Source organism: Nycticebus coucang, chromosome 5 (genome assembly GCF_027406575.1).
Source record: "Nycticebus coucang isolate mNycCou1 chromosome 5, mNycCou1.pri, whole genome shotgun sequence".
Lineage (NCBI taxonomy): Eukaryota > Metazoa > Chordata > Mammalia > Primates > Lorisidae > Nycticebus > Nycticebus coucang.
In genome coordinates this window covers 83,820,467-84,973,899 of record NC_069784.1, presented here as the reverse complement: position 1 = coordinate 84,973,899, position 1,153,433 = coordinate 83,820,467, and the positions used below count along the sequence as shown (strand labels likewise).

The window sequence follows — 1,153,433 nt, the reverse complement described above, 5'->3', positions numbered from 1 at the left end:
CATCAATAAAAGCTGGTGGCGTCTGTTTGGTGGTCCAGCACTCTGTTACAGCTTCATGAAACTTGGTGAATCCATTACAGTGGCTGTCTGCTGCAACCAGCTGGATGACACGATGAGGATGCTTGTGACTAAGCAGCTGAGTTTGGTCAGTAGAGGTAGGTCACTTCTCTTGCAAGACAACGCTGTCTCACAAACAAATGCTGCTCAATTACAGAAGCTGGACTCAGAAACTCTCTGTCATCCATTACATTCACCAGACTAGCTGACTACCACTTCTTCCAGGATTTGGATCACTTCTTTAAAGAAAAAGTATATAATTCTCAACAAGTTGTGGAAAACACCTTTGGTGTGATTTCATCACCACTTGCTGTCTGGTTTCTTCACTGCTGGAATACACAAGTTACCATTAAAATGGCAAAACTGTGTGGACAGTTTTGGCGCATACTTTAATTGTATTGCTTCTTATTTGAGATATAATAAACTTTTGATTTCAAATCAGATATTTCAGATTTGAGGACCAATACAAACCTGCTCCCAACACTAAAGGAAAACTACAGCCCTCAATTCTTCTTTTAGAAATATTTTTGTGGGTTCAGGGTTGACTTTATTCTTACTGTCTTTCCAAATCACACCTTGCTGTACCTACATTCTCTCCAGGTATGAGATTGCGGTTTTGTTGGGTCTGAAGGGTCTTAGTGGGTTAGAAAATGAAAGGATTGCAATGATGTAGTAGCTTTACCTAGTCTAAGTTCCAACACATATGTCACAATTTGAAATTTCAACTGCAATAATATTGTAGAAGACTTTTGTAGATGACGTGTTGTACAAATGTTACTTCGTTGATGTTACTGTTCTCATTATGATGGCAACAACTTCTCATTTTTATTAAGCACAAACAAAGAATTGGTCAGAGGAAATTTAGCCTCTTAATGAAAATAATCCTGACTCTAAAACATGCTCATGAGGGTTTTAATATTATAGATGATTTGATAGGTTTTGGCAGTAAAGGCTATGTTTATTGTAGTGTGGAGGAAGGGGAAGAAGACTGAAAATAAGGGCATGTACCTATTTAATAATTCAGTTCCTCCCAGTTTCTTTGAAGTTAACAGCATGAAGCAGATCATTGAAGCATGTCGATTATGGGTGCACAAATGTATTTTGATATGTATATAGGTAAGTCAACACTAGTAGTACAGGGGCAATATATAATGAAGAAAAGAAATCATTCTAAGGAAAAAAATCAAATTATGAAGAGGAACCTAAAAATAGTTTTCTATGTTTGAGAAGAGGTATTTTCTTAGGAATGAAATGAAATAGATGAAAATATTCACTTATAGACACATACAGAGACAATACTAAAATGCCTTTTAACACATGACTAAGGACAAGATGTGTTTGTAGCTCTGCTTCTTCCATGTTCATTTATTTTTATTAAATATTTCATTTAATCTCTTCAAACAACTGTGTTGTGTTACAAACATCACAGTAATAAAACATTGTGATGAAATTAATTAAAGCGTGATCTGAGTTTATCTGTATTCAGTAATGTTATGTTCTAGAATAAAATGTATTCATGCTTTTGAAAACAGAGGATACAGTTTCAAGTTTTTGGCAAAGAATTCATATTTCAGATTGGTTTGCAGTTTAGCAAATTAATATAATTTGTTCAAAGTATTATTTCATGGTTAAGTTTGGTTTCAACACTCTTATGCATGAGCATAAAGCTGCAGTGAAGAGATGACTCTTGCAGAAAGAAAGTCAAAAGGGGAATATTTATCATTAATAATTTATATTGCCACAAGGTTATAAAACTGATATATTAACTTTACACAAATGCTGAGTATAATATAATTGGAGTAATGAAAAAAAAACAGTTCAACATTATTAAAGCCTGGGAAGACTTAATAACAAATTGAATAAATTCAACATAAACAAAAGGAAATTCAGGATCCTAGTCACTTCAGTTGAGCCAAGGTTGTGACTACTTTTTCTGGGCATATCGGTGTTGGGTGAACATAATGCTGTGTTGACTTCAGAGTCCAACCTTTCCTTCACTTATGTGTTTCATTTTCTCCCCTCTGATACAGCGTTGGGAACTTTACCCAGAGAAAAGTGAGGTGGGAAATGATGAGAGAAAACAATTGTTAGGAATTTTCTTTCGAAGTGGGTAGACAGGAAACATGGAAGGGAAGACAGTATACTTAAGAACATAAATCTATTACAAAGGAAAGCATTACTGCTCATGGTAAATGCTAGTTTTGAAGACATGAAATAAGAGAGACCAGATTTCTCTTCCAACAAAGGGAAGGAATATTGAACGGCATTTACTTAATAAAGTTTAAAATGAGTCTTAAAAAATATTGTGTAATATTTGGCAGTTGCATATTTTTTTCCTTTGAAAAGTATTTTCACAATTGTTGCCTTTAATCTCCACAACCAGGGCAGGGTATCCTTTTGACCCGCAGAGGGGCAAAGGAGAGGCTGCGACAGGGCCCAGCCAAAGCTGCTGCCGTTAGGAGATCAGCTCATGAGCCCGAGTCTAGGAGATCAGCTCATAAGCCCGGGTCCCAGCCGGGTTAACCCTGGCTTCTGGGATCCCACAGCCAGGGAAGGCAGAGGCTCCTGAGACTGCGGGCAGCGTGCTATCCGCTCTGAGGAAACGCTAAGGTCCAAGGCAACGGACTTAGCGGTCAAGGGCACCGGCATTTCTGGTGTCAGAGTTATGTGGCTTTGAATGCCTAGAGCTTCTCTTACTGTGCGTGACCTTGGACAATCTCTCTGAGCCTAATTTCCTCATCTGTGGAGAGGGCATGCTTGGCTTTATTCCATGGGGTTTACTGACGATTAAATGATACAAAGGTCTTTAGCCTACCGCCTGAGTCGTGCGGGGTGCTAGCTAACTGGTGGCTGTTAGTATTAGCAGCTCTGTGATGGGGAGGGCACCATCCTTCTGTACCGACTTGGGAAATCTCCATCTGCAAAATGGGCGCAGCGTAGATGGCAGTTGTTTCAATAGCAAACACAACTACAACAACCCTTCCCGCCTTACTAAATGACACTTGTTTCCAACCGGAGTGTGCGTGTGTGTGGGGGAGCTGGAGGAGCGGATCCAGAACCTAAGCAAACAGGATCAATCAGAGCAATTAACTGAGAGGGCAGGTCAGACCGGAGTAGGGATGGGAGAGAGGCGGAGGTAAGGAAGCCTCAGTTCTGCTCCAAATAACTCGGACCCCAGACGCAGCCAGGTGAAGTGCCCGCGCCTCCGGCTAGTCGCCGAAGCCTTCACAGGGACCCTGCCCGTAGGATGCGAGGAGGGTGGCCCAAGAAAGGCAGCTGAGGAGAAAAAGGGACGAACTGTGGGGTGAGGGGCGGGGCCCTGGGGCGGGTCTAGAGGAGCTCGGGGGCGGGATCGCGTCTAGGGGCGGGGCCAAGGGCGTGACCTCGCAGAGTTCTACCGCTGCGCGCGCCACGTCTCCCTTAGCGGGCGTGCTGGGGACAGGCAGGGGGAGGAAAAAAAAACCGAGTGGGGCGGGAACTATTTCCTCTCGCGAGAGCTGGCGACGGCTGTAGCAGCGGCGGCAGCGGCGGCGGTGGCGGCGGCGGCGTGTCCGTAAAGGGTAGCGTGGGGGCGGGGAGGAGAGGCGGCGGCGGCGGCGTTCGAGCTACGCCACACAGGGTCGGGGCGTTGAGAGCCCGAGTGCAGAGCGGGGTCGTGGCGGCGGCGGAGAGGAAACTGTGGAGGAGGAGGGGGTGCCATGGCCGGGCAGCAGTTCCAGTACGATGACAGTGGGAACACCTTCTTCTACTTCCTCACATCCTTCGTGGGGCTCATCGTGATCCCGGCCACATACTACCTCTGGCCCCGAGACCAGAATGCCGGTGAGTCCCATTGGCAGCTGCCCGCAGACCTGAGCAGGCCCCGCCAGCGCCTCCGGGCCCTGCGGCTCCCGCCCGTCCTGGCCCAGCCCAGCCCGCGGCGTCCGGGGTGACACCGACCATGGGTCCAGGCTTCGAGTCCAGGAGTTCCCCCGCTGGCGGGGCCCGGGCTCAGAGGCGTTTCCTTCGGTGCCTCTTCGCCTCCTTTCATTGTCCTCAGGAGTTTGGCTTCTACCGTCTTCCCCATTGTTCCGGACGCTCCTTGCATCCTCTCCTGGTCTCTTTTGTCTTCTCTGCCTCTGCTTTTATTGGGTTATTTTTCTTTATGAAGGGAGCGGGATGGGATGGGGAGGTTGGGAATCGGGTGGTGAGAGAAGAGTTTTGAAGGGAGAAACCGAATGTGCAGGCACAACTCGGAGCCCTCCTCCCTAAGTCACGGTCCTCTGGTCCCCGACCCTCGCTTCCTTGTTGGCACCTATTACAGACGATTTTGGGGACTCTGTGCTTTGGGTTGCATGTTTAGGACTCCAGCTGGGCTCACCCGCCGCCCACCCCGTCACTTCCTCCCGTTGCTTTTTCATTTGTTCACTCCTTGTGGGGGTTGGAAGCAATGCTGTTATTCTTCTTAGCAAAAATAGGCTCCTTTTCCTGGGAGTTTCCTTTTATGACGGAAAAAGTGCAAGTATGGAGGATTAAGTCTTCTTTAATTAATCTTGTAGGTAGTCTGTGAGGTAACTTGTCCATTTGCTTTTAGTTCTAAGTCTTTTCACATTATACAGCATCACAAAAAACATCCTTTTCATATTCATTTTTATGTCTGGGTAATGTTTGAATGCCATTTGTTGCACTCTACTAGGACATATGGCAGGTGACATTCTTAAAACTGATGAAACTTGGGAGGGCCTAATGGGTTATTTATGGTAGGGATAACAGTAAGGAGTAGGTTTTGAGTATTATCATTTAGGGAAAACTTTCTATTTCACAAAAGCTGTGCTAGCTTGCTTAAATATCTTCTCTCAGATTGGATGTGCTAATGGCCTAGGTTGTTCAGGTTATGCACTCTACTTTGAGAAAATTGTTAACAGTGAACATCAATCAGATGAGCTCAGAACTTATTATTTATTTATTTATTAAATCATAGCTGTGTACATTGATATATTCATGGGGCATCATTCACTAGCTTCACAGACCGTTTACCAAGTTTATTTTTCTTTTAGAAGAATTCAGTGCCTTGTAATATTCTTGAATTGGAATGGGACTAAAATAAATTGCATTTTGGATAAATAGTAACAAAGGATTCCATCATTTTGTAGATCTGACAATAAGTTTAAAAAATCCATTAGATGCAAAAATTTGCCCAAAGTTACTAAACTTAATTGTTTTTTTATTCAGTAAGTAGTTAATGAAATTTGGAGTTTGGACTGTTGTGCCTTAATTCCTAAGTGCATTTAAACTATGGGAGTTCTTTAAACAGTGATTATGTGTAAGTGATAAAGTGTAAATACTGTAATGGATTCTCTGCAAAACCTAGACCTTTCTATTGGTAGTTGTATTTAGAGTTAAAAGGATCCACTTTTCAGTACAGTAGTTTATTTTCACTTACCACCCATTTGTGTGTTCAGTTGATTGCGTAGAAGACGATAGAGTATTGGAAGAGTAGGTTTGATTACAGTGTGTTTTGGGAAGCTGCTCTGATTTCGGAAATTAGCCATCATTTTAGTATACACTGGGTTTTTGTAATTTGGGAGTTACATTTTTGTGCTGGGTTTTGTTTTACAAAATTCACCTGACAATTTACTGGCATTTCATACCTTGACCACCTTCAGCATATAGGTGGTCTTTGGAGAAGTGGAAGTAGTTCCATTGGAGAGAGTTAGTACTATATATTTCTAAGTCATGGTCTTCAAATGATACTTTATTTAGCCTTAAAAATGCAGCAAGATAGGTGCTATTATTGTCCCCATTTTATAATTGAAGAAACTGGGGTATGTTAGAGTATGTATGTAAGTCATTTTCCTGTGTGGTTGAGTCTGGGTTAGAACATTGATCTATTTAGCCTCACAGCCTTACGTTATTTTCATATTTTAGGAAAAAAAGCTGGGTGAACCATGGTGTTAATTTGCCTCTTCTTTATGTTTGCCTCTGTGCTTCAGATTTGGATTAATTGGTAAATAAGCATACATAATGGTGATGTATTTGTTTGGTCTTGCCCAAAATTGCCTTATGGAAATTAAGGTTGACATTAAATGCTGTTCAAACCATTAAGAACATTGTTGGGCATTACTGGACTTTTTTCATGGGTTTACTCTAATAACTTGTTTCTTCTTTTTTTCCCCCTCTCCCCCTGAATTGTTTCTTTAGAATTACAGTGGTATTAAAAGAATGTTTTCATCATAATAACTTTTTTTCTGCAGCCTAAATGCATTGTCTTGAATATCAAAGAGAAATCCAGAATTACAGGTTCATCTGAAGCTCTTGAAAAAGTTTTTTCATCTCACCTTCTCTGGCTGTTGGGGGGAAAAAAAGTTTTTTCAGATGTTTGATGCAAAATAAATTTGTTGACTTGTACTGAGAGGAGGCTACTAAATATTTATTTATCTCACTTTGGAAATAGTCATGCTTTGCTCTTGGAATATTTGTTTTGTTATTGGGCTGATTTAGACCCTCTAGGGAATGTTTGAGTATAAACACTTTATTATCATTCTAAACTTTGAAAAATTCGGAAGCACATTTATCCTCAAGGGTTTTGAATAAAAGATAGTAGTAGTATTTTTGAGTACAAGAAGAGCATGTTTTAATACTTGCTTGTAAAGCTTCATAGTTTTCCTGTGAAACTGTTAAGTAGACAAATATAAAAATGGAAGCATGAGTTTGAATTTCAAAGTTCTGACAATCTTGACTTTTCAGTGATATACTCTACATGAAAGCATGACAAGATTTGTTTTGCCAACAATTATACAACTATAAAGTTTGGTTTAAGTATGTTTATTTAATTTTTTTTCTAATGACACATAAAGGGCATTCAGTTTTCAAGGTTGAGAATTATTTCAGGGTGGCTCTTAGGTTCTTGAATGCATCAGGGTTTGAAAAATGGATATACCTTTGTCATTGGCATATTTGACATATTAATTGAACTTACTGTGTTACCCAAAATGTTATTAGTGGAATTGTTTTTCTTGATTTTCATCAAATATATTAGGTTAAGTGTACTTATAATTAATACCCCTTTTAGTGTTTAAAGGCTCCTATTTATCTTATTCTTTTGGTTGTTTACAAATTGGCTGAATAAAATGAATAATTTTTCAGCTAATTAAGTATAAAAGCTCTGTGTAAAATAACATGGAATTCATATTTCCTGAGAACAGTATTTCTCAACTCTGGCCACACATTAGAATCACTTAGGGAACTTTTAAAACACTTGTACCTATCTCCAGATATTCTGATTTAATTGGTAGGAAGTGGGTGCCTCGTATTGGTATTTTAAAAGGCCTGTGATTCTAAATTTTAGCTGTTTGATAAGTGCTGCTGCTTAGAGGAGAACTTCTTTCCTAAAGGTCTTTTGCTAGAGTTGTCTCGTGGGAGGTTGTATATTTGTTTTGATATATGTTTGCTAAAAACAAAAAAATTAAAAAACTAATGTCTTATCCTTTTAGTTTACAAAGTTGAGAAGTACTTATTGTAGAACAGTGCTGCAAAGTTCTGGTAGTGGAAAACCAGGTATTTTTGTCAAAATAACTTTACACATAATACTGGTTTATAACCAATTTATCATAGTTGCTTATTAATGGCTCATTTTTTTTACTTAATTTTTTAATTTTAATTTTATTTATTTTATTATTAAATCATAGCTGTGTACATTAATGAGATCATGGGGCACCATACACTGATAATGGCTCATATTATTTACCATTGTGCTGTGATTGGAGCCTTATGTATTTTGGATAGTTAACATTTTGAAAAAAATGCACATAATTACTTTAGTATTACCCAATTTTGATACTGCCCACAGTATCATAATTTTCTGTGTACACTGCCCACTCTGTGCTTTCTTGGTGACTATTAAAGTTGGCCTTGCCCAGGGCTTTTAAAATGACAAGAATTCTTAATGTTTATATGTAGTTTTAATCTGACCATTATTCTTAAGTGCATAATTTTCTTTGACACAATAGAAGAATGATTACTTTAAACATTGTTTATCATTGGGCTCTCATTAGAATATTTGACAAGAGAAAATAACTGCTTGTAATTACTAGAATTTCCAATTATTAAAAACAATTTTACTCTTTCCATAGGTTAAGGATTATAGATCTTTTGAATTGATTTAAAAAAATAATTTTTTCCAAGCTTTTGTTTATTTTCTGACTCGACCTTCTTTTTTCATAAAACTACTGCAATTTGACTGTACTGTTTGACCTTACTTTCTCAGAATTGTATGGTTTTGAAACCTGGCTCTGCAGCTTACTGATTTTAAACAAGTTTAACTTCTGTGTGTTTTAGCATACTCATCTGTAAAATAGAGACAGTAATTTGTTTCATAAAATTAGTGAGGAGGCCAGATGTGATGGCTCACGCCTGTAATCCTAGCACTCTAGAAGGCTGAGGCAGGTGGATTGCTTGAGTTCACAGGTTCAAGACCAGCCTGAGCCAAGAGTGAGACCTAGTGTCTACCAAAAAAGAAAAACTGAGGCAAGAGGATCGCTTGAGCCCACGGTTGGAGGTTGCTTTGAGCCGTGATGCTTTAGCGCTCTACCCAGGGTGATAGCTAGAGACGGTGTCTCCAAAAAAAAAAAAAAATTAAAGTGAGGATTAAACAATAAGCTATATGTTAAATGTTTAGAATAGTGTGGCGTGTCATGACACCATTAGCTCCTACTGTTTTTGCTGATTCCGTGGACTTTATAGAACAATTTGATTTGGTACTGAAGTACTCATATTTTTTTTCATTGTCTGAAAAGATTGATGAGCTTTTAATAAAAACTGCTTTTCTTTATTCTACTTTGCTTGCTCCCTCTCAAACAGTGTAGAAATGAATCAGCTCTCTGATTTGGAAATGTGAGTAGGAGTCTTCTTTTGGTGCCTGGTGTAATACACCTAGCAAGAAAACTCTGAATTTGGAAAGTTAGAAGTTTTGGTGTTAATTTTCACCCTAATCCCTGGGCGGTGCCTGTGGTTCAGTGGGTAGGGCCCTGGCCCCATATACTGAGGGTGGTAGGTTCGAACTTGGCCCTGGCCAAACTGCAACAAAAAATAAAAAACATTTTTTTACACCCCAATCCCTGTTAACCATGAACTCTCAGCCCCATTTTCTAGGGGCAACAATGATAGCCCCACTCTGTCTACCTAAGAAGTGATTATGACAAGCAAAGAGAGAAATGCATGTAAACGTGCTTACTAAATACACTATCTAGGAGTTTGAGTCCAACAAAGTAAAACAAGCTAAACATGCTGTAGAAATTCTTTCAGTTAGCAGATATTTATAGAGCATTAACTTTGTGCTACATGCTGCTTCTAAGTGATGGATCACATTTTTGAGTGCATGTAACTTTCTTAGTAAGTTGCATGTACCTAATAGAGAAAAGCACAAAGGAACAGAACAAATTGTTTGTAATTATATCATCCAAAGATGATCAAACATTTTGGTGTATGCACCCGTGGGGATGATTTTAATGTAAGAATTTATATAAATTTCCCCTGAGCAGTGCTTTTACTGCATCCCGTAAGTGTTGGTAAGTCGTGTTTTCATTTTCATTCGTCTTTGAGTATTTTCTGATTTCTCTGTATGGTATTTAATTTCCACAATTTTGTGATACTTCTAACGGTTTTCCTTTTGTTATTGATTTTTAATGTTATCTTGTGGTCAGAGAAGGTACTTAGTGTGATATCTGTCTTTTAAAATACGTGTGACTTAATTTGTGGCCTGACATATGGTTTATCCTGAAGTGTCCCGTATGCACTTAAGAATGCTACTGTTGTGTAGCACATGCATCTGTTAGATCTAGGTGGTTGATTATTCTAAGCCCTCTGTTTCCTTCGTTTTGGTTGTTCTATCCATTTGGGGGGTGGGTAATGAATTCTTCAACTATTATTACAGTGCCGTTTCTCCCTTCAGTTTTGTTTTTGCATCATATACAATATTTTGATGCTCATTAGGTGCATAAATGTTTATAATTGTTATATCTTTTTGCTATATTGAACCTTTCACTAATATGTCATATTCTTTATTTCTTGTAGGATTTTTTTTATTTAAAGTCTTATTTTGGGCTGGGAGAGGTGGCTTACACCTGGAATCTGAGCACTTGGGAAGGCCTGGATATGTATGAGTATTGCTTTAGGCCAGGAGTTTGAGACCAGTCTGGGCAACAGTGTATTGAGACCGCTACAAAAAAAAATGAAACAATTAGCTGAGTGTGGTGGTACTCACCTATAGTCTAGCTACTTGGGAGTCTAAGGTGGGAGGATTACTTGAGCCCAGGAGTTGGAGGCTACAGTGGCTGATTGCACTCCGTACTCTAGCTTGAGCAACAGAACATGATCCTGTTTTTTTAAAACAAAAAACAGGCAGGGCGCTGTGGCTCATGCCTATAATCCTAGCATTCTGGGAGGCCAAGATGGGTGGATTGCCTGAGCTTATAGGTTTAAGACCAGCTGGAGCCAACAGTGAGACTCCGTCTCTAAAAATAGCTGGGCGTTGTGGCAAGTGCCTGTAGTCTCAGCTACTTGGGAGCCTGATGCAAGAGAATTGCTTGAGCCCAAGAGTTTAAGGTTGCTGTGAGCTATGACGCCATAGCACTCTACAGAGGGCAACAAAGTGAGACTCTGTCTCAAATAAATAAAAAATAAATAAAAATAAAAAAATAATAAAGTCTCCCTCTGTTACCTGGGCTACAGTGCCATGGCATCAACCTAGCTCACAGCAACCTCAAACTCCTGGGTTCAACCAATCCTCCTGCCTTAGCCACTTGAGTAGCTGAGACTATAGGTGTAGGTATGCACCACCATGCCAGGCTAATTTTTCTATTTTTGTAGAGATAGGGGTTCTCATTCTTGCTCAAGCTGGCCTTGAACCCCTGGCCTCAAGCGATCCTCCTGCCTTGGCCTCTTAACATTATAGGACATGGCCTCCCAGAGTGCTAGGATTACAGGCAGGAGCTACTGTGCCTGGCCAGTTTTATTTATGAGAAAACTAAAAAGCTAGAAGAGGTAACTGACTTCCCTAAAGCCACATAACTAGCTGGTGGGAGATCACGTGTTGGGCCCAAATCTGTCTGCCAGATTCTCGTTAACCGCTCTGTACTGCCTCTTGTAATTAAATAAAACACATTATGATAAATATTAAAATGGCTAGTGGAAAGTGATGTGGGAGCAAGGGGAGGGAGTAAACAGCTCTGTTGTTTTGGAATTTGGGAAAATGTTTCTGGCAGAGTAGGCGATAAGAGATAGATCTTAAAAGGTAAGTGGGAAAAGGTCATTCTGTTTCCGGGGGCAAAGCAGATGTAAAAGCATGGAGGTGTTCAGTATGTCATAAAGATTTGAATGTGATTGGTACTTAGGACTAAGTCAGCTATTTTAAGAATATTTTTTCCTGTAAATCATTTGGTAAACCCTGAAGGTTTTTTTTTTTTTTTTGAGACAGAGTCTCACTGTCACTCTCAGTAGAGTGCTGTGGCGTCACAGCTCATAGCAACCTCAAACTCTTGGGCTTAAGTGAATCTCTTGCCTCAGTCTCCCAAGTAGCTGGGACTACAGGTGACTGCCATGATGCCCAGCTATTTTTTTTTTTTTTTTTTTGGTCATTCTTTTTTAGCAGGCCCAGGCCGGGTTCGAACCCAACAGCACCAGTGTATGTGGCTGGTGCCCTAACCACTGAGTAATGGGCGCTGAGCCAATACTGAAGGTTTTTAAATATGGTCAGTGACATGGTCAGTTTGACTTTTGTGGACATTGTGTGAAGAATGGTTTGGTGGGTGGAATAGGAAGTAGCAATTGCTGGGTGGGGAAAAACTAGAAGCAGGGAGTCCATTTCAGAGGCTTATTCCTTTGGTATGGTAGGATGTATGGTAATGGCTGGAATGGAAAGAGAATTCTCGGATAGGTTGGGCTATCTATGGAATATAAGTACTGAGGAGAAAATGAGAGTGGAGTGTAGATTTTGCATTGGCACTCATTTCTGTCATTACTTATTTCTTGCCCTGTTAAAAATTGTTTGATGATTGGCCCCTAATTATTATCAGTGTTGGGAATAAGTATAAGGAAAAGAATGGGGATGAACATTTTACAAAAATTCTTTTTAGTTTTTGAGACATAGCCCTACTCTGTTGTCATTGGTGTCATCATAGCTGTCTGCAGCCTCACTGCCTCAGCCTCTCAGGTAGCTGGGACTGCAGGTGCTTGCTACTGTGCCTGGCTAATTTTGTAATTTTTTTAGGTATGGAGTTTTGCTATGTTGCTCAGGCTAGTATCAACTCCTGGGCTCATGAGATCCTCTTGCCCTGGATTGCCTTTTAAAAGAATTTCCTATTGTTACCAGATTTTATTGATGACAAATGTTGTTATACTGTTTCATCATTACATTGTTTCACTGAATGATATTGTTTATTGTTTTGAAAGGATTTCCTTTACATTTGGAATTGTGTTTGTGTTACTATGGATGAAGGAGTTTGTAGATTCCAAATCTTTTTGGCTGTAGATCTTGTTTGATTAGGTCTAGTAGTTGTTGATTCTAGTGTTCACCGTTTCTGTACTAGGTACAGCAGATAACACAAAGATGAATGCAATATAAACATAGTCTTGTTTTGGTAGTTTACAACCTGCGTGGAGTTGGAGTACTAAGATTAGGTAAGTGCATGAATTAGTATATCAGGAACATAAAGAAAGTGTAAGAGAAGTAAGAACAAGTGTGTGGAGGTTAGCTTGATAAAGTATTTACATCTAATTGGAGATGATAGTGAGGATCTGTAGGTCAAATAAGGTTTTGCAGAGAGGTGGATTTTGACAAGACTTTTAAGGATGAGGGAGACTTTAATGGGTAGATGGAGGAAAGAGGGGAAAAGAAGAAATAGCATGAATATGGGGCTTGTTCAAAGTATAAACCAGATCAATTTGAGCCAGTGTTCATAGTGTGGTAAAATGTGAGAAAAGGCTAAAAAGTAGATTTAAGTCCTGGAGAACTTTGTATGCCCAGCTGAAGAGTTCGTATATGATTTTGTTGGCAGTGTATTTGGACAGTTTAGCAAATGTCTTTGCAAGTATACTATATGCAAGTCACAGCATCTTACAGAATGAGGAAGAACATAGATTAAGATACAGGGGCATGGTGGTATGTGCCTGTAGTCCCTGCTACCAGGGAGGCTGAATTGAGGAGGTGGGGGTGGGAGTTGCTTGAGCTCAGGTGTTTGAAGTTGCTGTGAGCAACATTGTGCTCTAACCCTGGCAACAGAACAAGGAAAATAAGAAACAGGGAATAATGGCCCAAACCATGGTGGTTGCAGTAGAAGGCAAAGAACATGCTGCTCAGGTAGAATCTTTTTTATTTTTTAAGTTTGATTGTAGTAAAATATATGTAACAGTGACTTTAACCGTTTTTAAGTGTACAATTCAATGGCATTAATTGTATTGGCAAAGTTAATAGCCATTACTACTATTTGTTTTCAAAACACTTTTTTCAATTTCAAAATATTAAGGCAGTACAAATGTTTTTGGTTACATGGATCACTTTTGCAATACTTAAGGGGCAGCTGTAGGTGTGCCCATCACCCAGGTAGTGTTCATTGTACCCGTAAGATGGATGCTTGCCCCTCCCGTCCTTCCCCATTTCCCCTGTTTGATTTCCACTGAATTTTACATTTCCTGTGCACATGTCTGCTCGTCAGTTAATTATTATTAATAATTTTATAATACATGTTTGTTTTTTCAATCTTGAGATGCTTCACTTAGGAAAATGGTCTGTGTTCCGTCTTGTTGCAAAAGGTATTAATCCTTCTTTACGGTTGAGTAGTACTCGATGGTGTACATATACTGCATTGTATTAATCCACTCATGAATTGAGGGGCACTTGGGTTGATTGTACATCTTTGCAATTGTTGATTGTGCTGCAATAAACATTTGGGTGCAGGTATCTCTTTTGATAGACTTTTCCTTTGAGTAGATACCCAGTAGTGGGATTGCTGGATCTAATTGTTGGTCTGCTTTTCCAAAACTTTTTGCTTCCAGTGTTCTCCCTCTAATTTATCCCCTGAGTTTGCCAGGTCTAGATGTTTTATATACATAGAATCATACAGTACATGTCCTTTTGTGTCTGGGTTATTTTACTTAGCATGTTTTGAGAGTTCATGTTATAGCATGTATCAGAACTTCATTCTTTTTATGGATGAAAAATAGTCCATTGTAAGGTATACCACATTTTACAAACAGGCTGTTTCTACCCTTTAGTTATTATGAAAAATGCTATAGTGAACATTGCATATGCAGGTATCTATTTGTCAGTTCTTTTAAGTGTATTCCTAGGAGTAAAATTGCTGGGCAATATGGTAATTCTGTTTAGGTTTTTGAGGAACCACCAAAACCGTTTTCATTAGTGGTTCCTCATTTTATATTCCTACCAGCATTGTACCACAATTCCAATTTCTGCACATTCTCTCTAGTACTTGTTATTTTACTTTCTTTGTAATTAGGACCATCTTTGTAGGTTTGAAGTGGTATCATTACGGTTTTGGTTTTTTCATTTCCCTAATGGCGAGTGATTTTTTGAGCATCTTTTCATGTGCTTTTTGGCCACTTACGTATCTTTGGAGAAATGTCTGTTCAAATTATCCAGTTTTTAATTGGGTTTGTCTTTTTCTTGTCGAATTGTAGTTCTTTATGTATTCTGAATATGAATCCTTTATTTCTCCCATTCTGTAGGTTGTCTGTTACTGTCTTGATAATATTCTTTGAACCAAAATCCAAATGCTTTTAATTTTGGTGGGTTAGTTTATTTTTTCTTTAAAAAATATTATTATTATTATTTTTAGAGACAGGGTTTTTCTCTATGGCCATGGCTGAAGTGCAGTCGCATGATCGAGCCCACTGTAACCTCAAACTCCAGGGCTCATGCAATACTCTTGTCTCAGCCTCCCATGTAGTTGGGATTACAGGTGCGTGCCACCACACACACTGGGCTTATTTTTTTTTTTTTTTTTTGTAGAGACAGAGTCTCACTTTATGGCCCTCGGTAGAGTGCCGTGGCTTATTTTTAAGTATTTGTAGAGGCAGGGTCTATGTTGTCCTGGCTGGTTGTGAACTCCTGGCCCCAGTGATTTTCCCACCTCAGCCTCCCAAAGTGCTGACATTATAGGTGTGAGCCACTGTGCCCAGCCAGTTTTAATTAAGGTGTGATGATAATACATACCTGCAGGGTGTTTGAGAGGTCTACATGAAATGAAGCAACAAATTATTGACTACCTTCTGTTCGCCAGTTGTTCTTTGCAGTGGAATGTGGGGTGAACAATACAGATAGAATCACTTTCTCTTGACCCTTACATTAGGGGTGGGTGGGATGGATACACTGCATACAAACAGAAATACCACATGGTGACAATTTGCTATTAAGAAAAGTGGAGTGTTCTTAGAAGGTCTTCCTGAGAAGGTGACTTCAAATTAAGAGTTGGGTGACAAAAGGTAGCCAGTCATTTAAATTTCTGATTTGGTGAGAAAAGTATATGCTAGGGAACAATTGTGTACGAAGCTTTTTTTTTCCTTCTTTTTTTTTTTTTTTTTTTTTTTGTAGAGACAGAGTCTCACTTTATCGCCCTCCGTAGAGTGCCATGGCGTCGCATAGCTCACAGCAACCTCCAACTCCTGGGCCTAGGCAATTCTCTTGCCCGCCACAATGCCTGGCTATTTTTTTGTTGCAGTTTGGCTGGGGCTGGGTTTGAACCCGCCACCCTCGGTATATGGGGCTGGCACCCTACCCACTGAGCCACAGGCGCTGCCCATGTACAGAAGCTTTTAAGGCAGGAGAGAGTTCCAGGAACAGACAAGAACAAAGAGGGAGGGATGTGGCTAGTGAGGAGGATAGCTTGGGGTGAAACCAGAGGGAGAGAGAAGTGGGACTCATATCATGTCTGTGAAATAGGAAGCTAGTAAAGAAATATTCTCCCATGTCTTAATGAGATAAAAAATTTTTTGGTCAGCTTGAATATATATCCTTTTAGAATATATTACAGTGTTCATTTATTAATTTAATTGGATATTTAAAAATTGCACACCATAAAGCACCTTAAAGTTGTATCTCCTTACATTTCGTTATGTTCACAATTTCTCCTGTATTCTTTGTCATTAGCAGAGCTCCTGTTGAGTTATCTGTTTTTTTTTTTTTTTTAATGGATGTTCGATTTGCATTTGTTTGGGATATAGCACTTTAAGATTTTTTTTTTTTAAAGGTAGGATCTCACTCTGTCACCTGGGCTAGAGTGCAGCGGAGTCATCAAAGCATCTGGGCTTGGCGCTGGTAGCTCACTGAGTAGGGCGCCAGCCACATACACTGAGGCTGGCGGGTTCAAGCCTGGCCTGGGCCTGATAAACAACAATGACAATTCCAACCAAGAAAAAAAAATAGTAGGGTGTTGTGGCAGGCACCTGTAGTCCTAGCTACTTGGGAGGCTGAGGCAAGAGAATTGCTTAAGCCCAAGAGTTTGAGGTTGCTATAACACCAGGGCACTCTACCTCGGGAGACATAGTGGGACTCTGTGTCCAAAAAAAAAAAAATTGTGGTAACAGGGTAGTTGGATTTCTTACATGGTGGCTTTGGAACGTTCTATAATGTGTCTAATCCTTTTACTTACCTGACATGTCGTTTAAGGACTGAAGATTTATAGACTTTTTTAAATATGCTGAAAATATTTATTAGAATTAGCCAGTTGGACTCAGTTTAGATGATCGCAGTTTTGTTGGCAACATTTAAAACATAGTCAGGAGTCAGTCAAATGTATGCCTTCTTTCCATCAGGGCTGATGTGTGTGCTGATTTTACTCAGACCAGTGTCATGGAGCTTGTTGGGGCTGATGCTCGTTAGCCTTGAAATTCACAGTTCACACAAATGTGGTATATTCTTCTTGATGGCCCACTCAGTGGTGGAAGAACTTGATGAGATGCTGGTATAATGATAGGGCTTTTTTTTTTTTCCTAGGGTCATTCTTCCTAGGATATTTGAGTGACCTGCAGGGCTACCTTGTCTTGGGCAACTACCAGGTGGATGACATGCAGGGTTTTGAGTTGTTATTTTTGGTTTTTGTGGTTGTGAATGCCTTTTAGCATTGGCTTCTTGGCTTTCAAAGCCTTTGCTTGCATGTTTGGCTTTGGGATCGGCAGGGGTTTCCTACTTTGCTTTTGATGTCATGTTCTTGGAAAGGTAGGTTTTTACTTCAAAACTTAAATTTTTTTTAAACTTGGTATCTCCAAACCAAGTGATCATGGTAAATTTAATAAAGCAATGTGTATTATTTTGGCTTTGTTTTAATTTCTTTTTAATTGAACTGCAAATTTTTCTTGGGAACTAAAATAATAGCTTTGTCACGACTCTTAGGTAAACTTGTCTGAGATTCTTATGGGTTTGGGAGATTTTTCCATTTTAACATAAAAATGTTTCATGTTTGAAGAATATCATTTTCGCTTAGCTTCCTTAATAAACCATATTTTAACTGTTTTTTGCTTTTTGTTTCTCCTGTAGCAGAAGGGAAGGGGAAGAGAATTTCTCAGAAATTACTGATTGTATGTGACTTTTGGGGTACAAGTCAGGTTTTTACATTTTCAATGAGTTAAGTCATATGAAAAATGAATTTTCCATACAGATCATTTGTTCTAAATGACAGAAAATTTAACCTATCTTGTAATTTTTTTTAAAGGTTATTTGAATAGGCAATACTTTTATGTTCCTGTAAAATACTAGCATGATAATGAAGATGATTATGATATTAACTGGTTTTATCTTCACTGTGAAAGATGGTTTAATTCATGTTATTTTTCTTTCTTGACAGAGCAAATTCGATTAAAGAATATCAGAAAAGTATATGGAAGGTGTATGTGGTATCGTTTACGGTTATTAAAACCCCAGCCAAATATTATTCCTACAGTAAAGTAAGTAATGAATTTTAATTAAAAAACAAACATACTTAGTGCTTATTCTTTGCGAGATGTCATACAAAATTTGGTGAAATGAAAAAGATGTTGTGTCTATAAAGAAATTGTAGCCTGTGTGTAGTAGGAGTAAGAAATAATTAGTAAATTTGAGAGCTGTCTGAACAGAGTGGTTTAGAAGTTCAAAGGAAGGAGGGTGTACTTCTGAGTGGGAGGAGAGCAATTGGTTAAATCTTGAGGAAGACCTTGTGCACCTTGTGTCAGAATTTAAATTTTATCTAAAAGGGACCTGGGGAATCTCTAGCCAGGTATTGGGGCAGGTGCCTATAGTCCCAGCTACTCTGGAGGCTGAGGCAAGAGGGCCAGAGGATCGCTTGAATCCAAGAGTTTGAGGTTGCTGTGAGTTATGGTGACACCGTGGCACTCTGTCCAGGGCGACAGAGTGAGGCTCTGTCTCAAAAAAAAAAAATAAAAAAAGAGTGCTGGGGAATCTGGCCATCAAGTGGCTTTCATGCTTGTAATCCTAGCATTCTGGGAGGCCATGGCGGGAGGATCCCTTGAGCTCAGGAGTTCTAGACCAGCCTGAGCAGGAGTAGCACAACCTCTATTAAAAATATAAAAACTAGCCGGGCATTGTGGCGGGCTTCTGTGGTACTTGCCAGGCTGAGGCAGGAGGATCACTTGAACCCAGGGGTTTGAGGTTGCTATGAGTTGGGCTGATGCCCCAGTACTCTTGCCTGGGGTAACAGAGGAAGGCTCTGTCTCAAAAAAACAAAATCGAAAAAACCCAGTATTAAGGAATCTATAAAAGATTTCAAAAGTAGGGAGGTCACCTGGGATCAGGTTTGTAATTTGTGGTGATAACGTTTATTGAACACATACTGCTGTGCTGGCTTTGGCAGCACATATGATAAATTGGGAGGAACACATACTGCTTACCAGGTTGTAAGGGTTTATATGTTATCTGATTTTATGTTAATTTTTATGTAAACTGATTTACTTCAAATATGGATTAAGGGATGTTTAAGTAAGAAAGATAAAGTAGATACTGAGATGTTTTTGCTTTTTCTCAGATGAGGAAACTGAGGCAAAGAAAATGAGGTATAATTTGACTGAGGTCATGTAGCTAGAAGTGGTGAAGTAGCAACCTACTTTTGGCAGGCTTGTCTGCTTAAAGAGGCCATTAGTATGTTAAATGGGAGTGGGCAAGCCTGTTGGATTTGGTGAGGCTGTGAAGCATGCTGGTTAGGAGGCTTTGGACCTTTATTTACCTGAAGCCATCAATTTAGAGGTAAAAGATGAAACTGATAGGAAGTGAGAGTATTGCCATTATTGGATGACTATATTTTGTGAATTACCTACATTTATCTAGAGTAGATAGGAAGAGAAGACCTAGCAAAGGAAATTAGAGCCAGTTATTTTTGGTGATAGTTTTCAGCGTATCTGTGTGATTTCAGGGCATTTAAATAGTTTTTGTGAGGTTTGACTTTGCCTAGGTATTTTCTTTGTAGGGAGAGGGGAAGTTTATTTAGCTTTGATGTCAAGAGTTCTTTAATAATGTGAAATGAAAGGCAAAGTTAGTCTTGATGAGAGTAGTTTTATATTCACTGTTTATTCTTTGCTGTTGGTTCTCATTTTAAATTAAACTTTCATTAAATAGCAAGACAAATATAATCTCTACTCTGTATCCATGGGTTTTGCCTGGGCAGATTCAACCAACTGTGGATCAAAAATACTTTTGGGAAAAACAATACAGTGATAAATGATAATATAAATTTTAAAATACAGTGTAACGATTATTTACATAGCATTTACATTGTTTTAGGTATCGTAAGTTATCTATAGATGATTAAGGTATACGGGAAAATAAGCAAATAGTACAACATTTTGTATTGGGACTTAAGTGTCTGTAGGGTCCAGGAACCAACCTCCTATGAATACTGAGGGACAACTGCATTTTTGATCTCCCAGTCATTTTTTTTTCCTAGCTTTGTTCAACACTGAGGTATCTGAACCTCAGTTTTAAGAAAAATAAAAACTTCACGAAGTTCTTTTCAGTGGTTAATAAACTGATTTACTAAAAATATAGATTAAGGGATGTTTAAGTAAGAAAGATTAAGTAGATACTGAGAACAATTTAGATAAGGTCATGTGAAACCATTACAATTTTTTTGCTACTTAATCTTGAAGTATTCTTTCAAAACAATTGGTGGGGTGGTCAGTTGTGTAATGCTTCTTTTCTCACAGCATCCCTGAAATTAAGGTGTGTAATTTCTAGACGTTTCTTCCAAAATGACATTTAAAATATGTTTAAAGAAAAAATGGAAGTCTTCACAAGTCAATTATTGAAGCTATGTGTAGAGAAAATGCTTATCTTTTTGGAGGAACCAAGTATGCTTTTTAAAAGGAGAGCACAGTGCATGATGTGGTATTATGTTTCCACCTTTGCTTTGCCTCTCGGAAAACTAGAGTGTAGTTTTATTGGTTGTAATTTTCATCTCCATATAAAACATATCCTAGGTGTTCTGTTCCCTTTCTCTTGTTTGGTTTGAAATCTTACTTTTGTAGTTTTCCTTTGCATTTTTTTTTTTTTTTTAAAGACAGTCTCATTTTGTCGCCCTCTGTAGAGTACCATGGTGTTGTCATAGCTCACAGCAACCTTAAACTCTTGGACTTAAGTGATCCTTTTGCCTCCGTCTCCTGAGTAGCTGAGACTACAGGCCCCTGCCACAATGCCCGGCTGTTTTTAAGAGACAAGGTCTCGCTCTTGTTCAGGCTGGTCTCAAACCCATGAGCTCAGGCAGTCTATCCACCTAGGCCTTCCAGAGTGCTAGGATTACAGGCCTGAGACACCATGCTGTCCTTCACTTGTATTTTTTCTTTGTTTTGTGAGCTTTGTTTGTTTTTTGAAGGAGTCAACAAAACAATGGAGGAATAAAGTGTATTTTCAAGTTTAAAAAATTTTTTTAGCACATTGAGAAACCCTGGGTTTGAGTTAAACATTTGCTGTTCTAAATTATCTTCATTATTTATTCAATAAGTAGTTATTGTGTGCTTACTATGCGTCAGACATCATTACCAGGTATTTGATATACTTAACAAAATAGACATGACTCAGTGACTTGCAGTTTTGGGGAATACTGGCAAGTAAACACGTAATGATAATAGAGTTTGTAAGGTCTGCGAGAGGGGTGCCAGCCCTTATAAGGTCCAAGGTCTCCTAACTGGCCCAAGGAGGTTAGGAGGTCAAAGCTAGGAGCTGAGATTTGGGTAAGTGTTTCTAATAATAGCACATAGCTCAAGTGTATCAATTGTTTAGTACCTGTTAGGCACTTTCTAAATACTTTATTTACCTAACCTCATTGAATTCTCAAATCCATACTGAAAGCTGGAGGTATAGAAGGTTAAGCAACTTGCCAGGTGTGGTGGCTTATGGCTGTAATACTACCGCTGAGGCAGGAGGATTGCTTGAGCTCAGGAGTGCAAGACCAGCTTGAGTAACATAGTGAGACCCTAATCTCTATAAAAAAAAATGTTTTAAAAAATTAGCTAGGCGGGCGGTGCCTGTGGCTCAGTCGGTAGGGCGCCGGCCCCATATACCGAGGGTGGCGGGTTCAAACCCGGCCCCGGCCAAACTGCAACCAAAAAAAAAAAAATAGCCGGGCGTTGTGGCGGGTGCCTGTAGTCCCAGCTACTCCGGAGGCTGAGGCAGGAGAATCGCTTGAGCCCAGGAGTTGGAGGTTGCTGTGAGCTGTGTGAGGCCACGGCACTCTACCGAGGGCCATAAAGTGAGACTCTGTCTCTACAAAAAAAAAAAATATTAGCTAGGCATGGTGGTGTGTGTCTGTAGCCTATCTCCTCACCTCAGCCCAGGAGTTTGAGGTTGCAGTGAGCTATGACCTTGTTTCTTTACAAAAATAATAAAAAATAAAAAGGACTATATGTCAAAGTCTCTTCAGTTAATAAGCGGTGAGTAGGGAAGCTGGGAGTTGAACTCAAGTAGTTTTGTTCTGGAGCCTGTTCTCAATTACCTCTCACTAGATAGCCAGGTAAAAGTGGAGGAAGTGTTCCATGAAAGGATCTCTCTCTTCTGTGGTCATAGTTGGGCACATAAGTGCTATGGAAAGCAGCTTGATGTTATAGGCCTTTAATGAATTAGAGTATTATTTTGGCCAAGTGGAAAGAAATTTATCTGAGTGTCAACTGTGCATACTACTCCAGGGTTAGTCAAAACTAAGATCTGTCCACGTGGTCAAGGAACTTACGGTGAGTCAGAGGAAAGTTGTAATTTGTGCTTTTTTGTGGCTGTAACCATTTCTTCCTGTCAATCATCTTGGCAGGGTTAAAGATTGCTTTATGGAAGAAATATTATTTAAGTTTTGAAAGATAAATAGAAATAGTATTGGCAGAAAAAGGGTTCTGTACTTCTTTAGAGCTTTTTGTGAGATACTACTTCAGAGTACATAGAGGTGTGAAGAATGGGAATTTTAGGAAAAGCTTAGGAAACATTGGGAGTTGAGGATTTGTTTTGTTTGAAAAGTCAGTAGCTAGGTTGGAACTAGATCTTAGAGCTTAATCATATGGGAAGGTTTTTTATTTTTAAAAACCAGACTACTTAAATTTTGTTTCATTTGACCTATGATTCATTTTATGTCTTAGTCTTTTTTTTTTTTTTTTGTGGAGACAGAGTCTCACTGTACCGCCCTCGGGTAGAGTGCCATGACGTCACATGGCTCACAGCAACCTCTAACTCTTGGGCTTACGCAATTCTCTTGCCTCAGCCTCCAGTTCCTACTCAACATAATAAATGGTCATACAAAGGGTATTTAAAAAGCCATTCAATTTCATCACCTAAAGCTAGCAGCATAGTTAAGATGATTACTTTACATACTTTTTTTTTATTAAATCATAGCTGTGTACAATAATGCAATCATGAGGTACAATGTGCTGATTCCATATGCAGTCTGAAATATTTTCACCGAATTGGTTAACATAGCCGTCATGGCATTTTCTTATATTATTGTGTTCAAACCCTTATACTCTACACTTAGTAAACTTCACCTGCACCCTTCCAAGATGCACCCTAGGTGTGGACCCACCAATCACTCTCCCTCCACCCTTCCTCCCCCTCCCTTACTCCCTTCGCCATATTCTTGTACTGAGATTGGGTTATAGCCTTCATATGAAAGCTATAAATTTGTTTCATATTAGGGCTGAGTACATTGGGTACTTTTTTTTCCATTCTTGGGATACCTTGCTAAGAAGAATATTTTCCAGCTCCATCCATGTAAAAATGAAAGAGGTATAGTCTCCATCTTTCTTTATGGCTGCATAATATTCCATGGTGTACAAATACCACAATTTATTAAGCCATTCATGAGTCTATGGGCACTTGGGTTTTTTCCATGACTTAGCAATTATGAATTGGGCTGCAGTAAACATTCTGGTACAAATATCTTTGTTATAATGTGATTTTTGGTCTTCTGGGTATATACCTAGTAGAGGAATTATAGGATTGAATGACAAATCTATTTTTAGATCTCTAAGTATTCTCCAAACATCTTTCCAAAAGGAACGTATTAGTTTGCATTCCCACCAGCAGTGTAGAAATGCTCCCTTTTCTCCACATCCATGCCAACATCTCTGGTTTTGGGATTTTGTGATGTGGGCTAATCTTACTGGAGTTAGATGATATCTCAAAGTAGTTTTGATTTGCATTTCTCTGATGATTAAGGATGATGAGCATTTTTTCATGTGTCTGTAGGCCGTGCACCTTTCTTCTTCAGAGAAGTTTCTCTTCAAGTCCCTTACCCAGCCTGAGATGGGATCACTTGTTCTTTTCTTGCTAATATGTTTGAGTTCACTGTGGATTCTGGTTATTAAACCTTTGTTGGAGACATAACCTGCAAATATCTCCTCCCATTCTGAAGGCTGTCTGCTTGCTCTACTTGCTGTGTTCTTGGCTGTGCAGAAGCTTTTTAGTTTCATCAGGTCCCAGTAGTGTATTTTTGATGCAGCTTCAATTGCCCAGGGGGTCCTCCTCAAAAAATATTCGCCCAGGCTGATTGCTTCAAGAGTTTTTCCCTGCACTTTCTTCTAGTATTTTTATAGTTTCATGTCTTAAGTTTAAATCTTTAATCCAGTGAGAGTCTGTCTTAGTTAAAGGTGAAAGGTGGGGATCTAGTTTCAGCCTTCTACTGGTTGCTAGCCAGTTCACCCAGCACCATTTGTTAAATAGGGAATCTTTTCCCCATTGAATGTTTTTAATTGGCTTGTCAAATATCAGGTAATGGTAAGTAGCTGGGTTCATTTCTTAGTTCTCTATTCTTTTCCATATATCTACCTCTCTGTTTTTGTGCCAGTACCATGCTGTTTTGATCACTATTGATTTATAGTATAGTCTGAGGTCTGGTAGTGTAATTCCTCCTGCTTTGTTTTTATTTCTGAGTAATGTCTTGGCTATTCAAGGTTTTTTCTGACTCCATATAAAATGATGTATTTTTTTTTTTTTTGAGATCTTTAAAGTATGACAATGGAGCTTTAATTAGGGATTGCATTAAAATTGTATATTGCTTTGGGTAGTATAGACATTTTAACAATGTTGATCCCAGTCATGAGAATGGTATGTTTTTCCATTTGTTAACATCTTCAGCTATTTCTTTTCATAGAGTTTCATAGTTCTCTTTATAGAGATCTTTCATGTTCTTTGTCAGATAAACTCCCAAATATTTCATCTTCTTTGGTGCTACTATAAATGGAATAGAGTCCTTGATTGTTTTTTCAGCTTGCCTATTGTTGGTATATATGAAGGCTACAGATTTATGGGTGTTGATTTTGTATCCTGAGACATTGCTGTATTCCTTGATCACTTCTAAGAGTTTTGTAGTAGAATCCCTGGTGTTTTCCAGATATACAATCATATCATCTGCGAAGAGTGAAAGTTTGATCTCTTCTGACCCTATGTGGATACCCTTGATCACCTTTTCTTCCCTAATTGCGATGGCTAAAACTTCCATTACGATGTTAAAGAGCAATGGAGACAATGGGCAACCTTGCCTGGTTCCTGATCTGTGTGGAAATGGTTTTGATTTAACTCCACTCAATACCATATTGGCTGTAGGTTTGTTGTAGATGGTCTCTATTTGTTTAAGAAATGTCCCTTCTATACCCATTTTCTTAAGTGTTCTGATCATGAAGGGATGCTGGATGTTATCAGAAGCTTTTTCTACATCAATTGAGAGAATCATATGGTCTTTGTTTTGTAATTTATGTGCTGAATTATATTTATAGATTTACATATATTGAACCAGCCTTGAGACCCTGGGATAAAACCTACTTGGTCGTGGTGTATAATTTGTTTGATGTGTTGCTGGATTCTGTTTGCTAGGATCTTATTGAATATTTTTGCATCAATATTCATTAGTGATATTGATCTATAATTTTCTTTTCTTGTTGGGTCTTTTCCCGGTTTGGGGATCAAGGTGATGTTTGCTTCATAGAATGTGTTGGGTAGCATTCCTTCTATTCCTATATTTTGGAAAAGTTTGAGTAACATAGATAGTAGTTCCTCTTTAAAAGTTTGGTAGAATTCTGATGTGAAGCCATCTGGTCCTGGGCTCTTCTTTTTAGGGAGATTTTGTATAGTTGATGCTATTTCAGAACTTGATATAGGTCGGTTCAACATTTCCACCTCATCCTGGCTAAGTCTTGGGAGGTGGCATGCTTCCAAGTATTCGTTGATTTCCTTCAGGTTTTTATATTTCTGAGAATAAAGTTTCTTGTAATACTCATTAAGAATTTTTTGAATTTCTGAGGAGTCTGTTGTTATTTCATCTTTACCATTTCTGATTGATGAAATTAGAGATTTTAGTCTTTTGTTCCTGGTTAGGTTAGCTAAAAGTTTATCTATTTTATTGATCTTTTTAAAAAACCAACTTTTTGATTTATTGATCTGTTGTATAATTCTTTGGTTTTCAATTTCATTTAATTCTGCTGTAATTTTGGTTATTTCTTTTCTTCTGCTGGGTTTGGGATACATACTTTTTTTTTGTTTGTTTTGATTTTTTTTAGAGACAGAGTCTCACTTTATCACCCTTGGCAGAGTGTTAAGACATCACAGCTCATAGCAACCTCCAACTCCTGGGCTTAGGCGATTCTCCTGTCTCAGCCCCCCAGTAGCTGGGACTATAGGCGCCCACCACAACGCCCAGCCATTTTTTTCGTTGCAGTTTGGCCGGGGCTGGGTTTGAATCCACCACCCTTGGTACATGGGGCTGGCGCCCCACTCACTGAGCCACAGGCGCTGCCCTACTTTACATACTTTTTAAATTTACAAAATTAGGCTGTACTATATACATACAGCTTTGTAAATTACTTTGTAATTTACTCTGTAAATTTTTATAAATTTAACAGTACAAGGGAGACAGTTGTTCATAAAAAATATTTTTAGTGACTAGAGAGTGTAGATGTACCATTAGTTTATTTGTCCAATAATCCATTGATGGATATTTAAGATGTTTATTTTTTGGCTGTCACATCTCTGCTACTCTTTTACACTTTATTTACTTAATTCTAATTTATTTCCTTCTAAATTATTTTAAATGGCATGTATTGAAGAAAAAGAGTCATGTACTTCTTTAGAGCTTTTTGTGAGATACTCCAGAGTGCATAGTGTAGGAGATTTTTTTTTAGCCTCTCTAACACTGGTAGTATCAGTCTTTTAAATATTTTTACTGTACAGAACATACTGGGGGAAAAGAAATTAGTTTTCAAATTATATGTTCTTTTGTCTTTTCTTAATCTATTATGCACATCTTTCTGTATCTGTATTGGCTATAAAATGTTGCATTGTATGACTGTATCACAGTTTATTTAATTAGCCCTCTATAAATAGTTTATTTAATTAGTTTCTTATACCTGAACATTTAGATTTTCAATGTTTTTATAAACAAGGCTGTTTATTCATCTTTGCCCAATTGACCAGTTATTTTTATTGGTTTATCTAAGCTATCTAAGTGTAATTACTAGGTCAAAGCAATTCTCTTTTACATTAAATGTTTACTGAATATTTACTATTTATATATTTTGATGTAATTTAGTGGCTTTAATAAATTAATAAGTTGAATTTACTTTTGTTTTTAAAATTCTGTAAATATATAGTAAATGAGAAGATATATTACATGTAAGGCATTGTACTAGATTCTAGAGAATTCAACAGTGAAAAGAGACAGTGTCCTGGCTGGGACAGGAGTTTATACATGGTGCTTGTAGAATTTGAGCCAGTAGCATAGTGATAAAGATCTGTCCTAGATTATTTTATTCTTTGATCTTTCCATAATATCTTTAGACTTTTAAAGGAAAGACATTTAGATGTATTTATTTATAATTCACTTATCTTTTTCCTAAACAGGAAAATAGTTCTGCTTGCAGGATGGGCGTTGTTCTTATTCCTTGCATACAAGGTTTCCAAAACAGACCGAGAATATCAAGAATACAATCCTTATGAAGTATTAAATTTGGATCCTGTAAGTAGTATGTTTACATGATGCACATTGGTTTAATGATCCCATGAAAATATTATAGGTCCACATCCTAAAAAAATAGTGACATGCCAAAAGAAATCAGACTTTGGTCAGTTAGATGTTTTGTTAAAGTAAGATATGTAATCCATTATCATTCCAATGTATATGTTTTTAAGCAACAGCTGTTTATTGCCATGTTATTAAGAATTGGGCTGGGTGCAGTGGTTCATGCCTACAGACCCAGCAACTTGAGAGGCTGAGGTACAAGGATCACTTGAGGCCAAAAACTTGAGATCAGCCTCTGCAACATAGCAAAGAAACAAGGTGAACTTACTAAATGTTTACTTAATATTAAAATAGACAAGTGGCTTAGCACCTGTTGCTCAGTGGTTAGGGTGCCGGCCACATATACCAAGGCGAGGGGGTTTGAACCTGGCTGGGGCCTGCTAAGCAACAGTGACAACTGCAACAAAAAAATACCCGGGCATTGTGGCGGGCACCTGTAGTCCTAGCTACTTGGGAGGCTGAGGCAAGAGAATCGCTTAAGCCCAAGAGTTTGAGGTTGCTGTAAGCTGTGATGCAACGGCACTCTACTGAGGGCAACATAGTGAGACTCTGTCTCCAAAAAAAAGTAAATAAATAAAACAGACAAGCAGCTGAACCAGGTATTCCTCAGATTATTCTTTGGAAAGTTAACCTTTGATTTGAGGGTTCTTTGAGCCAGACTTAATTCATTGTGATTATTTTTTGATATTTTAAATGTCAGTATTCTTTTATTGAAATGTAGCATTATGTGGTTTCACTTTCAGATATTCGGTGCCTAGTGTACTTGCACATAATAGGTGCTAAATAAAATACATGTATCAGACACGATGGTGTATTTTTATTAAAATATATGGGATGAAATTTATGGGAGAAAATATAGGATGAAAACTTCATTTTTTTCTTGGAATTCTAAGTAGTTCATGTTTTAACATCAAAGTAGAATGGATTATTTCTTTATAGAATTGAGTTTATTTTTACTAACACAAAGTTTTTCTTTTAGGGGGCAACAGTAGCAGAAATTAAGAAACAGTATCGTTTGCTGTCACTTAAATATCATCCAGATAAAGGAGGTGATGAAGTTATGTTCATGAGAATAGCCAAAGCTTATGCAGCGTAAGTATCATAGGACCCATTATAGATTTTTAAGAGTGGTAAAGGTGGTCTTCTATTTTAATAAAGTAGTAAAGTAGTTGTCATATACTTTTATTAAGTGCTAAACTGATATTTTGAATCTTTTTTTTTTTTTTGCAGTTTTTGGCCAGGGCCAGGTTTGAACCTGCCACCTCTGGTATATGGGGCGGGCGCCCTACTCTTTGAGCAACAGGCGCTGCCCTGATATTTTGAGTTTTAACATTTATAGAACTACCCACCAGCCCTAAAGTGGTAATTTAATTAAACCTTCATTTTTAAGTCATAAAGAATTGACACTTTAAGTTTTTGCTCTGTGAACTTGATTAATTTAAGTAGTGAGTGATAAGTTAATTGAGCTATTTTTTTTTTTTTTTTTTGAGATAGCGTCTTAAGCTGTCACCCTGAGTAGAGTGCTGTAGCGTTACAGCTTATAGCAATGTCCAACTTTTGGGCTTAAGTGATCCTCTTGCCTCAGATTCCCAAATAGCTGGGACTACAGTCGCCCACCATAACACCTGGCTATTTTGGTTTCGGTTGTCGTTGTTTGGCAGACCTGGGCTGGATTTGAACCCGCCAGCTCCGGTGAATGTGGCTGGCGCTCTAGCTGCTAGAGCTACAGGCCCCGAGCCTAATTGAGCTATTTTATTAGCATCCTGATTACAAGTGCTTATACTTAGACCTTGTTTTTTTTTTTTTTTTTTTCCAGTTTTTGGCCAGGGCTGGGTTTGAACCCGCCACCTCTGGCATATGGGGCCCTCACCCTACTCCTTTGAGCCACAGGCACTGCCCAGACCTTGTTTTTATTTGCAGGTTTTTAAAATTTGGTTCAATCTATTTTTCCTATTTGTCCACATAGGTCAGTGGTTCTCAACCTTCCTAATGCCTCCACCCTTTAGGTTTTCTCCTTTAGCTATTTAAAGACAAGTTTAATTTTCACTTTTAAATTTTTCATTTTTGGCATCTTTTCTTTTTATAATTTCTTTATACCAGATTATACCTAGTTACTATATTGTTAATTACTATTCTTATTGCAGTGTAGATTGTTAAGGTCTCCTTTTTTAATAATCAGAAACTTTCTTCAAGTATTTTCAGAACTTAGCTCATTTTCCTTGTTGGTTTAGATGTAAACATAGGTGAATTTATTTGTTGAGGTACATATATTTTCACACATGCATTATATGCACAGACATATCTGTGCATTTATAAACTTTGAGGAACATTTGTCATACTTTTTGGGAAACAGAATAGATTATATAAAATTAGAATTCATTACTTCTTGGATATTAACATTATGAGAGATAAAAATTAGCTGGATTCTTTAGGACTTATGATAGGTGCATCCCCGCACAGCTCTTATTTTGAATGAGTAAGTAAAATATATGACTATTTTTTGATGACTCAGTAATGTATAATTTTGTGAGCTAATTTAAAAAATAATAATACAGCTAAAGAGAGGCATACCTGAAACATACTGCAGATTCTGTTCCAGACTACTGTAGTAAAGCAGATATGATAAAGCAAGTCACATAAGTTGTTTTTATTTCCCAGTGCATATAAAAGTTATGTTTATACCATATTGTCATCTACTGGGTGCAGTGGCGTTATATCGTAAAAAACAGTGCACTTAATCTTAATTAAAAAAACATACTTTATTGCTAAAAAGTTTTAATCCCCCAGGCCTTCAGCAAGTTATTATCTTTCTACTGGTGGAGAATCTTGCCTCAGTGTTGTTGGCTTCTGACAGATCAAGGTGGTGATTGCTGAAGGTTAGGGGGGCTGTGACAATTTTTAAAAATAAGACAACATTGATATTGACTCTGATTGATATTGGATCAATTGACTCTTCCTTTCATTGAAGTTTTCTCTGCAATGTGCAATGCTGTTTGAAAGCATTTTACTCACAGTAGAACTTTCAAAATTAAGAGTCAGTACTCTCAAAACCCCTCCAGCTGCTTTATCAGTTAGGCTTATGGTATATTCTAAATCTTTTGTTGTCCTTTCAACAGTGTTCACAGCATCTTTACCAGGAATAGGTTCCATATTAAGAAACTATTTTCTGGGCAGCGCCTGTGGCTCAAGGAGTAGGGCGCCGGTCCCATATGCCGGAGATGGTGGGTTCAAACCCAGCCCGGGCCAAAAAACAAAACAAAACAAGAAACTACTTTCTTTGTTCATCCACAAGAAGCAACTCATTATCTGTTCCCAGTTTGATCATGAGATTTTAGCAATTCAGTCTCATCTTCAGGCTCTACTTCTAAGTGTAGTTCTCTTGTTATTTCTACCACCTCTGCAGAGACGTCTTTGCTGAAGTCTCAGCCCTCAGAAACTTCTGTAGTATTGATGTTTTATTTTTTCAGAGACAGGATCTTACTCTCTTACCCAGGCAGGAGTCCAGCAGCCAATCATAGCTCACTGGGTTCAAGGGATCCTCCTCTCTCAACCTCCTGAGTAGCTAGGTCTGCAGGCACACACTACCACACCTGGCTAATTAAAAATATTTTTTTTTTGTAGAAGTGGGGTCAAGTTATGTTGACTAGGCTAGTCTTGAACTCCTGCCTTGGACTTGAAAAATTCTGGGGTAATGGGCATGAGCCACTGTGTTTTGTTTAATGTTGATATTTTTAAACAACTGTGAATCATGAATATTTTTCGTACTCTTAAGTATTCATTAAGAACATTCATCATTCATGGGAGGAGTTCAGAATATCTCATAGAATGGTAAATCCTTTCCAGAAGGTTTTGCATTTACTTTGCCCAGATCTACCAGAGGAATCACTGTCTAGCCTTATAAAATACATTTTCTTGAATAATACAACTTGAAAGGTGAAATGACTTTTTGAACCACAGACTGTAGACATGTATTGGCAGGCATGAAAAGCACATTAATCTCCTTGTACATTTCCATGAGAGCTCTTAGGTGATCAGGTGCATTGTCAATGAGTAGGAATCTTTTGAAAGGAATCTTTTTCGGAGCAGTACTTCTCAATTGTGGGTTTAAAATAGTAAATCATGCTGTAAATAGATGTGCTGTCATCCAGGCTTTGTTGTTCCATTTATAGAGTATAGGCAGACTAGATTTAGCATAATTCTTAAGGGCCCTAGGATTTTTACAATGGTAAATGACTGTTGGCTTCAACTCAAAGTCACCAGCTAGCTTCTAGAAGGTCAGCCTACCCTTTGAAACCTTGAAGCCATACATTGACTTCTCTCTAACTATGGAATTCCTAGTTGGCATCTCTTACACTGAAAATCTGTTGCTTAGTGTAGCCACCTTTATCAACAGTCTTAGCTAGATCTTACGGATAACCTGCTACAGCTTCTCCATCAGCACTTGGTGCTTCACCTTGTACTTTTATGTTACGGAGATTGCTTCTTTCCTTATTAGACCTCATGAACCAGCCTGTGCTATAGCTTCAAACTTTTCTTCTGCAGCTTCCTCATTTCTTAGGTTTCATAGAATTGAAATGAGTTAGGGACTTGGTGTGAAGTTAGATTTTTGACTTCAGGGAATGGTGTGGCTGGTTTGATCTATCCAGACCACTGTAACTTTCTTCAGATCAGCAATACAGCTGATATGCTTTCTTACCATTTATGTTTTCACTGAACTAGCACTTTTCATTTCTTTCAAGAACTTTTCCGTTGCTTTCACAACTTCACTGTTTGGTTTAAGAGGCCTGCCTGTCTTGGCTCTTGAAAAACTTTAATGATTTCTTACTTTTGATTGAAAGGGAGACACATGAACTCTTCCTTTTCACTTGAATATTTAAAAGCCGTTATGGGGTTACTACATATTAATTGGCTTAATTTCAGTATTGTTCAGGAATAAAGGTGCCCAAAGAGAGAAGGAGAGATGGAGAACTGGCTGGTTCGTAGAGTAGTTAGAATACACATGTCTATTGATTAAGTTAGGTGTCTCCTATGGGTATAATTTGTGGTGCACTAAAACAATTACAATAGAAACAACAAAGATCACAATCTCAGATCACAATAACAGATATAAAAATAATGAAAAGGTTTCAGATAATGTGAGAATTACCAAAATGTGGCAGAAACAAAGAAAGCACTTGCTGTTGGGAAAATATTACTGACAGACTTGGCTGTCACTGGTTTACTACCCTTACGATTTGTAAGAAACAGTATCTGCAAAATGCAGTACAGGGTATGGCTGTGATTGGATACTGGATTATAATAGCAGACTGTGAAAGTGGCATGTGAATGACACAGTGTGGGAAATACTATCTTACTCATTTTCGTGCTTAATAAAGTTATTAACTGTTTTTGTTCTCCACCTTTTTTTGTGGCTTCTTGGTTATGTACGTGAATTACTATATGATTCTGTAAAAAAGCAATGCCATTAGGACTTCTGAAGTGTGCATGACATTTTCTGCATAGTAGACATTCTTCAGATTTCTGTCTTTCAGTTGGTGTCTCCTTTCTCTCTCTCTTTTTTTTTTCCAGTGTGTCTCTTCTTGAAGCATTTATTCTCTTTGCGCAAACATTGATGTCCCTTGTTTGCTATCTTAGGTAATTTAAGAAGAGCAGATTCTAGAGAAAGTTAGATAGCCGAGATTATTTAATTAGTAGCTTTAATTTTAGTGCTTTTGGTGACTTTTTTTTCCCTTAGTCTTCAAGTGTTTTAATAACATTTTCAAGTTTGTGATTTTTTTGTTGTTGTTGAGACAGAGTCTCATTATGTCTTGGCGTCATAGCTCACAGCAACCTGAAACTCTTGGGCTTAAGCGATTCTCTTACCTCAGCCTCCCAAGGAAGGTTGGTGATTTTTGTTGTTAAGTTGCTAGGACTCTGACTATGATGTTTGGTTACTAATAGAAGTACAAGGAGTAGTTTTAACTCAGATACACAGTCAAGCTATAGGGTATTTTATATATAGAATGTCTTAAATAGTTGATGTTCTATAAGACCAATGAAAGAGTGAAATGTGTTTGGGACCCATAACTCTGAGATATTATAACTTGCATGAATGTAACTAAATTAGACAAAAGTGTGTTATTTATTAAATCCAAGTTCTAAGTGATAGAATTGAAGTTGCTATCTTATGAATATCTCTAGCAGCCTCAGTATAAACTAAAGCAACCTATGGAATGTGCTTATGTAGGCTTTTTATTTATAATGCTTTTTAGAATTTGCTTTGGTTATTTAGGAATTTTCTCTCCCCTTAATTGCCTATTATAATACGCCAGCTGGGCCATTACTCTTTTTTCATCAGATTCTAACTTAAGAGGAGAGAAAATGTGGTTATTTTTAAGAAGTTCAGGGGTCCTCAAACTGCAGCCCGTGGGCCACATGCGGCGGTATGATTGTGCCTGTTCCCGTTTTGTTTTTTTACTTCAAAATAATATATGTGCAGTGTGCATAGGAATTTGTTCATAGTTTTTTTTTTGTTTTTTTTTTTTTAACTATAGTCTGGCCCTCCAACGATCTGAGGGACATTGAACTGGCCCCCTGTTTAAAAAGTTTGAGGACGCCTGAGTTAGACCATTGAATTCTCTGGTTCATCTGTCTAGGTCTAGTTGAGATTTGGTCTTCAGGTGTAAATCCCTATCTTTAAGCTGCTTTATAGCATGTAGGCAGCATGGTTATTACCTTAAAGATACTTTAATTTTTGTAAAAGCATGTGTTTTCATGTGCTCCTATACATAATATGTAATTTAACTATACATAGCCAACTCATGATCACTCATACATAATCTACTGAAAGGATTCTTTAAGACAGAATTTATAATCTGGAGTCCCTAAAATTGTATATGGAATTTATGTGTCTTTATAATAATGCCATTTTCCCAGGGCAAAGGGGACATACATTTCATGAGATTTTTTTTCTTTCTTTCTTTCTTTTTTTTTTTTTTTTTTTTGAGATAGTCTCATTCTGTTGCTCAGGCTATAGTGTTGTGACATCAGCCTAGTTCACAGCAACTTCAACTGCCAGGCTCAGGTGATCCTCCCGCTCAGCATCCCAAGTAGCTGGGACACATGCCTGGTTAAGTTTTTGTGTTTTTAATAGAGACCGGAGTCTGCTTCATGTTCATGCTGGTCTCGAACTGGTGAGCTCAAGGGATCCTCCCACCTTGGCCTCCCAGAGTGGTAGGATTATAGGCAGAAGCCACCACACCTGGCCCTTGTTTGATTTTTAACAGAATCATAATCCTCTTCTCTCTCATTCCCCGAAAGTTAAGAAGTTAAATCATGTTTAGGAAACTACACTCAGTGAATTTTTAAAAATTATATTTGTATCATTGATCTTAACTTTGAATTATACTGACGTCACATATCTTTTAAGTATTTTAACTCTTTGGAATATTATTTTACTGAAATACTAAAAAGTAACAAAACATTTGCTTTCTTAAACTGATTTTTAAAAAGTTAATGACTTCTTGGCTTGGCGCCTGTGGCTCAAGCAGCTAAGGCGCCAGCCACATACACCTGAGCTGGCGGGTTTGAATCGAGCCTGGGCCCACCAAACAACAGTGACGGCTGCAACCAAAAAATAGCTGGGCGTTGTGGCGGGCACCTGTAGTGCCAGCTACTTGGGAGGCGGAGGCAGGAGAATCACTTGAGCCCAGGAGTTGGAGGTTGCTGTGAGCTATGATACTATGGCATTCTATCCAGGGCAGCAGCTTGAGGCTCTGTCTCAAAAAAATATTTCTTTTTTTTTTTTTTTTTTTGTGAGACAGAATCTTATGCTGTCGCCCTGGGTAGAGTACTGTGACGTCATAGCTCACAGTAAACTCTTGTGCTCAAGCGATCCTCTTGCCTCAGTTTTTCTATTTTTAGTAGAGACAGGAGATCTCTCTCTGGCTCAAGCTGATCTTGAACTTGTGAGCTCAAGCAATCCACCCGCCTCAGCCTCCCAAAGTACTAGGATTACAGGTGTGAGCCACCGCGCCTGGCCAAGAATATTTTCAAATAATTGAAAACTAATGAATGAATGTCCTTTTTGCTGTTTTATGAAGATATTTCTACACTGCCTGTCCGTATTTGGAGTTTTGCTGAATAGAAACTATGTTATCTCTTACGTTTTGGGAAACAGAAATATGGCTAACATTAGATGGGAACATAAGCAGAATCTTTTGCCATTTGGTGTCCAAAAATATATTATTGGTCTTTTGCGTGTGTCTGTGGCGGGGTGGGGGAGGTCCTGCTTTGTCTTCCTTAATCTCATTGTAACATTTTGTTTTATTTTTATTTTTTTGAGACAGAGTCTTTGTTGCCCTCAGTAGAGTACTGTGCTGTCACAGCTCACAGCAACCTCAAACTCTTGGATTTAAGCGATTCTCTTGCCTCAGTCTCCCAAATAGCTGGGATTACAGATGTGAGCCACCGAGCCCTGCTACATTGTAACATTTTTGAAGGAATCAAGAATTTCTTTTAATTCTTTTAACATTTTCACTGGAACCTGGAATAAAACTACTCTTTGCCTTGAGCCATTGTCCAAGCTAGGGATTACATTTATATTTAGGTGTTTAAAAATCACTCTGTCGGGCAGCACCTATGGCTCAGTGAGTAGGGCGCTGGCCCCATATACCAAGGGTGGAGGGCTCAAACCTGGCCCTGGCCAAACTGCAACAAAAAAATAGCCGGGTGTGTGGCAGGCACCTGTAGTCCCAGCTACTCGGGAAGCTGAGGCAAGAGAATCACCCAAGCCCAAGAGCTGGAGGTTGCTGTGAGCTGTGACGCCGCTGTACTCTACTGAGGGCGACACAGTGAGACTCTGTCTCTAAAAAAAAACAAAAAAAATTTTTTTAAATAAATAAATAAAAATCACTCTTTCACTTTTATATTGCCTGGGTTAGGAAGCTGGAAATTGTGATCTCAGTATGTGCAAATGACCTTTTCCACAGCAGTGGGTGGAATTTTAGAGTATTACAGGTGATATTCATTTGTTTCTTTGAGAAAGTGATGCCAGTGTTTTATATTAAATTTATATTAAAAATATGTATTTATCGTTATTAATGTATAAACATTAAACATTAATGAAGAAATGTTATTGAAGAAAGTCTGAAAAATACATGAGAGTACAAGGAAAATAATAAAAATCACCTAAACTCCTCCTTCCCTTCTTAGAAAATGTAGTGGCCTTTAAAATTTCATCTGGTTTCAACCGGCTAAACCTGGGCCAACTAGGAATTTGTATTAAGGCATAATGGTTAGCACTTTGTGCTAACGTGGCATTTCTTGTTCCGCCTTTCCACCTTTTTTCTGACTTCAGAGAGATTTTTCTTGGTTGGTTAATGTAGTTAGTCTGTATGGGTATTTATTCTTCAGATGTGGCTTTCTAATTTTGCAACTTTGTTTTTTTTGATTCTAGTTTAACTGATGAAGAGTCCCGGAAAAATTGGGAAGAATTTGGAAATCCAGATGGGCCTCAAGGTGTGGCAAATGACGATGTAAAAATATTGATGATATGGTATATATTATGCAAAAGTTAATTTGTGTAAAAGGAATAGTTTGATTTTCTTAGTTTATGAATAGGAAATTAATAACCACAGGGAGTTTAAACAGGTAAATTGACCCCCATTCATTAAATTTTACTTTTTTTTTTACTAGTTTGAAGGGTACAACTTAATTGATTCAGGGAAAAGAGTAATTACCATCATTAATATTTTCAATTGATGATGAAAATTTGATGGAAGAAATCTGTTTTTCTTTACTGACTTCACACATTTCCCCATATGTCCATATTGTTTTTATAAATTCAGGACACATAAAGAATTTAGGTTTTTTGGAAGAAAGAATTCCACAGGGCTTACTCAGGGCTTTTTTCTTCCCCTTGAAAAATTTGAAATTTGGGGTATAAACCATATCCCTTAACTTTTGTGTAAAGGGGGTCCACTAACGATGGGGTCCACTAGCAAGGTTATCTTAAAGTTTTGGGGGGAGTTGCGATTTGGGGATATAAATAATTAAAACTGTAAGCAGATACTTCAGAAACTCTGATGTTCTTTCTGTTTCAGCCACAAGCTTTGGAATTGCCCTGCCAGCATGGATAGTTGATCAGAAAAACTCAATTTTGGTGAGTATATTTAAAAAAGAGAGATAATGTATTTGGTGTAATTTGTGTTATGTACAAGTGTCTTGGTAATTTAAAGAGAACGACTATTACAAAGAAAATACTGGTATGCTATTTTTAACTTAATTAGGTATTGTGAAAACTGTTTACGTAACAGAAAAGAATCAGTACCCATTATTAGGCTGCTGCTTTGGGGGTAGTATGTTCTAAATGGAGGTTTTTTTCTTTTTGTTTTTTTTTTTTGAGACAGAACCCCTTATTCTGTCACCCTGGTTAGAGTGCTGCGATGTCATAGCTCACAGCAACCTCAAACTCTTGGGCTCAAGTGATCCTCTTGCCTCAGCCTCCCCAGTAGCTGAGATTACAGGCAACTCCTACAATGCCTGGCTATTTTTTTAGAGGTGGAGTCTTGTTCTTGCTCAGACTGGTCTTGAACTCCTGTGCTCAAGCAATCTACCCACTCAGCCTCCCAGAGTGCTAGGTTAAAAGTAGTTTTAAAACCTTGAAGTTATTTGACTTGACCTGTACAAAAACGAAGTATGCAAACAGAATATGACCCTCTAATATTCTGAATTTAAAAAAAAATAAAAACCCTCAAGTTGTGATGATTTCTTTAGTAAGTAGTTTCAGATTGAATCTTACCTTTGGTAAGGTTGGAAACTATTGCTTTTTATGGTATCTACCTTTTTCCTAAGGAATACTTAAAATTTAAATAATCTTTTTTTCGCCATTACCTAGGCTAAACTAATTTTAGTGTATGATAAAATTACTAATTGTAATAATAATTTTACAATTATTTATAATTGTAACAATAATTTCAATTAATTGAAAGTTGTAAATATTTCATATGGTACTTCAGGAGGCAGTGGAATATCAGCTTTAGACAGCGATGGGTGTTGCAACACTAAAATATTAGGAATCATCTTGCTGTTCAGTAATAGATAATTCCCTACTTCAACTTTCTTCAAAATAATTGTCTAGGAGCTATCTTTGAAGCAATAAAAACAAAATTCATGCAGTCTAAATATAATTTGATGTAATTGTTTTGAAAATGGCTATTAAATATTACTTTATACCAAACTAAAATAGATTATTTTTAGGGGTATATAGTTGCTGCATATAAACATATTTGTCATGTTACCCCTGTGAGAGTAATAGAGAAGAGCTAGTTACTACCAGATTTAGGATCCAGCAGTAGGAGAAAAATCAAGGTGAGAATTATTAGCAAACAGAACATTATGCAGTGGCTTCGTGATATTTGGGGAAAGGAGACAGTGTAACCAAGCGCTTCTTATTTCATTTATTTCCGAGGCGCTAAATACTTGCAGGTTAATATACTTGTGAATAAATAAGTACCTGACTGGAAGAGGAATGTAATTTAGAAAACTTTTGCTGGTGTTACCTATATTGTGTCAGTAAAAAACAGATTAAAAGATAATTTATTATAATGGATATGAGCCTAGGCTCTAGAGCTGAACTGCATAGGTTCAAAATTCTGCCTCTGCCTGTGCTGTGCGACCTTGGATAAGCTATATAAACTGTATATGTTGCAGGTTCCCTACTTACCAAGGGAAAAATAATGGTACCTTCCTCATAGAGTTTGACAATAAGGATTAAACAAGATAGTACATGAAGAATACTTTTAGTAGTGGCTCTACCTTTGTATGCCTCGAAGTTAAGTGTTATGGATGTTGTTATTATTTACCTGAAGAAAGCCATAATATTTTCCTCTTCAATTCTAGGTTTTACTTGTATATGGATTGGCATTTATGGTTATCCTTCCAGTTGTTGTGGTAAGTTCTAGCTATTCTTGTTAACATTTTTTGGAAAAAGAATTGACCTATTTTGGAATCTCCCTATAAGATTTTGATTTGTGTTAGAGTATAAATCAATTGATGTTTGAATTTAAGAATCTGCACTTTAAAAGGTCTTCTAAAGGTGACATAACTTTAGCATTTCGTGTGTGTTTCCTCCCAATCCCACAGTAACACACAACTGAGTTAATATAGATATATTTGGAATTTAAGATGAAAGTTTCTGCATCACCTTCTTCAATTCCATTTCTCTCAGAGATTATCACTGCTGAATTTGGTGTTTTTTTGTTTCAAATTTATTTCTGTATATTTGTGTGCGCTTTTTTAACTTTAATGAGATTTTACTGTACATTCTGTTTGTTTGACTTTTTTGGCTTAATATACTAGGGACCCAACATACAGAGTATCTCTACTTTAAAAACAGCGGTATGTACTACCATAATATAGAGATACCATAAAGTTTATAATTTTTACCATTTATTACTTTTGTGAGTTGTGTTCTTTCTGATCCTCGAGTTCCTGAGTCCCATGATGAACCCAATGATTAAGCTGTTTTGCCTTCTTACTGGGATTGTCATGAGGATCCAGTTACATGAAATGTGAATGAAAGTGTTACATCAACTGTAAAATTACTGTTACATTTATTTATCAAATATTTATTGAAGACATGCTATGGTGGTTTTATTCCTGTTTTTAAAACATTTACTTCAGATGTAAATATTTTAATCATATATATGCAATGACTTAGGTTGGTGTTTAGGCTTCAGACAATATCTAAGTAAATCATTTGAAATATGTAACAAGGAGGCATTTCTTCTAAAGCTCAGGTATTTTTATTTGCTTGTGAATATTTAGAGGATTTGACCATAAACATAATCTGCATCAAACTTAACATTTTCTTTTAGTTTTCATGCTTTATTTCTTGGTTAATTTTGTGTTTCAGGGTTCTTGGTGGTACCGTTCAATACGCTATAGTGGAGACCAGATTCTAATACGCACAACACAGATTTACACATACTTTGTTTATAAAACCCGAAATATGGATATGAAACGTAAGCAAACTTCAGTAATTATGATATCAATCACATTACTTTATGAGTCACTTAATGTTAAGTTGATATACTCTGTACTGGGGAAATTCCATTTTACAATTTTATAGATAATTCATTACAACTGATGCTGGAGAAAAGTGCCAACACCCTAATTTGTATTTTCAGTACTCCTGTTTACTCAGTTATATGTATCTAACATCAGAAATGGTTACAGTTGAGCTTTGGGTGTGCAGGTTTTGTAGTAATATTAACTGCCATTTATTATTGTGTGCCAAACACTTCTAGGGACTATACTTATGTTAACTTATTTCATCTTTGTTAATGCCCCCATAAGTAAGTTCTGTGTTTAAGTAAATCTTATAGATGAGCAAACTGAGGCACAGAAAAGGAACATGCTTGAGGATACACAGTAAGTGCCAGATCCAGGGGTTAGCTCAGGCAGTGTGGTACCTGAGCCCTAAACCACTACAGTTGTATCATTTATGGTAAAAATAAAAAGAGTTTTTGGTGTTCAAAGAAAACTGTTGGAATATTTCATTCCAAGTTCTATTTAAAAATTGCTTAAGAATTCACCTTGAGTCTGAATGAGTCAAAAAAAATTGCTTAAGACAAAAATGAGTACAATTTTAAATACTTTATTTGATCACGTAACGCTAACTTTATATAGTTTAAGTTTATAGTGCTACTTTTCAGAATGACTGCTTTGCGGAAATAATAGACACTTTCTCCATCTCTAACCTTTAAAAAATAAAAATATAAGTTTTAAATTATGCCTCACTGGAGAATGCATTTTTGTTCCAAAACAGAAATGAACTTTTCTGTATTTTAGATTTGGCAATTCTATTAATTTTCTTGGAGATGAGAGAGAAACTCCTCAGAGTTATTATGACTGTGTGTGTGAGAATAGATCTTACATTTGTTTTTTGAGGAATGAGTAAATATTACTTTTCCTTATGTGTATGTATTATTCTTTACATAGGATCAAAACGTTAATATAGAAACTGATTCCCTTGTGGAAATGTTTCAGGTTTATAATGTTTTGATGTGTTTCTTGCCTCAGTGATGTTGGTTGGTTTCATTTTGAGGGTGGTACTTGGCCTTACACAGTTAATTCTGTCAGAAAAATGTTGCTTAGTTGGGGATTTGTTTATATATCCTTGGTTATGTTAGCTGTCTTAGAAATAATTGTTTTCATGAACACATTTGGGGCTAGGAATAGTAATAGCTCACACATATATTGTGCTTGCTGTGAATAAGGTATATATGAAGAAACTGAGGTACCTAGTATGGTAGCTCATAGGTGTAAGCCCAGTCAAGGGTTTGAGGTTGCTGTGAGCTATGACATCACAGCACTCTACAAAGTGAGACTCTGTCTCCAAAAAAAAAAAAAAAGAATTTGTATAGGCTAACAGGGAATATTAATATATGGCTGCAAGTCATGTGTTTCAATTGTGTGTATTTCCACAAACCCATCCAGGTTTTATAATAAAATATTCTGGAAATTATAGTGTATTTTAATGTACTCAAGGCTCTGAGAAGTCATGCACTAAAGAAACCTTTAACTTTTATTTAATCCCTTATTTCCAGCCATGCTTAACCATACCAGCCCCTCCCTTTTTACACAGCAAATTATTAGCATCACATGCTATGTTAATACTCTAGAGAATGTTTCTGTAGAACACATGCCTAGGTCTAGAAACATGTTATTTTAAGTGATTTTAATGCCTCCAGTTACTTTGTCCTTTTATTTGATGCATACTTCTATCTACTTGTGATAGGTAATGGTACATATACTTTAAAAAGTGAGATTTTTCTTTTTTTATCAGTCATGGAATTCTCATGATTTTTAGCATTGCACATAATTAGAAAAGTCTTTTGCTTCTAAACTAGTGAAGTATCTCAGGAGAGGAAATTAACAGATGAGCAAATTTATTTATTTACCTTTATATTTCTTTTGTTTTCTCAGGTCTCATCATGGTTTTGGCTGGAGCTTCTGAATTTGATCCTCAGTATAATAAAGATGCCACAAGCAGACCAACAGATAATATTCTAATACCACAGGTTAGGCCAATCTTCCAAATTCCTTGATGAACAGTTAAGTATTAAAGTGAATGCTTTTTTAAGTATATATTTTTAAATAATTATTTTATCTACTCTAGCTAATCAGAGAAATTGGCAGCATTAATTTAAAGAAGAATGAGCCTCCACTTACCTGCCCATATAGCCTGAAGGCCAGAGTTCTTTTACTATCTCATCTTGCTAGAATGAAAATTCCTGAGACCCTTGAAGAAGGTATTTGTGATTCTGATATCTATAAGGTTTTAATGGGACCAAAGCCATGGATTTAATTAGACCTTATGGTGCAGTGTTGTTATTATTCTTTTTTGCTCAATCAAATGATTGCTCAAGGACCTTTTAAAAAGAAATCTGTATGCCGCATAATTACTTCACAAATAGTTTGAAGATCTAAGTCAGATGTTTTGGCAAATGTTAAAATTCAGTGTTTCAAGGTGAGCAAATGCTTTATAAATGTTTAGTTAATTGCAGATGATACAAAGTTCCTCATTTTTTAAAAAGGATTTTTGTAAGCTTTTGGGGGAATAAAAATGGATTTTGCATAAATCATTACACATCTGCTCCCATCCGCTAGCCCCTTCCAAGAGTGGTTATCAGTTTTTGTTTTATGTTTATTTAAAGGTCTATAAGTACTTGAAGCCATCTCTTCTGCTTAAAAGCAGTGGGTTGAGATGACAACCTTTCCAGGGATGTCATTAATTTTAGTGTCATCTCTTACCTGCATTATTTCAGGTGAAAAAGTGATCCTTAGGAAATAAATGTTCTTTCTAAATGTAACCTTAACTATCCCCTACCTCCTTTAAGCCAATAATGCAACCCAAATGCCTTTGAAAATAAGGCCACTTGGTACTCAGTAATTGGTGGTAGGGTAAGATGTTACCATGGAATGAAGGAGCACTATTTAGGCATTGTCATTGGAGTTGTTTGAAATACTAACTAGTGATTCTGTTACCAGTGTTTTGTACAGTTCTATAATTTCCAATTTTACCAGTTATCAAGGAACACATTTTTTTTAGGTTGCATATCAAACGCAGTGAATGGTCTTTCTAGTTAACTATTATAAATGAAAGCCTTTCTCTGTCTTTTACTTCCTCTTATTTATTTTTGAGACAGTCTCACTATGTCACTCTGGGTAGAGTGCTGTGACGTCACAGCTCACAGCAACCTCAAACTTTTGGGCTTAAGCAATTCTCTTGCCTCAGCCTTCCAAGCTGGGAATACAGGTGCTTGCCACAATGCCTGGTTTTTTTTTTTGTATTGTAGTTGTCTTTGTTTGGCAGCTGGGTTTGAACCCGCCAGCCCTGGTGTATGTGGCTGGCGCCCTAGCCATTGAGCTACAGGTGCCGAGCCTTACCTCTGTAATTAGTTGGAATTTATTTTCAATCTTAGTCTTTGGATTTATCTATGAGTATACCTATAGAAACTCAAGAGCACTAGAAGAACATTCTTAAAGTTTTCAAGTATAGCAAAATGAAGATTAAATTAAAATGAGACCATTCTGAAAAAAAAGGGAGTTTATTTATTAAGTCTGACACGATAACATAAAAAATTTGCCTTTGGGGCGGCGCCTGTGGCTCAGTGAGTAGGGCGCCGGCCCCATATGCCAAGGGTGGCGGGTTCAAACCCGGCCCCGGCCGAACTGCAACAAAAAAATAGCCAGGCATTGTGGCGGGCGCCTGTAGTCCCAGCTGCTCGGGAGGCTGAGGCAAGAGAATCACATAAGCCCAAGAGTTAGAGGTTGCTGTGAGCTGTGTGACGCCACGGCACTCTACCCAAGGGCGGTACAGTGAGACTCTGTCTCTACAAAAAAAAATAAAAAAAAATTTGCCTTTGAAACATCTAATATAAGCTAGAGTTTTCTGATTTTTTGAGATAGTGATACTGAGAAGAAACTCTTCAACCTATAAAATTCTGAGATCATGTGAAATACTTGTAGGACAACTTAAATTTAGTGTTAGTTTTGGGCTGCAGGTGATGAAAGATGCCTTAACTATAAAATTAGAATGATTTGTTTCAGGCTTTTGATTGTTTTTGCAGATCAGCAATTTATGCTGAAAAAATGCCCTGCCCTACTTCAAGAAATGGTTAATGTAATCTGCCAACTAATAATAATGGCCCGGAGCCGTGAAGGTGAGGAGGAGACATATTTAATTACAATGTGCTTTTTCTTGCAAGCATGTGCAGATTACACTTTGTGGCTTTAAGATTTATGGGTATTTACTGTAACTCTTTCTACCAGTTCAGCCTTCTCAGTTTTGCTCATGGCTTTTCTCACCTCTTTTCTAATATTTCCTAGTAGGTAAAGTTTTTACCAGAACTATGTTTTTTAATTTAATTTTTCCACTGTTTATTTTTGCTTTGCAAAGATTTAAAATAGTGTTTACCTCTGGATATTTTTAGAGTTAGGTTATTCTGCTTTTTAACAGTGAGTGGAATTACTATTTAACTGATGTAATAGTGATTCAGTTGACAATGGATTTTTTTGTGTGTGAAAGGAAAAGAATTGGGATTTGTAGTCAGTAAACAAAAGAAAAACCTTTTAAAAAGGTGATAGTGGTTGTGGTTTGTTATAGGTGATGTCATTTCTTGAAGTGTCAATACGTTCTTGATACTGATAATGTCTGATTATTTACTATTACTGGATGTGATGCAAAGCATTTTTAAAATTAAATCAGTGGTTGTTGCTGGATAATGTACATTTGACCAAGTTCGTGTCTTTTTAGTGTCTTAGTATTTTAAGTACTATCAACACCATGGTCTTAAATTTTGAAATTTTGAGGATTTTAGTGTTAAGCTTTGTTTTTGTGGTAAATTGTATGCTCCGGAACATGTAAAAAGTCCAGCCCTGTTGTTTTCTTTTCCTGTTCTTTCTAAGAAAGGGAGTTTCGTGCTCCAACTTTGGCATCCCTAGAAAACTGCATGAAGCTTTCCCAGATGGCTGTTCAAGGACTTCAGCAGTTTAAGTCTCCCCTCCTACAGCTCCCTCATATTGAAGAGGACAATCTTCGAAGGGTTTCTAACCATAAAAAGGTAATTCTTTGCCACTTTAAAGTCAATTTTTAGCAGTTTGTTGTGTCATTTAAAGGGAACATAAATAAAAGTTTTTCAGACATTTTTACTATGATTTCTTAGATTTAGAATGTTTAAACATTCTAAAATGGTCCCTCAAGTGGGTTCTCACATTTTCTTGATTAGAGAGTTATTTTATAAAATTTTACTACTGTAAGTAATTTTATGATTTTGGGGGTTGGTGTGTTTTAGCAATTAACTTTTTGTTCCTGCCATGCATGGTGGCTCATGCCTGTAATCCTAGCACTTTGGGAGGCCAAGGTGGGAGGATCACTTAGTTCAAGACTAAGAAAAATTAGCTGGATGTGGTGACAGGCACCTGTACTTCCAGCTCCCCAAGAAGCTGAGGAGGGGGGATTGCTTCAGCCCCGGGAGTTTGAGATTGCAGTGTGCTATGATCATACCACTGCACTCCAGCCTTGGTGACAGAATAAGACCCTGTCTCTTAAAATAAATGAAGGAATGAATCAAGTATAAATGCAATGGATACCTTCTAGTCATTTTATTCTTAGCTTAAAGTTTGGGCAATTTATTGGTTGAGTATGAAAAGAAAATTAAATATTCAAAAAATAAGTATATCAAATAAAAGCAATCCTTATTTTAAAAAAAATCAGTACTAAAGACATGGCAGTGAATCTTAATGTATAGAAAATATAAATATAAATGAAAAACTTTAGGAAATAAAAGAGACAGTGAAAATCTAGTTCTGGTAGGAGATGTTAGGTATTGTTTTGTATATTACAGCTGATGTGAGCAGAAAACAGACATTGATTTCAGTAAACTAAGGTAAAATTAATACATGTATATTAGAAGTTTGTAACAGAGTTCTCTGTTCTTTCAAGTAATCATGTTATTCTTACAAATTCATATTTATTAAGTCATAATTAAAAACTTCAGAATCCCCAAACCAGAATTTCACATGCCTCGTGGTCTAACTCATGTCTGTGATTAAATGACTAGCACTGAATACCTGGACATTAAAGAACAGTCTTCTAAGTTACCATTTAGCCAAGGTGGATGTTACTGCATAATAACTATTTTTACAAAATAAAGAAATAAGAATATTACATAGTAAAACCTTGAGGGTACAGCTGTACTTTGAGGTTCATTCTTATAAGTTTATTATTAAAAATTGAAAATCAACTGAGGATGCTAATTGACAGTAGTTCTTGCTTGGGTCAAGATTCTGTTTGAATGTTATTTTTTTCTTCCTCTAACTTTATTTTTTCTAATTTAAAAAAATGAACTTGTATTAAATTTATAATTGAACAATCCTTAATTTAAATTTCCTTAGAGAAAAGGGTCATTAAATCTATGTAGATTTATTTATTTATTTTGAATCATTTATTCAATCATTTATTTAATCTATGTAGATTTATTTATTTATTTTGAATCATTAAATCTATGTAGATTTATTTATTTATTTTGAATCATATTTGTTCTGTTGCTTGGGTGAAAGTGCAGTGACATTATAGCTCATTGCGACCTCAAACTCCTGGGCTCAAGTGATACTCCTGTCTCAGCCTCCCAAGTAGCTGGGACTTTTAGGTACACACTACTACACCTGGCTAATTTTCTGGGGGTTTTCGTGGAGACAGAGTCTTGCTCTTGCTCAGGCTAGTTTTGAACTCCTGACCTCAAGCAATCCTTCTGTCTCAGCCTCCCCAAATGCTGGGATTACAGGTGTGAGCCTCCATGCCTGGCTACTGTAATAGTTTTATTTTCTGTTTTGAAATGCATGTGATTTTTTTTTTGCAGTTTTTGGCCAGGGCTGGGCTTGAACCCACCACCTTTGGCATAGAGGGCCGGTGCTCTACTCCTTTGAGCCACAGGCGCCACCCGAAATGCATGTGATTTTTTTTTTTTTTTTTGGTTTTTTTGGCCGGGGCTGGGTTTGAACCCGCCACCTCTGGCATATGGGACCGGCACCCTACTCCTTGAGCCACAGGCGCCACCCGAAATGCATGTGATTTTAACATTTTTCTGAAAGTTGCTGGGTTTTGTTTCAGTTAACATGCTAATTTTCTTTTTATGAAAAGTTTTGTGGTGAGTTAGATATTTACTTCTCCTTTTTTTTAAAATTCAGTACAAAATTAAAACTATCCAGGATTTGGTGAGTTTAAAAGAATCAGATCGTCACAGTATATTGCACTTCCTTGAAGATGAAAAATATGAAGAGGTTATGGCTGTCCTTGGGAGTTTTCCATATGTAACCATGGATATAAAATCACAGGGTAAGTGGGAGGATTCCCTGTTGAAGATTGCTTCTCTTCTGATAGATTGGTTCTCATTTATTTGACTCAAGGTTCTCATAACACTTTATTTAATAACGTAACTTATAATTACTTTGCAGAACTATAATTTACCTGTCAGATTTACTGTGTTGGAAAATGATGTATACTTAATAGTTTTGAGAACACTGATAGAGCCCTCACTTTTATTTTCCTAATAATAGGATTAAATCTGAAGACTCTGTTCTGTAGTTTAATTTTTAGGAATTTCTTAACTTTTCAAAGAATGTAAGAGATTTCCAGGTGTAATGAAAGACTGAGATACTTAAAGTTATATTATTAGTATGAAAGAAATAGCTACTAATAGCTACTTAGTTATAAAATTAATTTTTGTTTATCTTTTAAATTATTTAAAACCCGGGCGGCGCCTGTGGCTCAGTGAGTAGGGCACCGGCCCCATATGCCGAGGGTGGCGGGTTCAAACCCAGCCCCAGCCAAACTGCAACAAAAAAATAGCCGGGCGTTGTGGCGGGCGCCTGTAGTCCCAGCTGCTCGGGAGGCTGAGGCAAGAGAATCACGTAAGCCCAAGAGTTAGCTGTGTGACGCCACGGCACTCTACCCGAGGGCAGTACAGTGAGACTCTGTCTCTACAAAAAAAAAAAAAATTATTTAAAACCCTTAGCCGGGCGTTGTGGCGGGCGCCTGTAGTCCCAGCTGCTCGGGAGGCTGAGGCAAGAGAATCGCGTAAGCCCAAGAGTTAGAGGTTGCTGTGAGCCGTGTGACGCCGCGGCACTCTACCCGAGGGCGGTACAGTGAGACTCTGTCTCTACAAAAAAAAAAAAAAAACTTATTTAAAACCCAACTTGTACTAATTAAGCCTTGGAAATCACCATGTTTTATGCCACATTTCATGTATTGTTCTCACTGTACCTCTATATTTACTATAAAAAGACAGAAGAGATTTTTCTAGCTACATAATTGCCCTATTCCTGTTTTAATTTTAAAATCTGAGTAGTAATACCTTAGAATACTTGATAGAATTAGAGATCATCTCATCTTCACTGTGGTATTGATGAGCTGAGCTTTAACTTTTACTAAGTTACTATTGTCAGACATTCTTACGGGTACCAAGAATACAGGGACATTTAACAACAGTGGTTTCTGTCTTTGAAGAGCTTATCATCTAGTTGAGGAAATAGGATAAAAACAAGAGAATGTATGCTCAGCATTAAGTGAACATTACAGATACTGTGCCATTTATTCATACAATAAATAATGAGTGCCATGTACTCTTCTTGGATGTAGGGAGGCAGTGGTAAGACACACCTTCTGCTTGAGTTTGTATTCTAGTAGGAATTGGGAAGGGGTGAATGGCTCCCAAAGATTGGGGTGTTTGAGAAAGGAAAGCAAACAGTATAATCTGGCTTCGATTTGACTGGAGTATAAGATACACTAGAGTGTAAGTGGGGAGTTGGGGTTTCTTGTGGGGCTGTGAGTTTTCACATTTTAAAACCATTAATTCAAAAAATACATTCAGGACTGTACTGTTTAATCAGAAACTGCTGAAATAAAGAATTGTTTGGGACTTGAAGATACTCTTTGATATAATCAAGAATTGTAAAAAGAATATACTTAGAAAAGTGAACGTTAAGATATTTGCATGTTACAAAGGTGACAGAGTTGATAACTAGAATCTACAGAGAACTCAAACTAATCAAGTAAAGAGCAAACAATTCCACTTATAAATGGGCAAATGACATGAACAGAACCTTTTCTGAAGAAGACACACGAATGGCCAATAAACACATAAAAAAATGCTGATCGTAGCTCAACGCCTGTAATCCTAGCATTCTGGGAGGCTGAGGCAGGTGGAAACCTCCATCTCTACTAAAAATAGAAAAACTGAGGCAAGAAGATCGCTTGAGCCCAAGAGGTTGCTGTGAGCCATGATGCCATGGCACTCTACCCAGGGCAACAGCTTGAGACTCTGTCTCAAAAAAAATAAAAAAAATGCTGATCATTCCTAATCATCAGAGAAATGCAAATGAAAACCACATTGAGATGTTACCTAACCCCAGTGAGACTAGTCCACATCACAAAGTCTCAAAGCTGCAGATGCTGGCATAGATATAGAGAGAAAGGGACATTTTTACACTGCTGGTGGGACTGCAAACTAATACAGCCTCTTTGGAAAGAAGTATGGAGAATCGTCAAAGAGCTAAAAGTAGACCTTCCATTTGATCCTTTCATCCCATTACTGGGGTATCTGCCCAGAAGAAAAAATTCATTTTAGGACATTTGCACTAGAATGTTTATTGCAGCTCAATTCACAATTGTCAAGATGTGAAATCAACCCAAGTGCCCACCAGCCCATGAATGAAGAAGCTTTGGTATATGTATACCATGGAATATACTATTCAGTCATTAAAAAAGAATGTAGCTTTACATCTTTTGTATTAACCTAGATGGAGTTGACCATTCTCTTTAGTAAAGTATAACAATGGAAAAGCAAGTATCTAGTGTACTCAATACTGTCATGAGACCAACAAAAAACTTTGTACCCACACAAAAGAAAAAGACAATTAAATTGAAGTGGAGGGGCTTCTTCCTCCCGCTTCAATTGGTAAGCTCTCACCTTATGGGCACAATTAAGGGTATACAGCACCCCTGGGTGAAAGGCTCAACTACAACTTGATCTTTGCCTAACAAATAAATACAAGCAATGTAATCCAATCGTTTGTACCCTCTTCTTAATCTAAAATTAAAAAAAAAAAAGGGTAGAAGAGATTTTCTTAAAGTTAAGAGTGTTCAGTCTCACTGGGAAACATTAGCATGTGTTCTACTCCATAACATCCTTTTTTTTTTTTTTAATTTCAAAATATTTAGGTGATACAAATATTCTGTAAATATATAGACAGTTTATTATTTTATGTTTTAACAGTCCTGCCTAAATATAGGTGGTATGGTTAATAAAGGAAGAGTAGAAGAATTACAGAAGCTGAAAGGAGTATCTGCGTGATACCTTGCTGGAGACACCACCCTCTTGCTAGGGGCTGTGTAGGGTCTCCTGGAGGCCTTCACTTTAAAGCAGGGATGTTCAGCCGTTTTTTTTTTTTTTTCTCTGCTGCACATCGAAAGAATGAGAGTTGTTTTGGGCCAAACATTAAATACGTAAATGCTAATGATAGCTGATTAGCATAAGGGCCCGGGCATACTTTTCATGATATCTGACACCACAGATAAGCAAAAAAAAAAAAAAAAATCCTTACAAAATCATACCCCTGCTTTAAAGCATCAAACGACCAGTAGACATGGATATTGCTGTTGTTTCACATGAAGTGCTCGTGCACGTACAACTTTTGATAATTGAGAATTCTAGGATGTCGGAGCCCAGCTATTGTACCTCATAGGCAGTAATGGACATAGCAGTCATACGTTGTTGTAGGGGGACATTTTTCCTAGTTAGCAGTGTGTTAGAGGCCAGAAGTGTGTGTGTGCTAATGTTAATCAGTGAAAACTAAACATAACAAACTTAGAAAAACTGTAGGCAAAAATACATAATGGAAGCTCTTACAAATACAGTCTGTAGAAAATAATGATTTAATGCCCACATTTGGGTGTGTGTGTCTTTTGATATAGAATGTCACTCTGTCACCCAGGCTAGAGTGCAGTGGCATCATCCTAGCTTCCTATAACCTCAAACTCCTGGGCTCAAGCATTATCCTGCCTCAGCCTCCCTCAGCTTCCTGAGTAGCTGAGATTACAGGCACACACCACTGCGCTTGGCTAATGGTACCTACGTTTGAATAGAAGACGGGTTTAAGTTATATTTTATGTTTATTTTGTTTTATTTATTTTATTAGTAGACTTTTAGGGGATGTGTGTAGGAAATATGGTTTTAAAATTAAGTAATTGCAAAAATACGTACTATATGTAATACTATTTATTGCATAAAGTACTTTTTAATGTAAAGAGAATATATTGAGGTTATTGCTTTAAAAAATAAAAATGAATGTGGTTTACACTCATTTTATTTAAAAAATAAAATTATTTTATTTTGATAGGCATTGATTATACAAATACAATCTTGTGAATATGAAAGATTTGAACAATTAGAATTGCAGAACCCTATTTATATATTTCCATGAGAAAAAGCTGCGTTGTGGTAGTCCTCACATCATACTGTGTTTTTAAAGACTTGGCTTTCAAACTTGGCCTGATAATGCAGCTGTTTTGTGAATCTGGGCATTTTGCTTTATTTCTGAACCTTAGTTTCTTCTTTAAAGTGGAAATAATTATAAGACTTTGTAGAGTCATTTTAAGGATTTAATGAATCAGTTGTTGAAGTCATCTACTGGAGAGCCTTATATTGAATTGTCAATAAATTAGTCTAAAACAAGTTTAAACACTCTAGGAGGCTGAGGCTGGTAGATTGCTGAGCTCACAAGTTCAAGACCAGCCTGAACAAGAGCTGAGACCCTGTCTCTAAAAAAATAGCCGGTTATTAATGGTGGGCACCCATAGTTCCAGCTACTTGGGAGACTGAGGCAGGAGGATCACTTGAGCCCAAGAGTGTGAGGTTACTGTGAGCTATGATACCGTGGTACTCTACCCAGGGCGACAAAGTGAGACTCTGTCTCCAAAAAAAAAAAAAAATTTAAACTATAATATGCTCAAAATACTGAAGTGCCAAATTGATTTGTGTAAGCTAGGTTTTGCTGTTTGCATTGATGTAGCATTTGATTTTTATTTTTTACTCTATTTTTTCCCTTCCATCTTACAGTATTGGATGATGAAGATAGCAACAACATCACAGTAGGATCTCTAGTTACAGTGTTGGTTAAGCTCACAAGGCAAACAATGGCAGTAAGTAGTCTGTATTTTATGCTTTAAGAGTTATGTGTCAAGGTTTTAATATTTATTTTTCTCATTAGATTCTCAAAGTTAAAACTTTTCTAGTAACAAGATTTAATTTTCCAAGTTCTATTAGCTGTTTTGAAATTTTAATTTTCATGAGACATTGTTTTCATATATGCTAAGAAAACCCAGGAAAATAGATCAATCCTTGTATGATGATTTGTTAATTCTCTCTAAAACAAAGTAACAATAAGCTGTAAAGTGCTATCCAGAGGTTAATTACTGATAATTGAAGATTTATCACCCACTCCTTTTCAGTCAATTCTTTAGAGAATTTACTCCCTTTTATTTTAAATTTAAAAATTACAGTGATAGGCCGGATGCGGTGGTTCACACCTGTAGTACCAGTACTTGGGAGGCCAAGGTGGGTGTATTGCCTGACCTCAGGAGTTCCAGACTAGCCTGAGCAAGAGCGAGACCCCATCTCCAAAAAATAGCCAGGCATTGTGGCGGGCACCTATAGTCCCAGCTACTTGGGAGGCTGAGGCAAGAGAATAACTTAAGCCCAAGAGTTTGAGGTTTGCTGTGAGCTGTGATGCCACTTCACTCTACCGAGGGCAACAAAGTAAAACTCTCAAAGAAAAAATTACGGTGAAAATTACTTTTTTTTTTCTTTTCTGAAAATGTGAAAAATTTATGCTGCCTGAGAAAAAATTCAGGCAATGCAAAAAAGTATAAAAAGAAATTAAAATTATTACTTACTTGTATTTTCTCCCACTTCAACTAGTACTGCTGTAACAGCCCGTTGTACTAGTCAGCTGTAACTCGTTAAGAGATAGTATTTCAACTTAGTTTAGTTGGGTAGTGGTAGATTTTAGCTAGTGATTTGGGGGTTTCTGCATCTGCAGGAAATACATGCTGCATTTAAATCTCATGTTTAAAATTGCTGGTTGGAAAAGCATATTTTCTAGTTGGATATATCATGTCAAAGATTTTGGTTTTATGGTAGCAAATGGTAAGGAAGCATTTGTGTCATGGACTCAGGATGAGATGTGCCTCCTTGAAGAAGAAACTCTAAGCCAATGCCAAAATTGGATTTAGCATCCAAATTTACACTACCCACATAATTTGCTATTCTCAGCCTGAGAAATGACCAAAAATTTGATCCTAGGCCATTGACACTTGTGGGGTAATTGGTAGGAAAAAAACTCAACTATCCTGGAGCAAGGGAAAGAACTGAGTATTGATCTTCCCATTCTTATATGAACTGTACCTCAGAGTAATCAAACATTAGAACCCGGCTAATAAATGAAGAAATGAGGACATTAGGACAGAATTAGACCAGGGAATGGCAACCGTTTTCTGTAAAAGTTCAGAAAGTAAGCAAACCTTCTTAGGTTTTAACAAGCTATACAATCTTTGTAGCAACTACTAAACTCACAAATGGACATGGTTGTAAAGCAGGTGGTCTGCCAGGCACAGTGGCATGCACCTCTAGTCCCAGCTATGGAAAGCTGAGGTGAGAAGGAATATAGCAAGACCTCATCTCTTTAAAAACAAAAACAGTAACTAAAAAAGGTGGTGGGCCATGCAGGGTGTTGACCCCTGAATTAGGCTCTCTCTGTTGCATCAACTTGCAGGGGTGTCCAACCTGTGCCCACACAGGGCCTTATGCTAATTTTATGAGGACTTTTTCTTTTTTTTGCTTATCTGTGGTGTCAGATAGCACTAAAAGTATGCATGGACTGTTTTTTTTGTTGTTGTTCTTGCTTTGTTTTTATTTTTGTTTTGCTAATCAGCTTTTGTTATTGTTTGTATATGGTCCAAGACAATTCTGATACTTCCAGTGTTAAGCAAAGCAAAAAAAAAAAAAAAAAGTTGGATGCCCCTGAATAAGAGCCTAACAGTTCTTTTACTTAGTAGCTTAATAATACCAAGGAGTTCATTAAATACAGCCCACACGGCGGCGGCCTATGGCTCAAGGGAGTAGGGCGCCAGCCCCATATGCCAAGGGTGGCAGGTTCAAAGCCGGACCCAGCCAAAACTGCAACAACAACAACAACAAAACAACCAGCATAAATACAGCCCACACCATTTGTCATCTTCTACTGTAGATTCTTACTGTGTTCTTATTGGGATTCAGATTCTAAATTTATAGCTTCTGCACTGATGCTAAGTAGACTAAATGGTTGGTAGAAAATGTCTTTAGGATGTGGGTTTTTTTTGGTGATCCACTTTTTAGTCACAGATCCAATCAGCAGTTTCACGGACAATAATGAATAAACTAATGTTGGTCTCATCAAGGTTTTAATGTCAGAAAATGTGATATGTTAAAATTCTCATAATATCAAAATACTCATGTTTGATTGCTATTAGAAGTGAAATTTTTTAAGTGTGAAATATTTTTTGCTTTACAATGTATTTATATATCTTAAGTCATTGCATTTATAAATTTAAATAGACTATACTTTTCAAAATATATGTATGCTCAAGACAGATCTGAGATACTTCAGAAGGTAATTACGTGTACATGGTGCATATTCATCACCTAGTAATTGCTCAGTGTCTCCTCCCCCTTCCTCAATTGTAGGTAGTTTTAAAAAGCTTATTTAAAATATATATTTTGAGAGATTGCTTTGTCTAAAAGATAAATAATAGGCTGACAGATTTTATATTTTTCTTCTTGCTACTCCTAGGAAGTATTTGAAAAGGAGCAGTCCATTTGCGCTGCAGAAGAACAACCAGCAGAAGATGGGGTAAAACCTTAAGTTTTCTGAACCTATGTTTTCTGGCGAAAGAAATGTTTTATTTCTCTGATTGACTTATATTGCTGTGGGAGAGTAATTCAGTTTGCATTCAGTTTAGCCATTTCCATCTAAAAATTACTATGACTTCCAAATGAACCTGCCACTATAACTTACGGAGTATGATGTGTGTTGTGATTTCCAGCAGGGTGAGACTAACAAGAACAGGGTAAAAGGAGGATGGCAGCAGAAGAGTAAAGGACCCAAGAAAGCTGCTAAATCAAAAAAAAAGAAACCTTTAAAGAAAAAACCTGTACCTGTGCCACTATCACAGTCCAAGCAACAGAAACAAAAGCAGGCAAATGGAGTTGTTGGGAGTGTAAGTGTATTATTATCATTGTTACGTAGTATACCAGACACACACTAAAATGTTCAAGCCTTATGTGTACAGCTCCTAAGGTTTTGCATAGGTGTGCACTTATGATGCCCAAATCAAGGTAAAAAGCCTTACCAGCAGCCCCAAAAGCTTGCTTATGCATCTTCTCAGTCAGTGAGCCCAGCCCTCCATCTCCTCACCTCCCACTATTCTGAACTAGTCTATTCACCGTAGACTAGTTTTGTCTACTCTTAAACTTCATATAAGTAGAATTATTTTATGTATGGTTGCTTTCTTCCAATATTATTTCTGTGACATTCCTCTGTATTTTTTGTATGACTATACCACAGTTTATCTGTTCTATGGTTGTTGGTTAGATGTTCATTCTCCACCTACCAGTAGTAGAATTGCTGGGTCATAAAATAGGTGTATGTTTAACACATTAAAAGATTCCAAAGTTGTACCATTTTATGTTCCTACCAGCAAAGTCTGAGATCCAGTTGTTCTGCATTCTCACAATACTCAGTTTCGCGAGTCTTCTATTTTAGCTCATTAGCAGCCCTTTGTGGTTTTTATTTGTATTTGCCTGACATCTAATGGTGTTGAGCAGCACCTTCCACATGCTTACTGGTCGTATGGATCACCTCTTTTTCTGTTGAGTTATCATCTTACTGATTTGTAGGAGTCCTTTGTATATTCTGGTTATGAGTCTTAACATTTTTAGTCTCATAATGGTAGCTTCTTATGGTTCTTTAATGAAGTCCATTTCATCAATCTTTTTTTTTTTTTTTTTTTTTTAGGATTAGTGCTTTTGTATCCTGTTTAAGACATCTCTGCTTACCCTAAGGTTGTGAAGTATTCTGCTTTCTTCTAGAAATACTATCTTACTTTGTATAGTTAGCTTTATGATCTATCTTAAATTAATTTTCATGAATGGTGCAGGATAGGGATATGGACCACTTATTCCCATGCCATTTCTTGAAAAGATCATCCTTTCTAGCCAGGCGTTGTGGTGGGCACCTGTAGTCCCATTTACTCAGGAGGCTGAGATAAGAGAATCCCCTAAGCCCAAGAGCTGGAGGTTGCTGTGAGCTGGGATGCCACCGCACTCGACCGAGAGCAACAAAATAAGACTGTCTCTTAAAAAAAAAAAAAAAAAAAGATGAATTGTAAGGGTGCTTTGTCATAAAATAGGTGACTATACTGTATCTGGTGTAAGTCCACTTACGGAGTCTTTGGGCCATTTCATTATTTATCTGTTCTTGTGCCAAAACTGTACTGTCTGTAATGATTGTAGCTTTATGTTAAAATTTAAAATATGGTAGTGTATGTGCTCTAGTTCTTTATTTAACAAACTTGAAATTGATCTGTTCTAGGTCCTTTGCATTTCCACCTAAATTTTTAGAATAAGCTTAACAATTTCCACTAAAAAAGGTTGCTGAAATTCATGTTGGTATTGCATTGAATCCATGGTTTGATCTGGGGAGAATTTTTTTTTTATTCACGATTTTGGTTTGTCTTCATTAATTTGGATGTTCCTTCATTTTTTTCAGCAGTGTTTTATAATTTCCAATGGTAGAAGTATGGCACATCTTTTATTAGATTCACTGCTATGTATTTGATCCTTTCTAGTGTTATTGTAAATGGCATTTAAAAATGTTATTTTTCAGTGTTTGTTGCTGGTATATAGAAATACAGTTGCTTTCCAAATACTGACCTTGTACCCAGGAGTCTTAATGAATTGACAATTCTAATAATTTGTAGATATTTTAATTAAGGTTTCCTTATATACAATCTTGTTATCTGTGAGCAAAGACTGTTTTACTTTCTCTTTTAATCTTTACGCTCTTCTTTTCTTCCTTTCTCCCTTTTGCGCTGGCTGGAACTTCCAGTGTAATATTGGTGAGGACTGATGATGGCAGATACCCCTGTCATCTTTTTGATCTTAGGGAGAAAGCAAGCGGTATTTTACCACCATGCATGATGTTAGCTGTAGAATTTTTGTAGATATTCTTCAACAAGTTAAGGAATTGTTCTCTTCTATTCCTAGTTGCTGAGAATTTTTATCTTGAGTATGTATTGAATTTTATTAACTGCTTTTTCTGTTATCTATGTAGATTGTTCTATTTTCCTCCTTAATGTTAATGTAGTGAATTATGTAGATTGATTTAAATATTTGAAACCATTCTTATATTCCTGGAACAAATTTCATTTGGTCATAACACAGTATTCTTTTTTATATTTATCTGGATTTGGTAATATTTTGTTTCCTGCCTGTATTTTTATGAGCAGATTTTGGTTTGTCTTTCTTCTTTTGGTAACATCCTTGTCAGGTTTTTCATGGTGGCCTTATTAACAAAGTTTGAAAGTGTTCTTTTTTTTTTGGAAGAGGTTGTATAAGTTTGCATTTGTTTCTTCTTTGGAATAATTCTCTAGGGAGAAGAACCATCTGAGCCTGGAGTTTTGAAAAAACGTTTAGTTGTGGAGTTTGTTTCTTTAACATATATTTTGCATTTTTATTACTGATTTTAGTAAATTATATTTTCCAAGGAATTTGTCTACTTTCTCCAAGTTATTAAATTTGTTGGCATAAATTTATAATATCCCTTTATTTTTAATGTCTGTTGGATCTAGTTATGTCTCTTTTATATCAAATCTCGGTAATTTATATTCTTTCTTTTTTTTGTATGCATTCTTTTATTGGGATTTAATAAATTTTATTAATCTTTTCAAAGAACCAACTTTTTGTTTTTGTTTTGAGATAGAGTCTCACTTTGACACCCTTGGTAGACTGCCGTGGCATCACAGTTCGCAGCAACCTCCAACTCTTGGGCTTAAGTGATTCTCTTGCCTCAACCTCACAAGTAGCTGGGTCTACAGGCGCCTGCCGCATCACCCAGCTATTTTTTGGTTGCAGTTGTCATTATTGTTTGGCAAGCCCGGCCTGGATTCGAACCTGCCAGCTCTGTTGTATATGGCTGGTGCCCTTAGCCACAGAACTACAGGCACTGAGTCCAACTTTTGGTTTTGAGTCTGTCTTTTATCTGCCTTTTTTCTTGATTTGTAGCCTATTTTTTACTTCTACTTTCTTTGCATTTAATTTGTTGTTCTTTTCCTTGCTTTTTGAAATGGGCTAGTAAGCATTTTGCCTGAGATATTGGCTTTTCTTACTGCTTTATGCCTTGTCAGTTAACAAAAACTATCTTGAACTTCTGAAATAATATTTTCCTATAAACTTCCTATTTCCCCTTTACAAATAAAATGTGTAATTGATGATTTTAAAAGTGGAGCTATCTTAGCCATTGTGGTAGTATACTTTGCAAACAAAAATAAATATATACAACTATATTTATTTTATAAACTACAAAGACTGAATAAAATAACAACAGACAGACTCTGCCCTTGTAGCCCAGTGGTTACGGCGCCAGCCACATACACTGAGGGTGGCGGGTTCAAACCCAGCCCGGGCCAGCTAAACAACTGCAACAAAAAAAAATAGCGAGGCATTGTAGCGGGCACCTGTAGTCCCAGCTACTTGTGAGGCGGAGGTAAGAGAATCACTTAAACCCAAGAGTTTGAGGTTGCTCTGAGCTGTGATGCCACGGCATTCTACTGAAGGTGACATAGTGATACTTTATCTCAAAAAATAAATAACAGCAGAGCAACCAAATATGTTCATAATTTTCTAAAATTTTGTATAAATAGTGAAATTGTAATCTTGAGCCAGTTTAGTTATGTTGACAATAAGTTAGTGCAAGAACTCAGACTGATATATGCTCATTGAGAAATTCAGAACCTTGGTGCTTGCTTTTCCCTTCTAGGAAGCTGCAGTAAAGGAAGATGAAGAAGAAGTTTCTGACAAAGGCAGTGATTCTGAGGAAGAAGAAACCAATAGAGATTCCCAAAGTGAAAAAGATGATGGTAGTGACAGAGAATCTGATAGAGAGCAAGATGAAAAACAAAACAAAGATGATGAAGCAGTAAGACTTATAGGTTTCATAATTGGAATTATACCTCTGATGATTGTTTTAGGTTGTTCATATGTTTGCTTGTTTTAAACAATATCCATGGATTTTATAATGTTACACTTTGTAAGAACATTTTTGAAGAATGATGGTCAGAGTTGTAAAGAAAAATTATTTCTGACAAGGATAAGACATCCTAATTTTCTTAAATCTTAAATTGTTAGGTGGAGTAGGGCCTGGGTCTGACGTGAATTCACTTTGGTTTCATAAGGAAATTTTCAGTGTTGGGGGTATCTGTGAAAATGAGCAAGGAAAGGTGTTTGTGAAATAGATAGCACTTACTTGGAAGGTTATCTCACAGGATCCAAATAATGTTTAGGGTAAAGAAACAGTACTGTGAGCCCTGATGTCAAGGGGTTGGTTAAGGAAAAAGCAAACCTTTATAAAATGCAACTTTGTTTCATGGTGTATTTAAGTAAGGACAGGGTGAGTCTTAAATGAATTAATATGGTAAGAGTATGGAATATAGAAAAATCTCATGACATTACACTACACTTAATTTATGGGAGGATCATGGAGAAGAATAGGGTCCTTAGATGCTCATTGCAAATGAGCTGTAAACTGATCAGCCATTTCCTGTATGTTTATTAGTGTTGCTCTTTTTCACTAGGCTGTTGATCTAAAAGTAACCCTTGTGTTTTGGGAGAAAAAAGGGGATCACCTGAATGGCCTCTGGGGCAAAAGGAGAGGGCAAAAAGAGAAAGAAGTAGAGGTCAAAGGATATAAAAGTATAGGTATAAGGAAACAGACTGGGTCATGCCACGCTTTGAGAGGCCAGGAGTTTGAGATCAACCTGACAACATAGTGAGACCTTGTCTCTTCAAAAAAAAATCTTTAAAAAATTAGCCAAGCTTGGTGACGTATAGTCCCAGCAACTCAGGAGGATGGCTTGAGCCCAGGACTTCATAGCGAACTATGATTGTGCTACTGCACTCCAGCCTGGGCAAGAGAGTGAGACTCTGTCTCTTAAAAAAAAAAAAAAGTATAAGGAAATAATGTACCCATTCTTGGTAATGGTACAAAACAAATAAGGGAGACTGTTTTTAGCAGTTGCTTAGCTTTGTACTTTGAGGATTAAATTAATTGCCAGAAAATTAAAATCTATCAATGAAATTATTTCTTCAGCCTCATTTCAATAGTCACTTAGTAGAGGTGATTCTAAGAGTTTGGATAACTAGACTTTCCGTATGACCAAAATTATATTAATTCAATCAACAAATAATTATGTCACATCCCTGGGCTGTCTTAGATGAAAGGAATGCAAAGCTAAATGTGAAATGGTTTCTGCTCGTGAATGATATGAAAACTAGCAGGGCAGACAGATTTACGAATAAACATTATAGTGAATAAACAGAAGAGATTATACACATTTTCTGCAAGATACATAAAGAAAGTTGAAATTTGTGGGAGGCTTTACTCAGGAGTTCATACTCTAGGCTAGTCCTGAGAGAACAATGAGTAGGCAGAGAATGGGAAAAACAAAAATCCAAACAGTGTTATGGAGGAGTGAAATAGTTTAGTAAGTTCAGAGAAGCATAGATATTTTGAAATGACTAGAATAAAAAGTGCAGAGAAGGCAGTGATAGGAGACTGGGGGGACAGGCCAGGGTCAGGTCACGAGTGGTTGTGCAGTTCATGCTGCAGGAGTTAGACTGACGTACAAAAGGGGTCATTGTGAATTTGAGCAGGGAGACGATGAGATTTGTGGGCCTGAACTTGTTTTAACCCTATGTAATTAATTGGCATTGTCAGAAATAATAGCTGAAACTCCTCAAAATGGTCAGAAACATGCTAGATTTCAAATATTTTAATTTTTTCTTCACTAGGAGTGGCAAGAATTACAACAAAGTATTCAGAGAAAGGAGAGAGCTCTGTTGGAAACCAAATCAAAGATAACACATCCTGTGTATAGTCTTTACTTTCCTGAGGTGAGTTACCCACAGACATTGTTTTCCTCAGGCCAGGCTTTTGTCTGTCTGGTGTGTACTAGCTCAAGTGTGGTAAATGTGGCCTGTTCTTGAGAGGCCACATTTGTAAGGGATATATTACAGTAAGAATTACACTTAGTGAATGTGTTGTTTAAAGAGAGGATTGTTAACTTTTTTTTGTGTGTGGTTTTTTTTGGCCGGGGCTGGGTTTGAACCCACGACCTCCGGCATATGGGACAGGCACCTTACTCCTTGAGCCACAGGTGCCACCCCGATTGTTAACTTTTTAAGGATTTCTGTGGTTTCCTGTGCCTACATTACTGAGTGTTGCACTTAGTAGTTATTTCCCATTAGCCATTCAGGCAGTCTTCATCAGACATACACTTACTTCACCTTTGACTGCTTGGCCATTGTGAATCTGTCACCCCTGCCAAGTTCTAAATAAGATGAAAACATTCTTAGAATTTCTCTTGAGAGTTCTGTATTGGTCATGTGGAGCCACTAGACTTGCTCTGGCCCTGGTAATTGCTTCAGTCTGCGGGAACTGGTGAGCCCAGGGTTGTGGGGACCAGCTGTGTTCTTAGCCCTGAACAAAGTTCAGTAAGAGTTGAGCATGAGTGAGCCTCAAGCCCAGGACAGTTTATTACAGTGCTCTTTGCTCCCTTGTCCTTGTCATGGCCTGCTTCACTTTTGATCTCCTCGATATGTTGTTTGTCTTTTAAATTATTTTGGGATTTCCTTGACATTTGGCATTTGAGGATGATTCCGTCTGTGAAGCAGAGGTCAAGAACTGATTTCTTCCCAGTTCAGGGAAACTGTTGCACAGACTGCCTCGCAGCTTTGCCACAGAACCTTCTGTTTACCACTTGTATTTGGCAGGTGATTTCATGTATAAATCTGCTTTTTGTTTGAGAATGTCAATCCAGAGTTTTGGCGGACTGCTTAAGACAAATTCTTAAATAATATGGCTCTTCTAGTAATAAGTGAGTAGCTCTGCACAGACTGTTGTTTTGACTTGAAGAGAAGTCTGCCCAGGATTCCATCTTCATGCACACGCTGATCTTCTGGCATGTCCTGAGCTTTAGCCCATCTGTTAGGGGCATTTTGCCCATTGCAGAGGTAGTCTGCCAACCCCAAGCAACCTGAAACCAAGCAAATAAATTCCATTCATTGATAGTTTAAAAGTGTCATGGGAAGCTGTAAGCTGCATAATTTGTACCCATATAACAACAGACAGTTGCATTTAGACCATGCTTAGTTAATAAGTGAAACGTTCATTCGCCCCCTTAGACCATTTTATCAGTGAAATGCATTTTTCAGATTTAATCTGCCTCTGCATGGTAAACATCTCCAAGTACCCTTTATCAGATAAATGTATTTTAGGCTTATTCTAACATTTACTTTGCTACCTTCTCATGTGTTAGTAATACCTTACCTACGTAACCCAACTACCAAACTACCCACTTAATAAGTTATTGAAATCATTTACTATACTTAATATTTTAAGAATGGTTGGGAATCTCAGAAAAACAATTTTGTTTAAAGTACAGGTAACTCACAACATATGTTTCATTTTTAACATGTTTATTAAAGAGTCTGGGCACAGGTGCAATGCCATTGATTGATATTCACTGTCTTCTTAAACTATAATTAAACAGCCTGGGGGAATGGAGGGAAGGGCATTCTCTAGGTGGGGGGGTAAAGATGAAATGCACATTCCTGAACTTACATCCCTCTGCTGTTATGTATTATGACTTTTTTTATCTGTTAGAAATGTCATTCCATGTATATAATACATAACAGCAGAGGGATGTAAGAATCATTTAAATAAAAAGAAATGTTATTGTACCTCACTTATTTCACTAATAATCATCATTTATTACACTCTATGCTTGGAACTCTGACTTATATTTTACTTATGTTACCTCATTTCATCTTCACAGCATCGCCAGAGGCAGGTACTTATTGTTTAACACAGAAGGAAAGTACAGTTTTAGGGAGGTAAAAGTCATCTAAGTCTGTGTGGCTTTAAAACAGCCTGGTACAGTGGCTCATGGCCGTAATTCTGCCTCTCTGGCAGGCTGAGGCAGGAGGGTAGCTTGAGGTCGGAAGTTGGAGAACAGCCTGAGCAAAAGTGAGACCCTCTGTTAAAAACAGAAAAATTAGGGCGGCACCCGTAGCTCAGTGGGTGACAGCCACATGACACCAAGGCTGGCAGGTTCAAACCCGGCCCGGGCCAGCTAAACAGCAATGACAACTGCAACAACAACAAGCTTGGCATTTCTAGTTGAACTCCAGGCGCCTATAGTCCCATCTACTTGGGAGGCTGAGGCAAGAGAATCACTTAAGCCCAAGAGTTTGGGGTTGCTGTGAGCTGTGATACCAGGACAACAGCTTGAGACTATCTCAAAAAGAAAAAGTAAAAGAAAAATTAGATGGGCATGGGGCTGTAGTCCCAGCTACTCGTGAAGCTGAGGCAGGAAGGTCGCTTAAGCCCAGGAGTTTGAGGTTGTAGTGAGCTATAATGATTCCACTGCACTCTAGCATGGGTGACAGAGTAAGGCTGTATCTCAAAAATATATATATTGACAAACTGCAGCCTGCAAGTCAAATTTAGCTCCCTGCCTATTTTTGTAAATAAGGCTTTATTGTAAATAAAGTTTTGTTAGACCACAGCTACGCTCATTCTTTTCATGGTGCAAGAGCAGATTTGAGTAGGGTCAACAGAGACTCTGGCCTACAAAGCCCAGGTATTAACACTGTACTTTGAGTCTATCATGTTTTTACACAGTTTGTGTGTGCACAACACAAAAGACAAACATGATACCTTATATACAAATAATACACCTGCTGTAGAACAGAATTTAATTTTCTTGTTAGCTGCTGCTCACATCATGCATACACAATTTATTCCTTAGGCTTATTATTGCAGCACTTTGTAGTCCTAAGATATTTAAACAGAAGAATTTTTAGTTGAACTTGGTGTGATATTAGAAAGATGATAAACCAAATTCTAATCTCATTGTTAAAATAGAAAGTATAGCAATTTTAGTTTTAAAACACATTTTCTCAAAGAAACTTTTTTTTTTTTTTTAAAAACAGAGTCTTACTCTCTTGCCCTGGGTAGGTAGAGTGCTGTGGTATCATAGCCCCAGCAAGTCAAACTCATGAGCTTAGGTGATCATCTTGCCATAGCCTCTGGAGTAGGTGGTACAGCCAGTGTACACTGCAGCACCTGGCTAGTTTTTTTATTTTTAGTAGAGATGGGGGTCTCGCTCTTAAGCTGCTGAGCTTAAGCAGTTCAACTGCGTTGGCCTCTAAGGTACTAGGATTACAGGCATGAAGCCACCGTGACTGGCCACAAAGGAACTTTTTTAATAAAATTATTTTTTTAACCATTTTTGGACCATCGGGAGTTTTTAAGCTGCAAAACATTTTTCTTTAAACTACTATAGAAAGATGTTTTCCCTACCCAATTTCTTAAAGAAATGATACTAAGATGACTAAACAATCACTGCCGGGTGTTGTAATTACAGCGGTAGTTGCTGAGCACCCTGAGGGTTGGTGCTTTCAGACTGCTTGGCCTTCTGCATTTTTTTAAAACTAACTTTCTATCTTTTGTTCTTCAAGTTCTCCCTGCTGACATTGTGTACCTTTTGGTGGTGGTTTCTTCTTCTTTTTTTTTTTGTTCCTAATCTTTTTGGAGTTCAACTAGAAATGCCAGGCTTATTAAGATCATGGGCAGTGAAAAGCATAAATAGATTCTTAGATTCTAAGATGTTCTCTTGTAAGAATGTAATGTGTCCTAATGTATTGATTTTTTATTTGGCTAAGTCCTTGCCACTCCTACTTTATGGCTTTTCCTTATTAAAATTACTTAGGTTATTTGCAACATGCTATTTTAATAGTTTATATTGTTTTCTCTTTGGAAAATCTTTTGTCATCTAAGCTAAATCAGGGATTTTTAATATAGAGGCCATTAACCCATTTATGCTTCACGTTCCATTATTGGGATGGCAGTGATATGGGAGTTATTTATATCCTGTTGCTCAAGGTCATTGCTGAGATCTGATTTTTCACATATGTCTGTCTCCTGAGGGTACATGCTATCATGTGGTGCACAGAGTTAGTCACTGCTGCAGATACTGGCATGCTGAGAGCTTGTCAAAAAGTCATGCAAAAAGGTGGTGCCTGTGGCTCAAAAGGGTAGGGCACCGGCCCCATATGCCGGAGGTGGTGGGTTCAAACCCAGCCCTGGCCAAAACTGCAAAAAAAAAACAGTCATGCAAAAAATTCAAAAATTTCAACCTCTGGCATAAATGGGTTAAGGAGCCATTGAAACTTCTAAAAATTACATATAAAATTCTTCTGAGGAACAGATGTACAAGTGGTTAAGAACAATTTACACATTCCAGTTAATATTTATTAAACACCTATTTTGTAACCTGCACACTGTCAGTACTGGGGATGGAGCAGTGAATAAAACAAGGGTAGTATCTCTGAAACAAGACAGGCTAAATCTAAGTTTCTATAGTTCTTTCTGATTATTTATACCCTTTTTTTTTCTTTCCAGGAAAAACAGGAATGGTGGTGGCTTTATATTGCAGATCGGAAGGAGCAGACACTAATATCTATGCCATATCATGTGTGTACACTAAAAGATACAGAAGAGGTAATTATTCAACATTATTTCAGTTTTTAATAGTCTATAGCATCTCATCATGACGTTGTTTCATAAAATCTTTTTTAAAATAAAGCAGTTTATTATATTTGTCTTACTGTATTCTATTATGACATATTTTACAACTATTCTCTGATGTTTTGGTAGGAGGGTAAGCTCTTTGTAAATTTATAAAGAATTGTTAGAGATAGGCAAGTTAGTCTTTTAAAATCTTGTTCAGCCGGGCATGCTGGCTCATGCCTATAATCCCAGCACTTTGGGAGGCTGAGGCAGGAGGATCACTTGAGGCTAGTAGTTGGAGACTAGTCTAAGCAACATAGTGAGACCCTGTCTCCTCCCCTACCTCCCCCCCCACAAAAAAATCTGTTCTCAATTTGTTTTGAGGGATTTTCACCGTTAGTGTCTAAATATATATATCTTTCCCCCTCTCACCATAATTAATGGTATTTTATAAAAATTTATGATTTTTGTTCTTACTGGATTAATGCTAAGTATTTACACTTTTTTGTGTTAAAGATAATCTAAGAATTAGTGATGTAGGGGGTTTTTTTGAACGGAATTTTTGATTATGTGGGAATGTTTACTGTTAATGACATTATTAAAGTATGTGAACATACTTTTTTTTTTAGAGACACAGTCTCACTTCGTTGTCCTCGGTAGAGCGCCATGGCATCACAGCTCATAGCAACCTCCAGTTTTTGGGCTTAGGCCATTCTCTTGCCTCAGTCTCCCAAGTAGCTGGGACTACAGGCGCCCACCACAGTGCCCGGCTATTTTTTACTTGCAGTTTGGCCAGGGCTGGGTTCAAGCCTGCTACCCTTGCTATATGGGGCCAGTGCCCTACTCACTGAGCCACAGGTGCCACTCATATGTGAACATATTTAACCATTGTGAACTACATTCTGTTTTCTTTTTCTTCTTGATTTTGTGTGTGTATGAAAAATAGACATCTTTTCTAAGAAGAAGGTTCTCACTTCCTGGACTTGGTAGACAAGGGCAAAACTGTTACATTTCAAGATAGTATTATAATGTTGATATTTAGTACAATTATTTTTAACCTTCTTAACCAACTGGTAAATGTATGAAATAGTTTAATGATAAATTTATAGGGGTGGGCCAGAGGTACATCTGTAATTTTGATAGATACTGCTAGATACTTATTTCTTTATAGGAAGAATGAATGTCTTAACTGTGCCCAATGTCTCTTAGCATGTGAGGCATTTTGAGTGTAATTGGTAGTCAGAAAGGGGAAAAAAATGCATCTCAGTGTTATTTTTCCCTCTCATCATTTATTTTAATAAGTTTAAAACATACTGAAAGCTATAAGCACAGTATAATGAAACCTCCGTAGACCCTGACCTACGTTTACTAATCGTTTGCAATTTGCTGAATTTGCATTTTCTTTTTCACTTTAGGTGTGTACACACATGAAACGTGTATGTGTATGTGTGTGCCTTTTTTCCTGATCAATTTGAACTTCCTACAGACATCATGATATGACATCTTAAATTCTTGACATATGTCTCCTAAGAATTAGGGTCTTCTTATAAGCACAATACAATTATTATACTCAAGAAATTGAACGTTGATGTGCATTATTATCTATTGATAACATGCAGTCCATATCCAGATTTCCTCGAATATTCCACTAGTATCTATTATAGTTTTTTGTTTTGTTTTAAAATTCAGGATCTAATCAAAGATGACGTGTAGTCTTTAGTTGTCATGCCTCTTTATTCTAGAACATTTGTCCTTGTCCTTTTTCATTTTACTCTTTCATGCCATTGACATTTTTCAAGAGTCAGGCAAAGTATTTTTGCAAACTATATCACTTAATTTATTTCATTGGTTACTTATTGTTTTATTTTAATTTTTTTGGCAAGTGTATTACATTGGTGACCTATTTTGTATTTCTGAGTGTATCACATCAGGGGTACATCGTATCAGTTTACCTTACATTGGTGGTATTGAGTAAAGTTGCTTGTTTATTTAGTTAAGGCTTTTCTCTAATGTAAAGGTATTTCTGACTCACTGTAGCATACGTTGATGATTTTTTTTTTTGAGACAGAACCTCAAGCTGTCGCCCTGGGTAGAGTGCCGTGGCATCACAGCTCATAGCAACCTCCAACTCCTGGGTTCTTGCCTCAGCCTCCCAAGTAACTGGGACTACAGGCACCCACCACAACACCCGGCTGTTTTTTTTGGTTGTAGTTGTCATTGTTTGGCAGGCCCGTGCTGGATTCGAACCCACCAGCTCTGGTGTATATGGCTGGCGCCTTGGCTGCTTGAGCCACAGGCGACAAGCCACGTTGATGATTCTTGTATGAATTAACTCTGCTCAGTGGATTCTGTGTAGTTTTAATTTTCTATTTCAGTGTTTTGAGTCATACTTTTCTGTGTGTCTGTAGCCATTATTCATTTTTGTTGGGTCTTTTAAATTGATTCAGGAATTTTTTTTAATTGTTAAGGAATCTGTTTTCTGTGATATGAGTTGCAACTATTTATCCCTATTTTGTTTTATTAACATGGTTGTTTCTACCAAAAAGAAATATAAATATTTGTTCATTCATTTGCTTATTTTTTTGTAGTATGATTTAGACATTTGAATTATTTGTTATTTTTTTTATTTCAAATTAATATGAAAGAACAAATTTTTAGGGTACATTGTTCTCACTTCCAAGGTAAAGTTCAAGTTGTAGGAGAGCCTTTCACCCAGGGGGAAGTGCTGAATACCCTCTTATTGTGCACATTTGGTGAGATCCCACCAAATATTGTCTCTCCTTCCCCCTTCCCTCCTCACCTCTCCCCTTTGCTAGACTCTATTTGTATTTTATCATTCATATTAGTGTGTAAGTATTTATATATCGGTTTCATATTCATATTTCGTACATGGGATACAATATTTTCATTCTTGAGATACTTTACTAAAAAGAATGTGCTTTAACTCCAACTAGGTAAACATAAAAGATGTAACATCTCCATCTTTTTATGGCTGCATAGTATCCCATGGTGTACATACACCACAATTTATTAATCCGTTCATGGATTTATGGGCATTTGGCTTGCTTCCATGACTTGGCAGTTATGAACTGAGCTGCATTAAACATTCTGGTCCAGGTGTCTTTGTGGTAAAATGATTTTTGTTCTTCTGGGTAGATACCTAGTAATGGATTGTGGGATCAAATGGAAGGTCCACTTTCAATTCTTTGATAGTTCTCCATACTTCTTTCCATAAAGGTTTTATTAGTCTGCAGTCCCACCAACAGCGTAGAAGAGTTCCTTTCTCTCCATATCCAAGCTAGCATCTGCAGTTTTGGGACTCTGTGATGTGGGCTAATCTTATTGGAGTTAGGTGATATCTCAAAGTGGTTTTGATTTGCATTTCTCTGATGATTAATGATGAGCATTTTTTCATGTGAATTTATTTATTTAGACAGTCTTAACTCTGTTGCCCAGGCTAGAGTACTTTGGCATCAGCCTAGCTTACAGCAACCTTTTGAACTCCTTGGATCCAAATGTTCCTCCTGCCTCAACCTCCCAAGTAGCTGGAACTACAGGTGCTTGCCATGATGCTCAGCTGATTTTTCTGTTTTTAATAGAGATGGGATTGTACTCTTGATCAAGCTGGTCTCGAACTCCTGAGCTCAAGGGATCCTCCCACCTCAGCCTCCCAGAGTGCTAGAAGTACAGGCATGAAGTACCTGGCCTAGTTTTATTTTTTTAATTGACAAATAATAATATGTACTCATGTGGTACATAGTGATATTTTGGTACATATACAATATATAGCAGTCCATTCAGGGTAATTCGCATACCCATCTCAAACATTTATCATTTTTTTGTGTTGGAAACATTCAATAACCTCCTTCTAGCTATTTGAAATGATATATTATTAACATCCTACAGTTGACACAGACCATTAGAATTTATTCCTCCTATTGGCTGGAATTTTGTGTCCTTTAACAACTCTTTCCCTATCCCTTCCTTCTCCCTACCCTTCTCAGCCTCTAGTATCTTCTGTTCTGCTTTTAATTTGTTTGATTTGTATGAGATCAACATTTTTAGCTTCCACATATGGGTAAGAACATGTGGTGTTTAACTTTCTGTTCCTGGCTTATTTCACGTAACATAATGTTCTCCAGTTTGATCCATGTTGCCATGAATGACAGGATTTCATTCGTTTTTATAGCTGAATAGTATTCCATTGTGTATGTATATACACCACATTTTCTTTATCCATTCATCTGTTGTTGGACACCTAGGTTGATTCTATATCATGACTATTGTGAAAGTGCTGCTATAAACATGGAGGTGCAGATGTCTTTTCGATGTACCGATTTCTTTCCCTTTGGATAAATTCCCAGTAATGGGATTGCTAGATCGTATGGTAGTGCTGTTTGTAGTTTTTCGAGCACCTCCATACTCTTCTCCATAGTGGCTGAACTAGTTTACATTCCCACTAACAGTGTATAAGCAGTCCTTTTTGTCTGCATCCTCTAACTGGAGTGAAGGGTACCTCACTGTTGTTTTGATTTGGATTTCCCTGATGATTAGTGATGGTGAGCATTTTTTTTCATGCACTTGTTGACCATTTGAATGTCTTCTTTTCAGAAATGTCTATTCAGTTTATTTGCCCATTTTTATTTTTATTTTTTAATTTTTTTCAAGACAGTCTCACTTTGTCACCTTCAGTAGAATGCCATGATGTCATAGCTCACAGCAACCTCAAGCTCTTGGGCTCAAGTGATTCTCTTCTTGGTTAATTTTTTCCTAGGTATTTAAATGAGATTGCCGGTGGCGCCTGTGGCTCAAGGAGTAGGGCGCCGGTCCCATATGCCGGAGGTGGAGGGTTCAAACCCAGCCCCGGCCATAAATAAATAAATAAATAAATAAATAAATAAATAAATAAATAAATAAATGAGATTGCCTTCTTGATTTCTCTTTCAGCTAGTTCTTTGTGTATAGAAACACTGTGGATTTTTGTAAGTTTGTATACTGTAACTTTACTGAATTCTTTAATTCTAACAGTTTTTTTGGTAGAAACTTCGGGTTTTTCTATATATTGAATCATGTTTGCAAACAGGGGCAATGTGACTTCTTTCTTTTTTAGTTTGGATGCCCTTTATTTCTTTGTCTTACCTTCTGGCTTAGACATTTTTCTTATATAGTTTCTAGGTTTCTGTTATACTTAGAAAGCCAAACTGAGATTAATCTTTTTTTAAAGATCCCCCCCATCTTTTCTTAAGTTTTTTTTTTTTTCTTACTGGCATATTTTAATATATAATCCTGGCTATAAAATATGGATTTTGGAGCCAGATCACCAGAGCGTTCAAATGTCGTTTTAAAAAATTTACTCTTTCCTTTGTCTAAGTGAAATAGAAATTTCTAAGAATTCGTTACTGTTTGAATTTGAAGTTTATGATTTGCTAGAAAATAAGATATTCTCTTGACCTTTTACAGATTGGGTATTTATTCTGGAAATAAGAAAATTTGACAATTATCTCCTTTTTCATCAAGTCTCTTATTTTATTCCAGAATTTCATTTACTTTTATACCTTTTTTAATTTCTTCAAATTATGAAGGTGATGGTCCACATAGGTTTGGGTAGCTTTCAATGTGCTTTCTTTTTATTTTTTCCAATATGCTTTCTTGAACGGTGGAGATGGACATTAACTCCATCAATTTTGCATAACTTGGTTTCCTTTTTATATAGTATAATAATACAACATTTCACAGAAGATGTTTATTAGGATTTTTGTAACATTGGTTAACATTTTCTATATCAGCTGAGTAAACACCTGGTTGTTAATTGAATGCTCTTATCTAGAAATATTAGGAGTGAATTTCCTCCTCAAAATTTGGATTTTTAAGTACTCATTTTATTTTCTAGGTAGAACTGAAGTTTCCTGCACCAGGCAAGCCTGGAAATTATCAGTATACGGTGTTTCTGAGATCAGACTCTTATATGGGTTTGGATCAGATTAAACCATTGAAGGTAAGAATCATGACTCTAACAAATGACAGTTTTCCATTTGAGTAACTGTTTAATTTAAATTGCTTTATCAATACATCTTAATGTGCTGCAATATGTTGTAACTTTATAGGGCCTCACCAAATGGTTTCTGTAAGTATCAAGGCATTCTTTTATGTTAGAGAGATGCTATTAAAGTATTGTTGCTCTATAGAGAGCAGAGGGAAGCTAGTAAAGGTGAGCCTCTTTTTTCCCCTATGACTGTTTCATATTTTTTCATTGGCTACAGACTTCTAATTCATAAGTCTAGAGGCTACAAAATATCTCTTTTATCTTCCTTCAGCAGAAGACTTCTATTAAGATGTCACTCAGGGTCCTTGCTCAGAAATCACAATTATTAATCTTTTGTCCCACAGAAATACATTCATAAATAGTATAACTTCTATAAAATCTAAATATCAAAGTGTATTAGAAATTTATATTTACATGTTAACAGATGTACTTGTTTTATTTTTAGGATGAAGTATTTATTCTAAATGAATGTGTTAAATGTAGAGTTGCACCCATAAAAATGTTTCTTTATAATTGCTGTGGTCAAATAAAACCATTTGTTTATCAGATTTTTCTTCCATCATTTCTCCCCAAATTTTTGATAATCTGTGTTTAATTTTTTCCAGTTGGAAGTTCATGAGGCTAAGCCTGTGCCAGAAAATCACCCACAGTGGGACACAGCAATAGAGGGAGATGAAGACCAGGAGGACAGTGAGGGCTTTGAAGACAGCTTTGAGGAAGAAGAAGAGGAAGAGGAAGATGATGACTGAGCAGTTCTCTGAAGGGACCACAGTCTCTGCACATCTTTGTAAAATGTTGCTGTTTGGAAGTGTATAATAAACCAGAAACAGGACAGAAGTGATGTTGAGGGAGGGAGGTCTTAGTTTCTTTGCTCTAGAAGTCTGCATAATAAAACTAGGCAGTGGTGAAGCCTTGGTACAATCTGAAAATGCTTAAGGCTTATTGGAGCCTGTCAAATATGGGATGGTGCATTTATTTCATCTGCAAATGATAATAAATCTTTTGTTATTATAACTGTCCATAAGTGTGGGCTATGTATTATCTGATCAATGTGTGGTCCAGGTAAAAGTAAAGGTACATGAAAATCTATCAATGAGCAACTTTTCTTCATTCAGCTTTAGTTTCAGTAAACATTAATGTATGATAAACACCACAAATGTTTTAAGTAACATCTGCCAAGTTTATTGATAAGCTCTGATATTCACTTATTGACATTTTGCAGTGATAAAAACTATAGCAGCTCCATTCATAGATTTAAACCTTTCATTTTTACCTATCTTGATCATTAGTTGGCGTTCTCTTCACATTCCACATAATATAGAGGGCTACAATTCAAAATTTTCCTTTTCTTAATTGCCCACAGTTATCAGACAGATTATAAAAATAGCTTTTAATGGCTTAAAATATGTTTAAGCCTGTCTTAGTAGATCAATACAGGATCTGACTCTTTATAAGCTGATAGGTCTGAAAGTGATTGTGGGACCAGATATTCTCTGATATTGGTGGCTTATGTTATTAAACCATTTTTTTTTAAGTTCACTATAAAAGCTGAACTATATTCTTATCTTTTAATCTACCTGACTTCATCAGAAGCCTTCAAAGGAAAATGAATATAACACAAAGGAGGCTTTTTTGTATTCATTTTGGACTCCTGTCAATAAAATAGAAGTTTGGCTTATTTTACGTTTTCAATGGTGTATGTCTTTTTACTCCCAGAGAAAGGACATAAATAGGTAATCCATTCTTTAATTTTTCAACTAAAAATCTAATATTGTACATTACTGCTGAAGCAATTGTTGTTTCTGTATACTGTAGAAAAATCCAGGAGCGAGAGGGGTTCCCCCTCACATAGTACAGCTGTGGAAGGATAGTGCTTATAAAGAGCAGAGATGTGTACATGTTTAATCATTGAGGTGAGGTGAATATTTTTATCACTAGTATGGAGGAAGCAAAAGTGTAGTATTATGAGTCTGATTGTAACCTATCAGAATCTTCATAGGCCAAAGTACTGTTGGAATACTAATTTGTGACCTTGTTTACTTAGAAGGTTACTACTTTCAATGCAGAATTACCACTGGTACTTTGTTACTGCAGTAGGTGGAAATAAAATTTGAAAATTACTAAAAAACATGAATGGTTTTTTTGGTTCCAAATTTAGGTTGTAATGATCAAAGCAGGTTTTTCGCTGGAGCCCTGATCTCCAGTTTATGAGAACCTTCTTTGGCAGGGAGGACACTCTGCCTCTGAGGAGTTGTTTCTTTTGTTTCATTTTACAAGTAAGAAGGTTGGGTTTACTTTTCAAATCAGGTCTTGCTGTGAAGTGCCAGTCTGGGCTGAGGCAGCTACTGATCACCTAAGTGTTGTGGCAGGGAGTGAGCTGGCTTATGTCAGGGGAAAGGAGCGATTAGAGAAAACGTGTGTGGCAGAAAGTTAAGGAAAGTGAGCAACCCAAACACACTGTGTAGTATACACATTTCCTAGTTTCTTGAAAGGTACTTTTCAGAAAAAGTGTTTCTTTTCTAGTGGCTATTTTGCTTTTAAAGAGGCTGTATTCATGCAAACAACTAGCTGCTTTGTGGTTTTAAGACTGGAGTGGATGATATCACAACCTGGTAACTCACCACAGTGCTTAAAAAACAGCGTCACCTCAAATTAGAAAATTCCACCAATCTGTTTTTCATTGCCCTTTGTGTGATGTGCATACTTTTCCCAAGTAAATAAAATAACTTTTCCTCTAATGAGTACTTTAGGTAACCTCTGTCCATATTGCAGTAGTGAAGGAACTGAGCTTTCAATATGTGGTTCTCCTCTCTCCTGCAAGTCACCGAATTCCACATCCCTTCTTTCTGTTTCTGGAATAGGATTAATAATTTATCCTAGTTTGCACTTAATCTGATTAAATATGAAATTTCAATGTTCTTTCTATCAAAAAGTAGTGACATTTTGTCAACAATTGAGCATAGCGTATCTACAAAGTGAAATTAGTTATTTATGAAAGTCACTTAAGCTGTGTAATATTTTTACCTAAATTGGTAAAGTACCCATTCAAACAAATAAAGCCTTCCGGGAGGAAAACTTAGTTGCCACAATTCAAAGTACAGCAATTGTGAATCTTAATGTTGTAAAAATTGATTGAGGCCCAGAGGTGTTTTCCATGTGGCTCAGTCTCAAAGTTAGATGTTCATGTTCTTTAATTTTTTTTTAGTTTCTATGAATTTTTTTTTAATTTAAGGAACCCATTGTGTGGGACAATACCTATTACTGTGCTCTGTTTTGCTCTTCCCAGCTTGCACTGAGGGATGGAGAAGGATGAACCTGTCCAGCTGTTCTGTTCCACTGTGCTGGAAGCAGAGAGGTATTGATGTCAAACAACTGATGTGGAAATGGGAAGGGAGTGTTGAGGAATGGACTGAGCCTCTCCAGACATGTTATTCCTGACCACACTTAGACCATACACTGGAGTGTTCTATAGTAACAATTCTTACTTCAAGTATAATTCAGAGCCTTACATAATTTTCAGTAGGTTGTTTATCATTATCACATAGTGAGTTTCTGTGTGCCCAGCTCTGTGATTGGATACTGGGGCCATCAAAGAAAAAATGTTAAGAGCTCACTGGTACTTAGGCAGATGTGTGGCAATTCATTTTAATCCATTTGCCTTGGCCATTGTTTGGAATGCCTTTTTTGTAAGTCTTGTAGACAGAAGAATTATTTTTCATAGGGTCTGTTTGATTTGTTGGCTTAAAAAAATGGGCAAATCCTGATCCTTTATTTTTAAATGTTTCTTTAAAGCACTTTCCCCCCAAATATTGTGATTCAGCTCCATGAAACCCCCAAGTCTGCCTTAAAGTGAAATATCTGTCAGTGATCCGTAACGTGACATTTTACCAACTGTGTAGTGATTAACCAAATATGCCTCAAGAAATAAGCACCGTGCGTCTTCATCCATTTAAACTTGATGCTAGGGCTATTTTGCAAAACTTAAAAATGTGATCTTGTACATTTTTCTGTAACCTGAGCTAAAAACCCAAATAACAGCAATCATTGGCATGCTTTAGGGCTGCTGTTTCAGGTGGAAGTGTATACATCCTGGGGGTATGCAGATGATCAATCCATTGAGAAAGTGTTAAAATGATTATTTGTATTTAATCTCATCCTTTTAAATTTCTATTTTTGTGTGTTTTATAATGTACATAATATATTGTACAATTGTACACTTCTATAATTTATAAATAAATAATACATTTATTGGTGCAGTATATATACTTTTTCTGATTTGGGTACATGAGCCAAACATTTGGGCACTGCTGCTTTGTGGTAAAGGTGGGGTGACATTTAAGCTAGCCTGGAGGTTTGGACCTTTGGCACTCACCATCTGAGATCATAAAGCAATGTTCACTGCAGCCTCTGAGAGCAAAGTGGTACTTTTTCGACATGGAGCTGGTAAGTTCAGGGTGGGTTAGAGGGTTCTAAGCAGCTGTTTTCTATGGAATTCCAGGAGGGCAGGTGAAGTGGGGTAGAAGTGCTGGGGTTCACTTTACCAGGACCTTGAGCAAAGGCCTATTAGTGGTCCTGGCAGCCAGTGCTACAATTTTAAGGTGAGTATGGGAAGGACTGTCCTCTCTCTTCAGCACTAGGTGGTTCAGCATTAACCTGTCAGCCTGGGGACACAGAAGAAGGGAGCTGTGTCCCTCTCAACTTAAGGCTTACACTTTAAAATCTGGATAATTGCAGCAATGGATAGCACTGAGGTGTGAACCAATTCAGACTTCCCTCTGTGTCTTCCAGTCTGGTTCCCATAGAGGGCGATAGGGCTGTAATTTTCATTAACAAAGAATGATTTGTTAGTTTGTGAGACTAAGAACCAAGATTAAAGAAATGCTTTGTAATATGTCTATTTCTGTCTGCCCCATTTAGAATTGCCTCCTGCCCCTTTAATCTTTTATATTACCCTTAATCGTAGTCTTTCTTCCAAGTGTCTTTTAATACATTAAATTTACTTCTAGGTTTTCTCGGAAATACTGTCTCTTTGCAACAAACTGCAGAAGACATTCACATTCATTGTGCTAGGATTATATCAGATCATTTGAGATACGAGAACAATCAGATAAGATTGAAATTCTTTAAAAATTTAAATGTGTTTGCATGGTTGGTGTCAACTAAGAGGGTCTGAAATTGTTCTTCCTTTCTTTTTTTTTAGAGAGAAGGTCTCACACTCACCCAGGCTGCTGTGCAGTGATGCAATCCCAGCTCATTGTAACCTTGAACTTTTGGGCTCAAATCTCCCAAGTAGCCAGGACTCCTGGCAGCAGCCACCATGCCAGGCTGCTGATAGGTATTTTGATAAAAAATAAGGCATGTGAATAAAATTGAATGAGAGACTTTAAGAACCTCAGACTTAAAGAACCCTGATCTTTACACAAGGTCTGAGGATTCCCCAGGAGACATCCAGTAATTTTACTGGGATAACGATAGCTGCCTCATCAATATGCGTTAGTCTGCGTCTCTGTATCTGTTTCATGAGTCTACTTGCTTTACAATCACATCCAGAGTTTCTGCAGCTTTTTTATTTCTTGATTGTCCATCACATTCTTGGGACTCCAGTCATTGGCTGTGTTCTGCATCACTTTCCAAGTTCCTCCAAAAGCTTACTGTTCCTCTTCTTGACACAGCACCCATTAGACGGGGGCGAGCCAGGAGAAATGATACCCCCCATAAAAGATAGCGAGGCCCCCCTTTTCCTGGGTAGAGTGCTGCTCTCCCCGCAGCCAGCTCCTGGCTCAGAGCTCTGCAGTCACTTTTTCCCACGATCTCAAGGAGATCTTGCCCCACCTACCCACTCCTACTCACAAAACACTGATGGGGTCTATTATCATGGAAATTATAAGGATTAATGTGATTATCAGCAAAGTGCTTCTGAGGATGGAGATGAAACTGCGGTGTTATGATCCACAGCGTTACTTCCTTATTCACTGAAAACCCCCATATCTTTCAAGTCTGCTGACTTAATGACAGGGTATCTCACTAAATGTCAAGAGTGACACTTCAGGAACAGCATGTTTTAGGCGGAGTTTACGTGTTTAATACTAATGCTGAGTTTTTGAGTAGAATTTTGAATGTTTCACTGTGCTAAAAAGGAATCCTTTTTAGAGTGAGAAAAAGCGGAAGCTTCCTCCACCTCACTTGGTATGATTTTTAAAGTTCTCTTTGGTACTAGGCTGAACCGAGTTCCTCTGCCCAACTCCCTGCGTCCCTAATGTAAGCAGAGCTAGAATGCACCGGTAGGGACAAAACCCCTGGGGTTTAGTCTTGCCGCTCCCTCCAGGGGCTTCCTATGGGAAGTTAATGAAAGCATGTGTGTAAGTGCAGTGATCTGTGGGGTGCCCTCTCTGTAGCTCTGATTTGGAGCAAATCGCCTTTCCTGTGGTACCCATAGAGGTCAGATATTGATGTGAGAGATGGATATAAAACTGAAGACCCAGAAGTGACCCAGGCCTCTTCCCTGACAAGGTGCTGCACCCCATTCCACAATCCTTGTTCTCCATCTTCCCATTTTGAGAGGCCAGGAAGAAGCGTGTGCATGTACACACACACACACAGAGCCCTCATTAAGATGGAAACTGGCAGGATCAGGTGGAGTGTGACCACCTACTGTATCATAGCCTACCACAGCCCCTAGAGTTCTCAGAATATGGGCCTGTGGTTGCACTTGCATCGGATCCTCCCCTCTCAGAGCTCCCAGGCTATGTTCAAAGGCGTTTCTACAATGCCCATATATGCAGAGTTCCAGGTTGGGTGAATCCATGTTAGCCAAAAGTTTGAAGGGACCTTTAAGACCTGTCCTGATTTAAAGATTTGAAAGTGTTACAGAAAATAATTGTCTTGAGAGAAGCAATAAATTCTTCCCCAGCCTTGAACTTGATAACCTTGAAGCAGGGCAGGGCTTCAACTCCTGAGTTTCCAATCCTGTACACCCTTAGGAGGCCAAGATGTGTGGCTATTCACTCTCTTCATCTACTCTTTTTTTTTTTATTTGAGACAGAACCTCAAGCTGTTGCCCTGGGTAGAGTGCTGTGGCATCATAGCTCACAGCAACCTCAAACTCCTGGGCTTAAGCGAATCTCCTTTCTCCGCCTCCCAAGTAGCTGGGACCACAGGCACCTGCCACAACGCCCGGCTATTTTTTGGTTGCAGCCGTCATTGTTGTTTGGTGGGCCCGGGCTGGATTCAAATCCGCCAGCTCAGGTGTATGTGGCTGGCACCTTAGCCGCTTGAGCCACAGGCGCCGAGCCTCTTCATCTACTCTTAATAGCCTTCGCTTCACCTTCTTAACCCAGAGTTTTCTAAAGGATCTGCTCTCTTACTGGGCCAAGTGTTTGTTTCTTGAAGAATTTCTTTGATGGCACTTAAATATGACTTTTTATGTCAGAGCAGGGGACTGAGGACTGAAGCTGAGAGAAATGAGGACAAAGATTCTGGGAAGAATGGAGTTCTTGAAATGACTCTCGGGCTTAAATTCAAGCACGCTAAAATTTCTTCTTACAGATTTTTTTTTTTTTTTTGCTGCCATCCATTTGCTAAAATGCACCCCAGCAATATAGCAATGTAGTAAGCTAAAGCCACTTTGGAACTTTCCTGGGCACTGTTTACAGGCTGCCTGGATTTCTTTCTTTTATCTCTTTTCTCCACCAGTGTGGGAACTCTGAAAATTGCTGAAGTCTGACTCATTACATGGCACTTATTTATTGAATTGAAATTTGAGCAGGTATTCTGACATAACAGAATAAATATTTGAAGGTTAGAGTCCTCGCATTGCTGCCAAAAAGCTTTTCCCATTCAGCCTGATCATCTAATATTTATTCACGTGTGCATCCATTGTGGAAGAGTTGGTGGACAAGAACCACATGACAATTACTTCTTGGATTTCAGCTCTGGAGAGAGAAGCTTGCTGGGAAGTGCTCCTCGGTTTCTGCAACTGGATGGTTGCCCAGTGGCGGTAACTTTGTGCACGGGATAGGCACCATTGACCAGCAGCTCAGCTGGCTTCATGGGAATTTCTCTAGCCTGCTGTGTGCAAATCACCCAACACCTCTGAAAGTGAAAGTCCCAGCTCATCCCTGCTGCTGAGAAATTAGGGAGGACACAGTGTCGGGCAGCGTGGGGGAGGAGCTTGTGGTGCAGCAAACACCCATCTCCACATTAGTGTATGAACCATGGAAGATTTCAGGTTTGTTGGTGAAAGAACTGATCATCTTTCCCTGATTTCTCTAAACCAAGAGAACCATTCACAGATACCACTTTTGCTGTGAGCCCACAGATTCACTCCAGCTTATTGAGGAAAACTCAACCTGAAGTTAACATTCTCTGGCTGCTTAACCTGGATGGAGCTGAAAAGCATTCTTGTCAGCAAAGTATAAGAGTGGAAAAGCAAATATCCAATATACTCCATACTAATATGAAGCCAGTAGATGATCTAATTCATGCCCACATCAGAGAAAAACTCCTTTCAATTCAAGTTGCGGGGAGGGTTACAGGGGGTTGGTGAATGGGCACTATGTGGGGTGTATGACACCTTTTGCGTGGCGGACATAGCTACAAGAGGGACTCTATGTAACAAATTCAAATATTGTTATTTTGTTCATACCCTCACATTAACCTGAAATTTTTTAAAAAGTACTTTAAAATAAATAAAATTGCCTCATTAAAAAAAATGGTTCATAAAAAAAGAGAGAGAAAATAGAGGCAGGAAGGTGAGGAAGGGGAGAGGATGTCCCGATTTTCATGTTCAGGATGGAGCTCATCTAGAAGCTGACGTTTGAGCCAAGGCTCAAAAAAGTGAAGGTTTTATGTGTGTGTGTGTTTTGTTTTGTTTTTTTATCTGTCACCCTGGGTAGAGTGCTGTGGGTCATCATAGCTCACAGCAACCTCAAAGTCTTGGGCCTGAACAATCCTCTTGCCTCAGCCTCCCAAGTAGATGGAACTATAGGTGCCTGCCACAACACTGGGCTAGTATTTTCTCTTTTTAGGAGAGATGGGGTCTTACTCTTGTTCAAGCTGGTCTCGAGCTCCTGAGCTGAGGCGATCCACCCACCTTGGCCTCCCAGAGTACTAGGAAAAAGTAAAGATGTTAGCCATGTGGATCTCTGAGGGAAACGTGTTCAGACAGAGGGTGAAGCTAACACACAGCCTCTAAGACAGAGTGGCCTGGTGTGTGTGAACAGCAAGGAGGCTGGGACAGAGTGAGTGAGGGGGCAGCAGTGGAACGTGAGCTCCGTGCACCAGGCAGGGATTGGAAGGACTTTGGCTTCTACTCTAAATACAGCAGGAGCCACTGCAGGATTTTGAGCAGAGGGGCAACAGAGCCTGCCTTATGTCTTAAACAAATCCCTCAGGCTGTCATGTTCATAGAAGACTGAGGAGAGCGACGTTGAAGCAGGAAGACCCATGAGAAGGTTGTCACTAATCTCCCTGGGAATTTTGCATGTGTTGTGAGGCTGCAGATGGGCCAGAGCCACCCATTTGTCCATCCGGAGGCTCTGGCTGGGTGGCAGCTGTGGAGGTGGGGTATAGAGTTTGCATTTGGGATGTGCCTAGTTTGAAGGTAAATACAGCAGGATTTCCTGATGAATTGGATGGGTTGTTTGAGAGAGAGCAGTCAGGATGCTGCCGCGACACTGGGACCTGAGCAACTACAAGGCCGGAGCTGCCATCAGCTGCGGAGGCGAAGGCAGGATGTGGAGCAGGTTTGGGAGACAACCTGACAGCTCTATCCTGGACGTGTTAGTTTGAGACTCGTCAAGTGGAAAAGTTAGGTAGGCAGCTGGATGTATGAGGCTGAGCTTTGAGAAGACGGTCCCACCAGAAAATACATTTGGGATTAAATGGCATTTCCACGCTGAATAAGATCACCACAGAAATGAGTGTAGGGAGGCCACGTCTGGGGAGGAGGAGACGAGGAAGGGGAGATTGAGAAGGCTCAAACAGTGAGGTGTCAGGAAAACCAGGAGCACGCACAGAAGCGCGTCAGGGAGGAGGGAATGTCTCTGTGAGGTTGCTGCTGAGAAGAGTGAGGTGGGGGCTGGGAAGTGGCCCCTGGATTTAGCCAGGAGGAGGTGGTGTTGGACTTTCTCAGAGCAGTTGCAGGAGAGGAATTGGAAACAAAAACCCCATTCCAAGTGGGATTAAAAGAGAAGGGAAACTAATGAATGACGTATATAAAAAATACACACTGAATAGACTCTATTTTGCTGTGTATAATGTTTTTGGCCTAAACTTTCAGGAAAATGCCCCTCGGAGAAACGTGGCTGGCTCTCTCAGCCAGCAGAGACGCATCTGGGGCGGGGGGCTGATGCTCCTCTGGTAAACACGCAGCCCTGTGCTCTGTGAAGGCTGCCTCTTCCCTCTCTCCCAGGAGCCCTTCCCTCCCCACCATGTCACATGCAAAGCCGGCAGAGCAGGAGCTTCTGGGGCTGCTCAGCTTCTGGGGCCGGCATGGGGCTATTGGTCCCCTCCTCGTAGCTGGCCTCAGGCCTCAACCTTCGCCCCACACGGCCACAGCCCCATCCCCTGATCATGGTGCTTGGTGGAGGCTGCTCAGTCCTGCTCCCTCCAGATCCCAGATCCTTTCAGAATGGAAGCTCAAGTGCCCACTGGGCCCAGGTGGGAGGGTGTGGCAGCCTGCTGGGCTCCCAAGCTAAACAACCTATGTATAATGTGCATCCTTATTTTTCCCCTCAAAAATTTGGGCAAAAGAAGTGTGCATTATATACAGCAAAATACTCAATGGTGAAAGACTGAAAGTGTTTGTAAGACCAGGAACAAGACAATGATGCCCACTCTTATCACTTCTATTCAACGTAGTACTAGAAGTTCTAGCCAGAGCATTTAGGCAAGAAGGAGGAATAAAAGGCATCTGAGTTGGAAAGGAAGAAGTAAAATTCTGTTAGCAGATGATATGACCTCGTATGCAGAAAACCATAAAGATTTCACACACAAAACGGAAAAAACTATTAGAAGTAATAAATGATTGCAGCAAAGTAGCAGGATACAAAGTCAACATACACAAAAAAATCAGTTGCATTTCTACACACTAACAATAAATAACCTGAAAAGGAAATAATAAAAACAATTATATTTACAGTAGCAGAAAAAGAATAAAACACTTCGAAATTAACCAAAAAGATGAAAGACTTATACAACAAAAACTATAAAACATTGCTGAAAGAAATTTAAAGAGATATAAATCTATGTAAACACATCCCATGCTCATGGACTGAAAGACTTAAAGCTGTTAAGATGTCAGTACTATCTGAAGTGATCTATAGATTCAATGCAATCTCTATCAAAATCTCAACAACTTTCTTTTTACAGGAATAGAAAAAGCATCTTAAAATCATATGGAATTTCAAGGGATTGCTAATCACTAAAACAATCTTGAAAAAGAACAAAGATGGAGGCATCACACGTCCTGATTTCAAAACTTGCTGTAAAGCCCTGTAATCAAAAGTGTGGTACTGGCATATAGACTTATAGACCAAGGAAATAGAATGCTGAGCCCAAAAATAAATCCTCATGTGTATGGTAAAATGATTTCTGACAAGAGTCCAGATCATTCACTGGGGAAAGAACAGTCTTCTTAACAAATGGTGTTGGGAAAAGTGGATATTCACATGCAAAAGAATGAAGTTGGGCCCTTACCTAAGAACATACTCAAAAGTAACTAAAATGGGTCAAAGATCTAAGACGTAAGACTTAAAACTATAAAACTCCTTTTTTTTTTTTTTTTTTTTTTTTTTGAGACCAAATCTCACTTTGTGCCCTGGGTAGAGCACTGTGTTGTCATAGCTCACAGCAACTTCCAATTCCTGGGCTCAAGAGATCCTCTTGACTCAGCCTCTCATGTAACCAGGACTACAGGCATGCACCACCACAGCTGGCTAGTTTTTCTACTTTTAGTAGAGACGGGGGTCTCACTTTTGCTCAGGCTGTTCTTGAACTTTGGAGCTCAAGCAATCCGCCTTGGATTTATCATCTTAACCATTCTTAAAATTTTAACACATAAATTTTATGTTATGCGTATTTTACCACAATTTTTGAAATTTGGGGGAAAAGTGATGAGAATTAAACAGTGTAAAATCAGGACAAGAGCAGACAAATAGGCTGATGATAGGGAATAGGGATTCAGAAACAGACCCATCTGTGTGGACAGACTCGCACACTGGATAGACGTGACAGCTGGCACTGCAAACAGTGGGGAGAAGGAGGCATTTTGAAAATATGTTGCTGGGACAATGGGATATTTATTTGGGAAAAAATGATACACAGCCCCCATGTATCATTTCTCATGCCTTACACAACAATTATAAATCTAAATTTAAAAGACAAAACAATAAAAGCTTTTAGAATACAATACAGGAGAATATATTCGGAACCTTAGGGTAGGAAAAGACTTCTTACACAGGATACAAAGAGGATTTCTAGAAAGAAATTGATAAATTGAATTACACCCAAATGAAGACCTTCTGTTCTTCAAAGACACAATAAAGAAATTAATAAGACAAGCCACAGAGTGGGAGAAGATATTTACCACACACATAATTGTCAAAGGACTTGTATTCTTAGTGAACAAAAAGCTGCAAATTGGTGTGAAGAGAAAAAACCCTGAGAATTCAATAGAGAAATGGACTCGCAACAGGCTCAACAGGCTCTTCCCGTTGCAGACGGGGTTCTTTAGAAGCAACCCTGAGAAGGAGTCAGAGCTTCAAGATGTTTATCAGGAATCATCAGGAATGGAGAGGCTTACTGGGAAGAAAGGGGACTGAGGCAGGACTGAGCACAGAAGGAGCTGGGCTATGCTGGAGCTCAGCAGAGCCTGGGCCAACCTGGCAGGGGCTCAGGAATGGACATTACTCATTCGCCTGTCCCATGTCAAGTGGAAAGGGCTATTCTTTCCGTCTGTCCTTGCACGGGCAAAGCATGGGCTCCCCCAGGAAGAGCGTGACCTTGGACAAGGTGGTTCTTTGCAGACAAGGCAGATGCTGTAGGAACTGCCAGCTGTGCACTGACCACACTCCCTAGAGCTGGGCTCCAAGTCCTTCCTTGAAGGAAGATCTATCTGAGTGCCAGAGCTCTATGCCCACTGCACTTCACTAGACAGGATATCCCAATGGCTAACAAATACTGAAAAGCTGTTCAAACACTTTATCTATCAGAAATGTGCAAATTAAAGCCACGACGAGGGTGGCACCTGTGGCTCAAAGGAGTAGGGCACCGGTCCCACGTACCAAAGATGGTGGGTTCAAACCCAGCCCCGGCCAAAAACATGAATAAATAAATAAAGCCATGATGAGATATCACTTCAAACTCACCAGAATGGCTGAAGTTAAAAGAGATTGACCATATCAACTGGTGTCGAGAACACGTAACAACTGGAAATCTCATATACTACTGGTGTGAGTGTCAATTTGTAGATCACTTAGTAAAACAGTTTGTCGTTAGTGACTAAAGTTGATGTCATGCATAGGCAGTGACCTGGCAATTATACTTCTAGGTATTTACCTGACGGAAATATGTGCATGTGAGCGTCAATAGACACGTCCAGGAAAGTTCACAGATGTGCTATTAACCGCCCCAAATGAAATGTTGATATATTTTTCTACTTTTACACAAAGGTTGTGGTAGGCAGCCTCTAAGATGGTTCCCAATGATCCCTGTCCTCCTGGTGTTCCTATCTTGCATGGTCCCTTCTCGTGAGGACCTGGGTTGGTCCACAGGATCAGTAGCTCAGGGCAGCAGTGGTGGCCGGCTGCTTCTGAGATTAGGTGTGTGACGCTGCAGCTTCCATCTTGGGACCTCTCTCACTCACGCTCTGGCTCTCGGTTTATTTGTTCTGGGGAATCTACATCAAGTGCAGTCCCATGGAGAGACCCAAGTAGTGAAGAACCAAAGTCTCCTGCCAGCAGCCATGGGGGTGAGTTTAGAAGAGGATCCCACAGCCCTAGTCAAGTCCTCAGAGCCTGTAGTCTCAGGAGGCAGCTTGGCTGCAACTGCCGGACAAATCCTGAACCAAACACCCAGCGATGCCATAGTCGGATTCCTGAGTCTCGGAATATATGTGAAATAATAAATGTTGGCCTTAAGCTGCTAAGTTTTGGGGTCATTTATTACACAGCAATGGATAAATAATGCAGCAGGATTCTGTATATAGAAACAAATCAAATTCAGTTAGTTACACATGTCAACACAGGCAGATTTTACCAACAGTATCGAATGAAAGAAGCTGGCCACGGAAAGACATCTTGTATTATTTCATTATCTGAAGTTCAAAAAACAGGTAAAAATTAAGAACAGAGTTTGGGGATGCATGCTTACATGGTAAAACAAAGTAAATCGATGGAGATTACCATAAAAGTCAGGAGGGCAGCTGCTTTGGAGGTGGAAAGGGTCAGGGGCGCAGGAAGGCTTCTGAGCCCTCCTCCACTGACTACCCTTGGTGGTTACAAGGTATTTGTTTCAGGGAAATCATCAAGCTTGTATGTTTCTGTTTTTACCCCTTTTCTCTATTGTGTTCTATGTCACAATGGAAATTCGAACAAAGAGAATGGAGGGAACTTGGAGGCAAAGAACTTGGAGGCCTTTTAGAGGAATTTTGTTGCAAAAAGAAGCAATCAAACAATAACAACAAAACCTTCCTAAAACCAGAGTAGTAGCGGGAAGGGAAGTGGGATCAAATTTTTTTTTTCTTTTTTTAACGTGAGACAAACAACAGTAGGTTTTATGCAGAGGGAAGTCATTTACTGGAGAGGAAAAACGGATAGGACAGGAGGGGAGGTTGCTGCAGCCTTGGTCAGGAGCAGGTGAGGGTGTGGGCCTGGGATGAGCTGAGCCAAGTCCCCAGGGTGACCTGGTTGGTGCTTCGGGCGACTCACAGCTGTGACTACAGTGTCCGTGAAGACTCTGAAAGCGATGTCTTCGGAGTAAACGGTCTCTTTCTTCTTCCTTGCCCCAGGAAGCACTCTCTCCCTAAGGGACCCGCTGCCCAGCCCTTCTCCGGTCCAGCGGCGGCGCCAGAGTGAGCGGCGTCTCCATCCCATCTGTGGCCACCAGGAGGCGCGACGGGGCTGAGGCGGGCCGGGCCCGGGGACTGGGAATTGGCTCCGCTGCCTGGAGCCCCGCGGCCGGCCCGGGCGCCCCCGCCCCTCGCAGCCACGTCCGGGGCCCGGCCACTCAGGAGTTCAGAGCGACCGCGGGCCCGACCGACTTCCTTAGTCCATCCGAACTGCTTCCCCATGACCCCTAGACGCAAAAGGGGTCCCCGTCGCCAGCACTCCGGTGGGCAGAGCTGGCGCCGGGCCCCCTAGGGGCGCTCTCGGGGTCTCCAGGCCCTGCCCCCCATCCCCAGCCTGGGGCACATGGCAGCCACGTTCATTGCCTAAAAGCGACGGCCGAATAGCTCTCAGGACTGGCGGTAAATGAACCGGGACGCGCCGTCACACGACTCAGCTCAGCTCAGCCCGGGTCTGGCTTTGGGGCCAGGGAGACGGTCGCCAGATTGAGCACACCCGGAAAAGGATGCTCAATACAATTACAACTTCAGATAAACAACAAATTATGTTTTGGTATAAGCGTGTGTCGTGAAATATTTTAGAGATATTTATACTTTGAAAAATTAGTCCTCGTTTTTCGGAAATTCAAATTTGACTAAGTGTCTTGTATTTTTTTCTGGCCAGGAATAGATTCAGGTGGAGGAAGGAGAAGAAAGGCTGTAAGAGAAATAAAAGAATGTGGGATGCCCTCCCTGTGGAAAGAACTTATTTCTGCTTGGTCTTTTGAACAGCAATCTAATCCCATTTATTAAAAACTCGGCTAGTTTTTCTTTTTTTTTGAAACAGAGTCTCACTATGTCGCCTTCGGTAGAGTGTGGTGGCGTCATAGCTCACGGCAACCTCAAACTCTTGGGCTTAATGGATTCTCTTGCCTCAGCCTCCCTTGTAGCTGGGACTACAGGCGCCCGCCACAACGCCCAGCTATTTTTCTGGTTGCAACTGTCATGGCTGTTTAGCAGGCGCCTGCTCGAACCACCCAGTCTCGGTGTATATGTCCAGCTTCTTAACCACTGAGCTACAGGTGCCCAGCCTGGACTAATTTTTTAAAAAGCCTACTTCTCTCCATTTTGTTTCAGGCAAACCCATGTTTGACCTTGTCTGGTTTTGTTTTATTTCATTTTGTTTTGAAGTCATCAGCTTTCTTAACAGATTTTGAAGAGCAGCAACTGATCATTTAAAGCAGGGCATTCAGTTAAAGCTGCTATAGAAATTTTACTTCTGGGCGGCGCCTGTGGCTCAGTGAGTAGGGCGCCGGCCCCATATGCCGAGGGTGGCGGGTTCAAACCCAGCCCCGGCCAAACTGCAACAAAAAATAGCCGGGCGTTGTGGCGGGCGCCTGTAGTCCCAGCTGCTCGGGAGACTGAGGCAACAGAATCGCGTAAGCCCAAGAGCTGGAGGTTGCTGTGAGCCGTGTGACGCCATGGCACTCTACCCGAGGGTGGTACAGGGAGACTCTGTCTCTACAAAAAGAAAGAAATTTTCCTTCTGAGGACTTAATATTTTTATATTCATTTATTTTGACTGGGCCCCAAGCTGAATAGGAACAGTTCTACTGGACAGAAACAGGGCAGTCACCAAATAGGCACCACCTGTGTACCACCGTGAGCAAGGCCTTGTGGGCCGCTCCTGGAGACCTCACTTCTGGGTAACCATCTTATGCCTACTGTCCTATGTGACGCGTGCATCACACACACTATAGGAAGCACGCATGTACATACACACACACACACACACACACACACACGGTTTTCATTACATTTAGATTTGGGCTGAGGAACTCAATCCTCCATAAGGAACCAAATCACTTCTCTTTTTTTGCGGTTTTTGGCTGGGGCTGGGTTTGAACCCACCCCCTCCAGCATATGGGGCCAGTGCCCTACTCCTTTGAACCACAGGTCCACCCCCAAATCACTTCTGATACTCCTGCTAACAGGGCTTTGCCCTTGCTGACCTCTTTCCCCTCTCTCCTGGGGCTGCCCATCAAAGACAGGAAAGCTCAGACAAAGGCGCCTCTTTGGGCTTTACCTGCCTGGGTCCTGGAGGACAGGAGGCTACGTTTATTAGTCCAGGGCTCCCCTAACAGAGTCACAGACTGGGAGACTTAAACATCAGATAGTTCTCCAGAGGTTAGAAGTCTGAGGTCAAGATGTCAGGGTTCCTGCTGGGTCCTGAGGGAGGAATCTGTCCCAGGCCTGTCCTGGGCTCATAGATGGTCCTTTTTGCGTCTCTGCATGTCTGTCTCTGCAGCCAAATCTGTCCTTTCTATACAGCAGTAATATTGGATTCTGGCTCACCCTAATGACTCAGCTGTATTTTGATTACCTCTGTAGAGACCCTGTCTTCAAATCAGGTCACATTCTAAGGTATCAGGTGTTAAAGAGTCCAACATATCTTTCTGGGGTGTAGATGAATTTTAACCCATAAACACCCAGGAATCTTGGTGAATGGAGCTTGAGAGATGACTTTTCTGAGGGTGTTCCATCAGCACCTCAATATGCTGTCAAGCTGGGGAGTCTCTCAGGAAGACTAGACCCTAGACTAGTAACTTCAAACCAATGTGCCATAGCACACTGGTGTGCCATGAGAGGATCTTAGATGTGCCTCAGAAATTTTTAAAGATCATTAATTAAATTATTTTTGAAAGATACTCAAAGCACAGTAGTATATCCTTTTTTTTTTGAGACAGAGTCTTACTATGTCACCCTCGGTAGAGTGCTGTGTTGTCGTAACTCACAGCAACCTCAAACTCTTGGGCTCAAGCGATTCTCTTGCCTCAGCCTCCCAAATAGCTAAGACTACAGGTGCCCACCACAAGGCCCAGCTATTTTTAATTTTACCTTATTTTTTTGTCTGTTTGTGTTGCAGGCCCCGGTTGGGATTGAACCCACCAACCCCAGGGCATGTGGCAGATGCCCTAACCACTTAGCTATGTACGGATGATGAGCCAGTATATTCTTTTTTTTTTTTTTAGTGTCATATTCCTAATACATAGGAATATATATATATGTATATTTTTTTTTATTAAATCATAGCTGTGTACATTGATATATTCATGGGGCATCATTCACTAGCTTCACAGACCGTTTACCAAGTTTCACATATACCCTTGTAAGATGCACCACTGGTGTAATCCCACCAATCCCCTTCCGTCTACCCACCTCCCCCCTCCCTCTCCTCCCTTTCCCCCTTCCCCCTATTCTTAGGTTGTAACTGGGTTATAGCTTTCATGTGAAAACCCTAAATTAGTTTCATAGTAGGGCTGAGTACATTGGGTACTTTTTCTTCCATTCTTGAGATACTTTACTAAGAAGAATATGTTCCAGCTCCATCCATGTAAACATGAAAGAGGGAAAGTCTCCATCTTTCTTTAAGGCTGCATAATATTCCATGGCATACGTGTACCACAATTTATTAATCCATTCGTGGATAGATGGGCACTTGGGCTTCTTCCGTGACTTAGCAATTATGAATTGGGCTGCAATAAACATTCTGGTACAAATATCTTTGTTATGATGTGATTTTTGGTCTTCTGGGTATATGCCCAGTAGAGGGATTACAGGATTGAATGGCAGATCTATTTTTAGATCTCTAAGTGTTCTCCATATCTCTTTCCAAAAGGAATGTATTAATTTGCATTCCCAACAGCAGTGCAAAAGTGTTCCCTTTTCTCCACATCCGCGCCAACATCTCTGGTCTTGGGATTTTGTGATATAGGCTAGTCTCACTGGAGTTAGATGGTATCTCAAAGTAGTTTTGATTTGCATTTCTCTGATGATTAAAGATGATGAGCATTTTTTCATATGTCTGTAGGCCATGCGCCTGTCTTCTTCAGAGAAGTTTCTCTTCAAATCCCTTGCCCAGCCTGCTATGGGATCCCTTGTTCTATTCTTGCTAATGCATTTGAGTTCTCTGTGCATTCTGGTTATTAAACCTTTGTCGGAGACATAACCTGCAAATATCTTCTCCCATTCTGAGGGCTGTTTGCTTGCTGTACTTACTGTGTTCTTGGCTGTGCAGAAGCTTTTTAGTTTGATCAAGTCCCAGTAGTGTATTTTTGAAGCTGCTTCAATTGCCCGGGGGGGTCCTCCTCATAAAATACTCGCCCACACCGATTTCTTCAAGGGTTTTCCCTGCACTCTCCTCTAGTATCTTTATAGTTTCATGTCTTAAGTTTAAATCTTTGACCCAGTGAGAGTCTATCTTAGTAAATGGTGAAAGGTGTGGGTCCAGTTTCAGTCTTCTACACGTTGCCAGCCAGTTCACCCAGCACCATTTGTTAAATAGGGAATCTTTTCCCCACTGAATGTTTTTAATTGGCTTCTCAAAGATTAAATAACGGTAAGTAGCTGGGTTCATCTCTTGGTTCTCATTCTGTTCCAGACATCTACTTCTCTGTTTTTGTGCCAGTACCATGCTGTTTTGATCACTATCGATTTGTAGTATAGTCTGAGGTCTGGTAGCGTAATTCCTCCTGCTTTGTTTTTATTTCTGAGTAATGTCTTGGCTATTTGAGGTTTTTTCTGATTCCATATAAAACGAAGCCGCTGTGCTCTGCCTCTCTAGCAGGAGGAAGTGAGGCCTGACAACCTCAGGCACTTGATGAAGGTTGGGGGGTTTTCACTCAGGTTCAGTCTCACCCCTGATTAATGTTACTGACAGAACAGAACAGAACAACTCTGTGGTTCCCCTTTTGTTTGTATCCTTGTGGTCGCAGCTTACCTCAGTGGGGTTGACGTGCGTTCTTCAACCTTCTCTCTTAGTGCAGCTCAAGTTCACCAGGTTACTTGCTGAATTTTTGTCCTTTAACTCTCCTACTGGACGGGAGTCTCTGTGGAAAGCTGGCTTCAGTCAGCCATCTTATCTCCTCCCCCCTCTATTCTATTTTTAAATTCTTGTTTTTGATTAACATAATTTAAGTAGGTCATGGAAGTTTAACTGTAGGTTCGAGTGTGCTGTGAGAGAGGAAAAAAAAGGTTGAAAAACACTGCCCTAGACCTAGGAAGTGCTGGCTTCTGGGGCGAGCCGGGTCTGCAGCAGACCCCTGGCTGCCAGCAGGAGAAGGGCTTTGCCCTCCACTGTGAGTCTTTTCTTGTTGGAGATGCTCACTCAGAGAAGGCCCTTCTCTCCCCAGAGTAGGGGCCTGCTTGTGTCTGTCACTGCAGGTGGAACAGGACCTTGAGCAGAACATTCTCCACGGATTTACCCAACCTGTGTGGCACCTGAATCCAATGGGAAGCTAGGCATTGGTCCAAGAAAGAAAACAAGGGCCAGGCATTTAGAAGATTTGAGCTAGGGCGGCGCCTGTGGCTCAGTGAGTAGGGTGCCAGCCCCATATGCCGAGGGTGGCGGGTTCAAACCCAGCCCCAGCCAAACTGCAACAACAACAACAAAAAAAATAGCTGGGCATTGTGGCGGGCGCCTGTAGTCCCAGCTGCTCGAGAGGCTGAGGCAAGAGAATCACGTAAGCCCAAGAGCTGGAGGTTGCTGTGAGCCGTGTGATGCCACGGCACTCTACCGAGGGTGGTAAAGTGAGACTCTGTCTCTACACACAAAAAAAGAAGATTTGAGCTAAAAATTTTATAACACTTGTAGTAAATGTTCATAGTAATTTGGAGCTCGTAATAGCCTACTCCCCACACAGTATCCTCTTACCAGATGATAAAACTCTAAAGCAACCTGGTGCTCCGTCATGCACAACTGAAATCTGAGGATTTGAAAGAATACTCTGGCCTATTTCTTTCTAAGGGTGGATAGTCACTGAAGATTTTCAAATTCAGACTCAGGTCACCATGTCATCCTCATAAGTTTTTTTTTTAAGACAGAGACTCACTCTTTTGCTCAGGTTACAGTGCTGTGGCGTCATAGCTCACAGCAACCTCAAACTCCTGGGCTCAAGCGATCCTCCTGCCTTAGCCTCCCAAGAAGCTGGGACTATAGGCACCGGCCACAATGCCTGATTATTTTTTTCTATTTTTAGTAGAGATGGGGTTTTGCTCTTGCTCAGTCAGGTCTTGAACTTCTGAGCTCCAAGGATCTTCTTGCCTTAGTCTCCAAGGGGGCTAGGACTACAGGCATGAGCCACCACTCCTGGCCCTCATAAGATTTTAATATTCTGATTAGTAACAGGGAATCATGCAAGCAAATGAGAAAATCCCTGTTTCTCTTTTGGTTTATGAAAAAAAAAAAACAAAAATCCTGTTGATCATTCTGTAATTTCCAGAGAACCATCACCTTTCCAGTAGCCGAGAATCTCCTCCCATTGCTGATCTCCAGCAGCGTCTCCAGGCTCCAGCGATGCTAACTTGGTAGTCAGGGATGCTGTGTCCTTCCGCATTAAGGACATTCGTTTGACCTCTAAGCCTAATTTCACATAGCTCCTTTTGCTGGAATGTTACTATGTCAGGGATGTGACTTTTTAGTCTCCCCAAAATACAATGAGTGTATAAGTGCAAGTTTTGGCATGTGGACAAATGGGATGGGAACTTGGCTGCAGTGAGAAACACCCTCCCATGCCTTGCTGTGATTGCCAGTGCAGTTTGGGGTTCCAGAGTAGTTGTTTGGGAAAGGAATTGGATCCTGTTCTTAAAATAAAGTCACCTGGGAAAATGAGGAAGGTTTGACCAGCTTGAGAGCCCCCAGAGCAGCTGGGGCTTAACGCCCTTCCACACTGCTCATGGTTGACTGCACGCCCTGAGGAACAATGGGGCTGTGGCTGCTGACCAGTACCGGCAGACCTTTTTTTTTTAATTTATTTTTTTATTATTAAATCATAGCTGTGTACATTAACGCGATCATGGGTGCAGACCCTTTTAATCGTCAGCTTCTTGACACACGGTGAGCACACTAATATTTCTTTCCTTAATACTTTTAAGTATTGAGGACATAAATACTTAAAAAGAGATTGAGGACTTTTTGGCAATAGTGGAAGTGAAATCAATAATCCCATGAAGAAAATGGCAGGGTGCAAATGGATTAAACATTTTTCTTAGGGGAGAGAAAGTGTCACTAATGAAGAGAGATTAGGGCAGCCAGTAATGAGCAAAACTGATGAAACATTGCAAAAATTTGTCGAATTGTGTGTCAAAATTGTCAGCTGACTGTGAGAAGCAAAGCAGGTCAAGTAAACATCCATAGAGAAACAGTTAGGAAAACCTTAACTGAAAATCTTGGCCAACCACTCATGACTCTTGCATCATGACAATGCTCCAGCTTACACAGCGCTCTTTGTGAGAGAATTTTTAGCCAGTATACAAATGACTGTATTGGAACACCCTCCCTACTCACCTGATCTGGAACCCAGTGATGTTTTTTCTTTACCTGAAGACAAAGGAAGTATTAAAAGGAAGACATTTTGATGACATTCAGGATGCAAGGGAAATACAACAGCTCTGATGGCCATTCCAGACAAAAAGTTCCAAAATCACTTTGAAGGGTGGACTAGGTGCTGGCATCAGTGCACAGCTTCCCAAGAGAAGTGACCACAGTTACTGATATTCAGCAGTGAGGTACGTAGCACTTTTTCTATGGCCAGTTTATAAACTTAATTGCCAGATGTCATATATCCCTTCAGGATTTCCAGCTGTGAGTCTCTCCTCCTTACACACACTCATGCTTGTTTCCCATCACTGAATTGTTTTGTGTCATGGTTTACATTTTGTTTTTGAATTCTTCTCTGCCTACCACCTTGCATCTACCTTTCTTTAGCAAACACATATTTATTTCATTCTGTGTCCTTCCAGACTGTGCCCTTGACAAGCTCCCCTGCTCAATTTACCATCATTGTTTTTTTCTTTGTCTTGAAAACATTTCCCTGTTCTGTTGTTTTGTTTTGTACCCTTCCCATCCATCTCTCTCTCTCTCTCTCTTCCCCCCTCCAACCAGGAATGGAGACAGCAGGGTGCAGGTGCCACAGCTGGCCAGCAGGACATCTCTAGCAGCCCTGGTGCCCAGCCTTCTCATTTGTTTTTATTAGTGGTCTCCCTAATTTTTGTGGACACCAGTGTGCAGGAAGGCCTATGTCCTCTGACCAGTTTCTGGGAGTTGGGTGGGTTGTCCTCCCCTGGAAACATGCTCAATCTCCTTCTCCCCCAGAGTTGAATGGCCCTCTGGGGGCCCTGCTCTTCTGTAAGACCCTCTGGAGGGCACTGGGTGATGATGACACAGATAGTACCAGTAGGGTCAGTGGGCAGAGAGCAGGCAGGTTGAGGAAGATGCTAGCAAGTGACAGAAGTGTACTTGTTAGGGAGAGTTGTGTTCCTGGGTTGTTCTGAATAGGCCACTTCTCTGTATTTTGGACTATCTGGTGGTCAAAGGGCGCTTTATTGAAAGTTTCAAGATTGCTGGAAAATAGTTGGCTCTCGGTTTGGTGGAGCCAATTCTAAATTTGTTTTTAAATTTGGATCCTTTACTGATGTTTCTGACCACTCTTTGGGAATCTCTCTCAGGAAATATATTATGCCTTTTTTCTCTGTCTTCAGAATTTCCTCTGCATTCTATTCTCAGTGCTGGTGTGATGTTTTTGTGTTATTGTTTATTTGCTTTTGTTTTTGGCTTGATGTTTCTGAGCTTTATGGATCTATTAGGGTTGTGTATTTGTCATGAATTTCAGAACATTCTCAGCCATTGGTTCTTCCAATATTTGTTCTGCTCATTTCCTCTTCTCCTTCTGGCATTCCAACTACATGCCTATTAGAACATTTGATCTTGTCTCACTTTATTTTTAATTTTTATTTTTGGAAACAGGGTCTCACATTGTTACCCCCACTGGAGTACAGTGGCATAATTATAGCTCATTGCAGCTCCAAGCTTCTGGGCTCAAGCAATCCTCCTGTCTCAGCCTCCTGAATAACTGAAACTACAGGCATGCACCACCATACCCAGCTATTTAAAAAAAAAATTCTTTTGTAGAGGCTCAGTGCCTGTGGCTCAAGTGGCTAAGGTGGCAGCCACATACACCTGAGCTGGCAGGTTCAAATCCAGCCCAGGCTCGCCAAACAACAATGACGGCTGCAACCAAAAAATAGCTGGGTGTTGTGGCAGGCTCCTGGAGGAGGAGGTTGCTGTGAGCTGTGATGCCAGAGCACTCTACCCAGGGCGACAGCTTGAGGCTGTCTCAAAAAAAAAAAAAAAAATTCTTTTATAGCTATAAGGTCTTGCTATGTTGCCCAGGCTGGTCTTGAACTCCTGGCCTCAAGTGGTCCTCCCACCTTGCCCTTCCAAAGTACTAAAATTATAGGCATGAGCCACCGTGCCTGCCTGATATTTTCCCATTAAATATAAATCCATAGATACTTTACGAATAAAACGATAAAAAATAAACATCATATAAACTGTAACCACAAAAAGAAAGCTGGAGTAGATTATCATTACATATTAATATCTAACAAAGTAGACTTCAAAAGAAGAAATAATATAGGAATAGTGATGTTACATAATAATAAAGGGATCAGTTCTCCAAAAAGGCATGACGATTCTGTGTACATACCCAGTGATTAAAAAGACATGCAACAAAACCTCTAGAACCGAAAGAAGAAACAGACAAATTCACATTTACTAATACAGACGTCAACATTTCCTTCTCAATGAGTGAGAAAAAAAAGTAGACAATCACTGAAGACCTAGAAGGTCTGGATGATGCCAGCAACCACCCTGACCTAATCAACATTATAGAACATTCAACAACAGCGGAGCACACATTTTTAAAAATCCGAATAGAATACTCACCAAGATAGCCTATATTATGAAAACCTTAAGACATTTTACAAAATGGAAAATCTCACCCCGTATGTTCTTGGAGCATTATGAAATGAAATTAGACGTCGATAAAGTAAGGTCTCTGGAAAATTCCGAAATATTTGGAAATTGAACAACACACTTTCATATAGCCCGCGGGCAAATGAAAAAATACTTTGAGCAAAATAAAAACATATTACATCTAATTTGTGAACTGTGACTAACGCAGTGCGTTAGAGGAAAATTTATAGCATTAAATGCTTACCTTAGAAAAGAAAAAATGTCTCCAATCAATAATCTAAGCTTTTACTGTGAGAAACAAGACAAAGAAGAACACACTGAATCCAAAGCAAGCAGAAGGAAGGGAATAAGAAAAAGCCTGAATCAGGGACGTGGGGATGAGAGAAGCCTTCCTACCACTTCCCAGGAGAGTCCTTTGTGTCCAGCAGTGACTTTTAACTGCTGTGCTGCCGGACGATTTTAGGTGTGCTGTGAAAAATTTTGAAGATCCTAATTAAATTATTTTGAAAATAGGTTCAAAGCACAGTAAGTATATTCTTTATTTTACTCTTTTTGATCAACATGATTTAAGTGGAAGCTTCACTATAGGTTCAAGTGTGCCGTGAGATAAAAAGTTGAAAAACGCTACTCTGTGTAAATGAGTGAGGAGAACTGAAGAGGCGTGGCGGAGGGAGTCACCCCATTACACAGGTCGGCCTTCTGGGTGCTGGCTCTCTCCCGACAGGACCTCTGTGAAAATCAGCTGTCATAAAAGTTTAAAAAATACTAGGTTCTATTTGTATCATTTTAAAGCTGATGACATGCTGGGTCTTACTCCAAGCACGTTCAGTATAGTCGTTCATGTAATCCATACAACTGACTTATTCTCACCCCCTGTTTACAGACCTGGGAACTGAAGGCACCAGGAGGCCAAGTAATCTGTCAAAAGTGACTCCCCTAATAGGAGTCGGAGTCGGGGTTTGAGTCCAGGCAGTCTGGCCTCAGAGCTCGCATGTAAAGCAGTGTTTTTGCTGACAATCTGTGACTGAGGGGTCAATGACGGAAGAAGATGTATTTATTTCCCCTGTGCGGCACAGTCTCTGGCATATAATAGCTCCGGGAAAGCGTTAGCTGGCTGATTTACCACTCAAGAACATTCTAGAGTAAAAACAGAAAGAATCTAGACCTATTAGAAAGGGATAGATTACAACTCTGTTTTTAGCTATTTACAATTTATGGATGTCAATCAGCACCAGTGACCCTTGTAGTGTAGGATGCCATGTAAAGAGTGATAGGAGGGAGGTGACGAGTGCGATTGAGTAGGTTAGAGGGGAGCGATGCTTCTCTGATGGTAGCACAAAAGTCATAGAGAAGAGCTGAATTCAGTCTCTCAAATCTTCATGTGCATTCCGATTCATTCTAAGCATTAACAGACTCATTCTGGGGGACCAGAGGTCAGGTAACCGGCCCTGCTAGCTAGTGGTGGGAGGGACACACCAGCCAGGCAGGTGCCGCGGTTCACCCTTCTTCCTCTCTGTACCGTGGCCCACAGCCTCAGTGCAGCTGGGGCTCAATGGCTCCCTCCCTCACTGCCTTAGGGTATTGAGCACCTTTGTCTCCAGGAGACTTTACTGGAAGTTCTAATTTTCACTACGACACCTCCCATTCATCATATTTATGACACTCCCTATCCCCCCACTACTTAATTTTTCTCCTTAGCACACATCACCATGTAACTTATATTTTCCTTATTTATCGTCTCTCCCTACAGTAGAAAGTGAACTCAATGAAGGTAGAGATTTTGGTCCGTTTGGTAAACTAACCACAGAACAGTGCCTGGCACCCAGAGGGCACATTCACTACATTCTTCTTGAATGAATGAATGAAGATTCCCTGCTGTTCAGCCGAGACAAGTTGGAAGGACACTCTTCTCAGGAATCCGTGTGATCTAATATGCAGATAGGTCAAAAAGTGTCATATTTATTGTGGAATCCCTGCCTGTGCCAGGTACACAGTGGGTCACATTATTTATCCCAGACCAGGACCCAATAATATATATCGAACAGTTTATGCTTTCAATGAACTTGAACTCTGAATCGAGGATGTTAGATGCTCACAAGTATTTAGTGAATAACTATTTCTCATTTCATTGATTTATGATTTCACAAATATTTATTGAGGGGCCTAATAGGTGGCAGCCGCTATTCTAGGCATTGCATTGTTGACTGGCTCTCTGTTTATAGTAGAAACAGCTGCATGCGATGGCGCCCACTGGGAGTCCTAGCTACTACAGAGGCTGAGGTGTGAAGATAGATTGAGCCCAGGAATTTGAGATCCACCTGGGTAACATAATGAGATCCAGTCCCTAAAAACGCCATATATATTATAAATATTGTTTTACATATACATATGTGTATATATAACATATATAAAAAATAAAATAAGGAGCCATGGTTAAGGATTTTCATGAAGCATATGTAATAAATAGAAATTTTTATATTTATTATTATTTTATTTATTTATTTATTTTTTGGAGTTTTTGGCCAGGGCTGGGTTCAAACCCATCACCCTGGGTATATGGAGCTGGCGTCCTACTCCTTGAGCCACAGGCGCCACCCACAGAAATTTTTTTATTATGAGTAAAAAAAGCAGTTAAATTAGGCTTAAATTTTTTAAAATTATGTTTATGTTTTTTATTTTAATTTATGATTAAATTGTCATCTTTTTAAAATTACAATTTTCTCGAGCTAAAGAAGTCATGTTTACAGTGTTTGTGAGCTCCTCCACTCTCAGAGGGAGAGGGTCAATGGTCTTCTTTTTTTCTACTTTTCTGTTTCTTCCAAAATTTTTAATGAGCATGCTTAAAATAGTTCATTTAATGCTTTTAATAAATATTTGTGCAGGGGTCTATCATAATAAAGAAAGAGATTAAAAAGGTAAATAATTCTATAAGATTTTTATCAAAAATAATCGTTCCCTGTCCGCCCATCTCCATCTTCTAATGGTAATTTCCTTTTTAGCTGGTTCTTCTCAGATTTGCCTCTAAATTTCTAATTAGCTTACAGATACTGCTATTTCTTGATGATTTCTTATTTTAGGTGTCTCTTGTCTTCCCACTTTGGAGGATGAGGGTTTAGTTCTTGCATCCCTCGTTCCACATTTCCTTCCTCCATCTTCCCAATAAAGTTATATCATGATTTTTAGTGAAGTCAGTTCTCACTGATTATGTTGTTTTCAAAATGTTCATATTTTTTTAGAATTGAGCCACATATTGCACTATGGTTATATTTACTTACTTTCTTTCTTTTTTTTTTCATTTGTATACCTATACGTTTATTCATTCACAATTCTTTCTTGTATACTACATATTTCTTTTGGGGTCATTTTCCTTATTTATAAAATAAGTCTTTCGTAGAATTTTTTTTAATTATCATTGGGGATTTGTTGAGGGTACATAGAAGCAGGTTACAGTAATTGCTTTTGTTAGATAAGGACCCTTTTATGTTTGTGTCTCATCCCCAAAAGGTGTACCTCATCTCATCCTTTGACCCCCCTTCCCTTTCTCAGCTCTTCCCATCCCCCACCTCCCACTGTATACTTGGACCTTAACTGACCTCATATCAGAATTGACTACATAGGGTTCTAATTTCTCTATTCTTGTGATGCTTTACTAAGAATAATGTGTTCCACATCCATCCAGGTTAATACAAAGGATGTGAAGTCTCTGTCTTTTTTAGTGGCTGAGTAGTATTCCATGGTATACATATACCACAGCTTGTTAATCTCATTTTTTTAATGAATAATTGTGAATGTTCCTTTTGTTTGCTTGGTTTTCTAAGTATCTGTCACAAATGTATCCCTCAAATCTCACCATTAACTCTTTCGTTATATTCAACTATTTTTTTCCTCCGAGGATATACCTCAAGAATGAGCACCTCTCAAGGTCCATTGCATATCTGTAGTTTTGTAATTTCCCCTCACCATTATTCTGGAAGGAATCACTCCTACTTATTTCCCTATGAGAGTGACAATTTATTTGTCCATCTGCAACTCCTGGACACTGGGGAAGGATTGAAAGCTGGGCCCGACAATGCACCTGTCAGTGCTGACTGGCAATCCTGTACTTATCCTTGGTGAAAGCCCACCATCCAGACCGGCATCCTGTTTCCTTTCCCTACCCTGGTGTTTGCTGCCTGGGGACAAAGACAGGGTAAAAGGTGATCTCTGTGACTCCAGAGAGTCATAAGCTCTATCTGGGTGGTGGTGAACCTTGCCCTGTTACTTGTGGAGAGAAGCTTAAGGAGGCCCCTCCTAGTATCTTAAAGATGGTAAGATTATTCTAGGACATATTGGGGTGTGACACCAATTGGAATAAGATTTAAGCCATCAGCTTGTCTCATGTGGAGAGCAGCTGCAACTTGAGGGATAATTGAATCCCAGGCCTAATAGGCAGGATTCTGGACTCCTAGAGCAGTTAGGGCCACTGCTGGAGAGCCGATCTACACTAAACATGCTTATGGAAAATATCCTCCCACCGACTTGGAAGAAGGCCCCTTACTCCAGAATCTCCTAGGGATGGCCTATCCTGGTGTCTGGCTATTAAACCAGACAAGAGCTTCCAGATGATCTGTCCCAGTGGTAAACTTGATAAATATCACCAATGAAGAGAAAATGGCCAGACAGGTATTTGCCATTATGGGTATAAGGAGACTACGGAAACCCTCAACTCATGGGTGTGGGCAGAAGCATATTAGGCCTGCTACCTTTCCAATATTTTGGGCTGGGGGTCCTAATGCCTAGAAACTGAGCACTCAGAGCTCATGTTTGGCTTCCTGAATCCCTATCCCCCTACCAAGACATGCCCGCCTATATGGCTGCTCCCTCATTCAGGATATACACATTTCATAAGGCTGATGGAAGTGGAAAGGCATAGATATTGGAACATCATGATGGTCCCTAGTGGTTCCACACCATGGCCTGTCATTCATTGCAGATCCCACAAAGTAGACCTGGCAATGGGTAAACAGTGGTAGCCTGCTCTCAGTTCTACCTTCTGGATATTGGCATCATTATGGATATGTGATTAAGACTGGAGTCATGAATTCAGGATAAGCTCCAGAGGAGTATGGATATACGATTCTCAGTGTCTAGTGGGGCAAAGGCCATATGAGAGATTGAAAAGATATTACTATAGGAATGATGGCTTTGAGAAATGGAGTACTCAAAAACTTCACAGTCTTAGATCACATCCCGGCTAAAAAGGGAAGGAGTATGTGACTTTGTCAGGGATGTGTGTGGAATTTATATTCCAGACAACTTCCCAAATATACATAGGATAGGATTTAGTAAGACATATACAGAAGGAAATGGCTAAATTTAGGCAGATTCTAAGTGAGACCTGGGATATATGGTCCTGATTTCCCTCCATTTTTTTTTTTTTGAGAATGTGGACCATATTATACAATATGTATTATGCTTTGTTTTATATGAATTGGTTGTATTAAAATATTGACAAATAGATGTCATTTGCTGTTTGAGGAGTCACCACACCAGTCTGGGAAATCTAAAGTTATTAGTGGGACAGACACCCCTTCCCTGAACAAAGAGATGGATAATTCTACATGCTACGGCCAGTGTAGCTTGGGAAGGCCAGAGACAGCAAGGACACCCCATGTTGTTAGTAAGTCCTGGGTAGGAAAGTCCCTAGGTCTTATGATGTGATTAGAGATTAGATATCTGGATATGGGACCTTTAGGTCTGAATGACATGATAACTATTTTTTTTTTTTTTTTTACTAGTTGAGACATTAATGATGTGGCCTCTGGGTGGATGAGGACTAGAGATCTGCGAGTAAGGAGACTCAGTGTCCCTCTGACATGCAGGATTCATGTTGTCTCCTCAGCCCATCAGTGCGTCTTCAGAGGGCTTCCCCTGCTGAAGTGTTTTTAAATGAGAGAGCAACAGTATTCAGATTATACTTCTCCAAAATAGCTTGGTTTCTTAACAGTTTGTATAAATCTGTTTTAAGAAATGTATTCTGGGCTCAGCACCCGTGGCATAGTGGTTAGGGCGCCAGCCACATACACCGAGGCTGGTGGGTTCAAACCCAGCCCGAGCTAACTAAGCAACAATAACAACTGCAACAAAAAAACAGCTGGGCGGTGTGGCCGGGCCTGTAGGTGAGGCGAGAGAATCACATAAGCCCAAGAGTTGGAGGTTGCTGTGAGCTGTGATGCTACAGCACTCTACCGAGAGCAACATAGTGAAACTCTGTCTCAAAAATAAATAAATAAATAAATAAATAAATAATGTATTCTGTTCTTCTAAACATCTTAAAGCATGAGAACAAAAATTGCTGCCATCAAAATTTACTTTAGCTTACTCCTGTCAGCAAAAAGACAGACTAGGCTGCTACAAGGTCTTGTTCTCCCAAGGAGGCATCAAAATACAACCATAAAGTAGCTAAAATGAACTTGTAGGAAGGAGAATTCCTATTATCTTGGACATTTCCTTGACATTATCCTCTGCTCCCTCTATTAAATTTTCCATTTCAGCTCTCACATTTTTAATCCCAAGGACTCTTTTTTATCTTTTAATGTCCTTGTTATATAGCAACCCATTCTCGCATTATTGATGCAATGTATTATATTTTGTCTTCCAGGATATGAGTCATGATTTTTAAAACATTTTTTTTTCATGAAATTTGTCTTTCTCCAAACTCTTTTTCTTCCTGTGTGTTGGTTTTGGTCTTTGTCTTTCATGCCAGAGCCTCAAACTTGGCGAGGTCCTTAAAATGCGATTGGTAACTATGTATTGTCACCGGCAAGCTTCACTGGAGGAACGTCTTGCTAGGCCACCCATATGAAGTGCAAGTGTGTGTAGGGCTTTTCTCAAGGACTGGGGTCTGTTTCCCTCAGGGGAATTCCCTGCCTGGGTATAAGCCCCACTGCAAACAGTCTGGCAGCTGAGTGGGACAGGGGCTGTGGATCTCACTGCTAAAGAGGTGAACTTCCTCTGAATTCTATTTTCAGTACAGCACCTCCACCCTCAGTGGTGCCTGTGTTCTCGAGATCAGAGTAAGCCTTCATTCTGTTGGCATTGAGAGGCTGTCCACAACACGGGGTTGGGGAGGAGATCTGTTCTTGTTCTTCGGCACCCCAGCTTCCGCTTTTGAAGATTCCTGGGCCTCCAGTTTCAGAGCCTTTCTGGGCCAATGATGTGAATCAGGGTGTTTCTGGGTCCCATGGTGTGAACCAGGGTGTTTCTGGGCCCCATAGTGTGAACCAGAGTGTTTCCGGGAGCCACAGTGTGAACCAAAGTGTTTCTAGGTCCCTTAGTGTGAACCAGAGTATTTCTGGGCTCCATGGAGTAGCCAGGGTGTTGCTTGGGAAGGCCAGAGACAGTGAGGATGCCCCACGTTGTTGGTAAGTTCTAGGCTGGCAAGTGCTGAGGTCTTGCAATCTGATTAGAGATTTGGTATCTGGAAATAGGACTTTAGGTCTGGATGACATGATTGCTAAAGTATAGTTTTATTTACTCAAGATGTTAATGATGTGGCCTCTGGATGGGTGAAAGCTAAAGCTCTGAGAGTTTTAGCCCTTTCTTAAATCCCCCATGTCAGTTTTCTTGGGTCCACCAGGTCAGTTACCTTTTGTTTATCTGCTTTGCAGCTGGTAAGATTTGTTTGCTTTTATCCCCTTTACCTCTGTCTGTCATGGTGTACTTATGCCATTTAAATCCTCTTGCCAGTGCTATTCCAACAGCTTTGCATTATATCTATCTTAACTCAGTTAATCCTCACAACAGCCTTAGCATCCCTGTTTAATGCATAAGAAGCTAAAGCACACAGGGACTGAGCTCCTCCATGAAGGTCATGGACATGGTCAAGCCAGAATCCCTGTACCCAGCCACCAAGCTTCCCATACAAACTTGTTGCATTTTCTTTTTATTATTAGGTTTTGCTAGTCATATTTTTAAAAGCGTGAATATTAGCCGAGGTAGGTGGATTGCTTCAGATCAGGAGTTCAACACAAGCCTAAGTAAGAGCCATACCCCATCCCTAAAAATAGCTGGGCACTGTGGCTGGTGCCTGTAGTTCTATTACTCAAGAAGCTGAGGCAAGAGGATCGCTTGAGCCAGAGAGTTTGAGATTGCTGTAAACTATGATGCCACAGCACTCTACCCACCCAGGGTGACAGAGTGAGACTCTTCCCGCCCCCTCTTCCTGTTTCAAAGGTAGGTTTAAGCCAATCAGCATCTTGGTGGCAGTCATTGGTTCATGGATGGGGTGTGGCCCAGTTGCAGCCAATGAGGTGAGAGGGATGTTAGCAAGTGGGTCTGAGTAAGGAGCTTCCTTGCTGCTGTGTGGAAGCTTCCTAGGAGAGGCTCTTCTTTGTTTTGGATGGGAAAGGGGAAGCATGGAAACTGCTGGCCTCCGTGTTGTGACCATGAGGGAAACCAAGAATAAGATGATTCGGACCACGTTTTTGGTGACATTATTAACCTGTTGAGTTATCCTCACCTAAATCTGACTGGAGTGAATGCTTTTCTTTTTTAAACCAGATGGAGCAGTTTTACTGTTACTTGCAACCTTACTTCCTCTTCTCTCGTTTTCCCGTCCCAATCCCTGGGTTTGCTTCTACCCCTTGTGGGTTTATTGTAGACGTGGTCCCCACTGAAGTTGGCTGTCCTTAACAGGAATTTATCAACCAGTTGCTTTTTATTCTCCAACTAGCCTGTTTTTTATTAAAGAGAATGAAAAATTTCAGACCACATCATCTTCATTCAGACTCAAAATTTTTTCCAAAGACGATGATTATATTCTTGCGTTTTGGTATCTCCTTTCTGGAGATCTTCCTTCAAGTAAAGAGGGATGGAAGTGGACACGGATAATGGCTCTACTCCCAGCTACTTGGGAGGCTGAGGCGAAGGATCGCTTATCATCATTACTGAACGAATGTCTGAAAAACTGCTGACAACCCTTGAGAGAGTGTTTTCAAAAATAAATGTTTTTAACTGTAACCTTTCTTGGTAGGCTATGTCTTCCTCTCCTGTCTCTGCCTTTCTCTCTTTTTTTGAGACAGTCTCACTTTGTTGCCCTTGGTAAAGTGCCATGGCATAATAGATCACAGCAACCTCAAACTCTTGGGCACAAGTGATCCTCTTGCCTCAGCCTCCTGAGTAGCCAGGACTACAGGTGCCTGCCTGGCTCTTTTTAGGGACAGGGATCTCACTCTTACTCAGGCTGGTTTTGAACTCCTGAGCTCAAGCAATCCACCCACTTTGGCCTCTCAAGAGTGCTGAGATTATAGGCATGAGCCATTGCACCTGGCTCCCACCTTTCCTTCTCCCCACCCTACACCTCTTTCCATAGAAATCGAGCCCACAAGTAGTACAAAACTGTTAGCAACTGAAATTATGTGTACTCACTGCTTGATTTGAAGTCTTTCATTCTGGCTTGTTGGAGCACACACAGAGGTTTGGCTGAGACGCATATTCTCCAATTCTAGAAGTTTCTCAGCACTCTGTAATTTATTTCCTATATCTAACTTGGGGGAAATACTTTTTTTTTTTAGACAGAGTCTCAAGCTGTTGCCCTGGGTAGCGTGCAGCTAGAACAATTCATTGTTTTAGCTGGCCTGGGCCAGGTTTGAACCCGCCAGCCTCAGTTTATGTGACTGGCGCCCTAACCACTGAGCTACAGGTGCCGCCTTGGGGGAAATATCTTAAGAAGAAGATATATAGCTAATAGAAGTGCTTGGAGATTACCTGAATGAATTTTGACAGAGAAGCTCATTAGTTTCAAAGAAATATAACTCAAAGGAGAAGTGATCATGAAGAGATAACATTTTAATGGCATGAAGGAGGAGAGAGACAATCAAGAGAAGTCTTCTTTTCAATTTAACAAATGAATCTTTTTTTCCTGATAACATACATCCATCACTTTTGGAGAAGAAAGGAATGAGGTCTAAAAGCCTATACTAACATTGATTAAGATTAGCTCATCCACTTTAACGTCTAGTTTCTTTTATTCATTCAGTAATAATCATTAATTTATTTGTTGACTTCCTCCTATAGACCAGGTATGCATTACATGCTGGAGATGCAGTGGAGAGCAAAATCTACTTCCTGTCATCTTACAATGAATTAACAGCCTAGTGGCCAAAGAAAAGTCCCCAATGTTGTCCTCTCTATTCTCCCAGCTGTCAGCACATGCCTCACCATCCGTCCCAGTTACCAGACACTGCCCCCTGGGATGAGGGTCTCTGGCCTGTGATTCCAGTAAAACCACCAGGCCTTGGGACAAACATTTCCACTGAGTCAATCCCTGAATACGAGCCAGGGTCACAGGCTCAGAGCCACAAAGAGAGGAGGCCTTGTTTGAAGGAGCCATGTTTCGGTTCTAGAATTTGAGTGAGTCATCCTTTCCTTGGAAGGCAATGCTTTCACTTCATTCGATCCCCAATTTCCTGTGTCTTTAGCACATGGCCTTACTGAAAATAAGACTACTTATTATCAGCTCTGAGGGGACTCCATTGACCATGGAGCCCTTGGGTGGGGAAGGATGGGGAGTCTGTCCCTGATTTTGTTTTTAGCTGTGCTGAGTACCCTGCATAGGCTCCAAAAAATATTCATGATGACGTGAGTCATCTGGGAGCAGTTTTCAAATCTGAAGCACTGGCTGAAGTGGAGGTTGAATGTAATCTATAGCTACTGGGCAGACAAAGGCTCCATTTTATTTTAATTATGAAATTTGAGACTTAAGATTTATGAGAGCTGTGGGCGGCGCCTGTGGCTCAGTGAGTAGGGCACCGGCCCCATATGCCGAGGGTGGCGGGTTCAAACCCAGCCCCGGCCAAACTGCAACAAAAAATAGCCGGGCGTTGTGGCGGGCGCCTGTAGTCCCAGCTGCTTGGGAGGCTGAGGCAAGAGAATCCCGTGAGCCCAAGAGTTAGAGGTTGCTGTGAGCCATGTGACGCCACGGCACTCTACCCGAGGGCAGTATAGTGAGACTCTGTCTCTACAAAAAAAAAAAAAAAAAAAGATTTATGAGAGCTGTAAGTATTATGTGTGTATTTGCCAATATGACAAGGAAAAATTCTGTTACTAATCAATCAATTCACACTGCTTTTTATTATCCCAAAAGAAGTGGGTGTTCCTTTGTAGAAAATATAAAAAAGAAAGATTAGAAAATAAAAATCACTCATAATCCTGTCACCAAGAAATCATGGCTCTTAACATATCACCCATATTTTGCAAATCATTTTTTTCAAAATAAGATTCTATTCTGCATATTATTTTGTAACCTGCAATTTTTGAGCAACCGTATATTAAGAACATTTTTTACATGTCACTCTATGTTCTTCTGTGACATCCTCTTTTTGGTCGTTGTGTATTCTTTTTTTTTTTTTTGTAGAGACAGAGTCTCACTGTACCGCCCTCCGGTAGAGTGCCGTGGCGTCACACGGCTCACAGCAACCTCTAACTCTTGGGCTTAGGCGATTCTCTTGCCTCAGCCTCCCAAGCAGCTGGGACTACAGGCACCCGCCACAGCGCCCGGCTATTTTTTTGTTGTTGTTGCAGTTTGGCCGGGGCTGAGTTTGAACCCGCCACCCTCGGCATATGGGGCCAGCGCTCTACTCACTGAGCCACAGGCGCCGCCCCTGCGTTGTGTATTCTATGGGTGGACACATAATACATTTATTTAAGGATTCTCTTTTTGTCGAACATTTAGGGGTTTTTTTGTTTAACTTCACTACAAAGAACAGTTTTGCCTTTAGTTTTGAAAGATCACTGCTTGAGTAGTTTAGGCTAAGATCTTGCCCCAGGGAAGGTAGGTCTTTGGGTTGAGGAAATGACAGATTTAGGAGGCAAGAGATCTGGAACCCACTTTTCTTCTGTCTGGTCTAAAACAGTAATCATAAGCTGCAGGCCTTCCATAACCTTGAAGGTTCTCGGACTTGTGTTGAATGATATGGCAGCCAAGTTGTGGGGATGTCTCTGTGTGGGAGGCTTGTCTCCCTCTCCTACTTCAGGAATAGAATCTTGACTTCTCTTCCTGTTCCTTTCCCAGGCTTGTCAATTTACCAAATTGACAGTCCAAAGTGCTAGTTTACCAGGTCTTATCCTAAAGAGAGCAGAGTGATTTTTTTCCTCTGAGTAATCATAGCCATAGCCATATGGCCATGGTTGGAGCACCCCTCCAACACAAAGCATTGGTCTATTCCAGCCCAGCAGATAAAGCAATTCATGGGATTGTATTAATAAAATGTTAGAACCATAAGTGACCAAAAAGATGATCTAGACTTCTATTTCCATCCCCAAGTTATGGAAAGGCAGTGATTTGACCAATATTATTGGCTAATGGCAGAGCTGGAACAAGGATTAGAGCCAGGAAGGTGAGTGGTGGGAGGAGTCATTACAGTGTATCTGGGGACAGACTGCCTGGGTAAATCTGTTATCCACCACTTCTGAGCTGTGTGAACTTGGGCAAGTTATTTAACATCCTTAAGTCTCAGTTTCTTTACCTATAAAATGGGAATGGCATGATAATCTCTACTGCATAGGATTCTTATAAATGAGAGATTACATGAAAAGGGCTTCATATACAGGGTGCCCATAAAGTTGCAATTGGCCACGAAGTTTATGGCCACCCTGTGTTCTTTAGTAAATGTTAACTATAATCATGAGAACAAAAGTTATTTCTGCATATCACTGAATCCCAGTCCAACACAGAATCCTCTCAAGCTGATGTTTGCATTGGAAAACACGACCCTTTAGAACAAAGGCTGTCTTCAATGTGAATGAAGACCTTACCAATATCTGACAGAAGGATTGCCCTTCAAACGGAGACTACTCTAAGCAGATTTGCATTTGGGATGCCTCCAAATTAACCTGTTCCCTCTGGTTGCCTCTTGCTAACCACCAGTCCAGTAGTGTTTGTGTGGAAAGACTGGAGCATGCTGCTTGTGGTCTGAACCAGAAATGTAACCACAGCGCCAAAGAAAATTAACAACGTGGCACAACCTAAGCATCTTGATCATGGGCCAGAGTGGGCCAGAGCCCAGCAAGACTTAGAGAGATGTTAGTTCAGAGTGGACTCCTTTCCTTAACACACCTCTTAGTTAATACTAGTCATACCACCAAATTTCCTTTTTCTTACCTAGTTAGCTTAAATTTTTCTTAGAATTAAAAACATTGAGGATTTTAGAAAATATGTATTTAATTTCTTAAGACCTATGGTCCTGGTTGCATAAAGAAAGAAATCCAATTAAATTGGATTTATATGTGTGTGTGTGTGTGGAAAGAGAGAGAGAGAGACATACGTACGTATTTTTTATACAAGCCAGCTTTCGTTGATTTCAGTTGTAGGCTTCATTGCCAAATTAACCTGTCAGATGACAATTCCCGCATCCCAGACACACCCAAAGAACAAGCCACAACAATAGCCCCTCAGGGAGGAGGCAGAGGAATAAGGACTCTGGGATCAGACTCATAAACCCTCACAGAGCTGGGTAGGAAAACCACAAAGTCCTTTCTTTGGGGTAAATTCTGTTAAGGCATTTTCTTCTTTTGCAGGGCTTGGAGAATATTTTTGATTACTAAGAAGAATTTATTTTATTATTCGAAGAAGCATTTTAAAGCCATCACGGGCCTAATAGCTCAGCCCATTCCAGGTGCTTTGTGCCTGTGGGATTGCGCGTGAGGCCACAGGTGTGAGCACAAACACCGCAGTGGGAAAGAGGTGCTGGCTAAATTTAAATTATTCGCCTTGTTTTCTTTCCTTCTCCTCTCCCTCCTCCTCCTTTTTCTTCCTCCTCCTCCTCCTTCTTTAATGAAATCACCTTATATGAAAAGAACAAAATACAGAACAACAAAATTTGATGATTAAAGGAACTAAAGTAGTAAATGACTTCTTGCTCAGAATGGAAAAGTCTGACTTAAAAATATTAATCTTTTCCTACTTTCAGAATCCCAGAAGAGAGATTGCTTATTTCTTTTCTAATGTGACTCTGCACATACATTCAGAAAAACCTCAAGTTGTAATTACATTTTTTCACTCTCAGTAACTGGCCGATTTACAGCCTACGTAGTAATTAACCCTAGCTGATGTTTAGTCCCGGCTGAATCTGCTTGCTGCTTACCCTTAGGGGTAAGCCGTGTATTTGTAGATGGATGTTTCCTCTTATGGGAGATACCTGAAAATACCCCAATATCCCAGAGTGAATGAAATGAGCAATGAGGATTCTTTACAAAAGGAAAAGAAAAAAAAATTGCTTTCACTGGATGTATTTGATTTGCCACAGAAAAGGCAAGGGAACCGGGAAATGGATAGTAGCCCTTCTCCTGTGTGAGGACCATTCACCCCATGGGGGGCCCAACATGTTGAGGAGGGTTGAAACGCTTGTGTGAACACAGGTGTGGAGCCCAGGGTACAGTTTTAATGAACCAGACACATGTTGAAGGTAGCTGAAGAGATAATACGTGCAACCATGGGTAGGCACACTGCTCTGGCAAATGCACAGCCTCTCCTGAACAATGATGCCATTGCAATATTTCTTTTTGTTTTATTCGTCCAAAGTCAAGTATTCAGTCTCTCAGATCACTAATATATCTCATAAGCCCAGCGTTGGCCCCTACTGCTGCAGGACTGGGACAAAGAGATGATGTTACAGTCTGGTTTCTATGGCAACAGAGGAGGAGTAATGAAAACTGAAATGTTGGAAACACCCATTCTGACAATTGTGACATAATTCAGGTTATTACAAGGACGTAACTACCAAAGAAGCAGAAGTATCATTACCTTGCAGCTCATGTCGATAAAAAAGCTCCCCTGCACATTTCTCTTACTTGGGCTGCTAGGAGGAAGGAAACAGGAGAAACACACACACATGCACACACACACGCACACACACACACCCCAACCTCATTTTCTGCATGTAAAATGTGTGTGTTCTTTAAAAGCCAGTGGTTGGCTGGTTTTCCGGACATGATGTGGTTGAAGCTGTCATCGTAATGGAAATTCATTGCTGTAGCTATGGTAAATCGAGTTTTCTGCTGTGCTGAATGCATTAGTCTAATGAGATGTTTGCAGCCGGAGAGCAGGGCTGCTGGAGACTAACTGAGAGCTACTAACACACAGTGGAAGATAGCTTTCGTAATACTCGGTTTGCTTGTGCCGAAAGTCATCCGTCTTCTGAGTCAACACTCCTGACCTGGTAGACAACCTGATCAGGGCTCTCGTGAACAGCTGTAGGTAAGGGTGTGCTGGTGACATGGGATCCTTCTCTTTTCACTGTCAGCATGACAGGCTACCTGTTTCAGTTTTTCTGGGTTGCATGCCTGTGTCTATGGCAATGCACGCATGTCCTGCCCTGAAACCACTGAGCCCAGTAGGTAAACTTTAGTTCCTCCTATGCGAAATACAATGTTTAATTTTCTAACCAGATCTCAGAGGAGAAGATGTAGCATAGAATTATATAATTTATAAATTTCGGTTACGTACACGTCCATTACTCTTTAACTCTGCACTTAAATATGTACAAAGTTATTTTGTTTTCTAAATGTGGACTCAAATAACTGTCTAACTCACCCCCCACTCCACCCTCTCTGAGTTAATTTTGCTTTGCTTTGTTTCTTAATTTAAAGAATTGTAGTATGTCTTGGGATAAAAAATATTTATCTAAAATTTGATTATTAAAAGTGGTATGTTATGAACATATAGAAGTGTCTTTTAACTGAATTTTATTTTGAATATCCTGGATGGACTGTTTTTGTGCTGACTAAGTTACCAGGCATAGAGGAAAATGGTAATTATTGCTAATTGTTGGTTTTAGTTTAGGGAAGGGGAACAGGTGACTATTGAGCGTTCTGAGCAGTTTTCCCAAGTTCAAATACAGTCACTTCCTTCCCAAGTGGAACACTGTGTGTCTTGAGTTAAGTGTCCACATGTCGCCCCAGGCACAAAGTGTCCCATCCAGGGTGCTTGCTGGCTGGACAGGACCAGCACATGAGTCTCAGCTGCAGGCTGCTCAGTCCTCTTGCTGACAGTTGATGTGCTAAGCCAAAGTTCTCTCCACTGTCTGGGACGGTGAATGAGAGGAAGCTCATTGTGTTGTCTCTGGATTCCATGACGGTACTTGTTAGGCAATCAGTAGCTTTGTGAGAAAGTGGCTTTGTCCTCAGAGACAGGGGAGCTTGAGAAAGTGGTGCAGGTGCTTCAGAATGGAGGTGTTTATTGTGTATTCTGTTTTTCTTCGCTTTCGACCAAAGGAATTATGTTTGAAGAAAGGGGGGGCACAGCTGCTTTTTTCTCAATACTTTTTCTTTTTAACAAAATAGAACACAGGAAGTGAAAGCTTACAAATAAAATAACTACCAAGGAATTCTTGGTGTGGCAAATTATCTGGGGTATGGTATTTGTCGGGGGCATGGTATTTGTGTAGAGCATTTCTTGTATTGCTTGGTAGAACAATTCTGGGAAAATGAGAGGCTACATGGGTGAAGACCACCTGGACGATTAGTACCAAGTGACTATCAAAACAAAAACGTCACCGCAGAATCTTCAGTTTTAGAAGTCGTTGGTGGCTTGAACATCTTTACCTTGTAAGAATATTTGTGACTTGTTTTCTTTAGCTCTTTAAATGTATGTGGAGGAACTCTAGTATGTTTTGGTAAATTTATCAGCCTGCATGATTTGTGGAATTATAAGAAAGGGACAAATCGCACAAAAATCCAATTCTTTTGTGTTTAATATGTTTCCATTTTTTTCCTTGTGCCACCAGTATCACTTTTATTTTTGGTGCAAAAAAGGGAAATATACAGTAATAGAAAGACAAAGCAAGAAGAGAAATAAGAGTAAACTGCTTTCCGTTATTTCTTTTCTTCTGCGGCTGTGTTTTCAAGGCTAGGGAGACCAGCAGAAGGAGTTTCACTTTCTGCTTCTCGGGCTCCTGGGGGCGGAGGGTGACCGTCGTGCTCCAACAGACAGGTAAGCAGAGCATTTAAGCCTCCAGAAAACAACCCAAACCCAGATGCTGACACCCCACTGTAAGAACGTTGAAAAAACACTGCCCACTATAAAAATTCAAGCAATACCTCCAACTACAAAGATAGTATTTTTAAATTTAAAAAAATTTAAATGATGGAAAAATCTCAACCACATTGCCTTAAACCTTTCATCCTGGGGTGACTTTTATTTATGTTTTTTCAATCTCAGTTTTGGATCTCAAATTCTTATATTCAACAAGTTTAAGAAAACATAACCGAAGTTCTCTGAAATCCTAATAAGGAATGCTCAGAGAGGACTAACCTTTCAGTGAATCTGGGGAGTTACAGAGTTTTTCGTGGGTCTGTTTATGGTTTTGCGTGGCTGAATTCTCAGCTTCCCGCACACATCCACTGGTCCTTCATTCCGGGCACGTCAGAGCAACATGTGGTCCGGGCAGAGGTGGTGGCTGGAGCTAGAAAATCATCCCTGGGGGCCCTGTCGGAGCTCCGGGGAACAGTTTTTCTCCCCAGGTCTGTGCCCCACCCCCAAGCCTTAGCATCACATGAGGGGACTCCTGGGAGCTGGGCTGTGCTCACCATACCCCACATGTCCTGACCACAGAGGGAGGGGACACTGCCCCTCCCCCCGGTTGGGAGCTTTAAAATTCCACACACCTCCAGTTAATCCTTCCACTGACCCCTCAGGTCTTATTTGGGGATGAAATGGGGGGAAAAGGGAAAGGAGATGAGAGAGGACCCTCTTTCAATCTAATTATCAAGGAGCATAAAATCTGGTCTAACATTTTGGGGATGAAGTTTGTGAAAGCAATTCCTTCCGGGGTGATCACACAAACTTCTTTTGGTGGGCAAATCTGACATTTCTAAGAAGGTGCATTTTAAAAATGTCCCCTTGGACATCTTATTTCTCAATCCTGCAATCTCCCAAATGTACACATTTTTTAAATGGTTTTGTTGCCTTCAAAAGCAAACAGGTGACGAAAGACAGAGGGAGATTAACAACAGCCTCGGGAGAAAAATCAAACTGTTTGGTTTAGATATAAAATCAAACCATTTGGTTTAGATATAATCTAACAGAAGCCACCAGGGTGTCTAGTAAATGACTCTAAATTTTAATTAATGACTCACAAAAGCCACACCACATGCTTTAAAAATTACCCTTTTATCAATAAGGTGATAATTAACTTTCTCTGGAATTAGCAATTCTTTCAGCCCCGGGCAGTAGGCAGCCTAGTAAGTTCTCTGGAATGCTGCCAGGTTTTAACAATTGGTCTTTTGGCAAAACTACTGGATTTTAATTCAAACATCTATCGTGACATTTCCCAATGTGATTCAAAGGCTATTAGGGTCACCCAAATCATAGTAAAACGTCTAAGGTCAGGGAGTAGCATGGAAGGTCCGAATGCATCAGAGTATGCCGTTTGCTCTTTCTTCATTTTTCCTTTTCCACCCTGCCCCGCCTCCCCCCTGCCTTGGCGAGAGCGCTGGGCTCTGGTCTCTGGTCTCTGCTCTGGTCCCCGCTCTGGTCTCTGCTCTGATCCCTTCTCTGGTCCCTGCCCTGGTCTTTGCCTGGTCTCTGCTCGAGTCCCTGCTCCGGTCCCTGCTCCGGTCCCTGCTCCGGTCCCTGTTCTGGTCCCTGTTCTGGTCCCTGCTCTGGTCCCTGCTCTGGTCTCTGCTTTGGTCCCTGCTCTGGTCTCTGCTCTGGTCTCTGCTCTTCTCTCTGCTCTGGTCCCTGCTCTGGTCCCTTCTCGGGTCTCTGTTCGGGTCCCTGCTCTGGTCCCTGCTCTGGTCTCTGCTCTGGTCCCTGCTCTGGTCCCTTCTCGGGTCTCTGTTCTAGTCCCTGCTCTGGTCCCTGCTCGGGTCTCTGCTCTGGTCCCTGCTCTGGTCTCTGCTCGGGTCCCTGCTCTGGTCCCTGCTCTGGTCCCTGCTAGGGTCTCTGCTCGGGTCCCTGCTCAAGTCCCTGCTCTGGTCCCTGCTCTGGTCCCTGCTCTGGTCCCTGCTCGGGTCCCTGGGTCCCTGCTCTGGTCCCTGCTAGGGTCTCTGCTCGAGTCCCTGCTCTGGTCTCTGCTCTGGTCCCTGCTCTGGTCTCTGCTCTGGTCCCTTCTCCGGTCTCTGTTCTAGTCCCTGCTCTGGTCCCTTCTCGGGTCTCTGCTCTGGTCTCTCTGTGAGTCGCAGTGGCGACCCCCCACTTGCCGGCGCACCCACGCCGAGTGCGAGCGCTTTGGCGGGCAGCCCACGCGTGCTAAGCGGCCTCATTGCTGCGTTCCTTCTTGGTCTTTCTGCAAACCGTCACCGCGGTTGGTCAGATGCCGAGCTTGGACGGAGGAAGCGGAGCTCTGGGGCCATCTTGGTCCTTTTTACAGAGCCTCCCAGTGCAGCTTGTTCTCACGTACACACCCTGATGTCTGCTGAAGCACCAAGCAGTCAGCATTTCAGAGCCACCTGCCCCGAACCAACCCTCCCAGACACGCCCACTTCCAGCGCTGCTGGCCACTGGTGGGCGACTCTGGGCACAGCCTCTTGAGGGCACTGCTCTTTGGCCACAGAGGCTAGAAGGTGCCCCTCGCCCCCTCAGAAGCAGGGCCCTTAGCCTCGCTGCGCTCCTGCTTCTCTGGGCCAGGAGTCTGGGCCAGGGCGGCACGCTGGTGACAAGGCTTTCCGCTGGAAGGAAAACACGCTGCAAAAACATCCTTGCCTTCGGGCAGGTGGCGTGACCAGCAGCAAGGAAAATCTGGGCATTCTAGAATAAATCAGCACTCAACCATCAGGGGAGGCCCTTCGCTACCACAGAGGAGCTAAAACACCTCTCGCTTCTTGGGATCATTGCTTCTCAGACTACTATTTCACGACAGAAAGGAATTTATGACCCAGTGGCAGTTCTCAGTTTATAGTAGGCTGAAAAGTCATTGCACTGAGTCTAATTCTGAGGCAATGGGCGTTCGTCCTGAGATCCACACTGCAGATTTCCCGAGGTTGTTACTATGCACCAGTAGTCCCAGTTGTGTTGTGCAGGGAGTCCAGTGTAGGGAACTTCGTTCACGCCTCTTTGCTCTCCCATAGACTCAGACATATTTGCCTAAGTTTTTGTTTGTGGGAGGCAGATGTACTCTTTCTTCCTTCTTTTTTTTTTTTTTTGGCAACTGCATTTATTGATAAATAGAACTTGGTTCCTCCACTGCTGATTTTTAAGAACCATTGCACGTTCCTGCAGCCAGGCTATATCAGCCTTTGGAGCAAAGGGCTGAGTTGAAGAGTGGCCTTACTTTCTCCAGAAGGCATACAAGATAGAAGCAGAGGAATGGAACTGGCTGTTCTGGGAAAATTAATGTGCCAGGGAAAAATAGTGGCAACACTATGCTTTGAAAGGTGGTGATGTTGAACACTTAGCCCTACAATGGTGACTCAGTTTGGGGGAGCTGAATATTTGTTAACAAAAGCCTATGTCCTTTTTCTTTTCTTGTGCTAATCATTATATAGCAAGAGTCCTTATTCTTTCGGAACCAGAAACTCATGGCTGGAATGTGATCCTAAACAAATGTACAGCCTTTTATGAAGATGGGTACTTAACTTGGGGACTAATGCTGAGCTGGGCAAAGCAAAGAATTTTCCCAGTTGGGTCTAACTCCAGCCCGGGGAAAGTGGCACCAAGTAAAGAGGTCCAAGAACCAAGCACAGAGGGCTATTCCTTCTCCCTTCCAGTGAGGACTGAACTGTCACCTGTATCACAGGTACAGTTCAGAGAAGATTTACAATAGCTATGAGGAGCACCCAGCTCCCAGCTCACAGACTTTTCTTTTGGGTTGAAGGAAAGACTTTCTCTTTTTCTTTCCTCTTTTGTCCACAGGTCATCCTGGGACATCATTGCTCTGATGAGAAAACCAGGGTTGAACACTAAGGACTGTGTTTTTCCCTGGTGGCCAGAGCCAGGCCCTGAGCCCTACAACCAGGCAGCTGGAATGCTCAGAGAGGCCATGTTGGAGGTTCTGCCTTGGATGCAGCCTTTGAGTCAGCATGCTGCTGGCCTCAGCATTTTAATCCTATTTTGACAGGCAGCTTTTGCCTTGGTGAATGAGGAAAGGAAGAACTGAAAAAAAAAAACACAAGGTGAAAGCCAATTCAGGGGCATTCCTGCCTTTGGTTTTGGAGACAGGATTTGGAGGGCATGTAACTTAATTCCTTTGGGCCTAACCATTTCTGAGATATTACAGGACTCTCAGAATCCTTTTTGTTCTTTGTAGCCTTCCAAAGAAGAGGCTGACCTCTTTCCTTCACAGTCCTTTAGGATCCAGTACCCTCATTGTTGGGGAGTCCTGGCGATGCCAAGGCTTTATCAAACAATTAGCTATTAAGGCATGCCATTTATTCCATCGAGAGAAGAACTCAACAGTGTTGCATGAGGCGTTGAGTTTATTGATCAGTAAACAGCTCCACTGTGGGAATAGATTTCTGTTATTTTTCAATCATGAGAAACCTGTGGTAACATGTTAGTTTCAAGTAAGGTTTGGTTCATGCTGCTGCCATTGTGGTCTGTGCTGGAGGAGTTTGCCTTGAGAATTAGGGGTCAAAACCATGGCCATCTGTGCATTGACCTTTGTATTGGGACTTTTCCCTTTTGAACACTAAAAAGATGCTGAAGCTGTCAAGACCTCATTTGTAAAAAAACCTTCAAGTAGAAAGCTGTCAGTAGCTAAAATTGGGGTGCAAGGTACAAAGCATAGAAACAGTGAAAAAACTTGGGTTTTAATACTTGAAATCACCACCAATGGTATGAAAACAGCTCTTGTTTTGAATGTTTGTAACATAATTAATACTAAAGACTTAACATAAATAAAGAGGGCAAACTCTGGGTGGGGTAATGTTGGTGCCTGACGTGGAAATGGCTAATTGGTTGCGCAGTAAGGAGCTGTACAACTGTGTTGCCTTAATGGGACCAGGCGAGTATAAACTCTGTCCGGGGATGTGAAGTAGGGACTCCGCGTGGAGGGATACACATGACAATGTGTGTGGGCCAGTGACAGGCAATGTTTCTTTCTTTCTAGAACTTTCCCTTTTAGTTGGTGGTCATTTGGCATGGAACTCAGCCAGGAATAAAGTGACTAAATGTGCTCTGATAACAGAATAAGAAAAAAGTACATTCAGAGAGGTTTGTCTCATACACAGTTCCCTGGAGGCAGCCCAAATCTCTGTTCAGGATGAATGCTGAGAAACTGTGTTCTTATTAATTGGCCTGAGACCAGGGTAGTGTGGGATAAATTGAAAGTACAATCATGTAAAAATATGCATTTCTAGGCACAGGTTATGTCATTGTTTTTATGATTCTATTTGACATTTTCATGCCTAAAGGGAAAAAAAATTCTATGGCACCGAAGACCCAGCTGGTCCTTATAGATTTTTAACAGCAGCTAGAGTAGATTACAGAGCTTACGGGAAAATTTAAGCAAACCTAAGCCACCCTCTGGCAGAGATTTCCTGTATTCTGCTTGTGTATTTTGTGGGACAAGTTTTTTTATAAAAAAAATAAATAAATAGGGCGGCGCCTGTGGCTCAGTCAGTAAGGCACCGGCCCCATATATCGAGGGTGGCGGGTTCAAACCCGGCCCGGCTGAACTGCAACCAAAAAATAGCCAGGCGTTGTGGCGGGCGCCTGTAGTCCCAGCTACTCGGGAGGCTGAGGCAAGAGAATCGCTTAAGCCCAGGAGTTGGAGGTTGCTGTGAGCTGTGTGATGCCATGGCACTCTACCGAGGGCCATAAAGTGAGACTCTGTCTCTACAAAAAAAAATAATAATAAATAAATAAATAAAACAACTTCAAGTAGAAAGCTGTTCTGCTTGTACAAGTTGTCCCACATAGCATAAGAGCAGAATACAGGAAATGTCTCTGTGGACTATCAGTTTCCAGGGGTTTTCTTTCTCATCCCTGAGAACAGATTTAGGATGGAGTAAGGAGAATTTATACTGGAACCAGGGATCCACTGAAGTCCCAGAACATTTTTCCAACCAGCTCACTCCTCTCGGGAAGCTAGAAAGTTAAAATTATAACCAAAATAGATCTTGCGGGAGAAGATCTAACATTCAATGAAAGAGTTAGAAGCACAAACCTGTCCTCCTAGATGTGGTCTCTAAGTGAATGTCAGATTCTTAGACGGAATGGGTTTGAAGGCCTTCCTCCCAGGGCAAGGCTCAAACCTTTCCTTAGTGTCTCTGAAAAATGTCGACTCCATACTTCCATTGTAAGGGCACTCCAATTGTTAGCAAAGGCATCTTCACACACAACCCCCACTAGAAATTCCCCCAAATTTCTTCTCCAGTAACAACTTCCCCTGAGTCTACTTTTGTGCTCAGGGCTGCACGGAATAAATCTAATGGAGCCACCTAGATTCCAATTCAGAAAAGCCAGTTTAATGGCTATCAGTGTGACCCAGAGCAAGTGTCCTAATGTCCTGAGCTTCCCAGAACCCTGCCACCCACCTGGTATTCCTTGTCAGTTCCCACTGCTACATGGTCCCACGGAAACAGTATTTGGGGCCCAGGTGGTGGCTCACGCCTATAATCTTACCACTCTGGGAGGTGAATAGGTTGCTTGATCTCAGGAATTGAAGAACAGCCTGAGCAAGCTAGAGCAAGCAACCCCGTCTCTACTAAAAACAGAAAAACTAGCCGAGCCTCATGGAGAGCACCTGTACTCCCAGCTACTCTGGAAGCTGAGGCAAGAGGGTCGCTTGAACCCAGGAGTCTGAGGTTGCTGTCAGCTGTGATGCCACACCACTTTAGCCCAGGGTGACAGAGTGAGACCCTCTCTCTCTCCAAAAAAAAAAAAGAAGGAAAAGAAACAGCAGTATTTGGAAAAGGGAGTCATACATGATAAGTGCTGTAGAATGGTGATAAATACACATTTGCATTTATTGAGCATTATATGCTCAGGGAAGCCCTAAACATGCTTCATTTTATTTATCTTGTTTACCCCACACAGGAAGTCATCACAGGAAAGGCTATTTTTTATCTCTAACGCACAGATGGAGAAAGTGAGGCTTACGTTAAATAACTTGTCGAGGGCCACATGGCCACACGAAGTCCTCTGCATCTTTCCTTCTCCAGTTTGAGAAGGGGACTGGAGCACCCGTGTCCTTCCCCCCAAGAGGGCTGCGGAGAAAGAGCTCTTTCATGCTTTCAGAGCCAGCTGCTCCTGCTCCGCCTGGCTGGGCTGTTCCAGGTCTGGCAGGTTCCAGAAAGGAAATGATTCCCTGGTGTTTCCACTTGGAAAGGCATTTTGATCCATAGTAAACTTCTTTAAAGCAGGGGGCTCTCAGTCTTGTCGGACTCAATCCCCGTTTTTTATTAAATATTGTTTAGCAATCATGAGGTGAAATTCTCAGAAAATACTATATATACCTCCCCCCAGAGACACACCCTTACTTTAAGGAAACGTAATATAACATCATAAACAAAAATAGAAAGAGGAATGAAGACTAATTCATCTTTACTTCCAGGGCAGGTGCCCAGTGCTGGACATAGCACTGGCCAGGTGCTGACGCCTGCCCCCAGAAGCACGGTGTAGGCCAGCCCTTCAACATAGTCTAAATCCGAAGGGGGAGCTGGTGACTCAGATAACACCAGGTGCTGTTGCTGCTGGTGACACGATTTTCCAAAATGGTACATAAGTCTTGAAATTCTGAACAAAATAGAGAACAATCTTCCCTTGATTTACACACTAACTGTATTCCTGGAAAATGGCTGAATAGAAACCCATTGTTGTCTATATGTAAAATGAAGTGAGCCCTAGGTTGAGAACAGCAGGGTATTTTTGTATGGTGAGACAATGCTTTCGTGGTATGAGACTGATCCAGCCAGTGCAGGACATCCAGGACCCCTGACCTCTGCTCTCTAAGCACCAGTGATGCCCACTCTGCCCCAGGGTTGGACCACATACAGCCAACACCAACACATTTCCAAAATGCCTAGCTGCAGAGGACATTGCCACCCCTGCTGAGCACTTGTGGACCAGAGCAGCCACTCATTCTACACTCTCCTACCTCCCAAACACTCTAATTATGGCTTAGGAAAAAGATGGCTCTGCTTTGCCACTTCCCTAGGTGATCATTTTGCATCCTCTCAAAGATTATGGCAGAAATTCTGGGGAACTTTTTGCCTTCTGGGAAGATGCTCGCTAGTGAATGTCTTCTAAACGATGCAGCCTTAAGGTAGAAGATAGTAGACAGGCTCTGGGGGATGAGACTCTGGGAGAAAGAGGAGGAGGGAGGAAGCACAGGGGCACCACGCCGGTGTGGGAAGAACCCATCCTGAGAGTGGAGCCTCCAGTCCCAGACACCCCGGCTGATGCCACACAGACCACAGACAACCTGCCCAGGGGAGCCTTTCCTGAATTTCTGACCCACAAAATGGGGAGATATAACAAGTCACAAAGTATGAAGTAGTTTTTAATGCAGCAGCCAATAATTACAACACACAGTAACAGCCTTCTTCCTGTTGTATTATGTGTTATTATTATTATTCTTTTTTGGATGCCTAAGAAAGAAGAATCTGGCTGGGCATGGTGGCATGAACCTGTAGTCCCAGCAACCTATGAGGGTGAGGTGGGGGATTGTGCTCGAGGCTGAGAGTTTGAGGCCGCAGTGAGCTGTGATTGTGCCACTGCAGTCTAGGTCGGGTGACAGAGCGAGGCCCCATCTCTAAAACAGATGAACAAAAAAGTGTGTTTTCAGGGGGAGTGCTAGTTTAATAAGTGTGTATTTAATTTTACAGTTAGTTTTTTTTTTGTTGTTGTTGTTTGTTTGTTTTGATTTTTTGTAGTTTTTGGCCAGGGCCAGGTTTGAACCCGCCACCTCTGGTATATGGGGCTGGCGCCCTACTCCTTTGAGCCACAGGTGCTGCCCTACAGTTAGTTTTTTATAGCTATATTTTTGACAATAAATATGTGACTTGAATTTATGTATGACATTAAGTTTCATTTAAATATGTATTTTTTAAATAGGCCACTTAAAATTTCAGTTAAATATTAATAATACAGGAGGTATGTTAGGGTTCTCCAGAGAAAGAGAACCAATAGAATGTGAGTGTGTGCATGCGTGCAAAGGGACTATTGTGAGGAATTGGTTCACGTGATTATGGAGGCTGAGAAGTCCTAAGACTGCAGTTGGCAAGCTGCAGGCTCAGGAGAGTCCATGTGTAGTTCATTCTAAAAGCCAGCAGTCTCGAGATCCAAGAAAAGTTAATGTCTTAGTTCAAGTCTAAAGGCAGAAAAAACAATTGATATCCCAGCCAGAAGGCAGTCAAATCAGAGGAGTTCCCCCTTACTTAAGGGAGAGTCAGCCTTTTTGTTCTTTTCAGGTCTTCAGTGCATTGGACAAGGCCCACTCACAGCAGGGAGGGCAATCTGCTTTGCTCGGTTCACGAATTAAAGTGTTAATCTCATTCAAAAACACTCTTGAAGATACACTCAGAATAATGTTTGACAAATACCTGGGCACTCTGCGGCCTGATCAAGTTGACACATAAAATTAACCATTAGAGGTCAGGTGTGGTGGTTCATGCATGCAATCCTAGCATTTTGGGAGGCCAAAGTGGGAGGATTGCTTCAGCCTAGAAGTTCAAGACCAGCCTGTACAAGATACTAAGATACTGCCTCTAGAAAAAAAATTTAAAAATTAGCCAGGTGTGGTGTGGTGGTATGCACCTGTGGTCCCAGTTACTCTGGAGGCTGAGGCAAGAGGATCATTTGAGCCTCAGGGTTCAAGGCTGTAATGAGCTGTGATTGGGCCATTGCATTATATAGCCTGGGTGACAAAGTAGAACCCCTCTCCCAAAATTCACCATTAGAGGAGGTATTCAGACAGGGCAAATATTGCAAGGGTTATCAGATCTGAAGTTTGGTAATCGCTGCTTGGAGTCCTAGTCTCTGTTATGGCGGGTTTGGAGCTGAAACCCTGAATGGTATTGCCCAGTTCCTCTATGGAAACTCTGAGATTTTGATCTTTTTCATGTTTCCAGAGAAAATTATGTCTCATTTTCTCACTAGATACTAGAAAATATTCCCGGGGGTGACTAGGCCCTTGGTGGTGTGGAGGTTTGAGCCACCCTTCAGATTTCTAGCTCCAGTCTTGGGAGAGAGGAAGTTTCTCAGCAATCCACACCAACTGCCCCAGGCTGCTCAGAGTTCTGCATTTCAGTCTCCCTGCTGGCTCTCACACAGATCTGATGTCACACAAGCCTGGTCCTCCAGTGGGAGAAAGTCTGCCCTGGAAGTCAGAGTTGTTGGAAAACTTGCCTCACTATTTAATGTTAAGTCCTGCTCAGTGGTGACACAGATGAAACTGCTCATCAGCTCAGCTGGGATGTGTAAGATCCAATTGCACAGGAGCTATGACAGGTCCATGTCTCACAGCCATGGACATGTCCCCCCGGGACCCTCTTTTTTAGATGATGCTGTGTGGCACCATCAATTTCATTCATTCACAACCTACTTTCTGTGAATTTGTGTTCAAACTGTTTCTAGAAGCAGGATAAAAAGTCTTTAGGTCAGCAGTTTTATCTCTTTGGCCTTTTTTTTTTTTAGAGACAGAGTCTCACTTCGTTGCCCTCGGTAGAGTGCTGTAGCGTCACAGCTCACAGCACCCTCCGACTCCTGGGCTTAGGCGATTCTTTTGCCTCAGCCTCCTGAGTAGCTGGGACTACGGGTGCCTGCCACAACATCTGGCTATTTTTTGGTTGGAGTTGCCATTGTTGTTTTAGCAGGTCCGGACAGGGCTCAAACCCGCCAGCCGCAGTATATGTGGCTGGTGCCATACTCACTGAGCTACAGGCGCTGAGCCTCTTTGGCCTCTTTTAATTAGAAAATCAGTGATGGAAGCGTCAGTGAGATTGAAAAAGACGTATCTTTCCTTTAGGCTGGCACCTTTTGATTGGGGGCATCTGGGGCAGCCCTCAGCTGATGTCAAGTGCTGCAAACCAGTACAATGTGTTGCTGCCCCCACCCCTTGATGTTTTAGTGTGGCAGGACTAGAAAGGGAACTGGGGTAGGTTAATTCAGAAAGCTCACCAAGTGCTGGGCTCACAGGCATGAGCGCTATGGCTTCGCCTTTAATTACCTTCTTAAAGGCTTTGTGTCCAAATACTGTCACCCTAGGGGCTGGGGCTTCAACAGGTGAATTTTTGAGGGGTGAGGGGGACACACAGTTCAGTGGCTGGAAGTGCTTATTTTAGCATTTCATCTGTTTTCCTCCATTTCTCTATAAACTGTCATTAACTGTGCCTCTTATCGCTTAGCAAACATGTACGTTTCTTTGAAGTCAGGTGCATTTCTTTGAAGTCAGGTCAGTCACATTCCTGCTGCACTTACTCCAGGTGGCTAAGGGACTTCACAAAGATTCCAGCTTTCTCCCAGGGCAGAGGCTGGGGCTGGGTTTGAAACCACCACCTCTGATATATGGGTCCGGCGCCCTACTCCTTTGAGCCACAGGTGCTATAACTTTTAAAGGGAAACTGAAATCTCTACTTATCTCCTTCTTCCCCACCCACCCACACAACGGCCCCTCCCTCCCCTCAGTAGAGCAAGTTCACAAAATCCTGGACACTGGTGAAACCCAACAAGGAGAGGGTGGTGGTGGTGTACTGATAGTCTAGCACCCCCTAGAGCTTATGCTTGCTAAGCATCCCCCACTGTTTTCTCTCTCTTTCTTTTTTATTTTTTTATTAAATCATAAACACATAGATCATAAATACATTAATGCATTTATGGGGTACAATGTGCTGATTTCATATAGAACTAGGAACGCTTACATCACACTGGTTAATATATACCTCATCTCGTTTACTTAATTACTGTGTTAAGACATTTATACTCTATACTAATGGACCGGACATGTACCCTTGCATTATGCACCATTGGTGTGATCCCCAGTTTTCTCTCTCTCTGTGGGACAGACACAAGACCCTCCCCTCCAGACGTCAGGATCTGTCCTAAGCTGCTTTATGAACCAACTGGGAGGGAGAGTCTTGAGGATAAGGATTCTATTTGAATGAAAATTATTAATCCAACTTTCGTCCCTTTAATTAGGTTTTCTTGAACTCTTCCACCTGGGGTTTTCCTTCAATTTTTGAGAGATTAACATGTTGAAATGAATAATAATTATTGTGGTCTACAGTTTACAACTCTGATGTTCAGAGGTGCTGGATTGCATCTCATGAGGTGGTTACAAGCTTCATTGCAAGAAGACCAAGGTGCCCAATGTTAAATGGCTTCCTGCAGTATCAATTACAGTGCCAGGGTTGGTACAAAAGTCTTGCATTCTTGAGTCCCAGGCCAGAGCCACTGTCAACTTTAGCCCATAAAGTTTTCTTAGACACCCTTGTTTGAGGATGGGCAAGATGTGAAGATGGAAAAGGGAGAAATTTGAAAATGCACTGTTTGTGACATGTGACTCAAAAACGCTCCTTGGTATTTGGTAGTGTGATGTCAGTTGAGTTTGACCTCAGTCTGTCACGGTCATGGGCAACATTGTAGGCATTGAGAGGAAGCACTGAGAGAAGCAGTTTGCCTTTGGATTAATGATTTTCCTGGTGACTTTTCTTATTCACATACCTTCCACCTGATGCCCCCTGAGTGAAGATGTCCAGGGACTTCTGGGCCCCTCCCAGTGTGGGGAGGGCCAGGGTAAGCAGAGTGAGAGTGAGCACCCTTGTCTTTGGGGTCTTTACCTCTTAGCAGCAGCCTCCTCTTTCACACCACCCAGGGTTGGGACATCATGAATTTGTGTGTCACCCTGTGTAGGCCCATGCTAATCTCTTTATCACTCTGACTTTTGTCCCTGTGCTGCTGAAGCGAGCGCACAGCAAGGTTGTTGTGTGAGCCTCCAGGACAGAGGCCAGCGCCCACACTGACACAGGGCTCTGCCCTCTCAGCCCGGGTGTAGCTTCCACTTACTAATGGTGAATGCACGGTGCCTGACATGGTGAGGTGCCCACTTGTTTTCTTGATGGATCAGTGGTTGTGTGGACAGAGAGGAGACTGACGATAAGGTGAAGGGTCATGTGCCTGTGGACTTGCCTGACCACCCGCCTGAGTTCCAGTTTAGAATTTCAGCTGTTCTAATGGACATTTCCACCGACCTGTTCCACAAGAGCCCTAAACTCAACATTTCCAAACTGACCCACCATTTGACCCCCTCACCATGTTCCCTCCTCTCCTTTATCCAGTCTTCATATAAGGTATCACTGGTTTCCTGGCTATCCAGGATAACAGTTTCCGAATCCCAAACTCTTCTCACCCCACCACCTTCAGATTGGAAACCAAGTCTTCATGAATGCTGTTTTCAAAAGAGCTTCCTACATCCCCCTTCCTCTGTCACCGCGTGGCTCTTGCAGAGATTCACTAGCCCTATTGACAGGGCCCACCACAATGCCCTTCTGCCCACGGTTTCCCCTCCCTTTAACCTACTTTGCACATTGCACCGAGGTTATCTTTTTAAGACCCAGATCTGATTGTCTTAGTCCATTTGTTTGTTTTGTTGGTTTGTTTGAGACAGAGTCACACTCTGCACCCTGTGTAGAATGCCATTGTGTCATCATAGCTCACAGCAACCTCAAATTCTTGGGCTAGAGCAATCTTTTTGCCTCAGCCTCCCGAGTAGCTGAGACTCAGGTGTCCACCACAATGCCGGACTAATTTTTCTATTTTTAGTAGAGACAGAGTCTCACTCTTATTCAGGCTGGTCTTGAACTCCTGAGCTCAAGCACTCCACCTGCCTCAGCTTCTCAGAGTACTGGGATCAAAGGCATGAGCCACCATGCCTGGCCCTGATTGTCTTAGTCCATTTGTGCTACTGTAACAAAATCCCTTATATTGGGTAATTTATAAACAATGGAAATTGATTTTTTATGGTTCTGGAGGCTGAGAAGTTCAAGATCAAAGCACCAGCAGCATTGGTGTCTGGTGAGGGCTACTCTCTGGTTTCAAGTTGACCCTTGTTGCTGTGTCCTCCAGGGGGAAGCAACACTGTCTCCTCACCTGGGGAAGGGACAGAAAGGCAAGAGAGCACTCCCTTCTACCTTTCCCCACTTGATCTTCACCAAAAGGCCAAGAAGGGATCCCTTTCTACCTTCCTAAGAGTGCTAAATACCTTCATGAGGGAAGAGCCCCCTTGTCTTAGTCACCTGCCAAGGCCACACCTCTTAATATTACTGCATTGGGAATTAAGTTTCAATATACATTTTGGAGAGGACAAGAACATTCAAACCCTAGCACTGATCTAGTCACTCAATTGCTAAGAAATCGGAGACAGACTCCATTGTGTACATTAATGGCTGCCAAGTGTTTTGCTCGTGTTCTCCATTTTATCATCTCAGTGTATGTATTTATTTATAATGAATTATAAATCATTCTTGAGTATATGTCCCCAACATATGTATAGTCACAGATTACATACGTATTGCTATCTTGATCCATTACACGTATTATAAAACATATGCAAAATTGAAATTGAGGTGTCAGCTAGGCGAAAACATAAATAAATAAAAATCGAACCAAATAAAAAACATATGGAAAACTTGAAATGAAAAGGCTACGTGAATGTTTTGCCTTTCCTCACACATTCTGAAGGGCCTGTGTGCCTCTTCGTTTTTTCTCCCCCATTCTGATTCTCTGATTTCTCCATGTTGTGAAATTGTGTTTTTCAAGACACAGTCCACACCACTCTCCTTGGACCCTGATTCTCCATACAGATTTCCTCAGTGCTGCCTTTATATCTGTATAAAGGTATGTAGATCCTAACCCTCTCTTGCTGTGTGATCCCAGAGTATCTTTCTGGAGGACATGGAGGGAGAAGGCGGAGGTTGGGGTATATATCCCCGTCACTGCCAACTTTGCACACAGTGATAGTCACGTGTATCTTTCCTTCCTTGTCAAACATTCCAGAGAGGGATCCCCCCCCCCCAGCTTTCCTCTTCCTCTGGGAAAAGTGCGTCTCCTACAGAGGAGGTGGAAGCAGGCAGTCAGACAGACACAAGGGTGGGCAGTAATTGCACGAGATGCCCCAAAATAAACTTAATTCTGAATATCAAGCAATTAGGTTAATGTGATTTAGAACAACATGATGGGTGAAGTTTGTGTTTAAGCTCCCCTCAGACTGTAATTAACTCATGGAAGTGCTAGAGGTTGTTCAATTTTAGTAAACAGATAATAGAACTGTTCTTTGAAATAAAAGCAGTGACAACAACCTAGTCATTTTACAGCGGTGTGAATGGAAGATAATTACAGCTGGAGGCGACGTAGCCCCTTCCAGCACAACCACACCAGCCGATTGTCTTCCAGGGAGCAAATAGGGAAGTTTGGGGGGGGGAGGTGCGGGGAAATAGCATCCCCATGTAGCCGAGGAGAATGTGTAACTCACTTTCCAGATATCCCCACCAGGGTCCTACAGGGATTGTGCTAATAAATACGACAATAACATTGTAATGGGACAAGAAAGGCTGACGCAGCATTTTGTCAATTTGTGTTCAGCATTAACCGGGAGCTTTGTAACCCCTGAGCAATGACACAGGGGCATATTGGCTCCACTGTAGGCATTTTAATTAGAGGCCCTGGGAATTTCTGTGCTGTGGAAGCTGAGTGAAACCTGCCCCCGCCCCCCCCAGTTTACCCAGGGTGAGCTTTCCTCCTGGCCCTGAACGGCCATTAAAAGGTCTTGCCAGAGGCTAGGGTCTGGGGGAGGGAGAACAAAGTTTCTAGGAGGAGGGGGAGGAAGGGAAAGAGGGGGATGCCTGGTGGGCTGGTATCCAACAGCAATTAACTACTCAGCTGTCATCACCCATAGACCACGTTTTTACAAAGTGGTGGCAAAGATTGACAGAAATGGCTCCACCTCATAACGGATCCCAAAGCATTTTTAAAAGGGCTCTTTTTACTCTTGTTACCTTTTCATAATTTGGCTTAAATACGATGTGAGAATAAAGACATCATAAATCAAAAGCTGTTAGCACACAGAGCCTCTGAAATGTCTGGGTATTAAGCAAAAAAAGCTTAGGAACATTTCACCAAATGATTTTCCAGTCCCCTAATACTCATTCAGATTTCCCTCCTCGCCCTCCCCTAGTGCTGATCCCATTCTCTGGCTGCCAGAAGCAGGAGCACCTGAGCCGGGGTTGGGGGGGCGGGCTCTGAGTGGTGGTGGTGGGGGGGACGCTGGGCCCAGCTGCAGGTACCATAAGGGTGAAGAGCCAAGAACCAAGAGAAACAGATGGCAGCTGTCCTCGGCTCAGTGGTGTAGGCCCCAAAAGTGGCTGAGCCCATGAGTCTTGGGCCTCCAACCCCTTTAGTCTTAGAGCTTCAGTGGGAGATGGTGGGATTATTTAAAAGTAAGGGGCTTACTGCCAATATCCAAAGCCAGCTACTTCTGCGACAGCTCAGTCCTGTGAGGCCCAGGGCAGAGTAGTGGGCCCACCAGTGCCAGCATTAAAGAGCAGAGCCACAATTACTCTCTGGGTAGTGGTCAACAGAGCTGACTTCGTCAGTGGAGAAGTAGACGCCAATTGGTGGTGTTACTTATATTGTTAGTCAGTTAGTGACCTTGACAAAGAACTGAGCACTGCTGATGGGCAAGGCACTTGGAATAACTTACCCTGACATGCAGAGAGACAAGGTCGGGAGAGCCTCCACAGGCACCAGAATTGAGCCTCCTGCTCAGGAAGGTCACCTCCTCCAGGAAGCTTCCTTTCCCTCCTCCAGCCCATGTGCCACTCTTGGAAGGCCGCTGGGGTCTGCAGCCCCGCCCCCTGCTTCCTCAGGGTTGGGGTTTAAATATCCTGTGTGGGGGTTGTCCCCACTCTGAGGCACAGGCTTTGTGGTATAGCACTGGTGTTCTGACAGCCTGCGGTTTGAAGTGCAGCCACCACCCCATTCCCCGCCCCCACCTTCAGGGTGCAGATCACCTGTTTCATCTCTCAAAGCCTCAGCTCCCTCACCCCGCAGCCCCCTCAGCCTTCTTACTCCTCAGCCCCCTCAACCCCCTCACCCCTCAGCCTTCTTGGTGCTCAGCCATCTGCCCGTAGAGATGATCGTACCTGTTGTCATACAGAGCAAAAGGAGTAAGTGTTGGACACTCTGAGTTTGTTTCAGGGATCATCAGCTGAGTTCTTGCTCATAGTTTATCAGGAAAAAAATGTCTGTTCAGACTGTCTGACCCTCTTGAGTTGACAAAGGACCCTTGGAGCTGGAAACTGCCTGCCCGCCCCCCATCGTGTGGGAAAGCAGATGAGGCAGTAAGCATAGGCCCCTCTGTGGCACCCTCTGGCCTGGGGATGAATCCCATTTTATTCACCCTCTGAGGCTGGTGGGAGTATACAGATTAAACTCACAGCCTTTTCTGTGTGAACCCTTCAGCTCTCTTGCTGTCTCCTGCCTGGCCAGTCCTGGTTCTCCACAGAGACAGGATCCGTCAGACTTCAATGCTATTGTTCTTATTATAATTAGGAGTATCATATTTCAGACCCAGGCTGGATTCTCAGCAGGTCTCCTTGCCAATATCGTAGCCACTATGTGCACCTATAAAACAGCTCACACATATGTAAAACTTCATGGCGCTCTTTGCTGAGCTGAATTGGAAAGTTTACAGTGTATAAGAACACAATCAAGTTGAAAGTGTGGCTTTGGCTGAATCTAGGCATAATTGGGGATCTCAGTATAGTTTGACAGCTTTCATCTGACAAAACACCAGGGGTATAAAATCAGGCCAGTGTCAGAAATTCAAGGTGTGGTATTAAATATTCCTGCAGTGGCTGCCAGTCTTCACTTTTATTTAAATGGTGGTATTAAAACGGCAGGGTGTGAAGCTCTAAAGAGGCTGCAATCTGCACCTTCCTCACAATTAGTGAGAATAAGCATGCTGCTGCAAAGGATGGTAGCTCATGATTTCTCATTCATTCATTCATATTTTCTTGATATCTGCTGACATCCTTGTATTTTACACTGGCCTGGAAGAAAAGATAAGTAGGGTGTGGTCCTAGCCTCCATGCAGCCTAAGTGTTGGTACACATTTTCTATAAAGGGTCAGATGGCAAGTCTTTCCTATTTGTGGGGCCATTTGGTTTTTTGGGGTTTTTTTTAGCTTATAAACAAAAGAAATTTATTTGAAGGCTGAGACTCAATATCCTGTGAAGACCTCTTTCCTGGTTTGTAAAAGGTCTTCTTCTCACTGTGTTCTTGTCTGGGAGGAAGGGTGAGGGAACTCTTTTTGCCTCTTTTAAAAGGGCACTAATCTCATTCTGAGGGCACCACCCTCATGACCTAATCATGCCTCAATAACCCTACCTCCAAATATTATCATCACCTTGGGGATTGGAGATTTCAACATATGAATTTTAGGGGCATATAAGCATTTAGTCTATAGTAGACAGAATCTGAAAATTCAAGAGAAGAAAAATACATATAACGTGTATATGTTTCATATTTGAGTATCATCCTCAACTCAGAGGTCCACAAATTTAGTATTATTTATTTTTCTCTAACTAGTAAATTTCTACTGCAGTTGAAAGGCTCTGGAATGGTAAAATAATTTCAGTCTATCCTGTGACTCCCCATTTTTTTCTCAACAGTCAGAGGCTTCCTTGGTGAGGAAGTGTGTATAATCATGGGGAAGGAGTGGAGGAAGGACAGGTGGAATCTGTTCTTCGTTGTCATCTGTCAATCTGGCACATGCCAATGAGCTTCAGTCTGTGAACTGTTTTGGTGTCTTTGGACTTGGCACTCAGTTGAACTGCCTTGGGGAGAGCCTGAGCGGGAGTGTGGAGAACTTTGGCCGTTGTCTAGGGCCCCAGTCTGAGCCGCTGAGCCAGACGGAGCTAATAGTGTTTGGCTGTGGGTCACAGGGAGCCACTGTGAGTGATCTGCCCTGGCAAGCTCCGCGGCCATTTGGTTTTGATAGCATCACCCTCCATAACAACACCATCTCCCCTTCCCCTCTCACTGTCCAGCTCTCCCACCACACTGAAGCCACTGGCCCCTCTTCTCTCCCTCTGCCCATCAGTTCCTCACGTGGAAAACAAGTGGCAATGCCCGCAGCACGGGCTACCCAGGAGGATCAACTCTGGCTCCAGCTGCCGCTTTAGAAATGTTAGTCCACACTGTCCTGTCCTCCCTTTCTTCCAGGCTAGCCTGTGCCTGCCTCCTCCTTGAACTTTTATACACTCAGCTCTTTCTCTTGAACGCTCAGTCTTTCCCTGTCTTGTTACACTCTCTTTAAAAGAGGGATGAAAAGAAGATAGGCTGGGTGTGGTGGCTCACGCCTGTAATCCCAGCACTCTGGGAGGCCGAGGCAAGTGGATTGCCTGAGCTCAGGAGCTCGAGACCAGCCCGAGCAAGAGTGAGACGTGTCTCTAAAAAAAACGCCAGACATCTGGTGGGCTCTTATAGTCCCCCTACTCAGGAGACTGAGGCAAGAGAATCGCTTGAGCACAAGAATTTGAGGTTGCTGTGAGCTATGATGGTACAGCACTCTACCAAGGGCAACAGAGTGAGTCTCTGTCTCCAAAAAAAAGAAAGAAAAGGAGATAAGAAAAAAGAAAAAAACCCATTTGATCAGACATCTTCCTCTAGCTGTTATTAGTTTTCTTTTATCCAATGGTTCCCAGCTGCCTTCCCACCCCTACTACTTCTCTTTGCTAATTTCTTCATCGTGCCTTGCATTCGAAGACAGGTTGTGCTATGGAAAAGGGGGGTTTGGAGACAGGCACACGGTCCACATTGCCATTTTCAGTGGCACAGACGCTGGGCAATTGACATAGCAGTGAGGTCTTCACCTTTAAATGGGAACAGCGAGTTCTCCCTCAGGAGGGAATTAGGAGAATTCAAGGAGTGGTCAGGGAAAAGTGAAAGCTCAAGGGCCTCTGTCCTTGAGGAGGCATGGTGGATATATGGATGGGGAACAATAAGTAGGTTTATCCTTCCCCAAGTTACCTCAGAAAATATGCCCAGACATTTTTCTTTTCTTTTTCTTTTCCATTTTTGCTAACACTTGGAATAAAAAGTATTATGGGGTTCTAGTCATGTAACAATGGGTAGGTGCTCAGGTTGATTTTATTCATTCATCTAGTCAGCACGTTCTGACTCAGCCAGCTATGTGTTCATCCCTGGGAAAGGCCTGGGGATGAAGGAAAGATGGAAAAGATGAGCTCCAAAGATGGAAAAGATGAGCTCCTTCCCGAGAGAAACTCTTATTTTCTTTGGGGTGCAGAAAAGGGAGGATGTCAGGCTACACGAGTCCCTTGTATTATGAAGACAGCTGGGGAGCATCTTAGGAAGGTGGGTAGGGAGCGCCCCCGCTGGGAGAGGTGGGAAGCCTGCCAAGGAGACGGCCTCTGAGCTACCTGGAAGATTGATCTTGAGTGTCCCAGGGCAGAGCAGAGAGGTGGGGCAGGATGGTAGGAGGTGCAGAGGGAGTGCTGTCTGCGGGACAGTGAGAGCACCCCTGGCCTGTACTGCAGTGAGCAGAAAGGTGGGAGAGAAGGCTGGAGGCGAGAGACGTGGGAGTCCACTTTGATCCTCCTCAATAGACAGAAGGAATTTTTCTTCCCTGTGGAGGGAAAGTGGATTCCTCCCTGTAAATCCAGAAGATAGAGCTAGGCCAGGGGAGAGAAATTTCCGGGAAGCGGAGTTCAGCTCAAGATTAGGAAGAATTCACAATTAGTGTATTCCAGCATAGCAATGGAGCAGGTGTGTATCTTCCAAGTGTGCAAGCAGGAGCCAGGGCCGGGAGGGCAGTGAGCTTGAGGGTGCAGCCCCTGGACCAGTATGGAAGGAATGGGAGGAGAAATATTGGTAAGCCAGGCTTGTAGCCCCGGGCCCCATCTCCCTCTGCTTCTCAGCGCTCAGCCTTAGGCTGGGGAGTGGGCTGCCCAGGAACCTCAGTTTTGCCACAACTCTAGCCTTTAAGACATTGTATTTATCTATTTATTTTTCTTTTGAGACAGGCCTCCCAGAGTGCTAGGATTACAGGTCTGAGCCACCATGCCTGGCCTTAAGACACTTTTTAAAAGCGGCGACTGGATAGTATTCTTTATTAGCAGCAGTTTGGAGGGCCAAGCAATTTTTTAAAATTAAATAGGGGTGTGTATTATATACATATATACACATAGGTATAAAATCTTGTGTTTTGATTTTAAATATTAGATCTACAGAACATGCTGCAATTTGATCCTGGCTTGCATTTTCTCCAGACCCAACCAGACTCTCCTTTAGGCACCTCACATCTGACAGGCTGAAATTAAAATTGAGACCTGGGGCATCAAGAGCTCTGCCCCCATTTTGAGTTCCCATGGGTGGGGGAGCCTGGTGTCGTGTAACTATGGGCACTGTTCTGGGACTTATTTTGTAGCATATTTTTAAAAAATTATATTTTTGAGTTATATAAATTATATATACATACAAAGATTCGTGTTTAAAATGAAAATTCATAGGTTGGGCACTTATGCCTGTAATCCTAGCACTCTGGGAGGCTGAGGCGGGTGAGCTTGAGCTCAGGAGTTCCAGACCAGCTTAAGCAAGACGAGAGAGACCCCATCTCTACTAAAAATAAAAAAACTAGCCAAGCTTGGTGGTAAATGCCTGTAGTCTCAGCTACTTGGGAGGCTGAGGCAAGAGGATCGCTTAAACACAAGAATTTGAGGTTGCTGTGAGCTATGAGAACACCACGACACTCTACTCGGGTGACAGAGTGAGACTCTGTCTAAAAAGATAAAATAAATAAAATGAAAATTAGTAAATTAGCACAGCATTCACATAACTGAGTTCTCAACATAGCAGCTAGAATGAGCCTTTTAAAATGACTCAGATCACATTGCTACTCAGCTCGGAAATGTCCAGAGGCCTCACACATTGCTCAGGGAAAGAACTAACATCCCCCCCTTTTTTTTTTTTAATTAAATCATAGCTGTGTACATTAATGCGATCATGGGGCACCATACGCTGGTTTTATAGACCATTTGACATATTTTCATCACACTGGTTAACATAGCCTTCCTGGCAAGAACTAACACTCTGAAGTGGCCCTCAAACCACTCCATGCTCTGGACACCCCATTCTCTCTCCAGTCCTTTCCTACCCGTCCATTCCTCAGTCACTCTACACCCAATACCCTGCCCTCCTTGCTGTCTGTGAATACACCTCCACAGGGCTTTTGCACATGCTGCTTCCTCAGCCTGGAATGCTCTTCACTCACGCATGTCCCCAGGGCCTAAGTTCCTCAAAATCTCTGCTCAGATATCCCTTGAGAGAGACCTTCGCAGACAATCAGTGTAAAATAGCACCTTTATCCTCCCAATCTAATTTATCTTGTAGTATTTATCACCTGAGTTATTACATATTATTTGTTTTTTAATTGTCCATTTCTCCCCACTAGCATGTGAACGGTGACTTTTTATTGTTCATACTATAACTTTAGTGCCCAGAACACTGGCACTTGATGAATATTTGTTGCATAAATAAATTAATGATGATTGTAGTAAAGGAATAAGAATTTCTCTTTCCACCCTCCCATATGCTAACCTCTATTCCACATTTTTCAGTCATAAGCCTTGTCAACACCATATCTAGAAATCTTTGCATACGCAGGGATACCTAGAGCTTCTCTGTATCCAGTTAGGAAGTAGAAGGATATGAACACATTTGGTCCTGGGAAGCAATCACAAAATCCTGGAAGAATAAAATCCATACTTTCCAGTGAGACTACCAAAAGGTGATGAATACAAAGGAAGTTGAAAGACTATATTCTAGAGAGAAATGAGCCCTTCTTAGAGGCTGCAGAGAGCTCTAGCCTCCATACTTGGGGATAAGCAAATGGAGATGGAGGAGTGACAGGTCTCGCAAAGGTCTCCTGAGCCATCTGGACGGACAACCGCGTGCACCCAACTAGAAAAGGGAGGTGGGGAAGGGACGCAGGGTCTGGAATGGAGGAGCATGCCTACCACTGACAGAATTTCCTTACTGAAGTCAGTTGGGCTTTATAGAACAGGGTGTGCTGTTAGGAAGCATTGGAATCCAAAAGATTTTCAATCAGAAGACATCACATCAGCAATTTGAATAGGAAAATTTTAATATAAAAAACTCTGAGGTAGTAATTGCAGAGAGCAGTAACTATCCTGAAAGCTGAAAGAAAAGTATACAATGAAGGAACTCAGACACTCAGAAGAGGCAGGTCCCTGAAAGGTTGAAATTCAGACTCTTGTCTGTGGACAGCGTGTTGACAGATATTGGAGAGCATTTGCTGCTAAACCAAAGACCTCCTCTTCAGTTAACCCTGCCAACCCCTTGCATACTGATCCACTTGTCACTATGTAGAAAAACAAAACATTGGGAGAAGAAAAAGTCCCTTCTTTCTCTTCTAGACTTGCAATGTCTCTCCAATGCCCTCTATTGACAGGACCTAATGTCAAGCCAACTGGCAAAAGAGTCCTGTGGACTAGAGAGTCTGGCCCTAGTGTCAGAGTAGAGGAAAGAAAGATGGATTTGTTGCTGGGAAGCAATAGATTCATAAACAGCACAAAACGCATGCATGAAAAATACAAATGTATTTTTTCAAAACCTCAAGCCTCCTCCTTTCTGAATTTTGCTGAGAAAGCACCAGTGGAGCAGGGGATCATAGGCAGAGAAAAAATACGTAGTTTCAAATGTTCTCCTGGTTTTCGGATCTTGGGACCCTGCAGGAGTTGGATGCAAAGGTATATAAAAAATAGATGGTATATAAAAATAGATGTTTGAATTGGGCAAACAATAGGTAAACTCAATTTAAATGAAGCTTCAGTTCAGCACTCAAATCAGTTGTAGGCAAATCTGAATAGTCGCCATTCAGAGGAAAGGTCTTGCAACTCTTGTAAATAAACAAAACTAAGGAAAAAATTATTATATTCCATTTTCCAGCTTTTTACATGATTTTTGGAGAATAATTTTTTTTAAATGAGCCATGTAAAGAAGCAGAAAAATGTTACCCATGATCAAGAAAAAGTACAGATAATAGGGCATGTTCATAGATGGCCCAGGTATGTGAGTTATCAGATAAGAACTTTAAATGACCATTTAAAACACAGTATGTTGGCCGGGTGCAGTGGTTCATGCCTGTAATCTTAGCACTCTGGGAGCCCGAGGTGGGTGGGTTGCTTGAGCTCAGAAGTTCAAGACCAACCTGACCAATAGCAAGACCCTATCTCTACTAAAAAAACAGAAAAACTAGCTAGGCGTAATGGTGCATGCCTGTAGTCCTAGCTACTCGGGAGGCTGAGGCAAGAGGATTGCTCAAGAGTTAGAGGTTGCTTATGTTACTATGGCCTTGTACCCAGAGTGACAGAGTGAGACTCCATCTCAAAAAAAAAAATACAGTATGCTAAATAACTTAAGAAAACTACATGGTTATTTCAGAAAAAAAAAAAAAAAAAAAAAACAGAGGCTGAGGAGGAAGGATCACTTGAGGCCAGGAGTTTGAGAAAAGATTGGGCACCATGGTGAGACCCCATCTCTAAAAAAATAATAAGAACAAAAAAAAAGGCAAGAGACCATCAGACTGAACAACAAAAATAAGACTATGCTGGCTATAAGAGACACACTTTATATATAAAATTGTAAGTGGGTTATAAGTAAAAAATCAATGAAAGATAAATTGTACAAACACGAATCATAAGAATGATGGAGTAGCTATATTAAAATCACACAAAATAGACTGAAAAGACAAGTAGTTTTATCAGAAATAAAGATGGACACCACTTGAGAAAAAACTCAAAATGTTTTCTTTTATTCTCACAACAAAACAATCAACCCCAAAATATGAGGAGATGTCTTCCTAGCATTAAGCAGGCAATCAATTCTGCTGCAGACATCAGCTGGGTGTCTTCATTTTCTCTACCTGGAGGGAGTGTCAGATCCCACAAGTTGAGGACTTATTCCCCAAGACTGCCCCCTCTTCAGACACCAGTTGCAAGTCTGGCTTCCAGCAACTTCTGATGTAATGTCTTCAAGTTGGAGTTCCCACAGCACCCTCTTTGGGTTTAGTCAATTTGCTAGCATGGCTCACAAAACTCAGGGAATCACTTCATTACACTGACCAGTTTATTACAAAGGACGCAGATGACGACATGCATAGGACAAATTATGGAGGAAGAGGCACAGAGCTTTCAGATCCTCCAGAAACTTTTGTATGTCCAGGTACTTGGAGGCTCTCTGAACGCTGTCCTTTTGGGTTTTTATGGACACTTCATCATGTAGGCATGATTGCTTAAACCATTGGCCATTGGTGAGCAACTTGACCTTCAGACCCTCTCCCCCTTTCCAGAGATTGGGGGATGGGGCTGTAAGTCCCAACTCTCTAATCATGCCTTTGTCTTTCCAATGACCAGCCCAGTGCTCAAGCTAACAGTTGATTTTAGCATACAAAAAGACAGAACTTAGAAGATTCCTAGGATTCTAGGAGTTAAAAACAAGTTCAAATATATATTTCACAGTATTACAGACACTTACAAAAGAGTCAATCATTAAAGAAAATAAGCATTTTAAATGTATTTGTACCATAATGACAGAGCTACAGCAAAAGCTTCAGAAAAGGGACGAATAGACAAATTCACAATTACAGTTGCCGATTTTAATACTGCACTTTTAGTAATTGATTGAACAACCAGACAAAAATGTATGAGGTTGCAGCAGTGTTCAGCCTGAGTCCCAGATTATGTAAGAACTTTTTTGCTTGTCCGTGGTGGCAGATGTCATGAAAATTATGCAGGGACCAATTTTTAGCTCAACAGCTTTCTCTAGTGCTTGCGTATTTAATGCGCGGCCCTAGACAACTGTTCTTTTAAGGTGGCACAGAGAAGCCAAAAGTTTGGACACCCCTGGAGGAGTTGAACAGCACTATCAACCAATTTAACTTAATTAATACTTATAGAACATGATACAATCGCAGAATATGCATTCTTTTTAAATATACATAGGGCCACAAGCTGACCACAAAATAAGAACAAATTTCAAAGGACTGAGATCATACAGACTGTTTTAGAAGTCAGTGACAGAAACATATCAGAAAATTCTTGAACATGTGGAAATGAAAACATACTATCAAATAACTCTTGGGTTAAAGAAGTTGTTACAGCCCAGCCAGGGGTTCTTTATTTTTGTTTGTTTGTTTCTTTCTTTTTTTCTTTTTACTGTTGGGGATTCATTAAGGATACAAGAAACCAGGTTACACTGATTGCATTTGTTAGGTAAAGTCCCTCTTACAAATGTGTCTTGCCCCCAAAAAGTGTGTCACACACCAGGGCCCCACCCACCTTCCTCCTTCCATCTCTCTGCTCTTCCTTTCCCCACCCCTCCCTCCTCCTTTCTCTCTCTGGTCTCCCCTTCCCCCACCCCAATTGTGTCATTAATTGTCATTAATTGTCCTCATATCAAAATTGAGTACATAGGATTCATGCTTCTCCATTCTTGTGATGCTTTACTAAGAATAATGTCTTCCACTTCCATCCAGGTTAATATAAAGGCTGTAAAGTCTCCATTTTTTTAATGGCTGAATAGTATTCCATGGTGTACATATACCACAGCTTGTTAATCCATTCCTGGGTTGGTGGGCATTTAGGCTGTTTCCGCATTTTGGCAATTGTAAATTGAGCTGCAGTAAAAAGTCTAGTGCAAGTGTCCTTATGATAGAAGGATTTTATTTTCCTTCTGGGTAGATGCCTAGTAATGGGATTGCAGGATCAAATGGGAGGTCTAGCTTGAGTGCTTTGAGGTTTCTCCATACTTCCTTCCAGAAAGGTTGTACTAGTTTGCAGTCCCACCAGCAGTGTAAAAGTGTTCCCTTCTCTCCACATCCACACCAGCATCTGCAGTTTTGAGATTTTGTGATGTGGGCCATTCTCACTGGGGTTAGATGATATCTCAGGGTTGTTTTTGATTTGCATTTCTCTAATAGATAGAGATGATGAACATTTTTTCATGTGTTAGCCATTCGTCTGTCTTCTTTAGAGAAGGTTCTATTCATGTATTCATGTCTCTTGCCCATTGATATATGGGATTGTTGGCTTTTTTCATGTGGATTAATTTGACTTCTCCATAGATCCTAATTACCAAGCTTTTGTCTAATTCAAAATATGCAAATATCCTTTCCCATTGTGTAGGTTGTCTCTTTGCTTTGGTTGTTGTCTCCTTAGCTGTACAGAAGCTTTTCAGTTTAAGGAGGTCCCATTGTTTATTTTTGTTGTTGCAATTGCCACAGCAGTCATCTTCATGAAGTCTTTCCCCAGGCCAATATCTTCCAGTGTTTTTCTTATGCTTTCTTTGAGGATTTTTATCGTTTCATGCCTTAAATTTAAGTCCTTTATCCATCTTGAATCAATTTTTGTGAGTGGAGAAAGGTGTGGGTCCAGTTTCAGTCTTTTACTTGTGGATATCCAGTTCTCCCAACACCATTTATTGAATAGGGAGTCTTTCCCCCCGTGTATGCTGTTGTTTAGTTTATTGAAGATTAGGTGCCATCCAGGGGTTCTTAAGACTGCTGCTTAAGAAGAAGCCATACACTGAGACCAAGGAGTTATAGTGGACAAGGAATTTAATATCACAGGCACTATGCCAGGAGATGGGAAGAAATTCTCAAATCCATCTCCCTGAGACTTTGGGAGAAATAGTTTTTAAAGATAATTTGGCAGTCAAAGGCTAGAAAATTGGGTCTGCCAATTAGCTGGAAAGGAACTAATAGAATTGAGAAGCAGAAATTGTCTCCTTGTGCATAGTCAGTTCTAGGTCACAGGACCTAGAGTTGATTCCTTGGTATGGGCCACTGATCTGGTTAGGTCAGTTCGCCCACTGGAATGCAGGATGTAGAAGAAGATACCTCAAAGACTAGCCTAAGGTTTCACAAGGGTATTGTTATCTATGGGGGCAAGGAAGAAAATTCTTTAAGACCATCACTTATATGGTTCCTGAGTAACAAGCTATTATAGGAAAGACAGCTAGGGAATAATGGCTGGTTGTATATATACAGTAGAACCTCTATGAGTTGACCATCCAAGAGACTGTCATAAACTGGTCAATATACAGAGGTGGTCAACATAAGGAATGAGGCCTACAGTACTGATAACATACATGTGGTGCATGTCCAGTCTATGAAAATTAGGTCACCTTAAGGAGATGGTCAATGTAGGAAGGTCGTCAACTACAGAGATTCTTCTGTACCTATAAACGATGCTTGGATCTTTGCAGAGCTCAGGCTCCTACCATTGTTCCCACCTTATAGCCTTTTATTAACTTTATAAAGGGTGATTTCAAAATCACCAGGGAAATCAGAAAATAGTTTGTACTTGATATTTTACTGTAGTGGCTCATGCCTGTAATCCTAGCACTCTGGGAAGCCAACAAAGATGAATTGCTTGAGCTCAGGAGTTCAAGTTCACCCTAAGCAAGAGTGAGACCCTGTCTCTACTAAAAATAGACCCTGCCTTGCGGCAGGCACCTATAGTCCTAGCTGGCAAGGGAGACTGAAGCAAGAAGATCACTTGAGCCCAAGAGGTTGAAGTTGCTGTGAGCTAGGCTGATGCCATGGCACTCTAGCCAGGGTGACAGAGTGTGAATCTGTCTCAACAAAAAATAAAAGAATGTAATTAAATTAAGGACAAAAATCAATGGACTAAAAAACAGAAAATTGCCACCCCTTAATAAGATTGATCAAGAAAAAGAGAGAGAAATATAATTACTAATAGAGGAATGAAAAAGGCGACATCTCTACATTGTTGCAAGTATTAACATGGTAATTAGGAAGTATTAGGAACCATTGACACTAATAAATTCAACACATTTTTTAAAAACACAGCTATCCAAATCTGACACAAGATGACATAGAAACCAGAGTAGCCTTTTACATTTTGAAGAAATTAAATCTATAATTAAAAGCCTTCCCACAAATGACTTCCTACAAATTAAAAATCTTCCCATTTTCAGACTCAGATGACTTCAGGGGTGAATTCTGTCAAGTATTAGGGTGAGAAATGTCTATGTAAGTTTTCTGAGAAAATAGAGGAGAAGGAGCCCCCGTCCTGAACCTTTTTGAGGACACCATAATTGTGTCACCAGATTGCACAAGGATATTATAAGAAAAAGTTACAAATCAATACTCCTCATGAACATAGATGCAAAAATCCTTTAAAAATTATGAACAAGTAAAATTCATCAATTCATAAAACGGATAGTAGATCATGACCAAATGAAGTTTATTTCAGGAATAACAGTTTATTTAGTATTTTATTTTATTTTATTTTTTTGAGCTAGAGTCTCACTATGTCACTCTCAGTAGAGTGCTATGGCATCACAGCTCACAGCAACCTCAAACTCTTGGGCTTAAGCTGATTCTCTTGCCTTAGCCCCCCAAGTAGCTGGGACTACAGGTCCCCCACACAATGCCCAGCTATTTTTTTGTTGCAGTTGTCATTGTTGTTTAGCTGGCCTGGGCAGGGTTTGAACTCACCAGCTGGTGCCCTACCCACTGAGCTACAGGTGTGGCTCTTATTTAGCATTTTAAATCCATCAGTGTAACTCTCCACAATGATAGAATAAAATGTAGAAATTATCGTTCTTGCTTTGGCACCACATATACTAAAATTAGAATGATGTAAAGATAAGCATGACCCCTGTATAAGGAAGACATGTAAATTTATGAAACATTCTTATTTTTAAATAAAATAATTAAAAAATAATATAAATGATATTATCTCAACAGATGTGGACAACCATTTACAAAACTTAATGTCTAATTTTAAAAAATCTCTTAGGGTACTAGAAATAGAAGAAACTTTGTCAATCTGACAAAAGGCAGCAATGAATGCCTAAAGATAACATCATACTTAGAGAAAAAAATATTAAAAAAATTGGGAGCAAGCAAGAATGCTCTCTCTTATCGCTTGTGTTCAGCATTATATTGGAGTTTCTAGCCACTGTAACAAGGCAAGGAAAAAAAGATTATTTTTTAAAATTAAGAAGCAAAAAGATTGGGAAGAATGAAATACAATTTTTAACTCACAGATGATATGATTGTGTATATGGAAAATCTAAAGAAATGTACAAAATATAATTAGATCTGGTCATTTAGAAGTAGATTATTGGTAAGATACAAAGCCAATGTACAAAATTCAATTGTATTTCTATGTAAAAGCAACAATTAATTGAGAAACGAAATAAAAGTACCATTCACATTGGCATCAAAAAATAAAATATATTTAGTGATTATATTTTTTAAAAATTGTTTAAGACATTACACCAAAAACTGCAAAAAACATTTCGGAAACAAATCAAAGAAGTCCTAAGTAAATGGAGAGATATATCATGGATTATAAGACTCACTTGATTCTCCCCAAATTGAGTTACAGATTCAATGCATTCCCAATCAAAATTCCACATCATTTTTTGCACCTCTGTGGAAATTCAAATGTAAATTATAAGATAATCTTGAAAAAAAAAAAGTTGGAGAATTTATACTACCTGATTTCAAGGTTTAGTATAAAGTTACAGTAATCAAGAGAGTTTGGCATTGGCATAAGGATAAGTATGTCAAAAATTGTTCAGGTTTACAGAAACAAGAGTCCAGAAATAGACTCAAATTCATATGGTTAATTGATTTTGACAAAGGCATCAATTCAATGGGGAAAGAAAATTCTCTTCAATAAATTGTGTTGGAATGACTGCATATTTATATGGGGGAAGAATGAACCCTGAACTTTATCCCACATCATACACAAAAATAAGATGAATCATAGACCATCAACTGTAATAAGTAAAACCACAGAGCTTCTAAACTAGAAGAAAATAGAATATCTTCATGATTTTGGGATGGGATAAATATCTCAGAGAGGGCACAGAAACCACTAATCATAATACAAAAGATTACTATATGGGTCTTTATTGAAAATTTAAAATTTTTGCTCATTAAAACATAGTATTTAGAGAGAAAATAGGTAAGCTACATACTGGGAGAGAAATTTTATAGTATGTATATTTGACAATGGACTTGTCTGCTGAATATGTAAAGAACTCCTATAGCTCAATAATAAAAAAGGCAAAGAACCAATTAAAATTTGACTTGAACAGGCATTATAAACAGGAGTTATGTGAATGGCCAGTAAACACATGAAAAGGAGTTCAGCTTCTCTACTCATCAAGAAAATGCAAATTAAATCCCACCCACTAGAATGACTAAAATGGAACTCTGACAGCACAAATACTGCTGAGTATGCAGAGCACCTGGCACCCTCTTATATGGCTGGTGGGAGTAAAGAAGGTACGACAGGACAAGTGTTACGCACTTCCTTATAAAGTTGAACATAAACCTACTCTATGAACTAATAATTTCACTCCCAGGTATTTCCCCAAGAAAATAAACACATATGTCCACAAAAAGCTTGTACAGAAGTGTTTCTAGCAGATTTTTTTTTTTTCAGAATACCCTGTAGCTTAAAACTGGACACAGTCCAAATGTCCATCAAGAGGGGGAATGGGTTAACAGATTGCGGCATACCATAGCCTACTCAACAGCAAGAATAAATGAGCTATGAATATACTAAAATATATGATTATGAGCTTATGAACCAGATACAAAAGGGTCTATATTGTACAATTCCGTTTATATGAAGCTCACAAACAGAACTAATCTATGGAGATAGAAATTAGAAGAGTGGCTGCCTTTGGAGGAGGAGGCTTGACTGCAGAGAAGCATAAGGGAACTTAGGGAACTTTCTAAGATGATGGTGATGTTCTGTATTTTGATTGTGGAAAGAGTTACATTGGTATATAAATTAGTCATAACTCAAACTATATGTCCAAGACCTGTGAATCTCACTTTATGCAAATTATATCTCAATTAAGACAAATGTTTTAAATTAGAAAATCTAAATTTAAAGGGAAAACTTTAGTTGCACAAATAAGCAGAAATATAAAAGGATGATTGCAATATTGCAAGAAGGGCTATTGAATTTTATCTATTTTCCCAGAAGACAAAGCAAGAAAGATGTCTTTAAATGACAGCGAAAGACTTTTAGAGAATTTTTTTTTTAACTTTTAGAGAAATGTATATGAGTTAATTAACATACTGCTATATCTAAGATAAAAGGCATTATTTTCCCTATTGATGGGCCAATGCATACTATTTGTAGCGGGTTGAATAATGTCCTCTCTAGAAGTCATGTCTACCTAGAACCTCAGGATGTGAAGTTATTTGGAAATGGAATCTTTGCAGATGTAATTGGTTATGATGAGGTCATAAATTAGGGCAGGCCATAAATCCAATGAGTAGTGTCATTAGAAGAAGACCGTGTGGAAATACAGAGACGCACAGAGAGGGAGAAAGGCCATGTGCCATGGAGGTGGATTTGGAATGACATATTCAGCTGTTAGCTAAATAATACCAAAAATTGCTGGCAGCCACCAGAAAGGCATGGGACAGATCCTCAGATTCTCCCTCGGGGTCTGAAGATGGAATCAACCCTGTTGGCACCCTGATTTCAGACTCCTGGACTCCTGTGAGAGAATTAATTTCTGTTGTCCCAAGCTGCTAAGTTTGTGGTAATTATGGCAATGTTAGGAAACTAAGACATATGGTACTTCACTAGGTTATCAAAGAATAAAGTTTAAGTGTTCAACCTTCTGTCTGGTGCAAGAGGGTAGATTTGAATCAATAAAGTAGACAAAATGTGCTCTAAAGATATATTATATATATATAATCTTGTATGCAATTTGGAATCATATAAATGAAATAATTATATGTATTTATTGCCTATTTCTCATCGTGGTTTTCTATCAGAATAATAAATCCTGGAGACATTTCCCTATCAGTACACAGAGATGCCTGAATAGGCCCCTCCGCGCTGCTTCGGGACCAGGAAATGATTGTTTCCAAAGGAAGCACCATATTCCAGAATATACATTTACCATCATTCATTTTGCCAGTCCAGTTCAATTAGATAAAAGATTATTAAATGCCTCATCCTGAGCACTTCTATATAAATCCTTTCACTGCAGTCCTATCTGGTGGAAACCAATTCAATCACTGTCTGTTGAGTGCCTTCTTTGTTAACAGTCCCTCTCGCTGAGATCTCATCTTTGGTTTTATCTTCATCGACTACCTCTGCTGTTGGGTTCTATAGCAAAGATACTTTTTGAAAACGTTTTATGAACTATCACAAGAAAATAATGATAAGACTATGATAAAAGAGGTTGATGGCTGGGATGGAGAGAATAGTTTTTTTTTGTTCTTTAATTTTGCGAGGCTCTAATGTTCTTACTAAATATTGGGCTGCTTAGAGTTTAGGATCCCCAGATGGAAAAGTTCATTCTCAGTGAACTTTGTTAGGGAGCTAATACTCAGTGACAGTGTTAGGGAACTAACACGGATAGTACTTAACTAGGTTATCAGAGAATAGAGTTGAAGTGTTCAACCTTCTGTCTGTCTGGTGCAAGAGGGTAGATTTGAATCAATAAAGAACGCAAAATGTGCTTTAAAGATATATAGATATAGACATAGATATAAATATACCCCCGCCCTCTTTTGTATGCGATTGGAAACAGACAAATGAAATAATTGACGAGCAACGCTCATCCTATAAAGATGTGACAGAAAGCGTGAAAGCAGAAGGAAGGACTAGGATTCCATTGGAATCACACTGATACAAACACACCTGGAGAACTGTGAGGATGAACCCACAGGCCGGTTCCCGCACTTAGTTGTTCAGATTGCGTTAGTAATTTATCCTGTACATTTCCCAGGTCTTGGTTCTGTGTTCCATGCGCATCCAGGGGTTTCTGTCCTGTAGAATAAACACCCACTGGTTGTCATGCACAGAATCTCATTCAGTTCTTGTTGCTGCTGAGATAAGAAAGAACATTTCTTCTTTCCCTCTTTTGAGTGAGACTGGGTCTTAGACAATGAGAATTCTGAGTAATCATCCTTTTAAATAACAATTTAATTTGCATGAGAGTAGACTGCCCAGGAGATGGGATCATTTGGGGCCGTTTTGGAAGTGCCAGTCCTAGTGTGGTTCTGCTTTGTGGTGCCACGTGGCAGAACCTTTTTCCAGACTAAATCCCCTCGGCTATTTTGACTATTCCACAAAGGAAAGTTCAGATGCCTTTCTCTTTTCTCCTTTTGGATTCACTATTTATTTTAATTCGTGCCCCCAGAAACAACTGCAAAACTCCAGGCGTTCTGTGGACAATGGAGTTACAGTTTCCTTTGATGTGGACACTACCCAGGCTGTATTCCCAGGAGGTTTTTGATAAAATGGCCCACACTGTAATCTAAATAAGGCTTGTCATTAACAAACATCCCTTAATCTTTTTCAGTCCAGAAGATTTTCTTGTCAAGTCTTTCCTGTACCTTTGTGAATGATATTTTATTATTCTATTCTATTCTATATTTTTTGAGACAGAGTCTCACTATGTGCTCTGGGTAGAGTGCCATGGAGTCATAGCTCATAGCCATCTCAAATTCTTGGACTCAAGTGACCCTTTTGCCTCTGCTTCTAGAGTAGCTGGGACTACAGGCATGCACCACCACTCCTGGGTAGTTTTTCTATATTTTAGTAGAAATGGGGTCTCACTCTTGCTCAGGCTGGTCTGGAACTCCTGAACTCAAACAATCCACCCACCTCAGCCTTCCAAAGTGCTAAGATTATAGGAATGACCACCATGCCTGGCCTGAATGACATTTTATCTACAAGGTATCCCAAAAGTTGCTCCTAAAGTTACCATACATGGGGAAAATGGAAAATTGTAGCTAAATGTACCTTTATTTACAAAATAGTGTATTCATTATAAAATCTTACAAAATAGTATTGACAAATATTCTCTACATACAGGCCACCTCCTTGTAAAATTTTGTAATGAATATACAGTATTTTGTAAATAAAGGTGCCTTTAGCTACAATTTCCCATTTTCCCTATGTATGGTAACTTTAGGGGAGACTTTTAGGACACCCTGTATTTTATCTTTTTGGTCTACCCAATGATAACTTTTAGAGTTTCAGTTCTATAGTCCACAGAATTAGCTGCCCCTGTCAGACTTAAGTTATCTGCTTATTTGATAAACCTGCCTTCCAAGACTTCATCTGTGTCACGGGGGGAATATAACTAAATCTAGAGACCCGTGGCACGGTGCTAGAGACCATTTGCAGATTGGCACCATCATTAATCATGCAACTTGGAACCCGTGGTCGTTAGTTACGATTGTATCCCGCAGGATTAGCTTTCTTCTAACATGTTACTACTTTCATGTTATCAGGAAATATGGGCAGTGCCTGTGGCTCATTGGGTAGGGTGCCAGCCCCATATACCAAGGGTGGTGGCTTCAAACCTGGCCCCAGCCAAACTGCAACAAAAAATAGCTGGGCGTTGTGGTGGGCGCCGGTAGTCCCAGCTACTCTGGAGGCTGAGGCAAGAGAATCGCCTAAGCCCAAGAGTTGGAGGTTGCTGTGAGCTGTGATGCCATGGCACTCTACCGAGGGCAACGAAGTGGGACTCTGTCTCTAAAAAAAAAAAAAAAAAACAAAGAAAGAAAAAAAACAAACAAAAAAAGGAAATAATCTAGGGACATTTTTGGCAAATACATACTTTGCAGTATTCAAGATGGCCCATAGCTATAGCATTCCTCTTATCTCCAGCCTATGTGTTCCCTACCCCTGCCCCCAAAGAAAATCTAGTTAGGTTAAGCCTTAAACTTTAGAAGTGCCATAATCTGCTTTTCAGGGAGTCAGTGGCCCAATATTAGTGATTACCGCATTCTTTATAAGCTTACTGGCTTGCTTAATAACCAGTTGAGTCACTGATTATTCACATCCAGAATCCAACCTGTTTTTAAAATTGGGACAAAATATCTCCCTGTCTGGCTTAGGTGCTGTGGCTCATGCCTGTAATCCCAGCACTAAGATGAGAAGATTGCTTGAGTCCAGAAGTTCAAGACTAAACCTGGGCAACATAGCAAGACCTCTTTTCTACAAAGCATTTTAAAACTTAGCTGGACATGCACGACTATAGTCCCAGCTACTGAGAGAGATGAGGCAGAGGGATCACTTGAGCCCAGGAGTTTGAGGTTACAGTGAGCTCCATCCTGGGAGACAGAATGAGATCTTACCTCTAAAGAAATAAAATAAAACAAAAAATTAAAAAGGCCCTCCCTGCCCTTCCAGGACTGCTCTTTTTTCCTTGATTTCTCAAAAAACTTCCACCAGCAGCTCTGAGACCGCATCTGCAAACTCCTGCTGTGCTTGAGGGCTCTGTATCTGAGCACAGAAGGATTTGAGCTCATTATGGTGAGAAGCTGCTGTCACATCTCCACCTTATCCGCAGACCCCCTCCCATCCTCATCACATGTCTGCTGCCACCGGTTTGAGCTCCTTGCCCTTCCTGTACCAAATGTAAATAGTCCCTGAGCAGCCCCGGTGTCTCCATGTCACTTACTAACCCCCCAGACTACTCCAAGCGGCAGGCTAATTCCACCCTTATTCTTTCTGCTCTGAAAATTAAAAATTAACCCAATGACACATCCCTGTTTTATTTGCTTTGTGTGACTCCTGGCTGGCTCTGTGCTGTGACCTCTGTGAGCCTTTCCTTCCTGGTTCCTGCATTAAGTATGGACGGTCTATCCTCGGCCGACATTCCCAATGGCTCCCGATGGCCAGTGGGCCTTTCTGTTTGTGTGCACGTCCTGACACCCCTTCGCGTCTTCAGGGCCTGGCACAAATGCCTTGCACTTAGGAAATGTCCAATAAATATTCATACAGATATGGATTTTCAAAAGGTAAACTTTGAAAGCTAATGAAGAATTGATTTAACGGTAGTTGCAGGGCCTCTGGAGACCATTAAGAAGGGGAGAAGATCTGGAAAATAATCCAGCCAGCCCCTGCTTGCCAACTGCTAACCCACTGGAGAGGGAGCAGGACAAAAGGGTCATTCTTTTTTCCTTTTTTGACCTTTCCTTTAGTAACCAAGAGGTGAAAGTGCTCAGTTGTATGGTTGTACTACTGTCTCCTTCCTTTCTTTTTAAGTCAATCAAATCGTCCTGGCTGGGGAATCACTGTACGCAAAGCCCAGAGAGTTCACGTACCCTTTAACCAGGCCAAATCTCATGCCAATAATATTATGCACTTGTCTCGGGGTGACAAGGCAACCTGACTTTTTGGTTTTGAGGAGTCATATTTTAAAATGCAGTATCTCCCACCCTACTACCAGCTTAAACAAAAGCCCTGGGAGATGACACTCCTTGGATCTCAGCAGCTAACCTCTTGTTAAGCAGGGGCTGGACACAGAGGCCGGGCTGGGCACTAGCCAGGAGCCCTCGGGCAGGACTCAGATGTGTTCTGGGCTGTCATCGCTATGGACTTGACACTTCATCTGTATAAATGGGTTGTATAATAATGCACATGTAATACTTGCCTGAAAGGCCTGCAAAGAGAATTTAACAGAATAATATATGCATGTCTGTATCTTTTCCTCATTTATTTATTCATTCACTCTTTGTCGCCTTGCTGGTCCTGTGAGCTGGGCCCTGTGTCGGACTGTGTGAACCAGGGATGGTGCCTATGTGTGGGGCACAGTGTGAGGGAAGCAGCAGACGAGGGCTTCCTTCCAAGGGTGGGGTGCTTCCTGGCAGTGTCCCTGTGAGCCGGCAGGCCTAGATTATAGGGGTTCTGTCTTATGGTTATTGGCCACTGTCCTTGACTAGACTCAGTATGTGGGGTGGGTGCTTCTTTTTGGGTGACCTGCCAACGTACACCAGGCTGAGAGCAATGCTGGGATACTGAAACTGACATGGAGAACTCACCTGCGCTCTGTCTACACCCACAACATGCCAGTAGGACTGACCGGCAGGGGACCTGTGTGTACAGGAGGCGGGGGAGGGGCTGGGACGCAAGAAGACGTACCTCATGCTCCCTCCTCCTGCGGGTGTCTGGGAAGAGATCACTGCAGACTCATCTTCATGTCCCCAGTGCTCTGCACAGTGTGACCACAGCAGGTCCCCGGAAGAGATCACTAAGGAGGGAAAGGAGAGGTGAGGACACTGACAGCTGTATCCCAGCCAGTGTCTCCCTTTGAGAATTAGGATTTTGTTTTTTGACCATGGTCTTGAGGTACCGGTGAAGCCTGTGGGACCAACAGGCTGTGTGAGGGTGGCCACTGGGGGACAGACAGAGAAGTACTGACCTGCCCACCGTGTCCCTGGCAGAACGATGCTGTGACTGCACTGACCAGGACCCCAGAGAAGCCTTGGGCTTTTTTGTAATCAGAAGCAAATTAGGCTACATTTTGTTTTTCTTCTCTATACATTAGAGAAAAAAACACTAAGGGAGAGTTTCCCAGTGCCCTTGCACGGGGCCCTTTGCCCATTCTATTCTCAGGCCTAAGACAGTTTATATCCCAAATATTGGGAGACCCTGGGATTTTTCTTTGTGAGATAAAAGAGGAGAGGAAACCCGTGTACAGTGACTACAGGTATAGACGATAATGATGAGTGTCAGGTACCCAGGACCCTGTCTTTCCTCCCAGCCTCCCAGCTTTCTAGAGAGCTCTGGAGCCTTCCTGGTGCCAGGGTGTTGCAATAGCTTACCTCCCATGAGCTCCGTGTTGTCCAGAGGGGGGATAGGAGTAATACGGTGCTCCGGAGGATACATTTGGTTTATTTCTCTTGTGTGGTGAGTAAAAATAAATGATCTTGTTGAGTGTTGTCTTTGGAAGCAATAAAGTGCCTTAGATACATCTATGTTTTTTAAAAAGTATCATAATGAAGACGTACTTTACACATGTCTGTACTTTAGGGTGAATAACTATGTGCCTGGATATATGTGTAGAAGTGTTCATGTTGGAAAGGTTGTCTGTCTCTAGAAGCCCTGCCCTTGAAGAGGGGGGATAGATTCCCACTCGGTCAGGTGCTGACTTGAAGAGCTGTGATTTGTGTTCTTTGAATCTTGTTGCTCTATTATTGAAGTTTTAAGGATTTTTATTAGCCAAGTCTCTGAAAGCAATCTAGGTCTACAGTTTGTTTAGGTTACAAAAAAAATCATCTTGAAGAAGGAGTTTGCTTTGTAGGTAAACATTGAACTAGAAGCAACCCAAATACCACACTGTCAGCGCTTTCTCAAAACTAAATGTAAATTATAAATAGAGAACAAAACAGGAAGTAGTGGTTTGCAAAATAAAGAAAGAAATACTTGTAGCTGCCCAAGACTGAGTGACAGAAAATCACAGCCACTGCCTCTTCAGCGGAGGCCAGCGTCTTCTGTCTGCAACCGCCCTTTAGCAAGCTTCAAAAAATGTGTGGCTCAGTTCTGCATCTCAGAGGCTCTGACGAGCCAAGTGTGTTGTTCTACCGTGCAATCTCTCATGCCCAGTGAGTTGACTGGTTTACTTAGCTTTCACTTAGGGGCAGCGCTGTCTCCTCATAGCCTGTGGAGATATGCAGATGTGGCTTGAAGGGTTAGATTTCCCTCCTGTTCCCCTAGCCAGCTCCATCACCAGCTCTTGAGACTCTACCCAAGACTGACTCAGGGACTCAGCTGTAGGGATGTGTGCAAAGAACTGGGGGGCGGAATCTGACTTTCTCCCATTCCTCTCTGGGCCTCAGCAACTAAGAGCAGTAATGCTTATCTTAAAACTATGGTGACAATTAAAAGAGATGAAATAGATGAAGACCTATCTTGGCAGCATGTGGTTTGCTTGTGTCTTCCTTGTTGGAAAGTGGGTATTGAGTGCTCCACAGGTGGACTTCTGAGACTGGTGGACACTGTTAAGCAATAAAGATAGATGCCCTAGATGGGAGCCTGCTGCCTCCGAGCTGGGCAGCTGCAGGAATCCTGGAAGAGGGGGCTGGCTTACTGATCATTCCTTTAGCATTTATTCAGTAAGTCCCTAAGATGTGCCAGGCACTGAACTGGAAGGGGATTCATGGATGAAGATACAGACTCTCCTTCAAGGAGCTCAAGCATATTGGGAGAGAGAGATACAGATGAAAATAAATGCAATGACATGTTGTAGGTGCTGTGAAATCGTTCAATGGCAGCCACAGGGAAGGGTGTAGAATAGAAAATTTCTGTCCAAGTAGTAGTTTCTAGGCAGAGCTATTGGGGAGGAGGCTCTGGAAAGTTACCTCCTTGAGGAACTTGAGTCTTTGAAGGTGGCTCCAGGGGAAAAGGACTTACATTTGGGGCAGAAACTGATGTGGATAGAACTCTCTATTTAAAAGCTGAGCAAAGACCAAGTAATGCCATTTCTCCAGTTCCAACCTCAGACAAAACTGTGAGTCGGGGAAACAAATTAGACTTTTCTGAGACCCGATGTGATTCAACTCATTTACCTTGAGTTCTCACTGTGCCTTCAGTTCAGAGTGGAAGCAGGTCAATTTCATTATTGTGTCTAGGCCCATGAAACCCGGGATGAGCTGGGGTAGGAGAAGCGTGAATCCAGGGCTGCATACCGGGGAAACTTCAGCTTAGATGTCCTGCAGGGACAGTGGCACAGAGGGAGTGTCCAAAGGCTCCCTGGAGAGCCAGCTTCAAGGAGCTAGTGCAGGTGACCTGAAGGGAAGGTGTCAGGCCTGGGTATGCCCCAGGCTCTGTGTTCCCTTAGTTGTTTTCTGTCTTTGGAAAACCTCAGCCCCACAGGACCTCCTTCCTAAGCATACTGGGCTCTGTGGTCCTCATCCTTCTTTTTCTTCTTTTTTTTTTTTAGTTTTAACAAAGCCCCTTCCTCTTTCCCTGTCTATCCATCCTCCCTCCCTTCCTCTCCATCCCCCTCTTCTCTAATTTAATTGTGTTTTACTCTCCTATGGGCATGTAGTTGTTCATCTACTAGTTTCATATTAGCACTGAGTTAGTACATTGGATGCTTGCTCTTCCTTTCTTATGATACTTTACTTAGGAAGATGTTCTCCAAATTCATCCAGGTAAATACAAAAGATGCAAAGTCTCCATCTTTTTTATGGCTGAATAGTACTAAGTGGTATACATATACCAGAGTTTATTAATCCACACATAGGCTGACGGGTACTTCTGTTGAGTCCACATCTTGGCAATTGTAAATTGAGTTGCAATAAAGAATCTAGTACAAATGTCCTTATGGTAATAGGACTTTTTTCCTTCTAAGTAGATACCTAGTAATGGGATTGCAGCATCAAATGGAAGGTCTACTTTTATTTAGCTCTTTGAGGATTCTTCAAAATTCTTTCCAAAAAGGCCATACTAGTTTGCAATCCCACGAACAGGGTATAAGTGTTCCCTTCTCTCTGCTCTGGGTCAGAATCTGCAGCTTTGGGACTTTGTGATGAGGGCTATTCTCATGGGGATAATGGTCCTCAGCCTTGAGTTATGAGTTGCCTCTGAATGGTCCTCCTGCCATAACACCCATGAATCTCTCATCTCCTCTACTAAGTTTTTAGTTTCTCAATGGGCTCTACCACAGCACCCAGCAACCCTGCATACCTCCACATGGACCATGTAGGCAAGGTCCTGGCAGAAACCCTGGGATCTTCCCAGGGAGTGAGAGGGTGGGAGGTTGGTGAGGAGCTGCTATGAAGCGTTGGCCACCCATGTCCCTGTCTGTTGGGGAGCCTGTCACTAGACAGTTTCACACTGCCTCCTGGGTGTTGAGGAGTTGCCAGGCTTTCTAACCTTGCCATAAGGGCACAGCTGAGGGTTCTAAAGCTGTGCAGCTGAGACGGAGCGGGTGGCTCATGCCTGTAATCTTAGCACTCTGGGAGGCGAAGGAGGGAGGATTCCTTTAGCTCAGGAGTTCGAGACCAGCCTGAGCAAGAGTGAGACCCCCCATCTCTACTAAAAATGGAAAAATTAGCCGGGCATTGTGTTGGGTGCCTGTAGTCCCAGCTACTTGAGAGGCTGAGGCAGGAGGATGGCTTAAGTCTGGGAGTTTGAGATTGCTGTGAGCTAGAGTGCTGATGCCACAGCCCTCTAGCCAGGGTGACAGAGTGAGACTCTGTCTCAAAAACAAATGAATAAACAACCTGCACATCTGCGGCTCAAGATCAGCTCCTCAGTGACAGGGCGCCTGCCATTTGCATTGCAGCCCTCGGTCTCTTTTGTTTTTATGTTGTCCTGGGGGACCAGGGGCACAGGGAGTCGGTGCCCATCTTGCCTTTGCTGTCCGTGTACCACGAAACCGAGTCTGCCAAGGGTCTGTTGCCTCTTTACCAGCTCTTCTGCCTCTTTGGCTGGACAGGGAGTTTAGCAGTGAAACCTGTTCAGATGAGGGGGCTGCAGCCTAGAACAGTGACACGACTTGTCTCTATCTTTCAGCTAGTCAGGAGTAGAGCCAGCACTGGAGCCTGGGCCTCCAAGTCCAGGGTCATCTCTTCTGCCACCTAGTAGCATGCCCTGCGTGGCACAGACGCCCGCTAGAGTGGCTGCGGGCCGTGTGGTTATCAGGCAGCCTGGTCAGCGCAGACGCACGCATGGGCTTGTGACCTGCACCTGACCCTTCCCGCCTCCCACAGGCTAGTGTGACTGGCCCTGGCTGAGCAGCAGCTGAGAATATCAGAGCCACTCACATATTTAGATTGAGTTTGTCTGCTTTTAGTTTTTGAAAATATGGGTGTACAAAATTCAAAAAGTAGAAGATAGTTTCCCGAGAAAAGTATCGCCGCCACTGTAAAAACGCCGCCAGAGGTATTTCATGCCTCACTACACACATCCTGTGTAGGTGTGTGTACATCTGCGTGTATCTTCCTCACCCACGGAGGACAGCACATGCCACGCGGCACTCTGTGAACTCCAGCACGTACCCTGAAGGTCATTCCCTACGTTCCCCTCGTCTGTGCTTCTGCCGCCACGTGGCCGAGGGCGCGTTGTCTTCTCCCTCCTTTCTGTCCTTGCTCGCGACCTGTAGGTTTTGCCTGCAGGGGCATCTTCGGGTGTGGCCACAGACAGACAGGCGCCATCATCCCAAATAGGATAGTTAGGAAATCGCCAAAGGAGCCTTTCTTACAAGTTTCCCCTTTCTGCCCAGTCATTAACTGGCCTCCCTGATGGGCAAGCAATGTCATCCTTTTCACCTAGCGTGTCAGGTCTAACTAGGAAATCTCTTTAGTATTTAATACAGGAAATGGTCACACAGTGATGGAAGAGCCAAAACAGGGGCTGGGCATCCAGCCCTAGGCTCAAGGTGCAGACAGAGGAGGTGGTGTGCTGGAAGCGAGGCCTGAGTCACCCAGCAGAGCTTATGGGGCCGTATCCTGCAGGAGTGGGAGCCACAGACAAGCAGTTCCAGGCAGAGACCGAGCAAAAAGCAGGGAAAGACTCCTGGCCTTCACCCATCCCACTGCACCCCCTCCAGACTCAGACCAGCATCTCCCAGTGGGCAAACCCAGACAGCAGCTGACAGCAGCAGCCACAGGATTGGGGGAACAGCCTGGGGCAGCCCTCTTGGGCAGAGAGAAGAGCAAAGGAGGGTGAGGAGTGTGGCTGAGGGAAGCAGACAGGACCAGTATGTGGAATGGCCAGAGAGAGGGCTGTCTTCTGTAAGGCTGCCACCTCTAGAGCCTGGCACCTGCTCTCCCTTGCTCCTTGAGGTCATCTTCTCAGGAGCAGCTCGTGTGGACCTGATGGCAGTGCCGGACTGAGAAGCCGCCTTCCCTCTTCTTCCTGTGCTGGCCAGGAGTACCAGTGCACCCCAGGAAACAGGTAGATTTGGGATAGAGCTGAGTAGCTGCCCAGACAGAAAATCGTTCACCCCTTGTGGCATGCCTGTCTCTCATGCCTGCACATGTTATAAAGTTTTCCCGAACCCTGCAGATTGCAATGGGTGCCTTAACCTACTTCACCGTGCATAGTCTCTGGTCTTGATTTACATATTTTTCTCCTTCCCCTTAAATATTTGAATCTTGGCTTTCTACTGCTCTGGATGCTGCACCTCCACGGGGGCAGGGAAGGTTCTAGCATTTAGGAGTGGTGTAGCTTTTGCACATACATCCAAGAGTAGAATGGATTTGACAGGCATTCAAAGTCTTCCCCCACCACAGAGGGCCCATAACAAGGACCTGGGGAGCTCCTTGTACCCCACCCAACCGTAGAGTTGAGAGTTCTACCTCCAGGAAGGAGGTGCATGGGTCTTGAAGTCTCCATATACCTGCTAGGCACATCTAGAACTTTTATCTCCTGTCGGTTGGAGGAACAAGTCTGCACCTTGCAACTCCTCTTGAGACAGTTTTTGGCTTCATCACTTTTTTTTTATTATTGTTAAATCATAGCTGTGTACATTAGTGCAATCAAGGGGTACAATGTGCTGGTTTCATATACAATCTGAAATATTCTCATCAAACTATTCAACGTAGCCTTCATGGCATTTTCTTAGTTATTGTATGTAGACATTTGTATTCTGCCTTCTGTTGAATCCTCTTTATACCTGGTTATTATGTGGGACAACTGGGGCTAACCAGTTCTTTTGTTCTGGGTCAATTTCTGTTTTTTTCAGGACATGTTAACTTATTTTCAATTCTCTGTATTTATTCTTTATTAGACAGGTAGACAAGTGCACATGAGAACTTAATTAATGGAAGGAAATATCTATACATAAGCTCTCCTATACTTATTAAAATCAAATAAGGTGGGGGGATGAGAGGGGTGTGGGTTATGAAAAAATTACTTAATGGGTGCAATGTATATTATTCAGGTGACGGATTATGTTAAAAGCCCTGACTTCACCACTACGCAATAAATATATCCATGTAACAAAATCACATTTGTACCTTATACATTTATACAAATTAAAAAAAAATTTATTACAGTGAAAAAAATGGAATTAAATTTTATGCTATTCACACTTCTGCTGTATTAAAACAATTGCAACTATAGTTTAGTGCACCTTATCTAAGTCTTCTGAGTATCAAAAATAACTCATTGCCTTTCACAAATAATTGTAATTCACTACATTATTATTATTGATTCATAAATTGTTACAACTTGCTTCTTTGTCCTGTTAACACCACTCCCTGATATTCTTAAAATTATCTTTGTTCTGGTAATAATAATATCTTCCAAGCTAATCTGGACCCTTCTCTGTCCCCAGGATATGGAATCAGTTATCTCAAGGGAGTCCTGGTTTTACTCATAGTGAAGAATAGCATCAGAGAGCAGAATGTAGGCTTTGGCTTCTGTTGGCCGAATTTTAGTGTCAGAATTGGGCACAAATGTGTATAAAGGGGTTTATTTTCTAAATTTAATAGGTTATATGGGTGGCTGTATTCTTGTTGGTACAAAGGTTTCATTGACCATAAAAGAGTTCTATTTTTTTCCTTTCTTTCTCGCTCTCTTTCTTTTGTCCTTTATTCTTTCTTTCTTTTATACGTTGATATATCTCAACTCCAAATTTTAAAATACGAAGGCACCTCTGCCTCAAGCTGCGGGCTGTCTAGACTCCACGGTGAAGGGGCTGCCCCGGCACAGGGGCAGGTGCACTCTGTGGGGCAACACTGTACCAGGTGCTTAGGGACTGGCCCCTGGCCTCCAGGAATGTGTGTATATCATGTATGTGCACAAAACAATGTGAAAACTATATAAGCCATCATTTAATCATTGCTTTATAGAACTGGTAGTTCTGGCAATAGATGGCAAAGAGTTGGGAGATCAGTGTGTGGAGGTGGAAAGGTATTTGAAGCAAGAGGGCTTGGGCCACCTTGGAGAATGGTTGAATCATACGCACATACCAATGTGCTTCTTTATTCTTGGGAACCAGCTCATGCACAGCCCTATGCAGCCCTACGCAGAGGCATGGTATTAGGGTACCTACGAGAAGGTATAACGCTAGACCTTGGCTCACAGTGAGGTTAACATGGTGCCCCAGCACAAGAGAAGATAGGATTCCAGAAAGATAGGTTTTTGAAATGACAGTGAAAAAGAACATTACTGTGAGGTCAGGTCCCACCCCATGTGGTTAGTAGAAGGAATAACAGAGGGCAGTGGAGACTGGACTTCCTTCTATCCACCTCCTCTCAATTCTTTTAGAAAGAACAGAAGCCCCTGATCCTGTTTCTGGTCTGGCCGGCCCACCCCTTCTCCATGTACCACCAACACCCTTGCCCATATCAGCTCTATCAGCAGCTCTGTGGCTTTAGCTTGCTCTGCTCTGCCTGGGAAAATCTGAGCTCTGACACGGCCTTCTCATGCTTTGCTTGCCTCACCCTTCCAACCTTACTAAAAGAACTGATTTGTCATAGCATTTCAGGCAAAACCTCTGCTGCACCATATCTTGCATACGACTACTGCCTCTTTACTTGTTTGCTTCCTCACAGACAGTGACTACCTTAGGACATGTGTCTTATTTATTCTCATCTGTGGTCCAGGTACCGAAGCACTGTGTTTGACCCTCACTGCATAGTCAACAGAAATTTGTAGGATGGATTAATAAACAAATGAGGGAAGACATGAATAAACGCCTCGGGATAACTCCTGGATGACTTGGTGGCCTCCGAGATTTGGTCCTTTCTTGATCTTTATGTTGATGAAGCACCATTAGCCATGACCTTGCTTTGTATGTATCAGATCTGCAGATACATACAGACAAAACATCGTCCTCATAGTCACAGAACAGACTCTAGTTTCTGTTTCTTTCAGGTGTAGTAGTTCTGGCCAAGCCTTGTTTTGGTAAGGAGAGAGAGACACGGGAGGCCAGCAGCAAATCACTTTATTTGATATGTCAAGCCAGGACTTCACAACTGCTTCAGATCTCTCACTTTGAGATTTAGAGACTCGATTAGGTTACCCTAGGGACAGAATCTTTTAATGTTTACTGAAAGTTCTTTGTTCCAATGTGGCTTCCAAATCTGACCTGAACTGAAATAGTCAGTGTTCACTGAAGTCTGCAATTGAAAGCAGAGAAATCCAGAGGCATTTTGGTAGTTCTCAAGTAATTTATAAATTCGGTTGTATTAACTTATGTATCTCTGGATAGGATGTCTTTGGACAGCATTCCAAGTCTTTGAAGGTCTTTGAAGATGGGGGAAATCTTTGGGAAAAGGGCAGTAACCCAGCTGCCTCCCGGAGGGAGGTGACGTCAAAGAGGACAATGGAGGCAAGGTGGCTCTTTCAGAGATCACCCCTGTCCCTATCTGCTTATGTACGCTCTTCTTAGCGCTGCAATAACCTTCTTCAATATTTTTGCTAAGATCGTAATAGTAAGTAGAGTGACTATTCAGAGGATTGTGCATAGTGATCAATTACTCATAATTCTACCATCTTTGCTTTGGTGGTATTTTAGCATGTCTCCATCACTTATATTGAGAGACAGTGTCACTGTCACCCAGGCTGGAGTGCAGTGGCCCAGTCATAGCTCACGGTAGCCTCGACCTCCTGGACTCGAGTGCTCTTCCCCCATTGCCCTCCCAAAGCACTGGGATGACAGCCATGAGCTCATGGCAGTCCTCCTCTTCCTGACCACATGCATTTTTGCATAGTTGGGGTCATTTTTATGTGGGATGCCTTTTTTACTCAACATCATGTTACTCAGAGAGTGTTGGTATAGGCTTTTAATTAATTGATTAATTTGTTTTCTTCTGTAGATGTAGGAACTATTTTCCTATTGCTTGCTATTGGGTTGTATCAATTTTATTTTTGCACTTCTGAATAATGTTAAAATGAACATCTGAGTTCATAAATCTCCACATTTTGATAGAGGGACATCATCAACTTTTGAATAGCTGATTTTTACTGTTGAATGTATTTCAAGGAAAAAAAATGATAATGACAACTCACAACCCAACCAAAGAGCCATGAGCGAACATGAAAGACTGGCTTTGTTTTTATTCAATTAAACTAGTAATAGTGTTCAATACTATTATTGTGTCAGTTCACATTTTACCTAACTGAGGAAACGGAAACACAGACACAGTTATCCTGTCACTGGGGACGTCATCAGCTGTGTTGGGAGACAGGAATCTACGGTTCTCTCCACCTAGCCAGTAGCTTCTCTACTTCACATAGCGCCATGGAAATTCACTACCCCCAAATCACACCAGAAACCAGCAAATGCCCCCCAGGAGCCCCACAGCACTGTGAGTGCTCCAGCTGCTGCCCGGATCCCTTGTCCTGGGACTTCCCCACCAACAAGTGGTAGGTATCACCAAAACCACCAAACAGGATCATATCTGCCTTGCAAACCAAACAAACACTTCTGTTTTTGTTTTGCTTTGTGTCTGGACTAATTCTTAGCACGTCCTCTGCCTGTGAGCGATTTGTCACCTCATTCTGTAAGACTGGCACCAGCAGAAATGCAGTCTCAGAGGACCCCGGGGAGAAAGCGAGGCCGACCCCCACTTCACTCCACACCTCTGAAGATGGCAGTTCATACCCTTTATTCTGCTTCAGGTGGTTCTTCACCAGCAATAAAGATACCAAAGAAAAGAGGGCGGAAACCCGGGTACAAGGTACGGCTCCCTCATCTCCTTCTCCGCAGTGGGACTGGGCAGGGGCACGGGCACTTGGGCAGAACCCCGCCGCAAAATGCAACAGCAGGTTGGGAGCTTGGAGAGACAGGATGAGAAAGAAGTCTCTCTCAGTGAAGCACGAGATGGGCAAGGCCTCATTGTTACAAGATGGGACATAAAGCATGCTGTCGTGTGCATTTTTACAAGTGGAAAAAGCAAATTACACCAGATGGGGAAAGTTGTAAGGCGAGCAGATTTTAAGGTCATAGCTAAACACACACTATTAAACCTCTCATCTAAATTAGCATTTCAGACACTGAGTTTTCCCCGCCCCCACCTCGATTGTTCCTGCCAGGGTGGCTCTGGAAGCCACTTCGCAGAACGCATCCGTCATTGATTTTGGTAGAAGCAGATGATGTGCTTGAGACATTTAAATTAGCAAGGCGAGCAGGCCAGTGTCAAAGGACAGAGAAGAGTCTTCCCAAACGGAGCCTCAACCCAGGAAACCGTAGGAAAATTTAGGGTGTTAATTCGTAGTTTCCCTCTTACAAATGCTGCTGAAGTCAGGCTGAGCTAGAAGGAGGCATGTCAGGCAAAATTAAAATCCTGTGACCCTTTTAAGAATTAAAAATGACTTGGAGAAACTGGGGTGGAGAATAAACCCTCCGATGTAACCATAATCACAAACCAACTCAAACCCAAGGGAAAGCGTCTTCCCTGAGATGTTTTTGAAGAGGCTACTAGAGAAGAAAAAACATTAAGCTTGTTCTCCACCAGCCTTTTGGGCATTAGAAAATGGGCTTCAGAAGTTTTCCTTCATTTGCTTTGCTTGAAATAGAGGCTTGTGCTTCCATCTTGAGACCTGAATACTGAAATCAAAATGCAAATTGGCAATTAACTCTCATATATTTAGGAAAATGTATGGAAATTATTTCAGGTCATCAGAAAGACCGTTTCTGGAAGAGCTGGTAATGAATTCAACCTTTATCTTCTTGGTTTTCCACAGTTCTTCCAAACACTGGAAAATAAAAACAGTAGGTGGGGGAAGGTTAGTCAAAGTTATTTGGGGGTCATTGGTTTTAGTAAAAGGAGCTTTTACTTAGCTATCTCATGAGGAAAAATCTTCTGCCATTGGTCATTTTTCTAACAGAGAGAACCTCTTTTTTCTCATGTTTATGTCAGCTTTAGAGTCGTAGCTCTGAAGCTGACATGGGGCAGGTCTTACCCACTCATCTGCCTGCACGCTGGCGAGGGTCTGGGAATTGCATCTGAGAACTGGTGGACGGCAGCCCTTGCATTTATAGATCCAGGGAGCAAATCCAGGATCTGAAGAAACACACTGAAAACTTCTCTTATTTGGCCTGTCTCCTACTCTCCTGGGGGCTGTGACCCAAGAATGAAAATTACCACCAGACACAGCATTTCTGGGGCCAGGAAGAATGGAAATTCACTCCATGGAACAAACTTAATTTTGTAATTTTTCTGTCTCCTGAAAAGGGCAATTTTCTGTGCTCCTAACATTCAGAGATACCTCAGACCAGGAAGGAAGCATTTGGGTGGGTTCGGCGTGCACTGGTGACAGTTCGGTGTGCACAAAGCAGGCAGGCCTAATCCCACTGCCTCATAGAGTTTCTTTTTTGAGGTCAACAGGTCATAACTCTTCCTTGCATCCACTTCGCATATATTTAGAAAAATGTATGTAAATTATTTTAGGCCAATAGCCCAGACAGCTTCCCAAGCTATGGGCTTAGTGTGCTAAGAGTGTTCCAAACCAGGTATCAATCTGCATGAATTTCCTACCCATCCATGATAACACAAGAGAAACAGGACCCTCTGAATGTCTCCATGAAGTTCAAATGATGCCACGACTGTTCTTTATTCTAAAATATTTGTTTCCTACTGTTTTGGTGGTAAAGCATGTTGTACGCTAATAGGATTTGGCAATTTTAAAAAATGTTCTTAATGGCAAGATAAAGTTGGCAACCTATGGTCTCCTTGGTTTTATTTTGACAATTTCGTAGACCTTGACATCTCATTTTCCCATAATGAAAGGACTTTCATTGCAAAGAAGCTTGCAAGGAAATTGTACAGTTCCACTCCATTTACCAAATGGCCACTAATTTGGCGATTTTAAATATCTGGGACACAGTTATTCCTGACCAAGGGAAATAATCTTATTTCCCTTGGTCTAACCTTAAGGATCTTGTGGTGTTTTTTTTGTTTGTTTGTTTTGTTTTGTTTTTGAGACAAAGTCTCACTTTGTTGCCCTCAGTAGAGTGCTATAACATCACAGCTCACAGCAACCTCCAGCTCTTGGGCTTAGGCGATTCTCTTGCCTCAGCCTCCCGAGAAGCTGGGATTACAGGTGCCTGCCACAACACCTGGCTATTTTTGTTGTTGTTGTTGTTGTTGCAGTTTGTCTAGAGCTGGGTTTGAACCTGCCACCCTCGGTATATGGGGCCAGCGCCCTACTCACTGAGCCACAGGCACCGCCCGAGATCTTGTGTTTTATTACTAGGAAAATGCTTCCACGCTTTCCTCCAGAATCTGGTCACTTTTACTGTAATCATGTTTCTTCCGAGCTCAGTTTTAGCCAGTTAGCTGCTTTAGATTTGAAGGGGAAGGTATTATGGGGTGAAGTCTGTACACACAACTGGTTATTAAAAGGCTAATGATAATTATGGTTGCAATCATATGATAATAATATATTAACAAGAGAGAACAATAAAAGAATATTACAATAATATTATCAATATGATAATAACACAATTTTGTTATATCAATAATAACCTTATTATGATGTTATATCAATAATAACATTATTATTACATTGGTATCAGTAATATTATTAGAGTAAAATAGCCTTTTTTTGAGACTTTGGCAAGCTCTTCTCTGAGGGCTTCTCAGGATGCCTCACGTGCTGACCCTGTGACAGGGCTCTGCTGCGTAACATTTGCCACTTTTTCCCTGGTGCTGTTCTGTCGTCAGCTCTGGGCACAGGTGGGAACTCCCCCTGGTCCAAGACCTCCCTTCAAGACCCAGGAACCACTTCACACAGGCTGTGACATTAAATTGCTTGTCTGAGCCTTGAGGATAGCATGAGTGAATTACACGCAGAAGAGGAAGGATAAGCTGGCTCCTGAGTTCAGAGGTCAGGTCCCTCTCAGGGCCCATCTGGCCGTGTCGTCACGTGGCTGTGTCATATTCAGGCAGGGAAAGCCTTACTTATCTAATGGCCTTACTGCCCCCTCTGACCCCAGGAAAAGAAAGTAAAACCTCTTCACCTCTTGACTTATATGAAGAGCCATACGCCGACTGCTGTGAAAACAGCCTTCTTTGTTACCAAGCAGAACACTGACTCTCAGTTTGAATCCTCTGCTGTTGGTTTAGGTCCTGAGTTCAGAGAATTCTCCAACATCAACAGGTAGATTTTTCCTTGCATTTCATAACTAAAAAGACCACTGAGGCATTTTTAAAGGGACAGAAAGTGTCTACCCTAAGGACAAACGCTATGGCTTCCGTTCTGCAGATACAGTAGGCGGTGATGTCTCCAAGTGGTGGGGTCTCCATCGTCCGTGTCTTTACAGTCAGGATTCTGAGTTAAGCAGAAAGAAAAAAGTGCTGGCTTTTAAAAATAGCTGTCTGTGTACAATGTAAGGGTATACGGCTCACCTCCTGGGCAGGACACACAACCACAGCAGGGACTGTCCCTAACAAATGCACACAATGTAACCTAATCAGATGTACCTTCATATTAATCTGAAATAAAAAAATAAAAAGTAAAAATTAAAAACAATAGAAATTGAGCTTCTCCATTCAAACAAGAGTAAATGATGTCCTATCTGGCCTGTTTAATGGGCTAAGAAAAGTGTAGCATATTCTAGAAGTGGTATCATCCTTAAAGTATTAAAAATAAAAAGGTTAAAATGTTTAAAAATGTTGATTAATACTGTTGTTCAGGATATAAATTTAACTGCTGTAACAAATACAATTAAAAGTGGCTAACAGTTTTCTGGTAATTGGAATAGTCACTTGATAAAGTAGTAATTTTCTAACTAATATGGATAACACAATATATATGTGCATATATATATATATTTTTAGACAGTCTCATTGTGTCACCCTTGGTAGAGTGCTGTGGCATCACAGCTCACAGCAACCTCAAACTCTTGGGCTTAAGTGGATTCTCTTGCCTCAGCCTCCCAAGTAGCTGGGACTACATGCGCCCACCACAATGCCTGGCTATTTTTTGTTGCAATTGTCATTGTTGGTTAGCTGGCCCAGGCCGGATTTGAACCCGCTGTTGTACCCAGATCTTGAAATCCCCCACAAAGACCACCAGGGAGCCGAGTCCGATGCAAAGACAAAAAAAGCCGTTTTATTGCAAGTTCGAACTTGGACTCCACAGGTCTCCTTTACAACGGATCCAAGCCAGAAGCCCCTGGCTCTGGAGTAGGGGGGTTTTATGGTCCCACGCAGTGGGTGGGCGTGCACAGCTTGAAACAAAGGGGGCGCTTCTGGATTGGTCAGTTGTCTCCTGATTCCGGGGAATTGCCTGGGCTTGCCTGGAATGTGAAACTTACTGAGTGAAATGGCAGGGGGTGGGGGGAGCGAAACTTGACTCCTAAGATGGCGCTGGTCTGGTTCTTTCACCGCCACCCTCAGGGTATGTGACTGGTGCCATAACCACTGAGCTCCAGGTGCTGAGCCAAATACACAATATTTTTTAATCTTTCAGTACTTTGAATTATTTTCCTCTCTTTCATTGTCATCCTTTCTCCTTTCCTTCCCTTCCCTTCTTTTCTCTTCCTTCCCTTTCCTTCCATTCCCTTTCCTTTCCTTTTTTGCCCCAAAAGTAAGTGTTCTTCGCCCTGTGTAACACGGAAGACAAATTCACAAAAATCTCAAGTAAGAGAAAGTTCAAACTTAAGCAGAAAGGGTTTCTGTTTGTTTGTTTTAACATTCATTTTTAAAAACTTCTTTCTAAAACGTGTTTTTATTAGAACTGTCCAATTGGCTGCGCTGTGTCTGTGGGAATCCAGATGGCAAGTTGCCTTGGAGTCATATTTATGAGCACCAATATAGCGACATAGTGTGGATGGGAACAGTGTGGCTGCCTGGATACTTTTCCTGCGCCCCTTCCCAAGGTCCTCCTTTGGCTGATGGGGGGTAGGTATGGCCCGTGGAGTAAATGATGGCACCGTCACAAGGCAGGGGCCATTCTCTCGCGCTGAACGTGGTATGGCACACAGGGTAGGGACTCTCTGCTGTGCCTCCTAGGGGAGCAGGGGTCGGGGTGGGGTCAGCAGGAGCTCTGGTATGCTAGTAGATGTTTGAGGCCAACATTCTGCATGGAGCTTTTCAGACAAGAATGTTAGTTGGTATTTTCATTTATGCTAAGGAGTAAAATGAAGGTAAACAGTGAAAGAGAACGTCCGTTGTTTGTTAAAAGAGTGTACAATTTCATTGCTGAGTTAAATAATAGTTTTGTTGTTGTTGCTGTTGTTGTTTTGCTGGGGTCTTGCTCTGTTTCCCGGGCTACAGTGCAGTGGCTATTTACAGGCATGCTCATAATTCACTGCAGCTTTGAACTCCTGGGATCCGGTAATCCTCCTGCCTCAGCCTCCTGAGCAGCTGGGATGATAGGCGTACATCACTGCACCTGGCTTGAATTATAATAATTGTTTTTTGTGTTGTTTGTTTGTTTGAGACAGAGTCTCATTATATTGCCCTCGGTAGAGTGCCAAGGCATCACAGCTCACAGCAACCTCCAACTCTTGGGCTTAAGTGATTCTCTTGCCTCAGCCTCCCAAGTAGCTGTGCCTACAGGCGCCCACCACAATGCCCAGCTATTTTTTGGTTGCAGTTGTTTAGCTGGCCCAAGCCGGGAGCCAGGTTCGAACCCGCCACCCTTGGTGTATGTGGTTGGCGTCGTAACCACTGTGCTATGGGCGCTGAGCCTATATTAATAGTTTTTGAAAACAAAAAAGAATTTCAGTTTTTTGTACTATTGACAATGTAACAGCTGTAGATATGACACTTTGACGTTTAACCTGCCTTGTTAATGTGCTCTCCATCAGTCTATAAATCAACAAAATAACAGACGCAGCCCTAATTTGCAGTATTTGCTAAGGTGTAAATATTCCCAACATGGCTAATATTTGAGCCACAAGTGTGTGCCTGAATGTGGAGTTGGGAAAAGAGGTACAGCGAGGATCACATCCTTGGAAATACAGATACAACTGTAAAATAATGAGAAAGCAATGAGTTGTTTTTTTTTTTTTTTGAGACTTTTTTAACTATGTCATCCTCGGTAGAGTGCCATGGCATCACAGATCACAGCAACCTCCAACTCTTGGGCTCAAGCGATTCTCTTGCCTCAGCCTCCCAAGTAGCTGGGACTACAGGCAGCCGTCACAACGCCCAGCTACTTTTTTGTTGCCATTGTCATAGTTGCTTAGCTGGCCTGGGTTGGGTTTGAACCCACCACTCTCGGTGTATGTGGCTGGTGCCTTAATAACTGTGCTACGGGCACCGCACCAGAGAAAGCAATGAGTTTTTAGTATCTATTACTTTTGTTTTTAATAAACTTTAATTGTAAGTGCATGTACTTTAATTTAATTTATTTATTTTTGTTGTTAGGGATTCATTGAGGGTACAAAGAACCAGGTTACACTGTTTGCATTTGTTAGGTAAAGATCCTCTTATAATTGTGTCCTGCCCCTAAGAGGTGTGTCACACACCGTGACCCCCCACCCTCCTCCAATATACTTTAATTTTTACTAAAGGCTGTGTTTAAAATCAACTTGCAATATTCCTGACAATTTAAAAAGCCTGTCCTATGGACTATATAAAGCTTCTCCAGCAGCCTGCTGCTGTGAGTCCTGCTGAGCGTACAATGTCTGATGCCCACGCTCTCAGCGTGGCTGACTCCAGGGCTGCTGGTGCAAAGAACTTAGCTCCCTCACCAGTGTCTGTGAGAAACCCAGTTGTACCAAGCAGTCCTTGAAGTAAGTGGTTTCCACTAAAGATTGTTGGTGTTAGAGGGCATTGTGTGCATTCCATTCATTTGCATAGACTGGTTTTTCAGAACTCTGCTTTATCCAGGGATGGCATGTTTTGTTTTCCTTTTTCTTCCTTTTCTCTCCTGGTACCCACAGGGTAACTGGCTCCCTGGTCTCTTCTCTTGGCTTCCTTGTGTCAGGAGGAGATGACACCATTCCTCCCCATCCCAGCAGAGCAGCAGCCCTCCCTGCATCCTCGCCACTTTCACCCCATCTCTGGATCCAGAGGAGAATCCGAGCTTTGGTGGGAGAAAGCTCCAGCTAGCCTCATCTCATTTGCTTCTCTGCAAGGCACAAAAAGCTGGACTGTCCCCCTCCCACCTCCGTTCACTCCTTTCTGCCTTCATTGTGATGTGCGAGCTATGTTTTATTTGGGTGGTTTTATTCTCCTAGGGAAGTCTTAGTGCAAAGATGATTTAATTAAAAACCCAGATTTGACCACAGCAGACCTCAAGGCCAAAGGACACCAGTCCCTCCATCATTTGGGTATTTAATCTCTGCCCCAAGTGCAGAAGGAAAATGGTATGAGTAAACCCAGGTACAGGCTGACCCCCAGGAATGAAATTAGGTCATTGGCCATAAACTTCATGTTATTGGAACAAATTTTTATTTTCAGTAGGCAAGTTTTTAAGACTAAAGTCTGAGATCAAACACAGTACGTTACTTCATTTTCCCTAACTCTGCTCCCCTGCAGTATTTCCTCAGAACCCTGAGGTTGTCTTGAACAAAGACATGTGAGTCCACAGGAGAAATGTGCCACAAGGAAAGCTACAGGAAGGGACATGGACAAAGCTATCCTTCCTTAAATAGGGGTGGGGAGGTTTTAAGTCAGCTTGGACTGTCATGACAAAATACCATAGACTGGTGGCTTAAACATAGGAATGTATTTTCTCACAGACCTGGAGTCTGGAAAGCCCAAGATCAAGGTCCAGCAGGATTTGGTTCTGGTGAGGGCTCTCTTGGCAAGGGATACTTTCTGTGTAGAGAGTGAGCTCTGGTCTCTCTTCCTCTTCTTTTAAGAATGCTAATCCCAGGCTGGGTGCCCGTAGCTCAAAGGTTAGAGCACCAGCCCTGTGTACTGGGGGTGGTGGTTCAAACCCAGCCAAGAACACAAATCCTGTTATGGATACCCACCCTCATGACCTCATCGACACCTAATTACCTCTCAAGGGCCCCAGATCCAAATGTCTTTACAAGGGAGGTACTGCTTCAACATGCGTCTCTCAAAAAGATGTTGAAGTTCTAACCCCTAGTATCTGGTGACTGTGACCTTATTTGAAAATAGGGTCTTTGCAGATGGTCAAGTTTGGGGGCAGGCTTAGACATAGTCAGTCCCTAACAGGAGGGGAAGGAAAGGAGGGAGAGTGCAATTTTTTAAAAAATCTAGTGGATTAGCTTCCTAGGGCTGGTGAGACTTCAACAACAGAAATTTATTATCTCACAGTTTCGGAGACTGGAAGTACAAGATTAAGGTGTCAGCACTAATGGTTCTTTCTGAGTTGGTGAAGAAGAATCTGTTCTGTTTCTTTCCTAGTTTCTGACAGTGTCAGACCTTCAGGCTTCCAGAAGGCTTTCCCCTGTGTCTTCCCATCACCATCTTCCATCTGTATATGTCTGTGCACATGTCCAAATTTTCTTTTGTAAGCACGCCAGCCATATTGGATCAAGACCCAGCCTAATGACTTCATCTTAACTTGACCATCTGCAAAGACCCTATTTTCGAATAGGGTTATAGTCACCAGGTACTAGGGGTTAGGACTTCAACATCTTTTTGAGAGTCACATTTTGTTCAACCCATAATAACCTGTATTACAATCTTTGTTTATTAAGTAGGCATTTAGTCCATTTTTGTGTAAAGAAATTATCAGTACATTTGGGTTTAAATCTATATCTTAGTTTTTGTATTCTCTTTGTCCCACCCATCTTGTGTTCCTTTTTACATGTATTTTCTGCCTTATTTTGAAGTTTATTTTTTTTTTAGAGAAAGAGTCTTGCCCTATCACCCAGGCTGCTGGAGTGCAATGGCACAATCACAGCTCACCACAACCTTGAATTCCTGAGTTCAGGTAATGCTCCTGCCTCAGCCTCCCACATAATTGGGACTACAGGTGCATACCACCATGCCTGGTTAATTTTTTTGATTTTTATAGAGATGGTCTTGCTATGTTACCAAGGCTGGTTGTGAACCCCTGGGCTCAAGCAATCCTCCTGCCTGGGCCTCCCAAAGTGCTGGGATTACAGTTCTGAGCCCCTGTGCCTGGCATGGGTTATCGTACTTATAATTTTTCTTTTCTGGTTCATTGGGAAATTACACACTCTGTTTTTTGTTGTATTAATGGCTGCCTTAGAAATTATAGCACTATAACTTATTAAAGTCATCAAAAGTTAACCACACCTTTGTTTATTCCTAGATAATACAAGGATGTTAATAGATTTTTAACTCCATTTATCCTTCTCACTTATATGTTATTGTTGTCATCAATTTTAATTCTGTTTTGCTTTTTTTAGCCTATTAAGGCATAATTATAAGTGTTTTATACGGTCTTTTTCATTTAAATTCACCTGATTACAGATGACTTTAAAAAAATTCTTTATTTATTTTCGCATATTAGACCTTGCACCTGGAGTGCCTTTCCTTTTGCCTGAAGTACGTCTTTTGCAATTCCCTTTAATAAGGTCTTTTAGTGGTGAACTCCTTTATCTTGAAAAAAATATTTTTGCTGGGCATAGAATTCTAGTTGTAATTATTTCCTTGAAGTACATTGAAGATATTCCATTTATACTCTGGGGTTCATTGTTGTAGAGAACACAGCTACCCTTCTAGTTTATTTGAGTGTTCCTTGGAAGGCAATTTGTATTTATAATTTTAAGATTTTTCTCTTCAACTTTGGTGTTTTATAATTTCATTCTGTTGTGTCCCCATGTGGATCCAGATTTCACCTGCATTTTGACCTGATTATTCTTTATGTATTGTCAGTACCTTATTACTTTTTAAATGCAGTTTTCTATTATTTCTCATCGTTTTTAGTTGATCCAATAACCAAATTTTCTATATTATCAGAAACAGAATTTCAAAGAAAATTAGGATGCTACATTCCTTCTAATAAACATTCATGCTATGATACTGACACTGGATTAGTCTCAAGTTCTATAATGTTTTTTAAAAATAGTCTAATGAAAGTTACAGACACAGGGTGGTGCCTGTGGCTCAGTAGGTAGGGCATCGGTCCCGTATACCAAGGATTGTGGGTTCGAACCTGGCCCTGGCCCAACTGCAACAAAAAAATAGCCAGGCGTTGTGGCAGGCTCTTGTAGTCCCAGCTACTTGGGAGGCTGAGGCAAGAGAATTGCTTAAGCCCAAGACTTTGAGGTTGCTGTGAGCTGTGATGCCACGGAACTCTACCGAGGGCTACAGAGTGAGACTCTATCTCAAGAAAAGAAAAAGATAAAAAAGATACAGACCCAACATTATGAGTTGGGGAGAGCTTAGACACCAACACCCATAACCCACTGAATGGCTTTAGAAGATGAAGCTCAGAGTAAGCTGCTCAGAGTCCCACGTGAGTCAGCACCAGAACCAGGGTTAGAAAGCCAGTCACTAGCTCTGAGTCCCGTGTCCTGCCACTGATCTGCGGTGTGGTGGGCAGTGTGGAGTTGATGACTGAATTAATCCCATTCTCAATGTCTGTTTCCCAAATGAGGAAACAAGGATTCTCTCCTCCTCTTCATGTCCTCCCCCAACATTCTGCACAGAGCTGTTCCTGCGCCGTTCTGCAGGTTTACTACTTGAGTATACAGAAGAAATGCTCCGCAACTTAGAGACAAAGCTAGTATTATTGCCCCCCAATAAAAGTTTAGTTAATAATTTAACTGAATGAGCAATAAGTAAACAAATGCTAATGTTTTAAAACTAACATAACAGAAATATGCTATCAAAGGAAACTTTTTGCGAATAGATCTAGAAGTATCCTAGATTTTGTGCTTTCCCTTACCCACCACCTCAATCTCACCTGCCACCTCAATTCCATCTGCAAAGTGCACCCTGAATAGAACCAACTCTTTCTCCACCTCTCCCCTTCCACCCTCGTTCAGCCACTAGCGTCTCTCAGCCGGGCCGTCCACACCTCCTTGCTGGTGCTCTTCTCTCCACGCGGCCTCCATGCCCCTCATCCATTCTCAGTCACACCAGCCAGCCATACTTATCTTTCTAAAATAAAAACTGGGTTGTGTGGGCCCCAGCTTAAAATCTTCCAACTACAGGTCTTTCCATTACTCAGAATAAAAGCCAAACTCCTCATCCTGATGTGTTTGTTTCCTAGTGCTACTGAAGCAAAGTGCCACAAACTGGGTGGCTTAAAATGACATTTATGGAGGGTAGAAGTCCAAAATCAAGGGCTCGGCGGGGCCAGGGAGGCATCTTTTCTTGCCCTTTTCTAGGTTCTGGTGGTTGCCAACAGTCGCCGTGTTCCTTGGCTCTTGACACATCACTCTGATTTCTGCCTCCGTTGTCTCATGGCACTCCCTCCAAGTGTCTGTATCTGCATCAAAGTTCCCTTTTCTTAGAAGGACATTTGTCATGGGGTTAGGGCCCACCCTAATCCAGGATGTGCTCGTTTTAACTTGATCACATCTGCAAAGACTGTTTCCAATTAAAGTTAACATTCCCAGGTACTGGGGGTTAAGACGTGAGCGTGTGTTTTCTCATGGGGACACAATTCAGCTAATACCACTGACTTAGAAAGGCCTCATCTGATCCTTACCACCTAGCTGACCTCATCCAGCACCATCCTGCCTCTGGCCCACAGTTGCAGCCACTCTGGCTTCACAAGCTATTCTGTCTGCTTGGAAAGTTCTTTCTCTAGTCATGATAGGCTACCTCGTGCCATTCAAATCCTTGTAGGTCTACCCTGGTCACTTGGCTGTTCTCATCAGGAACAAGGACTTTGTCTTCCTCGTTTTCTGCTGAATCTTTAGTGCTAGGGAGAGTTCCTGGCACACATTAGGTGCTTAGGAAGTGTTCGTTGAATAAGGGACTATCAGACTGAAAAACTAATTTTTTTCCTTTCTAGATTTAGCTTTTTTTTTTATTTTATTTATTCATGTTTTTTTTTTTTTTTTGAGACTGAGTCTTACTTTGTCACCCTTGGTAGAGTACTGTGGCGTCACAGCTCACAGCAACCTCCAGCTCTTGGGCTTAGGTGATTCTCTTGCCTCAGCCTCCCGAGTAGCTGGGACCACAGGCCATAATGCCCGGCTTTCTTTGATTGCAGTTGTCATTGCTGTTTTAGCTGGCAGGGGCTAGGTTAGAACCCGCCACCCTCAGTATATGGAGCTACTGTGCCCTACTAAGCCACAGGCACTGCCCTCTAGATTTAGCTTTAAAATGATGCAACTTGGAAAGGATAGCTCCCGCATAATCAATACTCAGGAGCCACTTTGACATGGATTTGGAACATTTTCCTCAGAGAGGATCATGAGTGAGGTGTGAGGCAGGAGGATGGGTTTGTAAAGATTTGTGAAGATGGGACGAGTGAAGAAAGTGAAACTGAGTCTCAGAAAAGATAGGTAGGCTCCCCTCCCACCATAGCTGCATGAGCAAGAAATTTGGGATTTATTTGCTACTCTGGAATTTCTTTTTTTCAGACAGAGTCTTGCTCTGTTGCCCAGGCTACAGTGCAGTGACAACCCTAGAGCTCACTGCTACTTCAAACTCCTGGGCTCAAGTGATCCTCCTGTCTCAGCCTCCTGAGTAGCTGGGTCCACAGGCTCCTGCCACCATGCACAGCTAATTTTTCTATTTTTAGTAGAGACGGGGTCTCACTCTTGCTCAACCTTGTCTCAAACTCCTGACCTCAAGCAGACCTCCCACCTTAGCCTCACAGAGTGCTAGGATTACCAGCATGAGCCACTGTACCTGGCCTGGAATTTCAAATAATGATAATAATAATGCTGATGGCAAAGATAACATTAAGATTGACAGAGTTCTCACTTTGTCTTATACTGTTTGCATATAACCCTTACCACACCTCTATGAAGGGTATTATCATCTTCCCTGGCAGCTGAGGAAAGGCAGGTTCTGAGAGGCCCGGTACCAAGTCTTACAGCAGTTTTGAGTGGCAGAGCTGGAATTTGAACCCAGGCTCCAAAGCTTCTGTTCTGTCAATATGTGCCTGCGGCCACCTCCAACTCATTTTCTTTTTCTTTTTCTTTTTTTTTTAAGACAGAGTTTCACTTTGTCACCCTTGGTAGAGTGCCGTGGCGTCACAGCTCACAGCAACCTCCAGCTCCTGGGATTAGGCAATTCTCTTGCCTCAGCCTCCCGAGCAGCTGGGATCACAGGCGCCCACCACAACGCCCGGCTATTATTTTGTTGCAGTTTGGTCGGGGCCCGGTTTGAACCCACCACCCTCAGTTTATGGGGCCAGTGCCCTACTCACCGAGCCACAGGTGCCACCCCAACCCCCAACTCATTTTTAAATTCGGCTTTGTTGGTTTCTCCCCTGATACTGTGGAGGAAAACCTCTCCATCTTCATACTTCCCCATTCATAGTCCCCATCCTCGGGTTACCAACCTCTTGTCACCCATCTGTCACATGCTGTTTGGTAAGCATCTCTGTTACTGTCAAACACACATATTCTAGTATTTTTAGAAACATGCTAGGATTTTGCATCAACTGGTCTTGTTCCTTTTTATGTCCTCCTGGCCACATGTCTCAGTTTGCAAGCAAATCCCCTCCCAATTCTTTCCAGTGGTTATCCAGCAAATTTCTCAGAGAAGGTCACCCCAAAAGACAGCTGGAACAAGAAATTCTTCAGGCCCATATTTTGGATCTATAAATGGAAAAGAAAGATGAGCTGATCCCAGGTTCCCCAGCCCCTTTGCTGGAGACCCCAGCTGGCAGGGACTGACCTTCACCCTTCTGCTTCACCCTACCTGACACTCTGACAAGGCAAACGCAGTCCCCTGATAGGCACGGGCAGCCTAGCCCTGGACGACGAGTCACACACCTGTTATGTTAGCAGCCACTGTTAACCTGAACAGCTTCTTCATTCAGGACACTGCTGGTCAGGCCCTAACAAGGCCCGATGAGCCCACGTGCTGACAGCTGGAGATTGCTTATTCACTTCCAAGGCCTGCCTCATTGATAAGTTGGAGAACTAGGCTCCAGGGTACCTGTCAAGGACCCAGGGCACTCTGTGTCCCCAATGAAGTGTTGACTAACTATAAATTTAGAGTAAAAATGCTTTGAAGATACAACCCCTTTAAGACAGGAAGATATGGTGCAACCGTATAACCTATGAACGAGATTCTGTTTGACCTATGCTATGTAATGATCAACAACATAATGCCAACTGTGAGACTCTAGGGATAACGAAGGGAAACGAGAGCAGAGCAGTTCTCTGGGGGGATATCCCTGCTACCGTCTGGAATTGCTGACTTTTCTCTAAATAAAAGTGAAACTGTTGATCTCTCATCTATTTCTCATTGCTTGGCGTGAGTGACAGGTGGATGGACTCCTGGGTCTGGCAACAGCTGGACTGAGATTCTGAATTTCAGAAAAAGATGCCAACTGTACTAGCACCTGTAAAAAGGCCAAGAATTCTTGGGCAGCAAGTCTTCCAGCTTTATGCTGCTAAGAAGAGGACTGTCCTCCCTCCTTGTCTTCATTTACCCAATTCATTCTGACAGATTCTGTTTTTAATGTTTTTGAAACAAATTCCATTGTAGAGTGGCTTTAGATGTATAAAAGTGTTGCAAAGATAGAACAGAGAATTCTCACACTCTCCATACCCGATTTCTCCTATTGTTAACATCTTACACTACTAGGGTATGTTTGTCACAACTAGGAAACCAATAATAATTATTAAATAAAGTCAACATTTTATTTGGATTTCGTTAGCTTTTCCTCACTCTGTTCCGGGGCCCCATCCAGGCTATCACACTACATTTAGTTGTTGTGTTTCCTTAAGCTCCTCTGGGCTGGGAAAGTTGCTCAGACTTCCCTTGTTTTTGATGACCTTGCTAGTTTTGCAGAGTACTGGTCAGATATTTTGAAGAATGTTCTACAATTCGGGTTTGTCTGATATATTTCTCTTGATTAGACTGGGGCTTCATGGGTTCTGGGGAAGAAGATCCTGGAGGTAAACTGTGGTTTTTATTATGTCCCAATAACAGTACATACTGTCAACACGACACAGCCCTGTTGATGTTGACATTTACTATATGGCCAAAATGGTATTTATCAGGTTTTTCCAATGTACAGTTATGTTTCCTCTCATTTCCATACTATACTCTTTGCAAGAAAGTTACTATGCGTGGCCCACCCTTAGAGAGTGGAGAGTTATGCTTCAACTACTTGAGGGTGAAATAGCTACCTAAGTTATTTGGGATTTTTATGCACTGGAGATTTGTCTATTCTCTCCCATTTATTTATTTAGTCAATCAGTTATATCAGTATGGATTCATGGATATTAATTTGATACTTTGAGTTATCCATTACTGAACTATATCTCTCTTGCTTCTGTAAGTCTAGATTTGGCCATGGAAGCTTTTCCCATTGGCACCAGTGTCTCTGTAATCAATTCTCATCATCGTGTATGTGTGTGTGTGTGCTTTTCTTTAGTACCTTCTTACTTTCTGGCACTCCAAGATGCTCTAGGCTCATCCCGTGTATGCCCCACCCTCATCCTAGAACCAGCTATTTCTCTAAGGAAGCTTCTTCCTTTTACTGAAGAGTGGTATTAGAAACCAGTGTGTGAGCATTCTGTTTTATTTTGTCCATTTAAAAAACAAAACCAACATGCAATTTTTAAAAAACCAAGGCAACGATGACAAGGACAAATGCCCTGCCAGTGGACAGCTTAGATAGGCTGGGAATAGAGGCGGAGCTCCCATTCCACAGGTGGGAGGGGCCCGAGCTGGCAGACTGGCCCCTACACCACAGCTGAGGAGCGACTCCAGCCAGCAGGCTCATATCTGTGCTTCTTGATTTCATGATCTTTCTGAAATCAGGGATGGATCTTTTTTCTATGCCAGGCTACTTCTGATTCCTTATATTAAACAACAAGATAGAAATTTCTGAGTCTCAAGTCAAAAAGGTATTTCTACTGATGATTTGTTCTCTTGCGAAAAGGATGCTTTTAAAAATCCATGTACTATCAATTTTGATATGAGGACAATTAATGACCTAGTACACGGTGGGGTGGGGGAAGGGAGAGAAGAGAGAGAGAGAGAAGGGATGGGGTGGGGGAAAGGAAGAGCAGAGAGGAGGAAGGAGAGAAGGGGGGGTCTCAGTGTGTGACACCCCTTTTGGGGCAAGACACAATTGTAAAAGGGACTTTACCTAACAAATGCAGTGTAACCTGGTTTCTTGTACCCTCAATGATCCCCAACAATAAAAAACAAAATTTTTTAAAAATCCACATACTACTCATAACTAAATAAGATTTTTTCTTCATTCAAGAGTCCTAGCAGTTGTTTTAAAAGTTGGATAAATACTGGTTTCCTTGCAACCAGCTTAGTCTAACCCTTATAATTGCTTCACTTGGGCAGAAATGGCCAGAAGTGACAGCCAATTATAATTCTATTATTTCATTTGAGGTGGGCTCAATGAACACATTTCTCTCTGATAAATAGTAAAATAGTGGCAAGGATTAGACATTAACCATAATGAGGTTTACATGACTAGTAAACAGTGTCTGGGTATTTATGTTTCAGCCATCATCATCATCTTTCTAGGGAAGGATCACAAGGACCTTTGTGTGGTTTACTTAAAAACCATAAGGAAAAAAATGATAATTTGCCAATTTTGTTTTTCCTCAGTGAGTGTCACTATCCCCTGTTTTTAGGGGTTAGAGGGCTTTATGCTTGTGAAGGAGGATTTAGCCAAAGGTCTACCAGGGTCCACTGCCAGAATTCCTCAGGAACTGTGTCACAGCCAGCCTCTCTGCCACAGGCCATGTAAGGTGGGATGTCACTCCTACAAAGGCAGTTGTGGGACCCTTGATGCGTGACATCCAAGAACAAATAGGGCAATTGCTGCCCTCATCACACTTGACAGTTGAGGAAGCCGCACCAAAGTCATGGTGACTGAGTCGTAGAAGATTTCTGGTCACTCCTTCCCACCACTGAGGTTACTGTTGAATTATTTTTGTGAGGCTGGGCACAGAGGCTCACACCTATAATCCTAGCACTCTGGGAGGCTGAGGTGGGTGGATTGATTGTACTTAGGAGTTTGAGACCAGCCTGAGCAAGAGCGAGATCCCGTCTCTACTAAAAATAGAAAAGCTAGCCTGGTGGGTGTCTGTAGTCCCAGCTACTCAGGAAGCTGAGGCAAGAGGATTACTTGAACCCAAGAAAAAATTGTTTTTGTAATAGTTAGCAGTGTATTGCTACATCATGGGCCCTTTAATTTTTCAAATGCTACTTCCAGAATGAGATGAACCTCTCCTGTTAATTGGGGCTTCTGATTAATTTAGGGGCTCTCCCAAGGGCCCTAAATTTAGCACCCATACAGCACTAGGCAGCAGCTTGCTCCACGCTGACTGAGCTCACTTCAAATTCTTTTCTGCAATCTATAGCCATAGCACCCTGCACGTGCCCAGTCTCTTCTGATCTCAGAAGCTAAGCCAGGTCGGGCCTAGTTAGTGTGTGGATGGGAGACCACCTGGGAATACTCGGTTCTGTAGGCTAAGAAAAAGAGAGAGATAGAAATTCCTTTCTACATCAGCGTCCCCTCAGAGCTGCTAGCAGCCAGGTTGCATTCCCCAGGCCTCCTCCCTCCCAGTTCATGGACAAGCTTACCCTCTCCCCAGCATCCAGACCTTTATATCCTGACCCCCTTTCCTGTTGCACTAGCAGTGGTTCTCAACCTGTGGGTTGCAACCCCTTTACGGCTCAAATGACCCTTTCATAGGAGTTGCCTAAATACATCCTGCATATCAGATATTTACATTACGATTCACAGCAGCAGCAAAATTACAGTTATGAAATAGCAAGTAAAATAATTTTATGGTTGGGGGTCACCACAACAAGAGGAACTGTATTAAAGGGTCGCGGCACTAGGAAGGTTGAGAACCACTGCCCTAGATGAATGGCCGGTGCCTCCTCTCAGGCTGCTGCCTCCCCATGCAATAAACCTCCCCCCTCTCATCTACAAAAAGCCCCACGCCAGCCGTTCTCCACACAGGCTCCTGTATCATCGACTTTCCTCTCTCTCTGGGTTATTTCCAACAGCATTAAAACACTGTTGCTGTTTTATTATCTCAAAAAAAATTCGTTAAAATTTAAACAAAATGAATTATGCTAAAAAAAAACACCACAACACGAAAGTCACCATTGTAACTATTTCTAAATCTATATTTCAGTCAGGTTGTTGGGCAACCAATCTCCAGAATTTTTTTATCTTGTAAAACTGAAACTCTGCACTCATTAAACACAAACTCCCCATTCTCACTTTCCCCCAGCCCCTGGCAACCACTACTGTACTTTCCATCTCTGTGAATTTGACTTTTGGCCTATTGTAAATATTGTTGCTATGAACATGGCTGTAAAATAGCTCTTTAAAATCCTGCCTTCAATTCTTTGGGGTACATACTCAGAAATGGAATTGCTGAGTCATATGGCAATTCTATTTGTAATTTTTTGAGGAGCTGCCCTACTGTTTTTCACAGCTGCTGCACCATTTTATATCCCCCCTAAAGGTGCACAAGGGTTCCAGATACTCTGTGCGCTCACCAACATTTGCTATTTTCTGGGGTTTTGTTATTGTTGCTCTTAATTTCTGACAGTAGCTATCCTAATGGCTGTGAGGTGGTATCTCATTGTGGGGCAGTCTTTTGATCCTGCTTTTCTTTGTGCCGTGGCTAGTTCTGTGCTCCACTTTATGACAAATCTCCTTGAAAGACTTGATTTTAGGACCTGATTCCAAGGCCTCTCTTCCCATTATTTCCTAAGTTTATTCCAATCAGGAATCACCCTATTTTAAAATCTCAACCCAATCTACAAGGGCCCTGAAAACCTGTTGCAAACACTCAATGCTTTGAGACTCATTTAACCCGCAGAAACTCATTGCACAAACATGCTCTCTTCCCACCTCCACAGCTGGCACTGACTGAGGGCCGCGCCTGGATGGGAACAGACAAGGCCCTCCCAGCAGCAGAGCTAATGGACCATATACGGTCTGTCTCAAAACTTTCATGGTGACCTTTGTATCAGCCTGATTCAATCTACAGTTACCTCTCACCTACTCTAGGTTAGCAGTCCTCCCACTTTTGCCCTTTTCTTTTCAACACAACAAACAGCAAGATTATCAAAATGTTAGTTTAGGTTCTCTTGTTTTCCTTGCTCAAAAGAGCTCAGAGTAGACTCAGAGGCGAGGGCGCCGGCCACATACACCAGAGCTGGTGGGTTCGAATCCAGCTTGGGCCTGCCAAACAACAATGACGGCTACAACCAAAAAGATAGCTGGGCATTTGTGGCAGGGGCTCTTCTGGAATGAGGTGGAAAAGGCTAGTTGATGATATCTACATCGACAAGTCACTCTCTGTGCCAGGCATGGTACAGAGACAAGCTTTTATTTTTAACTCTCCACCCCGAAATAATATGTCAGGCACTTCCTCTCTTCACCACTGACCTACATCTAGACCCCTCTCCAGGCCAACTAAGTCAGTCTCTGGGAGAGGGACTCAGGCATCGGGAGTCTAAAAAAATACTCAGGGGCAGGCGCGGTGGCTCACACCTGTAATCCAAGCACTCTGGGAGGCCAAGGCGGTTGGATTGCTTGAGCTCATGCAAGATCAGCCTGAGCAAGAGCAAGACCCCCACCCCACCCCCATCTCTAAAATAATAGCCCAGCATTGTGGTGGGTGCCTGTAGTCCTAGCTACCCGGGAAACTGAGGCAAGAGAATCACTTAAGCCCAGGAGTTTGAGGTTGCTGTGAGCTATGATGCCACAGCATTTTATCCAGGGTGACAGCTTCAGACTTTGTCTCAAAAAAAAGGAAAAAGGTCAGAGTAACAGCTAAAGGCTACAGCGTCCTGCAAAGCCCTCCCAGTCTGGCTTCACTACCTCTCCCATCTCCCTCTGGCCTCCCTACAGTTGCACAAACCCTCCAGGCATAATCCTTTCTCCGGACATTTGCATTTGACGTTCTCATTGCCTTTGGAATATTCTAGGCAATTTATATGACTTGTTTCCTACCATCTCCTTCAAACCTTTGTGCTTTGTCACTCAGCAATGCCTTAACCACTCTGCTTTAACATTCCAACCCAAAGTGCAAACTTCTCAATTGCGCTTTCCGTACCCCTTCCCTCTTTATTTACACCATCACCTTCTAACATACATTTACTTGTTTGTTCTATTTATTACCTGTCTCCTCACAACAGAGTATCAGTCCCATGTAGGCAAAGGTTTTTGCCCACTCTGTTCCCTGTTTTATTCCTAGCAGCTGGAAGAGTTATCTGGCATGAAATGGGCTCTCAATACATATTTGTCGAATAAATAAATGAATGAATATAGAATGATTGGTTAACTAGCAGTTGGACTACTGTTTTTTCATGACTACTATTGTTATCCTACTCTAAAAATTCAGGAAGAAAGTTAGGATATGGATGGGAACTGTACATATGTTAGCACAATGTACAACCTTGCTTCTCAAAGCATGGTCCATGGACCATAGCATCAGCGCCACTGGGGAGCTCATTAGTAATGTAAAATTTCAGGGCCCACCCTACAACTCCTAAATCTGCGTTTTAAGAGGCCCTCAGAAGGTTGGCTGCAAAAGTTGAAAAGCTCTGGTGTTCAGCAAGGGTCCTCAACGTTAACTGCATATTAGAATCTGAGTATCTTTTTTTTTTTTTTTTTTGAGACAAAGTCTCACTTTGTCACCCTGGATAGAAAGCTGCGACATCATAGCTCACAGCAACCTCAAACTCCTGGGCTCAAGTGATTCTCTTGCCTCAGTTTCCCGGGTAGCTAGGACTACAGGCACCCACCACAATGCTGGGCTATTATTTTAGAGATGGGGGTGGGGTGGGGGTCTTGCTCTTGCTCAGGCTGATCTTGCATGAGCTCAAGCAATCCAACCGCCTTGGCCTCCCAGAGTGCTTGGATTACAGGTGTGAGCCACCGCGCCTGCCCCTGAGTATTTTTTTAGACTCCCGATGCCTGAGTCCCTCTCCCAGAGACTGACTTAGTTGGCCTGGAGAGGGGTCTAGATGTAGGTCAGTGGTGAAGAGAGGAAGTGCCTGACATATTATTTCGGGGTGGAGAGTTAAAAATAAAAGCTTGTCTCTGTACCATGCCTGGCACAGAGAGTGACTTGTCGATGTAGATATCATCAACTAGCCTTTTCCACCTCATTCCAGAAGAGCACATTTCAGATCCTCATTTGTGGTTTCGAGTGAGACCTTCCAAGTAGTTGCTGCTCACTGCCAGAAAATGCTTGAGTGTCCACGTCCAGGCTGGTGTTGACAGTCTGCTGTGGGAAAGGGACATTGAGCAGTATGTTACCCCTTGGAGGAGGGGCTCTCTTTCCCAACAGGATCCAGTAATCTTTGTGAGCAGAGAGCTTGGCAGAGACAGAGGAGAGGGTCAAGGTCAGTCCCCAGCTGGATGTAGGAAAAGCCCTGTCCACAGGATAGTAGTATAAGGGTAGGGTACAGAGTGGAGCTCTCAGTGTGACCCCAAATTTGAATCCTAACCAGAAACTTGAATCTGAAGTTCAGGCCCCAGAGTGACACCACAGAAAAGCCTAGAGTGTGTAGAGAAGTGACAGTTAACTGACGCTCAGCCAAGATTCTATAAAGCTGCAGAGAGCTTTCTAGATTCTCACTGACCCAATGGGCTCTCTCTTGCAGCTCAAGCCTCAAGTCCTCATGACTCCACTAGCCCTCCTACCTGTACGGAGTACCCCAGAACCCAACCTCAGCTCCATTCCTCAGGACGCAGCCACTGTCCCCAGCCTGGCCGCAACCCCGCAGACCCTCACAGGTAGGTCAGCAGAATGAGCCCTGAGGCCGCAGAGGCCAGTGAAGAAGGGGGCTGCCACCGAACGGTCACCGAGTGAGCTGAAGGGCTGCCATTGAGATGGCTCTTCTGAAGGAGTTAGTGTGTTAGCCAGACAGCAGACAGGACGACCAGATTCTCTGAAAACGTGAATTTATGTGTCTCACAGCTGGGTTATTTGAAACTTGGTTTTCAATACATCTTGGGTTTAGCCGGTAGATTTGGGGGGTGGAGGCAGGGTGGACAAGAGTAGCCAGATAAGTTTTTTTCCAGAGCAGACTCCCTTAGCTCACCAGCATAAGCCTGAGTTTCCATTTTCTGGGTCTCCTAAGAACTCTAATCTCCCTCAGTCCCCTGGGAATCCTCCAGTCCAGTCTCTCTCTCTGGTGGGGTGTCACCAACTGACAGCCTCAACGGCAGTAACGGCCACTCTGTGGCGTGCTGTCTCCACAGTCTGCCTCTACATCAACAAGAGGGCCAACGCGGGGCCCTTCCTGGAGAGGAGGAAGGTGCAGCAGCTGCCCGAGCACTTCGGGCCCGAGAGGCCGGCAGCCGTACTGCAGCAGGCCGTGCAGGCCTGCATCGACTGTGCCCACCAGCAGAAGCTGGTCTTCTCCCTCGTCAAGCCGGGCTTTGGTGGTGAGGTGGTGTCAGGTAAGGCCCTGGGGCAGGTGGCCTGGGAGGGCCGTGGGTGTCTCCCTGAAGAGAAAGGCATTAGGACTCAGGTGCAGGGACAATAGGTGTGGCCAGGGTTTGACCTCCACCTGCTGAACTCCTGGGCCCCATAGGAGGCTGTGGGCTAAAAGTCTCTCAGTCTGGAGAAGAAGAAGCTTCTAGTCCTGCATAGGAAGACTGGGCATCTGAATCCTCACCCTTGAATCTTCTCTTTCTGCCCCCTCTTCTTCCAAGCCATCAGTAAATGCCACTACTCTGCCTTCAACACATGTGTAAAGCCAGGATCCAACCACCTTTCATTACTCACAGCACCACGCTTGTTCTTTCAGAATCTAAGTCAGATCCCGCCCTCCTCTAATCTCTCAGTGGCTCCCTTGTGGCTCAGAGTAAAAGCCAAGTCCTTACACAGGCCCAGAGGTCCTATACAACCTGGCCCTGGCTACCTCTTCAACCTCCCGGCCACCCTCGCATCCCCCACTCTGCTCCAGCCATGGTGGCCTCCTTGCTGGTCTCTTGTCCCCTTAACCACATTCCTGCCTCAAGTACCTGTTGTTCTGTCTTTCTGGAATGATCTTCTCCCAGCTGTCCATGTGACTTGCTCCTGGATGTCCTTTAGGTCTCTACTCAAATGCCGCCTAATTAAAGAGTTCTCTTTTATGGCACAGTGGTTACGGCACCAGCCATATACACCAAGGCTGGCAGGTTTGAATCTGGCCTGGGCCAGCTAAGCAATAATGACAACTGCAGTAAAAAATAGCCGGGTGTTGTGGCGGGCGCCTGTAGTCCCAGCTACTTGGGGGGCTGAGACAAGAGAATCGCTTATACCTGAGAGTTTAAGGTTGCTGTGAGCTGTGATGTCACAGCACTCTACCAAGGGTGACATAGTGACTCTGTCTCAAAATAAATAAATGAATAAATAAAATAAAGCGTTCTCTTTTGCCCCCCGTCTAAGACATCAGCCCTTGTCGCACTTTAGCTTCTTATCCTGCTCCATTCCTTGGTCACAGCACCAACCACCACGCAGGGCAGTGGGGCAAGCAGAGTGTCTGGGGAATGCCGACCCACCGGGCTGACCCCTCACGCGGCCACCGTGGGGAGGTGGTTTTTCACATTACAGAAGGTAATATGGAGGCTTGACAAGACTACATGACGGTACCAAAGTAGTTTAGGGAGGGAGGGGACATAAGGAGAAATCGCCAGGTTCCCGGTCCTTGGGGCTCTGCTTTCTGAATGTTCTAAGGTTACAACACACAGAAGATGGTAGCGTAGGTGCTGGCACAGGGGTAAAGAAACCAAACTGCCTGCGGCCACCTGCAGGGTTGAAGGGAACAGGCCCACAGAGCCCCAGAACCCACTCCCAGCACACATTTTGGGGACCTTTTTCTCAGCTGCTCTCCCAGAGGGGTAGATTTTATGATCTCATGAATCCTCTAATAGGTGGAATTTCCCCACTTAGTGATCTGTCAGGCACTTCAGGAACGTTTGCACATTGGCCGGCTCGAGGCCCTGAGCCCCCCTGCTGCGGGGTCAGTCTCCATCTCGCCCACCTTATAAGGCACCCCAGATGAGTGGCAGTGGCCCTGCTAGGAGGGAATTCCCAGAATGCCCAGACAGCCTGTTCGTGAGCATTTCAGCAGCTCTTAGACTGGATGTCTGTATTTTTCTCTCTCTCTAGACATATAATAGATAAATATACCTGTTGATAAATCAAGCGTCCTTCTTCCCTTCTTCCCTTCCTTTCTTCTTCTCTCCCTCCTCCCTCCCCCCCCTTCGTCCTTCCTTCCTTTTTTTCCTTTTTTGTTTTCCTTCCTTCTTCCTTCCCTCCCTTCTTTCCTTTCTTGCTTAATAAATATAGACAGATACAGAAGTAATTATAGAGGGATAGTGCACATAGATGCATTTTTATCTCTATTCACCAAGAGGGCCCAGAGCCCTTGACACCCAAATCACTCCCTGAGAAGACAAAGCAGGACTGTGGGTGAAGTGGTCGACGCTAGGGCTGTGCAGGGAAAAAGAGAAGATGAACCTGGAGCGTGCTGAAGGGCCGAAACCAAAGAGGTGCTTTTTAGGGGGCGGGCATTTCACAGGGACACAGGAAGCAACCTGAAAGAGCTCCCAAAGACCACAGTGGGCACAATGTGAGCAAGAAAATAAACAACAAAGCATTGGGTAAGCACAGTACAAAATAAATATATTGAGACTGTACTAAGATGAATGATGACTGAATAAGTGGGGAGAAGGGGCCATGTTTCCTTGTAGAAGAATTCCAAATGCTGCATAGACTGTCCCCTCTCCTTCCTGAGTGTGGACAGGACTTACTGAGCTGCTTCAGGGACAGTGTGAGAAGGCAGGGAAGGCATGTGGCCTGTACTGACTGCCAGGGCCGCGTGGTGGCATGTGGATATCATGGACCCCTACACTTTACCTCCCCCCCAGTCCATAACCCCAGTCTAATCACGAGAAAAACATCATAGAAACCCCAAACTGGGGGACATTGTATAAAACACCTGACCAGTACTCTTCAGAACTGTCAAGGTCACCAAAAACAAGGAAAGACTGAGAAACCGTCACAGACCAAGGAGATGGAGACATGACAGTTAAAGGCAATGGTAACCAGGATGCAATCCTGGGATGGAAATAGGACGTTAGTGGTCAAACGGGTGAAATTTAAATAAAGCCCACTTAAAACAAACAAAACAAAAAAACAACACACCCTCCCCCAGTCTGTCTCCCCGTCTTCTCCAGAGCCCAGCTCTGAGTCGCTGTCTCTGTGGTTTTCCAGTCTCAGCATCCTTTGATGGCAAACAGCACCTGCGGAGTGTGCCCGTGGTGAACAGTGTTGGGTACGTCCTCCGCTTCCTGACCAAGCTGTGCCGAAGCCTTCTGTGTGACGACCTCTTCAGCCACCAGCCCTTCCCCAGGGGCTGCAGTGCCTCTGAGAAAGTCCAGGACAAAGAGGAAGGGAGAATGGAATCAGGTAGGTCTGGTCCTGCAGGAGACCCTCTGGTCCCAGGTGTCTCTGCTGTCCTGGGGCAGGCAAGGTGGCTCCTGGGAGTCTCCTGCTGGAGCCCATCTGACTGCCTCTCTGGGTGCCTGGGGCACAAGCTGCCTGGACAAAGGGGAGCCAGGCAATCCCTCCCCCGGCAGTGGTGGGAAGTGTCTGCTCAGCTGCTCAGAGCTGACATGATAGCTTTTAGGCTTGTGCTATTAGAAATTAGACAAGGTACCCTCAATGAATCCCCAACAATAAAAAAAAAAGAAAGAAAGAAATTAGACAAGGTACAGCACTCTGGGAGGCCGAGACGGTGGCTCGATTGAGCTCATGTTTTCGAGACCAGCCTGACCAAGAGTGAGACATCGTCTCTAAAAAAATAGCCAGGCGTTGTGGTGGGCACCTATAGTCCCAGCTACTGGGAGGCTGAGGCAAGAGAATTGTTTGAGCCCCAGAGTTTGAGGTTGCTGTGAGTTATGACGCCACAGCACTCTACCGAGGGCAACAAAGTGAAACTCTGTCTCAAAAAAAAAAAAAAAAAAAATGGCTTGGTCCCTGTAGCTCAGAGGTTAGGGCGCCAGCCATATACACTAGGACTGGCAGGTTCGAACACAGCCAGGACCTGCCAAACAACAATGACAACTACAACAACTACAAAAATAGCCAGTGTTGTGGTGGGCACCTGTAGTCCTCCCTACTTGAGAGGCTGAGGCAAGAGAATTGCTTAAGCCCTAGAGTTTGAGGTTGCTGTGAGCTGTGTCGCCACATCACTCTACTGAGAGTGACATAGTGAAAGTCTCAAAAAAAAAAAAAGGAAAGAAATTAGACAAGCTGACCCATCACATATACTGAGTGATTTTCTTCACTCTCCTCTAATTGAAACTCTAGGCATTTATTTGTCATTGCTAGCTGTTGGAGGAGTATGAAATCCCAAAGAAACCAGATGCCTATCCATGTGAATTAAAGGAGAAACAAAGTGTCCATTGTTGCAGGAATTTGACTGGATCGTACATCAAATATGTTTTCCAGGGAAAGTTAGTGTTTGCCTTTCATCATAGGATGGGAAGTGACCCAGGGGTTGAGCTTCTTTTATACCACCAGCCACAGAATAGCTCAGGTTGAAAAAGTAGCTGTGGGCAGGGCAGCAGTGCCTCCTGGGCATACTCCATGGTCTTGTCCGCCCAGGGGGCTACACGCCAACAGGACATGCTCCTCCTCCACCGAGCAGCCCTGAGTTAGGGACCTGCAGAGAGGTGGACGCAAATCCAAAGGATGCGCAGAAATGTCACCTTTTACTTTCTCTGCAAGCGGGGTTGTTGACATATGAAAAGCACACGGGTAGCGTGACTGGAATCCAATCAGTACATTAATCTGCAAACATTTGCTGAATCCTCCTCTGTTCCTAGCTCTGTCTGAGACTCTGTCTTGGATAAGGTGAATGCATGAACATAGGACAGTTTTTGAGAAACAGGGTAACTATTGCAAATAATAAAAAATGTACATATCTTTAGGGATGTGCTCAGTGACAGGTTTAGAGTATTGTTTCTTCGAGTAAGAGTGGCTACACCTCAAACCCAGGTGCACAGCAGGCAAAGATACATTCAGATTCTTAGCATAGCTTTCCTTGAGGAAAGAGCCTTGCCTACAATTTTGCTTTTATCTCTCTGAGAGCTGGAAAACAGGACGAAATTTGGCCTCTACAAAGGAAGGTACGTAAGTAAATATGGCTGGTGTAAGCAGATGCTCTATGTATATTATAATATATATAATATAAGATATAGAATAATATATATTTTTTTGGTGTCTCTATATGTATGAGCTTGGAAAAGTCCCTCACATTTCTCTGGGCCTAAGTTTCCCATGTTAAATGAGAGGTTAGAGTTGCTGATACAAAATGTTCTTCCGGTTCTGACAATGCATGAATCTGGCCTCCTCTATAAACCTTAGTAGACTCGGAAACATATTGTTAAGCCATCTATCTTCTAGTGAATCTTCCAGTGAGAACAGCAGAACAGTATGATTTCACTTCTCAAACACTTGCGTCCATAGACATAATAAGGAAGTGACGTCTCCCATTGTCTTTTAAACGTATCCTGTGGGACTAGTTCTTCTCTGTCTATGGTTGAAATGCAGAACAAGTCTTGTGATTTTTCTGGTCCTTTTAGGTTACAAAATATTCTCTAGTCAATATTTCTAGGCCAGAGTGATAATTTAACTGTATTTTTAGGGAATCTATTATAGGTTTTTTGTGTTTTGGTTATTATGAGGCTTACAAACAAGTTATTAACAAGGGATAACAACTGGCGGGCTTCTCTCCCTCCCTACTTGGCCTCAACCTTGCCGATGGGAGGGTGGAGGCAGTGGGCTGCAGCGTGTGGGCCCCGCTGTCATGCCCCGATACGAAGACAAGCCAGGGGTGGTGCATTTTCTGAGGGTTTGTGTAAATGTGTGAAAGTGTGAAGCGCAAATGTTTGCTGTGGTCAGAACTATTTGCTCCAGAAAGGAAAATCCCCTCGGCAGTGTTTGAAGGAATGATACTGCAAAGCTTTGCAATATCTGTTTCTTGAACATAAAAGATGGATGTTGCATAACAGATCAAAAATTCAGAGGAAGAAGCTGTTATTGATACCATTATTGAAACCGAGATGAAAACGACAAAGGATTTTTCCCTGGGTCATTACCACAGAGAAACCAAAACAGGAATCATTGTTTTGCTACATCTCTTTGGGTGGGCCAGTTTTTCCCTTCCAAGGAATACTGGAGAAAATGGATGAGTTCTGTTTTTGAATATGTACAAAGAAAGTGATTCTCTCGATATAAGTTACTTTCAGAAGAAATTTTTAATGGACCAGTTATGAGCTGAGGGCATAACAAATGTGTTTTGAGAATTGTTCTAGAGCACAAAGAATGGAAAGACATATGTTCAAACTTGACTTTTCAATCAACTTATATAATTTGTCCATTCTGAAGGCCACTGACACACTCTGTATGTCACATGGAGCCTGTCCAGAAAATGTCTATTGGGAAAGTTGAGGATAAAACTTTGTCTTTTGTTAAGTCTGTCCTATTTAGTTCTAAAATAAATTGATCCATTAGAGAAGGAATACTCATTTGCACTGATTCACTGATGTTACCACCTCAACAATTTAATATTACCCAGCATAGCTGGGCGCCAGGCCTCAGATGATGTTGCCTTTTGCCTGTGCTCTTTGCCACCATCTTCTGTTTTCCTGTTTCCTGGTTTCATTTGCAGGCTGGCCCCTTCCACATAATGTGCATCTGTCAGCTGGCTACAGGCCTGCATTCTTAAGATCTGTAATCCAAAAAGGAAAGAACTTTCTTTTCCAGGATCCACAAATCAAATTGTACAAAAGGACTCTGATCTTCCCTGGATCATCTGCCCTTGCCCTGGACTAGTCCCTGTAGAAAAGAGATGGGGACTCTTGGCCAGCCCTGGATTAGATGCACTATCAGTGATAACTTCTGTCGGTCACATTGGCTGAGTGGGGGCCTTATGCCAATAGGAAAGGGATCTGGGGCAAACTAAATAGGTGTTTGGTAGAGAAAACAAGAGTGGAATACATGAAGTGGTTGAAAAAGCATAGCATTAAAGTAATTCTATTCTGACATTTAATACTGTAGACAGCCAAACAGGAAGCCAAGTTTCCAGTTTTATTTTTGTTATCGAGGAATAATGAAGAACCATAGCCTCCTTAAACTTCCGTAGTTCATTGGAATTAAAGCAATCAAGGTCTTACATAGTGCAGTTGGATTCGTAAAGGTTCTCCCAAAAGGCTTGAGAAGTCCACATCGGCAAGGTCATGGTTGCAGAAGCTCCTTGTGTTTCTGTTATGTGTCCTCTATTCACCAGGAAAGGGGAAACGATGGATTTTTCAATAACTTGTATATCTATTTAACGCTACAACTTTTATTACAAGTGAGTTTGGCAAGACAAAAAAGGGATAACTTAGATCAGAAAGAAAATAATAGAAATAAAGGAACAAATGAAAAACCTGTATTTTAGCTCCATCTCCCCCACATTTTGACTTTCACTTATCTAAGTCTGCATATTTTTATACTACCTATCTCTTAACCAGTTGCTGTAGTTATTCTTGTTTCTGATAGATTTCTCTTTGGGGCTTCATGCTAGAGTTAAGAGTGGACTAGAGTTATGAGTGTCCGCCACGATTACAGTATTGGAATGTTCTGAGTTTGTCTGCAGACTTAATTTTACCAGTGGGGTTTTACATCCTCAAACATTTGTTCTTTTTTTGCATGTTTGTGTTTTTTTCTTTCAGATGGAAGAACTCCCTTTAGGATTTCTTGTAAGCTAGGTCTATATGGTGAATTCTCTCAGCTTTTGTTTGGGAAAAATTTTCTCTCTCCTTCACAGTTGAAGGATAGCTTTGCTGCACCCAGTATTCTTGAATGCTATTTTCTTTCAGCATTTTAAACATGTTGTTCCACTCCCTCCTGGCCTGTATGGTTTCCACTGAGAAGTCTGATGCCAGATGCACTGGGGCCTCTTTAGGTGTTACTTGCGTCTTTTCTTTTGCTGCTTTTAGGATTCGCTCTTTGTCTTTGGCCTTTGAGATTTTGATTGTTGTTATGCCAGTGGGGGTGGTCGTATTTGAGTCAGATCTGTTTGGTATTCTTTGACCCTCCTGTAGCTGGATATCTTTCTCAAGTTTTGAGAAGTTTTCTATCATTATTATTATTATTATTACTTTAAATAAGCTTTCTGCCCTTTGTTCTTGCTCGACTGTCTCTCTTGAAAACACCAATAATTCTTGGATAGGTAATTATCTACATCTTGTAAGTAATATTTGTTGCTTTTTGTTCTTTTTTATTGTTTTCCCCTCTGATTGTATTCTGAAGTCTCCACGCTCACTGATTCTTTCCTCTGCTTGATCCCTTCTGCCACTGAGAGCCTCTAATGATTTTTTTCAGTTCAGCAAATATATTTCTCAGTTCCAAGATTTCTGGGTTTTTAAAATTATTTCTTTGTTAAATGATTTCTCTGATAAAGTTCTTGTTTTTGTTTTTGTTTTTTCTTCTATTTTTATGAGACAGGGTCTCATTCTGTCCTCCAGGCTAAAGTGCAGTGGCATCATCATAACTCACTACAACCTCAAACTCCTGGGCTCAAGTGATTGTCCTGCCCCAGCCTCCTGAGTATCTGGGACTACAGGCACGCACCACCACACCTGGCTAATTTTTATATTCTTTCTGGAGACTGTATCTTACTTTTGCTCAGGTTGGTCTCCAACTCCCGGCCTCAAATGATCCTCTTGCCTCAGCCTCCCAAAGTGCTGGGATTGCAGCCACCATGCCTGGCCTCGCTGATAAATTTTTGAATTGCTTTTCTGTGTTATCTTGTGGATCACCGAGTTTCCTTAAAAATGACTGATTTCAAGTTTGGATCGGAGATCTCTTATATCAGTGTCTGGTTAGGATCAGTTATTGGTTCCTTGCCTTGTCTGTCCCTTTGGGGAGATCGTGACCCCTGTTTGCTGTTGTTTTGTGTGGATGCACATCTGTATCTTTGCATTGAAGGATCATTTATTCCAGTCTTCTCTGTCTGGCTTGATTGGGTTTTTATGGGATGTATTTTCTTAAAGGTTCTTTGCCACTAGGTTGGTCACTGCCTCCTTTGTGGCTCTAGGTGGCTCTAGTAAACAATCAGAAGGGGAGGTCTGATTGGGGAGGTCCCAGAGGCAATACCCCAACAGCGTGGGAAGGCTGGCTAGGAGCTCCTGCCCCTGGATCTGTGGGAAGAACCTCCCATAGCACAGTGCTATTCGATAGCCACTCTGATCCTCCATCGCTTTTGGTGGAGTTACAGAGCTGAGTTTCTGGGGTTGAAGATGGTAGTCTTGACTGCCCCCTTCACCTCTGCCTGTCTCTGGGGTATTTTTTCCATCCAGGCACTCTCTCTGTTTGCTGTGGGTTAAGGCAGGGACAGGTCTCCTGCCATGGAACCCAGCATGGTGTGGAAACTGACTGTCCGCCTCGATGTCACTTCTTCCAGCATACAGACAGTGAATTAGGGGGGAATTTTCCACACAGTTGGCACCAGATTGGTGGGAGTCATCGAAGATGTGGAGGTTTGATTCTCTTACCCTGTGCTCATAGTTTTCTCACTTCTCTGTGGCCCTAAGAATAGTCTTATCTTCATATTTAGGTTCTGAGATATTTCCAGTGATAATCTCAGCACTGTGTATTTGTTTTTGGTTCTGTGTGTGTGAGTGTGTTAGAAGGGGGTGGGGATGAAGCCAGCTTGCTTGTGTACTTGCCATTTCAGAACCGGAACTCTTTGTCCCTGGACTTTAGATTTCACTCAGACATATAATTATCACCATCTTCCCTCCCGCTTGTGTCAGGCCAGTTGCCTGGAGCAGTGAAGGAGGCCACAGGGTCACTGTCCCTCCCATAGCTAGCTAGCCTTGAAGTCAGCCCTTCATGGAAGGTGGAGGAGTGGGGACAGGCAAGAGGCAGGGAGTTTTTACTCAATGAGTCCTGCTGTGAGTGGGCATTGTGATCTGTTTCCGGCAGGTGTTCACAGCTCATTCTTCATCCTGTGGGCTGTTGTGTGGGTTCTTGGGGTCTCTACCATCTCTCACTTGCACTTTCCTTGGCATGGACAAATGCAACTCTTCTCTGGCTGGTCACTTACCGTTCCTTCCACAGTGGCAGGCCTCTGAGGATAAAGCTCTAGCTTTCTACTGACACTCCCTAATGCCTCCAGACTGTCCCACTGGTCAGTCTCCTCTGACCACCCACCCACAACTGGAAAGAAACACATCCTCTGCCCAAACCAGCTCTGGCTGTGCCAGCTGATCCTAAAGTCACCTTCTTTATTCTGCCAGCCAGCTGCAGTTGTTCAGATTTCCCATGGGAGTTGAGCACTAATCTGGAGCTTGTCTCCCAAGCTCCAGAGGACAGATCTCAAGTCATTCACAGGGCCACTTTAAAGCCATTGGTAATGCTGGATCGTTCTCTCTGTAATTCATCTTCTAATTGACCTGCCTCTCCACCTCCATAATCTATCTCATTTGCAGGCTGGATGAGGGTGGGCATCTTGATGTAACACTGGGTTTCCACCTTCTCTTTGTGCAACACCTGCACGGCGGCCTCACACGTTGGTATGCAGTGTCTATTGTCTGTAGCCTCAGCCAAAGCTGGTCATAAAATATACAAAGGGTGCCAAAAGAAAAATAATGTATTGAATTTGTAAAACTCTGTGGCTTGGCGCCCTCAGCACAGTAGTTATGGCGCCAACCACATACACTGAGGGTGGCGGGTTCAAGTCCGGCCTGGGCCAGCTAAACAACTGCAACAAAAAATAGCCGGGTATTGTGGCGGGTGCCTATAGTCCCAGCTACTTAGGAGGCTGAGCAAGAGAATCCATTAAGCCCAAGAGTTGGAGGTTGCTGTGAGCTGTGACACCACGGCATTCTACCCAGGGCAACATAGTGAGACTTTGTCTCAATAAATAAATAAGTAAATAAATTTGTAAAACTCAGGTCACATTTGAGTTGTGCAGTTGTAAGAGGTGCTCAATGAGACTTGTCTTCATCTTTTTGTTATCAGCATATATCAAGTATTACAATTTTAATGCAATCTTTTCCTTTCTTAAAATACATGCATATATTTTTGGCACCCTCTGTATGGTTTCATTTTAACATCTTATTCCAGGAGGATGAGAGCTAGACGCTGCTACCTCTAGCTGAAAGCTGGTTTCCTTCCTGTCAGCTTAGGAGACTTGGAAGGAATGACCCCAGTCATCCTGATGAGCCCTTTACTAGTCCATGACTGCTCTGAAAAGATGAATTGCTCCAAATCCACCATCCTTGTGGTGGCAATTGTTCCTCATGCGTGGGATGCAGAGTGCTGTGTGTCTCTTGCGGGGAGAGTGGAGAGGGCAGAGAGGGTGTACGATGCTCTGAGCAGTCCCTCGCCCCACATGGCTTTCCCAGTCGTCTGCCATGACCCCTGAAATATCAATACTAGGAAGTTTGCCTTTAGGATCTTTGGAATTGCCTTGCCGATGCTTCTTTAGAGCGTAACATGTCAGGTTATTACTCTGTTAGAGGACGAATCAGCTTATCATCCACTTTCTTGCTGTTTGTGATAAGAAAGAGCGTGTGTTTATATGGGGTAGGGGTGGAGGTCTTTTTGATTTGGGGCTCCATACCCATCCGCAGGACACAACCTTCCCAAACGAGACTGTAAGGTCTTGAGCTCACTTGAGCCACAGCAGTGCCTGGTCCTGTTCTGCCCCAAGGTCCTTCATCCCAGGCTGGCGTGTTTCTGGCTTGACGCCACGCACCCAAGAGGGTTTGCTAACACTTCCTGGAACATTTTCAGAAGATAATCAGATAATAAGTGCTATAGTTTGAATACTTGTCTGCCCAAACCTCATGTTGAAATTTGATTCCCAGTGTCGGAGGTGGGTCCTAATGGGGGTTGTTGGGGTCATGGGGGTGGATCCCTCGTGAATAGGTTAAGGCTGTCCGGGGTTGTGGTGAGTGAGTTCTTACACTGGTTGTTCCCGTGAGAGACGGTTGTTAAAAAGCGCCTGGCACCTCCCTGTCCTCTTTCTCTTGCTCCTCCTCCTCCCGTGTGGCATGCTGGCTCTCCTTCACCTTCACCGCCGGGGGACGCTCCCTGAGGTCTTCACCAGCTGCACGTGTTGGCGCCACACTTCTTGTACAGCCTGCAGAACTGCGAGCCAGATAGACCTCTTTTCTTTATAAATTTCCCAGCCGCAGGTATTCCTTTATAGCCACACAAAAATGGACTAAGGCAATGGGAACATGCAAAGCCATGACAACTAAAAAACTGTGCAAGGAAGTGGAATATTTGTGGAAGAGAAAAAAGGAAGATTTGGGGAAGACACGATTTTCTGTTTCAGCGTATGAAAGCCGGTCAGGTGGATTGGTTCTCCATGGTCCCGAAGAGCAGAACCGAGACTAGGGAACTAGAGTGTAGGTTCAATTAAATCTAACGTCTTGCGACTCAGACTCAGACTCTGTTGAGGGGGCATTGTTATCACCTGAGAAAGGCATAGGCTCACCGGCCCTTCTACAGTTTTTTCTTTTCTTTTCTTTTTCTTTTTTTTTTTTGAGACAGAGTCTTATTCTGTAGTCCTGAGTAGAGTGCTGTGCCATCACAGCTTACAGCAACCTCAAACTTTTGTGCTCAAAAGATCCTCTTGTCTCAGCCTCTCAAGAACTGGGACCATAGGCGCCGGCCACAACACTTGGCTGGTTTTTCTATTTTGAGTAGAGCTGGAGTCTTACTCTTGCTTAAACTGATCTTGAACTCCAGAGCTCAAGTGATCCAGCTTCCTCGGCCTCCCAAAGTACTAGGATTACAGGTGTGAGCCACTGCGCCTGGCCCTTCTGCAGTTTTTAACAACAGATCCCCAGATGTTTTGAAGTCACATTAAAGTTTGAGAGGGGTGGATTTAAGGAACACTTTCAGACAGGGAACTTGCCAGTTAACAAGGTGGAGTTCTCAGAACATAGCTCCTTTAGGAGTCCGGTAGGGTTGACATTCTAAAGAGCTTGGAAAAGTCGAAGTGTCTCAGAAGTTGCAGGGCTGCTTGAGAGGTAGGTGTTGGGGATCTCGTGTGTCTACTTGTTAGGGCCACTAACAGGAGCTTTGGCAACCCTGAAGAGTAGGACCAAGGTGTCTTCTCCGTTCCCTTCTGGGCTGAGAGTCACAGGTGGGAGGTGGCAGAAGACAACCTGAGACAGACAGCAGGAGAACAGGTGCCCCAAAAGCTCTAGTGAAGGCCTCCCAGAGGGTAAAGTGAGGACCCCGAGACAAAGAGGCTCTGTCAGAAGCAGGAACTCTTCTGGTGAAGCAGAGGGAGGGCTTCTTCCCAACCTCTTCCTCTACCCTTGAAAGGTAAACTGTCTTTCCAAATTATCTTTTTTCCTTGGGTTCAGGAAAACCAACCTTCAGGCCCACTTCCTAAAACGCAGATGTGGGAGGGCAGCTCTTAGGAGAATGGAGACAGAAAGATGAATTTGACAAGGTTGGTCATTCTGTCGAAAGTCCTGAGATTGCCACGGGCAAAATGTCATCTTACCTTCGAGTGTGAAAATGTCTCAAGTATATATACGCTATAGCTAGTGCTTCCCTAATTCTAATGTGCAAAACCCACCTGGGCCTCTTGCTAAAATGCAGATTCCAGTTCACTAGGGCTGAGGTGGGGCCAGAGAACCTGCACTTCTAACAGGCACCTTGGGGATAGCTGTGCTGCTGGCCAGGCAGGGATGACACTGGGTGATAAAGTGTGGGCTGGCGGAGTCCTGCTCATGTAGGGAAATTTATTTTGGGTTTTCAGCAAAACAAATAAATCTTGGCTAAGATGGTTCTTCCCTCATATATAAGTGTTGGCACTGAAGATGACCTAGTGTCCTGTGGAGGTGTTCCGTGGGCTGGAACGGAGGGCGCACAAGGGCCACAGTGGTTGCATAAATCCAGGTGAGAAAGAGGAGGCTTGCAGGTCCGGGGAGGAGGGTGGAAGAGATGGAATGATGACAAATAATCAAGTTTCTCAGCGTGGCCTGGCAGCCACCTGCATGGTCTCTGGTGCCCTCGAAACCTCCCCCAACTGTGGGGAGATGCCTGTTCTCCTTAGAGCCTTGTCTCTACGTCCACAGTGGCAGTTGATTGTGCCTTATCTTGTAGGACTCTGGGTCCACACCTCATCTCCTCTGCTGGACAGGCCTGGGGACAGGGCCATGCTGTCCCCAGCAGAACCCAAAACATCACAAGTAGGCACTTATGTTATGCTGACTTGAATTCAATGCAACACGGCCGAACAGATTGTCTGCTCACCAGGAGTCGATCTTTGGAAACCACAAATGTGGTAGCTGATCTCTTCTGCAAGATCTAATTCAGTAGTTGGTTTCCTGCCTTTTGAAGGTTTAGCATGATGGGAACAAATTGTTTACTTTTCGTTGAGTAGCTTCTTTGATACACAGATGGTAGCGGGTGGGAGAGAAAAGGGGACATTTATTCTTGAGGCTTGCTGTTTTCTTGCTTGGCTGGTGGTCCTGAGCCAGGCCTCAGAAAGCTATCCGAGTAACAGTCACTCACAATGTGTTCCATTATGGTTGAACCTACACAGACGGCATTTAGAAATCAAACCTGCTTTCTTGTTCAACCACAAATTTATCCACCATAATGGCCTTACAGAGAATGACTGTGTGGAGAATATCTACTTTCGCAAAAGACTGTTTATTTCTAAAAGGGAATGGGGCTTAAAAGTGGTGTGAGTTCTATTCCATGGACCCATCCATTCAGTGAGTATTTGGCAGACATCTACTGAGTTCCTCCTGTTTGTAACGCAGGAAGGCCCACAGAGATCAGGCCACTTGTTGAGAGCCACACAGCCAGGTCGTGGTGAGGAGGAAGCACGGGGCAGGTCTTCCCATCCCCAGCCCTTTGCTGTCTGGAAGGTGCCACCACTGGCTGGGTGGGGTGTGCATTCCTGTTTCCCGGCTCAGAGGGCCAGCTGCACAAAATGGATGTTCACAAGTGGCTTGTGGTGTGAGACTTTCAGCAAAGAGGTAAAAGAACAAAACAAACTCCAGTTCCCATTCAGCAAAATCAAGGGGGAAATGGCACTCCAAGCAGATCAAGTCTTTTTGTCTCCTTCTGGGCTTCCTGCCTTTGCCACAAAGTGTGTTTTATTTCTGTCTTTGTACTCTGGGGACATCAGTACTAGAGGATGACTTCAGGGCAGGCAGTGCCTGTCACTCCAGCCACCAGGAGAATGTTCTTAGATCTACAAAGCCCACACGAAACAGCCTTCTCCACCAGACATCAGGTATAGTTTGACCTCCTATCTTACTTAGTATCCGGAATGATGGAAGGGAAAGGAAAGAAACAAAGGGGAAGTTACTGATCAGTGGGTGCGGGGAGATGGATGATGGAGATGGTTGCACGACATTATGGCTGTATTTAATACCACTGAACTGTGCACTTGGTAAATTTGATGTCATGTACATTTTACCACAATAGAAAATTGGAGAAAATAAAAGGAACTGGAATCAATCCCTGAAAAGCAGAGAAAAGAAGTAAAGGGAGAAGTGTCAGTCCAGATCCCCTCCGGCGACCTCCCAAGCACAGGCCACGTGATCGGAGTACTGGGGAGCTATGTTCATTCTAGTACAGCCAAGGGCCACGTGAACACCGAGTCGTCTGTTTCTCAAGCTGAGCATTGGAAAGGGGGTCATGTGGAAGGAGAATAATCTATCAGTGGCAAGCTCAGGCCTAGGAATACTTGCAGGAGGCTTTGATGGAAAGGTTAAAGAAGAGTGTCCACAAATTCTGCAGGAAACACAAAAATCTTCGTATGTTTTCTGACACTTAGGGCCAGTAGAAGCCCACGAGAGACCGCACACCATGCGACAGAGAGTATTCTCCAAAGTAGCATTTCCCATCCTACTTCTCCCTAGGTGCCAAAATACCCTGTTTCCCCAAAAATAAGGTGTGCTCCCAAAGATGCGCTAGGTCTTATTTTCAGGGGACGTCTTATCTTTCCTGTAAGTAGGTCTTATTTTCGGAGGATGTCTTATTTTTGGGGAAACAGGGTAGGTTCACTTAAGAAAAACTATTGTATTTTCGGGCTCGGCGCTCGTAGCTCAGTGGTTAGGGTGCTGGCTACATACACCAAGGCTGATGGGTTCGAACCTGGCCCGGGCCTGCTAAACAACGACAACTGCAACAACAACAACAAAAAATAGCCGGGCGTTGTGGCAGGCACCTGTAGTCCCAGCTACTTGGGAGGTTGAGGCAAGAGAATCTCTTAAGCCCAAGAGTTTGAGGTTGCTGAGAGCTGTGACACCTTGGCACTCTATTGAGTGTGACATAATGAGATTCTGTCTCAAAAAAAAAAAAAAAAAAGGAAAGGAAAAGAAAAACGATTGTATTTTCAATGATCTCTTTCATTAAATTATATTTATACATATTTTAAATACTGATCTAAAATATAATCTGCTTTTTACAAGAAGAGTCTCTAGAGAAAATTTGTAGATTTAAAATAGGTAGTTACTATGTCCAATAGTTGATTTGATGCCTTTGCATTGTAAGGCTTGGGTTCTCTTTCACATCCTATAGATATTGAGGAAGTTATTTACTCAATAACTATTAACTAATGAATGAATGAATGTCCCAGTTGAGTTGTTTTAATTGCCCAAGGTATTTTAAGCATGGGAAAATAGTAGAATATTGAATCCTGTTGACCACCTTGATAATATTTTAATAGAAAGTATTTATATTCAAATAAAACAAAAAGAAATTAAGAGAACACTCTTCTTGTCCAACATCACAAGTAAAACCATTCCGTGGGTTAAAGATGCCAGTACCAAGACTGGAGGGGCAGAATGCAGATGTGGTAAATCCTCAGCAGGCTTTCTACCCTTTGGGAGAGCTTAGAGGAGCTAAGAGAATGAGGAGGAGAAAAAGAGCTAATTTAAAAAAAAGATGGTAAATACAGTCTTTCTTCCCACAAGGCTGACCTCAGAATTCTCTAAAAGACACCCTTTCCTCTACCCCATGCCTTCTCGTCAAGGCATCTGCTGGGAATGTCCTTTGTTCCGCGAGGCTGTCTGTCCTCTGTTGATATCCCCACTTCTCGACTCTCCACCAGCTGTTCCAGCTGTCCAGACACTGGGGGCTCTTGGTCGCTGCCAACCAGCTGGGTCCGGGTCCGCTGCGGAAGGTCTTCAGTGTGTCTCTGTGGGCTCTGGCCTCTGATAGAAGAGTAGATCTAGGCACTTAAGATCCAAAGGGATGGAAGCCAAGTCCTCTGATTCATACATCCAAACACAGAAAGCACAAGGATCATGGAAATGAAAGGACCAAGTGTGTGAGATGCAGCCTTTCTAAACCTCCAGGGCCCACGGTGGCTGTCCCAGAGCCTCCAGCCACACCTTTGGGTTAACCTCCCTGGAACCATGCACGGAGCCCCTGTGGTGAGCCCTGAGGTGGTATCTGCAGGTTTCCAACACCACTAGATGCTGACCACGTGTGAGAACTAGGGTTCAAATGGCAAACCATGCCAAGAAGAACTGAAAGAGCTTAGATTAACTTCATAAACTCCTATTCGTGTATGTTGCCTGGGTGTCATTCACAGGCAATAAACTCTTTGCTGAAAAAACAAATATACTTCCCGGCGGAGAATCGGGCAGCTCTTCTGTGACAGATCCATCCTAGATACCTCTGAATTAGTAATTACAATTCCCAACCTGCAGACGCAGAGTCAAAAGGAATGAAACAAATTCCTTTTCCATCTGCATTAGTATCTCCTGTTGTGTAACAAATTATGCTCCAAAACTTAGTGGCTTAAAATAACATTTATTTTATCGCTGTTTCTATGGATCAGGAGTTCAGGAACAACTCACCAGGGCCTCTAGCTCTGGGTCTCTCACAAGGCTCCAAGCATCTCAGAGTTCAACTAGGGAAGGATCCACTTTTCTAGCTCATTCATGCGGTTGTTGTCTGGATTCATTTCCCACCAGCTGCTGGTTCCTTGCCCTGGTGGCCTTGGCCTCCACATTGAGTGCCTCTCAACATGGCAGCCTGCCTCACCAGAGTGAGCGGAGCTGCAAAGTGCTGTGAGCCTCCCTCAAAGTTGAGATGTCCCTTTAGAGCTGAAACTTGCAAGGTGTCTCTATTCCAGGGACTGCAACATCTTCCTGACTAAGGATCACTTAATTTTCCTAAAGTTCTGTGAAAGACCAAAAGGTATAGGGGCTGTCAAGGAAACAACCATGATTACAGGTTCAAGGCTTAGGGTGGAGGCTTGGCAAAGGTGCAGGATCACTAGTGGCTGGTTCTGGAAGCTGCCCTCCTCTTGAGACTGAAAGGGCACTCGTTATTCTGAACATCTGACTTTGGTCAAAATCGCCTTTGGCCAAACTTTCCAAAGGAGGAAATCAACCCCTAGGCTCAGAACAAAGTCTCACACAAACCAGAAACATCCAAGAGGATTAAAGAAGTTCAGGTGTCAGGCATTAAAATTATGGTTGGTTTCTGTGCATCTCATTAGGGGAGAAAAAATATATAAATGTACTTAAATGGAGCAGAGGGGAGTCATAAGGGACTCTGAGGGCTGAGTGATCTGAACATCAGAGACAACTTTAAAGAGAAAATCTATACTGGCCAGAGACCAAGTTAATGGAAAATTTAATTGAAGTGAATGAAATGCTCAGCCTCATAGGTAGTGTGGCCTGGTGCCCTTTGAACCAGAAAGGCTGAGCCAAGAGGCCACAGAGGGCCCTAGGGGAAAACGAGCTTATCTGCAAGAACAAGGGGCGGGACCCAGCCTGAGAAAAGAAAACCTGCAAACCTCCACCCGAGCCTCAGTGGAAGGCTGGCAAGGGCAGGGAGGAAATCTTCTGGTTTCTACCACCACCAAGTCCCTCAGAGGTCCTCAGCAGAAGGCCCCTCTGCATCCCACAGCGCCAGCACGTGCTGGGAGCTGAAGACCCCCAGAGGGGAGTGGGAGAGGCTGCCAGGAGGCAGAGACACAACCTCCAAGGTAGGCACCACGGCTCCTGTGTCTGGGCTCTGAGTGAAACAGGTACAGCCCCAGCAGCTCCCGTGCTTGAGCACGGAGCCCTCTCCCTGCCCTGTGGCTCTCTGCTCCCCTCCCACAGGTCCCCTCTGGGTTGCAGAGCTCACTGCTGGCTGGCTCCTAGGTGGGCAGCCGCTGAGCACCGGGTGATGCCATCCACAGCCTTCGGGTCTGCCCACTGTACTAGTACTCTTTCCAATCTGGGTGTCAGGGCTGGGCATCTGGGCTGACACTGTCCTCTTCAGCAGCCGAGCTGAGCGTGCACACGTGGAGCCCTTGGGACCAGAGCCAGGGTGGAGTTGTGTGGCCGGCTGGGCTGGGCAGACCTGTGAAAGGCCAGGGCTGCTAGCCCGGGGGAAGGTGGCTGTGCTCTGTGCTGCTGCTCCCTCAACTGCGAAGTTAGGACTGATGCTGGGAAATGAGGTGGGGGGTGGGGTATGAGTGTGTGTGTGTGTTTACGTGTGTGTGTGTGTGTGTGTCTGTGTGTGTGTGGAGAGAGAGAGACCTGTTTAGAGACAAGAAAGAAGTGTAAGACTCGAACTTCTTAGTTCTTGTCTAACTAGGTGTTATGTGAGAATAATTTTACAGATGGTGGTAGCGTTGCTTTTCAAAGCTCCATTTCGTTAGAGAACCTAAGTAAAAAGTCAATTTAAATTTTAAAATAAAATCAATAGGCCAAGCTCCCTTAACTGTAAGCAGTGAAGTCTTGTGTTCTAAATCAGAAGAGAACTAAAACTTGGTTTAGTGTCTGTAGCTTACTATACCCGCCCCTTTCCCTCTCTTGCCAAGCTCTCTGCTTTGGAACTTTCTCTTTCTCTCTCTGGCTCTTGGCTTCCTTCTTCCTGCCCATCTTTCTCTCTGCTTCTCTCTTTGGAGGTTCACAACTGCCCCTCCAGGACTGTGGCAGGAACAGGCTACACCAGCGGGTGGCCCGGCAGCCCTGGGTACGGGACACCCTCTACCTCACCTCCTACCCAGGCCTTAGGGGTGGAGGGAGGGAAGGACGCGTGCTCACACTCTGGACTCATAGCCCTGAACCTGGAGCCTGAGACATGGTTCAGATCTGTATATAAACAGGTATCCCCTGAGGCTTGGGTAGGCTGGAACTCTTTCCAGAGTGGTCTTTGGCCTCTCCATAGGCAGCTTTATACACAGTGGCTGGAAGGAACAGGTTAGCAATGGTGGTAAAAGAAATCAGCTCTCCTGAAAGTTCCCAAGACTACTAAACCCTAAAAACTCAGCGGTTTCTTTGAACGTGCCCTTTGCCTTTCTATTTAAACATGCTGTTGTGATTATACAAAAAACAGATTATTCTTTTTTTTCTTCCGGAGGAAAGATTTAATGATTTACAAGTGACAACATGTGTCCCTTGGATGGACACAGAGAGTTACACAAGTGCATAAAAAGCCTCTCATTTACCCTGCTTTGTTTAGCTGGCACAACAATTAAATGGCCTTAAATAGAGCCTGGGTAGGATCCTACGGTTTTTGAGAGGTGCAGGGGTAACAATACAGCTTATTGCAGATAAGAAAGGATTTTGTAAAGATCCAGGAGGAAATGACCTGTGGTTTGCCAGAAGTCTGTGTGTGGGAGGTAGTTCTATCCTTGAAGAGGTCTGCTGGCCCCATCTGGTGTTTGCTCGCCAGTCAGCCACAAAACTGAAAAGCGTGGTTCTCTCTCTGAACACAAATTTGGTCCTTTTTTCTTTTAACTATTTTTTGTTTTAAATAGTGAGTTTAAGTAACAAACCTATGTCATGATTGCATTAAAATTTTAAGCTACTAGAGGTTCCGCATACCTATAATTCATCTACATGTATCTTGGACAATTGAATGATTCTGAGTCATGGGAAGGGTATGTACACAGCATGAGGGACTGGGGTTAGATAGAAAAAAGAATTTTCAGGCAATGAGATGTGTTGTACAATGGCCTATGAGAAAGGTTTTTAATTCTCTTTTGTGAAGCTTCTAAATAAGAGACTCAGTTCTCTACGGCAATTTCCTCTCTAGAGACTAGCCTGCCTAAAGAGAAGGGTTGGCATTAGTTTATGGCATTCCAAATGTTAGTTTTACAACCTACACAATTTTTACTGTGTTTGAGTAACACCTATGGAAGTGTTTACTAGAGGTGTTCCTTTAAGTTGATTTCTTTCTTTCTTTTTTTTTTTTTTTAGCCAAGGCCGGGTTTGACCCCACCACCTTTGGTATATGGGGCCAGCACTCCACTCCTTGAGCCACAGGCACCACCCTAAGTTATTTTATTTCTTTCAACTTTAGCCTCTAGACAGTTTGAGCAATGTTATTGTATCAGTGAAATCATTGTTTGATATCCTAATTACATTTTGTTGATCTATGTCAAAATATATATGACTATACGACTGTAAACATCATTGGCCAGTTGTGGGTTGAACTGTGTTCTCCAAAAAGATATGTTCAAATCCTAATCCCCTGGTACCTGTGAATTGGACCTTATTTGGAAATAGGGTCTTTGCAGATGTAGGCAAATTAAGACGAGATCATACTGAACCGAGATGGGCCCTAACCCCATGACTGCTGTCCTTAGAAAAACAGGGAAATTTGGATGTAGGTGCTAACACCCAGGGATAACTCCGCGATGGAGGCAGAGATTGGAGTGATGTGTCTACAGCTAAGGAACTCCAAGGATCGTCAGCTACCACCAGAAGCTAAAGAAAGGCAAGGCTGTTTTCTCACCTAACCCCACCCCCACCCCCAAGAGGGAGCACAGCCTGTCAGTGCCTTGATTTCATGTGGTAGCCTCCAGATCTATGAGAGAATGAATTTCTCCTGTTCTAAGCCACCCACTTGGTGGTAACTTCTGCAGCCCTAGGAAATGAATGCACCTGTGTTCCACCTAAGGTCCTTCCTTCCCTGTCCCATCAGAGGGACACACAACACTGGGGGAAATGCTGGGCTGGGTGCTCTGTGGACGTCCCTCTACTTCCTGCAGTGACGGCCATCACCCCATTAGCTGTTCTTACACCCCGTTATGATGTGTCAGCCCCCCTGTTTATAAAAGGGAGAAAATCCTATTATAATCAGGTTTGAAAAGATGAGTTTCATCCCTGTGAAAGCCACCGTGGTGTGTGCATCTGAACATGCCGCTCACGTGTGGTCTCCCTGGGAGCTACTCCGCAGAGCCGGTCTGGGGCCTGGTCACTGCCCACCTCAGCAGACTTGAGAATCATTGGCACATCCTCTGCTAGGCAGAGGGCCCCTGCTTGATGCTCCCTGACTCATTCATCTGCGTCGTAGCCCAGAGGTCGGCTTTTATCACTGTTGATCTCACTCTCGTCTTCGTCAGCAGCTTCTGAACCAATTAAATGTGTGTTCCCTTGTTCCCCATTCCTGCTCTGCGCCGTAAGGGAATCATCTTCCATCTGCCTCCGTACTTCCCAACTACAGTGCAGAATGCAGACTATCTGTATGCTTTACCTTACCCTGGCAGAGTTACGCAGGAGTATTTAATTTGGATTTAAAATATTTAATGAACAGAATAGATGGTTTAAGTCTTTTTTCATTGTTCAGCACAGATCTACATAAAGATTTACATGTGAGCCTTTATGTGATGAATTTTAATGCATCTCTGTATCGTGGCAGCCTCACTGCTAACAGTGGCCTGAATGTTTGCTCAATAAATATTTATCAAGTGCCTCCTCTACTGCAAGCCTCACCAGATACTGTGTGGAGCTTCTGCACGTAGACCAAAGCTATTGCCATTTGGGACACAAAAACTACCCATGTCCCAGACTATGAGAATTTTCCAGTAAAGGGAATGTGATGACAGCCTCACTGCTTCCTGGCTTTGGAATGAGGCCGGCCTATAATAGGTGCTCAGTAAATGTTGGTTTTCCCTGCCCTTGCTCCATTTAGGAAGTAGACGGGTATATAGCTCCATAAGCAGGCCCTTTTCAGAATCTTCCTTCCCATGGCTTCTGACCTAGAGCAGGAAGATGCAGTAGAGGCCATCAGGGGAAAGGAGCAGAGTTCCAGGCTCTGAAGTCACCATGGAGGCCGTCATCGGCCTGGCAGCCTTGGCACGGAGCTTGCCCACTACCCCCAGGCTGCTCAGCTCCCTGCGTCCTGCTGGTCACAGCAGTGCTTGTCAGATTTAGCTGCATAAAACTCTTGAGAATGTGCTAAACAGACACCGAGCTTGTGCAAACAACTTTTTGTTAAAGAAACAGTTTCACTAGGACATAATTCATGTATCATACAATGTACCCATTTAAGGGTACAATTCAATGACTTTTGGTATATTCATAGGTACATGCCAGCATCATTATAATCGACTGTAGAGTATTTTCATCACCCCCCAGTAGAAACCACACATACCCCTTAGTTATCATCTCCTATACCCCTAACTCCTATGCAAACACTGCACGTTTTAGTGATCACCTCCTGTACTCCCAAGCAAACACTAATCTACTTTTTGTCTCTATAGATTTGCCTGTCCTGGACATTTCATGTAAATGGGGTCATTTAATATGTGGAGTTTTTTTTTTGTTTTTTTTTTTTTTTTTGAGACAGAGCCTCAAGCTGTCCCCCTGGGTAGAGTGCCGTGGAGTCCACAGCTCACAGCAATCTCCAACTCCTGGGCTCAAGAGATTCTCTTGCCTCAGCCTCCTAAGTAGCTGGGACTACAGGCACCCGCCTCAACATCTGGCTATTTTTTGGTTGTTGTTGTCATTGTTTGGCAGGCCCAGGCTGGATTCGAACCCGCCAGCTCTGGTGTGTGTGGTTGGCGCCTTACCCGCTTGAGCTACAGGCGCCGAGCCAATATGTGGTTTTTGTAGCTGGCTTCCTTTACTTATTAATTACCGTGCATACTATTTTAAGGCTCATTTACATGGCAGCTTGTATCAGTCCTTCATTCCTTTTATGTTTAAATAATATTCCATTATATCATATCTTTTTTTTTTCATTCACTAGTTGGTAGCCATTTGGGTTTTGTTTCTCCCTTCTGGAAGTTACGAACAATGTTGCTGTAAACATTCATGTACCAGTTTCTATGTAGATCTTTGTTTTCATTTCTTTGGGGTATATACCTAGGAGTGTAATTGCTCATATGGTAGCTCTACTTTAAGCATTTGAGGAAGCGGCAGGCTGTTTCCCAAAGTGGCTGCACCATTTTACATTCCCACCAGCAGTGAGAGGGTTCCAGTTTCTCTGCAGTGTCACCAGTATATGTTATAATATTACCTGACCCTTTGATTATTACCATATTAGTGGGTAGGAAGTGCTGATTCATTGTGGTTTTGATTTGATTTAATTAGTGATGTGAAATATCTTTCACGTGCTTATTGGCCATTTGTACACCTTGTTGGAGAAATGTCTATTCAAATCCTTTGGCCATTTTTAAATCAGCTTGTCTTTTTATTATCGAGTTATAGTAATTCTTAATAGAGCCTAGATACGAGTCTCTCATCTGGTAGACACATGTAATTTGTCAATATTTTCCCCCAATTTGTGGGTTGTCTTTTCACTTCCTTGATGGTGCCTTTTGAAACACAAATATTTTCAACTTTGATGAGGCACAATTTATCTATTTTTTTCTTTTGTTGCTTGTGCTCGGCTATCAAATCTAAGCATACTCTGTCAAATTCAAGGTCATGAAGATTGAACCCCCTATCTTTCCTTCTATGAGTTTTATAGTTTTTGCTCTTACATTTGGGTTTTCAATTCATTTAAAATTTTTGTATATGTTTCATTCTTTTGCATGTGGATACCCAGTTGTCTCTAGACCATTTGCTGCAAAGGCTATTCTTTTCCCCCATCGAATGCTCTTGGCCCCCCTGACATGGTTTTATTCTGGACTATGAATTATTTCCTACTGATCTGTATGTCTATCCATATGCCAGCACCACACTGTCTTTATTTTCCCACCAGTGACATTGGCTTTATTTATTTAATAATTTTTTAATTGATGCATAATAAATGTACATGGTTTGGAGGTACATATGATAATTTGTAAAAATTCATATAATTTGTAAGGATCAAATCCACATACTTGGGGATATTCATCATCTTAAATATTTGTCTTTGTGCTGGAAATGTTCATATTATTCTCTTCTAGCTATTTTGAAATGTACAATAGGTTACTATAAACTATAGTCACCCTATGGATCTATCAAACTCTAGGTTTTATTCCTTTTATCAAACTGTATATTTGTCCCCATTATCCAACTTCTTTTCATCTCCCTCCTCCCTACCCTTCCTGGCCTCTGGTGACCACCAATCAACTCTTTATGAGATCCACTTTTTTACCTCCCAAATATGAGGGAGAAGATGTCATTTGAGGTAATGACCTCCCACACTGTCTTGATTACCATTGCTTTGTAGTAAATTTTGAAATCAGGAAGTGTGAATTCCCTTTTTTTTCTTTTTCATGATTGTTTCGGCTATTCTATGTTCCTTGCAATTTCATGTGAGTTTTAAAATCAGCTTGTTCTATAAAGATATCAGTCAAGAATCTGACAGAGATTGTGTTGGATGTGTAGATCAATTTGAGGAATAGTGTCACCTTAACAATAAGTATTCTGATTCATGAACATGGGATTCTTTTCTGTTTATTTATATTTTCTTTCATTTATTTCAACTATGTTTTATAGTTTTCAGAGTATAAGTTTGAACCTCTTATGTTCAATTTATTCCTATTTCATTTTTAATGCTATTATAAATGGAATGTTCTCTTAATTTTTTAATTATTCATTGCAAGTGCACAGAAAGACAACTGATTTTTGTCCTTCCCTTCCCTTTCTCTAATTGCTCTGGCTGAAACCTCGAGAACGACGTTAATGTAAGTAGCTAGATTTAATACAAGTAGGCAACATTGTTTTCTTGTTTCTGATCTTAGGAGGACAGCATCCTAAGACAGTGTTCTGTGCTTCCCATTAACAATGATGTTAGCTGTAGGTCGTTCACAGATACCATCTGTCAGGTTGAGGACATTACCGTCTAGTCCTGGTTTATTGAGTGATTTTATCATGAGGGGTATTGGATTTTGTCAAACATTTTTGTGCATCTATTGAGACAATTATGTGGTCTTAGTTTTTTTAAATTATGTTATTGTGGTATGTTACATTAACTGGTTTTAAAATGTTAAATCAATCTTGCATTTCTGGAACAAATCCTACTTGGTCATGGTATGTGTGTCTTTTTTACATGTTGCTGGATTCAGTTTTGCTTCTATTTTGTTGGGGATTTCTTCATCAATATAAATAAGAGAAAATGATCAACAGTTTATGTCTGGCTTTGGTATCAGGGTAATAGTGGCCTCATAGAATCAGTTGGGAAGTAGTCCTTCCTCTTCTATTTCTTGGAAGAGTTTGTTAAAAATCAGTATTAATTTTTCTGTAAATGGTTGGTAGAATTTACCTGTGACATCATCTGGGCTTGGGTCTTCTTTGCGGTGCTCATAGTAGTTTTTTGAGTACTAATTTAATCTCTTTACTTATTGTAGGTCTACTCAGATTATCTATTTTTTCTTGAGTCAGTTTTAATAGCTTATCAATTTTATCTAAGTCATCTAATTAACTGGCAGACCATTTCTGATTTAAAATGGTTAGCCTTATGATTTTTTAATTTTATGGTGGTGTGGAAACAATGCACATTCAGTAGAAACTGTATTTCGAGAACCCATGCAATAACTGTTTTTCAATTCAGTGAAAAAAGCCCCCATAAAAACAAAAACACAAAACAAACACAAAACATCATTTGGCCGCAGACATAGCTAACAGAGTTCAATAAGCGGCAAGGTTGAGCTTTGAAGTATAGAAGGTCCAGATTTACCTGGGACCTGCGGCTGATGACAGACAAGGTGGGCAGACTCTTCAGAGCCTCTGCTTCCCGGCACTGTAGATGGTCTCTTTAGCTCTCACCTGAAGGGTTCTGGGAGGACTGCGGGGCTGTCCAGATCAGCACTTGCTTCCCCTGCTCCTAGCTGTGGTGGAGGGTGGCTGCCCTCAGGTGTATCAGGACTGAAAGTGTGGGGAGAAAGCACCGTGGCACCTGTGTCCCCCCCCCCAAGACCAGAGTCGTTTCTCCTGCCTCTAGGGTGTTGTTACTCCTGCTTTTTCTCCCGGGGCAGTCCTGGGCCAGGTGAGGGAGGTAGTGGTGGGCAAGAGAGGGGAGCAGAGAGACTCTGACAAGCCAACAGAGGCTGCCGGGGGGACAGGCGACTAAGGGAGGAAGATCTTTGTTTGGGTTTTATTATTCAAGCCATCATAGCCAAAATAATCACTTTGTCCTTTAAATGTGAAGGGGCACATCTCTGAATTCCTACTAAAATATGCTCCGTATGCTGACAGGTGTGCTGTTCAGAATTCTCCTTGCCTCCCCTCCTAACAGACAGTGTGACTGTGCTGCCGGGGCAGGCTTTGCCTAGACGGGGGTCAGGCAGCTTCCCCAACTGCTCTCTGATCTCTGCTTCTCTGCACTGCTTTCTTGCTTAGCCAAGACTCTGACCGCTGAAGAGTGCCTGGTGGACCCTGCGGGCATGAGCCGCTCCGGGGTGGACCCCTCTGCCGCCGCCTTTCACCACCGGGGCTCCCTGCCTGCCCCTTCCTCGCTGTACTGCAAGAGGCAGAACTCTGGAGACAGCCACCTTGGGGGAAGCTCTGCCATCACCACTGGTGGTCCCCGCACCGGTCCCAGGACCTCTGAAGGCCCCCCAGCACTTGGGCTGAGGCCCCCAGCCTCCAATCTCAAGAGAAACGGGACCGTTCTTGAAGGAAACAAATGTGGTAATGTAACGCTTGCGCCAGCCTCCCCGACTTACCTTCCTCTGCTCTTGCCCTGGGGACAGTATGAGGGGAGGGGAGTGTGCCTGGTTAACATGGGACCATCAGGAAGTTAGAAGTTTCCACAAGCTCCTTCATGGATTCTTGTTATTCTTACAAAACAGCCAATCTCAACCTTTGAGGATAAGTAAAGAAAATAATGTATTAGGGTAGGCCGGGCAAAATAGGAATAAGTAGACATCAAAATGTACACAGGCACTCACTCAAGAATTATCTTCCTACCTCAGTCCATTTGGTGACCCTGGGTTAGGAGAATCCAGAGCCCTTCAAGGGATCTCAGCATAGCTCCCCTGCTCTTGGTCCCTCATTGCCTCCTTCCAGATGAGCCCAGGGAGGCCCTCCAGCCCTTCACTGTTAACTACACCCTGGCCCTTTGTTTCCTGTAATTACACCCTTACCATCCCTCAGGCACTAGCTCTGAGAAAGCTCTCTCTGTTGGGGCAGATGGCACTTCCTGAAGCCCCCTTCACTCAGGATCTTGGTGAGGTCAGAGAAAAGAGCCCACCATGGCTGGCTGCCCTCTAATCTGAGCACATCAATATGTGATATTGGAACTTTGGGTGAGACCCTGAAAATCAAAGTTGTTCATAATCAGCAGGACCTCCTGGGACCATGGAATGTTTATGCATCACAGGGCCACCCAACCTCCTTGGAGGGAAGCTGCTCCATGGCCATTGTTGAGCTTCTGAGATACACTGAAGAATAATGGAATTACGCCCCCTTTGTAGGTGCATTAACTCTTCAATGCTCCAAGGTTTCTACGTAGCCGATGCTTTCTTCAGCATGATAAATGAAACCACAGGTACCAGAAAGAGCCAGTTAGCCATACACATTCTCAGCAGCAAGACCAAGGAAGTGGGGAGAAGGCGCCAGAGACATTTCCACTTCTGCTTATGTCTCATTGGCTGGAATTTAGTCACATGGCCACTTACTGCAAGGGAAGCTGGGAAATGTGGTTTTAACTCCACTCAACCATGATTCCAGGTAGATACAGGGATTCTATAACAAAGGGAGAGGTGGGAAAAAATTGGGTAGGCAACAGGAAGTCTCAGCTACACCTCTTGTTTAGAAATGTTCTCTCCCTCTCCTTTTCTGCCTTGGGCCAAACTCTCTTAAAGCGGTATGGTTTCTTAATGACAGCTGCTTTTATTTGGGATGCAATTCCAGAGCAATATTGAACAGTACTTTGGACAGGGGGTCCAGGGACAGGGGGACACAGCCTTCCAGAGGGCCCACAGCAGGTGCCAGGCTGACAGGTAGGTGAGGAATGGGTGAGCAGTTTTCTGTCCCACTTTAACACATTGTCCTCTCAGTTCAGCATGGTTTGTCTCCATGGATTTCAAACATTTTAAGCTGTGCCAATTTTGTTCAAGCAAAGCACACATGGAATCCCACTCTGCAAATATGACCAGGCCCTGGTTGAAGAGAGACAGGGGGCATGGAGTCCTGTGTGCTCTTGTCCCTTCTTCCCCATCCCCTACAACCTCAAAGGTATCCCTTGAAATCCATCAAAAGCATGATTTGAAAATACCTGGGGTAGTTTTCAAAGACACAGGCTTTGGAATCGGTCAAAGCCAAGTCCTGGCTCAGCACCTGTTAACCTATCTCTTGACTCTCAATTTCTTTATCTCTAAATTCAATATAATAATACCTTCTTTTTTATAAATAGTAAATTATAAACATAATAAATCATAAATAATGTGTGGAAAGGATCTGGCCCCATAGGAGGTGCTCAAAAAATGACAGGCATAACCCAGGTCTCAAACAACCCCCATTTGCTGAGGCTGCGGGGGACTCCAGTGTGAGTGTGAGTGCGAGACCTCATGAAGCTGAGGGTCTGGGCCCTTCTGTAGGATGGGATACGGTAAATCCTAGAGATGAGGAAACAAAGTGCCATGGGGAACTCTGGAAAAGATCTAGAAATGGATTTTCTCCCATGGTGCTAATCAAAATAGTTTAAAACCACAGAAGCCAGAAAACTGCTTCAGGCTGCAGGCAGGGGGTTAGGTACTGATGACATGGCAAGCTTCTCATCCTTCTCTCCCAGGTGATACTTTAGCCTCCTGTGGTTGTGATATAGTGTACCTCTCTCCGCTGTCAGTGAGCTCTGAAGGGATGTGTTCACAGGGCCCCCTCCCCGTTGTTTGCTGATGCTCTGGTGAAAAGTTGAGAGCTCCTCCCTGTCTCCCATCCAAGAGCTGGAAAGAGGTTTTGGATGACAAAAGCTTCCCGACTTTAGCATTAGCAGGCATGCTGTAGAATTCCCAGCCCCAACCAGTCTAAAGTTCTGAATCAAGGAACAAAGTCAGTGAGACATCTGATGGGGTTTCAGTCCCTTGAAACCCCATCAGTCCTGTGGGCTGGATTTTGCTTCTGTAGAGTGTGGCATCAGGTGAGGAATAGAGACAGTTCAGCTAGAAAAAGAAGATTGAGGACAGTGCTCCGTGGGAGGAGTCAGCAGGGGCACAGTTGCACCAGGAGCTGATTCATTCTGGGGAGGGAAAAAGAGTTTGTGCAGGGACACTGACAAAAAGCACACTGGAAGGTTGGGGTCCGCCCCAGAAGGCTGGGCTTCACTCTGTAGTCACCGTAAACCAGACCATTCTCTACGGGGCAATGAGAGGATGGCCATGGGGGTTTAGGAAGCTGGATCTACTGATCATTTGGGGAATGGCATAATAATAATTAGAAGAATAGCGACTACTCATGTTTAACTATAATCATTTAGGCTTTGCTACGTTATGCCATTTAATCTTTGCAACAGCTCAACAAGGTGAGGGTTTTACAGGCGAGGCACTGAGAGAGGTTTGGGCCAGTCCTAGTCAGCAGATACCCACTGAGCACAGTGCGCCTGGGGCTCCTCCTGGGTCTGAGGACGCAGCTCCCAACGAGACAGATGTGGGCCCTGTTCTCTGAGAGTTCCAGAGAGACAAACATTAACAAATGATTGCACACATTTAATTGCAGCTGTGATTATTGCTGCAAAGGAAAAGCGCAGATGCTGTGAGAGGATCAAGGAGGGGGGAGGGCATTGCTGAGCCTGCTCTTAGGGGTCAGGAAAGTAGCCATGAAGCCGGGACATAGGGCAGCAGGGGATGGCTGGAGAGGGGACATGGGAGGAGGGGTGGCTGGAGGTTTCCAGGCAGAGGTCACACGGGCTGCCGGGAGGTCGCAGTGTCTGCTGGTGGCCACGAAGGGATCCAGCTCAGCTCAGCCTGACGTCAAGCCTGTGGTCTCTCCCTGTGACTAGAGGCAGCCTCTCTTGTCACATAGCCAGGCTGGCCAGTCTTGGAGAATGTAAAGGAAAGCCTGTTTAAAACCCAAGGACAGGCCCGGCTGTCTTCTCACCTCACTGGTCTTGAAAACTCTAGAATAGAAATAATGGCAAACGACAGTTTCAGACCACCTGATTTTGATTTTGCCCAGATTATGGGCTAGCCTAGGCACCTCACCCCCGCCACATGGCCTTGTTTCTAGGAAGAATGCATTCTAGGGAGACAAAGTCACTTTGGGAGAACACATCCTCCACCCCTTCCCTTCACCTACCCTGTCTCCTCCCAACCCGGCTCCAGCTGCCAGAGCAACTGAGAAAGCCTCGGAGTTCACAGGCAGCCTGAGGACACCTGGGTCCCCATTAAAGATGGTGACCTCCCCTTCGAGACACTTCTCGTCGGGCCCCGGCCCTGATCTATATAGTCACTTGATGCTTAAAATACTCTTAAGAAACAAATTACAGATGTAATTAACAATTTATAGATCAGAGCAGGAAGGGACTAGAAGCCTGGCTAACCAGGTCTTTAGATGCATGAGAAGATAACTTCCTCGGGGTCAGCAGCCTGTAGGGTAAAGGATTGCACAGCATTGTGGGAGGAAAAGGGCCCAGAAATCAGGCAAACGCCCTTGTCTTACATAGAGAAGCACAGAGATATCACAGAGCTGCTGGGAGGAAGGGATTCCCAGCTCCCACCTTGTTTCTTATTCCAGTCTTCCACGTGACTCCACTAGTAGCTAAAAATTTTCACCTAAATTATGGGCTTGGCACCTGTAGCTCAAGCAGCTAAAGTGCCAGCCATATACACTAGAGCTGGTGGGTTTGAATCCAAACGAGGCCTGCCAAACAACAATGACAACTACAACGAAAAAATAGCCGGGCGTTGTGGCAGGTGCCTGTAGTCCCAGCTACTTGGGAGGCTGAGGCAAGATAATTGCTTAAGCCCAGGAGCTGGAGGTTGCTGTGAGCTATGATGCTACAGCACTCTACCCAGGGCGACAGCTTGAGGCTCTGTCTCAAAGAAATTATGAATGAACAAAACAAAATTGTGTATGCATATATATGCTTTAGGTGTACATAAGAGAGAGAGTCACAGACAGGCCTATGGTACCTGTGCTGTGAAAATGTCCAGAATTGCTTTTATTCGGTTTATTTATTTATTTATTTATTTTTGAGACAGAGTCTCACTTTGTCACCCCTAGTGGAGTGCCATGGCATCATAGGCCACAGCTCTTGTGCTCAAGCAATTCTCTTGCCTCAGCCTCCCAAGTAGCTGGGTCTATAGATGCCTACCACAACACCCGGCTATTTTTTAGAAACAGGGGTCTCACTCTTGCTCAGGCTAAGCTCAAGCAATCCATCCACCTTGGCCTCCCAGAGTGCTAGGATTACACACAAGAGCCACCACGCCCCTCCAGGATTGCTTTTAAACACTGGCTCACACTTACTCTGTTTCTGGTAAATGTGAGTTCAATTTTAAAAAACAACAGCAATAACATTTAATTATACATCCATCTGTAAGTGGTTTTCACTTTTCACGTGTCTCCAGCAGCCCCTGGGATCCAAGTATGAAGTTCTTGTTGGATGGAGGATGCAGCCTTCTCATAAAGGTGTTCGGCCAGTGCTGAGAAGCTGAGAGCCTCTGCTTGCCTGGGAACAAGACTTTTTCACATCCACCATGTCTTACCATTGATCTATCAATCTGTCGGCCTGGGCTGCATCAGGCCAGACCCGCCTGTCTTGGGGGATGCCTAGTGTAGTTGTCCTTGTGAGCACAGCTCAGCAAAGGCTTTGCAGATCGGCTGCTGGGAAGTCCTATTTTATTCCTTCTAGAGTTAGGTTATGTGCTCTGGATCAGGAGCAGCTCCCAAGATGAGGCCGAGGCCTCCTGCTGCTCTCTGTCTGGTATGATTAAAAGGCCCCCTTAGAAACCCCTGTGCCAGGCCCCGACTGTGGCTGCTCTGTCCTGGATAAGCAGGAAATTCCCACAGCAAGCCCCAGGTACCAGGAACGGAGCCCTGTTGCCAACGCAGTTGTCTCTTTCCCTCCACAGAGGTCCCCCCCAAGATCTTCCTCCTAAAAGACAAATCGGCCCCTGTGCTCAGCCCCGGCAGCTGTGGCCGAGGGGAAAGTATTCCTGGAACTTGCTCAAAGGACCTTCGGCTCCCATGGCTGATCCTGTCAATTGGTCTGGGTTTTTTCCCCTTCCTGTTAAACGCAGGAAATTAGATTTGACCTCTGCTCTGATCACTCTAAAATTATTCTTGGCACTAGAGACTTCCAGCCTTTGTAATCAGAGTATCTATTATCACTCTGATTAACGCCGACATTCTGATGGGGCGGATCCAAAGGCAAATGCGATTTCCATGATTCCTCGTCCCCATGTTGAGTGCAGATGTCTTTAAATGGAGTGAAATCATCTTTAATAAGCATGCATCAGCATTCAGATGGCTCCAGGATGCATTAACAGTTTCCCAGCAAGATGCCCCGTGCCAAACCACCTTATGGGACCCCTCCAGGTCTGACAAGGAAGAAGCAGGAAAAACTCTCAAAGTAAACCCAGTTCTCAACCAAGCCATTATGTGTTTAGGACAGACTCAGAAATGTGATGCTGTCCTTTTCTCAGCACTAATGGAGCACCATGCACTTCTCAAACATATTAAAAGCAGGAGGGAAAAGAGACCAGAAGGCCGATGCACCCTGAAATTAAAGAAGGGAAACAAACATGAAGACTTGTCAACTTCTTAGAATTATTCTGCAGGGTAGCTGTTTCATTGTTCAGAGCCCTAACTTTTTTCTAGCTACAAAATAGGATTAAGGATTATCCACACAAAGCTTTTGTGTACGTTATCTATACTGTTTCTGCAAAGTATTTTGATTAATTTCACATTTATCAAACCTGTATTTACAAATGCAGTCATGGGCCACTCAATGACTATGTGATATGTTCTGAAAAATATGTTGCTGGGCATTTTGTTGTTGTGGCAGAGCACACAGAGTGTACGTACACAAATCTAGGTAGTATAGCCTACTGTATACCTAGGCCAAAGGGGATAGGGTATTGCTCCCTGGCTATAAACCTGTATAGCACGTAACTGTACAGGGTATGGTATGCAGGTAACTGTAACACATATCACGAGGCAAGAGGAATTTTTCAACTCCATAATAATTTTATGCAACCATGGTTGAGGTATCCTGAAATATGAGGTCTGTCATTGACCAAAGAGTCGTCATGTGGTGTGTGATGCTGGGTTTACTCAGAACCATGGAGGAGGCAATGGTTATAACTCTTGTAATGAGAGGATCACACCTGCATTGGTGGATGGAGGATGCAGCCTTCTCTTAAAGGTGTTCGGCCAGTGCTGAGCAGGCTCTGCTTGCCTGGGAACAAGACTTTTTCACATCCACCATGTCTTACCATTGACCTGTCAGTCTGTCTGCCTGGGCTGCGTCGGGCCAGACCCACCTGTCTTGGGGGGGGGGGCTGCCTAGTGTAGTTGTCCTTGTGAGCACAGCTCAGCAAAGGCTTTGCAGATCGGCTGCTGGGAAGTCCCGTTTTATTCCTTCTAGAGTGAGGTTATGTGCTCTGGATCAGGAGCAACATTTTGCCTGGGACCTGGTACAGAGAAGGTACTCAGTAAGTGTTTGTGGAGTAAATGGAGGAATATTCAGGCAGTTAAAACCTAACTGGAGGTACAGAGGAGTACATAAATGATCATATGAAAAGTGGGAATATGGAAATCACCCTGAGAACAAAGATTTGAGTTTAAAGGGGGAAGGAGGGCGTCATCCAGGCTGCAGGAAAAACAGAAACATTGCTCATGAAGGCATCGGGTGTTACTTGGGCTTGGATGGCTGGTGGAACTTCAGTCGGAGGGAGGGAGAGTACACGCCTTCGAGGAGACTTCAGAGCACCAGCTGAAGGTAGAGAAGGGACGCTAGGGGAACGTGTGACCCTGTCAAGTGCTCAGACAGGCATGTGTAGGAGTGCAGAGCTGCAGGGCTGAGGTGCTGCTGGGTCGACCACCAGCCAAGGCAGCTCCAGGATCACTCCTGGGTCTCTCTGGCACCAAAGCTCTTTTCCCCCTCTTCCAGGAAGGAAAGATAACATTGAGAGCAAAGAGATCCCTTGACTTTGAGGTAGAGTGTGGACGCAGCGCAGAGTGGGGGATCTGGAGATGGGCACAGGCCGAGCTGTGTCTTAGGAGAGGCATGGGGCAGTGGCAGTTATACAGGCTAGAAAGAAGCAGAGTGCAAAAGGATCCACTAGGAAACCGTTGCAAGAGGCTGGGTGAGATGCTTTAGGGTTGGGGCAGCAAGGCTGAAAGACCAACATGAGAAGCATCCTTCTAAGAGCTTCAGAATCAAATGTGGGGAGCAAGGGAGTGGGAGGAGGTAGAGGTGGGTTTCAGGAATGGGGGAGACAGGAGGAGAAGCTGACTGTAGGGAAAGGAGGTGAGTTAATTTGGGACATACACCCCCAAAATCAACCCCTAAATATTGCCAGGCACAGAATTCGTAGCTCTCTTCCTCCTTCACCCGGCCTGAGCCTTTTCACCTGGTACATGGGAAATGGCACTCTGGCACCCATTTACCAATGGTCAGCCATGGACCAGGCACAGAGTTAGGCCCACTGGTGAAGGAGTTCATTGTCCAGTAGGGGAGGCCAGGGTAAGTGCCTCATAGACCCAGAGGGCTGTGGAGGTACCTGAGCACCCAAGGAATGGCTCTGAGGGTGCTCTGACAGATTTGCATTCTGTAGAGGCCAAGCACGAGAACAGAAGTGCACCTCAATTCGGCCCTGTCTTTACCATCTCAGAGTGAAGCCAGTGGAGGCAGAAAGGACCTGAAGTCCCTGGCCTCTCAGCACCACGAGGTCCATTTGGACACTCACCTTAGCACACGTGCCCTGGTCACCAAGTGCCCGGTCACAGGAGCCCTGGGCTGAGAGACAACTGACAGGAGGGGCCCTGAAATTGCTAACTCGGATCTGATGAAGGAAATACACTTCCTAACACTCTGTTCCCTGGGAGAGCAGAGAGCTTCTGCATGGGTTGGGTGGGCTCTGCCTCTCAGAGAGGCTTCCCCTGCTCCAGGCTGCTGACAAAGCAGCCACTCACAGCCCTCCCTGCCAAAGGGGATCGCTCGGGCCACCTCACTGGGTCAAGGGTGCTGAGAAACCCTGCCCAGGCCAGGTGGGCAGGCAGCACTGGGGAGGTGCCGAGGCCCTGTCCTACCGGCTCATGGCCCCTCTCTCTCTCCGCTTCATCCAGCCTCGAGCTCTACTCTGGATGGGCAGAACACCAGGCGGCCACGGAGCAGGAACCCCTACAACTGGACTGTGGAGGACGTGGTGTGGTTTGTGAACGATGCTGACCCGCAGGCTCTGGGGCCCCACGTGGAGCTCTTCAGGAAGCATGTATGCCAGGGGTGGGCCTGGCCTGGGAGGGCCGGGGGGTCAGGCATGGCAGGAAGACAGCTTTGGGGGTTGCAGGATGTTGGGGTGTCTGAACTGAGCCCTAGGTGTATCCTCCGCAGTAAGGAAGCCAGAGATGAGAAGCAACCACAGGCTTCTCAGAGGAGAAGGGCCCCTTAGTTTTATTTTTAAGAGATATTGTCCCCTCTGTCGCCCCACTTTGGCCTTCATCAGGAGTGCCTGTTTTCCTGTCCATCTGTGTGTCCATCAGCACACACTTACAGCCCTGCTCTGGTGCCTGGCACACTGTGGCAGGCCTGTCCCGGCACTGCTCCGGGGACTGAATGAGGAAACGCACGTGTAGTGTTCAGCGCGGTGCTGGCTCCTGACAGCCTCCAGTTAGCAGACATAATTATTTAGGAGATTCTGAAATATATAAAGATGGTAATTTTTTTAAAGTGACAAGCTTTACATTACAAGCTTACAATATTTGCTCTGTATTGCTTCTATAACAAATTACCACAAACATAGTGGCTTGATACAGCACAAATTATTTATCATATAGCTCTGTAGGTCAGGAGTCTGACACAGGCCTGTGGGCTAAGATCAAGGTGTCAACAAGGCTGTGTTCCTTTGTGGAGCTTCTAGGGAGGCTCTGTTTGCCGGTCCCCGGTTGGTCACTCCTTTGCTCACCTCCCCTCATCTTTAAAGCCAGTAACGTCAAGATGAGCCCTTCTCCAGCTGTAGTCTCTGGTTTTCTCTGCTGATCTCCTCAAATTTACCTTGCCACTGCCACCCCAGCCCCCAGTCCTAGCCAGTCTCTCTACTTTAAATTCTTAGCTGCTGAGCATCCTAATTCCCCTTTGTCACGTAAGCTAACATATTCTAGATTCTGGGGATTCGGATATAGACCTCCAGCGGGGAGGGGAAGGAGCAGTATTCTGCCTACCAGTTACCATTATTATTTTCCTTCCTGTTTTTCATTGTATTAGATGACTCTGTCATAGAAATCATACTCTCAGGTCTGGAGAGGAGCCTCATCTGACTTAACACTCACATTTGATTAGGCATCTATATGACCTTTCCTAACAATGGGGCCTTGAGACCAAGGATGCGTTCTGTTTAGATGGATTTGGGCGTAGGAGTCTTGCTCCGTTCCAGGGTGGTAGGACACAGTGGGGGTCTAGGCCAGTAGCAAATGAGGCTCCTAGGAGGAGCCCACAGATGGGCTTTGCACACTCTGCCATTTTGCCCAGGACGCGGGGAGTGAGAGTACAGAGTGGGTGCTCGGTTAATCCTGGCTGGCTGGATAGGTGAGTGAGAGGGGCTGGTGACCCTTGCACAGGTACCTGAGCCCTGTAACTGTGTCTCTCCTCCTCACCCGAGCACACAGAACGTCTACCTTCGTCTCTAGTGACCTGAAGATAGCACTACAGAGGAATGAGGAAGCCCAGCCTCGTGAGATTCCTAAATTCGGCGTGTGTTTTGAAGGGTCACCCCTTTCAGAGACAAGTAGGAGCAGTAACAGGAGCTCAAAGGACTGGCTCATCTCCTTAGCAGTTCTTTATGCCAAACCCTGAGATGAAGTAGGAGCACGATTCAGTGTAGTGTTAGGTGAAAATACAGGCCTAAAACAGGCCTAGTGACAGGCCTAAAACCTACCTGACATCCTCAGAGAGTGTAATGAGCAGTTTTGTAATCAGCTAAACGTAGGTGGGCCCACTAGGAAGAGAAACGAGATTAGGGTGATGGATGAAAGTCTGGAATGGAAAGGTTACCTCTAGTTTCCTAGAGCAGGAAAGGATGGCACTTCTTGCTTCTTTAGTTAAGATCAAATTAGGAGATAAACCTCACCTGTGGGATATTGGAACATAGTGGGGTTACATTTGACTCCTTCAATAGTGAGGGCAGGATAAAAGATCTGGTGTATGGGATGACTCCGGGGACATGGTGGGAAGAGGAGGACATATTTGTTTGCTTTAATATTTCAAAAGAGAGAGAATATGCTATCTAAATACACCCATGTACCCTGAGCGCACACCCTGACTACACGGTAACCTTGGCTGCTATTTGGTGACTCTGACCATCTTCTGGCCTTTCTTTTTCCTAACCCTGTTCCATCAGGAGATTGACGGCTATGCGCTATTGCTGCTGAAGAGCGACATGATCATGAAGTATCTGGGCCTCAAGCTGGGACCTGCACTGAAACTCTGCTACCACATCGACAAGCTGAAGCAAGGCAAGTTCTGAAGTCTTCCAAAAGATAGAAGCAACATCCAGAACAACAGTTTATCTTCTGCCTTACCAACACCCAACCCACATCACAAAATAGATTCTCCTAAAATTTAATGGCCGCGAAGACTTGCTCTTTTTATAAAATTTGTTTATCTTTGCCTTTTTAAAAACTCAACATGGCCCTTTTTGAAAGGCCTGGTCTATGTTAATGTTTTGCCAAAAAAAAGTTACAAAAAGCCTGTTATTTTTGATGTTCCTGATATGTTCGTTGCTCCTAAGTTGGGCTCTATTTGTATAATTAGAGAATGGTTATAGAATGCTAATACCCAAGGAAGACCTTGGAGGGCTCAAGGGATGTGAAAAGGACTTCTGTCCCTGCTGACTCTGCAGGATGTCAACCACAGCACCACCTGCCTCTAACTTTGACCTTGTGTGAGCCTTGTCTGACTCAGCTCGGGAAACTGTCTTCTGAGGATGACTGCCTCACCTTGCACTATCCGGAAAACTTGAATTCTTTTGCTCTCTGAAAAAGAAAGGAAAAAAAATTTTTTTTTTCCTATTCCTAGTTATTTGAAGTTCTGTGTTGCTCCACTAGAGGGCAGACTGCTAATGAAACTTCAGGACCCTTGCTGGCTCTAGCCACACAGTTACTTGGTGCTCAGTGGGTGGGTTAGGGTTTCTATAATATACAAGAGCTAGCCTACACAGAAACCGGGGGTGTATTCCACAGTCAGCACCACAGATTGCAACTTGGGAAGAAACCATCATCAGAGGGTTCATATCCAATCATTACGGACGGACTGATAGCCCAAGAAGCAAAGGCAAGAATTTGGAAACATGATCTGCCCAGATGGGGCTTTGGAGTCCCTTCCTTTCCAGAGTCCTTATTGAGGTGTTGGTGTGTTGGCATGCTGAAGAATTTTAGTGACATTTAGCCATGAGTGTTCCTTTTTAAAAGAAAAAGAAAAAAAAATGTTGCAACTAAGCTTTGAGAGTGTTGATTTTTGATTGCACTGCTCGATTATGTAGTTGTATCTGTGGCTAATTTTTCTAGTCCTCAACAAATACACAGACATGTTATTATTGGGTTTAATTCAATTTACAAATAGGTTTTTCTTCCTCACTGTGGAATAATAGAAAAAATTGATTTTCTGCCCCATTGCAGCTGTGTCCAGAGACGGACAATGAATCCACAATTCACTAGGCAGAAGGGCGACCTCTTCTCCCCCAACCTTTCTATCCTCTGCCTTTCTCTCTTTCTTTCTCTCTCTTTTCTTGCTTTCTCTTGGAACAGAAAACCATATCTTCAAAACGAATTCACCTTTGCCATGGGCATAACCTCTTCCATAAAAGAACATCTATGGTATTAGAAATGAGATGAATGTTAGATTTTGTGATTCCCTGGGAGGGAGAGGGTGGCGGATGACCTGGGCACGTGTGAATCACGTAGGTCACAGCTTCCTCCAGAGTGTAGCTTGAGCTGGAGTCTCAGCTGGCAAGTGGAGCTGGCTGGGATCTCCCACCTCTTGACCAACTGCCCTTATATAGAACATGACCAGGGCAGCCCTGGGTAGACCTGGATATCAACTGTCTGTAAATCAGAATTCTGTTGAAAACTATAAGACATATTCCACACCACGCTGTCAGGCCCACTGTGGTGTGCCTGGAGTCTTTGTGAAAGCACATCATAGCAAAATCATCCTCAGACACACAAACGGTGGTTGGAATGAGAGCCTGACAGGTAAGGGCCAGCGAGGAGGATGCCTTAAACCTGCCACTGAACTGGGCTTGAGTTGTCAGATTGCAGATGGTCTGTAGGTTTCGGCACGTGACAAAACTACCTTGTATCAGGCTTTGGGGCAGAGTTAAGATTTTTAAGCAAGAGACATCATCCCTCGAAAGTTTGTTAATCCTAAACTCACCACTGGTCTAGAGTTAGATCATTTCACTCAAAAAGCCACAGCAAGTTTGTGTGTTGAGAATCATCAGTGTGAAAACAGCAAGACCCAGAAAATTCCACAACCGCACAGGCTATTTTGCTCAGTCCTCCTGCACCTGCAGTGCCGCTTCCATCGACGGGTGTTTCGTTCAGTGACTTCCAGCACTAAGCTTCAAAACTTCCCACCCACCCTCACCAGTGCCTCCTACACTAAAACGTTACGAACATTGGTGCGCCCCTCCCCATCAAAATCAGCCCCAAGCAACGTCAAACAGACATCTCAGGTACTATTCAGGAGACAACCGAATCTGTGTTTCCGGGGCTGCTCTCACAGAGGTGCCATCTAATTTTGCATTCAATTTTAAGCAGGACAGATTGCTGAAGCCATGATATTTAAGGTTTGACTTTTTAAAAATCTCATTACTCTTAAAATAAATGCTGCCAGCTCAGAGAATAACCTGGGCAAGAAATTCTTCCTTGCCCGTTTTTACACTGAAATGCAATTAGCCGACCAAATTATCGTAGCATTCCTGCAATTATAATTAATTTTTACCCCTCTTGAAAATCTTGTCAAACCAGGAACCTAAAAAGCTTCTCAATGTAAAACACACTAGGCCATTTCATTTAAAACAGATCTTAAAGGATCAAGCCCTGCGGGTCCCTCTCATCCACCTGAGAGCCTACCTGGGGCCCTCACGTGCATAGACCTCGGTATGGTACTTGTTATTCCATCACAGTCGCCGTGCTTCAGGTCGTGGTGAATAATGATGCAGTTTTGCTTAATTCCAAATTGGAGCGTGCGCGCGCGCGCGCGCGTGTGTGTGTGCGTGTGTGTGTGTTTCATTTTCTAAACATTTCCAATGACACTTGTCAAATATTAAAAAAAAATCAAGACAATTCTATTGCCAAAGGCATTTCAAATATTTTATTTTATGAAGCACATTATTCCCTTCACAAAGACTTTAGGTAAAAGGTGTGTGTGTGTGTGTGTGTTTGCCCACACGGTAGTTGGAAGAGCCTTAGGAAGTGGTTGGCAATATATACCCTACTGCATTTGCTTGGTATAAAATGTCCCCCAGCTTCCTAACACCAGGGCAGAACCTGCTCCTGAACTCCCTCCTACCAGTTGTTATTAATAAGTGTCCCCTCTTGTGCCAGCAGGGGGTGCCCTGGAGGCAGCTGGATGAGCAGGACTCTTATGGAGCCTGGGCCTGGGCCTGGGCTCTGGGCGACGTGGGCACAATGTCCTGAGGGCCTCCTTACCACCTACCAGAGAGCACACTAAGATCCTATTATTTCCCTTCAGCAGGGCGGCCAATTTTTTTTTTTTTTTTTTTTTTCCCCCTTTCAGCCAGAAAAAAGGAGTGAAGAACTCCTTGGGAGAACCAGCTGTTCGGTCTGCTTGAGAAGGACACCAGGGAAGGAGGACAAAACCATAAATTTCTTAGGGAAACAATCAAAGGGCAGCTGTTCTAACAGCCCTTTATACTGCAAGGACCTCTTTTCATATTTCTATGCTGTATGGAATATTTTTTTAATTAAAATTATTTTTTAAATCATTTTTGAGGTTGTTTTAAGAGAGTTTTGTCAAATCTCTGAAGATAATTGAAAATGCCCAGAGGTGACCAGGGACTCAAATTCAGTTATCATCAGATGGTCTGGAAAGATGGAAATATTCTGCTCTTTCTACAGAAACAGGTCTCCAGAGACATGAGCAGCAGCGGGGGGGGCTGCCTTCGGACCTCGGCTCCCCCAGGGGACACCAAGGGGTGACGTGGGGAGGGGGTTTGATGCATTTTTTTGCAACCTCAAATATTAATACAGGGGACTGTGAAGAAGTAGATGATTATTTTTGAAACTACAATGTTTTGTTAAGGGAAGCAGTAGAAATCTGTCCATGAGTCCAATTTAGGTTTTTTTGTCATAAACCCTCCAAGACCTGATTACTAGTGGGGCTCTCCTCTTGCCATGTGCCTGTGCCTCCCATGGTATGAGAGGACCACACTGAGAACCCCAGAGGTGAGTCCGGCATGTGGTCCAGCCTCTGGAGGTCCACACACTGCCTTTTCGGCTTTGTGATGTCCGGCCCGGGAGCGAGGCCCCCCTGCACCCCCAGGCCGCACCTGTGCTTCCAGCCCTGCTCCAGTGGGAAGAGCAGCATTTCCTCCCATCATTATCCTAATCCGAGACAATCCCTTCATGGACAATTGGAAGCTGGATTTGGGGAAATTTAACATTTACTTGAAAGAGAATCGCTCTTATTTAGTACCACCAGTTAACTATTATGAAAACATGTCTGCTAACAATTTGCTTTGTGTAATTTGTTCTAATGCTAACAAGCAACATCTGGGACACTTCCTGCGGTGACTGCCTTTGCGGTTGCAGTGGTATCGCCGCACATGGACCTCACCAAAGGCTGTACTTGAGAACACTCACTGAGACTCTCCAGGCTGCAGGAAACTCCCCTCACATGCAGTTCTGGGAAAAAGCACATTCTAGAAGACTATTTGCTTTGCTTTGCTTTCCCAAGCTAGGCCCCAGATCTACGCTCTTAAAGTCCTGAAGAAAGAGTCGAGGTTCCCATCAGGGTGAGCACTGGGTGGGATTTCCTCCAGAGGACAAGATGGCAGGTAGAGCTTAGAACGACCCTCCTCCAGGTCAGTCGACAGTGCTGCCCTATGAGTGGATATTGAGAGCAGGAGAGGAAGGCCTAGCAGAGTAGGGACAGGTCCAGGAGCCAAGGGCTGGCTCAGCAGGCGATGAAATAATGATGCCAGTCAGTGTGGGGGCAGCAGCATCATTCTGCCCGAAGGGTCACATGTGCCATGCTCTCAGCTGCCCTACTGTGCTCTGTTCTGAAGCTTGACCACATGGCCTGAGCCTTAGAGTTGACTCCATGCACTAGGGATGCTTGTTGCACATGTCAAAATTAACACCTTCCATGAGCTCCAACTCTGGAATACACTCACAGCCTCACTTCTACCCAAACCTAAAAATGAAAAACAGACCCTCACTAGGTGTCACTTCACAACAATCACATGTGACCAAAGGCTACCTCCATCATAAATGCAGCATCCTCAGATCTCAGGAAGCCCCTACTGTCCCACCCAGGACTGGAACACTTCCCTACAGCACCTGACCACTTCCCACTGTGGGAAGTTCACCCTCTTAGGAAGCGGCTTATTTCTCCGTTGGACAGCTCTGGCTGTGAAAAAGTTATTTCTCAGAGAGACACAGATGTCTGTGAATCAGACACAGACTTTGAGATGAAGCCAACCTTGGAATTTTTCTCTTTTTGACAGAACTTATCCATGCAGTGACCACACCTACAATACAAATTGACATTGGTGAGTATGTCCTGCCAAGAGGCTCTGCTGTGTTGTGGTAGCAGGGTGGACACATTATGTGCATGTAGAATCCAGGCAAGCCATGGCCATCAGATGTATTAGCTCTGTCCCAAAAAACTAGAAAATTTTTGTGGTCACACACACACACACACACACACAAATTGGGGTCGCCTAGAAGTATTTTCAGTGTATATAAATCTGGCTAGGGGCACATAAGCATATGAATTGTATAAGCTGGCATGTGTACATCTATAAGGTCCCACACCTCTGTGATAACCGTGAAAAAAACACTATGAGATGTTGAGGCCCTATCTCTTAATTGTACTAAGAAAGCTTTAGTTTAAACAAAAACAAGTTATGATTGATGATAGAAAAGTCAACACAATCTGTCGCGAATTTATGAAAGAATGATTTTATGAACCCAAGCCCAAGCTTGTGTGTGCATGCATGAGTGAGCTTGTATTTGTGAGTTTGTGAGTTAATGCAACAAAAAAGTGGGAACTGGGAAAGGTTGAGAAAGGATTGTCAAGGAAGATTTTGCATTCTGGAGTGTTATCTTTCATTCAAAAGGACTATCCAGCCGTGATGTAGAGATCAGTCCCAGAAGCACACAAGTGCATGTCATAGGTAGTTTACGTAACTTGCTTAGACAGAGTTTTTGATTATGGAGAAGATTTCTATGAAAATATTTAAATCTTGATACTTGGGAAAAGTAGATACCATCCAGCACCTGGCTGGCTACCTGCCATGTAGAAGGCCCCTCATTAATCCTCTCTGGCTGACCGAGTGACTGAAGGAGCCAGTTTTCATATTTCCCCCCAAAGCCACCACCTGTACTAGAAGGGGAATAGTCAAAGGGACAGACCAAAAGAAGGGCACGTGGCCTTCCATCTCCGCTGGCTGTCCGAACCCCCCGACGATGGGTCGGCCCCCACAGTCGCCGGCTGCACTTTGTTCCCACCTTGCTTGGCCTCACACTCTACTGCAAGCGCGAGAGAGCACCGAGTGTTTACAGCTTCGCTTTTAAAACATCTTCTCTGCTTCTTTCTCTATCCACGATGCCTCTCAGAAATCAGACCAGGGTTTCCTGGTCTGGTTCACTGATCCTAGAGGGCGAGGTTCTCTCTGGGAGGGGGAGAGAGAGTCCCTGAACGCCGCACTCCCAACTCATTGCTCCCCTGGGAGTGGGCAGGTCAAAGCGCCTCTCGGTTCATAAATGCACCGATGGAGAATGCACGGCCCACGGGAGGTGGAGCCGAGAGAACCTTCCCTGTCTTTTTCCACTCTTCACCTGTCTCCTTCTTTGAGGAGAGATTTGGAAATATCAGGGGCTTCTCTTTTTATCCTTCCAAATGATTACATAGGAGCCTTGAGAATAGAATTGTGTGACTCATTTTGCCCCCTTCCATCCCAAAACTTTGAGTGTTTCTCCTTCAAAGAGATCACCTCAAAACCTGGGACACACGTCCCAAGGTTATGGTCATTGCTCAGAATATTTTTTACTACATCTATTTGGGGTTAGCTTTAAAAGCTAGGGTATCTGTTTTTACTAAGATAAAATTTGTGTTTCTTTTTAATTTCAGATTAATATGAGATACAAATGATTAGGTTACAGTGTTTGCATTTGTTAGGTAAGGTCCCTGTTGTAGTTGTGTCCCACACCCAGGGTGTGTGCCATAGACCCTCACATTGTGTCCACTCAGTGAGAGCACACTGATCCCCTTCCCTCCCCTCTCCACCCTCCCAGGAAACCTTTTTTACAATGTGTTTTTGGAAGCCCATCATCATCTCTTGGGGGTAGATTATTTTTTTCTCTTTGGAGAAAGATAAAACCAGTGGGATGTGTCCAGTGAATAACATGGATAATAATTTGAGATGTAAAATGACATCTCTTCATAGTTTGTGTTTTTCTTGCGTGCTTCCTTACTTAGTTTGAGCAGTAACTGCTGTAATTCATTTATTATTAATAACTTGTTCTCTAAGCCTGTGAGGTGGAATGATGGTGACTCAAATGTTGCATATTATGCAGATATCAGTATAAGGAACTACAATGTATAGACTACTTTGAAGGGCATATTTGGAAAGGTAGCATTCAACTCTTTCTTTCTTTCTTTTTCTTTTTGAGACAGAATCCTACTATGCTGCCCTTGGTAAAGTGCTGTGGTGTCACAGCTCATAGCAAGCTCAAACTCTTGGGCTTAAGCAATTTTCTTGCCTCAGCCTCCCGAGTAGCTAGGACTACAGGCACCCACCACAACACCCGGCTATTTTTCGGTTGCAGTTGTTATTGTTGTTTAGCAGGACTGGGCCAGGCTCGAACCCACCAACTTTGGTGTATGTGGCTGACGCCCTACTCACTGAGCTACAGGCGCCGAACCATCAACACATTCAATTTAAAATAATCTTATTGCTTCATCTTTAGGCATAGGAAGCTGAAGAAACTGAATATTCTGAGGATGCTGTGAGATTTTCTAGATATTGCCATTATACAGAGACTCCCCTCACACCCGGAACCCTGGAATCCTAGAGTGTGGAGGAATAAGCCCTGGGGGCATCCGGACAACTCACCTCTGGTGTAGAACCTTCTCCACACCGTCCCCAGTGGGTTCCACGTCACTCTGTCCGGCACAGAGCATGGTACAGTGCAGCAAGCTCCTCAAGTTACCTTCCCACACCCACACCCCTCAGCTGGAAGAGGAAGGATCATCCAGATGACCTTTAAAAGCAGCTCGGTCCTTTGGCAGAGACGGCGACTGGCTCCTCTGTCTTCGGTTTGATGACTTCCAGCTTCTGCTTGCCCTCTCTGAGCTGGTGAGGATGTGCTCTGACCCTCCTCTCCTCCTCAAAGCCGCATGAGCACACTTTGCCCTCCTCTCCTGAAGTTTCTTACTTTCCGTGTTATTTTGTCTTCCTACCGCCATGTTTCTTTGTGTCCACTCTCCTGTTTGTCTCCACCCCACCCCCTCAACTGCCTTTTGGGAGGGCAAGAAGATGGAGAAAGGAATAAAGAATCATCAAGGAGCTTCTGTGCTCCCTGGCTCAGCAGCCCTGGCCTCTGCCTGGCTTCCGCCGCCCAGTTGTCACCGCTCACAGCATCCCCTGGCTCTGTCACACTTCCTGCCCAGGCTCCACGTGTTCTTTCTGTGTCTCAAGGTCTGGCCCTCTTGGCTCTGTGCTTGACATTGGGAATAAGAGTCTCCTGCCTCCTGAGTGTCCCATGCTGGGACTCCCCATAATGTCCCATCAATAGCCTTCTTGAACCTGAATCAAGCACGTTGCCTGTCCTTCTCATTCACTGAAGAGTGAGCTCCCAAATGACCTGGAGCCTCTTGACAAGCACAAGCTGCTTCTGTTGCCCGGCTGCCTCCCACAGTCTGCGGGGAGTCACTCTGAGGTCCACCAGCAATTCCAACAATGTCACAGTTCTTTACATAACACAGACCATTGCCCAGCCCACTTAGCACTGACCACACCATCTTGTAACCAAAGCCGGGCCACAGCCTCATGTTTGAGGAGGGTCCAGCCAGCATTGAAGAGGCGGGACAGTGACCTACAGCAGCAGTGTTTCTGGGGTGAGGTTATGATTTCGGGCATTTATAAGTCTCCTGAGACATGTGCAGTGATATTAAATGGCTTGGGTCCGAATGGGGGAAGATGATGTATTTCCCAAAAGAAAAGATGGTTTAGAGGAGGGAGAAGTCAACTAAATTCTGAAAAAAATACTCTATTCCTGGACTTTATCCAGAACAATCACATACTCTCAAGATCTTTCTAGAAACCAAACTTATTTCCGCTTCAGGAATTGAAATTGTATCTGCCCAAGTATGAGAGAGTTACTTCAATATCTTTTATTATCCCCTGTGTTCTAAGCCATATTGTTTAATTTGCTATCATCTTCCAGCTATACCTTTGACTACTTAAGAACAAAGAAAACCAGGTCCTCTCATTTTATCCTCAAGAAAATTTGAAATGTCAATGACTTTATATAGCAAATACTTCCATTTCATACATATTGTTTATAGATTATTTCTCTCTTCTGTATATACCTAGATGTAATTTTATTAACATAACAATTTTTACTTCAAATACATTTGTGGATAAATTTGCTTTTTATAATATTCATACACAAGAAAACAAAATAAATGGACTGAATCAAACCGTTTTATCATAATTGGCTTGGGCTGCTATTTTTTCTTTTCACTAACAGTGAAAATTTTTGTTAATTAAGTGCTATTGTAACATCACAAAGCTTCATGAGACCAAAAGGTGTGTTTTCCTAGCTGGGTGAGGCTGTCGTTATCCAGCAAGGCTCCTGTTGAGTAAGGAGAGCACATGAGTAAGTGGAACTCTTCCTTCTCTGAGCTTGGCAGGTGGAATGATGGCGATTGACATGTTATGCCTTCCGTTTTGTAAATTGACAGGTTTATATTCGGATTCTTTCTTTCAACCCGGCCTTAGTGAATCCCACCTCTTAATGCTCCTCCTCCACTCGGTATGCCCCCTCGGAGGCTCCCTGATCTCACCCCATCTGGGAGAGTGGCAGCTGCACCTTCTCCCTGGTAAAGCGTCTCTCGCGGAGGGTAATGTATTCAAGGTATAAAATCTCATTCTGCATGGGACAGCCAGAAACCCAGGGTCCAAATGGGTCATTTCTTTATCCTGTTGAGATAAAAATAGTGTTGACTACATTCCCTTTTCTCTACCAAGATGGTCTTTGCTTTGTTCTAATTAAAGAGCATGTGTGTGTGTTCCTGAGTATTTCTATGATTGGGCTTACAAATTTGAGGGAAAGTTTATCCCCTGAAAGTTTGTGCATCATCTGCTCGTGCTGATGCATGTGTGCAAGAAGGACCTGGTATATATTCTACAGATATTCTAATTACTTGAAAAGTCATTGTGCTTTCACTTTTTATGGATGTAATAGAATCCTGGGATGGCACTCCAATTCTATGTTTCATTTAGAAGTGGTTGGAGGAGCAAAGATTTCAGCTTAGGAATGGTGCAAATTCAGGTCCTAGCTTTATTTCTTGATAAGTACCAATAGATCTAATTTTGCAGACTAGACATCGGTGAGTAAATCTCATTGTAATGGTGAGCGGCATCTACATTGGGGAAAAGAGAGGTAAACTCTGTCACCTGGGGAAAGAGCCTCTCCTTAATTTTTGCTGTTTACAAGAATGATGCAATCAGTGTTTCCTAATACCGGGACAATCCTCTCACCTCAAAGTGCTCCTGTGTAATTGTGTTACATAAAGCGAAATCATAACAGGCAATTTGGTCCTGTAATTCCGTTTGCAAAGCATGCAAGCATAAGATAACTAGGTTAAATGCAAATAGGTATTACACCAAGGTACAGAAAACAGAGGGGGAAAAGATGCTGTGTCCATAACTTAGAAACAACAGGAATCTCATCCCTCATGTGCCACAAAATATAGAGTTTATTAAAGTTATTTATCCTCTATTTAATTTTATCACAGACTGTTCACACAGATACTTTATCTCTGTATGAACAGAATACATCCGTGTGCTTACTGCACACGTGTTTGTATCTCTCAGTTGTAATAAACAGGATTCAAGTGTAGCATGTTCTTTAGAAGTGAGTTAGATGTGCTCATTTTTATAGCACATAGTGTTTTCTTGAGACAGAGTCTCACTCTGTTGCCCTGGGTAAAGGGCTGTGTTGTCACAGCTCACAGCAACCTCAAACCCCTGAGCTCGAGCAGGCCTCTTGCCTCAGCCTCCCATGTAACTGAGACTATAGGCACTTACCACAATGCCTGGCTAGTTTTTTATTTTCTATTTTTTTAAGTAGGAAACAATGTCTCACCTGTCTCACTCTTCCTCAGGCTGGTCTCAAATAACATACAGCGTTTTAATAAATAGAAAACGATATATAAGATACCATATTAAAAGTATGCTTTTAATTTTTCAAAGTCTAACTACTATTGTTTGTAATTTTTTCCTTTGGACTAACTTGCTCATTATTCAGAGGTCTGTTTTTCTGTTTTGAATGTATTCTCTTAAACAGTGACTAGTAGATACATGACAGACAGATATTTGATTAAATGATAATTGATTACATTTTAATGGTTGGGGGTGTTTTTTGGGGGGGCTTCCCGCCCATTTCTGAAGTTCGGGGGGTTGTTTTTTAGTATCGCGCAGTGGTTCTCAACCTTCCTAATGCTGCAGTGTATTTTCATTGTTAAAAAAGGGTCACGGGCAGCACCGGTGGCTCAAGGAGTAGGGTGCCGGTCCCATATGCCGGAGGTGGCGAGTTCAAACCCATCCCCGGCCAAAAAAAAAAAAAAAGGGTCACAACCACAGGTTGAGAACCACTGGTCTAGTGAGTGTATCACGGACCTGGGTGTGATTCAATAACACTTTCAAATCTTAAGATTTCAAGACAACATGGTAGTCTCTGTTCATGCTGTGAAAACCATTTCTGTATTTTTAATAAAGAATGGACTTTATGTGAACCTGTGTATATTTTATGTGATCAACTTTTATGCTCATTACTGTTTCATAGGTAGCAGGCAAGGAAAAAAGCATTTCCAAGGTGGTCCTCGGACAGCAGAGTCTCCAAAAGCTCATCCACTGCTGTCTGGGAGTCCCTCACCTGGACACCCACTGCACCTGGGAGCCCATCACCTGGACGCCCACTGCACCTGGGAGTCCCTCACCTGGATGTTCACTGCATCTGGGAGCCCCTCATATGGGCACACCCCTGCACCTGGGAGCCCCTCACCTAGATTCCCACTGCACCTGGGAGCCCCTCACCTAGATACCCACTGCACCTGGGAGCCCATCACCTGGACGCCCACTGCACCTGGGAGTCCCTCACCTGGATGTTCACTGCATCTGGGAGCCCCTCATATGGACACCCCACTGCTGCCTGGGAGCCCCTCACGTGGATTCCCCCATCTGCCTGGGAGCCCCTCACCTGGATGCCCACTGCTGCCTGGGAGCCCCTCACCTGGATGCCCACTGCTGCCTGGGAGCCCCTCACCTGGACGCCCACTGCATCTTGGAGCCCCTCACCTGGACGCCCACTGCATCTTGGAGCCCCTCACCTGGACGCCCACTGCATCTTGGAACCCCTCACCTGGATGCCCACTGCATCTTGGAGCCCCTCACCTGGACGCCCACTGCTGCCTGGGAGCCTCTCATGTGGATTCCCCCTGCTGTCTGGGAGCCCCTCACCTGGATGCCCACTGCTGCCTGGGAGCCCCTCACCTGGATGCCCACTGCACCAGGGGATAGACAGCCCAGGCCCCACACTGGCTCGGGAGTAACTTACTCCTTACAGGAGCTGGGAGCTCTCTGTCCTGGCTCCCTGCTCTCCCTATTTCAGCCTGTGACCACAAAGGGACAGCCTGGAACAGGGAAGGAATGTGGACTTGATTAGAGTCCCCAGGGAAGTGTCCACCACGGTCATCATTGGCCAGCCTCTCCTCTGGGGTCTCCTTCCTCGTCTGTAATCAGGGACAATAGGGCCTCGCTCTTGTGGTGGTCACGAGGATTAAAATAAATTATAAAGTTTGTCAAAGTCCCTGAAACAGTGTCAGTAGAATATGGACCGCTGTTCCTGGTGGTCTACTCCTGCTGGCTGGTTGGTTGTCACTGCAGTCTGGGGCTTATGATTGCTTCTGGGTGTTAACTCACCCTATCCCTAACCCGCCAAATTCCTGCTCACTAACCTCTATCCTGTCCCTTGCAACTCAGCGATGATCCTTGACAAGGGCAACATGGTTCTCAATGAAAACTATTTGGGGGGTGAGGAATCCTTCTGTGCCCATGTCCTGTAGAGCAGGTAAGACCAGCAAGTGAGGCCTGGGGACCTGGTGTGTGAGGTGGGGCAAGGGCCTCCAAAGCTTTCTCTCACCATCTGCCTTCAGCTTGCTTAAAACTTAATAGACTGAAAACATTAACCTTGCATTTGTCCCACCCCTTGCACTTGTCCCTTAGAAATGAGCAAAACCATTTCTAAGCTCATATCTCCCCTCCCTCTCCCAGAACAGGTCCAACTTGGGTGGCTTTTCTCATACATCCATGAAGTTCCTGTGCCAGCACAAGCAAACCCACCTGCAGGAGTGCGCCGTCCCCAGGCACATGCCCCTCTCTAAGCCCGCACTGTTCTAGCATCAGATAGAAGCCTGAAAACCAGGTAGTATTCTGTCTGTAAAGGTCCAACCAAGGAAGAAATCCTCATGTAAATTTGTATTTTTTTATGTCAAATGTGAACATAGCTTTGGCCACCAGAACACAGGCCTAGAAGGAAAGGCAGGAAATTCATGATGAAGGAAAACCTCTTGGCCTGGATTAGAGCAATTGTTCAGTGTGAATGATTGGACATCACTGGAGATAGGACTGATCTTGACCAGAATGGAGCTGCCTTTCTTAGGTGAGTTTCCAGAAGACAGAATACTATGCGAATCACTGTGGATGAAATGCGGTTCCATTCTGGGAAGTTAAAGTGCCATCACACACACTGAGCATGGGCAGATCTTCCCTTCCCATCTCTGACCAAGAACTTCCATTCAGTTTAGTGCTCAACAAACTTGCACATTTTCCCGTTTTTTAAGTAGAATTGCTTTTCTCCTTGAACTCAAGGTCAAGTCGATATCCACCTAGGAGGAGCTGCTAACTTAATGCTAACCTATCAGTGGAAGCAATACAAAAACGTTGGAAAATGGCCATTTAAACGAGAAATAATTCTGTAAACCCCCCTGGGATTGGAAGGATGGAGAAGTGAATCTGACAGTAGCTCTGTCACTGGTTTCATACTAACAGGTTTGGTAACAATGTTTTGTTAGCAGCAGTTAATCAGTGAATCCCATTACTTAATAAGGTTATCACTCTTAGCAAAAGCTGCAAATTACACTTTCTTTCCAGGCTAAAGGCAACATCCTTAACATTCTGCATCTCCTTTGCAAAAAGAAACTGGGTAAACAGAAGCACATTGAAAAGCGTTTTGAGTGCAATTAAAGCAAATGTTTTTATCCAAAAAAAAATTTTTTTTGAGACAGAGTCTCACTTTGTCCCCTCCCCACGCCCGTAGCACTCCCAGTCAAATGCTATTTTTCATAGCCCACAGCAACCTCAAACTCTTGGGCTGAAGCTATTCTCCTGCCTCAGCCTCCCCCATAGCTGGGACTACAGGCACCCGTCACAACACCCAACTATTTTTAGAGGCAGGGGTCTAGCTCTGGCTCAGGCTCTCGAACTCGTGAGCCCAGGCGAACTGCCTACCTGGGCCTCCTAAAGTGCTGGGATTATAGGCATAAACCACTGCACCTGGCGAAAACTTTGACTCACATTAGCCTGCCCTTCTTCTGCTCCATAGTTTGGTGCTGGTTCAGACCACGTGGCATAATTGGGTGGGAAAACACACCTTTCTTCATCAGCAGCTGCAGGAAATATCATCCCGTGTCCACCTGCAAAAGCCCAATTCAAGTCACCACTAGCGCCCAGGTCTGTCTGCTTGTCAGCCCTGACCCATGATTAGTGATCCAGGAGAGCCACTCTTTCCATAAAACCACCTCCACTAACCCCCATCACCCTCATTTGACATTTCTTCACAGAATGGCCTGTGAATTATGCCTCTGCCCTCTCCCGACTCCACCCTTTGGCTCATGCTGGGCTTCAAATTCCAGAGCCTCATCTGCCAAACTTCCTCTGCATGAGTTTATGTGTATCCACTGTCCCTTTCGCCTGGGAAGCCCAGAGAAGGACTAAGTCATTCTCTCGTTGGCGTCATCATCCCACTTAGCGCCATGAAGGGTGTGTGGGGCAACTGACAGGAAGTGCTGTGGGAGGTCCTTGGAGATGGGGGCAAGGACGAGATGTGCTGGGGAGAAAGTTGTCTGGGAAGCAGGAGAACATGCAGTGGAGATTTGCTATCCCAGCATCACCTCCAGAGGGGCAGGGCAGGGTCTGAGCACACCCTCCACCCCTGCAGTCACCGCTGCATGACCCTGCAGACCAGCTAGTCCATCTCCACTGTCTTCCAGTTCAGCAGTTGTTGATTTTATTTTTTCTTTTTGGCTCAGAAAGCTCCAGAGGGGATGAACTGAGTTGTTTTTTGGTTTTTTCCTGGGGTGTCTTGTACGTGTGTGTACTGAGTCTATGCCTCGGTCCAGTTGTGGACAACGCTCTCCCTCCCGCCCTTTCTCCCCCGTGTCCCCCACACCCCCACGCATGTCCCAGTCCCTGGCATTTCTTGGAGCTGCATGTAATCTCCCCCAGGAGGGATGCTGCGCCTTCTGGCTGCACTGTTCTTTGTATTCCCAATTAAATGCTGTTTGCCTTCGGTCACCGCTGCGTCCTCCCTCGGCTTGGCCAGGGAGGCATTTTTTCTTAGTGTTTTATTTCCTTTTCTTGCGTCCTCCTTTCCCGCCCCCAGTGAGACTGTCTCTGTACGCGCCTCACAGCCGTGCACTTTCCACCAGAAAACACATTTCCAAGGGCCTTAGTGACTTGTGAAAATTCCTTCCAAACCTGTCTCCTGGAAACAGGATGTCGGATAAAAGATTTCTTCAGTAAAATTAGACACTTTAAGAAGCATCCAGGAAAAGCCCTGGAAACCCCCAATGGGCCTTTGACTGCGTGGTGCTGGTGAGGACGTTAGGAGGGAGGCCAGGGCTTCGGAAAGGGGCGGGAGAAAGGACTCTGGGGTTTGACTCCCCTTTCTTTGTGACAGAGAATCCCTCCTGTGGACAGGGGGGTTTGAGCCTCCTGGCTGTCAACTCGCTTTCTTCCCATCCACACTGTGACTGCCATGTTACACAGCCCGTGTCAAGGTGCCTGGAGGTCCACATGACCCGCTGCTCTGGGAGAAGGGAATATGATTTATGACTTGAGAAGCTGATCAATGCTCTGGATGGAATTCCAAGCTGTGATTTCTCATTTGGGCTTCCAATGTTTGATTATGCAGCTGGGCGGAGTCCTCTCTAAAAGGCAGCTTTAGACATAAGCCAGCGCCCTGCTGGGGGCTAACTGGACCTGGGGCCGGATCTGAGCTAAGAGGAAAGTCCTGGGTGGGGCCTGGGAAAGCAGCTGTCTGACCCTGGCTGAAAGGAGGAGAGCAGGACGCACCAAAATGCTCCCCTCAGAGCCAGGCTGAGCACTGGGGACTGCAGGGACATCTTGTCCCTGCTCTGTGGACACCTGAGGGGGAAGGTGAGCACATGGGGGTCAGCTCGGGCATGTTACTGGGCAAGTGGGGACCACCCAAGGGGCTGGCAGGAGTCTCTGTCCGTAAGGCCTTCCATGCCTCCATGAGGACAGAGGGCCGCGTGGTCTGGGCTTGAGAGAAATTGCTTCTCCTCAGCACAGCCCTGAGAAGAGTGAGGAGATTGGCCCATTCCTACTGTGTTTGGGTCCTCAAAGTACAGGTCTGGGCTTTTCACCATGACCCACTCAGTCTCAGCCCCCAGGGGATTTCAGGCTCTGCTCTTCCTGACTAGCAGGTAACAGCCCTGTCACAGCAGAGAGCCACTAAGGCTGAAAGCACAAGGGGCCCGATTTCCTTCCAGAATTGCACCTAAAGGAAGGAGAGACTATTTGTCATCATTGTCATCATCGTCACCGTCACTGGCTAAACTTATATTTCCTATCCAGAGAGTTCAGGCAAAATGAGTGTAGAATTATCCAGAACTTCCTCTCCTTGCTTGGAGCTGGCAGGGAAGGAGCCACCTCCTCTTCATCCTCCAGCAACAGAAAAACCCTTCAAGCAGACCCGGGCTCCATGAAAACCCTTTGTGCAGAGCCCAAAGAAATGTTTCTTATTAATCAGCTCCACAAAAACTCCTAAGACACCCCGAGGTGGGTAGGCTGTCTATCGGCACCCCACACTTGGCAAATTTTGCTTTTCACTCTCATCCATGGAAGGTAAATTGACTTTGCTGGGCAATACTCAGATCCCACAGAGAAGTGACTATTCTCTGAACAATTAAAAAGAATGAAGGGTGGCCAATGTTGAAAAAAATGAATGGGAATGATGATATTAGTATATTAAATAGAATTTAAAGAGAGAGGAAGTTCCAAATGGTCACTAAAAAGCCAGCAGAAAACAGAGGATGCCAAGAGAATCCTGAAAGAAGGAACTTTGCAGCCAGGGAGACCAGTGTTCAGACTCTATCCTTCTCTCTTCCATGCCCCAGGACTTTGAGCAAGTGACAACATCTCTGAGCCTCAGCTGGTTCACCTGACATGTGAACATGAGAATCAATGGTGGCTTTGACAGTGAGAATGAAAGAGGATAGTAGACATAAACCCGACTGTTTCCTCTTTTCCATGCCTCCCAGCGTCACAGAGGACTCACCAGTTCCAGGGGCCTGAGCCAGTGGGACAAACAGAACTGGCTACCCTGTGATCAGAGACTAGAGAAGTTTCGAGAAGGACGGGGAAAGTCACCAGAAAAGGGCTAGGCAGGGCTTCCCTTTCTGTATAAAGATTCAGGCCAGTTCTCCTTCTGAATTGGTCTTCCCATGGTCACCCAGTCATTCCCCTGCCCAGATTGACCCACCACATGAGGGGCAGCAGAGGAGGTTGGGCCTTCCTCCAGCCTGGAGCCCTTGGGGCTAGAACAGATGAAGACAGGGAGGAAAGACAGAAGTCTTTCCATGAGACTGTGTCTTACTCCTGTGGTCAGGTATGTAGGGTGCCCAGCTTAGATTTAAGCCCAGCCCTAAGAAGTTGGAGTCACTGTGACAAAGGTAATATTTTAGTGACTCTTACCACTTTTCTTTTATAATTTTCTTGCTGTGTTGTGCCTCATCACTAGGATTCTGCAGTAATCAGTTCCCAGTTACGAACACATCGGGAGACACAGAGATCTGGGAGCCAGACTAACAGTATCTGATCCCTCATGCTGTCGTTCCCCAGCTGGGAGTTTTGGAACAAGTCGTTCCATACCTTTATATCCTCATCTGTAAAACAGGGTGCTGGTGGTAGACCTGTCTGAAGGTTATTCTGGGCATTTAATGAGGTCATGTATGTCTAATACCTGTCATAGAGTAAGTGCCTGTATTAGTCAGGATAAGTAAAGCAAGCCACTGTAACAAATAGCCCAAAGGGGCTTACCATAGGACTTATGCCATTTATATCACAGCCCATTATATATCAGAGGATTCTCCTTGAAGACAAGACCAAGGGGTCCAGTCTTTTTCCGTCTTATAATGTCACTATCCTCAACATGTGTCCTCTGCAGTTGCCATAGAAGGAAAAGAAAAGCAAGAAGGGTTGTTCAGGGGGGAATCGTGCCGGGTCTAGAAGCTGCATATACCACTACTGCTTTGACCTGCACCCAGGCTTATAGCAAGGGGAAATGAAAAACATGATGTCTTCCTTGGAATGCAGGCAGTAAAAATGGGATTGGTGAGTGTCTAGTTATCTCCGCTGCTGCTGCAAACATTAAGTTTTAGCTAATAATATTGAATTTATGGTTATTATCTGCTGGAATGGGCATAGAGGGTGGAGTAAATTAAAGGAGCAGAAAAACCTGAATGTCAAGGTTAAGGAAAGGATATATCCTCCATCTACTCCAATCCCTCCACTTTTTGCCTGACCAGCTCTATTGGGAGCAGGTGGGCTAACTGCTTTGACTCTTTTCTTCACTGGACATTTCTACTCATCTTTTGGCAGAGGAGCTCCTGGCTATGCAGCCATCTAAAAGGCAGATGGCAGGAGGACAAAGGAGAAACCTGGAGACTATATGACCTAATTGAGGCAACCACCACAATCAGTGACCATTGGCTTCACTGATGACCTGCAGGATGGTCAGCTCTGCATCTGATGATCACAGATGGTATGGGGTGTGTGTGTGTGTGTGTGTGTGTGTGTGTGTGTGTCAAGCACAAGGAGTTACATGGATCCTGATGACAGTCACATGGTTAGAAGGCCCTTCATTACCCTTTCTCTAATATGATGTCAATGCTGGATTCCCAAAAGATCTGCAATAGTTTTGCATGCCTTGGATACTTGCAGAAAACCCATCTGGAAACCAACAATGTGATCAGGCTTCTGTTCTATGCAAGAATTAACTCTCATAGGCCCATTCCTCAGTCTAGGTGAACCCCTTTTACTTCTTTGAGGGACTCAGATTTTAAGCCTCTGAAAAGTTTCTAAAACTTTTCTAAAACAAAAATGGACAGGGAGTTTGCTTTGGCCACCTGTCCCACCTGAGGGAAGGGGTCGACCCATACATGCTGTGTGCAGTAGTAGCAACTTGCCCCATCTTTTACTGTAGAGTATGTATCATTTTAACTTTTAAGCAAACTATGAGGATCAACATCCTTGTTAGAACAGTGAATTCTGAGGCACAGGTGAGGGAACCATTTCACTAAAGTCTTCCATACTTTACAGTCCATCTTTCTCATCCACCCTTTCAAAATCCACTTTTGTATGTGCACCTATTGTTTCCGCCAACCGACTAGCCAGGACTTGAAATGCCCTGGCAGGTAGCGCTTCTCTTCTGAAGCAAGGACTATAGTACCCTCATTTAGCTATGCTGAGACCTGACCCTGATAATTGGCCATGAGGCAACAAGGGTTTGAGAGAGGGGAGAGATAGATCTTGAAGTGTATATGTAACCATCTTCTGAGGTTTCAGATAAAGTCATTACATCATCTCCAAGCAAAGGGAAGTGGTTTTCCTGTATTGAATAAGAGAAGTTCTGCTTCTGCTGGCCTGGAGAATTTGTGGCTAAAGATTCTTAAGCCCTTCTAACCTAATGCTCCTGTGCCTGGTCTCAGGGTCCCACTCTTTCACCTTTAGGGCATGAATTTAATACAGGAGCTCTAAGTCTGCACATTCAGTATCTTTTGCATCTCTGCTACTATTATTATCTGAGGCTGGGCCTGATTTTCAGCCAGTTGGTCCAGTGAAGGCAGGAGGTAAGAGTTAAGGATTGCTATAGAGGCCCTCTGGGTTTCCCAGCCTGCTCTAATTTGGCAGTAAGCTGTCCTGAATAATTTATCAAGCATTCCAATGCTATCAAAAATGTCCAATACCCACCACCATTCTTATAATTATGATTACCACATTCTATCAGTCAAGAGCGGTCATCAATGCATATCCCAGTGGTTCCCAAATTTTGCTGCATGTAAGAATCACATGGGGATCTTTAAAAAAATAATACCTACCAGGTGCAATGGTTCACTCCTGTAATCCTAGCACTCTGGGAGGCCGAGACGTGTGAATTGCTTGAGCTCAAGAGTTCGAGACCAACCTGAGCAAGAGCGAGACACCATCTCTAAAAATAGCCAGGTGTTATGTTGGGCACTGTACTCCCAGTTGTACTCCCAGCTACTCAAAAGGCTGAGGCAAGAGAATCACTTGAGCCCAAGAGTTTGAGGTTGCTGTGAGCTGTGATGCTACAGCACTCTACTGAGCATGACAAAGTGAAAATCTGTTTCAAAAAAATTTTTGTTTTAATTAAAGAAATAAATAAAACAATAATAACCCCTGGCTCTCACCCATAGACATTTTTATTTAATAGGTATGGGATGAGACCTAGACATGGAGGTTTTGTTAAAGCTCCATCTCTTTTACGGTTTTAATGTGCAGCAGTTAGGAAACATCAACATCTCTATCATCTTCTACCTGTACCTTACTTATCACAATTACCCACAGGTGGAAACTTCGATGATGCCACTGCACATCAGGGTTTATTACCAGTCCACTTACCACCAGCAGTAGGGGAACCTGTGCCTTCAGACTAGTGGGTGATTCGACTCCAAACCCCATCCTAAGGACTTTCCTGGAACCGTTTTTTCTCAGATTCCCTATAAAACGGAAGTTGAGCAAATCTGATATGCTAAGACTTCTTTGGGGAATGAAATTTCAAGGAAGTCAGACTGAAGAAAAGAGGTAAAGGGTTAGAGAAAGAGATAGAGAAAATATTAAAAAGTATATTACCAAGCTGACCATAGCTTCATGAGAAATTGGTTCAGTGCTATAGAATGTCCTCAGAGAAAACATGTGACACTACCCACTTTCTGGGGAAGAAGGGAGAAATATGTACCCTCTAACTCTCATCTCCATCTGGTCGTGGTTTGCCAGTGGCCCTTCCTGGACTATGTGTTTGTGGGTTCTATGGAATATCACAGCTCAGTAGTAAAAAGAAAGCCCCATGGCAGAAGATGAGAGGCCAGAGATCTGTGGCACTGGAAGTGGAGAGAGGCATTGCATCAGTTGTTTCTAGCTACAGAACAAATTGCCCCAAAAACCCAGTGAGTAAAAACAAAATCATTTTATTTGCGTACAATACTATGGGTTAGCAACTGGGGCTGGGCTTTTCCAAGTGGTTTTTCTGTTGATATGGCTGAAGTCATCTAGTGGTTTACTTGGGGCTGAAGGGTTCAAAATGGCCACAGTCACATGTTGGGCAGTTGATACTTGCTGATGGTCCTGTGGCCATCTCATCCCGTGGTCATCCTCTGTGATCTTATGGTCATCCTCAATGGTCGTCTCTCTTCACACGGTCATTCACTGTCACGGAGGCTTCCTGACATGGTAGCATTGTGTTCTAAGATGGGGAGACAAGAAGCTGTAAGTTTTCTTGAGGTTGAGGCTCAGAAGTCACATAAGGTTGTTTCTATAAATTCTATTAGTCAAAGAATTCACAAGGCTATCCCAGATTCGAAGAGAGGGGTAGGGCAGGCATACTGTAATGGGGTATGCACACAGCAATAGAAGAGATCATTGCAGATGCCTTTATAAACATTCTACCAGAAGCACTGTCACTTTATGACGGCAAGCAGGACACTAGCCCATGGGAATAGTGAAGACAGCAGGTGCTGCCTGGCCCTAAAACAGCACAAGTGGTGATTACAACTGCTCCAGATGACAACCAAGAGGAATGTGCAGATCTTGGGGACCATAACCTGAATTAACTGCACAGTGTACACCTATTTCACAAAGCAATGTAGTTGATATTTAATAAAGTTGAAAATGTGCTTATCCATCTACCTCAAACTCTGCCTCCAGAAATTCTCATAGATGTTCACAGGTGAGGACAAATATGTCCATGGTAACATTATTTGAAATAGCAAAACATTAGAACAACCTGAAAGTCTATCAAGGAGGGAATAGATAAACGAACTCTGATAAATTTATTCAATGGAACATTATACAGTAATTAATAATAGAGATATATCAACATGAATAAATGTCAGAAATATAATAGTGAGTGCAAAAAAAGAGAGTTTTAGAGACATATGTTAAAACATATAATTTGTATACATCTTTAAAAAACAAAAAAACATATTATTTAATTATGCAAACATATATGAAAAATATAAAAAACACATGTGGGAAAGTATGATGGTAATTTTATACATCAACTTGACTGGGCCATAGGGTGCCCAGATTAAATGTTATTTCTGGTGCCTGTGCCTGGTGTTTCCAGATGAGATTAACATTTGAATTGGTGGACTCAGTGAAACAGATGCCTCTCCCCAATGTGAGTGGGTACCATCTAATCCACTGCAGGCCTGAACAGAACAAAAAGAAGGAATTATTTACCCCCTTTTTTCCTGCCCCACTACATGCACCCATTTGGGCATGTGTGTGTGTGTATGTATGTGCATGTGTTTATCCTATTGGTTAAGTTTCACTGGGGAACCAGTTGCACAGATGCTCCCAACTTGAGGGTTGTGGTTATCTACAGGAAGAAAAAAGGATCAGGGAAGGACATGGGCAGGGAATATGTGTTATACAATCTGGAAATATTATTGTACATTTACTAAAACAAAAAGCACAAAAGTTATCTGAAGTAAATATAGAAAGTGATAACTTTTATTATATGTAGGCTTTGGGCCCACACATTTTTATCACATTGCTTTCTATAACTATCATATATTTGAAACGTCATAATGAACAAAAATAAATATTCTTAAAGAACAACAAAAGATCTTAATTCTGGTCTGGATTCAGCTTCTAAGCTTGCTCTTTGATAGAAATAAGTCTGGAAGATACACGCCAAAAAGTAAATGGTACTTATGTCTGGATGATGGGATTTTAGATGATCTTTGTTTTCTTAATTTTATTGCATTTTTTTATTAAATCATAGCTGTGTACATTAATGCATTTATGGGGTACAATGTGCTGATTTTATATATGATTTGAAATACTTTCATCAAACTGGTTAACATAGCTTTCACCTCACTTTCTTTTCTTTTTCTCTTTTTTTTATTGTTAAATCATAGCTGTGTACATTAGTGCAATCAAGGGGTACAATGTGATGGTTTCATATACAATCTGAAGTATTCTCATCAAACTGTTCAACGTAGCCTTCATGGCATTTTCTTAGTTACTGTACGTAGACATTTGTATTCTGCCTTTAGTAAGTTTCGTCTGTACCCATTCTAAGATGCACCTTAGGTGTGGCCCCACACATTACCCTCCCTCCACCCTACCCTCCCCCCTCCCTTCCCCTTATTGTGGTAAGACATTTATACTCTAGACTTGGTAGATTTGACATATACCCTTGTAAAATGCACCATAGGTGTGGTCCCACCAATTACCCTCCCTCCACCTATCCTCCCCCTCCACTCCCATCCCCCTCCTCTTTCCCCTTCATCATGGGTTGTAGTTGGGTTATAGCTTTCATATGGAAGTGTGGGTGCTTATATATTGGTTTCATAGTAGAGTTGAGTACGTTGAATACTTTGCATTTTTTTAAAGAATAGCTTGCACTTTTTTATTATCAGAAAAATTTAAGATACCTCTTTAGAAGTTTGTTCTTTGGTCCTCCATAAATCACTCAACTTTTCTGATAATTTTGTGCAGTGTTTAAAGCCACATTCTGCAGCATAAGAAAACATAAACTGAAATTACCGTATCATTTTTTGAACATCTGGCACGGCCTTTGTTATCTCACATCATTCTTCTGCACATAGTGTGTATAAGTAGACATTAAATCCAGCTGTGCCCAAGCGTGGCTGCACTTGCGGTGGGTAGAAGACAGGCACTATGTGGCAGACAATCCTCTCCTTCACTAAAAGTTGGATCTTCCCCACTCCTTTGTTAAATAACTCTCAGCTACAATGGTCTATTTTGACGGAGAACACCCTTTAAGACACCACCCTTTTCTGGGTGGCACCTGTGGCTCAGCGGAGTAAGGTGCCAGCCCCATATGCTGGAGGTGGTGGGTTCAAACCCAGCCCCAGCCAAAAACTGCAAAAAAAAAAAAAAAAACCACCCTTTTCTAAGTGCACCAGGCATAATGCCATAAATAAAAGGACATGGAAGTGTATGCACCTCCTCCTCCACGTGTTGATTTTACAGTGCCACTTTCCAGCAGGTGGTTCATCACAGTCATGGCACAGGACTTTGGGATTTTTTTATATGAGTAGGGCTGAGGTCTCTATCAAGGCATCCCCTCCACTTCCTTCCCACCCGTGAATGTGGACAGCGTGTAGGAGCCATCACTCCCATCGGTCCCAGTGGTGCCGCTCAGTAGTTAAGTTTGTAAACTGAGAACACAGAGGTAACACAAATACTCTCAGCCCTGACCAGCTGATTTCACCACAAATCTGCCAGGAGACCCAACTCGAAGCATAATCACTTAAGCAAAACAGGGGAATTGTTTACAGCTTGACCAATTGGATTGGATGGGGTGGATCCAGGGACTCAACAGATATCTGCAGGACCATCTCTCGGTTTGCATCTCAGCTTCTCGCTTCGTAGTGACTTCATTCCATCTTTCTTTAAACTGTTCCCTCCAGTGAGGAAAACAGGCAGTAGGCAATTCCAGACAGCCATTCTTCCAGCTCAGAATCTACAAGGAATGAAAGTGAGATTCTCTAACCCCATCAGCACCTTTATCTCTTGGAAGAACTCTAATTGCACCAACTTGAGTCTCTTGTCCACTGTTCAGACCAGTCATTAGGCCAAGGAGTCATTGGGCAGCTTGGGCCATGGGCCCATTTTCAAGGTGGATGATGTGGCAGGGCCCAGGGATGGAGCCTCACCAGAATCTACAGCATAGGCAGAGAAGAGCAGTTGCCTTAAAGAAGAAAAGGTGCTCCTGAGAACAGGAGGAAAGTAGGGTGGGTAAATTAAAATAAATGTCCAGCCAGGGCCCACAGGGTGTGCAGCTCCCACTCTGCCTCTAAGTCTCTAAAGAAAGCAGCATAGAGGCATCTCCAGTGAAGTTTGTCCTGTCCCCTGCTCCAGTCTGAGCACATGTGTGGCCTGCATGTGAGATGTGGGCAGGGCCTCAGTAGCAAAATGACAGGTTGTTGCAACTGTAGGGTAGGCGGGGGTAGGGGGTATTCATCTAGAATTAACCACAACTCCTTCCCCACTCCTCTTTTTCCTCCTTGTTCCTCTGTTCTTGCTTTCTAAAGGTAATAACCTTCACAGTCACAACCTTCCCCAGTGATAATTAAAAAATACTCTGGCTCTTAAGAGCAAGTCCTCGTATTTCAGGGGTGGAAGAACAGTGAGTGACAGGAAAATTACAAACTAATCTCACTTATGTGCCTGTACACAAAAATCCTCAACAAATCACTAGCAAACAGAGCCCAGCAATGTTTTGAGTTGTTGAGTTGCCAATATTTGACCATTTTTGACCCACAACCCTCTCCCCCCCCAGCAATTTTTTCTGTACTTAAAGCCAATTAAAAAAAACTCTATGGCCAAGTTGGGTTTGACACAGAGATACAAAGAGTTTAACATTTCATATTATCATTTTAACATTTCATACTATCATCTCAATAGATGATTGATTTAAAAATATATGATTTAATCATTCAACTAGGAATAGAAGGAAATATCCTTAATCTGGCAAGAAAAACCAAACAACTTCATTGAACATAATGAAGGAATGTTAAAATGACTGTATCAGTAAATGTGCTGTGGGCACAAAAGGTAGGTTTCTTCCTATGAGAGAGGAATTTTGCAAACAACAAAGTGAGGAGTCTACAGTGAACCCCTTGGCGCTGGATTAGCATCAGAAACATCAGCCTGAACTCATGTTGAGCTTGATAAAGACACAAACGTTAGACTCAGACATGATCATAAAGGTGTGTCTATGTGGGCTAGTGTATACATGTGCTCCTCGCTCTATCTGCCGAGCAGACCAGAAGCCGTGACATCCAGTTGTAATGAGCACGCACACTGCCCGGATGTTGGCTCCCAAATTCTATTCTCTAATAAAAGGAACCAGAGTTCCTTGGAGCAATGTCTGATTCTAGGGCTAGAGCAGGGCCTGGAGTGTGTTACATCACCAGAAAGTAAGAAAACGGCAAATAGCAAAAGGATGGGGACGTGCCAAAGGGATGCAGGAACCAGTGTGCTCCAATGACCAGACTCCCAGGAGCAGGGAAATAAATAGGTATTCTTTAAATATAACCCAAAGTATAAAAAACAAAATGAGTCTATACTGATATAAGCAAATGATTGAATTACAAACAAATAGAAAGGGCAGGTCTTCCTTACAGAAGAATTCCAGATAATACAGAGCATATAAATATTCCATCTTCCAAGAGGTGGAACTTAATCCTCACTCCTCCCCATTCTCTCTCTACCCTGTGAGTTTGGGCTGGAGTAGCTGGAACAGCTTTAGTCAGGCGACCGAGCTTAACTTCACTAGTGGTAAGTCACATTGACAGCGTGTACCCCCTGATACGATGAAATGAGAAGAACACTTCTCTAGTATTATTCCCCCAAACCACAGCCCCATTCTATTCATGAGAAAAACATCAGGCAAACCCCAAATTGAGGAACATTCTACAAAATACCTAACCTGTACTCCTCACCAACGGTCAGGGTCATGAAAAACAAAGAAAGAGTGAAAACTGTCTTAGATCAGAGGAGCCTAAGGAGCCACGCTAACTAAACAGAATGTGACATCTTGGATGGGATGCTGGGACAGAAAAAGGACGTTTGTGAAGAACAAGTGAAATCAAGTAGAGCCTAAAGTCTAGGTGATTATCGATACACCAGTATTCATCACTTAATTTGGACTCAGGTACCACGTTATGTAAGATGTTAACAATGGGGAAAACAAGGCAAGGGGCATATGAGAACTCTGTGTACTATCTTTGCAACTTTTTTGTAAATCCAAAATTATTTCAAAATAAAACACTCATGCAAAAAATTTCCCTTAAAATCAGGACAACAGAGGAGTTGACCTCAGCCCCGTAAGAAAACAAAAAAAAACAGAATTTAACAGATTAAAAAGGCAAAACCAAAACAGGCATTATTTAATATTTTTGTTTACACAATATATCCAAAACAATAGACAAATCATTAGAACTAATAAGGCTGCACCAATTTCTATCCGTATATTCACACACACACAAATATTTGTCTATGTACTAGCAACAATTTGGAAAATATAGGTATTCTTTAAAATTCCATTACAATAGTAATAAAAAGCTATAATTTATCTAGGAATGCATCTACCATAAGTTGTCCAAACTCTTTCTACAGAAACCTGAACTTTATTTTTAAGGATGTTAACAGAGAAATCAAATAAATGGAAAGGTACGATGTGTCATGAATGGAAAAATTCTATGGCATAAGATCTCACTTTCTCACAAAAAATATATAACTTAGTAAAATTACATTCAAAATTCCATCAGAGTCTTTTGCAGGATATTTTCAGGGTAGGTCATTTCCACAAGGGACAGGCCACAAGAAAAGTTCCACAGAGCAAGGACCAGCCTCAACCACCCCATCTTTTCTTGGCCATCACAGCAGTGCAGCGGGGCATGTGTTTCAGTCCCCGTTCTCCATGAAGGTGATGAACAGGCCTGTCCTGGGTCAGGCCTGTGACGGATGGATTTTAACATCAGGTGAGTTCTGTGTTTTTCAAAGAGGAGCAATGGAGAAAATTGGTTCCTACCATTTCTATTGTTCAGGAACGAAAGCCTCTTCTAGTCTGAGATTTGGCCAGCCAGGACATCCTAATAGCCCCACCAGTGGAAAAAAGCCTTCACTTGATTCCATAAATGTTTCTAAATCAGTGCGTTACTCAGTTATCCCCTGACTTCATCTAATATCTTTCTCCATCACTCCACCATTGGGGATAGTGTCCAGCAGGAAAAACTGACATTCTGAAATGTGCATCTCATCATCTTCCAGGATGGAAAAGCAGACTCAGTGGAGAAGGAAGAGCAGGCATCCGCTGCCAGCTTTCCGCTTGGAAACAAGCCATGGGAAGGCATCCAGGAAGAATCTGGTTGGAAGACGACTCTATCAGGCTGGATCAGAAGTGTATGGCTGGCAGCTCACACTGGGGAGTCCACAGGACCCGCTTGGAGAGGAGTCAGCCGTTTGTTCCTGCCACAGTGTCTGTTCCTCCAGCCTGAAGGAAGCTGTGGGACACGGTTCGGGTCAGAACATGAGCCCCAAGCACTGCACTCATGCATGTGTTTGATGTCATTTGACCCACAGAACACCCCTGTGACTATTGCACTTAAAACACGGAGACCATTCCCTTTCACAAGTGGGGACGCAAACCCAGACTTCAGATTCACAGCTAGTAAACAAAGAAGCCAGAATTCACATCCAAATTTTTTAAAAAATTAGTGTTCCAAACCATTCTGTCTTCACACACCTCCTACATCATTGGCATTATCCCCAAATCTCCACCTGCACCAGCCTCTTTAGGTTGCAGGTCAGGTGCGGTGGAGACGCCTGGCAGTGGCAATGACACTCCTCTGAAGGCAGAGAGAGGCACGTGGCTCATACAAGGGCAAGGCCGAGAGAGCGTCATTTGGTAACTTAACCATCACGCTCACACTAATAAGATAAGCAGTCTCTCCAAACAAGGAATTTCAAAGGGCAACCCCCAACACCCTCTCTGCCTGCTGGGCATCCCTCCTAGGGCCTGCACAGAGCCAGCACCTGGCCAGCCCACTGCTGACACCTTGTGGCCGAGAAGCAGAGTTCCTGCCCACTTTCTATCTGAATCATCAAGCAAGGTGGCAGAGTCCTAGGAACCACCCCGACCTCCTTCTTCTGTGCTTCCCGGGCTCCCTTGATGTCAGGGACGTTTGGGGCTGGTACAACCCTCAGTGGATGTCTGCCAAGTTTCCTGAGGGCTGGCGCTGCCCAGCTCCTGCCAAGCCAGGGTGGCAGTCACAGGGCTCTCTAGGTGGCACCTGCTGTCCAAGGCAGAAACCAGCACACAGTGCCCACCAATAGACTGACACATGAAAGCAGGATTTACTCATAGAAAGAGGCATGAACCAGACACCCAAATAACTGGGTCTACTTTGGGATCCTGTATCTGCCACCATAAAGTGTGAGCATCAGAAAGGGGTCAGAGGGGTCTTGCTTGTACCAAACAGCCTCTTGTGATAGCCACTGAGGCAAATGACACTTTAGAGGCAGAAGTCACCAGGGACTTGTTCTGTTGTCGGTGAGAAAACATTGGAATTCTGAGGAGACGCTGTTAGCAGGAGAAAGAAAGGGGTGCCACATCGGCCTGCACACCCTTTCCGTAGAGAATCCAACTGTGGAAAGTTGTTACTATTTGAAACTGTAGTGTTCCATGATTTCAGTTAAGGCATTTTTAATAGTCCTAACTGGGGTCATCAATGTGTCTGTGATTTGCTTAATTAGATTAACAAAAATTTAGGATGATCTATCTGAAAGTGCCATGACTCTGTGGCATTAAGTAGCAGGGGCCCTGAAGCTGCTCATTTAATTTCTATCCTTCTGTTTCCCACCTGTAAGATAGAACATTTGAATAAATTTGCATTTCTTTCTTTCTTTTTTTTTTCTAGAGACATGGGTTCTCACTCTTTCTCAGGCTGGTCTCAAACTCAAGAACTCAAGCAATCCACCCGCCTTAGCCTCCCAGAGTGCTAGGATTGCAGGTGTGAGTCACCACGCCTGGCCTAAATTTGTGTTTCTTAAAGTAGGGGCTGTGAATATATGTGCATCGGAATCATATGCTTTTATTAAAAGATGCAGGTTATGAGATCATTAAGATCTGCATTTTAACCCATTCTTCTAGTAATTCTTATGCACGCATGTTTAAGAATCAGTAAACATGCAGATGCAGGGCCTAAGGTCTACTGAGACCTGTTATTACACACCAGGCACTGACAAGTGAAGATTTTTCCCTAAAGAGCCCACAATCCTGTTGAAAACACAAACAAGGGAACAAAAAGGCAGAGCAAATGATTACCAGCGCTTCGAGAGTAAGGAGAAGAGAGTGGCTAACTCTTACTGGGGTATCATCTGTCTGCTATGATTTGAATGTTTGTCCCTTCCAAAACTCACTTTGAAACTTATTTCCCAATGTAACAGTATGGAGAGGTGGGAACTTTAAGAGGTGTTTGAGGGCCTTGTCCTCACAATGGATGAATGAGTTAATGAATTAATGGGTTATCACAGGAGTAGGTCTGCTGTAAAAGCCAGCTCGGCTGTCTCCTAACCCCCCTGGCCATGAGATGCCCTATGCAGAGTCCCAAACTCTGCAGAGTCCCCACCAGCAAGAGGGTGCTCACCAGACGTTACCCCTAGATCTTGGATTTTTCAGTGTCCAGAACTGTAAGAAATAAATTTCTTTTCTTTATAAATTACGCAGTCTCTGGTATTTAGATATAGCAACACAACGGACTAAGAAGGCTTCACAGAGGCGGTGAGGCTGGAGCCGAGTGTGGAAAGACCGGCTTCCCAAGGGCACAGCGTGCTGCCGAGGGAGGGCGGGCAGGAGGGCACTGCAGACCTCATGAGCAGCATGTGACTTTCTGCCTTCCGCCCTGGGGCGGGGACTGCTAGACATCTGCAGCCTCACTCCTGCAGCGAGGCCAGCATCTGTAAGAGGAGAGGAATGCATTAAGGATTAGCCTGTGGCTTTCATTTGATCCAAAAATGGATCCAAAGCTCTGGTAATCTCATCCTCTCCTTCCAAAGAAGTAAGAGGTCAGGTCCTCAAACAGGGAATGCCCAAGGGGCACCCACACTGTGTCCACCTCAGCAGTCACGGGAGTTTGGAAGCCACAAATCAGGGGGCTCCACCCAGGCAGGCCTAGAGCTTTGTATCAGCAAATTGCTTTCTTAATGAAAGACGTTTCTAAGTTAATAGGCGATCTTTTCTTTCTTATTTCTCTTTCCCTTTCTCCCCCCTTTTTCTTAATTTCCTTGATTGTCTAATATATAAAACTTTATTTTCTGTAGCATTTGGAAAGATGTACCCCCCCCCCTCCACAATACCCTTAGTTACCTACCAGCCAGGTTCCTGAATTTACCTCCCAGCACTTAGCGCAAGTTTGGCCCATGCCTTCTTACCCAAAGAGCCATCTCCCTGGTCTCCTTAGCCCATGGCCTTGGGTATACACTGAGAAGAGGCAAAGCGGGGGGTGGGCACCCTTCCACCCACCTTCTGCTAGCGATGTGCTGAGGGCTGCTCCCATCACAAAGCTGACTCAAACTTTTCAGGAATTTTGTGAGAAGTTGTTAAGCAGAAACATTATTAAAAACTAAATTATATACTTAAAATTAACTGTTATATTAAAAACAAAGATAATGAAAGCCAATGACAGACTACTTTTCAATAATTTTACTGCATCACATTCCTATCTGTGACCTTCAGGTTATTTACATCTATTCTATTTGAATACAGGCAGTCCCTAGGTTACGAACAAGCTAGGTTCTGGAGGTTTGTTTTTTGTTTGTTTTTTTTAGAGACGGTCTCACTTTGTTGCCCTCGGTAGAGTGCTGTGGCATCACAGCTCACAGCAACCTGCAGCTCTTGGCCTTAGGCGATTCTCTTGCCTCAGCCTCCCAACTAGCTAGGTCTACAGGCACCTGCCACAACATCCAGCTATTTTTTTATTGCAGTTTGGCCGGGGCCAGATTTGAACCCGCCACCCTCGGTATATGGAGCCGTCACCCTACCCACTGAGCCACAGGTGCGCCCTGAAGGTTTGTTTTTAAATGGAATGCGTAAGTAAGTTGGAACAGGTACATTTACCTATTGCCTCTAACAGCCCCCATTTGTAAGTATGAGTTGTACGCCAGTCAGATGTTTGTAACTTGGGGACTTATTGTAATGGCCTCTGTGCAAAAGTGTGAGTTGTACGTAAGTTGGGTGTTTGTAACTCAGAGACTGCCTTTCATAAAAATCTGACATAAGGATGTGCTGATGCACGGATCTTACTAGCTCTGGGTTAGTGACATGATACTGTTACCTTGAAATCTGTCACGGTGACGATATTTACACCAGGGATGTAAATTGGCAAATGTTAGGAATCAGGTCCAGTGGATTGTTGTGTGTCTAGACTTACGATAGCGGTGGAAAATGTTAATAATGAGGATTCAACCTAAAATGTTTGTCATGTCTGTGGTTGTGATGTTGCGAATAGTGCAAAAATTTGAGGAAATACTTTCCTAGTATTTGTAAACTGTTATCTAATTCAGAAAAGAAGTCGCTCGTGTCACTGGTGAATGAGGGAAGTTCCAACCTATTTCTTTGTGGTTTCACTTTTTTGTCTAACACTTTAACAAATAAGAAAATGTCATTCAACATTTATATCAGAACTACACTCATTGAGCAATTGCAACCAGGTCCAGGGACAAGAATTCAGCAAAAACCTACAGAAGCATTTAGTGAAAATCAATTGGTTCCATGGAATTTTTAAGGAAGAATGTTGCATATTTTATTATTATTTGTAAATTGTGTGCTACACATCCTTTATGATGGCAAAAATTATAATGAACTTATGCCTATTTATATAATCATACTTTTTTCCTGGAGAGCCTGTAAACACAGTTAAGTGTGTACCAGCACACTGTGAATCTTCTCTGAGATTTGAATGTGAGAACCCACACCTATCAAAAGCTTTCATTGGTTTTAATTGACAAGGTGGCTGCTCAAGGTGACACTGGATTGAGAGTCCATGAGGATCCCAGGGCTCATCTGGAGCCTGCACTCGTGAGCTATCTGACAGTGGACATGTCACCCCGCTTTTGTCTATTGCTCAGTTCCCTTGTGTGCAAAAATGAGGTTATTGGACAACGTGAATGACCATGTCCTTTTCAGCTCTCAAATGCTGTGACTTACACACACATGAGAAACGGACAATCCCCAAGCTGCAGGAATGCAAACCGGGAGACTTTGGTAGTGCAAACATGCTAATCTACGGGTCTCCAAGTCTACACTTCAGCGTGCAGTGTCATCTGGGAGGTCATGGTGTTTGGTTACTAAACTTTCATTAGGAATTACGTGAAAATCAGGCAGCCAAAGGGCAGGAGAGAAGCCTTATCCATGAAGAATGTCTTCCAGGCCCTGTCAGCTTGAGATGACGTGACTGTGGGGATGGGAAGGGAGTGAGAAAGATGAACTAACGATGCCTCGTAGGCAAGGGCCCTGCTGTCTGCCCTTTTCCACTGGGCTCAGGCTTTGTTGCTCTGCGGAGCCCTGCAAACACCAACCTCTCCCCACATGACAGTGGCAAGGCCAGCACAGACAGCCTAATGACCTGAGCCATGGCCCATGCCAGATAATAACCAACATGCAGGAAGCACTCAAAAGCTCCCGCACTTCCCTTGTAGCCTTCACAATGTCGGGCAGGAAATGGTTAAGCAGGGAAGGCCTTGTGCCTGGGCGGCTGCAGGCGGGGAGAGGCAGGGATTAATTACACTACACGGGAAATGTGGGCCTCCATCTCTCTGCCCAATGGGGAAATCCATTTTCAATTCTGACCTCAATAGGGAAGTTACTCTTCCTGCCAAAAAGAGTGGATACGATGTCCCCACCCCTAGAGCGCAGATCCAAAAGACAGAGCACAGAGGGAAACAGCACCAGTGGTCAACAAAACTCAGGCCACAGACAAAGCAGGCAGCTTGAAGGGATGACAGGCCTTAGAGGTCCAGGGACAAGACAACTCCGCGGATACGACATCCGTTCACTGAAACGGAAGTGTAAGTCACAGAAACAAGAAAATACTATCTGGCGAGAAACAGAATAGCAGGTGACACAGAGAAAGGTCTGCAGACCCTCGAACCAGACACACCAGGCCACATCACCCACAGGTTCCTCAGCAAAGAGTAAATGGAAGGAACGCCAGATACCTGCTGGGTACTTCCTGTTATGGTACATATACTTAAACATGTGTGATCAAAGCAGGTCTAGCTCCTATCCCTCTTTTCTATCCTTATAAAGTCCCAAGTTGAAGAACTCCTCTGGAAATTGTTCCAGATAACAACTGGCCCAGGAAATTGCCACCTTATGGTTAGAGTCCAGGAGCTGATGCTAAGGGTGAGAAGGACCAGGTGAGCATCCCTGGCCCCTTCTCCTTTGCGGAATGGGGGCATCAGGAGGTCTGCTCCCACCTAGGTGTGAAACACCTTTTGTATTCACACACTGTCTCAGGAAAGCAGAGAGCACCTCAGGCATTTACAACCAAGAGGATGAACAGGGATGGAGAGCTGAGATGCTGGGCAGAGGACAGTGACATGACCCTAAAGCTAAAGTGACAAATAGAGGCGGCTATTATGGGAACTGCAGCCCCCAAGACTTTTCCAGAGGGCACTGGAGAGGAGAGGAAGCTGCTGCTAGGAAGGTGCCTGAGGCAGAGAAAGAGGGAAAGAAACCCCTTCCCTCCAGTCTCCTATGGGCTGAACTCACCCAGAGTGAGGTCCCTGCCTTGTGCGTGCAGCCAAGAGGGGAGATTTGAGGAATGGATCTGAGAGCAAGCAGACCCTGAGATAGCACACTTACCATCATTTAGTCCTGGAAGTAACCCAAGAGTAGGTACTATCCCTGATGGAGAAACCACAGCCCAGAGACATTAAAGACCAACCCAACCAACAACACATGGCTGTAAATGGCAGCGCTGAGAGTAGTCTTAGCTCCTCCATCTGCACGCCCACCCTCTGTCCGCTCTTCTGATTTGGCGCTCCATGGTGTGGGGACAGGGAGACAGCATGGCACCTCCAAACTGGTCCTACCCCGGCTGTCCTCAACCTCCTGCTAACTCCAGTGCCAGAAGCCACAGTCAGGGCACCACATGCTGCTCTGGCATGAAGGGAGGCCATCATGGGCCAGGACTGCCAGCCAGGGAGGTGGACCCATGGAGGGTCTCACCCAACCTCCCCAAGTCTCCATTGCAGGCTGCTATGTGCTCTTCAGAAGGACAAAGCAATGGGCCAGCACAGCGTCTGTGCCAGCTTATTAGCCAGCCCTCCTTCTGCTCCCTGGAAGCCCCAGCCCTGCTGGACGGGGGGGCACTCTGTGTTCCCGATGTCAGATGGCCTGGTTCCCCCTCTCAGTAGGGCTGGTATTTGGTTGATCCTTTGGGCTCGCGTTTGGTTCATAAAACACAAACATCTGATGGGGTTCTGGTGGGCCTGTGGCCAACTTCAGAGCAAAGAAGGGTGGAGGAAAGGTGCAGAGAGGGGAGGAGGACTTGATTGCATGTGATGGGGGGGCCCATCCAGCCAGAGACTTCATCAGTCCCCCAAAGAAGGGAAAGGAAAAGGGGAAGATGAATTTTCATGAGTTTCGCTGGGGAGCTGGAGGTAGAATCTGTGGGTGCCTTTCCTCCCTGCGTGGTCCCTCCAACTGTTCCTTTTCTCACCAGTTGGCTATTATTTTCTAACGCATTTTGATCATTTTTATCAAATCAAGGAAGATAAACAAAAGCCTAAAAATACATCTGAGCGAATGAGTTCCCAGAGCCAGTCAATCTTTAGTACTTTGGTTTTTATGATTTAACATTTTTTTTTTTAACAGAGAAGCTTGAGAAACAGTTTAAAGTTTCCATTCCTCATTCGCTGGTGGTCCAACTAACCAGCGTCTGCCCTCCTGGCTCCCACACAGAAGACCCACAGACTTGGGTGAGTTAAGATGGTACCATCTGAGCAATACAGACCTCCTGTGAAAATTTTACCTAAAGGCTTCTCCTTGTTAGAATGACTCTTTGCCTTTGATAACTTATTAAATCAACAGATGACTGAGTCAGGAGGTGGGAGAGCATTTCCCATGCCACCTTTTACAGACATCAAATGTAGAGAGTTTGTATCATTGCAACTGTTTAGAAAGAAAAAGTGTCAGTTGCTCAATGAACAGAGGAACAGAGCTCGTATTTCAGAAGCCAAATGCTGCCTAGTTATACCCTGTGAGTGAAGGGACATAGACTGAGCCCATTAACCTTGTATCCACCTCTGAGTGGCCCTGTCCTGCCAGGCTTATGAAGGACCCTAAGGGAGATGCCGCCAATGAGCATGGCGTTTGGGAAGAGGCAACCACCTCAACTTCTGCCTTAGTCCTAAATCCATGATTTGGGAATGAAAAAGGAACTTGGGTAAATCACCCCAGTGACCCTTGGAAAGACTTTTCTGACACCTCCCACCCCAGCTTTCATTTCCCAAGTAACAGCGGCCCCTGCAGGAGAGGTCTGGGTGTTCTTTCCCGTCAAGAACAGTGCAGGGCTGGCATGTTCAGGGATAGTTCTGATGACCCATGGCAGGTACTGTGGGGTACTGTCAGCCCTGAAGGAAACCATCCAATTTATAGCTGCTCACGTAAAAGCCATCAGGAGAATCACAAAATGATTCTCCATATGGTGCCTCATAGCTTCCAAAAACTATACGAGAAAGGGGATTGGAAGGAATTCTTTCCTTTTTGGAGACAAGGAGGGTCGAAGCCAAGCATCTGTGGCAACCTGGAAAAGACGCTGCTCCCTGACACCCCCCACCCCACTGCATCCCCAGGGTGGCCCGGAGGATCAGGGTGTGACGGCCCAGGCCCACAGGGTCATGGATGTTGGCTGCTTAGGCTTTTCCATTAACCAAGCTTATGTTTTCTAGCATAAATGAACTCTATAGTTACATTGTGTGGAGGTTTCAGGACATGGTTTGCCAAATGGAAAAACATTTGGAGGTTGGGAAAATATCTTGCACATAAATTACTGAAGGCACAGAGAATCTAAAAGAGGATGAAATCAGAAGCCAAGGAAAAGCCGGGAGGGTGCCAAAGAAAAATGGAGAGAGAGACAGAGAAAGGGGAAGCAGTGTAATGATTTCTCTTAATGACCTGCCTTCAGACCGAAAGGCAAGTCCCTAAGCGTGTTTGAGTCTCATAAAAGTCATGCGCCAGATTATGGGGAAACATCCTTCAAATGTGAGATCGAGCCCCCATTTCTCATTCTTTCTTAGTGGAGCTCTTCATTGATTATGTTAAGTGCGGGCCCCTGGTAAGAAACACAAAAGGCTCATTGTCTTTGACTGTGGCAAAGGCCAGTTGCACACTTGTTAATTTCCTGATTTAAGACACTGCAGAGATGGAACAGACAGGGGTGCTTCCTCTCCCTCTCCCTCTGCCTCTCTCTCATTCAGGGGTGATGGTGGTGGAAACTATTAAAACAGAGGCAGATCAGGAAGTTTGTGATAAAGAAAAGCCAGGCTCTCGCCTGACATACAATCTCTCTCTTGGCTTAAGTAAACTTGCTCCTTCAAGGCCTGCCATCAACAGAGTCCGGCTCATGTTTCACCACTAAATCTGAGTCAACAATCTCTAATCTGGACACTGGGTTCGGAATCCAGGCTCAGGTTGCACTTGGAAGCTGACAGCAGGGACAAGAGCAGAGAAAAATACGGCCTTTGTTTCTGGTTTGATCGTCCCCACCGAGCCGAGCTGAGGTCATGTGTCGTTTTCTGTCATCAACAAGATAAAAGTTTGCACCTCTCTGGCCCTGAAATGTCTCTCCTGCCATTTATATTAAGGCCAAGAAGCTCTCTGCCCCAGAATTGGAAGGCCAAGTTTGTGGAGAGCTTAGATTTGGAGTCCTTTTCATCTTTCTGACATGTGATACCGTGACATAGGCAGCCCTTGTGGGGTTGCTATGCAGATATACAATTTCTGAAAAGTTACACCCGGAAAAAGAAAACCCTGGGCTGGATTAGCATTTCACAAAGAACAGGGATAAAATGTGTAGCAGTTAAGTTAAAAAGCTAAAAAGAAAAAAAAAAGAAAGAAAAGAAAAAAAGTGAATTAAACTTTCATGAAAACAAACTCTTTTTAAAAGGATCAATAAGTATAAAAGTATCTTATTGCACTGCTGGCCCTTGGTCTGAGCCCTCGTGCAGCTACTGCACGTGAAGGAGATACTGTTAACCGCACGGCGGAAACTGGAAAAGGGGTCCTGGGGTGCTGGGGAGTGTGAAATTAAAGGGCTTCTGTCAGATCCTGCTGGTTCATAAATCCTTCTTTTCTCTTGCCTGTAATTGTTTTTGTTCTTTTTATTTTATAATGACTCTCCTTTTTGTTTAAATAAACTAGTTAGGGAGAAAAAATATATATCATATAATCTGAAGGCTCTGGCTAAACATACTTCAGCCCCTACCTTCCCTTTCTACAGGGAAGGGCATGCCCTCCAGAACTCAACTCCCAACCTAGCCTTTCCTAAAATATATTTTTTTCCAAGTATTTCAAACACCAGAAATTATTTTACATGAGACGTGTAAAAAATGAAATGTGATATGTGCCTGAGATGTAGGCGAGGGGAAACAATGTGAGGATCTCCTTGTTATCCAGAGAACTGGTGCCTCCAGCTGAGACCCTGGTACGCTGCTTCTCTGGTGCCCTTCTGTGAGCTGGCCTTGTCCACGCAGCTGGGGAGGTGGCCTAGCACCTGCTGCTCAGGACACCAGGACATCCCAATAGTCTCAGCCACAGAAGATCTGGAGGGAAGCCCAGAGCAGGAAATAGGAAAAGGGGTTTTGAGGGACACAGAGGACATGGAGCAGATTCAGGTAACTCAACTAGTACTGCTTGATCAGTGGCGAGACCCTGGGCAACTCAGTCTGTCCACGTGGGATGCAAAGATGAGCTAGCCCCGCTCCTTGCATTCCAGGGATTCCCAGACTGGTTAGAAGAAAGCAGAAGAGTGGAAATAAGTCCAGTAAAGAGCTAAGCAGAGGGTCTTCTCGGGCATTCTGTATTAGATTACTTTGGGAAGAAGAGTCTCACCAGGATGGGACTTTATTGGAAGCTTCCTAGGTCAAGAAGAGATGGACAAATGACTCACTGTAACTCAAGAGATAGGGACTACTTTTATGCTCCTCTGCGTTACTTCTGAGCTTGATGCTGTCAAAGACAAGATGACGCATGTGAAAGTGACTGCTGTAAGAGCTGACCACAAGTATTATTCATGCCCGCAGGCATCTGTCCATCCTCCAGGACGCGCACGGGAGAGTATGCTGCTAGTGAAGGGTGGCCCTGAGAACACACTTCCCGCAGGCAATTCTAGGCTCTGCCACTTACTCAGCCTCTGTGCACTCAGTTTCCTCACCTGTAAAATGGGAATGTTAGTACTGACCTCATGGGGTAAAAGCGAGGCATAAGTGAAATAATGCGGTTAAGTGGTATTTATTAAATTTTGGACAAATTAAAATTAACAGTGGTATCTATTCCTTCTGGAAGGGGTTTATTGTCTGTGGTTTTGGTCTAAACCTGCAAGTGAGAGAACAGCTGAGAAAAGTGAGTGTTGCCAGTGGCAACAGGTCTGCAAGCCAGCTGGAATGATGTCACCGGACGTGAGTTCCATGCGCCGGTTCAGAGTCAAACTCCGCTGTGGGCAGAGCTGACGTGGAGCTCTGCAGAGCTCTGCAGCCATCAAAAGAGCACTGCACTTGGGAGCAGAGGGTTCAGATCTTGGCCGAGTTACCTCCTAAGTGAGGGGCCTGAGCAGTGTGAAGCACCTCATGGACGGAGCCATTTCTCAGCCAAGGCCCCTCCTTCACTAGAAGAATGGCATGGCCAGGTGGAGACTGCTTATTCCGCCCACAGTCAAGAGATAGTCAGAGGCACTTTCTGAAATCAAAGACTATCCTTCCATTTCCAAATGTGTCCAAGGGTCAAGGAATTATCTCATCTCTAAGGCTCTTCTGGGTAAAATGAATTAACAGTTCTGTGACCAGGAACCTGAGGGCAGTGACTATGCCTTATCCCCCGTATATCACTCCCAACACTTAGCACCGGCCTTGCGATCAGAAGAAGCCAAAGATGTGCCTGGGGCTGGCACTGGCCGCTCCCTCTCTTGAGCTCCTGACACACGGAATGAAACTTTGGAGTCCTGTGTTGGCTGCACACGTGCTCTCTCTGGTTCTCGGGGTTTCTCGTCCTCTCCTATCGCTGAGCTAGTGGGATAAAGTGCTTCAACTCTGCCAACTCTTCAGTTCCAAGAATGGGGGTCAGTCCTCCAGGATGCAAAGCTGGAAGGGCTACAGTACCCACCTCTGAGGAGCCCAATGTCATGGGCGACTGCTCAGAACAGTGCAGAAGTGGCCTCGGTGGATCTAACAAGGGTTGTGGGAGCCCAAGGGGGAAGTGATTAATTACACCTGAGGGATTCAAGCTTGGCCTCATGGAGGGGTGGAATGTAAACTGATCCTTGAATGGGGACAACTTATTAATTTGTAAAATGGGAATTGTAATAACAAGGGCTTTCCATGTGCTGGGCATGTGCCTCGGGAGATAAGAGGCAAATAAGACACAGTCCCCATCCTTGAGGACTTCACAGACAGGTGAGCAGCTGTGTAAGCGGAGTGTGATGTGTGCTGGATGGAGGTCAGCGTGGAGTGGGTGCTGCCCATTGAGGGAGGGAGAAGGTGTCCCCACAGGTCCCAGGCAAAGCCTCAGCCTTGCAGTTGGGCTGCAGAAATTGCACAGGGAGGAGGAAGGAAAGGCACTGATGTATGTGCACAGGAGCAGGAGGGAGCAGTGGCCTCAGGAACTGGCTCCTCATTCGGGATGGGTGGCAGATCAGCCCGCAGGAAATGGGAGTAGATAGGGCTAGAGAGGTGGCTCTGCATTTCACACTCTATCCTTGATTTTGCCTTTGTAAGCTGCAAAGAACCACTGAAGAGCTTCAGGTCAGTGTAACATGGCTCAGGGTCAGTCCCAGCTGAAACTGGTTGAAGAAGCTAAGCATGTCCCTGGGGAGGGGAGGGACTCAGCAGGAGTCTTGAGTGCCTTGCATCTGGGTCTCAGCCATGGCCTTTGGCTGTGCCACATAGGCAGCAGGAGCTAGCACCCGGAGGCGTCAATATCAGGGGAACACCTGTAAGGGAAGGGCAGTGGCAGCTTTGCAAAATTATAAATCCAGACTCCAGGTGTGCAATTATGTAAACCCTGGAAAACATTAAGAGTACTGCTGAGACCAAGAAGTGGTCCATCTTTTTCACCACCCACTGGGGTAAGGGCTGTGAGCTTTCTTCTCTGGTCTCCGTGGCCAGCATCAGGCATGGGGTCTTGTGTTTAGTGGGGGGTTGACGACTACTTCCTGCCTTATTTCTCAGAAAGCAGGGTGTTCCCACAACCAATAAGGTGCACTGGGTACTAACCATTAATGTGCAACCCTCTGGCTTAGTTTAAAATGAGGGCCACTTTAGAGTAAAATGCAATCACTGCAGTAAATTTACAGGAAGTCAAAATGATTCTTCATGAAGATGTCAACAGTTTTGTAGGCACTGGGTTTTAATCCTATTCTGCAACTCACTGCTGTGTGACCTTGGGTGATGACTAATCACACTGAGCCACAGGTTCTTCATATGTAATAAAGGGAGGAAAATAGGCCCTTCCTCATCGGGTTGCCATGGAGATTAATGAGGCGAACGCACACACGCTGAGCACATAGTAGCCGCTGCTTACCTGGTCGTTTCTAGTTCTCGTTCTGTGTAGCCCCAGAGAACTGTGCACTCCAGGAGCGCTAAGATCAAGAGAAGGAAGAGGAAGGGGAAGGGGTGCTCATGGCTGATGAGATGCCACAGAGTCTTTTTCATGTCGGAACAAAGGTTCCTTTTGTTTCCAGAAAGGTCAAAATGTTTGCTTGACAATCTTGGACTACAGACAAAAGTAAAATCAATATCCTGGATGGCTGCCTCTAAGGCCAAGTCTAGATGAATAATGCTATCAGGGGCTTTGCACAGATGGCCACAGCCACGTGCCCCGGTCCCTGGCACGTCCTCAGCTGGGCCTGCCTCGCCAGAGTTCAGACAGAGTCGCCATATAAACAGAGCCCTGCACCAGAGAGCCTCCAAGATTCTCTCGGGCTCTGTGGGAGAAGGAAGCCAGGCACTTAGACCTCAGGGTATCTAAGATTTTAATGAACATTTGTGTTTTGATAAGCTAAATCAAGTAAGGGCGGAAGCCTGGGGGAGTCAACTCGCTTTTCTGAGCTTCAGTTTTTACATACAAAGAACAACAGGATTGGACTAGATTTACATTGACTAGAACTAGATATTGGCATCCTTTCCACTCTAGAAACTTTCTGATGTTTAACTTAGATCCCAAAGAGCCAAATTGACCAATTGTGTCCCTGTGAAGCTAAAAGAAAAGTCTCTCCTGGTCCATGGGGTGAGATGATGTATGGATGTGAGTGGAACCCATGGCAGATGTTAGCAGCCATTGAATGGTGCTTCTTGAACCTTAGACCTGAGCCCTTGGAGCCAAGTGGTTCGAGAACACTTGGAAAAGACACAGCAGCTGTGTCTACAGGCCCCCAAACTCAGTTTCCAGGTACCTACCATGTGCTGTCCACGATGGGCATGGTTGGGAAGCAGGCCCTTGAATGGACTGAGTGGACTCTTGGCTGCAGACTCTGGTCATCCGCTGCAGGTCAAGGTCAGTGCTGTCCCTAGAGCTCAAAAGAAAACTTTCTGGCTCTATCGTAAAAAATGTTTCTCAGAGGGAGAAAAATGGATACTTTCTGTAACGAGGGAAATAACAACAACAATAGTCATAATAATGAGAAAAGCCAAATAAGCACATGTAAGTGCATTTTTTTCTTAGAGATTTATTTTTGTTTGATGAATCTGTCACCAGTCAGGGAGAGAGGAGCATGTTGTGAGCCCAGCAGGAAAACAAGCACCCAGAGGAGGGACTGCTGCTTCCTGTGTGGGTGGGTTTGGTGCTGGGGTTTATCTGTTTTTTTTTTTTTTTAATTTGTTGCTGGAAGTGTTTCTTTTGTTTACTTTTATAAATCTCTCCCCGGGCTTGCGAGCTTTCCCTCCCTCCCACCTCCCTTCCCCTGACCCCAAATTTCATTTTTAAAAAGCGAGCTTGCTCGCCAGGTGTGTCCCCGAAGCTCTCACAGCTCTAATAAATAAGGAGCACCTGTAAAACAGTAGCTTGACGTGTTAAGTGACTCTGTACAAAGGAGGATATAGAAATACAGTATGTACACCGCGCTCGAAGGCCGCGTGACACCGCCCAGCCCGCCGTGCCCTCCACCCCTCCTGCTGGGGCTCTGCGGCCCCTCCTAGGACGGGGCACTTGGACCCCTCTAGAGGGAACGATTGCTTTATTTGAGTCAGTAAACAGATACACTGAATCACAAGGTGATTTGATTTTTTTTTTTTTAGTTTTCTTCTTTTTTTGATTTTTTTCTTAATTTTTTCTCTCTTTTTTTTTTTCTGTACTCATCAGAATGGGATACTCCACAACTGTCTCACCAACTCAGTGCCAGGACACATGCTCTAGAGGATTCTGGACTCGCAGCTAGAACTGTACAAGTGCACACAAGTGAATCTACCCTGTTATCCTCCACCCACTGATTGAGGATCGAATTGCACATTTCTCTTAACCATGACAGGAGAAAGCAAACAGTGAAACAGAATCATGGGTGATCTTTCTCACTTTCCCTCTTGTTTTCATTGGTTTGTCCATACTATTCTAATTATCATGAAAGGGCTCTGCGTATAGAGAGATTGTCTCACTGACTTCCTGGATCACCAAAAACCATCAGGGTTGAAATTTCATCCGAGTCTTTCGTGCCGCCCAGCAAATATTCCCCCTCGGATTATTTTACACCTTGAGGGCATTTTGGTCTTCAGTTCAACACTCTTGCTCTGTTCCCAAATGGGGCGCTATTTAGGGGAATTTAAAGAGAAAGCTGAGAAGAATAAACATTTACCGAGTTCTCTTGGCATTCAGTCTCTGAAAAACCACAGTATAAACTATCCATGCTGCTTCTTACATCTGTCAAATCGAAAATTAAAAGCCATAAAAGTGTAACACTGAAAATATGGCATCAAAAAGGATAAAGGTGGCCTTTGTAAAAATAACAAGAAAAAGTATATTAGCCAATAAAATATTCTAACTCTTCATTTAAAAGTGCATCCTGGGCAGGGCAGAGATGAGCCTGAAGCGTTGGGACTCCAGCACCATCCCTCTCCGCCGTCAAAACATTAACAGCATAGGTCCCAAACCATACAATGCAAATCACAATTCTTAGTGTAGCAGCAAAACCACAGCAGTTTTTAAAAAGATTACAAAAAGGTTTTTGTTTTCCAATCCGTTACCATCTTCCAGCCTCAGCCACTGAGCCTTGAAGATGGAGCGGGGAGAATACCTACATTGGTCCTTGTGGCTTGTTGGTGTTTTGTTTTTTTAAAACCAGGGGTGAGATCCCTAAGTTCCTCTGGGAGAAGCAGAGGTGGTGGCAGCAGGAAGGCTGGGCTGCTTGGTGGGTCCAAGACTGTGCTGGCTTCTCTGGGCTGGAGGCCACCGGGGGAGGGCTGCTTCCTCTGAGATGCTTAATGACAGGAAGCGGCTTTATTTGCTTGAGTTTTAGCCAGAGGGGGTGGTGAGCTGACCAGCTGGTGTCATTGGATGGCGTGACATGGTTTGCTCTGGGCCCTCTCTCCATGAGCGTACCCTGTGAGTGAGCATTCCTGAAAAAAGAGGAGAAGGGGCCGTCAGAACCTACTGGACCGACACCCCCTCCCACCCCCCCGACTCCGCCCAGCTGGGGAGAATCGGGCGTGAGTCACACAGCAGCACTCCCTCCGGCCCGGCCCACAGTGCAGACCTCAGACAAGCCCCAGAACCAGGCAGTGCTGCGATCGCAACAGGAGTTTCATTCACGGTCTACTCAGGGGCAGCCCTGCCAGCTTTGTGTGAGGAAGTGAAACTCGAGTTGCTTTTTGGAACACCATAACCAGCACCATGCACCACGCCCTCGCCCAAAGACCACAGCATCCTTTGCAGCCCAGCAACTTTCTCCCTCCACATGATTGCATGCTAAACTAGCAGGAGGTCACCCAAGGTCACCCAAGTCCAGGTGAGGTCAGCGGGGACTCTGAAGCTCCTGACCTCAGCCCTGTACTCCATGTACCGTCTCACCCCATACACCATGGTGCTTGCGTATGGAGGCCCAAGAGATTCGCTCTTTAACAAACGAAAAATCACCGTGGACACTTATACCTCTCTTCAAGAGTTTCCTACAGAGGCACCTAAGGTTGAAGAAACGTTTGCTCCTCCCCACTTGTGGGTCTTGGCTGTTAAAGGCAGACCATTCACATCTCTTCACTTCCAAAACAAGTAGTAGAAGGGGCTGGGGGGACAATACGCTGACCTTGTGGTCGCAGGACACACAAGGACTTTGCACCCTCAGTTTCTGGGGAACATCCATTCCCACACTGGCCAAGTTGCCAGGCTCCACCTCTTTGTCCCCACCAGTTTATTTCATTTGTTATCCGTCTGTTGGTTTGAAATACAGCCTCCTGAGGACACTGTCATTCCCGGGAAGCAGCCACTTCCAGATCTGCCAACCAGATTGTAACACCCCTGTGCTCCCAGACTGTGTCTGCTTTGCTGGTGTCTCTGCCCTGGGCCCCTAGTTCAAAGTCTGTAGATGCTTAACACACTTTCGTCAAGCCAGAGTCCAGCAGCTCTCTCTGCCAAGCCCCCAAACCATGTCCTTCTTCCTGCCAGTAAAAATGGGAATGTCAGAAATGTGAATGGGTAAAATTAGGCTGAAGTGTAGTGTGGACAGAGGACTCGTACACATCTTTACAACTGTGGCGATTATTTTTACAACAATGAACAAATAACGTCATGGAGATGACGAATTTAGGGACCCCAGAGATAACAGAGTACAATTTCCTTATTTTAGAGATGAAAAAATGGAGACCATGAAGAGACCTGGAAACGTGTTCAGGGTGTTTGCAACACGAATTTAGCAAGAGTATAAAGAGGTCAAAATGCCCACTGGGAGAACTAAGTTGAAGCTTGTGCTTTTAACCCTGTTATCCAAATCTTGGTGTTAATGGCAACGATAATAATCACCAGCCAAAAACAAGATTTGAAAATCTCAATGTGCACGACAGGAAATGCCTGAGTTCCCCAAATCACATTAAATCACCAGATCTCTGTGTATTTAATATGTATATTAAATAACCAAAGTGAAAATGCAAAACACCACAAATATGCAATAGGAGTGGAATTACAAGGCCATGGAAACCTTTTCATTTGGCACAGTCAGATTTGGACACGTGGGTATTTATCTCCAAATAAAGAGCTCCCAGTTGATTTCTCTCTCTCTCTTTCTCCCTTTCTTCCTTTCTTTTTTGAGAAGGAGAGACAACGGAGAGAAAAGATATAAAAACAAAAGCACCAAGAGCCACCATCAAACATGAGACTGAGAAGGAGCTACAGAAATGGCAAGTGAATCCAAGGACACCAGGGTAGCTTCTGGGGACAATTCTTTCACATTTATCAAGCACAGCTTGGAAATTGCTGTGGAGGGAGGGAAACCATCCCCATCTCTGGGCCTGGGACCAAGAGTGACCAAATCTTGTAGTCAGAGGGGACATCCGAATTCTTTCTTTAAAAGGAGGGAGAGAGAGTGCTTAACATTTTCTTCCAGCAACTGGGAAATGCCACCATTTTGACTTGCTTACTTAAGAATGACGCAACTGCTCTCTCAAGAATGTAGCTTTTTTTCTTTAATGTAATCACTACCAGAAAAAAAAAAGAGGAATATTTCTCTAATAAGTTTCTTTATATTCAAATCACCTTTGGACAAATCCCAAACATGGACAGCCTTAGCCTACTTGAAGAAAATTTCCAGGCTTTCACAAGAGACTGGGGAAAACGGGATTCTAATGAGAGCCATTCTGGAACCTTAACTACAGCGTTCGCCATCCCAAACACTATAATAATCATCATTATTCTCTGGTATCTATTATTGTCTGGTAAATAATATGTGTTTTCCCGCAAAGTTCTAAAGGGTGCAGCTGCACCGCACTCTATTTTTCGCAGCCCCATTCCTGCCACTCTGAAAGCCTGCTCACACCACGCTTATTTTAAGAGAATGGTAAAGTAGACAATTTGTGCTGTTTCCGTCCCTCTCAACACATCCTTGCCGTGTCTGGGACACCCGTAAATGCCAGATGGTGGCGGTACAAGTCCCTGTCGGCTGATAACATTTAAGGAGGGATGGTACGGAGGTCATCCTCATCTGTTCTGCTGGCTCTGACTGTTTTGGGGCAGTCTCCTTATTGGAGACACAGGAATAGATTCTGGAATCAATGAAAATGAAGAACCAAGCTTGGGCTTCAAGGTAAGAAACTCAATAGAATAGGGAGGAAGTGGGCTTGGATTTTTAGAAAGTGATCATGGCAGGAGGTTCCAGAACCTTTTGCCAGAACCTTATTTTGCCTTTGTCATGCACAGGGATATTATGGGAGATCCGTCCTATCTGTCCACATTTTTGATCATTGCAAAGGGGAAGTTACTACAGTAAGTGAGGCAGAAACTCGAGGTGTAGTCTAGCGTGCTTCTGACTAGCTGTGTGACCTTGGACCTGTTCTTTTTTTTTTTGAGATAGAGTGTCACTTTGTCACCCTCAGTAGAGTGCTGTGATGTCACAGCTCACAGCAATCTCAAACTCTTCAGCTTAAGTGATTCACTTGCCTCAGCCTCCCAATTACCCTGTTTCCCCGAAAATAAGACAGTGTCTTATTTTAAGGTGTGCTCCCAAAGATGCACTAGGTCTTATTTTCAGGAGACGTCTTATCTTTCCTGTAAGTAGGTCTTATTTTCAGATGATGTCTTATTTTCGGGGAAACGGGGTAGCTGGGACTACAGGAGCCCACCACAACACCCAGCTGTTTGTATTTTTTTGGTTGTAGTTGTCATTATTATTTGGCAGGCCCACGCTGGATTTGAACCTGCCAGCTCTGGTGTGTGAGGCTGGTGCCCAACCTGCTGAGCTACAGGCGCTGAGCCTGGACTGGTTCCTTAATCACCCCTCCCCACCCACTTGATCCTTCCTCTATGAAATAGCGGCCTGAGTGAGATTTTCTATCTCTTCTTCCATCTCTCACAGGCTGTGATTGTGGGATCTTTGGACAAACTCCAGTATACAATGTGTAGAATTACAAACTTGAGGATGCTAATCTGTTACCAGTATGTAAGGAAGCCTACTAATTTCTGGACTCTGAAGTTCAAAATTTCAAAATGAGTCTCCTATTAATAGTAATCACACACACACACCCGTCCATGGCAAAGATTTCTGGAGCACCCCTCAAAGCAGGGGCATCCAGGAAAGTGGCTGTACTTGGACCTCACACTTGGGTTTACCTCTGAATTGAAGTCTTGTCTGCAGCCAGGAAAAGGCACCCCTGTTGCATGGAGCACCACTTTGGCACAAGGACACCCAAAGAAGCCCTTCTCTTATGCCATGGATGGCGGCCAGCGCCACACTGCACGGCCTCCAGCAGGAATGTTTGGCCAGGTATCTTCAGAATTACAGGCTTGCCTGCCCCTTTTGCCCAGAGGAATGGAACATTCTCCTTCTTGGAATCATAACCACACTCCACATGCACTGGAAGAGTCCCTGTCCCCCTGGTAAGTCACCTTTCTATATTATCAGGGAAGCATTGCTAAGAATGTGATTTAGTTACTCATCATCACTTGTCACCCAGAAATTTCCAGACAATTACAGAATACAAATATGTGCCTGAATACTAATACACGCTTTCAATGTTGATTCTGTCAAAATACGGCCAGCCTCACCTTTACTTCTTTGACCTTTATAGCCTAAGACTTATACTGATTTCATTTCATAAAATTTCCAGGCAACCATTCCCCAGAGTAAACATCTGTCCAGAGAAAAACGTCTGTCTCATTCTACACTTTAGTATTTCCAAACTAGCCTTTCCATGGTGTGACATCCCCCCTCTACCAGGAAGCTCAATGACTCTAACCCATTTTCCAAACTTCTCTTCTTCTTTCCTTCCTCGATACCTTTGTAAGTAGCATAATCAAAATCCAGTAGGTCTACCCTGTCTTACTCATTTAGAAAACACACTCCCTGTGTCTGTCATATTTATTCCCAGGAGACTAAAACCCTGTGGCATCAACTCTATGATGTGCAAGAAATACCTGCTTCCAGCCAGCTTGCCTTTGTCCAATTACCCAGGCCCTAGCAGAGATCGACTCACTCGGGCACGTCTGCCCATCACTTATCACAGTTAAATACAGCCATTACGGGCTGGCTGCGGCAACGCTGTTTATCTGGGACAATAACGAGTCCCTGAGGACTGGATTGCTCTTAGGTAGCCGCAGCTATTCTGGGACACTCACAAGGGTAGAGCTCTGCGGTCAATGAACAGAGCCGCCTGCACCAGCTGATAAACCCTGCGTGTGATGCCAGATAGTGGTCCCTGCTCCAAGCCCATCCCAGGAAGGCTACAGCTTGGTGAAGTTGTGCCAAAAAGTGCTTCCTTCCCTCCCCTGTCAACAGTCACTTCATAAAGAGTTTTGGAGTGACTTTTCACCAGGATAGAAACTGTTTTCATTTTTGAAGCAGATAGCATCCCTTTCCTTACAGCTCATTAATTGTTGAAAATATGTGCATAAACTCAGAGAGACAGCAAGTTTGGTTTCAGGGCACTGCAATAAAATGAATATTGCAATGAATATGAATAAAGCAAGTCAAACAAATGTTCTGTTTTCCCAGTGCATCTAAAGTCATGTTTATACTACACTGTAGTCTATTGAGTGTGCAACAGCAGTATGTCTTAAAAAGCAACGTATATACCTTCATTAAAACACTACTCTATTGCTGAAAATGCTAATGATCATCTGGGCCTCCAGCAAGTTATGATCTCTTTGCTAGTGGATGGTCTGGCCTGAATGCTGATGGCTGCTCACTAATCAGGGTGGTGGTTGCCGAAGGAGGAGGTGGCTGTGGCAAGTTCTTAAAATAAGACAATCATGACGTTTGCTGCACTGATTGACTCTTTTTCATGAAAGATTTCTCTCTAGCATATGATGCTGCTTGATAGTTACCCATGGCAGAACTTCTTTCAAAATTGGAGTCAATGCTCTCAAACCTGCTGCTGTCTTATCAACTGAATTTAAATAATATTCTAAATCCTTCATTACCCTTTCAACAATGTTCCCAGCATCTTACCCAGCAATAGGCTCTGTCTCAAGAAACTACTTTCTTTGCTCCTGCATAAGAAGCAGCTCTTTATCTGATCAAGTTTTATCACGAGATTGCAGCAACTCAATACTATCATCAAGCTCCTCTTCCAGGTCTCCCGCCCACCACAGCTGCATTTACTTCCTCCACTGAGGTCCTGAACCATTCAGTCATTCATGAGAGGTAGAATATTTTGACCTTCTCGCATGAATCACGAATATTCTTAGCTCTTTCTAGAAACAGTCCTTCCCAGAAAGTTTTCAATTTGCTTTGCTTAGATCCATCAGAGAAATCACTATCTATGGAAAAAGCCCTACAAAACATTACTTCTTAGTAAGCCTTGATAGTTGAAATTACTCCTTAATCCATGGGCTGCAAAGTAGATTTTAGCAGGCATGAAAACAACTATAATCTTGTTCACCTCATCAGAGATCTTGGGTAGCCAGGTGCATTGTCAATGAACAGTAATCTTCTAAAAGGACTCTATTTTTTTTTTCTTTTCCTGAGCAGTAAATTTCAACTGTGGGATTAAAATATTCAGTAAACTATGTTGTAAACAGATGTTCTGTCATCCAGTCTTGTTGTTTGACTTACAGAGCACAGACAGAGCAGATTTAGCATAATTCTCAAGGGCCCTTGGATTTTTGGAATGGTACATGAGCCTTGGATCCAACTTAAAGTCACCAGTTGTGTTAGCTCCTAACAAGAGTTCAACCGGCTTTGAGTCGGGCACTGACTTCTCCTCTCTTGCTATGAAAGTCCAGAATGGCATCTTCTTCTGGATAACTTGCTGAGCTTCTCCATCAGCACCTGCTGCCTCTCCTTCCACTTCTAAGGCTTCTTTCCTTAAACCTCAGGAAGCAACCTCTAGTTTCAAATTTTTCTTCTGTAGCTTCCTCACCCTCATTCAGCCTTCACAGCATTGAAGACAGTTAGGGCCTTTCTCAGAATAAGATTTTAAGGGAATGCTGTGGCTGGTCCAATCTTCTATCCAGACCACTCAAACTTCCTCTACATCGGTAATAAAGCTGTTTTGCTTTCTTATCATTTGTGTGTCCTCTAGATTAGCACTTTTAATTTTCCTCAAAAACTTTTCCTTTGCATTCACAACTTGTCTGGTTTAGGAGGTTTAACCATTTCTAGGTTTTGATTGAAAGAGAGATGTGTGACTCTTCCTTTCGCGTGAACACTTAGAGGCCATTGTAGGGCTATTAACTGGTCTAATTGCAATATTATTGTGTCTCAGGGAATAGGGAGGCCTCAGGAGGAGAGAGATGGGGGTTGGGAGGGGGGAGGAATGGCCTATTAGCAGAGCAGTCAGAGCACACACAATGTGCATCAAGTTCATCACCTCACATGGGCACGGTTCCTGGTGTCCCCAGACAATGACAATAGTAACATCAAAGATCACCAGCACAGGTCGCCATAACACAGATAATAATAATAAAAATGTTGGAAGTTTTGTGAGAATTCCCAAAATATGACACACTTCATATTTCATTCTTCAAAATCTGACATGAAAGTGAGCAGATGCTGTTGGAAAAATGATACTGATAGACTTGCTAGACTCAGGGTCACCACAATCTTTAATTTGTGAAAATGCAATATTCATGAAGCACAATAAAATTATACATACCTGTAACTGAAAAACATCCCTTCTCCTTTTTATTTATTTATTTATTTTTATTTTTTGGCCGGGGCTGGGTTTGAACCCACCACCTCCGGCATATGGGACCGGCGCCCTACTCCTTGAGCCACAGGCGCCACCCTCCTTCTCCTTTTTAATATGAATGTGAAGAGATGTAACCCCTGAGAAAGGGAAGCGTAAAGGGGGGGCTAAGGGTGAGTTTCAACTCAGCTCAGTCAGTGGTAGGCTCTGGTCTAAATCTCAACTTTATGACCATGATGCTCCTATCCTGTGACTCTGATAAGCTAAAGTCAACGTATATTAAATTTTTTTTTGCAGTTTCTGGCCAGGTTTGGGTTTGAACCCACCATCTCCGGCATATGGAGCCGGTGCCCTACTCCTTTGAGCCACAGGTGCTGCCCCTATTAAAATATTTTTAAACCAATTGTAAAGCTTTTTTTTTTTTTTTAATACCTTTCTCCTCTAGCTATAGCTTTTGCTTTACTCTTTAATCAATAAGAATTGCAACTATATAAGACCGCCTGCTGGAAAAAACTCCATCTTTCTTTATTTTACAAATGAAAATGTCATTTTTCTTTGCTTAGCTGGGCCTGTTCGTTCTTAAAAGTGGTCATTGCTATTTCTTACTGACCTCTAAAGTTCCTGAGGGACAAAGAACCCTGGACCATGGCACCCACTCTCGTGTACTTGCACAGTCCTTATCTTCACCTGGACAACTGACCCTCTTTACCTCAAGTTCTTTCTGGAACCTGGGAGTTTAAGCAAACCAAATAACACCCCCGTCTCTGGCACTTTTCTAAAAGCACAAAGGGTTTTCATGACATTTCCTGTACTTTTGTTTATACAGGTACTAAAGCAGGTGGTTCTGTTCATTCCTCCAAAGAAAAATAGAATAAAGAAAAGTCACATGATATAGTTAATGTTCTGCAGGAGACTTTGAAGAAGATCCTAGAGCCCTACGTCCCCGGCTTTCAAGACAAGGCAATTTGCGGTTTGTGTCTCTCAAGAACGGAGTCAAAATCTTAACAAACTTTATGCCAAATATGGTGCTAGGTATTTCTACATACTTACTTTGCTTGAAAGCAAACATGTTTTATATGCTTATTTCACTCCTACACTTATTTCATAGAAACGATAATGCTACAGAAATATTTATGATTGTCTCCATTTTACAAATGAAGAACTTTGCCAGCAAGGGAAACTTACTTGCTCAAGGTCACCAGCTAAAAAGGGGCAAAGCTGAATGAAGTCCAGTGTAAAGGACCCCCAAATCCAGCCCCCACCCACCCACCCAGGGAGTGCTGATCCCTAGTCCACGTTCTTCTCTCTTCTTACCCTGTGATACAGGTCACCTCAGAGACATATACAGTCTAGCTCCCTTGCTTTGCAAACAAGAACTCCGAGAATCTATTTAGTAAGGGGAAAAAAACCATTTTCATTCAAATCCCATCCAGTACATAAACTGATGTCAGTTCATGTGACTCAGCAGGTCCCTGGCTGGCAGCTCTGGTCCCCACTTGCCTTTGGTGACTACAGGAACAGGTGTTACCGTGTCCCAGGTACAGTGGCAGATGCTAAGTCCTAGAGGGAGTGACTCACCCAGGGGGTCATGAAAGGGCCAGGGTCACGTTCTTCTGATTTCTACCACACTGTCTCTCAAGACAGCTGCCTTCTAAAAATTCTGCCTTGGACAAAACAACAACAACAACAACAACAACAGATGCTTATTGCATTAAGATCAAATTTGTTACTGTTCTATGTTACAAGAACACAGATATGCTAGATGATAAAGAAAGAGTACAGAGAAAAAAGTGACTTCATGTGACAAGCAGATATGACCTGTGGGTTGATAGCAGATTTTAAGATTTTTAGGTGAAATCTGGAAAAGCATTCTTTCCCATACTTTATTTATTCTTCACCACTAGTCCATTTGAGAAAAAGCTTCACATTAGTGAAAACTCCGTTGTGAAACTACAGGTTTCTCCCCTGAATAGCAGAGATGAGGAATGTGGTTAATAATTGCTTTTCTGCAGCCCTTTAGCCTGTCCACTCCAGATGTTCAGGTGTGACCTATTTTCTGTCTGAAATCAGCTGCCTAATGTGAGGAAGCCATGCAGTGGGTGGCAAAGATATGACTCTGGTCCTTGGCGCAGGACATGTAACTCAAGCAGCCACAGTCGGATCCCGTGTCCCACTGAGAGGAAGGCAGATGAGGACTCAGGTTCTGATTCTGGCTGCACCACTCTGTGACCTTGACATTCGCTCTTTTTGTCACAGCCTCTGCTTGTAAAAGAGGAACCAGAGATCTTATGAGAATTTCTGGAATGGTTTTCCTAACCTCTGAGGTTGACAACATGGAAGTGTTTCATTATTTTCCATTATACATCAGAGGGAAGAAGTGCTGGGCTGCAGGGGCTCCAGTGACAATTCTTATAATAGGCATCTACTATGAGCCAGGTAGCTCCTGGGCATTTTAATTTATGTAAATAACATTGGAGCTGATAACTCTGTGCAGCAGCAACTACTATCTTTAATTTCTATATGTCAGACGTACCTGCAGACTCTGGAGACAAGATGTCAGTCAAATCCCAACACTGCCATCTACCGTGCCTCAGTCTCTTCATCTGTAAAATGGGCTTAATGAGGCCATCCCACAGCATTGTTGGTTTGTAGCATTTGGAGCCCTGCCCACATGTAGAAAGTGCTAAATAAATATTAGCTGTTACAATTATTTAATGAGAAAATGCAGAGAATGCAGGGAGGCAATAAAACTTGTCCAAATCCTCACAGCTACAAGCGACACAGCCAGTTTTCAAATCCAGGTCTCACTCCAGGCCTAAGCTCTTCTGCCAGGCAATGCAGCCTTTCTAGCAGGATGGTAACTGCAATGGCTCGAGCACCCAGTGGGTCACACTTTCCCAGTTTCCGCGCTTGTCTCCCAGTACTCAGACACAAAGACTATGACTCAGAAAGATTAAGTCCACTTCTCACCTAGTAAGTGGCTTGCTGGGGACATGAAGCCAGCCCAGCCCAACGCCAAAGCAGGTGTCCTTTTCCATTAAACCACACTGCTGCTTCCCTCACTCCTGGGAGCCCACGGGCGCCACTCATGAAAGCTAGAGAAGGTTTACAGCCTGGGAAGTCAGAAGGGATAAAAAGACATCTCCAGGTGTTGAGCAGTGTTGTTCAACTTTTTTATCCCACAACACACTTGAACCGATAGTTAAACCTCCACGGTACACTTAAATTATGTTGATCAAAAAAGAGTAAAAGCTAGAATATACTTACTGTGCTTTGAACTTCTTTTGAAAGTAACTTAATCAATGGTCTTTAAAATTTTTTGTAGCACACCTAAGATCATCTTGTGGCACCCCAGTCTGCCACGACACAGCAGTTGAAAATCACTGCCCTAGTGGCTCTGATTCTGAGATAATCCCGTTAGGTGCCTGAGGAATCCAGAGCAAGTCACCCAGGGCTTCCTGCTGCTCTTCAGTCCAAAAACAGAGCCTTCACATCCCTGCAGCCCACTGGTGAGGTCTGGGGCTCGCAAAGCCCTGCTTGCCTGAGCGCCCGAGAGGCAGTGGCCTGCACCGGCCCTTCTCCAACTGCCCAAAGACGCAGAGCTGCTGGACGGTCAGAAGAGGGAACATCCTGTTTCCATGGTCACCGGAGGCTGGCCAGCACCCCCTTTCACTGGACTTTGGAATGGTCTGTTCGTTGTGAGGTTTACATCTACCGTGCACTCTGATCTCTCCATGGGCCCACTGTGGCCTAAGAGGTTTTTCCTCTCACTTTAATGTGGCTTTACAGACTTTTAGTGACAGCCCATGCCACTCACACTCCAGTGACAACACTCTACAATGTCTAGAACCCACTGCTGGTAATGGAGCCTGTGGTCAGAACGCTGGCAATGCCAGTCTTTCCCTCTATGAACAGCTGCTTGAGTAACTTTCCTCACAGTTATCAAGTACAAATTCCTCACTCCCCTGAAGCCTCATTCTCTCACCTTTAAGCTCTTTGCTCCAGTCAAGTGAACAGAAGGTCATCCCCGACACAGCTCCCCGTCAGCTGCATGTAGGCCCGGACCTCCTGACTGCCGGCTCACGGCCCTCCCGAGGCCAGAACCTGACCCTGAATTCATCTTCCTGGAGGCTCTCAAGGCAACTCCCCACACTTTTCCTCCATGAAGATGCTTCTCATTCATTCGCTCAACAAGTATGTGTGTGGGCACTTGGTGACTGGAACCCGCACCGGGCCTTGCTGAGACCTACTGTCCACAGTGTCGCATCAGTTTGCAGGCTCAGCGTGTTGCTTACAAAAGTGACCTTGGCTCGCTCCTGTCTCTCAAACCAAAGACTCCTACCCTGCCCTGCCCCACTTTTCGTCTTCTCCTTCTCTCTCTTTTCTGTTTTTTAATAACACAGTGACCTGAGCAAAGTCAGTGTTAGATATTGTGAGTGCAACAGGAGTATGTTTTACCTTCTAGGGAAATAAATGAGGAGTATCTCTGAACAATAAATAAGCAAAAGAGAACTGCCTCCCTCTGTTGGGATAAGATTAGGAGTTAATAAATTTTGCAGATTTCAACATATGCATTAAGTGTAAATTAAGGATTTATAAAATCCAAAGGTAGGATTTTTCAAAAATTTATTATTCCTGTGCATAGGCCACACCCACATCCACACATATCCCCGAGACACAGGAAAAGCTGATCAAAATCAGGACTCGAAGACTGAACCAGCAACCCTCGTCTTCATCTGTGGGGTTATACTGTTTTTCCACCAAAAACTTTTCATGCTTTTATAATTAGTACTTGAGATTTATGTTGCTCAAACCTTGGGGGACATGAAAATACACATTAAGTCCCATGTTTATGATGCCATCATATTAAATAGAAAGCAGGGAGGGACCTGGGTGTATTTTTGGTTTGGCAAATCCTAGAACTATTTTTTCAAACATTTGGGGTTTGGCTAGAACCAAAACTTATTTTGCCAAGCACTTTGGCCTTAATTTTTAAACCCATGTGTATTTTAAAAGAAATTCAATCTATATGTTTCTGACTCATTTACACTTAACTCATGAAAATGCTGTTTGGTAAGAGCTATTAGATGTCCAAGCAAGTTTACAAGCCTTTTAAAGCCTTCTTTTCCCCCCACTCTTACCAGAAAGTTGTATTTTGCCAGCCATTAAAGAGGTGAGCCCTAGGGGGCTGTGATCAGTTTGAAATTTATAACCTCCAAATCTTAAATGGATTCTGTTTGAAAAATGTCCCCCCACCTCCTCATTTTATATCAGGCGCTCAAACGGGCTACCTACAATAAAGGCAGAGTCCTGGGTCTTAGCTTCCAAGATGGCTGCAGGAAAACAGTAAAGAAGTCAATCTAACCCTAATAAATTGTCTCTAGTGCATTTCAGAGGAACAATATGACACTTAACTTCATGTAAACACAGACTGAGATCCAACACTTAATGGGAAATTTTACTAATTACTTTTAGAATAAGAAAAAGAAATAGGTCTCAACACAGTTCAAGTTAGAACACTTTCTTTACCTTTTGAGTACTGAGAAATTTTTTTTTAATCACAGACAAATCAGCCCTGTTTATGACTTTTTAATATATTTTTAAAATAAGCTGAATTTGCTAAAAATGACACTTGAATTAAAACCAGAAAAGCAAGCAGACTATTCATGCATGCTGCATTGATTTCACCCCACATCTTCGTAATGATGCTCCGATACCACCTGATTACAGTATTCTGGTGGGGAAAGGCTTTGGGGTAAAGCACTTAAAAATGGCTTATAAATATTTAAAGTATAAGCATCTAACAAATCATAATGACAAAGTTTTACATTTAACCACATGTGCTCCAAATATCTTGAAATTACTCTAAATATGGGTTTAAAATATCAAAAGGGCTTGTTGATGGGATGCAGAACTTCTCAGAGAAACTTAAACCTCATCATTCTTGCTCCCACAACACCCAATCTGCACAATTTTTAAAGCGTGCATGTGTAGAGTTCTTTAGAAAAAGATCATGTTACAGTCCGAATTTCCAAAACAAGAGTTGAAGGATGGAATATAGGGTTTCCCCTTCTCTCACCAAATGCAGTTTAGCCACTTTGCTTCTAGATAATTTGTTATTGTAGGTTGGCTCAAATTTAAGATAGTAACATTTTGGAAACACTTGGACAACTAAGCCAGCTGCAAGGAGGATATCATTACAAATTGAGACACATGTTGTATGGGAATACCATTCATTTTCAATACCAAAAACACGTCTAGGGAAAGAAGCCATGCAAATGAAGGGGGGAATATACTTTTTAATTGCATTTTTTTGGACTTTCAATGTTTCATATCAAATGAGTCTGTAAAGTATGTTTCTCTCTTTTGTTCTTTATACTAGCAGTCACATTCTTACTTCCCTTTTTACCCAACAAAACCCACAGCTTGCTTTATCAAAGAAAGACAACAACGCAGAGGTTCAGAGGGGGACATGATGAGATAACCAGGGCTGGGCACAGCCAAGTATCTGGACGGGGATGAGGCTGGGGAGCAAGGGAAGCTTTGCTCTCTCCGCTCCCTGGAGAAGCAATTCTGCTCTTGGGCTCCTGTCTGGGGTTGTGCATTTGGACGACGTGGTAAAATCACGAGTGTGTTTTGCTTATGATCGTAATTCAGTCTTAGGAGTAGCAGAGTTAAGGGATCTCAGTGGTAACTTGACTGGTTTCCAATTTAAGAATACTTAGTGCATTCAGGAACTTTTGTTTTAAAGCAGTAGTGACTAATTACAAGTTTTTGTTGTTACCGTCATTTGCTTTTGCTCTAATCATTTTCACAATAATCTTCTAAATGATCCTTGTAATGACGTGTGTGTGTGTGTGTGTGTGTGCGTTTCACCTCCTCGTTGATGGCCACCCCCTAATTTCTTCTTTAGCAGAATGCTGTGAAAATCCACAACTTCAGAGAAGGGTGTTGCACTGTCAGTATTTAGAGCTGGCGTCTGAGATGACATTTACTCTGTTTCTTAGAATGGGTCCCAGTAAACGATGCCAGTGCAAAATCGTTTATTTTTTAAGCTAATTTATTTCTTCCTCTGAATGAACTCTTTTTAGGCCTTTTGAGGCACTAAGAAAAAGTTTACACACACCTTCACATCCATCCACATGTACAATCTTATGCACTTCAAATGGCAAATGAAGGATAGGAAATAATGAATTCTGTGCAGGACATGGTGAAAGAAAAGAGAATGGCCACCCCTGCCCCTTTGGCACCATCTCTTAGTCAAGAAAGTCTGGGAAAGGCAGGGTGTTGGGGTAGAGGTAAGCGTTCCCAACATGAGGTAAGCATTCTGTGCTGTAGTGCCTCTCGGCCCTCACAAGTCTCTGCCTGTCCGCAGCACTTGTCTGCACCGTGGTGGGTGTAAATGATTGAACCATGATGTCGGGCAGCTGCTCGGGCCGGGGAGGGAGTGATTCTCTGGGAACCAGTCGGGGTGCTTGCTTGTCACCAGCAGGTCTAATGCTTTCCCCTTTCCAAGCACACCCTCTCCAGGTAAAGAAACACACCAGGGAGCTGGGGGGATGGTGGTGCCCCCAGATGCTGCCACTTAAATGCCCTGGTGCTCACTGATGGGCCTACTTCTCTGACACCAGCCATTCTTTCTTGGTCTCAGTGGCAAGGTAGAAGGTCTTCCCACAGAAGGACAGTGTTTCACTCTACGAACTTTGAAAGTCCAAATGCTAAGAAGCACCTAGCTAGTTTATCCTCTTGTTTCCCTTTTTTCTTCTTTGCCCATAGGCCTTTGCGGTACCCATCGGCAGAATGAGTAGGTTGAAGCCAAGTCTCCAACCTTTTGCAGGGCCTCACTAAGGCTCTCTAACCAAGGCAAGTGCTCCGTCGTGCAGCTGCACCTGTGACTCTGCAATAGTAGGTCCACAGCAAAAATTGCCAAAAAGTCAATTCTAAGTTTTAAGGGAAAATCAAAAATTTACCTTCCTCAGAGTAACAAGAAAAATTTCCACTCAGGGTAATAATGTAAGACAATTGTTCAGAGGCGCAGAGTCCAAAATCTATGGACCTCTCTTCCCATGAAAATGCCTCCTCTGTGCACAGGAACATAAAACTCTCCATGACATTTGGGGGGGAGCTGCTGAAAGCCATCCAGGGACAAGTCCAAGGGACCAGGAGGCCAGCTTTAGGGAGCTGCCCCATGGATCAGGTCCAGAGACCACACCCGGGATCAGTGGTGCACCAGCACAACCCCCAGACAGTCCCCTTGAAAATCTGGCCCTGTGCAGTTCCCTGGCCTCACCCTCGTCCCAGCCCTGCTGAAGATGGAAGGTTATGGGTACAACTGCGAGAAATAAATACTCGGTCACATATGTCATTTCATGCTCCATCATACTCTGATTGACGTAGTATTTAAAAGTCAGATGTTTGCACATTAAAACCCTCCTTTGGAGCCCCTTGTCATAAAATTTAACATGGACCTATCAACATTGAATGGGACATGTCTGAGGCCAATCTTGACCATTCATTCCAGAAAACTTCAGAAGTCTGAAATAATCACAGAAACCCTCTCCCAGGTCCTCCCCACTCACAGGTGCACGTGATACAGACCTGGCTCTTTGAATTACTGCTCCCTAGAACTGTGTGAGCCAACTGCACCCTGATAGACAGGGTCACCTTTAACCTGGGGATTGTCACCAGTGAACATTTCCAATAGTCAAGTACTGGACAGTTAGGTAGCTCGGGGCTGGCACAGGATCTCCGCACATGCCATTTGCACTGATCTCTCCCTACCGCTCTCAGCTTTCCTTCTTGTCCTTGCTTTAAAAGTAGGCACCCAAAGTATGGTTTGGAGCATATGAACTTACTTGCCAATGTCTTCTCCAACAGTCTTCTCTCTTGAATTTCTCAGTCTGGGAAACTAAACTGGCCAAAGTCACTTGTCACCTCCACCCTTTTGGCTTCCCCAGTAAAGTGAACTCCTTCCCTTGAAACAATTGTTTCTGGGATTGTGCCTCCATGACCAGAGTAATAACTAAATCCTAGGAAGCCAAAACTGCAGGCTCTCCACCAGCTTTCTCTGAGAAGATAAAAGGTCAAACTCCCCTGCTGATCCTAGAGTGGCATTGTGGAATTGAGACCAAGGAGGGGTCTCATGTTTTCTTTCTAGTTTTAGAAACATACAAGAAATTTGGGAGCCACAAAGGTAGGGTATTGTATGGACCTGCTGCTCCTTGAGAATGGAAAAAATAAGGGTTAAAGGATTATTCCTAGTACACATTTTTTCCATTGGTTATTTTACTTAAAGAGAATATGTCATTTCCCTGGAAAATTGAGGAGGGGGAATATTTTCTTTTGAGTATCTTCAAACATTTGCAAATGGTTACTCTGAACTCCCTAATGTACCATAAACAAGTATAAACTGTAGAAATTTAGAAAATATACAAATACAAACAGCTATCCCCCAAGGTCCCAGGCAAAGACAAAGAAGGGAGTATTCCATTTATAAATGGAATTCTTTGTGGATTAGAATAGTTTGGAAAATGTTTATACATTGTTTTCCTAATTATTTGGGGGTATTTTATTTTCTGGCTTACAGAAGCTACAGAACTGGTATTTGGAGTCTTAAAAGTTGAAGATTCAAAGAAGTTTACAACCTTTTAAAATCTTCAGCTAAATTTAATTAGTTCCACATCTAGGGAAAATATCTGTCCATTAAAATCATTTGTAATTGTATCAACAAACAAGAATGCATAAAGCCAGGTAACCAGGAACAGAAAAACTTCAACACGGAACAAAAATACCTACAATTTGCAAAGAACTAGAAAATATGATGACTTCCTTGAAGACAATTATAGCTGCCTGGGTTGCTGATTTTAAGATACTCTGGTCTGCTTGTGATCTATTTAAAGTGATTTTTTAAAATAGTAATACAGTGTGAGAAAGGCAAATAGTGAGAAGAATGACGAACGCTGACTGAAGTTACAGGCAGACTCTTCTATGAGAAATAATACAATGAATCACCAGCAAACACGTGGAGAAATAACTCACTCACCTCACCCACCAGATCTCAGCCTGGGTTTTGCTTTTAGTTTTTAATGCTTTCCACTCTGCCTTTAATTCATCACCAAACAGTGTTCACCATGAGGACACAAAAGCCATGCAGTCCCTTATCTAATGGATGCATTTCCAATTTCCCCACCCATATGAATGGTCTGGGTTTCTGAAGGCACAGAAGAAAAACAGCACCACATGTGCAGAGAAAATCAGCAAGGGCCGGAGGATGTGAGTAAATTATGGCAGGTTGAGACTGTGCTGTGAGGTGACATGGAGAGACTGAGGGCAAGAGGAAATGTGATTTAGTGGTAGAGAGGTGGTTCTTCCCCCATCTTAAATCACTTGCCTTGTCACCCCCTCCCTAGCTGACAAAGCCTGAATATGTCTCTGACTTTAGAAAACAGCTGTAATTCCTTGGGGAACTCATCAGAAAAAGAACTCTCCAATCTCAAGAGCTATCGGGCAATTTCATGACTGCATCTTCTGGAATTGGCTGAAGCCAGGTTAATATTTTTAGTAATGATTCTGGTCCACATACAAGACCCTAGCCAGATTCTTTATTCAGAAACATATATCATCCAAATAGCCACTATGTATTTTATGTTCTTATGTTGTTTTGGTCCTATGCTACTTACAGGCTGCTGTCACTGTTTTTGACAAACTCACTTCTCACTGCAGTGACAGGAGTAAAATCATTCACCTTCTCTTTAATGTCATTTGAATGAGTGATATTAGAATGTGTTTTAAATGGCAATTCCCAATGCTTTCTGACTGTCTGAAGGCTGTCACTTTTTGTCACACACCTTCCCATTACTCACAGCTTTGTCAACCAGATTAAATTACTCTCATGAAGAAATCAGGGGCATTTGCAATTGAGGTGACTGGGAGAAGGCCGAGGCCATCTGTCTTCAGACAGCAGAAGGTGTAGGTGTAAAATCAGGAAGAAACGGTAAACTCTTTTTCAGTATTCTGCTTGCACTGGCAAAACCATCAGTGGAAAAGGAAACCTCAAACTTTGGTGGCTGAGAAACCCTTCTTGTACCACCCCCACAAGTTTTTCTCTGGTCTGTGCTTCTCAAGTAAACCTCTGGCTAAAAGTTAGGGGCCGCTGTAAACAGGCCAACTTAGGGACAAAAGGTTGGACACACCACGGCAAGTGCCACGCTCCATGCTTAGATTTCCTGATGCAATGGGCTGGTAAAGTAGGTTTAATGTTCTTTCTGCAAAAAGACAAACACTGAAGACAGAGAAGTTGGAAAGTAGGATCCTCTTTAAAAAAACTTTTTTTTTTTTTTGGTTTTGTCCAGTTTTTAGGAACTTTTTCTAAGAAAACTGAGGTGGACAAAATAATTTTAGAAAGCAAAGTAATAAAGAAAAGATTTAGCCTATTCTCCTACTTTAAAGAAAATGTAGCTCTGGGAAGCATATATCCTGGATGTGAACCTCAACTCTGCTGACTTGGCCAAGCTACTTGGTTTCCTCGTCAGTAAAACAATAACTGTCCTATGGGTCCAGATCCAAATAACCACCACTGAAAAACATTTAGAAGAGAGGCTGCAAGCACAAAGGTGGCAATCAGTGATCCTACGAGGTCCACCTCTCCTACCCCAGGCCTCCCTTCTCCCTCTGCCCCCCAATTGAATCCCCACCAGGCCTTGAGGCACAGCTCCATATCCACATTTGCTTCTCAGCCCCCCAAAAGGAGGGCACAGCAAGTGCTGTGTCTCTCCTCTGCCTCTCCATGAGCAGTGGATAAACTCAGCTGGATTTTGGCCTGTTTGCCGCACACTTGGATGGGGGGAGCACAGGTTCTGAGGACACAGGCTTTGGGTCCAACAGGACTGGGTTGAATTCTGGTTCCTCCACTTACCAGAGTGGACTTGGGCAAGGTCTCTAAGCCTCATCTGCCTCCTTGTAAGATGCACATGATGCCTCCTCCACCAGGACTGATGGGAGGAGCAGATGAGGCCACATCTGAGTACAGAGGCACACATACTACGGGTTCTCCTTCCCTTCACTGAAATTCTCAACTACCAGTGGTTTACAGGGCCTTCAGGAGAATCCTCCCTATGAGGTCAGAGAGATGCACCATCGCCCACTTTTGCAACACTGCCCTTTTCCCTATTACAGCTTCACACCATCTGCAGGTGAGCAACCCACCAGCTGAGCCCCCAAAGGGGGAGAAAGCAAAGCCAGTCGGTGGTGCTCAAGGCCTACTCTGGGCAATGCTGGCTGGCGCCAAACTGCAGGAAGAGACCCCATGAGCAGCAACTGTGAGCTGTTGCTCCAACACCTTGCCAGGCAAATGGGGTGTAGTGGCCTGGGTTTAGTAGGCTTGTGCATGTTAAAAATTTAGCTCATTGTTGTTGTCATTTTCCAAATGAAATCCCATAGTCATCAAGAAAATTTGGTGAATTGGGACATTCTGCTACTGAGTCTGTGGGTCTCTAGGAAGCAGCCCAGCTCACTGAACCTTTGACTACCTCCCTGCAACCTCATGACGGGCCATTTAGGAGTTCCAAGTAATCTCTCCTTCCTCCCCACATCCTTCTCTTCTCCGAAAAGGTGAATTAGAGATGAGCCTGATAACGAAAGTGTAGTTAAGAAGATAGTGTTTCAAGACAGGGTCAAGACACCATTCAATGAGTGACCTGGGGCATGGCCCTTACGCGCTGTGGCCGGCTTTACTTGGCTGCAAACTGAGAATGATGCTACCAAACTCAGTATCATACTCGTTGGATCTGATGTTGCCAGTATGAGACCACACAAGGTGCACTGTAAAACTTGTCAGGTAAAACCACGATTACTAACACAACTCTCGCCTCTGCCCTTGTCGGAAGCAAGGTCAGGGGCACTGGCTGTGGTGTAGGAGAGCCCAAGCGAACATACAAACCTTTTACTTATTCTGATTTCTAATTCGGAGGCACCTCCTTTTGAGCGGCGGCTCCAGGTCTTCGGGCCCGGCGCTAAGTATGGGCGAGGAGATGACGCACGGCGCCATGGCAGCCTTCTCGGCGGGTTTTGGCACAGGCTGGATCACGCAGCCGGTCTTGGGCAGCATCCGCAGAGCATAGGCGTGGTCCTCGTCCGCCGGGTTATTAAGGTTCGGGTCTGACTTGTCGCCCCCCGCCAGGGCCTCCTCGCCCATCAGCTTTTTGGCCGCTTCCCCGTCCAGGTGGCAGTTGGAAGCACAGTTGTTCTCCTTGACCGACTCCAGCTCGCTCACCGCCGGCTCCTCGGACGACAGCAGCTTCTTGGGGGGCGCGGGCGGCGGCGGCGGCTGCGGCTGCTGCTCCGGCGGCGGCTCCGAGCTCTTGGCGCCCTCGGCCGCAGCACCGCGCGTGCCATTCACGATGACATTACAGGCCGCGGCGGCCTCGGGGCCGGCCGGGGCGCCCGGGCCCGGGTCGCCGGCGGCGGGCGGGCTGCAGTGGCCGTCCCTGCAGCCGCCGCAGGTCCTGCGCTCCGCCGCGCCCGGCTCGCGCTCCGCCTTCACGTGCGCGTGCAGCGCGCGGTGGATCACGTTGTGCAGCCGGGCCCGGTGGCCCACGGTCAGGTCGATGACGCCGTCCTGCGGGCCCTGCAGCACGCCGGGGAAGCCGAGCGGGCCGCCCGGGGGGCTGCCGGCGCGCCGCGTCAGGTCCACCACCTCGCTGCGGCCGTGCTCCGCAGGCGCGGGCGCCAGGCTCAGGGCCTGGCCGGAGCAGCCGGGCGGCGAGTCCGCGGACTTGGACGAGCCCTGTTTGGAGTCCCGGGGGGACAAGGAGTGTCCGCCTGGCTTGCCTCCCGCCGCCGAGGAGTCGCCAGGGGCGCTGGGAATGAAGTTCTCCCCGTTACTGGAGAACCCATTGGGGGGCTTGGAATCGTTGACGTGAGGGATAGGAATGGGGATGGGGATGGGCACGGGTAGGGGCACGATCACCGGGTAGGGCACGAGCAGGGTGGGGGGCGGCACCAATGGCGCGAGCGAAGGCAGCCCGAAATTCATCATCTGGGGCACTGGCATCGGGCCATTGGGCATCACGCTCACCGGCGGGAAGGGGAGGCTGGGCAAGGGTGCGCCCGGGGGCGGCGGGGGCAGCAGGCCTGGAGGGTTCCCAGGCATGGTGGGGGTGCTCGGAGGGTGGATGTGGGGCGAAAGCATGGGCCGGTGCATGGGGCTCGAGGTGGGGCCCAGGTTCCTGGGGCCGCCGGGCGGGGGCCCGATGCCGGGAAGCATGGGGTTGGACAGGGGGCTGTTGGGGTTGGAGGCGTGGTGCGGCGGCCCGCGGATGAAGGGCGGGCGGATCTGCTGCATCATCTGCTGCTCCATGAAGATGGGCAGTGGCACCGGGCCGCGGTTGGTCATCACCATGGGAGGGCTGCGAGGCGGGACGCCAAGGGGAGGCCCGATGCTAGCAGGTGGCTGGACGGAGACAGGAGGGATGTTTGGAGTCTCGCTGATGGGGATGGACTTGGGCACTGGCGTGGGGATTTTAGAGACAGAGCAGTTGGCAGTGTCAGATGGAGAGATCGTGGTGGACGCCGATGGGCCAGGGCCCTGGCTTTGGCCAGCTGCAGCCACCGGGGAGGGGGCCTTCCTCCGAGCATCTGTTAGCGGGATATTCCAAGAGTCTGGAGTGAGCAGCTGCACCCCGGTGCCTTCTGCTTTATTTTCCATCGGAGGGTGTAATGTGCTGCACAGCCCAGCTGGAAGATTGGCCTGTGTCTCTTTGTAGAAAATGTCCATTTTGTATTGATTGAGACATTTTGCACTGCAGAACTGAAGCCTTCTTTCCCCGTCCCCAAAATCCAGGTATTCTTTTGTGTGCCTTATATGCTTACACCAGTCACATACCTACAACACAGTAATAAAAAACCACAACAGGTAAGATAATTTCCCTGCATAGATGGCGTTTCATGTTTCACATAAAAATTCTTTCAAACTTTATCACGATTTTCAAACAGGCTGAAGGGTTTGCTTCTAAAAGGTCAAATGACAAATGTTTGTAAAATGATGGGTTTGCTTTATAAATATTAATTCTCCAGAATAGCAATTATCAAAACCCATCCTTTTTTAAAAAAAGAAAATTGTGTCGTCCTTAAGCATGACTTCAAGATAGTTATGAGAAAAGGGAGTCTATATCCCTGCCCACACATTTTTCACTTGTCAAAGAGGCTCCTTGTAAATGCCAATCTAGATAGTTTTGGAGGGAAGGATTCTCCAGGAAGTCCAATGGGCTTGAAACATAACCCCTAAAAATTCTCCTCATGCAAAGTCACTTTACACTATTGACTGTGTTCGATAATGCAGTTAGAAAGAGTGCTCTTGTGTTAACCAATAACACAAAGCACTGAACATCATTGTGTGTGGCTTCCAAGAAGAAACTTGGAATTAATTATGAAGCCTGTGTGAGGTTTAGCTATTCCCAACCTGTGATGTTGCAGCAAGCTAGAATTATTTTTTGAGCTGTTTGCCCACTCTCTCTCAGTAGTCAGAATTTTTGGTGACATTTCTTGGCAGGCAGTCTTATTTAACAACTTTTCAAACACCAGAGAACATTTTCCAAAAGTTGTTATGGCTCCCCCCCGCCCCTTCAGATCTACTACTGGCAAAAGAAAGACATCACCAAATTTATTTTAAAGTTGGGCTGCAGAACTAATTAAGGCCTGAGAGCTTTTCCCAATTGGAAGTCACTAGACATCAAAGTTCAAAAAATACTCATTCTCAGCTTCAGAACCCATTACTTTAGAGAAATTATTGTGATTTCATTAACACATTAATTTTGCAACACCATCAGCTCTCACAGATGGTGAAGACATGATCTACAATTCAAATATGACTCTTGTTTGCACAAATGTCTTTCCTTCATATGGCATTTTAAACAAGAATTAATATGAGTAATCTTGCCATAGCTATAAACAGATAAACAGATGTCAAAATTTTCAATAGTTCTTTCAGTGCCTTCCTTTTTTTTTGACAGAATTTTATGCACACAATCTTTTTTCTTTTTCTTATTCTCCCCTACCCCAACCCCTTTTGGTCATTTTCTTACCATTCAAGCCATAAAACAGCAGAAAGGAATTGTGAAATACAGTGCAATAGTGAGTTTACTGAATCCGAGTCTCTCCCCTGTAAAGCCCTGGTTCCAATATTGTGCTAAATGAAACCCTGCTTTTGTTGAAGAGGGTGTCTGGTGCTCTGTCATTGATGTGTGTGTGTGTTTAACTATCATAAACTGATATAATTAAAAGATGATAAATTTTAATAATGATTGGTCACATAAACAATGCAAAAACAACATATGCTGGGCATTTGATTCCCCATCTCATTTAACTCTCAGCTTCCCTTGATTGTCAACAGTGGTGGCACACGAGCATGCGACTGTGGGCGAACACACGTCTGGCAGATGTGGGTCTGTATGTGTAAAACCACTCTTTTCCTTCTCACTTTTTTTCCCCCCACTGATACTTTCCTAGGCAATAAACTTGATGGTGTGAGACTGAATAACATATACTTATTGGCACGCGTTGAGTTTTTTGTTTGATCTCATCAAATGGCCCTTTCAAAGTACTTGCAAGAATTTGAGGAGTGTGAGAACATTGCTGAGTGACCTTTGGTGATTAGAGAATTCTCTCAAATTAGTTATCAAAACTGTTGCTGTTATTAAAGTGGTAAAAAAAAAAATTCAAGGCTAATATATTCCTGGGTTTCATTCCTGAATTAAGGCAAGTTTATGTCCTAATTAAGATACCCAGTATGCAAATAAGTGCAGAATGGCCTCTCTTAAGAAGGAACCCACAGAATCTATTGAGCCTTCCAAATTCTCATCTAGAAAAAGGTTAAGTAAACTAGCAGTGAAAACGTGGTAAAGTATGATTTTTTAAAACCTGATCATTCTAATAAAATTAATATGTAATAATGTGGCATTTAAGTTCCATTATGAAAGAAAACCACCTGCTTTTCTTTCAATACTAGGCATCCATAGAAAGCCTAAAGTGTGTAATTTATAAGCTTGAAGTGAGGGATCAAAAATACTCTTTTAATCATTTACTAAAAAGTGTAACCAATGAATTAAACTAATTAAAATAATATACCAGATTTCCTGGCATATTTCCTTTGGATCTTATTTTTTAACCATAAGGGGGAAGAGTTTTCTGAAATCCTTAATTGGTTTTTTAAATTGCCAGATTGAATTATTTGCCTCCAGAGGATTCCTGTTTCCTCAAGCCAAATAAATATTTTCGAATGGAATAAAAAAAATCTAAATATAATTTAAAAGATCTTCTTCATCTTCTTTACTGTCAATAATTCATTGATGAATACGGAACGCTCATACATTTATCTCAATTATCAGATGAGAATTTTCCACTATGTTTTATCATTTCCACATAAAAAGAATTACAGACATGAAAGTTAGAAGAAAAATCCTATCTCATCAGACTTCCCGGTTAAGCACAAGCCTCATGTTGGCTTCTTTATTTTTCTGCAACACTGCAGTGTTTCAGTAGTAGTGTGTAGTGCTTATGACTATCTTATTTTGGGTAATGTGAGAGTGTGTGTGTCCTTACCTTAATACGTTTCAATTCAGAACACTGATCTCAAACTACAGAAAAGCAATCTTTCTGTTGAAGCAAAAAATTATCAGAGGAAAAAAATGTCACTTAAGAAATAATGAATCAAGTCTGTCTTATAGGACTCATCATTTAAGATGAGGTCAAAGAATTTATGGCACAAATGGCTATCTCCTTTGAGGCAATAAAACACAGTACCATCATTCATTCTGCATCTAGCTAATGACACACTTCCAGTAATTAAAGATTTCATCATAAGAGCCTGAACTGATTACTTAAGATGTGGTAGTTAGGTGAAAATATATACCGTATCTCTCTCTCTTTAATAAAATAACATTTGCATATCCATGAAACACACAGCATATTATGACTCATAAACTGTGGTTTTCCAAATTGTGGTGTTGTGAGGTATTCTTCCCTTCTTTTTTCCAGCGATAGCTTTAAATTTTATTTTATTTTTTATAATACTTTTTGAGGCATTGTTTTTTCCTCATTATGCCAAGAAGTATCAAAATTCCTTAAGACATTTTACAAGGTACAGAGTAATAAGTGTAGAGCTTAACTCACTGGGTTCGGGAGTGATTTCCCCCTAATTTCACCCCAGCTTTGTTTCTGTTGGAATCTGTCCTCTACTACTTCTCTCCCTAACGGGTCCCACACTGGACAGAGGCTGAAGCTGTTGAACGATGCCAATCTGGGGACAATCAGCAAATGCAATGCCATTGAGCAAGACAGCTGAAATGCCTCGTATCCCAAATACATAATGTATCACCAGGAAAACAAAAAGACCACAAAAGAGATAAACAAATATGTACTCCATTCAACCCTGTGACAGCAGTCCTCAACAAGATTAAATTTACCTTTCTGGGATGTGTCCAATTCTAAACAACAAAATGAACATTTCCTTTAGTCCAGTTAGACTATTTCTATTTTGGTGGCTGACCACCAGGGTAGTTCTTACAAGCTCAGTGGCCCGATGGATTCACTCCTTTCCTGTGAAATAAATGTGTGGCAATCTACACTGCTACACTGCTCCAAAGACACTGTCTCAGCAGAAATATCACTTGCTTCTGATAGAAGAAAACTGAAAGGCAGGACTTCTGGTTCTTATAACTCAATCCATCTTATATTTCCCCTGGAAAGAAAGAAAGCTATTCATGTTGGCAACTGAGCCTTTATTTTTATATTAATGTCCAAAGTCAAACCAAAGTATGCCACGAAGTTACCCACATGAGCATAATATATACATTCTGTTGGGCTTAAGAGAAGATTTGGGTAACTGGGGGAGGGGGCAGGGTTCCTAATTAACACATTAATCAGCTGTTGGCTATGGGAATAAAGTTCATCCTTTAATGTATCCCACTATTGCCTTCTGAGTGGTAATCTGGCACCAGGCAACATTTAATTAAACCCTTTTGCTGAAATCATTCTTATCTGGGCAAAGACATTTATAGCAATGGAACAGTAAAAAGATATTGGCGTTTCCTTGAATGCCATCAACAATCTGAAAAACAAAATGAGGAATCTCCACATGCTTCTGACTTTCCACTAATATAGCACCCACGTAACAGCTGAGAGGTTGTAACTCCTTACTCAAAATTTTTAGCTTGCTCCAGGCTTCGGTATGTTAAATGTGGCATTGATCTTATAGTCCAGGCCAGCTCAAAAAATCAGATGCATCGTTCTAGTGATGCAAAAAGGAGGACAGAGAGACATGGGTTGGCATGCTCAGTGTTTAGAAGGCTTTGTGGTCTGTCCTACCTGCAGATAGCCACCTCATAACATGAGTTGATGGCCTCAGACTGACCCCAGGTGAACACTTGCTCTCAGCCCTACACTGGAGTGTCCCAGCATCAGCTGTTCTTTTGGGTCTAGATACTGCCTCCAGTGGGGTCCTAGTTCAGTGAGCCTGGGTGGCAAAGGATGCTATGGATATTACATGGGACTTGGAATCGGAAGATGTGGGCATGAGTCTGGGTTTCGTTAACTTATTAGCAGTGCAACCTTGTAAAAAAATCTCCACTTCAGTTTCTTCATCTGTAAAATGAGGCTAACAGTACTAGTGATTGTATGCCAGCCATATCATTCAGCTTGTCACACAGTACATCCTTTCGATCCCTAGCCCTTCCCTATCATGGTCACTGAGGTCCCAAGTTTTAAGTTCATTTTGTAAAAGGATGCTGATATAGCAGTGTGAAGAGGGAAGGGGAGATTTTGGTCCACAGCTTTCCTATGAGCGTGTGTGTCTCTGAGATAAAATGGGGCACATTTCTCTCTGAGCAGATGCACACTGTGCCTCAAATGCATACTGATTACCACTCGGAAGCTGGATACTAGCCCTCAACCCTGCTTCCTAGGAGACTCTGTCCTGGGATGACAGAGGGGCTGTCGGCAGGGACCAGGAACCAGCACAAAATTCCATGCATTTCCCAGCTGCTCACTATCCTGAGAAACCCCTATTCTACTCCTGCTGAGCCCTCCTCTTTTTCCAAGTCCAGTCATTTTCTAATTCAGGCAAAAGCTTGATAAAGCAGCATGGCTGCTTGGAAATGAGTGTTAGAACCATTAAGATGAATAATTCCTCTTAGGCTCAACTGCTGTTTGAATAGTGGAAGCCATAAACTGTGCTATTCATGTTTTATTTAAAAACAGAGCTAATGGATGATCTGCTTGACTCATTACATGGCAGAACTGTCTTCCAAAGGAAGGACCAGGAGCCACAGTATCAGATGCCTTTAACATAGGATGACCCTACCCTGCCATGGTAGAATGCGTTTGTTGGGAAGAGCCCCCACAAAGGGGGGGGGGTGCATCCAAACCAGAGGCGGTGGAGGCCAGCTCAGCATTCCAAGTTTTCTTGCAAAGTTGGATTTGAGAGTAAAGGAAGGAAAAAGATGACCTAGCTATAAAGCTAAGTCATCTTAGCTTGCAAAGCTTTAGAAAACTGGGAGAGGGATTTAGAGTGAAGCTACAAGCACTCTTGTATAAAAAAGCAAATGCATGAAGTTCACTTTCAAAATGAGAAACATTCTGCAGGTTTAGATTCCAACATGATGTTTGCTAGTTAGTTCTTTTTTATCTAAGGGTCTTACTATTTTTTTTTGTTTTTTATTTTATTCGTTCTCATATTCTCTCTCTCTCTCTCTCTGACTCTTTAGCTCTCTCTACTCTCTTAAATGAGATTTGAAACTCAAGGAGGCTAAAGAGCATCTTTGTTAAAAGTGAAAATCTTATTAGAAAACTGCCCTGTAGGAGGAACTTTATACCATGACTCAAGTTCTACTTATCTTATAAGTTTTAAGCTGGATTCCAGAAATGTTGACCCAGATGACTGGGGCAGATCCTTCTCTTTCTCATGAGCCATGAGCTCTGTAAGGCAGAGCAGAGATGGGCAAGGTTTTCAGGATCTCAATGAGCTTTGACAAACAGCTCATTACTGCCCCAAGCCTCTGATTCCAAAAGATGGAATCCTGGCCTGTGTTTAGTGACCTTGGGTCCATCCTGATACCCAAATACATGATTCAAAAGAAGATGATTTTTCTCTTTGGGATGATGTTTGAGGTTGCCTGAGAGCATTAGCATCTCATCACAAAACTCTCTACTTCATTTAAGCTGGATAAATGCAACTTACATCTTCACAACACAAATCATCCAGAGAGGAACTACAAAAATTAGTCAAACATCAAAAAACCTAGTCTACCTGGTGCCAAATGCCTGCCTCTCTGTTTTCCAGTTACTTGGCCCTGAGAAGGCACAGAAATAGCCTAAGAGATCTCAGAGCAATGAAAAGGACCCTTCAGGATCATCTCATCATGTCCTCCAACTTCCTGGCGGGGCCAGGCATTTAATCACTCAGAGCCTTTGGTGCTCACCTATATAAGGAGATTATTGACAGTGATAGCCCTGTCCAGGAAACATGGGAGGAAATGTGAGGAAGAAAACCAGCAAGTGAATAGGACATGGAACACAGGCCACATAAAAGCCAAGGATGGCATCCTAGCCTGTCTCTTGTGGCCATGCTGCTGCCAAGCCTGGTGACTCAATTTTCCTCCATTTTACTAATTGCAGATATTATAACTATTAGCTGCCCCGAAAAGTTTACCATCACATTCACTCTTTCAAAAGAGAACACTTATTGAGACCTCTCCTGTGCCAAGCACTGTGCTGGGGGGTATGAATTGAGTAAAAGGTATCTCCTGCCCTCAAAGCAGGGTAGAGTCTGCTGCAGGAAATGGGGGTGGGGGTAGGGGAAGGGAGGGCAAGTTTTTGTTTTATTTTTATTCAAACATCTTTGCTTCTCAAACTGAAGCTTAAGAGAACACTAAGCTTGTATTTGTAGTGCTTTTATTTACTCAAAACTAAGTACTGTGCTGTGCTCAAGAAGGCACTAGGCTGCAGAACAGTGCAGGGAAGACTTAGTGCCCACCCTAGAGAAGTTCAAACCTATTAACAGTCAGCAAGAAAATTAGCACGTACCACACACCCCCCCACCCATACAGTTGCTCTAAAGGGTAAACACACAACTAACCGTTTTTAACTAAAAATTATCTTCAATATTTTACTCTCCCAATGCCAAGCTTCCCTTCGTCCTTCTAAGCCAGTGAGAACCCACTTCTTGTCACATGTCTGTCTCAGTCACTTTGACAGGTGTATATTTATCATGTTTAGGGTAATTCTTTTTTCTTTCTCAAATGTATCTTTTACCTCATTGATTGTTTTTCTCCCTGTTTTCTTAAAGTATATTTGAATATCTGAGGTTTCGTTATTTGTGACCGTAAGAGTTATAAGCAGAGTTGTAGCGAGAGACTTTGGATTGCGCTTGTATTCGAGGGGGACCCATCAGACCAACGTGTTGAACAGTGGTGTGTGCTTGCCGCCCAGCAAGCCTGTGCTCATTCTCCGCATTTCTTCCTTCATGCAAACGTCTTTAGAAAATGGCAGAAATCGTATTTCAAAATACATGGTTTTAATTCCACTAAACAGCAAATCACACATCAATAAGAAGACTTTGGAGAAAGCTTACTGTTATTATTAGTGATATTTGAAGCAATCTTTTTTTTATTTTACTGACTTTGAGTCTGCCTCCCAACCTTCTCATCACCTGGGCTGTATCTTCCTCTGACGATGAGCAATGGTGCCAAAACTCTGCAGGGTCAAGACAGCATGTGTGCAAGTGGCCCCAGTCAAGGCCACTGCTGGGCAGAGCTAACAGCCCCTCTGACAATCCCACACTCTGGCTGCTTCCCGCAGGCCGGGCACCTTGCTACAGGCTTTATGTGCATTGATTGCCTCTTTCTGTCCTCTTTGACAGTCTCTTGCACATTTCCCTGCACCCCGGGCTACAGACTGAACCACCCCGTGGGCGCTCCAGACTGCCCCACAACAGCCTCTGGTATCTTCTGCTCACCTAGTCCTTAAATCTCTCAAGGGCACTCTGTCCAAAGTCATGGCTTTTATCATAGTGCCTACTGCAAGCCCCAGTTTGATGTACTATTAATAAATTATACTAGTAACAATAGTCAGCATTATTTAACTACTGGTAACCATGCTAAGCATACTACATGAATGACCTCATTTAATCATCATAAGTACTTTACCATATAAATAACTGGGGTTTAGCTAGGTTAAATAATTTGCCCAATATGACCTAGGCAGATAATAGACGGCAGATACAGATTCTAATTTAGATCTGTCTGGCTTCCAAGCCCACATTGCCCCACTGTGTCGGGGCTTTTTGCATTTGCTTAAGGTGGTTGACTAATATTTGCTATTAACTTTCCGTTTTGAAGTTCCAGAATCATCCACATTTGGAACTCTAAGGAACTTCACAGGTCAAGCCCCACCAATCTCCCATAGGAAGCTTCTGTTTCCTTCTATACGTAGGAGGTCTTCCAGGTGCCACCCATTCTTCCTACGACAGGGACTTCCATCTGTATCCATCTACACAGCCAACGAGTGCTCTTTCTCCTCTGCACTGACTTTTGTGGTAGCCTTCTAAAGAGGGTTGCGTTATAATTGCAGGGTGACTGAAGTAGCCCATTTTGTTGGCAGGTGATGCTGATTTTTAGAAAGTTAGACCTCTCTGTCTCCCCGTCACTTCCACCTACTGAAGGTAGTTCCATTCTTCAGGGCCTCCTGGCACAGATCAACTTCTCTTCCAAATCTCAGCCTTTCAAATACTTAAAAGGAGCCATCATAGTTCTTCTAGATTGCTATTTTTAAACATCCCCAATTCCTGCACCCAGTCCCAGGAGGTAAGTTCCCAGAGCCCTCCTAGCCTGTCTATCCCCCAGCAGGCATGACAGTGAGACTTTTACCCAGGCACACCCTTGTTAACGCCTGTTTAAAGAGTGTAGCCCAGCCTAGAATGCAACGGCCTGGGCAGCGCAGAGTTCAGGGGAATTCTCCCCTCCTTCATAGAGAACCCTAAAGCTCTGCTCAAGCCACCCAAGAATGTGTGTGCTTTTTAGCAGTCATTGCCCGCTATTAAGTCTTTGTTTTTTAAAAACAAACATTTACCAAGATGGGGAAGGCCAGGAAAAAGTTTAAAGGAAAGAGCTGGTGAGTTCAGAATTGCATACAATTGGCTTCTGAGATTCCTGTAAGCTCCCCAAGTGAATAAATAAATTTTGGAATCATTGACAAACAAATAGTATTGAAAAGCAAGGAAATGGATGAAACTCCTTAGAATAAGAGAACAGAGTGAAGAGAGGAGACAGGAGAAAATTAGAGAGGGCGGAACAGGAGCCCAGGACTGCAGCCAGAGGAAATCTGACAGACTCCAGCCCTGAACCCAGTCAGTACTCAGGAAAAGATGCAGCAAAAACTAACAACAAAGGGCCCGGCATGGGGGATCACACCTGTTACCCCAGCACTCTGGGAGGCTGAGGCGGGTGGACTGCTTGAGCTTAAGTTTGGGACCAGCCTGAGCAGGAGCAAGACCCTGTCTCTAAAAAATAGCCAGGTGTTGTGGTGGGCGCCTGTAGTCAGGCGGACACCTGTAGTCCCAGCTATTCGTGAGGCTGAGGCAAGAGAATCACTAGAGCCCAAGAGTTTGAGGTTGCTGTGAGCTGTGATGCCAGGGCACTCAACCCCAGGGTGAGAAAGGAAGGAAGGGGGGGAGAGAGGGAGGGAGGAAGGAAGGAAAGAAAGAGAGAGAGAGAAAGAGAAAGAAAGAAAGAAGAACATTTAGTGAATATTATATACCATGCTTGACGCATTCACTTTAAGTTATCTCTCTTCATTCTCACAATAAAATTGTAAAGGAGCGAATGTTTTCTCCATTTTACATAAAAATGAGAAAGCAAAGAGGCAGAGAGGTAGTGTGGTTTCCCCAAGCTCTCCCAGGCCCCAAATAGCGGAGCCTGGATTCAGATTCAGAACTTCCACCCCATCCTCTTTTCACTCTGCTGTGCCACCTGCTTCACTCTGAGTTTCTGGTGAACCAGAATTTGTTTAGTCACGTATTCAAGGTCTTTTGAGGGTAAGCCATCAAACCTACTGGTCTAGAGTTTCAGAAATCAGAAACCTTTTCCCAGTTTCAAAAATTTGGTCAACATTTGACCATTTATGATTTTTTAATAGATAAAGAGTATCCATAAGTAGATGTGAAATTATCTACAGACTTCTTCATGGGGGCCAGAAGATCTAAATTTGTTTAGCAGGTGTTCTCTGCCCATATCTCTCCTCTGGCTCGGGGTTCACAGCCTTCTTGATAGTGTTCATTCTGCCCTTTCCAAAATAGAGAACATTCCCTTTATGGAGACAATAGAAACCAAAGTTGCCCAGCCCTGTCTTCTCACACTCTTTTGTTAAATATTGCATGATTTGCTCTAAGTCTTGACCTGTCCACTTCTTTTTCCTTTTATTAACCAGCTCCTTTTATTAACCTGGGAGCTTCCCCAGGGGGTCGACCCCTTTTGTACTCTAGCTTTCATGACACAATATTCATTTTCTGAACTTTTCAAACTCCTCCCTGCCCCCCTCCCAGCTGCACTAAGCTTCTAGAAGTTTTTTTTTTTAATTTTTAAAAAATCTGCTTCTCTAAATTCTAGAGCAGCCGTCCTCAAACTTTTTTTTTTTTTTTTTTGTAGAGACAGAGTTTCACTTTATGGCCCTAGGTAGAGTGCCATGGCATCACATAGCTCACAGCAACCTCCAACTCCTGGGCTTAAGCAATTCTCTTGCCTCAGCCTCCCAAGTAGCTCGGACTACAGGTGCCCACCACAACACCCGGCTATTTTTTTGTTGCAGTTCGGCCGGGGCCGGGTTTGAACCCTCCACCCTCGGTATATGGGGCCGGCACCTTACCGACTGAGCCACAGGTGCCGCCCCGTCCTCAAACTTTTTAAACTGGGGGCCAGTTCACTGTCCCTCAGACCGTTGGAGGTTGGAGGGCCGGACTATAGTTTAAAAAAAAAAAAAAAATTCTGAACAAATTCCTATGCACACTGCACGTATCTTATTTTGAAGTAAAAAAACAAAACGGGAACAAATACAACCACATCACCTCATGTGGCCCGCGGGCCGCAGTTTGAGGACCCCAGTTCTAGAGAGTGTAGCTGATCACATCCAGTATTCTCTCCCTCCTCCTTTGCACACTCCCAGATGGCTGTCACCGCCCCTCTGCAGCCAGTCTTCCCTGTAGTAATTGAACAGTGGTCAAAGGAGGGTTTCCCCCGCTGCCTTTCTGCCTTCTCAGGACTATTCACAGGCATAGGAAGAATCATCAACTTCTGTGTTATGAAGAGAATAATATTCTTACTAGGTATCTAGGTAAATTATCCCACATTTTGCTTCTTTGTTAATTATTTTTTTTTCTTTTTGTAGAGACAGAGTCTCACTGTACTGCCCTCGGGTAGAGGGCCGTGGCGTCACACGGCTCCCAGCAACCTCCAACTCTTGGGCTTACGCGATTCTCTTGCCTCAGCCTCCCGAGTAGCTGGGACTACAGGCGCCCGCCACAACGCCCAGCTATTTTTTTGTTGCAGTTTGGCTGGGGCTAGGTTTGAACCCGCCACCCTCGGCATATGGGGCCGGCGCCCTACTCACTGAGCCACAGGCGCCGCCCCTTTGTTAATTATTTTTAATGTCTGTTCCAGATTTTGTATAAATACCCCCAAATTATCCTTTTGGTGCTTCCTTTTATTTTCCCAAAATGCCTATCTTAGATTCCCCCTCAAGGGTGTGGATAAAATAAGGACATATTTTCCTGAATTTGACCTCCCCGTTAGACATGTTGGTGTCTAATGTTAGGTATGTCAATTCACATTTTAGTTCTCTATAATGTCTGGGCATGAGACCTCTCCAAATGTCGGTGGGATCTCTGAGACTGTTTCCATGTCCCGTGCCTTCCCAGTCTCCATCCAGGAGAGAGGCCTTGCAACCTGTTGGTTTGTTCCTGTTTAAGGTTTTGTTTAGTCTTGAGAAGAACTGCCCCCCTTTCCACTATGCCATCTCTTCCTGCCCATACCCACTGCCTTTATCGCTTCTAATTTTACAGGTTTATTGGGTTTTGCCTCCCCACTTAACAGTTTAAAGTTTTCTTAATGAAAACTTTGAGTCAACACCTCAGGTTTTTACTCTTTGCTTGGGAAGCAGCATGGGGTTTGGTGAGAAAAATGATAGGCTGTAAAAGACTCAGCCACTGCCCAGCCTGCCACTTTGGGCTCCCAGGCCTTCAAGGTCTGCCATGACGATCAATACAAATAGTGCAAATGGAAGCACTTTAGAAAACAAAAGGCGCTATATCCAGATGTTTTTATTTATTACAAATATACAGTAATAACATTTTCGTATTCAGAGAAACAGGGCCAATGGATTTACCTATTCTCTGATTTATCCATTATTCTACCATTAAGTTTGCTATTTTAAAAAGAGAGAGAAAATCTCCTACTACAAATTTTCCTATGATGTGTGCTTCAAAGTAAAAGACATACCACAAAAATAAAACCCAGGAATCCAAATCAACAAAACACTTGACCCCCAAATTCTCCACTCTGTCTCCATCGGCTTGTGGAGTGTTTGACAGCAACATAATTGCAATAATGAGGAGGTTTCCGGCCAAGCTGTGGTCTGCAGTTCGCTTGGATGTTTTAGCCCTAGGCTCAGCTTCAGGCCAGCACCAGTCGCCAGGATCGTGGCCTCCAATGGCATCCCTTATGCTCAGTCACACACAAATGTGATATTTATGGCATCTGGTACACAGTGCTGCTAATTCAAAAGGCCCAGTGTGGGGCTCACAAACCTGGGGAGAAGGAAGAATTTGGGCTGTCTATTGTTGTGCCTTACTTAATTAATACCTGTGTGAGAGTGCCTACTTCACGATGGTTTCTCGGGTCCTGGGAGGGCTGTGCTGGACTGCTTCTGATTTCTTTGCATGTACACGTTGGTTCCTTTGTCTCTGAAAAGCTTTCTGGTTGTTGGTGGGACTACTGGTTTGCCTAGTTCCCTTCCATGGTGTTCTGTGAATTTAGCCATCCTGGTGTGCTAACTATCTGGTTGAAAAACCAACACTCCACAAATGCTAGATGGAGGCTGAGTATCCCTCTTTCAACTCCATCCTCATCAGCAAATCTTGGGTTAGCCCAACGGAATTTCCTCATCCAGGCTGAATGCCCACACTGCTAAATGGCAGGAAGCAAGACAACTGGGCCGGGGACACACCTGCAGATACACTGAACGCACCTGTCCATTTACATTGCTCTTTCTCCCAGTGAATTCAAGTAGCTCAACAGACACTATCACGATAGCACCCACCAGAAGTCTGTGAAGAGGCAGGCGGCCCGATGACATACTTCATTTCAGAGATAAGTAAATTAAGACTAGCCACAATTATATACCAATCGTCAGTATTCGGGTACAGGCCCCCAACTCATGACCCCGTGTGGTTAACATCATTCTTTGGCCTATTTTGAAGGAGGAAATGAGGAGCAGAGAATATTGTGCTGTCATTTAACCCTTCGTACAATGGGATTCTCAGCTCCCGGGAAATCCTTGTAAAAGGAGAAATGAGCATGACAGCGCTGCCTGATCCAAACAGCCTGCAAAATACACAGAAAAGAGGTATTAGGGGATAATCTACATATCTGAGGCTGGGCCTTCTTCTAGTGCTTGTATCTGAGAGGGGCAGAAAGGCACTACTGTGTGTATTCCGCTATATCGACGTAGGCCCGGGATATGGATTGGCATGTGCAAAAGTGGGGAGGAAAGGGAAAGAGAAGAAAGAGGAGGAGGGAAAGAATCACACGCTAACGACTTCTGCACCAGAACAGAGCCTAGGAGATGCCGAGCGCCTGCTACGGCCAGGGCCCTGCTGCCCCTCTGGCTGGAGCTGACTGGACCCAACGTACCCCAGGACGTCAGTGTGGGCTCTGCCTTGCTGAGGGAGACAGAGTAACCTGATGAACCAATTAGATTGTCTTGTTTGGAATCAAGATAACACCAAGAGACTAAGTAGTGGTGGGGATAGTGGCTGTGAGAATAAAGCCAGAATTCCACAGAGGAAAGGCAGGACGCAGAAACCACAGGGCAGAGTAGGTCACGAGCCACAGAGTGGGGAGAAGAGAGCTGGAGAGGCTGGAGTGGGAGCCGAGCTGCCGGGAGTCGCAAATCCTTACTGGCTACACAGGGAGATTCACCACTCTCCCTTCAACTAAAAAAGCTTTCTTTCTTTCTGTTCTGGTACAGAAGTAGTTAGCGTGTGATTCTTTCCCTCCTCCTCTCTCTTTTCTTTCCTGTTCCTCCCCACTTTCACACATGCTACTTGGAGGCAATAGGAAGGTCCAATTGCCCAGTGGTGACTGTGGGACCATTTTCACTGCCAAAATGATTGCCAGGCACCATGGGCAGGAGCAGTCACAGCTATTCCTATCTTTCTGATTTCCCAGGGTTTCTTTTTTTTTTTTTTTTTTTTTATTTAATTTGGCCGGGGCTGGGTTTGAACCCGCCACCTCCGGCATATGGGACCGGTGCCCTAACCGCTGAGCCACAGGCGCCGCCCTCCTAGGGTTTCTTTATAACAATCCTCCACAACATTAGAAAGACCAAGAGTTTAACCCAGCTTGACATACCTTCTCTGATCTAATCCTTACCATAACCCTTCCAGGTATTTCTCTCAGCCCCACAAAAGTGGAAGAAATCTAGGAAGGGGCAGTGACGTCAAGGTCCTTGCATGATCCTATAATACCTCCTCCCTGTGGTTAGTTACCCTGTACCCGGTTATGGGTGTGGGGGACCCAAGACAGCCTGGGGTTGAGGTGGGCCATCTTGAACCCAAGGGCTAGGAGGTCAAGTCTTCTGAAGATTCAGAAGCTGAAAGTTGACGCCTGCACACATCAGCACTACTCTTTCTGAGGGATCCACAGAAAGTAAATGGAAGTGGTCTCTCCGGTCCTTGCACTTCCCTAAACCCACCAAAACCATCCCCTCTTCAGTGACCACCTACACTCCGCCTTTGTACTGCCTAAGGTGTCTGCTGAGCAACACTAGATCTGCCAATGTTCTGTCCCCTAGAAAGGATTCCACGGTCAACTAAGCTTGGAAAATGTAAACCCTATGCCCCTCTTTGGGGATTATCAGTGCACACTGCCGTACTTAAGCCTCTGAGAACGTCTGCAGAAAAGAAGCACGTCTAAGTTCATTCATCCAGAGTCTCCCCAACTTTTCAAAAATGGAACTCTTTATTAGTAGGATCCCAACTTTGGAAAATGCTAACTTAATGGTCTGGACGCATATGAGACAGGGCCAGGAGACATAAGAGTTACCACTCTCCCTTCGACTAAAGCTTTCTTTCGTACTAGGCCTGGGTCTCATAGCCCCTTTACACCTCTGGGCGCTGTCCAGGACACGGTGATGGTTCAACCTTTGGTTGTAACTGAACTTCAGAGGTGAAGGTGATTCCTACACTTGGGCCCCTCTGCTAACAGCAGACTCTGTCCTGCCAGGAATCAAGGTTACTCGTCCCTTCACATCATTTTTCTCAGAGCCCTGCTCCCCCTCACCTCTGATCAGCTTCCTGTGCTCACCAAGGCCTGGAAACTATTACATTTCACCCTGTGCTTTCAGCTTCTGTAGTGACTATAGACCCAATTTCTGTGCCCTCAGCTCTCGTTACCCCACACAGCCTGTAAGCCTGACAGGATGTCAACTGTTACCTGTGCTGTGACCTTCCCAACCCCCAGGCATCACCTGAGAGCATTTCAGGTCACACCACTGCATTTTCCGCCTGGCAGATGAATTCATGAGCATCGCATGAGCAATAAGCTGCCACAGTTGTGTGGACTCTTTGCCTGCTCTTAAAGCACAATGCCAAGGACAAACAACATATCAGCTTTTTCATATTTTTATACATGAAAAAAACATCTTCATATGCCATGCTGGACAAAAACACAAAAGACAGGAAATACGGTCCCTAATTATCAGAGAAATGAAAATCAAAACCACCCCAAGATGTCATCTAACCCCAGTGAGAATGGCCCACATCACTAAGTCTCAAAGCTGCAGATGCTGGCGTGGATGTGGAGAGAAGGAAACACTTTTACTCTGCTGGTGGGACTGCAAACTAATACAACCTTTTTTGGCAGGAAGCATGGAGAACCCTCAAAGAACTCAAACTAGACCTCCCATTTGATCCTGCAATCCTGTTACTGGGCATCTACCCAGAAGAAAAAAAAAATCATCTTTTCATAAGGACATTTGCACTGGACTGTTTATGTAGCTCAATTTATAATAAACAAGTTGTGAAAACAACCTAAATGCCCACCAATCCAGGAATGGATTAACAAGCTGTGGTATATGTATACCATGGAATACTATTCAGCCACTAAAACAGATGGAGACTTTACATCTCTTATATTAACCTGGATAGGGGTGGAATGCATTCTTCTTAGTAAAGCATCACAAGAATGGAGAAGCAAGAATCCAATGTACTCAATTCTGATATGAGGACAGTTGATGACCTAGTAGGGGGAGCCAGGGAGCAGAGAGAGGGAAGGAGGGAGAAGGTGGGGGGTCACAGTGAGGGACACACCTCTTGGGGGTGGGACACAGTTATAAGAGGAACTTTACCTAACAAAAGCAATCAGTATAACCTGGTTCTTTGTATCCTCAACGAATCCCCAATAATAATAATAATAATAATAAATAAATAGGAAATACAACTTCAGCCAGTAGTATTGCTGGCATACTGATTTTGAAATGAGTTAATTGGTCTATAAGGGTTTGTTCTACTCCAGGTCATATGGATCATTTTATCTATTCCCTTGGCCATTGTGTGCTGTAGGCCTTTGAGCAAGTTCAGCCTTATGAAGAATGAGTAACATACGTCCTAAAGGGCCAGAAGAACTATGAACTCAAGAGGAAAAATGGGTGATTAGCTCCCCCCAGACTAAGCAAACTCTTCTAATCGGACTCCTTCTCCCTATAACACATACTCCATGGCCTGAGGAACCCAAAGGTGGAATGGATGCCCTTAACACTATCATTTTTAGAAGGCCTCTCCCAAGGCCTACCAGTTGGAAGTGACTCAAATTCTCTTCTAAGTCCTGTTCACGTTGTACAGTCATTTCCCCATCAATTTAACTAGAAAGGCTTGTGATAATTACCTAATGAGAAAGCGTACAACGACCTACACTGCCCACGCCTATGCTGCTGGGCACTTTAAGAGAGGGTGGGTTTGGCCCCTGGATCATCACAATGAGATGAGCTGCGGGACATGCAAGACCCCAGCTAATTGAGCTTTTTTGCTGAGCAGCAGTGAGACGTGAGAGATGAGTTCGGATTGGAACTCCATTATGGGTTTTTAATAATTAAACGTTACATGTTTGGAACCTCATTCTTCTGTATTACTTTTTAAATATTAATCTATTTACATCAGCTGGACTTCCTGCAGCTTGACACACAGTAAATGGGAGTCACACTGAGACAGACAACTGTGTTCTTAGCAGAAGACACCTTTGATGTTCACTACCAGTGAATGCGACACTCACCCTCTGTTCAACCCAATCCTGTACAATAACCACCCCACCTTTTAGAAGGTGGCTTGTTCCACTTTTCTCAACACACTCACGTTCTTCCTCATTACACTGACTTTTTAAATTAGCAAGAATTCACATTAATTTTATTTTGAGAGTTTTATAACATCCCTTAAGATCACTAGGGTGCCCTGCCCTCTTCAGAACCAGGGTTAGAAAATGGATGTGGAAGGCATGTGAGGGATGCCTTGCATGTCACCCCACACTGTGATGAGACTCCAGCATAAAATGCAAAAACTGACAGCACACATAACAACCTCATTAAGGGCTAACCCTTTCTCAGACAGTGCCCTCACACTGTTGGGACTTCTCCTCGGGTGTTTGGCAGCAACACCCTCCTTGGTGAACACTGGCACTCCAAGTGTGTCCCTGCCAAACTCAGCACAGCGGCAGCTCAGCAGCTCCCTGCTGCTCTGAGGTTCTGCTGCCTGTTCAACATCTCTCACCTCAAACACAGAATCCTGAGGACACAGGCAAGGCCTTTCTCAATGACCGGATGCAAACAGTGCTCTCCAAGAAGACAGCCCCAGGCCAGACTTCTGTGGAATAATGGCGTTCTGGGCCAGGCATGACAGTCAAGGGTTGTCTAAATCAAAGGATGGGCAGAAGCCCCACTGCGAGCATCCACTGTTTGGAAGATGGGGCTCCCGCTGTCTCCACAGTCACAGTAACCAGGAGGCTCACACCTGCATTCAGCCCCCAGCAGAGAGCATCTCAGAACAGTCTTCAATTTCATTTCAATTTAAGAATTTTATACCCTTTTAAGACAAAGCTATGAGTGCAGATCAGCCATGGTTCAAGGCTATTTCAAAGAGCAAAATACCACTTTACTTAATATAAAAAGACATAAGATTCAAAATGGAAAATTACATGGGAGCTACCTCTGTAACCAAAAAAGAGTCACCCCAGCTGCCCACCCCCTGACTGCAGAGGATGCTAGATGTCCCGAAACTCCCAAGAGCTTTAACACAAAAGTTTTCCCCAGATGAAACTATATCTTTCTACTGTTTTACCTCTCTGAGATATCAAAGTATGCAAAATAACTCAATGCAAATGTCTCTGTTATTAGTCTCAGGAAGAAGTCTGGTTCCCCTCACCACCACCACTACACACTCACACAGCATCCCAGCAATGCCTGGCACCCAGAAGGGCTGGTGTAAGAAGGGTTCAAGTCCTTAGGCTGTGACTGATGGTCCCAGGAAGTTGGGGCTCTCCTTCTTCATGGAAGAACTGGCTGTACTAGACTTTGGAAAGGATAATTGGTTCCTAGAGTTTAGAGGAGATGCTCCAGAGAGAAAAAAAAAAAAAAATCTTCAAGCTTATTGGCCATTCCACAATGGTGAGGCCTCCATCTTCTTCAACAAGCAGGCATCTTTTAAATCAGAGTTTCAACATCCTTTCCCTTCAATGACAAGAATTGATTTAATTTTTCCTCCTCTTCTTACCTTCCCTAACAAATAGATGTAGGCCTCACAGTCAGATTTTTCCCTTGAGGAACAACAACAACAAAAAAAAAAAAAAAAATCAGCACGTGCTGTAGGTAGATAGAAGTAATTCAGAAGGAGATTGCCCACTGAGCTTTTCACATGTATAAGACAGACTGGAGACAAGCAGAGAAAAGTAAGCCTCTCTGTTTCACCTGATCCTCTGAGGCTGTGGTTTCCTCCAGGAGATTATCTCGGCCTTTGTCCCTCTGATTTTCAAGTGACTTGGAAATCATAGACCAATAATTCCTAGAAAATATCTAAAAGCTTAATAAACCTATTGTTTAAAAATATCCCACTAATACTTAGTTTAAATCTTTCCTTAATTTTATTCCATTCTTCCAACCTAATTATACCCTTTAGTTAGGAGCTAAATAAATTCCTTCCTTCCTTTTTGCTTATGTCCTTCAGATGTGAAGCTCATGATCACACCAACCACCCAAACCCTCAGACCTCGATAGCGTGAGCCGTATGAAATGTACACAACACAAACAGTCCTGACATGTGTCTCAGACTCCCATGGGATCTTTCCTGCTTTGTTAGAGTCTAAGATTCTTTTCCATAAAGAGGCTCCATTTTGCGTTTTCTAATTATTAGCATGAAAAGGGAAATGCCAATAGGTTAGAGCTGTACTCAGTTACCAGAAAACAGTCAGTCAAATTGATGCTCCCACTGAATTCATAACCAAAGGAGTGAGATCCCCAAACAGTAATTAACTCTAAATATTTCAGAAATTTCCATCAATGATGATTAGTGATTTTTAAAAAGGAGGTTGATACTTTAAGCAGCGAACGTGATAGATTCATATCAAATTCCCTTTTAATACTGGTTTTGCAATCAGCAAATAACAATTCCACAATTTTGGGAAGCTCAGAGTCATAACACCTTGGAGTTGAGTTGGCACTAGGGGATCACTTCATTGTACTCTCCGATCAGCACAGGGGGCCTCCCACAATAGGCTTGGCTGCCCCTCTGTGCCACTTCTGCCAACAGGAAACCCAACTACTTTACAAGAGTGCTCATCCTCTTATTAGCAAACTCTTCATGATACCGAGAAGAGAATCGACTTCCTGAAACCCCTACCCATGAGCCTGGCCACTCCCAGAGCCACTCACAGCACGACTGCATTCTCCCCTGCAAGACCGTCCTTTCTATACCTGGCAACAGGGCCGTGTGCTGCACTGACACTTTTGTCCCAGATGGAACATTCTCATCCACCCCCACCATCCTCTAGGCATGGTAACGTCCAGACCATTATGGTCCGGCTGCTCTGCTTCACACCTCCATTCATTCAGGACATGTGACACAAGATGAAACACAACACCCTTTTGAACCTGCGCCTCAGGGATCGCTAGAGCTGAACTCTCGGGAGATCATGTGATGTGATTTTGTGATTGTTGAAAAGGTCTTTCCTTCCTAGCCCTCAGGTATGATATTCTACCTTTAAAGATTTACTTCTTTAGTTTAAAATGTGACATATCTGGGAGTTCCCTGTCAAAAATCCAAATATCTCTGAAAGGGGTAATAACTGAAGCCTCCAGCAGCTAGTATGAATTCATTGATTTGGCAACTTTGGACTTAGACCTGCATTCCAATCCTGATTTTGTCATTGCCCAGGTGTATAATCTCTCTGAACATAACGGAATTAGTTAAGAAGAAGGTATTTGGGCCTGTAAATTAAGGTAATACTCATCAAACATTACCCAAGTATCTGAGAACTTATAACAAACCCATTTTTCTTTCTTCATTTCTTCTCAGTTACTACCTCTACAATTCTCAGAAAATATACCTGATTTCTATATATGAGTAGAGTGAGTCATCGCTATAGCTATAGCCAGTTTTCCCAGTGGTATTAACTTATTAATCAAGGTAGTCATGAAGTAACATAAAACACCTGAACTTGGATCTAAAAAGTTCAATCAGGAACAATTAAATGGTTATGTTTTTATTAAGTATTTTTCTGCTATCCTTTGAAATATTTTGAGAAATCTCCTTGAAACAAGATCAAACAGAATCCTTCCTAATCTAGAAAGGCATTTGCCCCCTGGGCCCAGTCTTAAGACCTTCAAGAAACTTCAAATATTAACCTCAGCAGCAGAAACAAAATGTAAGTGGCCAAAGCATTCTGGGATGGAGGCAGCTGCAGTGGGGCACACAGCTGCAGTGGGGCACACTCCACCTACGGTTCTGAGTTCCTGCATAAAGACAGCCCTAGAGGTGTGTCCACCTACACACTCCACCTACCGTTCTGAGTTCCTGCATAAAGACAGCCCTAGAGCTCTGGGCCAGGGAGTCTCAAACTTGAGTGTGCACCAAAGTCATCTGGAGGGCTTGTTAGAGAACAGATTGCTGGTATTCATACACACCACTGTTCACTGTGGCACTATTTACAATAGCCAAAGGGTGGAAACAATCCAAGGGTCCATCAACAGATGAATGGATAAACAAATCATAGTCTATCCATACAATTGAATATTATTCAGCCATAAAAGTAAATGAAGTATTGATGCATGCTACAACATGGGTGAACCTTAAAAATGGTACGCTAAGTGAAATCAGCCGAACACAAAAGCCACATGACTACATTTGTATGGAATATCTAGAATAGGTAAATTCATAGAGACAAAGTGTAGATTAGAGGTTATCAATGGCTTAGGGTTGGAGGAAGTGAGGAGTTACTGCTTATGATTATAGACGTTCCATTTGGGGTAATGGAAAGCTTTAGAAACAGATAGTTATCATGGTTGTGCAACATTGTGAATGCCACTGAATTGTACTCTTAAAATAGCATATGTTATGTTACTTATATTTTTACCAAAATATAAAAAAAAAAAAATCTTTAACCACAGATTTCTGTTCCCTACCTCCAGAATTTCTGATTCAGTAGGTCTGGGTATGGCATGAGAATCTGCATTTCTAGCTAGTGCCCTTAATGCTGATGCTGTTGGAAAAGAAACTACTGCTCTAAACCTACAAAAGGGAGGCTAAACAAATCCTTCCAACTCTCCTACCATCTTGCTTTGCTCAAACTTCCGTGTATATATATATATATAGCAAGGTCAACACAAACGGGAAGGAATAATACAGCTGAGTTTGTCATTCTGTGCTCAGGCCATCTTGGGGCTGTCCATCCTACCCTTTGTTTTCTTCTGCTTTGCCTTGTCACTCAGTTTTGACCCACTGTTTACCAGTGGGGATGCCAATAATCAACACCCACTAGAGCCAGGTAGGAACAGGTGCAAGTCAGCGAGGGCAGGAGGTGCGTGAAGTCATCCTCCAGGCCGTGTCCTCAAAAATCTTGCTCCCCCAAATCCAAATTCAATACATTAACAGTACATTACTTTTTTTTTTTTTAGAGACAGAGTCTCACTTTGTCACCCTCGGTAGAGTGCTGTGGCATCACAGCTCAAAGCAACCTTCAGCTCTTGGGCTTAGGCGATTCTCTTGCCTCAGCCTCCAAGTAGCTGGGACTACAGGCACCTGCCACAATGCTGGGCTAACAGTAAATTACTTCTAATAGGACTTAGTTTGCTGCTTAAAGTTTTGAAAGAACTTGTGTGCCAGGCCTCCTGATACTGATCTGGGCAAGATATTTATGCAGGGACAGGGAAGATGTAATGCAGATGTCTCGTTTGGGGTCTGGTAAACCGCTCCAGAGCTCATGTTTCTAGGATTCTCTTTTTTGACATTCTTGGGTTCACCTGAAGTTCACTGGTTTTCCCAAATGGGATTACTTAACTTCTTCAAATTTAATATATTTTTATTCCTGCTCATTAGAGTGTTGTATTTCTATACATGCACGCTTAATTGAGCAAAGTGTGCTGCGCTGGACATTTTCGCTACAGAGGTAACACTGCGCAGCTTTGTCACTCAGAAGAACAGCATCCCTGTCACCACGGTTGAGTAGCCCGATGTCAGTGACTGACATCTAAACACTCACGGCAAAGCAGTTGAGCCCAATGCTGGCCAGAACGGACAGCACACGGGGCCAGTCCTCCCAATGGGCTGAAGGAAACTGATAGCTTTTACTCAGCAAGCTGAGAGTGTTGGTTCTTTTCAATTTGCAGGGCTGTCATGTTTAAATATGAAAATGTTGCTTATAGCCAAACGTTAGTGACAGCAGCCTGTGGTGTCTATCACGGTTTGCACTCTACTCTTGCTAAAAATAGGCTTGCTTTCTCTGGATTCCTTCAAACTCCACATCTGCAGGAAGTTTTTGTTGCTGTTGCTGGCCTTTTTCTTTCTTTCCCCAAGATTACTGTTCTTTGGCTCTGCAGGGGCCCCTCCCTCTCCCCCTCCCCAGGAGAACACCATTCAGAAAGATAATAAACACCCCAGGCTCAGACAGACCCACAAAGGCCTCACATGGGTTCTCAGTTATTAGCACAGGCCTCCGCCTCTGAAGTCTTTAGCGAAGAGGGAACTGGGGCAGCTACAAGGGGCAGAACCATCCGAGCTGCAGAAGTACAGGACTGGAGGCTGATGGCGGCTGGCTGGGCAGGGTGGCAGGCGCAACTGGACAGCAGGGCCTCTCTTTGGGACCCACCAGGCAGCACTGGCCCAGCAGACAGCCTGCTCCCTCCAGCCTGCAGCAATCCCTTTGTTTTCCTGGTATTTTTTTTTTTTTTTTTGTAGAGACAGAGTCTCACTGTACCGCCCTCGGGTAGAGTGCCGTGGCATCACACAGCTCACAGCAACCTCTAACTCTTGGGCTTACGCGATTCTCTTGCCTCAGCCTCCCGAGCAGCTGGGACTACAGGCGCCTGCCACAACGCCCGGCTATTTTTTTGTTGCAATTTGGCCGGGGCTGGGTTTGAACCCGCCACCCTCGGCATATGGGGCCGGCGCCCTACTCACAAATTCACACTCTACAAATGGTAACTACAGCAATGATGCATTTATTTAAAAATCACCAGCGGAACAAATGTTCCAACTCTTCTCAAGGCAAGTATTCGGTTGCCTTTATTAATTCTATCCCCTGCCTCTGTGTGTGTGTGCGTGTGTAGATGGGGAGAGATGGGTGTGGGGTTGGACTAAATGGCAACATTGCTTCAGGTGTGTTCAGAACCAGCCCAGATGATCGTGTTTGGAACAAGACCTGAGCACCTTGAGAGACTGCAAGGGCATCTCAACACATTACAATCAGCTGATGAGCTTTTTCTAAGGACCCCACTCTCAGGATTTCTGGCTCAGCTCCTCTGCAATGGGCGGGGCTTCCCCAGGGCTTGCAGGGGTGGGGAAGAAGGCAGCCGGATAGCACCTGCTGGGGCCTCCAGGGTAAAAGCCACAAAGCGGGTGGATTCTTGGCTGCTCAGACTGCCCTGAACCTTCTCTCCCAGACCAGTGTCCCATCACTCCCTGCTGTATCTGTGGGGCAGTCCCCTCCTCTTCAGGAGCTACTGGAGATGGTCCAGAGAGGGGCTGGGGAAGGAGGATGGTCAGCCCTGTACCCCTCCACAGGCTGTCTTGTTCAGGGAGACCCTGGGTAGTTCTGGATCGAATGAACACTGTGGGAAGGCAAGAATCCATCTCAACCCACTCTGCTCCCAGCTCCTCCCAGTGCCTGACACCAAGTACAGGCTTTCAAGAGGTTTGCTGACGCCTTAAGTTTCCTCAGAGTTTCAGCCTATGTGGTGATACAGGTGCCTTCAAGTGGGAAAGGAGATGTCATGAAGAGGAGGCAGCTGGAAATAGGCTCTTACGAAGTAAGCCCTACTGGGTCCCAATTGGAGGTTTGTATGTATGGAAGGAAGAAGGCATCCTCACAGAACTGGAAATCCTGGGTCAGGATGACTGAAAGCCAGAAACACTTGGGCAGCATGTTAAGATCAGGCCCCTACTGCCCAGTCCCAGCTCAGTACTTTGCCCCCAGATTAGTCCTCTCCTAGGGCCAGTGATGACCTAAGGGTGCAGGTTTCCCCAACAGGTCTTCCCAGAACCTCTGCCCTCCTCCTAATACCTGGAACTCCTTAAGCCTGATGAGTTGGGCAGCAAGATCACCCACTCAGCAGAGCTGCAGGCCCCACCTACTACCCCAGCCTGAGAACTCCTCCCACATCAAGCTGAGCAGGTCCTGGGAAGGTCATCAATTACTGACACATCAAATACAAATCCCACACTATGAGTCCTTATGGAACCAGGAGTTAAGACAGAATCTGTGCACTGTGCTCCCTGGTTGTCAGGAATTTCTCTCTATCATCTGTAGATACCAACTTACTCTTGGGATTTGTTCAGGAGTAGGAAGTGTGTAGCCTAACAGTATACAACCAGGGGCTTTTCTTATCTATAAGCACTATTATCACAAAATCCAGCTCCTTCACGGCCTGTTTGTACCTCTCTGGAGGGGTGGTCTGCAAAGAGGGTGCAAAGGTCATCATTCACTGAATTAAGGGAAAAAAATATTAGAACGTCCATCTATGGTTAATCATTTCTATTTGTGTGAGAATTTATAATGTATACAACAGTAGTACATATATACAATTTACAAATAAATAGTGTGTGCTCATTTTTTTTTTTCTTTTTTACTGCTGGGTGGGTGATCAAAAACGTACTAAGATCACAGGTCTAAGTGATACAGTCTGGCCTCATTTTCACTTACTGAAAGTCTCAGATTAGAGTGTGAATAGCTAGGGGAAGGAGAAACATGTTTAAGATAACCCCCAGGTTCCAAACACTTGGTATTTGGGAGTATGATGGGGGAGCTGAAGAAGAGGTCAAAAGGGCCTGGTGCCCCCTGTTTCTGTGCCACGCTAAGGAGCTCTCTGATGCCAAACCTCATAGCCCTTTCTGAGTCCCTCTCCCCGGGAGGTCATGATCTGGTCCTCCCTTGGAACTCCTCTTTGGCACTTTCAGCTTTGCTGAAGCACAGGTCAGTACAATTTCTGATGTCACTTGAGTTCTTGTCATATCTGTCCGTGAGGGCAGTATCTGTCTCTTAACTCAGATCCTCAAGACCTCAAATGTAGTATCAGACGGAGAATAGGTGGAAACATAATCAAAGCTTTCATTTTCAGAGAGACGTCCATTTCTGGGGCAAAGTCACTGGGCATTTACCTGGCTTTAGATTCCATAGCCAACAAAAGCTCAAAAACAGCTTTGAAGCTTGCCAATCTCTGTCAGTCCCCTAAACTGTCATTGCCTAAAGGTTTTTTGAAATTACTATTGATTATTGCTGGGTTTTTTGTTTTTTGGGTTTTTTTTTTTAAGGAAAAGAAAAGGATAGTTTAATACCATACAACTAGGAAAGACCTCATCTCAGAAAGAAAAGATAATCCTTCCCTCAAAAGGGCCAGGACCTTATGCCTCCTCGTCGAGCAACAACGTCGAGCAACAACGTGACAATTCCAACTGAATCCCAGAGGGAATTTTGTTTCCTTTTTTTGTTTTTTTTCTTGTTGCAGTTTGGCCAGGGTTGGGTTTGAACTCACCACCCTCAGTATATGGGGCCAGGGGTGGTCAAGGAAGAGGCAAGCCCAGTTCGAACAAAACCAGGGCATGTAAGAAGTAACATGACTGCCCCACCTTCTCCATCAATCTGTCTCTCCTGTGGCTACCCATCCCTCCGACAGGGCCCTGGTCCCAGGCAAATAAAACCCCAAATGGCAATGCTTATAAGGTTTCTACCTTAGATAGCATTTAAAACGCAAAGAAAGCCCAGGTACTATGGCTCCCACCACCTGTAATCCTAACACTCTGGGAGGCCAAGGCTGGTGGATTGCTTGAGTTCAGGAGTTTGAAAACAGCCTGAGCAAGAGTGAGATCCGTCTCTACCAAAAATAGAAAAACTAGCCGAGTGTTGTTATGGGCACCCTTAGTCCCGGCTACTCAGGAGACTGAGGCAAGGGGATCACTTGAACTCAAGAGTTTGGGGTTGCTGTGAGCTGTGACATCATGGCATGCATAATAATTCATGGAGTGAGACTCCGTCCAAAACCAACAAATAAGAACAAAAGCAACAAAAAAAAAAAAAACGAAGAAAGTAACCTCTAATAGTGGACTTTCATGTGAGTGGGTGGCCTATCCCTTCCCCCTGAGCAGCCCCTCCCATCATGGCGCAGTCATGCCTACCAACCAATAAATCTTTCTCTAGAGAGAGCCTGCCCCATCGAGAGGCCCATAGCTCTGGTAGCCATCAGGCCTCTACATTGACACAGAGCATCTCATACCTGGTTGGGGGCAAAGCTCTCAATAGAACTCCATGAGATGTTGATAAGGTGAATTCTATCCCTTAAACTAAAAACAATGTTCTACCCAGAAAATAGGTTTATATTGATTATATTGCCTGTACATAATGAAGAAACCCAACCTCAAGCCACACCCTGCTCATGTGCACACAAAAGACTGCGGAACCACATGCAATCAGCCCTTTCTGAGTTCATCAGTAATCATTTTTTGCTATTGCTTATTCAGTTTGACAAGTGCTAGCATATGCTTGTTACAATATGTACCAGGTGCCAAATGCATAAGAAAAAGTAGGAGAGAAACTCTTAAATGGAAAAAAATTATATTCATTAACTTAATTTTTTTCAGCAACAATGCCAGCATTTGACATCAGCAGCAAAGCACGAGGGGCCAGCTGGAGGCGCACCAGTGTTCCTTGGGAGCTGAATGATAACAGACCAGAATATTGCATGTTGGGCCTGTCCCAGAAATTCCAGGTGGCCATAGACATGATCCTTAAGTTACTGTCCACTTCCTGTTGTGCAACAAATTGTCACCAATTGCCTGAAAAGAATCAGGACACATTGTCTGACCAATTTTTGTTCTGCCATGGATGGGATGTAGTAAGGCCAACTGGGAAGTGTAGCTGGAGTCCCAAGTCATCATGATGATTTATAGTGTGACAACAGGCAGAACATCTAAAACCAAGTGTCCTGGAAAATGTACAGGAGCCATATCAATAACATCACCCAGAGCACGTCCCTGGGACTGGTCAAATGTGTAACAGTCCTTAATGCGCCACACACCTTTTCCCCAGGCCCCTTTCTCAGTGTGGACAATGGGACTCTGTCCCCAGAGTCTGTCATGTGAACAGGTGAGAAGATCCCTCATCTGCTCCATGTCCATGGGCCAGGACGGGAAGGGGGTGGATGGGGGTGGTGATAAGCTCCATGTTGGGCATTCCTACAGGGAGTTCCTTTGAAGTCATGGGGTGGGGCTAACATAGCCCTGGCTACCCTTCCCACACAGCACGTTCATCTGCCTAGGCAGAGGGAGGCCTGTCAAACCCAAAATCTCTTCTTCTGCAGGCAGAAAGCAAGATAGTGCCTAGAGGGGTTCCTGCAGGCACTGCCATCCCCCTCCCCCACCCAATCCTCTCTTTTCCTTCCAAGGATTAAACAATAGAGCCCAAATTCCAAGCACACAAAGGCAGTCTGGAATTTAGTTTCCCATTGGCTGCATCACCTTTTCCAAGCAGGGGGCTCCTTTTATTTATTTATCTATTTTTTGAGACAGAGTCTCACTATGTAGCCCCTTGGTAGAGTGCCATGGCGTCACAGCTCACAGCAACCTCAACCTCTTGGGCTGAGTGATTCTGTTGCCTCAGTCTCCCAAGTAGCTGGGACTACAGGCACCCACCACAATGCCCAGCTATTTTTTTGTTGTAGTTGTCATTGTTGTTTAGGGGGCCCCAGCCAGATTTGAAACTGCCAGCCTTGGTGTATGTGGCTGGCACCGTAATCACTGTGCTACAGGCACCAAGCAGGGCACTCTTTCTTGAGACTACAGAAAGATATTCTCTCTGCAGAGGGTAAGAAGTCTATCTGACATAAATAGTAACTAGATAGGGGTGTGTGAATGTGTTGTGGGTGTGTATCTCATAATGACAAGGAGCTCACTGAAGTTGTCCCACATTTATAGGCTAAACTCAATCATATCCCCTAACCCAGAGATTCTTAAAATTCAGTTTGCACACACAAGGGCCTGAGGGATCTTGTTAAAAAGCTGCTGTGATTCTGGAGGCCTGGGTGAGAGTCTGCATGCCTAGCAGAGTCCAGATGGTCTCCACAATGCCAGTGGACAGACCACATTTTGAATAGTGAGGGGCTATAGACAACTTGGGATCGAAAAGTCAGCCCACAGCCATGGGGACTGTATTTTCTGAATCTGGAACCAGGGTACATGTCCTGAGCAAGCCAGGGGCAGTCTGGGAGCCACACTGGGATGCCAAAGATTCAGGCCTCTGGGGAGATTCTCAGAGACCATGAGCAGTGGGTCACAATTGACTCCTGAGGACACACCTGTCAGCAAACTGGATCTGCTAGAGCTGCTACTGCAATCAAGTCACTTTTGTTATGTCCCAGATCATTAGAAATAGCAATACACTGATTTTCCAAATTCATGTTTTTCAGCCTATATATTCTCCTCACCTTTAATTAAAAGCCTTCACAATTTAGCTGGGGCAGGATGATCTCTTGGTAGATTATCCTGGGAAGTGGATACCCCAAGAGGGTAGTGAAGTGAGGGCAGTGAACTGAGCACAAGGCAGTGACCCCCCATCCACCACTTCTTGGGTCCCCCACTTCATCCTGCTGGCCCCAGGTGGGTCTTTCACACTGGCCCATGTTGGCCTTCCTTTGACTTGCCATATTCCCACTGGGACTTGATAAAAGGATATTATGGTATATGTATTGAGAAGTTCTGGCATAACCAGGGTGAGGATCAACAAAAGAAGAGGAGGCCAGACCAGGGAAAAAGGAAAATGGAGACCGACCAGGTGTCAGCTCAACTTCCACACAATTGCAAAAGGCTTTTATTAGCCTTATCAGTATAGCTGGCATGGGGCAGTGAGCCCAGAGTACCACCTGGGGCTCTTCTCTAGTGGGCCAGGATATGGGTAGGGTGTTTCCAGGAACTCTGGCCTTGAGGCACTTCAGGAATCTGGAGAGGGAGGGAATAGCTGGTTTCTGACCTGATTTTCTAAAATGGCTGCACTCCTGTCAGGGTTATGAGAATTCCTTTCCCACGTTCACAATATGTGAGTACAAAAGGAAAGGAACGCAGAGAATACAGAACACAAGGGCAGATGGCTAATATGTTCAGCATAAAAACTGGAAGGAAATTTGAGCCTGGGGGACGAACATGCAGAGAGAGAAGGGGAGGAGGCCGCTGAGAAATGACAGGGACGAAGACTTGCAGGGAAATGTGGCCAGAGAGAAATGCCTGGGGCCAAGTGGCCAAAGAGTTTTTACGAATTAGAATGTCATATTTAAGTTTTTCACAGTGCTATGACATAAAAGCCCTTCGTGAATCTGAATCTTCAGGGAAAGTTTCTGCATGTACACGCACAGACACATGATGAAGACACCCATACTCCACTGGCTCAGAGATACAGGCTCCGAGGGGCAGGCACACCTCACCTCCCTGCAGGGCCAGCCTGAAGGTTGTTATGATACCACATGCCACGAGGGGGCGCCCTCACAGGCAGGCTGCAGTAGGCCAAGAGAGCCTCAGTCTCCCAGGCCTCACCACCTCCGTTTCCAAGGGGATGGGGTACGGTAGCAGGGAGAAGGGAGAAGGCCGAAGGGGCTGGGGACAGAGTTGGTGTAGAAACAGGACACACCACTCCCTTCAGGGGAGACCCAATCTCTTGAGCAGCCAGGTCTCTAGAACAGGATGAGCAGTGCAACTAAATTGTATCAGAAGACAATAACCACAGCATGCACAAACAAGAATTACCCAAGTCTGCAGGAAAGGACTTTTCTCACAGACCGAGGCTGCTGTGAGAAACGACAGAGACGACAAAACCCACGAGCAACTGGCAAAGGAATGCTCATAGATAACTAGCAACGTCAGCCCTGCTTACACAGCTTAATCATGTATCTGCGGACCGGTTGGCTCTTCTGAATGACTTTATATTTCATATATGTATCGTTGATGACAAAATTCACTTCTGCTTCACATAATTGAGCATTAAATTTGTTAATAATTCATGGTTTTCCCAAAAGAATGACACCATTTCCAAATGCTGGGGCCATTTGAAGATCGTGGATTTATGAAAACAGGCAAAAAAACAAAATAGTTGAAATAGAAAAGGCTGTGTAAATCTTAGGACATGTGGTCATTACACTACAGCCAAGGTGCCTGTGCCCGTCTTTGGGATAATGTCCTCCACAAAGGCTCCACACACAGCCCTGAACCCCAGCCCAGCAAATTAAGAGAACTCTCCCTAGAGATCTAATTTGCTCAGTGCAAACTTATCTCCTTTCCTTTCACTTTCTTAAAATTATTACAGGACTTGGAGAAACTCTGGGCCCTCAAAGCTTGAGAGACACAGGCACCCTCTATCACTGGCCCTGCTTTCCCAGAGACTGGTGACAAGACCTCACAACATCTCACCTGTCTGGGCAAAGAGGTCTGGTGTGGGTATACTAGCTTGGTGTGTCGCTCTGAGCATAGAGGCTTCCTTCATGCCCCCAAAGCACTTTGCGGGGGGGGGGGGTTCATTACATGGTACTCAAACTGCTTTTGAGACAGTTTTCCACTGTGTTTTAAAAGCCAGTCCTGGCATGTCTGTAAACATCAGTTCATATTCCTGGAATAAATCTTTTTTGTGTTCCATCCTACTACCCACAGGGGTACAGATGGCATGTTTTATGTGGCAGCCACTATGTACAATTCAACCCCATGGAGGCCCATGAGATGCTACAAATGTAGCCCACACAGGAAGACAGCCCTTTGGACAGAGACATTTGTCCCGACAGGCCAGGAGTGCCAGGAAGGGGCACGCCCTGAAAGTACACAGGGTGCCTCTGCCGTTGACGCCCATCCACCTCTCAGGGCCAGTGCAGTCTCAGGCACCTCCAGAAGGCACCCTGAGGGGCAGGCTTTGCCCAAGTGGCAGTGGTGTATACATGGCCAGTGGCCGTAAGCAGGGAAAACATCACACGTAATGCCCAAAATTGGCTGTAGAGTTTAAATCAGGCGTCCTCAAACTTTTTCAACAGGGGGCCAATTCACTGTCCCTCAGACCGTTGGAGGGCCAGACTATAGTTTAAAAAAAAATAACTCTGAACAAATTCCTATGCACACTGCACATACCTTATTTTGAAGTAAAAAACAAAATGGGAACAAATACAATTCACACGGCTTCATGTGGCCCGCGGGCCGCAGTTTGAGGACGCCTGGTTTAAAACATCAACAAAGCAAATCCTTCTCCACCAAGAAGGCTTACCACATTCATTTTCATGTTCATGAGCATCAGCTAGCTGAGTATCAATGTATCCCTCTTTCTATTCTGATGGACAGCCACTAATCACAGCAGATTTGACCTTGTCATAACCTAAGTAAACCAATAATGGAAGCAGGGTATTTTTGGTGGAGGGAGAAGAAACACTTTACCCAGAAGAATACTGTGAAGAAGCCACTGCTGCCTCTGTATCAAACTAAGTTAGCATTTGCTGAAAATGTCAACAGATTGCTGCTTGAGTCTGAGTTGTGCAGACATCAAAGCTTATTTTAACAGGGCATTTTGCTTAAAATCGCTTGGTTGGTTTAGACATTTAGAATGTCTCTGACTATGTAATTTGGATTAAGAGGTTCTTGTTGGGTTTTACTGGTTTAGCATAAATCAGGACATAACTGGAATAGACCCCTTCACATAACCAGAGCCTTTAGGCCATTAATGAAGCAAAATTTGCTCTTTGTTTGTGTTGCATTTATAGTGGATCCCTCTTTCTTTCCCCCTCTTTTTTTCTTAACGCAGCTTAGTTGCTATGCAGAGGCTTAGCGCTCCTGCGTGGGGATCAGTTCCAGACTTTGGTTTGATTCGAAACAAGCCAAGCAAATTTGCCTCAATGTGATTTCAAAAGGTTTTCCTGTTTTCCTATTTCTCTCATCAGGAGATTGAAGGAAGCTGAGAAGCAAGTCACTATTTGAGTTCAAATAAAGCTGGCCTGATTTTCTCAACTATTTGGTATGATTCAGTAGACACAGCTCAGATGGACAAGCCCTGCTCCTCTGAAACACTGCAATAGCTCTCCAGTAAGAACTGTGTCTCAGAAAGCTAATTTCAAAAGGCAGATTACTTAAAATTGCAGATAAAGCCTTTTCCTCCCATTTTTATTTTTCTTTCAGTCTTTCTTTTCCACTTACTTTCTCCACATCACATTGACTAGATATGACTCAAAAAGTTAATGGTAATTGCTCTCATCTTAATTTAGCAAAGAGAGAGAAATGAGTATAATTTGAGGAGCTGAGCAGGTCATTCCAGGTGTGTTATATTAGCGTGTATTCATGAGCCCCCTGGGACAGGCATGCTGCGATGTCCAATAACTTTCTTAATGTGTAATTACACACCATCGGACTATAATTGATTAATTGAAAAGAGAATGTAGGCAGATGTGAGGGCAAGACTTCTGCTGCTCATTAAATGAATATGTCCTTGCTTCTCTTTAATAAGTTAAGTGGAGCTACTCAAAAGCAATTAAGTCAGTAGTGAAATTCATTAAATTTTAAGTAATTATTGGTATTAAATTCTGTAATAAAATTCAAGACTCTGCATAGCTCCATTTCAAAAAGAAGTATGATTATTCTATGGGGCCAATTCAGCAGAATGAGGGTTCCAGAGAAAACTACATCTTGGATCCACTGACATTCTATGTGGAAATCATCCAAAAGAGAGAGAGAGAAAGGTATAGAATGAGGGAAGATTCTGGAAGCAGTGCCTGCCACCTGAGACCAGCGAGATGAATATGTCACTTATGCCCCAGGAATGTAGTAGTGTCTCCAAAGTAATTCTCTTATTTAAAATCTTAATCTAAATAGACCAAAAAGAGTGAGACAATACCTATTTTTAAATCTAATGCCTTGATTACAATATTTGATACCTTCTGTAGTAGCTAAACTGGAACACAAACATGAACATGGGGACTTGAGTACAAGTTGGAGACAATCCCAGTCTCATTTGGGTAACCTATTGACAGAGTTGGGGGAGAGGATGAGGGGTGCTGTCACTTGGGGATGGACCCACAGAGAGCTACTAGATCCAAGACACTGGACAGGTCAGAAATGTGCCAGAGAGGAACTCAACTCAGCCAAAGCTGCCGCATTCCAGACATTCCTGACAACTCCCTAGACAGGAGAGACCTTGGAGTCTGAGCTGATTGTGGAATCTTGCCAATAGAGAGCCACACGGGTAGGAATCTGTTCATTCATTCATACAGTAAGAATTTCTTGAACACTTAACTCAAAGCTCAAGATGATTTATATACCTACCTAGTTACGTATACAAAGATGATTTATATACATATCTAATTTAACAACAGACTATGTATAAATGAACAATGATCTTATAAAAACTAGGGGTAGAATTCTGCAAAAACTCAAGTCCATTTGTACCCGTCTAAGATGAGCACATAGTAAGTACTCAATAAAAGTTTGCCAACTACAATTGATGATGTGGATTCTGAGGAAAGCATGATGGTGTGTGGCACTTGCATAAAGTTATCTATTTAATTTATGCAGACAATGAAGATGAGAAATAGTAATGTTTTGGCCAGCATAAGCCAAAGAGATGGTAATAATGGCAACTGACAGTGAAGGAAAACTGATTCCAGAGCCTTTATCCCCAGGCTTCAACCCCCAACCAGCAGCATCCTTAATAGTCCAGTCATTTCTTTCTTGCAATAGAAAACTTAAAATATAAACCCACAAACTTTGATCATTAAAAAAAAAAAAAGTAGACTAAACCACATATTTTTTTTAATTTGTACTTCCAAATGTGAACATGACTTTGCATGGTTATTTTCACAATCCAGAAAGTAATCCCTGCATGTTCATCAGGCTAACACTCTGATGAAGTGAGACCAGTCTGCTGGACCCAAGACGGCGGGGCTTCCGGAGCTTCTGCTTCTGGGAGGCGCCACTCACTTCTGGGCCCTGTAAGAGGCTCCGCACTACAGCCCTAACTGGACAACGAGAGCAGGAAGGTATGTGACTCTCACCACTACCGCGGGAGGAGAGGGAGGCATTTTATGTATCTATACCCTAATTTCTGTCGGAAAAAAAAAAATTCCAATCCCCACACACATTATAATTTTAGAAAGCATAACTAAAGCTAAAACTAAATTAGACCAAACAGGTATGGTAGGCTCAAAAACACAAAAGCCAGGGCAAAGGAAAGACATGAGGTCTCATTTCTGTTCCCACGTTTCCCTGCCGTAATAGGCACCTCATTTTCCCGTGACTCGTTTTAATCTTGAATATGACCTTGATAATCTATGGATGGGCAGCTAAATGATTTCAAAAAAGAGCTCTAATCAAGGGAGATACTCTTGCGTTTTAACAAGTCCACTAAACAACATTTTGCTGAGATTCTGAATTTTTTGTTTCTTTGTTTTTCATTTTTTACAACTTTAACATGTCCCAAATAATATTCTAGGCAGCTAAGCCAGACCAAAGAAAAACTGATTTGTCAAATCAATAATTAAGTGCCTAATTGACATATTCTGAAACTTATCAGCATATGAATAAAGAAGATGGCCCAAAAAAGTGGGTGATTGTGCTCATTTCTAAAAGAAAAATGGAATTTTAAGTGGTCAGATAATTAGAATAATCAGCAAATGTAGGATTATAAGAAATTTAAGTTGGGGGATTAACTAGCAAACCCTTTTTGTGTGAGATCCTTTTTTCTCAGAAATCTTTCTATATTGTCTAATATGGAGTCTAAGGTTGTACCTTAGTCAATTCAATAAGATATTTTTTATTTGATGAAGATCTTGAATCTTTAGATATATTTATTACATACATACCAGTTCTTCTGTCTAGAGTCCCATACATACATCAAGAACAGGCTAAATACACATAATCAAAAGCTGTGTATCACCAGAGTCTGTCTTCATTTTTAAAAAATGGATTCTGACCACTCACATGAGTTTTATTAGCATTTCCTTTTTTCTCTTGAAAGTTGAGTACAAAAGAGGGATTTATTTCCCTTTATTAGTTACTTTTTATTGAACACCTATTATATTCCACATACATTATATGTAGTCTCTCGTTCAGCTTTCACAGCAACCCTAAATGACACACACAGTTATTATTCTTGTTTTATAAGTGGGGAAACTGACCTTCCCAATGCCACATAGCCAGTAATGCACATGGCCAGGAATTGAGTCCAGGGTATATATGTTACATGGCCTCTGTGCTGCTTTCAGAGGGAAAGAGTCATTCTATCCCTGTGAATGGAGATTCTATCCCTCTTTAAAAGGCGAAAGATTTATACAATCTGAAGAGAAACCAGAGTATCCATCCCTCTTTAAATAACTCAAATTTAAGAACTTTTTTTTCCTACTTTATACTTTTATAGTATAAATCACATTGACCCCTGAGTCATTCTGGCTCACAAATATTTTTAAACTTCAATGTCTTGCTTCTACATTGATCTTGTTTTTCCTTCTGCATACAACTCGTAACTTAATTAGGACTGTTATCCAAAATCTAAATTTACAAGAATTTGTCTTGAGACGAAATCTTTGCCCGTTATTTATGTTAAGATGGACATAAAAACTTCATGACTAATACTTTTGGACAGTCATTGCAGAGTCTCTTCCTTGCCTTTCCAGCTGTTAGAAGCCTTTGTCCTCATCACAGTGTACCTAGGCTGCTCTAACCATCCCCTAGCATCTCAGCAGTCCCCTTCTCTAACCTGTGCAAGCACCGCTTTCATAATGGTATTTCCTGGCTCAGGTACCTAACACAGAGAAGGCACAATTAGCTGCTTGTCTCTCATTGTTTTCATCATCTGACCACAACCTACCGAGTTAATTCTGTTCTCACCACTCACAGAGTGATGCCAGCCCAGGCAGTCTCCCACTGGCCCCCACGTGCATGATGCACCCCTCCCTCACCATCGTCCCACGCCTCCTCTTTCTCTGAGATCCCTTTCCCTGGCCACCCACCCTCCAAGGACCAGCCCAAGCCTCATCTCTGAGAACCTATCCTGATGACTCCAGGCCATCACTTCTCCCTCATTAAATGACCTTTACTTCCTTATGACACATATGCATATTTTAATATGTATTTCTATTCTCTAATCACTATTCTACCCCATCTGGCATGCTACTATACACAGGAAGTACATTGTTCATATAAATGCCGTTTCCCTGTAAATTTCTTCTATGAAAGATCCACATTTTATACTCTGCATTGCAACATATGACTTTTAAGAACAACACTGGGGAGACAGTAGGTACCCAATAAATGCAAGTCAATTTTAAGACAAAAAATCTTCAAAATCATGTAACACACCCCATAACTACCTGCTTTCATGTTAATTCCACTTTTCAAGATGTGTCTATCCAGATTTTTTTTAAAGGTTTCTAATCTTTATAGACCTTGTCTTCATGTAGTGTACACAAAAGAATAAATTAAAGACGTAAGAAACTATTCAGAGCAGACAAATCAGAGAGAATATATCCCTTGAGAAAAGGCCTTTTTGGTTTGAATTACCAAGACCAGTTGCCTCCATTGACGCAGCTCAATTTTCAACTTGGCTGATTTGATGACAGAACATTGTTTAAAAATCAAAATGCATGAAGACTAAGGAAAAATGAAAGTAAAAATTTCATTACAACTTGATTTTTTCATGTTATTTATTTTTATGTATTCATATGTAAACATCAAATTAGTATATAAAAAAAATACTACTTAAATGTTTGAAGTAAGTTAAATACCATAGACCAGGTATCCTCAAACTTTTTAAACAGGGGACCAATTCACTGTCCCTCAGACTGTTGGAGGGCCGGACTATAGTTTAAAAAAAAAAAAACTATGAACAAATTCCAATGCGCACTGCACATATCTTATTTTGAAGTAAAAAACAAAACGGGAACAAATACAATTCACACCGCTTCATGTGGCCCACGGGCCGCAGTTTGAGCGCCTGCCATAGACTCATAAACATTTCGTGATAAACACTTAATATTATGCTTTAGTTTATTTTCATTTTCCTTCATATACACATCTGTATTTCTACATAGGAGATACAAATTTGCCTTCGTGTACATGAATTGTATTTTATATGTGCATATATGTAAAGATGTTACATACATTCTTTCTTTCTTTTTTTTTTTTTTGAGACAGAGTCTCACTTTGTCACCCTCGGTAGATTGCCATGGCATCATAGCTCAAGGTAATCTCAAACTCTTGGGCTCAAGCGATCCTCTTGCCTCAGCCTCCCATGTAACTAGGACTATAGGCAACCCCCACAATGCCCAGCTCTTTTTAGAGTCAGGGTCTTGCTCTTTCTCACGCTGGTCCTGAACTCCTGAGTTCAGGCAATACACCCACCTTGGCCTCCCAGAGTACTAGGATTACAGGCGTGAACCATCACGCCCAGCCTGATGCTTCATGTTTTCAAAATTCAAGCTCTCTAAGCCAAAAACAGTGTCTAGTTCCCTGGAAGTGTCTTTACACATCTATCGGATAATTTGGAAATTAAAAGTACCACTGACTTAAATGGTTTATATGATGGAGGCCCCAAAATATTTCACATATCTTAAATTAATCAGGACACTTTTCATGTGAAGACCTTATCCCAGCACAAGTTAAATATTTAAACATTGTCTCCATTCCCATCTCAGAATTTGCCACTTGAAAATGTTTATGTGACTTTTTTCTCCTCCTTGTTCACACAAAGAAGTGGATAGCGCATCCTGCTACAATATCAGAATCAGATTCAAATTTTTCATTCATAAAAAACCAAACTATATTGCAATCAGAACACAGAAAATAAGCAAAGTATTTCCCACAGTTAAGTTTCAGCTGTAACTTTACCCATACAATTTTATATCCTGAATGTGCATTATAAAATTCTAAAGTATAGGAAACATATATATGTATATTTATATATGTATATATTTACATATACATATATAAATATACATATATATTTATGTATGTATATAAATATACATATATATATAGTCTCTTCTATAGTTGGGAACCTCTCTAAGAGATGATAGTGGTGGTGATGACAATGACGGATCAGAGCATCCTAATTTATAAAAACATACTGTATCCTAATGAGATCTACAGCTTATTCGATCAAGAAAGACAGATCATCACTCTTCTACCAATGTACTTTTATAAATTTTTAAGGGAAACATGAAGGATATACAATCCAAAGTAGAACATTAAGCAATATTCCGGAAACACAAGGCAAAAGTAGCATTTATTATTTTTAAACCCTGCTTATCTAGGGTATGTCTTAGCCAGTTCAACATTTCACTTGCAGGAATGAGCAAGTCATCTATAAGCCCAGCTATTCTTTGGTTGTAGTTGTCATTGTTGTTTGGCGGGCCCAGGCTGGATTCGAACCCGCCAGCTCCGGTGTATGTGGCTGGCGCCCTAGCCACTGAGCTACAGGTGCTGAGCCAAGATGCCATTGTTTTAATACCACAAGGAAAACAACACTGCTGATCAAACAATGACAAGTCATCAATATGATGATTCCCATTTCTAAGATGTTAAAATGTTGGGGGGGGGAATGCATCTTAGAATCCATAAAAAATCACGATGTATTAAGCCAAAAATGCAATGAAATACGTTAATTTAAAGGCTCTTCTTTCCCTGGACCTGTTCATTTGCACCTTAATCATGGGCTTCCATCTTCCTTCTTCCCTTTAAAAATTCCCTCCCACCAGTCCTCCACCGCCCCCAAACCCCATCTCCAATTTCTTGCCTCTCTGATTACTCATGTTTGTCATTATTCTTCACTCCAAATATGTTTTATACTCTTTCCCTTTTTCTCCCAAGAGACTTTCATTAGCTTGTTCTTCTAACTATAAACCAAGCACATGACTGAATATGATTAGTATTAGTTCTGGCTGGTTACTTATGCACGGTTATATTGATAAATGATATCTTATCTGATTTCCTGGTTTTTCTTGAAAAATAACCTATAGATTCCTCGAAGCCATTGGAAATGAATTCTCTTTGATATTTAAGTGATTGTTCAGTTCTAGCAATGAAAACAATGAGGGAGAATGGGACTGACTCCTGAATCCTTAATGCTGCTTCACAGCCACATCTCTCCAAAGAAGTAGACTAATTCACTCTGAAGAATGCAATGCTACCAAATCAAAATAGTTACAGCCTTTTTAAAATGGCCTTAGGAATCATAAAAAAGTATTGAAATCTTCCACTAAAACTTCCAATAAAAACTTTGCTAAGAAGAATATGTTCCAGCTCCATCCATGTAAACATGAAAGAGGTAAAGTCTCCATCTTTCTTTAAGACTGCATAGTATTCCATGGTATACATGTACCACAATTTGCTAGTCCATTCGTGGGTCAATGGGCACTTGGGCTTCTTCCATGACTTAGCAATTATGAATTGGGCTGCAATAAACATTCTGGTACAGATATCTTTGTTATATTGTGATGTTTGGTCTTCTGGGTATAAACCTAGTAAAGGAATTATAGGATCAAATGGCAGGTCTATTTTTGGGTCTCTAAGTATTCTCCAAACATCCTTCGGGAAGGAGCGTATTAGTATGCATTCCCACCAGCAGTGTAGAAGTGTGCCCTTTTCTCCACATCCATGCCAACATCTCTGGTTTTGGGATTTTGTTGTGTGGGCTACTCTTACTGGGGTTAGGTGATATCTCAAAGTAGTTTTGATTAGCATTTCTCTGATGATTAAGGATGATGAGCTTTTTTTCGTGTGTTTATAGATCGTGCGTCTGACTTTAGAGAAGTTTCTCTTCAAGTCCCTTGCCCACCCTGAGATGGGGTCACGTGTTCTTTTCTTGCTAACACGTTTGAGTTCTCTGTGGATTCTGGTTATTAGACCTTTATCGGAGGTATAACCTGCAAATATTTTCTCCCATTCTGAGGGCTGTCTGCTTGCTTTACTCACTATGTTCTTGGCTGTGCAGAAGCTTTTTAGTTTGATCAGGTCCCAGTAGTGTATTTTTGATACTGCTTCAATTGCCTGGGGAGTCCTCCTCATAAAATATTCACCGAGGCCGATTCCTTCAAGAGTTTTCCCTGCACTTTCTTCAAGTATTTTTATAGTTTCATGTCTTAAGTTTAAATCTTTTATCCAGTGAGAGTCTATCATAGTTAATGGTGAAAGGTGTGGGCCCAGTTTCAATCTTCTACAGGTTGCCAGCCAGTTCACCCAGCACCATTTGTTAAATAGGGAGCACTTATACGTAATCTATAGCAGTCAGATTTTTTTAAAAAGACACTTGAAAGCTTATATCACACTGAAAAAAATGTATTTTCTATAGTCTACAGCTGTTTTGTAAATGTCCCAAGTCTACCAAATTAAAAACTCTACTTGGCTGTTCTTCACAATTTATTATGTACTGGGAATCCTCAAATATTGACATGACTTTTTGAATAAATTGCCCTTCCTAACATTCCCCACCAATGTTCTTTTGGGTTTCAGATCTCTACCAAAGAATTTTTTTTTTTTGTAGAGACAAAAAGCTAGAAAGAGTGATTCTGAGTTCATTTCTTTTTTGGGGTGGGGGGTACAGAATCTCACTCTGTCACCATGGGTAGTGCCGTGGCATCATAGCTCATAAAAACCTCAAACCCTTGGGCTCAAGTGATCCTCTTGCTTTAGCCTCCCAAGTAACTGGGACTACAGGCACTCACCACAACATCCGGCTAGTTTTTCCATTTTAGTAGAAACATGGTCTCGAACTCCTGAGTTAATTTCTTAATTCCTTCATTCCACAACCATAGATTGAACTCCTCTGGTTCTGGAATGAAAAAAGTATATAAGACCTGGCCCCTAGCCTGAGATTACCGCAGCAGGTGTTGGCCTGAGCACTGTCTTGGGCTTGTGGTCTGAAAGATGTGGTTCAAATCTACTCACCGGCTCTACTCTAATCCCCTGGGGCAAGGAAGTTAACATCTCTGCATTTCCATTTTCCCACCTATAAAATGGAAATAGCACTATCTACTTAGCAAAGTTATGGTGACAACAAAGGGTCTAAAAGAGGGCTCTATGAAAACCAAGCAGAGTGCTGGCTCATTGGAGACACCCACAAAGGAGGGTTTCTTTTCTCTTCCTTTCCTTAACATAATCAAAGGCACATCCATTCACTACTACAGATAAGGCCCTGTGTGAATTACATTTTCCCCTTTGCTTTGCTTTGCACTTATATTCTTTGTTGCGTATTTCTAAGAGTAACAATTTTACTATTAAATGGTTGGGCAGAACAAAGAGGTCTTGGATCATGCAGAGAATATTCCTTGAGAGTCATATTTTAAAAAAAACAAGCTTAGCTCTAAGAATTATCTGCATAACATACTTTTTCTCCCTCATTGATTATTCACAAGGAAATTTTGTGGCTCTTGCATGCAAATGTGCATATGCAAAACTTTCAGACAATCTATTGCTAGAAAATTTGGTCAAAAGGTAATCTATGATGTACTTGAAAGCAAGGGACCTTGGAATAAATAATCATAATTATAATCACAGCGACACTGATTGAGTGTCAGCAACATTTGCTATGCAACCAATAGCCATCTCTAGTTCCCCAGGCGTAAAAAGGCAAGTGGATGAATATTCAACCATTTTTCCCAAGTTCTTTTACGTAAATTAAAATCCTACATTTGGACTCATCCAAAACAAATGGAAAAAGACTCAATTTAGAGAATAAAGACAGGTACCCCTAGCATGTGCCTCAAGATTTTATTGAAGCTGGTGCCTCTTTCGAGCTCCATTTTATTAGTAATAAGATTGACTATTGAGCTTTTACTATATGCCGGGCATACTAAGTGCTCCATATACATGATCTCATTTACTCCTCAGAACAACATAGGAGGTAGGCAGGTACTGTATTTATCTTCATTATATCAATAAAGACATTGGAGTTTGGGAAGGTAAGAAATTTTCCCAGGTTGCACCACTGGCATGTCTGCAGAGTAGAGATTAAGGCTCCCACTCTTACCCGTTAGGCCACAATGTCCTCCCTGGAGAACACAAGGTCTTCCATAGCTCTCTCTGTCTGCAAGAACCACTGCAATGTACTGTGTGAGAAGCTAGCATAACAACTAAACAATTTTGCCCTGATTTTTCTGTGCAAAGACCTGGAACTAGAAAGGCAAAGATTCCCCTGCCTTGGAAAAGGAAGCCTGCTGAGGACCAAGGGTCTGTGATCAAATCGAGACACGTTATTCCCAAGAAAGCCCCTATGCACATATCAGAGCAGACGCTGGGAAACTCTTGCCCTCCTCCAGATGGCTTCTCTCCCAAATAAAGGAGCTACAAAGAGAGTTAAAATAGGGTTTGCATGGATAGGAGAGGAGGGGAGGTGGTCCACTGTAGTCCAGAGGGTCTTTGTACAAGAAAAGAGAAAGAGGCTGAACCATAAGACCATGGCAGAAATGGGAGCCTAGAGGCTGAGAAGAGTGAGAAGAGAAGCAGCAGACACGGGTGGAGAAGTTTAAACAACAGCATAGAGGAAACACAGAGGGCGGTGCAGGTAAAATACTCCTCAAGTGGAATCCATCCCTTCAGCCTGTATTAAAGTCTGATGAGCTTCCTGAGAGCATAGGTGTGTCACCTCTATGGAAATTGACTCTTGCTTAATCTAAGGTTGTTGTTACCTTATTTCCAGAAAGTTCTATTTCTCTAAAAGACAGTTTAGAAAGCTATGGGAACACAGGAATAACCCCAGATTACAGGGAGCTAGAATATGGGTGGGGGGGAAATGGTGACACACACCAACTCTCTCCAGACAGCAACCAGTCCCTGGGCTCTTCTGGGTCATTTTTATACTTTGGGGGCTACAACAGGAAACTGGTGTACAGTATACTACCTATGCACATGTCATGTGATGTTTTATGTCACATGATTGGAGTTCAAATGTGTCACCGTGATTTTAATTTTCAGCGCCTCTGCTGCCCAGCTATAATATCAAAGCAATATTATACACATTTATATTGACCTGGGGCATAAATATGACTTTCTAGACCAAAAGCATTAAAGGGAGGGTCTTTGGTCAATCACATCTATCGAGTTTCTGATGAAATGTGGCAGTTCCACCTTTTGAGAGTTCTCCTTATATCTCTAGGAAGTAGCAAGAAAGTCCTAAAAATGGCTAATGTATGGTATTATGTGGCTCTCACTACTCTAATTTTGTTTATGTTAGAAATGTTTCATTATATATATATATAAAATGAAATTAATATATATATTTTAATCCATACAAGTACTAGGAATTTCCAGACTCAGTAGGATGGTGTCAGTTATTAAGACCCCTGCAAATTGCCCTGCCTGACTGCTCACCCCTTAGCCTCTGAACACCCTATACTCGGCCAACTTAGATACGTAGTACTAACCCAGGCACAGGCACCTGGCCTGAGGTTCTCCACCTCAACGCCTTTGTTCATGCTTTTTCCTCTGCTTGGAACACCCCCTTCCCTTACATGCCATTTCCAATCATCAAAATCCAACCCAGGCACACCTACGATGCCTCTTACAAGGGTACATGAGAAATTTACTAGGTGTAGAGTATAAATGTCTTAACACAATAACTAAGAAAATGCCGTGAAGGCCATGCTAACCAGTTTGATGAAAACATTTCAAATTGTATATAAAACCAGCACATTGTACCCCATGGTCACTTAATGTACACAGCTATAATTTAATAAAAAAAAAAAATCCAACCCAGCTAAGGCCTAGATCAAAAGTAGCCTCCCTTGTTAAGTCTTCAGTGATCACACATGGAAATAATCTCCTCTTCCTTCGTACTCCAGAATTTTGCTAATACTCTTTTGGGACATAGCTCACTGTGCAATGATAACAATCATGAGTACAAGAAGAATCATCATAACAGCAGCTATCTTGTATTACTATGCTATCATGCTTACTATGTACCTGGCTCTTTAAATACGCCATCAGTTTTGGTCCTTACAGTATTATCTGAGAGCATTGTCTTTTATTAGTATATTCTACAGATAAAGATCTGAAGCTCAGAAAGGTTCCAGAGGTAAAACAGAGACCCACTGTGATTGGATGTAATGTCAGAGACATAACAATAAATTTTAAGCCTTTGTGCCTATGACTCAGTGGCCTTCCTGGTCCTTTAAGTGCAAACTTTTCACTGCATCCAAATTTTACATAACAAATCCTGTCACTAACAGGGGTGCAGCAGAGAAAGATGAAATTTTTCTCACCTCCTTTGGTTGATCTGGAAATCCAAAGGACACAGGTTCCTCAACCCCAGGATGACCATGATATTGTGCAAGCCTCATTTCTGTCCAGGGAAAGCCCTGTGTCTTTTTCTGTGTCCCTATCCCTACCTGTTTTGTCTAGTAGGATGCCTTGTACATAGAAGATGTTCAGTAGCATCTGTTATTTGAACACTGCATCAACATGGGGCATTTCTATTGCCTAAGGACTACATACAACTCATACAATACACCTGTCTGCCTCCACAAGGAAATAAGACAGACAAACCAGCCCACACAAGACCAGCCTAAACATTTCTCCTTCCCATTATCTCTGTTCACAAGCCACAATATTAAAATAGTTTTCATCTTCTCCCTACCCCGGCATTGTAAATGACCAGAAAGAATTCTTCCCTGATGCTATTTTTATTCAGCCTCCCAGCTGTGGGCTCTCTCCTCTTCCCCTGCAAAACTCTCACCCCTAATAGCCTGAGGAAACGCCACAGGGAGTCAGACTTTGTCTAGGTGATGAGTCAGAAATCTGGAACAGAGGGAGACAGGCTGCTCGCTCCCCCAACCCCCCATACACCGTCACTTTCCTTTCTCTTATTTTTCCTTTTAGATTTCCCAAACCTGGTTTTCTTCCCAACCAAATAATACTACATCAGTTGCTGCTATTCTTTGATTGGTCCCAAAGCACAATTCTCAATTTAATCATTATTATTTACTTTCTTCCTGAATGTTCTCTGCACGGGTCCTAAGAAAATTTGGGGAGTGGGCTCCGTAGTCTTTAGTTCTCCTCAAAGCCCTCTCTATAGTCCCCCTTTTTTAGCTATAGGTCCTTCCTCTCCAATGAGTGATTTTATTCCATATTTCTGCAAGGTCTTACTCTTAGTAGGCTTTCAAGAACAAAGAAAGTACTGGCTGATAAGAAAGCGAAAGCTCATAACAAGTTTAAGGTCCTCCTCACTCTAGCTTTTAGCCCAACCTCTGCCATATGAGCACTTTGATAGGGGGAATGAGAAGCCTTCCAGTCCCAAAACAATTAGGCAATAATGATAAAGGGGCCAGCAATGGTGTTGGAATCGAGGGTAAGAGCTAACCCATGGCTGGCTCTAAATATTCTCTTTGCTGGGCTCTTGTAAACCATGTCACTATAGTACTAATACAATATAAATTTCCTATATTTTCTTTTATCAAAAATTGTTTCTTCTGGTGGTAGCGTAGAAATACCAGCAAAATACCCTTGTGTGAGTGTGTATATGTGCCCCCTATCTATGAAAGGGTAGGTAGGGCCAAACTGAATCGTGATACTCGATTGGTACTTGTTTTATCGAATGTCATTCATCTTGACAGCCTTGCATTTTCAAAATTAATAAAAAGCATAAGGAAACTGCTACACAACTACCAACAAAGGAATCTTGGCCACCAAGCTAAATATCTAGTCATCTGTGTTGTACATTAAGTGTGAAGGCACATATCACAGTTTGGAATTTAAATGGAAAAATCAATACCCTACAGGAAATCTACAGTTGCGCAGCAGATTTCTCTATCAGCCAATGCTTTTCTTTGTCAGTGCCTTCTGATCACACATACTTGTGTATTCTAGGCATCGATTTTACTTTTGTTTGGGTTGCTTAATAGTTCTCCCTCTTCCAAGAAGCAGAGGCGGGTGGGGGAGGAAGATGAGGCTGCAGGCAAAGACACTAGATTCAGTAATAAAGGCAATGTCCAGTCTACTTGGCCAGGGTACTTTCTGTCACTGCTTGTGGCCCCAAGGACCAGGCTTCTGGCCACATGCTCCTGATCATCCGGGAGCCCAGAAGCATGCCGCACCCTCAATGTTTTCTCCCCTATGGAGCTCCCATAGTTTCTAAACTGGCTGCTGCTTTTGCTGCAGCAAACCATGCAAAAAGATGGCAGAACCACCCTTAAGCTAAAAAAGCACTTTGGAGCAGACAATCTTGCAATCTTCTCTGACAGATTCTTTACAAATCTGCTCTAAGCTGCGCTAAGAAAACTCCAAGGACTTCCTATTTCTCTCTTATGAATGAACAAATCTTTTTCATATAGAAGCATAACTTCTCAAGGCTTCATAACCAGCCAAACAACATCACTTTTCTCACAGCTGAAAAAAATAAATAAATAAAATTTCTCCTTGGAGAAATAAGCTCATATTTTGTCTTTATTCTCCTATTTCTTCGATCACAAGAACATATGCTGACCGAAAGAAAGCATTTCTAACAGTGACTAGGACAAAAACTGTACCAAATCTCTCAAGACTCCCACCAATACAATATTGCGCTTCAGCACAGCAATGATGAAACATCTATTTTCTCTACAGATAGCTGTAAAAGATGTTCACATGTACGTTTTACTTCTTTCAGTATAAACTGACCACAACCAGGACTCAAGCATGCTCATTTTTCTAATAAATAGAAAAAAATTAAACAAAAGCACATTACTTTTAACAATTTCTGTAAAAAGAAGTAAGCTATTCCCCAAAGCATTCTGATACTAAAACATAGCATAAATGGCCCCTATGCTCTTCTGCTGGATAACAATAGTAATAAAGAGAAACATTAAAACTGAAATGAGCAAAAGGGTTTCCCCAGAACAGGTAATGCTAGCAGGTCTGGGAGTTTAAGAGTTCTGACATAAAATATAAGGTAAGTTAAATTTTCAGGGAAAATTTTGCATTTATAAGCAGCGTATTTGCCTAAGGATTGGTTGATCACAGGACTACACACCCAGAGTGAGTAATGCTATTATAACTGCAGAGTGTAGAGAGGGGAAGGAGTCTCTCTGTTAACACATGACTAGCTAGAATGGCTAAGAACTGTTTTTTTCTCTCCTCTTCTGCTCTTTGGACACTGTTTTTAATGAACAGTTGGTATCAGAGCTAAATCCAAAGACTGCTGCATGTGGGATTTCCTAATGCAGAGACCTGGCAAAGCTGTACTGTATTCGGCCAAAAAACTAAACAGAAATTAGACTACCTCGAAATGTAACAACTAAGCATCCTCATTCTCTCTGAGTGTTTTCATTTAGTTTGGAGCAAATGTTTTGCTTTAATGCCATTGAAAAGAAGAGAACATTTAGGGACAACATAGCTTGATCCCTCATAAAGCTTCATTTTCAAAAGCAGTGTTTGAATCGCTAAATAAATGACAATTCATTCTCTGTTTACTTTAGGTAAACAGAAAATGCATTGCAGAGCACTCATTTTCAAAAGCTAATCAAGAACATTAGGTCCCAACAGATTCATTTAATAGAAATATAATAGGCATTCCTGCTTGCTTTTCATCTTGTCTCACTGCAAATGCTAAAATGAACAGCAAATTAACCCTGGGTTGGAACAGAGTTTCTGTCACAGCTGATATCCTCTCTCTCACGACTCACAAACATCCCTCCATCCTGTCACTGCTTTGACTCCTTCTACAGAGGAGAGACGGGTGAGTTTGGCAACAGAGAGAAGAATGCTTGAATTCTAAAGGGAGTACTGCGTGTCAACTCTGCTATCTTTCCTAGCAGAACAAAATACTACAGTGTTGTCTCCTAAAATAGTGTACAATTAGGACATAGGAAGAGGGGTGAGGGTAGGGCTGGGTTTTCTTCCAAGCTACACATATCCACTGTCTTTATATTTTTAACGTTACTAGCCATTCTCCAAGTGGCTGCTTATAAACTACCATACAAAACAAGCTAATAAAAACAGGGCCATTCAAGCTCTATAATCAGATATAAAAGATTTGCAAACAATTTGAGATCTTATAATGAATATTCAGTGATATCAGAATTAGCATTTAGAACTCTATACAGAAAAATTATAATATTTCATAAATTATGTAATAATGAACAAAGCCTTTCAAAAACTGTTTTCACTGTGCTAAAGTAACATTCTAGACTTGTTGTAAGTATGTTATTCTTACAAGTAGTTCGCAGTTATTCTTGAAGGCAAGCCTTGGAGTTTCCTTAGCATAGTGCTGCTGGGGAAAATTTTCAGCATGTCCATCTTCATCTCTAGCCTGAAGGGAAATATAATGGCCTATTTAGGGACTTACAAATAATGGAAGAAGAAAAAGCTAAAAGCATAACAGCTCAGATCATTAAACAAACGGGAATCCAGAAATAACAACATTATCAAGAAGTTTTGTTTAAATACGCAGTACACCTTTTAGATATCAAAATCTGGGATTTATTTTTCTTTACGTTGTTTAGTTTGAACATGCAAATTCATTGTGGTGTCATAGTTAAAACAATACGAAGCAAACCAAAATCAAATACTTTTGTTGGAAATTATCACCACTTTAGTCTTCTATAGGGCACATGTTCATTGCACAGTTAGGATTATATGACATACATACATGTTTAAACTTTCTGGCATGCTTAAGCAATCTCTAGATAATCCACTTAAAAAATTCTAATAGCAAGGCCATAAGCAATTTGCATAGTTATATTTTGCATTGTAATACTATCAGAGATAAACTGATTCCCCTCCGTTTTTAAATAAAGATCTAAAAGGAGTGATGATCTAGCAAGAACAATGATTTTCCAATCACACATAGTAAAAATATAGATTTAATCAAGAAGCTGCATTAAAAGTTACTGGTTATTTTGATCTACACTGTTAATTAAGAAAGCTGAAGTTTAAATGGTGACATTAACAGAACTCATTAGCAACACTGCTTGCATACCGTCCTCTCTCCCTAATCTCCATCAGTTTGTGGTGTGGAGTGGGAGAGAGGGAGAGGTAGGTGAAAGGGGGCGTGTCTGCAGCACACTCATTAAACCATTCATTTGGGTGACACTTGCACTCCGCTCTGCTCTCATCTCATCTTAGTCCTAACTGCTCTCTCTTTCCTGGCCTCCTGAAATTCACAGCTGAGCTGTCTCCCTCACATATGGCTTGCATATAATTATGCATATTCCATTTTACACTGCATTAAAATGATGAGCTCCTGGCTCCCTGCCAGCTGATTTTAAAAAGCCCCAGTGAAGTAGGAAAAAGGAGAGAAACACAGGGAGAGCCACACAGGAAGCAGCAGGTAGTTCTGTCTGCTGTCTCTTTAGATAAAATGTATGTCTGGCACCAAGGGAACAGCTGAGAACTACCTGTTGTGATGTATGAATTGAGGGGGAGAAAACAATGAGCATATTCTGTGGCATCGCGATGACAATGCTTATGTATTGTTTCTCCTTTAAAGGACCGAAATGTGCCCTGACGGGTGTCACTCACAGCTCCCAGGCCATACTGGGGATTGTCATTTTATAAAGGGATCCACAGCGTGTACAGTTTAGAATGCATTGTTTGTGTCTAATAAAGGCTTCTGCTACTTATCCCAGGGAGGGAAGTAAGATGGAACTTGGAAGTGGAGTGTCATGGTCAATAATATTTGGATTACAAAAAGTTTGTGGGGAAAAGAAATTGCTCTGTTTTCGTTTCATTTTTGAGATTTATGAACATCTCTGGGGTTTGGTGCCTTTTCATTGTGCCTTCCCCGCCCCATCCCCACCCCCACTAAGATTAAAATAAAAATGCAGTTATAGAATTGGCTAGAAAGTGTGTTGCTCACATCCAGTGGCTATCACGGCACTGGGACCAGTGATGTTTCACTCTGCAGTGACATCAGGGTTTAAGCAAATACAGCTCAAATGGGACTCATTTTATTTTTATTTTTTGAGACAGTCTCACTCTATGCCCTGGGCAGAGTGCCGTGCCATCACAGCTCACAGCAACCTCAAACTCTTGGGCTCAAGCCATCCCTTTGCCTCAACCTCTCAAATATCTGGGACTACAGGCTCTCGCCACAAAGCCTGTCCAGTTTTTCTATTTGTAGTAGAGACAGGGTCTTGCTCTTGTTCAGGCTGATCTCCAAATCCTGAGCTCAAGCAATCCACCAGCCTTGGTGTCCCAGAGTGCTAGGATTATAGGCGTGAGCCACCACACCCAGCCCCCAAATGGGACCCATTTTAAATACCAACTGGTAATGGTAGCAGTGAAGCATATAATAAAAGTCAGTCACAAGAGAGCAGTAAGATGCCAGTGGGTGGTGACAATATTAGATTCTTCATTAAAAGTGTTAAGCCATTCCATGAGGTAAAGGTCTCTTAAAGACAGGGACCACGTCTCTGTCATTTTCTCACTCCGCCATGCCCATGGCCTTACTTTTAACAAACATTTAAGAGATGGAAAAATCCCATACACGGATAGTAACTAGACCCTACCATAAACAGCTCTGTAGAAAATGCCACCTCAAAATATGCTAACGTTGGTAGTAGTTTTCTTATATTCCTGAGGCACTATGATGCATATGCTTGGAAAGCCACTTTGCATATAGTTTGCAAGGGCTACTATTTACATATGTATGTCTATATTCAATATATATGTATCTTGTGTATAAATATTCATAAGGTGGAATATGTTTATTATGCATATACTATGTATACACATTCATACACACCAGATGCCTAGGGATATTTTCAACATTAGTGGCAAAAATACATTCATTCCACTTACATGTAAGGTGCACACAGTGTTTTTTTATGTGCTTCAAGGACAAAAACAATCCCATTATCTAAGGTTTAAATGTGCTTCCTCAAAGAAGCCGTAGATTTCATATAAAACCTCATAATTGATGGGGTTAAATAAAGCAGCAGTGGAAGAGAAAAGAGAGGGGGACTGGGGAAACTAGGAAGTGGAGAGAGAAAGCCAGAAATGTGCTTCGTTATTGAACCCTTATGTTCACCTCACATCAAACTCCCAATTCCCTGGGAATGGCCTGCCCTTTGACACCCAACCTGACTCCAGAGCCCAAGAAATTCCAGCCACTTGCTGCATTTCCACCACATGCCACAAAAATGCAAAGGATACAAAGAGCAAAGAGCCCCCAGACTGTCACTCCCGTGTGTACGTGTGTCCACCCATAAGCACTCACACACCCCTCACCAGAGCAATCCTCTCTGCATTCCGAAGTATTTAATGTGCAGCTTCAAATTACTATTATGAGACGATGTAGAATTAAATGCATCCATCAAAGGCAGTAATTCTCTACCATGGCTGCATGTTAGATTCATCTGGGGTAGGTTTATAACATACTGGTGCCAGACTCACCCCCACCCCCAACCCCATGCACATACACGTACCTTTCCAAGATTCTGATTTAATTGGTTCAAAGATACCCTATGGCTTTTTTGTTTTAGTTTTATTTTTTTTTTTATTGTTAAATCATAGCTGTGTACATTAGTGCAATCGCCTGTACCCATTCTAAGATGCACCATAGATGTGGCCCCACCCATTACCCTCCCTCCACCAAAACCTCCCCCCTCCCTTCCCCTTCCTTGGCCCTTTCCCCATAGTCTTGTGCTATAGTTGGGTTATAGTCTTCATGTGAAGGCTATAATTTAGCTTCATAGTAGGGCTGAATACATTGGATACTTTTTCTTCCGTTCCTGAGATACTTTGCTAAGAAGAATATGTTCCAGCTCCATCCATGTAAACATGAAAGAGGTAAAGTCTCCATCTTTCTTTTTGTTTTAGTTTTAGTGTTAGTTTTTTTAGAAAGCTCTCAGGTGATTGTACAACCAGGGCTAAGAACCCCCACTCTTAGGAGGGAACCTACAGGTCTCTAAGAGGTCCTTGCCACAGCCAGCAGAATGTCCTCTAAGCAGGTCTCAGGCCCCTGGAGTGACCATGTGTAATGTCAGGACTGAGCATTCCAAATCCCAAACTCTACAATCCAAAGTGCCTCAAAATACAAACTTTTTGAGCACTAACATGATGATCCAAGGAAATGCTCATTGGGGGAAATGTTCATCGGAGTATTTTGGATTTTGAATTTTCAGATTTGGGATGTTCAACTGGTAAATACCTATAATACGAATATTCCAAAATGCAAAACATCTCTGGTCCTTACAAGCATTTTAGGTAAGGGCTACTCAACCTATAGAATGTGGCCCCTCCAGTGGGTTTTATCCTAAAGATTCAAGAGATCACACAAATTGCTGCTTGTGGGCAAACATTCTCATTATTTGTCTGTTTCTTAGTCTCCTGTATGACAAATAATCTTGGAAGATTATTAAAGGCCTTCCTGAACTTCTCTAACCAAGGCAAATAACTCCGCTGTGTCCTCTCCTGGGCTTCACACCATTGCAGCCTTGCTTCACTGGTGTGATTTACATCTCTCCCACCAGCCACCAGCTTCCTAAGGGTGTCTAGTCTCCCACCATTGTGCCTTCCGCTCCAGCCCCTGCCTGGTGCCCAGTAAGTGCTCTATAAGAATGAGCTTTATCGTTCACAGCAACTTAGTGGCAAAATCCACAGGACCTTCCTTACCCTACATAGAGAATCATTTTAGAATATTTTACAACCTCTTGCATATAGAAGCCAATGCCATATTCCACATCTTCCCCATTTGGGGTTCCAGATAACAGCTTAACAAGGCAAGTGGACAGAGGAAGCTGACCACCTGACCACCTCTATGAGGAGGAGTGTGTGTCACAGAAATTGTTCAGAATCACCATCTCTTGGTAATACCACAAGGTAGACTGACTTTTAGCTGATTTTATTTTTCTTAAATCCATTACAGACAATGCACACTCTAACTGCCTGTCTCAGAGTGGACACCCCACCGCCAGCGCGGGGGATCCACCAGGGCCAGAAGAACTGTATTCATGTCTGCCTTTGCTCTGGAGTGACAAGTTCTGACAGGAGAAGGCACGTCAAGACGCTTCATGACTGACTCACTCCTTGTGTCTTATTCTCAACAGCTTTATTCTGACTAACATGCCAGATATTTATGCCAGCTACAGGGAAAAGCAAATGGGAGACTATTTTTTCTTTTTTGGGTTTTGCTCCAAATGTGATTGACTGTCAGACTAAAGGTGGATTTTTGACCTATTATTCTAAGAAAGCTTCACTTTTTTCCACACGAGGAACAAAAATAAAAATCTTTCACAATTAAACTGAAAGAGGATTTCCCCATTTGGCTGACAGTCACGTATCCCTTTTCAAGTCATGTGAGAAATTTAGACTAATGGCCTCTCTACTTCAGAAACTTCTGGCTTGAACAAACCTTCTCTTTTACCTCTTTCCCTGCAAATCATCACTAATTCACCTCTTTTGATTCTTACAATACAGCAAACTTTAGTTCTCCTTCAAGTAAGTCACTTCTCTTGGGCCAAAGTCTTGGTACCACGTGCATATTTGATCAAAATCAGGGTTCTTTCTTCTCTGGAGAATGCCTTTAGAAAAGGTAGAACGTTCTAGAACCAGCTCCTGCCTACCCCAGAGAAGTGTGATGTTTCTGACTGACTCAATGTGAAGGTTAATGCTGTTGCCATTTAAGTGGAAAGATAATTAGGCTTCAGAGTTCATGCCGCCCCTGTGATGAATGGGAGTTTACACCTGTCATTGTGATTTCAGGACTTCTTTTGAAAACAAGAAAAGACCGCCCAGAATTGGAGGTGGAGAGAGCACTGCGGAGCTTCCAGACTCAGCCTCCCAGCACCGCTGCAGACGTAGCACACGGCAGCTCACACATGTGGTGTCATGACAAGACTAGGGAACATCAAAAATAGTGCATCTCAAAGTTGTGGGACTGATTTTATAGATGAAGAGTCAGAGAGAAAAAAGGGAACATCAATTTTATATTTTATAACTGATTTTTATAGAACTGATTTAATAGAATTTCTTTTCAAAATTCAAGGGAAAAGCACGGGGAACTACTTGTGAAAACTCTTGGAATTTCATTTTATGACATCCCATTTCTGGCCTACCCTCCCCCCACCCCCTTCTCAAATGCACACACACCTTCTCTTGAGGAAGCTCAGAGAGGAAGAAACAGCAACCATCACACACAGCTTTTCAGTGTGCTGTGAACAACCTTGTGAACTTGACCTAAAGGTCAGCAGCCCTGCTTCTGTGTCTTCAATGACCAGACACCTGGAAACTCTGTTCAGCTGGGAGTGACACCCGGAGGTCTTTGCAGTAGCTCCCTGCTGTCCCTGGAGTCAAACACAGTTGTTTGCATCTCAGTGGCCCAAACCCTCTGGCCTGAATCCCAGTTCCCTTCAACTGGGTTTCTGGTCCTTTACTCCCATTTTCTTAGGGTAAAACTAGATTCCATCTCTTCTCACTTCTGGGCGATTCTTGTGCATGTGCATTCTTTGTGCCTCCTCCAGACTGTGGCTCATTTAGGAAGCCATCCACGAACGCTCTCCTGGCCCTCACCAGAGCTCTGCGCCCTCTGTTCTGTATACATTTCCATTCCATCTGAGTACCACATTGTATTATGACCATCAGTGTGTCTGCCTCCTTCGTGAATCAGTGAGGTCCTTGAGTGTGGAAACTGTGTTCTGTTCAGCTTCAAATGTTCACATCCTGAACTAGTGTCTGGCGTAATAGAAAGGCTCCACGAATGAGGAAGTGACTGAATACATGAATGGGTTCTGCCTGAGCAAGAGCAAGAAATTAGCCAGGCGTGGTGGCAGGCACCTGTAGTCCCAGCTACTTAGGAGGCTGAGGCAGGAGGATCGCTTGACTCCAGGAGTTTGAGGTTGCTGTGAGCTAGGGTGATGCCACTGTACTCCAGCCCAGACAACAGAGCATGACTCCATCTCCAAAGGAAAAAAAAAAGGAAGAAAGGGTTCCTATGCTTTAACCCCAGTAAGCGTAATGCTGCTGTGCTTCTGAACCTCAGGAGTTTTCCCCATATCTGAGTCTCAGTAGGGCTCCACCAGAGCTGTGGGATCACACCTGCCTCACACCTAGACCTTCACTGACTATGCCATGCACTTCTGCCCCACACCTGTCCCTTCTATGGGTTAGATGCTAGAGTCTTAGCCTCACTCCTGATTTTATACTCAGTTTGAACTTTGGCCCCACATGTTTTGCTCCTCTAGTCTTTGACTAGCGAATTCTCATCTCCAAAAGTCCATTCCTAGATTAAACAACCAGCTATCTTGTTCCCTATTTCTAATATCTCAGCTTGTCCTTGAATCCTCTACAACAGATATCCCTAAAATATGAATTGTTTCTATGCAAACATGCAAGTCCCTGAACAGAGTGCAGAGAGCTGTGCAGCTCTTGACAGGGTTTGAGCATGCAGCGTAGGAGGAGAGCTCTCTCCCGGACAGCAGACTCCCACCTGGCATAGGCTCCTTTGTTGGATGATGCTGCAGGAGCCCAGCAACATGGCTCTCTGGACCCAGACATTTGCTAAATTCACACTACTAAACTCTGCATCAGGATCCCTTGCCCTCCCTTCCATCTGCTCATCAAAGACTATCTAGGGGGATTCTTGCAGTGGTGCTGTTTCACTGGGTTTTTTTAACACAACGTATGTAAGTTCCCATTTAGCATGTAGGCTAAAAGAGAAGCTGTTTCCCAGAGAAGTTCCTCCTAATTCTCCATCCTCCTTAACCGGCAAGCAGACGGCTTTCTCCGCACCTCTCCAGTCTCCCCTGACAGCTCACACATTTCTGATGGATGACATGGACTTACCTGCTGCCGCTATTTTTTCACTCCATGCAAAGCTTTATTTATATATCATAAATTTTTAATATCCAACTTGGAGTCTTCAAAGAATAATGGTAACAAATATGCAACATGAAGATAATGGGAATCAAATCGTGTTTATGGCCTCCATGAGCATCTCTTTAAATGCTGTCAGGGCAGAGCCCCTCAGCACTGTGCACGTGTGAGGCTACGGGGCTGATCTTCTGCCTGATTAATGGCTGCCCTTCCTCAGGGCCCTAATGGACTGCATGACAGTTACGGCAACAGATTCCACATCAGCCTGAAATACAGCTTCCCCATGAACTAAAATATATCATGCTCATCCCAGCACATTACAACCGTGTCCAGAATAATCAGAGCGGTTGCTAAGTGGTTCTGAAAGTCCTTATTTTTACTTTTTATTTTTAACTCTATTTTTCCTTTACTGGACCAGTCACCCTTCTGTATTTATCTGGCATCGTTCCTGGTCAGGTCACCTGCATGTCTTTGTTTGGTAAGAATTGCTATTTCAAATTGTCTGCAGGTAAGGCCCAGCAGCTAGGGGCACACAGCCCGCTGCTTTCTTATTCATTGCTAAGGTCACAGCACCATCACACCCCAAGCAGTTTCTGATTATCTTGGAACCCTTGATCCACACTGGATTACCCAGGCTCCTCGACTGTGCCCTCCCCCGTGCCCCCCACACACACACACACTCTGCCCACTGCCTACCTTTTGGTTTTCTTGCTATTCATTTGCATCTACTACCCAGGGACCTGTAAGGGGAAACAAAAGGCAGGGAAAAGCAACTGCTTCCACTTTGCTACTGGCTGTCACACATAAAATGCTAAAATAATTGGCCTCATCTAGGCGTTTTGGGTAGTCCTTTAATTCTTGTTCTCTGAAATCACTTGGCATAGGGGATGGGCTCATATCACTTTGTATAGACCTCCCAATGCGTCCGAGAAATCAGAGAAAACGTGAAACAGACAAGGGCAGGAAAGAGATTCCAAGACCCCATCACTAAGGCTGAAAAGGATCCTGACATTATACCCTAACCTACAGGATGTCTGCCCAGAAATAAGCGGCCTCAAAGTGGGTTAGGAAATACTCCTCACTGGATCGGGACATTGCTCTGAAAGTACTGGTAACTAGTAACAACAGCTAACATTTCCACAGCTCTTAGGTATGCACCCAGACATGATTCTAAGGTTTTAAGTGTATTAACCCATTTAATATGCATGCATAACACATACAAAAAAAAAAAAAGACTTATTAGGTAGTTACTATCATTATCTCCATTTTATAAAGGAGGAAACTGGGACACAGAAAGGTTGTGCTCTTTACACAAAATCACACAACTAACAAGTAGCAGAACCAGGATTCAAACCTAGGCAGTCTGGCTCCAGAATCCCTACTCTACACCCTGAAGATTCACAGCCCCTGTGCTAGTGTAAAGTCCATCAGTTGAAAATACTGGTGTCATTAAATCTTTTAAATATATTGTTAAAGGAAGTCTTCATAATTCTTTGGGTTTAGTATTCCAAGATTGAATATATACCAAATATACCAAAGAAATTAGGAAAAGAGGGTATTTAATAACAAATATAACAGAAGTGAAGGGGTCTGCAAAGAGCCCAGGAAAAGAGAGGCAGGGGCAGCACATGCCAGAAGGTCTCTGGCAACAGCCTGAGGGACCTGGTCTTCAAAATTTATAAAATTAATCCTTAAGCCAACTTCTTTAACCTGATTCTTATCAAATAGACTTCAGCTCATTGATTATGACACCTTGGTCCCTCAAGTCCGGAAAAGACTTTCGGTGCAGAACTCACTCAGCTACTCAGATCCTTTTGCAATTTCCTTGGTGAATTTCTAAAAACACCATCTACATATGTATATTTAGTTCTATGAATAATGCTGTGCAGGCTACAAAGGGCAATCGTGTTATCTCCCTTATTCCTGACACCCCACATTGTGACTTTGGTTACCATGAGTCAGCATCAAAGCAGTGGCTATCCTTGGGTGAATGAGTGAAACTGAGTCTGGGTACCTGCCCTGCTGAGAAACCTACCTGCACTGCGGTGATTGTTCAAGGTGGGGCAGAGGGAGTGCCCAAGGCCAGCAGGCCGGCCTCTGCTCCACCCACAATGCCTTCCACTCCTAGGAATGATTAAACAGAGATACAACGACATAGCACCGAACAGGCTGACGGCCAATTAGCTCACTTGGTGGGAGCACACCACCAGAGGTTCAGGGCACGTCCGGGGTGAGTTAGGGGCTCTGTGTCACAGTCACAGAACACACCCTTCATCACAACCTGCCACATCACACTTGTACAGGTCTTGCAAAGGGGAGATAGACACCAGAAAACATGTGAGTGGATGTGGGTGAATTGGTGCATGTCTGTCACTATTTCTGGAAGAAATAGGGCTAAGGACATACAGTAGTGAGGGTGGTCCTGGACAGCCATGAGTCACGAATTGAAACAAATGGTGTCCTTGAATTACTTACTAATTCTGAGGTCAAGGACTATAAATTCTAAACCAACAGCACTACTTGTCAAAGACACGATGTCACAGTTGTCATTTGTAGAAAGGGCTCAGAACTCAAACCAACCTAGCTTTCCTACCTCCTACCCACATAATCAGGGTCTAGACACAAACGGGTTGCCTACAAATTCTCTGGCCACTTCAAATGCTAAGCCTCAGCCCACCCCTTCCCCTAGGTGCCCACCAGCCAGGACAGCAGGCCTACAGATGCTCCAAGGCTGTTCTCAGCCATCACCCGGCACTCTTGTCACTGGTTCCCTACAACTCTATCCTTGAGCCCACTTCTAGCTATGACTCCCAGATCTCAACCCTCACGCTGACACTGCCTTGCCTTGGGCCCTCTGATCTATGCATTTGGCTGGCCAGAGTCTGCTGTCCCCCTTGGATATGGCCATAGTCCTGTCACTCTGGTGCTCACTCCGGGCAGTCACAGAAGGTTTAGAATAAGTATCATGGAATGGTGTGCCCAATTCAATTTGCCTTAAAGATTTCTTTAGGAAGAAATAAATGTGAGTATCATACAATGTTAGTAAAAATCTAAAATCAGCCTGAACGTGAAGAAGAAATCTCAGGACTGAGACACCGTGCCCTACCCACACAAATGTTCTGACCAACATGTAGCGAGTGCCACTGTGATTTAAGCCAGTGGGCACAAGCAAAGGGAAAGATGGGGTAACACATCCTTTGGCTCTTCCCCCAGGGTCTTTCAGAGAGTGAAGTCCAAATCTGATTCTGAACTGGATGGTCCTCCTGATAACTTCAATTTCAATCCATGTGCCACTTAACTGTTAGCAGAGGTACCATGGAGCTTAAAAAGGAAAAAAGTCTAAATTAAACTGTTTTCAAACCCCGCCCACTCTACCTCCTTGTGGTGCCAAATGCAAAGAGGGTGGCAAGGGGGCTTCTTACACTACACCCTCTGCTCAAATGACACTCACTAGAGTCTTAACTTGAAAGCCCAGGCACTCTGCAGATGAAGAATAGAAGTGATAAAGGGTAGAATTGTTTCATGTTTAAACAGGGGATGGTCATTTCAGCAGAAGTTGCCTGGGGGTTAGGAACAGGACTGTGAAAGCCCACAGCTGAGTATCAAGTCAAGATCCATTTCTGGATCTTTAGGTGTTTTGCTCTTCTGTCACCCTGTCTATTATTATCACTATTAACTATTATTATATCTCCAGGAGGTATATTTGGGGGTCAAAGCTCAGGGGAGGGAAGATAAAAAGTGGCCTGGGTTTCCACCACCTCTCCTTCCCCAGTGTAAGCTGAGAACAGTAACATGTGGTTCTGCCTGCACAGTCAGCAGCCTGGCTCCTTCTGTCTGTTCCATTCTTTCCCTCCCTGACCCTTTCTAATAACCCAAATTTCCAAACTATGCCAATTCCTCTCAACTCTGGTATCTCAGCTGCCCAGTGCTGCCCTACCTGGCATCCCAGAGATGACCGGGAACCCACTCAAAGGAGGGTCCCAAACCAATGACTAGGGAGGGCATCCCTACTTCTAGAACCTTCCAACTCAATGACTGCTTCCTGGGAGCTGTCATCAGGAACAAAAGGAAAAAACTTGACATAGAAGTCACTTTGACAATGATGATAAGATTTAATGATGATTCGGTGCCAGATGCTGTGCTAAGCATTCTACAGACTTTGGCTCATTAAACTTTCCCAGACCTTTAGGAAGTCTCCATTACTGTACAACCTCCATTTGTACAACTGAAATGTGGAGAAGTCAAGTTACTTGTCTAAGGCCAAAGAGCTGAGAAAGACAAAACTGGGTTCTGACCACAGCTGTCAGGACAGCAGGCGCAGCTTCTGGGCTCCCTCAACACACTGGCTGCTCCACGGGAGCTGGCCGGGATGAGCAGAAGAAACTGCAGCTATTACTAGAAGGCAGAGCAGTCACGGCACAAATGTGCATGTCCCTGTGTGTCCTCGTGGGAGAGAGGGAAAACTTGCCCTCTGGTTGCTCCCCTTCATGGTGCCCAACACAGCTCAAATGCAAGCATGGTGGAGGGGGCCAGCCCCGCATCAAGGGCCTGAGGGCCAGCCGAGAACTTGAGTGGGCCCCAACGCAGACCCCATCAGGACGGATGGAAACGGCCTCTCCAAGTGTTCTGCACTCGAGGTACAGGACAGAGAGGCAAGATCGGGGACTACAGATGGAAACGGAAGTGGGGTGAGGAGTGCCACGTGTCATCATGAGAAACCCTGCACGGGGGCACAGGGACAAGGAAGGAGACATCCCTGAAGGCGACAGACTTCTCACAGGAAGCCCATTCGTTTTGAAATCTCTTATGTTTCAGTAACACTTGCATACTCCACAAACTAAAGAGTATGGAAACTTTAACAAATCAAGGTGAGAGTAAGAGCTCAAATCTTTTTTCAGGTTCTAGATAAATTAAGACATGTTTTCAGCCAGGGCACAGTGGCTCACACCTGCAATCCCAGCACTTTGGGAGGACAAGAGGATCACTTGAGGCCAGGAGTTTGAGGCCAGCCTGAAAACATAGCAAGACCCTGTGAGGTGAGGTGGGAAGGGAAGGAAAGGGAAGGAAGGAAAAGGAAGGGAAGGGGAAAGGGAAGGGAGGGGAGGAGAGGAGAGGAGAGATGCTTTCAAGGACATAGGACTCTAGATTCATAAACTTTTCCCTGTGGTTCTTACCTAATCATATACTAAAAGAAAATACTAAATAGAGGAAAATACTAACAGAGGAATAAAAATTATCACTTGAAAAATTATTAACCATCCTTTCTTAATAAAAACAAGCAGTGTTTACACACAAAGTACTCCAGTGTAATAAATAAATTTCATTCATTTCTTTGTCTTAAGGTACCTTGGCCTTTGAATTTCAAAAATGTCTTGCCCAATACCATAAACTATAGGATACACTACTTTATACCAAGCCACAAGTTGTGGCATAGTGACCTCACGAAAAGCACACAGCAGGAGCAAGGGCACTTCTCTTAGGCCCACATACCTTCATTCATTTGCTCATCATTTCTTGAGCATGTTGTCTGTGCCTGGCAGTTGTAGGTAACTGAATAACTAAGCATCTAAAATGAACTGTAGGGCGGTGTCCATAGCTCAGTGGGTAGGGCGCCAGTTACATACACCAAGGCTGGCAGGTTCAAACCCAGCCCAGGCCAGCTAGAACAACAATGACAACTACTGCAACAACAACAACAAAAATAGCCGGGCATTGTAGTGGGCGCCTGTAGTCCCAGCTACTTGGGAGGCTGAGGCAAGAGAATCACTTACGCCCAGGAGTTTGAGGTTGTTGTGAGCTATGATACCAAGGCACTCTACCTAGAGCGACAGCTTGAGACTCTGTCTCAAAAATAATAATAATAAATGAACTGTAATCAGCCTATGTGTTCAACACATTATATATTTTTTAAGTTCAGTGTAAGGGCTGTAAAGCAAATGGCCCCTTGCCAAGGTCTATTCATACACAATTTATCGTGTCAACTATCATATATTAATATCTTATTTAAAGTTTAGAGTTTTAAATAATTATAATTTTTAAAGGTAAATAAAAATCAACTACAAAAGGCAAGAAGTAGGAAATATTCTTGTAAGCAGATAAGAATTATAAAGAAGTAAAATGGAAGAAAAAGTGAGAACAAATTCTTAAAGGCTTAGCATCCCAAGTGCCACTGCGTTGAGGACCTTAGTACAGAAAGGGGTGAGAAGGGCGCTTGGTGCCCTACCAACCTGAGTTTGATTCCTGATGTCACCACTGATGGTGGGGGGGAGGACCTGAACACCAGAGAAATGGGGGTGGAGAGAAACATCCCATTCAGAAACTGGTCGCAAGGATTGAAAGAGCCAATCCATCAATATCTGGCACAGTGCCCCACACAATGCCTGGCACAGAATAAGTACTCAATATATGACAGTTATATAAATTTCACAAATCTGCCTTCTTTGCTTGAGACTAAAACTCAGTTGGCAGGAAGGCAATATGGACTCAGTATCCTTTCTTATCATTAAAGTCTTAATTAAAATTAACTTGCAGGAAGTTATGACAATATGCTCAGTGGTCAAAAGCAAATGCCAATCACAAGACACTGGTGAAGGTGTGAGGAATTTAAAAACTCAGACAGGCACCCACTCATCAGCCAACATCTACACAACTATGATACTTACCGCCCACTTACATCTCTCTTCCACCATCTGACCACACGTTTTGCTCCCTGCAACTAAGGCATCGTGCTGCTTTCTTTTTATCTGTCCCCCCTTTGTAGGTTTCCTGAGCAGCATCTTCCCACCTACTGAGAGGCTCCCAGGTGAGCAGCACGGGGTCCATGAGAATCGCCGACTTCACAGCCTCTACCCCACCTCTGCCAAAGAACTCATCCAAGATTTTAGTGCTAGACCCCGTGATCATCATTCACATTAACACTTTTTATTCCTTATTTTCCAGCTACTAACTTTGCCCTGTACAAACTTTGTTTCTAATTCAAGAACAGAGGACACCTTTATCATTTGTTGATTTAAGTGTTCAGCAGAGCTTGGGCGCACATACATCGCAATCCACATGCTCTTTCCAAGCTGAATATCCTCACCAAAGACAGAGGGGAGCAGAGAAAATAAACACGGGAGAATTCCAGAACAATCTGATATTTGGCTCACCATTTTCAAAAAGTGTCCAAATTAGTGGGTATTATTTTCTTACTCAAAAGGCTAGGGCTTTTCTTTTCACTAACTACTATAGAATTTATGAGGTCCCTGTTCATTTTAGAAGTCAGTTCAAAATTGCTGTCTTTGAGGTTTGGTTTTTTTTAAATGTGTTCATCCCTATCTTTCTGACGCATCATCTCTTATTTATAATCCTTAGACATAATTCTTCATCACCTGGTAATTTCTTCTGCATAAGTAAGAGCCCTTCTCCCTTAGTCAGCTGTGCAACCTGAAAAGCTTTCTTCTATTTTACTGATGTATTTCATCTTACAGTAAAATGTCCTCCTGGTGCAAAACATCTTCATTTCTATTTCTCCCCACCCCTTCCCTTGTCGCAGGAAGCTGCTCCACAGGTACCATACAATGTTATGCTCTTTTGTTTCTTTATACCACATCCTGCCTTCCTGTGCTCTAGGATCTGATGCCTACAAGGATATAATCAAAATGAAATTGTATTAGTTTAGATTAGCATCTGTGGCAGCAATTCCTATAAATGATACAGACAAGGCAGTAGCTATAATGTCTGTCTCATTTCAAGGTAAAAATGAAAAATGACATCTTTGATGGAAAAGACTCCACGGAGACCCAGGCAGAAACAAGGCCTGTTCCTCCGCTCACAGACAGTTCTCTTTGCCGTCATATGGCTGACAGGTGTGTAATCATGTTCCTTAGTCACAGTTTGTGTTGAAATAACCAATTACCCAATGAATGAGAATTGAGCTCCACCACTGCAAAGTGATGATGTGTCATCCAAAGCACAGGCTCTAAAAGGAGGCTCTGACTGGGCTTCTCCTTAGCCAAGGATACTCTCCAAGGCTGCAAGAAGCCTCTCCGGTTCTACCATGAATTTTATAAAATGCAGGATATTTCTCCTTTGGTCCCTCTCCTTTAGCAATGGAGATGCCAACAGAGCCACCATGGACAGGTTTCTTGGGCAGCATCAGTTCTATCATTTCCTGTCCTTGACCTTTCAAGAATACATCACCCTCACCTCTCACAGAGCACCGCTTGGCACAGCTGTCTCTCCACCCACCCAGATTTCCATGTGCCATCTTTCCCCTGCATCTTTCCATCACTGTCTACATCATCTTCCACCAGACCCCAGGGGCAAAGGGTAATGCTGCAATCCAAGAGCCCCACCATTCCAAGTGTGTCCTTGACAGGAAGGAATTCTTCAGATCCACTCTTCAGGAAAGGTATGGTGTCATGTAAATAGCCTCTAGGTTGTGGATACAGTCAAGAGCAGCAAATCCTTTAGCATTCATGAAAAACATAGGCACGAAATCCCACTTTCTATTGGGTCAAAGGTTATTTGTTGGGGGAGAAAGCCTGAAAGCAACTCAAGTAAAGTCAAGGAAGAAAGTTAAGATGTTGACTTATTTACAGTGGATCAATTATGGCCAGAGTATAATCCTAGTGCTCTGGGAGGCCAAAATGGGAGAATCACTTGAGCTTAGGAGTTCAAGACCAGCCTAAGCAAGAGTGAGACCCTGTCTCTACTAAAAATAGGAAAGTTATCTAGGTATTGTGGTGGGTGCCTATAGTCCCAGCTACTTGGGAGGCTGAGACAGGAGGATCACTTGAACCCAGGAGTTGGAGGTTGCTGTGAGGTAGGCTGACCCCTCAGCACTCTAGCCTAGGCCAACAGAGTGAGACTCTCTCTCTCAAAAAAACAATTGATTATAATAGCATGGTTATCGCACTTAATGGGGATCTTCATTAAACATAAACCAACCTCTGCTCTTTGTCAGACACGCCCTCTTGCCCCCACAGTACGGGGGCCGTACCTCCCAGTCTGGTGGCTGAAAGAGCTAAAGGACAAGTGGCAGGACATTGCTGCACTGAGGTTTTGTTTCCCATCTACAAAGAAGGGCTAGTACTTGTTATCTACACCTGACTCAAAGACGGAGTAGTTATAACCACCAGGTAACATCAACAGTACAACTCAACAAAGGATTTTGAGTTGTGTGTCCACTGACATGTTCTGGTCCAAAATATCATGTCTCGAACAAACCCTACATAAAGCAGGTGGCGATTCCAATTTTATACAACAAGTATCAAAGCAAAAATTTCTTAAATTGGCTTCTTTAGGCTAAAAGATTTGAGGAGATTAAAGATAGATTCAAAGAGGTGAGTGGAAAGTACAATTCTTTTATTCACTCTTTTTCTTCTCATAAAGAAAAATGTTCCACTGGAACATTTACCTACAAAGAGTGGACCCATATTACTTTCCTATAAAAATGCTTGGTAAGCTACACTTGGCAGGAGCTGAAGGACAATATGTTTACAGAGAAGAAAAAAACATCAACTGATTCTTCCTTGTGTCATTCCTCTGTAACCGAAGAGTTTTTTAACCACAGTCTTGCTGTCTTCATTTGCGCAAGTGATAATCAGCCCCTCGTCTCTCCTACAGGAAGGGAAATTGGGACTCCACACTTGCCTTAACTATAGTTGGCATCACAGGCCCAGGCTGAGGGAGCAGGATGAGATTCACACTGTGTAAAGGTAAGTGGAAAATGGTGTGAGAGACAGGCTGAAAAGGGGCACAAGAACTCAGGCAGCTGTGCGCAAGGGTCCCCTCCCAAGGTGGGGCAGGGCTTGGTGCTGCATTATGTATGGGGTGTCTCTCCTCCACTTATGCATGTGCTCCTGGAAATTTTGGCAGTGGCACCTCGAGTGAAAAGCACACTACTTTGCACATATGGTGGAAAGAGTCTTGTGCATCAGTTGAATGCATACTGTACTACATACACATTCTGTTTTATCTCCGGGCCCAGCCGTGCTGCAAACGCTTGCAAATTGGGAAGCCTTCTGTGCAGTAAAAATACGGACAGGAGAAGCTAGACTGTGACTTATAAGATGCAACACTAGCCAAAAAAGCCAAAGTAACGGAAAAGTTAAGGCGTGTGCTGCATACTCACTGCAACAAAGGCAGCTCTGGAAGCGGGGGGACTCGCAGCTAGCCTTTATTTCATCCCCATCATCCTGTGATAGAAAGCCCAGTGAATCAATGAATGGGCTTTCCCTTCCCAAACACCTTCTCCTCTGGGAACCTCTGTCTGCACCCACCGCTGCATTATCTTTTAGAATGTTTGACATTTACATGAAAAAACAACTTCAGTGAAATTTCTCAGATTGGCTTCGGCCCAGGATAGTGATGAAGTTGTTATTTTTGTCCTCTCCTCCTGAAGTCTTCAGCCTCCTGATCAGCAGTGGGATCCTGCCCTTTTTTGAGAGTCACCAGCATCATTTTCACTTCCTAAGTGTTTCTAAAGCAAAATCTGATACCTGCTCAGGACTCAGATCTCCCTGTATATTTGGGATACAAAAGGGGCAAAGTGGTGGATTGTTCTGACCTTTCTTCCTTTACCTGACCCCTAAATAATGATTTTTAAAATAACTCAACAAAACTGTTCCCTAGGTAAGGAGAGTGATATACAAATCCTTTCTGACTTCAAATCGCAGGCCTCCCTTTCTTTTCTATTAGCCTCATATATGTTAGGGGAAAAAGTATAGACGTTTAATGATTTCATTAATAAATGAAGACAATTTTATCATAGTCAAAACATGAAGGTTTCCATTACTCTTTTTCAGCTTGCTGGGTAAGGTCTCCTGGCTTCACAAATGCAGAAACCAGGCACAAGAGCACAGAATAAGAATTATGATACAGGATTCTTCACAAGATAAGGACTGGTTAAAGCACAAAAGAAAAAGGGCAGAGGACAGCCAGAGTAATATCCACTAGTGTCCCAACCATCTGCTAGCAGCTCCTTCTTACTGAAGGACCCATCTCTCCCCTCCAATACCTTTTGTCTGATGCAACATCATTAGAGGTTGCAAAAAAGCACTAGGCTTAATAATGCTGAGGTGTGTGCTGCACCTAATCTATTTGAGGTGTACATTCATGATTTCGTGTCCATGTTATTTAGAATCATATACTCTCATAAATGTTAGGAGTGATGAGCGTTAACCCCAAAGTGGTGGGAAGCTCAGAGCTGCCTGAGGCAAGCTTTGGCTCATTTGAGTCAGTTGTTCATTTTCAATATGGTTTTAGTTTGTCAAATTGCTGGAAACAACAAAATACACATTTAAAAGATTGTGTTTTATAAGGATTCCACAGGCAACTTTACCGCACTGAGCATTGTTCAGGTTTATTTTTCTTTGTTTCATTTTTGTGGCTGCTTTTTAAAAAAATCAGTTAAAATATGCCCAAAATATAATAAAGTCAAAGATTAGAAGTGACTCTTGCCACTTGATTCTATTAACAATGGTGTGTTATAATTATTACTGGTACGTCTGAAATTCTTAATGGAGCTTTCTAAGCAGTATATATAAAAACTAAGGGAAAGAAATATTACATAGTTGGATCAAGTCTCAGGTTCTTAAAATGGACCTTTTAACAAGGTCACAAGGGAACCAGCCAGTATCTGTAAATACAGCCCCTCCTTCCACTCACCTACTCTGGAGCCAGAGAAGGTGGACTGGGGGAGAACCGCTGGCTCCTTTCAGAGTCCCATTTTTAGTTCTCCCTCTGGAAGCTCCCTTGCATGCTGGAGACTCCGGGGGCAGACACATCTTCAGGATCACAGCTCACCTCTGCGTGAGCAGCCACTTCCTACCTTGGGTCCTTCCTTAGTCAAAGAATGACTTCCTCAAAGTTACTGAGCATTTCAAATACTATTATTTTATTTTGTATCATCCAAAATTCCTGCATATTTTGCCAACCAAATTCTGGAACTGGATTGCATTTTAATACAGAGTATATTTAATCATTAACCAAGGCTCTTCCCAGAAGAACTTCTTCTGGTATTCTGAATTCAACTCATTTTATCAAACAGAATGTCAACAATGGGAATTACGGGAAACACACACATAAGATCTGATTGCTTCTCTCAAGGATTCTCTATCTGATTAAGATTAGATATATACACATTGAAGGAAAATAAAAGAAATAAGTGGCAGGTGCCTGTTTAATATGTGCCCTACTGGCCAAGCCAATGAGAAAGAGCAATCTATCCTCTTAGCTGGAGTGGCCAGAAGGAGATGGGATTTTAGCTGAGTCCTGTAGAAAGGATTTCAATGGGATTTTTAGTCACCTTTAAGGATATGTCCATCTTTCAGTTTCTCACTCAAGGAGCAAAACTTAAAAGGAGGGAAATGAATTCTGGATTTTTTTATCAAAACCACAAATCTGGTTGTGGCTTAGTAAGCCCTATACTTGTATAGTCTTCCTAATGTGTTCTCTGCCATTTCTTATTTTCTTTCAAGTTGTGGTCATTTTTTTCCATATAAATAGGAAAAGCATGAGAAAGTGAGTCCTCTTAAAACAAGAAAGACTCAGAGCTTTTGATCACCCTGGATATCTAGCACAGTGCTTGATACAAGAGCTCAATAAATGTTGAGCAGTGGACTTGAGAGGCAAGCAGGTGTCTGAGTGCCATTCCCTTTGTAAGGGGCAGATAGCCATGGGTTCTACCACATGACCTAGTCTGAGCGAACTTGGACCATGGTTGGACCTATGAGCAGATAAGAAGCCCAGCAACCCTGACATGGCCTGTTGCAAAAAGATTAACTGATTCAACCAGATTCCCTCCCTCAGGTATGTGAACTAGACTATATCAAGACTGCAGCAGATCACAATGTGAGCTGGACCAAAGGGTCCCAATGTTGAGAGGCACTGCAGAGGCTGTGATGGATCTGTAAGTACCACCATGATGCAGACCAGGAAATAGGAGGAAGCAAAGAAAGATGGTCTGGCCCACAGCAAGAAAAAGATGAAGCAGAGAGCCAAAGAAAATCAGAGATACTGTGAGCGAGGCAGAGTGAAGAGAAGCCAAGCCAAAGCTGCCTCAGTTCTCACTGCTTTCTGGTTCCAATTCCAGCCCCCTTTCCTGAAGAGCCTGGCTAAAATATACAGTTACGTCTTCTGTCTTCAACTTAACTCCACTCTCTTCCCTTTCAAAAGTCTTGATGCAAGCTGGGCACGGTGGCTTACACCTGTAATCCCAGCACTCTGGGAGCCTGAGGCAGGTGGATTGCTTGAACTCAGGAGTTTGAGACTAATCTGAGCAAGAGCCAGACCTCATTTCTACTAAAAATAGAAAAACTAGCTTGGCATTGTGGCAGGAGCCTGTAGTCTCACCTACTGGGGAGGCTGAGGCAGGAGGAACTCTTGAGCCCAAGATTTTGAAGATTGCTATGAGCTACAACTCCCCAGCATTCTACCCAGGGCAAAAGAAAAAAGTCTTGATGCGTGTTTTCTCCCCGACCCCCATGGCATGGAGAAGGGGCTACTAGACAGCCTATAAGGATGAACAAACACGGGGATTTCAAAACCATCAAGTGTGTCATCCCGAACCTCCATCACCTGCTCAGCCAGGTGGCCGGGGCACTGCATTAAATTTTAGAAAGGGGGAACACATGGGTGAGAAGGGTGTTTGTTTTGCTTTGCAGGAGAAGATGGCAGTGTTAAAGAGCAGAATGAGGTTACCCGTTTTCCCTCATCACCTGAAATCTCCACTCAGTGTGTGGATTGGACAATGTTGTCTGTTCAGTGAAGAGTGGAGTCTGAGTGGATTCTATTTTTGATGGAAAATCGGCCAATTCGTTCACAACCTTTCACCCTTCGGGGTGTCTGTCATTTCTAATCTCTAAGAGTGGCAGATGTCAGCTCCCTTAGCAAGGGACAAATTTTTAAAATCTGTTTGTACACATAAGCTGACACAAACTGAGCTGGAATCCACTGGGGGAAAGTCCAACATTATGCTCGAAGGAACTGGAGAACGTGGCTTCACGGCTGTCCCTGCACAGTGGGGGTGGGGGTGGCGGAGGCCAGGATGCCTTCCCATTCTATTTATTGCCTTTTGTACTCCCCAGAATGTTCCTGATCACAGAAGTGGAAGGTGCAAAGACTGGCCAATTAATCCAAATGCTCAGATGACTTTTACGTTCATTTTGATTTTTCAGTCTCTTTGGCTAATCCTTAGGGATTAGGTGCATACTCTATAATGTAATGGAATCTTGGTTTGGGCATGTTTTTTTCCAGTTAATTTTTACTCTTTCCACTCTTCTCTGGATACCTGCACAGTAGTGGCCCAAGTCCAACAAAGTGCTAAGGAGTTGAGAGTCACTCTCTAGAACTCTGTTCCTTCTTCTTCGTCTACACCCACCCATCCATCTCACATCTACCTGGTTCCAGCCTCAGCCTGAAGCCCTGGAACCTAGAGGACGTCCGAGGAGCTCCTACCCAGCTGACCATGCAGGAAGTGGGTCAGTTTTAGGTCTCTGTCACTCTCATAAACACACGTGCACACACTCACACACAGTCCTTCCACCAATCATCCCGTCTGGCTCAGACCTTTTGTACCTGCCCTCTCCTGGATTCAGAGAACCCAGCATGAGACAGTGCGAGGAAATGAGCACTCCCTATCACAGAGGCAACTCAGAGGTAACCCGGCTTCAGTCAGACTGAACCTGCAAGGGCAGCCTCCTGCAGACAGACTCCACAGCAGATCGAGACAAAGAAGAAGTTGAGGGGACCTAACAGAGACTCTGTGTCCCCACTTTTGTGTCATTAAACATCAGTGTGTGTCCTGAGAGGATGATTTCTTGGGGTCTCTTGACCCTTCAAATGACAAGGAGACTTTACTCCTTGAAATACCACAGATTGATCTGGGCATAGAATCCAAACCAAAAAAAAATAAAAATAAAAAACCACATTGACAGTCTCACAATTTGTGCTGCAGTCATCCCAACTTCAGCTTTCAATAGCCATCTCTTCTTTCCCTCTTGCCCTCTTTATTTTGATCTGCTGCCCTTTCAGGCAGTGATGCTGTTTTCTTTAGCAAACCAAAGGCAGTTTATTTCTGAGTTAAATGTCACTTCAATATTTCCCCAAGTGAGATGTTTGAACCAGTTTATGGGTTTCCTAAGCAACAGAGAAATGCTGGAAAAATATTTGGTATCGCAGGTCTGCTAGTTGCCTTAAACTTTGGCTCCCTGAGGCAAATGAAACAGATAGATTGAATATTCCAGCCTCGCAAAAGTTTCAAGTTGAAAAATAAAATATTGGCCTGAAAGCATAGATCTCTGAAAGTCAGTCTCCTAAAGCCATGCCACTCAGGTTTGTGCCCCTACACAGTTTTAATACTCAAATATTCTGGTGGCAGTAAAAGAAATAGGAGCTGCACAAATCCAGAATCCTGGAGCAACCTACGGTCAACAACTAATGCATGTGGAGGGAGGTAAGCCTCCCAAGCCAAACACAGAATTCTGGAGGAAAATTCCTGTGGGAACCCAGATTATGCCCTGCAGGCTGAGATTTGATTAACCTTCTTGTAGCATGTGTAACGACAAATGTTATTGGTCATAAAATTATCCAGCCCTTATTAAAACACAGCTGTAGCTCTGGGCTCAGTGACCTCCTGGGGGAGAGATTTCCATAAGATAGTGATAGACTTTATGGAAGGAGAGTGCCTTCCTAGTGTTGAAACTACAGGAGAGTGTTTTATACTTTAATGAGGAGTTCTTGAGAGAGACCAGGCCTCGGTATTAAAAGCTTTAAGAAATAGAAGGGCCAGATTACACTCAGTCTGCTACTTGGTGGGCAGCCAGCCTACAGCTCGCAATATGGATACGTCTTCCTTTATAGGGAAATGCGCACACATTTGGGTGTGCAGAGTCACATTCACACAGACATACCTATTTTGCATCCAAATGTTTCCATTTCTCTTTGTGTTATATAATCATAGGATCTCAGAATTCAAAGGAAACTTAGAAACTCTTTGGTCCAACTAACTACCCATCCAACTCCATCACTAAGTAGAACTGTACAAAAAAGTCAAATAATCCAGCCTGAGCAAGAGCAAGACCCTGTCTCTACAAAAAAATAGAAAAACTAGCCAGGCGTGGTGGTGCACACCAGTAGTCCCAGCTACTCAGAAGGCTGAGGCTAAAGGATCACTTGGGCCCCAGAGTTTGAGGTTGCTGTGAGCTACAAAGATAGCATTACACTCTAATATTAACCTTGGTATCAGAGCAAGACCTTGACTTAGAAAAAAAAAAAATGGAAACAAGGTACCAGTCTTTGGAAATGTTGCAGCCCTAAGGGCTGTTACCAAGGGCTGGCACAGCAGCTGGTGCTAGTCCACTCGCCTCAAGTTGTAGGGGCCTCCCTGTGCCTTCCTGGACCTTCACGTTCATGGGCAGTGTGGCTATGAGGCTCCCTCATTCCCTGCAAGCCAAATACCATGTGGCATGGGTGTCCTCTGTTTTTCTGGGCATACTGGCAAATCATTTAGCAATGCTGTGTTGTCTAGGTGGGGCTTTTTGATAAAAATAATATAAGAAATTTAAAAAAGCTTATTCTTCTCTGTGGTTTGTTCCTCACTATTTACGTCTTACTTTCCTGCATATGAGCCACTAAACTGGTTTTTACGATTGGTGCCTCTTTTGTGAAATTTTAGATCTGCTCCTAGAAATCCTTCCCTAAAATGCAAAGTTTGTCCCCAGATGAATTTATCCTAAATTGATAAATTTATCCGCTGAGAAAATCAGACTGCTTTAAAGTGATTACAGAGTGCATCTCATTAACTTTTTCTCAATGATATAAATTTCCTAGTGATACGGAGGGAGGGACATGGGGCCTTGGTGTGTGTCACACTTTATGGGGGCAAGACATGATTGCAAGAGGGACTTTACCTAACAATTGCAATCAGTGTAACCTGGCTTATTGTACCCTCAATGAATCCCCAACAATTAAAAAAAAAAAATTTATCAAATGATGTAAATCTCCCAATGATCAGAATTTTGTTCTCAAATAACATAAAGGTCTTCTCATGAAATTATTCTGAATCCTCAAACTCCCACACTCCGTTATTCTCATTTGTCTATCACCTCTTGCCTATCATGCTTCTAGTCCCATTTTATCACTTTTTAAGAACTCTTTCTATGAATTTTTCAAACATATGCAAAAAAATGGAGATAATGGTGAGTCACCAAATTCTCATCACTTGGTTTCAATGATCAGCCAAATTTTTACCTCACTTATTTCATCTATCCTTCCTTATCATTTTAACCTCGCTATAAATGTTACATCATCATACCATTTCACGTACATACGTATACAATTTTGATATTAGTTTATTTTCCTCCATGACATTTTCCAGGGTTGGCCCTCAGGTAAACTATCTCAGAGACCTCAGCATCTGAATAAATCCCAATGATACTTTGTCACTTCTATGTGGTAAAACATGAGAGGGAAATAAAGATTTGCCTCCAAACAAGGACACTTCTGTCCCTATCATAAAATATGGAATTCTAGTCATGAATTTAATACCTCTTTCATTATGCAAAATTGGCATATAGAGATTATTTAGGGAAGACAGGTGGATGTGCTCATTACACTTACTACTTGGTCAATGATATAGGAAATAGGTTGCTGCCCATAATCTCCTCAAGACCTGTGGCATCCTGTACCAAATGATTTGCCAGGGTCTAAAGACTATATACGTATTTTTAAATTTCTTTTTTAAACCTCTTAAAGGGTTTTACAAAAAATACACCATCATTAAGTGAAATTCAGTATTTAAGAACCAGGAGGCCACTAAGAAGCCAGCCTGTGATGATTTAGTAATATGTCAGTTCAAAGAATACACGACTTCAGTGATCTCTTTTGAACACCACAGAATCCCAGATGTGGGAAAAACAGAAACGAATGACACACCATTCAAGGGATCTATTTCTCTCTGTTGTTCTCACTTCTTTTGAAACTATCAAGCTCTAATAATTATTCCATCTAAGCAGCCCCCAGTAAATGAAACAGCCTTTAGACATTTGTCAAGGCTCAGTCTTCCGGAAGCTTTGATTTTAATGAAACTCATTAAGGAAAGAAATTAACAGAAAATATCATAATTTGTCTTGTTTCAGAAAACTAAACAGAAACAAAGGGCTTCCTCACCTGACAAGGAATCTGACCAGCCAAGCTCCTTTATTGTATTCAGAATTCCCACCCGCCAGCTCTGCACATGCACAGAGGTATCTCCTTCTAGAGAAATGCCCAGCCCAGCCCAGCCCCAAATGACTTGTCCTTCAACTTCAGGGAGAAATCCCCCTCAGTCATGGCAGGGGCTTTTGGGACCATGTGTACAAGCACAGAATATCCAAGGATATGGAAGGCTATGGAAAGCAATTCCTGGTAAAGGGCTATGGGCTGGGCATGGTGGCTCACGTGTGTAATACTAGCCCTCTGGAAAGCTGAGATGGGAGGATCACTTGGGCTTAGAAGTCTGAGACCAGCCTGAGCAAGAGCGAGACTCTGTCTCTACTAAAAATAGAAAAATTAGCCAGGCATTGTGGCGAGGACCTATAATCACAACTACTTGGGAGGCTGAGGCAAGAGGCTCACTCAAATCCCAGGAGTTTGGGGGTGCTGTGAGCTAGCACTCTAGCCCAGATGACAGAGCAAGAATGTCTAAAAAAAAAAAGGCTATGGTTGGAGAAATATTCCACACATCTGGCTGAAAACCTCCCCTGTCCTAAGTCTAACTTCTCTCTGGAGAATGATGAAATATTTACTTTAGTTTTTTTTTAAATTCAGAGAAAGCCCATGAAATACATGCTCCTTACTTTGCTTTCTATAATGTCTTTCCAGCACAAATTGAGCTGAAATGCTTCAATTCAAGAAGAAAGCATCCACCTTAACTTCCAGCTACCACCGCAGACACTCCCAAGACGCTGAGGTCACCCAGAACCATTATGCTGACAGGTTTGGCAAGGTCCTGACGTGGACAGGTTCAGATTCCACGTGGATTTCAGTGGCATCTCACTCTGTGGGTCAGATACCACGAGATGCCCAGAAGAGAGGCCATCAGAAGTGTTTATGAAACTAAAACCAAGGATATATATTTTTTTTTTTTTGAGACAGAGTCACACTATGTCGCGCTCCGTAGCGTGTCGTGGTGTCTCAGCTCACAGCAACCTCAAACTCTTGGGCTTAAGCAATTCTCTTGCCTCAGCCTCCCAAGTAGCTGGGACTACAGGCGCCCACCACAGTGCCCAGCTATTTTTTTGTGGTAGTTGTCATTGTTGTTTAGCAGGCCTGGGCCAGCCCTCAGTGCATGTGGCCGGTGCCCTAACCACTGAGCTCCAGGTGCCAAGCTGAAACCAAGTGTATATTATTGACAGTGGTCTCACTGCTGCTCCCTGCTAGAAGCACACACTTCTGAGTCTCTCTGGAAAAAAAGCCTGAAACAATGGTTGGGTTTTTCCAGGGATTTAGGTTGTGTAATGCGAAGCAAGAGGAGGAGAGAACAGACAGGGGCCATGGACATAGCCAGGTGTACCCACTTCAACCTGATAAAAGAACAGTCAAAACATCAGAGTCTGGTGGGGAAGGAAACTGAGTCTGTTCCTGGCCTGCTCGGTCACGGGCTATCTGACTTTGGTGCGCTATTTCACTTCTCTGAGTCTCAGTTGCCTTCCATGTAAAATGGGGACACTAATATCTTTTTCATCAGGGTGTTGTGGGGATCAAACAACATAACACGTCTAGCCCTGTGTCTGATACAGTGGGAGCTTTACAGAAGAGGAGGAACTGTGAGAATCCACGGGTGCGAGAAGAGGATATTAATGAGGGCTCCTGGTGCCAGGAGGGAGAGGAAAGAATCCCTCCCAAGGTGGGCAGAGGGGAGACCCTAGTGAGGGAGAAGACGGAGTTCCAGAGTCACTTTTCACCCTGGCTTTGCACGGTCCTATAGTCCTCTATGCCTAAGAAAAGTCTCAAATCCTTCCTGGGCTGTTCCTGTCTTTACCACAAAGATCTACAGAGGAGATTGCTGCACGAAACCTACCTGAACATCACTTGGGATGGGAAAGGTTGGGTAACACTCTGAAATCTGTTTTTTAAAAACAAATTGATTCTGCCTTTTTCTGGGCTCCACCTGATACAAACCAGGCATCAGACCACCCCCTTCTCTGCTGCTGCCCCCTACAAGGTCATAAATCAGGTCTAGGCAATGTATTGAACACAGTTCCTTTTAAAAGGGAAAAGAAATTGGCGTGTATGAGGGCTGTCTGGTATGATACTTTCTGGCCACTTCTCATATACTCCAAACCACTGAATGACTGAGAAAACTGAGATTTCTACTTTAGATTACAAGAATTTGTGTCTGCTACAACGTACAAACTACATATGTGTTAAGGAAGAAGATCAGATGTGTATGTTCCCCAAACTTCATAAAAATCCATATTCTCTCACACAATAGAAAATAAGAGGTCTCATATGATGATAACACTATGAGAATAAGATAATAATTCCTACTAGTATGCAAATTTAGGAAAACCTATTGGTTAATCTGCAAAAATCTATGTGAGATGGATGGGTGATCAAGAGATTAAACAGTCTATAATAGTGGTTTATTTTCACGTGTCCCTGACGCCCCCTGCATTGGTTTATGACTTTTTTTTTTTATTGTTGGGGATTCATTAAGGGTACAATAAGCCAGGTTACACTGATTGCAATTGTTAGGTAAAGTCCCTCTTGCAATCATGTCTTGCCCCCATAAAGTGTGACACACACCAAGGCCCCACCCCCCTCCCTCCATCCCTCTTTCTGCTTTTCCTCCCCCCCATAACCTTAATTGTCATTAATTGTCCTCATATCAAAATTGAGTACATAGGATTCATGCTTCTCCATTCTTGTGATGCTTTACTAAGAATAATGTCTTCCACTTCCATCCAGGTTAATACGAAGGATGTAAAGTCTCCATTTTTTTAATAGCTGAATAGTATTCCATGGGGTTTATGACTGTTTTAAGGCTCCCCTAGTTGTGTACCCATTCACCCCCAGACAGGATACGCATACATTGTAGTTCTCAGTCTTTCTACAATATTTCCTCTTTTTCTTGTTTCATGCCTGTTTCTACTGTTTTCTTAGTTAAAATAAATTTCATCTTAGTTATTTATTTTTTTTGTTTGTTTGTTTTTGCAGTTTCTGGCTGGGGCTGGGTTTGAACCCACCACCTCCGGCATATGGGGCCAGCACCCTACTCCTTTGAGCCACAGGCGCCACCCTTAATCTTAGTTTTTTCATCTGTGATCCATTTAGATTCTTTGTGTTAAAGATTAGTATGTTGTAAGGAGAAAAAAATATTCCAATTAACTAGTGTAGCTTCTACTTTTGCAGCCCCCACATACTCTGTACAGATTCCAAGGTTCAAAAAAATGCAGCCAGCATTGGATGGTACAGATAAAGGTATCTATTAGCTTACAAACTAGTGGTTTTTAAAAACATTTAATTAACCTTATTTGGTAAACGAATTAACACGCCTTTCAATACTTATTTGAAAAAGCAAGCCCTAGTTAATTTAGTTTTTGTTTAGTTCAGACTTGGTTCATTCATGCAATGAATATTTATCAAGAACTTTTTACAAGACAAAGTACTCAATACTTAGGATATAGCAGTGAACAAGACAAAATGAAGGGAAGCCTCTCATTTTAATTATAATGAGAAACAGAAATAGACAAAATGCTTATCTATGAAAAATATATGATAGCCAGTAGTATTATATGCTGTGAAAAAAGAAAAGCAGTTTAAGCTTTTAAAGAAGATGGGGACCACTAATCTAAATAGCTATTTGTTGAATAAAATAAGAACTGCTCAATTTTTAATATCACTAGAGTAACTTTCAAATTTTTTCTGATCTCCCTCATGTGCTATCAATCAGCATGCTAGAACCAACATACTATCCATGCTATTCTGTAGTTTTACTTATTAATTACGTTTATTTATTAATTCACTTATACCCCACCTCATTTTAGAGAGAATCTATGGTAACTACTAAATAATTCCACAAATTGCTCTGCCTCTTTGCTATTAAAAACCTCAATCTTTATGAAAATAGTAGACACACAAACTCATTTCCAAAGAATTTTATTTTCTCTCATCTCACGTTGATTTCTTTGACAAGTTAAGTGTGTCAGTAAGTACTCAGAACCAAGATTTGCCAGGAAGATCAAATGAAAAGGCTAAAAATCAATAGAGGCAGCAACGATATCTTATAATCACAAATTTCATAGAAATTTAACTTTGTAATTTTTTTCACAATGTGTCAGGCACAGAAGTACGTCAGGATTAATCTTGTGAATCAGCATCCTGAGTCTAAAATGTTTACATTTTACATTCTAGTCTATATACAACAAATGTCAACATAACATGGGGGAGTGGCAGCAGGAAGGAGGAAATTATTCACAAATTATGCAGAAGGCTGGCCACTGTGGCTCATGCCTGTAATCCTAGCACTCTGAGAGGCCCAGGTGGATTGCTTGAGGTCAGGAGTACACGAACAGCACCAGCAAGAGTAAGACCATCTCTATAAAAAAAAAAAAAAAAAAAAAGGTAGAAAAACCAGCCAGGCATTGTGGTGGATGCCTAATGTTACTCAGGAGGCTAAGGCAGGAGGATCTCTTGAGCCCAAGAGTTTGAGGCTGCTGTGAACTCCAATGCCAGGGCACTCTAGCCAGGGTGAAAGAGTGAGACTCTGTCTCAAAAAAAAAAAATTTATGCAGAGTTGTGTTTTGCCAATCCTCCTTAGTAGAACAGAAAAGCTTGAATAATACGAGACAAAGGATTACTGAACGAGGGTGGTGGGTTCAAACCCAGCCCCGGCCAAACTGCAACAACAAAAAAATAGCTGGGCGTTGTGGCGAGTGCCTGTAGTCCCAGCTGCTCGGGAGGCTGAGGCAAGAGAATCACGTAAGCCCAAGAGCTGGAGGTTGCTGTGAGCCATGTGACGCCACGGCACTCTACCGAGGGCAGTACAGTGAGACTCTGTCTCTACAAAAAAAATGACAACAGAACACACACAAGCAGTAACCGCCTCCACAACCAGTCTCAGCCCCTCAAAGTTCCTCTCAGAAGGCCACATTTAGGTTGCTGATGGTGACAGGAAATCCCTTGTGTTGGTATGAAAGCTCAATTCGTGCATAATCAAGTATCATCTACACAGAACATGAATAAAGTGCAATCTGTCTCAGATCCACTGCTTGACACTAAGTGTCCACCCAGTGAAACATTCCATGCCAACTTTCCAAATGCTTGACTATTTCGACCAAGTCTGATACACAGACAAAAGATATCAGATGCAACTTTGATTTGTGATTCATTTTGTCATTCTCAAAAGAGTAGCCATTAACAGTATTATCTTCCATACATTTTAATAGGCTAAGAAAAATTAGCAGAAACAAAGCAAGCCTACAGTTCGCATAAGCACTTATCTTTGGCTTTAGGTATATATATGTGTGTGTATATATATTTATTTATTTATTTAAAATACTTTTTATCCTGTTCTTTCTTTCTCTCTCTCTCTTTTTGTTTTTTTTTGTTTGTTTGTTTGTTTTTGAGACAGGGTCTTGCTCAGTCACCTGGGCTAGAGTGCTATGGTGGTTAGTCTAGCTTACAGAAACCTCAAACTTTGGGGGTTTGAACAATTCTCCTACCTCGGTCTCCCAAGTAGCTAGGAGTACAGGTGCCTGTCACAATGCCCAGCTAATTTTTCAATTTTTAGTAGAGACAGGGTCTCGTTCTTGCTCAGGCTGGTCTCCAACTCATGAGCCCAAGTAATCTTCCCACCTGCACCTCCCAGAGTGCTAGGATTATAGGCGTGAGCCACTGCGTCAGCTGAAAATATACTTTTGTTTATCAAACCACCTTTCTAAAGGTGTTCATTAATTACTTATGTAAATAAAGTTTTATGTTTTCATTTTTTTATTTCAAAGGAAAAAAATCTCTAAAATGCGAAATACATTCTTACTTTTAGTTCTGTTTTGCATTCTTATGTTTATTTTATTCACAAAATAGTCACTTGAACCAACAACAAAATGAGTGTACCAAGCGTACACAAAAATATACATACATTAAATACAAGAATTGGTAAAGACCAGAGAGAAGAGATTAAGTTGGTGTCTGAAAGTAGGTGAATGCCTTACAAATTATAAAAGGTGATACAAATGTATATTCTTTTGTCATTACTGCTATTAATGACTTGCTATCAATTAATTTTCTTTGAGGCTCTTTATGTAACATGTTAGGCCACAGCTTTTTAAATTACCACACAGCCCTCTTGTATCGGTCGCCTGATGTTCAGAATTGCCAGATGGACGCATGTGTTCCAAGGGTCTGACTAGTCTCTGTTTCACCCAGGAAGAAGCAAGGTTCACGCTAGCCCAACGCCTACAGCTACTGAAAGACCCACCCTAGCTGACTATTCATGCTACCGCTTATTCGTGTTTAACCATGGTTCTCCTGTCTCAGAGTCAAGACAAGGTTGTGCTACTAGCTTTGTTAGGCACAAATGAAGGCAGTCGAACTATATAATTAATTCATGTCATCTTGTCCAGCCAATTCACAAAGAAAGAGCATTGGAAAACCACACCATTACCTTGTTTGATACCTCCAAATTGTGTTCAATCATTTGTTCTCAGGTGTGATGGATCAGAGGGGTTTCCAGAAAGTGTCTGAAGTGATGGAAATCATGCTGCTGTGAGCATAATAAGATTTCAGGTAAGCTAATTTGTGTGCGTGCAGAGAAGGATGGTGCTAGTACAATAGATAATGTTTGACTACATGGAGATTTTGGAGAGGCCATTATTAGGTCATTCAGCATATCAAGGACAAAGCACTGATTTACTGGGTTAGCTTCAGAGCGTGCATTTCTGCTTTTTACACATGACAAGCCACCAAATGGGATCATTAGACACCATCCTTGAGTCAGGACCATCTTCTAACACAGGCTGCCCGTGCCCTGTTACAACATCCCTATTAGTTAACAAGGAGAGCCATGCTCTGGTTTCCACAATGCCACAGAATTCTCAGGTCAAGTGTAAATGCACGTTACAGAGCACCCTCTGGCACGCATTGTTGAAGTCCTCGTTAAAAAAAAATCTCTGAAAGTCTTCAACTGTGCAATTGGAAAATGTTTCTAAATTCTCTTACCCCCAACATAATAAATCCCATTGTTTATTCAATATGATGTTTTATAAATTGGATGCCGCCTGATTTATAGGGGAGGAATACCTTTCAAAACAAACTGAGGGAGTTATTAAGGAAAGAAAAGTGAATCGGGAGAATCCCCTTTTTGTGGTAAGAAGACAATCCCAGGACTAAGAAACACACAAGCATTGCTAACCAACTGGGGTTCCGCCTGGGTCATGCACTATCCGTGGCAGAAAGAGGCAAGATGGCAGATGCCCTGGGTTATTTTAATTAATTTAATCATGTGACTAATTGGTCTCTGCTGGGTTTCTGTGGTAACTGCTTCCTAAGTGCTGATGGGCAATTGTGTTAAATGTAGCTTGGAATCTGCGTGTAGGGCGCAGAGCCTTGGAGAGCGGTGCAGCTGCGCTTGGAAGGTGCCCTGCTGGGCCTCTGATTGTTGGAGTGCTGAGCGCTTCCAGCTGCACGGTCCTCTGGAAACAGGCACTGCCTCCCTTTTCTGAAGGAACACTGCCCACCTACCTACGTGGGCGAGAACTCACTGTGGACAAATGAAAAGGATCTGTGATCAAAAAATATTCAGGTTCCGCAAGGATTTGCGAATTCGATGGAGAAGAGTATCTGTAATAAAGGGACACTGGAATAGGAAACAGGAGAGAAGGAAAATTAAGGCTACTCTTCGTGAATAATACACTGCCCCAGAAGCTATCATGTGTTATTCATAGCTGTCCAAACGATACTAATAAGCCATCCTTTTAAATGCCTTGCAGGGTTTATCTTTTTTTTTTCATTCTCTTACAATGCCATCTCCTTGTCACCGAGAAGGTGCGTGGGAGAATGGGTGGGTGGATGGCCAGTTTTAGAGCAAGTCTACTGCAGACAGATGGAAGAAAAATGACTTCCAAATTTTCCCATGAAGTGGGATATGTTTGTATTTGTGCAATGCATTCTAGCACCTGTGCAAAGAAAAAATGTAATCACAGATTTCCCTCAGAAGGGAATTTTTTTTAAATGTAAAACCACTAACTGCAGCACAAAGATGCTGCTGTACTTGAACAAACCCTTCCGTCTGCAGTCCCAGTCAGGCCTGCAGATAATAGTTTCTCCCCACCCCATCCTGGACCCCTGTAGAAAGAACAGTCAATGCTTGGACCATTCCAAAAACTCAGGAGAAATTGCTTCCTGAGATCATCCCCACGTCTATTGGAATGGAAGCATGAATGATGCCTTTTTTCCAGAACGGGAGTGGAAGTCAGTGGGAGGCTGGTGTTGCTTTGCCTTGACAAATGCCACAGTGACCCACAGAAGCCATTCTGGGCCCTGTGTGTTCTAGGCTTCTGCAAAGAGGCAGCTCCAATGGACTACAGTCCTACTTCCCCACCAGCCTTCCCAGGCAAGCACAGATGTCTTGGTAAATAAAGTTAAATTGGCTTCATCTAAAAAATTTCACATTAGAGATGAACATTTAATGGGCTGACAGTTTAAATTCCTTTCAGAGGTAGCAAGAAGTTCTGTTAAGTATTATACTGCATCTGACAGGGCATCCAGGCAGCAAGCCTTATTTAATCTAACATCTTACTAAGACTGGGAGCTTCCCCATATCCATTAAGTCTCTGTAATGCAAATGGAAGGCTCTCTCCCTAATATCAACAGTTCTGTAACGCTAAAGCCATACTCTGAGTGTCTACACTAAGTATTGGACAAACTGCTGAAAAACTGTGTCATTTGATTCTCAACGCCCACATCTCTAGCTCTAAAGCTGAAATGTCCCTTCCCTTCACACTGTCAAATTTATTCTTGGAAGGCTCCTCAAACAATCTGCCTGGGGACACCAGGCACTGCCAGTCAACCCCCAGTTTGGCCATGCTGCTTGCACGTTTGTGGGTTTACAGCTCACCTCCACCTGTCCCAACCTCCACTCCGGCTGCACAAGTCTGAAAACCTTCCTTCTACATCTGGTTTAAGAGAAGAAACCTGGTTTGTAGAAGAACAGAGAGGAGCTGAATTCTCCTGCATCCAATAACTTCCAGTTAGGATTCTAAACCTGGATTCAAGAGGCCTATTTCTGGATTTCAGATAGTCCAGGAACCCCATGAAATTATCTGTAAAATTCGGTATGCATGTCTATTCCCTGGAGTGGGAATCCAATCTGAAGCTTTCTTCAGATGATCAAAGAAGGCCACAATTCAAACAAAAGGCTGGGAACCCCGGCCTCAGAACAGTTTTCTATGCAGGTTTATTCCCCACTCCACCCCATTCTCCACTCCCACTTCTAACCTAGCTGTGAATATCAAACTATTTTAAATGGGGGAAGGCTTAGCTGTCATTTCATCAGCCTACTTTAAAATAAATTCAGCCACCCTTTCTCCTAGGTAGCCAAGTTGTCCTCCCAAACAACTCCCCCAATGTTGGCCAGTCCTTGTGAAGGATGAGCTTTGTGCCATGATGAGCAACACGGCTCTGTGAAGCAGGTCTGGGCCTCCTCTCATCTCAGAAGACCAAGCCAAACACAGCGATAGCGTAGCCCTCTGTTCAACTCCTCACTTTCTTTGGCCTAGGCTTAGAGCTACAGAGGGAGGCTGCCCCTGCAGCCAGTCTGATCTTCCTCCACTCCCCAACCAAGTCACCAAGAAACAACAACAGCCTGATGTAGCACACTTTAAAATCAGGGCATTCCATTTTACTGTCCAGTCAATATACCCATGGCCTCCAGTTCTCCACTTAAGTGAGGCACACTTAAAACAAATGATAAATGGAGCAGCCACTGGCCATTTTAAGGAATAAATATGACTCTGTTAAGAGAGCCCAGAATGAAAGTTTAGAATAACTGATAATACCTCAGTGTACATTGGTAAAATTGGAGAGTTAAGGTCAAGGAGAATCTAATGGTGAAAACTTGAAGGACCCTTAACCTACCATAATACTGATATTTTGTACAATTTGTCTGCTAGTTTCAAGCCGGTTTCTCAACTCATTAGTAAGTCCCAAATAGCAATGATTTTTAATGAAAAATAATAGACCAAAACAAAAGGTATGAGAATGGATCACATAGAAAATAAGTACCATTATTCGGCCATAAGATGGAGACTTTACATCTTTTGTGTTTACCTGGAGGGAGTTGAAACACATTCTTCTTAGTAAAATACCTCAAGAATGGGAAAAAAAGGTATCCAACATACTCAATACTAATATGAAACCTATATATACATGCCCACATGAAGGAAAAAACACAAATACAGTCCAGCAAGGGGGAGGAGGGAGAGAGAGAAGGGAGGGAAGGGAGAGGACGATGGGTGGGATGGGTGGAATCTCGCCTGATGTGCACAAGGTGAGGGTGTTCAGCACCCCCCCACCTCACCCCCGTGAAGGGCTCAGCTACAACCTGATCTTTACCTTAGAATTGAAAACAATGTAACCTAAATATTTGTACCCTCACATCAATTTGAAATTTAAAAAAAGAAAAAGAAATACTATATTGTTTCATGAAACTTTTATTTCAGATTTAAATAAATATGCCCGATTTGTGTAGTCTAAAACCTAGACATTTTTCACATTTTAAGACTTCTGAAATAATGATGCGTTTTACAATTGGTGTTAGCCAGGTTGCCGCTATGCCATAATTGTGTGAAAATCTTCTGTTGACACTTTTCGGTAAAATAAAAAATACACCAGTATCAAAGTGATTTCGATTCTATGAACTGGGGTATGAGTGTGTGTGTTTATGTCTGTGTGTGTGTGTATGTAATAAATTACAAAGCAAAATATATTTCTTAACTACCAGTTTATGTTACATAAAAGTTTAGAAAACAGCATACTAAGCCAATTTAGAAGGTTTATATGTACATTTACTGAATTCTGATATTGTAATCAAAAGGAGCCTAGTTTCTATCGCTTTTCAGGCAACTGCAATTATAGCTCACCTCTCATCAGTGACTTCAGAGACCTCAGTAGTACTGATGGCACCTGTTGTGGTATCTGCCCTCCACTAACTGGATGACCCCCCATCAGTCACATTTATTCATCCTCCAGGAGAATGGTGGGGGTACTTTTTAATATCACTGTAAGTTTAAACCATTCAGAAAGTATACAGACGGCTACTAAGCTCTCCAGGAGCCCAGTCTGATATTCTGCACTTCTCTGCCTCCTGCATCTTCTGAAAAAGACTCCTTCATAAAACAACCTGAAGACAAAATGATGTCAAAAATCAACTTTTTAAGGCCAAGTGCAGTGGCTCAGGCCTGTAATCCTAGCACTCTGGGAGGCCGAGGCAGGTGGATCACCTGAACTCAGGAGTTGGAGATCAGTTTGAGCAAAAGTGAGACCCTCATCTCTATTTAAAAAATAGAAAAGAAAAAAACAAAAACAAAAACCTATCCAGGCCTTGTGGTGGGCGCCTGTAGTCCCAGCTACTCAGGAGGCTGAGAGAAGGGGATTTCCTGACGCCAAGAGTTTGAGGTTCCTGTGAGCTACAATGACACCACAGCACTCTACCCAGGGCACACAGTGAGACACTGACTCAAAATAAATACACAAATAAATAAATCAATCCAAAAATCCAACGATTTAAGTCACATAATATTGTTCTAAGTATGCTGATAAAGTCTGTGATGTTTTAAAATGTTAAAATGCAGTGGAGAATTACAATAAGGATTATACATTTGTTCTTTAATGTGTGACATGTGGCGCTCTCATTCCTGACTCACATCCTTTTTAAGCCTCACCATCCTTAGCTTTTTTCTATCCATCCCATTTCCTGAATTTACATTTTGGTCCCTATATTAGCGTGTGCTCACTCATGCGTAGAGCCCGGGCCCTGGCCGGGGTAAGCCACCCTAGGTCCCGTCCGGTCAGGGTTCTTCTTACCCACATCTGTTCCTGTCCGCCTCACACTGTGCCATTTGTTTACTTGTGGGTCTCATCTATTCAACTGTGAGCTCCAGAGAGGCAAAGACCTCTCTATTTATCTTTGTATCCCCAACCACAGAACAATGCCTGGCAGCAAGGCTGCAGGTGCTCGGGATTACTTGTTGAATACATGAGGAAGTGAATAAATGCAAGGCCTGAGGTCAATTTCCACACAAGCAGAGGAAAATTCACACACAAACATTCCTCTGAGCAGAAACATACCTCAGATTTCTGATTTCCAAGGCACCCAGCCCTGAGACATGGCCCCGGCTCCGAAGACCTCCCTGAGTTGCATTCGTGGCACAGACAAATGTACCCAGATATGCACTCTTGTGCTTCTCACTAACCTTTCACTCCCCAAACTAGTCCCATATCCTGGCCCAAGCCAAAAATGTGGGTCAAACTGTCCCTGGCCCTGCTGGCAAGTGGCCCTGGAAGGGGGCTGAGTGATAGAAAAATTGTTCCAGCCTCAGGACCCAAGACCAAAATGGAAGCCACCAATTTCCTTCCTGTCCCCACAGGCCTTCCAAGGGTGGCGAGGAGGGTCCCCATAGACATGCCAGGGTGAGTGAGCCCCATCTCTCCATCTCTTGCCACACACAGCTGGGAACACAGCTACCACCGGCCAGGCCCCTGGATGTCCCTGGAGAGTCCAGGTGATGAGGTTGGCTGTAGTAATCACGCTGATCTTGATACAGATTGTATTCAATACGTCACCCATCTCCCTGTATACATAGGGAGAAAGAAGCCTCCATCACCTTTAGTAGCCCTGACCAAACAATTAGCCAAATATGTAGGCCCTGGACATGTCAAACATCTCTTTGTCCAGAGCTGAATTACATACTCATAAAAAATTACATTTAACTCACACTTACTAAATACCAAATGGCTGCCTTCGAAATGTAAAGAAAGTGAGCAAAAGGGCTTGAAGGAGGAGGGGAGTTGTGCTTATGGGAAAATTGAAATATTAATTTAAGCTCTACCTCTGTCTACTTTGGTGGACTTTAATTTTCTTCACTCATCACATTTAATGCAAAATGACCCCATTACAGATGTGTGCCACCACACCTGGGTAATTTTTTTATTTTCCGTAGAGATGGGGTCTTGCTATGTTGCCCAGGCTGGTTTCAAACTCCTGGCCTCAAGTGAATCCTCCTGTCTTAGCCTCCTGAGTTGCTGGGATTACAGGCATGAGCCACTGCCCCTGGCCAGAATCATTCACTCTTTAAGATAAGTTTGAATGGGCTAGAATTTGGGGAACCAATATTCTTTTCTACTTATTAAACAATTCAGGATAAAAAAAAGTTGAAAATGATGTCAGGCATACAAGGTTTTCTTTGTAGGCCTACAGCAAGCCACAAGATTGGGGATTTTTTTTTTTTTAATCAGTATTGATTTAATGCCAGGTTTGAAGTTCCATTCAATTTACAGCATTTGGTGTCGGCTGCCTTCACATCCGATGCACAAACTCCTCATACTCGAAGAACTCTCAATGGTGCCCACTTTAACCAAAAGTAAGAAGTCATCAACCTACATTAGGGACCAGGGATGTATGTCTACCTTCTCTCTCCCCATTCTCCCCATTCACCTGAGTGGTCTAAATCACCCCTTCCCTGGAGCATGCCGCATCTTCTGTGCAGTGCAGTACAAAGGGGGAAATGTTTTCCCAGCCCAGAAACTCATCAGCTTGAACCCCAAAGCATGACATCTGAATACCTAACTGCAAGAGCAGAAGCAGCTCACAACTGCTCCTTATCCACGATCATTAACAACCTGCCTGCCTTTCCAGGGCTGCCTCCATGGATTAATATACGCACCAGGTATTAAACCATCTGCTGCGGAGACTGACCCAGTCTTTCTTCGTGGTGCCCAACTACAAAGGTTACCCCTTGGCATTAAGAGGCAGAGTACACTTTGATTACATTTGTCTTTACCAATTCTTTAGTTGTATTATTGGTCTTTTCTCCTCAACAGTATACCATTCCAGGCTTTCATATGTCATATGTGGATAGCCTGGAATATAATGAAAATATATTTAATCCTCTATGTCAACTCTTTTAAAATTCAGCATCAGCCTTTTATAAAAATCAGGTTAAAGATTATCAGGATATTGTTTGACATAACTTTGTCCACTTTAAAAAAATTGTCCTTAATGTAGTCAAGCATTTAAAAGTTAATTTTTCCCCTCCAAACAGGTAACTTAATGAGCCCCCTACCACGTAGACCAAGCTCCCCTCTCTGGAGACGATGGGAGTCAGCCCATATCAGGGAGCATGAGGATTAAAACGTTTTGTTCCCTTGTGCTAGCTGACAGCTGAGTGTACGAAATTACAGCTAATACTAGATTACCTCATTACATTTTTATTTACATATTTATAAAGCACATTACCTAATTATATGTATGTATTTGTAAAGGTTGGGGGGAAGGGTAATCCTCTGTGGTTTTTAAAATGAAAGCAACTTAGAGAAAGTAACAAACACTCCTCCTTCCTGCCACCAATTTCCGAATAAGCCATCAGGATCTTAAGCGACATTACTCCTAACATAAACCCCTGGGATGGTATGCTATTAATTTTTCTGTACTCCGAGGAATATCATCCACTCCTTACCCAGGTTCTTAATCCACAGCAAGGCTTTATTTCTTGTCTTCAGTTTTTTATTTTCCCCAAGGGTCTCTTCAGAGAGAGTCTGCTAAACTCTAAGTGAATTACTTGGATACTTGAAAATCCAAACAACTTACCTTACATTTTGCAAGGCTATATTTGGTCAATTTTATTTAGGTTTATATTGAATGCTAACTCAAGATACAAGTACTGGTGCTTTTTTTTTTTTTTAATTCTTTCCCTTTTCTCAGAGGAAGCTTCTCAAGCAGCAACCCTGCAAACTCTGTCCTGTTCTGTTATTCTTAAGAGTCTGAGTTTTCTCAAAATTAACTGAAACTGGCCATGTGAGGTGGCTCATGTCTGTAATCCTAGCACTCCAGGAGGCTGAGGCAGGTGGATCACCTGAGCTCAGAAGTTTGAGACCAGCCTAAGCAAGAGCAAGACCCTGTCCTACTAAAAACAGAAAAATAACCTGGGCATTGTGGCAGGTGCCTGTAGTCCCAGCTACTTGGGAAGCTGAGGCAAGAGGATCTCTTGTGCCAAAGAGCTTGAGGTTGCTGTGAGCTATGATGGCAAAGCACTCTACCTTGGGTAACAGAGACTGTCTGAAAAAAAAATTTTTTTAACTGAAGCTCACTGATCTCACATGCACAGGAAAACACTTGCATCTATACCACGAAGGGGTACCCTCCAAAGAGACTGGAAGCTCTCCCACTCCAGTGATTTCCTAGTTCTCGAGTATGCTGACTATTTTTAATATTACTATCAACAACATCATATTTTATTTCCTTCCTATGCTTTGGATCCTCTGATTCATAGCACTTAAGCTTCTCAAATTTGCTTCAGCTGATTTTCCCTGACGATTAAGATCACCAATTAAGTTGCACCAAATCCCTATAAAAACTCCTCCACACCAAAGACGGATACAGGACCAGGGAGCCACTCCCAGCTCTTCTCACACCGCTTCTTTCTCTTACACGATTTTCTAATGTCCTTAGAGCGCAGCCTCTGATATCCAGTGGACGATCAGTATGTAACTGTGCCTTCACTATCTTTAGTTGCTTTTTGAAATGTCAGCTGTCTGACCTCTCCATTTCTCATTGGTCTTTAACATGTCTTCCGAATTTCCTAAGACAGATTTTTCACTTTTCTAAAGGATGCCTTTTTAGTACTAATAAAACTTTCATACTTGTCTGCTTAATCACGCCAGCTTTACTGTCCCCTTTTTACTTTTTGTTTTTGGCTCAGAGGTATATGAACCATCTGTGCCTCTAAAACAGTTTGCTTAAATAGCCTCCAGGCAGATTTTATGGTTTTTAAGTTTTTTGCTTTAACCTTCAGCCTGCTGTTAGCCATTTTCATCACAGTTTTAAAATCAGCCTCTTTTGGAAGTGGCTGTCAGTATGTGTCGATTTCAGGAGCTACTGGAACTGGAGAGGGAGTTGCCGACTCCAGCTGAACTGGTCACCCTGGGCTCACAGTCACCTGAGGCAGGTACAGGTGGTATAGTTAGCGGTGATAAGGGTCCTCTCGTCCATTTAGCATCCTGAAGAGCGATGCAGACACCTGTCATTTAGAGTATCCATGTCCACAGCCCCCAGTGAAGGCCCAGGAAGATAAAACCTGAATTACTTACCTGTTTGTTTGTCACTACGTTTCCACAGAGTTGTCATCGTGATCCTAGGCACTAACATTAGATAGCAGGCTGAAACAATACAAAAAAGGGAGGAGAATCCCTTCCTTCCCTCCACACCGTTGGGCCATGAGAATCACCCTCTGTTATCGTGCCAGCAGATACACTGTTCTGTTTCCGTTTTATCACATTTTACCTTGGGGACCTGAGTGTCAAAAAGCATTTTCCTGTTCTAGAATTTATCATTACCCCAACTTCCAACGTCTTTGCATTAATGTTAATACAGCCCCGTGGAGTTCTCTCTGCACATAACAAAGCTACATCTCTTCTCCACATGCAGGGGTGGTGATGGGATGAACATCTGCTCTTTCTGTGCCTCTTTACATCAAAAAGTCTTATTCCATGGCCGGGCGCGGTGGCTAATTCTAGCGCTCTGAGAGGCTGAAGCCAGTGGATGCCTGAGCTCAGGAGTTCCAGAACAGCCTGAGAAAGAATGAGACTCCATCCCTATAAAAATAGAAAAACTAGCAGGGCATGGTGGCACACACCTGCAGCCCCAGCTGCTCAGGAGGTTGAGGGAAGAGGAACTCTTAGGCCCAAGAGTTTGAAGTTGCTGTAAGATATGATGATGCCGCGGCACTCCACCCAGGGCAACAGAGTGAGACTCTGCTTCAAAAAAATAAATAAATAAAGGTAGTACAATCACAATTTGAAAAAAAAACAAAGTCTTATTCCGTTTATTTTTCAACCACATTCATCAGACAGTAATTACACTCTTCTTCTCTCTCAAATAGGTGTATTTTTACCCAATCCTTTATCTGTTGCCATTATTATTTTTCTAATATATTTGATAATCAGAAACACTTAAGCTCTGACAGTTATCATTACTGTTATTATACTATTATTATGTATTTACAAAATGCTTCTACTTACAGGAGTTGCAAACTGTCTATACACTCTCTGATATGATTTAGCATTAATGTGCTAACTGTACAGTCCATGAGCCCGAGTGAAAAGTGAAATCAGAGCAAGCAAAGGCCAGCAGGCAAGCAATGAATCCCCAAGGGTTGGTAGAAGGAAATGAATAAACGAATGAATGAATGAATTTACAAACAAACAGATGAAGGGGGTTATCATTCCAGGGAATATTTCATTTGTTCAATCATTTTCTTGTTCACAGGCAAAGCTCCATTCCTTTGCAAGGAACTTGAAATTAGCCAAAAAGGAGCAAATCAACACTAGAATTGAAATCACGCTGCTGTGACTTTCAGCACAATAAGCTCTTCCTTTCCTATTTCCCTACTCAACACTTCTTCATTCTTCAGATTCAGTTCCAGCACACTTAACTCAGGGAAACTTTCAGATCTTCTATTCTAATCCCCATGTCAGAGGCTCTCACAGCACTGTGCCCACACCATCATAACACTTGTCACGGTGGCAATTTCACATCTATACTATTATTTAAATAAGTAAATATCTGTCCTCCGCTGGATAGTAAACTATATGAGGACAGAGACTGGACTTTTGTTGGCCACTATAACTCCAATGACTAGCACAGTACCTGGCACATGGTAGCTGCTTGACAAATATTTGTTGAATAAATAAACAGATTACTTAATAACTATGAAAGTTGCAACCCTCAAGACTTCCACTCCTTTGGCCACCTGCAATTGATGCATTCAGCCTCAGACTAAATCACAACTCTTTTGAATACTCCCCTTTCCCTGTGTTTAACGGACAGTTTCCAGCCATAAAGAAAGTAGCTGTGATGTGTGGGCAGGCTAACTGGGTAACAGCCTCATCCCAGCCACATCTGGTCCAAAACATCTGCCTCCCCACACCTCATGGCAGAATGGTGTGGAAGGAAGGAAGGGATTCTCCTCCCTTGTTTTATATTCTTTGTTTCTCCTCTCCCATTTCACATCCAATGGTGAAACTCTACACTGGCTACACTGGGGGAACTGTACCTTCATGGGGACATCTAATAGCTAACCACAATCCCTTTGTTTCAGTTCTGTGCAAGCTCGTGTACTAGAGTTCAAAAAGAGCAGAAAGAAAGAGTAAGCGCAGCAGTTCTGGAACTAAAGCCAATAATCAGGTTTCTGGAAACAGCTGGTCCTCAGAAGAAGTGGTAGTTCATCTAAGGACCCTCTGATGAATGCTAACCACATTTTTCTCTTTCAGTCCACATTTGATTCCAGATTACTTCTTCCACATGTCAAGAGTAAACAGGCGGGACACATTCACTGTGTAAAGAATGCAACCTCGGGCGGCTCCTGTGGCTCAAGGAGTAGGGCACTGGTCCCATATGCCGCAGGTGGCGGGTTCAAGCCTAGCCCCGGCCAAAAACAAAAACAAAAAAAAAAAAAAAAAAGAATGCAACCTCACGAAATAAGCTCATCAGATCACCTCTCTTTCTCGCTATTAGACATTTGCTGGCACCTACTGCCAGCCACCACTCCGACCCCTCTCTCTTTCAACAGTCCAGACTTTCATTCTGTAGCCACTTTCCCTGTGCAGTGTTAGAGGAAAGGGAGCTCAACTCCAGCATTAGCAACTGGCATCAGAGCATTCCACTGCTCTCTCTGGTCATTGTTCCCCATCACAGGTGAGTGTGTAATGTAAGCCTAGACAATGAGTACAAATTCCAAGACTTTTTTTTTTTTTGACAGAACCCTCATTCCTGTGCATGTGAACAAGGACACACATAGCCCTGACTGCTGCTACAGCCTTCCCATGACCTCTGGGGAGCTTGCTTTGGAATATGGTCAAAACCCTGTACAGAAGAATGGAGATGGGAAGAAATGTGACCACAGTAGATAAAACTACTGTGCTGCAGAACCAACCTACCCCAAAGTACACACTAGTGTAGGGTTTTGTAGCTCCATCAGAAAAAAGATGCCTTTAGGGAGGGGGAAGGATAGGCAGAGGGATGGTGATTGGTGGGATTACACCTGCGGTGCATCTTACAAGGGTACATGTGAAACTTAGTAAATGTAGAATATAAATGTCTTAACACAATAACTAAGAAAATGCCAGGAAGGCTATGTTAACCAGTGTGATGAAAATATGTCAAATGGTCTATAAAACCAGTGTATGGTGCCCCATGATCACATTAATGTACACAGCTATGATTTAATAATAAAAAATAAATAAATAAATAATAAAATTAAATTCAAAAAAGATGTCTTATTGTTTAAACCAGTTTGAGGTGGGTCTTCTGTTACTTATATTAAAATTCCTGATAAACCCTATAAGTAATCAACAAACTATGATTATTCTTAAAATAAAATAGACTCCAGAATAATTCCTTTACCCATGATGGTCCCTTCTAAGTTACCATCTCCTTAGCCTCATGCTACCCTAAAGGGTAGACCTTGAGAAAGGCCTGTGGGTACTTGAGAAGGCATGTGGTTTCCCAGCCCAAGAGTTGGGTTTTGAGGCTTTAACAGCCCCACTCGGTTTGGGATAAGCCCCATCTGGCCTATAGAAAGAAAATCACTGTGTCAGAATGGTTAACCAACAGCATCCCAACTTGGTTCCTTTCCTCCCACACCCCTCCCCCAAACACACACACACACACACACACACACACACACCACAAATAAAAAACAAAACTAAATTGGTTCAACACACTTTTGCTACTGGGAAACGTTTCATAACTACTAATGAATAATTCAGTGAATAAGATATTTTAAGTTTTCTATTGCCAGACACACCCAACGTTGATGGGAATGCTATTTCGTTTCTTATTCTCCAACTCCCCTTTGCACACAGGATCTTAGATGTATTATTTCCCTGACAGAGGTCCAAGCACAGTGAAAATCAGATCGTATCACCCACCCTGCCCAGCAGCATCCTTCAGCTGCTGATACACTCAGAAGGGAAGCTACTGCTACCACCTGTTCAACCTCCACATGCTCTCGCCGTCTGGACCCCCTAACTCCAGACACCTGGTCCTTGCTGCGGCTCCAAACTGCCAAGCCTGCATCTGCCCCGGGACCTCCATGTCTCGCTTACTTCCTCTCCTCTCTGGGACTCTCTGCTATAGGCTCCTCACACAAGTCGCTCCATCACTTCTTTCTGTCCCCACTCCCACATCACCTCCTCAAAAATAACTTCTGTGATTATTAGATATAAAACAATACGCCCTCACTATCCATCCCCCCGTTCTGCTTTCTCTTCATAGCCCTTATCCTATATTACGTATATATTTTTAAATTTGTGTAGTATCTATCTTTCCTGCTAGAATGTAAGTCTTTTAAAACAGGAACTTTTTGTCTTGTTCAATAGTGTACCCAGGCCGGGTGTGGTGGCCCATCCCTGTAATCCCAGCAGTCTGGGAGGCTGAGATGTGTGGATTGCTTGAAGCTCAGGAGTTCCAGACCAGCCTGAGCAAGAGCGAGACCCCATCTCTACTAAAAATAGAAAAACTAGCCAGGCGTTATGGTGGGTGCCTGTAATCCCAGCTACTTGGGAGGCTGAGACAAGAGAACTGCTCAAGCCCAAGAGTTTGAAGTTGCTGTTAGCTATGATGCCATGGCACTCTACCAAGGATGACAAAGTGAGACTCTGTCTCAAAAAAAAAAAGTAAGAAAGAAATAGTGTACCCACCAAACCTAAAACATGCCCAATATATTATAGTGGCTCAATATAGCTTTTTATTTTATTTTTAAAAGAATGAATGGATAAATAAAAAACAAACCTTTGGGGTTTTTTAAAAGCTTGGCTAAAAACAAACAAAAAGCTATAGGGAGGCATTTATTTGCTATTAGACAAATCCCCCTTTTTCTTTGGTATTAACAATTTAGACTGCTCCAACTTATGAAACATACAATCCTACAGATGATCACAGAAAGTGTCAGGGCCTTGAACGATTCTTCTTATAACAAAGAGTCAGATGTGCAGTCATAGATCTGCTCACCATATTTTAAATAATATGAAATCATTCTGCCAAAAGAGATTACAATATACAGGGTGTCCCAAAGGTTGCCATAAATAGGAAAAATTAATAACTCATTATATTTTATATTTTTTATGTTTTTTTATATTTATATCAACACATGGAGCAGTGGTTCTCAACCTGTGGGCCGCAACCCCTTTTTAACAATGAAAATACATTGCGGCATTAGGAAGGTTGAGAACCACTGACTTAGAGAAATATTTTGTAAATATTTTGTAAAATTTTGTATTGAGTATTTTGTCAATAAAGATACATTTAGCTATAATTTCCCATTTGCCCTATATATATATGGTGACCTTTGGGACATCCTAACACCATTTCACTTATTGGATCCATATAGAAATCCCCACTTTATCATGGAATGTTTGGCAAAAGGCTGTGAAAAAGACTAGCAGTCGTAATACCTCAATACTCCTATAACCCATAAACCCCCCCTCCCCCAAAATGCAAGTATTGGGATAGGATCCAGCTTCTAATGCTAATTAGCTAATCAGGAAAGTTAAACATTAAGAAAGTTTAAGATTGCAAGGTATGGTGGCTCATGCCTATAATCCTAGCAGTCTGGGAAGCCGAAGCAGGTAGATTGCTTGAGCTCAGGAGTTTGAGACCAGTCTGAACAACAGCGAGACCCCATCTCTAAAAACAGCCAGCCTTGTAGTGGGTGCCTGTAGTCCCAGCTACAGGGGAGGCTGAGGCAAGAGGATCGCTTAAGTCCAAGAGACTCAGGTTACCATGAGCTATGACGCCACAGCACTCTACCAAGGGTGACAAAATGAGACTCTGTCTCAAAAAAACATTTAAGATTGGATGCAAAAATCTTTGATTTATGTCATAAGTTCTACCACTTCTATGGAAAAATAATAATTCCAAAGCCAAGGCAATTATTTTTCCACAATGAAAAGTGGTTAAATGTTTTAAATACATTTCAACATATTCATGAAAGAATTCTCCTTCATTCCTCCAAAACTCTCTCATAAATCACTATAGTGTTTCCAAAGCACATCTGGAAGTAGAAAATTCATATCTACTAACTATATTTTCCTCTATTTGAAGATGAATTATGCAGAAAATACATTAATGTCTGAATTTATAATAGGAATGGTTAACCCTTAACCAGAGCAAACTAATGAGGAATATTTCACCACAGAAGGATTAATCAGTGCTCTCCAACACTATGCAATTTGACATTTTCAGGGCTTAATCATGAATGGATTTTATTTCCCTCTTTACTTTTCATCATGGGAATGACGTACAAAGACACTAGATTTTAAAAACGAATATAATTCTTGCATTTAATCTCATCACTTGTAAAAAAACAAATTCAGCTCTCAACATCAAGTAAATCACACAGAGTGAGCCTCAGAGTCTGAATCTGACTAACCCTCTGGTAGCAATAAGACAACACAAATTCTGGGAGGATGCGATTACTGGAGATTGACTTCCATTGATTATCTCTGTCTTTGTTAAAGACTACAGGAGTTTCATTTATCTAGAGTGCTCAGTAAATCGCAGCAGAGCCCAAGCTTCTTTACGGATTCATTAAACCATTGATCTGCCTTCGAGGGCTTGTAGTAGTGCCCAGCTCTGGCCCACAGCCTGTGTTTACAGAGAATGCACCAGCCTGATGCTTGTAACCTCCGAAGGCAGTCTGTCAGTAGCCATTAGATTCCACTGTGTGCACAGCCACCCCAAGAGTGGACTGTAATACAGGGAATTTCCTACTTTCAGTCTGAACTGCTGGAGCAGAAATTAAGAAGCCATCTGCAGCAAGATTTTCTTTATTCCATCCTAATCTGTGATAATACGAACGAAAAGCAAAGAGCCCAAGGAACAAAGAATTACACCCGGCTCGCCCAGTTCACAAGTGTGCTTGTGTGTACAAAAGCTATCCAGAGGTACTGAAAGGGAGAAAAAGTAAAAATAACCAGAGGAATGCCTATAGCTTGGCTCTCCCATTTATGGCTCTCTTGAGTATACTAGGTTTTGTGACCAGATATTGCAAACATGAATAAGAGAAATTCTGGATTAAATCCATCAACCTTAAAATATCTTGAAGCAACTACTTGCCCTCTTACGGATGCGCTTAGATATTTAACATTTTTAACAGAACATTTGAATGAACAGAATATAACTACGATCCCAGGAAAATGCATAATCATTCTCTCTTGGTTTTTCCAGACAGATCACCAATTACTCTTAGAATCTTCTCCCTCCTCTGCTTTTTATTAATAAGGTCCCATGGCATCTTCCTTTTTTAAGTCAGGCACAAAGAGGAACTCTGTGCTGAATGCAGCCCATGATGGGAAAGCACATCAAAATGACCCATGAGATAATTCTTTAAATGCTCATTCTTCAGATAAAGCTGAGCACTGTTAGTGGCAAGGTGAGAAACTTGGCGAGGCAAGTGACTGGATCGATAAGGGGAATGTACGTTCCAAATAAATAGATCCCTTCCTGATCATTTGTTTCACTGAACTGCCCACTGCCCAAACAGACAGTGGGACTATGAACTCCAAACACGCACATTCATCACCCAGCAGCAGCAGTCACCAGAACACAATGAGGCTGATGCAATCTGATGCTGTGGTTAATGTTAAAAGGGAGCGTGCCTTTTAGATGGATTGGATAATTACTGGCAGTTCAGATGAGAAAAACTTGATTTAAGGGAATAGCATTAGCTATCAACAGAAGGATGGCCAGAGATTTACTGTGTCTGAAAATTAACATGTGCCAATAGCCCTGGGTATTGATCCCTAGGCGACTGGCTTCAGATTTGTGAAAAATCCCCCTCTCTTCCTTCAGTTCACTGAAAAGAAATGGTGAAGGGTTTGAAGCCATTTAGAGTTCTGATCATCTCTTCACGTTTAATCAAAACTATTTAATGTTATCCAGAAATCAACGTCCATTCTGGGTAATAGGTTAGAATTTTTCTGTTTCCTCCGCAATCTCCTGAAATGCAGCCCATTAAAAACTACAAATGTTAGCAATTCCTTTCTTTCAGTATGAACCTACGAGGTCCATTCCTGTTTGTGTTCCAGATATCCCTTAGACCAGTGTTTCTCAAGTGGTTTTCGAGTATTTTGGTAAACACGAAGATCATGTGCCTCCCCCACCCCAAGCTTCTGATTGCTTTCTAGGGCATTGTGCCCCATCCCATCTGCAGAACCTTTGCCCTAAAATGCTTGCCAGCTTTCCCTGAGGGAAAATGCATTTCCAAGGGCTTCCATTTTCCCCTTTCTCTGCTTTTGCTTCTTACATGCTCACATTTGTGGTTGCTCATCAATATTCCATTCCATCTTTCAAAATACAAGAGAACAAGAAAACAGTGGGGTTTGTTGTTTTTTTCCCCAGCGCTTCCTGAGGACACCCCTGTTTGCTATGACCAAAAGGGGACTGAGCTGCTGGCCTACAGACAAAACCCTGGGAGGAGGAGGCCACCTGACAAGCTAGGTATCCGGCAGGCTTACAGCACAGCACCAAGGGACACTGCAGAACCGCAATAATCATCCTGCAGGCCAGGGTGCGGTAGGCAGATCCAAGAGACTCACTGGTGCCTGACAAAAACAAGGAGAATCCACAGGCAAAATCCTGGGGCTTTCTGGGCGCATTTACTTGTGGACAAAGGATACTTGCAAGCAAATGGCAAGAGGAAGTCTGTGGCCTGAGCTTCAGGTAGTCAAGGGACATAAATTGCATGTGATTTTTAATGCCCTTCTTCAAATCTTCATGAATGACAGCCATTTTGCAAATTAAATCTTGCAGGTGTTTAAAGGAAAAAGAGTAGACAGGTTAATAACTAGCTTAACAGGGCAATTGTTACACATTTCTGCTGTACTATCAATTTCTGTAATTAAGTCTGAAATCAAGAAATCCTTCCCAGGATATATTCAAGTTTAATAAAAAGACAAATAGTCTATGTCTAAATAAAATATAACTCCAAGTAACATGATGTTAAATGCTAATTAGAGATGGGTTCTTCCAAAAGAAATCTCTTCTAAGAAGAGATCGTTGCATATCCAGGGATATAACTTGACAGTAAAAGAAATGCTTATTATATGATATGTGTATTCCCCTTCTTGAATATTTATGTTACTATTGTAATGATTGCTGGGAAATCTTAACGGAATTTGCAAACGTTGTTTCCAGCTATTTAATGTTTTCTTTTTAATGCATCCTTATCCTTATTAGTAATCCATGTTGATTTCTTCTCACTGTGACCTGCTGGGAAAACAGTAACAGTATAATATTGAAGAAGTAGTTCCATCTGTTCCTGTTTTAAATTATGGAAAAACTAGAACAAGGAAGCAAAACTTTGGTGCTCTTAGGAATTTGTGTTTATTCCTAAATTATCAATGCTGTTAATCCATAAGGAACACTATAAACTTGAGATCCAAACAAGAAAAATAAGCAGGCTCAGTGCCTGTAGCTCAGTGGCTAGGGCACCAGCCACATACACCAGAACTGGAGGGCTTGAATCCAGCCTGGGCCTGCCAAACAACAATAACAACTATAACCAAAAAATAGCTGGGCGTTGTGGCAGGCGCTTGTAGTCCCAGCTACTTGGGAGGATGAGGCAAGAGAATCACTTAAGCCCAAGAGTTTGAGGTTGCTGTGAGCTGACACCACAACACTCTACCAAGGGCAACAAACAGCTTGAGACTCTGTCTCAAAAAAAAAAAATAATAATAATAATAAAGAAAAGAAAAAGAAAAATGAACAATCACTCTTTACATTGTCTGCCTTGGCCATTTGGCTTTCGTTTTTATGTCCTGCTCAATATTTGGATATTAATTTACACAACAGGATATTTCCCAAGTTAATTTTCCAAGGAAAAAGATCAAACTCAGGCTATTTTAGAAATGACTACTATTTGTGGTCTTGTTTGTTACATTCCTTTCTAGAGAGAATGGTTACAAGGTATTACTCCCTTAGAAAAGAGTATTTTTAAGTGTCTATTATTTTGCAAAGTAAAACTGGTATTGGCAAGTTGGACTAAATGTACAACAGTGCAAAACCACTAAGGAGTCTCTACAACTTTCCAACTCCTGGGTGAATCACTAGGCTAGAAGTGTTCTCAAGTCCAAAAGGGGGCTGGGAAAAGTGTGAGCCATTAGCAGGCTGAACAGTCTCTGGGGCATCAACCAATGAGATTGATATCTCTTATTCATCCAATACCCACTGACTACATAAGTATTTTTCTTACCCCCTGTTTCAAAAACTTTTGAGCCAGCAATTGAGCCTTTTAGAATAAGAGTTCTACAAAATATACTATGAATTAACACTATACACTTCTTAGAGCCAACATCCTGAAATGTGTAAACTAGTAGATTCCTTAAGTGAATATAGCTGTGATTCATGGTGCTCTCCCAGCAGTGTTTATTAACAGAAACATTTGGGGGCTTATACATCTGTAGCAATCCAAATAACTCTTCAAATAAAATTTTAAATTCAGTTAAAACATATAACCTAGGCCCAACGCCCGTAGCACAGTGGTTACGGCACCAGCCACATACACGGAGGGTGGCAGGTTCGAACTTGACCCGGGCCAGCTAAACAACAATGACAACTACAACAAAAAATAGCTGGGCATTGTGGCAGGCACCTATAGTCCCAGCTACTTGGGAGGCTGAGGCAAGAGAATCGCTTAAGCCCAAGAGTTGGAGGTTGCTGTGAGCTGTGACACCATAGCACTCTACCAAGGGCAACATAATAAGACTCTGTCTCAAAAAAAAGAAAAACATATAACCTACATGCTATCAAGGGTTAACTTAGCTACAATCCATCCCACCTTACTGCATAGTGACAGAGTTTGGATATATGTGACATTTTCACCACCACCCCCTTCCCATTAAACAGACAGACAGACCCAAAGAGAAACGAACATTTGAGAAGCAAACAAAATTTGAAAAGCCCATTTTCTAGGGGCATCATTTTGAGAGTGGGTCTATTTTTTCCTTATTTTTAGCAGCAAATCAATTCCTGCCTCTATACCTAAGCGTTTGTGAAGAGGAAAGCTCAGGACCATAGGCACAGCTGTCCAATTTACATTCACAAATGCAGGTGTTGCTCAGACACAAAACAGAGGTCAGCTGAATACTGCTCCTAATTAGCTACCTTTTCTACTAAGATTTTTCTTTGTAAAGTTATGCATGCAATTTGAGTTCAACTCAGAGACCATTTTTAGATCCCAGCATGCCATCTAGCAAGAAGGGGCTGTCATTATAAAGGATAATTTACAGCATAGTTAATTTTATGTTTTTTTTAAAAATCTACACTATATACCTAAGGCAAAATTCTGTTCTGCACACACAGATTATTCACTCTGTTCTCAATATTATAAAGTGTAGAATTTAGACAGAAAAACTGTCACATAAGAAGGGGAAGAATTTTGCCCCTTTTTCGATAAGATTAAGGAAGTCCACAATTTTAATAATGAGGACTAAGAACTTTGTTAACTGACACAAGAAGAGAAGCAGCAATTTGCTATTATTTCTGGTGGGGAACACCTAGGGATTTATTATAGAATAGCGGTTCTTAGAAATGGCAGGATGGAGACTGGTATCTAATACAATCCATTAGGAAACCCAAGCCCTACATGAAATGACCACAAAATCCTATCAGTTTACAGAAATGCAGCAGCTATACATGTTTATTGTAATATCATATAATATTGTTACAGAGATAACACTCTTAAAAAAAAAAAGAATCCAGCAGGTGATGTTACCAGTTTCTTTTTTTCTATTTGAAAAAAGCAAGAAGGTATAGCATGGCAGAGCTTTGGGATATGTAAATAAGGGGGAAGATTGCAGAGAAGAAAGGTATTGTATGCACGCTAACAGACTACTAAGATCAGCTGGCAGTCCCTAACCACCAAACCACTGCCACTCCAAGGTTCTGCAAGATGTACAAAGACCCACCCCAATAACTCCTGACGATCCTCCTCCCACTTCTGATTTTACCTACTGTAAATACTCCAAATACTAATTCTTATCTTGGCTCCCAGTTATCTGTTTTTCAAAAATATATGCTATGGAAGTTTAAATCCAGTTTGAACTTAAACTTGATAATGATATAAAGGATACCATAATCTGGACTGTTTCTCCAAACGGGATCAGGTGCCTTTCTTCAAAGGCTTACTACAAAGTAAAACCGGTTTGCAAAGTGTAGCAAGTGTCACTTGGATTGTGACAAATCCATCTTGCTTGATTTTATTCACTACAGGCAGCCCATCAAGATTCGGGCCCATAACCCCTCCGAATTATATAGAAAGACAAAAAGCTCTGTTCTATAGCCATCTTCCAGGATGGAATGCAAAGTATTTTGTTGTGGTAAGTAGGGCTTTGAAGAAGAAAGCACTAGGCCCACTCCTGGGATTGTTACCCCAGTGCTCAGCATTCAAAATGGGAGCCCCAGGGTCTCAGAGATCATTTTAATCCCCCTATATTAAAACAAAATGTGTCTCCCATGCGTCTTTCTTCCCACCCTCCTCCCCAGCCTCACAAGCCCCTCCCAAGGGAAAGTGAACTCCACCACTAACCGTCCCAAAAGAATTCCAAACAATTTCCTTACTTGCCTCTCTGTTCCAGTGAAGATTATGAGCCTAATTCTTAGAGATTGCTACTAAAACTCCACCCTGCTGAATTCTGCAGCCTAATTCGTTGGCAGTATGTTTTTTGGCAGAATGAATGTGACCCAAATTTGCAAGAGATAGTTTGCTGCAACAATGCTTCCTCCAATGCAGTGAGCCCATGATTACATTTCAGAACTGTAAATATCAAACTTTTTAAAAAATAATAATTGTTTGCTTCGAGAACAAACAGATTTTGATCTTATATTATAGACATGGAAATGCCTAGCAAAATGTAGATGATTTTATAAATCAAGGAAGCTTTACAGATCAATGGAAAATCATCAAGGACCAAAAATTTACCTCAGTACTTGGTGGCAAAAGGCTATAAGCCATTCTTTAAGGATTAAGATAGGAAGTACGTGTGTGTGTGTGTGTGTGTGTGTGTGTGTGTGAGAGAGATTGTAAAAACATCATGCATTCTATTTCCCATCAACGATGGCTAATACTCTCGTAAAAGGACATTTTCAGACCTGGGATGTCTTTTTTTAAAAAATTTAAAAAGGCTGTTCCTGTGTTTACCCACCATGCTTCTCACAAATGCTTGGCTGTGTGAGCAATTTTGGTTCACGTATCCATCATTTCACTTTTTCTCAATATCAATCAACTTTAACACAAGTGTCAAGAGAGACTTGACATTTTTCTTGCCTAGAATTTGTGGGTCAGATTTTGGAAAGAGCAATATTCCCCCTGGGAACAAGGATTAAACTGAGTGGACTAAAGCTTTCTGGCCATGCTTCTGCGGCTTGTTTCTCGGCTTTCGTAAGAAATCTCTACCACTCATCTTTCATGGTCTAGTCTGTGCCCTCTCCTGCTGGAAAGACACTGTCAATGAGAATACCAGCTGTGATCACAGTGTCCTCAGCAGAGTCATTCAGCCTCTCAGAATTCTAATGCCAAGCCAAGAGAAACACATGAGAAGGGGATTCCTTATTCCAAAAGGTTAAGCATGACAGAGAAAGGGAACAGACAAAACAGAAAGAATAAAATTATAATAGAAAAAGGTGCACAGTGTTTTGCACTAGAGGCTACGAGGCGCGTGTGCGTGCGGGCTGGCGAGGCCTGCGCAGGCCGCCTCTCTCCCCCGAGCTCTTACCTTGTTTCTCTTGAAGTAGGCTCGCCGGCAGGCCGCAAAGCACTTCTCGCTGCAGAAGCTTTTCACCTCACTTCCCATACTCAGGGAATAGCGCTTGATTCCCACTTTCTGGCACCAGGCACACATTATTTGTACATTTGACACATCATCTTCTATAACAAAAGTATAAGAAAAATGTTCATATCAGAAGCAAACATCCCTTCAAACTTAGACACACCCTGAACCCGACAGAGCTACTGGAGTCTGAGTTTAGTTTCTGGGCCTCACCGTGTTCTGACTGAGTAGGATAGCCAGCTCTGGGCGGGGAAGGCTCAGTGCTTTTTGCTTATTCTCTCTCTCTTTTTTTTTTTTTTGCTCCTAAGTTTCCAAAAGACATTTCCTTAATAAACCAGAGCATGACTTCAGAGCCTCCAGGACTCCTAGGCCTTCTTAACCTGGTAAAAGTGCTTAATCTGCCTGGTAAAACCTGTCCCAGTACTACCCTGTTTCCCCAAAAATAAGACATCCACCAAAAATAAGACCTACTTACAGGAAAGATAAGACGTCCCCTGAAAATAAGACCTAGCGCATCTTTGGGAGCACACCTTAAAATAAGACACTGTCTTATTTTCGGGGAAACAGGATAATAAAGCTTGTAAAATGACCACTTTTTTCAAAGGCTGAGAGCCTACAATACTTGGCTTGGGCAGGACAATCTGTAGGGGTGATAACCTACCTACAAATGTGATGGCCTCATGTGAACCTCAACAGTCAGGGACCAGGCTCAACCACCACAAGTTCCCTATTACTGTTAAGTGATACGGGTTGTTGACTACTCTTATAATACAGTGATTCCCAAGCAATGTGTTTAGTCATAAAAGGCAAGATGTGAGTGGCCAGGTTCTGGCAATGGAAAGGGACAAGTCTGGCTCACTGAGCAGCCTCCAGCAACACCACCCTCCAGCACTGCTGTGCTCAGGGAAAGGCAGGCCTGATTTAGATTTTCCTTATGATATAGCTCATAGGCCTGGGATGGAGAGATAGTAATGGGGTTATCAGATATTTCTTGGCCAGCCAGGTGGTCTTACCAGCTCCTGGATGACCCATTAGTCACCTCATGGGGATGCTCAGAATGATTTTAGGTGGTATGCAAATATTTCCACTATTTAAAATGCTGCATTTCTTTTCCTTTGTATAAGAAGAAAACAAATGTAACTAGCACAAGGAGCCCATGATATCATAAATACTACTGCTGAAAACAGAGATAGGCTTTTAAAGTGAGTCGCTTAGTAAAGTACACTGAGTAAATCATAGTAAGAGTTATTACAAAATTTATAGTAAAAGTTATGACAAAAATTATGATGGTGATATTCCAATAATTGAAGTTTAGGCAATGTTGGCCTCTTTTGAGGGCAGGGTGAGGGAGAAAAATAAAAGGAAACTAAGTAAAAGCCTAAGAAATATTTCCGTGCTGCTTCCTAGAGGCTTCTGTTCTATCTTGAGTTTTCTCTAACTTCCCAACTGACTACGTGTGTGTGTGAGACTGACTGCCACATCTCTTCTTCCTTTATGGAATTTTTTGTACTAACCTATATTCATACTCCAGAGGTGAATGGTAATCACAAAATTCCCAACAAGCTCTTATACAGTATTCTCTGATTTCTAAATAAAATCCCCCAAAGACTAATTGCTAATCAAGGCCTGGTCCATAAGTTGTTGACATAGTCATGATTCACAAAGTCTGTCATGCAATCATTCCATTTCCAGGGAAAAGATTTGATTTGAGTCAGTGTGGTCATCAGCCTGCAAAATTAGAAGCAAACTAATTTGTAGTGCAGTGAGGCAGCTTTTTTTCCTTGGGTAGCATTACATGCAACATTTTATTTACCTTAATGGGATAAATATTGTCATTTTAGTGACCTTTTCTATATCACATACTATATAATATTGTGATCTATTGTTAATTGTCCAATGAGACTGTAAAAAATGAACTCTGATGTTAGCCAAACAATTTTGATAACATAACTTTCTTGAAATGAAATCATAATATGAACAAATGTTTACCTGTATTTAATAATTTGTTCTATTGAAAGAAAGCTTTTATTTATATTTTGCATAATTTCTAATGTGGCATCTGTCTACGACATTTTACATGGTATGAAGAATTAACAAAGCTCCATAATTTACCTGACAGTATGAAGGAGTTTTCTTAAATTACATTAGAAATAGCATGTTTTTAAAACACTCATCTGTCATTACTACACTAACTAGCCCTAATAGTTTGTATTTTTCCCAATCAATAAGATGTTTTAAAATCTTAAATTCCTGGAAAAAAGAAGATGGTACAGCAGAATTCTCACAAGGGATCCGTGGACGATAAGCTTGATTCTGGTGAAATCTGTAAAGAAAAAAGTTTTATGGGGGAAATCACTTGGCCTCACAGCTTAATGAGGAGACCCCACTTCCCACGAAGCCACTTAGAATATGCATTAAGCTCCCCTTGTTTCTTCCTTCAAATAGTTTGGTTTGGAAAACAAAACATAAGATTTTTTAATTCCTAGATTTTTAACTATACTAGACCAACAATGAGATGAGAAAGGCTGTACAGCAAAACTATAACAAGACCAGGGGCTTAGCATGGCACTCGGCCTGGCCTGGAGGAATGATGGTTGGGGCCAAAGGGTAGGCCCATGTCTCTCTCAAGCTTCATTCCATCATCACCAGACAGACTCACTTGCCATTTTTTAAAGAGAGGGAAGGACACTTGCTTATAATAGACCTAACAAATAAACAAAAAAGTAGAATTTTAAAACAGATTATTTATAAACCATTCTTACTACAAAGTAATAATATGAGAAGACCAAAGAAATTATGCATTGTTGTTCCGTGTCTGGCAGTCAGAAAACTCTTAGAATAGTGGTTAGCATCTGTCCTGTTAAATGAATCAACATACCCATCCATTTTTCATAAAATTCCGTTTCATAAAGGCAAACACTTTGGAAAACTTCCATCAGGTTTCTCCTTTTCTGTCACCAAACTATTATCAGTTATCCAAAGATGAGTCTGATAAGGCGGGTTATTCCAAAAACTCAAGAGAACATTTTCAGATATCCCAGGTATTCCAGACTTAGGAAAATCATTGATATGAATATTACATTTAAGAAACTAAAAAAACTTAATATTATGCTTAAGAAACTGTGATTATCTGAATTAATTTTTTCGGCCAAAACATAGTTTAAAATCCTGCCACTAGACATGAAATGGTGTCACCATCCTAAAAAGTAAAAAAGTGAACTTTTCTTAAGTGCTTTAAGCCAAAGGGATTGGTTCAGTTCAACAACCATATCTATTTTTTTTTTTTTAATGAAAACTGAAAATGACGTGCATGGCAAAATAGAAGGTGCCAGCACTTTAACTTTTCTAACTTTATCTGCTTTAAAATATATTTTTCAAACTAGGGAACACCTGATTGCCCATCTTATGTTTAGGCTAAAGGTTCATGCCATTAAAGACATGCGATTATGTCAAAGAAGAATCACATAACAAATTTATGTATTACAATATCTTACAGCCATTAGGCTGTGTATTTTTCATAATGAACCATGCACCAACAAAGTACAAAATGTTTATAGTATTAAATCATATTCCCAAAGCAGACAGTTTGTATAACATATAAAATTTTCGTATTATAAAATTATATAAATATATATCAGTCAAAATATGCATGTTCCAATTAATCATTAAAATTTTGTACCATCTCTTTAGGCTTTTAATTAAGCAGAATATTTAGTGCATTTTCTTTTGAATCTAATGTTCAAAGAGTTATAGACCATTTTTCTACTTTATATCCCAGAAGGGGAAGTTCAGATTAATTACTCTAAGATGAAATCAAAGTTATATTTATTTATTTTGTAGTGCAGAGAAGTATGAGATCAAGCATTTCTGGAATGCTCTGGTGAAGCTGTTTGAAAAACTGGCCTTATCTGGTGATTTTTTAAAAATAGGAGAGCCATTGGTCAGTGATCTTCTTGGGGCATTTGAATTGGTTATAAACATACATACTAGCTTACCTGACCAGAGCTCAAGGAAAATCAAGAGGGCCTAACAGACCCCAAGCAATTAAACTATAGATTTGCCATCCCTTTGTAATTTCCATCGGAGACCCAGACTGAGGGGAAATTCTGAAAGTATTTTCTAGTGGCATTTATCTTCTCCAATTGTCCCTAGAATGCACACATACAGCTAATCATTTCGAAACTCGAATTATATTTAAGACAATTTGCAAGGCAGTCTGAGGAGACTCCTGTGTATTCCCAATGCCATGAAATAAAAGTATAGCATGAACAGTTCTGGGTCAACCCACTGGCTGGAACAGCTATATTTAAGAACAGAACAAAGAGATGGCCTAGAAGTCAAGCAGGAAAGTAAAGTTAAAGTTTACTTTCTTCACATTCCTTCTGCAAAGAAATGAATTTCTTGCAATAATTCAATTCCACAGACTAGAAGGCAACACAAGTTTAGGTCCCTACAGAGTCCTTCATAGTTTTCGTGTAACTCCCTATGTTCTAGAAGTGAACGTACAAGGAAACCCAGAAAAAACCTGTACCATTAAGCCAAAAGAAAAATAATCACAGCTAACCACTATTCAGAACTTAGTAGGTGCCAGGCACAGTGAGTGGTTCATTTCAAAATTATTTAATCTTACTCACCACCACTAACAACCAGGCAGATCCCAACATTCTCTGTTGTACAGATGGGGAAAATGAATTTAGTGGTTAAGTAATTTGCCCCAAATCTCACACTGAATACACACGAAAGCCTAAGTGAAGACCTGGCCATCTGACTCCAGAACCCAAGCTCTTCACCACTACACCTGGGAGACCATGGATTTTCCAATCATGCAAGATTTACACCATCCACACAGACTTCCCTCCACAAAAAAGATGTTAAGCCATCACAGATTCTGCTATGTATGCAGCACACTGCTCAGTGACACACCAATAGACAAAGAAAATGGATCAAAAAGGGTCAAAAAGTCTTTGTGGAGACAGCTGAAGTGTTAATATTTGTTGATGGATCTTTTAAAAAGGCCTTTAACTTTTTAAAGGTCATGCAAGCCTTTACTTCTCTATGACCATGAGGCATGGATGTGCTACAAACCTTCTGTCTAAACTCGGACTAGCAAGTGCTACTTGGACATTAAATGGTAAGACAGAACCAGTGAAACTTAGATCTGAGGAAATAGCTATTCTACCCACTGGCAAGCAATACTCCTGCCAGCCTTGTGTAGTTTAAGAAGGGGGATCACCGCAGGACGTGAGTAAGACTGGCTTCCCATGTGGGTGAAGAGGCCCCCTACCTCTGTAATTTCCCGGGTGCCGATAAGAATATCCTGGCTTCAGAAACTTTGTTCTCCAGCTGCTCACTAAGATTAAATCCTGCCATGTGAGGACTGAATTTCTTGGCTAAACATTTCCTATATCTCATTAAAATACAAATTCCCTGAGTGATTCTTTCTAAAGAACAAGTTTTCACAGTTCATGAGGGAGAGGGCTGAGGATAGGGTTGCACTGAGAAAGGTTCAGGGCACAAATCAGAGATAGGACACATGACCGAGCTAATATTTAGCCTTGAGCCTGTAGCTAGAGCACGTTGAGGATGGACAAATGAAGGCAGAGTGGACAGGAGAAAACCTGTATCTCATGTCCAGTCTTTTCAGAGTGTCTTTTATGTGTGAATATTAACCACCACAGATGTTGAAGGAGGCAGGGAAGAATGGCATATTGCCAGGGACTGCTAGAAGAGAAAAGTCACAGCCAGTTCCACTACAGAACAATCTCAAGAAGATGACTTTAAAAAAAAAATAATTAGGTAGGAGATGTACATTGCTTTGCAAGCCTAAGTTGCTATTATTTGAAAGATAAGTGTGCTGAAATACAGAGAGATGGAGACACAGGCCGCTGGTGAGAGTGCTAACACGGCCCCTTCTAGTTGTGTGACGTGAGTAAGTCACTCAAGGGACAGTGATGCCCATCCTAACTGTAGCCATGATGAGGATCAAATATGAGAAAATCTTTTTTCTTTTTTTTTTTTTTTGTAGAGGCAGAGTTTTACTTTATTGCCCTCGGTAGAGTGCCGTGGCGTCACACAGCTCACAGCAACCTCCAACTCCTGGGCCTAGGCGATTCTCCTGCCTCAGCCTCCCGAGTAGCTGGGACTACAGGCGCCCACCACAACGCCCGGCTATTTTTTTGTTGCAGTTTGGCCGGGGCCGAGTTTGAACGCGCCACCCTCGATATATGGGGCCGGCGCCCTGCTCACTGAGCCACAGGCACTGCACATTCTGTAAGCAAGTGAGTCTTCTTTAGAAATAATGCAATTAGAGATGCAAGAAAAGGGTAGGGGTCTGCTGTATGCAATCTGAAGAGGCCAGGTGACCAAGGACCAGTCTCTTCAATCGTATCCCCACAGGTAGAACCACTATCCTTGAATACAAAGAACAACCCAGTAACTGGTTAAATTTCACTATCTCAAATTATTTGAGAGTAAAGCCATTAGATTTAATAAAAGCCTTACTGACAGTTTTTTTTTTAATTATTTAACTTGAATTAGTAGTTGACAAGATGTGGCCAAATACATTACTGCACTGCCAGGAATTCTATAATTAATAGATGGGAATTCTTTGTAATTATTATATTAACTATCCATACGAGGTAGATCTTCCTAAGTGCCTGAAAAGTTTGCTTTTTTTAAAGTATCAGAGTAGCAACTGAAAATATCTGCCACCTTGGTAACTGAACTCTCAAGAATTCCTTAATAGTAGAGTCTGAAGTAATAAAATTTTATTGCACTTAATTCTCATTAAAAGGATAGATGCAATTAAATGATAGAGGCCCATACAACTATACGAGTCTTTGTAGTACCTAAAATTATCCCTAATTTTCTTTTGAAAATAGAAAGGAAATAATTTCCAGAGTTTAAATAGTCCATACCTCTTTAAATAGAGTAGTACTTAACTCCAAAATAAAATCCAAATCTCCATACATAAACTAAAATTTGGTTCTGAATGAGCACATATTGCACAAAATTACAGAAAATGATAGACCTTAAAATTAATTTTCAATATTCTAATGGAACTTTTCTAGCCAATTTTTACTTATTTATATACTTATTATATAGACAGACATAGATATAAAGAATGTGATTCCAGAAAGAATTAAGCATTTACAGGCAGGTCCCTGGGATGGGTTACTGGTCAAGGATGCCAAGTCGGATAGGGCAGGGCCTGCTAGAGAGAGAAAAGGCAGAGAGGTGTCTGGTTCATCACCTGACACACAGATGCAGTAACAGAGGTTCAGAGAGATATTAGAGCCAGCAAAGCATCTGAGTTGTGTCTTGAAGGATATGGACAGGGAAAGAGTTCAAGTGAAGGCAAGAGAGGACAGAGGTACTGCAGGAGCCACGGAGTAGCCGACAGGCTGGGGGGGGGGGGGTCATGGATCCACCAGTAATCCAGTTGACCAAGAGATGTGAAAGGAAAAGTCTTAGCTGGAGCCAATGGGACTCGAACGAGAAGTCTCTTGGAGGTCACTTTGCTATGGGAAGGAATCTCATCTTTATTCCTCAGGGAATAAGAAGCTTGTTTGAATGTTCCTCAGTAGGACACAACAGGATCAGAGATGTGTTGAAAAATGTTATTCCAGCAGGATGGATCAGAATTCAGAAAGATTAGAATCCCACTCCACACCAAGAAGCCTCAGAATGTGCCGTGTGAGCAGCATCCACACCTCAGTCAGCACTGTGTGGTCAGCCCCGAGCACACAGCCTTGCACAGGCTAGGCTGAATGAGGATAAATGGACAAACCAATGGCAGCTACAGGGGAAAAGGAACGAAGTCCTGAACCTACAGGGCGACAAGGGAAAGGAAACAAGGACAGACTCAAGAATGAGAGTCAAAAGATAACGCAGCTGACCCAGAAAGAACTGAAATTTCAGAGTTCATCTGCCTGTGTTTCTCATCTTTGTGGAAATGGACTCTGGAGTCAAACTCAAACAAAATGAAGTTGCCTTACATCCAGAGCCAGGGTCCTTTCCTCATTTGTTTTCCCAGCACTCAAACAAAGAAGGAAAATAAAAGGAGAAACCCATGAAGTTACAAAACAGTAATTATTTCTTGAATACCATACTGAACTCAGATTCTTTAACAAGACACTGCCAAGTACACATGCCTCCGGCTCCCTGATGTTAATTTCAGTATCCCCCCATAATTTCACTGATTTGCCAGTGAAGGGGCTTCTCCTAAGTCTCTCTGACAGCCTCACCTCTGTTTCTCAGTACGTGCTGTAGAGAATCTATCTTTTCTATGCACTCAAAGAAACTGGGTTAGGAAAAGGAAAAGATAGAACACTTCAGAGTAAAGGAAACCTAGAGTCCTGTATATGACATTCCCCAAAGCACATCCCACAGAACACTAATCTTACTTAAATGGATGCTTACGAGAGGGTGTTTGTTTTGTTTGTTTGTTTTTGAGATAAGGTCTCGCTATATTGCCCTGGGACCAAACAATCCTCCTGCCTCAGCCTCCCAAGTGGCTGAGATTACAGGTGTGCCACCATGCCCTCAATTTCTTAAAAAGACCATGGATATTATTTTTAAAAAGACTTCCATGGTTAAATATCTGTGGATATCACCAAGCAAAACAAAGTTAAACAACAGGTTTTTTACTGTAAGACATTTTGGTTCTGCCAGTGCATAATTAAGAATCTTCAAGAGGCAGATAGGTATAGAATGTGCCAAGTTTATTTCCCATTTGACTATGGACATGTCTTTTCATAGAAAATTTCCCAAGACTGGACTTCTAAGGAAGTCTCCCTGGATGGTGCTGCTCCACTGCCCTATTTTAGCACTGAGGCATAAGCATTTCCATGTGGGTCATTAATTATCAGGAAGGTTTCTCTTCTTTTGCCCAGAACCAGACCCTTGGTTGCCAGGAGCCTCCTTTGTCCACACTGGGTAGAAAGACAAGGCCAGCAGAAAGACAAGGCCTGCAGCCATGAGGCCAGTGCTGGATGTGCTGACAAACACCTGTTAGTCTGACCAAAGATACCCATGGTCCACAAAGTCCTTTCATGTCTGCTACATACATTCAATACGGAGAAGGTAACCCTTTTCTTATAAAGTTCTACAGAGAAAATGACAGAAATCGACATTAAGGTAAAAGAAGAGTAATCAGACTGAATAATTCATGGTCACAAGGTGGCTTCCATAGACAAAAAGCTCAAGTAAAATCTTGTCCCCCATGCCTGAGCCCTGGTCAGATCCACGGATCCACCTAAGATGCCCTGGAACAAGGATGCTGCAATCATGGGCTGCTGTCTGCTGGACTTCTCTTTCCTAGGTCACAAAATGTGCTCCAGCAAATCCACCATGACTAGGCCCTGCCTAGAGGGGCACTATCTGCAAAGAAATACAAATGGCAGCATGTGAGGACTAAAGGACCAAGCTTCTTTACACAGGACCTTAGGGCACGAAAAGCATTCTCACTGGCTGCCCTTTACGAGGAGGGCTCATTTTCCCTTCTGAAACCTGGGTGTCTGATTAATTATACTTAATGGGCTCCAGAGTGGTTGACAAATCTTCCCCAAGGTAGACAAAGGATTCATTTATTTACTCAGCTTTGTGCCAGGCACTGTAACAGGGGCTGGACATGCACTGGCAGACAAGACAGATATGACCTGAGTCCTAAAGGAGATTTCCATGGCTGTCCCCAGTGTAAGATGCCAACATGCAATAGAAAATAATCAAGGAAAAGCCCAGCATGCTCCCAGGGTTCCATCACCATCAGGGGTCACAGGACCCAACTGGTCTCAGTGACTATACAGAAGGCAGCAGCCCTATCATACCTGGTTGGCAAGCCAAGCCCCACCTCTTATCATTCCAAACAGTCCTGCCAAGCAGAAGGCCACACTGGGGCCACCTCCTATGGGAGGTGATTGACAAGCGAGAGACTGGGGGTCAAAAGGACATCTAGGAGGGGCAAAGCCTTCACAGAAAGTACTTCTTTTCCTCTCCCCAGCCCCTTTTTTCCCTGAATGCCTTGAACTGTAGTCACATCCAGAAAGACAGGTTCGGTAGATTTAAGGGTATGAAGAATTTCACTCAACTAGATTTGGTAAAAGAACAAATATTGTCAACAAAATAACTTACTCCCCTCTTCATTATTCCCACCTTGAAATATTATTTAGATTTCTCAGAATAGTGAATGGTTCAAAGACTCCCCGAAGAGGCCCCATGCCAATCCCTACTCTGGAATGTGATGAGACGTGACATGTCAAAATAGCCCAGCTATGGGAAAGTGGAGGACAAGACCAACTAGAAATCCTTCAGAGTCCTCTCCTATGCATTCCTATTGAACCATACTCTATTCATTCTTGTGACTCCAGTTACCATACATAAGATGATGATTCCCAATCAATAATCTCTCATGAGCTATTATGTCCAAAGATGCATACATATCCTCCTCCCCAATAACCAGTCCCCTTCACTGAGTTTCCCATCTTAGTATCTGGCCTTAGCATCCACCTAGTTACCTAATGGCAGAACTCTGGCATCTTTCCTGCCTCTTCCCTCCCTCTGACCTGTCACATCCTGATTAATCACTAGATTCTCCTAAATATTTTTATAAGATATCCACTCATTCATCCATTCATTTAATAAAATTTATCCAGTCTACTTATGTGTGTGCCAAGTACTATTCTAAGTGACTTGTCCTCATGGAGTTTATTGCTCTCCATTCCAGTGAAGCCACCAATACCTCTTACCCTCACTACAAGTGGCCTCCTATCTCACTCCCATCTAGTTCATTCTCTCCACTCTGAATCTGGGGAATTCTGAAACATAAATCTAATCACTGTTTTCACATGCTCAAAACCTTCAGTGGTACCCACTGCCCTCAAAGAGGTATAACTTCTTGAAATGGTCTCCACAGGTACCCTGACCAGGCCAGCCTCTCAGCCTGCCTACTTTCTGGGTTCTGGCTTCTTTCACTTCCACAGGACTTCTGTTCCACCCTGAGTTTTTCCATGAGCTGCTTCCTTACAACCCCAAAATCCTTGACCAATTCAGTCCTTTGTATAATAAACTTTATCCTAGGGAGGACTTCCCTGTCCCTAAACCTGATCAGATCTCACAGCAGAGAGATCTGGACTTGACAATTCTCGGGCTTGAGTTTTTTTGTTTGTTTGTTTTTGTGTTTTGTTTTATGTTTGTCTTCTCCACCAGACTGTGAGCCAGGTAAGGTAAAAGCTATGTCTGTCTCATTCACTAGTATAAAAAGTCTTACCTCAAATCTCAGCATAAGAAGGAGAAAAAGCAGAATCCTTACAAGGTTGGATACCCAAGGGAAATGGGGGAAGGAAGCCAAAGGCACCATCTTTGGTGACCACTCAGAACAAAGTTGCCTTAGAAGGAAACACCAATAAAAAGCCTCAGAACAGAATAGGATCATTATTTCCATTTTCCTTAGCCAAGTCCACAGACTAAGTCTTCTCAGTTTAATAGGAACTTTGAGAAGTCAGCATTGGGAATGCCCCCAGAATAACAAGAAATTCCAGAAACACGGCCACTCTCTAACACTGCCGGTGTCAGACACAGCTGACATTTCCTCCTATTTCCTTCTATTTCCTGTTAGTCTCTGAGCTCCTTAGTGATCTAACGCTAGGTATCCTGAAAGTACTATCCTAGCTAGGTCCTAACCCCGAAAGAGTTTAAATAATGCCAAGAGTAGTTCTAGGCAGCCTCAGAAATCACAAGGGTATGTGATTCAGAACCTGTGACGGTGTCCCCATTTCAGAAATGAGTTCTGGTCTTGGTTCTGCCATTATTGCAACTGAATGACCCTGAAAAGTACATTTAGCCTCTCCAGACCTTAGCCTTCATCTGTAAAAGAGGAAATTTATCTAGATGATCTCCTAGGGCCCTTCTAAATAGAATTCTAGGATTCGGAGTCTCTCAAAATAATAAGATCCACTTAAAGGACTACAAGCAGAGGATATTCTTTTTCCTTCTTTTTCTTGAACACCTGGATTAATTTCTTTGATTTTTCCTCTTTTGTATGACCACCAGTTGTCCCTTATCCCTATCATGAGAGGCTTAGAAAATTTTTTGGCTGATAGAACAAGTGACAATTTTAGAAATGGCCCTGAGTGCTCCAATATTTGTACCACCAAATATTTTACCCTCTTTTTGCTCTTTTTAAAATCATTTTTACTCTTTCATTACACATTCACATTGGACTTTGAAGGGGAAAAGATAAATGTTCATAAAATTCTAAATTTTTGTATTCTCATCCATTAACTTCTCATCTTTCACTGTGGACTTTCACACACATATTATTTCATCCTGAGGTTCCCTAAAACAGAGTCTGAGACAAAGACTTTCATGCAGGCTATTTAGTGGGCATGTGATTTCAGGAAGAAAGAGTAAGGGACAAGGGAAATGACTGTGGTAGGAGGAAGGGCCGACATAAGGATGTGTTTGTGAGTTGGTCACTGCTAAGGGACACTGATGCTCAGTCACACAGGTAATATTTGAAGTTACCTGAACATTTCATTACCAGGGGACAGAAGGATTTATTCATCAACTTTCATCCCCCTCATTGATCTAGAGGATTAATCTCCTGCACCTTTGGTTTGCACATGTATGAGTGAGTGCTGAAAGGACCCCCAAGGGAAGCCCATACTGCCATGTCAGAGAAGACCCAGAACAGGAAGCTAGAAACATATGCCACAGGTGTAAGGCAAGGCACTTCCAGAATGCATATGCCCAAGCTGGTCACAGTGCTACAGCACTGGAATGAGAGCTCGGAGCAGAATTGGAGTGGTGCACAAGAGATGTCCCATAGACACCCATAAAGTCTGGTTTCAGGTGGCACTATTGAGATTCTCAGCTGGATAATTTGTCTTGGGCCATCCTAGGCATTGCAGGACATTTAAGCAGCATCTCTGGCCTCTACCCTCTAGACACCAATAATACCACTTCCTCCAGCTGTAACAATCAAAAATGTTCCCTGGGGGGCAAAGTTAACCCCTGATAAGAACCAATGGTATAGAAATATTGTATATTCTACTTTTGTCACTAACCCAGTAATTTCTCTCTACATCACACCATATTAAAAGAAGCTATCAAGTAGATCACAGTGAGGGACGTTTATGCCTTATGCTTCTAACTTGATTTTTAGTCTGCCCTATGATGCATTTAGATGCCATTAGATGATAATTTCGTAATAATAAGAAATGACAAGATTTTAAATCTTCTACTTGATTTGGGAAAGCTATGAACAGATTAGATATAGGATATAAGATAGAAAAAGTTAACATTACATTGTAGGGTTTAGTTGCTTAAATAGGAGGAGTTAAAAATTTTTTTTACACTATGAAAATCTTGGTCTTTTAAGCAGGAATTCTTAACTTTTTTGAGGGGGGGGTTCATGTTAACAACTGTTGAACATTTTGGTTGTTTCCAGTTTTTAGCTGCTATGAATCAATGCTGCTATGAAGATTATTGTCTATCTTTGTCTCACATACACACATTTGTGTTGAATACAAACATATATAAGATGAAATTATTGAGTAATAGCTCAGCACTAACAGACATTGCCAATCAGCTTTAAAGGGTGGTTATACCGATTTACATTCACACTAGCTATGCACAAAAGTTCCAGTTGCTCCACATCCTCCTCAAACATGGCTTTGTCAGTCTCTTTTCATTTTAGCCATTCTCATGGTTTAAAATTTTGTGTCCCTAAAGAGGAATGAGATTAAACAACTTTGAATGTCTATTAGCAATTTTGTTCATGTGTCTGTTTAGCAGTTTTCAACTTGGATATTTTCTTTGATGAAGTGCCTATTTACATTTTTTGCCCATATTCCTATTGAGCACTTTTATTTATTTATTATTTTTTTTTTTTGTAGAGACAGAGTCTCACTCTACCACCCTCGGGTAGAGTGCCGTGGTGTCACACGGCTCACAGCAACCCCCAACTCTTGGGCTTACACGATTCTCTTGCCTCAGCCTCCCGAGCAGCTGGGACTACAGGTGCCCGCCACAATGCCTGGCTATTTTTTTGTTGCAGTTTGGCCGGGGCTGGGTTTGAACCCGCCACCCTCGGCATATGGGGCTGGCACCCTACTCACTGAGCCACTATATTTATAAGGGTTCTTTACATGTGTCAACATGAGTTTTTCATTGGGAAATGCATACAAACATCATCTCCTACTTAGCGATTTGTTTTTTCATTCTTTTGAAAGATTTATTTTAATCAACCAACATTCCTAATCATAATGTAGTCTATTTCATAAAACTTTTCCTTTATGGCTAGTGCTTTTTGTGTATAGTTTAAGAAATATCAGCCTACCCAAGATCATGAATATATTCTTCTAAGCTTTCTAACAGAAAGTCTATTGTCCTACCTGTCACATTTGCATCAATGCATCTAGAAATTTTTTATGGAAGGTGTGAAGTAGAGAGTTAAGACATATTGTTTTCATAAATATATTTATTGAAAAGACTATCTATTCCTCACTGCTCCATAGTGTCATTTGTTGTTAGTCCCCTCAAAATTTCCATAGTGTCATTTGCTGTTAGTCCTCTCAAAATTTCTATGTTGAAGCCCTAACCCACAATGTGCTTATATCTGAACATGGGGCCTTTGAAAGATAATTAGGGTTATATGAGATCAGGGGATAGGGCCACAGTCCAAGAGATTAGTGCCCTTCTGAAAAAGAGACACCAGGGAGCTTGCTTTCTCTCTCTCTCTCTCTTTTTTATTTTTCCTTGAGACAGAGTCTCACTTTGTCACCTTTGATAAAGCTCACAGCAACCTCAAACTCTCGGGCTCAAGCAATTCTCTTGCCTCAGCCTTCCAATTAGCTGGAACTACAGGCACCCACCACAATACCTGGCTATTTTTAGACACGAGGTCTCACCCTTGCTCAGGCTGGTCTCTAACTCCTGAACTCAGGCAATCCACCCACCTCTGCCTCCCAGAGTGCTAGGAATACAGGCGTGAATCTCCACCTAAATTTTTAAAATAGCTTTTTAATTTTGACAAAATTTTATGCTAGATTTTAACCAGAATTAAATTACATATGTAGATCAATTTAGGGGGAAAAAATCTTTTTCTTTACAATATTTAGTCTCCAACCCATAAACATTGTATGTTCCTCCATTGATTTAGGCCTCCTTTAATTTCTCTCAGAAATGTTTATGGTTTCCTGTGTAATAATCTTATACATATCTTGTTAAATTTTTTGCCTGGGTATTTTATGGGTCTGATGCCTTTTTAAATTGTATTTTTAAGATTTGTTTCCTAATTTTTTTGTGGCTGGCATATGGAAATACAATTTATCTTCAGATATTGACTGTTAAATACCTTATAAATTGACTCATTGTAATAGTTTACATGTAGATTGGTTGGGGAGAATCTACACAAAATGATACTTATATCTTTCATTTTCAAGTTTTTAATTTCTTTTTACTGCCTTATTGTCTGTGAATTCCAGTACAAAACTGCATAGAAGTAGTAACAGTGGTAATCTTTATCGTATTATTTCTTTTTTCATTCTTTTTTTTTTTTTTTTTTTTTTGTAGAGACAGAGTCTCACTTTATGGCCCTCGGTAGAGTGCCGTGGCCTCACACAGCTCACAGCAACCTCCAACTCCTGGGCTTAAGCAATTCTCTTGCCTCAGCCTCCCGAGTAGCTGGGACTACAGGCACCTGCCACAACGCCCAGCTATTTTTTGGTTGCAGTTTGGCCGGGGCTGGGTTTGAACCCGCCACCCTCGGCATATGGGGCCGGCGCCTTACCGACTGAGCCACAGGTGCCGCCCGGATATTATTTCTTTTTTTGGACGGAGTCTCACTCTGTTGCCCCAGTCTAGAATGTCATGCTCACAGCAACCTCAAATTCCTAGGCTCAAGCAATCCTCCTTCAACTTCCTGTGTAGCTGGAACTACAGGTGCCCACCACAATGCCCAGCTAATTTTTCTATTTTTAATAGAGATGGGTCTCACTCCTGCTCAGGCTGGTCTCAAACTCCTGAGCTCAAGGAATCCTCCCGCCTTGGCCTCCCAAAGTGCTAGGATTACAGCTGTGAGCCATGCCCAGTCTTTATCTCATTCCTGATATCAAAAGAAAAGCTTTCAATATTTCATCACTAATTTTTTTTATTATTATTAAATCATAGCTGTGTACATTAATGCAATCATGGGGCACCATACACTGATTTTATAGACCATTTGACACATTTTCATCACTCTGGTTAACATAGCCTTTCTGGCATTTTCTTAGTAATTGTGTTAAGACATTTACATTCTACAATTACTAAGTTTCACATGTACCCTTGTAAGGTGCACCGCAGGTGTAATCCCACTTCACCACTAATTATAATGCTTTCTATAAGTATTTTTGCAGACATCTTTTGTCAGATGAAGGAAATTCTATTCTATCCCTACTTTTCCAAGAGTTTTTATCATTTATTGTGTTAAATTATCAAGCTTTTCTGTATCTATTAAGAAAATTGTATGAAGCTTTACTTTGTTAACAGGATTAATCATGTTGACTAATTTTTAAAATTTAAACCAACCTGGAATTCCTAGGGAAAAAAAAATCAAAATTAGTCAAGATGCATTATTCTTTTGTATACATCAATGGCTTTGGTTTGCTGTAATTTTGTTCAGGATTTTTGCATCAGTGTTCATGATGTAGAAAAAAACTGTACACTTCAATTTGGAACTAAGAAAGAGCCCAAATAGCCAAAGCAATCTTAAGCAAAAGGAACAAATTTGAAGGCATCACATTACCAGACTTCAAATTATACTACAAGGCTATAGTAACCGAAACAGCATAGTACTATATAAAAGTAGAGACACAGACCAACAGAAAAGAATAGAGAACTGAGACATAAAATTATCTACCTACAACCAAGTGATCTTCAACAAAGCAGACAATAACAAACACTAGGGAAAGGAAGTCTGATTTAACAAATGGTGCTGGGAAAACTGTTAGCCACATACAGAAGAATGAAACAGGACCACTACTTCTCACCATATAAAAAAATTAATTCAAATAGGGCAAAAGACTTACATGTAAGGAATGAAACCATAAAAATTCTAGAAGAAAATGTAGGGAAAACTCTTTGAGACATTGGCCTGGGCAAAGAATTTATAACCAACACCTCAAAGGTAAATACAACAACAACAACAAAAAAAAATAAATGGGACTCAATTAAATTAAAAAGCTTATGCACAGCAAAGGAAATAATCAATAGAGTAAATACACAGCCTGCAGAACGGCAGAAAACATTTGCAAACTATATATATGATAAAGAGGTACTACCTAGTGATCATGATGAAAAGAAGTTTTCAGTTTTAAAATTGTAAGTTTTCTTTTTTCTTCTTTATAATGCCTTTTTATGGTTATGCCAGGATCATAAAATGAGGGAAAATGTTTCTTCTTTTTCTGTTCTCTAGGAGAGTTTCTCCAAGTTCGGTTTTATTTTTTCCTTAAATATTTGAGAGAATTTACCATTGAAGCCATCTAGGCATAGAATATTCTTTGTAGAAAGGATGTAACTATTTGATTTATTTAATAGATGGAAGACTACTTAGGTTTTCTATTTCTCCTTACACTTGTTTTGGTAAGTTAAATTAAATGGAGTGTGACTTTTGTTTTGCAGCAATTTTAGGAATTACTTCCAGTGATCACTATGTGTAACATCAAAATGATGAATTCTGAGAATTCACATTGAAAAGCTGTGAATGTTGAGGTCCACAAAAGGCATTTCACTTCATTTATCTTGAGTACGCATTTGCCCTCAAACTAGAGAGAAACTATTCATCTAAGGAATATGAAAAAGCCTTCAATGCTGAAGTATAAGAGCTCACACGGCAGAGGAAATAAAGAATGTAGAAAAGACCTCTTTGGAAACGCATCCCTTGATGGGTGCAGGGACTCACGCCTGTAATCCTAGCACTCTGGGATGCTTAGGCAGGTGGATTGCCTGAGCTCAGGAGCTCAAGACTAACCTGAGCTAGAGCGAGACACTGTCTCTACTAAAAATAGAAAAACTAGCCAGACATTATGGCAAACTCCTGTAGTCCCTGCTACTCAGGAGGCTGAAGCAGGAGGATTGCTTGAACCCAGGAGTTTGAGGTTGCTGTGAGCTATGACAACGTCACAGCACTCTATCCAGGGCAACAGAGTAAAATTCCGTCTCAAAAACAAAAACACATCCTTTATATTACATGTGATACTACATCCTATGTAGTATGATAGTAGACTATGATTGGAATAAATATGAGGAAGCCTTCAGTTCCAGCCCTTCACTTACTGGGTACAAATGAGTACATGTAGGACTAAAACACTGTAAATGTTAATGATTGTTGCCATTATCAATGTCTTATCCTTAAAGTGGAAAAAATGTTATAAGATGATGAATATCCCTCTTTGCACCTTTCCAGACCTGTCGTTTAAATTTGGATATGTGGTAGCTTCGTTACAATTCACTTAGTTACATGTGGTTTCATTTCCAACATGAAGCCTTCTTTGAGCTGCTTTAATGTAGACTTGGAACTGGGATGCTCCGTGATCCCATTTTTGTTAGTTTGTTCTTTTTGGTCACTATTTGACTGCATTATGCTCAGAGTGTGTGATATTTATGATACTGATTTGGGGTGCTTGTTATGACTTTCATTTGAGTCTAATGAGCCAGATTCTGTCAATTTCCCTCCCATATCCATTCTTCTCATTTTCTTTACAAGGATAGAAGGATGTGTTTCCACATAAAGCACTGTTTAATGTCTTTAAATCGGGTGGTGCCTGTGGCTCAAAGGAGTAGGGCACCAGCCCCATATGCCGGAGGTGGTGGGTTCAAACCCAGCCCCGACCAAAAACTGCAAAAAAATAAAATAAAATGTCTTTAAATCAATTTCCCAGTTTTTCCTCATCACTGATGGGGAGGCAAAGTTTATAGACCTAGCCGAGGAGTACGAAATTCACTGATTTAGATTTCTGGAAATCTGTTTGAAAAGGGGTTAGTTCTTGTTGCTTTTTTCCTCTTAACCCAGTTCCTTTTTCTTGTTGCTGTCTGGAAATTGATTACAAGGCCCTGAGTAGGGTTGGCAACTCAAGGACCATGGAATGATGGTCCCAATAAGACAACCCTCAAAATACAAGATTTATTGCTCCCCAAAGGGCCAGGAATTTTTTTTTGAGTGTCCATGATGCCATAGACAGCATTTCTGTACTTGTTACATGAAACAAACACCTAGTTAGATTAAGAAACATATTAAGGGAGATTTTTATAACAGAGTTAAATAAAACACTAAATGATAAAAAATGATTAGTTCTAGTAACATACAGGTGATATCGTTCTTTTATTTACTGACATTTCATTTTTTCTAATACTTTTTATCTTTAAAAAATTAAATCCAGGTGGCGCCCGTGGCTTAGGGCGCCAGCCACATGCACCAAAGCTGGAGGGTTCAAACCCAGCCGGAGTCTGCTAAACAACAATGACAACTGCAACACAAAAATAGTTGGGTGTTGTGGCAGGCATCTGTAGTCCAGCTACTTGGGAGGCTGAGGCGATTGATTAAGATAATCAATCGCTTAAACCCAAGAGTTTGAGGTTGCTGTGAGCTATGATGCCATGGCACTGTACCCAGGGTGACAGCTTGTGGCTCTATCTCAAAAAAAAAAAAAAAAAGTTATATCTAGTATTTCAGGTCAATCACTTGTTCAAAGTAAAAATTAGCAATCATTAAAAGTTCTCCTAAGTAGCATAAATCTTCTCAGACTTTTGGCTGCTGTAAGTACACATATATGTGAGTTTGCTTTAAGTTTTTTCAGTCACTCAATTAACAAGTACATATTAAAGTATATTAAAATACACCCTTTCAAGTTGGAAAATTTGGTGAGCAATTAACCATGTAAGTCACAAAATCAGAATTATGTAAATTTTGGAAAATTACAGATCATCCAGGCTAAACACATCATTTTGCAGACAGGGAAACTAAGGCTCAGAGAGGCTAATTTACCCAAGACTATAAGCCAAGAAATGGCAGAGCTGGCATTAACCACACAGGTCTCCTGCTTCTCCCTCTGGCAGTCTTTTTGCTCCATCACGCTACCATTCAAATTACACAGTCCAGCTGACACTAACAATGAGTGAACACACTTAAGTTTGTCTCTTACCTTCTTAAGAACTCTTACATGTATAAAAAGCAATAAAACAGGACCTATATCAGAGTAGCTAACATTTTTAGGCTTCATTTTAGATCTTTCTGTTGCTTTGAATTTCAAATGACTATCTTCTGGCCTACACTAAATTTCAGGTGTCATTTCTCCTCAACCGTACAAATAAAACATTTCCTGATTATCTTCCTGTTACTCCCCTTTATCTACCTTTGTATTCCTACCACGCACCCTCCAAATACAGCTAAAAACTTATATCATGCATTCCAAAATCAAACTAGAATGATGCTTAGATTACACTACAACTACACCGAAAATTCTTGATAGTCAAGGAAGATGATACATATTTGTATTGTCTTCTATAATGTCAGAAACATTCAGTAAGTATTTAATTGACTGAGGGCTAACAGGGTGTTTTGGATAATCCAGTGGTTAAGAATATGAGTCAAGGAGACTTAACGCACAGATTCAAATATCAGCTCCGCCACTTATACCTGTGTAACCCTCATTAAGTTGCTTAACTGAGGGTTTCAGTGTCTTCATCTGTAAAACAAGATTAATAATGGCATCCACCTAGAGTTGTTGTGACAATTAAATGAAATCTATTAGCACACTGCCTGGTCCATAATACATGCTCAAAAAATATTAGCTGTGATGAGAATATATCATTACATTATTAACTCCTATTTCTGCTATCAAAATGCCTCTGTCCTTGCCCTAAGTTACCTGGAAAACAGAGTTCAATGAACCTCTTTTTTTTTGGAGAAATATAACTAGAATATAAATAGAAAGTCACCCAAATCCCATTAAGTCTAGGTAATTTTATTTAATAATCATATTTTAAAAGTTGGACAAATAAATAAAGTCCAAAGCAATTTTGATTAAACCCTGTTTGTTCAATGACTATTTGGAATACATCATCATATGCAAGCCCCAAGATTACTGAATAACAGATAAAACAAATAATGACCATAATGCAAACCATATTCAGATTCCTACTTCCCTGCAAGTACAATTCCATACATGAATTGTAAGAGCCAAAAAAGTAACATGCTTATTAACTGTGGGTTACTCAGCTATTATACATAGAGCTTAGCAGATCACGTGAATGTTTCCATATTCTCAGTTAAACTAATGGTTCCTTAGAGCCCAGTTCTTATAACCCCTTAGGAATTTCAAGATTTGCCTGAAAAAATATATCATATTTCCATGACTATGACTGAACTTGAATTTGGAAAACTCACTGAAAGCAAACTATCCTGGAGAACAGGAAATGGTCATTGTTTTCAAAGAAAGGCAAGAAGTTTCTGCACACAAGAAATCAAGCTGGTCTTAGGAGACCAATTTCATCTCACTTCCCACAACCCATGTGTGTTGTGTGGACGGACCCATCCTTCAGCTTCCCACATGGGAACATGATGAAGAATAAGAATAGTGGCCCTTAGCATCTGAGGTAACAGACATTTTATTCAGGACTGTGACAGAAGTACATCAAGAGAAGTATATCCCCTCTTTTTCTCATGCTTCTGTCATTTCATTTTAACATATTCAGAGATTTACAGGGATTCTGAACTTGGAATAGGCAAGTTGCAAGCCTCTAGGAAAACCAGTGAAAAGACTCAAACCTAAAATGTGTTTTCCTAGATATACAGTGTTTTCTGCAACACACAACTTTTTCTAGAAAAAGTTGCTTTATTCCATCTTTCCTTGTCAACAAAAACAATTACACTAATAGTTTTATTGATTGATTTTTCTTTTTTTAAATTCTTGGAAGCAAAATACTGTCATGGAGCAACTCTGAGACTGGGATTGGGGAGAAGTCTCAGTCTGGGTTCCAACTGGGCCACAGTCTAGCCTGGTTACTTTGACCAGAAGTTGACAAGGTGGGGAGACCCACACACTGCAGAAGGCTGACGCCCAGACAACAGAACCAAGAAGAAGGACAAGTATTTTCATAGAGAATCACTACAGCTCGGTTCTTATAGTCTGTGCCCAAAGCTTTTTATAAACACAAACCTTCTTTGAAGTCCCAAAGGGTTGAGCCCATACTAAAATCTCTAACAGGAGAAGAATTACAACAAGGTTACAAAGTAATTAACCTGAGCTATCTTTTAAAATTCCTGTTGCTATCTTTTGCCATTTCAGACTCCATTCATAATGTGATTTTTAAAATTAGCAAAGAAGGTTTGCACATTTGTTCAAACTAAAAGAATAAAGGCATGTTTGCATTAAAAAGAAACAGCGGGCCAATATTTTTATTATTTCCTAATATTCTTGTAACAGTTTTTTAAATGGCTGCCCTTGATGGCAAAGCCTTATTCTGTTCACTCCCTAGAGCCTACAGAAAAATCTGTGATTATTATTTAAGCATCCTGGTGATTCCCTTTACTCTATGAAGAAAAGAAGAAAGCAAAAGCAAGGCTATTAGCCTGTGTTTATAACACGTCTGTTACCATAGTAACAACTGTGATGTCACAAACTGTATACTAAGGGCCAGAGGCTGTCTCTGGGGGTGGGGGGCAGGGGAGAGCAGCATAGCCTTGGAAGACAGATGTAAACACGTGTCCAAAGCAGGGTCAATGCGGTCATAATCACCAAAAGACAGGGAGTTCCCCTTCTCTAGAGAGAAGGGGGACAGGGACAGAAGAGCAATTCTCCAGGCCCAGAAGTAAGCTACACCCATGCTTCTTTATGTAGCTGTCCAAAAAGGGGTGGAAATCCAAGCAAAAGCAGTATGACCATGTTCCCAATCACAAATTCCACTGGGCCCACTGGCTGCCAAGACATGGATGGGATCCAGTGGAGAACCTGCCCAAGCCCAGGAAACACACGCTTGGGGAACTACTGCCTGACCAGATGGAGCCCTCTGGTACCCTCTAAGAGAGCAACTCGTCTCGTGGTGGCAAACACTTTAAAACCAAGCTAGGATTTTACCCCTACTAGGTCCTCCAGGTTCATAGACCTGCAGATTCTCAGGATTAGAGAAGAATTCATCAGGTCTCCCAAAAGATGTTGACTTTACAAAACAACCTTTAGCAGGAAAAAGTTGTATCTCTTGTCACTAGAGTATTTGGAAGTAGTATAAAACATTAATAAGCATTATTATTCTATTATAATCTAGAGAAGTTTGTAGGAATATGCTGGAAAGGCGACTGAATATTAAAAAGAATATGGGACTAGGAGACATGACTGGTCTTTGCTCCTTAGTACTGGTCTTTGCTCAAGTCCTCTCATATGACCTTGAGAAAGCCATTTAACCTTTTTGATCTTCAGTTCTTTAGTTAATATCTAACACACTATTTCCCAGAGTTACTGTAAAGATAAAATTAAATAAAATAATGAATGTGAATGAATTTCATAATGTAAAAGATTTAATATAAATAAAAGGTACTAGTATAGCCAGTTTACAGAACAGGAATAATGAGAATGCTAACGTGGGAATCCCCATCTTCCCCATCTTGAGGGGTAGACATTTACATGGCAGTCAACTCTATGGCAAAAGTTTTGGCAAAGGAAGAGTTGAAACAATTTAGCTAGACAGAGAAGCTTTGGGATAATTTGTGGACTTTATTCATGGATAATTAAGAGTGATAAAATCCTTGGGCTTTACTATCAAGGAAGTAGTGATCAAGGTCAGGCAGGTTGGAACGAATTCAGACAAAACACTAGCATTTTCTCAGTGAACAACAAAAACAAGCTGTATTTGTCTTATATACGTGCAGTAAGATTTGATTATTATTCCTTCACTCAACAAATACTCATGTGCCAGGGCTCATCACATACCCTGAAAACCCACTCTTTTCCTGCCCTTGTCACTGTCCCTTCCATACAATTTTACCTAGAGCACATTGGCAAAGCCCACAGCCTGACCTTTTGAAATTCTATTCCCCTTCCTGTTATCATGAGACTTTGGCTAATCCTACCTTAGCACAAGCAGGAAACCACAGTTCCTGGGTCAAACCTTGCCTACCGCATTTTTTATAAATAAAGTTTTATTGGAACATGGCCACACCCATTTGTATATTATCTATGGCTGTCTTCCTGCTATAACTGCAGAGTTCTGTAGCTGTGATAGAGGCAGTATGGCCCACACAGTCTAAAGTACTATCAGGCCATTTACAGAAAAGGTTTGCTGACCCCTGCCCTAGACAGTATGATTAAAACAAAAGTCATCTCTCCCAGAGGTTTCTGCTTAGGGACAAATACAATAAGCTCCTTAAAAGCAGAAAACCTTTCTGGCTCTCTGGCTCTCTGTCTCATCACATAGAATCCTGGAGTAGGACAGACACAAGGTTTACAGTAAACTCAGAAAATTAAACATATCCTTCCCCTACATTTTATTTTCAACAGATGAGCGCCTTGGAATTCCATGGAAGACAGTATAAAACCACTAGTGTTCAGTTACTCCGGCTTCTGAGTCCTCAGAGTTTCTAGGTCTGATACTCCCAAGGCTCAATTTTTGGCCTCCGTCCCTTTGCATATTTATTTCCTGATCTGATGTGGAATTAGAGTTAAATAGGAGCTGTGTGCTTGAATTCCACGTGGCTGGCTCAGCAGGAAACTCCAGGGCAGGTTTTTTGGCATGCCAAACTCATGTTAGCCTCAGCTATGCTAATTTCTAAAGCTGTTTGCTTTGCTCAAATAAATCTCTGAGACGAATTTGCATTTGGATGCACACCTTTTTATGCACAAATTATGTGCATGATAACTCCAGGACAGAATAAGGACTGAAAAAAAAGAAGAAGAGGTATAGTGTTTACTAAATGACCTTTGTGTGCTAGGCACTGTGCTAAGGGTTTTACATGCATTTTCTCATCTCATTTCCACAACAACCCCATGAGGCAGGACTAAGATCCCCATTTTACAGATAGGAAAATTAAAGGGAAGAGAGTTTATGTACTCTTCCACGTTCACAGAGCTGGTAATGGAAATAGCCTAGATGTGAACTCAATCTTTCTGAATCTGAACCCCAGATTCAATCATATTGCCTTATTGATACCCTCATCATCTCTTCTCACCTAGGCCACTGGACATACATTCAAACATGAACTCTACATTTCTAAAATCAGCCACCCTCCCCCTATATAAATGTTGGCCTATGTAAAATATCTTTGGTCCTTGGGAGATAAATTTTGGTCCCTCACAAAACAATCAACCATTGGAGAATAGGGACATTGACAAAATAAACTTCACACGATACATCAATTGCTTCAGTAATTAGTAGACAAACACAATTACAAGTGATTTCGACAGGTAAATGGATTTTAATGACATAGCTTAAGGACCTCTGTATGAAATGACACTTTTACTGATAAAATGCAGCAGCCGAGCAAAAGAATGGTGATCATAACCATAAAAAAATATCTGAGTTACACTTAGAACATAGTGTAAATATATCTATAACATAAGTACAGGAACTTCATCTACAACATTTCTTCAGTTTATGGAAACATAACCGAACACTTATTTTCCCTAATAAAAATAAAAGCATTAGCTTTAATGTGTACTGCTGTTGAAACTCAGTATTTATTGTTGTTCAATTCAACATACAGAAAAATAACCAGTGTCACAATTAAGCATTCTAGCATGATTCCAACATTTTACAGCAAGCCACACACAATATTATTTCTCCGTGTGAAATTTACTGGTGGCCTAGCTTGCAGTGTCACATAATGCTCAGCCCACTGCCATCCAGATCTACAATGCCACCTAATTTTCTGAAAATATAAAAGAACTGATTACATTTTCACACAAGTGAAATTCAGGTCTTTATTATTTTTTTTTTGTTTGTTTTTAAAGTTCTCAAAGAGAACTTGCCAGGAATTAGAAAGACCTCTGAGGAGAAGATGGGTAACCTAGGTTGCTTCTTGAATGGATTTAGAGGGAGATATTTGAGGAATAAGCCTGCCAGGCCCTTTTACAAGAAAATCCAGAGGAGACCCAGCCTCCTTTATGCACGCCCCAATCCAACCACAGTTACTTTTTTATCTTACAAACCTACCGTTGTATGTGTACCTTATTTTTTTTTTAATTATTTTATCCTTTTCAAAATTTTAAACAGGTGACTTCAGTGAAGAAAAACAACTTTTTTTTTTTGGTAGCTGGTGGTAGAAAAGGTTATTATCAGTTGAAAGCCAACAGCCTAAGCAGTAATAGGGGAATTTTCCTACTACAGCAGTAACCCTTTAAATGATGTATGCACTAGTATTTCTCAATACGAAGTTCCTAAAACAATCTCTACCTAAGTTCAGCATCTAATAATCATTCATAAAATAGTTAAAACAGCCTTCTATGAGTTGTCAACATTGAAATTATTGAAAAACCCAGTTGTGACTTACCTGCTGGTGGCTTTATGAAAGGTGGTGGAATTAAAGGTACAATAATGGGCACATTGCCATGATCCTTTGACCCTGCAGGTGAGTCACTGAGTCCATTTCCAGTGGCAAGCCCTGAATAGCCTGTGCTTATATTGTATGGTGAAATAACACTGTCCTCAGGTAATTTTGGTTTTGGCAAAGAATTTTCTGTAAAAAAAAAAAAAAATACTAAATTTGACAAAAGGACTTATTCAATAGACTTTTGTTTTTTCAAGAAAAAAAATGGCCATATAACAAAACAAATTTTTCCTCACAAATTTTTAAACAATTTACCAAAACTTCATTGTCCTTCCTGGACCTTTTTAATCTCATTATAATAAATTTCCAAAGGGCCTTTTTATAATTTGGTCCACTGTGATAGTTAATATTCCAGTTGAACCATGGCGCTGAATTTGAGCACTGTAAAATCCCATAGACAATGGAGAGGCAATTAACCTTTTCCACCTACAAAGTGATATACAGCAATCACTCTCTGGCTACCACGGGAAAGCCTAAAACGTGCCCCCTGGCATCGTAACTAGGTCTCCCTGTCCGGTAAACTGGGACCATATAATCAAATGAACCGATGAGAAGGAGAAAATAAAAAATAACAATAAACAAATTAAAAAAAAGAGAGAGAAGGAGACAGATCGTTGGGAAGAAAACCCATGTATCACCAGGTGTTGATAATACCCATTAAAAATTAATAAAAATGAAGAAAATTGCAATGATATCAGCGTCCTGCATTTTATCCTTGCATGCGAATAAAAAAAGAAAAAAGAAACCTCAACCATAGAAAACAACTTTTTTCCTCTTATAGTATATCCTGGCATTCTCTCCTTCCATATTCCCCAGAGCCAGAGATTATTACTTAGGCCAAGTATTATACGAGCTATTAGTTTATAGAACATAAACTCATGACTTCCATTTTTCACTTACAGTGAAATTGATGATACTATCTCCACAACGTGATGTGTACAATTTCACAGCAAGCTTAACATAAAATTTGTCATGTACGTTCAATTCCACTTGCCTGTGGGACAGCTCATTTACATTTCCTTGCTTGGCATTTAAGAAAGGAAAACACTATCTTAAAAGACTAGAAATAAAATGTTTGAACAGGTAGTTTATGCCAGTAGATTCTGAATGCAACGCAAATACTGATCAAAGTGCCAGTGATGATGCACAATTTGTTTTACCCACATTTTATTAAAATTCCCCAAATGGGTTTCTTCTTCATATGCACCTCCTCTTTTCTTTGATAAGCAAACTCTCATTCCAAATTTAGGTTCGTAAATTCAGTATTCAAATAGGCTTCCCCCATGAGATATTTGGCGCTGCAACCCACTTGTAGAATCAGTATTAATTCAGCTCTGCTAAGCCTCTGTAATTTTCACTCTTAAGCTGGGCTTTGATGAAAATTCTTATAGAATTATAAGGACCTAATCATCTACTACTCTTTTACTCCTCTTTTTACCCTATTCAATGGTGTGGGGGCAGGAGAAGAGTGAAAACTTTAAACACGAAAATAGAGCTTCTATATTGAATTCCCTCCAAAAAAAAAAAAAAAAAGGAAGGAGAATTACCAAACTAACAGTGAATTTTCTTGCAGACTGAAAATCTAAACCTAATATTTCACTTAACAGAAAGCCCCAATACCCAAGGAATGATGATATATTAAAGGGATCAGGAAACTAGAAGTTAGCAATCCTTGTCCCTTTCTTTAAATTTGTGGGCAGGACCACAGCTCGTAAGGTCTCTAGTTCCTGTCTGGTTCTCCCACTGGTGGAAGAGATTAATCTGTGTTTTTTTTTGTTTTACATCATGCGCTTATATTCTGAGGAATTCTGCTTATAGGAAAGTATTGCTGGGGATGTATGTTTAAATCAACCATTGGCATAATCAACAAAGAGTCCCAAAGCAAAATTCAATTCTGGCAAGTTGAGATAGTTAATCCTTCTTTGCACGAACAAAGGGACATTAAATGTCATTACCTTTGAGAACAGAAATGTGCTGCCGGCTCTCCCCATCTGTAGGGTAGCTTCTGAATTCAATATCTTCACCATCTTTTAATTCAACCTTATCATAGCCATACCATCCAAGGAGTTCATTCATGGTGTTTTCTGCAAAATTCTGAAAGAGAAGCATAGGCTCCTACTTATTTCTATAATCAATAACTATTTGAAAAGAACGCATAAATTGAATCCTGTTTGCTCCACTCCACTTATGTCAGCGCCGATCCACTTCCCCTAGAGTAGTGTTCATTTCCAAAACACGTGCAAAACTGTATTGCTTTTTAAATCTCAGGATGACACATCCAATTATGACAGGCCTTCAGACATTTGTGATTTAAAGATAATAATAAGAAAGGTATTTGTTAGGTTTGCTTATGAATAGGAAAGGAAGTCATATTTTAGTATATTCTTCTGCAAAGTCTGTATCCCAAACTCGCATAAAAATATTGAGAGGCAAATCACAAAAACAGCTAAGAAAAGATTTTGAAAATGAAAACAATCAACCTTTTGTGGTTCGGATTAATTTAAATTAGAATTGCTTTCTGATTCAGGTGTTGTCTCTTTTGTTGTTGTAGTTTTTGGCCAGGGCGGGTTCACCACCTCCGGCTTATGGGGCTGGCTTATGGGGCTGACGCCCTGCTCCTTGAGCCACAGGTGCCACCCTTAGGTATTGTCTCTTAACATGACTCTTATCTCAGATAAAGCAAAATCTCAACAAAGAAACAATTTCTCAAATGTCAAGCCTATACCATACAGAAAGCTAATAGGTTATAACGGTCTCCCTTTTTAATTTCCCTTTAAAAGCAAAAGTACTTTTAAAAAATAAGGCATAATTTGCTTTATAAATTTTATTAGTACAGATTCTTTCTCCATGAAATTAAAGGTCACTATAATTGTCTTCTGGCAAGTAACATAAAGTACCAAATAACTTTAAGGTTGCATAAGCCTAGATTTGGGAAAACGTATGAAACCACCTTATGAACTACAAATCTGTATCTTTCTATCTATCTATATATATATAATATATATAAATATAAGGTATTACTACTGTTATTACAGACACTGTACTTTGAAAATAATGAATATAATTGGACAGATTTAATTCCCTTTATCAGGGTATTATTTTTTATTTACTTATAAGTTCTAGATCTGAATACAAGATGTGAGACTGTGTGTGTCAGTGATCTCAATGCTTGTGTGTACCTTAAACATCTCTGTCTGGCAGGGCACCCATGAACCTCCTAGACAGAGCTAGAAAAACTATATATTCTAACCTTCTTTGTGGCTCAACGAATCTTTTATTATTCTCCTTACAAGCTGTCATTTCTGAATTACACTGGGATGTATAATTTATATTCTTGAAACAAAGCACTAAGGCTAAGCCAGAGTGTGCTGAGCCTCAACGTGTGAGTTCCATGTTTTCTTGAATTTCACGACTTTAAATTTCAACAGGGGTTGCATAAAAAATAAAAGATATTACACTACTGACTCCACAAAAGCAAACCTGGCATTTCAAACTAGACAGGATGCTAGAATTCTTGCTTTAGTACCTCCTTAAGCTCTGAACTCCAGCTGGGTCAATCTGTGATGATATAGTGCACTAGCAATGAAAAAAAATCCAGCCAGATTGATGCAGTGTTACCATCCACAAGGCCAACAGTCAGCCATATTAAGCTTTAGTGAGGCATTTACTCTCTCTGATGGCTGATTGTGTCCACATTAAATAGACATTCTTTTCATGAATGCACAGAGATGATATGATCAATACGAATAATAAGCTCAGCAACTTCAGCTATACCACTGAGGAGGACTGGGCTAAATGCTGCTCTACTCAATCAAAAGGGATCCCTTAATGAGGCATCAGTCTCCCCTCACACCTAATTTCTTTCACCGAGTTAAGTGTCTGATTCAAGAATGACAGTCCGAAGGCACACAAATCAAGGTCCTACATCAGTGGTCTGACAGCAGAAATCTCCAAGGATGAGGCTTACACCTTGCATCAAAAAACCAATTCCCAACAGCATTAACAGCCAAGTCCAAGTCATCCTACTGATTTGTGTGCTGTTTGCCCCAATCTTCAAGGGAACTATGCCAACAAAACAGAATGTCTTTATCTCTTTTGCATAGTCACTTCTGGATACCACATCCAGGTTCGTAGACCATGCATATCTGGGTGCCACTTTCTCCAGGTTAACCTCTGAAGTCAAACAAAGGCTACAGATGTATAATTCATGGAGTGACCTCCAGCCAAGGATATAGATGTGTTTGTTTTAGTACAGCTGCAAATCCATTCAGTCTTTGAGAATCAATCCCAGAGGTGAACTCCAGAAGTTTCAGACATTTAGGTAAAAACTGAAACCTTAACTGGATTATTAACACTACATTCATACTATTTGAGTATCTTAACTGCATCCATTTAGTTTATGGTGTCTGCTGAAAATTCAGTGGCTTCATGGAACAATCAATATGAACTTGATGTAGTCCATAATTTTTGAGTTACTATAAATGTCAGGGAAAATAAACTCTAAAATATTCCCTTTCTTGTCGCGGAAAATAAAAATAAACACCTTACTGTTATATGACTGCAAAAGCAGAAAACAAAAGGTTTATAAAGCCTCAACTCATAAATCTTAAACCTTTTCATGAAAGGAGGAGCAAAATGAAAGAAAGAAGACAAGCACCAAAGTTTTTGTAGTATAGCTACAATAATAGATTATTACTTCTGTTGTAAACACTACTGTATTATCCCAAAGAACCCTAAGGAACAAATAATTTAAACTTTTTAATTTCTAGGTGAAGTTTGGTGCTAGATATCACATGGGTTCATTATTGGTAAATCAAAGCAAATGAAATAGATTTTTGCATTTATCACCCAAGAAACATAATATATTATGGCCTATAAGGTTCTCCAAGTCTTTCTGATAGGGCATTCTGTTATTTTTTCAGCATTTTTTGTATTATTAGCCTTTTAAAAATAATTTTCTATTAAAAAAGTTATTCTTGGGTGGCACCTGTGGCTCAAAGGAGTAGGGCGCTGGCCCCATATGCCGGAGGTGACGGGTTCAAACCCAGCCCCAGCCAAAAACCGCAAAAAAAACTTATTCTTTTCCTGTGTAAGTTTCTTATTTGTTATATATGTATTTTGAAAAGGTGGTAAAAGGCAGGAAGAGTTAAAATGCAGAGAGAGTTCTGAGGTATGAATGTTCAATAATAAAATAAGCTACTGTAACAAGGGAAGTTATGAAATTTGCTTCCCCCAAAACCTTCACCCAGCATTTCTCCTAGGAGACTTAGGACAGGAAACTGAAGTTGGGGCTCTTAAAACTCCCACTTAGTTTTAGGATTCTGAAAAATCAAAGAGCTTCTACTTATATGACAAATAAAATACCTTTTAAAAAGAAGTTTCACAATTATAGTAATCACAGATCACGAATTTTACTAAGTCACAATTTCAAATGTTTTATCATTGTTCCCATAAACCATCGATATGTGCCAGAAATTTCAATATTTTCGCATCTGAACCACATTTTGCAGACTGCCTCTTGCCCTTGGAAGTAACACAAAAATCCTCTTTCATACCATGCAGTCCAATTTGGGTTTGGAAAATAGGTCACTATAATTATAATGATAACGTCTAACACTCTTATAGCACTTTACCGTGTTTCACAGCCTTTAATTCTCTTGTTCCTTTCAATAACCCTATGTGTTAGGTATTTGATTTCCACAATAAACTTTTGGTGAACTAATGTACCATTCTCATTTTATAGCAGAAAATTAGAGTATCTCGCAGGTAAAAGACGGGCATAAAAGATCACCCAGTAAAGGCAGACCTAAAATACAAACCTTCTAATTCTTACACCAGGTCTCTTTGTATTACATATTCTATACAGTCCAATGTGTCAGCAATTCCAAAGAAGCTGCCTCCCTGGACCAATCAAAGAGTTGCAAAGAAATCATACCATGAGATGTCAATATCCTATATATTGAGTTTTCTAACCAGGGCATATCTACCAATGCTGGGACTTTGCTTGCTTTCAGATTTGATCATTGACCTCTATTCTCCTTAATTACTTGCATTGTTGGAACAGTGGTGCTTAAAATGCACAATTAAAATAGAATCTTTTCATTTTATAAATTCTTGACATCACATCTGATTCTAATCGCTTTGTACCCCTACTACCTAATTTCCTGACCTCTTCCTTTCCCTCCCCCAAGTCCCTTCTCTCACCTCCAAGACCCTAAGGAAAAAAAGACAATGCCACTATTTAGTCTGAAAGCATGACCTCTCCTTAAAATTTAAAAAATATGAGAAGGTCACGGAAAGATAAGTGGAAAGGACAATTTACTATTTCCTCACTACTCTTGAGTTTTTCCTATAGAAGTACTATTCAAATGTCAAAGTTCAGTCTAAATTTTTTTATATATTTTTTCTTTAGTCAACCTAAATAATTTTGAGTTGAAAATTTTACCAGATAAGTAATAAAAAGTTGACTTCAAGAGACTTTGAAAATAGTAATAATTACAAATTCTAAAAATATCTCTGAAACACAAGTACTTCAAGATCTTCACAAAGGACTGATACTTTTACTTATATTGAAAACACCAAACAGACTTTAGACTTTTTTCCTATCAGGCCTTGCATATGTTTTCAAGTTGTATCCTACCCAAGAGAGCAGGAAATATTCAAGGAGCTCCCAATCTTTCACCCAAATGAGGAGAGAGCCATGCCTTCCCCTTCCACAAACATATTTCCCCTTCTCCTTCTCCTTCTCCTTCCCCTTCCCACAAACATATTTCTCATTTTCACTCCAAGTCCCAGTTCTGGTAAGTTATGTCATCTATTCCAAACACACTCTAAGTTGTTGGAAGGTAGAAACATTTTATTTCATTTTATGCCTCACCTAGCACAATGCTGGTCCTTAGAATGCACTCAGTAAGTGTGCTAATACATTTGGATAGACTGACAAAAAATTTTTAATGTATAAATACATAGAAGTGATCAAACAAAAGTCAGGAATACCTGATTCTAAAAATAAATATGTAAAAGTTCTAAAATATGTGTACTCGCTTCGGCAGCATATATAGTAAAATTGGAACGATACAGAGAAAAGGAGCGTGGCCCCTGTGCAAGGAGGACACGCAAATTCATGAAGCGTTCCGTATTTTAAAAAATATATAATACGTAGAGCTAGTGAGCACTCTCATACTAGTGGGAATTTAAATGGGTACAACTTTTAGAAAGAGTAATTTGACTCTACACACTAAAAGCCCTAAAATTTTTACATACCCTTTGACTCAGCAATTTTAACTCTAGGTATTTTAGGAACTATCCAAGGGAAACAGGTACAGAAATATGTATGTTCAGGAATGTTTATCTCACTGTTCTTTTCTTAGAGACAAACTAAATGCCAAATAGGAATTTGGTCAAATAAATGATAGTTTAGTAGTATAATGGAATACTGTTTTGCCACTAAAATATATGCTATAGATAACTGTTAATTGCCATAAAAAATGATTAACAGTATACTAAGCCTTAAAAGAAAGTATGAGATCACTTTTGTTTTTTATAAAAACTATATATCACACATAGAAAAGGGCATAAAGAAACATATCGAAATAATGACAGTAATTGTGTTAGTGGGAAAATTACAGGCTTTGACTTTCTTTTTGATTATTTCTGTTGTTTACTATTTTTATCATGTCCATGTATTATTTTTATTAAAATACAACTTTATTATTATTATTATTATTCTTTTTTGAGGCAGAATCTCATTTTATCACCCTTGGTAGAGTGCTGTGGCATCACAGCTCACAGCAACCTCCAACTCCTGAGCTTAGGCGATTCTCTTGCCTCAGCCTCCTGAGTAGCTGGGACTACAGGCGTCCACCACAATGCCTGGCTACTTTTTTTTGTTTTGCAGTTTGGCCAGGGCCAGGTTCGAACCCGCCACTCTCGGTATATGGGGCCAGCGCCCTACCCACTGAGCCACAGGCACCGTCCATAAAATACAACTATTTTTAATTAGAAATTAACACAGTCTCTTTCACAGACAATTATGCCAGGTATATTCACAGTTCTAACGACAATAAAAAAGATCTGTCAGTTACATTACTTAACTTCAAAACATTCTGACACACATTATCCAAGAAAGTGGAGCACACAAGAAATATTTTCAAAGGAAAAGGAAACTCCCAATCCTAACCAATTTATAAGGCAGGGGGGAAAATGCTAGTATCGTGGACAGTTAAGGTTACAAATAATAGAATGATGGTTATTTTTGGAAAATAGTTTATCTGCCTTCCCATCTCCATGTGCTCTGACTGACTCCTGGGGTAGATTTCTATTAAGCATGGTTGAACTCGCTGATAGAGATAAAGAAATGGAATCTACAGAAGAGAGACAGAGTCTTGTTCAAGTTCCAGAGTGGAGGAGGAATTGAACTTGGTTAGAAGTCAGTTTCTAGCTCTAGTCCCAGGATGGCACAGGGCTTTGGTCTAAGTTGTCACTCTTAACACAGACAGTGTTTCAGTTTTATTTTACCGTTTTGCCAAGCAAAAGGTGGAAGGAAAATTTAAATAACATAAAAGAAATATTTGAAGAGCCCTTTATAGATTACAAAGTACTTCCACATTCATGATGCCACTGTATAATACGGTGTAGTGAGGATGAACCACTCCCCATGGATGACCCATTAGAGGGTCATCAATATGCATGAAATAATGTGAGTGGTTGGACACTCACTCTTCGTACAGACTATACATTGAGCCCTGCTGCTTTTTTTTTTTTTTTTTTGAGACAGAGCCTCAAGCTGTGGGTAGAGAGCTATGGCATCATAGCTCACAGCAACCTCCAACTCCTGGGCTTAAGCAATTCTTCCGCCTCAGCCTCCCAAGTAGCTGGGACTACAGGTGCCTGCCACAATGCCTGGCTATTTTTTGGTTGTAGCTGTCATTGTTGTTTGGCGGGCCCGGGCTAGATTCGAACCTGTCAGCTCAGGTGTATGTGCCTGGTGCCTTAGCCGCTTGAGCCACAGGCGCCGAGCCAAGCCCTGCTGCTTTTATCTAAACTACAGCTTTCTAGCTTGAAATACTTTGAGGATGGTCTCTGTACTCCATTTTAGTTCATTTTGCAGCCTTGTTCTCAGCCACAACACAACAATGTTTAATGCAAAGCACACATCATAACATCAACACACAACTTTGACATGGAACAAGCCAGAGAAGAAAGTCTTGTTAACTTATTGATATATTCTAAATTGGACAGCAATATAATTGGCATATGAAACCAGAATCGTGTGGTTGTGCAGATGAAATCTACGGTGTTTTATTGTTTTGTTGTATCATACAGAGGACAATCACATCCCACCTTGAGGTCTGCTGCCAGGACATCAAATGTTCCAAAAGGGTCAAACAAATGCTGTGAAATTGTGAATACTGGCCCTCAGGCTAACATTGTGGCAGGCCTGGCAGGTGTACAGCTGTGTGCAGCTGTGTCCTTTCACAGCTGCAGAACTGACTGAAAAATCACCAAGACTTGTTACATTGTTTTCCTGTCTGGGCCAAAGCCATTGGCCTTAAAGCAGTACAGAGTTCCACAGGCCTTTGGTTATATAAGAGATATTAACACCCGTCAGTCTACAGATCCTAAAATATACATCCAGCAAATCTCACTTACCACATGCTTTCATGTCTGTATACATGTTTCAGTTGGCATGATGAAAAACAAAATACTCTGTTTTGTTTTGTTTTTTTTTCTTCTACCCTGTAATATCCTCTTTTAGGAAAATATTCAATCATCTTATTAGCTTGAGTATTCAAGTGTGGCTGACTTCCCATTCCACAAGAGGAAGTTTTAGACTTCATGATTTCTCTAATTTACCTTCTACTACTTCGAATAATTTTTTTTTTTTATTGTTGGGGATTCATTGAGGGTACAATAAGCCAGGTTACACTGATTGCATTTGTTAGGTAAAGTCCCTCTTGCAATCGTGTCTTGCCCCCAAAAGGTGTGATACACACCAAGGCCTAATAATTTTTTTAAATATAAAAACTCAATAAATAAAAGAGACATTTTCTCTCAGAAGATATAAAAACCAAAAAACCCTCCATTCCCCCTAACCAGAGACTATCCTGTTGTGGAACTCTCCTTTTTAAAGAGGCACTTGAGGCTCACTAATAGTTGCCCTTTTTTGACGTGCTGTTTTTGACTTTCTTTTAAAAATTCTGTTACCTCTTGGTTTCTATAAGTCTGTCTTTCACACAAGGAGAGAGGGGCTTGGCTTCTCAGAGCAGTGCTTGGCAAGCATGGAGGCAGGAAACGCAGAAGGGAATGAGTCTGTCAGACTCATTTTCTTCTAGTTCAAATGTTTATTTCAGATTCAGATTCGGGAGGAAGTGGAGTGGTTCCTTTCCATTTCCTCGTCTCTGGAACCTGCAAGTTGTATAAGGCTTAGAGAATGGCGCTATACCACACTTCATACCAGTTCACAGATGGAGAAAGAGACTCTTCCCAGAACCGCCCCCCAAACTTTAACACAGCATAAGGCGTCGCTGTGCAAGCCCTCTCAGGATGGATGGGCTTAGACTAGAACCTTGAGGAGGGCAACTGAGAGCAAAGCTGAGGTCTCAAGAACATCCTGCACCTGGTCCAGCTGTGTCCCCTCTGACATTAGTCCCCAGCACTGCCACGTGGCATACCTGAGGCCATTGTTCAGCAAAGGAGGTCTGATGTAATTTGGGAATGCCACAGCAGGCTCTGGCAAAGCCTTACTTACTCCTTTTGACACCAGGATGGAGTTTTGGCAGCAAAAAAAATACATATACCTGTTTTAATAATGAGCTGATTTCAACCTTAAACATACTGACTTTTCCAATCCACACTCTGATCTCTCTCTTTTTTTAAAGAGAAAGAGACATTAAAAAAAAAAAAATGTCAAGCTATTTATCTCACTAGCTCAGCTTTGCAACTTGCTTTATTGTCGATGCTATTGACACAGGTCATTTTTAACGCTAAATCGAGACCATCAGAAACCAAACTAGAAAATCTTGTGGTAAGTTCACTACTAAATTCTAACAGATGTGCCTGACTCAAACTGTAGGCATCAAGACTGAAACATAATGTTAGGTACAAATTACTTACTGGGAATATTTATAGATAGAAAACTTCTTCAGCAAAGGAGATACCCTATGACATTTAACACAGATTATCTTACAATTTAGCAATTGATGAAGAAGTCAAACATTGTAAGTGCATTAATTATGGTTTGTTTAGGAAAGCTTCCAGGATGGAGTGCTAATCACATTGGTTTTGTCAGAGTTTTAAGAGATAAAATTCTGACTCTTTATCTCTACTTATAGTTTACATTTTTATAGTTGTATTATTGCTTGAAAGCTACTGATCAAAAAAGATTTATGTGCACAAAATATATATTCTCAAGTACAACAATATTTACGTTACACAAATATTTAAGCTTATATGTCTATTAGTACAAACTAGTTTTTATATTATATCTACCATGTTCAGGATGAACTCCTAAAACTACTTCACCCTTCCATATGTCAGAATTCCCTGCTGACATTCATTTATTATGATATATGTGAGTTAACAGTATATCAGAGACATATTACATTAGATACAATCACAATATTCACCTTAGAAGCCACACATAGTCAAAATATAAATTGCACTACCATCGGATTTTTTTTTTAATCCTCCCTATTAGTCACTAATTACATATGATATACCACTTCTAAGCACAGTAAGATAACTAGCCTGTTACTCAGGAAAAAGGGAAGAATAAGGCACAAAGAAAAGGAAAAATAAAAAAAAAACATCATAAAGGTCATAGTGAGACAAACATTTCTTCTCTGAGGTATTTTCACTGAAGCACACTAGAAGCAAGCTATGCCAAGTCATGCACTTTTCACACACAAAATTATATTGTATCAAATTTAAATTTGTTACAACTGCCATGTACATTAAACGAGTGATAACGAAAATGTAACTCAATATCTGATCTAGTGAAACAGCAACCAACATTAGCTCTCAGCCACAGGAAGACAATCTCCAATGCCATTACTGGTGTCAGCTAAACCTCAGCCAGTTTGTCTTCTCCAGCCATTTTAAAAGAAATATGTGACTATCTTCATTAGGAAACCTTGAAAGGAGTCTCTGTGATGAGGCAAGTTTGTTGCTCATCTTTGGTGCCCTGCATTTGCCGTACTTAAAATAGACACTGTACCAATGTCCTTTCTATTACCCTAAGGGGAAAGAAAAAAAATCACATACACACCAGTCCTTTTTCTTTCAGCTCACAGAGAAGCAACTCAATCCAACCAGTGTTGAAACCTGAGTAGGTCACTGTACACCACGATAAAATTCCCTAATCCCTGAGCCAAATCTCCCTAAGGGGGGCCTCCTCCTGACCCTCCACTTCCCAGGCTGACTTTTCCATTTGCTCTCTCCTCTTTCCCCCTTTCATTTCCCCTACCTTCAAGCCTTGATATGTGATCCCAAGTAGGGGCTCAGGTTTCCGTTTTTACAGCTTAGGCCACGCTAGCTGTATACATTCCTTTCTTTCTGCCGGGCAGTGATTACTTACCAGGGCTTAGTTTACACTGGTCCAGATGAAAGCCGTTCAGATGAAGGCAAACACAGCCAGGCAGCTCCAGCAGCACCGATACGAAGCTGCACAAGGCCACATTGTGTTCTCGGTGACATTTTGGTGCACACATTTTTATACAGGGCAACCAACTTGTTATGTTACTCCATATTTCATGTTCAGGGAGATGGAGGGGTAATAATGTCATGAGGTTTGGGGAGGGGTTTTGCTGATGTGGTTATTAATATTAAAAGCTGAAAAATATTAATGAGTTCAAAATAACCCTTCCACGATTTGATTTTGAGAAGCCACTTTTTAAATGAGGACCCTTTGGCACTATAATATTAGAGGAATGCCCACTAAGCAATTCCACTAGACTTGCTGGCATGGGATACATGAATATGATGGGAAATTTCAGTCAGGGGTCTCTTACATTGTTCCGATAGGAGAGAGAAGGCTAATCCTTATGCAATTGAATTATTTGCTACGTAAAACTTCTTATTTAATGCTACTCTGGGCTGAAATGATGGGGATTAAAACTTCCAATAGTAGGTGGTGATTTTGGAAGAAAAATAACATCTTAAAAAGAGGAAATTCTGTGCACCAAGGTTAATTCCATACTTAGTCCGGCAGCATCGGCTAAAATTGTGTAATTTTCCCCCTTCACACAATGTTGTTTTTGTTTCTTCCTCACCAGTTCAGACAAACATCTGTTATACTGTAGAAGGACAACTATCTCCCAAACCACGGAGTGCTCCTGCAGCCAAAGTCAACAACATGAGCCCCAAGCATTGAGCACAGTCAGCCTTTATATCCAGCCGGGATAACATTTCACATGTTTTGATTAAAATTAGCTAATTTGTAATTCTAGAACCTATGAAACTTAAAAGCTGCCATCCATATAGATCACATTAGGCAGCATGTTAAAGGGCCAAAGCACACTACGATTTCCTCATGGCCTTCACCTCTCTCCTCTTCCCCCACCCTCAATCTAAAATGAAATGGGAAAGTAATCTGGAAATGCAGGACAGGAGGGAAGGATAAGTGAGGAAGATTGGTTATTATAGACTGGTTGAATCCCACCCCCATTGAAAGACAACAACTTCTTCTGGTCTTTTTAAAAAGAAAAGATCCTATCCTTGGAATCAGCAGTGGTTTCCATCACAAGAAAGGACATTGATTCCCAAGGCAAATCTTTCTTAACTCTGCATTGGATGGATGGTGCACCACATGCTTCCAGGCACCAAGTTCCTCACCCAGAAATAAAAGCCCTGATTCCAAAACTTAGATTGCTACTGGCATTTTGGGGAGGAAGGTAAAGCTAAACCCACGCACCTAGGTGCACATAGATATTCCATATTGATGTGTATCCCCTAAGTCTCCCTCTAAGCTGGGGCTTCACACAGGCACTCTCATAGAATATGCTTGTGCTAATGAAGAAAACGTCAAAGTGCGATAAATTTGACTTAGTTGCACACCATTTTCAAAATTTGTCTTTTAAATACAAACTCAACCCAAACTGCCCGAGTCGCATGGCAGTATTAAGGATTCTACGCAGGAGATGGGGATGCAAATCTGCTGCCTTTTTTTGTTAACTTACAAAAAGAAAAATTGATAAATAAAATAATTTTTTTTAAATCAAGACAGACTCGTGAAATCAACACGGAATAAAACCCCTACCTAAGCAAAAGCCACAACTTCATGGAATATAGGAGGGTGGGGGGTGAGGATGGGGTCCCGAGCCGAGAGGTGTTCTTGTGCAATCGCGCTACGGCGAACAGCTGGAGCGCCAGGCTGCTGCGCTGGCCGCCTCTGGAGCACCGCTGGCCTGGCAGGGAGCCCGGCCTCGCTGAGAGGACTCCGGGCTGGCCTTGCTGAACAATGGGCAGGCGCCCAGCGAAGGCCGCCCCTCGGACAGCTCTCTCTCAACCGGGCTTCGCCGGGGTCTGCTCAGCCGGGAAGTGAGACCGGCAGAGGCGACCCGGAGGCGGAGGCGGCAGAGCAAGAGGAGCCGGCGGGGGCGGGCGAGCGGGCGGTCAGGACAGTGCCCAGACCCGCGCTTCGCCAGGTACTGACAGCCTCTTCACACCGTCGCAGCTGACTACCGGGGGGCGGGGGGGAACCGGGATCAAGGAGCAGAGGGATGAACTGGGAAGAGGGCTCGAATCGAGCCCTCCCCGGGGTGCCTCGACCAAGTGGCTCCTAACTTTGGAGGGATCCGAAGGACGATTCTCCACCAAGAAGGAAAAAACTACACCGCCCGCTGGGAAGCCTCTTGGCCGCCTCAGCCCCCGGTGCCCTCCCCCTGGAACGCGCCTGTGCCAACCTGGGGTTTGTAAGGTTAAATAGTATGTGGTCTTCCCCCCCAGTATCAAATCTGAGGCTGGCAAATTTCGGGGATGCGAACCGCGAGTTGGCCTCTGCCCTACACCAGGCGGAGGAGCCGAGACGTTCTGGGCATCCTACAGGAACTGACAAGCGCGCCCCGGTACCCCCGGATCCATACCACGGCCCCAAAGGAGCCGGCGCAAGAAAGAGCTCTGTCTTCCCTGCCCTGAGGTCCAAAATTACCTTCATTTCCTCGTTGATCTCCCTTTTCACTGGGTGAGCCGGTTTCCTGCTCCTTTTATTTTCCGGAGGTCTCCCTTCTTTCTCCATTTCTGCCATGTTTTTGTGTCTGGGTTCTGAGGAGATGAAATGGCTGCTGCCGCCGCCAGCGGTGGCGGTGGCGGTGGTGGCGGTGGTGGCGGTGGCGGAGGTGGTGCTGATGGTGGCGAAGCTGGCGGAGGTAACGGTGCCGGCGGGGCCGGGGCCGGGAGGGGGGAGGGAAGGCGGGCGCCGGAGAAGCGGGGTCTCTTCTAGCCGCGGAGAACGTCAGTGGCTGTCAGAGGGAAGGGGAGCTCGGGGAGTCTCCGGGATGCCGCGGCCGCCGCTCCTGCCCCTGCCGCCGCCGCCGCCGCCGCCGCCAACGCCGCCGCTGCTGCCGCTGCCCCTGCCGCTGCCCCTGCCGCCGCCGCTCCCGCCGCCAACGCCGCCGGGCTGCATCCTCGGTGCCCCGCGGAGTCGTCAGCCATCTTCCGTCGCTCCGTCCGTCGGCATGGGCGAGCGGGACGAGGGCCGGGCGCCGAGAGAGCTGCGCGGGGCGTGCGCGCGGGGCTGCGAGTGTGAGCCCGGGAGAGCGCGCCAGCCCGGGCGCCCAGCGCCTCCCGCGAGCCGAGCCGGGGGCGGGCCGGGGGCCGGCGCGGGAGGAGGGGCGGGGAGGGCGCCGGGGCCGGGAGGGGGCCGGGGGAGGAGGGAAGGTGGGGGTCTAGGACAGCCCCCCGGCTCCCGAGCGGGCGTGGCTTCCACCGTCACTGAGTACGCGGATGCTGCGCGGCTCCGGGGGCTGCCCGCGGCCGCCTGTTCATCCGCGGCGGACACGGTCCGGACGCGGCGCCCCGCGCGGCCGCCCCCTCTCAGCGACACCGCCTGTCCGGCGGGACCCGCTCCAACCCCAGCCCTTCTCCTTAGCTCCTTGACTTGACGTGGGCGCGGGGGCCTGGGGGGTATTGGAGTTGCGTTTTGAGCGGGTCCTGGAAGCTGCTGAGGAAAAATGAATGGGGGTGAAGGGAGGCGGTTGTGCGGTGGTTGGGCGCCGGGACCTGGGGTCGTGGCGCAAGAGGGCCGGCTCACCCCCGGGGAACGCAGGCAGAGCTCGCCGCCTCTGGGTTGCAGCGCCGGGGTCCGGGGAAGGAAACCACAGCCCTGACACCACCACCACCACCACCACCCACCAGCCGCCGGGATAGTGTCCCCTTCGGGGGCCACCGCAGAAGTGCTTAGAGGCTGAAAGCTCCCTGGAGAGGTCCCCGCGCCGTGCCGGGCCCTCCCCCAACGTGGCGCGGCCTCAGACTGCGCTTGCAAGGAAGCTTTGGCCTCTCACAGAACCACTTAGAAGTAGGACATCTCGGCCTTCAGCCCCGGATCTTTCTTTCTCTTCTTGTATTTTTTCTTTCTTTCTCTCTCTCTGGCTCTCTCTCGCTACTACAGAATAACAGCTTTACCGATGACCTCCGCAAGCACTATTAACCGGGTGCCCTGGGTTTAATCCCAAAGGCTGGGCTGAGTGGGTGCTGCTGAGAACGCAAGGTCCCGCGTGGGGTCCCGCTCCCCAGGAGCGCGGACACCCCTGCCACGCCCGGGTGGGATCCTCCCCTCCCCGCCCACTTTCTCCCCACGACTGCCCAGCTTGCGTCTGCCTTCCCGGGAGCCCTGCTCGCTCGCTGGGCACCCATACGTCCCCTTTGGCCCGCTCCATCCACGCCTGGGGCTAAGGTCAGGTTGTGTCTGTGGCTTTCCCTGGGTTGAGGCATCGACGGGAACTGTTAATGAGGTTCCGGTGAGACAGGGCTCCAAACGCTCCGACACGTTGCGAAGGACACACTGACGTTCCCGGCTTCGCTTTCCCGCGCCGCGACACTTTGTAATTACCTGACACAATGCGATATGGGGGTGTCCATTGTTCCACCGCGTGTTATCGTGGAGTGTTCATTATGACAGTGGTGGAACTTAAAATTACACAATTTTCTAAAGTACTTCAAAGACAGAATGAATTCAGTGTGGGGAATGTGAGTAAGCTTTTCATTACAATCTCAGTTTGGCCTGTCAGACGAGGCTCATTCTGGGCATTACGCTGCCTGATTTGCATTTTGGCATTGTTTTGTTTCTTAAATGTCAAGTTAGAAATATCTGGGTGGGTACCCGGGAGGGCTGAGCCCCTCCACCTTGCCTATTTTGCACTATAGCATCATTTTGTTTTGTACACGCCAATTTCCAAATATCTGGGAGTGTACCCGAGAGAACGGAGCACCCCCTCTCCCCTTTTCACCTCTTGCTTGTCCAGGGAAGCGAAGGGAACCCTAACCCTGCCCTGCGTGGCTCCCTAGATCTGGGAGGCCAGGAGGCCAGAGAAAGCCAGGCTCCATCAGAAACATTTGCGCCTCGGAAAAGTTAAAATTCCTGGGACGCTTAACAGGGACGCTGAAGAGTCGAGAGAGAAAGACTGGTGCGATTTTAGGGAGCGCTTTGCGGTACAGGCGTCTCTGCTGAGCTTTCCCGGGGAGCCTCTGAGAACGTCCCCCAGGATGTGAGACCCAAGGTCTGGCCGAGTCTCACAGACCGCAGCAGACACAGCGGACCTAGCCGAGGAGAGCCCAAACCTGTGGGCACTGACCTCCCCAGTCCTGGAAGGAACACACAACATTCACGAGTGCTGGAGTGTGGGTGTATTTTGCAGCGGGAAATATCTCCATAATGCTGTTGCTGGGAGGAGGAGAGGAAGAGAGAGTCTTTGGGGGTTTTAAATCTCAATTTCATCCAAAACATCTGATAAATAATGTGTGGGCTGGAGTTGTTTTCTCTGTTTTGTCCTCTTGGTCTTTAATGAGGAAAATAGTGAGAAGATATTTTTTGGATTTTTGAATATTCTAAAACTGTGGAAACATATGTTGTAAACTGTATACAAAAAGAAGCTTTTTGTCTTTTAGAGACATATGTAAGTCCCCTCTGTTTCCTTTGGTGCCAGAACCATTACAATTGATTTACTATTATGCAACTAATATCAAATAATAAGTTATTCACCCCAGGTCCTGAGATACAGTTTCACAAGAATAAAATATGGGTGGTGCCTGTGGCTCAAGGAGTAGGGTGCCGGTCCCATATGTCGGAGGTGGCGGGTTCAAACCTAGCCCTGGCCAAAAACCAAAAAAAAAGAACAAAATAAACCGAAAAGTAAGCTGCAGGCCAGAGTTATATTTAGAGGCAGCTATACTTCCTTTAAAGAAAATGCCCTACTCTGTGATCATGCAGGCATTAATAAAAATAATAATATTGAACAGCCATCTGTTTCTTCACAAGCACGTGTTCTCCAGAAAACTGAGGTGGGAATGATCGTATTAGAACCCACAGCGCTCATTTTGGGTGACAGATTTGAATCTCATAAAGTATAAGTGAGAAAAACTTTATATTTAAAATGAACTTCAGAAGTAATGATCATTAAACCTTATTAATGGCTCTGGATGTAGGGTATTTTTTTCTGTTTTGGTGAGACAGAATCTCAGTTTGTCACCCTGGGTAGAGCGCAGTGACATCACAGCTCACAGCAACGTCAAACTCTTGGGCCCAAGCAATTCTCTTGCCTCAGCCTCCCAAGTAGCTAGAACGACAGGTGCCTGCCACAATGCTAGCTTTTGTTTTGTTTTGTTTTTTGTTTAGCAGGCCCTGGCCGAGTTTGAACCCACCAGCCCCTGAGCATGTGGCTGGCGCCCTAACTACTGAGCAATGGGCACCCAGACTGTTTTGTTTTTTGTTAAATGCACTATAGATAAGGCAAGTATGGCAAGAGTTATTGCTTTATGAATCTGGACATACCGTGAGTCAAGTAATGTTCCCTGGATAACTTCATAATCCATAAAAGTTTAACCCTATATGAATAGGAACAATACACGTTCATTATCTTCTGCTACAGTGACTTAACCGAATCACAAAGCTCATGTGTGTGCTCTCTCTCTCCATAGACGCGCACATACACACCCATACGCAAGGCTCTAGACACACAATTAGTCCTCTATTTTCCCTCTATTACCCCTGGCAGTCAACAAAATAGGTATAGGATTCATCTTTCATACATTCCTCAGGTACATTTTTGTGACATTTTTTACTCTTCAAAGCAGGTCTTAATGTTCTTTCCACTCTGATTCACCCACAAAACATGGAAAGAAAATGGGAAGACCCCAGGGTGATCTGCCTTAGGCCCACAACCTCCAGATCTGTTTTGTTGTTATCTCCAAGAACACCTAACTCAAGAGACCCAGTCTTCATGCCTGGAAAGAAACGAATAAATAATAGTTAATTACAGAAAGACACATCTCACACGTTCTCACTCACACATGAGAGCTAAATATTAACAACAAGTGATCTCATCTATGAAGGCAGAGAATAAGATGACAGTTACTAAAGGCTGGGAAGAGTAGCAGAAAAGGGTAAAAAAATATAGTTAGATGGTTAGATAAAAGGATTTAGAATGATATAACAAACTTCAAAAGAAGGTTTCCTGGGCCAGGCGTGGTGGCTAACACTTGTAAACTGGATATGGGTGACCTGGGAGGCAATGGATAGCCTGAGCTTAGAAGTTCAAGACCAGCCTGAGCAAGGAAACCCTATCTCTACTAAAAATAGAAAAACTTGCAGGGTGTTGTGGTGGGTCTCTATAGTCCTAGCTACCAGGGAGGCTGAGTCAAGAGGATCGCTTGAGCCCAGGAGTTTGAGGTTGCTGTGAGCTAGGCTGACACCAAAGCACTGTAGCCTGGGTGACAGAGTGAGACTCTGTCTCAAAAAAAAAAGAAGAATTTTCCTTGCATTGTTGTTTGACATTAATGTTTATCTTAAACAAGCTCTGTAATCTAACCAAATACAGGGACTAAAATATGTAAAATAATTACTATGCTGAACACTTTATAGAATTATCACATTTAATATTCACAAAACCCTATGAGGTCACTTCCACTGTTATCCCCATTTTACACATGAGGAAACTAAACCATACACTAACAAATAAAGAAGATGCCATTTATAATTGTATAAGAATTCAATGTAAGATGTAACTCAATTCTGAGTTAGGTGTTCTTGGGGATAAACAACAAAACAGATCTGGAGATTGAGGGCCCAAGGCAGATCACCCTGGGGTCTTCCCCTATACCCTCTGTGTTTTCTAGGTGAATCAGTGGTGGAAGTAAGTATTGGGCTTTAAATCCACACTTTTCTGTCCAACTCTGGCTTTAGAGTTCTTGACATTATGCTAACATACCTTTTTTTTCTTTTAGAGACAGAGTCTCACTTTGTCACCCTCAGTAGAGTGCTATGGCATCACAGCTCACAGCAATCTCAAAATCTTGGGCTTAAGTGATTCTCTTGCCTCAGCCTTCCAAGTAGCTGGGACTACAGGTACCCGCTACAACACCCAGCTATTTTTTTGTTGCAGGTGTTATTGTTGTTCAGCAGGCCCAGTCTGGGTTCGAACCCGCCAGCCTCAGTGTATGTGGCTGACGCCTAACTTCTGTGCTACAGGAGCCGATCCTATGCTAACCTACTTTAATGAATTCCTTTAACAATCTGTATTTTATCTAATCTAAAGCCCACATTTTAACATGTCCAAGATTATGATGCATCCTACATTCAGTTCTTACGATTTTAAGTGACTTTTTTTCTCAATAGTGTATAAAAATAAAGGTACATTTTCCAATTAATCAGTGGTGTGGTAGATTATCTTGGGTTATGCTGCAATAACTAATTATCAGAAAATCTCAGGAACTTAAAACAAAGAAAGGTTTGTCCTCCTTGCTCAAAGTCAGCTAAGATCTCTGTGACTCTCCAGAGCAACAATGCTCCGTGTGAGGGCTTGGTACTGTCCTTCCCTACCAGCATCTGCCTCCGCAGTCACTACTCCAGGAGAAGATAGAACCCTTGAGGATCTCACACCAGCAACTAAATACTCCAGCCCTGCAGTGACGAATGTTACTTTTTCCTCCAATCCATTGGCTAGAATGAGTCACATGGTTCTGTCCACCTGCTTGGGAAGCTGGGGAGTTTCATCCTCTAAGTCCCACATAGGAAAGGAGAACTGGATATGGGTGACCATTTAATGGTAGTACCACAAAAGCTTCTTTGGTTCATTAAAATATGGTCATTAGGACCCCTTAATATAAATACTGAGAGCCTATTTTATTCAAAACCAATGAGCAGTGATTAGCTTGTGTTTTGTTATAGTCCACCTAAGATAAACTTTCAAAATTCATGTTCATGCTTAATTGCAAAGAACGAAATTCTAAAATCAATTTCAAAAAGAACATTATGAAACAGCATAACTCTTATATTGCAGGAGTTTTAAGCAGGGGTCTATAGATGAGCTTCCAGGGCTCTGGAACCTCCTAAAGTTATATATAAAACTTTCAGTACATTTTTTTCTGGAGAATGAATATCTATCTGTCATCACATTCACATTTGGGGTTCATGATTTATTCATTTGTGTATTCAACAAATATGTATTGAGGGCCCAGGCACTGTTCCAGGTGCTTAGAATCCAGCAAAAAACACGACAGGCAAGTCCCCAAACCTCACAAAACTTGCCGTCTGGAAAGGGGACAATAGAGAAGCAAGCAAGTGATAAAGAAGAGAATTTAAATTCAGATAGATGGCATAAAAGGACAATGTGATAGCAGTAGTTATAGGGCTGGGGGTCTGCTTTAGCTAAAATAATTATGAAAGATTTCTATGAGGAGAAATGTGCCCTGAAACAGGGAACATGAGAAGGAGCTATCCATGTAGAGATCTTGAAATCCTGGGAAAAGTGTTCTGGTTAGAATTTTAAAGAACCTGAGGAATGAATTTGCTCAGCATGTTTGAGAGATGGAAAGGTATCTGGAGTGTAGAGACTGAGTTGGAGAGAGGTAGGAAAAGAAGCAGTGCAGAGGCTGATTGTCAGGAGTGTGGAGGCCATGGTAAGGGACCATGTGGACAAGTGCCCAGTGGAAGACACCCTCCTCTGCATGAGAAGGCCAAAGTTTCTTTCTGACTGCACCATTTCTATCTGTGAGTCATCTGGCCACCATTAGCTCTGCCATTAAACACCACCTTAATCCAGCTGGGCATACCTCAGCATGGGATCCCGACCCCTCCTTGCTATTCCAAAAATGTCCTTATCCCCTTTGCCATGCAAAATAAAGACCACAACCTTCACAGAAGACTGGGAGCTTTCCCTCAGTCACAGGAGTATATGAACCTTCCCAGCGAGAAGCTTCAGATAGATTCAAGGTTCTTCACAGGAGACTGAAAGGTTTCATCCTTTACAAGTAAGGCCCTGGCCAAGTCATTTTGCCTTAGTCTTCACTTCTCTATTTGTGAAATGAGAATAGTAATTTGTATTTTGGAATGGTGGTGTGATGACCACATAATGTTTATTCGAGTGAATTAAAAATAAAACAGCACAAATGTCTATGTACAAATGTGCATTATTTACTCTTCTGAGAATCATTATTGTTTTCTTATTGCCTTAGGGGTTTGGGGATAGCTAGAGTGCCATGGTGTCAGCCTAGCTCACAGCAAACTCAAACTCCTGGGTTCAAGTGATTCTCCTACCTCAGACTTCCAAGCTGCTGGGACTATAGCCACTAGTCACAACACCCCCCTAATTTTTCTATTTTTAGTAGACACTCTTGCTATTGTTCTTGCTCAAGCTGTTCTTGAAGTCCTGAGCTCAAGTGATTCTTCCACCTTGGCCTCCCAGAGTGCTAGGATTACAGGTGTGAGCCCCTGCACCTGGCCTGCCTTAGGTTTATATGTATGTACTAACATAGATGTGTGCCAGTTTAAGGAAACATGACACATGAGGAGTCATTGCCTAGATAATAAAAATGTTCTTCATTTTCAAATTAATGTACAATAGGGTACCTCTTAATGGTAATTTGCAAAAATATGATCATTTTAGTTTATGAAAATGGCATTTTCATATATACTTCCAAGATCATTCCAGTTCTACCCACAAGGTGAGCATACCAGTACCTATAAATATAAGGAAAAAGTCATTGTAACTTATAATTTTTAATTCTGATCTGTAAAAGCAGAAATTAAAGTCCAGTATTTATTCACTCCAGACATCTCTAAGCTCAAAAAATATGTGAATCTCAACTATCAGTTCGCATTTCTGAAAATGTGATGTAACAGATTCATGTGTATTAAGCCTGTGGAAAGAAATGACGACCACCAAATGAGAACAAAGGCTATTTATTTAGAGCAAGGGAGTCAGCCACCATCACTTGAGTTTGGCAGAGACTCAAAGACAGGCATGGGAGTGGGAAAGCTTCATAGTGGAAAAAAACAAAGAAAGGCTTCAGGTGCTGTCTGCTTGGAGGTTATTGGCCTGGAGAACCAGGAGGAGGGCTAACCGAAAGGCCAGCCAACTAGAAGCAGGGCATCCCGAGAAGTTGGTATGGGAAGCATATTTGGCTTTCTCTGAGTTGGAAAGGAAGGAGTCGGTAAGGGAAGGAGTTGGAAGGGATTGGGAAACTGGCAGGCATTAACCTAATCCTTCGGATTGCAGCCGGAGATGGTGGTTTCCCTTCTCTGGCTTGTTGCTACAGAGGTTGTGGATCAAAGTTCTGTTGTTAATACTATGGCCATTTGTATAGTCAGTCTTTCAAGTCATTAACTAGAAAATAATTTAAGACAAGCAACTAAGGAGAAACTAAATTAAGGTGTAAGACAGCTTCCATTTGTAGTGAGATGATCTTCTGATATATTAAAAAGTGTTTTGTTTTGTTTGTACCCACTAATTTCCTTCTATCCCATGCACTCATTCATTCATATTGGATCTTGGCATCTATTGCTCCAGGGTAAGGATGTTACACGAGAAATTCACCAAAAAAACATAAGTTGCCCATGATTTTGAGTTTTTAAATGGACTCATGGAATTCAAGACAGGAATAATAGTTTAAGAAAGACTTTTTTTCCCTCTGGGTTTGAAAGGCCTAGATTTTGACTATCGAGACCCAACGACATGAATGATTTAGATCATAAAATTTATGCCATAAATAGTAGGCTTAGAAAAAGAAATGATAAACCCAAGGGAATTTTTCCCAATCCATAAAGAGGTCATGATTCTGTGGGGTTGGGAGAAAGAAGGAGCAAAGGAGCTTGGACTTTGGAAGGAGGCTCACTATAGATTCCCAACTTGGTTTCAGTGCCTGAGGGTGTGGGGATGGAAACACTGAAGTAGGTTTGAGGAAATCAGAAGGCATAAGACAGAGGGCAGAGAGCAGAGGTGACTTGCACCTCCCTTCTGAGATGAAGCTGAGAACAGCATCAAGCCTTACGCAATAGACCAGGCCAGTGAGGCGCAGGCAGGCACAGTGGTGTAGCCATGGTGATAGGAGGGTGCCTGGGCAGAAGGTCGTAGGGCGGCCAGGAGTACTCTCCTTCTGTTGTATGTGTGTGTTTCGGGTGTAGCTAAGAGTAGAACACATGTGCCTCTGACAGACTATACAAGTAGACTAGCACCCAAAACATTTTATCTGAGACTCCAGAAGGACTTCTGCCTCAGAGGATGCCAGCTGGAGAAATGACTGCAGCTGTGGAGTCCACACCCTCTGCCCTGCCACCCCCATGGAGATGCCAGCCTGGTGAGAAAACCATGGGGGTGAGCACAAGAGAAGTCTGTGATTCTTCACAAGTGACATTATCTGGAGATTTCATTTATGCCTCCTAGCATAGTAGTTTTGTGAAACAGAGATTGAGTTCAGTTAGAAAGAAATAAAGAAACTTACATATAGCAAATACATGAGGCTTTTTCATTGATACTTACAATTCATATGTATATGTATTTACCCTAGGACTCAAATTTGCTTTTTTTTTCTTGACAGAATCTCACTTTGTCACGTGGGCTAGAGTGCAGTGGTGTCATCATAACTCACTGCAACCTCAAACTTCTGGGCTCAAATGATTCTTCAGCCTCAGCCTCCAAAGTAGCTGGGACTACAGGTGCTCACCACCGCACCTGGCTAATTTTTCTATTTTTTTTTTTATATTTCCCAGGCTGATCTCAAACCCCTGCCCTCAAGCAATCCCCCATCTTGGTTTCCCAGAGTGCTAGGATTACAGGTGTAAACTATCATGCCTGGTGTCAATTTTGCTTTCAAGCATTTTAAAAAGTGGAGTTTTCTGACTCGGTAAGTAAATTTGAGGCATTATTTGCCCGATTATTCAATATATAAATAGTATTACCCAAACAAAAATAGTTCCTTTGGGATTATAACACCAAAGAAATATTACAATAATGCCTCCTGAAACACAGAACAGTTTTGGCAATTAATCAAAATTCTGGTAAATATAAAACTTAACTTAGTATCTGAGCTATTTTGAGTTGCTATTGCCTTTCTAAATGATATCTACTGACGAAACCAGAACTCTGATTTATACAGATACTAGTGTAAATGAACAATAATACATTTCCTTTAGAAAATATCCTATTTCTTTTAGATGAATAATCAAATGCCATCAAACCTCTGACAATCCTTTGTTAAGCTAAAATACCAATTATTGGGTATTGAATTCCTTCCATGAGCCAAGTATTTGGCTCACTTTAGGTCATTTATTTCTCACAATCATCTTTGAGAGTGTTGTTGTCCCAACTTAACAGCTGCAGAAAGTGGGGCTGAGCACAAGATCACACCAAGAAGTGGCCCATGCAGGATGAAAGTCCGCAGTCTGCTGACTCCCACACAGGTGGGCTACACTTTACCTGTACTCCACTGCGGCTCCCCTCTGCTCAGCCCTTTAATCATTTTTTTTTGGCAGGGGGAAATAGAGCTTGCAGAGATGGCAAGTTATTTTAATTTCTTCTTTATTCTCATTTCCATACAGCTGTTATGAAAATTAAAAGAACCATAACCAAATACTCAGCCTTTCAAAAGTAACATACTACACTGTAATATTCTTAAACCCAACGTAGAATTCAGTAAATGGTTACAGAGGATTGATATCTATGTTTTGACCTACCTCCTTTGAGAAACATTATGTGCAGTAAAAAACATTTTTCTATCACAGAAAATTTGTCTCCAACGTGCTATTGGGCCATAAGCTGTCTCTTTATTACATCCCAGGGGGAGGAAGTTGAGTGGAAAAGATTCTGCAGTTTAACTGTGAGAGGACATTCAGTGGAAGAAAAAAAAATCCATCAAAAGCTAAGTAGATAAATTAAAGATTTCATAATAAGTCTTGGGATAGAGGTTGTACATTGGTTGGTTGGCTTTTAAATTTCATTAAAGCTGCTTAGTCTGTATACCAGATGCTGAAGAAGGACTCCTGCTTTAACCAGTTCTACCCTTTCCACTGCTGTTGATCTCTTTTTAGGGGCCTAGAGGTGGAGCAGAGTTGGTAGAACAGAAAGAAGAGAGAGAATATAGTTACTGTGACCAGAAGCTGTGCCCCCCAAAATAGTCTCAGGACGAAAAGTGTGGGAAGGTGCTGAAATCCTAAACTGCAAAAACAAAAGAAAACAAAACCCTAGCCCGGGAAGAAATGAAGTACAACACCGAGCTCTTCACATGTGGTAAGCAACAGAATTTTGTGGCCTAAACACATGGACAATTACACTGAATTTAGTAACAACAAAAGCTTCTATTTATCCAATGCTTCTTTATGCACCAAAGACTATGCTTAATACTTTCTAGGGATTATTTTATTCAGTCCTCACAAGAAACCTATGACACCATTATTGGTTTGGGTTCCATTTTACAGATGAGAAAACAGAGAGTTAAAGAGATCAAGCATCTGCTGTGAGCTGTGACGCCACGGCACTCGACCCCGGGTGACAGCTTGAGACTCTGTCTCAAAAAAAAAAAAAAAGAAAGAAAGAAAGAAAAAGAGATCAAGCATCAGCCAAAGGATACACATATAGGTAAGTGGCCCAGCAATTTGACCCTGGAGTCTAGAACTCTCTCTGCTCTCAATACTGATGGTACTAGTCATGGTTCTTGCTTGCAAGCAGGAATAATAAACTCTGTCGAAAGAAAAGTGGCATTAGAAGAAGAAGGACCAGAGCTCATACATCCCAGGAGGCTGGGAGAGCAGGCTTAGAGGAACAAGTAGGAACCCTGGGGTGCAGAAGCCCAGGCCACGGGAAGAGTCCATTCAAGGTGTGGCCACATCTGCCTCTGTGGCTCCCAGCCTCTTAGAAACCACCACTAAATACCACGCTCCCCCACAAACAGCCCAACATGCTCTTCTTTTGTCTCTGGGGAACACAGATATAGGGGGAGAGTTCATTGCCAGGCATCAGGGCCCCTGCTCCATATGCCTAGGTGTGAGGAGAGCAAGATTCAAACTGTCTAGTTTCCAGAGCAGAAGGCAAGGTCCTATATCCCAAGACCACACTTAACGAGAAATTCCCCCTAAGGTAAAGACCCCAAGGAGTGTTCAAATGTTTTCCGAGGACTACTCTCTGTAGTGATTTTGTATCAAATCATTGCATTAGGAAAGTAAATATAGGTCTGTAAAATAATTTTTGAAAGCTCAGGCAAAGGTTAAGTTGTGCAAACATTAAATATTGCAGATTAGAACCTGACTTACCTAGAAATTCATTCTAATAGATGGATTTATAGGTCTCAAAATGCAAACTTTAAAAGGCAAATTTGGTAACTCATACTAAATGTCAATTAATTAGAATGGTCAGATGAAATTAGAAATAGCTTAAATTTCTAACTAGCTATGAGTAAGCCTTTAAAATGACTGTGCTTGTAGTCCCAGCTACTCAGGAGGCTGAGGTAGGAGGATTGCTTCAGCCCAGGAGTTTGAGCCTATGATGAGCTATGCTCTGACCACTGTACTCCAGCCTGGGATAGAGCCAGACCTTATCTCTAAAGAAATCAGTAAATATGGGTGGCACCTGTGGCTCAAAGGAGTAGGGTGCCGGCCCCATATGCCGGAGGTGATGAGTTCAAACCCAGCCCCAGCCAAAAACTGCAAAAAAAAAAAAAAATCAGTAAATAAAAATGACCTATAAAGTTTTTTTTTTCTTTTTTTAGACAGTCTCACTATTTCACTCTCAGTACAGTTCTCTGGTGCCATAGTTCACAGCAACCTCAAATTCTTGGGCTCAAGCGATTTTCTTGCCTCTGCCCCCCCCAAGTAGCTGGGACTACAGGCACCCTCCACAATGCTAAAACTAAATAAGAAAGACTAAATAAGTTTCTTTTTTTTTTTTTTTTGTAATGTGTGTTCTTTTTTAATTATTAAAAAGATTACTTCCTGGTTCTCCCCCCGGGGAGAGCCAGATTTGTTTTTTTTTTCTGTATTTTCCTCCTTCTTAACGTGTTCCTAAATAAGTTTCTTAAAGAAAAAGGTAAGACGTCATGAAGTCAGGATTTGAATCCAGGCCATCTGATCTTAACCATAGGATTTTAACTACTACTCTATAGTTTTAACAAATCAGAATCCAGAAGGCATTACAAATAATAATAATAATAATAATAACAGTGGTAATTTTACAATAATAAATAGAACCCAAGGAAAAGAAGTAGTCAAGATAAAAGACTCTATTTTGAGATTCTAATCGATAAGGATGATTTTCTCATTAGCTTTCATAGCCACAAGAGAGTAAGTTGTAGAAATTCACAGAAGGATGTGGGTTCATTTATTTTTAGAATCCCCCCTACATATTAACATTGTATCTATGTATCTACCTTTGCTACTTATTTCTACTGGCTTACATTAAAAGGGAAACCTTATATTTTGATAATTACGAGTAACCTATAAAATAAGTATAAAATGTCTCCTTGTAAAAACACGTGGGGGCTGCAGTGGCAGTCATAGTAAATTAACATTAAAACAGCGAAGTCCAGGGCTAGTCACCAAGGCTCAGGCCTGTAACCCTAGCATTCTGGGAGACCAAGGCAGGATGATAGCTTGAGGCCAGGAGTTCAAGACCAGCCTGAGCAAGGGTGAGACCTATCTCTAGAAAAAAATAGAAAAATTAGCCAGGCATGGTGGCATGCATCTGTAGTCTCAGTTACACAGACAGCTGAGGCAGGAGAATCACTTGAGCCCAAGAGTTTAACGTTGCAATGAGCTGTAATGAGGCCACTGAACCCCGGCCTGGGTGAAAGAGCAAGACCCTGTCTCTAAACAAATAAACAAATAAAACAACAACAACAACAATATGAAAACTAATAAAACCATTAGATTCAAGCTCTAAAAGTCATGCAAATAGTCCTGTATAGAAAGAGAAAGCCTAAAAGCATGATTGTAAACTATTGAGAGAATCAAGGTACAAATGGCTGGGCACAGTGGCTCACACCTGTAATCCCAGCATTCTGGGACGCCCAGGTTTCTAGTAGACTGCTTGAGCTCAGGAGTTAGAGACCAGCCCCAGCAAGAGCGGAAACCCCCATCTCCACTAAAAACAGAAAACTAGCGAGGCACTGTGGTGTGCACCTGTAGTCCTAGCTACTTGGGAGGCTGAGGCAAGAGGATCACTTGAGCACAGGAGTTTGAGGTTGCTGTGAGTTGTGATGATGTGTAGGGAGTTCAAAAATGGCCTGTCTGTGGGTAGGGTAAGACCTGAAGCTGCATGAATCTGGTCAACTTCAGTCTTTGGAAGTCCTCTGGATGGAGAGCTCGCTTCTCAACTATCCCATGCACTCTCTTCTCTTCCTTAAAAATATTTCCAAAGGATTTGTTTGTACCATTTGTATCTTGATTTTCTTATTTTATTTGTTTATTTATTATTTATTTATTGAGACAGAGTCTCTTTCTGCCTTCCTGAGTAGAGTGCCATAGCATCATAGCTCATAGCAACCTCAAACTTGTTGGGCTCAAGCGATCCTCTTGTCTCAGCCTCCCAAGTAGCTGGGACTATAGGTGCCCACCACAACACCCAGCTGTTTTAGAGATGGGGTCTCGCTCTTGTTAAAACTGGTCTTGAACTCCTTAGCTCAAGGAATCCACCTGCCTCAGCCTCCTGGAGTGCTAGGATTATAGGCCACCATGCCTTTTCTAAGACATTTTTCAGACAATTTGGATATTAAATATGAGTACATAGGATTCATGCTTCTCCATTCTTGTGATGCTTTACTAAGAACAATGTGTTCCATTTCCATCCAGGTTAATACAAAGGCTGTAAAGTTTCCATTTTTTTTTAATGGCTGAATAGTATGCCATGGTGTACATATACTACAGGTTGTTAATCCATTCCAGGGTTGGTGGGCATTTAGGCTGTTTCCACATTTTGGCGAGTGTAAATTGAGCTGCAATAAATAGTCTAGTGCAAGTGTTCTTAAGATAAAAGGATTTTTTTCCTTCTGGGTAGATGCCCAGTAATGGGATTGCAGGATCAAATGGGAGGTTTAGCTTGAGTTCTTTGAGGGTTCTCCATACTTCCTTCCAAAAAGGTTGTATTAGTTTGCAGTCCCACCAGCAGTATAAAAGTTACCACATCCATGCCAGCATCTGCAGTTTTGAGATTTTGTGATGTGGGCCATTCTCGCTGGGGTTAGATGGTATCTTGGGTTGGTTTTGATTTGCATTTCTCTAATAAATAGGGATGATGAGCATTTTTTCAGATGTTTGTTAGCCCTTTGTCTGTCTTCTTTAGAGAAGGTTCTATTCATGTCTCTTGCCCATTAATATATGGGATTGTTGGCTTTTTTCATGTGGATTAATTTGAGTTCTCTATAGATCCTAGTTATAAAGCTTATGTCTGATTCAAAATATGCAAATATCCTATGCTTCTTTTTTTAAAAGAAGTCTTTATTTTTTGTGAATTCTGAAATATTTACAGACAAAATAGGGCAGCATCTGTGGCTCAAAGGAGTAGGGCGCTGGCCACATATGCCGGAGGTGGTGGGTTCAAAACCAGCCCTGGCCAAAAACTGCAAAAGAAAAAAAAAAATATTATGATAGCTGATATTTGTTCCAAAATGTTCCAGCATTGCTGGGAAGTGCAGTATAAAATGTTGATAATTACCCAAACTGGATAATAAGTAAATAGGGGCTCATTATCCCATTTTTTCTACATTAATGTGAAGTTTAAAAATTTCTTTTTTTTTTTTTTTTTTTTTTTCCCATTTTTTTTTTTTTTATTGTTGGGGATTCATTGAGGGTACAATAAGCCAGTTACACTGATTACAATTGTTAGGTAAAGTCCCTCTTGCAATCATGTCTTGCCCCCATAAAGTGTGACACACACTAAGGCCCCACCCCCCTCCCTCCATCCCTCTTTCTGCTTCCCCCCCATGACCTTAATTGTCATTAATTGTCCTCATATCAAGATTGAGTACATAGGATTCATGCTTCTCCATTCTTGTGATGCTTTACTAAGAATAATGTCTTCCACTTCCATCCAGGTTAATACAAAGGATGTAAAGTCTCCATTTTTTTTAATGGCTGAATAGTATTCCATGGTATACATATACCACAGCTTGTTAATCCATTCCTGGGTTGGTGGGCATTTAGGCTATTTCCACATTTTGGCGATTGTAAATTGAGCTGCAATAAACAGTCTAGTACAAGTGTCCTTATGATAAAAGGATTTCTTTCCTTCTGGGTAGATGCCCAGTAATGGGATTGCAGGATCGAATGGGAGGTCTAGGTTGAGTGCTTTGAGGTTTCTCCATACTTCCTTCCAGAAAGGTTGTACTAGTTTGCAGTCCCACCAGCAATGTAAAAGTGTTCCCTTCTCTCCACATCCACGCCAGCATCTGCAGTTTTGAGATTTTGTGATATGGGCCATTCTCACTGGGGTTAGATGATATCGCAGGGATGTTTTGATTTGCATTTCTCTAATATATAGAGATGATGAACATTTTTTCATGTGTTTGTTAGCCATTCGTCTGTCGTCTTTAGAGAAAGTTCTATTCATGTCTCTTGCCCATTGATATAAGGGATTGTTGGCTTTTTTCATGTGGATTAATTTGAGTTCTCTATAGATCCTGGTTATCAAGCTTTTGTCTGATTGAAAATATGCAAATATCCTTTCCCATTGTGTGGGTTGTCTCTTTGCTTTGGTTATTGTCTCCTTAGCTGTACAGAAGCTTTTCAGTTTAATGAAGTCCCATTTGTTTATTTTTGTCGTTGTTGCAATTGCCATGGCAGTCCTCTTCATGAAGTCTTCCCCCAGGCCAATATCTTCCAGTGTTTTTCCTATGCTTTCTTTGAGGATTTTTATTGTTTCATGCCTTAAATTTAAGTCCTTTATCCATCTTGAATCAATTTTTGTGAGTGGGGAAAGGTGTGGGTCCAGTTTCAGTCTTTTACATGTAGACATCCAGTTCTCCCAACACCATTTATTGAATAGGGAGTCTTTCCCCCAAGGTAAGTTCTTGTTTGGTTTATCAAAGATTAGGTGGTTGTAAGATGTTAGTTTCATTTCTTGGTGTTCAATTCGATTCCAAGTGTCTATGTCTCTGTTTTTGTGCCAGTACCATGCTGTCTTGAGCACTATGGCTTTGTAGTACAGACTAAAATCTGGTATGCTGATGCCCCCAGCTTTATTTTTGTTACTAAGAACTGCCTTAGCTATACGGGGTTTTTTCCGGTTCCATACAAAACGCAGAATCATTTTTTCCAAATCTTGAAAGTACAATGTAGGTACTTTGATAGGAATGGCATTGAATAGGTAGATTGCTTTGGGAAGTATAGACATTTTAACAATGTTGATTCTTCCCATCCATGAGCATGGTATGTTCTTCCATTTGTTAATATCCTCTGCTATTTCCTTTCTGAGGATTTCATAGTTTTCTTTATAGAGGTCCTTCACCTCCTTCGTTAGGTATATTCCTAGGTATTTCATTTTCTTTGAAACTATGGTGAAGGGAGTTGTGTCCTTAATTAGCTTCTCATCTTGACTGTTATTGGTGTATACAAAGGCTACTGACTTGTGGACATTGATTTTATATCCTGAAACATTACTGTATTTTCTGATGACTTCTAGGAGTCTTGTGGTTGACTCTTTGGGGTTCTCTAAGTATAAGATCATGTCGTCAGCAAAGAGGGAGAGTTTGACCTCCTCTGCTCCCATTTGGATTCCCTTTATTTCCTTGTCTTGCCTAATTGTATTGGCTAGAACTTCCAGCACTATGTTGAATAGTAAAGGTGACAGAGGACAACCTTGTCTGGTTCCAGTTCTAAGAGGAAAAGCTTTGAGTTTTACTCCATTCAGTAAAATATTGGCTGTGGGTTTGTCATAGATAGCTTCAATCAGTTTTAGAAATGTGCCAGCTATGCCTATACTCTTCAGTGTTCTAATTAGAAAAGGATGCTGGATTTTATCAAATGCTTTTTCTGCATCTATTGAGAGGATCATGTGATCTTTATTTTTGCCTCTGTTAATATGGTGGATAACGTTTATGGACTTGCGTATGTTAAACCAGCCTTGCATCCCTGGGATGAAGCCTACTTGATCATGATGAATGACTTTTTTGATGATAAGCTGTAATCTATTGGCTAGGATTTTGTTGAGAATTTTTCCATCTATATTCATGAGTGAGATTGGTCTGAAATTCTCCTTTTTGCTTGGGTCTTTTCCTGGTTTTGGTATCAGGGTGATGTTTGCTTCATAGAATGTGTTGGGGAAGATTCCTTCTTCCTCAATTTTTTGGAATAATTTCTGCAGTACAGGAATAAGCTCTTCCTTGAAGGTTTGATAGAATTCTGGAGTGAAGCCATCTGGACCAGGGCATTTTTTAGTTGGAAGCTTTTTTATTGTTTCTTTGATCTCAGTGCTTGAAATTGGTCTGTTCAGGAGGTCTATTTCTTCCTGGCTAAGTCTAGGGAGAGGGTGTGATTCCAAATATTGATCCATTTCCTTCACCTTGTCAAATTTCTGGGCATAGAGTTTCTGGTAGTATTCAGAGATGATCTCTTGTATCTCTGTGGGATCAGTTGTTATTTCCCCTTTATCGTTTCTGATTGAGGTTATTAGAGATTTTACTTTTCTATTTCTAGTTAGTCTGGCCAATGGTTTATCTATTTTATTTATTTTTTCAAAAAACCAACTCCTTGTTTCATTAATTTTCTGAATGATTCTTTTGTTTTCAATTTCATTGATCTCTGATTTGATTTTGGAGATTTCTTTTCTTCTACTGGGTTTAGGCTTAGATTGTTCTTCTTTTTCCAATTCCATAAGATCTCTTGTGAGATTGTTGATGTGCTCTCTTTCTGTTTTTCGAATGTAGGCATCTAAAGCGATGAATTTTCCTCTCAAAACTGCTTTTGCAGTATCCCACAGGTTTTGGTAGCTTGTGTCTTCATTGTTGTTATGCTCAAGGAAGTTAATGATTTCCTGTTTTATTTCTTCCTTCACCCATCTGTTATTCAACAGAAGATTGTTTAATTTCCATGCCTTTGGGTGGGGTTGAGCATTTTTGTTAGAGTTGAGTTCCATCTTTAGTGCCTTATGGTCTGAAAAGATACAAGGTAAAATTTCAATTCTTTTGATTCTGTTGATATTTGTTTTGTGTCCCAGGATATGATCAATTTTGGAGAATGTTCCATGGGGTGATGAGAAGAATGTATATTCTTTATCTTTGGGGTGGAGTGTTCTATATACGTCTATCAAGCATAGTTGGTCTAGGGTCTCATTTAAATCTCTTACATCTTTGTTTAATTTCTGTTTAGAGGATCTGTCTAGCTCTGTAAGAGGTGTGTTAAAGTCCCCTGTTATGATGGTATTATCAGATATCATATTGTTCAGACTGAGTAAGGTCTGCTTCAAGAATCTGGGAGCATTTAAATTGGGTGCATAAATATTTAGAATTGAAATGTCTTCTTGTTGTAGTTTTCCCTTGACCAATATAAAGTGACCATCTTTGTCTTTTTTGACTTTAGTTGCTTTAAATCCACATGTATCTGAAAATAAGATTGCAACTCCTCTTTTCTTCTGAATTCCATTTGCCTGAAAAATTGTCTTCCAACCCTTGACTCGGAGCTTTAATTTGTCTTTTGAAGCCAGGTGTGTTTCTTGCAGACAGCAAATGGATGGCTTATGTTTTTTAATCCAGTCAGCCAATCTATGTCTCTTCAGTGGGGAATTCAAGCCATTAACATTTATTGAGATAATGGATAAGTGTGGTAGTATTCTATTCGTCTTATTTGGTGAGAGTCCATTGCTTAGTTTTATCTTTTGCATCAGTGTGGAGGTTAGGTTCTGTCCTTTGATTTCTGAGTTCTTACTTTGCTGCTGATCCATTGTGGTGGTCAGTGTGCAGAACAGGTTGAAGTATTTCCTGTAGAGCTGGTCTTGTTGTGGCGAATTTCCTCAATGTTTGTATATCCGTAAATGATTTGATTTCTCCGTCAATTTTGAAGCTTAGCTTAGCAGGGTACAGAATTCTGGGCTGAAAATTGTTCTGTTTAAGTAGATTAAAGGTAGATGACCATTGTCTTCTTGCTTGGAAAGTTTCATTAGAGAAGTCTGTGGTAACTCTGATGGATTTGCCCCTGTAGGTCAACTGGCGCTTACTCCTGGCAGCTTGCAGAATCTTTTCTTTTGTCTTGACTTTGGACAGGTTCATCACAATGTGTCTTGGAGAAGCTCGGTTAGAGTTGAGGCGACCCGGGGTCCGATATCCCTCTGAAAGCAGTGTGTCAGAATCTTTGGTGATGTTTGGGAAATTTTCTTTTATAATATTCTCTAGTATGGCTTCCATTCCTCTGGGGCATTCTTCTTCCCCTTCTGGAATTCCTATAACTCGTATGTTGGAACGCTTCGTAAAGTCCCATAATTCTGACAGTGAACGTTCTGCTTTCTCTCTCTTCTTTTCTGCCTCTTTTACTGTCTGAGTTATCTCAAGAACTTTGTCTTCTACCTCTGAAATTCTTTCTTCTGCATGGTCTAACCTGTTGCTGATACTTTCCATTGCATCTTTAAGTTCCCTAATTGACTGTTTCAGTTCCTTCAGGTCTGCTATATCCTTTTTATATTCTTCATATCGTTCATCTCTTATTTGATTCTGTTTTTGGATTTCCTTTTGGTTATTTTCCACTTTATTAGCAATTTCCTTCATTGTTTCCATCATTTCTTTCATTGTTTTCAACATGTGTATTCTAAATTCCCTTTCTGTCATTCCTAACATTTCTGTATAGGTGGAATCCTCTGCAGTAGCTACCTCATGGTCCCTTGGTGGGGTTGTTCTAGACTGGTTCTTCATGTTGCCTGGAGTTTTCTGCTGATTCTTCCTCATGAGTGATTTCTTTTATCTGTTTGCTTGCCCTAATTTTCCTTTCACTTCCTCTTGCTCTTTAAGTTCTTGTGCCTGTGGACTAAAGGTTACAGGACCAGAAGGGTGAGAAGGTTGAAGAGCAAAAAAAAAGGGGATGAAAGAAAGGAGGACCGAGTGATAAGAAAAAAAGAAAGATAGAGAAAGGAGAGGGGGTGGGTATAAGGAATATTGACAAAAAGAAGAGAGGCACAGAAAGAGGGAGACAGGGCAATATAGGTGTACAGTAGGGTACTTTGACACAACCTTAAAAAACCCCACCTTCTGGGGGTGCCCAGTTGCGTGGTTCCCTTGAGGTCAGCAGCTCTTTGCTAACCTGATCAGACACAGTACCCCACCTCCACCAAGTAGAGAGGAAAGACAAAAATGCTATAAATCAAACCAAAAGAAGCAAACAGAAAACTTTACAGGGATAAAATTGGGTGAAAAACCAAATTATATCGGTAGAAACACTAGCAAAAATGAAGTTGAAGTTATTAAAAAAAGCAGCAATGGGAAATTATAATTAAACTAGGAAAATTGAGAAAGAAAAAGGGATCTGTGTGGAAAAGATTGAAATTAAAAAAACAAAAGAATATCAGCAACGTTAAAATAAACAAACAAAAAAAACAACCAAGCAAAAAAAGAAAGAAAAAAATACACAACCAAAAACAAAACAGTTTGTATATGTTATTGAATATTGTCTGGGCAACACGTGGTCTTCTGGGGTATGAGATGTTAGTCACAGTTCAGATACGACTGGAGGCTGCTGATTACTCAAACCCCAGCAGGTAGACACCCTGAATCTCTCTTCAGCCTACTTAAAAGGCACTTCGAACTTGTAAACTTGTTGAGCAGAAGCTTTCCCAGCTTTCTTGCTGGAATCGCTGCTGAAGTGGCTATCCACTTACTCAGTGTGCCAAAACCGGTCTCACTCTGCCCCTGAGGGTTAGGGCTGCAAGGCGGCTCAGACCCCACCCTTAGGCTACTTGGTTGCTGGGTTACCAGCTCCCACCCGTTTCTAGCTCTGTGACCCTGAGGGCGGAGCTTGCCGGGGCAGATTGCTGACAATGGATCCGTGTGACCCACCGCCAAACACTATTAGCTCCGTCTGGCTCAGCGGCTCAGACTGGGGCCCTAGACAACGGCCAAAGTTCTCCACACTCCCGCTCAGGCCTTCCCCAAGGCAGTTCAACTCAGTGCCAAGTCCAAGGACATCAAAACAGTTCACAGGTAAGGCCTTTCTGGTTTGCAGTCTCGCTGCTACTGAACTTACAGTTGTGGGCGGGTTTAGACGGATTGAACACACGCGACCACTTGCCGGTTTTCCACTGTTTTAGTCCTCCTCTTGGGGTCCAGAAGTCTCTCGCTGACTCCCTGTAGCCTCATAGGAGTGATGATAGGCAGTTCCCACCAGCCAGAGATGCCTGGAGTCCTATCTCCCCCGACTCACGGTGCCCAGATGCAAGGAAGCTGTTACTCGGCTGCCATCTTGCTCCGCCTCCTGAAGTTTAAAAATTTCTATAATAAAAAGTAAAAAGAAGCTTGGCATCCATTGCACAGCAGTTATGGCACCAGCCACATACCCTGAGGCTGGTGGGTTCAGTCCCAGCCCGGGCCTGCTAAACGACAATGACAATTACAACAAAAAAATAGGTGAGTGTTGTGGTGGGTGCCTGCAGTCCCAGCTACTTGGGAGGCTGAGGCAGGAGAATCACTTAAGCCTAAGAGTTTGAGGTTGCTGTGAGCTGTGACACCACGGCACTTTGCCAAGGGTGACATAGTGAGACTGCCTTCAAAAAAGAAAAAGAGAAAACACAATCCATTTTATAAATGTGCCACTAAGAGGCTACTGCAAAAGAAGTTTAATTCAAAAGATGTCTGCAATAGTGAAGTTCTAAGCCACACAACTGGGAACATTATTAAAACAATACCACCATAATACCCACAAGCAACACAGCATGCTTACTCTACGTGGATAAATTGTGTGATTTGTTCTAGAATTAGAAACAGCTGTAACTTAAAGGTGTAAGAAGCAAAAGCGCTTTATAGTTATTTGTGTTCATTGATTTGAAATTAAGAGGCCCTTCTCTTGAATTGTAGATAATAATGAGGTTTCCTGTTATAAGCTTGCTATGTGCCAGGTGCTGATCTAAGACTTTATATTTATGAACTCCTGCTAATCTTTAAATTACCCAGTGATATAGGTGTTATTGTTCCTCCCATTTTACAAATAAGAAAACTACAGGACTAAGAGGTTACATAATTTGCCCAATGTTGCACTATTGGTTAGTAGTAAAGCTGGGATTCAAATACAGGGCGTCTGGCTCCTACATCTAATCCCTTAATCACCAAGCTCTGTCACTATCCAGGGGAAGAGCATGTTTTGCAGAGTTATTCTTTGCTTAGACTTTGGGGACCCAGTTTCTTTTATTTTTAGAAAAATAAAGTAACTGTTATTCCCTCTAACATCAGCATAATCCCTTTATTTTGTCATGAACTTCAAATCTATTACTCCCAACATAGTCATAACAGTCCTGTAATGTTCAAATGTATTTATTATAGATGTTTATTTATGGCATGATTTCAAAGGACAGAAAACATCCGAGTAAGCTCTTCTGGTTGATTTAAACCAGGACAAATCTGAGAAATAGCTCTTACACTGTAGTAGTTGACAACGACATCTCTCTTGTATGAGTGTCAGCTTCTGGGCAATGACCTTACATGATTTGCCCTAACCACCTGATTTTCTCAGACAGTCTTCTGCAAATTCTTTGCAGCCCAGGAAGTTGTTATCACTGCTTCCATATAGCCAAGGTTAATAAAGGAGTGTTCTCTCTCTCTCTCTCTCTCTCTCTCACACACACACACACACACATTGCTTTAATTGGAAAAAATAGTTTTTAAAAGTCCATTTACCTATGAACTATATCACAATAGGCTTTAAATATGGTAACTAAATTGGTAGCTATATCTAGAAAGGAATTAGGGGGAGTCTACATGGGACTTCAATTGGACTCAACTGAATGGGTCATTGAACTTATGAATAGTACAGTTTGACTGAGTTTTTTTCACTAAATCGCTGGAAAATGATTTCTTATAATTAACTGACCAGATTGATTTGTTTGTTCACCCATACAAACATCCATCCTTGAACGACCTATTTTCCAATTTTAGAGGAAAACCGTGTTTTTGAGACAGAGAAAATAAATTTCTTGCAATTTAGGAGGTTATATTTATTGCTATAGGGCAACAGTTACTGATAAGATGCCTTGACAGCTCTACAATTTGAAGTTGTCAGTCTTTATACATGTAATAAATGCTGCATATCTTGACTCCCTTTTACCAAATATTACCTCTGTGTGGATTCTGTCCAACAAAAGGAGGGTGTTTCTGTACATACAATCCTATCAGAATTTCTCTTAACACCACAGGAAATGTAGTCTGGTCAAAATTTCTTTTAAAATATGTGAGAAATAAAGAAATAAAAGAAGGAAAATGGAGCTAGAGAGGGAGAGAGAGAATGTGCACCAAGCAATGATAGAAAAAAGACTAGATTATAATTTTTCTAGAGTAGTGATTCTGAACCCGGCAGCATATTAGAATCTCTTTGAGGGTATTTTAAAGACACTGATATCTGGTCCTCAAACCCAGACATTTTGATTCAGTTGGGTGTGTGGTGACTTTGGTTTTCACGAGAAACATTTGAACAGCAATGGCGAGCTAGCTGAACTTGTAGGGATGGAGACATTCTCTATTTTGTGCTTCTTGATCTTCTCATCATAAATAAAATACAATTCAAATAACTTCTGGATTTGAGTGTGACGTGGAGGAGAGCTGGGAATGGTGAACAAAGACATAGCCCATTAATTAATTATTCATTCAACTGACCAACAAATATTTATGTGGTGCCTATTCTTCAGCAGACATGGTATTGAGTGCTGGGGATGCAGAGGCAAACAAAACCATTAAAGAAGCATGATACAGCCCAAAATCTTCCTTATGGGCTTCAAGTTTCAACCTCTGCTAATGCCAAGATCAATTAGGTTGTGTGTGGCGGGTGGGTGGGAAAGATAGGGAGTATGCAGAATTAAATGACCATAAGGACCAAACCAGTCTACTAGATAATTTTGTGTTAATGGAATAAAAACATTTTGGCACTTACGTGAACCCAAGAGATGATCTACTTTTGTTTTATGGGGAAATAATTTCAAATTCTGAGAGGTGAAATGACTAGGACAGGGCTGTAGAACCCAGATGGCTGACCATTATAATATTGCCTATGTTCAAATAAAAACCTTCTCAGCAGATTTTTTTTTTTTTACTCCAAGTGTCTAAAAGATAATAGACCCTGGGAAAGAGTCTTTGTAAAAGAAAAGGACCAACCAACTTCTTCTCCCACTGAGCTAATCCTAGTGTGAAATTAACTAGCAGTACAGCTAGTCAATTCCACACTATTGCTCTGTAGGGAGAGAAACTGGAAAAATGGAGAGCTGGTCTTGGTCCATTTCCTCCCTAACTACAGTTTTTCTAAGGTCAAACACTTAAAACATTAGAAGAGAATGGCAAAAAAAGACTATTGTGGATATGAGTAAGGGTCTTAGAAGAGAAGACTTAAAAACTAAACCAAAGAGAAAAATTATAATGAAGAATACTAGTTATATATACCTTCCCACATCACCTTTAAGGGCCAATCTGCAAGATAAAAGTATCCAGCAATTTTCCTATTGATAGGGAAAATGGTATACCATACTGAGATTTCTAAGAAGTCTGACCCTATCCAGTGTTGAGAGGGTGTGATCTATAGGAGCTCTCATAAAAGGCTGGTAGAAATATAGATGGTATAGAAACTTTGGAAAGCTTGTTGGCACTATCAACAACTATTCATATACTCCACAACCCTGCAATTCCAATGCTAGATGTAAACTCTTGACATGTGCATCTGGAGGCCCTTGTCAACCAAGAACCAAGAACAGGTTGACAAGGGCCTCCAGATGCATCCTTGTAATAGAATAAAACATGGGACCAATCCAAATGTCCGCTGATGGGAGATTGAAGAAAGTGTGGTAGTATGGTATATTCACACAACAGGTATTATACAGCAGTCAAAACAAATGAACTGCCACTGTACACACTGACATGGGTGAATCTCAGCAAAATAAGTTGAGTAAATAAAAAAGGCCCAGAAAATTACATCTAGAATGGAACCTTCTTTTTAACAATAACCAACTACTGTAAAGTGATTTGTTTTTTGAAATGCATATATTACTTATTATTATTTTGATTATTATTTTTTTTTGAAATACATATATTATTAACTATATTTTTAAAAAGTGATGGGAATGATAACTACAAGATTCAGGATAAAGATAATCTTGGGTCAGGGAAATAAGGGGAACGGGATGGAGGAAGAGCACATGGACAGAAGTTCGTGTGTTAGTTGTATGTTCACTTTGTGTATTAAATTATAGAAATATTAGTGGATAATTGTATTAGCATTATAAATTATGGCAGCATGAACTATCTCATAATTTAGAAATTTATAGCCGGGCGTTGTGGCGGGCGCCTGTAGTCCCAGCTACTCGGGAGGCTGAGGCAAGAGAATCACTTAAGCCCAGGAGTTGGAGGTTGCTGTGAGCTGTGTGAGGCCACGGCACTCTACCGAGGGCCATAAAGTGAGACTCTGTCTCTACAAAAAAAAAAAAAAAAAAAGAAAGAAGAAATTTAAACAATAAACATTTGTTATTTCACCACACCTGGAGGAGGAACTCTGGGAGATTTTGGCTCAGAGTCTCATGAGATTACAGTCAAGTTGACAGTCCGGGCTGCGGTCTCTGAAGCAGTTTTGGCGTCGGGCTCCCCCTAGGGCTGCTCATGATGTGGCTTCCCCCACAGCAAGCAATGAGGAAGGGGAGAGGGAAGGACGGAGGAAGGCAGAGAGATGGAGAGAAAATGAGCAAGAGAATGCCCAAGATGGAAGCAGCAATGTCTTTAGCTAATATCAGAAGTGACATACCATCACTTCTGCTGGATGCTGTTGGTCACACAGACCAACCCTGGGACAATGCAGAAGAGGACTTAGGCTGTGAACATGAAGAGGCAGGGATCACTGGGCGGGTGGCCACACACTCTCACATAAAAGAGCAACGCACGGACCAGCGATGAGACTGTGTCAGGAAGCAGTTATGTGTATTCGAGGTTGTACAATAAATGAACAAATAAAGAAAGCGCATTTAGTTCTGAAGGCAACAGGACACAGGGGAAGGAGTGAGACAATTTCGCTTTAATTCTGCCTCTACCAATTCCCACCTTTTTGTCTTTGGACAAGTCATTTGATTTGTTTCTATTTGTAAAATAGGAGTGAGGACATTTGCTTTCTTTAATTTTTTTTATTAAAAAAACATTCAAAAACACCCCAAACAGAATAGCAAAATCAATACCCTATGCCCGTAATCTGGAATCAACGACTTTCTCAATTTTAGTGTACTTGTTTCATCTATTTTTCCCTTCCTAAGTCTTTTAAAGCAAATTTCTGACTTTGTTATTTTATCCTTTTATATTCTAGTATGTATCGCTTAAAAGTCTGGATGTTTTCTTACAGATTCCCACATAAAATTAATTTCATTGCATTATTTAATATATTGAACTGTATTCAAACTGCTTTCAATGTCTTAGAACTCACATATAAGAGTTAGAATTGAGGCTGAGGCGAGTGGATTGCCTGAGTTGAAGACCAGCCTGAGCAAGAGTGAGACCCCCATCTCTAAAAATAGCCAGGCGTTGTGGCAGACACCTGTAGTCCGAGCTACTTGGGAGGCTGAGGCAAGAGATTCACTCGAGTCCAAGAGTTTGAGGTTGCTGCGAGCTATGATGCCACAGCATTCTACTGAGAGTGACAAAGTGAAACTTTGTCTCCAAAAAAAAAGAGTTAAAATTAAAATAATTGTTTTTAGAGACCGGTTCTTTTTCTGGTGTGCAGTGGTCTCATCATAGCTCACTGCAGCTTCATACTCCTGGGTTCAAGCAATCCTCCTGCCATAGCCTCCTGAGTAGCTGGGACTACAGGTGCTTACCACCATGGCTGGCTAATTTTTATTTTATTTATTTATTATTATTACTTTTTTTGAGATAGAGTCTCACTCTGTCACCCTGGGTAGAGTGCCGTGGCATCATAGTTTACATCAACCTCAAACTCTTGAGCTTGAGCAATCCTCTTGCCTCAGCCTCCTGAGTAGCTGGGATTACAGGTGCTCACCACCACACCTGGCTAGTTTTTCTATTTTTAGTAGAGATGGGGTTTCCCTCTTGCTCAGGCTGGTCTCGAACTCCTGAGTTCAAGCAGACCACCTGCTTTGGCCTCCCAGAGTGCTAGGATTATAGGCAAAACCCACCATGGGGTTCTTATTTTTTGAGACCGAGTCTCACTGTATTGCCCAGGCTAGAGTGCCATGGCATCAGCCCAGCTCACAGCATGCTCAAACTTCTGGGTTCAAGTGATCCTCCTGCCTCAGCCTCCCTGGTAGCTGGGACTTCTGGCACCCACCACAGCAGAGTCTTGCCTTTACTCAGGATGGTCTCGAACTTCTGAGCTCAAGCGATCCTCCTTCCTCAGCCTCCCTGCGTACTAGAATTACAGGGATGAGCCACCATGCCTGGCCTCATGCCTGGCTAATTAAAAAAAATCTTTTTTTGGCTCCCACCTGTATTCCTAACACTCTGGGAGGCTGAGGCAGGTGGATAGCCTAACCTCAGGAGTTCAAGACTAGCTTGAGCAAGACCAAGACCCTGTCTTTACTAAAAAATAGAAGAAAACTAGCCGGGTGTTGTGGCAGGCACCTGTAGCCTCAGCTACTTAGGAGGCTGAGGCTACAGTAAGAAGACTGCTTAAGCCCAAGAGTTTGCGGTTGCTGTGAGCCTTGTTGCCCAGACTGGTCTTAAACTCCTGTCCTCAAGCAATGCTCCCATCTCGGCCTCCCCAAGTGCTGGGATTACAAGTGAAGGTCACCACATGTGATAACAGTTGGTTTGTTAGAATGAGAATCCACACAAGGTCTACACATTACGCGTTTGTTACAGCTCTTAAAGTCTTTCAATCTAGAGGAGTCCCTTTACTTCCTCTTTACTCACTTGTCCTGTTAAAGGTACCCAGGCAGTTGGCTTACAGGTTGGTTGTTGGCTTCTTTCTGATGCCATTTTTCTTGTTTCTACAACCACCTATGTGTCTAGAGGATTGGAAGGAAATCAGTCCTAAAAACTTGCTGAGATGGAGATTGAACTATTCTGGTAAAGTATTTCTTTGATAGTGTTGTGTACTTCATACAATAGCCCATCTGGAGGCACCTGTGTGTGGACTCCCACTCTCAGTGATGCTGAGACTGGTCGTTGCAGGTGGTATCAGCCCAAGGCCTCCATTGCAAAGGTTCTCACTGCCTCTCTCTCCTCTATTGATGACTGTTGCCTGAATCAAATAATTCATGGGGAATTAGAAAGTGGTGATTGCCTCATTATACTTTTTCTTTCTTTTGTTCAATGGGATTGCTTTTTTTTTTTTTTTGTAATAAAGAACAACATTCCCTCATCGACTTGGGCTATTTAGATAGTGCAGTAGAAGTGACTTGTTTCCTGTTTCGCATCCTCTCAGGCCATCTTTTACTATGGCCATCGCAACAGCAGAGAAATGGGGAAGCACCTCTGCTCACATGCACTGCATGTATCTCGCCTTCTACCCGAGCTCTTCTGACTCCACAAGGGGAATGGTGTTATTTGTCTCCACTCATATAGGACAGATTGGAAGTATGAAGGGGTTAAGTACCCAAGGGGATACTTGGACCAGTGGCAGATGGGAGATGGTAAATAGCTGCTCTCCTTTGGCATCAAGCTGACAGCTATGAAGTACACTGTATATGGCGCAAAGCCTCATTGCCCACAGTGATGACTGACTGGAGAGCACCCCTGCATTGACTTACCCTGTTTCCCTGTCCCTACTCATTCACTGCTGTTTCCTGAGATCACTGTCCCAAATATATTACCTAATAAGCAAGTCCTTTTCTCAGGTTCAGCTTTCAAGGGAGTAAACCAGGCTAAGACACCACTAAATATAACTCGTACAGGAAATGCAGGATAAATGCTTAATTCTTTCATTGCACTGAAAATATTCAGAGTATTACCCTAGTTACATCTAATAATGAACTTGTAGATTTATATTAATCACTGAATTCCAATCAGTTATAATTCTTAGTTTTTTTTTTGATGCTTGGATTGTCTGTCCTCTTTTCAGCCAGTGGAAGCTCCTTTATATTTATCCTTTTGTGTAAAGAGTCACTTTAGAGTGGGGTGTCCAATTGGCTGCCCGCCAGCCACATGCTGATTTTGTAAGGATTTTTTTTTTCTTGTGTAGTGTTGGATATCATGAAAATTATGCCTGGGCTTTTTTTTTTTTTCTTATTAGCTTTCATGAGTGTTTGTGTATGTAATGTTTGGTCCAAGATAACTCTTCTAATGCAGTGGTTCTCAACCTGTGGGTTATGACCCCTTTGGGGGTCGAACGACCCTTTCACAGGGGTTGCCTAAGACCATCCTCCATATCAGATATTTACATTACGATTCATAACAGTAGCAACATTACAGTTACGAAGTAGCAACAAAAATAATTTTATGGTTGGGGGTCACAACGTGAGGAACTGTATTAAAGGGTCGCAGCATTAGGAAGGTTAAGAACCATTGTTCTAATGTGTAGCAGAGGGAAAAAAAGGTTGAACACCCCTGCTAGACTTTAATAGCTTCCTTGATTTCTGGCACAAAAAGTGTTCCAGGTTCATCATATACATTTCTTGCTCCATACTAAAATCTGCCATTCTGCCAAAGAGCCTTTGGAAATGAATTTATTGAGAGTACAATATGAATGCTAAAGGTGCTTATTACTACAAGATTTTCATTACGTCTAGGCCTTTTCAAGGGACAAAGCAAATAAATGCTTCTTTTTTTCCTTCAATAAATGTAAGACTTTTTTCATTAGGATATAAGAAACACAATTTCGAAAAGAAAAAAATCGTAAGTTTATGCTATTTTCACTTCAACTTTCATATTACATGGATTCTACTTGGTCTGAAAATCATTGTTTCAAAAACTCTAATAATTGTTTTTACCTATAATATACGAGAATAATTTGAGATAATATAATGGTATCTATATTTCTATTAGCAGTAAGACTATTAATTGAAGCTTAAGATTTCTTTCTAGGTGTATTTACCATGAGAATATATTCTACTATGATTGCACAGTGAAAATACTATTTTCTAAAGTCATTTGTTAAGTAAACAAGTGGTGTGGTGAGGCAACTAATATACAGTTGTATGTTTTGCTTCAGTTTGTTTTCCAATTTTAGGAATTGAATTTTTCTTTTGGATTTAAAATTATTTTGAATAATAGTGTAAAATAAATGCATGATTTTAAAATCAAAGTTGTATAGACAAGGTATATTCAGAGTAGCCTAGCTTCTATGCTTATCTCCTCTACATCTTTCTTCCCATTCTAAGTATGTGCAAGTATTTATCCATGGTTTATCTAGCTTACAAAAAAAGCACCTTGGGCTTTTTTTTAAGCTACTGTATATTCTGGAGGTCACTCCCTATCAGAGAGGTGGCCCTCATTCTTTTTCACAGTTGTATAGTGTGTTTCATTCTGTGTGGATCTGCCCAAGTTTGTTCAACCTGTCTCCTACTTGGGGTTATTTGGATTGGTCCAGTCTTTTGCTATTATAAAATAACACTGCAATGAATAACCCGCGTATAAGTCACTTTGTATTTTGGGATAGCTTCCTAGAATTGGAGTTTCTGGATCAAAGGGTGATATATATGGTAATTTTGTAGGGATTATTAATTTCCCTTCCATAGGTGCTATGTACCATTTTGCATTTTCTGTCTTTTTGTTTTGAAACAGTCTCCCTTTGTCACCGTTGGTAGAGCGCCATGGCATCACAGCTCACAACAAGTTCAAACTGTTGGGCTCAAGTGAACACCGGGCTGCTTTTAGAGACGCGGTCTTGCTCTTGCTCAGGCTGGTCTCCAACCTGTGAGCTCAGGCAATCCACCTGCCTTGGCCTCCCACAGTGTTAGGATTACAGGCGTGAGCCATACCATTTTGCATTTTCGACAATATGTGTCCTCCCCACAGCCTGCCAACCAAGTAGGTGGTCAAACTTTAGGATTTTTGTTAGTCTGATGGCTTGCCTTCTTTTATCATCCTGCCCCTAGATAGACCAGGATGCTTTCGCCAGGTTTTAGAAGAGATCTCTCAGGATAAACAATAAGTTATTGTATTGAGGGTGACAAAGAAGGGTGGCTGCAGTATCTCTATTTCCACTTACCTAATCATGGAAATGCCAAAGCCTCATCATCACCATCCTTGTTAAGACTTTGTATGTCCAAAGGTTGACTTGGGTTTCTAGTCAAATAAAAGAACATCAAATATGACCTCAGTTCTTTTAAGGTCAGCAGAATGCGGATCGGCCAGAAAGGGAAGTCCACTAAAACTTCACAAGCCTCAGAGTCCTGAGAAAAAAAGACGAAGAACGCCAGGCCCATCTTTTGTCAGTGTCTGTCTTCAGAACAACCACAATGCCAAGGAGAAGTCCCTGTTTTGTCTAACAGTTTCCACAGATTGTGGTGTAACCACTCCCCAGCTTACAGGGCTACTCACACTCAGAAACTCTTTTGCTGCTTTGTGGGAATAAAGTATGGATGGACATTGCTTTTTTCTTTCAGCATCTCCCATTTCCCTATATTCTAGTAGGCAATATTTCCCCCTACCCTAAGGGTAAACATTTGACAATGTTTAGGGACATCTGGTTCTCACGACTTGGAGAAGGGGACTGCTAACATCTCGTGGGTGATCAGGGCTGCACTAAAACATCCTGCAACACTCAGGACAGACCTTCTTCCCCCACCAAAGAACGATCTGTTCCAAAATGTCAATAATGCCAAAGTTGAAAAACTCTGCTGTACTCTTTCTTTATGCACATGTCCATAGACATTCTCAAAATGACTGTTAGTGGCAGAGGAAGGGCAGAATCACAGACACTCCCCTGCCCTGCTCCTCCAAAAGTCACTAGCAATTCAGAAATCTCTTTAATCATAAAGACTTTAAGGAATTATATATTTATCTGGAAGATTAAAGAACAAATACCACTTTAACCTTCTAAAAAATGATTATCATTAGGTACAATGCAACCTTTTAACTATAAGTACAAAGGAAAGTGATGATTATTTAAAGTAAATGGGACCAAAAGTCCCATGAATAATCAAAAACTTGGTTAATAGAGTATGACCAGAGAATAATGCACTTGGCTTCTGTGAAGAAATTAAAGTACATGCTGTGAATTGATATTAAGGAAATTGCATGAAAAGTTAGCCTTACCGTACCATGACACTGAAGAAACAGCCTCAGGTGCACAATAATATATTTATTACATTCACTCTTTTTTTTTTTTTTATTACATTCAGTCTTTATCTCTCTTCATATTTTCATGACTTCTTTCACCTTGGATAACCCAGAAGCTCAGGCCTTGGAACTTTTTGAAATGGTAAGTTATCTCACTCTCCGCATTTATTTTCTTCTAGTATTAATAACGATCTGAATTTTATTGCCAAGAGTTTATCTCTTTCACAGGAATTATTTTCAAACTTCAGCTTACTTTACTTGAGGGCATACACTGTGTTTAATACTTATAAGCATAATTCAAATTTAAAATATGTCCCTGAAAAGTTATACCTAAATTGAATTTTTATAAATGAAACCAAATTTTTATTTATTTAGAGACAAGAGTCTCACTTTGTCATGCTTGGTAGAGAGCGTGGCATCACAGCAACCTCGAACTCTTGGCCTCAAGCGATCTTTTGCCTCTGCCTCCCAAGTAGCTGGGACTCTAGGCGACCACCACAACGCCTGGCTATTTTTAGACATGGGGGTCTCACTCTGGCTTAGGTAAGTCTGGAACTTGTGAGCTCAAACAATCCGCCCTTCTTGGCCTCCCAGAGCGCTACGATTACAGGCATGAGCCACCACCCTGCCAAACCGAATTTTTAAATCACAAGGAAATTTTGCCAAAATGATTATGAAGCTAAAACTTTTGTAGAGAAAAGCATTTTTTTCAAGGTGAACATTATCCTTTAATTTGCTTTTCTAAGTTCCAATTTTTACATGTAGCTCAAAGGTCTGGTTCATTATTATGCACTAGGCTAATTTTAGAAATATCAACAACAAATTTGGAAGAATTTTGAAAGTTGAAAAGTTCTACAAGCCACTTTTTTTTTTTTTTTTTTTTGTAGAGACAGAGTCTCACTTTATGGCCCTCAGTAGAGTGCCATGGCCTCACACAGCTCACAGCAACCTCCAACTCCTGGGCTTAAGCGATTCTCTTGCCTCAGCCTCCCGAGTAGCTGGGACTACAGGCGCCCGCCACAACGCCCAGCTATTTTTTGGTTGCAGTTTGGCCGGGGCCGGGTTTGAACCCGCCACCCTCGGTATATGGGGCCGGCGCCTTACCGACTGAGCCACAGGCGCCGCCCACAAGCCACTTTTAAGAGTATAAAAGCTGAGTGTATATCTTTTATTATTAACTTATTTACTTAACGAGGTTATTTTCAGGATTAATAAACAAATACATGAACTAATTATGTGAAAAGCACTCAGTTCGGTGATAGGGCTTTCTTTTCGAGACAGGGTTTACTCTATCGCTCAGGCTGGAGTGCAGAAGCCTGATCATAGCTCACTGTAGTCTCCAAGTCGGAAGCACAAGGTGTGTATGGGTGGGGTGGGATGAGGGTCCTCCACCATAAGCAGTTTATTTTTTGAATCTTTTGTAGGGGAGGGAGGTCTCCAACTCCTGGCCTCAAGCGATCCTCCTTACCTACACCTCCCAAAGTGCTGGGGTTACAGGCGTCAGCCACCGCGCCCGGCTCTGTTTTGAACTCCTCATAGGAAGCAGAGCTCCAGGGCTAGGCGTAAAAAAGAGGCAGGGAACAGGCAACCTTTCATTGCAACCTCTCCGCATCCCTGGGAAGGAGGCACGGGTCGTTCTGCCACAGGGTTGTACATGAGGAAACAAAGACTCAGCCAATAAGCTAGACATTCGAACGTGAGTCTGAGGACATCCCTTGGGAAACGGACCCCTTTACTCCGCGCCACGCCGCCTTCGGTCTGGTTGGGCCTGAGGGCACGGTCCCACACCTGGACTTTCTGTTCCACCTCTGAACCGTGGCCCAGAGCTCCAGTAGCCACGCAACACGAGGGCCGGCCAGAAGCCGGCAGCGGGCAGCGACGAAAGGCTTCTAGGAGGAGCGAGCGCCTCCGCCTGTCGTGCTTCCCTGCCGGTGGCCTGAAACAGGAACTTGGTAGGTACCCTTCTTCATGACACAAACACCATTTACGCACGCCCACTCTGCCCTGGGCGCCAGGAACGCTGTGAATCCACACTCGGCCCAGACTTCTGGTGCAGGGGTACAACTCGCCGCCCACAACCTATCCTAACCGCCACCTACCAGCGCAAGGCTGGAGGACCGGGTAGGAGGAGCTGAACTTCACCTTCCGGGGGCTCACCTCCAAAGCCCTGCCCCTTCAAGGCGCTCTGGGCTAAGCCGTAAAGTGGGGAGTATTCTTTGCCCTTTGACAGCTCGTCTCCATCGTTACGGCAGGCCGTATTCCACGCCTCTAATATGGCGCCCTCCATATAGAAAGTGGCCGTGGTTTCTACCCCGGTGGTCGGGGGCAGTGCTGAGCTTGGGTTGGTATACTTCTATCCTGGGCTGCAGAAAGCAGCAGTTGAGGGAATTTCTGGTCACAGTTCCAAGAAGCCACCCTCCTATGAGGTTTGAGAGTCGCCGCTTTCTTTTAGTTTCTGCAAGTTTCTCCTCTGTCCCTGGTTTGTTTTCCGAGCCACCTCCGGACACCTCCAGGTCCCTGACCCCGCCAGACTCAAACCATGAACCTTCGGCAGCTGCTGTGCTTGCCCCGTTATCTCGAAGTCTCTGGTCCCCAGCGTCGCCGGTGGTGGTCCCAGTCCTTCGACACCATCTCCTCAATAGGTTCCAGGCGCGGTCAGTCCTCGAGGTCCCCGACCCACTGGAACCAGGTGGTTTCCGAGGCAGAGAAGATCGTGGGCTATCCCACGTCCTTCATGAGCCTCCGCTGCTTGCTGAGTGACGAACTCAGCAACATCGCTATGCAGGTGCGGAAGCTGGTGGGGACTCAGCACCCTCTGCTTACCACAGCCAGGTAAGCTACCCTCTCTCGCTGACACACTCGCACTCACTGGAGTCCTTTTTTCTGGCTGGCACACTTATCCCATCTCACTCAGACTGGTTTCTGGATCCTTTTACCCCTTCCTTCCCTCAATCGTAGACACTCGGCATGTGTCTTGTCTAGTCCACTTAACATTCTTGTTCAGCTGAATGCGTAAGTGGCTTTCTTTTGAGAAACATTTGCACACGTTTTTCTCTTTTTTGCTTCTTAATTATTGAGTGTAAAGACGCTTCAGTGATTTGTGGAGGAATAGAGCAGGGTTCTGTGTAGGTCTGAGTTATTTCCTAGAAACGGTCTTTTGAAAGTGGGATAGATTAATTTTCAATTATACAGCGTTCAAGGGATCACTTTCAGAAAGAGTGGGGAGGGAGAGATAGGCTGAAGTTGGACAGTTCTTTCCAATGAATGTCCAGGGCTTGAATTTATCCAGGCAGTAGTCATTATCCTCTTGGGATTTTTATCACTTATGTTGGACTATTGCTCTAAAAACGCTTATAAAACTCTTTTCTCACTTAAAAAACCCACACCTTTCGATTCGTAGTTAACTTAAATATACAAAAAAGTTACAAGAACAAACAGTGCAGAGAACACACTTGCATACCCTTTATCAGATTCACCGACTACATACATACTTACATACATGCATGTATACATACACGTATACTCCTATATCCTATTTACATGTCTATACAGAGGCTGCCAAAAAATGTACACACTTTTTTTTTTTGAGACAGTTTCACTTTGTTATCCTCAGTAGAGTGCCGCAGCGTCACAGGTCACAGCAACCTCTAACTCTTGGGCTTAAGCGATTCTCTTGCCTCAGCCTCCCAAGTAGCTGGGACTACAGGCGCCCACCACAACGCCCAGCTATTTTTTTGTTGCAGTTGTCATTGTTTAACAGGCCTGGGCTGGGTTTGAACCCACTTGCGTTGATATACTTGCCTGGTGCCCTATCCACTGAGCTATTGGCACCACCAATGTAAATACATTTAAGAAAGAAAAAAACTGTGTTAAAGTTGTAATACTCAAGGCACATTTGACATCAGCAGTTACAAGAGATACAAGATCAATATACAAAGGGCCAGGCACCATGGCTCATGCCTGTAATCCTAGCACTCTGGGAGGCCAAGGTGGAGGATTGCCTGAGCTCCTGAGTTCCAAACCAGTCTGAGCTAGAGTGAGTCCCCCATCTCTAAAAATACCCAGGTGTTGTGCCCTGTGCCTGTAATCCCAGCTAGTGGGGGGGCTGAGGCAAGAGAACCATTTTCGCCCAGGACTCTGAGGTTGCTGTGAGCTATGTGCCATGGCACTCTGCCAGGGGCAACAAAGTGAGACTCTGTCTCAAAAAAAAAATCAGTATACAAGATAAAATGTGTTATTGGTATATATTGAGTATTACAGTTTTAATACAATGTTTTTCTTTCTTAAAATGTGTATACATTTTTTGGCACCCTCTGTGTGTATGTGTGTATAAAATTATTTTTTTATTTACTTGAGGGTGGGTTACATACATCATGGTCCTTTATGCCTACATACTTCAGTATGTCTTTCCTAAGCACAGAGATATTCTCTTAGGTATATTTAATATTAATACAGTACTTTAATCTACCATTTGTATTTGGTGTTTGTTAGTTGACCTAATAACATCCTTTATAGCATTCTTTCCTCTTCAGTACAGGATCCAGCCTAGGATCAGGTATAGCATTTAGTTGTCATATCTCTTTAGTCTCCTTAAAATAGAAACATTTCTATAATTTACTTGGCTCTTATGACTAGATCAGTGGTTCTCAATTGGGGCAGTTTGTTTCCCAGGGGTCATTTGGCGACGTATGAAGACTTTTTTCGTTGTCACAAAAAGAGGCATGTTAACTGGCATTTAGTAAGTAGAGGACAGAGATGCCACCCTACAATGCCCAGAATGGATCCACAAGAAGAATCATGTACCCAAAAATGTCAAGAGTGCCAAGTTGGAGAAATCCAGGACAAAAAATGATTTTTTTTTTTTTTTTAGAGACAGTCTCACTTTATCGCCCTTGGTAGAGTGCCGTGACGTCACAGGTCACAGCAACGTCCAGCTCTTGGGTTTAGGTGATTCTCTTGCCTCAGGCTTCCAAGTAGCTGGGACTACAGGCACCCACCACAAAGCCTGGATATTTTATTGTTGCAGTTTGGCTGGGTTGGAACCCTCCACCTTTGGTATCTGGGGCCAACGCCTTACTCACTGAGCCACAGGCACCACCCCCAAAAATGAGTTTTTAAAAATTAAATTTATTTTGAGATAGTTGTAGATTCACATGAAGTTGGAAAAAATAATACAGACACATCTTTAGTTGAGTTTCTCCCAATGGTAACATCTTGCAAAACTATGTTACAATATCATAAGCAAGACATTTACATTGATACAGTCAAGATATAGAACATTTTCATCACTACACCGGTCCCTCATGTTGCCCCCCTCCCCTTTTTTTTTTTGCAGTTTTTGGCTGGGGCTGGGTTTGAAGCCACCACTTCCGGCATATGGGGCCAGTGCCCTACTCCTTTGAGCCACAGGTGCCGCCCCTCATGTTGCCCTTTTTTTAGCCACATCCTCTTTCCTTGTCTGCCCTCTTTAATTTTTTAATGAGACACCTGTCATTTTCTTCATTCAAAAGTTAAATAGCAATGATGAAGAGATTATTTCTTGCCATTGTTCTGAGTTACCAGGAAAGTCACCTTATGCTTGGGCCAAACTTGTCCTATTAGCTAGAATGTTAGTTCTCTAGAGATTTTAGATGATGCACACTCAAAACACACACCCCTATGCATGTGTATTTTTTTTTTTCTTTTTTTTTGCAGTTTTTAGCCGGGGCTGGGCTTGAACCTGCCTCCTCCTGCATATGGGGCCCGCGCCCTACTCCTTTGAGCCACAGGCGCTGCCCTATATGTGTGTGTTTCAAAGCTTAATAAAACTTATGAGCCTTGGGGGCCGGGCGTAGTGGCCCACGCCTGTAATCCCAGTACTTGGGAGGCCCAGGTGGGTTGGATTGCCTGAGCTCACAGGTTCAAGACCAGCCTGAGCCAGAGCAAGACCTCATCTCTTAAAAATAGCCAGACATTGTGGTGGGCACCTGTAGGCCCAGCTACTTGGGAGGCTGAGGCAAGAGAATCGCCTAAGCCCAAGAGTTAGAGGTTGCTGTGAGCTATGATACTACAGCACTCTACCCAGGGTGACAGCTTGAGACTGTCTCAAAAAAAAAACAAAAACAAAAAAAAACTAACAAGCCTACTATTGAACTTAAGAACTATAACTACCAATCCTGCTGAAGCTGTGTATCTGACTCCTACCATACTTTTTTTTTCCAAAAAATTTTCCTTTTTAAAATTACATGGATGTTTCCCTAAATAATAATAACATGTTTAATTTCACGCATTAAAAATTTTATAGATATTGTAGTTTATTGGATATGGCTTTTTGTGACTTGTCTTTTAAAATTCATTGTTGTTTCCGGCTCAGGGCCCATAGCTCAGCGGCTAGGGCACCAGCCACATACACCAAGAGCTGGCGGGTTCAAATCCAGCCCGGGCCTGCCAAAACCACAATGACAACAACAACAACAAAAAAAACCCGAGTGTTGTGGTGGGTGCCTGTAGTCCTAGCTACCTGGGAGGCTGAGGCAAGAGAGAATTGCTTAAGCCCAAGAGTTTGATGTTGCTGTGAACTGTGATGCTACTGAGACTCTGTCTCAATTAAAATAAATAAATAAAATTCATAATTGTTTCTAAGATTCATTCATCTTGTGTGTTTAAGTGTATTTCATTAGTTTTTTCACAGTGTATGACATTCTGTTGTGTGAATAAACTACAGTCTTCTTTTTTCTATTTTTTTCTTTTTCTTTTTTTCCTTTCCTTTTCTTTCTTTCTTTCTTTTTTTTTTTTTTGAGGCAGAGTCTCACTTTGTTGCCCTCAATAGAGTGCTGTGGTTGCTGTGGCTCACTGCAACCTCAAACTCTTGGGGTCAAGTGATCCTCTTGCCTCAGCCTCCCAAGTAGCTGGGACAACAAGCGCCCGCCACGATGCCTGGCTATTTTTTTTATTAGACAAGGTCTCTCTCTTGCTCAGGCTGGTCTCAAACTCGTGAGCTCAGGCACTCCACCTGCCTGGGCCTCCCAGAGTGCTAGGAAGAACCTTAAAAAACATGATTAAGCTATGTAATAAAATGAGCAGCATGAATAGAGCTGGAATAGCTAAAACAATCTTGCAAAAAAGAGGGGAGGAATCATTCTACCTGCTGTTAAGTCTGACTATATAGGCACATTAATCAAAATAGTGTGGTATTGGCAGAGGAATAGACAGATCAGTGGAACTGAATAGAGAATCCAGGAATAGACTAACACAAGTATGCCCAATTGATTTTTAACAAAAGTACAAAAGCAATTCAGTGGCGAGAGGATAGTCTTTTCAACAAATGGGGCTGGAACAGTTGGACATTATTATTATCTTAGGCAAAAAAAGTGAACCTTGACCTAAACCTCACACCATATTAAAAAAAAATCAATGTAAAATGGATTATTTTGAAATCAATGTAAAATGGATTTAAATTTTCAGCATAAAACTTTTGGAAGAAAACACAGGAAAACATCTTCAGGACCTATAGCTTAAATGCATTACCAGAAACTTAATTCATAGGAGAACAATTGGACTTCATCAAAATTTAAAACTTTGTGAAAGACTCATTTAAGAGGATGAAAAGATTAGCCACAGGCTGGGAGAAAATCTTTGCAAGCCATATCCAAAGAAGGACTTATATCCAGAATAAAGCTCTTTAAACACTATAGTAAAAAATAAAAATGCAGTTAGAAAACAGGCATAAAGAACCTATAAGCATGTAAAAAGATGTTCAACATTATTATCTACTAGAGAATTGCATAGTGAGATACCACTGCCCACTCGTCAGAATGGCCAAATTAAAAAGAAATTGACAATATGAAGTCCTGATGAGGATGCAGAGAAACTTGATTTTTCATACATTGCTGAAGGGAGTATACAATGTTTCCAGCCACTCTGAAAACAACTTAGCAATTTCTTATAAAATTAAACATACACTGACCATATAACTGAATAGTCATACTCCCGAGCATTTTTTCCGGAGAAATGAAAACTTATGTCCATATCGAAACTTATACACTAAGGTTTATAGCAGCCTATTTGTAATAGCCCTATGCTGGAACAACACAAACGTCATTCAGTGGTGAATGGTTGAACTCATTGTAGTAGATATATAATCATGAAATGCTATTTAATAATAGGAAGTGAACCAGTGATACAAGTTGAATGAATCTCAGTGGAATTATTTTGAGTGAGAAAAGTTTTATCTCATTCTTCAAAAAATTAAAAATAGAGTTATTATATGACCCAACAATTCCCCTTCTGGGTATATATCCAAAATAATTGAAAGCAGGGTCTCAGCTGGGCATTGTGTCTCATGCCTATAATCCTAGTACTCTGGGAGGCCTAGGCAGGTGGATTGTTTGAGCTCAGGAGTTCAAGAACAGCCTGAGCAAGAGTTAAACCCTGTCTCTACTAAAAATAGAAAAACTAGTTGGGCATTGTGGCAGGTGCCTGTAGTCGCAGCTACTCAGGAGGGTGAGGCAGGAGGATTACCTGAGCCCAAGAGTTTGAGGTTGCTGTGAGTTATGATGATGCCATGCCACTCTACCCAGGAAAACAGGATGAGACTCCATCTCAAAAAGAAAAGAAAGCAGGGTCTCAAAGAGATACTTGTATACCCATGTTAATAGCAGCAATATTCACAGTAGCCAAAAAGTGGAAGCAACCCAAGTGTCCACTGATGGACAAACAAAATGTGGTATGTACATACTATGGAATATTATTCAGCCTTTAAGAGGAAGAAAATTTTGACACATGTTACAGCATGGATGGATCTTAATGACAATTATATTAGTGAAATAAGCAGTCATGAAAGGATAAATGCTGTAAAATGGTTAAGATGGTACATTTTATGTATCTGTATTTTACCAGAATTTTTTAAAAAAGCATTTATCCTTTCATGACTGGCTTATTTCACTAGTATAATTATCTAGCATTTTGTCTAGAGGAGTCAAATTTAGAGCAGCAGAATGTAGAAACAGAAAGGTGACTGCCAGGGACTGGTGGGAGGGGACAGTGAGTTGTTAGGTGCAGGCTTTTAGTTTGCAAAATAAAAAAGTTGCACAGCACTGTGAATATACTTAATGTTACTGAACTATATGCTTAAAAATGGTTAAGATGGTAAATTTTATGTATCTGTATTTTACTACAATTTTTAAAAAAAGCTGATGTCAAACGTTTATTCTGTGATTCTGTGCATGTAACATTTATATAATTTTCAAAATGATAAAACTATAGAGATGGAGAACAAGAAGTGTTTTCTAGAGTCAGGAACAGTGTGGGGAGTAGGGAGGAGGGTAAGTACGAAGAGGAACATCATGGTGAAGGAACAGTTGGGAAGTCTTGACTTTGTGATGTTGGTTACATGAATCCATACATGGGATCAAGTTGCATCGAATGACGTACACATACACACAAAATGCTGAAAATGGAATAAGGTGTGCAGTTAACACTAATGTGTCAATGTCAAGTTTTTGACTACAGTTATAAATAATATCACCATTGGATGAAGCTGGGCGAAGTATACATAGGACTCTATACTATTTTTCCAACTTTCTGTAATTTTTATTTTGAAAAGCAAAAAAACCTGCTTCAAATTGAGAGAATGAAAGAGAGAGAGACAGACAGACAGACAAGAATAGTAGATCTTGGAGACCAGTTTACCTCTGTGTTTCTACGTGACCCCAGGAAAGTCATTTGATCTCTTTGGGCTTTAGTTCCCGTTTGACTAATTGCTTTCCAGTGGTGTTGCCAATTCTAGACTATTCTAGAAATTAGTGTTGTAAATGAATGTGGCAGGCCATTGTCAGTCTAAAGCAGAGAGCGAACAGTTTGAGTGCAGTTTGGTAATTGTGGGAATACATTTTCCCACAATTTAGAAATCTTAAAAGGTCAGAAAACAATGTTTTTTTCAGATTTGTGAATCTGAACTGATGCGAGACTATTTATAGTCTCTATCTCACTAATGTGAATGTTCATTCATTTTGTTGCAGAAATATTAATGCATTTGATTACAAGGTACTGCTCTAATTCCTGTTGAAGTGTTGGATAAAATGCACCTTTCTAAAATCTGAAAAATTTTGAATTCTGAAAGACATTTAATTTAGCTTCAAAGGCTTTGGATGAGGGGTTGTGGACTTGTCCAAGATGGACAGGGAGCTATGTAGGATGGCCCAGGTATGTGGCATAGATTGGTAGTGTGGGAGAAGCTAAAGGTAGCAACAGGGCCTCAATGGCCTCCTTCCTCCAAGTGCAATTTGCACTGTAATTGCTACATTACTACCTCTCTAATTAAGTGTGTGTGTACATACATACACATATATATAATATATAAATTTTTAATCACTTAAATTTCTGTATAAATCATTAAAATTAAGTACTTGTAGCTTTTGTAAATTTATATCCTACCTACTGTCAATAACTTGAGTGCTTTTAATATCATATGTAGGATCATTTCAAATGTGATGACTAATACTTTTTACAATATAGAACTGGTGAAATATTTTTTGTTATGTAAATATAGTAGTGTGGCTTTATTTGAGTAGTGTGGCTTTATTTTTGTTGATCATTCTCGACAGATTTGGCTTTTATTTTATTTTTTTATTATTAAATCATAGCTGTGTACATTAATGAGATTTGGCTTTTAGAATGAAGTTTTTGTTTAAATACTGTTTTTGCTTTTGCCTTCAAAACACTTTCTTCTCTATTTCAGATTCAGATTAATGAGATTAATTTAGTATGCAGCTATTAGAGACAAATTGTGATATTTAGTCTCTTCTCTTTGGGGTTATTGATTCGCTGGTAGAGACATTTTGTTCCTGAGTTTACTACAGTTATTTGGCTACCTTAGAAGGTTATTAGTCTTTTCTACATGGTGAAATTCTTCAGAGTTCTTTGAATTTATTATTAGAAATTTAGTTTTAGTCTCTTACATGTTTATGAAAGACACTTTCTGGATTCAGTTCTGTAATTACTGACTGAAGCCTACATTGCTTATGAAGAACTTTTTCTTGGATGACTGGGAGAAAATTATAAATTTTAATTCATTCTACAAATATTTGAGGTGCTCTGGGCCTGGGTGTGTACAAACAAGAATAAGACACAGTAGCTGATGTCCAGGAATTTATGAGAGAAAGTATAGAGAGTATGAGCTCTGGAACCAGACTGGGTTCACATACTGGCTCTATCTCTACCAAGCTTTGTGATTTCACAAACCTAACTTAACATCTCTACAGCTTAGTTTCCTCATCTGTGAAATAAGGATAATATTCATACCTATATCGTGGGGTTTAATGAAGATGAAATGAGTTAATATAAAATGCTTAGAACAGTACCTGGCATATTATAAGTACCTGCATGTTAGCAATTATCAATGTTAGAAATTCCCTTTAATGGGACACATTCGGGCGGCGCCTGTGGCTCAGTCAGTAAGGCGCCGGCCCCATATACTGAGGGTGACGGGTTCAAACCTTGCCCCAGCCAAACTGCAACCAAAAAATAGCCGGGCGTTGTGGCGGGCGCCTGTAGTCCCAGTTACTCGGGAGGCTGAGGCAAGAGAATCGCTTAAGCCCAGGAGTTGGAGGTTGCTGTGAGCTGTGTGAGGCCATGGCACTCTACCGAGGGCCATAAAGTGAGACCCTGTCTCTACAAAAAAAAAAAAAAAAAAAATGGGACACATTCATGTAGTTATAGTACCTTGAGCTACTACTTGCTGTACTGTGTGTGAACGGTATGCCATAGAGACGGGGAGGGAGAAGACCCTTCTCTAGAGAAAATTAAAGACTTGCAGAGATGAGGTAGCCAATGAGTTGGGTCATGTCGGATGGGAATGAGATGACTGAGGCAGGAAAAGAAATTATAGTAAGACATAGGGAATTGCCCGGCAAATTTAGTTTGGTGTAAGCTCAATGTGATGAAGTAAAAAAGTTCTTGAAACTTTTGGAAGTTTCTTCTTCTGTCATGTAAAGTAATTGATGCTAGACATGCCCTTTTACTATAAACAAATAGAAAACTGGGCAAAATGTAGGAAACAACTATATTTCATTTTTATTGCTGAAAGGTATTCCATTGAATGGATATAGAGCAATTTCTTTATTAAATGATCACTTATACTGTTTCTATTTTTGGCTATTGTGAACAAAGCTTCTATGAACTAAATAATGTGTATTTAAAAAGCAAAAGGAGAGGATGTGGCTAGTTTTTGAAGAGCTTTGTATGTCATTTTAAGAAGATCTCATTTTATCCCAAGGTCAGTGGAGACCATTAAAGTGAAATAGTGGAGACCCCGGAGCAGATATGCCTTTCTGAAGCCTGACTTTGGCAGTTCTTAAGGTTGTGAATTGTAGAAAAGAAAAGCTGGAGGCAGGAAAGCCTGGCAGGATGCTGTGCTGGGTTCTTTCAGCAGCTAGTTAAGTGTGTCTAATGGTAGTTACTGGGAGTTATTAAGAACTCCAGACACTGAACCATATCCTCTTCCCCCTCACCAGAATTTATATCAACTAAAGGAGATAGATTTGTAGGACAGTAAGTGTTATGAAGTGTTACATATGCTAGGCTAACAGGGTTTCCAAGTAAAATGAAGGCAGAAGGAATAGAGTGGTCTGGTGGGCCAGGGCCACATTCAAGAAAGTCTCAGTGAGATGACTGGAGCCTTGAAAATTGAGATATTCTTGGTGATGGAGGATGTTGAGGGTGCAGTATCAATGTAGGCAGTGGTGGTGGAGAAGAAATGGAAAGAATGGATTCAAGGTACATTTATGGATTGTGAGAGTGAGAGAACGGACGATTTGAAAGTAAGCTGAGTAATTATGTTGAGATCCTAGGAGAAGGATGTTTGAGTGCAGAATGTAGGAAGAGATTTTGTAAACTTGTTGAACCTGACATGTTTGTGGCACGTAGAGATGTCCAAAATGCAGTTAGGAATGGATTAGGTGCTCGCAGGGGAGGTAGACATGGAGCTAGAGTTAGAAGTTCTCAGTACAGGTGAGATTTAAAGCTATAGGGGTTTCTGCTCTTTCAGGGAGGGAGTACAAAATTGTATCAGCATTGTTTAGCTGCAAGCAAAGAAATTGATTTTGGATTCTGTTAGCAGTACTGACGGTAGCCAGCCTATTTTCAAGCAAAGTGAACAATGACACGTACTCTTTTAAGTACTCCTTGCAGGGAGCGTTTCTCCTGTCGCCTGAGTCTCAGGATCACCCATGAATGGTGCTGTTATACAGCAATAGTATAATTCATTTTCAGCTGGCGCTAACTTAGTGTTCAGGTCCTTCTATCGCCAGGTAGGTATTTTTCCCTCAAGATTGGTGGGCATAGCTGAGATTGAAGCCATGGGTGGTGACTGAAGGAGAGGCAGCATGTCGTAGGAGCGTGATTGATCTGATACGCAGCTTAATCGTGCCTTCAGAGCCCATTTAGGGTTGCTGGAATTTAGAGTTAAATACATCCAATAATAACTAATGACAGGCAGCTAGATTGCATGATCCCGCAATGTTCTATTCACTTTTTGTTTGAGTCTGGTAACAAATCAGGAGCTGTTTTTCAAAGAGAAATAATTACTTTAGTTGCTTCCTGAAATGGCCACCTGTATTCATTGCAGCTTTTCACAGCTTCAGTACATCATTTCAATACAACATCATTTTTGGTGGTGACATCTTTTAAATTGTCTGTATACTGAGGAAGTGGGGGAAGGAGGGCAGTATGTTAGCTTGCTGTTCATGCAAGGGATTCCCTGCCCAGAATCTTTTATGCTTTTGTCTCATAACATTTCACTGTTCCTTTACAAATTGGAGAAATTTCACCCTGGAACTACAGTGATTTCAATAAGAAAAGAGACTCTGATGAAACTCCCTCTTTGTACTTTGTCCTGTAGTAGTCCTTCCTCCTGAACCAGAGAGCCATTGTGGGGATTCCAGCAGTATTTGGGAATAAAACTAGGATGTGTTTGGGTTTTATGATGACCACTGTGAGAAGAAGTTGAATTAGAACTCTACCTCCTACATGTGACCCTCATGGTCAGTTCAGCTGATGGACCTGTGGTATTCTTAATTCCTACGAACTAATGCTAGCTTAAAGCTAGTATGTAATAATCATAAGCGGTGTGGGCATTTCCCTTTTGGCAGCTCATAATTACCTGGGTAAATGGCCAAGAGGGATTTGGCCTCCCCTTCATTCAAGAAACTGTGGGTCTTGGGTTTGGCTAAGAGTTCATGATTCTCTATGGTAGTGGCTAAGACAGGTTCACTAGATCTGCAGGTTTTTTTGGGGGGGTGATATTTAAATCACACAGATCTTAGTGGGTTGCCTTTTGATTTGAATACTTGAGTCTAATTAATCAAATACAGGCAGGGATGTCTGCCTCTCACAACAAAGTCTGCGATGACCTAATGTTCCACATCCACCTTGCTGCCTGTTAGGATCACCACGCCCACTGTGCTTCTGGCCGTTAACTGCTACCACTTGTATTAGCCTTCCCCTGGGCTCCTTCCACTGCTTCCTGAGTTCAGGGAGTCCATTTCTATAGCAGTCCAGAAACAAGAGCCAGGAAAATGGTAATGATGTGGTATCCTCCTCACGACTCTATTTCTTGTGTCAACAGTGAAAGAATCTAGGCCCAATCAGGAGATATAAGAGTAGCATGTTATGTGAATAGCAATTTCACATCCAGTTGACTTGAACAACAAGGATTTGAACTGTGGGAGTCCATTTGTATGTGTTTTTTTTTCCCTCCAGACAAATGTGTAACACCTGTGTGATATGGCATTCAAGAATAGTAGGTTCTGCCCACCCTGTGTATGCTCAGAGGCTGAGTATTTTGGATGGTGGGGGATGCTTGAATCAATCCCTGCCTATAGCGAGAGACAATTGTACTTTGAATAGAAAAAAATGTTGAGAGAATGCATTTCACCAGGGGCTTCTCACTTTCAAAGAACTTACACCAAGGCAGTCAGCACCAGTTTCATAATGACGATAACAATTTAGTTTCAGTCAAGTACCATCATCTGTCATAGTAAATCAGTGCCAGTTTGAATAAGGTTTGTTTTCAATTTGTAATTTTGTTTAGTTACATTAGAACTATAACCATATAGAGTTTATAATTTTTATGTTTGTATATATTTAAATAACATGTTAATAAAAATTATTTAGGCAATACTCTATAACTTAATTTTTAACCTTTTAAAAAGGTACGTAATATTACTCAAGGTTGAGGAATATTAACTAGTCTATGTTCTTAATCCTGAGCCCAGTTAATGAGAATAAATTGATTGTACCAATAAATTGATTGGTTTTTAAGTGCTATCTCACATAAGTTAATTCTATGCTTAGAATCTAACAAATTAAGATTCAGATACTTGCATTTCTTTTCTCGTATTGCTCATTGCTGCTGTATTTAAACTGCTTTTTTTTTTTTATCAATATTGAGTTTTATAATTTCCCCTTCTTCTGTAGGATTCAGAATTTTCTCCTTTTTTTAACACCTTGCAAGCCCATTAGTCACAAAAACAATTTTTTTTTTCATCTGTGCTTGTGGTTTAAAGAAAAGTTTAATGAATGTTTTTCCAAAAATAACTACACTAGAGTAGGTTTTAAAAATGGGTACTAGCTGTTAACCCTTCAGATAGTTGTTTTTGTTTAACACTTATTGGAAATTCTAGATAAAAACTTAGTTTATGGAGTGCAGCTGGATTTGCTTTTCTTCCTATGACTCACCAAAAGCTGTTCAAAGCCTTTTAATTTTTTTTTGCTATTTTTGTGTTCTGAAACTTCATTTTAACAAATATCTAAAAATAGCTTTAAAAATTATCATTCTCCTGGAATCTCCTTGCCATGTTATTTCATTTGCTCCAAAGATTTTTATTTTTCCAGCAAAATGAATTGGTTTTATTTCCAGTATTGTGAGACTACACATAGGTCTGTAAAAACTTAGCAGTAGTGTTTTGAACATTGAAGTAATTTGCATGAACATACTCTTAATAGTGTTTAATCATTATGGGGGCTTTGTGATAGGTGATTTTATCGGTTAAATTGTTCAATATCACCAAGCACATGAAATTTATTTTTAAATTTTTTTTTTTTTTTTGAGACAGAGCCTCAAGCTGTCACCCTGGTAGAGTACGGTGGCATCACAGCTCACAGCAACCTCCAACTCCTGGGCTCAAGTGAGTCTCCTGCCTTTGCCTCCCAAGTAGCTGGGACTATAGGAGCCCGCCACAACGCCTGGCTATTTTTTGGTTGCAGCCGTCATTGTTGTTTGGCGGGCCCAGGCTGGATTCGAACCCACCAGCTCAGGTGTACGTGGCTGGCACCTTAGCCGCTTGAGCCACAGGCGCTGAGCCAGAGACAGAGTCTTATTACGTCGCCCTCGGTAGAGTGCCATGACGTCATGGCTCACAGCAACCTCAAACTCCTGGGCTTAAGTGATTCTCTTGTCTCAGCCTCCCAAGTAGCTGGGACTACAGGTGCCTGCCACAACGCCAGGCTATTTTTTTTGTTGTGGTTTGGCCGGGGCCAGGTTTGAACCCACCTGCCTCAGTGTATGTGGCTGGCACCCTAACGGCTGAGCTACAGGCGCTGAGCCAATGAAATTTATTTCATTCTCAGAATAAAAATGCCTTTATGAATATTCTTCTTTAACATTTCTCTCTAACTTAAGGCTATTTCTTTTATGATGCTATGTTTCTAAAAGGAATGTTATTTAGTTTCGCAGGACACTAACAGTGTAGAACAAAGCTTTTATTAAGCATTTTGATTATTTTAATATCTTTATTTTCTCACTTTCATTCTGTAGTAACTATGATTAGAAACAAGTGTGATTATATGACCACAGAGCATGCATGGTACAAGCTTGAGTACACAGAAAGGAACTCCAGACACGAACTTCAGGAAGTTGGTGGTCCTGGCTCCAGCTTTTCTTTTAAATGCTAAAACCATTACATGGCACTGGGTTGTTTTTTTTTTTGGAGACTAGAGTCTCACCCTGTCACCCTGCATAGAGTGCTGTGGTGTCGTCATAGCCCACAGCAACCTCAAAGTCTTTGGCTCAAGAGAGCCAAAGCTCCCTCTAAAACTAGGGCCATGCTGAGTGCCATGGCTCACATCTGTAATCCTAGCACTGTGGGAGGCTGAGGCTGAGGCTGGTGGATTGCCTGAGGTTACAGGTTTGATTAAACTTCCACTTTGTACTTTTTCCTGTAGGAGTCCTTCCTCCTGAGCCATTACATGGCAGTGGGCCCTTTCTCCTCTGAGACCAGCCTGAACAAAGCAAGACCCGGTTTTAAAAATAGCCAGGCATTGTGGTGGGCATCCCAGCTACTTGGGAGGCTGAGACAAGAGAATCTCTTGAGCCAAAGACTTTGAGGTTGTTGTGGGCTATGATGACGCCACAGCACTCTATGCAGGGTGACAGGGTGAGACTCTTGTCTCCAAAAGAAAAAACAACCCAGTGCCGTGTAATGGTTTTAGCATTTTAATTGAATTTTATAAATTGTTATGAATGTATCTGGTCAATCTAGGAAAAAACTAGGGTGGAGCTTTTTCCATTCTGGCTGATTTTTGTCCTACTATTTTAAGAATAAATTCAAAAATAATGGTTTTCCTGGAGTACATTACGTTAAGTGAAATTAGTCAGCATAGAAAGATAAATACCACATGTCCTCACTCACATGTGGAGGTTAAAAAAAAATGGGCTCCAAAATAAAGATTAGAATTGTGATTCAATATTAGAGGCTGGGAAAGGTATAGGCGAGGAAAGACTAGGGAGAGGTTGGTTAATGAATACGAAGTTACAGTTGGATTGGAGGAATAAATTCTTACGTTCTGTAGCATTGCAAGGTGAATATGGTTAACCATAATATAGTATATATTTTTCAAAAGCTAGGAAAGAATTTTGAATATTCACAATGCAAAGAGATGCTAAATGAGGTGATGGATATGCTCAGTACCCTCATTTGATCACTACACATTATATACATGTACTGAAATACCACTCTGTATCCCACATCTATGTATAGTTACTGTGTGTCAACTAAAAATAAAAGGAAAAACATACTTTTTTTATTTTGAATGTCTGCTAGAATAGTGGGTTCATTTGTAAATGATCAGGGTAATGTCTCTTGTCCCAAAGAGGATAATCCTGGGATCTTAATGGTTTAGTTTTCTGCCAAATTAAATATTATGTTTCTGGGTATCTGTGTGTCAATTACTGTATGAAAAATTTCTTCTAAACTCCTAGCAGATATTATCCTGCCACTGGTTTACTGTTTCTACTACTTTCATTCAGTAGTGAGTTTGGGAATGCAGACTGATTAATTTCAGATTACAATTCTAACTAATTTTAGTTTAACTTAGTCACAGTAAACGCATACCGTGAGCACTGAAGTTTTTGGAAGGCAGTACTGTATGCTGTTGTGGATCAGACCATGGGCTTGTGGACCTATCAAGACCTGAATTTTAATCCAGCACTGACATTTCCTAGCTGAGTAAACTACAGAATTCCTTGAAGCTTGTTTCATCTATAAAAGATGGTATTGTTACTCCTGTCTCACAGGATTATAATGAGGATTACCTGAGACAACACACTGTAGAATGTTTAGCTTACGTGCTCAGTACATATCACAGCTATTAGCTATTATTTGTGCCCAGTAGACACTTCTCTGTGGTCTTAAGTTAGTCATCTTTTTTTTCCCCCTTTGCCTAAGTTTTCTTGAAACGTAGTTTCAGGAACCTCCAGAAATATTATAAATGAAAATGACTTGTCTTGCACAAATACAACGTGGAAGAACAGTATTATGATTATAATTATAGCAGTTAAAGCTGTGCATGGGTCCTCAAACTATGGCCCGTGGGCCACATGAGACGATGTGATTGTATTTGTTCCCATTTTGTTTTTTTACTTCAAAATAAGATATGTGCAGTGTACATAGGAATTTGTTCATAGTTTTGTTTTTTTTTAAACTATAGTCCGGCCCTCCAATGGTCTGAGGGACAGTGAACTGGCTCCCTGTTTAAAAAGTTTGAGGACGCCTGCTAGGGTATGGTGGAGAGAACATAGTTTTGCAAGCTGTAGTTTCCAAACAGATCTGGCTACAGACCAAACTTGTGTCATTTACTACCTGCTTTTTGGGCAAGTTGACTAGTCAGAGCTTCAGTTTTCTCATCAGAGAAAATGAGAATACTATCTTGTGGAACAATAATAGCTATCTTTTTTTTTTTTTTTTAGACAGAGTCTCACTTATTAACCCTTGGTAAAGTGCTATGGCATCACAGCTCACAGCAACCTCCAAATCCTTGGGCTTAGGCGATTCTCTTGCCTCACCGTCCCGAGTAGCTGGGACTACAGGCACCTGCCACAACACCCGGCTATTTTTTTGTTGCAGTTTGTCTGGGGCTGGGTTTGAAACCACCACCCTTGGTATATGGGGCCGGCGCCTTACACTCTGAGCCACAGGCACCGCCTAATAATAGCTATCTTGTTGTGAGGTTCATTGAATGAAAGGCCTAGGCAACAGGGCCCAACATGTTTTTCTTTCCTCCTTCCTAATTGTAGAATAGAAAATTACTTTGGCAAAACCCGTCATCTTTTCTGAAACATAATAGGGAATAATTTTGCATTAGAGTTGATCGTACTTTTATTAATGAATTTCAAGTAAAATAGAATGGACTAAGAGTTAGGAAGATGGGGCGGCGCCTGTGGCTCAAAGGAGTAGGGCACCGGCCCCATATGCTGGAGGTGGCAGGTTCAAGCCTGGCCCTGGCCAAAAAATGCAAAAAAAAAAAAAAAAAAAGAGTTAGGGAAAATGAAGAAAGTAGGGGTGCTGGTTTGCATTTGGCCCTAGATTAGATTTTAGAACTTTTGAAGATGAATTGGTTAAGTGTAAAGAAAGGAATTCACAATACAAATACAATTGGCTACGGTGGGAGCTGAAGATCTTTTAGATGGATGGGAATAATATATGTCAAGAGATTTTGTAAACTCTAAATCATTTTAGCAATGAGTAAGGTATTAATACTTTTTTATTCTTGTCAAGAATAAAGGACAAACATCTGAGGATGGTAGATCTCCCAAAATCTTTCTAGGTTTGTTGTGTTCTTCTTCATAGGTAAATTGGCTGCTGTTTGTTTATGCAGCCATTGCTGCTGCTAGAATTCTATGAACACTTCAATGTCTCAACAGTTAGAGGCCTAAGAGAGTGTTTAGATGTGGCAATGCCCATTCTAGCTTTATGGATTAAAAGAGATCTTTACGTGTCTATCAAAGCTTGAAATCTCACTGTGTGGTAGTTAAAGTTTTCTGCAGACATAAATTCTCCTCTTGTGTGGCGTGGAGTCACATTGCACTCTTCAGCAGCTTCTGCTGTTCTGTGGGTACAGTTTGGCTTGTCCATGGCCTCCGTCTTCTCTAGTTGCTTCTCTTGTCACTCCCTGCGTTCTAACCTAAGCTGTGGCCACAGAAAATAAACCATCTGCATTCATACCCATAAGCGCTGCTTAACCTTTAGCACTCAACTCAAGCATTAACTCTTTTACTAAGCATTCCCTGATTTCTCCAATTAAATTGCTTATTCCTCCAAATTCCTATCCTCTAAAAAACCCCAAAGCTGTGATTCCACTGAGCATGCATTATCCCGTAGCTTCAGTCTGCTGCTGTCAAGTGGTGGCTGCCTCCTTTAGACAGGGCATTTGTTCTCTAGTTCACCATCGAGATGCTGAACTGGATTAGTGGGCCTATCTGGCCCCTGTATTTGGAACGCTAAATGAAGTGTAAGTGTTTCCTAGACCATGAAGTTTTTGAAAGAGATGATTTTCTCTTTATGTATCTATTACCCAGCATATATTTGGCACAGAAAGCCTTCCAGTAAATACTTAGAATTGGAATGAATAATAATATTCTACATAGCATAGAGCATCATGTTTAAAACTAGTAATCAACTCTTCGTGAAGGCAGAGCAAGAAAAATGCTCTAAAATTGTAGTAGCATTGATTAAAATTAGGTAGAGAAACTTTTCCTAGCTATAATAGTTATTAGGAATGGATTACCATGAGCTTGTGTTGCATCTTTTTATTTTGAAATCTTCCATGGGATTGGCATACACATTAAAGACAGAGGGGAGGGCAACATAAAATTCCTTATGGGTCTATGCAGTGCACTAGTGATTAATCAGAATATTTCAGAAAACTGACTATATCTTACATACAATATGAAAAATATATGTTTTACGACATTGTACATTTAAATAGAATTTGAGAACAAATTATAATCAGCAGGTGCACAACTGCAAAAAAAAAAAAAAATGTGGAATTTGTCATCCCAAATTTGTTCCTCTATCAAAAACAGCTGTCTCTAAATAGTGCCTCATACTGTTGGCAAATTCATTACAAATGCAGGAAGCAACTCCTGTTTCATATGATTGGGATTTGTAAAAATAATTTAGATGTAAGCTACCCACAAGCCATTTTTTTTAGTAATAGTCCTATCTGAACGCTCATATTTTGGCATTACACAGGAGTGTCATAAGTAAATTCTGGAACCTCTAAGCAGAAGGGCCTCAATTAGGATGGAGCGGCAAACATTTCTAATAGGGAGGGTGTTCACTTTGGTTTCTGCTCTCCTGTGCCCATCCCTTAACCAAAAACCAAAACAAAACATCTGGAGTTATTTAGGTAGTATAATTATTCTTAAAAGAATGGATTTCTAATTATAAACTCTTTTTTGTTAAATTTATTTTTTTATATATAAACTCTTTTTGGCACTGAAAAATGTGTTTGGATATATAGAACTCATGATTGATAAAAATATGTTTGAATTCATAAAGTCTCTCTAAAATTATGAGTGTAGATTTTGGGAGTATTTGGGATAGGGAGTGATGGAAGGAAACAATCTATTAGTTCACAAATGTTATTCCCTTGGATTTTTCCCTTAGCATATTCTTCAATAAAGGTAGCTAATTTCTTATTAAACACTGGTGGTTTTGCTTTGCAAGATACATGGCAAAGGTATAAATTTCATTTTATTCTCTTTGCTTTTCATATATGGAAAGAATGCCCTTCAAAGCTCCCATCTTCAGCCTCTCCTTTATAGTTTTGTCCTTGTAATACAAAGGATAGGTAGGAAAAATAATAGCTAAGCATTGAAAAACAGTATCAGTTGAGAGGAATTGAAAGGTATACCTGTGTTGCAGTGACTCAACAAATATTTATTGACTATCTACTCTGTATTAAAACACAATGAGAGATATGTTGAGGTAAAAAGGGTTCCTGTAAGAACTTGAGGTTTCTTGAGGAAAACAGATATAAACATATGAAAGTTTAAATAATGATGCAAGATAAAAATAATTGTAATTGCCCAATGAAGAGTTCAGTTAAGTGCTACAGGAGTTCAGTCCATAAAGCTAAACCAAAGGTTTTATGAAAAGAAGAATTTTAAGAAGCTGCTTGAAAAATGGGTAGAATTTAGATAGATAGAAAATAGGAAGAAGTTGTTTCTGCACTTCCCTTTAAATGGAAAGCCAGGTGGGGAAGTCAGAATAGGCCGAGTGAAGATCAGTTAGTCATGTGGGAGAATTTTAGCTTAATGTGCCCGAGAAAACCTCTTTATGATTTCAGCATATTACAAGTTCTCTTAATTCAGGCCTATAAAACAAAAACAAAAACACATTTCTTAAATATCTAGAGGTGCTAAGGAAAGTGGTATAATTCAGGATATTCACTGTGAAAGCAATGTTTTGTTAAATGTGGGCATTTCAAACATTTTAACTGAGAGAAGGAACACACACAAAGCAGCCGTGTATCTCTGCTGGAGAAACCTTAACTTTCAGCTGAATGATAAACTATGGTAACCACAGACCATCAGATACCCTTCCAGAGATTCTGATTTTGATATAAGTTACTGATCTAAAGAGGAAAAGATTTTCTGTGTGCCTTCATTCCGACTTACCCTCAAAACTGAAGCGATTCTATTTTTCTCAAGATCACGTTAAGGAAGATATTCTCATGGTTTTTGTCGTCATATTCTCTTTCCCCTTTTTTCTGACTTTGTTTAGTACAAGTGGAGAATACATTTGTCAGGATATTATTAATAAATTAATAATTAAAAATATCTAAACTGTACTCATTGCCATTTATAGCAAGGTATAAATAGAGATGTAGAGATTATCAACTTCATGGTGAGTGGGCATACGTAGTCCTTGGGTTGTATGGATTTTTTTCTTGAAAGTCAGACATCTGGTCAAGCTTTATTTTGATTGCTTTTAAATTACAAATAAATGATGTCTTTTCGGAACCTGGAGGAATCATAAAGAAAAAACAAATGTTGCTGTATGAGGCAGGGTAGTTTTACTTTTTCTATGAAACAAAAAAAATCATATAGGGCCTTTAGCATTATAAAGTATAAACTCAATATCACAGACCTTTTTTGGTCAGGTGTGGTGGCTCTTGCCTCACTTTGGGAGGCTGAGGCTGGAGGATCCCCTGAGACTAGAAATTCAAGACCAGCCTGAGCAATATAGTGAGACCATATTGCTACAAAATATTTTAATTAGCAAGGTATGGTGATGCACCCCCATGGGTCCTAACTAGTTGAGAGGCTGGGGTGGGAGAATTGCTTGAGCCCAGGACTTTGAGACTTATATGCACTTAGCTCCAGCCTGGGCTACAGAGGGAGACTCTGTGTCTCTGAAACAAAACAAAACAAAAAAGGGGCCTTCTTTAGTCAAGTATGCGTTATTTGATTTTTTTTTTTTTTTGATATAGTCTCAAGCTGTCACTCTTGGTAGAGAACTGTGGCGTCACAGCTCACAGCAAACTCAAATTCCTAGGCTTAAGTGATTATCTTGATTATCTTGTCAGCCTCCCAAGTAGCTGGGACTATAGGTGTCCGCCACAATGCCTGGCTATTTTTGTTATTGTTGGCAGTTGTCATTGTTGTTTTCCGCGGCTCGGGCCAGATTTGAACCTGCCAGCCTCGGTTTATGTGGCCAGCACCCTATCCACTGAGCTACGGGTGCCCCCTGGTACTTGATTTTTTAAGAAATAAAAATGACCATTAATTTCATTCTTATATAAAGCATGCCTCTATTAGACAAGAAATGTATAAAGAAAAAATAATCCTATCACTGAGAGATAGCTAGTGTTAGTATTTTGGAATATGGTCTGCAAGGCGTGGACTTATTCCATGTGTATATATTTTTTACTTTTCTCTCTTAGAGAGAAAATTAATTCTCTTAAAATTAATAAAAAAGTTTCTAACAACTACAGGATATACAGGATATTCTTTTGTGTAAATACAAGGTCTGACAATTAAATTCATGAATTCATCCTAGAAAAACATGCTATATATCTCCTGGCTGAATATCATTATAGTCATCTTCAAAGTCCTCCCCTTGGGAAACTATGCACTAATGCCAGTGCCTAGTCCACCCTTCAAAGCAATATTTTTTCTTTTCTTTTTTTTATTTCTTTTTTTTTTTTTTTTTTGAGACAATCTCACTTGGTTGCCCAGGCTACAATGCCATGGAGTCAGCCTACCTCACAGGCACCTCATACTCCTGGACTCAAGTGATCCTCCTGCCATAGCCTCCTAAGTAGCTGGGACTACTGGCACCTACCACAATATCCAGCTAAGTTTTTCTGCTTTTAGTAGAGATGAGATCTTGCTCTTGCTCAGGCTGGTCTTGAACTCCTGAGCTCAAACAATCTTCCCATCTTGGCTTCCCAAGAATGCTAGGATTATGTGAGCCACTGCACCTGGTCCCTTCAAAGCAAGTTTGAAACTCTTTTTCTGGACTAGACATTAAAGCTGTTGTTGTATTACCCTTGGTGTCCTGAATGTCATCAAAAAGTCTTCCTTTCAATATTTTCTTTAGTATTAGGTAAAGAAAAAAGTCAGTGAGGACCAGATAAGGTGATTAGGAACGGTGTTCCAATATAGTTATTTGTAATCTTTTTTTTTTTTGTAGAGACAGAGTCTCACTTTATCGCCCTCGATAGAGTGCTGTGGTGTCACAGCTCACAGCAACTTCCAACTCGTGGGCTTAGGCAATTCTCTTGCTTCAGCCTCCTGAGTAGCTGGGACCTCAGGTACCCGCCACTACACCCAGCTATTTTTTTGTAATAGTTTGGCCAGGGCCAGGTTTGAACGTGCCACCCTCGATATATGGGACCGATGTATATAAGAAACCTTGGATTTCAATATCAATTTAATACCTACCCACTGAGCCACAGGCGCCGCCCCAATGTAGTTATTTGTTTACTGGCTGAAACTCCCTCACAGACAGTGCTGTGTAAACTGGTGCATTGTCATGATGTAAGAGCCATGAGCTGTTGGCCAACATTTTCAGTGGAGGTTTTCTTGTTTTTCTATTGATGTTTGTTTGGTCTGCTATGCTTCTTGTAGTTAGCAGATGATTTTGACACACAATTTGACAATTTTTTGCATTGCTTTCATCAGTTCCACTCATTATTGGCCACCTGATTCTTTTTGCATCAGTGAAGCTTTCTCTTCCCTCAGAAAAATGTTTAATCCAGTTGTACACTGCCATTTTCTTCATAGCGTTATCCCCATAAACCTGGTCTAGCATGTTTCTAATTTCACTTCCACTCTTGGCAAGTTTAACAAATTTATGAATATTTGTTTGTTTCTCTAATTTAAGCTCTGACATTCTTGTGACAGCACATGAAACACCCAATAATACTGAATGCCACTCAGCAAGACACTGCCACATGTTGATACAAATACAACCGTGAGGTACTGATACACCAAAGTTATGAAAACTTACCAAGTTGTCCAGTTGTCCAACTTAAGTGCACAGTGGCAAGTTCATGAACATAATTGTCTGACTTGTATAACATAATGTAGCTAATTCTCCTTTTTTAACATTTCCCCATCTAACTCCAGTAAGAGTTCCTAAACTCTTCACTGTTATAGAGGGTACTGTGAATGAAGGAACTTGATTATTTACTTAGGATGAATTCCTAAAAGTTACATTTTTGGGATTAAGGGTGTTCATATCTTCTTTTGGAAATATCTTCATATGTTAATTTCTATCCATAGTACATGAGAGTGCCTGTTTTCTCTTGTTCTTGCTAACCTTGGATTTTAGTACCAATTTGATGACAAAAAATGTCTTGTTTCATGTTGAATACTCATTACTAATTTTAGTATTTTACTACCAACAAGATTGGGTCTTTTATGTTTATTGGCCAATTTTGTTTTTTGAGTTGCCTATTTATATTCTTGGCTCATTTTTAGTTCTTTATTTCCTTATTGGCATATTAGAGCTCTTTATATATTAAAGACTTGGCTTTACTTTTTCAAATGTTCTTTTTCCCAGTTTAAAATTTTATGAATTTGTGCTATATAGATTTTGAGGATTTTTTTTTTACACCTTTTTATTTTGAAATAATTACAGATGCAAAAGAAATGATAAAAATAGTACGTAGAGGTCCCTTGTGCCCATCTTATGACTTTTCCCATTGTTCCCATCTTGCATAACTGTAGAACATTATTAAAACTAGGAAATTGGCATTGATACAATATATTAACTACAGACCTTATTTGGATTTCACCAGTTTTTACTTGCATTCATGAGGGTATATGTTCTGTGAAGTCTGGTCACACGGATAGATTTGTGTAAATGCCTTTATCAAGATACAGACCTGTTGTGTCACCATGAAGAAACTTCCTGGTGCTGCCTATTTATAGCTTCATCCTCACCTTTCTTAATTCTGAGTATCGACTGATCTGTTCATCTCTGTATTTTTAGGATTTTGAAATTTATATACGTAAAATCATATAGTATGAAGCCTTTTGAGATTGACTGTTTTCACTTCACGTATTGTCCTTGTAAAACACATAAGTTGTGTTTGTCAACAGTTTGTTTCCTTTTATCCTTTGTTAATATTCCTTGATGGTACAGCTACGTCATAGTTTGTCCATTTACCATAAAGGACATTTGTGTTGCTTCTAGTTTGGGCTGTTACAAATCAAACTGCTATGAATGTTCATGTATAGGTTTCTATGTGAACATAAGTTTTCATTTCTCTAAGAAAAATGCTAGAGAGTGTGATTGTTGGATTGTGTGGTGCCTGTCTGCTTAATCTCATGAGAAGCTACCAAATTGTTTTCCAGAGTAGCTGTACTATTTTACATTTCTACCAGTAACATATGAGGGACTCAGTTTCTCCACATCCTTGTCAGTATTTGGCAGTTTTGGCATTTCCTATTTTAGCCATTCTAATAGGCATGTAGTAATAACTCTTCTTAGTTTTAATTTCCTAAGTAATTAATGATATTGAGCATCATTTCATGTGCTAATTTGCCATACTTCTTTCTTCTTTGGCAAAGTATTTGTTTGGGTCTTTTTGCCCATTTTCAAATGGATTGCCTAGAGAATTCTTTATGTGTTCTGGGTACAAGTCCTCTTTTGTTTTTTTGAGACAGAGTCTCACTATGTTGCCCTTGGTACAATGCCCTGGCATCACAACTCACAGCAACCTCAAACTCTTGGGCTTAAGAGATTCTCTTGCCTCCACCTCCCAAGTAGCTGGGACTACAGGTGCCCGCCACAACGCCTGGCTATTTTTTGTTGCAGTTGTCATTGTTGTTTAGCTGGATCGGGCCAGGTTTGAACCCGCCAGCCTGGGTGTATGTCGCCCATGCCTTAACCACTGTGCTACGGGCGCTGAGCCACAAGTCCTTCTTTGGGTATGTGACTCGCAAATATATTCTTCTAATATATGGCTTATCTTTTTATCTTGTTAATGAGTTCTTTGCAGGTAAAAATTTTCAACGTTGATGAAGTCTAGTTACTATTTTTTTCTTTTATGGATTGGGTTTTTGATGTGATATGTGAGAACTTTTCCTAGCCTTACATCCCAAAGATGTTCTCTTCTAAAAGTTCTATAGTTTCACATTTCACATTTAAACTCATGATCCATTTTGCATTGATCTTTGTGTATATATAGTGTGAGTTCTAGGTCAAGACTATTTGTGTACCTGTACATGCGTGTGTGTGTTTGTGTGTGTGTGTGCCACGAATGTCTAGTTCCAGCATAATTTGTTGACTGTTTCCCCCTATTGAACTACTTTTGTACCTTTGTCAAAAATCAGTGGACATATTTATATCAACCCATTTCTAGGTTCTCTGTTCCATTGATCTATATGTCTTTTGTCTGCCATTTCCACACTATCTTGATGATGATAGCTACGTACACAGCAGTAAGACAACCTCAGACAGAGAGATTCTTCCTCCTTCACTCTTCTTTTTGCAGGGTTGTTTTACTATCAGCTTCTCTGCATGTGTCGTAATTGTCATGTTTGTAGCAAAAGACTGGCACTTCTCCAGATTGCCAATATGTGGCACTGGCTCTGGCTAAGACCAGGAGAAGGTGGTGGTACTTTGTTGGGGTGAGCTTCTGAACGTTCAATTGAGGAGAAGGTGGGAGGGAGAATTTTTTAGGGAATAGGAAGTAGTTTCTAATGTTAAACACAGACATGGCATAATTTTTAATTATTTTGTAGAAAATTTTCTTTTAGCGATACCAGTGTAAGGCCATTGTACAGTGTTTAGTATAGCATTGTCATGCCTGAGAGCAAAGGAGGAGGTTCTCAAGGACCCTTCTCTTGTTGTTTTCATTTTATCCACTGTTGTCAGGGACCTGGGTTTAGGTTTCTACAGCAACCACAGTCTGGACTACATAATACCAACTCTGTGTGTGCATGCGGTGTTAACTCTGGTGACTTATACACTACATGTGGCAGAGTTGCAGTTGCTATGGAGATCAATCTTTGGACACACTTGGTTGATAATGATGTTTCTCATATGTGGATTTTGCTGCTGAAAGAATAAGAGGTGATGCTGAGTTGATCAAGAGATGCATAAGCCTGTCAGTAGTTTATAGCTTAGAGTCTCACATTTGAAAACTTCATTTTACATTTGTTCACAAACACACTAAAGTGTGTGTGTGTCTTAATGTATAAGTTTGATACCTAGAAAATATAATAGAGGGAGAATATAATTTTAGTAGTCTTCTAAGGTCAGTTGTCAGTGGAAAAGTAAAGGAGGCACAATTCTTGTGAACCGCTCTAAGTTGAATGTAGCTAATAAAAACCTTTTTCTTGGTTTGGCACCCATAGCTCAGTGGTTAGGGCACCAGCCACCTACAGCGGGTGCCTATAGTCCCAGCTACTTGGGAGGCTGAGGCAAGAGAATCGCTTGAGCCCTAGAGTTTGAGGTTGCTGTGAGCTGTGACACCATGGCACCCTACTGAGGGGGGCATAGTGAGACTCTGTTTCAAAAAACAAAACAAAAAAATTTTTCCTTGAAACTGTATCTCTGCAGAGTCTTTAGAACTCTACAAACCAACAACACTGAGGAAGTAGAGTAAATGATAATTATTTTTCTTTTTCTTTAACAAAGTGTCAGTTAAACAAGGATACCACTCCCAATCTTTTTTTTTTTTTTTTTTTTTTGCAGCTTTTGGCCAGGGCCAGGTTTGAACCCACTGCCTCTGGTATATGGGGCGGCGTCCTGCTCCTTTGAGCCACAGGCACCGCCTCTCCTCCCAATCTTAACTTTAACACAACATAGACTATTGCTGAGTGTTTTCATTTACAGAATTTTTTGAAACAAATGTAGTTTTAGGTTGATAGGCATTCCTGTTTGGGGTTAGAGAAACTTATCATTTATAAGCTACTATACTAGACAGCAGTGGTTCTTAACTCTGGCTGTGCATTTAGCAGGTGGAGTGTTTAAAAAAAAAACACTGACATTCTGAATAGCCCAACAAAAATTAAACCAGAATCTCTGGGAACGGGGAGAAGGCATGTCATTGATACTCTTTCTTCTTTTTTTAAGCTAACTACTTGATACTAATATGAGCCAGGATTGAGAACCAGTACAGCAAAATACATATTCATTTAGAATCTTAAATTTTAGCTGAATTTGTAATTAGAATGCACTAATAGAAGTAATATGAAATATTACAGAAAGTTTAGAAAGGTCAGTCTCATGGTCTATATTGCTGCTGTAACAAATTATAACGAATCTAGTGGCTTAACAGGTTTTTTACAACTTTGTTCCCTTGTATTCTAGAGGTCTGAAATGAGTCATGTGGGGCTAAAATCAAGGCAGAGCCACTGGAGGCTCTCAGGACAGCCTTGCTTTTTCCAGCCTTGAGAGGCTGCCCACCTTCCTGACTGGTAGCTGCATCACTCTAATCTCTGCTTTTGTCATCACATCTGCTCTCATCTGACCCTTTTGCTTCCCTTTTACAAGGACCCTTGTGATTACATTAGGCCCATCCAGGTTATATACGTAATCTCCCCATCTTGAGATCTTTAATTTTTTTTTTTTTTGAGACAGTCTCACTATGTCGCCCTTGGTAGAATCCTGTGGTGTCATAGCTCACAGCAACCTCAAACTCTTGTGCTTAAGCGATTCTTTTACCTCAGCCTCCCAAGTAGCTGGGACCACAGGCGCCTGTCACAATACCCAGCTATTTTTTTTTTTTTAACTAAATCATAGCTGTGTACATTAATGCGATCATGGGGCACCATACACTGGTTATATAGACCATTTGACTTATTTTCATCACACTGGTTAACATAGCCTTCCTGGCATTTTCTTAGTTATTGTGTTAAGACATTTATATTCTACATTTGGTAAGTTTCACATGTACCCTTGTAAGATGCACCGCAGGTATGGTCCCACCAATTACCCTCCCTCTGCCCATCCTCCCCCCCTTCCCTCTCCTCCCTTTCCCCTTTCCCCATATTCTTAGGTTATAATTGAGTTATAGCTTTCATATGAAAGCTATAAATTAGTTTCATAGTAGGGCTGAGCACATTGGATACTTTTTCTTCCATTCTTGAGATACTTTACTAAGAAGAATATGTTCCAAGGCAGTGCCTGTGGCTCAAAGGAGTAGGGCCCCATATGCTGGAGGTGGCGGGTTCAAACCCAGCCCTGGCCAAAAACTGCAAAAAAAAAAAAGAATATGTTCCAGCTCCATCCATGTAAACATGATCTACCCAGCTATTTTTTGTTGGTGTTGTCGTCGTCGTTTAGCAGGCCTGGGCTGGGTTCGAATTCACCGACCTCGGTATATGTGGCTGGCACAGGCCTGAGATCCTTAACTTAATTGCTTAACTCTGCAGGGTTCTTTTTGCTAGATAAAGTAACATGATTAGGACGTGGACATCTGTGGGGGTCAATTATTAGCTCATCATACTACCTAACACAATGATTATCACTTTGGTATTTTCCTTCCTACTCTTTTTAATGTGCATTTTTAAATTTGAATTGTAATCATGCACATACAATTTTCTATACTTTTCTATTTAGTCTTCTTAACATCTTTAAATGGCTATATAATATTGCATCCATGATTATATCATATATTAAATTGTATTATATTGTACATGTCTTTGCCATGCGTGTGTGTGTGTGTATTTTGAGGCAGAGTCTCATTTTGTCACCCTAAGTAGAGTGCTGTGGCATCACAGCTCACAGCAAACTCAAACTGTTGAGCTCAAGCAATCCTCTTGCCTCAGCCTCCCGAGTAGCTGGGACTATAGGGATCCACCATGACATCCGCTGGTTTTAGAGATGGGGTCTTGCTTTCGTTCAGGCTGGTCAGGAACTCCTGAGCTCAAGTGATCCATCCCCCTTGGCCTCCCAGAGTGCTAGGATTACAGGCATGAAGCACTGTGCCTGGCCTACCATGGAGAATTTTTATGTTGTTTTGGATTCTCATTATTGATAGATGGAGCTGTGATCTATATTTTTTTTAATTAGACAGACTTCATGATATGGAAGGAATGAGCTAAAATCATAAACATTTAGGTAGTGTTAAATTTAAACTGCAGGATCACAATTTTGAAGTGTTCTAACCAATTTGCAATACTATTAGCAATGTTGGGAGTACCATGGTCACTATATCTTGACCAGTGTTGGTCAAATCATTTATATAAGATTTTTACTAAAAAAAATGTTACCCGTGGGCGGCGCCTATGGCTCAAAGGAGTAGGGCACTGGCCCCATATGCCAGAAGTGGTGGGTTCAAATCTAGCCCCGGCCAAAAAAAACAAATAAAAACGAAAAAATCCTGCATAAATAAATAAATAAAATAAAACAAAATAATGTTACCCTGATTTAATGTAATTTATTTGAACATTATGTTCGTATCAGTTTCTCTGTGTGTGTCTTGTTCATTTATCTCTGGTGGTCTCAGTTGTTTTCTTATTAATCCTTATGAGATCTTTACATAGTGAAATTATTCTCTTATATACTTTATGTGCTTTTTTTGTAAACACAAGCTTTTAATTTTAAATGTTGATATGTTTCTTTGTGATTCTTCCATTTTCACTATACTTGCCGTTTTTCACCTAATAAAGGTTTGTGGTGGGAAATGCTCAGTTCTGTTTTCTGTTGTTTCTTTCATGGTTTAGTCCCTTCCTTTGCTAATTGCTAACAAGCGAAAAAGTTTGGGGACTTATGAGTCCAGATCTAACTCCATGACTTAGTGTACCAAAGCAAGAACCAAATTAATTTAGTTCCGTTTACATAATTTATCATAACTGGAAACCATTTTTTAAAACAGAGTGGGGAAGAAAATCTAACAATTTTAGCATAGACCTGAGATGTTTGTTGCCCTTTGTTAGAAGGTTTATTCACCATGCTGTCATGTTGTGTGTTCATGCAGATAATTGAGAATTATAGGAAGTGATCTTAGTCCATGATAAACAGACAGAATGCCCTTTAATTACATTCTAATTTATTATCTAGTGAAAGTACCTTGCTAACAAATCAACTCGGATATGACTTATTGGATAGCCTTTGCACTTAGAGGAATAATCAGTCTGTAATCATAAACAACATGAACCGTTCATCTTCTGGATTGCTATCATGTTTATTACCCTCAAATGTCTGTGCTGTGTCTCTTTCCTGTTTGTTTCCCATTGCGTGGCTCACGGGCCCCCATTCTGCCTGCTGTAAATTGGAATACTATGCTTACAAATTTATTTTCTTGAACTAAGGGTTAGGCACATGCCTGGGAAGAGTTCTATCATTTTATCATAAGAATAAAATGAACCCCCGGGCCCCCCAAATACCGCCTCTCCCCAGTAACAGTAAATAGAATAAAGTGTCACCATAATGCACCAATATATAATTTATAACCTGCTACCCTGGTAAAAGGTAGCACCATTCTAACTTTATAAAGAAATAAAACCATTGTCCCTGAGAATAGCCACCATATCCTTTAATATCCTCTATTAATTCTCTCTGCTTCCAAAAAGAAGGTTTATAAATTAAAGTAAAAAAACCAACCAGCTGCTGTTACCATTTGTTTCTTCTGATGCACCCTCCTGCAGAGAATTGATACCTGAGAGTAGATGTTGCTAAGGGAATGTAGTTCTCTGATGCAGTACCTTTTCATAATTCTACCACTTAAGATGGATGGCAGGGTGGACAGCCTACGGCACTAGTTCCACAGAATAATTTAGGACAAGATCGTAGCATTCCATTTTGTCAGTTGACCCCTATCTTTTTGAATGGTACTTTGTTAGGTGGACATTGTGAGAGGAGCCAAGGTGTGGGTACGAAACAATTTAGAACAACTTAAATAAATTTATAACCAGCCCCTTAGATGGAGCTGCGATCCTGTGGCTCAAAGGAGTAGGGTGCCGGCCCCATATGCCAGAGGTGGTGGGTTCAAACCCAGCCCCGGCCAAAAACTGCAAAAAAAAAAAAAAAAGGATTTGTTAATCGCCTTCTCTATTTCAGACACCCTTTTTTCCTCTCCTACCCCTCCCACAATGATTTTAGTTAAATCTACTGATTCTGCTTACTTAGTATCTTTAGTAAGCAACGTAGATTATAGTCCTCATCTAAAAGTATCCTCTCTTTATGAAAAGGATCTTCCACCTACCAGAGACTTCACTGGTGCTTTTGGGTTAATGCCATCACAACAAATGTACCTAGACTCATACAGCCAGTAAATGGTGGAAGGGACCTGGAACTTCTGCATTTTAGTGACATAATTTTTTTTTTAATTTTTGGTCCAAAATATGTTAAACGGTAGAAAGATACTAGTCTATTTCACTACACTATTTTTCTACATTGGAAATTGGTTTTGGCATGCAAAGCAGCTTAGGGGGCTTGGGAGTTCTTTTCTGCTATAAAGAATTCTGCAGGAACTATAATTTAAAAAAGCATGTTAACTTAAGAAGTGCTCTGTTAATAATTTGTATTGGAGATTCCTAGTTTTATTTGATTCAAATATGAGTGATAAAATTGTGATGTAACTTTTTTTTTTAAGTATTTGCTCTGAACCCATCTGGGGTCTCACCCATTGAGTAGGGATTCTTTGATTATCCCTTGATTGCCATGTCCCATTCTCTATATGTTCTCCACTTTCGCATAGTTCCTGGTTTCTAGAATTTCCTGTGAGGCATCCTCCTTAGGGCTTGTTCAGTCCCAGTTTGGTTCTGATCAAGGCAGCATGGCCAGTGCTTTATCAACTCTTCTGTTTCCTGACCTCTCTTGCTGTCTCTTATTAAGTCTAGATCCTTTGTGCTGTGGGGTCTGTGAATGTTAACCAGGATTCAGAGTTACCCTTGAATACTTTCCTACCAGGTGGTAGACCATGTGCTTCTGTTGGGACTAACTCAAACGAGAAACCACAATTAGGATTTTGAAATCAAGCTGAGGGAGGAAGAGAACAGTGTCATGATCGGAGGCAGAAGGAAGCGTTTCTGAGCAGCCAGGCCTTGTCTTGTGCAGGGGCTAACACCAAGCCTAGTCCTTTTCTGAAGTTATAGCCTAGTTTGCTTTGAAGAAAACTTACTTCCTATTTGCCACGCCCTTGGCTCCATAGCTGTTAGTTCCTCCTCTGCTTCCTGATATTTCCTTCTACTGGCAGTATTTTCTGGATCTGTGCATTCTTTGCATGAATTATTGCACAGCATCCTTTCGAGAGTATATTTGAACTCCATTTTAGGAAGAATTACACTACAGTTATAGTCTGAAATTAGTGGTGTTTTGACCTTTAGGAAGACCCTTTTAGAATCAAATTAGAGCCAAATAGCCATACTTGACCATACTGAAATGTAAGTCCCACTTTGGCTTCAAGCCTTATGATTATCCCAAAATAGATCTTAGTAAGATCACTAATGACTTCCATATCACTAAACCTAATGGAGTTATTTTAGTCTTCATCTTAATTGCACTGCTGATGGTTTTGTTTTTAAAAATTCTTTTTTTCCTCTCTTTCTAACTTTCTAGCCATTGCTTCCCTGCCTATGTGGCAAGCCTTATCCAGGTGATTAGATATTGAAATATTCTCCTTACTCTGTTCTTTCTCTAGTTCGTTCGTCTGTGTTCTTCAGTAACCAGAAACAGTCTGGATTAGTCTAACCTTGTCTGCCTGTCTTCTTTTCAGTCTACTTTTCCCATTTTGGAAGGAGATAAAAGTAGAGAGAAACCTGTCAAAAGCATGCTATGTTTTTAAATAGGAAGTTGAGACCAACTATAAAGTGTCAGTTCTCCCTTACTTGATTTATGAATTAAAATAATCCCAATAAAAATACTAAAAAAACTGATGATAAAATATATACTGAACTCAGAAAAGCCTTGAAAAGTGAAATGTGGGGAGAATTAGCCTTTCCAGATTTTCAAACATAAGATAAAGCTTCAATTAAAGCAAGGTAGTACTGATGCATACATATACAAACTAATAGGGCACAACAGAAAATTTTGAAGTAGACTAGAAAATGTAGCAATTTAGGACATGGCAACTCATGTCAGGGAAGTGGACTCTGATAAATAGTATTGGTACAACTTTGAAACCATATGGAAAAAGAATATTAGGTCCACACATAACATTGTATACTTGGATAAACTCCAGTTGGGCCAGAAATTTAAAAATAAAAAATGAAATGATGGTTACATGAGATAAAGTGAGTGTTAAAAAAATTAAACCATAGAAGAATTATTAATAGTTATCCACATAGTTATAAAGCCTTTCTAACATTGACTCAAAATCTGGAAGTCAAAAGATTGATAAATTTTCTTTTTAAAAATCTGTATGACCAGGCTCAGCGCCTGTAGCTCAGTGAGTAGCACGCCAGCCACATACACCGAAGGTTGCGGGTTCGAGCCCAGCCCGGACCTGCTAAACAATGCAACTGTAACCAAAAAACAGCCAGGCATTGTGGCGGCACCTGTAGTCCCCGCTACTTGGGAGGCTGAGGCAAGAGAATCGCTTAAGCCTAAGAGTTTGAGGTTGCTGTGAGCCGTGAAGCCATGGCACTCTACCGAGGGTGACATAGTGAGACTGTCTCAAAAAAAACAAAACAAAACAAAACAAAAAAAACTGTATGACCAAAAACTACCATAAGCAAAGTCAGAAGACAAATACAAAGTCAGAAGAAAAAGTTGCCATTTGTATTTCAGACAAATATATATGTGTGTTTTTATGTGCATATATATATGTACATACAGATATATACACACATATATGGAAAGAAAGAGAGAGTGTGTGATCATAGAAACATAATAGAAACATGGGCAAGGCATGAACAGAAAGTTGAAAGGAAGGGAAGTACCCTTGGTATCAGTGGGGGATTGGTTCTAGGACGCCCCCTCATACCAAAATCCATAGATGCTCAAGTCCCTTCTATACTTTAAGTCACCTCTAGATTACTTATAATACCTAATACAATATAAATACTGTGTAAATAGTTGTTATACTGTATTGTTTAGGAAATAATGATAAGGAAAAAAGTCTGTACATATTTAGAATAGACACAACCATCCCTTTTCTTTTCCTGTTTTTAATCCATGGTTGCTTGAATCCATGTGTGCTAAATCCACGGATATGGAGAGCTGACTGTGTAGGTGACTCTTAGACGTATGAAAGAATACTCACTTTCTCAGAAAAACGACATGCAGACTAAGACTATAGTAAGATAGAGTGAGTTACCTGTCACATTGGTAAAAGTCTAAGAGTTTAGTAGCTCATTTGGTTGCCCAGGGTTCATACATTGTTGGTAGTAGAAGTGCAAAATTTAATAGTAACTTTCAAAGTTATAAATGTACTTACTGGGTACTCCTACTTATCAGACTATCTGTAATAGCAAAATACACTAGCAGTTGGTTGGGCTTTTTTTTCCTCATCATAGGGGATTAGTAAATAACCCACAGTACATCCAAGCAGCGGATTGCTAGCTATGCCGTTGCCCTCCCCTCAAAATAGATGAACGCAATGGTAAAAAGCAGGGCACAGAACAGTACCTACAACCCGCTGTCTTCTGTATGAAGTTGGGAAGAGTTCATGCGCGTGCACGTGCCTGTGGATTCACAGCAGGATATACGCCCTACACAAGGTTAAGATTGATTACCTGTGGGGCTGGAGGAAATCAGGTAGTGACAGGGTGACAGTGACACCATATATGGCACCTTTTTATGTCCTTTTGATTTTAAAAATATCCATAAATCTGAGTTGAAATACATCCTTCTTAGTAAAGCATCAAAGGAATGGAGAACCAAGACTCCAGTGTACTCAATTCTGATATGAGGACAATTGATGACCTGGTATATGGTGGGGGAAGGAGGCCTGGGGGAGCAGGGTGAGGGAAGGGAGGGTGAGGTGTCACAGTGTGTGATACACCTCTTGGGGGCAGGACACTATTATTAGAGAGACTTTACCCAGCAAATGCAAGCAGTGTAACCTGGCTCTTTGGACCCTCAATGATTCCCCAACAATTAAAGAAAATATATCCAGGCTTGGCACCCGTAGCTCAGTGGTTAGGGCGCCGGCCACATACAACGGGGCTGGCGGGTTCAAACCACAGCACTCTACTAAGGACGACATAGTGAGACTTTGTCTCAAAAAAAAAAAAAAAAATCCGTAATTTGAACATCCCCTCTCCTGTTTCCCTGGCATTTCTGTTTCTCTGAGCTCTGAGACTTCTAATGTAAATGGCAAGGCCCCTGTTAGCCTGTGTGTTTGGCCTTGTCTCATAGCAGGCTTCCCTTTCTCCCTGCGGTGGAGGCCTGGGCCTTTTTGGTCTCTACCTCAAACCTCGAGCACAGGATGTTTCCCCATGCTCTTTCACCTGGAGATTTGCCTACTTAAAACTTGCTTATCCTTTGTTCTCTATACAGATTGTTGTTTCTACAGAGAAGCCTCCCTAGTTAAGGTCAAATTTTCCTTTCTCACCTTGTTCATCACCTTTAACTGTGGTCGCAAATGCAGTTGTACATTCTTTATTGAGATTGTTTGATGTCTGCCTCTTCTGCTAGAAAGTAAGCCTCATGAAGGCAAGGACCACGTTGGCTTTGGAGATACAGGTACCTATTTCATAGGGTAGTGAGGATTAAATGTGATGAAACATACTTGCTTAGATCAGTGATCGACACAGAGACATAATGCTAGTTAGATCTAGCTATATATTGTTTTGTTTTTCATAGAAGGAAGGAAATGACATTATTTGTGAATAAATTAACTAGATTAAGTTTAAGGAAGAATTCTGACTCTTCTTTGGCCAGAGAAAGGATTGCTTTGGGAAAGCAATAACTCATCTTTTTGTGAGAAGAGAAAGAGAAAATACTCTATTTTACTCCTGTATCTTAAGTCAAACTGTAAGAAAGCAATTTATTGCCAAAAGATTTTCCCCTCTTCTTCAGTCGTACTTCCTTTATTATTTTTTTAAAAAATCAAATAGCAGGAAGTTTCAAATAGAAATTTTCAGTTGGAATCTGGAAACTTAGTACATAAAATTACAGATCTTTATTTGTCATACAAATTTGTAAAAATCAGGTAAAACTCAAGACTGTGGGCTCCCAACACGTGTCATGTACAGGATGCATGTTGTATGTGTCTTATGTACCCCTGATACAACAGACATTTCATGTCACAGCACGGGGTACAGTCTCACTGTGAATTGCTGGGTCCTATTTGCTATCATGTTGTTTGTAGGGTGGCTTCAAAGAGTTTTAACAGTTATATTTTTGCTGCTTAATATCTTCCTCCAGTGTTCTCCAGCTACTATGGACTCATTTCAGTTCCTGACCTTTTGAAAGTTGGAAGATTATTTCAATGTATACCTGTACTTTGTGTCATGTGTTTACTTTTCATATATTAAGTAGGTATTAAGAAAATCGCCTTTTTCCATTTACTGCTTTGATTTCTTTGTTTTACATTACTTGAATGTCACCTGCTGCCGTTCTCTCAGGGAATTGGAGTCCTTAGATGCAAACTGAGAAGTGGGTAACTAGGAAGTATTATTTCCCATCATTTTCCTCCATAGCTTGAAAAGGGATGTGTATGTGGCAAAAAGTACAGACTGAGGGCCTGTAGGCTATTTAGGGTTCTCAAATCCATTTTGCTCAGCTTATAGAGTGCATTGAAAAGTCCTTTGAAAATTCAGGAGGCATGGTAACAGTGAAGACATAGCATTACCACCACGTGACAGCACTTGGCAATGCCTCTGTAGGTGTGGCAGAAGCACTCCAGGTTATCACAGATTTCATTCTCTGCCCTCAAGATTTTCCCCTTCTTCATTCATTTACATTCCTTGCCCAGTGTCTGGTCTCTTCGGGCATTTGAGATTGTAACCCCTGCCTTAAAGGGGTAGGGCACTGTTGGGTTAAGAGCAAAGGAGGCTAAAATCAGTAGTTTGCTGAGGTGATTTAGTTATACAGTCTCAGAGGACTTCCATCCCTACAGTGTCCTTGGTACTCCTAAGGGAGTCTTTTGGCCCTCTCCTGATAAGTGAGATTTTAAAAATGGCAGTGGATGTCTTAGAGAAAAGAATACAGGACGGTTAACTACGGTACTACTCAATCAGGACTGCTTTTACCTCCAGGACTGTTTTCCAGAGCTTTCTATAATTATTCAATTGTTGAAAAATGTTACCTGTTGGTAAAAATGTTTGAATTTATTGTTGTCTTCAAGAAGCATTTTTTAAAGGCAAATAACCCAGAACTTACAAGCTGGCAAGTTAGTAAATACATAGAAAACAAATTCCTCATACCTCTAAAACTCTAACTTCTTTTTGCATTTTTTATTATTTACTTATTTATTTATTTATTTTGAGACAGAGTCTCACTATGTTGTCCTTGGTAGAGTGTTGTGGCATGACAGCTCGCAGCAGCCTCAAACTCTTGGGTCCAAGCTATTCTCTTGCCTCAACCTCCCAAGTAGCTGGGACTGCAGGCACCCGCCACAACGCCCGGCTATTTTTTGGTTTTAGTTGTCGTTGTTTGGCAGGCCTGGGCTGGGTTCGAACCTGCCAGCTCCAGTGTATGTGCTGGCGCCCTAGCTGCTGAGCCACAGGCGCCAAGTTCTTTTGGCATTTTAAGAAATGTAGTAAAATATTCATAACAAAATTTACCATCTTAACTATTTTTGTGTTATGTGTACAGTTCACTGGCATTAAGTACATTCACATTGTTTTGTGACCGTTACCACTGTTAATTTGTAGAACTTTTTAGTCATCTCAAACAGAAACAGTAATTCTTCATTCCCTTCTCTCCCAGCTTGGTATCATCTATTCTGTCTTCTCTCTCCATTAATCTGTCTATTCTAGGTACTGTATGTAAGTGGAATCCTATTCTTTTATGTGTGGCTTACTTTATTTAGCATAGATTCATCCATATTGTAGCATTTATCAGAATTTCATCCTTTTTGTAGCTGAATAATATTTCGTTGTAAGGATATACCACATTTTGGTTATTCATTCATCTGTTGATGGAACAAAACTCTAATCTTTTGACTACACTGTACCCCCCTCCCCCCACCAGAGCTAAATAGAAGAGCAGATTTTTTTTTGGTTCATTGCCCTCACTGGCTTCCTAGTGGTCTTCCTCTCTGATGTCCCCTGCAGCTTTGTACATTAGTATGGCTTTCGGTAATTGTGAACTCTCCCCGAGAGGTTCTACTTCCTTTTGCCTTAGTGAAGCTGTTTATGAATATTACCCTATCCTACTGCCTGGCTTCACTTTAGGAATATAACAATTTTCAACTCAGCTCTAACTGACTTACATGGTTCTTCTCTTGTGAATTGGACCTTCTTGACGTACTTGCCTATGTGAACAGTTTAGCTTTCTGTTCTCAGCTGTGTTATTCACTAACTAGTTCTGTGACTTAAGTTACACTATTCTCTCTTGCTTAGGTTGGTCTTAAGGTTAAGCCATCCTTCTGCCTGAGCCTCCCAGAGAGCTAGGATTATAAGCATGAGCCACTGTACCCATCCTTCTTCTCATTTTCTTAATGTACCATGTAGACATGGTTGTGAATCAGTATTTGGAGATTACTGGTATAGATATAAATGTTTCTAAAACTTAGAGGAAGAAAAGATCATAATTGCCTGGCTTGGACAAGGGGGGAAGGATGGAGGAAGAGTGGTTACTAGTGAGAAAGCAGTGTTTGGGAAAGGAAGTTTCCAGGGAGTGAAGAAGTTTTAGATAGGTTGAATATCTAGGTGGAATTTCAACCAACAGTTAGACCTGGACATCAAGACTGAGACATCTTTAACCTTGAGGTGATAGTGGTAACCATGAAAATGATAAGTTTCTGAGGGACAGTAGGGGTGATGAGGCCAAAGGTAGCTTTTTAGAGCCTAAGGGCTTGGACTCTGAAACAGACTGCCTGGGTATTGAATCTTGGCTTCACTTGGCAGCCTGTGACTTCAGTGGGGATAGTGATAGTGTCTACCTAATCATGTTGTCTTGAGAATTAAATGAGCTCATACTGTGCAAAATACTGAGAATATTTGCTTGGCAAATAGTAAATGTGCTGGTGACTGATATTTGTTAGTGGGTTAGCAGACGTCTGCTCTTGGGTAGTTTGCAGTAGGTGGCAGCAGACCGTCAGATCTCCTGTGTAGAATGTGGGTAAATTCCACTCTTATCTTTAAGGTTGTAGGGGACTTGTGGAAGCAAGGAGGAAGAGACAAAGGCAAAATCTAGAGAGAGATGAGCCCTCCCCAGTGAACAGAGATGGCCAGCTGTTTTTTTTTTTCCCCTGAGAATACTTGCCAGGTGTGAGCATTGGCAGATCACGTTTGGTCCAGGCAAAGAGAATCCACAGGGGAAAAGAGAAATGAGAAGACCTTTGAACAGTTGTGTAGGCTGGTCTGAGAGATGGAAATCTAGGGGGGCCCCAAATATGCAGCTTTTTTCCCTTCTCCACTAGATATTTGCTAAGTTCTGTGGCAGTGTGGGAGGCCGGAGGCTGGAGGCTGGGCTAGAAAAGCTAGGTGAGATCTCTGACAGCCTCATGGTGTGTAGGAAATTGGCTAGGTTCTCAAACTTCTTAATTTTAGGACCCCATTCCAATCTTAGAAATTATTGAAGACCCCAAGGAAATTTTGCTTCTGCGGCTTGTATCTGTTGATGTCACTGTATCAGAACTTCAAAAATTAAAAGAAGAATTTTAAACATTAATGTTAAAACCAAATTGTAAATATACATGTTAACCTTAATAAACTTTTTTTTTGGAAAAATAATTATATTTTCCCAAACCAAAATATATACATATATATTACTAAGGGATGGAATTATTTTGTATTTTTGCAAACTCGTTAGTGTCTGTCTTAATAGGAGACAATTGATTTTTCATATCTGCTTCTGCCTCCCGTTTGTTGTAATGTGTTGTTTTGCTTGAAGTAAATGAAGAATATCTAGCCTCATACAGATAAGCAGTTGGAAGAAAGAGGAGTAATTTACTAGCTTTTTCAGACAATTGTGAATATTTTTCTTGGATCCTATCCTAAAACTTGACAGGTAGTAGTTTCTTAAAGATTAGTTGTAGTGTGGAATCTGAAACCATATCAGTGTACTTTTTGTACTTTATTACTTTAAAATGCATTATTCTGTCTTGTATTTTGAGTAGAAATTTACCCAGCCATAATTTTGTACCATGCATTGGACATTTGGAAATATTGATTCACTGAGGTATGTGTATCTTACAAACATGACATGTTTCATTATATGATATAAAAAATATTGTATTTGTTAGTATCATCATGATCTCATCAGGAAAATTGTTAAGTATCGGAAAGCTGTCATACAATGTACATTTTCCACGATTCTGATTTTTGCCCAAAGTTTACATTTTATCATTGGTAACAAAAACTGGGTTTCATGTGTTAACTGCATTCATTTTTGAGGAAATGTCTCCTAAATATCCACGTTGAAAGATCATAATTTGTTTATTGACTGTTCTTTCAAGTAAAAATGGTGTTTCATGAAAAAATAAAAAAGCCAGTAACCGGCTAATTTAGCCAGCTACTCCAAGGGTCACACAAGGACTTTTCCCTGGGACAACTACCACACTTTGGCATACAGCAGAAATGCTTTACACATACTTCCCATTTTGTAATTGGATTATAAAAAAGACATACACTCGTGAGTGAAGAATTAATAAAATTAACTATTTGTACTGTTTTATCCAGGACATTAAATAAAACAGATATTTTTCTTACTGTGAGTATGTGGCACTGGAGAATGTAATTGAATAGTTGATGCCTCTGCCTTGATGTATGCTAAGGCTCCAGGGGCTTTACCCACCATTGCTATTTTACTGTCAGTGCCAATGTCAATGCGGTGAGAAAGGCAAATAGTTTCTTAGTATTATTATATGTAGTTTTTATTTCATGGCACCTGCCACCTGAAGAAAATCTCAGGGACCCCTTGATGTCCACAGACCATATTTTGAGAAGTAATCTAGAGGAAGAGGGCTGCACAAATAAGTGACGATTTCTCCTTTGAGACATTGGAAAATAGTGGTGAGCAGAATCTAACTAAAGCCACATTCTGGTCCTATCCCAGCTCTGTTCCTTTCTGCCTAACAGAGGAAAGGGCGAATCCTTTGTGGGAGGTAATATCAACTGCAGTCTCTACAGTTACAGTTATTTTATATGTAGCAATGAAATACTGTGAGAAAGAACTTTACTTCTAGCCAGGAGGCAATAACAAGATCTGGAATTGCCTTTTCATAGAAACAACTAGAAACGTGGACAGGATACATGGAGCAATTGTCTACATATTTGCTTTAGACAACAGGCAGCCCAGCACTGCGATTCTGGAGAGGAAACAAGGAGGGCAACTCCACAATTGTCTTGGCTTGCTGCCTGGTGGCAATTTCCAGATCTTGGTCTAGTGAAGGGAAACCCTAATAGCACCTTGTGGTATTGCTGAGTGGTGTGAGTCATACATCAGAGTGTGGGGAGCTGGCACCTAGAATGTGCAGGGCAGTGCACCAGACAGGAGGGAGCTATGCAGAAAAAGAACTCTAGATGTCTGTGGAGGAGTCCCTCTGAGTCCTATGCATGGGTTGCATGGGTACAGTGAAATTCCACAGGACTGTGCAAAAACAACATCTAAGAAAAAGTTATTGGGGATCTGCGAGCGAACAATGTCCAGAGTTCATACAAGATCAGATATCATTTGAGTTTCCATTAGCCAGTATTAAAAAAAAAAAAGGCAACTCGTTGAATACGTTGGATATTCAAGGGAAGACTTCAGAGGGTCATAGTAGGAATAAATTAGTTCTAGAATGAAGATTATTCTAAACACATGCTAAAAATCAGCCCCATGTAGATTAAGTTGATTCACATGTAATTTAACTGCCTATTAGAACACATTCTAGTCCTTTTTAGATGAATATAACAAAACATTCCACAACATAAAATTAACAATATTTAGTGTATATAATAAAAATTACTAAATATATCAAAAAGCAGAAAAACGTAACTGATAACAAAATTAAAATCAATCAATGATCCCAGAAATGGCAGAAATAGGCTCAGTGCCTGTAGCTCAAGTGGTTAAGGCACTAGCCACATATACCAGAGCTGGTGGGTTTAAATCCAGCCCGGGCCTGCCAAACAACAATTACAACTACAACCAAAAAATAGCCGGATGTTGTGGCGGGTGCCTGTAGTCCCAGCTACTTGGAGGTTGAGGCAAGAGAATCGCTTAAGCCTAGGAGTTGGAGGTTGCTGTGAGCTGTGGTACCGTGATACTCTACCCAGGGCGGCAGCTTGAGCCTCTGTCTTAAAAGGAAAAAAAAAAAAAAGGGCAGAAATGATAGAATTAACAGACACTACTGTTAGAACAGCTACACTGTTTCATATACTGTAAATATACTCAATATGTTCAAGTAATTCAAGGAAAATACATATAGGTAGAGAAATGGAAAACATAAGGAAATGGAGTTTATAGAGATTGATGGTTGGATTACAGATAAATTAGATCCTACAGAAGAAAAGGTCAGTGATCTTGAAAAAAAAAAAAGTAACTATCAGCTCAGTGCCTATAGCTCAGCAGCTAGAATGCCAGCCTCATACACCAGAGCTGGCGGGTTTGAGTCCAGCCTGGGCCTGCCAAACAACAATGACAACTACAACCAAAAAAAATAAAAAATTAGCTGGGCTTTGTGGTGGGCACCTGTAGTCCTAGCTGCTTGGGAGGCTGAGGCAAGAGAATCCCTTAAGCACAAAGAGTTTGAGGTTGCTGTGAGCTGTAACGCCATGGCACTCTACTCAGGGCAACAACTTGAGACTCTGTCTCAAAAAAAAAAAAAAAAAAAGGTTAACTGTCCAGAATATGAAGCATAGAGAGATGACTGAAAAAACTCACGAGGTCTCACAAATATTTAAGCCATTACCAACTGGTTTACGAGTAACTGGAACACCAGAAGGTGGGAACAGAAAAAAATATTTGAAGAAATAATGACCCTGATTTTCCGAACTTGATGGAAAACGTAGATCTGAGAAGCTCAACGGAATCCAAACAGGATAATCATGAAGAAAATCAGCACCTGGGTGGCATCTGTGGCTCAGTGAGTAGGACGCTGGTCTCATATACTGAGGGTCCGGCCCCGGCCAAACTGCAACAAAAAATAGCCGAGCGTTGTGGTGGGCACCTGTAGTCCCAGCTATTTGGGAGGCTGAGGCAAGAGAATCACCTAAGCCCAAGAACTAGAGGTTGCTGTGAGCTGTGACGCCAAGGCACTCTACCAAGGGCAACAAAAAAAAAAAAAGAAAGAAAGAAAGAAAGAAAGAAAATCAGCACTGGGATACATCATAATAGGATTGCTGGAAATATAGTTAATTGCATTAACTATGAATGGTCTAAGTTAAAAAGCAAAGATTTTTAGGCTATATATAAAGGAAGAAACTCATTTGAAATATAAGAACCAAGGGTAGAACAATATCACTAAACACTAATCATAAGAAAGCTGAAATGGTTAATTCATTACCATGGCATATTAATCTCAAAGTAGGTGTTAAAAAGAATATGACAAGGGATAAAGAGGAACACTTAAAAATGATAAAGGAGGCAGGGTGTGGTGGCTCATGCCTATAATTCTAGCTCTGGGAGGCTGAGGTGGGAGGATTGCTTGAGTTCAGGACTAGCCTGAGTAAGAGTGAGACCTCATCTCTACTAAAAATAGAAAAATTAGCTGGGTGTTGTGGCAGCTGTCTTGTAGTCCCAGCTACTCAGGAAGCTGAGGCAGGAGGATCACCTGAACCCAGGAGTTTGAGGTTGCTGTGAGATAGGCCAAAGCCATGACACTGTAGTCTGGGCAACAGAATAAGACTCTGTTTAAATAAATAAATAAGATAAAGGAGTCAATTCACGAAGAAGATATAAGTAGTCTTTGCACATATTTAATAACATAGCTTCAAAGTACATGGAGCAAAAACTGACAACTGAAGTAGACAAATCTAAAATTATAGTAGGAGATTTCAATACTCCTCTTCAGTAATTGATAGACTAGGCATATATAAAATCCATAGGGTTTGAAGACTTACCACTATCAACTGACTTGACCAAATTGATATTTATAGAATGTGCCTTCAAACAACTGTGGAATAAACATTCTTTTCAAGTACACATGGAATATTCATCTACATTGACTGACTATATGCTGGGTAATAAAAAAAAAAAAAAGCCTCAATAAATTTAAAAGTTTCTAAATCACAGAATATATGCCCTGACCAAATCGGGATTAAATTAGAATTTGCTAACAGAAAGATCTAGAAAATTTCCAGATGTTATATTGAGAAATTAAACAAGAAAAAGGTATGGTAATGTAAAGTAAGAAATCATATGGGAAGTTTGAAAATATTTTCAATGAAAATGCAGGTATTTAATACAACATTTCAATTTGTAGGATGTAGTTAAAGCAATATTAGAGGAAAATTTATTGCTTTTTAGAAGGAATTATATTGCTAAATGATGGTTTTAGCTTCTATGTGAATAAGCTAGAAAAGAGAGCAAATTAAACCTAAAGTAAGCATAAGGAAGGCAATAATAAAGATTAGAAATCAGTGAACTAGAAAATGGACCCAAAATAGAGAAAAATGAATGAGACTAAGTGTTGATTTAAAAAAAAAAATGACAGAGAGGGTGGCGCCTGTAGCTCAAAGGAGTAGGGTGCCGGCCCCATATGCCGGAGGTGGCAGGTTCAAACTCAGCCCTGGCCAAAACCTGCAAAACAACAACAACAACAAAAAAAACCAGAGAAATACTTTTTTTTTTTTGTGGTTTTGGCCAGGGCTGGGCTTGAACCTGCCACCTCCAGCATATGGAACTGGCGCCACCCCTGAAATATTTTTTTAAAAAAGTTAAAAGATGAACATGGCACTAAAAATCAAGAAAATATGCAACTGCTTGTATGTACTCTCATCCCACCCCACTTCCCATACCCCTGTGATTTTAAGCAGTAAATATATGTATTTTTCACTATTTCCCTCAATTGCTACAGGCAGTGTCTGACCATTTTATTTCCTAAGGGCAACATCAAGATACTCAATTAGCATCTACTTCAATATAGACAGAGCTGTGGCCTGATTAGTTACTTTACATACAAATAGAGTTATAAAGTTGGCCTGTGTTAAAGCATGTATACCTATATGTTTATTTTCATCTTGAGTCTAGACTTAAATGGAGAAGGTTTTAACAGATATGTTTCAAACAGGTAAAGGAAAATTGATGGGATGACTTCTGAGATTTTTTTTTTTTTTATTAAATCATAGCTGTGTACATTGATATATTCATGGGGCATCATTCACTAGCTTCATAGACTGTTTACCAAGTTTCACATATACCCTTGTAAGATGCACCGCTGGTGTAATCCCACCAATCCCCTTCCCTCTACCCACCTCCTCCCTTCTTCATCTCCCTTTCCCCCTTCCCCCTATTCTTAGGTTATAACTGGGTTATAGCTTTTGTGTGAAAACCCTAAATTAGTTTCATAGTAGGGCTAAGTACATTGGGTACTTTTTCTTCCATTCTTGAGATACTTTACTAAGAAGAATATGTTCCAGCTCCAACCATGTAAACATGAAAGAGGTAAAGTCTCCATCTTTTTTTAAGGCTGCATAATATTCCATGGTGTACATATACCACAATTTATTAATTCATTCGTGGATCGATGGGCACTTGGGCTTCTTCCATGACTTAGCAATTATGAATTGGGCTGCAGTAAACATTCTGGTACAAATATCTTTGTTATGATGTGATTTTTGGTCTTCTGGGTATATGCCCAGTAGAGGGATTACAGGATTGAATGGCAGATCTATTTTTAGATCTCTAAGTGTTCTCCATATCTCTTTCCAAAAGGAATGTATTAATTTGCATTCCCACCAGCAGTGTAGAAGTGTTCCCTTTTCTCCACATCTGCGCCAACATCTCTGGTCTTGGGATTTTTGTGATATAGGCTAGTCTCACTGGAGTTAGATGGTATCTCAAAGTAGTTTTGATTTGCATTTCTCTGATGATTAAAGATGATGAGCATTTTTTCATACGTCTGAAGGCCGCGCGCCTGTCTTCTTCAGAGAAGTTTCTCTTCAAATCCCTTGCCCAGCCTGCGATGGGATCCCTTGTTCTATTCTTGCTAATGTGTTTGAGTTCTCTGTGCATTCTGGTTATTAAACCTTTGTCGGAGACGTAACCTGCAAATATCTTCTCCCATTCTGAGGGCTGTTTGCTTGCTTTACTTACTGTGTTCTTGGCTGTGCAGAAGCTTTTTAGTTTGATCAAGTCCCAGTAGTGTATTTTTGAAGCTGCTTCAATTGCCCGGGGGGGTCCTCCTCATAAAATACTCGCCCAGACCGATTTCTTCAAGGGTTTTCCCTGCACTCTCCTCTAGTATTTTTATAGTTTCATGTCTTAAGTTTAAATCTTTGATCCAGTGAGAGTCTATCTTAGTTAATGGTGAAAGGTGTGGGTCCAGTTTCAGTCTTCTACAGGTTGCCAGCCAGTTCACCCAGCACCATTTGTTAAATAGGGAATCTTTTCCCCACTGAATGTTTTTAATTGGCTTGTCAAAGATCAGATAACGGTAAGTAGCTGGATTCATCTCTTGGTTCTCTATTCTGTTCCAGACATCTACTTCTCTGTTTTTGTGCCAGTACCATGCTGTTTTCATCACTATCGATTTGTAGTATAGTCTGAGGTCTGGTAGCGTAATTCCTCCTGCTTTGTTCTTATTTCTGAGTAATGTCTTGGCTATTTGAGGTTTTTTCTGATTCCATATAAAACGAAGTATTGTTTTTTCTTTTTTTTTTAATTAAATCATAGCTGTGTACATTATTGTTTTTTCAGGATCTTTAAAGTATGACAGTGGAGCTTTAATAGGGATTGCATTGAAATTATATATTGCTTTGGGTAGTATGGACATTTCAACAATGTTGATTCTTCCCAGCCATGAGCATGGTATGTTTTTCCATTTGTTAATATTTTCAGCTATTTCTTTTCTTAGAGTTTCATAGTTCTCTTTATAGAGATCTTTCACGTCCTTTGTTAGATAAATTCCCAAATATTTCATCTTCTTTGGCACTACTGTGAATGGGATAGAGTCCTTAACTGTTTTTTCAACTTGACTATTGTTGGTATATATAAAGGCTACCAATTTATGAGTGTTGATTTTGTAACCTGAGATGCTGCTGTATTCCTTGATCACTTCTAAGAGTTTTGTAGTAGAATCCCTGGTGTTTTCCTGGTATACAATCATATCATCTGCGAAGAGTGAAAGTTTGATCTCTTCTGACCCTATATGGATACCCTTGATCGCCTTTTCTTCCCTAATTGTGGTGGCTAAAACTTCCATTACAATGTTAAAGAGCAATGGAGACAAATGGGCAGCCTTGTCTGGTTCCTGATCTGAGTGGAAACGATTCCAATTTAACTCCATTCAATATGATATTGGCTGTGGGTTTGCTGTAGATGGTCTCTATCAGTTTAAGAAATGTCCCTTCTATACCGATTTTCTTAAGTGTTCTGATCATGAAGGGATGCTGGATATTATCAAAAGCTTTTTCTGCATCAATTGAGAGAATCATATGGTCTTTGTTTTTTAATTTGTTTATGTGCTGGATTACATTTATAGATTTACATATATTGAACCAGCCTTGAGACCCTGGGATAAAACGGACTTGGTCATGATGTATAATTTGTTTGATGTGTTGCTGGATTCTGTTTGTTAGGATCTTGTTGAATATTTTTGCCTCTATATTCATTAGTGATATTGATCTATAATTTTCTTTTCTTGTTGGGTCTTTTCCTGGTTTGGGGATCAGGGTGATGTTTGCTTCATAGAACGTGTTGGGTAGTCTTCCTTCTTTTTCTACCTTTTGGAACAGGTTGAGTAATATAGGTACTAATTCCTCTTTAAAAGTTTGGTAGAATTCTGACGTGAAACCATCTGGTCCTGGGCTTTTCTTTTTAGGGAGGTTTTGTATGGTTGATGCTATTTCCGAACTTGATATGGGTCTGTTCAACATTTCCACTTGATTCTGGCTAAGTCTTGGAAGGTGACGTGCTTCCAAGTATCGGTCTATTTCCTTCAGATTTTCATATTTCTGAGAATAAAGTTTCTTGTAATATTCATTAAGGATTTTTTGGATTTCTGAGGAGTATGTTGTTATTTCGTCTTTGTCGTTTCTGATTGATGAGATTAGAGATTTTACTCTTTTTTTCCTGATTAGGTTGGCCAAAGGTTTATCTATTTTATTGACCTTTTCAAAAAACCAGCTTTTTGATTTATTGATCTGTTGTGTTATTCTTTTGTTTTCAATTTCATTTAATTCTGCTCTAATTTTGGTTATTTCTTTTCTTCTACTGGGTTTGGGGTTGGAATGTTCTTCCTTTTCCAGTTGCTTGAGATGTCCCATTAAGTTGTTAACTTCCTCTCTTTCCGTTCTCTTGAGGAAGGCTTGCAGTGCTATAAATTTCCCTCTTAGAACTGCCTTTGCGGTGTCCCAGAGGTTCTGATAGTTCGTGTCTTCATTGTTGTTTTGTTCCAAAAAATTGGCGATTTCTTTCTTAATCTCATCTCTGACCCAGCTATCATTCAGCATAAGGTTATTTAACTTCCATGTTTTTGTATGAGTATGCAGATTCCTGTTGTTACTCAGCTCAAGTTTTATTCCATGGTGGTCCGAGAAGATGCGTGGAATAATTTCTATTCCTTTAAATTTACTGAGGTTAGACTTGTGACCTAAGATGTGATCGATTTTGGAGTAAGTTCCATAGGCTGATGAGTGAATGTGTATTCAGTTTTGTTGGGATGAAATGTTCTGTAGATGTTTGCTAAATCCAAATGTTGGATGGTTAGGTTTAAATCTAAGATTTCTTTGCTCAGCTTCTTGTTGGAGGATCCATCCAACATTGCCAAAGGAGTGTTGAAATCTCTGACTATTATGGAGCTGGAGGAAATCAAGTTGCTCATGTCTGTTATAGTTTCTCTTATAAATTGAGGTGCATTCTGGTTGGGTGCATAGATATTAATAATTGAGATCTCATCATATTGAGTATTACCCTTAACAAATATGAAGTGACCATTCTTGTTCTTCCTTACTTTTGTTGGTTTAAAGCCTATTGTATCTGCAAATAAAATTGCAACACCTGCTTTTTTCTGATTACCATTTGCCTGAAATATGGATGACCATCCTTTCACCCTGAGTCTGTATTTGTCTTTTAAGTTAAGATGTGACTCTTGTATGCCACAAATATCTGGCCTGAGTTTTTGTATCCAGTCAGCTAACCTATGCCTCTTTAGAGGACAGTTTAAGCCGTTCACATTAATGGAGAATATTGATAAGTCTGGTGAAGTTTTGGGTATCGAGTTTTTCAAACGTCCAGTGGGCATTTTTAATCCTTTTGCCAGTGTGGAAATTGGAGTTTGTTCCGAAGTTTCTGAGTGAGTTTACTTTTGTGGTATAGGATTGGGTTGGTCATTATGGAGGATAGGCCTGAGAATATCCTGAAGAGCTGGTTTGGTTATGGCAAATTTCTTCAACATATGAATGTCATTGAAGTATTTAATTTCTCCATGATAAATGAAACTCAGTTTAGCTGGATACAAGATCTGGGGTTGAAAGTTATTTTGCTTTAGGAGATTAAAAGTCGGTGACCACCCTCTTCTGGCTTGAAAAGTTTCAGCAGAGAGATCTGCAGTCATTCTAATATTCTTCCCTCTGAAGGTAATGGTTTTCTTTCTCCTGGCAGCTTTGAGCATTTTCTCCTTCATATTAACTTTAGTGAAGTTAATTATGATATGCCTGGGGGATGTCTTATTGGGGTTGAGTCGTGCTGGGGTTCTGAAGCTGTCTGCTGTCTGAATTTCAGAATCTCTAGGCATGCCTGGAAAATTCTCTTTCATAATTTCATGCAGAAAGGCCTCTGTGCCCAGCGAGGCCACTTCATCTGTTTCTGGAACTCCAATGATTCGGATATTCTCCTTCTTCGATTATCCCTGAGGTCTTGGAGAGAATGATCCATTTTTGCTCTCCATTTCTCTTCCTCTTTGAGAGTTTGGGAGCGTTCAAAGGCTTTATCTTCAATGTCAGAAATCCTTTTTTCTGCTTGCTCCATTCTGTTGCTGTGGGATTCTACTGTATTTTTCATATCTTTGAGGGCTGCAAATTCTTGCTTCAGTGTGTCTAAGTCTTTGGTGGTTTTGTCTTTAAATTCGTTAAATTCTTGAGACAACTTTTTAATTTCTCCTCGAATTCCTAATTTCACTTTGTTAATCTTGTCTGCAATCCAAATTCTGAATTCAATTTCTGACATCTCAGCCAGTTGTTTATGAATAGGATCTTCAATTACATCTGTCATATCTTTCCTTGGGGTGGTTGATCTATTCTGGTCATTCATGTTACCAGAGTTTTTCTGCTGATTCCTCCCTTTGGTTGTTTTACTCCCTTTGATTTTTTTCCCCTGAGGCTCTGTCAAGGGCCTGTACAGTGTTGTGGCCTGAGAAACTGGTGCCCTGTCTGGTGTGGTGAGGCTAAGTGGTTCTGTCTTGTTTTCAGCTGGTTTCTGTTCCATCCTAGTGAAACAGATACTCTGGATTGAAGTCTCAGCTGTGGAGAAATATCAGCAATTAAATCACCCCACCCCCCACCAGCAAACAATTTGAAAAGAAAAATCAAACCTTCCTACCACCATGCACCCAGGCCACCACCTGATTTGTCCTCAGGCGATTGGTTCAGTTCAAAAAGTGCAAATCAGTTATCTCAGTCTGTACCTGTCTCGGGTGAGAGAGTTTAAGAGGTCTCTGGGAACTGGATCACAGGGGTCTGGTGACTACTCTGGTGTGGCTTGCTCCAGTGCTGCGTGGAGTCAGGAGGAGCCACCCAGCCAATAGATCAATCTGGGAAGGTTGCTGCCTCCTTCCCCAACCTTGCACCACTGTCACACCCAGTCACTGATAGCCCTGCAGTTGGCTGACCCAGTTGCCTGTAGTGAATTGGTACTCCAGGAGTTTGCACCTGCCTGAATCACAAGGAAGTCTGCCAGGCCACTGCGCTCTGCCTCTCCTTAGCAGGAGGAGGTGAGGCCTGACAACCTCGGGCGCTTGATGAAGGTTGGGGGGTTTCACTCAGGTCCAGTCTTGCCCCTGATTAATGTTACTGACAGAACAGAACAGAACAACTCTGTGGTTCCCCTGCAGAAGAGAAGCTGAATTGAGTTCCAAATCAGCTTGTCTTTGCTCTTGTATTGTCTATAGGCTGACGATCCCGAGGGCCAGGTGCGTTTTAGGTTTAGTAAAGCAGAGCTCTGGGTCAGCCCTGCCCTGGGAGTTTCCCCGGTTTACAAGTTGGAGTTGCCTCAGGCAAATCCTATACTCAAGAGTCTCTGGTTGCCCAGGGAGACGGGGAGTGTGGCTTCAGAACATTCGGTAGTGAGCTGTATTGCTAGCAAAAGAGGGCTGCTGTTTTATGGCTCAGGCAACTGCTGCTCCAGTGCAGCTCCCTTCTGGCCAACTATCCTCTCTCCGCTCCCATACCCCAGAGTCTGCACTGACCGGCTGCAGCCCAGCACTGTCTACACCCCTCGAGCAATCGCCCAAGTGTCTGGACCCCTGGGGGACAGGCCTCCAGACCTTGGAGCGAGAGCAGAGGGGAGCGCAGTGAGCGCTGGGAGCCTGGGGTTGCCGGCAGAGAACACACACAGCTTTACACAGTTTTATGCCTGGCCGTATTGTCACGAAAAGACGGCTGTCATGCTGTGCCTCAGGGAACTGCCACTCCCGTGCGGTCCCTTCTCCACCGGGACTGGCCTCCAGACCTCAGTGTGAGCAAAGGGGAGAGCTGAGAGCTCATAATTCCAGGTACAGACTATATACAGTTTATACAGTTTTATGCCTGGCAGGAGGACGCTGTGGCACCCTAGTAGTGGAGGTAGGTCCAGTTTTTAGAGGGTCTCTCCTGTGGAGTGTAGTGGGAGGACGTTTGAACTCTGCCCGGTTGTTTGTGGGGCACTCTGAGCCGTTCTCATGGGGGAGGGGACTCCCGTCCACTTGGTGATGGATTTTGTACCTTTTGTTTGTATCCTTGTGGTCGCAGCTCGCCTCAGCGGGGTTGACGTGCGTTCTTCAACCTTCTCTCTTAGTGCAGCTCAAACCACCAGGTTACTTGCTGAATTTTTGTCCTTGAACTCTCCTATGTAGGACGGGAGCCTCTGTGGAAAGCTGGCTTCCGTCAGCCATCTTGTCTCCTCCCCCTGAGATTGTTTTTTGTAAGATAAGAGTCTAAGATTAATATTGGTATGAAATTCAATATTTTCTTTTGCCTTTTCTCTCTCTCTCTTTTTTTAAACAGAGTCTCACTGTTTCTCAGCCTAAACTGCGTTGGCCTCACCCTTGTTTACAGCAACCTCAAACTCCTGGGTTCAAGGAATCCTCCTGCCTCAGCCTCCTGAATAGCTAAGACTACCGGCAACCTCCACAACACCTGGCTAATTTTTCTATTTTTAGTAGAGACAAGGTTTTGCTCCTGCTCAAGCTAGTCTCAAACTTCTCAGCTCCAGTGATTTTCTGCCTCAGCCTCCCAGAGTGCTGGGATTACAGGCGTGAGCCACCACACTTGGCAATAGTTGGTATTTTCTTAAAAAAGAAACTTTTCTTATTTTGAAAGTGGCTAAAGTTATTTTTATATACCCAGCAAAGTGAAATATCTAGTTTTTTACCAAATGTTAAATTCTGGGTTGGAGGTTGTGGGGTGATTTCTGCCCCCCCCGCCCCAACATTTTTGTACTGATTTAGATTGCTTGAATTTTAAAGTTATGAGCATGTATCATTTTTCTCAGAATCTATGAAGCATTCAAAAAGTGCTCACACATAAGAAACAAAGTAAATTTTATTGAATAAATGGATAAAATAGATTTATGGGGGAACTGAGAGTAACACTAGGGTTAGTTATAATATGCACTGATATATTGGTCATGTTGGAAAGTAATTTTAGCAATAATTCTGTTTTTTTGCCCCCCACAAAGGAAATATAATATGGATTTATATATTTTGTCAGAAATACCTGTAACTTCCAAAAACACTTACCCATCTCATACAGCTATTGAAGGGGGCAGTGCATCAAGGAAAATACTGGCTTTCAAATGATTTCTGTATCCACCCCCACCACCACCCCCCGCTTGGAATATGAACTATTTCTGGCAGCAGGAACTCTCTAAGAACGTTATTAGTCCTTATGTCACAGCAGATACATCACAGTTATAAAAGAGTAAATTTAAAAACAGTCTATCTGCTTCTAGCAAGGATAGAGAAAGGTCACCTTTTACTGTTAAACTCTTCTTTTTGCTCCTTTCTTACCTCTTATGCACTGTAGATACAGTGTTGTGGGCTGCCTAGTTTACTACTGACCTTATGAGGAAGATGGGGTTTATTTGCCAATAGCCATGTTGTTCTCATATCTCCTACGAAAATAAAATACTTAAGCTCTAAAAATAAAACTTAAATGAAAAGGAAGCTGTAAGTACTTCATCTTTTCTTCTGCGTTTTTCCCTCTTATTAATTTAAGGAACCATATTTGAAGCATTGTTTTGTGTTTTGTGCAGCTAGTAATTACCAAAAAAAGGTTAAAAAATTTTTTTTAGTTATAGTTAGATTTTCTATTTGCTGAATAATACAAATTTAATTATTCTCTAGATTTTCAGCAGTTAAGGATGTTAAGAATAGAAATAGACTAGACTCATATATCCATGGGTTGCTACAAAAGTTTTGAGACCTTATGTTGTGGTCCATTATTTCACTTCGAAGAAACTCAGTCCACACATCCTTTCTGATTCACCAGTGCCAGTGTCAACCTGCTCAGCTCGTCAGTGCTGCTGGGAGGGCTTCCTTTGTTTCTGTCTGCATGGATTTTACATTTCTTGATTTTTGAGTATCTCAAAATTTTTGTAATGATCTGCATATTACATGAGCATAATCTGGTTTTTCCAGGGAAATTCTGGTGTGTATCTATTTTCTTGGGAAATTTTTAATATACTTTTTATTTTAGAATAATTTTAGATTTACAAAAAGTTGGAAAGATATTACAGAGAGTTCTTGTATACCCCTAACCCAGTTTCTCCTGTTGTTAATAACTTATGCATGTACGTGTATAACCATGTTAAATTTGTCAAAAGAAATCAACAGTGGTACATTACTATTAACTAAACACTAAGCTTTATACAGATTTTACTAGCTTTTCAACTAATGTCCCTCTTACCATGTTAACCATGATCATTTGGCCTAGGTAATGTTTGGGCAAGTTTTCCACCATAAAGTTAACCTTTGTACTTCAGACTCTGGAAGTAAGTCACTAAGTCTAGCCCATGGTAAAGAGGAAGTAGGGGGTAGTTTTGAGTTCTTGGGGAGTACATGCCTAAATTAGTTGGGATTCTTCTGTCTTTTCCCTTCCATTTATGTATATCACTATGGAATTATGGATATTTACTTTATACTTTCAGTTATAATCCATTAATATGTTATTTTGTTGCTCAAATGGCTCTAACTTGGCCATCAGGAGCTCTTTCAGGTTGTCTCCTATGTTCCTTTGACATTACCCCATCCTTTTGTTTGGGGGGTTTTGTTGTCATTGTTTTTGAATACTTCTTTACTTTCTGGTACTGCAAAAGGCTCCAGCTTGTCTTCTATGTTCCCTAAACAGTCCTAGAAGTGGCCATTTCTCCAGAGAAATGTGGTTTCTTTTATTGAATAGCAGTATTTAGAAGCCAACATCTGTGTGGTAGGTATGATAATTGCTATTGTAATGTCCTTTTTTTTTTTTTTTTTGAGACAGAATTTCACTATGTTGCCCTTAGTAGTGCTGTGGTGTCACAGCTCATAGTAACCTCAAACTCTTGGGCTATAGGCGCTCACCCCAATGCCCGACTATTTTTGTTGTTGTTGTTATTCTTGTTGCAGTTGTTTTAGCTTGCCCGGGCTAGGTTTGAATCTGCCACCTTCAGTGTATGTGGCTGGCGCCATAACCACTGTACTACAGGCGCCAAGCCAGACTGTCCTATTTCTAGGACCCCTTAATACACAGAGCAAGGAAATGTATGTATGCTTACCAACTCAGGCATACGCACGTATGTATAATTATTTCTCGATCCATGTTATGTTAAACATCAATTCACACTGATGATTCTGCCTCTAATGTGTTATCACAGGATTCTTTCTATCCTTTCCCCTTAGTTTAGCTGTAACTTCCTTTCTGATAGTGAGTAATCTGGCTTCTACCATCTACCATCTATTTATTTATTTGTTCGATTATGGCAGGCGTCCTCAAACTTTTTAAACAGGGGGCCAATTCACTGTCCCTCAGACCGTTGGAGGGCTGGACTGTAGTTTAAAAAAAAAACTATGAACAAATTCCTATGCACACTGCACATATCTTATTTCGAAGTAAAAAACAAAATGGGAACAAATACAATTCACACCGCTTCATGTGGCCCGTGGGCCACAGTTTGAGGACACCTGGACTATAGTATGCATGTAAAGCAGTTTCAGAAATGTTGACTTATACCCCCAGGAGAAACAGCTTTACCAACTAGAAGCAGTGTTTATGTGTAAGTCCTTGTGCCTCTAGCCCTACTGTTGCCTGTCAAAATACGATTTTCTGACATTATTTATGTCAACTCCTTTGTAAACTTCTACCCCCCTCAGTGAGATTATGTTCTGCCTTTGTATTACAGTTCAGTTCTTTTGTCACAATTTGTATTCCATCCTGGGATTTCCAACCTCCTTGCTGAATTTTTTAAACTTTGCAAATGTTAAAGTTCATGTTTTGTGTTGTAAAATAGGTAGTGTCATGTATCCACCATGGTTGTACCCTACAGAATAGTTCCATCTTCCTGAAAATTCCCTTGTATGTTTCCTTCGAAGTAAACCACTTTCCACTTCCCTAACCTGTGATCTGTTTTCTGTCCCTTTAATTTAGTCTCTTTTGGAATGTTGTCTGAATGGAATCATGCAATATGTAATCTTTCAGATCTGGCACTTTCACTTAGCAAGGTGCATTTAAGATTAATCCATCTTGTTGTGTGAGGTTGCTCCTCATCATCACTGAATAGGACGACATTGTCCAGATTTACTGCCGTACCAATTTCCCATTCTTCTATTGAATGACATCTGGTGCTTCCAAGTTTTTAGTGATTATGAGTAAAGCTGTTATAAAAATTCACATATACATTTTTGCTTGAACATAAGTTTTCAGCTCTCTTGAGTAAATACCTAGGAGCATGACTACTAGGCTGTGTGGTACGTTGTCTAACTTTGGAGGAAATTGCTAAACTGCCTTCTGAAGGGGCTGTTAACATTTTACATTTCCATCAGCAATGAGAGACAGTTCCTGTCGTTCTGCATCGTCGCCGTAATTCTTAACAGTGCCCTCTTTCACTTTCAGTCTTGGTTTGGATGATGCGCTGTGCCTTGCTAAGTAAACATAATGACTTTTGTTTTTATAAGCGACAAGATCTCCTTCTGTGATCTAAACTGGAGTGAAGTGGCATGATCATGGCTTACTGCAGCCTCCAACTCCTGGGCTAATATGATCTTCCTGCCTCAGCCTCTTGAGTACTACATGCACATTCCACCAGGCCCAGCTGATTTTTAATTTTTCTTTCTTTCTTTCTTTTTTTTTTTTTTTGGGACAGAGTCTCAGTCTGTGCCCTGGGTAGAGTGCCTTGGTGTCCTTTAACGCTTGGGCTCAAGTTACCTCCTTGCCTCAGTCTCCCAAGTAGTTGGGACGACAGGCGCCCACCATAACACTCGGCTACTTTTTCCATTTTTAGTAGAGATGGGCCTTATTTTTGCTGAGGCTGGTCTCGAACTCCTGAGCTCAAGCAATTCACCCACTTCGGCCTCCCAGAGTGCTAGGATTACAGGTGTGAGCCACTGCACCTGGCTTGATGTTTTCATTTTTTTTTCCAGAGATGGGGTCTCACTCTGTCCCCAGGCTGGTCTCAAACTCTTGGCTTCAAGTGATCCTCCTTGCCCCGGCTCCCATATTGGTAGTATTACAGGTGTGAGCCACCATGCTTGGCTCATTTTTTTTTTTTTTTCTCTCTCTCTTTTAGACATTGTGACTTATAGTGGTGAAGAAATTGGGTCCAGGTCTTGTTTTTTTTGAAGAGTTGGATTTTCCTCTTTAGGAGCATGATGTTAGATAATCTAATTTCAATGTGGTGGATTAAGGAAATCATACTGAAATAATTCAGCTGATTATATAAGATTGAGCATCATGTAATAAATCCACTCTCTTTGAGAGTTTACTTATTTTGATGTCATTCTTCTCCTAGTTGTACACTAATTTCTTTTGTGACATCACAATTAATTTTGTATTTTTTTTTTTTTTACATTGGTCTGGTACTCAAAGTGTAATTTGTACTTTTCTTTATATCTCAAGAGGTAGAGAAAATGAAGTCATTAATGTTGCAACTTCTTTATTCTTGGCAACCTAAAACTCCTGGGCCAAAGTGATCTTCCTGCCTCAGCCCCTTGGGTAGCTGGGCCACAGGTGTGTGTAACCACACCTGGCTAGTTTTTTCATTTCTTTGTAGAGACAGGGTTGCAGGTTGTGTTGTGCTGCGACCTGTGCTGTGTTGTTGCTTAGGCTGGTTTTGAACTTTTGGCCTCAAGTGGTCCTTCTGCAAAGCCTCCTAAAGTGCATGAGCCACTGCACCTGGTCCCTCATTGTAATGTCTAATGTAGTTTTCTATCAAGATCTCAGTTGAACCTGTAGGGATGGTCAGTAGGTCTAAAAAGCCATCTTTGTCTATGGGCCCTCTTGCTGAATAATTATGGCTACCTGTTATCCTTCAGACCTTTATGCCTCGGTGTTATTTTAATTTTCGTATTGTATTTTTGGATTCCAGGGTTCAGATATTTCAGCTATTCCTTTGACATGTTGTGTATTAGCCACGGGTAACTGCCTTTACATAGCAAAGAAAAAAATTGCCTTTCTTTCTTTAAAAATTTTCTGTCTCTGTAATTTTTCTTCATTATTCATACAGAAATAATGGTGTCAGCAAAAATGAGAGTTAAAGGTTTGCTGAGGAAATTTTTGAGCAGTTCATTCATGTCATCGACACAAGGTCTCTAGAGAAGGTTCATTTAAATGAAAATTGCTAATATTTCTGGTAACATAGGCTGCTGCTTCAGTTAGTCATGCAAGTCAGAATTCTACTGAGAGGTCAGAGGCTACAGATTTATCTGCAGGCCTGTCATCTCATCTCCAAGAATAGCCAACCAGCCTTTCTGGTCTTTTTCATGGATGGTGGGGAGAAGCTGGGAAACGATGAACTTTCTAGATGTCAAGGTCTAAGTAGGTCAAGTCAGACCCTCCTTGGGAATGCCTAGGCCACTGTCATCAGAATACCAAAGCTAAGTGCAATGGTTGGCAGAAAATTGACAAAGCTGTCAGACTTACTTGAGGAGGAGGCACCCTGTGGATTAAATTTTCTGTTGCTCCCTAAGTGATTTTCCTTTCCTTAGATTAAACTCCAGTGTAGCATTCTGTATGTCTTGCTTCTATGAAAGAAAGATAGCAGGAAGAGTCCTAGCTTTAAACTTTTCCTTATTTGTTTAATTTTGCATTGTGTTAGGTACTAGGGGAATATTTTCGAAAGTTTCCTTTATTACCTAAAGCGATTGCTTGATGATCTTCATAGTCTCTTCCAAACTCAGAAAATTACATTCTGATGAAAACTGATGAAACATTTGAAAAATATTCCTTTCTGGTCAAATCTGATTCAGTTAGCTTCAGTGTTTAAATACTGTGTTATAACCAGCACCAGGCATGTGGGGCAAGTTATTTACCTTCCCATGGTCCTACCTAGTTTGTTCTTCTGGAAAATGAGATTGTACTACTGAGTTCTCAGATACCTTCCAACCCTATGGACCAGCGGTTCTCAACCTGTGGTTTGTGACCTACAAGAACTATACTAAAGGGGTGCGGCATTAGGAAGGTTGAGAACTACTGCTATAGACTGTGGTTTTATGACAAGAATGGTCAGAGTAGATTTTATCCTAAAATGAATAATTACCAAATAATGTCTGATTAAAAAATAAGCCTAGTCCTTCTGTGAGCCTTGGTGGAACACAAAATGGTGACCTGTGACATATTCAGATGCTGATTAAACGTAGGATCAACTTGTCAATTATTTTTTTTTTGCAGTCTGCATTTCCCAATGTAAAACTGTTTACATTATAACCTTTCTGCATGTATCTAATAAACATAAAGTTACTTTTTAATATCAAGAAATTTGAATTTTTCTTTTTAAAAATTTCAGATTAATATGAGGGTACAAATGATTAGGCTACATTGTTTGCATTTCTTAGGTAAAGTTCAAGTTGTAGTCAAACTCTTTACCCGGGGGCGAACTCTGTACCCTTACATTGTGCACCTTAGGTGAGAGCTTACTAGTCACCCTCTGTCCTCTCCTTTCCCCTGTCTCCCTTTCCGCCTCTCCTCTCTCCTGTATTTGAATTCAATTGTGTTCTCTCTCTCTCTCCCTCTCCCCTGTAGTTGTTTAAGAAGTGAATTTTTAAACCTGCTATTTCTCATTGTACAACTATTCTCTGTAAATTGTTTTCATTCCTATCTATGGAAACCCAGAACAAAAGAGGATCACTATTTTCAGTGCCAGATTCTTTTCTCTATGAATACACATAACTTAAATAATTAATACAATTTTGGTCTTTTAAAAATATGTGAGTTGATTTTTGAAGAGAAGTGATTTGTAGCTTCCTTTCTCAAAGATGCTTTTTTAGAAGACCCTATAGCAGTGGTTCTCAACCTTCCTAATGCCGCGACCCTTTAATACAGTTCCTCAGCTTGTGGTGAACCACTGCTCTAGAGAATGAAGAGGGTAAGGAAGGGGAAGCTAACAGTGCCTTTATTTAAAAACATAATTAATGAAGTTCTAAGGCAAAATATTTACCAGTTAATTTGTACAATCTTTAAATCCCACATTCAATTTTATGTAGGCTTGTTACTATATTTTCAGGGAATTATATCCTTGTTCCACTAAACAGTCCTGTTACATATTTTGGACCATGTCTATTTACTGATGTACAATGGTGCTTTCTTAAAGGTATAATTTGTAGCATTTGGAAACATATAGATTTGATGAAAGATCGTGCCACATAAAATTGCTGCTTTGAAGCTACAGTGAAGGAGCATTATGCCTCTGCGTCCACGCATGCTTGGTCTGGTGTGGGGTCTGTTTCTTGGCATTGACACAAAGCAAGCCATTGAAAGGCCCAAGAAGATAAATGTACTTTTCTCTTTCTGTGTCTTCATCAAACCAGTGCTTACAGAGCTTCTACACTTCTTCATCTTTTTACATCCCACCAGCAATGAAACATTTTATATTTGGAGGGCTGAATGAAACTTCCCCTCGACTCCTCCCCTCTGTAAGGATTCCTGAATGCTGGTTCTTCCCTGTTAAGCTTTCGTTCAGCTTTTTCTGTGTTTCTTGTCATGATATAGTGACGAATTGCCTGTTTTATTCCTTTTTTTTTTTTTGTCTTGGTAAGGTATTTAGCTTTTAGGTTTGGGCTATCATTCTTTTGATTTTACTGTCCTATAGAAAAAGTTGGTCTACCTGGCATTATTTCATCTGAAACTTCCTTATTGAATACATGTGTAAAACCAGTCCACCATGGTAAATAATGACAGTTGATTATAATGATGACCCTGTGGTAGTGCAAGAAATACAAATGTTTCTGACTTATCCATGAGATCAGGTTATGATCTCATTATGATCAACTCAATTCGTTGTGATTTTGTTCTAATTCATTTAATAAGTGCTGATCTGTGTATAGTAACTTGTTAGTAACCAGAGCTCCACATTCCCTGGTCTGAGAGGGTCATAGGATGTTTCTTGTGTTTTGCATCAGTTCTGCTACAGAAATTTTTTGCATTAAGGATGCTTTTTGATTTAAAAATGCAAGAAGGTTAAATATAGTATCCCCTATAATAAGGTCACATTCTGAAGGTTTCTAAAATCTCTCTTCCTAAAGAAACTGGCCAAATACTAAAGGAAAAGAAGAGTTCTTTCCCTTGTCTCTCTCTCTTTCTTGCTAACAGAGACACTGTTCTTGCAAGGAGTACTTCTTTCTCAACATTCAAGTTCTCTAGTCTTCTTTTTGAAGGTTCATTTGAGCAAACATTTATTGAGCACTTACTGTGTATAAAATACTGGTAAGATATAAATGACAAGGTCAGAAGTGGAGGGAAATAGAACTATGATAAGTAATACTTTTGTGGCCTGCAAGGACTTTATATTCTAATAGGTCCTTAAATTAACTTTCAGGCCTATATTTATAAATTTGGGGAGTTTTCTTTTTATTTCAGAATATTATGGGGGTACACATTTTTTGGTTACATAATTTGCTTTTGTACAGTTTGAGTCAAAGTTATAAGTGTGCTCTTCACCCACATAGTGGGCATTGTACCTGTAAGGTGTGAGTTTACCCATCCCTTAAAAGTATGGAACTCTTCAAGAATTTGGGGTGGGGTCTGTGGCTCAAAGGAGTAGGGTACCAGCCCCATATGCTGGATGCTGGCGGTGGCGGTTTCAAACCCAGCCCCGGCCAAAAAAAAAAAAAAAAGAATTTGCTTGTCATCCTGCGCAGGGGCCCTGCTAATCTCTGGATTATACCTGCATGTAGTGTATGTGTGTTTTAATTACAATTTCATTTAGATATAATTCACATACCATAGAATTCACCCTCTTAAAGTATACGATTTGGTGGGTTTCTGTATATTTACAGAGTTAGGTCATCATTACCACTATCTAGTTTCAGAACATTTTTATCATCCCCCCCAAACTCCTGAACCCATTACTGGTCACTACTTATTATTCCTGACCCCCAGGCAACCGCTGATCTAGTTTCTGTCTTTGCAAATTTGCCTGCTCTGGACCCTTCATGTAAATAGAATTATAGAATATTTGTCCTTTTGTGTGTGGCTTGTCTTTACATAATGTTTTCAAGGTTTACCTATGTTGTAGCATACATCACGTATGCTATGTGACCGAAAGATAGACAATGGCACAGATACACCTTGTTTTGTTTAACCATTGATGTTATTGGGTTGATGGATATTGGGTTGTTTCCACTTTTTGACTATTGTGAATAATGGCTGATATATTGGAATATACATTAATAAAATGCTATATTTTTTGGTGAAAATTTTATAAGTGGAAGGGAGTATATTAAAGGAATATATTGACATCCTAATGTAGAAGTCAAAAAGTCCAATATTTCATACTAAAAGCATTCTAGTTACATTTCATGAAATTGGATCATAGCGCATGTAACTAGAATAGTCTACCTGGTCTCTGAATATGCCACATTTTCTAAAATCTTAAATGATGCCTTTGACCATATTGCCAGGGTTATTTAAACAATACCTAATGATTTTAATTCTTCAGTTTCTTGGATATAGTAAGTAAACAGAAGTATCATCATAAGAAAATAGAAGATATCTATTAACAAGGTTAAAAAAAAAAAATCTCATTTCAAAAACGGCCAAGAGGATGAGTCAGTTTTCTATTACCATGAAGAAATTCTTTTGTTCATAAGGAACTAATAGCATTTTACATATACTTAAAAATCCTTTAATTTTTAACTTTTGTTTCAATTGGTGATGAACAGAAAACCCCAGAAAAATGTGGTGAATTCGTCTTCTTTCCAACTTTGTGGTGATGGAGGTTAGAGTCAAGAAATGTACCCTATCACCTAGCTCATTCATCTAACAAATATTTATTCAATACCTACTTTGTGTTATATATTGTTTTATGCACCGGGGATGCAGTATAGCTAAATAAAACAAGGCTCCTATTATCAGGGAGCTTGTATTTTGGGATTAGGTAGGGGATGGCGCATAGTACAGTCTAATGATTACTGCTTTTCCCTCACTAAAATAAACCTTTAAAATGTTATTCTACTTCTTCTAGCATGTTCCATTCTTTAATTCAGATTATGAACTACTTTTAGGATAAGAAAGAAATAGGAGAAAAATAAACGTATACATTTTGTTACTCTGGTTTCAACACTGATGTGAAGAATTTGGAAGTAGTCATTCCATTCTTATAAGAAAAAACCCGAAAAACTAAAAATCATTCATTCTTCCTAGATTTATCAGATAATTGAGGTCATAGGGCAAACCATGGCTCCGAAAGCTGAAGAAGCATGTGAATACAAAGAATCATAACTTACTGGGAGCAAATGCTGCCAGAGTCAGTAGGGTTCCTGGAATGATAATTGCCTAGTTGCTGGAAACTGAGTCTTGGTAGCTTGAGAATGATAAGTTTTGGGGTTCTTGGTGTTAGGAGGCCCCTCACATGTCTTTGAGTTTTATTTCCAGGTGGGACACTCCCACCGTTTTAAGTTAAAGATTTGAGAAAAATCCCCTTATGTTTCTGGTGAGGGGAAGGGAAAAGGAACTGCTCTGACATGGTTCCAGAGTGTAGTGTCCTCAGTAACACAGGCCGGCTCTGAAAGCAAACTACCAGATCCTTCCTTATCTGACCCAGGGAAAGGGCAATTAGACAACTCAGCCCCCTCTAGCCTTCTTGTCTAACATAAACAGTGTGGGCGGTAAAGACTATGGTAACCACACCAGAATTTGGTCTCTTGGATACACTGGCTAAAAGTATCACTTCTAGAATCCAGGCTGTATAGGATTCCTACAAAGAAAATAATACCTAGCAGTGAACTCATAAACAGAAGTTATAAGTATATGAGAAAATTACCTACCATAAATAAGAGTAAGCAAGAGGGTTAGCACCTCAGGAATCTGAGATACAGGAAAATTTGAAAGCAGCTATAAAATAACTATTTATGATTATTAAAGAGATAAAATAAGGAATATTACCCAAATGTAAAGAAAAAGATACTGTAAAAAAGTCTTAAGTTCAGCAGCATCTCCCCTAGAGTTTCCTAAACTCTACAGTAAGCTTTGTAAATCACTATTGTGGCGCTAAAAACTGTCCATAGCAATTTTACGTCCTAGCCTGCCCTCGACCCCCTACTTTCCCCTAACCAACCTAAGTCTTGAACACATGGATTTGTAGCAACTAGGCTTTATTCTTTGTACCTCCAAGGCTTAGCACAGTGCCTGGCACATAGTAGGTCCTCAGTCACTATTAACTAAATAAGGACTACATAACTAACTGCATGCTAAATTATAAAACACAAAAATTAGGTTAGTGTAATGGATCAGTTTAAATGGGTGGGGGGAGTTTTGTATCTAACACTGCACATTAATGTTATAGTATGTAAGAATATTAGCTGAGGCCTAGCACGGTGGCTCACACCTGTAATCCTAGCACTCTGGGAGGCTGAAGCAGGTGGATTGCCTGAGCTCATGGGTTCAGACCAGCCTGAGCCAGAACAAGACCTCATCTCTAAAAATAGCCAGGCGTTGTTGTGGGCGTTTGTAGTCTCAGCTACTTGGGAGGCTGAAGCAAGAGGATCATTTGAGCCCAAGACTGTGAGGTTGCTGTGAGCTAGGATACGATGGCACTCTACCAAGGGCAACAAAGTGAGACTCTGTCTCAAAAAAAAAAAAAAAAGACTATTAGCTGAGTTTTGCTTTAATTGGTGATAATTTATCAGATATTCATAGGACCCTCCCTTAAGAAGAGAAAAATCTCACTCATTTAAATAAAGGAAAAGAGTTTCTGTCTTGTCCTAAGTAGTAATCTGGTCCTAGAAGTGGAGCAGAGGGCCATGTTAGAGCTACTTTATCTATCACCCAGAGTGAAAGAAAGCAGTAGATTTGATTGGTCCGTAGAACCTTAGCTCCTGTGCTTTAACTGACTTTGTTATCTAGCAGAGAGAACATGGGAGATCATTCTAATCAGATCTCTGTAGAATTCAGAACAAGTCCTAAGATATAAATTTAATACACTGCTTCCTGTTTTTAGGTAATAATGATGATAATAGTATAAATTATTATAACAGGTAAGGTAAAATGATTTCTTAAATTTAGGTTCTAGTTTTTTAAACATTTGAAGGCCTATTATTTTGACTCTGTATTGTAGACTTGTAGAAAGTATGCAGCATTAGTCAACATACATAAGAATGGATTATTAGACTTGACATTGAAAAAGAAAGCCAAGAGTGTAGATTTCATTTAGAACTCTTCTACAGTTACCTAAATATATTGGGAAACATAAAAAATTGAGGCCTAGACATTGCAAGTGGTAATTGCCATTTTGTTTTTTTTTGAGACAGTCTCACTTAGTCACACTCAGTAGAGTGCTGTGCCATCATAGCTCACAGCAATCTCAAACTCTTGGGCTTAAGCAATTCTCTTGCCTCAGCTTCCCAAGTATATGGGACTACAGGCACCTGCCACAACACCCGGCTATTTTTAGAGACAGGATCTTGTTCTGGCTCAGGCTGCTGTTGAACTTGTGAGCTCAGGCAGTCCACCCACCTCGACCTCCCAAGAGTTGGGATTACAGATGTGAATGACTGCGCTTGGCCTTCTATTCTGTTTTAAATATACTTATTTGATTAGAACTTAAGAATTCAAATTAATTTTTTCATGTGCTATTATCAAATTAGTAAGGGTTTGGCATGAAGTATATATTGATCAAATGTATTTTCTACCAAGGGGAGAATTATTTTTTGCTCTCCCTCCTCATAAGGACAAAATGCTATTGCTATGAGTTTTCTCTAAAAGCAGTCTACATAGAAATTCTTAGAAAAGCTATCTTTCAGATCTTTGTGATTCACTTGTTCTTATCCAATGTGGTTCTTTAAACCATAAGGGCACAGCAGTGAGGAAAAAACCAAGAGCTGGGCTGAATAAAAAAAGAAAACTGATTCCTGTTGAAATATTTGTCTTGGCACCTTGCCTCCCCACCACAGTTTGTTGATTGCCTTCCTGACTGCCTGCAGAATATAAGAAATCTCTAACATTAGGAAATAAGTGCTTCGTACTTTCTTATTAACTGAATCTTTTGAAAATATGGAACCTCTAATATGTTTAATGGTAGAAAAGAAGAAATAAGAGCCTAGGCCCATGGTTTGAATGTTGCCTTGGTTCAACAGTGAGTAGTTACTTAATTCTTCTGAAGACCAGTATCTTTATCTGCAAGCCAGGGGGACAATGTCTGTTTTTCAGGGTGTTTATAGAGATTACATGAGATAACACATATTCCTAGCATGTGCCTGCCTCAGAATCGGAATTCAATGGCTATTAGGTCTTTTCTGTTCCTGTAAGAGCCTTTGACAAATTATTTTAGTTATTTGTTATTAGTTCCTTAAGGAGTTGGCATCTCAGGTATTCTAGACCCTACCATGAGTCGAGTTTTTCCTAGTCTAGGAGTCTGTCTTCCTTCATTCTTATTAATTATTCCTAATGTGTACTTGCCAATTTTATATTTCGCTGCAGTATTTTCACTCTAAAATGACTTTATTCAAAGGCCAGGAAGTATTTAAAATTTACTTTGTGAAAAGAACTAGAATCAGTGTTTGGTAGATTATAAGGGAAATTGTCAGATGTAGTAAAATGAAAACACTGGAGCATGTAACAAAGAAACATGTAATTTCTTTGCCACTTCAGACTGTCCTTTATCTTGCTATATTTTGTTTAGTCTCAGACTTTATTCTCCTTCAGTGGGAGTTAGAAAGAACATCTGAGATACTCTGTCTCCTTTTACCATATACCTGAATTTTGAGTACCCCAATCATTTGGTAAAAAGTTGCTCTACCTCTCTATGGTAAGTTACAAATATACCTTTCTTTTTTTTTTTTTTTTTTTTTTTTGAGACAGAGTCTCACTTTGTATCCTCTACTAGAGTGCCATGGTCATAGCTCACAGCAACCTCAGACTCTTGGGGCTAAGCAAGTCTCTGCTTCAGCCTCTCAAGTAGCTGGGATTACAAGCACCTGCCACAATGCCCAGCTTTTTTTCTGTTGTAGCTGTCCTTGTTTAGCAGGCCCCCGCCAGGTTCAAACCCAGCCACCCTGGTGTAGGTGGCCCAGCACCCTAACCCCTGAGCTACGGGCACCTAGCCAAATATACCTTTCTTAATGATGTTTTGCAGGAAAATTTTATGTTTGGTATATTTCTCTTTGGCTGCTGTTAGCTAATATTTTTCTTAAAGCATTCAGGAGGATTGGTCTTAATGTGAACTGGAGACTAGAGGCTCACAGGTTCCCGGATTTTCTTCTCATCAGCAAGAACTATCTTGCCTTCTGCCATTTGAGAGGGGATGATAAAATAAATTATTCTAGAGTTGTTATCTGTAGGTCTAGAATTGATGTTTGCTAAATGGGGAAAGAACAAAATTGATACTTGAATACCCTGTGTTGTAACCAGAGAAGGAGAAATTAAAATTTCATTCTTCTTTAATATGTACTTCCTTATCTTTGAAATACACTCCAGCCGTGCTTAAATAACAGACTTAAAATTCAACATTGTAAACCATACCACACTATCTTGGGAGATTCTTTAATTTTGCAGATGTTATTGAATGTATCATTCCTGTTGGAAAGTGCAGGTCATGAGGCTTTGTTTGATGACATTCTTTCTAGAAATCAAAGCCTGGTAGTGTTTTTAGATCATTGCCTGGTCTTATTTTCCTCAAATTGGTATCACTTTTGAAGGTGATCTTGTGTAAATGATTCGATGAAGAATTGCTGATGCTTTCCTGAAACATATCCTAATAATCACTGGTGAGTATTCTTTGAATTACCCAAAACCTCACCAGTAATTTGCGCTAAAAATACCTGGACCCCGGGATGGTGATTCAGTGAAGTAGCAAACCTGCCAAAACTCTTGAGCATAATCCAGAACTGTCATGATGGGATGTCTGGTGATGTTCTCAAAGGTGTCTCTTGCACTTTTTATCACTTTATCTCTTTAGAGGTCACACAACTCAGAAGTTTAAGACTGGTTTATTTTTCAGAGTTGGGAAAATGTTTTGCATTGTTGAAGGTCCTTGGGACTTTTTCTGTACTTTTAAGTTGCTTATTTGTAATGCTACCCTGTTTCCCAAGGGAAATAGACAGTGTCTTATTTTAAGGTGTGCTCCCAAAGATGTGCTAGGTCTTATTTTCAGGGGATGTCCTATCTTTCCTGTAAGTAGGTCTTATTTTCGGGGAAACAGGGTAGGTTATTTAAGTTTTAAATATTAGGTTTTGTAACAATATGCATGTTGTCTTTTTTCTAATGATTTCTATTTCTTAGGGGTTAAAAATAACTACAAAAAAAGTTGTCAGGTTTATCATGGGTCAAAAAAAACAAATACATGACATATACTTGTATCAGCACTAAAAGCAAAGTAAATTTCTCTGTATTCCCATCATGATAATGTATTTTTCCAGGCATTCTTCCAAGTTTTAAGATTTATATTTATGAACACTTCGCATAGGTATAGTGTATATGCAGTTGTGTTCTACTAAATGCTTTTCATTTAGGCTAAGTATACACTTCACATATTATTTTTATTACATAACATTCTGTCCAGTTGAATGTAACCATTTCTTTTCTATTGGGCATTTATTTCTAATCATAAATAATCCTGTAGATATTAGTCCTATTGTCATGCTTATGTCTTAGTGTTTTATGTGTGTGTATTTACACAAATGAAATACATATTGTACAAAATTATCTGATGTGAAAATAAGAAATGAAAAAACACTGCAAACACATTGTTGTGCATTAATAAGGAATCAATATCTTAAAATTCACTTGCTCTGCCTGAAGAGATGGCTTGGGCAACAATTGACATTGGTTGCTTAAAGAAGTATGTGTAAGAGCTGGTTCTTAAAGGTACGTGATTAGGGTTTTTTCCCCTCAATGTCATTAGAAGTATATTCTTTTTACCCCAAACATATATACCAAACACTTGATGAAATGTTTTATTCTTGAATAAGAGAAGTCTCTGATGGTTTGGCTTTGATTTCCTGTATGACATTCTTCATGTAATGAAGTGGAATGAATGCTGCTGGAGATGGGTTTTTGGTTAAGTCAGTTTAACTCTCTGCTGCTCAGATTCAATGAAAGTTGGTTTGGAGAGCTTATTTCCAGGTGCTTTCCTATAATATTCACAAAACCCTGTGAATATATTTTTGTCCTTCTTTTACTAATAATGATACTGAACCTTGGGGGAAATTAAGTAATTTGTGCTGAGCCAACTAGGTAGTAAATGGTGAAGCTTATGATGTTAACCCCAGTTGACTTGACTTAAAATCCAGTGCTCTATTTGTATTCCACCGTTGCCTTTAGTATCTGAAGAATAAAATGGAGGGGTGGTGCCTGTGGCTCAAAGGAATAAAGCCCTGACCCCATATGCCAGAGGTGGTGGGTTCAAACCCAGCCCCGGCCAAAAACTGCAAAAAAAAAAAAAGAATAAAATGGAGTAGGTACTTTCTAAGCTGAAGTAACAGCCTGTTTTAATATTCTATTAATGTTTCTGGAGATGCTACCTCACATAAATAAAAAAAAGAAATTTTATTCAAGCAGTGGATAAATTGCTAGAACATACATGTAAAGGTCTTAATATAGATTCTGCACAGCCTTCACCCCAGGAGTGGAGAGTTTTGCTCCACCTCCTGTGGGCAGGGAATTTGTGGAAATTACTTGAAATTCTGTAGGGGATTTGTGTTTCTCCCTCATTTGTTTATTTGTTTACCTCACTTATTGATATTATAATGGAGTTGTTAAATAACACTGCTAGGAAACCATTGGTTAAGACTGAGTCCCTACACTGGGCCCAACAGACCAAACCAAAATGGAGTCATTCTAAGGCTGGGTGCTGTGGCTCACGCCTATAATCACAGCACATGGGAGGCTGAGGCAGGTGGATTGCCTGAACTCACGAGTTTGAGACCAGCCTGAACAAGAGTGAGACCCCATCTAAAAAGTAGCTGGGTGTTGTGGCGGGCTCCTGTAGTCTCAGCTACTTGGGAGGCTGAGGCAAGAGGATCGCTTGAACCGAAGAGTTTGAGGTTGCTATGAGCTGTGATGCTACAGCACTCTACTGAGTGTAACCAAGAGACTGTCTCAAAAAAAAAGGTCTTGATATAAGGAAACCATACAAAGGGATCCATCGAAAGTTTGTAAATATTTAAACAATTATTGAAGACACATGATGTATAGAGCATTGTTGTAATACAGGAGAGATGTAAATATGAATAAAACATAATCTTTTACTCAGTTTAGTTTATAACCTAATGGAACTGACAGACCCTGTCAATTCTGATGATATAAATAGGTCGACAAATGTTGAATTCAGAGAGGGAAAATTGCTGGGGGTAAAGTGAGTTTAGAACACAGTGCCTCTAGGTTTTGACTTGAAACCAGAGTGTTAAGAGTGCAGGCTATTTCTGGTTGATAGTTGAGTCTGATAATTAAAAGGCAGGGATTGCTGAGGATCCTGTTGTATGGGAAGTTTCTGTGTTGGATGGTTTTGGACTGATCCTTAAATTTATTAAGGAGGTCGAGTAAACTGGGGTCACTTTACTTCAAATGAAAAATAGTAAGCTGCAAATTACGAAAATCAGGTTGGATTTTAATTCAGTATTAACATCTTCAGAAAGCAGTATGGAAAAGTATGGGGAGGGTGGCGCTTATAGCTCAGTGGGTAGGGTGCCAGCCACCTAAGCCAAGGCTGACGGGTTCCAACCTGGCCAGGCCAGCTAAAACAACAATGACCACTGCCACAAAAAAATAGCCGGGCATTATGGTGGGCGCCTGTAGTTTCAGCCCTCAACTTGGAAGGTTGAGGCCAGAGAATTGCTTAAGCCCAAGAGTTTGAGGTTGCTGTGAGCTGTGACACCATGGCACTCTACCCAGGGCGACAGCTTGAGACTCTGTCTCAAAAAGAAAAAAAAAAGTGGGGAGAGAATTCAGTTGAGAAAATTTTGTCAATTTTGACTTTTTTCTTTTCATTGGGAAAAGTCAGGTATTGTTCAGTGTTGCTTTACAGCAGCATGGACCAGCCTGAAGACCAAGTACAGAGTGAGATCTATGCTGTGATAGTGTTACATCTGAGACTCAAGGTAAAAGAAAGCAGCAATATTCAATTTGGTTATTTGAAAGTATATTTCCTACAGCACTTCAGTATTTCTTGTAGTTGTCATGTTCATTTAATATTATGTTCTCTATTTCAGTGACAAATTGAAATTTTTAAATAGCATATGAATTTTAAAGCAACCTAATAAGTCTTTTTTGGAACAAGGTAAAAATAAATATTGAAATAAAGCAATTTAATGGCACGGGTGACATTACAAACCAGTATTATACTAGAACAATAAATTATGGAAGGAAGAACTTTAAGAAAATTATGCCCATTTTAATATTGCTTTTTCTGTGAATTAGGAAAAAGTCAGTGTTTCAGAAGTGCACTGTCTTCTGAGGAATTTGGTAACCACTGCTATACAATGAGATCTTCCATGCACCCTGTTTCCTGTGTTCAGGGTGTCCAACTAAGTGGCAGCTCATACCCTCGCATGGATCCCTATTTTGATTTAGAAAGAGTCAATTTCATATTGGTTCTTTAAAAAAATAGTTTTATTGACGTATCACTTATATATCATAAGTTAAATGATTTTTAGTAAGTTTGTAGAGTTGTATGGCCATCATTACCATCCTTTTTATGATTTCAGTCTTTTTAAATTTTTTGAGACTTGTTTTGTGACTCAGCATCTGGAGATGTTCCATATGTGCTTGAAAGGAATATGTATTCTGTGCTGCACTAACTGGTAAAGGATCCTACAAATGTCAGTTATATCAACTTGGTTTTTATTCTGATCTTCAGTATCCTTCTTGAGTTTCTGTATAATTGTCCTATCAATTCTTGACAGTGGAATTTTGAAGCCTCAGTCTGTTATTACTGAATTGCCTAATTCTTCTGTCAGGTCCTTCAGTTTTTGTTTTGTTTTGGACCTCTTATTGTTGAGTATATGTACATTTATAATTTCTGTCTTCATGATGTACTGATTTTTTTTTTTTGTTTTTTTTTTTGTAGAGACAGAGTCTCACTGTACCGCCCTCGGTAGAGTGCCGTGGTGTCACACGGCTCACAGCAACCTCCAACTCCTGGGCTTACGCGAGTCTCTTGCCTCAGCCTCCCCAGCAGCTGGGACTACAGGCGCCCGCCACAACACCCGGCTATTTTTTTGTTGCGGTTTGGTCGGGGCTGGGTTTGAACCCGCCACCCTGGGCAAATGGGGCCGGCGCCCTACTCACTGAGCCATAGGCGCTGCCCTGTACTGATGTTTTTATGATGACAAAAGGTCCCGTATTATTTCCCATAATATTTTTCTTACCTTAGAGCAGTGGTTCTCAACCTTCCTAATGCCTCCTAATGCCGGAACCCTTTAATACAGTTCCTCATGTTGTGACTCCCAACCATAAAATTATTCTCATTGCTGCTTCATAACTGTAATTTTGCTACTGTTATGAATTGTGATGTAAATATCTGATACGCAGGATGTATTTTCATTGTTACAAAGGGGTCATGACCCACAGGTTGAGAACCGCTGCCTTAGAGTCTTTTTAGTCTAATATTAAAATAGCCATTCTAGGCTGGGCATGGTGGCTCATGCCTGTGATCCTGACACTTTTGGGAAGCTGAGGCCGGAGGATTGCTTGAGCTCAGGAGTTCAAGACTAGAACTATTTAAGAGCGAGATTCATCTCTACTAAAAATAGAAAAAGTAGCCAGGCACTGTGGCAGGTGCATTATAGTCCCAGCTACTTGGGAGGCTGAGACAGGAGGATTGCTTGAGCCTAGGAGTTTGAGGTGGCTGTGAGGTAGGCTGATGCCATGGCATCTAGCCTGGGCAACAGAGTGAGACTCTGTCTCAACAAAAGAAGGCATTCTAGGGTGGCATCTGTGGCTCAAGGAGTAGGGTGCCAGTCCAAAGAAGGCATTCTAGCTCTATGTAGTGACCATGTGCATAGCACTTCATTTTCTACCCTTTTACTTCTAATGTATTTATATATTTTAATTCACAGTGTACCTTTCGGAGACAGCATGCATTTGGGTGTTGCTCTTTAAATCCAGTCTTACTATCACTGGCTTTTGAATGGGTTGTTTAGTCCATTCATATCTGGTTAATTATCGATATGGTTTGATGTAAGTCCATCATTTTGCTACTTTTTTGTATTTGTCTCTTGTCATTTTTGTTCCTTTGTTCTTCATTTACTCCCTTCTTTTGTGTGAAAAATGTATTTTTAGGGTGCCATTTTAATTTATCTGTTTTTCTTAACTATATGCCTTGAATTATATTCCTAGTGGTTGGTCTATGGGTATGTAACCTAATGGGTACATGTAGGGGTATGTGGCATGCCTCCTGGGGGAAGGACTCAATTACAACTCAGACTTTATCTTGCAAACATAAACAGTGTAATCTAAATGAATATACCCTAATATTACTCCAAAATTAAAAAAAAAAAAAAGAACACAAAAAACAAAGTCCCACATCCAGCACTCACGTGCGGAAGACATCTGATAAAGGTACAGTAAACTGTATCAACTTTATATAAGCTACATAAGCTAAGGAAGAGGCATGGCATTGTCCACTGGAGTAAAACTGGCTGCTGGGATTCCATGCCAAGTCCCTGGCTAGTCTGTTAGTTTGCTGCGTGTCCTCACTCAGGTTTGCTCATTCGGGCTCATAGAGCCACAGACCATCTCTGCTTGGCACAGAGAACACTACTTTAATGAACAGTGTTCCTAATGAGGTGAGTCTCCTCTGGCAGAGGTGACAAAGCTGTTGGTTTTCACAGCCTGCCCTTCCCTGATTAGACAGCTGCCCTGAAGGAGCTGGGAGATGGAGGTTGGAGCAGCCCCTGGCAAGGATGTCATCAGCTCATACTGTTCTTTTCTGAAGCTCAGTGGTTTTTATGAAGTGCCTGCATTGGTTGAATTGCAGAGTGCTAAAATTGTTGCTTTTAACTGTTTTGTCCACCTTACTTTTTAAGGGAGAATTTGTCAACCACTTCATTCTGTCATGGTGGTAGTTGGAGGTGTCTATCATTAAAGGACCAGTGAGTTGGGTTATGTTACATGCCTGTGATTCTGTATTTTATGTTGGCATTATTTTATAATTAAGGCTTTGATTGGTTGGTCTTTTTTTTTGGAGGGGAGTTTAATTTCCATTGTGTAGAAATATAGATGATTTATTACCCAAGTGAGCTAATACTTTAAAGATATTTGTAGGGCCAAATAGGAAATGTCCTTCCTAAAGTTTCCCCTGAAACACAAATTTAAAATAAAATAAGTGAGAGAGCATCAGTTATTTCAGAGCTCTTTTCCTCGGTAGTTGGGGGCAGCATGTTCCCGTTTACAACTAAAGATTCTTTTGTTAAATTAATCCAGTACCTGTGTAAAATGAATGCAAGATGTGCTTAAATGCAAGGTGCTAAGCAACTTTTTATAAATTTAGAAATTTTCTGGCAAATATATGGTATTTACCTTCAATATTTAGGATTATTCAAGGAATATCAAAGGAATCTGAACTTAGTAATAGGTTTGCTGTAATTTTTCAAATCGGCATTTTTTTAAAATGAAAGCATTCTTAAAATGTACAGCACCGTTTTGTTAAAATTCTAGTTTTTTCACAAGGTTTTCCAAATAGGATTTGGGTATTTATCATGTATCATGAATATTATAATATATGTAAATCACAGCATTAAATGCAAAATAGTTTGGCACTACAGTTTTCTCTAACTAAAAATAAATTGTCTTCTATATAAATCCTATTTCTCTGTATTTCTAACATTCGAAATTGCATTTTCATGTACCATAAAATGCTGTTCCAATTAGATTTTGTTAAAGGAAATACTGCCCAGTATGTAAATTCAGATTTTGCCAATTATGTCCAACTTTCTAATGTTGGAGATATCACTATACATAGAGTCAAAACAAAACAGTAATAACAAAACTCTTCAGCCTGTAGGCGTCCCGTCGTGAAAACACAGACCACTTTCTTCTTTCACAATGTTGAAGAAACAAAAGTTTGTTGAGTATGAGAAATCAAGACCAATTGGTAACTTTTCAAATAAAGGCAAAATCAAAATGAGCAATACTTTCCTCTTAGGTTAATCAGTTGTTGACTCTGGTTTTTGTGTTTTTTCAATGCATCACTTGCAGGTTTCTAGAAGCGGAGAGGGCCTTAATGGCAGGCCTATCTCATGGACTATGGATCTCGTGGGCCCAATTCTTTTGAAGTTTGATCCTGAGCCAACTCATATTTGGTCACTGATTCTCAAAAATTCCTTTTCATCTTTCTCCTTTAGTGCCTTCTTCTAGAGTACTTCCCTGTGCTCTGTGTCCCCCATATTTAATTTCCAGGCATTTGTTCAGAGCTTCATTCTTCAGCAGATATGTAGACTGGAGAAGAGAGAATTCACAGGAAAATTCATGAGATAGAAGATGTCATTTCTTCCCCTTTGTGTCTTGTGTAGAATAAATACCTCAATTGTGTGATCCTTGATCTAATACTTTAGCAATCCCTAATATAATAAACCTTCAGTATTCTTGTGATCTGTGGAATGTTTGAGATTTGAGAATGGTTTTATAATAAATTTTCCCCATATAATTCGTATACAGAAAACAAAACAGACCCATATTGTTTTGATATTCCCAGGCTGTTGGATAGGTTAGACATCACCTAAATGTCTTGCTGCTGAACACCAGCCTTGAATTGTACTTGACTGAAATTTGTGCTTTAGCAAAATGACAAATTGTATTTTGAAACAGAGGAGAAGGAAGTAGTAAGGGTTTCCTGGGGAGTGAGAGGAAGCTGTCTCTAATTTGAGAAACCATAATATGCGATACATACCTCTTATTAAGAACCAGGATGCTTCATAATTTTTTGTACTTTTTGGCCGTTAGTGGCAGAAAACCATAAAATCAAAACCAAAGCCACACTTTGTTATTGAAAATGTGATTTCATTTCTGTACTCAAGTATCCTAATGCTCAATGCCTTAGATCTGAAGCTGTATTGAAGAGAATACTAAAGCTCCTGATTTGCTTTGCCTTTGGGTGATATTTAGTATGTGTCATTAGCTTGAAAATCAACATAAAGTAGTCTGCCTTATCCATTGATTTTTCAACCAGGAGTGATTTTGCCCTCCTGGGGATATTTGGCATCATCTGGAGACTTTTTTGGTTGTTATGCTGGCATCTCATGGGTGGGTAGAAGTTAGGGATTCTACTTAACAGCCTATAGTGCACAGCCCCTCACAACAGAGATCAGCTCAAAATGCCATTAGTGCCAAGATTGAGAAACCCTGCCTTCATGAAATTGTTTACATATAAAATACCCCCCTATTTTTAAGAGTCATGAGTCTGTCTTTAGCTTTCTCGTCAATTTCTCAATTCTTACTCATTTCTACAGTGGCTTTTACTAGTCACATATGGATGTAGATCATGCTGGACCATCTTTATTCTCCATTGAGTGTGGCACAAAAAAGCATAGAGGGATTCCTTAATACTTCTAGAATAAGTGGAAGTAGTATCACTCTAAGAATATTAAGTGAATAAACATATTTTAAACTAGATTCAGATAAATGTAATAGTTTGAGATAACATGAATAACAATTAACCCATTGAATTTTCACACAAACCTTAGAAGATAGGTCCTGTAGGTTGAGTATTCTTTATCCAAAATGCTTGGATTCAGAGTGTTTCTGGCTTTGGATTTTTTTTTTAATGTTTGCCTATACATAATGAGATATTCTGGGCATGAGACCCAAGTCTAAAGATGAAATTCGTTTGTGTTTCATATATACCTATACACATAGTCTGAAGGTAATTTTATACAATATTTTTAATAATTTGTGCATGAAACAAAATTTTGTCTGTAGTGTGACTATAACCCATCACATGAGGACACGTGGAATTTTCCACTTACTGTGGAGGCTCAAAAAGTTTGATTTTGGAGCATATCGGACTTTGGATTTTCAGTTTAGGGATATTCAACCTATATTTTATTGATTTTATAATATAACAGTATTTTGACAATTTGTGGTCAAAATGTTGATATGAGCCAACATTACATAGCCAAATTACCTAGCCTCGCTGTACCTTATTTTTTTGTTGTTGTTCTGTAAAAAAGTGTATCGGGCTAGATTATCTCTGCTACAGTCCAACTCTCATATTGTAAATATCTTCTAAGAAGATGTAAAGTTTTTTTTTTTTTTTTTTATTGTTGGGGATTCATTGAGGGTACAATAAGCCAGGTTACACTGATTGCAATTGTTAGGTAAAGTCCCTCTTGCAATCATGTCTTGCCCCCAGAAGATGTAAAGTTTTTTGTTTTCTTTCTTTTTTTTTTTTGTAGAGACAGAGTCTCACTTTATGGCCCTCGGTAGAGTGCCGTGGCGTCACATGGCTCACAGCAACCTCCAACTCCTGGGCTTAAGTGATTCTCCTGCCTCAGCCTCCCGAGTAGCTGGGACCACAGGTGCCCGCCACAATGCCCGGCTATTTTTTGGTTGCAGTTCAGCCAGGGCCGGGTTTGAACCTGCCACCCTCGGTATATGGGGCCGGCGCCTTACCGACTGAGCCACAGGCGCCGCCCAGTTTTTTTGTTTTCTTGCTAGAATTTTACCTTTTCATAATTTCAAGTTCAATTGTATCTGGGATTGAGGCAGAACTTTGCTGTATATTATGAAATATGTATTGTTCTTTTTGATCATCTATAGTTGATGCTATGATGTGCTTCCCAGATTCTCACAAATCCCCAACCCTTCTGAGACTGAAACACTCCTTCCCTCGGCTACTGGGACTGTTGGTAGTGGGCTGTTCTCTGCTGAGTTCTTCTCTGGAAATTGTCCCTGGCTAAAGAGAGTTCTCTCATTCAAGGTTCATGTTTGTGGGGCCGCAGATTTCCAAAGACTAACCATGGCCTCAATTCAGACGTCTTTGAGGGGCTTTCCCAACTTCAGAGGTTCCTCAAGGGATCAACTGAGACATTTGTCAGGACTTGGATAGAGTTCAGCTTCTTGCTCTGTCTGTCCTGCTTCATTCTTTCACTCTCCCTGGTCCTCATCTAGCACTGCCTGATAAATGTACTTTCCGCTTGTATATTTCTGTCACAGAGTCTGCTTCCCAGAAAACCTACACTGCATTGTTACCACTCTATGTTATTTAATGTATATAATATTTTACATGGAAAATGTATTTCATTATCCTTGTGCTTGGGGGGGGGGAGATGTAAGGATTCTTCAAATAGTTCATACACTTAATTTCTTAATCATTGTTTATAGATGAAATTTCTTAATCATTGTTTATAGATGAGATAATAAGAAATTACTGGAAGATAATTATTGCCAGTCATGGTTTTCAAAATAAGGAATATAAAATGTGAAATGGACTGAAGTTAGGGGAAAAGGTGGGATATGTGGTTTCCTCCCGTACTTTAAAAAAAAATAGATACATGTTTGTGTCATTATTTAAGTTTTAGTAACAATTTAGTTCTTAGTAAATAAAGGTCAGGTCAAACAAGAGGAAAGGCCATCTATCAAATTTTTTTACATTCAAATGAGGTTTAATATGAAGGTATTTTGGGGAGATTTAGGAAACATTGTATATGAACTTAAGTATCCTCTTGCAATCAGAACCATGGGAAAAAATACCATTATATTAAATTAGGCTAGAAAGATAGGCATTGCTTTCACATGCTAATAGGTGGAATTTAAATTTGTATTTATTTTTAATCTGTTGCCTAGTACTAAAATAAATTTGGATACCAGCAGCTCATAATAGTTAATAGCCTGTATAAATGGGTCCCAAGACACCTGTTCCTTTATTGTTAATGCAGCCCTATTTTATGTGCAGAGAGACTGGAGTTCCTGTTGACTCTCTGTCCTAGCACATCTCCCTGTCTCCTGTGTGCATATTTAAATAGCATTAGAAATGTTGTTTCCTCTTGTTTTCTGTCATCTCTAGACTTCTGCCAGACACAGTTATTCTCCTTAATAGATTGTTTGTTCCAAAATGCATTAGAAAGATTTTTTTCCTGTTTTGTATGTTTTGAATTTTTTTTTTTTTTAACAATTAAACCTCGGGTGGCGCCTGTGGCTCAGTGAGTAGGGTGCCGGCCCCATATGCCGAGGGTGGCGGGTTCAAACCCAGCCCCGGCCAAACTGCAACAAAAAAATAGCCGGGCGTTGTGGCGGGCGCCTGTAGTCCCAGCTGCTCGGGAGGCTGAGGCAAGAGAATCGCGTAAGCCCAAGAGATAGAGGTTGCTGTGAGCCGTGTGACGCCACGGCACTCTACCCGAGGGTGGTACAGTGAGACTCTGTCTCTACAAAAAAAAAAAAAAAAAAAATTAAACCTCAATCATCGTTATAAGGATTTGATGTAAAATTGTGATGAGTCAATACCACCAGACACACAAACAGCCAAATAGTTCTCAAGGAAAGAATAAGTGACTTATAGAAATTTTAATGGCCTATGGAAATGTAAGAAAATAAACAAAAAATGTACAAACCATTTCCAAGACTGTAGTATTTATTGTCTTGGTTTATTTTCCGAGATTACTTAACTGTACCTACCCTCTTTGTATTTTCTATTATTGACAATTTGGAAAGTTTGTCATTACTTTATTTCTCCTTACTATTCTCCTTATTTCATATTGGGTAAATGAGTCATTGGTCTTCTTGCAGATAATTTGAAAGGAGAAAATCATCTAAAGAACAATTATCACAGTTTACCAGGCATTAGTTATTTCTCTACATGGTAGAATTTTGTTATGGATATGTGCCTTGAGATCAATAATATGACATTGATTTCTATTCTTTTTAGGGCATAGTATATTAACTGGGTATTAAAAACATTTTTTGAATGTGTGCTACAGAAGGTAGAGGTTGTCCATCTTCTTACCTCGGGACCTCGGGAGCTTTTCCTTCTCCAAACACCTGGATTTTTATTACTGTTGGGAATAGTTTAAAGGTCATTCTTGAATAAGAGAATATGGTATTTGTGAAATAATCAACAAGAATTACACTACTGATCGTTTCAGTCAGTTATTCAGAATATTTATTAAGTTCCCAGAAAGCATTTATTTTGTTTAGAGTAGAGAATACAGCATAACCAGTTCAAACACTATGAGTGTATCCCAAAAAGTGTGAAAATAAACTCACTATTCACAAATCTTCCTGGTAATAATAATCTTGCAAATATATAGGTGTGACTAATTCAGAATAGTTCATGGGGAAGATTTTGTCACCTTACTCTTGCATTTTATTGAACTCTTTTATAATAAAATTTATTATACTGAATAATTCAGCACAATAATGCCTTTTTCTTCAGTCTCATGCCTCTCTGTAGTGAAAAGGAAATATAGCATTCAGTTGTGCATTCTGTAGAGATGAGGATGGTGACTTAGGTCTGTTCCTCATCAGGGATAAAGAGAAACATGGGCCACAATCTCCCCAGTGTTTTTGAACCCTGGCTGCACATTTGAATCACACCCAAGGAGTATTTTTATTTTATTTTATTTTATTTTTATTATTAAATCATAGCTGTGCACATTAATGCGATCATGGGGCACCATACACTGGTTTTATAGACTGTTTGACACATTTTTATCATACTGGTTAACATAGCCTTCCTGGCATTTTCTTAGTTATTGTGTTAAGTCATTTACATTCTACATTTACTAAGTTTCACATATACCCTTGTAAGATGCACCACAGGTGTAATCCCACCAATCACCCTCCCTCCGCCCCCCCCCCCACAAGGAGTATTTTTAAATACTCACACTAGGGACTCACTTCTAGAGATTCTGCCTAAATTAGCATATTTTGGGATGTGAGTATTATTATATTTAAAAGCTCTTCAGGTAATTCTGTTTTGCAGCCAGGGCTAAGAATCACTCTTAGACAGATACTTCTTAGAACAGGTTAAGTTAAACTACAAGCCATCAGTTTTCTAGATAGTTTTCCACACTATAAGTTCTGTAGAAGAAGGCAAACTGAAAACCTTCTGTAAAGAGCTGCTGGTTATGTGATCACTCAGGTAGTGATCGCTGACTGCAGGTCAGTGTGCTTTGCGGGGAATGAGCTAGGTGCCTGGATAGGGGCTCTATCGTCGTGTGAGAAAGGAGACACTTTGCTGGGTTTTCCAGGCTTAAGTAAATTTTCAAAAATTGTATTATGGCAGTCATTTGTAGTAGACTGGAGTTCATAATAGCTTATCCAAGATATATAACTTAGAGTACATTTTCCTATTTTTGAGTCAAATAGAACTCTAAGACTGTCTCTACTGGTCTTAAAATGTTTTAATTGAAATATTTTGTTTCTCATTTCAACCATACTATACCTTAATTACAACACCCAAATCCACTTCTTTTCTAAACATGCATACCATTTTTCTGTATTCTCATCATGGACTGTTCTTCATGATGAAATATCTCATTTTTAATGAACTTGCTTTGTTATAAGAATTTTTTTTTTGGGGGGGGCCAGGGCTGGGTTTGAACCCACCACCTCCGGCATATGGGATTGGCGCCCTACTCCTTGAGCCACAGGTGCCACCCAATTTTTTTAAGAAACTTTATCACCCTGGGTAGAGTGCAGTGGCATCACAACTCACAGCAACCTCAAACTCCTGGGCTAAAACGATTCTCTTGCCTCAGCCTCCAAAGTAGCTGGGACTACAGACGCCCGCCACAATGCCCGGCTATTTTTTGTTGCAGTTTGGCTGGGGCCGGGTTTGAACCCGCCACCCTCGGTATATGGGGCCAGTGTCCTACCCACTGAGCCACAGGCACTGCCAGAAAGAATTTTTAAATTCTAAAAATTGGCAAATTTAGGGATAGGGATGTGAAAATAGGGAAGAACGGGCAGCACCTGTGGCTCAAAGGAGTAGGGCGCCGGCCCCATATGCCAGAGGTGGCGGGTTCAAACCCAGCCCCAGCCAAAAAAAAAAAACTGCAAAAGAAAATAGGGAAGCACAAGTCAGACAAGTATTCTTCCTTTATGGGAAGGAGAAATAGGAGAAGTATTATTACAAATAATTGCTTTGTAAGTGTAATAGAAATGACCACTTAATGATTAAAAACAGTAAATATCATCTCAACTTTTTAAAAAGCAAGCATTGCTTAATCTTGGAGAATACACCAAAGCCTCTGGGATGAGCCTATTATAAATGTTGCCATTGTTGCCGAGGGGCCCCAGCCTGGTACTTAGCCCCTTCTGACAGGCTGATGGACTTCCCGATCTCTCAGGCCTCTGCTTCAAATGTGTTTATATACATGCAGGAATTGGCTCTTCCAACTTTTACTTCCAGACTAATCACATTTGTAGTTTCTTGGCTTCTTTTTGTTTTCTAGCCAATAGTATCTACAACTTACCAGTTAAAACAGTGGAATTCAGAGCACCTGTATTTCTGAAAGCCACTACTATATACGTAGAATGGAATCAGATTTTTAACCAACAGTTTTTTGCTGGGCACAGTGGCTCATGCCTGTAATCCTAGCACCCTGGGAAACTGAGGTGGGAGGATCCCTTGAGCTCAGGAGTTTGAGACCAACCTGAGCAAAACCGAGACCCTGTCTCTATTAAAAATAAAAAAATTAGCTGGGCAGTTATCTGTGGCAGGTATCTATAGTTCCATCTACTTGGGAGACTGAGGCAGGAGGCTCTTTGAACCTAAGAGTTTGAAGTTGCTGTGAGCTAGGCTGACACCATGGCATTCTAGCCTGGACGACAGACTCCGTCAGACTTTTAAAAACACACACACACAAAAACAAAACCAACAGTTTTTGCCATTTGCTTTATAACCTATTATTTATTGTAAAGAAATCATTTGTGTTTCCTGATTTCTCATTTGTTCTTTAAGAAAAGATCACGAAGGAGTACCATCACAGATATGCTTCCACTTTTATTGTTTCAATCCATTCTTTTCTCTGCATCAGATTTCGTATTTGAGGTTATATGCCCTGCGTGGCAAGTGCTGAGAAAACATTTGTACAATGTCTTGGCAAGGAAGACGAGTGAGTATATGGAGTATAGTGACTTCACTGTTCAGATCTTCACATGTTTATTAAAAAGGAAAAGAGAAACCCAGATGCAAGTTAATTATATTCGCCTGAATTACTACATCTTGTGGTTAGTATATTAAATTCATTAAATAGTTTAAGCATATTCAATATAGTATTATAATGGTTTTATTGATATACTGGCAAAGAAACAAACGTGACCACTCTTTACCATCTGTTTATAATGCTATATAAAGAAGACCATGTTGGTTGCCATGGAAACTACATTTCCAAAACCACTAAGTGTTTGCTTAAATTCTCCAACCTTTTAAAGTCATAAGCTTTTTTTCTGAGAAAAAGAATAGAAAAATATATTTTAAAATTTTCAGTGATTTTTCTGAAAGTCATTTCTCTGCAAAATTCATTTATGTCTAGCCAGATATTTTGCCTCAGGATTTTGTGAATTACAGTGAGAGATTCTTAATTTGAGAATCTTTGGCATTTTCAAGAACTAGGAAGAAAATGTTAGCACTAGTCTATTGAGGGGTGCCACTTATCTTTTTATAAGTAAAGACTTTGCTCCTTCAGAAAAACTTTTTATTGGCGTAACAGTGAAAAGGAGTCTGGAGAGATAACGTATAATGACATAGCGTCTAGGGAGGGAAGGCAGTTGTAAAGTAGTTATATTGGCTAATTAGTTACTGGTGTCATATTAAAAAATATGAGAAAAATCACAGCAGGGGAGTACTTGGCTTTAAGTAGAATGGTTATAATTTAAAAAGTATGACTATTAAAAATACTTTGTTGTAATAACTAAATAAAATCAATTGATACTTCTGGAAATCTTGCCTAGGGAAGAAAGAAGCGGAATATATACTTTGTTCTTACTGGTCTAGGATGAATGCCAAAATGATTGTGCACATCCACATCTACACAAACCTGGCGTCCATATAGACACTCAAAAAGCTTTTGTCATATTCTTAAAAAATTTCTTTATTGGCTGGGGGCAGTGTAATTCTAGCAATCTGGGAGGCTGAGGCAGGAGAATCCCTTAAGCTCAAGAGTTCCAGACCAGCCTGAGCAAGGACAAGAGCAAGATCTCATCTCTGCTAAAAGTAAAAATTAGCTAGGCATTGTGGCAAGTGCCTGTGGTCTTAGCTACTGGGGAGGCTGAGGCAGGAGGATCACTTTAACCCAGGTGTTTGAGGTTGCTGTGAGCTAGGCTGATGCTATAGCACTGTAGCCTAGGCAATAGAGTGAGGCTCTGTCTCAGAAAAAAAAAAATCTTTATTTTTCAGTGTGCAAATGAAATAGGATTGTACCTGTTCCAGCTTTCACTAAAGGCAAAAATCATTGGCTGTCTAGATAACAATAATAATTCTGATAATAGCAATAGTAATAACCAGTTCATATTGAGCACATAGTATATGACAAGGAAATACTTAGTATTTTATGTGCTAAGTGTTTATTATATTTAGGCTTCATAATAATCTATGGGGTGAGCTGGGTGAGTACACATATGTTCTCTAAATTAGGGTTTCTCAACTTTGGCAGTTTGTGGTAGAGAATTATCAGATATTTTATAGGATGTTCAGAAGCAACTCTGGCCTCTACCCTCTAGAAGTCAATAGTATCCTGCATCCCGCTGCAAGTTGTGACGACCAAAAATATCTCTAGATATACCAAAGTCCCTTTGTGGGTAACAGAGGAGGTAAAATTGCCCTCAGTTGAGAACCACTTGGGCAGCACCTGTGGCTCAGTGAGTAGGGCACCAGCCCCATATACTGAGGGTGGCGGGTTCAAACCCGGCCCGCACCAAATTGCATCAAAAAATAGCTAGGTGTTGTGGCAGGCACCTGTAGTCCCAGCTACTCGGGAGGCGGAGGCAAGAGAATCTTCTAAGCCCAGGAGTTGGAGGTTGCTGTGAGCTATGACGCCACAGCACTCTACCAAGGGCGATAAAATGAGACTCTGTCTCTTAAAAAAAAAAAAACGAGAGAGAGAACCACTTCTCTATGAACCAGCCAGTTTAATTTTTTCTGGTAGGAATAGTTTGTACACCACCTCTTGGTGCTTGCATGCTGTCTTTCCCTAGCACCCTCATTCCCATACCAGCTACCCTCCAGCACTGTGCAGGTACTGGTGTGAGTATCGTAAGCCCAACCCATGTGTTGTGTGATAACTCTCCTATATCCAAGATTTTGAAAACTTTTGCAGCATAATGAAACAAATGGAGAAATTAACATAAATTGTACTAAAGATATATTCATAAAAGATAATTTTAACAATAGAATTTTAGAATCTAATGAATTCAGTTATGGGAGGAAAACCCTATTATTTGCATGTACTCATCTATAAATGCCGAAGTAAGGTTATTCTGTTTGGTTTTTTTACTACTGACTTGTGTAGGAATATTTAGCATCATTAAGTTTGTGTGAATCCTTTCTGCGATGTTAAAAATTAGAAGACAGTCAATCATGGCCCACCTAACTAAGTTAAAGAATCTTTCTAAGGTAATCTCAAAGTAGCAATACTAACTTAATAGTTATGGTTAAATTTCTGTTCTTTTTAATAAATATGACATGTTTTTGCTATGTTTTCTTATGAAGATTTACTTTAATACAGAATACATTTCTTAGCAACATTTTAAAGTTGTGATATTATAAATGAGACTAAGCAGGTCTCTGAATTGATAAAATTAAGTTTCTGTGATTGATGAAGTTTCTTTATCAAAAAGTCTTAACTTACCAGCCCACTTCCCTAAATCTCATAAAAATATGAGAATATGAGTAGGGCGCTGGCCCCATATGCCGAGGGTGGCAGGTTCAAACCCAGCCCCGGCCAAACTGCAACAAAAAAATAGCCGGGTGTCATGGCGGGTGCCTGTAGTCCCAGCTGCTTGGGAGGCTGAGGCAAGATACTTGCGTAAGCCCAACAGTTAGAAGTTGCTGTGAGCCGTGTGACATCATGGCACTCTACCCGAGGATGGTACAGTGAGACTCTGTCTCTACAAAAAAAAAAAAAAAGAAAAGAAAAGAAGGAAATATAGATAATAAATTTTTTAAAATTTGGGTAGTCATAGAATTTAAAAGCTATTAGCAATACCTGTTTTAACTTGATAGTCTAGTAATTATTTAAAGGTTCTTCAACCTATAGCAATAACAAATAAGACCTAGCCTACTTGTTTTGCTTCTAAGTTCTTTCTGTTCTTTCACATTGGAGAAATATCCAAGGCTCAACATTATTTGGTTCCCTGGGAACCAAAATTAACAAGTAATTAGGAATTAAGGTAGCAGATTTAGACTAAAACTATCCCATGTGCGGCGCCTGTGGCTCAAGGAGTAGGGCGCCGGTCCCATATGCCGGAGGTGGCAGGTTCAAACCCAGCCCCGGCCAAAAACCAAAAAAAAAAAAAAGATCCCAATTTTGAATTCTCTCTTACTTGCTTTCAATGTTGGGAAGAAAAACTAACCTGTCTCTAAGCCTCAGCTTTCTCAGTATAAAATGGAGGTGACTTTAGTACATACTTTATAGAGTTGTTGCATGAATGTAAAGTGAGTAACCCATAATAGATGCTGTAAAAATATTACCTTTCTGCCAATCCCACTCCCCACCCCTGTTGCTCATAACCTGCCCCCAAAATGTCATCCAAGGGGACATAGGCAGACTGTTGAGAAGTTCCATTGCCTTCTTGTGTGTGTGGTCAGGGCAGGGAGCACTGTGGGGAATCCATGACTTATCTCCTATTCACTCATTTCTAGTGAAATAAAGGCTATCATTTTCAGTTCATGCCCAGCAGCTTTTCAGGAAGGAAAACTTGGGAGAAATGGCATACAAATGAGGTGAAGCCTGTTGATAAGCACAGCAGTGACATTTCCTAGTGCTTTATAGCTATAGTGCTGTCCTTTACTCTTTTTCAACTTTTAAAAATGCATTATCTTAATACAAATTAGGACAAAATACAGCAATTAGGTTGGGATCAAAAAGTCAGTAAAAACTTATAAGTTGGCCAGGTGCACTGGCTCATGCCTATAATCCTTGTAATTTTAGCACTTTGGGAGGCCAAGGTGGGAGGACTGCTTGAGTCCAGTATTTTGAGACCAGCCTGAGCAGCATAGCAAGACCCTCTCTGTACAAAAAATAGAAAAATTAGCTAGATGTGATGTGTACCTGTGGTCTGCTACTGGGGGGGCTGGAGTGGGAGGATCACTTGAGCCCAGGAGTTTGAAGCTGCAGTGAGTTATGATGACAGCACTGTATACCAGCCTGGGCAACAGAGTGAGACCTTGTCTCAAAACAAAACTCATAAATTATTAGGTTCCAAATACAGATTTCCTGTCTTATTTTAATATGTTCCTGAAAAAAAAGCATAGAATATATATAAATTATTTCTTTTAACTAAGTAACTCTTCAGTCAACTATGTGGAGAAATTAATATGCTACCCAATTTCAAGAAAAGACCCAAGGCGTTCCAAAAAGAATGAGGAAAAATGTGATCTCCTCCTTCCCTAAAAGTTTTAATCTGTGTGAATTTTAGGGCCATTGACTACTTTAGGGGATCACCTGTCATAGACCTCCAGAGGAGCACAGTCAGGTCCACAGGCCAAACTGGGCCTGTGCAGGTCCTCGTTTCAGCTAAGACTCCTTGGCTGTGGGATAGACCGAGCTACTCTCCTGGACTGTGAGGTTTTGTTTTTGTTTTTGTTTTCAGTTTTGATTTTTTTATCCTTTAGCACCTTCTCTGTCCTGCAGACTTTTCTCAGCTTCTCCATGAATGGGGGGCTCTTAAAGGCTTCCTGTGGCCCTGTGTTTAATGAGCTACCTATCCCCTGGCTCTGTTCTGCCTGGAAGCCTTGTTGGGTGTGCCTTTAAGGAGGGGCTGCACCCCTGCTGGTCCAGCTCTCCCTGCCCCAGGTCTGTAATCAAGAGAAGTGTCAAGGAGGTGTTCAGGAGAAATAAACCTGAAAAACTTTTCACACTTCTCACCTATAAGGCACTTTTTAAGCCCTAATTCTAATCCATTGTTCCTTTTTACTCTCTGTATTTTAATTCTGCCATGGTCATTAGCTCTCTAGTTTGGGTGAATATGAGCTTTGAAGACAGATGCTTGAACTAAACCCCAGGTCTCTCCCTATTGACTGTATAAATATAGGCAGATTACATTACTAATTAATTAAATTAGTACTTAGTAGTGTTCCAGGCACTTGAATATACAACCATAGGCAAGTAAATATGCTGTAACTTAATTCTAGTCAAGGAAGGCAAATACTAATCAAAATAATTGATATACACAAGTATATAGTATGTCAGACAAAAATAGATATGAGAAAAATCAGCTAGCCCTGTGAGCCTTAGTACCCTTAGTACCTGATCAACAAAATGGGGCTAACTACCACCTCACAGAACGGTTGTTACGTGAGACGGCACAAGTGTCGGCTTGGGGATACCATGGTGAGTGAGACATGGCAATCTGGTAAATGAGAAGTTTCTTCCCAGACCCGTTTGACTTGCCAGGGAAGAACAGACGTTACTGTCGTCTGAGGTTTAAGTTTTTTAGAATAACTTGCATATAATTTATTCCAATTATGTATCTGTTCATTCAGTAAGTGCCATTGTGTTCATTAAGTGCCATGTAAGTGCAATTTTATTTATTTTATTGTTGGGGATTCATTGAGGGTACAAGAAACCAGGTTACAGCAAGTGCAATTTTAAAATACCAAATCATGACCAGATGAGGTGGCTCACATGGGTAAACCTTGTGTTCTGGGAGGCTGAGTGGGAGGATCACTTGAGCTCAGAAGTTCAAGACAGCAAGAGTGAGACACCTTCTCTACTAAAGATAGAAAAAAATAGCCATGGGTATGTGGCAGGTACCTGCAGTCACAGCTACATGGGAGGCTGAGGCAGGGGGATCTCTTGAGCCCAGGAAGTTGAAATTACAGTGACCTATGATGGCACCACTGCACGCTAGCTGGGACAGTAGAGTAAGAATGTATCTCAAAAAAAAAACAAAAACTGAACATTTTTTTTTATTAACACATAATTTGTGAGATGCCCTATCATAATAATCCTTCTTTTTTATTATCTCTATTGGTGGCTATTTAAAATATCTACATAAGGCCTTAGTATTAATTGGGTGTAACGTTTGTGATTATGGGAGCTAATGGATTTGAACTTCAGCAGCCAGTCCTGGGGTCTTTTCTCTGGTGGACATTTGTTCCGTGGAAGATGAACGCGTCCGATGTGTGTCCCGCCACCACTCCATCACCATCAGAGACTTCATGTTTCCTGTACCCTGAATTCAGTGTTGATTTTGGATTTTTCCTGATAAAATCTATGATGTGTTTCCCTTTGCAATTCTCCTCCCCCTGCTCCCCTTACCTGCACCCCTGCCAAGTTTGCCTTCAGGTACTATCTGCTTTTCTGTAAAAGTATGTTATCATTTCCACCCCAGCTTCCTGATTTTTACTGGCTTCTTTTCATCTGCTGTTGTATCGTTTACCTTTGGCTTTAGCCTCTTCCTAACGTGTTATGTAAAGAACAGCTGAATGACCTTCTGCCTTTTTGTCTTTTTCAACTTGTTCAAATACAAATATTCCAAATCATGTACATTAGCTAATAGGACTGATACTCCAAGCACTAAATATTCATTACTTACCATGAGACACCCTTTTTGATAAAAACATGATTACTTACTAGCAGAGTAAAAGAATCATCTATAAAGATTAATCTGAGAGCAATTCTCTTGTATTTGAGTGGCAGAGTCTGTTGAAGTCAGGACTGCAACTTGAGGAGGACACTGAGCACTAAGGGAACATTTAAGTTCAGTTGATTTATTCTCTGCACAGAAGGACCGTGGTGGTGGGAGGTGTAATTCACAGCACAGTAGCTCCTAGCCAGTGTCACTGCTCGAGTGGAGGTGTGAGTCTTGTGTGCAGTATAGTGTACTGATGCTGTATTACAACAATCAATTTTTCTACCCCCTTGCTTCAGCACTAAATTGATATTTTAAAATGTGAACAAAAAGAGTCTCCATGTAGAGGGTGGCGCCTGTGGCTCAAGGAGTAGGGCGCTGGTCCCATATGCCGGAGATGGCGGGTTCAGACCCAGCCCTGGCCAAAAACCACAAAAAAAAAAAAAAAGAGTCTGCATGTAGAAATTATTATAGAATATAATTTTGTGAGATTTCCTGTGACCAAAATATTTTTTTAAATGGCTGTATCTTATTCCGTTAGCATTTTTCAATAAATCTTCAATGATCATTTCAGTGGGGAAATGATTTTCAGTGTTGTTTTTCTGGTGGCATGTGTCATTCCAGAATGGCCACCCACATCTCACTACAAATGTGGTCATTTATGACATTATTTTATGCTTCTTTTTTATTTCATGTGTATTTCAGTATACTATGGGTAATGGGTAATCATTTCCAAAAAGCTGCTGGCTTAATTTCCCCCTCTGCTTATCAACCCCTGCACTGTATCCCCATTCTTTCTCTCCTTTCTTCCTTCATTTTTTTTCTGGGCCCCTTTTTCTGCCACTTGCCCATCAAACTTAATTGCAGCTTTGAGAGGGCTTTGTTGCAGCAGTTCCTTGGCCCTGCCATCCCTTGGGGATTTAGTGCGGGTAGATATGCATGTGGTCCTCAAGCCGTGTCAATGGTTGCTGCAGCTCCTACATCCTAAAGGCGGGTCACCTCGGGCCCTAAAGTTGTTTCAAGTCTAGGACAGTCTCAGGATAGATACGGCAGTAATAATACAATTTGGGTCACTTTGTCAATGGAAATTAACCTCTAGCTCTTCTGCTAATTGTACGTAAATATCTGTGACATGCAGGCTATTTTTAGTCTCTCAAATTATACTGCTTTAAAAAACAATTTTCATGAGTATTTTTACAACTGAGTAATATTACTGTCATTGAATTGCTGCATATACACATACACACACACACAGTGCCAACAAAATGTATAAACATTTTAAGAAAGGAAAAAATTGTAATATATAATATCTACTGATAATGTTTGTTATCTTGTGTATTTTTTCTTTTTATTTCCTTGTGTTTGTTTTATTTTATTATTATTTGTCATTGTTGTTGAACAGAGGCATTGCACCCTAATGCCCTGAGCAGAGTGCAATGGCATCATAGCTCATTGCAACCTCAAACTCTGGCAGTGGGCACCCTGCTGCCTCAGCCTCTGCAAGTCCCTGGGATTACAGGCACTCACCGTGACACCCAGCTGGGTTTTTCATTTTTTTATGAGTCAGGGTCTCACTCTTGCCCAGACAAGTCTCAAATTCCTGAGCTCAAGCAATTCTCCCACCTCAGCCTCCTACAGTGCTGGGATTACAGGGTGAGCCACCACGCCTGGCTATCTTTGTGTTTCTTTTATCTCTTATAATTGCAGAAGTCCAACGTGACTTGAGTATTACAATTTATTAATAGTTTTCCCTTTCTTAAGATGTGCATACATTATTTCAGCACCGTGTGTATGTACCATTTAAACTTTGACTCTGTTTCTAAATGTTAGAAAAATCAAGTGTCAACCAGAGCAAGAGTGAGAGCCCATCCCTACTAATAATAGAAAAATTACCCAGGTGTTATGGCAGGCACCTGTTGTCCCAGCTACTCAGGAGGCTGAGGCAGGACGATCACGTGAACCAAGAAGTTTGAGGTTGCTGAGAGTGAGGCTGACTCCAGGACACTCTAGTTTGGGGCAACAGAATGAGTTAGACTATCTGGGGAAAAAAAAAATTAAAGGTAAATATGAGAACCCAAAAGACAACCAATATTGGGCTCTGGGGTTCATTAAATGTGGGCTGTATTTTTTTCTTAAAGTTAAAAACACAACTATAAATGTAGTAACTCATTTGTTTTCTTAAAATTCTGTTGTTTTTAAATATTTGTTGCACATGAACTTTATGACCACACCATACAGTGTTTTGTCTCCAGATTTAAAAAGAGGTCTTATGCAATTTGGAAGAGAAATCACCTATAATCAAGAAATCTGCTGATTAACACTATTATCATTTGCTAGTATTTTCTTCCTATCTTGACCTTTTTTTTTTTTGTCATTTTTAAAACACGATATTCCAAATACACAGAAAAATGAAAGAACATTTATGTACAGAACACCCGTATAATGATACCAGATTTTGGATGTTCACCTTTTGCCATATTTATGTCTAGTTTTTGTCCTCGCCCTTGTTTATATGTATCTATAAGGGCATATTTTCAAACATAATTGAGATCATATTGTATATATAGTTTTGTATTCTGTCCTTTCATCTAATTTTATTAGTGTTTTCCCATGTCATTGAATTTTTAATGCTTTGTTGCAACACTGAATTTGTGCTAGTACATGAACAGATTTTCTGTTTTTAAAAAGTGATGATTCTATTCCTATTTAATTAATTCATTGTATTTCCAGTTCTATTAACTTACTGTATCACATACTAAGACTTAAAACATTATTTTTAAAAAAACTGTAGTTACAGCTCATTATTGGGGCACAAAATAAATTCAATAGGTTATAGTCAGCATTAAAAAAAAAAACAAAAGACCAGAGTATACCTGTAGTTCTTTGGCAGAAACTGGGCATGTTGTAGTCAGTCCTTTTGTTTCAATTGCCTGTATGTAATTTGAAAAAAATGTTTAACTAGAAGTCATAGTGAAATATGAGAATGTCATTAGGAATCTTATCAGTCATGTGTATTAGAATTTGACATCCATCTTTTGTGCTTACGTTTTCTGGATTGATTTATTAAAGAGTGGATATAGGGAAAGCTGAGTAATCAGATAGCATAGCATCTTCTTCCTCTAGGCTTCAGCACTGGAGGGCGTTCCTTCCCCTCAGGGTGGTTCTTTCTCCCTCAGTTTTACTTTGGGGTGCTTTGTGTTTACTCCAAGGCGATGGTCCCTGGTATGGGTAAATTGATTCCTTAATATTTGATCATAAATTTATCAAAAATTAGAACTTAGATCACTGGTATAAGTTAGAATTCTGAATTCATAAGCATAAATCTCAAAAGTTTTCCTCCATGATGAAGTTCTTCCATCCCATCTCAACTTTCCATCTGGAGGTACCCCTATTTTCTTTTTTTTAAAAATCTTTTATGTTGGGCGGCGCCTGTGGCTCAGTCGGTTAGGCGCCGGCCCCATATACCGAGGGTGGCGGGTTCAAACCCGGCCCCAGCCAAACTGCAACCAAAAAATAGCCGGGCGTTGTGGCGGGCGCCTGTAGTCCCAGCTACTCGGGAGGCTGAGGCAAGAGAATCGCTTAAGCCCAAGAGTTGGAGGTTGCTGTGAGCTGTGTGATGCCACGGCACTCTACCGAGGGTGGTATAGTGAGACTCTGTCTCCACAAAAAAAAAAAAAAAAAAAAAAAAAATCTTTTATGTTTTTCTTTTTGGCCTGCATTCATTGGCATTTCTGAATTAGCAGCATATTTTTTTCTTTTTTGAGACATAGTCTCACTCTGTCATCCTGGATAGAGTGCCCTGGTGTCAGCCTACCACAAAGCAACCTTAAACTCGTGGGCTCCAGTGATCCTCTTACCCAGCTTCTAGAGTAGCTGGGACTGCTGGTGCCATCCATGATGCCTGGCTAGTTTTTCTATTTTAGTAGAGATGAGGTCTTACTCTTGCTGAAGCTGGTCTCAAACTCCCGAGCTTAAAGGGATCCACCCACTTCAGGCTCCCAGAGTGCTATTAGGTGTGAGGCACCACACCTCACCTTTTTTTTTAATTGATTTTTATCAACTGAACAGGTTTGGTATAAATTTATAGAATTGAGTCTCAGCAGCCACCCAGACTCAGAAAGCCTAGGGACCTTTACATTAAATATGGGCAAATGTAATTAGTAGAGAATAATGTTCATTAATAGGAAGGAATTTTCAAAAAATAAAATGAAATTTTTTGTGTTTAGAATAAATTTTCAAATAGAAATTCTACTTAATAAATTACTTTATTAATAAATTAATCAATAATTTATTATTAAAGATGGCTTAGTAATTAATTAGATTATTAATTGATAATTTAATTAATTTTTTTTTTTTTTGCAGTACAGGATCATTTATTAGAACTAGTACTTTTAACAAAAGGGTTCAGATATAAAAGAAATGATTAGGCTCAGTGCCCATAGCTCAGTGGTTAGGGTACTGGTCACATACACTGGGGTTGGCGGGTTCAAACCGGCCCAGGCCTGCTAAACAACAACAACTACACCAAAAAAACAGCCAGGTGTTGTGATGGGTGCCTGTAGTCCAAGCTATGTGGGAGGCTGAGGCAAGAGAATCCCAAGAGTTTGAGGTTGCTGTAAGCTCTGATGCCATGGCACTCCTCCGAGGTTGACATAGTGAGGAGACTGTCTCAAAAAAATAAAAAAAAGAAAGAAAGAAAAAGAAATGATTAGTCCCGATAATCCAGATTTGGCGGGACATCATCCAGTGTCCCTCTTTCAACCCCCTTGTTATAGAGGGTTTTCTTTTTTTTTTTTTTTTTTTATTTTTTATTTTTTTTTGGCCGGGGCTGGGTTTGAACCCGCCACCTCCGGCATATGGGACCGGCGCCCTACCCGCTGAGCCACAGGTGCCGCCCTATAGAGGGTTTTCAGTTCAGCTGGCTGTGAGTCCAGTCTTTGTGGTTCTGTTTATTGGCAGCGTGCCTTTGAGTAGGTTATTTTGCCACTTGGAGCCATTTCACATGAAGCATGGGAACAACAATGTCTGGTTCATGCTACTGTTCACAGGAAGAAATGAGAAGAGTCCTCTGTGCCTGGCCCATGAGGCACTCGAGTATTCAAGTTAGCCATTAGCCACCCAAGGGGGTCACTTTGCTTGTAACATCTACGTTCCCAAGCACCAGGTTGGCATTATTCCCTTTAAAAAGTTATTGTTTGCATAGCAAGTTCCAATCACTTGATTCCAATTTCAAGGATAATGTTGGCAATGTGACAGGGTTACACACAGGTTGTGGCTTGGCCATGATTCTTTGCAATGTAATTAATTTCAAGCATAGTGGATGGCATACTTGGCTGGTCTGGTTACTTTGGAGAATTCTTTTTTTTTTTTTTTTTTAATCGTTAAATCATAACTGTGTACATTAGTGCAATCAAGGGGTACATGTGCTGGTTTCATATACAATCTGAAATATTCTCATCAAACGTTCAACGTAGCCTTCATGGCATTTTCTTATTCTATGTAGACATTTGAATTCTGCCTTTAGTAAGTTTCGTCTGTACCCATTCTAAGATGCACTGTAGGTGTGGCCCCACCCATTACTCTCTCTCCACCCTAACCTCCTCCCTTCCTTGGCCCTTTCCCCATGGTCTTGTGCTATAGTTGGATTATAGCCTTCGTGTGAAAGCTATAATTTAGCTTCATAGTAGGGCTGAGTACATTTAATTTATTATTAAAGATGAATTAATAAATTCATCTTCACAGGAATTGAAATAAATGTGATAATATACTTTTCAGGTTACAGAAATATTTTACACACATATTTCATTGACACTTCACAGACATCATGTGATATAACTTAATTTCATATTTTTAACAATATGTTTTTTGTATTAATTTTTTTCTCTTTATTAATTTTAATGGTAAATATCACGTCATTCTTAACAGTGATCTGTTTTGGAAAATTCATTATCTCCTTCCAATAAAGCTTACATTCTACTTCATTTTCTTACTGCCTTTAACATTTTTTTTTTTGGAGACAGAGTCTCAGTATGTTGCCCTGGTAGAGTACCGTGGCGTCACTTGTCTGAGCCTCGCAAGTAGCTGGGACTACAGGTACCCGCCACAATGCCTCGCTTTTTTTTTTTTTTTTTGGTTGTAGTTGTCGTTGTTGGCAGGCTCAGACTGGATTCAAACCCGCCAGCTCCAGTGCTTGACCTGGCACCAAGCCAACTTCCTTATACTTTAACCTTGAATATTTCCATCTTTAAATAAACATGCACTAACACATAATTAAATTGAATTGTATTTATTTGTTCATAAGTAGAGTCATTCTGTAGTTATTGTGTCATCTGTTTTATTTACTGGACATGGCACCTTCATCTTGTGAGCACTGATGCTACAGTGAATTCAGTTAGTTCTCCTAAATGAAGAAACAAAGCACATAAACGCAGTAATACATTAAATTCTCTCTAAACTTAAGGAATAGGTCCTTTGATGGGGAATACTTTTTATGGTTAGTAATTTTTTTCAACATAGCATCAAAATAGCATCATGTTTTCTAGAATGTGTTGGGGCTTTTCTTGTGTGTGGCTGTCCTTTTTTAAAAAATTATGATTTAGGAAGAGGGACTTAAGACTTCAGAGCTGAATGATTGAATGAGGCAAATGGAGAACAGAAGGAGAGATGAGGAGAGCTGGGAATAGTAATATTGGGGGAGATGTATAAGGTGGAGGCTGCTGCCTTATCCCTGCCCTCTCTCCCGCTATCCATCCCTCCCTTCCTCCCTCCCTCCCTTCCTTCCCCTATTCTGTGTCACTCTTCTGGGTACAGGACATCCAAAGTCCCTTCAAGGGTCTCACAGCCTTGTGAAAGAGTTCTCTGAACAAGTATTAATAATTAAATAACAAGGCCACAAAGTAGAGCAAACCTGACCTTTGGAATCTAAATTATGTTTAAATCTTGGCACTTCTGTTATTAGTTGACTAGTGTGTCTGGTAATTATTTAACTTTTCTGAGCCTTCTTGCTAATTTCTCTCGTTTGTAAAGAGATATTACTAGTTACCTCTCATAGTTTTTGTGAGAATTAGAGCATATGCCTGAAAACAGCAGATGCCTGGCATTGGAGTATGTTATAGTTGTTGCTGTCTATCTCGTTGTTATCATTTTTATTATTTAGTGTGTTAAGTACCAAACTAGAGGTTTGTGGCAAGTGCAGTGAAAGCCCCTGGAAGAGGCAGCCGCTGGCCCCAGCGTCTGTGCATCTCCCCTTCTCTGCCTCCGTTGTGCTTGTCTGTGCGCGCTGTCAGTGTCTGAGGACTCCTTGTATTTGTTTGCAGACATGATACATTCCTTCATGTTGGTTGCTCCCCTCCGTTAGTCCCTTAAGTATTAGAATTCTCTAAGATTCCCTTTCTCTTCTTTTCTCCTCCCCTTCCTTCCCTTCTTTTCTCTTTTCCCTCAAAAGCTCATCCATCAGTTGCTACTGCTTCAGCCATTATTCCTGTGAAGATGCTGCCCAACTCTGTGTCTACAGCACTTCCAGCTGCCCGCTGGGCGTCTCCATCTGGAAGCCCTTCTTGCATTCAAAGTTAGCATGTCCAAAACCGAACTCATTAATTCCCCATCAGCTCTCCTCCTTTCCAGTCCCTTCTAATGGTAGCATCAGTACCATCAGCAAACAGGTTGAAATCTTAAATTCATCCCTTTCCTGTGCTTTCCTTTGCTTCCTGATCCCTCCCTTTATGTCTCCCTCATCCAGTCAGTTGGCCAAACTAGCCGATTTCGCCTCCGTGCTGCTGCCAGCATTCAGCTTTTCTTCTCCATCCCTACTGCCGCTTCTCTAATTTAGGCCCTCATTACCTCCCACCTGCGCTACTGGAAGAGGCTCCTGCTAACTCATCTTTCTTCTCCTTCTCCTGCACCCAACATAGCTACTGCCAGAGTAACAGTAAAGGCCCAGAGTGACAGTTTTAGTCTTTAGCTCCAATCACATTACTCATTTGCTGACACACCATCCATGGCTCCAGACTGCCTACAGAATAAAGTTCAGACTGCAAACCTGACTTTCAGGGCCCTTCACGCTTTAGTCTTATCTGTTTGTTTGTTTTTTTTTTTTTTTTTGTCTATCTGTTTTTCTGGGCTTTTCCCCTTCACACATTCCACAAATAGATAGTCCCAGGTCTTGAACCCTGTTACCACTGCTTATCCTGTTTCTCTCAAATACCCTTCTTTCCATTCCAAATAACACCATCGCCATCCCCTCTCCTGCTTTTCTCTACTCAGGGAAATTTGACCGTCTTTCAGGTTCAATCTGAATGCTGTCTCTAATTGGAAGGGGCATTTCTGGCAAGAAGCAATTTTCATTCTTCTTCTGTGTACTGATAGCTGTTTTCTGTTCTGCTGTCTTCATGATCTGTTCCTTGTACTATTCAGTTTAACCATGTTTTGAACCTACTGTTATGATTCTTTTCTTACTGCTCTTATTTCTGTGTGTGCTTCTCTTACTTGGAGGAGGATGTATGGAGAAGTGCCATAGCGATGGTTCGAGTATTTGGGATATTTATGATATTGCGTAAGGAAAAGAAATTAGGTAATAGTTGTGGAACACAGGCTGGGCGTGGTAGCTCAGGCCTGTAATCCTAGCACTCTAGGAGATGGAGGCGGGTGGATTGCCCGAGCCCACAGGTTTGAGACCAGCATGAGCAAGAGTGAGATCCCCGTCTCTAAAAATAGCCCGGCATTGTGGCAGGCACCTGTAATTCCAGCTACTTGGGAGGCTGAGGCAAGAGAATCACTTGAGCCCAAGAGTTTGAGGTTGCTGTGAGCTGTGATGCCAGGGCGCTCTACCCAGGGTGACAAAGTGAGATTCTGTCTCAAAACAACAACAACAACAAAAAATTTATGGAAAGATATGATGATATAGTGAGGACCGTAGCCAGTCATCTAAAGCACAATGTGAGAAGAGTATAGAGCTGGCTTGCCCAGTAAGAATTGCCCTACTCGATCCTTATTTCCATGACTCTGTCTCGCTATTGAAATATTAGTGTTATTTAGTGTGTACTGTTCCTCTCTTGTAGATCTAGAGCAGAATTTTAATTCAACTTGTAGACTTTTCAGAATAATATTATTTAAAATTAGTGATATCTCTATATTTGCTAATTTTTTTCAGGACTATGTAATATGCAACATATATGTAAATTGAACCAAAATATTGTCTGGGGCCTGGTATATCTCTAGTTTGTCCACCAAGCTACTCACATATTTTTTTTTATTGAGTACTGCAAAAGTCTTCTAACTGGGCTCTTTGTACCACTTGGTTTCTTCCTATCTCTCCTTTCAAGTCGTTTTTCCACCCTAATGATAGAAGACCTTTTTGTTTTATTTTTTAAAATGCCTGATTATGTCACTGGCTATTTAATAAGATGCTGTCACATTGCAGTTGGATAAAGATCAAACCTCTCATGGCCTGTTCATCCTGTGGTGTGGTCCCTGTCTGCCCCCAGTCGCATCTCTTAATGAGCCTTGCTTGTGCTCATTCCTGTGCTGCAAGTACACTCCCCTTACCTGTTCTCTTCCCACACCCCTCTTTTACATCTGGCCTGTCTTTAGCTCTCAACTCAGGCCTCTGACTTTCCTGACAAATTTCTGTGCTGTCTGGTACTATCGCTGTTTTTCCTTTGTTGCATTTATTACCCGTGTGGTTTTACATTTACTTGTGTTTCTCTAGACCATCTGTCCATCTGTCTGTAGCCTCTGCCAGCTCCATGCCTAGAGCACTGCCTGATATATGGAAGGTGTGTAGTCTTTGTTGGCTGAATGAGTGTATGGATGGTGAAGTTTTTGTTTATATTAGCTAAAAGGAAAATGATTCTGTAGAACTTTAGTAAAAAAGATTTTACGATGTTAAATGTTACTTTCATTTATGACACTTTAATGACAATGAAGGTCTTCTGATTTTACACATATATTATAGTACTTGATAATTAAATGTTGTAAAGTGAGATCCTATAGACTACAAAGTAAGGAAAAAACCTCCAATGTCAAATATTCCAGGCTTCTCTCTACTGTGTTGTGTCTGAAACTATGCGGCTTCCTAAACATCTCCAGTAACAAAGGGCTCTGCGTTACCAGAGGCTACTCTGTTTTTCCATTTCTTCATGCTGAGCCAAAATTAGCCTGGTATAGTTTCTCCCCACTACTGTCAGTCTCTAAAGCAGTGGTTCTCAACCTTCCTAACGCCACGGCCCTGTAGTACAGTTCCTGTTGAGAACAGCTGCTCTAAATTAATAACTTCTCAACCCATGGGTCACAACCCACAGGAACTGTATTAAAAGGCCATGGCATTAGGAAGGTTGAGAACCACTGACTTACTAGCATTATCTCCTACTCAGGTGGAACCTTTTCAAATGAGTAGGCAACTCTCCTTTGCCCTTCCAACTTTATTTCTCCAGTTCTTCCCTCCACATCCAGTATTCTTGCCGTATTAGTTCTGGAAACAGCTTTGTCCTCCTGTCTTTCACTGTACTGTTTTTCTCTTCAGAATACTTTTCTTTTCACCCCCACTGTAAGCCCTCCCCCCAGCTCCCTCCCTTTAGATCTCGGGGAGGTCTCTTTGACACCCACCCCACCACTGTGTTAGTTGCCCCCTGTCTGTGCTCCCACAGCCCTTGTTTTATCCCTGAAACAGCTCAGCCATGCTTTATTGCGGTTTCTTTAGCCCAGACGGTTATCTGCAAGAAAGGAGACCACATGTCTCCAGTGTTCCTCGCTGCATCCTCCCCTGCCTTTTTATTTTTGACTGAATAAATTTGAGGACACCAACTGTACTATTCTCCAAGTTAGCATCCATTCACGCGGCCTGATGTGATTTCACCGTCTTCTGGACATACTCCAGCTTGTCAGGGCCCCTCTTCAGTGAGACACTGGGAATCAGTCAGTGTTCCAGGTGAAGTACGGCCTGGACTACATCGAACATGTTATTTCCGTAAGCTTAGAATCTTAGGGATTTTTTTTCATTCATTTTTTCTTTTTTTTAAATTCCTTCCCTTAAGAACAAAATGTCTTATTCTCTTTTGGTTGTGAGCTAATTTTTGAGTCTAATTCAGTACTGTTCTTTTTTTTTTTAAGGGTGTTAATGAAGTGAATTTAAAGAAATGGTGTTTTAGAAACAGTTACTTAATTTACTCAAGCTCCTAGTCTGTACTTTAGGTTAACTACTGCCTTGTGTGAAAATTACTGGTCAGAGGTTTGCTTTTCTGAATACTGTCTTAATTTTTGTCAGCCAGTTCATTACCGTTTCTTTCCCTGACGTTTTCAGTAGTGCATTCTGAAAGGGACAAGTGTTTCAGTGATAATGATGATTGGGAAGTGGGATGAATTCCTTAACTTTCTTGTTTGAGAAGGTAGAAAAACAACATTTATAGGAGATTATATATGCTAGTAGAGAAGACTTTTTGAGAGATAGAAGGGGAAAGGGAGTAGAACAAAGAAAATACAGGAGCTGAGGAAAAATAGATTGCAAAAAATTAACAAGGAGAGAGAATGTAATTTACTGGTGCCTGGATCACCTGCCACATGCTTCCAGGGTTAGATACTTTACCCAAGTTGTCTCTTCCATACAATGACTACAGAAGGCAGACATTGTTACCCTCATTTTATAGAAATATGACAGCCTCTTAATTGTACAGCTACTCAACGACAGAAGAATTTTTCAGACCTACATTTGTCTGGTTCTAAAGCCAACTGTTCTATGAAATCAATATATAACCACCTACACACTCATACGAATCGCAAAACATAACTATAGTCCAGAAAGTAGAAGGGAAGAGGAGAGAGGGGGAGGGGGGATATGGGAGGAGGGAGGGTATTTGGGGGGACCTCACCTAATGTGCATGATGAATGGTACATTTCAAAACTACTAAGAAATGAGTATAATTGCAATGGATGTGTTAGTTTAATGTAAACATTTCACATTGTATATCAAATCAGTACACTGAACCCCTTAAATGCATCAATGTACAGTTATAATTTAATAAAAAATAATAAAAATAAATAAATAAAACCAACTGTTCTAACTGGGCATAGCACGTAGTTTTGTGCATGAGATGAAGCTGATGGAGAGTTGTTAAATAGCATAACGGTTAAGGGTAGATATGGACTCCGAAGCCTGTGGGCCTGGGTTCAGATACGGGCTCTGGTGAGGCCCTGTCACCTACCAGCCATGTTACTGTGAATAAGTTGCCTGATCTATGTGCCCGATTGTCCTCATCTGTAAAATGAAGCTAATTGTGGTACCTTCCTCTTAGAGTTGTAAATAATTTAGTTAATCTGGACTAAGATTTATACGGGAACTCCTAGCATACAAAAAGCCATATTTAAAGCACAATGTAAGTGTTTGGTGCTGTCATTATGAGTACTAGTACGTGTGTGTCTGTGAAAGGTCCCATCTCTGAGAAGTCTGAGGAAGATGTTGTCGGAGCTGCTGCATCAGGGTGACTTGGTCAGACTCGTCCGCAGCTGCACCTCCTGGAGTACTTACTGTGCAATCAGACCCTTTGTCCTTGACCTGGCCCAACCCCCAAAATACACAGACACACATACCCCCACCTTCATTTTTTCTCTTTCTAAAATTAAAAGCCAATTCAGATTTTAATATTATAATTATTTAATATTATAATAAAAGAAAGGAAGACTAAAGATTCACTGCAAGTAATACATAAATAAGGATCTAGTAGTCTAAGTTAAAATTTGCAATTCAAAGTGAAAAATTTAGAACACTTATTTTACATTTTCTGTTTCCAAAATAGGGTGCTTTCTAGCCTCCCTGCAATTCAGCTCCATAGGGTTTAAGCAGATTGTTACATGGTAATAGTTTGGGGACATTTCTGATGATTATTTGCTTCTATTGTGAAGTAACTTTATTATTTTAATTTTCTTTTGCTGGTAAATTAGAACTTTAAAAAAAATCACTAACCTTTTCTAACTTGCTGTTAATCACTTATTTGAGGAGAAAATATGGACAGGGAAAGAATAATAGCTGTTTCTTTGCAGAGAAAGTAAAGATGTGTCTTATTTTGAAACTGGTGAAGGGTAAGAAAGGGCCCTTTGAAAAATTTCTGTTTGGAGGCTTGAGGGGCAAAGATTTTTTTTTTTTTTTTTTGTAGAGACAGAGTCTCACTTTACCACCCTCGGGTAGAGTGCCATGACATCACACGGCTCACAGCAACCTCCAGCTCTTGGGCTTCTGCGATTCTCCTGCCTCAGCCTGCCAAGCAGCTGGGACTACAGGCGCCTGCCACAATGCCCGGCTGTTTTTTTGTTGCAGTTCGGCCGGGGGTGGGTTTGAACCCGCCACCCTCGGTATATGGGACCGGGGCAAAGATTTTTAAGTAAAGGACTGTTCTGGGGTTTTTGGGCTTTGTTAGCTTAATTAGCTTGAAAGTCTTAATAATTCAATGAAGTATTACAGTACTAATTTATAATACTTTTCACCACATTCAAAAACTATATTTGTGGGGTGGCGCCTGTGGCTCAAGGAGTAGGGCGCCGGTCCCATATGCCAGAGGTGGCAGGTTCAAACCCAGCCCCGGCCAAAAACCACAAAAACTATATTTGTAATAGCCGGGCGTTGTGGCGGGCGCCTGTAGTCCCAGCTACTCGGGAGGCTGAGGCAAGAGAATCGCTTAAGCCCAGGAGTTGGAGGTTGCTGTGAGCTGTGTGAGGCCACGGCACTCTACCGAGGGCCATAAAGTGAGACTCTGTCTCTACAAAAAAAAAAAAAAAACTATATTTGTGTTATTATTTATGCTGTAATATAAGCTATTTGATTAGTGCTCATTAGCATTGGTCTGAATATTAATTTATTATAATGTATTGCCCATAGTTTTCCTTTTCTTCTCTTTTTTATGATGCCATTTAGTTCTTATATGACAACCATTTATAATACTTTAAAAAGAAAACATAAGCCTAGAAAGTATTCCTAGCTTCGGCAGAAATTATAAAAGTTCAAAATTCATCGCAAACAAAACAAAACATTCTAAGTTAAAGCCCTATCATTGCCTAGAATGATAATGCTTTTTGTAAGTAATAAGAAATGGTCCAATTTTTGCTAATAGCATTTATTTCATTTCCATTTCCTTATCAAATAATTTTTTTAAGTGTTTTGGTTTGGTTTAATCCTTTCATTCTCTGAGCTGCTTCTCTACCTGTGAAGACAAATCAAATCTTTTTTTTACTTCTCCCCCTTACCGCCAATATCACTTCGTCTAAGCCAAACAATTTATGTTGCCATCAGCTACCGTGAGGCAGTTTAGAAACATGGTCTTGTTATCAGAGGGAATGATTCAGATTGAGAGGTATGGGATGTAGACCGCGGGAAGACACAGAAAGAGGAAGGGCCTGTAGGTGTCTTTATGGTAATTTTATAGCTTGATCTGACAGATCCTGCAAGGGTATATTAATCCTTTTCTTTCTTTACTTGTTGGCAGGGAACTTGTACATGACAGCCGGCAAAACCTGCATTTGAGGGGCTTGGTGGTGTTACTCATTTCTAAAGCAGCTGGGCCCAGCAGTGTGAATGCTTCGTGTCAGCACTATGACGTGGTCAGTGGGATCTACTCGTGGTAAGAAGAAATTAGACATTGCTTTCGAAATTGTGTTTTCTTTTTTTTTTTTTTGTAGAGACAGAGACTTTATGGCCCTAGGTAGAGTGCCGTGGCCTCACACAGCTCACAGCAACCTCCAACTCCTGGGCTTAAGCGATTCTCTTGCCTCAGCCTCCCGAGTAGCTGGGACTACACGCGCCTGCCACAACACCCGGCTATTTTTTGGTTGCAGTTTGGCTGGGGCAGGTTTGAACCTGCCACCCTCGGTATATGGGGCCGGCGCCTTACTGACTGAGTCACAGGCGCTGCCCGAAATTGTGTTTTCTTTTACTGAACAGTGATCAGTGAAAAGATCATTATTTAGCTCTTTGTCATCCTCTGATTCGTAGGTAGATTAAATGGGTTTCTAGCCCAGGCTTGGTGGCTCACGCCTGTAATCCCACCACTCTGGGAGGCTGAGGTGGGTGGATTGCTCGAGCTCAGGAGTTGGAGACCAACCTGAGGAAGAGTGAGACCCCGTCTCTGAAAACTAGCTAGGTGTTGTGGCAGGGACCTTTAATCCCAGATACACGGGAGGCTTGAGCCTGAGTTTGTCTGAAAAAAAAAAAAAAAAAAGATTTCTATTGTTTCTAATAAGTCAGTCTTGGTTAGCTCTATGCTTGTACCTTGGGTATTTAAAGGCTTCTATCCACCACCCTCCCCACCCAAACCCCATTATGGTTATCATTGTGTCTCTTTAGACACCTGTGTGTCACTTAGCTCAGATTTTTTTGGATTTTTAAACCTACTCAATGTAATATCTAGTTGTATAAAGATTGATGTTTCTACCATTTAGAAGGAATCTACTTTTTTACTGGTTACTGGAATAAGAAAATTTTATATCTTACATATTTAGATTAAAAAACAAATTTCTAAGTCTGTACATATTACTCATTTTTTGCTGCATATAAAATGAACTTAAATTTTTCAGTTTTGTTTTAAAAAATAACTACATATGTTTTTAGTAACTATGTGAGGAATAATTTTATTTAATTCTAGCAGTATGTTTAACGCTGTGTTAAAAGTTTATATAGCAATAATAATCTGCAGGTGGACTTTGACAAATGTTAAACAACCCTAGATGAGAAAATTGTTTTCACAAAAAGAAGCATTTCTAGAAACTTTGACTTACAGCTAATTGACCTTGTTGATTTACTTTAAAAATCAGTCTACATCTTTGATATTTTTTGAATCCTAGCAGTCTTACTTACATTATTTTTTTCTTCCATAATATTTAGAGATGACTCTTTCTTACCAGCTATGAAGTCCAATGATCCTTACTAAAAAGCAGATATTACTATTGTGGCTACAAATACCTGCTCTTCCAGCCAATGTAATTTTTTTCTTTTTTAAACCTTGTACCATTTATCCATTCTTAGTATCTTCTCTGTAAGGGATATGTTGGGGTCACTTTCATTACCTACTTACACTGAAATAATTTTTATTTGTTTAGTGATTTTAGGTTACTAATCATTTTTATGAAAGTCATCCATCCTATTTTAGCTTTATATTAACAATAATGCCATAGGTAAGGATTGTTACACTTATTTTACTCTTAAGAAAACTTTGATTTCGGGTGGTGCCTGTGGCTCAAGGAGTGGGGCGCCTGTCCCATATGCTGGAGGTGGTGGGTTCAAACCCAGCCCCAGCCAAAAGCCACAAAAAAAAAAAAAAAAGAAAAGAAAACTTTGATTTAAAAATCTGGAAACTTGGGCGGTGCCTGTGGCTCAAAGGCAGGGCGCCAGCCCCATATGCCAGAGGTGGCGGGTTCAAACCTAACCCTGGCCAAAAACCGCAAAAAAAAAAAAAAAAAAATCTGGAAACTTTTTCAGATGATACAGCTGGCAAAATGGAGAAAGTTGAAGCTCTAACTGTAATTTTCTTCCATCCAAATCTCATGTGGGTTTTTTTTTCTTGATTCCATTTCACCTTTTTAGTCTGTTTCAAAGAATATATTTCAGTGTAGACTAGTCATTAATTCAGTGCACCAAAAAAATCTTGTGTTTCTTGAAAATATTTTATTTATTTATTTTTTAAGCTCAAATTGCCTGCCCTTTTTTTTTTTTTTTTTTAATTGTTTGGGATTCATTGAGGGTACAAAGAATTAGGTTATACTGATTGCAGTTGTTAGGTAAAAGTCCCTCTTGTAATTGTGGCCTACCCCCAAAAGGTATGCCATACACTGTGATCCCCCCAGCACCTTCCCTCCTCCCCTCTACCTGATCCCTGATTCCCTACCCCATCCCTTGTATTAGATCATCTACTGCCTTCATATTAGAATTCAGTACATTGGATTCTTGCTTCCCTATTCTTATGATGCTTTACTAAGAAGAATATGTTCCACCTCTATCCAGGTTAATACAAAAGATGCAAAGTCTCCATCTTTTTTAATGGCTGAATAGTATTCCATGGTATACATATACCACAGCTTGTTAATCCATTCTTGGGTTGGTGAGCATTTAGGTTGCTTCCACATTTTGGCAATTGTAAATTGAGCTTCGATAAACAGTCTTTTAACGCAAATGTCCGTATGATTAAAGTATTTTTTTTCTTCTGGGTAGATGCCTAGTAATGGGATTGCAGAATCAAATGGGAGGTCTAATTTGAGTTCTTTGAGGATTCTCCATTCTTCCTTACATAAAGGTTGTATTAGTTTTCAGTCCCACCAGCAGTGTAAAAGTGTTCCCTTCTCTGCACATCCACGCCAGCATCTGTACCTTTTGAGACTTTGTGATGTGGGCCATTCTCACGGGGGTTAGGTGATATCTCAGGGTGGTTTTGATTTGCATTTCTCTGATGATTAGGGACAATGACCATTTTTTCAAATGTTTATTAGCTTTTCATCTTGTCTTCATCAGAGAAGGTTCTGTTCATGTCTCTTGCCCAGAGGTAGATGGGAGTGTTTACTCTTTTTCTGTTGATTAATTTGAGTTCTTTGTAGATTCTAGTTATGAACCCTTTGTCAGATTGATACCCTGCAAATATTTCCCATTCTGAAGGTTGTCTTTTCGCTTTACCTGTTGCGTCCTTAGCTTAATTAAGTCACATTTGTTAATTTTTGTTTTTGAGATGTCCGCTGAAGTCTTTGTCATAAAATCTTTCCTCAGTTCAGAAAAAAACCAGTGTAGCTAAGGCTATTCTTAGTAATAAAAACAAAGTCAGAAGCATCACCCTACCAGATTTAAGGCTATATTACAAGTCCACAGTAATCAAAACAGCATGGTATTGGCACAAAAATAGGGACATAGACTGTGGAACAGAGTAGAAAACCAAGAGATGAAAAAAAAATAAGTAAAAAAAATAATAATAATAAATAAAAAAAAAAAAAGAAAACCAAGAGATGAAATCAGTCTCTACTTGCTATGTGATGTGATAAACCAAACAAAAGCATACAGTGAGGAAAAGAATCCCTATTCAACAAATGGTGCTGGGAGAACTGGATAACCGCATGTAAAAGACTGAAACTCAACCCACACCTTTCACCACTTACAAAAATTGACTCAAGATGGATAAGAGATTTAAATCTAAGACACAAAATGATGAAAATCTTGGAAGAAAGTGCGGAGAAAACTCTTCAAAAAATTTTAAATGAAAAGTTACTTGGCAAATCTTTAATACATGCACATCCTTCCCTAAAACCTTTTTGGATTAGAGCTCTAAAGTTTACCTTATAAATTTTGTAGAAAATTTGGGGTCATAGATAAGATAAACCCTTAGCTAAGTTTAATTGAGATCACTTAAGAAAATACATAAAGATTTGGAACAACTAGTAACCTGTTAGTCCCTGGGAAGCAAATGACCTCTCACTACCTATATCCCATGTATGTATCTCTGTTGCCTGTTCGGAATTCCATCGGCTTTTAGTCTGCTGACTGCGACTCTGTCTTATTGGTCAGTCATGTGCTTGTACACTTGGGTAACCCCATGTCATCTAAAGAACACCAGCTATGTTTTATTATCTCTAATCCTAAAATAACTCTCGGAAAGCACTACTTGATGCATAATAGGTGATCAGTAAATATTTGTTGGATAAGTGAATCCCCATTTTATAGAAGAGATGACCAATATTGAGGTTAAAACTCTTCTAAAATATTCTAGGTAGACAGTGATAATTTTGGGATTGCAGTCCTATTTTTATTCTAAAGTGTGTCATCATTGTACTAGGCAGGTGCTCTGATCCATGTGTACAACATAGTGTACAGTGTATGCACGGATAATGTGAAACTTTGGCCCTTTAAGTTCTTACCTACCCTCTAGAAACAATTGCATTACTTCTGATCATTCACATAACATTTGGTAGGCGGTTTTTGTAATCTAAGCAGTCTGAGTAAAAGTACTTTACAAAAGAATAGATATACATAATGAACATAAAAACTTGCCAAATAACATAAATAAGTTTCATACTCAAGTGTATAGAATCCACAATTACATTTAGGGAATAATTCTGGCAAATAGTTCCAGGCTATTTTCTGCAACCAAACTTGATCTAGTAACTCACTGGGGTGTTTGGGTGCTTTACCCACTTGTTAATGTGAAGAAGTAATTTGGTATAGTACTATGAGAATGCGTTAATTTGTTTCTCTACCCCTGAAGTCATTGTTTAGCTCCTGCTTCTTTAATTGTTCAAGTGTAAATTTTGCTGGAGGCTTGTATCTATAATGCCACAGTGAATTTTTTTTTTTTTTTTATTGTTGGGGATTCATTGAGGGTACAATAAGCCAGTTACACTGATTGCAATTGTTAGGTAAAGTCCCTCTTGCAATCATGTCTTGCCCCCATAAAGTGTGACACACACTAAGGCCCCACCCTCCTCCCTCCATCCCTCTTTCTGCTTCCCCCCCATAACCTTAATTGTCATTAATTGTCCTCATATCAAGATTGAGTACATAGGATTCATGCGAGAGAAGGGAACACTTTTACACTGCTGGTGGGACTGCAAACTAGTACAACCTTTCTGGAAGGAAGTATGGAGAAACCTCAAGGCACTCAGCCACAGTGAATTTTTTAACATTTGAGGTGCTTTTTAATTCATCTCCAGACTAGTGGGATTTACACTGTTGGTGTTTTCTCTCATAAACTTGGCTTTAATGTCAGATAATTGGATCTGAGTAAATTACTAAGGGACCAAGCTTCATCTCTTGTTTGGCCTTAAAGGTATAACTGGAGCTTGTGGGTGTATCTAGTAAACTTATCACCTGGTGGCCAAGAAAGGCAGAATTTAGGCTAAAATGTAATCACCTCATTTTAAAAAACAGGCAAGAGAGCCACATTTATAAAAATGTGCTATAAATATGTAAAATAGCCTTTTTTTGTCAATGAGGCCATGGGCTTTAGGTTCATTTTACCAACCCAGGCTTTTAAAATATGGGTTGCAAAACTAGTCAAAAAAGTATTGCTAAATTAGCAAGTATCTCTAGCCATAATTGAGAAAGTAGATTTTTCTAATTCAGGTGAATTTTTTAACTAATTTGTCTGCTGTATCAGTTCCTTTATCACGAACTGACTCATTTTCCCTGTCTACCTAGAAGTTAAAAATAGACCACAAACTTAATTCTACCTTCATTCACTGAAATTTCTCAATATATGGTGGAAGAGACTGAAGGAAGCATGCCAAACACATTTTCTTTTCTTCTTGAGTATCCAGCTGAACTACATCTCCCAGCTTCCCTTGCAGCTGATGGGCCATGTGCTGAGATCTAGACAATAGGGTATGAGCAGAAGTGATACCTGACCACAAAAATCTTGCATGTGTTACTCCTTGAGTAGATAATTTGGAAAGAGACCCATTTAAGATGAAAAATGCCTGTATTCCTGAATCACTCTTGGAGGAAAGCTACATGCCCATCAGGAACATCCACGTAGACTTGATGTATGAGAGGAAAAATTTATTTGTTAAGCCAGTTACATTTTAGGGTTTAAAGATTATTCAGGCATTCATTCAGGTGTTGTTTAGTGTCTACTCATTGCCAGTTTGGCTACTAGGAAAAATGTCAAGTAGAGAAACAGACTTATGTCCTACTAGGGAGAGCTTACATTCTAATAGAGAGAGAAAAAATATGCAAGAAACAAACAATTAAGAAAATTTCAGTAAATTTTAAGTCCTTTGAAGAAAATACTGAAAAACAGGGTAAAGAGTGACTGGCATTTGTGTATACTGAGGGGGGGTGTTACTACTTCAAAGAAGTTGGTCAAGGAAGATCCTCTGAGGAGGTGGATCACCTGAGTCTGGAATGATGTGGAGGTAGCCACAGAAGGATACGGAGCAGAGGGAACAGCATGTGCAAATGCCCTGAGGTAGGAATGAGCCTGGCATATTCAAGGAAGAAGGCCAGTATGATTATTTCAGAGTGAATGAAGGGAAGATTTGTGAAAGATAAAGAAGAGAGCCAGAGGCTAGATCAGGTAGGACCTGATAGGTCTTGGTAAGAATTTTATTTTATTTATTTATTTATTTTTGTTGTTGTTGCAGTTTTTGGCCAGGGCTCGGCTTAAACCCCCGCCCCAGCTTCCCTCAGCAGGGGGGCCAGCACCCTACTCCTTAAGCTACAGGCACCACCCAGAATTTTAGATTTTGTTCTAATTAACTGGGAAGGAAAGAGTCGAAGAATGTTCTAGTTTGTGGGCGGCGCCTGTGGCTCAGTGAGTAGGGCGCCGGCCCCATATACCGAGGGTGACGGGTTCAAACCCGGCCCCGGCCAAACTGCAACCAAAAAATAGCTGGGTGTTGTGGCGGGCACCTGTAGTCCCAGCTACTTGGGAGGCTGAGGCAAGAGAATCGCTTAAGCCCAGGAGTTGGAGGTTGCTGTGAGCTGTGTGAGGCCACGGCACTCTACCGAGGGCCATAAAGTGAGACTCTGTCTCTACAAAAAAAAAAAAAAAAAAGAAAAGAATGTTCTAGTTTGTTTGTTTAGCTGGGGAAGAATATGGTCTGATTTACATGTTAAAAGATGAGCCAGGCTGCTATGTAGCCAATGGGCTGTAAAGGCATAACCAGGATGTGGAAGATGGGAGCAGGAAAAAGCTTAACAGGATGTTCTGGCTGGAACCAGGGCCTGGAGTTCTGATGTTTTGTATGGGTTAGGGTTAGCTATCTCTCTGCCCCAGTTTGTATTATCAGATTTACTAATTTAGCAGGATCTTCCTTTGCAAAAAGGGATCAGAGATGTAGCCCCCCTTTTCTAAGGGATGTATCCTGGAGAAGCAGTGGGAAGCCATTCTGGGGACAGCAGAGTGGACTTGGAATCTGGAAACAGACTGCACCACCTGTGGTTTGAAGCATTAAATGAGTAAACAGCATAATGCAGGACATGGTAAGCATCCTGTGTTTCCTCTTATTCTTAGTTATTGTCACCAAGATATTTAAGAAAGAGGGACACAATAATATGTTTGTGCTCTACAGCATGATTAACTGATGCTTAGAAGATGACCCCAAGAGGTAAGGTCCAAGAGATAGAGTCAGCCAAGGAATTACTGAAGTAGACTAGGCAAGAGCTGAGAGGGAAAGCAGAGGCTTAGAGAGGCTATGGAATTTTTGCCCTTAGCATGCAGTTAAAAATTGGCTGAGCCAGACTCAGACCCATTAGGTCCTATGATATTATTTCTCTTTTCCTGTCAACATCTCCCAATTTCTGTTCCAGGGAAAGGGCATAACTGTTTAGTGCAATAAAAGGTCCTATGGTGAAATAAGTACAGGTATGCCAGGTTAAACAGAGTTTAAAAGATTTCTTCATTCAGAATTGTCAGGAGTTTTACATACATCTGATGCGTATCACAAATCTTTAAGAGGAGATTACCAAATTATTTGCCTATAGAACCCTTTGGCTCCTGTCAGTAGTACATCTTGTGGACTGCTGCAAAAGCTTGGTAAATGTTCTTCTATTTCAAGATGCCTAACTTGGCTCCCTAATGGGAATTCTGTGGGGCAGAAATAACATTTTCACCAAGGAGAAAAGCAAGGCTCAGAAAGGCGAAGTGACTGTCTGAGGTCCCACATTAATTGATCAAGCATGTGAAGAAATAGCATATTGATTATAAATTGTCTGGGTTCAAATCTTTATTCTATCACTTACTAGCTGTGGGACCCCAGAAAAGTTAGGTAAACTCTGTGTGCCTTGTAGGTAGATGAAGGAAGAAGGTAGTATGTCTAAAAGCCTTAGAACACTGCCTTAAACACAGAATGTGCTTCACAAATATCGTCTCTTGTTCTTTCAGGCCTGTGTCTGCTGCTGCGTGTCCTTGATTAGGTTTCTCACTCCTTCAGCTCAGACACTTAGCTTTGTATACCTTTATTTCTCACCAGAGCCTTGGACACAGTGTACATTTAAATCAGTGGTTCTCAACCTTCCTAATGCCACGACCCTTTCATACAGTTCCTGTGGGTCGCAACCCACAGGTTGAGAACCTCTGACTTAAATCGTTGTCCAAATGACTGGGTCGTTGATATAACCTAAGTGTTCTAGACTGAAACAAACATTTTAATCACACATTTGACAGTATCTGCCTTCTGGAGTAGTTTAACATGAACTGCAACTTATAGTGACTTTACCTTGCATCCTTTGCAACCTCTAATTCAGGATATGACATGTAATCAGACTCTAAAGCACTCTTCATGAAAGTCTTAATTTTAAACCTAATTATTACGTAAAACAATGTATAATGTGACATTTAAAGAAGGAAAACTGTTTCACTAAAATATCACCCCCAAACAGAAAATAACATGATGTAACAAAAAAGTGTCATGTAATATCCAGTGACATTTTTGAGTCTCCTTAAAAATTTATTTTCTTTATTTTGTTTTTTCCTTCATATTTCAACCTACTCGTTTCTTTATTACATTTTCTTTACTCACCTCTGTTATCTGCAGCTTCATTTCTGGTATCTGTAAAGCCCGAAGTTGTATTGTCCTTAACTCCATTTCGTCTAAGCTGCTGCTGGGGGCCCATTGCAGCGGTGGTGTCCCTACTGCCCTCAGAATGCCGCAGGGGGACTGACTTGTGGAACTGTGAGGCTCACCTTGTGTCCTGGGACACACATGTTCATTTACGGAAGTGTCGCCACCTTCTTCTTGCCTACCTGGCTTTGTCCCTTCTCCTTTTCCTATAGAGATCAATTCAGATATACGTAGAACATGCAAGAATGAAAAAACATTAAATGAGTAATTAAAATGTGAAGTAAAGTAATAGTTGGCATTTCTGCCGTTTAGCTGCTCTATTTGCCAACATACATAATGGATATTGGCAAATTTAAAGCATACTAATTCTATTTATAAAACAAGTACCTTTATTTCCTATGTGACTTTTGTGTGGCAGGTGAGCTGATGAATAAGAATAAAATTACGAACCTATCATTTTCTGTGTTTCTTTATAACGCTGGTAAGAGAAGACTGTATGCTCTAAGTGATTTTAAACGTAGTTCAGGTGGTAGTTTTTTATCCACATTACTCCAGGATCCATCATGTTCCTAGCACATAGATAGCAATGACTACGCGATCATGGCCAAGTTATAGCTATGATTACTAGAAGTAGTATTTAATCTTGGAACAAAGAAGAACTTGCTAAAAAGTTCCAAAACCCTGAAACTATAAATGAAAAGATTAAGATATTTGCATGAAAAATTCTTCAGTGGTAAAAAAATCCCATAAAGCCAAAAGACAAATGCCCAGAGTATAAAAACATTTCCAACATACATGACCAAGGGCAAGGTTTTAACATACAAATCAGTTTAAGATCTTATAAATTCAGAAGAAGATAACACCACAAAAGCACGGACAAAGGACATGAACAGGTAGAGTTAGCTTAGAAGCACTAGTATGCTATCAGAATGAGAGCCGTGTAGTCCACAGGCTGACCTGAACTTTTATCTTTTGGCCACTTTGACAAGACCAAACATTGTAAGAAAATGCGTATGGATTTTTTTAAGAAGAAGCAGGGATAACGCAAAATTACATCTTTAGATTAGCTTTTTCTGTGTTAAGATGGACGCCATCAATTTCTTGGCAACAGTGCTAATTCTTCACTCAACTCAGTGTATTATTCAATTGATCATAGTTCAATTAATAATTCGCAGAGGGGGCTCGGTGCCCATAACACAGTGGTCACGGCGTTGGCCACATCCAGCAAGGCTGGCAGGTTCAAACCCGGACCAGGCCAGCTAAACAACAATGGCAACTGCAGCAAAAAAATACCCAGGCGTTGTGGCAGGTGCCTGTAGTCCTAGCTACTTGGGAGGCTGAGGCAAGAGAATCACTTAAGCCCAAGAGTTGGAGGTTGCTGTGAGCTGTGACACAACGGCACTCTACCAAGGACAGCATAGTGAGAAAATAATAATAATAATATAATATGCAGATGGTCGTTGACTTATGATGGCTCAACTTACATTTTTTTGACTTTATGATGGGTAAGTCAAAAAGTGTCTGTACATATTAAGGTAATTGTTGAGATTCAAGAACTTATCACAGAAAGCAGTGTAAACATAGCTATTAGTTAAACTTAGAAAAAATATCTTTAAATCGAATTACCGCTCTTAACAATATTTTCTCCTCTAAATGAAAGTTGGTTAGGGCGGCGCCTATGGTTCAGTCGGTAGGGCGCCGGCCCCATATACCGAGGGTGGCGGGTTCAAACCCAGCCCCCGCCAAACTGCAACCAAAAAATAGCCGGGTGTTGTGGCGGGCACCTGTAGTCCCAGCTGCTCGGGAGGCTGAGGCAGGAGAATCACCTAAGCCCAGGAGTTGGAGGTTGCTGTGATCTGTGTGAGGTCACGGCACTCTACCAAGGGCCATAAAGTGAGACTCTGTCTCTACAAAAAAAAAAAAAGAAAGTTGGTTAGGCTCAGTGTGGTTTTAGAGGAAGTAATGATAGACTATTTGGAGGCCTATGTGAAATAATCTTAAGACGGGAAGTGGGGAATATAAAAAACTAAAAGAGGCCAGTTTTTTTTTTTTTTTTTTTTAATAAACCTTTAAATTTAGAGAATTAGACTTGGTCTCAGCTATATCTATTGTAATTCATAGTTTATCATTTTAATATGATACTAATTAACATCTGATGACTTGTTATAACTATAATTCTAATTATAGTTAACAGTAGGCTGTGACTGTCTCTCAATTCTCACCTTCATTCCACACATTGGAAATCATCTAGCACCTACAAATGTCAGATAAAATCAGCAAACTGTATTTCCTTTGCAGATTGACCAAATCAAAAAACTTCTTTAGAAATGAGGCTTAAATAGGAACATGTTGATCACATTATGTATAGCTCAATTATATAAACATGACATGAGTAATATTCAAGCATACAGCATTTTTAAAAATTGTATTTTCGGGTGGCGCCTGTGGCTCAGTGAGTAGGGCGCCGGCCCCATATACCGAGGGTGGCGGGTTCAAACCCAGCCCCAGCTGAACTGCAATCAAAAAATAGCCGGGCGTTGTGGCAAGTACCTGTAGTCCCAGCTGCTCGGGAGGCTGAGGCAGGAGAATCGCTAAAGCCCAAGAGGTAGAGGTTGCTGTGGGTCCTGTGACATCATGGCACTCTACCGAGGGTGGTAAAGTGAGACTCTGTCTCTACAAAAAAAAAAATAAAAAAATAAATGGTATTTTCTTTTTTAAGATTATGTACGAATATGAAGAAAAGAGTCTAGAAGAAACCTCACTCACCTGGTAGTAACAATGTCTGGGGAAGAGGTGACAGGGAGATTTGGCAATACGTATAAGCGAACAGTCAAGGGGTCCTTATTTGGAATATTTCAGCTTTTTACCAAAGAGAATATGTCCATATTATTTTGTATAACTAAAATTATTTATAAATTTAGAGGAGGTTATATTTCATACTTATAAAGCAATGAAATTCTGTTTAAGAGGTATACCTTTTTGTACTATGAGAACCTTAACAGTGAGGAGTGCTTATTGACAATGATTTTAAATGATTATGCAGAATAATTGAATTTTGAAAATAATTTCCTAAAGATAACTAAGCTCTTTTTCAGGGAGCTCTCAAGAGATGGAAGCATGTGCAGCTTAATTACATATGCCTATGGATTGTATTGCACTCACAACAATAAAAATAAACTCCAGATACAAATCTAACAATATTACTAATTCATTACAACCAGTACTTATTTTCTTCATTAACTTTTTATTGTTATTTTCGACTTACACAGCATGCACAAATGCAGCAATTATATGTTGAACAAGAAAAGGAAAATCTCTATGTTCAACGTACTGTATGTCAGAAGTCATTACTTCACCAGAGCTTTTGGAAAAACAGAAAATAAATTCAGCCTCTTAAAAAGCAAGTATATAGCCGGGCGTTGTGGCGGGCGCCTGTAGTCCAGGCTGCTGGGGAGGCTGAGGCAAGAGGATCGCGTAAGCCCAGGAGTTGGAGGTTGCTGTGAGCCATGTGATGCCACGGCTCTACCGAGGGCGGTACAGTGAGACTCTGTCTCTACAAAAAAAAAAAAAAAAAAAGCAAGTATAATAAACCACAAAAAGCAGGTGGTCTGGGCGGTGCCTGTGGCTCAGTGGGTAGGGTGCTGGCCCCATATACTGAGGGTGGTGGGTTCCTACCCTGCCCTAGCTAAACTGCAACAACAACAACCATAACAAAAAATAGCCGGTGTTCTGGCAGGCATCTGTTAAAAAAAAAAAAAAAAAAAGGTAGGTGGGCTAAGCTACTAATCTACTCTGCTAAGAGTCAGTTTATTATGTATAAATAACATGATGCATATCAGCCTACCTATACATTGCTGCATAAATTGTTTTGTTATTGGTGAAAAAGTTTTAAATCTTTTCCTGAAAGGAGGGCTTTATGTTGACTAGTAACTAGCCAAAGTCAAAGGCAATTTCCAGTGTCTAATTCTATATTTTTGTTGTTAAGACAAGATCTTGCTCTGTGCCTGAGTTAGAATGCAGTGGCATCATCATAGCTTACTGCCACTTCAAACGCTTGAGCTCAAGAAAATAGGAGGTCATGATGAGTGAAATTACAGGGATATAATGCAGTGAGAAAGCTGAGGGGTCAGTACATTTTAGATAGAAAGGAGAATACGCATATTTAAATTAAAGATTTCAAAAGTAGAACAATTCTGAATGGCTAAGTTCCAGTTGTACCTGAGAGCAGGTTGACAGTATATGATGGAGGTAGCTGAACTGAGTAGACTGAAAAACTATGGGGTGGGCAATGCACATGACTGAAGTCACGTAGGAGAACAGGAGAACAACAGAACTGAGCAAGATCCAGAGACTGCCGTGATACAGAACAACAGAAGAGGAGCGATGGGGGAAAGTAGAGCTGGCGTCAGAGGGACGGTAAAGAAATAATGAAAGCACTGATCCCAGTTTTCTTTTTTTTTTTTTTTTTTTTTTGCAGTTTTTTTGACTGGGGTCGGGTTTGAACCCACCACCTCCAGTATATGGGGCCGGCGCCCTACTCCTTTGAGCCACAGGTGCCGCCCTGATCCCAGTTTTCAACCTCACTTCGTGGCTTGTAAGTTAAGCATATCTACTCATGAAGATACAAGATTCACATACCCCAAGAAAAGCAACAGTCTTAGAGAAATTTCATAATTTGTTCAAGTTTAAAGTGTAAGTAAATAGCAGAATTAGAATCTATGCTTTTTCTGTTATTACAGACAACCTCTGAATTAGGGTTCCCTAAATATACTTTCTTACTCACTTTAACATGCTCAGTTACAATACAGGCCTTTATGTTCTAAGTTTTGTGCTATCAAATTATGTAAAGAATAGAAGCTAAATTATAGACTTTTTCTTTGGCCTCCAAAGCCCCAGCTCTGTGGTAGGCACTCAAGTGCTCTGTGTATTATTGTTGTGGATCATGGTGGAACGCTATACAACTTAAAAACATTTATGTTTACAGGCCATATCTCTATCGCACATTTCCTTTCAAGATTTATTCTTTATCTGTTATGGAATACGGATACCTGTATATTTTCTTTCATATACGAACGCTTTTTAAAATTAGACTTATGGGGCAGTGCCCTGGCTCAGTCGGTAGAGCACTGGCCACATACACTGAGGCTGGCGCGTTCGAACCCAGCCCAGGCCAGCTAAAATAACAATGACAACTGCAACAACAAAAAATACCCAGGCATTGTGGCAAGTGCCTGTAGTCCCAGGTACTTTGGAAGCTGAGGCAAGAGAATCACTTAAGCCCAAGAGTTTGAAGTGGCTGTGAGCTGTGACGCTGCAGCACTCTACCCAGGGTGGCAGCTTGAGACTAGGTCTCAAAAAAAAAAAAAAAGACGTATGCCCTAAGCAGATGGTCCGTCTAATGGACTTCCCCTATAGATAGGAAGAGCAAAGTGTATTTCATTTAAGATGTTCAGTACTGCAAATTTTGGTATTGAAAACTATTACATTTATACTCATTGGAAACACCATTTCAAGAAAATAACTTGGGTGATTATGCATGTATAAGATTTGCTGCTGTCCGTGAGTAATTTGTATCCTGCCGTAACATGGAGTTTCTACTACTGGGCTATAATTACTTACATATTCATTGCAAATAATGATGTAACGGATTTTTAAAGGCTACGCATAAGAGAAGCAACAAACTGAGATGCAAAACATGTTTCCACCCCCTTTTTTCCAAAGCTATGGTTAATCACTTGAACACTGTCCAATATAGTAAAAAGCTGGCAGACTTTTCTTTGCAGCAGGCTATGTAAAAATGTTTATAATTTACAGCTTATTATGCCATGCAAACGACTGTCTTCCCAATGATGGAGAGTGAGAAAATATGGCAGCTAAATTACTTAACTCCCCTTTGTTAGTTGTTTTCTGGCAGCAGTAGAAGGATACTTTGTGCTTAAAATGCATTTTATTATTTAATTTTATATTATTCAATTCAGAACTACAAATAGGAATTTCCTTTTCATCTTTTTATAGATAGGCCAGAGCAATTTTAATTTAATAAAACCAAAAAACTGAAAAATCAGAATTGTCAGGGAATTTAAATAAAATATTGCTAGATTAGGGTTTAATTCAATTTATGGTTTCAACTTCGCAAAACCTGTTTTTGTTTCTGACACATCTGCAGAAGCTAATAGGCAATTTATTATTTCCAAAGGTACTTTTATGCAAACTTTGTTTTATATTACCTGCAGCACTTTGGTTGAAAGTTGATCTTTCTTAGAAAGAGAGGGGAAGGTAAGATAACTTGGACCTCGCTATTATCTGTTGAATATATTTATCCATGTTAGGCCTTTCCTTAGCATTTTTCTTTTTGGTCTGTAATCGTTCTTTTTTTAAAATTCAGATTAATATGAGGGTACAAATGATTAGGTTCCCCCATTAGAGTCATAAAACCCCTAAAGTCAAATGCCACAGGGTCTTCATGGTTGCCATTTTCTCTGTGGCTGGTCCCCACTACTACAATAATTATTTCTCAAATCATGACCTCCGTTATAGTGGGAAATTCTAAATGTGGGGGGAGAGCTTTCTATTTATTCATGCTTCCCTAAAGGTAAAAGAGATTAAATTTATATTTAAATATTTAAAACATTCAAAAAAAGTTTAATTTCTCTATTTTCTATTTGTTTTAGAATTAATTTAGAAGCTGGGGACTGCATAGTACTTGATCAGTTTTTTTTTTTTTTTTTTTGTAGAGACAGAGTCTCACTGTACCGCCCTCGGTAGAGCCGTGGCATCACATGGCTCACAGCAACCTCCAACTCCTGGGCTTAAGCGATTCTCTTGCCTCAGCCTCCCGAGTAGCTGGGACTACAGGCGCCCACCACAACGCCCAGCTATTTTTTGGTTGCAGTTCAGCCGGGGCCGGGTTTGAACCCACCACCCCCGGTATATGGGGCCGGCGCCTTACCGACTGAGCCACAGGCGCCGCCCAATACTTGATCAGTTTTTATTAACTAAATGTTCTTTTTTCTATAGCACAAATAATTAGATATTGAGTATATCTAAATGGGAATTATTGTGGAATAATATTTTTAAGGAATAATGGATTGCTACCGCAGAGAAAGTAGAGCTATCAGCTATCAAGGCATGCCATCTTTATTGATACTGTCCTCTTCAAGAACCTTTTGTCATAAAAACATCTTTTTCAGGGGTGTTTTCCTCAAACTCTTGGGCTCAAGCAGTTCTTTTGCCTCAGCCTTTCAGGTAGCTGGGACTACAGGTGCCCGCCACAACTCCCGGCTATTTGCTCTTGCTCAGGTTGGTCTTGAATCTGGGAGCTCAATCTGTGGTCCACCAGCTGCACACTGATTTTGCAGGGACTGCTTTTGCTTATCTGTGGATATCACAAAAAGTATGCATGGACATTCCTTTTGCTAATCAGCTTTTGTTAGTGTTTGTGTGTTTAATGCGTGGCCCAAGACAGCTCTTACTCTTCCAGTATGCTGCAGAGGGAAATAATAGTTGGACTCCCATATTTATATCCACATAGGATAATTGCTTTGTTTTCTACTTCATATATTTTTTTTAAGTTAACTAATGATTGCAACAAGTTAAAGTCATTTCTGATTGTGTCCAAGTGAAAAATTGAATATAATGATGTATTCTGTTTTTCTTAGCTGCTGCTTCTTGGGTAAACAGAGACCTGAGACCTGCTGGAGCCCAGCCCTCGGGGTGGGAAGATGGGTGCTGGCCTTTTCTGGCCTCGTGCCTGTAATCCTAGCACTCTGGGAGGCTGAGGTGGGTGGATTGCCTGAGCTCACAGGTTCAAGACCAGCCTGAGCAAGAATAAGACCTCATCTCTAAAAATAGCCAGTGTTGTGGCAGGTGCCTGCTGCCCCAGCTGCTTGGGAGGCTGAGGCAAGAGAATTGCTTGAGCCCGAGAGTTTGAGGTTGCTGTGAACTATGACACCAGTGCACTCTACCAAGGGCAATATGAGACTCTGTCTCAGAAAAATAAATAAATAAAATAAAAAATAAAAAAGAGTCACCACTTTGTATATAAAATGATTACCAAAAAAAGATTACTTGATTTTCCATTTCATTCAATCCCTTATAAATGCCAGTCTGACCATCTGAAGACCACAAGAGAGGCACCATCACATCTTATTAATGGGTAGAAAATAAAAATTGAATTTTTTATTAACAGATGTACCTTTATGCGGGGTTAATGAATGGCTTTTCTTAGACATTTTAGAAAAGGGAAAATAACTCACCTCTGTGAAGACTTCTTCACCTACTTTGAAAATTTTTCATTTTGATGATGAAGATCATCATTTCAAAGATGATACCCAAACTGAGTATCCTCAAACAATCAGTGCTCACGTTGGGTTTTGTTTGTTTTGATTTTTTGTTTGTTTTTTGCTATAGAAGTGGTAACCATTACCAATTTAGTGCCATTTTCAAACAATAAAATGTGACCCTCCCATGTTATTGTTATAAATGATGAATATGTTATCAGGAGCTTTTGTTTTTATCCACAGAATAACCAGTCAGAGATACAACCCAAAGACTTCATAGTGTCCAGGATAGAGTTCACCCTTTTTTTCCTTAAACATGGGAGATCAGGCAAGGTTTCTATCTTTGGAGAATGCATGGTCATCAGACCTAAAATTCAGACACCTTTCCGCTTGAGATAAAATAACAGCTTTGTCACACACACACACAAGTGAAGGCTTTGTTCCTGGGGGCTACATTAAAATCTGTAGTTCAGACTGTCAGTGTGTGGCTGGGGCTTCTCCATGCCCTGCCTGTATTGTGCCTTTCCTGCTCAACACTCTGTCTCTTGTCACATTCTTGTCTCACATTTTGTGTATGCCTACTGGTTGTGCTTTTTATTTGTTATTGAACATCATCTAATAATAGCTATACCATTTTAAACTCTTTAGAATAGGGCAGAATGGAGAGCAAATGAATAAAGACCTTAGTGTGGTAGAAAGAACAAGCACTCTCAAGGTGGCCACTCTGGCAGGGCCTCCAGGTGCCCTGCAGGGGTGGGCTGTCCATGCTCTTCTCTGGGTCCACCCTCAACAGTCTCATTCTGGTTTGTTCCTTGAAATTCATAATTATACGCAATATTTTTATTTTTAATTATATGCAGTATTGAAATGAACCTAGAGCACTAGTGATCAGTATAAATTCTAGTTGCTTTTTCCTTTTCTGTAGTTTAACAATATAACTTCTTGTTTTTGTATTGCAATTACTGTTTTAGGATTATCTAACAGGGGTGTCTAACCTTTCTTCTGCTGCACATTGGAGGAATAAGAGTTGTCTTGGGCCACACATTAAATATACAAACACTAATGATAGCTGATTAGCAAAAAAACAAAAAACAGTCCATACCTACTTTGGGTGCTATTTGAGCCACAGTTAAGTAAAATAGCCCTAACAAAATCAGCATGTGGCCCACGGACTGCAGGTTGGACACCCCTGAAGCCTGTTTATATTTCTTGTATTCTTTACCAGGAGCTTTTTCTGGTAGAAGAAAACTCAGTCAAGCAGGATTCAAAGCCAGGGACCATTTTACAAAGTTGTATGTATATAATATGCACAAAGCTATAGAGTTTTACGTGTCATTTCTTAAAAAAAAACTTTGGAGTTTTTACTTATTTATTCATTAGATGAAAACTGTTGGAAAGTTAAATACTGCTGAATTAAAACCCTGTTGAGGAAGGGAGAATGGCAGTCATTTAAAAAGCTAAATCAGAGTGGAGATATTGCAATTATCTATAGGGCCTAGTTTGGAAAGATCCAATATTCACAAAAAGAAGAAATCCCTTATACAGAACAGGAAATCTATTAAACACAAAAAAGGAAAGGAAGTATTACTGTCATGATGCTACTCTAAATGGCTCCTTGAAATCACCTAACAATCCACTTAGGAGTCCAGTGTATCATAAACCATAGCCACGTATAGTAACCACACTAGGACATGATGGCATTTTCATTAAAAAAAAAAAAAAAATACCCTTTTGTAAGTATCTGATTACATCTGAGGTATACTAGATACCACACCAAAAGAATTAAATCAATCTGTTCCCTATCCTCTAAAACTTTATTATCTCTTGCAGGTATTTTGAGAGTAGACACACATATTATACATATAATATATTAGAAAAATTACTGTAATCCCAGCTAATCTGGAGGCTGAGGCAGGAGAGAATTGCTTAAGCCCACTAGTTTGAAGTTGCTGTAAACTGTGAAGCCACTGTGCTCTAGAGCCCAGGAGACAAAGCAAGACTCTGTCTCAAAAAAAAAAAAAAAGTATAATATATTTATATATAATATGCATATCTTACATAAAAGTTAAAGTGGTACTGTTATACTTAGTGAAAAGAGACAAGGATTCTTATTTGCAGGGGTAAAGATTAAGAATAACCAATGAAATTCAAAATTGTATTATTCATTCAGACTTATAATTAAGCGGATAATACATTGACTGAAATTTTTTTTCTTTCTTTCACATCAGAGGGGTAATGTGGCATAACTCACACGTGCGTGTGAACACCCAGTCGTCAACACTTGTGAACTACAAAAGGATTGTTTCATTCACTCTGAAATTTGACCATATGTGGACCTGACCAGGGAATGTTTTCCTTACGATATTTTAAATACACACATGGACACACATACCTGCCCGTGATCGGAACTGTTGTAGAACTTCCTTATTGATTTTATTTCATAAAGTCCATCAGTCCAACTTCAGGATATTTTCTTCTAATCTCTTTTACAAGAGATTCCTTAAAATTGTACATTCTGGTAAGTCAAGGTAAATTAGCCCACTTCGGCCTCCTCTCTCTCCATTTTTCCATATTCCCAATATATTTCTCCCCCATAATTCTTACTAGGTAGAATTCTTCATTAGGTCTCATCTTAGGTGTACTTCCTTGGGCATTTTTAACCTTACTTGAAAATTTGAATTAGGTCTTCCGGGTTCCCTTGGTAACCCATATTTACTTCTGTGATAGCAATTATTGCCCAAGATTAAAATTATTTGCTTTCCTGTTCAGATCCTTCATTAATCTGGCCATTAACCTCTCGAGCACAGATCTATGGTTTTCTCTGCCCCCCTTTTTTTCTAACACATTCTTAGAGCCTATCTCAGAGGCTGATATCTGACAGGCACTGAATAAACGTTCATTGATCCAGGTGTGGTAACTCACGCCTATAATTGTAGCACTCTGGGAGGATGAGGCAGGTGGATTTCTTGAGCTCAAGAGTTTGAGGTTGCTGTGAGCTATGACACCATGACACACTAGCCTGGGTGACAGAGTGAGACTCTGTCTCAATGTAAATAAATAAATGAATAAATAAATACTCATTAAATGAAAAGCGATCCTTAAATAATGGATTTACAAATGTAAATCCTTACATTTGTAATCTGTTAGTAATAAAATACAGGGAACATGCATTTAGAATATTGTCCTAACTCTAACAGATTTTTAATATTTTACTAACAGTATCCAATCAAGACTTCAGAAGTCTTTTTGCTGCAACTGTTTATCCTGCCAGTAAGTCAGATGCTGTTAACCAGTTATCTGCTGATTTGGCAAAATACTATAAGTACTTATTATTTAGAAATATTCAGTTTAATTTTTGAACTTCAAGATCTGCTCTCTTGACCAAATCTGTCCAGTTATAATAGTTGAAACCTCCAAATTCCATTTATTAAATATCAATAAATATGGGTTTGCCATAAAGAAGAGAAAACAGGTTATCTTTTTAAGAAAATAAATATTTATAGCAACTTATGAATTTATACGCAAATTGTGCACAATGACAGTATAAAAATGTTTAAAAATAAATTGATGTAAATGAGGTATTTCAAAGTATAGGTTGACACTTCATTATTATCTTAATTTTGTGACTTTTGTCAGTTGATGTCACAACCTTAGTGTTATCTTTAAAGGTTTTCGTAGGGGTACTTAATTAAGTAACATGGTGTTTGCTTTTTCAAATAGTCTGTCTTTGTTCCTGTCCAAGCTGTGCTGGCAGGTCATTGCTTTTCTTTTCCCTTTTGTTAATATTCCGTGTTAGATAATGGTTCTGCAAATAATAGATTCCAAGGACCTTTGATCCACCATTACTGTAAAATAAAATGCAACTTAATCTTTTCTGAGCATAATGGTTTTAACCTTGTGTACTAATTTGACTGTGCTTGTGGGGGCAGATCCTTAAATGAGACGCAAATGAAGGAAAAATTGCTAATGCTGCCACTGTATATCTAATGAGCACTGTGTAATAAACCATAACCTCTTCGACATTTCTCTGGAAAGCAGTGTGATTATTTTGGATGGCTAGCCCTTTGTGGATGGCTCATTACCGTCTGGCATAATATGTATTGATAGAGACTATAATTGTCAACTCCTATTTGACATGCTGCCTCTAATAAATATGGCTTGCATCACTGGAGCCCACTAATGGTTATATAGGAAATTGTAATTAAAGAAAAAAATATATTTTTAGGTTTTAAAAAAGTATATATGTATATAAAATGTCTGTATAGAAGATTGTTGGCTTCTTCACCACCACCCTTTAGTTTCTTGTCGTAGAGTATCTGAAGCTTACCTTAAGGACTGCTGCTCTTTTATCAGTATAGGAACCAACATATGACAAGACCTATATGTGGCAGGTGAGGAGAGAGAAAGAGAGAGAAAGAAAAAGGGGAGGATTCCATTAGCAAAGACATTCCCTCTCTACGTAGATAAGATTCATAAGACTATAGTTTATACATCTAGGTTTAGCCTATGAAGTTACTGCTTTACATAGCTAGACCGTCTTGATGGTCTCTTTTTATTCGCCTTTCCCATGGTTAAGTTTTCCTAAATTTATTTGCATTTTGTTATAAGAATGATATGTTCTTTGACAGGGGAAAAAGGGTGGGGGTGGGGGGAATACCTAACAAGCCAGATTATTATGAAATAGGAATCACAAGGATATTAAAGGCCCACAGAACCCTTTATACAATATTTAAACTTGAAAAAAATATAAATTAAAGATTAGAATTGGCCCTACTTCTTGTTATAAGACAAATATACGCCTAGTCAATGTATAATTTCTGCAAACAGAATTGAAGTTAAAAAAAAATGCTTTTTTTACAATGTGTAATTTTACTATATTCTGAACTTTTCAGCAAGGGTTTATTGACTATACTTCATGATTTTTATAAAATAGAATTCTCATCATAGGATGAACATTGGGTTGGAGGCACATGTTTATATTTCCTGGAGTAGGCCTAGAAAATCATGTGCAAAATTAGGCCGTGCTCTGGTTTCTTCCTTGCAATGTGAAGTCTGATAAAATTTTCAAGTTAAGAAAGTGGAGTCCTGTGGAGCTGAAGGGAAGTAGCTGCTGGGAAAGCATGACTCTAGCCATATACCCATAGTTTTAAATCCTGGTCCTATTTGTCGAGGCAGATTTCTTGGCCTCTCCGAGCCCCAGAAAATGGGGCCAGTACTGTCTACCTAACAGCTGTTACAAGGCTCAGAGGAAGGAACAGATATGAAGCACGTACTGCAATACTTTTGATATGTAGGTAATCAGTAGATAAAAGGCATTAGCAGATTTAGTTTTATTCTTTTTACTTGTTATTCTCCCTTCTTCCTTTTACCCTCCTCTAATGACCACTTTTCCAGTCTAGCATATTCTCTGTTTTCTCGAGGATGTCAGGAAAGAAAGACTTCCAGTTTGGTGAGATAATACTAGCTAATAGTTATTAACAGCCAGGCCCTGTTCTAATTTTCTTACATTAACTCACTGACTCCTCACAACAGTCTCATGACAAGAGGTAGACGCTGTTATTATCATCCTAATTAACAGAGGGGGAAAACTGAAGCACACAGAGGTGAAGTAATTTGCCCAAAGTGACATGGTAGTGGGGCCAGGGTTTGAACTCAGGCAGTTTAATTCAGAGCCCATACGCTTTGCCCCTAAGTTACACCAACTCTGCAGGTCATCACTTCTCGTGTTCTTAAGGCAGAAAAAAAGAGCAGATCCTGGTAGGATTCTAGAGGGGCTTGGTCCACTTTCCTTTGTAGGACTGAGTGGTCCTCAGAGGACAAATCCATCTCAGCCATCTGGAGTAGGGATGGCATTTCCAGGAAGGATGAAGGGAGAAGCAACTGTGCTGTAAGATGCCAAGGAAGGGGAAACTGAGCGCTAACTGTTCTCGCCCTAGACCTGCCTGCAAGTGTCAAGTACTTGTAATGTCCTGCATACACTGTGCGGTTTCCTCTGCGTGGGTCACCATTCCTACCTTTCTCTCCATCCGACTAACACTTACCTAACCCTTATAAGACACAGGTCTGTTCTCGTCTTCTCTGAGAAACCTTCTCTGACCCCCTGGGCTAAGCTAAGTGGTTTTTTTTTTCTGGGCTCCTTTAGCACAAGTCTGTACAAACATTAGTGGTGTTAGCAGTAATACCTACTGAGCACAGACCATGTTCCAGGGCATTGTGCTATCAGCTCTTTACAGTGGTATCTCATTTGTGTCTCACAATAATCCTGAAAGGTCAGTAGTGATAGCTCCTTTATAGGTAAAGGCAATAGAGTTTGGCAATGTTAAATCATTTATCTAGCATCTACAGAGCCGTTACGTGGCAGATCTGAGATTTAAACCAGGTCTTTCTTACTCCAAACTTACATTCTTAATAACTGAAGTGCCCCATACATTATTGATATCATTGGCTTTTATTTTTCTCACAATCTGATTATAAACTCTTTAAGGCCGTGGTTCTCAACCTTCCTAATGCTGTGACCCGCTGCTTTAAGGAGTATTTTTTTACTCAGGTATATACTAAAAGGAGTATATCTTTTACTCAGGTCCTATCAAAATTGTGCTTTAGAGGAGAAAGAAACAATATTAAAATGTGCTTATTTTTGCTAAATGTACTTGAATTTTAAATGTGCTTTTTTGCAGAGAGCTGACTTTAATAGGTAGGAGCTAAGAGAATTTTTCCTCTTCTTCTGAAGGTTCAAGTTTGTTAAGATGACAGTAGTCAGATTATCAGAAGAAAAGGCATACAGATTTATTAACATGCATGTGAACATGGGAGTCCTACAATAAGACCCAAAAAACAGACAGTTGAGGCTTACATGCTTTCTACATATGGGAGAGTGGGGGTGAGAGAGGGGCTATAGGCAATTTTAGAGGGATAGTAAATGATTTTTAGGGTCAACATCAGAATGGACTTGAACACCGCACAGTGGTGGACTTGGAAGACCAGAAAATGATTTATTTATTTTTTTGAGACCGTGTCTCACCTTGTTGCCCTGGGTAGAGTGCCGTAGCATCATCATAGCTCACAGCAACTTCTAACTCTTGGCATCAAATGATCCTTTTGCCTCGCTTTTTCTTTTTCTTCTTTTTTTTTTTTTGGCTCACTTTTTCTAATTTTAGTAGAGACAGGGTCTGGTTCTTGCTCAGACTGGTCTCTAAGTCCTGAACTCAAGCAGTCCTCCCATCTGGGAGGATTATAGGTGTGAGCCACCTAGCAGCCCAGATAAATGGTTTGTAAGCGATTCTCTTTGGATGCCAAATGGGAAGGAAGGACAAAAGTAGTAGTGGGAAGGTGCCGGGGCAGAACTTCACTGTGAACAAAGGTTGTCTTATGCAAATACAGTCCTCCAGGTAATCACTCAGAGCACCCTCAGAAGAGCAGATGAAAGACTCTGGGCATGGTGACTTTCACTGCTTTCCTGCAGTTAATCTTTCCTGACATTACTAGGGACAGGGTCCAAGACATCCTACTTCTTTTGTAGGATGTTTTCCTCTGTCAGATAAGGGAACTTTCAGAGAGAGCCCCTCCCTGTGCTTGGAAAGGAGAAACAAGAAAAGTTGCAAGTCCTTGGCTCTGAGGCAACTTGTAAGGCCTGTCAATTTCCCTTAATTCTGAAGTGCTTGGCATGCCAAAACACCGTACTTTGGGGTGTTGTTCTCTGAACCTCAACAAATGTAATTTCTTATGAATTAATATGCTATCAAAATGTAAAAACCATATACAGATATTGTTGGGAAGGTATTACAAATGGAATTTTGCTCTCCATCCCACGCCCCCATCCCCACCGACCCCCATCTTGTATGTTGAAGCCCCTGGCCCCAAGTGAATTTTTTTCTTTCTTTTTTTTTTTTTGAGACAGTCTCACTATGTCACCCTCAGTAAAGTGCTATGGCATCACAGCTCACAGCAACCTGCAACTCTTGGGCTTAAGTGATTCTCTTGCTTCAGCCTCCCAAGTAGCTGGGACTACCGGCACCTACCACAATGCCTGGCTATTTTTTGGTTGCATTTATCATTGTTGTTTAGCTGGCCCAGGCCAGGTTCGAACCTGTCAGCCTCAGTGCATGTGACGCCGTAACCAGTGCTATGGGTGCCGAGCCGCCAAGTATAACTATATACTTATACAAAGAAAAGGCTTTGAGGACACAGTGAGAAGCCAGGCAGAGAGCCCTCACTAGAAACGGAATTTGCTGCCTCCTTATCCTGGACTTCTGGCCTTCAGAACTGTGAGGAAGTAAATATCTGTTTAAGTCACTGTGGTATTTTGTATGGCAGTCCAAGCAGACTAATATAGTAGAATATTCTGGATTACCGTGCTTTAGGATTTGTATCAAATATTATATGAAGGAATGTTTGTAATTAATAAATTTAATGTGATAAATATTGAACTATGGTAGTGTTATATAACAGCTTGAGATTTGTCATTAAGAGTATAGTTAGAATAATCATATAAAAATACAGAGATACTGAATTGCTTGTGTTATCAGAGAATTAGAATGACAGCCACCTCCCATGAGCCACCTGAGGAAGAGCTCAGCCTCCTTCCCTTCTCCCATTGTGGGAACCAGGCTTCACCAGCTCTCCCTCTTCTCAGGACTCCTGGCTCAGTGTTTTCCTACAGAAAAGGGCTTAAGGTAGGCAGGACCTATACAGTGGAAGGGCATTGTAATTAGGAACCACCTAAATTATTACTTTCTTAAACTTAAGGCCACGGGATGCTGAGCCAGTACATTTTTATCTCTTAAAGGGACTTACCAGAGTGTTCCCTGTATCACCTCTCCTGTGAGAAGTCTTCACTGCACACTTTTCTTTAGAATGAGAATGAAGGCAAAGGGCTAAGTTAGCTTCATCCATATCTCTGCTCTCTTCAAACTGAGTTAACTCTATAAGGTCACTCTGATTAGTATGTAGGCCTTATACTATGTACTTTAGACCACAGCAGAGCACTTGTTCGCAGATGGAAGTATTCTAGTAAAATTTGTAGTATAATGACTTGACATTTTTTATAATTAACTGACAGTGAATATTCTTCTGTGGTATCTAAGACCCAACTGTTAAACTCTGCATAAGCAAAATACAAATAAGGAATGCGATAATTTTCTCCTATTTCTGTGAGAAAATGACTTTTTGGTAATTTATTTATTTTGTTCTCCTTAATTTGTCCAAATCACTTGGGACTGTGTCTTGAAGATGAAGGTTGTTCCTTTTTTATATTGCTCTCATTTCTTTTTTCTCCCAGGCCCTCTCAGGGAAGAGACATCCAAGCCTTTGTCCTAAACCTATGCCCCGCCCATACTCCAGTCTCAGTCTGCTGGCCGCAGCCATTGCGAACCACTCCATGGCAGCTGTCGACTCTGTTCATTGTCTGTCAGGGCAGGGAGCCCTGTTGAGACCAGCAATGGCAGCAGCAGCTGACTGGAAACCTCCAGAGCACTGCTGCTGCCGCCACATGTGACACCAGGGGGTGACAGCAGCAGCATTCTGGCACTCAGTAATCTAAATGCTTCTCATTCCAGAGAAGCCCAGCTTTCCTATCACCTCTCCCTTGGGGGTCCTCCCATTCTCCCTCCTTCCCCAGTCTCTGTGCTCTTACTGTGTGTCCCTACAGTAAGTATAGACCGTGGCATTTACTTTACACTTATGTTAAGTACATATTTAATAAGAGTATACTTGTTAAATCTTTGTAAGTCATTGTACTGTATCAGCTAGACCATGAACCCTCGGGGTATAGACAATGTCTCAAACTACTTTAGAAAGGATACATACTCACTGATAAAACAAAAATATTTCTTTTATATTTTACATTTTCTAGGGTCCAATAAATAGTAAGCATACCATAAATAATTTTGATGATAATGAAAATCAGATTATCTGGGTTAACGATTCTTTCAATTTTCACCTGTTCTGACTCTTTGATGTTACAAATAATTAAAATATTTAGTGTTTAATTGTTTCCCATAAATTAACTCGAGAGCAGACTATTTCATGTGGTCACAAAACATATTGATTTAGATGAACATTTTAGCTTATTGTAATAGCACTATATGTAATCTGAATTGAATGTTTTATTAAATGACTCTTTTTCTTTTCTTATTGTGTTCTTCTGAACTTTGACTTCCAAATTGGTCTGTCAAGCATGTGATATCATCAGCTGTCAGGAAGAAATGTAGTGGGGGAAATTGGTGGCTTCTACTCATTCCTTACAGCCTTACTATTTTAATGTGTTTCTTACAAACACAATTATCGTAAAAAGAAGAGTCATCAATAGTTTTTAAATAATTACTATAGGCTTAGATTGTTATTTAATGACTGGACTTGTTTAGAAGAAAGTGTACAAATGCAGAGTGGTGAGAGGAAGCAGGTTTCCTTTAAAGAAACCACACTGTGCACTCAAGACTTAAAGTAGGCCAGTGCATAGGGAAGACAATAAAGATAGAAGTGTGCCAAGGTGATTAAATGTGGAAATATGTGAAGGCGTGAAAGGCAACATAAAACCTACAAGAAGTGAGAAAATGTCAGATGACATAGAGAATTATAGAGATGTTACTAAGTTTGATCAGGATAAGTACAATGATGTAGATAACCATACTCTCAACAGCATACTCACAAGAAAAGTCTCATGGAGTAGAAGTGCCCCATGTATGAGCTAGAAGTTTATCATATGAGCTTCAACTTCTCTATTTAGTTCTTTGAATCCACACTTGTTAAGCTGCTGGTGTTTCAGTTTAAAATGAGTATAAAATGGCCCGGCGCAATGGCTCATGCCTGTAATCCTAGCCCTTTAGGAGGCCGAGGCAGGTGGATCTTTTGATCCACAAGTTCAAGATGAGTCTGAGCAAGAGCAAGTCTCTACTAAAAATAGAAAAGCTAGCTGGGCATCCTGGCAGGTACCCGTAGTCCCAGCTACTCAGGAGGCTGAGGCAAGAGGATCACTTGAGCCCAAGAGACTGAGTTTGCTGTGGATTGCTTGAGGTCAGGGGTTCAATACTAGCCTGATCAATAGTGAGACCTTGTCTCTACTAAAAATAGAAAGAACTAGCCATTTTTATTTATTATTTGTTTATTCCTGCCAGCCTTTAAACACCTTGAGAATAGTACTCTGATATGTTTATGGTAAAAAAGGCATACCAAACACTTTATGAATGTTGCTTATAAAATCTGATTGGCAGAGCTGTGTGCACATTTGCCATTCTTCTAGAGTACATTTTCTTAGTTATTTGTTAAAAATGTACCTTTTCAGGATGGCACCTGTAGCTCAGTGGGTAGGGTGCCGGCCACATACACCCAGGCTGGCGGGTTTGAACCCAGCCTGGGCCAGCTAAACAATAACAGCAACTGCAACAACAACAAAAATAGCCAGGCATTGTGCCAGGCACCTATAGTCCCAGCTACTTGGGAGGCTGAGGCAAGAGAGTCGCTTAAGCCCAAGAGTTTGAGATTGCTGTGAGCTGTGATGCCACGGCACTCTACCAAAGGCGACATAGTGAGACTCTGTCTCCAAAAAAAAAAAAAGTCGTTTTCAGGGCCAGGTCTGATGGCTCATGCTTGTAATCCTAGCAGTTTGGGAGCCTAACTCCTTAAGGCCAGGAGTTCAAGACCAACCTTAGCAACATAACAAGATCCCATATCTACAAAAATATATATGGGGGCTGTGCCTGTGGCTCAAAGGAGTAAGGCCCTGGCCCCATATGCACTTCAGTCTGGGTGACAGGAGCAAGACTGTCTCTTAAAAACAAAAAGACCTGTTCTCAAAACATGTGCATACTTTAACAAGCTGTACTGTTTGCATTTGTCAAAAGTGGAAATGAGCACTGTGGATCCATAAGGCCAGGATGTGCAGTCAAAGTCAGATATAAGAAAAAAGAAAAAGGGCTGGGCATGGTGGCTCACACCTGTAATCCTAGCATCCTGGGAGGCCAAAGTGGGAGAATCCCTTGAGAGTTCAAGACCAGCCTGAGTAAGAGCAAGACACCCATCTCTACTAAAAACAGAAAAATTAGCAGGGTGTTGTGGTGGGCATCTGTAGTCCCACATACTTGGGAGGCTGAGGCAGGAGAATCGCTTGAACCCAAGAGTTTGAGGTTGCCGTGAGTGAAGCTGACACCATGGGACTCTAGCCTGGGGCAACAGGGCGAGACTGTCTGAAAAAAAAAAAACAAAAAAAAAACAGAGAATAAAGAAAAGAGAAAGAGAACTGAGTGGGAGAAGAAGGTACAATCAAAAGTAATGTGGTCTTAGAGGTCTATATGAAAATCAGAGCCTTATGCTTGTAACTATTTGGAACTTGAAGCCAAAGTTTACAAACTTAACATATTTCTTAGATGGAACAGGGGGGCATTTTCATATGTCTTTTTTATTATGCAGGAAAAGGCAAACTGAGCTAATTTGATTACAAAATTCATCTCTAATCATCTTTGACTATTTTAGTAGTATGTAATCATACTTGATTTTTAAGATTGCTTGTGAAATACTAGTCCAATTTAAAAAAAAATTTTTTTTTTTTTTTTTGTATAGAGTCTCACTTTATGGCCCTCTGTAGAGTACAGTGGCGTCACACAGCTCACAGCAACCTCCAGCTCCTGGGCTTAGGCAATTCTCTTGCCTCAGCTTCCTGAGTAGCTGTGACTACAGGTGCCCGCTACAACGTCTGGCTATTTTTTTGTTACAGTTTGGCCAGGGCCGGGTTTGAACCCGCCACCCTCGGCATATGGGGCTTGCGCCCTACCCAGTGAGCCACAGGCGCCGCCCTTAAAACATTTTTTTGTAATGGTATATCTGCATGCTATATCTGAAGGACCACCAGTAAATTATAATTTGTGAAACATATGTGGTCCAGTACAATAAAAGGATCTGATTATTCTATGCTACCTGATTGTATTTTATCTTTAAACAGGAAGCTTTTGAGAAATTTCCAAACTGAAAATTTAAATTGTTTTGTCAGCTTTTTGAAGTAACATGTTATAGAATAAAGATAAGGATTATACTTCTACTTAACTGCATGGCCTTGAACAAGGTTCTTGGCTTCTTTGGATAACTGCCTGTATGACCTTGAACAAAGTACTTAGACCTACTACAGGGCCTTAATTTCTACAATTGTTAATGAATCACCATGACTGGATGATGGGTGTCCAAGGTCTTCAATATTCTTCTATTCTGAAGAGTTCCAAATTTGAGTCTAGCTTAGCAAGGTCTAAGTAAAATAGTAAACCCCTTCCATACTAGCCTGTTAAGTTTCTGGAACCATGTTTTAATCTACTCTATATTTCAAGTCCTCTGGGGTATGACCTTCCATATAATAGGTACTTAATATCTATTTCTTTTTTCTTTCTTTTTTTTTTTTTTTCTTCAGACAGAGTCATGCATTGTTGCCCTCAGTAGAGTGCTGGACTATAGGAGCCCACCACAGTACCTGCTTATTTTTAGAGACAGGTCTCATTCTTGCTCAAGCTAGTCTCGAACTCCTGAGCTCAAGCAATCTACTTGCCTCAGCCTCCCAGAGTGCTAGGATTATAGCCATGAGCCACTGAGCCTGGCCTGAATACCCATTTCTTGAATGAATGATTGAATAAATAAAGCTAGAGAACAACCCCACTTGTCCAAAAAGGAAAGAAGACATTTGCTATCTGTCCACCCCACTAAACAATTGGTGTAATTAGGAATAGGCCATGTCTGTTACCCAGTAGACACTTGATATTCTGTAAATCTTTGTTGCTTACACAAAGAATGGTATTTGTTTCTTCCTTACAACCAACCAGTCCTGTGAAATGCCTTTTGTTAACCCTATTTCAAATGAGAAAACCAAGACTATAGGGGGTGAAAGAACTTGTAAGATTCTACAGATCATAGAAAATAAAGCCATAATTCAAAACCTGAGCTTCCTGGTAACAAAACTCTTCATTTAGGTAATCTTAAATTCACCCTAAAGCATAAAGGATTTAGGATTATTCCCAGAGAAAGGTTCTTACATGACAAGGCAAGGTAAGAGCAAGAGGGCATAGACTAGACGCCTGAGCTGGAAGATGGTCAAGCAGCGAGGGAGGCAGGGACTCCTCCAGAGACCACACAGGTCTTTCCAGAGCTGTTGCTCCTCCAACCATTGAGATTGCTTGAAATATTTAGAGTTTTCTTTCCAAGTATTTTCTTTGGTGATGAGATAAATTTATTGATTATAGAAGCATTGGATGAGCCTGGCCTGAATACGTTAGGGCAGCTGTAATGTATGTGGGACCTTTCCAGTCCACCTGTTCCTCATCCGTAACTTAGATGTACCAGTTCAAATCCGTGATTTTCCACAGATTTGTAGAGGAACTTTAAGAGTGGAGGGTGGGGAGTGTCTAGGGGGCAGGAAAGAATTGCCTATCAACAAGAGAAGCATGCGGAAGTGCAGGGGGCTCTGTGGTCCACATCAGGCCCAGGGCGCCCCTCCAGGATCACCTGTGGTGGTATAATGGATGACTTCTGTTGTCCTAAGTTAGTCTTGCTTGCTCTGTGGGTTACTCACTCCTGACTTATACTTACTGGATAATTGGGACATAAAGTTTTCTCTGAAGATGTATTTAAATAGAAAAATGAGTTGATTTAAAAGCAGTTATAGTTGGGCAACACCTGTGGCTCAAAGGAGTAGGGCACTGGCCCCATATACCAGAGGTGGTGGGTTCAAACCTGGCCCCGGCCAAAAACTGCAAAAAAAAAAAAAAAGGCAGTCATGGTTAACATTTAGTAAACACTTAACTATGTGAAGTTATCATTCTAAGAACTTTACTTAACCCCATGACACTATGACATATATGCTGGGTTTTCCTTTTTTTTTTTTTTTTTTTTTTTTTTTCAGTTTTTGGCTGGGGTGGGGTTTGAACCCACCACCTCTGGCATATGGGGCTGGTGCCCTATCCCTTACAGGTGCCGCCCCACTGGGTTTTTCTTATTTTTTTTTTTTTTGAGACAGTGTCTCACTTTATTACCCTTGGTAGAGTGCTGTGGTGTCATAGCTCACGGCAACCTCAAACTCTTGGCTCAAGCTATTCTCTTGCCTCAGCCAGTAGCTGGGACTACAGGTGCCTGCCACAATGCTCAGCTATTTTAGGAGTCTCACTCTTGCTCAGACGGTCTCGAACTCCTGAGTTCAAGCAATCCACCTGCCTCAGCCTCATATGTGCTATTGTTATTATATTTTACAGATGAAAAAACTGGGCACTGAGGATGGTTGAGCAAATTGTTCAAGGTCACACAGCTAATAAGTGGCATAGCTGGGAAGTGAATCTAGGCAGTCTGGCTCCAGAATCTATACTTTTAAGCTCTACGTGGTATCTCTAGACAGAGATAAAATTCCTAAGAAAGGATGTACAGGTAAGATTTAAAGAAAAACCTTAAGTATATAAGAGTATATGTGCTATATGCAGAAATGACAAAAGTGACTTGTGAATAACTGAAGTTTTTAAACATGCTGCTCTGGAGCATTGTCTCTCACACTTCCCAGATAACCCTGAATATCAGCTTCCCTGGAGAAAGAAGCTGAGGGCCCTTTCTTGGGCTAGGTGCACAACTCTGGATCACGCAGCCACAGTGGAGGAAACTGACAGTCACATAGAACAGGCGTGGCAGGAGGGATGGGCAGCATTTCCAGAGAAAGTGGAGTCACTCTTGGGGCAGATCAAGAAGGTACACACCACAATCATCTGTGGCCAAGTTTGGGCTGACTTTAGGGCATACATTAAAATTGTTTTCCTGCACTGAATCCTGGACATGACATCCTTGTCATTTCAGAGATGTAGGGAGAAATTATAGATGTTCATGAACCAGATGATTTGTGCTTTTGTTTTGAAAGGAGAAGAGCCCATTTAGCAATATCTTATGCAATTTTAAATGACATTCTCTTTGACCCTGTAATTTTACATTAGGAATAAGTCCTATAGAAGTCCTCCCACATGTACGCGTAGGTACATGCGTGAAGATGTTCACGGCAGCAAGGTTTAGTGGTTAGCGTTAACCACTAACCAGCAATGTGGTTAACATGTTGAACAGCTTAGCTCTATATGCGTTCATATTTTAATTTTTTACAGTAAGAGCCTGCTCTCATCTGACCTGTATGACATATTTTTTAGTAGATCTTTTAATGGTTGTGGTGTTTTTGAAAGGTGATTTTTAGCTTCACCTTTTAATCTTCCCATACCATTTTTACATGAAAAGGAAATTTGGATGGCGAACATGTTTCATATAAAATAAGCAGTTGTGGATTTTTATCCCAGTGAATACAAAGTAGTCCATATTACAGTTAAGTAAAGTGTACAACTGGAAAGAACGGAGATAACATTTTAGAGTACGTGAAGAATGTGGTTCACAGGCCTTTGCTTTATGCACATGTACTCCTCCATTCCTTTCAGTGCTATAGCAGCCTTCTGAACATTTCTGTTGTTTCCATAGATCTGAGCAAAAAACACAATTAAAAAGTGTGAAGCTAGGGCGGCACCTGTGGCTCAGTGGGTAGGGCGCTGGCCCCATATACCGAGAGTGGTGGGTTCAAACCCAGCCCTGGCCAAACTTCAACAAAAAAATAGCCGGGCGTTGTGGCGGGTGCCTATAGTCCCAGCTGCTCGGGAGGCTGAGGGAAGAGAATCACCTAAGCCCAAGAGCTGGAGGTTGCTGTGAGCTGTGACACCACAGCACTCTACCGAGGGCAACAAAGTAAGACTCTGTCTCTAAAAAATAAAGTGTGAAACCAGAGGATTACCTGGTGTATACAGTGTGATTATAAAGTAATAGTGTGGGGTTTTTGGTGAATAAATAAACTGTATATACTTGCCTTTCAAAATAATTTGCTACAGGCTTGGTGCCTGTAGCGCAGTGGTTAGAGCACCGGCACTGTGCACCGGGGTGGTGGGTTTGGATCTGGCCGGGGCCTGTTTAACAAAAACAAAATAATTTGCTTGAAAGTTGTATACAAATGCTGAAAACACTTTCTTTATCTATCTTTTGAAATACCCTATTGTTAGTTTATAAAATAAAAAACAAGCATTACTTTCAGACACCTATTACATGTCTATCCATCATTTATATTTGGCCTCGGAGAAGATATATGCGTTGGCTAATTAAGTTAATGAACTCACCCTAGAAAGACTGCTGTATACCTCATTGCTGAATATCACTATGGTCACCTTAGAAGTACTCTCCTAGGGAAGCTGTGCACCAATGCCAGTGCCTAGTCTACCCTTAAAGCAATTTTTGAACTCTTTCTGAAATGGCTGAGCTGTTGTAGTAGAAGGTCTGACAATTAAGTTTGCAAATTTGTCCAAGAGTAAGTGCTACATGCCTCTTTGCTGAATATCACTACAGTCACCATTGAAGTATTCCCCTTGGCTATCTGGTGACCATAGTGATATTCAGCAATAGGGTATATAACACTTTTTCTAGAGATGAGTTCTGGAACTTAATTGTCTGATCTTGTATATCATGTGGACATTTTACTACAGTCACAGATTACAATATTTTTTCATTAAGTGTGTTGAGATTTCTATTTTATGTTGTTACTTTTTTTTTTTAGAGATGGAGTCTCACTTTGTCGCCCTTGGTAGAGTGACGTGGTGGTGTCTCAGCTCACAGCAACCATCCAGCTCTTGGGCTTAGGCGATTCTCTTGCCTCAGCCTCCCGAGTAGCTGGGACCACAGGCGCCCGCCACAATGCCTGGCTATTTTTTTGTTGCAGTTTGGCTGGGGCCGGGCACCCTACTCACTGAGACACAGGCACTGCCCTGTGCTGTTACTTTTTATAATTAGTTTCATTAAAAAATTAAAACACTTGAAAAACTAAAATGAAAATCAAGAAAATAGCCCTGGCCGGGCATAGTGGCTCACTCCTTTAATCCTAGCACTCTAAGGCCAAGGCAGGAGGATCCCTTGAGTTCAGGAGTTTGAGAACACCCTAAGCAAGAGTAAGACCCCTGTTTCTGCTAAAAGTAGAAAAATTAGCCGGGCACGGTGGTGGGCACCTGTAGTCCCAGTTACTCGGGAGGCTGAGGAAGGATAATTGCTTGAAACCAGGAGTTTGAGGTTGCTGTGAGCTAGGCTAACTCCACAGCACTCTAGTCTGACTGGCAACAGAGTGAGGCTCTGTCTCAAAAAAAGGAATAAAGAAAAGGAAAAAAAGAAAGATAGCCGAAATAAGGAGTTCACTCTATGTGGGCCTAAGGTTTATGTTTTAGGGCAGTGGTTCTCAACCTTCCTAATGCTGCAACCCTTTAATATAGTTCCTCATGTTGTGGTGACCCCCAGCATAAAATTATTTTCATTGCTACTTCATAACTATAATTTTGCTACTGTTATGAATCAAAATGTAAATATCTGATACACAGGATGTATTTTCATTGTTATGAAGGGGTCGCGACCCACAGGTTGAGAACCGCTGTTTTAGAGTAATAGAAATGTTTTAAAATTAGAACATGTATTGTATTTCCATTTTTAACCAGTGTATCTACTTTTTCCTAACTTTTTACTTTTATTATCCTGAAAATCTAGCAAAATAAGAATAGTGAGGAGCCTAGGCTGAATATAAAGACATTGTGACTGTCAGCTTTGAATGTGATATTATGCACACAGCTCATCTGCGTGTATTTTTTTTTTTTAAAGACACAGCTTAAATTTGGGAATCTCAAAAAGGGTTCTGAGAGGCTTTTTTCCCCATCCTTTATTTGGTGCTTGTTACTTCATTTGCCTCTCAAGAGTGCCCATTTCTTTTTGCTGCAATTCAGATCACCTCTTAGGATGAGAAGGTTTAGGTCTTACAGATTTCACACTCTTTTACCAAAACCTTGCCAACTCTGGGTGTATGTATATTTGCATACAGATATGCACACACACGTCTGTAAACCTACACACATGTATATAGGTACATGTACATTTGTCCCTTGGTGTCCATGGGGGATTAGATATGGGATCTCCCAGGGACACCTAAATTCTCAGATGCTCAAGTCCCTGATATAGAACAGCACAGTATTGCCATACAACCAACACATATCCTCCCATATGCTTTAGATCATCTCCAGCTTACTTGTAATGCCTAATGTAGTGTAACTGGAATGTGAATAGGTGTTATACTATATTGTTTAGGGAATAATGATAAGGAAAAGCATCTGCACGTGTGCAGGCACAAGTTTTTTCCTAAATAGTTTTGATCTGTGGTTTATTGAATCCACGTACGTGTAACCCACATATATTGAGGGCTGACGACTTATATGTTTGTTTCTTTTCATACCCTGCCTTTCTCTCACTTTCCAATATTCCTTCTCAATATAGGCTCCATATAATTTGTAGTCCGCTTGGGAATAATAACTGAATGCGCTATGCCAATTTTTCTTCTTTTATCTTTTTTCCCATCATACAAATTTTATGGTTTTTAAAAAATTTATTTCCAGGGCAGCGCCTGTAGCTCAGTGTGTAGGGCACTGGTCCTGGGCCAGCTAAACAACAATGACAACTGCAACCAAAAAAACAGCCGGACATTGTGGCAGGTGCCTGTAGTCCCAGCTACTTGGGAGGCTGAGGCAAGAGAATCGCTTAAGCCCAAGAGTTGGAAGTTGCTGTGAGCTGTGATGTCATAGCACTCTACTGAGAGCTATGTAGTGAGACTTTTGTCTCAAAAAAAATTATTTCCAGAGTAACCTTCATCTCAGCTTCATCTTCTCTTAAGCCTTAACCCACCTCTACCTCCAGAAATACTGCTTACATTTGATTTCCTGATATTACTGGGAGTGTCTTTTACAGGAAAGAAAGGATATTACTTATGTAGCTTAAAAGCACTTTTTATGCACAATTAAGAAAAAAAGCAATTAATGTATACTAAAGCATAAATGATAAAAATGTTCCTATCCCACAACTTATCCTGCTTAGGATAAAGTTTTCCTTTGCCTTTGCCCCAGTCAAAGGGCTTGCGGCAGTGCCCATCTGATGTTCTGCTCCCTTCCTACACCTGGGCCGTTGCAGTTGTTTTACTCTCTGTGTAATGCTTTTCGAGTGGTGGTAGTCAAACATTCTGAATGGGAAAGAATTTTCCTTAGAGTTTCTGATTGTCTTACGACTCCACCAAATGTTGCATTTTTTGGACTCCTTTGATATTCATGCTTTTGATGTGTCATGGATGCTTTATTCTCTCAGTCCCTAACACCAGCTCTGTCATACACACGGGATGTAATCATTCATTCTAGACCAGCGGTTCTCAACCTGTGGGTCGCAACCCACAGGAACTGTATTAAAGGGCCGCGGAATTAGGAAGGTTGAGAACCAAGACATGATTGCAAGGGGTACTTTACCTAACAAGTGCAATCAGTGTAACCTGGCTTATTGTACCCTCAATGAATCCCCAACAATAAAAAAAAAAAAAAGGAAGGTTGAGAACCACTGTTCTAGACAAAGGGAAGTCTCGGGACTATTCCTACCATGTGTTAGGATCGGCCAGGTTTAGCTGCAGAGACAACGGCTCTCATATCCCAATGGCTCACAACACAGAGAGCTCTACTTATTATTCATATGTCCTGTCCATGTCATCTTTGCTTCAAGACCAAGGCTGATGGAGCAGCCTCCATTTGGAACATTGCCGGTCTCATGACAGAAAAGAGACCGGATTGAACCATGAGCCAGATCTTAAAGCTTCCACCTACAAATTCCATATTTTACTTATATCTCATTGGCAAAAGCAATTCACCTGCTCTTACTTGAGTTGAACAGCATGGAGATGCAACATCTCTCAGGGGATGATAGTGGTGAACACTAGCCCATGTGACAAAAAGGTATATAATCTATTACACACCTGCTGCCACTTTTTTCTCTAAATTGTGCCTGTGTCACTTCCTTCTTTTTGGCTCTCATAACATCAAGGAATAAAAGACCAGTTACTGCTGTAGGGAGTTGCCTGTCAAGCCTCCAGTCCACCCCACCCTGTTCTTCCCATCTCACATGTAGCTGGCGGTTTGGTAAAATGGAGGGAACATAGATCCACATGTCACACTGGCTCTGCTAGTAACTCTTGGGAGGAACATTAGGCAAATAACTTGATTTCTCTAAGCCTAGGTTATCATCATATAAAATCTTTTTTTTTTCTTCTTCTTCTCTTGAGATAGAGTCTCACTCTGTCGCCCTGGGTAGAATGCTGTGGAATCACAGCTCACAGCAACCTCAAACTCTCGGGCTCAAGTGATCCTCTTGCCTCGGCCTCCCATGTAGCTGGGACTACAGGCACCCGCCACAATGCCTGACTGGTCATATAAAATCTTAACGATTCCTTCTTTATTAGGTTGTTAGACATGTTAAATAAAATAGACTGTGGCCCACAGTGGGGATGTTTCATCCCCATATTTCCTCCTATTTTCTCACAAGGGTATTTAACCTGGAATTCATAGACTACCCCCAAGGGCTATGGAATGAATTTGGGATTCTGTGGATTTAGATGGAAAAATAATTACATCTTCATTTTCAACATAATTTGATTCCCTCATAATCTTGTTTATCTTGTATATTTAAAACTGTTACTCTGCAAGTCCCTGTTCACCATACTGTCAAAGGGGTCTTCCACAGTATAACAAAGGTTAAGAACAGAACCCCTGTGTCTAGTGACAGGCTGTAGATGCTACTGCATTTATTCCGTTATGCAAAGGAAATTTATTTCTTTAGGGAGTCAGTGAGGTTTCATAGATAGCAGATAAATTGCATTTTTCCTCAGCAAAAAGTCTTTTAATCAAAATCTAGCTGCATTTCTTACTAAGTTATAAGATCCTGGGCAAATCAGTTAACATATCTAAGCATTTCCTCATTTATAAAGTAGGGTTAATAACTAAACTTGGTGAAGATAAATTGAAATGCTATATTTAAAAAATCAGAATATTTGGGAACATAGTAGGTTATAAATTGTACATTAACCTGTATATGGAGTATTTATCCAAGGCTTGCTTTCATTGTCTATGGTTTAAATATGCTGAGGAATTACTCTACTTTTACATATGAAAACACATGGTGAAATATTTGGGGGGACATTTCAGAGTTCTTCTGTCTCCACTTACCTAGGTTGATTACCTGGTAGTATAAAAAAATCTAATTTTAAGCTTATCTCTGTATACTCTGATACCGTTTTTCATAAGAAACAGATCTTTGCCCCTTTATTCCCATCTTCCCTTCACATTTCCCAGCCTCAGACACCTTTCATGGTATCTAAATGAAGCCTGCCACGGTTTCTGTTCCAGTCCATCACTGCCTCTTGTTATTTAGCTGGAGAGGTCCTTGCAAAATGACATTTCCCTCCTGCAGTGCTTACTGTGGCCCATTTAGCATGAAGCCTTCTCATTTCTCCTAACCCCTGCTTGCTTTCTAAAGAAGAGAAAACTTAAATCTCAACCTCTTGCAAAGCAATTCCGAACTCAAAGAGCTCTGGCAGTAAACAGTGGGCCCAGCACTAAACTTCAGTAATGATTCAGATCTCCCTTATTTTTAACCAATTTTCAATATTCACAGGTAAAAATCTGCAAGTCTCCTTCATTTGCCATCACACTTTTCTCCTCCTACCCCTTCTAAAACGAAAGTATATATGCCCACTCCAATTTACCAAAAATGTTTAGCTTTCTCTTATTCTAATTTAACTCAGTAGCATTTTTTTGGTATACTGTCTGGGTTGTCACTGGACTGTCATTTCTCCCAGTCTGGTTGTGCCTTAAGCAGTTTTCATAGTTAAATGATGAACTCTCCAGGAAAGGGGTTTGTAATGAAAATGGAAACTCCAGTGTGCTTTTTATAATCAGTTCTTTAATCCTCCACCTGCCATACAGTGGCGATGACTTGTAATTATCAGAGCAGAGAACTGAACTGTACGGTGGCAGAAAGAATGAGCACCATGGGAGGGCAAGTGACAGAATCCACTCTCCACTGGGGAGGGGGACAGATATTTTGGAAAACTTTGACATGGAATCTGATGTATTTGTATAACCTTTTCATGTAGAACTGTGCTGCAGTCAGAGAGGGGGGTTTGGTTTTCTTCATTAAAAGCTTATTAAATGAAGAAATAGGACAGTCGTTTTGCTTCGGTAGATGGGGGTCAGAGAGGCGGGTCTGATCTCCTCAGGATATTAATGTCTGCCTTCAGCCCGGGGAAATGAGCCGTCACTTGAGTTAGAGGCAGCTTTATGTGCTCATCACTAGGGATTCCCATATGTCCAGGGAGCTGCAACAGTAAGAAAAATGGCAGAGCTCAGTGGTGGAGTGCAGAGGGCTCTCATTGGAATTCATGTCAGGACGCCGCGCTCAGTCTGCCCAGAGCAAGTCTGTTTAATGTTGATCAGCTGTCCATCTGATAAACCGAATGGATATGGGCATTCCCTCCAAGGGCTGCCCTGACAGTGACAGCCGTGGCACCCAGATATCTTGTTAGGCGATTTTGGTAGTCTCAAGAATTTTTAACCCCTTTTGTGATACCCAAGCCCAAAAGTACTTTTAGAGACCTAGGTAAGGATGCCTTGCTAGTCTTTCCTTTTGCTTCCGCTTCTCTGGCAGAAAAGAGTCCAGCTTAACTGTTCACAGAAATCTGATATTATTAGTTAGCTATGCTTTTCCCTCCTCATAGTGAGCATCTGGTTGACCTGCAGGATAATTATGTGTTGACAGCGTCAAGTTTGTGTCTCAGTTTTTCAAAATAATGTATTGTAAAATGTTCTTAAATAGAGTAAGTTACCTGGTATGGTTATACTTTATTAAACCACTATCCTAGGTGTGTTCATTGATCACTAAGCAGAACTTCACAATATCACACATAAAGAGACAATGTGGTACAAATTCCTTTTTGGTTGACTAATTTCTAGTAAGAAATACGTGGCTCCTGGCTGTGTCCCAGCATCCCTCTGCTCTTTCAAGTATGACTACTACCACTGAAGGCAGCTCCCCTGTTTGTCGATTGGTTGGCAGGTACAGAGGGGATTAATTACAGAAAGCATCAGTGCTGAGTTTTAGGGAGAATTGGAACTAAATCAAGAAGAGAGGGGAAAAAAACAGGTCTTTGTGTCAAGCTGTGATTATTTTAAAATTATACATCTATAAAATACCAGTAATTCTAAATTATAGCACTGAATGTAGGAGAATTTTGTTTTAAGGGGTTGTTTTTTATTATTGAAGTGCTGCTTAAAATATTTTTCTCTTGCTCTTGTTTTTCTTCACTTTTAGTCCTTGTGTTTTCATGGCATAGTAAGATTCTAACTTAGACTCAAGTATCGCTTTGAAATGAGACCAGTTACAAAGACTTTTTATTTTCTGCTTCTTTTCTATATACTCTAACTTAAAGTGTTGGGTTAGCTTTTCTAAAAGGAACACAGAGCTCTCAATACCTTCAGTGATTGCTTAGTGTGTGTGATTAGCGCTGGAAATAAGCCTGGTCATTCTTTTCAGCCCTTGAACCTGTGACTCAGTCACTTCTGGAAGTTCGCCTTTCCTATAGCTTTTTGTGGTTGAGATTTGGGTGAGGAAGGGGGTTGTGGGTTTTTTTGGTTTTTGTTTTTTTGGTTTTTGAGACAGTCTTAATTCTGTTACCCTGAGTAGAGTTCTGTAGCGTCATAGCTCACAGCAGCCTCAAACACTTGGGCTTGAGCAATCCTCTTGCCTCAGCCTCCTGAGTAGCTGGGACTACAGGCGCCCACCATAGTACCTGGCTAGTTTTTTCTATTTTGGTAGGGATAGGGTCTAGCTCTTGCTCAGGCTGGTCTTGAACTCCAGAGCTCAAGCAATCTACCCACCTCAGCCCCTCAGAGTGCTAGAATTATAAGCATGAGCCACCATGCCTGGCCCCAAGATTTTTGGTTTATTTTTACTGTTTTTAAAATCACAATTCTCATTTCCAAATTTAAGAATGAAATAAGATTGATTTTAAATGATGTGATTATAGTAAACTGTAAATTCAAAGTTCAATCCTAACATAGTTTATCAATATTAATAAATGGTAAAATGGAAAAATCCTTATGTTTCTCTAGTTATTACAACTTAAATTAAATAAATATCTTGGGACTTAATTCTGGCCTACTTAAAAACATTAATATTTGATACTTAAAATTAAAGATCGTCACTATGAAAGATTCTTTTACCTAGCATGGGTTTACAAAGACAGATGCTTTTCCTTTTTATTACTGTTTATTTATTTTTATTTACTTATTTTTATTATTATTTTTTTTAAGACAGAGTCTCACTTTATTGCTCTCGGTAGAGTGCCATGGCAACCTCCGGCTCACAGCAACCTCCGGCTCCTGGGCTTAGGCAATTCTCTTGCCTCAGCCTCACGAGTAGGTGGGACTACAGTTGTCCGCCACAACACCCGGCTATTTTTTGTTATTGTTGTTGTTGTTGCAGTTTAGCCGGGGCCGGGTTAGAACCCGCCACCCTCAGTATATGGAGCCAGTGCCCCCCACCCCACCCCAACTCACTGAGCCACAGGCACTGCCCTAATTTTCTTTTTTTTTCTTTTTTGGCTGGGGCTAGGTTTGACCCCGCCACCTTCAGTATATAGGGCTGGCGCCCTACACCTTTGAGCCACTTTACATGCCTGTTTTTGACCTTTTAAGCTTGATATTTTTGAAGTATGTTTTAGGAATTCTTTTGCTTTTATTTGCTTCTCCCCAACCCCCATTCTTTGCTCTTACAGAGCATTCTTTCTGTTGGGACTGTAGGGAGTGAAAAACAAAACACAAGCGAAACTGCTAGCATGTCAAATGCAGTAAGTGCTATGGAAAAAAGCAGAGAATAAGGATGGGAATGCTGATGGAGTGGGGGATTGCTGTTGTAAATGGAGTGGTCATTGGGAAGCCTCATTTTACAAAGAGGTACACTTTGCAGAGACCTGAAGTGGGTGAATGACTCAGCCTTGTAGATACAGAAGGCCAGAGCAGTCCAGACATGGGGAGGCGCAAAAGCCTTGGAGCAAGACCAGGCCTGGTGTGTTTAAGTGGGAGGGAAGTGAGTGAAGGCAGAGAAGTCAGAAGGTAGAGAAACCGTGGCGGATTATATTGGATCCATTACAGGGACTTTGGCTTTTACCAGAGTGAGTGACGGATGGGGACCACTGGGAGGTGTTGAGCAGATGAGCAAATAGACCTGACGGCTTCATTTTCCTGCTGGTCTCGTCTCTGCCACACTTCTGCCGCTCATTCCAGCCTCAAGTCTAAAAAGTACCTTTCATTTGTCCTCGGTGCTCAGTCACACAGCACTTCTGCAATTCTTCCAGCAGATTATTTTATATCACTCCTTGTCTCTGTTGTCACCTTAGAGTCCTCATTCTAATCACATCACTCCTAAATTACTAGAGAAGCAGACACAACTTCATGAGAGTTACAGGGTGGCAAATTGTGGTATAAAGGAATACTTTTTTTTTCACAGAGCTGTTATAACAAAATAGATTTTCTCATGAAGTCATTCACTCCTAGTCACTGGAAATACTCAAAAGTTGAGCAAGTTGAATGACTTTTCCTGAGTGAGATGTTGTAGTACTTGGCCTCGTAGGCTTTTTGCAACTACAGTTCCACAAAATCATGCTGTGATAGCCCGGTCTTCTTGACAGTCATCTCTCCCCGTTTCACGCATCCTGATTATACTGACACATTCTGTTTCTTAAAATGCTACTTGCACCGTCCTCTTGCCCAGCAGCTCCTTAATGGTGCTGCACTACGATTTAGAAAGCCTCGAATTCCTTCCTGTATTCAAGGGCCTCTTCAGCCCATGAATGCAGCCTCGTCTATGCTCCTCTCTGTATTAGAAGGGCTTGTAGCCTGCTGTCCAACAAACATCCCATACTTAACCGCAAAACCTAAATCTTTACTTGTCCTATGCCTGCAACTTTAAAAAAGTTCAAGTATTTAAAAATATAGAGGTTGGATGCAGTGACTCACGCCTAGAGACTCATGCAGTGACTCACGCCTAGCACTCTGGGGGGCATAGGCGGGAGGATCCCTTGAGCTCAGGAGCGAGACCCCATCTCTACTAAAAATAGAAAAATTAGCTCAGTATTGTAGTGAGTGCCAGGGTTGAGGCAGGGGCTTGAGCCCGGGAGTTTGAGGTTGCTGTCAACTGGGCTCATGCCATGGCACTCTAGCCTGGTCAACAGAGTGAGACTCTGTCTCAAAAATAATCATAATCATAACCATAATAATGTGGTACGAAATGAAAGATTTAGCTGAAATAAGGTAGCCATGGTTAATAATTCTTGAAGCTGGGTGATAGGTCCACAGAGGTTCTTTTGCATTTCTTTTGTGTGTTTTAAAATTCCCCAAATAAAAAGGTTCTTTAAAAAAAAAATCCATCTTTAAAAGATGTTAAAAATCACAAAGCATAAACATTTCTTATTTCTAAGTGGAAGGTTATGTAAACATTATTCTCTGTATTTTTTAACTTCCCAAAATGAAAGAAGGAAGGGAGAGGAGGAAGAAGAAAAAGGGAAAGAAATAGAAAGAGGCTCCATTGTCTTTTGTGTCTCTTCTGTGTGGTGAAACACAACTAACCCTGGCACTGCTTTAATACCAACTGAAATGTAACCCATTTGAAGAGATTTCAAGTTATTACAAGGAACCATTTTTAATAATTGAAGCTATTCATCAGCAGACATGGCTCTTGTCAGATAGTTATTGCTCTTCCTTGGTCGGGGCTAATTGATCTCTGGGGTCACCTACAACTCTGAGTCTATAAACCGGACTTCTTAGTTTATGTCATTCATTCCTTTTTGTAGCTAGGAATGGTAGCAATCTCCTATAGCTTTTATAAAATTGATTGCTAAGTAAACAGTTATTCATTTAACAAATATTTATGGGCCGGGCATGGTGGCTCACACCTGTAGTCCCAGCGCTGTGGGAGGCCGAGGCGGGTGGATTGCCTGAGCTCAGAGGTTCGAGACCTGTATGTAACAACAGTGAGCCAGAGTAAGACCCCGTCTCTACTAACAATTAGAACATCGCCAGAGGAACACAAAAAAGAGTACTTCAAACGAAGAAGAATGAACAAGGAAGTTGAAATTAAAAATAAAAAAAAAAAATTAAAAATAACAACAACAAATATTTATGGACAGCCTAAGGAAGTAGAATAGTAAGATTTACAGTGTAGTAAGGGAACAGGGTAGCAGGAAGAGGGGTGGCTAAGGAAATAATTACTGTAAAGTGGGGTAAATAACTAAGCTGTATTCAAAGTATAGAAGAAAGCGTTAACTCTGGGAAAGTCCGAGAACGTCACAGAAGAAGTGACACATGTACTGATTCTTAACAAGCCTTTAAACAAAAATGAATTGATCAGTCCCCCTTCAGCAACAATAGTTGTGTGGCACCTCCATACAGTGGACCTCAATAGAGATGTTGAATAGAACAAGAAGGTTCTCTACTTGTAAATAATGTGAAATTGTTTCTGCAAGATATTTTTATTAGGTGAATAAAAACAGAGTGCAGAAATATGAATGTAAGGTGTCTTTACAATTTTTGTGACAGTTTTTTTTTTTGGAACATCATCAGGAAGTGTTTATTTAAATGGTCTTTTTTTTTTTTTTTTCAGTTAATGTGAGGGTACAAGCAACCAGGCCACAATATTTGAATTTGTTAGGTAGATTCCCTCTTATGGTTGTGTCCCACACCCAAAAGTTTTGCCATACACCCCCACATTGTGCCCATTAAGTGGGAGCACCCTAATGCGCCCCCCCTTCACCCCCTCCTTTCACGTGCCATAGTTTTTATTGATTATATATTTCAGGAATTTATTTGGCTACCTATTAACAGGCTCTAAAAAACAGTGGCTTAGAGTACGGTGTATATCTCAGATAATAAGAAATCTCGAAGTGGACATATCTAAGTTGATGCAGTCCTCAGTGAAGTCATCCAGGGCTCAAACGTCTCCTTTCTTTTTGTTCTGCCATCCTTTGGTTGGAAGCTCATCTCTATGATCCTTAAGTCTCTACGCTGCCTGCAGGCAGCCGGGCCATATTCCAAACAGGTAAATCCAAAATGCCGAGGTATACAGCAGTAGAATCTCTTCCCTTATATCAGGAACTCAGTAGATTTCTCAGAAACTACCTACTAGACTTATGCTTACACTTCATTGGCTGGACTTTGTCACATGATCACAGCTAGCTGAAGTGGGGGTTCTGGGCAAGTGAATTTTTTTATTTTTTTAGAGACAGTGTCACTTTGTCGCCCTCCATAGAGTGCCGTGGCATCACAGCAACCTCCAGCTCCTGGGCTTAGGTGATTCTCTTGCCTCAGCCTCCTGAGCAGCTGGGACCACAGGTACCCTCCACAACACCGGCCATTTTTTGTTGAAATTTGGCCAGGGCTGGGTTCAAACCTGCCACCCTCAGTATATGAGGCCAGCACCCCACTCACTGAGCCACAGGCTCCGCCCACAAGTGAATACTTTTAAGGGAAGACATTGACACTCCAAATATAATCAAAGATATTTTAGTAGTATGAAATGAAAGGATAGGCAAATAGCAATGTCTGCTGTCCTAATTTCTGAAGCTTAAGATGCTAAAACATTTGTAGACATGTCGGAAGAAAATGGACAGATGAAAAGCAAATAAACTTATCTAAGGTGTAATTGGAAGAAAATGATTTGGTGAAAATTCTTTTTAGGTTCGGCGCCTGTAACTCAGTGGCTAGGGTGCCAGCCACATACACCAGAGGTGGCAGGTTTGGACCAGCCTGGGCCTGCCAAACAACAGTGACAACTACAACCAAAAAATAGCCCTGCATTGTGGCAGGCACAAGTAGTCCCAGCTACTCAGGAGTCTGAGGCAAGAGAATCGCCTAAGCCCAAGAGTTGGAGGTTGCTGTGAGCTGTGATGCCACTGCACTCTACTGAGGGCAGTAAAGTGAGACTCTGTCTCTTAAAAAAAAAAAGCCCAGGAGTTGGAGGTTGCTGTGAGCTGTGACTCCATGGCACTCTACCGAGGGTGACATAGTGAGACTGTCTCAAAAAAGGAAAAAAAAAGGAAAACTCTTTTTAAAATATTGATTAATCCTCAGGGTTTCTTTCAATGTTGTAATCACTTTCTTATATTGATTCATTTAGTATTCATTTATGACTTTTATTTTTTTTTTTTTAGATAGAGTCTTTCTTTGTCGCCCTCAGTAGAGTGCTGTGCTGTCATAGCTCACATAACCCCAAACTTTTGGGCTCAGGCGATTCGCTTACCTTTCTGTCTCAGTCTCTCCTAAGTAGCTGGAACTAGAGGTACCTACCACAACACGCAGCTATTTTTAGAAAGGAGGTCTCGCTCTAGCTTGGGCTGGTCTTAAATCCGTGAGCTCATGCAATCCACCAGCCTCAGCCTCCCAGAGCAGGAGAATTACAGATGTGAGCCACCCCATCTGGCTGTGACTCTTTTTCAGTCAAGCGTTAGCGTGAGAAGGTGGTGCCGGTAGCTCAATTGGCCGGGCGCCTGCCACATATACCTAGGGTGGAAGGTTCGAACCCAGCCCCGGCCTGCTAAGCAACAATGACAACTGTAACCAAGAAATAGCATTGTGGCGGGCGCCTGTAGTCCCAGCTACTTAGGAGGCTGAGGCAAGAGAATAGCTTACGCTCAAGAGTTTGAGGTTGCTGTCAGCTGTGACTCCATGGCACTCTATCCAAGGTGACAGCTTGAGACTCTGTCTCAAAAAAAAAAAAGAAGAGTTAGCATGAGAAATATCCAAGAGCACTAAAATATATTAAATGCATATAAAATGTTGTGGAGACTTTTTTAAAAATCTAGTATCTTGAAATTGTAATAGATTGTGGTAATAAAATAGGAATAAGGTAGGGTGGTGCCTGTGGCTCAAGGAGTAGGATGCTGGTCCCCGAGGTGGTGGGTTCAAACTTGCCCCAGCCAAAAAAAAAAAGGAATAAGGTAATCAGAAGAAATTTTTTCCATGTTTTTTCATACTGTTACTGCTTCTCTGATGTATACTAAATTGGACTCTTGCATAATGTGGTCCCGAGTTGTTTATCTAATGATAAATTCTTAGAATCTGACAGCACAGTACTAGATAGTGGAATTGTAAGACAGATTTAAAGAAGACCAGCCACTTCATTCCTATTTCCTATAGGAGAGAGTAGGTACCAATAATAGCAGTAGTTTTCTGTCCTTTTAATTATTAACCACCAGTCGAAGTCTCTTTCTAAAAATCACTGAACTTATACTTTGGGAACTGGAACGGATCTGTTTCTCCAGCCTCCCTCCTGTCAGCAATGAGAAGACCAAGGGCTGAAGAATTTAAGGGATTTGCCTGTGAATTGCCTCATGTAATAAGCCAAAATAGAGCATTATCTAGATTCCTGATTGGGCTAAATCAATTGATTTTGCTGTCATCAAAAACTTGATTATGTTCCCCAGTTACTATGAATAAACAGAGTCAAGCCTATTCTGAATATACTTTCACCTGGTAAAACTGCCTTTCACGGTGCTAGGAATAAAAAATTGGACAAATTTGCAGTGGGCATATACCAGAGTTGGTGACATTGGTGACTTTGGCTTGTTCGCACCCCCACCACCATTTATTATCCGTTAGGTAAATTAACATTTTAAATTTTCATTTGTTACTGTGACAAGGTAGTTCTGAGTTCCTCCTTTGTCTTTTACAAACTCAGTATTCTCACTCAAGGATTCAACCTCACCAGAACTGCTATAATTAGAATCACAATGCAAGTGATGGATACTTCATTATTATTATTATTATTATATGCCATTGTTTTTTTGTTTCTGGCCATGTAGTATTCAAAAGTTGCTATTTATTTAATGAATGATGTTTTATGATTATTGATGTCTTTATTAAAAGCTCACAATCACTCATTTTCATCCTTGGTGTAATTCAAAACATATACAACTTCTTGCTTGCCTGATTATTTCTTTCTTTTATAAGCTGTACTGCATGAGAGACTTGTCTAAATGCTTGAGTTCTTTTGAGTTTTATGCTTGCTCATTATCTCATTGTGTGTGTGTGTGTGTGTGTGTGTTTTAAATAGACAGATTCTCAGTTTGTCACCCTCAGTAGAGTGCAGTGGTGTCACAGCTCACAGCAACCTCCAACTCCTGGGCTTAGGCTATTCTCTTGCCTCAGCCTCCCAAGTAGCCTGCCACAATGCCAAGCTATTTTTTGTTGCAGTTTTCCCAGGGCTGGGCTTGAACCCACCACCCTTGGTATATGGGGCTGGTGCCCTACTCACTGAGCCACAGGCGCCGCCCTCATTGTATGATTTTTTTTTGTGGAATTTGACAATATGAATTTTTTCAGTGAATGGTTTTATAAACTAGAAGGCATTTGCAGGGTAGTAATAAAACACATTTTCATTCTTTTTTTAAGCCACTTTTGAAAAGGATAATTTTTTTTTTTTTTGAGACAGTCTCACTTTGTGGCCCCCAGTAAAGTACTGTGGCATCACAGCAACCTCAAACTCATGGGCTTAAGCGATTCTCTTGCCTCAGCCTCCCAAGTAGCTGGGACTATAGGCACTTGCCACATCACTCGGCCATTTTTCTGTTGCAGTTGTCGTTGTTTAGCTGGCCCAGGCCGGGTTCAAACCCTCCAGCTTGGGTATATGTGGCTGGCACCTTATTAACCACTGTGCTACGAGCATAAGCCAAAATGATAATTTTAAATGTTAGTTCTACTTTTACAAAATGTTTCTGTTAACTTCTCAGTAGCCTTAAAAGCCTACATCCTTGGTGATTTTCCATGGGATGTAATGAGATTTTAATCTAAACCATGAATTTACTTTTTTCTTTTTTTTTTTTGTAGAGACAGAGTCTCACTTTATGGCCCTCGGTAGATTCCCGTGGCCTCACACAGCTCACAGCAACCTCCAACTCCTGGGCTTAAGCGATTCTCTTGCATCAGCCTCCCAAGTAGCTGGGACTACAGGTGCCCGCCACAATGCCCAGCTCCTTTTTGGTTGTAGTTGTTATTGTTTGGCAGGCCCGGGCTGGATTCGCACCTGCCAGCTCTGGTGTATGTGGCTGGCGCCTTAGCCACTTGAGCTATAGGCGCCACCAGTTGTATGTATTTAAAGATTACATGTGATGTTTTGATACAGGCATGTAATGTGAATTAATCAAATCAGGGCGGTTAGAGTGTCTGTCAACTCAGGCACATATTATTTCTTTACATTAGAAAGATTCCAGTTTTCAGGGCGGCGCTTGTGGATCTAAGGAGTAGGGCACCAGCCCCTTATACCAGAGGTGGCGGGTTCAAACCCAACCCCGGCCAAAAACTGCAAAAAAAAAAAAAAAAAGAAAAGAAAAAGAAAGATTCCAGTTTTTCTGGTTTCTTGTATCCTCAATGAATGCCCAACAATTTAAAAAAAGAAAAGAAAGATTCCAGTTTCACTTTTTTAGTTATTTTAAAGTATACCCTAACTTATGTCAATTATAGTCACTTTGTTGTGCCATCAAATATTGTTCATTCTATCTAACTATATTTTTGTACCCACCAACATCCCTTCCTTATTCTTGCCATCCCCTTTATCCCGTCTGCTGGTAACTGTAATTCTACTGTCTCCATGAGATCAATTGTTTTTTTAGGATATAAAGGTATAGTTTTATTTACATTTTAGAAGGAAAGAGGAAGAGTGGAGAAATGATGGGAAAGAGAGGGATGGGAGCAGAGAGCAAGGAGATGGTGTGGCATCCCAAAGAAAGAGAAAATGCCCACCGAGATCAATTATTTTTAACGTTGGCTCCCACCTGTGAGTAAGAATGCGTGAGATTTATCTTTCTGTGCTTGGCTTATTTCACATGATGTTGTCCAGTTCTATTCATGTTGTTGTGGATGGCAGAGTTTCATTCTTTAATGGCTATCTAATATTCCATTGTGTGTATGTACAGTTTCTTTATCCATTCATCTATTGATGGACCCTTAGTTTGATTCCAAATCTTGGCTTTTGTGAATAGTGCCGCAGTAAACATGAGAGTGTATATATCTTTTTAATATACTTAACTCCCTTCTTTGGGATGTGAGATGGCTGGGTCATAGACTAGTTCTATTTTTAGTTTTTTGAGGAACCTCCATACTATTGTTCATAGTGGTTGCACTAATTTACATTCCCACCACCTGAGTATAAGGATTCCCCTTTCTCTATGTCCCCACCAGCATTTATTATTGCCTTTTAGATAAAAGCCATTTTAACTGAGGCAAAATTTGATACCTCATTATAGTTTTAATTTGCATTTATCTGATGATTAATAATGTTGAAGATTTTTTTCTTTTGAGAAATGTCTATTCAGATCCTTCACCCATTTTTCAATCAGATTATTTGATTTTTTTAATTGAATTTTGGGGGCTCCTTATAGATATAGTCTAGTAGTTATTAATGCCTTGTCATATGGATAGTTTGCCGATATTTTTTCCCATTTTGTGGATTGTCTCTTCACTTTGTTGATTGTTTTCTTTACAGTGCAGAAGGTTTTTAGCTTGATAGGATCCCATTTATCCAATTTTGCTTTGTTTACCTGTTCTTTGGGGGTATTACTCAAAAAGTCCTTGCCCAGCCTAATGTCCTGAAATATTCCCTCAATGTTTTCGTTTAGTAGTGTCATAGTTTCAGGTCTGAGATAGAAGTTTTTACTCCATTTTCATTTGATTTATGTATATGGTGATGGGTAAGGCATATGGGCATCCAGTTTTCCCAGAATGATTTATTGAAGAAACTGTCCTTTCCCTGCTGTATGTTCTTGGCAACTTTATCAAAGTTCACTACAGATGTGTGGATTTATTTCTCGGTTCTCTTTTTTGTTCTATTGGTCTATGTGTCTATTTTATGTCAGGACCATGCTGTTTTGGTTACTACAGCTCTGTAGTATAATCTGAAGTCAGGTAATGTGATTCTTCCAGTTTTGTTCTTTTTATTCAGGTTGGCTTTGGCTACTCTGGGTCTTTAAATTTTTTTCTTTTCTATTTCTTTGAAGAATGTCACTGATATTTTGATGGAGATTGCATTGAATCTGTAGATTGCTTTGAATAGTATGGACATTTTAACAATATTGATTCTTCCAATCCATTAGCATGGGAAATCTTTTCTTTTTCTTTTTTCTTTTTCTTTTTTTTTTTTTTTAGAGACAGAGTGTCACTTTGTTGCCTTTGGTAAACTACCGTGGCATCACAGCTCACAGCAACCTCCGGCTCTTGGGCTTAGGCAATTCTCTTGCCTCAGCCTCCTGAGTAACTGGGACTACAGGCGCCTGCCACAATGCCTGGCTATGTTTTTTGTTGTTGCAGTTTGTCTAGGGCTGGGTTTGAACCCACCACCTTCTGTATATGGGGCCGGCACCCTACTCACTGAACCACAGACGCTGCCCAAATATCTTTCCATTTGTTGTATCCTTCAGTTTCTTTCATCAACATTTTATGATTTCCATTATAGAGATCTTTCACTTCTTTGATTAAGTTTATTCCTGGGTATTTTGTTTTATTTACAGCTATTACAAATTGATTACTTGGATTATTTTTCGGATTGTTTACTGTTGCCATATAGAAGTGCTACTGATTTTTGTATGTTGATTATCTATCATGCATCTTTACTGAAATTTTTTTATCAATTCTAATAGGTCTTTTTGGTGGAGTCTTGAGGTTTCTCTAAATATAAGATCATACCATTTGGAAATAATAATTTCACTTCTGCCTTTCCAGTTTGTATGCCCTTTATTTCTTGTCTGATTGCTCTAGCTAGAACTTTCAGTACTATGAATTAACAGTGATGAGAGTGGGCATCCTTGTTTTGTTCTAGATCTTTCAGTTTTTCCCCATTTAATATGATATTAACTGTTCACTTATTATATGCAATATATGGCTTTAATTGTGTTGAGGTAAGTTCCTTCTATACCCAGTATATTGACAGCTTTTTATCATAAGGGAATGTTGAATTTTATTGAATGCTTTTTCAGCATCAACTGAAATGATCATTTGGTTTTTGTCCTTCATTCTATTGACATGATAAATCACATTGACTGATTTGTGTTTAGTGAACAATCCTTGCATCCCTAGAGTGAATCTCATTTGATCATGATAAGTAATCTTTCCAATGTGGTTGTTGAATTCAGTTTGCTAGTATTTTACTGGTGATTTTTACATTTATGTTCATCAGAAATAATTACCCTATAGTTTTCTTTTTATTGAATCTTTGTCAGGTTTTGGAATCAGGGTAGTACAGGCGTCATAGGGGAGTAATCCCTCTTCCTCAATTTTTTGGGAATATTTTATGTAGGGTCAGTGTTAGTTCTTTGAATGCTTGGTAGTATTTAGCAGTAAAGCCATCGGGTCCTGGACTTTTATTGGTGGGAGACTTTGTATTATTGCTTTTATCTTGTTACTGGTTTATTCTGGTTTTGGATTTCTTCCTGATTGAATCTTGGCAGGTTGTAGGAATTTATCCATTTCTTCTAAATTTTCCAATTTGTTGGCATATAGTTGCTCATAATAGTCTCTAATGGTCCTTTGAATTTCTGCAGTGTTCATTGTAATGTCTCCATTTTGATCTCTGACTTTATTTATGTGCGTTAGCTCTCTTTTTTTCTCAGTTTGGCTGAAGACAAAACGTCAATTTTGTTTATCTTTTAAAAGAAACTTTTCATTTTGTTGATCTTTATGTTTTTGTTTAAATTGGATTTATTTATGATATGATCTTTATTATTTCTTTTACTAATTTGGGGGTTTGGTTTATTCTTATTTTTCTAGTTCTTGAGAAATATTACTTGGTTGCTTATTTGAAGCTTTTCTACTTTTTTTATGTAAGTACTTATTGCTATAAACTTTCCTCTTATTCCTGTTTTTTCTGATTCCTGTAGGTTTTGATATGTTATATTTTCATTTTCATTTGTTTTGAGAAACTTTTACATTTCCTTCTTTATCTCTTCATTGGCCCACTGGTCATTCAGGAGCATATTGTTAATTTCCATGTGCTTGTATAGTTTCTAATGTTCCTCTTATTATTGATTTGTATTCTATTGTAGTCAGAGAAAATACATATATGATTTTTTTTTAAGACTTGTTTTGTGGCCTAACATGGAGTCTATCCTTGAGAATGATCCATGAACTGAGGAGAAGAATGTATATTCTGTAGCTATTGGATAAAACTTCTAAAAATGTCCATTAAGTCCAGTTAGTCTGTTGTGCAGATTAAGTCTTTAATGATGTTCTATCTGGATTATCTGTCAAATGCTGAAGGTGGAGTGTTGAGTTCTCCTGTATTGTATTGGGCTCTATCTCTCTCCTTATGCCTGATAATATTTGCTTTATATATCTGGGTACTCCAGTGTTGAGGGCCTATATATTTAAATTGTTATGTCCTGTTGCTGAATTGACCCCTTTGTCATTATACAATGACCTTTTTTGTCTCTTTTTACAATTTTTGTTTTGAAATTTTTTTATCTGAAAGAAGTGTAGCTATTCCAGTTCTTTTTTAGTTTTCATTTGCATAGAATATCTTTTTCCTTCCTTTATTTTCATTCCATATTTGTCTTTAAGGTTAAGTGAATTTCTAGTAGACAACATTTAATTGAGTCTTATTTTTAATCATTTCAGCCACTCTGTCTTTTGATTAGAGAGTTTAGTCCATCCACATTCAATGTTATTATTGATAGATAGAGACTTAACCTACTGCCTTATTATTTGATTTCTGGTGTTTTGTGGTCTTCTCTTTCTTCCTTCATTCCTGTCTTCCTTTGTTAAAAGGAATTTTCCCTAGTAGTGTGTTTTAATTTCTTACTTTTTATTTTTTGTGTGTCTGTTGTTGAGTTTTTGATTTGAGGTTACCATCAGGCTTGCCAAACACTTTTTATAGCCAATCATTTTAAACATATTGCAGCTCTGCTTACAAACAAAGTGAAATCTAACAGAAATTCTACACTATACTGTGTAGAATTCTGTGGCCCTCCCCCACCTTTTTTCCATATTTAGTATGAGAGTAGAAACGGTTTTTTACTTTTTATTGTTTACATGTCTCAATAAGTAGCTATATTTGATATACAGTAGAACCTCCTTAAGTTGACCAAATTTTCGTCAACAGGACATGTACCACGTGTACGTATCAGTACAGTAGGCCTCGTTCCTAGGTTGACCATTTTGTTACAGTTCCTTGGGTGGTCAACTTACGATGGTTCTACTATATTTGTCTTTTATTCTTTCTACTCAAGATATGAGTAGTTTATACACTGCAGTTATAGCAACAGAGTAGTCTATATTTGTGTATTTACTTTTACCCATGAGTTGTACATTCATATGATTTCTTAGTGTTCATTAACACCATTTCTTTCAGATTGAAGAATTCCTTTTAACATTTCTTGTAGGACAGACCTGGTATTGATGAAATCTCTCACTATTTTTTATTTTATTTATTTATTTATTTATTTATTTATTTTTTGGTCTGGGGAAGTCTTTATTTCTTCTTCATGTGTGAAGGATGTTTTTACAGGTATGATATTCTTGGGGTAAGAGTTTTTCCTCAGCACTTTGATATGTTGTGCTGCTTCCCCCTGGCCTGTAAGGTTTCCACTGAAAAGTCTGCTGCCATACATATTGGAGCTCCTTTAGATGTTTTCTTTTTTCTTGCTTCTGTTAGAACTTTTTCTTTATCTATCATCATTGGCATCTTGATTATTATTTGGGTTAAACTGGCTTGATGTTCTGTGAACTTCTTATGCCTGAATATTGATATCTTTTGCTAGATTTGGAAAGTTCCTTGCTATTTTTTGGAGACAGAGTCTCACTTTATCACCCTTGGTAGAGTGCTGTGGCATCACAGCTCACAGCAACCTCCAGCTCTGGGGCTTAGGTGATTCTCTTGCTTCAGCCTCCCAAGTAGCTGGGACTACAGGTATTCACCACAATGCCTGGCTATTTTTTGTTGCAGTTTGGCCGAGGCCGAACCTGCCACCCTCTGTGCATGGGGCTGATGCCTTACCCACTGAGCCACAGGCACCGCCTGTTGCTGTTATTTCTTTGAATGAACTTTCTATCCTAGTCTCTGGGGGTAATAACTCCTAAATTTGCCCTTTTGAGGCTATTTCCTAGATCTGTCAGGCTTTTTTTTTTTTTTTTTTTTTTTTTTTTTGAGGCAGAGTCTTACTCTGCTACTGCCCCAGGCTAGAGTGCTGTGGCATTGCCTAGCTCACAGCAACCAAAAACTCTTGGGTTCAAGTAATCCTCCTGCCTCAGCCTCCCACATAGCGGGGACTACAGGTTCTCACCATATCTCCTGGCTAATTTTTCCATTTTAGTAGAGACAGGGTCTCACTCTTACACAGGCTGGTCTTGAGCTTCTGAGCTCAAGGGGTCTTCCTACCTCAGCCTCCCAAAGTGCTAGGATTACAGACATGAACTACCATGCCTTTTTTCCTTTTTTCTCTTTCTGCCATGTATTTTCAAATAGCCTGTCTTCAAGCTACTTCTTTCTTTGTGCTCAATGATTTCACTGTTGAGAGACTGAAGCATTTCTTAGTTTGTCAATTACATTTTTCACCTTCAGAATTTCTGCTTAATTTTTTTTTCATCATTTCAATCTCTGTTAAATTTCTCTGAAAGACTTCTGAATTGTTTCTCTGTGTTGTCTTGAAGTTTATTGAGCTTCTTCAGGACAACTATTTTGAATTCTTTGTCTAACAGGTCACATATCTCCACCCCTCCAGGATTAGTCTCTGTTACCTTATTTAGTTCATTTGGTGAAGTCATATTTTCCTGGACGTTCATAATGCTTATGGATGTTTGTCAATGCCTGGGCATTGATGAGTTAGGTATTTTTTTTTGTTTGTTTGTTTTTTTGTAGAGACAGAGTCTCACTTTATGGCCCTGGGTAAAGTGCTGTGGCATCACAGCTCACAGCAACCTCCAACTCCTGGGCTTAAGCGATTCTCTTGCCTCAGCCTCCCGAGTAGCTGGGACCACAGGCGCCTGCCACAACACCCGGCGAGAGTTAGGTATTTTTTTAATCTGCACAGTCTGGGCTTGTTTGAATACATCCTCCTTGAGAAGGCTTTCCAGATATTCAAAGAGAACTGAGTGTTGTGATCTAAGTCTTTGATCACTATAGCCGTATCAGCAGTGAGGATGCTCCAAACCCAGTAATACCTACTCTCTTACAGACTCCTGGTAGTATCTTGGTGGGCTTGGGTAAGACACAGGAAAATTCCCTGCAAAAGATATCAGTATTCAGGCACAGAAAGTTCATAGAAAGGCGAAGTCTTTCACTCTCTTCTCCTACTGTCTGTGCCAAGGCCCTGGCGTTGGAAGAGGAGTAAACCGGGCGTCCCCTCATGGCCACCACAGCTAGGACTGCACCGTGTCACACCTAAAACCAGCCCAGGCTCACCCAGAGCCCATGGCGACTGCTGCCTGTTTATCTCTCATGTTTGTTCAAATCCCAAAGGCTCTTTAGTCAGTTATAGATCCTGTCAGGACTGAGTCCTTTCCTCCAGAGAGGCGTATTTCCTTTTCATCCAGGTGGGTCTAGAAATCCCTTCGAGAACAAGGACTGGAATCAGAGTCTTCCGGAATCTGCTTGGTACTTTATTCTACTGTGGCTTAACTAGTACCCAAGTTACAAAACAAAGTCCTCTGAATTCTTCTCTTTCCTTTTCCCAGGTGAAAGAAGACTCCCCCTGAGGTTCACTGCCTGTAGTTTGGAGAGGGGTGACACACAGGCACTGGCTCCACTGTTGGCTCTGGTGTCCGACTGGGTCACATTTACCCCAGGTCCCTGGCTTCAACCCAGCACAGCTGCTGGGATGGCCTGAGGACTGCAGCCTCTGTGGCCTGACTAACTTATGAATTTATTCAAGGCCCAAGCTGCTTTTTGTCAGCTGGTAGTGGGGCGAGCCAGAACTCCGTTTTCAGGGTAGAGGATTTCCCTAAGTGCTTCTTCCCTGGACGCCTGCAGAATTCTGCCCTGTGGTATATTCCTCTGTGACAGGGTGGCCCTGAGTTCCATGTGAAGTCCCACAGTCTCTTTACTTTCCCTCCCCTGGGCATCCAGATTCTCTCTCTGTTGGACACACTGGTGTGGCACTACCCCCGCATTGGGGAGTGGGGGGTGGCAGTGAAAGCCCTGCAGGACTGTCTTCTCTGCCCCTGTCAGCTTCTCTTTCCTTGATGGGCTGTTAAAGCCAGGTACAGCCATCACTCACCTGATTTTTGGTCCTTCTGAAGGTGCTTCCTTGCATGGATAGTAGATGGATTTAGTGTTCACGTGCAGGGACTACTGCTAGAGGTTTCTTCTTTCACCCCCTTCAGCCTGCTTCTTACCCATAGAAAGCTGAGGGTCCAAAAGCTCCTTTTCTCCCCAGTCTTAAACAGTCTTTGTTACTTTTAGCCCAAACTCATACACTTCCTTACAGAACATTTTAGTACTTTTATGAACCTGATTGGAGTTTACTTCATGTCCTGAAAGCCCCATCTGTAATTCTTTTTGATACAGACCTCTCTGCATGGGGCTGAGAGTGAGGCTGCTGTGGGACAGTATTATTAAAATTCATAGCCTTGTATCTGACTGAAGGGGGTTCCTAGGTACCACCTTCGATTGCTGAGGTCTTGACAAAGGGTCTTATACCCACACCTTTGATTTGATGTTTTTCTCATACCATTTCTTACCTTGGGGATGTTTTTCTGGAAATACCAGAAATGTGAAATAGTTTTATTTTCAACCTAGCAAGTTTTTTCTCCAATGTTTTTCCTCTAGGTTGTGGTTGCAAGCTAAACAATTCTCTGCTTAGCTTCTCTCTCCCCCACCACCCCATTATCATATACAGCTAAGGAAGCCAAGTGACATTTTCACTACTCTGCCTGGAAATCTCCTTATCCGTATCTCTAAGTTTATTAGACATAATTTCTACCTTTCAAGTTACCAGTCAACAGTTCCAATTGTTTTACTACCTTATGACACAGTATGCCCTTTCTCAAACCTCTCATAATCATTTCTTCATTGCCTTTCCAGCTTCCACTAAGTTTGCTATTTCCTTACCCTTTGCATCCAGCCCCTACTGTTTTAGACTCAAAGTTATCAACGCATTTTAGGCTCTTGTTGCAGCAGCACCCCATTTCTAGATACACCAGTCTCTGTATCAGGCATCTGTTGCTACATAACAAACCACCCTATGATTTAGCAACTTAAAACAACCATTCTTCTTCTTACTGTTCTGTGGATTAACTGGATGCTTCTGCCTGGTCATGTGACTGGTGACTGCAGGGTTGCTTAAGCACTTATCAGACTGCTTGTATCATGTCTGTCCATGTCTCATTAGCCAAAGCAAGTCAGACGTCTAGGCCTAGACTTGGTGTAGAGAGAGCATGGAAACCAAGAGGTACGATTCACATGGGGTCATTTGTAACAAATCCCAACAGATTTCCAGCGCTACGTTACTATGTACCCTTAGGAAAGTCATTGTACTTATATGCAACAGATTTGTCACCTATACAAAGGCCTTAATATTATAATATCAGAGGATTATAATGACGTTTAAATTTTTAGTAATTTTTTTTCTGTTTACAGAAGTAATACTTTTGTCATTATACAAAATACACACATTATAGAAAAGTATAAGCACCTCAAGGACCTTCTCTATTTTATTTGCCAATGTAGACATGTATCTTTGTTCTTAGTTTGCAAGGCAAGGTCCTTGAAGAAAGAGAGAGACCATATTTTATTCATCTCTGTAAATCCCATAGCTTTTCATTTACAATTAAAAGCAATAATACAGGGTGACCATAAAGTTCATGTGCAATTTAAAATCATTTACTATTTTAAATAGCAAATAGTGTATAGAGAGTGCTTAGCCTAGCATCTGGCATAGATTCAGGATTCTTAGAAATCTGGAAGTTATGAGAGTAAGAAAAGTGTACTGAGAGCAAAGTATTTAAATGGAATTGTGGAGGATGTCTTTCCAAGTTTCTCCACCTTTTCATAGGTGAGAGAATCGTTGCATACAATTACAATGGTTTTCCCAAGGGGCATATAGTAATACAGAGCTGGAAATCTGTTGGGATTTGTTACAAATGGCCCCATGTGAATCACACCCCTCGGATTCCATGCTCTTGAGCAGTCCTCTCTCCATTGATGTTCGGCTAGCGTCTCTCTGGGTGTCCTAGTGACTCATGAGGTAGAGAGTGAGGAGTGAAGAGCAGGAGGATGGGAAGGTCTTAGATCCCAAACTGCTCAGTGCAGAGGCCTCTACTTAAAGCTTCATTTAAAAAAAATCCCCCCAAAAAAGGTATAATCTATGAAATATTTTATTGTTGAATACTTAAGTCTGACATTAGTATAAAATGGTACTGTTGACACTCAAACAAATCTTACCTTTATGTTTTAGTCAAAGAAGTTTGGCAGAGATCACAGAACTCATCCATACTGCCCTCCTTGTACATCGTGGGATAGTAAACTTAAGTGAATTGCAATCTTCTGATGGGCCACTGAAAGACATGCAATTTGGAAATAAAATTGCTATCCTGAGTGGAGACTTTCTTCTAGCAAATGCCTGCAATGGACTAGCTCTGCTGCAGAACACCAAGGTAAAAACAGAGGGTTTGTGTGTGCCGGTTATAGCTTTCAGGAGGTTTACGGTTGGCTGTGAGAGCCACAGAGGTCTGTGCACCCTGCTGCCTCAACTTCCCTCACGTGGGTATCAGTAAACTATGATGGAGATGATGAATGGCAACACCACGTAAAATGTAAATGTTAGGAAAGAATGTTAAAGTTAATTTCTATTTTTTCTAATGAAATTAATTATAAGATAGTGTTAAATCTTCAAAAGATGGAAGATAAAATAAATACTACCTATAATCCCACTATGTAGAGATAACATAGTGATCACTAGTTAATGTTTTGATATATTTCCTTGAAGTCTTTTTTTCATTCATACCTTTGTATATGTAGGTTTTTTTCTGTAACAGATGAGAACTTGCTATAAATAAGGTCTTTTTACCCTGCCTGTTTTTTCCCACTTTACATTATACTGTGAGTACTTTCTCATGTTGCCAACATTTTTCATATATTTTTAAATGACTGCATGATTTTCAGTCATTTAGATATAATTTAAATTAATTGCTCATTGTTGTACATATAGGTTGTTTCTTATTTTTTACCACCATAAATAGATCTTCAGAAAAACCTCTTTGCACATTAGTTTTCTCTATTGCAGATTATTGCTTTAAAATAACTACCTAAAAGTGGTTCAAAACATTTAACCATTTTTAGTATTTTTGTTTGTTTAGACAGAGTCTCTGCTACCCTGGGTAGAGTGTCGTGGTATCATCATAGTTCCCAGCAATCTCACACTCTTGGGGTCAAGCGATCATCGGCTTCAGCCTCCCAAGAAGCTAGGACTATGGGCAACCAACACATCGCCCAGCTGGAAGGCTAGTTTTTCTATTTTTAGTAGAGATGGAGTCTCACTCTTGCTCAGGCTGGCCTCAAACTCCTGAGCTCAGGCAGTCCTCCTCCCTCAGCCTCCCAGAGTGCTAGGATTACAGGTATGAGCCGCTGTGCCTGGCTCATTTTAGTATTCTTAGTACCTGTTGCCAAACTACTTTCTAGAAAATTCATATAGGATTTCCAAGTATATGAGGATTTGATTTGCCTATAAGGTAACAGTGGCCTAAGCAAGATAAGGAGTTTATTTTTTCTCTCATTTAAAAACATCCAGGAGGCTGACGTTCTTTGTTTCTTTCTTTGGGATGCCACACCATTCTCTCTCTCACTCCTTTTCTCCCACCCCCATCTTCCCTTCTCTCACTCCCTGCTGTCTTCGCTCTTTCTTTCTTACTTCTTCCTCCTACTTTTGTCCCTCTTTCTAATTTAAAAATAATCTTATCATTTATGTTTTAATCATGTCCTAAAGAAATTTTTATCCCGGCGGCACCCCTAGTTCAGTCAGTAGGGTGCCAGCCACATACACTGAGGCTGGAGGGTTCGAATCAGCCTGGGCCTGCTAAACAACAATGACAACTACAACAACAAAAAAAATGGCTGGGCGTTGTGGCGGGCGCCTGTAGTTCCAGCTACTTGGGAGGCTGAGGCAAGAGAATCGCTTAAGCCCAAGAGTTTGAGGTTGCTGTGAGCTGTGACGCTATGACACTCTACCAAGGGCGAGATAGTGAGACTCCGTCTCCCAAAAAAAAATAAAGAAAAGAAATTCTTATCCTGCATCCTGCAAACAGCACCTACTGAGCAGCTGAGCGTTTTCCAAACCTGTCAGAAAATTTCGCCTGGATAGTCCAATTAAGGACCTTAATATTCAAGCTTATTTCCCAAAAGCTTTCCAATTTTTAAAAGCACTCAGCATGCCTAAGCTACAGTTTTTTAAGAATCGTCTCTGCACCCCAACATCCACTTAGAAGAAAACAAAATTTAGGCTTAACGAATTACAAACCAGGAAAGTTTCCTCTGATTACAAAACCAGGAAAATTTCGCCTGGATAGTCTAAATAAGTTCAATGCATAACTATAACCAATTAGTTATTGAATTTGGTTTGCTTCTGTATGCACCTCATGAGAACCTTTTCTTTAGTCAAAATCACCAGCCCACCCCCCCAAGAAAAATAAAATAAAATAAAAACATCCAAGAGTAGACAGCCAAGAGTTGGTATGGTGATTCTAACACAGTCAGGGGCCCAGGCTCCTCATCTTACTATTCTGCCATCCTTATCTTACCACTTTGGGGCCAGAGATGGCTGCCATCATGTCCACCCTCCAGTCAGTAGGAGGAAGAACGGCAACGAAGGGCAGATCTCCTTCCCTTGACAGCCGGGCGAGTGTTCATCGTGGTTTGCTAAGGACAATCTCAGCGTAAGTCAGCTATCCTGGAATCCAATCTTACTCAGGATTTGTCCTGGGTTTTCCTTTCCTTTCCTTTTCCTTTTCCTTTCTTTTCTTTTCTATTTTTTTTTTTTTAACATTAGAATAAGCCAGGGTAAGTTTGGCAGATCTCTACTCCGTCCTTCCAGTTTCTGCCTTTGTTTTAGTGCAGTGTAGTCTGATAGTATTATGAGGCTCTTGCACGGTAGAGAGAGCTCTAATTTTAAAGTGTTATTAAATCTGAACAACCAGCAATAACTCATCTCATCCCTTTCAGACACAGTGCAACAAACACCTCCCAATCCAGGACAGGATGCAGGGCAATTGCTGATACAACAAAGTGCATTCAGACACAGATAGATGTCTAGGGACAGCTAACTCCTTTCCGAATCAGCTGGTGGAAGTACTTGATACTCCTGCCCCAGCTGGCTACTTGGTGTATCAGCCAGTTGTACCATGCCTTATGGATGGCCTGCGAGAGTCACAAAACCATCAGGTACCAGTTTGTAAGTTCAGTGGGAAACAGTAAGTTATAGATTTCATATCTCTAAAATATACATGGGCAATCAAGGCCAATCAGTTCTGCTGTAGGGCAAGTGGAGAGTAGAGTGAGCATCCTTACTTGTATGGTATAAATCTGTGACTATGTTAGTGTTTGCCAATAGTTTGTTTTTCCAGTAAACATTTTTGATAGCAGTAAGCTCAAAAATTAAACATATATGTTTCTTTTTTTTTTTTGAAACAGAGTCTCACTATGTCACCCTCAGTAGAGTGTGCCGTGGCATCACAGCTCACAGCAACCTCAAACTCTTGGGCGTAAGCGATTATCTTGCCTTAGCCCATGTAGCTGGGGCTATAGGAGCCCACCACAATGCCCAGCTATTTTTTGGTTGTAGTTGTCATTGTTTGGCAGGCCCAGGCTGGATTCAAACCCACCACCTCCGGTGTATGTGGCTGGTGCCTTAGCCGCTGAGCTATAGGCACCGAGCCTTTTTTGTTTTCCTTTTTAATTACTGAATTTTTGTTTTTTAAGAAAGTTAATGAGGGATATATATAACTTCAACATCTGCCAAACTTACCCTGACTTGTGGCACACACACACTTCATAAAATGTTTGTTGACATTTATCTACCAGTGTGGAGGCCAGCATGGTATCACTGACTGCATGGAAACAAGAGTCATGTATGCTTTATGCAGCTACAGAAGGTATATCTACTCCTTAGGGTGGGCATGCTGACTCCACCTGCGGTCTTAGCACTCTGGGAGGCTGAGGTGGGTGGATCGCTTGAGCTCAGGAGTTTGAGACCAGCCTGAGTGAGAGTGAGACCACATCTCTACTAAAAAAATAGAAAAACTAGCCAGACGCGGTGGTGGGTGCCTGTAGTCCCAGCTATTTGGGAGGCTGAGGCAGGAGGATCCCTTAAGCCCAAAAGTTTGAGGTTACTAGGATACCATAGCACTCTTGCCTGGGGTAACAGAGTGAGACTGTCTAAAAACGAAAGAAAACAAAACAAAAAAAACCTTGAAATGCAACTTGTACATAGGTAGGTAACTATTTTTCTAAGTTAATATCACTATTTTTTAACTACAAGCTTTTATGTACACATAGGAAAGGGGAAGAAAGTATTTTTGCTTGTTGGCTCCATGAGGAGAACTTTGCAAACAGTTAAATAATTTCAGGTTTAGTTCAGTATCATCAGGTACTTCAAATAATTAAATCATCTATATTATCTAAAAATTTTTTTGGCTCAGCGCCTATATAGCTCAGTAGCTAGGGCAATAGCCACATGCACTGGAGCTAGCAGTTTTGAATCCAACCTGGGCCTCCCAAACAATAATGACAACTACAACCAAAAAATAGCTGGGCATTGTGGCAGGCGCCTCTAGTCCCAGCTATTTGGGAGGCTAAAGCAAGATAATCACTTAAGCCCAAGAGTTTGAGGTTTTGAGGTTGCTGTGAGCTGTAATGCCACAGCACTCTACCCAGAGCAACAGCTTAAGACTCTGTCTCAAAAAAAAAAAAAAACTCTAAAAATTGGGGGGGGGTTTCTTTCTGTCTGTTCACAGAATCAAGATAAAGCTTTTGAAAGTATATTCTATCAATGGTAAAGTCTTTGTGATGAGATTAGTAATTCAGTTTAAAAGTTTAACATTGATGATAAAATTTTTAGTTTACAGTAACGAGTACAAATTTTGATGAAGGACAGTATCATGACAAAAACAATGTTTGTGCTGCATTAAGAAACCTATGAAATAGTTGGGATTGATTGTGGCACACACACACTTCATAATTACAGGCATACAACCATCAACATTCTGTTAATTGAAACAGAAGCCATTGTTACATCAACACTTACAAATATCTATATAATAAGAGTCAATGAACCATGAGATTTGGGGGATGTAACTCCCATTAAGTACAGAGATATATTTCAGCACAGCAGTATGTGCCCTTTTTCTTCGTTGTCTGTCATCAATCATATTTTAGAAATCTTTGCAAATCAATGTGTGCCAAAGAATGGTATTGAACTTTGTTCTGAATGGCTCATCAAAAGCTTGGTGGCATTTTGTTCAAAATCATTTGGTAATATTAAATCAAGTATTCAACAAATGGAACACCAAGGGAGACGTAGGGAATTCCAATTAATGAAAACAACGCCTCCATTCAAAGTTTTCCCTACAAAAGCAAAGAAGGAACAAATTAAATGGGACAACTCAAATGTCATGAAGATTAAAATTTTCAGTTCTGTAGTTGTGATTTGAAATGTCTCATCTTGCAGGAAGAATCTCTTAATGGTATTCCTACCTTAAATTGTACATGTACACACACACAGGAGATTGAGAAGGCCTAGATTTTGCAACATCTAAATTTGGCAAAATATTGAAAAGAATAATAGAAACTATTTAACAAGTCTTGTCTTACAAAAATATTTTGGTTTTTTTTTTGCAATTTTTGGCCCAGGTCTAGGTTTGAACCCACCACCTCCGGCATATGGGGCTGGCGCCCTTTGAGCCACAGGTACTGCCCCCACAAAAATATTTGTAAAAGAAAAATAATATAATGGAGGCAAGAAAACAGTTCCTATGAAAATATTTGGGCTGGGCGGCGCCTGTGGCTCAGTCAGTAAGGCGCCGGCCCCATATACCGAGGGTAGCGGGTTCAAACCCGGCCCCGGCTGAACTGCAACCAAAAAATAGCCGGGCGTTGTGGCGGGCGCCTGTAGTCTCAGCTGCTCGGGAGGCTGAGGCAAGAGAATCGCTTGAGCCCAGGAGTTGGAGGTTGCTGTGAGCTGTGTGATGCCATGGCACTCTACCAAGGGCCATAAGGTGAAACTCTTGTCTCTACAAAAAAAAAAAAAAAAAGAAAGAAAATATTTGGGCTGAGATATTTATACTGTTTATTAATCTAAAAATTAGAATTAGGTCCTCTGGGCGGCACCTGTGGCTCAGTCCGTAGGGTGCCGGCCCCATATGCCGAGGGTGGCGGGTTCAAACCCAGCCCCGGCCGAACTGCAACCAAAAAAAAAAAAAATAGCCAGGTGTTGTGGCGGGCGCCTGTAGTCCCAGCTACTCGGGAGGCTGAGGCAAGAGAATCGCTTAAGCCCAGGAGTTGGAGGTTGCTGTGAGCTGTGTGAGGCCACGGCACTCTACCCAGGGCCATAAAGTGAGACTCTGTCTCTACAAAAAAAAAAAAAAAAAGAATTAGGTCCTCTATTTACCTGGGATTGCCAGGTAACCCAGAGCCTATAGAAAGAGCATTTTCTCAATTTAAAATATTATGGTCTACCAAGAAGAAATAATTGAAGATACTACCAATTTCAAATTAATTCACCACAAAATGCAACTGCGAAGAAGATTGCTGGCAATTTTCATTTTTATTTTAACATACCATGTTTCGAAAAACACATTCTTCAGTAAAACACCAGTGACACAATATTGGAGACGATCTGACATTGTCTCTAGTATTTCCCAGTTGTAATCCATTTTTTCTTAGTGACTAAGAAATGGATTAAAGTATGTGAATATGCATCAAGAATAATTATACTTGTTATTTTTTAATATTCAGATACTCAATATGAAGTTCTTTTTTCTTTTAATGTGCATGGATACATGTTATTGTTATTTCTTTTGAAGTTTTATTTTTGAAAGTAGTTTTTCAATAGAACGAATTAAATCCACCAAAATAATAAAATCAATTGTTAATAAAATTTCAGCACTTCCTTTTACTCTGAAATGTCCCAGTTTGGTTAATAAGTGTTCTTAAAAGACACTTCTCAGAAATTGCATGAGATCCTTCTACCTATATCCTATTGGCTAGAATTAATGATACAACCACACCTAGCTGTAAGGGAGTCCAGGAAATGTAATCTTTATTGCTGGGTAGCAATCTCTTCTTGGCCTTTTGGCTAAGATCAAGTATAGTGTAGTTGGGTAGCTATGTATCCAGCCAAAAATCAGGAAATACAGAGAATAGCAACTAGGAGACACGTTGCAATCTGCTCTACCTTCCCACCATGTTTTCCCATTTTTGGCTAACAAATATTTTCATGAAATTGACCTGCTGATTTTAAGGGAGAAAATAGTATGGTGCCTTTAATGTCTAGTTTATTGCCATGTGAAAAAAAAAAAAAAAGCTAAAGAAAGAAATGAATTGGCTATATGAAGCCAATAAGAATCTCAGATCTCCCTCCAGAGATTTTTATCATTTCTATTCTTCCTAGTTTAATTCATTTGAATTTCTCTCTTCTCTTTTCATATATTGCACTTTGATGGGTCTGACTAAATTAATATATTAACATGTTAACATCACATGTTAACAGAAGGTAACTCTCTGACAGTATAGTCTATCTTTTCCTCTTTACCATACCTGTAGTTGATCTGTGATGAAATTTAGGCCTTGCTTGGAGAGGGAAGAAGCCCCAGAAAGTGCAGATCTGATATAGCTGCACGTGTCCAGCTTAAACCACACACACTGGCCACTCACAGATTAGACCTACATCCTACTGCAGGTATGGTGAATTCCAGTGAAGAGGAAATATTCTGGACCTATTTCTTTCTTATTTTTTATTTTGGAGACAGTCTCACTCTGCCACCCAGGGTAGGTGCCATAACATCATTACAACTCAAATTCTTGTGCTCAAGTGATCCTTTTGCTCCAGCCTCCCAAGTAGCTGGGACTCCAGGTATGTACCACCATGCCTGTCTAATTTTTCTATGTTTAATAGAGACATAGTCTTGTTTTTGCTTCAGCTGGTCTTGAAATTCTAAGCTCAAGCAATCTTCCTGTCTCCCAGGTTGCTAGGATTACAGGTGTGAGACACTGCACCCAGCCTAAACCTATTTGTTAATGTTGGTAGTACCTAGATTCAAATTTCAGTAATTTGCCTCAAAGTGGTCCCTACCTAAGAAAACCAAGGCTCATTGCTGTTAGACGAATTTTTGTTTATTTTCTCTAGTCATTAGTTTTAACTTACTTTGAGCCATTCTTATGAAATCTTACATAACATTAGGATGGGGGGGCATTATGTAAAGAGGTAATCATGCTGTAATGACACACATAATCACATGTTTAAGCGACTTTCCTTATGGAAATAATATTTAATGTGTTCCTTTTTCTTAGCTAGCCTATGTCAGTCACACATTCTTTTTTTCAATGTTGTTCAAGTACAGGGAAATGGAGTCTTTACTCCCATCAAGATGAAATCAGATTCACAGCCTGTGAAATCCACTCATGGCGTTTTGCATTCAGAAGCATCACTATAAATTTTCCAGAGTCTAAGACCTCCACCATCTGCTCCATTAGGCACTGGATTTCAGTAGCACTACTTGATTTGCAAAAAAAAAGAAAGAAAGAAAAGACCAAAAAAAAAAAAAAAAAAAACTTAGCCTCTCCAAACAATTCAGCCTGAAGATTCTCTTGAAATAAGAATGATCAGGCATTTTCTTCCCCTTCAGTGAGCCCACACCTTCATGGTCTCTGCACAGGTTTACACCTTAGATTTGCATTTTATCAGCCTTTCTTTGGTGAGGAATTTTTCCTTTTTAGCCCATGATTTCTTTGTTCTAAATTTAATAGTTGTATGTGAGTTGAAGCCTTTGTTCTGTGTCACTCTCGTGTTCATTCACTACACGGATCTTGTGCACTTGTTCTTCAAAGGGTCATTGAGGGCTCTGTAAGGTCAATGTCAAAGATGCCTCACTGGCTCACTTTCTGTGAGCACGTCCAGGGGTCTGTGATTGATCTTCTCTAAATTTAAGCTTTTAGTAGCCCTCCTTTAGTCATAATAGATGACTTCCAAGTCAAGCGAACAGTGTTTTAAACTGAAGAGATTGCAAGGGGTTACTAAAATGCTTGAAAGTCAAGAATTCTCTTTGATAAAGCAAATCTCTCAGAACCAGTTTCTTTCATTTAAAACTTGGCAGTATTTTCATCAGAATAGTTTAAGAAAAGTAAAGTTGTACATCCCAGAAGAGAATTGATTTTGTTAAATGAATCTTTTAGAAGCTTAAGTTGATTAATTATAGTACTAGCCATGAGAGGGGTTTTTTGGAAGGAGGAGGTGGCAATAAATATTTCTTTGGGGCACTATTAAGTTTTCTTATTTCTACATATGGTTACTGTCTTAACAAAATTAGGTTCCATTTTATGATATTTTAGTTTTTTTTAATACAGAAGAGAAATTGCCAGCAATAGCAATGTAAATAGACACCATAGCAGTGAGGGAGCAGGCAGAACTTAATACGGAATTTCTGTTTATAATATGTCACTGTTTTCCACAGTGACAGCCTGCTTTTCTTTGAGAATGTATATTTAACTTTGTAATTAAAGTTGGCATATTTGTAGCAACTTTAATTTTTTATGACTTATTCTTTCTATCAATTTCTCATTTTCTTGTACTCCTAGATTCTTGTCTGAATTTCTATATGATGTATTTATCGCTGTACTTCTCCTGGGGCAGACCATTAGATTAAGGGTTCTGTAGCCAGATGAAATTCAAGAGCTGTTTTATAATTGCCAAGGGTAAAATTAGCAGAGTCAATTATTTTCCCTTTGGCTTTTCCCTAAAGATATTAGGGGTCTTCAAGGTAATTGCCTTAGGTAACACTTAGATTTTTAAATATCTCCAAGTATAGAAATTGGTATTTAATCCTATGGTGATTGTCTTTCTATTATAGCTATAGTGACATAGATGCAAATTAACAAGATTTTAAATTCAAGAGTGAGTTTAAAATTAACTCTTGGGTTTTCATTCATTTTCAATTATGAAACAAACATGAGGGTAACTTTTTACTTTAGTACTTTACTGTATGAAGACTTGGACTAAGATTCCTCAGAATGCCTCTTTTTAAGCAATAAATCCTCTGATTCCGTTGATTTAAATTGCTTTGTATTGTGTTCATGTAGAGTATCACTGAATGCCGTAATGATTTGGTCATGTCAGAATCTAAAATTTCAGTGTTTGAGCATCAGGTTACCAATGAGACATGCTAACTAATTGGGGGGGAAATCATGAAATGGAAACGCACTATAATTTAGAAAGCTAGCTGGCCATTACAGGTTTTCCCTGGTCCCTCTATTTATTTAGACCAGATTTATGGTTTAAGCCACATTGCAAATAATACTGTGTGGACTACTACTTGTCATCTTTTTTTTAAACAGTCTTTTATTTTACATGTGTGGTGATAAACCTAGTATTTAAAGAATTGAATTACCATTTTTGTTTAAACTCGATAGTCATTTTCATTTAATAGGCCTATTGCTATACATCAGTTGGGACACTGTGAGCCAGTCTGGGGTCTCATCTAAACCCCACAGAGCACCGTCGCGATATTACTCCTGGGGGCCGTTCTATTAAGCGTTAGCAATTTATATTTCTAAATAACCAGTGGCACAGATGAACTCCTTACATAGCTGATGTATTTCCTTATGTTAACTTTGTTTTCCTAAAGGCATAAATATGTTGTTTACAAGGAAGAATTTTGTTTGTATAAATATGCTTGATTTATGCATATAAATCTCCTTTTATACTGTCTATATATTTTAATAAAGAAGCTGCCATTATTTATTTGATGTTTGTCTTATCCGTTATATTAATTTTACTTTCAAATTCATGTTGAAAATGAAACCTAAAAACAAGCTGTATAATATGAACTTTAAGGCTCAGCGCCTGTGGCTCAAACAGCTAAGGCGCCAGCCACATACACCTGAGCTGGCGGGTTCAAATCCAGCCCAGGCCCACCAAACAACAATGATGACGGCTGCAACCAAAAAATAGCCGGGTGTTGTGGTGGGTGCCTGTAGTCCCAGCTACTCGGGAGACTAAGGCAGGAGAATCGCCTAAGCCCAGGAGTTGGAGTTGCTGTGAGCTGTGACACCACAGCACTCTACCAAGGGTGATAAAAGTGAGACTCTGTCTCTCAAAAAAAAGAAAAAAAGAACTTTAAGTTTTTCCCTGTCCTGTGCATTAAAATAGGCATTATTATGACTCCGTGGAAATAGTTTGCCAGCACTGTTTTACTTGTGCTGAAGTAAAGTTGGTTTGAAGCACATCTAACCTACTCTTTGGTTTGAATCCTCAGATTAATGATTTTTACACCTCTAACCCACTCAAGTGTAGATATTCATGATGGAGTAAATGGGTGCAGAAGGTGGTAAGTGAAGGTGTGTATTGTAAAAATAAAAAAGACCATCTCCGTTTCAATAAAATAGAAAGGTCAATTGCCAGTATAAAATTATCCAAATACAAATTATTTTTCTCCAGTTTTTTTATCAGTTGATATAGTCACGTAGTAGTCAGAGACAACATGCATCTTCTGAGCCTTCTTCCTTGATCTTTAAAGTGAGTGATAAGTAAGTATATGGGAAGTGTACTAGAAATAAGACACATGCTATGTCTTTTACATTTATTATCTAAGTGAAACTTTGAACTTTGCCCATTTCCATGCCACAAAACAATGGAATGTAGTACCTCTTTAGCGTAGGAAGGTCAAATGCCATCAGGCAAAATCGATTTTTCTCTGTCAAACCAGAAACCTGACAATAAGGATGAAGAGCAAGAGAAGCTTTCATGTTTTTTCCACATGCCTGGCATTCAAAGATGCCTACTTAAAAAACAAAAACACCTCTGTGTTGTACAATATCTGAATGAAACAAAATATGAAAACAAATGGAATAAGACATATTTGTTAAATTATCTTTAAATGTTGACAGTTAAAGGGGAATTTGGTTTAATAAGAGGGTGAGGGTAGAGACACTGGTTTTATGCCTCTTTATTTCATTTCTAATTATATAATTTTACTTTTTCTTTTTTCTTTTCTTTTTTTCCACACATGCTCGTATATTTGTAGAGTAAAAAATGGTGGAGAAAAAAATAACACGGTATTAACAGTGGTTATCGTGGGGTTTGTCCTAATAATTGGGTTTTGTTCTTTGTTATTCTATGCTTTTCAACTTGGAATAGCTATTACTTTTAAGACATCATTTTATAAAGCAATTTCTCCCCCAAAAGATTTTTAAACATGAAATTTATGTGTTTTTTTTTTTTTATTTTACTTTTTCTTAACACAAGTGTGTAGAAAGCTTTACTCTAATATTTTTCAACTCCAAGTAAAGACTCTTGGTTTGTGTTTTTTCTTGGAAGGAGCAAGGAGAAAACACAAAGGATAGGGTGCTGTGTATAAGCTGCTGGAATGAAGAAAGGATGGTGACGAAGATATGCTATGTCAGGATTTGTGGTGGGAAGGAAGGAATCAGCTATTCATCCACCCAGGACTTTGTAAACTCCTAACTCAGGAAGTTCCTTGGATAAGAATATTAGAAAAGGCAAAAGAAGAGTACTGACTAACTCAACCTTGAAAATAGATTATTTTCTGCCTGTGGCTTTGGAGAAATAGTAATTTATGTCAGTGCAATTGAGGGTGGGGTTGCTGACTTAATTGAATTTGCTTCTGCAAAGTAGAAAATGGGATTTATAAAAACCGAGGTTGCTAAATATAAGATTGCTATGATCAATGTATTTCTATCTCTCATGGTCAACCATGGTGTGGCGTTTGACTGAATTTGAACACCATAAGCATACGAACATCCAAAAGGCTCTGTTTGTCATCAGTAGCCACATATAGTTCAGTTGTATTGACATAATTTTGGTTTTAGCATTTTTATCCTTTTGTTAAATTCTCAGAGTTGTAAACACTCAAGGAAAAAACTTACTCTGAGCCAAAGTTGGCTTGTGGGCCTTAGCCCAGGAGCAGTTTATATTTATTTAGCGATAGTGACTAGGGAGAGCCCTTTTCTGGCAGCTAATGACCTACCGGAGGACTTGTGTGCCCAAGGCAAAGCTGAAGGCCATTAGCCCAACAGGTCATTAACTGACAAATGCCTGACCCTGAGGTCATATCTGATATTGTAAACTGTGAAAACATTAAAGTGAGTTTGTTGGAAAGTATGGCTGTGCCAGGGAAGTTTCTTTTTAAGCATTTTGGAAAATCTATCAGATTGTTTGTTGTCATTTATATGGCTTAATTGTCTTTGTTCTGCGGCCATTTTCACTGTGCAAAGTAAGTCAGCAAGGAATCCAGAAACACCAAAACTACCTTGTATGTCCAGCCTTTGGTTTTTTAAAAATAGTTTCCCTGTTTAGGATATCGTTTTAACTATTTTATTACTAATAACAGTTTTAGTTTAATTATAACATTTATAATTTCATGATGTGAAATTACTTAACCTGTTTTATAATCCTCAAGATGACCTAGGAAGCTACAAACAGGAGTAGAAAGAACTATATAGTAGAAGTCTGTGAGCCTACTTCCTAGCTTGGTGTCTTTGCCATTTCTTTCTTTTTTCTAATTAACCCTTGAATATTTAACTCTTCATTTTACCTCTCAGAATTCCAAGGTCAGATCATTCATTCATCTTTTTCTTCAGATTATTTATCTAATTTTTTTTTTTTTTAGACAGAAGTCTTACATTGTCACCCTTGGTAGAGTGCCGTGGCATCATAGCTCACAGAAACCTCAAACTCTTGGGCTCAAGTGATTCTCTTGTTTCACTGGGTAGAGTGCCATGACGTCATAGCTCACAGCAACCTCAGACTCCTGGGCTCAAGCAATTCACTTTCCTCAGCCTCCAGAGTAGCTGAGACTACAGGCAAGATGGTGGTCTCACTCTTGCTCAGGCTGGTCTTGAACTCATGAGGTCAAGCATTCCACCTGCCTTGGCCTCAGAGAGTGTTAGGTTTATAGGCATGAGCCACCACACACAGCCAAAATTAGTTTTTTGATTGTTTGTTTTTTGTTAAACTAGCCTGGGCTGGGTTCGAACGTGCCACCGCTGGTGCACAGGGCTGCCACTCTAATCACTGAGCAACAGGTGTTCAGCCTCTAATATCTTTTTTTTTTTTTTTTTTTTTTTTTGTAGTTTTGGGCAGGGCCAGGCTTGAACCCACCACCCCACTATATGGGGCCAGTGCCCTACTCCTTGAGCCACAGGCGCTGCCCCAGTCTCTAATATCTTAATACGCCATTTTTTATCATTGAAATTAGAAACTTTATAGTGTCGACAATTTAATCTTTATTAAATTTACTACCAAATATTTTGAAAATAACAACACCTTATATTTTTGAGTGCTTACTGTGTGGTAGGGCACTATTTTAAGTGCTTTGTATTAACTCATTCAAGGTCTCCTGGAGCATAGGGAAAGGCTAATTTCCCCAAGGTTACCCTGCTAGTAAGTGGTACAGCTGCTATCTAAATCTAGGCAATCTGGCTCCAAAATTCTCATGCTTAACTAAAGTAGAAAATTATTCAAAAGCAAACAATCCTTGTGGGAAAAAAGAGAAAAAAAAAAACTAGAAAATTAAAAAATCAACAAAGAACCATGGTACATTTTTGTCAGCAATTTCTCAGTTATCAATCCTGGAGTTTATAAATCTTTTTTTTTTTTTTTTTTTGTAGAGACAGAGTCTCACTTTATGGCCCTCGATAGAGTGCAATGGCATCACACAGCTCACAGCAACCTCCAACTCCTGGGCTTAAGTGATTCTCTTGCCTCAGCCTCCCAAGTAGCTGGGACTACAGGCGCCCGCCACAACACCCAGCTATTTTTTGGTTGCAGTTCAGCCGGGGCTGGGTTTGAACCCGCCACCCTCGGTATATGGGGCCAGCGCCTTAGTGACTGAGCCACAGGTGCCGCCCGGAGTTTCCAGCGCCTTAGCGACTGAGCCACAGGCGCCGCCCGGAGTTTATAAATCTTAAACAAGTATTAGTTTCTAAATCTTAGAGTAAATATTTCAATACAAACATCCATGGGGCTTCATGAAACATTTTAGAGAAGCAACTTACAAGCAAAAGCAACATTTAAGTTTCCTAAAATATAGAAAGGCAGTGTATCATGTCCATGTCCTAGATCCTTGCCAGTTCCGGTATTTTACAATTCTCAGTGAAGTAGGAAAGAGTCTAAATTTGCCAGATCCTGAAAATGGCATGACATATGAAAAAGACAAAATAATCAAGAAAAATTATTAATAAAATCAGGAATATAATAGAGAATCCAAAATCTTTTATGAATGTCGGAGATCTGAAGATTTGCATACATATTTCAGCAATGTAAAGCAATACCTTAAATTAGTGAACTCACCTTCATGACAGATTTCTTTTTTTTTTTTTTTTGTAGAGACAGAGTCTCACTTTACTGCCCTTGGTAGAGTGCTGTGGCGTCACACGGCTCACAGCAACCTCCAGCTCTTGGGCTTACATGATTCTCTTGCCTCAGCCTCCTGAGCAGCTGGGACTATAGGCGCCCGCCACAACGCCCGGCTATTTTTTTTGTTGCAGTTTGGCCTGGGCTGGGTTTGAACCCGCCACCCTCGTTATATTGGGCTGGCGCCCTACTCACTGAGCCACAGGAGCCGCCGCATGACAGATTTCTGTTGAGAAATTTCTATGACTTCATTTGTTCAAGAGCTTCAAAAACCATAAGGTCATATGCAAATGTAAATTTTTGGTAACATTGAACAAAGTGATAATTGTTCATATTTGTTTTGAAATAGTTGACTTGGGGTTTTGGTGGGGTTTTTTTGTTTTTGAGACAGGGTCTCACTATATCACTATGTAACAGAGTGCTATGGCATCACAGCTCACAGCAACCTCAAACTCTTGGGCTCAAGCGATCCTCTTGCTTTAGCCTCCCATGTCCCAAGCCTCCCAACACCTGCCACCATGCTTGCCTTTTTTTTTTTTTTTTTTAGAGACGGGGGTCTCACTCTTGCTCAGGATGGTCTCCAACTCCTGAGCTCAGGCAATCCTCTCACCTCGGACCTCTGAGCCACCATGCCCAGTCAATAGTTATGATTTATACAATGAATTTACATATCAATGCAATTTTATGTGTGCTTTGTGCTAAGTAAGCATTGGTGATTCAAGTTTAAAGGCCAATTTTATATCTTTATACATTAGAGAATTTCTAGTCCAGTGACGTTTGTTATTTGACTCAAGAGTAGGATGAGCTCAGTTCCCAATTTCTGCTACCTGATGTTTCTGAAGGAGGTGGGAAAAGGATTACCTAATTTTCTAGAAAACAGTACCAATAGGGTCAGTTTTTGGAATTCTATTGAATCATGGATTTTGAAAAGCTGCAAAGGTATTTGGAAGAAATAACAATCACAAATTTAGATGAGATACGTGGATTTAAGGCACGTAGTCATGCTTTTATTTCTGTGTCTGCCTTTACAATGTAAATCTTAGGATATCTCTGAATTACAAATGTCTGCTTTTTAGTGTGGCCTGATTTGAAGAGGAACTGATTTAGCTGAAAAGTGAACTGTGTTACTCAGAAAACATGGTGCCCTAGAATTTGCAAGATATACTTGTGAGTCCTACGAAATTACAGAAATTTTTAGCTCTTTGGCCAAATGTGGTCTAAGCCAGTTTGTTCTCAGAAATCTAGTAGGATCAAAGCTAAGCATGTAGCCAGGTGTTGTGTGCCTGTAGTCCCAGCTACCTGGGAGGCTGAGGCAAGAGAATCTCGTAAGCCCAAGAGTTGGAGGTTGCTGTGAGCTATGAAGCCACAGCACTCTACCGAGGGCAACATAGTGAGACTCTGTCTCAAAAAAAGAAAAAAAAAAAAGCTAAGCATAAACATTATTGATACGAAAGCTAAGCATAAACATCATTTATATCAGCATCACTGATATAAATACAAACTTGCAAGACTGAATTGTATCCTAACAGAACATACTCCACAGTACACATGAATAATTCCATTTTATCCTACCTCCTGCCTCTGTGTTTAATTTTTTCTGTAAAAAATGATAAATTGACACCTTAAAATATATTTTGAAATAACAGTGTCTAAACAGCTTGTCAAAAAGTGGGAGGACCTTGTGTATAATTACAATGACTAACCAAGGTGTGAGTTATACATGACATACATCAGCATGATGTAGAATAATGTTTTAAACCACAGATCACATCCTGCTTGTTGGTAAGTAGTGAAATCAAGTTAGTGAATCACTATCAATACTTTTTAAGAATGGAATGCAGTAGAAAATAGAAGTGTAATGACATTTAGTTTACTTATGCACGTGTGTATGCAGCTGTATACTCATATACACTGTGTCGTGAAGTATAGTTCTTACTTGAGGATGCAATTTAAAATTATTGAAAGCCACTAGTATAAAGCCACTAGCAACAGCCTTTCAGGTGACATCATGGAGAGAACCCCCAAGCGAAGAAGCAGTGAAAGCAAAATAGTGGTTATCAGCCACACTGAAAAAAATAGATCTCTGAAATGGTGGGCATAGTTCAACCACAGCCACACCTGACAATCCCACTAAGGAAAGAGCATACTGAGAAGGGAACATCCTGAGTACAGCAGACGTCATACTCAGGAATCTGCACGTTGAGGAAGGTGGAAAATGAGGCAACTGCTGTATGATAATATCAGAGTTACTTTTTTTTTTTTTTTATTATATCAGAGTTACTTTGTTTCGTGGCTAAGCAGTCAATTCCCAACAACTACTTATAGTTTTTATTGTAATGCAAAATACTCAACACAATCAACTTTTTCAAAAACCTACTCAAAAACATCTCCTTTTATTTTTATGAAAATTTTCATCTTAAGCATTTTAAATTATATCCCACTTTTTAAGAAATCAAATTATTGTTTAAACAAATAAATGATTCAGGGATGAATAAATGATTGTTATCGTTCATTTGAGAAACAGTAGGCCAAGAATACACACCTTCATTCAAAAAACAAAATCAACTTTTTAAAATTTTTTATAGTAACTAAAAGAAATCCATGTTTTGGGCTAGTTAAATGACTATATCTCACAATTGTTATGAATAAAAGTGTATATAGCTGTTGGATCGGCGCCTGTAGCACTGTGGTTATGGTGCCAGCCACATACATCGAGGCTGGCAGGTTTGAACCCGGCCTGGGCCAGCTAAACAACAGTGACAACTGCAACAAAAAATAGCCAGGCATTCTGGCAGGTACCCGTAGTCCCAGCTACTTGGGAGTCTGAGGCAAGAGAATTGCTTAAGCCCAAGCGTTGGAGGTTGCTATGAGCTGTGATACCAGTACTTTACTGAGGGCGGCATAGTGAAACTCTGTCTCAAAAAAAAAAAAAAAAAAAAGTATTACAGCTGCACATTTAGGTATTTTCTAGGGGCTTCTTGTTGATAAAACACAGATACCTTTACCCAGATAAGTAAACTGAGACCCAGAGAAGTGACATAGTTGGCCCGTGGTCTTGCAGCTCACCTAGGTGTGTATTAATCTTCTCAGTGATCAAAGACAATTAATGACCTTTTTTTTCTTTTTGAGACAGGGTCTCACTCTGTTGCCCTGTGTAGAGTACAGTGGTGTCATCATAGCTCACAGCAACCTCAAACTCCTGGGCTCAAGTGATGCTCTTGCCTCAGCCTCCCAAAGTATTAAGATTATTGGCATGAGCCACTGTGCCAGGCTGCCTTTATCTTTGTAAGGTTATTTATCTAATGAATGTATCCTTTAAAAAGAACAACTATGATTAAAATGCACTGCAAAAGAAAAAAGGAAAATGTAATAAACTTGTTTAGTAAAAGTTATTTAGACTTGGCCCCTTGGTGGTATCTGCACCACAAACACCTTTGTACATATTAATTGAATAAAGGTTTTATGATTTAGATCTCTTTTTAGTGCTTAATGAGACTGGTTTCATTACTACAAAAAAAAAAGAAAAGAAAATGTAATAAACTTGTTTAGTAAAAGTTGTTTAGACTTGGCCCCTTGGTGGTATCTGCACCACAAACACCTTTGTACGTATTAATTGAATAAAGGCTTTATGATTTAGATCTCTTTTTAGTGCTTTATAGGCACTAAAAAGGCCTAATGAGACTGGTTTCATTACTACAGTGACAGGCACATAGTAGGCTATCAGCAAACATTTATGGAATGAATGCACTAACCAATATAAAATTAAATCTCAACACTGCATATCCAAGCCATGTTCCTGAACTTGTGGCCTATTTCTTTCAAGTCATATCAGTTGCAATTTTATACTGTTGTTTAGTTTAGCGAGTTTTCCTGAAACCTTTTTGACAAATGTTATCAGTTGTTAGTTTATAAACCAATGTATCAGCTGCTCTAAATTAAAAATTAAGATTATCAATTTGCTTAGTTTTTGCTGCACCTGTCCTATTGGTAGTGCCATTTCTCTGCTCTACCCCCTAGCCAGAAAGAACTTCCAGCTCCGCAGAACAGATTGCCATCCGCCCACAAATAAGCAAGGCCTCACACATTTGGCAGCGTTGAAAAAGCTCCTTTCAAAAAGCCAAGTTAGAAGCTTCCTCCAGAACTCCTGTTAGTGGTGTGTTTATTTCAACGGACCTTTCATCATTGTCTTCATTAAACCTGGTCTCTGTCTAGGAAATGGCTAGGAAGGAGTGGGGAGAGCCATTCTTTCTGAGACTTTAGCAATGGCTTTATCAAAGCCACTCATTTATATTAATCAGCATGCAGAGCAGAGCTCATCTGGGTAGCTTGTGCCCAGGTGGTTAGTGAGTAGACTCACCCTTTATTTGGCCACTGTTTCTGTGCCCTGTGTTCTTCAGAGGTTGCTTCTCCACTGAGGCTGCCAGCCTGGACGCTCTGGCTGAGCACTGGGGACTGAATCCACCTGGAATGAGATGGTTTGCTTAAACCCAGGCTGTTGATAAAGTGCTTTACAAATGTTAGTTGTTATTATTGGTCTCTACGGGAAGGTGCTACTCTTTAGTTTCTCTATATTTAACCCTGGTAATGTAAATTTTTCCATCTTTACCTGCACCTCTCAAGTACTTTGAGCTTCGTTTATATGAAAAGGAACTAAAAAGTGATGTTAAGTGCTCTGGTTATTGTTAGCAGCCTATTCAGTTTCTTCTCTCCAATACAAGTATTTTTCTGTAAAATATTTTCACCAACAATAGTTTTTGTTGATTAAAAAGAAATCTTGACAGGCTTATGCCTGTAATCCTAGCACTCTGGGAGGCCTAAGAGTCAGCTCAGGAGTTTGAGACCAACCTGAGCAAGAATGAGACTCTGTCTCTAAAAATAGCCAGGCCATTGTGGCCGGCGCTTGTAGTCCCAGCTTCATGGGAGGCTAAGGCAAGAGAATTGCTTGAGCCTGATAGTTTAAGGTCGTTGTGAGCTGTGATGCCACAGCACTCTACCCGGGTGACTGAGTGAGACTCTGTCTCCCAAAAAAAGAAAAGAAAAAAGAAATCTCGACAATAGCTCTTTGGAAAAATATAATTTAGGCTAATTTCATCTTTTGTTCCTTCTAAGATATACAGGAAAATTCATTCTTTCTTAAGGGTGTTTCACCTCAACACACAGTTTCCTCTGCGAGCAAAGCAGTGAGGGTGGAAGGGCTCCACGTTCCTTTGCCTCCTAAATAGTGTGATGGGTACTGTTTTCTCATTCCACACTGTAGTAAAAATCATCATTGAAATAATCTTTGAGGACAAATTTTGTAAGAATATTATGAGTCTGTAATGGCCTTCATAGTTTTACATACCAAGCAAAGTAATTTAGGCAGCAACCTTTGAAAAGTGAATTAAAATACAACTTTGCTACTTTATGATGTCAACTCAGCTTATGCTGATTTGAACTTTAATTGAGCCATATTAATTTATAGTTACCGTTTTCCCTAAACATTTAGTTGTATTTTACTTTTAATGTAGGCTAGGCACTCCTTTGCTCAAACCAGAGTGGTCTGGAATACTATTCTGTCAAACGCTAATTGACAATACTCGTGAATCACATTTATAGAGAAAAGCACAACTTCTCTGCACAGAATGCTTAACTCCACTTACTGGTCTTATTTCTGCTGGTACAGAGTCTGCTGACTGATGTATTATGTAAATCAGTGTATGGACATAGCTTGAAGCCTTTCTGAGACTGAAAACAGGGTACGCTTCCCCCAACCCCTCCCAAGGAAATAGGTTTATTGTTTTATTTGATTACAAAAACAATACAATTAAAATAGAAATTGTAATACATAATATATTTAAGCAATTGTAAATTTAGCGATTATAAATTAAGAAATTCAGAAAGGTTGAAGAAAAATTTTTATCAAAATTATCCAGAATTTCCAGAGGCGGTGGCGCACACCTGTAATCCCAGCTACTCAGGAGGCTGAGACAGGATTGCTTGAGTCCAGGAGTTCTGGGCTGTAGTGCACTATGCCAATCCGGTGTCTGCACTAAGTTAGACATCATTACGGTGACCTGGGTTGAGGGGGCAGCACTAGGTTGCGTAAGGAGGGGTGAACCAGCCCAGGTTGGAAACCGAGCAGGCCAAAACTCCCATGCTGATCAGTACTGTGATTGCACCTGTGAATAGCCACTGCACTCCAGCCTGGGCAACATAGCAAGACCCTGTCTCTAAAAAAGAAAAAAAAAATTATCCAGAATCTCACTTATATATTATCATCATTATTATTAATATTTTATCTCTCCTTTTAGATTTTTCTATAGAATTTTTCTCAGGAGGCTGAAGCAAGAGGATTGCTCAAGCCCAGGAGTTTGAGGTTGCTGTGAGCTATGATGCCGTAGCACTCTACCCAGGGCAACAGAGTGAGACTCTATCTCAAAAACAAAGAAACAAAAAAAGTTATGGACATCTTGGTGTCACAATGTGAGGATTCTTGGGGTTAGTGTTTTTATTTTACTACCACCTACTTCTCTCAGTTTCTGTTTTTTATGATGAGAATTTATTATAGCTCAAGATATAGTCATTACAGCATGCTTTGCAAGGGTATTCATCATCTTAGATTTTCTTTTTAAAAAAATCATTGAATTATAGGTACCCTTGCCAAAAAATAAACAATAAAGCAATTATATAGTCCCCTGAAATTGCTGAAATTGTCCTGTAAATTAACCATTTAAGAAATTCATTAGCCAGGCCTGGTGGTTCACACCTATAATCCTAGCACTCTGGGAGCCAAGGTGGGTGGATTGCCTGAGCTCAAGAGTGTGAGACCAGCCTCAGCTGGAGTGAGACCCTATGCCTAAAAATATAACCAGGTGTTGTGGCCGGCATCTGTAGACCCAGCTACTGAGGAGGCAGAGGAAAGAGGATCACTTGAATTCAAGAGTTTGAGGTTGCTATGAGCTATAATGCCACAGCACTCTACCAAGAAAGGGTGACAAAGTGAGACTCTGTCTCAAAAAAGAAAAAAAAAGAAAGAAAAGATAAAAGAAATTCATTCTAAAGGTTAGTTAGATCAGATCTGTAATTGCATTAAGGTTCAGATACATCTGGGTGTTACCTGTTCCTTGTCTTTGAGAGCATGGTGATTGATGTGGGAGAGACCAACAGTTTGGTTGAGAACAGCAGTTAGGTATATACTATTCATTTACTTCCCTGTGCAACTCCCAAAACAAGGGAGGTGGCAGGAGAAACCAGTTCATAGCACTGGCAAAGTGAATAGTGGCCACTTCTGGTTTACAGGAATCAAAGGTTGTACTCAGAAGATTGAAGGATAGTATATGATTTGTTATGGAGTCAGTCACATTTAAGTCTATGACCCAAGTTAAAGAGAAGAGTATTTGTTTGCATTTGTATGTGTAGGCAAGCAATGTTGCTATTCTCGAAATTGCTAGAAATTCAGAAATGAAGAAACTTACCTCTTATTTAATTGCTCTCCACATGGCTAAAGAAAACTAATGTTGATGGTGACTGTTATATAATCTGAAACAATGTTTTAGGATGCAGCAATTCAATATTTCAGAGATTTCTGATTTGGGGTAAAATAGCCTTTGTGTGCATTCTGTTGTTGAACTAAAACCCACTTTCATCCAAAATACAGGGTCCCCAAATCCTCCATACAGAGAAAATGGGAAACTGTAGCTAAATGTACCTTTATTTACAAAACATTCATTACAAACTTTTACAAAGAGGTGGCCAAACGAATGTCAGGGAAGTAAAGGAACACCCTGGTTATCCAGAACCAGATCCACTAAGTTTGGGCTACCTCTTAAGAAATACTTACTTCTGGGCGGCGCCTGTGGCTCAAGGAGTAGGGCGCCCGTCCCATATGCCGGAGGTGGCGGGTTTAAACCCAGCCCCGGCCAAAAACCACAAAAAAAAAAAAAGAAATACTTACTTCTTAAGTATTTTGTAAAATCTAGATTCTCTGGCCCCTGGTGTTCTGCCCGTTCTGTTTCCTTCCAGTTCTCCAATCTGGTATACTTCCAAGGGTGGCTAACTTTGAGGCTCTTTTAGCCTAGCTTCCTTTCTGGTACAAAGTGTTTTTTTGTTCCACAATGAGGAACATAAGTCCTTGAATCTTTCTCATGGGTGCTTTTGTCTAGAGCACCAAGAAATCTGGGGCTTGGCATCTCAGCCCCTGGCTTCTCCTCTGGCTGCCTTACCCTTGCTACCACTTGAAGTTGCTTGAACAAATCATTCCTGAAGAATCTGAGGGGGGAAAAATGTTATTAAGCAAGTACTTTCTTATATTTAAGTATAGTAGATATCTAAACAGGTGAATGTCTGAGGTAATAACCCAAGTAATAAAAAAAAAGAAAATCAGATTATTACATGAGCTTACTAAATTATGAGTGGCTAGTATGGTTGCCTTGTGGTCTTTCTAGAAATATTTGCATGTTTAAAGAAGGATGGTACAGTTGCATACCATGCCAGCCTCAGTGTATGTGGCCGGCACCCTACTCAAAGAGCTACGGGCACTGAGCCCAACTTTGACTTCTTAACTCAAAGTCCAAAGGTTTTGTGGGGTTTTTTTGTTTTTGTTTTTGTTTCGAGACAGGGTTCACTCAGTTTTCCAGGCTCCAGTGCCATCCCATCAGCTTAGCTCACTGTAACCTCAAACTCCAGGGTTCAAGCAGTCCTCCTGTCTCAACCTCCTCAGTAGCTTGGGACTACAGGCACTTGATGCAATGTCCAGCTAATTTTTTCCTTTTCTCAAGCAGTCCTCCTGCCTCAGCCTCCCAGAGTGCTAGGATTACAATAGTAAACCACCTGTACCCAACCAGTCCAAAACTTTTAATGGTGGTCTTTGGCCATAGAAGTATGTTCCATCAAGCAAGTAGAGCCATTTACAAGTGCAGGTCTGCAGATATTTGTTAATTGCATTAAGAGAAAAAGAGAGAACAAAATGTTTTTGTTGCTTCTGCCTGGTCTAGAATGTCAGGAAAATAAAGGAACACTCTGGTTATCCAGAACCAGATCCACTGTTAAAAGTTCATGCCATCATTTTGACATTTAGTGTCAGACTTTCTCTTTGTAAATCCCTCTTCACATTACCAGTGCTGGCCTCAGTGCTTAAACTGTTTCAAAACCATAACATTTCTTAGTGAGTGATTGATCTGTATTATGTGTCCAGCCATCAGGGGGATCTTGGGATGTTGCTTGTATAAACTGTAATTCAATCCGATGCTGTGCATTTAGTTACAGTCTTTCATAGACCTATTGGTGATACTCAATCCTTCTGGATTTGGGAATAGGGCTTATCTGATACCTTTGGGGGAAAAAAATCCATTCATTTTTCTCTCTACCCCACTTAAATAACTCAACACATCTGGTAACACTGTAGGATCATTGTCCTTCCAGTTCCTTTGCAGCTCATATTGCTACAATATTTCTTAAGTATTTAGTTACCTAAAGGACAATGTGATTAAAAATAAAAGACTTTGCATAGGTCTTACAAATTAACCCATCTGCAAAGCTAGAAAAAAAATATGCCTTTAATCAGCAGAATTTCCACATCAGCAGCCCGGTGTGTGTTGTCCAATATAAATGTGTAAATAAATGTTCATGTGTTAAAATTTTAAAGCAAGTCTTTCTACAAATTAATGTAATTTGCCTCTAAGAAAATGTTTATTAAATCCAGGGTACCTGAGATCGAAGTATCTTGTTGTTTGGATCTGTATCCTTTGGCCTAATAATGTCTTCAATTACAAGAATGATAAAAGCTGAAACACAATCCTTTAATTCAATCAGAACTCAGCTAAATTTTAGGAAGCAAAGAGTGGAAATCTGATACAGGACTGCATAACATAGGAAGTTAAATATACAAGATATTATGTCTTGTAAGAGGTGGATGGGTTGCCTTGAGGAATTCTTGTTTGAAATGGCTATGTGAAACATTATCATAAATACCACTATTTTATCTTCTTGAATTATGATGCTTTATGCAAACTACTCTGAATTGTACGATAGTTCCAAAGAGACCATTTACTATTTTCTGCTTGTTTTACATTCTGGAACAAATTCAAAGCTTTTGATTCTGCTTGATTTTTTAAAAATAGTCTGAGCCTTGAAAATAATATAGGTTTTATGAATATGATTTCAGCATTGCAGTTCTGTAAAAATTTTCAGTGTTTATGGTACATTTGACCCAGGGGCCTACAGCAAATGTATCCACAGTGCATTTTAAGTACAACAAAATAAACACATTTGAAAGGTTAACCATTCTCTTGCTTTTGCTTTTCTTTCTGTATTAAATATGAAAATTAGCATTGTAATAGCTCCCAGAATGGGAATATTGGAAAAGTATCCACCGGACAGAAATAAACGTGCAGGAAATAAATTGAGTTAAGATTACATTATTTATCTGAAATTTAGGCTTATGTTCAAAATGGCTAATACTGAATTTTCATGTATAATATTTATATGCTATGCTTATAAGATTTTGGTTTTGGCTTGAATCATGATTGAAAAAAAAAAATTGGATCACAGCTTTAATATCCAGGTGGGCAATGCCATTTGCCAGGATCTTTGCACATAATCCCATTTTTTTCTATATAGCACAAATCCTGCATTGAGTCTTTTGAAAGCATTCTGAGGTAAAAATGAGGATATATTTTCAAATTGCTTCTTCAAATTTTTCTTCTTGCCTTTTAGGTTGTGGAGCTTTTAGCAAGTGCTCTTATGGATTTGGTACAGGGAGTATACCATGAAAATTCTACTGCAGCAAAGGTAAAGGATTTCAGAATCCTTATAAAATGTTAGGTTAAAAACTCTTGCGGCAAAACTGTAATCGAACGAAAATGTCATTCTTGTTTTGTGTTTAAATTGTATGTGGCATTGTTTTTAGAGTAGTGTTTTGGCTACAAATTCATGGCCATGCGCTTAGTACACAGCAGATTTAGCCAATTAAAACAACCTCTTATCCTCTGGCTGGATTCACAGTCTGTTCGATCTGCAGCAGCCCAGCAGACATCAGGATGCTTCTGGCTGGCGAGTAGTGCTGTCGCAGGCAGGCAAGAGTGAAGGAGCAGCTCGCACCGAGGCAGCTGGGCCCAGCCATTCCCCAGAGGAAGGAGCCTTCCATGTCCCACAAGAGTGGACCATGATCCCAAGAAGATGACTGTTGAGGGGCTGGGGGAAGAAAGTATTTTATATCCAAGAGCCAGAATTTCCTGCATTATTAGATTCTCTATGATAAGAAGTAAGATGGTTGCACAGTTGGATTATTTTGATTAATTTTATAGGTCTAGAATTAAGGTTTTTTGACTCATTTAGCAGGACATCTAAGAAAGGTTAGGTTTTATCTCTTAAAACGCAGTTATTTAATTTCAGCAGGATATTAGATCTGAAGTAGTTGCTTCATTGACTACCACCATCATTTAACATGGTAGATACTATTATAAGGGATTCCTATCTTAGTGTTTCATTATTCTAACTTCTTTAGCAGGATTTCATTCACTGCAGATTAGAAAAAGTATGCATGTATGCACATCTTACGCTTTGTGACATTTCATTTGAAAAAAGAAAGACAAATTTTACCAGAAGTCAATCATAGGGCATAAGGAACTTAGATAAGAAATTTAAAATCTTAAAGTATAACCTAAGGACTCGAGATGGTTCAGAGAGCAGTTAGTAAAATATCAAGAATTATGCCATAGGGCGGCGCCTGTGGCTCAAAGGAGTAGGGTGCCGGCCCCATATGCTGGAGGTGGCAGGTTCAAACCCAGCCCCAGCCAAAAAACGCAAAAAAAAAAAAAAAAGAATTATGCCATGGACCTCTGCTGATACTTGGTTCCGGGAAGCACACTGCCCAGGAGGCACGTCTAACCTCATCTAAGCAGTATATTGGTATGTAGGGCCCAACAGGGTGTATGACCACAGCAGACACTCTTTGTGGGATTTTTCATAGACATGTGTGATTCATTGTGATGGCTGAAGATTATTATCTGATTGTAAAATGGGTGACTTCTGGTCTAGTTCTACTTATAGAAAGTCACTTTGTATGTATAGTTTAATGAAGGTGATGATAGCTAAGCAGATAACACTGTATGTAGTAAGTGATTGGCTTATATGTGTTCAGTTAATCACAGAAATCCTGAGAGATAGGTACTACTGCTATACCCATTTTACAGATGTGAAAAACTGAGTTTTGGGAAAGTTTACCTAATTTTCCCAAGGTCATCTAACTTGTTAGCTGGAATTTGAACTCGAGAGCCTTGGCTCTTAATCCCTTATTCTACTGTCTGTACCATATGACACCGGATTTGGTAGCATGGTTCTGTGTCCCTGAAATCCTACCATATGGTGATTGCAGTGACCTGTCCTGGGAGTTGAGACATTGTTTTCTCTTGGGATATTCCCAAGGTATTCAACTTAGTTCCATATAAGATATTAATATTTCATAGTTAAATATTAATTTTTATGTGGAAGTGTTACTCTTGGTTTCAGGGTTCTTAATTCATCTACTCTACCATTTGTCCACTATAAGTAGCTGGACAAATAATAATTAATAATTAATAATTTTGTGAACTCTTATTAAGTACTTTCAAAATGTCAGGCAAATCTAACAGCAGCAACAATAATAAATGCTTAGCACTTTACAATTTGCTTAATCTTTCTTTGCACATAATCATGTATGAAAAGGATGAGATTTGTTAGTATTCCCATTTCATAGAGGAAACGCTTCAAATTCAAGGATGACAAATAGCAGGAAAGCCTCGTGTCTGAAAATTGTTTTGTGGGGGTATTTTGGTTTTGGGGCTGGGGGGTTTGAGACAAAGTCTCAAGCTGTTGCCCTGGGTACAGTGCTGTGGCATCATAGCTCACAGCAACCTCCAACTCCAGCTCAAGCAAACCTCTTGCCTCAGTTGTTCTATTTTTAGTAGAAACAGGGTCTTGCTTGTGCTCAGGGTGGTCTCAAACTCGTGAGTTTAAGCAATCCACCCGCCTTGGCCTCCCAGAGTGCTAGGATTACAGGCATGAGCCACCATGCCCATGGGGTCTTTGTGTTTTGTCTTGTTTTTTACGTGAAAGTGAGATTTGTTTCAGAAACTATAGAAAATTTACTCCCCAGACAGTAAGTTCTCCCTGGAGAAAAAAAACTGGCAGAAAATTGTTTTTTTTTTTTAGTGGATGTTTGACAGTGTTATCACCTGAACCTAGGTTGTGACTCCAAGTCCCATGCTTTTTCTAAGATTTTGAATGTTTCTTCCTGGGAAAGAGACGAAAAGGAAGCACCGTAGTCTTTGAAGGACTGTTGACAGTATTTAACAAGCACCAATTGCTGGCTTTCATTAGCTAATAGATGCTGATCAAGAGAAGCCATGGCAATACTTCTTCATCTGTCCTCTTTCCTCACTACCTCCCCAAACATAGCTGGTTTTTAAGCAGTTAAATTTTTTTTGAGACAGAGTCTCACTATGTTACCCTTGGTAAAGTGCTATGGCATCACAGCTCACAGCAACCTCAAACTCTTGGGCTTAGGTGATTCTCTTGCCTCAGCCTCCCAAGTAGCCGGGACTACAGGTGCCCCACAATACCGGCTATTTTTTTTTTTTTTTTTTTTGGTTGTAGTTGTCATTGTTGTTTGGCAGGCCCGGGCTGGATTCAAACCCTCCAGTTCTGGTATATGTGGCTGGCGCCCTAGCCGCTGAGCTATAGGCGCCGAGATGAGCAATTGTTTTTTAATAATGGAATTTAAAAACATAGTTGAGCCACAGCAGTGGGAGTGCTTCTTGTCTCCATTTGTACCCCACATCCAATTTACGTTCCCCACATTTCTATTTCTAACCAGAAAAAATTTAGCTTTTTTTTTTTTGTTTTTTTTCCTGAGTGTTTTTTTTGTTGTTGTTGTTGTTTTTCCTGAATGTTTTTGCTATGGCAATGGCTTTTCAGAATTTGGCTTTTCAAACTTAGCTCAAGACTCACTTGAGATGCAGAGAGAGCATTTCCACCACATGGAGTGCTTGCAAGGTTTTCGTGTTCTGGGATGACTGGGAAGCAGCCACATGTGAGGTCTTGTGGAAGTGAGGCCGCCTCTGTGGGTCTCTGTTGCACAGCCTCTATAGCCGGGGGCCAGTTCAGCACACACACAAAGATAACTGCTTTGGATTTCAGAGAAGCTGCAAACCATTTCATCTCTCTAGGGATAAGAGGATATAATTGCAATCTTTATTTATGGCAACTTAATGCAGCCATGGAGAATCTGGGTAGTGGGAAAAGAGCTTTCTGTGAAGTAGCATATATGTGTCTAGCATAGAAGTATTAAAGCCAGTGAGCAGGAATGGAAACTAGGTACAGTAGAAATCACCTTCCCCAAAAGAAGTTTGTACACTGATTATCTAATCCTCCTTCAAGCTATGAAAATGTATGTGACTTATATTACTAATACTTATACTGTAGGCAAATTGTGATCATGTACACATACAAAGTAAGTTAGGAAATGCATTTTCTTAGTTATTGGGTTATATATTCTACATTTATATTCTACATTTAGTAAATTTCACATGTACCCTTGTGAGAGGCACTGTAGGTGTGGTCCCACCAATTACTCTCCCTCCACCCATCCTCTCCTCTCCCTTCCCCTCCCTCTACCCTTTCCTCTTCTACTGGGGCTATAATTGGGTTATAGCTTTCATATGAAAAGTATAAATTGTTTTCATAGTAGGGCTGAGTACATTGGATACTTTTTCTTCCATTCTTGAGATGCTTTACTAAGAAGAATATGTTCCAGCTTCATCCATGTAAACATGAAAGAGGTAAAGTCTCCATCTTTTTTAAGACTGCATAATATTCCATGGTGTACATATACCACAATTTATTAATCCATTCGTGGGTTGATGGGCACTTGGGCTTCTTCTGTGACTTAGCAATTATGAATTGGGCTGCAATAAACATTCTGGTACAAATATCTTTGTTATAATATGATTTTTGGTCTTCTGGATATATACTTACCTCTTGTTTTTTAAGGTTAGCTAATTTACAAAAAACATGTTAAATAGAAAAATTGCATTTTAATGATCATGTACCATTAATCTCTGTTTTATGTATTTTACTCCTATTACTTACTGTACTCACTGAATATTTTATATTACAAAATTAACTGTGGATTCATAGACCCATATGTCTAAGATCCTTCAAACGTAATTATCTTATTATGATAGCTTATTTTCTTATTAGAAAAGTAATTACATGTTTATTAAATAAAAACTGAGAACTCAGAAAAAGGTCAAAAAGAAAAGAAAAATTATTTTATATAACCATCCCCCAGAAATAAGTTATGATTACATTTTAGAATGTTTCTTTCTAGCTTTTATTCTGAATTTCTCCCAGTTTTTAGTTATCATTTTATATTATACTTTACATGTTGATTTACTACCCAACATAATCATTTTTGTCATTAAGTCTTCAAAACTATAATTTTAATCACGAATATTTCTTCACACTACTGTGCTCTACTGAACCGTCCTATAAGTTTTAGATGCTTTGTTTCTGTGTTTTACTAATCTAAACAATATTATGACAGACGTCTTTGTGTTTATGACTTTGCTCCATTTCCTACTATATGCTAAAAGAAAATTTTGAAAATAAATTCTCTTGCTCTCTCTCCCCCTCTCTCCCCGTCCCCACTCTTTCCTCTCTCTCTTTTCTCCCCCACCTTCTTTTCTCTCCTCCTTGGTGCTGCACCGCAGCATCCCTCTCTCGCCAATAAAAACCTTTTGTTCAAAAAAAAAAAAAAAAAGAAATTCTCTTAATCAGTAAGTAAGAATATATTCAATACATCCCTGGCCTGCTGATGGGGTTGACCCTTGGCTGCCGTCTGGGAAGTTGGATTTTAGGGGTGTTCCCAACACTCTCCAGCTGATGAGAATGACTCACAGTGCCCTCTTTGTGCAAACAATATGGTTTATACCACATACCTGCTTTCCTTCTGAGAATCTAGAATTTTGGTACAGGCCAGGCAGAGAGTGCCTACATGACCAGCGTCCATAAAAACCCTGAGCAATAAGTCTCCAATGAATTTCCCTGGTAGACAACATTTTGTACATGTTATCACAACTCATTAAAGGATTTTTTTTTCTTTTAAGACAGAGTCTTACTCTGTCACCCTGGGTAGAGTGCTATGGCATCATTATAGCTCACGGCAACCTTAAACTCTTAGGCTGGAGTGATCTTCTTGCCCTTAGTCTCCCAAGTAGCTGGGACTACAGGTGCCTAACACAAAGCCTAGCTGATTTTTCTATTTTAACTAGAGACAGGGTCTCACTCTTGCTTATGGTAGTCTTGAACTACTGAGGTCAAGCAGCCCACCTGCCTTGGCCTCCCAGAGTGCTAGGATTCCAGGCATGAGCCACCCCATACAGTTTCATTAGAGGGTTTAGGCATGCCCTGTGTGACACTAGTTATTGAGGATTCTTGGAAGCTTGAATCTGGTTTCCTCCCAACTTCATCCTATGGGGCTTTTTCCCTTTGGTGGTTTTGTTTTATATCCTTTCACTGTTTAAAAAAATAAAAATAAAAAAAGGTAACTATGAGCTTGACTGTCCTAAATACCATGAGCCATCCTAATGAATCATCAAACCTAGGGGTGGTGTTTGAGAACCCCAGTATACTCATTTTCTAATTCTTTATTGTTTATTTCCCACCCACTCATGTTCCCTCCTTAGGGATACTCAAATGTCTCTGACTCATATTGGTGTTGAGGTGGGGAACAGCATACCTTTTCCCTTTTTCAGAGATTCTGCTCATGTTGGCTTGGCCCTAGTGTCAAGAAAATGAGAGGATTTTAGGAAAGAATCCGGTTCTCTTGGGAGAGAGTGGGTTTTAACAAATGCCTGCAATTGCAAAGATCCAGCCTACTTTTGCAAACACAGATTATACTCTCAGTACCAGTCAGTAGATCATTCAGTAGGTTACATATATTGTGTTTTTGTGGGTCTTGATAGCTTCTGTCCACATATTTGTTTTTTTGCTTATCTTCCTGTGGCTCTCAGGCAGCTTTGCACCCTAAAAATAAGGTAATTCAGTCTGCTAGGAAGTTGTGGATTGTCTCCTACCAACCAAGGCCTAAACTACCATCTAAAATCTGTATAATAAAAAGATGACGAACAAGATGAAGTTTGCCCATTGAGAAAAATAGTGAGGGAACTATGAATAAGAAGTCACAAATGTTTGGAGAAATCAGAAAAGGCATCAAAGAGAATGTGCTGTTTGAGACAGACATTAAATATTGGGAAGATATCAAGACAGGGTAGGGAGGCTCATACCCCTTAATCCCAGCCCTCTGGGAGTCTGAGGTGAGAGGATCACTTGAGGGCAGGAGTTTAGGACCAGGGCAGAAGTTCTACATATATGCACGGGAGATGTGGGAAGATGTCTGTAAATGGAGAAGGATGGCATTCCAGGCAGAGGAAACAGTGTGAAGAATGTAAGGGAAGCATATTTGAGATCGGGGCTTCTTTCATGCAAGAATAAGGGAAAATTGGGCGGCGCCTGTGGCTCAGTCGGTAAGGCGCCGGCCCCATATACCGAGGGTGGCGGGTTCAAACCCGACCCCGGCCAAAATGCAACCAAAAAATAGCTGGGTGTTGTGGCGGGCGCCTGTAGTCCCAGCTATTCGGGAGGCTGAGGCAAGAGAATCGCTTAAGCCCAGGAGTTGGAGGTTGCTGTGAGCTGTGTGAGGCCACGGCACTCTACCGAGGGCCATAAAGTGAGACTGTCTCTACAAAAAAAAAAAAAAGAATAAGGGAAAATTAACACTGTGGCCCAGCACAGTTGCTCACACCTATAATCTTTGCTCTCTGGGAGGTCGAGGTGGGAGGAATGGTTGAGCTCAGGAGTTTGAGACCAGCCTGAGCAAGAGTGAGACCCCATCTCTCCTAAAAATAGAAAAGGCCAGGTGCGCTGGCTCACACCTATAATCCTAGCAGTCTCTGAGGCTGAAACGGGCCGATTGCCTGAGCTCACGAGTTCAAGATCAGCCTGTGCAAGAGTGAGACCTCATCTCTAAAAATAACCAGGTATTGTATTGAGGGCCTATAGTCCTAGCTACTCAGGAGGCTGAGGCAAAAGGAGTGCTTGAGCCGAGGAGTTTGAGGTTGCTGTGAGCTGTGACTTCACAGCAATCTACCCAAGGGGACAAAGTGAGACTGCCTCCCACAAAAAAAAAAAAAGGCAAAAATAGAAAGATTAGCTGGATGTGGTGGTACATGCCTGTCGCCCCAAATACTCAGGAATCTGAGGCAGGAGGGTTGCTCATGCCTAGGAATTTGAGGTTTCAGTGAGCTATGATCAGGCAGTTGCATCTAGCCAAGGCGATAGAATGAGACTCTGTCTTTAAAAAAAAAAAAAAAAAAGTAATACTGCAAAGGTAGATTATGACAGAGCAGAAGACCTGTAATGCCAGAATGTAGAATTAATACAATATTTAGTGATTGGGATTAGAGGGGGATTGAAGGTTTTTAAGCAGAGGAATTACATGATAAGATTAACCTTCTGGAAAGTAATTTTCATAGTGGCCTTTAAGAGGATTTACTGAAGGAAATTACAGGTAAATGAGACCATTTGGGAAGCCAAAATAATGATGAAGGCCAGAGATAATCTTCCGTTTGAATCACTGGTCTCTTCTTGATGTTCAGCATCACCTTCTCAGAGAGACATTCCTCCACATCCAATCTGAAGGAGCTACCATACTTAATTCTCTTTATCTTTTTTCTTTTCTTTTCTTTTCTTTTTTTTTTTCTTTTGAGATGGAATCTCACTTTGTCACCCTTGGTGGAGTACCATGGCATCAGAGCTCACAGCAACCTTGAACTCTTGGGCTTAAGTGATTCTCTTGCCTCCGCCTCCCGAGTAGCTGGCACTACAGGCACCCGCAGCAGCATCTGGCTATTTTTAGAGACAGGTTCTTGCTCTGACTCAGGCTGGTCTCTAACCTGAGAGCTCAGGCAATCCACCCACCTTGGCCTCCCAGAATGCTGGGATTAAGCCACAGCACCCAGCCACTTTTTTTTGTTGTTGTTTGAGACAGAGTCTCACTCTGTTACCTTGGGTAGAGGGCTGTGGCATGATAGTTCACAGCAACCTTAAACTCTTGGGCTCAAGAAATTTTTATGCCTCAGCTTGCCAAGTAGCTGGGACTACAGGCGCCCGCCACGATGCCCAGCTAATTTTTTCTATTTCAGTAGAGATTGGGGTGGTCTCACTCTTGCTCAGGCTCCTCTTGAACTCCTGAACTCAAGTGATCCGCTTACCTCAGCCTCCCTAAGTGCTAGGATTACAGGTGTGAGGTACCACATCTGGCTTTTTCTCATCTTTTTGAATAACTTTATGTGCAGTAAACTGAAATATTTAAAGTGGACCATCTGATATATTTTCCTGTATGTATGTACTAATGAAACTATCATTGATAATAAACATATCCATCACCCTCCATAGTTTTATTTTTTTTCTATTAAGACAGAGTCTCACCCTGTTGGGCCAGGTCCCTTTGAGTGCAATGGTGTCATGGCTTACAGCAACCTCAAACTCCTGGGCTCAAGCCATCCTCTTGCCTCAGCCTCCCAAGTAGCTGAGACCCACTACAATGCCTGCCTAATTTTTCTATTTTTAGTAGAGACAGGGTCTCACTCTTGCTTAGGCTGGTCTCAAACTCTTGAGCTCAAGCAATCCATCCACCTCAGTCCCCCAGAGTGCCAGGATTACAGGTGTGAGCTGCCATGCCCAGCCTGCCATTGAGTTTTATTATTGATCTTATATCTTGCAACTTGCTAAACTCACTTATTCTAATAGTGGGTTTTTTTTTATTTCTTATAATTTCTACATGGATAATCATGACATCTGTGAATAAAATATTTTTTCTTCCTTTTCAAATGCAAGAGATACTTTTTTCTACTTCTTATTTCTATTTATTAGTCTTATTGCACTGGGAAATAGAGAGACTCTCCTCATTAGGCCTCTTTCATTCTTCCTCGTCTTTCTGAGTATGCCAAGACTGTAAGACCATGACTGTTCTTTAACCCAGGCAATTTCTCAAGGCTGCTTATGCACCTGGTTACCTTCAGAGATGAGGTAACATCTCTCTGTAGACAACAAGCAAGCTTTGTCTCAAAGAACTCAAATTATACCTCCCATTTGATCCTGCAATCCCATTACTAGGCATCTACCCAGAAGAAAAAAAAAATCCTTTTATGATAAGGACATTTCCACCAGACTGTTTATTGCAGCTCAATTTACAATCACCAAAATGTGGAAACAACTTAAATGCCCACTAACCTGGGAATAGATTAAGAAGGTGTGGTATATGTATACCATGGAATACTATTCAGCTATTAAAAAAAATGGAGACTTTACATCCTTCGTATTAACCTGGATGGAAGTGGAAGACATTATTCTTAGTAAAGCATCACAAGAATGGAGAAGCATGAATCCTATGTACTCAATCTTGATATGAGGACAATTAATGACAATTAAGTTTATGGGGGGGGGAAGCAGAAAGAGGGATGGAGGGAGGAGGGTGGGGCCTTAGTGTGTGTCACACTTTATGGGGGCAAGACATGATTGCAAGAGGGACTTTACCTAACAATTGCAATCAGTGTAACTGACTTATTGTACCCTCAATGAATCCCCAACAATAAAAAAAAAAAAAAAAAAAGAAAAAAAAAAAGAAGGTGTGGTATATGTATACCATGGAATACTATTCAGCCACTAAACAAGATGGAGACTTTGCATCTTTTGTATTAACCTGGATGGAGGTGGAACACATTCTTCTTAGTAAAGCATCACAAGAATGGAGAAGCAAGAATCCAATGTACTCAATTCTATTATGAAGGCAGTAGATGAGCTAATACAAGGGGTGTGGTAGGGGAATGAGGGAGTGGGGAGAGAGGAGGTGGGAAGGGTTGGGGGGGTCATGATATATGGCACACCTCTTGGGCCGGGACACAATTATAAGAGGGACTTTACCTAACAAATGCAATCATTATAACCTAATTCTTTGTGCCCTTAATTAATCCCAAACAATTTAAAACATGCAAAACAAGGAAAAATAATTTAATAATTAATATATGGGTTTGCAGTATATCTAATGGTGAATTATGTATTGAAGTATAATAGCATTTGCTTATTTTTTCAGTACCAGGGTACTAACTCATCATAAAAAGTTTGACTTGTGGATATAATATATCTTCTTCCTCAAATAATGTCCTCAATTTTATATGAGAATTTTGCCTTATAAATGTGCTGTACAAAGCATTCTGACAAAGATTATAATAAATCTTTCTTCAAAAAAAAATTTTTTTTTTGAGACAGTCTCATTTTTTCACCCCCAGTAGAGCACCATAGCATTATAGCTCACAGCAATCTCAGACTCTTGGGCTCAAGCAATTCTCTTGCCTTAGTCTCCCAAGTAACTGGGACTACAGGCACCCTCTGCAACACCTGGCTATTTTTTTTTTCTTTGTTAAATCATAACTGTGTACACTGGTGCATTTGTGGAGTTCAGTGTACTGATTTGATATACAATGTGAAATGTTTACATTGAACTGATTAACACATCCATCACCTCGCTTACTTATTTGTTGTGGTAAGACAGTTCTCTTTTCTTAATAGTTTTGAAATGTACCATTGCATTATGTACATCAGTTGAGGTCCCCCAAGTATCCTCCCTCCTCTCAGCCTCCTCCCTCCCCTCCTCTCTCCCTCCTTTTCCCTCCTACTTTCTGGATTATAGTTATGTTTTACCACTCATATGAATGTAGGTGATTATATATTGATTACATAGTAGTATTGAGCACATTGGATATGTTTTTATCCATTCTTGAGATACTTTACTAAGAAGAATATGTTCCACCTCCATCCAGGTAAATATAAAAGATGTGAAGTCTCCATCTTTTTATGGCTGCATAGTATTCCATGGTGTACATATACCACAATTTGTTAATCCATTCATGGGTCAATGGGCACTTGGGCTATTTCCATGTCTTCATAATTATGAATTGGGTTGCAATAAACATTCTGGTGCAAATGTCTTTATTGTAAAATGATTTTTGATCATCTGGGTAGATACTTAGTAGAGAAATTGCAGGATCAAACAGTAGGTCTATTTTTAGTTCTTTGAATATTCTCCAAACTTCTTCCCAAAAGGGCCATATTAGCTTGCATTCCCACCAGCAGTGTAGAATAGTTTCTTTTTCTCCGAATCCACACCAGCATCTGTAGTTTTGGGATTTTGTTGAGACCGGGTCTCACGGTAGCTCAGGCTGGTCTCGAACTGGTAAGCTCAGGTGATCCACCCTCCTCTGCCTCCCAGAGTGCTGGGAGCCAGCCTAATCTTCCTTCAAATTTTAAAAAATAGATATACTTACTGGGCTTTTAACTGCTTTCAAAAATAATCTAATTAATGATATTTCCAAAAAAATTTTTTTTGAGACAGAGTCTCACTTTATCACCCTGGGTAGAGTGCCCTGGCGTCACAGCTCACAGCAACCTGTGACACGCTCTGTTGCCCAGGCTAGAGTGCTGTGGAGTCAGCCTAGCTCACAGCAAGTTCAAATTCCTGAGCTCAGCCATCCTCCTGCCTCAACTTCCCAAGTAGCTGGGACTACAGGTGCCCACCACAAGACCTGGCTAATTTTTCTATTTTTAGTAGAGACAAGGTTTTACCGTTGCTCAGGCTGTTCTCATATTCCTGCACTTAAGGAATTTTTCTTCCTCAGCCTTCCAGAGTGCCAGAATTATAGCTATGAACAACTGCACCTGGCTTAGATATAAGTCTTTAGTTTAAGAGTTGTTTTTTTAAATTGTTGAGGCTTTTGATTCATGAAGTAATTCCTTTGTATTCTTAATTTTCTAGGAATATTATTGAATTTTGACAAGTTTTTTCTGTGGCTATTGAGATGATCATATTTTTCTTTTTTTTTCTCTTTTGGTTTCTTTTGTATTCCATTACTATGTTGAATTAATTGGTTGATTTTCAAATATTAAGCTAGTCTTATATTCCTGGAATAATCTTACTACCTCATAATGCAGCCTACTTTTTATATATTATTGGATTTGATGTACTAAAATGTTGTTTTTACTTTCTTACTTTCTAATTTTATATAAAGGGTTTATATAACATTAGTATTATTTTCAGAATATATATCCTAGGGTAAATCAGTTAGTATTATTTCCTCTTTAACATTTGGTTGATTTGGCTCAGTGCCTATAGTCAAGTGGTTAAGGCGCCAGCCACATGCATCAGAGCTGGCGGGTTCAAATCCGGCCCGAGCCTGCCAAACAGTAACACCTACAACCAAAAAATAGCCGGGCGTTGTGGTGGGCACCTGTAGTCCCAGCTACTAGGGAGGCTAAGGCAAGAGGATTGCGTAAGCCCAGGAGTTGGAGGTTGCTGTGAGCTGTGACGCCACGGCACTCTACCCAGGGCGATAGCTTGAGGCTGTATCTCAAAAAAAAAATTAAAATTAAAAAATTTGGTAGATTTAACGGTGAAGCCATGTGGATCTCTCTTTGTGAGAAAAGGTTTTAGGAGTTTGTTTTTTGTTTCTTTTTGTTGTTGTCGTTGTTCATTTTTAACTACCTGTTTAATTGCTTTAGTAGTTATCAAGCTGTTTAGCTTATGTATATTTTCTTATGTGAGCTTTGGTAGTTTATATCTTGCAAGAATGTGTTTGTTTTATCTAAATTGTCAAATCTATTGGCATAAAGTTTATAATATTCCATTGTTATCAAGTTAATGTATATAGAATTTGTAATGATGTCACCTATTGCTAATCTATGTCTTCTCTCTTTTTATGGATGTATATATGGATTTTTTTTTTAAGACAATGTCTCATTCTGTCACTCTGACTAGAGTGCTGTTGCCTCATCATAGCTCACTGCAACCTCAAACTCAAACTCCTGGGCTCAAGTCATTCTCCTTCCTTAGCCTCCTGAGTAGCTGGGACTGTGGGCATGCACCATGCCTGGCTGATGTTTTCTATTTTTGGTAATATGGAGTCCTGCTCTCGCTCAGGCTGGTCATGAACTCCTGACCTCAAGCAATCCGCCTGTCTTGGCCTTCCAGAGTGCTAGGATTACAGGCGTAAACCACTGCACCTTGTTCACCGATATTATTGATGTCAAAGGACCAGCTTTTGGTTTCATTGACTTTCTCTATTTTTCTCCTTTTTTATTGCATTGATTTTTTACTCTGAGTTTTATTATCTCTTTTCTTCTAATTACTTTGATTTTATTTCTCCTCTTCTTTTCTTTAGTTTCTCTTTTTAACTTGGAAGTATAATTTTGGCCTAGTTTTTTAAGCTGAGATAATTGAGACTTTTTTCTTTTCTAATGTAGCATTTAGTTCAATGCATCTTCCTAAGTGCTACTTGGTGGCATCCCACAAATTTTCATTATGTTGCTTTTTCATTTTCATTCAGTTCAGACTACTTAATTTCTCTTTTGATTTCTTTTCTTTGACTTGTGGTTTATAAGTTTGTTATTTAGTTTTCAATTATTTGGGAGATTTTCCAGATGTTTTTCTGTTATTGATTTATGTCATTGTGGTCAGAAAACATATTTGGTATGGTTTGAATTATTTTAGGTATATTAAGTCAGTGCTGTTATATGACCTAAATATGATGTATCTTGGTAAATATTTCATGTTCACTTGAAAACAACCCAAACGCAAACAAAAAAGAATATGTATTCTGCTGTCCACAGAGTGTTTTAAAGTCTTCTATATTAGTAATTATTTTCATTCTACTTGTTCTGTCAGTTACTGAGAGGAGGGTATTAAAGTCTATGACTGTAATTGTGGTTTTTCTATTTCTCCTTATAGTTCTGTCCGTTTTTCCTTCATGTATTTTGAAGCTCTGCTATCAGGCACATTAACCTTTAAGGTCATTATATTATCTAGATGAGTTGATTCCTTTATCATTATTAACTGACCTTTTAAAATCCCTGATCATATTTTTTATAGTTTTCCTCTGATACCCACTTTATCTAATAGTAATAATAGCCATTTCAACTTTCTTCTGATTGAACTGATTATGATTTTTTTTCATTCTTTTACTTTTTCAATATTTAAAGTGGGGGTTTTAATAGGTAGCATTTAGGTGGATCATGCTCTTTTATACAGTCTGACAATTTCTGTATTTGTATACTTAGATCATTTACATTTATATGTTTATGGACATGGTTAAGCTTTGAGGGTTCTTTTGTTTGTTTGTTTTCTTCATTTTTTTAAGACCAGGTCTCACTCTGTTCTCTGGCTATAGTGCCTTGGCATGATCATAGCTCATTGTAGCCTCAAATTCCTGGGCTCAAGTGATCCTCCCACCTCAGCTTCCTAAGTAATTACAGCTGCAGAGCCACTGTGCCCTCTGTATGGTTCTATTTAAATCTACCATCTTGTTTTCCATTTGTCTTATTTGTTCTTCCTTCCCTTTTCTTTTTACCTTCTTTTGGATGATTTTTTTATAATACCATTTTATGTGGGTTTTTTTTTTTTTTTACTTACTGTAACTAACAGTTGCTCTTGAGTTTATAATATACATCTTTAACTTACCACAGTTGACCATCAAGTGATAGAATTTCTTTACTCACAATGTAAGAACCTTACAAAAGTATATTTCTATTTCTCCCTTCCCGGGCATTGTGTTATCATTGTCATACATTTTACTTCCATATGTATGTTATAAATCCCATAGTATGTTGTTTTTATATTTACTTTAAATGGTCAATTATAATGGGATTGAAATTTTTTAAAGTCTTATATTTACTTATGTACCTAACACCTTCAATGTGCTTCATTTCTTTATGTCAATCCATATTTTCATACAGCATTATTTTCCTTCTTCCTAAAAAATTTCTTTGAACCTTGCTTGTACTGAAGGTCTGCTGGTGATTAATTCTTTCAGTTTGTGTGTGTCTAAAAGATGTGTTCACTGGATATGGAATTCTAGGTTGACAATTTGTTTTCTTTCAATACTTTAAGGCTCTTGCTACATTGTCTCCTTGCTTCCATTGTTTGCACAAAGAAAGCCACTGTTATCTTTATCTTTGCTTCTGTAGTCATAATTAGATTATCATGAGCTTTCATGTCCTTTTACCTTAGCGGTTCTCAATCTGTGGGTCGCAACCCCTTTTTAATAATGAAAATACATTACAGCATTAGGAAGCTTGAGAACCACTGTTTTACGTGTTTCTTCTGCTTGGGATTCATTGAACTTCTTGGATCTGTGAGTTGTTTTTTTTTTTTTTCCATAAAATTTGAAAAAATTGGTCATTATTGCTTCCATTTTTATCTGTCTTTCCTTTTCTTCTCTCCTACAGGGACCCCAGTTACATAATAGGGTGCTTTAAGTTGTCCCAGAGCTCACTGATGCTCTGTTCTTCTTTTTTTGTTCCCATCTTTTGCTTTTCTTTGCATTTCATTTTGGATAATTTCAGTTGGCATGCATTCAAGTTTATGTGTTGCATGTTGCTACTTAATATGTTCAATGTTTCTTCTAGCTTCTTAACCACATGGAGCATAGTTATGGAAACTGTTTTAGTGTATATGTCCTGCGGGACCCCCCCCCCCATTTATTAATTAAATCATCAATGTGACATTTCTGGGTTAGTTTCAATTGACTGATTTTTTTCTTTTTTTTTTTTTTTTTTGTTTGTTTTTTGTGGTTTTTGGCCGGGGCTGGGTTTGAACCCGCCACCTCCGGCATATGGGACCAGCGCCCTACCCCTTTGAGCCACAGGTGCTGCCCATGATTTTTTTCATTATAGGTATTTCCTTGCCTTCCCCTCCACCTTTCTGCATACGTGGTTATTTTTAACTAGGTGCCAGACATTATGAAATTTATTTTGTTGGATGCAAGATATTTTTGTATCTCGAGGATGGATTAAAGATGGTGGCCGAGTAACAGCTTCCCTGCAACTGGGAACAGCAAGTCTGGGCAGACAAGACTCCAGGCATCTCTGGCCGGTGGGATCTGCCTATAATCATCCCTTTGAGGATACAAGGAGCCAGCAAGGGACTTCTGGACCCCAAGAGGAGGACAAAAACAGTGGAAAACTGGCAAGTGGTTGCATGTGTTCGATAGACCTAATCACCCCGGCAACCGTAAGTACAAGCAGCAGTGAGAGTGCAAACCGGAAAGGCCTTACCTGTGAACTGTTTCGGTGTTCTTGGACTTGGCACTCAGTTGAACTGCCTTGGGGAGAGCTTGAGCAGGAGTGTGGAGAACTTTGGGCATTGTCTGGGGCCCCAGACTGAGCCACTGAGCTGGGCGCAGGAAGCCATTGTGAAACAACTGTCCCGGCAAGCTCCGCCCTCAGGGTCTCAGAGCAAGGATTGGGCAGGTCAAAGTAACCTACTGACTGAGGAGGCTAAAGGCGGGGATGAGCTGCCTTACAGCCTTAATCCTTAGGGGCAGAGTGAGACGGTTTTGGCACACTGGAGCCTTGGGCTGTTGCCCTGGGTAGAGTGCTGTGATGTCACAGCTCATAGCAACCTCAAACTCCTGGGCTTGGTGCCGCCCAGACCTCCATAAGAGCTGTGCAGCGACCCCCGACCAGTGACCCGCACCCACTGGGCCTCCACATTCCCTGACCGGGAACTGCGGGAGCCACACAACCCTGCATCCTCCCTCCTGTGTCCTCCCTCCTGTGTCCTCCCAGCTTCCACACTAGCCCGTTCATCTGGACAGGCACTCTGGTAGCTGCGTGCCCATTGGAGCCCTCCCTGCCTCTGCGCAGAGCTCTTCTCCTGGCCAGAGACTGCTGGAGCCTTGGGCTCTCTGTGCCAAAGTCACTGGGCGCCTAGCACTCCCAGAACCGTGCACACCACCCCCAGCCCTGTTGCTGGATCCGGGTGTGTCACAAACCAGCGCTGCTTCCACAACCAGAACTCCCTAGCTAGAGCAGCCCCAGAGGAACTACACAGGGTCACTCCCTACAAAGATCCAGCAAAAATAGAGTGATCCCACTGGGGTCTAATCTGGGAGAGACACCTCCCCAACTCTGAGGACAGCCAGAGGCAATGGTGAAAAACAAGCATGAGGCGAAATCAACAGAAAAACTCTGGCAATATGAATAGTCAGAGTAGATCAACTCCCCCAAAGATCAATGGGGCAGAAACAGCACAAGACCCCATGCACAAACAAATAGCTGAGATGTCAGAAATTGAATTCAGGATCTGGATTGCAAATAAGATCGAATTAGAATTCCAAAAGTTATCTCAAGAAATCAACGGATTCAAAGACCAAATGACCAAAGATTTCGACACATTGAGACAAGAAGTTGCATCCCTCAAAGATCTGAGAAACACAGTAGAATCCCTCAGTAACAGAATGGAGCAAGCAGAAGAAAGGATTTCTGACATTGAAGACAAAGCTTTCGAATGCTCCCAAACCCTCAAAGAAGAAGAGAAATGGAGAGCAAAAACAGACCACTCTCTCAGAGACCTCTCAGATAATTTGAAGAAAACCAATATTCATCTTATAGGGATCCCCGAAAGTGATGAAGTGGCTTCACAAAGCACAGAGTCTCTTCTCCATGAGATTATGAAGGAGAACTTTCCAGACATGCCAAGAGATTCCGAAATTCAGATAGCAGACAGTTTCAGAACTCCAGCACGACTCAACCCAAATAAGACATCCCCCAGACACATCATAATCAATTTCACTAAAGTTAATATGAAGGAGAAAATTCTGAAAGCTGCTAGACAAAAGAAAACCATTACCTACAAGGGGAAGAATATCAGAATAACTGCAGGTCTCTCTACTGAAACCTTTCAAGCTGAAGAGGATGGTCATTGACTTTTAATCTCCTAAAACAAAATAACTTTCAACCCAGGATCCTGTACCCAGCTAAACTGAGCTTCATTTATGACGGAGAAATTAAATACTTCAACGACATTCACATGTTGAAGAAATTTGCCACAACTAAACCAGCTCTCCAGGACATTCTTAGACTTATCCTCCATAAAGACCAGTGTAATTCGCCAGCACAAAAGTAAACCCACCCAAAAAATTTTTGATCAAATTCCAACTTCCACAGTCGCAAGAGGATTAAAAATGTCCACCGGTCTCTCGAAAGGCTTATCAATACTCTAAATTAATGTGAATGGTTTAAATTGTCCTCTAAAGAGGCATAGGTTGGCAGAGTGGATACAAAAACTAAAGCCGGATATCTGCTGCATCCAAGAATAGCATCTTACATTAAAAGACAGATGTAGACTCAAGGTGAAGGGATGGTCATCTATATTTCAGGCAAATGGAAAGCAGAAAAAAGCAGGCATTGCAATCCTGTTCACAGACGCAATAGACTTTAAACCAACCAAAATAATTAAGGATAAGGATGGACACTTCATATTTGTTAAAGGTAATACTCAATATGATGAGATCTCAATTATTAATATTTATGCACCCAACCACAATGCACCTCAATTTATAAGGGAAACTCTAACAGACATGAGCAACTCGATTTCCTCCACTTCCATAGTAGTTGGAGATTTTAACACCCCTTTAGCAGTCCTGGATAGATCCTCCAAAAAGAAGCTAAGCAAAGAAATTTTAGATTTAAACTCAACCATTCAACATCTGGACTTAACAGACATCTACAGAACATTTCATCCCCAAAAAACTGAATACAGATTCTTCTCATCAGCCCATGGAACATACTCCAAAATCGACCACATCCTAGGCCACAAATCTAACCTCAGCAAATTTAAAAAAATAGAAATTATTCCTTGCATCTTCTCAGACCATCATGGAATAAAAATTGAACTAAATAACAACAGGAACCTGCATACCCATACAAAAACATGGAAGCTAAACAACCTTATGCTGAAGGATACATGTTATAGACGAGATTAAGAAGGAAATCACCATATTTTTGGAACAAAACAACAATCAAGACACAAATTACCAGAACCTCTGGGATACTGCAAAGGCAGTCCTAAGAGGGAAATTTATAGCACTGCAAGCCTTCCTCAAGAAAACAGAAAGAGAGGAAGTCAATAACTTAATGGAACATCTCAAGCAACTGGAGAAAGAAGAACACTTCAACCCCAAACGCAGCAGAAGAAAAGAAATAACCAAAATCAGAGCAGAATTAAATGAAATTGAAAACAAAAGAATTATACAACAGATCAATAAATCCAAAAGCTGGTTTTTTGAAAAGAGCAATAAAATAGATAAACCTTTGGCCAACCTAACCAGGAAAAAAAGAGTAAAATCTCTAATTTCATCAGTCAGAAATGGTAATGATGAAACAACAACAGACCCCTCAGAAATTCAAAAAATCCTTAACGAATACTACAAGAAACTCTACTCTCATAAATATGAAAATCTGAAAGAAATCAACCAATACCTGGAAGCACGCCACCTACCAAGACTTAGCCAGAACGAAGTGGAAATGTTGAACAGGCCTATATCAAGTTCTGAAATAGCATCAACTATACAAAATCTCCCTAAAAAGAAAAGCCCAGGACCAGATGGCTTTACGTCAGAATTCTACCAAACATTTAAAGACGAACTAGTACCTATACTACTAAACCTCTTCCAAAATATAGAAAAAGAAGGAATATTACCCAGCTCATTCTACAAAGCAAACATTACAAAGCAAACATCACCTTGATCCCCAAACCAGGGAAAGACCCAACAAGGAAAGAAAATTATAGACCAATATCACTAATGAATATAGATGCTAAAATACTCAATAAGATCCTGACAAACAGAATCCAACAACACATCAAAAAAATTATACACCATGACCAAGTTGGATTTATCCCAGGGTCTCAAGGCTGGTTCAATATACATAAATCTATAAATGTAATTCAACACATAAACAAACTTAAAAATAAAGAGCATATGATTCTTTCAATTGATGCGGAAAAAGCTTTTGATAATATCCCTTCATGATCAGAGCACTTAAGAAAATTGGTATAGAAGCGACATTTCTTAAACTAAGGCCATCTACAGCAAACCCACAGCCAATATCGTATTGAATGGAGTTAAATTGAAATCATTTCCACTTAGATCAAGAACCAGGCAAGGTTGCCCATTGTCTCCATTGCTCTTTAACATTGTAATGGAAGTTTTAGCCATTGCAATTAGGGAAGAAAAGGCGATCAAGGGTATCAAGGGTCAGAAGAGATCAAACTTTCACTCTTCGCAGATGATATGATCGTATATCTGGAAAACACTAGGGATTCTACTACAAAACTTTTAGAAGTGATCGAGGAATATAGCAATGTCTCAGGCTACAAGATCAACACCCATAAATCTGTAGCCTTTATATATACCAACAATAACCAAGCTGAACAAACAGTCAAGGACTCTATTCCTTTCACAGTAGTGCCAAAGAAGATGAAATATTTGGGAGTATACCTAACAAAGGACGTGAAAGATCTCTACAAAGAGAACTATGAAACTCTAAGAAAAGAAATAGCCAAAGATGTTAACAGATGGAAAAACATACCATGCTCATGGCTGGGAAGAATCAACATTGTTAAAATGTCCATACTGCCCAAAGCAATGTATAATTTTAATGCAATTCCTATTAAAGCTCCATTGTCATACTTTAAAGATCTTGAAAAAATAATACTTCGTTTTATATGGAATCAGAAAAAACTTCAAATAGCCAAAACATTACTGAGCAATAAAAACAAAGCAGGAGGAATCACGCTACCAGACCTGAGACTGTAATATAAATCCATAGTGATCAAAATAGCATGGTCCTGGCACAAAAGCAGAGAAGTAGATGTCTGGAACAGAATAGAGAACCAAGAGATAGATCCAGCTACTTACCGTTATTTGATCTTTGACAAGCCAATTAAAAACATTCAGTGGGGAAAAGATTCCCTATTTAACAAATGGTGCTGGGTAAACTGGCTGGCAACCTGTAGAAGATTGAAACTGGACCCACACCTTTCACCATTAACTAAGATAGACTCTCACTGGATAAAAGATTTAAACTTAAGACATGAAACTATAAAAATACTTGAAGAAAGTGCAGGGAAAACTCTTGAAGGAATCGGCCTGGGTGAATATTTTATGAGGAGGACTCCCCAGGCAATTGAAACAGTATCAAAAATACACTACTGGGACCTGATCAAACTAAAAAGCTTCTGCACAGCCAAGAACATAGTGAGTAAAGCAAGCCGACAGCCCTCAGAATGGGAGAAAATATTTGCAGATTATACCTCCAATAAAGGTCTAATAACCAGAGTCCACAGAGAACTCAAACTTATTAGCAAGAAAAGAACACATGACCCCATTTCAGGGTGGGCAAGGAACTTAAAGAGAAACTTCTCTAAAGAAGACCGACGCAAAATCTACAAACACATGAAAAAAAGTTCATCATCCTTAATCATCAGAGAAATGCAAATCAAAACTATTCTGAGATATCACGTAACCCCAGTAAGAGTAGCCCACATAACAAAATCCCAAAACCAGAAATGTTGGCGTGGATGTGGAGGAAAGGGCACACTTCTACACTGCTGGTGGGAATGCACACTAATATGTTCCTTCTGGAACGATGTTTGGAGAATACTTAGAGACCTAAAAATAGACCTGCCATTCAATCCTATAATTCCTTTACTAGGTTTATACCCAGAAAACCAAAAGTCACAATATAACAAAGACATCTATACCAGAATGTTTATTGCAGCCCAATTCATAATTGCTAAGTCATGGAAGAAGCCCAAGTGCCCATCCACCCACAAATGGACTAGCAAATTGTGGTACATGTATACCATGGAATACTATGCAGCCTTAAGGAAAGATGGAGACTTTACCTCTTTCATGTTTATGTGGATGGAACTGGAACATATTCTTCTTAGCAAAGTATCTCAGGAATGGAAGAAAAAGTATCCAATGTACTCAGCCCTACTATGAAGCTAAATTATAGCTTTCACATGAAGACTATAACCCAACTATAGCACAAGACTATGCGGAAAGGGCCAAGGAAGGGGAAGGGAGGGGGGAGGTTTTGGTGGAGGGAGGGTAATGGGTGGGGCCACATCTATGGTGCATCTTAGAATGGGTACAGGCGATTGCACTAATGTACACAGCTATGATTTAACAATAAAAAATAATAATAATAAACAAAGTTGTAAAAAAAGATATTTTTGGATCTCAATAAATATTCTGAGCCTTCATAAATGTAATTAAGTTATTGGAAACACTTTTGTGGTCTCAGGTGTTAACTTTGAAGCTTTATTAGGCAGGAATGCAGTAACGTTTAGTCTAAGGCAATTTTCTCCATTATTAAGGCAAAACCCTCTGAATACTCTACTGATGTCCTGTGAATTTTCCGTTTTTCCACTCTGGTGAAATAAGAACTTTCACAGCCTTGTTGGGAGCTTTAGAGATTGTTTCTCCTACTCGTTCTGAGTGATTCTTTCCTCAGACTGGTAGTTTTTTTGAACCTATACATCGGTAATGCTCAGCTGAAGGCTTTAAGAAGCTGCTGTATGCATCTCCAGAGCACTCCCTGCAGCCGTCTTGTCTTGTGTATTCTGCCCCGTGAACTCTAGTCCCTAACTCCAACCCCTTTGATCTCTCTAGACACCTAGGTTCATTTCATCAACTCAAAGATACTGTCGGGCTCTGCGGAGTCCTGGCATTTTCTCCAGGCAGTAATTGACACAGTCGTGCAATGCATCTCATTTGTTTCCCATTTTTTGGAGATCACTGTCTTTTGTTGCCTGATTTCAAATGTCTTATAATTCTCGTTTCATATAATTTGTTCAGCTTTTTAGTTCTTTTAAGAGAGAAAATCTAATTCCTTCTGCTCCATCTTGGCTGGAAGTGCCAGTCCCCGTGATTTCATTTTTTGATTAATTTATGGGGTTTTTGTTGTTGTTGTCGTTGTTGTTGTTGTTGAGACAGAGTCTCAAGCTGTCGCCCTAGGTAGAATGCCATGGCATCACAGCTCACAGCGACCTCCAACTCTTGGGCGTAAGCCATTCTCTTGCCTCACCCTCCCAAGTAGCTAGGACTACTGGTGTCCACCACAATGCCTGGCTATTTTTTGTTGTTGTTGTTGCTATTGTCATTGTTGTTTTAGCTGGCCTGGACCAGGTTCAAACCGGCCTACCTCGGTGTATGTGGCTGGCACCGTACCCACTGCTATGGGCACTGCCATAACAAAAAAAAATTTTTTTTTTTTTTTTTTTGAGACAAGCCGTCACCCGGGTAGAGTGCCATGGCATCACAGCTCACAGCAATCTCAAACTCCTGGGCTTAAGCGATTTTCTTGCCTTAGCCTCCCAAGTAGCTGGGACTACAGGCACCTGCCACAACGCCCGGCTATTTTTTGGTTGTAGTTGTCATTGTTGTTTGGCAGGCCTGGACTGGATTCGAACCCACCAGCTCTGGTGTATGTAGCTGTCTCCTTAGCCGCTTCAGCTACAGGCGCCAAGCCACAACTTTTTTAAAAAAAGAACAAATTAAAAATTTCCCTCCTCTCTCCTAGAAGTCATCAAAAAATACAGTAATGTTTCAGGATATAAAATCAATGTCCACAAGTCAGTAGCCTTTGTATACACCAATAACAGTCAAGAGGAGAAGCTAATTAAGGACACAACTCCCTTCACCATAGTTTCAAAGAAAATGAAATACCTAGGAATATACCTAACGAAGGAGGTGAAGGACCTCTATAAAGAAAACTATGAACTCCTCAGAAAGGAAATAGCAGAGGATATTAACAAATGGAAGAACATACCATGCTCATGGATGGGAAGAATCAACATTGTTAAAATGTCTATACTTCCCAAAGCAATCTACCTATTCAATGCCATTCCTATCAAAGTACCTACATCGTACTTTCAAGATTTGGAAAAAATGATTCTGCGTTTTGTATGGAACCGGAAAAAACCCCGTATAGCTAAGGCAGTTCTTAGTAACAAAAATAAAGCTGGGGGCATCAGCATACCAGATTTTAGTCTGTACTACAAAGCCATAGTGCTCAAGACAGCATGGTACTGGCACAAAAACAGAGACATAGACACTTGGAATCGAATTGAACACCAAGAAATGAAACTAACATCTTACAACCACCTAATCTTCGATAAACCAAACAAGAACTTACCTTGGGGGAAAGACTCCCTATTCAATAAATGGTGTTGGGAGAATTGGATGTCTGCGTGTAAAAGACTGAAACTGGACCCACACCTTTCCCCACTCACAAAAATTGATTCAAGATGGATAAAGGACTTAAATTTAAGGCACGAAACAATAAAAATCCTCAAAGAAAGCATAGGAAAAACACTGGAAGATATTGGCCTGGGGGAAGACTTCATGAAGAAGACTGCCATGGCAATTGCAACAACAACAAAAATAAACAAATGGGACTTCATTAAACTGAAAAGCTTCTGTACAGCTAAGGTGACGATAACCAAAGCAAAGAGACAACCCACACAATGGGAAAGGATATTTGCATATTTTCAATCAGACAAAAGCTTGATAACCAGGATCTATAGAGAACTCAAATTAATCCACATGAAAAAAGCCAACAATCCCTTATATCAATGGGCAAGAGACATGAATAGAACTTTCTCTAAAGACGACAGACGAATGGCTAACAAACACATGAAAAAATGTTCATCATCTCTATATATTAGAGAAATGCAAATCAAAACATCCCTGAGATATCATCTAACCCCAGAGAGAATGGCCCACATCACAAAATCTCAAAACTGCAGATGCTGGCGTGGATGTGGAGAGAAGGGAACACTTTTACACTGCTGGTGGGACTGCAAACTAGTACAACCTTTCTGGAAGGAAGTATGGAGAAACCTCAAAGCACTCAACCTAGACCTCCCATTCGATCCTGCAATCCCATTACTGGGCATCTACCCAGAAGGAAAAAAATCCTTTTATCATAAGGACACTTGTACTAGACTGTTTATTGCAGCTCAATTTACAATCGCCAAAATGTGGAAACAGCCTAAATGCCCACCAACCCAGGAATGGATTAACAAGCTGTGGTATATGTATACCATGGAATACTATTCAGCCATTAAAAAAAATGGAGACTTTACATCCTTCGTATTAACCTGGATGGAAGTGGAAGACATTATTCTTAGTAAAGCATCACAAGAATGGAGAAGCATGAATCCTATGTACTCAATCTTGATATGAGGACAATTAATGACAATTAAGGTTATGGGGGGGGAAGCAGAAAGAGAGAGGGAGGGAGTGGGGTGGGGCCTTAGTGTGTGTCACACTTTATGGGGGCAAGACATGATTGCAAGAGGGACTTTACCTAACAATTGCAATCAGTGTAACTGGCTTATTGTACCCTCAATGAATCCCCAACAATAAAAAAAAAAAGAAAAAAAAAAAAAACTATATCAGAGCACTATTGCTTCTTTTAGCATCCAGTTCTGATCTGTCAATAAATGGAAAAAAAAAAAAAAAAAAATTTCCCTCCTCTAAACTTTATGACACCTCTGCTTTTCTGCTACCTTAAGTACTTCTTTAGTGTATCTGTTGGGTACTTCAGCTATGAGAATAAGAAATCAAAAATGACACTAATGTTTTTCACCTGGTTGACCAGAAAAAATGATAAAAGAAAGAAAGAAAAAGGAACGAGTTTAGTCAGGTCAGGTGAATTTTGAGATACTAGCAGACTGTGAAGATGAAAGAGCCATGAGCTCCCGAGATGTAATATACAAACTCATCTTTATAGATTGATAGGTAAGTGAGTTTTGGTAGACAAAGAGAGAAGTTTCATAAGATAAAAATAGAATGAATCATATAGAAAGAAAGTTGAAATGGTTATCAGTACCACTAAGCTTTGCTGCAATTGGACTTTGAATTTGACTCTGTTTCTTCCTAATTAACACCAATAGAAAAATATGTTGTGTTCTGAGTTTTTCATTGTTTGGTTACTAATGCTATAAATATTTGTGCAGAAAAATTTCCCTAAAACTAAACACAAATAGGGATAAATACAATGGACCCTTATAGAAGAGATGCTGGTGAAAATACCTTCAACATAGAATTGCAAACAGCCAATTTTGTCTGCATCTACTCAGAAATCAGAGGATGTATAGTAATCCATATCTCAGTGAAGATATTTCTTTTTTTTATTTCAGGTTAATATGAGGGTAATAACTTAATATCTTAATAACTAGATTAAGGTATTTCTTTAAGATTCTCTCTCCTGATACATAATAAAGAGATTAGATTTGGAAAATATATTAATAGATTAAATGTTTGTCATTGGATTTTGGTTGAATTCATTCATTCTATATTAACCAAAGAGCTATATTAGGCAATTTTAGTAAAGTGTGTATTAATAAACTTATTTTGCATTTCTGCTGTGTGCAAAACAGCACACTGATTGCTCCTGGAGCATTCAAAACTCAACTACAATACAGAATACAGACCTACCTTCAAGGATCTGATGATACTAATGGCTCAAGGGAAAAGCATGCATATGAAATGACCCGAGAGCAAGTTACCCCTAAGACCAGTGTAAAATTATATGGTATAGGGCGATGCCTGTGGCTCAGTGGGTAAGGCGCCGGCCCCATATACCGAGGGTGGCGGGTTCAAGCCCAGCCCCGGCTGAACTGCAACAACAACAAAAAAAAAAAAATAGCCGGGCGTTGTGGCGGGCGCCTATAGTCCCAGCTACTCGGGAGGCTGAGGCAAGAGAATCGCTTAAGCCCAGGAGTTGGAGGTTGCTGTGAGCTGTGTGACGCCACAGCACTCTACCGAGGGCGATAAGGTAAGATTCTGTCTCTACAAAAAAAAAAAAAAAATTATATGGTACATGCTACATACGTAGGAAAAAGTGCAGTGATAGGAATTCACGGGCTGAGCTGGGTGGTTCACATATGTAATCCCAGCATTTTGGGAAGTTGAGGGGGGAGGATTGCTGAGAACAGGAGTTTGAGATCAGCCTGGGCAATATAGCGAGACCCTATCTCTACAAAAAAATTTAAATGTTAGCCAATGTGGTAGTATGCATCGATAGTCCTAGCTACTCAGGAGGCTGATGCCAGAGCAGGATTGGTTGAGCCTAGAAGTTTGAGGTTACAGTGAGCTATGATGATGCTATGGTAATAAAAAACAAAAAATTCGCAGTGTTTCAAAAGGAGCTTCTTAGAGGAGATCATTTTTAAGGTGAGTCTTAGAAGATACAGTAGAAATTAATCAAGAGAAACTATTGCAGTTTCTTGAGATCAGGAAGTATTTTGTTCATGCATTCATTTGACATGTCTTTTGAGCCTCTGCTGTGTGGCAGCTCCTGGTGGAGCTTACATCTTGATGGCGAGGCCACCTATACATAAGTAATCAAATAAATGATCACGTAAATAAAAGAGCAAGAGAACTAACTGAAAGTGAAAATGGTACAGCAAAGAACTAAATAGGAAGAAATACTAGTAAAGTACTGACGACATTGCTTTAGATTGGATGCTCTTGGTAGACTTCTCAGAAGAAATAATATTTAAGCTGAGATCCGAATGACAAAAAGCAGCCAACTATGTTGGGGGGCTGGACGGGAGCATTCCAGGAAAAGGAAGCAACTCAGGCAAAGGCCTGAGGGAAGAACTGCCTTCATGTTTCTGAGCAATAGAAAGCAGGCCTGTTCCAGAGGAACAAGGGGATAAGCAGAAGAGTGGGCGGAGACACACAGGTGTAATGAAGATGTGAGTGATGCCGGGCTGGGCACAGTGGCTGGGGCCTATAATACCAGCACTCTGGGAGGCCGAGGGGGGTGGGCTGTCTGAGCTTATGAGTTCGAGAGCAGCCTGAGCCGGAGCAAGGCCTTGTCTCTAAAAATAGCTGGGTGTTGTGGCGGGTGTCTGTAGTCCCAGCTACTCGGAGGCTGAGGCAAGAGGATACTTGAGCCCAAGAGTTTGAGGTTGCTATAAGCTACGACACCAGGGCACTCTAAGGGTGAAAAAGTGAGACTCTGTCTCAAAAAAAAAAAAAAAAAGAAAGAAAGAAAATGTAAGTGATACATACATGAAAGTACTTTGGACACAGGTTCAACTAACCCACATAAGGAAACTTAGAATTTTGTTTTAGGATTACCCATTATTAGAGTAAGTTTAGCCTAAAGCTGCCTCCTTACGTATGTGTATTAAGTTTGGCCCAAACGTTTCTCCTCACCTAGTGAACTATAACCTAACTGGATGTGTAAACAGGCTGTTCCGGAGTATCCAACCTTTTGTTTTTCTCTGTGACGCATTGGAAGAATGAGGGAGTTGTCTAGGGACACACCTTAGATATACAAACACTAACAAAAGCTGATTAGCAAAAAGAAAAGGTTTGGGGTCTGGCGTGGTGGCTCACACCTGTAATTCTAGCACTCTGGGAGGCCAAGGCAGATGGATTGAACTCATAAATTCCAGACCAGCCTGAGCCAGAGTGAGACCTCGTCTCTAAAAATAGCTGGGTGTTGGGTGGTGCCTGTGGCTCAGTAGGTAGGGTGCCAGCCCCATATACGGAGGGTGGTGGGTTCAAACCCAGCCCTGGCCAAACTGCAACAAAAAAATAGCCGGGTGTTGTGGTGGGCACCTGTAGTCCCAGCTACTCAGGAGGCTCAGGGAAGAGAATCACCTAAACCCAGGAGTTGAAGGTTGCTGTGAGCTATGTGATGCCACGGCACTCTATAGAGGGCGACAAAATGAGACCATCTTTACAAAAAAAAAAAAAAAAAAGCTGGGTGTTGTGGCAGGTGCCTGTAGTCCCAACTACTTGGGAGGCTGAGGCAAGAGGATCACTTGGGCCTAAGAGTTTGTGGTTGCTGTGAGCTGTGATGCCATAGCACTCTACCAAGGGTGACAAAGTGAGACTTTGTCTCAAAAAAATAAAAAAAGGTCTATGCATACTTTAAGTCTCAGTGCTATCATGGCTCACAGCAACCTCAAGCTCTTGGGTTCAAGCAATCCTCTTGCCTCAGCCTCCCAAGTAGCTAGGACCACAGGTATGTGCCACCATGCCAGGCTAGTGTTTGGTTTTATGTTTTCTATTTTTAGTAAAGACAGGGTCTCACTCTTGCTCAGGCTAGTCTCAAACTCCTAAGCTCAGGCAATCCACCTCCCTCAGCCTCCCAGAGTACTAGGATTACAGGCATGAGCCACTGCGCCCAGCCCACCCTGGCCGATTCTTGTACCAATCACTGAATTCCAGCTTATCAAAGACGGCCAACTTTTCAAACTATTTTCATACAAGGCAAACAAGGTGCTATAAACCAACCCTGCTGTTTCTGTCCCTCCCTTCTGTCTTCTCTACTTCACTTGGATTTTCCGTCTAAATCCTCTATGACCATGTGACACTGTTTTGAACCTACTTTGGTTATGTGGGGAAGCTGCCCAATTTGTGAATCATATCTCTGTTAAACTGAATTTGTCTAAGGTTTTTGTTTTAACACTAGTTATTACTCTAGGACTGCTCATCCAACAAATATTATTGAGTACCTATTATATACTAGCAGCTTTGCTAGACAGATCTGGTGCATGTGTATTGAGAGCTGCCATGGAGACAAAGGTATAGTAATCAGAGCTGGACTGGGGCTTTGCTAAGGAAGCAATATAATTTTTAAAGACATAAATAAGGGGTTTGGACTTAAAATAGTAAAGCAGTAGGACATCACCACAGGGTCTTATATAATAAGAACATCTCAGATGAGGATTATTGTAGAAGCAGTGAGTAGGATAAATTGGAAGCCAAACAAATTAAGAAACAGAGCTACCAGCTGGAAAGGCACTGAAATAAAACAGGTGTGAAGCAGCAGACGTGATTGCTGGCAGCGGAAACCAGTGTAAGGCGAGGGCCCAGGAGTTCAGCAGGTATCCTGCTTCTCAGCTTATTAAGTGATTTGCAATTTATGTCTCCTGTTTTATTACTGTGTATTTTGTGGAATTAGGTCAGCATTCACTGTCTTTTTAACCTCTTCTTTACATATCACAGTTTTATTTTAGTGCCAAGTACCCTCTGAATAGCATTTTGTCATAAGATATATTGCATTGCACAAAAATACACCTAAAAAACTAATAGAGAACAATTAGAAACTGTATTTAGACAGGTTCATTTCATCCTGTTTGCAGAATATAGCCTTTCTAGTCTTTCATGAGTCCCAGGTGAGCCATTCCTGACCCACAGAAATTGTGAGATAATAAATGTTGATTGTTGCTTTAAGCCACTAAATTCAGGATAATTTGTTACGTGGTAATCACCAATATACACATCCATATCTTTTGCCCTCACGTCCATACCTTTTGTACTTTTGCATTACAGTTACTGTGATGAGCAGGTTATACTTACGCTGTCCTTTCACTCTGTACTCACCCATTTGATGTGCTTTGGCCACTGAGGCTCTTTGGGCCTCTGCTGTCACCATGAGAAAAACCTGGCCTGGCTAGAGTTATGATCTGGGAAGAATGAGAGCCACTTGGAGCAGAGCCTCTCAAGCCAACCCAGAGACGTGCAGTGAGAAGCAGAGTGGCCACTCTAGATAAGCAGGATTCCAGTGATTCACTTGGGAAATGACAAATGATTGTTTGAAGCCACTGAGTTTGGGGATAGCTTTACCAATAGTAAACTGGAGTCACATGAAGGAATAAGAGCTCTCTAGGGACCTAGGGTCTCAGCAAACCCTGATATTAGGAGCTTACCTGAAGACTTCTAGAGCTAGGCACAGTGGCTCTTACCTGTAATTCCAGCACTCTGAGAGGCCAAGGGGGAAGATCCTTTGAGTTCAGAAGTTCAACACCAGCCTCAACAAGAGGAAGACTCCATCTCTACTGAAATTAGAAAAATAAGCTGGGTGTGGTGATGAGCACCTGTAGTCCCAGCTACTGGGGAGGATGAGGCAGGAGGATCACTTGAACCTAACAGTTTGAGGTTTCTGTGAGCTAGGCTGAGGCCGTGGCACTCTAGCCTGGATGACAGAGTGAGACTCCATCTCAAAAAAAAAAAAAAAAAAAAACAACTGGAGGCTTCTAGCCTGAGGACTCAAGTCCTACCTTTCAGAGATAGGAACTTTTTTTTCAGAGAGAGAGCTTTACTTTGTCGCCCTCGGTGGAGTGCTGTGACATCACAGTTCGCAGCAACCTCAAACTCTTGGGCTTACGTGATTCTCTTGCCTCAGCCTCCCAAGTAGCTGAGACTAAAGGCTCCTGCCACAATGCCCAACTATTTTTTAATTGTAGTTGGCATTGTTGTTTGGCAGGTCCAGGCTGGATTCGAACTTGCCAGCTCCGCTGTATGTGGCAGACACCCTTGCTGCTGAGCTACAGGCACTGAGCCAGAGATAGGAACTGTTAGTATTAAGTAAATGGAATATCCACCCTCCCCAGGCTAGAAAAAGCATAAGTTTGGTATTTGGAGTTTCAGGAGCCTTGTCAGGGCTGTTTATGAAGCACCTACAGTATTTTTTTTTTTTTGAAGTTTTGTAGTTTATTAATCCTTTTGTGAAAAATCTGCACAATCCCCACAGATGAAATCATTGCAAAATCTTTACTCCTTCTGTCAACGCCAATATTGGACTTTACCGTTTCCATCTTCGTTCTTTTCTTAACATTTCTTCCATTGTTTTCTTGGGGTCTTTTTCTTCTCATCCAGGTTATGGTCTCATCTTATAAGTCTGTGTTTGAGTTCACTCTTCTTTAGTAATTCAAGGAATCATAACTGATGCTGAAGCCAGTTGTCTTATCACCACTGATGTATGTTCTGAATCCAAATGCAAAGATAAGTTCTTTGCATTCTTCCAGTAAGTTCTTGTGTATTTGGGGACTTCCCCCAAATTTCTGTCTTAGGTACTGTTGTTGTCCAAGGATGAAGGACATCAGTGGCCATTTATTTCCAGTGAAGCAGCCAGTTGGTCATGAACTTCCTGGTCCAGATAGTTACCGTATCGTTCATAATGGCAGAGAAGCCAGAGAGGACTATGAAAGGACTGTGTTTTATATGTACACATTATCGTACATGTGCACAAACAGAAGCACAGCACAATAGTGATGGAAATGTCAGAGCTTTGCACACTGTTCTAATAAAAATGGATAAGAGTAAGCAGAAAAGTTAGGCTAAGGGGAAGGAATCAGTGAATCTGGGTTCAAAGAAGCTAATTAACTCTACCAAAGTAGAAGAGAGTTCATATGGAAAGTTTCATTTTGTAGATCAGAAATAGGTGGAGTTGGGCAGTGCCTGTGGCTCAGTGGGTAGGGCACCGACCCCATATTCCTGAGGGTGGCGGGTTCGAACCCAGCCCCAGCCAAACTGCAACAAAAAAATAGCCAGGTGTTGTGGCGGGCGCCTGTAGTCCCAGCTACTCGGAAGGCTGAGGCAAGAGAATCGCCTAAGCCCAGGAGTTGGAGGTTGCTGTGAGCTGTGATGCCACAGCATTCTACCGAGGGCAATAAAATGAGACTCTGTCTCTAAAAAAAAAGAAAGAAAGAAAGAAGTAGGTAAAGTTTATTTTTTTCCTTAAAATTAAAAATATCCTAAGTAGGCTAGGCGAGGTGTCTCATGCCTGTAATCCTAGCACTCTGGAAGGCCGAGGCGGGTAGATTGCTTGAGCTCACCAGTTCAAGACCAGCCTGAGCAAGAGCAAGACCCTGTCTCTACTAAAAATAAAAAACTGAGGCAAGAGGATTGCTTGAGCCCAAGAGTTGAAGGCAACTGCTGTCAGATAATGATGACACTCTACCCAGGGCGACAGTTTGAGATTCTGTCTCCAAAAAAAAAAATCCTAAGTATATTTGCATGTAAAAGCTGTTTAAGGCTCAGTGCCTATAGCTCAAGAGGCTAAGGCGCCAGCCACATACACCACAGCTGGCAGGTTCAAATCCAGCCCAGGCCTGCCAAACAATGACAACTACAACCAAAAAATAGCCAGCCGTTGTGGCCGGCGCCCATAGTCCCAGCTACTTGACAGGCTGAGGCAAGAGAATCGCTTAAGCCTAGGAGTTGGAGGTTGCTGTGACCTGTGATGCTACATCACTCTACCCAGGGTGACAGCTTGAGGCTCTGTCTCCAAAAAAAGCCTTTAAAAAAAAAAACATATTTTAAGAGGTTTAAAAGTGAAACCAGTGCTGTATAAAAGCATTAAGATACTCTGAGGTGTGTTTCATTGGTCCATTTACTCACAACCTGTCCCTCCCATTGTCCCCAAGGCATGTATTAATGAGCTAGTAAAACGTGCCATGTCGTGTTTTATTGTTTGCTGGGCATCTGTTCAAGCTTACGTCACTCACAAACCCAAGACCTTGACGATGCTGTGGTGATGATCGTAAATACGTATAATTTTACTAGCATCCTTTTTTCATAAAGTAGACACAGTCATAAATCATTTGTTGCAAATAAAAATGTTGAATTTATTCATATTTAAAGATTATTGAGTAGTTTAAAATGGTTGTTTTAATTATAAATGTATCAAGCATACAAAAGTGTATATGATAGATATGTATAGTGTAAAGGATAAAAATAAAATAAAACACCTAGGTATCTCCAACTACTTCTAAGAAATAGTACTGGCTGGGTGCCTGTGATCCTAGCACTCTTGGAGGCTGAAGAGGCAGGTGGATTGCTTGAGCTCAGGGACTCGAGACCAGTCTAAGCAAGAGCAAGACCCTGTCTCCACTAAAAAAAATTAGCCATGTTGGGTGGCACCTGTAAGGAGTAGGGCACCAATCCCATATGCTGGAGGTGGCGGGTTCAAACCCAGCCCTGGCCAAAAACCACACACAAAAAAAAAATTAGCCACGTCTGTCATCCTACCTAATTGGGAGGCTGAGGAAGGAGGATCACTTGAGCCCAGGAGTTTGAGGTTACAATGAGCTATGATGACACCACCACACTCTACTTGGGTGACAGGGTGAAACTTATCTCAAAAAAATAAAAAGTATTTGTGGCTGAGAAAGGTTAGTGTACGTATAATGGCTATTTGGATTAAGTAGACCCTCAGGTTTAGAGTGGGTCTGATTGGAGAGTGTTTTCATTTATGTATGTATTTTAATTTCAGTTTATTAGGAGGGTAGAAATGATTAGGTTATAATGTTTGCATTTGTTAGTAGGTAAGATCCCTGTTGTAGTTGTTTGTGTCCCTCCCCCATATTTATTAAATGTTTAAATTGAGAGTGGTGCCTGTGGCTCAGTGAGTAGGGCGCCGGCCCCATATGCCGAGGTGGCGGGTTCAAACCCAGCCCCGGCCAAACTGCAACAAAAAAATAGCCGGGCGTTGTGGCGGGCGCCTGTAGTCCTAGCTGCTCGGGAGGCTGAGGCAAGAGAATCGCCTAAGCCCAGAAGTTGGAGGTTGCTGTGAGCTGTGTGACCTGATGGCACTCTACCCGAGGGCGGTACAGTGAGACTCTGTCTCTGCAAAAAAAAAAAAAAGTAAACTATTAAATTAAATTTGGAGGTCATTCTCTGACAACTGTTACAGCAAAATGTCTTAAAAGGCAGTTTATTTGCCTGAGAGATGAAGCATCTCTATCAGGCATGTAAATTGTTTACTAGAATATCTTTCCAATCAAAGGACAAGAATAAACTGTTCAGAAAAGGAAACCCAAGCCTTCAATTACCATCTGTATGCCAGTGAGTCCCCAATTTTTTTTTTTTTTTTTTTGGTAGAGACAGAGTCTCACTTTATGGCCCTCGGTAGAGTGCCGTGGCCTCACACAGCTCACAGCAACCTCCAACTCCTGGACTTAAGCGATTCTCTTGCCTCAGCCTCCCGAGTAGCTGGGACTACAGGTGCCCGCCACAACGCCCGGCTATTTTTTGGTTGCAATTTGGCCGAGGCTGAGTTTGAACCCGCCACCCTCGGTATATGGGGCCAGCACCTTACCGACTGAGCCACAGGCGCCGCCCGAGTCCCCAATTTTTATCTCCATCCTGAATCAGTCCTGAGCTCTACAGCTAGATATTTAGCTGCTAACTCAGTATTTCCACTTGGAGTTCTCACAGCCGTCTCAGTCTTGGCACAGCTAAGACTAGATGTAAGATTTTTCCTTCTATCCCATTGTTCCCTAGCTTCACAGAAAGCATCACCATTCAGCCAAATTTTCAAGTGAAAACTTACGAGTCATCCTTAGTACTTCTGCTCCTCACCAGGGTCACCTGGCAGCTGCCTTTCTTTATTCCCTTTATCACTGCCTCAGCCCAAAGCCTAACTGGGAGGGAGCAGAGAAAGCAGTCGCTCTCCTGGGTACTCAAAAGTATACTGTGGGCGGGTTCACTGGCTCACACGTGTACCCCTTCTGTTCTGGGAGGCCAGGGCAGGTGGATCCCTTAAGCTTAGGAGCTGGAGACCAGTGTGAGCAAGAGCAAGACCCCGTCTCTAAAAATAGCTGGGCATCGTGGGAGTGCATTTAGTCTCAGCTACTTGGAAAGGCTGAGGCAAGAGGACCTCTTGAGCCCAAGAGTTTGGGGTTGCTGTGAGCTGTGACACCACAGCTGTCTACCCAGGGCGACAGAGTAAGACTTTGTCTTAAACAAACAAACACTGTGGTGGTTAAAAAAGTAAAAAGTCGGGTGGCACCTATGGCTCAGTCGGTAAGGTGCCAGCCCCATATACCGAGAGTGGCGGGTTCAAACCCGGCCCCGGCCAAACTGCAACCAAAAAATAGCCGGGCGTTGTGGCGGGCGCCTGTGGTCCCAGCTACTCGGGAGGCTGAGGCAAGAGAATCGCTTAAGCCCAGGAGTTGGAGGTTGCTGTGAGCTGTGTGACGCCACAGCACTCTACCGAGGGCCATAAGGTGAGACTCTGTCTCTATAAAAAAAAAAAGTAAAAAGTCTGGAGTTTCTTTAACAGCCCCTCCTGCAACGTCCCATGCAGTGGGAGTGATCTGTGTCCCTTTCCCTCAAACCGTGGTGGGCTCATGAGCACTTCAGTAGAGGGTGGTAGAAATGGGAGAAGAGACGTTAGGCGGCTTCTCCGACTAGGCCATAGAGGGCCCTCTTGCAATGCTCACTCTCTTCAAACACTTCCTCTGTCCGTGCTCTCTCCGAGCCCAGATACCATGCTAGGAGGAGCCACGTGAAGACACCAGGAGTGAGGCTCCAGTCCTCAGTCCCAGACGGCCTGATGGGTGGGTGAATGAATAGCCATCTTAGCAGAAGTGGATCCCTTGTAAACTCCACTGTCCCATCCCACGGGCAGTGAAATCATCCCAAGTCTTTGGAATCATCCTCAGTTTTTCTGGTTTCTCAACTGAAGACATCATGGGCAGAAATAAGCTCTCTTCACTGTGCCCCTTCTGAATTTCTGACTCACAGAATCTGTGAGCATAATAAAATATTTCTCATCATGCCATTAAGTTTTGGTTTGGTTTGTTATGTGGAAATAGATGACCAGAATACGGATCTTCCCAACAAATGTCGAGGCAATGTGTTCATGTGCTATGGTTATCTGATTATTTGGCTTCCTCTAAACTCTAAGAACTATGAGAACATGGATTCTGGTTTTGGTTATTGTCATGAACACCCAGAACAATGCCTTATACATAGAAGATACTGAGTAAATCTTTTACCAATGAATAAATGGAGGCATTACAAATGACTAATCAATGAAATGTCATCCCAAGTTTAAATGAAACGTCACTTTTTACTTGTTACCCTCACGAGTAAAATAATAATTCTATTCAATGGCAAGACAGGTCCAAACTAGCCTGGCTAGTGTGCAGATCAGAAGAACCTTTCCAGGAATCAATTTGGCAGAATATTTTAAGAGACTTTAAAATATTCAGATTTGTGGATCTAGTAATTCCAATTATAGACTTCATCTGTGGTAGCCAACCTCCAAGATCACCCCCAATGAGCCCCACCTCCAATAGTCCTTGTATAATCCCTTCCTACCTTGTACGAGGGTAGACCTGTCTGACCAACGGTATACATGAGAAGGGATGGTAGGTCACTTCCACGATTAGGTTATAAAGATGGGGAAACTTCCTTCTTGGTTGTGTTCTTGCTCTTAGATCACTTGCTCTGGATGAAGCCAGCTGCATGTCATGAAAGCAGCCCTGTGGAGTGGCTCGTGTGGCAAAGAACTAAAGCCTACTGCCAAGAGCCTCCTGAGTGAGCCTAGGGACAGATTCTCCGGTCCCTGTATGACCACAGCCCTCCCTGGCTAACAGCTTAACTGCAGTCTCCATTTGGAACCTTGAGCCAGAACCAACCAGCTGAGCCATTCCTCAGAAACTGAAATGATTGATTGATTGATTGTTGTTGTTTTTATTTCAGGTTAATGTGAGGGTACAAAAAACTAGGTTACAATATTTCCATGTGTTAGGCGGAGTCCCACTTGTAATTGTGCCCCACACCGATATACCCTTATATTGTGCCAAATTAGTGGGAGCACACCAATGCCTTCCCCTCCTCCCCTACCATCTCCTTACCCCTACCCCTAATTTGATTGAATTGAGTTTTACTCATATGGAGGCATGTGTTAGATCATCTGCTGGCTTCATATTAGTATTGAGTACATTGAAGTATGCTTTCCATTCTTGTGATTCTTTACTAAGAAGAATGTGCTTCAACTCCATCCGGGTTAATACAAAAGATGTAAAGTCTCCATCTTTTTTATGGCTGAATAGTATTCCATGGTAGACATGTACCACAGTTTGTTAATCCATTCCTGGGTTCATGGGCATTTAGGTTGTTTCCACATCTTGGTGATTGTAAATTGAGCTGCAATAAACAATCTAATGCAAATGATTTTATGATAAAATGATATTTTTTTTCTTCTGGGTCGGTGCCTAGTAATGGGATTGCAGGATCAAATGGGAGGTCTAATTTGAGTTCTTTGAAGATTCTCTATACTCCTTTCCATAGATGCTATATTAGTTTGCAGTCCCACCAACAGTGTAAAAGTGTTCCACTCTCTCCTCATCTATGCCAGCATCTGCAACTTTGGGACTTGGTATGTGAGCCATTCTCTCTGGGATTAGGTGATCTCTCAAGGTGGTTTTTTTGTTGTTGTTGCAGTTTAGCCAGGGTTGGGTTTGAACCCACCACCCTCGGTATATGGGGCCGGCTCCCTACCGGCTGAGCCACAGGCGCTGCCCCCAGCTCTTAGGGTGGTTTTGATTTGCATTTCTCTGCTGATTAGAGATGATGAGCATTTTTTCATGTTTATTAGCTATTCATCCATCTGTCTTCCTCAGAGAAGGGTCTGTTCATGTCTCTTGCCCAGTGATAGATAGAATTGTTTGCTCCATTTTTTGTTGATTAATTTGAGTTCCCTATAGATCCTAGTTATCAAGCCTTTGTCAGATTTTTAACATGCAAATATCTTTTCCTATTCTGAAGGTTGTTTACTTTTTTTTTTTTAAGACAGAGTCTCACTTTGTCACCCTTGGTAGAGTGCCATGATGTCACAGTTCACAGCAACCTCAAACTCTTTCGCTCAAGCAATTCTCTTGCCTCAGCCTCCCAAATAGCTGGCACTAAAGGCACCGGCCACAACTCCTGGCTCTTTTTAGAGACAAGGTCTCACTCTGGCTCAGACTGGTATCGAACTCGTGAGCTCAGGCAGTCCACCTGCCTCAGCCTCCCAAAGTGCTAGGATTATAGGTGTGAGCCACCATGCCTGGCCTGTTTGCTTTCATTGTTGTGTCCTTAGCTATACAGAAGCTTTTCAGTTTAATTAAGGATTTTTTTTGTTTTAAGATGTTAAGTTTGGGGGTAATTTATTTTATAGCAATAGATAATAAATAAACCATTCACATTGGCATATCTGGGCTTCCTGCAGTGTAATGATTTTTATCTAAAGGAGTGAATTCATTGGAATGCTTTCAGCAGCCCCCCTCCCCCCAAAAAAACCAATTAAATAGACATAAAGGTGAGGAAATATATTTTACTCTTAACTGAACATGCAGAGGTCAGCAAGCATGGATGGTCATCAGGGGGTGATTCTCAAGGTTCTCTCTGCTCTCCCCCCTTAGTGCTGTATTTGTCGTCAGGCAGGTAGCAGTTTGGCGAGAGTAGCCCTCAGTCTGTCTTAGCAAGACAGTGACATCCAGAGGAAACAACTCCTCTTCTACCTGGTCTCTCTCCTAAGTGCCCACTGGTAGACTTCCCATATTTCATGGGCTGGAATTGGAATCATACCCATTCCTAAATTCATCACTGGCAAGAGCAGTGAATACCTGAAAATAATCAGTTTTGCTAATGAGGGGGAAGTGGAGAGAAAAGGGTCTTAGGTGACCAATAATATGAAGCTATCTTGTTTAACTTTTTTTTTTTTTCCTTTAAGATGGGGTCTCACTATATCACCCAGGCCAGGCTTGGACAATCCTCCTTCCTTGGCTTCTTGAGCAGCTGGGACTACAGGCATGAGCCTCCATGCCTGGCTAATTTTTTAAAATTATTTTTTGGTTGTTCCCCTTGCTGAGCAGCTTACATTGTTCTTGCTTCTCAATCCCCACTAGTTACCACTTTGCCTCATACCTGCTCACCTAGAATATAGCACCTAACCCACCTAAATTACACATGTAATCATGTGTTTTCCTGCTAAAGACAGTTTTCTAGCACCTAAATGATGATGTGCGGAGCTCGGGGCCTCTTACCCACCTGGCTACTCTTGTCTTTCTGTGTTTTGTTGTTTCTTTGTTTTTTTGAGACAGAGTGTATGTTGCCCTCGGTAGAGTGCTATGGCGTCACAGCTCACAGCAACCTCAAACTCTTGTGCTTGAGTGATTCCCTTGCCTCAGCTTCCCAAGTAGCTGGGACTACAGGCACCCACCCCAACGTCCGCCTATCTCTGTTGCAATTGTTTAGCTATTGTTTAGCTGACCTGAGCCGCGTTCAAACCCGCCACCCTTGGTGTATATGGCTGGTGCAGTAACCACTGTGCTACGGGTGCTGAGCCAAGTCTTGTCTTTCGTCACCTGCTTCTGCCACTGTATGTTTCAACAATATAGAACCTATGTAGATGCCCCAAAGCTGTCCCCTACCTTATCCTGGCTAATTCCAGTTTATTGCTCAGAACCATACTTGACCCCGTCCTGATAGAATGCTTCACTCCCTTCGGTAAGCATAGCTCTCTTTTCCCATACTCAGCCACTTTATAATTATTTACTGTTTCTCCCCTGCTGAACTTCTGCTAAAGGTCAAGGAGTAATCATTCCTAACACCCACAGTGCCTGGCATATAGTAAGCACAAAAAAAATCAGGTGAACAACATCTATGCACATTTACAGTATGCCAAGCACCAGCCTACTGTGCATTTTAAAGCAGGCCAGTTTTCTCCTTGGTGCTATCCAGTTTGTTCATTTCAAAGAATTACTTAGTTATTTCCTTCTGCCCCTACTGTGCAATCCATCCTAAAACCATCTGCTGCCCTCTAGCTGTTCAAAGTTTCCCCCATCGTAGGCGCACCACCAGCTTGGTGGTATGAAGGATTCGTCCTGCTTTATTTCACTATTTTGACCCCTCTTCAGTATGGTTATTTCCATACATCTTAGCAAGAACTGACTAGTGGGGAGGGCAAGAAGGGACTAGCCAATCATAAACCAAAAAACTCCTAATTTTTTTTTAAGAGACTGGTCTCATTCTGTTGCCAGGCTGGAGTGCAATGGCCCAATCCTAGCTCACTGCAGCCTCAGTCTCAGTTCAAGGATTCCTTCCACCATAGTCTCCCAAGTAGCTGGGACTATAGGCACACACCTATAATTATTATTATATTTATTATTATTGGGTGGTGCCTGTGGCTCAAGGAGTAGGGCGCCAGCCCCATATGCTGGAGGTAGTGGGTTCAAATCTGGCCCTGCCCAAAAATGGCAACAATAACAATATATATATGTATGTATATGTATGTGTATATATATATATATACACACACATATAATTTGTTTTGTTTTGAGACAGAGTCTCAAGCTCTCGCCCTAGGTAGAGTACTGTGGCATCCCAGCTCACAGCAACCTCCAATTCCTGAGCTTAAGCGATTCTCTTGGCTCAGCCTCCCAAGTAGCTGGGACCACAGGTGCCTGCCACAAAATCCGGCTATTTTTTAGTTGTAGTTGTCATGTTGTTTGGCAGGCCCGTGCTGGATTCGAACCCGCCAGCTCTGGTGTATGTGGCTGGCGCCTTAGCCACTTGAGCTACAGGCACCGAGCCTATTATTGTTATTTTAGTATTATTATTTTGTAGATGGGGGGTGGGGGTGGGTTTGCTATGTTGCCCAAGCTGAATTCTTAGATTTTTAAATCTCCTGGCAACACTTCTCTCTAATTTTTGAGCCAAGTTTAAACAGCTCTATGTATTCTACAGAGACATTTTTTGAGACAGACTCTCACTATGTCACCCTCAGTAGAGTGCCATGCCATGACGTCACAGCTCTTAGCAACCTCAAACTCTTGGACTTATGCGATTCTCTTGCCTCAGCCTCCCAAGTAGCTGGGACTGCAGGCGCCCACCACAACACCTGGCTATTTTTTTGTTGCAGTTGTCAATGTTGTTTAGCTGGTCCACACCAGATTCGAACCCACCAGCCTCAGTGTATGTAGCCGGTACGTAACCACTGTGCTATGGGCACTGCGCCAACAGAAGCATTTTTTAAAACAGCCTTTCATAAGTAATGCACATTTATCAAATCTTATCAGATGTAAATCTTATGTGATTTACATGCATATAATATTTCTCGTGTTTTGTTTTGGGGGGGGTTTTTTTGCAGTTTGGCCGGGGCCGGGTTTGAACCTGTCACCCTCGGCATTTGGGGCCAGTACCCTACTCACTAAGCCATAGGCACCACCACTTTTTTTTTTTAATTTCTTCTTCCTTTATTTTTTTAGCTATGAAGTCTTTGGAATCACAGTACCAACTTTACTATCTCCCATGTGTCAGTATTATAAATGAAAGCAAATTATTTCATCCTAGTAGATGATGTTAAAATATACACTTTTCTCCCCTTCCTTAGGATTCCTGAAAAAGATGATACTTATGATATCTACTGTTTCTATTCTTGTTAAATACACGTGCTAGACTCTTGGATCTCTTCAATGGATATGATTAAAAGGCTTAATTCATAAGTTAAAAGCGTAAATGCTTTTTGGAGTACCTAGATGAAATATGTCATTCACTCTGAAATACAACCTACTTTTTTTTTTTTGTGGTTTTTGGCCGGGGCTGGGTTTGAACCCGCCACCTCCGGCATATGGGACTGTAGCCCTACATTTGAGCCACAGGCGCCACCCACAACCTGCTTTTAAACCATAAAAGTTGTTAAATATTACATGTGATTCTACTGTGTGTTAAGCAAAATGGAATTCAATTGCTGCCCACCTGAGACTCATCTCATGTACTTACCAGTGTCTGATCTTGGTCAAAATACTTTCTTGAAACCTTACCTATTAAATGGGAATAAAGATATTTTTGAGGGCTAATATAAAAAATGTGAAAGTTCCATTGCATACTTAGCTTCCAGGAAATATTAGATTTCATTCTTCTCCTGGCTTCTTTCTCAAATGTAGAGACTTACTGAAAATCTCCCATACTTGACCTTTTTTATTTTTTTTCTTAGTTATTATGTTGAGACATTTACATTCTACATTTAGTAAGTTTCACATGTACCCTTGTAAGATGCACCGTAGGTGTGGTCCCACCAATCATCCTCCCTCTGCCCATCTTCCCCCCTCCCCTCCCTCTCCACCTCCTTTTTTTTTCTTAAATGAGGCAGGTAAACTGTTTTAGTTGTCTTATTTAACTTCTCAAAATAGTGGAAAAGGGTAATTCAAAGCAAAACATTTAGAAGTGGGGCGTTTTAGAGATCTGGTCTGTCATCAAACACAAATTTAAGTTGCATTTATAAAGACAGTGGTCCAGAACATGAATCAGAAGTAGGAAGTATGAAAATAGTAAACATTTGCATTTTAAAAGGTCTGTCCATAAAAGTATGGGCAGACCTGCATGGCCTCTCGTGCCTGTAATTCTAGCACTTTGGGGGGCTGAGGCCAGGCCAAGGCAGGATTGCTTGAGGTCAGGAGTTAACGACCAGCCTGGACAATAGCAAGACCCCATCTCTACAAAGAAATATAAACCTTAGCCAGACATCGTGATGCATACTGTAGTCCTAGCTACCAGGGAGGGTGAGGCAAGAGAATAACTTGAACCCATGAGTTTCAGGTTGCAGTGGGCTATGATGATACCGCTGCACTCTAACCCAGGCAACAGAGCAAGATCCTGTCTCAAAAAAAAAAAGTACAAGTCCTCACCTTCATAATTTTCAAAACACTTTTCTTCTTATGATATAAAAGGTAGCAGTTTGACTTGACAGGTTCTAGTTAGGGCTTTGGCTTCTTCTATCCAATTAGTTTGCCTCTGTTCTGTGGCCATGGATCAGACCTTTAATCCTAATCAGCCACTGTCACAAATTCACTTTGGTCCCATGCGAATGGATGTGTACAAATGTATCACCATCATTAGAAAAGCATCTCAAAGTACATGTCTCCCAGACAATAAAGTAGCAGAACAGTACATTACATATGAGCAAAACCACCAGTGCCACTATCAAGAGTGAACATCACCTTGCAAGTTTCAGGGGTTTTCCCTGTGTTTTTTGAACCAGCCTTCCTTTAGCAAAAAGGTCATGGGACAGTGAGACACATTTTTTTAAATAATGTATTTCTGTCTGACAGTCATTTAGCAAGATACTGTCATATATTATCTCTCTGAGAGAAAAAAAAAAAAGGAAATCCCATCAAAAATAAATGTTAGCTGAATGTGGCAGCCCACACCTGTAGACCTAACTGCTTGTGAGACTAGGGCAAGAGGATTACTTTGGAGCCTAGGAGTTCCTGGCTGCAGTGAGCTATGAGCACACCACTGTACCCGAGCCTCGGTGACAGAGCAAGAATCTGTCTCTTTTATTAAAAAAAAAGTAAATGTTCACTGAATGTATTTTCCTTTTATGTATAATAAATTATCAGTAAAAACTTCCCATATATAGGCTGTTTCTATGTATCCAACATATGGAATACTGGTTTGGATGTGGTTATCATACTAATTTCTTGGTATTTTATAATTTACATTAATTTTTCCTTTATAATAGAGCATAGTCTCTTAGTATGCAAAGGTCAGACAATTGAGTTCTCAAACTCATTCTAGAAAAAATGCTTTGAAGGGTAGACTAGGCACTGGGGTAGGTCCATAGCTTCCCAAGGGGAGCTGGGATGGGTTCTTGATCTTAATTGTCCACATACATGGCAAGCTGATGGAAATGAATGGAGGGATTTTGTTTCATTAGTAACCAAGTTTATAATAGGTAATAACTTAATGTTCAGGGAATAAAATTTCTGATTAACTTAGGAGCAGAATTATTAACTTATGGTCCAATTAACTTATGGTAGTAGATTTCAGAGGATTATAAATTAATTGTTTCTTGGTTATCTGAAGTTTTTAATTTTTTTCATTGATTGTATATTACTTGCATAATTTAAATTTTATTAATGGAAATGATGAATAATGAGAGATCTTAATCACAATAAGAAATACATAATGAACAAAACTGGATCTTTGTTAATTGGAGATCCCACAATTATTATTATGAAATAGAACTGTCTATACATTGTGTACATAGATATCTATATTTGTATATTTATATCTCTATATATTGATATGTATAATTCTATCCCTAGGCTATGTACTTCTTGGGAACAGCCTATTTATCAATCTTTATATTTATTATTGCTTTGCACAGAGCCTGACCCATAATAAAACTTTAATAAGTGCTTGTTGTATGGGGATCATATACAAACCACAGAAAGTTGAGAATCATATAAACTCTTTAATTGTTAATCATCTGAGAATACGAAATGTAAAATATCACATTTATTAGCTTTTTTCTTTTCTTAAATATTTTACATATCATAAAATTTATCCATTTCAAGTCTATAATATAATTTTTAATAATTTTATCAAGTGATACAGCCATCACCATAGATGAGTTTTAGAATATTTCCACACAGACCCCTCTCAGGTCCCTCATACCCATTTGTGGTCCCCAGCCCCAGGCAGTCATAATCTACATCTCATGTAAATGGAACCATACAAAATGGGTTTTTTTTTTTGTTTGTTTGTACTTAAATTGAGACCTTATAACCATTTTTATTAGACATTGTTGCTGGTTATAAAAGTGATACATCCGGCTTCTTTCACTTAGCATAATAGTTTTTGAGGTTCATCCCCAGCATAGCATGTGTAAGTAGTTTCTGTCAGTTGCCATACCGCTGGGTGCATATATCTACCAATAGCTTTTTTTTTTTTTTTTTTGCAGTTTTTGGCTGGGGTCGGGTTTGAACCTGCTACCTCTGGTATGTGGGGCCGGCGCCCTACTCCTTGAGCCATAGGTGCTGCCCCAATAGCTTTTAAAATTAAAGACAAGACTCATCTGACTACTTAATAAATGCAACACATAACGAGGATTCTATTCATTTAGCAAACATTTGTTAGAACTTAAATGTGGCCAAAGTGATTAAAAATTATAAACATGACTAAGACCAGGTCAATGAGACAGATGTACAAGCAAACATAAAACTCAAAGAGAATTAAGTCCTATGTTGTGATCTAAATAAGGGAATGTTAGTCTAAAGAGGGAAGCATTTGTGGGAGTATTTCAAAGGAATGCTATTCAGACTGGATATGTTCGATTTATTGGACAGGCAATGGAGGAGGCGATATTCTATTTGAAGAGAATAATATTTTAAAAGTCACACAAATGTGAAAGTACCTATTTTATTCCAGAGGCAGCAAATTTTTCCAGGCAGCTGAAATGCAGGCCTCAAGGAGGATATTCTGAGTGTGAGATGGGACTACAAGTAGTGCTTGCTTATAAAAAAGGCCTGAATCTATGCCGTAGAGTTTAATCTTGATTCTGTGGGCAGTAGACATTAAAGAAAAATTATTTCAATTCTTAATTATGACCAAGTTAGGAAGGATAAAGGAAAGTGGAAAACAAGGGGGAGAGATCCCAAAGAAAAAGATTCAACAAATAGTCATTACAGCAGCACGTGAGGCAGTCCCTTGGATCTGTGTTTTGCTTCAACAGTGTTTGGAAGGAACAGACCAGGGAACTCCCTTGCTTCCAGCCTTTGGCAATTTTCCAGTCTCATTCTTTTCCACTTGCAATCTCTGGGACCATCTTCACAGCCATCTCCTGCTTCTGGAGCCAGTTAACCCCGTTTTTTTGTTTTTTGTTGATCGGTTCCTTATTAACAGATCAACTATGAGCTCCCAGATTTGCCACGATTATTGCACCGATGTGGAGGCAGCCGTCAACTGCCTGGTCAGTCTGCATCTGCGGGCCTCCTACACCTACCTCTCTCTGGGATGATGTAGCTCTGAAAGGTGTGGGCCACTTCCTCCACGAGTTGGCAGAGGAGATGCGCCAGGACGCTGAGTGTCTCTTGAAGATGTAAAACTAGCATGACAGCCGCACTGTCTTCCAGGACATGCAGAAGCCATCTCAAGATGAATGGGGTGCAACCCTGGACACACAGAAGCCGCCTTGGCCCTGGAGAGAAGCCTCAACCAGGCTCTTTCGGACCTTCATGCCCTGGGTTCTGCCCGCACAGACTCTCATCTCTGTGACTTCCTGGAAAGTCACCTCCTAGATGAGGAAGTGAAACTCATCAAGATGGGCGACCACATGACCAACCTCCACCTGCTGGCCCCCAGGCTGGGCTGGGTGAGTATCTCTTGGAAAGACTCACTCTCAAGCACCACTAGGAGCCTGTGGAGCCCAGCGACCTCTGAGGAGCCCTTCTCAAAGTATCAGGGTGCTGCCGGAGCCTCTCCCTCCAGCTACAAGGCAGCTTTTTAACCACCCTGGAGTCCTCTCCCAAGCCTTGGACCAAATAAAAATAAAGCTTTGTGCACAAAAAAAAAAAAGTAGTCATTACACACCTAACATACTATATTAGGTACTGCTTCTGGAGCTTACATTCTATTAATAGTAAAGGAGACAAAAATAAACTATTAAACAAATACTGAGGTGTGGTATTATCATAAAGCAGGGTGGGGAGATAGGAAATGATGGGTAGGAAGGTAGACTTTTTTTTTTTTTTGAGACAGCTCACTCAGTCGCCCTGGGTAGAATGCCATGTTGTCATAGCTCACAGCAACTCAAACTCTTGGACTCAAGTGATCCTCTTGCCTCAGCCTCCCCAGCTAATTTTTCTATTTTTAGTTTTAGTAGAGACAGGGTCTCACTCTTCCTCAGGCTGGTCTGGAGCTTCTGAACTCAACCAGTCCACCTGTCTCAGCCTCCCAAAGTACTAGGATTACAGGTGTGAGCCACTGTGCCGGGCCAGAGGTAGACTGTTAAAGACGAGTTGACTTTTGAGCAGAGACCTGAAAGCAATGGAGCATCTAGCGGTGCAAACATCCGGGGAGAGAGTGTGACAGAATGGCAAGTACAGAGCCCTTTAGGAGGAGATGTCTGCAGTGTCTGAGGAGCAGCCCACAGGCCAGTGTGGCTTAGGCCTATGTTTTTAAAGGATGGGCCTGGCAGCTGGGTCAGCAATAGACTATAACTTTTGTCAAAGTCAAATAAATTATCTAATAAGGAGAGGTGAATCTCTAAATTTTACATTTTATTTAGGAAGAAAGAATTGAAATTTGAGGCATATGTGCAGACTGCATGGTCTTTGGGATGTTCAAAGAACAAAGAAGGTTGTAGGTTTTATAAAACGGAGAAATGTTATTTATTACTCTTTCAGAAAGTTCATTGGCAGTAGGAAGGCTGTGGGAGCTGGCAAGTTTTGATCGGCGAGTGATGGCATGGGTATAAGTAGTTGCAAGCAGGTAGTTTCAGCAGCCAGACTTATAGAGAATTGTACATTTGGAGCAATTTTATGTGTCCTGAGTGACTTACACCCAGCTTTTCAATGCTGGGTGTGACAAGGATGACCTAATTTGTATGATTGGCTTTCACACCTTGTATATATTTTACATGTATGTAAGTTTATTAATAAGATTAATTCCTGGATGTGGGATTATTGGGTCACAGGGCAAATACATTTATAATTTTGATAATGTTGTGAAATTACAGCCAGTTTCCACTTCCACCAGTCATATTTAAGAGGCCTATTTCTTCACAGCCTTACCAACAAGAAGAGGGAAGTTTTGGGGAGGTGGGAATTTTTTTTATTGGCCAGAAGCCACTACATTGAGATGTTGGCAGGGTTGCATTCCTTCTGGAAGCTCTTGGGGAAAATTCATTTTCTTGCCTTTTCTAGTTTCTACTTTCATTCCTTGGCTCGTGGCCCTGTCCTCCATCTTCACATCCAGCCGCATAGCATCTATCAGGCTTTCTCTCCTTCTGTCATTGTGTCACCTTGTAGGACTCTGACCCTGCCTCCCTCTCGTAAGGATCCTGTGCTTACTTTGGGCCCACCCAGTTAATCCAATGTAATCCTGAACTCAAACATATCCTCAAAGTTCCTGCTGCCACGTAAGGTAGCATTCATAGGTTCAGGGATGTGGACATCTTTGCGGGGCGGGGGGTTGTTAGGTTTTATTAGCCTACCACAGGGAGGTTTGTCCATTATAGAAAATGCAAATTCTTTTCCTTGTTGTCCTTCGTCTTCTAACATTGCCTCTGGTTTTGTGGTTGTTTGTTTTGATGTTTTTTGACATTTGGAGCTTATTCTGGTAAATTATGTGAAATGCAGATCAGACTTTATTTTCTCCAGATAGCTATTTAGTTATATCAGCACCATTTACTGAAAAAGTCTAACTTTTTCTTAAAATATAATAAAGACCTATATAAAGTCTGGTTGCTGTGTGGACTTGCTATTTTGTTCCATAGTCTGTCTACATAAAAAGCACATAGTTTTTTTTTAAATTACTGAGGCTTTTTATAGTATGTTGTCATAGCCAGTAGGGCTAAACAAAATTTGCCGACAGTGTTCATCCCGCCCCCAACACACGGATGCTCATTGCTCTTCTGTTTCCAGGTTTTCCTGGCTGCTGTTGTTGACCTCTCCTACATAAATTTTAGTTTGCCTGGTTTCAGGGGGGAAAGGTGGTATTACCCTGTTTCCCCGAAAATAAGACAGTGTCTTATTTTAAGGTGTGCTCCCAAAGATGCGCTAGGTCTTATTTTCAGGGGACGTCTTATCTTTCCTGTAAGTAGATCTTATTTTCGGAGGATGTCTTATTTTCGGGGAAACAGGGTAGTTTTATGGAGTAACTGTATGAGATTGGATCTTATTATCTTTTAACATATAGGTCTTTATGTTCATTTCAGTTATTTTCGTTCCTTCAGTAGTATTTTTAACATTTCCTTCATATCAATTTTATATGTTTCTAAGTGTTTCCCCATAAAGTATTTGCTAATTTTTTGTCTGATATACACAGAAGAACATACATACACTCCTACAATATTAAAGAAATACACATCGATTCTATTTTATTCGGGGTTTTTTTTTTTTTTCTCATCAAGACTAAGAGTAGGATAGGTAAAAAAAAAAAGAATAGGAGTTGAATTTTGTCAAATGCCTCTTTAGTGTGTGTGAGAGATGATATGGGTTTTCTTTTTTTTTATTAAATCATAGCTGTGTATGGGTTTTGTTAGATTTATTAATATATTAACTTTTCACATTTTATTGATTTATTTATTGAGACAGAGTCTCACTTTGTCACTCTTGATAGAGTACCATGGCATCACAGCTCACAGCAACCTGCAGCTCTTGGGCTTAGGTGATTCTCTTGCCTCAGCCTCCCGAGTAGCTGGGACTACAGGCGTCCACCACATGTCTGTCTGTTTTTTTGTTGCAGTTTGGCCGGGGTCGGGTTTGAACCCGGCACCCTCAGTATATGGGGCCGTCGCCCTACTCACTCAGCGACTGGCGCCGCCCACTTTTCACATTTTAAAATACATCCTCAGCTTTCTAAAATTAAACATTATCATTTATACCTAGTATTTTGGCAAGTCCTAGTTTGTGCACATTTTCTCTCCTGTGTGGCTTTTGTATATCACCCAATGCCATGCTGCATATTTGCAACTTAAATATAAATGGAACTTTCTTTTTGATCAAGAGCTGAATAAAATTAAGATGATAATTTGATTTGACCATTGGGCTGAAGAGTCCCCTCAATATGGCAAAAGAGATGGGGCTAAATCTGAGCTATCAGTGGTCCCTATTTAAGTTTTCTAATTTTTGTTTTGTTGTTGTTGTTGTTGTTTGTCTTCAAATGGGGAAAAGAAAAAGATGATGGGATGAGGGACAAGAATAAAAGTGTTTGAGTTAATTAATCCTTCTGGATGGGTTCTAGTTAGTTTGACACTTTAAGAAATGCCATAAAATGAATATTGTTTTATTGTGTCCTTGGAAAGCCCACAGTCTAGCACCCAGCTGTCCAATGTTGAGTGTTGGAAGTACAGCTAATGAAGTGTTGTAAATGTAAAATACACACTCATCTTATTAAAAAGAATTTTAAATGTCTCATTAATCATTCTTTTTTCTTTTTCGATCTCATTATTTTCATTTCCTTGGGCTTGGGGTAGAGAAGGAGCAGTAAGTAGGTAGAATTACAACATCTGTGTCTCTCATGTACAGTCAGGGTCCAGGTTCAAAATTGCTCTAAGTTTGGGATCTACATCACCACTGCTGCTGGGAGCTAGGACTGCCATGGAAAAGGCAGGAAACAGGGCTCGGCACCTGTATCTCAGTGGTTAGAGCACTGGCCACATACACCAGGGCTGGCAGGTTCAAACCCAGCCCGGGCCTGCTAAACAACAATGACAACTGCAACAAAAAAATAGCTGGACGTTTTGCAGGCACCTGTAGTCCCAGCTACTTGGGAGGCTGAGGCAAGAGAATCTCTTAAGCCCAAGAGTTTGAGGTGGTATGAGCTGTGATGCCATAGCACTCTACTGAAAGCTACATAGTGAGACTCTGTCTCAAAAAAAAATTTTTTTTTAAGGCAGGAAACAGGCATGGAGCTGACCATGGAGGGCTCCTGGCCATCTAGGTACTGAGGATTCTGCATGAAGATCACAGGTTGGGGAGACCACAGCTGCTCCTGGGGGGGTCCAAGGATGTCACCAGCCTGGAGCTGACACTAGGTGGTACAAGGTTGGCTGTTTGTGCACAGGGAGGACCTGAGAAGTGATTGTGTTCCCAATGATATCCCAAGATCCTGTGTAAGTCTTCTTCTTAAGGACATGGCAAGGGTTCACTCCTTCATTTCTGGTTGGCCTCATGAATGGTCCAGTACAAATCTTGTAAATTTATCATCATCTGTAGACTCTGTTGCTAGTGTTTCTTTATGCCCCTCTGCTTGAGACGCTGGGCAATTGCTTTTGCCAGCTTTTGATTCTTCTTCCTCCTCCTAAAGAACATTTCATGTTCAAGGAATTCTCATTCCTCCAGAAGTTTGGATGTCATGGTCACTCCAAGATGTAACTAATTAGCCTCAGACAGAGCCTTTTTGGTCCCTAGGTTGCTTTTTCCTCCTTTATGTTTTGAGGACTTCAGATACTTTTACTTTGAAGTATCACCATCTCCATTTTTATTCCTGGTTTTTCTCCCTTGGTATTCTTCTCTGCAGTTACAGAACCTAGTCTGGGGTTGGCTCTTACTCTGAGCTTCTGGAATCCCAGTGAGTAAGGTCCCAGAGTGAAATGTGTTTGTCTCTCTTTCCTTCTGCAGTCTCTCATTAATAATTTTTATATTGATTATATGTTGAAATGACAATATTTAGATATACTGGGATTGATCAAATATCAGTAAGATTAATTTCACCTGTTTCAGGTGGCTACTAGAAAATTTTACATTGCCTATATGGCTTGCATTACCCCTTTATTAGACAGCATGATCTAATACTTGGTATGATCTAAGTACTTGGTATGTGTATACTTATTTATAGGATACTACAGTGATTTTCATAATTTAAAAAAAAAAATGAAATTAAAGGGCAGTGCCTGTGGCTCAAAGGAGTAGGGCACCGGCCCCATATACCGGAGGTGGCGGGTTCAAACCCAGCCCCGGACAAAAACTGCAAAAAAAATAAAAAATGAAATTAAGGCTCTGCACCTATGGCTCAGGCGGCTAAAGTGCCAGCCACATATACCTGAGCTGGCGGGTTCAAATCCAGCCTGGGCCCACCAAACAACAATGACGGCTGCAACCAAAAAATAGCTGGGCATTGTGGCGGGTGCCTGTAGTCCCAGCTACTTGGGAGGTGGAGGCAGGAGAATCACTTGAGCCCAGGAGTTGGAGGTTGCTGTGAACTGTGATGCCACAGCACTCTACCCAGGGCAACAGCTTGAGGCTCTGTCTCCAAAAAAAAAAATGAAATGAAATGAAATAATCTACAGTTATATCTTCTATACAGGGTGGCCATAAAGTTTATGTGTAATTTTAAATGGCACGCTTTTTTATTAAATTATTAAATCATAACTGTGTACAATTATGGGGTACAATGTGCTGATCTGATATACAATGTGGAATGCTTGAATCAGACTGATTAACATAACCATCATCTCACTTATTTCTTGTGGTAAGACATTTCTACTGCACTCCCAGTAGTTTCGAAATGTACCATAGGTGAGGTCCCACCAAATACCCTCCCTCCTCACATCCTACCCCCTCCCGTACCCTCTCCTTCTCTCCTCCTTTCTGGATTATAGCTGTGTTTTATCATTCATATGGATGTGTAGGTGATGATGTATTGGTTTCATAATAGTATGGAGTATATTGGCTACTTTTCCTTCCATTCTTGAGATACTTTCTTTTTAGTAAAAAGCTGTAAAATCTCTATCCTTTTTATGGCTGCATAGTATTCGATGGTATATATATACCACAATTTGTTAATCCATTCATAGTTTGATGGGCGTTTGGGCTGCAATAAACATTCTGGTGCAAATGTCTTTGTTGTAAAATAATTTCTGATCATCTGGGTAGATACCTAGTGGAGGAATTGCAGGATCGATTGGTAGGTCAACTTTTAGTTCCTTGAGAATTCTCCAAACTTCTTTCTAAAAAGGCTGTATTAGTCTGTAGTCCCACCAGCCGTGTAGAAGTGTTCCTTTCTCTCCACATCCATGGCACTCTGCAGTTTTGGGATTTTGTGATGGGCTAATCTTACTGGAGTTAGATGATAACTCAAAAGTGGTTTTGATTTGCATTTCTCTGATGATTAAAGATGTTGAGAATTTTTTCATGTGTTTGTTGGCCATTCACATGTCATCTTCAGAGAATTTTCTGTTCAAGTCTCTTGCCCATAAGGAAATAGGGTTGTTTGTTCTTTTCTTATTCCTTGATTTGGTTTCTCTGTAGATTCTAATTATCAGACCTTTGTCAGAAACATAATCTGCAAAAATCTTCTCCCATTCTAAAGGCTGTCTGTTTGCTTTACTTACAGATGGCACACTATTTTAAATTGCACATGAACTTTATGGCCACCCTGTATAAACTTCTTTCTTATAAGAATAAACTTTGATGAAGACCATAATAATCATTCTCCATTGTAACAGGTTACCTTCTCTCTGGCTTTTCTTTGAATCAGACTGATTAACATAACCATCAGAAAATAACTGTTTATAAGAAAATACAGTTCCGGGCGGCGCCTGTGGCTCAAGGAGTAGGGCGCCGGTCCCATATGCCGGAGGTGGCAGGTTCAAACCTAGCACCAGCCGGAAAAAAAAAAAAAAAGAAAATACAGTTCCTTCCTTATGCCCTTGACATTTTCACGTAAGTTTAACACAATAGGCTTCCTGTGTTTTGGAATATGATCACTTAAGAACTGAGTGAACAAAGAAGGGAGTTAGTTAAGATGTCTTAAGTTTTTGCTTTTTTGCCTTCTGCTATAGAATATATTTTAATAGAAATTTCCTGGCTTAGAATAAATTTTGTTTTAACCTTTCCTTCATCTCTTCTGTGTCTTTATGGTCAGAAAAATAATTTCTTCTACTTTTTTCCCATTACTCTAAATGAGCAGACTCCCTGCCCACCTGTTCCTAGGTAGAATCGAGGTTCAGCGTCTTTTAGTTCTATCTTGTTGCAATAGTCTTGAGTATTTTGAATAGTTCGTTTCTTACTCTTTATTCTTCAAAGACACAACAATTATTATTACCCCGAAATTATTTTATATTTTGGCTTTTGTTACATTTCTAGGAAAATTTTATCACAGATGATATTGGAATATCGACTTGGAAGGAGCAGACTTTTCTCTCCCATGGTGCCTTACTAGCAAAGAGCTGCCAAGCTGCGATGGAGTTAGCCAAGCATGATGCTGAGGTTCAGGATATGGCATTTCGGTATGGGAAGCACATGGCCATGAGTCATAAGGTATTTGCAGACCCTTTATCTGTTTCCAGTACTTAAATAGCTAAAATGATACAGAAGAAACCTTTTGCCATTTAATAAGCTGCTTTTACTTCTTAAAAAATGTTTATTATGTACTTAAAATCTGTCAATCATAGATGGTGATTATTATGTAATGTAAACAGTATGATTGGTAGTACTGTGTAATTTTGATAGAAATCTATAGCTCACTTAAGCCATATTTGTGATATTTATCTTTTCTTACCACCTGAAAGGGTTCTTGAGAGAACTCCTACAAATTATTGAATAATATGCAATATTGCCATTAATAAAATGGAAGAATGTTTGTTATTTTTTGTTAGTTCCCTTATAGATCTTTGTGTTAGAAAAATTACGGAAAGTCAGACGGGTGCTGTAGCTCACGCCTGTAATCCTAGCACTCTGGGAGGCCGAGGCAGGTGGATTGCTTGAGCTCATGACCAGCCTAAGCAAAACACGAGACCCTGTCCTTACTAAAAATAGAAAAACTGAGGCAAGAGAATTGCTTAAGCCCAAGTGTTTGAGGTTGCTGTGAGCTGTGACGCCACAGCACTCTACTTGAGACAGCCTGAGACTCTGTCTCAAAAAAAAAAAAGAAGAAAGAAAGAAAAATTATGGAAAGTAATAAAATTTAGAAATATACTGAATGAAATTGAAAGCTGTAATTCTAATAACCAATTCTTTTGAATGGGCATGTAAAATGTAAAATGTCTCAAAACTAGCTGCCATGTTGTTCCTTCTACAGATGTGTAATTTAAAAATGTAATTTCACATACACACACACACACACACACACACACACATATATATATATTGTTTGTTTGTTTGTCTGTTAAAGACAGAGTCTTGCTCTGTCATCCTGGGTAGAGTGCTATGTTGTGTGCCCAGCTCACAGCAGCCTCAAACTCCTGAGTTCAAACGATCCTCTTGCTTCAGCCTCCCAAGTAGCTGAGACTACAGAGACCTGCCACAACGCCTGGTTAGCCTATTTTTAGTAGAAATAGGGTCTCTCAGTTGCTCAGGCTGGTCTTGAACCCCTTAGTTCAAGGAATCCATGTGCCTCAACCTCCCGGAGTGCTAGGATTACAAGTGTGAGCTACCGCACCTGGCCAGAATTTAATATGTATTTTAAATGTTACTTAAGTAGCTCATAAGAAAGGGGAAATATATACATATACTGTTTATACCTCCAGATGAGTTTTTTGCGTATATTATTTTATCTTAGATTAGTTTATTAAGCAATTACATTTAGCAAATCTTAATTTAAATCTTTACTTTTAAATTATAAAGTGAAATAAAAGGTTGCTGTCAAATCAAAAAAGGAACATATTAAGAAAAATGATTCTAAAGAATTTCAAAGGCTTTTTATTATCTAAAATGTTCTTTTATTAAAGTATATCTAAAAGCTACATTCGCCCTGGGCGTGGTGGCCCCCTGCCTGTAATCCTAGACTTTTGGAAGGTGTAGGCAGGTAGATTGCTTGAACTCAGAAGTTTGAGACCAGCCCGAGCAAGAGGATGGCCTCATCTCTACTAAAAATAGGAAAAGTAGGCCGGCATTGTGGCAGGCTGGAGGCTGAGGCAAGAGGATCACGTACACCCATGAGTTTGAGGTTGCTGTGAGCTGTGATGATGCCACAGCACTCTATCCAGGGCGACAGAGTAAGACTCTGTCTCCAAAAATGTTAATTAATTAATTAATTTAAAACTACATTCTTTATTTAACCTTCATTTTTTTATTGCATTACCTCATGCTTTCTGAATATGGCTAACTAAAATATATTATTGTATATACATTTTACTAATTTAGCTCTTTTAATGGCTCCTTCTAGATAAATTCTGACCTCCAACCTTTTATTAAAGAAAAATCCAGTGAATCTATGACTTTTAATCTCAACTCAGCTCCAGTAGTCTTACATCAGGAGTTTCTTGGAAGAGATCTGTGGATTAAGCAGATCAGAAAGGTAAAATGAAATTGCTCCTATTTTAAGTATCATTAGTATTTAGTTGATTTTTAGAACATAATTCATATTACATGATGGTTTAAGGCATCATGTAATATGCCTTAACCACATATGGGCATATTCATGTAACAGGTAAAATTCATTCTTTATAATCCTCATTGTTAAGAAGTGAAATATTAGTTAAAAGTTAGAGACTGTGGTACTGTGTATTCTTATTATTTGAGTTCCTATAATACTACAAACACAAAACTACTGCCTGTGGTGAATGCTAATTAATGCAGATGATTTTTTTTTCTAAAAGCTTTCAAAAATTGGGCGATGGTAATAGCACCACCCTATAACTGACTGCAATTTCCCATCTGTGGACTCTAGCACAAGCTGCAGAATTCCAGGAGCTCCGTCTGTCAGCTCATAGGGTTATTTTAAAACAAACTTGGACCCTGAATACTTGCTCTGAGGCATTATCAAAGAAAAAAAATGTGCTAAAATGGAGAAGGGTAAAAAGGCTTGAATTGGGTGAATTTCCCCTTTTCTTTGGGAGTGGCAGATGAGAAAGAACTTTTTTGATTTTATTTGAATTCAGAGAATACTCTGAATATTTTCTGAGTATTCTCTGAATTCAAAGGTAAAGTTCTTGCCTTTTTTTTTTTTTCTTTTTTTTGCAGTTTTTGGCCAGGGCTGGGTTTGAACCCACCACCTCTGACATATGGGGCCGGCGCCCTACACCTTTGAGCCCCAGACGCCGCCCAAAAGTTCTTGCCTTTTTAATAAAAAGCCTCATTGAATTTATGTAACATCGTGGTTGTAATTGGCTGGGTTAATCTGGGGCTCTGGACGAGGGAAACCAAGCAAAGCTGGTGGGGGGAGAGGTGCTGTCCTTAAAGCAGAGAACCTGAGTGCCAACGATTATCCAGTAGGCAGTGGGCGCTGTGGCTCACGGGTATTCCCAACTACTCATGAGGTGGAGCCTAGGAGTTTGGGCTGCAATGAGTTATGGTTGTGCCACTGGACCACTTCCCCTCTCCCAATTCTCTCACCTTACTCATTCCCAAAATGCTGGCATCCAGCTTAAAATCACTCATATTCACCAGTTAAAAACTAGAGAATGAGGGCGGCGCCTGTGGCTCAGTCAGTAGGGCGCCGGCCCCATATACCGAGGGTGGTGGGTTCAAGCCCGGCCCCAGCCAAAACTGCAACCAAAAAAATAGCCAGGCGTTGTGGCGGGCACCTGTAGTCCCAGCTGCTCGGGAGGCTGAGGCAAGAGAATTGCCTAAGCCCAGGAGTTGGAGGTTGCTGTGAGCTGTGTGAGGCCACGGCACTCTACCGAGGGCCATAAAGTGAGACTCTGTCTCTACAAAAAAAAAAAAACTAGAGAATGCCTTTCCAAGGAAATGTCATACCCAGAAGAAAAGATATGCAGATATGAGTGTTTGGGGTACCCTCTATTAACATACCATATCCTTGATCAGTCCTCCCATGATGAGAACCACTAGTTGACAAGCCACCAAGGGATCCAGGTATACAAAACATCCAGCTGCCCCCTTCTGAAGCAGAAATAGGTCAAGAGGACCACTGGGCACTTGGAAAAAGCCTACCTTGAAAGAATGAGTCAAAAACAAATTGGTGGTCCCTCAGCAATTCCCCAACAATTAAAAAAAAGAAAAACTGGTGGAAAGGAAACATAGAGGGGCAGCGCAAGGGAAAAAAAGACACGTTCAGAAGGACTGTAATTAATATACTCAGGCTGCACACCGTGACTCATACCTGTAATCCCAGCACTCTGGGAGGCTGAGGCAGGAGGATCACTTGAACTCAGGAGTTTGAGACCAGCCAGACCGAGAGCTGGTCTGTACCTTCTAAAAATGCAAAAATTAGCTGGGTCATGGCAGATGCCTATAATCCCACCTACTCAGGAGGCTGAGGCAGAAAGATTGCTTGAGCCCAGGAGTTTGAGGTGTCTGCGAACTAGGTTGATGTCACAACACTCTAGCCGGGGCAACAGAGTGAGACTCTGTATCAAAAAAAAAAGTGCAGCAGCACCCATAGCTCAGTGGGTAGGGCGCTGGCCACATACACCAAGGCTGGCAGGTTCTAACCCGACCCGGGCCAGCTAAACAACAATGACAACTGCAATGACCCGGGTGTTGTGGCAGGGCATCTGTAATCCTAGCTGCTCGGGAGGCTGAGGCAAGAGAATCACTTAAGCCCAAGAGTTTGAGGTTGCTGTGAGCTATGATACCATGGCACTCTACCCAGGGTGACAGCTTGAGACTCTTTCAAAAAAAAGTGTAACAGGGCGGCGCCTGTGGCTCAAGGAGTAGGGTGCCGATCCCATATGCCAGAGGTGGCGGGTTCAAACCTAGCCCCGCCAAAAACCACAAAAAAAAAAAAAAAAAAAAAGTGTAAGAAAGAAAATCTGATCATAATACTCCTCGTGGCTTAGTATTAGAATACTTAGAATAGTATTAATATAGCATAAAAATATGAACACTGAACATTGATGTAATCAAAAAGTATAACTGAGGGTGGTGCCTGTGGCTCAGTGAGTAGGGCACCGGCCCCATATGCCGAGGGTGGCAGGTTCAAACCCGGCCCCTGCCAAACTGCAACAAAAAAAATAGCCGGGTGTTGTGGCGGGCGCCTGTAGTCCCAGCTACTCAGGAAGCTGAGGCAAGAGAATCACCTAAGCCCAGGAGTTGGAGGTTCTTGTGAGCTATGATGCCACAGCACTGTACCAGAGTGATAAAGTGAGACTCTGTCTCTTAAAAAAAAAAGTATAACTGAATAGTAAGAGGGTAGAGAAAAGGAACATGTTTGGTCATGTAAGAGATCTAAATTTTCTTCTCATGCAGGATCAGTAGAGAATGTGTAAAATTTAAAAATTAAGAAAGAGGGCTTGGTACCCATAGCTCAGTGGTTAGACTGCCAACCACATACACCAGGGCGGGCAAGTTTGAACCCAGCCCCAGCCAGCTAAACAACAATGACAACAACAACAACAAAAATGGGGCTTGTGGCAGGTGCCTGTAGTCCCAGCTACTTGAGAGGCTGAGGCAAGAGAATTGCTTGAGCCCAAGAGTTTGAGGTTGCTGTGAGCTGTGCCACCATGGCCTTCTACCAAGGGCAATAGTGAGACTCTATCTCAAAAAAAAAAATTATATACTTTGCTTTTAGAAATTCCATGTCTAGAATTTTATCTAAGAAAAATATTAGAGATGGGCAGCGCCTGTGGCTCAGTGGGTAGGGTGCCGGTCCCATATGCCGAGGGTGGCGGGTTCAAACCCAGCCCCGGCCAAACTGCAACAAAAAAATAGCCGGGCATTGTGGTGGGCGCCTGTAGTCCCAGCTACTCGGGAGGCTGAGGCAAGAGAATCGCCTAAGCCCAAGGATTTGGAGGTTGCTGTGAGCTGTGTGATGCCACGGCACTCTACTGAGGGCGATAAGGTGAGACTCTCTCTCTACAAAAAAAAAAAATATATATATTAGAGATATGGGCAAAAACTTACATATTAAAATGTGCACTAAAATATCAATTATAAAAAGAAGAAAATAAAAGCCAGGCATGGCGGCTCACTCCTGTAATCCTAGCACTCTGGGAGGCCAAGGCATGTGGATTACCTGAGCTCACAGGTTCGAGACCAGCCTAAGCCAGAGCTAGACCCTATCTCTAAAAAACAGCTGGGCATCATGGCAGGTGCCCTGTAGTTCCAGCTACTCAGGAGGCTAAGGCAGGAGAATCACTTGAGCACAAGAGTTTGATGACCCTGTGGTCATTTCTAAATCATCATCAAGAGTTTGAGGTTGCTGTGAGCTATGATGCCATGGCACTCTGCCAAGGGCGACAAATTGAGACTCTGTCAAAAAACGAAAGAAAGAAAGAGAGAAAGGAAAGAAAGGAAGAAAAGAAAGAGGTTAAATGACGGGCGGCACCTGTGGCTCAGTCAGTAAGGCACCGGCCCCATATACCGAGGGTGGCGGGTTCAAACCTGGCCCCGGCCTAACTGCAACAAAAAAAAAAAAAAAAAAAAGATGGGTGTTGTGGCGGGCGCCTGTAGTCCCAGCTACTCGGGAGGCTGAGGCAAGAGAATCGCTTAAGCCCAGGAGTTGGAGGTTGCTGTGAGCTGTGTGATGCCACGGCACTCTACCGAGGGCCATAAAGTGAAACTCTGTCTGTACAAAAAAAAAAAAAAAGAAAGAGGTTAAATGAAATATTGTACAATGAAATATCACACAACTATCATTTATTATATTGCTGGGGTATAAGTGTTTGTTTTCTGACAGCTGCACTGAAAATATATATATACAGATGGTGTCAGTAGCTCTAATTGGGCTATATTAGAATACGTTACAGGTTTATATTTTAGTTGAAAAGATCCAGCTGAATATGTTAGATGAAAGCTACCAATTCCCCCTTACATATTCACATACATAGGTATGCGTAGGAGTAGCATATATTGTGAACTTTAAAGAAGCATCACAGAAAAATCTTATGCATCTTTGCAAACACACAAAGTTATAAATATAGACAAATGAAGAGTTGTAAATGAGCATTCCCGGAACTGTCTAAACAGCTGGTGAAATATCCCAAATTTTTATCCCCAACTCGATTTGTTTTTTTGAGACAGAGTCTCACTCTGTCACTCTGGATAGAGTGCTATGCCATCATAGCTCATGGCATCATAGCTCAGCAACCTCAAACTCCTGGCTTTAAGCAATTCTCCTGCCTCAGCCTCCCAAGTAGCTGTGATTAGAGGTACCTTCTCCAATGCCCAGCTTGTTTTTTTTTCTTTTTTTTTTTTTGTAGAGACGGAGTCTCACTGTACCGCCCTCGGGTAGAGTGCCGTGGCGTCACACGGCTCACAGCAACCTCTAACTCTTGGGCTTACGTGATTCTCTTGCCTCAGCCTCCCGAGCAGCTGGGACTACAGGCGCCCGCCACAACGCCCAGCTATTTTTTTTTTTTTTTGGTTGCAGTTTGGCCGGGGCTGGGTTTGAACCCGCCACCCTCGGCATATGGGGCTGGCGCCCTACTCACTGAGCCACAGGCGCCGCCCGTTTTTCTGTTATTAGTGAAGATGATGTCTTGATTTTGCTCAGGCTGGTCTCGAACTCCTGAGCTCAGGCAATCCACCTGCCTCAGCCTCCTAGGGTGCTAGGGATTACAGGTGTGAGCCATGACTAGATGAAAGGATACTGCTTCCTTTGCCTTCTAGTAACTCAAGTAAATCAAACATACCTTGTCTGAAAGTCAGCAAACTCTGATTTGATGTCCTTGAGCAGCTGATGTCCCACCCTCCCACCTCAGTCCCTGTGGTCATTTCTAAATTATCATCCTTTGGTAAAGGCAGGTTGTCTAATGCCCACCTCAAGCCCTGCTGGCCTGCTTTGGCTTGCTTCCCTGGCCAGGCCCTTCTCATATCTGCACGTTTGAGTCATGACTGCTAAAGCAAATAAGAAATAAATTAATTTGTGACAGGCAGGGAACAACATTCTTCAGATTAAAGACTTTTCACTGGACTTTATTTTAATCTTTTAAAATTAAATCTTTTAGGGCGGCGCCTGTGGCTCAGTCGGTAAGGCGCCGGCCCAATATACCGAGGGTGGTGGGTTCAAACCCCGCCCCGGCCAAACTGCAACCAAAAAATAGCCGGGCGTTGTGGCGGGCGCCTGTAGTCCCAGCTACTCGGGAGGCTGAGGCAAGAGAATCACTTAAGCCCAGGAGTTGGAGGTTGCTGTGAGCTGTGTGATGCCACGGCACTCTACCCAGGGCCATAAAGTGAGACTCTGTCTCTACAAAAAAAAAAAATAATAAATCTTTTAAAACTCACACCTATAATACTAACAATCTGAGAGGCTGAGGCACGTGGATCTCCTGACCTCAAGAGTTCTAGACCAGCCTGAGCAAGAACAAGAACCTGTCTCTTCTAAAAATAGAAAAACTAGCTGGGCATTGTGGCAGGTACCTGTAGTCCCAGCTACTTGGGAGGCTGAGGCGGGAGGACTGCTTGAGCCCAGGAGTTTGAGGTTGTTGTGAGGTAGAGTGATGCCATAGCACTCTATCCTGGGCAATAAAGTAAGACTTCATCTCAAATAAATAAATAATGAAATATTAGGTAGTCCTCTTCCGTCACAATCCCAAGGCCCCTGGGTACATGGATAAGAGGCAGGTAAGTGCACCAGGCCAGACCAGAGAAAGCTAAAAAATATTTGTTGAACATTGTCTCTATACTAAATCCTACAGATCCTTCCCTACCTTAATTTTAAGTTTAAATTTGTAGCTGCTAAAAAATAATGATCAGGAAAAAATACTGTTAGTGAATGACTGATTCACCGTGGGGAGGTGAAGTCATTACTCAGTTATCATTTTGATTCCTAATAAAGGAAAATAGAATCCTTCAGAGAGCCACAGAGCTGTGACTCTCCCAGGAGCCCAGGGGCTATTGCAGGTCAGCAAGCTTTATTTTTAATGATCCTTCTGGTTTCCTGCCACCATTATAAGTTACCTGAAGAAATAAGAATTATGATTGTATTTTCTTGGCTGTTCCTGAAAGTACTGAAATGTCACTTAGGCTTGTGACATTATGACACTGTCACAACCAGCCATAAAATACCTTAAGTGTACTACAAATTACCATTGCTAAGCTGTAACTCAGTTGTCCCCAGATGTCTTACTATATTCAAAGAGTAAAACAGAGACTGCTAGGTAAGGCTGCTGTACATGAAGATAAAACATACATATTTCTAAACAAAAGAGGAAATACATATTTAGAGAGTTCTCATTGATACCACATGTGATAATCTTCTAGTTATTTAGGATGTCTTCAGTCATTTCAAAAGGAATAATACCTAATATAGATATCTCCTAATTAAAAGATTTCTTGAGACTTTCTGTTGCACTTAAGGAAACAAAGTATTTGAGTGCAGGAGATGTAGCAATAAATTGCCTGAAGGCTGTCTGTGGCCTAGTAGAGAAGAGACATAAAGAAAACTATAATTAATGCCATTTGAGAAGCTCAGAGGAAAGAATCCATCTTCAGTTAGGAAAGGCAAGAAAGGGTTTATAAAGTAGACAATAAGTGAGATAGTTCTTAAGAAGAGAATCTCCATAGTAGATGGACAAGAAGAGTTTCCTGAAAGGAAGCCATAAAAAGTGTATTCAGGCCAGGCGTGGTGGTAATCCTAGCACTTTGAGAGGCCAAAGTCGGTGGATTGCCTAAGCTCAGGAGTTCGAGACCAGCCTAAGCCAGAGTGAGATCTCATCTCTAAAAATAGCCAAGCCTTGTGGCAGGTGCCTGTAGCCTCAGCTACTTGGGAGGCTGAGGCAAGAAAACCTCTTAAGCCCAGGAGTTTGAGGTTGCTGTGAGCTGTGACTCCAGGGCACTCTTCCGAGGGTGACAAAGTGAGGCTCTGTCTCAAAAAAAAAAGTGCATTCAAAAAAAGTGTTATAGGCTCGGTACTGGTAGCTCAGTGGTTAGGGCACTGGCCACAAGCACTAGGGCTGGTGGGTTCGAATCTGGCCCAGGCCTGCTAAACAACGATGACAACAACCACCAAAAAAAATAGCCAGGCATTGTGTCAGATTCCTGACACAATGGGAGGCTGAGACAGGAGAACCACTTAATCCCAAGAGTTTGAGGTTGCTGTGAGCTGTGATGCCACAGCACTCTACCGAGGGTGACTCTGTCTCAAAAAAAAAAAAAGTGTTATAATTTAAATGGAATCTAAGAAACATATAGCAGTATAGATAAGGGCCAGGGCCAAGCACAGTACTTGTTGCATCTGTATTCCTAGCACTCTGGGAGGCCAAGGTGGGCAGATTGCTTGAGTTCAGGAGTTTGAGACCAACCTGAGCAAGAATGAGACCCCATCTCTAAAAATAGCTGGGCATTGTGGCAGGCACTTGTAGTCCCAGCTACTCGGGAGACTGAGTCAAAAGGATGGCTTGAGCCCAAGAGTTAGAGGTTGCTGTAAGTTACGACACCATGGTACTCTACCCTGATGGAGTACAACTCTGTCTCAACAACAACAACAGAATATACTTATTATATATATAATATAAGGGACAGATGAAGAATTGCTCTTAAATAGTAAGTATTGACTATATTTAAAAGACCTTCAAATAAAGTAAAAATATATACATGAATGTTCAGATCAGCTCTACTCATATAAGTTAAAAGGTAGAAACAACCCAGTGTCCATCAGCTGACAAATGGATGAATAAAATGTTATCTATCCTTACAAAGGAACATTATTCAGCCAGAGAAAGAAATGAAGGGCTGATACATGCTGCACCATGGATGAACCTTGAAAACACGATGCTAAGTGAAAGAAGCCAAAGATGTGTCGGAGTCCATATGTTACAGGATTTCATTCATGTGAATGTCCAGAACAGGCAAATCCATAAAGACAGAAAACAGATAGATGGTCGCAGAGGCTAAGGGAGGGAAGCATGGGAGGTAATGAATGTGTACAGGCTTCCCTTTGGGTGATAAAAATGTTCAAGACTCGGGCGGCGCCCGTGGCTCAGTCGGTAGGGCGCCGGCCCCATATACCGAGGGTGGCGGGTTCAAACCCAGCCCCGGCCAAACTGCAACAACAAAAAAAATAATAGCCAAGCGTTGTGGTGGGCGCCTGTAGTCCCAGCTGCTCGGGAGACTGAGGCAAGAGAATCACGTAAGCCCAAGAGCTGGAGGTTGCTGTGAGCTGTGTGACACCACGGCACTCTACCTAGGGCAGTAAGGTGAGACTCTGTCTCTACAAAAAAAAAAAAAAAATGTTCAGGACTCGATAGTGGTGATGGTTACACAACATCGTGAATGTACTAAATGCCCTGAAAAATGGTTAAAATTGGGAATTTTATGGTATGTGAATTTTTCCTGATGTGTTTTAAAAAGACTTTGATGTTTGCTATTAAAAATGAACTTGGTACAGAGGTTAGGTAGCAGAATTTGAACGTTTTTGAGCCAGGTAGCGTCAAGGTCTAAAGTATGTTTGAAGAAGGTAAATCCGGGCCTGCTATAGAAGCTGAAAGGAACAAGGAGATACTAGAGGCAAGATCAGTTAAGACGTTTTTGGAAACGTGTTGGTAAGTGCAGGACAAAAGTTCCAATCAGAGTGTTGGCAATGAAAATGGGAAGCTGAGTAGATTGGATGTAAAGCTAATTTGAGGGAGAAAACGTGTTCGGATTTGAAAATTGATATGATAGGGAAAAGCTGGCAGGTGTGGCCTGGGGAGGGGAAGTCACAGGCTAAAACAAGGATTTTGAATTTGGATAACAGGAAAAAATTATGCCATTAGTATAAGTGGGAAAGTTAAGTGGAAAAGCTGGTTTAAATTCAGTTTTCCAGAGTGTGAGTTTGAGGTATACCATCAAGGTTGATGGCCACCACCTTGGTACCTTACCACTGGAAGAAACAACTCAGTTCTATGTGAGCGTGGCTCCCTTACTCATGGCCTTCCGAAATCTGGGTAGATTTTGTTTTCATGGTTAAACCACGCAATTTAAAATTTCATGTCTCTCGGGTGGCGCCTATGGCTCAAGGAGTAGGGCGCCGGTCCCATATGCCAGAGGTGGCGGGTTCAAAACCAGCCCCGGCCAAAATAAATAAATAAATAAATAAATTTTCATGTCTCTTCCAGATTCCAGAAGAGCATAAAAAAATAGGATGCAAAAGAATAACAAGACCTGGCTCGGCACCTGTGGCTCAAGCAGCTAAGGCACCAGCCACATACACCTGAGCTGGCAGGTTCGAATCCAGCCCGGGCCCGCCAAACAATGATGCTGTAACCAAAAAATACCCAGGCATTGTGGCAGGCGCCTGTAGTCCCAGCTACTCAGGAGGCTGAGGCAAGATAGTCACTTGAGCCCAGGAGTTGGAAGTTGCTGTGAGCTATGACACTCCACACCACTCTACCGAGGGTGACACAATAAGATCATCTCAAAAAAAAAAAAAGATAAACAGAATGTGCTTTTTGATATGACTTTGGATTGAGAGCAAACAGCTCTAAAGGGCATTGTTGGTTAAACTTGGAAAATTTGAATGTGAGCTATACTTTCAATAATATTATAGTAAATGTCAAACTTATTGGGTGCTATAGTGGGGTTGTGGTTAGATAGGCGATGTCATCGTCCTCTGAGATAAATGCAGAAGTACTTAAGGAAGAGCGTCATGACATCTACAACTTACTCTCAAATAGCAAAGGGTCATTGAGAGAAAGAGGGAAAGCAGAGGCGGTGAGATGCTGGCAATTGGTGAATCTAGGTGAAGAGCAAATGAGTGGTCATTGTATTCTTTCAGCTAAAAAGTTTGTGGAGGGAAGGTAGTTTTCCTTGAAGGTTTAAAAAGAAAATCTTGAAAACACTGTTATTCCAAAAATATAGCTGGTAACATTTGGGAAGAATCACCTGATAAGAAGAGATGATTAGTCTCTAGCCATTTCTGGACTCCCTGCTGTGGAATATTAGTTTACTGCTTTTTGGAAAAGGTGTCCTCATATCCAGCCCTCAAGTCCAGATAACAGTAGTTAGAAATGGGAAACAGTTCATTTATGTCATCTGATCCTTCTTTGTTACCTCACTTAGAAAAAAGCATTTGTTTCTTAAAGTAAAAGGTGACATTGTACATCCATTACTTACCAACAGGGACTCTACCTGCCTTTGGCCTGCAGAGACTGGTACATAAACCTTTGGAATTAATCCCTTTGTGCGTCCTCTCAGAGTAGTGGCTTTTTTTTTTTTTTTTTTTTTGCTTTTGTGAAATATTGTTTTACGGGGCTCACTGTAGCCGTCTGAGCTCTGGTGTCATGAGCGCAGGCACACTATCTTGCCTATTTTCACATTTTTAAAAGATAAAACAAGGTTCAAACCACACATTCTCTGTGAACTGCTAAAGACTGGGAAAATTTACTTTCTTTTCTCCTGACCTGGATTGACAAGAAACACACCTACAGGAGGCAAAGAGATGAGTGAATCCCTTTTAAGGCCCCCAGTAATGAAGCCCTCAGGGAATTGCCGTGAAATTGCCATGTGGTAGAATTTACAGTGGCTTCTGGGGGCGAACAGTGTGGCAGGAAGAGGTTTAAGACTTTCGACTGTTAAAATACAGACTGCATTCATGTTATATCAGCCTATTTGGGGTCCCAGTGAGAGCGTTATTTTAATAATATCTTACTTTGCTGGAATTATACATGACCAGTGGCAGATGTCAGGAAAAGGGAGAAAGCTATGGTACTCAATTCTCCTCGAGGCTTACGGAGTTTGTACAGTTGTTCTCTTTTAGCCTTTGAAATAAATGCTGATGCACAAGGAAGCATAAATTGGAAAGGACATTGGACAAAGGCCAGACCCATGATTCTCAAATGAATCAGAATCTCGGGAGGAGGGTATTGAGAACCTGCATTTTTCATAAGCTACTGAGGCCATTGTAATATAGCCAGCCTCACATTTAGGGACTTCTGGTCTGGTCCCGTATTTTCCTACTTTACAGATAAGAAAATGAGGCCTCAAATTAAAAAAAAAAAAATGTTTTTTTAGGCAATCTCACTCTGTTGCCCCAGACTAGAGTGCCATGGCATCATAGCTCCCAGCAACCTCAAACGCCTGAGCCAAAGCAAATCTCTTGCCTCAGCCTCCTGAGTAGCTGGGACTGTGGACCCACACCACCACACCCAGCTAGCTTTTCTATATTTTTAGTAGAGACGGGGTCTTGCTCTTGCTCTGGAACTTCTAGTCTTGAACTCCTGAGCTTAAGGGATCCACCCACCTCAGCCTCCCAGAGTGCTAGCATTATAGGCGTGAGCTAACTTGCCCAGCCCATATAAAAATTTAAAAATTATTTGAAGTATTAACCAATTAAGAACTAGAAACCATATTTTCGAGCTCCTACATACGCATTTTCTCAGAAGATCACAATGCCTCTTAGAGTGGTCACAATTAAAGTCTTAGGCCACTTGGCTGGGCACCGTGGCTCACGCCTGTAATTCTAGCACTCTGGGAGGCCAAGGCAGGAGGATCCCTTGAGCTCAGGAGTTTGAGCAAGAGTGAGACCTGTCTCTACTAAAAATAGAAAACCTTAGCCGGGTGTGTGGCGGCCACCTGTAGTCCCAGCTACTGGGGAGGTTGAGGCAAGAGAATCGCTTAACCCCAAGAGCTGGAGGTTTCTGTGAGCTGTGATGCCACGGCACTCTACCGAGGGCAGTAAAGTCTCTACCAAAAAAAAAAAAAGTCCAAGTCATTGTCAATTATGGTTTCTCCATAGTTCACCTTACAATTTTAAGATAGAAAAGTTTCTCAACTTTCTAACTTTCCGCAAATGCCACTTTCAACACTTTTAAGGTGCCCTATGTGTTGAACACTGAAAGATGAGAATGTTGAGAGAGTGAGAATGAAGAGGAGCTGGTCAGAACAGAAACAAAATTGATAGTGAGAAAATGGCCAATGCGTTTTGGGATTGAGTTGTCTGAAGGTAGGAACAATTCTATGGGACTCCCAATTCGTGCAGCACTTTCAAATGTGCTGTGCCTGAGAAATCAATAGTAATCAGCAAGAGACAAGGAAAAGAGGGGATGATGGGAAAAGTGGAAAATTTGTGACAAGATCAGCCTCAGCGTTACATGTCCATTCACTTAAAATGAATTCAAGAGTCAGCTGGGGGCTCAGGACCCGTCGCTCAGTGGTTAGGGCGCCAGCCACATACACCACGACTGGCAAGTTTGAACCCAGCCCGGGCCTGCCAAACAACAATAACAACTACAACTACAACAACAACAACAAAAAATACCCTGGTGTGTGGCGGTAGCCTGTAGTCCTAGCTACTTGGGAGGCTAAGGCAAGAGAATTGCTTAAGCCCAAGAGTTTGAGATTGCTATGAGCTGTGATGCCAAGGGCAACATAATGAGACTCTGTCTAAAAAAAAGAAAAGTCAGCTGGGGTCAGGCAAGGTACCTAAAGCCTGTTACTCTAGCATTTTGGGAGGCAGAGGCAGGAGGATCACTTGAGCCCAGAAGTTAAAGACCAACCTGGGCAACATAGCAATACCTCGTCCCCACAAAAAATGAAAAACATTAGCTGGACGTGGTGACATACACCTATAGTCCTAGCTGCTTAGGAGGCTAAGGCAGGAGGATCCCTTGAGCCAAGTTTTAGGCTACAGTGAGCTGTGATCAGGCCACTGCATTCCAGTCTGGGTGATAGAGTGAGACCCTAGAAGTTTGAGAACTTTAAGGCTATGCATGTTGTGAAAGTGCTGCTGCTAAAATTTTGGTCACAAACCACCAGGGGATTTTTTTTTTTGAAACAGAGCTTCAAACTGTTGCCCTGGGTAGAGTGCTGTGGCATCACAGCTCACAGCAACCTCCAACTCCTGGGCTTAAGCAAGTCTCCTGCCTCCGCCTCCCAAGTAGCTGAGACTATAGGCGCCTGCCACAATGCCTGGCTATTTTTTGGTTGCAGCCATCATTGTTGTTTGGCAGGCCCGGGCTGGATTCGAACCTGCCAGCTTAGGTGTATGTGGCTGATGCCTTAGCAGCTTGAGCCACAGGCACTGAGCCAACTAGGGGATTTTTCATGGCATCAAGACTAGTCCATATTTGCACAATATCAGAGTGAGTATCTAGGTCATAGTGAGCTAAACAGAAGTTTTCAAGGCTTTCCTACCACTTCTTCAAGAGTTATTGTAGGGGAAGGGGGAAATCTTCGGTGAAGACAAAACTGCTTTATTTTGGGGAAAGATGCCCATAAACAAATAGACAAATAAATATAAGATATCTGAGCAGAGAAAGAATAGCCTGGTTTTAAGTTCAAAAATCTTTGTGTAGGCTCAGTGCCTGTAGTTCAGTGGCTGGGGCACCAGCCACATACACCGGAGCTCATGGGTTCAAATCCAGCCCAGGCCTGCCAAACAACAATGACAACTACAACCAAAAAATAGCCAGGCGTTGTGGTGGACACCTGTAATCCCAGCTACTGGGAGGCTGAGACAAGAGAATCGCTTAAGCTGTGGCGTCCCAGCTCACAGCCCAGGCCCTGTGAACTGGGACACCACAGCATTCTACCGAGGGCAACAAAGTGAGACTCTGTCTCAAAAAAAAATTTTTATTTTGTTCACCGAAAATCCAAGATCCTTAAAAACCTTTGAAGAACAGACTGAAGGCACTCTGTTCTTTTTTATAGTATATTGGTTGCAGAGGCCTTTTGTTTCACTGAAGATGTTCAAATAGCAATTTTAGAGTGGTTTGTGATGGCGTCAACAGCTCTGTGTGAGCACTATCTTGTTATAAGTTTCTTATTGTGAAAATAAGAAAAAAATGCTGGCATCTTTGGATAAATTTTTTAAAGGATTGTTAAGAAGCAAAAAGAGGACCAATGTTACAAATATTTACTTTTTCTTCATGCATATAATTTGCCTACATTAATTACTTGTATAATATTACTTTGGATCAAGGAACAAAATAGTTTGAAGACCTAATCTGTCTGTAAGTTGGAGAGCTCTTGTTCTGTACAGAAGTGGCCAGGGAAGTTTTATTGAAAAGTCTGCAGGGCGGTGCCTGTGGCTCAGTCGGTAAGGCACTGGCCCCATATACCGAGGGTGGCGGGTTCAAACCCGGCCCAGGCTGAACTGCAATCAAAAAAATAGCTGGGCGTTGTGGCGGGCGCCTGTAGTCCCAGCTACTCGGGAGGCTGAGGCAAGAGAATCACTTAAGCCCAGGAGTCGGAGGTTGCTGTGAGCTGTGTGACGCCACGGCACTCTACCGAGAGCCATAAAGTGAGACTCTGTCTCTACAAAAAAAAAAGGGAAAGTCTGCAAAACATGGGTTGGCCTGCTAGCAAATATTAACGCGTTAGTTATCTCTGTTATGTTAAAATTTGATACACGTTATAACACATTGCAGAATATGTTTTAAGTTTAGGTCATTTTCATAACAACTAAAATATATTTAAAAGAAAATTTGACCTCATACAAGACATAAAGATATCTCGCTACATCTCCTCCTTTTTTCTCTACCTTTGGCCCTAGTGTTGGGTGAGAGGGAGTCTTTAGACACAGCACAACATAAGAAAAATTACACCAAGGCTCGGCGCCCATAGCTCAGTGGTTAGGGCGCCAGTGACATACACAGAGGCTGGCGGGTTTGAACCCGGCCCAGGCCTGCTAAACAACAATGACAACTACAACAAAAAAATAGCTGGGTGTTGTGGCAGATGCCTGCAGTCCCAGCTACTTGGGAGGCTGAGGCAAAAGAATCGCTTAAGCCCGAGTTTAAGGTTGCTGTGAGCTGTGATGTTACAGCACTCTAGTGAGGGTGACATAGTGAGACTGTCTCCAAAAGAAAAGAAAAGAAAAATTACACCAAAGGAGATAAAAAAATTATTTACTTATTGTACAGAAGGAAACGTGATTACAGTAAAGGGATCTGATAATCACCACATTGATCAAGTGATCAAATTTATAGCATTATGAAGAGTGGGACAGGCTCGGCTCCTGTGGCTCAAGCAGCTAAGGCGCCAACCACATACACCTGAGCTGGCGGGTTCAAATCCAGCCCTGCCCCACCAAACACAAATGATGGCAGCAACCAAAAAAACATCTGGGCGTTGTGGCGGGCGCCTGTAGTCCCAGCTACTTGGGAGGCGGAGGCAGGAGAATCACTTGAGCCCAGGAGTTTGAGGTTGCTGTGAGCTGTGATGTCATGGCACTCCACCCAGGGCAACAGCTTGAGGCTCTGTCTCAAAAAAAAAAAACAGAGTGGGCTGACATTTGGGTCTTCCTGAATTGCTAAAGGACATAATATTCTACATAAAGTATTCTTTTCTTTTCTTATTTTTTTTATATTAAATCATAGCTATGTACATTAATGCAATCGTGGTACAATGTGCTGGTTTTATATACAATTTGAAATATTTTCATCTAACTGGTTAACATAGCTTTCACAGTATTTTCTTAGTTATTGTGTTAAGACATTTACATTCTACATTTAGTAACTTTCACATGTACCCTTGTTAAGATGCACCATAGGTGTGGTCCCACCCATTACCCTTCCTCTATCCATCCTCCCACTTCTCCTCCATTCCCTATCCCTTTTCCCCATATTCTTAGGCTGTAATTGGGTTATAGCTTACATAAAGTATTCTTGCCAAAAACATTTAACCTAAATCTCAGCAAGTTTTTCCAGACCCAACTTCTAGTTTACAAGCAAGACAGAGACAAGTTAAATAACACAATGAAGAAATAAGAAGACAGAATTTAAAAGAGACATTTTATAAGACAGCTGCCCTGGTCTTCTCAAAAAGTCAATGGTTTTTACGAAAAGGAGTTAATGACTTTTATTTTCACTAAATGAAAAATGGGGAGGGGCTGGCCTAGATTTAAAAGGCAAAAAAAGAGACATAAAAACTAGATGCAGTGTGTGAATCTTGGTTAATTCTAGTTTGGGAGGGGAAGCTATTTTCCCACCTTGGGAAAAGGGGAAAATTTGAATATGGATTGTATGTTAGATGATGTGGCATTATTGTTAGTGGTCATCTAGTGATGTATGAGATGTCCTATGTGTACAAGATGTGTACTGGAGCGTGTAGGGGTGAGATGTCACGATGTCAGCACCTGTCAGATCTAGCAAATACATGTGTGCTCATTGAATTGTTCTTGCAACTTTTTGTTTCTATGTGCTTGAAATTTATATATGTTAACTATGTGTGTGTATAAATGATTCAATATATTGTGTATATCAGACAGAGAGGTAGAGAGTTGAGTTCTTTCTATTCTTTGAGGAACAAAAATTATAGAAGCAATAAATAACTTTTAAAGAACTAATGAATTGGAGGGCTGGGTGCAATGGCTCACACCTGTAATCCCAGCACTCTGGGAGGCCACGGCCGGTGTATTGCATGAGTTCACAGGTTTGAGACCAGCCTGAGCCAGAACGGGACCCCGTCTCTAAAAATAGCTGGGCGTTGTGGCTGGTGCCTGTAGTCCTAGCTACTCAGGAGGCTGAAGCAAGAGGATCGCTTGTGCCCAAGAGTTTGAGGTTGCTGTGTGCTAAGACACCAGGGCACTCTACCCAGGGTGACAAAGTGAGAGTCTGTCACAAAACAAAACCAAAGAGGAGGAGACGCCCGAAGGCCTTACAGAGCAAGTAGAGCCTGAGGCATGTTGTGCAAAGACTGATAAATAGATCCCAGGGTCATGAGGGAATTGTATGGGAAGAGAAGAGCTTGAGCAAAGGCATGAAGGAGGTCAAAGAGCGCAGAGTGTCTAAAGAAATAGCCAGGCTAATGTTATGGTGGGCGTCTGTAGCCCCAGCTTCTCTGGAGGCTAAGGCAAGAGGATTGCTTGAGCCCAAGAGTTTGAGGTTGCTGTGAGCTGTGACGCCATGCCACTCTACCGATGGTGACTAAATGAGTCTGTCTCCAAAAAAAAAAAAAAAAGAACTAATGAATTAATTTTCCTATCTCTTCTTTTTTAGGCTCAAGAAAAAGGAATATTGGACTATGCTAAGGTAGGCAGTTTTTTTCTGCATACTACACAGTTTTAGACATTTCAATTTGTTGTTTGACTTTTATTTATATTTGAAAGGACAAAAAGGAATCATCATATTTAGAGCTGAGGGATATTTCCTGTTAAGTAATATGCATTAGCAGGCAGAATAAGATTCATTAAACAATAAGCATATTCATTTTTGAGTGCCTATTTCATTCCAGATGCCTTCCTATTTATTGGGCTTGTAAGAGTGAATCAGATACCATCTTTTTTTTTCAAGACATTTATAATCTAGTGGGGGAAATAGATAACTATATAAACAAATAAATAGATAACATAATGTCAGGTGGTGGTAAGTGCTGTGAAGAAAAATAAACAGATAAAACAACTAGCCATTATTGGAAAGATGCCTAGGGCCTGTGGATGAAAGACAACTTTTGGCACCATTAGAAAATACCTGAGGGATGGCAGGGCACTGTGGCTCATGCCTGTAATCCTAGCACTCTGGGAGGCCGAGACGGGTGAGTTGCTTGAGCTCATGAGTTGAAGACCAACCCAAGCAAAAGCGAGACCCCACATTTCTACTAAAAATAGAAAAACTGAGGCAAGAGGCTCGCTTGAGCCCAAGAGCTGGAGGTTGCTGTGAGCTGTGATGCCATGGCACTCTACACAGGGCAACAGCCTGAGACTGTCTCAAAAAAAAAAAAAAAAAAAAAATACCTGAGGTGTGGCGCCCTTGGCTTAGTGGTGGGTAGGGCACTGGCCACATGCACCAAGGCTGGCAGGTTCGAACCTGGCCCGGGCCTGCTAAACAACAATGACAACTGCAACAAAAAATAGCCAGGCGTTGTGGCAGGTGCCTGCAGTCTTAGCTACTTGGGAGGCTGAGGCAAGAAAATCGCTTATGCCCAAGAGTTTGAGGTTGTTGTGAGTTGTGATGCCACAGCGCTCTACCGAGAGTGACCTAGTGAGACTCCTGAAGGCAAGAGTTCTCAGCTTACATGCGAGAACAGGTGAAAACACATGTACCTATGTGTCACTTGTCTTCTCTTCTTTCACCAAATCAAAATCCACTGATGGGGAGAGGAGGGTAGAAACAAGCCAGAGTGGTTTGAAAAGTCTCCATTCTGCCCCACAGCCCTGGTTAAAAACCACTGCAGGAGTTCAGAATCCGTGTGCCAGTGCAAGTCCATGAACACACTGGGTGACATTCTGTTTTCCCCTCAGGGACAAATGAAACATTTAGCAGGTGTGTCGCACGCATACAGCTGCTTGGCTAGAGGAGCACACTAACCATCTGATTTATGCAACTTTCAGAAATAGCCAGGGTGTGATCACAGCTGTATGCTGAAGAGAGGGTGGAAGAAACACGGCCTGGAAGGGTCCTGCGTGCAGTGGGCCAACAGAAACCCACAAAGACCTCTCCAGGGCTGATCTGGAACCTTGTACTTCCCCGACTGCCCATCAGTGCACGCCCATGGCTCCATGCCTTCACTCCCTTTCCTTTCCCTAAAATGCAGTCACTCCTTTTATCTGCCTCACAAACTTTTGCCTCCTTAAAGAAAAACTAGGTAATATAGGAGTGCATATAAGGTGAGGGTTTCCAAACCTGTCACTGTATTTTATCATAGATACCTACTCAAGCCTCATCACACACCTACACGCAGGATGTGGATATACCTCTTGGGTCTCCCACAGGCTTGCGAGCCCAGCACATCTTAAGCTGAACTCAGCGTTTTCAGTCTTTTTATTGTTGTAGTACTTTATTTTTTAAAGTGGTTTGGGATTTTAAGTGGTTTTTCACAGAAAAACTGAGTGAAAAGTATAGAGTTCCCATGTACTTCTGACCCCACAGATGCACAGCCTCCCCCCAACTATCAACATCCTATACCAGAGCAGTACATTTGCAATAATCGATAGCACATGATCAAACTATTTATGTTGCAGTTCACAATGGAAGAGATTTCCACTGGAAAATTGAAAAGAAAGAAATATGGTGCACAGATAAGACAAGACTTAGACCAAGCAATGGCTCTGCCTGCAACTCACTGTGAAATCTGTTACCAGTCACTTAATCTCTTTGGTCTTTGCTTCATTTCCTTAGGACAAAATGAGCAGTTTAGTACTATTCTACTTTATGAAGCCCATTCCAAATTTGGAAGGAGACATTCTTATCCTTCTTACTGTTGAGGTCCAGACTCACTCCTTTACCTACCCATCTTGTATTTATTTGATATCTGATTTTTTTTTTTTTTGAGACAGAGTCTTATTATGTCACTCTCCGTAGAGTGCTGTGGCATCACAGGTCACAGCAACCTTAAGCTCTTGGGCTTAAGTGATCCTCTTGCCTCAGCCTCCCAAGTGCCTGGGACTCCGGGCTCCTTCCACATGCCCAGCTATTTTTTTGTTGTTGTTGTAGTTGTTGTTGTTTAGCTGGCCCAGGCTGTGTTCGAACCTGCCAGCCTCAGTGTTGTGGCTGGTGCCGTAACCACTCTGCTACGGGCGCTGAGCCTGATATCTGATATGTTCATAGCACCGTCGTGGTGTACCCAGACAACCACCATGAACAAGACTGCCCTGGGAGGCTGGGCATGGTGGTTCACACCTGTAATCCCTGCACTCTGGGAGGCTGAGCCAGGTGGATCACCTGAGCTCAGAAGTTCAAGACTGGCCTGAGCAAGAATAAGACCCCAACTCTACTAAAAATAGAAAAACTAGTTGGGTGTTGTGGTGAGCACTTATAGTCAGCTACTCTGGAGGCTAACGCAAGAGGATCTCTTAAACCTAAGAGTTTGAGATTGCTGTGATCTATGACACCATGGCACTCTACCTAGGGCTACAGAGTGAGACTCTGTCTCAAAAAAAAAAAAAAAAAAAAAAGACTGCCCTGGACCTTGCTGTCACAAGTTCCCTTGACTCAGGCTTCCCTATCTAAAATTAAACAGCCATTTCCCCTTTGCTCTGCTTTTTTCTTCTTCTTCTTTTTTTTTTTTTTTTTTTTTGATAAAGAGTCTCACTCTGTCACCCTTGGCAGAATACCATGGCATCATAGCTCACAGCTCTTGGGATAAAGCAATCCTCTTGCCTCAGCCTCCTGAGTAGCTGGGGTTACAGGTACCCACCACAACACCCAACTATTTTCAGAGAAGGGGTCTCTCTCTGACTCAGGCTGGTCTCAAACTTGTGAGTTTAGGCAATCTGCCCCCCTCCGCCTCCCCCAGGATTATAGGCGTGAGCCACCGCACCCAGCCTCTGCTGATATTTAAAGGCATAACTTGATTTAGGTAATTAATTTAAACCTGTCATCCTTACACAGACTTCAACCCAAATAGCACAGGGCAGAAAGATTACATTCTTCTCTACCAAGCCACGGGGCAGCGTCTGCGTGGTGCATCTGGTGGTGTTCTCTCTTGCGTGTGTTATGGGCCCTTGGCAATATGGACCGTGACCTCAGATCTCCTCTGTCTCTTTTGTGTCGTTCCACTGCTCATGATGCCCGTGTTAACCAACACAGTCATCATGCCTGGTGCCTTTGGGTTTCCTTGGTGGGGGTTGTGTATAAAATGATAGTTAAAAACCTCAGTGGCGGTGCTGTGGCGGGCGCCTGTAGTCCCAGCTACTCGGGAGGCTGAGGCAAGAGAATCGCTTAAGCCCAGGAGTTGGAGGTTGCTGTGAGCTGTGTGATGCCACGGCACTCTACTAAGGGCCATAAAGTGAGACTCTGTCTCTACAAAAAAAATAATAAAAAAAAAAATCTCAATGGCCATTGCAGGAGACGATTGTAAAATTCATTTGTTGCTGAAGGTTTCTTTATCTCCGAGTGATAAGTATTTACTCAAAGGCCATATTTTGTCTGAAAGTCAGATTTCAGGAAATGATAGAAAATCATCTTGGCCATGCACTCCGTGGCTTTGTACGCCATCACTCGAATGTTGTCAGTGCATGGAAGAGGTGATCATTTCAAAATCCTTCTCAGCTGGATATTCAGAATGTCTGTCATATTCAGCAAGACAGTGGTCTGTACTCAAACACTCAGACAAGAAATCGAATTATTGGCTCAGCGCCTGTGGCTCAAGGGGCTAAGGCGCCAGCCACATACACTTGAGCTGGCAGGTTCGAATCCAGTCCAGGCCCGCCAAACAACAATGATGACTGGAACCAAAAAATAGCCGGGCGTTGTGGCGGACACCTGTAGTCCCAGCTACTTGGGAGGCGGAGGCAGGAGAATCACTTGAGCCCAGGAGTTTGAGGTTGCTGTGAGCTATGATGCCACAGCACTCTACCCAGGGCAATAGCTTGAGGCTCTGTCTCAAAAAAAATAAATAAATAAATTGAATTATTTTTTGGTCTTTTCTTTTTTTGTAGAGACAGAGTCTCACTTTACCGCCTTCGGTAGAGTGCCATGATGTCACAGGACTCACAGCAAACTCTAGCTCTTGGGCTTCCACGATTCTCCTGCCTCAGCCTCCCGAGCAGCTGGGACTACAGGCGCCCACCACAACGCCAGCTATTTTTCTTTGGTTGCAGTTCAGCCGGGGCTGGGTTTGAACCTGCCACCCTCGGTATATGGGGCTGGCGCCCTACTCACTAAGCCACAGGCGCCACCCGAAATCGAATTATTTTTTAATTGAGTTCCTATTGCAATAGAGCCTAGATACAAATGCTTTATCCTGCTGTAGTGCCTTTCATCCTAAGATATCAAAGCACTTGACAACTATTAACTTGTTACGTCTCTCCCTACCTCAGCAGTGGAGTCATTCTGCCCCTTGCTGAAACTCACCCGCCTGGAGGGTAGGCAAGGCTGGAAGCTGTTAAAGTGTGTAAGGCAAAACTACCTAGTAGGTTCTGAGATGGAAAACAGAAACATCTTCCTTACATAGTTAAAAAACAGCAGAAGTTTTATGAGATAGAATGTAATCACCAGAAGTGATCCCAAAACCTGATGTTAACACTTGTGTTATTTTGCCTGTTGCTGTGGGCATCTTAATGATAATGATAGTTCTGCAGCCCTGACGATTTATCTCCTGGATTATTCAACCTTCCTTAGGCTTCTGGCCCTGAGATTAGACTCAGCTGATTTGGGTTAGTGCTAGAGGGAAGAGTGCCACCTATTGAATTGTAGGAATTCTTGGGTATGTGTTGGGACTGGTGGAGCAGCCTCTCCGACCACATCCACACTCGGTTTGCTATGGTAACTAATATATATGTCTAAAAGAAAACGAGTATGTTGACTACTCTTGCTTAGAAAAACATCTACAAACGTCTGTGTATTTTCCCCAGCTGGAGCCGAGCGTATGCCTGTAGTTTAGCCTACTGCGACTTGAAATAAGCATGCTGCTAAAAGACTGAGACAGATGGTATTTTTACCACTTCAGGCAAAACATGGCACCTATGGTTCGACTTTCTACAATTTTAATTTTTTAACATTTTCAAAATGGCTTGTTTAAATATCTCCATCACAGAGACACAGACTTTTCCCCAACTTCTTTTTAATAATTGTTTCAGATGTACAGACATGAATAACTATCCCTTGATCGATAGACTCTGTGGCGTGTTGTGGAGTCTGCCTTCTGTTCATTCTTTACCAAGTGCCTAGGACTGTGCCTTAAATAGGCTCTGACAACTGTGTTAATTTTGACACAGAGACTCTACATGGTTTATGATAGCTTCCTTTATATTTATCTCTAGTCTTTTATTTTTTTTTTTAGAGGAGGAGGTCTTAGTATGTTGCTCAGGCTGGAGTGCAGTGGCCATTCCCAGGTGCAGTCGTAGTGTTCTATGCTCTTGAATTCCTGGGTAATCTTCCCACCTTCACCTCTGAGGAGTGGGGGGCGGGGGGGGCGGGGTACATGCCACTGTGTGTTATTCTTTCCTTACTGACAAAGCCAGCCTCCTTTATTTACATCTCTGGTCTTTACCATGCATTTCAGACCAGGCCCCGTGGCTCACGCCTGTAAGCCCACCACTCTGGGAGGCCGAGGCCAGTGGAATGCCTGAGCTCAGGAGTTCAAAACCAGCCTGAGCAAAAGTGAAACCCTGTCTCTTCTAAAAACAGAAAAACTAGCGGGGTGTTGTGGCAGGTACCTGTAGTACCAACTACTTGGGAGGCTGAGGCAAGAGATTCTCTGTAGCCCAAGAATTTTAGATTGCTGTGAACTAAGGTACCAGGGCATAGAGCGAGACTCTAAAAAGAAAAAAAACCTTTTGCTATCATGCATTTCATATCCTTTGACAGAAAAGAGAGTATTTTTGATGTTGCTATTTGTTTAGTGTCCTCTTGTAAGATTCTCTATAAGCACAGAGAATTAACAGCTAGCTCAAGGTTAAGCACTGGGTAAAGAAAGATCTTGCGGATATTAATTCTTTCAGCATTCAGCTCTCAGTCACGTCTAAAGGATATTTTTTTAGAAGGATGGGGTTTCTGACTTGCCTTCTCTCCTAGAATTTGCTCAGGGCTCCAGAGCGGGGTAATCCTCTGTTCTGTCCTCCTGCGCCTCTTAGGCGTCAGCTTCCAGCAGCTGCTGCTCTCCCCTGCCCTCTGCAACCCCAGAAAGCCCTGCACATTGTGTTTTATTACAAAATGCATTTGCATAGGGTGCACATTAAAATTCTCTCCCCACCAGCAAACAGTAATGTCCGCAGACGTTGCATTTGCATGATCACATATCATTACTTCCCTTTTAGAGGGAAAAAGAGTCTTTCCTCTCTTGTCCTGGTGCTCCTTTCCAAGGTTTGCCCCTTTAGCCATTTCTTAATTTTTATTAAATATAAAAATTTGCATATTGGATCCAAAATTCTACTTCTTTGAACCTTGAATATAGAAAAAAAATTTTTGTAAGTATTGTTCTTTCCTTACTGACAGCCAGGCTCCCTCTTTCTCTCCCTCCCTCCCTTCTTTTCTTTTCTCTCCCTCCCTTCTTTTCTTTTCCTTCTTTTTCTTTATTTTTGGTAGACAGTTTTTACTGATCATTTCTTCCCGTAACCCCAGCTAACTGGCTCTGAGAATTTTGCACATTGCACATTTAGAGAGCAGGTGTTGCTGCGTTTTCTCTTCCTGATCCCCCTTTCTTAGGCAGATGCTGCTTCCCCTACTTTGGGACTTTACAATGGCTCCTTTGATAAAATATTCCATACAGCTTCCCTGTGTGTACTCAATCTCCCATCTCCTCTTGTCTCACGAAAATGTCTTAACGTTTTGGATTTTTGTTTGGGTGGTAATTATGGAGACTGCAGGACCATTGACATTGCCCTCTCCTATCTTTTTCCCTAAAAGATTTGTGACACAGTTAGATAAAATGTTTATATTAGAATTTAAATAAAAAAAAACCCTAAATCCAAATATTAATACCATCATGATGGGGTGCAACACTATATAATTCAATATGCTTGATAAGACTGGAAAACATGCAAAAATGTGAACGGGCCAGGCGAGGTGGCTCACGCCTGTAATCCTAGCACTCTGGGAGGCCCAGGCATGTGGGTTGCCTGAGCTCAGGAGTTCGAGACCAGCCTGAGCCAGAGCGACACCTCATCTCTAAAAAAAAACAAAAAAAAATGCTGGGCATTGTGGTGGGCGCCTGTAATCCCAGGTACTTGGGAGGCTGAGGCAATAGAATCGCTTGAGCCCAAGAGTTTGAGGTTGCCGTGAACTGTGATGCCATGGTACTCTACCAAGGGTGACACAGTGAGACTGTCTCCAAAAAAATGCAAACAAAGGCATTAAAGTGATAACATTTAAGCATTTTTTTTTTTTTTTTGTAGAGACAGAGTGTCACTGTACCGCCCTCAGGTAGAGTGCCGTGGCGTCACACGGCTCACAGCAACCTCTAACTCTTGGGCTTACGCGATTCTCTTGCCTCAGCCTCCCAAGCAGCTGGGACTACAGGCGCCCACCATAACGCCCGGCTATTTTTTTGTTGCAGTTTGGCCGGGGCTGGGTTTGAACCTGCCACCCTCGGCATATGGGGCCAGCACCCTACTCACTGAGCCACAGGCGCCACCCTTAAGCATGTTTTAAATAAAAAATATATTGTACTTTTTTTTTGAGACAGAGTCTCACTCTGTGGCCTTAGGTAGAGTACTATGGTGTCATAGATCACAGCAACCTCAAACTCTTGGGATCAAGCGATCCTCTAGCCTCAGTTTTTCATTTTTTTAGAGACAGGATCTCACTCTTACTTAGGTTGGGCTTCAACTCATGAGCTCAAGCAATATATCTGCCTCAGTCTCCGAGAGTGCTAGGATTACAGGTGTGAGCCACCATGCCTGGCTAAATAAAAAATATATTGTACTGTTTTTTTTTTTTTTTTTTGAGACAGAGTCTTACTCTGTCACCCTCAGTAGAGTGCTGTGGCATCATAGCTCATAGCAACCTCAAACTCTTGGGCTTGAGCTATTCTCTTTCCTCAGCCTCCCAAGTAGCTGGGAATATAGGTGTATGCAACTATTCCTGCCCCCTTTTTTTTTTTTTTTTGAGACAAAGTCTCACTTTATTGCCCTCGGTAGAGTGACATGGCATCACAGCACCCTCAGAGTGCTAGGATTATAGGCATGAGCCACCCAGCCGTTTTTTTGTTTTGTTTTGTTTTGTTTTTTTCTTTTTTAGTAGAGATGGAGTCTCACTCTTGCTCAGCCTGGTCTCAAACTCCTGTGATTAAGCAGTCCACCTCCCTTAGCCTCCCAGGGTGCTGGGATTAGAGGTGTGAGCCACTGTGCCCAGCCTTACATTGTACTTTTTAAAGATTTCTGTTTTATGTGTGTAGGCTCTTACTTGAATTGGAATGTTTTCAGATTATAACCCAAGCTGGTGAAAATTGAAAAATAAATGATCCAAAATCATGTTTTAAGAGTTATAACCAGAATTTAATTCTAGGCTCCTAAAGAATTACTTGCTTCTGGTGCCGCCCTTAGCTCATTGGGTAGGGCACCGGCCACATACACCAAAGCTGGCAAGTTTGAACCTGGCCTGGGCCAGCTAAACAACAATGACAACTGCAACTAAAAAATAGCGGGCATTGTGGCAGGCGCCTGTAGTCCCAGCTACTAGGGAAGCTGAGGCAAGAGAATCGCTTAACCCCAAGAGTTTGAAGTTGCTATGAGCTGTGACATCATGGCACCCACTGAGGGCAACATAGTGATACTCTGTCTCAAAAAAAAAAAAAAAAAGAATTGCTTGCTTCCATGGCAAAATAGTCAGAAATGCATAGCTAGAAAATCTGCTTTTCGTATACTGTGAGTTTTTTGTGCTAGACTTCATGGAATGGTTGAGGTGGAACCTTGGTGCATTGCACAGGCCTTGGGCATTGACCTGGTGGTCTAACCACAGGGATAGGTGCTGAAAGTTAATGCTAAAACTGCCTTCAAATGTCATTGATTGTTTTTGTTTTGAGACGGTCTCACTCTATCAGTCTGGGTAGAGAGCTATGGCATCATCGTAGCCGCAGCCTTCCAAGTAGCTGGGACTACAGGCACCCGCCACAGCGCGCAGCTAGTTGTAGAGAGCAGGTCTCATTCTTGCTCAGGCTGGTCTGGACTCCTGAGTTCAAGTGATCCTCCAGTCTTGGCCTCCCAGAGAACTAGGATTACAGGCACAATGGCATTGTATCCAGGGTGAGAGAGTAAGACTCTGTCTCAAAAAATAAAGTTTTAAATCCCCTTTACTCCTCATTTTCTTTTTCTTTTTTTTTTTTTGTAGAGACAGAGTTTCACCCTCGGTAGAGTGCGGTGGCGTCACACGGCTCACAGCAACCTCCAACTCCTGGGCTTAGGCAACTCCCTTGCCTCAGCCTCCCAAGCAGATGGGACTACAGCCACCTGCCACAACACCCAGCAATTTTTTTTGTTGTTGTTGCAGTTTGGCCGGGGCCGGATGTGAACCCTCCACCCTCCGTATATGGGGCCGGCATCCTGCCCACTGAGCCACAGGCGCCACCCTACTCCTCATTTTCTTTCTTTTTTTTTTTTTTTTTATTTTTGTAGAGACAGAGTCTCACTGTACCGCCCTCGGGTAGAGTGCCGTGGCCTCACACGGCTCACAGCAACCTCCAACTCCTGGGCTTACGCGATTCTCTTGCCTCAGCCTCCCGAGCAGCTGGGACTACAGGCGCCCGCCACAACGCCCGGCTATTTTTTTTTTGTTTTTGTTGCAGTTTGGCCAGGGCTGGGTTTGAACCCGCCACCTTTGGCATATGGGGCTGGCGCCCTACTCACTGAGCCACAGGTGCCACCCTACTCCTCATTTTCTTAAAAATCAAATAAAACTTGTTATTTTTGGTTTGGCAATCACACTTCAGGCAATTACCTTGCAGCAATAATGGAAGGATCCATTTTTCAAAATATTTATTTGTCGATTTTTGCAACTTCTACTTTGATTTCAAATCTTCAAAATGCAATTATTAACAATAAAATAATATGTGGCGGGCACCTGTAGTCCCAGCTGCTCGGGAGGCTGAGGCAAGAGAATCGCGTAAGCCCAAGAGTTAGAGGTTGCTGTGAGCTGTGATGCCATAGCACTCTACCTGAGGGCGGTACAGTGAGACTCTGTCTCTACAAAAAAAAAAACAAAAAAACAATAAAATAATAGTCATTTATCAGTTCCTGTCTATAGTAAAACTTAGAGGCTTTTGTACCATGTGAAATTTTTTTTTTTTTGAGACAGAGTCTCACTATTACCACCCTCAGTAGAGTGCTATGATGTCACAGCTCACAGAAACCTCAAGCTCTTGGGCTTAAGTGATTCTCTTGCCTCAGCCTCCCGAGTAGCTGGGACTACAGGCACCTGCCACAACGCCTGGCTATTTTTTTGTTGTTGTTGCAGTTTGGCCAGGGCCGGGTTCGAACCCGAACCCTCCATCCTTGGTATATGGGGCCGGTACCCTACCCACTGAGCCACAGGCACTGCCCAATGTGAAAATTTTTATTTATTTTCTTTTTTTTAGCAACAATCTCACTTTGTCACCCTCGGTAGAGTGCCATAGTGTCACAGCTCACAGCAACCTCCAGCTCTTGGGCTTAAGTGATTCTCTTGCCTCAGCCTCCTGAGTAACAGGGACTGTAGGTACCTGCCACGACACTCAGCTATTTTTTGTTGCAGTTTGGCCAGGGCCGGGTTTGAACCCACCATCCTCGGTATATGGGGCCGGTGCCCTACCCACCGAGCCACAGGCGCCACCCTGGATGTGAAAATTTTTATCAAAAATAAATTACACAGTGGCTCACATCTGTAAACCTAGCTACTTGGGAGGCCAAGGTGTGTGGATTGCCTAAGCTCAGGACTTCAAGACCAGCCTGAGCCAGAATGAGACTCTACTCTATCTCTAAAAATAGCCGGGTATTGTGGTGGGTGCCTGCAGTCCCAGCTACTCAGGAGGCTGAGGTGAAAGAATTGTAAAAGAGTTTGAGTTTGCTGTGAGCTGTGATGCAGTGGCACTCTACCAACGGTGAAAAAGTGAGACTCTGTCTCCAAAAAAAAAGAAAAAGAAATTCTAGAAACCAATATGAATGAAAAGAGAGATTAAAAAAAATTCTAATCACACATATAGCAATTAGTATCTTAAATCAGAATTGTGCCTCATCATTGAGCCCTCAAGTCCTTTTCAAAACATTTGCCTTCTAGACCTTCATTCATTCCCCGTCATCAAGCTAATTTTTTTCCTTCTTAAGTTTCTGAATATATTATTTTGCATTTGTCCCCAGTGACTATCATCTTGCTTTGATGATCTATTCCTCTAATTTCTTAATGTTATTTTAAAATTAGATTCTTGTTCTCTGAGGTGTTAGCAATCCCACACACCTCAGTGGCATCAACAAATTTAATAATCATAATCTCTATTCCCTTGTGGATCATGAATAAAATTATTAAATGATTTCTGTGATAAGCCTCTTCATGACATCATAAAATATGCTGCCTTCTCAGTTGTTAGCCTAAATACTGTTGTTATTATTTTAATATAGGCAGTTACAAATCTTTTTTTCCTTCAAATTTATGTTACTAGCTTGTTGATCTTTGATTTTTTATGGTACATATAAAGTTATTAAATTATTTCTCTTATAACAATAATATTTAGTAGAGCAATCTCTTCCATTCTTAAACTTATGCTTTTGAATTATCGGCCCCTAAAAAATTACCTACATACATAGTATCTTACACTTATCAGGGAGCTAAGGCAGACTTAAATTGTTAATGAAAACCAGTTCTTGGTTGTAAGCCTGGAAGGGTGTCTGGGTTTGTGCACCATTACCCCCTGAGGGCCTACCACAGAGCCTGGCATACAGTAAGTAACCAATAAATAAATACATGTTGACCGTTGAATGAATGATTGACCCAAGATATCTCACCTTTGTGCCTGTACTGTGTTTTTCCAATTCATAAGGCAATTTAACTCTACCTTTGTTCCTCTTATTCCCCTCCAAGTACATTTTTAATGGCTACTTCCTCGATAACTTGCACCCCCTGGGTTGAAACAAAGAGGCAATTGAGGTAATCTTTTGAATCTTAGTCTGGAAAGCTAACTAAACATGCCCTTCAGGCTGGTTCTGTGGGCAAGTGCTGTGCGCTGTGGGATAGCTGGATTCAATTATTGCTCCCAGTTTGTGGTGTCAGGAGCCACCTGTGCACAGGAAGAGCCTGTACATCTTTATGTAGAGACTGGAGCCTTCTGTCCCCATAGAAGAGCGTATTTAATCCATTAAAACAGTTTGAAAGTACATCTGAAGGGAGTATTGTCTCTTTCCTTGTTATAAAGTACAGTGGAGAGGCATGGGTTTTCCAAAATTAGGGGTTTTTGTTTTTTGTTTTGTTTTTTTTTTTTTGAGAGAAGAAAAGAGGCGCCTCTAGGTGGATACTGAATGTAGTGTCAGTACGTTAGAAGTCTTTGCCATTACCTAGATTTATATTTCCAAACTCATACCCTAATTCTATAGTCTCATTTGAGCAGAATTAAGGACTTGTGTTATTTCAAACTGTTTGATCCATCAGAAAGCTGTAATTTTAGTTGGAGCCTCTGAAGCCATCCCCATGTTTCCTACACAGCGTCTGCAAGCACTACTCAGCCTCCCTACTTACCACATCAGACAGAGTATTGATCCTTGGTAATGTACTTAACCACCTTTCCTGAAATAAGAAGGTGGCTATGCCCCCTCAATTTTCAAACAAAATTGCTGAGGTAACAGTGGAGATCACAAGACCCTGCAGTACAGCTCAGTGATGCGTGTGGTTGCTAAGGATTGTGGGTGAATGGATCCTGTCCCTGCCCCTCCAGTCCTTGACTTTCTGGCTTGATGAAAGATCTTAATTATTCACTAGATCATAATAAAGCCAAAGCTGTACTTCTAAAGAGTAACCAGTCCATAGCGCAATGGTGCCCCCTGTGGAAGAGCTCCCTGTCCTAGATCTCAGGAAATCATGCTAGTCTTTATCTTTGATTCGTTCCTGATTAGAATTGTTTGCAACTCTTAGAAAAAGTCTGTACGGCTTGTGTGTGTGTCTCAGTGCACACTATGGTCAAAACACACACTAAGCACATGTATCAAATGGTTCTAACGGATTCTTTCTTTAATCTCCTCACAGAAGAGAAGGGATAGCCTAACAATGCTCACATAGCTATTACGTCACAGAGTCAAGATTCTACCCAGGTCTGCTGACCCAGGTCTGCTTCTTACGGCACCGTAAACACTCTGTAGAAGTTGTATGCAAGCTCTGGTCTTGCAAGCATCCCAAAGGTGGTGTGTATACACTGTAATCTAACGTAGTTCTGGTCTAAGAAATGTGACTGTCTAAATAACTGCCCTACTATAATAATTATTGTGACTTTTTTTTTTTTTTTGAGACAGAGTCTCAAACTATCGCCCTGGGTAGAGTGCTATGGCATCGCAGCTCACAGCAACCTCAAACTCTTGGGCTTAAGCGGTTCTCTTGCCTCAGCCTCTCAAGTAGCTGGGACTACAGGTGCCTGCCACAATGCCCAGCTATTTTTGTTGTTGTTGTTGTTGTTTTAGCTGGCCCAGGGGTATGCAGCCAGCACCCTACCCACAGAGCAATGGGCACCGCCCTATTATGACTTTTTTAAGCTGGTAAGCATTCTTCACTTTTTAAAAAAAGTTTTATAGAGCATACCCTTTTTAAACAATGCCCCTGTGGCTCAAAGGGGTAGGGTGCTGGCCCCGTATGCTGGAGGTGGCGGGTTCAAACCCAGCCCCGGCCAAAAAAAAAAAAAACAATTCCTTATTACCCTGTTTCCTCGAAAATAAGACAGTGTCTTATTTTAAGGTGTGCTCCCAAAGATGTGCTAGGTCTTATTTTCAGGGGACGTCTTATCTTTCCCGTAAGTAGGTCTTATTTTTGAAGGATGTCTTATTTTCGAGGAAACAGGGTAGCACCATCCTTTTTTTTTTTTTTTTTTTTTGTAGAGACAGTGTCTCGTTTTATCGCCCTCAGTAGAGTGCTGTGGCGTCACACAGCTCACAGCAACCTCCAACTCCTGAGCTTAGGCAATTCTCTTGGCTCAGCCTCCTGAGTAGCTGGGACTACAGGCACCCACCCCAACACCCAGCCATTTTTTGTTGCAGTTTGGCCAGGGCTGGGTTCGAACCTGCCACCCTCAGTATGTGGGGCCAGTGCCCTACCCACTGAGCCACAGGCACCGCCCAGGGAAGTAACTTCTTTTTTTTTTTTTTTTTTTTACCTTCAGATGCTTTTCATCACATTTATTTTTTTGCATTTTTTGGCCAGGGCTGGGCTTGAACCCGCCACCTCTGGCATATGGGACTGGTGCCCTACTCCTTTGAGCCAGAAGCACTACCCAGGAGTAACTTCTTTACCCCATACATTTAGCTCCAGATTCACGCAACCTAGCTAGAAGACATAACTGGCATCTACATTTACTTCATTGTTATTATCCTCTGTAGGTAGAGTTCTTCTATTGTTTGAGATGCTTTCTGGTGAAACTATAAATGTATTTTAAGCTCAGCTTACATCAGGATGTGTGTTAGAATACTAGGACTCTAGGGTCATGTGGACGGTGGTGGTAGTAGTTTGGGTCAAATGGCCCCCAGGTATCAGCATCCAAACCTAAAGCAGATGAAAATCTGGACATGAGGAAGGTATAAGAATCTAAGATGGACTCGGGGCGGCGCCTGTGGCTCAGTGAGTAGGGCGCCGGCCCCATATGCCAAGGGTGGCGGTTCAAACCCTGCCCCGGCCAAACTGCAACAACAACAAAAAAATAGCCGGGCGTTGTGGTGGGCGCCTGTAGTCCCAGCTACTTGGGAGGCTGAGGCAAGAGAATCGCGTAAGCCCGAGAGTTAGAGGTTGCTGTGAGCCGTGTGACGCCACGGCACTCTACCTGAGGGCGGTACTGTGAGACTCTGTCTCTACAAAAAAAAAAAGAATATAAGATGGACTCAAGTAAACTATTAATAATAGAAACCCCAAAGTCACTCTTACATAGTTTATATAGTCCTTAAATAACCACCAGGATTATTTGCTTCCTACATGATGTGAATGCTCTTGTCCCACAGTGTTCTTTTTGATTAAATAACTAGCATAGTACAGCGGTGCCTGTGGCTCAAAGGAGTAGGGCGCTGGCCCCATATGCCAGAGGTGGCAGGTTCAATCCCAGCCTTGGCCAAAAACTGCATATAAAAAAAAAAAGAAAGAAAGAGCTAGCATAGTATTTGTCATGAGATTACCAAGTTTACTGTTTATTGACTCATTCCTGAAAAACCTACAGGCAAGAGTGGCTTACTGCTGCAGTCTGTACCCTATGACACGTTTTGCTCGTTGAATTTCTACTACAGAGTTTGCTAAAAAGCCTCACAGTCCCAGTTTTCCTTTTTGAATTTCAATGGGTAGAATTAAGGTCCCTTTTGGGATATGATACTAAAATTCAACATTAACTTTGAATCAGAATATGGGTAAATCTATGATTATTTATATGTAACATCAGATTTTCCTTTGGAAGACATGATAACCAAAGAAGCAATGATTGCTGTAGGATTAACCCTAAATTTCATATAATTCCATATTACTAACCTCAAATGCCAAACCTATCAGATGTGATGAAAGTTCATAAATTGAGAATTAAATTGTACATTTTGTGTCATTTAATTACCTTTTGAAATGGGCACATCTGCTCATACCCTGAGCTACAAAGTGACCGTTGCTCCTTGAAGGAACAAGAACTATTTTGCCTCAGTTCTTCTCTGCCATAACATCAACAATTCAGGTCAATTTTAAGCATGCTAGTAAAGTTTTATAAACTACATATAAATTTTTTTACCCTGTATAAACATATAGTTTAGGGGTATTTATGCATACACTGTAAAAAGAATATGTATTCAGAGATGATAATTTGTACGAAGTAAGTTGTTGGCTTACGTAGCTCTTTGTGGATGGCACACCACAGTATGAACCCATGAACATATTTAGCAGAGAGGCTAAGCTTTGCAGTAAGTCCTAAAGTTATACACACCATGTTGACTGAGCCCAATAGCTATAAGTGGAGAAGAGAGCAAGAAAAATCATACCAAATATGCCTTTATAATACGGGGCATGGGCGTGTACCTAAGAGAAACAGATTGAGATGGCAGGGTCTGGTGGCACACTCCTGTAATCCTAGCCCTCTGGGAAGCCAAGGTGGGTGGATCATTGGAGCTCAGGAGTTCAAGAGCTAAAAATAGAAAAACTAGACAGGCATCATGACGGGCCCCTGTAGTCCCAGCTAATCGGGAGGATGAGGCAGGAGGATCTCTTGAGCCCAAGAGTTTGAGGTTGTTGTAAACTATGACACACCACAGCACTCCACCTAGGGTGACAGAATGAGACTCTTGCTCAAAAAATAAATAAATAAAATGGTAAAGATGATTTGGGAATCCATTTTTCAAAAATATGCATATTTCCAGTTCACTAATCATCAGATTTTAAATATTTCAGATACCTTCATCAGTCTATGTAAAATAGTCTATGAAATTTATAACTAAAGCCGCATGCTTTAAATACAGGTTTCCTGTAAGTTTTGCAATGATCCCTGTATTCCCTTCTTCTTCCTCTTCACTTTTTTTTCCTCCCTTTTCTTAACTCTAGACCCTTCCTCTTCAAATTTGCATTTGTATAGTATTTTATTAGAGATGTCTAAGAAAAGTAATTTCACATAACATTATCTTATTTGTTCTTCACAATAATTTTATGTGGGCTCAGCACCCGCAGCTCAGTGAACCCAACCCAGGCCTGCTAAACAGTAATGACAACAATAACAAAATAGCCGGGCATTGTGGTGGGCACCTGTAGTCCCAGCTACTTGGGAGGCTGAGGCAAGAGAATCACTTAAGCCCAGGAGTGAAGTTGCTGTGAGCTGTGACACCATGGCATTGTACCGAGGGTGACATAGTGAGACTCTATCTCAAAAAAAAATAATAATAATAATAATTCTATGTGGTATAAATATTATCTTTCTGATTTTACAAATGAGGAAACCAGGGCTTAGAGAAGTTGCTCTGCCCAAGGTCACACATGTGGGTCAAGTCCCAGTTTCCCTACTATGGTTTTCTCGTTGTCCCTCTACAACTATTTTTCATATTATTATGAAACACAGCAAAAGTGAATTAATTAATAGTTGTCCTACTGGAGTTGAACATCTCAAGGGTGTTTCCCTTTATAAGTTTTTTTTTCTTTCTCTTTTTTTAGACAGAGCCTCAAGCTGTCACCCTGGGTAAAGTGCTGTGGCATCACAGCTCACAGCAACCTCCAACCCCTAGGCTCAAGCGATTCTCCTGCCTGCGCCTCCCAAGTAGCTGGGACTACAGGCGCCCGCCACAACACCCAGCTATTTTTTGCTTGCAGCCATCATTGTTGTTTGGCTGGCCCTGGCTAGATTTGAACCTGCCAGCCACAGGCGCCAAGCCAGATTTTTTTTTTTTTTTTTTTGAGACACAGTCTCACTATGTCACCCTCGTTAGAGTGCTGTAGCATCACAGCTCACAGCAACCTCAAACTCTTGGGTTTAAGCAATTCTCTTGCCTCAGCCTCCCAAGTAGCTGGAACTATAGGTGCCCACCACAATGCCCGGCAATTTTTTTGTTATAGTTGTTGTTTTAGCAGGCCTGGGCTGGGTTCTAAGCTATCAGCCCTGGTATACATGGCCGGAGCCCTAACCACTGAGCTACAGGTGCCAATCCCCATTATAAGATTTTTTTAAAAGGGGCCAGGCACGGTGGCTCATACCTGTAATCCTAGTATTTTCAGAGGTTAAGGCAAGAGGATTACTTGAGGTCAGGAGTTTGAGACCAGCCTGAGCAAAGCAAGATCCTACAAAAAATTAGAAAAATTAGCCAAGCATGGTGGCACAGACCTGTAGTCCCAGCTGCTGAGGAGGCTGAGGCAGAAGGATCCCTTAAGCCCAGAAGTTTGAGGTTGCAATGAGCTGTGACTATGCCACTGCACTCCAGCCCCAGCAAAACAGCAAGGGCTTATTTCAAAAAATAACAATAATAATAATAATAATAATAAAATGTTCTTGTGTGGCTTCATCAAGGGGAGTCCACGCCAAGGTACTTGACAGGCAACTGTGTCTGGAGACAGTGGCATTTCACCCCTTTCAGAACTCATAGCTCCACTTACCTCCCACCTGCAAGGGTCCCAAGACCTCATAAAGGAAAAGGAGAGCAGCATAACAGATGCATGTGATCCCTTGCCCTTACACAGAATGATTTTAATTCCACAAAAAAAATACATACACCTTTCTCAATACAAATTCATATCGTAGGAATTTTACAAAAGCAAAATACCCTGATTTTTTTTTTTTTTTGGGGAGACAGAGTCTCACTATGTCACCCTTGGTAGAGTGCCATGGTGTCACATCTCACAGCAACCTCAAGCTCTTGAGCTTAAGCGATTCTTTTGCCTCAGCCTCCCTTGTGGCTAGAACTACAGGTGCCCGTCACAACATCTGGCTATTTTTTTTGTTGTAGTTGTCATTGTTGTTTGGCAAGCCCTGGCCACTTTGAACCCGCCAGCTCCAATGTATGTGGCCAGCACTCTAGCCACTGAGCTACAGGCACTGAACTAATATACTCTGATATTTTATTTTAGAGAGCAGTAAAAATATTAATGCATAGGCCAAATTTTATTTGTCTTTTTTTTTTTTTTTTTTTGTAGAGACAGAGTCTCACTGTACCGCCCTCAGGTAGAGTGCCGTGGCGTCACACAGCTCACAGCAACCCCCAACTCCTGGGCTTAGGCGATTCTCCTGCCTCAGCCTCCCGAGTAGCTGGGACTACAGGCGCCCACCACAACGCCCGGCTATTTTTTTGTTGCAGTTTGGCTGGGGCTAGGTTTGAACCCGCCACCCTCGGCATATGGGGCCGGCGCCCTACTCACTGAGCCACAGGCGCCGCCCCTATTTGTCATTTTTTTTTTTTTTTTTTTTTTTTGTAGAGACAGAGTCTCACTGTACCGCCCTCGGGTAGAGTGCCGTGGCGTCACACGGCTCACAGCAACCTCTAACTCCTGGGCTTCCGTGATTCTCTTGCCTCAGCCTCCCTAGTAGCTGGGACTACAGGCGCCCGCCACAACGCCCGGCTATTTTTTTTTGTTGTTGTTGCAGTTTGACCTGGGCTGGGTTTGAACCCGCCACCCTCGGCATGTGGGGCCGGCGCCCTACTCGCTGAGCCACAGGCGCCGCCCCTATTTGTCATTTTTAATTCACTAGTCTTTCCCAACCACTCAAATAATAGTATGATGAAGCCTGGGATTGAATTTGTTAAAATAGTGAAAAGAGCCTGAGGCGATATTTGGCCTTGTCATTATGTGAAACTACAGGTACCACTGCTGTAATCAGTGTGTTTGGTTGAGAGTATTAGTGAAAATAAATTTTCGTCAATTAAGGATATAAATAAGAACATACTGGTTTTCCTTTGTGACTTAGCAGAGGATGTGATGATGCGCTGGTCTTAGTGCCTTTAGGTTTTAAAAAAAAAAACCATAATATGTGAAAAATGTCCATAATCAGTAGAGATAGTTATGACCTTTTTCTTAGCAGAAAATGTGGAAAATTTCCACCTCCAGTTCCTATTGACATTTGTTGTACAACCATGTGGCATTTTTTTAGGTTGGTGAAAAAATATGTGTGTGTGTGTTGTAGTATAAGTACCTAATTAATGTAATGATGGCTTTAATTTTCTATCATCTTTTTTTTTTTTTTTTTTTTTTTGTGGCCGGGGCTGGGTTTGAACCCGCCACCTCCGGCATATGGGACCGGCGCCCTACTCCTTGAGCCACAGACGCCACCCTATCATCTTTATAAATATGGCTTTATTGTAAGTCATTCGACTTAATGTACTTTTTTCTCATGTGCAGTTTCTATTTTAAAAAATTACTGGACGGTGCCCATGGCTCAGTGGGTAGGGCACCAGCCACATACACCTAGGCTGGAGGGTTTGAACCCAGCCAGGGCCTGCTAAACAACAATGGCAATGGCTCAGCGCCTGTAGCTCAAGCAGCTAAGGTGCCAAACACATACACTAGAGCTGGAGGGTTCAAATCCAGCCCGGGCCTGCCAAACAACAATGACAACTACAACCAAAAAATAGCCGGGCATTATGGTGGGTGCCTGTAATCCCAGCTACTTGGGAGGCTGAGGCAAGAGAATAGCTTAAACCCAGGAATTGGAGGATGCTATGACTGTGACACTATGGCACTCTATCCAAGTGTGACAGCTTGAGGCTCTATCTAAAAAAAAAAAAAAAACACAATGGCAACAACAAAAAGAAATAATAACCAGGTGTTGTGGCAGGTGCCTGTAGTCCCAGCTACTTGGGAGGTGAAAGCAAGAGAATCGCTTAAGCCCAAGAGATTGAGGTTGCTGTGAGCTGTGACACCATAGCACTCTCACCAGTGCAACAGAGTGAGACTCTGTCTCAAAAAAAAAAGAAGATAGATATAGGTAAAGATAGATCTTAGAATAGTACTGGGCACAGTAATTCTATATCAATAGGATTACCTTTGATGTTATAATTATGATTGTTGCTATTTTAATATTGGAAAATACTGTCATTCTTATTGCATTTCTACATGTGAATTCATGTAATTGAGAAATTAATTTAATATTCTCTTATTTCTGTCCCCTTCCAGTTTTGCCAAAGTAAGATGTTTAATTAAGATCAGTGGATTTACTTTTCATGCAGACTCTTTTTTTAAACCCTTTTATTATTGTTTTTTAACAAATTGTGCCAGAGACAGGAGACGCGAGCTTCACACCCATAGACTCTTGGAAAAAGGCAAGCTTTTTATAGTGTTTGAAATGCATTTCACAGTTTATATAACTTTTCCTTCTGTACCAAGACTTGCCGCTCAGAAGTTGTCAAGACCTTTCAACTGAAGCACTGTCAGCTGGAATTTTGGGGTTGGTTGTAACTTTGGCAGCAGCCTTGTTCCACCTTCCACATTGGCTAAGAGTTTCAGTCATATTTTCTCTGACATGTGGTCATCTAATCCCTGAGGACTTCCAAAAATAGTAATCCCACAGCTCATCAAAAATAAGTATTCTGTTGTTAGACAACTCTGGTCATGTGAAAGTTCTTTCTTATTTGTACGTGAAATCTGCTTCCCAGAAACTTTATTTTGTTGCTCTTTGTTCTTTCCCCTGAAGCATATAGAACAGGACTGTTCCTTCTTCCATTTAATTGCTTTAGATATTTAAAGATGGCTTTCATATCATTCTTTAATCCTTTTCTCCAAGTTAAACATCCCTTGGATGGCATGTTTGCTAATTCTTACTCATCTAATACGGGACCCAGTCTATCCTGTCAATGCCCCTCTTGACACACAACACCTAGAAATAAACACGATTTTCTAAACATGAGTTGACTGTCAAAGAGTGTAGTGAGGCCACTTCCACCTATGGTTTGGACATGCACATCTATTGATGCTGCCCAAGTTTGTATTTGCATTTTTTGTGTTTATATCATAGTGTTGGCTTATGTAAATAATGTGGTTATTAGGCGGCGCCTGTGGCTCAAAGGAGTACTGGAAGTGGTAGGTTCAAACCCGGCCTTGGGGTGGCGCCTGTGGCTCAAGGAGTAGGGCGCCGGTCCCATAAGCCAGAGGTGGCGGGTTCAAACTTAGCCCCGGCCAAAAAAAAAAAAAAAGAAACAAACCCGGCCTTGGCCAAAAACTGCAAAAAAAAAAAATGTAGTTATCAAAGATCCTCAGCATTTTTTATGAGCTAATGCCAAACTGAAGCTTATATTTTTACAATTAATTTTTGAAACTGAAATATAACAACTATATAATTGTCCCTGTTACATTTCACTGGCTACCATCAGTTTATTGTTTAAAACCATTAAAGTCTTGATGCTATACTTAAGTTAGCCATGTCTCTTAGGAATGTGACATCTGAAAATTAAAATTTAATATGCATTTCTTTATCTTTATTCAAGTAATGCTTAGAAGTGTGATAAGAGAAAGAAACCAAATGTTAAGTCCTTGAGGCACAACACTAGAGATTGCTTTCCTGTTCAATATAAATCCACTACTAAACATTTTTTTTTTTTTTTGAGGCAGAGTCTCTCTAGACTTGGTAGGGTGCTGTGGTGTCACAGCTCACAGCAACCTCAAACTCTTGGACTTAAGCGATTCCCTTGTCTCTGCCTCCTGAATAGCTGAGACGACAGGTGCCCGCCACAACACCCAGCTATTTTTTGGTTGCGGTTATCATTGTTGTTTAGCAGGCTCAAGCCAGGTTGGAACCCGCCAGCCTCTGTGTATGTGGCCGGCGCCCTACTCACTGAGCTATGGGCGCCACCCAAGCAGTTTCTTTTCCTTTATTTATTTATTTATTTGAGACAAGAGTCTCAAGCTGTCACCCTGTGTAGAGCGCCGTGAGTGCTCTGGTGTCATAGCTCAGAGCAACCTCAAACTCTTGGGCTTAAGCAATTCTCTTCCCTCAGTCTCCCAAGTAGATGGGACTACAGGCTTTATTTCAGTAATGCACAATGGTGTGGCTGCTGTGGCTCAGTGGGTAGAGCACCGCCCAGGCCAAACTGCAACAACAACAACAAAAAAAATAGCCAGGCCTTGTGGCAGTCACCTGTAGTCCCAGCTATTCAGGAAGCTGAAGCAAGAGAATCACCTAAGCGCAGAAGTTGGAGGTTGGCATGAGCTGTGAGGCCACAGCACTCTACGGAAGGTGATAAAGTGAGACTCTGTCTCTAAAAAAAAAAAAAAAAAAATTTTTTTTTTAAAGGGGCGGCGCCTGTGGCTCAGTGAGCAGGGTGCCGGCCCCATATACTAGGGTGGCGGGTTTGAACCCGGCCTGGACAAACTGCAACAAAAAATAGCCGGGCATTGTAGCGGGCACCTATAGTCCCAGCTAGTTGGGAAATTGAGGCAAGAGAATCACCTAAGCCCAAGAGTTGGAGATTGCTGTGAGCTATGACACCACAACACTCTACCAAGGGTGACAAAGTGAGACTCTGTCTCTAAAATAGGTAATGCACAATGCCAGGCTATTTTTTTGTTGCAGTTGTCATTGTTGCTTTAGCTGACCTGTGCCGGGTTCAAGCCCACCATCCTCAGTATATGTGGCCGGCACCCTACCCACTGAGCTACAGGTTTTCTAAAAGTAATTGCCCAAACATTTCAAGCCCAAACATTTTCTAAAAGTAATTGTTTTATATGTTCAAATCCACATAACCATACTCTAATCCAGACCCCATTTCTCTACCTTATCCATGAAGGACTAAGTTTTAAAAATCTAAATATACTCCTGAGCTCAGGCAATCCACCTGCCTCGGCCTCCCAGAGTCCTAGGATTACAGGCATGGGCCACCAAACCCAGCCTCCTCTTTGCTATATCTGAAGTTCCCAGCCAAGTGGCCATATCAATGAGAAGCAGAGAAAGAAAAAGTGTTTTGTCATGACTTTTTATTTGTTTATTTATTTTTTGGAGACAGAGTCACCCTTGGTAGAGTAATGTGGCATCATAGCTTACAGCAACTTCAAACTCTTGAGCTCAAGTGATTCTCTTGCCTCAGCCTCCCAAGTGGCTGTCAGTGTAGGTACCCGCCACAATACCCAGCTATTTTTAGAAACAGGGTCTTGGCTCAGCGCCTATGGCTCAAGCAGCTAGGGCGCCAGCCACATACACCTGAGCTGGCAGGTTCAAATCCAGCCTGGGCCTGCCAAACAACAATGACGGCCGCAACCAAAAAATAGCTGGGCGCTGTGGCGGGTGCCTGTAGTCTCAGCTACTTGGAAGGCAGAGACAGGAGAATCCCTTGAGCCCAGGAGTTGGAGGCTGCTGTGAGCTGTGATGCCACAGGTGACTCTACCCAGGGCAACAGCTTGAGGCTCTGTCTCAAAAAAAAAAAGAAAAGAAACGGGGTCTTGCTGTTACTCAGGCTGGTCTTGAACTCCTGAGCTCAGGCAATCCACCCGCCTCGGCCTCCCAGGGTGCTAGGCTTATAGGCATGAGCTACCACACCCGGCCTAGAGATCACAAACCATCTGTTTGTTAACTCTTTCTGGAGTTTCTCCATACATTTCCCATAGTCTACTGATCTGCATTCTAAAATGCACCTCTGTCCTCATTTTTTTCTTTGTCTGGTGTTTGAAAACATAAGTCAGTTGAATCTCTCATCTCTGAGATTTTTCACATCTTTCAGTAGCTGGGAAGGACATTTATGGGCATTCCATATATTCAGGAGCACAACAGAAGTGGGTGGATGCCTGTGTTAAGGTGCTCTAGCCTGGGAGGTAGCTATGCAGAAAGGGGGGAGACGGGGGTGCACAGCCAGGAGACGAAGACGAAGGCCCGATGGGAGCATCAGGCACAGCGACTGGGAAGCTGCAGGGGAAGGGGTGCTTTGGGTGCCACTCGGTTATAGGTCCTAGCGTGTATTATGTCTAAAGGGGGGTGCGGATGGTCTTGGAAAAGGAAGGCCACCAGGAGCTGGACAAAAGCTGATCCCAGGCTGGCAGTTGTATTCAAGGCCTCCCTGAAAACCTGCAACTGCTATTTGAACACACATTTCATGCTCAAAGGCTTCTCTTCATGGAATTTGTTTTAGTCTTTATAATGTTTTATAAGGGGCGGGTCTCATTATGTTGTCTCAGTATGTTCAAGTTTTGGGGTTCAAGAGATCCTCCCACCTCTGCCTCCAAGGAGCTGGAACTACAGGTGTGCACCACGACACCCAGCTTAGTCTTTATAATTTTTAACTCATTCTTTAGTTACTCTTATTTCTTCTCTGTCCTCTCTTAACAATATAGTATCTCTAGAAATATTTGAGTATAATCATTCCTCTTATTTGACTTACAGCCTTTTCATTTTTAAGGCCCTGATTTTTGTGATGTCTCCCCCCACCCTTCACATATCCCTCCCCATTGGTTTTTATTGGATTCTGGATTTTTGGCCTTCATGGTAAAGTTGTTTGTTTGTGAACGTTTTCCTATCAGGAACAGCACTTGAAAAAGCTTTGTGATGGTTGTCCTGTTGACAGTCCACACTTAGGAGCAGGTTTCCAGCACAGTTTTTACCGCTTTGTACCTCTCCTTCATGAGCTCCTTCAAGTGAGGGGGCGTGTCCCACCTCGCGGTGGTTCAGGAGAAGTGCTCATCCAGGCATGAGCGGTGGGGGCTGTTAAACATCTGAGCCAAGAGAGCTCATTTACAAGATTTATATCACCTTTTCATGACATGTGTTGTCATATTTAAACAAAAAAATACTTCCTCCATCTTGTGATACATAAGATTGTCAGTTGGATACACCAGGAATTTGTCAACCTTAGAATGCAGGTTTCAATAAATGTTCAAAGGTTGAAGTCCCTCATCACTGCCGCATCATGCCTTTCAGCCAGCTTTATAATCTTCAGTAGAGAAGCAGGGTCCATCTCCCGTAACGGCATGGCTGCCATTTGTATCCTTTTGTTCTTGTCTATGTGTTTTCAACCCCCAGCAAACTTTAGCAAATTGTTTCACACTCCCTTACTCTCAGTACACTTGTTCTTCAGAACAGGGTCCAAGGGCCAGTCGTGGTGGCTCACACCTATAACATTAGCACTCTGGAAAAAAAAAATAAAAAATAAAAAAAAAAAAACATTAGCACTCTGGGAGGCCGAGGCTGGTGGATTAGCTGAGCTCACAGGTTCAAGACCAGCCTGAACCAGAGCAAGACCACATCTCTAAAAATAGCTAGGTGTTGTGGTGGGCACCTGTAGTCCCAGCTACTTGGCAGGATGAGGCAAGAGAATCGCTTAAGCCCAAGAGTTTGAGGTTACTGTGAACTGTGATGCTACTGCACTCTACCAGGGGCAACAAAGTGAGACTGTCTCAAAAAAAACATAGGATTCATTTTCCAGGTGAGTTTTAGCATCTCAGTTCTCTCTAAACACTCTGCCTGGTGAGACAGAATTAAACTTGGGATTATCTCCAAACCTTTTCCCATGCTTTAGAATGGACTTGCTGGGCGGCACCTGTGGCTCAGTCGGTAAGGTGCCGGCCCCATATACCGAGGGTGGCGGGTTCAAACCCGGCCCCGGCCAAACTGCAACCAAAAAATAGCTGGGCGTTGTGGCGGGCGCCTGTAGTCCCAGCTACTCGGGAGGCTGAGGCAAGAGAATCGCTTAAGCCCAGGAGTTGGAGGTTGCTGTGAGCTGTGTGAGGCCACGGCACTCTACCGAGGGCCATAAAGTGAGACTCTGTCTCTACAAAAAAAAATAAATAAATAAATAGAATGGACTTGCTCCTGATATACAAGAACAAAACGCTGTTGGACAGATTTGGTGTGGACCCTGGTCCACATCATTCAGCTCTCTCATCCCGACATTCTCTCCTGCTAAAGGCAGTGAGAGGAGAAGAGTTTCTCCTGAGTCTTAGAGTCTTTCTCTGGTCTCCTTGGGCAGAAGTGGCTGCTGCTTCCACTTCTCCTCAGTCTACTTGTATCCATGCTAGGAATTTCTCTTTAATGTTTCAAAAGAACTTTTTAACCAAATCTTTTTTGAGACATATAATGACTTTCTCAAAGGAGTCTTACATATAAGAGCAACATGTATCACTCAAAAGGTGTTTAATAAATGTTAAATAATCATGCACTTAACTTTAAGTACTTTGCATCCTCTGCTCTTTGTTAATATCTTTAAATTGGCTCCTCTAGCAGGGGATTTGAACTTAATTTATTTCAGGTGATACTGCACTTACACAGTTATTCAGTTGACTTAATTAGAGATTTAATTATATTAGTGCCCTAAAGTGCTATATCAGAGAAAGGAAACACTGACTCATGAATTCACCTTTTGTATTTTTGCGCCATTTCAGAGTATGGTGGACTTTAAACCATAAGGGCCGGAATATGCACTTCTAGCCACATGCTAATATTAAGGTTCTATCTATGCATCAGCTTTGGGCTCTGCCCATTGAAAATGTAATGATGTAGTCAGGAGTAAGAAGAACTTTTTTTTTTTTAAATTATGGCCTTTTCTCTGAAGCTATTGAACAGAGGGTATGGGTCCAGTCCATCACTGATCCTCTTAACCATCTCTGACTCTACAGGCCCACAACTGCCTCTCTCACAGATGGTCCCAGAAGGCAGAAACTGTGTTTCTCTCTGTATCTACAGCCTCTGCTAAATGCCTATATAGATGTCTAATAAATGCCTATTGAGGTTCAGCGCCTGTATCTCAGCAGCTAGGGCACCAGCCACATACCCTGGGTTCAAACCCGGCCCGAGCCTGCCAAACAACAATGACAACTACAACCAAGAAATGCTGGGTGTTTTGGTGGGCACCTGCAGTCCCAGCTATTTGGGAGGCTGAGGCAAGAGAATCACCTAAGCCCAAGAGCTGGAGGTTGCTGTGAGCTATGATGCCACGGCAATGTACAAAGAGCGACAAAGTGAGACTCTGTCTCAAAAAAAAAAAAAAAATTCGGGTGGCGCCTGTGGCTCAGTCAGTAAGGCGTCGGCCCCATATACCAAGGGTGGCGGGTTCAAACCCTGCCCCGGCCAAACTGCAACCAAAAAATAGCCGGGCATTGTGGCGGGCGCCTGTAGTCCCAGCTACTTGGGAGGCTGAGGCAAGAGAATCGCTTAAGCCCAGGAGTTGGAGGTTGCTGTGAGCTGTGTGAGGCCACGGCACTCTACCAAGGACCATAAAGTGAGACTCTGTCTCTACAAAAAAAAAAAAAAAAAATTTCAGTTGAGCCTGGATGAATAAATTTCATAAGGAAACAAACTAAATGAAACAATCAGAATAATGTGGAATGTAAAACATGATGTAACACATCCTGGTACTTTCAAACTGATAATGTCATAGGGGAAAAAGATTAAAGTTTCATAACAAGTAGATGTGTCATGTGAACTGGGATTGATCACAGTTTTTAAAAAAATAGCTAAAAACACTATTTTGGAACCAACTGTGGAAATTTGCCATGGAATAGATATTAGATAATATTAGGGAATTCTCTAATTTTTCTGTTTTTGTTGGGTTTTTTTTTTTTTTTGGCCGGGGATAGGTTTGAACCCGCCACCTCTGGCATATGGGACTGGCGCCCTACTCCTTGAGCCACAGGCGCCACCCTTGTTGGGTTTTTTTTGAGACAGTTTTAATTATATCACCCTCGGCGGGTTCAAACCCGGCCCCGGCTGAACTGCAACCAAAAAAAAAATTATATCACCCTCAGTAGAGTGCCATGGCATCACAGTTCATAGCTACCTGAAACTCTCGGGCTTAAGTGATTCTCTTGCCTCAGCCTCCCAAGTAGCTAGGACTACAGGCATCCGCCACAACACCTGGCTATTTTTGTTGTTGTTGTTGTTGTCATTGTTGTTTAGCAGGCCTACGCTCGGTTCAAACCTGCCAGCCCCAGTGTATGTGGCTGGCGCCCTAACCACTGAACTTTGGGCACTGAACCTAATTAATTTTTCTAGTTAACTTCCCTAGCTGTGATAAAAAATACTGTGATAATGTAGAAGAGTCCTCTTTTTTTTTTAGTGACAGAGTCTCACTTTGTCACCCTCAGTGGAGTGCCATGGTGTCACAGCTCACAGTAACCTCCAGCTCTTGGGCTTAGGCGATTCTCTTACCTCAGCCTCCCGAGTAGCTGGGACTACAGGCGCCCGCCACAACACCCAGCTATTTTTTGTTGCAGTTTAGCCGGGGCCGGGTTTGAACCCACCACCCTTGATACATGGGGCCAGCGCCCTACCCTCTGAGCCACAGGCACCGCCCTAGAAAAATCCTCTTATTTTAGGAAATGTATATCAAACAAGGGTGAAGCATTTTCAGTCAATGATGTGTCTGGGCAAAGTCCAAATTACTCAGAGCCTACTGGGTTTTTTGGAGGGGAGAGGTTTTTTTTTTTTTCCTTTGGTTTTTTTATTTTTTTTTTTTCAGACAGGGTCTTACTCTGTTACTCTGGCTAGAGGGTAGTGACATCATCATAGTTTGCTGCAACCTCAAACTCCCGAGCTCAACCACTCCTCCTACCTCAGCCCCCTGAGTAGCTCAGACTACAGTTGCCCACTATGACGCCTAGCTGATTTTTCCATTTTTTTGTAGAGATGGCATCTCACTGTGTTGCCCAGGCTGGTCTTAAACTCCTAACCTCAAACAGTCCACCCATCTCAGCCTCCCAAAGTGCTGGATTACAGTTGAGAGCAGCTGCACCCAAACAGAGCCTACTATAAAATACCCAAAAACATTGTGATCCCACCACCCTTAGCAACTTAAAGTCAGCCATGATGGGAGTATTTATGCCACAGAAATCTGCAAATACTACAACTCTAGGCCTTTTCTTTTTAAACCCCTAGAGAACCCCTAGAGAACTAATTTACCAGTTTTCCACTGCCTACAACGTACTTTCAAATGGTTCAGAAAAGACACACCTACACACACACAGAACAAAAATGACAAAATACTACCAATTATTGAATCCAAATAGGGAATATATGTGTTTGGCCACTCATTGTACAAGTCCAGGAGTCAGCAGACTTTTTCTCTAAAGGCCAAAGTGTAGATATTTTTTATTTCAGGCTATACAGTCTCTCTGACAACTTCTCAACTCTGCATCTCCCTTTTTAGCAGAGAAGCAGCCATAGACAATACTTAATGAATGGTCATGATTATGTTCCAAACTTTTCTTTTTTGAGACAGAGTTTCACTTTATCACCTTCAGTAGAGTGCTATGGCGTCATAGCTCACAGCAACCTCAAACTCTTGGGCTCAAGCTATCCTCTTGTCTCAGCCTCCCAAGTAGCTAGGACTATAAGCACCAGCCACAATGCCCAGCTGTTTTTAGAGATGGGGATCCCGTTCTGGCTCCGGCTGGTCTCCAACTCGTGAGCTCAGGCAATCCACCTGGCTCAGCCTCCCAGAGTGCTGGGATTACAGGCGTTAGCCACTGCTTCTGGCGTTGGAATCTCTTCCCTTAAAGTTCATCTCTCATTTCTCTCCAACACTGTATTCCCACATTTATACCTAGGTTTTGCTGCTTTTCACAATTTACTTTTTTTTTTTTTTTTTTTTTTTTGGAACAAAGTCTCACTCTGTCACCTGGTTAGAATGCCATAGCATCATAGCTCACATCAAACTCAAACTCCTGGGTTCAATAGATCTTCCTGTCTTAGCCTCCTGAGTAGCTGAAACTATAGGCACCCACCACGATGCCTGGCTAGTTTCTCTACTTTTAGTAGAGACAGGGTCTTGTCCTTGCTCAAACTCGTGTCTAACTCCTAAACTCATGCAATCCACCTGCCTCGACCTCCCAGAGTGCTAGGATTATAGGAGCGAGTCACCATGCCCTGCCCCTTTAAAAGCTTCTGGCTGATAAGGCATAGAAGGCTCATTCTACTCTTTGCAGTCAGTAGATGATCAATTATACTCATAATGTAAACATCTAGTCCTGTAGATATTTATATACCTGCAAGTGCTAACCTAGAAATCTAGACTAGGAGGAGAATGATGGACTGTATAATTTAAATTTGGAAAGAGTAAAGATAATGAAAATTGGGAAGTATTCTTTTATTCTTTCTCTCTGTGTTTGTTTCTTTCTCTTTAAGAGTGCTCTAAGGCCAGGCGTGGTGGCTCATCCCTATAATTATCCTAGCACTCTGGGAGGCTGAGATGCGGTGGATTGCTTGAGCTCACAAGTTTGAGACCAGCTTGAGCAAGAACAAGATGTTGTCTCTAAAAATAGCCGAGCATTGTGGCGGGCGACTATAGTCCCAGCTACTCAGGAGACTGAGGGAAGAGGATCTCTTGAGCCCAAGAGATTGAGGTTGCTGTGAGCTGTGACCCTACGGCACTCTACACAGGGCGACAGAGTGAGACTATCTCAACAACAGCAGCAAAAAGCGTGCTCTGATCCAAGTTCATTTAGCTTTGAGGTTATTGTGTATCAAGTCAAAATAGACTTGGTCTTGGTGGATGAGATGATTTTCTTGACAATGACTAAAGACTTGAAGGAGAGGGCGGCACCTGTGGCTCAGTGAGTAGGGTGCCGGCCTCATATGCTGAGGGTGGCGGGTTCAAACCCAGCCCCGGCCAAAATGCAACAACAACAACAAAAAAAAATAGCCAGGTGTTGTGGCAGACGCCTGTAGTCCCAGGTACTCGGGAGGCTGAGGCAAGAGAATCGCATAAGCCCAAGAGTTAAAGGTTGCTGTGAGCCATGTGACGCCACGGCACTCTACCGAGGGCGGTACAGTGAGAGTCTGTCTCTACAAAAAAAAAAAAAAAAAAGACTTGAAGGAGAAGTACGTTATCTCAGCATCTGTGGTGAGTTAGACACTATCAAGCACTCTATACTATTTTATATAGTCCCCCCAATAATACTACAAGAAATTGAAATCTTTATAAACTTGGGGATGCCATGAGAACTGAAAACAGTTCAATGGCTTCCCTTAGATTTATACAAGGAAGATTTATACCTCCCTTAGATTTATACAGTTAGAATGGGAGCTTAAATCTAGTTGCTCCAATACCCAGCCCCGTTTTATTGCCTTTATCCATTCAGTGATTGACAAAAAGCAGGGAAACCTGGGCTGAAACAGTTCCTAAAGTTTACATGCAGAGTGGAAATAATCTGTGGAGTGCTGAGAATCTGTTGGAGTTTAATATTAAGTGCCACTGATGAGGGATTAGAAAACCTGGCTTCCAACCACTTTCTGTGATCTTGAGTCATTGAATTTCTCTGGACCTCTATTCCCTTGACTGTATAATTAGAGTAATAAGCCTCCTAATTTCTTTTATTCTTTCATGTTTCATGCCTTATGCAGGAAGTCCCACGAGGAGATAGATAAGAGAATGGAGAAGTATAAGACTGTATAATAATGCTGTACTCCAGGTCCACATAGGGTGCTCCAATGCCCAGCAGAGGGGTTCCTGTGGCTCGGCACCCATAGGTCAGTAGTTAGGGCGCCGGCCACATATACTGGGTTTAAACTTGGCCTGGGCCTGCTAAAAACAGCAATGACACTACAACAACAACAAATAGCCGGGCATTGTGGCAGGCACCTGTAGTTCCAGCTACTTGGGAGGCTGAGACAAGAGAATCACATAAGCCCAAGAGTTTGAGGTTGCTGTGAGCTGTGATGCCACAGCACTTTACCCGGGGCAACATAAAGAGACTATCTCAAACAAAAAAAAAGAAAAGAGGGATGTCTAGCACCTTAAGGGCATCATCCTTGCGAAATGCATTCTACATAGGTGGAATTTGAGGGAGCTTGGAGAGGGAACAGCGCAGGGGAGATGATAGGTCACCTCTGAGAACATCATCTAGTTCTCTTAAATACATATTTAACGGAGGAAAGGGGTGGGGAGAGATTGGGCAAGAGTTAGATCAGGAAGGAACTTTGGTGCCTAATGAAAGAGCTTGGAATTTCAAAGCTATTAGGAAGACAATGAAGGCTTTTAAGCAAGATCCATTTCCTTTTTTTTTTTTGTGAGACAGAGTCTCAAACTGTCACCCTGTCATAGCTCACAGCAATCTCCAACATTTCCTAAAGCCCTCCTTGGTAGCAGGCAGATGGAGTCACAGAGTGCAGAACTGATAATGGGAAGACACTTTAGGAAGTCATTGCAAAAAATAACCCGGGTGAGGGTTGAAGATAGCCTAAACTAATATAGTGGCAATCGGGATAAGGAGCAGAGGGTAAACGTGAGTGCTCTGAAGGAGGTAGAATGACAAGGATTTACTGACTGTCTCAGTCAAGATGGCAGCAGATAATCTCACCATCTTGGAGGCTCGAACAGCAAGTTGGGTTTCTTGCCATACTGCATGTCTGCACAGTCAGGAGTGCACGGCAGTGTCCCCTGCAGCCACTCAGGGCTGCGTGAGGAGCACCTCCAGAGTGACTGGCTGATGGGCCAGGGGGAATACCCTGGAGGGACTCACATGCACAGTTAGTTGCTGCAGCCTGGAGGTGACACGCATCATTCACCTGTAACTCAGGGGCTGGAACTTGTTACCTGGCCCCACCCAACCTCGGGGAGCTAGAAATTTCAGTCATGAGTTAGCAGCCCTGGGACTGCCCTGGTGCCTGACTTGGATGAGGGTAGAGAAGAGGCTTCTGAAGTTTCTGACTTAAGGAATTAGGCAGACAACAGAAGCCCTCACTGAGAAGAAGATGGCCCTAGGGCAAGGGAAAGTGGGCGACCAAATCATTGGAAGTCTTTTTCAGCTCTAAAGTGTAATCATTTTATTGGTTCTTTTTCATCACTGAAGGGAAGGATTGAAAGTACACTTGCTGGGCGGCGCCTGTGGCTCAAGGAGTAGGGTGCCGGTCCCATATGCCGGAGGTGGCGGGTTCATACCCAGCCCCGGCCAAAAACCAAAAAAAGAAAAAAAAAAAGAAAGTACACTTGCTCAGCAAGAGTTTACTTTATTCTTTACAAAAGTTTTAGTTCATTCTTCCCAGTCAAATAAAATCTTTTAGTTTTAAAAATGTAGCATTCAGGGTAGCGCCTGTGGCTCAAAGGAGTAGGGCACCAGCCCCATATGCTGGAAATGGTGGGTTCAAACCCAGCCCCAGCCAAAAACTGCAAACAAAACAAACAAACAAACAAAAAAGTAGCATTCAGGGCGGCTCCTGTGGCTCAATGGATAGGGCACTGGCCCCATATACCAAGGGTGGCAGATTCAAGCCCAGCCCCAGCCAAACTACAACAAAAAAATAGCCAGGCATTGTGGCAGGCTCCTGTAGTCCCAGTTACTCCGGAGGCTGAGGCAAGAGAATCGCCTAAGCCCAGGAGTTGGAGGTTGCTGTGAGCTGTGACACCACAGACTTTACCACAATAAGGTGAGACTCTGTCTCTACAAAAAAAAAAAAAGTAGCATTCAACAGCGATGCCCATGCTCAGTGGTTACAGTGCCAGCCACATACACCGAGACTGGTAGGTTCAAACCCAGCCTGGGCCAGCTAAACAACAATGACACCTGCAACCAAAAAATAGCGGGCGCCTATAGTCCCAGCTACTTGGGAGGCTGAGGCAGGAAACTCACTTAAGCCCAAGAGTTTGAGGTTGCTGTGACTTGTGAATGTAGATGCCATGGCACTCTACCAAGGGTGACAAGTGAGACTCAAAAAAAAAATGTAGCATTCAAGGCTGGTCACAGTGGCTCATGCCTGTAATCCTAACTCTGGGAGGCCGAAGGGGTTGATTGCTTGAGCTCTTGAGTTCGAGATCAACCTGAGCAAAAGCGAGACCCCATCTCTACTAAAAATAGAAAAACTGAGACAAGAGGATCCCTTGAGCCCAAGAGTTGGAGGTTGCTGTGAGCTATGATGCCACGGCATTCTACCCAGGGCAACAGCTTGAGACTCTGTCTCAAAAAAAAAAAAAAAAAATGTTGCGGGCACCTGTAGTCCCTGCTACTCAGGAGGCTGAGGCAAGAGGATCACTGAAGCCCAAGAGTTTGAGATTACTGTGAGTTGTGACACCACATTATGATGGTGCAACAAAGTAAGACTCTGTCTCAAAAAAACAAACAAAAAAAAGTAGCCTTCAGATCTAATACTATGTGGCTTAGTTGAATTTTCATATGGAGTATTGTGTCAACATATGGTGTTTAAAAAAAAGTTAGTGACCAAGATATTAGTGAAAGCTTCCTCACGTAAGAATATAAGGCTGTGGAATTGAAAATGCCAGAGATGTAAATGCCCTTGCCTTCATTATCACCATCCCCCAGCCTGGCACATTTCAAGATATCAAGGGTGGGAGTCAGAGGAGGTGTAATTAGGCTGAACCGAGCCTATTGTGCTACTTCGGAGCTCAGACACCAAGCAGCCTTAGGGAATGGTAGTGCCTCAAGAACATTGGGTAATGATGTCTCTTCCTCAAAATAACATACCAGAAATACCGAACCTATACTGTTTTTTCTCGTCTTTGTTTTTCACCTCCCCTCCCCAATTTAACCAGGATGCTTACTGCTTCCCTTCAAAACTGACTTTTATCGTACATTTGTTTCTTAACAGTTGCGAGAGACAATCAAAGCTGGCAAAGGTGTGACTTCAGCTATTGACCTGTGTCGTTACCATGGAAACAAGGCACTGGAGGCCCTGGAGAGCTTTCCTCCCTCGGAGGCCAGATCTGCTTTAGAAAACATTGTGTTTGCTGTGACCAGATTTTCATGACACCAAATTAAAAAGACACCATTGTTAGTTAGCTGAAGAACCTAGGGAAAAGGTGACGGAGAAAGCTTTCATGATGAAATATCTAAATGTGTTAATCACTTTGGAAACATACACACTTTTCCTTCTTTTTATCACTCTGCTAAATGAATACTGCCTTCTTTTTGGAACTGCTGCAAACAAAATTAGAAGAAAAAAAGGTCAAGCGGTTTTCCCTTGTCACACCAGAAGCACACTTGAGGCTGCAGTAGCAGAAATAATTAATGAGATTCGCTCCTGTGACCTCAGCAAATGGACAGGAAATAAGTCCTTATTGATTGGACCGAGCCAGGGATGGCGCCAGGGCGGTGGCCTGTGGTTTTCCTTCTAGAGAGGACAGAGCAAGCTAGAAGCTGCAGGTGTCAAGAGAAACACTATCCATACCAACCGGTGAGGACTGTGAGATCAAACGAGTTGACCAATTGGTCATAACAGAAAGTAGCTTGAGGAATTAAGAAAACTATGCTTTATTTGTCATCTTGCAATTATGTCACGGTATTTATTGATACAATATGAATGTGCTTCGTGGTTTTTATAAGATTTTTTTGGAAAAATTGCTAAAAAGTTGCCAAATATTTGAAGTAGAAGATTAAGATGTTGTTGAATGTTAAATTGGTTATATTAGGGATTGTCTGCTTTTCTTTCTTAGAGGTCAAATATTTTTTCAAACACATTTCATTTTTTTAATGAAAAGGAACCTTTTTTTCAAGGGAAATGTATTCATTTATAATACTGTGATTTAGGGAATACCTTTAATTTTTACAAGTTTCAGAAATATAATTGTCGTACAGGGGAATTCATTAATGAGAATTTTTTTTAACCTTAGAATGTCACATTTTGGTCTTGAGCTGCAGACATCCAATTACAAAAAGAATATAAGCAATCTCACAGGCCTGCTGTTGGACACTGTCTCTGTGTGGTTCATAGGAGATGATTTTTGTAGTCTGCACACATGCAATATGAGCACGCCGTTGACAAGAAGGCTGAGTTTACATAAATGATCTAGATTGAAACTCAGCTACCTTTGTTCCTTATGTGGTGTAATTACAGCCCTATCTGGAGACAGTGAACACAGCAAACAGATTTTATTACCTAGCTCACTCCAACACTGAATGAAGTTATTTTAGTTAAATTCCTCCCCCAAAAGTTATAAAACGATTTTATCAGCGCCCAATATGTGGCACATGATGAAGAGAAATGTCACACTATGGAGGACAGGGTATTGTGAAATTTTTAAGTGTACTTAAAATATTGTAATCGTACAGTTTATGCCACTACAACTTTAAGTCTATAGATGTAGATTCAAAAAACACTTCACTCTTCTGTTTGAAATGTCTTTTCTCACTGAAATTGGCTTAATTAGTAACTCTGGCTAAGATGCTTTAGATCAGACTAGGTTTTAATCATTAACCTCCTGGGAGGAGGAGCCATCGTTGTGCTCCTGTGTGCTCTTTGGCTGCAGAACTGCAGGAAGCTGTAGGCTTCATTAAGCAGATGGCTGGGGACAGCAGGGCCTGGGATCCTAGGGCTCCTCCAGTTCTGGGTTAGAATCTGGTTTGCTGTGTGACCTTGCACAAGTCACTTCCCTCTAGCCTCAATTTCCTTATCTCAAGCAAGATTAAACAATATAATGTATGAAATCCCTTCCAGGTTTGTTTTATTTTCTAAAAGTTTGCAATTCCAGGCCATCTAAATAGGAAAGTTGCCGTGTGAGATTCAGAGAGGAGGGGGGACAAACCCACAGAGAGGTGCTAAAGGAAGGCCAAGAACTTAATGGCAGAACTTAATGGCGAGCTTCTTGCTGAGCTGCCCCCCAGGTGACCTAAAGCATCAAGGCTGTCCTTCATGTGACATGCAGCCCTAGACTCTTCTGTTTTGCTTTTTTGTTTGTTTTTGAGACAGTCTCACTTTATGGCCCTCGGTAGAGTGCTGTGGTGTCATAGCTGACAGCAATGTCCTACTCCTGGGCTTAGGCGATTCTTTTGCCTTGGGCCCCAGAGTAGTGTTTTTGTTTTTGTTTTTGTTTTTGAGACAGAGTCTCACTATGTCACCCTGGGTAGAGTGCCATGGCATGACAGCAACCTCAAACTCTTGGACCTAAACAAGAGTTGCCTCAGCTTCCCAAGTAGCTGGGACTACAGATGCCCACCACAATGCCCAGCCATTTTTTGGTTGTAGTTGTCATTGTTGTTTGGCAAGCCTGGGCTGGGTTCGAACCCTCCAGGTCGGGTGTATGTGGCTGGTGCCCTAGCCGCTGAGCTACAGGCGCTGGACTCTTCTGTTTTAATACCCACATCTCTGCTGTCTTTCAGTCCTTTCCTCCCTTTCATCTTCCCAGTTTCTTCATTCCACATCCTGACTCCTGGCTCCTGATCCCTGGAGCAGCAGTCCCACTTCCCTGCTGAGTGACAGAGCTCTGCCTCACCCACAGAGGGCCTGGCCTCTCTCCTCAGGCCATACAGAGCAGAGCTCTTACTTCCCTCAGCACCTTGGCAAGCTTTTATAAAAACGTGCGTGTTCGCCCATTCACTCTGGAATATGAAACGGCCTTTCTTCTTGCCCGTTCTTCAGGGATATTGATTTATTAGCTCATATTAATTTATTACAATTTCAGACAGTCTCTAAGGAGAAATTCCATTCCTTAATCTCAGCCCTCAGCCTCCTGCCTGAGTGTGGCTAGAGAAGGTAATGAGCAGGTGGAGTTAATGGCTCTAGAATGTCTCCCTGGCCCTCTCACCTCTGCCCACTTGTTTCTTTCTTTTTTTGAGACAGAGCCTCACTATGTTGCGCTCAGTAGAGTGCTGTGGCATCACAGCTCACAGCAACCGCAAACTCTTGGGCTTAACCAGTTCTCTTGCCTCATCCTCCCAAGTAGCTGGGATTACATGTACCCGCCACAACACCTGGCTAGTGTTAGAGATGGGGTCTCATTCTTGCTCAGGCTGCTCTTGAACTCCTGCGTTCAGGCGATCCACTTCCCTCGGCCTCCCAGAGTGCTAGGATTGCAAGCGTAAGCACTGCACCCCGCCACGATATTTTTTCTTTCCAATGTCCTACTTACTGACTTTTGATGATAAGAGGCTGGCTTGTCATATTACCTTAATTTGTATCTAGCTGTTGCTAAGCTATCACCATGGCATCAAGTCATTCAGGCAAATATAGATGCCTAAAAACAAATGTGTAGGAAGAAAAAATTGTCCTTAGTCGCCTCACTTCTACTGTCAGCAATTTGAGTAGTTTAACATTAAATCTTTGTCATAGTTACTTCACGGCCGTAGCAAAACAAAACAAACAAAAATTGCATCTTGGCTTGGTGCCCGTAGCACAGCATTTATGGCGCCAGCCACATACACCAAAGCTGGTGGGTTCAACTGGGCCTGCTAAACAGCAATAACAACTGCAACAAAAAATAGCCGGGCATTGTGGCAGGTGCCTGCAGTCCCAGCTACTTGGGAGGCTAAGGCAAGAGAATCACTTAAGCCCAAGAGTTTGAGGTTGCTGTGAGCTGTGACACTACAGCACTCTACCAAGGGCAACATAGTAAGACTCTGTCTCAAAAAAAAAAAAAAATTGCATCTCATAGGGTGGTGCCTGTGGCTCTGTGAGTGGGGTGCTGGCTCCATATACCAAGGGTGGTGTGGCTCGTGAGTGGGGCGCCAGCTCCATATACCAAGGATAGTGGGTTCAAACCCAGCCCTGGCCAAACTGTAACAACAACAAAAAAATAAATAGCCAGGCTCAGTGCCTGTGGCTCAAGAGGCTAAGGCGCCAGCCACATACACCTGAGCTGGTGGGTTCAAATCCAGCCTGAGCCTGCCAAACAACAATGAGAACTGCAACCAAAAAATAGCCGGGCATTGTGGTGGGTGCCTGTAGTCCCAGCTACTTGGGAGGCGGAGGCAAGAGAATCGCTTGAGCCCAGGAGTTGGAGGTTGCTATGAGCTGTGATGCCACAGCTCTCTACCCAGGGCGACAGCTTGAGGGTATGTCTCAAAGAAAAAAAAAACCACAGCACTCTACCCAGGGTGACAAAGTGAGACTCTGTCTCTAAAAAAAAAAAAGAAAGAAACAAACAAAATTGCATCTCATAAAAATACAATGATGTCTGCAAATTTTATATTCATCATTTACAAAAGACATCGTTAGTCTTTGTACCAACACCTCCTAACGATTCAAGGAGCCTGCATGGTAACATCTATTGCCTCTAGCAGTATAAAATATCAACAGTAGGCTTGGTGCCAGTACCTCAGTGAGTAGGGTGCCAGCCACATACCCTGAGGCTGGCGGGTTCAAGCCCGGCCTGTGCCTGCTAAACAACAATGACCACTGCAACCAAAAATAGCCGGGCATTGTGGAGGGCACCTGTAGTCCCAGCTAATTGGGAGGCAGATGCAGGAGAATTGCTTAAGACCAAGAATTTGAGGTAATGGTTACGCCATGGCACTCTACTGAGGGCGACATAGTGACACTGTCTCAAATAAATAAATAAAATACCAGCAGTAATGAATGGTGTCTTTTTGTTCCATCTCAATAGTTTAAAAGTTCTTCAAAAACAGTTTTTCAATTTCAAATTCTAATAGATGATTTCAGCAAAATGACATACTGTGAGCTGTATCATTTGACATTAGTATATATATAAGCTGTACTTTCCAGATTGGTTGGTTGGTTGGTTTGAGACAGTCCCACTTTGTCACCCTTGGGAGAGTACCATGGAGTCATAGGTCATAGCAGCCTCTAACTCTTGGGCTCACGTGATCTTCCTGCCTCAGTTTTTCTATTTTCATTTTCATTTTTATTTATTTATTTTTTATTTTTTGAGACAGAGTCTCACTATGTCGCCCTGAGTACAGTGCTATGGCATCACAGCTCATAGCAACCTCAAATTCTTGGGCTTAAACAATTCTCTTGCCTCAGCCTCCCAAGTGGCTGGGACTACAGGCACCCACCACAATGCCCAGCTATTTTTTGTTGCAGTTGTCATTGTTGTTTAGCAGGCCGGGGCCAGGCTCGAACCCACAAGCCTTAGTGTATGTGGCCGGCACCCTACTCACTGAGCTATGGATGCCGAGCCTTTTTTTCTATTTTCAGTAGAGATGGGAGGCGGGGGAGGGGGGTGTGGGGAGGGTCTTGCTCTTGCTCAGGCTGGTCTCGAACTCATGAGCTCAAGCAATCCACCCGCCTCAGCCTCCTAGAGTGCTAGGAGGCGTGAGCCACCACCAGGCTGTACTTTCTAGTTTTATATCTTATTAGTCTTATAACTTTGCCTCTCCACATATATGCAATAGGGAAACAGTTCAGTTTTCTTAGAAGTACCCATCAACACTATCAAAATATGTTTATAGACTGGATGTACTTGTTTACTCAAATAGTAGCATAAATATCTGTTTTTAAAAAGCTTTACCATAAGCCTTTTTATATGATTGGACTGTTAAGCAAGGCTATGATTAGGAAATAAACCATTTTCCCCTTTGGTTGTAATGAAAGCTTTCCAACTTAAACATTGTGTTTGAACACTTCTTCCACTCATAGCATGTGCCCATCACAAAGCACTTTCCATTTGTAGCATGTCACCTGTGTTATAACTACTTAACAATGCCAACTAAAGGCAGTAAAAGGTGTATATTTCTTATGCAAATTCCCAGCAGTAATTGCTACAGTTACATATAGTTGCTTGCTCTATTATATTCAACATCAGCATTATAAAACTGAGTACTGGAAGGAGAAAATAGTACTAAAATTTTATTATTGTATGCCTTAAAGACTTTTTTTGTTTTGTTTTTGTAGAGACAGAGTCTCACTGTATGGCCCCCGGTAGAGTGCCATGGCATCACACAGCTCACAGCAACCTCCAACTCCTGGGCTGAAGCAATTCTCTTGCCTCAGCCTCCCGAGTAGCTGGGACTACAGGTGCCCGCCACAACGCCCAGCTATTTTTTGGTTGCAGTTCAGCCGGGGCCGAGTTTTGAACCCGCCACCCTCAGTATATGGGGCCGGCGCCTTACCGACTGAGCCACAGGCACTGCCCTTTTGTTTTGTTTTGTTTTGTTTTGAGACAAAGTCTCACTATGTCACCCTGGCTAGAGTGCCGTGGCATCACAGCTCACAGCAACCTCAAACTCTTGGGCTTAAGCGATTCTCTTGCCTCGGCCTCCAGAGTAGCTGGCACTACAGGCGCCCACCACAACACCCGGCTATTTTTTTGTTGCAGTTGTTTAGCTGGCCCCCGGCCAGATTCAAACCTGCCACCCTCAGTGTATGTGGCTGGTGCCGTAACCACTGTGCTACAAGTGCCAACCCAACCTTAAAGACTTGTATTGAATAAATTAGAAAAATGAAGAGCACAAAATGAAAGTAGCCCTGGCTTACAAAGGACATTTTCAAAAAACAACTGATGACCTTGTATCTTCTCAGGGGCAGAAAATCATTGCATGACATAGGCTCTTCTGTTGATCTACAAATTTGTGTTTCCCCAAACAGTCCTCTTTGCTGCATCTTTGTTTTACTAGATTGAGTCCCCTGACTTGAAAACTCTCAGTAGAGAAAGAAATAAGAAACCAGGGTAAGTTCGTGACTTCTTTTTACTGACCTTTATTGAGCGTTACTGTGTACCAAGCACCGTCTTGGATACAAACATGAGCCACAGGACGGGATTCTTTGTATCTTTCTCTATGTACTATGTGCTTCTTGGGATCAGGTTCTCTTTGAAGCCAGTTGAATGTAACAAATGGAATAGACAGATCTGGGTTCAGGTCTTAGCTTCTCCATCAAACGTGGTATGAGGCAAATTCCCCAAATTCTTCTTCCTTCCTTATAGAAATCGAGACAGTTGGCAGCACCCATAGGTCAATTGGTAGGGCACCAGCCACATGCAGCAGGGCTGGTGGGTTCGAACCCAGCCCTGGCCTGCTGAAAACAAAAAAAATAGCCCGGCGTTGTGGCGGGCGCCTGTAGTCCCAGCTACTCGGGAGGCTGAAGCAAGAGAATTGCTTAAGCCCAGGAGTTTGAGGTTGCTGTGAGCTTTGACACTTTGACACAACACTCTACCAAGGGAGAAAAAGGGTGACTCTGTCTCAAAAAAAAAAAAAGAAGAAAGAAAAAGAAATGGAGACCGTTATGCTTACTAGTGAAGTACCTGATAAGCTCATGAAAACACCTATGATGGTACCTGTCCCAGAGGTTGCCATTCAATAAATACTCTTAAAGGAAATAGATTTTTAGAGTGATGAACCAAGCAAGTAAAATAGACTATAGGAAAGGAGCACTGGATTGCAAACTCTAACTAGAAGAGCACAGGTTGTAAAATAGCTGTGCAGACTTCTTATAACCTATAGGAAGGACAACGTAAAGTGAAAAAGGGTCTAGAAAAGAGATGGATGGCTAGAGCCACCACCACCAAGTATAAAGCTTACATCTAGAAAGTTACAAGCTTGGATGAAAACAGTGTTTTGCACAGTGTGGTCTATGAACTGCTTTTATCAAAACCCAAGGGCTTGTGTTGGAATAAAAGCTTTATCCAGACCTACTGAACGAGAATCTGTGAAGGTGAACTTTGGGAATTCACATCTTCCAGAAGTTTCCAGGTAATTCTCACATACACACACTCAAGCTTTAGATCCACTGGTGTAAATGACAAACTTCTAGGGTTCCACTGACATCTTATTCTTGGTGTAATCCAGCAGACAGACACGAACCATTTGAAGTAAGACAGGTACACTGAGGGCCGAGCACCGTGGCTCACACCTGCAATCCTAGCACTCTGGGAGGCCGAGGCAGGTGGATTCCTTGAGCTCACAGGTTCAAGATCAGCCTGAGCAAAAGCGAGACCCGGTCTCTACTAAAAATAGAAAAACTAAAGCAAGAGAATGCTTGAGCCCAAGAGTTGGAGGTTGTTGTGAGCTATGATGCATGGCTCTACCCAGGGGAACAGCTTGAGACTCTGGCTCAAAAAAAAAAAAAAAAAAGAAAAGACAGTTTCATATTATTCAACCTATACCTCATAGGTTGTTGAAGGGATTAAATTAACTAATATGTATAAAATAATTAGTGCAATGTGTAACTGTCTTCATTGGTCATTAGCCTGCTGAGAGAGTAACAGTCTCTGTTGTTATCATAAATTAATACAGCAAAAAACCTACTAGAATTGTGCGAGCCACAAAATTCAGTCATGAGAAATGTAAAGCCACAACTTTCTCTAGGGTTACAAACAAAACAACCAGTGTAGGTCTGCTTAGTTAGTTGATGAGGACTTTTGGGGTCCAGCTGCCCTAGCTAAATTCCTTCCAAACTCAGCTGTGATTTGATACCACATGGTGGTGGTGGTTGGCCTCAATTTAAATATTACTGGGGATAATTCTGAGTCCAGAGGCAGTGGGATAGCGCAAGAGATTCCAGAAATGTCCCAGTTAGTTAGCCAGATTTAGAGATTCAGCTGGGAGAATCATGGGGATTGGAGACACACCCTTCACCTCTTCTCTCTCTGAAACAAGTTCACATGCCCCTCCTTGACTTTCATGGGTTGGCTTCCACTTCTTTTTTTTTTTTTTTTTTTGAGACAGAGTCTCAAGCTATTGCCCTGGATAGAGTGCCGTAGTGTATGGCTCACAACAACCTCCAATTCGGGTTCAAGTGATCCTCTTGCCTCAGTTTTTCTGTTTTTAGTAGAGATGAGGTCTTGGTTGTACTCAGGCTGGTCTTGAACTCGTGAGCTCAAGCAATTCACCTGCCTCAGCCTCCCAGAGTGTTAGGATTACAGGCATGAGCCACTGCACCTGGCCTGGCTTCCACTTCATGATCTCCATCCCCAAACCCTATGCCTGCCCTGTTGTCAAACAGAGGCTAGGCTTGGAATGGAAGCCAGTGGCCAATTCTACATTATATCTAAAATTATATTTATGGCTTAGCACTTGTAGCACAGTGGTTATGGCACCAGCCACATACACAGAAGGTGGCAGGTTCGAACCCTGCCCAGGGCCTGCTAAACAGCAATGACAACTGCAACAAAAAATAGCCAGGCGTGTGGCAGGCATCTGTAGTCCTGGCTACTTGGGAGGCTGAGGCAGGAGAATCGCTTCAGCCCAAGAGTTTGAGGTTGCCGTGCACTGTGACACCACGGCACTCTACCCAGGGCAACATAGTGAGACTCTGTCTCAAAAATAAAATAAAAAATAAAATCATATTTATGATGAATGCATTATCAATGGATTTTACTGTGCTTATCAGGGATTCCCTGGATGCTTATAACATAGTAGCACTGTATTTTTTCTTTTATAGCTTTTGATTACTCTGTTTTGATTGGCTATAAAAAGCCTTTATCAGGCTGAAACTAATTGAAATTCAAGCAGACAAAAAAAGGAAGACATGCAAAGGTGAAAACTTCCATCCAGAGAATATTAACCCTATTGTATCAATGCCTTTGGGGGATGCTCTCTTATTACACAGCAGGCTCAGAATTCTTCATTTGGTTTTATTGTTAAATTTCTTGCTGTGCACCTGTAATCCTAGCACTCTGGGAGGCCAAAGTGGGTGGATTGCCTGAGCTCATGAGTTTGAGACCAGCCTGAGCCAGAGCAAGAACCTGTCTCTAAAAATAGTCAGGCATCGTGGTAGGTGGTGCCTGTAGTCCCAACTACTTGGGGAGGCTGAGGCAAGAGAATCACTTGAGCCCAAGAGTTTGAGGTTGCTGTGAGCTGTGATGCCATGGCACTCTACTGAGGGTGACAAATAAGACTCTGTCTCAAAAAAAATTGTTTTTCTTGGTGTGTTGGGGCAGTCTTTCCTTTCTCACATACACAAACATGTGTCCCTGGTCTAGTGTTATGCACCCCTCCTGAACACACAAGGAGCAAATTTAGACCTTCTTTGGAAGCTGCAGCTCAGCTCCCCACCAGGCCATGGCAGTGACTCCTGCCTGGCTCCTGAGGCCCCCCACAGGCTGGTGCCTCTGCCCCCTAGCTTCCCGCCCAGCTTCTGCCGCCCAAGGCCAGGGGTCAGCGGCTCCACCCTCTGGCTCCCCACCCAGCTCCTGTGATCCTTGCAGCCAGTGTCAATATCCTCCAGCTCCCCACCAGCTCCTGCGACCTGTACACAGCAGTGCCCGAGACCAGTAGCACCACCCCCAACAGTGGCAGCAGCTGCCCCTGACAGTGGTGGCAGCTCCATAGTCCCTCACACTGGGGTCAAATTGAGCTGCCAGGGGACCCCCGCTGCCTAGATGCTGAAGACCTTTTGAACTCTCCCACCTGATCAGCATTTGTGTTGACCGGGACAATTGGTTTGGAACCCTTGACCTAGGCCGATCACCCAGGGACCCACCAAGGTTGTACCCTGGTTGTGGTGTTGTGGGAGTGTGGGATTCTCCCCTTTCAGTTGTTGCCTGAGGGGGGGGCAGAATGTCTTAGTTGCTTATATATCTCCACAGCTGAAATTTCAGCCCAAAGCCATTGATTCACTAGGATTGGACAGAGACTAGCTGAATACTGATCAGTGCCATCTAGCCCCACCACACCAAGAGGGTGCCCAGAGTTTTAGGCTGTAGTACTGAATGGGACCTTTGTAAAGCTCTAAGGGAAAAGCCACAATCACCAGTCCTAGTTCTTTGGTAAAGGGCTGGTTAATTACAACTCCAGGAGCCCTCAATTCAATTTCACCTTGCCAGCTTCTCTAGCCAAATGGTGAAAAATAACTGTGGGGTGGAATCAGTGGGAAAACTCTGGCAACATGAATAATCAGAGTAGGTCAACTTCCCTAAGGAATGACAAAGGAGACACAACAGAAGATCCCATTCATAAACAAATGGCTGAGATGTCAGAAATCAAATTCAGAATTTGGATTGCAAATAAGTTGTTTTTTTTTTTTTTTTTGTAGAGACGGAGTCTCACTGTACTGCCCTCGGTAGAGTGCCGTGGCGTCACACGGCTCACAGCAACCTCCAACTCTTGGGCTTACGCGATTCTCTTGCCTCAGCCTCCCGAGTAGCTGGGACTACAGGCGCCCGCCACAATGCCCGGCTATTTTTTGGTTGCAGTTTGGCCAGGGCTGGGTTTGAACCCGCCACCCTCGGCATATGGGGCTGGCGCCCTACTCACTGAGCCACAGGCGCCGCCCAATTGCAAATAAGATTAACAGCTTGTAGGTAAAGATGGAATTAGAAATTCAAGGACCAATTCAAAAGTTGTCTCAAGAATTCAATCAATTCAAAGACAAAATCACCAATGATTTGGCACATTGAGGCAAGAACTTGTAGCCCTCAAAGATCTGAGAAATACAGTCGAATCCCTCAGTAACAGAATGGAGCAGGCAGAAGAAAGGATCTCTGACAATGAAGACAAAGTTTTTGAACACTCCCAAATGCTCAAAGAGGAAGAGAAGTGGAGAGCAAAAATGGATCATTCTCTGAGAGAATTGTGGGACCACTCCAAAAGAGCAAACATTCACCTCATAGGAATCCCTGAAGGAGAAGAGGATGGTCCGAAAGGCACAGATACTCTACTCAAAGAGATAATTGAGGAGAACTTCCCAAGTATGGCAAGAGATACTGAAATTCAGATAGCAGTCAGTTTCAGAACCCCAGCACGACTCAACCCAAATAAAGCATCTTCTAGACACATTGTAATTAACTTCCCCAAAGTTAATATGAAGGAGAAAATCCCGCAAGCAGCCAGACATAAGAAAATCATAACCTACAAGGGGAAGAATATTAGAAAGATTGCAGATCTCTCTGCTGAAACTTTTCAAGCCAGAAGAGGATGGTCATCGACCTTTAGTCTCCTAAAACAAAACAACATTCAGCCCAGGATCCTGTATCCAGCTAAAGTGAGCTTCATTTATGATGGAGAAGTTAAATACTTTAATGACATACATACATGAAAGAAATTTGCCATAACCAAACCAGCTCTTCAGGATATCCTCAGATCCATCCTTCATAAAAATGACCAGCACAATGCTCTACCACCAAAGTAAACTCACTCTGAAATTCTTGACCAAAATCCAGTTTCCACACAGGTAAAAAGATTCAAAATGTCCACTGGACTTGCAAAAAACTTGACACCCAAAATACTACCAGGCTCATCAATACTCTCAATTAATGTGAACGGCTTAAACTGTCTTCTTAAGAGGCATAGCTTGGCTGACTGGATACAAAAACTCAGGTCAGATATCTTCTGCATATAAGAATCTCACCTTACCTTAAAGGATAAATATAGATTTGGGGTGAAGGGATGAGCATCTGTAATCCAGGCAAACAGAAATCAGAAAAAAGCAGGGGTATATTTAATAGAGACAGAATCTCACTTTATCACCCTTGTTAGAGTGCTGTGGCATCACAGCTCACAGCACCCTCCAACTCCTGGGCTTAGGCAATTTTCTTGCCTTAGCCTCCTGAGTAGCTGGGACCACAGGAACCCACCAGAATGCCGGCTATTTTTTTGTTGCAGTTTGGCTGGGCCCAAGTTTGCACCTGCCATCATCGGTATATGGGGCCGTCACCCTACCCACTGAGCCACAGGCACTGCTGGCAGCACCATAATAGTTGAAGATTTGAACACCCCTTTGGCAGCATTAGATAGATCCTCAAATAAGAAACTAAGCAGGGCGGCGCCTGTGGCTCAGTTGGTAAGGCGCCGGCCCCATATACAGAGGGTGGCGGGTTCAAACCCGGCCCCAGCCAAAGTGCAATCAAAAAAATAGCTGGGCGTTGTGGCGGGCACCTGTAGTCCCAGCTACTCAGGAGGCTGAGGCAAGAGAATCGCTTAAGCCCAGGAGTTGGAGGTTGCTGTGAGCCGTGTGATGCCACGGCACTCTACCAAGGGCCATAAAGTAAGACTCTGTCTCTACAAAAAAAAAAAAAGAAAGAAACTAAGCAAAGTAATTTTGGACTTAAACTTCAACATACAACAATTGAATTTAACAGACATCTACAGAACATTTCATCCTAACAAAACTGAATACACATTCTTCTCATCAGCCCATGAAACATCCTCCAAAATTGATCACATCTTAGGTCACAAGTCTAACCTTAGCAAATTTAAATGTATAGAAATTATTCCTTATATTTTCTCAGATCATCATGCAATAAAAGTTGAACTCACCAATCAATAACAGGTATCTGCATACTCATACAAAGACATTGAAACTAACCTTATGCTGAATGATAGCTGGATCATAGATGAGATTAAGAAGGAAATTGCTCAATTTTTGGAAAAAAACAATAATGAAGACATGAATTATCAAAACCTGTGGGATACTGCAAATGCAGTCCTAAGAGGGAAATTTATAGTTGCAAGCCTTCCTCAAAAGAATGGAAAGAGAGGAAGTCAATAACTTAATGGGACATCTTAAGCAACTGGAAAAGGAAGAACATTCCAACCCCAAACCCAGAAGAAAAAAATAAATAACTAAAATTAGAGCAGAATTAAATGAAATTGAAAACAAAAGAATTATTCAAAAGGTCAATGAATCAAAAAGTTGGTTTTTTGAAAAATTCAACAAAATTGATAAACCTTTGGCCAACCTACCAAAAATAGAAAATTAAAGTCCGTAGTATCATCAATCAGAAATGACAAAGGCGAAACAACAGACACCTCAGAAATTAAAAAAATCCTAAATGAATATTACAAACTATTCTCAGAAATATGAAAATCTGAAAGAAATTGACCAATACTTGGAAGCACGCCAACTTCCTAGACTTAATCAGAAAGAATTAGAAATGCTGAACAGGCCTATATCAAGTACTGAAATAGAATCAATTATATGAAATCTCCCAAAAAAGAAGAGTCCGGGACCAGATAGCTTCACATTAGAATTCTACCAATTCTATATTACTTAACCTTTTCCAAAACATCAAAAAAGAAGGGATACTTCCCAACACATTCTATGAAGCAAATATCACCTTGATCCCCAAACCAAGAAAAGACCCAACAAGAAAAAAAAAACTATAGACCCTCAATATCTTTAATGAACATAGATGCAAAAATATTCAATAAGATCCTAGCAAACAGAATCCAGCAACACATCAAATGAATTATACACCATGATCAAGTGGGTTTTATCTCAGGGTCTCAAAGTTGGTTCAATATACATAAATCTATAAATATCATACATCACATAAACAAACTAAAAAACAAAGACCAAGCCGGGTGCGGTGGCTCACGCCTGTAATCCCAGCACTGTGGGAGGCTGAGGAGGGAGGATTGCTTGAGCTCAGGAGTTCGAGGCTTGTCTAAGCGAGAGTGAGACCCCGACTCATGGAAAAAAATGGAAAAACCCAGCCGGGCACCGCGGCGAGCACCTGTAATCCCAGCAGCTTCAGAGGCTGAGGCAGCAGGATGACCACAGCTGGAGTCTGAGGTTGCAGTGAGCTACGATGTCATTGCCCTCTGCTCAGGGCATAGGGTAGAACTCTGTCTCGACAAAAAAAAAAAAAAAAAAAAACAACAAAGACCATATGATTCTCTCAATAGATGCAGAAAAAGCTTTTGATAATATCCAGTATCCTTTTATGATCAGAACTCTTAAGGAAACAGGTTTAGAAGGGACTTTTCTTAAACTGATAGAGGCCATCTATAGCAAACCCACAGCCAATATCACATTGAATGGAGTAAAATTGAAAACATTTCCATGCAGATCAGGAACCAGGCAAGGTTGCCCTTTGTCTCCACTGCTTTTTAACATTGTAATGGAAGTCTTAGCCATCGCAATCAGGCAAGAGAAGGTGATCAAGGATATATAAATAGGGTCAGAAGAGATCAAACTTTCACTCTTCGCAGATGATATGATTTTATACCTGGAAAACCCCAGGGACTCAACCACAAAACTCTTAGAAGTGATCAAGGAATACAGTAGCATCTCAGGATACAAAATCAATACTCACAAGTCAGTAGCTTTTATATATACCAGTAATAGTCATGCCAAAAAAAGTCAAGGACTCTATTCCCTTTACAGTTGTGCCAAAGAAGATGAAATATTTGGGAATTTACCTAACAAAGGATGTGAAAGATCTCTATGAAGAGTATTATGAAACTCTGAGAAAAGAAATAGCTGAAGATGTTAACAAATAGAAAAAAATTCCATGCTCATGGCTGGGAAGAATCAACATTGTTACAATGTCCATATTACCCAGGGCCGTGCCTATGGCTCAGTGAGGAGGGCGCTGGCCCAATATACTGAGGGTGACAGGTTTGAGCCCGGCCCCAGCTAAACTGCAACAACAACAAAAAAAAATAGCTAGGCATTGTGGCTGGTGCCTATAGTCTCAGCTACTCGGGAGGCTGAGGTATGAGAATCGCCTAAGCCCAAGAGCTGGAGGTTGCTGTGAGCTGTGATGCCACAGCACTTTACCAAAGGTGACAAACTGAGACTTTGTCTCTAAAAAAAAAAATAAAAAGTCCATATTACCCAAAGCAATTTACAAATTTAATGCAATCCATATCAAAGCACCACCATCATACTTTAAATACCTGGAAAAAAATAGTACTTCGTTTTATATGGAACCAGAAAAAACCTCAAATACCCAAAACATTACTCAGAAATAAAAACAAATCAGGAGGAATCATGCTACCAGACTTTAAACCATACTATAAATCTATAGTGATCAAAACAGCATGGTATTGGCACAAAAAGAGAGGTAGATATATACAACAGAATTGAGAACCAAGAGATGAACCCAAACACTTATCATCATTTGATCTTTGATAAGCCTATTAAAAATATAAATTGGAGGAAAGATTCCCTATTTAACAAATGGTGCTGGGATAATTGGCTGGCAACTTGTAGAAGACTGAAACTGGACCCACACCTTTGACCATTAACAAAAATTGACTCTCATTGGATAAAAGATTTAAACTTAAGACATGAAACTATAAAGATTCTTGAAGAGAGTGCAGGAGAAACACTTGAAGAAATTGGCCTGGGAGAATACTTTACTGGCAATTGAAGCAACACCAAAAATACATTACTGGGATCTGATCAAACTAAAAAACTTCTGCACAGGGCGATGCCTGTGGCTCAGTCGGTGAGGCGCCGGCCCCATATACCGAGGGTGATGGGTTCAAGCCCAGCCCCGGCCAAACTGCAACAAAAAAATAGCCAGGCGTTGTGGTGGGCACCTGTAGTCCCAGCTACTCAGGAGGCTGAGGCAAGAGAATCGCTTAAGCCCAGGAGTTGGAGGTTGCTGTGAGCTGTGTGACGCCACGGCACTCTACCGAGGGCCATAAAGTGAGACTCTGTCTCTACAAAAAAAAAAGCTTCTGCACAGCCAAGAACACAGTAAGTAAAGCAAGCAGACAGCCCTCAGAATGGCAGAGGATATTTGCAAGTTATGCTTCTGACAAAGGTTTGATAACCAGAATCCACAGAGAACTCAAACTTATTAATAAGAAAAGAACAAGTAATCCCATTTCATTGTGGGCAAGGGACTTAAACAGAAGCTTCTCTGAAGATGATAGGCTCATGGCCTACAGACACATGAAAAAATGCTCATCATCTTTAATTATCAAAGAAATGCAAATCAAAACCACTTTGAGATATCATCTAACTCCAGTAAGAGTGGCTCACATAACAAAATCCCAACACGGGTGGCGCCTGTGGCTCAGTGAATAGGGCGCCGACCCCATATACCGAGGGTGGCGGGTTCAAACCCTAGCCCCGGCTGAACTGCAACCAAAAAATAGCCGGGCGTTGTGGCGGGCGCCTGTAGTCCCAGCTGCTCGGGAGGCTGAGGCAAGAGAATCGCTGAAGCCCAAGAGCTAGAGGTTGCTGTGAGTCCTGTGACATCATGGCACTCTACTGAAGGCAGTAAAGTGAGACTGTGTCTCTACAAAAAAAAAAAAAACAACAAAATTCCAACACCACAGATGTTGGCATAGATGTGGAGAAAAGGGAACACTTCCACACTGCTGGTGCGAGTGCAAACTAATACGTCCCTTTTGGAAAGAAGTATGGCGAATACTCAGGGATCTAAAAGTAGACCTGCCATTTGATCCTGCAATTCCTCTACTGGGTGTATATCCAAAAAAGTCCAAAAATCACTTTATAACAAAGATATTTGCACCAGATTATTCATTGCAGCTCAATTCATAATAGCCAAGTAATGGAAGAAGCCCAAGTGCCCATCAACCCATGAATGGATTAATAAATTGTGGTATATGTATACCATGGACTATCATGCAGCCTTAAAAAAAGATGGAGACTGCTCAGTGCCTGTGGCTCAAGCAACTAAGGCACCAGCCACATACACCTGAGCTGGCAGGTTCAAATCCAGCCTGGGCCCGCCAAACGACAATGGCTGCAACCAAAAAAATAGCCGGGCATTGTGGCAGGTGCCTGTAATCCCAGCTACTTGGGAGGCAGAGGCAAGAGAATCGCTTGAGCCCAGGAGTTGGAGGTTGCTGTGAGCTGTGATGCCACAGCGCTCTACCGAGGGTGACAGCCTGAAGCTCTGTCTCAAAAAAAAAAAAAAAAGATGGAGACTTTACCTCTTTTACATTTACGTGGATGGAGCTAGAACATATCCTACTTAGTAAAGTATCTCAAGAATGGAAGAAAAAAATATCCAATGTACTCAGTACTATTATGAAACCAATTTACAATCACTCACACTTTCATATGAAGAATAAATCACAACTATGGCCCAGGATGAAGGAGGGAGGAGGGGGAATGGGAAGGGAGGGAGGAGGTTAGATCGAGGGAGGGTGAATGGTGGGGTCACACCTATGGTGCATAATGCAAGGGTACATGTCAGATCTATTACTATGACAGGGGTCCTCAAACTACGGCCCACAGGCTACATGAGGCGGTGTGATTGTATTTGTTCCCATTTTGTTTTTTCACTTCGAAATAAGATATGTGCAGTGTGCGTAGGAATTTGTTCATAGTTTTTTTTTTAAACTATAGTCTGGCCCTCCAACGGTCTGAGGGACGCCTGATGTATAGATGTCTTAACACCATAATTAAGTAAACGAGATGAGGTATATATTAACCAGTGTGATGTAAGTGTTCCAATTCCGTATGAAATCAGCACATTGTACCCCATAAATGCATTAATGTATACATGATCTATGTATTTATGATTTAATTAGAAAGAAAAAGAAATAGTCAAGCATCAAGCTGACAGCCAGATTTGGGGGGATTTGTGGCACAGACTGGAAGAAGGCCTCAATTTGCTCACCACCTGTCTCTCTGGCCTTACCTGTTACTTCTCCCCCCTTCAAACTTCAGGGCTGTTTTCTTCAGAAGAGCTATTTATAGTTTGCCAAATATGGCTTGCAGTTTCCTGCCACAGCTGCTGCCCACAGTTTTCTCTGCCCAGAATGCCCTTTGCCCAGTCATCCTTGCAGGTCAGGACTGCTCAGCCCCCTCCTCCGTGGAACCTTTCTGGTCAATCTGCCTCCTCACTTAACCTCCTCCCTGGACCTCTCCTCTGGGGCCATTTTCTGTTTATATCAGTTTTTTCCAGGGTTTATGATGGATTCCTCTGTTAGACTGGAAGCTCTGGAAGGACCAGAACTTTACTTTTCTATTTCTTAACTGCCCAAAGGACTCAAAGCTTTGCAAGCAGAGGTCCTCAGTAAATACTTCTTTAAATTTGAATGCTTTTGTCACATTAAAGCTGGCCAGGCCATCTTCCAGAGAGGTCTCATCTCCTGCCAACTCTGTGGGTTCTCTATATTTAGGAACTAAATGGTCTTGCTCACCTCTCTCTATGATTGACATGAGCTAAATTCTGGCACTCCAAATACTCTCTGAAAACATAGGCATTAAGAAAGCACATTTGAGGATGGCGCCTGTGGCTCAAAGGAGTAGGGCACCGGCCTCATATGCCGGAGGTGGTGGGTTCAAACCCAGCCCCGGCCAAAAACTGCAAAAAAAAAAAAAGAAAGAAAGCACGTTTGCTTACTTCTGCCCAGAACAAAGATCCCTTTGGTACTTGAAGTAATTTACTTCCTTACCTACCGTCAAAGCCTAATATATGAGGCTTCCACAAGTATGTTTACTTAGTGAAAGCTAGAATTACAACGTGCATCTTAGGAAGAATTTACATGCCTACAGAAGCTGTACCTTTTGTCTAAAATGTTGTTAAATCATTGGATATCAACATGTACATACTACATTTTATTTATTTATTTTTTTTTTTTTTTTTGTAGAGACAGAGTCTCACTTTATGGCCCTCGGTAGAGTGCCGTGGCCTCACACAGCTCGCAGCAACCTCCAACTCCTGGGCTTAAGCGATTCTCTTGCCTCAGCCTCCCGAGTAGCTGGGACTACAGGCGCCCGCCACAACGCCCGGCTGTTTTTTGGTTGCAGTTTGGCCAGGGCCGGGTTTAAACCCGCCACCCTCGGTATATGGGGCCGGCGCCTTACCGACTGAGCCACAGGCGCCGCCCAATATACTACATTTTATTTATTTATTTTTTTTTTGTGGTTTTTGGCCAGGGCTGGGTTTGAACCCGCCACCTCCGGCGTATGGGACCGGCGCCCTACCCACTGAGCCACAGGCGCCGCCCCAATATACTACATTTTATTATGTATGCTGTTTGAAAACTTTGGTATCTCCACAAAAAGAATACAAAAAAATACTAAATGTTTGAGTTGTGGAGAATCACAACAGAAGTGTCATGTCTGCACCAAAACTCGTTATGAGTTTCCCAATACATATGCTGCTCATGCTATTCCTTATTGTTTTTGTTTGTTTGTTTGTTTGTTTTTGAGACAGGATCTTGCTCTGTCACCCTGCCTGGAGTACAGTAGCCCTACTAAAGCTCAGGGATCCTCCTGCCTCACCCTCCCAAGTAGCTAAGATATTAGCGAGTGCTACCACACCCAGTTATGTTTTTTTTTCCAAATAAAGTCTAGACTTTAATAGTAATATGACAATGTTGGTTTGTTAGTTTTGACAAATGTAACACAGCAAAGCAAGATATAAACATTCAGGCTCAGTGCTTGTAGCTCAAGCAGCTAAGGCGCCAGCCACATACACCTGAGCTGGTTCGAATCCAGCCCAGGCCTGCCAAATAACAATGACGGCTGCAACCAAAAAATAGCCAGCCATTCTGGTGGGCGCCTGTAGTCCCAGATACTTGGGAGGCGGAGACAGGACAATAGCTTGAGCCCAGGAGTTGAAGGTTGCAGTGACCTGTGATGCCACGGCACTCTACCCAGGGCGACTGCTTGAGGTTCTCCACCAGGTTATCCTGAAATGATTTGGGCAGTGGGGAGAAGCTGTTCACGGGTTTTTTCTTCTTTTACAGGCAGTCTGTCACATAGTAATTGCTAATAATTGTTGTTGTTTTTTTTTTGTCTGCATGAAATTGCGGTTAGGTAGTCACAGATTATATGATGAACCTTAAAAATGATCTCCCCTACGAAGCTAAAATATAAATGAGAAAATGGAAGCCAAGAGTGGCAACATGGTTTGCTAATTACACAACTAGTCAAAGGGCTGGACCCCAAGTCTTCTAATTCCCAGACCAAGATTCATACCATCGCACCACACGCCTGGAGGTGGGAGGAGTGACACGCCCAGTTATTTTTATTTATTTATTTTGAGATGAAGTCTTACTCTGTTGCCCTGGGTAGAGTGCCATGGTATCATAGCTCAATAGCAGCCTCATACTCTTAAGCTCAAGAGATCCTTTTGCCTCAGCCTCCTGAGTAACTAGGACTACAGGTGCCCACCACGACTGGCTAGTTTTTCTATTTTTAGTAGAGATAGGGTCTCATTCTTGCTCAGGCTCGTCTTGAACTCCTGACCTCGAGTGATCCAGCCTCTCAGAGTGCTAGGATTACAAGCGTGGGCCACCGCACCCAGCCTAATTTTTTGTAAGGACATTTTTTGTAAGGACCTCTGATGGTCTTAAATCTCTAGACTTAAAAGATCCTCCTACTTCAGCCTCAGAAAGTGCTGGGATTATATGTGTAAGCCACCATCCCAAGCCTATTACTTTCCTTTAAAATTTTTTTTTTTTTTTTGAGGCAGAGTCTCACTTTGTTACCCCTGGTAGAGTGCCACAGTGTTTACAGCTCACGGCAACCTCAAACTCCTGGGCTTAAGCAATTCTCTTGCCTCAGCCTCCAAGTAGCTGGGACTACAGGCGCCTGCCACAACGCCTGGCTATTTAACCTGTGAGCTCAGGCAATCCATCTGCCTCGACCTCCCAGAGTGCTAGGATTATAGGCGTGAGCTAACGCACCCAGCCAATTTTTGTTTTATTTTATTTATTATTTTTTTTGAGGGGTGGTGCCTGTGGTTCAAGGGGGTAGGGTGCCGGCCCCATATGCTGTAGGTGGCGGGTTCAAGCCCAGCCCCGGCCAAAAATTGCAAAAAAAAAAAGATAAATTTTTTTGAGACAGAGTCTCATTCTGTGCCCTGGGTTGAATGCCATGGTGTCGTCATAGCTCACAACAATTTCAAACTCCTGGGCTCAGGCAATCCTCCTGTCTCAGCCTCCCAAGTAGCTGGGACTACGTGCACCCACCACAATGCCTGGCTAGGTTCTTTTGGTTGTTTGTTTTTCTATTTTCAGTAGAGACAGGGTCTCACTCTTCCCAGGCAGGTCTTGAACTTCTGAGCTTAGGCACTCCACCTCCACCTTAGTGCTAGGATTATAGGCATGAGCCACTGAGCCTGGCCATTTTCATTTTATTCAAGGAAAGGAACCCAAAAACTTCTGTAATTTCTTTTTTGTTTGTTTTTTTTTTTTTTAGAGACAGAGTCTCACTCTATCGCCCTCTAGAGTGCTGCAGCATCACAGCTCACAGCAACCTCCAACTCCTGGGCTTAGGCAATGCTCTTGCCTCAGCCTCCCAAGTAGCTGGGACTACAGGCTCCTACCACAATGCCTGGACATTTTTTGTTGCAGTTTGTCCAGGGCAGGTTCGAACCTGCCACCCTCGGTAAATGGGGCCGGCGCCCTACCCACTGAGCACAGATGCCACTCAAAACTTCTGTAATTTCTTTTTGTTGTTGTTGTTTGTTTGTTTGTTTTTGAGACAGAGCCTCAAGCTGTCGCCCTGGGTAGAGTACTATAGCATCACAGCTCACAGAAACCTCCAACTCCTGGGCTCAGGTGATTCTCCTGCCTCTGCCTCCCAAGTAGCTGGGACTACAGGTGCCCGCCACAATGCCCGGCTATTTTTTGGTTGCAGCCATCATTATTGTTTGGCAGGCCTGGGCTGGATTTGAACCCGCCAGCTCAGGTGTATGTGGCTGGTGCCTTAGCTGCTTGAGCCACAGGCACCGACCCAACTTCTATAATTTCTAATGTAATATATCCAGAGAGAAGAAGCAGGTAAATTTGTTTTTGGGGTTTTTTTTTTTTGTTTGTTTGTTTTTTGTAGAGACAGAGTCTCACTTTATGGCCCTCCGTAGAGTGCCATGGCATCACACAGCTCACAGCAACCTCCAACTCCTGGGCTTAAGCGATTCTCTTGCCTCAGCCTCCCAAGTAGCTGGGACTACAGGTGCCTGCCACAACGCCCAGCTATTTTTTGGTTGCAGTTCAGCCGGGGCCGGGTTTGAACCCGCCACCCTCGGTATATGGAGTCGGCGCCTTACCGACTGAGCCACAGGCACCGCCCGTAAATTTGGATTATTGAATTCCTCTGGCCCCTTTTCCCTCAAACCCACGCATGGGTTCTAAAGGGCAATTATTCCTCTTTGTTCTTTGCTGATTATGTAGGTCAAGAGGGTAATAAGGTCATTTTTTTGAAGAATTTTCATCTAGAGTGTTCCTAATATTCTTGCCCCACTCCTGACCACTCAAATCAGTATCACACTGAGACCAGCATCTCTCTCCTACCACCAAATAAAATGATGAAACAAAGGTAATATGAGCCTGAACTTTCTGCTCCCCAATTTATCATCTTCCCAGAGCACAGGGTTATAATATTGCATTAGTTCTTTAAGCCAGTAATGACTCAGTAATAACTTTAGCTTTCTAAACCAGTGGCAGCTCAGTAATAACTAGTATCATGTATTTACTATTAATTCGGTGGATAAATCTTCAAAGTGCTAAACTCCTTTTGGTGTAGCCATTTATTACATTTTTTTTTTTTTTTTCAAAAACCATACTATTGAATGCAGAAACTGCCCATGCAGAATCAAGGAAACAAGTAAGAGTGTATGTTAAATAAATTATAACATCTGCTGTGTTAGATACATATAATTTACTGTGAGAAATAGAATATTTGAAAAAAAAATAAGAGTATTTGACCAATTAGCTGAACTGGTATTTCCTTCCTGAAAGATTTTCCTAGTACTTCCTTAGAATCACAGCATAGAGAAAATCTGAAAATTTTATAAATAATCTCAGATCAAATATGTTCAGCAAGTGTGTCGAGTAGGAATAATATTTTTGAGATACCAATCTATACCTTTTGCCCCCTGACATTTTCCCCTTTCCTTCCCTGCCTTTAAGCAGATATTCCAATCTGGGTGTATTTTCTTGGTGAAGGGATGAGATGGGGAAGAAAAATGAAATAGCCCTTAAGCTTTTTTTTCTGAAAGCTTAAGCCCCAGCAGGGAAAGGATTTAAGCCACAGGCAGCGTTTTGCGCAAAAGCAGAAGGCCCCTAAGTGGGGTGGCGAGACAGCAGGGCTGCTGTGTGGCCTTCAGCAGCCTGGCTGGGAGGCGGAACTCTTCCTAGAGATGTGGCTGTGAGTCGCAGCGTGGTCCCAAGTCACAGACTGTAGGCCACTGGGCTGGATCTGACTTGCAGACAGGTTTTGGCCATGTGAATTTCATCACTCAGTATTAGAAATCTAGGCAATTTCACGTCAAAATCTCAATTTTGGTCTTTGCTTGAATAATTGGCAGTTTGGATGATGTCTGTCATGGCATTAATGGCTGCCTGCTTGGACATGGATGAAGACTCTGACCTGTCACAGTCCCCACCAGTGCCTGCTTTGTCCCTACACTGAAGCCAAGGGTTCACTGCCATTCATCAGGATGTTTGCACTGCCATTTTCTAGGTAATACAGGAGTGTTCATCTTTACCCAAGATTTTTTTCCATAAATGGAGAGACAAAAGATAGACTAAAGAAGACCCATATTGGAAGAAACATGGGAGCTAGTATAATTCTTTGTGAAAGTGCAAACTGTGATGTGTGTGATGGGCACCTTGCCTGGTTCACTCAGGAACTCCCCTTGCCTACTTCCTGTCAGCGTTTGCATTGCATATTCTTGTCCTAGGCAGCCTTGCAAAGGGATGACCTTGTCCCCTGTTGGGCATGGCAAAGCCATTGCCTACCCAGCATGGTGAACAGAATGATGGATAGCATCACAATGGGGGCAGATGCCTGGAGGGCAGAGGCCCCTGGAAGTTCCTGAGGTTGGAGAGGACTCCAAAGGATGGTACTCAAAATAGCAAGTAAATTATAAAAATTGTTATTTCATACCCACAACTGTGTGAACTGAAATTAGCATGCACTGGCTCGGTGCCCATAGCACAGTGGTTACAGCACCACCCACATACACCAAGGGTGGTGGGTTCGAACCAGGCCCAGACCAGCTAAAACAACAAAAAAATAGGGCGGCACCTGTGGCTCAGTGAGTAGGGCGCCGGCCCCATATGCCGAGGGTGGCGAGTTCAAACCCAGCCCCGGCCAAACTGCAACCAAAAAATAGCTGGACGTTGTGGCAGGCGCCTGTAATCCCAGCTGCTCCGGAGGTTGAGGCAGGAGAATCACGTAAGCCCAAGAGTTAGAGGTTGCTGTGAGCTGTGTGACGTCATGGCACTCTACCCGAGGGCGGTACAATGAGGCTCTGTCTCTAAAAAAAAAAAACCAAAAAAATAGCCAGGCGTTGTGGTGGGCGCCTGTAGTCCCAGCTACTTGGGAGGCCAAGACAAGAGTATTGCTTAAGCCCAGGAGTTGGAGGTTGCTGTGAGCTATGATGCCATGGCACTCTACCAAGGGTGACATAGTGAGACTCTGTCTCAAAAAAAAAAATAGAAATTAGCATGCATTATTTTTTCTTTTTTTTTGAGACAGAGTCTCACTCTGATGCCCTCAGTAGAGTGCCTTGGTGTCATAGTTTACAGCAACCTCAAACTCTTGGGCTCAATCAATCCTCATGCTTCACCTTCCCAAGTACCTGGGACTATAGGTGCCCGTCTGCCACAACACCTGGCTATTTTTTAATCTTTTTTTTTTTTTTGTAGAGACAGAGTCTCACTTTATGGCCCTCGGTAGAGTGCTGTGGCCTCACACAGCTCACAGCAACCTCCAACTCCTGGGCTTAAGCGATTCTCCTGCCTCAGCCTCCCGAGTAGCTGGGACTACAGGCACCCGCCACAACACCCGGCTATTTTTTGGTTGCAGTTTGGCCGGGGCCGGGTTTGAACCCACCACCCTCGGTATATGGGGCCGGCGCCCTACCGACTGAGCCACAGGCGCTGCCCAATCTTTTTTTATTTTTTTGAGACAGAGCCTCAAGCTGTTGCCCTGGGTAGAGTGCTGTGGCATCATAGCTCACAGCAACCTCGAACTCCTGGGCTCAAGCAAGTCTCCTATCTCTGCCTTCCAAGTAGCTGGGACTACAGGCGCCCAACACAACACCCGGCTATTTTTTGGTTGCAGCCATCATTGTTGTTTGGCGGGCCCAGGCTGGATTCGAACCCGCCAGCTCAGGTGTATGTGGCTGGCGCCTTAGCCACTTGAGCCACAGGCACAGAGCCATCTTTTTTTTTTTTTTTTGAGACAGAGTCTTACTTTGTCACCCTCAATAGAATGCTGTGGCATCACAGCTCACAACAACCTCAAACTCTTGGGCTTAAGTGATTCTCTTGTCTCAGCCTTCCAAGTAGCTGGGATTACAGGCACCCACTATTTTTTTTTTCCCACAATTATACTCATTTATTTTATTTTATTTTTTTTATTTTTGGCCGGGGCTGGGCTTGAACCCACCACCTCCGGCATATGGGACCGGCGCCCTACCCGTTGAGCCACAGGCGCCGCCCTATACTCATTTATTAATAGTTTTGAAATGTAACATTGCATCATGCACATTAGGTGAGGTCCCCCAAATACCTTTCCTCCTCCCATATCCCCCTCCCCTCCCCTCTCTCTTCTCTTCCCTTCTACTTGCTGGACCATGGTTATGTTTTGCCACTCATATGAAGGTGCAGGTGATTATATATTGATTTCATAGTAGTATTGAATACATTGGATACTTTTTAATCCATTCTTGAGATACTTTACTAGGAAGGATATGTTCCAGGGAAACATAAAAGATGTGAAGTGTTACATGATCAGAGTCGCCAGAGAGTCAGCAGCTTTGCCACGGGTGCAAACTTGCTCCTGCAGTGTTGATGGGCTTTTTTATGGCTGCATAGTATTCCATGGTGTACATATACCACAATTTGTTAATCCATTCATGGGTTGATGGGCACTTGGGCCGTTTCCATGTCTTGGCTATTATGAATTGGGCTGCAACAAACATTTGGTGCACATGTCTTTGTTGTAAAATAATTTTTGATCACCTGGGTATATACCTAGTAGAGGAATTGCAGGATTGAATAGTAGGTCTACTTTCAGTTCCTTGAGTGTTCTCTAAACTTCTTTCCAAAAAGGTCACATTAGCTTGCATTCCCACCAGTAGTATAGAAGTGTTCCCTTCTCTCCGCATCCATGCCAACATCTGTAGTTTTGGGATTTTGGGATGTGGGCTAATCTTACTAGAGTTAGATGATATCTGAAAGTGGTTTTGATTTGTATTTCTCTGATGATTAAGGATGATGAGCATTTTTTTCATGTTTGTAAGCCATGTGCCTGTCTTCATCAGAGAAGTTTCTGTTCAAAATCTCTTGCCCACATAGAAATGGGGATATTTGGCTCGGCGCCTGTGGCTCAAGTGGCTAAGGCGCCAGCCACATACACCTGAGCTGGCAGGTTCGAATCCAGCCCAGGCCCACCAAACAACAATGATGGCTGCAACCAAAAAATAGCCAGGCGTTGTGGCCGGTGCCTGTAGTCCCAGCTACTTGGGAGACAGAGACAGGAGAATCACTTGAGCCCAGGAGTTGGAGGTTGCTGTGAGCTGTGATGCCATAGCACTCTACCCAGGGTGACAGCTTGAGGCTCTGTCTCAAAAAAAAAAAAAAAGAAAAAGAAATGGGGTTATTTGTTCTTTTCTTTCTTTTTTTTTTTGTAGAGAGAGAGTCTCACTTTATGGCCCTCGGTAGAGTGCCATGGCATCACACAGCTCACAGCAACCTCCAACTCCCGGGCTTAAGCGATTCTCTTGCCTCTGCCTCCCAAGTAGCTGGGACTACAGGCGCCCGCCACAACGCCTGGCTATTTTTTGGTTGCAGCCATCATTGTTGTTTGGCAGGCCGGGCTGGATTCGAACCTGCCAGCTCAGGTGTATGTGGCTGGCGCCTTAGCCGCTTGAGCCACAGGCGCTGAGCCTCTTCTTCCATTCTGAAGGTTGTCTGTTTGCTTTACTTACTGTGCTCTTGGCTATGCAAAAACTTTTAAACGGTTTGATCAGATCCCAGTAATGTATTTTTGGTGTTGCTTCAATTGCCTGGAGAGTCCTCCTCATAAAATATTCTCCCAGGCCAATTTCTTCAAGTGTTTTTCCCTGCACTCTCTTCTGGTATTTTTTTTTTTTTTTGAGACAGAGCCTCAAGCTGTCGCCCTGGGTAGAATACTGTGACATCACAGCTCACAGCAACCTCCAACTCCTGGGCTCAAGCGATTCTCCTGCCTCTGCCTCCCAAGTAGCTGGGACTACAGGCTCCTGCCACAACGCCCGGCTATTTTTTGGTTGCAGCCTTCATTGTTGTTTGGCAGGCCCAGGCTGGATTCGAACCTGCTAGCTCAGGTGTATGTGGTTGGCGCCTTAGCCGCTTGAGCCACAGGCCCCCTCTTCTAGTATTTTTATAGTTTCATGTCTTAAGTTTAAATCTTTTATCCAGTGAGAATCAATTTTTGTTAATGGTGAAAGGTGGGGGTCCAGTTTCAGTCTTCTGCAGGTTGCCAGCCAGTTCACCCAGCACTATTTGTTAAATAGGGAGTCTTTCCACCACTGAAGGTTTTTGATAGGCTTGTCAAAGATCAAATGATGATAAGTAGCTGGGTTCATCTCTTGGTTCTCTATTCTGTTCCATAAACCTACCTCTCTGTTTTTGTGCCAGTACCATGCTGTTTTGATCACTATAGATTTATAGTATAGCCTGAAGTCTGGTAATGTGATACCTCCTGATTTGTTCTTATTTCTGAGTAATGTATTTGCTATTTGAGGTTTTTTCTGATTCCATATAAAATGAAGCACTATTTTTTAAAGCTCTGTAAAGTATGACAATGGTGCTTTAATAGGGATTGCATTAAATCTGTAAATTGATTTGGGTAGTATGGACATTTTAACAATGTTGATTCTTCCCAGTCATGAGCATGGTATGTTTTTCCATTCATTAACATCTTCAGCTACGGGGCGGCACCTGTGGCTCAAAGGAGTAGGGTGCTGGCCCCATATACCAGAGGTGGCAGGTTCAAACCCAGCCCCGGCCAAAACAAAAACAAAACATCTTCAGCTATTTCTTTTCAGAGTTTCATAGTTCTCTTTATAGAGATCTTTCACGTCCTTTGTTAGGTAAATTCCCAGATATTTCATCCTCTTTGGCACTACTGTAAAAGGAATAGAGTCCTTGACTATATTTTCAGTTTGACTATTGTTGGCATATATAAAAGCTACTGACTTGTAAGTATTGATTTTGTATCCTGAGACACTTGCTGTATTCCTTGATCACTTCTAAGAGTTCTGAAGTTGAGTCCCTGGGATTTTCTAGGCATAGGATCATATCATCAGTGAAGAGTGAGAGTTTGATCTCCTCTGACTCTATTTGGATACCCTTGATCGCCTTCTGTTGCCTGATTGCAAGGGCTAAGACTTCCATTAAATGGCAGGGGAGACAGTGGGCATCCTGGCCTTGTTTCTGATCTGAGTGGAAATGTTTTCCATTTTACACCATTCACTATGATATTGGCTGTGGGTTTGCTGTAGATGGCCTCTATCAGTTTAAGAAACATCCTTTCTATGCCTATTTTCCTAAGTGTTCTAATCATGAAAGGATGCTGGATATTATCAAAGGTATTTTCTGCGTCAATTGAGAGAATCATATGGTCTTTGTTTTTTTTTTTTTGTAGTTTTTGGCCAGGGCCAGGACTGAACACCTCCAGTATATGGGGCCAGCCCCCTACTCCTTGAACCACAGGTGCTGCCTGGTCTTTGTTTTTTATTTTATTGATATGATGTATTGTATTTATAGATTTGTGTATGTTGAACTATTTTTTTTTTGAGACAGAGTCTCACTATGTTGCCTTTGGTAGAGTGCCGTAGTGTCACAGCTCACAGCAACCTCAAACTCTTGGACTCAAGCTATTCTCTTGCCTCAGCCTCCCAAGTAGCTGGGACTACAGGAGCCCGCCACAATGCCCGGCTATTCTTTGCTGCAGTTGTCATTGTTGTTTAGCTGGCCCGGGCTGGGTTTGAACCCACCACCTTCGGTGTATGTGGCTAGCACTGTAACCACTGTGCTACAGGAGCTGAGCCTGCTATTTTTTTTTTTTTGAGATGAGGTCTCACTCTGGCTCTGGCTCACGCTGGTCTTGAACTCATGAGCTCAGGCAATCCACCTGCCTCAGCCTCCTATCAGTAAAATAACAGCTCCCCTTTACTGAACTGACCTTATACCAATCACTCTACCTTGTTTATTTTATTTATTTTTTTTGGTAGAGACAGAGTCTCACTTTACTGCCCTCGGTAGAGTGCCATGACGTCACACGGCTCACAGCAACCTCCAGCTCTTGGGCTTTCGCGATTCTCCTGCCTCAGCCTCCCAAGTAGCTGGGACTACAGGCGCCCGCCACAACGCCCAGCTATTTTTGGTTGCAGTTTGGCCGGGGCTGGGTTTGAACCCGCCACCCTCGGGATATGGGGCCAGCGCCCTACTCACTGAGCCACAGGTGCCACCCCACTCTACCTTGTTTATAACCACTCTGTAGAGTGGGGCTGCCCCAGCTGTGAATAAGGAAATGAAAGCTAAAAGCTGGGCGGCGCCTGTGGCTCAGTCGGTAAGGCGCCGGCCCCATATACCGAGGGTGGCGGGTTCAAACCCGGCCCCGGCCGAACTGCAACCAAAAAATAGCCGGGCGTTGTGGCGGGAGCCTGTAGTCCCAGCTACTCGGGAGGCTGAGGCAAGAGAATCGCTTAAGCCCAGGAGTTGGAGGTTGCTGTGAGCTGTGTGAGGCCATGGCACTCTACTGAGGGCCATAAAGTGAGACTCTGTCTCTACAAAAAAAAAAAAAAGAAAAAAAAAAAAAAAGAAAGCTAAAAGCTTAAGCAGCTTCCTACAGTTTCATACTAAGTACATGGTGAAACCTGGATTCAAATCAATGCTTTTTGGACTTCATAACCCCTGCACTGTACAGCTAGCAAGCGCCACAGCCTGGCTACCACCTGATATCTACAGAACCGCAGGACTGGCAGGATGGAAATGTGAATGCAAAAGGCCAAGTTCACAAGGAGCAGCAAAGTTAAGTTAGTCACATTCTTTAGGAAAAGAAGAAAAAAAGGAAGAAAGCAGGTTCCTGCATTGCCTGGCACATGTCAGGCTTCCAGTGATTACCTATTAAATGAAGAAAAGAATTAAATAAATAAATAAAATGAAGGAAAGAATTACAAACTATGTAATCTCTCTGGATATTTATTTTTCTTGCCTGTGTAAAAATGAGATGGCCTGTCCCACCTGTCTGAGCAAGAGTGAGACCTGGTCTCTACTAAAAGTAGAAAAAATAGGGCAGCGCCTGTGGCTCAGTGAGTAGGGCACCAGCCCCATATACCGAGGGTGATGGGTTTAAACCCAGCCCTGGCCTAACTGCAACAAAAAAATAGCTGGGCGTTGTGGCTGGTGCCTGTGGTCCCAGCTACTCAGGAGGCTGAGGCAAGAGAATCGCCTAAGCCCAAGGATTTGGAGGTTGCTGTGAGCTGTGACATCATGGCACTCCACCGAGGGTTAATAAGTGAGACTCTGTCTCAAAAAAAAAAAGTAGAAAAATTAACTGGGCGTGGTGGGTGCCTATAATCCCAGCTGCTCAGGAGGCTGAGGCTGGTGGCAAGATACTCCTGCTTGAGCCCAGGAGTTTGAGGTTGCTGTGAACTATGACCAGGGCACTCTAGCCCAAGGCAACAAAAGTGAGATTCTGTCTGAAAAAAGAGAGAGAGCTGACACCAGAGTGACAGTAGTTCCCCCATCTACCTCCTTGTGTGGACTCAACAAGAAGGCAGCCATCTGCAAACTAGGAGAGCCCTCACCAGAAGCAAACCACACTGGGACCCTGATCTCAACTATGAGAAATTTTCTTTTCCTTGTTTTTCTTTTCCTTTCTGTCTTTCTTTTTTTTTTTTTTTTTGCAGTTTTTGGCAGGGTCTGGGCTTGAACCCGCCACCTCCAGCATATGAGGCTGACGCCCTACTCCTTTGAGCCACAGGCACTGCCCCTCCTTTCTTTCTTTTTCTTTTCTTTCTTTTGTTTTGTTTTGTTTTGTTTTGTTTTTGAGTGGCCTGATATATAACTCATTATAACTCACTATATCAACTATCAATACAACTTTGAACTCAAGGAATTCTTCTGCCTCAGCCTCCTGAGTACTAGGTACCAACACACATGGCTAATTTTTTTTTTTTTTTTTTTTGTAGAGATGAGGTCTTGCTGTGTTGCCCAGGCTAGTATCGAACTCCTGGCCTCAAGCAACCCTCCCACCTCTACCTCTTGATGTGCTGGGATTACAGGTGTGAACCACCATGCCTGGCCAGTTTCCATTGCTTAATCTATCCAGTCTGTGGTATCTTGTTACTGCAGCCTAAACAGACGAAGAAAGCCATGGAAATGGGAAGGCTGAACAAAATTTTATAGCTGTGTGATATTATTATTCCGGAGTTGGTACGGTATGGGCCTCCCATGAATTAGCTGCCTGCCTGCCTGTGGGACGTTCCCTTTATGGTAACAACAGCATATGTGACACAAAGACAGTCCCAGAAGGCTTCATTCACTGTAGTGTGGGAATATTCTGCTGTTAACCTTTGATCCTTTGTTCTCCATCTATACAAAGGGGAAGGGAAGATTGATATCTAACAACTCTTTATTCTTACAGAGAATCAACTACATCCGAAGGCACTTGGAGATACGTATACAAGGTCAGATATTAGTTTGGGCCTCCAGAAGCTTATATTCTAGTTGGGGAGATAGACAAATAAAAAGGTATTTAAAAAAAATACAACAGGCCGGCGCCTGTGGCTCAGTCGGTAAAGCGCCGGCCCCATATACCGAGGGTGGTGGGTTCAAACCCGGCCCTGGCCAAACTGCAACCAAAGAATAGCTGGGCGTTATGGCGGGCGCCTGTAGCCCAGCTACTTGGGAGGCTGAGGCAAGAGAATCACTTAAGCCCAGGAGTTGGAGGTTGTTGTGAGCTGTGTGAGGCCACGGCACTCTACCGAGGGCCATAAAGTGAGACTCTGTCTCTACAAAAAAAAAAAAAAAATACAACAGACTGGGCTGCTGGCACCTGTAGCTCAGTGGATAGGGCTCTGGCCACATCATTGAGGCTGGTGGATTTGAACCAGGCCTGGGCCAGCTAAAACAACAATGACAACTGCAACAACAACAACAAAAATAGCTGGGCGTTGTGGCGGGGGCCTGTAGTCCCAGCTACTTGTGAATCTGAGGCAAGAGAATTGCTTAAGCCCAAGAGTTTGAGGTGGCTGTGATCTGTGACACCACAGAACTCTACTGATAGTGACAGTGAGACTCTGCCTCAAAAAAAAAAAAAAAAAATACAATAGCCGGGTGTTGTGGCGGGCGCCTGTAATCCCAGCTACTTGGGAGGCTGAGGCAAGAGAATCGCCTAAGCCCGGGAGTTGGAGGCTGCTGTGAGCTGTGTGACGCCATGGCACTCTACCAAGGGCGATAAAGTGAGACTCTGTCTCTACAAAAAAAAAAAATAAAAAAATACAACAGACTGGGTGGATTAAACAACAGAAATTTTGGGCAGCACCTGTGGCTCAGTGAGTAGGGCGCCAGCCCCATATGCTAAGGGTGGAGGCTTCAAACCCAGCCCGGGCCCCGGGCCAAACCGCAACAACAACAACAACAAAAAAAAAAACAGAAATTTTTCTCACCATTCTGGGGGCTAGAGATCCAAGATGCCAACAGGATTGCTCCCTCCCAAGGCCTTTCCCCTACCTTTGTGGCTCTATCTCCAAATATACTCACATTCTGAGGTGTGCTAGAGGTTAGGACTTAATCATATGAATTTGGGGGTGGGGGGGATACAAGTCAATTAGTAACAGTTTCCATGACAGAAAAAGAAAAAACTACCATGGAGTGCAGACCAAAGGCTCTAACTCAGACCTGGGACACCTAAGTCCTCTTGAGAAAGGGACCTAAACTGCTAAAGACCAAAGGATGAGGCCAGGTGTAGGGGATGATCATTTATATGAATACAATTCTGTGAAGCGCAAACCTTATATATTTCACTCGTCAAAGATCTTTGATTGTTTTTTTCCAACCTGTATAGCCTTGGTAGGAATCATTAAGTAAGAAGAACCTAAAAACATCATTCCAAAGGCTAGTGAGCCTTGAGCCAGCCTTCCTTTCTTTTAGCCTCCTCATTGGTAAAACTAAGCAGTTGAGATTTATTATTTTTCAGGCTCTAAAGTGTGATGATCTAGGAAAATCTTAGAAGCATCCAGTTACCTCTTGAAATACCATTTTAACACTTCTGACAAAGCTTGGAGAAAGGGAACCTTGGATTCTGTAGGCAAATGCTGTCTTTACTTTTCGATCTTTTTTTTTTTTTTTTTTTTTGTAGAGACAGAGTCTCACTGTACCGCCCTCGGGTAGAGTGCTGTGGCGTCACACGGCTCACAGCAACCTCTAACTCTTGGGCTTACGCGATTCTCTTGCCTCAGCCTCCCGAGCAGCTGGGACTACAGGCGCCCGACACAACGCCTGGCTATTTTCTTTTTTTGTTGTTGTTGCAGTTTGGCCGGGGCTGGGTTTGAACCCGCCACCCTCGGCATATGGGGCTGGCGCCTTACTCACTGAGCCACAGGCGCCGCCCTTTTTTTTTTTTTTTTTTTTTTTTTTTAATTTTTTGAGACAGAGCCTCAAGCTGTCACACTCGGTAGAGTGCTGTGGCATCACAGGCTCACAGCAACCTCCAACTCCTGGGCTCAAGCGATTCTCCTGCCTCCGCCTCGCAAGTAGCTGGGACTACAGGCGCCCCCCACAACGCCCAGCTATTTTTTGGTTGCAGCTGTCATTGTTGTTTGGCAGGCCAGGGCTGGATTCGAACCTACCAGCTCAAGCGTATGTGGCTGGTGCCTTAGCTTCTTGAGCCACAGGCGCTGAGCCAGACTTTTGGATCTTTTTTTTTTTTTTGTAGAGACAGAGTCTCACTTTACCACCCTCGGTAGAGTGCCGTGACGTCACACGGCTCACAGCAACCTCCAGCTCTTGGGCTTTTATGATTCTCCTGCCTCAGCCTCCTGAGCAGCCGGGACTACAGGCACCCGCCACAACGCCCGGCTATCTTTTAGTTGCAGTTCAGCCAGGGCTGGGTTTGAACCCGCCACCCTCGGTATATGGGGCCAGCGTCCTACTCAGCCACAGACGCCACCCTTGTGGATCATTTTTAACAGGATTTCTTCTCTTCCTTTTTTTCTGCGTAAGCCCTGAAACTATGTGGAGGAAGAGAGGATTGATGACACGAGTGAATGTGGGCTCCTAGACTTGATCAGCATGACTTCATTACTATAGGGTGACTTTTGCTCTTTAGGACATGGTAGTGATTTTTTTTTTTGTAGAGACAGAGTTTCACTTTATTGCCCTAGGTAGAGTGCCGTGGCGTCACACAGCTCACAGCAACCTCCAACTCCTAGGCTTAGGCGATTCTTCTGCCTCAGCCTCCTGAGTAGCTGGGACTACAGGCACCCACCACAGCGCCCGGCTATTTTTTTTTTGTTGCAGTTTTGGCTGGGGCTGGGTTTGAACCCGCCACCCTCGGTATATGGGGCCGGCGCCCTGCTCACTGAGCCACAGGCACCGCCTGATTTTTTTTTTTTTTTTAACTTGAGAGAGGGGGGAAAAGGTCTGCAAAAGCAATAGGGGGGGAAATGAAAGATTACACTCATGTGTAACTTGGAAAAGTGAAAGTCCCTCTCTGCTTGCTACCATCCTATACCTCAGGGGTCACTGTTACCCCTGTATTTCCCAGACCTTTTTTTTACATGTACATACTGTGCATATGTCTTTTTCTTTCTTTACTTTTCTTTTTTTTTTTAAGTTCTTTTTTTTGCAGCTTTTGGGTGGGGTTGGGTTTGAACCTGCCACCTCTGGCATATGGGGCCAGCGCCCTACCCCTTTGAGCCACAGGGCCGCCCATCTTTTCTTTCTTTCTGGTTTTTTTTTTTTTTGAGACAGAGTCAACCTCAAATTCTTGGGCTCAAGTGATCCTCTCACATCAGCCTCCTAAATAGCTGGGACTACAGGTGCCCACCGCAATGCCTGGCTAGTTTTTCTATTTTCAGTAGAGACGGGGGTGGGGGGTGTGTGGGGTGAGGGGATCTCACTCTTGCTCAGGCTGGTCTTGAACTCCTGAGCTCAGGCAATCCACCCACCTTGGCTTCCCAGAGTGCGAGGATTACAGGCGTGAGCCACTGTGCCCGGTCAATACCTTCTTTTTTCTTTCTTTCTTTTTTTTTGAGACAGAGTCTCACCTTGTGACCCTTGGCAGAGTGTTATGGCATCACACAACTCACAGCAACCTCCAACTCTTGGGCTTAGGCAATTCTCTTGCCTCAGCCTCCCGAGTAGCTGGGACTACAAGGGCCTGCCACAACACCCAGCTATATTTTTTGTTGCAGTTCAACCTGCCACTCTTGATACATGGGGCTGGTGCCCTACTCACTGAGCCACAGGCACTGCCCAATACCTTCTTTCTAAAGCTTACATAATATTCCAGAGCAGGTATTATTTATCTAATTATTTTCTACGAACATCTTTGTACATGTAATCTTGACTGAATATTTCCCCATGACGGATTCCTAGAAGTGTAAATACTGGATCTTGAGTTCATTTCTAAGAGGCATTTTACAAAGAAAATTTGGAGCAGGTCAAATATGGCTAATTAAACACACAACTAAATTTATCCACAGCATAAAATAATTTAAATAAAATTGGTCAATTGCTATAGTATTATATGTCCCTTCTTTCTTCTTCCATTATGGGCTCTGATTGGCTGGGAAACCAGCCCACGCTTGCTCCCCGTTTCCTGCCTGTCCACGGCTGTGTGATCAGTGTGGATGCCTGACTGCAGGCCCTTGAGCACCCCTCTGGGTACAGGGGCCCTGGTGGCTAAAGTGCCTCCAGCCAGCAGTGAGGGCTCAGAATAAGCTACTATTCAGACTGGCATTTCTTTTCTCAAGGGCTTGAAATTGACAGTGGGATTGCAGCAGTTTTCACTTTCCCTAATATATCTTTTTGCAGAATCCTATTGTGCGAACCAGATATTCAACTAAAATCAGATCCTAATGGCCGTGTTGGGTGCTTAAAATCTCAAGTTGCTATAAATTATTAAATAGTTCTACACATAAGGAAAAATGCCCAGCACAAATTCTCTGTAACTTTTCATTCAAAACTTTTTTTTTTCCACAGTGGGTCATGGGATTCCATTTACCTGCTCCCTAGTCCACTAAAGGTACTTTTGTTTTCTTTTTTCCCTCACACAGGAGTTAAACCTTGAGGCCCGTCTTCCTGTCCTATTTAATAAAGTTAATACAAACTCTCTTGTCCCTCTTTCTCCCTCTTTTTTGTTGTAAGCCTTCACAGAATCTGGATGTGCCAGCTACTTCTCTTTGAAGGAGAATACTTGGCAAAATTATACATCCAGCAGGCAAAAAATAAAGTGGAAATTTCTCACAAGTAACAGTGAAATCTGTTGTGTTTTAAGATTTAACTACTGAAAAAAAGTACCACTAAATATTGTCTTGGCAAGTATAAATTTATTTTGATAATGATAAAAACCTTTTGGGTATGGCTCAGTGCCTGTAGCTCAAGCAACTAGGGCACCAGCCACATATACCAGAGCTGGCGGGTTCAAATCCAGGCTGGGCCCGACAAACAACAATGACAACTACAACCAAAAAATAGCTGGGCGGGTGCCTGTAATCCCAGTATTTGGAAGGCTGAGGCAAGAGAATCACTTAAGTCCAAGAGTTGGAGGTTGCTGTGAGCTGTGACGCCTCGGCACTCTACCCAGGGCGACAGCTTGAGACTCTGTTTTTAAAAAACAAAAACAAAAACCTTTCAGGTAACAGTTATCTGAAACATAATGTCTGTCTGTCTGCCACTCTTAATTATGTATATCCCAGTCTTCTTCATTAAATGTGTCATTTTCCATTTGAGGTTTTACATTTAGTGTTTTATATGGTCATGTAGCCAGTTTTCCTTCTGCTGCCTTTTACTCGGGTATGATTGAAAATGGGTTGACTAGATCAACTGCAGCATCTCTAACTTGAAATCTTGAAAAATGAATTTCTAATTAAGACATTTCAGAGCCAGGCATGGTGGCTTATGCTTGTAACCCTAGCACTCTGGGGGCTCGGCGCCTGTAGCTCAAGTGGCTAAGGTGCCAGCCACATACACCTGAGCTGGCGGGTTTGAATCCAGCCGGGGCCTGCCAAACAATGACAGCTGCAACCAAAAAATAGCTGGGCGTTGTGGCAGGCGCCTGTAGTCCCAGCTACTTGGGAGGCGGAGGTGGAGGCAGGAGAATCGCTTGAGCCCAGGAGTTGGAGGTTGCTGTGAGCTGTGATGCCACGACACTCTACCCAGGGTGACAGCTTGAGGCTCTGTCTCAAAAAAAAAAAAAAAAAAAAAATCCTAGCACTCTGGGAAGCTGGGGCAGGTGGCTTGCCTGAGCTCAGGAGTTTGAGACCAGCCTGAGCAAAAGCTAGGTCCTGTCTCTACTAAAAATAGAAAAATTAGTCTCAGTGCCTGTGGCTCAAGTGGCTAAGGTGCCAGCCACATATACCTGAGCTGGCGGGTTCGAATCCAGCCCGGGCTGCCAAACAATAATGACGCTGCAACCAAAAAATAGCCAGGTGTTGTGGCCGTTGCCTGTAGTCCCAGCTACTTGGGAGGCGGAGGCAGGAGAATCGCTTGAGCCCAGGAGTTGGAGGTTGCCGTGAGCTGTGATGCCATGGCATTCTACCCAGGGCCACAGCTTGAGGCTCTGTCTCAAAAAAAAAAAAAAAAAAAGAAAAAGAAAAGAAAAATTAGCCAGTGGTTGTGGTGGGCACCTGGAGACCCAGCTACTCAGGAGGCTGAGGCGAGAGGATCTCTTGACTCCAGGAGTTTGAGGTTGCTATGAGCGATGACACCATAGCACTCTACTCACGTGACAAAGTGAGACTCCATCTCAAAAAAAAAGTAAAATAAAGAAATCTACCGGATTTCCAAAAAACAGGTTATTTTTCAGATCTTTAAACATCCTTATAAACCATGAATTGCTACTACTGATTTTTTAGGGTTGTATTGGGCAGGGTTTGGGTTTTTTATACCTTATTCCTGTCTCCATTTTCTACCATGTTTATCTGCATTTTTCATAAGTCATTACTTTATCCAATAGCACTTTCAGAACTATTCTTTTTTAACATTTCCAAAATCAGATACAACTATTCCAATGCATTCCTTTTTTTTTTTTTTTTTGTAGAGACAGAGTTTCACTTTATTGCCCTTGGTAGAGTGCGGTGGCGTTACACAGCTCACAGCAACCTCCAACTCCTAGGCTTAGGCAATTCTCTTGCCTCAGCCTCCCAAGTAGCTGGGATTACAGGTGCCAGCCACAATGCCTGGCTATTTTTTTGTTGCAGTTTGGCCGGGGCCGGGTTTGAACCCACCACCCTCGGCATATGGGGCCGGCTCCCTACCCGCTGAGCCACAGGCGCCGCCCCAACAATGCATTCCTTAATTTTCACCTTTATCCACTATTTTCCCTTATTAAACAAACATACAAAACCTCACATAATCCTACAAAATCCTTTGAACGGAGGTAACTTCCTTTCCTAGATAGTAATGACTTTTTTTTTTTTTTGTAGAGACACAGTCTCGCTTTATCGCCCTAGGTAGAGTGCCGCGGAGTCACAGCTCACAGCAACCTCCAGCTCTTGGGCTTAGGAGATTCTCCCCCTAGTAGCTGGGACTACAGGCACTGGCCACAACGCACGGCTATTTTTTTGTTGCAGTTTGCCTGGGGCCGGTTTGAATCCTCCACCCTTGGTATGAGGGGCCAGCGCCCTACCCACTGAGCAACAGGCTCCGCCCAGTAATGGCTTTTTTTTTTGAGACAGAGTCTCAAGCTGTTGCCTGGGTGCAGTGCCCTGGAGTCACAACTCACAGCAACCTCCAACTCCTGGGCTTACATGATCCTCCTGCCTTAGCCTCTCCAGTAGCTGGTATATTATTTTGTTGCAGTTTGGCCTGGAGTGGGTAGGGTGGGTCTAACCCACCACCCACTGTACTTGGGGCCGGCACCCTACCCACTGAGCAACAGGCGCTGCCCCAAACAAGCTTCTTTGTTAAGTAGATTGATCTAGTTATGCAAATTTACACCACTTCTTTTTCTTTTTTTTTTTTTTTTTGTAGAGACAGAGTTTCACTTTATGGCCCTAGGTAGAGTGCCATGGCATCGCATAGCTCACAGCAACCTCCAACTCCTGGGCTTAAGCGATTCTTTTGCCTCAGCCTCCCAAGTAGCTGGGACTACAGGCGCCTGCCACAACACCCGGCTATTTTTTTCTTGTAGTTCTGCCGGGGCCGGGTTTGAACCCGCCACCCTCAGTATATGGGGCCGGCACCTTACCGACTGAGCCACAGGTGCCGCCCACACCACTTATTTTTCAAGGTCACTTTGAGTTTCCTGACATATGTGCTTTGAAAGATCAGCTTTGTATGCTATTTATTAATAGTTATTGTATTTGACAAACACCTCTTTAGTTTAAAACAATATGCACAGGCTCGGTGCCCGTAGCACAGTGGTTACGATGCCAGCCATATACAAGGAGGCTGGCCCGTTCCAGCCCAGGCCAGCTGAGCTGCAGTGACAACTGCAACTGAACAATAGCCGGGCCTTGTTGCTGGCGCCTGTAGTCCCAGCTGAGGCTGAGGCAAGAGAATCACCTAAACCCAAGAGTTAGAGGTTGCTGTGAGCTGTGACAGCCCAGTACTCTACTGAGGGCAACATAGTGAGACTCTGTCCCAAAAAATAATAATAATAAAATAAAAACAATACGCACTGAGAAATACCCCATTATGTTTTGGTGGGGAGGGGGGACAGATCTCACTTTGTTGCCGGTGGTAGAGTGCCGAAGCATCATAGCTCATGGCGACCTCAAACTCTAAGGCTCAAGATTCTCTTGCCTAAGCGTCTGGAGTAGCTGAGACTACACGTGCCCGCCACAATGCCCAGCTATTTTTAGAGACAGGGTCTAGCTCTAGCTCAGGCTGGTTTGGACTCCTGAGCTCAAGCAATCCACTCGCCTCGGCCTCCCAGAGTGCTAGGATTAACACACATGAGCTACCTAGCGCTGGGCCTAGAAATGCTAATTTTTATTACTTTCTATAGTTTTATGAAACTTCTCATTAAGCACATACCTGAGTTGTCACTGAGAATAACTGGTTAAAGATAAATCCCTTCACAGCACACATTTCATCTAGTCTTCTTTCCAAAACAACTTCATATTACATTCTTTTTTTTTCATATTACTTTCTTAAAGCACTACAACAAAGTGGTTTAAACACAAAATGAGCTGAAATGCTACTCTTAACTGATCCTAAGTCTTCTACTGGGAAATCCTAGAAAACCGAACTAATGAAATGCAACTTCTACTTTTAAAATTCTAATTATAATTGTCAGAGTCAATTGAAGGTGAGAATAAAACTGTTGTATCTGTTAAGGAAGTCAACCGACGCACTGTATTCCACGTGCTATTTAATGCGCAAGTGTAAAAGTCAAGTTCCCGGCGGAATTCGAAGTGCCTCCACTGAGTCTTCAGAGAATGTATAAATTAACCATTCTCCCCCAGCAGTCCTCCTCCCTTCCTCCCTCCGCCCTATTTTAAATGTAGATAGGGCGACCCAAGTCTTTTGAATTTGAAGGGCTGCTATCTCGGCCCCATTCTTTTCATCATCCTGTTTTGAATGACACTGAGCACGTATAGATTCTTTTTTAAATGCACCCCCTGGATACAGGATTCAGATCCCCAGGCTGCTCGATAATTTTGCATAGCAATTAGTACTGACTTTTCCAAGTCTGCAAACCAAATAACAGCCGGTGAATGTTCCACAGTTTCTCAAAGATAGATAACTGAACCCTGTGCCTTTGGATTTCAAACCCTAAGGAGAGAAACTTGCATTATTATTAAATTCACAATTGAAGTGGTCTGGAGGAAGATACGGTAACCAAAAACTTTTGATTAATTCAAACCGTCGCCTCGACTGGGCAGCAAGGAGTCAGCATATGCCTTCTTTTAAAAATCAATTCTACCTATTCACTGACCGCGCAGGGCTGGGCCACATGGTCCTCTCTTGCAGCCAGTCAGCTGCGAGCAGCAGATGGGATCATTTGCATTTTTCTTTTTTATACATTCTTCAATCTGCAAATTAAGGGATTTTAAAAAAATTTACATTCTCATTGTTTGCCTAAGATACTAAGGTGGCTTTTGAATTGGGCTCCTGGGACTCCCACCCAGCCCCTCCCCCCAATCACTGAGACTTGCAAAAATACCCGAGGGGTAGGTTTCGTATTTATCAACTTGGAATCTCCAGCCCGGGAGCTGGGAGTAGACAAACCAGCCTTTATTGAGTTGGTGACTCGTGTTTTTCTATTTTAAGCGCTCGGCGCAGATATCCCGTGGGTTTGGATTTGTGGCGTGTAGGTCTGTGAGCGCGCGCGCTTCTGAGTCTCTCGTTCCGCAGCTTCAAACCCCAAAACTTCGGGTTACGAGTACAAGGCAGATTTCTTGCTCTTAGGTTTACAACTGAGGGCGGCCACCCCGCTGGGGGAGTGGCCAGGGCCAGAGCCAGCTTTTCCCAGCGCCTGGGTCGCTCTCCCGCGTCCCGCCAGACTCCATGCCGGCCCCGCGGGCCCGGAGGGGCCACCCGGGCACCGCGCCCCAATGCCTTTGTGCCTGGCGCGGCGCGGGAAGACCAGTCCTTGGGTCTGGGTCCGGGTCCGCGGTCAAAATGCCAAAAATACGAGAGAGCCGCGGACGCGAGGGTGGAGACGCTCTGCATAGTCGCTGTCCCGCGGGGTGGGGTGGGGGTGTAAAAAAATAGGCTTTTCGGGCCAAACTCTTAGGTTTAAGAAAGCATGTTTTACAGCAACGACTCGCGGGGACAGAACACACAGTGTGCAGGGACATTGTTCGGCAGCGCTGGCCGGGAGCGCCGTGGGTGTGCGGCCGCCGCCCCCCGCCCGGGCAGTAGCGCGGGCCCACGTGGAGCGGCGCGGCGCCGGCCGAGCGCGCCGGGCCGCCCAGGTCCCCGGAGTGCGCGCCCGAGCTCCCCGCCGCGGCCGTTCACGCCCGAGCGCCGCCGCTGGTCCCGCGTGTGCCCCGCTGAGGGGGAGGGGCGGGCCGGGGGTGGGGGCGGAGGGGTTGTGGTTCCACTGCAGCGGGGGCTCCTGTGTCCTTGTGCGGAAATGACACACGGAGTCCCGTCACGTCACGCGAGAGCGCAGCGCACGGACACACACAAAGAGAGGGGAAAATACACGGCGCCCGCCGCCCCCAGCAACTCCTCGGGCCGCCCTGGCCTGGCTCTCCGCGCGCGGTCCCCACTCCCCGGCCCCGCGCCCTCCCCCCACGTGGCGCCCAAACTCGGCGCGGGCCCGCTCTGCAAAGTACAGAACTCGTGTCCCAGGTAAGTGCGGGGCGGACCGAGCCGGCCGCGCGGTGGCGGCGGCGGCGGCGGCTCCGGGGCAGGCGGACGGAAGAGTGACTGCAACATCCATGCCGGGGTGGGGGCGGGAGCAGGGGAGGGGACGCGAAGGGGGGCTGCCCCGAGCGCGCCCGCCGGGAGGAGCGCCCACCCCCGCGCAGGGCCGAGGCGCCGCAGCCGGCGCCCACGGGCTCGCGGCGTCCATTGTGCTGCGCGCCCCTTTGTGCCCGCTCGGAACGCGGCGGCTCCATGGCGTTCCGGGAGCACGCGCGCCGCGCGGGGCGGGGGAGACGCGCAGTGGAACGGTCCGCGCCGCCGCCGCCGCCGCGCGCCCCACTCGTCCCGCGCGCCCTCCCCACACCCCCGCCGGGCGCCGCGATGGAGCGGCCGGGGCCGCCGGAAGGCTCTGCGGTGGGCGCCGCGGCTAGACTGGGCTGCGGCTCGGGACGGCTCGCCGTGGGGAAGGGGGTGTCAGAGCAGGAGCAGGGGGCGGGGACTGGAAGGGAGCTGCGGAGCAGCTAGCGGGAGGCCGGAGGAGCCGCCGCTCGGAGGAACGAATCCTCCGGAGTCTGCAAATGGAGCGAGGCAGGCCCGCGGCGGCGGCGGCGGAGGCGGCGGCGGCAGCCGGGAGCAGTGAGGGCCGGGCCCCGCCGCCAGGTGGCGCAGCGCTCTCTCCCGGCAGTTCCACGGCGGTTCGCGGTTCCCGCTGCCCGGAGTTGGAGGCGGGCCCGGCGCCTTGGGTGTGCACCCGGCTGGCGCGAGGCCTTCCTGGCCGCCGCGGAGCTGGAGCCTGGGGCGCTCGTCGCCCCTCGTGAACGCTCCTTTTCCTCTATTATAAGCGTGATTTCCCACGCAGACTTTGCCCTCGCCTTAGCGATGAGTTGTGCAGCACCGATTTTGTGGGCCTTGAGTGCTGGAACATGCATATATATATGTATATCTAGCTATATGCGTGTGTATATTTATATTTTAACGAAGTGTTTTTATGAAGGTGAAAAGGTTTGACTGACTGCTCAAGTGGCCTATCTGGAAGAATTTTGCAGGTAAAGTCTAACCACACAGGACTACCGAAATAGGGTTAAGTACTTTAGCGTCACCCTTGTAAGTAACTTCTGAATGTTTAACTACACAAGTTTAACGCACCACAGGCCATCAGGGCTTAGAGTGCCAGAAAGCTGTGCTGCAGGAAACTGAGGCTAGGAAGTGAGCCGTCCTGGCTAGCTTGGTGTACAAGCGAGGGGAAGGAGGAGATGCTTTTGTTACCTCTTCCCTGCTTCTGCTTCTGCCTCTGCAGTTAATTTTTTTCTAACCATTCATTCCTAGTTTCAAAAACCACACAGGATTCTGTCACTTTCCTCAATACTGGGTATTGGGCAAAATATCTTCTTACGCTTTTACATCCCCAGCCACTGTCCCAATGTCTGAAAACTTAGTAGTGCTCAATAATTGTTTGCTAAATAAATAGAGAGCCTCTTGGATTTGAAAAAGATGGAATTGGGGCAGCCTGTTCCTGTTGGTGAGTTAGCTAGTGGGGCCCTTCAAGTGGCCCTTGAAATTTGCAGATTAAAAAACAGCCATTAAGGGCCGCGCCTGTGGCTCAAGGAATAGGGCACCGATCCCATATGCCGGAGGTGGCGGGTTCAAACCCAGCCCCAGCCAAAAAAACCACAAAAAATAAATAAATAAATAAAATCAGGTAATCTTATATAAATAAATAAATAAAATCAGGTAATCTTATAAAAAAAAACAGCCATTAAAATCTGTTGCATAAAAAATCTTGTTACTGAACAAGAGTTTCACCAGAGATGCCATCTTCTTGCTGAAGAAGTAATTGAACAGGAAAATTTTGTCTTGTTTCACCTACCCTACCTATTTGGCAGCAGTGAAACGTCACTAAGGACCCAACATCCCAATAATTTATTTATTTTTTTGGAGACAAGAGTCTCACTTTGTCACCCTCAGTAGAATGCCATGGCATCATTATAGCTCACAGCAACTTAAAACTCTTAGGCTCAAGTGGGGATTCTCTTGCCTCAGCCTCCCAAGTAGCTGGACTATAAGGCACTGACTACCACGCCTGGCTATTTTTAGAGATGTGGTCTCACTCTTAAGCTGGTCTCAAACTCCTGAGCTCAAGTGATCCTCTTGCCTTGGTCTCCCAGAGTGCTAGGGTTGATTACAGAGCCACCATGACTGGCCTGTGTGATAAATTTTTGGGGGTTTTTTTGTGATTTGTAAAAATAAAATTGAGAGTCACACAAAAAAAATGCACGTGCCAAATATTTTTAGTATTTGTGTGTGTGTGTGTGCTTTGTGAGTGCCACCTTGCTCCCGTGGCTTCTCCCCCACTTCTGATATGTTCTTCTCCCCCTTCCAGTGCTCCCGTATTTGATACTAATCATTGTTTTAGTCCAAAGTTCCTATGGTTTCTGGAGTTAGCTGCCACAAGTTTCCCACACATGCCAAGCTCTCTTACATCTTTATTATTTATTTGTAGAGTCAGCATCTTGCTATGTTGCCCAGGTAAATCTGGGCCCAAGCAATCCTCTCACCTCTGCCTCCTATCTGGGAACACAGGCACATCCACTTCACCTGGCTCCTTTGTTTTTAATCTAACTTGAAACATGAGTATTTATTTATTTTGACATAGTCTCTGTCACGCTGGGTAGAATGCTGTGACATCACAGCTCACAGCAACCTCAAACTCTTGACCCCGTCTCTACCAATAAAAACAACTAGTCAGGGGGCGGCGCCTGTGGCTCAAGGAGTAGGGCACTGGTCCCATATGCCGGAGGTGGCGGGTTCAAACCCAGCCCCAGCCAAAAACCACAAAAAAAAAAAAAAAAAACCAACTAGTCAGGCACTGCGGCTGGAGCCTGTCATCCCAGCTACTTAGGAGGCTGAGGCAAGAGGATCACTTGAGCCCGAGAATTTGAAGTTGCTGTGAGCTGTAGTGACGTGGCACTCTACCCAGGGTGACAGAGAGAGGCTCTGTCTCAAAATAAAAGTATTGATTGCTCAATTGAATAAGCCACTTATTGACCTGTTCTCATACGTAAGCCCAGAGTTGTTGGTTTGAGCATGGTGTTAATAAAGCAAAGGACTGAGGCTTCCCTGGGGATAGGGCCCAGTGTATGCCAAATGGTGCCCCAAACACTATTAGTTCGTATGATCACAAGATGAAACTTAGTGGGAAGTGCAGAGGAAACTCAGCTTATACATAGTACCTCCTAGGAAAATTAGTCACTATTGTCCAGTCAGTCACACGGGTGGGTGCTGGAATGTGCTGTTTCTACCTTCAGCCTTGGCTTCTGGATGACAAGGTTAAAATTATAAAGCAAGTCTATTATAAGCAATCTGAGGCAGTAGTCTTTCATGAGGCTTCAGACAGTACATTTAGTCACATTCAGAAAATGCAGTGAACAAAGGGCAAGGTGGGGAGCTGCAGGCATGCAGGCAAGGCTGCTGGTCCGTGGTACTTGGCTGCACGCGGGAAGATGAGGTTGTGCTCGGACTGAATAAGGGAGGCAGTGACAATTACAGCTTTAGAAAAACTTGGGGGGGAATTGTCCTGGTTTTGTGAGGACTGGTATTTTTCAAAGTAGAATTGCAGATGTGTCTAAAAATAAAAACAAATTGTGAATATGTCCTGCAAGTCCCATGGGCAGGGTGCCACTGCCAAGAGAGCTAGGTTCTGAGAGCCCTGGGGCTCCCAGCCGGGCCTGTGAACCAGAGACCCGGCTCTGCAAGAGCAGATGGCATGGGAACATTCTTCCCGTCCTCAGGGAGAGTGTTTTATTTGATGTCACCCTCTTCTCCAGTTTGTCTCTTTGTTTTATTTTTTTCTTTGAAAGAAAAGTTACTAAACTTTTTGAAACCATTAAGCTGTTTTCTTCAGTTTTGCAGTTTTTGTTTTTTTTTTTTGTAGAGACAGAGTTTCACTTTATGGCCCTCGGTAGAGTGCCGTGGCCTCACACAGCTCACAGCAACCTCCAACTCCTGGGCTCAAGCGATTCTCTTGCCTCAGCCTCCCGAGCAGCTGGGACTACAGGCGCCCGCCACAACGCCCGGCTATTCAGTTTTGCAGTTTTTATAAAATTTACCATTAAAGGGCGGCGCCTGTGGCTCAAAGGGGTAGGGCACTGGCCCCATAAGCCGGAGGTGGCGGGTTCAAACCCAGCCCTGGCCAAAAACTGCAAAAAAAAAAAAAAAAAAAATTTACCATTAAAATGCTTTTTAAAAGTATTTTTCTTTTTTTTTTTTGTAGAGACAGAGTCTCACTTTATGGCCCTCAGTAGAGTGCTGTGGCCTCACACAGCTCACAGCAACTTCCAGCTCCTGGGCTTAAGCGATTCTCCTGCCTCAGCCTCCCGAGTAGCTGGGACTACAGGCGCCTGCCACAGCACCCGGCTATTTTTTTGTTGTTGTTGTTGCAGTTTGGCCGGGGCTGGGTTTGAACCCGCCACCCCTGGCATATGGGGCCAGCGCCCTACTCACTGAGCCACAGGCGCCGCCCTTTAAAAGTATTTTTCTTTCTTTTTTTTTTTTTCTGAGAGAATCTCACCTTGGCATCACAGCTCACAGCAACCTCAAACTCTTGGGCTCAAGTGATTCTCTTGCTTTAGCCTTCCAAGTAGTTGGGACTAGGGAGGCTGAGGCACTGCCTGCTTATTTTTTAGAAACGGGGTCTCTAGCTAAGGCTGGTCTTGAACTCATGAGCTCAGGCAATCCATGCCTTGGCCTCCCAGAGTGCTGGGATTACAGGCGTGAGCCACCACACCCAGCACAAAAGTATTTTTCTTAAAAAAGAAAAAAGAAAGCTTTATAACAGGTAACATTGAGTGCTACATGCCAGACATGTTTTCCTTTGTAATTTTCACAAAAACTCTACAACTTGGGGCAGATGTGTTTAGCTCCATTTTACAGAAGAAAGGTTCAAGGCTTGGATGGATATGTAAGCAGTGTACCTGGTATTAGATGCTACACATTTTAACTGGGTAAAAAGCCCTTTTAATGAAACAGGTTAAGGGGCCAGCTGTGGTGGTTCACGCCTGTAATCCCAGCACTCTGGGAGGCTGAGACGGGTGACGTTGCCTGGGCTTAGGTGTTAAAGACCACCCTGAGCAAGAGTGAGACCCCATCTCTAAAAAAATAGCTGGGCGTTGTGGCAGCTGCCTGTAGTCCCAGCTACTTTGGAGGCTGAGGCAAGACGATCTCATGAGCCCAAGGATTTGAGATTGCTGTGAGCTATGACACATAGCACTCTACTGAGGGTGACAACTCTGTCTCAAAAAAACAAAACAGAACAGGTTAAAAGCCAGGGATTTAACCCAGTTCTGTCTGACTCTGAAGTTTGGTAGTAATTCCATTTTTTTCTAGATCAGCTGCACTAGTCCCTTCCTTGGTCATCTGATGTCCCGTCTGTCTAGTTTATGGCTTCTGCATCTGAGCCCAGCGAGTTCCTGATGGCAAGGGGCAAGCAGAGCCAGAGGATCATGTCCCTTTCCTCTTTGGAAGGTGGGTTGAGGCTGTCACATGGGCTTCTACTCAGTTCCTTTCCCTCCTCCTGTCTCTGCAGCACCGCACCCCGGTGAGGCACAGACCCTGGCCCCTCTGTGTCTTGATACATCTGCACAGTAAGAAGGCCCTCGTGCGGTTTGCCTGTGTTGACATATGCAAAACACTTAGTACTGTGCTACTGCCCTCCTTTTCTAGATTTATTTACGTTTTTATTTAAAGACAGCCTCACTCTTTTGCTCTGGCTAGAGTGCAGTGGCCTGATCATAGCTCACAGCAACCTTGAACTTCTGGGCTTAAGGAATCCTTGATCTCCCAGGTGGGTGGGAATACAGGTGCACACCGCCATGCCCAGCTAATTAAAACAGTCTTGTAGCTCAGTGTCTGTACTCAGTGGTTAGGGTGCAGGCCACAGGCACTGGGGCTAGTGGGTTCAAATTGGCCTGCTAAGCAACAATAACAACAGCAACAAAGTATCTGGGCGTTGTGGCAGGCGCCAGTAGTCCAGCTACTTGGGAGGCTGAGGCAAGAGAATTGCTCGAGCCCAAGAGTTTGAGGTTGCTGTGAGCTGTGACACATAAATAAAAATAAAACGGTCTTTTGTAGAGAAGCGGTTTTGTTTTGTTGCTCATACTGGTTTCAAACTCCTGGCCTCAAGCGACTTCCACCTTAGCTTCCCAAAGCACTTAGATTACAGTTGTGAGCCACTGTGCCTGGCCCTTTTCTGGGTTTATTTATTTAGAGACAGTCTTACTCTGTTGCCTAGGTTAGAGTGCTGGGCGTCAACCTTGCTCACCATAACCTCAAAGTCCTGGGTTCTGGCAATAGCCATCCTCCTGCCTTAGCCTCCCAAGTAGATGGGACTATACATGCCTACCAGAACGCCTGGCTAATTTTTTTTAATTTTCAGTAGAGATAGGGTCTGTCTTTTGCTCAGCCTGGTCTCAGAGTTCAAATGATTCTGCCACCTTAACCTTCCTGAGTACTAGGATTATAGACGTGAGCTACCACACCTGGCCTGGATTTAATTTTTAAAAGTTATTATGACCTATTGTGGAATAAATCATGGAGTATAGCAGTTGTGAAAAGGTTGAGGTAAGGTTTTAGCTTAGTTAAACTTGAGTTTGGGCTGGGCACAATGGCTCACACCTGTAATCTTAGGACTCTGGGAGGCTGAGGCAGGAGAATCACTTGAACACCAGCTGAGACCAGCCTGAGGAAGAGCAAGACCCCGTCTCTCTACTAAAAATAGAAAAAAATTAGCTGGGCATTATGGCAGACACCTGTAGTCCCAGCTACTCTGGTGGCTGAGGCAGGAGGATCACTTCAGGACTTTGAGGTTACAATGAATCTAGGCTCAGGCAATGGCACTGTAGCCTGGGCAACAGAGTGAGACTCTTGTCTTTAAAAAAAATCCAAAGTCCTTGAGTTTGTTTTAAGCGCATCTTTAAAATGGTCTGAGCAGGGCGCCAGCCCCATATACCGAGGGTGGCGGGTTCAAGCCCAGCCCCGGCCAAACTGCAACAAGGGAATGGCTGGGCATTGTAGCGGGCACTTGTGGTCCCAGCTGCTCAGGAGACTGAGGCAGGGGAGTCATGCGGGCCCAAGAGCTGGAGGTTACTGTGAGCCATGTGACGCCACAGCACTCTACTGAGGGCCGTAAAGTGAGACTCTGTCTCTACAAAAAAAAAAAATATATATATATATATATATATAGGGCGGCGCCTGTGGCTCAGTCGGTAAGGCGCCGGCCCCATATACCAAGGGTGGTGGGTTCAAACCTGGTCCCGGCTGAACTGCAACCAAAAAATAGCCAGGTGTTGTGGCAGGTGCCTGTAGTCCCAGCTACTCAGGAGGCTGAGGCAAGAGAATCGCTTAAGCCCAGGAGCTGGAGGTTGCTGTGAGCTGTGTGATGCCATGGCACTCTACCGAAGGCCATAAAGTGAGACTGTCTCTACAAAAAAATAAAATATATAGGGCAGCACCTGTGGCTCAAAGGAGTGAGGCTCTGGCCATATGCCAGAGGTGGCGGGTTCAAACCCGGCCCTGGCCAAAAACTGCAAAAAAAATTAAAAAATAATAATAAAAAAATATATATATATAAATAAAATGGTCTGAGCATATTCCCTCTGCTTTACCTTTTGAGTGGGTCATGGGCTACAAAACACTGCCCCACAACCCCATTGTCTCAGGTTCCAGTTGCATTTTTTTTTTTATTTTTTTTTTATTTTTTTTTTTTTTGTAGAGACAGAGTCTCACCTTACCGCCTTCAGTAGAGTGCCATGATGTACACAGGACTCACAGCAACCTCTAGCTCTTGGGCTTCCGCGATTCTCCTGCCTCAGCCTCCCAAGCAGCTGGGATTACAGGCGCCCGCCACAACGCCCGGCTATTTTTTGGTTGCAGTTCAGCCGGGGCTGGGTTTGAACCCGCCACCCTCGGCATATGGGGCCGGCGCCTTACTCACTGAGCCACAGGCACCACCCCCAGTTGCATTTTTATTCAGGGGCTCACAGTCTCAAGGAAATCTGGTAGTGAGGGTTTGCTGCCCTTGACATCTGGAAAATGGCGAGTTTGTCCGAGTGGCCTGAGTAGTTGGGGCTGCTGGGACCAGGTCTTCCCTGACCCACATCTCAGTCTGCAGCAAGTCCCAAGCCCAGAGGATGTTTCTGATTCAATGGGGCAGAATCCTGAGTCAAATAGCTGGGATTTGAACCTCAAGCTTTCAGGAAACCCAAGTACTCCCCATTTCTGGGTCTGCAGCTTGTTCTGTATGACTCGGGGCCAGCCCACAACAAGCCTCTGGCGGCTCTGATTAGGCTTAGGCTGTATTCACAAAAGGCTTTGTCTTGTAGTTCTGCCCTCTTCTAAGCTTCTGACAGTTCACAGAAACCTGATGGGTACCCAGGGTCACTCCTGCTGCTGGAGGGTACATTCCAGCATATGTTCCTTTAGAAACATACAGGCCAGTTGGGAAGAGATCAGTGATCCCACCAAGGGCATTGCTAAGGAATGCCACATCAGATCCCTATCCTCAGATTATTGTGTCATCTTTCCATGCTAATTCTCTCTCTGTCTCTTTTTCTCTCTCTCTCTTTTTTTTTCTTTCTGAGACAAGAGTCTCACTTTGTTACCCTTGGTAGAATGAGTGTCACAGCTCACAGCAACCTCAAACTCTCGGGATTAAGCTCCTCTTGCCTCAGCCTCCTGAGTAACTGGGATTACAGGTACTCGCCACAACGCCTGACTAGTTTTGTTTTTTTTTTTCTATTTTTAACAGAGATGAGGTCTTACTCTTGCTCAGGCTGGTCTGGAGCTCCTGAGCTCAGGTGATCCACCCCTGTCAGCCTCCCAGAGTGCTAGGATTACAGGTGTGAGCCACCGCACCCAGCCTTTCATCTCCGTTCTTAAGGAGGAGAATTTCCCCAAGTCAGATTCTTTTTGTTTTGCAGTTTTTGGCCAGGGCTGGGTTTGAACCCGCCACCTCCGACCTCTGGGGCCGGCGCCCTACTCCTTTGAGCCACAAGCGCCGCCTCCAAGTCAGATTCTTGCACAACTGCTTTATTGCCCACTTTAACCTGTGACATCACCATGTTCCTTTTCCTGTGTCCCAGCCCATGCTTAGCTTCCCAGGCCTTTTGCCTCACTGCTGCCTTCTGTTCAGCTGGTAACTGTGGCCACTGGTCCAACCTTCTGACTGCCCATTTTGTTTTGGTTTCAGGAGTCAGAGATGGAGAGCTCCATGTTTAGGACAGGACCTTTGCCAGGGGACTCAGGCACAAGAAACCCCCATAGAAAGAACCACATGTAACAGTGTCACCCAGAACACAGAACCCAGCCAGCTGGGCATTTCTGCACTGACGCGTTACAAAGCTTTCTTCCAAGACCCTTGTTTCCCCAGCCAGCCACAAACCCCTCTAAAGCCACCTCGCCTCAGCTGTCTGCTTGGATCTCTGATCCAGGAGACTTTTTTTTTTTTGAGACAGAGTCTTGCTATGTAGCCCTCGGTAGAGTTCTGGGGCATCACAGCTCAAGCAACCTAAAACTCTTGGGCTCAAGCGATTCTCTTGCCTCAGCCTCCCTTGCCTGAGTCCCTTGCCTCAACTGGGACTATAGGCACCCACCACAACGCCTGACTGTTTTTTTTTAGAGACGAGGTCTGGCTCTGACTCAGGCTGGTCTCAAACTGTGAGCTCTGGCGATCGCCCATCTTGGTCTCTAAGAAAACTAGGATTATAGGCGTCATCCACTGTGCCTTGCCCAAGAGACTTTTTTTAATCCCCTCTCATGAAATTTGGCTCATTTTGAAAAATGATTCAAGTATCAGGCAGATGTATTACTAGAGCATCCACCAGGATATGACATTTTCCTTAGTGTTTTTTTTTCTTTTCTTTTTTTTTTTTGAGACAGAGCCTCAAGCTGTCACCCTAGGTAGGGTGCTGTGGCATCACAGCTCACAGCAGTCTCCAACTCCCGGGCTCAAGCGATTCTCCTGCCTCCGCCTCCCAAGTAGCTGGGGCTACAGGTGCCTGCCACTACGCCCAGCTATTTTTTCGTTATAGCTGTCATTGTTTGGTGGGCCCTGGCTGGATTTGAACCCGCCAACTCAGGTGTATGTGGCTGGCGCCTTAGCCAGGTATTTCCTTGGTTTTCAAAGTTGATCCTTCCATCTTCTCACTCACACGTGGCTTTGTGAGCTGAGACTCATTCTGGTCTTTCCCACTCCCATACTGGAGAACTTTTTGTATACTGTTAGGAATGGTGAGGAAGTGAAAAGTCTTCACTAATTTTGTCAGTTGTTTATATTGCTTCTTAGATCATCAGTATTTTAAGTGTTTAAAAGTTAAATGATTTGGGGCGGCGCCTATGGCTCAGTTGGTAAGGCGCTGGCCCCATATACCAAGGGTGGTGGGTTCAAACCCGGCCCTGGCCAAAATGCAACCAAAAAATAGCCGGGCGTTGTGGTGGGTGCCTGTAGTCCCAGCTACTCGGGAGCCTGAGGCAAGGGAATTGCCTTAAGCCTAGGCGTTGGAGGTTGCTGTGAGCTGTGTGAGGCCACGGCACTCTACCGAGGGCCATAAAGTGAAACTCTGTCTCTACAAAAAAAAAAAAAAAAAGTTAAATGATTTGGGGTGGTGCCTGTAGCTCCGTGGGTAGGGTGCTGGCCACATACACCGAGGCTGGTAGGTTCAAATCTGGCCCAGGCCAGCTAAAACAACAATGACAACTACAACAACAACAATCAAAATAGCCAGGCCTTGTGGCGGGTGCCTGTGGTCCCAACTACTTGGGAGGCTGAGGCAAGAGAATCGTGTAAGCCCAAGAATTTGAGGTTGCTGTGAGCTGTGACACCACGGCACTGTACTGAGGGCGACACAGTAAGACTCTTGTCTCAAAAGAAAAAGTTAAATGATTTGATTTTATAACATTCTTAGCTTGTTGTTATTTATTAGTAGACCTAACAGAATAACAGTCCTGACCGGACGGTAGTAAAAATTACCAGAGAGCCACGTGAGTGTGAGGTAGCTCACACTGTAGCCCTAGCTACTCAAGAGGCTGAGGTGGGGGCGGTGCCTGTGGCTCAGTGAGTAGGGCACTGGCCCCATGTGCCGAGGGTGGCGGGTTCAAACCCAGCCCCGGCCAAACTGCAACAAAAAAATAGCCAGGCCTTGTGGCGGGCGCCTGTAGTGCCAGCTACTCGAGAGGCTGAGGCAAAAGGATCACCTAAACCCAGGAGTTAGAGGTTGCTGTGAGCTGTGACACTACGGCACTCTACCAAGGGCAATAAAGTGAGACTGTCTCAAAAAAATAGAGGCCGAGGTGAGAGGATCACTTGAGACCTCCCAGGGCAACATAGTAAAACCCCCATCTTAAAAAAAAAAGAAAAAAGAAAAAGAAGCTCACACCTGTGATCCTAGCATTCTCGGAGGCTGAGGCAAGAGGATCGCTTGAGCTCAGGAGTTCAAGGCCAGCTTGAGCAAGAGCAAGACCCTGTCTCTACTAAAAACAGAAAAGCTAGTTGGACCTACTGTCAGGAGGAGCACTTGCCCAGGAGTTTGATATTGCTGTGAGCTAGGCTGATGCCATGGCACTCTACCCAGAGTGACAGCGGGACACTCTGTCTCAAAAAAAAAAGAAATCACTTCGCTTCTTATATGTCATCTTATATTTTGGCATATTTCCTTCTAGCTGCTTTATGGCACTTTTTAATTACATAGTTGAGATATCCCCAGTGAATTTTGAACTGTGTTACTATTGACTGGGTAGGCCTGTCATGAACAATTGATTTTGCATCTTTTTTTCTTTCTTTTTTTTTTTTTTTTTGTGGTTTTTGGCCAGGGCTGGGTTTGAACCCACCACCTCCGGCATATGGGACCGGCGCCCTACTCCTTGAGCCACAGGCACCGCCCGATTTTGAATCTTTACACATAATTTAATGCTTAAATTTTTCTGTCAATAGAGGTTTTAAAGTTATCTGATAAGAAAATGTATAGAAGTTGACTTCCGAACTTTGTAGAAAGGAAAAAAAAACAGTGATCAGAGGTGATCTTAATCTAGGTCACATTTAGGTGGTTGTCTCTTCCCCTTTCTCCACAGCTTTTTGTGGAATTTATCAGTAATTATTTTGTTTTTGTTTTTTTTTGGTCGAGGTTAGGTTTGAACCTGCCACCTCTGGCATATGGGACCGGCGCCCTACTCCTTGAGCCACAGGTGCTGCCAATTTATCAGTAATTAATAAGCGCTAATGGCTCTGAAGGGCTTTCCTGCACCAGGATTTTCATCCTCACAGTCCAGCCCTGGAGTTCCTGCTTATGCTTAATGTACATGGGGTGGGAGTGAGGGGACCTCCTGGCCCAGAGTCTTTGTCCTTTTGCCTATCACTCATTGCCGTGGCTACTTACTGGAAGTTTCAAATATGTGAGAGCCTCTGGAGGTACCAGAAAGATTTGGTCATAGGTCTTTAGAAGTGAGAGTGACGAGGAAGATCTGGATATGCCTTGATTGACATTGACAGAGTTGGTTCCTAAATGGACTTCTCCCCAAGAATTTGCTTTGATTAACATTATCGCTTTCCTAAAAGGAAGAAAAGTCTCACAGGTGTGTGTTCATGTTTAAAGAGATTTGCATCCAGATCACCAAATTCCAGAGATGGAGAGGCTTCTGTGCAGCTGCCATACATCCATAGCCTGTGTTTAGTAAGTGTGAATTAAGGTTGTTAGAACCATGATAGAATATTATCCTAATGTAATTCCACGAACCTTGAGGTTCTGACTGTTCCTTACTTCCTGTTACTTTTGTCTTGTGTTCACCATCCTCCTTTCCCGTAGAAGTTCCCAGAGTCCCGTCTTCATCCCGTAGGTCCTGTCATCTCTACCCCTGCACAGAGGACAAACCCTGTCCCCCACATGCACCACAGGGTCCCCATCATGCAGCAGAGCATGGGGTGGGGAGACTGGAGACCCAGGCTGCTCCTCAGAGGATGACCTTGGACATGTTCCTCACTTTTCTGAGTCCCACACCTAGGAAGTAAGGGCACTGCACTAGATAATCTCTAATGCCCCTTTCTGCTCTAACACAGTGCCTTAGCTTTAAAATGAGGAAGGAGAAGAACAGGAGTTTCTACCTGTTGGATTATTAGGATAAAGGAGTGTACTGTGAAGCCCTCAGCACAGCCCTTTCCTGGCTGTGTGGGCTGCTATTATTATTGCATCTCTGCTGAGTTCACAAAGCACTGGGCGGAGTGTTGGGAGGAGTGGGAAGGGAAGGGTGCAGCAGAGCTTCTGCCTTCCTAGAGCTTGCCTGGATGGGCTGGGTCTTCTCTGGTCTCAGCACCCCTGGGGACACCTCAGCACTTCCTGTTGTGTGGGTGCTGGTTGTGACCGGAAGCTCATCATTGGTTTTCAGCCCATCTCCGTTTTTGTAAAGAAACACTCATCTTCTAATCTTTGTCTGAAGATCTGCTGTTTAGCCTGGGTGTGTTGGCTCACACCTATAAGCCTAGCACTCTGGGCTGCTGAGGCGGGTGGATTGTTTGAGCTCACAAGTACAAGACCAGCCTGAGCAAAAGCGAGACCCTACCTCTACTAAAAATAGAAAAACTGAGGCAAGAGGATCACTTGAACCCAAGAGTTGGAGGTTGTTCTGAGCTATGATGCCACGGCATTATATGCAACAGCTTGAGACTCTGTCTCAAAACAAACAAAAAAAAAAAACCCTGCTATTTGGGGAGCCCAAACTAAAACAAGTATAGAGAGATTTCCATGATCTAGTAAGTAAAAAAAGTGAGAAACGGAGGCGGCGCCTATGGCTCAGTGAGCAGGGCGCAGGCCCCATATGCCAAGGGGTGGCGGGTTCAAACCCAGCCCCGGCCAAACTGCAACAAAAAAATAGCCGGGCGTTGTGGCGGGCGCCTGTAGTCCCAGCTGCTCTGGAGGCTGAGGCAGGAGAATCGCGTAAGCCCAAGAGTTGGAGGTTGCTGTGAGCTGTGTGACGCCATGGCACTCTACCCGAGGGCGGTACAGTGAGACTCTGTCTCTACAAAAAAAAAAAGTGAGAAACGGGGTTCTCATACTTTAGTCCCAGGAGCCCTTTATAGTCTTAAAAATTACTGAGGACCCAGGAGAGCTTGTGTATGTGGGTTATAGATATCGATATTTTCTGTATTAGAAACTAAAGCTGGAAAAATGTTTGTTTATTTAAAAATAGTCATCATGGCTCGACACTCGTAGATCAGTGGTTAAGGGAGCCTGTGTGGCCACAAACACCTAGGGTGGCAGGTTCAAACTCGGCCTGGGCCTGCTAAACAAGAATGACAACTGCAGCAACAAAATAGGTGTTGTGGTGGACGCCTGTAGTCCCATCTGCTTGGGAGGCTGAGGCAAGAGAATCGCTTAAGCCCAGGAGTTTGAGGTTGCTGTGAGCTGTGACGCCATGGCACTCCTGACTATAAAAATAGTCATCATAATAAAAAATAACCTTGATAAAGCCACTACAATTTAATGTAACAACATTTTTATGACCTATATTACTGTGTTTAAAAAAACTTAGTGAAGGCTCAGCACCTGTAGTTCAAGTGGCTAAGGCGCCAGCTGGCAGGTTTAAATCCAGCTTGGGCCTGCCAAACAGCAATGACAACTACAACCAAAAAATAGCCAGGCATTGTGGCGGGCGCCTATAGTCCCAGCTACCTGGGAGGCTGAGGCAAGAGAATCGCTTAAGCCCAGGAGTTGGAGGTTGCTGTGAGCTATGATGCCAGGCACTCTACCCAGGGCAATAGCTTGAGGCTCTGTCTCAAAAAAAAAAAAAAACAGTGAAAAGAATAGTATTGTTTACATTGTTACATTTTTAACAATTTTACATTTATAAAAATTTTATATTGTTTGCATTTTTTCATTATGCTAATGAATTTCTTTCTTTTTTTTTTTTTTTTTTGTAGAGACAGAGTCTCACTTTATGGCCCTCGGTAGAGTGCCGTGGCATCACACAGCTCACAGCAACCTCCAACTCCTGGGATTAAGCGATTCTCTTGCCTCAGCCTCCTGAGTAGCTGGGACTACAGGTGCCTGCGACAATGCCCAGCTATTTTTTGGTTGCAGTTCAGCCAGGGCTGGGTTTGAACCCTCCACCCTCGGTATATGAGGCCGGCGCCTTACCGACTGAGCCACAGGCGCTGCCCATGAATTTCTTTCTTACTAGTCTCTGTGTTTAATCTTCTGTAAAATAATGTATCGTGTAGCCTCTGGAAAACTCCATGTACACCTGTACATGGAGGAGGAGAGTGAAAGGGTGATAACATCTTAGTGTTACTATGAAAATAATTTTGATCTCGTGGACCCCCCGAAAGGATTCTGGATGCGCTGGTAAACCAGCTCTCTACAAAGGAAAAAAATTACACTGGCGCACACATATAGACCCAGGTACCTGGGAGGCTGCAGCAGGAAGATTGCTTGAGCCCAAGAGCTTGAGCTGCAGTGAGCTGTGTTGGTGCCACTGCACTCTAGCCTGGTGGTGGATGGACAGACTTGGTCTCCAAAAAAGCCTTGTTTATAGTGTCAGTTTCCCTGTTGTGAATAGTCCCAGCATGGCCAATCGTGGCTGCTAACTTGACAATTGTGGTGAATATGGGGAGAGAGGTGTGAGATCTGTTCAAGCCGTGTAAGTGGGCTCTACCGCTGCCCTTTTGAGGACCACACTTTGATAACCACGGATACAGAATAGTTCTGGCAGGACACACAAGATGGCAAACGCAGTTGCTTCCAAGACAGTAACTAGACAAGAGTGGACTTTTTTTTTTTTTTGTGGTTTTTGGCCGGGGCTGGGTTTGAACCCGCCACCTCCGGCATATGGGACCGGCACCCTACTTGAGCCACAGGCGCCACCCTAGAGTGGACTTTTTAACCAAAAATACTTTTTTACCTTTTGAATTTTGTTCCATGCGAATGAAATTAGAAAGAACACAAATAAAAATACAATATAGGCCAGGTAAGGTGGTTCACATCTGTAATCCTAGCACTCTGGGAGACCAAAGCAGGTAGATCACTTGAGCTCATGAGCTTGAGACCAGCCTAAGCAAGAATGAGACCCCATCTCTGAAAAATAGCCAGGTGTTGTGACAGCTACTGTAGTTAAAGCTACTCGGGAGGCTGAGACAAGTTTGAAGTTGCTGTGAGCTATGATGCCACAGCACTCTCTACTGAGGGTGACCAAGGGAGACTCTGTCTCAAAAAATATATATATATATATAAATAAATGTATATATATATAATATTTACAATTTTATTATGTATTATAAGATTCTGTAGTACATATTAGAAGTAATCTAGAATGATTTCAAGTGTACAGATGCACATAGGTTATGTGTAAACCCTATACCATTGTTTATAAGGGATCCTTGGATTTTTTTTTTTCTTTTTTTGAGACAGAGTCTCACTATGTCACCCTCGGTAGAGTTCTGTGGCATGAAGTTCACAGCAACCTCAAATTATTGGGCTTAAGCGATTTTCTTGCCTCAGTCTCTTGAGTAGCTGGGACTACAGGTGCCCACCACAATACCTAGCTATTTTTTTGTTGTTGTTGTAGTTGTCATTGTTGTTTGGCAGGCCTGGGCTGGGTTTGAACCCACCAGCCCCAGTGTATGCAGCTGGCGCCCTAGCCGCTGAGCTACAGGCGCTGAGCCAGATCCTTGGATTTTTGGTATCCTTGGGGCTTCTGGAACATGGATGTTGAGGGAAGACTGTTACCTGACAAAAAAGAGAAATAAGACTGGGTGTGGTGGCTCTTGCCTGTAATCCTAGTACTTTGGGAGGCCAAGGTGGATGGATTGTATAAGCCCAGGAGTTCAAGAACAGCCTAAGCCAGAAAGAGATCCATCTTCACTAATAATAGAAAAACTAGCCGGACATTGTGGCAGGCCCTTCTAGTCTCAGCTACTAGAGAGGCTAAGGCAGGAGAATTGCTTGAACTTAGGAGTTTGAGGGTGCTGTGAGCTAGAGATGCCCCAGCACTCTACCCAGGATGACAGAGAGAGACTCTGTCTCAAAACGAAACAAAAAAAGCACTTTATACACCTCCATTTTTAAGATACTAACTCTAGGGGCGGCGCCTGTGGCTCAGTTGGTAAGGCACCGGCCCCATATACTGAGGGTGGTGGGTTCAAACCCAGCCCCGGCCAAACTGCAACCAAAAAATAGCTGGGCGTTGTGGCGGGCGCCTGTAGTCCCAGCTACTCGGGAGGCTGAGGCAGGAGAATCACCTAAGCCCAGGAGTTGGAGGTTGCTGTGAGCTGTGTGACGCCACGGCACTCTACCAAGGGCGATAAAGTGAGACTCTTGTCTCTACAAAAAAAAAAAAAAGATACTAACTCTAAAAATATCAAATGTCCCATAATATGTAAGTCTTTCCAGCTTTTCCAAATCTCTGTGGTGTGTTCTTCCTGAGGACCAAAGATGGGTTCTTCCTTCTGCCTTATCTTTCTTCGCAGACTTCCTCCTCCGTGTCCCTGCAGCCCCAGCCAGGTGCAGGCTGATAGGCAGGATTCTCGGTCATCAGATTCCAGTGGGAGGCACAGAGGTAGCCCCAAGCCCTGGAAGTTACTTCATTTATGTAGCCAATTTAAACAACTTTTCCTTTGCAATTTGACATTTGAACGGCTAAAGCATCTTGTTATTTCTGAACATTTGAAATTATCCTCCCCATTGTTCTTTTTGTAAACTGAGGCTTTTCTGATGGCTTCTAATCTTCTCCACCCACATGCCCTGAATGGAAAAGTGAACATTGCCCATCTCATTTCATGCAGAGGGATAGAGACTAGGAGGTGTTTTAGTAAATTTATATGTACTCCCATGAGCTCTGCAACATGAAAATGTTTCTGTACCAATGACTGTCACTTTGCCTAACGCTTCCTAGGCTATTGGTTAAAAAAACAAAAAGCCGGGCGGCGCCTGTGGCTCAGTCGGTAGGGCACCGGCCCCATATACCGAGGGTGGCGGGTTCAAACACGGCCCCGGCCAAACTGCAACCAAAAAATAGCCGGGCGTTGTGGCGGGCGCCTGTAGTCCCAGCTGCTCGGGAGGCTGAGGCAGGAGAATCGCTTGGGCCCAGGAGTTGGAGGTTGCTGTGAGCTGTGTGAGGCCACGGCACTCTACCGAGGGCCACAGAGTGAGACTCTGTCTCTACAAAAAAACAAAAAACAAAAAGCCGGCTCAGCACCCGTAGCTCAGTGAGTAAGGACACTGGCCACATACACCGAGGGTGGCCAGTTCAAACTCCACCTGGGCCTGCTAAACAACAATGACAACTGTAACAAAACAAAGCCAGGCATTGTGGTGGACACCTGTAGTCCTAGCTTGGGCTTCAGCCCAAGAGTTTGAGATTGTGAGCTGTGATGCCACAGCACTCTACGAGGGTGACATAGTGAAACTCTTATCTCAAAAAAAAACCCCAAGCATTTGCATTTATGTAACCACTAGAGATTGGTCCTTTTTGAGAGTTACCCTTAGGTCATCAACTACCTATAGCAACCTGTGACACTTTAGCTAGAGGCAGCAGCAAACCACACCCTCTCCTTTGTTTAACCTTCCTTGGAACTGTCGAGGGTTCTTAGGAACATGGAACAGTCAATCACCCCTTGTAGAAAAGCTAATTTTGGGGACGTGTGGATGCGTAGACTGTCCCACAGTTTGAGTTGTGTGGTGAGAGGAATAAGGAAGTTCTGAAAGGCAGAGGTTAGAATGGGAAATTCTCTGAAGTCCAGCAGGCGAAGCAGCAGCACTGGTTGCAGCCCCTACATAACCTGTGGTTACAGAAGCCAAAGGAATTTCTGCTGCGTGCTGGGCATTTGGGTGCTTGGTGTCCACCCAAGAGGAGCACAGCTTGTGACCCTCATCTAGACAGAAGACCAGGAAATGGAACTAGCAACATGCCACCCACTCCCTTTCTACCCGGCCAGGGTGGTGGTGGTGTGCTGTTTCTGCAGGGAATGGCCCTAAACGTCCCTCCTGTGAAACTTCTCTGTCCTATGGGGTGGCATCTTTTTTTTTCCTTCTTTTTTTTTTTATTGTTAAATCATAGCTGTGTACATTAGTGCAATCGCCTGTACCCTTTCTAAGATGCACCATAGATGTGGCCCCACCCATTACCCTCCCTCCACCTAAACCTCCCCCCTCCCTTCCCCTTCCTTGGCCCTTTCCCCAATAGTCTTGTGCTATAGTTGGGTTATAGTCTTCATGTGAAAGCTATAATTTAGCTTCATAGTAGGGCTGAGTACATTGGATACTTTTTCTTCCATTCCTGAGATACTTTGCTAAGTGGGGTAGCATCTTGAGTATGGAAGAAACTGGTTCTCCAGTAGCTACCTGCAGGCAAAAAGAGACCTGGGTTCCCAGCAGCTGTGCAGAAAGAGAGTCTGGAAACAGGCCAGTATGTTCATCAAAAGAACCTTAGCAAAATGTTATTTACTTACTTGGCTGACTGACGGGAGGCACAGGCAGACAGGGTTTGAATCCTGTTTCTACCCCTCTGTAGCTGTGTGACTCTGGAGGAGTTATCTGCCTTGAGTTTCTTTATTGCTAAAATTGGGACTAACATAGCCCAAGGTGAGGCAGAGGCCACACGCAGTGGGCAGCTGGACCTGGAAGGAGCTGGTGGCTGCAGGTGCCCAGAGCCCCCATTCACTCACCTGTGCACCCGTGCGCCGCCGAACATAGGAATCACCCCAGCTTCCCAGCAAGGGAGGGGCCCCCATCTTGCATTCTGGGTTCCTTCTGTACTAATCTAGCATTTGTCACTAGTCTGTAAATGAGCTAGAGATGTTTTCCAAAGCACATGCGTGCTGGTGGTCCTGCCCAGAGGGGCAATCCTTCCTGGCTTCCTGTCCCTGCGGTGGCTCAATCGGGCACCCTTTGTCATTTTCTGGGGTCTCAAAATTCAAGGGCTGACCTGCCTGCTGTAGCACCACACTGTGATTGAGAACATAGCCTTGCTGCTTACCACGCCACATTTGGCAGCTCCAAGCAACAGCCTGGACTCCTCATTGCTGGGGTTCCCGGGCTGTGTGCTCCAGGCTACACCCATGTGGTGTCCACAGAGAAATAGTGCGGACGAGTGTCATGGGAGAGAAATACGCCATCCGCGCTTTGCAGCTGTGGCTCCGTCCGTTTCTTCCGCGCTTTGCAGCTGTGGCTCCGTCCGTTTCTTCCGTTCTTTGCAGCTGTGGCTGTGTCCGTTTCTTCCATGGACACCTGTTTTCCTTCTGTATGCACTCATCTTTCTAATGCTTTCTGCTTGGTCCGAGTCTTTGCAGTTTTTCTTTCACTATGACCCATTTCTTTTCTTTTTTTTTTTTTTTTTGTAGAGACAGAGTCTCACTTTTATGGCCTTCGGTAGAGTGTCGTGGCATCACACAGCTCACAGCAACCTCCAACTCCTGGGCTTAAGCAATTCTCTTGCCTCAGCCTCCTGAGTAGCTGGGACTACAGGCGCCCGCCACAACGCCCGGCTATTTTTTGGTTGCAGTTTGGCCAGGGCTGGGTTTGAACCTGCCACCCTTGGTATATGGGGCCGGCGCCTTACTGACTGAGCCCACAGGCACCACCTCACTATGACCCATTTCTTCCCAAATAAATCTTCCGCCATCCTCTATCGCTTGCCTTTTCTCTGCAGATTGTTTTGTACAGCGTGCCCACCTCCAACAGCCCTGGTTCCTTTTTACCTGCTCTGCTGCTGTTCAGCCTGCCATTGGTGGGAGGGCATGGGATATGTGACTGTGTGGCTGAGTCTCCCAGGACAATTGGCCATTCGGGTGACTTACCATGTTTTTGCTGAAGAGACCCCTGACCGGGCTGGGAATAAGGTCTGAACTTCTGCCTGGCAATGTCCAAATGTCCAACCCTCCTGTCTGTTCAGAGATACCCTACTCTGATGACAGGTATCTAACACGAGGTTTATTTCCTTGAAATATAGTGGAGGGAGTTGCTAAAATTCACCTCTGATAAAGTAATTCTTTTTTTTGTTTGTTTGAGACAGACTCATTTTGTCACTCTTGGTAGAGTGCCATGCTGTCATAGTTCACAGCAACCTCAAACTCTCAGGCTCAAATGATTCTCTTGCCTAAGCCTCCCGAGTAGCTGAGACTGCAGACACCCGCCATAACGCCTGGCTATTTTTTTAGACTGGGTCTTGCTTTTGCTCAGGCTGGTCTTGAACCTGTGAGCTCAGGCAGTTCACCTGCCTTGGCCTCCCAGAGTGCTAGGATTACAAGGCGTGAAGTCACTGCGTCCAGCCCTATTTTTTTTCTTTTTTCTTTTCTTTTTTTTTTTTTTTTGAGACAGAGTCTCACTCTGTCGCTCTGGGTAGAGTGCCATGGTAGGAGATAATTGGTGAGTAAGAATTATATTCAGTTCCAAATAAATCTTAGTTTCTTTTTCATTCCTCTGAAAACAGTTTTGCCTAACTTGTACTACTGTGTACTACCCTGTTTCCCCGAAAATAAGACATCCTCCGAAAATAAGACCTAGTTACAGGAAAGATAAGACGTCCCCTGAAAATAAGACCTAGTGCATCTTTGGGAGCAAACCTTAAAATAAGACACTGTCTTATTTTCGGGAAAACAGGGTATTATTTCACTAAGAATAGTACTTCCCATTGTGAGTGCTTTATAAATTGCTATTATTTGTGATTTTTCTGAGGGGGGGGCCTGGGGCCGGGTTTGAACTCACCACCTCCAGTATGTGGGGCCCGTGCCCGACTTCTTGAGCCACAGGCACTGCCCTATTTGTGAATTTTTTTTTTTTTTTTGGTAGAGACAGAGTCTCACTTTATCGCCCTCGGTAGAGTGCCGTGGCATCACACAGCTCACAGCAACCTCCAACTCCTAGGCTTCCTCCATTCTCCTGCCTCAGCCTCCCAAGCAGCTGGGACTATCGGCGCCCGCCACAATGCCCGGCTATTTTTTTGTTGTTGTTGCAGTTTGGCTGGGGCTGGGTTTGAATCCACCACCCTCGGTATATGGGGCCGGCGTCCTACTCACTGAGCCACAGGTGCTGCCCTACTTGTGAATTTTTATTTTTATTTTTTGGAAACAGTCTCACTCTGTCACCCAGGCTAGAGTGCCGTGATGTCAGCCTAGCTCACAGCAACCTCAAACTCCTGGGTTCAAGTGATCTTCTGGCTCAGCCTTCTGAGTAGCTGGGACTACAGGTGCCTGCCACAATGCTGGGCTAATTTTTCTCCCCCTATATTTAGAAGAGACAGGGTCTCACTCTTGCTCAGGCTAGTCACTACTCCTCAGCTTAAGCAATCCTGCCTCTACCTCCCAGAGCACTAGGATTACAGGCCTGAGCCACCATACCAGGCCTATTATTTGTGAATTTTGAAGTTATTGTGCTCAGATCTCCTAGATCGGCTGTTCCGCACCCCAATCACCCATCTCAGGCAGGAGATTCTGCTGACCACTGATGACCCTGTGGCTACCTCTTGAATGGGTTACTGAGCATTGTATATGGCATCCCTCCTATAGAAATACCTAAAAGATACACTTAGTTCTGCTCTTCTGTGACCCTCAACCAAAATGAGAACTTTGTGTCTATAGTCAGCTTAATGAGTTGACTCCCCAGGGTCCACATTAAAGGTTGCAATGTGTATTCTTTTCCAAATGTTACTACCTCACTGGTACCTCATACTTTACATGTACATGCTGCTGTGGAATTTGGGAGATCTCAAAGACTTAATTGTACTTTTAATGATGGTGTCGATTCTTTTTTTTGAGACAGAATCTCACTGCGTCGCCTTCGGTAGAACACCATGGCATCACAGCTCACAGCAACCTCAAATTCTTGGGCTCAAGCAATTCTCTTGCCTCAGCCTCCCAAGCAGCTGGGACTATGGGCGCCCACCACACCTGGCCATTTTTCATTGCACTTGTCATTGTTGTTCAGCTGCCCTGGGCCGGGTTTGAACCTGCTAGCCTTGGTGTATGTGGCTGGCACTGTAACCACTGTGCTACAGGCGCCGAGCCGATGGTGTCAGTTCTGTCCCAGCTGGGGCAGTGGAATTGAGGGGGCTGGTTCTGCTTCACCCCCGCAGCCTGGGGCTGAACCTCCCTATTCCCTCATCTGGTCTGTTTAGGCCAGACTGCATGGAGCTCTGATGCCCTACATACTTTAAAATGCACAATGTCCTTTTCTCCTTCTGAAGGAAGAGATTGACCAGCATCGTCCAGTTAAAAATACAGTATAAGGCCAGGTGTGGTGGCTCACGCCTGTAATCCCAGCACTCCGGGAGGCCGGGGCACGGATTGCCTGAGCTCAAGAGTCCGAGACCAGTCTTAGCTAGAGTGAGACCCTGTTTCTAAAAATTAGCCAGGCGTTATGGCAGGCACCTGTAGTCCCAGCTACTTGGGAGGCTAAGGCAAGAGAATTGCTTGAGCCCAAGAGTTTGAGGTTGCTGTGAGCTATGACACCACAATACTCTACCAAGGGTGATAAAATGAAACTCTGTCTCAATATAAAAATAAAAATAGGCTGGGCACCTGTGGCTCAAGCAGCTAAGGCACCAGCCATATACACCTGAGCTGGCAGGTTCGAATCCAGCCTGGGCCCACCAAACAACAATGACGGCTGCAACCAAAACATAGCTGGGCGTTGTGGTGGGTGCCTGTAGTCCCAGCTACTTGGGAGGAGGAGGCAAGAGAATCGCTTGAGCCCAGGAGCTGGAGGTTGCTGTGAGCCTATGATGCCACGGCACTCTACCCAGGGTGAAAGCTTGAGGCTCTGTCTCAAAAAGTATAAAATGATAAACAAAAAAATAACAAAAATAATAAAAATATAGTATAACTATAGGACAGTTATGGTGGCTCACACCTGTAATCCTGGCACTTTGGGAAGCCAAGGTTGGAGGATTGCTTGAAGCCAGGAGTTTGAGACCAGCTTCAAAAACTAAGTGAGACTTCATGCCTACAAAAGATAGAGAAAGTAGCCAGGTATGGTGGTGCGCACGTGTAGTCTCAGCTACTTGGTAGGCTGAGTTAGGAGGGTCACTTTAGCCTAGAAGTGTGAGGTTGGAGTGATCTATGATATCACAGCACTCTAGCCCAGGTAATAGAGAAAAACCCTGTCTTTTTTTTTTTTTTTTTTTTTTTTTGCAGTCTTTGGCCGGGGCCAGGTTTGAACCCACCACCTCTGGTATATGGGGCCGGCACTCTACTCCTTTGAGCCACAGGCGCTGCCTGACCAAAATCCTGTTTTGAGACACTTTTGCTATGTTGCCCAGGCTGGTCTCGAACTCCTGAACTCAAGAGATACTTCCACCTGAGCATCCTGAGTAGCTGAGATTACAGGCGCCCACCAACCATCTCCTACATACAATTTTCAATTTTCTAGTAGCTACATAAAAAAAAAAACAAAAAAAACTGGAGGGCGGCGCCTGTGGCTCAGTAAGTAGGGCGCTTGCCCCATATACCGAGGGTGGTGGGTTCAAACCCAGCCCCAGCCAAACTGCAACAACAACAAAATAAGTAGCCGGGCTTTGTGGCGGGCGCCTATAGTCCCAGCTACTCGGGAGGCTGAGTCAAGAGAATCATGTAAGCCCAAGAGCTGGAGGTTGCTGTGAGCTGTGTGACACCATAGCACTCTACCGAGGGTGGTAAATTGAGACTCTGTCTCTACAAAACAAACAAACAAACAACTGGTAAAATTAATTTTAATAGGGCGGCACCTGTGGCTCAAGGAGTAGGGCGCTGGTCCCATGTGCCTGAGGTGGCGAGTTCAAACCCACCCCTGGCCAAAAAAAAAAAAAAAAAATTAATTTTAATAGAGTATTTTACTTAGTCCAGTAAGTCTAAAATATTATCATTTCAACATGTAATCAATGTAAAACAGTTACTAGTGAGATATTTTACATTCATTTCCCTAGGCTAAGACTGAAATCTATTGTGTATTTTACGCTTATAGCATGTTTTCATTTGGGCTAAGCCAGATTTAGAGTCCTCGGTAGCCACAGGTGGCTAGCGGCCACTGTCATGGGCAGCACAGATTTCTTTAACTGGAGTCCTGAGACCTCACCATCAGTCTGTTGGGATCCACACCTTCATCCTTTTTCAGCTTTTTCATTTTGTGGCAGGAATTTATAAGCATAGACTAAGGAGAGATCATCAAAATTGGGGCCTTTTAAGACTTGATTTATTCAAATAACGTTCCCTGGTTCTAGTAAGTGGGTCTCAGCTTTAGGACACATCATGCCCATATGAAGTCTCGGAGAAGGGTTCCCTGCAGGCGTACACAAATTCTGTCTGCAGACAAGATTGAGGGGACATATGTGTCCACCGTGCTACACAGCCTTTAGCCTTCTATTACCCAGAGCTGGGGCTGGGAAGGTAAGCGAGTTCTCTGTGGGTAGGGGAAATTAGTAACTAAATCACACAATAAATTAGGACTTTTGTCTTTGTCTTTTCATTTAGTGGAATAGAAGATGAACTCAACTGAATTCAGTGAAGATGTAGAAGAAGGTAAAAAAAAATGCCTGTTTTAAAAAATGTTTTTAATTTAATATTTTTATTAGGTCATACATTGACATGGTTACAAAAATATGAAAAGCTGTATAATGAAAAGTCTCCTCCCAGCCCTGTGGGTTCCCATCACACACCCACATACCTGTTACAAGCATCTTATGTATCTTTACAGAGTTACTTTTAAAAGCACAAAAAGATAATATTTATGTCTCTCTCTCCATCTCCTCCCCCCACCCCAGGACTTTTAAACCAATTTGAAACTAAATATTCATGGAGCATGGTTTTATTGTATAGCACCAATGCAATGAAAAAAAGTTACGATGTTGACAAGCGTAAGTTTGTTTTGCTTAGACATCGTTATCCAAGTGACAGTGTCACGGGGCTGCCCACAAATCTCCCATGGCCCAGAGAGCCCTGCAGATCTCTGTGTGACTCTGGCCTTTCCCACTGAGCCCTGTTTCTTCTTTGCCACAGTTCTAAAAAATAACACTGTGAAAGTGGAGATAGAGGCTGAAGATGCTGCCCTGGACTGCTCAGTGAATTCCAGGACTTCTGAGAAGCACCCTCTGGAGAGCATCTTCACTGTCCTTCAGGACTCCAGCAAACGGAAGCAGCCAGGCAGTGAGGTCCAGCCAGACTCTGTCTCCAGCGTGAAGAGGAGGCGTCTGATACCTGAGGTGAGGGCCCAGCCCGTGCACGCTTTGCTTGGGCTCTAACCCTGTTTGATTTGATGCTGAATCTCTCTACTCTTGGGCATCTGGGCAACTGCTAAACCCTTGGGCACAACGAGAGGGTTACATTTTAGCTATCTCATCTCTGGCTATGGTTTCCAGAAAATGTCTCTTTTTTTGCATACTTTTCATGATATCCAATCTAGAAAGTATCTTTAACTAGAATTCTTTTTTTTTTTAAACAGTTTCACTATGTCACCCTCCGTAGAGTGCTGTGGTGTCACAGCTCACAGCAACCTCAAACTCTTGGGCTTAAGCAATTCTCTTGCCTCAGCTTCCCAAGTAGCTGGGACCATAGGAGCCTGCCATAACACCTGGCTATTTTTTTTTTTTGTAGAGACAGAGTCTTACTTTACTGCCCTTCGTAGAGTGCTGTGGCGTCACACGGCTCACAGCAACCTCCAGCTCCTGGGCTTATGTGATTCTCCTGCCTCAGCCTCCTGAGTAGCTGGGACTACAGGCGCCCGCCACAACGCCCGGCTATTTTTTTGTTGCAGTTCGGCCAGGGCCGGGTTTGAACCCGCCACCCTCGGTATATGGGGCCGGCGCCCTACTCACTGAGCCACAGGCGCCGCCCAACACCTGGCTATTTTTTATTGCAGTTGTTGTTGTTGTTTTAACTGGCAGGCTGGGTTCAAACCCACCAGCCTTGGTGTATGTGGCTGGTACCATAACCACTGTGCTACAGGCGCTGAGCCTTTAACTAGAATTCTTGTCTGTGTCTGGATTCCTTACGGGTAAGGGGAGTCTGCATTGTACAACTGCATAGTACAACTCAGAAGAGAACACTTCTGAGTTCTCTTGTTTTGCTGTGTTCCATAGGGGAAAGCTAGAACTTACTCATAGTGAGTATGGTTAACATAAGCCTACCAAAGCTTTGCAAAGTAGATTAATTCCTGGAAAAGTCAAGGATTACTTGGGGGTTAGATCTTTCCCTAAATTAGATCCATTTCTTATATCTATTAGAACAGTGGTTCTCAACCTTCCTAATGCTGAGGCCCTTTGATACGATTCCTGTGGGTTGCAAACCACTGTATTTCAGTGGAGGCTGGGCACAGTGGCTCCCGCCTATAATCCTAGCACCTCTGGGAGGCTGAGGCGGGTGGTTTGCCTGAGCTCAGGAATTTGAGACCAGCCTGAGCAAGAGAGAGACCCCATCTCTAAAAATAGCAGGGTATTGTGGTGGGCACCTGTGGTCCCAGCTACTTGAGAGGCTGAGGCAAGAGAATCGCTTGAGCCCAAGTATTTGAGGTTGCTGTGAGCTATGATGCCATGGCACTCTGCTGAGGGCAACAAAGTGAGACTGTCTCGAAAAAAGAAGGAACTCTTTAGTGAATCTCTTGGTAAAATGAGCAATTCTTTTATCCCCTAAATTAATCTATTTTATGAATTTGCTTTATTTCGTAATCATTTGCTGGCTATATTGAATACGGCCAAATGCTTAGAGAGATAGAAAATATAAAAGAAATGGACATAGCAGCCTATAGTCTCAGTGGGAGAAAAGATGTGTACATAGCACAATCAAGACTGAGATTGGGGCAGCTTTGGGAGGTGGGTAGGGATCTGGCCCAAATGCCCCATAACTGGAATTTCCCGTGGTCTAGCAAATTCACCTTTAACTCTTAGAAGAAAATTTTCCCAAATTCCATGACCCACTATGACTTTCCAGGAGCCCCAAAGAGCACAGATTTGCAAGACTCATTATCATTAGCCAGAGGACCATGGGGTGTCAGCCGAGTCTCTTGGCTTTCATGGTTTGTTGTAATTCTCTCCCATTGGGTGTTAGGGCGGATCCAGAGAAACTGGTAATTTGTGCATTTTAGGGAAATTTGGTTAGGCTTCAGTAAGTGAAAACTATCTTGTGCTTTAATCAGCATAGTGACAGAATGAGATTCTAACCAGCAGTTAAACATACATGTTTACACTCCATACTAATGAAGACCTGCATTCCACATCGTGGTACATCAGGTGATACATTTATTTATTATTTTATTTTATCTTATTTTATTTACTTGTTTAGTTTTTTTTTTTTTTTAAGAGACAGAATCTCGGGCGGTGCCTGTAGCTCAGTTGGTAAGGCGCTGGCCCCATATACCGAGGGTGGCGGGTTCAAACCCGGCCCTGGCTGAACTGCAACCAAAAAATAGCTGGGCGTTGTGGTGGGCGCCTGTAGTCCCAGCTACTTGGGAGGCTGAGGCAAGAGAATCGCTTAAGCCCAGGAGTTGGAGGTTGCTGTTAGCTGTGTGATGCCATGGCACTCTACTGAGGGCCATAAAGTGAGACTCTGTCTCTACAAAAAAAAAAAAAGAGAGAGAGACAGAGTCTCACTTTATCGCCCTCGGTAGAGTGCTGTGGCGTCACAGCTCACAGCAACCTCCAGCTCTTGGGCTTAGGCGATTCTGAGACTGCAGGTGCCCGCCACAATGCCTGGCTATTTTTTTTTTTTTTTTTTTTATTGTTGCAGTTTGGTCAGGACTGGGTTCAAACCTGCCATCCTTGGTGTATGGGGCCGGCACCCTACCCACTGAGCCACAGGCGCCGCCATTTTTTTTTTTTTTTTTTTGAGACACAATCACAGTCTCACCCTATCGCCCTTGTTAGAGTGCCATGGCATCATAACAGCTCACAGCAACCTCAAACCCTTGGGCTCCAGAGATCTTCTTGCCTCTGTTTCCCCAGTAGCTGAGACTATAGGCATCTGCCACTAGGCGTGGCTAGTTTTTTCTATTTTTCGTAGACACAGGGCCTCAATCTTGCTCAGACTGGTCTTTAACTTCTGAGCTCAAGCAATCCATTCACCTCAGCATTGCAGAATCATAGAATTATAGACTGAGCCACCCGCCTAGCCAAGACCTTATTTTTTTAGACCAGTTTTGGGTTAATGGCAGTATTGAGCAAAAGGTACAGATTTCTTACATACTTCCTACCCCTGCCCCAACATGCACAGCCTCCTTCATTGTCAACATCCTGCATCAAAGTGGTACATTTGTTGCAATTGCTGATCCTGCATTGACGCAATACCATCCAAAGTCTATAGTTGGAATACATTAGAGTTGGCTCAGCACCCGTAGCACAGTGGTTATGGCACCAGCCACATACACCGAGGGTGGTGGGTTTGAACCCAGCCCTGGTCTGCCAAACAACAAAGACAACTATAACCAAAAAATAGCTGGGTGTTGTGGCGGGCACCTGTAGTCCCAGCTACTAGGGAGGCTGAGGCAAGAGAACTGCTTAAGCCCAAAAGTTTGATGTTGCGGTGAGCTGTGATGCCACGACACTTTACCAAGGGTGACATAGTGAGACTCTGTCTCGAAAAAAAAGGAATACATTAGAGCAGCGGTTCTCAACCTGTGGGTCATGACCCCTTTGGGGGTTGAACAGCCCTTTCATGGGGGTCACCTAAATATATCCTGCATATCAGATATTTACATTACGATTCATAACAATAGCAAAATTACAGTTATGAAGTAGCAACAAAAATAATTTTATGGTTGGGGGTCACCACAACATGAGGAATTGTATTAAAGGGTCGCAGCATTAGGAAAGTTGAGTGCCTGCATTAGAGTTTGTTCCTGGCCTTGTCATAGTCTATGGGTTTGGAAAAATGTATAATTATATGTATCCACCGTTAACAGTATACAGAGTAATTTTACTACCCTCAAAATCTGTTCTGCGCCACCTGTTTATCTCTCCCTTCCACGTAAGTCCCTGCAAGCACTTATCTACAAACCATCTCAATAGTTCTGCCTTTTCTAGGATGTCTTATAATTGGAATCATTTAGTATGTAATCTTTTCCAGATTGACCTTTTTACTTAGTAATATGCATGTAAGTTTCTTCCATGTCTTTTCATGGCTTGACTCAATAGCTTATTTACTTTTAGCACTAAATAATTTCCATTGTCTGAATGTACCACAGTTTATCCATTAATCTACTGAAGGACATTTTTTTTTTTTTTTTGAGACAGAGTCTTTCTATGTCACCCTCAAAGTACCATGGCATCACAGTTCACAGCAACCTCAAACTCTTGGGCTTAAGCGATTCTCCCGCCTCAGCCTCCCACGTAGCCGGGACTACAGGCGCCCGCCACAACGCCCGGCTATTTGTTGTTGTTGTTGTTGTTGTTGTTGCAGTTTGGCCGGGGCTGGGTTTGAACCCACCACCCTCGGCATATGGGGCCTGCGCCCTACTCACTGAGCCACAGGCGCCGCCCAAGTTGTCTTTTTTTTTTTTTCCATTCAAGTATCACTCTGTTGCCCTAGGCTAGAATGCCCTGATGTCAGCCTAGCTCGCAGCAACCTCAACTTCCTGGGTTCAAGCAATCCTGCCTCACCCTCCCAAGTAGCTGGACTACAGCTACCTGCCACAACAGCTGGCTAATTTTTCTTTTTTTTTTTTCTTTTTCTTTCTTTTTTTTTTTTTGAGACAGAGCCTCACGCTGTCGCCCTGGGTATCACAGCTCACAGCAACCTCTAACTCCTGGGTTCAAGCCATTCTCCTGCCTCTGCCTCCCAAGTAGCTGGGACTACGGGTGCCTGCCACAACATCCGGCTATTTTTATGGTTGTAGCCGTCATTGTTGTTTGGCAGCCCGGGCTGGATTTGAACCCACCAACTCAGGTGTATGTGGCTGGTGCCTTAGCCGCTTGGGCCACAGGCACCGAGCCCTGTTATTTTTTTAGTAGAGACTGGGCCTGGCTCTTGCTCAGACTGGTCTCTGAACTCTCTGAACTCCTGACCCCAAGGGGTTTCTCCTGCCTCAGCCTCCCAGAGTGCTAGGATTATAGGTGTGATTTTTTGTTTTCAATTTTATTGGTTTCTGCTCTAATTTTTATTTCTTTCCTTCTGCCTACTTTAGATTTAATTTCCTTTTTTACCCCTAGTTTCCTAAAGTGGAAGTATAGATGAGTTTTAGATGTTTCTTTCCGAATACCTTTATATGCTTTCAATGCTGTAACTTTCCCTCTAAGCACTGCTTTCACTGCATTCCACAAATTTTAGTATAGTCTCTATTCTTTTGAACTTGTTAAAGTGTGTTTTATGGCCCAAAATAAGGTCTTTCTGAATGTTCCATGTGAGCTTGGGAAGAATGTGTATTTATTTTACTGTCATTGAATAAAGTAATATAAAGGTGTCACTTATGCCCAGGTGACTGACAGTGCTGTTGAGTTCGACTGTGTCTTTACTGGCTGGGCCGGGTGCCTCACATCTACAATCCCAGCACTCTGGGAGGCTGAGGTGGGTGGATTGCTTGAGCTCAGAAGTTGGGAGACTGAGCAAGAGTGAGACTATCCTAAAAAACAAAAACAAACAAACAATCCTGTTTTATTTTTTTTTTGGCCGGGGCTGGGTTTGAACCCGCCACCTCTGGCATATGGGACCGGCGCCCTACTCCTTGAGCCACAGGTGCCACCCCAAAAACAAACAAACAAACAAAAAAACTATTTCTTTACTGATTTTCTGCTTTATCTGTCAATTTCTGCTAGATGGGTGTTGAACAGTAATAATGGATTCATCTGATTATTCATGCAGTTCTATAGATTTTCTCTCATAGAGTTTGAGACTCCTGTTAGGTGTAATTCATGTTAAGAATCATTATACCTTCTGGGCGGCACCTGTAGGTCAGTGGCTAGGGTGCCGGCCACATACACCAAGGCTGGCAGCTTTGACCCCGGCCTGAGCCAGCTAAACAACAATGACAACTGCAACAAAAACAATACCTGGGTGTCGTAGCGGGTGCCTGTACTCCAGCTACTAGGGAGGCTGAGGCAAGAGAATCACTTAAGCCCAAAAGTCCGAGGTTGCTGTGAGCTGTGACACCACTGCACTTTACCGAGGGCGACATAATAAGACCATCTCAAAAAAAAATAAAGAATTATTATACCTTCTTAAAGAATTGACCCCTTTATTCCTGATAAAGCTAGTCCACTACTTCTGCTTTCTTCTTTTTTTTTTTTTTTTTTTGAGGCAGTCTCAAGCTGTCACTCGGGGTAGAATGCCGTGGCATCATAGCTCATAGCAACCCCCAACTCTTGGGCTTGAGCGATCCTCTTGCCTCAGTTTTTATATTTTTAGTAGAGATGGGGGTTTCACTCTAACGCAGGCTGGTCACCCCCTCAGCCTCCCAGAGTGTTAGGATTACAGGCATGAGCCACCACACCCGGCCTACCTGCTTTTTTCTGATTAGTTTTTCTTCATTCATTTCTAATCTACAGAGTATCCGAAAAATCACCCATAAAGTTACCATATATAAGGAAAATTGGAAATTGTAGTTAAATGTACCTTTATTTACAAAGTATTCATTCAGAATTCTATAAAACATTTACAAAATATTCCACGTGTTGACCCCCTTTGTAAAAAAAAAATTTTTTTTTTTTTTTGGAGACAAGAGTCTCACTATGTCCCCCTTGGTAGAGTGCCGTAGCATCACAGCTCACAGCAACCTCAAACTCCTAGGCTCAAGTGATTCTCTTGCCTCAGCCTCCTGAGTAGTTGGGACTAGTCACCCACCACAACGCCCAGCTATTTTTTTGTTGCAGTTTGGCCAGGTTGGGTTCGAACTCATCACCCTTGGTACATGGGGCTGGCGCCCTACCCACTGAGCCACAGGCACCGCCCACGGCAGTCCTTACTTTAGTGATGTAGTGGCCAAGTCTTGGGGGAAAGGCAGCATTGTCCCGTACTGTGCTGAGGTCTCAGTCTTTGAGCAGCCTGTGCGTTTTTTGCAGAACTGTGGTCTTCTCAGCTCTTCCCTTCTTCCCTTCTTCCCTTCAGTGGCTGAGGTTGGCTGGAGTTGGGTGTTTCCCTGTCTCTAGGTGAAAGGCCCAAGCCAGCCGGATTTGGGTACCTCCCTGCCCTCAGGTCACTTAGGCTCTGATAAAACCTGGACAGGTTTGGCGCTGGGTAAATAGTTTCTTCTGAGGAAAGCCTTTCTTAAGACGAAGGGAATGCTCTGGAGTATTTCGAAATGGTTCTTTTCCCTTCCCTCTGCTATAAGCATTGGGGATTTTTCTGTGATCCTCATTGTGAGAACCTGGTAGAACTCTAGAGATAAACCCCATGGAAGTGTGAGGACCCCCTGCTGAGGGGTCCCACTGGAGTTTCTGACTCTCAGGCTTGTCACACTGAATCTCCAGCCTGCCGTCAGTTACAATTGAGGTTTCCCCCTCAGCACTGGTTCCCGTGGAGCTGTCTGCGCTGGTAAGTCGTGACTCTCGGTATTGACTTGCCCCTCCACTTTGGGGCACATGGGGCAGCAGTTTGCCCCATGACCTTTCCTGTCTTACAGAGCTAAGGAAAGTTGTTGATTTTTAAATTTGTTCAGCTTTGTACTTGTTAGGATGGAGTGGTGACTTCTAGGCTCCTTATAACATTGCCAGAACGGAAACCTGCGGCCACTTTGTGTCTTTTTGTGGCCAAATAATATTCCATTGTCTGGATGTACTGCATTTTGTTTATCCATTCAGCAGTTGATGGACATGTGGGTTATTTCCACTTTTTGGCTATCATGAATAATGATTGAGCAAGACATTTTAAAAAATCTATTATGGGGCGGTGCCTGTGGCTCAGTTGGTAAGGCGCCGGCCCCATATACCGAGGGTGGCGGGTTCAAACCCAGCCCCGGCCAAACTGCAAACCAAAGAATAGCCGGGCGTTGTGGCGGGCGCCTGTAGTCCCAGCTACTCGGGAGGCTGAGGCAAGAGAATCGCTTAAGCCCAGGAGTTGGAGGTTGCTGTGAGCTGTGTGAGGCCACAGCACTCTACCGAGGGCCATAAAGTGAGACTCTGTCTCTACAAAAAAAAAAAAAAGAAAGAAAAAAAAAATCTATTATGTCCAGAAAAAAGTTCAATTTTTTATACCTAAGAGCATTTTTTTTTTTTTTTTTGAGACAGAGTCTCGCTACGTCACCTTTGGTAGAGTACTGTGGCGTCACAGCTCACAGCAACCTCAAACTCTTGGGCTTAAGCGATTCTCTTGCTTCACCCTCCCCAGTAGCTATAATCATTGTTGTTTAGCAGGCCTGGGCCAGGTATGAAACCGCCAACCCCAGTGAATGTGGTCTGCACCCTACCAATTAGAATAGCCTACCCTTGAGCGGCACCCGTGGCTCAAAGAGGTAGAGCACCGGCCCCATATGCCAGAGGTGGTGGGTTCAAACCCAGCCCTGGCCAAAACTGTAAAAAAAAAAGAATAGCCTACCCTTGCCTAAACCAGCCACTTGCATACTTGTGATCTAGGGAACGGTTTCAAGCATGGATGACAGTTTCCAGTACACTGAGTAGCAGCTACATTAAGACCCACAGGTCCTGACAACTATTGATACTTGCTGTGTCAAATGGAAGTTACCAGATAGCTAGTCAGACAGCATATTTGGAAAACACTTAACCATTTGCTTTTTCTTGTGTATTATTTTAAACTATAATTTCTTATACTTTTCCCTAATGATTGGCATTTAGATGTTTTTAAAATATCAATTTTTTTTTTTTTTTTTTTGTAGAGACAGAGTCTCACTTTATGGCCCTCCGTAGAGTGCCGTGGCGTCACACAGCTCACAGCAACCTCCAAATCCTGGGCTTAAGCGATTCTCTTGCCTCAGCCTCCCGAGTAGCTGGGACTACAGGCGCCCGCCACAACGCTCGGCTATTCTTTGGTTGCAGTTTTGGCCGGGGCCGGGTTTGAACCCGCCACCCTCAGTATATGGGGCCAGCGCCTTACCTACTGAGCCACAGGCGCCACCCATAAAATATCAATTTTACATTGTTACAAATAATGCCACAGGGAACATCAACATGCTTAAGCAAACCTACTGACTTTGAAATGGTGTTTCTGTAGGTTACTCTGTGGCATTTTAGAGTGACTCTCAGAGATTATTCTGAAAGTTTTGAGAAGTTTGAGGAGCCATATATTAAGTTCCTAAGGGAACACCTGAGAACATTTTTCTCTGTGTGTCACATACATTTCTATTCATGATCAATTCTACAAACTCACTTTAAGTTTGCAAGTAAAGCCAGAGTTCGGGAACTAGAAGCTGAAGCTGAGCATTTCAGTTCATGTGTGCTGTGTAACAGACTGCCCCAGTACTTACCATTTTATTTGTTCATGCTTCCCTGGATCGGCGAGTGAGTCTTCTGATTTGGCCTGACAGGTTTAGGGATGCTGGTCTGGGGTGGCTGTAGTGACTGGGGCTCCCCTTTGTGCACATTCTCCCCTCAAGAGGGCTGTTCCAGGCTTGCTCATGGTGATAGAAGAACCCGGAGCAAGAGGGGCTAAGCTCCAGAGGACAAACAGTTGTCAAAGCTCTGGGGGCTTCACATGTGCTGGTGTCCTATTGGTCAGAGCAAGTCACATAGCCAAATCTACGTCCTTGCCCACAAGTAGAAAAATAGACTCCATATCCTGACAGTCACAAAGTCACATTGCAACAGGGAGGGACTGTTGTGACCACTGTCACAAAAAGGATCAATAAGCTCTCCCAGCGAGGAGTTCTGTCCATGCAGAGACCAGGTGTAGCCTTTGTAGATATCCTGAGGTGACCCAGTTACCTTTTTGCACAAACGGTGTTGTACTTTATCCATTTTTGTTTTGAAATAGAATCTCACTCTGTCACCCTGGGTAGAGCATTACCTCCAACTCTTGGGCTGAAGCGATTCTCTTGCCTCAGCCTCCCAAGTAGCTGGACTACAGGCAGCCACCACAATGCCCAGCTATTTATTTCATTACAGTTGTCATTTAGCTGGCCCAGGCCGGGTTTGAACCCGCCACCCTCGTTGCATGTGGCCGACACTGTAACCGCTGTGCTATGAGCGCCAAGCCCCAGCTAGTTTTTCTGTTTTTAGCAGAGATGGGATCTCGTTCAGGCTGGTCTTGAACTCCTGAGCTCAAGCAGTCCAACTGCCTCGGCCTCTCAGAGTGCTGGGATTATAGGCGTGAGACACAGTTCCTGGCCTTTTAATAAGTTCCTTTTGTCATGGGATCATAGAGAAGGGACCATCTTCATACTCCTGGGGATGGAAAGGGAAGGGAATGTTCCTATGATTTATATTGTACTTGAAGCCTTCAGTATGTAAAGCAAGTCAGAACAGATCTGGCATGGGGCCAGCACTCCCATCAGCTTTACTAGGGAGGAACTTACTGGGGGGTGAAGGTCACACATCTTCTCAGCCCAGTGGACACCAAGCTTTGGCTGGCTGGAGCCTGAGGTATCAGGAATGCTGACACATTTGAGGAAAAGGGAACCAAAACGCATCTGAATATTTCTTTTCTTTTTTTTTTTTTTTGTAGAGACAGAGTTTCACTTTATTGCCCTTGGTAGAGTGCCGTGGCGTCACACGGCTCACAGCAACCTCCAACTCCTGGGCTTAGGCGATTCTCCTGCCTCAGCCTCCCGTAGCTGGGACTACAGGCGCCCGCCACAACGCCCGGTTATTTTTTTGTTGCCGTTTGGCCGGGGCTGGGTTTGAACCCGCCACCCTCGGCATATGGGGCCGGCACCTTACTCACTGAGCCACAGGCCCCTCCCAGCATCTGAATATTTCAAACGTGGTTTGTCCAGTCTATGTATACTAAAATGGTCACACGTGTTTATTATGCTTTTCAGTGGACTGGATACAGAAGGTAGTTCTAACCTATTAGATTTTGGAGTAGAAAAGTCATGTTAGGCAGCACCCATAGCTCAGTGGATAGGGTGCTGGCCACATACACCGAGGCTGGCGGGTTCGAACCCGGCCTGGGCTAGCTAAAACAACAATGGCAACAACAACAAAATAGCCAGGTTTGTGATGGGTGCGTGTAGTCCCAGCCACTTGGGAAGCTGAGGTAAGAGAATCACTTAAGCCCAAGAGGTTGCTGTGAGCTGTGACGCCACGGCACTCTACCCAGGGTGACAGCTTGAGAGTCTATCTCAAAAAAAAGAAAAGAAAAGTCATGTTAAATCCTGGGCTTTATGTGGGTGTTTTATTTGCTTTGTTAATTTTTCTTCATACTTGTAAAATGAGGTGGGGGATTCCTGCTCTCTCTCCTATTCTATGAAAAGAATGTATTTAAGTATAAATCTTTTGAAATTCTTTTTTTTTTTCTTTTGTAGAAACAGAGTCTCACTTTATCACCCTCAGTAGAGTGCTGTGGCATCACAGCTCACAGCAACCTCCAGCTCTTGGGCTTAGGTGATTCTCTTGCCTCATCCTCCCCAGTAAAATCCTTGAACTCCTTATAGAAAGGTATCATTTTTTTAATTTTTATTTATTTATTTATTTTTTTGTGTGTGTGTGGTTTTTGGCCGGGGCTAGGTTTGAACCTGCCACCTCAGGCATATGGGACCGGCACCCTACTCTTTGAGCCACAGGCACCACCCTAGAAAGGTATCATTAAGTCAAGGCAATATTTCCTTTTTAAAAAACTTGTGTAAGTTTGTATGTCAGTAAATCTATAGTCTTGAACCCAGGGGACTTTAAGACAATCCTTCTGTTTATGAAATTGTAATATATTTTGCCTTTTCAAAATAGTACTAATCTTAGAGTAAATAATTCCTTGTCCTTCTCCCCCTGACTTTTCTGAGCCTCCTTACACATTGGCAGGGGTAGGGCGGGAGTGTGTGCTGCTTATTGAAGCACTTTCACCACTTGAGACAGGAGGAGGCTGGAGGCTACAGCCAGTGATAAACTATAGAAAAGAAGTTCATAGTTATCAGAAGCTACTGAACAAATAGCACCACCCCGTATCTTATTCCATTTAATTCATATAATGAATTAACATCACTACCAGGCAGATGAGCAAACTCAGGCACATAGGTTAAAAAGCACCAGGATAGGGCTGCGCCTGTGGCTCAAAGGGGTAGGGCGCCGGCCCCATATGCTGGAGGTGGCGGGTTCAAACCCAGCCCTGGCCAAAAACTGCAAAAAAAAAAAAAACAATAAAAAGCACCAGGATGTCAGTGGGGCACCTCCTTCCTCTTGTGAGTATCAGGAGTGGTTGAGAAAGCACACAGCTCACAGCAACCTCAAACTCTTGGGCTCAAGTGATCCTCTTGCCTCAGCCTCCTGAGTAGGTGGGACTACAAGCATCTGCCACAACGCCCGGGTATTTTTAGAGATGGGGGTCTCACTCTGGCTCAGGCTGGTCTTGAACTTGTGAGCTCAAGCTGTCCACCATGCCCATGCTCTAATTTTTTAGTAGGGACAGAGGCTCACTCTTTCTTAGGCTCGTCTCCTGAACTCAGGCAATCCACCCATTTTGGCTCCCAGAGTGTTAGGATTATAGGTGTGAGCCACCGTGCCGGTCTCCTATCATCTTGATTCATCCTCCCTGCAAAGTAAGATACCAGGGGGAAAGGGGTCTCTAAAGGGAAAGCTTGCTAAGACTCAGGTTCTTCCACTGTGTTCACTGGTTTCTCGTGAGTCAGTAAGATGAGGTAGCTCAGGTGAGGAGCCCAGCACAGGCCTGCTCCAGGTTAGCCTGCAGAAATGTTTATCTGCTGCCTCTGATACCCTTCTCTTCATCTTCAACCCCTGTGACCCTTCACATTAATAGAATGCAGTCAGCATGGGACCATCAAGGGAGGCCACTGGATGCCCTATAAGATGCCTCAGGCCTGTGCACCATCCAGTGAGAACATAGGCCATCAGGAGGGCAGGAGCAGAGCCCAAATGCAAAAGTGCTTTACGTTCAAACCCCCATCAATGCTGATGACTTGTTTTATGAGTGACAGTTAGTACAATGCCTAGAGAAAATTAAAACCTTTCTGTAATGAAGGGCTGTGTGAAGACTTATTTGGCACCTCTGCAGGGAGGGCTTCCTCGCCAAATACAGCAGATGTGGAAGGTGAGTAGCCAGCGTTTTTATTGGTAATCATTTTTTTGTTCACAGAAGTGAGGGTGATGTTCAAAAACTATATGCCAAGCAGAGGTTAGCTTTATTCTCCTGGGGGGGGTTTTGTTTTTGACATCCTAAAATATTATTGTGGTTTGTTTTTCAATTGGAGAATGGAAATGCCATCTCACTCATGCAGTGTACACGTCCCAACATCTCCTACGTGTCAGTTACTGTGGTGCAAGTGGGGGCTCCTAGGGAGTCTCACCCAGCCACAGCAGAGCTACCATGGCCATTCCCATCTCAGTCAGGCTCAGAGGGGTCACACTGCTCAGCCTGCCTGATTGTGTCAGTGGCCCCAACGGTTAATGGGATGTTTGTAAAGTACAGGAGAAGCCTTAGCTGCATTAAGATTTTACTGTCTCAGGCTCAGCTCCTGTAGCACAGTGGTTACAGCACCAGCCACATACACCGAGGGTGACGGGTTCGAACCCAGCCCGGGCCAGCTAAAACATTAAAGACAACTGCAACAACAAAAGAAAAATGGCCGGGTGCTGTGGCAGGCACCTATAGTCCCAGCTACTTGGAAAGCTGAGGCAAGAGGATCGCTTGAACCCAAGAGTTTGAGGTTGCTGTGGGCTATGACGCCACGATACTACCCAGTGCAACAGAGTGACACTCTTATCTTCCAACTTCCGCTTCTCCCTTCATTACAGTTGCTTTTTCTCCCCAGAGTCATATTTCTAGAGGCATCATAGCCCATTCTTCATCCTGCCCATGTATTATTGCTGCAGCAGGGAAAAAGTTATGACAGCTGTCTGGCTGTCTGGCTTGTTCCCCATGTGTCCAGGGCCTTGCCCAGTGCCTATTAGATGTTGGGCACTTGGTAGCCTTTGTTTACTAGTCCTAGGTGGTATAGTGAGACCTGTTGCTAACTAGATCTGGTCACTTGATGATGATGATGAAGAAAAACCTGAAGATGAAAAAGACAGGTGTCATTTCTCACCACTGTCACTCCAGGAGTGGGCCAGCTCCCTGCTGCTGTTTCACATGGACTGTCCTGATGTCACTTTAAACCTTGACTTCTGCATCCTTGAGGCAGGCTGCTTTCTGGGTGTTCCAGGCTGCAGACTCACCGAGCACTATTTAGCCACTCGTCATTCACTGAACAAGTTTAGTGACCGTTCTTGCATCTAGAGTCCTAAAGATGATGTCTGGTACTTGGAGCATCTCCATGGCGACCTGGTCCCTGGGATGTCACTGGGCAGGAACATCTGGAATCTTCCTAGATAGTCTACTTACCCCTCACTTGTAGATAGTCTACTTACCCCTCACCCAACATCATTTTTTATGTTCATTCAAATTCTCCTGCTGAGAGATTTGGGCATTCCCTCCCAGGTCTCCGGGTACTGGCAGGCAAATGAAGTGCCCTGCTCAAGATCCTGGCAAGATGCTGGCGTTGCAGAGCCTGGGCTGTGCCGCCGAGTTCCCATATGGTTGGAAGATGAGCCTCAGAGAATTGGGAACATGTCAGCCAGTCACCCAGTGCCAAGTAGCACAGATTTAAAGATTTCTTGATGCTCCTAGACAGCTGAGCCGAGATTTTATCATCAGCAGCAAATGCAGCCAGCCCGTCATCACCTTGGCAGCATTTGCGGAATTAATTGGAGCACTGAGTTGACAGGACACAGTGTGGGGCTATCTAAGAACCTTCTCTGTGTGGTGGTGTGTTGAATTGTATATCCGGGGTTTCCAGGAGTGAGGAATATTGCCCTCTACTGGGACTCTAACATTTTGAATTCAAGCAGTGTAGCCAAAAATGTTCCTGTTGATGGCAGTGTTTCTAACATGCTTGGTGGAAACCGAAATATTTGTATTAATGAGGCTGAGTATTGAGAGTATAAAAGGGGTTTCCAGTTCTGATATACTCTCACTCCCCGCCTGCGGTAGGAATGTGGGTAGTCAAAAACTTGTATTCTTTGTTAGAATTCAAGTAATTCACCCGGAAACTCGGCTTCGTACTCATTTTCTACCTTGGACATTAATTAGGGCAGGTGTCCCTCTATCCTGTGTGCTGTGGTTGGATGATGTGTGAATGGTGAGCTCTGTCTGCACGGAATCCTGTTTTAAATGTACTAATTAGGGCGGCGCCTGTGGCTCAGTCCGTAAGGCGCCGGCCCCATATACCGAGGGTGGTGGGTTCAGGCCCTGCCCTGGCCAAACTGCAACCAAAAAATAGCCGGGCGTTGTGGCAGGCGCCTGTGGTCCCAGCTGCTCAGGAGGCTGAGGCAAGAGAATCACTTAAGCCCAGGAGTTGGAGGTTTCTGTGAGCTGTGTGAAGCCACGGCACTCTACCGAGGGCCATAAAGTGAGACTGTCTCTACAAAAAAAAAAATAATAAATGTACTAATTAGACCACTTGTAAAGCAAAGACTCCTTTTCTGAAATCACTCCTAATAGTTATGACTTGAAGTAATTGGTATTACAGACTCAAATTTCTCTATATTAGTAAAACCTCATAGTAATCACATGGTCCATGGGACCGCTGAAATTATTTTGATGTAATAGAATTTAATGGTGAATAAATTGTTAAAAATCTAATTTATAGGGCGGCGCCTGTGGCTCAAGGAGTAGGGCGCCGGTCCCATATGCCAGAGGTGGCGAGTTCAAACCCAGCCCCGGCCAAAAAAATCACAAAAAAGAAAAAAATCTAATTTACATTCTACAGGAATTAGCAAGTAAGGCACTTTGAGCTTCCTTTCTTTTGTTTGTTTCCTTTCTTTCTTTCTTTGTTTTTTTTTTTTGCAGTTTTTGGCCGGGGCTGGGTTTGAACCCACCACCTGTGGTATATGGGGCCAGCACCCTACTCCTTGAGCCACAGGCACCGCCCGCTTGTTTTTTTGAGACACAGTCTCATGCTGTCGCCCTGGGTAGAGTGCGTGGCATCACAGTTCACAGCAACCTCAAACTCTTGGGCTTAAGCAATTCTCTCTTTTTTTTTTTTTTTGTAGAGACAGAGTCTCACTTTATGGCCCTCGGTAGAGTGCCGTGGCCTCACATAGCTCACAGTAACCTCCAACTCATGGGCTTAAGCGATTCTCTTGCCTCAGCCTCCCAAGCAGCTGGGACTACAGGCGCCCGCCACAACGCCCGGCTATTTTCTGGTTTTTTTTTTTTTTGCATTTTGGCCGGGGCCGGGTTTGAACCCGGCACCCTTGGTATATGGGGCCGGCGCCTTGGCTTAAGCAATTCTCTTGCCTTAGCGTCCCAAGTAGCTCGGACTATAGGCACCTGCCACAACACCTGCATGTTTTTTGTTACATTTGACATTGTTGTTTAGCAGGCCCAGGCTGGGTTTGAACCCGTCAACCTGGGTGTATGTGGCTGGTGCCGTAACACTGAGCTATGGGAGCCGAGCCAGCGTGGCACTTTTCAACAGCAACCCGCAGTCATAAATGCACCTGACAGAGCCAGCCGTGCAGCTCAGTGTAAGCATTTGTGCATCAACACATACACGCACACACACACAGATAAAACTTTCCTGAATTTATTTTGTGCCATGTACTCTGATATTTCCTGTCTTCATGTCCTTCATTTTATTATTACTATTTTTTAAGATAGAGTCTCACTCTGTCACCCTAGCTAGAGTTCAGTACATCTTAGCTCTCACTACATCCTCAAACTCTCCTGGCCTAAAGTGATCCTCTTGCCTCCCACATAGCTGGGACTACAGGCACAGACCACCACACCTAAATTTTCTGTTTTTAGTAGAGAAGGGGTCTTGGTCTTGTTCAGGCTGGTTTCAAACTCCTGAGCTTAAGCGATCCTGCCTGGGCCTCTGAAAATGCTAAAATTACAGGCATAAGCCACCTGGGTGAGACTTTTTTTTTATTTTTTTGTACACAGTCTCACTATGTCGCCTTGGGTAGAGTGCTGTGGCATCACAGCTCACAGTAACCTTGGGCTTAAGTGATTCTCTTGCCTCAGCCTCCCAGTAGCTAGGACTGCAGGCACCTGCCACAACGCCTGGATATTTTTTTGTTGTAGTTGTCATTGTTGTTTTGCAGGCCAGGGCCAAGTTTGAACCCCACCAGCTCTGGTGTATGTGGCAGTGCCCTAACCACTGAGCACGGGCGCCAAGCCTGGAGACAGAGTCTTACTTTGTAAACACCCTGGGTAGAGTGCCATGGTGCCATAGCTCACAACAACCTCAAACTCTTGGGCTCAAGTGCTCCTCCTACCTCATCTTCCCAAGTAGCTGGTATTATAGGTATCTGCCAGGATGCTTGGCTAATTTTTTATTTTAGGTAGAGACAGAGTCTCCAACTCCTCAGTTCAAGCAATCTACCTACCTCAGCCTTTCAGTGCTAGGATCATAGGTGTGAGCCACCACACCTGGCTGTAATAGTAAATATTTACTAAGTTTCAGTGTGATTCTGAACAGGGCTCAGTGCTTTACATGCATCATTCATTGAGTCCTCACTACTACCCTGTGAGACAGGTACCATTACTTGCCCCTGAGTTACTTGCAGGAAGATGAAGTTTAAGAGGTCACACAGAGGACATCTTTGCTTGAGCTGGGTCCTGTCTATGCCTTCATACCTCTCTGCCAGAGATCCTTTTCCTTAGGCGGTATTGAAAATGGTAGAGCACGCTGCCTCACTTTGACCAGCCATGCACGGGATCGAACACAGGTATTCATTGACCTCTCCTGTGCACCTGAGAGACTCAGGAATGACATGATCCCATCATGCAGTGTGATGAGGGTGGGGACCACTTGGTGAGGAGAGGAGGAGCATTTCCCTCTCCCCCAAGGGAGCAAGGCAGGTGGGAGGCCACCCATGGCGGATGCCCCCTCCCTGAGTATGCCCCTGCTTCTCTGCTCTTGGGGAGTGGTGCTGGGGATTGGCATTTAGGAGGGTCACAGGGCCAGGTGCCACTGAACCTTCATTGGCTTATACACACAAACTCCCAGGACAGTATTGGCCAGGCTGGATGAGGTGGCTCACTCCTGTCATCTCGGCACTGTGGGAGCCCGAGGCAGGTCAATTATTAGAGCTCAGGAGGTCGAGACTAGCCTGAGCAAGAGAGAGACATCATCTGTACTAAAAATAGAAAAACTAGCCAAGTGTTATAACTAGTGTGTGTGTTAGTCCCAGCTACTCAGGAGGCTGAGGCAAGAGGATCACTTGAGCTCAAGAGTTTGAGGTTGCTGTGAGCTATGAGACTCTGTCTCAAAAAAAAAATAAACCTTCAAAAATATATGTCATCATCTGTGATCATCTTTATATGTACATGTGGAATATATATTTTAGTTTCTGGGTCAAATTTAACATTCGTCAAAAACAGGTTTCTTAGGTTATGACTGAAATGCAATGAATGGTACATATTAAAAGTATACAATTTGCTAAGTTTAGACATAGGTATATGCCAATTAATCCATTGCCACTATCAAGATAATAAACACGTCCACCACCCACTAAAGTTCTCTATGTCCTTTTGTATTCTCCCTGCCATCCCCAGCCATCTCTGATCAGCTTTTTGTCACTATAGGCAAGTTTATACTTTGTAGAGTTTTAAATTCTTTTTTTTTTTTTGTGGTTTTTGGCCAGAGCTAGGTTTGAACCCACCACCTCTGGCATATGGGACTGGCGCCCTACTCCTTGAGCCACAGGCGCCACCCAATACTTTGTAGAGTTTTATAGACCTAATAAATGCATGCTGCATGGACTTCTTTCACTCAGCAAGATTATTTTCAAATTGGTCATGAGTACCTTGTGTACTGTGGATATCTGTAATTCATTTCTTCTTACTACTGAGTAGTCTTCCATTATGTGATATAAGAGCTTATCTATATACACAATTGCACACAGACTTTATGGCCACCCTGTACAATGCTTGTTGTTAAATTAAAAAAAAAAGAAATGGAGTTTCCATTCGGTCACAGTTGTCCCGATTCCAAGATACTCCGGGCTAGCCCTTTTCTGATCCAAGACTGTAATTGCAGGCAGTGGAAGGTTGGCCAAGGACTGTGGCTCTGCCGTCTATGTCTTCTGTGCCTCTCCAGGAGCCTCCCCACTGGAGACGCCTGTTCTCACAGGGGCTGCAGGCTAGAAGGCCATGGAAGCCTACCAGAGCTACCATGGGCAGGAACCACTGTCCTCCGTCTGAGAGCAGAACTGAAGGCTCAGTCCACGGCCGGGCAGCCTTCCTGTGCTGTCACTCTTGTCCCACGCCAGTGTCTCTGCTTGGCCTCCTGATGAGCCTGTGGGCAGAAGTCCAGGGCTGTGTCCTGCATGTTTGTGGATGGCAGAGTGATACATGGTGAGGGAAGCAGTTCCTCGCTGCTCCCAAGGTTGATCTCAGTGCCTCTGTGTGTGACACAAACCCATGTCTAGTGCAGTAAGTCAGAGCTTCCGCCTAACTCTCTGGGAAATGCTTTTTGTTTTCCAGGCATTGCTAGCAGGCATGCGGAACCGTGAGAACAGCTCGCCTTGCCCGGGCAATGGAGAGCAGGCTGGCAGGGCCAGGAACTCAGGCTCTGTGTGGCTGGGTGAGGACGAGCCCTGCAGTGACACCACCACCCCTTCCTACAAGAAGCCTCTTTACGGCATCTCACACAAAATCATGGAGAAGAAGAACCCTCCCTCAGGGGACCTGCTCAACACCTATGAGCTCTTTGAGAAGGCAAACCCCAGTAACAGCCCCTCTCCATTGCGGCTCCTGAATGAGCCTCAGAAACGGGATTGTGGCAGCACAGGGACAGCCTCAGACGGCGACCCCAACATCTACTTCCTGATCCAGAAGATGTTCTACATGCTCAACACTCTCACATCCAACATGTCCCAGCTGCACAGCAAAGTGGACCTCCTCTCTCTTGAGGTGAGTCGCATCAAGAAGCAGGTGAGCCCCTCTGAGTTGGTGGCCAAATTCCAGCCGCCCCCTGAGTACCAGCTTACGGCGGCAGAGCTGAAGCAGATCGTGGACCAGAGCCTGTCCGGCGGGGACCTGGCCTGCCGCCTGCTGGTGCAGCTCTTTCCGGAGCTCTTCAACGACGTGGACTTCTCCCGCGGCTGCAGCGCCTGCGGCTTCGCGGCCAAGCGGAAGCTGGAGTCACTGCACCTGCAGCTCATCCGCAATTACGTGGAGGTCTACTACCCCTCAGTGAAGGACACCGCCGTGTGGCAGGCCGAGTGCTTGCCTCAGCTGAACGACTTCTTCAGCCGCTTCTGGGCCCAGCGGGAAATGGAGGACAGCCAGCCCAGCGGCCAGGTCACGAGCTTCTTCGAGGCCGAGCAGGTGGACACTGGCCACTTCCTGGACACCAAAGACCAGGAAGAGGCCCTGTCCTTGGACCGGAGCAGCACCATCGCGTCGGACCATGTGGTGGACACGCAGGACCTGACCGAGTTCCTGGACGAAGCCTCCTCCCCCGGGGAGTTCGCCGTCTTCCTCCTCCACCGGCTCTTCCCCGAGCTCTTTGACCACCGGAAGCTGGGCGAGCAGTACAGCTGCTACGGGGACGGCGGCAAGCAGGAGCTGGACACGCAGCGGCTGCAGATCATCCGCAACTACACGGAGATCTACTTCCCCGACATGCAGGAGGAGGCGGCCTGGCTGCAGCAGTGTGCCCAGCGTATCAACGACGAGCTCGAAGGCCTGGGGGTGGACGCGGGCAGCGAGGGCGAGCCCACGCGTGACGACTGCTACGACTCGTCCAGCCTGCCCGACGACATCTCTGTGGTCAAGGTGGAGGACAGCTTCGAGGGCGAGCGGCCAGGCCGGCGCTCCAAGAAGATCTGGCTGGTGCCCATCGACTTCGACAAGCTGGAGATCCCGCAGCCTGACTTCGAGGTGCCGGGCGCCGACTGCCTGCTGAGCAGGGAGCAGCTGCGCAGCATCTACGAGAGCAGCCTGTCCATCGGCAACTTCGCCTCGCGCCTGCTGGTGCACCTGTTCCCCGAGCTCTTCACGCACGAGAACTTGCGCAAACAGTACAACTGCAGCGGGTCCCTGGGCAAGAAGCAGCTGGACCCGGCCCGCATCCGGCTCATCCGCCACTACGTGCAGCTGCTGTACCCGCGCGCCAAGAACGACCGCGTGTGGACTCTGGAGTTCGTGGGCAAGCTGGACGAGCGCTGCCGGCGCCGGGACACGGAGCAGAGGCGCTCCTACCAGCAGCAGCGCAAGGTCCACGCGCCGGGCCCCGAGTGCAGAGACCTGGCCAGCTATGCCGTCAACCCCGAGAGGTTCCGAGAGGAGTTTGAGGGCCCCCCGCTGCCCCCCGAGAGGAGCAGCAAGGACTTCTGCAAGATTCCCCTGGACGAGCTGGTGGTGCCCGCGCCCGACTTCCCGGTGCCTTCGCCCTACCTGCTCTCGGACAAGGAGGTGCGCGAGGTGGTGCAGCAGAGCCTCTCCGTGGGCAACTTCGCCGCGCGCCTCCTGGTGCGGCTCTTCCCGGAGCTCTTCACCGCCGAGAACCTGCGGCTGCAGTACAACCATTCCGGGGCCTGCAACAAGAAGCAGCTGGACCCGACGCGGCTGCGGCTCATCCGCCACTACGTGGAGGCCGTGTACCCCGTGGAGAAGATGGAGGAGGTGTGGCACTACGAATGTATCCCCAGCATAGACGAACGGTGTCGCCGCCCCAACAGGAAGAAATGCGACATCCTCAAGAAAGCCAAGAAAGTGGAGAAGTGACGAGCCCTGGGCCACCCAGGGATTCGGGGTCACAGGCTGAGCGATGGGCACCCTTAGGACTGCGCGTTACCCGGGAGCACGCAGATGGTATCCATGGACGGGCACCTTAGGGCAGTGGGCAGTGGCTTACTACATTTGCACACGCGGGCACCCACCAGCCACAGGAGAGAAGCCTCCAACTGGTTTCTCACACTTAGGATCTATGTCCTGTGTTCCTGGTGGTGCCGCCTGAGCTGGGAGAGCCAGATGGGGGAGCGGGGTTCACTCCCTGGTGGTGCTGCCCCAACCCCTCAGAACTTAAAATGCAAACTCAGCAACTCTCATGTTCCTCTTCCCACATTTCACACCTTCCATTTTTATCCTTTTTTTAATTAAAAAGAAATTAAAATTGATTTTTTTAATTAAAAAGAAATGGGGGCCATTTTACTTAGAAAAAAAGTCTTTAAAAGTGCCCTGTTCGTGCACGATGGCTAATCATAGATTTAAGTGGCATAGAGACTTATTTTACTGACCATGTCTTTTATGTCTGATTTTAGAAGATTCAAGATGCCCCTAGCATGGCAGTGGAGGGACTGGAATGGTGTGAAGTCTTTTGCAGCCATCTCTGAGTTTCCCTCTCTGCTGTGATGCCCAGGAAGGCTTCCGAGGTGTGGCTTGGCCTGTGACCATTGCCACCTGGATGGAGCGTTGTACTCTGTAGACAGAACACTGGATGATAACTGATATGAATGTCCACAAACATGGAAACATGTTCGCAATGTCCTCATTTGATCTGTGTCCTGCCACTGCCCCCGTTCCCTCTCTATGCGTGGTTGCTGGTTGGTGGGAGCAGACATGTTGCCTTGGAAAAGTGTGGGGCATTCGGCTTCCTGTTTGATTTGAGGCTGGGCCTCTATGGGCTCACTAAGAACTTTACTTTCTGAGTGTGTTTGTACAAGATCTGAGTTCTGGGAGTTGTGCAGTGACCTCCCCAGACCTCAGTGTCAGCTCTTCCCTGCAGCAGCCATCCTGTTCCTCAGGCCGGTCCTACCTTTGGGGCCCTCTTGGGATACTTGGCATTGGGAGGACACAGGCCATCTCAATGGGACTCCCATGTTCCTTCCTGGGGTCCACTCAGAACTTTCCCCTTGGACCCCATAGAACAGTGGTTCTCAACCTTCCTAATGCTGCGACCCTTTAATATGGTTCCTTATGTTGTGGTGACCCCCAACCATAAGATTATTTTCATTGCTACTTCATAACTGTAATTTTGCTACTGTTATGAATCGTAAAGTAAATATCTGATATGCAGGATGTATTTTCATTGTTACAAAGGGGTCTCAACCTACAGGTTGAGAACCGCTGCCTTCGAAGTTCCTGCTATCCTACACCTGGCCCATCCCTTGGCTTTGGGGTGCACATCTCTTCTCTCCCCACTGATTGGGAAGGTCAGATTACTCCAGGCCAACAGCATGCTGTCCAACCAGGGCATTTCCCAACAGGTAAAGTCCTTAAAAACGATGCTTTTACCTAGCTAACTGTGGTGGCCAGATGCCTAAGAGGGAAAGGAAACTGACACAAAGTGCGTAGGTACTGCGAGAGCCCCAGAAAATTAACTGCATCACACAGGGTAGTCTTAAAACCCTTGTGGAATGTTACAGATTTAATAACCTAATGGCTTAATATTTGCTACCTTAAAATGCAGAGATAACAGGAACAATCTGTGAATTTTCTTCATACAGCTGAGAAGGACTTCCGTTCTGGTGGGCGTAGGGCATAATTTTGCCTGTACCCAGTGGGCATGTTTTTAATAAGACATAGGGTTTATGAGCAATGTAAAGTTGCTGATATAACTTTAGTAAATTTGCTTTCAGATGTCACAGATTATTACGTTGAAACTGCAAACCTAAATTATTGAAATTTAGAAATGCACAGGGACTTAATGACTCTTTCTGCCACACACCCACACATGCGCACACACTTCCTACTAAAAAAATGAAGTGAGATAAAGGGGACCTACATGAATAGGAAGTTCAACTTCTTTGTGCCTGGAAAGAAGAAGGGACTGGATCAGCCAGGACACTCACCTTCCCCCGTCCCTTGGGCTTTCTCTGTGCCTTAGTCTCTCCAGCACACGCACGCCACTCGCACACACGCACCCTACCCAAAGATGGCTGTGGCACCCTCTTGCCAGCCCTGCTGGTTGGGAGGGTCCCGTGGAATTTGTTCTGGTGTCCAGGATGTATCCAAGAGGATTCCAAGCCATGTAGAAATTGCCCTGCTTCCTAGAGGGTGGAATGTGACCCTTCAACTTTAGAAGCACAATCACTTAGTAGTAATTTTTTTTTTAAACTCCAATCTTTCTGCTTTAGAGAAATCAATAGGTTGTAGGGATTAAATACGTTCCTTTTTTGGAACCATATTTTGGTGGTTTTCTTAATCCCTTTGTGTTTAGGGCTTCTTCCCTTGGAATCTCACAGTCCCTTTTTCAGTGAAGAGAGGTGGATGTGGATACACTGGGAGCTGTTTCCTGTCACTCTGGACGTCATCAGGAAACGCCCGCAGGCCCCGTGTTACGTCTGTGTGGGGTCATCACCTGTTCCTCACAGGTGGCTCCAGTGGGTGTTTTTTTTACATGAAGCAATAGAAGTACAAAAGAAGACTTATTTTTTCAAAATTTAATGTGGTCTGTGAAATCTGTTGGCAACCCTTTTCCTTCTCCCCACCCCGCAATCTAAATTCTTTGGTTTTTACTTGTGTTTTGGAATTTTTTTTTTTTTGGCCTTGTTTCTCAAGGACTAAAAAATTAGCACACATTTTGATGTTAAGTGAGTAGGTGGTAGTCTTCATCATTTTCTCTGTTAGTCAGTTTTTAAAGAATGTATGAAGATAGTCGTGAATGTACTGAGTGCTGGAATCCTGCTTCAGTTCACCTTGGCTGTGTCTACATGACCACAAACAGGGAATAAAGTCAGGTCTAGTGTCACTAGCGCTCCTGTGCCCCTCTCTCTTCCCTGGGTTTTGGCCCCAAGCCTTTCTTTCCTTTTAAGTTTGGGGGAGGAGTAGCGCATCAGCTGCATTCATCAGCCAGCCCATGGGATCTCCTGAGTGGTGAATTGGGTGGCCTGACCACGCACCACCCGTGGCCACCTGGGTTCCTCTAGAGGTGGCCTCAGTTGCCATAGTTCCTCCCCCAACGTTTGCTTCTCGCCCAGGGAGGGGGCCGTCGTGCTCGCTCTGCCTGGCTGTGTAGATAGACTGTGTAGATACACTGAAGTGGGGGTGGGGACCGGGCTGTCACCGCTACTTGGAACTGCTCGCCTCTCCAGATCCAGCCTTAATGTTTTTCTGACATCCTAGTACTAGCAGAGCCTGCACAAAGTGGATATCAGAGTCAATACTGTGAGGAGACAAAATAAGAGAATAGTTTTACCAAAGATAATGAAATACCACATAATGTCTGCATTTTACCATTGATTTGAGTGCATCCTTAGAAAACTGAATGTAACAAAAACCCAGGACGTTTTTGGAAATTGTATGCTCTCTAGCAACTTTGTGTGAATTTTTATACAAGCACTGTTTTATGAGTTATATAAAATCTTATAAAAATAGAAAAAATATGGTCTTGTAACATTTTCTTACGGCTTTGGTCTCTCAGAAGAGAAGCGCGTCTCGGGTCTATTTGTCTTTCTGTGTGGCTGCCCTACTCCACTCCAAGGGAAAGCATCATCACTGGGGTGGGGGACAGGGGTTGGGGGTTCATCTTGTAGGGCTTCCACACCCTGGATGTCAAGGGCACAGCTCACAGGTTTTCAGTTTGGTCCCAACTGAAGGATAGAAGTTGCCAGATAAATTCCCCAAGTCTGCTTCTCCACAAACCACTTCCTGGCCAGGCAGTGGGAGGCTCGTTTGACTTTTTTTTTTTTACCATTCCTGGTCAGGTGCCAGGCCAGTCCTGCAAAGCTAGCAGAGCTGGGCGGCGCCTGTGGCTCAGCATGTAGGGCGCCGGCCCCATATGCCGAAGGTGGCGGGTTCAAACCCAGCCCCGGCCAAACTGCAACAAAAAAATAGCTGGGCGTTGTGGCTGGTGCCTGTAGTCCCAGCTACTTGGGAGGCTGAGTCAAGAGAATCGCTTAAGCCCAAGGATTTGGAGGTTGCTGTGAGCTGTGTGACGCCACAGCACTCTACCGAGGGCGATCAGGTGAGACTCTGTCTCTACAAAAAAAAATAATAATAAAAAAAAAAAAGCTGCATTTCACTCTAACTTTTTTTTTTCTTTCCTCACTTTGGATCAAATGAAATTTAGTTCCTCAAAGCTAATGTATCATTAACTGGTAATAAAAGGATGTATATTTCCCCTCACTTGCTCTTCTCTTTAGCTAATTACAAATAAATAATATTTCATAGTAGAAATAATGTCTCAAATTGCCAAAGAAACTTCTGGGGAAAGAAAGGCAGGGGTCACAAGATACAAAGTAAATTGTGGCTCATGACTGGAACACTTTACTAGGGTGAGTGCTTGTGTATTCCTGATTTGATAGCCCTGAAATCTATGCAACTGACATCTGTGCTAGGACATTGGCAGGTCAGCCCTGATTGGGGACTGGAGCCCCAAATATGAAATCTACTCGCCAGTTTAAGCAATAGTTGAAGAAAGGCTGGATTCTTTAAACCTTTCTGACACGCCTAAGCCTTTTGGCTATTGCTATCTTTGTTTTCTACCTGAAAGAAAATTCCCAGAGTATTTTGATATATGAGAATGTACCTATAATATCTAGTTCTCAGAAATAAGAACTACAGGCTTGGGGCGCAGACCTGCTAAACAAACAACAACAACAAAAATAGCTGGGCATTGTGGCAGGCACCTGTTCTCACAGCTACTCGGAAGGCTGAGGCAAGAAAATTGCTTGAGCCCAGGAGTTTGAGGTTGCTGTGAGCTGTGACGCTAAGGCACTCTACCAAAGGCGACATAGTGAGACTTTATCTCAAAATAATAATAATAAGAACTACATACCAGGCTTGGCACCTGTGGCTCATGTGGCTAAGGCACCAGCTACATACACCTGAGCTGGCAGATTCGAATCCAGCCTGGGCCCGCCAAACAATGATGACTGCAACCAAAAAATAGCCGGGCGTTGTGGCAGGCACCTGTAGTCCCAGCTACTCGGGAGGCTGAGGCAGGAGAATCGCTTGAGCCCAGGAGTTGGAGGTTGCTGTGAGCTGTGATGCCACAGCACTGTACCCAAGGCGACAGCTTGAGGCTCTGTCTCAAAAAAAAAAAAAAGAACTACATATCAATGTATAGGGTCACCACATCATGATCATGGGACTGGTGAGAGGCAGGGCTTTTTAAAGGAGCTTCTAGCTAAATCAAAAATCCTTGGCCAGTGGTGGGAAAGGAGGGCATGTTCATTGCCTGCTGCCTAAAATGGCACCTAGCATTGAGTATGGCGCCCTTCCAAGAACTGTGCCTCCATGATGTCTGTGAGGGACGTTCCATAGTTACACCTTGTTGGGTTTTTTTTTTAATTATTTTTATTTATTTATTTATTTATTTATTGCAGTTTTTTGACCAGGGTTGGGTTTGAACCTGCCATCTTTCGTATATGGGACCAGCGCCCTACTCCCTGAGCCACAGGCGCCACCCTGTAGTTACACCTTGTTAACAGGCAAGAAAGCTAGGGCCTTGAATGGTGTGTGTGCTATCTCATTGAATTCTCATAAAAACTCAGTGTCATGGTCATTGTTGTTTTAATACCTTTGTTTTTATGGTAGGAATGCAGAGAGATTTCTTGTCCAGATTCACATAACTGGTTCACACAAAATGGTGGTGCCAGCAGGTAAGCCCAAGGTGTTCTCCATCATGCTATGTCATACTGGAAGCAGGACACCCCTGAGCCACACTGCACGAAAATTCAGATCCCCAGACAATTGCAAGTCAGTGCACTTAGAGGGCGTGAATGAACTTAGATACAGGTGTGCTAGTTTTAGAATTGAACTAATTCGAAATCAGTGATTCTCAACCTTCCTAATACTGAAGCAGCAATGAAAATAATGGTTAGGGTCACCACAGCATGAGGAACTGTATTAAAGGGTCATGGCAGTAGGAAGGTTGAGAACCACTGCTCTATATAATTATAGCAATTGTGGGCAGACATGTTGATTGTGAGTAAATTAGATTGTGAAAATGACTGCTGTAGATCAGGATCCCTGGGAGCAGAGTCTGAGACTGGGGTTCTTAGGCAATTCGTTGAATGCATGCCCTCAGGAGAAGGGGCTGCGGGCCGGTAGAGGCAGAGGGGCTGATTGGTCACCGCTGAGGTCTTCCCTGAGGAAGTGTGGCTCCCTTTGGCCAAGGACAGTGCTCCAGAACGGGCCACTATGCTTGTTAGCAGCCCTCAGCAGCTGTGGGGGCTGGTAAAGGGTTCTAAGATGGATTCCATCAGCATTCACTCAGGCGTAGGTCACAGAGTTTATCTGCATCAGGATCGCCAGGGGGCAAGTTGAACTAGATTGCTGCTGCCCATCCCTGAGGTCTAGGGTGAAACCTGAGAATCTGCATTTCTAGTGGGTTCTCAGGTGAGGTGGAGGCTGCTGGAACTAGGACCACACCTTTTTGTTTGTTGGTATTTCAAAATATGAGTTAAGGAGAGGCGGGGCACGGTGGCTCACACCAGTAATCCCAGCCCTCTGGGAGGCCAAGACAAGTGGATTGCCTGAGCTCACAGGTTCAAGACCAGCCTGAGAAAGAGTGAGACCCCCCCCATCTCTAAAAATAGCCAGGCGTTGTGGCTGGGTGCCTATAATCCCAGCTACTTGGGAGGGTGAGACATGAGAGTCACTTTGAGCCCAAGAGTTTGAGGTTGCTGTGAGCTGTGACGTACAGCACTCTACCAAGGGTGACAAGTTGAGACTGTCTCAAAAAAAAGAAAAAAAAAATATATATATGAGGAACAAATGTTTTTGTTACATGGGTATCTCATATAATGCTTAAGTCAGGCCTTTTGCTGTGCCCATTGCCAGAATAGTGTTCACTGTACCCTACATGTAAATTTTTACCCCACATTTTCCTCTACAGGACCACACTTGAACCACTGTAGCTCAGTGGGTAGGGCACCAGCCATGTACACCAAGGCTGGTGGGTTTGAATCTGGCCCGGGACAGCTAAAACAACAGTGACAGCTGCAACAACAACAAAAAAATAGCTGTGCGTTGTGCAGGCGCCTGTAGTCCCAGCTACTTGGGAGGCTGAGGCAAGAGAATCACTTAAGCCCAGGAGTTGGAGGTTGCTGTGAGCTGTAGGGACAGCACTCTACCGAGGGCGATAAAGTGAGACTCTGTCTCTAAAAAAAAAAAAAAAAACTGAAGGGTTAGCATTTTCCTGGTTATTAGAAATAGATCTGATCTCAAATAAGTGGTTTCCTGTTGTGTTCAAATAAACTGCTTCTTAATTAAATCCTAGCTTAGGAAACTAAATCTTAGCTTTTAGCCCAGTGGTGTGAGGCAGTTTTACAAATGCTTCAGCATCAGGGATTCTGGGCAGTAGCCCAATATGATGGCATGGGATAAAATGTTTCTGCTGGGAGAGGGCCGTCTGTTGGTTTTATTTTAAGGAGTGAGAGTCTTTGTGTTCCTGATGGTGAGCTGGGTGTCCTAAACAGGTTGAGCTTGCAATGCCACAGCCCCTCCTTCCACAAGTCCCCTGCAGTATGACACCTGGGTATTGAGAAGTGACTGTGGGTCCTTCAATTATAGCATTCTCTTTTTTGTTGTTTTTGCAGTTTGGCTAGTGCTGGATTTGAACCTGCCACCCTCTGTAGATGGGGTTGGCGTCCTACCCACTGAGCCACAGGTACCGCCCAGCATTCTCTTCTTAATAATGCTCCCATTTTCCAACACCTGTAATGGGTCAGGATGTGCTAGGAACTTGACATACATTATTTCATTTAATTCTTACGGAAACCCAATTTACAAATGAGGAAACTGATGCTGCCAGAACTTAAGTAACTTACTTAAGTTGGCAGAGTTGGCGGCTTTAACAAGGATCAGGCCGACTCCAAAGTTTCTGCTGTTAGTTTCTGTGATGCCACGTAGGCAGGTGTGCACAGCAAGTCAATTTCTTACTCTGTCTAGTAGTCCTTGTGTTTTAACTTGGAGTTTTGCTGACTGTCCACAGTATCTGGGCTTGGATCTGCCCTAGTGAGAGTGTGGCTCAGGAAACCTTTCAATGCCACAGAAAATAGACAAGGACTGCAGTAGGTAAGAATCATCTATCTCTAAAGGAAGTTCATTCATTTAGTAAATACATTTGGAGGGCCAGCTATCTGCTGGGGACTGCTCCCTAATTCTAACAAGTCACAAACTCACGAGTTGGTAGTTAAGTAGCCCCTTAGAGTTTGGCAAGAAGGTTCTGGTAGTAAACAGCACAAAACTTGACATCTCTTTTTTTTTTTTTTGAGACAAGAGTCTCCAGCTATTGCCCTGGGTAGAGTGCGATGCCATCATAGCCCACAGCAACCTTTAACTTTTGGTCTCAAGCAATCCTCTTGCCACAGTTTTTCTATTTTTAGTAGAGATGGGGATGGAGAGGTCTTGCTTTTGTTTAGGCTGGTCTCAAACTCGTGAGCTCAAGCATCACTCACCTCAGCCTCCCAGAGTGCTAGGATTACAGGCAGGAGCCACCAAGCCTGGCCAAAACCTGACATTTCTTGCCTGAAGCAGATTTTCAAGATGTCTGTGGGTATAACCAGACAGGGAACCTTGGCTCCTCCCCTCTACAGGCAGCTCAGAGGTGTCACTGAGGGAATCAGGCTGTGCCCTAGCCTGAGGCACACCTGCAGTGACTCTCCTGTTTCTCACAGAGGCCACATGGCTGCTAAGCACTTTGTGAGGGCTGACTGCAGCATGCAAGAGCCCTGGTCTTTCGGGTGTTTAATTTGTGCTATTTGTGACATGAGGTATTAGATGTACATCTCCTCCTTGGTTTTGGCAAGTTGAAACCTTAGCACGGGCACAGCTCAGTACAGGAAGAGGCATGTACTTCTGTGTATATTACACGCCCGGGTGCTTTCCTTCTCTTCAGGTAGTTAATACTGATCCAAAAAGCAGAGGTGGCCACTATCATTTCAGTCTCATCTTTGATTCGTCTGTCTCAGAATCAAGAGATAATGGATTTCCCCTACAATCCTAAAGAAGTTTCTGTACATATTCTGTGAGGAAGTATCCAATAGACTCCTCTGAAACAGGCTCCAGAAGTGAGTGTTCTCCATTCTGACCTCTAAACAGAAATTGCCTTTTGGACACCCATCGTTCCACCTTGATTTTAGGCCTTCACTTGTCTGCCGTGAGGGAGGTCTAACCAGCTTTAAGAATAAAGTTCCAGAAAGAGCCCACTGGGTGTAGTTGGAATCTGAACTATGATGGAATCAAGAAGTGTTTTGCGGGCGGCACCTGTGGCTCAAGGAGTAGGGCGCTGGTCCCATATGCCAGAGGTGGCAAGTTCAAACCCAGCCCTGGCCAAAAAAAAAAAGAAGTGTTTTGGGACCCATGTCCTCAGAACCATCTGCTTTAGATATATACCCAATCTGTCAACCAACACAGATGCAGGAAAAACTTCAAAACAGGGAGGAGGGAAGGTGATTGGCTGGATCTCACGTCATGTGCACAATATGAGGGTGTTCAGCACGCCCCCGGTGAAGGGCTCAACTCCAACTTGAACTTTACCTTAGAATTGAAAGCAATGTAACCTAAACATTTGCACCCTCATATTAATTTGAAAATTTAGGCTTGGCGCCTGTGGCTCAAACAGCTAAGGCTCCAGCCACATACATCTGAGCTGGCGGGTTCGAATCCAGCCCGGGTCTGCCAAACAACAATGATGGCTGCAACCAAAAAATAGCCGGGCGTTGTGGCAGGCGCCTGTAGTCCCAGCTACTCGGGAGGCAAAGGCAGGAGAATCGCTTGAGCCCAGGAGTTGGAGGTTGTTGTGAGCTGTGATGCCACAGCACTCTACCCAGGGCCACAGCTTGAGGCTCTGTCTCAAAAAAAAAAAAAGAAAAGAAAAGAAAATTTAAAAAACTGCCTGTAGGGGCGGCGCCTGTGGCTCAGTGAGTAAGGCGCTGCCCCATACCCTGAGGGTGGCAGGTTCAAACCCAGCCCCGGCCAAACTGCAACAACAACAACAACAAAAAAAAACTGCCTGTAGTCCCAGCTACTAGGGAGGCTGAGGCAAGAGAATCGCTGAAGCCCTAGAGTTTCAGGTTGCTGTGAACTGTGATGCCATAGCACTCTACCGAGGGCGACATAATGAGAATCTTGCCTCAAAAAAGAAAAGAAAAAAAAAAGGGGGTGGCGCCTGTGGCTCAACAGAGTAGAGTGCTGGCCTCATATGCCGGAGGTGGTGGGTTCAAGCCCAGCCCTGGCCAAAAACTAAAAAAAGAAAAGAAAAAAAAAAAAAACACTTCAAAATGAAAAGGGCCAGCAAGCATGTCTTTGAGAGTAACAGTGAAGTGGCAATCTCAAAAAGCTACCCCCAATTTCAGCATACTTTGAGAAATACCAAGCAATAGGTTAGGTGGTAGCAGTTACCAAGGGGCAGAAGCAACAAGCTGTAAGGGCTCGTGTGTTTAACAAAGAAGTTATGAGGAGTGCATGTTAAACGCCCTGCACCCGTATTACACTGGCAAACGTCAGAAAGCTGGGCAGTGCAAGGGGCCGAGTGAGGCAGTGGGTCTACGGGCGCTCTCAGGTGGTGCTGGCAGCAAGGCATCTGGTGTAGCTATTCTGGTGAGTAAGCAACACTATGTTACTTGAGTTGAGGGGGGCTGGGTACAGTCCAGGACAGTGTCACTGTGAAGTGAGTCGGCAGATGGGGTGATGCACTTTGGATTTTATCATGAAGCAGTGAGAAGTAATGGGTCAGATGTACCTATAGTGTCATCGTGGATATTAGAAAACATTCTAAGTGAAAGAAGATGCAAAATAAAATACAGGAGAACCTCTGTAAGTTGAGCATCCAAGGGACTGTAACAGACTGATCAGCATTCGGAGGTGGTCAACATAAGGAACTAGGCCTACTGTACTGATGCATGTATGTGGTCCATGTCTAGCCTATGAAAATTAAGTCAACTTAAAGAGGTGGTCAGCTATGGAGGTTCTACTGTGGGGAATAATGCCATTTGTGAACTTCAAAATACATGTACACAGAACAGGAAAACACATTTTACAAGAATGCGTATATGGGGTGGCGCCTGTGGCTCAAGGAGTAGGGCGCCGGTCCCATATGCTGGAGGTGGTGGGTTCAAACCAGCCCCTGGCAAAAAAAAAAAAAAAAGAATGCATATATGGGCGGCACCTGTGGCTCAGTGAGTAGGGCTCCGGCCCCATATGCCGAGGGTGGTGGGTTCAAACCCAGCCCCCGCCAAACTGCAACAACAACAAAAAAAATAGCCGGGTGTTGTGGCAGGCACCTGCAGTCCCAGCTGCTTGGGAGGCTGAGGAAAGAGAATCATGTAAGCCCAAGAGTTAAGAGTTAGAGGTTGCTGTGAGCCATGTGACGTCATGGCACTCTACCCGAGGGTGGTACAGTGAGACTCTGTCTCTACAAAAAAAAAGAATGCGTATAGGTTATACAAAGTGGCTCCCGGCACTTTGGGAGACTGAGGTGGGAGGATTGCTTGAGGTCAGGAATTTGGGGTTTTTGTTTGCTTTCCTTATTTTATTGTTTTATTTATTGATTTTTTTTTTTTTTTTTTTTGAGACAGAGCCTCAAGCTGTTGCCCTGGAAGAGTTGTGTGGCATCGCAGCTCACAGCAACCTCCAACTCCTGGGCTCAAGCGATTCTCCTGCCTCCAACTCCCAAGTAGCTGGGACTACAGGTGCCCGCCACAACACCCGGCTATTTTTTGGTTGCAGCCGTTGTTGTTGTTTGGCGGGCCCGGGCTAGATTTGAACCCTCCAGCTCAGGTGTATATGGCTGGCACCTTAGCTGCTTGAGCCACAGGCGCCAAGCTGATTTATTTATTTAACCTCAAACTGTTGCCCTGGGCAGAATGCCATAGCATCATTATAGCTCACAGCAACATCCAACTCTTGGGCTCAAGCAATCATCTTGCCTCAGTTTTTCTATAGTAGAGACAAGGTCTTGCTCTTGCTCAGGCTGGTCTTGGACTTGCTCAGGCTGGTCTTGGACTCCTGAGCTCAGGCGATCCACCCTCCTCTGCCTCCCAGAGTGCTAAGATTACAGGCATGAGCCATAGGGCCTGGCTTGTTTTCTTTTTATTATTTATTTATTTATTATTATTCTTGAGACAGAGTCTCACTTTATCACTCTTGGTAGAGTGCTTTGGTGTCATAGCTCACAGCAACCTCAAACTCTTGGGCTTAGGTGATTCTCTCTGCCTCAGCCTCCTGAGTAACTGGGACCACAGGTGCCCGCCACAATGCCCAGCTATTTTTTTGTTGCAGTTTGGCTGGGGCCGGGGACCTACCCACTGAGCCACAGGCGCAGCCCAAGATTTTTTTTTTTTTTTTTTTTTTGTGGTTTTTGGCCGGGGCTGGGTTTGAACCCGCCACCTCCGGCATATGGGACCGGCGCCCTACTCACTGAGCCACAGGCGCCACCCGGCAGCCCAAGATTTTTTAAAAGGGGCCAGGCATGGTGGCTCATACCTGTAATCCTAGTATTTTCAGAGGTTAAGGCAAGAAGGATTACTTGAGGTCAGGAGTTTGAGACCAGCTTGAGCAAAGCAAGAACCTGCAAAAAAAAATTCAGTCTCTGGGGTGGTGCCTGTGGCTAGGTGAGTAGGGCACCAGCTCCTTATACCGAAGGTGGCAAGTTCAAACCCTGGACCCGGCCAAATTGCAACAAAAACAGCCGGGCGTTGTGGCAGGTGCCTGTAGTCCCAGCTACTCAGGAGGCTGAAGCAAGAGAATTGCCTAAGCCCAAGAGCTGGAGATTGCTGTGAGCTGTGCACTCTACTGAAGGCAACAAGGTGAAACATTGTCTCTAAAAAAAATTTTTTTTCAGTCTCTGTAGAGATTGTCAAAAATTGCCAGTTGTCACAGCAGAGTATTGGGAAAAGTTTTCTTTCTTTTCCCCACAGGACTTAAGTACATTTTTATTGTTTTGCAACCATCATATCCATACATAGCAACATTTTTTTATCTTACAAAATTGAATCACTGTATCCATTAAATAACAGTTCTTTTTTTCCCACCCCTCTAGCCCTTGGGATCCCCTATCCTACTTTGTATTTCTTTTTTGTTGTTGTTGTAGAGACAGAGTCTCACTTTATCGACCTTGGCAGAGTACCCTGACATGTGCGCCCTGGCTATTTTTTTGTTGTAATTTGGCCGGGGCCAGGTTTGAATCCACCACCCTCGGTTTATGGGGCTGGTGCCCTACCCACTGAGCCACAGACACCACCTGCCTACTTTGTATTTCTATTATTTTCTTTTTGAAACAGAGTCTCGTTATGTCGCCCTGGGTAGAGTGCTCTGATGTCAGAGCTCACAGCAACCTCAAACTCTTGGGCTTAAGCGATTCTCTTGCCTCAGCCTCCCAAGTAGCTGGGACTACAGGCGCCCACCACAACGCCCAGCTATTTTTTTGTTGCAGTTGTTTAGTGGGCCCAGGCTGAGTTCAAACCCGCCACCCTCAGTGTATGTGGCTGGCGCCTTAACCACTGTGCTACAGGCACCGAGTCAAATTTTTTTGAGACAGAGTCTCATTATTGTCGCCCTCAGTAGAGTACTAGGGGGTCACAGCTCACAGCAACCTCAAACAACCTCAAACTCCTAGGCTTAAGTGATTCTTTTGCTTCAGCCTCCCAAGTAGCTGGGACTACAGGCGCCTGCCACAACACCTGGCATTTGGCACATTAAATTTATGAGCACTGGAAATAGCCGGGCGTTGTGGCGGGCGCCTGTAGTCCCAGCTACTCAGGAGGCTTAGGCAAGAGAATCGCTTAAGCCCAGGAGTTGGAGGTTGCTGTGAGCTGTGTGATGCCATGGCACTCACTCTACCGAGGGCCATAAAGTCAGACTCTGTCTCTACAAAAAAAAAAAAAAAAAATTTATGAGCACTGGGTGGCGCCTGTGGCTCAGTGAGTGGGGCGCCGGCCCCAATGCTGAGGGTGGCGAGTTCAAACCCAGCCCCGGCCAAACTGCAACAACAAAAAAAAACTGCAAACAACAACAACAACAACAAAAATTGGGGCAGCGCCTGTGGCTCAAGGGGTAGGGCGCCGGTCCCATATGCCAGAGGTGGCGGGTTCAAACCCAGCCCCGGCCAAAAACCAAAAAAAAAAAAAAAAAAAAAAATTATGAGCACTGTGCCTCAAGTACCAGAGAAGAGAGGCCCTCGCCTCCATCAAAAGGTTGGTGAATAGTGGAGCTGGGTGCCTAGGTTAGCTGTCCGACTCCTAGATCCCACACTAACTTTTCTTTTTTTGAGACAGAGTTGAACTGCCACTCAGGCTACAATGAAGTAGCATCATCATAAATCATGGCAACCTCAAATTTCTGTGCTCAAGCAATCCTCCTCCTTAGCCCCCCAAATTGTTAGGATTACAGGAATGAGCCACAATGCCCAGCTGAGGCCATGAGTTTGCAACTAGCCAGGGCAAGGCAGTGAGACTCTGTCTCTGTAAAAAAAAAAAAAAAAAAAAAAAAGGACGGGCATGGTAGCTCACACCTGTAATCCCAGCTCTCTGGGAGGCCTAGGCTGATGAATTGCCTGAGCTCAGGGGTTCGAGAAAAGCCAGAGCAAAAGCGAGACCTCGTCTCTAAAAATAGCTGGGCATTGTGGTGAGCGCCTGTAGTCCCAGCTACTTGGGAGACTCAGGCAAGAGAATCATTTGAGCCAAGAGTTTTAGGTTGCTGTGAGCTATGATACCAGAGCACTCCTTTGAGGGTGACAAAGTGAGACTCTGTTTCCAAAAAAAAAAAAAAAAAAACTCTTCTCTGAGGGGAAAATATAATTTGTAGTGTTTGCTGATATCCAAGGTAAAAATACTCCCCTGCCTGATTTCAAGCTGCCTACATGACCCACTGAAAGCAGATTGGGAGATGTACACATTTGCTTTCCTGAGTCTGCTTGCTGAAATTTATCACCTCCTTCATGGCTCCCTTGAGGTCTTTAGGAAGTTGTTCACTGATAATCTTTTTTTCTTTTTTTTGAGATAGTCTCACGCTGTTGCCCTGGATAGAGTGCTATGGCATCACAGCTCACAGCAACCTCAAACTCTTGGGCTTAAGTGATTCTCTTGCCTCAGCCTCCCAAGTAGCTTGGACCACAGGCGCCCACCACAATGCCTGGCTATTTTTGTTGTTGTTATTATTGTTTTAACTGGCCCTGGCCTGTTCAAACCTGCCAGCCTCAGTGTATGGGCCGGTGCCCTACCTGCTAAGCTATGGGCGCTGCCCCTGATAATCTTTTTTTTTTTTTTTTTTGTAGAGACAGAGTCTCACTTTATGGCCCTCGGTAGAGTGCCGTGGCCTCACACAGCTCACAGCAACCTCCAACTCCTGGGCTTAAGAGATTCTCTTGCCTCAGCCTCCCGAGTAGCTGGGACTACAGGCTCCTGCCACAACGCCCGGCTATTTTTTTTTTTTGGTTGCAGTTTGGCTGGGGCTGGGTTTGAACCCGCCACCCTCGGTATATGGGGCTGGCGCCCTACTCACTGAGCCACAGGCGCCGCCCAATAATCTTTTGATAATAACTTTTTGAAAGCCAAAATAGGCTGAACAAGGTGGCTCACACCTATAATCCTAGCACTCTGGGAGTCTCAGGCAGAACCAGGCTCAGGATCCCTTCCTGAGAAGAGAAGAAAAGTTAGGCTTGCCACCTGTAGCTCAGTGAGTAGGGTGCCAGCCACATACATTGAGGCTGGCAGATTTGAGCCCGGCTGGGGCCTGATAAACAACAATGACAAATGCAGCCAAAAAATAGCCGGGCATTGTGGTGGGTGCCTGTAGTCCCAGCTACTCGGGAGGCTGAGGCAAGAGAATCGCTTAAGCCCAGGAGTTGGAGGTTGCTGTGAGCTGTGACGCCATAGCACTCTTTTCAACGCAATAGAATGAGACTCTGTCTCTAAAAAAGAAAGTGAAAATACATATGACCAAGATAAGGCAGAACGTTAGTAGTGTCTCTTTACCTGCCTGACACATCGTGTGTTCTTTTTTTTTGTAGAGACAGAGTCTCACTTTATGGCCCTCGATAGAGTGCCGTGGCCTCACCCAGCTCACAGCAACCTCCAACTCCTGGGCTTAAGCGATTCTCTTGCCTCAGCCTCCCGAGTAGCTGGGACTACAGGCGCCCGCCACAACGTCCGGCTATTTTTTGGTTGTAGTTCAGCTGGGGCCGGGTTTGAACCCGCCACCCTCGGTATATGGGGGCCAGCGCCTTACCGACTGAGCCACAGGCGCCACCCACATCGTATGTTCTTTTAGAAGATTCTTGGGACATATCCCCCTACCCCAAACTGGAATGTTTTCTTCTAGTTTCTTGAAAAATCGTAGTTTATGTTTGCTTTCCCAATCATCACTGCCCAAATAAACTATGATTAAGAATTACTCCCCTCAGGCGGTGCCTGTGGCTCAGTGAGTAGGGCGCTGGCCCCATATGCTGAGGGTGGTGGGTTCAAACCCAGCCCCAGCCAAACTGCAACCAAAAAATAGCCGGGAGTTGTGGTGGATGCCTGTAGTCCCAGCTACTTGGGAGGTTGAAGCAATAGTATCGCTTGAGCCCAATAGTTTGAGATTGTTGTGAGCTATGACACCACAACACTATCAAGGGTAACAAAGTGAGACTCTGTCTCAATTTAAAAAAAAGCCTTATTCCATGGGCCCAACACAGTGGCTCACGCCTGTAATCCTAGGACTCTGGGAGGCTGAGGTGGGTGGATTGCTTGAGCTCAGGAGTTTGAGACCAGCTCAAGCAGGAGCAAGACCCCATGTCTACTAAAAATAGAAAAACTGAGGCAAGAGGAGTGCTTGAGGCCAAGAATTAGAGGTTGCTGTGTACTATGATGCCACGACACTCTACCCAGGACAACTTAAGAATCTGTCTAAGGGGGCAGCGCCTGTGGCTCAGTAGGTAAGGCACTGGCCCCATATACCCAGGGTGGCGGGTTCAAACCCGACCCCGGCCAAACTGCAACCAAAAAATAGCCGGATGTTGTGGCGGGTGCCTGTAGTCCCAGCTACTCGGGAGGCTGAGGAAAGAGAATCACTTAAGCCCAGGAGTTGGAGGTTGCTGTGAGCTGGGTGAGGCCACGGCACTCTACCGAGGGCCATAAAGTGAGACTCTGTCTCTACAAAAAATAAAAAACAAAAAACAAAAAAAAAAATCTGTCTAAGGGAGGCGCCTGTGGCTCAGGGGGTGGGGCGCCGGCCCCATAGACCAAGGGTGGTGGATTCGAACCCAGCCCCAGCCAGCTAAAATAGCAATAAGAGGGCATCATCTGTGGCTCAGCGGGTAGGGCACCAGCCCCATATACTGAGGGTGGCGGGTTCAAACCCGGCCCCAGCCAAACTGCAACAAAAAAATGGCCGGGCATTGTGGCAGGGGCCTGTAGTCCCAGCTACTCGGGAGGCTGAGGCAAGAGAATCTCATAAGCCCAAGAGCTGGAGGTTGCTGTGAGCTGTGTAACGCCATGGCTCTCTACCGAGGGTGACAAAGCGAGACTGTCTCTATAAAAAAATTAAAAAATAAAATAGCAATGAGAGTTGCAACAAGAAATAGTCAGGCATTGTGGTGGGCACCTGTAGTCCCAGTTACTTGGGAGGCCGAGGCAAGAGAATTGCTTAAGCCCAAGAGTTTGAGGTTGCTGTGAGCTGTGATGCCATGGTACTCTACGGAGGGTGACAAAGTGAGACTCTGTCTCAAAAAAAAAAAAAGGTATTATTACCCAGGCCGGTCACAGGGGCTCATGCATGTAATCCTAACACTCTGGGAAGCTAAGGCAAGTGGATTACCTGAGCTCGAGAGTTCAAGACCAGCCTGAGCAAAAGTGAAACCCCATATCTACTAAAAATAGAAAAAAAAAAAAACCCCAAAAACTAGTCAGGCATCATAGCAGGTGCCTATAGTCCCAGCTACTTGGGAGGGTGAGGCAAGAAAATCACTGGAGCCCAAGAGTTTGAGGTTGCTGTGAGCTGTAATGCCACCGCACTCTACAATGGGCGACAAAGCAAGACTCTGTCTCAAGAAAAAAAAAAAGAGGGTGGTGCCTGTGGCTCAACGGAGTAGGGCACCGGCCTCATATGCTGGAGGTGGCGGGTATAAAAGAATTATTCCCGGGCGGCGCCTGTGGCTTAGTCGGTAAGGCGCCGGCCCCATATACCGAGGGTGGCGGGTTCAAACCCGGCCCCGGCCAAACTGCAACCAAAAAATAGCCGGGCGTTGTGGCGGGTGCCTGTAGTCCCAGCTACTCGGGAGGCTGAGGCAAGAGAATCGCTTAAGCCCAGGAGTTGGAGGTTGCTGTGAGCTGTGTGAGGCCATGGCACTCTACTGAGGGCCATAAAGTGAGACTCTGTCTCTACAAAAAAAAAAAAAAAAAAAAAAAAAAAAGAATTATTCCCTAAATGTGTGTGTTTTTCCCCAAAATGCTAAAAAGATTAACTATTGCCTATCCACCTATATAATTTTCCAGGAAAGCTAGTAAATGCTATTTGGCAGGAAAGTGCAATTAGCATCATGTTTCCAAGAGGAGAGATATTTCTTTTTTTTCTTTTTTCTTTTGAAAGGAGTATTGTTACTGGTAAAAGGGCTGAATAGGCCTCTTCCAAAAGTTATAACTTTAAATCGTTAATTTATTAAAAATTGCAAACATACACTAGAAACATTTTCAGGCTTCCCTGGGAAAGCAAGAAGTATATATTTAAGAAACCAAAAAACAATTTTCCTTGTCATCCTATTACAGCAGGCTTTCTCAACTTGAGCATCTTTGCTATTTCGAGTCAGATGTTTGTTTTTTGTTATTGTTTGTTTGTTTTGAGCTCTGTAGCCCTGGGTAGAGTGCTGTGGCACCGTAACTCACAGCAACCTCAAACTCTTGGACTCAAGGGATCCTCTTGCCACAGCCTCTCAACTAGCTGGGACTACAGATTGCTGCCTCTACCTCCGGCTAGTTTTTGTTCTTTTTTGTTTGTTTGTTTTCTATTTTTAGTAGAGATGGAGTCTAGCTCTTGCTCAGGCTGGGCTTGAACTCCTGAACTCAAGCAATACTCCTGCCTTCGCCTCCCAGAGTGCTAGGATTGTAGGAGTGAGCTTCTGTGCTCAGCCAAGTCAGGTAATTCTTTGTTGTGGGGACTGTACATTGTAGGATGTACAAAAAGTACACCAAAAGTATCTCCAGACATTGCAAAATGTCAGGGGGGTGGGGGTGGGGCACAAAATCTCCCCCAGTTGGAAACCCCCACACTAGAAATGTTTCTTTTAATCTTTTATGTTGGTAACAATTTCATTGAGAGGCCTTGCCAGGACTACCTTAACAGGCAGTTGTCAGTCGGGCTAAGGAATGAGTAAGGCACAGAGTTCCATAATTTTTTTTTTTTTTTAAGAGACAGAGTCTCACTTTGTCACCCTTGGTAGAGGGCCATGGTGTCACAGCTCACAACAACCTCCAGCTCCTGGGCTTAGGCGATTCTCTTGCCTCAGCCTCCCGGGTAGCTGGGACTGCAGGTGCCTGCCACAATGCCTGGCTTTTTTTGGGGGGGGTTGCAGTTTGGCCGTGGCTGGGTTTGAACCCGCCACCCTCCGTATATGGGGCCAGCACCTTATTCACTGAGCCACAGGCGCCGCCCTAGAGTTCCATAAATCTTTATTTATTGTTTGGTTTGTGCTACTGTTTCATAGATATACTCCAAGTCCCTTGTACTACAGAGGACTAAGAAAGATGAGGTTTCTTTTTTTTTGCCGGGGCCGAGTTTGAACCCACCACCTCTGGTATATGGGGCTGGTGCCCTACTCCTTGGAGCCACAGGCATCACCCAAGAGATCAGTTTTTGCCATAGGATAAGCAAAACCAACATTTCCTGTCATCAGATGTCTTTTCCTTAGTTTGATTTTTTTAATTAATTAATTAATTTTTGAGACAGTCTCTCACTCTGTTGCCCAGAGTGACATGGCCTCAGCCTAGCTCACAGCAACCTCAAACTCCTGGCTTCAAGTGATCCTCCTGCTTCAGTCTTTGGAGTAGCTGGCACTGTGGGCACCCACCACAATGCTCAGCTGTTTTCTATTTTTAGTAGAGACAGGGTTTTTGTTTTTTTTTTTGGAGACTGAGTCTCACTTTGTCACCCTGGGTAGAGTACTGTGTCATCACAGCTCACAGCAACCTCCAGCTCTTGGGCTTAGCTGATTCTCTTGCCTCAGTCTCCTAAGTAGCTGGAACTACAGGCACCCGCCACAGCACCCCGGCTATTTTTTTGTTGCAGTTGTCATGGTTGTTTAGCAGGTCCAGGCCCGTTTGAACCCACCAGCCTCGGTGCATGTGACTGGCGCCCTAACTACTGTGCTATAGGCGCTGAGCCAACCCAACTGATACATCCCTGGACTGTGCTGCCCTCACCAGAGAAGACTTCTTAGGCTTTCTAGTCCCTTTCCAGAGAGAAATCAAGGATGAGGGAGAGGGAAAAGAGTGAGTAGAGAAGGGAGGGAGAAGTAAATGAGAAACAGTCTAGTCTCAGCTATGTAGGAGGCTGTGGCACGAGGATCACTTGGGCCCAGGAGTTTGAGGTTTCCGTGAGCAAGGCTGAGGCCAGGTCACTCTAGCCTGGACAACAGAGGGAGACTCGGTCCAACAAAAAAAAAAAAAAGAAAGAAAAGAAAAGGAAAAAGAAAAGGAAAAAAAGCATGAGCATCTAATTTCTGGAATTCATAACAGATTCACGTAGAGGGCCGTGTCTGTGGCTCAAAGGAGCAGGGCGCCGGCCCCATATACCGGAGGTGGTGGGTTCAAACCCAGCCCCAGCCAAAAAAAAAAAAGCAGACTCACATAGAAATAAACATACTATTGTTGGTGATAACTCAGTAAAGCCAAATTAACAAGTGGTAAAATAGAAAAATTCCCTGTTACCCTGCATAGTATATATTATTTCTTCCTGTGAGTTTAAGGTTTCAAATAAAAATAAATTTTCCTGAGGCTTCAAAAAAATTAGTTGGTGAAAGACTTCCTGATTCTTGGGCCCAAACATCACACTACTTTGGAGTACAGAAGTTTCCCTTCATTGTCAGTTAACCACTCTCAGGAATTCCTGGAGGGGGAATAAAAGAGACTAGAAGAGCCAGTTCTTCTGACATGACACACAGAACAAGTCTCTTCCGAGCTCTAGGAAACAGCTCCTGGGACCCACACACCAACTGATTTATGCCCTTTTCTTTTTCTTTTTTTGAGACAGAGCCTCAAGCTGTTGCCCTGGGTAGAGCGCTGTGGTATCACAGCTCACAACAACCTCCAACTCCTGGGCTCAAGCGATTCTCTTGCCTCCACCTCCCGAGTAGCTGGGACTACAGGCGCCCGCCACAACGCCCGGCTATTTTTTGGTTGCAGCCGTCATTGTTTGGTGGGCCCGGGCTGGATTCGAACCTGCCAGCTCAGGTGTATGTGGCTGGCGCCTTAGCCGCTTGAGCCTTTTTTTTTTTTTTTTTTTTTGTAGAGACAGAGTCTCACTGTACCGCCCTCGGGTAGAGTGCCGGGGCGTCACACGGCTCACAGCAACCCCTAACTCTTGGGCTTACGCGATTCTCTTGCCTCAGCCTCCCGAGCAGCTGGGACTACAGGCGCCCGCCACAACGCCCAGCTATTTTTTTTTGTTGTTGTTGCAGTTTGGCCGGGGCTGGGTTTGAACCCACCACCCTCGGCATGTGGGGCCGGCGCCCTACTCACTGAGCCACAGGTGCCGCCCTTTTTTTTTTTTTTTTTTGAGAAAGAGTCTATGTCACCCTTGGTAGAGTACCGTGACGCCACAGCTCACATCAACCTCCAAATCCTTGGGCTTAGGTGATTCTCTTGCCTCAGCCTCTCTAGTAGCTGGGATTACAGGCGCCCGCCACGACACCCGGCTAAGTCCCTTTTATTTATTTATTATTATTATTTTTTTTTGTAGAGACAGAGTCTCACTTTATGGCCCTTGGTAGAGTGCCGTGGCATCACACAGCTCACAGCAACCTCCAACTCCTGGGCTTAAGTGATTCTCTTGCCTCAGCCTCCCGAGTAGCTGGGACTACAGGCGCCCGCCACAACGCCCAGCTATTTTCTGGTTGCAGTTCAGCTGGGGCCGGATTTGAACCCGCCACCCTCGGTATATGGGGCTGGCGCCTTACTGACTGAGCCACAGGTGCTGCCCTTATTTATTTATTTTTATCTTTTATTTTTTTGCACTCTTTTTTTTTTATTATTGTTAAATCATAGCTGTGTACATTAGTGCAATCGAGGGGTACAATGTGCGGGTTTCATGTACAATCTGAAATATTCTCGTCAAACTGTTCAACGTAGCCTTCATGGCATTTTCTTAGTTATTGTATGTAGACATTTGTATTCTGCCTTTAGTAAGTTTCACCTGTACCCATTCTAAGATGCACCGTAGATGTGGCTCCACCCATTACCCTCCCTCCACCAAAACCTCCCGCATCCCTTCCTCTTCCTTGGCCCTTTCCCCATAGTAAGTCCCTTTTATTATGCTTTATTTATTTTTATTTTTTAATTTTTTTTTTTGAGACAGAGTCTCATTATGTTGCCCTTGGTAGAGCGCTGTGGCGTCACAGCTGACATCAACCTCAAACTCTAGGGTTTAGGCGATTCCCTTGCCTCAACCTCCCAGGTAGCTGGGACTACAGGCACCCACCACAATGCCCAGCTATTTTTTGTTGCAGTTGTCATTGTTGTTTAGCTGGCCCAGGCCCAGTTTGAAACTGCCACCCTCTGTGTATGTGGCTGGCGCCATAACCACTGTGCTACAGATGCTGAGCTTATGTTTTATTTTTTTGAGACAGTCTCATTCTGTCACCCTGGGGTTGAGTGCCATAGTGTCATCATAGGTCACAGCAACTTCAAACTCAAGCAATCTTCTTGCCTCAGCCTCTCAATTAGCTGTGACTACAGTCACCCACAACAAGGCTTGGCTAAATTTTTCTATTTTTAGAAGAGATGGGGTCTCACTCTTGCTCAGGCTGGTCTCCCCTGAGCTCAAGCAATCTACCTGACTTAGCCTCCCAGAGTGCTAGGATTACAGGCATGAGCCACCATGCCCAGCCCTGTGGTCCCTTTTAAAACACTTTGAGATGGCTGAGCACGGTGGCTCTCACCTGTAATCCTAGCACTCTGGGAGGCCAAGGCAGGTGGATATATTGAGCTCATGGGTTCAAGACCAGCCTGAGCAAAAAGTGGGACACCCCCCCCCACTAAAAAAATAGAAAAGCTGAGGAAAGGATGAGCCTGAGTAGGAGGTTGCCGTGAGCTATGACACCATGGCACACTACCCAAGACGCAGTGGCTCATGCCTGTAATCCCAGCACCCTGGGAGACCAAGGCTGGTGGATTGCCTGAGGTCACAGGTTCAAGACCAGCGTAAGCCAGAGTGAGATCTGATCTCTAGGAAAAAAAAAATAGCCAGAGGGCGGGCATGGTATCTCATGCCTGTAATCCTAGCATGCTGGGAGGCCAAAGTGGATGGATTGCTTGAGCTCACGAGTTTGAGACCAGCCTAAGCAAAAGTGAGCCCCCCCCCACCAAATCTCTACTAAAAAATGGAAAAACTGACGCAAGAGGATTGCTTGAGCCTGAGTTGGAGGTTCCTATGATGAGCTATGATGTCACCCAGGGTGACAAAGTGAGACTCAAAAAACCCCAATAACAAAAACTTTCAGAATTAGAGTAATTGATTATTCTTCTTTATTGATAAAAATCTGTTACCCTTGCAAAAAAAAAAAAAGCTTCAAAAGAGGCAGTGCCTGTGGCTCAAAGGAGTAGGCCACTGGCCCCATATACCAGAGGTGGCAGGTTCAAACCCAGCCCTGGCCAAAAAACTGCAAAAAAAAAAAAAAAAAATCTGTTACCCTAAACCAGGAGTCTTCAAACTCTTTCTATGATGTATCAGGTAACGAATACTTTGTCTTTGTGGAATACACTAAGTCTCTGTTATATATTCTTTTTTCCTTTTTTTTAGAGACAGAGCCTCAAGCTGGGTAGAGTGCCATCACAGCTCACAGCAACCTCCAACTCCTGGGCTTAGGGGATTCTCCTGCCTCTACCTCCCAAGTAGCTGGGAGTACAGGTGCCTGCCACAAATACCTGACACCTGGCTATTTTTTGGTTGTAGCCGTCATTGTTGTTTAGCAGGCCTGGGCTGGATTTGAACCCGCCAGCTCAGATGTATGTGGCTGGCACCTTAGCCGCTTGAGCTACAGGTGCTGAACCTCTTTTCTCCTTTTTTTTTTTGTAGAGACAGAGTCTCACTTTATGGCCCTCGGTAGAGTGCCGTGGCCTCACACAGCTCACAGCAACCTCCAACTCCTGGGCTTAAGCGATTTTCTTGCCTCAGCCTCCCGCCACAACGCCCGGCTACTCTTTTCTCCTTTTTTAAACAACTCTTGAAAAATGTAAAAACCATCCAGGCATGGTGACTCACACCTATAATCCTAGCACTCTGTGAAGTCGAGGCAGGATGATCACATGAGCTCAGGAATTAAGAGACCAGCCTGAACAAGACAGAGACTTGTGTCTACTAAAAATAGAAAAATTAGCCTACTGTGGTGGTGGGTACTTGTACTCATAGCTACTGGGGAGGCTGAGGCAGGAGTATCACTTGAACCCGTGAGTCTGAGGTTGCTGTGAGATAGGCTAACACCACAGCACTGTAGCCTGGGCAATAGAGTGAGACTCTGTCTCTTAAAAAAAAAAGCCTCTGGCTGCCTTTTTATGGAACTAGCTGTTTGGAATTATTTGGAAAGTATTTAGTCACCCAGACTCCACCCCCCCACCCCCACCCAAGAGTCCCAGGTAGCTGGGACTACAGGTGTCTGCCACAATGCCTGGCTATTTTTTGGTTACATTTGTCATTGTTGTTTAGCAAGCCTGGGCAGCTGGGAGAGAGGGCTCTACTGATGCTTCCCCCCTATCAGAAGAGTGACCTTGACTTTGCTTGGTTTTGTCTTAAGAAAGCCTGAACCCAGGGAAGCTGGCCCAGTGCCCTGACAGAGAAAACATTTATACCAAACACTAAGAAACAAGGCTAGTTTATTTTACAGTGACTGTGAGGCAGTGTATGTGGGAAGTAACTGGCAAGTCATTAAGCCCCTCTGGGCTCTGACATCCAGCAGTCTCACTGGGCAGAGGCTCCTCATGCTGATGTGCTCACTGTGTCAGAGGAGCACAGTCCAGCCCGGGAGGGAAACCCAGGCTGAGGAAGTGTCTTCAGATCCCAATTTCCACAAAATGGCTCAGCAGATTCCACAAATGGTAAGAGAACTTTATTTTAATAAAAAATGTCCTCTTTTTGATTTGGCCCTTTTCCCCCACCATTAAAAAGCAATCCATTTATTTAGACATATTCTTCTTAGGCAACTGTAACCTCTTCCAGCGTCGCAGCACCACTCGGTATTTTTCACTTGCAGTCTTCTCTTCAAATGCTTTTCTCAGGAGAATTCGCATCACTGTCTCTGTTCCTGCCTCTTTGTCCCCTTCAATGAGAAGATCCAATGTATCTCCCACTTTCACCTGAAAATTAAAAACAAATGGAGACTATTAAATTTGGGGAAGCCCAAGCCAATGCAAACATCCCTGCTTTGCAGGTGATCACCCTCTAGAGGAGGGGGGGCAGGTGAGACACACCCAGAGTCCTCTGTACCAGTCACCTTTCCCCAGTGCCATGGCATGGAAGAACCTCACTAGGAGGGAGCAATACTGGCAGTGTCCTTCCTTCAGATCTAGGTAACTGTCTTTTGCCTGTGTTACCATGAGTCCTTAAGTCACCCAATAGACATCACACGCCAAAGGAAGGGGGCACAGTCTCAGAGTCTGCATACAGCGATCACTAAGGAAGATGCATGGGAAGGCAATCTCCAGCACCCGCTTCTCCTTGATCTCAACCCAGAAGAGCCACAGAAATGGGGATGGGCAATCTGCTGGAAATTAGCCACTGTAGAGAAATGGAAGGAACTCCTTTCCCAGTGTTGGCTGGCTCCAGGGATGCCACAACTCACAAAGATGGAATGCCACGGAAAAGAGGGTGGAGCTGGATGCTGATTCAACAGGTTAAAAAGGCTGAGGCCAAACCCATTCTCTCTTAGAAGACAGCTTTGGATTGAGCTAGTGCAAAGCATGCTGTAGGGCAGAAGTGTCAGCTCCCAGGCCCCAGGTCTGTGCCTGTACAGAAAGCCCACAACAGATACCTAACCTGAGCCTCAGGGTATCTGCTCAGAAACTTAAGAGGAGGGCTAACTGGACCCCATTGCTGCATTCTGCTGCTTCTACCACAGCACAGCCACGGTGATGGGGCATCTCTGCAACCAACACAGGGTGGGCACAACTCCAAGAGTGGGCACACTGAAGGGCTTCTTGAAGGAACATGGTGTCAAATTCTGATTTTCACCTTATTTTCCACTTAATGTTCCTGAGACAAACATAACTTCAGATTGTCAAAACATTTGGTACCTCACCAGGACACACTGATGTCTATTCTCCTAACCACACAAGACCTCTTAGGCCCAACGCTCAGCTAACATGGGTGTGCACACCTGCTTGCCACAACATGGCGCTCATCGATCTGGGGAGGCCCAGGAGCTGGATGTCAAACTCCTGCAGGGACATGTTTTAAACCATTAACTGCCACCCTCTCTGGCCTGAGAAGTAGAAAGGCTCACAGCAAATCTAGGTATCAAGACTGATTCTACTCTTGGGTCTAAAGGATGGGCCCACACTTTGGCCCATATGTGGATTTTTTTTTTTAAACGTTAACTCTTTTATTTATTTATTTTTTGTTGTTGTTGTTGTTCTTGCAGTTTTTGGCCAGGGCCAGATTTGAACCCGCCACCTCCGGTATATGGGGCTGGCACCCTACTCCTTCAGCCACAGGCACAGCCCCCCATGTGTGGATTTTTAAAAAAATCCAGAAATTGGACTTTTGAATTGTCCAGAGGTACAAGGGTTGGGAACTGTTTTACATTTTTCATTTTTTTGTGTGTGGTTTTTGGCTGGGGCTGGGTTTGAACCCGCCACCTCCGGCATATGGGACTGGCGCCCTACTCCTTGAGCCACAGTCGCCACCCCTGTTTTACATTTTTGTCATAACTTTATTAAAATGTTGCCTTTGGTAGAGTGCTGTGGCATCACAGCTCACAGCAACCTTAAAATTTTGGGCTTAAGTGAGTCTCTAGCCTCAGCCTCCCAAGTAGCTGGGACTACAGGTGCCTGCCACAACGCCCAGCTATTTTTTGTTTGGAGTTGTCATTGTTGTTTAGCTGGCCCAGGCCAGGCTTGAACCCGCCAGCCTCGGTGTATGTGGCTGGCGCGCTACTCACTGAGCTACTGGTGCCAAGCCTATTAAAATTCTTTTTATTGGGTGGTGCCTGTGGCTCAGTGAGTAGGGCGCCGGCCCCATATGCCGAGGGTGGCGGGTTCAAACCCAGCCCTGGCCAAACTGCAACAAAAAAAAAATAGCCGGGCGTTGTGGCGGGTGCCTGTAGTCCCAGCTGCTCGGGAGGCTGAGGCAAGAGAATCGCGTAAGCCCAAGAGTTAGAGGTTGCTGTGAGCCGTGTGACGCCACAGCACTCTACCTGAGGGTGGTACAGTGAGACTCTGTCTCTACAAAAAAAAAAAAAAATTCTTTTTATTGGGCGGCGCCTGTGGCTCAAGGAGTAGGGCACCTGACCCATATGCCGGAGGTGGCGGGTTCAAACCCAGCCCCGGCCAAAAACCACACACACACAAAAATAATAAAATAAAAAGAAAATTCTTTTTATTTCCTAGTTTATATAAATAAAGCAATGAACATATTGTTTATATATAAGGAATGAAAAAAAAAAATCTCAAACCCCAAGAGTTTGAGGTTGCTGTGAGCTAGGCTGACATCATGACATCCTAGTCAGGGAGACACAGTGAAACTATGAAAAAAGAAAAAAAAAAAAGGAAGAGCAGGCTAGTGCAGCTTGAGATCAAATCCTTTTGGGCCCTCTCCTCAGAGGATTTCTCTGTTACTCAGCTGATCAATCCCAGGAAGAGATGCACCTACTACACTTTGGGCCCCACTTGGTTTGCAGCTCACAGGAAAGCTTTGCTTAGCTGCAGGCGGTCAGTGTTAGAGCGGCAGCATCAGACAAGCACCTGACCGTTTGGGGCTGGTGGCCAGGCACAGACTCCATAGCACAGGCCAAGGAAAAAGCAGCACCCTTTATTCCCTTGCAAGGCCCTAGCCTTCAGCAGACACAAAGCAAAAACTGGCTGGATTAGGGGCTGTTCCCAATATCTACATCTCAAATCTCCAGTTAGCTGCAGTTTCTATGGCTACCAGGCCTCCTAGTAACAAGACAGCCAAATGTTAATACACTGACCCCTTCCTCTGCTGACCCTCAGGGGAAATCTGGAAGGCAGCAGAGACAACAGAGTGCCCACGGCAGAATAAAGGAGCAGCAATCAGGCTGCAGTTAACAATATCTCAAAGCAGGGGGAGAAAAATAGACCTATGGAGTTTGTAAATCAGGCCCCACACAGAGACAGGGTATTCTGGGAACAGACATTGCTTACTCTGAGAACAGGTCTCTTTGTTATAGGGTGGCTGAAGAGGACAGACTGTAGTCAGGAAAAAGCAGTTAGAGGAGGAATGCCAGGGGCGGCGCCTGGGGCTCAATGGGTAGGGCATGGGCCCTATATACAGAGGGTGACAGGTTCAAGCCAGCCCTGGCCAAACTGCAAGAAAAAATAGCTGGGCCTTATGGGGGGGCACCTGTAGTCCCAGCTACTCGGGAGGCTGAGGCAAGAGAACCGCCTAAGCCCAGGAGTTGGAGGTTGCTGTGAGCTGTGATGCTACGGCACTCTACCGAGGGCAATAAAATCAGACTCTATCTCTAACAAAAAAAAAGAGAAGGAACGCCTGGCCTGTAGCAGCTCACTGAGCAGTGGCTCTCTGCCAGAATGCACCTGCTGGCTCAAGTGCAGACAGAGGGAAGTCTGGGCCGTGTAACCTGGGGGTTAAGAAAACCATGGGGGATTGATTCCCCTCCAGTCCACAAAGCTGTTAGAACCTTCTTGATCCCAGGGACAAGGGCTGAAGGAAGTCCCAGAGCTCACCCAGATGCCAGCTGACAACCCCCACTATCCCAGGGCAACAGGATGTAGCTCAGATTCTCCAACCCCAGGGGGGTTTTGAAATAAAAAAGAGGATGAAATAAAAACAATCTCCAAAAGTGTTTCACTTCTTTGGGACATTCTTTCCTGGAAACTGACAATTAGATATGTCTTCTAATACCTTATATGTCTTATGTCCTTCAAACTTTTTTTTCTTTTCTTTTCTTTTGCAGTTTTTGGCCGGGGTCGGGTTTGAATCTGCCACCTCCAGTATATGGGGCCTGCGCCCTACTCCTTTGAGCCACAGGCGCCGCCGTCCTTCAAACTTTTTAAGGGTATCTGTTTTATACGTTTTTATTGTGTTTTGTTAACTTTTACTATCAGTTTTTTCCAATTATGGAAGGGATACAGGCGACTTAGCACCCATAGCTCAGTGGTTAGGGTGCCAGCCACATACAATGGGGCTGGCAGGTTTGAACCCAGCCCAGGCCTGCTAAACAACAATGTGGCACATATAACAAAAAAATAGCCGGGCGTTGTAGCAGGTTTCTGTAGTCCCAGCTACTTGGGAGGCTGAGGGAAGAGAATCACTTAAGCACAAGAATCTGAGGTTGCTGTGAGCTGTGATGCTATAGCACTTTACTGAGGGTGACATAGTGAGATTCTGTCTCAAAGGAAAAAAAGAGAGAAAATGGTACTCAGGGTAAAAAAATCAGAAAGTAGAAAACATGAAGAAAATTATTATAACCCATAATGCCACAAAGATAAATACTAGTAAGAATATTTTAATTCTAGATGTATACATATATAATTTTTTATAAAAAATATACATATAGGGCGGCACCTGTGGCTCAAAGGGCTAGGGCGCCGGCCCCATGTGCCAGAGGTGGTAGGTTCAAACCCAGCCCTGGCCAGAAACTGCAAAAAAAAAAAAAAAGAAAAAAAATATATATATATACATACACATATATATGTATATATAAAATCCTACCGCCTGAAATCCTGGGCTCAAGTGATCCTCTCATCTCAGCCTCCCAACTGGGATGACAGGCATATGCCATCACATCTAGCTAATTTTTTAAAAAAACTGTGTAGGCTCGGCGTCTGTGGCTCAAGCAGCTAAGGTGCCAGCCACATAAACCTGAGCTGGTGGGTTCAAATCCAGCCCGGGCCCACCAAACAACAATGATGGCTGCAACCAAAAAATAGCCGGGTGTCAGGTATTGTGGCGGGCGCCTGTAGTCCTAGCTACTTGGGAGATACAGGCAGGAGAATCCCTTGAGCCCAGGAGTTGGAGGTTACTGTGAGCTGTGATGCCACGACACTCCACTCAGGGTGACAGCTTGAGGCTGTGTCTCAAAAAAAAAAAAAAAAAAAGAAAAGAAAAAAATATTTGTAGAGAGCCAGCACAGTAGCTCACACCTGTAATCTCAGCACTTGGGAGGCTGAGGTGGGTAGATTGCCTGAGCTCACAGATTTGGGACCAGCCTAGGACAGAGCAAGACCTCATCTCTAAAAATAGGGCGTTGTGGCAGGTGTCTATAGTCCCAGCTACTTGGGAGGCTGAGGCAAGTGAGCTCAAGCTCACTTGAGCTCCAAGAGTTTGAGGTTGCTGTGAGCTGTGACGCCACAGCACTCTTCCCAGGGTGACAGCTTGAGACTCTTGTCTCAAAAAAAAAAAAAAGAGGGAAGCTTTATTACAAGGTCATTAAGGCTGTGAAACTGGCTTGTGTGATTAAAGCCTATTAATTTTTCCCACTAGGTTGACCAGGCCCACAGAGGACTCCAGAGAAGGTAAGGAGCCTGAGGGGAAATTTGGGGCAGCATTTTAAATGAGTACTGGCAGAGCAACAGACAATAATATCTGGCTGTCATTATAAATTTCATCTCACCGTTCTGCTTTTCTTCCATAATTTTTCTCCATTCAGCCTGAGTTCACCTTTGTAGAATGCATCTTCCACTTTGCTATTAAAAAGAAAGGCAAAGTGCTTTAAAATCCAGAAATATGATTCAAAACAACTGCCGCTGACCCTTGAACAATGCAGGTTGAACGGTGCAGGTCTACTTCTACGTGGATTTCCCCCACCTCTGCTTCCCCTGAGACAGGAAGACCCACCCCTCGTCAGCCGGATCCACACGGAAACGCGGATGAAAGCCCCTCATGGTGGTCCGTGTCCACTGAATAAATAGTAAATACATTTTCTCTTCTTTATGATTTTCTTAAAATTTTCTTTTCTTCAGCTTACTTTACTCTAAGAAAGCAGCATATTAGTGTTAATTGTTCACTATCAGTAAGGCTTCTTTCTGACCCACAGTAGACTATTAGTGCATAAGTTTGAAGGCAGTCAGAAGTTATACATAGGCTCAGCACCTGTAGCTCAGCGGCTAGGGGATCAGCCACATACACTGGGGCTGGTGGGTTTGAACCTGGCCTGGTCCTGCAAAACATTGACAACAACAAAAATAGCTGGCTCTTGTAGTGGGTGCCTGTAGTTCCAGCTACTTGGAAGGCTGAGGCAAAAGAATTGGTTAAGCCCAAGCGTTTGAGGTTGCTGTGAGCTGTGACACCAGAGCACTCTTTCAAGGGCAACACAGTGAGACTCTGTCTCTTAAAAAAAAAAAAAACTGCTTCTAACAGTGACTCCCCACAAAGTCTTTATTTTGGGTACTGGGTAAGTGAGTCAACTACCGAGTAGGTGCCTAAAACAGGGAGAACTGAGTGCACTTCTGAATAGTAGTTCAGCATGTGAACTGGACGGTTAGCACCATCTGCTAGCACCGCTGGATGGTTACTTTAGGTGGGGCTTCAAGAGGGGTCTGGCATGCACTCAGGACAAGGGTTGGAACTCTCCCCAATTCCCAGTGCAGAAACTACATGGCTAGGATGTGTGACGCTTGAAGAGAAGAAACAGGCCACACACAGAGGGCGAGGCCAGTAAGAAACAGTCTGCCTGTCAGTACCGAGGTGGGGAAAACTTCACTATGACAGCTGCTGATCTTTGAATTTAAGTCACTGGGCAACGAGACCAAGGGAAGATACGGACAAAAAACAGTGCCCTTCCCCTTTGATTCTAAAAATTAATCTATTATCAGTAAGGTAGGTTGTAAAGGTACAAATCACAAAAGGAAATTTCTGCACTCGGTCACATCACAATTCTTACCTTGTATACAATATGCACAAATCAACTGCTTGAAGGAATGAATGAACAATCAAGGTTACTATTCTTTTATAGTTAGTCTAACTTAGAATGAGAATATTAAACCTTAAAGTGATACTGCCTCTCTACTCATTATATATGAATACACAGTATTTTCTTCATAATATTCAACATATATTGACTACCTACTATACGGTAGATGCTTTTTTAAGTGCTTTAGATAGATAGATATTCATTAGCAACCATCCTCAAAAGGTTCTATTATCCCCATTTTACAGATGAAGAAACTGAGACAGATTTTAAGTAACTTGCCCAAGATCACACAGAGAACCAAATTGAAACCTGCATTTTTTTTTTTTTTTAAGACTAGTCAAGTGCAAGTAGTAAGAAGGGGGAAAGAGGGTGGCGCCTGTGGCTCAGTCGGTAAGGCGCCGGCCCCATATGCCGAGGGTGGCGGGTTCAAGCCCAGCCCCGGCCAAACTGCAACCGAAAAATAGCCGGGTGTTGTGGCGGGCACCTGTAGTCCCAGCTGCTCGGGAGGCTGAGGCAAGAGAATCGCTTAAGCCTGGGAGTTGGAGGTTGCTGTGAGCTGTGTGAGGCCACAGCACTCTACCGAGGGCCATAAAGTGAGACTCTGTCTCTACAAAAAAAAAAAAAAAAAAAAAAAAGAAGGGGGAAAGAGAGGCAAGGTGCAGTGGTTCATGCCTGTAATCCTAGCACACTGGGAGGTGGAGGCAATTGGATGCCTTAAGCTTAGGAGTTCAAGACCAGCATGAGCAAGAATGAAACCTTGTCTCTACTAAAAATAGAAACACTAGCCGGGCAATGCTGTGGGTGCCTGTAGTCTTAGCTGTTTGGGAGACTAAGGCAAGAGGATCACTTGCGCCCAAGAATTTGAGATTGCTGTGAGCTATGATGCCACAGCACTCTACCCTGGGTGATACAGTGAGATTCTGTCTCAAAAAAAAGGGAGGGGTGTGGAAATAGTAGAACAAGAAGTTCAATCTATAACTGACTATGAACAACCAAATGAGATAAGTTGCACCACTTTCATACATTCAGAGAAACCTAATTTCTGTCTTTTTTTTTTTTTTTGAGACAGAGTCTTACTATGTCACCCTCAGTAGAGAGTGGTGTCACAGCTCACAGCAACCTCCAACTCTTGGGCTTAAGAGATTCTCTAGCCTCGGCCTCCCAAGTAGCTGGGACTACAGGGGTCTGTCATAATACCCGGCTTTTTTTTTTTTGGTTGTAGTTGTCATTGTTGTTTGGCAGGCCTGGGCTGGATTTGAACCCACCAGCTCCTGTGTTATGTGGCTGGCGCCCTACCTGCTGAGCTACAGGCGCCGAGCCCTAAAGCCTAATTCGTTTTTTTTTTTTTTTTTTACAGTTCTTGGCTGGGGCTGGGTTTGAAACCAGCACCTCCAGCATATGGGGCTGGCACATTACTCCTTTGAGCCCCTAGGGCTGCCCTAAAGCCTAATTCTTCACCACTACCTCATACACCTTCAGTTGACTCTAAGCAGTACCTCCTCACATCGTAGCATTTGTGAAATCCAGGTGCATTTTATGCCTGCTATATACATCTAATATGGCAATTCCTTTTCTTGAGCCAGAGCCTCAAGCTGTTGCCCTGGGTAGAGTGCCATGGCATCACAGCTCACAGCAACCTCCAACTCCTGGGCTTAAGCGATTCTTTTTCCTCAGCCTCCCAAGAGCTGGGACTATAGGCAACCGCCACAACACCCGGCTATTTTTTGGTTGTAGTTGTCATTGTTGTTTGGCAGGCCTGGGCTGGATTCGAACCTCCCAGTGCTGGTGTATGTGGCTGGCGCCATAGCTGCTTGAGCTGCAGGTGCTAAGCCAAGAAGCTATTATTAAATCAATGGCTCACCTTACAGTCAACTGTGTCTTAGGCTCAAGGAAATAAGATACATAGGATTTGCAGGCAGTCACTTGACTCCTTTGGAATTCAGTTTTCTCATCCATAAAATGAATACTTGAAACAGGTTACCTATGGGGTCCTTTCATACTGTGGTTATTCTTCACTATAATACGTACAGAGTAATTTGTAATGCTGCATAAAAATAACAAGACTACCAGCGAATTTATAATAAAATGTACATCATACTCACTTCCTCCCAATGTCGAGGCCTGTCTTCAGGATAACATCATAGCGAAATGACGGCACTGCTTTCTCCAGGTCTTTGTAGTCTCTGACCACGCCGGGGTCATCCTCAAGCTCTTCTGCTTCACTCATTTCATTACGATCCTCTTCTGTATCAGAGTTCTCTTCATCCTCGACTTTTTGTGGAGATGTTTTAGTTGATTTTTTAGAGCTTACATTACTTTTCAGTCTTACAAAAAATGGAAAAATATGTTCAGGAGATATTAAAAGCCCTGGGAGTCTCAGTGAGAACATATTATGGGAAAGTGCTTTATAATCTGATATGTTTAACTCAGTACTTGAAAAATACAAGTATCGATTCCAGGAGGTACAGCGTTTGTGTGAGGAAAGTGTCCCTTGGAGCACACCCCAGAGTCCAATCCAGGCATCTGTCCTTCTTAAAAGACCAGCAAGTAATCTGACATTACTCATAGCCATGGTGCATATAACCTGAAACATAATAAATCAGTTTTATCTCGTAAGTGCAGCATAACATTCTTACAACATAAACCATTCACATCATGAACACTTCATATCTAGTACTATAATTATGGTTCCTTACAAAAAACCACTGTTGGTCTACACATACCAAGGGCTATGCCCCACAGGATGGTGAGTCTTCCAGCTACAATTAACATGCTTATTAGCTCAGGGGGCTGTTGTCATAAGGGTCCAATGAGATACTAATGTGTGAAGGCTCTGCCCTTCCCCCTACCCAACAGCTTTGGTTATTGCTTGCTACTTAAAAAAATTAATAATAATTAGTAAGTTCTCATTAAAATTCATTTTTTTGAGACACTCCGTTACTCTGGGTCAAGTGTCCTAGCGTCACAGCTCACAGCAACCTTCAACTCTTGGGCTCAAGCAATTCTTTTTTTTTTTTTTTTTTTGTAGAGACAGAGTCTCACTGTACCGCCCTCGGGTAGAGTGCCATGGCGTCACACAGCTCACAGCAACCTCTTAACTCTTGGGCTTACGCGATTCTCTTGCCTCAGCCTCCCGAGCAGCTAGGACTACAGGCGCCCGCCACAACGCCCGGCTATTTTTTGGTTGCAGTTTGGCCGGGGCTGGGTTTGAACCCGCCACCCTCGGCATATGGGGCCAGCGCCCTACTCACTGAGCCACAGGCGCCGCCATGGCTCAAGCAATTCTTTTGCCTCAGCCTCCCAAGTAGCTGGGACAAAAGGCGCCCACCACAACGCCCAGCTATTTTTAGAGATGAGGTCTTGCTCTGGCTCAGGCTGGTCTTGAATCTGTGAGCTCAGGCAATCCACTTGCCTCAGGCTCCCAGAGTGGGTTTGGCCCAATTTGTGAAAGAAAAAAAGGAGGGGAGGAGATGGAAGGGGAGAGGAGAGAAGGGGAGAGAGAATGAGAAAGCGACAGAGAGGCAGGCAGGCAGGCAGGTCAAGGTGGCTCACACCTGTAATCCTGGCACTGTGGGAGGCTGAGGCAGGTGAATTGCTTGAGCTTAAGAGTTTGAGACCAGCCTGAGCCACAGGGTGACCTCGACTCTAAAAATAGCTGGGCATTGTTGTGGGTGCCTATGGTCCCAGCTACTTGGGAGGCTGAGGGAAAAAAAAATCACATGAGCCTGAGTTTGAGGTTGCTGTGAGCTGTGACACCATGTCATTCTACCAAGGACTACAAAGTAAGACTCTGTCTCAGAAAGAAAGGAAAAAGAAAAGAAAATCTGGAAAGAAAACTATTATTATTTTTTTGAGACAGTCTCACCATGTCACCCTGGGTAGAGTGCTATAGTGTTACAGCTCACAGCAACCTCAAACTCCTGGGCTGGGACTACAGTAACCTGCCACAATACCCGGCTATTTTTTTTTTTTTCTTTTTTTGCAGTTTTTGGCTGGGGCTGGGTTTGAACCTGCCACCTCTGGCATATGGGGCCAGCGCTGTACTCCTTTGAGCCACAGGTGCCGCGCACCCGGATATTTTTTGTTGCAGTTGTTTAGCTGTCCCAGGCTGGGTTTGAACCCGCCACCCGTCCCAAGGACGGACACCAGATTATGACTTCATAAAACTCAAAGTGACTCTCCAAACTTAATTTCAACCTCCAAACACAGCAAATCAGACCTAAGAATTGGGCCAGATCTTCATTTTTCCTGGGTTCTTTCCCATTGTTTAGCAGAGGTATCTGGCAGCAGAGAAAGAAGGGCCTGCCAGGCATGGTTCTCAGCCTGTAATCTTAGCACTGTGGGAGGCTGAGGCAGGTGGATTACTTGAGTTCAGGAGTTCGAGACTTGTCTGAGCGAGAATGAGACCCCCAGCTCAACAATAACAAAACCCCAGCTGGTGAGGTAGGTGGATCGCCTGAGCTGAAAGTTCAAGACCAGCCTGAGCTAGAGCAAGACTTTATTTCTAAAAATAGCTGGGTGTTGTGGTGGGCACCTGTTGTCCCAGCTACTTGGGAGGCTGAGGCAAAAGAATTGCTTGAGCCCAAGAGTTTGAGGTTGCTGTGAGCTGTGATGCCACAGCACTCTAACCAGGGCAACATAGTGACACTCTGTCTCAAAAATAAAATAAAATAAAATAAAAAACGGAGGAAGTGGCCTGGAGACCCACAAAGTACTTATTTCCTGAGGCACTGAGGTGCTGACATGCCAGCGAGCAATCATTTCCTATAGATACCTTAAATGCAGCAGAATCACCTTACTATGATGGTAGTAGACCTCCCAAGTGTAAGATGGCCTTAGAAAAAAAACCACAATTTGGTAAAGAGAGAAGGGTTTCAACACAGTCAATATCTTCCCTCTTTGAGTTGGCAAATGACTTTCCTTTCTGCCAAGGTTATATGCCTTAGGGCTGATTTCTCACATGATTCAAGATTTTTTCTTCCTACTTTACATTAACCACAAAGCTGGCAATAGTAATTATCTGTATGGTGTACTCAAAAACACAGAGCTAGCCACTTCTAAATTATATCTAACATTCTGGCCTTATGAAAGAACAGACAAAAGCTCAACCCTTATTATTCCACCTCTCTTGGGATCCCAATCTAAGTCTTACCAGAGAAATAAAGCAGATTCAATTTAAGGACTGTTTTTCCATTTTTTTCTTTCTTTTTTATTTTTAAGAGACAGATCCTGGGCGGCGCCTGTGGCTAGCGAGTAGGGCGCCGGCCCCATATGCTGAGGGTGGCAGGTTCAAACCCAGCCCCAGCCAAACTGCAACAAAAAAATAGCCGGGCGTTGTGGCGGGTGCCTGTAATCCCAGCTGCTCGGGAGGCTGAGGCAAGAGAATCACTTAAGCCCAAGAGCTGGAGGTTGCTGTGAGCCGTGTGACGCCATGGCACTCTACCGAGGGCGGTACAGTGAGACTCTGTCTCTACAAAGAAAAAAAAAAAAGAGACAGATCCTTTCTTTGTCGCCCTCGGTAGAGGGCTGTGACATCACAGCTCACAGCAACCTCCAGCTCTTGGGCTTAGGCGATTCTCTTGCCTCCGCCTCCTGAGTAGCTGGGACCACAGGCACCTGTCACAACACCCGGCTATTTTTTTGTTGCAGTTTCGCTGGGGCAGGGTTCAAACCTGCCACCCTCGGTATAGGGGGCTGCTGCCCTACTCACTGAGCCACAGGCGCTGCCCTTAAGGACTGCTTTTCAACATAACCATAATTGAAAATAATCTCAAAATCCTATAAGACCTATAGAGTAGGGTGGCACCTGTGGCTCAATGAGTGGGGCACCAGCAACATATACCGAGGCCGGTTTGAACCTGGCCACGGCTGAACTGCAACAAAAAAACAGCTGGGCGTTGTGGCAGGCACCTGTAGTCCCAGCTAACCAGCTACTTGGGAGGCTGAGGCAAGAGAATCGCCTACGCCCAGGAGTTGGAGGTTGCTATGAGCTATGTGGTGCCACGGCACTCTACTGAGGGCGATAAAGTGAGACTTTGTCTCTACAAAAAAAAAATAAAAGACACTTAAATCCATATACTCAGAAATAAAGAAAAACCTTTATTTCTGAAAATAGCATATTTCAAGAGTGCCCTTGGCTTGGTGCTCGTAGCTCAGTGGTTAGGGCACCTGCCACATACACTGGTGGGGCTGGCGGGTTTGAACCCAGCCCAGGCCTGCTAAACAATAATGACAGCTACAGAAAAAAAGAGTGCCCAGACTTTGTATTTCATTGATCGCTACAATAAAAAAAAATTTTTTTCAGAATTGAACTTCTTTAAATTGAATAAATTTAGCATTATAAGGAACCAACTCCCTCCCCCCACTCTGGACCAAAGAAAACCAATCCACAGATTGGTATAGGCCTGTAGCCTAGTGTTGAGATAATTCAGTACATCTGAATTATCAGGGTATTAATAATGGATTTATATTAGATGCCCTAAAAAGGTCAGAACTAAGCATATTTTCACTGGAAAGAATATGAAAAAATTCAAACCACCCATGCTATGTCAGTACTTTGGCATAAATCCTTCACAGTATAAATTTTTTTTTTTTTTTTGTAGAGACAGAGTCTCACTGTACCGCCCTTGGTAGAGTGCTGTGGCGTCACACAGCTCACAGCAACCTCTAACTCTTGGGCTTACGCGATTCTCTTGCCTCAGCCTCCGGAGCAGCTGGGACTACGGGCACCCGCCACAACACCTGGCTATTTTTTTGTTGCAGTTTGACCGGGGCTAGGTTTGAACCCGCCACCCTCGCCCGACTCACTGAGCCACAGGTGCCGCCCCACAGTATAAAATTTTAAGAAAAATACTAGTAATTTACTCATAAGCAGAGCCTCTCATACCTTCCCAACCACCTAACATATATAGGAAGGTTAGCCATAAGTGGTCAGTTATGTATCATCAGCCCTAGAAGTTTGTTAGTCTCAAGTTTTAGAGTCATTATTAAAATTTTTATTTTTCTTAAGAACACTTCATTCTGTTAATGAAAAAATTTTTTTTTTTTACTTTTGGCTCAGTGCCTATAGCTCGGTGGTTAGGGCACCGACCACATGCACCGGGGTTGGCAGGTTTGAACCTAGCCAGAGCCTGCTAAACAACGACAACAGTAACAAAAATATAGCCAATGGCGGTACCCTTAGCTCAGTGGGTAGAATGCCAGCTACATATACCAATGCTAGTGGGTTTGAACCCGGCCCAGGCCAGCTAAAGCAACAATGATAATAACTGCAACAAAAAAATACCTGGGCATTGGGACAGTAGTCCCAACTACTTGGGAGGCTGAGCAAGAGAATCACTCATGCACTCATGCCTAAGATTTTAAGGTTGCTGTGAGCTGTGAAGCCAGGGAACTCTACCCAGGGAGACAGCCTGAGGCTCTGTCTCAAAACAAAAAACAAAAAACCCCCAAAATAGCTGGGCATCATGGCAGATGCCTATAATCCCAGCTACTGAAGGCTGAGGCAAGAGAACTGCTTAACCCAAGAGTTTGAGGTTGCTGTGAGCTGTGGCACCACATTCTACCTAGGGTGACATTAAGTTTATTGCAAAAAAATAAATAAGATAAATAAAATTTTTACTTTTGAAGAACTACAACAGGAATAGAAAATATTACAATGCGTCCCTTATAGCAAGAGCAAATACTGCTTTATGAAACTTTTGTTACAATTACACACTAGTTCACCACATGAAAGATGTTTACTGTAGGGCGGCGCCTGTGGCTCAGAGGAGTAGGCGCCAGCCCCATATGCCGGAGGTGGCGGGTTCAAACGCAGCCCCAGCCAAAAACTACAAAAAAAAAAGATGTTTACTGTAGATAACTAAAAAAAGTTTGAAAACACTGGTCTAGGTGACTTCAGCAAGTTATTTTCTGCTATCATCTATGATGCCAAAGGTCACATGTAGGCTTTGGAGCTTAGGATCTGGCTACATGCTCCATCCAATAAAAATTCTCCATGCTGGGCAGAGCCTGTGTGTGGCTCAGTGGGTAGGGCGCCGGCCCCATATACCGAGGGTGGCAGATTCGAACCCGGCCCCAGCCAAACTGCAAAAACAACAACAACAACATAGCTGGGCACCTGTGGTCCCAACTACTCGAAAGGCTAAGGCAAGAGAATCGCCTAAGCCCAAGAGCTGGAGGTTGCTGTGAGCTATGACATCATAGCACTCTACTGAGGGCAACAAAGTGAGACTCTGTCTCAAAAAAAAAAAAAAAATATTCCATGCCATTTATGTAGTAATTTCTTCTCAGGTATGGAACCATGGTCATAGCTAATATGTTGGTTAAATATATTTTCTTTACCATTAAGTGATCTTTATCAATATTTTGGATTAGACAACAAATTGAATATCTTTCTGAGTATTCCCTGTAAACTATATTCCTGTTTGAATTTTAAACTTTTGTTTCTAAAGTTTAAGATGTTTGAATATTGAGTTTATGTATCTGAACTACAATAAACCAACCCTTTATTTATATAAATACTCCATGCCCAGAGCCACATGTGTCTGCAGAAATGAGAAGGGCAGCTTCTCAGGGATGACTTCCTGCAGCTCCCTCATTTTGTAGATGACTACCAACGAGCACGTGTAGCAATTTAAGAATTTGCTAAGTCATAAGCTACAAAGTGACAGCTGGGATTCCGCTGTCAAGTCTTCAAGGGTCACTGTTCTTAGAATGGATCAGACACTGCCCTCCGCCCTCCCTCTGGGTGTCTCTTCTCAGGGTTTTTTCTAAATGGACGTGATGGTTCTTGCCACTCCTACTCTTGACATTCTTTTCTCTACTTGTTACCACCCTGGGGGAGGGAGAGAACAGACTGTAGGGGTGGGAAGTCCTGTCTCTGCATCAGTCCCTGGATGCACCCACATTCCCCATCCAAAAGTTCTAGCTTTATTTCACACCACCGTTCCCTTGGAGCAGTAGTTCTCAAACTTCCTAATACCGCAGCCCTTTAATACAGTTCCTGTGGGTCCTGACCCACAGTCTGAGAACCACTGCCTTAGAAGAATGCCTGGATATAATGCTGCTCGCCACAACATTTCCACATTTGCAGTAGGTGAAAGTCAGCTTTCATTCAAAAAAAGAGAGAGAGAGAAAATAAATATTAATGTCACGATATACCTGAAAGAGCACTGAACTTGTAACAAGCTTCTACTTTGGAGCTAGGATGCCTGAGTTCAAATCCACTTAGTATCTGTACAAGCCCTGTGACTAACATGGGCTTGTTAGAGGAGGTAAATGAGTTATCATATTTTCTGCATGCACATTTTTGGCTTGAAGACAGGATGATGGTCTTTGAAATACCAGTTCACCATCCTCCTTGTCCTGCAGCAAATCACAATATTTTGCCATGTATAATGCATACTTTTTTTGCCTAAATTTTTGAGGGGAAAATAAGGATGTATATTATATAGGGTGGACATAAAGTTCATGTACAATTTAAAATAGTTGTAACTTGGGCGGCGCCTGAGGCTCAAAGGAGTAGGGCACCAGCCCCATATGCCAGAGGTGGCAGGTTCAAACCCAGCCCCGGCCAAAAACTTAAAAAAAAAAAAAAATAAAATAAATAAAAAAATAAGTTGTAACTTTAAATTGCCCACCAACTTTATGTCCACCCTATATATGGGTAGTTTGGCTCAGGAGGAAGGGAGTCCAGGGTACCTCCTGGGGCTGCCACACCCTCCTGCCTGGGCCTGCCGGGTGTACAGGGGTCCATCTAGGAGAATCTGGTGGGACTGGCTTGCAGCGGCCTCCACCAAGTGCCCTGATGGGGCAGGAGGAGGTGGTGGTGGAGCTGGCAAGGCTGGCCATGGTTATTGTGGGGCAAGGGCCATGGGCCAGGAGCCTTGCACAGACCCCCAGTGACCCACTTGACTGCCCATGAGCCAATCAGTCTCGGAAATTCTTGCCCCACTGGGCACAGATGTGGCCATCTTGGTCATGGCTTCCAGCATGGCAGATAGGGAAGGGCTCCTGGGAGAGAGGAGAGGCAACCTTTATAGAGTGGACGGCTGGGGGAGGGCAGTTGATCTCCATGTTTATAGGGGAGCATCAGCCCTCTCCAGATGTGTCCCTCCCAGCCAAGTACCGGCCACTTTCTCAAGCGGCATTTTCCTATAAGTTTGGGGTCCAGACATGGATACACAGTACACATGGGAGTGCATTTTACACAGCAAATTATGGTAACTTATTTACCACCTTTTAACAATCCCATCTTAGTCACAGGCTCACATAGATACTAAGTGATTTCAACCCAGAAAACCTAGCCCTAAAATTCAGGCTTATTACCACTCTGCAAGACCGCATCAGTGCTCTCTCGGTTTTCAGTTATACCATGACATTCTCTCTCTCTCTCTTTTTTTTTTTTGAACAAAAGCTAACTTTCATCTGCTGCAATACCAGAGAGAACAGAATTTCAGGGAAAAAAGTGGCAAGACCCATCAGATCAAATTAGAAGAAACCCTAAGTGGAGTCACCCTGGGGGAGGGAGAGAAAAGACTATAGGTAGCTCTGTATCAGTCCCTGGGTGCCCACGTTCCCCATCCAAAAGTTCTAGCTTTATTTCACACCACTGTTCCCTTAGAAGAATACCTGGTGTGATGTTGCTCCCTACAACATAAATACAACCTGGCAGAGTTATATTTACCTACATTAGGAAAGCTTTAGCAGGAGAAAATAGCTATTTAAAATCATGTTCACGTCCCTTCCATAGCTCAGCTGGTAGAGCCGAGGACTGTAAAATCATGGTCACCATTAAATACAACAAACAGGCTGGGTGCGGCAGCCTATGATCCAAGCACTCTGGGATGCCAAGATGGTGGATTGCCTGAGCTCAGGAGTTTGAGACCAGCCTCAGCAAGAATGAGACCTCGTCTCTAAAAATAGCCAGGCATTGTGGTGAGTGTGTCTAGTCCTAGCTACTTGGGAGGTTGAGGCAAGAGAATCGCTTCAGCCCAAGTGTTTGAGGTTGCTATGAGCTGTGATGCCACGGCACTCTACCAAGGGCAACATAGTGAGACTCTGTCTCAAAAACAAAACAACAAACATGCCAAAATGTCAAGACAAACTTTTATGTTTATTAGCTATCGTTATGATCTTCATTTTCATTTACCAGCAAAAACAATGATAAATGCTGTTAAGTTTACATAAAATTTGTGAAAAACAAAATTGAGAAAATGGTATCTTTTTTTTTCTTTGTTAGAGACAGAGTTTCACTTTGTCACCTTCGGTAGAGTGGTATGGCGTCACAGCTCACAGCAACCTCCAACTCCTGGGCTTAGGCCATTCTCTTGCCTCAGCCTCCTGAGTAGCTGGGACTACAGGCGCTTGGCACAATGCCCGGCCATTTTTGTTGTTGTTGTTGTTGCAGTTTTTGCCCGGGGCCAGGTTTGAACCCGCCACCCTCAGTATATGGGGCCGGCACCCTACTCACTGAGCCACAGGCGCTGCCCTGGTATCCTAATTTTTGCTGGAGATGAAGATGATTTGTAAATGTTAGCAGTGGGCACTCAGGCACAAAGGAGGCCAGGTAAGAACCTAGATTTTGCCTCAGAACTTTGAAATTGATTAGGGGATCCCCCCCCAAGTTGAGAGTAGAGGTACCAGAGGAAAAAGCTAACTCTTCAACTGAAGCAGAATTACTATTGACTCCCGTAGACCTCACTCTCCTCCTCCACCAACCCGTCCATCCCACAGTATTTCCAAGACTCTAGTCACACCGATGCTGTCTTTAATGTCTTTCTAATTACTTCAGGTTCATTACTCTTATTTCCCAAAGGGTGGTGATAGGGCACACACTGTGCCATATTCTTCACTCCCACTCCCAATCTGCCCAGTATATACACAAAAACCAGCAAATAGTTGTAGATCCACGTTTTGGAATGCGATGAGCATTCTACCCATTACTACATCCACCACTACTCATTTCTCCACTTATGTGGAGTGCCTGGCTAGACCAGACCTAAGTCCTCAAGAAACTGCCATTAAGCAAAACATGCTTAACTAGCTGTCAGAAAAACACAAGTAAAAGCAGGTCCAGATGAGGCTAGAAAGTGTACAAGCTGGAGCCCAGAGCAAGGATACCTATGGTGAGTCCTGATAACAAATGTAACCCGATGCTGGGCTTGGTGGCTCACGCCTATAATCCTAGCATTCTGGGAGGCCAAGGTGGGTGGATTGCCTGGCTCAGGAGTTCGAAACCAGCCTGAGCAAGAGCGAAGCCCCATCTCTAAAAATAGCCAGGTGTTGTGGCGGCCACCTGTAGTCCCAGCTACTTGGGTGGCTGAGGCAAGAGAATGTCTTGAGCCCAACAGTTTGAGGTTGATGGCTCAGTGCCCATAGCACAGTGGTCATGGTGCCAGCCACATACACCAAGGCTGGCAGGTTTGAACCCAGCCCCAGCCAGCTAAACAACAATGACAATGGCAACAAAAAATAGCTGGGCATTGTGGCAGGTTCCTGTAGTCCCAGCTACTTGGGAGGCTGAGGCAAGAGAAAGCCCAGGAGTTTAAGGGTGCTGTGAGCTGTAACGCCATGGCACTCTGCACTCTACCGAGGGCGACATAGTGTGACTGTCTCAAAAAACAAAAACAAAAAACAAATGTGACCTAAATCTGAGCTATGTATGGGGAAACAGCAAGTTGTAACAGCAATTTTTTGCTTTCTAATGGACCATTCTATTATCAGCATGCTGTTATTTTTGTCATCCAAAAGCAAGCAAATAAACAATTATTCTCTTAACCCCACTACCCTCTATCTACTACTTCTTTTCATTTCTTCTGTTTTTGAGACAGGGTCTCACTTCGTCACCCTTGGTAGAGTGCAGAGGTGGCATCACAGCTCACAGCAACCTCAAACTCCTGGGCTTAAGTGATTCTCTTCCCTTAGCCTCTCATTAGTTCCAACTACAGGTGCCTGCCACAATGCCTGGTTGTTTTTAGACACGGGGCTCTGGCTCAGGCTGGTTTTGACCTCCTGAGATCAAGCAATCCACCATCTTGGCTTCCCAGGGTGCTAGGATTACAGGCCTGAGCCATCCTGCCCAGCCCTATTACTCTTTTCTTACCCCTCTTTACATAACTTCAAGGGTTGCCTGTGCTCTCTCAATTCCTCTCCTTTGATTTCCTAAATCCAAAAGATCATTTGTTAGCACCCATTCTATTTTTTTTTGCAGTTTTTGGCTGGGGCTGGGTTTGAACCTGCCACCTATGGCATATCAGGCCAGCATCCTACTCCTTTGAGTAGGCACCACCCTGCACTGATCTTATTTAACTTCTCAGAGCACTTGCAAAAACTGATCACTCCCCTCCTTTTCAGCCAGCTTCCAGGACACTTGGTTTTCTTCCTACCTCCCCTGTGCTACTTCTTCTCAGGACTTCTTTGCTGCTTCCTTCTCTTTTCCCTGATACCTTAAAGTTGAGGGGCCCCAGGCTTAGCCCTTGGTCCTGTTCCCTTCTACATTCACTTTAACCAGCTCAGTTCTTAAGTGTACCAGTTAGTTTTTACAAATGCATATCAAGACACCAAATATTTTTATGGCTTTAAGTACCACCTATAGGCCAACTACCTCCTGATCTATACCCCCATTCCAGACCTTCTTCCAAATTTCAGACATGTGCAGTAAAGAGTTAACACACAGCTGCGATGGCTCACACCGGTAAACCACCTCTGGAAGGCCAAGATGGGAAATTACCTGAGCTCAATCAGGGGTCCTCAAACTTTTTAAAGGGCCAGTTCACTGTCCCTCAGACTGTTGGAGGGCTGGACTATGGTTTTAAAAAAAACAAACAAAAAACTATGAACAAATTTCTATGCACACTGTACATATCTTATTTTGAAGTAAAAAAACAAAACGGTAACAAATACAATCACACCGCCTCATGTGACCCACGGGCTGCAGTTTGAGGACCCCTGTAACCTGAGCAAGAGCAAGACCCTGTCTCTACTAAAAACAGAAAAATAAGCCAAGTGCTGTGGCAGGTGCCTGTAGTCCCAGCTACTTGGGAGGCTGAGGCAAGAGAATCCCTTACACCCAAGAGTTTGAGGTTGCTGTGAGCTGTGATGCCACAGCAGCGTATCAAGGACAAGACTCTGTCTCAAAAAAAAAAAAAAAAAAAAAAAAAAGAGAAAACAGTGTCTAACAGCCTTAGTAGCAACCATGGTGGTAGGTAAGAACACACAAAGATGGGGTGATAGGCAAAGGGCTGGATCTCCAAGCCTTGTACCTCAAAGTGTGAACCTGACCCAGACAGCATAGGAACCAAAGAAAGACGCTTAAGTAGTAAATTGGTAAGAGTGCAATTAAGAGATTTCTCTAGCCGGGCGGCGCCTGTGGCTCAAGGAGTAGGGCGCCGGTCCCATATGCCGGAGGTGGCGGGTTCAAACACAGCCCCGGCCAAAAAAAAAAAAAAGAGATTTCTCTAGCCAACAGTGTGGATATGACTGGGCGGGTGAGCACCACACGCAGCCCACGAGTTCTGGGCATATCTTTAGTAGAGATACAAACCACCAAAGACTGTAAAAAAAGCAATGCCTGGATACAGAGGCAATTCTGTCCTTGACCTGCTTGACGCTAGGAATCACTCCCCGCTCCTGAGCCTGTTAACTGCCCTGTAAGATGGAGAGCTTCGTCTAAATGCTTTACAGTCTACTGCTGCTAAAACCCCCTCCGTTCGGGGACCTCGAAGGCTGTCGGATGAGACAAGGGTCGAGTTCCCTTCGCTCCCTCCCCACCGCCGCGGGCTGTGTACCTTCTCGGCTTCCCAAGGTCAAAGGAAACCCGACAGCTCCGTTTCTGGGCTCACCGTCTGCGTTAGGAGCCAGCAGGAATGACTGGGCCCAGGGATAGACAGCTTTGCCCCATCCAGTTCCCACAGCCCCTGCGCGACTCCTGGCCTAGGGGGCGTCCCAAGCAAAGCTGGCGAGGCTCGGCAGAACCCAGGGACTCACACCGACACCAGGCAGGAGCGTGGGCGGGCGGAGGGGCTGGCCGCCGTAGTGTCACAAGCGCGCGAGGTGCGGTAATAGAGCAGGGCGCGGCAAGGCGCGCCAGCAGAGGAGCACTCACCTGCACGTCAGGGCCACTCGTCCCTCCCCGCTGCCGCGCCGACTATAGGCCCCCGGGCTGCCCCGCCCCGCCCCGCCCCCGCCCCCGCCTCTTCCGCCGGCGCCTGCTCGGCGAGAGCGGGACCGGAGGGGTGCGGGTGCGGCGGCGGCCGCGAGGCAGCGACCTCTGCTGGGACCAAGCCCCGGAGGACTGCGCAGGAGGGCGCCGGGAGCCGGCGTGGCGCGGTTCCACGAGGCGGAGGACAGCTGCTCTTCGCCCCCTCGTGGCCTCAAGCGATCTTCCCGCCTCTGCCCTCAAAGTGCTGGGATTCCGGGCGTGAGCCGTCCCGCCCAGCCACCTAGCTTATCTTAAAGCAGTGGACCCTTCTCTGGGGGTCACCACCTTCTCTGAACACCTTTGAAAGTTATAGACGTTGTGCTCGCTTGGGCAGCACATATAGTAAAATTGGAACGATACAGAGAAGATTAGCATGGCCCTGCGCAAGGATGACACGCAAATTCGTGAAGTGTTCCATATTTTTGTTTCCCATCAGACATCACTTTGAAGTTTTTGTTTACTGAGTTGCAGTTTCCTCATGATTTACTCAAGCTGTCAGCAAGTTCGTTAGCTGGCACACCTGGAATTCGCCTGTGGTTTGTGCTGCCTTGGGGAATGAAGTGACAAGTGGCAGCCTCCTGAAAACGTGATTACAAGACAGCCAGGAATGATCAGGAATAAACCAGAACAGCTGTTCAGATGACATAGAAATGAGACACATGACTACGTTTAAGTGGTTAAACTGTGAGTTTCGGAGTCAGACAGTCTTGTTTTGATTCCTGGGTCTGCCTTATAAGCTGTTGACCTTGGGCAAGTTAATTAACCTCCTCGGGCCTCGGCTTCACTCTCTGTTAAGCACAACAGTCTTTACCTGATAGGGCTGTTATGGGGATTAAATGAGATACTGTACGCAGAACATTAAAAAAAAAGTTATAGACCTTGTCTCTAGGAAAATAAGCACATACTAGGACTTAACGGTATAGGGAACGTTGAAAACATCTTTTTTTTTTTGGCCGGGGCTGGGTTTGAACCCGCCACCTCCGGCATATGGGACCGGCGCCCTACAGAACAAAGTGATTTACGTGTGAGCCAGTTCCCTCCTAACCCCCCCCCCCCACCTGTCTGTCCCCTATTGCTTCTGTTTCTCTGGGGAACCCTGACTAAAATACCAATCAAGTCTTCACCCTTCAACATCATAACAAAACTTCTCAAGGTCACCGAGGACCTCCACAAGGTAAACCCAAAGATGTGTTCTCACTCCTCAAGTTATTTCACTTGACTTTACTACACCTATGTCACTGGCCACTGAAGTCCCCTTTCCTATTATTTTCTCATTACATCCTGAGAATGCCAAAGATTTAGTGCTCTAGGCCTAGCCTTCTAAAGATTTGTTTTTGTGTTGTTGTTTTGTTTTTTTTCTTGAGACAGAATCGCACTCTGTTGCCCCAGGCTAGACTGTCCTGGCATCATCATAGCTCACAGCAACCTCAAAATCCTGGGTTCAAGGGATCCTCCTGCCTTACCCTCCTCAGCTGGGACTACAGGCACCTGCCAGGACACCAGGCTACATTTTCTATTTTTAGTAGAGACAGGGTCTCCTGCTCAGGCTGGTCTTGATCTCCTGACCTCAGTTGATCCTCCTGCCTGTTTTTGTGGCCTAAATTTATGTTGTAATAAAAAAATCATTGCCAAGACCATTGTCCAGAAGCTTTCCCCCTGTGTTGTCTGGTCTTATATTTAGATCTTTTATCTATTTTGAGTTAATTTTTTTTTTTTTTTGTGGTTTTTGGCCAGGGCTAGGTTTGAACCCACCACCTCCGGCATATGGGACCGATGCCTTACTCCTTGAGCCACAGGTGCCACCCCTTGAGTTGATTTTTGTATATGGTATAAGATAGGGTCTGATTTCATTCTTTTGCTTGTAGAAAAGTAGTTTTCCCAGCACCATGTATTGAGGAGATTGTCCTTTCTCCCTTGTGTCCTTTGGTGCCCTTGTCGAAAGTTAGTTGGCTGTACAAGTGTAGATGTGGTTCCAGGCTGTCTGTTGAGTCCCACTGGTCTGTGTGTCTGTTTTTATGCCAGTTTCCTCACTCTATTTTGGTTACTATAGCTTAGTAATAAAATTTAAAATCAGGAATTGTTTTGACTATTCAGAGTCTTTTCTTTATCCATATGAATTTTAGGATTGTTTTTTCCTATTTCTGTGAATAATGTCATTGGGGTTTTAATAGGGATTGTATTGAATCTGTATATTGCTTTGGGTAGTATGGATACTTTAAAAGTGTGTTTTCTTCCAGTCCATAAGCGTGGGATATATTTCCACTTATTTGTGTCTTCTTCAACTTTTTTCATTAATGTTTTATAGTTTTCCGTATACAGATATTTCACCTCCTTGGTTAAATTTATCCTAGGTATTTTATTTGTTTAATGATTTTTTTGGTGGTATCTAAATGGGACTTGTTGATTTCTTTTTCAATTAGGTTGTAATTTGTACATAAAAATGCTACTGATTTTTGTATGTTCATTTTGTACCCTGTAGCTTTACTGAAAATCCATTTATTAACTGTCTAATTGTTTTTTTTTTAATATGGAACCTTTGGGGTTTTAGATACAACTACTGATTTCTCTTCCCTTCATACTGAAGTTTCTTGAAAAGAAAATTAAAAAAAAGAAAATCTCATCTGCTTTATCTTCAAAGTAGATTCAAAATTCAAAAACCCTTTACCTCCTTAATCCTGTTCCAAACATCCCCACCTTGCTACAAAAAACTAATTAGTAGATTCAAAATTCGAAACCCCTTTATCATTACCACCTCTCTAATCCTGTCCCAAACATTCCCAACTGGCTACAAAACTCTAATTAGTCTCTACTGCTTCCTTTGCCTTCCTTCAGGCCTTCCTCAATAGCCAGAGCTGACCCTCTTACAGCATAAAACGCATCCTGTTGTTACTCAAAACCCTCCCGGGGATACCCACTTTACCTCAGAGTTAAAGCCAAAATGCTCACAATGGCCAGTGAGGCCTCTATAATCTGAATTCATCTCCTACCATGTTGCTCCTCCCTCCCTGGGTTCCAGCCAAACTGGCCTTCTTGCCATTCCAAGACATCATCCCTTGAAATCACGAATTTCAAGGAGTTTTTGCTTATCTTGTGTTGGCAGATATTATGAAAATTATGCACGGTCTTCCTTCCTTCATTCTTCTTTCTCATCAGCACTCATTATTATTTTATTTTATTTATCTTTTTTGAGATAGTCTCACATTCTCACCCTCAGCAGAGTACCTGGGTGTCATAGCTCACAGCAACCTCAAATTCTTGGGCTCAAGCCATCCTCTCGCCTCAGCCTCCTGAGTAGCTGGGACCGCAGGCGCCTCAACGCCCGGCTATTTTTAGAGATGAGGTCTTGCTCTGGCTCAGGCTGGTCTCAAACCTGGAGCTCAGGTAATTCACCTGCCTTGGCCTCCCAAGTGCTGGGGGTACAGGCGTGGCCTTCAACAACCCTTCTTCCAATGTGGTACAGAGAAACCAAAAGGTTGGACACCCCCTGCCCAGGGCATTTTTGTACCTTATTTCTTATATCTGGGATCCTCTCCTCAGATTTGTTTTATCTTCCTTCCGTTTTTCATACAAATGCCACTTTCTCAGTGAGGCCTCTCCTTAGTTGTCCTATTTAAAATTAAGCCTCCTGGGCAGTGTGTGTGGCTCAGTGAGTAGGGCGCTGGCCCCATATACTGAGGGTGGTGGGTTCAAACCCGGTCCCAGCCAAACTGCAACAAAAAGATAGATGGGCGTTGTGGTGGGTGCCTGTGGTCCCAGCCACTCGGGAAGGTGAGGCAAGAGAATGGTCTAAGCCCAAAAGCTGGAGGTTGCTGTGAGCTGTGACGCTGTGGCACTCTACCGAGGGCAACAAAGTGAGACTCTGTCCCTAAAAAATAAATAAAATAAATAAAATTAAGCCTCCTTGCTCGGCGCCTGCAGCTCAGCAGCAAGGACCCAGCCACATACACCAGGGATGGCGAGTTTGAGCCTGGCCCGGGGCCTGCCAAACAATGACAACTACAACAAAATAGCTGGGTATTGTGGCAGACGCCTATAGCTACTTGGGAGACTGAGGTAAGAGAATCGCTTAAGCCCAAGAGTTTGAGGTTGCTGTGAGCTGTGACACCATGGCACTCTACCCAGGGTGACAGGTTGAGACTCTGTCTAAAAAATAAAATAAAATTAAATTAAATTAAGCTTCCCTCTCAAAATTTCCTATTTTTTCTCTGAAGCACTAATCACCATCTAATGTACTTTTCACTTACTTTAACTCTTCTGTCTCCCCTCCCACCAGAAAGTGAGCTCCACTGAGGTGAAAATTATGTTTAATGTACTGGTGTATATCCAGTGCCTAGAATTCTGTCTAGCATGCAGGAGATGCTGAATAAGTAATAGTTGACAATAGTATAAATCTTCATATACAAGGATATTCACTGGAGCATTATTTGTATGATACCCCAAAATGAAAACAACCCAATCATCTAACAATGTTTTAAAAAGCTACAAAGTTATAATAATGTTTAACATTTAAAAAAAGGAAGAAAAAGAAAAAAGAATAAGGCAATTTAGCTGTGCACAGTGGCTCACACTTATAATCCTAGCACTCTGGGCTATGCACCTGTGGCTCAAGCTGCTAAGGTGCCAGCCACATACACCTGAGCTGGTGGGTTCGAATCCAGCCTGGGCCCACCAAACAACAATGATGGCTGCAACCAAAAAATAGCCAGGCGTTGTGGCGGGCGCCTGTGGTCCCAGCTACTTGGGAGGCAGAGACAGGAGACTCTCTTTAGCCCAGGAGTTGGAGGTTGCTGTGAGCTATGATGCTATAGCACTCTATTCAGGGTGACAGCTTGAGGCTCTAAAAAAAAAAGAAAAAATCCTAGCACTCTGGGAGGCCAAAGTGGGTGGATTGCCTGAGCTCAGGAGTTTGAGACCAACCTTAGCAACCTAAGCAAGAGTGAGACCCCGGATTTAAAAATAGGCCAGCGTTGTGGCCAGAGCCTGTAGTCTCAGCTACTTGGGAGGCTGAGGCAAGGGTATCAGTTGAGCCCAAGAAGGTTGCTGTGAGCTATGATGCAACAATGAAACTCTGTCTCAAAAAGAAAAAGAATAAGCAATTTAAATGGGAGCCACATATGTTTTCGTTTACTTGTCATGCTGTAGGTGATTATGCAAAAAACAAAAACAACACATTTATGAAACTACCACATAGCAGTAGACCTATGGTGATATAATAAGATCACCAGACTTTAGCTGGGCGTTGTGGCGGGCGCCTGTAGTCCCAGCTACTCGGGAGGCTGAGGCAAGAGAATCGCTTAAGCCTAGGAGTTGGAGGTTGCTGTGAGCTGTGTGAGGCCATGGCACTCTACCGAGGGCCATAAAGTGAGACTCTGTCTCTACAAAAAAAAAAAAAAAAAAAGATCACCAGACTTTAGAACCAGACTCTAAAGGAAGAATTTCCAGGGTTCAACCTGTTTCATAGATTTTTGTTTTTGTTCTTTGGGAAACGTTTGTTTTTACTTTAAATTTTATTTATTTTTTATTTATTGTTTACTTTAAAAAATTTTTTTTTGAGACAGAGTCTCAAGCTGTCGCCCTGGGTAGAGGACTGTGGCATCACAGCTCACAGCAACCTCAAACTCTTGGGCTTAAGCGATTCTCAGCCTCCCAAGTACCTGGGACTACAGGCACCTATCACAATGCCCAGCTATTTTTTGGTTGTAGTTGTCACTGTTGTTTGGCAGGTCCGGGCTGGATATGAACCCGCCAGCTCTGGCATAGGTGGTCGGTACTCTACTGCTGACCTACAAGCTCTGAGCCTACTTTAAATAAAGAAAAAAAAAAAAGCATTTTCACACAGAGGAGATTCAACTTATCTGCTTTTAGGAAACAGTAAAGAAAGCAGAAGGTGCAAAAAAATCCCTAAAAACCAAAGCCCACATAATGATAAAAAAATAGATGTATCCTCCGTAAAAATCTGGGCTAAACTACTATATTGAGCCCATAAATCTGGGCTTCAACTTTTTTTTTTTTTTTTTTGTAGAGACAGAGTCTCACTGTACCGCCCTTGGTAGAGTGCCGTGGCGTCACACGGCTCACAGCAACCTCTAACTCTTGGGCTTACGCGATTCTCTTGCCTCAGCCTCCCGAGCAGTGGGCTTCAACTTTTAATTTGGTTCAGATGCTCTTACAGCATTCAGAGCATGAGGAGAAATACCAAAAGAAAAAAATCCTGTGGTACTGCCATTGGCCTAGGCCTCCGCCAGCTGGCTCTCATGGGAGCCCCCGGGTCACCACTGTTGGAAGCTTATACACATTCACATTCATTCTTATGTGAGTACAAGTTCTATTAAATTAGAAATAGTGATTGATGGCTCGGCGCCTATGGCTGAAGCGGCTAAGGCGCCAGCCACATACACCTGAGCTGGCGAGTTCGAATCCAGCCCCGGCCGCCAAACAACAATGATGGCTGCAACCAAAAAATAGCTGGGGATTTTGGTGGGTGCCTGTAGTCCCAGCTACTTGGGACGCGGAGGCAGGAGAATCGCTTGAGCCCAGGAGTTGGAGGTTGCTGTGAGCTGTGTGATGTCATGGCACTCTACCCAGGGGGACAGCTTGAGGCTCTGTCTCAAAAAAAAAAAAAAAAAAGAAAAGAAAAGAAAAAGAAATAGCGATTCATTTTTTTGTTGTTGTTTTCAAATGTCCTCCTTTAACCATTCTGGATACCAGCTCTATATAGATCACATATGCGTTCATTTCCAAGACTTCCTGGCTGCTACTTTGTTGGCCAATTAGCCACTGTGTTGCATTTTTGCAATAAGAAACAGCAGTTACAAATTGTTTTAAGTCCTAAAATGACACAACTTCACCTATTATGTCAATACTGTTCATACTGTTTGCATTTAGGGTGATACGTAGTTGCATTTACTACTTTTTTTTTTTTTTTGTGGAGACAGAGTTTAACTTTATCGCCCTGGGTAGAGTGCCGTGGCCTCACACACAGCTCACAGCAACCTCCAACTCTTGGGCTTAGGCGATTCTCTTGCCTCAGCCTCCCAAGTAGCTGGGTGCATTTACTACTTTTAAGGTATTTGTAAAAGAGGCCAGGTGTGGTGGCTGATCCACGTAAGGCTAGTACCCTGAGAGGCTGAGGTGAGAGGACTGCTTGAGGTCATAAGTTTCAGACCAGCCTGAGCAAAGGAAGACCCTGTCTCTATTAAAAACAGAAAAGTTAGCCAGTCCTGGTGGTCCACGACTGGAGTCCCAGGTACTCAGGAGGCTGAGGCATCAAGGGAGGAGGATTGCTTCAGCCCAGGAGTCTGAGGTTGCTGTGAGCTAGGCGGAAGCCATGGCACTCTAGCCTGGGCTGCAAGGCAAGATGCTGTTATGTATGTGTGGTGATATAATAAGATGTATTAAGATGAACTCTAAAGGAAGAATTTGTATATATATACATGTATACATATATACACACACACATACATCTATATATATTAAAAATGTATATAGAAATATTGTTAATAAATATGTCAGTAAGGGGGTTAATCGGTAACGTAAACTGATGGGCTCTGTGGCTCATGCCTATAATCCTACTATCTTGAGAGGCTGAAGTGGTAGGACCAGGAGTTCAAGACCAGCCTGACAACACAGTGAGACGATCCCCAACCCCCTAATCTACAAAAAAATACAAAATTTAGCTGGGCATGGTGGCGTGTACCTGTTTATTATGTATATGTATGACTATTGCTTTTGTAATATTTTCATAGAAACCCCCCATTTCTTTTGCTTATTGGGCAGGAAACCCTGCAGCATCACATTGTGGGGACTGTAGTTTTCACAGGTTCAGACCACCTAGCAGACTGAGATTCCCTTTCAGTGAGCAGAGATGCACTAGTTCAACCACAGACACTGAGAATTCAGCTCCCAATTGAGCCCATAAATCTGGGCTTCAACTTTTAATTTGGTTCAAATACTTAATCTTATATAGGGAGATTAGGAAAGTAGGCAGCATTCTTGGTTGCGGCTTCATAGGTGAGTGTAAAGTTATTTATTTATTTATTTATTTATTTATTTATTTAGAGGCAGAGTCTCACTCTTTCTCCCTGGGTAGAGTGCCATAGCATCATCACAGCTCATAGCAATGTCAAATTCCTGGGCTCAAGCAATTCTCCTGCCTCAGCCTCCCAAGCTAGGATTACAGGCACCTGCCACAATGCCCAGCTAGTTTTCTATTTTTGGTAGAAAATACCTAGTCTTGAACTCCTGAGCTCAAGCAATCCACCTGCCTGGGCCACCCAGAGTGTTAGGATTATAGGTGTGAGCCAGCAAATTAACTTGTTTTTTTTTGAGACACAGTCTCACTATGTCGCCCTCCATAGAGTGCTGTGGCATCACATCTCACAGTAACCTCCAGCTCTTGGGCTTAAGCGATTCTTTTGCCTCAGCCTCCCAAGTAGTTGAGACTACAGGCACCCACCACAACGCCCGGCTATTTTAAGTGGTTTTTTTTTCTTTTCTTTTTGACACAGGGTCTTGCTCTGTTGCCCGGGCTAGAGTGCAGTGGTACCAGCATTGCTCACTGCCGCCTCCAACTGTTAGGCTCAAGCTCCCAAACACCTGTGATTACAGGCGTAGGCCACCACCCCTGGATCATTTATCTATTTTTTGTAGGCGGGAGAAGGGGGGAAGAGTTTCTCATTCTTGCTCAGGCTGGAGCCTGGCAGATTATGTTTTCCTATATTTTCTCTTGCAACACACCTATCCCTTCTTTCTTGTATTTGAGTAGGCTGTCCATCTCCCATCTCAGAGTATCAGCCACTCCTTCTGAGCAGAAGCACAGAGCTGTTAAAGGTTCTCATTAATTCCATAACCCCATTTTTGGCTAAAATAATTTGGTGGGGTGGTGACTGTAGCTCAAGTGGCTAAGGCGCCAGCCACATACACCAGGGCTGGCAGGTTTGATGGTCCGGGACTGCCAAACAATGACAACTACAACCAAAAAATAGCTGGGCATTGTGCTGGGCGCCTGTAGTCCCAACTACTTGGGAGGCTGAGGCAAGAGAATCACTTAAGCCCAGGAGCTGGAGGTTGCTGTGAGCTGTGATGCCACGGCACACTACCCAGGGTGATTGCTTGAGGCTCTGTGTCAGAAAAAAAAAAATTCTGGTGACCTTTGGTGAGATTAATCCCACCTTCAGCTAAGAAGATCTTGTGACTTCACATTCATCTTATCTCCTGTGACACAAGGAACAAAAGGGCACTCCTACTGGCCTGAGGTACGGATATAGGTTTTAGTTCTCAAAAAGGGGGCGGCGCCTGTGGCTTAGTGGGTAGGGCACTGGCCCCATATACTGAGGGTGGCGGGTTCGAACCCAGCCCCAGCAAAACTGCAATAAAAAAATAGCCGGGTAGTATGGTGGGCGCCTGTAGTCCCAGCTACTTGGGAGGCTGAGGCAAGAGAATTGCATAAGCCAAGGAGTTGGAGGTTGCTGTGAGCTGTGACGCCATGGCAGTCTACTGAGGGCGATAAACTGAGACTCTGTCTCTACAAAAATAAATAAATAAATAGTTCTCAAAAAGGGTAAGGGAGGCTGGGTGTGGTGGCTCACGCCTGTAATCCCAACACTCTGGGAGGCCAAGGTAGGTGGATCACTTGAGCTCAGGAGTTTGAGACCAACCTGAGCAAGAGCAAGACCCCATCTCTACTAAAAATAAAAAAAGAAAACTAGCCAGGTGTAGTGAGTGGTGCATGCCTGTAGTTACTTGGAAGGTTGAGGCAAAAGGATTGCTCAGACCCAAGACTTTTAGATAGCTGTGAACTGTGATGCCACAGCGCTCTACCCAGGGCAACAGAGTAAGACTGTGTCTCAAACACAAACAAGCTTGGTGACTCTAACACAGTGGTTATGGCACCAGCCACATACACCGAGGGTGGCGGGCTTGAAACCAGCACAGGTCTGCTAAACAACAATGACAACTACAACAAAAAAATAGCCAGGCATTGTGGCGGGCGCCTATAGTCCCAGCTACTTGGGAGGCTGAGGCAAGAGAATCGCTTAAGCCCAAGAGTTGGAGGTTGCTGTGAGCTGTGAATGTAGATGCCATGGCACTCTAGTGAGGGTGACATAGTGAGACTTTGTCTCAAACAAACAAACAAACAAATAAAAGGATACAGGGTTTTTTTTTTTTTTTTTGGATACAGGAGTTTTGAAGAGCCAGAAGACATTTTTATCTTTATTTTTAAGGGACATTTTCTCTGTTACAATATGGTAATACTTTTCTTACTCCACTTTATTTTTCAAATTCATTCTATGTTTACACATGCATTTGACTCATTTATACAATTTTATATAAATTATTCCTAGGTTATTTGTTATTATAATATTATTATTATTATTTTGAGACAGAACCTCAAGCTGTAGCCCTGAGTAGAGTGCCGTGGCATCACAGCTCACAGCAACCTTCAACTCCTGGGCTTAAGTGATTTCTTGCCTCAGCCTCCCAAGTAGCTGGGACTACAGGTGCCTGCCATAATGACCAGCTATGTTTTTTTGTTTGTTTGTTTTGTTTCGCATGCCCGGGCTGGAATTGAACCCACCAGCCCCTGAGCATGTATCTGGCACCCTAACCACTGAGCTACCAGCTCCCTCCATTCCCAGTTTATTTGTTTCTTCCAGATGAGCAATTAGGTTCTTTCAAATATTGCATCAATGGGTACTTATAGGGGTATCACTGTATAAAAGCTTCTCTAAGGTGTTTACTTAGAATAGGAATCTCTGGATCCTGGAAGAAGTATTCTTATCTTTGATCTTACTGAAATTGGTCTAAGTATACCAATTTATGCTCATACAAGCTCATGGAAATTGGGATTATTTCCTAGGCTTTCTAACAGTTTATGTGATCATATTTTCAAATATTATTAATTTTGGGGGAGGCCAGGTGCAGTCACAAGTTTGAAACCAGCCTGTGCCAGAGTGAGAATCCCATCTGTAAAAATAGCTGGGTATTGTGGTGGGCGCCTGTAATTCCATCTACTCAGGAGGCTGAAGCAAGAGAATCACTTGAGCCGAAGAGTTGGAAGTAGCTGTGAGCTATGATGCCACAGCACTCTGCTGAGGGTGCCAAAAAAAAAATCTTGGGAGAGAAAAGAAAGAAAAGAAACTTTTTTTTGGCTGGGGCTGGGTTTGAACTTGCTACCTCCGGCATATGGGACCAGCGCCCTACTCTTTTGAGCCATAGGCACCTCCCAAGAAAAGAAACTTTTTATTTATTTATTATTATTATTTTTTTTTGTAGAGACAGAGTCTCACTTTATGGCCCTCGGTAGAGTGCCATGGCCTCACACAGCTCACAGCAACCTCCAACTCCTGGGCTTCAGTGATTCTCTTGCCTCAGCCTCCCGAGTAGCTGGGACTACAGGCGCCCGCCACAACGCCCGGCTATTTTTTTTTGGTTGCAGTTCAGCCGGAGCCGGGTTTGAACCCACCACCCTCGGTATATGGGGCCAGCGCCCTACCAACTGAGCCACAGGTGCCGCCGAAAACAAACTTTTTATTTGAGGAATTTGAGCCTCTTTAAGTAATCAGGTCCGTTCTGGGCACAGTGGTTCATGCCCATAATCCTAACACTCCGGGGAGCCAAGGTGAGACGATTGCTTGAGCTCAGGTATTTGAGACCAGTCTGAGCAAGACCCTATCTGTACTAAAAATGGAAAAATTAACCAGGCATGGTGGCAGGCTCCTGTAGTCCCAGCTACTCAGGTGGCAGAGGCAGGAGGATTGCTTGAACTCAAGCGTTTCAGGCTGTTGTGAGCTAGCCTGGCATGACAGCACTCTAACCCGAGTAACAGAGTAAGACTCTGTCCCCCCCCACCCAAATTATTTGACCCCGAGAGGCATTGGAAGGAAACAGTAACTCCCTCTTGATCTAAGTAATCACTTCTAGAAGGCACCTGCTATGCCAGCCTAGACTGACGTCAGGCAGCCATATAATGCCATCTGCCCTGGAGTTAAACAATGGATAGCCAATCACTAATCAATGTTATTTCTGTAAGCCAGTGATTACAGAAGTAGAGCTTTATGAAAAACTTTTGATTACAAATCAAGCCTCCTCTCGTAAGATTTTTTCTTTTTTTTTCTTTAAAACCTTGAGCCTCTCTTTTGTTCCCCAGAACAGTCCCCAAGACAACTCTGGTGGTGTGTCCCAGGCTGTGGTCCTCAACCTTGGTCCAAATGCACTCCCTCTTTTTTTGTTTTGAGACAGAGTCTCAAGCTGTTGCCATGGGTAGAGTGCCGTAACGTCAGAGCTCACAGCTACCTCCAACTCTTGGGCTCAAGCGATGTGCTTGCCTCAGTTTTTTTTTTTTTTTTGTAGAGACAGTCTCACTCTATGGCCCTCGGTAGAGTGCCGTGGCCTCACACAGCTCACAGCAACTTCCAACTCCAGGGCTTAAGCGATTCTCTTGCCTCAGCCTCCCGAGTAGCTGGGACTACAGGCGCCTGCCACAACACCCGGCTATTTTTTGGTTGCAGTTTGGCCAGGGCTGGGTTTGAACCCGCCACCCTCAGTATATGGGGCCGGCGCCTTACTGACTGAGCCACAGGCGCCGCCCGCCTCAGTTTTTTTTTATTTTTAGTAGAGATGGGGGGGTCTCACTTTTGCTCAGGCTGGTCTCGAACTCATGAGCTCAAACTATCCACCCAGGGCTCGGCCTCCCAGGGTGCTAGGATTACAGGTGTGAGCCACCGCGCCCAGCCGCATTCTCTATAATACTTTTGCTTCAGCTTTCCTTTTAGATCAACAATCTCATGGACAGAAAATAGTATTATTTTAATTTGTAAACTTTCCCTGATTAGTAGTGCAATTGAGGGCACCTTTTCATATATAGTAGAACCTCTATAGCTGACCACCTCCCTACATTGACTGCTTCCTTAAGTTGACCTAATTTTCACAGACCGGTCATTCACCACACGTATGTATCAGTACAGTGGGCCTGGCTAGCTCCTTATGTGGACCACCTCTTTATGTTGGCCAGTTTGTCATAACCCCGGGGTGGGGGGGTCAACTTACAGAAGTTCCACTGTATTTCTTGGCTATTTTTCCTTCTTTGATTTGTCAGTTTATATCCTTTGCCTGCTTTTTTCTTTCTTCCCCTCTTTCCCTCCCTCCCTCCCTCCTTCCCTTCCTTCCTTCTTTTCTTTCTTTCAAGAGACAAAGCCTCCCCTCTTGGCCTCTCAAAGGGCTGGGGTCACAGGCATGAGCCCAGCCTTTTTTTGTGTGTGTGTAGAGACACAGTCTCACTTTATGGCCCTCGGTAGAGTGCCGTGGCATCACACAGCTCACAGCAACCTCCAAGTCCTGGGCTTAGGCGATTCTCCTGCCTCAGCCTCCCGAGTAGCTGGGACTACAGGCACCCGCCACAACGCCCGGCTGTTTTTTTGTTGCAGTTTGGCCAGGGCTGGGTTTGAACCCGCCGCCCTCGGCATACAGGGCCAGCGCTCTTCTCACTGAGCCACAGGCGCCGCCCTGTGCCCAGCCTTTGGCTGCTTTTCTATGTGCTTATAGTGCTTAGGAGTATAGATCCTGGAGTGACTGCTTGGGTTACTTGTTATGAACTGACCTCAGCCAGCATGCTCACTAAACCTACCATCCAAATTAAAAGCCACATTACTAAAACATGAAAGCTACCCGTATTTTTTTCTATGATCCACTTGTCTACACTTACCCCTACCACCACCAGGTATGGGAATGCACAGCTATAGGACCTTACTACAGTGTCATCTCTGATATCATTTGCACAGACTGCAATGTAAATGTCGCCCGTGTGGTTAAGCAGTGCAGGGACTCTGGTAACCGTGCTCCTGATTCAGATGTTCGTGCCCTTGTTTCTTAAAATTAGGTTTTCTCCCATCCATCTTCGGTGGGAAGCAGTTTGGAGTGGACAGCGCCCCTTTTCCCTAACAGCAGTTAGAGCTTCTATTCGGAGACGGAGGATTGATACAGGATTCCACCACTCAGGGCTAGACAGGGAATGCCCCATTCTCTAGGCCCAGGTGAGCTCAATAGTCAGACCCCCATTTCCAGGCACAAGCAGACTTCGGGACACACCTTCTGGGCTCTGATAAGATGATGAACAAAGCAGCCGGTGATGGTTTTTGGGTGGTTCCACCTTGGGTAGGAGCACACACCCTAATCCCTTCTCAGGGACAAAGACTGTAAAGGACCAACTGCCAGCCACGTGTAATCCTCTAGACTTAAGACCGCTAGATAAAAGAGCCCAAGTGGAGACTCCCGAGGGAGTTCTTCAGTTCTTCCCCACTTCCAGAAGTTCTGGTGCTTTTTTTTACTGATTCTGTATTCCATTCTAACTTAAAATAAAAGTCCTATCTTAACCACTGGAAAAAAAAAAATTAAGTTTTCTAGACCTCCCCATCCAACATGGCAGTGACAGTAGATTAGGGTTGTGGGTCGAAGCAGCCATTGCCACTGGGGGACCCAGTCGAAAGCAACGGCCACTGCTGTCACTACCGCCTCTTTCTTCTCTTCTGAGGCTGGGGCCAGGGCCAGGTTTTGCACATCTGTCAGTAGACCTCTTTGGAGCTCTGCAAGCTAATTCAATGGCATCCTCTATTACTGTGCCTCTAGGATTTCACTATGAAGCAAAGCTACTTCTTTTTTTTTTTTTAATTTTATTTATTTATTTGTGTGTGTGTGTGTGGTTTTTGGCTGGGGCTGGGTTTGAACCCACTACCTCCGGCATATGGGACCAGTGCCCTTCCCCTTTGAGCCACAGGTGCCGCCCGAAGCAAAGCTACTTCTAACTCAGGAGAAGCTGCAAGAACAACATCTTTCCTCACCCCAAGGAGTTCATCTAGATGTAGCTTCACCGTCTCTGGGTCAAGACATTTTATTGAAAGTTAAAACTGAAATAGAAGAGCTGAAATCCCTGGACAAAGAAATTTCTGAAGCCTTCACCAGCACAGGATTTGACCATCACACTTCTCCAGTGTTCAGCCCTGCTAACCCAGAAAGCTCAGTAGAAGACTGCTTGGCCCATCCTGGAGAAAAAGTGTCTCAGGAACTTAAAGGAGTTTCTACATAAAGCACTGCTAAAGCACTTTAGTCTGGGATGGGCGTGGTGGCTCATGCCTGTAGTCCTAGCACTCTGGGAGGCCAGGGTGGGTGGACAGCTTGAGCTCACAAGTTCGAGACCAGCCTGAGCAAAATCGAGACCCTTGTCTCTACTAAAAAATAGAAAACCTGAGGCAAGAGGATTGCTTGAGCCCGAGTTGGAGGTTGCTGTGAGCTATGATGCCACAGCATTCTACCCAGGGCGACAGTGACAGCTTGAGACTGTGTCTCAATAAATAATAAAGTACTTTAGTTTGATAGACAAACTTCCAGTAAGGACTGTGACCACAGCAGCACCAGACAGTTCAGAAAAGGAGGTGAAGGGACTGATATAAGCAAGTAAAGCTTCAGGGAGACTACAGGCCAGTGGCTTATCAGACATTTCTTGAATGTATGTTGGAAAACATAGTTCATGCCAGTGGCTGGAATAAGAGTTTGGTGCCTCTGGTTTTGTTACTATGAATGCTTTTGGAGTTGAGAAGATGAGGTGGGGAGCCTTTGAGTGCACTGCCGCAGTTCAGTGTGACATATCTGGAGGACTACGTGGCAGAGTACGTCATTCAGCAAGGTGGCTAGGGCGCCATCTTTAACCTTGATTCAGAGGGGGAAGGGTGCCCTGGAGTCACTGCAGAAGACAGCAGTGACATTTACATCCTGCCCAGTGACAACTCTGGACAAGTCAGTCCTCCAGAGTCTCCTACTGTGACCACCTCTGTCAGCCAGCTAGAGTTGGCACACAGAAAGCCTGCCAGCGTCTTTAAGTCCCAAATCCTGGCAACAGATTACAATGGATCCTGAAGAAGTCAAAAGTTTGGATAGCAACGGAGCTGGAGAGAAGAGTGAGAACCACTCTTCCAATTCTGCTGTAGTGCTTGAGAGAGAAGCCCGGAGGGTGTGGAAGAGGCTGCTGTGGCCCTGCCAGCTGGGAGCTGCAGGAAGCGTTCCCTTGAGCCCCAGTGCCCTTCTTCCACATATCACTGCCATGTCCCTGCTGGAGACAGGGGACCCCACGCGGAGATGACTGCAGCTGAGAAAGCCAACATCTTTGTTTGTGGAGCTTGATGAAGGCAAGGTGAAAGCTGGAACACTTGAACCTGTTGAAGTGGAGGAGGAGGTGATTCCCACACTGGAGCCCCAGGAAACACTGCTGAGCGAGGGGATGTAGGGAGAGAGTGTCTGACAGAAGAGTCTCCCTGCGGTGCCTGTGGCTTAAGGAGTAGGACGCTGGCCCCATACTCCGGGAGTGGTGGGTTCAAGCCCAGCACTGGCCAAAACTGAAAAAAAAAAAAAAAAAAAAAGACAGGGTCTGGGTTTGACAATGGAATCCAGAATGGTTTATGGTCATTTATGGGAGGCCCCTGTGGCTCAAAGGGATAGGGCACCAGCCCCATATGCCGGAGGTGGCAGGTTCAAACCCAGCCCTGGCCAAAAAGTGCAAAAAAAAAAAAAAAAAAAGAAAAAGAAGAGTCTCCCTTGCTGGAGGAGCCCTTGTCTAACAGCAAGTCTACACAGCTGTTTGGAGGGGGCTGCTGCCATTACCCTCTTGGCCGTGGCAGTCAGGGTAGCCCTGGTGCTGAGAAACAAACAGCAGATTTTTCAGCAGAAGAAGAGGACAAAAGGATCTAAGGTTTTGTTTACACTGGCTGGCATCTGAATCCCTAGTGGCTAAATGGACTTTTTTTTCTGAGACACAGCCTCACTTTGTCACCCTCAGTAGAGTGCTGTGATGTCATAGCTCACAGCGACCTCAGACTCCTAGGCTTAGGTAATTCTCTTGTCTCAGCCTCCCAAGTAGCTGGGACTACAGGCACCCGCCACAGTGCTTGGCTATTTTTAGAGACAGCTCTAGCAGCAGGCTGGTCTGGAACCTGTGAGCTCAGACAATCCACCCGCCTTGGCCTCCCAAGTGCTGGGATTACAGGGGTGAGCCACTGCACCCAGCCCTGACTTTTTTTTTTTTTTTTTTGGTAGAGACAGTCTCACTTTATGGCCCTCGGTAGAGTGCCGTGGCCTCACACAGCTCACAGCAACCTCCAACTCCTGGGCTTAAGTGATTCTCTTGCCTCAGCCTCCCGAGTAGCTGGGACTACAGGCGCCCGCCACAACGCCCGGCTATTTTTTTTTGGTTGCAGTTTGGCCGGGCCGGGTTTGAACCTGCCACCCTCGGTATATGGGGCCAGTGCCCTACCTACTGAGCCACTTTTTTTTTTTTTTGATACAGAGTCTCAAGCTGTTGTCCTTGGTAGAGTGCTGTGCTGTCATAGCTCACAGCAACCTCCAACTCTTGGGCTCAAGTGATCCTCTTACCTCATTTTTTCTATTTTTAGTAGAAACAAAGTCTCGCTTTCTTTTTTTTTTTTTTTTTTTTTGTAGAGACAGAGTCTTACTTTATGGCCCTCAGTAGAGTGCCGTGGCCTCACACAGCTCACAGCAACCTCCAACTTCTGGGCTTAAGCGATTCTCTTGCCTCAGCCTCCCGAGTAGCTGGGACTACAGGCGCCCGCCACAACGCCCGGCTATTTTTTGGTTGCAGTTTGGCTGGGGCCGGGTTTGAACCCGCCACCCTCGGTATATGGGGCCGGCGCCTTACCGACTGAGCCACAGGCGCTGCCCCAAAGTCTCGCTTTCGATCAGGCAAGTGATCCCCCCACCTTGGCCTCCCAGAGTGCTAGGATTACAGGCTTGAGCTACTGCATCCGGCTGGCTAAATGTGGAACATTCTGGGATATTTGGAGGCTTCTGCTCAACAAGCAGTAGCTTGATCCACAGTAGGGCTTGAGGTAGAGGGCACTCATGGTTATCTGAGTGTAGATTTAGGGACTGTGGCTCATGCTAGATTCAGAATCTTATGAATAGGCTCAGTGCCTGTAGCTTAGGGGCTAGGGCGCCAGCCACACACACCAAAGCTGGCAGGTTTGAATCCAGCCTGGGCCTGCCAAACAATGACAACTACAACCAAAAAATAGCCAGGCATTGTGGTGGGCACCTGTATTCCCAGCTACTTGGGAGGCTGAGGCAAGAGAATAGCTTAAGCCCAAGAGTTTGAGGTTGCGGTGAGCTGTGAGTCCACTGGCACCCTACAGAGGGCGACATAGTGAGATTCTGTCTCAAAAAAAAAAAAAAAAAGGGTGGCGCCTGTGGCTCAAGGAGTAGGGCGCCCGTCCCATATACCAGAGGTGGCGGGTTCAAAAAGCCCTGGCCAAAAACCAAAAAAAAAAAAAAAAAAGAATCTTATGAGCAAAGCCCTTCCCCTGAACAGGGTTCTCAGCCTCACATTAGTGACGTTTGGATCCTTCTTTGTTGTAGGAGGCTGTCCTGTGTATCGCAACATCCCATCCCTGGCCTCACCCACCCCACTCCCAGCGAGACCGAAAATGTCTCCAGACATTGCCAAATGTCCCCTGTAACCAAACGTCCCCTATTGAGGGCCACTGCTTTTGAGGGGGAGGGTTAATTTAGGAAAACTTGGGATAGAAACCCCCAGGCAAGGGGGCCTCCTGTGGCCCTTTTTGGCTCTTCACCCCTTGAAATGTCATCTTCCTGCTGAACAGGCTGTGTGCTGCACACCCCCATCCCAGAGTATGAGGGTGCTTGCCCCTTAAGCCACAGCCACCTCTCAGGGACTGTGCTGTCCTTTCTCCCCGGGGTTCCTGCTGAGATCCCTGGGGGAGGGGCTTGTAATGTACTTGCACTCAGACCTGTCAAGTCCCGGAAGTTCCCTACAGCTTCTCCTTGTAAAGATGCTACCTTTAGGAATCTCAAAAAAATGAATATAAAAGACATCTTGGGTCCCCCACCTGTGCCAGAGAGGCACTGGTCTCATTTAGAGGCAGGATGGCCTGGATGAGCTGTGAGGACTCTTCTAGCCCTTTCTTTCAGGGGTCACCCCACTTAGCTGTGGCTTCTCATCAGCAGCATCTCTGTTGTTGGTCACTATAACTCTGAGCTAGGATAGTTTTTCTAATATCTAACCTCAGTCTTACTACTGCACAGCTCTGTGGGTCTCTTGCCACAAGGTAAGGATTCTCATACTTAGGCTTACGGAGAACCAATTTGATCATGACCCCTTTTAAATATGTAGAAAGTCTCCCATATATCATTGAAATAAAAAGTGGGGGTGGGGGGGAAGAAGCTTGAATTTCAGGCCAGGGTGCAGTGGCTCATGCCTGTAATCCTAGTACTCTGGAAGGCTGAGGCAGGTGGATTGCTTGAGCTCAGGAGTTGGAAATCAGTCTGAGCAAGAGCGGGATCCCACCTCTACTGAAAAAAAAAGAAAAAACAAAAAACAAAATGAGCCGGGCACTGTGGCGGACGCCTGTGGTCCCAGCCACTCAGGAGGCTGAGGCAAGGGAATCAAACTTGAGCCCAAGAGTTTGAGGTTGCTGTGAGCTACGATGTCACAGCACTCTACCCAGGGCAACAGAGTGAGACTCTAATCTCCTGGGCTCCAGTGATCCTTCTTGCCTCAGCCTCTACTGTAGCTGGGACTACAGGTACCTGCCAGGATGCCTGGCTAGTTTTTCTCTCTCTCTCTCTTTTTTTTTCCCCCCTTTCCTTTCCTCCCCTCCTCTCCTCTCGTTTCTCTCTTTTCCCCTCCCTCACTCCCTCCCTTCCTTCCTTCTTTCTTTCCTTCTTTCTCAGAGTCTCACTTTATCATCCTTGGTAGAGTGCCATGGGTGTCACAGTTTGCAGCAGCCTCAAACTCTGAGGCTTCAGCGATTCTCTTGTCTTGGCCTCCCAGTAGCTGTGAATACAAGCGCCCACAATAATAGGCGCCCCCAGCTATTTTTGTTGTTGATGTTGCAGTTGGCCCTGGCCAGGTTCAAACTTACCAGCCTTGGTGTATGTGGCTGGTGCCTATTTTTATTTTTTTGAGACAGAGTTTCATTTTATCACCCCAGGTACAGTGTCCTGGCATCATAGCTTATAGCAATCTCAAACTCTTGGGCTCAGGCGATTTTATTGCCCCAGCCTCCTGAGAGGCTAGGACTACAGGTGCCCACCACAATGCCCAGCTATGTTTAGAGACAGGGTCTCACTCTGGCTTAGGCTGGTCTTGAACCTGTGAGCTCAGGCAATCCCTCTCCCTCAGCCTCACACGTGCTGGTTACAGGAGTGAGCCACCAGTTTTAAGTTACATTTTACATTAATTATTTTTGGGTATTTCCCAATTAAGTGGCATAAAATTACTTATAGTATTTTCTCATCTTTTAAAATCTCTGATGTAGGGCGGCGCCTGTGGCTCAGCGGGTAGGGCGCCGGCCCCACATGCCGAGGGTGGTGGGTTCAAACCCAGCCCCGGCCAAACTGCAACAAAAAAATAGCCGGGCGTTGTGGCGGGCGCCTGTAATCCCAGCTACTTGGGAGGCTGAGGCAAGAGAATCACCTAAGCCTAGGAGTTGGAGGTTGCTGTGAGCTGTGTGACGCCACGGCACTCTACCAAGGGTGATAAAGTGAGACTCTGTCTCTACAAAAAAAAAAAAAAAAAAACTCTGATGTATGTAGTTATATCTGCTCTTCCATATTTAGTATCTCTCTTTTTTTTGAGACAGAGTCTCACTATGTCACCTTCAGTAGAGTGCTGTGGCATCACAGCTCACAGCAACCTCAAACTCTTGGGCTTAAGCAATTCTCTTGCCTCAGCCTCCCAAGTAGCTGGGACTACAGGCACCTGCCACAATGCCTGGATGTTTTTTTTTTTTTTTTTTATTGCAGTTGTCATTGTTGTTTAGCTGGCCCTGGGCTGGGTTCGAACCTGCCACCCTCAGTGTATGTGGTTGGTGCCGTAACCACTGTGCTACAGGCGCCAAGCCTACTAGTGTTTTTAAATACTCAAATTTTGGGTTTTAAAAAATCCTCTTGTTATATCTTTCTTTTCTAGTTAATTAATTTCTACTTTTTTTCATTATCATTTTATTGCTTTTACTTACTTTGGTTTTATTTTGTTATATTTTCCTCTTCTTCTTCTCCTTCTTCCACAGAGTCTCACTATGTCACCCTGGGTAGAACAATGTGGCATCATCCTAGCTCACAGCAACCTCAAACTCTTGGTCTTGAGCAATCTCTTGCCTTAGTCTCCTGAGTGGCTGTGACTACAGGCAAGCACCACCACACACAACTAGTTTTTCTATTTTTAGTAGAGATGGGTCTCACTCTTGCTCAGCTGGTCTCGAACTCCTGAGCTCAGATAATCCTCCTACCTCTGCCTCCCAGAGTGCTAGGCTGCTAGGATTACAGGTGTGAGACATTGCTGCCAAAAACTCACTTTTTTTGCTAAGAAAAAAACTAGAGAAAATTGGCCAAGCACAATGGCTTGTGTCTGTAATCTTAGTACTCTGGGAGGCCGAGGTGGGTGGATTGCCTGAGCTCAGGAGTTCAAGACTAGCTTGAGTAAAAGCGAGACCCTGTCTCTACAAAATAAAAAAAAAACCTAGAAAAAATTAAAGCAGTTGCATCAAATGTTGATAAACATTAACAATTCAAGGCCAATCCCTAACTTAATGCTGACCCTCTGATAAGTCAATAAAGTCTGATCAGGAAATAAGCCTTTGCTTTACTTTGAGTCAAAAGGATTAGACTGGCGGTAGTTCAAATGCTTGGCACATTATTAGATGGGCTTTGGCTTTGTTTTGTTTCAAACAGCTGGGAAAAAAATGACTGATACGGGGAGCAAGAGGCAATCAACACCACAGAGAACCAAGGTAAATTCACTTATTTGTTTTTATCCAGCCTTATCATGCAAAGAACTAAGGCTATTGCCATCTCGATAGTTTCAAATGCGAATGAGGCCAGATGTTGTAGCAAACTCATAATGCTTTTGGCACTACCTGCCCCCAGCAGAGCTTTGCTGTTGTGGTCACAGAAGCCTCATGTGGTTCTAGCATTTGGTCTTTCTGTACTTGCACTCTGTATAAGTATTTCAATTAAATGCATTCCCTGCACCCCTTTTTTAGAGGACCTCACTCTGTCACCCAGTCTGGAAGTGCTACGGTATGATCATTGTTCACTATAATCTCCAATTCAGCTCCTGAGTTAAACTGATCATCCTGGCGAAGCCTCCCAAATAGCTAGAGTTACAGGTGTTCACATTACCATACCTGGTTAATTTTTTAATTTTAATTTAATTTTATCATTTTTATTTTTTTGAGACAGTCTTACTTTGTTGCCCTTGGTAGAATGCTGTGGCACCACAGCTCACAGCAACCTTCACCTCTTGGGCTTAGGTGATTCTCTTGCCTCTGCCTGCTGAGTAGCTGAGACTACAGGCACCACAATGCTCAGTTATTTTTTTGTTGCAGTTTGGCTGGGGCTGCATTTGAACCCGCCACCCTCAGTATATGGGGCCAGCACCCTACTCACTAAGCCACAGGTGCCACCCCCAGCTATTTTTTAGAGACAGGGTTTTACTCTGGTTCATGCTGATCCAGAACCTGTGAGCTCAGGAGATCCACCTGCCTCAACATCCTAAATGCTGGAATTACAGGCTTGAGCCACCCCACCCAGCCCTATATATATATTTTTTAGGGCATCATAGCTTACAGTAACCTCAAACTCTTGGGCTCAAGTGATCCTCTTTCCTCAGCCTCCCAAGTAGCTGGGACTACAGGCACCCGCCACAATGCCTGGTTATTTTTTAGAGATGGGGTCATGCTTTTGCTCAGGCTTGTCTCGAACTCCTGAGCAATCCACCCTCTTCAGCCTCTCAAGTACTAGGATTATAGGGGTGAGCCACTGTGCCTGGCCCCTAGCTAATTAAAAAAAAAAAAGAACTGGCGGCTGAAGGTGGTGACTTTCTCCTATAATATTAGTACTCTGGAAAGTCCAGGCAGGTGGACTGCTTAAGCTCAGGAGTTGGAGACCAGCCTGAGCAAGAGCGAGACCCCATCTCTACTAAGAAAAGAAAAACTAGCTAGGCATCATGGTAGGTGCCTGTAGTCCCAGCTACACGGGAGGCTGACCCAAGAGGGTGGCTTGAGCTGAGGAGTTTGAGGTTGCTGTGAGCTATGATGCCATAGCACTCTACCCAGGGTGACATAGTAAGACTCTGTCTCAAAACAAACAAACAAACAAATGAACGAACACACCTTTTTTGAGACTGGGATCTCACTGTGTTGCCTAGGCTGGTCTTGAACTCCTGGCCTCTAGCAATCTGTGTTGGCCTCCCAAAGTATTTAGATTACAGGCATGAGCCCCCATGCTTAGTTAAAACATTCTTTTTTTTTTTTTTTTTTTGTGGTTTTTGGCCGGGGCTGGGTTTGAACCTGCCACCTCCAGCATATGGGACCAGCGCCCTACTCCTTGAGCCACAAGCGCCGCCCATTAAAACACATTTTTAATAATTTACAAATGTTATTTTTTCCATAACGGGTAAATGCTATTCCTCTCCTCCATGTTCTTTTTTTTTTTGTGGTTTTTTTTTGGCCGGGGCTGGGTTTGAACCCGCCACCTCTGGCATATGGGACTGGCGCCCTACTCCTTGAGCTACAGGCGCCCCTCTCCTCCATGTTCTTTTTAACTCTAAAAGGAAATGGGATTCAGTGAGATGGTAGTGATCAACACAAAACTGGCTTGCAGTGGAAACAACGCAGCCTAAGGGCTTGGTTTCTTGATATGTGCTAGTAGACAGATGTGTGACTTTGTGACAAGTTACTTAACCTGATTGTCTTAGCTTCTGGATCTGTAACGTGGAGATAATAATAGTGTCCACCTCATAGAATTATTGTCAGGATTAATGATAATCTGTGTATAGCATTGTTAAAATTTAGCAAATGAAAATGTAAAATATCCAGGCCAGGTGTGGTGGCTTATGCCTGTAATCCCAGCCCTCTGGGAGGCCAAGGTCAGAGGATAACCTGAGCTCAGGAGTTGAAGACCAGCCTAAGCAAGATGAGATCCCATATCTACTAAAAATAGAAAAATTAGCAGGGTGTGGTGGCAGATGCCTGTAGGCCCAGCTACTTGGGAGGCTGAGGCAGGAAAAGAATCACTTGCACCCATGAGTCTGAGCTTGCTATGAGCTAGGCTGATGCCTTGGCACTCTAGCCTGGGCAACAGAATAAGACCCTGTCTCAAAAAGAAAAAATCTAAAATACCCAGTTAAATTTGAATTTCAGATTCTCAGCAAATACTTTCTAGTATAAGTATATCCCAGTTTTTTTTTTTTTTGAGACAAACTCTCACTCCATTGCCCTCGGTAGAGTGCTATAGCGTCATAGCTCACAGCAACCTCAAACTCCTAGGCTCAAGCGATCCTCTTGCCTCAGCTTCCCAAGTAGCTGGGACTACAGGCACTTGCCACAATGCGTGGCTAGTATTCTCTATTTTTAGTAAATATGGCATCTCGCTTTTTCTTTTCTTTTTTTTTTTTTTGCAGTTTTTGGCTGGGGCTGGGCTTGAACCCACCACCTCCAGCATATGGGGCCGGTGACCTTCTCCTTTGAGCCTCAGGCGCCACCCCATGGGGTCCCGCGTTTTCCTCAGGCTGATTTGGAGTTCCTGAGCTCAGGCAATCCACCGCCTCAACTTCCCAGAGTGCTAGGATTACAGATGTAAGTCATGGCTCCCGGCCTTCCAAATATTGCATGGAACATCTGCATTCAAATTTAATTGGGTGGCTCATATTTACCTGGCAACCCTATCTGTGTAACGTGTTCCTTATAGTGGCTGGCACAAACCAATAAAAGCAATTTCCCCTGCCTCCATTAAAGCATCACTAATATAAGATAAAATGTGATATTCTAGCTGGCTGTTTACCTCTATGCCTCCCAGACTGTGAGCTCCCAGAGGGCAATAACCATGCTTTATTCCTATGTTCCTACCCCCTACTCCCTAGTACCTGGCACAGTGCTTTGCATGTGGGGATAGGAGAGTGGCAGGACAAATTCTTTTTTTTTCTTTTTTTAATTTTATTTTAATAACACTCTTTATCACTTCAATTTAAATCATTCCATTATGAAAAGTTCTTAACTGAAGAGACCCGACAAATTCTTAATGTAGAAAGAAAATCAAGTAAGAGCCACGTTGAAAGTATGGCCACATCTTTAGTGCTGGCTGGCCGGTCAGCACAAATCTTCCTGTCTAGTTGGTGAGAGGAGCTGGGGGCATGAGCCTGGTTGTCAGAGTCCGCTGAGATCTTCCAGGTGATTTACCTTGATTCTATTTTCACCTAGCAACTGATGTCTTAAGGCTGTTTTCCAATTAGACTTTCCTCTTGGGAAATATATATGCTGACCACTCTTTTTTTTTTTTTTTTTTTTTTTGTAGAGACAGAGTCTCACTGTACCACCTTCGGGTAGAGTGCCGTGGCGTCACACGGCTCACAGCAACCTGTAACTCTTGGGCTTACACGATTCTCTTGCCTCAGTCTCCCGAGCAGCTGGGACTACAGGCGCCCGCCACAATGCCCGGCTATTTTTTTTGTTGCAGTTTGGCCAGGGTTGGGTTTGAACCCGCCACCCTCGGCATATGGGGCTGGCGCCCCACTCACTGAGCCACAGGCGCCGCCCCAGCATTCCACTCTTGTCAGTCATCTTTCTCAAAGCAAATGAGTAAATGGATCAACAACAACAACAATTATTATTATTATTTTTTTGAGACAGAGTCTTATCATGTCACCCTTGATAGAGTGCTATGGCGTGACAGCTCACAGCAACCTCAAACTCTTGGGCTCAAGTGATTCTCTTGCCTCAGCCTCCTGAGTGGCTGGGACTATAGGTGTAGTCCACAACGCCTGGCTATTTTTTGTTGCAGTTTCATTGTTATTTAGCTGGCCCAGGCTGGGTTCAAACCCGCCACTCTCAGTGTATGTGGCTGGTGCCATAACCACTGTGCTACGGGCACTGAACCAAATTCTGTAGAATGGTTATAAGAATGGATTCTGAAGCTAGATAGCTTGGGTTCAAATCTTGGTTCTAACACTTATTAGCATTTTGACCTTGGCCACGTCATTGAAGCCTCAGTTTCTTTCTTTTTTTTTTTTTTTTTTGAGACGGAGTTTCACCATGTTGCCCTGGGTAGAGTGCCATGGCGCTCACAGCTCATAGCAATGTTCAACTCTTGGGCTCAAGCGATTCTCTTGCCTCAGCCTCCCAAGTAGCTGGGACTACAGGTGCCCACCACAACACCCGGCTATTTTTTGGTTGTAGTTGTCATTGTTGTTTAGCAGGCCTGGGCTGGATTCTAACCCGCCAGCTCTGGTGTATGTGGCTGGCACCTTAGCCGCTTGAGCTACAGGCACCAAGCCGCCTCAGTTTCTTTATGTATAAAATGGAGATAGTATGTGATATATCTATCTTAAACAACTTAAAGGATTGTGGTGGGAATTAAATGAGTTAATATATGTAAAGTGCTAGAATAATTTGTGGCTCACATTAAGTAATATAGAAATGTTAGCTAAAAATAAAATAACAGTAAGACTACAAAATCAATGTGCAAAAATCAGTAGCATTTCTATACACCAATTACAAATTTTTTTAATTATATTTTTTGAAATAGAGTCTCACTTTTGTCACTCCTGGTAGAGTGCCATGGCATTATAGCTCACAGCAACGTCAAACTCTTGGGTTCAAGGGAATCCCTTCTCTCAACCTCAGTCCCAAGTAGCTGGGACTACAGGCTCCTGCCACAACACCTGGCTATTTTTAGAGATGGGGTCTTGCTCTTGCTCATGCTGGTCTCGAACCTGTGAGCTCAAGCAATCCACCTGCCTTGGTCTCCCAGAGTGCTAGGATTATAGGCATGAGCCACCGCACCTGGCCAAATGACCGTATATCTCAAAGCAATCTCTAATTCAATGCAATCGCTATCAAAATATCAAATGTCATTATTTACAGAATTAGAAAAAGTAATTTAAAAATTCATAGAGAACCAAAAAGAGTCCAAATAGCCAAAATAATCCTGAGTAAAAAAATAAAGCTGGCTGGGGGCAGTGGCTCACACCTATAATCCTAGAACTTTGGGAGGCAGAGGCAAGAGAAAACTTGAAGCAAAGAGTTTGAGACCGGAGGCAGGAGGATCACTTGGTCCAGGAGTCTGAGGTTGCAGTGAGATGTGATAATGCCACTGTACTCTAGCCTCGGCAACAGAGCAAGACCCTGTCTCAAAAAGCAAAAGAAAATAAACAAGCAAAAAATAATAAAGCTGGAGGCACATTACCTGACTTGAAAATATGTTACAAGAGGGTGGTGCCTGTGGCTCAAGGAGTAGTGCGCCAGCCCCATATACCAGAGGTGGCGGGTTCAAACCAGGCCCCGGCCAAAAACTGCAAAAAAAAAAAAAAAAAAAAAAAAGAAAATATGTTACAAGACTATAGTAACCCAAAACACCATGGTATGGTATAAAAGTAGATACATAGGCGGATGGAACAGAATAAAGACCCCAGCAACAAAAGTTACAATTTGCAACCAATTGATCTTCAACAAAGTTGACAAGAACTTTACATTGAGGAAAGGACAACCTCTTCAATAAATGGTGTTGAGAAAATTGAATAGTCATATGCAGATAAATGAAAGTGGACTTCTATCGCTCACCATATGTAAAAATCAACTCAAAATAAATTAGATAATTAAATGGAAGAATGCTTAGGGAAAACTCTCCTGGACATTGATCTAGGCAAAGAATTTAAGACTAAGACCTCAACAGCACAGTAAACAAAAACAAAAATAGATAAATGGCACTTCATTAAACTAAAAAGCTTCTACACAGCAAAAAATAATCAACAGAGTGAAGGGACAACCTTTTGAATGGAATAAAATTTTTGTAAACCATCCAACAGGAGACTAAAATCCAGAATATACCTGGATCTCAAACAACTCAACAGGGAAAAAAATCCCATTAAAAAGTGGCCAATGGGCTCGGCGCCTGTGGCTCAGTGAGTGGGGCACTGGCCACATACACTGAGGCTAGTGGTTCAAGCCTGGCCTAGGCCTGTTAAACAACAGTGACAACTGCAACCAAAAAAAAAAAAAAAAAAAAAAAAAATCTGGGCATTGTGGTGGCACCTGTAATTCCAGCTACTTGGGAGGCTGGGGCAAGAGAATCGCTTAAGCTCAAGAGTTCGAGGTTGCTGCGAACTATGATGCCACAGCACTCTACCCAGATTGAGATTCTGTCTCAAAAAAAAAAAAAAAAGTGGTACACATACACAATGAAATACTATTCAGCCATGAAAAAGAATGAACTCATGTTTTTTTTTCCAGCAACAGGGATGGAACCTGAGGTCATAATTTTAGGTGAAATATGCCAGCACAGAGAGACAAAGTTGCCTGTTCTCACTCGTAGGTGGGAGGTAGAAAGTTTGAACACATGGTGGTAGAGAGTGAGAAGACTGATAATAGAAACTGGGAAAGGTAAGTGGGAGTGGGGGGAAGAGCATGAAAAGAAGAGAATTACAGGGTTCAAATGTACAGTAAGATAAAAGGAATAAATTCAAGGTTTTACAGCAGAGTAGAATGACTATACGTAACAAAACGATGTATTGTACTGGTGATGGACACTCTAAATACCCCAACTTGATCACTATACATTATATACATGTAGCACTTTTTTTTTATATACCAAATCAATTTGCATTAATTAAAAAATAAAAAAAAATAAAAAGAGGGGAAAGATGAGTTTCCCAATCTTTGCTGACAAGCAGGATATCTTTCTTTTCTTTTTCTCTGAGACAGAGTTTCACTTTATCGCCCTCGGTAGAGTGCTGTAGCATCACAGCTCACAGCAACCTCCAACACCTGGGCTTAGGCGATTATCTTGCCTCAGCCTCCCGAGTAGCTGGGACTAAAGGCACCCGCCACAATGCCTGGCTATTTTTTTTTTTTTTTGGCCGGGGCTAGGTTTGAACCCGCCACCTCCAGCACATGGGACCGGCGCCCTACTCCTTGAGCCACAGGCGCCGCCCAATGCCTGGCTATTTTTTTGTTGTTGCAGTTTGGCCGGGGCCGGGTTGGAACCTGCCACCCTCGGTACATGGGGGCGGCCGCCCTACCACTGAGCCACAGGCACTGCCCAGGGTATCTTTCTTTTTTTTATTTTTGCAGTTTTGGGCCAGGGCTGGGTTTCAACCCACCACCTCCGGCATATGGGGCTGGTGCCCTACTCCTTTGAGCCGCAGGCGCCGCCCCAAAATACATTCCTTTTTTTTTTTTGCAATTTTTGGCCAGGGCTGGGTTCGAACCTACCACCTCTGGCATATGGGGCCGGTGCCCCTACCCCTTTGAGCCACAGGCACCACCCCAGGGTATCTTTCTAATATCTTGTCAATGAGTTAGACAATTTAGTCATCCTTTCCTAGGATGTCTCTGTGAAAATACAAAACTCTTCTGTTAAGAATGACCGAAGCAGAATTGTGTCAAAAGTTCTTACATATTTATAGATTTTCTTCTTTCTTGACTGGAAACTATAATGCTATTTCACAGAATGGCCTTAGACAAGTTTTTATAGCAAAGTGAGTCCTGCCAGGAGGCTGTAACACTCTGAGAGGAAGGCTGTTCCTGTGTACACGGGCACGCTCTTGCCCAGCAGCTCTTCAACAAGGGTCCCAACCAGGTAACTGGAGTCAACCGAAAGATTTTCCAGATGTTTGCCCTAAATCATGATGCCGGCAGCAGCTGCCATGCACCAGTCTACACTTGCTACACTTCTGTAGGGGGCAGGGTGAGGTGGTAATAGGTAATAATCTATTTTCATACATATAGAAAACATAACTATTTGGGTATATAAGTGTATGTATAAAAAACATGTAGCAAATCTGGCAGAGCCCAGCAATCTGTGGTTTAACAAGCCCTCAGGTGATTTTGACTCATGCTCCAGCAACAGCAGCTGTCTCCCTCCCTTTCCTTCTTCCTTTTCTCCTCTCTCCCCTCCACCTTTTCCTCCCTCCTTCATCTCTTCCTTCATCTCCCACCCCCCCCTTCCCTTTTAAGGAACAGGGAGGCTGTTCTGCATGATGAGCTCAGTTATATCAGGGAAGGGGATTTGGTGTTTTCTCTCCTTGGAGCTCTGGGATTGCAAAGTGACATTTTTTGCAGATGAAATTTAGATGATCAGGTTTAGTAAATCTGATTAGAAGCTCAGTTGGCTTTACAATCCTCATTCTCATATCCCTGACCCTGGAAGTTGTATGAAAACATAAATGACAGATGGCTGCAACTCGGAAAATGGAAGGGCTTGAGAATGTGTGACTTTTCACTAGTGAGACCTTTCCGTGTCCTCTGTAAGAATTAGAATGGTAGATGTTTTCAGCATGGTTGTCTGAGTCATAAATGGAAGTGAACTTACCATGTGTCATTCGGATGCATAAGCATTTGTCTGCTCTCCACCTGGAGACGGGATAAGGAATGTCCCCTTCAGCTGTCCTTCCAGAGGGCAGAAGAGGATGAGCCCACAGGTGTCAGTCTACGGAGCTGTGATCTACAGTCTTCTTCTACCATCTAGTCCAGGGGTGTCCGAAGTGTGGCCCCATGGGCCACATGCAGACTTTGTGAAGACTCTTTTTGCTTATCTGTGGTGTTGGGTATCATGCACAGACCTTGTTTTTGCTAACCAGCTTTTGTTAGGAGTTGTGTATTTAATGTGTGGACAACTCTTTTTCTTCCACGTGTGGCAGAGGAAAATAAATGTTGGACACCTAGTCCCTCTGTAGGATAATATTTAGAAATAAACATATCCTACATCAAGCACACAAAGTGAACTCAGTGTGAGTTTAAAATGACTTGCTATTTTTCCAGAGGCTTAAGGGACCTGGACCCCCCTGGGACACATGCAGACTTGGCTTGCCTGGAGTTAAAAATTCCACAAGCCCGGCTGCGCCTGTGGCTCAGTTGGTAGGGCGCCGGCCCCATATGCCAAGGGTGGCGGGTTCAAACCCAGCCCCGGCCAAACTGCAACAAAAAAAATAGCCGGGTGCTGTGGCGGGCACCTGTAGTCCCAGCTACTCGGGAGGCTGAGGCAAGAGAATCGCTTAAGCCAAGGAGCTGGAGGTTGCTGTGAGCTGTGTGACGCCACGGCACTCTACCAAGGGCCATACAGTGAGACTCTGTCTCTAAAAAAAAAAAAAAAAAATTCCACAAGCCCATTCTCTGAAGCTGTGCACCCCGTGAAGCCTGAGATCAAAGGGCATGCTGCCCTTCCTCAGAGATATGGGTGGGTTGACCTATGTTAACAACATATTGTCAGAGGTCTATAGGTGCTCTGCCCCGCATTACTTCATACTGAGTAAACTGAGTGAACGCTTGAAGATATTCTTCTATTAACTCTGTTCCCGTGGCTACTTTCTTCTTTATGATCTCTATTTAGATACCTGCCCAGAGATTAGTCAGTGTCTAGAAGAAGATGTTTACTGCAAAAGTGATTGTGTTGATGTGGTAACAGAGTATTTCCTTTCAAGTTGATTTCAGATAAGTAAAATGAGGTAATGGTGAAACTAACAGATAATAGATTAAGTGTGTATGTGACTAGAGAAGTGTAAAATCAAACCCCTAAATAAAGATCTTTGCTACACGCCATACCATGTAGTCTGTTTCTTGACTTAATAATTACAGGAGCGAGTTTACACCCATGACAAGGCTGCTGTTCGTCCGCGTCTCCGGTCACGCAACACCCTCTTGCTCAGTTTCCAGGTGAACAAAATGAGAAACAGAAAAGGTAAAGGAGGTTCTTCAGATTACCCAGTTTATAAGTGGCTAAATTTTCTTCTTTTTTTGGGTAAAAAATAATTATAATGAAGTAGAATTTGCCCACTTTTGGCCAAATTATTATAGATCAATGATAATCTAAAGCTGTGCTGTCCAATCTAGTAGCTACTAGCCACATTTGGTTGTCTAAATTAAAATGAAAAATTTAAGGCCAGGCGTGATGGCTCATACCTGTAATACCAGCACTTGGGAGGACAAGGTGGGTGGATTGCCTGAGTTCACAGGTTCAAGACCAGGCTGAGCAAGAGCAAGACCCCATCTCTAAAAAATAGCCAGGCATAGTGGCAGGTGCCTGTAGTCCCAGCTACTTGGGAGGCTGAGGCAAGAGAATTGCTTAAGCCCAAGAGTTTGAGGTTGTGAGCTATGACGCCATGGCTCACTACCCAGGGTGACTAAGTGAGACTCAGTCTCAAAAAAGAAAAGAAAGAAAGAAAGAAAAAGAAAAAGAAAATACAGATAGGCTCTGCGCTCATAGCTCAGCGGTTATGGTGCCAGCCACATACACCCAGGCTGGTGGGTTGGTGGGTTCGAACCTGGCCCGGGCCACCTAAACAACAATGACAACTGCAACAACAGCGACAACAAATACCCAGGCGTTGTGGCAGGCACCTGTAGTCCCAGCTACTTGGGAGGCTGAGGCAAGAGAATTGCTTAAGCCCAAGAGTTCGAGGTTGCTGTGAGCTGTGACACTACGGCACTCTACCCAGGGCAATAGCTTGAGACTCTGTCTCAAAAAAAAAAAAAAAAAGAAAAGAAAAGAAAAAGAAAATGCAGATACATAATATTTCCATTACTGTAGGATGTTCTGTTGGATGCTCTGGTCTAAAGTAATCCACTGTTGTCATTTATATGCTGACACACGTCATATGTCATTTGAATCATTCTCTTGTTTCCTATGTTCAAAGATGTCACTATGAACATCCCCAGTGCCGAGATCTCATCCAGCAGGTTGAACTAAAATGAAAGTAAGACACACAGAGGTGCTGGAGCTCGTTGCTCACATGTCTGCTGTTGACATGTCATTGTATAAGTAGCCCTGTGCACGTTCGTTCATTCCTTCAGTAATTCTTTTGGTCAGTGAGTATTCCATTCCTATTCCATTCCTGACTTAGTGTAGGTCCTGGAATAGTGCCCTGCCCAGGAAGAGCTCCGGTCTGAAGGAGAGAGACACAAGAACAGATCATTTTATTGCAACATGATAAATGCTTTAAGGTATATTATGCTATGGAGGGTCTTACAGAAGAGAAAGAAGAAAGACTTGCTGGGGCTGGCAGAATTTGAAAAGACTTCACAGAGAAGATGACATTCAAGCTGGGGTTTGAAGACTGGGTAAGAGTTTTCCAGTGGACCAGAGCCCCCCTGGCCACAGGAATAGCATGTGCAAAGGCACAGAGGCACAGAGTGGCTGATGCGCTGGGGACAGTAAGCAGGGCAGTGTGCCGGGGGTGGAGGTGGGGGATGTGAAGGTGAGACTGGGTGGTTAATTAGGGCCATATGGCAACAGGTGGCATGTGCCTTGCTAACTAGTTTGAACTTTGCCCTGCAGGTGTCAGGGGCTGGGTTAAGTAGTCTTCATATACAGCTTTCACACGTGAAATCCTATTGAGACCTCCGAGGTGCTGTGAGTTGAAGGTCTCGGCGAGGCATGCTGTGTGCTCAGCACTGGGCATGAGTGACACAGGGTGCTCCCCAAATCTTGATTCCTACCTCTTCCCTGCACCTTTGCTCCTCTTTTTTCTTAGCAAGTTGCTCCTTTTACCTGCTCTTCCACAGTATATGTATTACTGAGTCTCTGGGAGTGAACGATTTCTCTTCTCATTTCCCCAGCTATTAAGTCTGACAAAAATCTCACCCTCCTACATATTACGGTTGTCCTGGTGGGGTCCATTCAGTAACAAAGTGTCTATTTCAATTTATCTGCTTGCTTTCTCCTGCTGAGTTTTTCTCACTCTTTTGTGATATATGACCTTTCTGCGTTTAACTTTACAAAGGATTATGTCTGGTGTCTATCACTGTCCGTGCCATCCTATGGCAAGACAGCATTATAAATGAACGTTTTTCAGCAAAATACCTTCTTTTTTTATCTGAATCTATTATTTTTGTACCCTTTTTTTTTTTTTTTTTGGTGGGGGCTGGGTTTGAACCCACCACCTCCGGCATATGGAGCCGGCGCCCTACTCCTTTGAGCCATAGGTGCCGCCCCTGTTTTTTTTTTTTTCTTTAAAGGCATCTCTTATTACTGAATGATTGCAGAGATTTTAGTTTAGCCAAGCATTCTGATGGATGATAATGCTCAGGTAAGTATCTAATTCAGTGGTTTTCAACCTTCCTAATGCTGCAATTATTTTCATTTTTTTTTTTTTTTTGTGGTTTTTGGCCTGGGCTGGGTTTGAACCCGCCACCTCCAGCATATGGGGCCAGCACCCTACCCCTTTGAGCCACAGGCACCGCCTATTTTCATTGTTAAAAAGGGGTTGCGACCCACAGGTTGAGAACCACTGATCTAATTCATCCCAGGCCACCAACATGTGGGGCAAGCATAAAAACGGCACATTCCATGTGTCTACATATGTAAAAGTTATAAATCAAGGTAACAACTGTTAAACAAAGTATGTCTCATTTCCTACATTGATAAATGTATCTTCATAATGACAAAATATGGTTAAAGTGGTGGTTCTGTATGACAGAAAGTTTGTGAAACATCTAATATGATTATATCTAGCTATTATTTCTCATGTCTGAGTGTTCTGTTGATGGGCTACTGATGTTTAGATGAAACATGAAAAAAAGATATACACAATTCATAAATGTTTGTAAATTTCTTTTTTTTTTTTTTTTTTGAGATAGAGTCTCATTCTGTCACCCTTGTTAGAGTGCCATGGCGTCATAGCTCACAGCAACCTCCTACTCTTGGGCTCAAGGGATCCTCTTGCCTTAGGTTTTCTATTTTTAGTAGAGATGGGGGGGTCTTGCTTTTGCTCAGGCTGGTCTCGAATTTGTGAGCTCAGGCAATCCACCTGCCTGGGCCCCCCAGAGTGCTAGGATTCCAGGCATGAACCACCACGCCTGGCCATATATATGTATATATAAAAAAATATATATTTATTATATATATAAAATATATATATTTTATTAAATCATAGCTGTGTACATTAATGTAATCATGGGGTAAATATACAGATATTTTTGAGAAAGAGTCTTACTCTGTTGCCCCAGGCCTAGCTCACAGCAACCTAATCAAACTCCTGGGCTCAAGTGATCCTCCTGCCTCAGCCTCTTTAGTAGCTGGGGCTGCAGGTGCTCATCACAATGCTCAGGCTGGTCTCGAACTCCTAAGCTCAAGGACATTCCCACCTCGGCCTCCCAGAGCACTAGGATTACAGTTGTGAGCCACCAGGCCTGGCTAAATTGTTTAATATTGGTGGCATGCTGACTGATAATATTTTGAATATAGAGTGTTAAATAAAATATTTTATCAAAATTAATTTTATCAGGGTGGTGCTTGTGGCTCAGTGAGTAGGGTTCTGGCCCCATATACTGAGGGTGGCAGTTCGAATCCAGCCTGGGCCAAACTGCAACAACAACATAAAAAAATAGCTGGGCATTGTGGCAGGCGCCTGTAGTCTCAGCTACTCAGGAGGCTGAGGCAAGAGAATCGCCTAAGCCCAGGAGTTGGAGGTTGCTATGAGCTGTGATGATGCCACGGTACTCTACCGAGGGCCACAAAGTAAGACTCTGTCTCTAAAAAAAAGAAAAAGAAAATGAATTTTATCTATATCTTTTTACCTTTTTATATGGCTACTAGAACACTTAAAATTTAAAACCTGTGATTTGCATTATATTGGTATTGGACAGCCCTGATAGAGAACTGTAAGGAGACGAGAATTTCATGCTGCTTAAGTAACAGAGCACACCAGAGGGAGGGAGTGGTTTGCCTCTCCCTTACTGGGGCATGCTACTGAAACAGAAAAATCCCCTGTGGCTTCTAGAAAAGAATGTTTCACCGGTTTTAAAGATGGATGAAGCTGTTATATAATTTATGTTCAGAGGTGAAACCTGCTTAGTCTTCTTACTTTTGGATGTTATCTTTAGGGTTTAATTTGTTTCAAATGAATAGCAGGTGGCAGATGCAATTTAAGGGGAAAAACAATCACAAATGAAGCAAGATATTTTGAACTTCCTTATTTGCTACGGCAGCTACACCTGGAAATAAATGCTAATTATTTTGAATTATTTGTTTGCGCATTGTATGGCATGTTTACCTTTTACTGATTAACACTTCACAACTTATGGTACTTCCTTTGTGGCTAATTAATAAGGTGGTAATGCCAGGACTAGTGATTTTGAACTCCGGGAGACTTTTCAAAACACACCCCTCTGTGAGGTCTGAATAATTTCCCCTCAGGCATGTGCGCCCCACCCTGGTCCCTGGGAACTGCTGCTGTCCAGAGTGATTGATGCCAAAGTAGGTGGTTACAACCCTCCAGCATGTTAGGACAGAAAATTCGTAGAGACATTTGGGTGCTGTGGGCAAGGTAACTAATTGTGTGCCTTTAAACTAATACTGGGCGGCGCCTGTGGCTCAGTCGGTAAGGCGCCGGCCCCATATATCGAGGGTGGCGGGTTCAAACCCTGCCACGGCCAAACTGCAACCAAAAAATAGCCGGGCGTTGTGGCGGGCGCCTGTAGTCCCAGCTGCTGGGGAGGCTGAGGCAAGAGAATCGCTTAAGCCCAGGAGTTGGAGGTTGCTGTGAGCCGTGTGACGCCACGGCACTCTACCCGAGGGCAGTACAGTGAGACTCTGTCTCTACAAAAAAAAATAAATAAATAAAAATAAATAAATAAACTAATACTTAAAAACATTTGTACCTAGGCGGTGCCTGTGGCTCAGTGAGTAGGACGCTGGCCCCATATACCGAGGGTGGCGGGTTCAAACCCAGCCCCGGCCAAACTGCAACAAAAAAATAGCCGGGTGTTGTGGTGGGCGCCTGTAGTCCCAGCTACTCGGGAGGCTGAGGCAAGAGAATCACATAAGCCCAGGAGCTGGAGGTTGCTGTGAGCTGCGTGTGGCCACGGCACTCTACCAAGGGCAGTAAAGTGAGACTCTGTTTCTACAAAAAAACAAACAAACAAACAAACAAAAATCATTTGTACCTTTATAAAGAAGACAGTTTGAGAAGTTTAGGGAAGATCAAGGGACATCCAGCAGTAGCACCTCTCAAAATAGTCTCACATCTCAAGCAATTTAGCTGGTAAAACAGAACAGACAAATTAACACTGTCTGATATTACTTCATCCAAGTACTTCTCTAAGTGTGTATCAGTCCTTCTAACCACATGCAGAATTCTTCAGAGAGAAGGGTTTTTTTTGGTTGTTTTGTTTTGTTTTTTTGACAGAGTCTCACTTTGTCGCCCTGGGTACAGTGCTGTGGCGTCATAGCTCACAGCAACTTCAAACTCTTGGGTTCAAGTGATCTTCTTATTTCAGCCTCCCAAGTAGCTGGGACTATCAGCGCCCACCACAGTGCCTGGTTATGTATAAAGACAAGGTCTTCCTCTGGCTTAGGCTCGTCTGGAACCTGTGCGCTCGGCAATCCACTCACCTTCCAGAGTGCAGAGAGAAGAGTTTTTTTTTTTTTTTTTGTAGAGACAGAGTCTCACTTTATGGCCCTCAGTAGAGTGCCGTGGCATCACACAGCTCACAGCAACCTCCACCTCCTGGGCTTAAGTGATTCTCTTGCCTCAGCCTCCCGAGCAGCTGGGACTACAGGCGCCCGCCACAACGCCCAGCTATTTTTTGGTTGCAGTTCAGCTGGGGCCGGGTTTGAACCCGCCACCCTCGGTATATGGGGCTGGCGCCTTACCGACTGAGCCACAGGCGCCGCCCCAGAGAGAAGAGTTTTAAAGAAAATATTGTCGTCTTCATTTTATTTCTAGTGATGCCTTTACGTACTTTGTAGATTGGTGCACTTGGCTTTGTCTGGGAGTTCTTACCCTTGTTTTGACTCTGGGCAGTCATACACCTACTCACATGAATCTCTAATGAGCAAATGTTTCTTTTTTTATATTTATTTGTTTAGTTACTTATTTTGTGGACACAGGATCTTGCTATTTTGCCCAGGCTGATCTTGATCTCCTAGTCTCAAGTGACCATCTTGCCTCACCTCCCAAAGTGTTGTGATTATGGGCATGAGCCACTACACCCCACCACGTTTCTTATTATATAAAGACTTGTGGCTGGGCACAGTGGCTCATGCCTGTAATCCTAACATTCTGGGAGGTCGAGGTGGGAGGATTGCTTGAGCTCAGGAGTTTGAAACTAGCTTGAACAAGAGTGAGACCCCATCTTTACTAAAAACAGAAAAAAAGCTAACCTGGTGTAGTGGTGCATGCCTGTAGTTTCAGCTACTTGGGAGGCTGAGACAAGAGGATTGCTTAAGTCTAAGAGTTTGAGGTTGCTGTGAGCTGTGAAGCCCTGGCACTCTACCCAGGGTAGCAGAGTAAGACTCTCTCTCTCTCTCAAAAAAAAAAAAAAAAAGTTCTTACTATAAGCCAAGAACAGAACAGAATGAGAATTATAGGTGATAAAGGACTTGTTACCTTGATACTCAAAACTACCATCTGGCTGGTCACAGTGGCTCATGCCTATAATCCTAGCACTTTGGGAGGCCAAGGTGGGTCGATTGCCTGATCTCAGGAGTTCAAGACCCGCTTGAGCTAGAGTGAGACCCCATCTCTTAAAAAAATAGACAGGTGTTGTGGCAGGTGCCTGTAGTCCCAGCCACTCCCAAGGCTGAGGCAGGAAGATTATTTGAGCCCAAGAGTTTGAGGTTGTTGTGAGCTAGGACGCCATAGCACTCTACCAAGGGTGACAAAGTGAGACTTTGTCTCAAAAAACAAAACAAAACAACCACCTGCTGTAAATATTCTAATTTCAAAAATGTCATTGAGGGACTGCTTTTTTGCTCTCGAGGATTCTGGATAAATATATGGGAGCCCAGGTGCACTGTCTGGGCCTCAAAATGGTAATAGCCACTGTGGCTATGCCGCCTGGTCCTATAGCCACTGGCCACTTGCAGCAGTCTGAATTGAGAAATGCTGCAAATATAAAATACACCCCGGATTTCTAAATAGGCTAACAACAGGTTAAAAAAAAAAAAAAAAACCCTGGAGGCAGATATAACTGCAAATCTTCAATGCAAGCTCAAAGACGTTGAAGAAGAGTCAGTGAAAGCTGCACAGTATGGTTTACAACTAGTGGTGAGCCAAAATGAATTGCAGAATCAACTGGATAAATGTCATAAAATGAGGACCATAACTGAGAATTATAAACAAGATCAATATACTCTTCAGAGAGAAGTCGAACTCCGGAGTAGAATGTTGGAAAGTTTGAGCTGAGAATGTGAAGCTATTAATCAACAACAAAAAATAAATCTGGAGAAATTAGAACAACAATTAAAAGAAGCCATGGACAGGAGGTGACCGAACTAAAATATAAGGTAGAAAAACTACAAGTGGATAGATGAAGCTAGGCTTAGTGAAAAGCAGCTGAAGCCCCAAGAAGATCAACAACAGGAACTCCTGTCCAGAGGAACTGTGGGCGGTGTGTGAGCGTGTGCACCAAAGCACGTCCTCAGAGATGCTGGTCCTTGAAACTGAGCTGACAGAAATTGAAACCATAAAGAATAGTCTCAAAGAAGTGACTGAACTACACTATAGACAAGAACAGTCAGAACTTCGGGTTACTAACTTAATGGGCCAGGTAGCCCAGCTCAAAGAAAAAGAGGAACAACAGGAGTTCGAGACCGGCCTGAGCAGGAGTGAGACCCCAACTCTACTAAAAATATATATATTTTTTCTATCTTTTTTCTATCTCTTTTCTATCTTTATCTACTAAAAATAGAAATAGATTAGCCAAGTATTGTGGCAGGTGCCTGTAGTCCCAGATACTTGGGCAGCTGAGGCAGGAGATCTCTTGAGTGTAAGAGTTTGAGGTTGCTGTGAGTTATATGATGACACCATGGGACTCTATCTCAAAAACAAACAAACAAGCAAACAAAAAAATAAATAAAAGAAAGAAAAAAGAAAAAGAGGAGTGAGAAAAAGAAGCAGTTTCTTACCATAATGCTCTACAGCAAGCTCATGTAGCAAACCAAGGCCTTCAGGTGCAGCTGGACAGCCAGGGTGGCAAGCCTGCCATCCCTATAAGAAAGGCAACTCTCTGCAGAGGTGGAGGATTGAAGGGCTGCAATGGAATATCAGCTTATCAGTGAAAGTCAAATATCAGTCACTAATGAAACAAAACATACTTGAGAGCAGATGCAAAGAATGAACTTACAGGGCGGCGCCTGTGGCTCAGTTGGTAGGGCGCCGGCCCCATATACCGAGGGTGACGGGTTCAAACCCGGCCCCGGCCAAACTGCAACCAAAAAATAGCCGGGCGTTGTGGCGGGTGCCTGTAGTCCCAGCTACTCGGGAGGCTGAGGCAAGAGAATCGCTTAAGCCCTGGAGTTGGAGGTTGCTGTGAGCTGTGTGAGGCCATGGCACTCTACTGAGGGCCATAAAGTGAGACTCTGTCTCTACAAAAAAAAGAATGAAGTTACAAATTGCTATGTTGCTGGGTGATGCCTGTGGCGCCCTCAAGGAGTAGGGCGCGGGTCCCATATGCCAGAGGTGGCGGGTTCAAACCCAGCCCTGGCCAAAAACCACAAACAAACAAACAAAAACCAAATTGCTATGTTGCTACAAACGAAAGGGTCTCAGACTGAATTTAAGCAGCAAGAATGGTTGCTTGCCATGTTACTTGCAAGAACAGCTACTTTCAGGAGAAGGGTGAAATAAAACATCTTTAGGTGAAATTAGAAATCTGGAAAAATTAAGAATTTATATGAAAATATGGAATCTAAGCCTTCAGCCAGGTTTCATGCTCTGGAAGATAACATCTATTGTAAAGATTTACTTCAGATTAAACTCGTTAAGTTAAATAAAGAAAATGAAAGAATTAAAGGTGAATTGTCCATACAGGGATTGAAAGCATTGAGAGCCAAAGGGCTCTGGATAACGATGAAAATTTTATGCAAATGAAAGATGCCTCCAGCTTTCAGAAAGTGAAAATATGAAACTGAGAGTGAAACTAGATGAATTAAAACTGCAGTGTGAACCTGAAGAGGCAGCTGAAGTACCTGAACTCAAGACGAGGTATGAAGTGCTGCCTGTAGATGTGTATGTGCCAAATTGGTGCTGTCAAAGAACTTCATGGGTCACCACTTAAGAGGAGGCACAGTCTTGACCTAACAATTTAGAAAATAACGACTTGCGCTTTGAAAAACAGATTTCCCCAGACACACCCACTAGTCAGTCTCTCTCCTCACAAAATCTGCCCAGGGATGAGCAGCTAAAGAAGGAAAAGTAATGTGTGGAACTCTTAGGAGTTCCAGCCCACTCTGTAAATGAAAGACGTGGAGACACCCCCAACTGGCCCAGGTTAGCTGCGGGACCAAAGCTTCCGAAAGAAGTTAAAGCAGGAAAAGGAAATTGCAAGTTCCTGTGAAATTAATGAAATAACTGGGGTGACCAATGCAGGTAGCCAGGCAAGATTTAGGATTTCTGCAAGATCCAGCTCCAGCCAGGTCCTAGCTTCAGGTTCAGGTACCTAGTGGCATTTATCTGGACCATATATATTAATACATTAAATAAAATAAATAAAGATGTTAATTACAGCATTTTCTTTTGGTTAATAGTTTGCTCATTGTAATAGAAGCTCTGTGAAGGGTTTCTTGCTTAAGAAATACTGTCCAGAGCAGTGCCTGTGGCTCAAAGGAGTAGGGCGCCGGCCCCATATGCCAGAGGTTGCGGGTTCAAACCCAGCCCTGGCCAAAAACTGCAAAAAAAAGAAAAAAAAAAGAAATACTGTCCAAGTCAGAATCACAGTCAGAGTTTGAACAGGTGGTGAAAGGTACATAAAAATGCCAGGTCCTGGCACAATACAGAGATATAAATAACCTAAAAGGTGGTAAATGTCACATAATGGTCTTTTTTTTTTTTTTTTGAAATAAGAGTGTCACTATGTTGCCCTCAGTAGAGTGCTGTGGCGTCACAGCTCACAGCAACCTCCAACTCTGGGGCTTAAGCCATTCTCTTGCCTCAGCCCCCCAGGAGCTGGGACTACAGGTGCCTGCCATAATACTCGGCTATTTTTTGGTTGCAGTTGTCATTGTTGTTTAGCAGGCCCCGGCTGGGCTTGAACCCACCAGCCTCGGTGTATGTGACCAATGCCCTACTCACTGATGTACAGGCACTGAGCCACACATAAGGATCTTAACTAAGCACCATAGTAACCTTCTGGGCAAGTGGGACCGTACTCCCATTACAGAGAAGACTTTACTGTTGAAGGCACTAGATCTCTGGAGTTGATTTGGAAGAGATGTGTAGAACTGGGTGAGATTTCTTTTATTTTTTTTTTGGCCAGGGCTGGGTTTAAACCCACCACCTCCGGCATATGGGGCCAGTGCCCCACTCCTTTGAGCCACATGCGCTGCACTCTTTTTTTTTTTAGAGACAGTGTCTCACTTTGTCACCCTTGGTAGAGTGCTGTGGCATCACAGCTCACAGCAACCTCCAGCTCTTGGGCTCAGGTGATTCTCTTGCCTCAGCCTCTCGAGTGGCTGGGACTACCTGCCACAACACCCAGCCATTTATTTGTTGCAGTTTGGCCGGGGCTGGGTTTGAACCAGCCACCCTTGGTATATGGGGCCAGCGCCCTAGTCACTGAGCCACAGGCGCCACCCCTTTTTTTTTTTTTTTTTTTGAGACAGCATCTCAGTAAGTTTCCCTCAGTAGATTGCTGTGGCATCACAGCTCACAGCAACCTCAAACTCTTGGGCTTAAGTGATTCTCTTGCCTCAGCCTCCCAAGTAGCTGGGACTACAGGCGCCTGCCACAATGCCTGGCTATTTTTTTGTTGTGGTTGTCATTGTTTAGCTGGCCCAGACTGGGTTTGAACCTGCCAGCTTTGGTATATGTGGCCTGTGCCCTACCCAGTGACGTACAGGCGCTGCCCTGGGTGTGATTTCTTACAAGTTTAACAGGCCTGGGCTGGACTCAAACCCACCAGCCTCAGTGCATGGCTGGCGCCCTACTCACTGAGCTACGGGAGCTGAGCCTTTTTTTTTTTTTTTTGGGAAATGGAGTCTCACTCTGTTGCATCAGACTAGAATGCAATGGTGTTAGCCTAGCTCACAGCAATCTCAAAGTCTGGGTTCAAGCTATTCTCCTCTCTCAGCCTCCCAAGTAGTGAAGCAAAGTACTACCAAATCCAAAAAGGGGGGGGACCAGATATGTAGCAGCACCCCTCGCCCCCTACCATAAGAATGTGACCTTTTGTAACTGTCCTAGGAAATAGCCCCGAGCTGAAGCAGATAACCGGTAACTGGTTCTGAAAGAAAAAAGCTAAGCAAATGTTTAACTGCTGATCTTGTCTTAAGACAGATGAGTAATGAACCAGAGTTCTTCTTATCTGGAAAAGCCCCTATGTCTGCTACCCCTCCCTAAAGCCCCTGCTATGTCTGCTACCCCTCCCTGCTTTGTGGTTTTTGCCTTTATAAGCTTGTAAAACCTGCTGTTCAGGGCTTGACTCCTCGGCTCCTAAAAGAGTTGCGAGTCAAGCCCCAGCATGCTGGAATAAAATCCTCTTGCTGTTTGCATCAGGCGCCGTCTCTTGCGGTTGATTGGGGTCGTCAGAGCTCAGGGCAGAGTGGGGGGTCCTGCCCCAAGTCTTTCATTTGGGGGCTCTCCCGGGATTTGACGACCACCCCTCACCTGCAGAGTTGACCTTGGAGGTAAGAAAGGGGTACCCTGAAAACTGTCTGGTCTGTGTCTTCAGTCCTTTGTTTGACTTTGTGTGCACGCTTTCGGTTTCACAGCCGTTTGGCACCTCGTGAGAGTGGCCAGACAGTGGTTGGTAGACGTGCCCGGAGGACCACAGGCTGAAATCCTGGGGGACGCCCCAGGAATTGAGGAGAACCAGGGACGCCTGGTTGTCTCCTGCTGTAAGGGCGCTGATCGAGTCCAGTCGTTGGATCAAAAATTACGGGAAACGCGCCCGTCTGATTCTGTTGTAGGCTTGTGAGGGACCAAGTGTGGTAGGTAGGTCCTTGTATCTGTAATATTTCTGTTATTCCTGTAATTTGTGTTTCTGACATATCTACTGACGATGGGATAGACTGTGACAACCCCTCTGAGTTTGATTCTAGATCATTGGACTGAAGTGAAGAGAAGAGGTCGTGACCTATCAGTAGAGGTTAAAAAAGGCCCATGGCAGACTTTCTGCTCCTCGGAGTGGCCCGCTTTTAACGTCGGCTGGCCCTCAGGAGGAACCTTTGACTTATCTCTTATTTTTGCTATCAAAGAGATTGTTTTTCAGAGAGGACCGGGAGCCCATCTGGATCAACAACCTTACATCATAGTCTGGCAGGACCTGGTGCAGAATCCACCCCCCTGGGTTCGGCCGTGGACTGCCACATCCAGGCCCCCATCTAATCCTCAGGTGCTCGCTGTCCAATCTTCCGGTTCCAGAAAAGGGGGCGACAGCTCGAGCCACCCTAAGAAGATCTACCCGGAAATTCAGACTGATCATCTTCTCCTCGACCCTCCGCCCCCTCCTCCCCCATACCCTCCCACCTTGGCTCCTGTCCGGGGGCAGGAAGGATCAGCATTGCCGGATCCGGCAATTGCCCCCTCTGCACCCCCGGGGGAACCTTCACTGGGGCCCGCACAAGGTACCAGGAGTCACCGCCGGGGAGGAATGTCTCCCGACACTACTGTTGCCCTGCCCCTGAGGGCATACAGCTCCCCTCTGGTGGCAACAGATGAGGGACCACCTCCTCTCCAGCTCCTCCAGTACTGGCCATTTTCTTCCGCAGACTTGTATAACTGGAAAACTAATCACCCCCCTTTTTCAGAAGACCCCCGACGCCTGACTGGGCTGGTAGAGTCCCTGATGTTCTCTCATCAGCCCACATGGGATGACTGCCAGCAGCTCATACAGACTCTCTTCACTACTGAAGAGAGGGAGAGGATTTTACTAGAAGCTAGGAAGAATGTACTCGGGGCGGACGGGCGTCCTACCCAGCTCCCCAACATCATCGAGGCTGCCTTTCCCCTCTCCAGACCTGACTGGGACTTCAACACGGCAGAAGGTAGGGAGCGACTGACAGTCTATCGCCAGGCTCTAGTGGGTGGCCTCCGTGGGGCGGCAAGACGCCCCACTAATTTGGCTAAGGTAAGAGAAGTAATACAGGGGGCCATGGAACCCCCCTCAGTGTTTCTTGAGCGTCTAATGGAAGCTTTTAGGCGCTACACCCCATTTAACCCTGCCTCTGAAGGACAGGGGACTTCCGTGGCTATGACTTTCATAGGGCAGTCAGCTGTAGACATTAAAAGAAAGCTGCAGAGGATTGAAGGATTGCAGGACTATACCTTGCAGGATTTAGTTAAGGAAGCTGAGAAAGTATACCATAAAAGAGAAACTGAGGAAGAAAAAGAGCAGAGAAAGGAGAAAGAGAGAGAGGAAAGGGAAAATAAGAGAGACCGAAGACAGGAGAAAAACTTAACACAGATTTTGGCCGCAGTAGTAGGGGAGAAGAGCCAAGAACAGACCCAAGGTAGAACTAAGAAGTCAGGTAGCCTGGGCAACCGCGTCCCGTTAGATAAGGATCAATGTGCCTACTGTAAGGAGAAGGGGCACCGGGCCAGGGAATGTCCTTAAAAAAGGAAGAAAGTACTGGCCTTAGAGAAAGAAGAAGATTAGCGGGGACGGGGCTCGGAACCCCTCCCCGAGCCTAGGGTAATACTTAAGGTGGAGGGGAAGCCAGTTGAGTTCCTAGTAGACACCGGAGCTCAACACTCAGTCCTACTCGAACCATCAGGACCCGTCTCCAAGAAAAAATCCTGGGTTGTAGGGGCCACAGGGCATCAGCAGTACTCATGGACTACCCGAAGATCAGTAGATCTGGGAGTGGGACGGGTAACCCACTCGTTCTTAATTATCCCTGAGTGCCCTGCGCCCCTCCTTGGGAGAGATTTACTCACCAAAATGGAAGCCCAGATCACTTTCACTCCTGATGGCCCAGAGGTAACCCAGAATAAGAGAGTAACAGCCCTGACCATGCGTTTGGAGGATGAACATAGACTCTTTGAAAAGCAACGGGAGAAAGGGACTAGTCTCGTACATGACTGGCTAGAAAAATATCCCGGGGCATGGGCCGAAACTGCTGGAATGGGGCTGGCCGCAGAAATGCCGCCTATAGTCATAGAACTCAAAGCTACTTCCACTCCTGTGGCAGTGCGCCAGTATCTTATGACTAGGGAAGCTCGGGAAGGGATTAGGCCTCACATTCAGCATCTCCTACAGCTGGGCATACTAGTAAAGTGCCAGTCACCATGGAACACCCCCTTATTACCCGTCAAGAAACCCGGCACAGGAGACTATTGCCCTGTGCAGGACTTGAGAGAAGTAAACAAGCAGGCACAAGACATCCACCCCACCGTGCCTAACCCTTATAATCTGTTAAGCTCTCTCCCTCCGGACCATATCTGGTACACTGTCCTGGATTTGAAGGATGTCTTCTTCTGCCTCCAACTACACTCCTCTAGCCAGAACATCTTCGCATTTGAATGGAGAGACCCGGACCCTGGAATGATGGGGCAATTGACATGGACCCGACTTCCACAGGGGTTTAAGAACTCCCCAACCATCTTTGATGAAGCCCTCCACCAAGACCTAGCTCACTTTTGCGCCAGCCACCCTCAGGTAACGCTCCTACAATATGTAGATGACTTACTACTAGCTGGAACGACAAAGGAAGAGTGCCATTGGGGCACAGAACTGTTGCTGGAAGAACTAGCCCACTTAGGATATCGAGCCTCCGCCAAGAAAGCCCAGATCTGCCAGAAAGAGGTAACGTACCTGGGTTACACCCTAAGAGGAGGGCAGAGATGGTTAACAGAAGCCAGAAAGCATACTGTGACTCAGATTCCAGTTCCCCGCTCGCCCCGCCAGGTGCGAGAATTCTTAGGGACTGCGGGGTTCTGCCGCTTATGGATACCGGGGTTTGCTACTCTGGCAGCCCCCCTCTACCCTTTGACCAAAGAAGGCACTCCCTTCGAGTGGGGTGCCAGCCAACAGCGGGCCTTTGACAACATTAAAAAGGCATTATTATCAGCCCCGGCCCTGGCTCTACCAGATGTAACAAAGCCCTTTGTCCTATACATAGATGAGAGGAGAGGAGTGGCCCGAGGGGTGCTGACGCAGCCTTTAGGGCCATGGAAAAGACTGGTAGCATACCTCTCCAAGAAATTGGACCCCGTCGCTGGTGGTTGGCCAGCCTGTCTGAGGTCTGTGGCGGCAGTAGCGGTACTGGTAAAAGATGCAGACAAATTGACTATGGGGCAGAAGTTGACGGTCATTGCCCCCCATGCCTTAGAAAGCATCGTCAGACAGCCCCCTGATCGGTGGCTGTCCAATGCCCGCATGACACACTACCAGAGTCTCCTATTAAATGGAGACAGAGTCCAATTTGGCCCGCCTGTCATCCTCAACCCGGCTACCCTACTACCTGATACCTCTGTCCGGGAGGATGTATTACACACATGCCAAGAAGTACTGGCTGAGGAGACTGGAACTCGGAGGGACCTCTATGATCAGCCCCTGCCGGATGCCCAACTGACCTGGTTCACTGATGGGAACAACTCCATAATAGAAGGTAAAAGGGTGGCTGGGGCGGCGGTAGTGGACGATAAGCAGACCATCTGGGCAAGTAGTCTGCCTGAAGGGACGTCGGCCCAGAAGGCCGAGCTGGTCGCCTTGACCCAGGCCTTACGTTTGGCAGAAGGAAAAAAGTTAACATATACACTGATAGCAGGTATGCTTTTGCTACAGCCCATGTCCATGGGGCCATTTACAGACAGCAAGGACTGTTGCCTTCAGCAGGAAAAGAAATTAAACCCAGGGAAGAAATCCTAAGTCTACTGGAGGCTGTTCACCTCCCTAAGAGAGTGGCCATAATCCACTGCCCCGGACATCAGAAAGGGGGGTCCAGAGTTGCCGAGGGAAACCAAAGAGCCGACTGAGAAGCTAAGCTAGCGGCTCAAGGGCTCAACATCCTACCGCTATATTAAAACACTTTAAGGCCTAGCCTTAAAGAAATAGCACCCCCCCTTATCAAAAACTTTAAATATTCGGAGCGGGATCTCGAGAGGATAGACAGATTAGGCCTCCACCTAGAATCCTCAGAGGGGATCCGAGAAACCCCGGAAGGGAAAAACATCCTCCCTGAGGAGCAGGCAATCACCTTTCTCAGGCAACTTCATAAATTAACCCATCTGGGCCCCAAGCATCTGAAAACCATTGTTCAGTCCTCTCCATACTATATTATAGAATTAAGTAAGCTCGTTGATGCAGCTGTAAAAGAGTGCAGACCTTGCCAATTAGTAAACACCCAGCCTAGCACACTAACTCAGGGAAAATGACTCCGAGGGGATTGCCCTGGAAGCTACTGGGAAACAGATTTTACTGAGATTAAGCCGGCTAAGTACGGATACAAGTACTTGCTAGTGTTCATAGACACTTTCTCAGGATGGGTCGAAGCTTTTCCTACAAAGAGGGAGACTGCTCAAGTTGTGGCCAAAATAATATTAGAAGAGATTTTTCCAAGATTTGGGCTACCCAAAGTAATCGGATCCGACAACGGTCCCGCTTTCGTTGCCCAGGTTAGTCAGGGTTTGGCCAAAATCCTGGGGCTTGAATGGAAATTACATTGTGCTCATCGGCCCCAGAGCTCAGGGCAGGTAGAGAGGATGAATAGAACCCTAAAAAAGGCCATGACTAAATTATCCTTAGAGACTGGCATTACTGACTGGACAGTCTTCCTTCCCTTTGCCCTGTTCCATGTGTGCAACACCCTAGTACTCTCAAGCTGACCCCCTTTGAAATCCTATATGGAGCTCACCCCCCGCTCGTTGCCATGCAGCACCTCCCTTCCCCAGAATCTTACTCCTCTCAATCTCTATACACCAGATTAAAAGCCCTTGAAACTGTGCAAAAGGAAGTGTGGAGCCGGCTGATCGAGGCCTACAAGCCTGGGGATCTGCAAATACCTCACCAGTTCCAGGTTGAAGATTCGGTGTACATCCAGCGCCACTGGAAAGCCAACCTTGAACCACGGTGGAAAGGACCATACCTAGTACTGCTTACAACCCCGACCGCAGTAAAAGTTGATGGCATCGCAGCCTGGATCCACGCGTCTTATGTCAAACCAGCACCGCCGCCAGACTCCGGGTGGAAAGTGGAAAAGACGGACAACCCCCTCAAGTTCCGCATCCACCGCAGTAGCCCTGCTCCTGCTGATACAACTCCTGGTGATAAGTAGCTCTGGTCCCAATCCCCATGCCCCCCAGAGGTTAACCTGGCAGGTTCTCTCTCAGACTGGTGATGTAGTATGGAGTACTACAAAAGAGGACCCTCCTTGGACCTGGTGGCCGTCCCTCACCCCAGATATTTGCGCCTTAATAGCAGGGCTAGATAATTGGGATATCCCCGATGAGACCTTTGAGGAAGTTCCATCGAGCCTTGATCATCATTTGGCAAAGCGCTCGCTTACCCGAGGCTCCACATCCCAAGGCCAGTACGTTGCAGACGCCCCTGGCTGTGGCAACTTGCCCGCCCAGCGCCGGATGCGACAAATGGAGTTCTATATCTGTCCCCCGGACGGGAGAATGAGAAGCCAGGTCAACAGATCATACTGCTTCTAATTCTTACCTTTGGGCCCTGCATTTTCAACCGTATAGTCACCTTCGTCCGGGAGAGAGTAAGTGCTGTACAAGTGTTAATGCTCAGACAGCATTACCAGTCTCTCCGCTGGGACGATAGCCATGAGAATGAATACATAGAGCCAGAAGTTCCATGATTAGAACTTCCCAAAAAACAAATGGGGGAATGAAGGAAAGTACTACCAAATCCAAAAGGGGGGGGGACCATATATGTAGCAGCACCCTTTGCCCCCTACCATAAGAATGTGACCTTTTGTAACTGTCCTAGGAAATAGCCCCGAGCTGAAGCAGATAACCGGTAACTGGTTCTGAAAGAAAAAAGCTAAGCAAATGTTTAACTGCTGATCTTGTCTTAAGACAGATGAGTAATGAACCAGAGTTCTTATCTGGAAAAGCCCCTATGTCTGCTACCCCTCCCTAAAGCCCCTGCTATGTCTGCTACCCCTCCCTACTTTGTGGTTTTTGCCTTTATAAGCTTGTAAAACCTGCTGTTCAGGGCTTGACTCCTCGGCTCCTAAAAGAGTTGCGAGTCAAGCCCCAGCATTCTGGAATAAAATCCTCTTGCTGTTTGCATCAAGCGCCATCTCTTGCGGTTGATTGGGGTCGTCAGAGCTCAGGGCAGAGTGGGGGGTCCTGCCCCAAGTCTTTCAGTAGCTGGGTCTACAAGAGCCTGCCCAGATAATTTTTCTATTTTTAGTAGAGATAGAGTCTCACTCTTGCTCAGGTTGGTCTCAAACTCCTGAGCTCAAGGGATCCTTCCACCTTGGCCTCCCAGAGTGCTAGAATCATAGGCATGAGCCACTATGCCTGGCCCACAAATTTTGTGATTAATTTTTTTTTTTACTGTTTTCTATCGGTAAGAAAAAGCAAGATAGAAAACTTCATGTACATTTGCTCCTAATTCAGCAAAGCAAATTAACAAGCTCTAAATATATAGATATACATACAAACAAAAACAAAACATCGTAAGCTATTAGTGGTTACCTCTGATCTGTGGACTATGGGTAATTTTAGTATTTTTTTTTTTTTTTTTTGTAGAGACAGAGTCTCACTTTATGGCCCTCGGTAGAGTGCCGTGGCATCACACAGCTCACAGCAACCTCCAACTCCTGGGCTTAAGCGATTCTCTTGCCTCAGCCTCCCGAGTAGCTGGGACTACAGGCGCCCGCCACAACGCCCGGCTATTTGTTTTTTGGTTGCAGTTTGGCCGGGGCCGGGTTTGAACCCGCCACCCTCAGCATATGGGGCCGGCGCCTTACCGACTGAGCCACAGGCGCCGCCCAATTTTAGTATTTTTTACTGCACTTTTCTGTATTTGGACACGTATTAGTCTTATAATCTGGAAAAATATATAAAAGAATATCTGGAGAACCTCTTTGAGCTCAGAGATCTACCCTGTTTCCCCAAAAATAAGACATCCTCCAAAAATAAGACCTACTTACAGGAAAGATAAGACATCCCCTGAAAATAAGACCTAGCGCATCTTTGGGAGCACACCTTAAAATAAGACACTGTCTTATTTTCGGGGAAACAGGGTACATACAAAAATAAGGTTCACACCAGAGAAGTCCTTATTCAACCTAATTAAATGTATTTACTTTTTTTTTTTTTTTTTTGTAGAGACAGAGTCTTACTTTATGGCCCTCGGTAGAGTGCCATGGCCTCACACAGCTCACAGCAACCTCCAACTCCTGGGCTTAAGCGATTCTCTTGCCTCAGCCTCCCGAGCAGCTGGAACTACAGGTGCACGCCACAACGCCCGGCTATTTTTTGGTTGCAGTTTGGCCGGGGCCGGGTTTGAACCCACCATCCTCGGTATATGGGGCCGGCGCCCTACCAACTGAGCCACAGGCGCCGCCCTAAATGTATTTACTCTTATTTGAATGGCTATTACAGAATTTTTTTCTTTTTTTGTCACCCTGGGTAAAGTGCCCTTGTAACATAGCTCACAGTACCCTCAAACTCTTGGGCTCAAGTGATCCTTCTACCTCAGCCTCCTGAGTAGCTGAGACTACAGCTGCTGGCCACAACACCCTGCTTGTTTTGATATTTTTAGTAGAGATGGGGTCCCACTCTTGCTCGGGCTGGTCTCTGAACTCCTGAGCTTAGGCAATCCACCCACCTTGGCTGGATTGCTAGGATCCTTTATAATCCAGAGTGCTAGGATTATAAAGGGGAGCCACTGCACCTGACATATTACAGACTTGTTATTCTTTGGAATAGCATCTTAAAACTGTATCAAACAAGATGTAAGCCAGCTTCTGCTTTAGAGATTATTGAGTGGAATCTTGGGACAACTATGTTAACAGATTTACAAAGGATTTCACAAAGTCTGGAAATGTGGTCCCTGGTTCAGGCTTAATATAACATTTCATTATGTATACCACTGTGTTATACATATTATTATCTTCTCCAGTTTGTAAAATATTTAATCCAGTTTTCCTAGCCACTTAAAATCTTACTAATCTCTTCTAGCATAAGGAACCCACCTGTCTTTTTTATTTTTTTTTGAGACAGAGTCTCAAGCTGTCACCCTGAGTAGAGTTCTGTGGTGTCACAGTTCACAGCAATCTCAAACTCTTGGGCTTACATGATTCTCTTGCCTCAGCCTCCCAAGTAGCTGGGACTACAGGTGCCTGTCACAACACCCGGCTATTTTTTGGTTGTAGTTGTCATTGTTGTTTGGCAGGCCTGGGCTGGATTCAAACCCTCCAGCTCTGGTGTATGTGGCTGGCACCTTAGCTGCTTGAGCTACAGGCGCCGAGCCAACCCTCCTGCCTTAAACCTAACAGAATGTGAAAGACCTGAGAAAACAAGCAACATGAAACAAGACCGAAAATCCAGTGGGTATAAAACATACTTATAATTTTCCACTCTTCCAGTTTCGTTATTTCCAAGCAAAGCATCATTTAGGATCTGCCTGCAAATGGCAAACGATGTAGCCACTTGCCAGAATGTGGTCTGGAAGACTCTTTCCTGTGAGGCTGAAGTAGGGTTTTATTTCTACTGGAACTTAATTACCTCAATTAGGCCTGACTCTGCCTCCTGTGTAGAGGAGGAAAGAGAATCTTAGATCCTTTTTAGGAGAGAATCACCCCACTCAGGCCAGGCCTTTCTCTGAGGCAAATTCTGCTCCCTGGAGTTGTTCTTCCCCCACAGCCTCCCTAACTCAAGATACCAGAAGGAAGAACAAAATGTGGAAACCAATGCTTTGCCAAGTCGGTTCTCATTATTTTTCCTACAGCTTGGTTCTTCTTTTTCTCTCGTTTTTACTGAAACTTTTTGTGTGTGTGCCATCTGGACCTGAAAGAATTTGGTCTCACAGTTTTCACAGGATGAATGAACTGAAGCAAAGTCAAATTTCAGTTCTAGAATCTACCAGTGAAGGAAGAGGAGCTCCTGCAGAGGCGGCAACTCTGAGGCCCCAGGGGCTGGAGAAAGTCAGCTTTCTACTTATTTGCTCTGTGGGGTGTTGGGAGGGGAAGGCCACAGAATGTACTGATTTATTAGCTTATTTAAATTAATCTATTTGTGAATAAGTACAAGCTGGTATATAATGAAAAAATGCATCTCACGCCTTCTGTGCCCTGGCCACCCATTTCCTCTCCCTTATGGCAAGGACCATTATTTCTGGTGTATCTCTTTGGAAATATTTTCTTTCTCTTTCTAGATTTTGTTTTTAAAATGCACATGGTACATAGATACCGCTATATATCTTGCTTTTTTCACTTAAGAATTTAGCTTAGGGGGGCAGCGCCTGTGGCTCAGTCGGTAAGGCGCTGGCCCCATATACCGAGGGTGGTGGGTTCAAACCCAGCCCCAGCTGAACTGCAACCAAAAAATAGCCGGGCATTGTGGCGGGCGCCTGTAGTCCCAGCTGCTTGGGAGGCTGAGGCAGGAGAATTGCTTAAGCCCAGGAGTTGGAGGTTGCTGTGAGCCGTGTGACGCCACAACACTCTACCAAGGGCAATAAAGTGAGACTCTGTCTCTACAAAAAAAAAAAAAAAAAAAAAAAAAAATTTAGCTTAGAAGAGTTTCCCTTTAATATAGATTATGCTCATTTACTGTATTTAATGGATTCATAAAATTTCCTGATAGGAATACGCTATCATTGCTTCAGCCAGATCTCTGTCTTCAGATAATTAGGTGATTTCCAGTCCTTAAATGTTATAAACAGTGTTGCAACAAATCCTTGAAAATACATTCTTTTGCATTTGTGAGTTTCTTTTGTAGGCAGAATTCCCCAAATTAGAATTGCTAAATCAAAGGTGACATGTATTTTTAATACTGATAGATGTCAAATTCCTTTCCATAATACCATGAGTATAATCAATGAGAGATTGTTTTGTCACATTCTTGCCAACACAGTGGAGAAACCAAATTTAAATTCTGGTCAAAGAGATTATGAGTTGCTTCTTTCCCTTTCATTTCCTTAAAACAAAACAACAAAAAAACCCCCCATAACCCAAAAGCCAGGATACTTATAATAGGTAAGCATTCTTAACTCAATTTGCATCTGAAAATAAGTCACAATTCTTTCGCTTTACCTTTGTTTTCTTGTTTGCATGAGGCTTAAGAGGATTTGAGTGGCACCAGAGTAGAAAATAAGGATCTAATGGTTAAAGAAACTCATTGTAGTTTATTAGTTTTATAAAGCTTTAAAAATTCAAGGCTTTCTGTCGTCAGTACAAAGGCGTTTTTGTTTGGTAGAGAGTGCCTATAGCCAGCAGGGGGCAGCACGTCCTCACAGAGAGTCAGGCTGATTCAACCTGTGCCAGCTGGGGCCCCAGGACTTCACCAAAGATACAAACTTAAGTTACCTTCACTGCATTTTCCCGGTTTGGAGCAGGCTGGAGTTTCCAAGTATGCAACAAAACTTAGCTAAAAGACCAGGATAAATTGGAATATTCAATGCCAGCCAAGTGCAGGGTCAAATGGAATTAAGAAGAAAAAGAGTATTGCTATCATAAATAAAAATCATCTTGTAGAAGATACTTTAAACATTTTGATTATTTCAGCCACTCTATGTGCTGTAAAGCATGAAAGAAATCTCCTTGGATTATTACATCTCATATCCATTTTGCAGAAAAAGTGCTAAAGATGTCAAATAATTTACCCCTGTATCTTCTATTACCCAAGATATAGGATTTTTTTCCTTTCTTAAAAATTTTATTTATTTATTGTGTGTATAGGAGGCCCAGGCTAGACTTGAACTCCTGGGCTCAAGAGATCCTCCTGCTTCAGCCTCCCAATCCCAAACTGGGATTACAAGTACATACCACTGTGCCCAGGAGGATTTATTATTTTACCTTATAAAGCAAATTAACCTGCTCCTTTAATATTGGTCCATTTACCCAGCAAATACTGATTTTGGGGGCAGAGGATATAGAGTAAGCGGAGCATGGACTCTGTTCTCTTTTTTTTTTTTTTTTGGAGACAGAGTCTCAAGCTGTTGAGCTGTTGCCCTGAGTAGAGTGCTATGGCTTCACAGCTCACAGCAACCTCAAACTCTTGGGCTTGAGCAATTCTCTTGCCTCAGCCTCTCAAGTAACTGAGACTACAGGTGACCGCCACAACACCTGGCTATTTTTTTTTTTTTTTCGTAGTTGTTATTGTTGTTTGTCAGGCCCAGGCTGGGTTCAAACCTGCCAGCCGCTGAGCTTCAGGTGCTGAGCCTCTGTTCTTGTTTTTACAATAGAAAACACTTGGGACGGGGCTCAGGAAACTTGGGTTCTAGCTTTAGACATGGCAATGCAATTTTGGGTAAGTTACTTAACTTCTCTGTGCCTCAGATATAAAAATGATACCAACATCATCTGTCCTACTGACTTCACAGATGCAATATGAAACGCCACATGCAAAGATGTTTGAGACAAGAGCAAGTGCTATATACATGAAAGACCAAAACCCCACACCACAATGAATATATCCAACAGCAATGTAAGTGGCAGCTTAGTGATTCCCTCCCATGTTGATAAATATTATCTCAGTGAAGATCATACCCCCTGCAAGGTGGGTATTATTGGCTTCATTTTATAGATGAGGAAGTCCAGGTGGGTGTAGGGAGGTTGGGAGGCTGGCTGAAAGTCAGACTGTTAGAAAGTGGGGGAGCAGGATTTAAATCCAGTTCTGCCCCAGAGCCCATTATGTGCTGTGTCCGTTTCCTCATCACTCCTCTCAGTCCAGCACTTGGGAAGTAGTACTGCTCCCTCAGTATGGCCCAGAAGGAGATAGGGTGGGTGGGGATCTGTAAAGAGAAGTTCCTTACCTGGGCTAAGCCTCCATGATATCATTGCCAAAGCCCTGGCAACGCTCCCCTTAGGATGCCCAGGGTCTTGCTCTGTGAATTATGCAGTCTTGTTAGCTGGTGGTGAGGTGGTTCACACAGCACAGATCCTGAGTTGCCTCATCAATTCTGTGTATTATCTGGAGCTTGATATTCTTTCATCTATCATACAGCTGCAAAGAAACTAAGTCCTTTCTGGTTTCTGGAACCTTCTGTGGAAGACCAAATATTAAGTGAGAGGTAACACTACAAGGCAGGCATATTCTAACCCATATATACGATACCTCTTTAATAAAGAATTAGTAATGGTATTTTTATTTCCACTTTACAGATGAGGAAAATGGGTTGTTTGCTGAAAGTAAAAGTAGCAGAGCCAGAATTTGAATCCAGGCAGTCTGGCTCCAGAGGCTGGGTTATTAACCACTGGACAAGTCCATCTCCTTACTTAATAGCAAAAAGGAGGAGGCGATTGGGAGGGGGAGGAGGAATAGAAAAAAAAAGATGAGGGCCAAAAGAAATGGATCCTATGAATACCACCAGTTAATTCAACGGGCAGCTTCTGGAGGACTTACTCTCTGCCTTGGAACCTGGTACTCCTCGGTCACAAACCGTCCATTTTTCACCCTGGAAGAGGAAGGGAGAAGCTAGGTTAGTACTGTTAAACAGGAAAGTCACGGGTGCTTGACAGAAATTCTTGTGTTCCCAAGCACATCGTAAAGGTGGAAAGTTACTGAGCCGGAGTGGCTGAGTTTTAAGGCACAAGCTCACTCAGTCACAGACCAACTGTTAAGAATTCCATTGTCGCTTTGCTTTCCTAAAAAACTTACCTTGTTTTAAGGAGGCCGTTCAGCAAAAGTGAAATTTAAACATATCCACAACCTTACTCGCATTAGGTTTGGTTATTATCTGTTTGCTTTAAAGACGTCAAAAACACTCGTTAAATCTTAACTAAAAGGATTGTCTTGCAGTTAAAAACCAAACCAAAAATGCTCCACCAGTAAAATGAGCTCAACTTTTGGTGCATGCTTGTACATTTTCACGATAGGATAGTTAGAAAAAACACTCCATCCAAATGTGCAGAATGATTGCTCATCTATTCGCGCCAGTTCATTAAATTTCCTAATGGCAACTATGGAAGAATAAACACTTTTATCCTGAAAGCTTTTGGTCTTTAAACAAGTACATTATAACAGAGACGGGAAAACAGCGTTCCCAAGAATTCGAAAGGGACAACGAATTCTGGTGGGACCGCCAGGGAGGTTCCTGCTCCCCGTGCAGTACCTGGGAGCAAAGAGCCGCCTGGAGGACCTGGAGGGCGGGGGTCCCCTTCGGGGTGGCAGGGGCACGCGGGACGGGAACCCCACAGTTGCCAGTGTCCGCCGCGGGCCCGCGCCCCGCGGATGGCTCCCCGGCTCCCGGGGCACAGGGACCGGGGTGTCCCGGGAGCTCACACCGCGGCGGCGGAGAGGAGCTCAACAACAAAGCACGTGGCTGGGGAGGGGCGGCCGCGGGATGAGCACCCACGTCGCTCCGGGGCCAGGGGCAGGCTGCGAGCCCCGGCGGCCATCTGGGAAGGGCTGTTGGGGGGCGACGCCCGGGTCCCGTGGCTAAGGGCAAAGCGCCAGGCCCCGCTACACCCTCACGGCCCCCTTTCCTCCGCGGCAGGCTCAGAGAAAACCCAGCCCGGGAAGCCGCCGGCCCCCCGCGCGGTCCCACTGGAATTCGCTAGCGAGTCTCCGATTTCTGGGGACACACTTCTTCAAGCAACGTGCTTGCTCCGGGACCGGTGCTGCCCCGCCGCGTCGGAGGCGCAGAGTTTTCTTCAGGGGGGTAAGATGGCAGGTCCCGGGAAACAAAGGAAACTTGGGCCGGGCTCTGCGAGCGGCGCGTGTGGCGCGCGCGGCCGCCCCGGGTCCTGGGTGGGAGTCGCCGCGCGTCTGGGCCACTGCACGCCGCCCGCCTGGGGACGCTCCCCGGTGCCCGGAGCCCGCGGCGCCTGCCCACCTGCCGCTGCGGCCGCCCTGGGGGCTCCGGGCAGCCCAGGGCCCGGGCGGCGGCGGCGGAGGGAGGGGGCGCGGGGAGCCCCGAGGGGGGCGGGGAAGGCGGGTGGCGGCGGGGGAGGGGAGCGTGGGTGGGCGGGCGCCGCCACGTCACGGCTATTGTGGCTGTCCCGGTATATAAGGTCCCGCCGGCGCGCCGCGCTCCCCACCTTGCCTGCGCCCGCGCGGAGCCAGCGGTTCTCCACGCAGCCAGCATCCCGAGAGACGCGCCGCACACCGACGGAGGGGACATGGGCAGAGCGATGGTGGCCAGGCTCGGGCTGGGGCTGCTGCTCCTGGCACTGCTCCTACCCACACAGGTGAGGCCCTGGCTCCCGGCGGGGCTCGAGGGCCGTGCCCCAGGGAGGTTGGGAGATGGAACAGTCCCCGGGGACCAGCCTCTGTGGCCCTACCTGGGGCCACGGACTGCGACGGAGAGAAGGACTCTTGCATAAGTGACCAAGGGAGAGGGCGATGTGGACCTCACTTTGCATTCCCTTGAGGACTGTCCCTTCCGTTCCACGGCCCCGGAACAATGCAGTGCCTCGCGCGGGCTGCGAGGACACGGCCCCACCCCAGGTCCACGGGGCCCTTCCCTGGTGACCTGGCTCCTACCACCCACCTTCGCCCAGAGGTCCGAGGTGTAGCGAGCAGAACGTTCATCCCCGCTCCTCACGGAGTGCCCAGAGAGATGAGGTTCTTAAAAGGTCGTTCCTCGGTTCCTTGAGCGCCACTTTCCTCAAGGAGTGTCGTCCCGCTCTCCGCGCTCGACACAAAGAGAGGGGACGGTCCCCTTCGGGGAGCGCCGCTCACGCCCATCCTCCATCTCGTAGTAGGTTCGGGGATCCCAGAGACGCCCCGGCGGCCTGGCCCCATTTTCCACCGCAGGCTGAGGGCTGGAGTCTGGGGAAGAACCCTCTCCAGACTCTGCTCTCTGCTGCGCAACCGGACACTTCCGTCACTGGTCACCTTAGGAGTCCCTTCTTAGCCCAGATTGGTTCTGGGGAGGCGACAGGGTGGGATGGTTGTGTCCCAAGTCCCAGCCAGGCTTTGTTTCAGTCCCAATCCCCGCCACCACGCCCCCTCCCCGGACCCTCTGTCCCGGGAACCTTGCCCGGAGCGTGGGTACCAGGAGCGGCTCTGCGGTGCCCTGGGTGGAGATGCGCGGCGCCCGCGAGGGTGGCCGGGGGCTGAGCCTGGGAAACCCGAGTGGGACCGTGGGAGGAGACATTTGGGCATTTCGGGCTGGCTTGGAAGGTGGGGTAACAGTGTAGTGGCTTTTCACAGCCTTCGCTTGGGGTTTTTTGAGGACTGTTTCCAGGACGTCTCCCCCCAGACGTTGGGCGTGCTGGGTCCTTGGTCCCCAGGCATTGACCTCTGGGCTTACCTGGGAGTGTAGCCCGAGACCGTGCGGGGCTCTGAGGGCTCCCCACCGCGGACGGGGCAACCGTACCCTATTGTCTTGCCCGGAGTCCGCTGAGCTCCCGCAATTCCTCGTGGGGGAGGGGCACAGCCGGCCGCCAGGAGCAAGCTCCCCGCCCCCCGCCTTCTCACCAACCAAATATTTTCCTCCAAAATTTTAAGAGGGAGATTTTAATTAAGTGAACAAATTTAGATCGTTAGGGAAGATTATGTTTAGTGTCAACTTAATAGATTTAACATTTTTGTGTGTTTTGTTCTTGGTGTTGAGAACCTTTAGATTCTCAGGTTGATTCATGGATGTAAAAAAAAAAAAGTCACCTGCTGCACTAAACCTATTTGTATGAATAAAGAACAGGTTATTTTCTGGATTCCCAAACCAGGACTTTAAAACGGGCACCCTGTTTTAAAGAAATCACCATGTTAATGCTTGCCTTTAGTAGGGGTACTATTTCCTGATGGGACAAACCAATCTTGCGCACAGTAGGTGCCCTGTAAATAAATTTGTCCTGATCAAGATGTTTTTCCTTATCCATAGACTATTTTGGATAGGAATTGTACGTTTCTTTGGTCAATATTTGTTTAATGACCTTATGGGTTTTACAAACAAAAGGAGTCGGTGCTGATGTAGGAGGGTTTTATCTTTGGATTAATAGGCAACCAAATGTACATGTGGCCCAGACTTCGGTTTAGTGCCACGTCCTCCCTCCTGACTGTAATCAGAAGCCCTGGTAAACCCTCCCTGGCAGTGAGAGCTGAGAACTCTGATCTGCCTTTGTTCGGTGACAAAGGAGAGATTATCACGTGCCCCACTGGACTGTGCATTTCCTAGCTTGAAAAATCGGTGGTGAATGATGCCACTCAGACGTGGGGACATTAGGGGAAGCTTGGTCCTCCGCCACAGCTTAGTGACCAGGCAGTGAGGCGGCTGTTGGTGAAACTTAACACCCAACCTCTCTCTTTTGTGAAATCACTCCCACTTCTTGGAGTTCCCAGTGAAGTCATTCTGCCTTAGAGCCAAAACTCTTTAATAAAAAATAATTTTAAAACAAATATTGTAGACATTTTGAGAAGGGTTATAATCTTAAGATTTCAAGGGAGCAGATAAGGTACTTACTAGCCCCTTAAGGCTAAGTTACCAAGGCTATACTATGTATTCAGTGGGTATGTGAAAGTTACCCAACAAATTCAGGATAGACAGTGCCCCAATTAATTCTAGTGTCATAAATCTCAAATATGGTATATATATATATATATATATATATATTTTGAGACAGAGTCTCACTATGTTGCCCTCTGTACAGTGCGGTAGCATCACAGCTCACAGCAACCTCAAATCCTTGAGTTTAAGTGATCCTCTTGCCTCAGCCTTCCAAGTAGCTGGGACTACAGGTGCCCACCACAACACCTGGCTATTTTTTTTTTTTTCGAGACAGAGCCTCAAGCTGTCATCCTGGGTAGAGTGCTGTGGCATCACAGCTCACAGCAACCTGGGCTTAAGCAAGTCTCCTGCCTCTGCCTCCCAAGTAGCTGGGACTACAGGCGCCTGCCACAACGCCCGGCTATTTTTTGGTTACAGCCATCATTGTTGTTTGGAGGGCCCTGGGCTGGATTTGAACCTGCCAGCTCAGGTGTATGAGGCTGGCGCCTTAGTCGCTTGAGCCACAGGCGCCGAGCCCACCTGGCTATTTTTTTGTTGCAGTTGTCATTGTTGTTTAGCTGACCTGGGCTGGGTTTGAATCCGCCGGCACAGTAACCACTGTGCTACGGGTGCCAAGCCTCAAATACAGTATTTTTAAAAATGCATTTTTTTAAAAAATGTAACATTAAATTTCCCCCTTTCTGGGAAAATAGAAACCTTATTGCAATGCCAGTAAGTAAATATAATCTAAGAAATTAAATCAGTTAACTTGGTCCTTTGTTTGCAAAGAAAAGGCCATACTTTGGGGAGTCACAGTTATTAAAGAACTTTTTTTGCTATCTGCACTCTTTAGGCATTTCTGGGTAGTTTGTTTTGAAGCTTGAGAAAATGACCTTGATGGAAGTGAGCAGTAATTCAGAAATTAATTATGAGGATGTGAGAACAGGGGAGAGCAGCAATCTTAGAATATATTACCTACCTTAATTGTGTATTAAGAGTATATGTAGAGGTAGCAATGAAGTGTGGAAATTTATCAGTGTAACTTTTTATATGTTTTAGATTTATTCAAATCAAACAGCCGTAACAATTCCAAGTAACTCCTCCCAGAGTACCTTGGTTGCCGCGAATCCAGCTAATGCCACCAAGGCAGGTGGCAGTGCCCTGCAGTCCACAACCGGTGTCCTCATGGTCTCGCTCTCTCTACTACATCTCTGCTGTTAAGAGACTCAGGCCAAGAAACATCTGTACTACCCCATCTTCTAAATCCAATCCAAACGGCATCTAGAAGTCCAGTGTGGCAAGGAAAAAACAGGTCTTCATCGAATCTACTAATTCCACACCTCCTTTGATTAACACAGAAAATGTTGAGATCCCAAATCGATTGGTTTGAAGAACAAGTGAAGGGTTTGACTAGATGATGGATTGCCAGTATGAAGGCTCCTGGAGTTTCATGTACAAGAGGAAGAGTGGCAACATCCAAAATTAGCAAAAATATGATTTCCTTGAATGTGGCTTAAGAAATACGGACACTTAAAACTACTGAGAAAATAAGAATAGATTATGTATCTTTGTCTAGAAATAAAGGATATGATGTGGAATGGGGGTTCAGTTTTCATTTGGTTCATTTGTTCTATAAGGCCATAAAAACAGGTAATATAAAAAAGCTTCCATGACTCTATTTATATGTACATTAGAAGGAACTTCCAGTTGTTACTGTAAATCCTCAGTGTATTGTTTCAGCAGTACTAATTTAATGCCGCCAATATACTCTAGATGAAAATTTACATTGTTAAGCTATCACTGTTCTTTTGGGACCTGAACACTTTTTTTCCTCTGAGGCTTTGGATTTAACATTGCATTTGACCTTTTATGTAATAATTGACATGTGCCAGAGCAATAAAGGATTGGAATCTCCCCCAAGGCCAAGCATCCTGAGTAACTCTTGCGTATCCTTATAGAGTCAAGTGGTAGGCATTTCCTTGAATCTATTGCCATTCAACAAGAGCACCAGGTCCTTTTAGCTGAACTGATTCCAAAGAGTAGATAGAATTGCATTGATTTCAACTAATGTCAAAGTGAGTTTTATTTCTGCATATGTTGAATACTTTTTATAATTTAAGGAAGGATCTGTTTTGAAGGCAAAATTACAAATCTTGAAATTAAATAAGGCAAAGATCTGAAGGAGCCAAAGGTGTAAATCAAGTATTTGGAAAAGTTAAGATTGGAAGCTAACTTTCATTAAATTTGCAAAAACTTTTATACTCTTTCTGTAAATATTTTTTTTTTTCTTAAATCAATGACAACTTTGGGTCAGAATAGCCACATTTGGAACACCTTTTTGTTAATCAGTCAATATTTTTAGATAGTTAGAACCTGGTTCTAAGCCTAAAAGTAGGCTTGATTCTGCAGTAAATCTTTTACCACTGCCTGGATACACAGAAACCTTTTGAAAAATAGACACTCCATGAAGACTTTTGTTCGCATGGTCACACACTGATGCTTAGATGTTCCAATATCTGATATGGCCACAGTAGTGGTGGTGACCAAAGTCATTCTTTTTCCATCTTTAGAAACCTACATGGGAACAACTAGACAGACGGGACAGATCTGAAGCTACTGTGTGTGTGAATGAACACTCCCTTTGCTTTGTACCTGAATGCCATACAACTATTTTGAATTGTATATTGTGTTTGTGTATTTATGCTTTGATTCATAGTAATTTCTCATGTTATGGAGTTGATTTGCATTGAACACAAACTGTAAATAAAAATATGGCTGAAAGAGTAGTCTGTTGAATTTTAAGTTATTCTCCTATAAGGAATACTTCAGGCAATCCTGGTTGTATGAGTCTGTTAATTTATTAACCGTTCATCTACTTCTGCGTTGCCTACTAGCAACAGGTTTCGACTAGAGGATTCCATCCGAAAGTTGATATCTTTAATCCTTGACAGGAACACCCTACCCAACAACTTTTTGTTGTATGCCAGTTAGACGCTACAGTACTAAAGATTGAATACTGAACTTAATGGGCAAAGTCTTTTAGTGGAGAGAGTACGTATGTGATGAAAAATAGGTAATACACTGTCAAATAGTGCTGTGAGGAAAGCACCAGGGTAACAGGAGCTGTGGACCATGGGTTGAGAGATCATATCTTGGACATTGAGTTGAGATTGGAATGACAAGGCAATTGTGGGAGGGTCTGAGAGAATTCCCTAAGGGAAGGAAGAGCACCTCTCAAGACCTCAAGTCAGCACCCCTGTTTTACAAATCTGTAGGTATACAAATTCCTTTGGCTTCCTAAATTATCACTTCCATTTGATCCTTTCCAACCCCGAGTTCCTTTGCACCCTTCAAGTGCATTCCTGGACTCCCACCTCCCACATCTTCCCTGTGGTTCAGGGAGAGAAAGGCTGGAGCTCTGGGGAGTAAGTGGAGGCTGCAGTCAGCAGGTGGGATTTCTTCATCTAGGAACTTCAGTTCTGTTCTGAAGGCCTTTCAATTGATGGACTCACCCATCCGAATTACCAAGGATAGTCTCTTTACATTAATTATATCTACAAAGTATTTCGTGGCAACACCTAGCTTAGTGTTTGGATAATTGGGGATTAGCCAAATTGGCAAAGCTTGGCCTTAGTCCACTCCTTGTCAACCTTGTGCCTGTACGCATCACTTTGAAATATATCTGATCTCCAAATAAAGACGATAACAAAATCATACTTCTGCTTGAAGTGATAGAATCATCCTGCATACAACCAAAAAACTCAGAAGAGGAGGCAGAGTCTTTGGGTTATGTTTCTTCTTGATATCCTGCAACTTAAATATTGTAATATAAAGTTACCCATTGTTAATATAAGGAATAAGAGAGGGAAGAATATAAAAATATTTGTTACACACACACATAGCATAAGGAAGAAATGCTCATAACTGGGCGGCCCCTGTAGCTCAGTGTGTAGGGTGCCGGCCACATACACCAAGGCTGGCAGGTTTGAACACACCCTGTGCCAGTTAAACAACGACAACTGCAACAACAACAAAAAAATAGCGGGGTGTTGTGGCGGGTGCCTGTAGTCCCAGCTACTTGGGAGGCTGACACAAGAGAATTGCTTAAATCCCAGAGTTTGAAGTTGTTGTGAGCTGTGACCCCACGGCACTCTACCGAAGGTGACATATTAAGACTCTGTCTCCAATAAAAAAAAAAAAATGCTCATAACTTAAACAATTCTCATTTCTTCAGCTGGTCATGTGGTTGCAGCTGGTATTTATTGCTATCTTTTTCATTATCAATTCCATATTAATTTTGCTGTCATTAAGCACCTTAGCACCTTAGCTGTTCATGGTTCTAAGCCCAGCAAAGTGAACCAAACCATTATCTGAATTTGGTTTTTGTAGTTTTCCATTGATTTTAATCACAGGATGAGGTAGGACTAAGAGATGCCCTAAGAGGTCTGTATTTCTTTCTTTTTTTTTTTTTTTGTAGAGACAGAATTTCACTTTATTGCCCTCGGTAGAGTGCCGTGGCCTCACACAGCTCACAGCAACCTCCAACTCCTGGGCTTAAGCGATTCTCTTGCCTCAGCCTCCCGAGTAGCTGGGATTACAGGCGCCCGCCACAACGCCGGGCTATGTTTTGGTTGCAGTTTGGCCGGGGCCGGGTCTGAACCCGCCACCCTTGGTACATGGGGCCGGCACCCCACCGACTGAGCCACAGGCGCCGCCCAAGAGGTGTGTATTTCAAACATGATCTTCCTTAATCTCCATGGTGCAGTAGAAACACCATTTTCCCTTGGTAATCAGAAAAAATTACTCTACTTGTATAATAATTCTATTCTTTGCTCTTTGATGTCTCAACTTCCAGTTCAATGAGATCATTGCTGTCTCCTGGTGGAAGCCTTCTTCACTTGGAACTAAGACCTCTAGACCAGCAGAGCATAAGAAGGTCTCAGGAACAGGAATAAAAATTTTGCTAGTAAATCCCTAGGAGTAATAGTGGATGGTGCTACTGCATTTTCACACCCTTGATTCCTAGACCTGTGAAAGATGGTTGTGGGAAAATCAGCACCATATTTAGAGCATATATAGCCTTCTGCTCCAGTAAGGTATTGCTACTCCATTGATGCTGTAACCTGAGTTTTTAAAAGGCCATTCTTTTGTTCAATTAAGCTTATGGGGGACATGCTAAGGTCAGCAAATTCCATAACCATGGGCCACTGTCACATGCCATTGACTATGAAGTGAGTTCCTGGGTTGGAAGCAATGCCGTGTGGGTCACCATGATGGTGGATAAAGCATTCTTTAAGTCCACGGATGGTAGTTTCAGCAAGAGCATAGCACACAGGGAAAGCAAAGCTATGATCCAGATTAACTGTTCGTTTTGGTAAGAACAAAGCGCGGCTCCTTCCATGATGGAAATGGTCTGGTGCAATTAACCCTGCAATGTTCCTAATCACCAAGGAGAATGGTGCTATGCAGGGGACTCAGTTTTGGTTTCTTCTGCAGCAGACTCGGCCCTCAGCAGTGACCGTAGCCAGGTCACGACAAATGTTAAGCTGTGTTGCTGGGCCCCTGCTACTTGACTAACTGGAGAAAGAGGTTGACTGGTATTCACAGAATGGGTCATTCTGTCCACTTGTACTAAAATCTTTCTCTGCTGAGGTCACATTTAGTGAGCATTCACACAAGACACAAGTATCTTCACATTCTTTGCCTATGTACCTCTATTCATGCATCTCCCAGACCTTCTTGTTACCAACTTTCTTTTTTTTTTTTTTTTGTAGAGACAGAGTCTCACTTTATGGCCCTCGGTAGAGTGTCGTGGCCTCACACAGCTCACAGCAACCTCCAACTCTTGGGCTTAAGCGATTCTCTTGCCTCAGCCTCCTGAGTAGCTGGGACTACAGGCGCCCGCTGCAATGCCTGGCTATTTTTGGTTGCAGTTTGGCCGGGGCCGGGTTTGAACCTGCCACCCTCGGTATATGGGGCCGGCGCCTTACCGACTGAGCCATAGGTGCCGCCCCTTGTTACCAACTTTCTAATTGTATCCCTTCCAAGTCCATCCTGCCAAATCATAGGCTACAGCCCAATGGCCAGACTCAGACGTCTGGCCATTTCTCCTTCCAAGCAAAATGAACAACCATGTGCATGGTTTATAAATCTGTCCACTGGGAGAATTTCCCTCTCCAGTGTCTCTCAGATATGTCCTAGAGGGGATTATGGAGCTATAGCTGTTCACTTTTGGGTAGTGCCCATGTATTATACAGACCCTTCTATAAACCAGACCCAAGTTTTCTCTTAGTTAATCGATCACAAGGAACTTTCCACCAGGCCACAGATGCTGGCTAGGAGAGAGAAGGTGATGTGGCAGGACGAGGGGCCACGGACGTCTGGGCCACTGCCTCATACAACTGGCTTGTGTCTTCAGGGCCTGCTTGAACTGATCTCACATAGGCCATTTCATTTGCACACCCAACTTTATGGGCTGGTGGGTTAGACAACCTTCAGTTTACAATGGGCAGCTCAAGTTTCAGGGGGCCCATGGTTAAGGGTTCAACCTCACTAAAGCTCAGTAGTAACCCAAAAATTTTCTCAAAGAAGAGTCTCTGTATGCAGCAGAGTGCAAGGCTTTGCTTTGAAATCCTAAAACTTATCATCACACCAATCCTTCATGTAATAGAAACATACAGAAAAGCAATAAAAAACTTAGATATTTTTAAAATGCAATAATCAATCCTTACATAGAAATTCATTACTTTTTTCAACCTTGCTTTGAAAATGATGTTAAACTAATCAAAGCTATTTTATTTATCAGAAAAATTCCATTTTGCGGTTATACTTAGAATATTCAAACTTAAATACGAGCCAGGTAATTTATGGCTAAATTGCACATCAAGTAGCCATTGCACGAGTGTCTCTTGAACAAAATTTAGCCTTAGTAGACAAAAGCAAGTAACGTAAAGACCAAAAGTGAGTTGAAGTACTATGCCGTAAAGATGAGAAAAATCTATTTAGAACCAAACATTCTCAAGACACACATCCAATGCTGCCCCTAGTCCTAAAACAGAATTCAAATATTTAGGTAGCTGCAAAGCATGTGTTTTTCCCTTCTCATAGGCCTCATTTGAGGTTGGCTTTGTTATTTTTGGATTCCTTATTTGGGGAGGATGGCGCTTTTTGAAACAACAAAATCATCATCATGGTTCACTTCTCAGTGTCTTTTCAAGTTACACCTAAATTCCAAAATCAAATGCATTTCTAAGAAACTTAAGTAAGTTTCTGTATTTATGATTTTACAAAGAACTATCTCTGGGAGCCCACAGGGTCTGAAGTGACCTAACTGTCAAGGCCTCTTAGCACCCAGAAGACAGTAAGGTTTCCAGGAACCTAACGCATGCCAGGCTGAGCTCCTTAGCTTCCCCCTACAGACTGGCTGCTTCTCTACTAGAGCTCTTACCTGGCAAGTCTCTCCCAGAAACCTGAGAGCTGTCTTCCTCTTTCCTCCCCTTTCCCATCAGGCACGAAATACTGACTTTTCTTTTTTTTTGACAGAATCCCATTCAGTTGCCTCGGGTAGAGTGCAGTCATAGCTCACAGTGACCTCCAGTTCTTGGGCTCAAGTGATTCTCCTGCCTCAGCCTCCCCAATAGCTGGGACTACAGGAGCCTGCCATGTGTGTGCTCACCACCACACCTGCCTAATATTTCTATGTTCTTTCTTTTTTTGAGACTGATTCTTACTTTGTTGCCCTTGATAGAGTGCTGTAGTGTCATAGCTCACAGCAACCTTAAACTCTTGGGCTCAAGTGATCCCCTTGCCTCAGCCTCCCGAGAAGCTGGGACTACAGGTGCCCGCCACAAAGCCCAGCTATTTTTAGTCACAGGGTCTCACTCTGGCTTAAGCTGGTCTTGAACTCATGAACTCAGGCAATCCACCCACCTCAGCCTTCCAGAGTGCTGGGATTACAGGCGTGTATTTTTAGTAGAGACGGGACTTTGCGGTTGCTCAGGCTGGTCTCAAACTCATGAGCTCAAGAGATCCTCCTGTCTCAGCCTCCCAGAGAGCTAGAATTCCAGGCATCCTGCCCCTCTTCTCCCTCGGCCCCCCACCTTCCTTTGTCTTGCATCATGTGACCCAGCTGTGCCTCTGTGTCCTTTGGCTATTCTCACCTTTTACTTCTAAAATGTAGATCTGCTCATTTTGCTCCTTAGTTTAAAACTTTGGCTGGCTACCTTCTGTTTATAAGATAAAATTGAGCCCTCCCCATTCACAGTCCTAAGGCTTTTCATAAATCCAGTCCTAAGCCAGATTTTCAGCCCCATTTCTAGCCACCCTGGATGGCTCACCATTCTTTGAATCAACAATGTCTTTTCATGTCTCTGTGGCTTTTAATACATCTTCCCATCCACTCACTGTAGTGGTTAAAGGTGTGGATGCTACAGCTAGGCTGCCTCCGCCCAGCTACTCCTAGCTAAAGGATTCTAGGCAATTCCAATTTTCTGTGGTCCGGGAATCTTGTGTGTACACTGGGCTTGATAGTAATGGTACCTTTTTCATAAGGGCGTTGATAATTAAATGAGTATATCAAAAAGTCTTAGGGTCTGGTATCTCGAAAATATAGTAGAGCCTCTGTAAGTTGACTGTCCAAGGGACTGTAACACACTGGTCAACGTACAGGGGTGATCAACATAAGGAACTAGGCCTACTGTGCTGATACCTACATGTGGTGCCTGTCTGGTTTATGAACTTCAGGTCAACTTGAGGTGTTCAATGTAGGGACGTGGTAAACTATAGAGGCTTGACTCTACTTAGTAAATATTGACCAGCATTATTTTCTACTGATGTATGAAAATTGCGATCACGTGTCTGTTAGCTCCCTGAAAGCAGAGCTGTATCATATTTATTTCTGGGCTCCTGGTGTAGGACTGAGAATAGGTGCTCAATTAATGTTAAGTAAGACAACAGTAGTATATTAGTAACAGGGTAACAGGGGGAGGGCAGGATTTTGATACTGTATTAGGCCAGGAGGGGAGGTACAAGTGGCTGGTCAGGACTGTTTCTGATAGGCGGGCCCCTCAGGGTTGCTCATTTCTTATGAGGTAGGCAGCCCTCTCACTTATCAATAGTGATGCTTCTCAGCCTTGACTGCATATTAAAATCACTTGGGAAGCTTTTAAAAAATAGTGATATCGGGCGGCGCCTGTAGCTCAAGGAGTAGGGCGCCGGTCCCATATGCCGGAGGTGGCGGGTTCAAACCCAGCCCCAGCCAAAAACCACACACACAAAAAAAAATAAATAAAAAAAAATAAAAATAATTATATACAAAAAAAATAGTGATATCAGGCTGGGTTCAGTGGCTCACACCTGTAACCCCAGAACACTGGGAGGCTAAGGCAGGGAGTGGAGGATCCCTTGAGTTCAGGAGTTCAAGACCAGCCTGAGCCAGAGGGAGAATCCATCTGTACTAGAAAAAATGTGGAAAAATTATCCAGGCATCTTGGCAGATGCCTTGTAGTCCCAGCTACTTGGGAGGCTGAGGCAGGAGGATTGCTTGAGCCCAGGAGATTGAGGTTGCTGTGAGCTAGGTTAGGTCGACACCATAGCATCCTTGCCCAGGGCAATGGTGTGAGACTCTGTCTCCAAAAAAATAAAAAAAAAAATCATTGATATCTGCCACCTCTACCTACCTAGGAGATTCTAATTTATTTTGTTGAGTAGAGCTCAGGCACCAGTAGTTTTTGAAAAAAATTATAGAATTGACATACCCTGTTTCCCCGAAAATAAGACAGTGTCTTTTTTTAAGGTGTGCTCCCAAAGATGCGCTAGGTCTTATTTTCAGGGGACGTCTTATCTTTCCTGTAAGTAGGTCTTATTTTCGGAGGATGTCTTATTTTCAGGGAAACAGGGTATAATCATTGTACGTATTTGTGGAGTGCAGTGTGATATTTTGATTCGTGTATACATGTGTAATGATAACATCGAGAATAATTAGCATATCCATCACCTCAAACATTTATCATTTCTTTGTACTGGGAACATTAAAAATCTTCCTTCCTAGCTACATTTTGAGAAATGCATTGTTGGGCAATTTTGTCATTGTGCAGTCATCACAGAGTGAGCCAACACAAACCTAGAAGGGGTGGCCTATAGCACTCCTAGGCTATACGGGTTAGCCGGTTACTCCTAGGCTCCTAAAACACTTTAGAGTCTGAATATCTCAGGCAATTGTGACACAGTGGAAAGTGTTTGTGTATCTAAACATAGAAAAGGTGCAGGAAGAATATGGTATTATAATCCAAGGGGTCTACCAGCACCACCATACGTGTAGTCTGTCGTTGACTGAAACATCATTATGTAGAACACGGCTGTGTTTGAAAATGTACAATAAATTGTTGTTAATTATAGTCACTTTAATACGAGTTTGTGAAGATTCCCTAGATGATTCTAAACGGCAGCTAAGTTGAGAATCACAGGTGAGAGTGGCTAGGGACATGTCTGCTCTTTCAGACCAACAGGCTGGCAGGAGCTACTTGATTCAGATGTGGTCTTTACCCCTGGCTTCAAATCTTTGTACCTAGCAGGTTCACATCAGGGCTGTGCTTGAGACAAGCAAGATCGCTTTCCTCCCATCTATTGTTTGGGTTTCTATCCAAGCAAAAGTTCATTGAAATGCCTGCGCTCTATTGTCACAGGAATCTCCTTCCCAAGGACATGGAGGATACCCCTTCCACTGAGCCCCTAGCAGGCTTGGCTCCCTCCAGCTGAGGAATCAATATTTCCATGGTGCAGATAGCGTACTCAGCTTCAACTGAAAGATGAGTAAACTGATACCACAGATAAGAAAGTGTGGTAGTGACCACAGTAGGGTTTGGTGGAATGGACACGTGGATTCATGCTACAGTCGTCTGTGTCCAGTGCCTGGGCCACCACGGTCAGCAGATTCAATCCCCAGTCCCAGCTGCATAGCATCTCTGCACTGCCAGAGGATAGAGCTTTCTGGAGGTATTTTCCAGTTTTAAAATACTAAGACTTCATCCAACTTAAAAAATTCCATGAATCAGAATGTTTTCTTTCTGTGAGCTTTTGTGAACTTGCTCTCCCAGCCATGAAAAATTGGACTCAGTGCTCCCAAGCTGAGCCTACAAAAATTCAGGCAAATTCATTGTTATTACTCTAGAAGACGCTAAGCATTCATCATATTCATTTGTTCTGTTAGGTGGCTGTCATTTGAGCACCCTACTGTATTTTATGAAGACTGGGAAAAGGTTGCTCTTAGTGGTAGCTTAGCACAACTGACTGTCTAGTCAATCGGTATCTTCGGCTCATCTTAAATGAGATTGCAAAAACTTCGAACTGTTCAGTGGGGCTTATGAAAGATAAGCAGCGACACAACCTTTGTTGAGACACGAGTGTGAATGTAATCAGTTAACAGGGTTTCCTGTGTCCCTTTGTCATTATTACCATGATTATCAGCATATAGTCACTTTTGTATTGCTTATTACTTGCTTATTTACTAATTGATCCTATGTCTCATTTCCCCCCCCCCAAATAAGGATTTGGGATCAACTTATAAAAATATGCTTTATACAATAGTTTACAAATAGATGAAAAATTTGAGGTAGAGAATAAATAGGGGATGTAGGGGGAAAAAGCATAAATTCATGGATAGGATTCAAAGATATCTGTCATGGAGTTCTGAATAACTCCTATAGCCAATGGGAGGAAAGATCTATGACTAGAAACAGAAGCTGAACATTTAAAACACGACCAGACCAGCAGGGTGGAGGTCTGAGGAAATATTCTCATATGGGTCCTGATGAAGGAGCTGCCAGGTGAAACATGATTGCAACAGCAAGTTTCTTTTTTTTTAATTAAAAAAAAATTTTTTTTTTAATTGTTGGGGATTCATTGAGGGTACAATAAGCCAGGTTACACTGATTGCATTTGTTAGGTAAAGTCCTTCTTGCAATCATGTCTTGCCCCCAGAAGGTGTGGCGCACACCAAGGCCCCGCCCCCTCCCTCTCTCTGCTTTTCCTTCCCCCCCCATAACCTTAATTGTCATTAATTGTCTTCATATCAAGATTGAGTACATAGGATTCATGCTTCTCCATTCTTGTGATGCTTTACTATGAATAATGTCTTCCACTTCCATCCAGGTTAATATGAAGGATGTAGTCTCCATCAACAGCAAGTTTTTTTTTTAAATTTATTTATTTTTATTAAATCATAGCTGTGTACATTAATACAATCATGGGGTACAATGTACTGGTTTTATATACAATTTGAAATATTTTCATCAAACTGGTTAACATAGCCTTCGAGACATTTTCTCAGTTATTGTGTTAAGACATTTATATTCTACACTTAGTAAATTTCACATGTACCCTTGTAAGATGCACTGTAGGTGTGGTTCCACCAATTACCCTCCCTCCACCCCAGCAAGTTTCTTATATATAAAGTTTATAATTTTCATCAATATGTGACACAACAGGCCAGACATGCTGGCTCATGCCTGTAATCCCTGCACTTTGGGAGGCCAAGGTGGGAGGATCGCTTGAGGCTAGGAGTTAGAGGCCAGTCTGGGCAACAGCAAGATCCTTGCAATAGCAAGACCCTGTCTCCACAAAATGATCAGCCCAGTGTGGTGACGTGTGCCTATAGTCCCAGCTACTTGGGAGGCTGAGACAGGAGAACTGCTTGAGCCCAAAAGTTCAAGGTTGCAGTGAGTTGTGATCACACCCCTACTATACACTAAGCCTGGGCAACACAAGGAGACCCTATCTCAAAAAAAAAAAAAATAATAATAATAATAAACAGTTGTGACATAACTCATAATTTAGCAGAAGTGATTTTATCAGCAGCTAAAATAGTGTTAACCAAATATGGAGCTCTAAAATTGAATATTTATAGGAAAAACCTCGAATATTTAGAGGAATAGATGAACAACATCCTCCATCAATATTATTTCTTGCTCCTAAGATTTTTGATAAGGATTAAGCTAAAAATAATAATGGCAAAATCATGTATTGGTCACTAGTCTAAATGTTTTTGTATATATTCACTCATTTAATACATGTAACATTTCTACAGGGTCAGAGCACGAGGAAACAGAAGCAAAGATGTTGGGTCACTTGCCTCGGGTCTCCTCATGGTGAGCCCGTGTCCAGAGGCCCCTGCACTAACATTGCCTCTATGAGAGTTTAGGGTTGTCTCTGGCAGGATCTGGGAATGTGGCTCTTGTATTTGCTGTTAAGAACAAATGCATAAGCTTTGACACTTAATCAAGCACAGGGGAGAGCTGACATCATGTCTTATAAGTAAAAGGACTTGCCAGGGCTGGAGTGAAGCCCTGGCATGCCCACACTGAGGTGAGCAGATGGCACACTTTTGGGCTGGACTGAAGTTTGTCTCAGAAAACAAGTTCAGATCTTTAACATGCACAGAAATCAAGGATGCAGAGTGGGAAAGGCTGTGGGGCCTTTCTGTCTACCCAGTTCTGTCCCTCACCACCTTCCCCTGTGCTGTCCCTCACCACCTTCTACCCAGTTCTGTCCCTCACCACCTTTCCCTGTGCTCCCATGCCTTTGATGGGGTCCCTTCATTTCCTGCTTTAAACCATAGTCCTCTGCAGCCTGTGTCCTTGCTCACTGCTTATGCCTTGATTTCCTTTATTTCACTTCATTTTGATTAATTAATTAATTATTTAATTCTTGAGACAGAATCTCACTCTGTCACCCTGGTTAGAGTGCTGTCGCATCATAGCTCATAGAAACCTCAGACTCTTGGTCTCAAGCTATCCTCTTGCTTCAGCCTCTAAGTAGCTGGGCCTACAGGAACCTGCCACCATGCCTGGCTATTTTTTTTTTTTTTTTTTAGAGACAGAGTCTCACTTTGTTGCCCTTGGTAGAGTGCTGTGGCGTCACAGCTCATAGCAACCTCTAGCTCTTGAGCTTAGGCGATTCTCTTGCCTCAGCTTCCTGAGTAGTTGGCACTACAGGCACCTGCCACAATGCCCAGCTTTTTTTTTTTTTTTTTTTGTAGAGACAGAGTTTCACTTTATGGCCCTCGGTAGAGTGCCATGGCATCACACAGCTCACAGCAACCTCCAACTCCTGGGCTTAAGTGATTCTCTTGCCTCAGCCTCCCAAGTAGCTGGAACTACAGGCGCCTGCCACAACACCCGGCTATTTTGTTGTTGCAGTTTGGCCGGGGCCAGGTTTGAACCCGCCACCCTCGGTATATGGGGCTGGCACCTTACCGACTGAGCCACAGGTGCCACCTGCCCAGCTATTTTTTTATTGCAGTTTGGCTGGGCTGGGTTCGAACCGGCCACCCTTAGTATATGGGGCCCATGCCCTACTCACTGAGCCACAGGCACCGTCCAGCCTGGCTATTTTTTTTTTTAGAAATGGGGTCTTGCTCTTGCTCAGGCTGGTCTCGAACTCCTGCCTTGGCCTCTCAGAGTGCTAGGATTACAGGAGTGAGCCACTGGGTCTGGCCTGTATTTACTTTTTTCTTTTTGCGGTTTTTGGCCAGGGCTGGGTTTGAACCCACCACCTCCCGCATATGGGGCCTACTCCCTTGAGCCACAGGCACTGCCCCAGCTTTTTTTTTTTTTTTTTGTATTTACTTTTAATAAATTCTCAGGGGTAGGATTTCTTGGTGGCTATTGTGAATGCACCCTAGATTCTCCCCTCAGGATGGGGGACTCATTTCCCACTTCTAGGGGATGTTGACTGCTATCAGCTCACGAGGCCAGCCTTCACTGAAGGAAGTTGCCTCACCAGAGGTTACACCCTGTCCTGGGGCAGCTCCCTTCCAGTCACTGTTGATGTAGAAGCACAAAGGCCCAGGCTCCTTGACTCTCCTCCAGACAGCTCTGGAGGGGGCCTCCCTCAGGTCCAGGTGAGGTCTTGCTGGGGGGTGCATCAGAGCTCAATACCTTCTGCCCAGTCCTCCTTCCCACATCCTCAAAGGTATTGATCCCCAGGCCATTCCCCAATAAACTTCCTGCACACAAATCTCCAGCTCAGCATCTGCTCCCCTGGCAGAAACTGGCACGAGACAGAAATGTTACATACATATTTATGCAATTTTAAGTAATTTAAAGATAAAAGGATGAATGCAGGAAAAGCAGAAAGAGGGACAGAGGGAGGGGGTGGGGCCTTGGTAAGTAGTCAGTCTCCACACACCCAGGTGTGTGTCACACTTTATGGGGGCTAGACATGATTGCAAGAGGGACTTTACCTAACAATTGCAATCAGTGTAACCTGGCTTATTGTACCCTCAATGAATCCCCAACAATAAAAAAAAAAAAAGAAAAAAAGAAAAGGATGCATGCTTGATAATACTGCTGATTGGTGGGCTTATCTGAGGACTTGGAAGGGCACTGGACTGGTGTAGCCGAGTGTGAGCAGGAGAGATGTACAAGATGAATGTGGAGAGTTCTGCAAAAGCCAAACCAGAAGGACTTGGCAAATCTTTGTCTTAGAGGCATGATAGGAAGCAGATGGCATATACAACTGGGTAATGTGAGGACAGTTTAGTGCGGACAGGTTTAGTAAAGGCAGCAAAGGATGAACATCATCCTGGGCTATCACCAGCAGGGAGCCACTAACCACCAGTTCCTGAAGGAAGCAGGGAAGTGGCTGTTGCTGAAATGCAGTTGGTCCCTGTCTGGAGGAGGGGTCCTGACAGGAGCTGTTCTCCTCAGTAGGAGGACACAGTCAACCCCAGCTGACCCGGTAGAGAGGTGTCCAGGGGAACAGCACCTCACCTTTACCCTCTTTCCACCTCCTAGAATTCCTATTGGTGCCTCCCATTTGCCAAACCCTCCTGGGAGACCTGGGACTCACAGGAGCCCTTGCTGCTGTCCATGAAGGTCAGTCCCCAGGGACACAGAGGACAGCACAAAGCCAGGTGATGATCTCCAGGACTGCTATGGTGACAGTGTTGGCCTTTATCCCAGGAGCCCTGGTGTTGAGGGCTGAACTGTGCCCTTCCCTTCACCCCTACTCAATTCATGTCTTGAAGTTCTAACCTCCAGTACTTACCTCCATATGATTCTTTGGAGATAAGGCCTTTGAAAAAGTGATTAAGGTAAAACGACATCATTTTGATGGGCTCTAATCCAAGGTGACTGATTTCCTTATAAGAAGAGGAGGTGAAGGCACAGATATACACAGAGAAGAGAATGTGAGAGGTGGCTGGGCACAGTGGCTCACGCCGGTAATCCTAGCATTCTGGCAGGCCAAGGAGGGTGGATTGCTTGAGCTCTCAGGAGTTCGAGACCAGCCTGAGGAAGAGTGAGACCCCCATCTCTACTAAATATAGAAAAACTAGCCAGGCGTTATGGTAGGCACCTATAGTCTCAGCTGCTTGGGAGGCTGAGGCAAGAGGATCACTTGAGCCCAGGAATTTGAAGGTTACTGTGAGCTGTGACGATGCCATAGCACTCTACCCAGGTGAAAGAGTGAGACTCTGTCTCAAAAAAAAAAGAAAATGTGTGGGCAGCACCTGTGGCTCAGTCGGTAAGGCGCCAGCCCCATATACCGAGGGTGGCGGGTTCAAACCCGGCCCCGGCCAAACTGCAACCAAAAAATAGCCGGGCGTTGTGGCGGGCGCCTGTAGTCCCAGCTACTCGGGAGGCTGAGGCAAGAGAATCGCCTAAGCCCAGGAGTTGGAGGTTGCTGTGAGCTATGTGATGCCACGGCACTCTACCGAGGGCCATAAAGTGAGACTCTGTCTCTACAAAAAAAAAAAAAACAAAAAAAGAAAATGTGAGGACACAGCAAGAAGGTGGCCGTATATAAGCCAAGGAGAGAGGTCTTCAAAAAATGAACCCTGCCCATACCTTCATCTTGAACTATCAGCCTCTAGAGAAAATAAGTTTCCGTTGTTTAAGCCCCTGACATGTAGTATTTTGTTATGGCATCTCAAGCTAACACAAATGGGAAGTTGTGGAAGAGTTGGGGGTAGGGCAATATGACCATATCTTCATTTTGTAAAGATGACCTACCTGCAGCTGAGAATTGGTTGGAGGGTGGCCGGAGTACATGCAAATATACCAGATGGAAAGATATTTTATGGCTTGGCCCCTGTGGCTCAAGCGACTAAGGCGCCAGCCACATACACCTGAGCTGGCAGGTTCGAATCCAGTCTGGGCCTGCCAAACAAAAATGATGGCTGCAACCAAAAAATAGCTGGGCATTGTGGCGGGTGCCTATAGTCCCAGCTACTTGGGAGGCTGAGGCAGGAGAATCGCTTGAGCCCAGGAGCTGGAGGTTGCTGTGAGCTGTGATGCCATGGCACTCTACCTAGGGCGACAGTTTGAGGCTCTGTCTCAAAAAAAAAATAAATAAATAAAAGGAAAGATATTTTATAATTCAGATGAGGGATAGATAAATAGAGTCTGTTCCTAGCACTGGAGAAGTGGATAGATTTCACAGATATTTAGGAAATAAGAACAACCTTGATGGGCCAGGCGTGGTTGCTCACTGGGAGGCTGAGGGGCGTGGATTTCTTGAGCTCATAGGTTTGAGACCAGCCTGAGTAAGAGTGAGACCCTCATCTCTAAAAATAGCCCAGCATTGTGGCAGGTGCATGTAGTCCCAGCTACTTGGGAGGCTGAGGCAGGAGAATTGCTTGAGCCCAAGAATTTGAGATTGCTGAGAGCTATGATGCTACAGCACTCTACTAAGGGTGACAAAGTGAGACTCTGTTTCAAAAAGAAACAACCAACCTTGAAGGCTGCGCCTGTGGCTCAGTGAGTAGGGTGCTGGCCCCATATACTGAGGGTAATGGATTTGAATCCAACCCCAGCCAAAATGCAACAAAAAAAAAGTAGCTTGGCATTGTGGCAGGCACCTGTAGTCCCAGCTTCTTGGGAGGCTGACACAAGAGAATTGCCTAAGCTGGAGGTGCCGTGAGCTGTGATGCCACAGCACTCTACTGAGGGCGACAAAGTAAGACTCTGTCTTTAAAAAACAAACAAACAAACAAACCCAACTTGGGGTGGCACTTGTGGCTCGAAGGAGTAGGGCGCTGGCCCCATATGCCAGAGGTGGTGGGTTGAAACCCAGCCCCGGCCAAAAACTGCAACCCCCCCCCCAAAAAAAAACCCCAACCTTGATAATGGGTTATATGTCCTGGGTGAGGGAGAATGAACCATAAAATAATTATTAATATTAATATTAAATAAGTATTTTTTTTTTTTTGGTAGAGACAGAGTCTCACTTTATAGCCCTCCGTAGAGTGCCGTGGCCTCACACAGCTCACAGCAACCTCCAACTCCTGGGCTTAAGCGATTCTCTTGCCTCAGCCTACTGAGTAGCTGGGACTACAGGCGCCCGCCACAACGTCCGGCTATTTTTTGGTTGCAGTTTGGCCAGGGCCGGGTTTGAACCTGCCACCCTCGGTATATGGGGCCGGCACCTTACTGACTGAGCCACAGGCACCACCCAATATTAAATAAGTATTAATCAAACATTTATTGAATACCTATTCTATGCTGCATATTTTCTTTCTGGACACTAAGGAGTGCAGGTTGTCCCCTAAGTTTCCAACGTATGCAAATAAATGGATGGTGATCTTTGAAATGGTAGGTCTTTAAAACATCAGGGTTTTAACCATTCTCTTAATGATAACACATTTAAACAGCTTACAAATGTTTTATGTATACATGTTTATGTGTATTTATTTATAGATGTACAAGGTCTGACATTAAGTTTGCAAATTTGCCCCTGTGTGCTAACATTGGCAGCACTATACAAACAACTCGGAAGGTTTCATGACCTTGTGTATAGCAGGGTCTCCCAGCTGTGTTCCTGTTTGTGTGTGGCAGTGTCTTGCTGAGTGGCGTTCATTATTATAATATTGCATGTTTTGTGTGCAATCTCGAGAATGTTGGAGCTTGAATTAGATCAATAAACAAACATTAAATTTTTTGTTAAAACTGGCAAGAGTGAAATGAGGGACATGCTAGTCCAAGTTTATGGGGATAATTCCATGAAGGAAATGGTAGTGTACAAATGGAGTAAGTGCTTTTCTGAGGGAAGGGAATGTGTCACTGAAGAAGAGTGATCAGGACGGCCAGTATGAGCTGAATAGAAGAAAATATTGGAAAAATTTGTTGGATTGTGCGTCAAAATCATCAGCTGACTGTGAGAAGCATAGCAGATCAAGTAAACATCAAGTAAACACAGGGGCAATATTACCGTATCTTCATTTTGTAAAGATGACCTAGAATTGATTGGAGAAACAGTTGATAAACAGGAAAATCTTAATTGAAAATCTTGGCATGAGAAAGGCACGTGCAACAATTGTTGGAATGAGCTTACCAACAAACAAGAGCAAAGGAAGAGTTGAAGTTTGGCAAGACCTTTTGGAGAGGCAAGCTGGTGTTTTGGGCCATGTTACCAGAGGTGATGAAACACGGGTGTACTAGTCCAACCCCGAAACACAGTGTCAAAGTGCTCAATTGAAGTCAGCCAATTCTCCAGGACAAAAAGAATTCCATTAGTCCAAATCGAGAGTCAAAATTATGTTGCTGATTTTTTTTTTTTTTAATGTCAAAGGGATTGTTCGTTATGAATGGTACCACCTGGACAGTTAACTAAGTTTACTATTTGGAAGAGCTAAAAAGGCTGGGTGAAAAAATTAGATGAAAATGACCAGAACTTTTCATCAACTCGTGACTCTTGCCTCATGACAATGCATCAGCTCACAAGGTGCTGTCTATGAGGGAGTTTCATCCCGGAAACAAATACCTGTATTGGAGCACCCTACCTTCTTACCTTATCTGGCCCCCCTTTTTTCTTTACCCAAAGATAAAGGAAATATTGAAAGAAAGACATTCTGACGACATTCAGGACATCAAGGGTAGTGAGACAACAGCTCTGATGGCCATTCCAGAAGAAAGAAGAGTTCCAGAATTGCTTTGAAGGGTGGACTAGGCATCAACATCGGTGTGTAGCTTCCTGAGGGAAGTGCTTCAAAGGAGACCATAGTGATAGTCAGCAAGGAGGTATGTAGAACTTTCTAGGACAAGTTTGTGAATTAAATTGTCAGACCTTGTATATACATATACAAACATACACATGTACATGTATATACATACACATTTAGTATCTTTTTTTGAGACAGAGTCTCATTCTGTTGCCCTGGATAGTGCCATGGCATCATCATAGCTCACAGCAACCTCAGTCTCTTAGGCCTAAATGATCCTCTTGCCTCAGCCTCCTAATTAGCTGGGGCTACACAGCTGGGACTTCTACAACGCTCCCCCATTAGTTTTTCTGTTTTTAGTAGTGGCTGGGTCTTGCTCTTGCTCAGGCTGGTCTTGAACTCCCAAGCTCAAGCAATCCACCAGCCTCAGCCCCCCAGAGTGCTAGGATTATAGGCATGAGCCACTGCACCCGGCCATCAATGAACATTTAACAAAACATGGATCTGCCACTCATATTTTTTGGCAAAAAACCCCCAAAAAACAAAAAACCCAAACCCCCAAACAATGCCACTCACATAAAGGATAGCCTTATCTTTCTATTTTCTCTAAGAGGAAAATGTAATGGTTCAGTGGACCTCTGGCCACTGTGGGGCAGCGGCAAGGGATTGGCGGGTAGGAGAAGAGGGTTGAGGTATTCACCATCTCAGCAACTGGGCTTCAGCTGAGCAGCAGTCTCTGTAAGAGGGCCCCTCTTCCACCACGCAGTTCGTTCCGATTCCCGTACTGCATTGGCCCCCGTAGGAGGTCAGGGCCTCTCTTTGTTGCTAGACTATGTGCTTCCCTTTTCATTTTTAGTTCCCTTATCCCTACCAGCATTTTTGAAAGTAATCCTTCGGAGGCGCCTGTGGCTCAACAGAGTAGGGCGCCACCCGGTATGCCGTAGGTGGCGGGTTCAAACCCAGCTCCGGCCAAAACAGCAAAAAGAAAAAAAAAAAAAAAGAAGATTGCCTGAGCCCAAGACTTTGAGGTCTCTGTGAGGTATGATGCCACTGTACTCTACCCAGGGCAACTGAGTGAGACTCTGTCTCAAAAAAAAAAAAAAAAGCCTCTCTCCAGAATTTGGGGCTAACCCTTAAAAAAAAAAAAAAAAGAAAGAAAGTAATCCTTCATTCAGGTCCCAGTTCAATCTCCCACTGTGCTGTCGGTTTTCAGGGTCTTGCCTTACATACAGGTCATCTCAGGGATCAAAATTAAACACAACAAGTAGGAGGCCATTGAAATATCCTATTTTACCCTCCCACACTATTATACCCGATCCCGCTCTTCAGCACACCAGAGTCCACAGCAGCCCTGGATGGAGCTGGCATTGGGGGAGAGGTTCTCACTGAGACTCTGTAGCCTGTACTGAGTAACAATGTAGCCCATAGCTGGCTCTTCCCCAGAATTAGACTGGGAGTGTTAATTATCTAATGGAATTCCTGGCTGATTTACCTCCAGAATGAGACACACAAACCATGGTCTCTGGTGGATAGCCCATCTTAAACTCACCCGCTTCTCACACAGAATGCAGAGCTGAGAAGCCAGGCTTTCAACTAGTCATGGAGGAGTTTTAGCCTAATCACTTTAGAGCCTAATTGCTTTTACATTAATTTTATTCATTATTATTACCCAGAAAGGTCTTCCCAAATAATTATAGCAGAAATTTATACTCTGGCTTCTTTCTTTCTTTCTTTTTTTGAGACAGAGACTTAAGCTGTCACCCCCTGGGTAGAGTGCTGTGGCATCACAGCTCACAGCAACCTCCAATTCCTGGGCTCACGTGATTCTCCTGCCTCCGCCTCCCAAGTAGCTGGGACTACAGGTGCCCCCCACAACATCCGGCTAGTTTTTGGTTGCAATTGTCATTGTTGTTTGGCGGGCCCGGGCTGGATTTAAACCCACCAGCTCAGGTGTATGTGGCTGGTGCTTGCCATTTGAGCCACAGGCGCAGAGCCTATACTCTGACTTCTTAAGGCAACTTCCCTAAAAAAAAGAATCATTGAGAGAAATTATTTCTGTTGAGAAATTTTTAATAAGATTTGTTGCTTTTAGTAGTGAGGAAGGTGACGTCCACCAACCAACCAACCAAACAAACCCCCCCTCAAATTTGAATACTAAAATTATTGCTGGAGTGGTAGAGAGGAGGTGAGTACAGGAAAGTACATGGGCTGTTGTGATCACCTTTTCTAATTAGAAGAAATAAATGTCAGTATTTTGTTTGTATGCTTCAGTTCAATGTGTATGTGTGCTTTGTTTTGTTTTTTTGAGACAGAGTCTCACTCTGTTACCCTGTGTAGAGTGCTCTGGCATCATAGCTCACAGCAATCTCAAACTCTTGGGCTCAAGTATCCTCTTGTCTCAGCCTTCTGAGTAGCTGAGACTACAGGTGCCTGCCACAATGCCCAGCTATTTTTATTTTTTTAATTTATTTATTTTTATTGTTAAATCATAGCTGTGTACATTAGTGCAATCAAGGGGTACAATGTGTGGGTTTCATATACAATCTGAAATATTCTCATCAAACTGTTCATCGTAGCCTTCATGGCATTTTCTTTTTTTTTTTTTTTTGTAGAGACAGAGTCTCACTGTACCGCCCTCGGGTAGAGTGCCGTGGCATCACACGGCTCACAGCAACCTCCAACTCCTGGGCTTAAGCGATTCTCTTGCCTCAGCCTCCGGAGTAGCTGGGACTACAGGCACCCGCCACAACGCCCGGCTATTTTTTGGTTGCAGTTTGGCCGGGGCTGGGTTTGAACCCGCCACCCTCGGCATATGGGGCCGGCGCCCTACTCACTGAGCCACAGGCGCCGCCATGGCATTTTCTTAGTTACTCTATGTAGGCATTTGTATTCTGCGTTTAGTAAGTTTCGCCTGTACCCATTCTAAGATGCACTGTAGATGTGGCCCCACCCATTACCTTCCCTCCACCCTAACCTCCCCTCTCCCTTCCCCTTCCTTGGCCCTTTCCCCACAGTCTTGTGCTATAGTTGGGTTATAGCCTTCATGTGAAGGCTATAATTTAGCTTCATAGTAGAGCTGACTACATTGGATACTTTTTCTTCCATTCCTGAGATACTTTGCTAAGAAGAATATGTTCCAGCTCCATCCACTTAAACATGAACGAGGTAAAGTCTCCATCTTTCTTTAAGGCTTCATAATATTCCATGGTATACATGTACCACAATTTGCTAGTCCATTGGTGGGTCGATGGACACTTGGGCTTCTTCCATGACTTAGCAATTATGAATTGGGCTGCAATAAACATTCTGGTACAGCTGTCTTTGTTATATTGTGACTTTTGGTCTTCTGGGTGTAAACCTAGTAAAGGAATTACAGGATCGAATGGCAGGCACAATGCCCAGCTATTTTTAGAGACAGGGTCTCACTCTTGCTCAGGCTGGTCTTGAACTCCTGAGCTCAAGCAATCCACCTGCCTCAGCCTTCCAGAGTGTCAAGATGTTTTCAGAAACGCCACATGTTGCAGAAGCTCAATAGGGCCTCTCTCTGGTTCCAGTCTTCTCCCATGCTTCTAGAAGAAACTATTATAAAGAACTTGCTATGTACCCAACCTATGCAAAATTAGCCTATATAGTAATTTATTTATTTTAACTTCTATGAGTATGATATTATACACACAATTACACAAATGACACCACAATTTATGTATCTAACATTTTGCTGATGAAAGTTTTTTTCCAATTATACTCCTACAAACAGCATTGCAATGAGCCTCTTAATACATGTTTCATTGTGCTTGTATTTTTTAGAGTTTATATTTCGACATGGAATTGCTGGGACATGGGGATGTACTCATTTTCAGCTATCCTAGATGGCAAGAACTGACTATTTTAGTTAACTGATTTATAGGCATTGCCTTCACAGATTGCTGTTGGCTAGATTTCTGAGATTTCTTCGCAAGGACTGGCATTCGTTGGACTCAGCGTGCTACTGAAACACTACATACATGCCCATGTACACTATTCCAGTAGGACGAAGAATTTAAACTGAACCACAACACTGAAACTAGACAGACCTTTTGCAGCATTTTTGTAATGTAGTATTCCTATGGAGTGTTTAAAAATAATTTTAAAACTGGTCAGACAGAGTGGCTCATACCTGTGATCCTAGCACTCTGGGAAGCCAAGGTGGGAAGATCGCTGGAGGCCAGGAGTTTCAGCTAGGCATGATGACATGTGCTTTTAGTCCCAACCATGTGGGGGCCTGAGGCAGGAGGATTGTTTGAGCCCAGGAGTCTGAGGCTACAGTGAGCTATGATGATATCACTACCTTTTACCTGGAGCAACAGAGGGAGATTCTGTCTCCCGACCCCCATTTTTCCCCCAAAGAAAAAATAAAAAAGAAAGAACAAATAAGAACTTTAGACATGTGACAGTATCATGCCCCTTTAATTTATTCAAGAAATCTCTCATCATTTGGTATCAGAGTTAAATACTTTCATGCACCTTTGTTACAAAATCAGCAAAACTAGTCTCAATAAATCTTATTATTATTTTTTTTTTGCAGTTTCTGGCCAGAGCTGGGTTTGAACCTGCCACCTGTGGCATATGGGGCCAGTGCCCTACTCCTTTGAGCCACAGGAGCTGCCCTCAATAAATCTTAGAAACAGATGGCTTGAAGTCCTTAAACAAAAGAATGACTCTATATTGCAATGAAGATAATTTTGTGGTTGGGGGTCACCACAACATGAGGAACTGTATTAAAGGGTTGCGGCCTTAGGAAGGTTGAGAATGACTGCACTGGGACAGAAGCGTGAGCGCTCAGGGAGCCGTCAGTCATAACCGTTGTCAGTGTCACGAGTTTTCCTCTTCTTTGATATTTGAACAACGTTACTGAGTCTGGTTGTAAATGGGGACCTTTATATCAAAGTCAGCTACTTCCTTGGATCACGTTACATGAGGTCCTATCCTGTGTTCACAGTAGCACTTTTGTGTGCAAACTTCAGTACATATTTAAATGGACATGAAGGGAAGGAAGGTATTTACCTGCTTCCAGATGGCTTAGTATTTGGATTTTCTGACAAGAAGTCGGTGTTATTTTTCTTCTATCCTGATTAGTTCTATGCTAAGCAGCTGTGCTGGAGACAGTTTTAAAAGCACTTGTCATGCAGTCTGAGGCTGGTTAAGATTTCATTTTACATACGCTGCAGTTCCTTTCTTAAACCACAGCATAAGTCTCATTTCATATTTCTGCTCGTGTTCTTTTTTTAAAGGAAAAGGAACAGAGTTTCTTTTGCACTGCAGCTCCTATTTTGAGTGGAAGCATTTTCACTATTTTGTTCCAGCCCTGGGAGAGACACCAGATTTTCTCTGGTTAAGAGTCCTTGGTCAGCCAAGTGAATTCTCTCAGACTTTAGGTCTCTGGCATGCATGCTTGGGCCCACTAGGATCTTTCTTTCTTTCCTTTTTTTTTAGACAGAGTCTCACTCTGTTACCCTGAGTAGAGTGCTGAGGTGTCATCATAGCTCACAGCAATCTCAAACTCCTGGGCTCAAGAGATCCTCTTGCCTCAGCTTCCCAGGTGGCTGGGACTACAGGCACCCACCACAATGCCCCGCCAGTTTTTCTATTTTTAGTAGAGACGGAGTCTTGCTCTTGCTCAGGCTGGTCTTGAACTCCTGAGCTCAGGTGATCCACCTGTCTCTGCCTCCCAGAGTGCTAGGATTACAGGTGTGAGCCACCTCCACTGCACCCGGCTTCCACTAGATTCTTTATGTGCAGGTGTGGGAGTGAAACGGAGCTTCTGAGAAAATGTGGAACAAAATTCCATTATGGAAAATTACTCCACAAAGAAGTGACTTACAATTTAAGATATGATGTCCCCACCTGATTTCTCATAATTGTATTGGTGGTTGACCTTATATAAAGACATTCTTTGATGCTTTTAAGGGCTCTGCTCTTTCTTCCCCCTATGCTTTTCCTACTTTATAAACAATGATTACAACTAAAAATGATCAATGGTCACAAACTATACAAGCACCCAAGAAGAATGACATCTAGGAAATTTTGCTGTATGTTCTCAAAATTTGTATTTCAGAGCCATTCTCTAATGACTTACTGTAAAGGCAAATTTCTCAGACAACAATTATAAAGAGAAAGCTTGAAATCAAAATAAATACATAAAACCTTTTTTTCACAGAAATTTTTTTATTGTGGCATAAAATATATATAACATACAATTTATGTTATATAAAAAGGGCTCACCCCAAACCATTTTTTGGTGCATCGTTCTGAGGCATCACATACGTTCACATTGGTCTGCCTCAATCACCATCCTCCACTTCCAGGACTCTTTAAGCCACACTGAAACTCTACCCATTAAACGCTAACCACCCACCTGCCTCCTTCCCCTGCACCCCAGCCCTGAGTCAACACCATTCTACTGTCTCTCTGAATTCAACTATTCTAGATACAGTACATCATATAAATAGAATCGTATAATATTTGCCTTTCTGTGGCTTATTTCACCTAGCAAAATATCCTTAAGTTTCACTAATGTCGTCACCTGTGTCAGAATAATTTTGCTAAGTGACATTCCGTTGCATGTTTATGACACACTTGGTTTATTCATCCAGGGATGGATACTTGTGTTGTTTGGCTATTGCGGACAATGCTGCTGTGAGCATGGATGTACAGATATCTGTTTTAGTCCTGATTTCACTTCTTTTGGCATATATCCAGAAGTGGAATTGCTGGATCATATGATAATTGTCTCTCTCTCTCTATATATATATATGTGTGTACACACACACACACACACACATATATATATATATTTTGAGACCAAGTCTCACTCCACTGCCTGGCTTGAGTGCAATGTGGCATCAGCCTACCTCACATCTTGCCTCAGTCTCCCAAGCAGCTGGGACTACTGGCAGGCGTTACCATGTACTACCATTTTTCTATTCTTAGTAGAGTTAGGGTCTCAATCTCACTCACGCTGGTCTTGAAATCCTGGCTTCAACTAATCCTCCTGCCACAATCTTGCAGAGTGCTAGGATTACAAGTGTGAGCCACCATGCCCAGCCTGTGCTTCATTTTTGGAAAAACTTCCATACTGTTTTCCATAGTAATTGTATGATTTTACATTCCCACCAACAATGCACAAGGATACCAATTTCTCTATGTCCTTACAAACATTTCTTTTTTAAATTTTAAATTAAAATTTTAATTTTTTTTGAGACAGAGTTTCTCATTTTGTTGCCCCTGGTAGAGTGCCGTGGCATCACAGCTCACATCAACCTCAAACTCTTGGGCTCAAGCGATTCTCTTGTCTCAGCCTCACAAGTAGCTGGGACTACAGGTGCCCACCACAACTCCTGGCTATTTTTATTTATTTATTTATTTATTTTTATTGTTAAATCATAGCTGTGTGCATAAGTGCAATCGCCTGTACCCATTCTAAGATGCACCATAGATGTGGCCCCACCCATTACCCTCCTTCCACCAAAACCTCCCCCCTCCCTTCCCCTTCCTTGGCCCTTTCCGCATAGTCTTGTGCTATAGTTGGGTTATAGTCTTCATGTGAAAGCTATAATTTAGCTTCATAGTAGGGCTGAGTACATTGGATACTTTTTCTTCCATTCCTGAGATACTTTGCTAAGAAGAATATGTTCCAGCTCCATCCACGTAAACATGAAAGAGGTAAAGTCTCCATCTTTCTTTAAGGCTGCATAATATTCCATGGTATACATGTACCACAATTTGCTAGACCATTCGTGGGTCGATGGACACTTGGGCTTCTTCCATGACTTAGCGATTATGAATTGGGCTGCAATAAACATTCTGGTACAGATGTCTTTGTTATATTGTGACTTTTGGTCTTCTGGGTATAAACCTAGTAAAGGAATTATAGGATCGAATGGCAGGTCTATTTTTAGGTCTCTAAGTATTCTCCAAACATCCCTGCAGAAGGAACGTATTAGTGGGCATTCCCACCAGCAGTGTAGAAGTGTGCCCTTTTCTCCACATTCACGCCAACATCTCTGAATTGGGGATTTTGTTATGTGGGCTACTCTTACTGGGGTTAGGTGATATCTCAGAGTAGTTTTGATTTGCATTTCTCTGATGATTAAGGATGATGAGCTTTTTTTCATGTGTTCGTGTGATCGTGCATTTGTCTTCTTTAGAGAAGTTTCTCTTCAAGTCCCTTGCCCACTCTGAGATGGGGTCACGTGTTCTTTTTTTTTTTTGTAGGGACAGAGTTTCACTTTATTGCCCTCGGTAGAGTGCTGTGGCGTCACACAGCTCACAGCAACCTCCAACTCCTGGGCTTAGGTGATTCTCCTGCCTCAGCCTCCCGAGCAGCTGGGACTACAGGTGCCCGCCACAACGCCCGGCTATTTTTTTGTTGCAGTTTGACGGGGGCTGGGTTTGAACCCGCCACCCTCGGTATATGGGGCTGGCGCCCTGTTCATTGAGCCACAGGCACCGCCCCATGTGTTCTTTTCTTGTTAATACGTTTGAGTTCTCTGTGGATTCTGGTTATTAGACCTTTATCGGAGGTATAACCTGCAAATATTTTCTCCCATTCTGAGGGCTCTCTGCTTGCTTTACTCACTATGTTCTTGGCTGTGCAGAAGCTTTTTAGTTTGATCAGGTCCCAGTAGTGTAGTTTTGATACTGCTTCAATTGCCTGGGGAGTCCTCATAAAATATTCACCCAGGCCGATTCCTTCAAGAGTTTTCCCTGCACTTTCTTCAAGTATTTTTACAGTTTCATGTCTTAAGTTTGAATCTTTTATCCAGTGAGAGTCTATCTTAGTTAATGGTGAAAGGTGTGGGTCCAGCCAGTTCACCCAGCACCATTTGTTAAATAGGGAATCTTTTCCCCACTGAATGTTTTTAATTGGCTTGTCAAAGATCAAATAACGGTAAGTAGCTGGATTCATCTCTTGGTTCTCTATTCTGTTCCAGACATCTACTTCTCTGTTTTTGTGCCAGTACCAGGCTGTTTTGGTCACTATCGATTTATAGTACAGTCTCAGGTCTGGTAGCGTGATTCCTCCTGCTTTGTTTTTATTGCTCAGTAATGTTTTGGCTATTCGAGGTTTTTTCTGATTCCATATAAAACGAAGTATTATTTTTTCAAGATCTTTAAAGTATGACAATGGAGCTTTAATAGGAATTGCATTAAAATTATATATTGCTTTGGGCAGTATGGACATTTTAACAATGTTGATTCTTCCCAGCCATGAGCAAGGTATGTTTTTCCATCTGTTAATGTCTTCAGCTATTTCTTTTCTTAGAGTTTTATAGTTCTCTTTGTAGAGATCTTTCACATCCTTTGTTAGGTATACTCCCAAATATTTCATCTTCTTTGGCACTACTGTGAAAGGAATAGAGTCCTTGACGAAAACAGAGATTTCTAACTGAGGCTGAAACCAAGCATTAAGTAGAAAATGTCCTATGATTAGAACTTGCCAGTTCAATGACGTTGGTCTGCAACTACTTTTGAGTATACAATGATATCCACATCTCATGCAATATCCAACAAAAACATAACTAAGGAAGTGCTCAGCAAGGGTTGTTCTTTATTCTGTGTTGCAACTCCAGTTGCAATTATCCTGGGTTATTGGCAAGTCCAGTTCTTGTCTGAAGAGGGAAGCCATGGCAGAAGGCTAAAGCTTGACACATTGCCTTGGTTCAGTGCCTAGGTAACAGGTGAAGAAGAGTTCTCCTCTCCAAATGTCAGAGCCTCCCAAAAGGTCTTGATCACAGTTCTCACTTCATAAAAGGGGGATCTTTGTTCTAAGATAGTTAAATGATTTGCCTGAGGTCAGTCAGCTGTTTTTATGCTGAACCAATGTTATAGACTGTCCTCTGGACACTTGAATAAATGGCTCTGTTTTATATTTTGTTTTACAAATGGAGTCCTGGCTTTTTAGTGTGATTAAAACTGCGTAACTAACTTCTGTGCACAGGGCAAGCCCATAACAGTTCAGAGCCGGGAAAGGTCCTAGTAATCCCTGCCTGCTTCATCTGACTGTCCTACCTTGACTTTCAACTTTCCCTTACTTTTCAGCTTTCTGGATGTTTCCTCGAAGGAATTTCTGCTGTACTGTGTGCTCATTGGAGTCAGGATGAATGGTCACAGTATACCGGGGGGACAAAGATTTGACCTCAGGCTTTGAAGTCTGGAAGTTTCCTAGACTAAGAATTCTGAACATTTTGTTTTAACTTTTATTTATAGATACAGAGCAGCATGCTATGTGTATATTTATTAACCATAATCCAATCATTTGTAGTCATATTCTGAGTAGTAATTTCAACTGCTGACCTCATGTAAGCCCATAAAAACTCAGAACATTTCTGAAATTTGCAAATAAAATTAAATACAACAACAAATACAGTGCTGCAGCATCTCTTTCTTCTAAGGAAACACAGCAAGGTCTCTTCACTTAATGAGTACCTCCAGGATAGACATGGGAGATAAAAGCAGTCATATATTTTTCCAAAATGATTTATTCTGTCACATTATGTAAATCCTATGTCCAGAAGAGTATTGATTACTCTTAAACATGCAATTCTATAAACAAAGAATGTCATCAGCCTGAAAAATAGTGGAGGATGGGTGGAGGGAGGGTAATGGGTGGGACCGCACCTACGGTGCATCTTACGAGGGTAACATGTGAAACTTACTAAATGTAGACTATAAATGTCTTAACACAATAACTAAGAAAATGCCAGGAAGGCTATGTTAACCAGTTTGATGAAAACATTTCAAATGGTCTATAAAACCAGTGCATGGTGCCCCATGATTGCATTAATGTACACAGGTATGATTTAATAAAAAAAAAAATAAAAGATGAAAAATAGCTACATGCCAAACACCATGCTGGGTCCTTTGCACGTGCCATTTCTCTTAATATATAAGAGGGACTTGAGTTCAAGAGCTTAAATAATAACCTCTGTTTCTGCCAGTAGTAAGTGCTGGAAATGACTTTCAAACCCAGGTCTAGCTGGCTGTTTTTCACTACTCGTCTATATGGCCCTCAGGAGCACACATTCTGCAAAAGGTCACAGTCTAGAAGAAAGGGTCTCTGCAGTATTTAAGAGTCCATCACATGGTGTTTGACAGCAGTTCCCTATTATCCTCAGTTTCTCTGTCTCTTTGTATGTGACTTCTTGCTTTTTTCTTTTCTTTAGAAGCTTTTAGTGTTGTCTCCTTTATCCTTGATGAGATATGGGATATATATGTATATTTTGAATAGGTAATACATTCACACTGTTCAAAATTCAAAAGTGTACCAATTCCTCCCAATTCTGTTCTCTAAGCAACTAGTCTCTGTCACTGAGGCAATCATTATTAGATATTTCTTAGGTATGCCTTCCAGAGATATTCTGTGTATAAAAGCAAAAAAAGTATCATTTTTTCGCAGAAGTAGTAGCATACGATGGCTGATTACTGTATTTTTTAAAGACAGCTCCAGGGTGTATCCTATCCTACCTGCTCTACTTACCATATGACATTGACATTCTTCACAACAAGCAATAATATGTATGTCCCCTTTCCTTGAATGGGAGGACCTTTGTGAATGTCCTAGCCAACAGAATATAGTAGTAGTGACCCTTGGTCAGTTTCTTTGCCTCTTGGGACACTGGCTCTTGAGTTCAGCCGCCATGTTGTGAGGAAGCCCAGCTGCCATGCTGCAAGGAAGCCCAGGACACAGGAAGAGGCAACAATAAGTGATTTGAGGGGCAGCCCCAGCAGAGGTCCTAGCCAACAGACAGAATTAATCACCAGATGTGAGTGAAGACATGGCATGACATCAGCCTCCAGGGATCAAGTCACTTCCAAGTCTTTTCAACTGAGGTCCAAGACAAAGCAGAACAGAGACAAATTGTCCACTGTGCCCTGCCACGAGGTCTTGACCGACAGACCTTGTGAGCATAGTAAAATGGACATTGTGTTATGTTTTGGGATGGTTTATTACACAGAGATAAATAACTAATACATATATATCCTGTTCTGTGCCTTGTTTTTAAAACTAACATATTTTCCATTTCAGTTTACAACTAAATGTATAAACCTTATTCTTTTTAGTTCTTGTATAATATGTCAGTTTGTAGATATACTATAACGAATTTAGCCTATTTTCTGTCATAGCAGTCTCCAACCTTTTTGGCACCAGGGACCAGTTTCATGGAAAACAACTTTTCTGGTTAGGAGAGGTGGCTCATGCCTGTAATTCTAGCCCTCTGGGAGGCTGAGGCAGGTGGATTGCCTGAGCTTAGAAGTTGGAGAACAGCCTAAGCAAGAATGAGACTCTGTCTCTACTAAAAATAGAAAAACTAGCCGGGCATTGTGGCAGGTGCCTATAGTTCCACTTACTTGGGAGACAGAGGCCAGAGGCTCACTTTAGCCCAATACCTTATAGTATTTGAGGTTGCTGTGAGCTACGATGCTGCGGAACTGTACCCAGGGCAACAAAGTGGGACTCTGTCTCAAAAAAAAAAAAAAAGCACAAGTTTTCCATGGACAGTGTGCGTATGTGTCTGTTATGGTTTTAAGATGATTCAGGATCATTACATCTCCACCTCAGAGCAACAGGCATTACATTTTCATAAGGAGTGCCCAACCTAGATAAATCCCTGGCACACACTGTTTACGGTAGGGTTCCTGCTCCTACGAGAAGCTACTGCTGCTGATGTGGCAGGAGGCGGGGCTCAGGCTGTGATGTGAGTGATGGGGAGTGGCTGTAAACACAGATGAAGCTTCACTAGTTGGCCAGTTCCTGGCATGCCTCGGACTGGTACTGGGACCCAGTCCAGGAAGCTGGGAACTGCAGTTGTATTCTGTAAGTCATTGTTAATCTTTATCAATGCTGCAGAAAACTATCTTATATATAAGTGTTTTCCCATGTGTGAATATATCTACAGGAAAACATTTTGGAAGTGAAATGTCTGGCTAAAAAGTATATGTATTAATAAGCTTGATAGGTTTGGTCAAATTGCCCATCATTAAGATTATACCAATTTATACTACTACCACCAGGGTGTGAATGCTTACTTCCACATACTTTAGCCAAAACAGATGTACGATTTTAAAAATATTTGTTAATCTTATTGATGAAAAAGATATGGAAACTTAATTTGTATTTTTCTTGCCATAAGTGAAATTGGTCACCTTTTCACATTTTAAGAGCCATATAAGGTTCCTTTTATGTAAACTTTTGCCAATTTTTCCATTGTTAACCTTTTCTTATTGTTTACATGAACTCTTTATATTTTAGAAAGAAAGTAGCCCTTTATTTTGATTTGGCCACAAATAATTTATTCTCACTTTGTTGTTTGACAATTAACTGCTTCTAGTTATCTTTGATGGTTGAAATTTTATGAAGACTTGCTGTGCGCCCATCTGTTGTGAACTCTTTAATTCTTATAAATATTGTTATTACTTTAATAAATTTTTCCCTTTAGTTCCTTCTCTTTTTATTTCTGGATTTCTATTTTTGGATTATAGACCACTTGGATTGACCTTCCAATTTTCTTATCTTTTTCATCATTGCTGGAAAGTACTTTAAACATTTTCTTCTATTGTTAACTAAATCATATTTAAAATCTTTAAGAGCTATTTCTTGTTTTCTGGTTGTTCTTTTTTTTTTTTTTTTTTTTGGCCAGGGCTAGGTTTGAACCTGCCACCTTTGGCATATGGGACCGGCGCCCTACTCCTTGAGACACAGGCCCCGCCCCTGGTTGTTCTTTTTTTTCATAGCAATCTGTTCTTATTTTATGGATAAATTACATCTCTTGGTTCTCTGAGGATATTTATAATAATGTTTTGAAATTTAAAAAATATTTTGTTAATAATACAAGTCTGTTTTCTCCAAGATCCTTTTATTCTGTTTCTTTGTTTTGCTCTCTGTCTTCTTGTTAGTGGTTCTCAACTGTGTAGTAATCCTTGGACAGCCAGACACAGGTATGAAAAAGCTGATCAGAAATGCTAGGTGTGGGACCGGGCACAGTGTAATCCTAGCACTCTGGGAGGCCAACGCCAGTGGATTGCCTGAGCTCACAGGTTCAAGACCAGCCTGAGCCAAATAGCCAGGGGTTGTGGCAGGTGCCTGTAGTCTCAGCTACTTGGGAGGCTGAGGCAAGATAATTGCTTAAGTCCAAGAGTTTGAGGTTGCTGTGAGTTGTGACGCCACAGTACTCTACCGAGGGCAACAAAGTAAGACTGTCTCAAAACAACAACAACAAAAAGACAAAACAAAGAAATTCTGGGTGTATGTGGGAGAGAAAACAGATGCAGTGACTGGTGGGATTTGCTGTAGGGAGATAAGCCAACAAACAAACTTTTTTTTTTTTTGAGAAATCCCAAATGTCAGTGTCTGTATGTGCTTTTCTCAAGCTGGTCAGTTTCCACAGAAATGTGCTCTCTCGTCTTCTCCCGGGGAGGATATGCCTGGCTGTCAGTGTTTTGACTGCCAGAGGGAAAGAGCGTTGGAAGACTCATTCAAAACTCGAACTTTCATTAAATTCTTATTTCTTCTATAGTCCTTTACCCTGACCTTCACCTGTAGCTTCTATGCTCAAACCTCTCTTGTCCAGCTCTGTGGAGATTAAACCTTCCACTTTTGGACAGAGTTAGGGAGTAGAAGTTGCCTGGCTTGGCAGGGGGAGGGAGAGAGAGAGTCCTGGAGAACTAACAGCTCCTTGCATAGACTTCAACATGCCCTTTTCTTTTTTCACCTGTACACACTCCAGCCTTCAAGGTTAGGCTTTCTCCCCTGCCCGAGGGAATCCTTTCAGTCTGGCTGAGGAAAGTCTTCCTTATTTGTCCTGTAATCACCGAGTCTCTGGTCTGTCTTTCTCTTCCTTCAGAGCCTTGGCCTTTGAAATTCCAAAGCTGAGAGGATCTGTTTTTTTTCTCTGCTTCTGTCCTCAGACCCCTTAATGACCTACATGACTGAATGGGACCAAAGCCAAATGGTAAAAGAATACTTGGGAAAAAAATATCAGTTGAGATTTCAAAAAATGTTATCCTACTGTGCTGTATACAGTATACAGTACTGTCCCAGTCAGCTCAGATTGCCATTCAGAAACGTAATACCATAGAATGGGTGTTAAATAACAGAGATTTCTTTCTCATAGTTCTGGAGTCTCAGAAGTTGAGATCAAGGTGCAGACAGATCCAGTTTCTGGTGAAGGCTCCTTTCCTGATTTGCAGGCAGTGCTTCTCTGCTTCATCTTCAGAGAGAGAGAAAGAGAGGGAGAGATATCATCGGTCTCATTTCTCTTCTTTTTCTTCTCCTTCTTCTTTCTTTTGAGACAGGATCCCGCTCTGTCACCCTGGCTAGAGTGCAGTGGCATCATCATAGCTTACTATAATCTCAAATTCTGGGCTTTAGGGATCCTCCTACCTCAGTCTTCCGAGTAGCTGGAGCTACAGGTATGTACTATGATGCCTGGCTACATTTTCTATTTGGGGGAAGAGATAGGGTCTCTCTCTTGCTTAGGCTGGTCCTGGCCTCAAGCAATTCTCCTGTCTCAGCCTCCAAAATGCTAGGATTACAGGTGTGAGTCACTACACCCAGCCTCATTTTTCTTCTCATAAGGGCCCTAATTTCATTCATGTGTACCCATTCTTATGACTTAATTACTTTCCAAAGGCCCCACTTCAAAATACCATTACATTGGAGATTAGAGCTTCAACATATAAATTTTGGGGGACACCATCCTTCAGTCCATAGCAAATACTTACGAGAGGAGGTCATCATAAGTTACTTCAATTATATTTCTATTCAATCTTCTCAATAACCCATCTATAGATGAGGAAACTAAGGTTTAGAGAAGTAAAATAACTGGCCCAAAGTCATAGTTAGTATGTCACAGAGCAGGAATTGGTACTTGATTTAATACAAGCCTATGTCCTTTTCTTTTTCTTTTGTAGTTTTCGGCGGGGCTGGGTTTGAACCCGCCACCTCCAGCATATGGGGCTGGTGCCCTACTCCTTTGAGCCACAGGCACCGCCCCAGCCTATGTCCTTTTCAACAAAGCAAGTAGTCTATTGTGAGTTCATAATAAGCCTTTGAAAAGTAGTGACTAGAATCTAGGATTTTTGCTTCCTGCTTGACTACATAGCAAAAGGGACTTTGACTTTACAATTCTTCATGAGTACTTACTTATTATATCTCCTCATGTCGACGGTTGGGTTTTAATATATATCATCTTGTTCTCTGGCATATTTAGCGATCAGCGCTTGCATCCCAACACCTCAAACACACCTGGGAAGCCAAGTGCTCGTGTTGTTCGGCAGTGTCTGTATTTACTATGCAAGGATCTGACAACGAACTTTCAGTGCTGGCACAATTTCCCACAAAGTCCACCAAATTACAGACGCATTTTAAACAGTCTACTACATGACACAGATTTCCTGGTTTTAGTGAGTCTCTCCCAAATTTATGGAAACTCAGCCACATCTCTCAAAAGCCACCCTGGGTGGAGTGGGTTGTGTCAAAGATGCTGTGAGGACCTCAGGATCTAAGACAAAGCATTTGTCACCATGTTTATTTCTTTTTCAGAGGCTGCGAACCGGGGAGGGAGCGAGAAGGAGAAAGACTATAGAGACTAATCTGACAATTACATTAAAAAGCTGCAGACGCAACACGGATACTTATGAATGTTGTGGGTTGTCTGTGCGGTCTCCCCTGGCTCGCTGAGGCTGCATGATTTTCAGCTCCGCTGTAATAACTGCTACCTTCACCCCCACTCCTGCCAGCACACCCTCCCCTCATTTCAATCTCCACCAGGAAGGAAGTCCATCTCATCTACCGAGAAGTGGTAGTTTGGACGAGGTTAAAGCCAGAGGCAAATCCATCAGCCAGAAAGAACAAGAGTGATTACCTAGACACAAGGAGAGTTGTGAGTAGGAGTTTGCTCTGAGGCCCTCCTAGATTCTCCTTTGGAGCTTGTCTTTCTGTCTCCCTTCTGTTTACCACTTGGGGGTCTATCTTATGTTTAGTTCCACAGAAATTATTTCCACCAGATCTTACTTTCACCATGTTCAAATGAAAAGCAATATGTGATTGAGACATAATGTTTTGAAACAATCTCCAGAGCCAAAAGGAGGCTCTAACCTAGGAGCACTTCAGGCATCGTGGTAGGCTAAGAGCTGGGAACTTTCTTTTTTTTTTTTTGGTTTTTGGCCAGGGCTAGGTTTAGAACCCGCCACCTCCGGCGTATGGGACCGGCGCCCTACTCCTTGAGCCACAGGCGCCACCAAGAGCTGGGAACTTTCAATTCATCTTCCTCTGGCCTCAGATGAGAGCTGGAATAACAAACAAAAGCAGATTACAAAAATCCAGAACATCCCCCGAGGCGCCTAAGACAGCCCACAAAAACTCTTAAGAGATCCTTTCAGGATCATGAATTGGGGAGAAGTCTCCCCCAATTTAAAGCCAAAACCCCAAGGTTTCTAAAACTCTAGGTCTGTCCAGCGTCTCTGGCTGGGTTTGGCCAGGGGAGCTGGAAAGCCGACACACCCTTCTGCGGTGAATAAATGGCTCCCTCAGAGTGGCTGGATCAGCAGCCAGTCAGCACCCTCTCACTGGAGAGCCAAAAAAGTCTATGGGTTTCTCTACTTAATTAAAAAAAAAGTCTCTCCTGTTGTGAAAAAAAATCTCAATCACACAAAGGCATGTATTCCGAAAATGATTAATCACTCTGGTTTCAGTGCTATTATCCTATGGCGGGATTTTGTTTAACTTAGTGCTATGATATGCAATCATTTTGATACCAATGACCTTTCACTACTGAGTATTTCATTTTTTCAGCCGTGCAATAGAAATTCATAGCAATGATATATAAGATTCTATGAGGTGGGAGACCTGAATGAATAATTGTGTCTCTGTGTTTTTTTTTTTTTTTTTTTTTAATTGAGACGGAACCTTAAACTGTCAACCTCAAGCATCACAGCTCACAGCAATCTCCAACTCCTGGGCTCCTGCCTCTGCCTCCAAAGTAGCTGGGACTACAGGCACCCGCCTGGCTCTTTTTTGGTTGCAGCTGTCATTGTTGTTTGGTGGCCCAGGCTGGATTCGAACCCAGGGCTCAGGTGCATGTGGCTGGCGCCTTAGCCATTTGAGCCACAGGCGCCGAGCCAGGTTTCTGTGTATTTTGGTGGCTAATTCTGCCGGGGTTATGTCATATGTGTGTCATGTGTGACCTCTTCATTCTAGTCTGAGATTTACTACAGCAGTTGGGACTCACCGTGTTAGACACAAGTGTGTCTTTGTTGGCTCCGTTCAGTTCCTTCCTCTCTTCCTTTTTCTCTCACATCTTCCTTTTCTAATTCACTTTTTTTTTTTTTTTTTTTTGCAGGTTTTTTTTGTTTATTTTTTTTGGCCGGGGCTGGGTTTGAACCCACCACCTCCGGCATATGGGGCTGGCACCCTACCCCTTTGAGCCACAGGCGCCGCCCCCCTTTTCTAATTCACTTTTTTTGTTTTTTTCCCTCCATCTAGCTGTCTCCCAGTTTTCTCCCTTAGACCTGACCTGACTGGTGGCTCTCACAGCTGTCTTCTGGACAGTTCATCCCACAGGAATTTTAAACACAGAATTTCCTCTTCATCTCCCCATCTGGTAACTCCTCCTTACTTCTGGGTGTCTGTGGGCTCCTGCCCTCTGCCTTCTGCTCCATCCGTTAGCTGTTGTGATTCGAGTTATGCTTCAAGACCCCGTTTGGAGCTCCGCAGCAGCGAAATCTCCTGAAGCGGCCTCACTGGCAGGCCTCCTGGGAGGTGGGGAGTCCCAGGTGCAGAGGTAGGCAGACGCATTTGGGATTTCCACTGTGCCCTATACAACTGTGGGAGTGTGGCAAGTTTCTTTCCATCTGTGAACCTCTGTTTTCAGGTCAAAATTTCCTGATCTACCCCTTGGAGTAATTGATGGGGTTATGCAATACCTTACATGAAGCTTTTGCTTTTACACGTGACAGTACATGGTTGCCTCTGTCCCTACATTTCCACCTGAGTTCTTCAAAGTGGGGTGCAAGTGTGAGGGCCCCAGGAAACTTTTTTAGAGTATGAGAAGAAAATACTAAAATATCTATTTATATTTATTTGTTGCATAAAATCATAAAAGAATTCTGCTTTGATGACGTTGAATGTTAGGTTCAATTCCTGGAACTCACTCACGTGGACTTAGAGCCGCAGTGCCCTGCATCAGGCACCCCGTAGGAGGTGTCCCCACGGAAGAGTCTGAGGGCCTCAACTCCCCCCAGTTGCTCATCGGCGCATCTTGACTGGTCGTAGCTTACCTGAGCTCAGTTCCTGGGTTTGTGGATGATACTTGCTAATCATGCAAGCTCAGGAGAGCATGGGAGTGGCCGAGAGCGCCCCGGCTTTAATCCTTGTTTGAGCTCTGTGTAAGCCACATTTTCCTGAGATATAACTTCCCTATAATTCAAGAAGCAACTCAGTCGCTTCTAGTCTACCAGTCTCATCTCCAATATGTGGCCAATGATCTTTCTGTGTGTGACATTATTTTTAAGGAATTCTACTCTTTTCAATTTTAAAGATTGACCTTATCTGCCACCATCCCCCCACTCTGGGTGCCTCTCTTACCTGTTCACAGGTGTGACTAGCAGCTGTGGTAATGTACTTTCTCTAGAGGGCCATGGCATGGTCACAATTAGACTAAACATTATATTTAAAAAATTATTAAAATAATATACATCCACTATAGAAAAAGCAGCTACTCCAAAAGAAGAAAGGAAAAATTAACTAAAATCACAGAACTTGGGGATAATCACAGTTGGTAGTCTTTTCTGTGTATAAATATACCTTTATTTCTTTTTTTACAAAAATAGATTGTGTTGTACATTCTATTTTGTAAACTACTGAAAAATCTTTGTGTAGTAATCCCTCCAAGGATTAACTAAATTAAACCTACTCCAAAATTGTCTGCAAAGAACTGAAAGTCAGGCTAAAAATGGCTCCTTAACCCAAATTTTATGCTCGTATTTTCTTTTATTCATTTTCTTAACATTTCATTCTTTTATTGGAGAAGAAAGTAATGTATTATTTATTTGTCTTGTATTCCTTCGGAATTCCCGGCCTGGCATCCAGCTTCTGGGAAAGGTTGCAGAGTCTTCTGCGTCCTCAGTAATCTCTGCTTCAAGTAGGAGGCAAGCAAGCCCGCCCGGTGGAGGGGACAGCGGTGGCTTGCACTCTGCAAGCTACTGCTGGGCTTTTCCTTCTCATTTACTTTTAATGTTGCTATGCTAGTGAATGAGACCACAGATTGAACATTGGACATTCATTCAGAACACGAGGGGGAGAAAAAGAGGAGAATGGGGGACTGTAACCAAATAGCTCATCTAGGGTGATACAGCATGACGTTGTATCGGAGCAGAAGAAAAGGAATTCTTTCATTTAGACATGTCTTAAGGTTTCCTTTATTTACATTTTAAATAAACAGGCTAGTAGCCAATTAAGATCTGAACAAAAAATAAACAAAATAAAAACTTTCTCACATGTTTAAGAAAAAGAAAAGTAATTCTTTTTTTTTTTTTTGTAGAGACAGAGTTTCACTTTATGGCCCTCGGTAGAGTGCCATGGCATCACACAGCTCACAGCAACCTCCAACTCCTGGGTTTAAGCAATTCTCTTGCCTCAGCCTCCGAGCAGCTGGGACTACAGGCGCCTGCCACAACGCCCAGCTATTTTTTTGTTGCAGTTCAGCCGGGGCCGGGTTTGAACCCGCCGCCCTTGGTATATGGGGCCAGTGCCTTACCGACTGAGCCACAGGCGCCACCCTGAAAAGTAATTATTTTAAATGAAGTCTTGGTATGCGAAGGCAGTTGAGAGCAGCTTGGCTTTTCATGTACCCACCTACTTATCTATCCACTTGTGACTTTTTCTAGTTGCCTCATCATGCTCCTAAGTTCTCTTTTAAAAAAAAAAATAGATTTTATTTATTTATTTATTTATTGAGACACAGTCTCACTTTGTAGCCCAGGTTAGAGTGCCTGGCATCATCATAGCTCACAGCAACCTCAAAATCTTGGCCTCAAGAAATCTTCCTGCCTCAGCGTCCCCCATAGTTGGGACTACAAACACCTGCCACCATGCCTGGCTAATTTTTTTTTTTTTTTTAGTAGAGACAGGAGTCTTGTTCTTGTATAGGCTGATCTCCAAGCAATTCACTTGCCTTAGCCTCCCAGAGTGCTAGGATTATAGGCATGAGACACCCTGCCCAGCTGTCCTAAGTTTTTGAGTAGGAGGGTCACTGTTTTAATTTCAGAATCAATTGTGAGTTACATAGCTCTGTAGCATTAAAGGAGCACATAGCCCCACTTCTGTTACCTCTGAGGAGCAAAGGGACTTAAGCTAAAGCACCATCATGCCTTTTCAGCCTTCACAATGGAGAACTCTTACCCAAAGGGTTTTGGGGGGACAGGGAGCAAGCTAGCTATCTGGTTAAAGTTAATGTCAGATGGTGCCCTCATCACTGTCCTTTTAAGGAGTATATGCTGTGTCCCAGTAAGATAGCATACAAAATGGATGCATCCCAGTAAGACAGCATACAAAATAAGGTATGTATGTATCTTGGGTTCACTTTCAAAATCAGAGATTGATCTTTGAAACAAGTGTTTTTTAATCAATGCTGGCTTTAGAGGAGGAGTGTAATGAATGCACTATTGCCTTAAAATAGTGTGAATGTGTGAGTACATTTTTGTATGATTGAACTCATTCATGACAAGTCAAACTTATTAGAAATAATGTAACCATCTAGACTAGCAAAATAGTATGTAGACACAAACTCAGTTATAAATAGATCTAACTCAATAAACTTTCTATTAGCTCTCAAAAAAATTAGTCAATTCACACAAAATTAATCTGTAGGTTCAATGCCATCCTAACCAAAATCCCAATAGAATCTCATTTGTTTGTGGTTTGTTTTGCTTTTTAAGGAGCTTGACAACTGATTCTAAAATTGAAGTGGGAGAGCAAATATACAAGAATAGCCACTACACATCTGCAGAACCAGAATCAACTTCGTAGGATGTTATACCCTGTATTCATTCATACATCGGAATACTACAGAGTGATGGAAATGAGGAAATTACAACTGTGCACAATGACAAGGACGGCTCCTGTAAACATTAAGTTGAAGAAAATGTCAGAGACAAACGTGCTGCACAATTATTTATTTTGTTATTGTCCCTTGTCTGCATCCTACCCATTGGAACATTACCTCTTTGAAGGCAGAGATTCTGCCCATTTGGTTCAATGCTGTATCTCTAGCACTTTATAAACAGGCCGAAGCTAACTAACATACTATTAAACTACTAAGAACAGCAGGGGAATTACAAAACACAGCTAGTGGGAGCCCTGGAAGGGGACAGGAGGGTGTGATCCAAAACAGTCACACAGGGAAGAGGGTGGTGGCTCACATTTTGGGAGGCTGAGATGGAGAGGGCACTTGAGCTCAGGAGGTTAAGACCAGCCTGAGCAGGAGTGAGACCCTGTCTCTACAAAAAATAGAAAAGTTAGCTGTGTGTGGTGGTGTGCAAGGCTGAGGAAGGAGGATCACTTAAGCCCAGGAGTTTGAGGCTGTAGTGAGCTATGATGACCCCACTGCACTCTAGTGTTGGCAACAGAGTGAGACACTGTCGCAAGACAAACAAACAAAAAGCCACAACCACTTGGGTGGCGCTTGTGGCTCAGTGGGTAGGGCAGGGCGCCTGCCCCATATACTGAGGGTGGCAGGTTTAAACCTGGCCCCGGCCAAACTGCAACAAAAAAAATAACCGGGTTTTGTGGTCGGCGTCTGCAGTCCCAGCTGCTTGGGCGCTGAGGCAAGAGAATTGCTTAAGCCCAAGAGCTGGAGGTTGCTGTGAGCTGTGATGCTACAGCACTGTACAGAGGGCAACAGAGTGAGACTCTGTCTTTAAAAAAAAAAAGAAAGCCACAACCGTAACAACAAAAGCCAAAGCATGGAAAGAGTCACACACAGGCTTCTAAGGTTATTATAAATGTTTCATTTCTCAAACTGGGTTTGGGGTACAGGAAAGTGCATCTTATTATTCTTTAAACTATTTTTATCTTTAAACTTCATATTTTAAAAACTTATAAAAAGAAAAATAAACATTAAATGATTCTTCGTTTATACTTTTGTTGCTACTGTGGCTTTCATGGAGTGCTCTAGTTTCAGTGTTTCTCTGAATAAGTGCAGTTTTCTAACTTTCAAAGTCTAATCTCCTCTTATTTTAGCATGGTCATCAAATTTACGTCCCTCTACCTGAGATAATGTGTTCATATTCCTTTAGGACAGTGGTTCTCAACCTGTGGGTCGCAACCCACAAGAACTATATTAAAGGGCTGTGGCATTAGGAAGGTTGAGAATCACGGCTTTAGGTGTTTTACAGGCCCCTCTAATTGTGTTAGAGCTAACCATCCAGCTAGTTGATAATACAATCATCCTAAATCAGGGTGCATCAGCCACACCATCTCTTCTTTACCATCTCTTCTTGTACAATCCCTCACTGGGCAGATACTTACACATAAATTATTCTTATTTTTATATTTTTAGATATGGGGATCTTGTTGTTTTACCCAGGCTGGAGTGTATTGGCATGATCAGAGCTTACTGTAGCCTCAAATTTCTGCACTCAAGTAATTCTTCTGCCTCAGCCTGAGTTGCCGGGACTACAAGTCCATGCCACCATATCTAGCTAATTTTTAAATATTTTGTAGAGATGGGGTTTTACTATGTAGCCCAGGTGGGTCTCAAACTCCTGGCCTCAAGCCACCTTCCTCCTTGGCCTTCCCAAGTCCTGGGATTATAGGCATGGGCCACCTTGCCTAACCTTATAAAATGTTTTAAACTCTAATTTTGGCTTCCCTTTGTTTCACTAATTTAATCCTCCTTGGATAATTGTATCAAATATTATGTAGTTTTAAAAAATGTTTATTGATTATAAGGGTACTGAAGTCATAAATGAAATGTAAGGCAATGAAAGGATGCATTTTTGGCTTTTTTGAGGCAGGGACTTACTCTATTGCCCTGGCTACAGTGCAGTGGTATCACCATAGCTTACTGCAACCCCAAATTCCTGGGCCGAAGTGATTCTCCCGCGTTAGCCTACCCAGTAGCTGGGATTACAGATGCTCACCATTTAAAAATTTTTAAAGTTTTTGTAGAGAGAGGGTCATGCTATGTTGTTCAGCCTGGTCAAAAGGATGCATGTTCTAAAAATACTTCTCAATATTCACATATAATTTTTCATTCTCAATTCAGTAAGCATTTATGGAAGACATACCATATGCCTACCAAATGTCAAGAGTGGGGATGCTTTCAGTAATAAATATGCTAGGGTTAAGGGCTGGGCATTGTAATCCTAATGCCTGTAACCCTACAGCTTCAAGAGGCAGGAGTATTGCTCAAGCTCAGGAGTGATACCATCTCTACTAAAGATAGAAAAAAATAGCTGGACATTGTGGTGGGTACCTGTGGTCCCAGTGTCTCAGGAGACTGAGACAGAAGGTTCCCTTCAGCCAGGAGTTGCTGTGAGCTAGGCTGACACAGTGGTACTCTAGCCTGGGCAATAGAGTAAGACTCTGTCTCAAAACCCAAAACAAAACAAAAAAAAAAGGCTTTTATAGGTAACTTTTTGCATCTGATTTTAAGAGTAACAAGTAAAACAGGTTTGATAAGCATCTTACCAAATTTTTCTGATCATCAGGTTAGTTTCTACATAGAATAGTAGATTTACAATATTTAGGTCCTATGAACAGATTTTTAAGCTAGTGTGCTCAAGAAAAATTGAAGACAGATGATTAGGGAACAAACAAAAGCTTTATTTAATCAGAATCTCAGGCCATGGAAATGGAATATTTAACACATCTATTCCATTTCAATTTAGACTTCTTTTTCAAAGAAATCTTTTGACTGAGATGTGTGCTCATTGGAAGAGCTTTAATACTGAGTCTTTTTTCAAGTGTAAAAAAAATTTCCCACATCAAGATAACCCAGAACACAATCAATCATCATTAAGAAGTATAACAAGCATTTATGTGTGACACGCGGCCTTTCTAACTTCAGGACTGTCGCAATTAAAGACGTGTTTGAGAGGACCATTAAAATAAAGTAGGCCATTAAATGCTAAATAGCAGAAGAAAGGAGAAAGAAGTACAGCAAAAATCTAAGCTAAAGTGTTTATCCCAACTTACATGTAAATTAAACCGCAAGTTTCTTAGTAGTCAAGGAATGAAGGGATAGGTTATAGGCTATAGCTTGTAGAACTCTCATGACCTGATAAAACAGAGATAATTTACTTAGGATAAAATATTTTAAGTCAAAAAAATGTTTTAACTTGGGCGGAGCCTGTGGCTCAAGGAGTGGGGCGTTGGCCCCATGTACCAGAGGTGGTGGGTTCAAACAGGGCCCTGGGCCAAAAATTGCAAAAAAGTAAATATACATATATTTAACTTTTGGCCAGGCTTGGTGGCCCATGTTTGCAATACTAGCACTCTGAGAGGCCGAGGGAAGTGGGTTGCCTGAGCTCAGGAGTTCCAAACCAGCCTGAGCAAGAGCAAAACCTCATCTCTATTAAAAACAGAAAAACTAGCCAGGCATTGTAGCAGATGCCTGTAGTCCCAGCTACTTGAGAGGCTGAGGCAAGAGGATTGCTTGAGTCCAAGAGTTTGAGGTTGCTGTGAGTTATGATGCCAGGGCACGCTATTCTGGGTGGCAGAGTGAGATTCTGTCTCAAAAAAAAAAAAAGAAAAGAAAAGAAAGAAAAAATATAACTTTAAAAAAAGTGTCATGCTCTTTAATTATATTTAATTATTTAAGAACCACTGAGCCATATAGTTAACAATAGTTTCGGAAAGATAGAGAAATATTCAAATAGATAATTTATATGTTTTCCTTTGATAAAAACCTGCTATAATTTTGCTACTGCATTCTAGCCAGACCTTGTCTCTAACAAACAAACAACCAACCCCCCACCCAGACTATAGTATTTAGACTTCATGAAGTAAAGTTGTTTTAGGAATGGAAGGTCGAGACAGTACCAGTAAGGACCCTTACAAAAAGGAGAAGGTAATTTGAGTTGGTGGTATAGGGTGGACGGAGATCGTGGCACTGTGGGGTCAGTAACACAGGATTCTCTTACCCTCTGAAGCTTGAAAGGGACGAGGGAAAAGCCCTATCGGCAGAGGAGGACCTGGAGACAGGCAGGGCAGAGAAGTCTCCCCGACAGCAGTGGCAACCTTCAGTCAAGAGATGAATCTAGCCTGTGGTACACCGCAAAAGGCCAAGGAAATAAACACCTTGAATTTTCCACCTGCTCCCTCTGAACTCTTGCTGACATTTCTCATGGGCTGAACTCATTTAGAAGCTGAGGACAAGTGCAGGAGTCTGTTGGTGCTTTGGGTGCACAAGAAGGCTGAAGAAAAGGAACATGGAGGCTATCCAGCTAAGAGATATCACACACTTGAATATCACCCTTTCCCTCTTTTGATAAGCTTCTGTGGGTGGTGCAGAAAGGGATATGTCCTCCGGCCTTTCCTGCCCACACTTTGGCAGAGAATCACCGCAGCATGATGAGAGATGCTCATTCTGTTAGATGTGTGTGAGGGAAAGATCCTGTTGAGAACCAGATATCCAGAAGAACAGATGATATTATTTCCTTTAAATGTTTTTGTTTCTCAAATGGATTTTTGACTGGAGCTGAGCCATAGCTGTGGCATAGAGAAATTTGATGTAGAACTTGAAGGCAGTTCTTCAGCCTACAAAATCAGATGGGTTATGAGGCAGTGCCCACAGGCAAATTGAAAAATATTTGGAGAGAACAGGTTACCCTCCCAGTGGCCTGTGGGGAAATCTTGCCCTATGTAGGGACAGATACACAGACAGGGGCCACTGGAGACTGAGTCATGACATGTGACATGACATCTGGATGGGGTTTTCACTGTTCATAGATAAGTGCTACCTAAGTCTACAGAGCTTAAAACAAGTGTGTCCCTGTAGCAGCAATAATGATCATAACATCAGTCACACAAGCCAACTGCACTGCCAATTAGTCCATTTAAAATACTGAAAACTACATTCTCAAATTTATGGAATCTCTGGTCTAATCCCCAATATTATGCGTTCTTTCCAATTTGAAAATCTACCATTTTAAAAACAAAACAAAACCAACCATAGAAATGTAAAAAGTTTTCTATTTTTATACCTAAACTTTATATAAATCCAAATGCTTCTTTTTCTTTTTTGCACCAGAACATAAATGTTTTTCAAACTTACTCATGTGGAGTGAAAGACTGTTCAGTTTCAGTGCAGCCTTGAGGAGTAAATGGAATTTATTGAATTTACATTCAGTATTATGCTTTATGCTGCTAGGGAAAGAAATGACAGGTTGAGAAAGTTATTAACTTCTCGGGTGTATTAAAACAACATTGAAGGCAACTGACTTTAGATAAGACAAAATAATCAGTGCAGCCTGTGATGTTGCTTTAGTTTAAATCCAGGCTACCCTGAAGCTCAAACAGAGATAAAGAACAAGGGTAGAATGAATGTTTTCCTTGAAGTCCTAACTTCAAATATCGTGAGGACCGCAGAAGGTTAGCCAGTCTATTCTCAGCCTTTGGCAGGATTATAGTTAAACTAGCTCAGGCAGATGGCAATCCATCCCGTTTCTAAAATTGCCCACTCAAGGAATTCCACATAATGCTTTCCCTGATCTTCTCTTTAAGCGCTCTGAGGAAACATGCACACAACAAATGAAGAGTATAAAGCAATATTCATATGACCCCCTCCCCATCACAAGGCAATGTGCATATGACCCCCTCCCCATCACAAAGCAATGTTCATATGACCCCCTCCCTATCACAAGGCAATGTGCATATGACCCCCTCCCCATCACAGAGAAATGTTCATATGACCCCCTCCCCATCACAAGGCAATGTGCATATGACCCCCTCCCCATCACAGAGAAATGTTCATATGACCCCCTCCCCATCACAAGGGAATGTGCATATGACCTCCTCCCCATCACAAAGCAATGTGCATACAACCCCCTCCACATCACAGAGAAATGTTCATATGACCCCCTCCCCATCACAAGGGAATGTGCATATGACCCCCTCCCCATCACAAAGCAATGTACATATGACACCATCCCCATCACAAGGGAATGTGCATATGACCCCCTCCCCATCACAAAGCAATGTACATATGACACCATCCTCATCACAAAGCAATGTTCATATGACCCCCTCCCCATCACAAAGCAATGTTCATATGACCCCCTCCCCATCACAAAGCAATGTGCATATGACCCCCTCCCCATCACAAAGCAAAGTGCATATGACCGCTCCCCATCACAAAGCAATGTTCATATGACCCTACCCCATCAGAAAGCAATGCCCATATGACCCCGTCCCCATCACAAAGCAATGTGCATATGACCCCCTCCTCATCACAAAGCAATGTGCATATGACCCCTCCCCATCACAAAGCAATGTGCATATGACCCCTCCCCATCACAAAGCAATGTGCATATGACCCCTCCCCATCACAAAGCAATGTGCATATGACCCCATCCCCATCACAAAACAATGTGCACATAACCCCATCTCCATGACAAAGCAAAGTGCATATGACTCCCTAACCATCACAAAGCAATGTTCATATGACCCTGTGCCCATCACAAAGCAATGTGCATATGACCCCGTCGCCATCACAAAGCAATGTGCACATGACCCCCTCCCCATCACAAGGCAATGTTCATATGACCCCTCCCCAACGCAAAGCAATGTTCATATGACCCCGTCCCCATCACAAAGCAATGTGCATATGACCCCGTCCCCATCAAAAGCAATGTGCATTTGACCCCATCCCCATCAAAAAACAATGGGCATATAACCCCGTCCCCATGACAAAGCAAAGTGCATATGACCCGGTCCCCATCACAAAGCAATGTTCATATGACCCTACCCCGTCACAAAACAATGTGCATATGACCCCTCCCCATCACAAAGCAATGTTCATATGACCCCCTCCCCATCACAAGGCAATGTTCATATGACCCCTCCCCAACGCAAAGCAATGTTCATATGACCCCGTCCCCATCACAAAGCAATGTGCATATGACCCCGTCCCCATCAAAAGCAATGTGCATTTGACCCCGTCCCCATCAAAAGCAATGTGCATTTGACCCCGTCCCCATCAAAAAACAATGTGCATATGACCCCGTCCCCATCACAAAGCAATGTGCATATGACCCCCTCCCCATCACAAAGCAAAGTGCATATGACCCCCTCCCCATCACAAAGCAATGTGCATATGACCCTACCCCATCACAAAGCAATGCGCATATGACCCCATCCCCATCACAAAGCAATGTGCATTTGACCCGTCCCCATGACAAAGCAATATGCTATGACCCCCTCCCCATGACAAAGCAATGTTCATATGACCCAGTCCCCATCACAAAACAATGTGCATATGACCCCCTCCCCATCACAAAGCAATGTGCATATGACCCCCTCCCCATCACAAAGCAATGTGCATATGACCCCCTCCCCATCACAAAGCAATGTGCATATGACCCCCTCCCCATCACAAAGCAATGTTCATTGACCCTGTCCCCATCACAAAGCAATGTGCATATGACCCCGTCCCCATCACAAAGCAATGTGCGTGTGACCCCGTCCTCATCACAAAGCAATGTGCATATGACCCCGTCCCATCACAAAGCAATATGCATATGACCCCGTCCCTATCACAAAGCAATGTGTGTATGACCCCCTCCCCATCACAAAGCAATATTCATATGACCCCGTCCCCATCACAAAGCAATGTGTGTATGACCCCCTCCCCATCACAAAGCAATATTCATATGACCCCGTCCCCATCACAAAGCAATGTGCATATGACCCTGTCCCCATCTCAAAGCAATGTGCATATGATTCCCTTGCCATCACAAAGGGGGCAGACTTATCTTTTCGTTTTTATGATAATTACTAATCATATAAATGATTACTAATCATATAAATCAGTAAATACTAATCATATACTGATTCCCCTTCCTTCTCCATCCAACCTCACAAATGTTCTGGAATAAGTAGCCCTTGTCTGGGTGGCACCTGTGGCTCAGTAGGTAGGGCACCAGCCCCATATGCCAAGGGTGGCGGGGTTCAAACCTGGCCCCAGCCATATTGCAACACAAAAATAGCTGGGCGTTGTGGCGGGCACCTGTAGTCCCTGCTACTCGGGAGGCTGAGGCAAGAGAATTGCCTAACCTCAGGAGTTGAAGGTTGGAGTTTGCTGTGACGTCACAGCACTATACCGAGGGGGATAAATTGAAACTCTGTCTCTAAAAAAAGTAGCCCTTGTCTTTTTGCCTCTCCTGTTTCCTTTGATTTCCTCTTTTCTGCCCCCTGTTTGGAATTCCTTAGAGAGTTTGTAAGAATTCTTTTTTTTCCCAGATGAATATGATGGAACAAATGATTTGATTACATTGTTTGCATTTGTTAGGGAAAGTCCAGATGATTAGGTTACGTTCATTGTTTGCATTTGTTAGGCAAAGTTGTCGTTGAGCCCTTCACCCACCCAGGTATAGGAAAAGCAATCATGCCTCTGTGATTGTGGTGGTGGCGGTGGTGGTGGTGTCATCAGCACCATGGACAGTGATCTATGGGCCAAAGCCAACATTTTAGTGGAGGTCCAACTTGCAAGGGGTGGTTGATAAACTTTAATATCTTTGAAGGTTTTCATCACCTCCTTCCTAGCCTTCTGTGTTTTGAAGTAGATGACTTTAGTTTCTTCCACTCTCTGGTGCAGGCAGAGAAAACTGCGTCTCAGAAGAGTATGAGCTGGGGGGGCTAAGGCTGACAGGAGGTGAGTCCGTCTAGTCCTGCGGAGGGTCAGACATCACTTGGCTCTGGTTCAGGAAACAAAAAACTAAAAGCAACGCAGAACAGTGGAGTCAGTTCTAGGTAGCTCCTCTTTTTCTTCTCTTGCAGATGTCCCGATTAAATCTATTTCCCAAAGGATTAGTGGCCCCGCAAAGGTGCAATTCTGTAATTCCTCACACCTCCTATCTTTTTGGTTGGAAACATCTATTCAAACTTTAAATCCATTAAAAATGAGCTCTACAGGCTTGAATTAAGTCACCTAAAATCTCCGTCCAAACTTAGGGAGAACATTGTTTGGCCCTACAACTTTAACAGAGAAATGTTCCTACAGATACATTTGCACATGTGTAGATGACATATATGTCATACATAAGGTTACTCATTAGAAAAGCAGATACTGTGATACCACAGAAAAGAGGAAGTTCACTACAGCTGATATGAAAGATCTCAAGGCTCATTAAGTTAAAAAAACTGGGTTCAAAACAATGAATATATCAAGATATTTATGTAAAAAAGAGGAAAACTGTGCACACTGATGTGCACATAAATAAGCACACAATACACGTTTTTCCAGGAGAATACACAGGGAGCAAGAGATAACTGTTGCTTATGGGAAGAAAAACTGGGTGGATGAGCAGGAGAGACGGAGGGGAGTTTTTCACTGTATATGTTTATGTACCTTTTAAATTTTGAATAATGCAAATGTATCAACCATATAAAAAATGAATAAATAAATTTAAATGAAAATGAATCCAGGCACAGTGGCTCAAGCCTGTAATCCCAGCTACTCGGGAGGCTGAGGCAGCAGGATCACGGGAGGCCAGTAGTTCAAGACTAGCCTGGACAACATAGAAAGACCCCGTGCCCATGTAAATAAACAGAAAAATCACAATGAGACAAATTGTCTGTGATTTAGTTTCCTCGTTTTTGAAATGGATGTTGTTATACCCATTTTATCACCCTGAGTATTAGATATTCATAAAATGGTATATGTAAAGGTGCTTTGAAAAAAATAGAAATTTTCTCCACATCTGATGTCTATTTCTAGTATTTTAGTAAGGCATGGACACGTCAAGTTCTCCACGTGCCTCTCAAATTTTGGAGTGTAGAACTGGATACAATTCTGATATAATAATAACCAAAAGCAAATTAGATATTTGTGATGCATGTCAGAGTTTTTCACTGTGATATGGCCATGATATAAAAGGAACTTTATCCTGTGCTTCTGCTGCACTCTTTTTTCTTCACGAGATTGGGTGTAATTTTTGCCTTTGAATAACTGGGTCTTCATAGCTGCCTGAAAGGAAAGTGAAGCACGTGTGGGGTGACTGGGAAGGGCTTCATGAGATTATTTAGTAATTTGCAGAAAACTGCAGCGTATGAGAAAAGAAGGGAAAACATTTGGATCATTAAAACGCTGGTGTAACCCACTGAGACACTGGAGGGGGAAGTCCTTTCTTTAATATGTAGAAGGAAGAAACACTATACTTTCCAGGAGGAAATTTTTGGGAGTCCTGTTACAACACATTTAAAAAAATAATCAAAGCCAGGTTAGAAAGGTTTCTTCTTGTCAGTCCTACAGGAAAGGAGGAGATTGGAAAAGTGGTAGCACGTAATATCCCACAGGGATGTATTTTTAAAAAAGAACACCAGCTTTCTACATTCCGAGGGGTCCCTTGAGGCCATCCCACACCTCATTAAATATCTGAACAGGCACAAAACTTGGATCCCATGTACAGACTTTTGGTTGAGCCTGGCAGAAAAAATGATGAGAGATTTGTGGGTCTTTGTGAAGTCGACCACAGTCTAACATAAAACCCAAACAAATCACCGCACATTCTACCAAGGGAGAAGACTATTAAAAGAGGAAAAGAAATCCACAATCTCAGTTCGTTTTTTTTCTCCTAATAAATATTTTTTCTCTGTAGAGTTTATGCCAAGAGAAACCTTCTCTTTCTTTCTTTCTCTCTTTCCTCCTCTGCTTCCTCCTTTTTCTCTAGCCCTTCTTCTTCTGTTTCTCTTTCTTCTCTTTTCCTCGACCTTCTTCTGTATTACTGACTTTTTCTGTAAAGGGCCAGAAAGGTAACTATTTTGGGCTCTGCAGGCCAAACTGTCTCTGTTGCAATTACTCACCTCCGCCTAAGGCATTGCAAAAGCAGCCCTAACAATAAGCACGCATGGGCACAGCTACGGTCCCGTAACATTTGATGTACAAACCAGGGAAAATGTGGCCCTAATGCTGCACTTTATCTGCCCCTGTTCTATGCTATAATAGCTTAAGTAAGGTTCACAGGAGAGAGATAATCTTCACTAAATGTTCTTCTGTCTGGAAGAAAAGAAATTTATGTCCATACCTCAACTTCCTAAAAAAGCTCCAAAGATGACAACAAAGCAAATAATAGAAAATATTAGAAGAAGAAAACATGGAATCTTTTAGCATTTAAAATAGGGAAAAAAACCTCTCTATTAAACATAATTATTTTAAAATGATAGATTTAACTACATAAAACATTTTGCATAAAACTGCAATAAGCTAAGTCATAAGACTTACCTGGAAAAATATTTGCAACTCATGTCACAGATAATGGGCTAACCTCCTGAGCATATTGATTTTTGCAAATCAATAAGAAAATCAAATAACCACTTAGTAGAAAGATAGGACAAGGCTATGACTAGAATCCACAAAAAAAGGAAGTCGTACAAATAGTTGTTAAATATTTTAAAAGAAATACTCCATACCATTCTTTTTGTTTTATTATTAAATCATAGCTGTGTACATTAATGCGATTATGGGGCACCATACACTGGTTTTATAGACCATTTGACACATTTTCATCACACTGGTTAACATAGCCTTCCTGGCATTTTCTTAGTTATTGTGTTAAGACTTTTACATTCTACATTTACTAAGTTTCACATATACCCTTGTAAGATGCACCGCAGGTGTAATCCCACCAATCACCCTCCCTCCGCCCCCTCCCTTTCTCCCTTCCCCCTATTCTTAGGTTATAACTGGGTTATAGCTTTCATGTGAAAGCCAGAAATTAGTTTCATAGTAGGGCTGAGTACATTGGATACTTTTTCTTTCATTCTTGAGATACTTTACTAAGAATATGTTCCAGCTCCATCCACATAAACATGAAAGAGGTAAAGTCTCCATCTTTCTTTAAGGCTGTATAATATTCCATGGTGTACATGTACCACAATTTATTGATCCATTCGTGGATCAATGGGCACTTGGGCTTTTTCCATGACTTAGCAATTATGAATTGGACTAGTACAAATATCTTTGTTACGATATGATTTTTGGTCTTCTGGGTATATACCTAGTAGAGGAATTACAGGATTGAATGGCAGATCTATTTTTAGATCTCTAAGTGTTCTCCAAACATATTTCCAAAAGGAATGTATTAATTTGCATTCCCACCAGCAGTGCAGAAGTGTTCCCTTTTCTCCACATCCATGCCAACATCTCTGGTCTTGGGATTTTTGTGATATGGGCTAATCTTACTGGAGTTAGATGATATCTCAAAGTAGTTTTGATTTGCATTTCTCTGATGATTAAAGATGATGAGCATTTTTTCATATGTCTGTAGGCTGTGCACCTGTCTTCTTCAGAGAAATTTCTCTTCAAGTCCCTTGCCCAGCCTGCGATGGGATCACTTGTTCTTTTTTTGCTTATACGTTTGAGTTCTCTGTGGATTCTGGTTATTAAACCTTTGTCGGAGACATAACCTGCAAATATCTTCTCCCATTCTGAGGGCTGTTTGTTTGCTTTACTTACTGTGTTCTTGGCTGTGCAGAAGCTTTTTAGTTTGATCAGGTCCCAGTAGTGTATTTTTGAAGCTGCTTCAATTGCCCGGGGGGTCCTCCTCATAAAATACTCGCCCAGACCGATTTCTTCAAGGGTTTTCCCTGCACTCTCTTCTGGTATTTTTGTAGTTTCATGTCTTAAGTTTAAATCTTTAATCCAGTAAGAGTCTATCTTAGTTAATGATGAAAGGTGTGGGTATAGTTTCAGTCTTCTACAGGTTGCCAGCCAGTTCACCCAGCACCATTTGTTAAATAGGGAATCTTTTCCCCACTGAATGTTTTTAATTGTCAAAGATCAAATAACGGTAAGTAGCTGGATTCATCTCTTGGTTCTCTATTCTGTTCCAGATATCTACTTCTCTGTTTTTGTGCCAGTACCACGCTGTTTAGATTACTGTCAATTTATAGTATAGTCTGAGGTCTGGTAGTGTGATTCCTCCTGCTTTGTTTTTATTTCTGAGTAATGTCTTGGCTATTGGAGGTTTTTTCTGATCCCATATAAAACGAAGTATTATTTTTTTTTAGATCTTTAAAGCATGGCAGTGGAGCTTTAATTTTTGCATTAAAATTGTATATTGCTTTGGGTAGTATGGACATTTTAACAATGTTGATTCTTCCCAGCCATGAGCATGGTATGTTTTTCCATTTGTTAACATTTTCAGCTATTTCTTTTCTTAGAGTTTCATAGTTCTCTTTATAGAGATCTTTCACGTCCTTTGTTAGATAAACTCCCAAATATTTCATCTTCTTTGGTACTTCTGTGAATGGAATAGAGTCCTTAACTGTTTTTTCAGCTTGACTATTGTTGGTATATATAAAGGCTACTGATTTAAGAATGTTGATTTTGTAACCTGAGACGCTGCTGTATTCCTTGGTCACTTCTAAGAGTTTTGTAGTAGAATCCCTGGTGTTTTCCAGGTATACAATCATATCATCTGTGAAGAGCAAAAGTTTGATCTCTTCTGACCCTATATGGATACCCTTCATCGCCTTTTCTTTCCTAATTGCAATGGCTAAAACTTCCATTACAATGTTAAAGAGCAGTGGAGACAATGGGCAGCCTTGTCTGGTTCCTGATCTGAGTGGAAATGATTTCAATTTAACTCCATTCAATACGATATTGGCTGTGGGTTTGCTGTAGATGGCCTCTATTAGTTTAAGAAATGTCCCTTCTATACCAATTTTCTTAAGTGTTCTGATCATGAAGGGATGCTGGATATTATCAAAAGCTTTTTCTGCATCAATTGAGAGAATCATATGGTCTTTGTTTTTTAATTTGTTTATGTGGTGAATTATACTTATAGATTTATGTATATTGAACCAGCCTTGGGACCCTGGGATAAAACTGACTTGGTCATGATATATAATTTGTTTGATGTGTTGCTGGATTCTGTTTGTTAGGCTATTGTTGAATATTTTTGCATCATATTCATTAGTGATATTGGTCTATAATTTTCTTTTCTTGTTGGGTCTTTTTCTGGTTTGGGGATCAGGGTGATGTTTGCTTCATAGAATGTGTTGGGTAGTCTTCCTTCTTTTTCTACATTTTGGAACAGGTTGAGTAGGATAGGTACTAATTCCTCTTTAAAGGTTTGGTAGATTTCCGATGTGAAGCCATCTGGTCTTGGGCTTTTCTTTTTAGGGAGGTTTTGTATGGTTGATGCTATTTCAGAACTTGATATGGGCCTGTTCAACATTTCCACTTTATTCTGGCTAAGTGTTGGAAGGTGACGTGCTTCCAAGTATTGGTCAATTTCCTTCAGATTTTCATAATTCTGAGAATAAAGTTTCCTATAATATTCATTAAGGATTTTTTGAATTTCTGAGGAGTCTGTTGTTATTTCATCTTTTTCATTTCTGATTGATGAGATTAGAGATTTTACTCTTTTTTTCCTGGTTAGGTTAGCCAAAGGTTTATCTATTTTATTGACCTTTTCAAAAAACCAACTTTTTGATTTATTGATCTGTTGTATAATTTTTTTTGTTTTCAATTTCCTTTAATTCTGCTCTAATTTTGGTTATTTGTTTTCTTCTACTGGGTTTGGGGTTGGAATGTTCTTCCTTTTCCAGTTGCTGGAGATGTCCCATTAAGTTTTAACTTCCTCTCTTTCTGTTCTCTTGAGGAAGGCTTGCGGTGCTATAAATTTCCCTCTTAGGGTTGCCTTTGCGGTATCCCAGGGGTTCTGAAAATTTGTGTCTTCATTGTCATTTTGTTCCAAAAATTTGGCAATTTCCTTCTCAATCTCATCTCTGACCCAGCTATCATTCAGCATAAGGTTATTTAACTTCCATGTTTTTGTATGAGTATGCAGATTCCTGTTGTTACTGAGTTCAACTTTTATTCCATGGTGGTCCAAAAAGATGCAAGGAACAATTTCTATTCCTTTAAATTTACTGAGGTTAGACTTGTGACCTAAGATGTGATCGATTTTAGAGTATGTTCCGTGGGCTGATGAGAAGTATGTGTATTCAGTTTTGTTGGGATGAAATGTTCTGTAGATGTCTGCTAAATCCAAATGTTGGATGGTTAGGTTTAAATCTAAAATTTCTTTGCTCAGCTTCTTATTGGAGGATCGATCCAACACTGCCAAAGGAGTGTTGAAATCTCCAACTATTATGGAGCTGGAGGAAATCAAGTTGCTCATGTCTGTTAGAGTTTCTCTTATAAATTGAGTTGCATTCTGGTTGGGTGCATAGACATTAATAAATTAATAATTGAAATCTCATCATATTGAGTATTATCCTTAACAAATATGAAGTGACCATTCTTATCCTTTCTTACTTTTGTTGGTTTAAAGCCTATTGTATCTGCAAATAGAATTGCAACACCTGCTTTTTTCTGATTACCATTTGCCTGAAATATGGATGACCATCCTTTCACCCTGAGTCTATATTTGTCTTTTAAGGTAAGATGTGACTCTTGTATGCAGCAAATATCTGGTGTGAGTTTTTTTTTTTTTAATTAATTAATTAATTTATTTATTTATTTTTATTAAATCATAACTGTATACAATGATATGATTATGGGGCATCATACACTCACTTCATAAACCATTTGACACATTTTTATCACAGTGGTTAACATAGCCTTTCCGGTGTTATCTCAGTTACTGTGCCAAAACATTTACATTCTACATTTACCAAGTTTCGCAAATACCCCTGTAATATGCACCACAAGTGTGATCCCACCGATCCCCCTCCCTCTACCCACCCCCCCTCCCACTTCCCCCTATTGTTAAGTTGTAGCTGGGTTATAGCTTTCATGTGAGAGTCCCAAATTAGTTTCATAGTAGGGCTGTGTACATTGGGTATTTTTTCTTCCATTCTTGGGATACTTTACTAAGAAGAATATGTTCCAGCTCCATCCATGTAAACATGAAAGAGGTAAAGTCTCCATCTTTCTTTAAGGCTGCATAGTATTCCATGGTATACATATACCACAATTTATTAATCCATTCGTGGATCGATGGGCACTTGGGCTTTTTCCATGACTTAGCTATTATGAATTGGGCTGCAATAAACATTCTGGTACAAATATCTTTGTTATGTTGTGATTTTTGGTCTTCTGGGTATATGCCCAGCAGAGGAATTACAGGATTGAATGGCAGATCTATTTTTAGATCTCTGAGTGTTCTCCATATATCTTTCCAAAAGGAATGAATTAATTTGCATTCCCACCAGCAGTGCAGAAGTGTTCCCTTTTCTCCGCATCCACGCCAACATCTCTGGTCTTGAGATTTTGTGATATAGGCTAGTCTCATTGGAGTTAGATGATATCTCAAAGTAGTTTTGATTTGCATTTCTCTGATGATTAAAGATGATGAGCATTTTTTCATATGTCTGAAGGCCGTGCGCCTGTCTTCTTCAGAGAAGTTTCTCTTCAAATCCCTTGCCCAGCCTGCGATGGGATCCCTTGTTTTTTTCTTGCTGATGCGTTTGAGTTCTCTGTGGATTCTGGTTATTAAACCTTTGTCAGAGATATACCCTGCAAATATCTTCTCCCATTCTGAGGGCTGTCTGCTTGCTCTGCTTACTGTGTTCTTAGCTGTGCAGAAGCTTTTTAGTTTGATCAAGTCCCAGTAGTGTATTTTTGAAGCTGCTTCAATTGCCCGGGGGGTTCTCCTCATGAAATACTCACCCAGACCAATTTCTTCAAGGGTTTTCCCTGCATTCTCCTCTAGTATTTTTATAGTTTCATGTCTTAAGTTTAAATCTTTAATCCAATGAGAGTCTATCTTAGTTAATGGTGAAAGGTGTGGGTCCAATTTCAGTGTTCTGCAGGTTGCCAGCCAGTTCACCCAGCACCATTTGTTAAATAGGGAATCTTTTCCCCACTGAATGTTTTTAATTGGCTTGTCAAAAATCAAATAGCGGTAAGTAGCTGGATTCATCTCTTGGTTCTCTATTCTGTTCCAGATATCTACTTCTCTGTTTTTGTGCCAATACCATGCTGTTTTGATCACTATCGATTTGTAGTAAAGTCTGAGGTCTGGTAGTGTGATTCCTCCTGTTTTGTTTTTATTTCTGAGTAATGTCTTGGCTATTCGAGGTTTTTTCTGATTCCATATAAAACGAAGTAATGTTTTTTCAAGATCTTTAAAATATGACAGTGGAGCTTTAATAGGGAGTGCGTTGAAATTATATATTGCTTTGGGTAGTATGGACATTTTGATAATGTTGATTCTTCCTAGCCATGAGCATGGTATGTTTTTCCATTTGTTAACATTTTCAGCTATTTCTTTTCTTAGAGTTTCATAGTTCTCTTTATAGAGATCTTTCACGTCTTTTGTTAGGTAAATTCCCAAATATTTCATCTTCTTTGGCACTACTGTGAATGGGATAGAGTCCTTAACTGCTTTTTCAATTTGACTGTTGTTGGTGTATATAAAGGCTACCGATTTATGAATGTTGATTTTGTAACCTGAGACACTGCTGTATTCCTTGATCACTTCTAGGAGTTTTGTAGTAGAGTCCCTAGTGTTTTCCAGATACACAATCATATCATCTGCGAAGAGCGAGAGTTTGATCTCTTCTGACCCTATATGGATACCCTTGATCGCCTTTTCTTCCCTAATTGCGGTGGCTAAAACTTCCATTACAATGTTGAAAAGCAATGGAGACAATGGGCAGCCTTGTCTGGTTCCTGATCTGAGTGGAAATGATTCCAATTTAACTCCATTCAATATGATATTGGCTGTGGGTTTGCTGTAGATAGCCTCTATCAGTTTAAGAAAAGTCCCTTCTAGACCAATTTTCTTGAGTGTTCTGATCATGAAGGGATGCTGGATATTATCAAAAGCTTTTTCTGCATCAATTGAGAGAATCATATGGTCTTTGTTTTTTAATTTGTTTATGTGCTGAATTACATTTATAGATTTACGTATATTGAACCAGCCTTGAGACCCTGGGATAAAACCAACTTGGTCATGATGTATAATTTGTTTGATGTGTTGCTGGATTCTGTTTGTTAGGATCTTGTTGAATATTTTTGCATCTATATTCATTAGTGATATTGGTCTATAATTTTCTTTTCTTGTTGGGTCTTTTCCTGGTTTGGGGATCAGGGTGATGTTTGCTTCATAGAACGTGTTGGATAGTCTGCCTTCTTTTTCTACATTTTGGAACAGGTTGAGTAATATAGGTACTAATTCCTCTTTAAAGGTTTGGTAGAATTCTGACGTGAAACCATCTGGTCCCGGGCTTTTCTTTTTAGGGAGGTTTTGTATAGTTGATGCTATTTCTGAACTTGATATGGGTCTGTTCAACATTTCCACTTGATTCTGGTTAAGTCTTGGAAGGTGGCGTGCTTCCAAGTATCGGTCTATTTCCTTCAGATTTTCATATTTCTGAGAATAAAGTTTCTTGTAATATTCATTAAGGATTTTTTGGATTTCTGATGAGTCTGTGGTTATTTCGTCTTTGTTGTTTCTGATTGATGATATTAGGGATTTTACTCTTTTTTTCCTGATTAGGTTGGCCAGAGGTTTATCTATTTTATTGACCTTTTCAAAAAACCAGCTTTTTGATTTATTGATCTGTTGTATTATTCTTTTGTTTTCAATTTCATTTAATTCTGCTCTAATTTTGGTTATTTCTTTTCTTCTACTGGGTTTGGGGTTGGAATGTTCTTCCTTTTCCAGTTGCGTGAGATGTCCCATTAAGTTGTTAACTTCCTCTCTTTCCGTTCTCTTGAGGAAGGCTTGCAGTGCTATAAATTTCCCTCTTAGAACTGCCTTTGCAGTGTCCCAGAGGTTCTGATAGTTTGTGTCTTCATTGTCATTTTGTTCCAAAAAATTGGTGATTTCTTTCTTAATCTCATCTCTGACCCAGCTATCATTCAGCATAAGGTTATTTAACTTCCATGTTTTTGTATGGGTATGCAGATTCCTGTTGTTACTCAATTCAAGTTTTATTCCATGATGGTCTGAGAAGATGCATGGAATAATTTCTATTCCTTTAAATTTACTGAGGTTAGACTTGTGACCTAAAATGTGATCAATTTTGGAGTAAGTTCCGTGGGCTGATGAGAAGTATGTGTATTCAGTTTTGTTGGGATGAAATGTTCTGTAGATGTCTGCTAAATCTAAATATTGGATGGTTAGGTTTAAATCTAAGATTTCTTTGCTCAGCTTCTTTCTGGAGGATCGATCCAACACTGCCAAGGGAGTGTTGAAATCTCCAATGATTATGGAGCTGGAGGAAATCAAGTTACTCATGTCTGTTAGAGTTTCTCTTATAAATTGAGGTGCATTCTGGTTGGGTGCATAGATATTAATAATTGAGATCTTGTCATATTGAGTATTACCCTTAACAAATATGAAGTGACCATTCTTGTCCTTCCTTACTTTTGATGGTTTAAAGCCTACTGTATCTGCAAATAAAATTGCAACACCTGCTTTTTTCTGATTACCATTTGCCTGAAATATGGATGACCATCCTTTCACCCTGAGTCTGTATTTGTCTTTTAAGTTGAGATGTGACTCTTGTATGCAACAAATATCTGGCTTGAGTTTTTGTATCCAGTCAGCTAACCTATGCCTCTTTAGAGGACAGGTTAAGCCATTCACATTGATGGAGAGTATTGATAAGTCTGGTGGAATTTTGGGTGTCGAGTTTTTCAAAAGTCCAGTGGACATTTTTAATCCTTTCACCAGTGTGGAAGTTGGAGTTTGATCCGAAGTTTCTGGGTGATTTTACTTTTGTGGTATAGGATTGGGTTGGTCATTGTGGAGGATAGGTCTGAGAACATCCTGAAGAGCTGGTTTACTTATGGCAAATTTTTTCAACATATGAATGTCATCGAAGTATTTAATTTCTCCATCATAGATGAAACTCAATTTAGCTGGATACAAGATCCTGGGTTGAAAGTTTTTTTGCTTTAGGAGATTAAAAGTTGATGACCAGCCTCTTCTTGCTTGAAAAGTTTCAGCAGAGAGATCTGCAGTTATTCTAATATTCTTACCTTTGTACGTTATAGTTTTCTTTCGCCGGGTTGCTTTGAGAATCTTCTCTTTCACGTTAACTTTAGTGAAGCTAATTATGATATGTCTGGGAGATGGCTTATTGGGGTTGAATCGTGCTGGGGTTCTGAAGCTGTCTGCTATCTGAATTTCAGATTCTCTGGGCATGTCTGGAAAATTTTCTTTCATAATTTCATGTAGAAGGGCCTCTGTGCCCTTGGCAGCCACTTCATCGTTCTCCGGAATTCCTATAACCCTTACGTTGTTTTTTTCGAATTATCTGAGAGTTCTCTGAGTGAGTGATCCGTTTTTGCTCTCCATTTCTCTTCCTCTTTGAGAGATTGGGAGCGTTCGAAGACTTTATCTTCAATGTCAGAAATCCTTTCTTCTGCTTGCTCCATTCTGTTACTGAGGGATTCTACTGTATTTTTCATCTCTTTGAGGGCTGTAAGTTCTTGTTTCAGTGTGTCTAAGTCTTTGGTGGTTTTGTCTTTAAATTCGTTAAATTCTTGAGACAATTTTTGAATTTCTCCTCGAATTCCTAATTCCATTTTATTGATCTTGTCTGCAAACCAAATTCTGAATTCGACTTCTGACATCTCAGCCAGTTGTTTATGAATGGGATCTTCAATCACATCTGCCGTATCTTTTCTTGGGGGGGTTGATCTATTCTGGTTATTCATGTTACCAGAGTTTTTCTGCTGATTCCGCCCCATGGTTTACTCCCTTTGGTTTTTCCCCTGGGGTTTTATCGAGGGCCCGTATAGTGTTGTGGCCTGAGAAACTGGGGCCCTGTCTGGTGTGGTGGAGCAAAGTGGTTCTGTCTTGTTTTCAGCTGGTTTCTGTTCGATCCTATTGCAACTTCTACTCTGGCTTGAAGTCTCAGCTTTTGTTTGCGTCCTTGTGATCACAGCTTGCCTCAGCGGTGTTGATGTGCATTCTTCAGCCTTCTCTCTTGGTGAGGCTCAAGTCCACCAGGATACTTACTAAATTCCTGTCCCTTAACTCTCCTTCTGGACCGGAGCTTTTGTTGAAAGCTGGCTTCAGTCCGCCATCTTGTCTCCCCAACCCTGGTGTGAGTTTTTGTATCCAGTCAGCTAACCTGTGCATCTTTAGAGGACAGTTTAAGCTGTTCACATTAATGGAGAATACTGATAAGTCTGGTAAAATTTTGGGTATCGAGTTTCAGTGGACATTTTTAATCCTTTCGCCACTGTGGAAGTTGGAGTTTTATCAAAAGTTTTTGAGTGAGTTTACTTTTGTGGTAGAGGATTGGACTGGTCATTATGAAGGATAGGTCTGAGAATATCCTGAAGAGCTGGTTTGGTTATGGCAAATTTCTTCAACATATGAATGTCATTAAAGTATTTAATTTCTCCATCATAAATGAAACTCAGTTTAGCTGCATACAGGATCTGGGGTTGAAAGTTATTTTGCTTTAGGAGATTGAAAGTCAATGACCACTGTCTTCTGGCTTGAAAAGTTTCAGCGGAGAGATCTGCAGTCATTCTAATATTCTTCGCTTTGTAGGTAATGGATTTCTTACGTCTGGCTCCTTTCAGAATTTTCTCCTTCATATTACTTTAGTGAAGTTAATTATGATATGCCTGGGGGATGTCTTTGTGGGATTGAGTTGTGCTGGGGTACTGAAACTTTCTGCTATCTGAATTTCAGAATCTCTTGGCATGTCTGGAAAATTCTCTTTCATAATTTCATGGAGAAGGGCCTCTGTGCCTTGCAAGGCCACTTCATCACTTTCAGGGATTCCAATGAAGCGGATATTAGCCTCTGCAAATTATCCCAGAGCTCTCTGAGAGCATGATCCATTTTTGCTCTCCATTTCTCTTCCTCTTTGAGAGTTTGGGAGCGTTCAAAGGCTTTGTCTTCAATGTCAGAAATCCTTTCTTCTGTTTGTTCGACTCTGTTACTGAGGAATTCTACTGTATTTTTCAGATCTTTGAGAGCTGCAAATTCTTGCTTCAGTGCATCAAAATCTTCAGTGGTTTTGTCTTTAAATTTGTTAAATTCTTGAGACAACTTTTGAATTTCTCCTCGAATTTCTAATTCCAACTTTTGAATTGCTCCTTGAATTTCTAATTCCAAATTTTCCTCCATTCCATGAATCTTATTTGCAGTCCAAATTCTGAATTAGATTTCTGACATCTCGGCCAGCTGTTTATGAATGGGATCTTCAGTTACATCTGCCATATCTTTCCTTGGGGGGGTTGATCTATTCTGGTTATTCATGTTACTAGAGTTTTTCCACTGATTCCACACCATGATTGTTTTACACCATTTGATTTTTCCCCTAGAGCTTTGTCGAGGATCCGTACAGTGCTATGGCCTGAGAAACTGGGGACCTGTTTGGTGTGGTGGGGTAAGTGGTTCTGTCTTGTTTTCAGCTGGTGTCTGTTTGACTGTAGTGAAACATTTACTCTGGGTTGAAGTCTCAGCTGTGGAGAAATACCAGCAATTAAGTCCCCCCGCCCCCCACAGGCAACAATTGGAAAAGGAAAAACAAACCTTCCCACAAACACACACCCAGGGCACCACCTGAATAGTCCTTGGGCAATTGGCTCAGTACAAAAGGTCCAAATGAATTGTCTCAGTCAGCACCTGTCTCAGGTGGGAGAGTTTAAAAGGTCTCTGGCAACTGGATCGTAGGGGTCTGGTGACTACTCAGATATGGCTTGCTCCAGTGCTCTGTGGAGTCAGGAGGACCCACCCAGCAAATAGATCAGTCTGGGAAGGTGGATGCCTCCTTCCCCACCTTATACCTCTTTCACACCCAGTCACTGATAGCCCCGCAGGGCTGTGACCCAGTCGCTTCTAGTGAACAGATACTCCAGGGGCTCCACACCATTCATTATAGGAGATAACACATTTAAATTATGCTTAAATACCATTTTTACCTAACAGGTGACAAAAATCCAAATATTTGGTAAGAGGCTGGATTGACCAGGCACTCCTTTGTCTTGTTGGTAGAATATGAGTTGGTACAACTTTTTGAAATTAATTAAGCAGTTTTGGCTGGGACTAGAATCCAGCACCCCTGGTATATGGGGCTGGCGCCCTATGCCTTGAGCCACAGGCGCTGCCTGAGTTGGCACAACTTTTTTTTTTTGCAGTTTTTGGCTGGCGCTGGGTTTGAACCCACAACCCCCGGTATATGGGGCTGGCGTCCTACTCCTTGAGCCACAGGAGCCGTTGGCATAACTTTTTTTTTTTTTTTTGTAGAGACAGAGTCTTACTTTACCGCCCTCGGTAGAGTGCCATGACATCACATGGCTCACAGCAACCTCCAACTCTTGGGCTTAAGCGATTCTCTTGCCTCAGCCTCCTGAGCAGCTGGGACTACAGGCACCCGCCACAATGCCCGGCTATTTTTTGGTTGCATTTTGGCTGGGGCTGGGTTTGAACTCTCCACCCTCGGTATATGGGGCCGGCACCCTACTCACGGAGCCACAGGTGCCGCCTACCAGAATTTGAAACACACATCCTTTTTGACACAGCAAGGCATTTTAAAGAGGTTAGTCTATAGATAGAACCCAGGCATATACAAAATGGTGTGTATACAATGTTAGTTATTTTTACACATTTGTAACAGCAGAAACAGGAAATGACATGTGCCGACTAATAGTGGACTTGGCTAAATCTCTTCCAGTATATCTGTACTGTGGAATATTGTATATCTTTAAAAAAGAAGTAGAAAACTCTTTATTTTGGTGTGGAAAATTTTTTGACATATATCATTAGGGAAAATGTTGCAGAACAGTTTGCATAAAGTGTTTTTAATTACACGAAAGGGGAAGCATAATACATATTTGTATCTGTTTGCATAAAACATCTCTGGAATGATACACAAGGAAGTAGTAACAGTGCCTCTCTATTTGAAGGGGAGGTGGGAAGAATTGTGTGGATGGATGGTAGATGTAAGATAAAGACTTCTCATGTATGCCTTGTTATCTTTTCCATTTTGAACCATTTGATGCTATTGCTAATATTAGAAAAATAAAGTCAGCAAGAATCACCCAAATAACTTGGTCTTACACACAGACACACCCTTACTTTTGTTATTTTTAGATTCAAAGGACATCATGTTTGATATTATTCTAATAAAAAACTTGTAATTATACAGTAAATCTTTAAACAGTTTTCTGGTATTTGAAGAAGACTACATAGGAGGCTAAACTAATCAGAGTGGACGCAAAGAAAGACACTTTTGTTAGTCTGTGTGGTATAAAGAAGCACCAGGCTGCCTTGGTGGGTAATGAGCTCCCTATCACCAGGCTGGTTCATCTTGGAGGGACTACTGTCAAAAGGGTAAAAACTCTATCTAAGTCACTTCCTCTATTCCAATTCTGAGCATCTATAATTATAAGAAAAAGGTGAAGTGAACATCATGCATTTTATTTATTTATTTATTATTTTTTGAGACAGAGCCTCAAGCTGTCGCCCTGGGTAGAGTGCTGTGGTTTCACAGCTCACAGCAGCCCAGCCTCCAACTCCTGGGCACATCATGCATTTTATTATAAGTGGTAAGATTCATTGCAAAAAAAAAAAAAATCCCCCAAACCTAGAGATTTATGCCTTTCAGAATTAGTTTAGGGGGCGGTGCCTGTGGCTCAGTGAGTAGGGCGCCAGCCCCATATGCCGAGGGTGGCTGGTTCATACCCAGCCCCGGCCAAACTGCAACCAAAAAATAGCCGGGCGTTGTGGCGGGCCCCTGTAGTCCCAGCTGCTCGGGAGGCTGAGGCAAGAGAATCGCGTAAGCCCAAGAGTTAGAGGTTGCTGTGAGCCGTGTGACGCCACGGCACTCTACCCGAGGGCGGTACAGTGAGACTCTGTCTCTACAAAAAAAAAAAAAAAAAGAATTAGTTTAGGGATTACCGAGAAGGTGGCAATAGTGAAGGAGAGCCCAAGATCCTTGCAGATGGAGTAGGCAGAGCCGGTCAGGTTGGGAGGATGGCCCCAGAAGGGCTCTGTGACAGGCAGAGCTCCACATCCAGCGGAAGAGCCCTCGGAGATGAGTGGGACGCAGGTCTCAGCAAATAGCTGGCAGAACAGAACAGAGTAAACGCAACAAACCACTTTTCAGAACACTATGCAGTGAGCAGATGGGAAGTAATTTTTAAGGAAATGACTAGACGTTATTGACGTTGATGTTTAAATCATGCCTGTTTGTTCGGCTGGTGAAACACATGGCAGCCAATGCTTTCAAGCCCCCTAATTTGAAGTCTGCTCTAACTGGTGTTTGTATCTTAGCTGGATGTAGCATCTAACACAGTGGAAGACACTCCATACATTTTTGGTGAGAGTAAGGCTGGATAAAATGCAGTGGTCTTACAGGGAGCTTTGGGACAATGACGGAGGTGATATGGTGAGCCCTTCCCCGCCAGCTCTCCTCCTCCTTCCCCAGGCCTTTCTTTTTCTTTCTTTTAAAGTTCTGTCTGTAGGCCCCTAATAGAAGACTGAGTGGTCTGCGGGGAAGTAGCTCACCAGCAGTGCTCAGGATTTTAAACAACTTCACCCAGTCACATGCGCTGTTCCTTCAGAATGCCATGCTTTCAGGGTGAGGGAAGTAATAGTACCCTTTCCGATGCTGTGGGACAGCCCTGGTCAGACATGTTAGAGTTACTGACGGAGGTGCAGTTAGATGCTACGTACATTTCAGGCAGTCGGGGGGTAAAGGAGATTTTTTTTTTTTTTTTTGGCTGGGGCTAGGTTTGAACCTGCCACCTCTGGCATATGGGACCGGCGCCCTACTCCATGAGCCACAGGTGCCGCCGGGTAAAGGAGATTTTAAGGAATTTTAGCATTGTTAACTGTGCTAGTTAATTTTCTGTATCCACTTGGTGGGGGTCACAGTGCCCAGATATTTGGTCTATGAGGGCATTTTGGGGATGAAATTAACATTTAATTTGTCAGATTTTGAGGAAAGCGGATTAACTTTCATATTGAAAGTGCACCCATCCAGTTGGTTGAAGGCCTTAACAGAACAAAGCCTGACATCCCCTGAGGAAGAAGGCGTTCTGCCCCAGATGGCCTTTGAACCTGACTTGCAATTTGAGTTCTTTTCTGAGTCTCCTTTCTGCCAACCCAATCTGTACATTTTGAATTTGCCAACCTCCATAACCACATGAGCTAATTCCTTAAAAATCTCTCTGTGTGTACACACATTCTATTGGTACTGTTTCTCTGGAGGACCCTGGCTAATACATTAACCAGATCCCCTATCTTGGTATAAATGTCATTCAAAATTACATAGCATTTTCCAAGTGAAATTACTTAATTACTTAATTTTGTATTATGTGCTACTTCTCTCAGTTTTAATTTCTTTATCTGTAAAATGAGAAAAGTATGATGAAAATTGTTAGTCATCCACTTAAATTCATTCTTCCCTTTTTTTTTTTTTTGCAGTTTTTGGCCAGGGCCGGGTTTGAACCTGCAACCTCTGGTATATGGGGCCAGCACCCTACTCCTTTGAGCCACAGGCGTCACCCCCTTCTTCCCTTCTTTACCGGCACAGTATCCTACACTTCCCATGCTCCTGGTAGTCAAGGGTGGCTGCGTGACTATGTTTTTCCCAATGGTGTGTGAGTGGAAGGGATAATTACCACACTGGGCCTGGATCTTAAAACACTGGGTTCCCTTCATCTGTACCATCTTCCCCTTCCCGCCAGGGAAGGATCGGTGGCCATCAATACATCAGAGTGTCAGAGCTGCCAACAGAAGGAACCAGAATCCCTGAACTGTGCCACCAGCTTGGACCACGTACCTCCACACTGTTATGTGAATGATAAATACATTTGCTAGCTCTTTCAGCCATTGTTTTGCTAGGTTTTCCCCCCATAGTTTAGATTTTACCCTAACAAATACAGAAAGATTATAGGATCAGATGAAAGAAAATGGGAAGGACCTGAACACATTTTTTTCCTTTTTTTTTTTGAGACAGAGTATACCTCTGTTGCCCTGGGTAGAGTGCCCTGGTATCGTAGCTCATAGTAGCTACGTAGCTCACACTCCTGGGTTTAAGAGATTCCCCTGGACTCAGCCTCCTGAGTAGCTGGGACTACAGACCCCCATCATGATGCCCAGCTAGTTTTTCTAGTTTTAGTAGAGACGGGGTCTTGCTCTTGCTCAGGCTGGTCTGAAACTCCTGAGCTCTGGTAATCTAGCCTCCCAAAATGCTAGGATTACAGGCCTAAGCCACCACACCCTGCCCACAAATGTTTATGGTACTGTCTTTATTTGATTATCCAACATGAACCTTTCCTCTGGACCTCACTAACACTCTGTAAAGTGAGGACACTGGACTTCATGATATCTAGGGATTGTTCTGCCCTTCCCCTGACTGAAAGAGTCTGCCTTGAGATAAAGAGTTGTGGAAGAAATACAAAATGGCTGACAGATTTTGTTAATTCCAACAACGTATCTAGATCATATTAATATTGGGGACTAAAAGCTCATGTGAACAGTGGGAAATGAACGACTATTGAAAACAACTGACCCATTAGATAAACTTAATTTTATAACCAGTTCACAACCTGGTGGGGATCCCTAAAGGCCGTTAATTATAGAGATGTAGCCAGAAAAACAGTCTAGAGTGACGGGGTTTACAGTTTCATACTCCTGTGAGCGCACAAAATTCACTAAGCCATGTTAGTCTGGGAAGATCCAAGTATTTCTCTCAGCTTGTTCCTACTTTACGTAAAAAAGCTTCCATTTCCAAAGAACAGTCTATAATAAGTCAATAGATAAAAAAGGGAAGACTTCATAACAGAGCAAGTCCACATCTAGTAGATGTGAGCAGACAATTATAAAAACAAAGAGGAAAAGAGAGAAAAGGATTGGCTGCTTTAAAGGGCCGTGCACAGCTTCAGAGTATGTTGAATTCTTTCAGGATGAGAAAATGGAATCTTTCCTGCCCCTCGTGTAGACAGAGGCAGGTCTGATGTGCCAGATGAAGTGGTTCATGAGGCCTTTGAACAGGAATATTTTCCCCATCTCACTGACAAAGCTTTCATCTGACTGTCAGAACTTAGTGCTGGAAAAGAAACCCATTAATAGTTCCCATGAGGAAAAGTGATCCATTAGGAAAAAACCCAGAAGGCACTTCCAGCTTGGAAGAGCAGTGCCATGAACTAAAATCAGCTCTGATGGAGTCTGGAATGGCCAGAAAGAACATCCTGGGAAAGAAACGTGTAGAAATGCACAACCTGCACCCACTGAGTGTGACGCACTGGAGTTTCTCGGGACACATGCGGCAACTACTCTGAGCCAGCACGCCCAGGGCGAACCTTGCCCTTTGGACACTGGCAGCTGCTTCTCCCAGGAATGGCTTACACAAAACACAGGAGTTGTTTTGGCAGGAAAGCGGGACCATCTTAGGTGCTTAATGAAAGAAAGAGATCTGAGGGTTTTTTGTAATATGAAAATAAATACTAGTGGCTCAGGACACATTTGGGAATATTCATTATGGTAGTAAATGTCAAAGAAAAACACCTTCTTTTTATTATTAGATCTTAGACCCAAATACAAAGTTGCCTTTGCCCAATGAGAAAGAGAAAAATAAAACTAAATGACGTGAGTAATGAAGCAGGGAAAAGAAAAAGAAAACGAGACTGTATTTTACATAGGGCTCATGGGGTTCTCTTTGGGCTGAAGAGGATTAACTGTTACCAGGATTTATGCCGTGGGGAGTTGATGGAATGGATTGGTGACAGATGAGGGAGATGGGGACGAATGTGTCACTCATTCAGACAGCTCCAGTTTCTTGTTCAACGTCTTGCAGAAGATGAGGGCATAACACAAGAATGGAAGCAGAAGTCCCGCAGCTCCGTAGGACAATGCAAAGTCTGGAACAAAATGCACTGTCACCTAGTCTTGTTTGAGTCAATTTGATTTTTGTGTATTTGAATCATTGCATTAGTCGTTGTATTCTGGTTCTTGGAGAAGCAGACTCAGTAGCATATATTTACATATCCTACATATACATAAAATATATATCTACAAGGGAGATTTATTATAAGGAATCGGCTTAGTGATTACGGAGGCTGGGGAGTCCTCCAGACCTGCCCTTACAAGCTGGAGACTCCGGGGAGATGACGATTGCTGCAGTCTGCGTCTGAAGGCCTCAGAACCGAGAGAGCACACGGTGGAAGTCCCAGTCTGCGTGCAGATCTGACGGCAGGAGAAAAGCTGCTTCCCAGCTTGAAGAGTGTCTGGCAGAGACAGCGAATTCATCCTCACTCAGCCTTTGGCTCTATTCAGGTCTTCAACAGACTGCACGAGGCCCACCCACATGAGACAGGGCAGTTTCCTTTACTCAGTCTACTGAGTCAATTAGCCAGGCATGGTGACATGTGTCTATAGTCCCAATTACTCCGGAGGCCGAGGCAGGAGGATCACTTGAGCCCAGGAGTTTGAGGTTACAGTGAGCTATGATCATGCCACAGCCCTCCAGCCTGGACATCAGAGTGAAAAAAACCCACAAAGAAAAACAAAAGTTAATCCTGTTCAGAAATGCCCTTAGAGACACACTCAGAATAATGTGTTTTTTATTCTTTGTTTTTTTTTGAGACAGTCTCAAGCTGTCACCCTGGATAGAGTGCCGTGGCATCACAGCTCACAGCAACCCCCACCCAACTCTTGGGCTCAAGTGGTCCTCTTGCCTCAGTTTTTCTATTTTTAGTAGAGAAGGTTCATTCTTGCTTTTGCTTAGGCTGGTGAGCTCAAGCAATCCACCCACCTCGGCCTCCCGAGTGCTAGGATTACAGGCATCAGCCACCTCGCCCGGCCCCAGAATAATGTTTAACTAAACATCTGGGCATTCAGTGGCCAGCGAGATGACATGTGAAATTAACTGTCACAGTCATATTATGCAAATACTGAATTTTTAAAAATTTAAGAAACTTCGTGCATGCCCAGATGATCACGCAGGATCTTCATCTCCCATCTCACACCCTCAAATACTCCTTTATGAAGTTAGCCTCAGAGAGACAGGGAAGTAGAGGGTGGAGGTGGGGAGGAAAAGAATGGTGACTGCTCTCTTCCTGGTCCTCTCTTCTCAGCTGTCATTTTCCTCATTCCCAGAGAGTGTGGGAAAGAAAAGAGAAAGAGGAAGAATCTTCATACTGTTTTGTTTTGTTTGTTTTGACTAGTTTGGAAAATGAGAGCCTGAGAAATAACTGGCATCCCTCTCTCCGGGCTCAGAGAACACTCACTGCTGGGTGCCCACCCCACCTTGCACATGCACTTCGCCTTGTTACTGTCCTTAGAGATGTGTCCCATCCTCCAACCCAGCAGCAAGCCAGACATTAGTGGGATTATTTGCAAATCGGTAGCTCTTTTGGGAAGGCAATTTCCCAAAATCTACCAAAAGCTTAAATGTGTGTAAGTTTTCTGAGTCAGGATTTTTTTTTTTTTTTGTAGTTTTTGGCCGGGGCTGGGTTTGAACTCGCCACTTCCAGCATATGGTGCTGGCTCCCTAATCTGTTGAGCCACACGTGCCACCCTTGAGTCAGGAATTTTGATTCTAGGACTCTATCCTAAGAAATTAATCAGATATTCTCTATTTTTTTTTAGAGACAGAGTCTCACTTTATCACCCTCGGTAGAGTGCTGTGCGTCACACAGCTCACAGCAACCTCCAACTCCTGGGCTTAGGTGATTCTCTTGCCTCAGCCTCCTGAGTAGCTGGGAGTACAGGCGCCCGCCACAACGCCTGGCTATTTTTTTGTTGCAGTTTGGCTGGGGCCAGCTTCAAACCCGCTACCCTCAGTATATGGGGCTGGAACCCTACCCACTGAACCACAGGCACTGCCCTTCTCCACAGAATTTTTTCCTCCTTGTTGGTGGCAGTGATGGAATTCAAAGTCAAATAGTCTCATAACATCAAAATAAATTGAGTTTACTACCACACAAGTTTGTTTCTTTATCATTCTTCTACCATTTATTTATTTGTTTATTTTTGAGACAGAGTCTCACTCTGTTGCCCTGGCTAGAGTGCTATGGCATCACAGCTCACAGCAACCTCAAACTCTCAGGCTCAAGAGATCCTCTTGCCTCAGCCTCCTGAGAAGCTGGGACTACAGGGGCCCACTGCAATGCCCAGCTAATTTTTTCTGTTTTTAGTAGAGACGGGTTTCACGCTTGCTCAGGCTGGCCTCAAACTCCTGAGCTCAAGCAAATCTCCTACCTCAGTGTCCCAGACAGCTAAGACTACATGTGGGAGCCACCCCACCCGGCTACACATTTACTTTTGCTGGGCCGTTTGCAAGTTAGTTGTAGGCATCAGGAATCTTTACTTCTGAACACTTCAGCAAGTGTATGTTAAGAGCAAGAATGGGGTTGACACAGAGGCTTATGTCTGTAATCCCAGAACTTTGAGAGGCTGAGGCAGGAGGAGCATCAAAGTATCCAAAATAGCAAAATCCTAAACGGGTTATAGTACATCCATGTAATAGAGTTTCATGAAACCAATAAAGATTTTTTGAACAATTTTTAAAAAATTAATTAAGGAAATGTTTATGTTTTAATGTTCAGTGAAATAAGTAAAGAACAAAACCGTGTTGGCTTGTTGCCTGTGGCTTAAGCGGCTAAGGCGCCAGCCACATACACCTGAGCTGGCAGGTTCGAATCCAGCCCAGGCCCGCCAAACAACAATGACAGCTGCAACCAAAAAATAGCTGGGCGTTGTGGCGGGTGCCTGTCGTCCCAGGTACTTGGGAAGGTGGAGGCAGGAGAATCACTTGAACCCAAGAGTTGGAGGTTGCTGTGAGCTGTGATGCCACAGCACTCTACCCAGGGCAACAGCTTGAGGCTCTGTCTCAAAAAAAAAAAAGAACAAAACTGTGGATATATTCTGATGAGGAAATCAGACAGTCTATAGGTGTTTTCCAAAGTTATCCTGTGTGACTATAGAAGGCTTTGGGTAATACTAAGGGCGAACGTTTTCAGACTGCAGTGATGGCGAGTGGTCTGCAGTGTAGAACTCAGGGAGTTTTTAAGGAAACTCTCATTTTACCTATAGTTATTATTATTATTATTTTTGGCCTATCTCTGCACAGAGGTGGGTTTAGCATTTTATTTAGGCATAGGTTTTGGGCAGATACTTCAATTTGCTAAAGTTGATATATGACATTCTCTCTTTGAGGACTCATGGGAAAATTTTCCTTCGGGCCTCTGCCCTGCAATGAATCATCATTTCTCTTAAGCTATAAGTTTATTTTGTCTTCTGATAAATGTGTGTCATGCAGCTGATCCTGCTTTATCCTTTGTGTTGAAAACTCAGGTTCCTGCTTTGGCCACAGTGGCGGGACTTTGGTGCTGCCCCCGAAGCCTCTGGCTGTTCACTGTCTCACTCTATGCCAATGGTACCCAAAGGCAAGGACCTTGATCTTCTCCTGAGTCCTTTCTCTTCACCTGGCTATGGGGCGGACGGGAAGTGCTGGGGAGCTCCCAGCCCTAGGAGCTTCCCTGGGCCAAGGGTGGGTGGGATAACTCTGAAGGATGTTCTGTGTTGCCACTCAAAGTGGGAATTAGCCTCTCAGACATAAGTTCAATAACTTTCTTAACTTCCTTCCCTTTCTTTTTTTTTTTGTAGAGACAGAGTTTTATTTTGTTGCCCTCGGTAGAGTGCCATGGTGTCACAGCTCACTGCAACCTCCAGTTCCTGGGCTTAGCTGATTCTCTTGCCTCAGCCTCCCGATAGCTGGGACTACAGGCGCCCACCACAACACCCAGCTATTTTTTTGTTGCTGTTTGGCCGGGGCCGGGTTTGAACCTGCCACTCTCCGTATAGGGGCCAGTGCCTTACCCACTGAGCCACAGGCGCCACCCAGCTTCCTTCCCTTTCTGTTCTGACTTCCCCACTTGGTTACTGGTCCTTCCTATATGACAACCACTTGTATTATGCTGCTTGTCCCTGAGTCAGGGGAGCACGGCCTCAGATACAAAGCATGTGCCATCTTTATCCAGACGCATTATTTCCCTAATGCACGATTGAGGTCAAATGTGGTCGAATCTGTCACCCTGGCAGGTGGATTTGCTCTGGGGAATAGTGACTCTTTTTTTGTGTGTGGTTTTTGGCCGGGTCTGGGTTTTAACCTGCCACCTCCGGCATATGGGACCAGCGCCCTACTCCTTGAGCTACAGGCGCCACCCTAGGGAATAGTGACTCTTGACCTTGAGAGGACAGAGTTGCCAAATTGCAACCCAAGCATGGGGCACCAGCTTGTACCCATATTAGTCAGGGCCTGAGTTCCACATGGACAAGCCCATGGAATGCTCCCCCACCAACATGACCAGACTTGGAGAAACACAAGCAATTGTCCACTGGTGAGACCTTCTGGTTGTCAGAACTCCTGGAATTGAAAGGCTTAATGGCTTTTGTCTGGATAGTAACCGCATGTGATCTTTTGTTCCCCATCCTGCCATAGCTGATGGGACCAGGCTAGGAAGCAAATCCATAGGCTGATGAGCAGCCTATGACCTGACGTGATAGGTGAGTGGGGTGGGCCAGACTGTCTCCTGGGAGAGTGAAATAAGAAATGCTGGGTGCACCTGCCCATCAGCAGCAGACCTGAGGGTGAGGTGACACCAGGAAGTAGGGGCTGAGTCAAGGGAACGAAGGCACGTGAACGGGCGGAACATACAGTGAGGGAACCAGCCTATGAAAAGGGAGTGGCCAGGGAATTGCAGAGAGACATGGAGATATTGAGAGAGTCCAATTTTCAGAAGTTTTGTGTTTTCTGGGATATCTAATCCCAGTTCTCGGCTGTATGGGTCCTTCTGTCAACCTATTCCTCTTACGGGAAGTCAGGTAGCTTGCTGTACTTTGCACAGAAGAGGTTTCATCTATTTCACATTACTGGTGTGAGTGCTAGTATAAGGATATCACTCAGATGTATTCTCTTAACTTTCCTTTTGAAATTTACAAGGAAATATGGGAAAAACCATTTGGTCCCTAAGCCACCTGGACAGCCAGGAGCAAGGTTTCAAGTCAGTCATAGCTTATTGCATAGTCAGCATTGCATTTTTTTCAAGTTGAGTACAGAGATTAATTTTGATAAGCCCCATTTATCTTTCTCCCCTTTCCTTTCCTTTCCTTTCTTTTTATTTTTTTCAGAGTCTCACTGTCACCCAGGCTAGAGTGACATGGCATTGGCCTAGCTCACAGCAGCCTCCAACTCCAGGGCTTAGGCGATTCTCTTGCCTCAGCCTCCCAAGTAGCTGGGACTACAGGTACCCACCACAATGCCTGGCTAATTTTTCTGTTTTTAGTAGAGACACAGTCTCACTCTTGCTCAGGCTGATCTCAAACTCCTGAGCTCAACCTTCCAGAGTACTAGGATTACAGGTGGGAGCCACCATGCCTGGCCTTTTCGCCTCTTTTATGATGAGTACTTTTGTGTCATATCTTAGAAATCTCCATCTAACCAAGGACACTATATATATATAAAACTTGTTTTTGAGACAAAGTCTCACTGTGTCACCTAGGCTACAGAGTAGTTGTGTCATCATGGCTCATTGCAATTTTAAACTCCTGGGCTTAAGTGATCCTCCCATCTCAGCTTCTTGAGTAGCTGCCACTAGAGGAGTGCACTGTCAAGTCTGGCTAATTTTTCTAATTTTTGTAGAGGCAGGGTCTGGCTATATTGCTCAGGCTGGTCTTGAACTTATAGCACAAGCCACCACGCTCAGCCTACATATAAAAAGATTTTATTCTATGTTTTCTTCTAGTTGTTTTATAGACTAATCTGGTTTACCACTTGCTTTATAAATAAAGATTTATTAGCCCATTCTTTTTTGGGAGGGAGGGTATAGGGTCTTATTCTATTGCCCAGGCTGGAAGCTGGAGTGCAGTGGTGTGATCACAGCTCAAACAATTCTCTTGCCTCAGCTTCCCAAGTAGCTGGGACTACAGGCAGGTACCATTACACCTAGCTAATTTATTTTTTTTTACGTGATCAGGTCTCTTTATGTTCCCCACACTGGTCTTGAACTCCTGGGCTCCAGTGATCCTCTTGCCTCAGCTTCCTGGATTGCTGGGATTACAGATGTGAGCCACCATGTCTAGCTAGATCATTATTAATTTCTTTTTTTTTTTTTTTTTGAGACAGAGTCTCACGCTGTCACTTTGGGTAGAGTGCTGTAGTGTCACAGCTCACAGCAACCTCAAACTCTTGGGCTTACGTGATTTTCTTGCCTTAGCCTCCCAAGTAGCTGGGACTACAGGCTGACTATTTTTTGCTTATAGCTGTCATTGTTGTTTGGCAGGCCTGGGCTGGATTCAAACCCACCAGCTCTGGTGTATGTGGCTGGTAACCTAGTTGCTAAGCGACAGGCACCAAGCCCATTCTTAATTTCTTGAAGTTTTCAGTTTACATGTTTTGCATATATTTTGTTAAATATATCCGCAAGTTTTTCACGTTTTTGATGTTATTTAACTCTATTGCTTTTCAATTTCATTTTCAGTTGTTCATTAATAATCTGCAGAAATACAGTTGGTTTTTATTAGCCTTGTATCTTTCATCTTTGCTTTATTTACTAATAGGTGTAGATTTAAAAAACTCATGTCTTAAGGTTTTCTATGTAGTTGATCATGTCATCTGTGAATAGAGAAACAAAGAATGTGATGTGTGAAAGGTTGCGAAATCCCAGAGGGCTGACTGGAGCTTAGGTCATCCCAGGGTCAGAAAGGTCTTTTTTGTGAAGTGAAGTTTAAATTGAGACTGGAGGAGAAGTAGGAAATAGCTGGGTGAAAGGTGGTAAAAGGCCAACAGAGTTGACAGTAGCAGGACCTGAGCTCCCAATCTGGTTCTGCTGCTTCCCGGTTGGGTGAGGAGGGGAAGTTCCCACGGAAATGCTACTGGTGAGTTACGTTTGGGGCCATCCTCTTAGCGAGTGTGAGAGACAGCTTCATGAACTTTCCTCTTTTTTTTTTTTTCCTCACCACTATACAAGGAGGAAGAACTTTCCTCTTGATGATAACATAGAGGTGTCACCCTCTTGCCACTGGATGAAGTACGATAATGAAGTATCTTTCAGAGACAGAACTTTATCTCAGCAAATGCTTGTCTTCTCACAGACAATGCGATGCGGGTAACCCATTTGATTTCCCTCTCGGCCTCAGGTGCCTGGAAGCTCAGAGACAAACCTGAGCCTCTGTTTAAGTAACAGAGAAGGAGCTTGTGTGATCATGTATTCTAATTTTCTCCTAGTCATGATCTTTTTTAACAAAACAATGTACGTTTTTCTAATTCTTGTTTTGTATTTTATCACATACAGTTTTTTAAATATCTTATAAGCTACTTAAATATTCTGTGGAACAAAATAGGTTGTAAAGAAATAAACAAAAACTTGTATATTAAAAACATAAAAATAAAAACTTGGGAAGCCAGGCACGGTGGTTCACGCATGTAATCCTAACACTTTCAGAGGCTACAGCAGAAGGATCCCTTGAGCTCAAGATTTTGAGACCAGCCTGAGCAAGAGTGAGACTCCATCCCTACTAAAAACAGAACAACTAGCCAGGCATGGTGGCAGGTGCCTGCAGTCCCAGCTACTCAGGAGGCTGAGGCAGGGTGATCGCATGAACTAAGGAGTTTGAGGTTGCTGTGAGCTAGGAGTCCAGGTGACAGAGTGAAACTCTGTCTCAAAAAAGCAAACCAACAAAAAACCTTTGGAGAAACCAATCCTTGGTTACTAAGTTTCTGGGGCACCTAACAGGCCCGGCTGCTCCTCCCTGCTGGGACAGCCATGTGCCCTTTCTAAAGCTGCCAGACTCACCCTGTTCCTCGGTTTCCTTCTCCTTTCAGCTGCTCCACCCATGATGAACTGTGGCTCTTAAAGCAAACACACAGACCCTTCCTAGTGTAAGGGTTTTTAAAAACTTGTACTACTGGAAGGGATACTAGAAAGAAAATAGCAGAAGCAAACATGAGGAAATTAGAAAGGTTCTAGAAAGTTCCCAAGGCCTTAATGTTCCTGGTCCCTGACCTACGCTTTTTCTCTTTCTTTCAACGTGGCTTTTAGGTGACCCTTTTGGATTTCAGTGTAGCCTTTTCTTCCCACAGTGTGACACTTAAAGTTATCTTCTTCATTAGGTGTTCTTTAAAGCCTCATCTCCTGCCACACAGGCTCATGAAGACAACTGGGGCCAGAGAGTAGGTATCTCTCATTTTCATAGCAATTTGCTTTTATTAAGACCTCAGGACTTGGGCTGCCCTTACAGAAGTGAACCCCACTGGGCATTTCCTTGCTTCTTGTTCCTCTCAATGCCTCTGTGACTCGCCCTGTATCTCTGGTGCAAAATGATGATAGTTTTGTCGTGATGGCCCCTGGAAGCCGTGTGGTCAGCAATGTAGTGGTGCTAGAATCCGGAGAGGGTACTGAGCTGGGAGAGCAGGTAGGCTGGAAGGTGACACCGGTATCTCTGGGCAGGTGAGCTGTGGCCCTGGTGTGTGTTTGTGTGGAGAGCCTCTTCTGTCAAATCATCAGAGCCAGGGATGGAGTGGCGAGTCCTGGGCTTCTGCTGCCTTCCCAAACTTGCTGGATCCCTCTTCTCTGGCCTGGCTCTCTTTTTCCCAAACCAATCAGTACCTGGGTATGGCTCCTTCTACTCAAAATCATGCTTCAGAAGTGCCCTGTGGCCATTCACTCTAGCCAAAGAAAGCAGATGGGGCAATTCTTCACAGAACCTTAAGTTACTCCATTTTTGGAAAACTCAGTCTTTCTTGCTAGCTTTTAAATAATCTTTGTGTTGTGTGACATCCTAAATAAACAGTATTTATTGCCAGTGGAAGGGAATTCCCCAGGGGAATCCTGATTTTATTATTCCTTCTTCATGCTATGTTTTATTTTTTTAAAGACACCAATTCCCTTCCTTTGCTAACAAATCCCCATCCCTTACCTTTCATAAACATTGAAACCAATCAGGAAACCTTGTGGGTAGGATTCTCAGTATGTTAAAATACATGCCAAGCAGCCCCTCGCCAAATATTTGTTGAATTTGAATCAGCAAGAAGCAGCGCCCAGGCCTTGGACGGGCAGCACCTGACTCTGTTTATTTCCCTGAGCTGAAATCAGAGGGAGGGGCCTCCTGAGGAGAGCACAGTGCTGGAGCCAGGCTTCTGTGAGCATCCCATGTCATACTCCTGTCCCAGTGAGATTTGGTTAGAGCCAAAAACTAGGGGAAGTTGTTGTTGTTGTTGTTTTATTGTTAAATCATAGCTGTGTACATTAGTGCAATCAAGGGGTACAATGTGCTGGTTTCATATACAATCTGAAATATTCTCATCAAACTGTTCAATGTAGTCTTCATGGCATTTTCTTAGTTATTGTATGTAGACATTTGTATTCTGCCTTTAGTAAGTTTACCCTGTACTCATTCTAAGATGCACCGTAGGTGTGGCCCCACCAGTTACCCTTCATCCATCCTAACCCCCCCCCTTCCTTGGCCCTTTCCTCATATTCTTGTGCTATAGTTGGGTTATAGCCTTCATGTGAAAGCTATAATTCAGCTTCATAGTAGGGCTGAGTACATTGGATACTTCTTCTTCCATTCCTGAGGTACTTTGCTAAGAAGAATATGTTCCAGCTCCATCCATGTAAACATGAAAGAGGTAAAGTCTCCATCTTTCTTTAAGGCTGCATAATATTCCATGGTATACATGTACCACAATTTGCTAGTCCATTTGTGGGTCAATGGGCACTTGGGCTTCTTCCGTGACTTAGCAATTATGAATTGGGCTGCAATAAACCTTCTGGTACAGATGTCTTTGTTATATTGTGATTTTTGGTCTTCTGGGTATAAACCTAGTAAAGGAATTATAGGATCGAATGGCAGGTCTATTTTTAGGTCTCTAAGTATTCTCCAAACATCCTTCCAGAAGGAATGTATTAGTGTGCATTCCCACCAGCAGTGTAGAAGTGTGCCCTTTTCTCCACATCCATGCCAACATCTCTGGTTTTGAAATGTTGCTATGTGGGCTACTCTTACTGGGGTTAGGTGATATCTCAAAGTAGTTTTGATTTGCATTTCTCTGATGATTAAGGATGATGAGCTTTTTTTCATGTGTTTGTAGATCGTGCGTCGGTCTTCTTTAGAGAAGTTTCTCTTCAAGTCCCTTGCCCACCCTGAGATGGGATCACGTGTTCTTTTCTTGCTAAAACGTTTGACTTCTCTGTGGATTCTGGTTATTAGATCTTTATTGAAGGTATAACCTGCAAATATTTTCTCCCATTCTGAGGGCTGTCTGCTTCCTTTACTTACTATGTTCTTGGCCTTTTATTTTGATCAGGTCCCAGTAGTGTATTTTTGATACTGCTTAAGTTGCCTGGGGAGTCCTCCTCATAAAATATTCACCCAGGCCGATTCCTTCAAGAGTTTTCCCTGCACTTTCTTCAAGCATTTTTATAGTTTTATGTCTTAAGTTTAAATCTTTAATCCAGTAAGAGTCTATCTTAGTTAATGGTGAAAAGTGTGGGTCCAGTTTCAATCTTCTACAGGTTGCCAGCCAGTTCACCCAGCACCATTTGTTAAATAGGGAATCTTTTCCCTACCGAATGTCTTTAATTGGCTTGTCAAAGATCATATAATGGTAAGTAGCTGGATTCGTCTCTTGGTTCTCTATTCTGTTCCAGACATCTACTTCTCTGTTTTTGTGCCAATACCATGCTGTTTTGATCACTATCGATTTATAGTACAGTCTCAGGTCTGGTAGCGTGATTCCTCCTGCTTTGTTTTTATTTCTGAGTAATGTTTTGGCTATTCAAGGTTTTTTCTGATTCCATATAAAATGAAGTATTATTTTTTCAAGATCTTTAAAATATGACAATGGAGCTTTAATAGGAATTGCATTAAAATTATACATTGCTTTTGGTCATATAGACATTTTAACAATGTTGATTCTTCCCAGCTATGAGCATGGAATGTTTTTCCATTTGTTAACATCTTCAACTATTTTGTTTCTTAAAGTTTCATAGTTCTCTTTGTAGAGCTCTTTCACATCCTTTGTTAGGTATACTCCCAAATATTTCATCTTCTTTGGCACTACTGTGAAAGGAATAGAGTCCTTGACTGTTTTTTCAGCTTGGTTATTGTTGGTATATATAAAGGCTACAGAATTATGGGTGTTGATTTTGTAGCCTGAGACATTGCTGTATTCCTTGATCACTTCTAAAAGTTTTATAGTAGAATCCCTAGTGTTTTCCAGATATACGATCATATCATCTGTGAAGAGTGAAAGTTTGATCTCTTCTGATCCTATGTGGATAACCTTGATCACCTTTTCTTCCCTAATTGCAATGGCTAAAACTTCCATTACAATGTTAAAGAGCAATGGAGACAATGGGCAACCTTGCCTGGTTCCTGATCTGAGTGGAAATGATTTCAATTTAACTCCATTCAATACGATATTGGCTGTGGGTTTGCTATAGATGGCCTCTATTAGTTTAAGAAATGTCCCTTCTATACCAATTTTCTGAAGTGTTCTGATCATGAAGGGATGCTGGATATTATCAAAAGCTTTTTCTGCATCAATTGAAAGAATCATATGGTCCTTATTTTTTAATTTGTTTATGTGCTGAATTACATTTATAGATTTACGTATATTGAACCAGCCTTGAGACCCTAGCATAAATCCCACTTGGTCATGGTGTATAATTTTTTTGATGTGTTGTTGGATTCTGTTTGTTAGGATCTTATTGAGTATTTAAGAATCAATATTCATTAGTGATATTGGTCTATAATTTTCTATTCTTGTTGAGTCTTTCCCTGGTTTGGGGATCAAGGTGATGTTTGCTTTGTAGAATGTATTGGGTAATATTTCTTCTTTTTCTATATTTTGGAAGAGGTTTAGTAATATAGGTTCTTCTTTAAAGGTTTGGTAGAATTCTGACATAAAGCCATCTGGTCCTGGGCTTTTCTTTTTAGGGAGATTTTGTATAGTTGATGCTATTTCAGAACTTGATATAGGCCTGTTCAACATTTCCACTTCATTCTGGCTAAGTCTTGGTAGGAGGCGTACTTCAAGGTATTGGTCAATTTCTTTCAGATTTTCATATTTCTGAGAGTAGAGTTTCTTGTAGTATTCATTAAGGATTTTTTGAATTTCTGAGAGGTCTGTTGTTATTTCATCATTACCGTTTCTGATAGATGAAATTAGATTTTTTCCTGGTTAGGCTGGCCAAACCTAGTTTATCTAGTTTATTGATCTTTTCAAAAAACCAACTTTTGGATTTATTGATCTGTTGTATAATTCTTTTGTTTTCAATTTCATTTAATTCTGCTCTGATTTTGGTTATTTCTTTTCTTCTGCTGGGTTTGGGGTTGGAACGTTCTTCATTCTCCAGTTACTTGAGATGTCCTATTAAGTTATTAACTTCCTCTCTTTCCATTTTCTTGAGGAAGTCTTACAGTGCTATAAATTTCCCTCTTAGGACTGCCTTTGCAGTATCCCAGAGGTTCTGGTAATTCGTGTCTTGATTGTTGGTTTGTTCCAAAAATTTGGTGATTTCCTTCTTAATCTTGTCTATAACCCATCTATCCTTCAGCATGAGGTTGTTTAGCTTCCATGTTTTTGTATGGGTATGCAGGTTCCTGTTGTTATTGAGTTCAACTTTTATTCCATGATGGTTCTGAGAAGATGCAAGGAATAATATCTATTTTTTTAAATTTGCTGAGGTTAGATTTGTGCCTAGAATGTGGTTGATTTTGGAGTATGTTCTGTGGCTGATGAGAAGAATGTGTATTCAGTTTTGTTGGGATGTGATTTTCTGTAGATGTCTGTTACGTCCAGATGTTGAATGGTTAAGTTTAAATCTAAGGTTTCTTTGCTTAGCTTCTTTTTGGAGGATGTATCCAGCACTGCTAAAAGGGTGTTAAAATCTCCAACTACTATGGAACTGGAGGAAATCAAATTGCTCATGTCTATTAGAGTTTCTCTTATAAATTGAGGTGTGTTATGGTTGGGTGTATAAATATTAATAATTGAAATCTCATCATATTGAGTATTACCTTTAACAAATATGAAGTGTCCATCCTTATTTCGGTTGGTTTAAAGCCTATTGCATCTGTGAATAGGATAGCAACACCTGCTTTTTTCTTCTTTCCATTTGCCTGGAGTATAGATGACCATCCCTTTACCTTGAGTCTATATTTGTATTTTAAATAAGATGCAATTCTTGTATGCAGCCGATATCTGGCTTGAGTTTTTGTCCTCGTTAGAGGACAATTTAAACCATTCACGTTAATTGAGAATATTGATAAGCCTTTTGAGAGTCCGGTGGACATTTTTAATCCTTTTGCGACTGTGGAAGTTGGAATTTGATCAAAATTTTCTGGGTGGGTTTACTTTTGTGGGGGAGAATTATGCTGGTCTTTATGGAGGATAGGTCTGAGAATATCCTGGAGAGCTGGTTTAGTTATGGTAAATTTCTTCAACATGTGAATGTCACTGAAGTATTTAATTTCTCTGTCATAAATGAAACTCAGTTTAGCTGGGTACAGGATCCTGGGTTGAAAGTTATTTTGTTTTAGGAGATGAAAAGTCGATGACAATCCTCTTCTAGCTTGAAAGATTTCAGCAGAGAGATCTGCAGTTATTCTAATATTCTTGCCCTTGTAGGTGATGGTTTTCTTTCATCTGGCTGCTTTCAGAATTTTCTTTCATTTTTTTTTCTTTTTTTTTCCCTTCATATTAACTTTAGTGAAGTTGATTATGATGTGTCTGGGGGATGTCTTATTTGGGTTGAGTTGTTCTGGAGTTCTGAAACTGTCTGGTATCTGAATTTCAGAATCTCTTGGCATGTCTGGAAAGTTCTCCTTCATAATCTCATGGAGAAGAGACTCTGTGCCTTGTGAAGTCACTTCATTGCTTTTGGGGATCCCTATAAGACAAACGTTGGCTTTGTTCGAATTATCCCAGAGCTCTCTGATAGAGTGATCTGTTTTTGCCCTCCATTTCTCTTCCTCTTTGAGAGTTTGGGAGCGTTCGAAAGCTTTGTTTTCAAAGTCAGAAATCCTTTCTTCTGCTTGCTCCATTCTGTTACTGAGGGATTCTACTGTGTTTCTCAGATCTTGGAGGTCTGCAACTTCTTGTCTCAATGTGTCAAAATCTTTGGTGATTTGGTCTTTGAATTCGTTGAATTTTTGGGATATCTTTTGGGTTACTGCTTGGAATTCTAATTCCATCTTATTTTCTATCCAGATTCTGAATCCGATTTCTGACATCTCAGCTATTTGTTTGTGCGTGGGATCTTGGGCTGTGTCTGCCCCATTGATCCTTGGGGGAGCTGATCTACTCTGATTATTCATATTGCCAGAGTTTTTCTGTTGATTTTGCCTCATGATTGTTTTTCACCATTGCCTCTGGCCATCCTCAGAGTTGGGGAGGTGTCTCTCCCAGATTAGACCCCAGCGGGATCAGTCTATTGTTGCTGGATCTTTGTAGGGAGTGACCCTGTGTAGTTCCTCTGGGCCTGCCCAAGCCGGGGAGTTCTGGTTGTTGAAGTAGATCTGGAGTGTGACACACCCAGATCCAGCAACAGGGAGGGAGGTGGTGCACACCATTCTAGGAGTGCCTGGCACCCAGTGACTTTTGCACAGAGAGCCCAAGGCTCCAGCAGTCTCTGGCCAGGAGAAGGGCTCTGCACAGAGGCAGGAGGGCTCCGGAGAGCATGCGGCTACCAGAGTCCCTGGCCAGATGAGCAGGCTGGTGTGGAGGCAGGTAGGGTACAGGAGGGAGGATGCAGGGTTGCGCGGCTCCTGCAGTTCCTGGTCAGGGCATGTGGAGGCCTGGCGGGTGTGGGTCGTGAGTCGGGGGTCGCGGTGCAGCTCTTATGGAGGTCCGGGTGGCACCAAGCTCAGGAGTTTGAGGTTGCTATGAGCTGTGACGCCACGGCACTCTGCCCAGGGCAATAGCCCGAGGCTCCAGTGTGCCAAAACCTGTCTCACTCTGCCCCTGAGGGTTAAGGCTGTAAGGCAGCTCAGTCCCTGTCTTTAGGCTGCTCAGTCACTAGGTTACTAGTTCCTGCCTGATCCTTGCTCTGTGACCCTGAGGGTGGAGCTTGCCTGGGCAGTTCTCTCATAATGGCTCTCTGCGGCCCACAGCTGAACACTATTATCTCCGTCTGCCTCAGCAGCTCAGTCTGGGGCCCTAGACAATGCCCAAAGTTCTCCGTACTTCTGCTCAAGCTCTCCGCAGGGCAGTTCAACTGAGTGCCAAGTCCGAAAACACTGTAACAGTTCACAGGTAAGGCCCTTCTGGTTTGTAGTCTCACTGCTGCTTGTACTTACGGCTGCCAGCTGGTTTAGGTCCATTGAACACACGCAACTACTTGCCAGTTTTCTACTGTTTTTGTCCTCCTCTTGGGGTCCAGAATTCCCTTGCTAACTCCCTGTATTCTCAAAGGGCTGATTATAGGCAGATCCCACCAGCCAGAGATGCCTGGAGTCTTATCTCCGCAGACTCACTGTGCCCAGTTGCAGGGAAGCTGTTACTTGGCCCCCATCTTGCTCCACCTCTGTTTTTTTTTTTTTCTTTGAGACAGAGTCTTACTCTGCCACCCTGGGTAGAGCACCTTGGTGTCATAGGTCACAGCAACCTCAAACTCTTGGGCTTAAGCAATCCTCTGGCCTCAGCCTCCCAAGTAGCTGGGACCACAGGCCTGTGCCATCACATCTAGCTAGTTTTTCTATTTTTAGTAGAGATGAGGTCTCACTTTTCTCAGGCTGGTCTTGAACTCCTGAGCTCAAGCAATCTACCTGCCTTGGCCTCCCAGAGCGCTAAGATTATAGGCAAAAGACACCTCACCTATCCTAGGGGGAAATTTTAATTACAAAGGAAAAATGTGACAAAAGGTTCATGAGTAAGTTTTCTTAGAAATTCAAAGAGGCCTGGTCACTTCCTTTATTTTAGGCTGCTGGTATATCTTTAAAAATGTGAAGAAATGACAAAACAGGGTTGCAAAATCTCCAATTAGCAAATGAACATTTTTGCACATACAGTGTTTTGTGTTCAATTTCTTTTGACAATAATGTGGTGTGTGTAATTCCATTTGACAATGGTGTCAAAAGCAGAACTGCATGGACAGTGAGATCAAGCCAATCTGTCCTCCTTTCACCTTCCCACCTCCAACCCCCTCCCCACCTCCAACCCCCTCCCCGATGCTGTCATCCCTGTGATAGGCTCTGGAGCCAGCCGGTAATGGGGGTTTGCGAAGGTATGGCTGCCAGGAAAACCACATGATGTATATCATCAGTTTGTCTGGGTTCTCTGGTTCTCCCAGCACTGCCCTCCCCAGCAGATTTTATTTTAAATTTGGTTTTCTGAATAGGTAACACATTTACATGGTTCAAACATCAAAAAGTACCAAAAACTCTAAAATAAAGAAATTCCCTCCCACCTCTCCATCATTCAGTTCCCATCCTCCTCCTTAAGTAACCACTGTCATGTCTTTATTGTTTATCCTTCCAGATATTTTTTTGACTAAGCAAGTCATGGAGACATATTTTGTTGCCCTCCCCATCATTTTTTTTTTATAGACTTGGATGCCTGCCTTACCTACGGTATGGTCTGTGAGACCCCACCTCATATGTGTATTTGTATTTATATGTGTGCTTTTCTCCTATTGATGCATTAAGAACTTCCTTATTCCTTTCTCGCAGCTAGAGCATTTTACTGCCTGTGTGTACTACAGTTGATGAAATTAGTTCCTTTTGATAGACACTTAGGTTCTTTCTAATCTTGGGCTTTTCTGGACAATGCCTCCTAAATAACCTTTGACAATGTGTTAATTTCCTGTATGTGAACATGTCCAAAGATTTATTTCTGGAGTCAAAAAACATGTATTTTGGACAGACACTGCTAAATTGCTCTTCACAGAAATTGATCCAATTTATACTCCCCATCAACAATGTATGAGATTGGTCTTTTGCTATGCTGATACGTGAAACATCATATTTCATTGTCATTTTCATTTATTTTATATGGGGCTTTTATTTATTTTACTGTTATTTTCATTTATTTTATGTTGCATCTATTCCCATGCTGTAAGTTTTTGTTTCTTCAGTTTCTTCTGGGATATCTTTTTCTTCTGTGCTACCTCTTCTTCTGGTTTGGGACCAATCTGTTCCTTTTCAGTAAGGATCATCTCCATGTAACAGGAGGGTTCGTGTATGGTTAATGTGACCATGAGCTCTGTAAGTTTGGTGAAGCATCTTGAGGTCTTTGTTCACTTGGATATGCTCAATGACCAGAGAATCTACATCTAAACCCTTAAGTTCAGCATTACTCTCTGTATTTTTAAGTATATGCAGCAAAAATTCAGCACTCTTTTTGGGCCACTGACCCTGTGTCCAGCCCCAATGTTTGGCCTGGGCACACTTACCAACTCCACCATTGTAATGTCGGAATGATACACATTGTTTCTATAAAATGACATCCTTCAGATACTTGGTGGCTTTTTGTATACGCATACCCATTATGGCCTGGGCAGTTTTCACGTGTGTTCTTAAAGTGAACACAAAGATTTGAGCCTCTTGACTTGTATGACTTTGTGGGGTTTTCTGGGTCAAGTGAATAGTGAACCATTTTCACAGATCACCTCAGGCAGCTTAGGGGAAGAGGAAGCTATAGTGGGCTTTGAAGAAGTATTTGTGTTACTCATTTCTCTTCAATAAACTCTGCTTATATATTTGTATCTTTTTCTATTGGGTGGTTGATACTTCATATTGATTCTATTTTTAATCTGTTATTTACCTTCTTATTTTATTTATAATTTTTTGGGAGAGAATTGGATGTTAAATTTTTACATAGTCAAATTGATTAACTTTTAAGGTTTTTTAATTCTGTGCCATAAGTCCTACTATATTTTGAGGATATGAAAACCTCTTTTCTATTCTAACATTTTTATAAATTCATTTTTACAATAATTTTTTATGTATATGGAATTTATTCTGTGCAAATGAGCTTCCAGATGGCTATCCAGTTGTCCTGATGGTGTGAGTTGACTAGTTTCTTTTCTTTTTTTTTTTAAGCGTAACCCAGCAGAGGACACTCCCTTATTTATTGACTTCATTTCATTTCTGAGCAACACAGTGGCCTAGCAAAGCAAAGCCCCTAGGCAGTCCTCCTATTTGCCAAAGGAGGGAGACGAGGCCCTTCCCAGGAACTCACAGTTTTGTGCCTGTCTCTGGACAGTCTCCTGTCCAGGGGATGGTCTCACAGGGACCCCCAGCATTGCTCATCCCCCACCCCACTCTGACTCCAGCCCCAGCTTCACACACAGAGAGTGCAGCCGCTCAGAACCACCGCACTCAGGGGTGGAATTAGGCTTTCGGCCTGAATAAATAATTAGCAATTGGCTGCTGAGAGTGTGTCCCTGATGATTGCTTGCTCTGGAATTTTTCTGGGTGGCACACAGAGTTTTATTACCCAATTAAAATACAGCAGATTAAGTAGTGCCAAAGGAAGATCGAGTGGGCAATAAATCTGCCATGGAATAGGCTGTGGAAAGCCCACCCCGAAAGCATGAATTTATGGTTCCGGGAGAACTGAGAAAACAGTAATCTGGTTTTGCCAGAAGGAATCACTAGCCAAGCACATTCTTAGAGGGAGACTTGGGGAGGCAGGCTGGGGAGCGGTGGCAAGAATTGACAAGGGGAAAAGAAAAGAAATGTTTCCTAGTTTTGGCCGAAAGCCCTGGATAAAAGGGAAATGGTAGCCAAAGGTAATGCAAACAGGTTCACCTGGGGAATCTTCAGCCTTTTGTAACCAACACTGAAATGGGTGTTTGGGGGATTTGGTGATGCCCACGTCGCCCATTGCTCCATGACCTGAAAGAAAAAAAACAAGTTCCAGAATGGCAAGGAAGTAAGCAGCGGCAAGATTATTACATTAGCTCCACAAGGAAATTCACTTTGCTGGACCTATTAGTTTACTAGGACTGCTATAACAAAGTGCCACAACTGGGTGGCTTCCCCAACAGGAATGTGTCATCTCATGGTTCCAGAGGCCTGTGGGGTGACAGCAGCCTCTCTGAGGCCCACGAGGAGACCTCTGAGGTTACTACCCGGCCTCTCTCCTCGCCTGGCGATGTCCACCTTCTCCCTCACAGCCTCTTCTCTCCATGCTCGTCTGAGTCCCAATAGGGCCTTTTCAGAAGGACACCAGTCCCGCTGGACTAGGGACCACCCTAATGACCTTGGTTACATCTGTAAAGACCCTGTTTCCAAATCAGGTCACATTCTGAGGGCCTGGAGGTTAGGACTTCGACTTTGGGGGGTATACAATTCAACCTATCACTCGTGATTATCTCCAGAAATAGCTATTTGCTTTTTAAAATACATAGTATATGCACACACACACACGTATACACACAGTCATACTTTCATACACAACATCCACATGCACGTAATAGCACACAGGAAGCACACAAAACCCAAGCAGAATGACCCGCGGTGTTTATACAGCCACATAGTGAAATGTATCCTGTGTTGCATTATTTTTCCCTTCAGGGATTTCAAGCTCAATGCGGAGAAAAGCCCTGTTTTGTCATTTATGTATCTAAGTATGTAACACCAAGCACTTTTTCTGTATTGAGACAAAGTCTCACTCTGTGGTCCAGGCTACAGTGCAGTGGCGTCATAGCTCACAGCAATCTCAAACTCCTGGGCTCAAGGGATCCTCCTGCTCAGCCTCCTCAGTAGCTGGGTCTATAGGCGTGCACCAATACTCCTGCCTAATTTTTTCTATTCTTAGTAGAGATGGGGTCTCACTCCGACTCAGCTGCTCCAGAACCAAGTAGAGATGTTTGGGTACACTGTGACTTTGCCATTCAGTCCTAGAAAGGTGTCATATTTAAATAAGTGTGGTTTCAAAAGGAAAGGAAAAAGATAGATGGGTAGATAGATGAGTGATTATTTTTCTCATTCAGGTCTCTTCAAAGGCATTAGAGAAACTGAGTCTGAATCTCCAGCAGCCTTTCCCAGGTCCCTCTTTGCTCCACAAACTCCATCACAACCCACACTCCCAGCCTCTCTTTGGCTACCACATTACCTTAAACCCTCTCCTCAGCTGTGCTGTGTTGACTCCCAGTTCTGGGATCTTTTCAGGGTGCAGCTTGACTAAATCTCTTTGAATCCGAATGGTAACAGAATACATCACCCCCAAACGTGCCACTTGGTGTAAGGATTACTTTGAGCTGAAGATAATGAAAAAGAAGATATAAGAAAAGCTCTATACTCCTTTTGTTTTGTTTTGTTTTTGGAGACAGAGTCTCACTGTGTCGCGCTCAGTAGAGTACTGTGGCATCACAGCTCGCAGCAATCTCCAGCTCTTGGGCTTAAGTGATCCTCTTGCCTCAGCCTCCCAAGTAGCTGGGACTACAGGCACCCACCACAATGCCCAGCTATTTTTTGGTTGTAGTTGTCATTGTTGTTTGGCAGGCCCAGGCTGGGTTCAAACCCTCCAGCTCTGGTGTACATGGCTGGTGCCCTAGCCTCTGAGCCTCTACACTCCTATTTGCCTAAAAGCAGGACACAAATTTGGAAGGTCACCAGTGATTAACTTTTGTCCCTCCATCCCCAAATAAACCAGAAGTTAGGCATTGGAGACAATTCTAGACCCTCATCAGCCTAGAGAGCTCATCTGTGGAATGTACATAACACACTAACTACCCTTGATCTTTCATTAGCTCTTCCAGATATTGGCCTCCCCACAATCTGCCACCTCTAGAAACTCAAAGTCCCTTTATTTTGTCCTGTCCCTTCTTTTAAAATGTACTGTCCTTTTGTTAAATGCCATACAAGCCCAAGTTCTAATGCTTTGAGTACATCACTGAGCTCTCCCATGTGTATACTTGGTGCATTGATAAAAATTCTGCTTGTTTTTCTCTTGGTTGTCAGTCTAATTTATAAGGCTCCAGCTGGAGAACCTAGGAGGGTAAAAAAGCATTTTTCCTTCCCTACAAACTCTTTTTTTTTGAGACAGTTTCACTTTGTTGCCCTCGATAGAGTGCTGTGGCGTCACAGCTCACAGCAACTTTCAATCCTGGGCTTAGGTGATTCTCTTGCCCAACCTCCAAAGTAGCTGGGACTACAGGTGCCCGCCACAATGTCTGGCTATTTTTTATTATAGTTTGGCCGGGGCCGGGTTTGAACCCACCACCCTCAGTACATGGGGCCGATGCTCTACCCACTGAGCCACAGGCACCTCCTACCTTCAAACTCTTATCCTTCTCCTTTGGCCTCCCCACGTTACAAAAATCCAGAAAGAAATGTGGCAGAGGTGGCCTCTCCTCCAAGGCTGGGTTGCAACTGGGGAGAAAGGGAGTTGGGCTCCGCTTTGCCAGATGAAGAGACCAGACAAATTGATGAATACTCCAAATTTAATGCACTTTGCCCTTCTAGATGTGTATGTGTGGATGAAAGGTGGCCTTTGGCATGGTGAGGGTGTCTCTGTCTGGAACATCTCATGCCACCACCATAGCCACAGCTTGGATAAGATCAGGAGAAGTTCTCACAAGGTTTCATAAATGTGAACTATTTTACATGTTTGCACTTAATATACAATACTTTTAAACTCTTCCTCTCCGACTGTCTATGGGTAATGAGTAATCGTTCTCATTAATTTATCATTATTTAGATTTGTAGAGTGAGTTCCTAGTATCCTCATAGAAGGTGAGGATGTCCAGTCTGTTATCCGTTAGCAAACAGTTCACCAAACATTTAAGAAATATACTATATGGACCATACTCTAAGAGGGCTAGATAAATTGGACATGTGGGCTCATCTTGGGGAGAGGTGGGGCTTGGAACAGATAACTTCAATACCCAATAAATAGTAAGGGTTCTGATGGAAAGGCTCTGCTCCCCCAGCCAAAGAATGGACCAATGACATTTACTCAGAAATTTGCAGCTAAAAAATGTCACCAATGGATAGGAAATCCTAATTAAATTCCTCAGGACATTGTCCAAAGAGGCTACCCATTACTTCCAGCGGCCCCTGGTCTCTGGTTTCCAGGTACTCCCTGTTGTAATCACTCAAGGTGGCATATATAGACTAAAAGTTTGTGTCCCTTCCCCCAAATGTATATGTTAAAACCTAACCCCCCAAGCGATAGTATTTGGAGGTGAGGGTTTGAGAGGTGTTTAAGTCATGAGGGCAGAGCACACATGAATGACACTTGGGGTCTTAAAAAAGGGACTCCTGAAAAGTTTTTCTGCTGTGCAAGGTTACAGTGAGAAGTTGGACCTCTGTGAAGGAAGTGGGGCCTCACCAGATGCCTTGATCTTGGACTTCTCAGCCTCTAGAACAGTGAGCAATAACTTCCTGTTGTTCAGAAGCTGCTGGTCTCTGGCAGTCTGTTGTGGCAGCTTGAATCCACTGATGCCTAAAACCAGCATGTCCCCCAACTTGCTTGCTTCAGAGTGGGGGGGATGACAGACGTCTTGTTGACCTCTCTTTTCCCAGTGGGCTCAGGACTTGAGTAACTTATTGAATGACTGGATGGATGGATCTATAAATCTTTTTATTAACAGAAGCTACATTATCCATTGTTTTTGAGTGTTATCTGTAAGCTTTGAGAGTGCCACAAGATCACTACTGAGAGTGTTCTCTCTTATTCAACTCATTTAAAGCTCAGTTTAGTGAGTAGATCTTTTTCCAGTGGTACTATATCATTTATTTTATAGTGAGAGTCGATAGGAAATAAGATTTTTGTCAGAGAAAGATTTCCCACAGCTATTTGTTGTAAAAAAGTATTGTGTAAAATGAGAGGTACTCTATTTTCACACTGGGCCACAGTCATGAAGATTTTTTATAAAAGAAAGATAATGTTGCTGGGCACGGTGGCCCATGCCTGTAATCCCAGCACTGTGGGAGGCTGAGGAGGGAGAATTGCTTGAGCTCAGGAGTTTGAGACTCGCTGGAGCGAAAGTGAGACCCAACTCATGAAAAAAAACGGAAAAACCCAGCTGGGCGCCATGGTGAGCGCCTGTAATCCCAGCGGCTTCTGGAGGCTGAGGCAGTGGGATGCCCACAGACCGAGTCTGAGGTTGCAGTAAGCTATGACGCCACTGCACTCTCAGGGTATAGGGTGGGACTCTGTCTCAACAACAACAACAACAACAACAAAAAGAAAGGTAATGTCTGTGTTCATTTTATTTAACAAAGTGATTGCATTTTTCCATCATGAATATTATATGAACTCATATAAAAATTGAAAAGAAAATGCTTTTTGATGTATTTTCATCCAATAATTTTTGTAGATCTAAATTTTGGGTTGTTTTTAACCATGCCCTCTGTAAAGAAAATTCTTCAGCATGGAGAGCATAAGCCTGGGAACCCAAAATGCCTTCTTAAGATTTTGAAAGATTTATCCAAATAAGAAAGTTAGGCTATATAATTAAATGGGCACAGTAATTGGGTCAATTCATGGTGATAAAATCCTCCACACAGTGAAAATAAAGCCTTAAATGATACTCAACAAATAGAACATAAATTTGGGTAGTTATGGCTGGTACTCAGAGGTGAAGAAAAACTGAGAACCCACTGGGGCCTTTTAAGTGTATCAAAACGAAGAGCCACCCTCATTAATCTGTGAGAATCAGCAAGATTCCCAGGCAGTAAAAGGAATTATCTGGAGAACAAAGGTATGCTGGAGGAGTTAACCATTTCTTTGCATCATATTAATATATAAAATTGAATGCAAATGAGTCCTCCAGACTGGCAGCATTTTTCTCAGAGATAGCAGGGAATCAGGGAGCCAGGAGTCTGAATTTCTCCCCAAATTATTTGTCATGGTAAACAGACTATGTTGGGGATTTGGTGGTTCTACACCTTCTCCTGTCAGAGGATGTTGAGAAAAACCTTGGTAAGTGTATGGTAGCAAATCCTCTGAAAAAGAAAGGAGAATTCTGGTTTGGTAGCAATAATCTTTGGAGTCCCCCCAATGGACTTTACTAAGGCCTATTGATTATCTACACAGGTCTGTTTCTTTAAACAATTACAGGCTCACTCTGTGGAACCCAAGTAAGCTCTGGAGTTGGGGCAGAAGGTGATTAATGGCCATGGGAGGACATGAGGCAGTCATCTCAAAGGTCAAACCCTTTCCCCCACTCTGCTTTGGCTGTCAGCACATGGGAATCTCAAGCCTTTAACCTATGGGGCCTGAAGCTGAAGGAAATTGCCCTGGGTTCCACAACTCTGCCTCTGTTGACAGGCATGCCCACCAGCCTCGATAGATCTGGCTGTCATTAACCACCACACAACTTGCCCATTCCCTTTTGTGAGAAAGTGTGAACTTTATTTACCTCATAAATTCAAGAGATATCCATAAAGTTGGGTAGGGTGGCTTACGCCTGTAAGCGTAGCACTCTGGGAGGCTGAGGCAGGTAGATTGCCTAAGTTAGGAGTTTGACAATAGCCTGAGCAAGAGCAAGACCCTGTCTCTAAAAAATAGCCAGGTGTTGTGGCAGGTACCCCTGTCCCCAGTACTGGGGGAGGATGAGGCAAGAGAATCAGTTTGAGCCCAAGAGTTTGAGGTTGCTGTGAGCTATGATGCCACAGCACTCTACCAAGGATGACAAAGTGAGACTCTGTCTCAAAAAGAAAAAAAATCCATAAACATCATGGCAAAGTGTGCATAAAGCCAATTTTCTTCCTGACAAATAAAAGTCCTCTTGTGTATAATCTTAACACAACCATCAAAAATCAGGAAATTAATACTGATAGGTTCTGTTGGGAGGAAAATTTTTCCTCTACCATTTTGTTTTCTGGTTCAGATGGTGAGGGGGCCTGCAAATTATCTAACAATAGATTAACAGGCTGAGATCTAGAGAGCAGTGATTGGAAAGTGGGAGTAGAGTAAATTCTGTGGACATGAGGCCAGAGAGAGGGGCAGGGCTTAGGTCATGAGGAATCTGGGAGGCCACAATACAGAGTTCGAATTCCATTCTAAGTGCCATCAGAAACCTCTTATAAATTTTATATTTATTTATTTGTTTAATTTTGAGATGGAGTTACTATGTTGCCCTTGGTGTCACAGCTCACAGCAACCTCAAACTCTTGGGCTTAAGCGATTCTCTTGCCTCTGCCTCCCAAGTAGCTGGGACTATAGGCACCTGCCATAAAGCCCAGCTATTTTTTGGTTGTAGTTGTCATTATTGTTTGGCAGGCCCGGGCTGGGTTCAAACCCACCAGCTCTGGTGTATGTGGCTGGCGCCCTAGCCACTGAGCTACAGGCACCAGGCCCACTTATAAATTTTAAATGGAGAGATGACATGATCAGATTTATGGTTTTAGATCATTTTTGCTGAGGAGATTAGGCTAATGGAGATCTCAAGTGCAAGTGAGGAGACCAGTTAATTGTACATACTTTATTAATTTAGGCAAGGGACGAGGTGACATTGAAGATGGAGTGTAGAAGTCAGATACTAGAATGATTTAGGAGGAAGGATTGTCAGATGAAAGAACAGATGAGTCAGGGACGATGCTCAGATTTCTGGCTTTGTTAACTAGGTAGGTGATGGTGCCATTTATATAGAGGAAGACTAGCTATGAGGAAGCTTGCACCAGTGTCCCTAAAGCCTGGGCATGTATGTACTATTGGGGCATGAGAGTCCTGGTTCCCCAAACCCAGTTGGCAGGCTCACACAGGCTTGAGTGCCCAGTAGGAGAAAAATAAATTGGGATTTGGTAAAATAATGGTACTATCTCTGTTTCGTGTAGATAAATGTTTTAGAAAATAGTACCTCTAACTTTCTTTGGTAATGATGCTTCGAAATGACCAACATGGCAAAAAAAGTTAGTAGGTAAAATGTGTAAGTGACATACAAGATGAAAAATTCCTCTCTGAATAATAAGAAAATAATTGTCCTTTTCTATAAGGCACAGAGAAGAGGCTTAAGGGGTGGAAGGTACAAGATTGAGGGACTGGGAATTGAAATGTGATAAAATAGTCTAGAAGAAGAAAAACTCTTTCCCTCACCCTCTTATATCAGGTACCTGGAGCTTGTGCATTAAACTGGAAAACAACAGATTAACAAGAGGAAGCATCCAGATCTTATCTGATGCTAGTAGTTTTACATGGTACAGGCAGCTTCAGAGGAAAGAAGTGAAAATACCCAAAGAAATGGTTAGACTCGAGGGCTTATATACCATTTTAACAAAGGATGGTAAGTAAAGGTCTGAAAAAGGGCAGACTTGTAAAATGTCTCTTTTACAGAGTTGTCCCTTAAAAAGCCTCCACCCTTTTTGGCAATTGAAACCCACCTTCCTGTCCCAGGTCAGTAAACAAGGGGGCAGAAAAATGTTCTTTGCTGTTTGTTTTCTGGTATCTTAAACCACAAGAGATGGCTGAACAGAATTATCTAGGGGTTACCAGATCATCATCACAGGAGATGGGGTCACTTGAAACCACCAATTATCATTAAATAACAACAGCCCTAAGCCACCACACGTGATGTAGACTTAAGCCCAGTTGCTAACACCCCCTCTTTTAAAAAGCCCCATTTTTCTGCTTAAAGACAGGATGGTGGTCTTCAAGATGCTAGTTCCGCTGACTTCTTCATTAGCTAGCAAATTAATAATCTTCTCTTTTCCTTAAACCAGTTCTTCTCATTCTTTATTCTCACTGATTGGGGCTTGGAGACAAAGTACTGAACTTTCAGTAACAACTTGTGTGGTAGGGATTAGACACAAGGAAGGGGTTCGAGCTTCTGAGAATGTGACCAGGAAACATCTGGGGGAAACCAATGGATGGTGAGCTGTTTCTGACTTCCCTTGGCTTCCCCATCGCTGGTGTGTAGGGCTCATGATGAGACTTGCCCTTTTCCCTTGCTTGGTTTGCTGAAAGATCAACTCACAATTACGGCAGATTAATAACAGAAAGGTTTATTTCCAAATACCATGTGCATGAGGGGAACCAGAAGAATGATTGCCTACAGTCTGAGTGATGGTCAGAGACCTTTATAGATGCCTTTTGGAAGGGAGGAGGGAGAACATGGAAAGTATGGTGCAGCACGTGGTTGCTAGGGGTGATGTGTAGATGGGTGGAAATAGACTTATTTGTTGATTAACCTGAGAGACAGGTACTGGGGCCAGGTCTATTAGTACATAATAAGGAAGTCAGCAGCCCCTTTTGATTCTCAGTCAGGTTACTCAGGTTTTATGTAGGTAGAGGAAAGGCCTCCTTCTAGGCTTCCTGATCGTGAATGGCCTTTAATCCAAAATATTCTTTATACCAAGGTGTCATATTTGGGAGCAAAATTTCCTTAGCTCTTTCAGATGATAAGAATGTTCTGTTCTGGGCAGCGCCTGTGGCTCAAAGGAGTAGGGCACTGGCCCCATATGCCGGAGGTGGTGGGTTCAAACCCAGCCCCAGCCAAAAAAAAAAAAAAAAAAAAAAAAGAATGTTCTGTTCTTTCCAGTACTGGGAAGGCACCTTTCTCCTGGGAGAATTTATGCCCTGATTTTAGGCAGAAAGAGGGAAGGCAAAAAAGCGTCTGCTATTTCTTAATCGCCTTCAGCTCAAAATCATCACGATGCTAAAGAGGCACGTTCTGATCCCCTTCATGTCTTAGATGGTAAATTTCACAACTGTGAAGAAAGTGGGGCTGGAGAAAGAAGTTTTATGTCTGTACTAAAAGTAAATGCCATTTTTAAGAGCCAACAATTTTGTAGCCAACGGAAAGTTAAAGTTTACAACATTCATCGGAGAGAAGGACATTCCAAAATGAAAATCTTTTCTGCAAATAAAAAGGAAGTGCCATTGCTGTAAGGCATTCCCAAGTTAAATGTTAAGGATGGAAGGTGGCAATAAATGGAGATTTGCAGGGCAACTTCTGCACATTAGAAAAACTAAACAGTGATCTACCTTCTGCTATTTGAATACACGGGGTGAACACTCTGGGTCCAAGCCTCTTCTGTCTGGTGAGCTACCTTTCAAGACAAAACCCTCTTGTCGAACAGCTTTAGGAATGGGAAATTAGGGTCCTTACAAGGCTGTAGGAAGGTGAAATTAGGGTCCTTACAAGGCTGTTCCTAAATCTCTGAGGTCTTCTCTTAATCACCACCCTGCTCCCTCTATCCCTGCACCTGCCTCACTGGGCTTTGTCTAATCTTCCAATATTCCGGATGTGCTCCTGCCTCCTGCTATCTATTCTAGCTCTTCTTTAGTCTGGAAAACTCTTCCACTAACCCTCTCAGCTCCTCAGTGATGCCTGCTCTACTTAATACCTGTCTAACACCTTTCCTCACCTATCCTAAGGGTCACAGCAGACACTCCTATAACAAAAGGTTAACAAGAGAAAACCATAAGACATTTATTTAAAGTTTTGCATGGGGGAGACTTCAGAAATGAAGACCCAAAGACACAGGGAAAATGGTTTTTATGCTCAGGTTTAATGAAGAGTGGTGGCTGGGCACAGCAGCTCCCACCTGAACCCTGGCACTCTGGGGGGCTGAGGGGGATGATCGCTTGAGGCCAGGAGTTTGAGGTTGCAGTGAGCTACGATGACATCACTACACTCCAGCCCCAGATGACAGAGTGAGAGAAGAAGAAGAAGAAGAAGAAGAAGAAGAAGAAGGAAGAAGGAAGAAGGAAGAAGGAAGAAGGAAGAAGGAAGAAGGAAGAAGGAAGAAGGAAGAAAGAAGAAAGATGTAAAGATGGCCTGGTAGAAATGCGATTTGACAAAGGAATGTGATCTACGGGTAACATATTGTGTGATGGGGACAGCAAGGCCTGTCTGTTCAGATTATTCTTGGCCTCTGTGTGGCCTTCCTTCTTCTCGGGTATGAGGTAGGACCCTTCTGGAGTGAGGGTCTTCAAGGGAGAAGGGAGAAGTGATCTTTCTAGTTGTTATGGTTTGCTTTGGGGGACAGTAGTCCTAGTTTCTATGATCTGCCTTGGGAAGAGGAAAAGAAATTCCGGTTTCTAGGACTCCCTTAGAGAGGAGAGAAGTCAGTGGGAGGCAGGAGGGCTGGAGGTGGTCAGAGAGAACTTGCTTCTGAGGCTACTTCTGAGGGCTTCCAGTCTCCTGTAGTTCAAAGTACTCAGCTTGCCAAAGCATGATGCTTTGGGGTATTGTTTTCTGAGCCCCAACAATCCAAACATACTAGTTTACTTTTTGTAATGTTTATTATTTGCCTTCCCCACAAGGGCAGTGACTCGTTATGATTTTCTTTTCTTTTCCGTGTTAGTGGACACACAAAATATTTGTGGAATTGAATCAATCACACAAATTACTAACTAGCTCCTAATGGGTTAAGTGGCATAGATGTTTGTTTTCCCCTAAAACGACTGCTGTGACTAGAGAGACTGCAGACCAAAATTAAGGGGGAAAGACCATTTAAAGGGTCTTTTTTGTGTGTTGCTGATTTTGTATTACACGTTATGATCAATGATGTTAACACTATTCAAACTACACATTTTAGTTTTTAAAGTAATTTCTTTGGAATGTTTTTCTTTCCTTTTAAAACAAGTAAGCTCTGTAAAGAACATAAGCTCCAGTTTCAACTTGAGAGAAAAACTTTTAGGTGGAGATAAAACAGAAACCAGTCCCTCCATCTGCACTTTCACTACCCAGTCTGTTTGAAGAGCGGCTGTGTTTGGACAATGGTGCATAATGAGATCATTCCTGTTACTGTTTGTGAAGGGCTTAGCTTTTTTGCATTTTTTTGGGGGGCTTCAGAAGCTGGACATTTTAGAATGCTTTTTAAAAAATTAAATACAGAGTTTTGGTTGCTTCGGTGTGAGTAAAAGTTTCAACAAAAAAAGGCCATTGAGATAACTTTATATACTTCAACCGTTTCTGAATCCTTGTGAAAGTCTGAATCCTTCTTAAAAAAGTCAACATTTTATACCCAAATTACATTTTTTATGGTTTTGATGTGGTGGGGACGTTGGTTGTTTTGAAACATTACCTCTGCTCTAGAAACATTAAATTATTCCCTTTGAATGATTGCCCAACCGATCACCTTTGCTGTGGTGGCTAAGCTAGTCCAGGCATCTAAGGTGGAATTTGCATTTGTTTAGCAATCCTTAGCATGAAAAAGAACACTGTTATCCTCTAATAAGTATAAGGGTGGTTGACAGTTTTTGCATCTTTCCAGTTAATTGCAGAAGTTTTGGGGGAAATTGGGCTGAGAGAGTTGCCCTTCTCCAGTCTCTTGGTTTTCTGCTTAGAGTGAAGTACAGAGAGACGAGGCATTCAGCCACGTAAGTCCACACTCAAAACTGGGCATTGTATCAAAATTAACTGCATCTTTAGGTCCTAGTCATTAATCTTAGTGTACTCAAGCTCTGTGAGAACAGTGGGACATTTATTTATAATTTTGCTTCAACTTGTAATTCTTTACCCAATAACTTTGGTCGATTAGCCCCCTGCTGCTGCTTGATTAGACTGTTGGCTGTAATAAGTAGCTCCTCCATTAGGCAATGATTTTGCCACAACAACCGAAATTTTAGTGAGCAAATGGATACAGATGAGAATGAGATTCTTTTTTTTCTTTTTTTTTTGTAGTTGTCATTGTTGTTTAGTAGGCCCAGGCCGGTTTGAACCCGCCGGCCTCGGCGTATGTGGCTGGTGCCCTAGCCACTGAGTTACCGCACGGAGCTCCAGCTATTTTTAGAGACAGGTCTTGCTCTGGCTCAGGCTGGTCTCGAACCTGTGAGCTCAGGCCATCCGCCTGCCTTGGCCTTCCAGAGTGCTAGGATTACAGACGTGAGCCACCTCGGCTGGAGAGAATGAGATTCTTTACTGAGCGATGAGACCGATTGCGTTGCCCACAATCACCCCCCTCTCCAATACCGCCAGTGGAACGTAAAAAGGGACACAAAGAAAGGGGGCTCAAGGGCGGCAGGAGGAAAACCTGGCCTGCTCCATCGGGAAGTCAGGAGGGCCGTTCAGATTGTGGGTATGAAGTGACCTAGGTAACCAATGACCAACAGAAGGAGACAATCAATGACCAATAGAAAAGGGCAATACTGCCTGCAGGTGCAGTGAGGCCAATGAAAGACTTGCATACAATTTCAAACAGAACCCTGCCGGGCTTTGCATCTGTGTCTCTTTCACTTTTTCTTGAGAGGGATCACTTTCAACTATGTTTGGAAGTGCTCTAAACTTTCTTTGTTCTTCCTAAATAAAATTTCTCTTTGTTACCCTGAAACTTGTGTATGTTACGTTTGCTCTCTACCCACACGGCCTGTGCCACTCCAGATTCATTGCCAGTTTCCATTCAATTTTGCTTTCAATTAACACAGTGCCTGGGTTGAGCTTTCTAGCTCAGCTGAGTAATGGAACCAGGTCAACTGGGTTGGGGGAAATGGGACCCTCGACCCCCAACCCCCAACTGAACTCTTACAAAAATATTCTATAACCTTATGAACAACAATCTTAAGGGTTTTTCCTTGAGGTGAGAGATCTGGGTTGGGCCATTTGTGACGGTGAGAGGTACCTGGCATTCCAAATCCAGTCAGATGAATTTTCCTGACTGCCAGAAACAGATCTCTTAAGCGCAAGTCTTGGAGGGATGCTTGAACCAACCTGCTTGTCAGGCTAAAGGACTGTTTTGGAAAGTACTTTATCCCTTGTTTCTTTGAGTAACTCACTACTGTGCAAATATGGGCCATGTTTTACATTCGTGTTCTCAGCCCTACTTTGCACCCCGCCCTGGGTGACGAGAGGCCTGAGGTGCTGGGCGGCTCCTGTCTGCCACCACAGGAGATTGTCAGTACATGCTGGGACAATTGTCAATAGAAAAAGAGGATAGAGAAGACAAAGTCAGAGTGATGTGGAAAGCAATTTAAAGGGTGGATCTTTTTTTTTTTCTTTGAGACAGAGTTTCATATTGTAGTCCTGAGTAGAGTGCTGTAGTGTCTCAGCACTCTACTTAAACTCTTGGGCTCTTAAACTCTACCTTAAACAGCAACCTTAAACTCTTGGGTTCAAGCAATCCTCCTGCCTCACCCTCCCCAGTAGCTGGGACTACACGCACCTGGCCTGATGCCGGGCTAGATTTTCTATTTTTAGTGGAGATGGAGGTCTTGCTCTTGCTTAGGCTGGTCTCATCTCCTGAGCTCAAGCGTTTCACACGCCTCAGTGTTCCAGAGTGCTAGGATTACAGGTATGAGTCACCATGCCCAGCCTGAAAGGGTGGATCTTAAAAGCAAATAAAATTACAATTTCAAGGCCCATTGTATTTCCCAATGCTTAAAATGTCTAAAAGTTTATCTTTAAAAAATGTCACATTTATGGCAAAATGGCAAGCCAGAATGTGGGACAATTTAGTAGTGTTTATTGTTAATAGAAACATCTTTTATTTTTACAGTTTTGTCAGCTACCTGGAAGAAGTTATCTAGTAACAGGCAAAGAAAACCCCACAGGGGGTTGTGATACCCTTCCTCTCTCCGATATTAGTGTACTAAATATCATGTCACCATAATATGCTTATTCAGTTAGTGATAGAAGAGGTGGGGGCAGATGATGAAAATCAGGTAGGAATTAATGATGTCTGTCAGTGTGTTGGGAGTGAGGTGTCTTCTTTAGCATTCTTTGATAGTCTCAGGACTGGTCTGGGTCATTCTTGGGTTTTCAGGTCGTTATCAAATGGATCCCAGGATGGAGCTGGGACCTTACATTTGGGATTTTGAAGTCAGCTGCAAGCTTATACAGAGGTCACCAGCCGCTGAGTGAGAGAGAGAAAGAAAGAGTGAAAGAGAGAGGGAGGGAGGGAATGGGAGGAAAGACAGCAAGAGCTTTTGGAAAGGATACATTATTTAATATACATAGGTCACTATGAAAGTTTTGACATAGGCTCGGCACTCATAGCTCAGTTGTTAGGGCACTGGCCACACACACCAGGACTGGCGGGTTCAAACCCAGCCTGGGCCTGTTAAATAACAATGACAACAACAACAACAAAAAGCAGGGCACTGTGGCAGGTGCCTGTAGTCCCAGCTACTGGAGAGGCTGTGAGCCGTGACTGCACAGCACTCAACTGACATAGTGAGACTCTGTCCCCCCCAAAAAAAGAAAATTTGGAGACAGACTGTGTTATGGCCCAAACACAGTTGAGAGCGTCCTTTCTGATTCACCCATGCAAGTTGCAACTTGCTCACTCTTATTGGTGTTACCAGGAGGGCTTCATTTGTCGCCATCCGCGAGGATTTTACGTTTCTTGATTTTCTATGTATCTCAAAACTTTCGTTAAGGGCCCATGTATACAAATATAAAGGTTGATGTAGTTACCATAAGAAATACCGGAATTTTTTGAACTCTTTTACATTTATTTTGTGGTTTAATTTTATTTTGCATTATGCGGGTGGGAAATAGGAAGGCAGCAGTTCACTATTTTATTTAATTTACATTACAAAGAGAGAGGAAGGGGGCAGTCTCCAGAGGAGAGACCAGTTTCTTTTTCAGGTGACTTCTCTCGGCCTTGAGCAGCACGCTAGATCCACTATCGCTGATTTCATGGGTGCTGCTCATTAAAATGTCATAGGCGTCATTTCCTTTTATTTACTGTGCCTAATAGTCTCAAAAAGGCAAGAGAGTAAGCGAGCCATAAAACACCATTCCTGGGAGCTGTATTTGGCAACCATGAAAAGCCAGCAAACGGATAAAAGCTATCCAACGAGTTCATCCAGTTTCCACCGGGTAACTGGGGCGAACGGGAACAGTGAAGCTGAGAGCAGCGACCTCAGCCTCCTCTTCTGGGATCCCCGTGTCCTGGGCTCTGGTGCTCGCCGTTTTCCCGGCCGCTCCGAGCTCTCCGCGCGCGTGGCGCCTGCGTGACCGTGACCGTGGCTGAGGCCGCACGCGGAGTCTCGTCTGCTGGTCTGGTGCTCGTCAGATAACACCGCCAATTTCTTTTTTCTTTTCTTTTTTTTTTTCTCTCTCTCTTTTTTTTTTTATTGTTGGGGGTTCATTGAGGGTACAATAAGCCAGGTTACACTGATTGCATTTGTTAGGTAAAGTCCCTCTTGCAATCACGTCTTGCCCCCAGAAGGTGTGGCACACACCAAGGCCCCACCCCCCTCCCTCCTTCCCTCTCTCTGCTTTTCCTCCCCACCTCCCTCCCATGACCTTAACTGTCATTAATTGTCCTCATATCAAAATTGAGTACATAGGATTCATGCTTCTCCATTCTTGTGATGCTTTACTAAGAATAATGTCTTCCACTTCCATCCAGGTTAATAGGAAGGATGTAAAGTCTCCATTTTTTAAAATAGCTGAATAGTATTCCATGGTATACATATACCACAGCTTGTTAATCCATTCCTGGGTTGGTGGGCATTTAGGCTGTTTCCACATTTAACACCGTCAATTTCTTTAAAATAGTCCAGAGACGCGCCGCTGTGGAAAATAATGATCTAATTTGTAAGACGCAGCCATCTCCCTTTTTAACTATTGGACGTGATTTATAAACGCTTTTGCACGCAGGGTTTACGGGCTGAAGAGGAGCAGTGGCTTTCTAGGGCCCTGTACGGGGAGAAGGTGAACGACGGCCCAGAGCTTCCCTCCGCCTGCACCTCCCCCACCCCCCAGCTTCCAGATTCTTTTTTTTTTTAAGTTTTGAAATAAACTTTTAATCACTACTATAAATGGGAAACTACTTAATACCAGAAATAGAACAAAATCATAAAATAAATACAAAGAAACTAAAACATTAATAAGGTCTAGCTAGAAGTGTTGCCTGTGATGGCTTGAGCTTGAGGTTCACTGTTCAAACTGAAGATTGTGGACAGCACTGGCATGCCTGCAGTCCCAGCTACTTGGGAGACTGAGGCAGGAGTTCAGATCCAACCTAGTCAACATTGTAAGACCATTTCTTTTTTTTTTTTTTGAGACGGAGTCTCACTTTGTCACCCTTGGTAGAGTGCTATGGCATCACAGCTCACAGCAACCTCCAACTCTTGGGTTTAAGAGATTCTCTTGCCTCAGCTTGCCAAGTAGCTGGGACTACAGAGCTTCCAGATTCTTACACGATGCTTGTTGGGGCTTAGAAAACAAAACTGCAAAATGAAGCCCTCACTTACAGCTTCAGAAGTAGAAGATTCCTTCTGATCTCCTGCCTCCTGCCCCTGGCCCCTAGTCCTCTGCGGCTAGCTGTAGAAACTAGAATCTGTCCCCCCAAAGCAGGTCATAGAAACCAAAATGCCTTTCCCCCAACGCCAGCCATAAAATCTAAACATATCACTCTTACCTCCCCACCACCACCTTTCTGTGTAAAAACTATCCATAAAGACATTCACTGACCTGCCTTGTTGTGTAGGCACTCTTCATATACATGTTTTTACAGGCAGAGTCTCACTTTATTGTCCTGGTAGAGTGCTGTAGCGTCACAGCTCACAGCAACCTCCGGCTCTTGGGCTTAGGTGATTCTCTTGCCTCAGCCTCTCCAGTAGCTGGGACTACAGGCGCCCGCCACAACGTCAGGCTATTTTTTGTTGCAGTTTGGCCCGGCCAGGTTTGAACCTGCCACCCTCAGTATATGGGACCGGCGCCCTGCCAACTGAGCCACAGGCGCCGCCCAGAGGCCCTCTTTCTAGAGTTATGCCCACCCGGAAGGAAAAAGTGTTGCCAAGAGAGGCCAAGAAGAATCTGGACAGGCATTGCTGGGTTTCCCCGGCTCGGTCTATTACCGTTAGATCATACCCTTTTGGTCCAATCATAGCGCTCCACGACCGTTCATCCTTTGTTGAACCGAAGCATAAAAATGGACAGTTTGCTGTCTGTCTTTGGCTCTTCATTCTTAAGGTTTCTCATGTCACATAAACTATGATAAAATAAATTCATATGCTTTTTCTCCTATTAATTTGCCTTATGTCAGTTTATTTTCAGCAAAACTTCAGAGGGCAAAAACGTTTTCCCATGGCCCCTACATGTTCCATTCCAGGTTCTGCAGACGCCAAGCCACTTTTATTTCCTGGGCCTGGCTCCATCGCTGCTAATAGACGATTCTTCTTAGAACTGGAATTGTCAGGTTGTTTGGCTCCCTTCCTATGGCCCTTGAGATTTTTGATACAGAGGCTTCCTTTTCTCCGTTTTGCAGAAGTAAAAACCTTTCTACGGAAATGGGGTGGGGGAAAAGGATAGAGAACACATTTAATTTAGAAGACTAGATAGATCTTTAGGAGGATCTATCAAAAGACAAAATTACAACAAATTTAAAGATCTCAATTGGCTTTATTGTGATTCTAGAATTGGGCAATACTTCATTCTGTAAAATAGAGTGTTTCTGTGAGCTGAGCAAAGGGGATTGGTTTTAAAGACGAAAGAGAAGGAAGAAAGCAGGACCAAAAACATAAAGCAGGTTTTTCATTTCAAAGTTACTTTCCTTGCAAGGCAGGTTCTTTGTTTTATTGTGCTTCCCAGATATCACATTTTTTACAAATGGAAAGTTTGGTCAAGTGCAACAGCTTGAGCCTATAGTCCGAGCTCCTCGGGAGCTGAGGCAGGAGGATTGCTTAAGCCCATGAATTTGAGAGTTTGAGGTTGCTGTGAGCTCCAGTGACACCACTACACTCTAGCCAGAGCAGCAGAGGGAGACTCTATCTCTTCCTCCCCCCAAAAGGTTATAAAACAATACAGCAAACTTCATTGTCTTATTTAAGAAATTGTGGCAGCCACCCCAGCCTTCAGCAACCACTACTCTGATAAATCACTAGCTATCAATGTGGAGGTGAGACTTTCCCACAACAAATAGATTATTGCTTGCTGAAGGACCAGGTGACTGTTAATATTTAAGGTATGTACATTTAAAAATACATAATTATATTGCATACTTAATAGACTACATTGTAGTGTAAACATTAACTTTTTTTTTAAGAGATAAGGCCTCAATTGCCCAGGCTAGAGTACAGTGGTGCAATCATAGCTTGCTGCACAGTCTTGAACTCGTGGACTCAAATGACCTCCTACCTCAACCTCCTGTGTAGCCGGGACTACAGGTGCAGGCTGCTATGCCTAGCTAATTTAGAACATTTTTAAAGATATGGGGTCTTACTATGTTGTCCAGGTTGTTCTCTAACTCCCGGCCTGAATGAAGTGGTGCTCTCACCTCTGAGTAGGCCTTCTGAATAGCTGGGATTACAGATCTGAGCCATCATGTCTCATAGCACTAACTTTTTTTGAGGCAGAGCCTTAAGCTATCGCCCTGGGTACAGTGCTGTGGCGTCACAGCTCACAGCTACCTCCAACTCCTGGGCTTAAGCGATTCTCTTGCCTCAGCCTCCCAAGTAGCTGGGACTACACATGCCTGCCACAATGCCCTGCTATTTTTTGGTTGTAGTTGTCATTGTTGTTTGGCATGCCTGGGCTGGCGCCTTAGCTGCTTGAGCTACAGGTGCTGAGCCAACATTAACTTTTACATGCACTGAGAAACCAAACAATTTATGTGAACTTCATTGAGATATTCACTTTATTGAGGTGGTTGCCAACCAAATCTGTAACATTGCTGAGAAATGCCTGTGTACAAATGGCAAATGAGCACATGAAAAAGTGCTCTACATTATATGTCATCAGGGAAATGCATATTCAGACAACAGTGAGATACTACTATACACCTATTAGAATGGCTAAATCCAAAACTGATATCATATGCCAGCAAGGATGGAGAGCTTCAGGAAATCTCATTCAGTACTGGGGGGAATTCAAAATAGCACAGCCACTTTGGAAGACAGTTTGGCAGTTTCTTAAAAAGTAAACATGGTCAGGTTGGGTTTGGAGGCTCATGCCTGTAACCCCAGCACTTTAGGAGGCTGAGGTAGGAAGATTGCTTGAGCCCAGGAGTTCAAGACCAGCTCAGGCAACATAGCAAGACTCCTGCTCTATAAAAAATATAAATAAAGTCTCAGCGCCCATAGCACAGTGGTTCTAGTGTCAGCCACATACACAAAGGCTGGCAGATTCGAACCCAGCCTAGGCCTGACAAACAACAGTGACAACTACAACAGAAAAATAGCCAGGCATTGTGGTGGGCACCTGTAGTCCCAGCTACTTGGGAGGCTGAGGCAAGAGAATCACTTAAGCCCAAGAGTTTGAGGTTGCTGTGAGCTGTGATGTCACAGTACTCTACCAACGGTGACATATATTAAGACTCTGTCTCAAAAAGAAAAAAAAATATATAAATAATAAAACTTAACTGGGTGTTATGGTGCATACTTGTATTCTTAGCTACTTGGTAGGCTAAGGCAGGAGGATTGCTGGAGCCCAGGAGTTTAAGCCTGCAGTGAGCTGTGTTACTGCATTCTAGCCTGGGCAACAGAGCAAAAGTGTGTCTTTAAAAAAAAAAAAAAGTGAAGATCATCTTACCACACGATCTAGCAATTGTACTTGTTGGTATTTACCCAAATGAACGACAAACTTATATTTACTCCAAAACCTGCACATGCTTTATTCATAGTTGCCAAAACCTGGAAACCACCAAGATGTTTTTTTCAATAGGTTAATGGATAAACAAACCGTAATATATTCATGTAATGATTATTATTCAGTGTTCAAAACCAATAAGCTATCAAACTGTGAAAAGACATGGAGGAAGTGCAAATGCAGGTTTAGGTGTGAGAAGCCAGCCTGCAATGGCCACATGCCACGTGACTCCGTCAACATCATGAACAGGCTGAATTAGGAAGATAATAAAAGATCCATGGTTTCTAAGGAACTGGGGGGGAAGGAGGGAGGGAAGGAGGAATAGGTTGGGCACAGGAGGTTTTTAAGGCAGTGAAACTATTCCGATACTGCAATAGTGAATACCCACAGAATGTACAACCTCAACAGTGAACCCTAATGTGAGCTATGAGCCTGAGCTAATAATGTCTCAATATTAGCTTATCAGTTATTGCAAATATCCAACACTCATGCAAGATGTTAAAAATATAATAGGGGGCTAGGACGGGTGGGGTGGAGGGTATATAAAAACTTCATAATTTTTATTCCATTTTTTTTGTAAACCCAAAACTGCTCAAAAAATAAGTCTATTAATGAAGAGGAAACAATAGACTGAGGGGGTGTGAGAAGAAGAATGCCAAGGGGAGCATCAAAGGAAGTACAGCCAACACAATTCTGAGTCTTTCTGAGTAACCACAGGGCAGATTTGTGACATGGTGTTTCCTGACACCCAGGAGTCCAGCAGGTGGATTTAAGTTACTGGTCAATTGAACAGCAGGCCAGTGTTCACCATCCTAAAAGTGCTAATGGTATCACAGAGCGCCATCTCAGTGGGAGAGGGGAAGAAGCAAAGGTTTCAAGTGAGTTTAAAGGCTAGAAGTAGAGAAGTGCAGCATTGGAACGGCTTTTCCAGTAAACCTTCTGAAGTTCCAGAGTTGCAGCTAGAGCTGTGGGACGTGAGCAACCGTGAAATAGAACAATTATGAGCTTTGCTGTGCTAGTTTTCTGCCACGTTCACAATGTTTGCTCTGTGTGTGTGTGAGAGAGAGCGAGCCTGAGAGCCCCCAACGCCTGCCTAAGAGTCAGGAAGACCAAGAGGAAAGGAAGGAAGAGGACCTTCACCTTCACTAGTTCTTTGAAGTGGCAGAGTCTTAACCTGACCTGGCTTCTCTTTTCTGTTTATTTCATGGAACTAAACATTTCTTAATCAATATGTCTTTGTACTTAACATTCGTTGAGGCTACTTCCTGCTTGTTCCTCTTTTCAACCTGACACTTAAAAGAAAAACAAGAAAAGGAAAAGAAAATGCCAGGTGGCGCCTGTGGCTTAGTGGGGTAGGGCACCAGCCCCATATACAGAGGGTGGTGGGTTCAAACCTGGCCCCAGCCAAACTGCAATAAAAAAATAGCCGGGCGTTGTGGCAGGCGCCGTAGTTCCAGCTACTCGGGAGGCTGAGGCAAGAGAATCGCCTAAGCCCGGGAGCTGGAGGTTGCTGTGAGCTGTGACGCCACAGTACTCTACCCAGAGTGATAAAGTGAGATTCTGTCTCTACAAAAAAAAGAAAGAAAGAAAGAAAGAAAGAAAATGCTGTTAATACATTCATAATCTTTCCTGTTTTTATGTTGCTGATTTTTTGTTTGTTTGTTTTTTTAATCTAATAAAGCCACTCTTATTTAAAATTTTTCTTTTGGGGGGGGCACCATACACTGGTTTTATAGACCGTTTGACACAGTCTCATCACACTGGCTAACATAGCCTTCCTGGCATTTTCTTAGTTATTGTGTTAAGACATTTACATTCTACATTTACTAAGTTTCACATATACCCTTGTAAGATGCACTGCAGGTGTAATCCCACCAATCACCCTTGTTTGTTTTAAGATAGCACCACAGTGGGTATATTTTTTATTACCTTTTTCCCTTCCTTCTTAATGGTACTGCTGTGCTCCTTGAGATGAAGGGAGTCCACTTCATCCTCTGCCATCCTGCTCGTCACTGGTTTGAAGGCACAGCTCTGGGATTTTAATTCGCCTCAGTCTGAGCTAAGCCAGACATCTTAAGGGAAGTCAAAAGAATAGAGTGACCAATTTTCACCACTTTGTACTTGACAATTTTAGAAGGTAAATGCTACTTTTTGAAGAACAGAAAACACATCAGTGTTGTCTTCTGGAGAACAAGAGGCCCAGGGGAAGACTTGGTTCTTTCAAGCAACCATGTGCTCTTGAGAAAACTTGGCCAAGAGGACTATATATGCAAATGAAGGGATTTTTCCTGCTGAAAGGCAGAGGACTGGACCTTTGTTCTCTGAGAGCTTGTCCAGATTTAAGGTTCTATGAGTCTTAGAAAGAAAAACTACCCAATTGTATTGATAGTTTTCTTTTCTTTTCTTTTCTTTTTTTTTTTTATTAAATCATAGCTGTATACATTAATGTGATCATGGGGCACCGTACACTGATTTTATAGACCGTTTGGTATTGATAGTTTTCAAACCTCTTCAAGGCAGAATTGAGTCATAGCTCCTTTTGAATACTCCCATAGCCCGTGGCACACTATTAGTAATCTTTTTTTTTTTTATGACATCACAGCTCACAGCAACCTCAAACTCTTGGGCTTAAGCAATTCTCTTGCTTCGGACTCCCAAGTAGCTGAGACTAAAGGCGCCCACCACAATGCCTGGCTATTTTTTTGTTGTAGTTGTCATTGTTGTTTGGCAGGCCTGGGTTGGGTTCGAACCTGCCAGCTGTGGTGTATGTGGCTTGCACCCCAGCCGCAGAGCTACAGGCACTGAGCCCACTATTAGTAATCTTAACAGCTAACCTTTACTGAACAATTGCTGAGCCCCTACCTGCCTGGGGACTCAAATGTGTGAGCAGAGGTTATTATGGTAGGAGGCAGGAGGGAGTGGGCCACAGAAGTGGCCAACAACCTATGGGGACTCCTGCATCTGAGGGCAGGCAGCTCCCCTGAGTTAGTGAGCTTCCCCTGGGAGCTATGAGTGGGTGGTAAGGCTTGGAGAGCTTTACATATCCTCTGGCCTTGCACCAGCACATACATGAGGGCAGAGGCAGAGAATTAAATGTCACTGGGAAGAAAGCATTCACAATGTTTCTTCTAATGCATCTACAAGTCTGAGCTGCTGGGCTGCCCTGAGCAGTTTCGATAATGGGTGATAGCCATGTCAGAAAATCATCCATGTGAGGGCAAAAGAGTCAAGTCAGAGGTGGGAGCAGAGGTGGAGGAGGCAGGAGTTTGGGGAAAGATGAGAGGGACTTGGGCAAGCCGCTGCTCTCGTGACAGGCGTATGGGGGGAGAAGGTTGTCTGAAGGGGGTTTGAGTGTTTCCCTGCAGGCTAGAGCGGTAATTCCTCATTCTGGATTTCACTCCCCTGCCCTGAGACCCCTCGGAAATGACTCTTCAAGACTTTTGGTATTCAGACTTTTCTCCCACTGCCATTTGGTGCTAAGAAGGGTCTAGACTGGCAGGAGAAGCTTTTCTCAGTAACCAGAATCAAGCAGCTCTTCAGTCCTTGGTTCTCAAAGGATCTTGCCAGTGGGTGAGAGTCTGCACAATGATGGGCAGCAAAGGCTTGCTGATTGTTGGAAATACAAACCCAACAGTTTCTTCCCTAATAAAAAGAATATGCATTATTAACGGCTGAGAGTTTACAAAGCACTTTCCCATCCACTGTTTCACCTTTGTTGCCAGGATAACCTAATAAACCAGGCATAGTAAACCAGTACAACACCCACTTACGAGGCAGGAAACCCAAGTTCAGTGACCTTCCCTGTGTGCAGAGCTAAGAGGGGCAGGGCTGGGCAAGAACCCAGCTGGGCTCAGCGTGTCTTCATTCTTCCAGGCTCTGTGCCATTCCTGTCTGTCTACCAACAGCAGCAGCTTCAGCCTGCCTCCGCCCTGCCTCCCAATCCCTTTACTATCCTGGATTTGAGCATGAAATTTGGGTTTTCAGGTTTATATGCAGCAGAAAACATCACAACCAGAAAGCCCAACAGCCTTTTTGCATTTTCTGTACATATTTTTGGGGGAAGTAGAGCCTTTTAATGCTTATAAGACCTGGGCTTGGGTGATTTGGGGAGTAATGATTTATTTATCCATTATAAAATCCAGGAAATAAACCACAATATAAATACCTCACCCTTCTCCCTCTGCCATGTTTTATGGTCCAGCTGTCATGGGAAAGCAACTGGAGGGGAGGGATGAATCCTCTGAATACATGGAACTTTATCTTGACACTTCTCCTGACCACATAAAACAAAACACTTCATAACTGTAGAGGCATGTTTGGAACTCTCCCAGCGGATTCAAGGTCAGCATTTGGCCCAGGCCTATCAGCAACCTGCAAAGTTTAGTGGAAGGAACGAATGCTCACAGATTGTTCAGACAATCGAAGCCGCGAGGCTCGGCTAACTTTCGTGTGCAGTTGAAAGCACACATGGTGAGAATAAGATGGAGTCTGTCAGGCGAGGGCAGACATGACACAGCTGGGCTGGTGGGTTTAGGTCCTGCCTGACCTTCACCCCCTGTCTCCCATTCTTACTGTTTTGTAAATTTAGCTCCCACCCTAAAGATGCCTAACTTGAGTAGTTTAGGTGGATTGATTCAGGAAATTAACTTTTGGATTGGAATGTTATTTTGGGTCATGAGTTATGCTGATTATTATTTACTATGGATCATGGGTTCAGCCGATTATTGTTTCAGGTAAGGGTTTAACATGGCCTTTACTTTGAACCCAAATGTATAAAACTGTGATTGTGAAAATGGAAGAACAGAATAGTCTTGGAGAGGCAACTCTCACTGTTCTCCAGAATCCCGACTTTCTGACACATAAAGTTTGGCGGACTTATCCCCATCTCTGCATATTGGCTAGTGACAGGTGGCCAGACCTCTTTACAGAGAGGCAAAGGGGTGAACTCAGGAAGGGAGCCCACATCGTGGGCGGTGTCTGTGTTCATGTGAAGCCAGACAAGTGGCCTGTAAGATGGAGTCTAAGAAGCTAAGCTGACGCAGCACAGCTGCCCTAGTCTGCTCAGCCTTCCCCATGACCTTCTGTGATCATTTAGTTAAGGTTCCCCTGTGATCATGAGGAGATTTACCTTGGGGGACGTAAGGACTGTTTTGAGGGGAAGGCAAGTAAGAAGCAGCCAGCGTAGAAAGAGCTCTTCACCCTCCTCCAACCTGCCTGAAAGCAGGACGTAAATTTCCCTGGTGAAGATGTCCCCCCTCCCTTCTCCTATACCAACCCTTGTACCAGGAGACAGAAAATTGACACTTAAATGGGACTGCACAATCAACTCTCACTAAAATAAGCCCGATATGTCCTTAATTTCCCCCGTATATTTACTTGCCAATAATTTATCAGTCTCAGTTACTTGGGAGGCTGAGGTGGGAGAATTGTTGGAGCCCAGGAGTTGGAGGCCAGACTGGGCAATAAGCAAAACCCTGTCTCTTTAAAAAAGCATGCCTTTTTTCCTATTAATTTTTCTTTTGTCATTTTAATTCATAGGTCCTAGTCACTTAACATAAGAGGGTAAAGGACAGTTTTTTTTTCCTTCCCTGCCAATATGAAGTTTGAATTTACCAAGTGTCTTGGTCTCCCTACAAAATCTGGTTACAGATTTTGTACCTAAATCTACCTCCTCTCTGTTATTTCCATTCCCATGACTGTTGTGGGGTTGGACCAAAGTTCCCTAAAGCCCCTTGGTGCTCCCAGAGCCAGGCTCGCATTCCCTGTTTACTATCTCTCCCCTGCCTCCAGTTCTCTCTCCAGACTCAGGGGTCCCCTGTCCCTGGGCCCCTGATGTCCTTCCCCAGGTCAGACAACAAGGTCACGGACATGGTGCTGTCATGTGCTACTCAGCTCTGCCTTCTGTCCGTAGGCTGTTGCCTGTCCTCGCCTCAGGTACAGCTACTGTTGGCCACTGATGGCTCACAGCTGGGAACAGTTGTGTCCTTTTTCAGAAATTGCCTCTGAGGAAGGACACTGCCTCACCTCATCAGAGGTTTTGTCCCTCCCTAAGGGCAGCCCCAATCCAATGACACCTCTATGCTGGAGGCACAAAGGTCCTTTGTCTCCATTTGGGACATTTCTGTAGGTCTTTGGTGGGCTGAGCCTGTTGTTGCAACTACATCCCTCTACCTAGTTCTGCTTCCATCCCTCTCTGGACTCAACTTTGCTTCCTACTTTGCCAAAACAGTTTCAGAAACGGGGCGGCTTAAAACAACAGACTTTATTCTCTTGTGCTCTGGAGATTACAGGCCTGAAATTCAGTTGTTGGCAGGGCTGTGGTATTGCCAGCAATCCTTTTCCACGCCCATCTCCGGGCTGCTGGTATTCCCAGCAATCCTTGCAGATCCGTGGCTCTGGTCTCTGCCTGCACTGCCGCGCGGTGTTTCCCCTGTCCATGTGTCTGTGTCCAAATTTCCTCTTCTTATGAGGATACCTGTCATAGCGGATTTAGAGCAGCCACCCACTGTAGTCCACCCTAATCCAATGTTAATGCATCTTAAGTCACATCCAAAAGGGGGGATCAGGGACTGACCCCCACCAATGTTTTTTGTATATTCGTTTATGTGGGATGACAAAACATAAAAACAAAGCATTGGTGGAGGTCAGTCCCTGGTCCTTCCAGTGGTATATGACGTCTGCCTCCTCTTGGGAAGACCCTATTTTCAAATAAGACCACAGTCATTGGTGTGGGAGCTAGAACTTCAACCTGTCGCTTGGGGGAGACACAACTGAGCCACAGCACCAACAAATTACTTGCTTGCAAAGCTCCCTCTCAGAGTCTGTCCTCCTGGGAATCCAAACTGCGACATTACTCAAACCCTAGTTCCCTCGTGGTTCTGGATTCTAGATCCACAGCCATGACAAGTCATGAGCCTGTCCCCTTCTCATCAGTGGCCCTCCCTGTTGCAGGGTCCCACCAGGATGTCAACTTCTCTTCCTCCCCCTCCATGACCCTCCTTTCCCCTTTCATGTGTCACACTGACCAGTTGCTCAGGGTGGCCTCTGGGCTGACAGTGACATTATCAGTCAGCAATCACAGACTCTGAGGATGTGGTATGCAACAGCTTGTTGGTACTTACACGTTCCCGATACGTTTGTACCTATATCCACAGTCTGTCTATTGCAGTGGTGTTCAGAAGAGCCTGTGCGTGCACACACTCCCGAGTGAGGGTGAAGGTGGAGGCTGGGAGGGGAAAACAGCTGGGGAGTGCCAAAGCAGAGAGGAAAGAAAGTATTCTTTCATTTAAAGGCACAATTTTTTTTTTAATCCTAAGAGTAATTCATGTTCATTGAAAGGAAATTTGGAAATTAGACACTAATAAACAGAAAACGATCCTGTCCCCAAACTCAATCACTTTAAACATTTCTCTATTTCCTTCTTTTTTGGTTTTATTTTCATCTAGCCAAGATTGTAATTTTTATATTATGCTTTTTCCCATTTAGCCCTATCTCAAAAATCTCACTAACTTTGACTATATAATCCCCGACAAATGGACATGCTGCAATTTATACAACCATTCACCTGCTGTTGAACATTTAGGTTGTTTCTATTTTTTTTCACTACTATTAATGATCTTGTTGTGCATATCAGTGTGCCTAAAGGTTTTTTCTTCATTCAGAATATCAGAATATTATTGAGATTAATATCCATGCCCACAAGTGTTTCCCAATTAGTATTTTTTTTTCTTATTATAAAATAGCACATGATCATTGTGTACATTTTTTTGATGGGGGAAGAAGTTGCCAAGTTCCTTCCTGCCTCAGGACCCTTGTACTCTGTACAGAGAGAATGCTCTTCTCTCCAATTTTCCTGTGGCTGGATCCTTCAATCATTTGGCCTTAGCTGTTACCTCTTCAAAACAGTGTTGATTTTTCTTTTTTTTTGAGACAGAGTTTCTTTTTTCTTTTCTTTCTTTTTTTTTTTTTTGAGACAGAGTTTCACTATGCCACTCTCGGTAGAGTGATGTGGCATCACAGCTCACAGCAACCTCAAACTCTTGGGCTTAAGTGATTCTCTTGCCTCAGCCTCCCAAGTAGTTGGGACTACAGGTGCCTGCCACAATACCTGGCTGTTTTTTGTTGCAGTTGTCATTGTTGTTTAGCTGGCCTGGGGCAGGTTCGAACCTGCCAGCCTCGGAGCATGGCAGGTGTGCTACAGGCTACAGCACCGGGCCAACCACTGTGCTTTGGGCGCCAAGCCAATTGAGACAGAGTTTCACTCTGTCACCCTGGGTAGAGTGCCATGGAGTGATAGCTCACAGCAACCTCAAACTCTTAGGCTCAAGTGATCCCCTTGCCTCAGCCTCCCAAGCAGCTGGGACTACAGGCACCTGCCAGAACACCCAACTATTTTTAGAGCCTGCGTCTTGCTCTTGCTCAGGCTGGTCTTAAACTCCTGAGCTCAAGAGATCCCTCCTCAGCTTCCCAGAGTACTGGGGTTACAGGTGCGAGCCCATGCACCCAGCTAAGATCTTTGACCTTAAATCCAGAGACAGTAGTCAACCCTCTATCAAATTACACTGTTTAAAATTTCTTGTAGTGATCAGTATCTAACTATTTTCTTATACAGCTGTCTTCTATCTCTCCCCAAGGCAGTAGGACAGTGCCTGGCACATAGTAGATGCTTCATAAACGTTTGCAGGATAATGACATGTGGGTTCCAGGCCTGTGTCCCAGTGGTTCTTCCTCCCTCCTTCCTTCCCAGTGGAATCTGAAGCGCTTATGTGTCAAGGAAGCAAGCCTTACCTCTCCTTCCCGACCTTCTCTGAGTTTGCTTTGACCACATACCAGCTGACTCCCTGTAGCAATAGGAGAAAGAATACTGGATTTTCAGAATTTTGCCTGATGGGAAAAAAGGTAGAATGTGAGGCATTGTTCAAGGTATTAAATTGGTGTGGTGACACCTGTAGTTCAGGGGGTAGGATGTTGGCCACATACACTGAGGCTGGCAGGTTGGAACCCAGCCTTGGCCAGCTAAACAACAACAAATAGCTGGGCGTTGTGGCAGGTGCCTGTAGTCATAGCTACTTGGGAGGCTGAGGCAAGAGAATCGTTAAGCCCAAGAGTTTGAGGTTGCTGTGAGCTGCGATGTTATAGCACTCTACGAGGGTGATATAAGTGAGACTGTCTCAAAAAACAAAAACAAATAAATAAATTGGTGTGAGTTTACTGACATATTCAGTATATGCTCTAAGATTAATTAAAAGTTCATTTGTAATTTTAAAGATTACTTAGTTTCTTCCAGTGAGGTTTTGGAGTTGGAGTCATTAATAAACAGGTTTTCTCTTTGTTGAGCTGCTCTGATTATTTCCTTTCCAGGCACGCAGAATGACTTTTAGTCAGGTACACTAAAAATCCATTCTGCATTCTGCTATGACTTTCTGTGTTGTATCAGGTCTGTTCAAAGATAAATACTAAATGAGGTAAGGACTCAATTATAACTGCTTAAATGTTTAAGCAGTATGCTAGTATAATATTTACTAAAAATGTCAAATATTGACTTAAGGTAAAGTAAATATTATTTACATTATCAGTCTAACTGAGCATTTATAGAATTAAATAAAACAGATGGTGATTATGGAAAGATTGAAAAGTACATAAGATGATATTTATGTCTTCCAACCTGAAAATTGGCATCATTAATTAAAAGAAAAAAACATGTTTGGAGGGTTGGGTTTCATCCCTGGTTTTCTTTACCAGAAACGATGTTAGGAAGGCTGTAATGAAAATAGTGACTTCCTTTCAAAATCCTCTGGTAATATTAGATATATGGTAACTCTGTATGTTGAGGACTTTCATGTTTATAAAATTAGGTGACTCTGGCCAGGTGTGGTGGCTCACCCCTGTAATCTCAGCACTCTGGAAGGCTGAGGCAGGTAGATTGCTTGAGCTCAGGAGTTTGAGACCAGCCTGAGGAAGAGTCAGACTCCATCTCTACTAAAAATAGAAAAAATAAAATAAAAAACTAGCCAGGCACCGTGGTGGGTGCCTGTAGTCCCAGCTACTCGGGAGCTGAGACAGGAGGATTGCCTCAAACCCAGGAGTTTGAGGTTGCAGAGAGCTATGATGCCACAGCATGCTACCCAGGGCACAGAGCGAGTTTCTGTTAAAAAAAAAAAAAAAGAATTAGGTGACTTTTTTATCCACATATCTAGGGTCCAGTAATAAAAACCTTGCTTCTTTATTTAAGGTATTTAGAGGATTTTAGCGCTAGGACTATTTAAAGGAATAACTCAGCCAAACTAAAATTTGAAAGTAAATTAGAAAGTCAAGTTGATTGCTGCTGTCAGCAAAGATGACGCGTGGCTGAGATCTCAGTGTTTTGTTTGCCTTGAGATTTGACCAGTGATGCCCACACGTGGCAGAGCCTCTCAGACACTGTCAGGCTGAGGAGCACTGGCCTAATGGATCAATGGTTTTCTGTGGACTCTGTGTTGATGTCTGGTGTGCAGAATCATGCCACATTTTAAGATTTTCATTTTTCTGAGTCATTGCCATCCCAATTCTTCTCTCTTGATCTCAAACTCCTGGCCTGCCTGGGTGCTGGGATCAGAGTGGTGCATTTGAGTGGTCTGCTAACTATCCTCTGGGTGCCACACAGGCTTGCCCTCTGCCCCTTCGATCACGCTGGACACTTGCACAGTCTTCTCTCTGTACACCCCAGTCTTATCCATCTTTCAAGACAGCAGGTCAAACTGGAGATCTCATGAAGCCCTCCTCAGCCCGTGGTGATTTATGCCGTATTTCCCTATCCTTCCCTTGCTGGCCTTGCTGTATTGATTGGGAGAAACACGCGCCATCAATATGTTGAGCCAGTTTCCAATGGCCTCTATGAAGAGCAGCTGCATTCATTCCCTAGGGCTGCTGTGACAGCACCACTGAACTGGGGGTTTGAACAGCAGTGATTTCTTTTATCTTGCAGTTCTGGAGGCCGGAAGTTTAAGAGCAAGGTGTGGGCAGGGCTGGTTCCCTCTGAGGAAGACTTCCTCTGTGAGGATGACTCTGCCAGGCCTCACACCTGACTTCCGGTGGTGCCAGCCATCTTCTGTGATCCTTGTGGACCTCAACTCGCTGTGTGCCTCCAGCTTCACATGTGTTCTCTGTGAGCGTGTCTGTTTCTGGGTTCAAATGTCTTCTTTTCATAAAGGCGTCAGTCATATTGAATTAGGGTCTACCCTAAAAACCTCATTTGAACTTGATTACTTCTGGAAAGACTCTATTTTCCAGTTAGGGCACATTTTGATGCAATGGAGGTTAGGACTTCATTTTTGAAGGGGGAGAAAATTCGTCTTCTGGTGGGGGAGAAAATTCAACCCCTGACAGTGGCCCACGTGAGAAGCAGCCTCGTCACAAAGTCATCCCGCTGCATCACAGCCTGCGCCCTTGTGGGTTTTGATTTGAGGAAAACTACGGGTGAAACACTGTGGGTTTCTTTCTCTGTAGTACCCAGGGCCTATGCTGCCCTGACAGTGATTTTGCATTTCAGCTGCTTTAGATGATTCAAACCTATTGTATTAAGGCAACTTTCCTGGGTCCCCAAAAGTGACTTTGTGTGTATGCATGTACAAAGATGTTAACATCTTTTTCTTTTAATATTCTTAAATTATTTTATTTTATTTTTATTTTTTTACATATACATGTGTTTATTAGATTTCCACTTTTTTGCCTTTGCAAAATTAAAAAGGCTTAAAATTTAATAACAATAACAATGTTTAAGATAAGGCCTAGAAACAAAAACCTCGTAAGAACGAATGAAGATAAATACATTCAGAAAAGAAATCAGACGATTGCTGCATCGAAATATTAAGCCATAATAATAACAATAATGCAAAGAAAGTAATATTCACATTGTCAAATAAGAGTATGTCTATTATAGACTGCTTTGACCCTGAGGTTCACTATGGAGTCATCAGTTAACTTCTTCTTATTTTTTTTTCCAAAGTCTCAAAAATAGACAACTAATATTTATAAATAAAAGTAAAAGATAATTTCAAAAAACAGATCATGCCAAATCTTATAGACAATAGAAAAAGAAGAACTAAGGGCAGCACTTGTGGCTCAGTGGGTAGGGCGCCGGCCCCATATGCCGAGGGTGGCGGGTTTGAACCTGGCCCTGGTCAAAACTGAAAAAAAAAAAAGAAAAAGAAGAAATACTTTAAAGTTATTGAAGAAGTATTCAATAGAAGTATTCAAGAAGAAAAAATAAAAGAAAAGACAATAGTGACTAATTCTCACATAAATTGGATTTAATTTTGACCAAAGTACATTACTTAAACATTAATTTTTCATTCAACTTGTTAATATGTTGTTTAGGATATTGCATCCTCATTTATGAGTGAAATATATTTGTAATTTCCCCTTTATAATAATATATTTTCTCTAATTTTAACATCAGGTGTATTCAGATTAAGCAGAATGATTTTGAAATATTTCTTCTTTTTCTTGTCTATAAGATGTTAACATCTTAATTTTATTTATAAAGACTAACCAATATTAGTTGATAGGTCGTAGAATTTAAAGCTCAGAATGTGGAGCCAGGTAGGTGCACATCCCTGCTCTGCCTCTTCCTAGGTGAGCAACCTCAGGCAGATTCCTTACAACCCTCTTGTACCTCAGTATCTCCTTAACCCTAGCATTTGGGGAGGCCAAGGCTGGAGGGTTACTTGAAACCAAGAGTTCAAGGCCAGCTTGGGCAACATAGTGAAACACCATCTCTATAAAAAAGGTAGAAAAATTGGATCAGCACCTGTGGCTCAAGCAGCTAAGATGCCAGCCACATACAGCCTGGGCCTGCCAAACAACAATGACGGCTGCAACCAAAAAATAGCCAGGCATTGTGGTGGGCGCCTGTAGTCCCAGCTACTTGGGAGGCAGAAGCAGGAGAATCACTTTAGTCCAGGAGTTGGAGGTTGCTGTGAACTGTGATGCCACAGCACTCTACCCAGGGTTACACCTTGAAGCTCTGTCTTAAAAAAAAAAAAAAGAAAGAAAGAAAAATTAGCCAGGCATGCTGGCATGTGCCTCTCGTCCCAGCTACTCAGGAGGTGACACAGGAGGATCAATTAAGCTCAGGAGTTGGAGGTGGCAGTGAGCTATGATGATGCCACGATACTACCCAGGGTGACAGAGTGAAATCCCCTCTCAAAACAAATCCACAAAAACTTGTTGTGAAGATTAAAGACTGAGTACAGATAACGCTCACAGCAGTGTTGAGAACATAGTTAGCATTCAGTAAGCAATAGCTGCAGGCATACTCACCCTCTCTACGTCCCTAACTGAGGTTAATACTAGTTCCACAGAGGTGAAGGCACAGTTCCTGGTTTTCCAGAGCTTAGGATCTAAAAGACCACTCCAAGGCCAGGTGTAGTGGCTCATGCCTGTAATCCTAGCACTCTGGGAAGCCAAGGCAAGAGGATCACTTGAGCTCAGAAGTTTGAGACCAGCCTAAGTAAGAATGAGACCCGGTCTCTACTAAAATTAAAAAAATTAGCAGGGTGCGGTGGCAGGATCCTGTAATTCCAGCTGATTGGAAGTCTGAGGCAGGAGGATTTCTTGAACTCAGGAGTTTGAGGTTTCTGTGACCTAGGCTGACACCATAGCACTCTAGATTGAGCAACAGAGTGAGACAATGTCTGAAAAAAAAAGACAAGACTCAGCACCTGTAACTCAGCGGTTAGGGTGCTAGCCACATACATTGGGGCTGGCGGGTTGAAACCAGGCCTGAGCCTGCTAAACAACAATGATGACAACAACAACAAAATAGCCTGTGTTGTGGCGGGCACCTATAGTCTCAACTACTTGGGAGGCTGAGGTAAGAGAATTGCTTAAGTCCAAGAGTTTGAGGTTGCTGTGAGCTGAGATGCCACAGCAGTCTACCAAGGGTGACGTAGTGAGACTATGTCTCAAAAAACAAAACAAAACAAAAAAACACTGCATTGTTAGAAGACAGGAGCTGAGCGGTCTGACACTGTTATTCCTGCAATTTACCTGGCCTGTTTTGTGGTTGCCCATGAAGGGAGAGAGTTGCTGGAAGGGTCCGAATCAGGGACGTAGCAAAGTGACTCAGTCAGGACCTTTTCCAGATCCAGGAGCCTATGGGACAGAGGCTCATTGTCTGGCAACTGTCCACTTTCCCTGTGCCTCTGCCAGGCAGTCCCTCTATCGGAACCAGAGACCTGTGTGGACAGAGTCTAGTGCCTCACCCACTGCCTATCTGTGCCCTAGACTCAGTTTGGGGTCTGAGTGATGACTCTGATTGGTATCCCCACACAGGGGCTGCCAGGACACTCTGAAGCTCCCCCACAGCAGCGGGGCTGCCTTGCACACCAAGCAGGGTTCTTCAGGGGCACCTCGTTCAGATGGCTCATCTCGGACAGTAGTTGGTGACAGTCTTGCTGGAAGCGTTAGGTCACAGGTGCAGGCTTGGTACAAGGTGGGCACAGAGGGGCTGTGAGCAAGACAGCAGAGGGTCCAGGCACAAAAAGCTTCACTGAGGGACTTCTTGAGCTGAGCCTTCAAGAATGAGGAGGCATTTGGCAGGCAGATGGTGGGGGGAAGACCAGCCCCATCTCAGGGGAACAGGGAGCTTTCTGTATGGGTGAAGTGCAGAGAAGAGAATGGCCAGAGGGGAAGCTATTAAAGAACCACAGTATCAGGGGCTGGGGGGCCTCACTATGACCTCTGGTAGTTTGGGGGGACTAATTAAACAAGTTCTGAAGTGATCAAAAAGCCTTTGTATTTCTAACAGATCACACGGGCTTCTGGGTATAGGAAGACCAGGGAGGTGGAGTGAGAAGAGAGAGCTGCAACTGGAAGTAAGCAGACCATTAGGAGGGGTTGGTAACATACAGATGTGAAACGCGAAGAAGCTGAGCTCACGTGCTGTCACTGGGGATCTGAGGGCAGAGACATTTAAGCTGAAGCCCTGGCAGCATTTAATGAATGACTGGACACAGAAGAAAAAAGAAGACTGTGGTTCAGATGACAGGGCATGTGGTGACATCTATAACCAGGATAAACTATATGGGGAAAGGAAGGAGTTTGGGGTGCAGGGAGGAAGGAGTTTGGGGCGCAGGGAGGAAGACGAGGGCGTGCAAAGACAATGGGTTCTGTATGGGTGTTTTTACAGCACCACCTATTACAGTTGAATTGTGTCTCCTTCCAAATTCATACATTGAAATCCCAACCCTCAATACCTCAAAGTGTGATCTGAATTGAAAATAGGGTCTTTGCAGATGTAAACAAGTTCATGTGAGGTCATTAGGGTGGGGCCTAATTCAATACTACGGTGCTCTAATAAAGGGACGAAATTTGGACCCCGAGACAGACATGCACACAGGAGAACACCGTTTGCCAATGAGGCAGAGATTGGGATGGTGCATCCACAAACCAGAAAACTACCAGAAGCTGGGGGAGTGGTCTGGCACGGACCCTTCCCTCGCACCTTCAGAGGAAGCGTGGCTCTGCCAATACCTTAAGTCTGGACTTCAAGCTTCCACAACTGTGAGTCAATACACGTCAATGTTCTAAGCCACGCAGTTCATGGTGCTTTGTCACGGCAGCCCTGCAGCAGTAGAGTAGTTCCCCCTTATCTACAGGGATCTGTTCCAAGACCCCGGAGGATGGCAGAAACCTCAGATAGTCCCGACCCTTATCACTATGCTTTTTCCTATAGCTTCATATCTAGGATAAAGTTTAATTATAAAGTAGGCACAGTAAGAAACTGACAACAATAGCTAATAATAAAATGGAACAATTATAACAATATGCTGTATAACAAGTTATGTGAGTCTTTCTCTCTCCATATGCCTTCTTCTCGTGATGATGTGAGCTGATAAAATGCCCATGTGATGACCAGGAGATGAATGACCTAGGACGTGACATAGTGTTAGGCTGCTATTGACCTGCTGGCAATTCGTTGGAAGGAGGATCATCTGCTCTGAGTGACCCTGAATCATCAAATCATGATGGTTGGATGTCAGGAGCAGGTGATGTTTGTGGCTACCGGGGCTGGGTTTGAACCTGCCACCCTTGGCATATGGGGCCGGTGCCCTACTCACTGAGCCACAGGCGCCGCCCCATGGTGCACAATTATTTATGAAATGTTTATTTCTGGAACTTTCCATTTAATATTTGTGAAAGTGCGGTTGATGACAGGTAACTGGATCCTCAGAGAGTAAATCGACAGAGAAGGGGGGAACTCCTGGGATACAGAGCCCAAGGTGCACACGACTGGAGGTGTATAGGAGTTAATATACAGGCCTGGAGTTCAGGAGACAGGACTGAGCCAGTGATGGAGTCATCCATCCTTAGACAGCATGGTGGACACATGTCAATGCCATTTTTATCTGATTGTCATCCCTTCTTTTGGAGAAATTCTTGTCCACCACTTTGTGTGGTCTCAGTGGGTCTCAGAGTGCCTTGTTCTCCAGCTTCTAGATCAGTGGTTCTCAACCTTCCCTAATGCCGTAGCCCTTTAATACAGTTCCTGTGGGTCGCGATAGTAAAAGAGCTCAGCAAACACTCAATGAGAAACCAAAACAAGCAGAGCCAAGAGGGAGAGATAAAATGTCCCCCTGGTGGTATTGAGTGGTGGGTTCTAGTCCCTGGGGCCGAAGTTCTTACTGATCTAGGAATTCAAGAGCTACTCCAGTCTGCTTCCTGCTGTGAGAGGCAATATGATCTCCATTTGCTTCTGGGAGTTTGAGTCATCACCTGCCTTCAAAGGAGCATAAATGTTAATCAAAATCATGAGAGGGGATGAAGCTGTGTATATAGAAAGAGATGGGCCCGGGTGGCGCCTGTGGCTCAGTCGGTAAGGCGCCGGCCCCATATACCGAGGGTGGCGGGTTCAAACCCGGCCCCGGCTGAACTGCAACCAAAAAATAGCCGGGTGTTATGGCGGGCGCCTGTAGTCCCAGCTACTTGGGAGGCTGAGGCAAGAGAATCGCTTAAGCCCAGGAGTTGGAGGTTGCTGTGAGCTGTGTGATGCCATAGCACTCTACCGAGGGCCATAAAGTGAGACTCTATCTCTACAAAAAAAAAAAAAAAGAAAGAGATGGGAATAGGTAAGGAGAACCCCAGTGTGGAGGGGAGGCTGAGAATGATGAGAGAGGTGGGGCTACCCAGAAGATAAGGGAGAAGAGTGATTCGTGATTCTAGAAGGCAAGATCAAAAAGGAAAAAGAAATGTCATACATAGATGAACTTGAATCAAATGAAGGGTAAAAATGCCATCATTACATCTGTCCTCGGGAAAGCTGTATTAGCTATCCATCACTGTATAACTAATTACCCCCAAATATAGCAGCTTAAAAACACAGTTTCTGGCAGCCAGGATTGAGCAGCTTAACTGGGTGGTCCTGGCTCGGTCTCTCATGAGTCTGCGGATGTGTTGTCAGTCAGGCCTGCCGTCTCTGGGGGTTCGGTCTGGCGGGAAGACCCACTTCCAGGACGGCTCACTCACATGGCTGGTGGCTGGGGGCTTCAGGTCCTCCCTTGTGGGCCTCTTCAAGGCTACTCTAAGCTACGTAAGTCATAACTTTGTCCATCTGAGGGCTCCACAATAGAAGAGAGGTCTCTTTTATACCCTAACTTTACAAGTGATAACCTATCATTTGTACCATGTTCTATTTACCGGAAGCCGGTCACGAAGTACCATGCTCACTCAGGGTGAGGGGAAGGACACGCCACCTCTTTAGGGGAGAAGCATCAAGGAATCTGTGGATATATACTCAACTACTTCAAAAGCCTTAGAGTAATTTCTGCCAGAGCCACGTCAGGGAAGTGGATGGAGTAACAACCTGTGTGGTTTCCCAAGAGAAGGGGAGGCAAGGGTACACCACTTGTTCTAGAAACTTAGCTCTAAAGAAAGAGACATAACTTTATTACTGGAGGAAGAAGAGTAAAGAAGTAATTTTTAAGTGTCCTATAATTTTCATTTGCTAACCTAGGGTATGTATCTTTATATATTTAGAGTCCCCTACCTATTAACAGATTGAACTTAATATGGGTTTGGAATTGGAAATGCACTATTCCCTAAAAGATGTCTTCCAAAGCAAATAGGCCAACCTCACAAAAACCTGTTTAACCCACGTGGTATATCTGTTGTAGAAGATGGCGCCAGTGTTACTGTAGAATCTGCCACCATGTGGTGCTCACTATTGTCTGGATCCGTTACCAGGTGGGATCCATTACCTGTTTCCATGTGGATTCTTAAAGGGGAATGACAAACACAAACAGAACTGTCTGCAGGTAGACACAGTGATCATACAGACCTCAGCGTTACACAGAGCCTGCCAGCACCATTGTGTGAGAAAGCGCCCTCTCAGCAATGCAGCCTGCATGGAGCATGGCTCTGCCTCTGAGGCTCAAGTGTCACTTCCCAGGCCTACAATGGGACTGTGGCCTACAATGAGGAAGAGGGACGAAGGGACAACCTGAGAAGAAGGCAAGGGAGTGAGGGAAACGGGATTTACATGGTTTGAAAATTTTATGCGCCTGGCACTTTGATTCTCACAATAATTCAGAGAATTATTTTTCTATTCCTAAAAATGAAGAAACCCAGGCATGGCTGTAAAACACTGGCCAATTATAGAGCCACTTTCCAAAATAATAGTAAACTGTAACGAAGGTATTACGGTCAGTGGTGTGAGAGAGTCACCTCATTTCTGTTCACGAGAGCTGATTGCAACATCAGTCCCCAACTCTGCCATCTGGTAACATCATGTTGGCAGCTTGAAAATTGGCTGTACGGAGAGTATTTACACCGTGGAAATCAACACGTTGAAGATGCTATTTCTCCATAGAGCTGGTTGTTAAACTTTGTCAGCACACTACCTGCTGCGATCCAAATGTGGGGTGAGATGCTAATTAAATCTCATTGCTCACTGAAGACGTGGTGGTCACCTAGATGGGGGTGGAGGGACAGTGCAGATGGTGCCGAATTCTAATGGCCAGGGTCAGGCAATGACATCTAAGTCCCTCATCTGTAACTGCTAGGGGTGTATTTCCTCTTTCTTCTCACTTCCTGCCCACTTTCCCCACAGGCAGGTCAAGCTCGTAGTAGGAGCTGTGTGACTTTTTCAGGGTAAGACTGAGGAAGTGGGCTGTTTGAGAAGCAGGCTGGGTGATCTGTTCTTTGGAGTAACAAAAGGGGTAGTTTGAAGATGGAGTGCTGTGGTCTCCCTTAGAAATGACCCAGCAGGCTCGGCGCCTGTGGCTCAAGCGGCTAAGGCGCCAGCCACATACACCTGAGCTGGCGGGTTGGAATTCAGCCTGGGCCTGCCAAACAACAATGACGGCTGCAACAAAAAATAGCCAGGTGTTGTGGAAGGCGCCTGTAGTCCCAGCTACTTGGGAGGCAGAGGCAAGAGAATCACTTGAGCCCAGGAGTTGGAGGTTGCTGCGAGCTGTGAAGCCAGAGCACTCTACCCAGGGCGACAGCTTGAGGCTCTGTCTCAAAAGAAAAGAAAAGAAAAGAAAAGAAAAGAAAAGAAAAGACATGACTAAGCAAAAAAAGTGGGAAATTAGAACATGCTTTAAAATATCAAGATGAAAAACTGTGGAAAGATATACAAGAGACTGTCAATAATGAACACTTACAGGATATTGGTCTATGAATCCAATGCTTTATATATTTATATGTTTCTGGATGTTGTCAGTCTTTTTCCTTTTCTTTATTTCCCTGGTTATGTAGTTGTTTCAATACTGCAGGTAAGTGTCCGGGAAACCACCATCTAAAATAAAAACTAAGATCTTTTTAATAATTCCCATTTAACTGCAAGGTCCCTGGCTTGAATCTCATCCTTCCTCTACCCACCCACTGTATCTTCCTCCTGAATTCCACGCTCCTCCTTCCCTTGTTTCCTTTTTATAGCATTTTGTTGCATGTAATCCTAGAAAGCATATGGTTTTATAGTAGTCATCTTACCTGTAATGAAAAGGGTATAGGTAGTTTTTAGTTACTATTTATCAAACTGTTGAATTTCAACCAGTTGTTTGGCTCATTCCTTTTGCCTGTCCACATGTTTTCCCAAGAGTCTTTTGTACATTTTAATAACAACTAGTTAAAATTAAAAAAATTAATATAATTACCAAAAGCAGTATGGTGTGCATTAGCAGATTTAAACATAGGACTTATATAATATTTTGGTGGGAACTAATACTGTCCCTCTCCTCCCGTTCCTCTCACTGTGCAGTCTGTCTGGATCCTGGCTTTTGCATGACCGGTTTTAACACCTTAATGCACTCCTTTTTCTCCTTCTGCTTTCTGATTAAGAGGTCAAGCTTAATGGAGGTGTTATGTAAGGTGTAGCATATCAGAAATAACTCTAAGGGCACTAGGACAACATTCTGCATAATTTGTGTAAAATTACATTTTAAAGATAGTGAGAAGGCTTTTTTTTTCTTTTTGGACAGAATTTTGCCCTGTTGCTCTGGATATTGTACAGTGGCATCATCCTAGCTCATAGCAACCTCAAACTCCTGGACTCAGAGACCATCCAGCCTCAGTTTACAGAGTTGCTAAGACTATAGGTATGTACCAGCACCCTAACTAATTTTTCTATTTTTAGTAGAGCCAGGAGGGTCTTGCCCTTGCTGGTCTCAAATTCCTGAGCTCAAGCAATCCTCCTGCCTCGACCTCCCAGAGGATTACAGACCTAAGCCACCATGCCTGGCCACCAAGGAATCTTTTAACTTTCTACTTGATTATGCTGTGCAAAGCATTTTATATCTTAGAACAACTGAGCATCCAGTGTTTTCTCTTGTATTTTTTTTTTTTGTACAGACAGGGTCTCACTTTATGGCCCTTGGTAGAGTGCCGTGGCCTCACACAGCTCACAGCAATCTCCAACTCCTGGGCTTAAGCGATTATCTTGCCTCAGCCTTCCGAGTAGCTGGGACTACAGCTCCCGCCACAACGCCCGGCTATTTTTTGGTTGCAGTTTGGCTGGGGCTGGGTTTGAACCCCCCACCCTCGGTATATGGGGCCGGCGCCTTACCGACTGAGCCACAGGCGCCGCCCTCTCTTTCTTAATCTATTGTAATTGATCAGTCTCCAACCAAACCTGTAGGAATAAATTCTTAAGGTCACAAAACTTTCTACATTATTTTAACTTTTCTATTTGTCATTTTAAACTGTTTTGTTTGGTGAGGTATACAGAGATGTTCTTCATTTCAAAACAGCATTCGACAGAGTCATTTAGCAAATCAGTGAAAAAAAAATTATTCCTGCTATCTATGGCAACAGGGTTAAGATCTTTGTTTTTTATTTTTTTGAGACAGTCTTATTCTGTTGCTCTGGGTAGAGTGCTATGGCATCATCATAGTTCATAGCAACCTTCATCTCTTGGGCTCAAGAGATCCTCTTGCCTCAGCCTCCCCAGTAGCTGGGGTGCCTGCCACAACACCCAATTAGTTTTTCTATTTTTAGTAGAGACTGGGTCTTGCTCTTGCTTAGGCTGGTCTTGAACTCCTGAGGTCAAGCAATCCACCTGCCTTAGCCTCTTAGAGTGCTAGGATTATAGGCATGAGCCACTGCACCAGGCCTGGTTAAGATCTTTTTGGGGCCTCCAGGTTTTCCCCAGAAACTCAGCTCCTGTAGGTTGGTTGTCCTTATGACCTTTGCCCAAGGAAAGGTCTGAGGCTTGCCTAGACCCCCAAGGAACCAGCCCCCCTCCCTTGACTCCCTGCCCAAGGTGACACATCCTTCTGTGGTATGGAAACTTTTTGGTAAATGCTCAAAGGTGAGGGCTGGCTCTCTTCTTTTGGAGGGGATGTTCCGGGCTGGAAAGAGATAAGAAGTTTCTAGGAAGAAAAGAAAGGGGAAGTGAGAAGATAAAAGACTTCAGATAAGAGGCAAGTGAGAAAAACATTTCTTACTAACATTGTGAAAAATAGAAGAAACGAAGGTAAATTTGCCTAGTTTTTAGCCAGGATTAAAAACTAGGCAAGAAGAAATAGCTTCTGTCATAAGGAGGGCTTCGTAACAATGGGGAAAACTCAAGCACGATCCATGTTATTGGTCAAGGGATGTCTTGTCTATGTAGGTGACCAGAAAAAAGCCTGCCCTTGCGGTGGGACTACAGAGGCACCAGGAAAGCTTCCTGATCCCCAGATGCCTCTGACGCTCAGTTCACGACCTGAACAAAGTGGCTTGTGGGGCAGAGACCCAGCCGGCCTTCTGCTAGCTAAATCATGGCCACAGGGCTGCTGCCAGTAGCAGGAGGGGGCTGTGTGTGTTCCCAGGACACCTCCTCTTTCCAACCCCTACAAAGCCCGCCAGTTCCTGAAAGATAATCCATAAAGAACACACCACTGTTAGGGTGTGAGCCAGTGCACGTGGTTTTGAGAAAAGATGTCTCCAAACAAAGCTCAGGATAGAAAGAAGAAAAAGTTTATTTTATATTTTTCCAGCTAGGAAAAACGGCCAAAATGTGAATGAGAGGGAGATAGTGTTGGCAGGGAGAACCAAGTACTCAGGCTTTATTTAGAAGTGAAGCAGATTTCTGGCTGTGACCGCACTAGCAGCGCTGCACCCTCTCTGCTCCTCTTCTCAGCAGCAGGCTACTCACAGAAGCCAAGCCGATGTCAGAGAGAGACCGAGAGCTGGCTCCCTGCCTGTCCTCCCAGACAGGCTTTGTCACAGGAATGGGACTCTGCCCTCAAGATACGGCTGAGGCCTGATGCTCGCAACCCGCTGTTAACTCAGGAATGCCTCAAAACTGTAAAGAACAGATTCTCAAAAGCAATTTTAAAACAGAAAGATTTATATGTGTCTTTTTCCTGTCTGCCCAGCCATTTTCAGAAGTTGTACAAAACAGAACTCCTGCGGGACACCTGTAAGTGAGAGATAGGACTGATCTTTAACTGTTACTGGGGAAGTGGTGGAATCAGATCTTTCCCCGTTAGTTTCGCAAGACTATCCTTTCAGCCATCCCACTCTGTAGCATACCTTTGTGCAAGTCAGAGGCAGCTCTGTGGGCGGCCCTGTCCAGCTTGCACAGCGTGGAGACAATGACATAGCAGGTGAGGCCGTGCTGAGTGGGCAGCAGCTGGGCAGTTTTCAGACTCCAGCTGTCCTTCAGAGGGGGACCTTTCCATAGGACTTCCGGTTTTGCTTTCAGTTCTGCAGTCCAGGGCTTCCATCCCTGCTCCAAGACTCATTCTTCGTCCGTCATGTTGAAAGTGAAGTTGTGGGTCATTTCCACCCCTCTGCGAACCAGCTTTGGAATTCATCCTGAACACAGGTTGCGGGAAAGATGTGGGGGAGAAGCAGGAGGCCAGCTCACTGAAGGGGAGCTTGAAGCTACTCTGCAGTTTTGCTTATGGTGGGCCTGAGCCTGGAGCAGGTAAGTAAGAAGTTCAGGAATGAAAGCCTGGAAGGCCAGCCTACCAGGACTGAATACAGGGTGCTCCCCAGCTGGCTTCCATCTGGAGCTCAGGATTGCACATGGGCCACATCTGGAGCTCAGCAAATAGCATGGGCCACATCTGGAGTTCAGCATTGAGCATGGGTCACATCAAGGCCTGGGACAGTCAGCTAGATGTGGATCAGTCCAGCAGCCCCCAGAGCAGCCTGTCTGTACGTCTTGTTCTCTGTGCTATTCCCTTTTACTCTTTCTAATGTTTAATAAAGTTTCCACAAGGTCCCAGTTACTTTCAGCTTATGAGAGCCATAAAGAGCGGAGTTTAGGGTCCTGGAGGAGGAAGGGCACATAGTATGAATTGAAGCTTGGCAGGCCCACCGGCTTTCCCTGCCTGCACAAGTTCTCTGGGCACCACTTTTATAAAGGGAGAATTTCTCCAGCTCTCTTCTCACGCTGGGGACTGCCTCGCTCAGGGCTTGATGGTGCTGTGCAGTGGGGTTCCTCCAAACAGGGTAAACACCAAGTGATGAGTTCCCTCAAAGGTACTGGGAACAAATTACATTATAAAAAAACCCCAGTACTACAAAGCTCCTAGAAGTGATCAAGGAATACAGCAGCGTCTCAGGATACAAAATCAATACTCACAAATCTGTAGCCTTTATATATATCAATAATAAGTCAAGGTGAAAAAACAGTCAAGGACTCTATTCCCTTTACAATAGTGCCATAGAAGATGAAATATCCAGGAGTGTATCTAACAAAGGACATGAAAGATCTCTATAAAGAGAACTATAAAACTCTGAGAAAAGAAATAGCTGACGATGTTAACAAATGGAAAAATATACCATGCTCATGGCTGGGAAGAATCAACATTGTTAAAATGTCCATACTACCCAAAGCAATAAATACAGATTTAATGCAATCCCTATTAAAGCACCTCTGTCATACTTTAAAGATCTGGAAAAATTAGTACTTCGTTTTATATGGAAAAAGAAAAAACCTCGAATAGCCAAGACATTACTCGAAATAAAAATAAATCAGGAGGAATCACACTACTAGACTTCAGACTATACTATACATCTATAGGGATAAAAACAGCATGGTAACGGCACAAAAATAGGTAGATGTATGGTACAGAATTGAGAACCAAGAGATGGACTGTCACATCTCATTCCTGACACCACTTGTCAGGGCCCAGGACTGGCCAGGTCTCGGCCCGGCTTAACTAGGTTCCGGACGTGGACCACTAATTTACCTTGCTCAGGTCTGTTAGGTGCCTGAGGGCTACCTACTTTAGCTGGAGAGAGAGAGTGTCTTAGAGAAAGTAAAGCAGTCTTCTTAGAAAGACAGATCTTAGTCTTCAGCAGAGCTTGGTAATCTTCAGCAGAGAGACGCCGTGCTGGCGTTCTGCAGGCAGGAGAGGAGACCGAGTCAGAGTAAGCGAGTCCGTGACAGAATGCACATGCTCCCGACTGCCTTCTCCTCCAGCCTAATATGAAGCTGATCTCGTGCCTCTCAACACCACAGGTGTAGAGACTGCCAATTACCACTGCTCTCATCTCGCGAGCTCTCATGCTTGTTAGGGAGAGATAAATCCGTCTCCATGCCCTGTCCACCAAGGTGTTCCATTATTGAGCTATATAGGTATTTCTTATAACTCTCATTCCTCCTAGCCATAGGCTATATGGGCTGCTACAATGAACCCAGACACTTATCATCATTTGATCTTTGATAAGCCTATCAAAAATATAAATTGGGTGAAAGATTCCCTATTTAACAAATGGTGCTGGGTGAATTGGCTGTGACTTGTAGAAGAGTGAAACTGGATCTACACCTTTCTCCTCTAACAAAAATTGACTCTCACAAGTTAAAGGACTTAAACTTAAGACATGAAGCTATAAAAATTCTTGGAGAGAGTGCAGGGGAAACACTTGAAAAAATTGGCCTGGGAAAATACTTTATGAGGAGGACATCCCGGGCAATTGAAGCAACACCAAAAATACATTCCTGGGATCTGATCAAACTAAAAAGCTTCTGCACTGCCAAGAACGCAGTAACTAAAGCAAGTAGACAGCCCGCAGGATGGGAGAGGATTTTTGCAGGTTATATTTCTTTTTTTTTTTTGACCGGGGCTGAGTTTGAACCCACCACCTCCGGCATATGGGACCAGTGCCCTACTCCTTGAGCCACAGGCGCCGCCCTGCAGGTTATATTTCTGACAAAGGTCTAATAACCAGAATCCACAGAGAACTCAAACTTATTAATAAGAAAAGAACAAGTGATCCCATTTCACTGTGGGCAAGAGACATGAACAGAAGCTTCTCTGAAGAAGACAGGCACATGGCCTACAGACACATGAAAAAATGCTCATCATCCTTAATCATCAGAGAAATACAAACCAAAACTACTTTGAGATATCATCTAACTCTAGTAAGAGTAGCCCACATCACAAAATCCCAAGACTACAAATGTTGGTGTGGATGTGGAGAAAAGGGAACACTTCTGCACTACTGGTGGGAATGCAAGCTAGTACGTTCCTTTTGGAAAGAAGTTTGGAGAACACTCAGGGATCTAATAATTTCCAAGTCATGGAAGAAGCCCAAGTGCCCATCGAACCATGTATGGATTCATAAATTGTGGTATATGTATGCCATGAAATATTATGCAGCATTAAAAAAAGATGAAGAATTTACCTCTTTTATGTTTACATGGATGGAGCTGGAAAATATTCTTCTTAGTAAAGTATCTCAGGAATGGAAAAAAAATCCAGTGTACTCAGTTACTACTATGAGACCAGTTTATAATCACTCACACTTTCATATGAAAGATGAATCACAACTATAGCCCAGGATGAAGGAGGGAAGGGGAGGGGGATAGTAAGGGAGGGGGTGGTTCGATTGAGGGAGGGTTAATGGTGGGACCACACCTATGGAGCATATTGCAAGGGTACAAGTCAAATCTATCAAGTATAGAGCACAAATGTCTTAACACTGTGATTAAGTAAATGAGGTGAAAGCTACGTTAATTAGTAGGATGTAAACACTCCAATTTGTATAAATAATCAACACGTTGAATCCCACAAAGGCATAAATGTATTCATGATCTATATATATGACTTAATAAAAAAAAAAAAAATAGATGGCTTGGTGCCCGTAGCACAATGGTTACACTGCCAGCCACATGCACCGAGACTGGTGGGTTCGAAGCTGGCCCTGGCCTGCTAAACAACAATGACAGCTGCAACCAAAACATAGCCAGGCATTGTGGCGGGTGCCTGTAGTTCCAGCTACTTAGGAGGCTGAGGCAAGAGAATCGCTTAAGCGTAAGAGTTGGAGGTTGCTGTGAGCTGTGACCATTAGACCTGTCATCATACGGCCTACAGAAACATACAACTACAATGATGACACCATTGAGCAAGACACTGCTACATGTCCACATGAACACAGCTGATAACACTGAGGTTATGAAATGTTACTGCTTGTACAGTGCTGCTACTGTAAGCGCAAGGTGGCAAGTTCATGAATTAAATTGTCAGACCTTGTATGATGACAGCTCTCATGGCCATTTCAGAAAAAGAATTCCAAAATTGCTTTGAAGGGTGGACCAGGTGCTGGTACCAGTGCATAGCTTCCTAAGGGGGTACTTCCAAGATGACCATAGTCATATTTAGCAACGACGTCCATAGCACTTTCCCAAAGATGAATTCTCGAACTCAATTGTCAGACCTCGCACATGGTGAGGTAGAATATAAAGTTCATATGAATTGTACATATATGACACAGATCTAAAAATAATTTTCTAGGAAGCAATACAGATTTTTTTTTTGTTTTGTTGAGACAGAGTCTTAAGCTGTTGCCCTGGGTAGAGTGCTGTGGCATCACAGCTCACAGCAACCTCCAACTCTTGGGTTTAAGCGATTCTCTTGCCTCAGCCTCCCAAGTAGCCGGGACTACAGGCGCCCCCTACAACTCCTGGCTATTTTTGTTGTTGTTGTTGTTGCAGTCGTCATTGTTATTTTAGCCGGCCCAGCCTTGGTGTATGTGGCCGGTGCCCTACCGACTGAGCTACGGGCACTGCCACAATACAGTTTAAAAAAATTAAACATCTAGTCCCTACATGGCAGCCCCCAGTCCTCCCCTCTGTCTTTCTTGGAATAGTCAGTCTCTTCCGCTTTGGGGCGTAGTTCAGCAGAAAAGTTTGAGGTACGGGGGTTTAGCAGAACCAGATGAAATTATTAGGCGATGAGACTCATGCAGCAGAAGGCTCTCAAGCTCAGTCTGGATGTTCTGGAGAGGCCTGGGTTACTGAGGATAAAGGGCTTAGGTCACTGGTGGGAGCAGACTTCTCATCTGAGAGAGATTTGAATTTAAATGAGTAATCACAAGGCCAAGTTACCTCCTGGGACCTCACAGGAGGCCTGGAGCATTTAGAGTGAGAAAGGATCTTATACTCCGTCAGCTCCAGCCTTATCTTAATACTGTGGGGAACCCAGAACCCAGAAAGTTAAGTGCCTTTCCTGAGGTCACACAGCTAACAGCAAAAGTAAAGCTAGAGCCTAGGTCTTTGGCCTCCTCATGCCCTGATTGTGATAACAGGAAGCAAAGCTCTATCTCTTATTTTATTCCATCTCTAAGTTTTAGGAAAAATATATCCTTAGTTACATTTACTCCTAGGTTAAAATAAACCCTCCAGGTTAAAAATTCCTTTGGACTATGATTGGGTAGCCTTCCAAGCTTGGATGAAATGGGAACTCCGCCATCCATCCATTCATGTCATCCAGTCATTCAGTAGGCGTTAATTGCTTGTCTGCTGTATGCCAGACCATGTGTAGGTGTGGAGAATACAAGGATGAATTGTTTCCTGCCCTTGAGAAGTGTGGTGAGTAGGCTGGGAGATACACTAGCGTCAATACTACAGCACATCCTGACAAGTGTGGGGCGCCCAGGTGTGAAGTGTCTAGAAAAACATAAAAGGACGTGATCTAGCTCAGACAGAGATGTGGGTCAGGGGGATTCTTTCGGTGATGTCAATTTATAAAATAGTAGGAATATAGTTGGTAGAGTGGAACTCACTTTTTGATAATAAAGTTCTAAAGAAGCTTAGGAAATTTTACTTCATAATGTAAATACTTGGTATAAAGAATATTTTGAATTAGGCTCGGCGCCCGCAGCACAGTGATTATGGTGCCAGCCACATACACTGAAGTTGGTGGGTTTGAACACAGCCTGGGCCAGCTAACCAACAATGACAACTGCAATAAAAAATAGCTGGGCATTGTGGTGGGTACCTGTAGTCTCAGCTACTTGGGAGGCTGAGGCAAGAGAATCGCTTGAGCCCAAGAGTTTGAGGTTACTATGAGCTATGACACCACCGCACTCTACCAAGGGCAGCATAGTGAGATTCTGTCTTAACAAAAAAAAAAAGAGAATATTTTGAATTAAAGGCGCTTGAAAGAGGCTTTGAATCAACAGGCCTTGGAAGGGGCTTTCCCTCTGTCAGACCCACCTCTTCCCTGTTACCTCAGCACATTGTAGGAGAGGTCAAGAATGCAGCCGGACCTGGCCCAAGTCATGTTCAAGGTAATACCCATCTCTCTGGTCAGTTTACAAGTCAGTCTGTCCCCCCGCCCCTGGCCAATCCATTCACTCTCCCAAGTACCTATCGTCTCCCCCAGCAACCATTTTTTGCCCCTGAATGGAGTTCCCTGTATTCTTCACCTTCCCCTCCCCTCTACTAGGAGGGTACATAAATTTTTGGACTGCAGTGGGATATTGGGCAATCACTCTGTGATTCTCCTCCCAGGCGTATTAAATAAATCTCTTTTTCTTACAAGTAATCTGCCTTATTATCATGAGTTGATCTTTCAGCAAAATTTCTGGGGCAATGGGAAAATTTCCCTTCACCCCCACAGTTCAGTCTGCCAGAATTTATGAAATACTTTGAAGAACCTTGGCAATGCCCTGTTCTTGTGTGGGTCATATTGCCAAGGGTTATACGGAGTGGCCATGACGTTAGAGGCAATTTAAAATTGCACACTATTTTAAGTTGGACACCAACTTTATGGCCACCTTATATTTTTTGGCCTCTTGTGGGCCACATGATGGAAACAGTTGGTAACCTTCAGAGAGAGGACAGTCTGACGTGATACATGGCAACAAAGCTTCCTCACTTACTCAGACACAGCAAGTACACTCCTGCCTCTGGGCTCTTGGACTTGCTCACCTGTCTGTTCACTGGCCCAGGTGTCCCTATGTGCTCCTTACTTTATTCAGGTCTCTGCTCAAATGTCTTTTTGTTAGGAAAAGCTTTCCTGACCACGTCACGAGGAATAGTAACAGCAACCTGTTCTGTGTTAGAGGTGGCCCTTCATAAAGATATGTCCACATCCTAAGCTCCAGGACCTGCCAATGTGACTTTCCTGGGATAGGGGTCCCTGCAGATGTAATGAGATCATCTGGATCAAATGACAGCCATCCTCATAAGAGAATGACAGGTGGAGACAGACAGAAGAGGCAGAGATTGAAATGAGGCCAGATCTAAGAAGCAGCTACGAGGAATGCTGACAGCCATTAGAAGCTCAAGAGGCAAGGAAGGGCTGGGCATGGTGGCTCACACCTGTATTCCCAGCTGCGTGGGGAGGCTGAGATGGGAGGATCGCTTGAGCCCAAGAGTTTAAGACCTGTCTGGGCAACATAGTAAGTCCCCATCTCAAATTTATTTATTTATTTATTTAGACAGAGTCTTACTGTGTTGCCCTCGGTAGAGTGCCGTGGCATCCCAACTCACAGCAACCTCAAACTCTTGGGCTTAAGCCATTCTCTTGTCTCAGCCTCCCAGGTAGCTGGGACTACACATGCCTGCCACAATGCCTGGCTTTATTTTTTGTTACTGTTGTCATTGTTGTTTACCAGGCCCTAGCTGGGTTCGAACCCACCAGCCCCAGTGCATGTGGCTGGTGCTGTAACCACTGAGCTATGAGTGCCGAGCCACCCCAGCTCAAATTTAAAAAACAAAATGCCGGCCCCATATACCGAGGGTGGTGGGTTCAAAACCAGCCCTAGCCAAACTGCAACAAAAAAATAGCTGGGCGTTGTGGCGGGCACCTGTAGTCCCAGCTACTCGGGAGGCTGAGGCAAGAGGATCACCTAAGCCCAGAAGTTGGAGGTTGCTGTGAGCTGTGTGACGCCATGGCAGCCATTAAGTGAGACTCTGTCTCTACATAAATAAATAAATAAATAAATAAATAAATAAATAAATAAAAGAGGCCAGGAAGATTCTCTTGTAGAACCTCAGGAGGGAGCATGCCTCTACTGATACTTTGATTTTGGACTTCTGGCCTCCAGATCTATGAGAATATATTTCCACTGTTTTAAGCCACCAAGTGTGTGGTAATTTGTTGTGGCAGCGACAAGAACTGATATACAATCCCCCTTGTCACTCTTCCTATCCCCCTTTCTCTGACCCTTCCTTATTAGGACCACACATGTTATATTATATTTCATGTATGGTAGAACCTTTGTAAGTTGACCACCCAAGGGACTGTAACAAACAGGTCAACACACAAGGTGGTCAACATAAGGAACTAGGCCTACTGTACTGATATGCACATATGGTGCATGTCCAGTCTATGGAAATTAGGTCAACTTGAGGAGGTGGCCAGCTATGGAGGCTCCACTGTATATACACACGCAGACGTACATATACGGGTATATATACACATAAAGGCTTAGTCTCTATCTCCAGTGCAAACCAAGAGCTTTGTTGTTGTTCACTGTTGTACTGCTGCTTGGCACGTAGTAAGTGTTTAGTGGTCACTGAACAATGAACGGGTGAGACATTGGATTGTGTGTCTCTCCAGACACCTGGAGTTTCTTTTTGTATAAATGAGGAGACAAAAGAATCCGAGTTCTGGTGATGCACAGTTCTGTAATGGGGCAAGACGTGGCTTTAAACCATGGCTCTATCACTTATTAGCTGGTAACTTTGTGCTCTGAATCTCAGTTTCATTAACAGCAAAATCAGGCTAGGCCCATACTTACTTTGTCATGAGGCCTGAGGGAACGATCTTAAGGGCATGGCTGGCTCGACCCTGGAAGGACAGGCTCAGGATGGTTTTCTTTTCTCCCCACCCAAGACCCTAAGACTTGCGGTAGTCAGGCAGGAAGGCTGTCCTCGGGTGGCCATCTCCTGCCGTATCAGCCAGCAGGTTCCTCAGTCACAACCCCAGGGGTGGACCTTGCTTAATTGAATGTAGCAAACCTGATGGGTGTTTGTTGTGAAATGATGGGCTCTGTAACACTTTCAGTGTCCACCTTTGGACCCTAACTCTTCCACTCACTTCATCCTATCAGCCTTTGTGTTGGAGGAAGGTAGAGACCATGCCTACACCTGCAGCTCAGTGGTGCTAGCTGGCTCGCTCTGTGCTAGAGAGGCAGACAGCAGCCTCTCACAGCCCACACTGTATCAGTAGAGCTTTTTTGAGTAGCAATTGGAAAATTTTACATAGAAGGATCCCAATGTTTGTTTTATTTTATTTTATTTATTGTAATTTATTTTATTGAGACAATGTCTCAATATGTTACTCAGGCTGGTCTTGAACCCTTGGACTTAAGCAATTCTCCTGCCTCAGCCTCCTGAGTAGCTAGGACGGCAGGCAAGTGCCACAGCATCCTGCCTAAGATTTTTTTTTTTTTTTTTGAGACAGAGTCTCACTATGTCACCCTCGGTGGAGTGCCGTGGTGTCACAGCTTGCAGCAACCTCAAACTTTTGGGCTTAAGTGATTCTTTTGCCTCAGCCTCCCAAGTAGCTGGGACTACAGGTGCCTGCCACAAAATCCAGCTATTTTTTTTTGTTGTTGTTGTAGTTGTCATTATTGTTTAGCTGGCCCAGGCCAGGTTCGAACATGCTAGCCCCAGTGTATGTGGTTGGTGCCCTAACCACTGAGCTATGGGCGCTGAGCCCCCAAGATTGTTTTTTAAAAAAAGATGATGTATATGTGTACACATATGCTCAAGGATTTATCTCTCAAAAACATTGGTTGGAAACACCTATAATATTAAAAATAGAGCTGTTACTATTTCCAGTTTCTTGGTTTGTAAGGGTCTGAATTTTTTCTTGATACCTTTTGTCATTTTCCAAAATGTAAATTGAAGATGTTTCCAATTCATTTTTCTGTCAAATAAAGGCTTTGTCTTTAAGATTTCATTTCTAGAACTGGCTCAGAATATAAATGCTAAAGTTAGCTTTTGTGCCAGTGACTGGGAATTTCCTCTAGTCTCTGGCTGATCACATGGAGGTAAGGGTTATCATTTTTTTCTTTCCTTTTCTTAAATCATGTTAGAGACACCTGATTTTCAGGGCAAACAGGAGTAACAGGGCAACTATGGTCTATCCAGAATTGTAGCCAGGATTTCCTGGTCTGCTCTTCATTCTGGCAATTTCATTGGTTCCTTTGATGAGAACTTTCTCTCAAGGTTTTAGGTAGGCTTAATTTAAAGCACTGATCTCATCATACTTTTTTAGCTTGTAGTTAAAAATAGAACATCTCATATAATTTTTCAAGGAAAATCAGTTCTGTCAAATTTCATTGCTAATTCATAAAGGGCAATTGATTATTCAAATAGAGGAGTGTGGAAGTCCAATGGATGTTTCTAAAGTTATAACTTTGAAAAGGAATTTAACACCCTATCTTTGTCAGCCATGTGGACCTGAACCAGTTAAACATAATCCGATGGAGATAAATTTGATTTTGCATGAATTAGAGCAGCATTTGCAAAAAAGCTCTTGACAGAATGTTCCCTTCATATTCAGTATCACCATATTTTGCTTTTCTTTGAAGGTTGGGAAGAAAAGGGTTTCAGTCACACGTTGTAGGCAAATGTCTTGTCTGCTTCAATGCGGAGGAAACATAAGTTGTTATCACGATAATGTGAATAACACTTTTCATGTACTACATTTTGGTTGACATTTAATCCTAATTGAGAAAAACCTAAAATTAATCTTTGTAAGAAATGAGACTAGAGTGGCTAATCAGGTTTTGCAGTGGGACTAATGGCACCATAATCAGATTGATGAGCTGTTAAATATCTGATGTGAAAACCATGTCAGGAAATGATGAGAAAGAATCTGTGCAAAAGTCCTCCTGCATTTGCCCCTTGTCCTTTATTTCGCAGTTTGTTCGAAAGGCTTATTACCTCAGCTTCAAAACAGATCCAAGATATTTACCAGCTGGTAACTTTTATTTTTTAATCAACTCAGCTTTCCTAAGAGAGACTCAGAAGGAGAAGGAAAACCATCTTTTCCCATCTACTCATCCAGGGTAAGACGTCACTGGTTTTACCTGGGTGAATGTGTGAACCACGAGACTGGTTACGCAGGACACCGATAGTAAGTTGTGGGGGGCTGAGTTAATTTCAACTCTGTTTATGGGTACATTCTGCTTATACCAGGTGTGGCAGACAAAGACAGGGCAGAAATGGGACTGGGAGGTTGGCAGAATGAGGCAGGTTTGAACACCAGTTTTGCACAAAGAGTAAATTTCTCCCATCATCCTGGGGCTGGGAAAGCCTGTGTCTGAGTCCTTGTTGGGGCAATTGGTCCTCAGGATCAGTAAGGGTTCCATGGAAGTAACATGGGATGTAAACCACTAGCTCAGCATTTGCTTTTCTCCCTTACAGGGCAGAATTCAGAGGTTGGTATTTTTTTTTTTTTTCTTGAGACAGAGCTTCAAGCTGTCGCCCTGAGTAGAGTGCAGTGGCATCACAGCTCACGGCAACCTCCAACTCCTGGGCTCAAGCGATTCTCCTGCCTCTGCCTCCCAAGTAGCTGGGACTACAGGTGCCCGCCGCAACACCCGGCTATTTTTTGGTTGTAGTTGTCATTGTTGTTTGGCGGGTCCGGGCTGGATTCGAACCTGCCAGCTCAGGTGTATGTGGCTAGTGTTGTAGCCGCTTGAGCCGAGCCAAAATTAAGAATTTTTGCTCTGAGAAAGACGCTGTCAAGAAAATGAAAAGACAAGCTACAGACTGGGAGAAAGTGTTTGTAAAACACATGGCTGATAAAAGACTGTTATCTAAAATATACAAAGAACTCTTAAAATGCAACAAAAAGGAAACAACTTGGTTAAGACCTTAACAGACACTTCTTGAAAGAAGATATACAGGTAGCAAATAAGCATGTGAAAGGGAGCTCCACTCATACGTGTTAGGAAATTTCAAGTTAAAGCAACCAGATGCCACCAAATACCTGTGGGAGGGGTCAAAGCCCGGAACACGGCCAACAGCAAATGCTGGCAAGAATGTTCAGGAAAAGGAAATCTCCTTCATTGTTGGTGGGAGTGTGAAATGTGCAGCCACTTTGGAAAACAGTCGGGCAGTTGCTTACAAAAGTTCACATTCTCTTACCATACGATCCAGCAATCACGCTCCTTGGTATTTACCCAAAGAAACCGAAAACTTATGTCTACATAAAAACCTGCACATAAATATTTATAGCAGCTTTATTCGTAATTGGCAAAACTTGGGTTTGCAACCAAAATGTCCCTCCATTGATAAATGATAAATAAAACAGTACTACATCCAGACAATGCAATGTTACTCATGGCTATAAAGAAACAAGCTGTCAGGCCATAAGAAGAGTCTGGGAAACCTACATGCGGGGGTTTCTTGTTTGTTTGTTTGAGACAGAGTTTCACTCTGCCATCTCAGCTGGAGTGCTGGTGTTACCATGGCTCACAGCAACCTCAAACTCTTGGGCTCAAGTGATCCTCCTGCCTCAGCCTCCCAAGTAGCTAGAGGCATACGCCATTGCAACTGGCTAATTTTTGTTTTTGGAAGAGACAGGATCTTGTACTTGCTCAAACTGGCCTCAAATTCCTGTCCTTAAGTTATCCTCTTGCTTGGGCCTCCCAAAGTGCTAGGATTACAGGTCAAATGTATATTATGAAGTGAAAGAAACCAATCTGAAAAGACAACATACTGTCTGATTCTAATTACATGACATTCTGGAAAGGGCAAAACTATGAAGACAGTAAAAAGATCAGCAGTTTCTAGGGGTTTGGTGGGAGGGAGGGAGGGATGAATAGGCAGAGAATAGAGGATTTTTAGAACCAAGAAGAAGCTACTCTGTACGACATTGAAATGGTGACTACACGAAACTGTACATTTTTCTGGAATCCACAGAATATACACCAGGAGTGACCAAAGTATGGACTTTGGTGATGATTGGATGACGATGTGTCAATATAGCTTCATCAGCTGTTACAAATGTACCATTCTGGTCTGGTGGGGGACATCGATAATGGCTGAGGCTACGCTTCTGTGGGGGAGGGGGTATGTGGATTTTTAGATTAGGGATGCAGAATCTGGTAAGTGTAATGCAAATATTCCAAAATCTGCAAAAATCTGAAATTTGAAACATTTCTGCTCCCAAGCATTTCATGTAAGGGCTACTCAACCTATACAGTGTAAACGTAACTTTTATGTGCACCGGGAAACCAAAAACATTGCATGGCTCACTTGGTTGCGATATTCGCTGCATTATGGTGTCTGGAACCAAAGCTGCAGTATCTCTGAGGGTGTATGCCTGTGTGTGTTATAGAAAACAATACACACATGCTGGGCGTGGTGGCTCTCTCCTGTAATCCTAGCACACTGGGGGGTGGAGGCAGGTGGATCGCCTGAGCTCATAGGTTGGAGACCAGTCTGAGCCAGAGTGAGACCCCATCTCTAAAAATAGCTGGGCTTTGTGGTGAACACCTGTTGTCCCAGCTACTTGGGATGGTGAGACAAGACAATCCCTTGAGCAAACAGCCGTAATTTTTCCCACACTCCAACCTGCTTTGAGAACTTCCTGATATGGCCTCTTCAGGGTGGAAACAACCGTAACGTGGATTTTCTGCCTTCTTCACCCTTTGCTTCGTCATGCAGCCGGCACTGAAGCTGTCTCTTTATGTTGTCATCCGGAGAGAGACCCAGCGTTTCCATTTTTCCAAGTGTCAAATGCTCTCTGGGGAGCACACATGCTCCTGCTTCTGGACGTCTAACATCTTGGCTTAAAATGAGAATCATGTGAAGTTTGGGGCAGCCATTCCTAATTTAAGTTTCCTTCCGAGGGTAAAGACCCAGGAAGATAGGAGACTCTGCTAGTTTCATGAGAAAATTTTTAAAAGGCTTTTGGAAAGAATGACAGTACGAGAGAGGTGACATTCTGCAGTCCTGATCTGAGACTATCCAGGCCATCTGGGCTGAGGAACCCAAAGAACCACCCAGGAGAATCCACCAAGGACTCAATGGGAATTGAGAAATCAACCTTAGAGAGAGAGACTTACTGCAGTTCTGGAATGTCGATTATTACTGTTGCCAAATAAACCTCTGAGTTGGTTTTCTCTTCTTTTCTTTTTTTCTTAGAGACAGAGTCTCACTTTGTCGCCCTCATAGAGTGCTGTGGCATCACAGCTCATAGCAACTTCCAGCTTTTGGGCTTAGGTGATTCTCTTGCCTCAGCCTCCCAAGTAGCTGGGACTACAGGCGCCCGCCACAACACCCAGCAATTTTTTTGTTGCAGTTGGCCGGGGCTGGGTTTGAACCCACCACCCTTGGTATATGGGGCCAGAGCCCTACTCACTGAGCCACAGGCACCACCCTCTGAGTTGGTTTTCTAGCTTCTATAATTCCATAGATGAGAAAGGGAAGGCAGAGAGAGGAGAGAAGACTGGTCAAAAGCTGCAAAACTGAAGCAAGAGGTCACTGCCTCTCTGTTTATGATGCCTCCGGGTTCTTTTTCCTTTATGCTTTTGCTTCAAAAGTGGTGAATGAAGCTGTACATATTGTTTTTCCTACATTATTAACTGTACTTATTTTTGAACTGATGTTTTAATGAATAGTCTTATCTGTGGCTACTAAATAGTGTTTGGAGCCACTCAAGGCTGATGGTGATAAGCCCAGGTAAGGAGGAGTGCAGGGGCACCCCGAGGTGGCTGCTTCTGCAGAGGGAAGAGAACTAACGGTGAACCTGGACACCATCCGTGGAGAGTGCAGCACCACGTCCCGTGACACCATCCGTGGAGAGCACAGTTTTGTACCCTGTGCCCCTGGTACACTGTGTGTTGTGCCTAGTGTGATGCTGCTGTGGAACTGTGGCAATGCCTATCAAAACTTGCTTCAAGTCAGTGTGGAAGGATAGATTATTCAATGAATGGGTGTTGGTTTAAATGTCTAAACCAATTTCATTAAAAAATGTATTGTAGCCTTCTTATTCCTCATATGAAAATAAAGGAATCACAAACATAAATGTATCAAGAGAAAGGATTCCGACAAGCCTAGTTTATTTTAGTTATTTATCTTGGACGAGGTCTCACTCTGTTGCTCAGGCTGGAGTGCTATGGCACAATCACAGCTCACTGCAACCTTGAACTTCTGGGCTGAAGTAGATCCTTCTGCTTCATCTCCTGAATGGCTGAGTAGTCTCGTGAGTGCATCACCATGCAAGGCTAATATTATTAAATTTTGTAGAAATGGGGGTCTCATATGTTGCCCGGGTTGGTCTTGAACTCCTGGACACAGCAATCCTATCTCAGTCCCCTAAAGTTCTAGGATTACTGGGAGAGCCACTGTGCCCAGCAACAGACCTAGTTTAAAGATCTCAGTTGGCTTTACTGAGATTTGAGGATCTAGCAATATTCCTTTCCATAAAAATAGAATGTGTTCCAATGAGTAAGTGAAGAATGTTGATTTTAGAGAGAGAAAAGAGGTGAAAAAAGCAGAAACAAAGACTAAAAGGCGGATTGGTCAATCATTTCAGTTACCTTCCTTGTGAGGCATGAACAAGGAAACAGAACAATAGAGATATAACTGATTAGTTAATGTCAGGTTACCTTTTTGGGAAAGATGAAAGCAGAGAAAACTCCATTATCAGCTGATTGAAACTGGCTTGTTTGTTTCAAAACAGATAACAACTCAGTTTCGATTTGGTGATGTGGGATCTCAGCAGGAGAGACTCCATTTTGGCTTTTAGTCCGGCATGTCAGAAGCCTAGCACAGGAGCTGAGTCCAAAACAAGGTCCTCTGTGAAAGTTGCAGATACCAGGATGAAATCATTTTTGTGAGATGCAGACAAAATAGGGCCAAGAAGGCCCAAAGGAAAAGAGGCTCATGCTTATGTGTCTGAGGTAAGAACTGTTCCCAGGCCAGGTACAGTGTCTCATGCCTGTAATTCTAGCACTTTGGGAGGCTGAGATGGGAGGATTGCTTGAGGCCAGGAGTCTGAGAATGCATGAGCTATGATCTTGCCACCGTCCTCCAGCATAGGCAACAGAGCCAGACCTTATTTCTCTCTTTCTCTTTCTCACACACACCCCAAATTCCCCCACCTCCCCCCAATAAAACAACAAAACTGTTCCCAAGGACCAAGGACTTTATAAAAACCCTTTTGAGCACTTCATGCATCTCCTGCTTTGATAAGGTTTGTCATGAGATGTTCTCTAGGCCTGCAGCAATTCAGATAAGATGCTCGTGGAGGAACACTTGCGCAGTAGGAATGCATCTCTAGGTCCGGCTTGAATGCGATGCCCCCTGGTTCTTGGCTCCCAGCATTAAAGAATGAGCACTGAGGCCTAGATGATGATGGAGCGATTACAAATACAAAGCAATAACATATACACGCATTGATTAGAGAATGAAAGCAAAGTACAGAGAGAATCCATCTTAAAGAGTGAGTGTAAGACCTTGCAGTCTTAACACCCCCTGTCTTTTACGTGTTCACCAGTTTGTCCTGCCTTTCCCCTGCCAGGATTAGCTGTTGCTTCTTGACTTTGAGATGACGGACAGGTTGAGGTTACATAACAAACTCCTTATTACACATGTGTTTTCCCTGAATCCTCCCGAAGAACCCATGGGAATGGTCCCTAGCTGCAATTTTGCTTCCTAGCTACAATTCAGTTCTGCTGTCCGCCCTGAGCCACTTCCCCACCATCTGTCTACCTTCCATCAGACCTAACATCTCCACTGATGAACCGACAACAACTGTGGCTTTGAACCTTTGACCCTCTGGAACCAATTAACTCTGTTTCTAATCAGCCTATGTAAATCTCTTTCTGCTAATAAAAGCTTTCCTTAACCTTCCCTCCCCAATGTACTGGTGGCTTATCATTTCATGCATTCCAGATTATAATCCTTATTTCTTTTTTTTTTTTTTTTTTAATTTGGCCGGGGCTGGGTTTGAACCCGCCACCTCCGGCATATGGGACCGGCGCCCTACCCGCTGAGCCACAGGTGCCACCCTATAATCCTTATTTCTATTCCCGAGTAAACCCAACATACTTAGAGCTCATTTTCACTAGTGTCTTTTTTTAGGTTGATGTCTCCTGCACGTTGTTATTTAATAAGTATAAGAAAGTGAAATAATAAAAATGTTAGAAATAAACATGAAAGAATTTTTTAATTTAATTATCTCAATGGATCCAGACTTTTTTCTAGGTCCATGTGAGACATAATTAGAAGCCGTTGGGCGGTGCCTGTGGCTCAAGGAGTAGGGCGCCGGTCCCATATGCTGGAGGTGGCGGGTTCAAACCCAGCCCCGGCCAAAAAAAAAACACACACACACACACACACAAAAAAAAAAGAAGCCGTAAAAGACCAGTAAGCTTAACCACATAAAAATTTTAGATTTCTTCATAGCAAAGATACAAATTAAAACCTACGGAATAGCATTCAGATATACACACACACACTACACACACCTACACACATGAACAGCAGACAAAAACTTATTTACCAAATACGCGTTTTTGTTTTTTTAAATTTGCAACTCAATAAGAAAAGTACCTACAACTCAATAGAAAAATGGACATGGGAGGCTGAGGCAGGAGGATTGCTTGAGGCCAGGTGTTTAAAACCAGCCTAGGCAATACAGGATGACCCCATCTCTACAAAAACTAAAAAACTAGCCAAGCATGGTGGCATGTACTGAAAGTCCTAGTTACTGGGGAGGCTGAGAAAGGAGCATTGCTTGAGCCAGGTGTTTGAGGTTGCAATGAGCTAAGATGCTGTAATCCTGCTATTGTACTCCTACCTCGGTAACAGACCCTATTTCTACAAAAAAGAAAAGAAAGAAAGAAAGAAAAAAAGGACATGGCAAATGGCAGCTAGAGGCAGACAGATATAAATTTCATGACATCTGTAGTCAGATCAAGTTTTCTAATGAAAACGTACTATCCAAATTGAGATACATAGAAAGTCTAAAAAATGCATTGGATTTGAAAGATGTAGTACAAAAAAGTATAAAAATATCTCATTATTAATAGTTTATATTGTTTATTTATAGACATGACTTTGGAGATACAGGGTTCAATAAAATGTTATTAAAATTAATTTTTCCTATTTCTTTTGATTTTTTAAATGGACCACTGGAACTTTTGGGTTTTTTTGGAGACAGCGTCTCACTATGTTGCCCTGGGTAGAGTGCTGTGACATCACAGCTCACAGCAACCTCAAACTCTTGGCTTAAGTGATTCTCTTGCCTCAGCCTCCCAAGTAGCTGGGACTACAGGTGCCCACCGCAATGCCTGGCTATTTTTTGTTTCAGTTGTCATTGTTGTTTAGCTGGCCCAGGCTGGGTTCGAACTCACCAGCCTCGGTGTATGTGGAAACAGAGCACTGTAGCCACTGTACTACGGGCACTGAGCCCACTGGAACATTTTAAATCACATGAGTGACTCACATTCTGTTTTTATTGGACAGAGCTGGTATAGATGGTGGGGAGAGCTAGAGAAACAGGGAAGGAAAGGGAGGCTGACCACAGGGCCACCTCCAGGCTTGGAGGTTAAATTTAGAGGCTCATCCTGAGGACTTGCCCACTAAGTTCACAACTGCCAGAGACCAGGAGCTTGGGGTGGGGTGTGGGATTGACCCACTGAGGACCCTACGTAAACAGCAAGGCCTCAGTGTCATCCTCAGACACTGGCATCTCTGGCCAACCCTCCTTCCTTACTTGGTGTCCACTTGGCTGCAACTAGATGAGTTCCCTGGGCCACCAGCCTCTTGCCCACTGGAAAAGCAATGGCTCTACCAAGTTCCCTGGGTGTTGCCCAGCCTTCCTCTCCTGGCTCATGCATTCTGGGCATGGAGCATTCAGGAGGCAAAGGAGATGAAACTCTGATTCCAAGAGGTAGCTTCTTGCAAGCAGCAGAAAGAAGCACCACATTCTTCTGTATCAAGTTCTTTGTTCCTCTAAGGGACTGGGGCCATGGAGAAAGGGCCTTGTCAGAGCAGCTTCTTGGGAGCAGAACCCTTTTATGCTCTTAAACTTATTGCTGACTTCACAGAGCTTTGGTTTATAAGAATTCCATTTACTGAGTTTTACCATATTAGAAACTACAGCTGAGAATATTTGAAAAGCAGAGGAAAATGGTCCATCATTCACCAGAGTGCTGATAATGTCAGAGCATCACAGAGCCTCCGGAAAGCTCACACCTGTGAGAGATTAGGAGTGGAAAGAACAAATGAATCTTAGCATTCTTATGAAAATAGTTTTGGCCTTACAATCCCCCCTGGGGATCCTTGGTCCACACTTTCAGAACCACCATTACAGATCATGAAACAGCCACCTGCTAGATAGTGACAAAACCAAGCACACAGACCAGGCCCTCTCTTTTTTTCCTTTTTTTTTTAGAGAGAGAGTCTCACTTTATGGTCCTTGGTAGAGTGCCATGGCCTCACACAGCTCACAGCAACCTCCAGCTCCTGGGCTTAAGCGATTCTCTTGCCTCAGCCTCCCGAGTAGCTGGGACTACAGGTGCCCGCCATAGCACCCGGCTATTTTTTTGTTGCAGTTTGGCTGGGGCCGGGTTTGAACCCGCCACCCTCGGCATATGGGGCCGGTGCCCTACTCACTGAGCCACAGGCGCCGCCCCAGGCCCTCTCTTTTAAAGCATTCTGTGTCCCAGAGAAATGCGACAGTCTGGCATCTCCTCTCCCCATGGGCCCCTGCATCCCAACCTACCTGTGTCTGACTGTGAATAGCAGTCAAGTCTGGGAATGTGGTTTCACCAGGTAGGTGCCTTGTTTCCTGGTGGCGGAGACAGGCAGGTGACCATTTAGCTGGGTGGCTCAAAGTCCCACCTCTTCCTCAGGCCATGCTGATGGGATTTGTGCAAGCCGGCTTGAAAGCCTGAGACTTTTGAGAGGTTCTGCTTGGCAACCTGAACAAGAAGCAGAGCCTGGGCAAAGCCTTAACAGAGGGTGGGGGCCCCTGCCTAATTGAGAGCATGTGTGGGTGGGGTGGCGGGAGCCCAGCTAGGCATCCTCTGCCTCTTGCTCCTACTTACCTTCAGCATTGCAGTTGCCACCACAAGTTGGCAGCTTTACAGTGGGGATGGAGGAAGCTTCTCTAAAGATCTGGACTGAGACTTGGAGGAATGAGACTCTAGAGAGGAGGGCAGGAAAGACGTCTACCTTTGAATCTTACTTTAGGTATTTTTCATGGATTAGTTGATGCGAACCTCACAACACTCTGTAAGGTGGCTAAGATGATCTTCATTTTACAGATGAAGTAACTGAGGCTCAGGGAGATTAGTTCATCTGCCTGCGATCACACAGCTAGTAAGGTATGGAGCCACATGCTATTCTGTCTAGCTCTACACCCGTAGTTTTACCCATTCGGCTCTACTGTCCAGGAATTTGGGAAGCCATCTTTCAGGAGACCTTAACCTCTTGGGAGATCTGACAGGCAAAGAAATGTGATGAGACACATAGCTTCCTTTGAATTCTTGGTGAAGTATTATTTACAGGTAATTCCATACAAAATTAATCTGACCCAGTCTTCCCACTGTCATGTTTGGGGAACAAGGAATTTAGCATCCTACTAGGTGTGAGCATGTGTGGGTTGGAGACAGCGGGTTGGAGCTGACTGATGCTCAGGGTCTTGGGGACCATGTTTTGGCTCTCACTTGCTGTGTGACCTCAGCAAATCACTGATTATCTCTGTGAACTTTAGTCAGTTCATCAGCAAAAATGTTTGGACTGAGGGCTATTTATCTGCTTAAAAAAAATTCCCTGCATTAATTCTAAATTCAAAGCAGAAGTAGAGATCGGCCTTGGACTGGTTCTCTCGTCGCCTCCTCCCCACGTTGGCAAATGAGGCCTCCCCTTCCCTCTTCCTCCCTTCCTTGGCTTTTCTGGTTAGACCACAAAAGCCAGAGCCACGTCTCTCTTGCTACAGCCAACGTGCCAGGCTCTTCCCTGCAGGGCTAGAAACTGGCATGAGCTGGTTTTAGGTGCCAATTGCCTGGTAGAAAATGGGGGTGGGGCGAGGCAGAACAAGGATTGAGTTCATTTCTGAGCACTGAGGGATAGAAAGGGACATTCTGGGGAGAAGTGGGAGAGGGGACAGGCCAGGAGAGGCCTCATTCACTTGGGGAGGGGGTGAAGCAGGATGTTAAGCTCCCTATAAGTCTGGAGAGTTAGAGCAGAATTGGGAGAGAGAGGTCCCTAGTCCCTGGCCAGCTGGAGGATCCAGTGAAGGGACGGGAACTGAGAGGCCCTCCAGGGCTGGCTTTGTGGAAATTCCTCTTTTCCAAGTCAATGGGCAGGTGGTACGTGCTGGTGGTTTAATTGATCTGGTCACTCCTGCTTCCTTCAGTTGACAGTCACCAGCCCTCTGGAAATCAGCTAATGGGGCAGAGCTCGGCTGCAGGAGTCAGGCTGACACGGGTGAAACCCTGGGTCGTGCTCTCACTGATGGTGTCCTCTCGGCCTCAGTTTGTCTGACTGTAAAACCAAGCCCAAATGACCTACTTGGTCACAGAGCTGTAAAAATAAGTAAGATATGGGAGGCTGTCATTACATGGAGATGATGGTTCTGGGACACATCTGCTCACATGCATCCTCTTAAAATACGGACAACAGGTCTCAGGAAACAGCAAGGAAAGGTTCCACTGAGAGTTTATCTTGAAAAATAAAATATTAGTTTCATCTGGTGTGTGGAAATGATTTTATTTCCTCTATTTTGAACTGAAATAAGTTATAGTCGCACCTTGCCCTGATTCTTAGAACAAGCCAAAAATGTTGACACATGGAGTTCTGATTGATTTTCTTGGCATAGTTGTTTTCTGACAAACTTGTACAGGGCTACAGTACAATCCTTAACTGTATGTTTGATTTTCAGGGTACATGCATAAACAAGATCATTTCTTTGCAAAAATATTCCAGAGCTCTATCGGTTTTCCCAAGGGATTCAATTCAATCCTTTGATATTCAAATGATCTCTTTTGAAGCACCTATCTTGTCACCATCCTCGAATTTTCTCTTCTTCAATTTTTAGCTGGCCCGACTTTCCCGGACTCCCATTTGTTAAAGGCTTCATGTGTCTGACTTGAGTGGTTTGCCAATAACACTTTCACCCGCTTTACAGAAAGTTTATATTTCCCAAGATTTGCTTTCTTTTTGCATTTTTGCACACACACACTATGCAAAACAGTTGGTAAAGAACATAATTCATGACCGCAGGGGTCCTGGATGGTGTAAAAAGGGAAGGAAGTGACAGCAGAGGAGGGGGTGAAATAGAAGAGTATTCCTTTAGTGAATATTTTTGTGTTATGAGGGCTTTTGCCTTCTCTGGGCAACCTCATAACTCAAACTTGGTAGGAATGCTCATAGACGAAGGACCATGGAAAAGTACCCAGTCAAGAATTTAGACAAGGAAATACACTTCAACTAGTATATTAACTCTGATTGGTGGATAGTAGCTGTGTCAAGTATTACGTTAAGAAGGATCCTGGGTCTCTTTTTGACCTTGCTAGGGAAGAGTACTAAAATTGATTAATGATGTCTGGTGGGATGCGGGATTGGGGAAAGGGGCAGTCTATGTAATTCGTAGTAAATGTTTCTGTCTTACACCAATGTTTCTGTCTTACAATGTGTCAATGTTGAGAGGATTATACAAATGAAGAAATATGATCCTTATGCAAAAGGACTTCACAGTCTGAGGAAAGATAGAAGGAAACTAGAGTTGATTGAATATTTATGAGGTTGGACAATTAAGTTCATGAACTCCCCTCTCCTAGAAAAAGTGCTAGATACCTCATTGCCAAATATCACTACAGTTACCAGACAGCCAAGGAGAGTACTTTGAAAGTGACCATATGATATTCAACAATGAGGTATGTAGCACTTTTTCTAGGATGAGTTCTCAAACTTAATAGTCAGACCTAGGGCAGTGCCTGTGGCTCAAGGAGTAGGGTGCTGGCCCCATATGCCAGAGGTGGCAGGTTCAAACCCAGCCCCAGCCAAAAAAGAAAAAGATAATTTTCTTTTGGGCGGTGCCTGTGGCTCAAAGGGGTAGAGCGCTGGCCCCATATGCTGGAGGTGGGGGGTTCAAACCCAGCCCCAGCCAAAAATACAAAACAATAAATAAATAAATAAAAAAGTCAGACCTTATATGATGACACCTGATGGCCATTCCACAGAAAGAGTTCCAGAATTGCTTTGAAGGATGGACTCAGCCCTGGTGTCAGTGCACAGCTTCTCCAGGGGAACACCTGGAAGGTGACCATGGTGATATTCAGCAATGAGTTATAAAACACTCTTTCTAGGATGAGTTTACAAACTTAATTGTCATATCTCATATTCTAGTTGTAACTGGTTGATTGGCCAGCCAGGTGGCCAAAAAGAACCCTAGTGGTTACTGGGGACACATAGGACTTTTTGCTGTGATGATTTTTGCTTCTCCCTACCACCATGCAGGTATGCAAATAAAGATATAAAATGAGGAAGTGAGATAAAGCAGGAATGCTACCTCTTGTTATAGCTCCGACTCTGTGCTTAGATAGATTTGGGTTTAATTCCATTCCTATGTGCCATTGGGAAAGTTCCTAAATCTGCCTAGACTTCGGTTCCCTCATCTGTAAAATGGGAACAGTAATAGTTGCTACCACTTTGGATTGTTTTGAGCATTGCCTGTGTGCAGCAATTATTTCCCTTCTTGAAATGAGGATAGTAAATTTCTCTCTCAGGAAAGGGGCATGGTGCATAGCTAAGGGTAATGCATGTAAAATGCTAGGAGATTGCTATTCACCTAACCTTGGGGTCTCCCACATGTCACTGGAGCCAGAGAGAGCATTAACACATGCAAAATAAGCCGGTGCTCAGGGTTCTCAGCTCTGTCCCACCCAAGCGATACTTCAGCTCCATTAATTATCTCAAAAGCTAATCAGAAGATACCAGGAAACAGCAGCATTCTCTGCGTGCCTGACCTTTGATGAACTCTTGAATGCTTTTGTCTGAGAGAAAGTTGTATTAATTCAAATCTATTCAGTCTTTCAGTTTCAACCTTCTCTGTTTCACCCAAGTTAAGGGTATACTTATTCTCCAGCCTGGGAGGGAGCCTGAAGCACTTAAAATAAAAGCGGTAGGAGGAGAGGTTAAGGAGGGTAGGGAAAGAGAGGGGGAAGGTTAAGTTATTTTATAGCCCGAGAGTCAATGGGGTGTTTGTTTTACCAGCTCATTTTGAGATTTTTCTTGCTGATGTGAAGAGTTAGATTTTTCAGGGATGAAAAAAAAATCAAATGATTCAGAATCAAAGGAGAGCAAAGACTGAACAGACCACAATTTAAAATATCAGTAATTATAATGGTATACAACTATTATGTACCCATACGTTTTTAAAATCTGCCAAAGATTAATAAAATATCAGTAATGACTTTTATAGTCAGAAGGGTGGCAAGATAAATGATTGTTCCCCCAACATAAATTGTGGAAGAGGACCCTTTGTAAATCTGGTTCACCTGTAGTTTTGTCTTATGAGACATGAGAGCATCCATGATGGGGCAGAGTGGAAGGTTCTGGGAGGGAGAGAGCACCCGGTGCTCATGGAGGTGATGGTATTGGGTCTGACTGTCTTCTGGGCTCTCTGAGACAAACATACTTGAGTCGATGGAAAAGAAACCATATTCTATAAAATGATTTAAAGAGTTTTATTCTGAGCCAAATTTGAGGACCAGGACCTGGAGCGACACCCAAGAAGCCTTGAGCAAGTGGAATTGCTGTGATAGGGTTACAGGTTTTTTGTTTTTTGAGACAGAGTCTTGCTTTGTCGCCTCAGTTAGAGTGCTGTGGCATCATAGCTCACAGCAACCTCAAACTCTTGGGCTTAAGCCATCCTCTTGCCTCAGCCTCCCAAGTAGCTGGGACTACAGTTGCTGCCACAATGCCCGGCTATTTTTAGAGACCTGTCTCGTTCTGGCTCAGGCTGGTCTTGAGCCTGCCTCTGCCTCCCAGAGTGCTAGGGTTACAGGCGTGAACCACTGTGCCCAGCCCTAGAGTTTGGTTTTATACATTTCGAGGAGACAAAAGTTACAGGTAAAGTCATAAATCAATACATGGAAGGTATACATTATTTTGGCCAGAAAAGGTGGGACATCTCAGAGGGGTGGGGCAGGCTTCCAGGTTACAGGTGGGTTTAAAGATTCTTTAGCTGACAATTGGCTGAAAGAGTTGCAGAAAGGAATGCTAAGACAAGGGTCTGTTAATCAGAGACAAACTACCAGACACTTGCCCAGACCCAAGTGGTTTGTTCTGTATGTAAAAATCCTGCAGGTGTGTCTTGTGTAGCCTTAGGCCTGTTAATGTCACGAAGGACTTTTCTGAGAAGGCAGGGGACATGAGGCATGTCTGATTTCCTTTCTCATGGCTGACATCTCTGAGAAGGAGGGGACATGAGGCATGTCTGATTTCCTTTTCAGGGTTCCCTTGGCCAAGAGTAGGGGTCCAGTCAGTTCCCCCCCCTGCTGTTGGGGGAAGCCTTCGGATTTTATTTCAGTTCACACCTGCACCTACCAGTCCAGCTCTGTCACTCTAGCTGTGTGACATTGGCCCAGACCTCTTAAAGATTTAGTTTCCTTGACATAACAACAGTGCCATTAATAGTCAAGTCAGACTCAGTTATTCTTCCACTTTTACTTTTTGGTTTTTATGCCCCTCACATGTATGTAGATAAAGGCTGAGAACTCATGACAGTGCCTAAGAGGAAAGGACCCTGTGCTATCCTTGAGTCATGTGGCAGATGGCTGGTCCTCTTCCTCCGCGTCCCTCATTACTGCCTACACCATCTCACTGCAGCCCAAGGCCCTTGCTAGTCCTGCTCCTGCGAGCAGACGTGGCCACTGAGCCGGCTCTGGTATTACCAAGCTAGCTCTTAGCCGCTCAACTCTCTTCTGCTCTTCTTTTTGCCTAACGTGCTCAAAGCAGTCCCTTTTAAACTTTAATGTGCCTGTGACACTTGCAGGGCTCTTGTTTGAGTGCAGATTCTGATTCAGTAGGTCTGGCTGGAGGCTGAGATTCTGTAATTGTATCAGGCTTCTGGGAGGTGCCAGGGCAGCTGGTCCTCAGATCACACTTTGATTACAAAATACAATTTACCAGCTTTTCTTTTTTTTTTTTTTTTTTTTGTAGAGACAGAGTCTCACTGTACCGCCCTCGGGTAGAGTGCCGTGGCGTCACACGGCTCACAGCAACCTCCAACTCCTGGGCTTAGGCGATTCTCTTGCCTCAGCCTCCCGAGTAGCTGGGACTACAGGCGCCCACCACAACGCCCGGCTATTTTTTTGTTGCAGTTTGGCCGGGGCTGGGCTTGAACCCGCCACCCTTGGCATATGGGGCCGGCGCCCTACTCACTGAGCCACAGGCGCCGCCGATTTACCAGCTTTTCATTCAGGGCAAATGGAGCATCTCGAAGTCGTATGATTCTTTTTTTTTTATTGTAGGGGATTCATTGAGGGTCCAGAGAACCAGGTTACACTGATTGCTTTTGTTAGGTAAAGTCCTTCGCATAACTATGTCCCGCCTCCAAAAGGCGTGTCACATACTGTGACCCCCTATTCCTCCCTCCTTCCCTCTCTCTGATCCCCCATTCCCCCACCCCCCACCAGGAACTAGGTCATCAATTGTCCTCATATCAGAATTAAGTACATTGGATTCGTACTTCTCCGTTCTTGTGATGCTTTACTGAGAAGAATGTGTTCCACCACCATCCAGGTTAATACAAAAGATGTAAAGTCTCCACCTTTTTTAGTGGCTGAATAGTATTCCATGGTATACACATACCACAGCTTGTTAATCCATTCCTGGGTTGGTGGGCATTTAGATTGTTTTCACAGTTTGGCGATTGTGAATTGAGCTGTGACAGTATAGTGCAAATGTCCTTAAGATAAAATGATTGTTTTTTCTTCTGAGTAGATGCCCAGAAAGGGGATTGCGGGATCATATTGGAGGTCTAGTTTGAGTTCTTTAAGGATTCCCATTCTGATTGTTGTCTATCTGCTTTGGTGGTTGTCTCCTTAGCTGTACAGAAGCTATTCAATTTAACGAAGTCCCATTTGTTTATTTTTGTTGTTGTTGCCATTGCTACTGAAGTCTTCTTCATAAAGTCTTTCCTCAGTTTGATAACTTCAAATGTTTTCCCCAGAGTTTCCTCAAGGATTTTTACTGTTTCATGCCTTACGTTTATCCATCTTGAATCAATTTTTGTGAGTGGAGAAAGGTGCGGGTCCAGTTTCAGTCTTTTACATGTGGTTATCCAGTTCTCCCAGCACCATTTATTGAATAGGGATTCCTCCCCCCAGTGTATGTTCTTATTTGGTTTATCAAAGATCAGGTGCCTAGGCTCAGCACCTGTAGCTCAGCAGCTAGGGCGCTAGCCACATACACCAGAACTGGAGGGTTCGAATCCAGCCTGGGCCTGCCAAACAGCAACGACAACTATAACCAAACAACAGCTGGGCGTCGTGGTGGGTGCCTGTAGTCCCTGCTACTTGGGAGCTGAGGCAAAAGAATCACTTAAGCCCAAGAGTTTGAGGTTGCTGTGAGCTGTGACACCACAGCACTCTACCCAGGGTAGACAGCTTCAGACTCTGTCTAAAAACAACAATAACAAAAAAGATTAGGTGGCTATAAGATGTTCATTTCATTTCATGGTTTTCTATTCAGTTCCAGATGTCTATGTCTCTATTTTTGTGCCAATACCATGCTGTTTTGATCACTATGGCCTTGTAATACAGCCTAAAGTCTGGCAGGCTGATGCCCCTGGTTGAAGCCATATGATTCTAAAAGAGATTTTGAAAAAATATCATAAAATAATAAACCCTTCCAGCTATGCACAAATACTTTGTTAAAATGGTCCATTCTTTAAAAATATCCCTCCCTCTGAAGAGCATGGACGCACCGTATGCTCATAACACCAGACCAGGATTTCTTGCTGGTCGCCCCGCCCTGTGTTCCATCATTACATGTGCTTTTTGCCCCTTCAAATGCAGGCCTCTCAGAGAGCAGCACCTCTCTCTCTCTCTTTCACCAGCTCCTCTCACCTGGTCTCCAGGTTAACCCTGGGCTGGTGATGCATAGATGGTGAATGAGCCTGGGGGAGCACCACAGATGTGGGGGGTGCTGTTCTCCTGTCTGTGCTCACTGTGAGCTCTAGCCTTGGCAGCTGGCTGCACTTGTGAAGTCTGGCTCATGGGACTAGGATTTCTTGGGTAGGGGGCTTGAAGTCCTCTCTCCTTAGTACTGGCGACAAGCTTCACCTCGCCCCTGATGGACCACGCTCTACTTATGGCTTTCTTTCTCTGGTTGTTTCTGTGAGTCAGTGGGCCTTGGCGGCCAGCAGGTGCTCTGGAACTTCAGCCCCAGCATTTTCCGTATTTTCATTCCCTTCCTAGCAGATCTAAGCAGCTACTGTCCAGCTCCTGCCTGGCAGGCATTAACATCCCTTTTCCGGGGAGTATGGGATGTTCTTTTACCCACATCCCTTTCTCTCCCATCCTGCTGTCAGCAGCTGGAAAGGCAGCCAGAAGTTAGAAGACCCTCAGAGAGAAATCTGCACTATGGCTTTATGGACATAGCCAGGTGCTCCTTTCTTACCAAGTCTCAAAGCCACACTCTAATGCCTTCCTGGCACCATTCTGAGACATGCGGTGTGCAGATTCGGGAAGGTCTGTGGGTCTCAGTGGTGCACCCCATGGGGGATGGAGAATGAACTCTTATTTGGTCTTTCTGGCCCTGGCATAAAGCTGGGTGCCATGGCAACCACCTGACTGTGGAGCCAGTTTTTCCAAGAGCCTTCCTGTAGCTCAGGAGCACCCTGAAGGCTGCTACAGGGACAAGATAATTTGAGAAGTTTCCAGTAAATCACCGAGACCTGATGCTTTTTTCTTCAAAATGCTTTCTGCGTGCTGCCCCTTCCCCCCTCCACAGCCTGCTCCCCCTGTCCAGGCCCCTCCCTGTACCTTGAAGCCAGCACTTGTTCAGAACATGCTTGAGTGAAAGTTCTGCCTAAAGCATTGTCCTCCTGGGGCCATTCTTCTACTTAGACACCTAAACTATCTTCCCATTACCTCGGCGATCTCATGTGAATGCTCCTGCTCATCTCGGGGTGCTCCCGGTGCCATTCTCACTCCCCACCACCTCAGTGGTGCTCAGGGGCGCCTGCTTTTCTGCTCTCTTTCCCCCGAAGGCTGGTCTCCCAGGCTCAGAGTGCTCCCTCCACCCAGCTCAGCTGTTTGGCTGCTCCCAAAGAACCTTGGCCTTTTCCTGCCTAATGCCCTGCCTGGGTGCCATGAAGGTACTAACACTGTAACACTGTCCACTCACCTGCACAGACTCAAGCCCTCAGAAGCCAGGGACAAGGTGGCAATCTGCTCAGGCTGCCATATCAAAATACCCCAGACCGGACAACTTCAACAACAGAAATGTAGTTTCCTATGGTTCTGGAGGCCAGAGGTCCCAGAACAAGGGATCAAGAAGCAGGGTCATTTCTGCCGCGGCCTCTCCCCTTGGTCTGTGGTGGCCATGTTCTTCCTGTGTCCACACAAGGTCTTGCCTCTGTGCGTGCGTTGCTGGTGTCTCTGTGTGTCAAATTCCCTTTTCTCCAGGATGCCAGTTAGATTGAATTAGGGCCTGCTAATGGCCTCATTTTAACTTAATCACCTCTTTGAAGGCTCTGTTTCCAAGGACAGTCACATTCTGAGGTACTGGGGTGAGGACTTCAACATATACCTTTTTGAGGGGACACAATTCAGCCTATAAAAGGCACCATCCTCTGCAGCTAGTGATCCCTAACACCTGGCCTGCATGTGGGTGGAGGACTCAGCAAAGGCTGATCCTGGAATGACTGCCTGTCCACCAGGTGTCCTACCCCTCGTCCACCCTGCCGGTGAGCCCTTCACAAGCTATGGCTGACTTCCTTCCATATACTTCTTCAGTCTACACATATGTACAGTCTCAGATTGCTAACTCTTTGGGGGGGTTGTCTTTGTCCCCTTAACCAGCATGGACCATTAGGACTGTCCCTCCCTAGGTCAGGCACACAGAGGCTGCTCCCCCACGTGCATGGTGATTTCTCCCTTCAGAACCACCTGGATCTTCCATTCATTAAAGTCTCCACTGAGTAGGTCCTTGGGGGAGCTACAGCCAGATCCAGGGAAAGACACCTTCAGAGTCACCTGGTCTCCAGAATAGAGCTGGAGCATGTTTCTTTTGTCCCAGAAAGAATCACAGACCAAGATGGGAAACACAATCTACTTGGTGGCCTTTCCCAAATAATGGATTGAAATATTTTACTACCTTGAAACATTTCAAATCCATGTGGAGATTTTGTTTGGTTTCCAACGATTGTTCTCTTGCCAGGCTGGGGAGCATGTCCTCTGAGATTTAAAGAGTTAAGGCTGGCTATGTCTTGTACACATTCCTGGGGAACTTAATTATTGACCCAGCTTGTAAATCATTCATGGTGTTCCAGAGGTATCCATATACTTTACTTCTACTGGCAGCAAATTGTATCCTGGGCTATTCGTGGAATGGAGATTGGGGTCAGGGAGAGTGTGAAAAATTAAGAGTACCAACACTTACTTCCTTTTCTCCCTGAACTTTAATTGCCCCTTTAAAGAAAGCCAAGGCTTTCTTCTCTTGCCACCTGCTCAGAGCACCTCAGTGATGCCAAGGACACTCTAGTTTCACTTGCCATTCTTTGTGCCACACCACCCCAAGGACACCAGGCCACTTGGATTTCACCTAGGAGTGAAGTCGTGGGGATCAGCCATCTTGCTTGGAGTCCCTCTGGGCTGCAGCCAGAGCTGCAGGAATGCACTATCTTACATCTTAAGTAACTCTTCTAATCCTATCCCTGAGGGGCTGGATAAGAAGCAATGGCTTTCAGCTGGCCTGCCAGTGAGGCATTTAAGCAGGCTTGTGGTTAACCAAGGCCACACACCCAGTAAGGAGCAAGATGGAGTTTAACTGTAGCCACTTCGGGTAGGGGCTCCGCCTCCCTGGTGTCTGGTATCAGCCAGGCCTGCCCACTGTCGAATGAGAGGAAGGTCTGGTCAGGTCTTACCAGCTGCAGGGGTTCAGGTCCAATGCCTGTGAAAACAGACACCAAAAATAATCAAAGGACTACATTCCTTCTTCTAAATGGCAGCTAATCCTCCCTTCTTTGAAGGAGCAGAAACCACAGGTGACAGTCAAGCCCCTAGTAAAATCAGCTGTCTGCTTTGTTTGGCCCCAAGTCCTGTGGTTTTCAGAGTCTGGGGAAAACTTAAAGGGCTCTTGGTCCATTTTACAGCCGAAAAAACACAGTAGACCCTCCACACCTGACCACCTTCGTACACTGACTACCTTCTCAAAGTGACCTGATTTTCATAGACCGGACATACACCACATGTATGTAACCATAGGCCGAGTTCCTTCCGTTGACCACCTCGGTCTCAACCAGTTCATTCCAGTCTCTTGGCTGGTCAACTTACAGAGGTCCTATTGTAAATGGAGGCTGGGACATTTTTATTACAAATTAACACCAGCTGGAAACAGGCTAGTTTATTCACTTAGAAAGGAAGTTAATGGCAAGAGGCTTTTAAAGGTAAACAATGGAATATTTAAAATGCCAAAAGCTGATGTAATTTACCAAAGCTAGCAGCAACTCTTCCTCAGCCTCTTCAGTCAACACAGTCTGGTTTCGGGTCAGCTCAGTGGGGCCTGCCTGAAGCACACTCTGCCCACAGGGAAAACTACTGCGCTCAGAGCTCAGGGCCCGCCTCTCTGTTCCCTTGGATGTGTTGTGACTTGTCGGTGTGAGGTGGGAAGGAGTCCAGGAGAAGAGATCTCTCTGCAGGGGAATAATAACAAGCTTTAAATTAATGTTTTACAGGCATCCTTGCAGACCACACTCTAAGATGTGACATCATCACTACCTGTCCCCTTGCAGAAGCTTCTAAGAGCCTGCGATTCTAGAATCAAACTTCACCAGCAGGTGAACTCAAAGCTTAACACCCACCAGCTGCCACCACCTTTCCTGGAGAACATCTGGTTAGAGTCAGGCAAATCCTTTGTTCCAAATTCTACTCTTGATTATAACGACGTCTGGCCAGTTGCTTTTAATGTATTAGTTTATTTAATAACCAAGAAAATTCTCCAAGGTAGGTTTAATCATCTCCAGTTTTCAGATGGGGATACCAAAGCTCTGAGCACGCCAGGGGCTTTCTCAAGCTTGCATGATTATTAGTGTCATCAGTGCTGTCTTTATCCCATGACGCCATTCAGCAAAGCATAATATTCTCTAATTTAAAAATAAAAAGACTCTTGACCTTAGGATAGAATTCTGCTTAAATAAGCAAGTGACCAGAGGAGGTGGCTTATAGTGAGAGCGTTCACATTGTGTGATTTTATTAAGAGTCCCGTGCCTATAAACTGTGTGTATGTGTGTGTAGGTGTGTGTTTGTATACATGTTGTTGCCTTTTCTCCTTATCACATAGCTTCCCCACTAGGATGAAGTCCTTGTCTGGTTTGAGGATGGAGTTTCCATCTAAAGGTGCAGGGCTGCGTCAGTTTGTTTGCTGGGCAGAGCTGTGCTGAAAAGGTTGGGGGAGGGGTGGGTTGGTGGGGGACACCTTGTTTATCCCACAGACTGTGCATCCTGCCTTGGCTCCACCAGTTCACAGAGGCATACAGGAGCTTATGCAAAGGAGGCCCTTACGGAAACAAAGATGAAAAAAGCTGCCTGAACACACTAGAAATGCCACTTCAAGCTGTTAGGTTCCAGCTGTTTTCTCTCTCTCTCTCTACACATTTTTGGCTTTGAGTAATTGGGGGGGCCCCCCAAACTAGGCCTATTTCCTCTACCGGTTTTGAGGTTCTGCCAAGCTAAGAAAACTGAGCTCAGCAACCTTCATTCCTCAAGAGGTCCTGCCCCATCCCAGCCCCCACCCAGGTCAGGAAACTAACAGCCCACCCCAGGGTGGATATATAAGAACAAGATTCTGGCGGTGCCTGTGGCTCAAGGAGTAGGGTGCCGGTCCCATATGCCGGAGGTGGCGGGTTCAAACCCAGCCCCGGCCAAAAAAAAAAAAAAAAAAAAGAACAAGATTCTAATGAACATTCTGCTTTTTAGAAAAATTACAGGCTTGGAAGGGTGGCTCACACCTATAATCCTAGCACTCTGTGAGGCCAAGTGGGGGTGAGACCACGTGAGCTCACGAGTTCAAGACCAGCATGAGCAAGAGGAAGATCCCGTCTCTACTAAAAATAGAGAAATTAGCTGGACATGGTGGTGGGAGCCTATAGTCTTAGCTACATAGGAGGCTGAGGCAGCCACAAAACTGGCTCCCCTAGATGCTGGAAAATCGGTGTGGCCTTAAGAGCTGGCATAGTCGCTCAGGTTTATAAGGCTTATTGCATTGTGTATTGCTGGAGTTAGGGTGTAGCCTTTATATAAGAGAGAAAATTCTTTTTTTTTTTTGTAGAGACAGAGTCTCACTGTTCCGCCCTCAGGTAGAGTGCCGTGGCGTCACACGGCTCACAGCAACCTCTAACTCTTGGGCTTACGCGATTCTCTTGCCTCAGCCTCCTGAGCAGCTGGGACTACAGGCGCCCGCCACAACGCCCAGATATTTTTTTTGTTGTTGCAGTTTGGCCGGGGCTGGGTTTGAACCCGCCACCCTCGGCATATGGGGCCGGCGCCCTACTCCCTGAGCCACAGGCACCGCCCGAGAGAGAAAATTCTTTTATCTGAAACCTTCCTGCAAAGGATCTAACATTGTTGTCTTTATTATCCACACACACTGTTAAAATGAAGAAATATAATTGTATACATACATGTTATTTTTATTTGTTGCACTTATTAATTCACGTTCTATGTTGCCTCATCTTAACTTTAAACACACGTGCCATTTAATAGTTTACACTTACTCCCTATACTCACTCTCTAAAATCGTATGTCAACCCACAGAAGATGATTGAAAGATGGGTTTTATGTACGTGTGTGAATGCATGGCCCTGGATTTATTTGTGCCCCTGAATTGGGCTCCCTGTCCCTGGCCTCAGCATAAACCAAGTTCTCTTATCTTTATTTGGCAGACAAGGTGCTCAGTGGGACATGATAGTTACCTTGGGAATGCCCACAGGCTTCCTCATTCCCCCAGATAACTGAAACTAATGCTATAATGGTCTGCCCAATTTTTTCTCTTCTTTTGCCTCCCAAAGAGGAAGTGTTTTTATTTCCTTTTTCATTAGTCAGGGAGGCATCGTATCAATGTCCATAATCAAGGGGTAGAAATAAGAGAGGAAATAAAAAGAGGAAAAGAGAATGGTGCTCAGCTTAGAGAGGCCCAGGGAATTCTGGAGAGAGATGCCTCACATGAATGCAGCAGAGGTGAGCGAAATGGGTGCAGAAGGAAGGACCATTTGTAGTGTAGCTATGCGTCATGTGTCTGCCTCCTTTTTTGGTTTTTAAGAACCTCAAATGAAGAATTTGAGTCTTTGAAATTCATTCTCACTCTGGACTATATTCCTTTGACTTTGATGGACTACCTTGAGACTGAGCCACACGGATCCTGCTTTTTCTTTCTTTCTTTTTTTTTTTTCGAGACAGCCCCTCAAGCTGTCACCCTGGTTAGAGTGCTGTGGCATCACAGCTCACAGCAACCTCCAACTCCTGGGCTCGAGCTATTCTCCTGCCTCCGCCTCCCAAGTAGCTGGGACTACAGGCGCCCGCCACAATGCCCAGCTATTTTTTGGTTGCAGCAGTCATTGTTGTTTGGCGGGCCCAGGCTGGATTTGAACCCGCCAGCTCAGATGTATGTGGCTGGCACCTTAGCTGCTTGAGCCACAGGCGCTGAGCCAGATCCTGCATTTTTATACAGGTTACACCTGAAAACATTCCTGTGTCCTGTCAGTTGCTGGGGCTCTCTACTACTTTGCTCCAATATTATGATTACATAGCATCAGGCTTTGGCCATCCTGATGGAGATGACAGTAATTGGGATGGGTCTATGATAAATCTAGACACAATTCACCTCTGATTTACTTAATTAAACTGAACAAATCCTAGAGGAATTTGTTTTAGTGCTATGAATGAGAAACTTTCCAAAAACTGTTAAGGTAGAAACTTTAGGTATGGCCGGGCATGATGGCTCACTCCTATAATCCTAGCACTCTGGGAAGCCAAAGCAGGTGGATTGCCTGAGTTCACAGGTTCGAGACCAGCTCGAGCCAGAGCAATACTCCCCCCCTCCCCCGACTCTAAAAATAGCCGGGTGTTGTGGTGGGTACCTGTAGCCCCAGCTACTTGTGAGACTGAACCAAGAGAATCGCTTGAACCCAAGGTCTGAGGTTGCTGTGAGCTATGACACCACAGCACTCTACCCAGGGTGACAAAGTGAGACTCCGTCTATTAAAAAAAAAAAAGAAAGAAAGAAAAAAAAAGAAAAGAAACTTTAGGCATTATTGATTTTTAAAGCTCATCAGATGAGTGTCATAAACCAAGACTGAGGATCACCTTTTATTGGACACTCTTAGAGTCAGATCTTTGGATTTTAGCAAGGGAATTTGACGCATAAACCATATTATATCTAATATAATCTAGGTGGCTCTTGGGCAGCACTCTGTCATCAAACATATTAACATTTCTTCAGCAAAATAGATGAATATGTGTCACTCACACCAAGTGAGACAAATGAATACAACAACAATAAAAGCTGGTGGAGACTCTGAAGACAGTTTCCAGTTCTTTCCTTTGTGCTGGGGGAGGCATGAAGACGCTGCACTGGTGTCACTTGGGCTTAGTTATTAATTGATCTTATTTGACCTAAAAGTTGCCATGAGACATAAGGAAATGAGGGAAGGAACTAGAGAAGCACATACAAATTTATATAGAAAGAAATCTGCCCACATTAAAATCGGAAGCAATCTAAACATCCAACTACATGAAAATAAGTAAATAAATGCTGTTGTAGATTTATTGTGGAATACAATAAAAGGCTAAAAATTGCATTTTAAAGGACTAGTGGTATGGAAAATTCTCATTATAAAATAGTCTCTGAAAATGGATTTAAAACTATATATTCAGTATGCTTTTATTTTGGTAAGTGTTTTATTTTACTGTGTTGCCCAGGCTGGAGTACAGTGGGTATTCTTAGGAGTGATCATAGCTTACTGTAGCCTCAAACTTATGGGCTGAAGTGATCCTCCCTCCTGAACCTCCCTAGCAGCTGGGACTAGGTGTGTGCCACCTTGCCCAGCTTAAGTAATTTTGAAAAAGACTAGATATTGATAAATGAATAGTAAGCATCTACATGGTGGGAGTACAAATAATTTATATTTCCTCTTTTATACTTTTTATTTTTAAGTATTCTATAACAAACAGGTTGACTTTTATCATTAGAAATAAATAAATGTTATCATTTAAACATGTTCCAAGAAATAGTAGGATATCACAATATGCAGAGAGCTAAATTATAGTTGGTGATTTTATTAAGTTATGCCTTGAGGCTATGGAAATATTTAATTAATAATTATAAAAGTTTTGAGAAACACTTCTTCATAATATACATTTATATTGAAATGCTAGCAATCGAGAAAATAATCTATCAGGATTTATTTGTTCTTCCAAAATCCATATGCTTTTCTTGTGATAAATTTAATCCATGTTGCACAGTACGATTTACTTTCAAGTTCGTATTCTATGTTTCCAGAATTTAAGGAAATTAGTCCATGATTTTTAAGACACGGAAAAACAATAATAGTAATATAATTAATATTTATTGATTCATTAATAACTACATGCCAGGTGCTTATTTTTTTTTATTTAATCATTACAACACTCTTATTAAATAAATAATATTAACATTTATTATTATTCCTTTTATGGACAAGGAAAATGAATCCCAGGGAAGTTAAGGTCACAAGTGAGGCTTTGTGACTTCACAGCCAGGCTTCTGACACTGCAGTTTTTAAAGAAAAGGTGTAGGTTGCAATGGCTTGGGGGCACAGTAGAATATAAATTTCAGCAGGAAGTGAAGAAGCCCTGGCAGGAAAGGGCAGAGCGTGCTGGCAGGGGGTCATCAGGACTCTCAGAGCAGAACAGGCAGGCACAGTCTGCATCAAGGCCCTGACTTTTTCCAGGAGAGTCCCACCTCTTAAGTGACTTGGGCTTACTCATCTGCATGAAGGGGAAAATAAATTCTACCTCATAGGATGGTGGAATTGCTTGAGGTACAACATAGGGGTCCCAATTTTCAGCCTTCTGGGCATCACACTTTTTTTCATATTCAAATCAAATGGCTAGACCTCCACTCCAAAATACATGAAAAAGGAGCTTCCTCCCAGCATTTTTTTTTTTTTTGGCCAGGGCTAGGTTTGAACCCACCACCTCTGCCATATGGGACCAGCGCTCTACTCCTTGGGCCACAGGCACCGCCCAGTGTTTTCAAAGATTCCCAGGGCATTTACATTTGTCAGCTGCCTGCTCCCGTCTCCTCCCAGTTCAGTCAGACCCACATCTGGCTGGCCTGGCCTGTCTAAGCCACCGTTCTCCCTCCACACCCCTTCTCTCCATGCCAGACTTTCCTCTTTCCTTTTGTTCTCAAAGCAACACCCACACCGGTGCATTAATGGTCTAGTGGGTGGTGTGAGCACATCTGGCTGACTTTTACTGAAGATTTGGAGGTCGGGGAAGAAAATTACAGTTTTGCCTAACTTAGTACAAAAACATGCCAACAAGTCACATCAGACAAGTTCTTACAAGTTTCTGACAGGTTGTCTTAAATTCCAAACCTCCTCCTCATTTCTCTGGAAACCCCCTTTTCCATCCAAAAACCACCTATTTTCATTAAGGGGGCCTATTCAGCAAACCCACTATTTTATTAGGCCGAGCAGTGCGGCCCATTTCTGCCTGCTTCATGCTGGGTAGACCAGGCCCCGAGGACCATCCTGCTTAAAGAAAAGGTGTGGGGAGGGGAGATGCGTCTAGTCATCTGCCTCTCACTCTGGCCCTGGTGAGCATGCGAGGTCAAGTGCCATCCTGAGCCTCAATGTACTTGTCTGCTGGGGGGGTTGGGGGTGGTAACACTCAACTCCCGGGATAATTGTGAAGATTCAGTGAACACAATCGCTTAGCACTGCATCAGCGCCCAGGGCTCCTTTGGCAGTGTCATTTCTCTGACTTTGTGGCTTCTGGAGAAATGGAGGCTTGTCTCTCCTGGTGCCAGGTGGAGAGCCCATGCTCTCCTGGCCAGAGGGAGGTGAAGACTGTGTGTCCAGGGCTCATGAGGCACATTCTGCTATGGGTGGCCCCCTTTTTTTACTGTACGCATATCGGGTGGTAAAGAATCGGAGCGTCCTAGATTCACTGGGCCTAGCCCTGCCCAGGACGCGCAGCAGGAAGGGGAAGCCACAGCTGCTGTGGTCTGTTGGTCTGAACTATGCGATGACCCCACAGAAGGTCAGATCACAGGTGGTCACGGGCCCCCCGCGACTTGGAGTAAAGACGGAGGAGGGCAGCTTGAACGTTTGATGCATGGTTGGTTTCCTCTGGGAACAACTGGGAGTGCGTGGGAGGGCAGGGAAGGAAGGGAATGGGCTTCAACAGAAAGATTTATAGAGTCTGTAACTACTGAAGTGTGACGTGGGTGAGACTTGGTGCACACGAACAAGTACACAGAGAGGCTGGCTGGTCAGGACCCTACATACACACAAAAGGCCAGAGTCTTGCTGAGACAGTGGAGTTGCACCAGAGCCAGGGTCAAGCACAGCAAGTTCTGTGGAAGGTTCTCCAGAGGCTCGCCCACAGACGGATGGCCCCTGGAGTGCAGCGAACTCCAGTGTTCCCTTACCCCTTCTCTGAGGCGGGGTGTAGCTCTCTCTCCACCCAAGGCCCTTTCCTCTTAGCTGCCTCCCCCAGGATGGGGTGGTGGCTACCCCCAGTCAGTTCCCACCCTTCTCCTGCTCCACTGGGGACTGTGCTCCTTGAGCATTGGTCATCTGAGTGTAGCCAGCGTGTGCAGTGTGGCCGGCACAGGTGGCCTGTCTGCATGCTGGAGTGGGAGGAATGGGCTCTCGGGGCTCATTTTGTGGGCCAAGAGGACACAGAGCTGGCCTTAGCTCTACCATCTGTGTTCCCTGGAACAGGTGCAGGGCCCTGATGTGGGTCTGAAGCTTGAAAACCTGGCAGGGAACAGAAATGGAGCTGGCTCTTTGGGCAGGGGACTTGGACAGGAGAGGGAAGAGAGAGATCCTGTTGTTTCTGGTGAATGGAGAGTCTGGGGCTGTCTGATTGCTCTCAGGTGGCCCATGGAAGAAGGGAAGGTGCTACAGACAGGAAAAAGCCACAAGAGACCACTGTACCCCTAGGTCATATCTGATGTAGGGAAGAGAGGAAAGAAGAAAAAAGGAAGAAGGGCGGAGAGGGGGAGGCGAGCACCTGCACTATGCACCACGCTGGGCTTTCTGAAGTTGTAAAACACTGCATAGTACCTGGCACACAGGAGGCCTTTGGTCATTATGCCTATTAACATTATTATTGACATTACTGCTAAATTATCACAACAACACCATAAGGTAGCTATTATTATCTCCATTAGTATATGGGTGACAAAATTGAGGTCCAGTTAAGAGAAGTAATTAGTGTAGGTGGAGTCAAAGTTGAAACTTAGTCTGTCCAACTCCAAAACTTGTGCGTCTAAATCCTGTTTTGTAAGGACAGATGTAGGTCCCCCTCCAGTGTCTGGCAAGGCTGCAGCTGGTGTTGGAAAAGGAGGTGGGGTGGGGCGAGGGTAGGTGTATGAGGGAAAGAAGGAACCCACTGCCCTTGAGAAGTCCTCCAGCCCTGGACTACCTGGGAGGAGGGGACCAAGGGAGACCAGAGGCAGAGCCCTCCCTGCCACCCTGCAGGCCTAGAGCTGGGAGGCAGGTACTGGGTACCAGCAGGAATAGCAGCCCTTGTAAGAGGGAGAGGTAGCCTTGACACCCAGGAGGTCACGCCTGGGAGGGCCACCATGGGCACAGCCTCTGAACAAACGCATCCTGGTGTCCCAGAGGGTGAGGTGGTGCTTGGCTCCCAGCAATTATGCAATTATACTGGTGGGTGCTCAGCCGGTGACTAAATGTGGCATTGTTGCTGCCAGTATATGAGGGTCACCTTCTTCACTTTTATGCCTTCAGGCTGAAGGACATCAAAGAAACATGGAGACCAAAATAAAAGTTAATTTGCCTTTCCAGGTCAGCGTCACAAGTGTCAAAACTCTCAGGCAAGATCTGCTGGTGACGTTAGGAGCACATGCCTCTATTGAAATTCCTCTTTGCAAGGAAAATGGTATGTGTTGTTTTTTCCAGCAGTGGAAATACAAATGATTCACTCTGGGAACCTTGGCTGTTTCACCACGAACTAATTTGTTTGCTGATAAATGATTATCCAGGAGCCAGGGTGGGGACCCAGAAATTAAACTGCAAAAATTAAGTTTCCTCTGTATGAAGAATATTGTGCTAAGTGGGTAGGGGTACTCCAATGGATTTGAGGGTGTGGACCTCTTATGGTAGAGTTTATAGAGTATTGGGAAGACAGAAAGAAATAACTTGAACACACGTCTAACTGTAATGCAGTCGAGATCTGGGGAACTCACACTAGCTGTGGTCTGATTAGGATCAGAAACATGAAGAAGTCTTCTTGAAGTAGGTGCTCAAGCCATGTTTTGGACAGAAAACCCAAGGTCTGGCAGGGAGAAAAGAGTAAGGTAACTGGCTGAAGTCATTTTTTTTTTTTGAGGTGGTGTCTCACTCTGTCTCTCTGGGTAGAGTGCTATGGTGTCATAGCTCACAGCAACTTCAGACTCTCAGGTTCAAGCGATCCTCTTGCCTCAGCCTCCCAAGTAGCTGGGACTACAGATCTGTGCTACCATACCCAGCTAGTTTTTCTTTTTCTTTTCTTTCTTTCTTTTTTTGAGACAGAGTCTCAAGCTGTTGCCCTTGGTATAGTGCCGTGGCATCACAGCTCACAGCAATCTCCAACTCCTGGGCTAAAGCAATTCTCCTGCCTCCACCTCCCAAGTAGCTGGCTTGGAGGCCACAACGCCTGGCTATTTTTTGGTTGCAGCCGTCATTGTTTTTTGGCGGGCCTGGGCTGGATTTGAACCTGCCAGCTCAGGTATCTGTGGCTGGCGCCTTAGCCGCTTGAGCCATAGGTACCAAGCCTAGTTTTTCTATTTTTGGTAGACATGGGATCTCACTCTTGCTCAGGCTGGTCTCGAACTCCAAGCTCAGGAGATACAGGAAATCTACCTGCCTCAGCCTCCCTGAAGTCTTGAAGGAGAGCAAGCAAATGTTGAAACTGTCCCATTGTTCTTTTTTTGGTTTTGTTTTATTTTGTTTTAAGATAAGATCTCACTCTGTGGCCCAGGCTAGAGTGCTATCACAGTAGTAGTAGTGCTATCATAGCTCACTGTAACCTGCAATTCCTGGGCTCAAGCAGTCCTCAGCCTCCTGAGTAGCTGGGACTACAGGTGCATGCCATATGCCTAACTAATTTAAAAAAATTTTGTAGAGATGGGGATCTTACTATATTTCCTAGGCTGGTCTTGAACTCTTGGGCTCAAATGATCCTCCCACCTCAGCTTCTCTGTTAGGATTACAAACAAGAGCCCCCACACCTGGCTGATTGTTGGTTTTAACATTGCTCTTGGTTTTACTGGTGGATTCAGAACAGCCCTAGTCCAAGAGGGATTGATTTAAGAAATGGAACAGGATCTTCTAAAATTAGGACAAATTTTTTGATGGAGTAAATATCACAGCCATGTTTTAGGAATGTCAGGGAAAGTGTTGGTTTTGATCTCAGGGTCTGATGCTTTCACGGTTGAAGACTGAATGTTTTCTCCCCATGCAAATAGGCTCCCACATAAATACCCCAGTGGTGCCAGCCCTTCACTGCTCTGCTGAAGGAGCATCTTTCTTGTACAGCCATTGTGTGCGACGTGGAATCACTGGAGGATTATACTCATATCTGTATGTTAGAAAGATAATTTTATCAATAGGCTAGATGGAAACATTAAAACTGTTAGTATTATAGTTGTATATATATATATATAGTTTTTCTCCTTCTATATATCTTTCTTAAAAAAAAATTAACCCCCCCCACTTTTTATTTTTTTTTATTGTTGGGGATTCATTGAGGGTACAATAAGCCAGATTACACTGATTGCAATTGTTAGGTAAAGTCCCTCTTGCAATCATGTCTTGCCCTCATAAAGTGTGACACACACCAAGGCCCCACCCCCCTCCCTCTGTCCCTCTTTCTGCTTTTCCTCCCCCCCATAACCTTAATTGTCATTAATTGTCCTCATATCAAAATTGAGTACATAGGATTCATGCTTCTCCATTCTTGTGACACCCCCTCCTCACTTTTTTAAAGATAGAGTTTTGCTGTCACCCAGGCTGGAGCATGTGGCCCCATCAGAGCTATTTCACGCTTGAACTCCTGAGCTCAAGTGATCTTTCCACTTTAGCTATATGTACGCCACACTACTTTTTTGTAGAGATGGAGTCTTGCTATGTTGTCCAGGCTGGTCTTGAATTCCTGTCCTTAAGTGATCCTCTTGCCTTGGCCTCCTAATGCACTGGAGTACAGGTGTAAGCCACCATTCCCAGCCTCTATATTTCTTTCTTAACCCTCTCACCCACCTCTCATCTTCTTGCTCTTTGAGCAAGGTTATTCTGTACTCATTACTTTAGTAAAGGATGGTCAGCAGGGGACAGAGACATAAAGACCCGTTTTCCTGGCTTTTGAGTTTCTAAAATCATGTGATTGAAGGAGGGACTCTGACTTAGAGATTCAGGAGAATACAGGATCTGCACTTGAGGTTCCCTGTCTCCAGTCTCTGGGCACTCTGGGGGAGGGAGGTGGTCACAGGGAAAGTAGGAACTGTAGAGTCACTAGGGGATTCTTGGAAATGGGACTGTGTGTGCCAGGTGGATGGGAATGGAACTGGGTGATAGAACCTTCTGATAGGCTGTGAGACTGGAGAGGGGGACTTGTTTCTTACTTCTTGAGGAAAGCCTCCCCGAGGTGGAAGTCTTTAAAGAAATGACTTTGGGGTGTGTCTAGGTAAACAGGGCTGTGGATACAGCCTTATGGGTTTCCCATGCTGTGTATCAGGAACAAGAGAATGACTCCCGTGCTGCTGAGACGGACAGATTGTGTCTGGCCATCAAGGCCAGACCTAGTGGTGAAAGAGAGGGACTGCTCAGCTGCCATCTGCATGGATGGGTGACGGAGGCCACATGGCACAATGGTGGCCTCAGCACATGCCAGTCTAATGTGGACAGATGACTAGGAGCTGAAGGCACGCGTACACACACGGGTACACACACAGGCCTCTTACAAAGACATAACTCTTAATCGAGATAAAGTTTTGTGTCCTCTGGAGAAATAAAGGCCAAAATGGAAATTAAGTGGAATTACAGAAAAATAAAGAAAATTTGCAGTTCTGTAGACTAATATCTATACATGTGACTGTCTAGTGCTAAATGATAAAAGATTTTATTTCAGCTGATTTGTTGACTTTCTAGAGGATTTCTGATATTTAATGTCACAAGTTTTAGTTCTGATTCTGCCTTTTAGGCTCAATGCTGCATTCACATGACTTTGGAGAATGCTGAAGAACAAATAATTAGAGTAACCGGAGTTTATACAAACAGTAAACACAGCAAAGAGTTGGAAAATCAGCATGTAGTGGGTCAGGGCCAGACCTGCCCATGGAAAACCCCTCAGTGGATGTAAATTGAAAATTCTCATGTCCTGTGATACAAGCACAGATATAGGGAAAGTTACTCAACAGGAGCCCTAGGCTGGGCAAAAGAGCAATTGTATAAATACTGTACAGTCATGTATCTCAGGACCCCAAACCTGGGGCATAGGCTTGGGGTGTATGGCTTGCTGGGGGAAGAAATGATTGCCTGTGAGGGAGATATAAATCATCTGTGGGTGCAGCAGGCCCTTGTTCTGCGTTCCTGAAGCCTGCTGCCTGTGCCCACGACCCTAGGTGCATCCAGTTCAGGAACAAAAGGGGACCCTGGGAGGCTGGCGGTTATGCATTTGTGGTCATCTATTTTTTTTTTTTTTTTTTGTAGAGACAGAGTCTCACTTTATGGCCCTCGGTAGAGTGCCGTGGCCTCACACAGCTCACAGCAACCTCCAGCTCCTGGGCTTAAGCGATTCTCTTGCCTCAGCCTCCCGAGTAGCTGGGACTACAGGTGCCCGCCACAGCACCCGGCTATGTGGTCATCTATTTTTAAATGTTCTGGCATGAGTAATGGGATATATATGTGAACCAGTTAATCCCAATTTGCTTTTACTCTTTAGGTGGGTTAATTAGTGAATAAAAGAAACAAGTCAATTCTACTCTGTGTCAACAATTTAGGTTGCTTTATTTGCACACAAAACTGTTAAAAATAATACTTAATTGAGTGGAACCGGCAGATTTTTTTGTTTGGTCAGGAGTAACCTAATAGGACTAATTGCCTTGTATGAATAAGGGCTAAACCTTGACAAGCCGATAATCATGCCTTCAGTGTAGGGTGGGGCGTCTCCAGATAAGACCGCGTTCCCCTCGTCCCTCACCATCTAACCATGGGAACCCAGTCTTCGTGTTTGGTTTAAAAACCTGCCTCCAACATTTGCAGACTGGGGCAAGAGTGCAAATGGAGACCACATACCATATGTCCGAACGTTTAAAAGCCGTAAATCCAACTAGGAAACCACAGTACATACTTTCTATCTTGCCTTTGGAAATGTATCTTCAGAGGACCCAAGATTACCAAGTTTGAATATAGAATTCTTGGACTCCTCAGAGGTCTACCTGTTGACACCAGTGTCCCCAATCTCTGGCCACTCCCAGTTCCTTCTCATGGTTTAAAGACACCCCGGTCTGCACAGCCCATTCCTTTTTTAAAAAAAAAAACGTTATCTAAGGGTAGCAGTCTTTTTTAAATTTTATTTATTTATTTTTGGTCGGAGCTGGGTGTGAACCCACCACCTCTAGTATATGGGGCTGGCGCCCTACTCCTTGGGCCACAGGCACCACCCAGCACAGCCCATTCTTTATGAAGCTCTGCCTGCTGGTCATAGCTCAGGTCTGTGGCTAGCACAGCCATGGGACAGTCCAGCCTTCGACTCAGACCTCATGAAGAGGCCTTAAGTGGGTTCAGGGCCCTCGGGCAGAGAATTCTGGGATCCTGGTATCAGAGAGTGGTCCAGAATGTGGGATATGGGCTTCAGGTGGACACATTCCCTGGACCCTATAACTCATTGCCCTGCGTGGAGAGGGTGCCTACGGAGTGCCAGACAGAGACCCTTTAAAGGACTGGGTCTAGGATAGCAACCCCTCTGGCTGAGTGTTTCTGCAGGTTTTTTTTCTCTTTTTTGTTTGGGGGAGCAGAGCTCACAGGAAGAGGAGAGAAAGAGAGAGAGAGAGTGAAAGAAATATTTTCTGAACCATAGAGTTTTTCTTTTTTAAGATTCCTTTTATCTGGTATCTAAGAAAGGTTCCTGCATTTGATAAACTTTGGTCTGAGCTGAGCTTTGCTCTTATTGGAGTAGCTCCACTTGATAATACGCTTTTGGGTGGAGACCTATAGTCCTTGCTGTGTCCAGCCACAATAGCTACTGATATTTTCTATGTGAGCTTATAGCTTACTGATGCAGAACCAATCAAGGTTCTGTTTGCATCTGCTCATGTCCACGCTGGACTTGGCATGCGTTAAATGATTAGTTGGGTCTGGTAAGAGCTTCTCCCCACAAACTAAAAAATGGACTCCTCAGGGGGATATAAATTCATGAACCCAAATCTCCTCTCTGTCAGTCTGCTATGGACCTTTCAGCTGGTACCCTTTCCCCTCTGGCCTATGGCTCACAGGGCAATGTAGGTGGTAGCCATGTGCAGCCCCATCCGGTGGGTTGCAGAGACAAGGCTGGGTAGTGTGAGCTCGGATCATTCTAGGGCTTTCAGAAACTGGCAATGAGCTGGGAAAACCATCACATTCTCCTGCAATGTCGGTCTAAGAGTCAGCTAGATAGATTCAAGATTCAACCTTGCTGAGAATTTATCAGAGAATTTGTACAATCTCTTTCCTTTCTCAGTTTCTTTATCTAAAAGAATGCATGTGAATTAAATGATCCAAACTCATTTCTAGTGCCAAAATTCTTAGGTTAAGTCGCTTTCATTGATCAAGGTGCCTTCTAATGTAAGCAAGTTTCCCTTTTTCCTCTTTAGCACAAATGGATTTCATTCACGGGTGTGATGGGGAGCCGGTGTCCTGGAAGGCCCTAAGAAGGGGGCCAAGTCCATTTGCCTGAGTCAACAGGGACAGGGATCCTTCTACCCAGCCCTGTGTGGCGGCCCCAGGCTGCCAGCTCGGCCAGGCAGTGCTCCTGTAGGTGACTGCTCCCGGTAGTTTAAGTGGCATTCACTCTGGGCCTGCGTGTCAGTTGGTGCTTATCGGATTGTATGGTTTACTAGTGTACTGATGTACTTTAAATCTGGAATTCTTTCCTATTGGCCTCTCCTCAGCCCCCTCCCTTTTCAGGAAAAGTGATTAACAGGTGAAACAAAACACAGTGAGAAGGAAGTTGCTGGAACAAGCTTTCCCAAGCTTCAGAGTCCTCCCCGGTGTGCAGTCTGCCCCCTGCTCATAGAGATTGTTCCAGATCTTAGATAGTCAGTTGCCGTGCCCTGGGCAGTAGCTGGGCGGAAAGATCCTGCAGGTGCTCCAAGTGTGAGAGAGACTGTCTATAATCCTGGGAGAAAGGTGAATTCCCTCAGCCTTTTCATGTGTCTCCAACTGGTAGTCCTGACTTGGTGAGTTAGAGGAGATGGGGAGGAGGTTGCTTTTCCAAGTCCTCCGGCCTGAGCAGATGTGCAATGGCAGAGACTCTCGCAGCACCAGGGTGGCTCTTTCTCTTGCTGAGCTCACCCCACCTTCCTCTTCTCCATGTCCATGTCCCCTCTCTCCCTCCCCTGGTCACCTCAGCCAGCTCAGGTCCTACAGAGCTTCTCATCCTGACACTTCTCTTCCCTGGGACCTAATTCTATGTTCCTGCTTTTCTCACACATTAGGGAACTGTTAGCAAGACCCTGGGCTGGAGACACCTGCGGGCCCCTCACCTGAAGATAAAAGGTGAATGAAGTGTCTGAGTCCATTGTGAGGGTACAACAAAATAGCTGAGACTGGGAAATTTACATACAATGGAAATCTATTTTTCACAGTTCTAGAGACTGGGAAGTCCAAGATCAAGGTGCAGACAGGTTGGGTGTCTGGTGAGCTGCTGTCTTCCTGCTTCCTTGTTGCTGCTTCCTCACATGGTGAAGGCACAAGAGCAAAAAGGCCTGAATGCTGCACGAGCGTCTTTCATAAAGGCCTAAATCCCATGAGTAAGGGAGGAGCCTTTATCTAAAGGCCCCACCTCTTGATACTATTGCTTTGGGATTTACGTTTCTTTCTTTCTTTTTATTTTTTTGAGACAAAGTCTCACTCCATTGCCCTTGGTAGAATGCTGTGGCATCATAGCTCACAGCGACCTCAAACTCTTGGGCTCAAGCCATCCTCTTGCCTTAATTTTTCATTTTTAGTAGAGATGGGGGTCTTGCTCTTGCTCAGGCTGGTCTTGAATTCCTGAGCTCAAGGGCTCCACCTGCCTTGGCCTCCCACAGACCTGGAAGTACAAGCATGAGCCACTGAGCCAGGCTGGGATTTAAGTTTCAATAGGAATTTTGGAGGGACACAAACATTCAAACTGTAGCA

The 1,153,433-nt window shown here is 42.7% G+C and overlaps 7 protein-coding genes, 2 long non-coding RNA genes, 2 other non-coding genes and 5 pseudogenes across 21 annotated transcripts; 12 read left to right on the top strand and 4 right to left on the bottom strand.

Annotated features, from left to right (window-relative positions):
• The first annotated feature begins 3,446 nt into the window (after positions 1-3,446).
• SEC63 (SEC63 homolog, protein translocation regulator) lies at positions 3,447-76,865 on the top strand. 2 transcript variants are annotated; one of them, XM_053591356.1, is made up of 21 exons: positions 3,447-3,879; positions 17,889-17,988; positions 27,398-27,512; positions 28,555-28,667; positions 37,012-37,073; positions 37,658-37,716; positions 39,456-39,506; positions 40,471-40,579; positions 42,546-42,640; positions 42,739-42,871; positions 44,693-44,785; positions 45,531-45,685; positions 47,811-47,958; positions 52,739-52,821; positions 55,509-55,568; positions 55,762-55,935; positions 59,754-59,912; positions 61,784-61,885; positions 66,459-66,557; positions 72,457-72,561; positions 73,215-76,865. In XM_053591356.1, exons 1-21 carry the CDS (start codon positions 3,756-3,758, stop codon positions 73,356-73,358), a joined length of 2,283 nt encoding a protein of 760 aa, XP_053447331.1. In that variant the 5' UTR covers positions 3,447-3,755; the 3' UTR covers positions 73,359-76,865. The 2 variants fall into 2 exon arrangements, with proteins under 2 accessions (XP_053447331.1, XP_053447332.1); XM_053591357.1 differs by having other exon boundaries at positions 3,580-3,879; positions 55,765-55,935.
• Positions 76,866-112,477: 35,612 nt separating this feature from the next.
• SCML4 (Scm polycomb group protein like 4) lies at positions 112,478-225,014 on the top strand. Of its 3 annotated transcripts, XM_053592285.1 has the most exons (8): positions 112,478-112,701; positions 162,666-162,880; positions 184,805-184,937; positions 185,406-185,606; positions 188,410-188,604; positions 212,694-212,984; positions 221,586-221,731; positions 223,853-225,014. In XM_053592285.1, exons 2-8 carry the CDS (start codon positions 162,725-162,727, stop codon positions 223,976-223,978), a joined length of 1,248 nt encoding a protein of 415 aa, XP_053448260.1. In that variant the 5' UTR covers positions 112,478-112,701; positions 162,666-162,724; the 3' UTR covers positions 223,979-225,014. The 3 variants fall into 3 exon arrangements, with proteins under 3 accessions (XP_053448260.1, XP_053448261.1, XP_053448262.1); XM_053592286.1 differs by lacking the exon at positions 162,666-162,880 and having other exon boundaries at positions 112,483-112,701; positions 223,853-225,011; XM_053592287.1 differs by lacking the exons at positions 112,478-112,701; positions 162,666-162,880; positions 184,805-184,937; positions 185,406-185,606; positions 188,410-188,604 and adding an exon at positions 203,968-204,187 and having other exon boundaries at positions 223,853-225,001.
• On the top strand, positions 144,053-144,152 carry LOC128586976 (uncharacterized; annotated as a pseudogene).
• Positions 225,015-266,994: 41,980 nt separating the features above from the next.
• On the bottom strand, positions 266,995-279,776 carry LOC128585404 (uncharacterized). Its single transcript, XR_008380045.1, has 2 exons — positions 279,377-279,776; positions 266,995-268,897 (listed from the first exon to the last, which is right to left on the bottom strand). It is a non-coding gene; the product is annotated as an uncharacterized LOC128585404 (long non-coding RNA).
• A 9,273-nt stretch (positions 279,777-289,049) lies between these two features.
• Positions 289,050-438,298, bottom strand: SOBP (sine oculis binding protein homolog). Of its 2 annotated transcripts, XM_053590482.1 has the most exons (6): positions 437,681-438,298; positions 424,488-424,626; positions 422,476-422,661; positions 395,904-396,055; positions 340,291-340,386; positions 289,050-290,990 (listed from the first exon to the last, which is right to left on the bottom strand). In XM_053590482.1, the coding sequence occupies exons 1-6, from the start codon at positions 437,774-437,776 to the stop codon at positions 289,050-289,052; spliced, it is 2,610 nt and encodes an 869-aa protein (XP_053446457.1). In that variant the 5' UTR covers positions 437,777-438,298. The 2 variants fall into 2 exon arrangements, with proteins under 2 accessions (XP_053446457.1, XP_053446458.1); XM_053590483.1 differs by lacking the exon at positions 340,291-340,386.
• On the top strand, positions 429,569-429,675 carry LOC128586945 (U6 spliceosomal RNA). Its single transcript, XR_008380399.1, has one exon. It is a non-coding gene; the product is annotated as a U6 spliceosomal RNA (small nuclear RNA).
• LOC128585405 (uncharacterized) lies at positions 437,504-470,622 on the top strand. The gene is made up of 4 exons (XR_008380046.1): positions 437,504-437,713; positions 449,048-449,246; positions 449,435-449,594; positions 470,377-470,622. It is a non-coding gene; the product is annotated as an uncharacterized LOC128585405 (long non-coding RNA).
• A 2,902-nt stretch (positions 470,623-473,524) lies between these two features.
• Positions 473,525-779,566, top strand: PDSS2 (decaprenyl diphosphate synthase subunit 2). Of its 4 annotated transcripts, XM_053590487.1 has the most exons (8): positions 473,528-474,159; positions 578,266-578,400; positions 638,930-639,128; positions 664,802-664,876; positions 719,211-719,384; positions 721,231-721,362; positions 738,824-738,856; positions 774,300-779,566. In XM_053590487.1, the coding sequence occupies exons 1-8, from the start codon at positions 473,867-473,869 to the stop codon at positions 774,456-774,458; spliced, it is 1,200 nt and encodes a 399-aa protein (XP_053446462.1). In that variant the 5' UTR covers positions 473,528-473,866; the 3' UTR covers positions 774,459-779,566. The 4 variants fall into 4 exon arrangements, with proteins under 4 accessions (XP_053446464.1, XP_053446465.1, XP_053446463.1 ...); XM_053590489.1 differs by lacking the exon at positions 578,266-578,400 and having other exon boundaries at positions 473,525-474,159; XM_053590488.1 differs by lacking the exon at positions 664,802-664,876 and having other exon boundaries at positions 473,526-474,159.
• On the bottom strand, positions 597,813-597,890 carry LOC128587093 (uncharacterized; annotated as a pseudogene).
• On the top strand, positions 708,422-711,834 carry LOC128586433 (ferritin light chain-like; annotated as a pseudogene).
• A 37,644-nt stretch (positions 779,567-817,210) lies between the features above and the next one.
• On the top strand, positions 817,211-868,829 carry BEND3 (BEN domain containing 3). Of its 2 annotated transcripts, none has more exons than XM_053590484.1 (4): positions 817,211-817,468; positions 842,955-843,002; positions 843,480-843,682; positions 862,992-868,829. In XM_053590484.1, the coding sequence occupies exons 2-4, from the start codon at positions 842,966-842,968 to the stop codon at positions 865,236-865,238; spliced, it is 2,487 nt and encodes an 828-aa protein (XP_053446459.1). In that variant the 5' UTR covers positions 817,211-817,468; positions 842,955-842,965; the 3' UTR covers positions 865,239-868,829. The 2 variants fall into 2 exon arrangements, with proteins under 2 accessions (XP_053446459.1, XP_053446460.1); XM_053590485.1 differs by lacking the exon at positions 817,211-817,468 and adding an exon at positions 842,720-842,870.
• Positions 868,830-890,441: 21,612 nt separating this feature from the next.
• On the bottom strand, positions 890,442-912,873 carry MTRES1 (mitochondrial transcription rescue factor 1). Of its 3 annotated transcripts, none has more exons than XM_053590492.1 (4): positions 912,800-912,873; positions 899,796-900,277; positions 896,395-896,467; positions 890,442-890,938 (listed from the first exon to the last, which is right to left on the bottom strand). In XM_053590492.1, the coding sequence occupies exons 2-4, from the start codon at positions 900,263-900,265 to the stop codon at positions 890,759-890,761; spliced, it is 723 nt and encodes a 240-aa protein (XP_053446467.1). In that variant the 5' UTR covers positions 900,266-900,277; positions 912,800-912,873; the 3' UTR covers positions 890,442-890,758. The 3 variants fall into 3 exon arrangements, with proteins under 3 accessions (XP_053446467.1, XP_053446468.1, XP_053446466.1); XM_053590493.1 differs by lacking the exon at positions 912,800-912,873 and adding an exon at positions 912,537-912,783; XM_053590491.1 differs by lacking the exon at positions 912,800-912,873 and adding an exon at positions 912,483-912,782.
• A 340-nt stretch (positions 912,874-913,213) lies between these two features.
• LOC128586887 (U6 spliceosomal RNA) lies at positions 913,214-913,319 on the top strand. Its single transcript, XR_008380345.1, has one exon. It is a non-coding gene; the product is annotated as a U6 spliceosomal RNA (small nuclear RNA).
• A 13,701-nt stretch (positions 913,320-927,020) lies between these two features.
• On the top strand, positions 927,021-929,168 carry LOC128585533 (bcl-2-like protein 13; annotated as a pseudogene).
• A 17,805-nt stretch (positions 929,169-946,973) lies between these two features.
• LOC128585532 (protein Spindly-like) lies at positions 946,974-953,777 on the top strand (annotated as a pseudogene).
• A 15,886-nt stretch (positions 953,778-969,663) lies between these two features.
• LOC128585403 (uncharacterized) lies at positions 969,664-976,190 on the top strand. The gene is made up of 3 exons (XM_053590494.1): positions 969,664-970,635; positions 970,988-971,164; positions 974,464-976,190. The coding sequence occupies exons 1-3, from the start codon at positions 970,206-970,208 to the stop codon at positions 974,499-974,501; spliced, it is 645 nt and encodes a 214-aa protein (XP_053446469.1). The 5' UTR covers positions 969,664-970,205; the 3' UTR covers positions 974,502-976,190.
• Positions 976,191-1,153,433: the final 177,243 nt, after the last annotated feature.

What these genes read in the sequence shown, in the direction of transcription:
- SEC63 (XM_053591356.1), top strand. Translation starts at nt 3,756, where the DNA reads ATGGCCGGGCAGCAGTTCCAGTACGATGACAGTGGGAACACCTTCTTC. An exon ending in ATCAGAAAAACTCAATTTTG is followed by an intron (nt 37,717 to 39,455) that starts GTGAGTATATTT and finishes CTTCAATTCTAG; the next exon opens with GTTTTACTTGTATATGGATT. An exon ending in AAAACAAAGATGATGAAGCA is followed by an intron (nt 59,913 to 61,783) that starts GTAAGACTTATA and finishes TTTCTTCACTAG; the next exon opens with GAGTGGCAAGAATTACAACA.
- SCML4 (XM_053592285.1), top strand. Translation starts at nt 162,725, where the DNA reads ATGCAGTCTCAGAGGACCCCGGGGAGAAAGCGAGGCCGACCCCCACTT. An exon ending in AACCCCGCAGACCCTCACAG is followed by an intron (nt 184,938 to 185,405) that starts GTAGGTCAGCAG and finishes CTGTCTCCACAG; the next exon opens with TCTGCCTCTACATCAACAAG. An exon ending in TCTTGAAGGAAACAAATGTG is followed by an intron (nt 212,985 to 221,585) that starts GTAATGTAACGC and finishes CGCTTCATCCAG; the next exon opens with CCTCGAGCTCTACTCTGGAT.
- SOBP (XM_053590482.1), bottom strand. Translation starts at nt 437,776, where the DNA reads ATGGCAGAAATGGAGAAAGAAGGGAGACCTCCGGAAAATAAAAGGAGC. An exon ending in TTTCATAAAGCCACCAGCAG is followed by an intron (nt 396,056 to 422,475) that starts GTAAGTCACAAC and finishes CTTTTGTTATAG; the next exon opens with AAGATGATGTGTCAAATGTA. An exon ending in AGAATAACTGCGAACTACTT is followed by an intron (nt 290,991 to 340,290) that starts GTAAGAATAACA and finishes ACTGTGTTGTAG; the next exon opens with GTATGTGACTGGTGTAAGCA.
- PDSS2 (XM_053590487.1), top strand. Translation starts at nt 473,867, where the DNA reads ATGAACCTTCGGCAGCTGCTGTGCTTGCCCCGTTATCTCGAAGTCTCT. An exon ending in GTCAGTGGGATCTACTCGTG is followed by an intron (nt 578,401 to 638,929) that starts GTAAGAAGAAAT and finishes TTTATGTTTTAG; the next exon opens with TCAAAGAAGTTTGGCAGAGA. An exon ending in ACATGGCCATGAGTCATAAG is followed by an intron (nt 719,385 to 721,230) that starts GTATTTGCAGAC and finishes GGCTCCTTCTAG; the next exon opens with ATAAATTCTGACCTCCAACC.
- BEND3 (XM_053590484.1), top strand. Translation starts at nt 842,966, where the DNA reads ATGAACTCAACTGAATTCAGTGAAGATGTAGAAGAAG. An exon ending in CAGTGAAGATGTAGAAGAAG is followed by an intron (nt 843,003 to 843,479) that starts GTAAAAAAAAAT and finishes TCTTTGCCACAG; the next exon opens with TTCTAAAAAATAACACTGTG. An exon ending in GGAGGCGTCTGATACCTGAG is followed by an intron (nt 843,683 to 862,991) that starts GTGAGGGCCCAG and finishes TTTGTTTTCCAG; the next exon opens with GCATTGCTAGCAGGCATGCG.
- MTRES1 (XM_053590492.1), bottom strand. Translation starts at nt 900,265, where the DNA reads ATGGCTATGAGTAATGTCAGATTACTTGCTGGTCTTTTAAGAAGGACA. An exon ending in GGCCTCGACATTGGGAGGAA is followed by an intron (nt 896,468 to 899,795) that starts GTGAGTATGATG and finishes TCTTTTTAATAG; the next exon opens with CAAAGTGGAAGATGCATTCT. An exon ending in TATGGAAGAAAAGCAGAACG is followed by an intron (nt 890,939 to 896,394) that starts GTGAGATGAAAT and finishes TTTAATTTTCAG; the next exon opens with GTGAAAGTGGGAGATACATT.
- LOC128585403 (XM_053590494.1), top strand. Translation starts at nt 970,206, where the DNA reads ATGGCTCCCCGGCTCCCGGGGCACAGGGACCGGGGTGTCCCGGGAGCT. An exon ending in GCAGAGTTTTCTTCAGGGGG is followed by an intron (nt 970,636 to 970,987) that starts GTAAGATGGCAG and finishes CCGGTATATAAG; the next exon opens with GTCCCGCCGGCGCGCCGCGC. An exon ending in CACTGCTCCTACCCACACAG is followed by an intron (nt 971,165 to 974,463) that starts GTGAGGCCCTGG and finishes TATATGTTTTAG; the next exon opens with ATTTATTCAAATCAAACAGC.